Raw genomic sequence first — 984,257 nt, forward strand, 5'->3', positions numbered from 1 at the left:
CCGGTGAGATTCACCTCACATAAAGCTGACAATCGATCCCTGACGCCGAGCTGCTGGCTCGGAGCACTGGGAGCCTCACACTGGTGTGTCCTGGTGGTCCAAACACACCCAGGCACAGGTACCAATCCGGCCATGCCTGTTCCTGGCCCTCACTTCCATTTGTATCGTGTGGTCATTTTTTCTGGGGCAAAAAAGCAGGAGAGTGGTGAGATTTGGCCAGCAGCTGTCTAATTCATGTTCACTCCACGCATGATGAAAGGCAGGTGAGGTATTTCAGGCATAGATCCTCCTTGCTGTTAAATGGAAGGTTAATGAATATCAAATATTGCTGCTAATGAAGTTCCTCAGTGTTTGCTCCTGGCAGTAATCGAGCCCCACCGCATTCATATTTGTAATACTTGAACATGTAAAAATTATTTCAAAGTAGAAATGAAAGAATACACGTGTAATTTGATTTACAGATCCATTAATTTTCATAAACACTTTCTGTGTGTTTACACTCCTGGAATATTTTAAATGTGAAGACCTTTCTTTGCAGTAGATTGGAAGATTGGCAAGTAATGTTTCTTGGGGTGGCCAACATTTGCTTTTGCTCCTTCCCTTTCCTGCGGAGCCGATTCATTGCCTCGTGGTGCTTTGTGCTGATGGCTGATCATAACTGCATGATTGTTATCAGAATGAGCTGCCAGGCTGCAGAAAATGCTTATGGCTGTGTTTCTGCTAACCTTTAATGAATTCCTCAACAGCAGGCACACAAAATCAGAGAATTACAGAATTCTGGAATGCTTTGGGTTGGAAGGGACCTTAAAAATCTTTTTCCAACCTCCTGCCATGTCAGGGTCAGAGGTACCAATCCCAACACTCCACCTGAAAAAATCCCAGTCCCTGGAGCGCCCAGGGCGGCAAATCCAGCGCCCGGGGCTGCACAGATGGCCCCTAATCCCGGCTCCCGCAGCTCTGGGCAGCGTGTGCCAGGCCCGGCGCCAGCCCTGCCCGAACGTGCTGCGGAGCTGCTGCCAGAAATCCCCGTGAAGGACACAGCTGGCAGCGGGCACAGCGCATCTGCCTCAGTCCCTCCCCGAGCAGGGCGGCTCAGGAGCCTGTTCCCCGCCAGCCAGGCCTGCGAGAGCCGTGTGCTCCCTCATCCCCTCACCACCACGTCCTTCCCGTCACTTCAGGGGCTTCTCTGAGGTGCCTCCACCCTGCCCAGCTCCGCTGCTGGGCTCACCGGCCCAGGCTCCAGGGGACAGGGACAGGGAGGGCTCAGCTGAGCAGGGATGCCTTGGCTGTGGGATGGGAACCATCAGCCCTGCCCTGCTCCATGGGCACAGACCGCACTTCCCACAGGATCTCACTCTGGCCTCTCCACTCCACTGTTCCCGTGGGATCCACCCTCTCCTGTTTATTGCTCCCTTTCCCGGCACTGCTGGCCAGGATTCCCTGCTGCCAGGGCTCCGTGCCAGGGCAGATGTGGTGCCAGTGCTGCCTTCAGGAGCCCCCTTTCCATGCAAAGTCAACCCTGCAGCCCCAGGTTCCGGGCAGAATATGAAATTGCCCCCTTGTTCCCAGGGAATCCGAGGACTGGAAACAGCATTTCAGGTAAGGCACAGTGAGTTATGCCCTAAACCCAAACTGCAGGGTTATCTTCCAGAAACACACTTGGACACATTCTCCCACCTGTCACTCTTTTTAATGAAAAATCCTCCTATCTCAAGCTCCGTCAATGTCCTTTGTTTTGCCTTATTCAGCCACCTAATTCTAATTCCACTTCTGGGCAGGAAGAAATAAAGATATGGAAAGAAGAATGTTACTCATAAATATCATGAGAGATCTTATCTTTCGCTTTCATTAGTCAAACTCACAGGTCACCAAATGAGTCAGTTGGATGCAAAGGTCTGTTCTTGGAGCCAAAAGGCGCCCAGGCCACCTTTCCTGAGGCTCTGAGGGCAGGTGCTTGTGTCCCCGTGTGTGCAGGTGACCACACTCCTTCCCCACAGCAGCCCCTCAGCCCAGCACTGCTGGCACAGCCACAGCCGGGGGTGTTTTAGGCATTTAGGGGCCAACAACAAGATTTGTTTTAACACTTCAGTCGGGGGAGCTTTACAGCCTAAAGACAGTAGGTAAAATATTTATTAGGAAGAATATCTATTTTTAACTAAGTCTGACTTCAGCTGTATTATTTATGCATGTGCAGCACACAGACTTCCTTCCTTCCTTCCTTCACAGCAAATGTGAGTCGGAGACTCGGGGCTGGGAACGGGAATGGGAGCCTGGGGAGGACAGGATCGGGAGGCAGGTGAGAAGGGGGCGGGTGCTGTTATGTGCCAAATCCAATACACATCAAAACATGATTCACAAAATTGACTCCCCGTCTCGTGAAAGCCTCCCAGTGACCTCCTCTGCGAGACAGAACAGACGCGACTATTCCTGGCTCTCCCAACGCGCTGCCTGCTCACTGCAGGGGAGGAATCGTGTCCTCACACAGGCACCGGCGCTTCCCCGAGCCGGGAGCAGCAGCAATTGGAGCACCGAACCTGTCAGGTGGGGTTTGCTGCAGCGCCTGGTCCCCACCTGCCACAGGTGCTCCCGGAGCAGGGCAGCAGCTCCTGCTGCAGCTCCGGCTTTCCAAGCACAGGGACCGGGGCAGTGGCCGGGGGGAACAGAAAAGTGAGGCTGTCCCCGCCCAGACAAGAACCAGGGTGAGAATCACAGAATCTTTTGGGCTGGAGAAGCCCTCAGAGACCATCAAGTCCAACCATTCCCCAGCACTGACCATGTCCCCAGGTGCCACAAGGCCTTTAGATCCCTCCAGGGATGGGAACTCCACCACTGCCTTGCGCAGCTGTGCCAGGGCTGGACAATCCTTTTGGTATAAGAAATTTTCCCCAATACCCAACCTAAACCTCCCCTGGCACAACTTGAGGCCATTTCCTCTTGTCCTGTTGTTCCCTGGGAGCAGAGCCCGACCCACCCTGGCTGCACGCTCCTGTCAGGGAGTTTTAGGGAGTGAGAAGGTCCGCCCTGAGCCTCCTCTTCCCACGCCAGTTGTTCTGCAGTGCTCCAGCCCCTGATGTGATGGGATGTGCTCTTTTGAGCACAGTCAAACTGCCTGAAAAATATGGGAGACATAAAATGGGTGTAAAGTGGCATCTCAGTTAGCAGTATCCAGTGGGAAGATGACAGGGATTCATGTTCTCTATTCATGTTGAAAAGGCCAGAATAAATACTAGGTCAAAAATCTCTCCTTGCTTTTTTAATGGAAGAAGCACTTTGGCGTCAGGGGGAGTTTTTCACCAAGGACAAAAAGAGAGGGAGAAAAGAGAGGTGATGCAGCTTTTGGAAGCAGAAAATTTGGGAGTTTTATCTGTTCGCTTTGCCTCCACTGAACTATAAAAGGGCAAGTTTCCGGATGACTCAGAAGCTGTAGAGTTTAGTTAATGAGTGTATTTGACACCCTGGGATTCCAGGTAGTACACAAGTTAGAAGTCATTTAGACCGTGAAGCAGCCGCCGCGTTTGACCCCAAAGGCGACTTCAGTTCACAACAAACGTAAAGATTTCTGTGCTCCCGCCGGCACGGGGGAGACTTAAATGACCCCTCCGCAGACTGACAAAAATTGGCTGCTTAATGGAGCTGTTTTTCTCATAAAGCCTGAGCGAAGCTGCGCTCAATACGGTGGGGACGCGATGGATTGGAGAGTTTGGAGGAGCTGTTAATAGAGTTCTCAAAGCGCCCGGCCATCCATCTCCGCGACGCTGCAGCCCCGCAGCTCATCCGTTATCATTATCTCCCTTTGTCTCCTCGCAGGCCGGGTAATTTGCGAGGTGATCGGGCTATGTGTGTTTAACAACACGTGATCGATGTCACCTCGGCAGATATTCTCTGCTTTTCTCATTATTAAGCGCAGAAATGTTTCCTTAAACACCATGTCGCTGTCGCAGATCGGTATCGCCTCTGACTCAGCGACAAAACCACCCCAATGCTCCGGGAATGGGAGCCAGGGAATTCTGCTGGCCTGGCAAAAGCATTCAGCCCAAAAGTCCTGGTTTCTTTTTGCAGCCCCTTGCCAAGGCCACCTTCCCACCGGCCAGACAGGACTTGACATTTCCTTTAGGCTGGGTGGAACGGGCTGGTAAGAAATAATTCAGCATTTTACAGGGATTTCTCATACTGTCTTCACTTGGGGCTTGGGAATCTGGAAGCTGTTTCATGGAGCTGCCTTTGGAAATGCCAGCCCAGTGGTGCAGAGACTGCTTTGGAATCAGAACCAGAATCAGAACGGGTTTGGTTTGATGATCTGTGATAAGAGAGGCAACCATCAAGAGATTGGGATCCCACCAGAAGGATCCCAGAATGGAGAAATCCAGCCTGGGTCACTTATGGAGCATTAACCAGTAAAGTTGTTTTTGATAGAGGAACCCAAAAATCTCTTCCTACATTTGGGAAATGCAATTACCTATGGAATCAGCATGAATAGACCATTCCCATTAAATCCATCAGTTGAAACCTTTTCCTCATGCGTGGGATATCTCAAACCCGGATTCCTGGTGCAGAGTGCCACCCTGATCAACATCTATTTCCTAAGTCTTGGTGGGTTTCATGGCTCGTGTGCTTACTGCTGAGATCCAGTGGGGTGATGAGGCACAGTGTGACCAGTCTGACTACAATTAATGGCAGAGGGATGAGCACCCACACAAACTTCTGTCACTTTCGCTGGGGAGTATCCGCCCAGCAGGGAGGTAAGGGCTTTACATGGCCAAACACACACTGTATAAATCTAAATATGAGTTTATAGCAGACTGAGGACTCCCATTCCCCTGCTGATGGAACAGTCAGGCTGTGGCACGGACAACACGCTTACTCCACTTCCCCAAGAGTTCCTGTCCCTGGAAACACTGCAGCCGGGCCAGCAGGCTCTGGATTCACGACTAATTTATTTTGCATTTCCCAAGCAGAAGAGCCTTAGGAAGGCACAGCACGAGGTAATTTTCCCCCAGAGCACCCCTGACAATGTCACCACTGCACAGCCGGGCAGCGCCAGCCCTCAGGAGCGGGGATGGAATTGCAATTCCAGCATGAAAAACCATGAACCAAATGTGCTCCTGCCAGGTGTGCAGGAGCCCAGAGTTCTGCCAGCCCATCTCTCACCCTAACAAGAGCCGTGTTGAGGCTCCCACTGCCATCCCGGGGGGTCAGAGCTGGCTGGACCCCTGCCATCCCCTGCATCTCCAGCTCAGGAAGTGCCAGCTGCACACAGCAGCCAAAGCGTCTCCAGCTTCACTCAGTGCCTGGAAGCAGCTCCTGGGCCTTTCCAGTCACGCTCAGTCTCTCTGCAGCTTCTGGAGCCTCCGACCTTGTACAAGAATCGATGCCCCCCCAGCCCTAATGGAGCCTCTCTGCAAAGAATCTCCGTGTCCTGAGAGACCTTTCCCCACTAAAAGCTGCACACGAGCTCGGGGTCAGCCCTCACAGCAGCAAACACAGGGAATCCCTGTTGCCTTGGAGTGGTTTTCTCCATCCTGGCTTTAAAACCTTCTGTGCTTTAACTCTGAACCCTCACAGGCACAAACACGAATTGACCCTGGCACAATCAGATGCCTCACCCAGCATGCAGGACCAGAGCTCTGGGCAGTGCTGCCTCTCCAAACCTCACTGTCCCTCTCCAGCTTCCCCTTGTTTGGGAGCAGAGATCAGCCCAGCTCCCCGATCCCTGATCCCTGTCCCTGTGCTTGCACATCCACCTGTCTGACCCAGGCTGGGCATCCGTGTGCCCCACGTGCACTTGGAACTCCTTCCAGGCTTGTCCTGCCACACATCCATCTCCTCAATCCCAAAGCTGGCCATGGAAGCATTCCCAGTCTCCACAGATGTATTTGGGGTTTGTGTGACAAGGTCTTGGTAGGAGCGGGCTACAGGGGTGACTTATGTGACCCTAGAGGAGCCCAGGCTGGAGCATGGGCAGAGTGAGAGGAGGAAGGAGCAGCAGAGACATCACGGCATGAACTGCCCAGAGCCCCTGCTCCTCACCCCCCTCTGTCGCTGCGGGGGAGGAGGGAGAGGATTTGGGAGTGAAGATGAGTCCAGGAAGAAGGGAAGGGTGAGGGGAAGCTGTTTTAAATTTAGTTTTTATTTCTCATTATCCTACTCTGATTTGATTGGTAACAAACTAATTTCCCCAAGTCCAGTCTGTTTGCCCGTGGTGGTGATTGCTGAGGGACTTCTTCCTGCCCTTATCTTGCCCCACGAGCCTTTTGCTCTATTTTCTCTCCCCCTCAGCTGAGCAGGGAGTGATGGAGCAGCTTTGGGGGCACCCAGCCCAGGTCACCCCACCACAGCATATTAACAGAACACAACAGAGGGTGTGGGAGAAAAGGAGCAAGAGACTGCAAAATAATAAATAATCATGGAAAAAACTAGGGCACAGCAGTGTCACCAGCTTTTGATGTTTCCTCCTCATCATGCCCTGCCTCTTCTGCCACGAAAAGGGAACACTGCAAGGTGGGAAGAAGCTCCAGAGCAACAGGGATACAGAGCTGTGTCTGTTCAGAAGCACCAGCAGGATTACAGATAAATATTGAAGCTATCAAAGAAGCTTAAGGGATTTAGGAACCCACTCCCCATTATCATCCTCACTGGGGGAGGGGAAGTGATCTCTGCAGACCAACAGCAAACACCAGCACGGTGCTGACTTCTGAAACCCCCCACCCTGGCTGCAAATTCCCCCTCGTTTGCTGGACAGGGGCGAAATGACAAATGTGGGGTTTGTAACATACGGAGTTCCCATTTGTCACCTGTGGGTGCTGCACAGAGCCCGAGCTCTGCGAGACCCCACAGGCAACACTCCCGGCCGGAGCATCCCTGTGCCAGGGCCAGGAGCAGCAGGGCCAGTCCCAGCACCTGGGCAGGATGGGAGGGCCGTGTCCTACAGGGGGGCTGAGACCCATCCCACAGCCGGGATCCATCCCACAGCCAGGATCCATCCCACAGCCGGGATCTACCCCACAGCCGGGATCCACCCCACAGCCAGGATCCACCCCACAGCCAGGATCCATCCCACAGCCAGGATCCATCCCACAGCCGGGATCCATCCCACAGCCAGGATCCATCCCACAGCCAGGATCCATCCCACAGCCGGGATCCATCCCACAGCCGGGATCTACCCCACAGCCAGGGATCCATCCCACAGCTGGGATCCATCCCACAGCCAGGATCCATCCCACAGCCAGGGATCCACCCCACAGCCGGGATCCATCCCACAGCCAGGGATCCATCCCACAGCTGGGATCCATCCCACAAACGGGGATTCATCTCACAGCTGGGGATCCATCCCACAGCCAGGATCCATCCCACAAATGGGATCCATCCCACAGCCGGGATCCATCCCACAAACGGGGATTCATCTCACAGCTGGGGATCCATCCCACAGCCAGGGATCCACCCCACAGCCGGGGATCCATCCCACAGCCGGGATCCATCCCACAAACGGGGATTCATCTCACAGCTGGGGATCCATCCCACAGCCAGGATCCATCCCACAAATGGGATCCATCCCACAGCCGGGATCCATCCCACAAATGGGGATCCACCCCACAGCCAGGGATCCACCCCACAGCCGGGGATCCATCCCACAGCTGGGATCCATCCCACAGCCAGGATCCATCCCACAGCTGGCACCTCGCTTTCTCCTACTGCAGGAAAATCCAGACAGAGCGGAAAAACGACTTGAGGGATGGTCTGGGAGGAAAAGCTGCTGGCTTCTCTGACGTGTGTGTGTGCAGACAGGGGGGAATTCCTGCACAAATCAATTCTGAGGCGGCGAGGCGGATGTGGGATGTGGGAAGCTGCCTCCATTCAGCTCCGCTGCCGAGGCGTCACAGCGAACCCTCATTAACTAACCATGACACGGGCGCTGCTCCCGCGCCGCTGCCGGGAAGGAGACGCTCCATCCTCACCGGAGAGGGATGGCTGCGATGGACACAGGCAGCGTCCTCCGCCCCGCGGCTCTCAGCTCCCCGCCACAGCCCCGGGCACACATCCCGCTCGTTCCCTGCTCCTCAGGCATCACCGTCCTCACCCAAAAAGCACCCCCAGATGGGCACACGTGGGGCACAGCGAGGACGGGCTGAGGCCTCTCCCGTGCAGACTCAGGCACAGGTTAAAGCTTCACTCCCTACTCAAAAGGCACCGCAGGGGGCAGGAGCCCAACGGGACCCGGGGCACAGCCCAATGCCAAGCCCGAGCTCCCTCCCGCTCCAGTCCAACCCTGGATTCCTGTGCAGGGAATATCAGCACCATCCCAGGCCCCTTCTGCAGCTCTCCCTGCAATTTTGGCTAATGCCAGCCCGGTCCTCCAGCAGCCAGAATGGTTTCTCTGCTACACTTTTAAGGGGATGCTGCAGTTTTAAACCACAAATTAAATTTTTAATGAAACTTCATAACTGTTGTACCCAAATGTAATGTAATATTGATGGGAACTGTGCATCCAGCTAGCATGAGACTGCCCTAGAAAGCTTTTTAGGATGTTATGCAATATAGAGCTAAATTAATTATTTGTAATGAAAGGATCTGTGTCCCTATAGCATCACAGAGACCTACTGGTACAGAGACCACACTCCCCAGTCTCACTGAGTGTAAATGTCAGACAATTTAGGCAGAAACTGGCTTGTGAGATGGGAACAATGAAAGCAGGGAAGGGAGAAAGGGAAGAGAGTGAATGTGCGAGAGAGGGAGAGAGAGAGGGAGAGAAACAGAGAGGGAGAGATCTGCAAAGAAAGACTGCAGCAAAATGCAGCAAAATTCCCAACTCCTGTCCAAAGTGTGTCTGTCACAGAAGGGAATACTCCATCTCACACTGCACTGGCTGCACCCTGTGCCTGAGCTGCTCTAGTGACAGCTGTACCCTTTAGAAGGCACCAAAGAAAAATACATTTTGCATTTACAGTATTCTCAAACAGAACCATGGAGCAGCGGGGGGCTGGGGGCTGCTTCCCTGTGCCTGCTCCAGCTGCAGAAGGAAAAGGCTTTGGAGATGATGTTGCCCCCCTCACATCTGGGCTCTGCACAGCCACTGGTGTGGTGACCAGAGACCCTGTCCTTGCTGCAGTTTCCCTAAGAACAATTCATTGTATTAAAAAAAAGACAAAACAACCTGGTAGTCTCTGCCCTGTCCTGCTTTGAGCCTGCTGGGGATGGGGTGTGTGGCTGGGGAAGGGGCTGGAGGAGACAATCCCTGAGGAACCTCAGTGACAACACGGGCACAGCCAGCAGCTCCGTGCACAGACAAAGGGAGCTGAGCTTCCTGAAGTGTAGCCATCGATGGATCCCATTTAAAGCTGCCTTCATCCCATAATGGATCGCATCATTCCCACTCCGCAGAGGAGACTGAAATGCGGAATCAGCATCACCCCACAGGAGATGGTTTATGTACAGCAGACTGCACAAGCAGGAGGGAAAGCTTCCACTGCCTGCTCCCTGGGGCTCCAGCTCCTGGGATTAGAGAGATTTGTCCACTTTAAAAAACTGTCCTTTCTGCATTCGTGATTCTGCTGCTCACGCACAAAGGTTAGTGTGGAGCAGACGGGAGACTCACACCCCTCACCTCTGCATGGGCAGAGGCCACGGGCGGCCAGGGCTGCCAGGAGCACCCTGGGCTGTCCAAAACCATCTTCGTCCATCACAAATACAAATGTGCCTGCTGGCTCCTGTTCAGAGCTAAATCATCTGCGAGGGTCCTTGAGAGCTGTGCTCAGCTCTTTTCAGCTACAGAGCTATAAATCAGCTGCTACTGAGGGCTTGGGAAGAGGCAAGAGAAGAGTTAAAAATAATGGGGGCTCCATTACTCCATTACAGCCACACAGCTCCTAAATCTACAGAAGCAATAACAGATCCTACTGCATGATTCAGTGATTCTGGGCTGGAATCTTGATCATATCTTCTGGTTCTTTCTTTGCATTAGGAGCCACGGGGGTTATTTTGCTTATCTCTTGTAGCGAAGCTTTGTTGTTTTTTCCTATCCAGGCATTTCGTGGTCTCCATCACCATAGTATCCGAGTGTTTATTTTATTGCATTTGTCACCTTGGTCTCATCTCCGCATAATGTGCTATGGATGACAAAAGCTTGCGAGGGAAATTGGTTCAGTGACACGCTCAGCTCTGTCAATACCATGCAGATGTGAGCAGGAGTGGGACCGACTCCGCTGCCTCTCATACTGGTTTGTACTGGTGTAATTTTATTGCCTGCAGTAACAGTATTTTTGGGTTGTGCTCCTTCCTGTGGCAGAAGGATTACACCTGCAGGCTTTTCAGCTTTTTCTTTCGCCAAAAAGCCCCGAACCAAACCAGCACAGAAGGGAGACTGCTCTGCCCAGTAAACCCCATGGGGTCTGTCCCCTCCTTATCCCCCTCCTGCCCTGTGCCTGGTGCACTGAAATACTGCCCAGCACAGAGAGCCAACAGCAGGGACAGTAACCAGGGCGATAAAGCCAGAAGGAAGAGCCTACTGGAAACGCAGATTTTCCCCCAAAATTTCCTGCAGCAAAGCAGACACTCCAGAGGGGAGCAGTGCCAGAGGTGTGGGCAGCCCCACAGGTGGCTCTGAACTGCACAGGCAGGAGCAGCAGTGAGACCCAGGAGCCTCAGGAAGGCTCCAAGTGACACCCAGGTCTCTTCAGTCCCCACGAGCACTGGGACAGGTTGGATGGAGATGGCGATGAAGGCACTACAGGATGCCCACGAAGGTGCCCAGAGGTGCTGAGCACCCTGGCACAGCTCTGCCCTCTCAGCCACTTCTGTCCCAGCACTGCCCTGGGTTCCCTGGGCTGGCATAAAGGGCCAGCAGAACATCAGAGAGTTTGCCAGCCTGCCATCCTCCTGCTGACAGCCCCAAGCCCCTGGGTTTGGCCATGAAATGCTGCTTTAACTGTACCAGAGCAGAGCCGGATGGGGAAAGAGGCTCCCAAGGGCAGCTGAGCTGCCTTTGAGAAGGAAACACTCCATGCCATGCCAGTGTGTCACAAACCTCCCGGGGCTGGATAAAGACCTGCTACAGGAAAGGCATCAAACCAGTCACAGGTATCCCTGAGAGCAGCTCAGGGAGCTCCAGCCCCAGCGAGGGCTCCTCAGGCCTGCTCCAGGCAGATCAAAGGGGAAAGGACCATGGAGTGGTTGTGTTTTATCTTTTGCAGATCCATGGACTGAAAGCCTTTGTATTTTACCGACCCACTTCACTAATCAAAATTAATTGCTTCATATTTCACAGGATAACTTGGCATTATGTAAATACTCCAGCCATATGTGCTGCTGCAGTGCTGAGCTGAGCTGAGGGGGCCACACTCCTCCATTTACCCTGGCAGGCTGCTTCCAGATCAGGAATTTCCTACCACAATACAATACCCCAGGGAGAAAACAAGGATAAAGTCAACAGGCAGGAGAGGCTCAGGGAGCTGGGACAGTTCCACTCGTGCTCGGGTGCCCCGGCCAAGGGCAGGACGTGGGGAACAAGGGCAGGGGACACTGCTCGCTTGCTGCCCCGGGGCTGAAGGAGAATCGGCCTTGGCTGAGGTGCTGAAGATGACAAAAGTGACAGTTCCAACAGCCACAAGCTATTCCCACCAAGGACAGATCCAGATATTACCTGCAAGGCTCTTTCCCTGATTAATAAAGAAGCAAAGCTGCAACTGCTCCCCTGCACCCACAGTGGAGCTGGGCACCGGCACCAGCGGGAGCAGCTGCTCCCCGGGGACACGTGGTGCCCGGCGTCCGTCCGTGCTCCAGTGGCTCCCCCCGGGGCCGGCAGCCCCACGGCTCACCCGTGTCCTCCCCACGGAGCCCCGGGGCGCCCGCGGGTTCCCCTGCTCCACGCGGCACCGACCCACGGGGCTGCCCCGGCCGCTGCTCCCGGAGGGCACTCGCGGCCACACCCCCGGGACCGCGGGCACCCGCGGGCACCCACGGACCCTGCGACCCTGCACCGGCAACCCAGCACAGACGTGCACAAGCACAGCGTGCACACACACACGTGTACGCGCACACCCCCGCACACACACCGCACGCTCATCCCCCGCACACGCAGCCCTCACACCCCGCACATCCCCGCGCCGCTCCCGGCAGCCCCTCCCCGCGCAGCCTCCTCTGCCCACGCGCGCCGCCCACGCGCGCTCCCGCCCACGGACACACGCGACCCCCGCGCACTCGGGCAGACGGACACACGCGGACACACGCGGACACACGGACACCCTCTCAGGCTGACAGAATCACCACCGCACACTCTCACACGCACTCACGCCCCGCTCCCACGCGGGGCCCCCCCGCCGCGGGCCGGGATTCCGCGCTCCGTGACGCCCCGCGCGGCCCCGCCCGGCCGCGATAAAAGCGGCGGCGCCGCAGCGGAGCCGGAGCCGGCCCGGAGCGAGCGGAGCCGAGCGGAGCCATGGCCGCGGGGCCGCCCGGCAGCCGCCGCCTCCTGCCGCTACTGCTGCTGCTCCTGGGGCCGGCGCTGGGGCCGGCGCTCGGCCAGGGCCTGGGACAGACGCGCTTCATCTGCACCTCGGTGCCGCTGGACGGGGACGTGTGCGCGGCCTCGGCGCTGGGCACCGGCTCGGCCGAGGAGCTGAAGGGCACCGTGCTGCAGCTGCGGGAGACGGTGCTGCAGCAGAAGGAGACCATCATGAACCAGAAGGAGACGATCCGCGAGCTCACGGCCAAGCTGGGCCGCTGCGAGAGCCAGAGCGTGCTGGAGCTGCCCGGCGAGGGAAAGGGCAGGAAGGGCTTCTCCAAGAACACCATGGGCGACCTGTCGCGGCCGGCCGCCGCCGAGACCCTCAGCCAGCTGGGGCAGACGCTGCAGTCCCTGAAAACCCGGCTGGAGAACCTGGAGGTACGCGAGGAGAGCCGGGGAGTCGCACAGCCGGGCACCGGGAGACACGGGGAGCCGGGGCACCCGCGCGTCCCAGCACGGGGAGCGCGGAGCCGGGCACCGGGAGCTGGGCGTCAGGGGAGCCGGGCAACCGGACATCGGACACCGGGAGACCCGCGGAGCCGGGGACGGGCAGCCGCGGAGCAGGGCACCGGGCACCGGGGAACCCGCGGAGCCGGGCACCGGGAGCCGCTGCCCGGTGGTAACAGCCCGCTCCTCTGCTCGCCCCTTGCAGCAGTTCAGCAGGATGAACTCCTCCAGCCAGACCAACAACCTGAAGGACATCCTGCAGAACAAGATCGATGACCTGGAGAAGCAGGTGCTGTCGCGGGTGAACAGCCTGGAGGAGGGCAAGCTCAGCCCCCGCAACGAGTCCGAGGAGCGCGGCAAGATCGAGAGCACCCTCACCTCGCTGCACCAGCGCATCAGCGACCTGGAGAAAGGTACCGGGCGCTGCCCAACCCCGCCCGCCCGCGGGACCCCCGGGCCGGCTCCCGGAGCCCCCCCGCCGCTGGGGACCGGGCGCTGCCGGACGATGCGGAGCCGCTCCCGCGGGCGGATCTGCCGAGCCCGTCCCGGTGCCCACCCCGAGAGCGGTCCCTCTCCCCCAGCTCGGCTTTCCCCGTGGCAGGGGTTGGGGCTGGCTGATCGTTAAGGTCCCTCCCAACCCAGACCCTTACTCGGTGACTCCTGAGGCAGCCGGTGCCCGCGGGCTCCGCAGCCGGGGATGCTCCGGCCGCTGCCCGCCCCGGGGATTAGGGAGCCGTGCGGCGCCAGAGGGATTTGCTCCTCGCTGCCGTCTCAAGGCCCGTTACATAACGGGGTGGGGAGGGGGGAACCCCCAAAGGGGCAGAAAGGGGGCCCGGCAGGAGCCCACCGCCCCTGCGCTCCCACAGGCCAGAAGGACAACCGGCCCCCGGACAGGTTCCAGCTCACCTTCCCCCTGCGCACCAACTACATGTACGCCAAGGTGAAGAAGAGCCTGCCCGAGATGTACGCCTTCAGCATCTGCATGTGGATCAAATCCAGCGCCTCCCCCGGCATGGGCACCCCCTTCTCCTACGCTGTGCCTGGGCAGGCGAACGAGCTGGTGCTCATCGAGTGGGGCAACAACCCCATGGAGATCCTCATCAATGACAAGGTACAGCTCCGGGCCGTGGGGAGGGTGCTGGGCAGGGGGGACGGGCTGGGGGCAGCATGCGGGACCCCCGTGTGCACCACCCTGACCCGCTGCCTGCAGGTGGCCAAGCTGCCCTTTGCCATCAACGACGGCAAGTGGCACCACATCTGTGTCACCTGGACCACGCGGGACGGCGTGTGGGAAGCCTACCAGGACGGCACACAGACGGGCAACGGCGAGAACCTGGCCCCCTACCACCCCATCAAGCCCCAGGGCGTCCTGGTCCTGGGCCAGGAGCAGGTGAGGGCTGGGGACAGGTGCGGGGGTCCCTGCTGGGTCGCTGCACCCGAGGGGACGGACGGGGCCACCTGGCCACGTGCCCCCGGTGACGGCGGCTCCTCCGCAGGACACGCTGGGCGGAGGGTTTGACGCCACGCAGGCCTTCGTGGGGGAGCTGGCCCACTTCAACGTGTGGGACCGCAAGCTGAGCCCGGGGGAGGTGTACGGCCTGGCCACCTGCAGCTCCAAGGCACTCGCGGGCAACGTCATCGCCTGGGCCGAGGCCAACATCGACATCTACGGCGGGGCCACCAAGTGGACTTTCGAGGCCTGTCGCCAGCTCAACTAGGGCCACGGACAAGCGAGAGAAACCTCCTCAGCGGGTTCCTTTATTTATTTATTTATTTTCTCCTCCTTTTTTTGCGCAAAAACAACCGAGAACGAAGCCACCCGGCTTGTCCCGGGAGCAGGGATGCCCCGGCAGCGGGGTGCCCGCCCCCGGAGCCCCACGACCCTCCGGTTTCTGTCTTGCCAACGTCCTTCAACGCCTGCGTGCCTTGGCCTGGCGCGGCTGCGCCCCCCCCGCCGCCCCCCGGCCCGGCCCCCGCTTCGCCGCCGCTTTCCTTGGGCACCGGCGCCTGAAAAGGCTGCGGGGCCCGACCCAGAGCCCCCTCGGGGCTCCTCTTGGTCCAGCCTGACCCCCGGGAGGGTGGTGCCCCCGGAGCCGGGGGAAGGTTGCAGCCTCCTCCCCAGCTGTGCTCCAACCCGGGCTGGCGACAGCAGCTGGGAGCCCGAGGAGGGCCCGACCCCTCCGTTCCCAGCCCCGGGGAGGAGCCGCCCCCTTCCCAGGTGAGCCCCGCGCCCCCTCCCCGGCCGGCGCCGCTCCCAAGCACCACAGCCATAGCCCCGGGCTGCGGCGGGCACCGGGCGGGACCCGCGGCGGGACCGCCCCCGGCCCCGCTCCCCGACCTGCCGCACTCAGGTACCCCCGGCCCCGCCGCCTGCAGCCCCCCGAGGCCTCCTACGCGCCGTAGCTGGTGACAAATAGCCTTTACCGTCCCCTCCAGTCCGGCTCCCACTGACAGGTCTGAAGCCTTTCTGCTTTTGATAATACAGTCTCTTGTTTCTCTTACTGTAAAGGGAAGTTTATTACCAATAAAAAAAAAAAGGGTATTTTTATGAAGATAAAAAAAAATAGAATTATTAGCGCTCCCTGAGAAAAAAACGTGCTTTGAGATTCTGTGGGATAAAAAGAGATAAAGAAGCATATTTTGAGATAACAGATGCATTTTGTATGGTTTCCTTTTCTAAACTCCTGGTTTGTACTACAGATTGCAGAAATCACTCCCCAGCCCCCCTCCTGCCCCCTCAGGGCAGCCCTGGGCGGCAGTGGAGGATGAGGCAGAGAATTCACCCGGGGCTCCAGAGCCTCACGACCAACTCCAAAGATGCGGCAAAGAGACGGGCGGAGCGGAGGAGTCCGTGCGGAGCCGGGAGCTCCTCCCGGCCGGGGCACAGAGCCGGCCCCGCCTCGGCTGCTCCGCGGACCCGGCACAGGCAGCAGCACCCCCAGAGCGAGACCCCGCACACGGCTCAGGGCAGCGGATCCTCAGCCGTGCTCTTGGTGCAAGAAAAATCCCCAAACCATCGAGAGTTAATTTCAGTTCCTCCCAAGCCCCTGTTCACATCGGCAAGCACAGGCAGAACCTGCTGAGAACAGCAAGACCATGGCACAGGTTTAACCTCCAGCCCCAGGTGCGTTAGATTTGCCAAAAAACCACGAAAGGGTGTGATGTCAACACAGTGTACATAGTGTACAGTAGGGGAGAGAATTAATGTATCTTAATTTGTCATTATTTTGCTAACCAAAGCTGTACATTTTTCCTACTCCTGGCTCTGTGTCCTTTGGGATTTGAAGGGGTTCCGACACCCCGCGCATCCGGCCCGCATCGGCAGTTCTGACAATGCACTGTTTCTACGGATTCTCATGCTTTTTCCATTTTATTGCTGGGATTACATGAATTGTTGACTTTATTTTTACACAATAAAGCGTGAAGAAAGACACCGGCTTCTCTCACATGTGTCTGTTCCCTGAGCAGCCAGTACTCAGCAGCTTGTCTTTTTCCACAGGAAGGTTTCATGCCTGCATGAGGCAGGAATTTCTGCCCAGTTCCCCTCGGAGCTGGCTCAGGCACTCCCTGAGCCTCTCTGCCAGGCTGTCTCCTTCTCCTGTACCCTCAAACCACGTCTTTCCCTGGTTTATGTAACACATCACACGAACTGATGTATTTTTTCCTCAAGCTGCTGGCTGGAAGTTCCCTCGGGGCCCTGCCAGGCTGGTGCAGGGGACAGTGGCACCCCCGGGGCTCTGCAGGAAATGCTCCCGGTTTGGGCACCACGACAAAGCCCCGGGACCGGCGGCCTTGGCTCCCTCCCCGCAGCCCCGCTCGTCCCTCGGGAGCCGGGCTGGGCTCCAGGTGCGGTTCCTGGAAGGCAGCGCTCCCGGGGGAATCTGAGCGCGCGGCTCAGAGGGTGATGTGGCTGGAGGCCACCCGTGTGCCGCAGACACGGGACAGGCCAGCGCAGGGCCCCCAACGCTGTCCCCGAGTGCTGCAGCTTCCCCCCTCCCGTCCCACACCGGCCACAGAGCAGCCGTGCCACATGAATTGCATCAAAGATACAAGGAGGAAAATCGACATTTACTCCTTGTGACCAGCCCAAACCAACCTGACACAACTGCCCCGTAACGTTCCCATTCCGCTGCAGCTGGGAGCAGGACTCGCGTGGATCCAGCCCGGGGCACGGGCAGGACACGGTGCCAGCAGCACCCCCCTCCTTCCTCCAGCAGAGCGAGGACACGGTGACAGCCCCGAGGTGACAGCCCCGAGGGACGCAGCTGGCGGAACTCAGCACAGCCCTCGCTGCTGCCACGTCTGTGGTCAGCGAGTCTCAGCTCCCGGGGGCTGGCAATGGCCACAGGGAGGGTCACAGCAATGGCCACGGTGAGGGTCAGTGAGGGTCCTGCGGCCACTTGTGCTGTATCTTCCTAAGAACATCTCCAGTCACTGCAGCCTCTGGTAAAGGTGTCCCTGGCTGGTCACCTGCCACCTCCCACACCTCCAGGTGCCAACAGCACCGCGGGGTCCCCGTCCTTCATCCAGCCCCTGCCACCCCCATAAAGCCTCTTCTTCTCCAGAGGAGAGTGTTTGCTCCTGTGGCTGCTCCACGTCCTTTTCAGGACGCCTCAAGCCATAACCATTGGAATGCAGTGAACAGGGCAAGGGAAGGGAGATGCTTCGAGCCAAACTGCAGGGCTGGGACCCGGCGTGTTTTCCACACCAAAAGCCACGGGCAGGAGCAGAGTGATGAGTGCTGGGAGGGGACAGTCGGCATCGGGAGTCTTCTGGGGGCAAGAGGAAAGGTGAGACATCAGGATTGTCTCAGGGCAGTTCACTGAGCCCCACGGGGACAGCTGAGTGTGATGTGCCACTCATCCATCGCTCACAGAGAGGAGGCAGAGGGCTGCCATGGCTGAGGGGGCAAGACAGGGTGGGCAGCGACACGGGCACAGGGGCACAGAAGGGGTGTTGAGGAGAGTGGTGCAACCACGAGCTGCCCCCTCCCCAGTTCCCCAGACCCCCCTCAAGTGCAGTGGAGATTCAGAGCAGCATCTCTCCAGGCTCACAAAGGCAGCAGCACTGCAGAGCCACCAGCAGCCCCCCCGCCCACCCGTCCCCGGGCACCGCTGCTCCCCAGCCCTCGGAGCAGCTCAGCCCTCGCTGGCGACGCAGACGCCGTCCCCTCCCGCCCCCAAAAAGCAGCTGCTCCAAGGACAGGCTGTTGGGTTTCATGTCACTGGGAACAGCCTACATCCTTGCAAGGGGATGCTATTTATACCCAGGGAACGGGTGGCAGCTCCTGCCTCGCTCTCAGCCCCCAGCCGGGCCCTGGCCCTGGGGCGCTGCCACAACACCCTCAGCCCTCCCAGTGCCAAGGTGAGATCCCAGTGCCCACCCGCTGCTGCAGGAGAGGGAATGATCCCCCGGCCAGAGCTTGTGCTGCTCTACAACCTGAGCTGCAATAACAAAATGACACTGACAGGCGGTTTTGGTTTTTTCTGGGGTATCTGGCAAACGCTGCTGTGGTGCAAGTGGGGCTGTTCCCCATGCCAAGGCCGTGGGATGTGGGTGATGGCTGAGGGAGCTGCAGGAACCAAGACTCCAGTGGGTAACAAACCTCCCGGCTCATCGCCTCCTGGATTCCCCGGGGCTGCAAGGGACCCTCGAACTCCTCTCAGCCCCCCCAAAAGCCAGTGGGTATTAAACCCTCATGGATGCAGTCAGCTCAGGCAGCGAGAAGAGAGGCAGAGCAGCCCCAGCCAGGGCCATCCCCGTCCCTCCCTGTCCACGTCCCCATCCCAGCTCGGCACTGCAGCAGCTCCAGGCACGACTCGCGTGTCCCAGCGCCGCGGCCGCGGCGGCAGCAGTGCCAGCTCCTGCGGGAAGGAGGGAGGATCCTGGGAGAGGTGAGGAGCAGCCCGGCCCATCAATCACACACCGTCCTGCCATCTCACGCTGCACCAGGAGCTGCTGCTCGGGGCCGGGAGCTGTTTGGTGGCACCAGTCCCTGCGGTGACAGCCAGCCCCGCGAGCGCTGGGATCAGGGAGCGCGTTCCCGCCCCGGCGCACTAAATCCAGGAGCTTTTAGCGCAGCAGAGCAGATGGAGATCTTAGGCTGCGTGAGGACAGGCCCCAGGACTCGGGAGATGGCTCAAAAATACCGACGGGGGCGAGGGAGAGTCCTTAAGGGCAGGACACAGCTGGGATTTACAGCGCTGATCCGGCTCCTCCGGAGACTCACATGGGAGGGAAACGCCGCTCCGGGCACTTTGCATCCTGGTGCCTCCTCTGCGCCCCCCGCTCGGGACAGCTCCTCCGAGGGCTCCGAGGGCTGAGAGGAGGTGATGGGGAAATGAAAAATTAAATCCGCTGTGTTTTACAGCGAAACACCCCCGAAAAACGGAGACAGCGTGTCCTGAAAAGGCCTTTCCCACATCCCTGCCTGCACGGGAGCGCCTGGGGCCGCCTGCGAGCGGAGCTGCCTGCGGCACTGGGACCAGCACCGTCCCAGAGCATCATCACCACGCAGCGCCCGAGGCGTGCGAGGCACTTAATAAATGCTGTTGTTGGGTTAATTAGCAGTGAATGTGTCATGCCGTGCGCCCGGCCCGCGCCGGCGGCAGCGAGCACATGGCTCCAGGAGACCCGGATTAAATATGCATGAGACGGGGAGCGGTGGGAAGAGCCCCCTGAGCAGTGAGGGGCGCTCAGCTCCCCGCCCGGGCAGGGCTGTGCCAGGGAAACCACAGCAACGTCGGGCACGTGGCGGCAGAAATCCCTCTGTGTTCGCTCCAGAGCGGAGCTGATGGGGGGGCTGTACATCCCCCCCTCCCCAGCACGGACCCCAGACAGGGTGGGGCAGCAGCATCCTGAAGGATGACGCTCCTGGGGGCTCAGGCAGCAGCTCCAACCTGAACTCCCCGAGCAGGGGCCGAGGGGCTCAGCCGGCGCTGGGCACCACGGGGAGGGTCCCGGCTGCCAAAGACCACCCGAAGCTCCCCCGGGACACCAAGCGGCTCCAAGAAGCCACGCTGACGCTGGCACGGGAGGAGGAGGAGAGATGGGCGGCCAAACACTGCAGCCGGGCAGGGCTGGGGGAACATCCCGGCTCGGGGAGGGGAAGGATCAGATGGATCCCTGCGAGAGGGCACGGGGGAGCACAGGGACCGGCCGGGGCACTGCAGGCAGCTGGACGCCAACCCGGGCAGCGAGTCAAGGCCGGCAGACCGTTCCGGTCACAGGCGTGAGTCACTGGCTGTGACAGTGTCCCTCAAATGCCACTCGGGAGCCTTTGCTGGCAGAGCATCGGTTCCTACACCCCGAGGCACCGCCCGGGCATCCCGGCCAGCACAGCCGGGACGGGGCTTCCTCGAGCCCTTCCTCCCCCCGGGGAACCCAACCAGACCTGGCCAGGGCCACACGGAACCAGCAATTCCAGAGCAAACGTTGCTTTTCACACCCCGCAGCCTCTCCAAGGTGCTGCTCCCCCAGCCAGGGCTGACTCCAGGCAGCTCCCAGCAGCAGGGAGACCCCATCCCGCCCCCACGGGGGGCTGGGAGCTGCTGGGAACACGGGGCTGCCCCCCCGTTTTTGGTTCTTCTCAGAATCTTTTCACAGCCTTTTCCCGGGCTCCTCCTCCTGCGACTTTCCCAGCTGCTGTCGAACGTCACCTTGACAGCTGCTTCCTCCGTCCTCCCTTTTCATCCCGATGGATTATGGAGGGGCTCGGATCGCAGACTCCGCCAAGGAGTTCTGGGCGGATCCTCCTCTGGCTGGGGATCCCATGAGGGATCCTAACCACATCCCGGGGGCGCAGAGGGGAATAACAACTCCTCTTCCACCGGAGGATCCCCGAGTAAGCCCCGCTCCGCCCTGGGGGAGCCTGTGGGTGAGCACGGAGCAGAGGAAGACTCTGTCTTCCAAAGCTGATTAAAAATAGATGCAGCATCAAGCTAATTATGCTGATTAATTAGCATTTGTGGAGCAGAGTGGGCACAGGACGGGGCACACGGGGAGGAGCGGGTGCTACAGCGGGGTCAGAGCCCGCCCTGTGCTGCCCCAGCACTCCCAGTCCCCCCCGGGGTCCCCTGCGCTGCCCAGGACTGGAGGTACCGGGGCAGCGCATTTGGGGGGTCCCCACGCCCCCACTTCCCTCCCTGTCAGCAACAGATGCCAAACTCCACAGCGCTGCTGGAAATTAGGTCAGCGATAGCCTGCAGCAGATTTGAGCATTGCTCATCCTGCCGAGGCTCTGGTGCAAGTGGGAGATGCCACAGGGCAGCCCCACACCAGCGGCCACCCCCGGCCCGGCTGGCAGCGAGGGAAGGAGGGATGGAAAGGTCTGGATCAGCCTCTAAATCCCCTCCTGCCAGGGAGGGGTGAGCAGGGAGGCAGGGCTCCCTCGTGCCGCTGAGTCAGTGCTCGTGGAAGCTGGGGAATGACAGCACCCCCGAACACCCCCCCACACACCTGGAGCCTCCCCCCAACACCCGATGGGGTGGGAAAACCCCTCAGGGACGCAGCGGTGCTGATTTATTCCTTCTGGAAAGCGGAGCAGGGCCCCAGGTGCCCACAGTGACGGTGCCCACTCCCAGCTCACACCAGCCTTTCCTCTCCAGCCCCCGCAAAGCCTCCCCATGCCCAGGCCCGGGAGGTTTCATGCACCGGCGTTGGATTTGGGATGGGTTGTGCTCCACAATTGGCAGCGCTTTCGGCTCCCTTCTGCTACCTCCCCAGGCCCCCATATGTTGGTGTCATGAATATTCATGAGCTCTGTGGAAGCATCCAGGGCTGGGAGAGGAGCCCCGGCCCCGGTGGATCCCGGTGCTCCCGCGCTGCCCCATCCCCCGGCATGGCCGGGACCCCACAGCCCCCAGCCCCGCAGCTCGACCCTTTCCCAGCCCCGCCCGCCTCGCACTCCCGACACCCAGGGCCCTTCAAAAGGCTGCAACAGCGGCACCGTCCCAGACACGCTCCTGCTGCGGCTCTGCTCCCCTTTCCATCTGCAATTTCGGGAGCAGCTCCCGCTCCCTTCCCTCGCTGCCGGCGCTGCAGCCGCGCGGGCCCAGCGCAGATTGGCGGATCCCGGGCAGGAGGATGGGGAACGGCGGCGGCGCGGCGGGGAAAAGGAGCCTATTCCCAGCAAAATGGAACTTATCCACCTGCAGCCGCAGGCGTGAGGAGGCTCCGGGCGGCCGCGGGGACCACACAGAGCTGCCTGACCCGGGGGGCTTCGTCCTCAGGCTCAGAGGGAGTGCCAGGAGACGCCGGGATGTTGTCCCCAAGGGACTGGGATGTCCCTGGCCCCGATGGTGCCCCACGGGCGGGGCAGAGCCCGGCGGCTGCCCTGCTCTGCCTCGGGGCCGCAGCAGTGCAGGCAGGAGCAAGAACCACATCAAATTAATTGGATCCCAGTTTACTGCAAACAAAGAGGAGGCAGGTGACATTTACCTAGCGGAGTAATTGATATCCGAGTAATTTGTTGGAGTAACCTCATTACATGCCAGCTGGATTTCCACACCCTCCCAATCCCACTCATTACAAACAAGGTTTGTGTGTTAATCAGAGCACTTTAATCGCGGTGCTGCCCACCATCCCTCCAGCAAGTTACAAAGCCGCCAGATTTATCACAGACCCTAAACACTCTCCCAAGAACCGCTGGGTATTTTATCAGCAGGCAGTGCTGCTCCTCGGGACAACACCGGACATTTCTCCCTCCAGTGATGGCTCAGGGGCACAGCCGGCTCCTGGCGCCACCTCTCCCCCCCTCCCTCTCCCTCCATCCCTGGCCTGGCTGATCACCTCCTCCTCCTCCCCGGCGCAGCCAGGAGCTGTTCCCTCACCAGACGAACGGCTCCAGCCAAAACACCAGCCGGGAGCTGCCGGCAGAGCCTCCCCCACCCGGCTCGGGGCTCTCCGAGCGCTCCGTGAGCACAACACCACAAACAAATCCCCGCATCCATGCTGCAGCTCCTGGGCAGCAGCGGCGGGCAGTGACCAGCTGGGCTTTGCAAGCAGAGGCACAACGTGCCAGGCAGCCAGTCCAAGAAAAGCAGGAATAAGCGTGTTCCTAAGGAAACATCCTGCATCGAGCCCCCGAGGTGGGAACTAACCCAGGAATTCATCACGGGTTGGTTTCACAGCCTCGATTGGTGTTTTTAAAGCTGATCGGGCTGCCAGGATGGGAACAAGGCACTCCCAGCGTGTCCCCATGGAAGGAACCAGCTCATGTGGGACCCCACAGAGCTCCAGAGCAGCTCCTTGTGTGCCTCTGTCCCGCTCCCCCCTGGCCCTGGGTACAGAGGAGAAGGTGCCATAAAACGTGGGTCTTTACTGACCTGCCCAAGAGCTCCTGCACCCTCTGCCCCCCCTCCACCTTCCCCTCCGGGGGACACAGCCCCAGCCCCCAGCAGGAGAGATTTGTTGCCCCACGGATCTACCACCTCGCTTTGGGCTGAGCCCTGCACAAGCTGCTCCATCACCCTCATGACACAGCTCATGATCATCTCATTTGCTATTAATTTGCTTGTCAAGAGAAATTCCACTCATTTGCTTTTAATTAATGGGGCCTTAAAATAAAGCTGGGGGGGTGGTGGGGCTCTGGCGAGAGGATCAGGGAGGATCAACCAACACCAACAACGGAGGAGTAGTTGGGGTGGAGAACTATTTATAGGACAAAAGGAAGGGAAAAATAATTTTAAAAAAGGACAAAAGGACAAATAAAAAAGAACAAAGAAACCCTGCAAGGGAGCCATGGTTCCCCAGCTCCCTCTGCACACCCGGGCTCTGCCCGGGAGCCACCACAGCCAAGAGGCCTCAGCTGCCACAGGGGGGACCAACACTAAAAATGCCCATTTAGAACCAGAGCTGGGGAATGCTCTGAGAGCCAAGGGACACAGCTGCCCCAGCCAGCCCCACAAACACCAAATGCTCTGGGAATGTGGGAAAGGAGAGGGGCTCAGCTGCCTGGGCCCAGCTCCACACCCACTGGGAGCACCCAGACCATGGCTCAGACCTGCAGCTGGACCTGGTTTGGGGAATCAGGAGGGAAACAGCCCCTCCTAAACCCACCCAACCGAGCCAAAGGGAAGAGGAATGAGAGTTGGGGTCAGGGAGGGGGGAAATCCCAATCAAACACTTCCCCCGTCCTTGGCAGGAGTGTCCCGAAATACAAACCCTGAGTCACTGGAGCTCAGACTGCACAGGCAGCACCTACACTGCCACAAGCTCCAGACACGGAGGCGGGAACTCATCCCACCCGGCTTCAGACACCTGTGAGGGAGCTGCTCATCCAGAATTCCTCAAAACTCGCAGAACAAACACAGACTTGCATCCTAAAGCATCTCCTCTCCCTTCACCTGGAACCCCAGATGAACAAGGCAGGTGCAGGGATCCTCCTTCCTGATCTCCAGGTGTCCAAATAAAACAGAGGGAGCAGATGCAGAGAATGTGCAGCAGAACCATTCAGCACCTGGGAGTCAGGAAACCCAACCCCAAACCAATTCTGTGCCAGTTTGTCACCCAGGAGCCATCACTGGGCAGCCACATCCCTGCTCCAGCACCACTGCTCATTCCCCAGCAGCACTGGGGGGGTGACCAAGGCCTGAGACACCTCCAGAGACTCCCAACCAGTCACAGATGGAAACAGTAAAGAGAAAACCCTGCTGGTGATAACAGGAAGATGTACAACCAGTCAGCAGTAAGCAGTTTCCTCTGATTCCCAACAATTTAACACCCAGAAAAGGCAATTTCCAGCAAACAGAGTTTAGAAAGACAAGCCACGTATGAGTTTATTTCGAAGGACACTCAAGCTCCACTCTCTGAGTTTCTGTTAAGAGGTTTCAAGCATTACAAAGAGATTTTCCCTTCCCAGGGTTATAAACCAATTAGATAAAGACCAAGTTAATCCCTTATTGTGTCCAAAGAGCTACAAGCAGACACCAAACACAGAGATTAGTCCCTTCCTTTGAGCATCCCGCAGCCCAGGCAAACCCCAAGCCGAGGAGCACAGAGCCCCTGGCTCCAGCAGGGCTGCACAGGGGGCTGCCAGGACACTGCAGCACCATCCTCCTCCCAAACCCTCCCCAGGTGACTCAATCCAGAGTCATCTGAGTTTACCTGAACCTAGAACAGAGGAGTTCAGAGCCTCACGCCGAGGGAAGTCGGGGTAGTGATGCAGAGCCACGTGCTTGGACTTTTTATGTTGGGGTTTTTTTTTTACCTGATTTTTCCTCACCCCCCCGGGCAGAGGCAGCTGGGGGGGCTCAGGCCAGCCTAGGACAGCAGTGTCCCCAGCCCTGGGTCCCTCACGCTCCTGTCGAGGAGCTGGGCTCAGTTCCTTGAGCTTCCACCCAAATCACAGCTTTGGCTGCAGAGCCTCCCCTGACCAGCCCACCCCAAATCTCTCATTGTCAAATGCCAACTAGAAGCACAAAAAAAAAAAATCACCAACAGCTCAGGGATTCAAAGCACAGACGTTAGATTAAACATGAGGTTAAACCCAGAGCAGCAAGAGCCATAGTCCCACGTGCTGAGGGCTCCCCTCTTCTGCCAGGGCCATCCTGGAGGAGCTCCTCCCCACAGAGCCTCCTCCAGCACAGCTGAGTCAGATAAGGGGCTTCACTCAGCACAGCTGGGGTGAACCTGCAGTGGGAGCGGTGTCACCCAGAATCTGGGACGAGCCAGGGCCCAGCACAGGCCAGAGCAAGCAGAAAACCCAGATGGATTTCCCCGGTGTTCTGCCCATGAGGTCCAGGAAGGAGCTGTTCCCCGCCCACTCTGGCACTTGTGCCTGAATTTGTGACAGGCTTTAGGAGGCTGCCCCCATGCTCAGAGAAGTCGCTGATTTGTGTGGGGTTGGAATGAGGAATGAACTGATCCCTGCTGGCAGCGGTGCTGTGGCTCTGTCCCCACCCTGCTCCCTCGGGACAGGACACTCCCAGGACCAGCTCCAGAGCTGCCCACGGGCCCCAGGGGAGCTGGGTCGATGGCTTCCCCCCTTTTCCCACCCGGGTTTCCAGAGGGACAGCCCAGACCCCGACACAGCAAAGGCACAACGGGCTGGGTTTTGTCCCCCCACCCAGAGCAGCTCTAAGACAGAGAAAAGAACTGAAGTTGTACAACAAATTTATGCAAAACTGAGGTTAAAACAGCCCACAGAAGCCTGACCCGAGCACCCCTCCCCAACCCAGGAAAGCATCCTTCCTCCTCTTCAGGCTGGGATCCCACACAGCCACACCAAGATCTCCCAGAGCACGTTCCGCTCCTGCTGCTCTTCAGGAACAGTCAGGAACCACTTGCCAGCCTCAGCCAGGACCCCACACCTTGGGAGAAGCTTTGGCCCTGCAGGCTGGCCGAGGGTCGAGGATGATTTGGGCACAGCAGCTCTTGGCTCTGGGCTCTGCTGGGGCTGTGTCAAAACTCCAGCCTGGGATCTGGGCACCCGCAGTGCTCTGTGTGCCAGGAATGACCTCCCCATCCTCCTGGGATCCTTTCCCCTGAGATGATCCTTCCTTCAGGAAGAGTGGGGCAGCAGGGCTGTTCCCCCCGGAGCTGGAACGGGGCTGCTGCTCCCCAGAGCCGTGGGAGGGAACGGGAGAGCCCAGGCTGCAGGGACGGGGAAGCTGCTCCAGAAACAGCAGGAAGGGAGGTGTCTGTGCCACAGAGGTGTGGCAGGAGACACAGGCCGGCTCTGGGGGGGAAATGCCTCAACACCCCTTTGTGAATCGTCCCCTGCAGCTGCCCACGGGCTCCAGGGAGGTGTTGCAAACTCACACGTGAACCTTTGCTTATACAAAAGATTTTAACAATACTTGAAAACAAACCCTGAGAAATTCACTGCAAGGATTCTCCCTGAGCAGTGGCTGGTGCTGTCCTGAGGGACACAGCCTGGCACAGCTGTCCCTCAGGGTGGCACTGGGCTCCTGCATCCAGCAGGACTCAGCCTCGGTGCAGGAGAGGACCCAGCAAAGAGGAGCTCTGCAGTTTCTTCTGGCACCAGACTAATCCTCCAATTCAGCCTCCTTTTTGCTGCTGGGAACAAAAAAGAGAAAGTAGAAAGTAGGTTTTTTTAAAAAAAAGTAGAAACCAACAGGTACAAACAACTGGCACTTGGTGGCCGAGGAGCTCAGGTACAGAGGGTGTGAGAGACAAGGTCACAACTGGAGTGAGTGTGGGGTTCTGGTGCACTCCCCTCCAAACCAGCCAGAGTGAGCTCCAGCAAACACTGGGGACACCTGGCCTGGCACTCACAGAGCTGCCCCACGGCCTGGCCATGCTGAGAAGTGCCACCACAGCAGCTGAGAGAGCCCCTTGTCCTGCCCCGGGGTGCACAACTCAAAGAACAAAGGAGCTGAGCAGGATCCAGCACCATCCACGTGTCCTAAGGAATCCACCCACAGAGCTGCCTCAGCCAGCACTAATAATCCCCCACTCCCCCACTGCCACCATCCCCAGCTCTGGTCCCTCAGAGCCCTGACACACCGGGCTCACCCCGAGCAGCTCCTGGGACAGGGCTCCCTGCTGTCTGCCCAGCCTGGTCCTGGGGCTGAGGGAGCCCAACACTGCTGTGAACCCCACTGGAGAGGCAGCAGAGCCACAGCACGAGGAGCTCCTGCACCTCAGGGGACCTGCCATGGATTTACCCCGACCTGACACCCCCTGGCCCACCTTATGTAAGAGTGGGGGGACTCTGACCCTCCCCAAGACCTGGGGGCCAAAACCAGCTCCCTGCAGGTATTTCTGTTCACCCTCAGGTCATACCTGTGGGCGTTAGGGCTTTCTTATGACCAGTGCTGAAAAAAGACCAAATCCCCTCTGCCCTTCCCCAGCTCAGGACACGGCGCTGTTGGGAGCAACGTGTGAGGCAACGTGGCCACACGGAGCAGAAATCACCTTGGAGGCAGCACATGTCCTGATCTCCTCACCCAGCTCACCTTGTTACCCTGCCTGTACCTTTAATGCCATTACTGCAGCTCATTCCACGAGCAGAGCCCCTTTTGCCCACACACCCACCTCTCTGGGCCGGCAGGGAGAGCCTCCAGCCCCTCCAGCGGAGCACAGGGCTGCTTCCGAAGGTACTCCCTGGACCTAATGTCAGCCTGGAACCGAGGAAGAAAATGAGTGAGAAATGGCTGAGCAGCCTGGCTGGTGCCTGCTCTGCTATCCCAGTGTGTCCCATCCACCCTGCTGTCAGCACATCCCACCAGAACACTGCATGGCCCAGTGTTACAGCAAGGCAGGACAGCCTGGGGCCAGGAGAGCACCAACCACATCCCAGGAACTGTTAGACAGCGTCGCTGGGCATTCACTGCGTGTTCCTGCCCCCACCCTGAGGTGTTTGCTCAGCCCTCCAGTGCTGCACGACTCAGCAGCAGACCCTTGATGCCATCACAAGCACATCCCGGGCTCTTAGACAACTTTGAGGACTGGCAGTTGATTTTTACAGTCCTTCAAAGTTTTTTCTCTTTTAGAAACTTCTTTCCCAAACACACTGCTGTGACATTTCCGAGCAGCTGCTGTGCCCACCTCAAAGGCAGAGTGTCTCTCCCCACTTACAAAGCAGGATGTGACCTTCCCAGCTGGAAAAGCTTCACAGTGTCTGGTGATGCTTGGAAATTGGGTTAACACATCCCCGGGGACTGTCCTTGAAGCATTTGCTGCTCTTCCCCCACGCTGCTCCCGAGGAGCCTCTCCTGCAGCCCCGGCAGCCCCCAGGCCCCTCAGCCCGAGCCCCCAGCAGAGGCTGTGCCTGCTGCTGGAACCTGCTCCACAACTGCAGAGCCTCCTGCCAGCTGAGAAGGAGAGAGTTACATAAGGGGTGGTTTGTTTGGGAGATTTTTTTCCCTTCTCTCTGTAATTGGACAGTTTCATAACCGAACTGACAAATAACTTTGATCACTCTTCAGGATAAGCGATTACGTGATGGATTTTATAACCAGGGAAGGAGGCTGCTCAATAGTCCCCACGGGGAGACCAAGGAGCAGGAGGCACAGCTACCAACTATTTTTCTAGGGAAGAAAAAGCCCAACCACATTCTTCTGAGAACATCAGCTAATGCTTGATGAGGTGGCAGTTCCCAGGCAGGGCTCACTCCTAACACAGCACTGGAGTCAGCTTAAGGTGGTGATTAACCATGGGCTTATCAATAAAATGGATCACTGTCCTGCAATAATCCTCACAGATTTGGGTTATTTTCAGAGGGGATGAGTGCTGGCTGTGGAATTGGTGCTTTGCCTGTTATCTGAGGGGCTGTGGTGGTCCCTGTGCACAGCAGGCGTGGAGGGGGTGCACCCAGAGGGAGCTGGAGTCTCAGGACACCCGTGACTGCTGTCCAGTCCCAGAGGAGAGGCTGATGCCTTGTCTCATTCTCCTGAGGGCAAGTGTTCAGTGTTTCACAGAAAGGGACCTGCAGGCTTGTCCTTCCTGGTGGGCTGGAGCAACCTCAGGCTGTCCCAGCAGCCCCTCCTGGAGCCGGCCCAATCCCGCTGGGCACGGGGCCAGGGGCGGCTGAAGGAAGCACCAAGCGAGGAGGAGGCTGGGGAGCAGCCACCAGGAACCCGACCAGCGAGAGCAGAGCAGGCTCCCAGGGTGCAATCCCTGCCAGCTGCAGAGTGGCACCAGCTTCTGCTTCCCTGCTGTGCACCAGCACCCTGGGAATGAGCACCGGGAGGGGTCTGAGCTCTGTCAGGAGGAGGCAAGGGCAGTGCTCTCAGCAGGGCCTGGGACTGCTCCAGGGCCACTCGGGGGAGTGCTGTGCTGGCTGTTCTGGGATGGCAGCTCCCCCCAATTCCTGCCTGGGAGCTCAGAAGGACCAGCCCTGTGCAGGACCTCACAAGGGAGCACAGCTCTCCTGGCTGGGACTGGCACGTGGAACGAGGACTGAGTGGGATGTAAATACTGATTGCAGGTGACATGGGAAGTTCATCCCTCTGCTTCCTCCGAGAGATCACTTCTCTCACCTGCACCTCAGCCAGTTCCTTGGCAGCACAACCACACTGTGGGCTGAGCACAAACAGACCGCTCCCGCTCCCTGCCCGGATAGCGCTGCATTCCCAGGAGGCACCACAGCCCCTAAAGCAGGAGGTCTGAGCTCTCACAGCAGCTGCACTGCACATGCTGCCCTACACAAACCTCAGCCACAGCCTCAGGAGCTGTGGGCAGCTGAGCTCTCACAGACCATTTTATTTCCAGGGCTGCCAGAACTTCCAGACCAGGACCTGATGATCCACAGGTCTCTCCTGACACTGGGAAATCCATAAGCACTGCACCTGTCAGGTCTGCAATTTCTGGAGACATACCACAGCAAAAAGGCCAAGTTAGCCGCCCATGGCAGCATTCCCCACAGCCTCCTGCTTCCTGACTCCAGCTCTAGGTGCCCAAGAGCTGAGGCTTTCAGCTCCGCCTGTGCCAAGAGCTGTGGCAGTCACCACGCAGAGGAAGTGTGGCAGGGACGAGTCCCATGGAAAGGTTTGAGTGTCCTCATCTCCTGCCACCCCTCCAGAGTAAACACACTCCCCTGTTGGATTTTTCATCTCTCTGTAAGCAAAGTGATAATAATTCATTCCATCACTCTAAGGAAAAGGTCACAGAGAACTGGAAGAGTCTCCGAACATGAGCAAATCCTGGAGATGTCTGGAAGCGAAATGAGGGTGACGAAAATCTCCGAGACACCTTTTAGATTCCAAAGGGAATGCTTTTCCCTTCCCTTTGAACACGCCGAGCTGCAGAGCTGGCTCGGAGCTCTGCAGAGGCATCTGTCCCTGGCTGGAGCAGGTTACATAAGGAGCTCCACCAGCCTCCTCCGGTCTGGCAGGTGCTGGGGCTGAGACTGGAAACTCCAGCTCTGCTATGGACACCCCAAGGCTCGTTTTGCTCCAAGGACTGAGATTTTGGGGTGGTTTTTAAGTAGAGTCTCAGTTCCAGAGAACACTGCAGCTCTGCAGCAGCACCCAGCAGGGTCACCCAGCACTGCCCCAGGCACTGCTCAGGTGGGCACACCCCGACCCCACCACAGCAGCGATGCCAATGGGCTCTCCCAGGGCAGTGTTAGGGACAGGGACACCTGGGCAGGCCCTGGCGTCACTTCTGGCTCTGGGCTGTGGAGCCACCAACAGTAGAGTGACCTCGGGGAGAAGGGAAGCACTTGCCAGGCCAGAAGTCCCAAAAGCTTTGAGCTTCTCCTGAGCCTTTCCCCAAGTTCTGCTACGATTTGTAATGAGCCAAGGCTGAGCCTCGGCGGCAGCTGCAGCTCGGTGACGGTGATGCAGTGCTGTCACCTGCTGGCTGGCGGCTCCGTGCGGAGTGCGGCAGCGGGAAAGGCCCAGAGGAGCAGCACTGCGGGCTGTGCTGGGCTCCAAGTGCCCGGGAAAACCGCATTCCCAGCTCCTGGGGATTAACACCACCATCACAGGAGCTGCCTGCAGCAGGAAATCAGTCAGGCTGGGTCTGCAGGCAGGGCTGGGAATGCTGCCGGGCACTGCGTCAGGAGAACGGGCCTGGAAGGACCAGTGAACACCCCCGTGGGCTGGGGGAACAGCCCAGCAGGAGGCTGTCAGCAGCACAGGAGGGGCAAACTGAGGCTCTGGAACACGCCAGGGCTCGGCTGCCCCTGCCCCCGCCTGCCCTCCCCCGGCTGCCCGGCCGTACCTGCCGGATGGGCTCCGGGATGCGGAAGCGGCAGCAGGCCCTGACGAGGCGCACGGCCGTGTCCAGGCTCACCCGGTGGCCCACGGAGACGTAGAGGGGCTTGGAGCTGTTGTTGCAGCTCCGCAGCACCTGGGCAGTCAGAAAGGAGGGATCAGGCACTGAAGAGGCTCACTTGAACATACTCAGAGGGGCAGGGGAATTAGGAGCCAGCCAGACCCCTCAGGTGGGGTGGTGGCTCTGCGTTTGCAGCTCCCAGCCTTCCTGAACATCTTCTCCATCCCAGTGTCTCCTCCAGGGACTGTTTGTCCCTTGTGGCCTTTCCCCAAACGCCTCAGGCTGCTCTGGGATGCAGGGAGATGTGCCAGCACAGGCTGACAGCACACACAGGAAGTGTCTTACAGCTGCCTGTTCCTGCTCTGAATCAGACGCTCCCAGACTGATCCTGGGAAGCTGCCAGGGAACTGGCACCTCTCCCAGACTGTGGCTCACAATCCAGGGTGCTGGAGCACCTCAGGTGCCACAGCCACGGATGTGAACGTTCCTGACACCTGAGCTGCCAACTCCCTACAACCACCTGAGCTCTCAGGAAGGGGCCAGCAGTGTCACTGGTCACCTGTCCACAGCTGCCCTCCCGGACAGGATCACTGAGCCAGCCCCGCTGTGCAGAGTGACCAGTGGCCAAGTGACAGCTTACCATGCCCAGGACTTTCCCCGAAGTGCCTGTCAGTGGGAATGTCTCTCCTGACCTCTGCAGGGAGCGGACCTAGGGACAAACACACACGAGGTCAGATCATTAGCACATAATTGTATGTGGTGTCCAAACTCCCTTGGGATATTAAAAACCAGAGCTAAATCCCAGCCTGGCCTAACCTGCTCCCTGTGCAGCTCGTCCCTGACCAAGCCATCCACCTGCAGGAGGTTCTTGGCCACTCCAACGCACGGCAGGTCCGTCAGGACTCCCAGGTGACAGGCTGTGCCAAACCCTGCCAACAACCAGCCACTGTAACTGCAGGACACCAGGACCAGGAATCCCAAGGAGCAGCACAGGGACCAGGAGAGCAGGGCTCTCCAGGAACAGCCTACCTCTGGGATGGAGCAGGCCATTCCCATCTACCAGAAGCACCTGAAAAAGCCAAAGCGGAAATGTTATTTCCTGGACACGGAGAGCACTCCAAGGAACATCCAGGGATGCTGGCTCTGGGTGGAAGGAGAAATCTCTCTTGGTTGTTCACCTCTCCCTTGTAAGGCTCTTCCTGCCTGTGCCTGACCCTAAAGCAGCAGCAGCGTGGGGCTGGCAGCGCCCTGCACACACCACGGGGCTCCCACTGCCGTGGGAGGCCTGGCTGCTCTCAGCTCCACATCCCTGCTCCCTGAGGACAGGGAATGGATGCTCCAACACAGCTCTGCCCCTGCCCCTCCCACCCCACCAGCTCAGGCTCCGGAGGGACAACACCCTTCCCAGGATTCTGCACCCAGGACACCCCAACTCGGCACAAGGAAAGGACACCACACCTGAGGCTGGAGCTGGGGCTCCTCCTGCTGCAGTCTCTGGACAGCTTCCACCAGGAAAGGGACCTCTCGGAAGGCCAAGAACCCGGCCACGTACGGGGCACTGACGGCCACCATGCGGCAATCCTGGTACAGCACCTGGGGCAGGCACAGACAAGACCTCGGGACGCTGCCCGAGATCCCTGGATGTTCCAGAGGCTCCTCCTCTGGTTCACGCCCCCTCTGCTCACCCCTTTTAAACCCAGGAACCGGACAAAGAAAACCCCGTGAGGCAGCACAAAAAAATGATTCCTGCCTTGCCCTGCAGAGCACAGCAGGACTTGAGATTCAGTTCATTAAAATCCCAGCAGACAGCATCGAACTTTATTTCTCTGCTCATTAGAGCCTTTACAGTTAAAAATAATTTTTATATCATTTTGAAAGCTGGCAAAGAGACCAAAAATCTTTATTAGTTCAAGTAAAATGACTGTGAGATCCATGACGGGTTTGGAGAAGCTTTCCTATGTCACATCCCATATTATCAGCCAAGAACTCACACACGAGACTCTGCACTAGAGCACTACGAACACCTCCCTCTGCCCACGGGCACCAGCTCCCCTGCACAGCTGCCTCTGAACCCTGGGAGTTCCCAGCCATCCTACAAAACTCCCGCAATTGGGAGCTGTTTGTATCACACCTTCCTAAACTTCTGCCTAAATCCTTACATAGATTTTTTTTTTCTGTTTATCTTTCTTGGGAACACACAAATGGAAGGTTGCTGAACACACACAGAATCACGGAATGGTTTGGTCGGGAGTGACCGTGTAGCGCAGCCAATGCCAGCCCTGCCGCGGGCAGGGACACCTTCCACTCGCCCAGGTGGCTCCAAGCCCCGTCCAGCCTGGCCTTGGACTTCAGGGATGGGGCAGCCGCAGCTGCTCTGGGCACCCTGTTCCAGGGCCTCCCCCCCCCCACAGGCAGGAATTCCTTTCCAATCTCCCATCTAGCGCTGCCTCAGAGCCCGTGGTTACGGCACGGCCGGACACAGCCCCGGCACGGGGCGCTCCCCGCGGTACCTCGAGAGCCGGGAAGCTGAGCACGACCAGGGAGGCGCAGGCACGGCTGTCGTCGCCCTTGATGTAGGATAAATCCACACCTCCCACTCGCTCCAGCCCGGTAAAACGGGCATCTTTCTGCCACTCCTCGGTGTCCTCCTCCACCACGCTGGCCTTCAGCCGGGCCTGCTCCCTGCGAGACCCCCGGCGCCGCGGTGAGAGCGGGGTCCCCTCCCGGGAGCCGCATCCCCGCGCCCCCGTTCCGCCCGGCACGAACCGCGCCCCGCTCGCTCCCGGGGAGCCCCCAGACCCCAAGCACGGGGCTCTTCCGTGGCTTGTGCGGACGCGGTGCCGGGGGAGCCCCGAGCGGCCCGGTCCCTCCCCTCCGCCCCGTTACCGTTCCCAGCGGCGGCGCCGCCCGGGGGACGCGGCCATGGCGGAGCGGGCCCGCCCGTCCCGCAGCGCCGCCGTCCCCCGGAACGCGCGGCCGAGCGCGGCCGTTCCGGGCCGGGCGCGCCGGGTCCCGGCAGCGGGCGGGGGAAGGAGCCGGGAGCGGCCGCGCAGCGGAACTGAACCCGTTTATTGGGGAGGGGGAGAGCGGGGCCGGGCCCGGGACAGGCGGGGGGGCCGGGCGGAGGGGCAGGGAAGGAGCCCCAGCTGTCAGGGCTCCCGTTTTTCCTTCCTGGCCCCGCCGCAGCGTGGTGCTGGGCAGGAGCCGGTTCTGCATCCCAGTGCTGACAACGCGGCGCCAGGAGAAAGGCAGACTGAGAAACATAAATCCCTGTCCCAGCACGAGGGCACCATGGTTTGTAAAAAAAGTCCTTCATATTCCTCCAGTGGCTCTGGGGCTGTGATGATCCAGGATTCACACGGAGCTGCTGCGTCTCTTTCACCCTCCTCCTCCATGGCCACCTCTCCTCTTCACATCATGTGAACAACAACCCCAAACCCAAAGAACAACCAACAATCCCCAAACGAATGCCCAAAGTTGCAGAAGGCCCGAGGTGGGTGCTGTGGCAGCGACGTTCACTGGCAGTGTCCTGTCCTAACTTTCCCTGTGCTCCCGCTTGAAGAGAGCAGCTGCTTTCCAGGTCGCAGTGGCATGAGAGAGAAGAATCTCATCTGGGAATGTGTCTTCCAGCTCCATAGCTAATTCAGACTCTTTGGCATAAAGGTAAGGCGAGAGTGATTCCTTCAGGCTGGAAGACAGAGCAGAATAGCATTAATAGCTGGGGTACAGCAAACCACCAGTGCCACAGTATCAGTGCATTGCACCACCCAAAATACTCAATATACACCATTTAGCAGGTGCATGTGCAGTGAAAAGGGTTAAACAGCCAGTTGGATGCACAGAGCCCAGCAAGGGGAGGCTGCAGGGCAGAGCTGAGCTCTGGGGCTGAGCTGTGCCTGGCTGGGCTTGATGATCATGGAGGTTTTTTCCAACCTTAATCAGTTTGTGCTTCTATTATTATTGTATTCAAGTGCCTGCAGAAGTGTTTGTGTTTGTGCCCATGGACAGCAGCTCCTGGTGTGTTCCAGCAGTGTCCCCAAAAGAGCCTGTGTGAGATGGAAGTGACACCTGCCAGAGAAGGGTGTGGATATTCCCAATGCTGCTGGTTGGGCCATGACCCCCAGGACAGGCATGTGCCAAGGGAACTGTTCCCATCATGTGCATGCTCAGAGGCAGAGAAGCTTCAGTTAACAACAACTCTGAGGGGTTTGGGTGTGTAACTCCTACCTCCACTTGGGTCTCAATTCCTCCACAGCTTGGACACGTCTCAGCTTCAGGATGATCATTTCATGGAGCTCTTGCAGGAAGATTTCCAGCCTTGAGTGGACCAGGAAGGTGTGCAGGAGCTTGGCAAGCTCTGGGGTGAGCTCTTCTTTGTAGTCTGGACTGACGTCTGCAAAAGGATCCTAAAAATGCAGCGAGGGGAGAAAAAACCCAAACACTCATTTGAGCAGCTGCAGGCAGAGCAGAGCAGAGCAGGTCACACAGAGGGGCTGGGGTTCATACCCTGCCGAGCCGCAGCAGCTGCTCAGATTTGTGGGCACCCAGGAGCTGCCACAGGGCCACGCTGTGCCTGAGCTGGCACCGCCTGAGGGCCTGGAAGAGAAGCACATCCGTGGCTGTGAGGGATGCCCTTGGAGCCCATCCCCAGCCTGCCCTGCCCAGAGAGAGCTCAACACAGAGCTCCTCCAGCCCCTCAGCCTGGGTGCAGCCCATCTGCCTTCAATAATCCACTTTTTGATATCACTACAGGGAGTGGGGAAGTGAGAGGGCTCTGTCACACATACTGGGCTTGAGTAAGGTCACACTGGCTGGATTTAGCATAAACCAGGGCAGATTTTATCCTGTAAGAATCGGAGCTTTGCCCTCTGGACTTACCTGCAGCACGTGAGGGTTCGTCTGATCCCCCATCTGCAGGACCTGTTCAATGTAGTCAGTCAGCAGCATCTCAGCGTTCTCACCAGCCATGGCCAGGAAGCCCAGGGTGATCTCAGTGAGGGACAGAGCATCACACACATCACTGTAGGACTGCAGCTCCCCACTGATGATGTTCATCACAGAACTGGGCAGAGCACTCTGAAAACCATGAGGTTGCAGTTAAAATTATTTTAGAGCCATTCCTTTTTCTGTTCAAATTGCTCAAGTCATGGAAGACAACAGAGCCCCAGATTTAGGAAACTGAAATGCTGATCTATCTCCCTTTTCTTTGTAAATCCTGACTGACAACACAAGGCCAGATTGCACATACCCAAGGCACGCTGAGAAATCAGCAGGCAAGCCTTTGGATGGACAAGGCAAGGGACACGAAACCCTTGGAAAGTCAGGGATTTCATGCTTGCCCTGCTTCCTGCAGCACAGAAACCCACCTGCTCCAGCTTAATCCTGACATCACTGAACAGCTGCTCATAGTTCCGGTCATGTCTGTACACCAGGGTGGGGATTCCCTGTCAGGAGAGAAAACCATGGATGTGAAGCTCTGGAAAACTGCTCCCAGTGCCCTCCAGGCTGCACAGCCCCTGCCTGTCCTACCGTCAGCATGATGAGTGGCTTCCCCTGCAGGAACTTGCTGACCACTTGCTGCTGGATCCTCTCCAGATCAAAGTCCTGCAACGTCTCCCCTCCCTTCTCCATGCTGTACTGACAGTTGGACAGGATCAGAGGGATCAGGTCTTTCTCAACCTCGTAACTGATCAGGTGCAGGTCGGCCACTTCCGAGGGGCTGATCAAGTACCTGCAGGGAGCAAAGGGCCTCTGTTCAGAGGGAGAGGCCTCTGGGGAGCAGGGAAAGCTGATGGTGAGGGAGCAGGAAATGCAGCAGAGCCCAAAGACTGGAAGAGCAGCACACCTGTCATCCTGCTTGGTGTGCCTGTTGACGGAGTGCACGAAGTCGTTGTGCAGCCCGATGAGGTAACTGGCCAGGGCCGTGGAGCACAGGCCCAGCCCCTGCCGCCGCGGCAGCAGCACCTCCAGCCTGCTGTCCAGGCTCAGCTCAGAATCACAGTACCCTTTAGGCAGCTTAATTTCCCCTGAAATACAGACAAGGAGTGTTTGAGGAGGCCCAGAGCCAGCCCAGGCTGAGCCAGGGCAGGAGAAGGTAGGGAGCCTGAGAAAAGCTGTGCTCTTGGCCTTAGGGACAAGCACAAAGGGGAACAAGTTCAGGTGAGAATACTACAAGAGGGAAACAAGTTCTTCCCCTTGTACCTAGATTCTTAAAATTCAAAGGCCAAGCTCAGTTTTGAGGATATGCCTCAGCATCACTGATGGGAGGAACCTGAACTGAGAAAGAGGAGCAGCAGAGGAGCAGGGCTGGGAAAGAAGCTGCTCACCATTGGTGTCCAGGGAGCTTCTCAGCTTGTTCCAGACAGACAGAAACACGTTCACTCTTCTCTCTAACAGGTCCCTCATCACACCTGAGAAACAACAGAAAGATAAATCGATGAAGCACCTTTTCCTGGTGAAACTCTGCAATACAGGGATCTTCAAAGCACACTGCTGAACTCCAGGCAACTGCTCAAGAGACTAAACAGACACCAGACACCTTTCTGATGCTATCAAATGGAGTTATTTGCTCAGTTTGTTAATATTTTTCCATCATTGTCTGCTCCTGGCCCAGGCCACAAAGATGGATTGGTCCTTGGCCTGATTCTGCATGACCTTTATGTACTTTTCCATAAGCACTTAAAAACATCAGTAATTGTACTTAAATGCAATAGAAGGAGTTGCCACAAACTTCATGAAAGGAAGGGGAGGATGTTTTTTCCACTCTTTAGGCATACCCTGCTCTAGGGCTGAGCTTAAAATGCCAACATAACCACTGCTGCACTGCGCAGAGCTCCCACCCCTCACAGAAAATCTCCCGTACTTAATTCCCTTTCAAGTCATCTGGTAACTTTTCCAACCATATCCAGGTCTCCAGTTCATTTGGATGAGAGTTAAAAAGAAAATGTGAGTTTTCACCTTCACTTTCAACTATACAATCCAGCATTTTCTGTTTTATTAATTTTGGCAGAGTCTCCTCACCTGAGTGGGGTTCCCTGAGGAATTCCCTGATGGAGCAGTGTTTGATCTCTGCTGTGTTCTGGAATTGCCTCACCAAGTCTCTCTGCAGAGCCAGAATCTCTGGTAGGAATTTCACCAGCCTCAGCTCAGTTTCCTGGAAGAGGAAAGGGAACCTGTGGGTAAGGCTGTTGGGAAGACTTTTATGGAATTACTTCTCAAATGTTTAAAAGACAACAATATTTTTCATGTTCATTGTCAAGATCATAGCAAGTACTGAGAATAAAGAAACTGGATAATCCAAACCAATTGCTCCAGGTGACCCAAGCCAGGGCTAGAGGTCCCTTCCCACCCCAACCAGTCTGTGCTCTGATCTTTGAGCATCCCAGGCTCTCACCCCTGTGCCACCCCCACCTTCTGCAGGAACTTCCAGAGGAGAGGGACGGTGTCCTTGGCATTCTTTTGCTGCACAACTTGGCCCAGGTTCTCCACTGAAACCCTCTTGCGGCAGCTCCACATCTTGGAGTGGTGTATGTGGCTGTCCCCTGGCAGCTGGGACAGGAATGCAGCTGGGTCCCCATACACTATTTTCACTATGGGGTTGGAAGAGATTCTCTCATCCTCTTGTATCTGTCTGTTTAACTTCAGAAGCTTTTTATCCAAATCCTGCAGTAAAAAAAAAAAAAAAATTATCAGATATTTTGAAATACCTTAAATTGAGCGAAGCCATTTCTGCTTTTCCAGCTGTACAAAATCATCCCAGAACAATTCCTGTCTCAGACTCCCATTTCCCCACGTAGGATAAAGGCAGCTGATCCTTAGCCTGCAGCTGTGCCAAGGATGGGTTGGCTTTAGGAACAGCCAGGTGAAAAGTGTACCACAGACAGTACAGCACGTCAGATTTCCAGTGGATTTTGACCTGCTCAGCTACTGACTCTGTACAGCAGATTTCTCACCTTCAGTTCAGGAACAATAATTGTGTTTGCAACAATTTCTTCCCATTTGTTTCTCTTCTCTTTGGTGGAGAGAACATCATCAAACTGCACCAGCCCTGCAACAGGAATATTTCACCTCTTACATCTGCAATATTTCAGTGAAAAGAAAGCACAGATTGACAGGTCCTAGAAGTTAACTGAGTATCTTGGTCCAGCTGGAGGGGACACCCAAACATCATACATTGATCCAGGTTTCCAGGAGCTTCAGCCAGTCATTCATGTGAATGATGGGGACATTTATACAGCTCCTTCATAATCCCAGAAAGACTGAACAGATTGTCCAAGGTCAGACTATGACAGACTGAAGCTTGGAATACTGACTGGTGCTGTCCCACACTCAAAATACGGGGTATTCACACATAAATCCCTCTGTGCCACGGTGACTCCAGATCGCACCATGAACCCCACTCTGCCATCCCTCTTCTCCCAAAGAACTTCTGGCAGTCACGGAGAGGCAGCACAGAACACAGACTGCACACAGCACGAGCTGCTGTGCTGGGAGCAGCAGCCCTGCTCGGGAGCTGGAAGCTCTGCCCATCTGTCACAACGTTATTTTGTCAATAATTCATTTTCAGAGTTATTGACTGCACCAAACCTTGCAACCCCCATGTACTCAACTGAAAGAAGCTAAGAGCCAAAAATTCTTCCCTCCCTACAGTAAGAAACAAGCTTCAAACTCTCTGTTTTTCTCTTCAGCTCAGCTACTGCTGTTGGAAGTGGTTTATCAGCAAAGTGCCTGCACAGCCACAGCCCTTCAAATACAGCCCCAGGTGTGACAGGCCACGTGGCTTTTCTTACACTGGCCTGGCTCCTGCTGGGGGGCCTGCAGGAGGCTGCAGAGCACGAGGTGGAGGATGTTCATGGTGTCATCCACACTCTTCCCCAAAATCCTTGTCAGCTGTGCCAAGTCCTCCTGGATGTGCTGCTGCAGGAAGCTCACCACATCATCCACTGCCGGCTTGATCATCATCCTCAGGGACTAAAGACAACAAAGGCAAGAGTTGAGCACAGCCAAAAACATCCAGGGAAGCACCAGGCACTGCTCAGTCCTGCCAGGCACCCCCACCTGTGGGATTCCTGCCACCTGGGCCCATCAGGGCAGGGGTGGGTGGATGTGCCTGCATGGAAGTGCAGGAATTAACCAAAATCCCTCCTGGGCAAGGAGGGAGGGAATTTGGGTCTTGCATCTTGACAGACTGCCCTGGTCACTTGGCAATATAATGAAAAGGACCAGCAGCATACAAAAGTTTCCCTACATTTTGTGTGACCACTTGGAAGCATTTTTGGAAGATACCTGAGGGGCCCTGGAGGCTCCCAGCAGCATTGACAGGTGCGTGAGCAAACGGAGCAGCACAAAGACCCCGGGGGACACGCCCCGGTCAGACACTCCTGGGGCTCTTCTGTGCTGAACATCTCCCAGAATGTGGCCAGTTTGAGTTCTGTCTCCATGATTCCTGCAGGAAAGTGTATACATGGTATTTTTTTGCCTTGACAAAACCCACACAAGACACCTCTGATACCCAGCAATGTCTTTTTGACCCATAATGTCTTTGAATGCTGTAAAAGCTGCCAATTCAAAGTGCTACAGGGGAGTGGCAGCTTCCAGCTGGTTTTGTACACAGAAAAGCAAATTTCTGTGGTTTTGCTGCCCAATTACTTGGACATCCCTTCCTAACACCTTCCAGAGAGCAGCATGAAGTGGTTGGTACCTCTGGCCTTTGAAGGCACTGCAGGCAAGTCCTGCATCATTTAGCACTGCAGAGGCATTGAAGCAAAGCATACCTGGATGGCTGGAAGCCCTGCAGGGGTTTGTGCTCGGTGCCTCCAATGGGGGCCCGGCAGTCGGGACAGCGGCTCTTTTCCATGGGAAGGCCACACTGGGAAAAGGAAAAGGAGAACACTGAATTGCAGAGCAACAGCTTCTCCAGCAGAGAAGGAATGAAACAAAAACCCAAGCTGTAAGTGGTTAATTCAAACCCTGCTACAAACTGGGCCTCTGCCTGATGTTTCCTAATTTATGGTATAAATCTTCAGGGTATTCTAAATTTTACATTACAATGATAAAATGATCAATAATATCGAGTTTAGAAGTGGAACTCTGTGCATCAAAACCTTAAAACCAGTAAACAAAATAGAACAGTTTATTGTTGAAAACTTTGTCTGCTTAAATACCCACCAGTCCCAAATTCTTACCTCTCCCACAGTGCAGGGGTGGCCATTAGGACATTCTGTCAGAAGAGAAACAAACAGAACAGTATTCTAAGACAGATTTATAAAGCCCCTGTTACTCCCTTTCGTTGGGACCATCATCCTGGAGCAATAGATATGCTCCAAGATCTAATCAAAAACCCTGACCATCCCAAAGCCCAAAGGACTGACAGACCCACACAGGAAGCCAAGAAATTTTTCAGTGCTGCTTCTCCTTGAGAAACAAGGAATCAAAGCCTGACAGATTGTGCTGCTGAGTGCAGGAACGCTCCCAGCCCCCATGCCCAGCTGCAGGAAGGTCCAGCTGTGGGAAACAGAGACAAAGCTGGCCAGGAAGGTGGCAGAGTTCTCCCCTCATACCCTGTCTGTGTTGTGCTTGTGCCCCCTCAACCTCTGTGAACAGCTACAGACTGAACAGCACTGCATGTCCTTTGGTGCATCACCCACACAAACTGTCACTACAAATCTGGATTTACCAATGATAACTTGTGCTGAGGAGTGTGTTTGTCCTCACATTTGGAACAGTTTCATTCTCCAAACCCAAGGAATCCCTTCCCCAGCCAGCCAGCAGCACTCACCATACCAGTGCAGAGCAGCCAGTCCCTCCCAGGCCCTCGCCTGAGCCATGATGTCCTCTGGCATTGTGGGCAGAAAAGAGTGCTGAGCAGGGAGAGAGGAAAACAGACACAAATGGATCTGTAAATCAGTTCTTTCCTGTAGCAGTCACTCACTGGTTCTCTGTTCACACTGGGGAACAGAGACATCTGAGAGCAGAGGTCAGGCAGGTGACGCAGATGCAGATTTTCAAATTCTACCTTTGAAAATCCACTCTTAGAACTGTCAATATTGTTGAGACTTGCATGTGCACTCTCCAGCCACGCTGCACTGCATTTCTGATGCAGCCTGGTATGTACCAGCATGTCTCCTTACACCTTGGGTAGCCAGGAGCAGCAGCTCCCTCCCCCCGACTCAGGAGCCAATGCTTTCTGAGCAGGCAGGTCAGCACAGTGAGACCTGCCAGCAGCTTTCAGCCTTGCTCAGCCAAATATCAGCAAAGGTATTTGCTTCACCCTGCTCAGGATGCAGAGGTACCTTGCAAAAATACCAGGCCAGAGCTTGTTGTTGTGCTAATTAACCCCAACAGCACTGAAACAATCACCCCCCAGTACTTCACAGCTCAAGCAGTGAGCTGGAGCATTGCTGTTGAGAAAGGTCCAGCAGAGGACCCAGCAGGCACAGGCAAGAACCAGGGACGTGCTGAACTGCACGTGAGCTCTGTGTCCTTACCTGCATGGTGTGTGGCTGGAAGGCCAGGTTCCTGAGGGGCTGCAGGACAGGGCTGTGCCCGCAGAGCAGCACGGCAGCCACGTGCACAGCCATCTCCACCAGCACCCCGTGCTGGCTGCAGCCCCGCGGCTCCAGGGCCAGGCCGGGCAGGCCGTTCCTCACCAGGGCAACTGCAAAGAGCTGCAGCTCGGGGGAATTCAGCACTTGGGAGCTCTGGATGAACTGAGTCAGCGCCTCTGTTTGCTGAAAGCACACATTTGAAAGAGCTAAAGCCAGCAGGACACTGCCCACCCAAGCGAAGAGCAGTGGCAGCTGCTTCCCACGCTGGGTTACCCCGCTTCAAAAACCTCCCCAGACTGCTCAGCTCGGGCCCAGCCCTGGCTGGGGAACAGCAGCAAAAGCTCCTCCACCACTGATTCAGATCCCCTTCATCCTCACCCATGAAGCAGGTTTGTCACAGGCTTCCAAAGGGGAGTGTCCTACCTGCTGCTTGGGATGAAGGCTTGGATCCCTGGCACCGTACAGGGCCGTGACCTCTCGGAAGATGGCCAGGAGCAGGTAGGCAGATTCCAGAGCTGGGGAGCTGCTGAAGGCCTGGAGAAGAACCAAGGATGTGGCAGGGGACAGGCCAGAGCTGTCCCAGCTACAGTGATAGAGTATGCAGGTGGGAAGGTAAAGAAAACGTGTGCTTGAGCACAAACCACAGTGACCTCCCAGCAAAGGCCCCAGGTGCCTCCATGGGAACAGACACTGCCCACAGGGACACCGAGCTGGAGCCATCCAAACCCCAGCAGGGTCTGCAGCGAGGACTGGGCTGTACCTTCTCGGCCTCGAGCAGCCCCTGGGCCGTGCCCTCGATCATGGCTCGTCCCACGGCGTCGCGCAGGGCCCGGTACCGCTCCCCACACACCAGGTACCGGTCGATGTGGTTGGATTGGCTGTGCTGTACCTGCCAAGGGAACAGCCCTGCAGAGCACTGGGGACAATAACCCAGCTGGAGGAGGCAGAATCTCCTCTTCCTCCCAAGCACTGGGGCATTTCAGCCTCCCCAGAGCACCAGCAGCAGACACGGCCACCCAAAGGTGCTGCTGGGAGGGACTCCATTCACCAGAAAGCCAGGACAAGTCACCTTCCCAACCACTGCCACTGTGGCCCATCCCCCAGAGCCACACAACAGTGGGAACACCCCAAAGCAGCACAAAGTGAAGACAAAGAGGAGACCAGAACCATCCCCAGGAGACGCCTCTTCTCTACCTGTTGCAGCATTTCTGCTGGGAACACCCAGCTGAACCGTGGCTCTGTGACCAACTTCTGAGCAAATTCCATCCCGTGCTGGCTGGCAATCCTCCTGACCAGGTACACGCGGTGCCAGTCGTTCCTGGCAAGGCTGCAGAACTTCTCCACATTCTTCAGGTAACGCTGCTTCTCCTTCATCTGCTCTGGCTCTGGAGGGGAAAAAAGAGGTTAAAAAAAAAAAAAGAGGCAAAAGCACATTCCACTTTGTAAAACTTCACTGTCTGCACCAGCTGTAGCACCAAGTCCCTTTATTAGTACTGTGTAATTACACAGGAGAACTTCAGAGCCCTCCCTTCCTCAAGTGTTGTCTGGAGCATTTCCTCAGCCAGATTTCAGACAATGATTCATTTCTTCAACAAGGAAGATATAAACTCTTTGATATAAACTCTTAATCCCTTCTAGCTGTGCAGAGCTCTCATTCATATAAAACAATAGGCCTTACAGCAGCCCTGAGACTGAAGCAGCATTTATGCTTTAAAGTTCAATTTAGTGGGCTCTAAATAAATCTCATTTTTAGCATCAGGAGGATAAAATAAATCTCCTTCCACAGGTGTAACTGCCATGCAGCTACACTGGGGTCACCAGCACAGCCTTGCTAGCAGTTACAGAGCCCTTCTAACACCTGGTACAGGGGACAGACACTGAGTGACACTACCAAGGAAAAAGGGACTTGCTGCTCTCCTTCTTGGCCACGCACCAAAACAGGTCCTAGCAGAGCACAGGGCACTGACCGTGTCCAGCCCAGCTGCCCTGCTGGCTTTGCCCTGCATCCAGCATTTCCACCTGGCAGCAGAACAATCCCACTTACTCGTGTGCTGCTGCAAGTCGAAGATCAGCTCTGCAGCCCTGCTCAGGTACAGGCGCACCGCGGCCACGGCCTGCAGGTATTCCACGGAGGATTCCTGAGGAGCCTCTCTGCTGCTCGCCGGGAGATAGTTCTCTGGAAATCTGTCCTCAGGCAGACTGTTTCTGTGCTCATATCCCAGGCTGTCCTCGGACTTTTCACACATGGAATCCTACAGAGAGGCCGGAACACCAGTGAGTGGCAGAGCCACCTCGCTGAGCCAGCCCCGCGTCCCCAGGGCGCCCACCCTGCCACGAGCACAGCAAACCATCCCTGCACCCTCCAGCCCACTGCTCCCCCTCACCCTAAACCTCTGCCATGTCACCAAACACCATTTATAGGATGTGCCCCAGCTGTCCCACATTCCCCAAGCTTGGCACTGAGCAGGAGCCATGAGCAGGCTGTGAATGACACACGTTCCATGTTCCAAGATGCCAAGCTCCACCTGTGTGTCCCTTAGCAAGAACACAAATGGGGATTTTAACTACAAAGTCACTTTAAAAAAAACTGTACGTAATGAAACCTCTCCCCTGCTGTCACATTTGTTTCAGGTTGTCCAAAGCCCTGAAAGTTATGCAAGGGGAGGAAAGGGAACAATCCAAAAGGCATAATAATTTAAGTTCTGCACAGTAATTTAAGCGTCTGTGGAGACAAGAAGGCAGTTCAGCAGTGGGCTACTGCGATGAGAAAGGCCCTGCCTGCTGCACTCCTGTGCCGGAATTTGAGTCTTAACACTCAGACACTCCAAGGGAAAGAATTTATGTAATGCTGCAGAGACACACAAACCTTTCCTTGAAAAGCAAGGCTCGTTCCCAAGAGCAGGTTCTGACCAGGTGATTTGATATCAACTCCTTTTGGGCTTTCTAGCTGAACAACTAGTTATGTACACAAGAAACATGCCTCTAGGCAGAAGAATTTCTATTCTTCACTTTTTTTGCTCCTGCAACAGTTTCATGGCCCAGCTCTTACCTCCAAGCAGTTGACAAAAAGCAAGTAGAGCTCTTTTTTGTCATTTTTCTCTAGGAGCTCGTTATGCTCCACCTGGGACAGGTAGCGCTGCACATCATCTTTCACTTCATTGAAGCTACAGGAGAGAGAAACACCCCCTTACACAGCTGCCATGCTGACAGGACTGCTCCTGCTCTAAATCACAGCAGAGCCACCAGAGACACGTGGGGTCACTCTGGATCCAGCTGCAGGATGGAAAAGCCGTTGTGCCACTTTTTGCAGGTGACATTTGGCTTCACAGCCTGAGCCAGGCTCAGTGAGCATTTCCAGGGCAAAAGGCATCTGATGTGTTTAAACAACTGATTTAGAGGTGCTCACACCTGAGAAGGGGCTTTTGTGCCCTGCCTGCAAGGGGAGGTGGGAGAGCTGTGGGAATGGGAAGGTCTGTGGAGCAGACACAAGATCAGTCCTGATTAGATCTCCATGAATGAGGAGTCTTGCTTTGCTGACCTAGATCAGAGCAACCACTCAGCCACCTTCCAGCACCCAGGCATCCACCCTCAGCACGGGGTTAGTGAGGGACAGCCAGGTAAACCTTGCACAGGCTGCTCACACTGCGCCACAAGCTCCATGCAAGCCAGCCAAGCTGCATGACTAATGCAAAGGGATGAAATCCACCTGTAAGGATTCAACTTCAATGGCACTCATAGAGGTGAGGAGAACAATCAGATCGGTTTGATGAGGAACAGAGCAGAACCAGGCCCTGGCCTAACCCCCCTCAGCTGTCTGCGCTCACCTGTACTTCAGGAGCAGCTTCAGCATCACAGAGCGGATGATGGGAGTTTCATCCACCTCATCATTAAACGGGGACAGGAATTTTGTGTAGACAGCACAGTGATCTGTGGAGATAAGGGAAGGACAGGTTTGGCAGGTGAGAGAAGGTGGTGACTGATTCAGCTCCATAGGACTGAGTGTCAGGGTGAAGGGAGCTCACCTGAATCTTTCACGAGGCTTCTGTGAACAAAGAGCAGATTCAGGAGCCTCTGGATCACCTCGGGGTCAGGGGGCTCGTTGTCCTTGAAGCACATGGTGGTGACCACGTCTATGAAGAAGTTATTGCACCTCTGCCGGAACAGGGCGTTCTTTGCTATGGCAGCTCTGGGAAGGGCAAAAGCAAACACAGAACCACTTCAGCCATGGAGGAATCGAGCAAAAGTCACCAAAGGGAGATACTTTTCCACCTTCTCAATGAGATGATCCTTAAGGTCCCTTCCAACCCAAACCATTCTGTGATTTGCAGGTTTTTACAGAGGCCAAGGCAGCTTTCCCCTTCTTTTGAAACAACAGAACAGACAGGACCTGTTCAGTTCCAGAGGGACTGCAGCAGAGTTCCTTGCCACTCTGCTCGTGTTGACAACCTCAGAGTTGAGAATTTCCTCACAAACTCTCCCCAGCCAACGCTCCCACCTTGCAGAAGGTGGCTGGAGTACCTGAGCTCCTCAGAGACAGTTAACTCCACATCATCCATGGCAACCCTGCAGTAGGGACAGAGCATCTGTGCTGGCACCAGCCACAGGCTGATGCACTTGTGGCAGAACACGTGGTTGCAGGGCAGGCAGACAGGGTCCTTCGGCTCTCCCAGGCAGATGGGACACGGCTCCAGACCATGGCTGCAATCCAAAAACAGCAGTGAACACAGCTGCTTCCATGCTGCCTCCCCAAAAGCCTTGAACAAGATGTTCAGCTGCAGCTAGAGCGAGAGCAGACAATGCAACGACAGGCTGGCTCACTGCTCAGCTCAGGGTACAGAGTCAAAGGGGGTTACTGCTCTTCTTTTGGCTTTCACTCCAGCCCATGCAGCACTGCCAGAAGTGTGCTGGCAACACAGGCAATGTCCCTGCTGGCCCCTGCAGCCTGTCCCAGTGTCAGTACCTGTAGAGCCTGCTGCTGACCTCCTCCTTGCACTGGCACAGCACTGTCATCACTGCAACAAAGGTCGGATGAGACTTCATGTCTGAATCGTGCTGGAAACACTGCAGAGGGAAAGGACAAAGCCCAGTGGCTCAGCTCTAACACCTGAGACCAAAACTCCCATGATCAGCAGAAGCAAAGAGGGAAGAGGTGAAATCACAGCTCTGCTCACCTTGGCAAGAAGCAAAGTGTATTTTCTCACTAAGCCCTCGAATTCTGGCATCACAGCGTGGATGCCAAGCAAGACGTGTTCCACGAAGAGTGCCATGGCAAACACCCGGCTCCAGCAGGCTCTGGGGAGGAAAGCAGCATTGCACCACCACAGGGGGAGCTGGGAGCAGGAATGGCACTGCAACCAGGGCAGTCACTGATCTCACTGCTGCTCATGCTCCCCTCCACAGCATTCCTGCACTTCTCACTTGCTTTGCCCTTTGGTTTTCCAAAGGGATTTTTGTCAAGGACAGAACAGATTCCAGCACTTAACCCAGAGGACACAGGGGCCTGGCCCGGAGGCAGCACTGCAGCAGGACCAGCACCACTGCACACACCTTCTCACACCTCTAACTTCTACGTCAAAAAAGTAATTTAAAAAATACCAATCACAATTAGCTACACTTTCTTCAAGTAAACTAAACGAGGTCTGTGAGAAACTGGGGTAGCACTCTGGGCTTTCTTCCAAAACACAAGATGCAGTGAAACTCCCCATCTCCTGAGTCTTTATGCACAGAGGATGAAGTGGGGAGATGCTGCTGGTTAACAGGAACCTGAGGAGAGTTTTAAATAACCCCTGAACCCAGATGGAATGCACCAGATGATACTGCCAGATTTAGAGAGAGAATCTACAGGAGATGAGGGAGAAAAAATGCGGTTCTTGCTGCTTGGTATGTAATTGAGGCCAGCAGGAACCTGGAAAGGTTTGCAAAGCCTGAAAAAAGCAGCACCAGAACAGCTTCAGGCTGCTCCAATGCCCCAGTGAACTGCCAGGCAGAGGAGCAGGGCTGTGAGCAGAGCTTGGTACCTACTTGAGTTCCCTCAGCAGCTGATGGCACCGACTCGCCCTGCGCTGGGCACCCTCCTCTTTGCAAAGGAACTCAATGGGCATGTGAAGGTTCTTCACTCTCTGCAGCCAGAGCTCAGGGGAGGCTGTCTGCATCTGGCTCTCCAGCTCCTCAGCACACACCATTGCAGCCAGCACGTCCAGAACCTGCACACACACAGGGCCAAGGGTAACACAACAGTTGCATTTCGGAATTATTTATGGACCTTGGGCTCCCAGTCTGGTTTGCTGCAGCACATGTTCTACTGAATAGTGTCCTACTTGATTATTTCAAGCTCTGCAGTTCTCATGTTCGTGGCTTGGCTTGTTAGCATGTCCTATTAACTACTGCAAAAGCAGGGCAAACTGTTTTAAAACCGGCTTGTAACAGTAAGAACACAGCAGATCATTCCCAGTTCTGGGGAACCTGAGCCTGTGCTTCCCCCTCTGCTGTCACTGAAATCCAAAGGAGACTGAACAGCAGCTAACTCAGTGCAGTCAGAGCTCCCTGCCAGGGCTGAGGAGCACAAAATGCCTGGGAGTGACTTTACCATCTCTGAGTGTGGAATTCTATATCCTTCCTGCTTCAGGAGGTAGCCAGTCACACTGGGGTGCACAGCCAGGATCCTGGAGAAGTTCTGCAGGCGGCTCTTGAACTGGTTGTATGCCAGGTGGGCCCAGGGCAGGGAGGGCACCAGCTCCTCTCTCCGGGGGGACTTTGCCACCCACTCCTCAATGCAGGACACAAAGGCCATGCGCAGACACTGCAGGGGTGGGAAATGGTGAAAACCAAAGGTGAGAAAGGACTTTCATAATTCATTTTGTACTGGAAATCCCGGCAAAATTCTCTCAAAGACAAGAATCACTTTCCTACAAAGACAGCCTTAAATATGTCAATTTAAGGTGCTGCTTTTCTGAGTAAGGTCTGAGTAACCCCAGCAGCCACTCAGTGCCCAGTGGTCTGCTCTGGCCTTCCCCTGCTGCTGGGCTGTCTCAGAGGGGCACTTTCCCCAAGGCAGGACTGATTCAGAAGGACACATTCACAGGCCTCGTACTCTTCTCCCCACCCTAAGGGTTTCCAGCTCCTGTTCTAGACACTGACCTGCAGCTCCTTCTGGGAGGACACACCGATGGTCAAGCCAATGAAGTCTGTGATGTAGCACTGAAAGAGCATCTGCCTTTCTTCCTCAGTCAGAGCAGAGATGAATTTTCCCAGGGCAGTTTTCTGGAAGTAATCCACAAACTTCTCAGCGTGGCCTGGAAAATGAGAATGCAGAGAGAAGCTGGATATTGGGAGGAAGCTGGCTTTGACACAGCATCTATCCTAGAGACACTGACACCTAATTAATCACTGAAGCATCCAGCACTCCCCTCATCCAGGGCAGTAAGGAGGGACTCAGGCCAGGCCTTGTCAGCCCAGCACCAGTGTCATATTTCTGGAATCTCACCTTGTCATTAACTCTTGGAATCTCCACAGCATTTTGAATGCAAGGGCACAGAATAGGTGAGAAAGATGAATGGTGAGAAGCACAAAGAAAAGCTGCCTGCACAGAGCTCTGCTGGCTCACAGGAGCACAGAGGGACTGAAGGTGACTCCAGCTGTGGCTGTAGTTAAGGCAGACATAAAAGCCACACTAGTAATCCACAGTCGAGAAAGGTAGAAAGGTTTTTTTTCTCTACTGCTACTCTTATACATCTTCACAATTGCTGTGGCCTATTGAGATTGGCTGCTTAGCAAACAATGACCATTCAGGCAGTAAACAATCAGCTATACAAGCAAAAGTATAGTTGCTACATATTATCCACAAGTTCTTCCTTGTACACTCTCAGTGTCTCACAACAAGAACATCTTCTCTCATTGATTATCTTCTTGGCCTTCTCTGTGGGTTTTACTAAAGCTGCAGAATTTCACTGTAATATTCTCACAGGTAAATTCTGACTGGTTTCAGGTCTGATTCTGTGAGATTGTCAGTCCAGCTGTCAATCTCCTCATCCAGTGACAAACCAGAGCTCAAAAGGCAATGGATGGAGATGCTCAAGCCAGGCTCTCACCTTCAGTGTTTTTGATGTACCGAGCCTCCAACCACATCTCTTCCAGGTACTCTTTTATCCTCCAGCTGAAGGGCATCTCATTCCCAACATCAGCAGATACCATCATGTTGTTCTGCACCAGGATTATCTCTGGCTGAGGGCTGGGGGTTTAAAAGGTCATTAATGCATCAGGCTTTTGTCTGGGAAGCACAGTTCAGACAACAGAGGCAAGAGGCTGCAGAAAGCAAACGAGCCCTAGAAGGGGAGGGAACTGCAGGACTCTGATACAGCTCATCCTGCCAGCTGTGGAGCCTTGGCCCTTCCCCAGGCAGCATTCCCTGGGCAGGCTGCACTGGCAGGACACGGCTGCAGGGGCTGGGTAAGGAGGGGGAACATGCCAAGGGCCAGGGAGCAAAGCCCAGGAGCACTCGGGGCCACAGGCAGGAAGAACAGACTGAACCCAGTGAGCAGTGCCCTGCTGCCCTCGTGGAGCAGCCAACAAACAGAATCCCTCTGCCACGGGGGGTTAGAGCCAGTGCTGGGCTGCTCCCAGTGCTGCCAGCCCAGCCCAGCCCAGCCCTCCTGCTGCTCCTCCCAGGCTCACCTGTTCTTCCCCACAGCGGCAGGGACACTCAGGAGTTTGGTGTCACTGAAGATGAACATCCACAGGTCTGTCACACACTTTGCTGCCGGCCTGGCCAGCAGCTCCAGGTTGCCATTCCTGTCTATGACAGCAATCAGGAGAGCCAGGAAGGGAGTGATCACCTTCTGGACTCGCTTCCACAGGGTGTTCCTTTGGGGAGAAAGACATGGAGAAACCTGTGAGCAATAACATCAGCAAAGCAGGAGGTGACTGTCCTGAATAACTGCTGACATTTGCACGTGATAGAATCCTAATCCTGCCTTTATGGGAAAAAAATACCACCAACAAAAAACCCCTGCACTTCTCTCACTCCTGGCTCACCTGTACTCCCACTCTTCCTTGTGCATTCCTGTCCCAGTACAGCCCCTTCAGCTCTAAGTCACCCTCTCCCCCAGGAGAGGCTAAAATTGCCTTCCGAGAGTTTCCAGCACAGACTGGAGACTGACACTGCAAATTCTCAGCTTACACAAAGCTGCTCTCTCTGCTGCACAGGTGCCACTTGCAGACTCTTCCTGGAAGGCTGCAGGTGACAAGGCAGTGCTCTGTCCTCACCTGAAGGTACCTGCCTCCTGCAGAGCACTGAGGTTGGAAGCCTCCCGAAGCACCCAGTTTTTTGGATGAAGAGAATTTTCTTCTTGCTTCTTCAACAGGCTGGAGAGACGAGCCTTGGTTATCTTCAGGAAAGAGGCTACAAAACAACAGGGAACTTGTATTTTCTCTTCTATTAGCTTGGACCCAAATATCCCACCAAGCACAGCATTTGACCGTTGTTTCAATAATTGGCCAGCTGGAGAAAAAACCAGCCAGCATAGCCAGAGAAAAAGCCACCACTTGAACAGCAGGAAAAACCCCTACATCCATCAACAGACTGGAGCATGGACACACACTCCTGGGAGATCCCCCTTGTCTGCACCATAGCAAGGACCCTTGGGTCCCCAGTGACCTGACTGACATGTTTTGGTGGTTCCCAGATGCCCAGGGACACTCCCTGCAGCACACACCTTTCAGCTTATCCTCTTTGGAGAAAAGGCCAAGGAGAATCTCAATTCTCTTCCTGCTCCGACTCAGGTCTTCGTTCTGGTCCCGCAGCATCCCCACAGCACTCTGCACACAGGTCCTCAGCAGCACAGTGGTGTCCAGGATCTCACCCTGCCCAGGAAAACGAGGGCATTCCCCTTCAGAGTGCCCCTCCTGTCCCCAGCACACCCCTCTGCTAAGGGTCACAGTGCTCCCTCAAAAGGGCCTGTTGCCTGGCACCCCTGCTCCCGGCTCCCCTCATCTCAGGCTGCAGCTCTCAAAAACATGATGCAACTTCCATGGCCCTTTCAGACTAGCCTGTGACACAGCATTTGTACTGAGGTAAGATTCCTGCAGGGGAAGGATTCAGCACTTTGAGGAAAGAAGTGGAAATAATCACTGTGACCAGGGAAAAACCTGCCCTTCCTGGGAAATGCTACATGTCCCTGGTCCTGGGCAGGTCCAGCTGAGGCTGTATGGGGCACAAGAGGCAGTGTAAGTGTGGCTGCAGCACAGAGAAACCCTCAGACAGCTCCAGCACACACCTCAGAGCACACACAGCTGGAGTGAGGCTCAGGGCCACAGCACCCACTTCCAGGGGGAGAAAGGCAACAGAAACTCTTAAACCTGATTTTTAAAAATCAGAAGAATGAAATGACTAAGGAACTATAGGGTCCTTAGAATGGTTTATTTCTTTAGTGATGCTGATTTTGACTGGGCAGTGGGGAGGAGGAATTTGTGTCTGATCAGTAATATTTGTGATGCAAATATTGCTGATAGGTTTCAAGTGAAGGGGGACACAAAAGGTGTGTTGCACCTATGGATGACAGAGCAGAGAGCCACAGTGACAGCTGAGAGGCAAACAAACGTATTCTGAACTGACCTCATGGTGCTCTGCTCCTGGCACTGGTGTTTCAACCTCCATTTCTTCCTGCTGTGCTTCTCCATTCACAGGCAGAGCTGCAGCTAAGGTGTAGAATTTTTATTAGAAAGCAGCAGTGCCCTCCTGCATCAGTCAGAAGAGAGTTTATTTTAGCAACTGCATCCCAGAGCAGCAGAACATCTGTCAGAGATGACTGATGTCATTAGCACCTGCATGAGTAGCTGAGATTCACCTCTCAAGCACAGAGACAGCTGCTTGGGCTGTCAGGCTTCATGCAGCAAGAACTGGAAGAAATGTGACACTGAGCTAATGCCTTAAGCTCTCCCTGACTCCTGTCAGGCAGTGTGGTGAAAGGAAAAGGAGTAAGAAAAAGCTCAGGGGAAAGAAAGACCCTTGTCAGTGGTCTCTGCCATGCAGCATCTGCTGCCTCCTGTGCTGGGACAGAGCACTCAGGCTGCTGAGCAGTGCAAATGCCACACTTTTGTCAAAAGAAAAAGGGGAAAATACGAAATTAACTTGCTTGATGACCTAAAGTTGTCATAACGAATTAAATACAAGTTGGGAGCCATGTGGTGATCCCCCCAAAACCAGGTGCTGAGCAGGGGAAGTCATCAGATACATTGTGCCAGTTCCTGTAGTACCAACTCTGGGAGCACAGCTCCCCTTTTCCCCAGCACACAGCTCACCTTTGGTTCCACCTGGATCCTCAGAGAACACCTGGCTGATGGTGAGGTTCTGCAGGGCTGTCAAGTCAGAGATCATGTCCTTGGATCTGCGGAGGTCGTCTATGTGCACCGACTGCCACAGCCCTACAGGCAGAGAACAACAGGGAATCATTCCCAGCCTGCAGCTCATTCTTCCAGAAGAGCTTCCCCAGAATTACCTGCCAGCACCATAACCTGTGGGGTTTCATGCAGAGTCCACTAAATCCCACCTCTTGCTGTAGGAGGGGAAAGCACGATGCCCTCAGAACCCCCTGCCCTGCCTGACAGTCCCAGGGTTCTGAGGCTCTCAGAAGCCTCCAGGCCCAGAGGAACCTTGCTGCTGGGAGCAGAACACATCAGCACCTGCTCCAGATCTGCTGGGGGGCAACACAACCATGGAGTTACCCTTGTGGCTGTGTGCTGCTCTCCAGCTGACTGGAGAGAAGACCTGTATGTCAGCAGGCAAGGCAAGGTGCTCTCACCCAGGACTGCCAGGTACTGATCCCCTGGGGAGTCCTGTGGGACAGGGAAGCAGCTCTGACAACCCACAGGACACATCGAGTCCAGATTTTCATTTAAAGGAAAGTGAGGAAGAGAAATGATTGCCTGAAGGCAGCTGAAGAGTGAGGAGGGGCAGATGGGCACACCCACCTCCATGGAATCCCACGTAGGATGTTCCTCCTTCCAGCCGGGAAAGCTTCATGATAAAGTAAACAAAGACAGAGACCTCTCCCAGGTCTACCTTGTTGATCTCATTAACAACAGTGTACCTGCAACAAAGAGAAAATGCTGCTGGCAGAGCAAAGGCAGACAGAGGTTCATGGCCACAGGTCCCTCCTCAAGAGAGAACACATTTCCTCTCCCAGAACAGACACAGGGGACTCCCACTCCTTCCTCCCAGCTGTGATGCCGAGCTGCCACCTCCAGCTGTGCCCTGAATTACCCCATGAGCCTCAGCTCTTCAGGAGTTCTCAGCCAGGGGCCAGAATTCACACTTCAAAGGGGATTATCTGCTCATTTGACCCAGCTTATCTTATTTTGACTTGGGTTATGGATCATGTGAAACACAATTAGTGCATTTAGATTCATTCTGCTACAGAATAAAGGATTGCACATTCCTGAGTGTGAGATACCCAAACAGCACCAATAACCAAACACGGTGAGGAGCAGCCAGGCAGAACTGAACCACTCCACACCGCACTCACTTGGCTGAGGCGATGAGCTGGGCATCCTGAGAGCCATCTTCAAAGTCTGTCTGAATAATGAGGACTTTATTTCCTGAAGTGGTATCCAGGAAATCCCTGAAGAGTGAAAAGGAATTTAACAGAAGTCACTAAGTGTAAAGACCAAACACTAAAGACCACAGAAGCAGTCACTCCACATTGGCTGTAGCTGCTGCAGGAGGAAAGATAAAAACACCAAACCTCATCTCATGTGATGGAGCTGATAAAGTCTGTCCCGAGCCAGCCCACTGCCAGCACAGCCCCCTTTTCCATATGCGCCACTCCAAATGCTCTGCCCACACACCTTCCACGCAGCTGCCAGCCTATTCCAAGCGGGAAAACACAGGCCCAGACTCACCGGATGCCCTTCAGGAAGGAGTACTCTGTGTCAAACTGCTGCAGGAACAGAATCTGCGGCCTTTGGGCCCTGCCCTGCACCTCCCTCTCCAGGCAGGCAGCGTCGGCACTGGTGAGCAGCCGTGAGAAGGTGGTGACCTGAGGAAAAAGGGGCAGGAATATAGCACAGACCCACCTGTGCTCCCAGGGGCTGCCAGGCTGCTGCAGAGCTGGACTGCCCCCACCTTTGCACACCCGGGCACCGTGGTGCACGCAGGCGTTGCCATCCTGCAGCCCTGGCAGCAGGAACACAGAGCTGGGCGTAGCTCAGGAGGGCTTTGGAGGAGCCCGGGCTCACCTCAGTGAAGGCCGTCTGGGGCCCGGCCCCCGCGTGCACGTGGGCGCGGAGGAAGTCCGCGAAGGACGTGTGCTGCTGCTGCCTGAAGTAGGTGTGGGCCAGGGAGTCTGCCGTGAACACCCCCACGGAGTTGCAGAGGCGGATGACGGCGTCGGGGGTGGCACAGTTGAGCAGGGCCAGCCGCGCCTCCTCCTGGACACGGGGCAGGAGCTCGGCGGGGCCGCAGGCCGGGCGCAGGCGCTGCGTGCCCTGCAGCACCAGCGAGGCGCAGGTGTTGGCGTGGTAGCCCACGAACACGTCCGCAGGCCTGTACTGCTGCTGGCTGATGAAGTGCTCCTCCGTATTGACCGCCGTGAACTCCTGCACCCACTGCTGCAGCTCCTGCACGGCTTTCCTCTGCCCCTTGTCCAGCATGGTGCTGATGTCCAGGTAGTGCTTCTCCAGCCGGTTGATCAGGGGGATGGGGAAGTGCTTGTACACCACCTCCTTCTCCTCAATGACGATCAGGCGGAACTTGGGGTGCACCCGGCACTTCACCCGGTGGGTGCCCAGCCCCAAATCCACGTACTTCTGCCCAGCCAGGTACACGTAGTACTGGTTGAGGGCATCGTAGAGGCTCTCATAGAGGTTCTGCAAGTTGAGGAGCACAACCATCTGGCCAGTTTCCATGCAGACCTTCACTCGGTTGATGTTCCTGCATATCTGGGTATATTCTTGGTCCTTAGGAAAACTGGAGCCAAAGATAATTTCTGGCTGCTGTCGGGCAGTGAAGAAAGCCTGCTGGAGGATCTGCAGCGCCGCATAGTTCTCAGTCAACACAAGCAGGTACCTGCAGTCCCCGTCCTCAGCACTGCTGTAAATGTTCTGTCGGATCAGCTCAATCCTACTGATATCATGAGCATGTATCTCTCCTTTTTCTAGCAACTTGGAGGTGAATATTTCCAAGGCATTGACATCATCCTTGCCACCGAAGTTACGGAGAACCACTGCGGCAATGTCCTGAGGTGTGGGCTCACTTTTGGAGCTCTTAGCTAAGGCAAAAAACATCTTTATGAGGCTGTAGTAGTCACGCAGGCCAAAGAACTCTCTGTCTTGGGCCTTGCAAATATTTTCATACGCATCTGCAAAGTGATGGAAATACTGCTCGACCTTCTGCAAAGCCCCTCGTGCTGAGCAGCAAATGCCCTTTGCACTCTCGATGAGCTCCTCTCTGCTGGGGTCCCCACGAGACACAAAGATGCCTCTGTTCATCTTAGCAGGGTCCAAAGCCCAGTTGGAAATCCCGATGAAGCCAACCTTTTTGTGAGGAAGAGGGACATCATCTATGCAGCCATCCTCCAAAAGTGGATGCAAAGTCTTCAAGGGCATTTTGGGAGAGTCTTCTGCCAGCCCAATCTCATCCAAAACCACCACTGATACATACTCCTCCAAGTTCTTCCCTTCCTGGAACCGAGCACAGTGCTTGAAAGTGCCTATGATTCCCTCTGGAGTGGAGAGGGGGCTGCACTGAAAAGACACGAGATGGATCTGCTTCAGGTCCTTGAACAGATCAGAATGAGCTGCTTGGCCCTGCATAGCATCGGCCACGATGGTTTTCGCCAGGGATTTGGAGCTCCCAGGCTTCCCAACAAGAAAAAGAGGGATTTTCAGCTCAATACAGATGACCATCATGAAGACATTTTCCTTCAAGGCCAAGTTCCTTGCGATGGTATCCCGGAGCGGCACCCCACTCAGGAATAAGTCCTGCATCAGGGAGATTTCTTCCAAAATCTTTTTCTGGGTATCGTAAGGCTTTGGGAGGACCTGGCTGATGGCATTCCTGTACGGCTCCTTCCTTTCCAGGGATGCATGGTAGCAGACCCCAACCGCCAGCACCAAGGACCAGATAACGCTGTTTCTGTCGCCGCTGCCCTTGGGAGCTTTCCTCTCGGCCAGGTACTTCTCCAGCTCCCTCAGCAGCAGCTGGCTGTGCCTGTAAAACCACTTGAACACCTCCATGCAGCGCTCCACGTCCCGCAGGCTGACGAAGCTGCACTCGTCGTCCCTCCGCCTCATGTACTGCTGGGAAGCAAAGAGCACCTCTGTGACCGTCCCCACCTCGTCCCTGGCCATGGGCAGCTGCTCCGCCACGCGCTGCACGATCTGCTGGATGTACATCTTCTCCGTGTGGTTGTTGAGCTGCCCAAAATCCCACACCAGCGGGATCATGCTGGGCGGGAGCGCGTGCACCCGGTACACGAGCTGTCTCAGCGGGATAGATCCCAGCTTCTCCCTGGTGTCATCGGCTTTGACCCGGTAGCCCAGCCCAGCCAGCTCCAGGCGCTGGATCATCCTGTCCGTGTGCTTCCGGTAGGGGTTGCAGGCTGCGATGATCCGCAGGCCAGAGCCAGAAGCCAAAGGCTTCCCCTGCACCGTGCGGTCACACAGAACCTCCTTGATGCTGCTCACGGCTTCTGTCGTGTTGGCTTCATCGAAAAAGAGGACGGTGTCCAACCCGTGCTGCTCCTTGTTGGATTTAGCCAGGGCTTCTGCTTCTCTGATCCTGGCATAGATCATCTCTGCAGTGGTACCTCCATGGACCTTGACAAGCTTCATGTTCTCCACCTCTACAAAGCTTCTGCGTAACTGACACAGGAACTTCACCAGCCTGGTTTTCCCACAGCCTGTTTCTCCCATGATGACGACGGGGATGTTGCACCGGAATCGCATCTCGATAGCCAGGATTTTCAGCACGTTGTCTGTGGTGAGCTCGTATGTCTCATCGGGGTCAAACACCCAGGGGATCCCCAGGACCATGCAGAGCCTCTCGAGCTTCTCCTCACGGGGCAGCTCGTCGAAGGGCACGTTGAAGGGAACCCTCTGCAGTACCAAGCCGCGGTACAGCTGGGCAGTCATGATGTCCCGCTTGATGACATTGCCGTTCAGAGGATTGATGGCATCAATGCGATTCCCGTTCTGCTGGAAATGGAAACCAATGAATGTCATGGACACACGATCCTCATTGAAAAACAAATAGGGATGAGGCTCCGACTCCCACTTCTTCCGGATGCGGAAAGGAAGCAGATCTTCCTCCGCGACGTTCTCCAGGTGGGAGGATTGTCTTCCTGAACTCTGGTCAGAAATGTTCAGGGAGGGCGTCGCAAAATCCCGTGCCATTAAAATCATGAAGCTAACCACAAAGTTCTTGAAACCTTTCAAAGTGTCCTGGACAAAGTTAGGGTTGCAAAAGACAGAAGCTTCACAGTCTCTCAACTGAATGTTGAGAAACCAGGTGAAGTTGCGGAGCTCTGCCCAGGAGGGATCCACGACCCCACAGTGCAGGAGGAAGAGCTGCAGACATTCCGCAGGGCTGCCTTCCACCGAGAGCGCCTTGTACTGGAACATGTCCAGGTCACACCCCTGGTCAAACCTCTTCAGGTACTGGAAGGGTCTCTGGAAAGCCTCGCTGCAAAATTCCTCCTTGTCCATTCCTGGGTCCGAAACATCCCCAGAACGGTTCCCAAGTGTCTCCATTTCTAGCACTTCTTTGGGAGACCTGCATGTTATTTTAGGGAACACGTCCAAGAAGTGATACTTCTGGCTCGCTGACATCTGGAGAAGAAAAAAGAAAAGGTCATCACAGAGCTGTAGCCTTGATCTTCATTAGTTTAGTTAATCTGTTCTTAACAGTCTCCTTGCCTAAAACTACAGGCCTGAGGAACAGGAACCAGCCTTTTCCCCTGTGCATCCCTTCTTCCACTTAAAGTGCACCAGTGAATCCTATTCCCTCCTACATTTTCCTTCATGGAATATGAGTCTGGCATCACCTCCAGCCCCTTCTCAGGGCTGCTTCAAAGAAAACGAAACCCAATAAACTGTTATTTATTCCAGTCACTTCGGTTCTTACAGCCGCATATAAACATTCCCCTACTTTAAAACATGCAAATTAGCATGAGGGAGATTAGATTTTGCATTTTTATGTTTCCTATAAATGCTACAGTGGGGGCAGTGAGGCTTGGACTAACAGGCCTTCAGAAATCACCAACCCAAGGAAACCAGACAGGCCTAATTTGCTCTCTGGTGTTAATGTCACTTTGTACAACAGCAGGGACACCAGCTGTTCTGGGATACAGCACACCCCGAGTGAAACGGGGAACTCCTGTGCTGTGTTTACAGTCACAGGCCCTACAACTCACCACAGCTAATGTACAAAGTGCACACATGTGCAAAGTGACTGAGAAATTCCCAGAAAAGGAGCACTGCTGGTACGTACAGGTCTGGCTGCTTTCTTTGGCACTGGGGACTCCTCCAGGATTTCAATGATGTACAGATGGCACTTCTGCCGTAGCCACATATTGCCATTATTATCTCTCAGGTACTGCAAAACCAGCAGCTTGAAGAGAAACTCTGGAATTCCACGCTGCACCTATCACAAGAAGAGATACAGAAGCGTTTTCTCTTTATTTACCCATCACAACTTCACAGAATCACAGAACAGTTGAGGGTGGGAAGGCTCTCTGCTCAAAGCAGGCTGATGTAGAACAGGCTGCCCAGGGCCACAGTCAGGTTTTTAATGTCTCCAAGGTTAGAGACTCTACAGCTTCTCTGGGCAACTGTTCCAGAGTTCAATTACCTTGATGGTATTTGTGTCACTTACACAAAACACATGATAGGGAAATGGCTAATCGAGAAACAAGAACTTTAAAGAAAGCTCCTGCAAGGATCCACACAGGACTTGTACGACAAGGCAGCTGTGGGAGGGATGTACTTACTGAGGAGGTGATATCGAAATGGAATATCATGGGCTTTGTCTGGTGTTCTCTCTTCAGAAAAGGCAGGAGGGATTTTAGCACTTTATCTTCATCCACTTCTGGTTCAATTAGTCTGATAGTTTTCAGAAGTTCTGTACAGTCAGGCTGCTCTTCTTGCAGTCTCTCATGCAGCCTCTTCACACACAGAGATTTCCCTGTTATAGAAACCACCACAAGAATTAAAGCCATCAATATCACATACATCATATTAAGACCACAACAGACAGAAGGAAATAAAATGTTTAAGTATCCCATGCCCTGAAATCCCTGAAGCTTCCTAAAAGGCATTCCAGAAGGAAGTGTAAATCTGGTTTGAGCAGCTGGAGTCCGGAATCCAAGACACTGCTCCTGTTACCCATATGGTTTGTTTTCCTTCCACTGCCTGAGAGAAGCTTTACTCTTTTATTAGGACTTGAATCTATTCTATTTAATGCTGGTTTCTAAAGTCAAACCAGGGGACAAAGTGACTTCCAGCTTTCACCTCACTGCACTGACCAGTCTGAATCGCTCTTTTTGACCAAGATACTTAAATCTTGGACACAGAACCTGGCAAGGTGAACCCCACTTGGGTTTTGAACTCAGCAGAGCCCACTCTGCATGTGCCACCTTACCCATGCCGGCTCTTTTGGAGGACACCATCCCAACACACATGTGCTCCTTGAACACGGACGCAGCAGAGTTGGAGGGCTGAGCGACTCGGAAGTGGCGCTGCAGGTACTGCTGGATCTCTGCTCGTGACCTCTGGGGAGTCATGTGCACTTTGTAGTGGCTGAAGGCAGAGGGGAGGTAGCTGTTGTCCCGCTCGCAGTTGCACAGGATGATGAGGCGGTAGGAGTTGCTGTAGAGCTGCAGGTGCTGGAACAGCTCCTCTGCCCTGCAGCTGACGTCGTAGCTCAGCTCATCTGCGTAGAGCATGGTGTAAATCTTCTCCCCCCCGTGGCAGGGAATGAGGCACCTCCGCAGGAACAGCCCCACCTGCTCAGCACTGGTCTGGGGCGTGCACAGCAGAACTTCATCGAAGGTGGGAAGGGGCTGCTCGGGGCTGTTCATGTAAATGGCCAGGGCAGAGCTGAGCACCTCAGAGTGAGGGCAGGTGATGAGGTTGGGCTGGCCCACACAGAGCAGGTCCTGAGGGAAATCTCTGGTGATACATTCCCTGCTCCTGCTGGCCAGGTTCTTCAGCCACACGCCCAGTGTGTCAATGTCCAGGCAGTTGGGGAGGAAGGAGCCCATGTTGCTCATGTAGCACTCCCAGATGCACTCCAGCCGGGCACTGAGGTCCTTCTCGCCATCCAGCAGCACTTGGAAGTCAGAAACAGCCTTCCCTGAGCTGGGAGGCCCCTGGCTCCCGAGGGCTCCGAGGACGTCCTGCTCGGTGCAGTCGCGGTTCAGGAAGGAGAGCATCATGAGGGCAGCCTGGCTGGGCCTGCCCCGCCCCAGCTCCGAGCACAGGTACACCAGCTGCTCCGCACTGTAGTAGTTCAGGTAGAAATGCTCAAATCGCTTTGTGTACATGAAGCTTTTCCAGCTCTCCAGGAAACTCTCCATGGTCTTGCAGAGGGCTGGGAGCACAGCTGCCATATCCCCTTGCCCTTCCAGCACTGGGATGGGGCCCAGGGAGAAGTCTATAAGAACGCAGGATTCTCTTTCAGGTGAACAATACACCTGGGCAAGCCAGGAGCGGAAAAGCATGTTCCCAGCTGAGTAAAGGTCTATAAAGGCCTGGGCAAGTCTCTGAACATTAGAAAAGACCTGTGTGAGGACAGAGGAGAGAGAAACAAAGCTGGTTTGCAAGTTTCAGCCATGAAACCACTGGAAAGCCATTCACTGAAGAGGAAGTCTTTGGTCCCAAGATGTGTCAGGCTTTGTACGGCAACCACAGGCTCTCTGTGACTTTCTAACAGCAGCATCCCCAGGAAACCAGTAAGGAACTCCCAGCTTGCTACAAAAGTACAGTAATGCTGCCAGGCAGGACAATCCCCAGTGCAGCCAGAGGATAAGGCCACCAGTCCACTGTTCTGCCTCCAGCTTAGTTCTACCCTAACAAGGAACCAAAGGCAGGAACACTCATGTGCCTGTGACCACCACCCCCAGCAACTCCACTGTCAACCACAGCCTTAGCAGCTGACACTCAAGGGCAAATCCAGTCCTAACCCCAATACCAGTAACCCACTGGGTTTGGAATCTGACCTCAGAGAACCTCTCCACCTCCAGGCCTTGCTCTCCCTTGGCTGACATGAGCATCAGTTTGTTCTGCAGCTCGCGGAGCTCCGCCAGCGAGTACTTCCAGGAGGCCTCAGCATCCCCCGAGCTCCCCGGGAGGGTGAAGCGCAGGACACTGTCCAAGGAGACCTGCCAGAGCAGAAGTTGTCAGTGTGGCTGGGGCTGAGGCCCTGCCTGAGGCCAGGGGAACACTGGGGCAGCAGCCCCCAGGAAGGAGGGGCAGTGGGAGCCTCCCTGGCCGGTTCCAAGCTGAGTGACCTCACCTTCTGGCCATCAGCTGGTGCTCTCAGCACATAGACCCCTCTGCTGTTGATGGCAGCTGCCAGGGACAGCGAGGACAGCTCCACAGAGCCGTGGCTCTCCTTCACTGTCTTCAGCCACTCCAGGTGCTGAGCCGAGGCACGCTGTGGGAAGAGGAGACACAGCCCTGCCCTGACTGCTCTGAAATCCAAGACCTCTGGGCTTACACCTGATCAGGACAAACAGCTTGGGCTGGCACAAGAGTTTCATGATGGGGGAGGAAGAAATGAATGCAGCCTGCTCTTTCTGCACAGCTCTTCCTTACCCGCTCCATGGGAGGCTGAACAGAGTTCACAGTGCTACAGAAACAGGCCCTGCTGCAAAAGGGTAAGAGTTCACAGCCACCCAGCTCTACACCACATCAGGCTGGAAAGTTTCAGCAGTGCCCTGGAGAAACCTGTGCTACACCAGTTACAGCTGCTGCAGTGAATTATTGTGCCACAGAAACATCAGATGTTTTTCCTTCCAATAACAAGAGCTGCAGTGATGTCCCCACACAGGTGCCATTTGCCCAGTGCAGTCCAACTTCCAGTCACTCCCGGAAGGCAGAAATGCAGGAGGATGCAGAGGCCCTCCTCCAGCAGAACTCACCAGTTTCTCGGGGAGGGTCTCGTCGCTGTCCAGGGCTCGCCACAGCTTCTGCAAGCAGCGCATGAAGTCCTCAAAGCCCGAGTCCTGGCGGAGCTCGTAGAGCAGGGAGGAGTAGCCGTGCACAGTGCCATGGAAACACGCCACACGGTCCACGTCCATGTCGTTCTCCCCCGCTGAGATGGACGCCAGGTCAACGAACACCTTCAGCTCATTTATATCTGAAATGAGGCAAATGCAGCAGGGAACAACAAATGAGGCAGCTTGGGCACCACCCCTCATCGCCACCTTCCACAGGAAATGCAGAAGAATGCTTTGAACAGCAGCTCCTGTGCAACTGCCTTCTCCCCATCAGCTTTCCCAGGTCATCCATCCACCCATCCATCCATGAACCCCTTGGGCTCTGGTGTCCCCCACAGGCCCCTGGATCCCCAGCCAGGATGGGAGCAGTGCCTGCGGGTGTCTGTGTAGGTCACACAGCTCAGCTGGCAGGCACACAATTCCATCCTCTGAAACAGCTGGCCTGAACTGAGCAGCAGCAGCTACTAAAGCCCTCCAGGCCCAGCCCAGCTCCCAGCAGGGTGGTCACTGTGTGCTGCAGCAGCCTACAGTGCATGGGCACACTTAAAGGGTCTTCACAGCACGTTCCACACCAAAACCCATCAGAGATGTAACTATCAACACCAGAAGCTGCAAAGGCACAAAGCAGATGGGTCAGGGATTCAGTGCTCCTCCTGCCCCCACACAAGCTGCCATCCCTTCTAGTACTCTCTGTCTAACTTCTGGATGAGCAGCACACACCTTTCAGTGCTTCTCTGACCCAGCAGACAAACTCCTTCTGCTGGGCCAGCTCCCTCAGACAGCCCCGGCGGGGCACGGTGATCCCCTGCAGCAGCTTCTTGGCTTGCACGAGCTCAGGGCTGATGGAATCCAGCTTCTGTGTCTTGTAGGATTCAAGCTTCTCTGTCTGGAAAGCAAGTGGTGCAAACACACACTGAGTCTGGAATTGGGAAATGCCACTGGTTCTGCACCAGGGAAAGGAAAGCCCTCTGCAAAGCCACACTCCCACAGAGCAGTATCCTCATCTCTCTTCAAGGAATGACGACACAAAAGCACTTTAAACACCTGATTTTTACCCCAAATAAACATTTTGGGACAAGGAATGGCTCTTGACAGACTGGGACAGACTTGTGGGAAGATTCAAATTTAGCCACCACCCTGACAGTACAGAGCCAAAGTCAGAGATACTTACTATATGCAACAAGTTTTCCAGGATACTGAAGTCACCGGAGAGGCCTAAACTCTCTTTGACGTGGGCAATGATCTTGGCAGCATCAAAGGTTAAATGCATTTCATGGTACTGCTGGATCTGCTGGACTCGCTGGTCAACCCAGTCTCTGTCTTCTTCAGGCCAAAGCCCACAGATGGTGTTCAGCTCCGCTCTGAGATCTTTAGGATGATTTGTGAATTCATGGAAAATCCTATCAACTGCAGAAAGTGTGAGACTTCCTGATCTGAGATCGTCATACAGCATTGCATAGTTGTCAAAGCAAGGGCGGATCACGCTGCTCAAAACATCATCAAGGTCCAACTCAGGAACACCCTCCTCCTCCACCTCCTCATCCTCCTCCTCCTCCGGAGAGTCACACACATACTCCTCTCCTGCCTTCTGTGCTGCTTCTTCCCAGAACTGCTGGAAGACCAGGCTGTCCTTGAAAGAGTGGATTTTGTGGACAAATTCTTTCAGCTCTGGCCTCAGGCTGTAGAAGGTCTGCAGGGGTTTCTTTCCCACACTCACAACTTGATTCAGTCTTTTTGAGCCAAGATCTTCCAAGTGTTGAAATTCCACTTCACCTACATCCACTGTAAAACAGAGACAGGTCAGAGGGAGATCAGGTGGTACAGCCTGGCTCCAGATCACTTCATCCCATCCCCTAAGCCACAAAATCCTATCAGGCAGGTGGACCCCTGTGAGTGTCATTTGATGCACAAGCACTCACTTGATCCCCCCCAGTGCTCTGGGTTTACTTCTCCCACCCCTCCTCACCCTCACTGTGGGGTTTAGAATCAAACCTGTTCCCAAAGCCAAGAGATTTTCAAGGAAAATGCTGTTTTCTGGAGCTGCCACTTTCAGACTGCTCCCCCAGGACTCTACCTTTCACAGACTTCTGCACCTTCCTGCACATGCTCAAGAAGGTTCCTATTGCTTTTTTCTCTCTCCTGAGCAGCGTGACTTCTTCGTGTCTCAACTCCAGCAGCTCTTCCAGGCTTCTCTGGAGCAGTACCTTTTCCTCACCCAGCTGCTGCTGGTGCTCTGAAAGAAAATTCACCTGTAGGCACAGAGCAGACACTTCCCACCCCCTGCACCCCGACTCAGGCTGGGAATTGCAGAGTCACGAACCCCACAGTGACAACACAAACTGGAGCTGGGAGCTCCCTGCCCAGGCCAAGGGGCAGCACTGAAAATTCCTGGAGCATCTCCTGAGCATTCCTAATCCCTGCAGCACCAGCAGAGCAGGCCAGCATCACTACAATGATGCTCTAAGCCAACCATGCCCCTTTTGAACTCATCTCTTACTTGTGTCCCAAATGCAGATGAACTGCTTCTTATGCTGGAAAACCTCTTCCAGATGTTTCACAAGGATGTAGCCTTTGTGGATGTTATCGGTGACACTCGTAAGCACAGAGTCTGCTATGGCCATGACATCCTTTGCTTCATCTGTCAGTTTGTCTAGAAGGTTTCTGTTTGTTCCTGTTCCAGAAACAAAGCATGTCAAACCGAGATCAGCCCTGTTTCCCAAAAACAGGCAGAATCAGGAACTTTTCCATGTCATGGCACAGAGTCCTTCCATTTCCTACTGGATCCCTATCCAAGAGCCTGTGGGCTCACCACACCACCCTCCAACTCCTCACGTCTTTCTGAACAAAACCAGGATCTCAGGACAGGAATTTGGAAACTTTCCATGGAGAGCCCAGACCCAAACCCTGTGGAGCAAACAAAAGCCATTTGGATCCATTCATATGGCCAACTGTCTGGCATTTTTGTGTGGCAATAACTTGTGAGAACTTCTCAGAGAAAAAAGTTATGGTCTACAGATCCTGAGGAAGCTGCAGCGGATTAGTCCAAGAGGAATAGTGGCTCCCTCTTTCTTGGCCTTCCCTCTCCAAACCCAAGCTGAATACTCCAAGCATTGAGATGAGGACTAAAACAAGAGCAGGACAATTTCTCTGTTTGCTGCTCTGCACAGTGGCAGCAGTAAGGCAGAGAAAAGCTTCTCGGGGCCTCCTAAAACCCAACTACACACCTACCATTAAAGCTGAAGATATGTTTGATGTCAGGCCACGTGAGCAGGTGGTGCAGAACCTGATCAAAATCCCCCTCAGACTGCCCACCCCTGATGGGCCACGACTTCACAATGACGGCTGACACGAGCTGGCTGAACTGGCCCATGTTGTAGGCAGAAATCATCTCCAGGAGATTGCTCTGCATCTGCCAGGGCACACAGAGAGGGCAGGGATGTGTCAGACTTTGAGATCCCACTGTGTCTGTGTCTCAAAACTGGCACTGACGTCAAGGAGTCACCTCCAGTGCTGAGATGTGTTCCAAAAATGCCCGATGACACAACTGACACCAGAGGTCATGGTGGAAACATGTTACAAATATTCTTCATGGACCTCATTTTCTGATTTCTTGTTGATAGTTTTTGTTGTTGGTATAACAAACAATCCACAGCAACTCAAGCAACATCCAACGCCCCTTCCACCACAAGGCACATCCCTATGCTATGCAACAGAAATTCCACTTTTCCTTCTCCTCCCTCCCCCAGCAGGGCAAATACAATACCTGGCAAGCTGCAGTGACAGCCTCTATGGCACAGTTCTGGAAGCACCAGCTGATGGAAGAGTCCACCTGTGCGATTTGGGAGTGCTGACAACAGTACACCAAGATTTGGTTCACTGGAGGCTCCTAAAGGGCAAAAGGGAGATTTCTTATCAACTCAGTTTCCAAAGTCTTTCTCCTGACAGCATCAAGGAGTGCTGCTATCAAGACAATAAAAGGAACCTGAGCATCAGCCCATTTCTGAGGGTCTGGGAGATGAAACAAATAAATGCTTAAAAAATATTTTAATGATTTCCATTTAAAGTGTGTGTGATTACTTAATATCCACCTCTCCAAGCCAAGCTTACAGCAGAAAATATTTGTTTCCTGATTTCACCATGAAAATCAATGGCTTAATTAAATTTGTAACTGCTGTAGAAAGGAGATGAGGAGATACACAGGGTCAGTTTGGAAGGGACTTGCACATGTGGGTGTGCATTTGGGAGCCTGAACAGCACCATTTCTGCACAATGAATGAAAAGAGAAGCACCACCTTGGCTTCTCTGAGCCCTTGGGTGCTTACTTTGCACTTGCTGGTTCTTAAAACTACAAAGGTGACAATTGCTCAGAACGTGCCATTTCCTCTGAAGCACCAGAACCTGCAGCCAGGCCACTGACACAGTGATGGTGTGGGACACTGTCATGGCCAATTTTTGAGCCTCCAGAACCTGGTTTATAACAGCAATGGCAATTGTTAGGACCAAAGCCACCGTGTTTCCATGTGTTCCTTCTCCAAGCACAGCACAAGCCACTCCATCTGCTCTGAACCACCAGCCAGGACTGCCTGGGGTCTCCTCTACCTGCTGGATTCTTCTCTTCAGATCTGCAAGTAGAGTGCTCCTCCACGTCTGGGTGAACTGCTTGTCTGGAAAGCTGATAGTCACAAACTTATTCCAGGCCTGCAGGGGAGAAGCAAACAAACCCAAACCAATGAGTGCTGAGATTTAATAGAGAAGGAAATGAAAAGAACAATGTAGAACAGATGCCCCACACGCCTCAGACAGTCTGCAGTCCTTCCAGATGTTTCCATCCTGAGGAAAAGGAACACTCCCAGAGCTGAAAAAAGCAGCTTTTAAGCCCAAGCAGTGTGTAAATGTCTCAGCTACTGAAGGAGACGTTTGGATGAGCCACTTCCACCCTGGTGCTGGGACCTGTCCCAGGGAGGGCTGGGAGCAGCAGCTCAGGCTGGCAGGGGCTGCTCTGAGCTTTGCCTGCTGGAAGGCCTGAGGACAACCAGTGGGACATGCTGGGAGCAAGACAACACCAGCTAGGGGCAGCTCCTCACCCCAGAAACGCCTTTAGGAACAGCCAAGGAAAAGCAGGACTGAGGTGAGCTGAGCAGCACCAATTCCAGCCCTTTGCTTCTCATCTCTGGAGTGTTTCAAACCCTGCCCATCCCCATCCCACTCCTTACCCAGCCACAGCTACAGAGCCCAGCAAAGTGTCAGTAGACCCAAGAGCCTGCTTAAGCGACAGTAAAACCCCTTTTTATTCACATTACTAGAAGATGACAAACCCGAAGTTCACAATGGAAAGAGAAGGTCACGTGCTCCAGGTACTCCTTCAGTAACTTCTGTTTTAAAGCATTTCTGAACCAGGTTCGAGTGTCCCTCAGAGCTCCACTGAGCAATTCTGCCACTGGAACATCCTGCACAGCATTCCCTGGAACCTGCCCCACACAGAGAAGACAAAAAACAAACACAGTTCAAGCAGGAGAGCAACAGACAACTGATTTAAATCAGTATTCCTAAAAAGAAAGCCCAACTGCATCCAGAACACACAAATACCCCAGTACTGCTTGAATAAGCAGAGAGAGGCTGGGAGGGTGCAGTGCTTACAGGCAGTTTGTGCTTAAGCTTGTTCAGGAAGTAAAAACAACAAATGTTTAAGGGGAAACAAAACCAGACATAAAACAAAGCTTTTCACAGCAAACCTGGACATCTGACCTTATTTTCAATACGAACCAAACTCATGAGGTGATTCCACAACTCTTTGAAAGTACCACAACCTTGCTTAGAGTGTGAAGTTCCTCAAGTTGAGACTGGATCTGATCTAAACCCAGTCTTTTGTACCCCACTTTTGATATTTCTGGGTATCTTGCTCATATCAAGCCAAGAGTTCCTTGGTACTCACTGGTGGGGGCCAAAGTTGGGCAACCTTGGCAATCAGGGTGGCAGTGGTGGCAGGGATCAGGAAAAAGTCCATGTTCTTGACGGCCTTGCAGAGCCTCTCGTGCAGGCTGAGGCAGCAGGACAAGCAGCACTGCCAAGAATGGGCTCCCAGAGCTCTACAGGGCAGCAACACCGAGGGAGAATTAATTTTTTACTCCAAGGAAAAATAAAAAATAAAAAATTAAGAACAAAGTAAAAACCCCACGAAATTCAACACAATGCAGCAGCTCCCTCCCTCAGATGGATTTAAAAAACGGGATAGAAATCCAGGATTGTTTTCTTCACAGAGATATCAAGGCACACAAGCACGACCCCAGGCCTGGCGCAGATGCAGACAATGCTCTCACTAAGGTGCACTGCCCTTACCTGGCTGGGGGCTCATCCAAGGCACACAGCACTGTGTTTAGAAGCTTCTCTACCACCTGAGAGTGGAAAGACAAAAATATTAAACTGTGGGACAAGCTTTACAGACTGGTTTCTGATTAGCAGTTATTTTTGCTTTTAGCTAAGCTTGAAGCTCTTTGTGCTGTGACATGCTGGCAGCCCCAACCCCCTCAGTGATGGTCAGTTCTGCCAAAAGACACCCAGGAGCCCAGTTTGAGCCTTTATCCCAGAGCTGGGTAAAGCTGCCAGAAGACAAACCTTACAGGTACTCCACGAGAAGTCAACGCTTCCTAATCTGTACAAGACACCTTGAAGAGTAACTAACAAATCACTGGAGAAGTCTTTTATGAACTCAGCCAGGCTCTGCAGGGGCAGCACACAGAGCCAGGACTTGACCAGAGTCACATCAAATTCCATCAAGTACTTCTTTTCTCTCATTCGTTCCAGCAGGGTCACTCTGGAGGGGAGACAAAACAAAATCTTCAGGATTCCAAGGAACAAAAGGCCACAGAGGAGTCTCCTCCTCACTCCCGTGCTTTTGTCACCGCAGTTCAGGATCAGTGGGGGTCCCCAAGGCCAGGGATGGCAGAGCAGAGCCAAACCACTGAGCACAAGCACTCAAGGAAAATAAACTCCAGATCTTACTCAGACTCTACACAACACGAGCAGCTTTAACTCCTGCCTGCTCCCTGGCTGGCAGAACCAGGGGTTGTGTTTGAGGGGTAACACAGTGCCCAGCTGGGCTACACCCAGTGACCTCTGAGCCACCAGTGCGGCTCTGCCCAAATACCCCAAACATCCTCCCTCAGCGTGCTACATTTCATGGTCCTCAAAAATGAGAGAGGAAAAAACCAAAAAAAGGAGATGAAGTAAGGTGATCACCCCCAGCTACAGCAGCAAGGCACTGGGTGTAACTGGAGCTCTGGAAAACTCACGCATCTTGCTTCCTCCTGGCGTCAGCAAATGGAAGCCCTTCCAGCCCTGCCCAGACATCTTCCTCCACCAGCTCGTGCTCCTGCTGCAGGGGAGCAGCAAAGGAATGCAGAAGGGGAAGGATCCACACCCACTCGTTTACATCACCTTCAATGCACCTCCGGCACAAGTTTGTCAGCTCGACCTTCAAGCTAAATAAAAAAACCCAAAACAAACACACTGAGTGCAAGAACAGCTTTACCCAGGCCTTGAGAATGCCCTAGGGGTAGGGGAGGCTACATCTCAATCTCCTTATGTACCTTCAGTGAACCTCTGGTCATTATTTTAGCTCTGTCTACTCTTCACTGCAGAGTGTACCTGTCCAGGTTTAAGGCTCAGAGCTGCAATGTTCCTGAATCTCTCTGAAGAGACCCTGCTGCTGGAGCACTGGGAAGACCCAAACCTTTATTTACAGTCTTCCCATGAGGCCCCCAGCCCTGTGACACCCACAGAGAGCCAGGCATTCCGGGGATAATTCTGGGCCTTCTTGGTTGGGCTGAAATACTGCAAAGGACTCCAAAAGGAAAAGTAACGGCTGCAGCTGTGCGAGTGAAGAACTCCAAACCCAGTGCCAGGTAAGCAGTCAGGTTACAGTCTGGTAAGCAGGCACTCCAGGGGAAACCAAACAAAAGCGTGGAAAAGAATCCAAATGTGGCATTTAAAGCTAAAGGAGTAAATACACAACGATCCTGATCCCTGGAGTTTGTGAGTATCAACAGCAAAGAGGAAAGAAGCCAGAAACTGCCTGACAGAAAAGGATAACAAATTAGATTATACATAAAGAAAAACCAACAGTTTTAACTCAATCTATGGCTCTGGCAAGCATGACAAGCTGCAATAAGGGAAATCTGTTTGCACAAAAGAAAAACAACAAGAAAGTTGTGTGACTGTGAGAGGGCCCCAGAGAGGTTGGGCAAAACTCCCTGGAGTTTTTCAGAACTGCACTGCAGCCTTGCCTGGATGTCAACCCTGCTTCAAGCAGGAGGCTGGAACTGAGACCTCCAAAGATACCTTAAAACGTAACTTTTTCTCTGGTTCTTTGGCAGTAGAGAGCTGGACTCCTGCTGTTTCATCAAAAGGTGCTACACTGGAGCAACAGCAGCCCCGTCAGTCAGAAGGTACATGGAGCACTTACTTGGCAACTTCTGCAAAAGCCTGTTTGATGTGATGAATCTCATTCTCTACATCTTGTTGTGACACCTGATCCAAGCACAGGAGGCTGCACAGCTCAGCCAGGTCACCTTTAGGTGCTGGAAGTGAAAGATCCTCAACTACCACGAGAACAGTGAGCCCCAGAGCCAGTTTGCTTTTGATGACTCTGTCCTCCGGAGGTGCTTCTGGCACAAAGAAAGGACGAGATATTTTCTTCATGTATTTTATCAGCAAATCGTGCACCTGGGATAAAGGAGGGAAGAAACAAACCAACCACAGCATTAGTCTCTCTCTTCTGAAGCCATTTTCTTCTGCCAGTTTCAGGGAGGCCACGGGACAGGAAGGAGCAGCCCTGACAACCAAAAAACACCATGTGGCTTTTCTGCCACATTTCCTAATTATGTCAAGCAAGAAATTTGGGATTCCAGAAGCCCTGCTGGCATCACTGCTTAGAACAGGATCAGGAGCTTCTCCCAAAAAGCAGGCAGGTCTGGAGCAAGAGATGAGTGCAGAGAAAGTTGGTGACAGAATAACTGGCAGCAAAACTTAAAGGCAGGCTTAGGAAATCAATATCCAAACACAAAACCCACTCAAGTACGAAGTCACCCCATCACAGCTCTGCTGCTGACCCACACGGGGTCTCAGAACCACACCAAGGTGCACAGGTTGACTGAAGCCCCCAAGGCAGTCGGTGGCTGCCACTCCAGAAGGATCCCCACTGGTTCTGTACCTGAACTTTGACTGGAAATGCAAAATTAACCCAGCAAGGTCAACAGTAAAATTAAAGTCTGGGTTCGGTAATGGGATGATCTCTGTCTCTGTGAAACAGAAGGGATTACCTGCTGTGCGCTGAAGTTTAACTCTACCCATGGCTTTGGCTTGCCATCAAACACCAGCTGGGCTACTGCAACGGAATGGAACTGTCTCAGCTGGCAGAAGAAGTTCCTCAGGTTGTCACAACTCCAGGTTCCAAGAATGCTGAAGATACTTTCTAACATAACACTGGCAGCTATTTTCTTCCCTTCCACCACTTCCTTGTTTTTATCACCAGTAAATGTCTCCCAAAATTTTCTTGTCTGGGTTTTTATCCAGGAAGGATGTGCACACACAATGTCATCGTACTGGTGCCACTCTGGAACAGCAACACAGGCAGAACACAACCATTGGAATCAGGTGCCTTCACTCTTCCAGCTGCCGCAGCAATACCCCCACCAGCCCCTTGAGCTCCCAGGCTCAGCCAGCGCTGTCTGACAGGAATGCTGGGCCATGTGACAGCAGGGATCACCCCAAGGTGCAGGTCCAGCCAGCAGAGCTCACCTCCATTGTTGAGCAAGTTCCTTTTTATCATCAAGCAGCGATTCACAGGATTACAGGATTCTGGCTTCTTGTATATGAACTCATAGTCCCCCTTCCCAGAGGTCACCCAGTACTTGTAAGGAATGTATTCATCCAGGATTTCTTTGGTGAGAGTTACAGCACCTTCAATGAGGTATCCATGTTCTCCCAGATGCCTAGGAGACACAAACACAGCAGAGGCAGGCAAAGGACATGTTAGCTGATCCACAGACTTCCTTTTCCATGCATTGCTCCATTTTTAACAGGAATGGTGACTATTCTTTCACAAGAACGTTTTAGAACAGTTTTCTCCATTGTGAAACCCTCTGCTGCAACCTGCGAGCACAGAGCCACAGCTTGACAGTAACTGAGGCCCCACAGGGCAGGGAACACTCACCGGGTGCAGTTCAGCTCACAGATGTTGTCCTCCCAGTTGGTGTAGGGAGGAATGTTCTGAGCTCTGATGAACACTTTATGGATATTGGGGTTGAGTTTGAAGTCTTTGGATAATATTGCATGGAAATACACTGTAACACCCTCATTGCGGCTCACAGAACTGCAGGGAAGAATTAGAAGGGAAATAGAAAGGATTCTGTTGGGGTTTTTTAATTTCACAAATCACTGTAGATCTCAAATCAGATTTGAGCCACCAGCTGACTGCCTGCAAGACCCATAAACTCTGGCAGCAGCTCACTCAGACTGATGTTTGAGCAGGCCTAGTGCAAAGCCCAGTGCAAAAAGGAATAATGAGCAGCAGGAGATGCACTGGCCCAGCAGAGTCACCTGGAATGGCTACGCTTCCAACCCCTTCCAGCACATACACATTACACAAAACACCAAAACAGCTCTTCACACTATTCACCTAAAGCGTTGTGTGTGTGAAGCACGTTGCCCATAAACGCAAGAAGAGAATAATCTCTTCTTCATTCATCAGATGCTCAAGCAGGTTCAAGTACCATGTGTACCACATCCCCCAGGACATCACCTGTGCTGCAGCTCCCATTGAACACTGGCTCCCTTGTGCACAGCCACTTCACCTCAGTTTCAAGACAATTCCATTCCCCACTTGTCCAAGGTACATACTGACCCAATCCCAGCACCTCAACCTCCCACCTCAGTCTGGAGTCTGAGTCCTCCTCACAGCAACTCCTGTTAGTGAAGAACGCTGGGGAGCAGCAGGGCTGTTCTCACCTTTCTTTAATCTTTTCCACAGATTTCTGGTTCCTTTGTTCCGTTTTGTTCTTGGGACTGTTTGCTGCAGCCACAGCACCCTCCTTTCGGGCAGCCTGAGCTCCTTTGCTCAGACTTGTCTTCTCACTCCCATTAGGCATTTTCTCACTTGCGGTCTTATTTTTCTCTTTTGTGTTTGCATTCTGCAACAGGGAGGCAAACAATGCCTAATGAAACAGGAGACCCCAGGTGTACAACATCTCCTCCTGCTACACCACCAGCTTCATCCTCCTGGAAATACTGATCCCTCACTGAGGGAAGCTGCTGGTTAAGGAAAATAGCACATGACGGAAGAGGAATGCAACCCAAACATGCTGCCAAGCAGTCAGGTCAGTGAGCCCCGGGTCACAGATGATGGTGTATAAAGAAAGAGAACCCCTAGCAACTTCCAGCTCACCAGGCCTGTGTATGAGCAGAGCACAGGCACCTGCAAAGCACAAAATCCCCTTGTCCAAGGGGATCCCAGAGCTCTCCAGAGAACACAGCTGGCTGGAGACACCTCCCAGTCCTGGGGGTAACTGAGCAACCCCTCAGTGAGAGCTGGGCTAGAACTGACACCCAGGAGAGCAGAACTTAAATAAGAACCTCCCCACAGTGCTCCCCAGTTCCACCCTGTATCCCCGGGCTCATGCTCCTCAGCCTCACTGACAGCATGAACAAGTCCCAGTGGCAAAGGGAAGCCAGGCCCCTTGGAACACTCACCAGAGTTCACTCACACTCACCTTGCCAGTGGAACTGTTCCCTTTCTGCCTGGGCTCCTTCCCAGCCTGCAGGCTCTGGGCCCCAGGGGAGGCCTTGGTCTCAGGTTTGCTCTGGGGGGCTGCCTTGGCAGGAGGCAGCCCAGAGGGACTCGCTCCCTGCCCTGCTGGCAGCAGTTCCTTGCTGCTGCCCCAGGTCTGGGAATGTGCTGTGGCTTCTGGCAGCTGGCCAGGGGCGTGACTGCCCCGTTCCACATTATCCCTGGCTGTTTCTCTGCGCTCCATGGTTGTTCCATCCCCAACCTTGTCCCCTAGGGCTACAGCACTGGGAGCTGGGGGAGCCTCACTGGCTGTGCTGCTCTGCTCTGCAGGGCTCAGCCTCTGTGCTTCCAGGCTGCCAGCTTCCTTCCCCAGCTGGGCCAAATCCCTGTCGCCTTCAGGTGTGTCTCCACTGGCATCAGCAAGTCCATCAGCACCTGGGTTTGCTCCCTCACTCCCGGTGGGTTGGATTTCTCGAGGAACAACACATGTGTCAGGCAACTCTGTGGCTTGAGATGGTGTTGTGCTTTGAGGAGGGAGAGAGTCCTGTTCCCCGGAGACGGACGTGTATTTTTTTGCTTTATTCTTCTTCCTTTTCTATTAAAAAATGAAAAACAAGGAGCACAATGTCTGTTTATTCATTGTCAAAGAGAAACTCTTTGTCACGTCCTCCGCTGCAGCAAGTCCCGACATCTTCCTGCTGCATGGGGCTAACGGAGAACGATCAGGAAGAGGAGGGACAAGACCAACCAGCGAAACGCAAATAACTCTTGAGAACTGTGCAGGTTTAACATTCAAGACTTGCTCAGCAGGAGCACAGAGCAGCGCTGCAGTGTCTAAGCTGACTTGTGTAATTGTGTGCTTTCCCCCGGCACCGCAGCTCTGCACACACAACACAGCGTCAGCAAACACAGCGAGCTGCTCCTGGAGGAAGCCAGGCAGCAGCTCCCCATTGTGGCCAAAGGGATGTGGGGGATGCAGCCCAGCCTCCTCACTTCACAGAAGAGAGCAACAAATCACAGCTGCTCCCCAGCACCCAGTAGGATCCTCACCTTCATCACTGGAGGAGCCACCTCAGCAGAGTCGCCGGCCCCGCGCTGAGCCGAGGGCTCTGCGCTGTCCCCTGGAGCTGTGACATCCTCCAGCAGGGAGGATCCCTTTTCCTCCTGCCGTGTCTCAGCAGAGGAGGGAGATTGACCCGCAGTGTCAGGTGTGGTGTCTGAGGTGTTGGTCAGAGCTCTTGCTCTGTCCATCAGCAACTCGCCCTCTGTCTCCTTTGTTTCAGTGGTGAAAGAAGGCCCAGCAGCGCCTTCTCCCTTCACCTCTGCTCCTGCATCAGGGACTGGAGGGACCTGCACCTCTCTTCTCTCTGCAACAGAGGGAAATTAATTGTTAAACTGGAAACTCACCCTCCAGTGGGATTGCAGGACGGTTTGGGTTGGAAGGCATATTAAAGCTCATCTCCTTCCACTCCTGCCACAGGCAGGGGCACTTTACACTAGACCATCCAGCTCCAAACCCCTGGATAGAAGAGAGAAAAAAAGGTAAAATTTGTGGGTTGAGATAAACACAGAAGGAAAGGAACAGAATGGAAAGGAAAGGAAAATGAGAGAATATCCAAAACAAGTGAAGGGCAGTTGCTCACCACCCACTGACCAATGCCCAGCCAGCCCCTGAGCAGTGGCCGTCACCCCCCGGCCAAATCCCCCCAGTGTTTCATTCAGCACAATGCCCTGTGCTCTGAACATCCCTCTGGGCACTGGGGCAGCTGTCCCGGCTCTGCCCCCTCCCAGCTCCTCGCTGGCTGGGCAGCCTGGGAGGCTGAGAAGTCCTTGGCTTAGTGTAAGCACTGCCCAGCTGCAGCCGAGCTATCAGGGTGTTATCAACGAGAGTCTCATCCTGAATCCAAACACAGCTCTGAACCAGCTCCTGGGAACAACAAACTGTCCCAGCCAGTCAGGACATGAACGCACAGGAGCTGTTTTGTTGTTCCCTGTTCAGCTCCCACCAGCAATGTCACCAATCTCCCTGTACAGCCTCCAGCCCTCTCCAAGGCCCTGCCAGCTGCAGAATAATTAAGGAACCACAGCACTAAGGTACAGCTCCATCCCTGTCCCTCCTGCACTCAGAACACAGCAGCAGTGCTGGCAACCAGCTGCCTGTGCCAGTGCCAGGAGCCCAGGATGAGCAGTGACAGGACAGTGCACATCTCAGCTGGCACAGCCTTCTGGGCTGGCAGTGTGACCACTCCCACTCAGCTGAGTCCTTTCCAGGAAGGCAGAGGAAACTCCCTTTTTATCCTCAGTCTTATCCAGTCCTTAAAGAACCTGCGGAAGGGCAGCTCCAGGCCCAGTCAGGCAGCAGAGCAGATCTCTGCCTTCTGCAGGGGTTTCACAGGCTCCTCCACACAGCCTCTACCCCAGTTCTGAGAGCAAAAGCTTTGAACCTCAGCTGCTTTGGATGTTCTTCCTACAGTATTTCAGAGGCGGAGACCCCAGGTTTGTTACCCTGCCATGCTGGAGTGCAGAGGGATTTGCTAAGAACTGACCCTGTCAGGACTGCAGCAGCTTGATTTGCATTTAGTGTGTTCTTCTAGGATCCCACTTCTCCCCGTCAACAAACCAAAAGCCTTTCTCGTGGCCCAGGTCATTCAGTCTTGAACTAAAGGACTGGGAAATACTTCCCCCAGCGTAACAGTGTTGTGTACTTGATTCTGTCTCTGTTCAGAGAGGCAGAATTAGCGTGTTGTCAAACACAATTCAGAGGTGAGTTCTAAATCTAACAACAAGCTGCAAATCGGAAATTCTGTGTCACTAAGGACTCAACCAGTCTTTTGACATAAAAAACAGCACTACTTTGTTGGCAAAAGAGGAACTAGTTAACACTGAAGACCTGAGTGTGGAGACTGTGTGTAGGATGTGTCACCAACTGACTCACTTCTCTGTCCCCCGACAGTCACTGCAAAGTGAAGAAAACTCTCTCTGGTCAGGAATGCCGGGGGAGGTTACGTGAGAGACTGGGAGGGGAGTTTGGGATGAGAGCAGTGTGGAATGACCTGGGCAGAGCAGAGCCCAGAGCCACACAGGCACCAGAGGTGACACAGGCAGACTCTGGTCACTGTGCAGCCCCAGGACAGGCCAGCCCCAGCCCAGCCCAGCCCTCCCACCCGAGTCCTGGTGCCCAGGGCCGGTGCCGGGAGCCGGCGCAGTGGCCGCACACCTGCGGCAGGAGCCGGGCGGGCCGTCCCCGGCAGCCGAGCGACACCCGCGGCACTGCAGGGTCCGGGTCCCGGCCCCGCGGGAGCCTGGGCGCCCACGGGGGCCACACAGGGACGGGGCAGAGACACAAACACCGACATTCGCGTGAGGAAACGGAGCCGTGTCACGTCCTCTCCTGCCCGGCTGCGTTTTAGTGCCAGGAAACGACCTGCGACACTCGAGAGCCGGGCTCGGAGCGGGGGGGAACCACAGCGGTTTACAGACAAATAAACACAAACAGCCGCTCCCCCCGCGCTGAGGCCCCGTGCTCCCATGGACGGCCCGGCGCCCCTTCCTCCAACGCCGCCTGCGGCTGCTCCGCCGGGAGGGCCCGGGGCCGGAGCTGGGCCGGGAGCGGCACCGGGACTGGGCCGGGAGCGGGACCGGAGCTGGGCCACGGCCGGAGCTGGGCCGGGAGCGGGACCGGGGCTGGGCGGGGAGCGGGACCGGGGCTGGGCAACGGCCGGAGCTGGGCGGGAAGCGGGGCCGGGGCTGGGCCATGGCCGCAGCTGGGCCGGAGCTCGGCGAGGAGCGGGGCCGGGCCGGGGGTCGCTGCCGGGCCCGGGGGCGGGGCCTCCCTGCAAACAGCGCCGCCCTCGCTCCCCGCCGACTGCCGGCTCCCCGCCCCCTCGGGAGATATGCAAAAGAACAGGGCGGGTGGACCAATGGCGTGGCGAAGCGGCGGCGGGATGCAAATGAGATGCGTTCTGCGATAAGGGGCGGGGCTAGCGCGGCTCCCGGGCGGCGCCGGGAGGGCCCAGGGGGACTCGGGGGAACACGGGGGAACACGGGGGGACCGCGGGGGGAATACGGGGGGACACGGGGGGACACGGGGGGACACGGGGGGACCGCGGGGTAGGAGCGTCCCGAGTGAACGAGGAGGAGATGGGAGGACCTGAGTGCGCGGGGATGCACGGGGGAATTGGGGCGCACCGGCGGGCTCCGGGCGGATCGGGGATCAGGGTGCACCTGGAAATCGGGGCGCACCGAAGCGCTCCGGGGGCACCGGGAGGGTGCAGCGGGGTCCGGAGCCCGTAGCACCGCCTGCCCCAGACCCGCGGCTGCCCCCGCCCCGCGCCGCCCGCACCGGAGCCCCCGCAAGCCCAGGCCCGGTGCCCCGTCCCACCACTCGCCGGCCCCGGCAGCGCGACTCACCGAGGGACCGGGCACCGGCACCCGCAGCGCCCGCACGCCCTTCGGCTCCGTCTCAGTCCCGCTCGGCGAAGTTTCGTTTCTCTGCCGAGCCGCCAACTTTCCTTTCTGCCGTCACGGTCCCCGCCCAGCCCCGGCCCGGCCCGGCCAATCTCGGCCCTGGCCACCGCCCCCGGGCGGCTCTCGACGGCTCCCGCCCCGTCCGGCCCTCCGATGCCGCCGGGCATCCCTCGGGCTCCCCCCCGGTACCCCCCGAGCATCCCCCCACCCATCAGCCCGGTGCAGGTGTCCCCCGGCTGGTGCAGGGGCGCATGGCAGGACCTGGCAGCAGCAGCGGGGAGGACAAGTGTGCTGGAGGAAAGCACATTGTGCTGGGCCCGACAATCAAAAGCGGATTCCACACACAAAAGTAGGGACGCGGCTGATCCCGGACCCAAACAGGACCAAGCCAGAGACGGGTTCCCAGCAGCCCTGACCTCCACTAGTGCTCACACAGGTTTGAGCACACACATATTCCTAAACAAGCAGCCCTTTTTACCCCCATGCCCTGTTTTCCCCCTCCCGGTATCCCCATGGTGCAGCAAGGAACTCACTCAGAGCTGCTCCGGACGGGAACGAACACTCCAGGGCAGGACCCGGCGGCCCTGGCAGGTGTGTGGCTCCCGGGTACCTCTGCTGCCCTTCCAGCACCGCCGGCGGCGGCAGAACTGTGCCGGAACGCGCCCTCGGGCTCGGATCACCCGCACAGCCCCGCCCTGGTTTCAGTTTCGTTTCCCTGGCATGCTTAGCAGCACCCAAAAGATAATTTCCCCTTCCCACACAAAAGGAAAAAGCTTTCCCTCAGGAAGGCTGATACCACACAGAGTCATTAGCAATTTCTGATTTATTACCCTCAGTGCCGGCTGTCGGCCAAGGGCTGTTCAGGGAAACTGAATTCCCGACCCGGCCCAGCCGCAGCAGGTGCTGTCCCCGTTGCACAGCCGGGCACAGCCTGGTGTCACCGTGCCCATCCCCTCGGCAGGGCCCAGGCCAGGGGCTGCACCCCAGGGTGCCAGCACAGCCCTGACCCAGGGCAGCATGTAGCACAACACCCCACAAACAAGGTAAGGATAAAAAGGGTAAGTAGGGATAAAAATCAGTAAGGAGCACAATCCCAGACGTTTTCCCTCTCCCAGCAGCTGGAGGCTGAGCCCCCATGTCCACTTGGAGGGCAGTGCCAGCAGCCCTGAAACAGCTTTGAGGAGAGCACACCCTGCGTCCCCACTGGGGTGGCCCAGAACATGAAAAAGGTCCAGAATTAAAATGTTTAAAAAAATTACATCAGCTCCCTAAAGGAAGGATGGCTTTGCACTGATCACTGTGACAGGGAACAGTTTTGTCCCACAGCCCATGTGGGGTTGGGCTGGTGCTGCTCTGTCCATCTTGGTGTGGGACAGGGGGACAGTCCACCCCCACTGCCCAGGAGGCCTGGCTGGGGCAGGCGGCTCCCCTGCAGTGTGTTGATGTCCCTGGGGTGTCACAGGCCGTTCAGCCCAAACTCATCTCACTGGATGAGCCCCCTGCTCTCGGCAGTGCTGGTGAAGGGCTCTGCCCCGCTGCCCCCCAGCTCCGCTCCCCCGCACCGCTCTGCAACAGAAAGGGGGGGAAGCAGAGTCAAGCCAAGGTTCATGTCCTGACTGGCTGGGACAGTTTGTTGTTCCCAGGAGCTGGTTCAGAGCTGTGTTTGGATTCAGGATGAGACTCCTGTTGATAACACCCTGATAGCTTGGCTGCAGCTGGGCAGTGCTTACACTAAGCCAAGGACTTCTCAGCCTCCCAGGCTGCCCAGCCAGCGAGGAGCTGGGAAGGGGCAGAGCCGGGACAGCTGCCCCAGTGCCCAGAGGGATGTTCAGAGCACAGGGCATTGTGCTGAATGAAACACTGGGGGGATTTGGCCGGGGGGTGACGGCCACTGCTCAGGGGCTGGCTGGGCATTGGTCAGTGGGTGGTGAGCAACTGCCCAGTGCATCATTTGCTTTGGAAATTCCTTCATCATTATTATAATTTTCCTTTCCTTTTCTGTCCTATTGAACTGCCTTTATCTCAGCCCAAGAGTTTTACCTTTTCTCTGATTCTGTCCCATCCCTCTGTAGGGGGAGTGCAGGGCTCTGTGATGCTTGAGCTGCTGCTGGGTTAAACCACCAGAGCTCACCATGAATCTCCAAGGCTGGGGAGACCCAACTCTTTGGAGGGGTTCCAGCTCACCCTCCCAGAAGGCCCTGCAACCCCCAGACTGCTGCTCTGTGGCTGGACAGGTCAGATCCCCATGGCTGTCCTCCAGACCCACACTCATCACATCCTGGGAGAGCAGTCCAGAGCCTCACCTGCCTCCTCCCAGCTGGGGAAATGCCGGAATCCTTCTAAGTCTGCAGACAGGAGGACCTGGAGAACAGGGTCCTGAGGGCAGAGAAACCTGGGCTGGGGGAGTGCTGGCCACTTCCCATCCCTCTGGGGCAGATCCCCCAGCCATCCCAGCACAGAGCACCCAGCCCTTCCCAGCGCCCTGCATCTGCAGCCTCCAGCTCTGCGAGATGAAGGTGCTTGAGATGATGATGGTGGCACCAGAGGAGAGGCCAGCACAGGCCACGAGGGAAGGCAGCTGGGCTGAGCCCCTCAGCACACACCCTCCCTGGGCCTGGGGTGGGGTGGCCGAGGTCCCACACACCTTCAGGCCACAGAAGGCCAGCGAGAGGCCGTGCCTGCGCAGCTCCTGCAGCAGCTCTGACAGCCCCACCACCACCGTGTAATCAATGCTGCTGACGTGGCAACAGTCCAGGATGACGGAGCGTGGTGGAGATGCTGCTGGAAGAGCATAAGGTCACGTCCCTGATGAGTCCAGAAATGACCAGCCCAGGGGTCACAGCCCGCAGAGCCAGGGCAGGGGCTGGCAGGGGTGGGACAGCTACGCTGTCACCGCTTGCACCCGCAGTCCTTGGGTCTGGGCACCACTTGCCACCCACACTCTGGGTGATCCAGGCGGTGACAGCTGGGTCCCCAGGACAGGCTGGGAGCACTGTACCTGCCAGAGCTCGGCTGCACACGGAGTCCCGCAGGTGCTCCACGGCTGGGAAGTGCAGGCTGCTCCCCAGCTGCACCAGCAGCACGGCCCCCTCTGACACCTGTGGAGAGAGATGAGCCACAGGAAGCTCAGGGCTGTGACCTTCCCCAGGCAGGGACAACTGCCTGTGTCACTCACTGTCCTCCTGGATGGAGTGGGAGAAGCAGGAGCTGCCATCCCTCAGGGAAAATCCTCCTGCACACACCTCAGTGTCAGCAGGACAGGGGCAGCGATGCCTCCCTCTCCTGCTCTCCAGCCCTAGGATATTCCTTTCCTCCTGCTCTTTGAAAGGGGTCCCTGTGCTGTGCCTGTGGCAGACTGGGGACAGCAAGAACAGCTCAGAAGCATCCTGCACCCCAACACCTCACTGCCCTCAGGAGCCCCCTCCCAGCTCCCTGGTGAGCCTGGCTGGCCCTGCCACATCCAAGGGGAGGGGTGAAGCCCACCTTTATTGGGGGCCTGGCAATGGAGTAGAGCAGGAGAATCCCAGAAACGAGCACCCCGGCCACGATTCCATACTGAACCTCCCAGAAGCAGAGCAGGAATGTCACACAGAGGGGCACAAGGTCCAGCCCTGCAAGAGAGAGAAGCCAGGCTCAGCTGTGCCTTGTCCTCGTGCCACAGGGCCCTCAGTGACAGCGCCAGCTCTGCGGGCAGAGCCGGGCTGCACCCGGGTCGTGAGGAATCCATTCCGTGCAGGCGGCTCGGGGCAGCTTCAGTGGAGCTGCAGGCTGAGCTCTGGATGGGAGCCCTTGGAAAGGGGCCGTGAACTGCTCCCTTTGCATAACAAAGGACTCAGACACCGGTGGCGCAGCCACATGATGGGGCACACAGAGACCGTGATGGGGCACACAGAGACCGTGATGGGGCACACAGAGACCGTGATGGGACACTCAGAGACCGTGATGGGGCACACAGAGACCGTGATGGGGCACACAGAGACCGTGATGGGACACTCAGAGACCGTGATGGGGCACACAGAGACCGTGATGGGGCACACAGAGACCGTGATGGGACACTCAGAGACGGTGATGGGACACTCAGAGACGGTGATGGGACACACAGAGACGGTGATGGGACACTCAGAGACCGTGATGGGACACACAGAGACGGTGATGGGACACACAGAGACCGTGATGGGACACTCAGAGACAGCGGCGGGAGCCAACCACCCCCAGACATTCGCATGGCTGGGGGGATAAAAGGATAAAAGCTCACAGGGCCCTTTGTTCTGGGTCCCTCCTCAGAAACATCCAACTCGAGCTGCTATTTTGTTATTTAGTTATGGCACCATTATTAAGTTCTTTTAAGGATCTGGACGTCTGAGACTCTGCTATGGGAAACCTGGGGCAGAGCCGGTGAGGACACCTGGTCTGTGTGAGTGGGGCGGGGGGGGCCGCGAAAGGGCCTCTGTCCCAGCTTGGGGGCTGCGACTGTGACTGCCGGAGTGGCTCCTGGATGGCTGGACCGGGAAGTTTCCTTGACAGGGGTTGCCCGTTCCCGACCGGTGCCCTCACTCTTAACCCGCCAGAGCGTCCGGAAGATGCCGGCGTCGAACATGGGCACCACGGCCGAGATGATGACGGCGGCCAGCGCCGCTTTGGGGATGTAGTAGAAGAGCGAGGTGAGGTACGCCAGGGACAGCAGGACCAGGGCACCTGCGGGAGGGGGGACCCCTGAGCCACGGGCACCCCGACACCCGGGGGTCCCCGGCCTGCAGAGCAGCCCAGGGGCAGGGCAGGGTCAGTAGGGCAGGGGCAGGGCTGTACCTGTGACGAGCCCTCCCGCGGGGGTGCAGACCCCTGACTGAGCATTCACTGCCGTCCTGAAATGCAAACCCGCACATCCCAGGCTGTGCAGGGGCCGCGGAACTGCGGGCCGCCCCTGCGCACAGACCCCACCCGGGAGAACCACCCGCCCTATCAGGGAGGAACACGAGCAAGCCCCTGGCTCCCAGCCCGCAGCGGGACCGCACAGCAGGGAGGGAGGTGGCCCTCAGCAGGAGAGAAGGCGGCCACGGGACCCACGCACAACCCGGCCACCAAGGTGGGCTGCTGGCGACCAGGACACGAGCTCAGGGACCCACTGGGGTGAGCACAGTCTTCCACCCAAGATCTTGCAGAGCCTTCTCACCACGCAGCCCAGCGAGTGCCCTGCTCCCCCTCCTGCTACCCACCGGCCAAAGCTGCCCGTGATGGGATACGAGGAGACGAAGGAGCCCAGGACATTGGCGACGCCTGAGGAGACGAGGGAGAGGGGCTGGGGAGGCACTGCTGGGTCTGTGTCCCCATCACAACCTTCTCCCTTCCCGATCCCCGGGGCCAGACAGTGCCCACCCAGCCGTGTAAGAGGGACTCAGCCTGCTCTGGAAATTCCTGAGCTGTGAGAACGCCTGGGGCGGGGGCAGCATGCAAGGTAAGGAAGGGAAAACTTCAGGTGGAGGCAGGACTGCTGAGATGGGGGTTTCAGGCAGTTCAGCGGCTGTGGGAGCTGGAGCCCCACCCCTGCCGTCCTGGCCAAGCAGCCTCTTACCCAGAGCCAGCAGCTCCTGGTTGGGGTCAATCCTGTAACCACTCTGCGAGGCTGAAAGGAGATGGTGGCGTTGGCCTGAGGCTCCCGCAGGCACAACCTGCCACACACAGGGAGCAGAACCAGCACTGACCGGGACAGTGTGGGCCCTGTCCTGGCACCCCTCGGGCACAGGAGAACCTCGAGACAACACTCACCTCCTGGGCAAACTTCAGCTGTGCACCTCGCAGGACTTCTCCTGCTATGAACTGGAGCCCAGTCCCCCCCAGTGCCCCAATGGGAACAGCACCTTTCTCAGCACCCTGTGCCCTTGCAGAGACCCCTCCCTAGCACCCCGAGTCCCTGCAGAGACCCCCCGGTGAGCACAGGGCAGGACCCTGGCGCAGCCCTACCAAAAGCCTTGGCGATGGCGATGGTCTCCAGCAGGCCCATGAGCGGCACCACGGCCAGCCCGACCCCCATGTCCTGGGAGAGAAAGATCCACTCAGGGGGGGCTGGGACCCAGCACATGCAGGAGGGAGCAGAGCAGCCCCTGGGGAGCTGCCAGCACCCACCTCCACCATGCTCTGGAAAGGGACGGTGCCATTGGGCACTGCCAGGGAGAAGTGCGGCGGCCGGAACGCTGGGAGGCCCTGGGGGATGCTGCCCGTGAGCCTGAAGGGCTGGGAGCCCATCACCTGGAAGGAGTAAGCAACCAGGCCAGCAAACAGGACAACAAGAGCATTGCGTGCTGCAAAAGGGGAGAGAGCAACTGTGAAACCTGCCCAGAGCCCAGGCCAGTGGGAGGGAGGGCAAGAGATGGGGATCCGAGCTGCTGAGGACTTCTGAGCCTTAGGAAGGGGCACAGTGGCAGGACCCTTGGGACTTTGTCCTCCCTGACCCACCTCCAGGTCTTGGCTCCTGCCAACCTGGGTTTTACCAGTTTTGGGCTGTGTCTTCCCTGACCCAAAGAGATGAGCCCCCGGGAAGGGACAGGGCAGGGGACAGCTGACACACCTGTGGCAGAGATCCAGACAATCAGGTAGCTGATCCTGACAGCCAGTGGTTCTGCAGGGGCAGCTTGGGGCAGGTGGCTCTTCATGGCCCGGAGCCCTGTCAGCACAGCCAGGCAGGTCAGCCCCAGCACAGCGTCCCCAGCCCTGCAAGAGGCACATCAGTGGGCACCGGGAGAGCTCCCACAAAGCCCCAGGGGAGGGGGGTTGTGTCACAGCGCTGGGCTGAGACCGAGAAACCAGTCCAAGGTGTGACCAAAGAGATGGGGAGTGAAGCAGCAGAGCCCAAGACGCTGCAGCTGCAGGGGAGGGAGCAGGGCAGGGATGGGATAGTGCCGACCTGGTCTCCCGGATCCTCCGCAGCGTCTCATAGACCTGCAGGAAAAACTGCCTCGGGATCCCCTGCAGCCCCAGGATGTTCTGTGCAGGAAGACAAAGCGTGGTCACAGCCCGGCACAGCCCGGCCGTCCCCTGTGACCGCAGCCATTGGCCAACACCGGCTGCCAGCTGCTGGCAGAGGCTCTGATTTGGGTTAACCACAGAGGAAGTGTGGCAGCCCAGCAGAGCCTCAGGTCCCTGAGAGGCCAGCGAGGGGCTGGTGGGGCTGCAACCCCCCCCCCCCCCCCCCAGCTCCCAAAGCTGCGAACCCACCGTGCCAGAGAATCACCCAGTGCCTCCTGCAAGTGACCAAATCCAGTGTCCTGGGTTTACTGGTGTCCTGGATGCCACCAGCTGGTCACCAGCAGAGGGTGTGTTCAGCTTGGTCTGCTCGGAGCAGAGTGCTCAGGAACCCAGCAGGGGGTCCCGTGACCCCTTTGGGGCTCCTTCCTCCGGCACCAAGCACATCGCCCAGCCCGGTGCTAAACATCCCAGTTCCACAGCACTAGGAGAGAGCTGGCGAGGCGTCCAGGACAGGGCAGATCCTACCTTGATCTGGTTGAAGCTAATGGTGATGGAAGCAGCTGATGTAAACCCTTTAATGACAGGGCAAGAAATGAAATCCAGAAGGAATCCTGCATGGGATGGCAGGCAGTGAGCACGCTGTGGCCCCAGTGTGTGGGCACACAGAGCTGTCACAAGTGTCAGCAAGACAATCCCAGTTTCCCGGAGAGCAGAGAGGAGGAGGGAAAAATTTCCTAAAAATATATCTGTGTATGGCAAGAGCATCTCACCGAGGTGCAGGAGCCCCATGGCCAGCTGAATGCAGCCAGAGAGGAAGGTGAGGAGAACGGCATAGACGGGCTCGTGGAAGGCGTATGAGGAGACGAGCAGGGACATGATGGCCGTGGGACCCAGCGTCACGTCCTTGGCCGTGCCCAGGAAGCAGTAGACGAAGCAGCCCATGAAGGAGGAATAGAGGCCGTACTGCAGGGGACAGAAGGGACACTGGCACAGCCCTGGGAGCTGGGAGAGGCTAGACACCTCCCAGACTGGGAGGGCTGGGCTGCTCTCGGGTCACTCCAGGGCCCTTGGCACACGCATGGCATCCTGCCCGGGAAATGGGCGACTGCACAGGGTCAGCCCTTGGTCACCCAGCCCAGCCCAGCCCAGCCCAGCTCAGCTCAGCTCAGCTCAGCTCAGCTCAGCCCTGCCCGCCACACTGCCAGGCTGCAGGGGCTCGGGGAGCGGAGGTCCCCGGGTCCCAGCCCCAGGCCCTGGCACCCACCTGCAGCGGCAGCCCGGCCAGCTCGGCGTAGGCCAGCGCCTGGGGCACGGTGGTCAGTCCCACGGCCAGCCCCGCCAGCAGGTCCAGCGGCAGCCACGCCCGGGAGTAGCGCGGGAGCCAGCGCAGGATCGGCAGCGCCGGGCGCGGGCAGCGGGACCCCGGCATGGCCGGGACGCCCCACGGGGCCGCGGCTCCGGTACCGGGCGAGAAGCGGGGCGGGACCCCCGCGGGGCCGGGGCTGCGGGAGCCGCCGGGGCCAGCCTGGTACAGCCACGGCGAGCGCGGCTCCGCCCGCGCCGGATCTGAGCGGCCGGGGAGCCTCATGTGACCGGGGTGAGGAGGAGCCGGGGCGGCCGGAGGAGCCGCCGAGCCCCGCTGCCGCTGCCGGTGCCGCGGCCATGCGGCCCTGGGCGCTGGTGCTGCTGCTGGGCGCGCTCCGGACCGGCGGAGCCCCGGCCCCGGCCCGCAATGTGCTGCTGCTCCTGGGTGAGTGCGGCCCGGCCGAGCCCCGGGGCCGGTCCCTGCCCGGGGCTCGCTGCTGAGGCATCCCGCGGCTGGGAGGGAGAGAGGGACCGTCCCGGGCTCCGCTGCATCTTCTCCGCAGCACCGGCCCCGCCCGGGTCACCCGCAGCCCGGGGATGCTCCCGGTGTCATCAGTGTCCCCCGGGCCTTCCCCCGCGGCCGGCCAGGGACACGCCCCGGGCTGACCCCGCTCCGGTCTCGCAGCCGATGACGGCGGCTTTGAGAGCGGCGCCTACAACAACTCGGCCATCCGGACGCCGAACCTGGACGCGCTGGCCCGGCGCGGTTTGGTCTTCCAGAACGCCTTCACCTCCGTGAGCAGCTGCTCCCCGAGCCGGGCCAGCATCCTGACCGGCTTACCTCAGGTAGGGGCACCTGCTTACCCTGGCCCGGGGCTGCCAGCCCACGGCAGATGTCACGGGCACGGCTGGATGTGTTTCGGGGCTGGCTGGCAGCCCCGGCTCGACCGTGCTGTGTCCCCTCACCTGCAGCACCAGAACGGGATGTACGGGCTGCACCAGGACGTGCATCACTTCAACTCCTTTGACGGCGTGCGGAGCCTGCCCCAGCTGCTCAGCCACGCCGGCGTCCGGACAGGTAGGGAGCCAGGACAGGGAGGGAGCACCAAACCCCCCTGAGAGACCTTGGTGGCTAAACTGCCCGCGGGCCAGGGAGCACTGCCTGGACCCGTGGCTGTCCCCGCAGAGAGGAGACACAGCAGCCACATTCCCCCTCCTCCCACTGCTCCTGGCACAGCACTGCATTCTCACAGGAATAATTGGGAAGAAGCACGTGGGGCCAGAGGCTGTGTACCCCTTCGACTTCGCCTACACAGAGGAGAACAGTTCGGTCCTGCAGGTTGGGAGAAACATCACTCGGATCAAGGTGCTTGTCCGGCGGTTCCTGCAGAGCCAGGACGAGAGGTGAGATGGCCCCCTCATCCCAGGAATGGCTGTGAGAGGCACAGGAGAGGAGGGAAACTGGCTTCAGTGAGGATGTGTCCTCATGGTCCAGTTGGTCACAAACAGGAACGGGCCCCTTGTCCCTGAGTCACTCCATATCCAGAAGCCCAGATTAGGTGGGAGTCCTCCTGCTGAGCCCAGCTCGCCCCAGCCCAGGAAGGTCTCCGGGCAGTCCTTTGCTCCACCACCTCCACATCTCCCCTTTCCATCCGTAGGCCTTTCTTCCTCTATGTCGCCTTCCATGACCCCCACCGCTGCGGGCACTCCCAGCCCCAATATGGAGCCTTCTGTGAGAAATTTGGCAATGGAGAGAGCGGGATGGGCTGGATCCCTGACTGGAAGCCACAGATTTACAGCCCGGAGCAAGTGCAGGTGAGAACCTGTGGGTCTGTGTGGGGCTCTATGGGACCGTATGGGAGCTGCATGTGACAGCAGCCTCTGACAGGGCCAGGGCTGGCCCCCACTTTGTCACTGCCGCCAGTGTCACAGCAGGAGCTGGCGAAGGCACAATGGCCTGTGTCAGCCATGTGCCCCTTGCCCTGTCTCCATTTAGGTCCCCGCCTTTGTCCCCGACACCCCGGCTGCCCGGGCGGACCTGGCTGCCCAGTACACAACCATCGGGCGCATGGACCAAGGTGGGAGCCGTGGGCCAGGCTGGGGCTGATGAACGCTGCAGACCCTCCCTGCCCCCTCAGCTCTGCCCCTCCGTCGGCAGGGATCGGGCTGGTCCTGGAGGAGCTGCGCCACGCCGGCCTCCTCAACAGCACCCTGGTGATCTACACCTCCGACAACGGCATCCCCTTCCCCGGCGGCAGGACCAACCTGTACCGCTCGGGCACCGCCGAGCCGCTGCTCCTGTCCTCCCCCGAGCACCCCCAGCGCTGGGGGCAGGTCAGCCAGGCCTTCGCCACCCTCCTGGGTAAGAGCTGAGGGAGGGAGGGAGGGAGCACAGCTGTGCCTGGGGGGTGTGGGCTGCTCCCCACCCTCCCTACACCGAAACTCAGGGTCCTGTCCCTGGGGGCAGCCCTGAGCCTTCAGCACTGGCAGGGCCAGGGCAGGGAAGGGAGAGGAGGGAGGACAGAACGGGGTCCCCTGCAGGGACATCACCCCCCGGGACCTTTCTGCACCTCTGGGGCTGAGTTTCCTCCCACAGTGCCTGTCCCTCCTCTCACCCTTTTCCTCCCCTCCAGACCTGACACCAACCATTCTGGACTGGTTCTCCATCCCCTACCCTGCTTACAGCATCTTTGGCACGAGGCGGGTGCAGCTCACTGGAAAGTCTCTCCTGCCAGCCCTGGACTCGGAGCAGCCCTGGGCCACCGCCTTCAGCAGCCAGAGCCACCATGAGGTGACCATGTACTACCCCATGCGAGCCATCCAGCACCAGCACTTCCGCCTCATCCACAACCTCAACTACAAGATGCCCTTCCCCATCGACCAGGACTTCTACGTCTCGCCCACCTTCCAAGACCTGCTCAACCGCACCAGGGCGGGGCAGCCGACCCACTGGAACAAGACCCTGCACCAGTACTACTACCGGGACCGCTGGGAGCTCTTTGACTGCAGCCGTGACCCCACCGAGAGCCAGAACCTGGCCCCCGACCCCCGCTACGCCGACGTCCTCCAGCTGCTCCGTGCGCAGCTCCTCAAGTGGCAGTGGGACACGGGGGACCCCTGGGTGTGCGCCCCCGACGCTGTCCTGGAGGAGAAACTGAGCCCCCAGTGCCGGCCGCTGCACAACGAGCTCTGAGTGCCACCTCTGCCCGGGGACAGTCGTGTGCTCCCGCGGGGCGGAGCGGGATCGCAGATGGGCTGGTCCCAAATCCCAGGCCTGCCCCCTCTGCTGCCAACACCGCCTGGCCCCAGGGCACTGAGGGATTCCTGGTGCCTTGCTCTCAGCCAGAGGAGCCGAAGGGCCAAGCTGGCCCTCAATAAAGCCTCTGGAGGATAAGGCTCCATTTTCACCTGGAGCTGAGAACATCCCTACATCAGCCCCCAGCCTGGGGCCAGCAGGACAGGCCAAGGGCCTCTGTGGCACAGCCAGGGCTGCAGGAACAGCTGAGGACACCCAACGCTCTGGAAAATGGGGTGAAGCCCTCAAGGGGCACAGGGGGGTGCCACTGGGGACCCACAGGCAGGGATGGAGCTGGAGCATCCCAGCTGGGGCAGGGAGCTGAGCACATTCAGGACCAGAAGAGGGAGGGGACAAGGACACGGCCTGGGGCTGCTCCCAGCAAGCAGCAGCTTTATTCACAGTACTGCCCCTCACCCCCTGCACAGCCCCCTCCTCAAAACCACAGCCAGGAGACTCCCTGCCGTCTGCCCCAGCTACCAGTTCCCTACAGTAACAGGTTTGCTGTCTCACAAGGCACTTGGGTGGTCTTTTTTCCCCTGATGACAATGATGAGGTTTTCCCTGTCCCTGGGGGCTGTGCCAGTCCAGGGCACACCCCTCCATTGACGCCCAGCAGCCAGAGGGGAAAAAAGGCCCAGGAGCATGGGAAGAGCAGCGGCAGCTCCATCCAACAAGGGATGGGACGGATTTGGCCTCGGATCCCAGGGCCTCTCCCTGTGACCGATGCTGGCTCAGGACCAAGAGATCACAAACTGCTCCCACATGGGCAGCGACACGGGGACTCTCAGCACCTGAGGGGAGAAGGAAGGTGAGAGCCAGCCAGGACACAGCCCGGGAGTGTCAGAGCCAAGGGGGGTCCAGCCCCTTCCAGGGCCTCAGCCCGGCACAGTCCTGGACCCACAGATCCCCCGGGAAGGGCACCCATGGCCCGTGCTGTGCATCGCTGGGGCCACACCCCACCAGCTCCTCCGCTGCACTCTGGGCCCCTTCCCGGCCACCACCCCTTCCCAGGGTGGGGACAAGCACTCACCTGGGTGTCACTGCGGTAGGAGAAGTCGCTCACGATGGCGCTGTTGGCCAGGACTCGCCGGGGAGGGCTGGTGACACCCAGCACGGTCACGGCCTCCAGCAGGACCCCGTCGAGGTGGGCGCTCGCCCGCAGCAGCTGGCTGAGCACGGCGTCCTAGGGACAGCAGGGATGTCACCGTGTGCTCCTGGGTCTCAGCCACCCACGTGCACCCAGGGCTTCTCCAGGTGCCCTGCCCCACGTGCTGCCCCTCTGCCGGGCACTGAGCAGACATAGGTGCCCCAGGGCCACCAGGACCCCCTGCCCAGATCCCCCCGCCAGCAGCTGCCCGTGCTCACGTTTGAGGCCAGGAAGAGGATCTCGGTGTAGTCGCCCCTCTCAAAGGTCTCCCAGCTCTCCCCATCATCCCAGAACAGGTCTCCCCTGGCAAAGCCGTCCGGGGTCAGTGCCACGACCAAGGCCATGCCCTTCCCACGGGACTGGGCAGTGCTGAACGCGGGCTCCTGGGGCACAGGGCAGGCACAGCTTGGGGCACTGCCACAGCCATGTCCTCAGCCCTGCCAGGCACTGCAGCCACAGCTCCTCTGACATGGTCCTGTCAGCGGTGTGGGCACAGCCACCCTCCCAGGCTGGCTGGACAGGTCACTGTGGTGTCACCACAGAGCAGAGGGGACTCACCTGCAGGGGCAGGATGTGCCCTGCACGGACGTGGACGTTGATGGTGTCCAGGGGCGCTGGCAGGAGGATCCACTGCCCTTTGCTGTGGATGGTGGAGTCCTACACGGGGACAAAGACAGGGAAGAGCAGGCCCAGGGTGCCATGTGCCAGCGGGGTTCCAGCCCAGCACCAGAGCCTTCAAATGGCCACCAGCAAAGGCAGGTGAGGCACGAGACCCACACACAGCCCTGGGGGGCTGGTGGGATGCAAGAATGTGCACAAGGTCCCACAGCAAAGCCCCCGTGCAATACAGCAGGAGCACCCACCCCTGCGAGGCTGTACCATGTCCCTGCTGGGAAGTAGCCGCTGACTTTGGTCTGTCCTGCCTCCAGCACAGGGGTGATGAGCAGCCCCCCGCCCCACAGGAGCTGGCGGTCCACGGCCCAGGTGTTGGGGTCTGTGGGGAACCTGGGGAAGGAGGGGAGACCCTGCAGCCGCCAGGAGCCAGGAGACCCTGCAGCCGCCTCCCGCTGAGCCGGCAGGACAGGGCCATCGGCCCTGGCAGGGCTGGCACTCACTCGAGGAACAGGGGCCGTGCCACCGTCTCGCCGGCGCTGTGAGCCCGGTGGAACAGGGTGTAGAGGAAGGGCAGCAGGGAGTAGCGGAGGTGCAGGGCGTTCCTCATGGCAGCCTGGGCAGGTGGGCTGAAGGCGTACGGCTCCTGCGGCTGCAGGGAGGGGAGAGGCCCAAGGGGACGCTCAGACCGCGTGGGGAGGAACGGAGGGTGCATTTCAGGGGTGCAGGATAGACCATCCCAGCACTGGGGGCACACGGCCCTGCAGCTGCACCAGCCACCTCCCCGGGCCGGCAGGACAGCCCCTGGTTCGGCCCAGCCCCCTGCCTGGCAGGGTGAGGGCTCCTGGGGCTCACCCGGGTGCCGTGGTCGTTGTGGTTCCGCATGAAGGGGTAGAAGGCGCCCAGCTGGGTCCAGCGCACGCACAGCTCCTCGTTCGTGTCGCCCACGAAGCCGCAGATGTCGGCACCCACCAGTGGCACCCCGAAGAGGTTGAAGAGCAGCACCTCTGCAGAGGGCACAGAGGGCACCGGGGCTCTGCAGCACCAGGGGATGGAGCCCATGGAGAAGCCCCAGCTGCACAGGCAAGGGGGAAGCAGGGGTGGATGCAGTCCCAGTGCTCCACAGCCTACCTGGTATGGAGTAGTAGAGCTGCTCCCAGTCGCTGCCCACATCCCCTGTCCAGTGCCCGGCGTAGCGCCCGTGCCCAGCGAAGGTGGAGCGTGAGATGATGAAGGGGCGCTTGCCCCGGACCCTCAGCAGAGCACTGGGGGTGGGATGGGACTGCTCAGCCCCGCCGGCTGGGGAAGGGGCTCAGGGCTCCCCCAGTGCCCTGTGTTACACACCAAACCCTTGCCTACCACCCCCTGCCCACGCTGGGTCTCTCTCCTGGCTCTGCATCCCTCAGGATGTGCAGGAGCTGCAGAAGGAGCCCTGGGCTTACTTGTGGGAGGCGATGGCCTCGGTCAGCCCGTACAGGCTGTGCAGGTTGTAGTGGGAGGACAGGTACTGCTGGCTGGAGGCACAGATGGTCCCAGCTTGCAGGCGCCCCCCAAACACTCCTGCACAGGAGAGGTGGAGCTCAGAGCATCCCCCGGGCTCCTCCTGGCTTCCCCACAGCCCTGGGCAGGGCTGGAACCCACTCCTGTACCTGGCACATAGGGGGGATGCTCCAGGTTGTTGTTGGGGCAGCCATCCTGGGAGCCCTCCACGAAGTTTGACGGCTCATTCATGTCCTGGGGAGGGAAGGGGAAGGAAAGGACAGGATGACCTCGCTGCTGCCCTGGGGCCCAGCAGAGGCACAGGGCAGGAGCCAGGGAGCCACAGCCAGCAGCTACAACAGGGCCACTCACAAGCCACATGCCATCGAAGGGCACTTGTTCGTGGAAGTCCTTCACCATGTCGTGCCACCACTCGTGAGTCTCCGGGTTGGTGAAGTCTGGGAAGGCTGTGGGGCCTGGCCAGACCTGCAGGAGGGAGGCAGCAATGGGAAGAGCCCCCAGCCGCACACGCCACCCCACCTTCCACCACGGCCCCCTGAGTGTTTCTCTCCCACTCTCGGGGTCCTGCTCCCACGGCCCCACTCAAGCCCTGTCCCGTGGGCCCCTGGGACTGCTCCCCACACTCACCTTCCCGATCAGGGGCTGCCCCGTGGCGTTTCGGATGAACACCCCTCGCTTCAGGCCCTCGTCGTAGGGCTTGTAGGTGCCGGGGGGCCCTGAGCTGCTGATCCCGGCATCCTGGAAGGGCACAAAGCAACAGCAGGGAACGGCCAGCCCTGCCTTCATCACCACCCTTGGGCAGCTGAAGCCCCAGTGCCAGCCCACCCACGTAACTCACCACAATCATGATGTACCTCAGCCCACGGCTGTGGAAGTCCCGCACCATCTCTGGGTAGTCCTTAAAGCTTTTCTTGTTGAAGGTGAAATCCCTCTTGGCATCGGCATAATCCAGGTCGTTCCACTGCACGTCCTGTGGATGGAGGCGCGGGTGCTTGGGGAGGAGCAGGGACCCCACGTGCTGCTGTGGGACCCCCACCCCATGGGGCTTCCATCAGCCCCCCACGGCTGCTGCGGGCAGAGGCCCCGGGAGCAGCCCAGACCTACCAGGGGGAAGCGGGCTGCTGTCATGTTGGCCACGACCTGCCGGGTGATGTCGGTGGAGGAGTAGCCCCAGCGGCAGAGGTGGAAGCCCAGGCCCCAGTACGGGGGCATGAAGGGGAACCCTGGAAGCCGGAGGGTGGGTGCTGGCAGGGATGGCCCAGCCTTGTGCCACCCCACTCACAGCATCCCGGCAAAGCCACCCCGGCAAAGCCACCCCGGTAGCACTCGTGGCTCAGCCGTACCAACAACATCCAGGTACTGCCGCACCACACTCTTGGGGTCGGGGCCCAGGAAGATGTAGAAGTCCAGGATCCCCCCAGTTGTGCGCCAGGTCAGGGCCGGGCTGGGCTGCAGGAGCACGTCTGGGGAAGCACGAGTGCCAGGGGAAGAAGCTGAGGACAGGGACAGGGCCAAGCCCGTGCCCGGCGCCTCCACGGGACTCACCCATCGCGTTGCTGTTCAGCAGAAAGACACCGTGGGCTGAGCCATCGTCCTCCATCACCAGGTAGAAGGGGTGGGAGCCGTAGAGGTTGACGTGGGGCTGGAGCAGAGCACGGTGTGGTGCCTGTGAGGCTCTGCTGGAGACCCCCACACCCACCTGCCTGCCCCTCGCCTCCAGTCAGGAGCACTGGCTTCAGGGCAAACCCAGGGCTTGTGGTCCCAAACACTGTCATGTCAGCAGAGCTCTGCCCTGAGCCAGAGCCCTGGAAACAGCGCAGAGCTCCGGGGGGACAAACCTTGCCCTGGGGACAAGGGTCCCATGGGCTTGCCCAGTGGTATGGCCAAGGCCCGGAGCTGAACCAGCACAGACACATCTCCCCAGCCCCGGACAAGACGTGAGAGGCGGCAGGGCCAGCCCCAGGAGCACAGATGAATCTGTCTCCCCCTCCCTCAGCCCTGCTCCGTACCGCGGGCGCCATGTCCCGATTCCAGAGGGTGACCTTGGTCCACGCTGTGTCAAGGACCAGTGGTGTCAGGTGCTCCCCCAGCCCCGAAATGAAATGGGAGGGCAGGGAGGTGGAGATCTGCAGGAACTGGTCTGTGAAGAAGAGGGGTGCGACCGTGGTGTTCAGCCTGCAGAGAGAAAGGGAGACTCCAGCAAGCAGCCGGGAGGGAGGCACGGAGCTGGGGCACCAGTGCTAGGGAGGGACACGGATGCTCATCACCACGTGAAATAAAAACAAGTTTCGCCGGAGCTCTGGGATTCCTGGTTCCCTTCACAGCCACTGAACTGCAGAGAGGGAGTCAAAGTAAAGCCCCCTCAGCCACCGACAGCCACCCCACTGCCGTGACCATCGTCCCAGGTGAACACCGGTGTCCCTGCACCCACCCCGTGCCCTGTGGGGCCGTGAGGGGTCCGGCTCGCAGGCGCAATCCCTCGGGAAGCGAGGGGGGCAGGAGGGTACTCACAGGACTCTCCCGCCGCGCTGCCGGCACACGACGAGGCCGAAGGGGTCCTGGCTGACCTGCAGCCCGTAGAGCGCGGCGGCGGCTCGGCCACGCACCCGCGGCGTGGCCAGCGGCACCTCATAGCGCGGCCGGGCCGCGTCCCGGAGCTGCGGGCGGAGAGGGGTCAGCGGGGGAACGGGGGACCCGGGGGGCTCCGGGGGTCCCGGGGCGCACCGTGAAGCGCAGGCGGGCCGGGGTCTCCAGCGCCAGGTCCAGCCGCACCGTGTCCACCGCGCTCGGCAGGAAGGCGGCGGCCACGCGGCGCAGCCGGGCGGAGAAGCCGCTCTCGGTGGCCGTCAGGTTCTCGGCCCGGTAGCTGCGGTAGCCGCGGGGGAAGAAGCACCAGGGCGGGCCGGGGCCGCGGGCAAGGCCGGGGCCGGGGCGGTAGCAGCAGCCCCGCGCCTCGCAGCCCGCCCGCGACAGGAGCCGCTCGGGGCCGCAGTCGAAGCGGGCGCCCGGGGCCACCTCGCAGGCGGCAGTGCCGGGGCCCCGCGCCGCGGCCGGGACCGGCAGCGCCAGCAGCGCCAGCAGCGCGGCCGCGACACCCGGGCCCGGCCCCATGGCCCGGCCTGCGGCTCCCGGCCTGCGGCCCCCGGCCGGCCCGGCGCTCGGCACCGGGGACGCACCGGCACCGCCCGGCCGCTTCGCCGCCCCGGAGCCTCCCGGCCCCACCAAGCCCGCTGCTGCCGGGGCTTGGCCAAGAGCCGGGGCGAGAGCAAGGCCGGGCCACCCCCGCGCCCGGGAAATCGGGGCTACACCGGCCCCCGGGGCGGGGGAGGGAGGCGGGGCCCAGGAGCTGCTTGGGGCAGCGAAAGTGAAACGTAAACAGAAACATAGCGACACGATTGCAATGGTACATCTTAAATAAACATTATACCCGACAAAGTAAATATTGTACCCTACACCTGGTTATTTTTCTGTATTTATTTATTTACAAAGTCTGCAACCTGTGGAAGAATAAAAAAGATATTACATGTATTTTCTATGTTTCTGTCAGGCTTTCTCCAACCTGAGCTTGGACCCCAGCCAGTGACTGAGCCACTGCAGAGCCCTTTGGTGCTGGGGCTGTTCCTCCTGGATCTGCTGCACGATGGTGTTAATGGTCTGCAGCCGAGCCTGCAGTTTCTCCTGCTGGTTCATGCAGGCTTCTTCAGTGTGGCACAGGGCCCTGTACTTCCCTTCCCGCAGCGCCTGCAGCTGCTTCTGGTGCGCCTGGTGGGCCACAAGCTCCAACAGGTTCTGAGAAAAGCAACAAGGGAAGGGGCTGTGACATTAGGAAAAATATGGGTGGGACTCGTGTCAGGTGCTGTGACCATCACATTGGACAAGGGAAGGACAGTGCCGTGAATTCCCCATCATAACAGCCAAACAGCACCCCCAGCCCAGGTGTTGGAGGGGTACAGACATCAGAGAATTTCATAAATCAGAGAAATTCCCACATACAGAAGGCAACCCTTCCCAGGACAGGGTTTCAATACGTCAAGCAGGTTCTTGGTGAGCCTCCAAAATGTGCTCAGTTAATGTGCTGCTAAAATGCCACACTGAGCACCCAGTTCAGCACGGTGCTGAGACAGAGCTGGCAGCAGAGGAAGCAGCAGGCTCTGTCTGGCTCACATGCTGTAAGGGAGTGGATGTGCTCACCCATCGTTTCTCGTTCTGAAGACATTCTATGTCCAAGATGAGGCTGTCGATCTCAGCCTGGAGCTGGCAAAATTCCTGCTTCTTTTCTGAAAAGGTGTCACTGAGGGACTCTTGGATGGTCTCCAGCTCCTGGATGGTTTGGTTGCATTCATAAATGTTCTAGTAAATGGAAGAGAAGGAAATGGCAGATTTCAGTTTTAGTTCAGCTGCATTCCTGACCATCCTCCCAGAACTCGGTTTTGGGGGATTTTCAATGAATGATTTCCCAACGCCTGCCCCTCTGCCAGCGCGGGGTCTGTGCACGGACACTCCTGCACTCACTGCTGCTCACCACAAGGCCAACCTCAGCTGTGTGAGCTCCTGCAGACCCACTTTCCTTTCTCACCTCCCGGGTTTCCCTGATCTTCTTCTTCAGCTCCTCTTTCCTGCTTTGGAAGTCATTCTTGGTGATGTGTTTCTTATCTACTTTGCTCTGAGCCTCTGCCCGATTCGTTATCGTCTCTCTGTGAGAAACACTCGCCTCCATAGCCCGGATCAACGTCTCCTGCTGCTTCAGCAGCTGCCCATAGCGGACCTGCCATTTGCCAAGACACAAACCAGCCTCAAAATACCAAATGCTTACCAAGAGCACCAAGGGAAGCTGTCTGGGTGGCACATCCCACCAGCATAAGCCAGATACATGTGACACGAGTGCCTGCAAGCCAGATTTGGTCCAAATCCAAACCTGGTTTGCTGTGTGTGGATCTGGAAGGCAGAGGCCTGGATTATCAACTTGTCTACATCAGTATTGAAAATGTTAGTCTGGACCTCATTAGCAAGAGCAGAAGCAGAAAAGCAGAAGCATCCTGAGAATGAAGGGGAAGAGCTGCTCTGCGAGGAGAGGGAACACTTCCCTAAACCAGTGATTAAAGTGATGCAATATTTAGTAATCAACATTGCTTATAAAGCAGGGTCACAGAATCAGGTGGCAAACATACTGCAATTTAAATAGATTTCTTGGGAGTGTCCAGATTCTGCTGAGCCTGGCACGGGGAATGCAGGATGTGTGGGCCGCTAGATATGCTCAGTTCAGTCCAGCTGTGGGGGGTTTAGAGTCCTGCCCTGGGCCCTGAAGATGCCACTTCTCCAGCCTGTTTCTCATCTCCTGCCTCATGTTTCAGCCACTCCAAGCCTGAGTACATTGGGTGGCTTCCCCTCCTCAGTCCTCTTTCCCAGTGCCTTACTTGCATCCTACGAATCTCTGTTTTCATGTCACGGATTTCGCCTTGTTCAAACAGAGAATCTGTTGCTTCCCGCATCTCTTTTGCCAGCTGGATCTTTTTCTCCCACAGTAGGATCTGATGCCTTCAGAGAAGAAAGGGGAAGGGAAAGAGAAAGCTAGACCCTGCTCAGTGCAGCACACTCACTGCCAGACACTGCCAGAGTCTTCCCATATGGATCTTGGCAACATCCAGCTCACACACGCTGGAACTGTTAAAGCCAACATCCTCCCAGCTCTTGCTGGTTCCACAGACTGTGTTTCAGACATTCATTAAGGTCCTGTCCCCCTCTCCAGGAAGACTAGAAGTGCATTTGGTGGTGCCAGGTTTGGTGACTGTAGAACAGGAACATGGACACAGACACATGGGACTGTGGCACTCTGGTACCTACTCTGCTTCTACCAGGCTGTTCAGGAGCCTTTCCTTCTCCTCAATCAGTTGACTGTGCCTCTCCTGCATCTCCACAGATTCTTTTTCTGCTGCCTAGATTTGGGAAGAACAAAACAATGCAACACTGTCAGGCTGAGAAAGTTTTCCAGGATCACTGCTTGTCTCTGATCTGCATGGGAGGCTGAGACCTGGGAATGAGGTTCCAGGTGGTCAGTACCTTGAGAGAGTGCACAAACTCATTCTCTGTGACAATTTTGCCATTTTGCAGCTCCTCAAAGCTGCTGTTGTTCTTGTTGATCAACACATTCAACTTTATCAAGTCATTTGAGATGTTCTTCATGTGCCGTTCCACGTCCTTCTGTTCTTTTATTTCCTGCTGAATTTCATCTATGGGTGAACAGGCAAAAGTCTTGGAATTCCCCTGAGCACTGGGTTGAACACAGACAAGTTGAACACAAACTGCTGTCAGAGGTGGCAAGACCTCAGGCAGAGCCACCCACGTGTCCAGCCAAAATGTTTTTCCACAAGCTCAAAAACCAAAAAAAGGTTTTGAAGGAGACTCGTGTGGAAAACGGTTGGGTTTGGCTAAGGAAAGTGCTGTCATGGCTGGGGACATTTACCTGCCCATTACTTGCAAACTTTATTTAACAAGTGCAACATTGTCACTCAGGGTCTGACTGTCAGGACAGTAGGATGAATCCTTATAGGAATAATGTATGCAATCAGCAGGAGTGCCTGGGCTGTTGGTATTCCTGCTCACACACAGCCAGGAGCACTCTTTGGGGCAGGTCCAGCTTTTCCCATCTGTAACCCCCCACTCCCTTTTCCCTCCCTTCACAGACAAACATTTTAAGGAAGAATCAGGGCATGACGTACTTTCCATGCGCAGTTTCCTCTGCTGCATGATGATGATCTGTTTCTGTAACATATCCAGGGAGGTTATTTGCTCATCCCGCTCCCGTGTCAGCTTGACCAGCTCCTTCTGCTCATTGAGCCAGTGCTTCTGCAACGTCATCACCTCAGAACTGCATTCTTCTATCTCCTTGTTCAGCTGGTTGATCTCAAGTTCCAGTGGTCCCAGTTCTTGCCCCTGTACAAGGGCAAAGTTTGGGATAAATCAGGCAGAAGCTGCTGGAGTTGTTGACAACATCTGGACATTCCAAAGCTTGCAGAGGATGTGCCACAGGACTCATTTCCCCATGGGTATCCATCAGGTCTTACACTGCCAGGGACAGATCTGGCAATCATCCACACAGGGCCAACCATCAAACGACTGAAATCTCTCCGCCTGCCCCACTCTCCCCTCCTCAGTGTTGGCACGTTTTCCAACAAGATCCTATTCACTCATTGATGCCATTTGACATTTTCATCAGGTGCAGACAAGTCCTTGCAGGGATCTGTGCCAGGCACACCCTCCTTTCACAATTCCCTTCACTCCATTATGAATTGATAAACACAAACACCTGCATTAACTAATGCAGCTTTTAAATCACAGTGCTGATGCCTGAAAGTTTGAACTACCCAACACTTAACACAGTTACACAGATCAGGGGCATCTCTGGTCATCACAAAGAATAAAATCAAAATTGGGACTGAAATACAGAAATACCTACCCCCTGCTGAGCAAGAAGCATCTCCAGCTTCTTGTTGTACAGGCAGATGATCCCTCCCTTCTTGTCAGCCAGGAGCCTGGATTTTGCAATCTCGCTTTCCTGGCAGGCAATCAGCTCATTCATATTTTTTATTTCCTTGTCCACCTCACAGAGTGTTTTTTCATGAACTGCCAGCCTGCAGCTGGTATTGGTTGCATTCAGAATAATCTGGGCCACATCGTTCTCAACCTTGTAAAAATGCAGCTCCTGGGAATATCAAGAGAGAAAACACATCACTGTCCCCAGCAGCCCCTTGCTGAGTTGTAATGCCACTTGTCCCAGCACAGGAGGCAGGGGATTGAGATTCTACTCCCAGGTCTGTACTACAAGCCATGAGCTACTTACCCTTTCTGTACCCTTGCTTCTCCATCAATTGGCAGGTAATACAATATTTACCTCTGCCATACAGCTGTAGAAAAGCATTAAGGAGCCCAAATATTCCAGAAGCCTTTAAGAGATCTCACTCATCCCTTCTGCAGTGACCACCTGCCCAGTCTCTAGTTACCTGCCACCAGTGCCAGGACATCACAGCATTGTCCCTTCTCCACCACACCTGGCACACACACCCCTCACCTAACAACCAGCACAGCACTCGGTGTGAGCAATGCTGGGCTGAGTTTTTGGATCTTTCTAAGAGATCCAGTTATACACTCCCAGAGAGAGCAACTTCTCATGGATTAAAGAGCTGTGGGTCACGCTGGACTGCTCCTCAGAACTGAGAGCTGCCTGCATCCCACTCCATGATGAATTATAGAAATAAAAATTAGTTAAAACTAGACTACAGAAGTACCACATGTCCATTATTTTTCTCCAGTACAGAAGAAATGCTAATACTTTATAGTAAATACTCCCAGGATTCATAATTTTGCCCCATTTATTAAGTAAAGAACAGTGTTTTGTGTCAGGTCTTTTCGGCCAAGCTCTCTCACATACACCAGAATCCTGCAATATGATCACAGGGAGAACCAGATTGGAGAGGCAAACTCAGCAGAGCTTCAATGCAGACCTGAAACCAGAACAAAGTCACTGACAAGCCCTGCTGGGGACCCACTGGTGCCCTGCCCTCCCAAGGTGGGGGGATGCCATACCAGGTTGCTTTTTCTGTTCCGAATTTTTTCAGCCAGCTGGAAGAAGTGCTTTGCAGCTTTGTTGGACATCATCTGGTCCTGAAGCTTTGCCATGATTTCACTCTCTAGCTGCTCTTTGACAGAAGTTCCCTTCTCTATGCCCTTCCTGATGGCCAGCAACTCATTCAGGTGAGCGGCTTGGTCCTAAAAGGTTGGAAGACAGAGACAGGATCACTACAACTGTTTGAGGAAGGGTATTCAATTCAAGTATTCAAAAGGATTCATCTTCCATGGACTCTCCTCACCATCTTGGTCCTGCTGAGGGCCTGCTCTGTCTCCTGGAGAACATGAGTGTAGGTGCCAGTTTGAACCTGCAGGGCCTCCTGCTCCAGCAGGCACTGGGCAAGCAGTTTCCTTGTCACACTGGTATCATTCTGGGACCGGTTCAGGAGGGCAACAAGGTTCTCATTCTTCTCCTCCTCTTTCCTGATGGACTTCCCACAACCATGGATGTCCCCTTCTAGGGACTTGAGGTCACGTCTGTAGTTGCTGGAAGGGCAAAGAAGATGGAAAATCATCACGGGGATTGGTGCTGAACAGCCGCCCACAAATTCCTCTTTTCAAATTCATTACTGCAGCAACAACTGCCCAAGAAGGAAAATCTTTTTAAGGCTCAGCTGCTGTGACAGTGCAGAGTCAGCAGGAGATGGATGGAGACATTAAGATTTAAAAGTAAATGTGTCTAGGAAAATTGATTTCTTTTTTCAGCGCTGTCCCAGCCCCTATTCCTACCAGGACGTCACCATATAAAAGCAGATTGTTTGTTCTCAGAGAATCAGTCAAGCTTTAAGGCTCCAGAGCAAATAAACACTTCCTCTGGCAACAACAGGGAGGTTTTCCTGAACATTTCCAAAGGCCTCACAAAACCCTGATAATGAGAGACAAACCCTTCCTGACATCCAGCTCTTCGGAGTAAGAGATGTTGCAAATGTGAGGGAATTCCTTTAGAGGAATAAAACATGATTGAGAAAACTGTAAACAGCTTGAAGAACCCCCCACATTCCGAGGAAGAGATGTGGTTAGGATAAAGAAAACAGCAAAAAAGAACTGTGCTTCTTATCCTTTGCATTTATTATGCATTTTAGAGCAGGAAACTTGTTCTGCCTGACACGCCCTGCCCACACAGTGCTAAACCCGACAGGAGACACACTGGAATCCCCTTCTGGAATCTCTCCTGCCCAAATCTGAGGTGTCCTCAGGGCCTGGTTTCAGACCTTACCCCAGCAGCTCCTGACTGACAACATAGGCCTCGTCCCTCTGCTTCATTCCAGCCAAGCTGCTGTTCCAATGGTCCATCAGCCTCTTCTTTTCCATGTTAATAGCCTGGACCTCCAGACCAGCCTGGGGAACAGAGAGGTGGCAGACAGGATTAATCTACACTGTGTTGAAAAAACAAATTCATGTTAAAATACTTTTTTTTTTTTCCTGTTCATAATGTGCTGAGCAGGATCAGCTCCAACTCTGTGTCTCGTTCATTGTCTCAGCAGCCCACAGAGCACAGGTCTGCAAGAAAAAACTGCTGCAAAGGGCAGGAGGAAGTGATTTACAGGCACTTCTTATAGACAAAGGAAAAGAAAAAAAAAAGTCTCCATTCTTCCAAACAGGAACAAACTGTGAAACTCTGTCCCACATTGTGCACACCACATGAGCATGGGCCAAAGGGGTCAGCCCTGCCAGAGGGAAATATTAACCACAAGGGAAAAGTCCCCTCCTACCTCACTGACTGCCTGCCGGGTCACTTTTGTGTCCTCTGCCTGGGCCACAAGCTGAGCTTCAAACAGAGCAATTTGTTCCTGGAGCTCGTAGACTCTCCTCGTTAACTGGTCCAGGAGAAGGTCCTACAGAGCCAGAGCCAAACAGTCCAGGGGTCATGGAATCTCAGTCTAAACCAACTGTATCCTACAAGAATAATATCAGCTAAAAAAGGAATTAAAACTGGCAACTGGATTAGATTTGAGTCCTACTGAAACTTTCCCATCCATACACAAATGGCTCACGAGTGCAGCAGGCACGACTTGCAAGAGAATGAAACCTTTGCTGGCTGTTTATTATTCCAGTTGCAGCAGTAAATTGATAGCTCGGCTCTGAAGCCACATTCCCTCCTGTCAGCATGGATTATGCTGGGCCCCCTGTCCAGCCACTGGGAATCCTAATAATGTATAGTTGAAAATCCTTTGTTAAAACCCTCCTAAACCCAAACTGTATTTCAACAGTTTGCCTGGAATTCTGCATTAGCAATACTGCGTGGATTGTGTCCTGGAAGGCAGCAGAGGGAGCTCCAGCACCGACCGGCTCCACTCATTCCCCAAGTTCACTTTCCATTGTGAAATTCGCTGTGATTGAGATTTATTCTCAAGACCTGTACACACGATATTTCTTCAATAAATATCTTCCTTCCCCCACACCCCCTTCCCTTGAGTGAAGAGTGACTTACTGTTCTAAGCCTTGCAAACCCTCTGGACAGTGCATGTTGCTGTCTGGGGGCAGGCAGGGCTTCTTCTCCTTTTTAGAAAAGCCTCTGGAATTTTTTTTTTGTCAATTATTTGAGAAAAATATCCCCACTCATCTTCCGTGACTCAGTCACTCTAGCCTTCCTCCTGACAAGGTGGCACATCCTCCCAGACTCACTGCTGGCACCTGCATTTATTTATTTCAAAGACAGTTTCACTTGGTACCTGTTTTTTCTTTTCCACCTCAGCCTGGATCCTCTCTGCCTCAGCCCTCTTTGCTGACTGTTTCATCAGTAAAACCCTGTGATGCATGTCCTGGTCCATGTTCTGCACACAGAAGAGCTGCAAGGCCAGGTTTTCAATCTGGGTCTGCATTGCAGAAACTGGGGGGACAGGAGATACAATAGTTACAGAGAAGTTTGTTTGGAGGGTACACCTTAAACAGACATAAAAGAGAAAGAAATACAGAAGCTCCCAAAGCAAAACCTCTCACACATCAGCTAAACCAGCCCTCCCCAGCAGAAATATTTACATCAGCTTTGGAGTATGGCTCCACAAGCAAAGCTAAAGATCCTGGCAAGCAATTCCTGGATTCCCAGCTCACAGAATTCCAGGCGTGCCTGTGAAACTTTTCAGTGAGTGCATTATTCCTGATTAGTTATTTTGCTGAATTTTTCAATCCAGTGCTTCACTTAAATTCAAATTAATTTCTCCACACAGCCCTAGGATTGGGAAACACCACCAGGACTGCCTCAGTCACCTTTCTTGCGTTCATCATCTGTGTTGTGACATATTTCCTTGTGAGCATCCCTGAGGCCCTGCAGTTCCTCTTCCAGCTGCTGCCGCGCTGCGGCCGCCTGGGAATAGCGCTCGTGGCTCTTCTCCAGTTCCACCTCCAGCTGCCCCAGCTGCTGCTGGGCTCCGTAAAGGATCACCCCGAGCTCTTCCCTCTGCTCTTTGCTGGTCTTCACTGCTGCCCTCTGCGGACACAAGAGGGAAGGAGCTGTCTCCCAGCAGCTCGGACAGGAGGGGCTGTGGGAAGGCAAAGGAGAGGCTCTGTACCAGTTCATGGACGTCTAGGTTCACTTGTTCTATCTGCTTAGTGAGGTAATTCTTCAGGGCAGCCTGGAATCTTGTCATCAGAGGCTGTAAAGAAGGACAGCATTAATAAACTTTAACATATTGTGTAAATAGTGAGAGATGTTACAGAGTGGGTATTTGCTGATGCCAAAAAGTGAGAATATTTGAAAGCCAGAACTGTGCCAGAAGAGCTGCATCTGAGAACCCACCCGCTCACTCTTGCTGCAAGGACTTCTCTTTCAGGGGCACTGAGGAATCACATTTACTCTCTGCATTGCTCACTTCTGAACCTACAGCTCTGGGGTTAGGGTTGAGTGACTCAGTCAGCAGCTAATACTTTGGCAAAACTGATTTTCACATGTGCAGCTGAACAGCTGAGCCACTGCTTACAGCTCACCTCACACGTTTTAGAGAAACACAAACATCAACTCTGCAAAGAACGACAAGATTTGAAGACTTCTCACATGTTCTGGATCCAAGATGACCAGTTCTGCTTCTTCTGCTGTTTTCCTCCTACTTTTTCTTATCCCATGTTCCTCAGCTCCACGCTGCTGCAACCCCTTGTCCTGTCTTTGGTTGCCATGATCACTCGGGAGCTCAAAGGTCAGCTCTGCATGGTGAGAACTGGCTCGTCCTTCGCTCCCTGGACCCCACCCCAGCATAAAAAAAGGAAAAAGATAAAGGAATAGGATTAGATTTTATAGTATTGTGCCTCCAGCTGGATTAACAATGACCAGAAAGGGAGAAAACCAGAGGCTGTGCTTGAGAGGTGATCTCAAGTGCAGCTCTTCTGCAAAGGCGGTGGGGGATACCTGGTTCTGCTGCAGGTGCTCCTGAGGGAAGGGACGGGGCTCCTCCGCCTGGAACTGCCTGCTCCACATCACCCTGCTCAGGAGGACAAGCGGCACGTTCGTTATCTGGGAAAGTCTCAGGCGATTCTCCCTGAAACATAAAATCCATCACCTTTTCCATCTAACTACCCCTAAACATCTGCTCATTTTTGTCATGAGGCATGAACAATGCAAACAAAGGATCAACATGAGGGCCTGGCTCTAAAGCCAGCACAGAGACGCTCCCAAAATAGAATTAGAGTGAGCCACTTCTGCAGACCCCACAAACAGCACTGCAGCAAAGTCTCTCTATCTGCAGGGGGCAATGACTCTGTTTGCTCCTTTAGAGGAACAGACTCTCCATTGTCATTCCCATTCTCCACTTCCATGGCCTGGCACGCAGCACAGGTGGAAAGCAGAGCAGCAGATTGCCATTTGCATTTCATGTTAATGCTGTGGTATTTTTTGCCACAGGGCGCAGAAGTTTAATTCAGAAGTTTAATCTCATTTGCAAAAATAGTCACTCAGCAACACTGAGATAGTAAAGATCCTGACAAAACTTCTCCACACCACTCACAGTTTCACGTACTTCTAGTTCACGTCCATTAAAAAAAATGTCCTTACAGATTTATTAAAGAAATTCTTCCAGCTAGCACAACATGTAGCCAAATTATTCTCCTTCTTCTTTCCTTCTTTCTTTTTAAAGTGACTCTTTTATCCCACATCATCATTTGCCAAATTCAAGTGTTGGGCAGGCCCAATGGAAGAAGAAAACTTGTCACCAAGAAACCTCCAAAAAGAGCCCGAGTACGTGCATCCATGAAATGCGGATAAATCTCTTTTTTCGGTGTCTGCACTGGAAACGTGCAAAGAACTGAGTGAAACATACACAGTTCAAATGCTGCTGACATGGGTCAGTAACTAAATTTAATTTTTAGTGGCTTTTTTGCTTTATATGAGGGCAAGGCTGGAACGATCGCTCTCTTCTTGCTGTTGAAGCTGCTCCCAGGAAGAGGCCGCTCTGCAAGGGAGGCGTGGGAACGGGCTGCCCTGTGAATGTTCCAAAGGGAATCACCTCCAGAGGAAGATGTGATGGAGCTCTGCCTTCATCCCGCTCCGCGGAGCCCAATTCCCCCGCCGGCTCCTCTGCCGCGGCCCCGGGCGGCTCCTCCATAGCGCCGGGGCTGGGCTGGGCCTGCAACCGGAGACAGCCTGAGCAGCGGGGCGGGCACGGGACACGCACCGGGGGAGCCGGCAGGTGCCGGGACGGGCCGGACGGTACCGGGCCGGCGGTGGAGGGGACGGGCAGTGCCGAGCAGTGCTGGGCCGCAGTGGAATCCGGACCGGGCAGTACCGAGCCGTGGCGGACGGGACGGGAGGGAAAGAGACGGGAGGTCCCGGGGCGGGACGGGAGGGGAGGGGAGGGGAGGTGCGGGCCGGCGGAGGAGCCCCAGGCGGGCAGTACCAGTACCAGTACCAGTACCAGTACCGGTACCAGTACCAGTACCGGCACCGGCCCAGCCCGGCCCGGCCCGACTCACCCGCGGCGGCTCCGCCATGTTCCCGTTACCAGGCGACGCATCAACACCCGCTCACGTGACCGCCCGGGCCGCACCACCGCGGTCCGCGGGGGGCGCGGGGGGGCTCGGGCCGCACCAACCCCGGCGCGCGGGGGGGCTCGGGCCACGCTCCGTCCCCGACCAGCCCCGGTTCCGCCCGCGGGTCCCGGTCCCGGCACCGGGCGGGTCCCGCTGTGCTCTCCCCGCGCCGGGCAGCCCCGGGCCGGGCGGACGGGCGGGGCAGCCGGGCAGGCACAGCCCCGCGGGCCGGGCGGAGCGGGCGGGCGGCGGCAGCGGCCCCGCGCAGGGCCGGGAGCGGCGGCGGCTCCGAGCTCGCCCCGGGCTGGGCAGCGCCGGGAGCTTCCCCTGTCTGTGCCGGTAACGCGGGGCCGGGCCGGGCTGGGGGCGGCGGGGCTGGGGGGCCGGGTGATCCCGTAGCGCTCCCAGCCTGATATCCAACCGGCACCGGGATCCTGCCGGCACCTGGGCAGGTCCGTGTTTGGTCCCGCTCTTTGTCCGCCCTTCCCACGCCGGGGGCCCGCGGAGGGCGGCGGGAGCAGGCGGGAGGACGGGATGCTCCCCTGGGGTCGGGATGCTCCCCTGGGGTCGGGATGCTGCCCTGGGGTCGGGATGCTGCCCCGGGGTCGGGATGCTGCCCCGGGGTCGAGATGCCGCCGGGGGCGCTGGTGGAAATCTAAATAGTTCCTAAACTTTCTCTTCTGTTATTTCGGTGCGGCTCCGTGCAGCTTGGGAGTATTTCAATGTTTTCCTTCCTTTTGGGGAGCTGGTCTTCTCCCAGGTGACCCAAACATCTACCTGAGCTCTGTTACCTGCGGAGAAGGTGGATGGGGATCGTTGGCAGTGGTTTGGTGAGTGGCCTTGGGATGCTGCAGGCAGGGGTTGTGGGGCGGTGTATTGCTCGCTGTGCTGCTGACACTCCGTAAAATAACGCGGCTGCTTCCACTGGGAGATTGGTCTTTTTGGATATCAGGCTGGGAGCTTGTCTTGCAGAGGTGTTTTGTTCTTAGTTGCTACTCCGAATAGGAAGAAAAATGAAAGTTCTTTTGAGAAAAAACAGTAGAAGTGTGAGGGTTGGGACAGCTCAGGGTAAAGATCTTGGACTTTGCTGGTGCTTTTGTAGAAGCCTCCTGAGAGTTTGTAGGAGCTTATTCGTGTCCTGGTGATAACTGGACAGTCTGTGAAAGCTGCTTTTCTGCACTGGATTTGGAGAATATCTGGGTTTGTTCTGGCTGTGTGGGGGCTGTGAGGCTGGAGAGCCGGGATGAGGCAGAGTGTGGCTCTCTGAGTCCATCAGGGAATGAGGGAGGGAAGGGGCTATTCCAGAGTGTCCAAGTGGCAGAGATGATGCATGGTCTGATGTCTGTCATACTGAGAACAGAGTTTGCAATCAGCTCATCCACTGAGCTGTGATCCAGGCTCCTGGGGCTTTGAACTGCTGATTTTTGAGGATTGAGTCCTGAGAATGTTATCAGGACACAGCAACAGGATGTTGGAAATAAAAAGTCATAAAAGCATTTCCTGTGGCCCAAGCAGTGCAGATAAGTGACATGCAAAGCTGGTAAGTCTGGGATGGAGGGACATGTGGCACAGAATGTCTCGGTGACAGTGTGTGCTGTGGGTGAGTTTGGTGCTGGGGATGGGTGAGTGTTTTGTTTGCTTTTTGTTTGCTTTTTGTTTGCTTTCTGATGCCTGAACAGGTGTGGCTGGGAGCAGCCAGCTCTGACATAGCATTCCCTTTCCCTTTTCATCTCTTGAGTCACAGCCTTGCAGGATTCAGGCTGCTGCCCCTTTTTTACCTGCTCAGCTGAGATGCATCTGAGCAAAATTGGTCTCACTGAAGCGGCTACATTTGGAGTTGTGGGGATTTTGGCTGTTCCCTTCCCTTTGCTCTGTGCTTTGGGAGCCGCTGCTGCCCCAGCAGGGCAGCAATGAAAGATTTCTTGGTGACTACATAATTCTTCCCATGAGATGGGATGACTTCAGAGTGGCTCCCTATGGTAAACGTTTTTCCTTGATTTGGCTGGATCCTCTGAACTGGCTCCAGCATAGCAAGGAGTTTGGAAAGCTTTTCTCTTTTTTATTCCCAATGTCGAGGTATTGTAATACAGAGGGAAGGTCGTACAAGGGCCTGTAGAGGAGTAGAGATCAAGTGAGTGACCAGCTGAGAGTGGCACAGCAAATCCACTCAGAGGACTGGGAGGAAGCTGAGTCCTGACTCCAGCCTGCCCTACTCTGGTCTCTCTGTGCTTGAGAGTTCCAAACCCGGCATTTGCTGTTCCCAAGAGGGGAAAGAGGCAGGAATTTGTGCGGTGTCTGAGCCCCACCACCACAGTGACTCTGCACTCCTTAAATATGTAAAATTAAACTCAAGTTATTAAGAGCAAGGAAGAAAACGAGCCTGTTGCATTTTTATTACCAAAGACATTTCATGCTTAAATGTGGTGCTGCTGTTTGACAGCTCGTGTTTCTCCGCCGTGCCCAGACACGCTGCAGGTCTCACATTTCACTTCCAGAGCCCTGCAGCTCGGCTTATGTTGCTCGTAAAGCTCGGAAAATCTTGCCCAGCGAATGTGCCCTGGGAGGCAGAGCCCCCGGAGGGCTCAGCTCTGGGAGCTGTGGGCTGCAGCCGGCCCCGCTCTGGGCTGGGCTCCTCAGTGAGAGGAGCCGGGGTGCTCGCGGTGCCCCCGGTGCCAGCGCGGACCGGGAGATGTGCTGGGTGTGTCAGCCCGTGCCGGAGCCGGCGCTGCCCTCCCGGGCCAGGATACAGGAATCTCGTGCAACCGGCGGCGGCAGCATTTGGTCCAGCAGCAGGTGCCAAGTGAGGTGTGAGCTGCCAAGGCAAACAGGATCCTGTGGATGGGTTCCTGAGGAGGGGAAGGGCATCGCTGCGGGCGGCGAGCAGCCGGTGCTGGTCTGGATGCTGCTGGCTGGAACTGGACAGGCTCTGGGGAAGAGGCTCCGGGGGTGATTTCAGGAATTGGCTCCCCAGCACTTTCTCACTCATGAAGCTGAGAAGTGCTGGCACCGACTGGGAGAGCAGCCAGGGCTGTGTGAACAGACACAGGAGCTGGAGCGAAGATTTTTAGTGGCAACAGTTGATGTGTGGGAGAAGAAAATGTGTGTGTGCTTAATAAATATTGGCACTCAGCAAGAGCTTATCAGCTAACTCAATGCTTCAGCTTCTGGAGAGCTGAGCTGGCTCTGCCACACTGAGAAGAATCCCTTCAGATCAGTGGATAAATATGAAATTCATATGAAAAATGGGGTTTTTTGAATGGTGCTGATTTACTGCTGCCTGAGCTGTGAGATGGTTCCCACTGCCTTCCCAAGCAGACAAAAGAGGCAGCAGCAGTTCCTGCCTCTCCCCACGGCCCAGGCCCCACGGGTTGCCTGTGCAGATGTTGTCCCACATGGAAAAGGGCTGAGAATAGAGCAAACCCTGCAAATTTGGTCTCTGTTATTTGCTGCTTTGTGTTGTATGAACTCCTGTCTTTTAGGAAGGAAAGGCACTTTCCCAAGCTGAATTCCAGAGACTTTTGGGGTTGTACCAGTAGACTAGATGACCTTTAGAGGTCCAGTCCACCATCTGGTCCCCACTGGGACTGACTGTGTATCTATTTCTGCAGCCTTTGAAACCCCAGCAATGGAAATGGCCCCTTGAGGTTGGTTCCCTGTTCTGGTGCACCATTGTCCTAGCTACTAGAACGACAAAACCTAGGTATTCCTTGCCACAGTTCAGCTGCCTTACAACTTCTCCCGTCCTTCATCGACAGCTCTTCCTTTCTTTGGCAGAGATAGTTCCCATGTGTGAAGACTTTTAATACATTTCCCTCACTTTTATCTTCCCTTGGCAATCTCTTTCCCTGGCCCAGATAACTCCTGTCACCCTCCCTGAAACTGTCCTGTGACTTGCATCTGTTTTTCTTTAATCCTGCAACCAAAGCTACAAAGAATTCCCTGGCCTGTGGGAACAGTGAAAGGATTGAGTTTCCTGGTGATATTTATATATCCCAGTGTGTCTGGCTACTGTCTGCAGCACTGCAGTGGTCTCTGATTTCTGATGTGCAGCTCTTCTGCAAGACGAGTCCAGCAGACTGAATTTCCGAGCTGGCAGGACACCGTATTCCAAACCTTTTGTCTTTTTTTTGGTTTCCCCTTCCCAGCCCTGTGTAGCTGCAGCGCCGTCCACCTGCACATGCAAGCAGTGCTGAACAACAGGTGTTCTGCAGGATCAAAGCAGGATTTCCCTTTAAATTCCTCCGGCTTTCCAGGGAGCAGCTTTTGATCTCTACCTGTCGCTTTGTTCTTCCTGTGCCCGGTGAAAGCTCATTAAGTGGTGCCTCTGCTGGCAGAGACGTCCTGACCCTCCCCTGCCTTCCTGGGAGCGCCCAGAGAGCTGCAGCAGGACATCACACCACCTCTTGTTTCACATGTGCCTCTCTAGCTTCTGTCTCTGTGTTTCCTGAGGAAGCCCTCCCTGGCCAGCAGCAGCAGCCAGCTGGTGCCACCTTCCTCCTGTGCATCCGCAGGTTTTTGGGGTTCTGAGGAAGTCGCTGACATGGATGAAGGTCTGTGCTGCTGTAGCCAGTGTTGTGCTGACAGGTGACACTGCCCAGGTGTGCTGGAGGCCCAGGTCTCCGGCCAGGTCACTCCGTATCACTGCCCCTGACTCCCCTGACCCTGTTTGGAAACAGCATGTGGTAACTCAGTGTGGGGAAGGAGAAGTTGCACCAGAATTTTCTGTCTGTTCTTGCAGGGTGCAATGAGAGGAAAGGTGATTTGCTCCTTAATGTGGTTGAGGCAAATGACTTTCTGCCAGGTGTAACCCAGAGCCTGAAAGCAGGGATTTTGGCAATGTGAACAAGAGTGTAGGGCTCGACTGGTGCTTGTTTTTTGGGGCTGAGACTTGAGGATACATGTTGTGTCTGGTGCTAGAAGGAGACAGGAGTGTGCAGGACTTGCAAAGTAATTCTCTTATTCTGAACACTTGCTGGTACAGAGCAGGGTTGAGGCTTCTCCATCAAGTCCCAGCAAAGACTGAAATGCAGAAACCGCCTCCGCTGTGATTCGAGCTGACAAATGTGGTGATCGCCAGTTAAACCAATAGTTTGTCCTTTAATGAAGGCTCTGTCAACAGCTTGGCAGTCTCATTTGCAGTCTTCTGCATGTCCCAATCTGTCAGAGGCAGGACAGCTATTTTCCTTCCCTGCAGCCTTCACTCTGCCCTTTGGGAAATGCCCTTTTGCCATTTCTGCCTTCTGCCCTCCTGGGCTGGCTGGATTTGCCATCAAAATCAGGTTAAGGAAATTGGAGCTGTTCAGCATCAGACAGTGCTTGCTTAGGCCCTTCAGTATTTCCTCAGAAGATGCCCCAAGCCAGGGCCTGTGTGCTTTGTTTTCCTCTCTGGCTCTCCTGGCTGTGCTCTGCAGCCCAGCATGGGACTGGTCCCCAGGAACAGCCCGGGCTGAGCTCTCCCTGTGCTGTCCCAGGCCTGGGAGCGTGGCTGTGGGGTGTGCTGGGTCACACTGGCCTGTACACAGCAAGCTGGGCCGTGTAAACACAGAGGAACAAAAGTAGGAGTTTCCTCTCCTTCTGTGGTTTTGGCAGAACAGAAACTGCCGTGGTTCTGGTGCTTCCCAACTGGGGATGGCTGCAGAGAGCCTGCTCTGCATGGGGGTTGCTTTGTGTGAGACCCTCCTGCTCTTCCAACACATCCTGCTCCATCTGCTGAATGCTTTATAGTTTGGGTGACCCCTCTGGGTCCACTGCAGAGCTCCTCATCATCAGCCCCAGCAAGCAGCACATCTCAATTAAGCACAGAGCTTATTTGGGGGTGAGCTGGGGATCGTGCTCCACAGTTCTGGGAAACTCTGGATGGCTGAAATGTTTGCCTTGAGTTGGTGTGCGACGTTCTGTGTCTGAGGTCTGCCCACCCTGGTGAACACGGGGCTTTCAAGCCTTATCTCTGACAAGGCTCTATTTAACCATCACTGCTCAGAAGAACCCAAACCAAACTGAAAAACAACCTTACAGAAAAAAAATCCCAACCCCAAAAACCTCAAACACACAGAAATGGCAAGCACGAGATGAAGTGGGTTTGATTGATGTTGTTTTTGGAGGTGCTGTGGCTGGAGCAGCAGCCCCATGTTCGATGCTGTGGTCTCAGCCATTCCTGTGCTGAAGGAACTTCTGGGATCAGCTCTGGCTCTGTGAAATCCCCGGGTCAGTGACACATCGGGCAGCTCCACATGCTGAGCTATTCCCTCAGTGGGGGATTTCAGTGACCAGCATTGCTGTTCTGCCTCCTCCCCACAGTAACTATTAACGTGGGGTTTTGCTGCCTTCATGTTTCCTCATTGCAGAGAAAAGTGTGCTGGGATTCTCTGCTTCAGCACCTTTGAAGCACGAAGGTGATGTTACAGATCCACAGCGTTTGGGGGCTCTTGCTTGAGGTGTGGATTGATGGGAGACTCGTCCTCAGACAGTGGGTGGCACGTGCTGTGCTGTCGTTATTTTGGTTCTCACTATTTTTTCCCCCTTCTTGGCAGATCTTCTGAATTTGGCTCCTGACTAGAGCTGACAGATGATGGAAACATTTCCCTGGCGATGTCTCTGGGGCGACTCCTCCGACGAGCCTCTTCAAAAGCGTCCGACCTCCTGACCCTGACTCCCGGCGGCAGCGGCGGTGGTTCCTCCTCCGTGCTCGATGGGGAGATCATCTACTCCAAGAACAATGTCTGTGTCCACCCCCCTGAGCTGCTGCAGGGCATTGGGGAGCACCATCCAGGTGATGGGGTGTTGCAGACACTGCCCACTCTCTCTTTTTCTCTCTCCTGACTGTTGTTTCTATCAAGTTCTACACTGTGGGCTCTAAGAAATTAAGAGGTGCCAGTGGGGGACAGGGCAAGGCAGTTTTGTGGAAGACTAAGGAAAGCCATCCGCAGGCTGATCCATCAGCTCTTCTTTTAGTAGGAATATTGGTGATATCGCTCCTTTCTCTTCTGGTCCAGCATGGATTTACCTGGTTTAGTAAGTCCTTTTGTACAGTCAGAAGTTGTCATTTGAGACCAGTAACTTCTGTTGCTCGTTTCTGTCCATGAATTTTTCAGGAAATCCAAGTATCCTCTTGTGCCTGTCATTGCTGCAGTGGCCTCAGCAACCACTGGTAAAGGGAGAATCCAAAAAGCCTGATTGTGGCTGCATGCACTGTAGTAAATGAGAATAAATCCTGCTCTGTCCTTTTATTCTCATCTGTTCCTGTGCTCTTTCATGTTCTCATCAAAGACCTGTGGCTCTTGGCTTAGCTTCACAAAACGAATTATTCTCTGAACACTAACCCTTGCTTTCATTTTTGTGTGGGTGACTTCTTTTTCCATTGGCTTCCCATGAAAACTGTAGCCCTTTAGCTACACTAAGGTAAATATTCTTGAGAAATCAATGTTCAGCTGGCACTTGAAATTGTTTAAAAAACGGTAGAACTTTTTCATGTGGCAACATACTTTATCATTTACTCTTGATTAGTAAATCTGTCCAGGAAATCCAAGTATTTGCATGTCATTTCTCTGTTCAGTTAGGCCAGAGGGAGCTGAGATTGCTCAGAAGCCACATACAGATTTGAAATAATTTGCAGATACTGAATAATGTTGAGCACTCCACAGTTCCTTTGACAGAATTCTGTCCTGGTAAATAAAAGAGTTTGTTTTGCCCATGTGCAGTGGTAATGAAGTGACAGGAATCACTGAATGGTTTGGGCTGAGAGGGACCTTAACGATGATCTCCTTCCATCACCCTGCCATGGGCAGGAGCACCTTTCACCAGACCAGGTTGCTCATCCAGCTTGGCCTTGAACATTTCCAGGGATGGAGAGACGGGGAAAGGGAAATTTCAGGGTTCTGCAGTTCCCTTAGAACGACTCCATGTCACAACTGGTGCTCCTGTGCTCTCTCTCAGGCTATTTGTGCTTGTACATGGAGAAGGACGAGCTCCTGGGAACCACGCTGATCCTGGCCTGGGTGCCCAACTCCCGCATCCAGCGGCAGGATGAGGAAGCCCTGCGCTACATCACCCCCGAGAGCTCCCCCGTGCGCAAAGCGCCCCGAAAGCGCGGCCGCCACGCCCAGGGCTTCGGCAGCGGCCGGCCCGCGTCCCCCTCGGAGCAGAGAGGGGCGGTGACCCTCAAGGGGGACGAGATCCTCACAGTGCCCCAGCTCGTGAGGGATGGGGCCCCCTCCTTGGAAGGGGAGAAGCTGTCACAGAGCGGCGCCCGCCGGTCCCCGCAGCCCCCCCGCAGCGACTCAGGGACCCTCTCCACCGTCAGCTCCCAGGAGGAGCAGAACAGGTCGGAGGGCACGGAGGAGGGCCTGGACTGCAGGGAGGACGAGGGCTCCTTGGAGCTGTCTGCTGACGATGTGAGCAGGGACAGCACTTTTGACTCTGATTCTGATGCCTTCTCTTCCCCGTTCTGCCTCTCTCCCATCAGTGAAGCCCTGGGGAAAAGCAGCAGCTCTGTGTTCCTGGACAGTGAAAGCAGGTGAGTGCATCCTTTCTCTGGTTTCTCTGGGTGCTGGGTGCTGAGCTTGGAGATGCTGAAGGGAGTTGAGAAACTTCACAGTGGCATTGAGCTCAATGTCCTGTCTGGCTTCAGACTCCTATGGAATTTACAGGAAACTGTCAGCCAGTTCTGCTTCTGCTCAATGTACCCTGGCCCCAAACATCCAGGTCTGCGTATGTTCTTTCAGGTGAACTGTCTTGAGCCCTGGAAACAGCATTGCTAAAGTAAACGGGTTCTTTGTTGGCCTCATTTGCTCTGCTGAGGACCTGAGCTTGTTGCTTCTCGTGCAGAGCCACATCAAAGGGCCTGGCTGATTTCCTGAGCCGTGGGCACCCCTCTGGGCCCTGTGTTGACACGAAACCTGCGTGTGGGAGCTTGTTTTGCTGCTGTTCGGAACGTGGTCCTACTTCAGACAGACAAATATTCATTCTTGCGTGTCACATCTGGGTATTTCAGTCAGTGCTTCTCAGTGTCACCTGCAGTAACCGCTACAGGGGGAAAGAGGGCACCTTGGCAAGGGAATAATGAGCAGGAGGACATCTGTATAACTCACTGTTCCCTTACCCAGTGGTTCTGACTTTCTGGACCCTGCCCTGTTGGTGTGTTACTCGTTTCCATCTCAGGGAGGATGGATGTGCTGCGTTCCTGAAGCACCATGGGGATGATTTTTAGGCTACAACTCAACTTTGAAACTACACCTGAAATGAGGAGAAACAAGTTCTCCTTTGTGTGTGTCAACAATGCACAGACTGCACTGACAATTGGAGAGATTTTGCCTCTATTTTACAGGCTAATCTCAAATCCAGAGAATGCCAGTAAGAATGAGGTTTGTGAGGAAGTATTCTAATGGATTCAATTATCTCTGGGTATTTTAAAACCCTTCAGTGAGGTGATGTCAGACTTCGTGTCAGCTTTGCATTCAAGATGTGCCCCAGCAGGATGCTGCTGGTTAACTGTGACCCACAGGGCTTGAGCTCTGCAGCACCTGTGCCATGGGTTGAGCGGTGGCTGTCCCATCCCATCCTGTCCCATCCCATCCCAAATAATGAAGTCCAGCCTTTGTCAGATCAGTGGGTGAGAGACACCCACTGATGACCATGAGTGAAATGTGCATAGCCTGGCATCTTCTGTCCTCATAGAGGGATTGTGAAGCTTAGGGCTCAAGAATGTGTTATTATCCCACAGTAGTGGTTGGACGTGGGAAGAGCGAGGGACATGTTCGGAATAACATCCTGGCTGCTGAACACCAGGAGGCTGAGCTCATCCTGGGGAAACCCCAGTCCTGGCGTGGGCCACAGCCCACGTGCTGTGCCAGGAATGCTGTGGGCTTGGATTGCTCCCACAAGGAGCTGGTGCAGGAGGGTCCCAGGCAGCGTCCAGTGAGTCAGGAGTGTTGTGGTTTAACTGTGCTGCAACACTTATGCTCTGAGCTGCAAATAGTGTCAGGAGAGGAAGGAAATACGGTTTATTGCATCTTCTGTGCCTTGTCTGTGAATTCCTGTGGCATTTCCCTGCCCTCTGCCGGCTTTTCCTCACTGCTGCTGGAGCCCAGACAACTCCAGCCAGGCAGAGCCAGCTCTGCACACACAGCTCCGGGGCCTCCTTGGCTTTGCTTTTTTTCTTCTTTTTTAACTCCTGTGGTGCCAGTCTGAAGCCTCACACAGTGCACATGACACTCATAATTGGCAGCAGATTAATAAAACAGAGCTTTTGTTGTTTGGGACTTCTGACTTGAAAGGGTTTTGTCCAGTGTGTGCATTTTTTGTGCCAATTTGTTCTTCCCCGTTGAGCAGCCTTCCATGGAATCTGCAGGATCTTACAAGCTGTTGAGTGGGAGATTTAGCAAGAATCCTTTGCAAAAGTCTGGTCAAAAAGCATCTCATATTTCCTGTGTTCATCCCTGCATTTTGGGGAACGGGAGATTGTGTTTTGGAAGTCACCACAAACATGGGAACAGCTTCCTTGTTTCTTAAGGATTTGTTTTGGTTTGGGTTTTTCTGCTGGCTGCTTCCCTTCTGAGCCAGAATTGGAGTGGGAACAAAGTTTGTGCTGCTGGCAGATTGTTTGAGCTCTCTTTTCTCCCCACCTCCCAGTCACCACCTCCTCTCTGCCAGGAGGAACGACTCTTTCTGGTTGTTTCCCTCTGCACTGGGGAGCTGCAGCAGAGACAGCTCCGCTCTTCCCTGTGGTTGCTGCAAAAGCTGAAGGAATATGTTGCATTTCAGTCCAGCCAGCTTCCTGTGTGATTAGATATGCTCAGAAATGGAGAAATGGGTCACTGTGGAAGAATTGGGATGTACAGGTACACTTGGATCAGATGAGATCAGGGGCTCGGCGAGCTGCTTGACAGAATCCCTGTGTGACCAGGAGTCACGAGTCCCATCTGTCTCTTGGAGTGTCCCCTGAGGAGGTGGCCTGGCCACCTGGGCATGAGGGAGCCACAAACACTGCAGTGTGTGCAGGATGAGGATGGGGAGGAGGGAGGGAGGTGGGCTGGGGAGCCCTGGAGTTGCACAACGAGTAAGTCGATTGTAAGTCACCAACTCTCCTGGTAGACCATAAGGAAATGAAAACGTATCCATTGTTTTTTTCCTCTTTGCTTCTCAGTTTGACAGGCTGACAGGGGTCCCATGCAGCAATCGATGCATCCTCCTCCCGTTTACACAATTCTTGGGGCTGGGAGCAATGGGAGTGTCCCAGCACCAGTGTGCACACTCTTGCTTCTCTTTAGACCAGCCTGGCACACTGCTGCAGAGTGCCCTCATCCCTCAAGGGAAGGTGGCCTTACTGTCCTGGGGCTTGTGTCCTTCTTAACTTTGGGGACCCCTTAGTGCTCCCAACACATGGTTCCTGCAGGAGGCAGCTGGTGTGGGGAGTGCCTGCATTGATGGCAGCTTTGTCAGGGTCCGTGTTTCTGTGGAAAAGGAGGGATTCTGGAAATAAAATCATTCCGTTCTGTCCCTTCCCTCCCCAGTCCCCGTTGTTTGTTGGCTGTCAGGAAACATTTGCCTTGTGGCCTGAAGGACATGAGTTCAGGGCAGCTGCTCTCTGTGCCCAGCTCTGGCTCGCTGCCGCCCTGGGAAATTCCTCTGCTTCCATTTTCCCCATCAGTAAAGTGAAACTAAAAGGCTTTTGTTACATCCAGGCAACCAAACAGCATCTGACACCTCTGTAATGTCCATCCACTGATGCTGCTGGAGTTATTGAACTGACCACGACATCAGATCTATACAATCGGTTGTGGAAGCACTTAGTGCTCTGCGAATGGGGTTTGGTTTGGGGTGGGGGTTTGTGCTGTTCCAGAGTGATCTCTGGATAACAGGAGCTTTCATGGGTGCTCAGGCTGCTGGAGGCTTTTCACTCATCAACTGCGATTGCTGATACCTGACAAGCACCACAACAATGCTGACTAGGAGATACAAACACTGGCCTTGGTTCCTTCACTCACTTCACCGTAGGATGTTGGTCAATACAGTCAAAATTTGGACTGAGGAGCCTCAGTGTTGGAATTGTACGAGTGGAGCTTGGGGCAACATCTGGCCAGAGGCTGGAGCTCCACGAGCGGCCCCACAGGTGCTGGGACAGAGGCCAGCAGTGCTCCCACAGCTCTTGCTGGAAAGAACAAGCAGAAGCGGTGTGATCAAGGTGGAATCAATGCAGGAAGGAAACATCTTTCATGAGACAGCGATCGTTTTAGCAGCCAGTAATAAAAATAACGAAACACTGTCATAATGGAGCTGGATGATGGTGAGTTCTCATGTTCTTCAGCAGACATGAATTCATACAGCAGATCGATCATAGACAGCCCAGGCAAAGCTCACAGCACGGGGAAAAACTCCTTTGGCGTCGCAGTTGATGCAATTTTTACGGATGTGTTGCACATCCTGTTGTTAAGCCGCTTCTCAGGAGCTCATCAGTAAATGAGCTGCTCCGGGAGCGGGTGGGAGCAGTGCGGGCATTGCATCACCTTGTTTTGGCAGCTCACCTGAAGGGCTGAGAGCCGTTCCGACCTCTGCAGCAAAAACAGGAGACAAAATTGTAAGGGAAATGAGCTGAAATTAGCGTGAACTGGCAGGAGCTCTGGAGTCATCAAGAGATTGGGAATTCATCACTGTTGTAACAGACGTGATTATATTGGAACCAGGGGAATTGGTCACAGACTTTAAAGTCTCCTGTAACTTCTTGCAGCATCTCAGTTTTGAATGATTTCAGCCTTGGGGAGGAGTGCGGGGGGTGCCTGGTACAGGCTTCAATTCCCCAGGACTTGCCTGAACTGGTGCCACTTATGATGTAAGACAACGAAGCTTCTAATTCCACTTGTACCCAAGCCCATGCTGGGGAAAAAAATACCCGCAAATCAGAAGGATAGTCCTTTATCCCTTCTGTTTGCGTTGTGGGGTCAGTGTAAGCTTCCCTAAGGCAGGGATGGTCTGTGTGGAGCCGGACACTGGCAAGCAAAGCTGGCCTGAGCCGTCAGCAGCACTGTGCAATCAATTAAAGTTGTTGCAAAGCTGAGAAGGTTGGACAGATCCAAGAGATTGCAGAGGCATACGGCTCTATCTTGCTTTACATAAATATTTGAATAGCAAGAACATTAATTATAGCAGGTTTGTTTCTTCCCTCTGTTGGGTTGCTGCCAGATTTCATTGGAAGAAAATAGTGACAGCTAACTTGGGATCGGGTATTGCGGCTAAGGGGGTCCGTGAAGCTCTTTATTTGGGGTGTCGGGGAGGGACCAAGAGCGGGTGATGCCCAAGGGGGAGATCCCACGGCCACGCAGCGGGAGCGAGGAGGGGATGGGGAGGGTCCCCTCTGCCGCCAGGCTTCTGGGGCGCCGGGCGTTGTCCGGGTGTGCTCAGGAGAGCGAGGAAGGCTGAACTGTGCTTCGGACGCAGTTCCATGGGCAGGGCCGATGTGGCTTTCTGTGGAGCCGTGCCTCGTGGCTGCCCTGGCTTTTCCGTGGCCTGTGACCGCGGGTCGCTACCATGGCCGGTGACCGTGACCATCACCACGACTGTGACCGTGGCCGGTGCCCGTGGCCATGACCGTGCCCTTGGCCAGTGCCTGTGACCGTGACCGTGGCCGTGACTGTGCCCGGGGCCGGGGCCGGGGCCGGGGCCGGGGCCGGTCGGTGGCGCGGCGGGACCGCCAGGGGGCGCGCTGTGCCCAGCGGTGCCCCCCGGGACCCCCGGTCCTGCCCCCCCCTCCCCTCACCGCGGCCAAGGCGGGAGATCCCGGAGCCGTGGAATGGTTTGGGTGCAAAGGGACTTTAAACTCCGTCCAGTGCCACCCCTGCCATGGCAGGGACACCTCCCACTGTCCCAGGCTGCTCCCAGCCCCAGTGTCCAGCCTGGCCTTGGGCACTGCCAGGGATCCAGGGGCAGCCACAGCTGCTCTGGGCACCCTGTGCCAGGGCCTGCCCACCCTCCCAGGGAAGGATTCCTTCCTAATAGTTAATCTAAATCTACTCTCAATTTGAAACCAATCCCCCTTGTCCTGGCACTCCACCCCTTGTAAAAAGTCTCTCTCCATGTTTCTTGTCAGCTCCTTCAGGCCCTGCAAGGCCACACTAAGCTCACCCCAGAGCTTCTCCTCTCCAGGCTGAACATTCCCAGCTCTCGCAGCCTTTCCTCCCAGCAGAGCTGCTCCATCCCTCTGCTCATCCTGGAGCCTCCTCTGGGCTCTCTCCAGCAGCTCCAGGTGCTCCCTGTGCTGGGCCCCAGGGCCGGGGCAGCTCTGCAGGTGGGGCCTCACCTGAGCACAGGGGCACAGGGGCAGAACCCCCCCTGCCCTGCTGCCCACGCTGGGCTCAGCCCAGCTCAGGGGGGCTCTGGTCCCAGCACACACAGCTGGGGCATGGCCAGTGCTTGCCCACCAGTACCCCCAAGTCCTTCTCCCCAGGGCTGCTTTCACCTTTTCCCTGGATATTGTTGCATTTCTTCTGTTATTTATTTATACAATCGCAATGCCCAGAAATCTGAATGGAGAGCAGAGATAAATGGCACTGGCAGGTATCCACAGCTTTGTGAGGGAAGAATTGCGTTAAGTGAATCAAAATAAAGAGCATGTCCCCTCCAAAGCACCACAGTATATGCAAATAAATCTGCACGGCCTCTGCCTCCTTGGCTCGGGCCTCGCAATTATCCCAGCATTAGGCATTTACAATAACTCTGGAACATGCTTTTAGGCAGTGCTCCTCTTTCCTCTCCCTTTTCTGCTACTTGAAGCAAGCTCTTCCCTTGGGAAATCCTCATTGTCTTGTGGAAACAGTGAAATCCTCCCTGGGTGGTGCTGGCTCAGCTCACGCTGGGGCAGCGGCAGAGTCCAGGGAGTTGGTTAACTTCGCCACTAAAATGTCCCCCTGAAATTCCCAGTTCACTGCTTAGAGCCAGGAATATAAGAACAAAGGTAATCGGCAAGTCTTTCAAGGGAGCAAGTGGTTTGAAGGCTTGATTATAATTAGCATAATTAGGGGAGAATTTTATTTTTGCATGGATTGAACTGAAAAGAAAAAAAAGCAGAATAATCCATTGATTTTAAAAATAAAATAAACACAGGGAAGAAAGGTCCCCTTCTCCAGGCTGGAATGGACTGAAAAGCAAACATTCTTTTTTGGGCTTTGCTGAGAAATCACTTTTTCCATCTAAGGAATTTTTTTTTAAGTGTTGCATTTTGATTGATTTATTAATGAACGTAAGCCCAGGCATGAGATGCCCGTTCTCTGTATGGATTGTAAAAATCCTTCATTGAGCTTCTGGAACGTTTTCCTCCCTTAAACTGAAGGTAACATTTGCATCCTTGAGCAGTGTCCGCTCGGCTCTAAGTGATTTGTTGTGTTTGGCTGCTGGGAGCTGTGTGTATTTTACTCCTAAGTATCAAACTGCTCGTTCTGCCCCCTCTCTCTCCCGGCAACAAGAAGTCTCAGAGAAAAACAGAAAAACCTTGCTTGGGTTTACCTGAGCAGCTACACCTGTGTGGAAGTGTCAGCTGTGAAAGCAGATTGTTTGTCTCCTAGCTGGAGGTAGAGGTGTATTACATTCCAGACTTTGGGGAAAAGAGATTAAAACACCCATTAGTTCACTACAAACTTCTGGTTTGTTTTTTTTTTTGTTTTTGTTTTTGTTTTTTTTTGCCTTTCCCATTTACATTCAAAATAATTAACTCAAGAACTCTGGGTTTATTTTGTTTTCCTCGTGCTTTAACTCACAGCACTGGGGGGACCCTCCGGAGGCGGCGGGGCTGTTTTTCTAATGCCCCCTTGCTGGCTGGAATGGTTCAGCTTCCCCTCAGGCCTCGAGGGCTTGGAGGGATGAATTAGGAGCAACAAAGCCCCCAGTGTGGTGAGGCTTTCACCTTTCTCGGGCGCGGGGCAGGACGGCAGCACCAGCACCGCCGTGCGGTGGGATGGGGTGGGGTGGGTCCCCCCCGACCGCTGCTGTCACCAAGGTCTGGGATGGAGATCCGCGTTCTGCCTCTGCCAGGGAGCTGGGAAGCTCTGGGAAGGCGGGCAGGGCGCTGGGAACACGCACTGCGATAGCCCCGTAAAGCACAACAAATCGGTTTGATCTTTGTTTCTCAAGGACAAACCAATTACGCCCGTCAGAAGGCAAAGCTGCATAATCGGGTTTCTGCGAGTCCCTCGCCGTGTTACAGTGGTTTATTTGTCAGGCTGGTGTTGGCAGAGCCGGTGTTAATTCCCAGCCCGTCCCTGACGGTGAACTTGGTGTTTCAGCCCAAGGTCAGAGGGTGCCTGCGGAGTCCGTGCGCTCCCCGCAGCGCCTGAACACGGCTCGTGGCCACGGACCCTGTGCTCCGGCCTGGCCGAGGTGAGGGAGGGGCTCCAGCACTTTCCAGATGTAAACAGCCTGTTCTTTGGATGTTGTTAATAACAGGAATGCGAGGAGTGACTAACAACAATGCGCTGACTAGGACAAGCGCTTGGATTTGCTTCCCGGTGCCCTGCTTGAAAGGATACAATTATTTTTCGTAACTGTTTATTTTCCCTTTACAACAAGCTAAGCGAAGCAAGTTTGTCAGAGGCAGAGTGCTCCTAATTTGGTCTCCAGTGACCTCTGCAGCCGTGATTGGCAGCCCGGTGTCAGGAAGGAACTTGTGCCTGTGAGATAGAAATGAGCAGAACAAATGCCGTAGGACAGCCTGGGTTCCCTGGGGGACACGGGCTCAAAAAGGTGAAAGAAGTGCAATTACAGGAGGTTTTCAGCACAGAAAGTTAATTAGCTACTAAATAGCATTTAGTGCAGTTCAACGTGGGGAAATTTATGTTTTGAAAGCAAACAGATCAATGGAAAGCCTGTGGAACAAGCTCTTGGAAAGTCCATGTTGACATCTGTGTACTTTGTACTGTAGCAGCCTGAGCAGTTTTTCCCAGGTTTCCCCAACAAACAGGAGGAATTGTTAGATTTGTTTCCCACACGTTTGCAGACGTATAGAAATGCTTCCACATGAGGATGTTTTGACATTTAATTTTAGAAATTCTGGCTAGGCTTTCTAAATCCAGGCTATCCAACACCTTGTTCCCTAGTCACTGTGGTCAGTGGAAATCGATTCTGTTCAGGTTCTCTGAGGCGCAGGAACTTCAAGTTCCAAATGTTTTCAGCCAAAGGGTGGATTTAACACAATTCTTAACCTGGTTACTGGTCTGTGCTGGTCAGAGTGAGGAGCTGGTGCGACGGCAGCGTTTCCCTGTCCATGGCTGGCTCTGTGTGGCCATACTCCGTGGGAAGCTGGTGCTGTCCTGCGAGTGTCCTTCCAGCCCTGCTCTCCAGAGTGAGCAGAGACATTTTGACATCTTTTTTTTTAATCCTAAATTACAAGTCTGGTTTCCTTTGCATGTCTTTCATGTCACTGAAGTCAGCACGTTTCACAGTCTATAATATATGTATTTTGTCAAGGACACTTTTTTTATCAGAACAATGGATTTGGGTTCCAGATGCTCAATATTACCTCACTCTGTACAGCCACTGCACTAAATTTTTAGGCATTTCAGGATAGCTTTGAACTTTTATTGGCAGATTATTTGTTTGAAGCTGTCTTTCTTAGCAGCTGATGCTGCCAGGAGCTGTTTCACCTTGCTGGGAAGAAGAGGAACCCAGAAGGTCAGTGCCTGTGGGGAATAGTGTAGAAACAGAGAAACGCTAACCCCTGGGGAGGAAAAGGGGCATGTAATTCCCATTACATGGATGCTCATACATTATGATGATACTCATTGTCTGTAAATGATGGTCCCAAGCCGGCATGCAGGAATGCTGGGGCTGTGGGAGCTGTTATTAGTGACAGCGTGCGTTAGCGCAGGGGTGATGGAGAGCCAGCTCCAGCGGCAGGGTTTGGCTCTGGCAGGGGGCTCTCTGGGAATCAGGTGGTGCACGCTGACAGCTTGGGTAACTGCCACATCATGGCTGTAGCCTTCAGCCCCTTTCTCTCTTGTAATTGTATTTGTCACATCACATCGTAAAATGAGTTATTAGGTCTTTGTTGCTGAAATTGGCTTCCCAGGTAATCGGGGCAGGTCTCTGGAACAGAAATAATAACTGGGTTTAGCTCTCTCTGCACCGTAGGTGTGTTCCAGGGCTTTGGAACTGTGAGTTGGGTCCCACTGCTGTAGGTTGAGTCTCACCTGCAGTGTCTGAGCTCCTTGACTGTGTGAGAGGTCCCATGTGGTGGGAGGAGAATGGTGGCTCCTTAGGGGCTGCAAAGGCTCCAGGAATGTGGATATGGTTGGCTGCTGTAGTTGATTGTTGAGTGGAAAAAGTATATCAGCCCCTGGTCCTGCTCCCCAGCAGGAATGGGATGTGTTTTGAGACAAGAGTGGTGGGACTTGGGTGAGGGCAAAAGGCTGAAGTGGAATCACAGAATCACAGAATCATTTGGGTTGGAAAAGCCCTCAGAGATCGAGTCCAGTCATTCCCCCAGCACTGCCAAAGCCACCACTGACCCATGTCCCCAGGTGCCACATCCACATGGCTGTTAAATGCCTGCAGGGGTGGGGACTCCACCACTGCCCTGGGCAGCCTGTTCCAATGTTTGACAGCCCTTTCCGTGAAGAATTTTTCCCCAATATCTAACCTGACCCTCCCCTGGCACAACTTGAGGCTGTTTCTCTCTGTCCTGTCCCTTGTTCCCTGGGAGCAGAGCCTGACCCCCAGCTGGCTCCACTCTTCTGTCAAGGAAGAGATGGTCCCCCCTGAGCCTTCTTTTCCCCAGGCTGAGCCCCCCCAGCTCCCTCAGCTGCTCCTGGGGCTCCAGACTCTTCCCCAGCTCCGTTCCCTTCCCTGGACGTGCTCCAGCCCCTCCATGACCTTCTTGGACTGAACATGGCCCAGGGTTTCCTAACCCAGGTTTCACTAATCCTCCTTGATTTTTTTCCCTGTCCCTTTTATTTCCATGGCCCACTGCACTTGTTGTTTTGCTGACCAGTGCTGTGTACTAGCTGGTGCTCTGTTTTTCCTGGATCCGACAACCCAAAGTCTCTCTGGAATGTTCCTCTGGCTATTTGCGTTGCAGTGTTTCAGCTCCCTGCTTTTACAGGGTGCTCTGGGATAAATTCCTCATCCAACAGATAGAATAGTCTGACAAACAATAAACTCTTCCCCCTGCATCTGTCTATCTTGAGTGCCTGGTTAGAGGACTCCCCAAACCCCACAAAATTAGCAGAGATCATAGTGCTTATTGTTACTGGCCTACAGAATGATCTCAATATTAAAATTTTGTTTAAAAGTAGTACAGAAATTAGAGTGTTTTCAATTTTTTTTCAATCAATATGTACAGGAAAAAGTAATTTTAGACACAGTGCGGGTTTTTTCCAAATTTCCCCAGTGACTCAGTGAGCACCAGCACGAGGTGGTTCTGTCTCTGCATCTGTCCTGAGTGTGAATGTTTGTGTCCATTGACCCCTGTGAAGGGCAGGGGGGGCACAGGTGTCTCTTTCAGATTTCACCCTCTGCATCAGTGAGAACATCGGAGTTTCCCTGGGCTGCACAGGCTGAGACACTCTGTTCACCCTGCCTGGAAAGGGGGAACCCACTGACACAAGATGCTTCCGTGCCCATGGGATGCGTGTGGGAGCTTGTCACCGGTGGCTGGATGGGAACTGTAAACATTTGTCTTGGAGAAGCATTTCCGGAAGATCCCCCAGTGCCAGGACTGTGCCCGGGCTCTCCTGCCCGCGGGTCTCGGCTGGCTGCTGCTGCAGCTGGGGCAGGTTTGGGTTATGGAGCAGCTGGAAATGCTGTGCTGTGCTGAGGAACTACAGAACGCCCAGGATCAAAGCCACCCTGCCCAGCTCTACTGTAACTCATTTCTTGGCAGTTCTCTGGACATTTCTGCTGGTCATTTCAGGTGATGTTCTTGAAGAATGGACACATGGACCTCTGTGACCAGGACCTGCATGATCCTCACACCAACCCATCCTCCAGCCCACTGCCATACTGACCAGCTCATCTTTGCAAGAGTTTTAGAAAATGGGTTGCCTCTGCTTAGTCTTTGAGTTAGTTTGAGTCATCTCTTCCAGGAAAATCCTGTGTAACCAGCTGTGGCTGTTACGAAGTGTTGCTCCATAAATACCAGCTGCTCCTAGCAGGCAGTCCAGCCCAAGTGTCTTGTACCAGGACTCTTGTTACATCTGCATTAATGTTAGACACTGAATGTTTTAGAAAGTGTTACATTTTGCTGCTTTATCAGAAAGTAATGCTTGATTTTTCATAAAGGCCAGTACAATCTTCATGGAAAAATTCCCAAAGCAGGGGATGGGGTACAGCTGTGCCTGTGGTCCGAGGTATCCCGGTGTCTAACAGTTGGAGTGAGTTTGGATGTGTGGTGTGATCCCTAATGCCACATCCCTTCTGAGTCCCTGTTCTCCGAATGGCCTGAATGTGAGTTCTGCTTCGCTGCTTCCTTTCCAAAAACTGGAGCAGCAGAACTTCATTCCCAGAGAGCCACGAAGCTGCTCCTTTAGCTGTAGTCAGCCAGCCTTGGTGTCATCCAGACAGTGCTACAGGAGCAGGAATGGGCTCGGGGATCTGAGTCACACATTGGAACGGGCCTTGGTTAAAAATGTAACCAACTCCCTGGGCTGTCCTGAGCCCTGTCTGTCGGAATGCGCTGCCCTGACCCACGGGGAGGTGCTGCCCATGAGGCTGGTCCCTGGGGAAGAGGCCCTGGAGCCAGGCGCGGGAGGCACACGGATGTGAAGTGCATGCTGAGTGTGTGATTTCCAGCGTTCAGTGCCCACATTGTTGGATAAGAGGATTAGAAAACACCACATAAAGTGGCCTTGCAGGGGGCTGCTTTGTACCTGCTCCGGGCCTTGTCTGGCAAACCCCGATTTCACAGCAGAGCCCATTCAGAGCCCGCGCCGAGATTGTTCACGTGCATTGGCCTTTTTACGAGCCAAGGGGTCACAGTTTCACATTCACTTAATTCCCAAAGCACTGATATTTTTCTTTTGGGATGGGGCTGGTGGGGACATGGGGGCTTTTTGAGTGTGAACTCAGTTTGCATTTAAAGCGGGAGATCTGGGGTGGGTTGGGAAAGGGTTGGGTTCACCATCTCTGCTTTGCAGCGGGTTGAAGAGCTCAGGTGTGATTTCCCAATCCTTAACTCTCCCAAGTTTCAAGATTGCAGGTGGAAACCATTTGTCTGGAGTTTATGGACATGAATCCAGGCTTGGCAGGTCCACTTGCAGAGGTGTAATGAGAAACTTGAGTTCAGGGGAAACATCTTTGGATCTCACTGGTCAAAGAGGGAATTTCCCAGATGAGATCCCAGGTCCATACTGCTGTTGGAATGTGCTCATTCCTCCTGTCCCCATCCTGGTGTGGAGTGGCTGAGCTGGACACTGAGGGGATTGCTTGAGCTTCTTCATTTTGCCTTCTCAGAAGTTGGTGTTTTGAGGAATGGGTTTGGCTCTCCCTAGTTCTGCATGCAAGAACTTTAGGAATAAAGACCAAAACCAAGATGCTTTTTGGGATGGTAGGGAATTAATTGAAATAAAAATAATTTATGCTTCAGAACTCTGACTAAAGGTTTTTAACATGGAGCAGCTGTGGTTATTGCCTGTACCCACAGCCTCCCATGGCTGATGGAGATTTTGTCCCCATGCTCTGTCCACAGGGACACGTGTGACAATCGCATGACCTGCTCCACCAGCTCTGCCTCCAGCCTGGACACCAGTGCCCAGTTCCAGGAGAACAATGGGCAAATGCAGAGCACCAGATGGGATGAACAGCAGAAGGTATTTGCCCTCGAGCAGGTGTGTGGTGTCTTCAGAGTCGACCTGGGACAAATGAGATCCCTTCGCCTTTTCTTCAGGTACTGGGTCCTTGTGTGTGAGCTCTGTGTGAGCCCTGTGTGAGCTGTGTGAGCCCTGTGAGAGCTGTGTGAGCCGTGTGTGAGCCCTGTGTGAGCCGTGTGAGCCATGTGTGAGCCCTGTGTGAGCCCTGTGTGAGCCCTGTGAGAGCCCTGTGTGAGCCGTGTGTGAGCTGTGTGTGAGCTGTGTGTGAGCTGTGTGTGAGCCCTGTGTGAGCTGTGTGAGCCCTGTGAGAGCCCTGTGTGAGCCGTGTGTGAGCTGTGTGTGAGCTGTGTGTGAGCCCTGTGTGAGCTGTGTGAGCTGTGTGAGCCGTGTGTGAGCTGTGTGAGCTGTGTGAGCCATGTGTGAGCTGTGTGAGCCGTGTGTGAGCTGTGTGTGTGAGCTGTGTGTGAGAGCTGTGTGAGCTGTGTGTGAGCTGTGTGTGAGCTGTGTGTGAGCTGTGTGTGTGAGCTGTGTGTGAGAGCTGTGTCTGAGCTGTGTGTGAGCTGTGTGTGAGCTGTGTGAGCCCTGTGTGAGCCGTGTGAGCTGTGTGTGAGCTGTGTGAGCTGTGTGAGCTGTGTGTGAGCTGTGTGAGCCATGTGTGAGCCGTGTGTGAGCCATGTGTGAGCCGTGTGTGAGCCGTGTGTGAGCCGTGTGTGAGCTGTGAGAGCTGTGTGAGCTGTGTGTGAGCTGTGTGTGAGCCGTGTGTGAGCTGTGTGTGAGCTGTGTGTGAGCTGTGTGAGCCGTGTGTGAGCTGTGTGAGCCGTGTCTGAGCTGTGTGAGCCGTGTGAGCCGTGTCTGAGCTGTGTGAGCTGTGTGAGCTGTGTGAGCCGTGTGTGAGCTGTGTGTGAGCTGTGTGAGCTGTGTGAGCCGTGTGTGAGCTGTGTGTGAGCTGTGTGAGCTGTGTGAGCTGTGTGAGCCGTGTGTGAGCCGTGTGTGAGCCGTGTGTGAGCTGTGTCTGAGCTGTGTGAGCTGTGTGAGCCGTGTGTGAGCTGTATGATTTCTGGGAGTTGTGCATGCTCTGTGTTGGGGCTCTAGGGGGAGGTGGTTTCTGCAATTTTACCTGGAAGCCTTTCCAGAACAATTGTCTACAGGAAAGTGAGTGTCAGCCTTCCCAAGGAGAGCCTCTGAATTACAGTTACAGAGCCGAAAGGATTTTATTTTTAGTAAAGGAAAGGTTGCTCTTAGCTGTCATACCAAAAATGCTTCAAATAACCTGGGGATGTGAAAAACATCTTTATCTTTGGTACCTTTGCCTGCCCCTCACCAGGTTCCTCTAGAGTCTTGCTGCTCTCACCCTCTTCAGTTATCTTTCAAATTACTACAAAATTTATTTCAAATTATTGCAAAAACATTTTTACTCCCTCTTTTTGCTCTCGCTCCCTGTTTCTTTGGACAAAGCTGTGTGTGAGCAAGTCTGCGCATCCCAAGGAGATGACTTTGTGTACTGCCTTAATGTTTCTGGGACAGACTTCCTGTGGTTTTTTCTCCAGGGAAGACAAATTTTAATTCCTTCATGTGAAGGAAGGGTAAAAATAGTGCTGTTACCAGGCACAAGTGGAGAAAATTGTCACCATGGCCATGTCATACAATCATAAAATGTCTCAATTGGAAGTGACCCGTAAGGATCATTGAGTCCCAGAGATGTAAAACTGCCTCTGTGCCCTGTTTGAAGGGGCAGCTTGGTTGGTGTTGCACTTTGTCACTTGCTTTGCACTGTCTCTCCCCTGAGGCGCCGTGTCCCTGCTGGTCCCTCGCTGTGCTGGGTGGTCCCTGCAGGTTGTTCTCCGTTGTTCCCACAGTGATGAGGCATGTACCTGTGGGCAGCTGGTGGTGGCGAGCAGGGAGAGCCAGTACAAGATCTTCCATTTTCATCACGGTGGCCTGGATAAACTGTCCGAGGTGTTTCAGCAATGGAAGTACTGCACAGAGACCCATCTCAAGGACCAGGTACCTGAGCGAGGCTCTTGGTGTTTCACACTTGGGTTGGTGCCCTGGAGAAATGAGGCTTTGAGTTCATGTCACCAGGCCAGGCAGGAAGCTGCCAGGTGCTGGATGTTTAGGATGGAAGTGCAAGCCAGACTCAAGGTCTCTCTTGGACTTGTCTGTCTCCACACATTCCTGTTCTACCTGTGGAATATGGGGGAAGATCATCCAGAAGACTTACTTAGGTAGTGATTTTGCTAGACGTGACAGGTTGGCACTGTCCTTTAGGGACAGAAGGTGTCTGGAAATCTGCAGAGATAGGTTGGAAATTGTGTCAGAGCCTTTCATCCATCTTGTGACGTGTAACATTCTGTTTGGAGAATGTTTTGACAAGGCATCTTGCCATATTTTGTTCAGTCTACATACAAATGTGATAAGAGCTCTTTAATTATCTGTTTAAGATATTGTATGTGCTTATTAGAAACAGTGATTTTTAAATTTCCATCCTTCCCACAGAGCCCCCCGCTGCTTTTCTTATTACAGTCGCATGGGCTCACTTTTTGCATTGAGCAACCTTTGATTTTTAAATTAAATGTCAGCTGCAGCCTTGCACTGGGATCCTGAGTGCCCTCAGAGAGCCTGGCAGCGCAGTTCCCCGCTCTCCTAACAGCAATCCCTTTGTATATGGCCAATCATATGTAATTTATTGCAGGCATTCCTGGCAGGGGCAAGTTTTGCTGTAAGCAGCATTAATTCAGTTTCAGGTCAGGGATAAGATTGGAGAAGGAATGGAAACTAATTTTTTTTTAAGATGAAGCTGTTTTGTGGTGGATTTTAATTATTCAAATCACTCTTGTTATTGTAATGGTTGGAATTTAAAAAAAAACCCAACAAAACAAAACCTCCCCAAGTGCAGCTCCTCAGTGCTTAATCCTACACGAACCATGCAGAGGTTTCCCTGCTCTGGGCTTCACACTCTGCTGCTCTCCCTGGCTCCTGCTGCAGTTGTGGTTTGTTTTCCCCCATTCAGCAGCTTGCAGATGAGAAAACCTGCATGCAGTTCTCCATCCGCCGCCCCAAGCTGCCCTCCTCAGAGACCCACCCCGAGGAGAACTCGTACAGGCGCCTCGACGTGTCTGCCTGGCTGCACCACCTCAACGAGGCTGGGCAGGTGGAAGAAGAGTACAAACTGAGGAAGGTGAGGGGCTTTCCTCTGCTCTTTCCTGTGCAGAGTTTGAGTCCCCAGGGGGAACTGCAGGAGTTTGCATTCCTGCCAGGGGCAAGAGCTGGGCATTTGGGAGGATGGAGACTGGTGAGTGAAGCCCTGGCTGGACATCTTGCTGTGGGACTGGAATCTGCTCAGGTAGGAGCGCATTCCAGCAGATTCCCACCTGGGCATGTCCTGTATCACCTGCTCTAGGTGACCCTGCCTTGGCAGGGGAGGTTGGACTGGGTATCTCTAGAGGTCCCTTCCAACCCTAACAATTCTATGATTCTGTGATGGTGGAGCATTTCCCTGACCAAGGAGCTGTCCCACTTCTGCTGCCATTTGAAATCAATAAACCGAAGTGCCCAGTGCCTGCTGTGTTTGCAGAATGTGTGACCGAGTCACAGAGGACACTGGAGATTGCTGAAAGAACTGAGATGGTTGAAATAGCTGAGATTGTATGAACCAAGATTGCTGTATAAACTGAGATTGCTGTATGAAATAACAGGGCTGAGGCGAGCACTGGGCCCGGGCCCTGAGAGAGAAGTTTGCAGTGCAGTGCAGTCTCCAGGATTTGGGATTAAGCCGTGACATGAGAACGACACGTTAATCATAGAGCCTCTCCGGGGGTGGTTATTGACATTGAAATGAGCCTGATTTGTGTCTGATCTGGGAATAGAGGGCCAGCACTTTCCCTCTAAACATGTGCAAATTGCAGGAGCTTGAATCAAGGCGTCACTTGTCAGGAAAGAACTGCAGAGGCACCAAAGCACAGCAGCAGGCAGTTGCTTGTTGCTGTTTTTGGGAATGCTAAAACTGTACCAGCCATAACTTTTGCTCCTTCTTCCAGGCCATTTTCTTTGGTGGGATTGATATTTCCATCCGTGGGGAGGTGTGGCCCTTTCTGCTGCACTACTATAGCTACGAGTCCACTTCTGAAGAGAGAGAGGCACTGAGGCTGCAGAAGAGGAAAGAATACTTTGAGATCCAGGAGAAAAGGTAACAGACCATCATCATCCTCCCCTGCTCATCTTCCTTGGGCCAGACCTCGCAGTGACACGTCAGTCTCTGCATCCTTTGCATCAGGAGAGTAGAGAAGAGAAGGGGGAGGGATGGTGAAGGAGGCATGTTGGGCACTGCTGACCTCCTGAGGCTCTGGGGCTAATGCCACGGAGCTCAAACATTACCTTCCCTGGGCTCTTGAAACAGGCTCGTCAGTACCACACAGGGGAACGCCTCACAGGCAAGGCTCGGGTTAGAACACTGAAGGAGAAATAGGGATCTTATATTTCTTTATAAATAAAATGTACATAAAAATAAGGGATGAGAAGGGTTATGTACTTCCAGAAGGTTGTTAATGCAAGAATTGGGTGTTGTTAAATGGAGGTGGGTACATTGAAGCTGGAGAGGGACGGTACTGTTAATAATCAGAAGACAGTCAAACCAGAGTGCTGAGTTCTGGTGTGCTGAGTTCCAAGGAGCAGTGGAGAGCAGAGCCTGATGCTTCTGAAGTGCTCATTGCAGCAAACACGTCGTGTCATCCCATTTATAACCCAGGAGGCTCCTTCCAGTAATCCCTTGGGACAGGCAGTCCTCTGTTCTGGACAGACCTGCTGGTCTGTTTTTCAGGTGCTGAGGAAACTCAGTACACAAATAGCTTTTCTCTGCAAACTAAGACTGAAATGAGGCTTTTTGTTCATTGTGGCAATCACATTCCTCTCTTGGCAACCCTGTGCTGTTGCTGCACGGTTTCCAGGTTGTCCATGACTCCGGATGAGCAGAAGGATTTCTGGCGCCAGGTGCAGTTCACAGTGGACAAGGATGTCGTGAGGACCGACCGCAGCAACCAGTTCTTCCGAGGGGAGGACAACCCAAATGTGGAGACCATGAGGTGAAGTGTCTGATTCCGGTGTCCTAAAAACCATGTCCTGCTCAGTATAGAGACAACTTGATCAGCTCCCAGCCCAGGCTGCCTGGGAGTGCTGCACAGCACCCACCATGCCTCTGGAACCAAGGGATGCAACAGCGAGGCCTTCCCCAGTGCTCCCACTGCTGCTGTAGCCATTCCCTTCTCGATCCTATAACCCTGCTCCCATCCCAGAGCTTCTCTGCACACACAGGCACAGCAAAGGTGCTGTGGTAGGGCTGTAGGCAGGTGGTTGGGTCTGTGGTTCTCTTGATGGGGTAGAGGACAAGCACACCAGAGTCTGCTCCGTGAGAGTGTGACCTGTAGAGGTGTGACCTCAAAAGAGTTGGGTTTCATCCAGCAATGGCTTGGAGCTTTATGGATGTGTTGGGCATCATCTCTCCTTTCCCACGGGCCCTTCATTTCTGTCCTCTTAATCTTTTTAAAGTCTCATTTTCTGTTTATATTTTGCTGTCTGTGAATGCCAGACCTTTTCCTGAAGTTTATGCCACAGGACTGGTGTTTGCAGCAGGGCTTCCCTGTCTGTTATAGCACCTCACATGAGGCTCTGTGTCTTTGTCCCTGAGATGATGCTGTCACCTGCCCTCACCTGTCCCACCTCTCTGTTTCTGTCTCTGCTCCAGGAGGATCTTGCTGAACTATGCAGTATTTAACCCAACCATTGGATACTCCCAGGGCATGTCTGACCTGGTTGCCCCACTCCTGGCAGAGGTCCTGGATGAGTCGGATACTTTCTGGTGCTTCGTTGGATTGATGCAGAACACGATCTTCATCAGCTCTCCCCGGGACGAGGACATGGAGAAGCAGCTGGTGAGGCTGTGTGCTGGGCAGCCTTCAGCCCTGTCAAGGCTTCTTCTCTCCCCAGTTCCCTGGGCTGGGGCATTCCAGCATGCCAAGTCACACTCCAAAGCCCCTACATCCTTGGGGTGATCCTTGGGATTGTTATGTGCAGGGCCGGGAGCTGGACTTTGATGATCCTTTGTGGGTCAGTTCCAACTCAGGATATTCTAGGATTCTGTGATTCTATTGAAATACCTGGTGGATAGAATTGATCCTGGGTGATTGAGGCACTCCAGAGGCCATTATATCCATCTTTCTTGTGAAATGGCAGCTGAGAGAGAAGAGCTCTCCAGCTCTCCAGCTCTGGTTGCGCGGAGTGCTGAGGGGAGCCCAAGGTAGGGCCTCAGCTCAGGTTGTCCTTTGCAGCTGTACCTGCGTGAGCTGCTGCGGCTGATGCACCCCCGCTTCCACCAGCACCTGTGTGCCCTGGGAGAGGATGGGCTGCAGATGCTCTTCTGTCACCGCTGGATCCTGCTCTGCTTCAAGCGGGAGTTCCCGGAGGCCGAGGCGCTGCGCATGTGGGAGGCGTGCTGGGCTCACTACCAGGTGAGGCAGCTGCCACGGGCACGGCGCGTCCTGGCTGAGTCCTCACCCCTCAGTACTGAGGATTCCCAGAAAGGCTCTTAGCAGCAAAGTAGCCAAAAGAAGTTGGGTCTGTGGCTATGGCAGAGGTTTATCTATGTAGCAGGAGGATGGAGCCCTGCTTGCCTCTCCTCCTTGGGGGTGTCCAGGCTTCACAAGGAGGTGTATCAGAAAATGCTGAACACCCACTTCTGAAGTTCAGGCTTCTCTTACACAGCTGGGAAATGCCTTCCCAGAAATCTGCTCTATGGTGCAAGCACTGGTGCAGACCTTGCTGCCGTGCTGTGAAGGGAAGAGGCTTTGGCTCAGCCGTGGTTCAGAAGTCACCAGTAACTCACGTTCTCACCGCTGGGCAGAACTGAAGGGAGCAAAATCTCTCACCAAGGACCCGTTTGCAGAGGGTGGGAGGTGAAGGCAGAGCTCTGCCTCCACCTGCTGTACAGCAGCCCCTCTGTTCCCATTGCAGACAGACTATTTCCACCTCTTTATCTGCGTGGCCATCGTGGTGATTTACGGGGACGACGTCATCGAGCAGCAGCTGGCCACTGACCAGATGCTGCTGCATTTCGGCAACCTGGCCATGCACATGAACGGGGAGCTCGTACTCAGGAAGGTAAATGCCCAGGTGCCCATGTGGGACAAGGTCCAGAGATGAGTTAGTGTTGAGAAAACCAGGGACTGCTGCTTCAGCTTGGCATCTCCTGTATCCTTGTGGCTGGGTGGGATGCTGCTGTTTGCCTGGAAACAAGATTTGCAGCAGGAGGAGGTATTTGTTGAGTGCTTGGGAGGTGACAGTGTGGTTGGGATAACCCTTGTTTGGATAACCTGCTCAGGGAAATGGAGATAGAGCTGTTGGGGCCATGTTGGTTCCCTCTTGGCTGGGAGGGACTGGGGCCATGGGATGAGCTGTGGTGTGTGGCAGCCCCTGTGACCTGCCACTGTCCCCAGTGCCCCAGGTAACCCTCAGCTGTTTGGCTGGACATGCCTTTGCTGAGGCGCAGGTAGCCAAGCAGGAGGATTGGGTGGGGGGCCACCTCAGCTCTCTGTGTTGGTCTCCTGGTGAGGAGTGAACATTTTTCCCCTCTCTCCCCCTAGGCCAGGAGTCTGCTCTATCAGTTCCACCTGCTCCCCCGCATCCCCTGCAGCCTGCATGACCTCTGCAAGCTGTGTGGGACAGGCATGTGGGACAGTGGCTTCATCCCCGCTGTGGAGTGCTCTGGCCACCACCCGGAGTCCGAGAGCTGCCCATACGGGGGGCTGGTGGAAGTGTCTTCTCCTAAACCAGGAAGTGAAGGCAAGAAAGGCCTGAAAACACGGGATGTCTTTGCCTTCCGAAAATAGCTGGGAGGAACAGGGTGCGACAGCGGAAGGGAAGGGCAGGAAGGATGTGCATAGGAAAAAACGTTGAAGAAAAAAATGGAGGAATAGCTTGTCAAGACTCCTGAGAAGACTGAAAGGTGCGGAATGGAAGAGGAATTAAATTGCTCTGTAGGGGAAGTTCCATTGCACGGGTGGTGGAACCTGAGAGAGAGGCATCGACCCAGGAACCGTATTTGGATTTGATTTTGTTAGAAACAAGCTTTTCTAGGTTTTAACAAGGACTTTTTATTCTCCCTCTGGGACTGGACTGGTTAGCAACCAGAACTTTCTTACTCGCTGGTGAGAAACGAGAACACTCTGGGGAGCCAAGGCTACCCAGCAGTGTTGGTGGGCAGGTGGCAGGAGCAGAGCCAAGGCCACTGTCCCCTCACCCAGAGCACACCACGCGCTCTCCGCTTCAACCAAAACGTGCAGCTTCTGGCTTCTTTCTAAAGCCATAAAAGCCATTTTAGTTATAATCTGCCAAAAATAAAACTGCAGACCGTTGGGATTGCAGGAAAGGTGTCTGCTTTGTCAGCAAGGAAGGACTGGTGACCTCAAAGTCTTGTCTCTGGCCTTTTCTGGTTTTATAGGATACTGGCTGGCATGATTTTTTTTTCCATTTTTATAGAAAATGGACAGCCCCACATCTCAAAGCACTGCTGCTCTGAGTCAGGGTATTTCGCAGGCACCGCCCAAAGTTTCCTTCTTCATGAGATACTGCGAGGCAGTTCTTCCCTGGGAGGTAGGTGAGGCCCTGGCACAGGGTGCCCAGAGAAGCTGTGGTTGCCCCTGGATCCCTGGAAGTGTCCCAGGCCAGGCTGGACGGGGCTTAGAGCAACCTGGCCTAGTGGAAGGTGTCCTGCCCATGGCAGGGGTTGGAATGAGATGAGCTTTAAGGTCCCTTCCAACCCAAACCATTCTGTGATTCTCTCACATTACAGCAAAGCTGTTTCTTTATGCTGACAACTGCAGACTTTAATACTTTAGTCTGCTGTTTCCAGTATGTTTCCCATTGTGTTTCCTTTGGCTCTCCTCAATTACTGAATATTCACTGTCCTTGCCTGTCACTGCCACAGCCTGTGGCACATACACTCCGTGTGGGTTTTAGGCTCTTCAGTCAGTGCCAGTGCCCCCCGTTCCACATCCCAAAGTGAAAATGAAACTTGCTTTGTTGCAGTCGTTTTTGATGAGCTCTGTCTGATAAAGGTTTCCCTTGGGGTGTTTTTGAAAGGGCAGCATTTCTCTCCTTGTCTGCTGTAAATTTTGCCAGCCAGAAGTGGAGCTGGGGCCTCGAGCCCTCTTGCCAAAGGTTCTTACCAAATTCCATGGCCTCCAAAGGCATGTCCTGAGCCAGCGTTTGTGCCAAACAGAGCCAGGGGAGCAGTTTCCTTGTGGGGGTGGAAAAGGAGCTGAGGTGGCAGTGGGCTGTGCCTCCCTGCATCCTTCTGCAGCCTTCCCTGGCTGTCCTGCTCCCTCTCACTCCCTCCACACTGCTTCCCACAGAGCTGCCCTAGGCAGGCTCACTTCCCAGCTCTGCCTCTCAGGAATGTTTGTGTGGAACTACCGTGTCCTCGGGCAGTGCTGGGTGGGTTCCTGCACTTGACAAGCACATTTCTCTCAAAATCCTTCTGCAAAGCCTTACCCACAGCCTGTCCTGGAGCCCCATTCCTGCTGGGAAGTGAGGCTGGAGCTCGGATGCTCTGTGTGAACCAGCACCAACCAAGAGCACGCAGTGTTCCTGAATGGAAGAAGCCTTGACCCACTGAAGGCAACATGCCAAGGGCTGGCTGTTGAGTGGCAGGAGGACAGTTCAGCTCCCAATTTGTGTGCCTTTAATCCAGAGGACGAAAACTTTCTCCTGGATGAGAGCAGTGGGGAAACCCACTCAGAATGGCACAGCTCTGAGCTGGCCCTGCTGCGGCAGCTCCGAGGCTGCAGGTGTGAGCTGGGGTTTGGCAGGGGACACCTCGTGTAAGGGCTGGGGCTGCTTTGCTCTGGGACGGGGAGTTCATCAAGATTTATGATGTTTCAGTGATAATAAAAGTTTGTGTGAGGCTTTTGTGTGTCCATTGCTGTGCAGGCTGGGGACAGCACTTGGGCAGACACCATTCATTCCCCAGCTTGAGCCGCCCCTTTTGCAGCCACTCAGAGACGTGCTGGGTGCGGGGCCTGCACTGCTGTCCCCAGGCTCTGCTGATGGCAGCCCAAGGACCTGTGGCAGCACTCGATGGCTCCATCCAGATGGAAGCTCCAAGTGGCAGTGGCTGAATTCAGGTCAGAAAAACCACCCGGCAGAAAATGCCAGAAGCATCTTCCTGCAGAGCCAGTCGGTGGCGTGGGGACAGGTGCCAGCTCCCCAGGGGGACAGCAGGAGCCAGATACTGCCTTCTGCCACCTGCCAGCCCCACGTGGGACGGGCATCGCTGTGAGGCCTTGGCAGCACTGTGGCTGCTCCTGGTGCCGGGGCAGCCAGAGCCTCCCAGGAGCCGCGAGCTGTGGGCAGCCCTGCCAGGACTGGGCATGGGGGCAGCCCCTGCTGGGCTCACGGGGTGCTGGGCACAGGGGAACAGCCCCTCCTCATCTCCCCACTCCTGCAGTGGGCTGGGAGGCACCAGCAAACCCCTCCCAGAAGAGCCAGAGCTGGTTTTGCTGCAGCACTCGTTCCCAGCCAGTAAAAGACAATAGGAAGAGATGAAGTAGATAATTTGGAGTGTTATTTTTCCACTATTAAAATGTCATTCAGCAATGTGGAAATCACTCAGGATTCGTTTAGTTAAAGACTCTGCACTGCAGCTTTCCAGCATGTGGAGTAAGCTGGGTTCTGTTTGAAGCAGGGCTCAGCTCTGGGTGTGCATCACTGGGACCATCCCTTGGCTAGTCTGCCATGCCTGGTGTGCCCTGAGTGTCGCTCTGCCAGCAGGAGACTTCAGGTGTCTGTCCCTGTGCTCCCCACTGGAGCTCTCCATGCCCCTGGCACACTCTGACCCCACTTTGCCACAGTCAAGGACACAAAGGCGTGGAGCTGGTCCCCAGATGCTCCCAAGGACCAGCAGCACTCACGTCCCAGTGACCTGATTCCAGTCTCAGCCTGTCCATTAGCTTGTGATGCCATTATTTAACTCACACTGGAGATCCACAACCGTCTGAGCTTGTCTGGGGGGGCAGATGGGATCTGTGAAGCCAACCGGAGCCCTCTGGCAGTGCCTGGGATAGCGCTGGAAGCAACCTTGGGATGTTCCTGCAGTGCAAAGATGGCAACGAGTCACACGCTGGACAGGGCAGTGTATTTCCAAGGTCCTTCTGGCCTGTCCCCAAGATTTTCCTTTGTGACACTCTTTGCCATCTGAAAAAAAAAAACCCCAAGAAACAAAAAAGAAGCCAGGCTTCGGTCCCTACAGAGGAGGAAAGAGGATCCTAGGAACAGTGACCCTCACGTGGCGTCTTCTCGGTCGCCGCCCTGAGCGTTGCATTAGCGGCAGCTGAGCAGCCAAAAATAGCCCCTCGCGAAGGTAAATAGTCAGTGTAAGCCTCTTTAGCCTCAGCCTTGAGCTGATACATCCTCCTGCCTCCCGCTGCCGGGGGGAAGGCGAGCAGGGCGGAACGAAAACGGAGCCCTCTGTCCCTGGTAACGCTACGCTCTGTAATCCCGGTGGGAACCCGATCCTGCGCCTGGAACCCTGAGGAGAGGGGAACAGAGCAGCCTGACACCTCGAGAGGGAGACTGGGCTGGTCCCAGGACACCTGGGCACGGGGGGAGAGGGGAGAGGTGCCACGCGGTGTCCCGAGGCTGGGAGGGGGCGCGGGACGGGGTCAATGGGTCAGCTTCGTTTGTCCTTGGCACTGAGCACTGACCACACAGGTCTGGCCAAACCGCCCCCTGGAGTTTGCTGCACTGGGGAAATTGTCACCTGGGAGTGGGGCAGGGGCAGGTGAGAGGCTTGGTGCCAACGTCCCAGGGCTGGGTGTGTTTGGATGTGGCTCTTTGGCTGTTTTGTCAAGGGACGCTGCCTGTCAAATGAAAAATTACAGCTGGCAAGAACAAAGAGACTCACCTGCCTAAAAAGAATTTCAAACCCAACGTAGCCTGTCCTCCTAGGCTGGCTGATTAATCCCCGGGTCGCTCCGCTTGGGCCATAAAAATAGACCAGTCCGGCCGGCTGGAGCTCACGGGCACATCCTGCCCCGGGCACAGCCCAGCCCTGCCCGAGCGCGGCGCCCCGGGCTCTGCACGCCCTTTATTTGGCTCATTTGAACACAAACACAGCTCGCGATGTGGTTTCACTGCACCTGGAAGAGCAGCAGAGGCTGGGGCAGCTCCGGCAGAGCCCAGCAGGAGCTGTGCCAGCGGTGCCGGCTCGGACTCGCCGTGGGGCTGCCGGGGCTCTGCAGCGAGGAGCGGCCAGGCTGGCGCTGCCCATCCAGAGCCAGCGGAGCGCGGGTGGGGAAAGCCCTGCTGCAGCAGCACGTGGCTCAGCCCCACACCCAGTCCTTCCCAAAACCACAGGAGTGAGCACGGACACGGCTCAGGCATCCCAGCAAAGGGACCTGGGGTCAGCCAGACTTTTGAGTGGTGCTCCTTGCCGACGGTGAGGGATTCTTTGGCAGCCCTCCAGTGCCCCAGTACACCAGATCCCTCTGAATTCAACAAGTTCAGGCCCTGCCAAAGCTCCTGCTCCATGTGGCAAAGCAGCAGCAGGAGAAGTAGCAGCCCAAGGACTCTTCCTGGGATTTTTGATTTTGTTTGGCTTGGGTCTGTCTTTCAGAAACCACAAACAAGTTCAGCTTCTTCTGTCCGCAGCCGGGGCTTGACTAACCTTGGCGGTGGCAGAGGCGGCAGGGAGGTGCTGAGGGATGGGCATCTGCCAGAGTCCTCTCTGCTCTCCAGAGGTTTCTGCAGGAGAGACACGGGGGCTGCCACAGAGCCCAGGGACCTGGCAAACACCCCGGCACAGCGATCTTGACGCCTGCATGACCCGAGCCCTCAGCACTGGGCAGAGCCTGTGCTGTGGATGAAGGCAGAGAGCCCTTTGGTGCTGCTCGTGCTGGGGAGCAAAGGCACCTGCCAGGAGGGCTGCCTGGCCCAAATCGGCTCCAGAAGCTGGGTCCTGGTTTCAGGAACCCAATTTCCATATATTGCCCCATATTGTGAGGGTAGGCAGTGAAAAACTTCCAGCCGTGACTGAAAACCCTGGACACAGCCCAAACACCAGCTGGCCTTCAGGCCCTCTGCCAAGGTGATAAAACTGCCCCATGCCGATGCCGACAGCAGCAGGAGCACTGGGAAAACGCTGCCGCCCCTCCCCAGGGATCGGGAACAGCGGAGACAGCACAGTCCGGGCTCTGGAGCAGCCCTATGCCGCGACAGCACCCACCCCGGCCGGGATGCAGCGTGGCCAGGACGGGCTGGGAAAGGAAAGGGTGCGGGAGAGCCGGGGCACCGAAGAGGGTGCAGAGCTGGGGGACGCTGCGTCCCCTCCCGCAGGTGTGTGGGGACAGGGCAGGTGTGGCTGCCACAGCCGGAGGGTCACAGCCACCCTGGCATAAGCTCCAAGGAGCCCGTGCTCAGGGTGGCAGGAAAGGGTTAAGGAGCTGCCGGAGCGGGAATGAGAGCAGGGAATTCAGCTGCTGACGCAGGTAGGATCTGCCGGCGCATCCCCGTGCAGACACAGCAGCGTCACTCTCAGCTCCTGAGCTGCTTCAGAGCGCCCTGGGAGCGGGGAGTGGGCGTCCGAGCCAGCCCCACGCAGGGAGCAGACCGGGGCCCCCCTGGGCTGTCACCCCCCATGGCACTGCCCGGGCCACCCCGGGATGCCCACCCCTGTCCTTGCTGCCACGAACACGGCCTGACCCAGCCCTTCTCCAGCAAACTGCAGCTGGAAGGACGCTCCGTGCTCCAGGATGGTCACAGGCATCACGGAGCTCTGGGGCAGAGCCGGGCCGGAGCCCTGCCAGGAGAGGGGCACTGTGGGGCAGTCATGAAGGGTCCACACGTGCCAACCTCTCTGGTCCGGAAAAATTGCTTGTCAGCTTTTGGGTCATAAAAAGACTCAGAACAAGCGGGGCTGGAATAGGTGACACAGGAAGAAACAGACAACTGAGACTCAGAGAGGGACAGAGCCCTGCAGAAAGCGAGGGACAGAGAGGACACAGCCCCCAGGTCTGCGCAAATGGCTGGAGCAAGACCCAACCTTGCCAGAGCTGGGATGGTTCTCAAGAGTCCTTGGGATGGGGAGGTTCCCCTGACAAAGGACCATTTCCCACACAGGTGCATCAGTGCTGGCATCTGGGTTCTGCCACATCGTCCCTGCCGGAGCCAGGGAAGTGTCCGGTGTGGGGCTGTGGATCTGGTGTGGGGCCGTGGATCTGGGGTGGGGCTGTGGATCCAGTGTGGGGCTGTGGATCTGGGGTGGGGCCGTGGATCTGGGGTGGGGCTGTGGATCCAGTGTGGGGCTGTGGATCCAGTGTGGGGCTGTGGATCTGGGGTGGGGCTGTGGATCTGGGGTGGGGCTGTGGATCTGGTGTCTCCATGGTGTGTGGGACACCAGGGGCAAGAACAGAACCTGGCAAGGGGCTCTTTGCACCGAGCCCCTGCCAGAGCCACGTGTGCCGCCCTCCAGGAGCCGCTGGGAAGTCAGGCCCGATGGAAATATAATGGGATAATCGATGGCCCATTGTTGCTCGGCTTAATTTAGCTGCTCAGGCAGGGAATGAACAGAGCGAACATACGTAAGCAGGAGCCAAGGCGGGAGATGAATCAGCCCTGCATCTTCTGTGGCACAGGGGACAGGACAGGCACGGGCACCTGCCGCGCCCGGGGCTGAGCCCCCAGACGCTGTGGCAGCGGCCCAGGGCGTGGGGAGGTGGCATTATTGAGATTTACTTTGCTTTGTCTAACGCCAGGTCTGAAATGGCTGCACTGGGCTCAGTGTTACATACCTGCATGGCCAAAACTCACTTGGAAGTTGCAGCAGGAGCAAGGAAGCTGGTGGGTGCGCTGGGACAGGGAGCTGGGTGCTGGGGCCACAGCTTGGGAAGGACACAGCTGATGATGCCAGGGCTCAGGAAGGACACAGCTCCTGCCAGGGCTCCCCTCAGCCACAGCCCAGCTCCCTATTCCAGGAGAGCCTGCCAGCCTGTGCCCAGCCCAGCTCGGAAGGCCCCAGGGGATGCAGTTTGGGGACAGCCCTCCCACCCTCTCCCAGTGCCTGGCCCCAGCTCTGCAGCCTTCACACTTTGCCCGGCAGCTCAGCGGTGCTCACCCTGATACCTGGGGAATCGCCCTTCCTCCTCACCGTCTGTCTTCCTCACATTCCTCCTGGCTGGCTCACACCCGCCCGGCCCAGCAGCTCGGGCTTTGCTCGTGAATCAGCCCCCGTGGGGTGACAGGGCCGTTCCCTGCCCCTCTCTGCATGGATGTGGATGAGTTTGCTGCTCCTTCCCCTCTGCCTGGGCTCCGGCTGCCCCATTCCGCCCCTCGAGACGCCTCCGAGCCCGAGCATCTCCAGGGATGGATTTGCAGTGTGGCTTCAGCCTGGATTTCATTTCCAGGCTGTCAGCCCATGCCAGTCTCTCCTGGTCCCACTGACTCCCGGTCCTGGCATCCGCAGCACCTCCCGTGCCATGCGCTGCCACTGCCACTCCACCGAGGGTGACACTGGACAGCAGCAGCTCTGGATCCCCAGCCCTCAGGAGAGCGCTGCGGATGAAGTCAGCAACGCCCATCCCGGGCTCTGGGAGCAGTGGGACACAGACTGGGCAGCAGTGGGCTGAGGGAGACCCAGAGCCCCCTCTCCATGGGGTTGCCCCGGCCCCAGCCCCGATTCCCGGTAGCGGCTTCCCGGGATGTCCCTGCACACGGAGATGCCGCGGGCCCGGCGCCAGCGCCCTCCCCACGCTGCCTTTTATGGCCCTGCTGCAGCCAAAGCCCAAACATGGGCTGCGGGAACGCGGAGCTGGAGCCTCCCCGGGGCTGGCCCTGACGCCGTGAAGGTGCCCCAGACACCCCCAGCTCGGGCAGGCGTGCTCAGGGAGCTGGGACTGAGCAGCGAAGTGCTCCGTGTCGGCAGCACCGCAACTACTGGGGTCCCCAAATTCTGCCCCTTGCAACCCCCATCGCTGCCCCTCGCAGCGCCCATCCTGCCTCGGACAGCCCCGCGCCCCTGCCTCCTGCTCCAACCTGCGCACGGCGTCACCTCACACCCCCTGTCCCCCCCAAACCGTGGTGTCCCTGCAGACCCACCGTGCCCCAGAGCAGCAGGGTTACACCAGCGCTCCTGATGTCCCCTCCAGCATGGGGAGCACAAGGAGTCTGCCTGTGCCGTATTTCCTGGCTGCGGGCAGTAAATCCTCGGGGCTCAGGACAGCCGCTGTGACTGTAATGACAGAGCCCCATGAATCAGCCTTGCCCTGCAATCCCGGCTGCCTGGGCAGAGCATCAGCATCTCCCCGGCACAGGAGATCCCCTCAAAACCCCTCAGCAGCGCCAGTGCTCCTGGGATGGGCATCTCAGCCTCGTGCCCAGTGCCAGGGCGGCTGCAGGGGAGTGGCAGAGCCAGGGCATGTGCTGGGGAGTGAAGGAGCAAGCTCAGGAAGAAAAGCATCTCTCATGCTGCCCAAGAGACAGCTGGAGTTCCCAGAACCTGCTCAGCATCCCCAGGGGAAAGCAGACAGCAAGCAGCAGCCTAAAAATAGCTGCCCAGGGCACACACAGTCGCCTGAGAGAAGGGGAAGTGAAAAGGAAGATGGGCTGCAGCTTTCCAAGGAACAGCCCCCAGCCCTGCTCTCTATCCATCTCCCATGGGTGAATTGCAGTCTTTGCTGCAACGTCTTCACCTGAATGTTCAGCATGAGAAAGCATCCAAGGGTCAGGCACTGACACCCACAGAGCCCAGGACAGTGTCACTGTGGGACAGGAGCACTGTGCCAGGTAGGAGCAGCGCAGGATCCCTAGAGCCCCTTGAGTCCCTTAGCAAATAGTTGGCTGTATATAACCAAATCCAGGTAGTCCAAGGAAGGGCAGAGGTTGGAGGAGCCAGTCTAACCAGTCAGCGACCAGTTGTGTCTCCCAGCTGTGCTCACTCAGCACCTGTGTGGCTGTTCCCAGGCACAGAAACCCAGTGTGAGCAGCGCAGGGCTCGGCCGGAGCCCAGGGCCTCCTCTGCCCTGTCCAACACGTTCAAAGGGCTCACATATCATCAGCCTTTGGGTTTAAGGAATTCATAGGCCATGAAAATGTCTTCCAGGCCCAAGGCTGAGCTTTCTGCCACGGCACAGGGACCAGTGCTGTGTTTGGGTGCTGAGTCACCCAAATCACAGAATCACTGTGCCCAAGCCCTGCTGATCAGCAGGAGCAGGGGCATGGAGCAGCCCCCACAATGCCTTGAATTGAGGTTCTGCCCTGTAGAGACCAACAGCTTCCTTCCCCCAGGCAAAGCATCCATCTCCTGATGGGTTTAGTGCAGTTCGACTTGGGTTGGACTAAGCGGCTTTGGAGCAGGCAGACCTGGTGACAGCACAACACGTGGCGGGCACACAGCGTGGCCAGGAAATCTTTCTCAAACCTTTGAAAACAAAAATACTCAGTTTAATCCTCTGAGGGGATGAAGTGCCAGGGCAGTCTGTGGGTTGGTGAAATTGCCTCGCAGTCAGGGCTCAGCAGAACCTGCCGGGGTGCGGGCGGAAGGAAGCCGGAGGGAAGGGCTGAGAGGAGCTGTGCCGCTGCCTCGGCTCAGGTGCAGGGATGGAAACTGCCTGACCGCAGAGCTGAGCACGCTTCCTCCCTCCCCTCACACCAGCGCCGTGCACGCCAGCGGGGCTCAGGCGGGAACCCTGCAGAAACTGGGGCGTCTCTGCCAGATGATGCTTTTTGTGGCCACTGGACACCAGCAGTGGCTCTGCTGGAGGGGAGGAGGGCAGGGGCCGCAGCCTCTCCTTCCTGTGCAGCAGCACTCGGCTGGGTTGGGGCTGCACAGTCTCTCCGTGCACAGCAAAGCTGCCGAATCCAAGCCGGCAGCTCCCAGCTGGCTCCTGAGCAAGGATCCCGCAGCCATTCCTGTAAGGACAGACCCCAGCTCACAGCCCCCCACGGCACAGTACAGCACAACGCCGACCACGGCTGCTCTGCAGCAGCCACAGCTCGTGGTGCCACCAGCCAGGACCCCACATCCCTGGGGATGACGATGGGCCCTAGGGTGTCTCCCAGCCCCCAGAGCCCGAGGGTCCCCGTCCCCAGGGCAGCACCTCCGCAGTGCCCACAGCAGCTCAGCCCAGGGCTCAGCTCTGCTGTGCTGGGTGATTTGTCCACGTGCCAGCTCTGCCGTGTGGCATGCCCGGACCACGAGGCAGGACATGTGCTGACAAGGCCCTCGCTGCCGCTCTTCCCACAGGTCCCCGAGCGGTCCCAGCCCCAGCCCCAGCCGGTAATTATCAGCTCTGTCTGTGGGCGATCACCACTCTCATCATCGCTCTGCCCGGGGAGGGGAGGCCAGGGTGGCACTTTGGATCAGCACGATGTGGCATCAGACTGCTCTGCCAGAGGAGCTGCTCCCAACCTTGGCAGTGCCAGGTGCTGCACAAACAGCTGTGGGAGCAGAGCACAGGCAGAAAAGCTCACAGTACCCCCAGCACAGGTCCCAGCATGAGAGGGCTGCAACTGTCCTCGGCTGTAATCTTAGCAGATCAATCAATCAATCAGTCTCTGTGCTTAAATAGCTTGGCATGACCAGTCCAGTTTCCCCTGCAGCTAGGGAAGGCCTTGTGGATGCTTCTTCATCCCAGGAAGCTTTGCTTGCACGGCTGGGAGACAGGAGGGTTTGAGTGTGAGATCAGGTGGTGTGGATGCTGTGCCCGGCTTTTCCTTGGATCAGCCCAGCTCCTGCCCAAGAGGGAGAAGTGGCACTGAGTGCCTGGAGGCTCAGCAGGAGGAGTGGGCATGGGGCCATCCCTGCACCTGAGGAGCGTCCTTGCTGCCACCGTGGGCAGGTGCAGCCATGCCGGGGACACACGCACAGACCCAGTTCTGATGGAGAAAATCTCATCATTGCACTCAGCTGCCAAGGAACAGCATCAGCTTAAGTGATAAGAGAGGGAAGAGCTCCAAGGACAGATCTCTCCAGGGCTGCTTGGATCTGAGGAAGGTGCAGGGCAGGATGGGGCTGGAGACGGGTATCAGGCTCCCCGTGTGGGGAAGCGGTTCCCGTCTCCCTCTGCTCCAGGGGGTGGGAGCACTTCCCGGTGCTCTCTGCCTGCTGTCCCAGGCAGCTTGCATTGCTCTGAGGATGTGGGGCAGGCAGGACCTGCTCCCACCAGCTGTGTGCTGAGCCTTGTGCTGTCACAGCCAGGGACAGAGGGACTTCAGTGCCTCTTTCCTCTGAATTTCTCCCGACTTGCCTGGCTCTAAGAAGATTAAAGACAGATGGTCTCTGAGGCTCCCTCACTGGCACCCATGCTTGAGGTTGTGCGGGGGAAGGCACAGCAGAAAAGAGCCCTGGGGAAGGGGGGTTATTCCCAGCCGAGTGCCCGAGGGATGGAGCATCCTGGGAACCTGCTCTCAGGTGCTGCCCTCCCTGCCCATGCTAGCTGCAGCTCTGCAGAGCAGGGCTGTCCCTCCTTCCTCCGGGGCTGCCTCATTCATGGTGAGCTCCAGTGCTGAGGGGAGCCCAGCCATGCTCCCAAAGCAGCTGCTCTGGGTAACGCTGCCCCGTGTCCCCTGCGCCTCAGCCCCTCCATCAGCTACGCAAAAACTGCTCCGTTGTGCTGTGCTGAACTGCTGTGGAAGCACTCGGTGAGCTCCTGCAAGTGTCTCCTTCCTGAGGATTCTGCTCACAACCTCCTCTGGCTTGCACTGGCAGCAGCACCAGAAAAAAGCATTCACCTAATGCGGCCCCATGTGCAGCAGCAGAAGCAGCAGCAGCAGCAGCAGCGATGCACTTGTGAAGCCATTTAAATTTCCACGTGATGACCCAGTTCGGGGTGGTTTCGCCTCTGGATTTTCCCACTGCTGCTGCCTCTGGGTGGGTGGTGGCAGCTCCAGACCTTGCTGCTGTGCTGGATTTTAAGGCCACCACACTGAGAGCCTCAGCCTCGAGTGCTCGGGCTCTTCATGGTGCTTTCCTAAGCGTTACAAAATGCTGGCTACTCGGTGCTGAGGACACCCGTGTGTGCTTCATGGCTCTGGATGTTTTACGGAAAGCCTCAAAGGATGAACAGTTTTGCAAAGGGTTTTTTTGCTGCTGCCTGTTACACTGGGGGCAGGGCACATGTCACTTCAGCTGCTGCAGTGAAGGTGGTGGGGATGCTCCGGGGGGTTTTAGTGCATGTGTTGGAGTAAATTCCAGCCCAGCTGCCAGACTTGACTCTTCCCTCACCATTTTGAGCCAGCAATCACTGAGCTTCCCCACACCAGCACTGGGGCTGAGCTGCAAGGCAGAGGGGCAGCCTGTATTTAGAAGGAGACAATAATTGCAAGTCAGATTTGCTTGTTCAATACTCTATTGACAGATTTGCCTTGGCAACCTGGAACAGGGTTTCATTGTTCACATCGTACTTCATGGCATCCTATTGATTGGGTGGGTGGGTTTAGGTTTTTGTGGGTTTGCTTTTTTTTGTTGTCTCTTTTTCCAAGCCTACCTACTCATCCTCTTCTTGTCTTTCTCCGGCACAGTGTTGACCTCAGCAAGGGCTGTGTCATAATCTGTTTTTCAGACTGGCCGCAACTTCCAATGCAAGCCAGAGCTGACAAAAGCAGAAGGGCAAATCCTGGAGCCCAGCTGGCCAAGGCTGCGGGCGGCCAGGTAGGGATGAATGGGGCCAGTGCCCTCCCCCCTGCTCCAAGGACATGGCAAAGTCGGTGCTTGGCCCCCTGTGAGAGTGGCCTTGAAGGAAACGCTGTAACTATTCACGAATTAACTTCTGTTGTTATTTGGTGCTCAGCCTGGTGTGCTCCTGACTTTGCAGACGGGGTAGGAACCACCGGCCTTGCTGGGGCAGAGGGGAGGAAAAGGTGAGCACCCAAACTGCAGCCTTGGAGTCGCCTTGGTGGAGCTGGAGGATTGCAGCTGGAAAAGAATTGCTGGTTTGAATTGCTAATAATGATACAGACTAATGAGCAACATCAGAAATGATGGCATGTGTAATCAGTGCTGCTTGATGGCAAACACAGAGTGGGGCTGCAGGAGCTGCTGGCGTACGGGGCAAGGGGAAGCGGAGCAGCTTCTTTTGGAGAGGCAGAACCCACCCCAAGCAAGGCACTGCCACAGAGCTGACTCTGGGTCCGGGGTGAGAACTTTATAAATAATGATGAAAAGAATAAACATAGACAGACATCAGCTCTAGGTACATGGAGGGAACGTGGCCAGCAAGTATTTGAGGGGAAATTACCTTGGTATGGTTCCTAGCACCTGCAGGAAGCCCATCTGTCTCTGGCTGTTAGAGGTTTTGTCTTACAGCTGCACCCCAGCAGCCCCACCTCGGGATCACAGGGGGCTGGAGCCCCCATCCCTCCACCTGGGACAGAGTCCTCCTGCCGGGAGCAGCAGCACCCATCGCTCAGGCGCTGCAGAGAAGGAGGAATCTGAATTTTTGGCCAGGAGTGCGGTGACAGGGAGGGTGCGCACTGAATGTGTGTCTGTGCCTTGTACCTGCCTGATCCACCAGCAAACCAGCAAGGAACTGCCCAGGGCCAACCCTCTCCTCTCTTGGCTTTAAAGGCAGCGGTTGGCTCCTGTTCCTTTTGGTCGGAACAGGAACCCTTTTCCTTGTCTCATCCCAGCGTTATGCCCCAGCCAGTCAGGAAGAGGCAACAGTTGGAAATGCTTCCCACTTTCCCTATTTAGGCTATTTTATGTGGTTCAAATAAGGTGTCCTCTTTGGGCCTGACAAAGAGAAAGATGTATCAGTTCATGAACTGCTGCTGCCTGAGCAGACAGAAAATCACCACCATTACCATCATTATTGTGAATCATGTGCAATCAGCCCCGTAACAGAAAGCAGATGAAGATCCTACACGAACCTGAAGGACGGGAGCTGCTGCTGAGCCATGGGAGCCAGGGGCCAGGCAGTGATTAAAATGCTTTTAATATTGGTTTTCAGTGTTGTTTCACTTTTTTTTTTTTTTTAATATATATTATATTTCATCAACAGTCTCTCGTACTGCTCCTGAGGCAGGCTCTAAAAGACACCAAGGATGTCTGGTCACATGTTTAAAAAAATATTAAAAAAAAAAATTATATATATATATACGTATGTATGCAGCCAGCTCTGCCCTCCTCATCGCCTATTCCTGACTGTGTCCTGGGAAGAGCAGAGCTTTCCCAGCCGGGCTGGATCCGGAGCTGGACGTGCTCTGCAGCTTACCCAGGCTGGGGAGGAATCGCACCAAACCGTGCTCGTCCCTGGGCATTTAGTTTTATTGCGAGCATTAGTGGTTTGTGCTCGGCTTGTCTCCTCTGGCAACAGGAGAAGCTGGAAATGTCAAAGGGGAGGGTTAACAAACTCCGCTGGCATAAATTTCAATGAATGTATGTTTCTTAGGAAAACCGCTAAGTTAAAAAAAAAAAAATTAAATCTTCCCGTGTGTGTTTTCCTTGGGCTGCTGTTCACAATGGATAATAATTCTTACATTAAGCCCCTTCGGCCCTCCAGGGAAATCAAAATTGTAATATCAGTTTGCTTTTTATTGGCTCGGCTCTGCGATCGCGGCGGCTGCGTCTTTGTTAGGGGCTGCGGCGCGGTGACATTCAGCGGTGCCTCCCGGTGTGTCCCCCTCCGGTGCCTCCGCACCTCCGGGCCCGGGCAGGGCCCCCGAGGGTGCGGGCTGCTGCTGGCCGGGGTCGCAGCGGCCGAGCGAGCCCGCGGGCCGGGCTGGGACCGAGCCCGGGGGAACGAGGAACGTGCTCGGGGGACGGGGGTGCTGCCCTACCCGGGCAAAGGAGCCGCTCCGGGCCCGGTGCCGTTCGAGCTCAGCCCCGCCGCTCCCGGCGAAAGTTGCCGGGAACCCCACGGGCGGCCCGGCCCCGCGGGGACCAATCGCCCTAGGCGAGGGCCGGCGGGACGCCGCGGCCCGGCAGACCCGGGGGGGAAAAGGGGGACGGTGGCACCGAGATCCCCCGCCCACGCCAGCCCCAGGGACGGCCCCCTTGTCAGCGGGCAAGGAGACTCCGGTTGCTCCGGGGCGCCGGCTCGGGGACACAGCCGGGCACCTGAGAGGACCGAGTCCCGTGAGCCGAGCCCCCCGGGAGGGGTCGAGGGCTCCTCGCCGCCTCGGGTATCACCCCACTCGTGCCCGCGGCCCCGCCGTCCTGCCCCGGCCGTGCGGTGCCCGGGGCGCTCCCATAGCGGCGGCGGGAGGCCCGGAGGTGCCGGCCCGCACGGCGGGGACTGCACGGGGCTCACACCGGGACGGTGTCCGGCCCCGCTCCACCTGTCCGGGGGAAGGTGCCTCCCGCTCCGGCACCGCCACGTTTCCCGGAGCAGCGCAGGGAGCGGCCGGGTGGCCCCGCTGGCAGCCGCGGACACGCGTGTGCTCCAGCCTGCTCCCCGCGATCCGCTCCACGAGGAGGGAGTGCGCGGAGCCGCCCGCACCGGGCTCCCCGAGCGGCCCCGCCGCCGTGCGCGGCTTCCGGCACCGGGCGGGGAAAGCGCCGCCACCTGCCCCGGGCCCGGGCCCGCTGCCGCCGCCGCTGGGTGTCCCCGGGCCGGGCGCTCCACGGCCGCAGGGACCCGCCGGGCAGCGGGGACAGGGCTTCCCCGGCAGGGTCGGGCCCACGGCTGGCGGCAGCGGCTGGGGCCGTGCCGGGGGTGGACGCCGCCGGGCCCGGGGCACCGCGCGACGTGGCGCAGCGTGGAGCCCTCCCGAGGGCTCGTCCTCCCGCGCATCCTCCGGTCGACCCCTGTCCTCTCGGAGGCGCGGGTCGCGCACCTGCCCCGAGGGCTGTGCCGCCCCCCGCCAGCCCCGTGGGGGCCGTGCTGAGTCACGCGTGGGGCGGGAGCCGGGCTGCCCGCGCCCCCCTCCCCGCGCCGCCGTGCCCGGCCCCCGCCCGCCCCCTCCCCGCCTCGCTCCCCGGCAGGGCTGCGCCAATCCCCCGGCCCCGCCGCTGACGGGCAGCCGGGCCCGGGAGGCGCCGCCTCCCTGACGTCTCGCTCCGGGATTTGCACGGTTGCGGTGCCGCCGCTCAGTGTCTGTCGGGCCGGCGGCGGGAGCTGCCGGAGCCCGAGCCCAGCTCGGCTGCAGCGCGGCCCGGCCCGGCCCCTCCCGGCTGCGGGATGGAGCTGCCGGCGGTGGGCGAGCACGTCTTCGCGGTGGAGAGCATCGAGAAGAAGCGGATCCGAAAGGTGCGGGGGGCGGCGGCGGGGGGCGCCGGGGGCCGGGGGGCGCCGGGGGTGGCGGTTCCCGCTGACGCCGTGTCTTTGCCTCCCGCGCCGCACAGGGCAGAGTCGAGTACCTGGTGAAATGGAGGGGATGGTCGCCCAAGTGAGTACCGGCACCGGGCGGGGATGGGGCCGGGGATAGGGGTCTGGGAAGGGCCCCAGCCGGGGCGGCGAGCGGGCGGCGAGAGGCGGCGGCGGGGCCCGGCGGTGACGGCGGCGGGAGCCGAGCAGGCGGCGGCTGATGTGCACCAGAAAATGGCTCCTTCCCCCTTTCCCTCCTCGGGAGTCGGGCTCCATATTGCAGAACCGAGCGGGGAGGGGGGGGCAGGAAGGGGGGGGAAAGGGGGAATAACCGCAAAAATCGTCCGCGTCGCCCCGCAGCCCCGAGAGCCGCTGCCGAGGCGGGGGCAGCACCGGCACCGGAGCGAGCGCGGCCGCTGCGGAGCGTTCGGGGTTTGCATGACAGTGCGGGCGGGGGGGCGCGGGGGGGTCCGGGACGCGGCGGCCGGGTCCCTCCTCCGCCCCGCGGCCGCTTTCCTGGGTCCGGGAAAGGGGATTTGGAAAATTTCATCATGACATGCCTGGAATTCCTCCGGAATAATAACTGCGCTAAATAAACAGTACCGTCCCCGCGCCCCCCCCCCCCCGCCCATCCCCCTCTCCGAGACCCCAGCCTCACACCCTGCTCCCATCGGGCCCGGTGCTGCGGGGTGGCTCTGCCCGGGACCCCGGCCCCGCCGGCAGGGCCCCGCGGTGACGGCCACTCTCCTCCCCTCTCCAAGATATAACACGTGGGAGCCGGAGGAGAACATCCTGGACCCCCGGCTGCTCATCGCCTTCCAGAACAGGTGAGCGGCGAAGGTTGGGGGATGCGGGAGGGGCGGCGGGACCCTCGCTCCGCGCCGCTCCCGCAATTGCAGATGCGTCACGGAGCCGGGGGCCGCGGCGGGGGCGGGCGCGGGCCGGGCCGGGCCGGGGGCGCGGCCGCGGCGGGGCGGGCGGTGCGGGGCCACCGGGCGACGCCTCCGGGTCAAGGTCCCCCACGCCGCGCTCCCCCCCCACGCCGCGCCTCGCGCTGCTTCTCCCCGGGATTCGAGGCCGCGAGTCGAGGAGCGAGGAGGCGGCGCTGCTGCTGCTGCTGCTGCGCTTGGACGGGCTTCGGCTTTTTTTTTTTTTTTAAGCCTTTTTTTTTTTTTTTTTTTTCCCCTCTTTCCGCGCATTTATTTCCTGGAGTGTTTTGGCGCAAACTGTGAGCTTCAGCCCCTCTCCGCAGCGGGGAGGCAACAGCGGGGAAGGTGCTTGCTGCTTCCACAGGATGCCCGTGCCCCGGCCCGCTGCCACCTGCGGGACCCCCGGCCCGCGGCTCCGCACCTGCGGGCCCCGGTCCCCTCCCGCTGCCCCCTCCCTGCGCTCCCGTAGGGTCGCTGCCACTGCGGGAGCTGCCGTGCGTGGGGGGGTGGCGCCGGGGGTCCATGTGCCGCCCTCGGGCCTCGCCGTGACACTGTGTTCCCGCAGGGAGCGGCAGGAGCAGCTGATGGGATACCGCAAGCGGGGGCCCAAGCCAAAGCCGCTGGTCGTGCAGGTAAAGCGCGGGCGCCCAGCCCCACACCCCCGCGCTCTCTGCCGCGGGCCGTCCCCGGGGAGCTGCTTGCAGCGGGTTTCATCATGCTGAGGAGCCTGCGCGCAGCCCGGGCGCCTCGCAACGCCCCGGGGACCCCCAGCGCTGAGCTCAGCGGGTGCCCCAGCCCCCCTTCCCTCCCCTCTGGGCCGCGGAGCAGACCCGCTGTGCCCGTGCCCGGGTGGCATTAGCAGGCTGCTCGCGGGCTCGGCAGCGGCGGTCCCGCTCGGCCCCCGTTCCCAGACAGCTGATTGAAGGGGGCTTTTCTTCTTTTCATTGCTTCATTAATCTGGAGCAATGCACAGCCTCTAAGTTGGAGTGGGCTGGGGCCGCCTGCTAGAGGACGTGGTGCCCCAGGATGCAGCGTCCCGTAAGGAGAGCTGCTGCAGGGGCGGGGGTTCCTCCCGAGCTTTCGGCACCTGCCGGAGCTCTGGCACCTGGTTCTCCAGCCCTGTCTGACCGCAGCTTTGGTTTTGCATTGCAGCTTCCCTCCTTTGCCCGCCGCTCGAACATCCTCACGGGCCTGCAGGACCCAGCCGTGGACACCAGGCCCAAGCTGGACCTCAGCTCCTCTGGCAAGAGCCAGCAGCACCAGTATGAACTCAACAGCAAGAAGCACCACCAGTACCAGCCCAATGGCAAGGAGAGCAGCATGAAGCACCAGTCCCACAGCAAAGGGAAGTATTACTACCAGCTGAACAGCAAGAAGCACCACCACTACCAGCCGGACCCCAAGATGTACGAGCCCCATTACCAGCCCAGCAGCAAAGAGCCGCAGGGCCAGGCCTGCTTGGACAATAACAAGACTCCCCTGGTCACCCACCCAGACAAGTGGGCTCATGGCCCAGCCAAAAACTTGCTGGGCCCAGTCAAGAACCTCACAGCAGAGAGCAAAAACGGAGCCGAGAAGAACCTGTCCAGTGGTACTGGGCCGCCCCCCCGGGACAGGGTGACCAGCAATGGCCTTGGGGGAAAGATGAAGATCGTGAAGAACAAAAACAAGAACGGGCGCATAGTGATTGTCATGAGCAAGTACATGGAGAACGGCATGCAGGCGGTGAAGATCAAGTCTGGGGAGCCTCCCCGTAAGCGGGCTGCGGAGGAGAGGACTCCTAAGAAGGGTGGGGAGGAGAAGGTTGAGGCTTGGAGGAAGCCAGGGGAGGAGAGGGTGGTGGTCAGCAATGCCCTGAGTAAAGCAGAGGGCGAGAGCCGGCAGCCCCCTGCAGAGCTGGAGGAAGGTCCCCAAAAGACTCCCTTGGCCAAGGAGCTGCCGCTTCCTCCAGCAGAGCAGCCCTTGCAGCTCACTACCAAGCCGGACCTTGTGCCCTGGTCCCTGAGTCCTGTCTGCGAGCACAGCCCTTCCTCCATGGGACTGAACCTGTCCAGCGCCAGCTCGCGGAAGCGCTGCCTGTCGGAGCCGCACGTGGAGCGGGAGCCGGGCAAGAAGCGCCTGACCTCCCGCAGCATCAGTGCCCCCACCTGCCTCAGCCCCCCGGCCCCCGAGCGGCCGGAGCCGCCCGCCCAGCCGGAGGTCATCCTGCTGGACTCAGACCTGGACGAGCCCATAGACTTGCGCTGCGTGAAGCCGCGGGCGGAGGGTGAGCTGGCCCTGGCACAGGTGAAGCCGGAGCTGCCGCCACCACCACCGGCTGAGAAACCGGCCCCGGAGCCTCCACAGCCCCAGGAGGCCACAGAGGAGGAGGAAGAGGAGGAGGCCGAGTCCCTGCAGGAATTCAAGCCCTTCTTTGGGAATATAATTATCACAGATGTGACCGCAAACTGCCTGACTGTGACCTTCAAGGAGTACGTGACGGTGTGAGGTGGGATGGCAGCTGCTCCCCGTGGGAGCTGCCCGCCCATCCCGGGGCCGCCGGCCCCACAGCCTCCCTCCAAGGTACTGGTGCCCCTTCCCCGGAGCCCACGTGCCCCTGCCCGCGCCGCGGCGGCCGAGCCCGCCGTCTCCACCGAGGGGACGCCGGGACAGGGCCGGGCACGGTGGCCATCCCTGCCACGTGGGGTGACCTCGCCGCTGCTCCCGCCCCGCAGCTGGGGGCTGCTCCAGGACCTGCAGGCAATGGGACACACAAGGATGGGACCCGCCAGTTACTCAGAGTTATAGTATTATATTTTAACAGTGCTAACTTGTCAAGTGATTCTTGCTCCCGTTTGTACGTGGTGTTATTGAAATGTATTGTTTGAGCTGAAAGCTGGTCGCTCCCTGGCCACGCTAATATATTTATTTGTAGGTATTTATATAATGAAATATAAAGCCTAGATTTATGGAGCCCCTAGATCACCTTATAAACTATATCAAACGACTATTTTCTGTTCTCCTTTTTAACCATTGAGCATTTGTTAGTCTTGGTCCCTTGCCCTCCCCACGACCCGCAGGACCATCCCGTATATATTTTTTGATACTGTACACATGTGGTGTTTCTATGTGCAAAAAAAATCGTTATCTAAAGCTAAACGAGCTATTATAGAAATTGCTGCTATTAGAAATGTCTAAACTATAAGCTTCCAATTATTAATTGCTTGAATGTAAATATTAAATGGAGATGTTGAAAGTGCATTTGATGTTCTGCAGCTAGTGTAGATCGGAGTGCAAAGCCCAGCTGCTGCGAGCTGCCAGCGGCGCATCCTGGTCTGAGGGCTGTGTCACAGGGGAAGAAATGTATCATGCAATCATGGCAAAGGACTATAAACCTTTACAAAAACTACCGGGATTTGGAGTGCGTTTATTACAGCATTACGGATGGCAGGTCCCTGTGTGGGCAGGCTGCAGCTGGGCTGCCCCAGAGCCAGTACCTGCAGGTTAAAAATTGGCTCTGAAATGCAGCGTGTTGAATATAGGTCAGTTTTCACCCCAGGAGTGTTGTGCCCACAATGCTGAGGGCACTCCATGTTGTGGGTGGGCAGCGAGGCCACAGGAGCAGTGCCCAGGCAGGGCTGGCCTCCTCCAAAGTGGGCTGTGGGAGCTGTGTGATGGGAACCTGAGAAAGCTGTGGAAGCACAGGCTGGGAAGGTGGTGCAGTGGTGGGTGATGGTTGCCATCCCAGCAGTGCCATCCCAGTGTTGGAGAGGGTCACAGATAAGCTGAATGTCTCCAAAAAGGAGGATGGTCCAAATTCCACCAAGAAAGCTGCAGATATCTCTGAACAAGATTAATAATTGCTGGAGTTCACTGAAAATACAGTGCGGGGCTAATTCTTTACGAGAGGGCTTGCAAGCATGATGGCTGAGATAGAGTGCTCAGTCCCTGTCCCCCCCAGCGACCCCCTGTTACCTCCCCAAACACAGTTGAGTGCCTGGGCAGTGCCACCTTCCAAACCTGGTGCTGGCAAAACTGGCTTTGCTGCCAGCAAAACTGGCTCTGCTGCCAGCCTGTCTCCTCTTGGGCTTTTGGTCAAAGTCGGTGTCTCCTCCAGCAAAGATCCTAGTTGAAATATTGTTGATGGCACATTGATGTGTGTGTGTGGACCAGAGCAGTGAGCTTGTGAGAAGCAAATGTAATTGGTTTGGGTAAGGTGGACCCTCCAGTGGTACCTGAGCTACCTGAGATGTGGGGTGAGGGGCAGCCCTGTGTCCTGCTGTCACACGGTGTCTCTGTGCCCAGGCATGTGGCAGTGCTGTTCCCACAGCACAAATAACCCCCATCTTGTGTTGCCTACTTCTGGGCCACCCGCCCTTCCCAGGAGTCCCTCCACAAACATAAATTCCAAACTTACCTTGGTAATTGTTCCTGTGTAAATCCTGAGGGTCGTGTGCTGCCTGTGGGAAGGTGGGACAGCATCCAGCCAGGTGTGGGTCACAGTGGGAACCCCTGCATGTGCCATCCAACCCAGGTCTTGCCTACAGCAGTTGTGCCAGAGCGGGAGCACTTTTCCAATGCAGTTTGGATTAAATTGGAGGAAAAGTAAGCAGTGGGTGTGTGGATGACATTTTCCCAGCTGGAACAGCCAAAGAGGCTTGTATCCAAGTGGGACAGCTGCCTGTGGACACCATTGCTGCAGATGTAGGTTTTGCTCTGGTGTAGCTCAGGTTGCTGCTCAGAGTGTTCATGGTGGGAATGGCTGCTGGGAGCACTGGAGAGGTGGCTCCACCCCAGCTCTTTGGTTAAACTGGTTGGTGTGGGCAGGGTCAGTGCTGACAGCTCAGTTCTGCCCAGTTTTGGGTGATGCTCCGAAGCCAATGGACACTTGGGCGGTGTCCAGTGCTGGGGTGTTCACCTGCCTGTGCAGAGGCCCCAGTGCCGGTGGTTTGTGCGCCCAGGGCAAGCAGAAATGGTGAACTCTGATTAAAATCAGCATTTGCCTGATAGCTGTGCTGAATGTTAAGAGGGTTTTAATCAACGCTGCGTGTCACCAGAGCTCTGTGGGTGACGTGCTGAGGGTGCTGTTGGGGCAGGTGCTGGTGAACCCCGTTCTGTGCCAGGGGGTTCCCAGGGATGGGTTGGTGGGAAGTGTTTCCCTGCCATCCCAGGCTTCACTATCAGAACATACGATCAGAAATGATGCATTTCCCTTGATTAATTAAGCTAATGGTTATCTGAAAACAAAAATGGCATGGAAGAGGAGACGCATGCTCAGAATGCAAAATGTGATTTATGAAAGGGGAAGTGCAGCTCAACAGACAGCTACGGGAGCCAGTGCAGGAGCGGGGCCGGGCCACGGCTCCGGGGCAGGGCGGCTGCCAGGGCACAACTTGCTCTTTGCCAGACAAAGGTAGATGAAACCAATGGGGTTTCTCACAAATAGCAGGTTGTGTCTTTGAACGTGGGCTTGCAGGCTCCAGGCCAGCGCCTGGGCATCGCTGCCGCCGCGAGCCAGCTCGGCAGCTCCCTTCCCTGGGCTGTAGGTGTGTGAGCTCTGGGCAATTAATAACTGCTGCAGGTTTGCAGTTAGCTCAGCTCATTAGCATTTCTGAAAATGGAGGGTGTTGTGTTTCCAGTTTTTAAGGAAACACTGTCCCTCTGAGCGTGTGTTCCTGAGTTCCCTCCCTGCACCCACCGCCCCCGGGGCCGCAGAAGCCCCTGAAGCACCGTCTGTGCCGGCAGCAGCCGTGGTTGGTTTGAGGCACCATTTCCCGGAAACCACACAGCCAGATATTTCTTACTTTAATAGTTTGATCATGTTTATCACAACTCCAGCAGCTTCCTGTGCTGTGAAAGGTGTGATAAGTAGTTACTGGTTTAAAAGCTGCGCCCTTCCCTTGCTGGGCTGGTTGGCTGGGAGAGATGAAGTGTTTGGATATGAATTACTTATTCCTGCCACTCTCTTTCCCTAGTAAATGCATCAAACCTAAATGCCTGTTACTGAGCAAATTAATGTGGAGTCCACGGTGACTTCCAATGGTTATCAGAGTGATCCAGGGCGAGATGGAGCGTCACCACGCTCCATTAGGAAGACTGGTGCGCGCTACATTTAATGTATTTCCCAGGAATGTGTTAACCTCTGCTTGGTTTGGATTTATTCCAGACAAACATTTGCTGATGTAAAAGGAGAATTTGTGTTCGTCTTTGAGCCCTTCTGAAAGGGCCTGATGGATCCGCGGCCGAGCACAGAGGAGGGGCTGCAGCTCTGTGCTGATCCTTTCAGGTTCTCCCCTCCCCGTGGCGGTACCAGCATCTGCACCGGCACTGGGCTGGGATCCAGCTCCATCACCAGCAGCTGCCGTGGCCCTGTGTGATTTCAGGAGGTGTCAGTGCGATCCCTGCTCCATGGAAAGTGATGGAAACACCATCCCCAGGCAACGACCATGGCACAGTGGCAATGTGGGCCCCAGGGCTGGGTGGAAGGGCTCCGTCCGTGGCATGAGGATGCTGTAATGAAAAGGGATGTTTGATAAACACAAAACATAGAGCTGATGTGTTTTAACCAGTGTAAGGAACAGCCTTGTGGGAACTGGGAGGTCCAGTCTGGGAATGGGTCCAGACTTCAGGTCCAGACTGGGAATGGGAGAGGAACTTCTCCTTGAGAAGGGCAGAAGGTGGAGGTGGGTGTGTGCAGTGGGAAGTGGAAGATTTCCCTGGCAGTTGGGGCACTCAGTGCTTTTGCTCATACATGGGTGGGGGCAGCTCCTCCAGGCATCCATTGTGTGCATTTTGTGGGATTTTTCCTTTATTCTCCAGTTCTTCTCTCGCTTTGCTATGCAGTGTCAGGAGGTGCCTGTGTGACTTTGCTGAATGTGGTGATCTCAGCATCCGTCCCCCATTGGAGAAGTCAGCAACAAGGTAAAGCATTCACGGCCATGTTTTGGGAGGGAAGCCCCTGCCTGGGTTATGTTTTTCTAGGCCTGTCCCCTTGAGCACAGCCATACACGTGTCAGCTGCTATAAACCATTTTACCTAAAGCTGGATCCAGTGGGGCTGATCCAGCAGCCCCTGAGGGGGTGTACTGGGTTTTGGTGGGGTTGCTGTCCCCCTGTGTGGGGGAGCTGCTGTGGGAGGGCAAGACCAAGGTGCAGCCCTCTCACTGAACTGGGACAGCTGGCAAGGGGACGGCAAGGGGATGGAGAAGGGACTTCCCCACTTCAGCCCCAGCCCTGAACTCCCTCATCTCCCCCCATCCCACAGGGCTGCCTCTGGTTTGAGCAGTCAAAAAAGCCTGGTAGTAGGAAATCCTCAGTCTCTCCAGAGATAAGATCATTTGGACTCAGCCCAGATTGATGTGAGATCTGTCGGAGACGGCCACAAGGACACAACTCTGTTTATGTTTGCACCAGAAGAGGAAGGCAGCTGCACAGAGCACAGCCCAGACCATCCCCAGGTGCTTCCAGAGCCTTGTGGAGTGGCTCTTGACGGCCGCCTGTGCCTGGGAAAGCTCCTGCCTGCACCCTGAGCTGGGGAGAATCCCATCACAGGCAAACTGAAGCATCTCACACGTTCAGGAGGCCGCTGGGCCAGCAGTGTCTGACCTAGGCATGGTCTGTGGCATGGCCCAGCCTCAGGCAGCAGCAAGGGAGAGCTGTGGTGTGAGCACGAGGTTGGATGGAGACAGGGGCTGAGCTCCCTCACTGCACTCCTGAGTAGGGACCCCCTTGGTTGCTGCAGGGAGTGACAGGAGAGGAGGACAAGTGGGGGGGACGTGATAGAGGGGCCGAGGTGGCTGTGGTCAGGTGTGTGCAGCCTGCTAGGGAAGGAAAAGAGGTTGGTGGTGGGTTGGAAAGGAGATCAGAAAGGGAAGAGGGACCTGGTGGTGCAGCTGCTCTTCGGAGCCATCCCTGGATCTGTGTCAGCACACGGAGTCTCGTGGAGACTGAAGGGGTGTTACTGCATCACAGACCTTTGGGTGCAAATGGGAGAGAAATGAGGGTCTCTGTAATGATGAAAGTTTGGGCCAGGGCCTGTCAGGGCTGAGGGTGGCCGGGGTCTCCTCCCCCCGGTCAGGGAGCCGCTGGTGCCTCCCGTTGCAGGGCGAGATCCCAGGCTCACCCGAGAGCCATTTGCCAGCACCTCCTGAGGTCGTTTCTCAGAGGAGCCGTCAGTTCAGCTGACACCTTGATGTAGTTTAAAGCAAACTGCAAACATGAAGATTTATTTTTATCGAAGGAGCAGGCGTATAAAACATGCTGTGCGACACAGCAGGAAGCACCCTGGATCCCGCGAGCTGGGACTTGGGCACACTGGGCTGTGCCGTCCCTGGGCGACCCTGCTGGCAGCAGGCCCTGGGCTTCCAGGGTGGGGAGAGAAGGAAATTTGATCACCGACTGCCAAACCCTCCAGGATTTCCAAACCCTCCAGGGTCCCCAAACCTTCCAAGAGCCCTGTCAAACACAGCACCCTTTCACAAGTAATGGCGCTGGCACCAGGTGGAGGGGCAGGTACTCACCCAGCCAAGTCACCAAGGTTGAGCTTTGCCGGTGCTACAGGCTCTGTCCCAGGAAGCTCCTGAGAAGTGGGGCATGGCCACACTCCCATTTTCCAGGGGGTTTATGCACTGCCATGGCCTGAATGTGGACGCAGCTTCCATAGCATAGAAGTGCTTCAGCCAGAATGTCTTAGTTGGAGGTGAGAAAGGCGATAACTGGAACCTTTCAGAGGTGTTGCTGTTGTGCTGTAGCAGCCGGGGTGAAGACCTGGATATTATTAGAAAATGCATTAACAGCAACCCTCAGACGGAGGGTCTGAGCTGATGGAAGCTTTAACAAACGTGTATTTAATTTGGATATAAAGATTGCGCTGAGCAAAGAATTCTGGTTGTGAATTCTTTTGGTTCTCATTTGGGAATTGGGAAGCCCCTGGGTACTTCGCCTTTGTCCACAGTAGGGATGAGTCTGGGATGTACAGCACAAGGGATGGTGATGTTTGGTAATGGCTGTGAGATGAGCCACAGAGGGAACAACCTGCCCTAGGGAAGGGCCCAGGGATTCCGGGTTTGCCCCCTTCCCTGATGCCCAGCAGGGGAAGGTGTCACTTCGTTTATGAGGCACAAGAGTAGGAAAATCAGGATGACTCAAATGTCACACGTTATCCCTTGGCTTCAGCAGCCTAGGGGCAGCTCCCACAGCTGTGAACAGCAAATTAGGACTCAGCGTTTCCCGCCCGCCCGGTGCCGCCGGTGGCCAGGGGAACGAGAGCTCAGCCCGGGGGCAGCCGGTGGGACCGGGCTGCTCCCGGGGATGTTCCGCGGAACCGTGTCACGCCGCGTGGGCATCGTCACGCCAGCCCCGAGGCGGGACCTGTCCGCGGCCGCTGGAGAGAACGAGGAAGCGGCGGGGGGCGGCGAGCGGGGCTGCGGCAGCGGCGAGGGCGAGTGCGGGCTAAAATGGCCACGCCGGGCTGCGGGCGTGGGCTGTGCCATGCGGGGAGGGCTCATCCCCCGGGCGGCACGCTGGGAAAGGGGCGGCAAACCTCACCGGGGAACGCGGGGAGCGGCAGAGGGGCGGGCAGCCCTCGGCCCCGGCGTTGGGGAGAGCGGTCCCGACCCCCTGAAAATGCCCTTTGTGATAGGCTGGGCATCGTGCTTCAGAAGATGAGGGTTAGGGGGGTTCCCCCTCTGAATTTCTGGGTCACTGACCTGGTGCCGCCCCATCTCCTGCACCCCGGAGGCGGATGCCCCTTCCCACTGCCCGTGCCTCTGAGGGGAACGGGCTCCCCAAGTTCGGGAAGCTGCTCGGGAAGAAATATTTTATATTTTGTCTGAAAGAAAAAAACAATGGAGCGTCAGGTTCTTTTTAGTACCAAATACAAGGTATGGGGAGGGGAGGTTTTTTCGGTATCAAGGAGCCACCGAAGCATCTCAAAACACAAAATAGATGGTTATTTGACATATGCTTGGAAACGTTAATTTTCACACATTAGTATTTCCACACGGCTGAAAAATGAAGGCTGAAGCGTTGTCCCCGCTGTACCCATCCATTTGCCGTGCGGTGCAAGCCAGGCTGTCATTTTAGCATCAGGAATGTGCACTGGATCCAGCCGTGACACTGTCCTTCCTCCGCCTGTGTTCTTTTGGCACATGAAGTCACCAGCAACAGATAAACCAGGGGGATTCATGGTGGGTTGTGCAGAGAAGAGGCTGCGGTGGTCGGACACCAGCGGTGCCTCCCCTCTCCCCGGCGGCTGGTGGAATGATGTCTTATCTTGAGTTTAAGGGCTCAACCTGACCCTGAGCCATTTTTAACCCGAGGTGGGAAGAGCCCTCCCTGGGTGTCTCTCTCTGCTTTGAAAAATCTTTCACTGGCTCCACGGTAGCCGATTTCCTCATGTTTTTCCTTTTTGTAGCTCTGCCACCTGAAGCAGACCCACTTTCTCAGGGTTTGATGCTCTGCTGCTTGAAGATGCTTTAACTCTCCGGACTTAGAAATAACTCCTAGAGCAGAACGCTAACAAGAAGGCGTCTAATCTAATGTATTCCATTTCCATATTTTGTGCTGCAAGCAGCAATTTGTGGTTCGGCAGTAGCGGCTGAGCAGGGACGAGCATTATCGCAGGAATTCCTTCCATCTTATGCCTGAGTATGTGACAAAGTCTCGGTCGTGGCATTGTCTCTCTGCTCTCGGGCTGTCAAATTTAACTTTGCTTTCTTTCCTCCTGCCTTTGCCCCGTGTCCCCCGCCCTCCCCCTCCCGCCGCCCACGGTTCCCGTGACTGAGAATGGCTGCTGGTGCCACGTCCCAAGCGCTGGGAGATCAGGACGCAGAGCTGGGGGGTGGCACAGGGGCCGTGAACAGCAGCACCCCCGTGTCGTGGGCTACGAGCGGCCAGCACAGCCCGCTGAGAGCTGGAGCTCCACGGGGCGAGGAACCTGCGTGGGGGCACCTGGGACCGCGTCCTGCGAGGGGCTCAGCCTCAGAAGGGGCTGCGATGAGCGGGGAGGTTGTTGCAGAGAACCAGCCCGGCAGCCGCCTGGTGAGGGGCTAAGGGGCTTAGCCATCCCTGGGGGGTCCCGGGACCTTCCCCCACCGGGGCAGGGTGAGTTCCCGAAGTGTCCCCGTTTCCCTGCTCCCGGAGAGGAACCACGGCAGGAGGAGCCGAGGAGCCAAGGCTGAACCTGCCCGGGGGACGGGGCCCCCCCGCCAGCACCCGGTTTGCGGTCAGGGATCGCTCTGTCCCCGTACACATTCAACACTGCCCGAGGAGTTGAACAACAAACCTCCGCTGCAAGGACCGCCGCGTACAGCCGCTCTCTCGGTGCCACCGGGAGCTGTGCCACTTGGCGGGCGGGGGACAGGGACGGGCACAGGGACAGGGACGGCAACGCCACCGGTGAGGGTTCCCCGTGTGTGCAGGCGACCGAAGGCAGAGGGGGGCGGCGGTATTGCTCGGTGTGTGGCACTGGTGAGCCCGCTTTCGCGTGGAACAGCCTCCGGTAGCTGAGAAGAGACATTGAAATATTGGAGAGGAGTCGGGGAGACACGGAGGGATGGCGGGGGGCGCGGGGAGCCCCAGAGTGAGCCGCGGGGGTGCCCGGCCTCCCGAAGGGAAGGTTAAGGACATCTTGATCAGCCCGTAAAGCTCTCTCAGGGAAGAAATTCAGAGGCTCGGCTGAGCTTTCATCCACTAAACGCAGACACGGCAGGATCCAGCGGCTGAGTCCGCACCAGCAGGAGCTGGAGCTGGAATGCGGTGCCATTTTCACCGCGTCAGAAAAAAAACATCCAGGTGGGAGGGCAGAACCCGGTTTGCCTGGCATGGCTGGGAGAGAATTCCTGGATCCAGCCCCAGGTTGCTGCGGCAAAAGTCAGAGAGGGGGTGATCCAGAGCCTGTGGGACAGGGGCGGGTGGTGGGGGCTTATAGTGGTCCCCCAGTCTTAAGCACCTTTTTTTTTATGCACCTCATGGTCCGCTGTACCCTGCTGGGTTTGTGCCTTTATCAGTGGCTTTTATAAGCTGAATCCCTTCTCTCCAGGGCGCTGCCCGCACACCACCACACACGGGCACCTCCGGGGCGGGGAGGGGGCTGCGGCGTGGGGCTTCCCCTTCCCCGAGTGTCAGACGGCAGCCGCGGGGAAGAGAAGCCGAGGTGGGACCCCCACCCCGCCTGGGGCCCCGCAGCGCTGTTTGTTGCTGGACTGAGCAGAGGGGTCAGCGGGGACAGGGAGAAGGAGATGGGGAAACAGAGATGGTGGGGGGCCCGGAAGCTAGGTAGGGAGGAGGGAGATTCTCCCGGGAGAAGCTGGAACGGAGCAGGGCAGAGATCAGGGATCCGCCCCGAGTCGGTGCAGCACCGGGGGCTTCGCAAATCCCGGCGTCGAGGGGAGCCGCAGCGAGAAGCCAGGGTGCTGGAGGGGGCCACCAGGGTGACTGCTAGCGACGTCAGCTGGCGTCCAGCGCCGGAGGCAGGATAAGCCCTCCCCCCCCCACCCCCGTCAAAGACAAGGCGAGGGGGCGATCCCGGGGACACCAGCCGGCTGCGTCCCGCCGCGGGAGGAAACGTCCCGCGGTCCCGGCAGAGGCAGGAGGAAAACGAAACGGGCCTGAGGAAGCGGGGGAGAGCGGCACCCCGGCGCGTCTGGGGCAGGGTGCGGCCCGACCAGGCAGGGGATGCCCGGACCGGTTCGGCCCAGCTCGGGCGGGGCTTCCATCCGCATTGCCGCAGTGACGGGCGGCGGAGCGCGGCCGGGCCGGCGGGCTCGGCGCGGCGCTGCATTGCAGCACTGCAGGAGCCCCCTCCTTCCCCGCTCCCTTCTCCGCCCTCCGCCGCCGTTCGGCTCCGGAGGCCCAGCCCGGGGCACGCACCGGCCCCGCCGCGCTCCGCTCCCACTCCCACGGGGCATCAGTCGCCGCCGCGCCGGGGTCTCCCGCGTAGTGCCACATCCGACCGCCTCCCTCGACCCGGGAATGCGGCCGTGGGAGAGGGACGTGCACCCACCGGCGGGGTTCCCTGGTTGATGTCAACCCGGCGCTCATCAACCCCGTTCTGGTGGAGGGACCGGCCGCCCCCGTCGGGGCATTCGCTGTCCTGTCTGCCCGTCCCCGCGCCGCCAGTGCTGTCCCGCGGTTTGTCCCTCCGTACCCCTGCCACCCTCCCCGGCGGTCTGGCCACGCCGTCAGCCCCGACGGGGCGCCCGGCCTCGCGTGGGCCAACCACTGTCCCCACGGGTTTCCCGCGAGGGCGTTTGGGGTGGTCCCGCGGGGAGCCGGGACCGCCATCGAGACCGGGCAAGGCTGAAGGGTGCTGTGCCGGTCGGCACGGCCCCGCGACGGACCCTCCCCGATGGGACTGTCCCCTCGGTCGTCAGGGCACTTGCGCTGCCCATGGGGTGGAAGGAGGTGACCGGCCCCCGCGTCCCCGGTCCATCGGGAAGGGAAGCCGGGGACCGCGCTCCGGCGTCCTCCGCTTGGGGACAGCGGCCCGGAACTCGGTGCCAATGGACTCGGGCAGTCACGACCCTCGTGTGCTGTGTGCGCGGGGCGCGAATGGGAGCGAGGCGATCCCGGTGGGAAGGTGCCGGCGGTGGCCGCGCGTCCCGGGACCAGCCCCGCTGCCAGGTGCGGCGCGGCGGGGGTGGGAGGGAACGGGGACACGGGTCGCGGGGGGCGTCCGCCCCGGCACAACGGGGGCCCGTTCCCAAGGCTCCCGCTCTGTCTCTGCTTTGGGAAAACGCCAGCACGGTAACAAAATGGCGGGGAAAGGGTGGGATTGTCACGGCGAGCCCTGCGGCGTAGCCTGGCTACCCCCAGCCCCGCCCGCCCGGGCTCGGGGCGCCCGTCCCGGCGGAGGGCAGAGGGGCGGGGGGTCCCCTGGGCTGTGCCGCCGCCCGGCCCCGCCGCCCGGCTGAGCTCTGGTGGAGAAGCAGCTGCAGAAAATGGCTGCTCGGCGGAGCCCGCTGAATCCTGCCATGGGGGGGGGGACGGCGAGGAAGCGGCGCAGCCCTCCCCGTCGCCCCCCCCCGCCCCGGGGAGCCCCGGGGCAGGCGGCGCGGGGCACGGTCGGAGGTTCCGCAGGGCGGCGGGACCGGAGCGGAGCCCGCGGTGCCCGGTGTGTGGCCTCACCTGCGGCACGCGGGGGGCGCAGGGCAGCCAGCCCCGATCGCGCCCGGCCCGTGGCGCCGTGCACGTGCCCGCAGCCCCCGCCCGGTGCCCGCCGAGGCAGCGGCGACTCCGAGCCCGGGGGAGCGCGGCAGAGGGGCGGCCGGTCATCCCGCGCAGCCCGACACGCCGGAGGAGCACCAGCCCCGCAGCCGCTCCCGCAGCGCCCGGTTTTGCTTTCGGTTTAAAATAAAATAAAAATAAAATATATAAAAGTAATCGGGCCGTGGGCACGCGGCACCGTGCGGCCACGACTTGGTCACGCACCGGCTCCGGGGCGAAGCCGCAACGAAAACTCGACCCCTTGGCCCCGCACCGTGTCGCCGTCCCCCGCCCGTCACGACGGCTGCCCTCCGGAGCCTGCCCGCAGGGCAGGAGCGGACACGCGTGGGTGCGCGGCTGTCGCCTGCGCTGCCGGAGGTTCCCTCCCCGTCGGTGGTTTTCGCGGGTGTCTGTGGGGTGAGGGGATGTCCCGAAAACGGGATTGTGGGAGCCAAGACGGGGAGATCCTTTCCCCACCGGAGAGCGGGAGAACCTTCCCCCGCGGCCGGTCCGCACCGTGGCGGCTGGACACGGGAACGCGCTTTGCCCTGCCGTGGGTGCGCGCATCGCGGGTGGCGCCCGCGTGCGCGGAAGCCGCCGTCTTCGCCGCGCGCGGTGCAAAGGGCGCCGCTGCCTTCTGTGAATACCTCGCCCAGCGTTGCCCCCCCGGCCGCCCTCCTCCGCAAAGCCCCCCGGATCTTTGTGCCTCAGATCGGGGTCACCCCCGTCCGTGCAGCGCCGCGGCTGCCCCTTTCCCCCTTGCCCACGCAAGGTCCCGCTCCGCGGAGCAACGGGACCGCCCCGTCCCGCCGGCCGTCTCGGCCCGCGGTCCCGCCGAGTGCTCTGCCGCGAGTGGGACAGACACGGTCGGCTTCCTCCGTGACTCGCGTTGCGGAGACAGAGGACCGGTGGTCCCGCCACACTTCGGGAGTGCCGTGGGCTCCCAAGTGCCGTCGGTGTCCACGGAAGACCCGCGGCGAGACGGAGGGTCGGGAAGGGGCAGCGAGGCGGGACCGGGCGGGGTGAGGGGCGCTGGGTCCCGTCGGGGGTCTCCGGTGCCCGCGGGGCGTCCCCGCTCGGTGCCCGCGGGGGTCCCGGCCGGGGGCGGGGGGGCCGCTCCCCCCGCCAGAGCCGTTGCTGCGATACGGGCGGGCCAATCAGCGCTCACCAGCTCACCCGGGCCCCGGCACCGCTTCCTTATATGGTGCGCGCCGTCCGCGGGGCGCCGCGCGCATCACCATATAAGGGCATGGAGCTAAATACAGCGCCTACCTTGGGCCGGTGGGCGGGGCCGGTGGGCGGGGCCTCGGCGCGGGCGGGGCCGGGCCGCGCCCCCCGCCCCACCGGACCCGGGCCCGCCGCTGCCGCCGAGCCCCTCCCGCCCCGGGGAAGCCGCGGCCGGTCATTAAGCGGAATGCAAATGAGCAGCGCTTCACCTCTAATTGCTTTTGTTAAAAGCGGAGTCGCGGGGCCGCGCGCGAGCGGGCGACGACGGCGGGGACGGGCGGGGACGGGCAGGGACGGAGCCGGGACAGAGCCGGACTGGGTGAACGACAAGGAGAAGCGGCAGCCGCGGGCGGCTCGATTCACACTCTGCATCATTTGTCACATCCCAGCTCAGTTCCACCCCCCGGCGGGGCCGTGGCCACTGGGCCGCGCACCGCGTTCTGTCCCGCCCTGGCGGGGCCCTCGCGTGGCCACTGCCCACTCGTGACGCTCCTTTGGCCGCTGCGGGGACAGATCCGTCCTTCTGCTGTCCTTGCGCGATCAGCAGCCGGCGGGACGGAGACGAGCCGGCTAGACGGGGTGCAGGAATACCCCGCAACATTCCCGTTTCCTCGCCCCACGCCGTATTCGAGCCGGTTCCTCCCTCTCCCCATCCGCAAACAGATCGTGTTTATGTTCCTACAAATAATGAGCAAATTCAGAACCCCCGGGAACAAAAGGTCTTTTGTGCGGAGCGCTCGGAGCCTGGAGCGGGCGATAAACGGCGCCCCCCGGCCCCCCGCCCCCGGGAGCGGCGCTTTCCCCGCCCGGGCGGTTCGAGGCGACCCGCGGAACTGCAGCGCCGGGGCTGACGAGGGGCTCCGGGTATGTGACGGCACGCCTGGAACACGGAGAGCGGGCGCTTTGCCGTCGGGGCTCTCCGTGGGCGCTCCCCGCATGGGACCGCGCGGGGATTCCGCCGTTCAGTGTCGCCAGAGCGGGGGCTCAGGGCACGCCGCCCCAAAGAACCGATGGCTGCAGGACACGCGTGGGCCTCTCCCACGAGCTAAGCCGATGCGGGAGACTCCCCTGCGTTCGTGGGTCTGTGCTCCTGCAAAGAACGGCGGCTTCTCTCCGTGCGTGGGGACCGCAGAGGGAAAAAACCCCGCGCTTCGCCCCGGGGCTTGGCACGGCTCCCGGGGGCTCCTGCGGGCGCTCCGCCCTGCTGAACCGGCAGTGCGGGGGGGCTGCCCGGGGCGGAGGGGGCAGCAGTGCCCCCCTGGGGTGGCGGGAACGCCGCCGGTTGTGCAGAGGCGGCAGCCGCCATTTCCAGGAGGACGGTGCCACCTATGGAAAGCACCTGGAATTCACCGGGCCGGCGAGGACGCGCCGGGAAGTGCAGCGTTTCTGTGCGGCACCGTCGGGACGAGGCCGGCCCGCGCCCGTCGCTTCCCGGGCGGGGCCGTGGAGCATCAGAGGGGGCTTGGCCGCCATGGTCCTCAGTACCGACTGCCCCGGGGAGGATGTGCGACTCGGTCCCGGGGCGGCGGCGGGACGAGACCCGGGACGGGCGCTGAGCTGCATCTCCCCGGGCCGGTCGTTTCGCCGACTGGCCAAAGCCTCCGTAACCGAGCAATAACGATCGAAGGGGCGGAGAGAAGTTCTTCCGCCCAGGTGCTCACTGGAGTCCCCGAAGCCAGGATCCTCTCGCTCCCTCTGTGTCCCCGCCCACGCCGAGATCCCTCCGCAGCTCCGCCAGCCCCCTTCGGTCCCCGGAGCTGAAGGGCAGCAACCGTAGCCGGTGCCGTCCCAGGCGTTGGCCGGGCCTGAGCCATGTCCACGGGGGCACACTGCCTCCCGTCACCACGTCGCCTCCGAAGCCGCCGGGGAAGCCCTGCCCCGTCATGAATTCGATGTCAAACACCTCGACACGAAAACTTACTCTCACGGGAATTTCCGGGGTCTTGTGGGCCGTCGGCATCGCCGCTGCATGGACACACCCGAGATCTCTCCTCCTCGGACCGGATACCCCCGCGCTACCCGGCAGCAACCCCGGCGGCACTGTGGGATACCGGTGTCGCAGGTCGGAGCAACTCCCCAGTTGTCCCCGAGCTGCTCGGAAACGAAAAGGCAGCGTCTCGGGGGCCGGGCTGGGCCCCCCTCTCGGACAGGACCGTGAGCCGGCGGTGCCGGTGGTGCCAAGGGGTCCCGGGTCCTCGCCCCCCCCCCCGTCGGCACAGCCCGGTACAGGTCCGTGGGGCAGTGAAGTTCCGATGCTCCTCCCGGCTCCATTCAGCTACCGGTGTAGAGAATAGGCTTCCTGCACGGCTCGGGAACGGAACGGAACCGAACCGGGAGAAACCCGCAGCCGAACCGGGCGGCTGGGTTGACCGGGAATCCGGGGCTGGCCTCCCCGTGTGCGCAGGGGAGTGTCCACGCAAGCAGGGAGCTCGCGTGGAAAGTGGCTCCCGGGCGCGCTCTGCCCTGCGCGGCGGTACCTCGGTACCTCCGCGGCTGCAGGATACCTCTCCTGGGACCCGAGGGCCAGCCCGGTCGGGGGATCGATTCGGGGGCGGGCAAGCTTTGGGGTTCTGCCGGGGGGCCACTTCCTTTGCCCCCGCTCCCTTCCGCGGTCCCAGAGTGGGGGCCGTGCTCGGATCGCCCAGGAGATGGGGACACTCTGGGGCGCGACCATGTCATAAAGGGGTCTCTGAGGCGCACCGGCATCCTCGGCCACCCGGGGAACCGGCTCGGGTCGGGCTGGGAGCTGTGATGGATCCTGTCGTCCTGGACGCGGGTGGCCGTGAGACGGAGCAGCCTCTGAAGCACGGCCACCAGAGCACACGGGAGTCGCGGGGAACTGCCCCGCTGCGATGCGGGGATCGATGGTGCCGGCGGTTGGGTTGGAGCCAGGTCAGCCCCGCCGGCCCCCTTCTCCCGGCTCAGCCACTCTCGGACACGCGCGCTCGCCCCGCTGCCGCCACGCGCGACCCCGAAAGGGGCTCCAGACCCTCGGTTTCGTTGCAAAACTCACTGCCGTGGAAGCCCCCGCACAGCGAGAACGGAGGGGGGAGCCGGCCACTTTGCTCCCCAGCAGCCCTCTGAGCCCCGAGGAACTCATCGCACGAGTGCGGGCTGGAGGAGCGTAGACCCCGCAACCGAGAGGATGGTTTGGGGTCAAATGCGTGGAAACGGGGTTTACCGCGGCGGCACACGCTCTCGCCGGTCCGGAGCTGTCCCCTTGTCGGCTCCGAGTCCCGGGATCCCAGAACCGGGCCCCGGGCCGGCGTGGGTGACGGGAGCCGCGGGGATGAGCGGCCCGACCCGGCCGAGAGCCCATGGGGCGCCCAGGCAGCTCCTGCCGTTGACCCCGGGAGCGTGGAGGGCTGCCCGTGCCCCGGCTCAGCTCCTGCTCCCGGTGGCTTGGTTGTGCGGGGGGGCCCGGCAGTGCCGCCGGCTCCGGGCGCGGGGGTCTCCGGACACCCTTCGGGAGCGGCAGGAACTGCCCGGGTACAGTCCCGCCCGCCGCTGCCTCGTCCCGCACGGCTGCAGTAGCTCCGTTCCACTTCTCCTTCCGGGCCAAGACCCCCACGAGTGGCCGCAGCCCCGGCCCCGGCTCATCCATGCGCGGGGGCTTCGGGCGGTTCCCACGCGACGGCGGTCGCTCCGCGCTGCTTTCCCCGCTCCGTTCTCGTTTGCATCTCGCCTTATCCCTGCCCCCCCCCCCCCCCCGCACCTCAACCGGGCGCACCCCAGCCCCGCGCGGGTTCCGCGTGGGTTCCGGCGGGAGGATGAAACTATTTCTCCGCTGATGCCCTCGTGGGAGGCAGCCGGAACCTCAGCTTCTCCCCTCTGCACCCCTACGCGCGGCCGCGGGGCTCCTCCGCGCCGCCGCGCAGTTCCGCGCAGGCGACGGGGCAAAGGCAGCTGCTCAGTCGGGAGCTACGCGGCCCCTCAGGGCTCCCGTGTGGCGTCGGTATCGGGCGGCACGACCTCGGATCCGCGATTCCAACCTGCACCGGGGACACCGGCAGCCAAGGTGCCGGGCAGACACCAACTTGCTCGGGCTGCGGCAGCCCCACGGCCACGGGAATGGGCGCCGCTGCGCCAGCACCCGTCGTGCCAGGGGGACACGATCAGCTTCCGACCCACAGCCCCGCGACCCCCGCCGGGCCTTGCGCCCGCTGCCGCCAGGTTTGTCCTCTACGAGGCACCTTCCCGGGAACGGGATCCAGTGAGCCGCGCCCACGCCAATTCACGAGTCGCCCCGCCACCAGCCTTAATTAACAACGATTAATTCGACATTAACGAAAAACTTCCCGGGACGCGGCTCGCCGGGGCTCGGGAGACCGCGGAGGTTGCGCTTTCCCCTGGCCCGGCTACGCCACGCAGAACCCGCGTGTCGCGGCGGCTCCCGTGGCCGCGGGGTTTCAAGCGCGGTGTGGGATTACACGGGAGCCGCGGAGTGGGAATCTTCCGCCTCCTCCCGGGAGCGCGGTTTCACTTTGGCCGGGGGCGGTGGGAGGAGAGATCTGCCCACGGAGACACACGACTCCCGAGTCCCGCGTGGAGCCGTGGGGTCCAGTTTTCGGCGGTCCCCGCGGGGTCCCAAAGCCCTACCCGTGTCCGCCGTTGGAGCTCCCTGCCCGCCCGGGTGACGCGGCGGCAGGCAGGATCCCCGGGAAGCAGCACTCCTCGGGATGGGAACAACGCCGGTGCCCTCCGGTCTCGGCCCCCCCCGGGCGGCTTCCCCTGCCGGGGAAAGGGAAGGGTCTCGTAGCCCCAGCCCCAGGCCGATGCGGCCGTGGTCTCATTCACTGGAGGGCAGGCGCAGCTAGATTCGCGGGGACACTCCCTCCGTGGGTTTCCCACGCGTGAACGTGGCGGCCGCGGAGGCCCGCTGCTCCACGGCTTCGAGGTCCTTAGCGGAGGAGAGACCGACGTGGGGACCAGAGGGGAAGATCCACGAGAGGCTTCGTCTGGTCTCGTCCGTCGTGAACGGGGCCGCAGGAGCCCACTCAGCACCGCGCGTCCCACTCTCGGGGCAGCCCGGAGCGGCGGCGCTGCCCACGGACACGGAAAGCGCTTCACTCCGCGGGACCGGGCTGAAGGGCTGCCCGGCCCTCCCGGAGCCTCCCACCGACGGCGCGGGGGGCGGATTGGGACCCTGCCCAATTGCGAGTGAGAACGGGTTGCGTGGGACCTCCTGTCTCCCAGAGGCTGCACCGGTTTCCCGCGACTCGCACGTGTCTCGTTCTTCCGTGGCCGCCTCGGGGAGAAGGCGATGTCTCCCTCCGCGGTGCCGCGGGGCGAGAGGCAGAGCCGGGGAGGGGAGCCGGTGGGGGTACCGGCTGGCAGCCTCCCCGGTACCGGCTGGCAGCCTCGCAGTGCAACCACGTTCCTACGCCAGTTTGCGGGCAGGTAATGCGGGAGATGCACCGAATCCTGCGTGGGGCCGCCTCGCTGGTCCCGGGTCACCTCTCCTCGCCCCGGGATCGCAGCCGGGGGCTTGCCGGCACAGCGAAACCGGCGGCCACCGTGCCCCATTCTGTCGGTCGTGTCCGCGTCGCCGGGCAGGATTCGCGTTCCCGCAGTGGCAGCGGCGGCGCCGAGCGGCACGCGCGACCGCGTCTGACCGCGGACGGCTCCGCGGCACCGCGGACTCCGCCGGTACCGGGACGGGCGTTTTGTGCGGGAGCGCTTCCACCCCTGACACCGCTCTCTTTGTCCGACCACCGGTAGGCGGGCCGGGCCGCGGAACCCCCCCCCCCCCCCCCCCAGTCCGCACCGTCCGGGTGCCGCGGAACCTCCCAGCCCGTCTCCGGGGCTGCGAAACCCCATCCCACCCCTTCCCTGTGCCGCGGGGCCCCTTTGTGCTCCGCGCCCCCTCCCGCCCTCCCGGGGCCGTCCCCCCGAGCGGGGCGTGTCCGGGGGGGCGTGTCCGGGGCGTGGCGGGGGGGCGTGTCCCGGCGGCCCCGCCCCGGCCCATCGGGACGCGGGGCACGTCGGCGGGCGGGGCGCGGCGGGGCCAATGCGGCGCGGGCGGAATATTCCACCCGGCTCCGGCGGCGGGCGGGGGGGGGCGCGGTGACGTCAGCGGGCGGAGTATTATGGTCTGGGCTGCGCCGGGGCCGCCCCTGCGCTGCGAGCGGCCGCGTAAACATGGAGCTCTCGGCCGTCGGGGAGCGCGTCTTCGCGGCCGAGGCCCTGCTCAAGCGCCGCATCCGCAAAGTAGGTGCACCCCCGCCGCCCCCCCGCCGCGCCCCCGGCCCCCCGCACCCCGGCCCCGGCCCGCTGGGGGCGGCCCTGCCTCCCCCCGCCGCGGGGCGGGCTCCGCTCCGCCGCTCCCGCCCTCCGCGCCCCGCGCCTGGGGGGGGGGGGCAGTGTTAAATCCGCGCCTGGGGGGGTGTGCGTGTTAAATCCGCGTTATTTTTCATTGTTGCATCCCCCCCACTGCCCCCCCGCCCCCTGTTCCGCTTCCTGCTTGGGGCGTTGCGGGGGGACCTTTGTTGCGGGGCGGTTTGTCGCGGTTTGTCGCGGTTTGTCGCGGTTTTCGCTCCACGCATATTTATTTTCCTCGCTTCCCATCCGCAGGGCCGCATGGAATATCTGGTCAAATGGAAGGGCTGGTCGCAGAAGTAAGTCGCCCGTGGGGGCCGCGGGGGGCTGCAGCAGGGGCCAGGGGGATGCTGGCTGCACCCCCTGCTCCCCCTTTGTGCCAGAACGGGAACCAGGGCGCTCCCTTTATGCCCCTATTTTTAATTTTATTTGTCTTGTCCCCTCCTGGCTCCTTATTCTGTTCCCTCTCTCCGTCCTGCCTTCTCCCCAGGTACAGCACTTGGGAACCTGAGGAGAACATCCTGGATGCCCGGCTGCTCGCAGCCTTCGAGGAGAGGTACAAGGCCTTTACTAGCTGTAGCAGTTGTACTTGTAAATATGTTGCTGTCTTGTAGCTATGCTGAATTGAAGCTTTGGTTCTTTTAACACCTCTAGGGAGCGAGAAATGGAGCTTTACGGGCCCAAAAAGCGAGGCCCCAAGCCCAAAACCTTCCTGCTAAAGGTAAGGAGGCCAGAGCCTGCGCGAGAGGGCTGCGTGTCAGAGCAGGGGTCCCTCTCTGGCCCCCTCGGAGGATGCTCCCCTCAAAGGTGGCCTCTTGTAAGTTGTAATTACACAGCCGGATGGCAGGATAATAAAGTCACCGGGTGATTTATCTTCTTTGCAGGCCCAGGCAAAAGCCAAAGCCAAAACCTATGAATTCCGCAGTGACTCTTCCAGGGGGATCCGGGTGCCGTATCCTGGCAGGTCCCCCCAGGAGCTGGGCTCCACGTCCCGGGCTAGGGAAGGACTGAGAAACATAGCCCTGGCCCCCCAGGGCAGCTCCAGCACCAGCACCCCCAAGGGAGACGGCATCCGGGACCGGGTGATCCGCGTGGAAGAGAAACCTGGAGAGACCCCCAAAAAGAGAGGCCCAAAGCCCAGGAAAGAGCTTTACAAGGACCTTGCAGAGACTCTGGATGCCTCCAAGAGGAAACTGGGGGACTCGGGGGACAAGGTGGGGGACTACGTGAAGGTCAGGAAGATGGAGGAGGCGGCGGCGGGGGTGGCCAAGTTTGGCTCGGGACACAGCGTGATCCAGCTGGCCCGGCGGCAGGAGCCCGACCTGCCCGGCGCCCTGCCCGGCCCCAACCGCGCCGAGGCGGGGGCCGAGACCTTCCCCCCGCGCCTCGCCAAGCACCGTGCGGACTTTCTGGACCCCAAGGGGCAGGGGGGGCTGGACCCTGGCGGGCCCAAGCTCCTGCACGGCGCCGTGAGCCCAGGGGCCGTGGGCAGCCTGTACCGTGACGGCGTGGGGGGCCCAGCGGGGCGGCCCTCCCTCATCGCCAGGATCCCCGTCTCCAGGATCCTGGGGGACCCCGAGGAGGAGTCCTGGAGCCCCTCTCTCAACAACCTGGAGAAGGTGGTGGTAACTGATGTGACCTCTAACTTTTTGACCGTCACCATCAAGGAGAGCAGCACGGACCAAGGATTCTTTAAGGAGAAGCGATGAGTTTGGTGGAGGTGGTGCTGGGGTTTTCTTCAGTCAGATCCAGACAAAAGCTTGGTAGAGCTTGGTGGGCCTCTCTCTTTTTTTTTTTTTTTTATGCTCCTTTTTTTTTTTCTTTTAATTTTTTTTTCTTTTTTTTTTCTTTTGTTTTTGGTCCTGGAGAGAATTTAGAAACTGTCCTAAATTCATTAACTCATTCTTTTGTTTTGTTTTTTTTTCACGTCTTACATTTCGTTGGAAAGATTATCTCTAGAGTTATATTTTCTATTAGATGTAAATATGTTATTTAAGAAAAAATGCTTATATATATATCTATATATATATATTTCAACTCTGAGTTGTTTTATTTAAATGGAGACAACAGTGACTGCTCAGTTGCTCCTAGAAAGGACAATAAAACTGAGAACTAACGAGTTCACGCATCTGCCGCAGGAGCCGGTGTACATAACAGTGTTCATAGCTAAGTATGTGCTGGGTTTTTTTAACTATTATTTTTCATATGATGCTATGGATGGTGGAGGGGGACGTGTTGCTCCCTCGGAGGGCGAAGTGCCCAGATTTCTTGATTGTGATTTAAGGTGTTGCTTGTACAATCAAGTGTGCTGTGTCCAGAACTGTTGCCCTTGACAGTTGACGTGAGCACTTGAATTCACAGTGTTGTTGGGGATGGGGTGTTTCCAGTCTAACAAAAAAAGTCATGTTGCTACAAAGTCGGGGCGGGGAAAAGCAGAAATCCATAAAAAGGCTAAAAGTGTTGGAGTATTAACTTGAATTCCCTTTTCTTGCGGAGGAGAGGAGGTTTGTGTGTGTAAGGTTCCTGAGGGGTGATACTGAAATGCACTTTAATAGAGTTGTTGTAGCAGTTGTGGGAGATGGGACTGAGCTGAGTATATCTGTTTTCATTTTGTCTGGTCGCTTGATTCTGTTCCCCCACCCACTAAAAACAAAAAAAAGCCCCAACAAAACCCCCCTCTGTTTACATTCCTGAAATGCCAGAGAGGTTGGGGAGGGAGCATCTCACTGCCCATATTTAGTTACTTTATTCTGCTATAGAAAGTGGATTATTATTATTTTTATTCCCAATCACAGTTCACTTCAGACTTGTTGGAAGACTCCTGATAAAGTGTTTTGTAATATCCATATCCCTGACAAATCCCAGGGTCATCTTTATGCATTCAGAGACAATAAATATTTCCCTTTCCTTGCGCTGGTTAAACAATAGCCAAGAGGCGAAATACTCCCGTGCAGAGCAGCCCCGCTGACTTGGGTGGATTTTGTGCTGGTCTGGCCTGTGGGATTCCTCCCAGGGCTGGGATCTGGAGCTGAGATTCCTCCCTGGCTGGGGCAGGGAGGGTCTCGGGGCTCTGGACTTTCCCCGCTGGTTGGGGGGCTGGGGGTGCAGCTCCCGCTCCACTGCTCCCCCAGCTCGGCCGCAGCTGGAGCCGGGGAGGGACCCTCGGCCTGCGTGTGGCTTGGCTGAGGTGGAGCAGGTGGCCCTGTCCTCGAGCCTTGCTCTGGCCATCAGTTGGATGGGAAGCACAAGCCTGGCAGTGCCTGAGGGCTGGGACTGAGCCAGGGCCCCTGGTCCCTGAGCTCCTGAAGGCCCCTGGCTCAGGGAGCTCACATCGGGTGAGGGAAGGGGCTGGGCAAGGGGCATGTCTGTGCTGCAGGGCCCATTGGTGGCTTCACCTTGCCCGGTTCCCTTCCCCAGCCTTTTGGAACCCATGAGGTGCCTGGCAGGATGCTGGATTGGCTGTGCAAAGGGAGCCATCGTGTCTGACAGTTCCCAGTTTGATTTTCCTTTTTTCTTTTTCTTTTCTTTTCTTTTTTTTTTTTTTTTTAAAGGCATATTTTGTAAAATTGAGATTTTTAACTTGGTTTGTATGAAGAGCTGATGTGCTGGTTCCGGTGCTGACACGGGACACGGGTGTTGTTGGAGGATGAGGAGGGGGTTGAGCTGTTTGTGCTCCTGCTGCTGCCAAGGCTGGAGGATCCTTCCCTTTGCAAAGAGCCTGGAGCCGCTCCTGCCCCGTCGGGGCTTGGCTCCAGCCCCGTGTCCGTGTGTCCCGACACACACCTGGAGCAAACCGTACCTGTGGGTGTATCTGTGTGTCTGTACATAGCGACGTGTACCCTGCGTGTGTGTGTGCGTGTGCGGGTGTGTGTGTGTGGATTATTTAAATCTAAGACTTGTACAAAAACGATTTGGCTAAATCTCAGTCTCAGAAGTGAAGCTTAACTACGTGTCTTCTGCCAGCCGTGAATGTCCACATGAGACCTGCTTTTTATGTCAGTTTAAATATATACTTTGTAAATAGAAACGTGTCTGGCTTCCCTTTGTGGCCCTGGGGTGCCTGGGAGCATCGTGGGGTGTGCGGTGGGTGGGTGGCCCTGCAGCCCCTTCCCTCCCGACAGCCGCGGCCGTGCGGGGCTGGGGCCGGGACCCGACGGGGCGGGGGGAGGTGGAGGCTCCCCGGACGCAGATGTCGCCGGTCTGGGCGCCCCCCCGGGGGTCCTGTGGTGCCCGGAGGGGGCGGTGGCGGCCGCTGTGAGCGGCTCCGGTCCAAGGAACGATGCGCCGGGGCCGCCGCTACGACGACGCCCCGGTACCGGGCCGGGCCCCGGCGCTGCCCCGGCCCGCGGCGCTCCGCCCTTCCGAGGGGGCGCGGGTCGGGGCGCGGCGGCCCCTGCCCGTCGAGCCCGGCCTTTGTGTGCAGACCCGTCCCGGCCGCATAGGCGGGGGTGGGGGGCTTAATGGGTTTTTTAAACCGTGTCCTCATTAACCTCCTTTTTCTGCTCGGGCGGGTGGGGCGCGGACCCCGCGCCGCGGGAGCTGCCAGCGCCGGGAGGAGCGGGAGGAAGGGCCGCACAATGGCGCCTTTCTCCCCCGGCCCGGCGGGGGGGCCCGTTCACACGGGCCGCGGGGCCCCGCGGGCGGCCGGGGGTGGGGCCGGGCCGGGGGCCTTGGGCTGGCGGGGCTCAGCTCCCGCCCGACGGCAGCGCCGACGGCAGCGCCGGGGGCCGCCGCCCGCGCCCTTCCGCGGCCGCGCAGCGCCCTCCGCAGGCCAGGCCGGCCCCGCGCGGCTCCGGGCCCGTCCCCGTTCCGGTCCCGGTGCCGCAGGTGCGGGCGGAGGCACCTGAGCTCCGCCCGCGGTGCAGGCGCAGCTCCGGCCGCGGCGGAGCCCGGGGCCGGGAGGGGCTGCCTCCGGCACGGAGCCCCGGAGGGAAAGCGGTGGGGTTTCCCTGCTCCGGTTCCCCGGCTCCAGTTCCAGCCTCGCACATCCCCATCCCGGGGCCCCGCCGCATCCCGGGGCGGGAACACGGTGTCCCGGAGAGGGGGCGGCCCCAGGCGGTGCTGGGGGTAGGGAGGGGGACGGGAGCGCTCCCGGAGCACGGACCACACGAGGCTGAAAAGTTTAAAAAAATATTTATTGATATGCTAAAAAAGAACAGTGGAAAAGTCATACAAAAACCCCCACCCGACGCAACCATTTCCTAGTGTTTTCCTGCAAATAAATTAAAAGCAGCCTAGAGCTGGGGGGCTACACTAGCGTTAGTGTCCAGGAACACTGGAAAACTGCGCAAGGAACGCGAGCGAGGGGCCGGGAGGGACCGGGACGTCTGCATGGGGAGCTGGTCCTTCTCCCATAACACTCATGCTTTCCCAGGGAAATAACATCTCCGACTTTTGTTCTCAGAAAATAACAGCAAACAAACAGCTGCAGTTTAAAGCAATTATAAGTGTCATACAGGACCGATTTGGCTCTCTCTTTAATTAAAATGTACAAATCAGAGCAGTGACTGGCACAAGTTACAAGAACAATTGTTTGTTTTCACCTATCTCAAATTTCTGTCAGTAAAACCTTTCTCCTGGCTCTGGAGCCCTTCACACACAGCTCAGAAACTCAACACAAACCAAACCCCTAAACTATCTCCATCCCTCCGTGTACTCCTGGATTTTTTTGGTACAAAATATATATATAAAAATAGACTCAGTTTCTCAGGAAGATGGCTGAATCGGCCACCTCTTCCAGTCGAATGGAAAACAACAAGGATGCTTAACCAGATTACGCCTGGGGAAAATATCCATTCACTATACAAATACCGCAGGACTTTTCACATCGGAAACGCCTTAGAAAATGACAAGTGACAAACCTTTAATTGCCTGTCTGACACCCGGCTGAATATGCCAACCCATAGCAGCAAACTCAAAAGAAAAAGGAATAAAAAAAGGTAGAACGTGAATCCTAGTGGTACACAGCCAGGGTCTGCACCAACCAGGGGTCTTCCAACCCCTGTCCAAAGATTCCAGTCAATTACTCACAGGATGTGTCTTTGGGAGGCAAACCCCAGCAGGAACCGTGCACTCAAATCCCCCAGCGCTGCTGGGAGAGCCGAGATTCTGGAACACCAAGTGAGAAAGGGGCTGGGGAAGAAATTCAAGGTGAGATGGCCAGAAAAAAATCCTGGATTATCATTTTCACCATCGTTAAGACCTTTGGAATTGAACCCGCTGGTGAGCAAAAGGCACAATAGCAAGTGGTGACAGCAGAGTCCTGTGCTGCTGGAGGGGACATGCCTGGAAGGGTGGGTGATGGAGGGAGCTGCCCAGTGCTGGGATACATGTCCCCTTTGCCCAAGCAGGAGGCAGGAGCCAGGCTCCGCATGGAGAAACCTGCAGGAGCTTAGACAGCGGCTCAGGAGGGAGCAGCCGGCTCGGAGCCGGTGTGCAGCAGCCCTTCACCTGCTGTCACAGCTCATCTCCTGCAGCCACCCTCTGGGCCTGGCCCCTTCTTGGAGTGTCTTCAGATGTTCTTCTCCCCCTTGGAGAAACCAATCCACACATCCTATTGCTGCAGGCAAGAGCATCCCTGCCAGGCCAGCTTCCCCTCTGTGGGCATCGCTCAGCAGGGCTCTGCATGACAGCTGAGTGTCCCACCAGGGACCAGGACACCTCCCCCATCGGTGTCACCATGCCCCCAAGACCCTGTGACCACCCTGCTTTGCATAGGCACAAACCTGTGGAGGGACCGCTGTCACAGACTAGGCTGAGATAAGGACGGTCCAAAAGGCACATCGTTGATCAGTTTGGGTTTGGAAAGGCCAAGTAGCAAACATTTGGTGTGTGGGTGAGAGCATCACCCCCATGCTCCCAGATTCCTTGATTCTTCTCCCAAAGCTCTCGTACCCCCAGCACAAGAGCACAGCACAGAGCATGCCCGGGGCACTGGTTTCTGCTGACACAGGCCAGTGCTTCCTTGGAGCTCGTTTGGCAAAGTTACAGTAGAAGGTAAACTGCACAGACTGGGACATTTTGGCATCACCTGAGAATGATCCCACTGCCAGCCAGCGGCAGCAGCCGTGACCATGGGGGGCTGCCGCATCAGGGGGGTCAGAAGTACGTGTACCCCCAGTTTGGTCAGGATCCACACTCCTGTGTATGAAGACGCTGTGAGTGGCCCTGCCTGTGGCTAAGGGAAATGCCTACCCTGGTGCCAGGTCAGTCACCTGGTGGCCCCCTACACAGTGGCCTGCTGGAGGGGCCCACCAGCAGAGCGACATCTGAACCACCTAGGGGAGTGGGCAGCCGCCAGCTGTTCATCACCTCTGAGAAAAAGACTCAGCATCAACAGAACTAAAATGACCTCAAATGCTACTAAACTCTGCCTGAACTGCTGCTAATTTTGGCTTGTAGGAGAAATCTGCAGTAGGGAAAACGCTGCAGTGAAAAAGCCATTATTGGGTGCAATTACAAGCCAAAAGGAGCACCCCAGCTGCTGGGATGGCCAGGGGGAGGTGAACAGCTGCTCAGGTGCTCTGGTTCCTTGGGGAACAGCAGCCTGAGGTACCCACTGGCCTTAGCCCTTCTCCCTCTCCTCTCCTTTCCTTTCCCACCACTCCAGACCACCTGTGTGGTGGCCTCGACCAGCTTCTGAGCATTCTGGAGAAAACCACGGATGATCAGCATGAGTCTAACCCAGGGAGCAGCCAAGGCTGATTCGGCCGTTCAGTGGTGAGGAGGGCTCAGCCAAACTGCGGCACTGACCTCAGACACCCGGCAGTCCCAGCACCGAACTACCTGCTGCTGGAAGGGTTCACACGTTCTGCCCAGCGCCGAGCTCTCGGCCGCAGTGTGGCTTTGGGACATCCTGTTCATGTAGTGCACGATGGAGCTCTGCCAGCTGATGGCCTGGCTAGGGCTCACCGAGCCGCTCTTCATCATGTTGGGCAGGTTTTCCACGTTTTGCAAGGCTTAAAAAATATTCCTCAGCTCGGTCCCTAGGAGTGCCTGGAACCTGCTGAGCAGGAGGTGGAGATGCTGGCAATGCCAGGATGAGGCAGAGGAGCGGCGTGTGGGCTCCCTGGGCTGCCCAGAAATTCACGTTCCTCTGAAGTCAAGCCACTGCAGAGAAGCTGGTGGATCTTGCTGGCTCTCAAGGCAGGACTTTCCTCCAGCAGGAAGGAGACACCCTCCAGTAAAAGCACCTCTGCCACCTGTTCTGTTAGTGGCATCCAGGACCTACTCTATCTTAGACTGGGGTTATTCCTCTCCCTCATGAAAAAAAAATAAATTCCTTAAGAAAAAATGTAAACAATATTTCCCTATCAGCTGGAAACCCCAATAGAAACGTTGTGGGTTTCCCATCATTGGAAATGACCTCGCCCAGGGGGGTGGCTGGGCTGAGCGTACCCTGAAAAACCCCCGAATGCACCTGCCCCCCCACAGCCTCAAGGGCTGGGAGCAGCAGCTGCCTCATTTGGATTGACTTGCAGTTCCCCATGGCTCACAGACAGATCCACAGGAAGCCCAGAAGAGAATCTCCTGGTCCTCTCCCAGGTATAAGACTGTCCCATGGCAGCTCCGCACCTCCCCAAGGCCAGCAAGCTGCAGACCTTGGCATCTGCTGTTTCAAAGCAAAGAGACCTACGTGCAGTGAAGCCTGGCTCAAAGCTGGCCAGCCTGACACCCCTGGCAGCACCAGTGCCCCCGCTCACAGAGAATGGCATCGACCACCCTCACATGGGGCACGGCTCCAGAAGAGGATGGAGAGGAGCCAGGACCCGCTGGCAGTTTGGAGCAGGTTTCACTGTGTATTTGTCCAGCCTTTCCAGACACAAGTTCCAGCAGGTCTCATGAGATCTCCACGTTCACTTGAAGAAAAAAAACCTGATGGAAGAGCTGGGCAAAGGTGAGGGTGAGGCTGAAGGACCCTCTCCCTCCTCTCATGCTCCTGGGCTCAGTATTGCCGCAGGTTGAAAAACCCAACGCTGGTGGGGGACTCCTTGACCGTCACTGTGATCAGGTTAGCGGTGACATCGGTGACAAAGACGTGCTCAATCAGGCTGCGGGTGGGTTTCCAGTCCTGGCTGGTCTGGATGGAGACAGACATGTTCTGACCCGCAGCTGGGAGGGAAGCTGAATCCCGGTCCGAATCCGAGCTGGTGTCCTCGCCTGTGCTCACTTCAGACAGGGCGGCTGGTTTGCGGCTCTCTGTGGCCGCACGTCCCTCTTGAGCACCAGCTGAGCCACCTTTGGCCAAGTCCCTGTCACCTGCCCGGTGTGCCTGCTTCTTGCTCTTGCTGCCGTCCCCCCCTGGGAGCGTCCCAGCACTGGCAGCGTTCAGCCCGGCCCCCACCACGCTGCCCTTGGCACCGCCGGCACCCGCAGTGGCCGTGCTGCCACCAGAGCCCTTGGCCAGGGAGCCGCAGAGGTGCCGGGGGAGGCTGCTCCCACTGGCCACGCTCGGCCCGTTTTTGACACTCTGCAGGTTCAGAGCCTGGAGGTTCAGCTCCTGGCTGGAGGCTGGCTGGATGCCGGCCCCAGACGAGCTTGACGGCGTCTTGCTGCCGTTGGGCAGCGTTTGGGCTCCCGCAGCAAACGCCGATTTCTGGTCCCCTCCGGCACTGCTGCCAGGAGCCTTTGCAGTTTTGGGTGCCTGCACGTTCAGCCCCAGATCCCCAGAGCCTTTCTGGCTCCTCATTTTCAAGTCCAGCCCTAAGCTGCCCTTACTGGCTGCCTGTGCCTTCAGCGCAAGCCTGCCCAGCGCCGAGCTCTCGGCTGCAGTGTGGCTTTGGGACATCCTGTTCATGTAGTGCACGATGGAGCTCTGCCAGCTGATGGCCTGGCTGGGGCTCGCCGAGCCGCTCTTCATCATGTTGGGCAGGTTTTCCACTGATGACCCCCCCGAACTGAGCCCAGCCAAGGTGCCCGGTGGATCCTTCAGCACAGCCATACCTGAGCCCTGCGTGCTGTGCTGGGGCTGCAGCTTCCCCACCAGCTTGGCACTGCCCCCCACCTCCTTCCGGGACGTTTTCAGCACCTTTGTCAGGTTCACAGTCCTTCGAGCTGCTTTCTGCTCTGGGGGAAGAGGTTTCCGCCCACGCTTCTTCCTGGAAGTGTCTTTCATGTCGGGCTTCGCCACCAGGATCTGAGCTTTCTTCTGTGGCACCGGGTGCGTCTCTCTGCTGCGGGGACCTCTCTTTGCTTCCAGATCACTTTCATCCTCTTCATCGGAGGAGGAGGAGGAAGAGGAGGATGTGGAAGAAGAGGAGCTACTTGACTTAGTTTTCGCAGGCATCTCTGGTTCCTGCAAAGCAACAGAGACAGGGAGAGTTAACAGCAATGACCAAGGAATGGTTACAGGCACTGCAAACCCTTCAGGGCAGCCTGGCCGGGGCCTCAGACACACACAGGTTCTTTCTCCATGTAGCTGATCTTCAGGGATCCCTTAGCTGATGTGAGGAGCTGTGTGCTTGAGGCCACCCCCACGCCCAGTGCCCTCCAAGGCCAGAGCCCCTCCCGTGCTGCCACAGCTGTGGGTTCCCATCACTGCCGGGACTCACCACGTGTTTCCTGGGCCTGCCCCGCGGCCGCTTGCCCCTCTTCCGATTCTGCACTTCTTTTTCGTGTTCCCTAGAGAAAACAAGGATTAAGGACAAGGTTTACAGGGAAGAAAAAAATCTGGGGGAACTGAGGCAGCCGGGTAGGGACCGGAGAGCATCCCTGTCTGCATCAGCAACATCCCTGCAGCTTCCAGCAGCCAGTGATGGACCACATGGTGTTACTCATCCTAGATCTGTGCCTTTTCCAATTCCCAGTGAGCTTTGCCATTTTTCTGGCACAAGGGGATCAGGCAAAGGGAAGGATCCATCCTGGCCCTGCTAAGCCTTGCTTTGGTTATGCCCCTGCAGTGCTGAGCTTCCATGCTGAGTGTGGGAAAAGCAAACGCATTCCCTGGAAGCTCAGTGAGTCCCCTCCTTTGCTGGACTCCTTCCACCTCTCCTGCACCTCCTGGTCTGGCCATGGTGGCCCAGCTGGAGGCTGGGGTACAGGGATGGTTCAGGTCACTGTACTTGCTTCCTAGTTCTGTTTAAATGGGATGGCGTTAAGATGTAACACATCCAGCTGATTAAACACCATCCTGTCTGCACTCAACACCAGATCCTATTCTTGAAAAAATGGATCCAGAAACCAGTTATAATTGAATCCTATAATAAACTTTAATGATTTTCATTTTTATGACGTCAAAATACTTGGCAGCACTATGTCTGCCATAGCCAGCTGGCTACTCCTCTGCTCCACGTGTGATTCCTGGGATGCAATGGCTGTGGAAGGATTGCTGTTCTCAGCCCGGCTCCGGGCAGGAACCATGGGCCTGACTGAGGAAAGACACCATTTTGTTCTGCCATCCAGGTTGTTCAGCCTGGAGAAGGCTCTAAGGAGACTTCAGAGTACCTTCCAGTACTTAAAGAGGCTCCAAGAGAGCTGGAGAGGGACTTTGAGCAAGGGCCTGGAATGACAGGACACAGGGAATGGCTTCCAGCTTCCTGAGGGCAGGGTTAGATGGGATATTAAGAAGAAATTCTTCCCCGTGAGGGTGGGGAGGCCCTGGCACAGGGTGCCCAGAGAAGCTGCAGCTGCCCTATCCACAGTAATGTCCAAGGCCAGGTTGGACAGGACTTGGAGCAACCCGGTCTAGTGGAAATGAGGGGGTGGATTGGGAAGAGCTTTAAGATCCTTCCCAATCCAAACCATTCTCTATGATTTTCTCCCAGATATTATTTCTCTCACCCTCCCAGAGCTTCACCCTCCAGACGTTTGCTTTAATGCCTCACAAGCCCAGGCACCACCTCCCCCAGGGGTTGCTCACCCCCCAAGCACAGCCAAGGCCCCAGAGCGCTGGATGGGGACCTCGAGCCCCAGGTCTGTGCTGGGCGCTGCCACATTCCCCAGGTGCACCCAGAGCACAACTGGGCCATAAACCCTCGGTGTTTGTCCGGCCAGGGCAGAGCTTTTCCAGGTAGACCTGGACCGTGACTCCAGGGACAAACAAAAGGGCCTGGCCACAAAGGGCCCCGCCAGCTCCAGGCTGTTGTTTCCAACAACTTCCACCACACGCGCAGCCAATTAGAAGTTAATTGACTTTACAGTTTGCTTAGAAATATTTAGAGTTTGCTCACTTCTTTTGGAAAGCCAGGAGCAGCCGGGGGTCCAGGATGTTCTCCTCAGGCTCCCAGCTGTTGTGCCTGCAACAGAGGACATGGACTGGGTGAGAGTGGGGGGCCGGGCCCCCCCCGCCGCTCCGGCACTGCCGCGGCACCGGGGGGTTCACCCAAGGACAACCGGGCCTGGCACGGACCGGGGCATGCCCGTACCGGGGGCCGGCACAGCCGGGGGGTGGGCAGGGGAGAGAGGCCGGGGGAGGGAGATCGGGAAGGGGGCGGCCACGCCGCCGCGGGGCGAGGCGAGCCCCGCGCATCCCGGGGGAGCTCCGGTTTCAGCAGAGCGGGCGAGGGGCGCGGGGCCGGCACAGACGGGGGGGGGGGGTTGCGGCGCCTCCAGGGGGGATTGGACCGACCCGGGGGGGAGCGGAGCCCCACGCGGTGGCGGGGAGGGCCCGGCCGCGGCCGCGCTTATTTGTAAACAAAAGGAGCGGCACGACCCAAACAAAAGCGGCCGGGCGGGCGGTACCCGCGCCCCGCACCGCAGCCCGCTCCGCACCGCGTGGTTCCGTGATCCGCGCAGCCCTGCACCGCACCGCGCCCCGCACCGCCCCGCTCACTTGGAGGACCAGCCTCGCCACTTGACCAGGTACTCCAGCTTGCCCTGTGGAGAGAGACGGGGAGAGAGGCGCGTTAGCGGCGGCGGGGGGTGCGGAGGGGTGCGGGGAGGGCGGGGGGTGCGGGGGCGGCGGGTCCCACCTTGCGGAGCCGCTTGCTGAGGATGCACTCGGCGGCGAAGACCTGCTCTCCCACGCTGCTCAGCTCCTCCATGGCCCCGGCCGCGCGCACACCCCCGCGCACTCACACACAAGGGGAGCCCCCGGGCGCGCCCCCGACGGCGACCGCGCGCGCTCCCACCCCCCCTACCCCCCCCCCCAGATCCACGCGCGCCCCCCGGCACAATACGGCGGAGGGGCGGGTGGGGGGGTCCCCAAATTCCCCGCCGGCCAATGGGGAGCAGGGGGCGGGGCGATCCGGCGCGGGGGGTGGGGGGAGGCATTGTCTGTGTGCGACCCCTCCTCTTCCTCCCGCGCGGGGGCGGCCGCTGCCCGGCCGGAGCGGGGACAATGGGGTGGCCCGGCCCGGGGCTTTGTTTCCCCGGGCAGCGCAGGGGGGTTCCCCGGCCGGCCCCGTGGGGGATCCCCCCGGTCCGACCCCGCGAGGGGTTCCTGCTGCGAGGACCCGGGCTCCGACTCTCCCGTCCGGGGTCCCTTCTGGGGACAAAGCACCCTGGGGCTGGGGCAGCCAGCGCCGGTCCCCGCCGGTCCCCGCCGAGCCGGAACAGGCGGCAGCAGCACCGGCACGTTTTAGTTCTAAAATAGTTGATTATAATAGAATAAAAGATTTCCCAGGGGGGTGGGCCGGTTGTGACCCTCGCGCGGTGCCGGCTCGCAGCTCGGTACCGCCCGGCCCACGATCCCTCCCGAGCCGCACTACCGGGGGTGCGGCGGCACCGACCGCGCCGGCACCGCACGCACCGAGGCGTGCAGGGCTGCGTGAGGAGCTGCTGCACGGCGGTTGTGCGCTGTGGGCGTGGAAGGATGAAATATGGTGCTTTACAGGCATGGAAGAAGATGAGTCAGCACCTCAGGGAGTTCTCCTCCGCGGGCCCGGAGCCTGCCGTTAACCGTGCGGGAGCTGCAGGGATATGAATTGCCGTCGCCCCGGCGCCTGGGTGCCCGCGGCGCGCAGGGACTGAGCAGGAGCCGGACGGGCCATGGGGTGTCCTGCGTGGGGCCTCGCCCGCACCCCGGGCACTGCCGTCTCCGGTAAGCGATGCCGGGTTTAGCGATGCCGGGTTTAGCGATGCCGGGTTTCGTGATGCTGGGTTTAGAAAAGCATTTGGAGCTGCAGCGGGTGCGTTGCTCTGTCCCCGCTGCGGGGGAATGTCACCACGGGGACCCTCTGTATGAGGGAATGAGAAACCGGACGCTTCTCCAGGGAGCGGGACTGACTCGGGCTCTGCGGGATGTGGACGTGCCTGGGGTGCTGGGTCGATGCCAGGGGGTTGTCCTGGGCCGGGCGCTGTCACCTTTCATTGTTTTCTTTGACAATTACCGCGGCCGTTCGCTGACGAGAAGAGCTGTAGGAGCATTTTTTTAGCCGAAGGTGACACAGAATTGTAACACAGCGCCTCACTTTTTGTTTGAGTTCATTTACCTTCTGCCAGCTCGGCTCTTTGTGTGCGACACCTCTTAGATTTTAGAAAAAGCCCGGTGTGACCTCCCATTCCTGTGTGCCTGAGCCGTGCACAGACAGCCCGGCATCACCGTGGCGTGGGTGCAGCCCAGGGCATGAGGAGCCGGTGGGGCCCTCCTGGCTGCAGGGATGCGGCTCTGAGAGATGACCCCTGCCGGGAATGAGCCCTGATTCGGGTGATGCTGGGTGAGCTCCTCTCCCCGCTGCCCCTCAGTGCTGCTGTTCCTGTGCTCTCCACGAGGATGCAGGGCTAGGGTCGCTGTTCTTTCCCTTGCCGGGGCCGGGAAGGGAAGGCCGTGTGAGTGGAGAGGCTCCATCTGCTGCCTGCTGAGCTGGCGAGGGACTGGGGGTCAGAAGTGGGAGCAGCCTATGACATTCGTGCCTCTTTAGGGACCACAGCGTTTGTGGGGCTGTGCCATCAGCATTGTCCCTGGTCCCTTGTGGGGGTCTCTGAATGATCTCTAATGCTGCTCAGCCCCCATGCCACATGTCCTGTTCCTGCTGAGGGTGAAAAGAACTGTGCTGCTCTCTGGGCTGGAAATCTCCTTTTTCGTCCCAGGGGTTTACTAAAAACTGGTCCTGGGGTAGTCCCTGGGCTGCCGTGGGCTCCATGTTTTTTACCTCTGGCAGAGTGGGGTATCCCCAGGGCTTCTGGGATGTCCTGTTTCCACTTGGTCAGCCAGAGGAGACCATCCCAGCCACGGAGCTTCCCTGGGCACTGCTGGCCGGAGCCGCCACAGGGGCTGCACCAGCTGGGGCTGCTGACTGGGGCAGGACGAGATGCCCCCCACTGCTTCCAAAGATGTGGCTCCACCTGCGAGTGCCTTTTTGATAAATTCAGTGTTTCCCATCCCCGACAGGGACTTCACCTTTCTGGAGAAACTCAGGAATATGCACTGAACAGCTTGGCCCCGTGTTCCTGCTGAGCAAAGTGACAGCGGGGCCAATAAATTCACCAATCACCACGAAAACTGTTGTCATCTTAAAAATGAGAGTCAGACCCCTGAACTAATCTGATGGAACATGATTTTGTAGCTTTTCCCAAGTACGCCAGGCATCCCAGGAATGCCGTGCGTCCTGTGTTATGTCTGTAGCAGGGGCTGTCAGGCTGAAGTGGGGGTTTGGTGTCGAAGGAAGGGACAGGGAACTGAGTCCCCTTTGCCTGTTGAGGGGGAAGGGGCTGTGCTGCTCCCTGGACTGGAAATCTGTGTTCTATACCCAGGGGTTTACTGGGAGCTAGTTCTGGGCACCCCTGGGCTGCTGTGGGCTCTGTGCTTTCTGCCCATCCTGTCAGGCCGAGTGAGGGACGTGGCCACTTTCTGGGGGCTTGTGGAGCCCTGGCCCGGTAGGTCCAGGGTGGTGGTCAAGGTCCAGGGTTGGGATCAAGGCCGTGGGTGTTCCCACAGGGCCCCTGGCCTCTGTTTTGGTGCTGAACCCCCCCCAGAGCAGGTACATTCCCTCCAGCTCCGTGGGACCCCCATGCCAGAGGTGATGGGGGTGCCTGAGGAGGGGTGTGATGTCAGAGGGTGAGGCTGGGGCCAGCCCAGGGAACAGCTGGGCCATGGTGGCCATGTTTGTTGTGGGCAAATGGTGGCTGTTTTTCCCAAGGCATCAGCCAATCAGAGCCAATCTGTGTCAGCAGCACAGAGATCTGCATATCATTTGGGTACTGCAGCCGGCTATGGAGCTGTGCAGCTTCCAGGATGGGGTGGCCGGGGACCACATCGGGTCTGGGTCCTGTGGCTGTGTGCAGGAGTCATAGGGGCACGTGCCATCCCCAGACCAGGCATTTTGTGAGGCAGCAGTGTCCCCACACACCATGTGCCATAAATAAATACGTGTCCTTGTATGTTTGTTGTTATGTTCCCATCCCGGAGTGGTTGGGACCCCTGGGCAGCGAGCAGCTTCCCAGTGCAGGAAAAAGAAAAGGAAGCAAATGGTGTGGAAATGCATGGCAAATTGGGATGCAATACACAGCGGGGCTCTCCCTGCTGCGTGACCCCCAGCCCGGGGAGGGGGGCGGTGGGGAATGAATTACGTGGGGATGGGAGGGTGGGAGGAGACGCGGGGATCAGGCAGCGACTGTGTCCGGGCAAGGCCGGGCTGGGCTTTGGCCTTTGTCATTGGGAAATGTTTGGTGAAAATGTCCCACACTGCCAATGCACAAGGTATGAGGAGCAACGGGAAGGGCTGGGAAAGGCTCAAAGGACATGCAAAATTTGACAGTTTTGGGTTTTCCTTGGAAGAGGCCGGGCTAGAGATGGCTCCTGGGCTGGGGAGCAGGGAGCAGGAGCCACTTTAGGTTCTGTGTGTCTGTGGGGTTAAAACTCGCACCCACTGCGGGAAGGATCCGTCTCATCTGTCTGGCCTGGGACATCGAAGCATCCATCAGCCCGGGGCACGTTGTCAGGGGCACGAGGGGATTGTGAGATTTCGGTGTGTGACGTGCATCTCCGGGCATCCCTTGGAGCATCCCTTGGAGCATCCCTTGGAGCATCCCTGCGCATTGTGTTGCAGCCAGAGCCGCAGTGGGTGCTGGGGAGTGCCCCGGGCCCGGCGGCAGCCGGGGGTGGTTCCCTCAGGACCGAGGAGCAGATCCCTCCCCGCGGGAGCCACCGGGGCACTGATGGCCCCGGGGCAGCGGCCGGCGCTGGGCGAGGGGCTGGTGGCGGCGGGCGCCGCGGGTTTGGGGAGATGCTCCGGGCCGGGGTTTTACCGTGAGCTGCTTCCCCCGCTCGTGCCGGGAGCTCGGCGCGCTGCTCGGGAGCCCTCGGCCGCCGGCTGCCGGTACTGCACCGGCACAGCGCCGCTGGGGACACCGCCGGGGCGGGGCAGCAGGAGCGGGGCTTGGGCCAGCGAGGGGGATCCCCCAGCTCCCCCGTGTCCACAAGCACCGGGCTCGGAGGATGATCCGTGCTGGAAGTGCAGCTGGATCAACACCGTGTCCAGCGCGTTGCATTCGGCTGCCCCGAGTGAAAACAGCCGCACCTCGGTGCGTCTCATGGCAAACCCTGTGACTGAAGGGCAATGGAAACCTTCCTGCAGGGATATGTCAGGGTTCAACCTTTCTCCAGGATGGTCCCTTCCTCACCATGGATTTTTCTGGCAGAGCTCTGTCTCACCCAAATACTGCTGATTGAGTCAGGAACTCAATTCCTGTTCCCAGTTGAGGAAAAATGAGCTCTCAGATGAGGATTTGTGTCAGGAGGTTGGTCACTACAAACTCCATGTTCCCTGTGTGAGTCTGGGAACCAGACTGGGACCAGCCCTATGAGCACCGCAGCTTCTCAGCACTTAGAGGCTTATAAAAAAGAGGGAGAGTGACATTTTAAATGGGCAGAGAGTGATAGGACAGGGTGTGGTTTTAAACTTCAGAGAGGAGAGATTCAGGTTAAATGTTAGGAGGAAATTCTCATCTGTGAGGGTGGGAAGGCCCTGGTCCAGGTGCCCAGGGAAGCTGTGGTTGCCCCATCCCTGAAGCGTCCAAGGCCAGGCTGGACAAGGTTTGGAGCAACCTGGGATAAGTGGAAGGTGTCCCTGCCCATGGCAGGGGGTGGAATGAGAATGGGCTTTAAGGTCCTTTCCAACCTAAACCATTCCATGGGTTTGTGATCCTGCTCTGTACCTGCTGGGCACCCTGGGCATGAGGACACTCAGAGCCTGGTTCCAGTGGGTTCTGAGCTCTGCAGGCTCTGCCAGGATCTCCAGGATAGCAACTTCCCAACAGAGCTGGCTGCCTCTGCCCGTAGAATGTACATGGCTGTGCTGACCTGCATGGGAAGTCCCAAGGTCAGCAGTAGGATAACTAGGAAGGTTTCTGTGCACTCCTACCATTAATACCAATTTCAATGGCGTGCACAACACTGGCCATGCTCCCCTTTCAGAGCCTCCCTGCTCCTGCTGCCGCCCTGACCCCCACCCCAGCACAGTTTCAAGCCAAACATTTTCTTCCTGTTTTTCTGAGGGTGCGGCTCTTGTTTCATCTCCTTGGGTGAAGCCGATGCAGTGAGCGAGTCTCTATGGCAACAGATGTTTATCGAGCCCCTGAGATGAGGCACAGGGTTGGGGAAAGGCACCACAGCATCTGGGAGGGGTCTGGGGGTGCTGGAATGCCCCCCTGGAGGGGCCGGAATGGGGGCTGCTGGATGGGGGTGTCTTGCTCCCTGTCCCCTAAGCCCCAGCCTGGCTGAGGGACCCTGCGCTGCTTCCTGCAGAGGGAGGTTTGGATTTGTACAGGGGCTTTTGCCTCAGCTCTGCTGTGGAGAGGTCCCGGGAGCCTGGCACAACCGGTCCAGGTTCTGCCAGCCCTGGCTCAGGAACTGCAGGGCTGCGAGTTTGCTGTGAGCTTGGGGGGTCCTGGCCCTGGCACTGCCACATTCCCTGTCTCTCCAAAATACACCAACTCCCCTCCCAGAGCTCCCAGGAGCTGACTCGGCTGCAGTTGGGGCGGGTCTCAGCAGTTCTGCCATGGAGCAGCTTAGCCAGGCCCATCCTGGCTGCAGATTTGCTGCTCAGGGGTGCATAGGTGGCATTTCCCAGTTCTGTCCACAGCCAAAAACACAGGCTGGTGCTGAGGGCACCTGGGGCTCTTGGGGCAGGAGCTGGAAGTGCTGATTGACTTTGGGATGCTGCCGAGGCTTCCGGGCTGGGGGTGCCATGGCCAGCCCTGCTCTGTGGCCAGCAGAGACAAATGGGGCCTCCCTGTCTCCTCGGCAGGTCCAGGCTGAGCGTGAGTGGGGCTTTCAGGGGAGGCTCCCAGCACACTCTGAACACCGTTTTAATTAGTTTAGATACTCAGCATGTATCAGCTGCCTCTGCTCCGAAGCCACCTTGGAGCTGTTCTGCCTCCCGCAGCCGCGGTGATGCAAACGTGGGGTGACCGTGTCAGGGTCAGGCTGTGCCTCAGTGCCGCCTTCCACAGCGCTGCATCCTGGCCTCACCCCAAAGCCTGGGAGAGGCGTCTCCCCCGGGGACTCAGTCATGCCGGAGGAGCGCGGGTCAGTAATTTAGAGAGGTTTTGGGAATTCTGTCCAATTCCCTGAGCCTGGGACTGGTTGTCTTTGTGAGCCATGTCCTTTCCCATCTTGCCACGTGTTCTGGTAGAGTTGCCTGGAGCTTGGGGGCTGCCAGGACAGGAGAGCACAGCGCTGCTGGTGCTCGTTTCAGGTCTCTGCAGCCTGTAGGTATCGGCTGGAGGCGCGCCGTGCTGGAAGTGCCAGGGAATCAGATTGGGAGTTCCTTGTTCTGGTGGTTCTCTGGACAAATTTGCACTGTGAAAGCAAGTGACAAACTCTGGTCGTGCAGCCGCACACAGGCACGTGCAGAGCCACGAACAGTGAAGGATTCACCCTTCGAGGTTGCTCATGCCACGGTCCAGACCTGGCTGCACAGAGAGGACAGAGGGGACAGGACGGGGGCAGTGGCAGGGCCCAAGAGGGTGCCCACCCCTTCTCTTCAGCCCAGCCCATGCCCTGGGTGCTGTCAATGCTGACCCGGGGCAGGAAGAACACAGAGCCCTGCCTGAGGTGTGAAGCCCCTGCTGAGCCCCGCAGGGAGTGGCCTCAGGGGGCTCCACGGACAGACGAAACCCGGGGAGACCACTCCCAAACGGGGCACGTGTTTGCCTGGGTAAGAGTCCTTCCGGCGGTCCTTGGGGTCAGTTACCTGGTGGGGGTTAGAAAACTCCTCCCCAGCATCCCAGAACGAGAGCGAGTCCCAGCATCAGCGGCAGCTTCATGGCGGGATGGAGAGGAGAATCCGAACCTGCCGTGCCGAGAGGAGGGTGAGTGCCAGCCCTGCCCCGGGGCAGCTCCCGCCGCTGGGCCGTGGGTCACTGTCACCTCCTGCCACCCGTTCTGCTCCCCCCACCCGGCCGGGGAGCAGCTCCGGTCACCGAGCGCGGGGGCCCGAGCGGCGGAGGGGGTGGGGGGGCGCGGGCCGGTGCCCCGGAGCCGCCGCCAGGTGGCGCTGTTCCCGCGGGAATCCCGGCGGAGCGGAGCGGAGCGCTCCCGGTGCGCTCCCGGTGCGCTCCCGGTGTGCTCCCGGTGCACTCTCGGTGCGCTCCCGGTGCGCTCCCGGTGTGCTCCCGGTGCGCTCCCGGTGCCGCTCCCGGTGCGCTCCCGGTGCCGCTCCCGGTGCCGCTCCCGGTGCACTCTCGGTGCCGCTCCCGGTGCCGCTCCCGGTGCACTCTCGGTGCCGCTCCCGGTGCCGCTCCCGGTGCCGCTCCCGGTGCGCTCCCGGTGTGCTCCCGGTGCCGCTCCCGGTGCCGCTCCCGGTGCGCTCTCGGTGCCGCTCCCGGTGCCGCTCCCGGTGCCGCTCCCGGTGCACTCTCGGTGCCGCTCCCGGTGCCGCTCCCGGTGCCGCTCCCGGTGCTGCTCCCGGTGCACTCCCGGTGCCGCTCCCATTGTCCCTCCCGGTGCCCCTCCCAGTGCCCCTCCCGGTGCCCATCCCGGTGCCCATCCCGGTGTGCTCCCGGTGCCCATTGCCAGTTCTGGTGTCTGTTGCTGTTCCTAGCACCCACTGTCACCGCTGGTGCCCACCACCACTCCCGCTGCCCACCACCATTCCTGCTGCCCACCATCTCTCCCGCTGCTCACCATTGTTCCCAGTGTCGTCCAATTCACGCAGCATGGGCTTGGTAACCTCCAGAGAGCCGTCGTGGGGTTCAGGGGTGATGCCCAGCAGCTCGCAGAGGAGGGCGTAGACATTGACACTTTCAAAGGGCTCCACCACCAGCTCCTTCTTGAAGGCTGGTCCCACGGCACGGAAGATGGTTTTCATGTTCATGGCCTCATTGTCGAAACCGTGTTCCCCTTTATTGAACTGGACCTTGTACCTCTGTGGGGGAGAGTGAGGATGTGAGCATCCCAACCCCTCCGCCCCCCACATGCCCCCACCTCTCCCACCTTGTGCACCACATTCTGCAGCTGCAGGGTTTGATGGTCTGGTTGGTTCCTTTCAGTTTTGGAAGTTGATCTGTTAGTGTTAAACTCTGCAGAAGCTGGAGGTGCCCCCAGGCACTACTCTCAAGCAACTTCGTCCTGCAAGTTCCCTCCACATTTTTTTGTCCTGAGGTGCTTCCAATGGGAAGCTGCCTGCTGGCCTTGATGCTGGGCCTTCCCTTAAGTCAGGCTAGGAGAGGGTCCTGCAGTGGATATTCTGTATTCATGCAAGTCCTGCTCCAGGGTTTCTGGACTTCTCAACAACAGAGGAGGTCTTTACACAAAGAGCTGGAATTTCTGTCTGTGTATAGGGAGACCAGCTGGCACAAAGGCCTAAAGCTGGGTGAGTGCTGGGGTGCTGTGAGAGGGAGAGGAGTGAGAGGCACATCCCAAAGGACAGTAGGATATGCCTGTGCATACATCTTACCCCGTGGATCACGTAGCCTGGATCGCTGTACAGCAGAAGTGGGGTGATCCGGGAATGGTTGGCATAGTGAAATCTCTTTGGAAACTCTTCTTTCTTGTAAACGTGCAGTTTTGGATGGGCATTTTTCAGGACTGAGTACACGTGCTCTAATTTCCCTTCTTTGGGCACCAGGAGTCCATTTGGTCCATAATCTAAGAGTTCGAAGTCGAGGTCTTTAAATGTGAAGTTGGTCACCTTCCTGATGTGAATCTCGTCTTCTTTTATGACGGTCTCCATGCCGTGGTCAGATGTGATGATGAGGTTGAGGTTTGATTCCAGGCCGCTTTCCCGGATGCGCTGCCTCAAGTAACCGACGGTTCTGTCCACCTGCTTGATCATGTCCTTCCTCTGTGTGGATTCAGGGCCAAACTTGTGTCCTGAGGAGTCTGGCTCCCCGAAGTAGAGCGTGATGAAGTCGAGGTTCTCCACTGTGAACCATTCCATGACGGTGTCGATGCTCTGCCTCCAGTTCGTTTCGTTGCTGTAGTTGAACAATGCAGGTTCCACCAACTTCCTGTGCACTTCTTCCCCTTGGTACTTTGCTTTTGTTCCAGGGAAGTGGATAGAGCCTGTCTTCAAACCCTGTGAGTGGAGGCATCCCATAAACTCACCCGAACTCTCCCGGCAGCGTCCTTCCACATGTCAGTGCAGCCACCTCCTAACACTATCAGTTCATTCAGTCCCAAATGTCTACCTCTGCCTCTAGTAAGGTTTTCTTGCTCATTGCCAATTAAAAGTGATTAATTGAAAGCACTGCCCTTGCACCTGGTTCTTCACTGTGTTTTAACACCAGTTGAAACTTTGGAACCAGTGCCTCATTTGCACCTCGCATGGACCCTCTGGCTTTTGACCATCAAGACATTAAGGCATGTTTTATTGAAGTCAGAGGAGCCAATTTGGTGGGTAAATGTGGGCAAAGGGCTTGGGCTGGGTTTCATGTCCTGCTTCAAAGCCAGATTCAGAGCCTGCTGGACTTGCTGCAGTTCCCGAGGAAGAGGGAGCTGGCCCCTAACGCTGCCACCCAACTGCCCTGGATGTGCCTCGGGGTGTATGGAACTCCCAGGCTCAGGATGTTCCCTGAGGAACTGGCTGAGGCTTCTTTAAACAGGAACAGGATAACCTGCTTTATTAATGTCTTAATAAAGCTGAAATGCATCTATTATTTTTTGCTATTTTTAGTAGAACGATCATAATTATTCCTGCCAGTGTCTGGGGATTTCAGTTTTTTGCTGGTCTAATTAGCCTGACGTTCATAGGGAGGCTGGGAACTCATGGCCGCTAGGGATCGTGGCTTGCCTGTAGCTTTTCCTGGAGGATGGCAGCTTGGATGGGTCTGTGCAGGGTCTGTGCGTGCGAGGAGGTGCTGCACTTGCCTGTCTCTGGGCAGTGATCCAGATGGGGAGGCTGCCGTTGTCCCACCAGCTGCTTATGCCTTGTGTGGTGTAGTAGGGCAGTTTCACACCTGTTTTGGTGTCGAACCACATGTTATGGATCACCCCGTGGTTCTCCAGGTATCGTCCTGTGGGAGAGGTGAGAGGAGGGGGTGAGCCAGGCTGTGCTGGGAGGGTCTCGCGCCCACACTTTGGGCAGAGGGGACCTTTGGCCTCCCTTTCCTCTTTGCCCCTTCCTACCCTTGCCCTCCACCAGGTGGGGTCCCGGGGCGGGGAGGGAGATGCTGGGGGAACGCTGCTGTGGGTTAGTTGGTGTCTGCTGGGTCTCACCTGGACCCAGCCAGGCACTGGTGCCACTGGCAGTTGCAGGCCGGTCCCTGCAGGGGCCCATAAACCCGGGCAGGTTCCCGTTATCTCGTGTTTATCTCATCACGAGGTGTTCAGCTTTCGCTGTCGCTCGCAATCTGCGAGGTCAGTGAGCAGAAGTTCCCGCTAGAAGGGAGAGATGCATTTTGACTCTTACATTTTGTGCTATTTTTATTATTCTGGTCCCGAAGAGTGAGCAGTCCCTTCTGTGTGATATCCCCATCCTCCCTCGTATTGACGCTGCCTCCCTGCTTTTGCCCATCAGCAGATTTCATTAGCATGCTCCACTCTTTTATGCCAAGGTTATTAATTAAAATCTTAAATAAGATTAGCTCCAAAATCGATTCTTCAGGAATTCCCCTGGTGCCCTTCCTCCAGCTTGACAGTCTTCTCTCAGCATCCACTCTGTCTTCTTCCCATAGCCTCTCACTTCCCCGCATTACAGATTTTGTTCTAATCTTTATCTTCTCCATCTTAACTAATGATTTCCCATGTAGCACTGTATCAAATGCACTACTGAAGTCCAGAAGGATTAAATTTAGAACATCTCCCTTGTTTAAAAAATAATTTATCTTATCAAAGGAGGCTATCAGGTTGCTATTTACCTTTGATAAACACAGGTTCTGTTCATGGAATCCCAGAATGGTTTGAGCTGGGAGGGACCTTAAAAACCATCCCATTCCACCTCTCTACCATGGGACACCTTCCACCATACCAGGCTGACTCCAAGCCCCATCCAGCCTGGCCTTGGACATTTCCAGGGACGAGGCAGCCACAGCTTCTCTAGGAAATCTGTGCCTCACCACCCTACAGGGAAGAATTTCCTTGTGTCTAGTTTAAATCTACCATTTCTGCAGCTCTTGCCTTGTCTCTAAAGCTCCGTGTGCTGCTGGGTCTGGATGTCTCCTGACCTCGTGTCTTTCACTGACCCATAAGCCTTGACTTTGCCCTTCCCCAGCCCCCGTGCAGCTCCAGCGGCCCATGGCCGGGGCACTCACCGGTCAGCAGCGTGAAGTGGCACGGGCTGGTGAGGGTGATGAAGGCAGGAGTCATGTACTTGGCCTTCACCCCGTCTGCAGCCATCGTGTCGAGGTTGGGGGTGTCCACGTCCTGGTCGTAGTTCCACCGAAAGCCATCGAAGGACACCAGGAGGAGTTTGCTGCGGTTGGGCTCCTGCTGCAGGGGGATGCATCTTCCTAAGGAGAGGGCAGCAAAGAGGAGCCCCAGTGACAGGAGCATCTTCATGCCCTTGAACTGGAATAGCCCAGGTGTCTGGAGAGCTCACATAAATACATGCAGGATGGGACTAAGTTCGGTCCTTATCTAATCTTGCAGTTGCTGATCAGGTGTGTGGCTTCAGCCAGTGTTCGGTATCAGAAAAAGTGTCTCTTGTTTGTCTCTCTGCAGTAGATTCTCTTAAAGTACCTTCTGGGTCAAATGCCAAATCTGCCTCTTCCCTCAGTGGTGGTGGTGCTGTTTTGGTGTGTGTGAACAGGGAGGATTGCTGCTGTGGCAGGAGGCTGGGAACTGCCTCCACAGCCCCCCATCCCTCTTGTGGTGTCCTTTCCCCACTCCTGGCTCTCAGTGCCCTGCTCTGTGGTCAACAGTTCAGCCTTAGAAGGCAACTCAACGCCCCAGGACTGCTTGTCCGCCTTGTGATGGGGGCTCAGAGGCTCAGGGATGAGCTTGGATTTACCCAAGGTTTTCCAGTGTGGCTTTGTTGAGCTGCTCACTGGAGAAGGAGGCTCCTCCTTGGATCCTGACCGTGCACCAACCCCCAGAGCTGTTCCTGAGGGTGAGTCCAGCTCTGAACCCGCTGTGTCCCATCAGCTCAGCTCTCACTGCCTGGGCTCTGCTGCTCACCACAGGTGATTCTCATCTGCTCGTGCACTGCTGAGCTTTGCTGTATCAGCATCCCATTGTATCAGTATCTGCTGGTTTATGGTTTGTCTGGGGTTTAGTCATTGCTGACGACTCATTTCTCAGCAAAACTGAGTTTAAGGCTTTTGTAGAGCTATGTAACAGAGGCTGCCTTAGTTCCCTGGGCTCTGAACTCACAACCTTTGCTAATCTGCCTCTGCTCAGGTTGCAGATTTATTCCTTCGTTCTTTGCTTCCTAATTGCCTGCCACCCTCTCCTCACCAAGTAGAGCCATTTCCACCTGGATTTCCCAGCCCTGTCTGGGGTCATTCCTTGGTGTTTCTCCCCAAGGCTGAGCTGGGTAGACGAGTCTCAGGCACATGGGTTTATTCTTCCTGGATGGAATGACAGCCTCTCTGTAGTCCTGAGCATCTCGAGTATTCCCATCTGGACTGATTCGTCAGGGTGCATTGGTGTCTCTTCCAGTGTGGGTGTTTCCCTGGTGTGACATGGGATAATCTTGCAAGGGCACTGCGAGAGGTCCAGGTGATCCCAACAGGGGCCTCACGGCTGACACCAGCTGGGAGCACAGCCTTAGGTGTTTGCAGATAGTGGAAATGCCGGGATGGATCCTGCCCTGAGCCCCCAGCCCTGAGATCCAAGCCCTGAGCCAACTCTCAGGCTAACAGAGGGCGTGGAGTGGGCGCTGGACTATTGGCACCCCAGCACTCCAGTCCCTCAGCCCAGTGGGCCTCTCTGCCAGCCCAGTACCCTCCTCTCCCAGCCTGATGCTGATGTTTACTCAAGGAACTATTTTTTATCAGCATTTGCTGCCCTGGGTCTGATACTGTCCTTCAGCGAGGACAGAGACTCCTGGCAGGACCGAGGGTTTAAAGGGCTCATGATAAAGATGTTATCGCTTGCCAAGCTCTTGGAAAGTCCTGAATATTCAGCGTGTTGTTCTGGGGTGGGTCACCAAGTCCCTGTGCCGCTGCTAACAGTGCGGGGAAGGTCCTGATAACGTATCATGTTCATCTGCTCCACTGGGAGGGAAGAGACGAGCGAGAAGGAAGCACCACGCTAATCTCTGAGGAATATTTGATGTCAGGAGTGTTTCAAGGCACATTTTGATATTGGTATCTGAGGAGCACGAGGCACAGATAAAGAACATCACCTTTGGCCAGACTGCCTGGGGACGCTGCGAGCTCCAGCTAAAAGGGCTGATTTTGCACTAACAACACCCCAGGCACTGGTTCTGTGCACGGATGTGCACAAGGGGCTGTGGCTGCTCTGGGCCCACCATGTCTCTGCTCAGCATCCTCTGCAGCACCGGCTCCATGCTGGCAGCACCAATCCTGCATCCTTGGAAACACTCCTGAGAACAGGCAGTGAGCTGCAAGGGCACCACGAGCTGTCAGCCCTGTCCCTGCAAAGGCGTGCTGGGGCTGACACTGTCCATCCTGCACTTGTCCACCAATTAGCTCTGTGAAGACTGATGAAGGGGCTGAAAACAGAGAACACGAGCCCAGGGAAATCTCTTGCCAGTGGAACTGTCCTGCTTGGTGGCCCAGCCTGTTTCCTGCCTTTGGAAAAACTGGCGTGCTGAGCACCCCATGGGCAACCCTGCGGCTCCCTACGGCGTGCGGATGGCACGGGCAGTGCTGGGGCAAGTGGCCGCTGAGCACCAAGGACTGGATAAGCTCATCAGTGTTACTAAAACCACACTGCCAGGACCGTGTGGTTAAAGCCTAATGCTGCCCCGTGAGCAGAACCAGGAATGCTGTAGCTGTGGGGGTCAGGGGTGACTGTGGGGGTCGGTGTGTGGAGCTGTGCGGGATGGGATGCACCTGGGCAGGTGAGTGGCGTGATGGACATGCACCAAGGAGCAGGGCAGCACTGGCAGGGTGTTGGGTGGAACCAGGAGCAGCCCTGGACTTGGCCCGAGCCCTGAAGCAGATGGAGGGAGGAAGGTGCTCCAGCCAAGCAGCTTGGAAAGGCTGGAAAAGAGGAAGGAGGCGGGAAAAGAAGCTTTGAGTGCTGTGGGGGGCTCTTCGGGCAGGATCTGGATGCTGGTACCAGCAGGCAGGAGTTTGAGTCTTACCCCTGAGAAGCTGCTGCCTTGGTGCCTGCGGGAGCCGATGTGGGATCTATGGGGTGTCCCGGCGGGTCTGGCCGCGGAGCTGGACTCGGTCTCCAGCGTGGGGGTGACTGCAGAGACCGCCGAAATGGCCCCTTTCCCTCAGCCCCTGCAGGGAAGGGTCGGGCAGCACTCGCGGGGCCGTGGCACCCGGCGCGGAACCCGCTACGGGCCGGAGCCGCGGGGCCGCCGGGCGCGGGGGGCTCGGAAGGACCCCGGGAGGGACCCCAAGAGGGGCCCCAAGAGGGACCCCCGACCCCCCAAGCGCGGCCAGGCCGGGCCGGCAGGGGGCGCTCCGCGGCTGCGGCGGGGGCGGGCGGGGCCGGGAATGGACAGGGGATGGACAGGGGATGGACCGGGGATGGACAGGGGATGGACAGGGGATGGACCGGGGATGGACAGGGGATGGACCGGGGCTGGACAGGGGGATAGACAGGGGATGGACCGGGGATGGACCGGGAATGGACAGGGGATGGACCGGGAATGGACAGGGGATGGACCGGGGGATGGACCGGGAGTGGACAGGGGATGGACAAAGGATGGACCGGGGATGGACCGGGGATGGACTGGGGATGGACCGGGGATGGACAGGGGATGGACCGGGGGATGGACCGGGAGTGGACAGGGGATGGACCGGGGATGGACCGGGGATGGACCGGGGATGGAGTCCGTGTCCAGGGCAACAGGAGGGCCAAGAGCACTTCCCGGGCTCAGCGGTGGGATTTCACCCCGCTGGGAGAAGGGAGCCCACCCCGGGAGCGATCTCGCGGGACAGCTGCTTTCCTTCCCCTCCCAAGCGTGCACTGAAGCTCTGCCTCGAGCACTGCCCCGGGCTGCAGCGCTCTGAGTCAGCTCTGCCTCCGTGCCTGCTCTGCGTCCCCGTCCCCGAGGACTCTCTTCAGGCTGCTCCTCCCTGTTGGTTCGGGGTGATCGGGCTCTGGCCATCAAGTTTTGGCGAATGTGGGAAGGGAGTAGCAGCGGTCAGGACTGAGGGCCACAGCCTCGGAGCGCGGAGCTGGTGTTCAGCACTGGGGTCGGGCTGGCTGGAGGAGCGGGGGGGGTCTGATGGAGCCCGGGGAGGGTCTCATCTCCGAGGCTGAGTCACAGGCAGCGTTGTCAGAAGCCCAAAGGTTCTGCCCACTTGCTGTCTGCCTTCCCCAGCGCTCAATTTGCTCGGGGGTGGCCGCGTGTGGGGACTCAGCCGTGCCCTGGCACCACCCGGGTGGCTCCAGGCTTGCTGGGCTGGGGGGACACTGGGGCATCGCTCAAGGCTGGGGCTGGGCAAGCCCTGATTCAGCAGCAGCTCTGCTTAGCTGGGCTGGTGCAGCCCCTTCTGGGGAGAGTGACCTCTTCACCGCTTAGAGTGACCTCCTCCCATGCGGGGGTCCTTGGGGAGTGATCTGGCCAGCACTCAGGGTGAGGAGAGGGACAAAAGGATGCGAGCAGGGAGGAAAACTCTGTTGCTGTCTGCAGCCAAGCGATGTCCCTGGATGATGGTGAGGGGGTCTGGTCCCTTCCCTTCACTGCCAGCAGTGGTCCCATTGCCTGGTCACTGCTACTGAATACTCACGGTGATTCCCAGGGCTCAGCCTGAGCCTCCTCAGCAGCCCATGGCCTGGGCTCCTCTTTTTGCTCCTTGGTGGGGTCTGAGGCCTGTGGAGCAGAGCAGGGTCAGCCTTGTGGCTGCAGCCTGGCTCTGCTCTCTACCTGGGACCTTTCCTCTGCAGCTTGGTTAATCCCGGCATCGACCGCTCCATCTGGGCCCGCAGCTCTTCCTCAGCTTTCTTAGCTAATGGCTGTGTCTGCCTCCCATTGATCCTCAGCTGCAGAGCTCATTGATTAAGTACATTTCTTATTACACTTAATGGTATTTTACTCCTCTCTGTGCTTCCCTTGTGCCCAGTGCTTACCCTGTGCCTGCCAGGAGGAGAATTCCTCTGCCCAGAGAAATCCTCCTCCATGCTGGCCCTGCTCTCCTCCCACCAGCCACCACCATGGCTGTCCTTTCTGCTGCTCTCCCTGCCTGCCTCTTCCTCTTGGGCCAGGGCAGTGCCTCTGCCTGCTCTCTTCCCGTTCTTTGCTCCCTGGTCCCTGCTCCCATGCAGGGCTGATTTTCTCCCATGCAAAGCAGCTGCGGTTCCTGTGAGTGGCACAGCCCTGCCAGGGTGAGAGGCACTGCCCAGGGCACTGTGTTCTCCCCTCACCGACACCTCCGTGCTCACCACACGCTCCTTGCTCCGTGCCTCACCTCCTTTCAACTCTTCTTGCATGCATCATTCAAAAGCCATAACATTATTGGGCATAAAATATTTACTTAACTGAGCTTTTTGCAAATATTCCCCTCCATTATTTTCCCTCCTTTTGGGAGCAGACACTGCTTCTCCTGTGCTCTCAAATGGCTTCTCTTAAATAATACAGCAAGAACATACGAACACCCAGTAGCCTTTTTCTTTCTCCTGAACTACCCATAAATGTAACAGTGTCACCAATCCATTATGGCCACACCAGGACTGTGGTCAGGAGTGCCCAGCAGCGCAGGTCCTGCCTGTGGAATCACCTCGCTGCTGGGCGTGGGACAGGCAGGGAAGGTGCTCCAGGAGAGAGCAGAAATACAGGAGAAGGTCTGACATGATGCAGACTATTAATAGTAATTTTAAAATGTTCCTTTCAGAAGGGACAGCTGAAGCTTGGCAGAGTGCAGGAATGAGCACTCCCAGTCTGATCCCTACTAGGATGCTGGGACAAATGCTTGAAACGAAATTCCCTCCAGCAGGGAAGTGGCTGGTTCTGGGGAGGCCAGCCTGGAACACGGGGTCCTGAGAGACACGTCCTATTGCGGGCAGCAGGGTGGGCAGATCCTAAAGAACGGGATATGGAACTTCAGGTGGCCCCTGGAGCCATCCCGTCTGCAGAGGCTCAGCGGGTTTCTGCTGTTCTGGGCAAAGGCTTGTGGTGTGCTTGGGCTTTTGCTTCTGTTTCCTTCTGACGAGGGGGAGTGGTTTTGAGCTGAAAGAGAGCAAATTTGGGTCAGGTGTTGGACAAAACTTCCCCGTGAGGGTGGTGAGGCTCCTGGGGGGCAGGAGCTGGGAAGCAGGGATGGAGCCTGGGAGCTCTGAGCTGCAGCCAGGGCCAGGCTGGGGCAGCTCAGCACACACAGCGCCGATGCTCCGTCATTCCCTCTCCCACGGGAGCCGGCTGTGAGCATCCCTGGCTCTGCCTGGGGCTGCGCTGGCCCTGGAGTCAGGTCACCCCGGCTTGGGACCTGCCTCTGTGTCACCGAGCACCGTTTAAGCGCTGCCTGTTCCAGCCAGGCAAACAGCCTTTTCCCTGTAAAGCCGGCAATCCCTGCTCCTGCGGAGCCGTTAATTGATTTCCCTTCCCGGCGCTCCCGCCCGTGGCTGTGCTGACACTCGCCTGCCCGCGCTCCCGTCAGCGCCTGCGACAGCCAGATCCTGAAATTATTGATAAACACTCATTGGGGCTGGAGCCTGGGAAATTGCCAGCAACCCCAGCGGGTTTCTCTCTTGCCAGCATCATTTTTCTTGATGACAGCATGTTCCGAACTTCAGCAGGGAGGGGACAGGGCCTCCTGGTAACTTTTTTTTTGTTTTATGCATTGGTAGTTTTAAAAGATCCCTGCAAAGAGCAGAGTGGAGACGCTGGGGAGCAAATGCCTGTGATTATCTCTGTCCTCCACCCAGCCCCACAGAGAGCTGCGCTGGACTGGGTACTGCTCAGAGCTCTGCTCTCACAGGTCAGCCCTGCTCCTTCATCCCACTCAGTGCCTCTCCAGGCTTAGGAATTCTTAATTGCAACCTCATAGATCCCTGTTTCTTCCTCCAAGTCCTCTGCTCCTGCAGGCTGTTACCCCGTGCCATGGCATCTGCATGGGCAAGGACATCAGGCTGTGGTCCGAGCCGGGAGAATAGCTGGTGCGGGCACAGCAGCAGGAGCAGAACATCCCTGTCCAGAGCCAGGACAGTCCTCATCACCGTGGAGCCTGAGTCTGCTCTGCCAGAGGGCAAAAATCACCTCTCACCCCTCCCTCAGCTGGCCCGATCCCGACCAGCCCCGTGGAATTGTGCCGGCGTGGTGTTGGTGCTCTGTCCCAGCTCACACAGATGTGTGTGGCACCTTGGGTCTCTCGCTGTGGTTCGTTCTGGAGCTCGGAGCATTTTTCTCTCTGCAAGCTCTGCTAATTAGTGGGAGATTGTGGATCAGGGACAGAGGGAAGTGTCCTTCTGTGGTTCTGGCACCAGAAATAATTGAGCCATTTTTCACCTATGGCCAATCTAATTCTGTCCACATCTTGATTTTTCTCTAATAGCTTGGGGATGGATTCACAGCCATGTCTAGAGCTTTTCAGTAATCGCCTGGATTTCGTACTCTCCTGCTAGCTGGTCGCTGGTTTCTTCTTAGTTTGTGCTTCAGCTCCTCCAGATGAGGGAGGAGCTCATTTGAGCCAAGCTGTGTTTGCCTCTGTGCCAGTATTTCCCAGCCCCTGCTGGGCAGCCCAGCCCCGGGGCGGGGGAGCAGTGGCTGCAGGACACGGGGCCAGCAGAGACCTGGGCATGGGCACTGCCAGCGGCGTGGGGCGGCTCCGGTGAAGCGGCTGATGCTGCTTAGTGCCTGAGGAGCACATGCCGGCGCAGCCCGGCGATCCCGAACCAGCAAAGCAGTTGTCATGGAAATTAGGAAGGCCGGTGGTCTGAACAGCAGAGTCGGGCTGGGAGCAGCTCTCAGAAGGTGGCCGGGGCTCTGGGGTACCCCTGTCCCCTCACGCCAGCGCTGTGCCGGTGCCGTGCCGGGGCCGGGGTTTGCCGTGTCAGCTGCCGGCCAGGCTGGGAAAGTGAAGATGTTCACGGCAAACTGAAAGGTGTGATTTATCAGTGCTGGTCCCCAGAGGCTGAGGGCCTGTCAGGCACCAAAAAATCCCATCCATCACAGTGCGGGAGTGAGCTGCCTTTTTTTTTTTTTTTTTTTTTTTTTTTTGCCATTTTATTTCTCTGTGAGTGCTGGAGCTGTGAGGGGGAGCAGTGTGAAAGCCAACCCTGGGCATGGGGGCAGGGGCTGGGGAGCCATGGGGATGGATGTTGCCCCTCTCCTTCCTGTGCATTATGGAAACCTCTCCCCTCTGCTGTGCTTTTTGAGGGCTGCAGCCTGTGTGAGGTCTCCAGACTCTGCACAACAAAGGGGCTCAGCCATCCCCCCCAGCTTCTCCCTGTGTCCCCCGTTTGTCCCCATCTGTCTGTACGTGTGTGTGTGCATCTGTGTGCAGATCTGATTGTTCGCTTCTTCATAACATTTTCTTCTCCCAATGTTTATGGGCCATGGGATTGGAAGTGAAGCATCTACTTAATTGCTGTCAGGCAAGGAGACGGGTTATAAAGTTGCCAAGGGAAAAAATAGCTCACTCTGGGGTAGATGCAGGGGAGCAGGGCTGATGAGGAGGGGGCGGAAGGCTGGGAGTGGGAAGAGATGAGGAGAGAGAAAGAACAGGAAGGGATCAGCAGGCAGCGAAGGAGCTGGCTCAGGAAAGGAGCTGCTGGGGTGGCAGGAGAAAGGCCAGACAGAGGTGTGCTGGGCAAGAGTCAGCTCCCCTTCGGAGTCTTCTGTGTCCCCCAGGATGGTGGCATTTGCCTTCTCGTGTCATGAGTGTGGCTCCTGGAGCACTTTACGGAGGGAAAATTGGAAGCGGGAAGCCCTCCCTGTCCTCCCCATCCTCCCCACTGCCGGAGCCTCCCGCCTGCCGCCACTCCAGTTCCAGGTCCTTTGCTTGCAGCCCTCTTCATCTGCATCTCTTTCTTGTTTGCTTCATTATCTCCCAGTCTAGCCCTGCACCATGTCATCCTCATTGCACGGCTCCTCCCTCTCCCCGGTCACCACATTACTCCATCAAGGACTCCCTTTCCCATCTTTTAGTCTCAGCGCCGCACATAAAAGCGCTCTGATGGCCATGGCGTGATAGCAAAGACAGAACTTAATTTCACAGCATTTTCATATAATGCTCCATAAAACTGAACAAATTTGCTGGAGTCCAAATCCATCTCATTATGCAGAGTCATTGGAAGGGAGCTTTTTTCCATTCGGGGCCTCAGCGCTCAGTGAGGGGATGGTACAGAAGAAGGGAAAAATAATTAATTAGGTGCTGCTCTGGATCAAAGATCCTGCATCGCAAGGCACGTTAAATAAATGCCTGGCTCATGAATAAAAGCTGCACTGAGCCCCACACAGAAAATCTTCAGTGAAGCTGAAGGTGTGTAGAGAGATCTTTGGCCTGAGACTGTGCCCCAGGAAGAAAAGATGGAGCAGGGCAGGAAAGGGAAGATGGATCTGGGCATGGAGGAGATGGATCACAGAGTGCTCACCCAGGCCGGGGGAACGGGAAGCCTTGAGGAAGCACGAAGTGTGGCTTTATTCCTTGGCATTCCCCCAGTGTCCTGGGGTGGGAAGGAGTGCTGGCTGGAGCTGCCCTGCCCCGATCGATGGCAGTGCTGCTTCCCACGGCAGGACAGTGCAGGGCAGGTGGATGAAAATTGCAGCAGCAAGGGAGAGGAGAGAGCTCGCTTCACTTCACACTGTTAATTAATCTCCGAGCCAATGAGGATGCTCTCATCTGGTCTTTACTTAATCCATAACCCAGAAATCCTCAAATTGTGTCATTTGTTCAATACAGATGAAATTAATTACTCTGGGAAATAGGCAACAAGTTGCATTTCTGATGCTCCTTATCGCGTAATCAGATCTACAGCGAGCTCAGTGCAGCCGCAGTGGCAGCAGCGGGATCACCTGCAGCTGCCGGGAGACGCTGAGCAGCATCAGCTATAAACCTGTCACCAGGAACCATGGGCTGGCTCCTACCAGGAGCTGGGGGGGCTGGGGAGGCTCTGGGATCACCGGGGATGCAGAGCCTGGGCAGTGATGGAGGTGCCGAGGAGCCTCCACCCAGGGCTTAAACCGCCCCCCCTCAGCCCCCTGCTCCTTCCCTATTTATTGCCTCTTACTGGGGTTGCAGACACAGCTTGCAGGGCTTCCTGGGGCACCCAGAGGGAAGGACTCCCCTGCAGCCCTCCCAGAGCCCTGTCCACTTCCCTGGGGCTCTGTGCCTGCAGCGTGTGTCCCCCCACCCCATGACTTCGAGGCAGCGAGGGGCAGGTCCTCACCTGGATGGATCAGAAGAGCTGGGCACAGAATTACAGTGATTTACTCATTAGTGCCATTATTGTGGGGACGTGCTGCTTGGGGCTCAGCACAACCAGGGAGCTTGTGGAGAGCACTAAAGGTGATTCCCAGAGGTGTTAGAGCCACACTCGCCGTCCATGTGTGCTCCCTCCCCTCGGTGCTCTGCTGTGCCCGTGGCCAGTGGCTCCGAGCATCCCAGAAGGGCTTCCATGACAGGCCCCAGCCAGGAACAGGCTCAGGTGGCAGGACGAGTCCCTGGGCTGGGCTGCCTGTGCTGGGGGACCCCTCACCCCCTCTCCCTGGTCAGCTGGGGAGTTGTGGGGATCCCTGACCCTTTCCTGGGGGGAAAGCTTTGCTGTAAGTGCTTAAGGCAGGTACCAGCTCACACACAACTAACACAGAAAGAGCTGTTGTAACAAAAAATCCATAGTGGTTGTTTGCTGAAATTAATTGCTGTAATGAATTGAAAAATATGACAAGCTGATCAAGGCAGCTATTGGGAGGTGTCAGGGGCCTCAGCCCAGCTCTGCAGCTCGCCTGGGTCACCCAGCACGGCGGAATCCTTTCAGAGAAGAGAAAAACGTAGTTTCTCTCTGTCCTATCAATTTAAATAAATTACCTATTACATTAGCTGCACTTAAAACAAAGCAAGAAATCAATCCCCTGCCTCAGCTGCTCTAAAAACCTTGGTTTGCACCACAAGTCCCGTAATTGTCAGAGGTCCCCATGCCGGGAGTGTCTGGCGGTGAGGGGCTGTGTGTGGGGCAGTATGGGGGGCACGGAGCAGCACGGCCACAGCAGTGCAGCTACCCTGAGGTACCGCCCAGGTGAGCGTGGGCAGCCCGGTGCCAGCCTGGCAGCAGTGCCGAGGCTGGGCCGACTGCCGGGATCTCCCCACGCATCCCTGGGGATTGACACCTCAGAGCACCCGGAGCCCCAGGGCAGGTGGATGGTTTGATGCTGGATCCCACCACCCCTGGTTTGCTTCTCTGAGTGGGTGAGCAGAGCCAGAGCCCTGCCCTCAGGCAGAGTGGGGTGGAGGCAGGGATGGGGACAAGTGGTGGGGATGGATGCAGGAAGCAGGCAGGAGGCAGAGATGCAGGCAGGGATGCGGGGATGGATGTAGGAAGCAGGAATGTGGGCAGGGAGCCCTGTGGGGAGCTGGGCAGGGCAGAATCCCAGAAGGCAGGGCAGATTCAGGAGCAGCCTTTCAGACATGGCTGTTTCCTTTGTTTTTTTCCTGCTGAAACTGCTGCCTTGTGCAAAGCTGCTCGAGCTCCTCAGATAAATTAGCATCCAGGGGATTGTTTTCCTCTACATTTTGTGCAGTTGCATAAGAGGGAGGAACAGAGGAGCCCAAGGAGCAGATTGCTTTGTAGAAGCATGAAACAACTGCAGCCGGAGCTGCTGCCTCTCCTGCTCCCAGAGCTCAACACCTTCAGCTGGATGAGGCTCCAGGGTAGGAGCTGGGTGTAGCTGGGTCCTGTGGGTCAGCATGGGCAGGACAGGGAGACCAGGGGCTCTTCCCAGCATGGCTGGTCATCTCCGAGCTGTTCCCAGGTGTCCCGGTTCGCAGCAGCAGCTGTGCCTGCAGACAGCCCAGCCCCATCCCTTCTGCCCAGAGCAGGCCCCTGCCCACTGCTGCTGGTCTCTGTCTCCACCTCCCAGGAGACTGAGAGGCCCCTTTGCAGGCACACCCGAGGAACCTCCAGGTACGTGGGCGTAGGAGCTCTGGGGGCTTCCCAGCGGGTGCCATTCCCAGCACGAGGAGGAGGAGGAGGAGGAGGAGGGTATCAGTATCCACTCAGCTGCCTCCCCCTGGCTTGACCCCATTGATCTTACCGATCCCAGCGTGAGGAATGTGTGAGGTGATCAATGTATCTCAGCCCTGCCGGTGGAGGCGCGGGCTGAGGCTTTGGTTTAACCCTTCCCACCCCCCAGCGCGGGTCCCTGCGCTCCCCAGGGCTCAGGGGCTCCTGCCCTGGTCCTGCTGGCCAGGCTGGGCTGCAGACGGGTGGCTCCTGAATTGCATTATTCCTTGCTGAGCCTGGCCCATCCCATCCTGCCCAGCCTCTGCCTTTGGGTGACCTCCCTGGAGGATTTTCCTGTGCCTGAACAGCGGGAGAGATGCTGATGGCTCCACAAGCAGCACCTCCGTGCCGTGGCCTCCCCGGCCCTTCCCAGATGGGTCCAGTCCAGCGTAGGCTTGGCTCAACCTCTCTACACTCAGCACTATTGCTTCCCGTAAAACTCCAGAGAGGAGCTGGAAACGAGCAGGGGCGGGATGAAAGACCCGACGAGGCTCACACTTGCAGGAGGGCGCAGACACTTGGGGAGGGGGGAGAGAGGGACGGGGCTGCAGAGCTGCCGGCGATGCTGGGGAGAGGAGCGGGGGGAGGACGGAGCTGCGGAGCGCCGGGGGAGCGTGGCTGGAAGTGCTTTCATAACCCTCAGCCAGAGTGATTTTCTGAGGCATAAGTGATGGAGGTAAATAGGATTATCTCACAAAAGGGACCAGTGAAATAATAAACATCCTCATCCAGCACCGCCCCGGTAAATGAGCGGGGGTGCGGGGGAGCAGCCCCGCCGCCCGGGAGGAGCGGGAGCGGCGCCCGCGGTGCCCGTTCCGGAGGACGGGGCTGAACACGAGCCCTGGGCACGTGGGTTCGCTGCTTTTTGGGACCTGGCCCGGCTCTCCGGCTCCTGTAAGTGCAAAGCGGCGTCCGCGCCGGGCTGAGCGGTGTGAGGGGGTGTTTTGGGGTGACATGAGCCGATGTCCTGCGGAGGGCTCGGTGGGTGGGCGCTCAGCAGCCCGCAGGGACCTGCAGGTGCCACCGCCGAGGTGCTGGGGCGGGTGAGTGTGGGTAGCACACGCGTGGCGCTCAGCACGGGGAAGCAGACGGTCCCAGGCTCGCACGGGATGTGACACGCGTGGGCGGAGGCAGCGGGTCCCCAGCCCGGATCCCTCGAGGGCAGGGGCCCGGCCGTGCCCTGCCAGCTGCCACCGAAGGCTCTGCCCTCGCCTGCCGCGGCACTTTCTTCCTGTGTGCCAGAGCCCGGGGAGTGCCCGGCCCCGCTGACAGAGCATCGTGCGGCAGTGGCAGGTCTGTGGGGAGGGGGAGCAGAGTGCTGGGAGGCCCCTCCAGCGGGCAGGGGACAACAGCCCAGGGCTGACTGGGAGAAGTGGTGATGGCAGGGTCCGAGGGGGGCGGTGGCCACAGGCAGGGGACGCTGCCCCGCTGCTTCTGTGCTCCACAGGGATCTCCTCGGGACACTGCAGGACTGAAGGCACAAAAGTCTCCCTTGACTTTGTGACGGTGACAGGCTGAGTCTCCTCGGGCAGGGAGAGGCTCTTTAGCTACATTAACAATCTGAGATCTGATGGGAAAGATGAAATAACTCAGTCTCCTCCCCACCACTCGCTTGAGACTCTGACAGAATCGCCACAATTAGGAAAATTCACCTCGAAGCTTCATCTGTAAAGGACCAAACCATGAGGAAATATTTGGCCCAGAGGGAGGCAGAAGAGGAATTTCATCCTCCTCTCATCTTTCATCATTTGCCTTCTCTGGCTCCTATCTTGGCAGCCCCAGTATTTTGCTTTGTCTCCTTCAGGTGACTAATCATTAGAGTAATTAGTTGCTAATCTATGTTTAATTAAAATGTAGCTGTTAATTACTGGAGGTGGTACCACAGGTTGACTATGAGGTGTTATGGAAATATTTTTAAGGGCAGTTCACAGGGCACTGGTCCTCCTTCCTCGGCTTGGGGGTGTCCCAGGGTCCCCTCCCCCGGGATGCTGCTCTGGGATTGGGATGGGAGCTGCAGGTGGAATACACCTGGAGCCGATTCCGTCACCTGGGAGCAGCTCGTGGTGCGGGTGGCTCCGGAGCATCCCTGACGCTTTCCCATGTAGCAGCTGGGGATGGAGGTGCCTGGGCAGCTCTGGGCAGGGTGGGTTGTGGAGGACATCCCTGGGATGGAATGGGAAGCAGCCAAAGCAGGATCCTGATGCCCTGCCCAGGGCTGCGAGCCCCTCGCTTTGGGAGCTGTATGAGCATTTGGGATGCTGGTGAGCATCTGGCCAAAATCCCAGTGCAGGGTGCAGCTCCCACTCCAGTTCTCCCTGCTCAGCCTCTGCCTGCTCCCATAAGGCCCTCTGAGAGCTGAGGCCAGGAGGGATGGAGACAGAGGCTTCATTACATGCAAGAGCCAGGAGGTTCTCCGTGCCCAAGCCATCAGAAAGCGCCGGTAAATGTTCCATCGGCGGTGGTATGTAGGTCACCCAGGTGTGCCGCCTCCAGGTACCGGCTCATTTCAGCCCTCGGTGGGGAGCCTGCGTCTGCTCATTAACTCTGCAGCTCTTCTCCCTCCCTGTGCCTTCTGAGCCAGGGCTGATGTGCCTGGCTGGGGCAGGGGCTGCTCACGGGGCTGGGGGCTTTGTGCCAGCTGGGGAGGGGGAGGGCTGGGAGTACCATGTTTTGTTCAAGGGCTCTGAACCCCTTACAGCTCCATAGGGTGGGCACCTGAGGGAGAGGCAGGGACCCCCAGGGCCCCCATGCACGAGCTGTGTCCCCTCCTCAGGGCGGTGCTGACCGGTGGGGCAGGTGCTTTACAGATGCTGTGCTTGTGCCAGTGCCACCGTTTACATTCTCCCTGCTGCTTACATCCCTTATTTCACTTTACTTGTGATTTTATGGCTCATTTTAGTGTCTTGAGAGCAGACCCACAGGATAACAAGGTCTGGTGCTGCAGAGGGTCCTGTGGCAGACACAGTGTCTCCATCCAGCTGGAGACACTGGAGCACAGCAAATGTGCCTCTGTCTGGGTCAGGCAGTGGCGTGTCCCTCACCTGGGGAGGGGCAGGGGGACTTGCTGAGGCAGAGAAGTTGGGTGGCTGAACGGGGCTGATGCTGTAGGGCTCATGGGAGAGCCAGCTCCCGGCATCTGTGCTCAGCATATCCCTTCTTGCTCCTGAAAACGGGCATCTCTTTGGGGGGCTACTGCACCTGATAAGGTCCCTGCCACCCAGAGAGCATTTGCTGTGGGGCTCAGAACAGCCCCAGAGCTCTGGAACAAGGCATTGGAGAGTCTTTGCCCTGGTCAGGACAATATCCCTTCCCCAGCTGTCCCTGGGCGATGCCTGTACCTCCCTCCAGCTGTGGCTGGACATGTGTCACTCCCCACCTTGGCTGTGCCAGAGTGCTGGCTGGGGGATGCGAGGGTTCACGTGTGCCTTGGTTTGCTCGATGGCACGGGATATGTTTTTTGGGGAAAAAAAATCTTTTTTTCCCCCCCTGCTAGTTAGAGGAGGATGCTGACAGCGGCCCAGGGGTGGGGTGGTTCGGGTGGTGACAATGCAAGGAACAAGCTATGTTTAGAAATAATTGCTTTGTCTTTCACAGAGGTATTAGTGCCTCCATGCTGGCAGCTGCAGGAATTAGCTGGAAGTTTTGGTGACACAAATACAGAAGCAAAATTATTGTTACTTATCATCACTTCCATGCATGTGAGGGGAAAGAGACGTTATCAGGGCAGAGAGAGGGAAACAGTGAAGCAGAGGGGCTGCAGCTGGGGATCTCCAGCAAAAGGCTGGCACATCCTTGGGGGAGCCCAGCCCTGGAGGCTCTTGCTTCACCAGAGAAATGCTGGTTTTATGCCAAGGGTCTGTGCCCATCCCTGGGACAGTCACAGGGGACCTGCAGCTCCAGCAGTGTGGAATGGCACATCCTGCAGCTGGTTTGGCCCAAGGGGAGGGGCATTGTGGACAATGGCTTGGCGGGGGGGGGGAGCTGGGTGGGTGGGCTCCTGAAGGGGGGCTTGGGGGGCTGGAGACACCCAGCCCCTGTTGGCTGCTGTGGGGCTGGAGGGGCAGGCGGGGGGCACTTAGGGGCTGTTGGGAAGTGATCCCTTATTTGCCCTAACAGAAGCCTGGCATACCAGGATGCAGGGAGAGGAGAATTTTACCACAGCGAACCTTCACCTTGGCTGTGCATCCCTGTGGTGCTGCTCACCCGGGTCAGTCCTGAGCACCTTCTGCATTGCAGGAGGATCCCAGCTCCTCTTTGGATGGAAGAGCAAACTGGGGGGTTCAGAAGTGGCAGCGTTTTGGCTGTTCACGTGGGACTGGGTGACGGTGTCAGGCCACAAGCCAGGGCCCCCACGGGATGTGGAGCAGCAGCTCTGTGTGGAAGCGATGGTGGATGGTAACAGGAGGATCCTCCCACAGAGGAGCAGCAGAGCCCCTTGGGAGGCTGCTCTCCGTGGATGGCGGAGCTGGTGCTCCGTCGGGAGCTCCCGAGGATGCGGCCGCGGCTCCGGCGTCGCTCCGCTCTCCCGGTGTTTGTTTCTCCCTGGCTCCGGGAGCGCGGCTCCCGCTGGCAGCATCCTACCCTGTCCCTGCCCATCCCTTGGCGGCCCGGCTGCCTCCGAAAAGTAAAGTTGAATGTTTGGAAGGAACAGATCTCTGATGAAACAAGGCCATTCATGCTTTCAGATATTAAATTCCATGCAGAATATTAAATAATTTCCTCTTCAATGATCCCAGTAAATTTAATTAGCTCTTGTTCCCCCAATAGAGTTGTTGCTGCCATCCTGATGCGTGGATGCGGGGGGGAGTGAAGGGGAATGCCGCTGCCTTCCTGGGCCTTCGCAGCTCTGTCCCCAACATCACCTCCCTGCTCCAAGCCAGAGCTCCTTTGGAGCGAGATCCCAGCTCCAGCTGCTTCTGTGGGGAGGAGGGAGCTGGGTGTGGAAGCCTCTTTCTCTCTGGTCTGCTTGGAGCTGCTCTGCCTGGAGGGAGCAGGGCCTGGGAAGGAATCTGGGGAAAATCCGTGGTGTTTTGGGTGATTGTCCAGAGCCTTTTCTGTAGCTGCGTGGGAGCTGGGTCCGAGAGGGAAGATGGGAATCACACAAGTAGTTGGCTTTCAGGAGACATGATTGCTGTGTGATTGTGGCATTGTTGGGGGTTTTTTCTGTGTGTGATGTCTGTTTTGTTTTTGCAAGTTTTAGAACATCAGAGCAAAGAGGAAAGAAAAAATCTCTTTGCAATGGAAGCAGCTAATAGTGGGTTATAAATGTGTCCCTGGCACGGTTCATTAGCTGCCATGACATATTGAGGGCTGGGAGCGGTGTGATACCAGCAAATCAATTCCAAATTTCATCTGAGAAGGAATGTGGGGAGGCCAGATCATGCAACATGTTACCAAATATTCCTTCCCAGCCAGAATGGAGCTGCTCCTCTCTCCGGGTGCTGCTCCTGCTGGGCTGCGGTGCAGAATGCAAAATAAATAAATAACCAAGGATCTAATTTACTGATGATTAATTTGCATAATTAGTGCTGTGTCAAATCACTTCACCGAGGTGCAAGGCACACTCTTCTGAGGTGTTTGCATGGACATCTTCGCAGGTTTCCCCAAGCTCACCTTATTTCACATTTAACAGTCTCCCGAGGCTGTCACATTGGTGTTGATGGGATTTCACAGGGTCAAAGTGGATGTGAGAGCTGGGGGTCTGCAGGGCCAAACCCCTGCCAGCCTTCCCATGCCCCATCCTGTTGCTGGAGCACTGCCCTGCCCTGGAAATATGTGTGGCCGTGGGTGGCCGTAGTCCTGGAGCCAGGGATGAGCTCAGCCCGAGCTCTGCTGTGGGCACACACCTGCCGGCCCCGGCCAGTGCCAACTCCCTGGAGAGGGGCAGTGAAGTGATGGCTGAACCTCGGCCATTCCGTATCCACCTGCTGCTCCCTTGGCTGCTCCAGGGATGCTTTGGGAAGGGGCTCAGGGTGGGCAGCCAGGGATGAGGTTTTGGCCAGGGGATCAATGCAGCCATGGGGCCCGAGGCGGTGCCTGGGAGAGGGGAGCAGTGACTGAGCACCCGGCAGCACCCAATACCGTGTGTCCCTCACTTTTCCAAGGGCTTTGCCTCTTTGCAGGGTGATTTCTGTCCCCAGGTGCTGCTGATGCCGCAGCTCCCATCGCTTCGCATCAGGGCAGTCCCAGCAGTGGGACTGGCAGCGCTTCCCCCATCCACCTCCTGCTCTGGGCAGGGACCTGAGTCCTGAGCGCAGGGCTGGCTTCAGGCTCATTCCCTCCTCTGGAGCAGGGGAAGCAGCTGCGGAATGCCAGCAGGTGAAGTGTCCATTGATGCCATAAACACTTGGAGTGCTCTAAAGCACGCAGCGCTGCGGGCAGCCCCGGTCACATCCCTGCTCCTGCTCCCTGTAATGGATATCAGATTGTTCTCCCAATCTTGGCGTTGTTTCAATAATTGACTGATGCAGCGCAATGTTCACTGATTTAATAAGTTTGTTAGTGTAATAGAGGCTCAGGATTTTGCTGTTAATGTGCAGTGACAATTGCATTGTAGATTTGCTCATTATGTTACATAACTTAGCCATGAAATCTATCGGAAATTATATTTAAAAAAGCATTATTGCAGAACCCATCAGTGTGGCTCTCCCAGCTCCACCCACGGTGCTTTGCAGTCTGAGTGTGTCTGTTCAGTGCCTCGCTGGGACTGCACGTTCCGCTTTGGGTTTTTTGGGTCAGGGCATCTGACACTTGCCAGAAAAACAACCCTGGGTCTTGCCTTGTCATGCCACCTTCTCCATTGCGGCCAAGGGTGGTGCAGGTACCCGGTGTTTTGGCAGCTCTCTGGGGAGAGCTCCAGCTGGCACCGTGCCCCTGGCCCTCCGGTGGGACAGGCACTGGCAGGTGAAGCTCTTGGCAGGTCCAATCTTAAGCTGCTGGGGCTGTGTCAGAGCTGAACATGCTCTGCAAACGTCCCCTTTTTGGGCAGAGTCACGAGGAGGGGCTGGACATGCTTTGGGCACCTCAAAGTTGAGGGTCCCTGAGAGCCATGGGGGAGGATGGGGGGGGTGGGGCTGTTGCCTCATTGCCTCGTGTCTCTCCCTGGTACTGAGTGGCCTCTGTTGCCTTGTGGAGGAGATCCCAGAACTGGATGCCCTGACAGGGACATGATGCTCAGCCCTGGGGACTGAGGGGATCCCCAGAGCTGGGGCTGTGGGGCTCCACATTCCAGAAACTGTGTTCAGGAGAAAACCCACATGGAGCCACAGTGGGTCTTGTCATCTCTGTACTCCAGCCATAGTTCCAAGAAAAACCTCGTCTTCCTTAAAGATAAAAAAATCCCAGCAGCAGTAATTTAAAGAACTCTGACTGCCTCCAAATGAAGGCCCTGATGGCAAACAGGCTGTGAAATCGGCTAAGAAAAAAAGGAAAAACATATTTTTCCCAGAGTAATACTTGTTCCCACGGTTCACAAACAGCCTTGCAGGGGTTCGATGCCTTGTGCTGTTTCCAATGGCTGCGTTTCCCTCCGCTGCCGCTCTCGTGCATCCTCAGCCATTATCCCCCGCCTGCTCCTCCTCCTCCTCTCCCACGGCCGGGCAGGGCACTCCTACACTTGCCCTCCTGGAGATCCCCGGGCAGGTTCCCCCGGTGGGTTCCTCTCTGGGTGGTTCCCTGCCCGGGTGTCCCCGCGTAGATGCCGGGGCTCGGGCCTTCTCCGGCGGGTTGCCTAGCAATCCCGGCATCCCGATCCCAGCAATCCCGGCATCCCGATCCCAGCAATCCCGGCATCCCGATCCCAGCAATCCTGGCATCCCGATCCCACTCCGCCGCCGCTCCGCGCGCGCACCTCCCGCTTGCAAGGCTGCACCTCCCAAGTGGGAACGGGTTTGCGTTTCTGGGAACGGAGTCAGCCGGGACCCAGCTCGGAGGCTTGGGATGCAGGGGAGATTTTGCAGAGCTGAGCTCTCCTGCATTCCCAGCTCCTCGTTCTCCAAATCTGCTGCCTAAAGCATCTTCAGCCTCAGTGAAGCGTGAGCAAGCGGCACAGCGGGGCAGAGCCGAGAGCGGGCCTGGCTGCCTTTGTCGGGAGAACAAGGGCTGCTGCGCTCGGCTGCGGGGCCGCCGCGGCCCTGCGGGCTAAAAATACACCCGTGGATCATACAAAATGGATGTGGGGATGGGTGAGGCGCAGTCCGTGTGTTCCTGGTCCTCACTCACGTGGTGGCTCGTCATAGCCCTGATGGTTTTCTCCAGAGTGGTCTTCAGAGCCCTCGGGAGGGAAGGGCAGCTGTATGAGGGGAGGGGAGCAGTGCCTGGTTTGGGAGGCTGCGGGTGGGCTCTGCAGGAGACTGAGAAAGTCTCAGAGATGACCCTGTGCTAAACTCATAGGAGATAACTTCCTGCTCAGGCAGGCTGTAGATATTCCAGATATTTCTCAGGAAATAGAGCTTGGGTAGCTTCACCACAGTCTTAACTATTGGGAAACACAAATAAATCATTTGAGCCAGGAAGAGGTGCTGAGCCCCATCCAGGAACGCCAGCAGGAGCTGTCACTGCACTGTGACATCCCCTAAGCCGGCGGGATTCAGGGGGCTTGGCTGCCCACTGTGAGGGACCCGCTGCCAGAACGGCCGCTGCTCATGGCTCTTTCCGAGATGGAACCTCCCGGCAGCGAGCCCAGGAAAGGGCAGAGCAGGACCGCTGACAGCCGGGGTCTGCTCAGTCCGATAGCGCAGGTCTGCGCCGCTCCGCTGGCTTCCCGGGGGAGGAGATGAGCAGCAGGAGAACGAAAGACAGCCGTGAATGCCAGAGGTCTGCTCTTGCATAACACCCCAGGAAGCTTCCAGCTGCGGTGGGAATGCCCGGATCACTGCCCAGAGATCCTTAAATGTGATTGAGAGGGAAGAAAGGGTAAGGGGCTGAGACACGCACGGAGCTTTAGTGAGTCTGGGGGATGCTACAAACCTACATGCTGTGGCCTCCCGGCACTGCCTTGTGTTTCCCAGTGTTTGCAGTGAGGAATGGAAATCCTCTTCCCCCCTGCCGCTGCCGTCCTGCCAGGGGCTGCCGTGAGCCTGGGCATCCCGCTCAGTGCCCGGGTATCCCACCCAGTGTCCAGGTGGATGCACAGTGATGGAATCGCTGTCCCTGATCCGGCTTGTCCAGGGGGCTGTGCTCCTCACCAGTCGCGGGGCCGCAGTGCCCGGTGCTGCTTGAGGACAGGGAGGGATTGCGAGAATCCCCCGGGGCAGCCCGCTCCGTGCCGGCGCCGCTGCTGGAGGCTCATTTTTGGGGGAGAAACAGACAAAACCCGGCTCTTTTGGTGGCGCAGCGGTGGGAGCGCGTGCGGAGCGGCCGCCGGGCACGGTGCGGGGGGGGGGGGCCCGAGGGTCCCGACCCCCCCATCGCGCTCGGGTCTCCCCGCAGAGGGAGGGGACCCCGGGCGGGGGGCGGCAGCCGCGGGGCGGGGCCGGGGGCGGGCGCGCGCGCTCGGTGGCTCCGGTGGCGCGGGCGCAGCCGCGTGCGAGGCGGCCCGGTGAGCGCAGCCCGGAGAGCCCGACCCAGCCCGGAGAGCCCGACCCGCCGCCGGGCTGCCCCGGTCGCCGCTGCTCGGGAGATGCCGCTCGGCGGGCGGGGACCCGCGGCCGCCCTGCGCCGCCGCGGCGGGGACGTCTGAGCGCGTGAGTTACCGGGGGCGGCGGCACCGTCGCACCCCCGCCCGGCGGCACCGGGGAGGGGGGCGGGGGCGGTGAAGTTCCGCCGGGGCGGCTCTGGGGAGGGATGTCCACCGAGAGCCGCCCCGGGAGTCACAGCGGCAGCCCCGGGGCGGCGCTGCCGGAGCGCAGCCCGGGGGAAGGCTGGCGGCTCCGGGCGGAGCGGGGGAGGCCGGGCTGGCAGCGTCCACCCCGGCACCAGGCGGTCCCCGCGGCGCTCCGGGACCGGCTTCTGTGGCGGTGGTGCTGGAGCCCGTGAGGGTTCGGTGGCTAAGCCGGTCCGATCAAGGGGCAACGCGCGATGTGTGAGGGGCCCCATTAAGTTTGTGTTAAGGATTCGTCCTGCCCCTTAATTAGGGGCAGCTGCTAACAGAAACCTGGCGCTAATTGGCATTACAGCCTCCAGGTGAAGGTAAATTGTAGGAAAAAGTTGGGTGAGGTGAGGTGGAGTCTGGATAAAGGACGAGAAAGAGAGGGTCCCGCCTGGGCTGGGTGAGCTGTGGGGCAGTCAGGCAAGCAAGGCAGCTTTCCCTGGGCTTTTCTTCTCCTGAATCCCTGCCTGTCTCCAGGAATTTCATTGCGAGACGGGCTTCCAGTGCAGGTATGTGCAGGGCTTGTGCGTGGGGAGGGGCGGACGGATGGCCAAGGCCCCTCGGGGGTCACCTGGGTTATGTGTGTGGTGTGTGTAAACGCCCAGTGCCGTTTTCCATGTGGAAATGCCCAGTGCCGTTCTCCAGCCGTTATCCTGGTCCCCAGAGGTGTGCGTGCCAGGAGCTGCACAGCGCCTGCAGCGTCACCTCCGAGGGCATCAGGGCAGAGCTGAAGTAAACAGCCACGGCGTGGGGGTCGGGGCAGGGGTGTGGGGCAGGCCCTGCACGGGCAGTGAGTGCCCGGAGTTGGGGGCACAGACCCATCCATTCGGTGGGAGCAGCCTGGCAAGGCGTTGGCAGTGCTCGTGTGTGCAGGCGGAGGGATGGGGGGAGCAGGGATTTCTCGGCTTCTCACTCCAGTGAGCGTGACATTAACAATCCCGGCTATTTTCGGCTGCCTTTGGTGAAGGTTTGGCACTCACTCACTGCCTCCAGAGATGCCTGGCACTGGGGCAGGGCAGCTTTGGCTGCTGCGTTCTGTCCTGGGGGACACAGCCCGTTGGGGAATGCCTTGCTCTTTTTCCCTTCTAATGTGCCCATCGTTCTCTGGGATGTCCAGGGCTTGTGGTTCAGCTCTCAGTGTTCTGGGGCTGCGTCCTGCTGCCCAGTGGTGTTTGCAATCTGGTGATATCCAGAGCTGGAGGCCTGGCCATGCTGGGTACAGTGCAGAGATGAAGGCACTCTGCTTCCCAAACAGCTTCCTGTTTTCAGGCTAAAATGGTTGAGGCATGATAAAGCCTCACAAAGCAAGAAATTAAGGCTGTTTTTCTGGATAACAGATGGAGAAAGAGCCTGGAGTTGATAATTTTCGGGGAGGGGGGGGCTGATTGCAGTGGCTGGGGCTGGCAGGGCTGCCTGGACCTGGCTGTTGGTTGTAGCTCATTCCTGGCTGCAGGGAGAGGTGCCAAGGCTCTGTTTGCTGTTTCACAGAAAATACTGAAGAATTTTTATTTCTCCCCCTCCTTTGGAGTGATGTGTGTGATTGTTTGGCACCGCAGAGAGCCCTGGCTGCGGCCACAGCAGTGTGTGAACCTCTGCTGAATGCTTTTGGGGACAGAGGCTGGGAAGCCCCAGCCTGGCAGTGGCAGCTCTTGCTCCTCCCTGGCAGTTTAGGCACCGTGTGGGGACAGGCAGTGCAGAGCTGAGGTGCTGAGGGAGCCATCGCTGACACAGGGCTGTGGCAGTGCCCTTCCTGTCCTTTCCTGCTGCTCCTGGGCAGCCTGGGAGGTTTTAGGATGTTTTAGGAGACCGACCCGTGCTCTCTGTGATGCCCCCTTTGGCAAACCACCTCTTCTAGCTTTCCTCAGCCAGTGGTGCACGCTCCATATGCTCTGCACTCGTGCAGTCCCTCTGTGACAAGGGCTGGGATTTTTATCTTTCCCACTTGCGCTGTTTCTCCATCTCCCATCACCAGAACATGTCGTCCTGAATTACCAGGATGACATGCCAGGCACTGGGATGGCTGGGCAGCCTCTACTGGTGGCAGAGCCTGTCTCTCTGTGCAGCTGCTGCTTTGCCACCCTGCCCTGCACAGCAGGATTTCTCTTTCCCACCCAGGATGGGACAGTTTAGTTCTTCTGCCACCGTGGCTGAGGGGAATCTCCCCAGCTGGAGGGGAGTGCGTTAGTGGGGCTTGAGCCAGCTGGCTTCAGGCACTGGGGGGGGTGAGGGTCCCCCCAGTGCTGCTCTCCAGCAGCTTGGGCCAAATTGCTCCTTTGGTGCATAAAGGTTTTCAGCTGTGCATTTCTTGAATTAGTTTGTCGGCACAGCTCTCAGCTGCTCAGCTGACGGTGGATAAATCCCTCTGAAGGTTGTTGAGATAATAAAAGGCATGAGGGAAGTTCCGTAATTTATTTGAGTTCTCTTTTAATTTACAGCCTTACAGGGTGAGAGCTCAGTGGATAATGAGTCCTTATGGCTGATCTGCTCCTTTCCAAGGGCTGTGGCAGAGAAAGGGGAGCTGGGGGGGAGGTTTGAGCCGGGGGAAGGTGGAGGGGGTTGTGCTGGAGGTGCTGCAGTCATGGAGCTGCGGCTGAAGCCATGTGGTGCTGGGAGCCTGGAGCTCCTTGGGCATCACCACAGAGCTGCCGCCAGTTGAGAGCTCTTCCATTGGGATGCTCCATCCCTGGCTGGGCTGGGATGCTCGGTGCTGCTGGCAGCAGCTTCTCCTTCCTCCCTCCTCTCGCTGTACAGGCAGCGGCTGCTGTTGGTGCTGTTCCAGTGCTTTCTGCTGGAATTGTTTGAGGTATTTTGGGATGTACGTTCCTGCAAATTAATTGACAGGCTGGGATACCAGATGAGGAAGCAAAATCACCTTCTCTGTCATTTCATTAGTTATTGAGATTACAGTTGTTTTGAACCTCTAATAAACCAGTCTGAAGGCAGTTCTCCCCTTCACTCCACTCGCATGCAGATGCTCCAGGCATCCCTGTCTCTTCCCGACTGGACTAGATTGAATTTCTAATGGGTAGAAACGCGCACAGGAGCGCAGGATCCCTTTTCATGTTCCATTATCCACTGTGGATGTGTCTCCTCCTCCTGCTACCCTCATCACCTGGGAGGTTCAGGGGCTGAGAGGATGGACCCTGAATGGGAGGAAGGGGATCCAGAGGGTTTCCTTGATGGGAAGAGCTGGTTTCTCCCGGTGTTTTGCTGTTGGTTTTCCTGAAGGTGGAAGAAGCACATGCTCCCGTGGGCCCTGCTCACATTTCCCCTCTGGGATGCTTTTCTACCTGGGGGAAGAAAAAAACCAAACCAAAAACCAGCTCTTTTTGGGTCTGGGCTGGTGCTGGTGTGAGGGTGTGTGGGATGCTGTGCCAGGGGTGGGGATGGGGGCTTCCAAGCCCCAGCAGGTTCCCTCCTCTCCTGCCTGTGCCACAGTGCCTGCTGTGCCTCTCTGGTGCTCAGCGCTGCCCAGGCAGGAGGTGGGGCTAAAATGGGATTTACATATATAAGAGGACCTGGACTAGTGGATTTTGAATGGAGCCACTGTTGCTCCCTCTGGGCAGTCTGATGGATTTGGGGGTTCCTGAAAGTGGGAATCTGGGCAGCGGCCTGAGAGCTGTAATCTGCCAAGTTATCGGAGGGACCTGTGAGCGTGTCCGGAGAAATGGGGCGATTGAGGCTGAGGAAGTCACCGCAGCTGGAATTTATGGAAGTGATAAAACAACTTTTGACAACAGGCTCAGCTCCCGGCAGCTCCTCCGCAGCAAGAGAGAATATTTTCCTCCTGTTGGATCGATAAACAATTAATTCTAAAGCAGGAGCTGGAGCAAAAGGGAGAGTTTTCCAGGCTTCTAAACTCTTAATCAAGCTCTGGGTGAAACACAGATGTGAGAATCTGAGACCTGCTGATAAAATCTTGACCTTGATAACGGGTTCCTCAGTTCCTGGGCCATGGATGATACTTCCTTGGCTGAATAAATCCTCTTGTAAATATAGAGCTTGTTCCCAGATATTTATACTTTCAACATGTTTAATGTAGCTTTACTTAATAATCTGCTTCAAAACGCTGGCTTTCCCCCCCACATTTTAATTGAATTCTAATTTCCATTCAGAATCAGCTTAAATTAAATGAGTTTAAAAATATAGTAAATAATACTTGTAATTCACTTACTCGTACCATAAGCTGTGAAAATAAAGACTCAAATAACCCTTTAAAGCTGCTCATGGTGCAGCCCTTTCCTTAGCAGAAAACCCAGCATCCTTTGGCTAAATGTGATAGTTTTGGGATTTGTGCCCAGTCGGGCTCAGGGAGCTCTCAGTGCTGTGTTCTCTGGGGCTCAGACTCTGTGGGGGCAGAAGGGGAGAGCTGGGGGTGCTGGCACTGCTGTCCTGTGTCTGGGTTTGGGAGGTCCCCGGTCACTGCTGACAAACCTTTGGCTCTGGCAGATCCTCCAGCAGCCTTTGCTGGCTGATGGAAATGGGGGTTTCAGTGGAACTTCCCCAAACAGTGCTGGGGTGCAGCCACTGGTGGGTGTGCTCCAGCATGGTCTGTTTCTGGGCTGGGAGGGTCTGTTCACTCTCCAGAGATTACTGGGGTTGTCCAAGAGTCTGTTTTGCAGGAAGAAGGGTTTAAGGACCTCTCAGAACCCGTGCTTTGGGTTGTGGGCAGTGATGGCAGCTCTGCGCCGGATGGGGCAGCGAGGGGTGCGAGCTGCTGGGGATGGACGCTGGTTCGGCTGCATTCTGGCCCTGGGGTGGTGATCCTTGAGGTCGAGGTGTCACTGCCCTGGTGCCTGAGCCCCTCTCTGGCAGGATCAGGACTGCAGGGCTCTGTGTGCAGGTGTTTAGCATGCAGGGGTGGTGGATGATGCTGGAGAACATCCCCCTGTGCTGAGGGGGCTATGGCCAGCCCAGGGCACCTGCTGCAGCCACCCAGATCCAGGATACAGCCTCAGCCGGGTGCACAGGATGCTCCTGTGGGCAGTGCTGTGGTGGGAAGCACTGTGCTGGCACGGCATGGTGTGGCAGAAGCACTGGTGGGGCTCTCCCTGTGCCCCCTCCACAAGAACAGGGCTTGGGGTGCAGCCACCAGAGCCCCCCGAGCCATGAGCAGGTGGGGGCTGCCTGGGAGGGCTCTCACCAGCAGATCCATCTGGGAAGGTGCTTCACGGACTGTGCAAATCCCGGCGTGGAGAGAGGCCGAAATTGTTCCATGCATAGCCAGTTTTTTTTTTTTAAATAAAGCTCTCTCCAGTATATTCAAGGAGTAATTAGGAATCCTGAGCTGGCTGGATCTCGATCTTTATAGCAACACAGCTGATAAAGCATGATTCAGGGACCTCGTTAGCTTTTTTTAAAGAAGTTTTTATTTAACTTCCGTGAAGTTGCCATGGTTACCCCTGTGCATGGCTTCCCTGCCTCTCCTGCCTTGAGTGCAGCTGCCAGTGTTGAGAATTAAACATCTACATTTGGAGCAGCCATGGCCTCCCCCCACCGCCCTCCTGGGGTTTGGGAACCTTGTCCCTTTGCCCACCCTGGAAAAGGCTCCTGTTTGATGTAGTAAAGCTCAGCCTGGGTTGTCCAAGAGCTGTTTTTCTGGAGCAGGCTGGGAAGGGGGCTGCTCTGTTGGTGTCATTGGTGACATGCAATGTGCCACGGTCACACACTGCTGTGCACCAGCACAGCCTGGGATGCTCCCACTGAGTGACAAAACTGCCGTGGGGCATGGGAGGCACTGGGGCTGCTAGGAGGGTGGTGGGAGGCACTGGGAGCAGGGGCCAGTGCCCTGAGTCCCGTCTCACCGTGGTTTGGCTGACAGGGCCTTGCTGTCCAGGAGCCAGTGCAGGCAGGGGTTTTAATGAGTCCCAACTGAGCTGCCCCCGGTCCAGCGCTGGGAGGTCACAGATGCGGGCACAGGGAGCCCAGGCAGGGCACAAGATGAGCCCATTTCTGTCACAGTGGCCATGATGTAAGATACTGACAGAGTGGGTTGTGACTGTGTGCCTTGAGCCGGGCAAACCCCAGGGACTGGGGAACCAGGGAGGCAGCAGCTGCCCCCCCTCCCCCCGCCCAGTTCTGGGTGCTGGGGGGATGCTGGAGACTCCAGAAGGGACAGTGCATGCTTGAGCAGCTGTTGGATGGCAAGGTGAAGCTGTGCTGCGTCCTGCCAGTGCAGGGCTGTGAGCTCTGCTGGCAGCAGTACCTGGGCTGGTGGTGCCTGGTGCTGCTGCTGCTGCGCCGCTTCCCATCCCCGTGGCTCCAGCCAGGTAACGGGGACCTTGTGCTGGGCCAGCCGTGGTGGCCATCTGTCCAGGCAGGGCTGGACTCTGTCCTCATTCTGTCAAAGTTTTGTCAAGCTCCCCCCCCCCCCGCTCCTCTCGGCGTTTTCAGCAGTGGAGGGTGGGAGGGTGCGTGGGAAGTGAAGCCGCACCAGAAATAATCCTGCGCGTCCGGGGTGCGAGCGGCACCGTGGGGAGGCTCTGCTCCCCCTGCCCGCCGGCTCCTCGCTGGGGTCACAAAGTCCCCAGGCTGAGGGGAGCAGCTTTTATTTGTTTGTCTCCCTGTCTTCCTCCTCCTCCCTTCCTTCATTTCTCTTTTCCCTTCTCCATTTTCTTCCCCGATGAAAGATTTTCTTGCAGTGTCAAGGCAATGTGACCTGGTTCCGTAATAAAGAGGAGGCTTATTAGAATTAAAGCCCAACAGTGTTAAAAAAGCAATCTTTGCAAGATTGAGGCCATGAGGGAATTGTAAATTCTCAGCAAAGACCTCATTTAAAGACTGGGATGAAAACACATGCGCATGCATGCACCGAGGCCTGGCACTGTGAGGGCACATCTGGTTCAAGAAGAATTTTGGGGAGGATGAGGGATTGGAGCAGTGCTTGGGTCCTCATGGCTTTGCTCGGGATCCTCCTGCTGGTTGGGCACGGTGGTGGCTGTGCTGGCTCCGTGAATATCGCTTGAGTTTGGATTTGTTTTCCTTGTTCTCCGGGGATACCCTCCCCGTAGCCCCCCCTCTCCTGCATCCCCGCTCAGCCCCTCCTGGCGCAGCCGCCCACCTGCCGCGGGGTGGGAGCGATGGCAGCCGGTGAGTCAGGCTGCCCGGGCTCTCCCCGGCTCGGCGCAGCCCTCTTCCAGCTGCTCACCACAGAAATTTCCCTCGGGGTGAGATGGGTGCTGGGTCAGTGCCGGAGTCGGTGGGGAAAGCCGTGATGAGGTGGCCTTCCCTGGGGCGAGGTGTGCCGGCTTCGTGCCCCCGTGCCCTGGTGCTGGCTGTGGGTGCTGCGTGCCGGGGGTGCCCCTGCACAGGCAGGTAAGGGCTCCCAGTGGCTCCCGGTGCTCCCCAGGGCAGATGGTGCCACGGCTTTGGCCTCATCTTGCGCAGGGCGCTTTTTCCTCCCGCCCATCCCTTTGGACGGGACCTCTCGTCAGTGCCCAGGGAGCAGCCGAGCGCGCCGCGGTGCCGGGGAGAAGGGCTGCAGTGGGCAGCAGGTGAAGAGACCCCACTTCCCTCCCTCCCTCCTTCTCCTGTTTTTTTCTTCGCGGCTGCATCCCCGTGGCTGCGGGGAGCGAGTGCGGAGCGACAGAGCTGTCGGAAGGCGCGGAGCCCCCGCTGTCGGAGCGGCAGCGGTCCCCGCTGGTCCCCGCGGTGGTCTGTTGTCATGATTTGCTGTTATCTGTGTAATTAGAGAGCCGGCTCTCCTGGCGGGGCTCGGCGGCCGCGCTGGCTCCGAGTGCCGCGCACACCTGCGGTGCAGCAGAATGAGGAGATCGGAGCAGCGAAGGGAGGGCTGACACGTGTGCCCAGCGGCTCACGGCCTGAGGCCGGGCTGCGGGAGCCCTCAGTGCCCGGCCGAGGGGAGGGGCCAGCTGGGGGCCTCGGGGCTCCTGTTCAGTGATGCCCAAGGTCAGCGGAGGCTCTCGGTGACGTGAATCCTTAGAGATGGTGGAGCCAAGTGTCCTGAGCGTGGTGCTCCAGGGACAGAGCTGCCATCTCCTCGGGTTCGTGTCCTGGGGCCCGTGGCTGAGGCTCCCTCACTGCCTGGCCTCCAGGTCCCTAGCGAGCCCTGCTGTGGGCACCTGCAGAAGCGGCTGTGCCAGAGGGACAAACACACACGTGCCAGGATCGGGACATCAAAGATTCTTTCCCCCAGGTCCCCCTCAGGTCTGGGGGGGGGCAGACAGGGCGGGTCCCTGGGTGGCTGTGCTGTGCTGCCGGGGTGGATGGTGGTGGCTCAGCTGTTGTCTTTGTTGCCAGTCCTGCTCCAGGATATTTATAGGGAGCCCGAGTTATGCCCAGCCCTGCACTGCCCTGCGCCGCTGCTCCTCGGCACCTCCACACCTTGCAGAGGGGTCTCTTACAGGGGTTCCTTCCTGAGGGGGTTGGAGCAGGTCCCTGCCCTGCTGCCTGTGGCCTGGAGAAAGGCAGGGCTGGCACTGCTACCTCTCCCTAACGTGCCATTAATGTAATGTCGTGTCCAGGAGCCTTTCCTGCAGGATAAATGGCCTTTCCATCCAGAGCCTGCGTGAATTACGCTGACGTTTTGCTCCTGAGTAGATGTGTGTAGGGGAGCTGGGTATTGGATTGGTGAGAGGCAAGAGAAGCAATCTCTGGGAGGCCATCAATTTGGATTAGGCTTTGTGGACTGGGATGGAGGGTAATCACCATCCTTCATTTCAGAGCGGTAAGAAACAAGTCAGCTTCTTTATGGATCATTATAGCTGCAGCAGGAATTGCTTCCACCTCGGCCATGGCACGGATCCCTGCTGGGCACAGGGGGTGGAAGAGGGTGTAAAGCCAAAGGAGGGAGCTGGCTGTGGCTTTGGAAGGATGAGCCGGACTCCAGCCTGGCTGGGTGCTGCTGCCACGTTCCTTCCTGGATGAGATGGCCCTGCTAGGGGTGCTTATCTCTGCCTCCCACAGCTGGAGTCGGTTGAGGCGAGGTGAGTGGTGGGAGTCAGTGAGGGAGCAAACACTCCCCAGGAAATGGGTCTGGGTCTGTCTGGAGGTGGGATCACATCCATCCCCCTTGCAGTGCCTCTGGCCTCAGCTGAGCTTCCACCAGCAGCGTCTGCCAGTGCAGACTCTGATGGGTGTTGGAGTTGCTTGTGGGCCTCAGCATTGTCCCCTGGCACGGCAGCATGATGGGGACTGGCCGCTGCCCGGCTCCATAGGCACCGCATTCCCCCATGCCGGCTGTGGCACGGGGAGTGTTGGCACAGCATCCCGCAATCCTAGCCCGGGGAGGGTCCCAGCCAGTGCCCGGCTCTGTTGGTGCCGTGTCCCTCGTCCCAGCCTGCCGTGGCAGGAGCTGCAGCGCGTTCCCGGCCCGCTGACAGCAGCGCTCCCAGGCATCCTCCACCCGCGCACGCCCACGCGCAGCGGCGATGAAAGGCTCAGCCCGTAAACAGGGGAGAGGAGGAGGAGGGATGGGTTGGGATGGGATGGAAATGGGGCAGCGGCCGAGGTGGGGGAGCACGTGTGTGGAGCTGAACCAGCCGAGCCGAGTTGGTGGGGTCGGTGCTCTGCCGCCGCCTGGGGTGGGAGCTGCTCGGGGCCAGCAGGGAGTAGAGCTCTGCTTTGGCCTCGCCGAGCGAAGGCCTCCCCTCCCTCCCTTTTGTTTGTATTTTTCTTTTCTTCTTCTTTTTTTTTTTTTTTTTTTTTTTTATATCTGAGTGCCTCATTTTCCAGAAGCTGTCATTTTACATAAACCTCTCAGCGAGGTACATCCATTCCCACTGCCAAAATCTCCATATCAAACACTTGTACCACGCCGCTGAACTGACAGCCCTGCCTGTACACGCTCCGTGCCTTTACAAAGGGATGCTGCGTCGGGGAAGGATATAAATACACGCGTTGGAATGACATGCAGCGTGCTCGCTCGCCAGCTCGTGCTGCCCTGCTCTCTTGCTGCCCAGCTAAAATTTATCTGAAGCCTCGGCACAGGTACCCACAGACCCCTGGTGGCACCCCAGCACCCACAGCCCCCGGCAGCACCGGCACTGGGGTGGGTGGCAGGATGCCGGTGGGCAGCTGCCACGCTGGCGCCGTGCTGCTGCTGTGGCGGGCACAGGGCTGGGGTGTCGCATGCACTGAGCTGTGGGTTTGGGGACAGGAGCCCCCCGGCAGTGATTCCTGCAGCCCCTGTGCGTGGGAAGCCTTTGCTGGTGCCGAGTCTCGGAGCTGTGTGGGGTTCCTGCTGCCCAGGTGCCTGCAGGATGCTCCATCCCGTCAGGCTGAGGGGCTGGTGGGCCCCAGGGTAACCCATGTGCTGTGGTGCAGCAGGAGTGCGGCTGCTTGGCTTGAAACTCTCTCTGTGCTTCACATCCTGTTTCAATGGGAGTAGGGACAGAGCGTGTTAAGCAATCCAACTGCTTCCTTTTCAAATGAAATTATTTTCTTCTGGATGAAATTCAAATCCAACCCCAAATCCCTGTTTCTTTGCAAAGGAGAAGGAAGGAAATGCAAAACATGCTCCCCACCCCCCAAGTCTATCAGTCTTGCAGCTGATGAGCAGAACCATTCCTGCTTGTCCTGGGATTCCCTCCCTCGTCGTCGCAAGGACGTCGCTGTTGTCGGCGATGGCGCCGTAGCCGTGTGCTGTCACACTGGCTGCAGGCATCGGCTGTTCCCCAGGATGGCACGTGGCTGTCCGGGGAGGTGGTGGAATGCTGGAGTGGTTATTGGGGAGGCAGTGGATGCTGGAGCAAGTCCCGGGGGAGCACTGAGAGCTCCCGTGGTCCCTTGCTCCCCTGGGGCCACCACAGTCCATGGGCACCTGGCCCTGCCGGGGTGTGTTGGTCGGTGACGTGGCTGTCACTGGCAGGGCTGTACCCGTCACCTGTAACGCTGTGCTGGTGGTTTCTGCTGCTCTTCCAGATGGGGACCTTGATGTGGAAAAGATGAAGCTATTTTTTTTTAAATGTAATTCCATTTAAGTGGTTTTTAATTGAGTTCATTTTGGCAAGTTTGATGATAAATTTTTCAGCACCTCAACGGGGAGAGACAGGTCTGTGCTCAGCTCTCCTGCTTTCCACACCAGGGAAGCTCCAGGACGTGAGATGTTTCTGGGCTGAGCTGTTTCCATCCTCAGGAATCCTCTGAGATCTCTGGCCCCAGCTAAGGCAATGCTGGCACAGGTATGGGGGAGTGTGTTGTGTGTGTCCCCAAAGCTCCTGTCCCCCAGCTCTGCTGCTGGGGGGTGTGGTGATGCTCTAGGTCAGGTCTCTGGAGACCCCAGCCTGGCTGAAGCAGAGGGTTTGCTATGCTCCAGCTGGAGAAGGTGCATGGGGGCTGATGTGATGCAGTTGTGTTGCCCCAGCCGTGCGTGGGGAGGGCACAACTGCAGCCAGACGTATCACGATGCCCAGGGAAGGGGTGGGTGGGTGGGTGGGTGAGCTGCCTCTGTTCTGCCTTGTGCCACGGCTCCTTCCAGCCAGGATGAATCAGCCTTCCCAAGGACCTGTGAGCAATCTGCCACCACTGTGGCCTTGGGTCCCCAAGGAGTCACAGCCCTCCCTGGGCAGGGAGCCATGAGGTGAGGGCAGCGGCAGTGCCAGCTGCAATGGCATCTGCTGCTCTCGCTGGCAGAAGGCACAGACCTCAAGGTTTGTGTCCCCAAACTGCTCTTAGCAGAAAGAAGTGCACCATGCTGGTGATGCTCCTGGCACCGACGTGCAGCTGGCAGCTGCCGGGGGCTGTGCCATCCCTGAGGGGCTGCTGCACCCTTGGGGACCCACTGTAGGCTTGGGCGGTCCCCACAGCCAGGGGCTGGGATTCCCTTTTCCCAGGATGGAGGGAACTATCCTGGCTAGGCCCCTGGCTCCAGTGCATGGCTCAGCCCAGAGCCTCGTGGTTGCCCTGAGGGGAGGTGAAGGTCCAGCCCTTGGCTCTGTCCGTGCGGGCAGGGCCTGCCAGGATCTGCTCCTGGGCCTCTGCCCTCTCCCCTGCTGCCAGTGGCAGCTGCTGAGCCCAGCCGGAGCAGCCCCTGGTGCCAGCTGCCTCTGGGCCACCTTCCCTCTTCCCTGCTTAGTCCGGAGGCTTTTCCCTTCCACCTGCGCGTGCTCCTGCGGGAGCGCTGGCGTGGGAGGGCAGGAGGGCGCAGGGATGGGGATTTGGCTGGAGCTGGGTAGGGGCTCAGTCGGGCTGTGGGCAATGGAGGGAAGTTGGGCTCTGCTGGCAAAGTTTCTGCCCGTTCATCATGGGTGAAGGGATGTTTTGGTACGTGCTGATTAACTGCCTCCTCCCGATGTGCCACGGCAAGATAAAATATGAACGACTGCATTCTTTGACTTAAAATTTAATTAAAACTATATATCAAAAACGTGAGACCCCAGGCTTAATAAAACCTGATAAAATTATACTAATACACTTCAATTTCAATCCAAGGCTTCCTGATGGAAGAGTGTGAGAGGCTGAGCCTGTAACTAGATTAGAAACACCTCCTATGCAATATTTATGGTGCTGTCCTGCTTGAGATGCATGGCCGCCGAGGAAGGCTCTGACACCGTGATGAAGAGGAGTTGTCAGCTTGGCTTATGCGTAAATAGGAGAGAGGGCGAGATCGTACGGGCTGTTCCTCGTGGGGGGAGAGTGACTTGGGCAGAGGATGAGCTCGTGGAGGGAGGGAGACAGGGAGGGAAGGAGGGATGCTGCTCCCCCCAAGCTGCTGTGCCCTGGGGATGATCCCTGCCTGTGGCACCAGCGGCCCAGCAGCTGTGGGCTGGGGCGAATTGAGGGGTGGCCTCTGCCCATGCGGCTCCTGACAGCTGCCAGTGGCTGTGGCCACTTCACCTTTACAGGTGATTTATTGAGTGAGGATTAGCGGCTCAGAGCCATTGCCCAAACAAGCTGGTTTGTTCCGTGTGTGGGAGTGTGGCTGTGCCAGCAGGAGCAGTGGCCACCAAGCTGCTGGGGGGCAGCCCGTGGTGGGCTGCCTCTGCTCCAGGCAGGAATCAGCAGGAGCACCCAGTTCCCCACATGGTCCTCTCGAGCAGGGTCCCTCTGGTACAACCCGGAGCATCATTGCTGTTGGAGCCTTTCCCTGCTGGCCCGTATCCCCAAATTTCACTTTTGGGTGGAAATGCCCTGGATTTGTGTCTGCAGAGATGTTGGTGACGGGGGGGGGGATGTCACCCTAAGCTGTTCAGAGGGGTCTGGGGTCATCAGCAGGGCTCAGTGTGGCACGGGCGGCTGCGGTGCCACCTCGCCCCAGCGGGAAGCGGCTTGGGCAGACTGTTAATGTGGAGCATAAATCCTGGTGGCGACAGGGGAGGTCAGAGCAGGGAGGCAGGAGCAGTAAAGCATTGCAGGCAGAGAGGCTCTGTCCTTAGAGGAGAACCCAGGGCTCATTACTGAGCACAGGGAAAATGGGTGGCGACATTACAGGGCTGGGCGCCCATGGGAACCCAGCAGGTTTTGGGGGCCAGGAGCTCAGTCTGCGGTGATGCAGCCGGTGGGGCAGGGGCCTTTCTGCCACCTTTGCTGCCTTGGGTCGTGCCTGAACCCCTCGTTGACTTGGATGAGGTCAGTATGCAGCCTGGGCTTGGACAGGATGCTGAACACGGTGTGCCAGAGTCATCTGTAGGGGCTGGGGGTGCAGCCCAGGGCTGGGGGTTGCCGGGGCCCGGCGCTGCCCCAGCGATCTGTGCCCATCTCCTGCAGCTGCCCCCACTGTTCCCCCCTTTTCTCTCCCTTCCAGGTGAGTGAGCACGCATCCCCCTGGAGCGCTGACGTGCTCTGGTGCTTCTCCAAGGCTGTGGCAGCAATTCCAGCAGCCAGTGGCCTGGCATGACCCCGGGAGCTGGAAGAAGGGGGGTGAGGTGGGCACTGAGCTGGCGTGGAGCCCCTTCCCAGGCAGGAGGGGACCCAACAGGCAGCAGTATCAGCTCTGCCAGCTACAAGCTCCCTGCCCCCTTGCCTGCTCTCCAGATCCCTAGGGAACTGGAAGTAAGGCCAGAGCAAAAGGTGAAGGGATGGGGTTTGTGTGCTGGTGCCCATCCATGCCACCTCCCCACATCCCTCCTTGCCCAGGCTGTGCCAGGGTTCGTCCCTCACGCTGCCCCTCTCCCAGCCCTGCAGGGCCACTGCTCCCTGCTCTGTGGAGCTGTATTTTCAGAGACTGTGGGGGATGTCGTGTGTGTAAAATTAGCGCTGCCTTGTTAGTGCTTCTCAGGCTAATTCGGAGTGAAATGCTTTAGCAGCGGTGGGCTGATTCTATCAGGAGAACAAGAACTAATTAAATTCACTCTGACCATCAAGCAGTAAATTATTTATACCCAGACAGATGCAATCTAATCTGTAGCGTCCAGCCCCACTGAACCTGCAGCCTCCTTGGTTTGGGGTGAGGAGCAGATTAGGCAATAGAGGGGGAGCTGGGAAGGGCAGAGCAAGGGTTGCCAGAGAAGGCAATTTTTTTTTTCCCGTTTGGGGCCAGTGCTGCAGCAGGACCCCTCCACTGGCACTGTGGCCCCTGGGCCTGCCTGGGGAGCTCCCGAGCATGGGGGCCTTTGGGGCTGGGAGCTGGAAGGAGATGGGGTGTCCTCCAGCAGCTGCCCATGCTCCTCCATCCTGGGGAGCTGGCACAGACCCACACTGTCGCTTGGGGAGGTGGTTTACCAATGTCAGCAGGGAGATGTGGGAGTCCTCCTCCTCCCAGGAGGAAGGCCAGGCACAGTGCAGAGGTCCTCACCTCTGATTTTGCACCACTGTACTGTGGTTCCTGTGCTGCCGTGTGATCTCCATCACCCCCCTCCCTGTGCCTCCCCAGGCCCAGTGCTCACAGCTGGCTCAGCTCGGGGCAGGTATGAGCCGTTATCATCTCTGCAGGGTTTGTTTTTTGGTGATCTGACCCGGTGCCTGATTAGATCATTCCTGCCGCACAGTGGAACCGCAGCTTCCTCTGCCTACGAGCCGCAGTTCACTCTAATTGCGATTGAGCCGAGATCCCTCTTCTCTCCAATTGAAAGGGAAGAGTGAAAAATCATTTGCTAATCCTCTTGGGGGTTGTAAAGGATTCCAGCAGCCTGGGAAACAGCTCTGCTTGGGGCTGGGAAAATGGTGTGGTAAAAATGGTCTGGTTGTTATTTATGTTAGAGGGACAGAAAGAAGGAATTCCAGCGCAGCCGGAACAGAGCATCACGGGGATGGTCCTTGTCCCCTTGGGAACGGAGATTTCCATTCTGTCCTCGGGCAGGCATGGTGCTGGGAGGACTGGTTTGACTGGGAAGAGCTTGGCTCTGTTCAGGGTAAGAGCCTCTGGAAACGTCAGGGTCACTGGTGGGTGCCCATGGGGCCAGGCAGGGTGAGCAGTGCTGGGCTCGGGTGTTCTCCAGCTGCAGCTTCCCAGCGGGCAGGAGCACCTCTGGTGGGATGCCTGGGAGCTGCCCCACAGAGAGAGGGATGGATCCCTGGTGCAGGGATTGGGCTCTCGCTGCGTTTATCGAGGTGTTTAAGGATAAATCGGCTGTAACCAGTGTGTGCCCATAGGGGCTGAGCTTCTCCGGGCCGGAGCAGAGCTTGTGCTGCCCCGTAATTCCTGCCGGGAGGAGGCAGCGCAGGCAGGCACGCAGGCACTCGGAACCACAATGCGTTCATTTTTCCATCGTGCTGGAGGTGCAGGCTCCGACGTCAGGCGGTGGCCGAGCCCCGGCAGCAGCGCAGGGGAGCCGGCAGCGTGCTCGGCTCCGCTCCGCTCCGCTCCAGCTGTGCCACGGTCTGGGGACGGGCGAGCCCAACCGGTGTTTGCGTTTGCACCGGTGATTAATCTCTGTAGCAGGGGAGGGAACTCCTGTTATGAATCAGGCTCATAACTCCCGGCGCACACATTTCCAAAGCCCCGCTGAACTATTAATCCACCCGGCTCCCTGGGGTAGGGAGGATGGAGGGGGAAATGTCACCTTGTGGCAGGAGAGCTGTGATAGGCAGCCAAGTCAGCAGCTCCGTCTTGGAGATGGCTCCTGGTCTCCAGATCCCACCGATGGACCATGTGGCCTCGTGATTGATTTAAAAAGGAGAGGAAAAAAAAAAAAAGGCAACTGCTTCACTCTGGCTTTGCTGATGCTGAGAGGACAGATTTGCCTGCTGGCAGCTCTGCCATTAACTGGATGAGCTATTCAAGTGTGGGTTATGGATTTGGGATCAGCCTGACTGTGCTGGAGAAGAGACACGGTGCTGAGCCCAGATGGATGCGTGGCCCAGGATGGGGCTGGGGGGAGCTGACATGCTCTTTTCAGGAGCAGCAGAAGGTGGGATGGAGGAGCCCTCCCTGGGAGCAGATAACCTTGGAAGGGTGAGAAGCTCTCCCAACTCTGGCCAGGTCCCTCCTGGCTGCATGAGAGAAATTCATGGGTGTGGGGAACACGTGCTGCAGCCCCCAGCAGCAGAAGGGCTGGAAGTGGAGCAGGGGAAGGGAGATGGGAATTGGGTAACAGGAGGTTCCTTCCACTGGGAGGGAGGGAGGAATTGGGAATTTCCCAGCAGCGCTGGGAGAGGAGCCATGCTTTCAAGTCTGGAAATGACTTCCAGGATGCAAATATCCCTTTCCAGCCCCAAAGCTGCCACAAGAATCCTCACTGCTCCTGCAGGCAGCTGGCCCTCATGGCCCTGGCATCCCTGGGCTGCTGTGGCAGTGCGAGAGTGAGCTGGACCCTCTGGCAGCCAGCGAGGAGAGGGACTGGGATTTTGGTTTTGGCTCATGAGGATCACTTGGACATTGAGCAGCAGAAGATGAGGCAGTCAGAAGTTGCTCCCAACTGCTTCATTTGGGCAGGATACGAGTGCTCACAGCCTGGGATGCGCCCACAGTCCCAGCGTTGCTGTCTCCTTCCTCCTGGGTGGATCTGGCTCGGCAGTGCCAGTGCAGTGCAGGAAACACAAGCATTTTGATATTTTTTATTTTTATTTTCCATTTTTGCCACAGTTCCACAGCCCCTCTGTCGCACTCCTTGTTAAGCTGTTAAATCACTCCATTTATTTAGCACGAGCATTGCTGAGAGCTCATTTTTATCTTGGTGAAAACCAGACTTGCTCATGGGCACATAATGAAATTGTATAAATATACCCTTAGCTGGGAATCTAATTTATTTTTCCTGTTCATTATGGGGTAGAAGGCCATTATGAGATGTAGAACTTTTTTTTTTTCCCAGTGCTGGAATTGAAGGGCTGGTGTGGGCACTTTTTATACTGATGATTTTGCCCTGATTCAATTTGAAGCTGGTTAGAGCTCAAATACTGAAGCATAATTGACAGAGATCGGTGTGGGTTGCCATGCTAATGTCCTGGCTGTGGCTCTGTGGCAACGCCGGACCAAGGCCGGGTGGAATCTGTGGCCGGTGGAGCACGGCCGGGCACCGCGTGTCCGAGATGGGAGTGGAGATTCCCCTGAGCTGGGATCGCGGGGAGCAGTGGTGGCCCAGCCCCAGGGCAGCAGGAAATGAGCCCGTCCCTTTGTCCATCAGCGGGATTGATTTTCGACAGTATTGATACTGCTATAAAGTCCTGTTTATGGAGCTATAATTAAGCGGGGCCATTTAGCCGGCAGTGTTAAGTGCTGAGCAGATTTATGGCACGGCTCAGCCTTCGGCAGGGTTATATTTCAGCACGAAGCACACCAGGTTTTTATGTGTTCTGCGATTGTGTTCGTGTCACAGTGATTAGTATAATGGGGGCTTCCGGGGTCGTGTTGCCAAGCTGAGGAAACAGCAATTATGGGCCGCTGCAGTATCAACTTAATTGCATCCATTTGCGAGCGACATGGGCCCGGGTGCACAGGAGCAGCTGGCGGGGCGAGCCCTGGCACCCCACATCCACTGGCCCTGGCCAGCCCCCGGCACCCGGGGTGGGACCTGCTGGGGCTCTGAGGGTCTGTCACTGGGCAGAGCGGAGAGTGTCTCCTGTCCAGGCACTGGGACACGCTCAGCTGAACCAAAACCAGTGCTGCTGGGATGCTGCTGGGTTCAGGGTCCCTGGTGCTGGGGCAATGCTTGGGAGAGCCAGGGGGAATGTGCTTCTCCAGGAGCTGGTGGTGCTTCAGCAGCATCGCCCAGGGCTGTGTGATCTCCCTGTGTTTCAGCCTCAGTCCATCGTCCATTTGCCACGGGCAAGCAGCGGTGTGGCCACGCAGCTGCAGCACCCTGGGTTCTCCCATGGCTTCTCCCTGTGTCTGGGGGATAGGCAGGCCAAGCTCTGCAGCAGAGGGGAGCGTGGAACAAAGCGATCCAAGGGTGAAAGGGCCAGCAGTGGATTTGCAGTGGTGCAATTAGAGCTCACCTTGGTGTGCACTTGGCAGCCTTTCCTCTGAACTCTCTCCCCTGACAGCTTTCCCGAGATCTGGAGATTTCCCAGGTCAGCCCTTCGCCATAGGGAGGTTCTGCAGAGCAGTTACAGATACCCAGGGAAGGCTGGGAGTGAGCCTCCCCTGAGCATCAGGAATTCCTGTGCCCCTGGGCAGGCTCCATCCGTTAGCAGGACTTGGGGATGCTGGGGCTGGCACAGACAGGGCCTGGGGGTGCCAGGGCTGGCCAGCACCTTGTGCAGTTGTGCCACCAGCAGCGTGCCATGAGCATGCTGCAGCGGCTGGAGAGAGGCAGCTCCGTGGGAGCTGGGCAGGGTGCGCGTGAGTGTCCTGCTGCGGAACACCGCTCCCTGGGCTGCTGGCCTGGAGGCAGTGCAGCATCATGTGGGGCTCATGGATGCACTGCCACAAGTGCATCAAGGATCACAAGATCTCTTTTCCAGGTGAAACCAGGGCTGAGAGGGCACCTTCTTTGCTCTTGCCCTTGCTTTTTTCCAATTCATTGCAGGAATTAGATGGACTTTTGCCGACTAAGAGGTGTTAAATGGCTCTAAATACTCTTCACACTGCAATATCTCCACCACAGCGTTTAATCGAGTGCCACAGAAAGGCCTATAAATAAACGTAATGCGCCTGTGCCAGTTCCCTCCCACGGCATCTCGGAGCTCGCAAGAAAGTCGGCAAGTGGCTTGTGCTTGGACTGCAGCTCCTGCCTTCCCCTCCCATTCCTGTCCTCCTCTCCCCTCTCCACCCATGCCCTTCATTCCCCATTCCTACCCTTTCCTTTTTACCCTTTTTCCCCCCATCTGAGAGTGAGGGGATCGAGCTCTGGAGCCTGGGCGTGTTGAACCACTTGCCACCCCACTGGAATGCAGCTGCAGGAGTGAGGATGGGAGGTCTGGAAGCAGAAGCCCAGTCCTGGCCCACAGGGCCCACGGAGACAGGACTGGGAAGCTCCTTGCAGTTGTTCCCCCGTTGTCCCTGGGGGCCACATCCTGCAGCACTGGGCTTGGCGGGTGCTTGGGCTGGACGCTGCACCCATGGGCACCCTGGCATCAGCCAGCACAGCCAGGAGCAAGTGCAGGTGTAGAGAACGAGCAGCGGGGAGCATACGGAGCGTTTCAAGGCTGTTTATGCTGTTCTTGCATCTGTACACGAGTCCTTTGTGGTTGGAGATCTGCATACACCAAACCAGATGGATTTCCCACCAGGCTGCCTTAAATCTCCGGCATCTCAGCCCTTGAGTCCAAGCAGACAAAATGGGGGGGCTTTAGCTGTTGCAAAAGGCACTGTATCTGTTGCTTTGGGGCTGCTGCTGCACGGCAGTCCCTCCTGAGAAACACTGTGAAATTCCTTCCACGTTCACTTCCCAGAGCCTTTATTGCAGAAAATAAACAGTCTTAAGGAAAGGGAGGAGTGGGCAGAGGGCACTCCTTCGCAGATCTGGGTGCTCCTTGGCGTCCCTGTGGCAGCAGGGCAGGGGACAGAGCTGGCTACGTGTCTAGGGCTGTCCCTTTTGGCACTCCCTGACTGGGCTGTTCTGTGTCCCCAGGTGGGCACTGGGGGGGCTGTGGGGTGCCTGGGGCACCCCTGTGCCGGCACCCTCTCTCCGAGGGAGCCCTGGGGCCTCGCTGAGGATCCTCAGCCAAACAGGATCCCTAAATAGGCTCCTCAGCCTGTCAGTTGACTGCCTCTTCAGTGCTGATGAGCCACTCTGGTGTTACTATTTAAAATCCTAATTGCTTTAATCAGCTCGCCTTTAGCCACCGCAGCCAGTGAGTCCAGGGGCTGAGAGCGCTCCCACTCGCCTTCCGCCCGCCGCCCCCCGCGCTCGCCAGCACAGCTGTGGCCGGGCACTGCGCGAGTGCCCAGCGTCCGTGTGGGCACCCAGCACCAACCCCGCAGGTGCCCGGCATCCCTGTGGCTCTGTGCTGGCACATGCTGGTGGCACAGCTGGTGGGACAGCGGTGAGACAGCGGTGGGGCGACTGCAGAGCTGAGCAAAAGTCCCCTGGGCAGGGGGAGGACAAGAACTTTAATGGATGAGGAGAAGAGGAGCTGCTGTTACCATGGGCTGACAGATGCCAGCACTTTAATGAGCTGGGAATTCCCATGTCCTCTCCCTGTGCTTGCCTTCATCACCGTGAATTCTCTTCCAGGGTAAAAGCAGCTTCCTCCTTGGGTTTCAGTGCCCACCAGCCCACTCCTGCCTCCCCGGCTCCTCCAAGCACAGCCTCGGGGTGTTCCTTGCATCCTGAACAGGTGCGGGGCGCGGGGGCGCGGGGCAGAACTCTCCTGGGGCTGCACTCGCAGCCAACCTCGCTGGGATGGTGGGAGATGCCGGATTAAAATAGCGCGGCGCTTCCCTGGCGAGGGAGCCTTGCGGCAAAGACACCCACGCGGCTGCGCCGGGGAGGACGAGGAGGAGGAGGATGCTGCTGATCGGCGCCTGACACCGGCTGCGCTGGGCAGGGGCAGGAGATGCAGAGACCCAAATCTGGGGGTGCAGCGCTGCCGCTGAGGAACTCCTCCTGGCCGTCCTTGCCCCTCTCTGGTTTCCCTCGCAGGTGTGTGGCACAAGGGCATCCCCAGGGCTGGTTCCCTTCCTCGGCACGAGGCTTTGCACTGGCAGGAAGCTCGGCTGGGCCGGAGGGACCTGGCAGAGGAGGGGCAGGGGCTGCAGGACGGGAGGAAATGAGCAGGAAGCTGCCCGCTGTGGCCGGTGGTGCCGAGCTCCCTGCCGGGGCTGGCGGGCTCGCCACTGCGGCTCCTCCACTCCTGCCAAGCCTGGCACCAGGGAAGGCGTTTGCCAGGGGCCAGTGCTGGCACCCCGGGTGTGAGTGCCAGCTCTCAGGGACCGGCTGCCCCTCGCCTTCTGTTGTGCCGTAACTTGGCTTCTCCGGGGCACCACGTCCCACCTGCAGCCCCTCTGCCTGTGCCAAGTGAGCCCTGGTCCCCACCCCACTGGGTGCATGGCTGCTCCACCTCCTGCCCCCACCTCCCCCTGTGCTGGGTCTGGGGGCAGACTGGTGTCCCCAGCCCTGGGAGCACCTCTCCCTCAGGGCTTGGGGCCCCCGCACCCATCCCTGTGCCTCGGCAGCCTGCCCACCACCGGCATTCCCAGTGATGGATGGGTGACATGCGGCAGCGGCCCCGGGGCTGTGTTGTCCCAGAATATTCCTGGATGAGCAGAAAACCTCATACAGGGGATTGTTCAACTCGCAGCAGCCTTCCTGGGGAGTGAGGACATCTCTGCATTTATTCAAGGACATCCCTTCTCAATTAAATCCCTGCATGGGCTAAACAAGCGGGCTGCTGAGATCAAAGGGGGTTTTTTTTTCCACTCTTTTTTCCCCAAATCGTTTAAATGATGCAGTGGAGGGAGTGTGGTGTGTTTGCCTTCCATACGCCTGGTGGGGAGGAGAAACTGCCATTAAATTCCCATAAAGGTGTTTCCCTGTGCTAATGTGGAACTGGAGGCGTTTGGAAGTGGTAGCCGTGGGGTGATGGCACTGGGTGGCTGCAGTGGCCGTGGGCGAGTCCAGAGATGCGGGATTGTTGGGGTGGGATTGCCCACCTGGAGCCGTGTGGCCAGTCACCGGTTCGCCGCAGCCCCGGTCGCAGGGTGCAGCACCCGCCGACACCGGAGGCTCTGGGGGGCTCAGCCCTGCGTGGCCGCTGGCCGGGGCTGCAGCCCGGGTGTCCCCCCGCTCCGCCTCGGGCTCCTCAGGGATTGATGGTGTCGTTAAAGCGTCAGGCTGGCCCGGGGCCGGCCCGGCTGCCGGCTGGGATTTATGGTGGAATCTGCCTCGGTGAAGGTTTTATCACCGCTGTTAAAGAGCCGAGCGTGTGCCGGGGGCCGAGCAGGGGGGGTCTGCTCTGCCGATCATTGCTACTGATGGGGTCGTTTTCCTGGGCACCGTCAGGTGGGGCAGTGCCACCAAGGGTGTGGTGGGACGCTGCGGCTGCCTGGGGGCGGCCGTCCCTGCGCCTGTGCGGCAGCGCTGTGGGACTGTGCTCGGTGGGAGCCCCGACCCCGCGGGGTCAGCCCTCCCTGCAGCGGCGTGTGGGACGCTGGACAAGGGTTTTGGGTGTGCAGCGCTGTTCAGCCGTGCACAGCCCTGGGGCCTGGCTGCGCCCCTCGGAGCCGTCCGGGTCTGACCACTGCCCACCCGCGGTCTGACCTCCTCCCGCTTCCTCTGCCGTGGATCCGTCAGTTAAGAAATCGATCCTTTGCCATGAGCCCGGTCTCCTTTTTTCTTTTAAATGGTGTCACTCTGCTGTTTCCTGGCCTCTCTAATAGATTTTTATATAATCACTACAGTGCACTTTTAAAGAGCGATAGATCACGTTCATTGCTTTTCCCCGTGATTAATTTCCCATAATAGTCCTCTGTAACACCAAGGCAAAGAGAGGAGAGCAAAGAAAACCCCCACATTATCCACTTTGTGCTCCAAGTATAAATGAATTAGATTTAATTTTTGTTTAATTGTTTCCATAGCTCAGCCTCTACTAACTTTGCAGGATAATTTATTTTGCAGTCTTGGGGAAAAGAAGGAAAGAAGGTCCCTGTGCCGCGCTTTGCCCGCAGCAGCCGTTAATTACAGCTGATTGCCTCCGCTGCCTGATGGAGCCGTGGATTGGAGGGTCCTGTCACACCCCAGGGCCATGGCGGGTGGGCTGAGAAGAGCCGAGCTGGGCATGTGGGATGTTCCCATGTGTCTTCACATCCAGGGAGTGTGATGTCTGAGTGATGCGTTCCTCTCCCTGTAAGGGACCTTGGCTTCTGGGAATCGTATCCTATATCCCCTGCCTGGTGTCTGGACAGCAGGGAGAGGAGGCTCTGGGAATCACTTCGCAGCATCCAGCATCCTCCACTCTTGCCAGCCCATAGCCACTGAAACCGGGCCCGTCCTGCCCCAGCAGAGCATGGGAGGAGCAGTGGGACGGAGCCACCGCGTCCCCCTCCCGTGCGCCCATTAATCACTGACTGCAGGGGCATCGGGCCCTGCTTAAAATGCGCCAGCAGTGCCGAGGTGAGAGCAGGAGCTCGAGAGAGCCGCGGCTAATCTGCTCCCCCGGAGACGGGCTACCTTCGGCCTGTTAATCAGTTGCAGTAATTACAATCCCAACTTTACATGTGGAATGTTAATTAAAGGACGGGACATGGGGATCTGCAGCCTGGCAGCGAGTGGTGTGCCTGGTGGTGAGGGGGGCTGGGGGTCGTGGGGCACCCCCCACACCTCAGGCTCATCTGCTGCTCCCTTCACTGAGCATGGAGATGGGGACAGATGCTGGGGTGATGCCAGGTGGGGGGCAGGCAGGCTGTGGTTGCTGGCGTTTGGCACGGCCTCTGCTTTGCGGTTCTGTGGCGGCTGCCGCTTGCCTCTGAAATTGCTTTGCTGATGTGGATGGATGGATGGATGGATGGGTGGATGGATGGATTTGTTGGGAAACAGGATCATGCAGCTGGAGCTCCACTGCCCTCCCCGCTTCCTGCCCTGGCTCTGATTTCCCCATAACCTCCCTGAGCCTCTCCTTCTCTGGGCTGAGAGCCCGCCTCCCTCCCACTGTGTCTCTGACCTGTGCTCCAGCCTTTGAGCATCGCCACGGGCTTCTGCAAGATTCACTCCTGCGTATTCATCCCATCTGCACTGGGGAGCCCAAAGCTGGACACGGGATCCAGACACGGCCTTGTGGGGGGCGATGACAGAGCTGGCCGGGGTCACACTGCTGGCCTGTCCCTCAGTCCCAGAAGCGTGTTCCTGCCTGCGCACCCATGGGCAGCTCAGCTCTGGGAACGGGGCTTGGCAATTTACTTCCTGAGCTTCACGGGGTTCCCCTGAGCAGCTCCACTCCCTGTCATACCCATCCTCCTCGCTGGGGAGGAGACCCTCACAGGTCCTGCACTGGCTCATGCCCTCGCGGGGTGCTGGTGCCTGTGCCAGGAGCTGGCAGGTGCTGCATGGAGCAGCAGGAGCCTGGGGTGCTGTGTGGATCCTGCAGGCAGAGCCCCAGTTCCTGGTCTCTGCCTGGTCCCTGTCCTGTCCCTGCCTCTGCAGAGCCCCGTGCCATGAGGCTTTGAGCAGCATCGTCTGACCGACACTGAGCCACGGTTGTCCCTTCGCTGTCCCCAAGGAATATGTGCTGTGCTGTCAGCCTGAGGCCCCTCCAGCTGCTGCATTGGTGCCCTTGGCTGCACTCTCCTGGCCCAGGGGGCCGGGGAGCCCTGGGGGTCGGGGCTGCCAAGAGGATTCTGTGGGTGCTTGGCATGGCTGAGAGCCTGGGTGCAAGACAAGAGCGGATCCCAGCTGAGCCCCCACTGAGCTGGAGGTGGTGGGTGTTCGTCACCCATCCCTGCGGATGGTGCAGGTGTTTTTTGGAGGAGGGATGGTGGGGAGAACCTGGCTGGCAGCCGGTGGAGGTGGAGACCAGCCCCAGCATGGCCGGGGGAGTCATTAAAACCCCGGTCAGCAGCGGGGAGCGGCGCTGAGCAATCTGCTGGGGCGTCAGTGCCCTGGATTATTGCTGTGAGCAGCTGAAGGAGAGCAGAGAAGAGGCGTGAGCTGAGAGGAATGACAAAGAGGAGAAGGAGAGGAAGAGGCCCTGGAGGAGGAGGAGGAGGAGGGGGAGGCTGGATCAGTGCCGCAGGCAGTGCAGGGTGCTCCAGCAGTGATGCTCTGCTGTCCCGGCAACTGCCTGGTCCCCGCTCCCTGGGCAGGGTGTGGGGATGTGTGTCCTGCTGGCCCCAGGTGCCCTGTCCCTTGGCAGCCCCCTCCCCGCAGTTCCTGGGGCTGCCAGGCTCCTTTCTTGTGTTGCTTTTGTTTTCCCGACAGAGAGGTGGAGTTCTCAGGTCACTCAGATCCTGCTGTCACTTTCCCATGGGGTCTTAACCAGGTTCACTAAAGCTCCGCTGTCTCTTCAGCTATGCTGGCCATAAATCTGGGGAGGTCTCACTGGGCTGGTGCCAGTCTTTAGATGATCTGGCTTTTTGAAATAAGAAATGCTCTTCCTGGCATTTCTAACTCCCTCCCATCAGCGGCGGTGTTGGAAAGGGCAGGGGGGAGGACGCGTGCGCTGCGGCGGCGGCTCCAAGACGGTGCCGGGAGCTGCGGCCGTGCGGTGGCCGGGGGGGCTGGCAGGTGCAGAGCCCTGCACGGGGCTGGCTCAGGGGCTTGGGTGAGTCCTGGGGGTGCCATCCCAGAGCCTTCGCCGCGAGGAGCCTCAGCAGCATGGATGCTGCACCCAGGTAAGGGGACAAGGGACTGGCTCTTCCCAGAGTGGAGCGCTGTGCCAGGCAGGCACTGCCATGGCAGAGCTGGGCACTACAGCTGGTGATGGCCCATTTTGCCAGCGCACCTGGCCAGTGCTGCACTGAGGAGGAGCTGTGCTGGTGGTCGGTGTTTCTCCAAGAGGAGCCACGTTGTGTATTTGTTCTCCAGGCTTGGGATGAAGGACGATTCCTCAGGACCTTGCTGGCCTGGAGTGGGACAGGGTGTGAGTGTGGCTGGAGCTGCTGGTGTGCTGGGCTGAGCATGGCAGCTGTCGTGGGGCAGTCAGGGCACAGGAGTCCACCTCAAGCCAGGAGGAGGAATTCCCGTTCCCTGGCACCTGGCCCTGCATGGTTTCCAGTCAGTGGCCAATGGTGAGGGACAGGGTTTGAGATTCTGAATGAGAGGAGGAGCAGGATGGATCTGATGGACCCATCCCCAGGGAGTCCAGTGTCACCCCGAGAGCCCAGAGTGTGTGTGCAGGCAGGGCTCTGTGCCAGGAAGGCTGCTGGAATTGGGAGCAGGGACCATGTGTGGCTGTGGTGGTTTTGGCCTCTCCCTGCCCTACCATGGCAGCAGCAGCTGCTTGTGGGGAGACCTGGAAGAGCCCAGTCTGGATCCACTGCTGTCCTCTTGAACTGTTTGAATCTGCTGTTGCCTCTGGTTGACCCCCCAGGCCCTTTCCTCCCATCTTGGAGCTCCTTGGATCTGCTCTGTGGTCTTTCTCTCTGCCCCTTGTTCCTCAGGTACCGCTCGCAGCCACAATTTGGTCCCACAGGAGGTGGCTCCTGGAGGCCGGAGCGCTGGTCCCAGAGCTTCTGCCAGCACAGATCCCACCTTGGGATCTTCATCCATGCTTCTGTGCTAGAAAGTGCTGGCATTTCTCCATGCAGCGACTTTCTCTTGGCAAAGCCCCAGCTGGATCACCGTGAGAGACACACTGAGGATCTCTGTGTTTCCCCCGTGTGCTCCCTGACTGGTGGCAGGATCCCTGCTGCGGGAGTGAAGCCTCCTGCCACCTCCCTTGGTCCCCATCCCCTGTGGGGACAGGCTGCTCGTGGGGATCCTGTGGATGCTCCTCCTGGCTGGGGACGGAGCTGGGAGCCTGCAGCAGCAGCAGCTCACAGGGGGCGAGCCAGTGGGATGTTCCCAGCTCTCAGCTCTGGCACATGGGACTGGCACCACTGCAGGCTGCCCTCCCTGGATGCTGTGGACGTGGCGTGGCTCTCTGGGCGGTGGGCTGGTGCCATGGGGTGGCCGGTGTGGGAGCCGATGGCTCTGGTGTCACACAGCAGAACCCAGCCCCATGTTCTGGGCAGCCCCTTCCTGCAGCAGCACCAGATGCTTTCCCTGCAGTTTGAGTTTTCCCATCTCATTCATTTTAGAGATTAATTAAAGTGTTTCCCCTCCCTCTCTCCCAACCAACCAACCTCCCTCCCTCTCTTTTCCCTGTTCCATACAGCTGCACATGGATTTTAGGGTCATGCTTGTTTACATCAGTTATATTTACATTAATGGGTGTTTGTTTTAGGAAAAACAGCAGAAATCCCATAAGAACAAATGTTCTTTGTGTCCCACAAGTGGTCCTGCAGCCCCTCTGGGGTGGGGACGCCCTGGGCAGCCTGTCTTGCACCCCCCCAGAAGGTCTGCGTGGAGAGCTCTGCCATGGGCACACAGCATCTTTTGGGTACCGCTGTGAAGCGACCTCCAGTGCTTACAAGGTGGTTGGGTGGGTTTTCCATGTGCCCCTGGGTCCCATGCCTGGAGGTGGCAGCCAGGTCAGCTGCCTGTGTTTGCCAGGGATAATCCCCCATCCTGGCGCAGGGATGCTGCTAAACTGCCTTTGATGGGGCGGGCAGTGGGCTCGTTCTTTCATCAGGAGGTTGGATGAGGGAGAGCGTTAAGAAGAAGAAAGAGAAAGGGGAGGAGGAATGATAATTATTTTTTCCAATGGCTCTGAGCTGCTGGATGTCTTTAAAGTTCCCTTTGTGTTCCCGTGGGTCAGGCCGGGCAGAGCTGGCCCGGAGCTGTGTGGCGCGGCCGCCTTTGTCGGTGGGGCTGCGGTCTCGGCTATTAACCAGGATACGGAGACCCAGAGCCTCAGATCTTCCGTGTGGCTGGTGGGAGGAATGTGCAGGGCTGCCTTATCACGCTCATTTAACTGGTTAATACATCTTCAGAGCAAATAATGCGGGCTGGGGGTGAACTGCTTAACCAACCTCATTACTATTGTGCATTTAGCAGCTTGGAGAAAGATAATACCTTTCAGGTTTGACCCAATTTTAGTTTTTGTTGTCATAACCATGGAAAATCGACCTTCAGAGACCCTCAGCAGTGAGCCTGAATAGGAAGTGATTTACAGCAAAAGTGCTGTGTGGAATGCTTAATGCACTTGTGCAAGAAAACAGACTGCGACCAGCTCCTGGCATGCCTTTGCCACAGCGAGGGCTGCCCCGGCTCCTGGCACCCCTGTCCCTGCTGCAGGCGCTGCGGGCACTGCCCTGGCTGTGGGCACACCCTCCGTGTGGGATGGGGCCCGTGCTGGCGCAGCTGTCCTGGGGCTGTGCTCGCCTGCACAGCGCTGTGTTTCCCTCACTGCGCTGCCGGGTGCTCCTCGGGTCAGCGGGGCCGGGGCTGGCCTGGGCATCTGCTTCCCTGGGCACCACTGCGGCCAGGGCTGGAGCTGCTCACTGTGGTGGTGAGGGGCCCTGTGGTCCGTGTGCACCCTGTGGTCAGTGTGCACCCCGTGGTCAGTATAGGGCCCTGTGGTCCGTGTGCACCCTGTGGTCAGTGTGCACCCTGTGGTCAGTATAGGACCCCGTGGTCCGTGTGCACCCTGTGGTCAGTGTGCACCCCGTGGTCAGTATAGGGCCCTGTGGTCAGTGTGCACCCTGTGGTCAGTATAGGACCCCGTGGTCAGTGTGCACCCTGTGGTCAGTGTGCACCCTGTGGTCAGTATAGGGCCCTGTGGTCAGTGTGCACCCCACAATCCCCATGCACCCCTGAGCACCTCTTGGCCCGGGTGTGCTCAGCCTGGCCAAGCGTGCCAGGGCCCGGCTGTGCGATGCTGATCTTGGCCTTGGCCAGACTCTCCCACCACCGCCAGCCCGTGGCTTTTTGGCTGGTGCCCCTCATCACCCGGTTTGTGCCGTGGGAGCAGTGACAGCCCTGACGCCACGGTGACAGCCCTGACGCCGCGCCGGCAGCGTTCCCACGGGTGAGATGTCACCCGCACCCGGCGGGGGTGGTTCCCATCGCCTTGGTTTTGTCTGTGGCAGGCAGAGACTTTCCCAGCTCCAGCAGTGGGGGTGCGTGGGACCTTCCTCTCGCTCATATGGGGAGGAGGGTGGCAGGGAGGTGACAAGCCTTCCTCCCCTTTCCCTGAGGCAGCTGCAAGTGTGGCTCTGCCACCCAAGCCTGTCTCTGTGCTGCTGCTGCTGCTGCTGTGGTGTGTGGGTGGTCCCTGTGGCACGGGATGCAGCTGACAGCAGCGCCTGGGGCTGGGGGAGTGCTGGGAGCGGGTGATGCCCACAGGGAGTGGGTGATACCCGTGGGCTGCAGGTGATGCCTGTGGGTTTCAGGCTCCCCCAGTACATCCCTGGGGCCCGAGGAGCGCTGGGAGCAGATGGTGCCCACAGCATGCAAACTTCCCCAGCCCCCAGCTCAGCCCCAGCACCAAGGAGCTCTGCTCACTCCCGTGGGAGCTATGGGCAGGAGCGGGGTCCTGCCAGCCAGGGGGGCAGTGGGGCTGCAGCAGTGGGGGCATGCTTTCCTCCCTCCCCTCCCCAGGGCTGCATCGGGGTTGGGGCACGACGAAGGCAGGCAATGCTAGATCACAGTAATTCTGCTGTTTAGCAGCTGAAGGAGAAGCTGCTCCCTCAGCGCAAGAGTTGAAACTCTTTAGCCTTCCTCTGTGTCACCTCCATGGCCATGGATACCTCCGGGTGTGACGTAAGTGAGACCCGGGGAAAAAAACATCTTCTGTTTAGCATCAAAATCCTATTACCGAGCGCCGTGTTCTGCTGCACAGATATCAGCCGTGGCGCAGATAAGTGGGAAATAGCTCCTGGTTGGGCTGGAGCAGGAGCTGTATCTTGGGCTGCACAGGTGCCGAGTGCTGCTTCAGAGAGTTTGCTGCTGAAAGAAAATTGCTCTCCCCACTCCTCTGCAATCCAGGGAGAAGCACTGCGGGCACCTGCCTCCCGAGCTCCTGCTGAGCTCTGCTGAGGGGCATTTCTGTGACACCCCTCTGCCACGGTGGGGTCTGACAGAAGGCACTGGGCTGGGACCAGAACCGGCGTCCTTCTGGGAGCATGGAGGCAGCGGCAGAGGCTCAGCCTCCCAAAAATGAGCTGGTACAGCCCTGGTCCTGCCCTTCTGCAGCAGCCGCCAGGCTGGCCCAGGGATTGCGGATGCTGTGGGCAGCTGCATCATCTTTCCATCGCCTCCCTGAGGTGCTGCTGGCTTTGATAAAACCTCTCAGCCTTCCAGGGGTTGGCTTGTTGATCTAATCGCTGTGGTTTAGTGTGCAGTAAAAGCCCGGTGGCTCCTGAGGGAGATGCCCTGTAGGGATCAGCAATCCACTTTCCCATCCCTCCTGGGGATGGAGCAATTTCCCAGTGGCAGGGTGCTGCAGGGATGCTGCCGACAGTGAGGGATGCTGCTGCTGCTGAGGGATGCTGCTGGGCTCCCAACACCACTGGGGGACATGCCAACCCCCGTCCTGCACTCACATGGGCTTGCTTTAGAAAATAGAAGGTGCTGAAAACTTCCTGCTGTGTTCAGTTTGTTTCAGCGATGCAATTGGGTTTTTCCAGTGTTTGTCTTATCCTCCACTTGCTGTACATGACTGGAGGGATTCGGTTTGGGGCAAACCCCACAGTGTGAGTCCCTGCTGAGCCCCCAGCTCCACCGTGGTTCCTGGTCACACACGAACCACAGCAGGGAGGGAAGAGGGACTGGTGGCAGAGCCTGCAGAAGGGGACAGCCAGGGGGGTTTAGTGGACCGGCTGTGACGGACCAGCATTAAAGAGGCTGGGATGGAAGGGCTGGGGAGTGACACTGCTGAGCTCTAGCTGTGCCTGCTGATCAGGAGCAGAGCCTAATGAGCAGGACTAATGAAGCAGGAGGGGAATTCCAGCAAGTCTGGAGTGTGCCTGTGATGTTCACTGCATCTCTGTCCCCAAATCTGTGGTCTGTCCCCAAATCAGTGATGGGGCCCATCGCAAGGATGGCACCCACTCCCAGCAGCATGCTTGGTGTGCTGGGTGGCTGCAGCCTGCTCCTGGGGCCAGCATCCCAGCGCCTTTGTAGGCTGCCTGTTGGATTTTTAGTGGCTCTGCACTGCTGGGAAGCCCATCCCTGTCTGGGTACTGCACTGCTGGGGTTATTGGAATGTGCTGGGATGTCCTGGCCAGCAGCCTGCCCCAGTGATTGCTGCAGAGCCAGCCTGAGGGGCCCGGCTCCCTTCCTGCCTCCCTCTTGGCCATGGCTGGTTCAGCGTCAGGAGGGGGATTCGCAGCCACACCACGGCGGGCAGGTCTTGTCTTCCTCTTCTCCTTGGTTTTTAATGAGCCAACCTTGGAGGACCTTGAGCGCCACTCCTGCAGCTCTGCTGTGACTTACCTCCCGGCTTCTGCCCCTGTTCCGCTGAGGGGATAAATCTCGGCTCCCAGTGTGGAGCCGGTGCTCTGAGCCCATCCCACCACACGGTGCAGGCGTCGTAACTCACAGCAGGCGGGGGGGCTGCCTGGCCGAGGTGCCAGGGGGATGTCACTGCTCTGTGCTGTGATGGATGGGCTGCCCGGGGGAACAGGGAAAAAGTCCCATTACAATGGGGGACAAGCTGTTAAATTATCTCCTGTTCAACCTGGGTCGGGGAAAAGCAAACGTGGAGCTGGTGGCGGCCTTCAGAGAGCCTTCAGGGGAACAGGTGGGTTGGAGACTTCTTTCCTTTAGGAAGAAGTCCTTGCCTTTCCTTGTCTCCATCTCATGCACTCACCTGAGGCTGGCACCGGTGCTCTCAGCGAGGCAGGACCAGCCCCAGCATTTTCTGTGTCAGTGCAGAGACTGGGACATGTCCCCCTGGGGACTGTGAGCTGGGCACCTGCCGTGTGCCCCATGCAGCCAAACCTTGCTCCCCGGCCGAGCACGCTTCCCTCTCTTTAGGGGCTTTACCGCTGGGCAGGGTCCTGCCTCTGCATGTCAGGGGCTGCTCCAGAGCTGCTCTCCAGCCGTGAGATAATTGTGCTGTTAAAGGAGTGGGCCAAGCGCGTGTGAGCCCCCGGAGCTGTGGCGTTCTGAGGCGCCGAGCTCTGCCACGTCCTCCTCCGTTATTAGCGGCGGTGCCTACACAGGGACGGGACTGGAGCCTCTCCCTCTCTCTTTCAGGCTGAGAAACTGCTGCTGTGAGACCCCGACGGCTCTTCCTGACAGCTTGGAGGGGTGAACACGAGTGTGAGCTCCCACCTGCCACCACACCTGAGGCACCTCCTCTTGGTCTTCAGGTACGTTGTTCCCACCCAGCAGTCCAGGTAGGGGAGGGTATGGAGATATTTTTTGATTGAGGATGAAGATGCTGCTTCCCGTGGCTGTGCCTGTGGCAGCAGCTCACAATCAGCCCACCAGGGACTTCGCACCAGCACTGGGTACAGGTCCTGTGTCCAGACTCTTGCGTGATGACCTGGCAAAGGGGAACGTTGCTGGGAGAAGCCCCCTCTGCTCTAATCCTCGTGGGACATGGCGTGGGGGGGGCTGGTCCTACCCATTGACCAGTCCCAGTCCTGCTCGCTGGGGGAGTGTGGAGGTCCTGGAGCACGGGGGACCTTGGTGGTGCCCCTGTGTGGGAAGGGGAGTGTGTGCCCACGATGCACGCACAGCCCTGCACGTCGCTCCTGGCACCGACCGTGCTGCAAACTCCCCTCAGGGCTGTGTGTGGCTCTGTGTGGTCTGGGCTGAACCCATCCCCGTCAGTTCACGTTACACAGACTGGAACCCCCCTCGCGCTGACGCCGGTCTGCACTGGGAGCTCGCACCAGCTTGAGGAGGAGCTAAAATTTAAAACTCTCAAAGGCAGTGGGACTCTCTCCTCCAGACGAGGAATTTTCCCTGTTTGTTCCCAGCACTGCAAGCACCCACAGGTTCAGCAGGTGCTCAGAGAGTCACGGCCATGCTGTGGCAGCCACGGTGACGTGGGACTGGGCTCTGTTTGGGGCTGTTCTGCCACAGAATTTGTCTTCCAGTGCCGTCTCCACCAACTGCTGTGCCGAGGAGACCCCCCAGAGTCGGGACCACTCTTCTCCCACTGGCATAAGCCTAGGGGAGTGCCTGGGCAGGAAGAGTGCCCATGGGGCTGTGCAGGGCTCCCAGTGTGGGCGGCTGTGTGTACCCCCCTTGCCGTGCTGCTCACAGTACGCTGGCTCCTCCGCTCTGCCCCAGCCCCAGGTGCCTGCTTGGGAATCACGAAATGGGAGCAAGAGTTTGAGGCTTCTCGTCCCTTGCTGGGGTATAGGTTGTCCAGAATGTGGGATTAGAGTGGCATGCAGATGGATTTCCCAGCTGCATTAATCGGTTCAGAGGCAGCAAAGGCAGCTGAGCTCTGTGCATCACCTTGAAGCTCTTTTTTTTGTCTTTAGAAAACTTTGGGTGGATGTTATTGCTCATGAAAGCAAGGGGCTGATCATGCTGGGAAGGAGCAGGCGTAGTGTGGGCTGGCACTATTATGCAAGCTTCCCACATGCCGCTCTGCCAGTGCACTCCGTTCCAGAACAACAGCACGCGTCCGCGTGCCAGCCCCGAGCCCACCCCCGGGTCTGCCGGAGCACCGTGGTCCCGCTCTGCCCACACTGCCCTTGCCACGGGCCCTGCCTGCGCAGTGCTCCTGCCTCCTGCCACCCGCTCTGCCCAGAGCCAGCAGCCCTACGAGTGGGCAGTTTTGGGGTGAAGGGGTGCCCGCTCCTACCCAGCCCCACAGCACTGTGGAACCAGCTATTGTGAGCGTCCTGGCCAAAGTGGGAGCAATGGGAGTTTCTCCCAGGACCTTGCACTGCACTGGGGCATGTCTGACTCCTGGGGCTGGGACTGTGCTGCTTTTCAGGAGACGGCAGACAGGTTGTCACCCCGGCCATAGTGTGCATTGTGCCCTAGCATCAGGAGGGCTGTGCCCATCCCAGGGGAGGCACCTTGTCTGCAGGGCTGGTTGCAGCCACTGCTGCCAGCGCCTGCTCTGGGCACCAGGGCAGAAGTGGGTTCACTCGAGCTCAGGCCACCAAGCCTCTTCCCCATCCAGCTTTTCTCCCTGCTGCTTTCCTCCTGCTCCCCTGGAGTCTGGCTGGGTCCTGGGTGCAGCTGGGGCTGCCGGCCATGGAACGTGTGGGTGCTGGTGCTGAGCTGGGGGCTCACTGGGCTGGTGGGGAGCAGCCTGGAGCAGGGAGGAATGTGCCAATGCAGAGCCCCTGCAGCGACTCTCCCCATCATCCCCAAGCCCGCCGGAGCCCCCCCCGGGAGGAGAGTGCTCCTTCAAGGAAGACTTGGAGATGAGCAATGGAAAACATCTGACAGGGGAGCCCTTGAGGCGCTTTTGTTCCAGCGAGTGGGAGTGTGAGATCCGCTCAGACATGAAAGGCTGCGCAGCTCCGTCCCCAAAGTCACGGCGAAGAGGAGGATGGGGGGTGTGTGGCTGCACCGGGAGGTCATCCCGGGAACGACTGGCACCGGGATCCCCTCTCCCTCCCTCCCTCCCCTTCCAGCAACTAAATTAGGTCACACTTGAAAGTCAGTTTCTTGGCTGTGGATTTAATTTAGCTTTTCCAGGCTAGTTATCATATAATAAATTCCAGGAGATTTATAGAAAACATGCCCAGGGAGGCTTAGCCAGTGTGTAACAAGATTTGTGCCTCTTTCCTGCTGTTGAGCAGCTCTGGTGAGCGCAGTGCCGCCAGCAGCTGTGCAGGCAGGGCTGGCAGCCCCGTGGGAGCTCCCAGGGAGACAGGGCAGCCCCAGAAGTGGGGTGGCCATCACCCCACAGCTGTCTGGGGCACGGGAGGGTCCCAAATGCAGCTGTCCTCTGCCCTGGCTCCCCAACAGCCATAAATCACCCGGAGCAGGCGCATTCCTGCGGCCGTTCATCGCTTGTCTCCTCACCTTGGCTCAACGTGGGCAATGCCAAGCACAAGCCCATCGCAGCAGTGCCGGTGCGTGCCCAGAGGCAGCGCGGTGCTGGGCAGCCGGAGGGGAGCGATTGGGGTCACCCAGTGCCTTTCTGCTCGAGGGATGACGGTGTGTGGGATGTCCCTGCTGGGGGGGTACCTTGTGCCCTCTCTGCCCTGGCTCCCGGGGCACAGGGACCACTAGACAGAGCTAAAATCGGCGTCTCTTGGCTCTCCCCACTGCTGGGGCAGGTTTTCCGCCACACTGGGAAAGGCTGAGCAGGGAAAGGCACTGGAGTCCGGAGGGATTTGTGGCAATGGCAGCACACGGCAGCGCAGTGCTGGGAGCCGGCGGCTCGGCACGGAGGGCACTGCCAGCGCTCCTGCTCCGCTCCCTGCTAACGCTGCCCAATTAGTGTCTTATTAGTCACTCCGTGTGTTAAAGCATTAGAAACAATTAAGGGTGAGAAGAGTTTCCAGATGTAGCGGCAAGCGCTGGAGCTGGGAGCTGGCAGCTCCGCTGGCTGCTCCCATATGGAAGGGATCTTGCACACAGTGGGACTCGCTGCGGGGCCACGGGGCCAGCGTGGCACAGGGTCCCGGGGCCATTGGGATGCAGGGGACCCCTGCGGGGCGGCCCTAGGGGCAGTGCCCACCTCTGCTGTCAGCAATGCAGCTGGGGGCACGCAGAGGTGGGACGGAGCCACAGCGGGGGTTGGTGGATGTGGGAGGTAGCTGCTGGGATACCCGTGGATGAGGGGCACAGACGGGCGTGCTCCCTGGGACTGGGTTTGCAAATGAGCTGAAGTCACGTATTTATTTAGTGCTGGAGCTGGGTGTGAGTCAGCCCCTCCGTGCCCCCAGCCGGTGCTGGCAGCCCTGCGCCATCCTGGCGAGAAACCGGGGCTGGGGAAGCGCCTGGATGTGAGCAGCAATACAGGAGCATCTGGGACATGGCATGTGGGGGACAACTGCCTCGACAGAGATAGCGCCGTGTTGTGACACTTTTAGGTGCAGGAGAAGTAGAACAAGCAGGGATGAATGTGACTTCAGAGCCCGAATGCAAGTGACTTCAGTTCCCCAGAAATAATCCCTGGGCGGTGCAGGGGGAGGGGACCTGGAGCTGCGGTTCCTGGGGGTGTTGGGGTGCTCCTGTGACTTGCTCCCCACATCAAGGTAGGCTACACTCACCATTTCCCCACCCCATGGTACTGGAGAGGCCACCAGCCAGGGGTCACAGAGGTGGTGGTGCCTCTGGCCAGCACAAGGCAGTCTCTCTCCAGCACCAAACATCTCACCCTGTGACGAGCAGTCTGGGAGGGTTCCCTGTCAACTCTTGGAGCCCTTGGGTGCCCTCGTGGTGTGGAGAGTGTGGGGGGCATCAGTGGGCACTGATGCTGTGGTCCTCCCTCGCTGAGCCAAGGCTGAATGAGCACTGTGAGATGCTGGTGTGCAGCAGGGCGGTGGAGAGGGGCACAGTGGCCTTCAGTGCATTGAAATAATTTCTCTGCTGCTCTCCCCAGGGCGAGGAGCAGCGTGTGGACAGATGGTGTTTTTGAGTGACCTTGTAGCTCTGAGCGGTTCCCTTGGCTGCTGAGTAACGGCGGGAGCCGCGGGAAGCGGCAGCGGTGCCACAACCTGCTCACACCGGTGGGAGCCTGTTGGGGAGCCAGGACTGGGAGGGATGTGGGGTGAACCAGGGGATGGAGCCAGAGCCCGGCAGCCCTAACGTGATGACTGCAGGGAAATTCAATGTGCACTGTGATCCCCAGCTCCCCTTGGCCGTGGGAGGAGCGTGGTGCACCCAGTGAGGCTGTTCTGGGGCTCCCAGCAGTTCCTCAGCCTGTGTCCCTGGCTCTTTGCCTCGGCAGCAGGATCGCTCCTGTGTGCTCCTTGTGCTCTTCCTTGGGAAGGGCCTGAGTTTTCCCCAGGAGCTGAGGCAGCAGTGCCCGCAGCTGGCACGGTGGGGCCACTGCCGTGGTGTGTGGGGACACACTGGGGAGTCCACGTTGTGCCCAGGAGGGCAGCAGGTAGAAAGGCTTTTGCCATGTGAAGTTTCTTTCAGAGCTGTGATCCAGGGCTGTGGTCCTGAGGGGACAGATCCAAGGGAGAGGAAAACTGCACTGCAAGGTGCAGCTTTGCTGTCGAAGAGTCACCCTGGGCAGGCTCAGCTCCTCTGGCACCCTTGCAGCCTCCTACGAACTCCGTGCGGGCTGCAGCACCGAGAGGTGTCCTAAATTGGGGAAGGAACAAGGAGCTCTTGGCACTCGCCTGGAGCATCATTTGCATTCCGGCGCAGCTCCCCGCTGCGAGGGAGGCGGGGGCCCGGCAGCCGCGGGGTGAGGAGCGGGGCCGCTCGCCAGCTCCGGCTGTCGGAGCATCCCGTGGGACCGCTGCGGAGGGGGCTGTGACTCGGGGATCACCGTGCACCAGGTTTCTTGTTTTCATTCTTTGACTGAACTTTGTGTCCAAGTTCTCTGTCCACGATTTGTGCCTTTGCTTCTTCCAAACGGGAATTGCCATCTCGCTTTGGGGCCGGTGCCCCGTGATGTGATACCTGATGAACCACAGTGGGGCTGGTTGTGTTCCCATCTCTTCTGTGCTCTCTGGGGATGGAGAAGGCGCATGGACTGTGAAGAGCAGCCGGGGCCAGGCAGTGCCCACAGATGGCTTCGGGCAGCCTGTGGCAGTGTCCCGTGGGGCGGGATGCTGGCCCCTGCCCTGGGGCTCGCGGGAGCAGATCCGGCTGGGATCCTCTCTAAGACAAGATGTGACGAGGGTAGGGCGAGGGGAGCAGCGGAGCGTGTGGGGGGTCTCGTGGGCCCCCGAGCGCAGCAGGTCGGGGTGCAGGACCCCGAAGTGTTCTGGAGTCACTGGAGGGAGTGAGTTGGACGAAGGGCTCCCGCTGTGTCTGGTGTGTCCGGGTGTGGCGGGAGCGTTGTGCAGAAGAGCAGGACGTGGGTGCCCTGCAGCGACTCGGGGGGACGGGGAGCTGTCCTCCCGGAGTGCCCCGCACCGGCGGCAGCGACCCCGGGCAGGAGATGGGGGCGGCTGCGGCCGGGGAGCTCCGCGCCGGGGATGGGGCGGGATAGGATGGGGCGGGGTGGGATGGGGCAGGGTGGGATGGGGCAGGGTAGGATGAGCTCCGGGGGCTCTGCCCGTTGTGCCGCGGGCGCAGCCGGGCGCTGCCGGTGCTCAGCTGCGGCGCGTCACCCACCGCGCCGGTGCCAGGCTGCCGCGCAGCATCTGAGCAGCTCCGGTTACTTAACATGCAGCAAGTGTTGTACTCAGAGAAATTTAGACGTAATTTTTTTGTGCTTGCATGTAAATGTGGGTAGGTGCTGTCCTGATTGATGGCAATTAGCATTTTCTAACGGTAACAGATGTTCGGATTGCCAGGAGGCTGGTACCTAACGCCCACACTGCCATCTGTTCTGCTGGGCACTGCCTGGGGAAGCGGCACCAGCGCTGCGGACCTGCGGGGCCGCGCTGGGGTGTGTTTAACAGCAGTGTGCAGGGGGGGTTTATTATGTTGGGGTTTTTTTCTGGGGAAAAATAATAATAATAAAGACGTTTTCAGGTTTATAAATAGTACACTGTTTATTATGGGATGGAGACTTTCCATCTGATCAGCAGCCTGGATTGCTGCACCGTTAGCGAAACAGTCTGGACAGCGTGGGGAGCAGGCTTGCAGGGGATGCAGTGGGAAGGGGCTCTAGTGGAGAGGCCAGTGGGTGTTCATGGGCAAACCCCCATCCTCTGCTGGCTCTCCATGGTGGGCAGTCGCTGCTTGTGGGGGCAAGGGCTGCTCTGCTGTGGGCATCACTTGTCAGCTCTGGGACGAAAGCAGTGAACCGTCTGTGTGGTGTTTAAAGGCATTTAAAGATGTGTTTTAGGAAGAGACCCAGAGCCCCGAGCCCAGTCCCACTGTCTGGGCCATCCTACCACAGCCGCTTTCCTCACCCAGTGCCTGTTCCTCCTCATTTCCTCCTGCCTCCCTTTATCTGTGGCCTTTTACACCCATTTTCCTTGTGCCAACCTTGTCCTTTGGCATGACCGGCTCCTCCCAGTGCCCATTCCCTATGTATTTATAGAGAAGCTTTGATTGGGCTCAGACCAGCTCCTCTGTCCTGTTTATTCCATGTGCTTCTGGAGCAGCTCTCCATCCCCTGGCAGCCCTCCCTGCTCCCCCAGCCTGACCCTCCCAGACAGGGTCATCCCGTGGCACGGATCCAGAGCCAGCCAAGCCGGCACAGCCGCCCTCCCCCAGAGCTTCCTGTGCCAGGCAGCCCGGGAGCACACTCACACACTCACTCTCACACACTCACTCTCACACACTCACACGCTCACACACTCTAACACGCTCACACTCACACACTCACTCTCACACACTCACACGCTCACACACTCACTCTCACACGCTCACTCACACGCTCACACTCACTCTCCTCCCAGATGCTGGAGCTGGTGACTCACAGTCAGCCCGTGGCTGAGTAATGCACCGAGATGTGTCTCCATGTGGTTCCCAGGTTGGAGCAGATGCTCCCATGTTCAGTGTTTTGGACTTTGTGCTGCTCAGTCTCAGGGCCTGCCAGCCCCCTCCGGGCTGACCCCTCCTCCTGCCCCCCCCATCCCACTGGGTTGCTGCTGCTGGCCCAGGCACTCACATTCCCAACTTACTGTGGCGTGAGCTGCATTAGGTACAGGCAGATCTTGCCTGTTTGTTGTGTGTTTCCACCTTGGTTTTTCCCTGAGCTCCTGTTCTGCATGATGGGGGCTTGGGGATCTTTCCCTGCCCTGACTCCTCTCATCTCCATTCTGTGCTTTCCAGTGCTGTGGCCCAGCGCAGCTTGACGTGATGTGTTGGGCCAGTTCTGGGGGGTTTCTGGGATGGAGGGTTCCTTGATTCCTCTGGTTTGAACTCATGGGATATTTTGAGTTTTGCTCCTGCTGTGGAGCCTGTAGCTTCAGTTCCTGTTCCTCGGCTCTGTCCCACAGCCTGCACACCAGTGAATTATCACACTCATCCCTCCCACCAAAGTGAATTTCTCCACCAGTTTTCAGGCAACACCCAGGTTGGCTTCATCTCCACCTATCCATGCTGTGGAGCAACCTTGGGAATGCTCGGTGGTGTCACTGGCTGTGGGACCAGCTGCTCCTCCCCTGGCGCTTGCTGCATGTCCCCCACTGAGGCTGACTGGTGGCCAATGATGCTCTCACCAGGGCTTGGTGGGGCCAGAGGGATCAGCTGCTGGTACCAGGAGCAGTCCTGGGATCTGCATGTGCCAAACCTGTGCATGGGGCCATTGCTGGACACCAGCAGCAGAGCCCTGGTCCTGCCCTCACTGTGGTCATTGTGTCCCCCGGCCGTGCACGCTGTGGCCGGCACGAAGCTGTTTCCATGACACGCGATCAGCTCTTCCCTGGGCATCGCTAACACGGCTCTGGAAGGACCCTGGCGTTCTTCCAGCTGCTCCGTGAGCTGCTGCATGGGGAACCCGCTCCTTGCAAGTGGGAATTTTCTGATGCAGCTCAGCACCCAGGACAGGACCCGGCTCACGGCGGGAAGCAGTGTTCCCTGGTTACACCATGGATTTCTCAGCACTCGGCCATTGCCCCGCTGCAGCAGCAGGAAGGGTGGTGATTGCATGACAAAAGGTGAACTAGATGGGAAGTGCTCTCAGGAGAGCTACCACAAGTTCACTGAGGTTTGGTTTGGAGGCTTTTCTGTGTTTTCTCTTTGCCTCTCCCATTCTCAGTTTTCATTTTACAAACAGGAGTCAATCGTGGCATGCACAAAGGGAATCCTGGGAGCCTGGGCTGGCTGCTGCACTGCTGAGCCCTGTGGGAACAAATCCTGTCCTTGGCAGCTCCAGCTCAGGGAGGCTGAGCTGGGTTGGAGCTGCTGAGCCCTGGGACCCCCACCCTGGGCAGCCTTGGTGGGATGGTGAGGTTTGGCCCTGCTGCAGCTCCAGGAGACCTGAGGCACTTCCCCCTGCCCTTTACAGGACATGCTGTCCCTGGTACATGACCAGGTAGGGGCATAGGAGTCACCACTCTGGGCAGAGGAGCTTTCAGGCGGATTTGGGGTGAACCAAAGATTCATGCTCGTGTGAGAGGTTCAGCCCTCGCTGCAGTGCTGGCACCAGGGCACCTGGTGATGCCTGGGAGGTGCGTGTGGGCTGGGGACAGGGATTTGGGCTGGCGACGGGGTGAGGGGCTCAAGTGCAGACAGGCTTCTCCCCGACACTTTTTTTTTTGTTGGAAAACAAGTCTGCTTCGTCTTTGTTTCTTCCCCTCGCTTTTCAAATTCATCTGGGAAAACTTCCCTGGGTGCTCGCAGAGGTGTCACCAGCCCGACAGCTTGTGCTGCTCTAATAAAATGGCTCCGTAGCACAGGGTTTGATCTATTTTTAAAGCGAGCTCAGCGCTGTCTCCTCCCGCCCTCCCACTGGCAGCGAAGCAGAGCCCGAAGGCTCCTGGGATGGAGGGATGGAGCTCTCCTGGGAGCGCGGCAGCGGCGGCCGGAGCCCAGAGCTTGTGCCAACAGCAGTGGCCGTGCCCGGGCTGCCTGTCCCCATCTCTGCTCCCCGTGGCCGGGAAATGCTCTGGGGAGCAGGACAGGGCTCCCTGCGCTGCTGTGTCAGGGAGAGGAGCTCTCTGCGTGGTTTTTATTCCTCCAAGCGGTGATTGTGCTGTATAAATTAACATACGGAAACTTCGCTCCACTTGGAAGTTTGGTATTTTCTGCTTGTTTGATGCCCTGTTATTAAAACTCAATTTCTACGAATAACATCCTTTAAATAGAATTCGTCTTCCAGCGATGACTCATCGCAGAGCAGCAGCTCCTCGAAGAAGAAGGCAGCGCGAGGGCAGGTCTGGCACTTGCAGCCTTGGGAATCCCCAGATCAGTGCCCGGGGCTTTGCTGCGTGCAGGGGAAGCCGCCCCGGTTGCTCTGCTGCCCATCCTGCTGCGTCCGCCCGCTCCAGCTGCCGCCAGTGCCCACGGGCTCGGCCCGGGGATCGGATCCCCGGTGCGTTCTGGGGTGTCCCGGGAGCCCGCAGACCCGGAGTGGCGGGAGGGACCGCGCTGTCCCGGCTGCCCACGGCCTGTGCCGCGGTGCCGCTCTCTCCTGCCCGTGCTGTTCCCTGGCACTGGCGGGGACAGGCCGGGGATGAGGTGAGCTCCCAGAGCAGGAGGCTGCAGGGACCGAGGGCATGATGGATCACCGCACAGGCTGTGTCACGCCTTGCCGGGCAGTGGCCGGGGGAATCCAGCAGCAGGATGTGCGGCGTGGTGAGATCTGCCCACATGTGTGCCCGTTCTGCTGGCACTGGCTCCGCCTGCCAGTTCCCTTGATGAAGCTTCTTAGAGAGGTGACAGGGATAGGAATAGGTGTGGGAATTGTGTCGGGGAGAGGAGGTGGGTTTTAGGCGTTCGCTAGGTGGGGGGCCGGATGAAGTCTGGATGGAGTCTGGATGGCGGCGGGATGGACGCGCCGGGGCTGAGGGGTTCCTCTCCAGAGCTGTTTCACCAGCACAGCAGCATACCTGCACAGGGCAGGTTTCCCCCAGGGAGGAAGAGGAGAGCACAAGCCAATCTCCCAGCCCTGGCAGTGTCAGACTGGACAGCTCCAAGTGGTCCTGGGCTCCTGCAAAAATGAGTTTTCTCCGTGCTCTTGCCTCCTCCCTGGGACGCCGCTCGCTCCGGTTCAAGGGTTCCTGCCAGGATTATTATTCTTTCAGGTCTGACATCTGTTAAGGTGACAGCAGCCAGGGAGAGGGAAGGGATTGGAACAAATTTCTCATAAAAAGTAGCTAAGTTGATGAAACCATTACGGTGCCTGCATCCGGCACTCCATCATCGTGACACACCGGGGACAGGGACAGGCGCTGCCGTGGGCTGAGCCTTCCCCGGGGAGGGCGGGGCCAGCCGTCTGCCCCGCCGCTCCCTGTCCCTGGGTGAGCACCCGCTCCGGTCTGTTCCCTCTCCCGTCCCGCAGCCCGGGCATCCCACATTTGATCATTTCTCGATGCTGGTGCTGCTGTTCCATGCGAGGGTCCTAGAGCGGCCCTGGGACCCCCAGTCCTGTGGCAGAGCTGGGGCTGGGGCAGATGGGGCAACCAGTGGAGAGAAAACGCTGAGGGCTGGATTCCCAGAGCAGTTCCTGCTGTGGAGCATCCAGGAGTTGCAGGCGGGGCTGGGATTAGCCCGGCGGGGCTGGGATTAGCCCAGCGAGGCCGGGGCCTGTTTGCCGCCAAGGTGATGGGTGTTGGTGGTCAGGATGGATCACCCGTGGTTCTTGGGCACGGCATCTGCTGGGCTGAACATGGCGAGACTCTGTTTGCTGGCCCTGGCCTATGTCCAGCCAGGCTCCCTGGGCTTTAAATCCTGCCAGTGCCTTTTCCTGCAGAGGTGCTGCTCCAGGGACCATGAAGAGCCAAGAGAACTCAGAAAAGGCAGCTAATCTCCAGTCCATGTCTCAGAAATGGTTTTAATCCCTTTTCCACCCCCACAGCCTCCTTCATTCTCAGCTAGAAGTGGTCACTCCTGTTAAGTGCTCGCTCCTGGGCTGAGTACTGAGCTGGTGCAGGAGGCACTGGGATGTGGAAGGAAAACCCTTTTTCCTGGAGGCGTTGAGCTATTCCTTACCGTGACCTAGATGTCAGTTTAATGCTCCGACTAGTCCCAAGACTCACATATGAAGTTGCCCAGGGGAAGAGGATATTTCAGGAACACAGAAGCTGCTCAGCAGTGGTAAAGTGCACGAGCTTTCCCTGGCAGGAGCCGTGCTGAGCCTCCGTCTGCTCGTGCCCACCATGCCAGCCATGGAGCGGTGCCCCCTCTCCTCGGGGAGTGAGCACAGTGCCCGGGCAGTGGGAGGGTCGGTGGTGCTCTGGCACACGATGGCAGTGCCGTGCAGAGCCCGCGGTGCTCCGGGGCCGGGGCTGGAGCGCGAACGGGAGCTGCTGGTGCTGCCTGCCCGGCGTGCAGCCATTGTGCCCAGAGCAGGAACAGTCCCAGCTCCATCCCAGGGCTCCTCAACAGAGGCTGGGTGTGGGCTGCCAGAAGGAACACGGTGCAGGTGGAGGATGTCCAGTGCCGTGCTGGGTAAATCTGGGTTTGCACACTCGCCCGTCCCTGTCTCCCTGCCCATACCCGGGTGCTTGTGTTCCCCCTTTCTCCCTCGCTCCCCATGCTCCTCTGTGCCCACTCGATTTGGAAGCATTCCTGGGGCTCTGCCAGGGGTGGTCCTGCTGGGTCCTCCCGCTCCATCCTGCTGCCACCGCAGCCTTTGTGGCACAAAGTTGATGCTTCCATCTTGTGTTCCCCCGCACCTGTGAGTTTCCCTGTGGATGATTTAGAGCTGAAAGCCTGGGCTCTGGCACTGGGAGAGGGTTCCCGAGATAAAATAATCTCTGCCAGCAGCTGAAGTGACAGAAGCCCCATTAACAGCAGCATATGCCTGGGAACACCCGTGCTGCGCGGGAGGACGATGCGGAGTGGGGGGAGCACGGGAGCAGCAGCCCACAGGAAGGGGGGGATGTGGGAGCTGGTAATTACTCTGCTGCCATTGGGATGCGCCTTGCTAATTTACAGCGTTAGTGGAATCAGGATGTGATGCTTCCTCCTGAGCCTGGGCAGGGCTGTCCCCTGGTGCAGGCAGCCGTAATTATCCACATTTAACTGAGGGCTTCTAAAATGTATTTGTCTTGCAGCATGTGAGTGTAATTGCTGTGAATTAAATACGAATGCAGTTGTGGCTGGAGCAGGACCTCGCCTGACAGGGAGCACATGGAGCTGGGACTCCCTGGGCTGCTCCCTGGCCGTCCGTGCTGGCAGGGAGACTGCTGCCAGTTGGAGCTGGGAAGGATTTGGGGGGTTTCTGGGCATCACCATAGCCCGGGCACAGACCTTCCCTCCCTTGCTCTCCTGGCTGGAAGTCTGTGCTGACTGGATGGATGTGCTGATGGGAGGAGCCCAGCAGCCTGTGAGTATCCCCGGGGATTTGCTGGTTCAGCCCCTCTCCCAGCACTGGGGCTGGGGGCCGCCTGGGTTTGTTTGCCTTGACGTGTGCGTTTGTGGACACCAGTGATGCATGGTCGGCGCTGGGCCATTCCTCGGGTGCAGGGCTCTGTGCTGAGGGGTCTGTCCTGGGGTCCTGCTATCCCGCTGCTCTGGGCTGCAGCCCCAACCCCCCTCCCCTCCACACTGGTAGCCCCATGGCCGGGGGGCTCGGGCGCTGCGGAGCTCCCGGGCAGGGTGGGGAGCAGAGCCTGGGCACTGCTTGGTGACCTCTCAGGGCCACCAGGTGCCTCTGGGTTTGGGGTGCTCTGTGGGACACCTGCTCTGGGGCTCCCCAGTTCTCGCTGCCCCCCCTCCTGAAGGCAAGCTCCCAGGTGGGTTTTCAGGCACTTGGATCTTTGCTCTCTGAGGGGCCATTTCCTTGCCTGGAGTGGTGGTGACAAACACAAGACTTGGACCTGCTGAGCCTGGAGGAAGCAGCGCTGGGGTGACAATGGTGTCAGCTGTCCCCTTGGCCCAGGCACGGCTTGCTGGCTGTCACAGGGCTTTGGGGACCATCCTGTTTGGTGGGGAGCCGGCAGGAGGGGAGTGGGGGCAGCTGGGCACTCTCCGTGGCTGTCAGCCCCAGCCCCAGGGCAGGATGCTGAGTGTCCCCCTTCCCCGTGGGGCTGACTGTGGCTGTACCCCTCTTATGGCTGGGGTGAAGGGCTGCCCATGGGTGATGAAGGGCAAATGTGTGCTGGCACCACGCTTGGGGCCTGTGCTGGAAAAACACTGGTGGCATGGGAAACGTGCAGGAAAGAGCTACAGAAATGGTTCATGGGCTGGAACAGCTGCTCTGCTGTGGGAGACAGAGCCTAAGTAGGTTGAACTTTTCATCCAAGAGAAGTTTAAGAGGTGGCTTTGTGATGTGGGTTGTTTTAGCTTGTGATTAAGAGATGTCTTTGGGTACAGAGCGCTCTAATTTAGCAGGGAAAAGACATAAGATCCAGGCTCTGAAAGCCCCAGTAAGACAAATTCTGACTGGAAACGAAGTGCGTATTTTTATCAGGGAAGGTAATTAACCACTGGAACAGCTTAAGCCTGTGGGGGTTTCTCTGTTGCTTGCTATCTGTGAATCAAACACGGGTATCTCTCTGGGAGGAAGGCAGTGAATGGGATGAACACAGGATTGGAGCCTTTGGCCTGCGTTCCAGGAATGCATTCGCCAGGTATAAGGGCCCTTCTGGCCCTGGGCTGTATCATTTAGTGTTGGTACATGAGGGTACTTTGAAATCTGGGTTGTACAGGAGAGATGAGCACTAAAGGATTTGAAAAGGGAATTGGGAGAGCTGGTCTCTGTGGAGAAGGGGTCTTGTGTTCTCTGGGGATTTTTAGAAGGAGGTGGCAGAGCGCTAAAGTTGCCCTAAAGTCAGGCACCTTCCCTCTCTCCTCAGTTCTGGCCCCGTCCCAGTTTGGTATCTGCAGAAAACAAAAGAAAACTTTCTCTTCTTAGTGGTGAAAATCCTACTCTCCAAAGCCAGGCCTGTTTGGGGTTTTCCAGCCTGTTATTTGTACCCATGCTGTCATGCCTCTGGCACTGCTCAGCATTATTTATCCACACTGTGTGACAGGGCAGCAGAAACTTTCCCAAAGTCAAAGCAAGCCATGTTCCTCCTGTGCTGGGCACTGGACAGCTTCAGGGGGAACGAAGTGAGGTGGGGGTGTCTGTGACACATCAACGTTGGCTTGTGCAGCCCCTAACCCTGAGCTGGGTCACCACGGGCACACGGATCCGTCTGTCCCGCAGCTCTGGCTGCGCTGGGCTCGGCTGCAGCCCCGGGGCCCCAGCCATGGGCAGCACGGTGTCCGAGCAGGTAGGACGTGGGCTCAGCGTGCGCTGGAGGGTTCCCAGGCCCGTCCATCTGCTCCTCTGCGGCAGCAGGAAGTTTGCTGGCCATGGGCCGGGGCCAGCCTGCTCGGGAACCTTCTGCCTGGTCCGCGGTGCTGGGGCCGTGGGCAGGAGCTGCCTGTGCCCCGCGGCTGCCAGGGCCGCAGCTGGCACCCGGCAGGGCGCCGGGGGCTGACCACGCGCCCGGGGCAGGAGCATCCTCTCCCGTGGACAAGGGCTGCAAATAGCCACTGAGTCAGACTCTGGAATGGGACCATCTTCCCAGGTACCATCGTTTTCCAAATAATTCTGAACCTTTCCTCTGCTCAGAGACTGGAGCCTGTGTCAGTGCAGTGCCGCAGGACAGGGCTGTTGAGTGGGATTTCCGTCACTCCTCAGAGAGACGGGGACTCACCATGTCCCCTCTCCCTGCTCCCAGCGCTCACCCAGCACCTGTGGGCTCCGTGCCAGGGCTGAGGCAGCACGAGTTGTGCTGGTCTTGGTGTTTCTGAGCCTGGAGAACTCCTGTGAAGGCAGAGCTGGTCCCTGCCACGGAGCAGTTCTGTCACATGGTGTCTGAGGAGAGTGGGCAGCGTGGCAGGGCTGGCAGGGCAGCACTGTGCCTGGCTTGCTGAGGTGTTACCCCCACATATCTGTGCCACTGCCTGTCCCCTTCATCCTGGATGCAGCTGCTGGTGGGACTGGGGGCACTGTCCTTCCTGGCTGGGGAAAAGGGAGGAAATGGGGGATGTGGCATGGGAAGGGTTAATGCAGAAAGATTTTTACCCCGTGGCATAAACAGCACCGAATGCATGTTTGCCTTCATTTGCATATTGAAACATATCCTAAAGGCCCCTCGTTTGGAAAGTTCTGTTTTTTACTCCATCTTCCTATAGAAGGGAGGAAATTATTCATAATTAAAAAGTAATAATAATGCGGAATGAAGGAACCCAGCTGTATAATACCCAGCACAAAAGGGGGAGCGTGGGGAATCTATTTTTAATGGTTTCCACAGCAACTGCGATTTTGTTTACAGTGATTTTCCTCCTGTGCTGTGAGGCTGTTCCCAATTTACATTTTTAAGGAGCTCTTGCATGGGAGGCCCATCACTGGAGGGTGCTCTGGCACTCGGGGAGGACGCTGAGATGAGAAGATGTGGCCGTGGAGAGGCTGCTCACGGGATGGGTGTGATGCGCCCGACGCCCAGAGCCAGCACCTGCCCAGGCATCGCACCCTGGCTGCCAACATCCCACTGTGTGCGGGGGCTGTGGGACACAAAGGGCTGGCAAAACACAGCTGGGGACAGTCAGAGCTGCCTCTGGGAGCGGATGGTGGCCCCGGCGGCTGCCCACGGACACCCGCCTGCCTCTGGGCATGGCCAGCAGCGGGGCTCCCATGGGGAGGCTGTGGCTGTGCTGGTGCTGGTGCTGGTGCTGGTGCTGGTGCTGGTGCTGGTGCTAGTGCTGGTGCTGGTGCTGGTGCTGGAGGGGCTGTGCCAGGTCCCTGGTGTCTCTGATCCGATCTGTTCACTCGGAACACCCTGGGGAGGGTTGGTTCTCCTGCTGCACAGGGATGTGGGTGCTGGGGAGAGGAGGACAGCACTCCCTGCTCCACTCGTGCTGCCTCCACCTGCCCGGCCAGGCTGTGGAAGAGTTCTGTGCGGGGCTTGGAGTGCAGCTGGAGTTTCCTTAGCACTGTGGGCTCTGGAGCCAGCCCAGGAATCACTGCTGTGAGTGATGGAGCAGAGGAGAGGCTGTTACTGAGGAGCTTTCTGGCAGACACCGGCACAAGATCCAGGAGCTGGAAATTGAACCTCACCTGAGAGGTGCTGATTTTTAATGAGGGCTAATGGAGCAATGGAGCAATTTGCTGGGAGCTCCTTGCATTTCCTGGCCTGCTCTGGGGCTCCCAAAAGCAGACACGGAGTTCACTGCAAGTGTTCCAGCTGCTGCAGGAACAGCCCAGTGCTCCGGGGATGGAGGATGAAGGGGGTTTGTCCATGACTCTTCCTGGAGTTTGTGGAGGGTGCTCTTCCTCTGAGAGGATGAAGAGGCTCTCCTGATGAGGGTGCTCCTGATTTATTTTTATTTTTTTAGCTTCCCTCCTCCTTTTCCCCCAGGAGTGGGTGTGAACGTTCTCCCCGTTGTGCCAATTTCTGGGTGTGTGTCCCTGCTGTGCTTCAGGACAGGGACAGCACACCAGCCCTGAGGACCCTGCGCAGGGACTGGCTTTGGCTCTGCTCTCACCCTGTGTGGGACAGTGTCCTGGTGTCCCTTGGGACCAGAGCTCTCCCCCTTCCCTGGGTCCCTCCCCAGGCAGCCACATGGAGTTGCTTTAATGACAGGCTCCTTCTCAGCGGTGGAACAGGGCTCTGAGTACCAGGGCCTGAGGTGTCGTCTGGGCTTGAGCACCCAAAGGAAAGTGACCTGGAGTCGATGGTGTTTTAGGGCTCACTGGGAGTTAGGGTGATCCCAGCCAGGCTGCTCAGGGGGTGCTGGCCCCTTCCATCTGCGTGATGGGAAGCTGCTGCCTGGAGATCTGCTCCTTTCATGAACCAATAAGAGAAGGTTTTTATCACCTGTTCCAGCTAATTTTCTGTGGTTTGTAATGGCTTTGGGAAGCAGGCAATTGCAGCAATTGCATTCCATGTGTAGCATTAAAGGGAATTGAGGGGACTGTTTGTTAATTAGCTGTACTTGTGTGGAACCTGAAACATATTAACCTTCACAGAATCCCAAACTATTAGGGATGAAGAAGGGATTTAATGATGGGAGAAGCAGAAAAACAAAAAGCAATTAGGGCTCTTTTTCCCAGCATTGCGGGTGTGTTGGAGGGGGATGACTGGCACAGCCCAGCGGGCTCAGAGTCAGGGGGAGGTGGGAGGGACCCTCAGGTGCTGAGATGGGATGAGTGGGGATGAGAGCTGTGTGCAGGAGCAACCTCCTCAGGCAGCAAGAGGATGATCAGGGAGATGAGGACACCCATTTAACCTCCTGATGCCTCTCATCTCCCCCATTTTCATGTTTGCATCATCTGAGTTAGGACTCGAGTGCTCCTTCCATTTAAAATTCCTGGAGGTGCTCTGGGATGCAGCTGGGGAACAGCCCTGTGGTGCAGCTGCTGGCTCAGCACCCTGAGGCTGTTGCAGAGGGGCTCCAGCCCCCAGAGGCTGCACTTGGAGGGAGGGGGTGATGGTGATCCCGGCCTGAGCAGCAGGACTGAGTGGTGGCCGGGCTGGGAGAGCTGGATCTGGAGCTGCTGGAAAGTATAAATAGTGTTTCCATGGCAACCGTTCAACATAAACTCTTTCTTCCCTGATTGTGGAGCTGACGAAGTTGGGATCAGCCCTGGCTGCTCCCCCCCGTGGCAAAACCCTTCAGGTGTTGGTTATTTTTCATCCCTCGGTGCAGGAGCTGGCGGTGGTGGCACCATGTGCCGGGGCCAGAGCAGGGCTAGAAGGGCCGTGGTGGCTCCTCGTGCCTGGAAGCCTGGGCTGGAGGTCCGGAGGTGGGCACTGGCTCCTCCAAGGACGTTTAACCTGTCCCTGCTCCGGCTGCACAGGAGTGGCACAGGCTTCTTGCCCACCCCCCTGCCCGGTGGGTGCTGGGGGCTCAGTAACTGGGTGTCCTACGGCCCTTGAGGGGCCTTGAGAAGCCTGGAAGCACTTGGGGAGCCCCAGTGCTACACATCTGATGGGAGCCTCTGATGCCACCTCCTCTGCTCAGCACCTCCAGATCCCTCTCCCCGAGGATAGCCCCGGTTCTCCCTGTCTGTCACTGCCTCTCCCTGGGGACAGCCCGGGATTTTCCCATCCAGCGATTCCTCTCCCTGGGGACAGCCCTGGTTTTTCCCATCTGTGTGCAGTAGTAGCACATGCTGTGACCACCATGGCACCTCCTGCCCAAAACTGTCAAAGCCTGTCTGGGCACATGGAGCCCTGGAGACAGCCCCAGTTTCCTGCTGGGAGCCCTTGTGCCTTTCCCAGTGATCGTTAATACCTATCATCACCGTGCAAACAAACTCCCTGCTCCATTTATTCTACCCAGCTCCCGATTTAATTAGGTTTTCCAGTTTTCTGCTTGTCCTGGGCCGATCACTCCTTAAAACAGTGGAGAATTAATTTGCACCTGCTGTCAGAAAACGTCTCTCCCCAGTTAGAAAAATAATTAAGCCATCATCACACATCGGGGGTAATGAATCACTGCGCTCAGTTCGCTTCACAGGTCGTTTGTTTCCTTCCACACTGGCAAAGAAGGTGCAAACTAAATGTGAGCAGCTGCCAAGTAATCCCCCTCCCTTACTGTCCAGTTTCATTTGAGCTCCATGGATGTTCCAGCTCAGCTGGGCCATGGCCTTTTGGAAAGGTCCTGAGCAGGAGGGTGAGTGGTTTCCCAGTAGCTCCAGGGATGAGAAAACCTGGGTTTGCTCCATCACACCGCCTGGGGGGCCCGTGTCAGCTGGTGTGGCATGAAAGGTGCTGGAAGGGAAAGGGGTGATGTGGCAGGGGCTGGGCCAGTGTCACCCCCAGCCCATGGGTCCTTGTGGTCCCTGTGTGGGGTCAGCACGGGGGAGCTCAGGTTTGGTAAATATGTTTTAGTGGTTGAGTCTGGACATGCCGTAACACCAGGGAGGAATTGATCCAGTGTGGAACCACTGTGTGCTTGCATGATGTGACAAAATTAATGGCTTGGGTGTAAATGTACCCCCAGATTTGGACTTGGGAAGAATTTGCCTCTCGATCAGCTTGGCCAAAAGCTGCTGGAGGCTTTGTCCTTTCACCCAGTGCAGGTGGGTTCTGCTCACGGTGATCAAATGGGGACTTTAGTGACTTATTTCAAGGACCTCTGCCCTGTCTCCCCTCCTGGGCCATGTCCCCTTTAGTCCCTGGCAGGGGCTCATGTGCCAGGTGTGTGGGGCTGCTGTGGTCGGATGCTTCTGCACATCCTGTACAGCTTGTGAGAGAGGCAACAAGGAGACACCACATGCTTGGAGAGATCCCAGATCTCTGCAGATGTCTGGAGCAGTGGCCAGGCTGCATTTGCCTCCTCTCTTTGACAGACATGAGTTTATTTCTCCTTGGGGGTTCCCGTGGGCACCGGGAATGTCTGAGCCAGGAGCTGCTGGGCACGGGAGGCTGCCTCGCCTTGGGGTAAGGCAGAGATTCCAGAGGATGCAGCACAGACGGCACCTTTCCTCCTGTCCCCTTTTCGCAGAGCCAGGCTGGCGCTTCCCCCTCTTTGCAGTAAATTGATCTGTCACTTCGCATATGGGAAGCGTTTGGGGGAGCGAGAGTGGGACGGTGTCGTCCAGGTGGGAAGGGGCGGGGTGAGCTCCACGCAGCCGCTCTGGCTGACGCAGGCCTGGGGATGGCTCCTCCTGCCCTTTCCCTCCTAACAGCCCGGCTGTGGGGCTCCAGGTCCCCAGGAACACAGTAGGGACGAACATGCCTGCAGGCAGGGCCAGCAGATTCCTTCCTGGTAACCCATGGCCCGTCTGCTGTGCCGCAAATCTTCCTCCACACCGCGGTTCCCGAATGCTGGGGCTACTCGAGGAGCGTTCCTAAGGGGGCACGTCCTCGGTCGGTCGGTCGAGGCTGGTGCACATCGTGCCTTTGTGCTGCTGCCGAGTGCAGGTGGCTGCGCAGCGCCGGGAGCTCCTGTTGTCGGTGTGGTGAGCGGGGCTGGAACTCTCACCTCTGCCTCCGCCGGCCCGGGCTCACACCTGCTCCCATGATCGCCCCGTGCCCACTTCAGTGCCAGCTGATTAAATTAAAGTCCTAGTGAGTTTGAATAATTTTCCCTGTGAAATGTGGCAGATGGCCTCCATTAGGCGTCTGCTCCCAGCATCTGCCAGGATGTGATCAACCCCTCTTTGGAAAACGCACAAAAGGGATTGGAAGTGGAGAGACCTGGGAATGGGAGCCCATTCCTTCATCCATGAGGAGAGAATCAAATACTCCTGTGGAAGCAGCCAGTGTTCTGGAGGAGCAGCATCCACACGTTCCTCCAGCCCCTCTGGCTGCCACCCTACCTGGGGAGGGGGCTGCTGTTCCTGTCCCACCAGCCCAGCTCACCCTGGGGGCAGAACTGGATTATGATGGCCTGGCCTGGGTTGTGCTCTGTCAGAGCAGATCCAGGTGGGCTCACAGGGCACTGCTCCTCCTCAGCTGGGCAGTCGGAGCAGCTCTCGGGGAGCATTCCAGCCTTGGGCATCCCAGGAGGTTTGCACTGTTCCAGGCCAGGCTCTGAAACCCGTGCTCACCTTTTCTGTGCGTCCTGGGACCTGTCCTGGGTGTGCATATCCAAGGTGTGGCTGTGCCCGCGCTGGGACCCCAGTATGGGGTACGGGCAGGGGGATGCGGGGCCGGGGGGATGCGGGGCCGGGGGTCTCAGCTTCGGGGGCTGCGGGGAGCGGTGGGGCCGGCGGCCGGGAGGGGGTGCTGGGGGTCCGCCCGTGCTGGGGGCTGCGGGGGACCCCGAGAGTGACCCCGAGAGTGACCCTGAAAGTGACCCCCGAGAGTGACCCCGAATGTGACCCCCGAGTGACCCCGAGAGTGACCCCCGAGAGTGACCCCGAGTGTGACCCCCGAGTGACCCCGAGAGTGACCCCGAGAGTGACCCCGAGAAGGACCTGAGAGTGACCCCGAGAGTGACCCCGAGAGTGACCCCAAGTGTGACCTGCGAGTGTCCCTGAGAGTGACCCCGAGAGTGACCCCGAGTGTGACCCCATGTGTGACCCTGGGGAGCTGCAGGGGGGCACTCAAGTGTGACCTCTGTGTGTGCCACTGGGGCGTGACCCCCGTGTGTGACTTCCGTGGGCTGGGGCACAGTGGGGACCCCGCAGGGACCCCCTGGCAGGAGGGAGGAGGAGGCTGCGCTGGGTATTCGCCAGCTCCAGGCAGGCAGGGACGCTGCTCCACCCAAGATGGATATGGATGAAGGTTTCCCTCCGAAACAGCTTTATAAAGCAGAAAAGGCACCAAAGCTGTGCTGGAGCCGCTGCAGGACAGCTCCGGGATGCAGCCAGGGGTGTGCAGTGGAGGGGATTCCACTGTCCCCCTGCCTGCAGGCCAGGCGAGCTCCCCAGCTCCGCAGGGGGAAGGCTCAGCCCAGCTCCAGTTCAAATGCAGCAGAAGGTAGCAGTAAGGCTCAGCTCCCTGCCCCGGAGCCTGCAGTGGGATGGGATCCTGCAGACTGTGTGTGGGAACGGGAACCACGGTGAGGAGGAGGAGGTGCTGTTGGCTGTGAGCTGGCAGATAATCCAGGGGAGAACCGTGGGTGGGTGTGCTGAGCACCCACAGTGGGACAGGGAGGTGGGAGGATCCCTGGGACCCTGTCCTGGTGCAGAAGGGAGCTCAGAGCTCAGTCTGTGCTTCCACTGTGGGGCCCCACTGCATCCCCCCATGCTGGTATGTGTGCCCTGGTTACAGAGGTGTTCTCCTTCTTGCTCATTTAGCCATTGTTGTGTTCTTTTAATTAAATTAGCATCTTTTAATACATTTGGTCCTGCCATCACAGCTTAATGTCTCTGCAGCTGCAGGGAGCTCGGAGCAGCTCCAGGGCCCATGGTGGGGAGCGCAGCCCGGCTGGGGGGTGCTGGGATGAGCTGGCACCACTGACAGCTGACCGTTCTGGGGTTCCTGGGTCCCATCTGTCATCTCCTGCAGTTTCCTGGGGCCTGTCAGGAGTGGGAGCACAGGGAGATCCATCCTCACCAGTTACTTGGTATCCCTGGAAGCAGGGGAAGGGGATGGACGTGTCCCTGGAGGGGATTGGGCAGCTCAGGGCAGCCTTGGTGCTTGTTTGCTGCCTGCAGACTGTCAGGACCTGCCCATCTTCTGCCAGACATGCTGCCCATCACGGTGGTCAGGCAGGCTCATGTCTCCTGTCCTTCCTTATCCTCCAGAGACAATGTCCTGGTGCTCAGCACCAGTGGTCTGCACTGCTGCCTCCCCTGCCAGGGCCAGGCAGGCCCCTGTGCCCTGTGACAGATTCACCAGCCTCTCTGATATTTTCACACAAGTCAATTCTCTTCCTTAAGTGACCTTTGAGTCAGTGGCAGCTGAGTGACAGTTGGCCAGCAGGGAATGGGGGGCCTTGGCAGGACCAGGCTTCATCCTGCAGGCCTCCCCTTGGTGAGCTGCAGCCCTGCCTCGGGGACTGGTACACTCTGGAGAGTTGGGGAGCACGTGGGCACTGCAGGTCCAGGCACCCTGGGGAGGTGGGCAACGATGGGTCACCTGGAGAGGCGATGGGTGCTTTTGCCTGAGGACCCCGAGTGGGCTCCCTGGGCTGTCCCCACATCTCGGGGCTTCGGTGTGGTGCTGGAGGTGTTGCAGCAGTGCTCATGTGGATGCTGTGGGTGGGATGGTCCCAGCAGCATCCCAGCAAGGAGAGGAGCTGGCCCGTCCCTGGCCGTGCCGCAGTGAGGGGCTGCCGTTGTCACTTTGTCCTGCGTGTTTGCTGCAGTTGTCTCCCGGCTTAGCTCGGGGGGGCCTGCGAGAGGCCCCCGCGGTCACCCTGCCTTGCTGAAGTGCGGCAAAACACCTCAATTGTTAGTCGGGGCTTGTCAGCTGCATCGCAGGAGCAGCGGATAAAGTGTTCCAGAGAAGAAGATAATTGAAAATCAAAAAAGACTTTGTTAATTTGATTAGGCAGAGCCATAGTTGAATTGTTCTTCATCAAAAGAGATTTAATTTTGACATGCAATTAAATCCTTCTGCTGTGCCAGTGCCCTGCGTGTTCCCAGCAATGGAGTGGCCGGGCAGGGCATCTGCAGGGCAAGGCGGGGCTGAGCCGGGGGCAGCGGGGCAGGGGACGAAGGGGGTGAGGGTGCCTGACAGGCGTGACAGGAGCGCCGGGATGAGAAGGGTCTGGTGTGGCCAGTGCTGCTCATTTAGCACTGACTTGGAGTTGTCATTTAACTGCTTTAACTAATTGCATTAGTGCAGAGACAGCTCTGTGCCCGCTCCCTCCCTGGGGCTGTCCCCTTGCCCTGCCAGCCCTCATTTCCCAGTGCTGAAGTCCCGGCATGCGGGGCTCCGGTGGTGGGGAAAGGGTCTTTGCTGGCCGCTGGGTTTGGTGCAGCAGAAGAGGAGCTCTGCCGCAGGATCGGCACCTCAGGCCAGGCAGGAGCTCCCTCCCACACAGGCAGCACTGGCACCGGGGCCCCCATGAGCTCCAGCGTCCTTCTCGCCAGCTGCCCCCCGTGCTGATAAGGCAGAGGATTATCGGTGTTGCCAGGCTGAGGTGCCGTAATCCATCCCCACTGCGCTGGCAGGGACGGCGGCCGGCTGGAAATCCCGCAGTCGGGGTTGTGGATTTAGATCTGTTTGTGAGAGTTGGAGCTCAGTGGGATGTGACAGAGCGTTAAAACCTGTGAAAGAATGTCTTGAGTGGCTCCTCGGGAAGGAGCAGAGAGAGGCCTTGCTGTGAGGAAGAGCTTCAGGAGGAGTCGCGGGAGGTCTGTGTGCTGCAGCCACGGCATCGCGGCCGTTCTGCCCCGGCAGCGGGACCCGGCGGAGGCGGCGGCGTGGGTGTGGAGTCCGGGACTCATTGGTGCTGCAGCGCACCGGGGCTGGGCTCTCTCTAAGGCCCTGCTGCCTTTGTAGTGCTGCCGGCAGGGCTGGCCCAGCTCTGCTCAGAGCTGTGGGCTGGTTTGACATGGGGCACCCGCCGAGCCGAGCCCTGTCCTTCCCTCCCTGGCTTCCCGTTAGCCTTGCAGAGTGATGCCAGGCTCAGTGCTGCCCTTGCCAGGGAAGGTCTCTGAAGTCTCGGTGTTGGCAAATCCCGTGGTGCCACGAGCTGCCCCCACACCCTGCCTGCGCCTCTGCTCGGCTCAGCACCGTTGGCGAGGCTGGGAGCTCTTGGCACCAGGGGCTTTAGGCTGCGCTGAGCTCATGCTGCTTAGACTGGAGAGAGCCACATGGAGATTCTCTATTACAGCCTCTCTCTTCCCATTGCCTGCCCAGGGAGCCCGGCTCAGAGGCATCAGGCTTGGCGATGCAGGAGGGTTTTAAATCCCTGTGCTAATGGGCTGTTGGAGGTGCCTGGCACAAGCTCTGCACTGGTGCCCCAGGCTGGCAGTGGCTCTTTGGTGGTTGTTCCTGGGCAGTGAAGGTCCAAGGCCCTGGGGGGCTGCCCTTCCCTTGAGGAGATGGGCCAGGGATGAGCCCCAGGGCCAGTGTAAATCAGGTTCCCTGCTCTGGGGCATGAGGTGGCCAGTCCTGCCCATGGCTGCTCTCCTCTCCACTTATTGCCATCCCCTTTGTCTTGGTCTTAGGTCTCCATCCCAACTCCTGCATTGCCATCCGCCTGGCTCCCCCAGCCTGCTGGAGCTTCTGCTACACGTGTCCGTGTTTCCCACTGTCTTCCATGTTGACTGGCCCAGCTCCATACAATTAACCATTCACCAAGCTCTCCTGCCTGTGGTCATCTGTGTCTTCTACTCACCCTTCTTGGGAAGAGGGAGTTTTCCTTTGGATTCTTCCATCCCATGCTCCAAATGGACCCACTGGGGGCTGCTCGGTGTCAGCTGGGGAGGTGGCAGGGCTGAGTCCTCCTCCAGCATCGCCAGGGTGCTCAGGGCAGTGTGAGATATGGGGGGTCCCTGGGGACTCCGCCGTGCCTTCCTGATGGGGCCGGGCGCTTGGCCAGCAGGTGCTGCTGCAGCCTGGGCATCCTTGGCTGCTGGCGAGGCTGCAGGATGTTTCCAGCTGTGGACTGTGTGCCCAGCCTGTCTCCTGAGGGCTGTGCAAGGGAATCGGGTATTGATCTGCCTCATCCCTCTCACTTGGCTCCCTGGGGCTCTCTGCCGGCCCCTGCGCCGAGGTGGGTGACTTGGGCAGTGGCAGATGTGACCCACAACCCTCCTGCACTGCCTGGCTGCTCCAGGCGCAGATGACAAATTTCGGGCTTCTCTAATTGCCTTTGAAAGTGTGAACCGAGTGCCAGAGGCACCACACGAGGGCTAGAAACCCCCACTGCCTGCAGCAGCCGGGGAGCCTCTGCCTCCTGGAGCTGTTGGGAGGATCAGAGCGATGCGGGATGTGGTGAGCCCATGAGCAGGGCAGCCCCGAGGAGCCCCGGAGGCTGGGAACACCAGTGAGCTCTGGCGCAGGGGAGTGTGCCGTGCTTAAAACAGCACCAGCAGCTTGTACACAAACAGGACTCGGGTGTTTGTGGGAGGGATGGCAGCACAACTCTGTGCTGTGTTTGCCTTGACTTTCATCCCCGTCCTTGTGAGCGATGGTCCCCACATCCTCATCCTCACGAGTGGTGGTCTCCATTCAGCGAGGGGCAGGTCGTGGAGCTGATGCCACATCTGGGTGATGTGCTGTGGCTTCGCCTTTGCCCTGAGCTGTGGGGACCCTCAGTGGCTGCAGCATCAGCTCAGGTGGATGTTCGTCCCCACAGCATCGGGACAGGAAGATAAAGGGGAGCGGGGGGGGCATCCCTCATCCCGGCCCCGGGCAAGGGCAGGTCCGGAGCAGCTGTGGCTACCCACGGAGCGGGTGCAGGAGCCCCGTGCACTGCTCACCGCTTCCATCTTGGCTTGTTGCCTTATTTGTTCTCCTCTAATTGAGCAAATGCGCTGTCGGCAGCGCGGCTCAGCCAGCATCGACTTGATTAGGGGAAGGCATCGATACCACGCTGCGCGGCAGGAGGCTCAGGCTGACACTGTCAGACTAACCGAGTCTTAAAGTTGCACTTTATTCATGATGTTTTGATTTCTCTTGCTCTGGGGACTCCGACTTTGATAGATTATGATGCGGTACCAGAACAACCTGATCCACCAGAGCAACTTCTTTCCAGAATAGGCATTTGCCACCAGAGCCCAGAGTTTTCTTGATTTTTTAGAGTGAAAAATGATAGCATAAAGAAATCTTGGGCTTTGCACAGTTCAGCCATCCAGAATTAGCAACTAGAAGGCTGGTTTTTGTGCTGATGGGGGCCGTTGGAGGCAGTTTACGCTGAGGTGATTCCTGGGTGCGTTTTGCTGCTGCGGCAGTGCCGGCAGGAGCTGTTTGCCCTCCCAAGTTGGAGTTCCTGCTTGCCAGTTCCCAAATCCTTCTGTTCCAAGTGAGTGCCCACTCCAGTGCTGTGTTGTGCTGCTGTTCCATCCTGGGGTCTCTTCGTGCACCCCTGCTGTCCCGGTCCTCCTTGTGCTTGGGAATTTTACAGGTAGAAGTGCAGGTGTAGACCCCTCACTGATCCCTCCTGCCAGGGCGCCAGAGGATCTGGTTCCTGGGAACACCGTACCCGACATGCCAGTGATACACATCACAGGGAGTATTTTCTCTTACACACTTCTTGTGTGTGACTGTGCCAGGGGTGCTGGGTGCTCATTGGCCCAGCACGAAGTAAAACCCCCGGCAGGACTGGGGGGCCTGGGCTGTGTCTCGCTGCCTTGTCCTGGGACTTCTGCTGGTGCTTTGCAGCTGTGGCCTTTTCTTGGCTTTTTCATGAACTTTGTGGGGAGAAGGACAAGTGCTGGACACTGTGTGTGGCCGCCAGGGTGGGCAGGGAGAGTGGAGACCAGGGGCACCCACAACTTCCAGCCCTGCTCCGGCTGCTTACCGGCCACAGGAGCTGTGAAGCCTCCTGAGCATCAGGGTTGTAGAACACTTCTTTTTTTCCAGTGTGTCAAAACAGCATTTTTCCTCTGCCTTGTTCTCGGAAATGTTTGAACTGTTTTTGCTAAAACTTCCCTGAAAATTTCAGCCTGAGGCAGATGCTCAATATGGGAAACATCAGAGTGAAAAGCCTTGCGCTGCAGAAAGACAGAGGCGAGGGATAATGGGGCTCTGGCTGGACCCGCAGCCGGCAGCGCTGGGCAGCCACGGTGTTTACAGAGAGCTCGGGGAGTCTCTGAGGAAAGCCAGCACTGCTTGCATATTAAACCAGGAATTGCAATTACCAACAGAAACGGGCATTTTTATAACAGTTTTATTGGGGTCTTAATGAACAAATAAAGAAGTGGAGAAATCTGCACATGCGTTTGCGAGATATAAAACTGACTGAATCGAGATGAAGCAGCAAGAAGTGTTGGCTGCTCTCCTTTCTGCTGGGTGGGGAAAACAAAACTGCCAAGAAGGGAAAGGAGAGGGACAGGAGAGTGGGAAGAATGCTGAAGCATGTGATCTGGGAACAGGGACGCCCCGGTAAGTGGTTGTAAGTGGTTCCTATGACCCCAGTAAGAGGTATAAGGTGGCTCAGCAGAGCTGTCTGTCGTCCTCCCTCTGCACTGTGCTGAGGGAATTTGCAGGGATTTCAGAAGGCATATTGGAAAAGAAATTGGAAGCTGGAGAAGGGTAGAAAAGTGTGGATTTGGCCCCAGAATCAGTACAGGCAGGGGGTGCTGCACTGCCAGCATTTGGGCACCAAGCACTGGCTTTGTGTCACACTGAGTCTAAGGGTCCCCCACACAGAGCTTGGGGGTGCTGAGGGCAGCTTGGAAAACCAGCGGGATGTCCCCAGGTATTCTGGGCTAAGAAACACCTGTGTTAAGAGCAGCTTATGTGGTGCTGAGGGTGATGAGGTGCCTCAGTCGCTGTCAGAGAGGGGAGCTGACAGGAGAGGCAGTGCAGAGATGTGCCGGTGCCGGTGGGGAGCGGGAGAGCCGCTGCCGGGACCAGCTGGGAGGGCAGAGCCGCAGCCAGCGCAGAGCCAGCCAGCTGTGCTTGTCCCCCTTCCTGCTCCTGGTCTGTGGAGAGCTGCAGAGCTTTGGAAACTGCTCCAGAGCCTTTCCATGTCTTGGGGGCGTCCTGTGCTGCTGGTCCCCTGTTCTCCCCGCCGAGATTCCTGGGGCACAGCAGACCCTCTGTTTCTTGTTGGCACAAGTGGCTCCAGTGGGGCTCCTGCCAAACACTTCGCGGGATGATTTATGATGCTCCTTTAGCTCGCTTCGAACTCTGGCTTCTCCTTCTCTTCAGTAGAATTTAACTTGTTTGCCTGGAATATTAATAATTAAACATCAAGGAATTGCATCCCAAGCAGCCTCCTCAGAAGCGTGTTTGTGATTGTTTTCAAGCGCCCAGCGCTGAGTTGGGGCGGCTCTTTGATGGGATTTTGCTGCTTTCAAACCGCTGACACCAGTAACCCCATAAATTAGCAGCTGATGGAGGGAAATCTCCTGGCTGCGGCTGTGGGTTTTTATGGTTTGATTTGTTAATAGGAGTTTTGGGTCACGGCCAGAATCCCTTACCCAGCTCAGGGAAGGGTTTGCCCCACGGTGCGGTGGCGACGCCGGGCTGTGCCGCGTGGGGCTGTGCTGGCGGGAGCCGGCACCTGGCTGCTGTCGGTGCCAGGGGCGTGCGGGGCTGCGTGTGCCCACCCTGTGCCCATGGGTCTGCGACTGGCAGGTGGGAGGAGGCAAGCTGGGCAGTGGGACAAGGCTCTGCCGGAGCGGCAGTGGGACATCCCGTATGGATGGGGGTGTCTGGTGCAGGTGGAGGCTGCAGCCTATGAGTGGTGGAGTTGCAGTGATGGAGTTTGCCTGTGATGGTCTCAGCTGGATAGGGGGATTCTGCCTTCTTTCCATTCCCTCACGTGCTTCTGGTGTGAGAGGGCAGCTTCTCGGGTGTCCGTATCACTCTCCTTCCCTGCAGAGCAGTGTGAAACAGGGCAGGGTGGCATTCACTGCCTGGCAGGTGGAAGGGGCAGGACCCAGCCCTGTCCCTCCTGCCAGGACACACAGTGTTGTGAGCTCGAGGAGGTTGTGGTGCTCGGCATGGAGGGGTTCACCTGCTCCACAGATGTGTGCCTATGGTCTCTGCCCGCAGCAGAAGCAGCTGCTATCCAGGAATCATCTTTTCTAACACCAAATGTGTTTCTGAGAGCGTGGCCAAGGCAGGAGCTTTCTTCCTTGTGTCCTGGCTGGGCTCCTGCAGTACCGGGGATGTGGAGCTCCTGCCTGTGGCTGCTGGTGTCCGGAGAGCCCCAGGCTCCCTGCTGCAGAGGAGAAGGCCAAGTGGGATCCCTGCAAGTAGAAGGAACCTGTGCTTCCGAACTGCAGGGCAGAGATGCTACTGCAGGAAAGGATCTAATGGCACTACTGGGTATTTGTGTTGAGCCTGGGCAGCATCCAGTGCTGGGGTGCAGAGTCCCCAAGCAAGGGAGTCCTGTGTGTGAAGGCACCGTGGGGAGGGGTCTGGGGTCCTCATGGCAGGGGCAGTGCTAAGAGCCAGGCTGGCTGCTTCAGCCCTGCCCAGCCTGTCCTGCTCTCCCACCCTTGGCATGGCTGTTGGAGGGGTCCTGGAGAGGCCACGTGCTCTGGGGTCCCTCTCCTGCGCTGTCCCCGGGGCCGAGGGTCCGCACCCGCCCGTCATCCATCGTGCTCCCACCCCTTGCTGTGGAACTGAAGCCTCATTTATTCTGAAGGGAAAAGAATTCACATCTCACCGACCAACAGGAACCCAAATACAAATAAATTTCTCTCAAAGTGCAGTCGTTGGAGACAACTAAAGGCCGTTAGTCAGGCTGACATCAGAGGAGCTGCATTCCCTCTGACAACCCGCACAGCCTTATGTTTTATTCACTAGGCCTGAAAAATACCTTCCCGAAGAGGGGGCCCATAAATAAACCAGCGTGATGAATATTACACAGGATAAAAACTGATAAAGCTGGGCTCCAACCAGGAGCTGCACGACGAGGTTAAAAAAGCACAGGGTTCATTACATCTGATCCAGTGTGATGGGCCAGGGGCTGGGTGTTGGGATGGGAAGGGGAAGCATTTGTGGTGATACTTCTGGATCCTGGGAGAGAGGGGAGTTAGAATAGGCCAAGCCAGCCTGCCCCTCACCACGTGGGAGAGGCAGCACGAGCAGGCTGGGAGCATTGCAGGGTTGGGGGTGTCTCGGCAGCACCTACAAACGTCCTTCGAAAAGTTCCTCCGCTCTTCCTCGGAAACACCAGGCTGGACCCCATGAGGAGCAGAGCAGCCCCCTGCCCTGCTCCTCCCCACCGCGCAGGAGGCAGGAACCTTGAAATATGAGCACTTAGCTTTTTATTACCCCATTTAATTGCTGCCTGACAGCCTAATCCAGCATTAAAAACACCAGAGCTCAGGGGAATTCACCATTGTTATTCAACATGTATCTCTCTCCGTGCTCAGAGGTCCCATCTGCTGCCTCCTTCCACCCACTTGCTCCTGGGACACACAGGTCAATCCTTGGTCCTGCTGGTGGGGATTTCTTCCTGACAGAAGTGGTGGGTGACAGGAAGGGGGATCAAGAAGGGGGAACAAGGAAGGGGCTGGTGCTGGCAGGGCCCGTGGACAGTGGGGAGAGAGGGCTGAGGCTGTTGGAGTGAACCTGGGCCGGTGTCAGGGAACCGTGGTGCTCACAGGCAGTGCAGCTGGAATAGGAACACCCATGGCTCTCCTTGGCGTTGCACATGTGAAAAACAGTTAGGGAAATCACTTTTCCTTCCTGCCAGCACTTAACCCAAACTTCGCCGCCACAGCAGCGGAGGGGCCGATCACCACAGCTTTGGAGAGGCCAGTGAGTTATAGTAATGGACACTCTGCAAACTGTCTGTGCTGCCCATAAATCCATACCCTCCTGGAAGTGCAGATGGTCCATAATCGTCCATCATCCCAAGTGAGCGCAGCCATGCCAGGGTGGGTTTCTCCTCAGAGGCTGCTGTTTCTGCAAGCTCAACGGAGCTGCGGCGCGAGCTCTCCGTACGGAATGGAGCGCGAGCAGCCCCGCACCGCCGGGGCTGGGGAGAACGAGCAATAGGTGTCCCGGGGGCTGGGGCTGGTGCAGGCACAGAGGGGAAGGTGGCAGGGCCGGGGGGTGAGCCCTGCTTGCTCTGGTTCTGGCAAGCACAGTGTGACCCCCGGTGGGGTGGGGGTTCAGGGGCTGTCCAAAGGCTGCTGGCCCTCTGCTCGCTGCACTGGTGCTGGGGCACGAGCATCAGTACAAATTCCAGCCGTGGTGCCTGTGGTTCCTTCTGACTCCACCTGGGAATAATGCCAGCCCTGGCTCCTGCCACACTGCCCCCAACCCAGTGGTTCAGGCTCTGTCCCAAGGCAGTGGTCTTTGCCTGGGGGTACAGGAACCGGCCCCTCCTGAGCCATGGACTGGCAGAGCCTGGTCAGCCCAGTGGGATTTTGTTGCTGTGGCAGCCTGGCTGGTGCCTGCTGTGTCAGCAGGGTCCTCAACAGCATTTGGGACCTGCTGGCATTGCCCACTTCAGAGCAGGTCCCCAACCACCTCCCTGGGGACTTGTCCTTCCCATGAGCCCAGGATGGCACGCCTGCTCTGAGCTTGTTGTCCCCAGTCCTGGGACTCCTTGCTGCTCCCAACCCCTGCCTGGGTCTGCAGTGCTGTCCCTGTCCCCATCCCTTCCACTGTGCCACCTGGCTCTGGACTCTCGCCAGAGGGGACCTGCGTCAATGGATCGATGCCGACAGCCATGGCACAGGGAGCTGGTGGTACCCAGCCCTAATGCTAAACGTCTGGATTGACTCTCCCACTGGAGTCAGTCCCAGCTTGGTTAAGGTGATTTTATTTGGTACTTAGCATCTGAAATGTGCGTGTCTGTGCTGGGGGATGCTGGTGGCTGTGATGTGCTTGCTTGCAGTTCACAGGGGTTCCCTGTGCTGGGGACCTTGCCCCTAGTGTGACAGCTGTCACCAACCCCTTTCCATGGGGCGATTCAGCCCCATGCCAGCAGTCCTGAGGTGGGCAGGAGAGAAGGAGGATGCGGAGCTCAGAGTTGCTTTGGTGTTGCGGGGAGCTGAGCACAAGCAGCTGCCCCTGCCTCGCCAAGAGCCCGTACTCACCAGAACGCCCTGGCACGGCCTTCAAGCGCCTCCTTTGACATTTTTGCATCTTGCTTATGGTACCAGGGCCTGCTGAGGTTGGCACGTGGCAGGCAGCTGGCGGGAGCACTGGGCACGCTGTAATTGGGTTGGAGCTCTTGCTGCCAGTGTGGGGGGGGTCTCTTTCCTTGAGTAATGACCTGGAATTCGATCACGCGGCTTTCATTAGATTGTGAGACTGGAAGCGTAACTGTGCAGGATCAAAGAGAAGCCGGCACTGCCGCGAACCAGGACCTGCAGGGCTGAGGGAGAGGAGCCACCCTGGGAGGTGAAAATACCCTGAGCAGGCTGCTGAGGGACTCCAGCTCCTAGTGATGGAGCCACTCTCATGCAGCCCTGATGCCTCAATGGCTGCTGAAGGACAACAGGCTCCTCTGCCAAGCTGCCACCAGCCTCTGGGGCCACTCAGTACCTGTGCCATCAGCCAGGACCTCACTACCAGGACTTGGACCTGCTGGAGCTTAGTCAGCCAGAGGGAAGGTCCTGGACACAGCCTGTTCCAGCACATCCTGGGGGGTGCAGGGGGTCCCAGCAGGGCTGGTGCTGGCAGCAGCACCAGGTGCCACAGCAGCCCCGCTCACACAGGCGCTGGGGCTGCTGAGGGCAGGGCTGGGACCGGGCAGGATGGGCAGGGACAGCAATTGCAGCAGTGATTAATGGCGCACTGGCAGAGCTGACAGCTCATGGTGCCCGCGATGGCAGGGAGCAGCTGGATCCTCCGCTCCCAACAGGCTGCTCTGGGCCCCCTGGTTCAGGGCCGTTCCTCACCACGGGCTCTGGGTGCTGGCCGGGCTGCGGGAGCTGTGCTGGCTGCTCGGGCCCTGGCGGTTCTCCCCGCTCCGGCCGCTCCTGCAGCGGGGAGGGCTTGCAGCCCGTTCGGACATTCTGGCAGCATCGCCGGGTTTATTAAGCTAATAAAGCAACGTTAAGTACCCGCACAGTGGAGCCCCCTGAGGTCTCCTTATGTGCAGAGAGGAGCCGGGGGATCCCGGAGCCTCGGCGCCGATGATTGCTCTGTCACGCTAATGGATGGAGAGGCGCAGGTAGCACTGCGCCAGGCTACTGCGGGGCGGCCGCTGCGGCACCGAGAGCGCCGGGTGTGCGGCTGCCTCTCCTCAGGAGCCCTCTCTGCCGTGCTCAGGCACTCCATCAAGCCCCTTGGTGCCCCTCTGCACTCTCTTGGGGGCTTCGGGCCCTCAAGGGGCTGCGCAGTCAGGGGATACTGGTGGCATCTCCCTCAACCATCCCTGGTGCCTGTGGCTGCCCAGTGCTGGAATAGAGCAGGGGGATCGTTGCCTCACCCTGTGCCTGGGACTTTACACCCTTCCTGGCCCTGGGGAGCTGCTTTTTTTTTAAAACCAAGCAGATTTTAAAAACCTAGCCACAGGTTGGTGGAGAAACATCTGATCCTGAGTGCCTCATGCTCCCATGGGGTTTGCGAGGGGCCCAGAGCGCCCTGGGATCACCCTGGGATCACCCTGGGATCATGATGGCTCGCAGCATTCCCGGTGCTGCTGTGCGTTCTTGTGGGTGCTGGTTGCAGGCAGTGCTCCGGCAGCATACAAAGCAGGCCCTGTGTAATAGATAATAATTAATAGACTGCTCTGGTGGCAAGCTAGGTAAGTAGATAAATAATTTTAATTATCCTTGGGGAGGCTGTAAAATTCGCACACAGCCCTTTATTAAACTCTCTGTTTACAGCAGTCATTTATATTATGTGTCATTTTGCATAAAACCCCCTTGGGGCCGAATAACGCCATGTAACACCATCCCTGGCACCGCTGCTCCTCGGGAGCCGTGAGGGCGAGTGCAGGGAGCAGGGACCGGGGGGACACGGACACCCCAGCCACAGGGCAGCTCTGGGTCTCCCAGGACCCCTTGATGCGCTCACCTGAAGCTGAGAAGCCAGGTGCTGCACCCCAGTCCTGCCAAATTCTGCTCCCCTGGGGATCCCTGGGGGGTCCCCCAGACCCCAGCTCTTTCCCAGAGGAGTTGATGGTTTTGTGCTGATGGCAGGGTATTTTTTCCTCCTTTTTTGCGCATGTCTCTCAAAAGAACCATAAATTCCAAGCTGTGAAATCCCGCTGTGTCAGCAGTCTGCAAAATGAAGTGATATTAAACGTGACAAAAGTCTCTCTAATTCACCCTGGCCAGTTCCTGCTTTCCTCCCCGAAGCTGTAATTGAGAAGTGGAAGAATGGAGATTCCTGTTGTCCCTGCCTGGAATCCACTGAGCCATTTGGGCCTGCGAATCTTATTAATTAAAGATTATTTACAAATAACTCTGCTCGGGCCGTGCCGCACACACTGCCCTGTGCACACGTGTGTTCCCCCTCCTGTCACATGCATGTTCACATGTGCTCCCCGAGCCCTCAGCTCCAGAGCATCTGCTCATCGCTCCAGCTCCCGAAGGGCTTCAGGGATGGTTTTGCTGGGGCAGGGGGATGCAGGAGCGAGTTGTTACCCTCACTGTGACCCTCGATGTGACCCCCATGTGCCCCTCACCATGGCAGCAGAGCCACTGCTCACTTGCCGCAGTGACCTCGCTGGCAGAGCACCGCACTCCATGTACTGATCCTGTTTCCAGTGGCAGATTATGGCAGAGTCCCTGCCAGCATCAGGATGAGTCTTTGGGGATTTGAAGTCACTTTTGCAGGAGCAGTGTGTATTTCTCTGCTCCTGGATGGATTCTCTGAGGGTGTTTTCAGTGCTGGAGGGGCTGAGTGATGCTGCTCTGCCACCAAAACTGGCCAGGCTTTGCCCGGTGCCCTTTGCTCACCTGGCCAAGGGGACGTGTGACCAGGATGCCGTGTAGCCCCTATCTGTGCCAGGCAGGCTGTGAGGAGAGGGTTTGTGTTCTCAGGAGCAGCAGCTTCCCTGGTGAGCACTGGCAGGTGGCTGGGTGGCCACTGGCCCACGGAGCAGCTGCCTGGTCAGCACATGGCAGAGGGTCAGCAGAGCATCCCGGCAGCAAGGAGCGGGGGCTGTCACCAGCCCCAGGAAGCTGCTGGGGACCTCTCCTGCACTGCAGCAGGTGCTGTCACCCCGGTGCTGTCCATGCTCGCCCCGCTCCAGGCACGACGAGAGGCGAAACTGCAGAAGGTCGTCAAATCATTGTAGAGTTTAATATCCCCACAATGGGGCTGACATTTGTGTCATTAATTCTAAAACACTTTATTTCTTCTCTGTTAAGTGAGACTCATTTTCAACAAGAGGAATAACTCTTCCTCCCTAACTGTGGACTCATGTTTGATCGTTTCCTTCCGCATTTGGTTTTTGTTCCTGTCCTGGGAAGGTCAGTAAGATGGCAGGACAGAGCACTGTGCCGTGCCGGTGTTCCCTGTCCGGGTGATCCTGGTGTATCCCCACAGACAGGCAGCTCTCACTTTCTCTCCTCTGGAGTACACAGAGACCCGTGCTGCCCATGGGCAAGGTACAGGGAGTGGTTTGGAGACTTGGTGCCCAGGTGGTTTGGGGACCTGGAGCAGGGGTTGTTTGGGGACTCGGAGCAGGAAGGAGCATTCCCCCACCGTGCTGGGCCAGGGCTATCAGTTTTTTTAGCAGTCGATGGTATTGATGCCATACTAGCTGGGGAGGCCACTGGAGGGCTGTTCTTCCAAATCATTACATTTAGAGCTGAACTATCCCCTTTTCATATAAATCCTGACAAATAAAGATAAAACAGGATCTTTCCCATAGAGCTGCAGCCCAGAGTCAGGATTGGCACTGTTTGGGGCGCCCGTGTCTTGGGATGGGCAAGGCCGGGAGCAGACGTGCCAGAGGCAGGAAAACTGCTCTAGAAGGACTGTCACTTTTGGGTCCCCTCTGCTGCATCTCTCAGTGGGATGGGAGACCTCCCAGTGGTCTCTCCATGCTGAACATCCAGAGGGCACGGATAGACCCTAAATGTGACCATCCTGATGGCATCAGTGGGAGCAGGAGCACCCCAAGGCGTCTGGGGAGCAGGACGTGCCTGTTTCCCTGGCGCTGGCATCCCCGCCCCTCCTGTGCACACAGTGTCCTTTGGAGCTGGGCACGCAGAGCTGCTCCTGCCTGGGCACAGAGCTGAGGGCACCCACAGAGCACAGTGGCTGCAGATGGGCTCAGCAGAGAGGGGGCTCTTTCCATTTACTTCTGTAGTTTTTCATTTCAAGATGAAATTAAGCCACATAAAGAAAACCCCGACCTTTTTTTACAGCACTGCATCAGTACATCCCTTGAGGGGAAAACACTCACATGGAGGTTTTTTTGCACTTTGCTTGTCCTCGTGTCTCCGCTCGGCACTTTCAGAACGCTCGCCCCTGGCCAATTACCCGCGCACTGAGTTTGGTGCTTCGGGGTTTGTTTCTTTTCTTGCTATTGTTTCCAATCAATTTCACAGTAGGTTTGTGGTTGGGATAAAAGCCTCCCCTGCTCTCCGCTCGCCTGGCTGCGTTTTGTGTCTCTGTGTCCCTGCTGATGCCACCCCAGGGTGAGCAGGGTGGGTGGGTGCTCCTCGTTCATGGCTCACCTACCTCTGCTCCAGGGCTCACCCCGTGCCCAGGTGTCCACAGCCAAGGATGCCCCAATACCCTTGATCTTCTGTCACAGTCTTGTCCTGCTCAGCTGCTCCATGTTCCTGCAGGCTCCTCCAGCTGCTCTGGTCCCCCTGTCCCCACTGGCTTCATCCTAGGCATTCTCCTAGCTCCACATCCTGGTGTCATCCCAGAGTGGATCTGTCTCCTTGTGCCTTGTCCCACCAGGTTCTCACGGAGAGGTTGAGCCACAGGTTAATTTACAGCATGTGGGGAGCACGGAGGGGAAGAGCGTCTGCCCACTAAATAAGTCATGAAGCCAGATCCCAACAGCACAATTAGAATCCTCTGTTAATGATTATTTATGGGGCTGGGAATGCTTATTTAACCTGACTATATTAAATATTAAACCAAATTATAATATTTATACCGGTATTTACAACAAAAGGGGGCGGCGGGTGGCTGGGGCAGCGGCAGGTGAGTGAGTGAGGTGTGTCCAGTGCCAAAGGGGCTGTGGGCAGCACTCAGGGGTCGTGGGGACCAGAGGAGCAGTCATGGCTCTGTCCCTTACCCCAGTCTAGCCATAGCCTTTAATGTAAATGTCAGGAACACTGCTGGAGGAAGGGGAAGGACTTTTGGGTGGGAGATGGTGTCCTCTAAGAAAGAGAAATATCAGTCATCAACTGGGACAGTAGAAGCCAAGGGAACCCCTCAGCTGGTGTGGGGTGTGGGGTCAGAGGGACGTGCTGTACCCAGAGCAGTGCTTTGCTGCTTTTTTTCCCCTTGGAGTTGGAGGTGACAGCTGGGCCTTGGGGTCTCCACTTGGGGCTCTCGCTCTCCCCACTTGGGGCTGCCAGCTGCCTGTGCCCGGTGGCTGCCACATGCTGGAATGCAGCTCCTTACGGCAGAGCCGTGGTTCCAGCACCACTGGCCCTTGAAGCTGTAGGAGTTCAGAGCAGATCCCTCTGTGCTCCCAAGCTGCTGTGATTGCTGGTTCCGCAGCCCATTGCAGATAAAATGATGATTAAGGGGTCCCACCCTATAAGCAGACAACCATGTTGACCTTATTTAGGCTCCTAATCAATTTGCCCCTGGTGTGATTAATTGAGATGCTTGCCATTGATTTTCTGTGAGACAGGAGTGGCTGAGGTGGGATTCAGTGGGATGCCTGCAGGGAGATCTCTGCGGCGGGTGTGCAAGGCTGAGCTATGGAGTTGTCAGCCAGGCAGGATTATCCCAGCTCTCCTCAGCCATGGCTCCCAGGGAAGCCTCCCTGCTGCTGCCCATGGGAGGTGCGAGGGCTGGTTGTGGAGCTCCAGGTGGACTTTGCACTCCCTGGGAGCCCTCCTGTATCCCAGGGACCTGGGAAGGATGATGTGCTCTTCTGAGTGAGCCGATAGCTTGGGAAAGAGTCCCCACAGCCAGTGCCACTGTCAAAGCCTCTGCAAGGGGTAGTGTGACCCCTCCCTGAGTGTCCCCGATGGAGGTGCTGTGGGATCACCAAGCACCACGACCCCATGTGAGCTGATGGAGAGGGAAAGGCCCTGACTGGAGCCACCAGCTGGGGATGAAGGACCTACAGCACGGATGATTGGAAAGGATTTTCTATCTAAATTGCTGAGCAGATGGATTTACTCTGGACTGGTCCTTGTGGACTCTGGAACATTTTCTCTTCTGTCACAGTTCCTTTTTATGACCTGCCATTTGCTCCAGCAAGCAAGAAGTGAGCCCTTGGCATCCAGCTCCTGCTCCAGCTGCAGTTCAGGAGCACAGCGGCTTCGCTGCCGGGAGCCACAGCTCCTTTTCAGGAAAGCGCTGGGGCCTGGCAGGATGCCCCTGCCCACTCTGACTCCCCGGGCACGTGGGGGCTGACAGGGCCTGGAGGGGTGGGAAGGGGCAGCACCGGCTGAGGCAGAGGAGCTGGCAGCTGCCGGCTCTGGGGGATGCTGTGCCAGAGATACGGCCGCGGGTTTATAATGAATGGCGACAGTCATTACAGTGACCACCTGCAGCGGGTGCACATCTGGCAGGGCTCCAGATGGGAGTCTGTGGCACAGGGGAAGAGTGAAGCCCCATCCTGGCTTGGCAGGATCCTCTGTGGTGGCAGCATGGGCAGCAGGACAGTGGTGACTCCGGGGAGGGGACTGGGTTTTCCCCTCGCTCCGGCGTCAGAGCTTCCATGCAGTGATTCCATCATTGGCACTTCCACATGGTGATTCCACTGGCTCTTTTGGCTTCTACTGTCCCAGCTGATGACTGATATTTCTCTTTCTTAGAAGAAGGGAGAGGAAGACACCATCTTCCACCCAAAGCCCTTCCCCTTCCTCCAGCAGCGTTTCTGCCATTTACATTAAAGGCTATAACGGGTTGGAGTAAATGGAGCAGGTTTGCAATTAGTTTTCCAAGTACTTATCTCATTAAAGTAAATGAATTATTGATTTAGTGACACTCATGCTTTTAGTGAGCGGCACAGTGCCATCCCTGCTCTGTTGCTGGCTCCCTGCAGCCGGCCCTTGCACGCCTGCTCCCGTGAGCACACGTGTATGGGCACATGGGCAGCGAGTGACCGCTCTGCCTCCTCCTTGGCTTTGGAGCCAAGGAAGCCAATGCTGGGCACGACTCATGTCCGTGGGAGCAGGAACGTGGCAACGTGAGGGACCCTGTTGAGGTGTGGCTGGGAGCAGAGCCTGCGGGGCGGGATGGGCTGGGGCCCTGCTGGCTGAGGGCTATGGCCTGGAATGCTGCTGTGGACATGGCAGCTGTGCCGGGACACCTCCTGCCAACCCATCCGCGCTCTGCAGAGGGAGGGAGGAAGGCAGCTCACCCGTGCCACCGACGCTTGGCTCGCTCGAGGTCTGTTAGTGCAGCACAGGGCTGGCGTGGGGCTGCCAGGCAGTGTGAGGGGACCGGAGCTGCCTGTGGCTCCTCCAGCCATCCCGACACTTGCAAGGGCATGGAACAGGATGGGGGGGGGTTGCTCAGGACTAGCAATGTCTGGCAGAGTGTGGATGCAGAAGGATGAAGCACTGATGGGCTGTGCTGGAGCCAAATACTCATGGCTGAACCTGCCACCCCCAGCTAGCTGCTGATTCAGCGCATTTGCGCCTCTCTGTACAGAGATTTAATCTCTCCTGTAAGATAAAATACTCCTTTAATGGAAACCTGCCTGCTCTGAGCTGCCCCTTGCCACTGTCCGGGCAGGAAAGGCTGCACTGTCCTGCTGAGGCTGTCGATGCTGCCAGCACAGCCGGACACGCTCCCGTGTAGCTCCTGTGTCCCGTGTTGAGGGGGCTGGGATGAGGGGCTGTGGGAGGGATGCCAGTGGGATGAGCCAGGAGTGCCAGACTCCTCCGGCGGTGCCTGCTGTGCCAGCCGGTGCCACGTGGCTCTGCCGGTGGATTCCATGAACGACTCAGGCGCTGGAAGCGCTTTGATCTCCTCGCCGGCAAGAAGGAGGTGGTGATGCCACAGGAGCCGCAGTCACCGGGTGGGAGGAGGTGCCAGTGACCAGCAGAAATTGCAGGAAGGATGTCGGCTGGGAGGTTCACAGCTGTTGCTCAGGCAGAGTTTGGTGGCCAGCGATGCTGGCAGGGGCTGTGCCGAGTGTCGCAGTGCCGCACGCTCACCTCTGCCCCCGAGGGACCCGCACGGGAGCTGGTGCTCAGCCCTGTGCTGAGCCCCTGCCGGGCCCCACAGCCATATCAGGGAGGGGCTTCCCAAAGCGGGGACAGCGCCATGTGTTGGTCCTGTCCCCAGGATGGGACTGCTCTTTCCAGGCCTGAGCTGCTGGTTGGAGGACTCTCCTGAGCAGTCCTAGAGCTGTCCTGGTGGTGGTCCCTTACCCGTTGCACCAGGGCTCCTCTGGGCTCTGCCCGAGCATCTCGTGTCTCAGCTCTTGGCCAGCAGTGTGGATCGGCCCTGGCTTGGCCACGGGCAGAGCGGGACAGTGGGGAAACGTCTCCTGAGAGCTGCTGTGCTGGAGCCAGCCTCTGCCCCAGCCCCTGCCCCTCCTGCCCCTCCTGCCCCTCCTGCCCCTCCTGCCCCTCCTGCCCCTGCCTCCAACGCTGCTGGGAACGGGATGTTTTATATTCCTTAGCTGAAAAAAAAATCCCTTCTCATTTAATTAAAAATGTTGACATTGTGCCTGGCCATCCCACCCGCCGGAGAAGGTGGTTATAAATTAAACATTAAACCTTTAATGGCCCATAAAGAAATATTCGCTGCTGTTCTGTATATGGGGATATAAATAGAGAGGGCTGTGGGGGGAAGGGTGGGACATTATTGTTCCTCAGCCAGATAATCTTTGCTAATGAATTTAATTAAAAGAAAAATTAATTTAGGATTTTTGGTGGAGGGAACAGGGTTAAAATGTACTTTGAGAAACTACTAAGAAGTTTCCCAGCAGATCAGAACCAGGCCTGCTTCAGGTTGCAGCATGGGGATAAGGAGTTTTGAGGCACAGCTTTCATGGGATCCGTGCAGCTGGGTGACATGGGTTGCATTTCTTGTGCAGACCCCGTGGTTCACATCCGGGTGGTTTTAGCTGGATTGGGATCACCTGTTCTGGCAGCGGGTCTCTTTAAGCCTTTGCGAGGTTCCAGGTAGAGGCAGTCAGCCCGGACCTCTGCCAGAAAAGCAGACTGGAGCAAGAACCCCCCAGTAATGGGCTCCTGCCTGCCTCCCATCAATGTTCTGCCAGGGGTTTCCCTCTCCCACTCTGGCACATACGGACAGGGAGGCTCTGGCTGAGCATCCTGCTCCCTGCAGTGCTGGGACCACCAGAGATTTCTGCCTGGGCTGGAGCCGGGCTTGGCTATTCCCTGTCTGTGCCAGCAAGCATGGCACATCCCAACTGAGGCACATCCCGGCTGCCGGGCCCCATGTTGCTGTGGGGAGCTTCTCAGAAGGCGCCTTCCTTGGGAAATGCGTTTGGGAAATGCGGCGTTACCCATCGCTGAGCCTCCCCCAGGAGTGTGCGGCGTCAATTATTCATTGCAGAACAGGCAGACTGGGCTCCCAGCACTCCCAGCACTCCCAGCCCCGCTGCCAGAGTGCTCTGGGCCTGCTGTGCCGTCTCCTGATCCCAGCCGGGATCCTGGTGGGCGCTTCCTTGGCGAAGCTGTGGAAGAGCTCAGGAGCGATGGCCGGGGGGCAGGCAGCTCTGCCAGGCCTGCAGGTGCAGGGCTGTCACCACACTGCTGGGAACCAGGGAGTTCCCAACCATCTTTTTTAGGACACCCACATCCCACAGCTGGGTCTGCCCTGGCCTTGGGGGAGGGGAGACCCCCAGCCTGGCGAATGCATCGTGCTGGGTGAGAGTGTTTGGAGGGTTTTTATCATAAGAGTGCTAATGGAAGTCAGCACCAGCCTAATGAGCTGTACTCCTCCATGAATCTGATTCATTGAGGCAGGAATTACCATAATTGATTATCCTGCTGCGCGGCTGAGAACCGTGTTTGCTAACACGAGTGCCTGGGAGCAGTCTCTGTGCTTCCTGAGCTGCCACCAGAGCAGCCTCCGGACCCTCCGTGGGCCATGTGCTCACTGGGATCAGCCATGAGCCTGGAGCAGTGTCCAGGCACGGGACCCACACTCAGCACCCTCATCTTGGGGTGCTGCTCCTGCAGTGGGGGCTGAGCATTGCAGCTCCGTGATGGGAGCAGAGCTGTTGGGCAGGTGGGACTCAGCACTTTCAGGCCTCCAAAGCAGCGGGTACAGACACACAGAGCCCCCCCTCATTTGTTAACCACTCCCGGCATGTATCAGCCATTCTCATTATTTCTGAGGGTCTAACATGATTGATGAATGTTTGCGTTGGCCATGCTGTGAAAGCCAATTAGTTGAAGTGCAGCTTTCAGGAAGTTTTCTTTGAAATTTGGCTTAATTTCCAATAAGTGCCCAGAGCCAGGACAGCAGCGGAGCCGTGTGCCGCAGGGATCGCTCTCACAGGAGCGTGTCACTGTGCTGGGGTGGGCAGAAGGTTTGGGACGCACCAACCCAGGCGTGCAGCCAGTGCTTCGATGACAGCTGTGCCCTGTCCCACCCCGTGGGGGTGTGTGGGGCTGTGCTTACAGGGCTCTGGGGGAGTCGAGGGAGGGGCCTGTGGTCTGTGGGAGTTGGGTTGGGTTCGAGGTGCACTGGTGGAGCTGAAGGGTGTGGGGGGGTTCCTGTGCCCATCACCCTGGGCATGGTGCTGGTGGGCTCCATGGGCTGAGCCCCTGGCCTGGCCACCAGCTCCTGACCAGCACAGACTTCCCAGTGCCTGGGGAATAACACTCATGTCCGTGCTCATATCCCAGCGTTGTGCCGTCGATGAACAGACAGCATTGACTGTAACAGGTTAGTGATGATGATCATTGATTTTCATTCTTACTCTTCTTCCCTGTCTTTTCTAGAGAGCCCAGTGCAAGCGCCGCGGGAGGAGCTGGGCTGAATAAAAGGTATGGAGGGTTCGGATCCCAGTGGCTGCATTGGGCTCTGCCTTGGCTGCTCCCGGGGTCCCTCCTGCATGCTAAACCTGCATGTGTGGGGCTGGCAATGGGTGCTTGACGTGGGGCCAGCCAGAGCAGGGCAGCACCCTCAGCCTGTGGCACAGGGATCAGGCAGGGGCTGGTGGGCACAGAGCCATGCACGGGGGAGGGACAGGAGGAAGGCCGCCCACTCCCCTCTGCCGATGGCCCCCGGCTCCCCCCGGTGTTGAGCCCCCACGCAGGTGTGACGTGAAGACGTGAATCCTGCGTGAGGAGAGCTGAGACTGACGTGCCTGTGAGTGTCTGTGTGTGCTGACTTGCTGTCTGTCCATACTCTGTGCGACTCCCTGGAGAAGACAGGGACCCTGTCCTTACTGGGGGCAAAGAGCAGCCCACAGCCCCATTCTGGCCCTGACCTGGCAGTTGCCCACCGCAGATGTTTGTCCCCAGGGTTCTGGGAGGCATCACAGCAGCTCACAGTGTCCCCAGGCTGAGGCAGGTCATGTGTGATGTGTGTGGAAGGTGGGCCAGACCAGATGCCCTCTGCCAGCCTGGTGCCCCCTGGTCAGGTGTGGATGGCTCCTTCCTGTCCTACCCTCACGTTGCTGGACTTCACAGCAGTGGGAGGATCCCATCACGGAGGCGACTCCACATCCCCCCAAAGTCCGTCCACTGAGTGCAGTACAACCCATGCTCCCCCGTCAAAGCCAGTGGAGCAGAGGAGCAAAGAAAGCTGAGGGGCTGGAGAGGATGAGTCTGGTGCATCCATTGCTCTGGGCCCTGGCATGGGCTGGGGGTGCCAGTGGGACCAGGGGATGATGGGGGCCAAGGCAGCAGCACTGTGCTACAGGAGCTGCCAACATGCAACATAATGAAGAGGTGTCTGGCAGGGGAACGCTCCCGTCCTTGGCACATGCAGGACAAGGATGGAGGTCACCTGCTAGGAGGGGACTGGGGTCTGGAAGGGTCCTGAGATCCCGTGGGAATGTGGAAAAAGAGCTACTAGAAGGAGCAGAAAGGCTGGGTGGGAGCAGGGCTTGCAGGCAGCGTGAGCCAGGATGAATGGGACGAAGGCGGGGCTGTGGCTGTGAGCCTGGGGGGCATGTGCTGGTCAGCCACAGCGGGGAGGGCTGTGGGGCCGGGGCTGCCCCCACCTCCGGCACCCGTGTCTTTACTGATGTCTTGGTGGTTCACTTCCTGTACTGAGGCGAGGGCTTTGCTCCCTCCCAGTGTCCTGCTGTGTGTGGGGTTGGAGGTCACACGTCAGTCCTGGGGCTTCGGGGGACTGTGGGTGCCAGAACGCACTGGGCTGTGGCCACTGGTTGTGTCTGGAGAGCTGTGTCCACGGGGGAGGGGAGGGCAGTGGGGTGGGTGTCCTGTGGCTCAGCTGCCCCATGCCCAGTCTGGGTGGGAGGTTTGGGATGTGCCACAGGGGCTCTGGGCTCTGTTTGTGCAGCTGTGGGGGGCTGCAATGGGAGAGGGTGGAATGGTGCTGGGAAGAAAGCTGGGGAGGTGCTCCTGCTGCTGCCTCTGCCCTGGCTCCAGGACAGTTCTGCGCCCTGCCCGGTGACCCCCCAGGTTTTGTCTGCTGGTGATGGAGGGGTTCCATTCTGCTGCACTGGGCCCCTCTGTCTGTCCCATACAGCAGGGCTGGGGGGTCTGGCAGTCTGGGGGGGACCCCAAGTCGCAGCTGGCGCTGCATTTACAGGGCACAGAGAGAGAGAAAAGGGTTTGGATCACTGAGATATAAGAGGGAGCAGGGAGCCCCCCGCCCCAGCTGCCTGCAGTGGTGCCTCTGCTGCTTTATCACCCTCTCCTGGTGCTGAATTATTGAGAGTGTTGCTCTCGTTTATTGCCGTGCTGGAGGAGAGCTGCCTCCAGCCTGGTGCTGCTCTGAATATGATTATGGGGCTGGAGATGTCAGAACCAGCTGGGCCACGGAGACCAATCTGCTGCCCCCCTCACTCCTCTGCTTCCCTTATCCTTATTTATTCCCTCACTACCACGCCTGGTTCAGTGCTCATGGTCCCCTTGCTCCTTCCACCGCACCATGCCCCTGGAGGACAGAGATTTAGTGCCTGAGGAGCAGCATTGCCTGGCTGCCGAGCCTGCACTGTGTGCCAGGGGTGGCTGGGGTTTGTGTCCAGGACCCCCTGACTTATCCCCATGGGCCACTCCGTGGCCAGCTCTTCGCTGTGTCCCCTGTCCGGTCCTGCTGCTCTGTCCCGGGGTTCTGCTGGGGGGGCAGTGCTGAGGCTCAAAGAACGAGTGGCTGCCCTGGCATTGGTGGGGATTTCTGGGTGCCCTCTCGTGCAGGCCATGGTGGCCACATCCCGGGCTGCACAGACTGTCCCCCTTGCTCCCCACTGCACACGGGGGCTGGTGGTTGCTGGCTCTGTCCGCCTCGGGCCACTGCTCGGCTGCTCCCAAAAAAGGGGGGGACGCTGGGCCTCCCAGGACAGATTATCGCAGCCGGACCACAGCTGAGCATCCCTGCCTGCCAGGACCAGCGATGGGAGCAGGGGGTTATGAAACCCTCTGCGGCCGGTGGGGGCTGAGAGCCGGCTGGCACCTCGGAGGTTAACTGTGAGCGGCGGATTCCCTTATTGACAGGGTAGCTTGAAAAATGCTGAGGCAGGACATCGGCTCCTCGGAGTGTCAGCGGGAGCCCACGCTGCGCCAGCGAGCGCCCACACTGCCTCTGCCGTGGCCCCCAACGCCCAGCCTGGTCCCGGACCCTCTCCCCAGCACCCCTCTCGCCCCTGGGGTTGGCGTCCCCGCACACGCTTGTCTTTCCCTTTGCTCCTCGAAGGCACTGGAGAGGATTTAATTTTTTTCTTCCTCTCGCATTTTTCCCGGGGTGGATAAGACGCTGCCCGCCGGGGCTACCCCGCGGCTGCCGTCCGGCCCCTGCCCTCCGAAGCAGCATGTCGGAGGCCGGACGCCGGCTCTGAGCCGCGGCGAGCGCTCACGCCACGAGGGAGGGAAGTGAGCGCGCAGGGCTCCGGGACCGCCGGCCCTCGGCGCTGGAGCCCGACAGCCGGAGGGGACAGAGCCCACCCACGAGGAGCAGTGGCCAGTGCAGCCCGCGTCGGGAGCAGCCCATCGCCCTCCCACCGACCCCCGCAGAGCGCCTCAGCCCCCGCCGCTGACATGATGATGTATTTTTGGGTAGGTACCGCCGCCAGGGGTGGGCACTTCCCTCCCTATCTGCTGAGGCTTCGCTCAGGATTGGGGTGGTTTTCCACCGCTGCCGCTCCCTGGCTGTGCCACTGTCCAGGGAGAGCTTCCCCCTCTGGTCAGCCACTCACTGCCCACGGCTGGCAGCAGCAGGCAGGGGATGGGCTGCAGTGCTGGAGACAGGCCTGGCGTTGGGAAGGAACAGGGCAGCGGACAGGGCTCCCTGCCTGGACACTGTGGCCTTGTCCCTGCTGAGGGCACCCCCAGCTGCCCTCCTGCCTCTGCACTGCTCTGTCCAAGCCCCCTGTGGTGCTGGCCATAGGCAGAAGCTGCCTCCTCTGCCCAGCACCAAACCCTTGCCCCAGCTGTACTTTGGTGGTCACTGGTGGGCTCCGGCGCCCGCCCGGGGGCTGTCCTGGGAGGGGGCACGTGTCTGTGGTGATAGCGGGACATTCACGTGATGGGTCTGTGCAGAGCAGCAGCCCCCTCTCACGGGGTCTGCACCCCATGTGTGCCCACCCAGGATCTTGACAGATGCTCGTGGGGCAGCCCCCATATTTGATCCCAGGCCTGAAATTCCTGGGGCTACAGAGGGAAACCTACCGTGGGGACCCTGAGCCCCCTGAGATCCCCTTGTGGACCCCAAAGTCCCTCCACAGCAGTCCCTGCTCAGGGGTTTTGAGGCTTGGGGGGACTGCATAGTTTTGTGCCCCTACTGAGCCCAGAGTGAGGCATGGCTGGGGAGTGGGCTGGGTGCAGGGGGCTCGGCTCTCCCTGCACTAGTGGAGCACACAGGCCATGGCTGGAGGGGGGACAGGCTGAGACCTACCCGGCCATCTCAAGAGCTTTGTGCAGAGATGGAGAGCGAGGGACGTGACAGGGTCTCTCCAGGCCCTTTGCTTGGAGCCAGGACAATGAATGTGGATGTGAGCCCCGGTCTGGGTGCAGCTGGGACAGTGAGCAGAGGGGAAGGGGCTGGAGCCAGCAGTCCCCCATGGAGCTACACTTCCTCCTCAGAGCTGCAAGAGCTGGGCTGTATCAGGCTCTACACCATCCAAGGGTCTTCCCATGGCATCTCAGCCCACCAACTGGGGCTAACAGCACCAGCTCCTTCCACCTGCTCCGTCCCGCTTCCTCAGAGATGGAGAGGGGCTGGGGGCTGCAGCAGTCTGATGGGGGTTACATGCTCCAGGGAGTTGTGCTTCCCTGGATTTAGGAGCAGGGAACAGAGTGAGCAGAGGCAGGCAAAGGGGGATGCGCGGCAAGGAGCTTATGGGGAGGAGGAAGAGGATAATGCGAATTCATTGTTTCTCAGGGAAGCAGCTTTCAGGTGTAAGGTGCTTTGTCATGAGGGATGTCGGTGCTGCCATGGCTCCAGAGCCTGTCGAGGCTGCCAGAGGCTCCTGCCTCGGTGCTAACTCTGCTCAGGGACTTAATGACCCACCACAGCTGCGAGAGCAAAGCAGAGCTTCTGCTCCCGGCTCCGTTGGTGCCGTGGGGCTTTGCAGAGCATGGCCGAGCAGGCACGGACAGCGTGGGGTGCCCATGCCCGTGGGAGCTCCAGGCACAGCTTCCCACACCGCACTGGCTCTGGGGCAGTGGCACTCCAGGGTCTCTGTTCCCTGTCCCATGCGGTGCACAGAGCCAGCCAGCCTGGGATGGCTGGTCCTGGCACCGCACGGTGGCATCCCCAGCTCTGCTGGGAAGGGCAGGGCGAGGGCTGTGCTCCTGGCAGAGCAGTGAGCGTCATTTCTTGGCATCGTGGGCGTCTCTCTGTCGTGGTGTGGGAGGAAGCGGAGGGTCTGGTATCCCTGCATGGCGCGAGCGCTGTGGTGGCCAGTGGCTCAGTCATCAACACCTCAGTGGGCTGAGATGCCAAAGCAAAATGTCTTTAAATGAACAGAGAAATAATTTAATTCCACAGAAATTAAGAGTGTGTGGGGCAGGGGAAGAAGGAGTCTGTAAATACTCTGATTTTTAAAGTTTGCCCTGGGTCACAGCGCCTGTTTAACACTAAGATCCTGTTTGTGCATTTAAAAGATCTTATTATGAGGATGGAGTGTTTGCTTCTGGAGTGCCTCCAGCCTGGTGCTCCCCCGTGCCCACCTCACCTCTCACCTGTCTGCTGCTCAGATGTGTCCCAGCCCACACTGGCAGTGCCACACGCACCCCTGCTTGGGGTGGCTTGGACCCCCTCCTGTTGTGTCCCATGTGCTGGCACCCTAGGGGCTGCTGCTAAAGCCCCCCGGCAGCCTGTGAGGCACAGCCACCTGCCAGTTCAGAGGGCTCATTTTCTTGAGAACCCTTTGTCAGGCAGTGGAGCGGGTCTCAGGGAAGAGGGGGACTCTGGGAATGCGGCATTTCGCGTTCCTGGTCTGCAGTTGCTCCTTCCTTGCATCATCCTCCATCAGTCCTGCGTCACCCTCCATCATTCCTTCCTCCTTCTTGTGCTGTGCTGGGCCTCATGGTGGTGGTGGCCCCAGCCTTGGTGGTGGCTCTGGCCCCAGCAGTGATGGCCGTGACCCCAGTGACCCTGCAAGCACAGTACAGCCATTTCCCCTGCTATGGCCCCCCGGCGCTGCCCACCCAGCCTGTAAGCTCGAGGTGCTCAGCAGCAGCTGCTCTGCCACGGTGCTGTTGCTGCAGTTTAATTCTCATTAAATCCAGGGAGCCTAATTGCCATTTCATGTAAATATTTTGTCAAGTGAAAGGGCTTCAGGAAGGGTGGTGCAGGCAGAGGCGAGGAGCCAGGCACAGTGACAGGCTCTGGCTCATCCTGCCCAGCCAGGGGTGTGAGCTGTGTTCCAGTGGGAGCTGCCGTGTCTCCTGCAAGGAGCCAGAGTGCAGATGTGACTGGCTGCTGGAGGTACCTGTGCCCCAGTTGTTTGTGCTGGTCGATGGGGGACACGGAACGGCTACAAACAGGTGCCATTTTGTGGAGAGCACCAAGGGTCCCATCCAAGTTTTTTTCCCTGGATCCCATTAAACTTCCATGTGCTTTCCCTGCATTCCTGCTCCCCTCCTACTGCCACAGCTGCTGTCTCAGATACTGGCTGTGGTTTGGTCACAGTCCCCTCCTCACCTGGTGAGGTCATACCTGGGTGCTCCATCTTTGGGAATTCAGAGCAGGCAGTGTCTCCAGTGACCTCTGAGAGCTGCTGGAGGAGGAGGAGGAGGAAGGAGCAGGGAAAGATGGAGAGGTTTAGCAGGGTGCCAAGGAGGCTTGTCAGTCCCTCTCACTGTCCTAGTCGGTTCCCCATGCTGGGGCCATCCCTATGTCTGAGGTACTGGTGACGTGGGACCTTCCTTGCCGCATGGATGTTCCTTGTCACACAGCAGCTCAGATCTGTCAGTGCCTTCATCTAATTGCTTTATGTCTATGAATAACTACTAATGAGCTTTTAATTAATGAATGCCACGGCTTGGGGGCATTTTGGAGTGGGTGGGAGGAGAGGATTAGGTTGGTACTGCTGTCCCTGGGTGCTGGTGGGCCACCAGCACTGCACTCGCAGGATGACCCCAGGGAGGCTGGAGCACCTGATCTCACCGGTCCAACCTCAACAGCCCTCGTGGCAGACCTTGTGTCTTGCCTGATCTGCAGCCCTCCTTGGCAGCTCTCCTGAGCGTCAGCATCTGGCTTTGCCCTGTAGGAGTGTGCTGCAGGGACCATGGGATCCTATTAAACACTGGTCACTGGCAGCCCCTGGGACCCCCAGTTCCCCCATGATTGTGCATTGTGCCCCCACAGCAGGTCCATGGGCACTGCATCGTCCCTCTCTGCTGGGAGAGGATAGCCGCAGGTCCCGGTGGTGCCAGGCACTGGATTTCCCATTGCATCCTGTGGGTCAGAATCCGGACATGGAGCTGAGACAGCCCTGGGCTGGCAGCAGCTCTGACGTGTGCTCAGGGCTCAGTGCAGCATGTGCAGGGCCCTTGGCACCTGGATGTGCTGCAGCCGTGCTGCACCGCCGGCCTGCCTGACACCGCCTGCTCCGCGGGGCTGGGGGGACGGGGCTCCAGGCACACCTCTGCGCCTTGTTCCTGGTAGATTCCAAATGCTGGAGTGTGCCTTGGAGGGGAGCTCAGCTTTTCTGGCATTTCCTGAGGAGCCGGCAGCACCGCACTGGCTGCCTTGGGCACCTCCCAACAGCTCTCGGCTGCACGGCAGGGACATCCCGGGGGCCTGGAGCAGCCAGATGTGCTGCGCTGTCCCTGGCAATTCCCGCAGTGGTTTGGGGGGTGCATGCCCACCAGTGCTCCCAGTGCAGGCTCTGTCTCTTGGCTCCAGCACCGGAACAGTGGCCAAGACCACTCCTGTCCCAGTGCCATGTTGTTCTCACTCTTCCAGAAAACAAAACCAAGGAGCCCTGAAGGCTTCATTTTAAATAAATAAAAAACTGAGAATTGTGCTGATTTGAAGGAAAGGCAGCCCCATCCTGCGCGGGGGAGCGCAGCACCAGCCCAGCCCCGAAGGGCAGAGAGAGATGTGCTGAGAACTGCAGCCCTGTGCAACTTCAGCCTTTGATCGTATATCTCACACGTGCCCTTTGCTTTCCCTCTGCTGATATTTATTAGGTTTAATTTTACTGGGACACGGCTGTAAGTGAGACAGATGGAATGTGGTCTGTGCGCCTGGTGAACACATCTTAATTAAACAGATAAATAAACTTTCATTCCAGGAGCCTTCAGTTTCGGAGGTGCTCCTCTGGGGCTGCGGCTCTGCGGGGCTGGGCACAGCCCTGGTGCCACCACCAGTGCTGGTGGCTGGGACTGTGGCACAGTGTCACCGGGAGCAGCAGAGTGAGGAAAACCAGCCAGTGGTGGCCAGCGAGGTGTTCCCCACTGGAGCTGACTGGGGGGGTTTGTGGCGCTCTGCCCGGCCAGTGTCTCCCGGGGCTCCCCGCTGCAGAGGGGCATCTCTGCAGCCAGGCACACGTTGGTGATGGCGAGAGGAGGGAGAAAGGAGACTCCAACATTCCTCAGCTCCTAGAGCTCTGCCCATTTCGCTGCTGGCTCAGGGCAGTGCCAGCACTTGTGGTGCTGCCACCGGCCAGGAATGCCTTTGAGTCACCCTGGCCGGAGCCGGCGCAGGGAAGGATGGGCAGATTACCTCATCCTGGAGCCAGTTCCCGCCTCACGTGGTTTGCTTAGTTGGGCACCGCAAGGCCAGTGTGCCAGGCAGTGCCCTGCCGTTGTCACCTCCAGGAGCTGCAGTGGAGCCAGGCCGGCCCAGGGCCTTTGGAGCTGCCTGTTGGCTTGCTCAAGGTGTCCCTTGCCCTGTGCCAGGGTCTGTGTGGTGCTTGGGTGCATGCAGGTTCCTGGGGGAGCCCCTCTCCCCTCGGCTGTGCGAAGGGCTGTGGGAGGACGCACTTGTCCCTTTCAGAGCTGTCCCACATCCTTCCCCAGGTGCTGGAGTGCACAGGAGAGTGCGGCACCAGGGGCATGGGGGTCCCTGGGAAGGGGAGCTGGAGACTAGCACGAGTGTGGGGTCTGAGCACCACAGTGTGCTGAAGGGGCCACTGCATCTGTCATGGTCTTTGGAGCTGGAGGGGGACACCGTGGTGGGACACCCACAGGGACCAGTGCCCAGGGATGCTGTAGGCAGCAGATGTCACTGCTGGACCTTTTTGACGCTCGGTACCACAAGGTGGTGGTGGTGACAAAGCCTCCCCCTGGCCTGGCATCCCCTACCTGGTTTGGCACCTTGTGGTCCCTTTGGAGCGTAGTCCCCCCAAGTCTCAGGACCCCCTGGGAGAGGCTACCACCCCCTTGGCCCCAGGCACTTCTTTCTCAGGATGGCTCTTCCAGAGTTGTTTGCAGCAGGTTTTCCCTGTGGCTCTGGGCTGGCCATGACATACACTGCTGCTCTGGAGTGTCTGCAGCAGAAGTGGTAACTGCTGCGAGTGTACCAGGACACTGCAGCATGTCACTCTGCCTGGGGATACTGTGGAAAATCCCAGCTCCAAACGGCTGGTCGTGTGCTGGAGGCTCCGGCAGAGACGGAGCATCAGCAGCTGCTGGCACAGCCCTGCCTTTGTGCATCACATTTGGCCAAGATGGAAACTGAGCTGAGCCCAGGTTTTGTTTCCCACATGCCCCAGCACAATGCCATCCTGGCAGCCTTGGCACTGCCATGGCTCCAGAGCCGGGCAGGATGCAGCGCCAAGGCATGGGGCACCAGGGAAGGACCCCCATGGCAGTGCCAGGGCTGCTGCGGGGCCCTGAGGGTAGAGGTGTAAAGTGGGACAGGGACCCAAGCAAACACGTGCGTGCGCCCACGCCGGCTGTCCCTCGCGGGCACTGGCACGTAGGCTATTGCCATGGCAGCTGTGACAGCCGTGAGTGTGGTGTGGATGCGTCAGGGCTGCTGGCAGCACCGCAGGCCCCCTGGAAACACCAGAACGCCTCTTGAACTCTGCCAGGGCTGACCCCTGCCCACCAGCGGGTGGGTCTTGGGGCAGAGGGTCCCCATCACTCTGGGGAGCACAGGGAAACCCCCGCCAGTGCCAGCCACCCCAAGGCGCAGGGCTCCCCACAGCCCTCCGTGCCTGTGGGACTGGCAGGCGGGTGAGGGGCTCACAGGGCCCTGCCTGGGAGTCCCACACTTTGGCAGGGTTGAGCACCGGGGCATGCAGGCAGCGGTGAGGCTGCGGTTCGTCCGGCAGGGAGTGCTGCGGGCTGCCGGCCTTGCCCGCGGTGGCGCAGGCCGTGGCGGCGCGGGGCTGTGGGGCCGTGAGGGGCTGTGGGGCCGTGAGGGGCTGTGATGCCGTGAGGGGCTGTGATGCCGTGAGGGGCTGTGGGGCTGTGAGGGGCTGTGATGCCGTGAGGGGCTGTGATGCCGTGAGGGGCTGTGATGCCGTGAGGGGCTGTGGGGCTGTGAGGGGCTGTGATGCCGTGAGGGGCTGTGGGGCCGTGAGGGGCTGTGGGGCCGTGAGGGGCTGTGATGCCGTGAGGGGCTGTGGGGCCGTGAGGGGCTGTGATGCCGTGAGGGGCTGTGGGGCCGTGAGGGGCTGTGATGCTGTGAGGGGCTGTGGGGCCGTGAGGGGCTGTGGGGCCGTGAGGGGCTGCGGGCGGGCGCGGGCCGGTGGTTCCGGGGAGGCGGAGCTGGGGCTGCTGCATGGCTCCAGCGGCCCCGGCAGCCGCGGCGGCTCCCGGCGAGAGCGTGTGCACGTGTGCGGCGGTGTGTGCATGGGGGAGCCCCCGGCAGCCCTGCCACCACCGCGGGGGCTGCCGGCTGGAGCTGCCGCTGCTCGGCACGGCTTCCCGCGGCACCCGTGCTGCACCACCGAAACTCCTGGTAAGACCCTTCCTCCCCTGGGAGCCAGCACCGGGAAGGGAGACGGCTCTGCCCGTTCGGCCCCATCCTGCCCGGCTGCTTCCCCAGCGTATGGCCGGGGTGGCGAGGGCGGCGGGGAAGCCATCTGCGAGCGGCGGCGGTGGAGGGGTTAAGTGCGGGATCAGCTGTTCTCATGTCATTACGGATTCTCTTCATTTTATACAGAGCTCTGTTTGATGTCTGAATGCACAGGGGACTCCCCCTCCTCCTCCAACTCCCACCCCTTTTATTTCGCTCCCGAGCCCTCTCTCCTTCCTCCTCCCCTTCCTTTCTCTCCCGCTCCGCTCTGGCTCACGCACACCCTTTGCAGACCGTGCGCTCAGTGCCAGTGTCTAATGGCCCCGAAGTGAAGAGCCAAGCGCTGCTCCGGCGGCGGCGCGGCCGGCCTGTCGCAGATGAACCCTCCTAACTAGCGCCGAGGGGTCGGGAGGGACGGCGAGGAGGGGAGAGCCCGAGGGGCCAGCCGGGAAGACGAGGATAGCGGTGGATAGCAGTGTGCGGAAGAGGACGGACCCGCGAACAGCTCCACGGCTACCTGTCGACACATGCTGTGCTCCATGGCTAACTCGGGCTGCCTCCTTGTCTCCAACTCAGGCATGCTTCCTCACTCTCTCCCCTGTCCTCCAGCCTTCCTCTACCTCCAACAGGTAAGCCACCCTCTCCGGGGGATTTTTTTGCTTTCCGGTTCACACGTGTTTCTGGCTGGTTCCCTCTTGGCAGAGGGTAAGAGCTTGACAGCTTCCTCCCAGCGTCCCCACTCCAGCCCCATGGCACTCGGAGTTGTGCCGCTTTGGTGGTTCGTCCTCGGCTGTAGCTTTTGGGGGTTTCTCTGGTTTCCCCGCCGTGGTGGCGGGAGCACAGCCAGGGCAGAGGCGCGGGCAGTGCGGCAGGCAGAGCTGCCGGCGCGGGTCCAGCGCTTCCCCGCCTCGGCGCTGCTGCCACTTGGCGATGATGGATGCTCGGATAAAGGAATGAGGCTCCTGCGTGGCCTGAGCAGCCTCCAGAGAGAAGGGAAGGTGATGAGCTTATGCGTGTACACGTGTGTGCACGTATGTGTGTGTGTGCTCACACTGCGCGTGTCCACAGCTGGGCCGCACGGCCGGGCGTGCGTGGGTTTGTCCCGCTGTCACAGGAAGGTGCTGCAGAGGGACTGGGAGGACGTGGTGCCAGGCAGGTGCCGGGCTTGTGCAGCCCGGATGGAGGGCACTGAAGCCATCAGTTTGGTCCTTCACCAAGGCCAAGGTTTTGCTGTCCCACAGGGCTGCCCTGATTCCTGCACTGGACCCTGAGTGCCAGGTTTCTGGGCCCATCATCCCAGGGGAAGCGCAGCTTGGGAGAGGCAGCATCTTCTTCACATGCCTCTGTGCTGCGTCGGAAATCCCATCTCCCAGCCAGGCAAACCACTCCATTTGTGCTTTCAGGAGTTTAAAAATTCATGGCATCCTCCCTGCACTTGGCGTGGCCAGCGTGGTTCACCCAGCGATGAGGACGGGCACATAGGTGCCAACCCTCTGCCCCAGTGTGAAAGGCTGTGGAGTGTTTGGTCCCTTGGGATGTCTGTGGCCCGTGTCCGAGTGGGGTCGTGGCCAGAGCGTGGCCAGTGGTGGTGGGGATGGTGAGGCCCAGGGTCACTCTCTCCCTCACTGACTGTGGGGCTGGGGAAGCCGGTGCTGGTTATACAAGCGTGGGCATGGGGGGCGTGGGGGCTGCAGCAGGGGCTGCTGAGGTGGGCACGTGATTTATTGCACCCTCCTGCAGGCAGAGCCCGGGGAGAGCCAGCGCTGCGCTGGATCTTGGTCTTGTCCTCCCAAAGCTGCACCAAGGTCCCTGTGGCTTCTGCACATCTGACACTGAGCAAAAACTGTCCCTGAACCCCCACCTGTCCGGGGGATGGATTCTGTCCCTATGAAGGGAGCACATGGATGCTTTGCACTGGCAGACAGTGCAGGGCCCAGAGCGCCTCTTGCAGCATGGGAGATGTCCCTCTCCAGCTGGGATCCGCTTGTCCCTGGCCACACGAGGGGCTCAGCTGGGCTTCTCTCGTGCCCTGCAGAGTACTCTGGTATGGATTGGCCTGGGTCTGGTGGCAATGGGAGCATGGTGGGCAGGCAGGTGTTCCCAGTGCCCACAGGGCTGGGCAGAGCAGAGCTGGGGGTCCCTGGGAAGCAGCAACTTTCCTGGAAGCGTGGCTCTGCACCTGGCAACTCCCAGTTCCCCCATCACCCTGCCTGGTCTGATTTGACCATTGTGTTCCGCATCTCTTCCTCCCTGCTCTCCCAGAAGCCTCCTGCTCCTTGGCAGCAGCTCTGGACTTGCAAGCCAGGAGGAGGGTTTTATTACAGGATTTGGAGTTGGATTTTCACCCGGCTGATGAGCACGATGGAGGTGAAAATCTCCATCCTCTTCCTCGGGTTTATCCCGTGCTGAGGTTCTTCACCCGGCACTTGGGGACAAGTGTTCCCAGTGCAGGTCACAACGAGGTGTCAGGGAGAGGGACGTCACTGGCAGTCATCGCATGGGGCAGGGGCACGGGGCAAGCGCTGCTGATGGGTCCCTCAATGGGTGTGCCTGGCACCTGCTTTAGCTCTGAATTTGCTCTGGATTTTAGATGTGTCCACCTGTGCCACCTGCACCCGAAGAGCACACAGGGAGTGCTTCTGCCTGTGGGCACGTGCTCTGGCCAGCTGGCTTGGATCACCTGTGTGTAGCAGGGACACCTGAGAGGGCTCAGCTGACTCTCCCTGAGTCTCCATGGGGTCTGGAGGGACTTGGTTTTGACCCCCTGGGTTACAGGTCCCTATCCAAAACCTGTATGGGTTTGTAGGGAGGCACCTGGGGTGGATGCATACCATGATAGCGCGTGAGCCAGTGACCAGGAGTGAGTCTGCTGGGCTGGCTGGTCGGTCAAGAGCTGGGGCATGCCAGGGTCTGCATGCAGTAACTGCCCTCATCCCCTTCAGACAGTGCTCTCCCTACCAGGAGCCTGTGGCTGGATTGGTTCCTGAGGATGCTGCTTGTGTTTCGTAGCTCCCAGCCCCAGCGTTCTCAGCTGTGTTGGGATTTGAAGGAATGACCAAGTAATGAAGCTCTCAGCAAAACTTCAGCTCTTCCAGCACCAGGGGAGGTTCAGCAGTGCCAGGGGCTCTTCCAGGTGCTGTGGGTGCCTCTCAGCTCACTCTGCTCCACTCCCCCCATGTGGCCTCCCCTTGCCGGCTGCAGGAGCCATGGTCCATGGCGTTCTGGGTTGTGCAGCCACTCTGTGTCCAGAAGCTCCCCCTGGCACTGCTGTGCTCCAAGAGCAGGGCTTCTGGAGGGCTGGAGGGCAGGGGCCACAGGAGGGTGGGTCCATGTCTGCAGCAGAGCTGCCTGGGCCAGTGGAAGCACTGTGTCCTTCGGTGGGGCTTGGCAGGGACATTTGTCTCTTGCTCAGTGAGGATCTGGGTGTGGAAGGACACTTTGGTGGCTTCATTTTGTTAACAGGGGAATCAGTCACTTCTTGAAACACATCTCTGCTGTTGTGAGTGAGCAAGTGATGGCTGCAGGACAAGGCTCGGTGCTCACCCTGAACTCTGAGGCTCTGGGGCTCAGCATCAGTGCTCTACCCCAGCATGGCCCTGGTGCAGCCCCAGCCATGTGCAGGCCTGACCCCAGCGCAGGCTGGTGTACAGGTGTGCTGAACCCCGCTGCAGTGCTGCCCCTGAGATGCTCCTCGCCGGGAACATCCCCGGTGCTCACAGTCACACCATGGCACAGGAGACTTGGCGGAGCAGCGCCTGGTCCGCCGGGAAACAGCCTCTGCAAATCCTGCTTGGAAAATTCCTTTCCAAAAGGGCTGCTGCCAAGTTTAGCATGTTATATTTTTAGGGAGCAGGTCTATTCCGAGCAGTGTTGTCGCGTGTTGCAGCAGCGGGTTCGTTTCAAACCGGGTTTCTCCCCCTGCTCGTGCGTCGCACGGATGTGAGACCTGGCACAGTGGCCCCCAGCTCTGGCCATGCTGTGGCAGCTGCCCCACTCAGTGAGGACAGGCCTTAAAGCCCCAAAAACATGTTTTCTGGTTTGGGTTTTTTTATATTGAAAACACTGACATTAATTTTAGCTTTGCAAAGCTGCTTTTCCCACAATAGCTGTGATTTTGGCCCACACTGCCTGGCAATGCTCTTTTTATAGGTATATTCCTATTTTTGTGCTGTAGTGATGGGTGAATGAGTAGATTAAATTAGATTTAGTATCTGTCATTCTTTAAAGCATCACATGTAGGGGGGGGGGTGTAACGAAGGCTAATTAGGAGAGCGGGTGCAGGCCACCCCCACCAGCTCCACCACCCCCGGCCCTGGGGCTGCCCCCGCTCAGGGGCCAGCATTGAAATAGGAAAATGCTTTTGAAACATGACTTTCCTGTGCAGCCCCCAGGCCAGGCCAGCTCCATGGTCTGCAGCCAGGGCTGGGCAGGGTGCTGGGCGTTGCAGCTGGGCACGCCAGGCACCTCCAGGACATTCAGGGTCACTTGGCTGCCTGGCTGCTCTCTCCACAGGGATGGGGGCTCCTGTGTATGGGGGCTCTGTGTCTGTGGAATAATGGGCTTCCATGGAGGAGCCGGGAGCACCAAGGGCACTGTTGCCCCTCCAGGAAGGGTGTTAGTCACTTTGGTGCAGCTGGTTTTTGTAGGCAGATGTGGGGCTGGGTGCCGGGAGGGTGTGGGAAGTCGTGGGGAAGTGCCAGTGTTGGGAAGGCTGGGAAGGGTGCCTGGGCACAGGAGAGAACTAAATATCCAAGGAAGGAGCTGGGTCTTCCCAGTACTGGTGTGAGCCTAGCAGTGTGTGGTCAGGGGCTCTGCAGTCCTGACCATGCTGTGGCTACTGACTCAGTGACATGCCAGTACCACTGAGCAGGCTGGGAGCTGCAGGCTGGGAGCTGTGGGCTGCTGCAGGGTTCACCCCTCCACTGCCCATGGGCAACCACAGCAGGGCTTAACCTCCCTTTGGCGTTCCAGTGGCCAGGAGGGAGCAGGTGTGCCTCCTCACTCCCTGGAGCGTCCCAGCAGGTGAAGAGTTTGTGGTGGCCACCACAGTGCTGTGGGCATTGCCTGCCAGGGGTCGGGTGCAGTTCCCAAATTCCATACAAGCCGTGCTGTGCCCAGCCAGGATCCACACCTGGGTTCCAGGCTGGAGTTCCCCAGAATGAGCTCTGGGCCCTGACTCTGTGCTGGGGTCCCCCAAGGGAGCAGCAGAGGGACCATCCCTGTGCATGCCTGAAGTCACTGGCCATGGAGCCGAGCAGTCCCACACTGTGGGATCCCACATCTGTCTCCCCCATCCCTGGCTGCATCCACTTGGCATCTCCCCACTGCGGCGCTGGCCACAGCCTTCAAACAGCTCCTGTGGAAAATCAAAACTGGGGAGAGAAGAGTGGGAGCAGGCGACAGTGGCAGCTTATTTGTGATCTGCATTGTGTGGGGAGCCCTTAATTAGAGGTAATTAGACTAATTAACTTGCAAATGAGAAACTCGTCTTTTTCTCCTTTTCTTTTACAAGAAAAAATAGAAAAGACGAGCAACAAGATAAATATTGAGGCTAATTACATTGTACCTGCCGCAGAGCCCCTCCAGCCCATGGGATGCCTCTCTCCCCACCAGCCTGGCGTTGTGTGCTGTCCCTGGCCAGGTGTCCTGCAGTGGCTGTCCCCACTCAGGGCTGGTCACACTGCCAGGCATGTGTGCCCACGTCCCTGCTGGCAGAAAGGGGCCATCCGCCACCCTCAGTGCACCCAGCAAGGATGCAGCGTGGGGACAGGAGCCGGTGGGGACAGTGGCCTCCATGGCGTCAGCCATTGCCAGGGCCCAGTGGCCAGGCCCTGGCAATGGCCAGTGCCACTGAGGGCATGGCTCCAGCATCATACCTGGCACACTCCCTGCCAAAGCCATCCCATCCCACCCCAGGACTGGAACAGGGGCATCCCCTCTGTGGCACCATGAGCTGCCCGGCTGTTCTCCAGCTTCTCCCTCGTGGCGTCTCTGGTTTCCCCTCACTCTGTGCCGCACACCCCAGGGGCTTTGTTAGCACAACCCGGTTCAAATGTCTGATTAGTCTTTAGGAGATCGAGGGGTCAATTTTCCACAGCTCCTTCCTCTCCATTTAACTAATTTAACTGCACAATTGTTACAAATTTCATTTTATTATAGCGCTGCTTCTCAGTCCAATTGAATTACCAAAATCTCATTTTCTCAGAAGTGCTGAATATGTAATTAGAGGAAAAATTATGCTCCTGGCTGCCTATTAGAGAGGGCTGCGTGCAAGCACTGTCCGGGCACGCACATCGGTCCGTGGTGCCACGAGTGCCCACACTGTCTGGGCGAGCAAGTGCCACATGCAGCTGTGCCAGAGCCCCAGCATGGCGACAATGGTGTGACAGAGTCTGTGGGTGGGCCCTGGCGTGTGAGGGGCTCTGCAGGTGCAGGGCCGGGGTTCAGCTGGGTTCCTGGAGCCCTGTGAGCTGTGGGGCCAGACGTGGGGATGGCAGTGGAGCTGCTGTGGGTCTTGTGGGAAGTATGAGGCCAGTGGATGTGGCCATTCATCCCACTGCTCAGAGTGTCTGGAGCTGTCTCCATGCAGCTCAGCTCTGGCAGCTCCACGTGTGGGTTCTAGAGCCCCAGCCCTTTCCAGGGGGGAACACAGCAGCTGCCCTCAGGCCCACTGGAGCAGCAGACTGGTCACCCCTGAGCCATGCGATCTATGGGCACCCGCATCTGATGCTCTGGTGCCTGCAGAGCTCAGGAGGATGTTGATGAGGACTCAGGTTGCCTCCAGCCCATCCCTGGGCTCTGCAGCTTAGCTTGTGCCTCGTATGCCACCTGTCACAATTTTTTGGTGGCCATTGGGGACCAAACACTGCTGGGAATCCCAGCCAACACTGCATACACCAGGTGTGACTCGCTCCGGTGTGCCTGGAGGAAGAGCTGTGCCAGGGACACCACCAAGGACTCCTACAGGTGTGCCCGGCACTGCTGGCAGTTCCAGGAGCTGCCATGGGTGAGCCCAGGCCCCACTGGCGATGTCGGGCCCTGCTCAGGAGGGAGCCAGAGGGCTGTGCATCCCGGAGCTCTGTTCCTCCCACTGCCATGCCTGATCCTGCCGTGTCCCCGGCGGTGACACAGCCGTCAGTCCCTCCCGGGGCAGTGGCACCGGTACATGGCGAGCTGGGAGCTGCCGGCCGTGCGGGCGGGGGTGGCCGGGAGCCCCCCCAAGCACCCCCGTCTCGCCTTGGTTACACAACATTATCATTTCATAATACTCTGAAATATACATGAAGTTGGCTGAATGCAGATGAAATTGCACCATTTACTTCATGAATATTTCATGAAGCCTCATCTCCGAAGTTTCCAGCTGGCAGAACCAGGAGCTGGGGCCGGACCGTGGCCCCTTCTGCCCCGTGCCGGAGGTGACAGGGACACATGTGCTGCTGTGTGCCCGGGCCAGCGTCTTGTCTCATCCCCGTTCCTGGACGTCACATGGCCGCCACCGCTCTGCCTGTCCTCCCCAGGCTCCCATGGTCACAGGGGCAGCAGCATCCCTGGTTCTGTTAGCTGGGGCTCAGGGGGACCAAGGGCAGGAGCAGGGAAGGGGGATGCAGAGTGCCGGGACAGTGTGTGGCAGCCAGAAAGATGGTGTTTCCCGTGCCAACAGGCTGCTCTGCTTCCCCCCGCTGCTCCTCCTTCTCCTCCCCCTCAGGTCCTGCCTGCTCACTGGAGCACTCCTTTCCCACCGCAGCATCCCTGGCAGATGCCATTACCAACCTCTCACCCCTCCCTGCGCTTCAGTGATGAAGACGTTCAGTGCAGCAGCTGCTACCACTGGTCTCTGCAGCTCCTCACCCCTTCACTGCTTCCTCCAGAGGGTCCATCCCCATCGTGCCCCCCAGCTCTCTGTGGGATCACTGTGGCCCTACTTTGTGGATAAGCGACCCACCACGATCTCCTGACATCCCCGCGGTGGGCGGGGCTCGTCCCTCCTGGGGTGCCCTGACCGCGCTGCCCCGCAGCCAGAACCTCTGCGGCCGGTGCCTGCACAGGACTGGGCTCTGCTTTGTATGGATGGCACAGCTTTTGGGGTAATGAAATATTTACAGGTCAGTGGTTTTGTGAGAAATGACAGGGATCAGTCAATTCCTTTTCAGGGAGTAATTTTCTTCCCCTTCGTGGCCTCTGTTCCATGTTGACAGTCATTAGCATGAGCGAGTAGCCAGATCGAAGGGGGAGCGTTGCATCTGTCACGCAGATGAGTCGTGCTGGGCACGGTGATGCCTGCATGGGCCCAGGATGCTGGGGGCTACCTTGGGCCATACCAGGACCCTTCTGCGTCCACTGGGGCATTTCTTGAATCTGTCTCTGCTGCTTAGCACAGTGCCACACCGCCCTGCACCAGGGCAGTGGGCATAAGGGCAGATGGTCTTGTCAGTCTCCCTGGCTGCTGCTCGCTCCAGTTTCCTGCTGGTGGTCACAGCGGGTCCCCCACAGGAGGCACTGGGAATTGCTGAGCACCCTTCCCTGTGCTCAGCAGTGACCTCAGGCTCTGTCATGATGTGGCAAGGGTGTGCCCTGGCATTAGCAAGCATGCAGGAGCCATTCCAGGTCACAGCAAAGTCCTTTCTGCCCGCCCTGCCCTCCCTGCAGGATATGCTTACTGAGGCTCTGCAGCTTGCAGGAGCACCTGGGGGACTCTGCGGATGCTGTGGTGCTGTGGGCCCCTCTTTTTCTCCCACAGCAGGTGTCTGGTTCCCAGTGGGAGGAGCAGGACAGCCACAGGCAGTGGGGAGCACTATCAGGGTGGGGAGGTGTGTAGTGACAGGACTGTATTCCCTCTCCAGTTGCTCCACCACTCCACATGTGGCTTCAAGCCCAGCTGTACTATGTGCCATGACCTAATGGTGCCGTGACCAAGCAGGGTCAACTGCAACTGGGCAGTGCCATGCCATGGCCAGGCAGTGCTGTGCCATGACCAGGCAGTGTTGTGCTGTGCCGCCCCTGCACCATCAGCACTGCCCAGTACAGGAAGGGCACAGCTGTGGGCACAATCAGCTGGTGGGAGTTGCCCTGGGCTGGAGATGGGACTGGGGTCGGGCCAAGACAGCAGGATGGCAATGAGGCTTGGAGGAAACGGGGCACATCCATGGCGGCTGCAGTGGCACCAGGGGACAGGTGCTGGTGGGCAGCCGATAACTGCAGGCACTCGGACGCGGCGCTGTCACACGGCGCTGGCAGGACGCCGGTCATGGCCGAGGTTTGGTGGTCCATCGCAAGTGCTCGTGACTGGCAGCTGCCTCGTCGTTAGTGCAGGGCTCTGCACTCGGCTGATTGCTCTGACCCGTCCTCTGCATCCAGGGGCTCCTGGCATGTTATTTTCTTAAAAAGAAGCAAATGTGGGAAACGGCGTTGTCAGCCCCAAGCTGACAGGCACAATCACCAAAATGCGGTGTCGGCAGGAACTGGCCCCACGCGCTAAATGACTTGAAAGGAAATGGCCTGGATTGTGCTGAGGAGGCAGAGTGTGGGGGGAGAAAGCAAGTGGAGCAAACAAAAAAACTTCATTAATTAAAGAAACTCGTTAATGAGGGACATTTAATCAGCTAAAGATGATATCTACCCCTCGCCTGCTGCGGCAGCCACTGCACAGGGCTGGTGGTGCGAGACTGAGCCGTGGGCAGGGCGGGGGACACTGGGCAGAGGACACCATATGGGGGACACTGCACAGGGGAAACCAGGCAGGGGAGCTTGGGCTCCCTGTCCCAGCCTCTCCACTGCCATCCCCGGGGCAGGGGTGTTTCAGCACAGGTTGTGCCACAGTCCTGCTGGTACCTGCCTGAGCAGGTGGGCAGCAGAGGTGCAGGGGTACTGCTCGTGCCCCCTGTGTTGTGTTAAATGCTGCCAGCTTTGCTCCAGGCTTAGGCACTGAACTGATCTGTCTCGTTTTAAATGAGGCCAAGGGCTGTTAAGGATCAGAATTTCTTTTATTGCAAGTGTCAAAAGCACCATATGGGAGTGTCCCCGCACCCCAGGAGGGAGGGATGTCTATCAGAGACCCTGTCCCTGGCACCCCCAGGCCAGCACTGTGCCACGGGCTCCCCACATGGCCAGACACCCCAAGCTGGGAGCACCCAGAGTACTTCTGGACCCCCTGGGTGCTCAGTGCAGGGGGACACCCCTGAAGGGGCTCCAGCCGCTTTCCGGCAGGAACAGAGGGACCCTCAGTGCTTGGGGCTGCCCAGGGATGGGGCTGTTCAGTGGTGCAGGCAACATGGGCTGTGGAACTGAGCAGCGAGATGTCAATGGGCATCACACAGCCAAACCTGTCAGCGTTCCCTTCCCCATGGGACCCTCACCCACAGCAGCCCCGATCGAGCAGCTCTGTCCCCAGTGGGGGTGGCCAGGCACTGGGAGTGGACAGGAGGCGCTGGAAGCCATGGATCTGTGTCTCTGCAGCACCCGCAGCCCCAGCACCATGAGCAGCAACCAGGGGAACCTAATGGTCCCTGAAAGAAATAATACCCGGGCTGACAGGCACTGCGACAGTCCTAATTAATAACTGATACAAACGTGGCTGTTGGGACAGGCTGACAAGATGCCGGGAGGGCCCAGGACCTGAGCAGGTGGGGACAGTCCCTGCATTCTGTCTGCCCACTGACATCCTGGTCCCTGCGTGTTGGTGGCTGGTCCTGGCTGTAGTGACAGCAAGGATGTATCCAGTGCAGAGCAGGCAGGAGGGATGCGGGCTGCTCCTGCTTCTGCACATGCAGGCAAGGAGGGACGGGCACAGGGCATCAGGGATTCAGGCAGGGAGTGAGGCACACGGGGCGCTGGGGATGCAGGCAGGTACTGGGAGTGTGACCACTGTGACTGTTGGTGTCTGCCTGCTCCCTGGAGAGGAGCTGGGTGCCGAGACCCAGGCGAGCGCAGGATGGAGCCCTGCAGCCTGCCAGGTGGGATTAGCACCTGCAGTGTGGGCAGGAGTGGTGTGGGCAGTTCCCGGCTGCCCGTCCCGGGGCAGTGCCGTTAACGGGCTCGGCCCCTGCAGCGTGACAGCCCCAGCCCACGCAGGCAGGTGCATCGGGCTGGCGCGTCCCCGAGCAGCTGAGTCAGCGCGGGCAGGCGCTGCCGGTGCTGCCGATGCTGCCGATGACTTGCAGATCTGCAGCGGGGCTATTCCCGCTGGGTTTCCGTGTGTCCCCGGTGCGGCCCTGCTGCCACCCTCACAGACGCGACAGCCCTGCGGGCTGGGGGTGGCAGCTGCCAGCACGTCCCCCCTGCCACCCCCACCATCCTTCCCCAGCATAAATTGGCGACACACACAGTTAAAGAGCTTGTCTCTGCGGGCTGAGCCACAGATGGATTTCACAGGCCAGAGGCTGCTGCAGCACATTGTAAAGCATCCAAGGGGCTGCGGGCGCTGCCCCACGCAGCCCTGGGACTGCTGCTGGGGGCTGCAGCTGTGCCGGCCACAGGTGCAGCACACACATGTGCAAGCGGGGAGAGGCCATGGGTGTGCGCTGGGCTGTGAAGATGGACAGTTGGTGGCTGGGTGGGTGTGCAGACAAGGTGCAACCTGGGACCCCCACACTGCACTCCCAGCCCCATGCAAACCCCAGCAGCCCTTGGCCCTTGGCGTGGGTGCAGCTCACCCCATTTGACCAAGGCGGCCAAGCCAGCTGCGTTAGAGCAAAGGGCCTAATCAAATATTTAGCAGTTAATTGATCCCTGCCTGGTATTTGCCAAGGGGCCATCAGCATCCCTCCCTGATGCCCTTCCCAGCCTGCCCAGCTAGTGCCGGTGCTGTGCAGCTCCCGGCATGATGCTGCTGGCCGGGCTCTGCTTTGCCCTGTGCTGGGCTCCAAAAGGGGGCCTGCCCAGGTCTCCCTTCCGAAGGAGAGGGATATTCCAGCTTCAGGAGTTAAACCCTAATGGAGGCCTCCATCCTCCTACCCAAGCCCCAGCGCACTGGGCAGGCAGGGCGTAGGAGCGGGAGAGGATGGGGCTCAGCTGCTGGCAATGTGACCCCAAAGCCACCACAGCACGGAGACAGTTTGAGGGCAACACCAAAGGCTGGGGTGTAGTGGGGTGGGTGGACCTGGGTCTGGCTGTGGAGATCAGAACCCCATCCCGGGGCAAGTGGCAGCCCAGGTATGCCAGCAGCTGAGGGGGATGGTGCCGCTGTCTTGGCAGGGTAACCAGGACGCCACGGCTCCACCAGACGCGATGGCTCAACCCTACCCCCCGGCCCAGTACCCCCCGCCCCCCCAGAACGGGATTCCCGCAGAGTACGCACCACCACACCCCCACCCCACGCAGGACTACTCGGGGCAGAGCACAGTACCGGAGCACGCCATGACCCTCTACACACCAGCACAGAGCCACACCGAGCAGCCAGGCACCGACGCCAGCACACAGTCCATAGCAGGGACACAGACGGTACCGGTAAGGCTCGGGGGCATGGGTGGGCTGAGGGCAGTGCCAGGGGCACTGAGGGGAGCTGGGACAGTCGTGCTGCGGGGGTCCGCGGCAGTGCTAGAGCTGCCAGGAGGGTCCTAGGACTACCAAAGTCCCACAGGGTACCAGGCTGGGTGTTCCTACCATCACTCCCCCTCCCAGCCCTCCCATCATTTCTAATTACTTGTAATCCACTTGCTTGGCTCTGCTCTACAAGATCGTGGCAATTACAGGGCTGGAATGCGCACCAGGAAGGTGCTGAGCTCAGCACTTTACAGTCTTTCCACATGGTCCCGAGTGCAGCGTCTGCACCCCCACCCCGAGCATCCCCATAGCCCCACCATCATCCCCTGGCTCACCAGGGTGGACGGACACCCGTGGGGTACTGCCCAGAACCTGGGGGACCACAGGGTCCAGGGTATCCCTGGGGGCAGGCAGGGCCAGGCACAGGGCAGGGGGACATTCCCACCGGGGACACAGGGCTGTCATGGCCAGGGGCTGATGGCAGCGGTGCCTCCCACAGCAGACAGACGAGGCGGCACAGACAGACAGCCAGCAGCTACACTCCTCAGACAACACAGAGAAGCAGCAGCCCAAGAGGTTACACGTCTCCAACATTCCCTTTCGATTCCGGGACCCTGACCTGCGGCAAATGTTTGGGGTGAGTATGGCTCCATCCAGCCATCACATCCCTGCTCCCTGCTCAGTGCTGCCCCGTGGCACCATCGGGACCTTGGCACTGCCACCTCCCAAGGGCCTATCGTGCCCAGCCCCTGTGTGTGGAGCGAGGAGTGACACAGAGCCCTTGTCCCCCTCCACTGTCCCCTTCCCAGCCCTCATTAGGACTCAAAGCAGTGCCAGCTAAGGAAATTTTGTATGACACTCCCTAAGTCCTGTCAGAGCGGGAGCCATGGGAGGGACAAGGGCTTTCCCCTGCATGACCCTGGGGGTCCCCAGGTGTGGCCTCCAAGGCAGCCCTCTGCCCATCCCTGGCACAGAGCCCCATGCCAGCAGCTCTGGGTGCAGGGCTGGGGGCTTTGCAGGAACTCACCCCTCTGTTCTCTCCACTTGCAGCAATTCGGGAAAATTCTGGATGTGGAGATCATTTTCAATGAGCGGGGCTCCAAGGTGGGTGATGCCCATGGCCAGCACCGTACAGTGAGTTCCAGGGAGGGTGTCAGTGGAGCCAGGTTGCCCAGCAGTGCTGTAACCTGCTCTCCCCTCCTCTCCTGTCCCATGGGACCCTGGCAGGCAGTGCCCCGTCAGGGCAGCCCTGGCACCAACTGGGGAGGTCGTGTGGGTCCCTGCACCCGGCACCGGAGGGAGGAGAGGGCTCGCTCTGTCCCGCCGTGGGCAGCTCGTGTCCCTCTGTGTCTGGATGTCTCTGTTGTATCTTCCCGCTTTCTGTGCCCCTCTCCCAGACTCTTCTCCCAGCTTGTGGGTGATTCTTGGGCCTCAGCCGGGACCCCTGGCCCCTGCGGGGACCCCAGTCTGGGCTCTTCATCTCTGCACTGTGGCAGCCTCACCTCCTGCGCCAGCTCTCCTGATTCACCCCCTCTCTCTCTCTGTCCCCACACCCTCTCTCTGTCTCTCTCTGTCTCTTTCTTTCTCCTTTTCTCCTCTGCTCACAGGGTTTTGGGTTTGTAACTTTTGAAACTAGCACAGATGCCGACCGGGCACGGGAGAAGCTGAATGGCACCATCGTAGAGGGCCGGAAGATTGAGGTGCTCAGATAAGTGTGCTAGTGCCGTGCCATGCCTGCGTGTGCGTGTCCCCTGCCCGGGCTATGGGACGCTTGGGGGCAGCTCCGGGTCCCGGGTGCCCTAGGTAGCTGGGCCCGGCGCGTGCATGTGTCCCTGAATGTGGCACGGGAGCATGTGTGTCGGCTGCCGGGAAGGTCGTCGCTTGGCACAAGGAGTGTCTGGCCCAGAGGAACCTCCCAGGTGCACAGAGAGCCGGGGTGTCAGCTGGGGCTGCATTCTGCCTGATACAGACAAGTCTGGCAGACCCCCGTGCCCACAGCGCCGCGCAGCCACCCCATGCTCTGCAGGGAGCTTTGGGGCTCTGCCCCGCATGCCGTCCCCACCTGCTCTGTGCTGGGAGGGAGGATCCACCCGGGGCTTCGCACCTGCAGTGCCAGCAGCTGCCCAGCCCTGGAGGCTTTGATTTCTCCAAGCTTAGCACAGGGATCAGGCTCTGCCCGTTTGCCGGCAGCTCCTTGCTGGTGGCCTGGCGAGTGGTGGGAAGCAGGGTGGCACATGGCAGAGGGAGTGGGACAAAATGTCCCCAGCAGTGCTGACGGCAGAGAGGGAGCCTGGCAGGGCACAGCAATGCTCCATGGACAAGAAAAACATCATCCGACCAAACGGGGCAGGAGCTCACAGGCAGCATGTCGCGGCTCAGCCTGAGCATGGCACCGCAGCTCTCGGGGCACCAGCCACGAGCCTGACGCACGCTCGTAGCTGGAGCACGGAGGCCTGGGCTGGCTGGAGGCACAGGCAGATCTGTGTACAGCGGGGCGGCTGCAGGCAGAGACTTGTCTCGTCTCTCTGGTGCAGCCAGCATCCTTTGCTCCGGCATCCGAAGCAGCAGCAACACGCGCTGAGCACAGCCGAGCAGGCCCTGGACCACGGCCTCACCAGCTCCACGTCCCTCAGGCACTGAGCCCCCATCCCTCTCTCTCCAGGTGAACAATGCCACGGCCCGTGTCATGACCAACAAGAAGGTGGCCAACCCCTACACCAATGGTAAGGGCCAGCGTCTGGAGAGCAGGGGCTACAGCAGGCAGGGGCACTTCCGGGCACCGGCACTGGCTGCCATGAAGCTCTGGCAGTGAATGCCCTCCACACCTGCAGGCAAATGGGAGAGCAGCTGCTCCTGCCCAGTGCAGGAGTGCAGCCCCCTGTGCCCTCCTCCTGCCTGGGGACAGGGCTGTTGTCCCTCAGAGCACCATGGAGACAGTGCCCTGTCCTCACCAGCTCTCCCTGCCCACAGGCTGGAAGCTGAACCCGGTGGTGGGAGCAGTCTACGGCCCCGAATTCTACGCAGGTAATGTCAGGCTGCAGCAGTACCTCCTGCGGGTTCCTCCCAAATGTCAGCTCTGCGCTGTGTCTGCCACTGCTCTGTGCAGTGAGCAGCCCCTGGCCCCTCTCCCTGTCCTTTGCTCCTGCCTGGAGAGTTCCCCCTATCCTATCCCCTTGCCCAGCATCCCCACAGGGCCATGTCCCTGCCAGGATGAGGGTACAGGGGTGGGCTCTGCCACAGATGCCCTGTGGGGGCTGTGTGGACCTGCTGTGGAAAGCCCACAGGTGTCCCCTCCCTCCTGCAGTAACGGGGTTCCCATACCCCACCACGGGAACGGCCGTGGCCTACCGAGGGGCACACCTACGGGGTCGAGGACGTGCCGTCTACAACACCTTCCGGGCCGCGCCGCCGCCACCGCCCATCCCCACCTACGGCGCGTGAGTACCCGTGGGGGCTGCCCGTGTGCTGCTCCGGCTCTGCATTGGCATCGCCTGCCTCTCACACGTTGGGACCAGGCTGCAGCTCCTGCAGCAGCTGCCTGGCCACAGGGTCTGTCCCAGCCCCAGGCTGCTGCCCTCGGGGTGACCTCCTCTCACCAGCTTCCTGTGCACCAAGGCACAGGACGTTTTTCCAGCCAGGATGGTTGGTTTAAAGGAAGCTCTCTCCTGGCACATGCAGCTGTGATGGCACTGGCCACAGACACAGCCATGGCTATCTGGGGCCACTTGGCTGCTCCCAGCAGAGATCCTGCCCTGGGATCCTCCTCTGGCACGCCCTGCCCTTGGCTGTGCCCTCTGCTTGTCCTCAGGTCCCTGTCCAGAATCCAGACATGCCTTTGGGGCCTGGACAGACGCTCCTTGCCAGTCAGCTGCAGTGCTGAGGCAGGCCTCCCCCCAGTCACTGCACTTACCCCACTTGACTCGTCCAGGGGCACTTGCTGGGCTCTGATGCCTCTGCCTCATTTCCAGGGTCGTCTACCAGGATGGGTTCTACGGAGCTGAGATCTACGTAAGTGACACTGCGTCCAGGGCTGGGCCATGGCGGGGACCCCGTGCCAGCGCAGGGGGCAAGCGGCATCACGCGGCTCCGTGGTGGGCTCTGCCCCCCCAGCCCCTTCCCCTGGGAGGCAGCAAGAGCATAAACAGTACAGCTCCTCCAGAACGATGTGGGTGGCACACACCACACAGGAGCCTGTGCCCAGTGCTGTGCCCCTGCCAGCCCCCTTGCAGGGCTGGTACCATGCAGGATTTACGGCCTCAGTGCCTTACACCTGCGTTTAACCTCCATGTCTGAGGAGCCAGCAGCGATATTTCAGGCGGGCACTGAAGGATTTATCTAACGTGACACCTCATTAAAGTGAGCGGGGAGGTGACATTCTCTTCTCTGGAAATTTAATTTCTTAAGGTTAATGTTTGTGAAAGCCCCTGGGGAATGGTAATGAGGCTGGTGCATGCCCAGTGGCATTGGCACCAGCTCCCCGTGGGCCCCACCACTACTCTGTGCAGTGCCATGGGGCACCCAGCTGCCACCAACCCCACCCCCCAGTGGGTGCAGCCCCTTGACCAGTCTCTCCTCCCTGCAGGGGGGCTACGCTGCCTACAGGTACGCCCAGCCCGCAGCAGCAGCGGCCGCGTACAGCGACAGGTAAGCACCGGGCATCGCGCCTGGGGAGCTCCGTGTCACCCCCTGCACTGCCCACTCTGACAGCCCCAGCTTTTGTGTGCTGTGGGACAGGACAGGGGCAGGCATGGGGAGGGTGTCCTGCCAACAGGGACCCCTTGCTCCCCTCAGGGCTGGGCTGGAAAGGGTTGGCACCACTGCAGGGGGAACAGGGAGATCCTGGGGGGCTCCCAGGTGCAGCTGGGAGGGAGGGCTCTGAGGGGAGACAGGACCCCAGTTGTTGTCACTAACACCCACTGCTGTGTTTGCTTCTAGTTATGGCAGAGTGTACGCAGCAGCAGACCCCTACCACCACACCATCGGCCCCGCCGCCACGTACAGCATTGGCACCATGGTAAGAGCAGCCCCTCGGCCTTCCTCTGCTTCCCGGGGGGCTGCAGACAGCCCAGGGAGGGGTCTGGCACAGCAGCCACAGAGCCCGTGGGGCGCAGGGCAGGTGCGGGGGCTGTGGAAGGGGAGTGGGAATGGCGTGGCCCCTGCCTGGCTCTGTCTGCAGGAGAGGAAACCCCCACCCTGCACCTCTGCCCCACTGTCCCCTCACTCCCTGCACAGTCCTGCCCATGCACGCCACTTCCCACGCCACCCTAACCCTAACCCTGCCCCCCACACCAGCTGCCTGGTCAGGTTCCAAGACCCCCTCTCTCATCCCAGTGCAGGACAGCGTCCCCAGGGCCTCGCGTGCAGCCACACACGGGGAGCACTGCAGCCCCTCACGTGCCACAGCTCTTGGCCAGCTCTGACAGCATCAAAGATGAAAAATTGCACTCATGGCTGGGATCTCAAAGCCAGCCTGCCTTTTTCTGCCTTTTTTTACTCCCTTGGCACCCCCAGCCCTGGGCAGCTGCTAGTGAGGGACCACGGGCACTACATCCTAGGGGTTTTCAGCTCAGTGCCACAGCAGGGATGGGGGCAGGCTCCTTGGCAGGCACGGCACAGCAGTGACACATTGGAGGCATATGGCAGCCCCTGGGGCTGTATGGCAGCCCCAGGGCAGTACCCATGGCTGCCACAGAGCCGGGGCAGCACTGGGCACCTTGGCCCTGCCTGCCCCTCACATCCCAAGGACAGCAGCAATTTGGTGTCATTTGAAAGAGGAAAAAAAAGAAGAGAAAAAAGAGAAGATCTAGGCTTTGGCTATCTCTGAATACTGATTGGCTTTTTTTTCATCTTTGATGTTGCAGGCTAGTCTATACCGAGGAGGGTACAGCCGCTTCACTCCCTACTAGCAAGACAGACCCAGCCCCCCCACCACTGCCCCCGATGCTCACTAGCACCAAACCAAACCAGGCAGACAGAGCCGAGGCCGAGCCTGCGGAGGACCCGCGGGTGCTGCCCGGGTGGCCGGGGCTGGCGCCGGGCTCTGTGGGGCCACAGCACCCCACACCCATAGGGTTACCTCAGCCGCTCCGTCCTGCCGCCTGCCCGCCTCTCCTGCACCATCTGCCTGCCCCAGGGACCGCGGGGAGTGGGGCCAGCCCTCAGCCCCAACAGCACCCCGTTCCCACAGCCGGGGTGTGGGGTCCCCCCTCTGCCCTGGCTGGGGTGCAGAGGGCTCATCCCCCCGCGAGGCAGGCGGGGGTGCTCAGCCTGCAGGGATGCTTGCTCCACAGGCGCTGGGGCTCGGGGTGACAGCAGGCCCCCAAGCAGCCCCTCTGCCCCCATAGGAGAGAGAGGAGCCAGCTGGGGTTGGTGCCAGCTCTGGGGACTGACGAGGCTGGGGTGGGTTCAGGATCCCGGGGCAGCCCCCCGGGCAGTAGCGCTGCTCTGGCCTGACCGTGCTGCTCTGCGGAGCTGAGTGTGGTGGGCTGGGCTGGGTGCGGGCCGGGGGGCCGGGATGGTGCCCGTGTGCCCCCCGGCCAGCAGCTCAGCCTGAGTGCTCCAGCGAAAGACCTGCCTCTCTTGTTTCTGTTGTAGTGAACCCGTGGCCGTTTCCTTCTGGGACCAGGAAGGGCAAAAATATCCACACACACACAAAAAAAGAACCCCAAAATATAAAAATTAAAAGCAAAGCAACAAAAATTAAAAAAAAAAAAAACCAACAAAAAAAACCAACAAAAAAAGAAACAAAGCCAAGCGGCAGCAGCCAAGTGAGTCCCAACTGTCCACACACACCGAGTGCGCGAGTCCCAGAGGAGCCGCGGCGAGCACCGGCGGTCGGATGCGCCGGAGGGACCCCCAGCGCCCCGGCCCCACAGCCCAGCAGGGAGGGAGCCGGTGCAGGCAGGCGTGAGGGTCCGCAGGGGTCCACGGGGCCCTCACCTGCCCAGGTGCAGGGCCTGGGCACCACGTCTTCCTTTCCCTGGTGCAGCAGCGCTGGGGGTGCCGGCAGAGCGCTGCGCCCTGCCCGGCTCGTGGGACCGGGTGGCGGGGTGGGGACCTGGCTTTGTGCCACCCGAGCCCCGGCGCTGACGGCCATCAGCGTGTCAGGTGTGCGAGGCCTCAGCTCCAGCGCGGAACTGGGGCGGCGGCGCGGTGCTGAGGTATTGCAGGGGACGAGCCTCTGCCTTTTAAAGGGAACTTTTGTTAAGAGGAGCTTGCAACTCGCTTGTGACCCCTTCCCCTTCTTCCTCCCTCACATCCTTGCCACCCGCGCTCCCACCCTGCCCGGAGCAGCCCTGACCAAAGCTGGGCCAGGCACTGCCCCAATCCCACTCCCGCTTGCTTTGCGGCACGGGACACGCTCATGGCCACCTGTCCCTGCCTGAGGCGGCGGGATGCCCCCAGCCCGGGGTGTGGGGTCTCGGCCACTGCATCATCCACAAGGGACCCACCCAAGCCACAAGGCTGGGCTGCAGCCGCAGGCACACTGGGTGCGGTGCCCAGTGGCACGGGGCACTGCGGAGCCCATCCCGGGGTGCAGCGTCGTCCCGCGCCCTTACGGCTCTGCCACTCCTCGAACCTCACTTTATAGTCTGCAGACGCCCCCGATGCCCCAGCGATGAGCTCCCCCTTTTCTATTCCCAGTGTACATAGCCCCGGCCCCCGCCCCCCTGTACAAAGCTCCGTCCATCGCTGTACTGGCTTCTCCCTTACAGCACCCCTGCGCCGCCCCGGCGTGCGGGCTGGCGCCGGCCCGTCCTGTATGCTTAAAAGTGTGACCATTCTAATAAACAGTACTATTATTATTATTACTATTATTATTATTACAAGGATTATTATTATTATTATTGAAATTATTAATAAAGATTTCTTTCTTCAACCAGGGCGAGTCAGGTTTTGACTGGTTGCGCTGCAGGGGCGCGGGGCCGTGGCTGCTACAGTGGATCTGGCCATGCTGGGCAGGGGGCCACAGCCTGTGGGCAAGTGGGGGACCCTTGGGGCTCCCAGCCTCGCCATGGTGAGGGAGCAGGGTGCTGCATGAGGAGCCCTCTCCTGGCTGGGCCAAGCCCTTCATTCTTCAAGCCATCAGGTAATATGTTCCTGAGCACCTTCCCCGCCTCAGGAGCAGCAGCTCCACTGCTGACATTGGTGTCCCTGGCAGAGCTTGCATTGTTTGGGGACAGGGCTTGGGACCCCACTGCAGGAGCACTTGCCTGCTCCTGCCTGCTAATTGCTTGCTCACCAGACTGTGAGAAAATAATTGCTGCTATAAATTTTCTCTCCTCCTCACAAGATGCTCAGGGGAGGCAGCGCAGGCTGGTGGCACTGGGCTGGGTCCACGTTAATGAGCACAGCGGCCACCCATGCTGGGCTGCTCCTCGGGGCTGCTGCAGAGCCCGTGCTGGCAGCTCCCCACCAGGCTGAGCTCTGAGGGGAGGGGGTGTGGCTGGGCATCTTGGGATCTTAGGGCAAGTATCCCCAGCCTGTGGGCAGACAGCTTGAGGCAGTGAGAGCTACAGGAGCTGGTGGGGTTCTCAGGGCAGGTACCCCAGTCTGGGGCCACACATGTTGGGGGTCCCTGCCAGCCACTTGCAGGGTCCTGGCCAGCACCCAGTGGGCCCCCAAAGTGAGGGCTGAGCACAACCACAGGGGTGGGAGAAGAGGGACTCACCAGCCCAGGGTGATGAAAGGCAGCCTCCATCCTCTGTGTCCCCCGCCCAGAGCCCACCCACCACACGGAGGAGACATGGCACAAGCTGCACCACAGTTGCTTTAATGCCCATCTGAGCTGGAGCCGCTGCCTGGCGCAGAATAGACCAGCACGAGGCGGCCCCAGCGGTCAGGGTCCACAGGCAGCTCATCCTGCAGTATTGGCTCCACCAGCAGCTCCAGCCGGCAGGACTCTCCAGGCGCTGGGCGCAGCACCGACAGCCCCACAGCACGGAACAGGCAGCCCTGGGCCAGCCCCAGCAGCTGCGGCGCTGTCTGGCCCAGGCGGCACTGGGCACCCTGGCTCAGGACACGGAACCATCTGGCACGGCCGGGCGGGAAGGACCAGCGCAGGGTGAGGCTGAGCGAGAGCTGCTTGGGCTCAGGGCCCTCCTGCCACCAGAGCTGCGAGGCCAGCACGTTGTGCACCTGCGCTGGGGAGGCTGCCATGCTGGCCATGTCCAGCACCTGTGAGGGAACCACAGGACTGGTCAGGGTCAGGGCAGGCACCCACCCACCTTCCCAGCACAAGGGTGGCACCAGGGCAGGTGTTTCCACCCAGCAGTGGCAGGCACTCACCCGGACCTCCCCGAGGAGGCAGGTGAAAGACGTCTCCTCCAGGCTGGGCTGCTGGCGGGACACAATCACAGAGAGGTCTCGTAGGCTGCAGTCCTGCAGCTCCAGCTCATAGCACCTGAGAGGGAAGAGGCAGAGCAGGAATGGTGCCAGGGAGCCCTGGCATCCCATGCCTGCCTGTGGACGCACGATGCAGGCAGGGCACTCACCGGCTGGTCCAGCCATGGGAGCCACGGTGGCAGGCGGCGAGCAGCTTGGCGAGGCCGGGTGGTGGTGCCGGCAGGAACCGGGGGTAGTGCCGGCCGTTGGGCTCTGCCAGAGGGACCCAGGTCAGGGGGCGAGGGACTGAGCTGGTCCCACAGTCCACAGCAGGTGCTCACTGCAGAGAGCACAGGGGGACAGGGTCCTCACCGGGCAGGGAGGCGGGGTTGCCCTCAAGGCAGATCCCTGAGTCCCAGGTGGTGACCTCCAGTGCCACTGTGAAGTCATCAGGCTGTGGCCCCTCCAGCTTGTAGAGCAGGGTCAGGAAGAGCTTGGGGGGGGCCGGCATCTGCAAAGAGAAGAGGCTGATGACCCCAAATCCACCCAGAAAGAGACAGAGACAGAGAGAGAGACAAAGAGAACGTGCATTGGGTTAGGTGTGCCGGGCAGTGTGGGCAGAGCCTGGGCATGCACGCCACAAGGCCCCAGGGCCACACAGCTTGGGCCATGCAGGCCATGTCATGCCGACATGGTGCCAGCCCAGTGCCGAGGAGGGGGCAAAGGGCTTCGCCCCAACTCACCGGACAGCCACGCGCTCCTCACCGGGGGGGATGGTCCCCTGCAGCTGCAGGGAGCTGCCCCCGCACCAGGCATCCTGCAGGCAGCAGCTGGTGCTCAGCCTGCCCTGGAGTTCTGGGTACAGTGGCTGGATGTCCTGCGCGCTCAGGTCATACCAGGGCCCAGACTCTTCATCCTACAGCACAGGGAGAGCTGAGCTGGGGGAGGCGAGAGCAGGGACACCCCTGCTCAGCCCAGCCCAGTCCAACCAGAGCAGAGTTGTCACTCTGCACCCACCTTCCCATCCAGGAACGTGCTGGTGCCCATGCCCAGGCTGAAGGAGGTGGTGAGGGGTAGTGTGCAAATGCTGTGCGTGGGCAGGTATTCAGCCAGCGAGCCCCAGAACCTGAAGGCAAAGGTGGGCATCAGGGCAGAGAGCTGTGTTACGGTTGCTGCCCTGCACGGCCTCAGGTATCGCCTCGGCTGGGGCAGAATGGGGCCAGCTGGCTCCTGGCCAGCAGCCATGGTGTCCTGACAGCCAGCGTCCCGGCAGCTGTGTACCACCACCCCAGGGCACTCCTAGCCCCGTTCCTCCCCCAACACCCGCCCTGCTGAGCTGCCCTCACCTGTTCTCATTCTGCAGGAAGTTTTCCTTCCCCAGGTGCTCATAGACCCAGCCAGGAGCGAAGATGGCTGCGGAGAGGCCATACTGCCGGATCAGGCGCAGGGACTGCAGAAATGAGTGGTGAGCAGCGTGGGCCAGGCCATGTAGTCACCTTGCCACCTGTCCTGTCCCTGCTCCCCCCAGGTTCCACTGGCCCCGTGGTGGGGCAGGACACCACAGGGATGTGCTGCACCATCTCCCTCTCCAGGGATGGCAGCACTGGGATCCTCCAGCTCCCTCTTCATGCACAGCCAGCAGCTCTGGGATCCCTCACTCCTCACCAGTTCATCCCCAGGTTAGCAGCCCAGGGCCATCAGTGGGAGCTCAGAGCCCTGTACCGGGGAGGTCCAGGGTCACACTCTGGCCCAGCCTTGTCACACCCACCTTGTCAGTGTCAAAGCCACCACCAATCACATCCCCACGGGCAAAGACATCAACGCCAACATAGATGTCATTTTGGCGTGGCCCGGCAAGTTGTTGCGTGCGCTGCAGCTGCTCCTCCTTCCAGTTGTAGTTGGTGAACAGCCCATCACAGGCATCAAAGAACATCCTGGGGACAATGGTCAGAGTGGCAGGGTAGACACTGTGGCCGCACATGACTTTACCAAGGGCCAGGCAGGTTGTGCCTGACCGCTGCCATGCTGAGTTCGGGGTGGGCTCATGCCCCCTGCTCGGGACAGTTTTGCCAGCCTCACCTATTCTCATTGTTCAGCTCATTCTGCCACTTCAGAGTGCCATCCTTCAGGACGCTGTCATACCAGATCACCAGTCCTCCTGGCACGGCGCTGTGCACCTGTGCCGTCAGGTCCCGCAGGAAGAGCGGCAGGTTCCCCACTGCTGCCGCCTGTCAGGAGAGAGCAGGCATAGGTGGGTGAGGGCACAGGGTGGGGGGCTCCCCATGGGAACAGCACGAAGGCAGGGAGGTGGGCAGGGAGAGGCAGGGAGGTGAGCAGGGCCCCCATGACTCACGCTCAGCGTGTTCTCTATGTTGACCAGCCAGCCATCGAAGCGGTAGTGCTGGGCAATGCGGGCCAGCTGCTCGGCCACGGCGCCGTAGGCCTCCTCCCCACCGGCCAGGAACGCCTCGCACAGCTTCTCCCCATCTGTCCACTCCGTGATGAATGTGCCTGGGGAGGCAGTGAGGACAGCGTCAGCCGCACGTCCTGGTGAATCCACCTCACTCCTGGGGCTGGCCCAGGCTCAGCCCTGCCCTCACCCAGCACAGGGACACCGTTCCGGTGTGCTGCATTGGTCCAGACCACGGGCGGGATGGTGACAGTGTGGTGGCTGAAGTAGACAAAGATGTCGATGTAGCGCCAGTGGTAGAAGACATAGGGGTTGCGTGTGGCCGAGCCCTGGATGAACCTGCAGAGAGGGAAGAGGGTTGGGCAGTGCAGGAAGGATGCCAAGGGATGCTGTGGGGCTGGGTAGGAGCCTGACTCACAGCCGGGAGCTGGGCAGAGCTGTGGCACTGAGCCACCTCTGAACATCCCAACCCAAGCAAGGTTCCCCAAGCACTGGTGCCAAGAGCCAAACACCCCATCCCTGCTCACCTGCGGCGGAGCCGGCAGGAGACGTGTCAGGCAGAAACAGAAGTGCCTTGGGGTTTGAGACATTGAGCTCCTCTGTCACACCTCCCTTCCTAGCTCCTTGTCACACCTAGCACGTACCTGTCCTCCAAGTAGCCGCCACGCATGTCATGGCACACCAGTGTCCGGGGCCTCCTGCTGTGGAGTGGGGGCTGGCGCTTGGCCAGAGGCACGGCTGACACGTTGAACTCGTCGTTGCTGTTGGGCTGCCAGGCCAGCAGCTCCTCCAGTCCGGACAAGAAGAAGCTGATGGGCTCCGTCGTCTTCGTGTCGAAGTACCTTGCTGGGAACGATGGGGAGACAGGACAGGGTCAGCCGTGAGCACTGCCGTGCAGCTCGGTACCGCGCCGACACTGTGCCCATCCCGGCGGGCCCTCCTCACGGTGCCTCACCTGGCAGGGGCTGCGGGCGGTCGCTGATGGTGTCGTGCAGGACAGTGGTTCCCTGGATGTCCGCCGCCGGCTGGAAGCTGCCCCGGGAGGTGGGTGAGGGCCGGGCTGGGCCAGCACCGCGGCCAGCGCCAACCGGGCCCTGCCAGCCCCGGCACCGGTCCCCATCACGGTCCCGGTCCCGATCCCCATCACGGTCCCGGTCCCGATCCCCATCCCGGTCCTGGTGCCGGTCCCCGTCCCCGTCCCCATCCCGATCCCGGACACGATCGCGGCCTCGGCCCCGGTCGCCGCCATCCACCTCCGCCGCCGCCGCCCGGCCCGCTCCGCCTCCGCCTCCGCCGGCTCCTCCGCCCCGGCCCCGGCCTCGGTTCCCGTCCTCCTCCCGCGCCGCGCGGGCCCCTCCGGCGCCTCCGCCATGGCGCTGCCGCCGCCGCCGCCGCCGCTGCCGCACTGACGGCGCCGCCGCCGCCGCCGGGCCCGGCTCTCCCGGGGGCGCGGCCCCGGAGCTCCGCCCGCCCCAGCCCCGCACCGCCCCCGGCCCCGCCCGCGCCCGTGCCCCGGGGTGGGACGTGTCCTGGGACGGGCCGCGTGTGGTGGGATAAGGACGTGCGTGCTGGGATGGGAGATGTGTCCCGAGATGGGCTGAGTGTCCTGGGACAGGGCCACGTATCTTGGGATGGATTTTGTGTCCATGGATGGAACATGTGCCCTGCAAAGGGCTGCATGTCCCGGGAAGAAACTACAGGCCTCTGAATGGATTGTGTGTCCTGGGGTAGAACATGTGTCCCAGAATGGGAATCCGTGTGCTGAGATGCAACCTGTGTCTATACCAGGCCCTGCTGTGCAGTCTGGGCTGGAGATGGTACCTGGGCCCAGGGGCCAGTGTGGCCAAGGAGCTTTGCCCATGCCATCGGACAGGGCTAGGGCCCTGGGCTGATGCCCCCACCCCACAGGCACAGCAGTGAATGGCCTGACCAGCCTCAGTTGGCCCCCACCATCCACCCTCTCCCCACATGTGGGGCCAGGGCTCTATTTAAGGTCATCTTCAGTCCCCCCAGCCTGTTCCCCTCCCTCCTGTGCTTGGGGTGCTGGTTTCCAGCTGCAGCCCTGCTCAGCCCAGCCATGGACCCACCAATCCAGACCCTGACACCCAGCTTCATCCCAGACCTATCTCCTCTCTGAGGATGTGCCAGATAACCTGTACTCCTGACAACCCTGCCACCCTTCCCAGCCTGTCCTGTTCCCAGACTGACAGTTCTGTCACTGCACTCAGCTCCTGGCCCTTGGGGCACAGCTGGCCCCTGCAGTGCTTGGCACAGGTCTCCCGGCTCTCCAGGGACAGTTTGTTCTTCCCTCTCCACCCCAGCTCAGCATCACCATGCCAGCCCACAGCTCTCGGGGAGCCCCTGCACCCCTGGAGCAGAAGCCTGCCCTGAGTCCCTCCACACAGACAAAGCAAGAGGACACTGAGGGTGTGAGCAAGGCTAGAGACATGGGGTGTTTAATGTGGCACGAGCTGAATGGGGGGGTCAGCATGCTGACCCACACTACTGCTGCATCTACAAACATGCAAACATGAGGCCTGGCCAGCAGATAACCTAATGGAAGAGGAAGTGGCTGAGGCTGAAGGCCCCCCGCCCAGGGCTGCTGGTGGGGGAGCGAGCCCTTCCTGAGCAGAGGCTGCGGCGAGCAGTGACGGGATCTGCAGAGGGAAGTGACGCTGTTCACTCCCCGCCGGGGTACCCAGCCCCCCACTGCAACACCTGCACTGCGGAAGGAAAGAGGGCCCGTAGTGGTTTGTTGCCTTTCCTGATGGTGCTGAGCACCTTCTGCCCATTCCCGCCGGGGAGCACGGCCTGGTGCGAGGAGGAACATGGTGCAAGTGTCTGCCCGTCGTCACACCGGGGCACCAGCAGTCACACCAGGTTCCGCTGGTGCCAGCTCAGCCAGTGCCATGACAGGCTGTGCCTGGCAAACCCAGCTCTGGAGTGGGGAGAGGGGCTGAGCCCCCTGCCCACCCCAGGTGAGCAGCTGCTGCCTGTTCACTAATGTGGCAGGGGCTTAAAATTGCTCCAACTCTTCCAGGTGTGTCTGGTTGGCCTTGAGGCGCTGGAGTGAGGGAATTCACACACTGGTGCAGCTGCTGGGGGTAATGGCACTAGGGTGACTAACAGCATAATGGGCGTGGCACTCCTGGGATGAGAGGGACAGGGGCTCCTTGGCCACCTGGCCTGGCACATGAGGAGCGGGAGGGGCCTGGTGCTCAGGGGTCCCCACTGTACTTGATGAGGTGGCCGCTGAAGGTGATGTAAGTGTCGTACTCATCGCTGAAGACAGCGTTCTCACGCTCGCCCTTGTAGAGCCGCACCCAGACCTCATCCTGCTCCTTCAGCTCCAACATGACGCTCTGGCTCTGCATGATGCTACGGTCGCTCACCTGGGCGTAGAGGATCACCACCTCCGCCCCGTTGCGCATGATGTGCAGGTATGTCTCCTTCTGGTTCCAGGTGTGCACATTGAGGCTGAAGTAGTAGATCCCGGGGATGTAGCAGTAAAACTTGCCCGTGAACATGTTGAAGTGGTCGTAGAGGTTGACAAACTCCGTGTCGAAGATGAGGGTCTGGTAGTAGTCGTTACTGTGCAGGGGTTTCTTGCGGCCCACGGAGAAGGCGGCGTAGTGGCTCTTGCAGCGCTCCCCGGGGGCGCCCATGCTGCCCTTCTGTCCCTTGGGCCCTGCATGGCCCCTGCTCCCGGCCACCCCTGTCTTGCCGAACTTGCCCTGCATGCCACGCTCACCGCGGTCCCCCTTCTCTCCTGGGCAGAGCAGGAGGGAGAGTTGGGCTGTCAGGCAGGCGCCAGGACTGAACCCAGTGCCCTGAAAGCCCCTTCCCCAGAGACGGATGGGGGGAGCAGAGACCCACCAGTCCTGCGCCTGCCCCTCCCCAGGCTCTGATGCTGCTGCCCAGAGGCCACCAGAGCAGGGGCTGTTCACACCCCAGTGTGGCTCCTGCCCTCTGTCTGTGCAGGGCATGGGACCACTGGCACCACCCCAGTTTCTCACTCCCAGTCTGTGCAAGAGCTGGCACTGTGAGCCAGCACAGCACTGGACTTGGGGCAATGCCGACAACACAGCGTAGGGTCCTGCCAGCCCTCACCTTTCAGGATGGTCATGTTGATCTGAGGCAAGGGCTGGTACTGGGGGTAGAAGCGCTTTTCGGGTGGGGGGCAGCAGCGAACACAGCGGGGCTGTGGGGGCAGCTCCTCCTGGGCACCATCAGCCTTCTGCTCCTGTGTGGCCCTGGCAAGGCAGAAAGCAAAGCACAACAGGGAGCTATGGTGGGGCGGGGGCCCTCTGCGGTGTCAGGGCTGCCCTGGCCCCTGCTGCAGAGCACCCTGGCTCTGGGGTCCCCTCACCTGGCAGCTTGGTGCTGGGATGGGGCCTCATTGGGGTCTGTCCACCATCGCTGGTCAGGGATGGAGCTGGTCTGGCTCCCCACAGGGCAGGGCAGCAGGAAGATGAGCAGGACACCATGCACCCACAGCCCCTCCATGCCTTGGCAGTGCCCTGTGAGGTGCCAGGGACAGCTGAGGGGGACAGGCATGCGGAGATGCCCAGCCCAGCCATGCCCCAAGCTTTCCTGGGACACTGCATAGCCCCAGGCTTCCAGCTGGGCTGTGAGACACAGTGTCACCCCAGTGAGCACCTCGGGAGACCCACGTTGGGGCAGTTAGGGGGCTCTGGGCTCACCAACATGAGGCTGCAGCCTTGCAGCCCCTGAACCCTGGCACATACAGCAGAGGAGATTACCTTGGGAGCTGAGAGTGGAGCAGAGCAGCAGCCTCTGACCAGCCAAGTCCTGGACCAAGCGCTGCTGCTCCTGCTCAGCCTGACTTCAGCTGCCTCCCATGGATGCCCAAGAGCAGCAATTTAGGGTGTCAGCACCTGAAAAATTACAGACAGCTCTAGATGCCATGGGGCAAATATCAGGGTGCAGCCCTGCCTGTGTGTGGGACCCCAGCTGGGCCCAGAGAGGGTGTCTGCACCCCACTCCTGCGAGGGGCTCCAGTGCCCTGGGGGCTGCCAGCCCAGGGGTTTGCAAGGGGACAAGACCCTCTCCTCCAGAAAAAGGAATGTGGGCTGGCAGCCCTACCTGGGAGCTGGCTGCCACAGGGAGAAACCTTTCTGAGAGCCTACATCCTGTATGGGGCCAAAACCAATATTTGCAGTGGTGGTGGGACTGTGGCCCAGCCCGGGCACTTTGTGGCCCCTCCCCACATTATCAAAACCGTATCTGCTGGAGACGTGGGGCCGGGCACGCAGCACCTTACCCTTTGGCCCCGAGACACCAGGACAGCCTTGGCCAAACAGGGGTGTAGCACTGCCCAGCGCTGGGCATCCCGTGGCAGCAGGGTCAGAGGTGGTGCTGGGTCACGGAGCCTGCCGGGATGGGGATGGCTGCTACGCAGGCTCCTGTCCCAGCCAGGTGCCTCCCTGGGTCAGGATATGGGTGTGGCATTTGCTGTTCTCCCCTCCCAAACACCTCCCATGGCACCGCCTGGCTCTGCCAGCATGCCAGAGCACCGGTCCCAAGGCGCAAAGGGCCCTCACAGCCCTGTCCTGTGTTCTGCAGCTGAGACAGGCCATTAATGATTTTGAGGCAGAATCCTGTTGTTTTGGTGAACGCCTGCTCTCAGAGCCCCGGGGTCCCCAGTCAGTGATGGGTGGCTGTCACCGTTGTCCCCAGGTGTGGGGTCTGGGGACCGTTGCAGCGGGTGCGGAGGGCGTTTGAGGCCGGGGCGGATGCCTGGATTATGAGTCACTGGAGCTGGGAGGAGGCGGAGGGATCGGGAAAGGCTCCAAAGGGCTTTTCCTGCTGCTCAAACCCTCTGCCAAGGGCCTGGCCTTCATACACTTCCGGGTGCCTCTGTCTCTCCATCTCTCACCCCGTTGTTTCGTGCTGCCAGGTGTGGAGGGAGGCAGGGGAGAAGCGGATCCATGGATAGAGACATGGAGGAGGCCAGCCAGGGGCTTGTGAGCAGCTGTCACCCAGGGGAGCCTTGGCCCTGGTTCTGCTCACCCTGTCTGGCCTCCGGCTGCACCAGACGCACAGCACTGGACATGGCACGGGCCAGCCGGGGGTTTGGGAAGCCTGTGGCGTTCCCTCAGCTCTGGGACCATCAAACCAGGCTTTCCTCTGGGACATGGAGCAGGCTTGGCCCTGGGGAAAACAGAGTGTCACAGGGAACTGCTCTAGGAGGAGAAACCCTTCACCAGGAAGTTCCCATGGTGGAAGGCAGTGCTTCCCAGGCTGCTGGGAGCAGAGGCGAGTGTGCGGTGGGTGCAGGGTGCTGTCAGCAGCACACGGGGTTCGCTGGGCCCCCGGCGTGTCCCCCCTGCACCCCTCGGGTGTGCTGGGCGGGAGGTGCCCGCCTGCGCACAGGCACACACGGCCCTGCCGAAGGACACGGGTTTTCCATCGCGGTTGGATGCTCTCCAGGAGCAGTCAGAGATTTAAACTCAGTGGCTGCAGAAGCCTTGGGACTGCAATCGAAACATCCTGAAATACATTCCAGATGGAGATAAAGGCTAGGATGAAACGGAACAAGCCCTAGGGGAGGGATGAGGGGCTTGGGGCAGTGTGGAGGCAGCAGGACCTGCCTTCCCAGCTCACCCTCTCCCTTCAGGATGGTGGATACCAACTTCCCTGCACCACAACCACTGGGGTCCTGCTGGTGGGCCAGGTCCCCCAGTTTCTGCTGCAGATGCTGGAATGGTTGCAGAGACCTTTTTTTTTCCCTGGAGCAGGGCAGACCCGGCAGGCAGCAGAGCAGGGGCTGCATGGGGCAGATGTGGGGAAGGACCATGGGGTAGTTGCAGCCCTCCAGCTCCTGTAGCACCAGCAAGATGTTGTGCTGGGGACCCCAACGGCCACTGTGACCCCCACAGAGATGCCGAAGGTGGCCCAGCATAGGCCTGATGTGCTCGTAGCGATGGGTTTTTTGGGAACGCAGGTGGGGCAGGGCTGGGGGGGATCTGTGTCCTCCCAGAGCCGCCGTGGGTCGGGCTGTGCCCTCAGACTACTGTGAGGCTCAGCCGTGAGGTCCCCACTGCTCCTTCGCAGGCAGGGCAAGGGCCTCACTCGACTGGGGGGGCACAGGGACCGGTCCGCCTCGCTGATCGTGAGCCAGGACACCGAGCCCCTGGCGAGGCGGAGCCGCCTCCCGGTGCCTGGGCACCGCGCCCGCAGAACGGCGCACAGCGCGCTGCAGCTCCGGGCCGGATGGTCAGGGCTGCGGCGCCCTCCCAAAGCTGCCCCCCACCTACCTCTGGGGCAGGGCCTCTCCCTCCGCGGCGCTGCCTTTGCTGCCCTAGAGCATCGCCCGGGTCAGCGCGGAGCCTGCCCACGGCCGCTCGCTGCCTCCCGCTCCGGAGCCGCCTCTCCTCGCTCGGCCCGGGCGGAAATACACTTTTTAGAAGCGCAGGAGGCAGCGAGGCGCGGGACGAGGCTCGCAGCCCTCCCCCGCCAGATGTGCGCCCGCGGCCGCCTTAACTATGTGCGCTCCCGGAGCGGCCGCCTCAGCCGTTTGTGCTGCGGGGCCGCGGACGGGCAGCGGAGGCGGCACGTGCCAGCGGCTCCGCAGAGCCGGTGCGGGGCCCGGGATCCCGGAGGGTGCAGCGGGCCCCGGCACAGGACCTTGCCCCATGCTGGCAGCGCCGAGGCCGTTCCCAGCCCCGAGGGCACCACGGCCAGCACAGCCCCACCGGGCTCCAGCCTTTGACAGCCGGACACGCACACGGGTCCGAAGGCCCGGGACTAGGTCTACCCTGCTGTCCCACCCCGAGCGGCGGCGGGACATAGGGGGCAACCAGGACAAGGACAGAATGTGTTGCGGGCTGGGGCAGGGCAGCACTGGGGTCATGCCTGCCGGGTAACCGGGCTGTGCCCACCCCGCAGAGCCGGCTCGGCCCCCACACTGCCCCCGCCGCTGGGCTCCGGCCGCCCGAGCGCGACGCCCGGCTCCGGCGGGCCCTGCTCAGCGCGGACCACAGCTCCCGGCAGACCCCGCGGCGCAGCGGGAAGGGCGGTGGCGTGCGGTGACGCGCGGGTTCTCCTGGGATTTGTAGTTTCTGCGGCAGACGTGGAGGTCTGGCCGCTCGCAGGCGCGGCGGCGGCGCGCGGGGCCGCCGGGAGCTGTAGGCGGCGGCGGCGGCGGCGGCTGCGCGCGGGGGAGGCGGCGCCGCGGTGAGCGGGGACACGGGCGGGGGGCGCCGGGCCGGGCCGGTGGGCGGGGGTCTCCACCGGGCGGGGGCACCGCGGACCTCGAGCACGCTGCCCGGGCCGCAGCGGCGGGGTCCTGGGGGCCGTGCCCCGCGCGGAGGTCCCGGGGGCGCGGAGGACCTCAGGGCCCCGCTCAGTCGGGCGATGTCCCGGCTGCCCGACAGCTCGCCCGGGGAAGGGGCGCGGGGGTCCTCGAGGGGAGCGTCCCGTGTCCATGTCCGGGGGTGTTGGAGGGTCCCTGTGTCCGTGCCCGGGGGTGTTGGAGGGTCCCCGTGTCCGTGCCCGGGTGTGTCCGTGACCGTGCTCCGACGTTTTGAGGGTTCCCCGTGCTCAGAGCGGGCGCTGGGGTCCCTACAAACGCGGTGGGGGTCAGTGCACCGAGAGGGGTCCCCGGGGCTCTGCCGAGGGCCACGCTCCGGGATCCCGACAGGGCAAGAAGCACTCCCGTCCCCCCGATCCGTGGGCTCCGTGCCTGTGCCCCGCTGGAGCTCCCCTGTCCGGGGCCGGCCCCCCACGCTCAATGCCGCCTCTGTTTGCCACTCGGGCTGCTGAAAGGCACATTGAGACCCTGCGGGATGGGCCCTTTGTAGAAAGCCGTGAGATGGCAGCTGGGGATCTCTGCCCCGGGCTGCATGGCACGGGGTGAGCACGGGTCCAGTCCCGGGTGGCTGCTGGCCGCCCGGAGTGCCCGTCTGCGGGAGCCCGGGTCGCTGCCACGTCCTCTGTGCTGCAGGGAGGGAGGTGGCAGCGAGGGGCATTGCCGGCACCCCGGGCCCATGGGTGGGCACAGCCCAGGGTGGGCTCACGATGCTCACATACGTGGAGGACACGCTGTGAGCCTGGGCAGGGATGAGGGGCTCCTGTGTCTGTAAGGCTGGGCAGGTCAGGGTGTGTGTCCCTTGGACGTGGGCACTGCTCTTCCTGCTCAGGTGTGGGCATCCTGCTTGGGCGGAGCTGCCACGTGTCTCCCAGTGTCCCTGTGTGCCTGGGGACGAGCTCATGCCTCATTAGTGGGGTCGGTTCCTGGGGCTGTGGGAGCTGGGCCAGGCTGCCCAGACACTCTGGAGGGAGTAAGAGTCATCCTTGCCACCCGAGGGGAACCCACTTCCTCCCAGGACTCTGTGGGGACGTGCCCCAGGACACTGTGACACGGGGCTCACCTTGAGCCAGATGCCTCAGCTTGCTGCCTGAGCTGCAGTGACCATGGGACAGGTAGAGGTGCTGGGCAGGTCATGCAATCCTGCCAATATGCTGGGGCTCCTGGTCAGGGGGTGCAGAGGGAGCCAGGTGAGAGGAGCTGAGAGTGATTCCAGCAGCAAACAGCCCCTGGGCATGCTGGCTCTTACCTGCATGAGGTGGGAGCACCTTCTGCTGCAGGAGAGGGGATGGGGCCCCTCGTGGCTGTGTTCTGCTGTCCCTCGAGCTCAGTCAGCACCAAATCCAGCTCTTTGACCTTCTCTCTCCCCTCTTGCCACCAGGTTCTCCTCGCCCCCACTCTGATGCCAGTCCCGCCCTGCCATGAGTCTATGAGCCCCCTCCGGATCAGCGTGGGTGGTCTGCCCGTCCTCGCGTCCATGACCAAGGGTGCTGACCCCCGCTTCCGACTGCGCTGGAAGGCCATCGTGCTGTCCTCAGCCTGCGTGGGGTTTGTGCTGCTGCTCTTCTGCCTGCACCGTTCCTCCCCAGCACGGCATGGCCCCCCCAGCCCTCGCACCTGGCAGCTCGGCCTGCAGGCAGGGGACCGCTACAATGACACCTACCCGCTGTCCCCGCCCCAGAGGAACCCTGAGGGCGTGCGCTACCGCATCGGCGTCATTGCAGACCTGGACACGCAGTCCCGGGGCTCCCAGGAGCACACCTGGTTCAGTTACCTGAAGAAGGGCTACCTGGTGCTGTCAGATAGTGGGGACAGAGTGACAGTGGAGTGGGACAAGGATGAGAGCATGCTGCAGTCCCACCTGGCTGAGAAGGGCCGGGGCATGGAGCTCTCAGAGCTGGTGGTTTTCAATGGGAAGCTGTACGCGGTGGACGACCGGACAGGTGTGGTCTACCAGATCGAGGGCAACAAGGTGGTGCCCTGGGTGATCCTCCCGGATGGGGATGGTACTGTGGGGAAAGGTGAGCTCCCATCCTGCCCTGTGGAGCCCTTGGCTCTTTTCAGCTTGCTGGGGTGGGGTGCCCCTTTCCTGTGACCTCTGAGCCTGGCCAAGACAGGGCAATTCCTGCCAAGGGACCAGCTGGCTGCAAGGGGGACACTGTGCTCAGCACCAGGCTCTGGGGTGTAGGGTTTGGGGTATGTGGGACAGTCTGATGACCACGTGCTGAGTGAGCCCCCCTCATGCCATTCTTTCCACCACAGGCTTCAAGGCAGAGTGGCTGGCAGTGAAGGACGAGCACCTGTATGTGGGAGGACTGGGCAAGGAGTGGACCACCACAACAGGGGAGGTGGTGAACGAGAACCCCCAGTGGGTGAAGGTCATTGGCTACAAGGGTGACGTGAGCCACGAGAACTGGGTGACAAACTACAACGCGCTGCGGGCTGCAGCAGGGATCCGGCCCCCAGGTATAGAGCAGGGCAACCTCCTGCCACCCCATATCCCACACCAGAGCTGTAGTCACCTCCTCAAGGATACTGGCACTGGGTGAGATTTGAAGGCTGCTGGAGGCCAGAGATCTCCCCTTGTCCTGGTCATTTTCCTCTGCTGCCTGTGCCAGGAGCAGCTGAAGGGTGGCTCAGCCGGCATTGGGCCTGGCAGCCGGGCTCCCAGGCAGAGTGGGGTGTGCTGGATGCCCCTGCCTGGCTCTGGGAGGAATTGGGAGGCTGCTGCCAGGCAGTGGGGCAGGAGAAGGCAGAAGAGTTCATAGGGGATGCCTGTGCAGGGCTGTGGGGTGTTTTGGAGGGCAAGGGAGAGCGTCCCGCCCCAGCATGGCTGGTGCCCCTGTGGCCTGTGTGGTCACACTCCACTTCCTGCCGCAGGGTACCTGATCCACGAGTCGGCCTCCTGGAGCGACACGCTGCAGCGCTGGTTCTTCCTGCCGCGCCGCGCCAGCCACGAGCGCTACAGCGAGAAGGCGGATGAGCAGCGAGGCACCAACCTGCTGCTGAGTTCCACCCAGGACTTTGGGGATGTGACAGTGGGGCGTGTGGGCGAAGTGGTTCCCACCCACGGCTTCTCCTCCTTCAAGTTCATCCCGGACACGGATGACCAGATCATCGTGGCGCTAAAATCAGAAGAGGACAATGGCAAGATCTCCAGCTACATCATGGCCTTCACACTGGACGGGCGCTTCCTCCTGCCCGAGACCAGGATTGGAAGTGTGAAGTACGAGGGCATTGAGTTTATTTAACAGACAGCTGGACCGAGTGGAGGCGTGCGGGAGGCTGAGGGGTGTGGGCAGGCTGTGCTAGCCTGCTCCCAGCCCGGGGTCCGTGAGGGATGTCAGGCAGCGCTCCCAGCTCTGTCCTTGGCCCTGGGCTCTTCTGTAAAGTGTTGGCTGAGCTGCAGCAGGTGTGGTGCAAGTGTTTCGGCAGTGGCACCTGGTGGCAAGGGACCGCCACCACAGGGTGCTCCCACCCCGGGGACAGTGTCCACATCCTGGAGTGCTGGTGCCCAGGCCGGCCCCGCTGCAGCCCTTAGCGCCCAGCCCTGAATTGCGACAGAACCATCTGCGGTGGCTCTGGTGATGTCTGCGCTCTGGGTTTGCAGCTGAGCCCCAGCGCTACCGCTCTGCCTTGTGTGCCACGAGGCTCCCTGGGTAGAGGGGGAGGGTGTGCAGCCAGAGTGGGTCAGACTTGGGGGATTTCATCAGGCTTTTTCTCCAGAAGCTGGTTTTCCTTCCCTTTTCCCTTAAGGTGGGTGAGGTAATTGCTGGCATGACACTCCTGTTTCAGAGAAAAGTCTCCCATGGGAGGGGACAGTGTCTGTGTCCCTGTGCTCCTGTGACTGCAGGGGATGCGGTGGTTCCCTCACTGCTGTGGTTCCAGCACAGTGGCTGTGCCTATGGGGCAGGGGGAGCAACTGTGGGTGATGGGGCCACCAGCTGTGGCCAGATGTAATGTGGGCCCATCCCAGTGCTATTCCCAGGCCGCACCCACGGAGGTGTGTGTGTGCTGGCCCTGTGTCTTCTCCAAGCCCTGGCTGCACATGGCTCTGGCCCCAGAAATGCCTCCAGCCCCGGAACTGTAGCTCTGGGAAGAGCTGAGCCCCATACAGGAACCGCTGGGAGCTGGCAGCAGTGCAGCTGTGCTGTCCAAGGGCTGCCGTGCTCGGTGCAGGAGCAGAGCCAGGAGCCAGTTGTGCTTCCCAGAGCCGGCAGCAGCTGAGAAGCATTGACAGCAGCCCAGGGCTTTGGCCAGGGAGCCCTCCGCATGCTCGCCAGCATGTTGTGAAATCGCAGCTGCAGCCTGTGGCCCCCAGGAGGAACTTGCATGGTTTCAGGAGCCGGAAGTGTCAAAGGGGCATCTGCTGGCCCCAGGACCCTCCTGACCCCTCTGACGAGGGGGCTGCAGCTCCTGGCCTGCCCGCGCTCCCTGGCTCAGCCCTGCCCTGGCCCAGGTCATAGGGCAGCATATCCTCACACCAGGACCAGTGTTTGGCTCTGTAGTGTCCCCAGTTTGGTCCCCTTTAACACTGTCCCTGGGGCAGGTCTGCCAGCAAGTAGGGCTTCAGAGAGCTGGGCCTGGCCACCGTGGTTTGGGGGGTCCTTGTGCCCCCTGTATCCCTCTGTCATGCCCTGGCACTGCTGTGCTGTGCCATGCTCAGGGAGGGAGAGGGCCTGTTGGTGCAGCAGTTAGGCTGTGGTTTGGTGGAAGGATCCACAGAGTGGCTGGGGCCCTCCCATGAACCCAGCCAGGCTGCTCCCCCCATCCCTGTTTACAGTGTCAGCACCTCCGTGAGCCATGCAGAACGCGAACGAGGCCAGACATGTGTTTTCATTTAGCCCAGACAATGACTCGGCCTGGGCTGCGAGCGGATGCGCTTGTCTCTAGACGTGGACCTGTCCCCAGTGCTGCGGGGACAGCGACCTGGCTTTGGCCCCTGCACGTGGCCTCGGGATCGTGCAGCACCTGGCCCAGGGCACCCAGGATGCATTTGCAGCCCACACTGGGTGCCAGCTGGCCACAGTCCATGACAGCCACTCAACCATCGCTTGGCAGTCTCTCCTGGCCTCACTCACCCTCCTAGCCCAGCGCTGGCAGCTCCACAGCACCTGTTACGGCCCCAGGGCTGTGCCAGTGGCTGTCCCTGCTACCTGGTCCCTTCTTGTCCTCTGGGCTGAAGCATCCCTGGGCCCCTGCTCTCAGCACTGCGCTGCCCTCAGAGCAGCAGCACCACTGCTTCAGGCAGCTGGACCAGCAGGGATCCTGTTGCTGTTGAGCCACACAGTGGAGTTGGTGACCTGGAGCCCCATCTCCAGGTGTCATCCAGTATCCCAGCGCTGTCAGTGCTGTCACCTCCCACGTGTTCCCTGCAGGCTCAGCCAGGGTTTGGGCCAGGTCCAGCTGCCCAGTTTTGCTGTTTCTCGTCCTGGAGGCCGAGCATCTCTATTCCTTCCCTCTACTGTGAGTATCTGTGGCAGAGCTGTGGCAAGAGGCTGGCTCAGGAGCAGCTTCTGTGACCATGGTGGTGGCTGTCCCTGCCAACACATGCCCATGACAACTGGGCCAGCTGCGCCTGAAAGCTGTGTCCCTGCCCATTCCACTGGGACAAAGGCATTGCTGGGGAGGTGGAGCACACTCAGCAGCCATCCAGGCACAGAGTACGGGTACAGTGACAGCAGCAGCATCTCGGCACCTCCACGATGACACAGTGTGTGGGTTTTGACTGGGATAGAGTCTGTTTTTTCCATCTTAGATGGTGTAGGGCAGTGTTCTGGATTTGTGCTGGGAACAATGTTGATAACAGGGATGTTTTTGTTACTGCTGAGCAGCATTTGCACAGCTTGAGGCCTGTTCTGCTCTTCAACCCACCAGTGAGGGGCTGAGGGGGGGCACAAGGAGTCGCGAGGGGACACAGCTCACCCAAGGGATATTCCACACCATATGGCATCATGCTCGGCATGTAGAGCTGGGGGAAGAAGGAGGAAGGAGGGGACATTCAGAGTGATGTCGTTTGTCTTCCCAAGTCACCATCATGTGCTGGAGCCTCGTTGCTCTGGGGATGGCTGAGTACCTGCCTGCCATGGGGAGCGTGAAGGAGTTCCCTGCTTTGCTTTGCTTTGCTTTGCTTTGCTTTGCTTTGCTTTGCTTTGCTTTGCTTATGTGTGGCTTTTGCTTCACCCGTAAAACTGCCTTTATCTCAGCCAGCAGTTTTCTCCCTTTCACCTTCCCAGTTCTCTCACCGGCCCGCTGGGAGGAATGAGCCAACAGCAGTTGGGGGCTGAGCTGCCCACCGGGGTTAAACCCCATCATGCATCCAGGACAGAGACAAGGTGGGTTTTTGGAGCTGTGCTCCAGGGCAGGAGCTGCTACCTAGGGGGAGAGGCCCGAGGGCACAGGACCCCCACTGGGAGCAGGAATCGGGCAGGGGAACTCCGGTGTGGGACAAGCTGGGCTGGAGGGGCCGAAGGTGGGGAGGAATTCTCGGGCACAGCCAGAACTGCTGCCTGTCCGGCCATCCACTGCTCTACTTGGCGTGGGCGGGGGCAGCTACGGAGCGGGGGTTTCGGGTCCATGGGCGGGGGTCCAGGAGCGATGGGGCCGGGGGCGGCCGGGATGCGCCGGGGCGGGGGCGGCCGGTGCCCGCGGCGGGGGCCGTGCCGGGGCGGGGGCAGCGGTCGCGGCAGAGCCGCATCCCGCGGAGGGCGGGCGCAGCCGGGCTGGCCCCGCGCCACGCGGAGGAGGAGCAGAAGATCTCCGGAGCACGTTAAAGAGCGAGGCCGAGCGCGGCGGGGAGGAAGCGAACGGCTCTGTGAAGGCAACGGAGCAGCGGCCGCAGAGCGCCCGCCCCGGCCGGACCCAAGTTCCCGGCGGCGGCTCGGCCGGGCCCGGCGGTGGGTGCGGGATCGGGGCTGGGCGGCCGCGCCCGCAGCCCCGCACCATGCCCGCCGCGCTGCCCAGCCTGCTGGCCTGGCTGGCGGTGTTGCTGCTCGGCAGGGCCCGCCCGGCCGACGCCTGCAGCTGCTCGCCCATCCACCCGCAACAGGCCTTCTGCAACGCGGACGTAGGTGAGCGCCGCGGGGAACCCCGCCCCGAGCCCCCCGAGCCCCCGCCCGGCCCCGCCCGCGCCAACTTCCCGGCGGGGGAAGGACCGGAAAGTTGGCGCGGGGCGGGCGGGGAGCGGGCAGAGCCCCCCCGACCCCCGGCACCTGCCCGCAGCGCCGGCCCGGCCCGGGGGTGTGTCGGCGGGTGCGGATGCGCGGCCGGGCGCGGTCCCTCCGTCCGGGCTGTGCCCGTCCCACCCCGCACCTCCTCCCACCGTCTCGGGGGGGCTCCCGCGCCCAGCACCGCTCCCCGGGGCGGCTTCGCCGCTGCGAGGGGCGAGCGGAGCGCGGCTACGCCGGGGCCGGGTCCCCACTGGCCGCCGCCCGGTGAATGACACGGGTGGGCCCGGCCTCCCCCGACTGTGATGACACCGCGGAGGTACGTGGCAGCGCGGGGCTGGGGCCCGGGGGCGGCCGGGACCCTCCGAGCGCGGCCACGGCACCGGCCCGGAGCCCAGAGAACCCCCCCCCCATGCCCGGCAGCCACCGCCACGGCTCGGTCACCCCTGTCTGCGCCTTATTTCCAGGCATTTCCTTTCCCCCGTCCCACTTTGTTCGGCTTGGATGCTGCTGAAAGGGAGGGCTTGGCAGCGCCGGGATCTGGATTCCTCTTTCTATGAATAATGCCCTTATTAAATTTTAACATATGAACTGAACAGGCCGGCCCCAGTTCCCGGCGCTTTCCTTCGCGGGCCCGTTCCCAGGCTCAGCTGGAGAGGTAACATTCCCAAACACTGAGGCAGCCCCAACCTCTGGATGGCCCTGCCCTGTCCCCTGCTCCAGATTCAGGATGTTCCTCACAGGCTTCCCTTCCAGACCCCACTCCCAGTGTCTTTCCTCTGTGAGGGCAACTCCCACAGCACTTGACTGCTGCCTCGTGTGCCCAGCCTCACCACGAGGCATGTTGGGGACAGGGAGGTTTTGAGACAAAATGGAGCACAGGGTTTTAGGAGCTGCTGCTGGAGCTAGTGTCCCTGGCCCACAGGATGCCCTGTGCCTGCTCTGGCAGTGCGGCTGTGGCTTCCCATCACGCTCCTGTCAGGATCAGCTTTCGGGGCACTCGTGATTCACTGCCCATCGTGGGGTGCCGGCTCAGCCCTGACTCAGCTGCTGAGTCACTGTCTGTCTTGGAGGCCCTGGCTGTCTCCACCGTCCCCTGGGAGGGCACTGCCTCACTGAGCTTTGGTCTCCAGCTACCCGGATGCTCTCAGCAGGTGCCTGTCCTGCAGGCACCCAGAGCCTGTCCTGCCAAAGCAGCGTCCTCCCAGCCACGCTGCCGGCAGTGCTGGCACCTTCTGGCTCCCAGCCCAAGTCCCTTTTGTGGCTCGTCTGTGTCAGATGTGCTTCGTGTGGGCCTAAGTGAAAACAGTGCTTGGGGACAGAGCAGGGCATGACCTGGGATGATCCTGTGTTCCCTGGCCTTTTGCTGCTTCGTATCTTCCTCCTGGATGCTCTCTGGAGTTGGGCTGCTCCTCAGCCAGTTCCATCCCAGCAGGTGTGTGGAGCCCAGGAAGAACCTGGGGCACCCGGTGCTGCTGGGACCTTTCCAGCTGCTGTGGCTGGAGGGACCTGTGTCCAGGCTGGGCCCTTGACAGAAATGTGGTGGTGTGGGGATTGCTGATGCCCTGCAGTGCTGGGCAGGTGCACCCAAGGTGAATGATGGGCCCCAAGGCTCATGCTCAACCCTCAGTATAGGGTATCAGGGTGAGCACAGTGTGGGGTCCTGGTCCTGGGATCCCCTCTCCATAGCATGGGCAGCGCCTGCCACATCCCCATGGCCCCTCTGGCCTTGCACCTGCCCCTGCACTTGCTCTCCCATGGAGTGAGACTGGAGCAGCCGCAGCCCAGGGCTGCACTTTTAGCTGGCCCAAGGGGAGGCGGATGCAACTCTGCATTGGGTGGGGGGTGCCCGAGGGGCTGGGGGTCATAGAGGGGCTGGGGTTGTGTCACTGGGGCTGGTGACTTAGAACCTGCCAGCCTGCGCTAGCATGTCCTGGCTCATGAGATGAGCAGGGGTTTTCTGCAGGGCCCAAGGGCTTGGGGCTGACTTGTCCACCATCCCTCCCTGGGGCTGTGCCCAGGCACTGGGGCCTGGTGGCTGCTCTGCTGGGCTGCTCTGCTGCAGGGGATGCTCAGCTGCCCAGTGCCACCACAGCCACACCAGGGGCCACAGCAGGAAACCCGGTTTCTGCTTCACCTCCTCTGGAGCAGCGTGGGGATGCGTGATGCTGAGCCCTTCTAGGCAAAGCCGTGGCAGCAGGGCCTCGATGGGGCAGGGGAGAGCAGGGGCTCGGTGCTGCCAGGGGCAGTGGCAATTGGGATGCAGCCCCTGACGGCATTGCACTGATCCCAGTCGTCCCAGTGCTTGGTTCCTCGGGACAGGCACGGCGAGTGTGGGGGCTGCCAGCAGTCAGCAGGGGCCGGGCACAGGAGGGGATGCGCGGGGCAGTGGCGGGAGCTGTCCCTGCAAACCCCGCCGCGCCTGCCGGGGCCGGGCAGCTGCCGGTGCCCGGTGCCGCCCTGCCGAGCGCGGCTGCCGGAGCCGTTCCGTGCGGCTGGCGCAGAGGGGCCGTGGGCTGACGTGGGGGCTGCCGCTGATTGGGCTCCATCTGCTCCCGTCACGGCCGGGATGACGCAGCGGCCATGGCAGCGCTCAGCCCGTGGCTCCGCGCAGGCCGGCGGGCGAGCGGACCCGGCGCTGCCTCTCGCCGCCCCGGGGGCACTGCTGGGCACAGGGAGCCTCCGTGGCCTCCGCTTCCTCCCCGCTGCGGGGCTGCCCTGCTCAGCCCTGCAGCCTCAGCATCTTCAAACCACTGTGCCAGGGTGGGGTACCTGCCGCTGCAGCTGCTGGCGTGCGGGCAGGCACTGGGATGCGAGCAAGCGCCTGACCTTGTGCCAGGCAGGGCTGGGGTGCAGGAGTCCCTCCCAGGGCGGTTTGCCATCTCCCCAGCTCTGCCGTCTCAAGCAGGGCTGGAGTGACCGCGGGGCTGCCCTCACCAAGGGGTCAGGTGCCTGGGCTGGCAGTGCCAGGCAGGCAGCAGGCAGTGCTGGCACTGGCAGAAAGCCCCTCTGCTGCCAGCAGCCCTGGAGAAGGGAGCTTTGTTCCCTGGGCATCCAGCCCAGCAGTGGCCCCTGTGGTCTGAGGGCACTGGCGCTTCCCAGGCAGCTGCGGGTGGGTGTGGGCAGGGTGGCATGGTGGGGTTTGGGGTGGGATGGCAGAGGAAGGGGTGGCCGTTCTGCAAGTCTTGGGCCAGAAGGGGGGGCCCATGGCCAAGGGTCCTTGTGATGCCCTTCTTCCCATGGGGCACAGGCGAGCACAGTGGTGCCCTGAGGTGGGGTAGCCCTACATGGGGCCAGGGAGGACAAACCCCAACACTGGCAAGCCCAGAGAGGCAACCTGGCAGTTTTGTGGCACTGGGTGACTCTGTGTGTCCCCAGCTTTGCTCCTGGAGCTGCACTGTGGCCCTGGTCCATCCTGGCTGATCTGTGCCATCACTCAGCAAGGGGGAGTGGTGCAGGGTCCTGGGTCCTAGAGTGGGACCCTTCCTCATGGCACTATGGCACCTGCCGGTGCAGTGGGACTGATGCTGGTGGCAGAGGGCAGCAAGGGGACCTGCTTACCTCACAGGGTCTCTGTCCCTGCAGGGTCCAGAGTCCTCACTGTGCGGAGGCCACAGTGGCAGCCCTGGGGACCAGCACAGGAGATGTCAGCAGTGAGGGTCCCACTCTGCCAGGGGACCCTCTGCTCCCACGGAGCACCTTCTCGCTCGGCCTGCCTGGGGAAGGAGCATTTCCAGCATGTCTCTGGTTGGACTTGGTCAGCCAGTGCCAACGGTGTGCTGTGCCTGCCATGCACCCCAGGAGCCTTGGCTCAGCTTCACAGAGGGTCTGGGCTCCCTGGCTGGTGGTCACCCAGGTCGGCAGCAGGAGTGGTGGGTGGCAAGGCCGACAGGGACATTGTCATTTGGGGAGGTCTGAATACTGGTCCTTGGGCACCCAGGGGTTTCCCCCATCCCTCGCCCAGCCTCCTCGTCCCAGGCTCTGCTCAGGGCTCCCTCCGCTGCCCTGGTTCCTGGCGGGCGTGGAGCAGCTTGGCTGCGCTGCGGGGTCTTGGCGGGGAAAGCGCAGCGCAGTCGTCCCCTCCACAAAGCTGCACTGTTCAGAACAAATCCACCCAGAATCGGGCTGCATTTTTGTCAAGTGATTCATCAGCACGTGAATGGAAAAGGCTGGAGCCCACTGAGGCAGTAACCATTCCCCGAACGGGAGCCACGGGGCCGGCACTGGTTGCACCTGGGTTACACTGGTGGCACGCAGGGCTTGGCACACAGGACACGTGGTGGCTGCAGGGGCGAGGGGTGGCCTGTGTCTGTGGTGACTCCAGCACACTGCTGACGGAGGAGCGGGCACTGTCGCCAGGCATGGCTGAGGTGCTGCCACCGTCCCTGGACAGCACAGCCCTTCCCAAGGAATGGGAGCAGCTGGGAAAGCCCCCAGGGCAGCCGCTGCTTCCTCCAGCCCCGCACCAGTGAGCACTGCTGGTGACTGGGGGTGGCCATTTTGGGAATCCTCTTCCCTGGTCCCTGCTCATGTTGGTGCCACTCTCAACTTTCCAGAGTAAACTCTGCTGGCACTTGCTGGTGCCCACGTGGGACCGTGCCCCCCGACCTTCAGCTTAAATAGCCTGTCCGCATGCCCCCACACCCCGCGGTATTTATAGAGTGCGGTCAGATTCCCTCTCCTGGCCATGCCAGGTGGGAGAAGCTCCTCTGTGCCAGGCTGTGGGGTGACCTCTGCATGTCCCCAGCTGCTCCCAGCCCAACACCTTTCAGCGGGGACATGAGCCAGGATGAACTCTGTGAGAGTGCCCAGCTCCCTGTCCCCTGCCCCACAGTGCTTGACAGGCTGGCAGAGCATGGGGGAGCCCTTCAGGGTGGGGAGCTGCCCTTCCTGTTGGATGGGGGTACCCCTGGCAGAGCAGGGAGCCCTGCCAGCCCCTGCCCTGCAGCCAGGCCCCCTCCATACTCTCAGAGTGCTGAGCAGAAACTCTAGCTTTGGAACTGCCATTGTCCCCTTCACCATCAGCATCCCCGGTGCTGCCTGGGAGCTTCAGTCCCTGCACTGGTGGAGGGAGCTGGGCACGACTGGGGGCTGCAGGTCTCAGTGCAGGGACCCAGGCAACCTGCGCAGCACGGCACTGAGCCAGCCCATGTCCCAGCCGGTGAGTAAGGTTGAGCTGGCTGCCCGCCCTGCCTGCCCAGCCGCCTGCAGGTCACTGCCACGTGCCGAGCACTCACATGCTGGACCATGTATCCTGGGAGCAGCATGACCACAGGGACCCTGCCACAGCAGAGCTGTCCCCTGGCTCACAGTGCCACAGCCTCACGAGCCCTGGGGCCAGGTGATCCTGTTGTGAACTCTCCTTGTCACCTGCCTTGAGGGTGCTGCTGCAATGCTGCTGGTCATTGTCCTGCATGTGCCAGAGCCCCATCCCTTTGGGGACAGAGGGTGACAGCCGGCTCTGTGGGCAGCCAGGGGGGCAGTGGGGTCTGCTGCGGACAGCAGTCCCCTGTGAAGGTGGGAGACCCTGTGAGATGCAGGGGCTAAGGACTGGTAACCCCCACTTATCTCACTTCTCCCTTCCAGTGATCCGAGCCAAGGCTGTCTCTGCGAAAGAGGTGGATTCAGGGAACGATATATACGGGAATCCAATCAAGCGCATCCAGTATGAAATCAAGCAGATCAAGGTGACGGGGCACATCAGGTCAGGAGGCTGGGGGGATGGGGCGGCCCCTTCACCAGCCACTCACTCCTGCCTCTGCTTCCCAGATGTTCAAGGGCCCCGACCAGGACATAGAGTTCATCTACACGGCTCCATCCACTGCCGTGTGTGGCCGGCTGCTGGACACCGGCGGGAAGAAGGAGTATCTCATCGCAGGTGAGCACTGCGGGGGAGTGCTCTCCGGGGCTGTCGCGACAGTGCTGGCCCTGATGCCTCATGTGCCCTGCAAGATGCCTGACGTGTGCGCCTGCTCCCTGGGCACATTCTCCCTTTGCCCCTCCTGCTCCTGCCATCAGTCCTCAGGGAACCCCCCGGCTGTGTCCTGGCTGTGCTCAGCAGCCCCGGGCCATGGCGGGGGCAGCTGGGGGACAAGCCTCTGCTTCCCGGAGGTCACCAGGGACAGTGCACAGTGAGGGGCTCCAGGCACCATGACTCAACGCAGGGTCCTGAGGTGCTGGGGAGACCCCCTTGAGTGGTCTGTCTGGCCTCTCCCCAGGCAAGTCAGAGGGCAATGGCAAGATGCACATCACGCTCTGTGACTTGGTGTCCACCTGGGACTCGCTGACCCCAACCCAGAAGAAGAGCCTAAACCAGCGGTACCAGATGGGCTGCGAGTGCAAGGTGAGCAACCAGGCTGCCTCCCACATGCCCCACGCCCCACACCAGGGAGGGTCTGCAGCCTCCAGGCAGGGGTGGGCTCCACAGTGAGATGCTCTTCCCTGTCCTTCAAGGACGACTTGTGCAGGGACACAGCACATGGCTGGGCACAGGAAGGGCAGCCCAGCCTCTGTCTTCCTCTGGCTGGGAACCAAGGCCAGCCCTAGGAGTGGCAACCAGGGGTTCCCCAGTTCCCCTACATTGGGGCTGCATCCCCACTGTGCCCCACAGGGCAGGGTCAGCCTGGCATCCCTGTCCAGAGCTGGGGGGATGGATGAAGCAGAGCTGTACAAGACCCCCAACCCAGCTGCCCCAGGCTGCTTCCCTGCAGCCCAGTGCTCCCTTGGGTTGGTGGGTGACAGTCTCTGTTCTGCACAGATCTCGCGCTGCCTCTCCATCCCCTGCTTCGTCTCCTCCTCGGATGAGTGTCTCTGGACAGACTGGGCGATGGAGAAGAACAACGTGGATGGGCGGCAGGCAAAGCACTACGCCTGTATCAAGAGGAGCGACGGCTCATGCGCCTGGTACCGCGGCATGGCCCCCCCCAAGCAAGAGTTTCTCGACATCGAGGACCCCTAAGCCAAACGAGCGCATTCCAGTAGCCAGTAGAAAAAACCTGCGAGATGTTAGACTGGTCCACGCTGATATCAAATCCTGGAGACAGCATGAAAATCCGCTTGGCCGCAGGGGGCCCTGGTGGCTGCCACATGTGTGTGGGGGACAGGGATGGGGACCCGCTTTGTTGCAGGCTCCTGGCAGCCCGCAGCCACACTGGGCATCCTTTGCTTGTGGCAGGGCTGAGCAGGGTGTGGGGACCTCCCTGCCAGGGTCACGATCCCCCAGCCATGCTTGGCCCTGGCAGCTGTGAAGGAATCAAGCCCTTGTGAGTGGTGGGAGCTGCCCCGGCTGCGTAGCAGGTCTACCAGTGCCCCGCTGCGGGAGCCTCCCCCACAGCTCTGGCTACAGAGCCCTCCCCACCGCAGCACCTGGCGACCCCGCTGTCCCCCTCCCCACCCACCACCCACCTCCCCTTTCAGGGTGCCAGAAGGGTACCCCTCTGGGCAGGGGCTCTGGGGGGCTTTACCATGTGGCAGAAACCCCGGCAAGGGGCTCCAGGCCTTTCACAGGGCCAGACGACTCCTGCGCAGGTGCCTTGTCCCAGAAAGCTGGAGGGGCATGTTAGCGTATCTGGGGTGACCCCTGACATGCACCCGGCACTGTTGCCCCTCTCTCCACATACTCCTCTCTCCAGTGGGCTCCATTCTGCTGCATCCTCCTACAGATCCTTCTGCAGATGCCACCATTGGACAGGCTTGGCCTGGAACCCTTGGCAGGGCACCAGGGGCCGGAGCTCTGGCTGCATGGGCACAGGCTGTCCATCACCGCCTCGTGCAGCTCTGGGCCACACTATGGCCCTCAGCACCACTGCAGCCAGGCGAGCTCCCTTCTCTGCAGTGTTGGGAATGGAGCCTGGAACTGGCAGCAGGGCAGCTGCAGGAAAACCTGTCCCCTCCGGTGACCCCCTCACACCCCTCGGCCCTAAGTTCTCTGAGCCATCCCCATGCCACAGCGATGCTGGCGGGTGCCGCGGAGCTGCCCCACCGCGACGCCCGCGGCACCGGCACGGGCACCCATGGCTTTGGGAGCGCGCCGGGAATGCTCCCTGCAGCCCTGTGCCGGCGGCGTTTTCATGCTGTGCATCCCTGTAAGGTTTGAGATGTCGTACTGGACCAGTCTGGGCAATTTCAACATATTAAAGAGAAAAATTAAAAAGAAAGAAAAAGAAAAAACCCCCCAACCTTTCCTCAGTCCCGACCGCGCATCCCGGGCGCTCTGTATGGCTGTACCCGTTGTGCTCCTGTCGCTGCTGCTCCTCTGTCTTTGACTTCAATATCGCCACTTGTTTTGCCGCCGGCTCTGTCGTCCCTGTGCCGTAATTTCCGTCTCTTCGTCCGGTGCTGGAGCCGCCCCGGTACCCGCAGAGGGTCCGTGCCGGGAGCTCCACGGCAAGGGGGAAGAGGGGCGGGGACCGCTGCTCCGGTTCGGCCCTGCGGCGGCTCGGCCGGGATCCCCCCGGGCCCCGCCTCCCCTCCGGACCCAACCGGACCCAACCGGACCCCCCCGGGCTCCCCCGCCCCTCCTCAGCTGCCGAGAGGAGCGATCCCCGCGGGGCCGCCGGAGGGAAAGCACGAGACAGGGAGGGGAAGAGCTGCTGCGGGGCCGCCTTCAGATGCCGGCGGGACCGGTAGCAGACGGGAGAGGGACCGGGGCGGGGCCGTGACTCAGGGGCGGGCAGGGGCCGGGGCCGGGGCCAGAGGAGACGGGACCGGGGCACGAAGGGGCCGCGCCCCAGCGCATCGTGGCCGGTTCCGCGTGGAAACGTCTCCTCGTGGGACCGTCCGCTGCGGGAGCGGCGTCACCGCCCGCCTTTGCCCCGGCAGTCGCGTCCTGCCCCCGTCCGCGCCGGGACTCGCGGCGGGCGGGCGGGAGGAGCTCGTCTCTCCGTTGGCTCTTCCGAACAAGGGGGCGGAGCGGACGCGGCTCGGGCCGAGCCGAGCGAGCCACCGCGGCCGCGCAGAGGCGGAGCGGAGCCGCCCCGCAGGGCCGGCGCGGAAGGGGTTTGTGCCGGCGGCGGGCGAGTGGCGGTGCGGTGACACGTGCGTGCGGCGGGACCCGGATGGTGAGTGCTGCCGGGACCGGGCGGGACGGGCCTGGGGACGCTGGGGCCTGCGCCCCGGTTCCGCCGCGCTCCTCTGCCCTGCCGACGGGGCCGCCCGTGGGGAGCGGAGCGCCGGGACCGGCAGGGCCGCATATGGCGGCGGCCGGGCCGGGGCCGCGCGGCGACGGCGCTCGGAGCCGCGGGTGGCGGCGGGCGGTGGGTGGGCCGGCCGCTGAGGGGGCCGCGGCGGGTGGCGGCGGGGCCGAGGAGGCGGCCGGTTGCTCTGAGAGCCGGAGCCTGGCGGGGAGGGCCGTGCCGGGCCTGTGCCCTCCGCTCAATCGCCCCTTCCCTCCCTCTCTGCAGCCGGGGCCGCCGGGCCCGCCGAGCCGGCCGCCCACGGCGATGATCGCGGACAAGCTGCGGGAGGCGCTGGAGCCGGGGCGGCGGGAGGCGGCGGCGGAGCTGGGCCGGCCGCTGGCCGCCGCCGCCCGCTCCGTGCTGCAGCAGCGCATCGAGTTCGCGCCCGCCCGCCGCGGCCTGGCCGGGCAGCTGGAGCACCTGCGGGACAAGTACGAGCACATCGGGGCCGAGGCCCTCGGCCGCCCTCTCGGCATCACCGGCAGCCTTCCGGAGAGGCCGCAGAACCCCCAAGGTAAGTGGAGAGAGTGAAGGGAGCTTCCCCGTGCTCCTACCCCTGGCTGACCCTCTGTTCCCCACAGGCCACAGCCGTGCCCTGCCAGCGGCCGCGGGTGATGGCATCCCCGCGCCGCAGAAGGTGCTCTTCCCAGCTCAGCGCCTCTCCATGAAGTGGGAGCGGGTCCACCGTGTGGGCGCCGGGCTGAGTAACCTGGGGAACACCTGCTTCCTGAACTCGGCGCTGCAGTGCCTGACGTACACGCCGCCACTCACCAACTACCTGCTCTCCCGGGAACACGGATGCACCTGTGAGTGGGGACCCCGGTTCAGGGGGCCGGGAGGGAGGAGCAGCGTCTGCCTGTCCTGCTCACAGTGCTGCGGTCGGCACCTCTGTGCCTGGCTCTGGTGAGGGAGTGCAGATATCAGGATGCACCTTCCCTGCTCTGCTCCTTTCTGCCTGTTTCTCTGTGAAGAGTTGGTTCCTGGGTCCTACTCACTTTTCCTGGCTGTAGCAGTGTTCCTATCTTGGCATCTTTGTCTCTGGGGAGACTGTCTCTGCTGGGTGTAGCCAGGACTAAGATGGGCCCAATGGGGCCTGCTGGCTTCTTGGGGGCTGGGCTGGGGGATCCTGAATAGCCCGTGGCTGTGGGGACTGCAGAAGAGCAGTGTGGCAGGCCCTGCTCTGAGCTGTCACCACAGGGAACACACAGGGCTTGCAGTCCCATCCATCGGGCTGCCAGTGGGATCTGCCCCTTAGGGCCAACATACGGGCTTGTCCAGTGCATACCTGGGACCTGTTTTCTATCCATGTGAATGCTGTCTCATCTGGGGAGCTGCCGTGGCTGGTCCTGTGGTGGGCTGTACCAGCTGGGATGGCATGGGCTGGTCCCCATGTCCTGGAGCATTGAGCTCAAAGGGAAAACTGAGCATGGCTGAGCTGTGTTGGACCAGAGATCCCCTGTACTGCCTCCATCTCTCCTGGGTTTGTCCCCAACATCGTGTCATCTCTCCTGCTCCAGGTGCCCATGGAAGCTTCTGCATGATGTGCACTATGCAAAACCACACGATACAGGCTTTTGCCAACAGCGGCAATGCAATAAAGCCACTCTCCATCATCCGAGACCTCAAGAGTAAGGAGGGCTGCCCCCCCACCCATGACTAATGTGGGAGCAGAACTATTGGGATTGGGGCATGTTTTGGCAAACAGCTCCACTGAGACGACTCATGGAGCCTCAGGGTGCCTGGAGACTTCTTGGGCTGCCAGGGGCTTCCTCTGTGACATGAGTCTGACATCTGGTTTGGGTTGAGGGGACTCGAACCCCAGAGTCCTTGCCCCAGGGATGGCAGGGAGGGATGGCGTCTGTTGCAGCACGTGCTAAGTCCTCCCTCTCTTGCAGAGATTTCCCATAACTTGCGCTTCGGCAGGCAGGAGGATGCACACGAGTTCCTGCGTTACACCATCGATGCCATGCAGAAGGCCTGCCTGAATGGCTACACCAAGTATGTGGGGCCTGATGGCCCATCACTGCTCTTTGCTGTTCCCTTGCTGGTCCCCTGCACTCACGGGAGTGGACTGTGGAATGAACATGTGCCCCAGGTCAGCCTTATTGTGGGGAGGTTCTGACTCCAGGGGCCTTGGGTGTGGGGTCCAGCTCTCTGCCCCTCAGGGACATGGCTCTGGGCTGTTGTTCACCTTCTGCTGACTGCTCCACCTCAGCATAGCTCCAGTCCTGCCCCCAAATCCTGAGGCTGCTACAGGTTGAGATCGCATCCCAGTTGCTGAGGGATACAGGCCTACTTCCTAGCTCAGCCCCAGCCCTGTGGCTGTGGAAGGGCAGCTTCCCCCAGGCCCTTTGTCCTGGGAAGCACTGCCTCTGCTCTCAGCACCTGGCTCTGAGCTCCAATCAGGAGCTTCTGCTTCTTTGAGAGGAAGGTGTGTGTCGGAGCCTGGTGTCATCCCTCGGCTGCGACACAGAGAGAGCAGCTTGGCAGGGGCTGCGGCTTCCCGCTGCTCCTGGAGCTCCACAGCCTGGCTCCTGGCCAGAACGTGGAGGGGGGCTGTCCTGAGGGGTCCGACGGGGGTGGCTGTTGCAGTGTGAGATCTGGTGCTGCTGTCTCTGTGTAGGTTGGATCGCCAGACCCAGGCCACAACTCTGGTTCACCAGATCTTCGGTGGTTACCTGCGGTCCCGTGGTGAGTACTGGCAGTCTGGGTGTGGGCCTGGGCAGCAAAACCCTTTGGAAAATGGCTTAGCACGTGTAACTTACCCAGAGCCACAGTCGGTCAGTCCTTCAGTACTTGTGGGTCATGACCCCTGTGGTGGCAATGGGAAAAGCCATTGACTGTGGGACCCAAGTGGTGGGTCCCCAGCTCATTGCCACCAGCAAAGGGACCCGTGTTCCCAGCTATCTGACAACATCTGCTTCCCAACACGTAGTGGATTTGCCAGCCCTCCTCCCCGCAAGGCCGTGAATCCTGGTGCTCACATCCCAGAGCCCAAACCTGGATTGGGGGGACACTGCAGCTGTCTGTGCTGGGGTGTGGCAGGTGCTGGTGTTGTGCCAGGGTGTGCTCATGGCTCTTCGTATTGCAGTGAAATGTTCGGAGTGCAAGACTGTCTCGGATACCTATGACCCTTACTTGGACGTGACACTGGAGGTCGAGGTACTGCTGCAGGGTTGGGGATGGGAGTCTCTGCTCTTGAGGGGGAGGTTCCTGCTCTGAGGCTCCTTAACCTGCAGTCACAGTGCTGGCAGGAGGGAAGCAGCTCCTTCCCTGTCTCACGGAGCAGTGCGTGTTGCCCAAGCGTGAGCCACGACTCCTCTGTGCAGGCTCGGCAGTGCTGGGGGGCAGAGCAGCCACCACACCGGGGGCAGGCTCAGGACTTTGGGGCAGCCTGCAGCCCTGTGCTGTGGGCCAGTGCCTGGGGCAGGGAGTGGGGCTGTGGTGTGGACAGGCCGCTCATGCCCTGACGTCCACCCTGTCCTTGCAGCGAGCCGCAAACGTCGTGCGGGCCTTGGAGCTGTTTGTGAAGCCAGAGCAGCTGGGTGGGGACAACGCTTACAGGTGTAGCATGTGAGTGTGGGGTGCTGGGGGCAGGATGGTGTCCACTGGTGTGCTGGTGGGAAGGCTGCCACAATGTGGGAGGGCTTCTGTACCTGCTCTGTGGCTAAACCATGAGGTACAGGGCCATGGAAGCCTGTGATGAAGCCTGCTGCTCCTCAGCTCTCTCGTCTTCAAAGGAAGACCTGGGCCAGCGGGCATGGCCATGAGGAGGTGTCTGGAGCAGTACCTGGTGTCAGCAGCACCATTCCCATCGGGTTTGCCATTACTGTGTGGCCAGGGCGGGCAATTGTCTGGATGTTGGAACAGCTTGAACAGCTTGAGCTTTTCCTGGGCAGGTGCAGGAAGAAAGTGTCAGCCAGCAAACGCTTCACCATCCACCGAGCCTCCAATGTTCTCACGATTTCACTGAAACGCTTTGGCAGTTGCGGCTCTTCAGGTGGAAGGAAAATCACCAAGGTGAGTACTCAGCAATCCACCAAGGTGAGTACTCAGCAATCCACAGCCAGGGCTGTGTCCTGGCCCAAGGTCCTGCCCCCGAGCAGGTCCTGGTGCAGTCCTGCAGCCATTCCCCACTGCTCTCTGTGGGGGAAGTTGTGCTCATCCTGGCATCTTCCTCACCGGAGTCTGTGCCTGGGGAGGACGCATCCCCTCAAGAGAGAGATGGGACTCATAGCACAGCAGAGCTGCTCTTGCTCTGGCAAGAAAGCCATGCCAGCTCCTGAGACATCTTCTTTCCACAGGATGTGGGATACCCTGAGTTCTTGGACATCCGCCCTTACATGTCTGAGCCCAAGGGTGATCCTGTCACATATGGACTCTATGCGGTGCTGGTGCACTCTGGGTACAGCTGCAACGCAGGGCACTACTTCTGCTATGTGAAGGTGAGCCTGGGATGCTCTCTTGGCACCTTGTCTGGGCTGGGGCCTGGTAGGTGCTTGTGGGTCCCTGTAGGGTGCAGAGAGGAGGGTGCTTGGCAGGGTGGGTGGTGTGGAGGTGTGGCGCACTGGACATGGGGCACAAACTGTGCCCCACTGCAGGAAACGTGAAGGTCTGCCCTGACAGAGCCCCTGGGGCAGCTGTGGGTTTTGGGGAGAGGAGCTCTGATGACGGGTGCTGTTCCTGCTGCTCTGCAGGCCAGGAGGGTCCCTGGCCAGAGCCTGACCCTGTTCTCCTTGGACACAGCCTGACCACATTCTGTCTTCTCCTTCCACAGGCCAGCAATGGGCAGTGGTATCGAATGAATGACCATGAGGTCCACCCCAGCAACATCAAGGTGGTTCTCAACCAGCAGGCCTATGTGCTGTTCTACCTGAGGTAAGAGAGCAGCCTGTGCCTCCTGGCCTGCCTGCCCCGGCCAAGCAGCCCCAACGCCCTGTGCGTGTGCTGGCTCGGGGAGGGGGTGGCAGGGAGTGGTTTGCTGTAGCACCTCACCTCCTCAGAGCCTCCAGCTCCCCTCCCTCGTGTGTGTCTGCTGCTCACCCGCACCCCCATGGCTGATGCCTGTGCTTTGCCCTTCCCAGGCTCAGCTGCCCCAGGAAGAGCTCAGCAGGGCCCATGGCCAAGGCTGCCTTCAGCCTGCCCAGCTGCACTGGCAGTGACTCGAAGCAAATGAAGAAAACTGCAATTAACGGGACCCCTTCTGTGCCACCATTCGGCCCGGTGAGTCCTGAAGGTTGGTGCTCCCAGGAGCTGCTGCTCCGTGGGCACGGGGGGCTGCAGCCATGCCAGGAGATGGATGTGCGGGAGGGTGTTGTACAGGAGGGATCCTGATCCTGCTGAACCCAGGGATCCTGGCTGGACATGGGGAGGGCAGTATCACTGTATCTGTGGCTCCTTGACTTTCCTCACCGAACTTCTCTCTTTCTCCTTGTCTAGAAACAAGACAAGCTGCTGGGGAAGGGGCTGCCAGGCCCAGGTGATGTCGGAGTCCCTGTTGCCCGCAGCTCTCCTGGGATGGGGTCAAAGCTGACAAACGGAATTGCGCTGTCAAAGCTACTCCCTCAGACCCCATCGTCCAAACTGCCCCACAAAGCCACCCACGAGGCCACACCCCTGGCCTATGACGCAGTCCAGAGGCCCAAGAAGCTGCAGATACCTGGCATGCCCAGAGCAGGCTTCCATGTCACCAGCACCGTAAGCGGGGCCAAAGCAGGGCTGTCCACACAGGGCCCAGACAGCGAGAAGCCACCTACCTCATCCAAGCTGCTGAAGTCCAGTCAGGAGCCCAGTGGCTGTGGGGCGATGACCAGGACCCTGAAGAAGGATTCCCATGGCAGCGAAGTAGGGCAGCTGGCCAAGGACACCCACAAGGCCAAGAGCAATTCCAGCAGCTTCTGCACCTCTCAGGGAAGGGACTCTGGCACCCACCTCCCTGCTGGTCCTGGCACCAAGCCGGCTGTCCCTAAAGACACTGACCTGGCTGCCCCCAAAAGCTCCAGGACAGCCACTGTGAAACCCTCCCCGCTGGGCAGCGCCGCACAGGAGTGGGGCGGCACCACGTCACCGCTGCTGGCCAAGAAACCAGTGCTCTCAGCCAAAAAGGTGAGTCTGAGCTTCTGCCCAGAGACGCCGCTCGACATCCTGTGCCTTCTGAACTGAGGCTGTGTAGGGTTACTGCTGACCAGGGGTGGGCGGGGAGAGCCCTCCCAGCTCCTAGCCCAGGGCTATGGTGGCTGCTCCGCCCCGACTCTGGGTCGAGGTGTGGGGCCACGCCCTGCTGTTGTCCAAGTCTCTGAGTGATGCAGGGGATGGCTCCTGCCCCCTTGCCTGGGACAGAGGGGTGACTGTGCCAGTCCCTGCAGTGGGGTGGCCTTGGCACCTTCTTGGGGTCGCGTGTCCCCTGGGGCCAGTGGCAGGGGGTGATGCCACAGCAGGAGGGTGTGGGCGTGCCTCCTCCACAGGCAGTATGTGGGCTCAGGAGGGTGCACTGGGGTCTTTAAATTTCTTTCCTTCCTTTTTTCCTTTGTTCTTCTAACTGAACACACTTCTGATTCTCCCACCCCCCACTTCCCTGCCCCTGTCTGTGTCTGTTCTCCTCCCCTTTCTCTGGGCTCCCCTTTTTCTCTTGGCTCATGGAAACCTCTACGTTAGACCACCAAGTTTTTATTTATGTCAATAACTGCAGGGCAAACCCTCTCAGAAGGTGACCGTGAGCGACCACCAAGCACAACCCCAGCCCTCAGACACCACCCATCCTGACTCCACTCCTAGGCCTCTGGGCAAGTCCAGGTAAGCAGTGCCATTGCTGCCAGGCTCCCACATGGCAGAAGGCCAGTGACAGCTTTGGGTGCTCCATGGGGTATCTGTGTGGCCTTGCATCTGATTCCAATTTTGTGGACGAGATGGCAGCAGCTGGATGTTGTGCTTCTGCACCTCAGGGGAAGGAGGAAGAGAGGGACTTCTGGGCTTTTAGATCAGCATCTTTTCCTGTCCTTCAGCCTGTCCTCATCTGCTCTTGAACTACCGAATCCTGAAAAGTCTGCCTTCAGCTTCGTGCTCAACTTGCCCACTCAGCTCCCAGCCTCCCTGCTGACCCATGGCTCCACTGCCCACACTTCACATCACCTTCTTCCTGGCATCAGGGACACGGGATCTGGCCAGGTAGAACCAGAGGGTTCCTTCAGAAAGAAGCGTCGGAAAAGGAAGCATCGTAGCACAGACAGGAGCCCTTGTGCTGTGGCTGTGAAGGACATGGATGAAGTCTCCAGTCCCCCCAAGAAGGAGAGAATTGTTTCTTCAGAGGGCTTCAAGGACAAAGACTCCAGGCCCCCCAAGAAGGAGAGCATTGGCTCTCAGAAGGACTTCATTGATAAAGACTCCAGGTCCCCCAGGAAGAAAATTGTCTCTCCAGGGGACTTGATGTCCTTCATGGGGAAGGAGGTGGCAGACAAGGGTCTCAGCCATGGTCCAGTCTGTCAGGACATGAAGAGTGGGCCCAAGCAACATACGCCAGAGCTCAGTATTGACCTGGGCATGGAACCAACTTTCCCCCTCAAGAGGAAGAAGAAGAAAAAGAAGAATAGGAGCAAAGACAGGCCCTTGAAGAAGACAGAGGAGTGCAGCTCTGGGATGCTGTCTTTGGATAGGTGAGGGACGAGGGGCATGTGAGAGCCTGAGGTCAGGCTCCCTGCAGTGTGGTCAGGGGCTTCTCATCTTTCTGCAGGTGGGATGCACCTCAGCAGGGGTCTGGCTGAAGCACCCACTTGCTGGGGGTGGGTTTACCCCTCCCTGAGTGCAGTGCGGGTGTCCCTGGGCCCCATTGCCCTGAGACATTGCCTGAGACTCTCCCACTCTGCTCTGGCTGGAGTGAGCTGACTCTGCTGCCTTCCCCAGCTCCAGGACAACTGAGCCAGAGCGCTGTGAGACACATCAGAGTGTGGAGGCTGGAGAGCACAAGCACCGCAAGCGCAAGTGGATGGAAAGCCTCAGCAGCCTGGCTGCCAACACTGTCCCTGCCACCACCACCAGCAGCCCAGGTGTGACCTTGTGCCCTGTCTGGTGCCTGGCAGGGTCAAGCCAGCTGCTTGTCTGCCCTAGAGCCCCCTTGGAGCACTGCTGTGCCATCCCCAGTGCTTGCTGGTCCCACAGCTGCCCGCCGGTGCCTGTGGTCCTGCCCCCTGTCCTGGGCTGCCCTGTCCCAGGCCTGCCTGCTGCTCCTGGGGGGAGCCTGGGAGCCCTTGCCTGTGCCCTGGAGGAGGAAGTGGGGACAGGCTCCTTGATTTATCCCCAGGGCTGGCACTTGTGTGCCCAAACACCCTCACCGATCAGGACCCTGTCTGTCCAAACAGTGTCTCCTGGGATGAGATCTGCCTTGGAGAGGAGGGGCATGGTAGTTCCCCGTGGCCCATTCTCACCCTGCCTGTTTCCGCAGTTGCAGCAGGTGCCAGTGACAAACAGACTGGGGATGAGAGACGCTCCCTGGCTGCCCTGAGCCCTGTGGCTGGCAATTGGGCTGGCACTGCCCCTGCGGGCCAGGAGTCCAGCGTGGTAGGCCAGCTGCTCCAGAATTCCTTGGACAAGGCTTATGGCAAACAAGGTAATCCTGGTTCACCTGGATGGGCAAACAGCTGTGCAGCCCCCCTGCTGCAAGCCCTGGATGGGGGCAGAGCCCTCTGAGCTCCCCCATCCCAGTGCAGGCAGGGGTGCTCCTGGAACCAGGCAGGTGCACCCAGCCATGGGCCTGTTGGGGGTGGCACAGGGTGGGGAGCTGGAGCACGGGGCTCCAGCCTTTTGCCTGGGGGTGGCCTGGTGCAAGGGGGTGCAGTGGGGCACAGCCTGGTGCTTCTGCTGACTTGGCTGCTCTGCAGTCTTGACCTGGCAGGGTGAGATTTCGGCCGTGAGCCAGGATGCCATTCGGGACACAGCACTGGCCCAAAGCAAGACCATCATTGATGAGTGGGACGAGGAGTTTGACAAAGGAAAGGTGGGTGCTGGCCACATGCTGGGCTGGGGCAGGTGGGAGGAGGCTGGGGCCTCTGCACTCTGACCCAAGTGCTGTCCTTCCTCTGCACAGGTAAAGAAAATGAAGAAGATGAAGCAGGAGCGGAGGAGAGACTCAAATCCATTCCAGAAGTTGCAGAACAAGCGCAACTTCTGGTTGATGTCACATCCTGCCAAGATGGCCAGCCTGGGCCACCGGCTCTCAGGTAAGCAAGGCAGGGGCACAGCGAGCCGGGGGGGCAGAGAGAGGGGGTGGCAGCCTGGTGGGGGCTGACACTGCTCTTTGCCTCACAGGTTGAGATCTGCATCCCCGACTGCTCAGGGAGCAGTCCCAGATCAAGGACCTGGGACAGCACCGTCCTGGGAGCTGTTGGTGGACCGTGCTCAGAGTGGAGGGAATGCAGCCGCAGCCCTGGGGTTGTGCCTTTTCGTTCAGGGAGCTGCTTTTCCAGCTGCAGAGGAGCCTGCCCACACTGCCTTGCCTCCAGCCTGCCTCGGCCAGGCTCCTCATCAGCTTCTCCGTGCCTCTTCCCCTCCTTCCCCCAGCCTGCACCTGTGGGGGCTCCTGGCAAGTGCCTCAAGCCTGTCCCTGTCGCTCCATGTTCCTGTGCCTCCCCTTCCCAGCGTTACCGACCCTCACCTTCCCCTGCTTCTCTCACTCCCTGACCCCCATCCCCTGAACGAGCTGCATTGAAAGCCTCCCCCGCGCCCCCCGCCGGCCCGGCCCCGCGCTGGCGCGGGGGGCACCGGGGGCATCCCTGCGGGGCCGGAGCGCTGCCGCCGGGGCTACGGGCATTGAAGGACTGAATGGAATAAACGCCGGTCTTTGTCAATGGGCCGTGCTCGGCTGCGACCGCGAGGGGCGAGCGGGGGGGGGGCGCACCGGCGCGGGGGGCGGGGCCGGCGCGGCTCCGCCCCTCCCGTGTCACGTGGTGCCGGCCGTGGCGGCTGCGGCGCGCTCGTCACGCGGGCGGGGCTGGAGCGGCGGCGGCGGCGGGATGGAGGAGGAGGAGGGCGGCGGCTGCGGTCAGTGCGGGCCGGGGGTGGGCGGGGGGCTCTGGGACACCCACCTGGCCCGGGACGAGGCGCCGGGGTAGTCCGTGGTCCACGGTGGGCGGGGGCGATTCTCCCGGGCGGGCGCGTTCGGGCCGGGCCGCTCCCAGGTGCGGAACCGGGGGCGGTGGCTCCCGGACGGGCGGGGACTTGGTGGCGGCGGGACCTGCGCCCGCAAGTGACAGAGCGGCCGCGGCCTTCGCGGCATCGTGCGTGCGGCGGCGGAGGAAGCGCCGGAGGAACTGGCCCCTGGTGCCTGCCGGCAGCGCGGGGAGCGGGCGAGCTGCGGGGCTGCCCTCCCCGGAGCCCCGGCACTGCCGTGCGAGCTCCGTGACTCGCTGCCCGCACACCTTCCACTCGCACTTTGCGCAGGTGCTCCCACGGCACTGCCGAGTCCCGGCCCCGCAGAGCTCAGGACAGGTTCGCCTCGATGGCGCCTGCTGAATGTCACAACCCCCCGGGTTCGGGAGCCCCCGGCCTATGCCCTTGACCCGCTCCCAGGGCGGGCCATGGTGGCTCAGGGGTTGCAAGATCTCCCCTCTCATGCCCGTGCATTTTCATTTTCCTCCCGCTTCCCTCCGTCCTCCGCGCCCGCAGAGCGTTCCCTCCCGGTGCTGAAGACCGGGACTGTGCAGGGAGACCCTGCCTATGCCTGCTCTGTCCTAGGCAGGTGGTTTTGCCTTGAGCGGGGTCTTTGCTGAGGGGAGACTGGAATCTGGGTGAGATCTGAGGCTACGGCCCCAGTGCTGGAGCCGTGCTGGTGACCATTCTTCCTGGGAGCAGCTGGTGCCAGCGAAGTGCCACTGCCGGCAGTGCTGGTTCACGGGTCGGTTTCCTGCCCAGCTGTGCGACGCAGCCGATGAGGAGCTGCTGTTCCACCCCAGAAATGACTGTGCTTGGCTGCGAGGACTTCAGTGTGTAAGATAAGGAAGGTGCCAGCGGCTGCGGCCTGGCTCGGGTGTTGTCAGATACAACCCATTAGCAGGAGAGCGCTGTGAGCAGCCTCTCGTTGCTTCCCAGAATCACCTGGAAGGCATCCCGGGTCATCTGTCAGCATCAGAAATGACCCGCTCATCCCACCGTGGGGGATGCAGGGAGTGGCACAGCCACCTCCAACCCCCGCCACTGTTCCTGTGCTGGGGGCAGTACAACCCACAGCTGCCCTGAAGCCCCTACGCTGAGTTGGTTTAGCAAAGGACATTCTGCCGAGGCTGTAGCATGGTGGGAGCCGACGGGGATTCTCTTTCTGGTGGGATTGTGCTGACGCCAGTGTCTGCCCCACGGCTCATGGCCTCTCTTCAGCCGTCTGCCTCAGCAGAGACCAAATCCCGGGGCGAGCAGCTGGCAGCACAGATGTGTGCTCCCCCTGCTCCTGCCAGGGTGTGGGGCTGCACTCCCACCCCCTTCCCAGTATCTCACCCTGGGGACAGTGGCAAGACTGAACCCATCCCAGACCGGAACTGACCGAGAGCAGTGGTGTGGGTCAAGCACCTCTGGATCGTGGGGAGGAGGTATCTTGGCAGGGAACTGTCCTGGCTGCTCCTGCCGTGCCAAGCTGTAGCACCGGTGAGAGGATGTGGGGAGCACAGTCCTGTCCTGGCACCATGTCCTGAGCTGGGCCCTGTCACGGCTCAGGCTTGGCCCCAGGGAGAGGGGGAGTGGGCAGTGCTGGTAATCCCGCAGCACCCAGGGGATTACCACTGACTCTGGCCTGGGGATTAAGGGATTTCTCTAAGCAGGGTTGATGCAGCCTGTAGCAAAGCAGCTTGTGCCTGGGGGGGCCTCGCTGTCTGGGGCAGGATGGGTGTGTGATGGCAGGGTGGGCTGAGCAAGGTGTGGGGGATCCCCAGAGGAGGGTGGGCTGAGAGGAGGGTGGGCTGCCAGGTCGCAGCAGGCTGGCTCACCCGGGTAGTCCCTGCCCTCCTTGCCACCAGCCTGCAAAGTCCTATTTTGCCAGTGGGTGCTGACAGCTCTTTGGCACAGCCCTTTGTCACAGGGTTGTGACATTCAGCTTAGCTGTTTCGGAGGCATCCTGGTACCATGGCATGCCCCTCTGTGCCAGGGAACACTGCTGGGGGAGCTGCTGCTGATGCCCCAGCCCCTTTCCTTGCACAGTGCGGGGTGAGCCTGGGCAAGTTGCTGGGCCCAGCTTGGGGAGCAACTCTTCCACAGAGCTCAGGGGTGGATGCCTGGGTCAAAGGCAGAGAGATAGTGCGAGGGGTAGCACCAGGCTTGGAGAGCAGAACCAGGGGCTCAGGCAGAGGCAGTTGTCCAGTTCCTCTCCTGAGGTTTTGGGGCAGAGAACAATGAGCCCTGCTGCTGACACTTGCAATCGTGTCAGGGCTGTGGCTATGGTTTGTAAACGCCCCACCTCACCCGGACAGGGTGCAAGGACAGAGCCAGGCATCCGGGTCACTCTGTGTGGGAGATGCCACCTGGCCCTGCCTCATCCCAGTCAGAGCACCCCCGTGCCTGTGTCACACCGGGGGTTCTCCAGATGCCAGTCCAGGCCCAGACCAGTACAGCACATGCCCAACTCAGCCTCCCCTGTGCCCCCAGCTCCCTTCGCTGCCCTTTTGCCTCCCGGTGATGTAGCAACCACTGCTCTGGTCCCCCAGGAAAAGGGAAGTGGTGTTGAAAGCAGAAGGTCAGTCACAGCAGTGAGTGCCTGGCTGCCCTCGCAGCCCCATCAGCTGCCCTTCTCCACTGTCTCTCCTCCTCTCTGCAGTCACACTGCTCCCAGGATCAGGGACTGCTCCTGCCTGCCAGGGTGCCCTTCCCCACTGCCCACCCCATCTGGGCTTCTGCCTGCCCCGCTCAAGTTACTCCTGGCTCAGCGATCCCAGGGGTTGGGTGAGCAGAGCTGTCGAGCTGCTCCTGCCCTGACAGGCCCTGGGGTTTGTTACTCATGGCCATGCCCTGTGCTCAAGATCACTCCTGCTTTGAGGAAAGGAGCTGTCAGTCCGGTTTGGGTTTGCTTGGCGCCTGTGGGGTTGGAGGGTGGGAGGGTTGCGCATTTCCCCAGCTCCACAGCTGTCCCCCAGCCTGGGATCCCAGGACAAGACCCCTCGGTTCCTGCTGCAGGAGCCCCCCACACACCAGGGCCACAGCAGAGAGGGCAGTTCCTCTGGGGCATGACCAGGGCTTGCTGTCTGCTCGTGCTGGCTGGCTGAGCCTGTCAGGCTGTGTCAGGGTTGGGACCCGGGCCCTGCGCCCCAGGAGCGGGGGCCGTGGTGGCACCCCCACGCTCGCACCGCCGCGCTTCTCCGGGTGCACCTTCCCGCATGCAGCGCTCGTTGCTACGCGACCGCCAGCTCCTGATGCTTAATGCTCTAATACGGAGGGATAAAACCACTCTAAAAATACCCCGCTGCCGGCCCCCCGCGGGGGCAAGGGGACTGCCGGGGGGCAAGCAGCCTGGGCAGGGGGGCTGCTGGGGAGTTCCTAAACTCCTCGTCCTCTGAGTGGCTTTGAGCTGCCCGCTGGGGCTCCGGCAGTGGCACGGACTGGTGTGCCGGTGCGGCGAGGATTGGCTGGGGCTGGCGCGTGGGCTCCTGCGGCTGGAGCTCCCCTACCAGAGCCAGCTCCAGCCAGAACCGGGAGTGCTTCGGCTCCCCTGCTTGCACCCTGCCCCACAGTACTGAGGAGCTGCCCCAGGTACTGGGTACCTGCTTAGTACTGGGGAGCCCACTGCTCAGCCACGTGCACCTGCCTGGCCTCTGTCTGCTCCTGCCTGACCTCTGCCTGTCCCTGCCTTGCCCTCCTGGAGCTGGTGGCATCCTGCGTGGGACCCCCGCAGCATGGGGACAGTCAGTGAGCTCTGCGCCTCCAGTTTCCAGGCATTCCTCTGCCCCTCGGTGGCTGCCAAGGCAGGTAGGCACTGCGTGCCCCCCTCCCCTCTGTGCCGCGGGGTTCCCATCCCCCAGTAGACATGGCGGTGCCCATGACTCCGGCTCCATATGGCTCCTGCTGACAGCAGCACAAAGTGTCCTCGCTGTCTCACCGCCTCCTTCCTCTGCCGGCCTTTCCAGGCTCAGGCCTCTACAAGCACTGAGCCCCTGCAGGATGGACGGGCACCGGGCCCCTTGCCTGGCATTGCCCTGTGCTGGAGCTGGTGCGGCGCTGGGACGGGGTTGTTCAGGAGTCAGTGGTGGCGGCTGGGAGGTTGCAGGCAGTGCAGCATGGCCATGGCATGTCCTGCCCTCCCCCAGAGGATGTGTGAGCGCTCGGTCACAACAAGTGCCTGTGGCTACAGAGGGGAGGGCGGCACTCTCCAAAGGGAATTTTGTGTGGGAAAGCCCAGCTCCTGCTGCGTTGTGGGTGTGTTGAAGGTCAGCCCCCTGTGTGAGCTGCTGCTGTCTGCTGGTTCCTGCCCAGCAGGTCGGCTGCACAGTGGGGCAGGGGGTTGCCGGACCTCCTCAGCCAACCCTGTGGCCGAGCAGCTGGGGCTCTGCTCCTCTCAAGGCCTGGCACCGTAAGTAGTGCTGAGAGCAGGTGAGATGCCTGCCTGGCTGCATTCCTTGCACCTGCACAGTGCCTGTGGACATGGTTGAGCCAGTGCTCACCCAGCCATGCCAGAGGCTGGGGGTTTGTGTGTGGGAATGGTGGAGCCTCCAGCCACTAGGAGCGAGGCAGTGGCTGTAGAGGGAGTTCCCTGATGGGCTCTGGGTCAGGGAAGCGGGGCTGATGGCGTGATGGGGAGGGCTGCACAAAAGCAGGAGAGTGTTCTGGGCACGGGGTTCAACAGCCTAGGAGGGCCTGTCCTGGAGCTGCCTGTCCCGAAACCCTCCTCCTGATGCACCTCAGCTGTCGGTGGGGAAGGATGGGGCTGACGCAACCCAGGGTGCGTACACGGCCATGGTGAAAACAGGATGTGGTATGAGGAGACAGGCAGGATGTTTCTGGGGGCCCCATGGGACCCCACCAAGGGCTACAGTGGGTAGCGGCACTCGCAAGCAGCATGCAGAGACCCTGGGCTCATCCCCATGGTCTGCCTGACCCCAGGGCTGTTGCCCCTCTGGTGTGGTACAGCGTGGGCCAGCAGCAGGGCTGGCAGCTGCTGCTGCAGCTCAGGGGACCGAAGGACACCCCGAGGCTTCTGATGCCCACTCTCCCCTTACTCCCTAGCTGTCATTCTGGGTGCCGTGTCTCCATCTCGTGCTGCTGAGCAGGATTTAGCTGAGTCAAAGCAGCCGAGGCTGACACAGCCTCTTCAGGCGACTGATGGGGACAGGGACATGTTGGGGTCGTTCCTGCTGCAGGCACGGCCCCGCAGTGCCCGGACCCTCCACACGGGGGTCCTGCACGGAGCAATGGGGTCCCTACAGACACCCCGTAATAAGGGGGTGAGACAGTGGGGAGCAACATCCCGTGGGGACTGGCATGGCTCCTAGCCCTTCTCCTGATCCCAGTTCTTGTCCCAGCCAGCTGTGGGAGATGCCATGGAGGGGAGCAGGCACCAGTGGTCCCCACAGCCAGCACAGGCCCTGGACCTGCAGTGGGGAGGTCTGGCAGAGATGGGGGGAGCTGCAGGGCTGGGGGTCTGCTGGCGTGTGGGGGCCCAGCTGCTGGAGGGGAAGGGTGGGGACCCCGGCACTGCGCAGTGAGCTCAAGATGTACCCGGTCGAGTGTCCTGGCAGGCCCCGAGGAAGGAAGGGCTGGGCCAGCCCAGGGCCTGCCTGGCTGGGACCCCAGCACATCGCGTCCACCGGCCCTGAGCCAAGGAGGGGGAGCAGGGCCCTGGCGCCCCATTTCCCACCCAGCCGGGAGCACAGGCGTTAAGGTGCTGGCGGCTCTGGCTCATGGCGGCAGAAACAGGGTGTTGCTGGTCCTGGCTCTCGGCGAGGCCGCGGTGACGCCCAAGAGGCCCCGGAACTCGTTGGTACCGCGGCCCTGAGTCACCGCGGAAGCACCGGGGCTGCAGGTGTCCGCACCCGGCAGGGCAGCGCTGCTGCAGAGCCCCTGGCAGCTCGGGCACGGTCAGCGGGGCCGGGGGAAGACCCTGGCAGGATGGTGCTCAGGGCAGAGGGCAACGGTGAGCCGGGCCGGGGCGCGGGGGGCCGGGGAGGGGGGCCGGTGGCTCCGTGTCTGCCCCGTTTCCCTGCCGCCAGCCCTGCTGCGGGCCCCGGACAGCGGTAGGACAGGGGACGGGGCAAGCAGGGCCCTGCGCCGCGGGGCTTTGCCTGGGGCGAGGTGCAGAGGGGGCATGTACCGCGATTGCTTCCGAGGCCCCAGTGAGCCCAGAGCCCGAGACAGACGGACGAATCCTGCTGGCGGCCCTTGCTGCCCGTGGGCAGGTTCCTGCAGGAGCCGTGGGAACCCCCAGCTTCCTGTGCAGGGGGGAGGCGCTGGGATCAACCATGCTGGGATCCCCCAGTGTGGTGGGTCGCTGTGTGACTTCTGTGCCAGGCTGTAGCCAGGGGAAGTGTCTGTTCCAGCCTCCCGCCCCCGGCACTGCTCTGCCTGCGGCCAGGCTCACTGGGGCTCTACAGGGCAGTTGCTGTGCAGAGCCAGCGAAGGGTTAATGCCGCCTTCCTTCCCCAGAAAAGCTCCTGCGTCTGGGGTTTCTCTTCCTCTGGCTGCTGCTGACATGGCTGGGCTGCTTGTCACGAGTGCTCAGCCTCCACCGGGGAGGGACCTTCCGGGGCTCTGGAACAGCCCCGCCGCCGTCCCTGCTGCCCTGCAGCGTCTCGTCCTGCACCACACCTATTCCGGGGCCACCGGGACCCCCGCTGGAACCCCTACCCACTCCCAGGTGGGCAGGAAGAGGCAGAGCTGAGGCCAGCTCCAGCCCTAGCACGAATTTGACTTTCCCTGCGGCCAGGTGGGGGGATCTGGCAGCTGGACAAGAGGGTCCTGCAGCTAGGCAGGAGGGTCCTTTGGCGCATGCAGCAGCCCAGGGATTTGGGGGTTTCTGTGTCTTATGGGGGTGTGACGCAGCTCATCCCTCCTGCAGCAAGCATGGGCTTGCTGGGAGCCTTGGGGCCTGGCAGTGTGGGGCTGGTGCCAGTGGGAATGGTGCTGGGGCATGCGGAAGGGGCTGGGATGCATCAGCACAGCTCTGGTACTGTAAGTAACTTTTAACCTGGTGCCACGAGCCGACTTGTCTGGTTCAGGCTTCCTGACATGGGAGACTGAAAGTATTGGGAAGTGTTGGCGTCGTGTCTGAGGGACAGTGTCGCAAGCCGAGGCGCCTCAGCCTTGGCAACAAGGAGTTGTGAAGGAGGAAGCTTGTCAGACCCCAGAGCAGAGCCGGGAAGTGCTGAGCTCAGAGATTCAGGGTGCGGGGTCGCTGTCACCCAGGGAGCTCCCACTAAGGCAGCAGCAGTGTGGGGAGAATCGATGCACAGCTGAGGACGGTGCTGGTCCAAAGGCACGTGCTGTCTGGGCAGTGGCATGGGGCAGTGACTGCGCTGGGAACACTCTGGTGAGTCTGGGCTGGTGGCAGCGGTGGCTGGGAGCCTGTGTGTACATGGTGGCACATGGGACCTCAGTGGGTCAAAGGGTAATGCTTGGGGCAGGGGAGGATGGTGACAGCCCTACAGACAACCTGTTCCCAGCACCCCAGGGCGGGAGGTGGGGGTGACACAAGAGCTGGGCTGGCAGATCCTGCTGCCACCTCCCTTGGGGACAGCGCTCTAGAGGGATGGTGCTTTGGTGTCCTTGCGGGCGACCTTGGTACAACACACAGAACCCACTGGCAGAGGTGGGAGACATGGGCATAGTAGGGAGGGCTCAGAGCACTCTTGAAAGGGGCAGGTGACCTTGGGGACTGGAGGGAACAGGAATGGGATACCTTGTCACCGTGAAGCAAGGAGGTCACGTGCCAAGGAGCACTAGGAATGTTCCTGGAGCAAGGGGACCATGTGGCGGCCCTGGGCTCGAGCCTCAGAGATGGTGTTGGAGAGGGGGTGTCTGGCTCCCCAGGGTGACAGCAAGGTGTAGATGTCACGGTGTGCAGGTGAGATCTGTCTGGAGGATGCACCAGCTCCAGGCTCTGCCCCAGAATAGTGAATCTGCTGTAGAGGGAGCTGCAAGGATGGCCAGGAACTGGTTTATGTTTGGGGCTGACCTGGTGCAGCAGAACAACCTGCAAGGCTGCAGGTCGATGTGGAGCCTGTGCTGCAAGGCACAGCAGAGCTGCCCAGCCATGGCACGGACCAGAATGGGCACCCACAGAAGCCCAGTTGGGGTAGAGCAGAGTGAAATGGCACCTGGGGGGGCAGCAGGGCCAGGGCTGGCAGAAGCAGTGCTGGAAGTGATCCGGGGCCGTGTTGGTTCTCACTCTGCAGCTGCCGTAGTTTGAATGAGCAGATGCCCTGGCCCTCAAATTCCTTTCATGCCATTGGTGCCACTTGGCCTCTGTGTGGGGCTTGCAATGCTGCTCGCCAGCCCAGCTCCTCCTGTTACCTGGCGCCTCCACGTTCTGCCTCCACCCAGCCCACATCTGCTGGCTGGGAGCTGGCTCATCGCCAGGAGCCTGGTGGGCCTGATTCCCAGGACCACACATGCTGACCTGATCGTGTCTCTGCTCAGTGCCCAGTGACCTGACGCCAGAGGAGTGCCAGGAGCTGGAGAACATCCGCCGCCGAAAGCAGGAGCTGCTGGCTGACATACAGGTGTGATGCCAAGGGGCCCACACAATCCCCCTGTCCCAGAGACAGCAGTCTGGGTGGCAGGGGACAGTGTCCCTGCCCACGTCACTGGCAGGGTCCCTGGAGCCCCATCCAGAATCCCTTGTGTTGCTGCCCCACAGCTCTGCCTCCGAGGGGCTCTGGGGACAGGGAGAGGGTCCCAGCTGGGACGTGATCCCAAGTGTCAGCCAGCCATCCTTGCCCTGCCAAAGCAGCCATGTCTTTTCCTGTGCCCTGCAGAGCTCCAGGCTGTGCAGTTGTGCCATTCCCTGGGGCACCAGTGTCTGTGCCAGCCCTTGGCTGGCACGGGCAGTGACCATGTCTCTGGGCCAGGCCACTGCCCTGGCAAGTGCCTGTGAGGTCAGGGCTCATCTGGGACACTGTCAGTCGTGTCCCTGATTAAGGCAGCAGAGGCTAATTACTGCCATATGCTGGCCATGATCTGAAGGGATTAGGGGTAATTTTGTTAACCTCCGAATCTCTTCCTTCCTGCATGCTGGGAACATGGCAATGCTGCAGGGATTAGCCGCGGGGAGCAGCCAGCCCCACCACCAGTGCCCTCCGAGTGGGTTCAGCCCCTGGGCAGCGCTTGGGGGTGGGGGGAAGAAGGGAGGGAGGGAAGGAGGGGCTGCAGGGCCTCTTGGGGGAATGGGGTTGTCTCCAGGGCTGGGGGCTGGAGGGTTTGTGGGGGAGGCACCTCCTTGTCTCAGTGCCCCCTCTCCCCACAGCGCCTGAAGGATGAGATAGCAGAAGTGACGAATGAGATTGAGAACCTGGGCTCCACGGAGGAGAGGTGAGTCCCCAGCACCATGGAGCCCCCTCGGGCTCACCTACGCTGTGCAGGAGCCAAGGGCAGCTGAGCCCTGGCCCACAAGTACTGGTGTGAGCAGCTTTCCCAGGCTCTCTGAGCTCCTGGGAGCGGGATCCCAGGCTGATCTGCTGCTCCCAGGTCTATTTTTCCAAGCCCCAGCCCCTCTGTCTGGCTGCGGCCACTGGCTGGATTTGTTATTCTGAGCTGGAGCCGTCAGTGCCAGCCAGGATTAGGGGAGTCCCAGCAGCCGGTGGGAGCGGGCTCCCAGCACCATTCCCAGTTACCCACTGGGGCATGAAGACTGTCCCCTTCTGCCAGCCCCACCGCTCTCCCCAGAGCCCTGCCACAGCCAGCCTGCACAAGCCTCTCCGTGTCTGGGTGACCTGACAGATGCTGTGCCTGCACCCCCTCTGCTCAGGGTGACCCCAAGGACGCGGTACGGCAGCCCCGCTCTGTTCTGGGGCCTGGCAGGCCGAGGGCAGCCCCAGGCCATGGTGTGGGGCAGACATGGAGCAGTGTGTTGGCTTTGCCCTGCATGGGTCCAGCATGGGGGCCTGGCTCTCCTCGGTCCAGGCTGACCCTCCCCACAGTGCACTGCCCCAGGGGCTGGACAGAGGCAGTGGGGCCCTGCTGGATGCTCAGAGCTGCTTCATGCCTTGCAGGAAAAACATGCAGAGGAACAAGCAGGTGGCCATGGGCAGGAAGAAGTTCAACATGGATCCCAAGAAGGTAGTGTGGGATGGGGAGCAGGGCTGGTTACCAGCCTCTGGGGGTGTGCAGGGCTCTGCCACCTCCCAGTCCAGGTTCCCGGGGCTGGGACAGAGCCAGCAGCCAGGGCAGGGGCTGGCAGGCTGGGGGGGGCAGACACAGACCTCGAAACACCTCTCTTGCACCACTCCAGGGAATCCAGTTCCTGATTGAGAACGACCTGCTGAAGAATACATGCGAGGACATCGCTCAGTTCCTGTACAAGGGAGAGGGCCTCAACAAGACAGCCATTGGCGACTACCTGGGCGAGAGGTGCTCTGGGCTCAGGTTTCCTGGGGGTGTTCTGGGCTCCTGTCCTGCCACCTGAGAGATCTGACGCTGCAGTGCTGAGCTCACAGGGCAGCTGCGTGGGGGTACCTGGGGTGCCGGGGGGATTCAGTTCACGGCTGGCACTTGCAAGTGGCTGATTTGTGCAGACCAGACCAGGGCTCAAGCAGGGGGTAGCTGCAGCTTTCCCCCATGAATGAGTAGAGTCTGGAGCAGGGCAGGGACAGTGGAGCCACTCAGCAGTCACAGGATTGCTGATCATGCATCCCTCGTGCTCTGGCTTTGTTCCCACAGGGATGAGTTCAACATCCAAGTCCTGCATGCCTTCGTGGAGCTGCATGAATTCACTGACCTCAACCTTGTGCAGGCCCTGCGGTGAGTAAGGGCTGGGAGCTGAGCGTGGTCCATTGGGGGTGGCGGGGGACCATGGAGCCCCCAAATCAGTGCCACAACTCGCTCTCTCTCCCCAGGCAGTTCCTGTGGAGCTTCCGGCTGCCGGGGGAGGCGCAGAAGATTGACCGGATGATGGAGGCCTTTGCCCAGCGGTACTGCCAGTGCAACCCTGGTGTCTTCCAGTCCACAGGTGAGCACCCATCCCAGATGGTCTCCCTGGCATCCTGCCCCACAGTTGACTTTCCCTTCTGCCCCTGCAGACACCTGCTACGTGCTGTCCTTTGCCATCATCATGCTGAACACGAGCCTGCACAATCCCAACGTGAAGGACAAGCCCACGGCAGAGCGATTCATCGCCATGAACCGCGGCATCAATGATGGGGGGGACCTGCCTGAGGAGCTGCTCCAGGTGAGGGCCAGGGTGTGGAAGGGCCAGGGCCAGGGCTGCAAAGCTGGCCCAGAGCAGGGCCCACCGCAGGGCTCCAGGGCAGAGCACAGCTGATTCCGTATCACTGTACTAGAATCTGTACGAGAGCATCAAGAATGAGCCCTTCAAAATCCCTGAGGATGATGGCAACGACCTCACCCACACCTTCTTCAACCCCGACCGGGAGGGCTGGCTCCTGAAGCTCGGTGAGTGCCAGCAGCAAGGGAGGGCAGGCTGTCCCCAGGGCACGATGCCCCTGGGCTTCCCACACCTCTCCTGCTGGCCTGGCTCTTCAGAGCTTGACGAGGCTGCAGAGAGGCACAGCCTTCACAGGAAAGGCATGTGTTACATCCAGCCCTCCATCTTCCCTTGGCTGGGCAGCGGGAGCAGACTCAGAGCTGATGAGGCCCTGCAGAGCGGCTGGGTGGGTGTTCTGGGGGATTCTGCCTCTAGGTTGGGCAAGCCCCTGGGGTGCAGAGCTGGTACCAGGGTCTGGTGTCAGAGCACAGAGACCTCGAGGCCCTTCAGGTCGCTGAGTCACAGCAGGGTGTGTCGGAGCAGGCCCCGGGAGTGAGCGGCGAGCTGCCCCAGGCTGCGTGTGTCCCCCTCCATACCACGGACAGCCCCTGCCTCACCTTCTCACAGCATTATCACCTCCGCATCCCGGCTCCACATGCAGGCAGCATGCATGGCATCCCTGCTGCACCACCCGGCTCCACAGCCGGAGCCCTCCGCGCCCTGGCTCCTGTGGCTTCTCTTCTTGGCACCTCTGGGGAATCCTCTGCCTGGGTTTAGCGAGGGGGGATGGGTGTTGGCAGGATCAGGTCCAGTGGGGCGTTTCCCCGGGGTTCTGGCTGGGGTCAGAACTCCTGGTACATGGCCATCCCCTTGGGAGGAGAGAGCAAGAGCTGCCTGCTCCCTTCCCTGGGCTGGGGGAACGCAGGACAGCCCCAGGCTCTCCTGTCCCTGACTGGAGGGGCCCTGTGCACCCAAGTTCAGGTTGGCACCACGAGTGGGGTGGCAGAGAGGCAGCAAAGTGGCCATGGACCCCATGGGGGGCAGGGAAGGACCCTGCCGGTCAGCCATGGGGTGGAGGGAACCAGGCCCTGTGCCCAGCAGCCAAGGAGCCCCATCCCACAGAGCCACAGTGAGCCAGGGCAGTCAAGCCCCCACGGCCCTGCCGCTGGCCCAACCCCTCACAGCTTCCCTGCTGCAGCCCGGCCCCACTGACCTGCAGGGCAAGGGGGGGCTTTGGGGTTCCTCTTTTTATTTTTTTCCCTTTTTTTTTTTTTTTTAATTTTCTTTTCTCCCTCATTTATATGTTTCCATGATTTTGGCTCTTCCTTTCCTTGCCCCCAACTCCAGGAGGTACGTACCCCTCTTCCCTGCTCTGTTCACACTGCTGGGGCTTCGTTCCTTTGCGTTTTTAATTGCTGGTGATGAGTCTCATTGCTGCTGCTGCTGCTGCTAACCCCACACCGCCCAGGGACCTCGCCTGCTGCAGGACAGCCCCTCTCCACCTCCAGGCAGGGACGTGGGGTGCCGGCCCTGCCGATGTCGCACGCTCCCCAAGGCCTGCGGCCCCCTCTGCCACCCCGGTGGAGGATGGGGCCACAGTGGCACCTTGCCACCTGCCCAGCTGTGCATCGCCATGTCCGCAGACAGCTCAGCCTGGTCAATGGGTCTTCGCCTCCAGTGCCACAAGGGATGGGGACAGGCTTGGGGTCTCCTTGAGAGGGGCCCCAGCCTGTGCACAGGTGGTTAGGGTGTGCCAAGTGCATGGAACTGGATGGGAGCAGGCAGGATCTGTCTGCGTGGTAGCCTGTGCTGTACTAGGGCTCACAGCAGTCCCCAGGAGTGCACCAGCACTGCTCCAATGCCTGCACCCCAAGGTGTCTGGGAGCAGTGGTGCTGGCCCTCAGAACTGCTGTGGGGCAGGGACAGGGGTGGGCTGCCAGCTGGCCCAGAGGAGCAGGGGCCACAGGGCCTTCCTGGCAGGGGAAGGAGAGGAGCTGGACCCCCAGTGTACACCGTGGCTCCTTGTATCCATGCTGGATCCAGCCTGCAAGGGTGGGTGCTCGTCCCTCATTCAGCACCGCTGCAATGGCTGCGGTGGAGGGGAGCTGGGCCCGGGGGTGAGCGGGGCGTGTGCCCAGGGACCAGCTTCTCCCACTGTGGTGGCAGCTGTGGAGCTCGGCCATGGCCTTGGGTCCTGCCTTGCCTGGGCTCCAGGACGAGGGGGACCATGGTCAGTGTGGACAGAAAGTCTCTGTGTCGTCCCAGGGAAGTGCCTGGCCGCAGTTTCCTCTAGCTGTGCTGAATCTGTGTTTGGGTGGGAACGGCCACAGCACTCCCAGCCTGGCACTCCCGCCCTCGCCTCCATCCTCATCCGTCTGCTTCCTGCTCTGGCTCTGGCTCGGTGCAGTGTGTGCTGCCTGCTGCTGCTGCCCGCCGCTGCCTGGCTCTGCTTGGCTCTGTGTGTCTGCCCGGGCCCTGTGCTGCTGCTGGAGCCTGTGTGTCCATGCGGCTCCCGCGCTGCCGAGCTGCCGTGTGCCCGGCTGTGCTCTGCAGGGCTGTGCCCGACTGTCCCTCTCTGCTCCAGGAGGCAGGGTGAAGACGTGGAAGCGGCGCTGGTTCATCCTGACCGACAACTGCCTTTACTACTTCGAGTACACAACGGTGAGTGGGCTCCGTGCAGGGTGAGCTGAGCTGGGGCAGGGAGGGGGCTGGACGGGGGGTGTCCACCCCACTGCTAAACCTCTGCTTGGCCGCACCAGGATAAGGAGCCCCGTGGTATCATCCCCCTGGAGAACCTGAGCATCCGTGAGGTGGAGGACTCGAAGAAGCCCGTGAGTGCTGTGGCAGTGTCCTCTGGGGTTTGGGGGCAGCTTTGGCTTGGGCAGAAGAAGCTGGGAGGTGTTTCAGGACCCTGAAATGTCCTGAGGAGAGACAGGGGCCCCAGAGTGGTCACTGCCTTCACCATCACAGTGGCTGGGTGCAGATCTGGGGCTGGTCACCGCAGGGGCACATGGGGGCCAGGGGGTGACCATCACAATGGGTCTGTCCCTCGCTGCCATGCCGGGGTGGCTGTGCCAGGGGTGCGTAGCTCTGTCTTTTCCCTCCCAGTCTGGGGTCCCCTTTGGAAGTGGGGGCTGTCTCTGAGTGGTCTCTCCTTCCCAGAACTGCTTTGAGCTCTACATCCCTGACAACAAGGACCAGGTGATCAAGGCCTGCAAGACGGAGGCAGATGGGCGTGTGGTGGAGGGGAACCACACCGTGTATCGCATCTCTGCCCCCACGCCTGAGGAGAAGGAGGAGTGGATCAAGTGCATCAAGTGAGTGCATGGAGGAGCATGAGGGGGCAGGGGCACAGCAGGGACCTACTTGCTGCCCTCGAAGGGGACAGTGCTTCCCAGGGCATCCTGCGAGGATGGGGGAAGAAAACTTTCCCAGGGATATAAAGGGACCTGCCCAAGGCCAGGCCTGGCAGGTCACACCCATCACTGCAGCAGTTTGGCCTGACCCAGCCCTTGTTCCCCTGCCAGGGCAGCCATCAGCCGGGACCCCTTCTACGAGATGCTGGCTGCCAGGAAGAAGAAGGTCTCCTCCACCAAGAGGCACTAGCAGCCAGACTGGCCCTGCAAGGCCAGCGTGCCCCTGTAGCGGACCAAGTGTCCCCCCCATCATGGGGGCCTGTGGGGCAGGGGCCACGCTGCAGGCTGGCCCTCGAGGCCCAGGGCCCAGCTTCAGCTTCGCCATTTCTTTACTGTGGGGGGAGGGAAGGGGCACGGGCATCTCAGTGTTTCTGGCCCCCCATCACTGCCGCATTGCTGGACAGCATCTTCACAGGCTCAAGCTGGAACACAGCACCCCTGTGCGCCCCTGGGAGCCCTGGCCTCAGCACTACGGGCACCCTCCCTGCCTCTGACCCCCAGGAAGCCTGCGGCCACATGGCACTGGGTCCCCCCAGCACCCATGTTCAGACGCTCTTGGGATGTCCTGTCAGGAGGGGGAGCAGCTCTTGGTGAGCAGCTGGCGGTTTTGGGGTGCCACAGGTGCTGGGGTGCAGAGTGCCAGCCCCAGGGATGCCCTGCAGAGATACGGCTCCCAGCCCTCGTTGTAGCGGGCCTGGGTCTGTCCCACGCTGCTGCCTTGGACCCTCCCAGCCGCCCCCTGCACTGGAATGGTCCCCACAGACAGAGGAGGGACGAAGGGTAGGGACTGTCACTGCTGTGTTGAGCAGTGGTGCCACACAGGGCAGAGATGTGCCCTCACCCAGCCGTGGGGGTTGTGGCTTGGATGTGGGGGCACTGGGTGGCATTGCCCCAGCACATCCTTGTGTCACAGCCCTCGTGCCAGGGTAGCATGGTGCCAGGGTGGGGCACGCCCAGAGCTGGAGCCTGCCCTTGGCATGGCTGCTGGTGGGGATCTGGCTGGGTGGGGGCTGTGGCCCCCACCTCTCTGCCTCACAATCGCCTGTGTCTTGTCCTGTCCCCATTGCCACGCACGGTCTGGAGGCGTCTGGATCAGTATTAGTCTATTTATCAGAGGTGTAAATACTCCTGTATAGTTTTCTCCTTGTAGATTATTTTGTATGTGGGTGGTTCAGTGCAGAGGCCTCACAGGAGTGGGGCGGGGGGGCAGGATTTTTTATTCTAACCTTTTTTTTTTTTTTTTTTAATTTGCCATCGCCTTGTAAACTAGTGCTGAAGATCAGCAGCAAATAAACACTTCCACCGCGCTTCGCGTGGCCTCCTGTGATCTGTGCAGCTTGGGGCGGGCACGAGTCCCCTGCCACCATCAGCCCCTGCCCTGTGCCCAGCCTTGGACTGGGCTCATGCTCCTCCCAGTCCGAGGTCTCAGTGTGCTGGGGGTGTTTGTGAGCCTTGTGCCTTTGCCAGCTGTCCCTGACCATCAGGACAGTGCCTGGGGTACCTCACTGCAGAACACAGGGTGGCTGTTCCAGGCTGGGACAACTCTTGGTCCTGCATCCTGCTGAGGGCACCAAGCTTGGCTGGGCAGGGGTGTGGTTGCCCACCACAGTGGCATTCACTGCAGCGTGGAGGACCTGGGACGATGGGGGTGGTGGGATACCCTTGGGTACCTTGTTCTGCAGCGGGGCTGAGGGATTCATACCCAGCTGGTAGCAGGTGTGAATGGGATCAAAGCCAAGTTGGGGCTGAGGGCAAGCTGGGAGTGCTAAGCCTGTGCCAGCTGTGTTGCTGCCTTCAGGGCTGGAGGGGGGGTTGTCCAGTCATGCACACTCGTGCCCAGCCAAGCTTGGTGCCCTCAGCAGGATGCAGGACCAAGAGTGCCTTTGGCACTGCAGCCTGAGTCTGGCCAGGGTGGGCAAACAGCCCTTGCTGAGGGGTGGGGACACTGGGGCATGTGGAGGGGGAAGGGCAGCCCTGCAGTTGGGCTGGTGCCGGGGCCCGTTGGGCTGGTGCAGGGTCGGTTGGGGCACAGACCGTCGGTTCAACTGCTGAGACTGTCAGCGGGGGTGCAGACAGTGGCTGGAGGCTGTTGGAGGGTTGAGGGGTGCAGCAGGGAAGCAGTAGAGCCAGGTAAGATTGGGGTGAGCCAGGGCAGTGATGGGGCCAGTCAGGGATGGAGCAGGTCAGAGGGTGATAGGGCCACGTGGTGATGGACCAGGCAGTGATGGGGTAGGCTTGGGGCCACTGGGGCCAGGCAGGGATGGGACTGGCAGCCTCCCCTAAGACTGCGTGTGCAGAGGGAAGGCTGAGGGCAGTGGAGGGGTGAGATGGCCAGTGTCAGGAGGTCAGGGTGTGGGGTCTGCACAGCCCCTGGCTGAGCAGGGTTTTGCCCACTGGACCACCCCAGGTGCTGGGGAGCTGCAGCCGAGCCCGGTGCTGGCACGATGTCAGCCACACAAGACGAGCGGTTAGGCGTCCTCGAGAGCTTGGCCACAGTGCTGCTGCGTGTCCGGCCAGACAAGTGGGACAAGTTTATGGGCAGCGAGGAGACTTCAGTCATGCTGGACAAGTTCTTCAAGCAGCCGGAAATGCTGGAGCTGGTGCTGGGGCTGAGCCCTGCTGGGCAGCCCCTGCCCACTACCTGCTTCCCACCCACCCTAAAGGGCAAGGGAATGTACTTTGTGAAGAAGAAGGGGGAGAACATCACCGGGGAGAACTGTCGGAGCAGTCTGCTGGTGGGAGACATTGCCCCCTCACCCGTGGAGCAGCTCATCACTGTGGTGCTGGAGGTGGGTTGCCCATGCAGGCACAGGCTGAGCAGGGTGAGCTGGGCTCCCTGGGTACACTGCTGCACTGGGACCCCCGCTGTGGGCTGCTCTAGCCAAACTGCCAGGTGGGCTCCAAAATAAACTAAAATTCATAGAAGAAACTTGCCCCAGGCACTCACCCTGACCTTGTGGCGGCTCCCATTCTTTGTTGAACGAGCCCCACAAGGACAAGAGCTGGGTCAAGGTCACCAGCCCAGTTTTCTCCTGGCCCCAACTGGATCACTTCCTCTCTGCAATTTTAGAAACTCATAATAATGCCCACTTACCTCTACCCTGCAGCTGGGAAATGTCTAAGTGGATTTCTCTCAAACTTCCCATAAATATTCCTGCTGCCAGTCCAGAGCAACCGAAAGCTGCATCAGCTCCAGGAGCACCCACTATTCCCCCTCAGTGCTCAGGGCTTCAGCCCCTGACTCCGCTAGATGCACTCACTCTGCCACTTCCAGCATTTCCCAGCCCACAAGGACTGGAAGCCCAGAGCAAGGGGCCTTTTGGTCACACTGATGAGAGAAACATCAGCAAAGCCCATCCGTGGCCAACAGAGCTGTGACTGCGCTGAGACTGTGCTTCAGCGGGCAGCAAGAGGGAACACTGGGGTGCCCACTGCCCTGTGTACGGGAGCTCATCACCAAGTGCCTGACCTAGCCCTGTCTCCCAGGTTGTGTCCCCTCTGCTCCTGAGCCAGAATGAGGGCTGGCCCAGGATGGTGGTGGAGGATGTCATGCGGCACACTCACCAGCTGCAGAACAAGATGTTCATGATGAGTGGGAAGATACAGGGAAAGCCGCTGCTCCCACTGCCCGAGCACCTGGTCAGCTGGGATGACTCAGGCGCCGTCCTGGACTGGTGGGTGCTGCTGGCACCACTTGGTGCCACAAAAGCCTGGCAGGGGCCCAGGACAGCATAAATCACTCGGGGAGGGAGGGGAGCTGGGACCCTGGCTCGGTCCCTGCACAGCCCTGGGCACAGCCATCCCCTGCAGCAGAGGATGTTTGAGGGGCTCATGCCAGGCATCTGCACTGGCAGAGATGGCCACAAGCAAGCATGAGGGGCTTCTCTAGGGCTGTTTGGGGTTCCCATGGGGCATAACCCACCTGCCTTTCAGCCTGGTGGGGCCCATAGACGGCTCAGTGCTGCACTCCATTGAGACCGTCGTCATCGAGTGGTTCCAGCAGGTTGAAGAGATCTTTAGCCAGAACTCAGCGCAGCCACTGCTGGAGGGGCTGCACCCCCTGCCCAGGGTCGAGTTTGAATTCTGGCAGAACAGGATGACCAACTTGGAGTGCATCAATAACCAGGTACTCTTTCACCCAAGGTGGCCACATGTCCTCATGCTGAGCCCCCCATGCTGAGCCGCCCCTGCTGATCTGACGCCTCTTCCCTGCCAGCTGTTCTCACCCCAAGTGACAGTGCTGGTCAAGACGCTGGAGAAGGCTGACAGCTGCTACTGGCCGTCGTTGCAGAACATGTTCAGGGCCGTCAGTGGTGGTGAGGTCCCACGACATGGTGGTGGCTGCCTCCAACAAGGCATCCTCATCCCAACACAGAGTTTCTCCATATCCTAGGTCTGGAGGAAGCCAATGATGTCAGCATCCACCTGCAACCGCTGCAGACACTGCTGGAGGAGATGGAGCAAGCGGATTACTCCCAGGTAAGTGATATGTGGCAAAATAACCAGGCACAGCCTGGTGGCCCCATCTGGGCAACAGCAGAGCCCCAGAGGCTTCAGGGGGAACACATTCCCCTCGCTCTGCCACGGCCGTGCACTGATGAGGCTCTGCTCCCACAGCTGCGCTCCTTCGTGCCCAAGGTGCTGTGCACCGTCTGCCTGCTCCGGGCTCACTGCGTGCACTACCACTCACCTGCCCACATAGCCCGTGTCCTGCAGGAGATCTGCAACCTCTTCATCAGCCAGGTACAGCCCAAGGGCCAGCACTGACCCAGCCCTGTCCCCTCCAGTTGTCTCTCTGGGGCAGATGTGGAGAGTCCAGTTACGGTGACGCAGAGACACCCCAGACAAGGGAACAGCAGAGCCCCCCATAGGGCTGGGGAGAGTCTGGGGCAGGCACGGGCTGCAGGCGACCACCAGCAAGTCCGTGGGGGTGAAGGGGGCAGGAGGAGCTTCCGCATCCTCCTGACAATGGCCTCTGCCTGTGTCTGTCTGTCCCAGACCTGTAAATACCTGAGCCCGGAGGACTTGCTGAAGGGGCTGCAAGGAGAACCCCAGGAGACTCTGGAAGGAATCAAACTAGCCATCTCCACCATGGAAAAGTTCTTCCAGTCTTACAGCACTTACTGCTCTGACCTAATGCCCACGTTGTTCCCGGTGGGTGCAGGGACGGTGCAGGAACATCTGACCCCCTCCACACCAGCACCAGGCTGACAGCCCCTCTCCCCTCTCAGGAGCAGCCAGAGGTCTGGGAGTTTCCCCCCCCACACATCTTTTGGAGGATGGACGCCTTCTTGCAGAGGCTTAAGACCATCAAGGTGACAGCACAGAATTTCAGGGCACAGTGGTAGCCTCAGTCAGGCCTTCCCTGCCCCGGGGATCCTGGGGTGGGAGTGGCACAGGGTGAACTCAGCCGCAGCCTGGGGTGGGCTGGGGCCGCTGGCACAGTGGGGCATCACTGGGAGATCAGTGGCACCATTCCCAGCACAGTTTCCCCCCCGACCCTGAGCCCCCATGGCAGGATGGACACACCCCAGCCAGGCCGGGGAGCATCCCTGTGAGGATGCTCCTCAGGACTGCTGAGCTGGCAGGGTGCAGCCCTGTGCTGGTGCTGCAGCTCTGCACCTGCAGCCTGGGACAGGGGAAGACAGGTAAAAGGGGCTTTGTGCTTGCCAGGAGCTGTTCCAGGCAGCCATCGACTTTCTGAAGCTGGAGAAGACGGTGCTGGGAGGGGTGCGAGGAAACTTCCTTGGGAGCTGGGTGCTGCAGATCTCTGAGGAGGTCTGTGAAGCCACCAAAGCTTTTGCCGAATGCAAATATGATCCCTTGGATCCCGACGAAGAGGTGAGCAGATGCTGGAGTGGAAATGTAATGGATGCAGGAATGGAGGTGTTAACATTGGCTAAGTGAAAATAAAAAATCTCTTGTGAGAACACACTGCAGAGGGACACATGGGACTGTCCCACAGCAGCACAGGGCTGGCTCTGGAGCGGGTCATGGGGCTCTGGACCCTCTGGGTTCAGCAAATTTTTCCTGAAGGACTTGGGAAGGAGGCACAGGGGCTGTGCCACTTTAAACCATTTTGCTCTCACTGGCAGCAATGGAACAGAGACTTTGCAGAGTTCCAGAAGAAGGTTGAGGATGCAAACAAGCAGCTGGCTGCCATCTTCTGCCAGGGCTTTGATGACTGTAACCGCCTGTCAGCTGCCATCAAGGTACCTGTGCCCCAGCTCAGCAGCCTGGCACGCAGCTCCCACAGGGACTGGGGGTCTCCCCTGTTCTGGGACTGCTCCAGGGTGCAGGACCCAGCGCCTGCCTCTCTCTCCTGCAGCTGGTGCACATGTTTGCCTCCGTGCTGGAGCGACCCCTGATCAGGGCTGAGGCTTCCCCCTGTCACTTGGCCCTGCTGAGAATGTTCGAGGACGAACTGGAGAGCGTGAAGGCGCTGTATGACACCCGGACCGTGTCCCCACCACCCCCCGGGGGGGCCCCAGCCATCCACAAGAACCTGCCGCCCGTGGCCGGGCAGCTGAAGTGGGCTCTGGAGCTGCAGCAGCGGCTGGAGGGGACACACAAGGACTTGTTGGCCATCGACCACCCGTAGGTGCAGGTCCCCTGTCATCCCGCGGGGACACAGGGCAGCAGGGGGGGCAGGATCCGGCCTGGAGCGGGTCCCCTCCCACGCCCTGCTGCAGCAGCTGCTGCTTTATTGTGGCTCCGGCAGTGCCATGGTGGGTGCTGAGGCTGAGCTGGCGTCCGGGAAGTACGAGGAAATGATGGGGCTGCTGCAAAGTTACAGCAAGAGGATCTACGAGGAATGGGCATCCGGACCCGGCGAGGAATGCCACTTCAGCCTGGAGCAGCCCCTGCTTCAGAGGGACCCCGAGTCTGCCCTCCTCAGCGTGAACTTCAGCAGAGAGGTCGGTGCTGGCACGGGGAGCACCAGCAATCCCTCACCCCGGTGTGAGCCCCGCGCTCTCGGGGGCTGCCTGAGGTGCAGGCGGGGCTGCTAACGAGCCCCATCCCGGCTGTGGCGTCTCGCAGCTCTCTGCCGTCCTGCGGGAGGTGAAGTACCTGCATCTCCAGCAGCAGCAGGACATCCCAAGCAATGCTGAGAGCCTCTTCGCCCAAAATGAGACTTTTCAAAAGATAGGGGACAACTTGGAGCTCATCGTGGGCTGGTACAATGAGGCAGGTTCTGAAGGGGACACAACCCAGCTACTTTTCCACGCCCTGAGCCTCAGCAGGGCTGAAAGGGACTGGGGGGAGTTTGGGTACCACTGGCACATCAGTGGCACTTCAGGTCCGTGCCCATCCTGTGGCTAAGCCAAGCTGTGGCTGCTGCCGTCCACCTCCTGCCCCCCCACCACTGTGTTGGGTCCCTGCTCCAGCTGAGCACTCACCTGTGGATGTGTTGGCTCCAGGTGAAGCAGCGGCTGATGCCAGTGGAGGAGCCGCTGCTGGCAGGGGAGCTGGGGGCCCTGGACGTCCGTCTGGCCAGCGCCGAGACGTCTCTGTTCTGGAACCATGAAGGTACAAACCCCCACCTTGGCCATCCAAGATGAGGATCCTCCTTGTGCGTTTTGGGGCCCCCTGGTCCCCAGCACCAACTGACCTCCCACTGCCCTGGGGGTGTCTCCACAATGTGCTTGTGTGCCCATTTCCCTCCCAGGTGTCATGGAATACATCCAGGAGATGAGGGAGACCCTGCATGACCTGCAGAGACGGGTCCAGAGAGCGAAGCTGAACCTAGAGAACATCACCCAGCTGATGGAGGTAATGTTTGCTGGCACTTCACAAGCATCTTACCAGGACACGTCTAGCTAGGATTGTCCTTTCCCTGGCTCAGCAGAGCAGCCCTGTTCTCTCCTCCCTGCAGGACTGTTCAGCCACTCCCTTGTTTGGAAGAAAGGACAACAAGGCAACCGCGCTCCTGGACCTGGATGGGAAAGAAAATGCCTTAGCTCAGCGCCGCACTGCCATCAAGAATACAGGTGTGAGGATCCAGGAGATGGTGAAGGTGAGAATGGCCCTGGAGCACTGGATGGCTCACAGGCACATGAGGAAGGGCTTGCCAGCAATGTCAGGAGCCGATGCCTTTGCTGGGTGTTCACTGACAAACGCCGGCTGGTTTTCTCGTGGCAGGAGAACGCAGCTCTGTTCAAGGCTGACTTGTCCTCGCAGACGTGGGTGGCCTATGTGGGACACATAGACAGAATCGTGTTGGATGGGCTCTGCAGACTCGTTCACAAATCCCTGCAGCTGCTGCTCACCAACATGGTCCCTGACGTAGGTCCCAGTGCTCTGGCAGTGGGTGTCCCCGTGCTGGGCTCGGGGTGTCCCACCACTCACGGTCAGTTTGGTCAGTGGCCAAACGTGACTGTCCCTGTGCTCCCTGCAGCTTGGGGGACTGTGGGACATGAAGCCCCACACCAGGCACTGACCTGTTTCAGGCCCAGGTGTCCCCACTGTTCGAGGTGAAGATGGACCTGTGCGAGGGCCAGGTGCAGTACCAGCCCTCACTGGAGGTGGGGAGCGGCGACAGCTTCTTGGTGCTGGTGGAGGGGCTGCTCGGGGACACGGAGGTGGTGGCAGCCTCCATGCCACGGCTGCTGGAGGGGGCGGTCAGTTACAAGGTGAGTCCCTCACAGGTAGCAGCTCCCAGCTCAGCAGGAAGTGGGTGAGGGTGGCCAGTGTCCCCAGCCCGTCCCTGAGCTCTGCCTGTCCCTTCAGACTGCATTGGAGGAGCAGGCGGATCTCGTGAGACTGCAGGAGAAGCTGATGTCACTGGTGGTCAGCACCATGGCAGAAGGTGAAGAATTCAGTGCCAGCTTTGAGGAGCACTCCCACCTATGGGAGGAGAGTCCCGAGGACTTCCTGCAGCGCTTCCTCATCTTGGGCAGTGTCCCTGGCCCTGAAGAGATGGAGACAGAGCCAGAGAAGCCCCTGGCGCCTGGGATACCACCCCTCCAGCTCTTTCAACAGGAGGTGTGGGATGGGTGCCTTGAGATGTGCTGGGTGCTTGGGGTGCCCTAGAGGGCACTGGGGGCCCAGGGGGGCACCAGCCACAGACAATGACCCACTCTCGTCCCCAGATTGACACACTCGAAGCACTGTATGAAGAGGTGTTGGGGTTTGCCGAAACCAAGGTGTTTGGTGGGTGGCTGCAGAGTGACTGCCGCCCCTTCAAGAAGGTGCTGCTGGCTGCCATCAAGGGCCAGAGCCTGGTGCTCCGGCAGTACCTTGCCCACCACGTCACCTCCAGGTAAGGCCTGGTGAGCCCTGGTGCAGGGATGGGGTGCTGCCAGTGAATGAAGCCCAGCTTAGCTGTGGCACAGGCACCACTGTGTGCCAGGGCAGGGCTGGCCCTGGGAGACAGAACCCTGAAAGCGCAGGTGAAGGTTCCAGGGGTGAGTCTCTGGGGGGTCATGCCCTGCAGAGCGAGCCCTGAGCCCCAGGGACCCCTGGTGAATGCCATTGTCCCCCCAGTCTCCAGGAGTTGCAGGATTTCATCCAAGAGTCCACTGCCGGCTTGAGTAAACCTCTGGAGGAGGGAGACTATGAAGCACTGGTGGAGGTGATGGGGCACCTGGCGAGGGTCAGGGAGAGGCAGGAGGTGACTGACAGCATGTTTGAGCCCTTGAAGGAGACAGTTGCGCTGCTCAAGACTTACGGGGACAAGATGCCGGAGGAGATCCACCTACAGCTCCAGGTAGGCTGCCTAGGGTGTGGGGGTCTGGGCAGGGGCTTATGGGGGCCAGGCTGGTGACCCCACATGGTGTCCACTGCAGAACCTGCCTGAGCTCTGGGACAACAACAAGAGGCTGTGCCTGCGGGTCGCAGAGAATGCGGCACCCCTGCAAGCCGCCGAGGCCACCATCCTCCGCCAGAAGTGCCAGGACTTTGAGGTGCCTGCCTGGGGGCTGCAGGCAGGGAGGCAGCTGCTCAGCAGCTCCAGGGAGACTCTGCTGCTCTCCCAGCTGCCAGATCCTGGCTGCCCCCACGAGCCCCATCCTCCCACACAGGTCCAGCAGCTCACCTTCCGGGACACTTTCCAGGGAAATGCCCCTTTTTCGTACGCAGACCCAGACCCCTACAAGTCACTGAACAGGGTAAGAAGGCGAGGACACCAGGGCCACTGCTGTCCCCACTGGCACTGCCGGGCCACACCTGACACTGGATGCTGGGGAGGGGCAGCCGCTCCAGCTCTGGCTCCAGCTCCCAGGCTGACCGGGGCGGGGGGGGGGGGGTCTGGGTGTGCAGCAGGGACAGAGCTGCTGCTGGAGTAGAGACATGTCCCTGGCACACAGTCCCTGGCTGAGACCTCTTCTTTTCCTCCATCCAGCAACATAAGAGCATCGCAGCCATGGAGAGGGACATGGCAGACCTGGCCACCTCAGCTGCACTGTTTGAGGTGTCACTCCCAGAGTACAAACAGCTTAAAACATGTCGCAGGGAGCTGTGCCTGCTGAAGGAGCTCTGGGACATGGTCACCCTGGTACGTGCTGTGGCCTAGGAGCCAGGGCACAGTGCCCAACGCTGCTTCCAGGCAAGGGCTGGACAGCAGGCTGCTCTTGGCTGGCATGGGCACCTAGCACAGGCACCTGGTGCCAGCTGGGCATTGCCAGCCAAAGGTGCAGAGCTGTTGCAGCTTCTCAGAGAGCTCATTGCCATCAGAGGGAGGATGAGACATGGGGCAGGTTGTCACACTTAGAGCAGGTCTGCATGGCGTGTGCATGCGTGGGGGGCCCGGTGGGCACACAGGGCGTGCGGGCACTGGGTATGCTGCTCTTCTTCCGGGGCAGGAACGCTTCTGCTAATCACATGTTGTGAAAATGTATCCTGGGTCCAGGTGAACTTGAGCATCGCCACCTGGAATACAACCAGGTGGTCAGACCTCAACGTTGAGGATATGGATATTGAGTGCAAGAAATTTGCTAAAGACATCCGGAGTTTGGATAAGGAGGTGAAGAGCTGGGACGCGTTCACAGGGCTGGAGAGCAGCATGAAGAACATGATGACATCCCTGCGCGCCGTGAGCGAGCTGCAGAACCCAGCCATCAGGGACCGGCACTGGCAGGAACTTGTGCAGACAACCAAGGTACTCCCAAGTCCTCCTGCCCATCCTTGGCCCAGGAGGCTCCAGCCCCTGGCCTGGGAGGCTCCCAAGATCCACATCCAGCAAGGGAAGGGTGCCATTAGGTTTAAATCTGGCCATATGCAAGTGTTTGTGTAGGGTCTCTAATGAGCTCGTTTGGGTGAGCTGCTGGACTGGCTCTCTGTGGAGGGGAGCCCACGGCCCAACCACGCTGGTTCTGCTCCAGGTGGAATTCACCATGTCCGAGGACACCACCCTCGCGGATCTGCTGCAGCTGAACCTACACAAGTTTGAGGAGGAGGTTCGCGGCATTGTGGACAAAGCGACAAAGGAGGCTGGGATGGAGAAGGTAAACGGGGCCCAGCTCCTCCCCTGCTTTGCTGAGACCTCTGTGCCAACGTGACTCTGTGGCTGTCAAGGGCTTGTGTTCCAGTTCCTGGGGCTGGAGTCCACAGGGAGCACACAGAGCTCGTGGAGCTCATGCCTGGAGCAGGCGTTCCTCTATCCTCCTGCTTCCCCACAGGGGCTGGACCCAGCACCATGGCACCCAGCTCATCCTTGTGCCCCAACTGCAGGTGCTGAATGCCCTGGACACTACTTGGGCAACACTGGAGTTCGAGTATGAGCCCCACAGCAGGACCCAGCTCCCACTGCTCAAGATGGACGAGGTGCTCATTGAGACCCTGGAGGACAACCAAATGCAGCTGCAGAACGTGTTGGCCTCCAAGTACCGAGCCTTCTTCCTTCAGAGGGCACAGGACTGGCAGCAGAAGCTGTCAACCACTGACACTGTTATCAACACCTGGTTTGAGGTACAGAGGAAGTGGAGTCACCTGGAAACAATCTTCATAGCATCCGAAGACACACGCCGTCAACTGCCAGAGGATTCAAAGAAATTTGATACCATTGACGAAGATTTCCGAGTGCGCAGCCCATTCCCCCTCCCATCTTCCCTGTAGCTCTCTGCCGGTTTGGGTTGGCTAAAGTGTTTTTCCTCTTCAGGAACTAATGACTGATGCAGTAAAAACTCCCAATGTGATCGAATGCACCAACAAGCCCGGGCTGCACACGCGGCTGGAAGCGCTGCAGGACAGGTAAGGGTCAAGTCATTCTGGTGAAGCATTTTGGGGGGCCAAAGGAAGGGGCTGATTCCTCCAAAGCATCAGCAAGACAAGGGCTGAGCAAAGAGTAAAACCCATATGTGGCGGTTAATGGCAGGTCTTTCTGTTTTCTGCCAGGCTGGCGGTCTGTGAGAAGGCCTTGGCTGAATACCTTGAGACCAAAAGACTGGCTTTTCCCCGCTTCTATTTTGTCTCATCTGCGGACCTACTGGATATTTTATCGAAGGGGACCGAGCCCCTTGAGGTATAGGCTGTGTGTGAGCATGGGGGTGAGTCCTGTGCCATTTCCCTGCTAACTTGTTCAAGCAGTTTTAGAACATTTTTCACTCTTACGCGCAGAATACCATCCCTGATCCCCCTTCCTGGGCGTGCAGTGCCCAGGGAGCACCCAGGTGTAGATCCAATTGCTGATCGCACCTCTGCATGTGACAGGGGTCCTGACAGTGGCTGTGCCTCTATTCTCAGGTGTCCCGGCACCTGACGAAGCTGTTCGACAGTTTGGCCAAGCTGAAGTTCCAGGAGAGCTCAGACCAAAAGCCTCAGAAGGTGGCCCACGGGATGTTCAGCCGGGACGGGGAGTATGTGCCCTTCAATGCAGACTGTGACCTGTCTGGCCAGGTCAGCTGAGCTTCGTGGAGACTCTGCATGCTGAGGCAGGGGGCAGGTTGAAGATGGGCATGAGCCTTTTGCTGGTTGTGCTCTAACAGCGTGGCAGGAGTATAAAAATGCAATTACAAAGATTTTTGGCCAAAAACCCCAGAAACAGGACCTGCATTGTAGGCATGGAACAGCACAGTCATGTGAACCTGCTCAGCCTCACAGTCCCTGGAGGGTTGCAGGGTGGTTACCCCTCAGCTGTTTGCCCTCAGACCACCCCCCATCACATCCCCTGGGATGTGCCCTGTGGGACCAGCACCAGACTCTCTCCTGTGGCGTACTGAGATGCAGGGAGAGGTTTGCGCAGCCTGAGCGGACGTGGGCTGGGAGCTGCTCGCTCAGCCCTGCTGGATGTGACCCTCCAGGTCGAGGTGTGGCTGAACCGGCTGCTGGAGCGCATGCGCTCGACGCTGCGAGACCTCATCCCCCAGGCCCTGGGCACTTATGAGGAGAAGCCGCGGGAGCAGTGGGTGTTTGACTACCCAGCACAGGTGGGTGCTGCTGCCCGGGGCCAGGCTGAGCCAGGTCTGAGAGGGACAGGAGGAGGAGACAGAGAGCCCTGGGGGGCACAGGCGCCCACCCTGAGCCATTGCAGGTTCCTCCTTATGGCCCTGTTGTCCCCATGGTTTGCTGCAGGTCGCTCTGACGTGCACCCAGATTGCCTGGACCTCAGAGGTCGGTGTTGCCTTTGCCAGTCTGGAGAAAGGTTACGAGAATGCCCTGAAAGATTATAACAAAAAGCAGGTTGGCATCATCTCGACCTGACCTGGAGCTGGCCCGAGCCTCTGCCAGGACGGGGGCCACCGAGAGGTGTGTCCATTATTTCTGTCCTTCCGCAGATCGCTCGGCTGAATGCCCTGATTTCCCTGCTCCTTGGGAACCTGAGTGCTGGAGACAGAATGAAGATCATGACAATCTGTACTATTGATGTCCATGCAAGGGACGTTGTGGCCAAAATGATCCAAACAAAGGTATTTGGTACTAGACGGTATTTTTGCTGCACCATCTCTCAGAACTTTGGAGCACAGATTTCCTGTCATTCTATTATTTTCGGGCTGGGCACCTCGGTTGGTGGGTGTGGACTGGGCTGGACCGTGAGGAGGGACGGTCCTCACCCACCCCAGCACGGCACCAGGACCCGTTTGCACACTCTCCTTGTGCTGGGAGGTGGCGAATGGTCCTGAGGCACGGGTGTGTCGCTGTCCCAGCGGGCCAAGGTGGGCAGTGCCAGTGCCCACCTGCCCTCCACAGCCAGCTGTTCCGCAGGTGGAGACCTCCCAGGCATTCGCCTGGCAGTCCCAGCTCCGGCACCGCTGGGATGATGGGGAGAAGCACTGCTACGCCAACATCTGCGACGCTCAGCTCCTGTACGCCTACGAGTACCTGGGGAACACCCCCCGGCTGGTCATCACCCCCCTGACAGACAGGTTGGGGCTTGGCTCCCCACGCCTCCCAATGCCCATGGCACAGTGGCCATGCACACCCCGGGCCCTGCTCAGCCCCAGTGCCCTCCCTCCACAGGTGCTACATCACCCTGACACAGTCCCTTCACCTCTACATGGGGGGAGCCCCCGCTGGCCCCGCAGGCACCGGGAAGACAGAGACCACCAAGGACCTGGGCCGGGCAGTGGGGATTATGGTCTACGTGTTCAACTGCTCCGAGCAGATGGACTACAAGGTAGGGCACGGGGCAACAGGACACTGCCATCGAGGTGAGAACCATGGGCTGTCCAAGACAAGGGGGCCCCAGTTTTGGGTCTATGGGAGCCCAGGGGAGCCTCAGCAAGGGGGCTTTATCACTGTGGGGAATTTCCCTAGGGAAGAGCACAATCCATAAAGCACGAGCAGCTCTCAGCACTCGAGTTTTGTCTACAAATCCCCCCCCCACTGCAGCTGCCATGAGGGATCGCAGTGCCTGAGCTCTGTCCTGCTGCTCTGTTTCTCTCCAGTCCTGTGGGAACATCTACAAAGGACTTGCCCAGACAGGTGCCTGGGGCTGCTTCGATGAGTTCAATCGCATCTTGGTGGAGGTCCTGTCTGTCATTGCGGTGCAGGTGCGTGCTGAACCCACAACCCAGTGGCACTGGGTGCCAAAGAGACTTCCCAGCTCCTGTCCTGGATGCTGCCCCAGTTAGACCTGACTCACAGGACAGTTTGCTACTGTTCTCTCTACTGTGTCCTGTTTGGACACAGGGTGGCAGGTGGAAGCACAGCAGTGCAGGGGATTTGGGCCCAGCTGTGTCCCATCCTGGTGACTGTCACACCCCGGCTCTGAGATAGGGAGCTGGGGTGATTAAGAAGGAGCTGGTTTAAGGCCAGCTCTCCTGCTGCTGTGGCTTCAGCAAGATCTCAGTGTTATTTCTGGCACAGCCGAATCCTCAGGCTCACCTTGGGGAGTGGTGAGGGCCAGCCAGAGCACTGGGCAGGGAGCAGGGAACTGCCAGCACCAACACCTCTGCTCACCTGGCAGGTAAAATGTATTCAAGATGCAATCCGTGCCAAGAAGAAAAGGTTCAACTTCCTCGGGGAGACCATCTCCCTGGTCCCGTCGGTTGGGCTGTTCATCACCATGAACCCCGGTTACGCCGGGCGCACAGAGCTGCCGGAGAATCTAAAAGCTCTGTTCAGGTGGGTCAGTGTCATTGCAGCACTCACCCCCATGCCAGCACCCATGTGCCACGTCCACAGTGTGACCTAAGCCAAGGGCGTTAGTGTGCACTGGTGGCCTGGTGTCAGGGAGCCCTTGGCACCACGGGACAGTCCTGTCACCCCCCAGAGGTGGCCAGGCGGGGTGAGCTGGGCTGCTAGGCAAGGGGAGAGGATGCTCGGGTGGGTTGCCACCCTCAACTAAAAATCCAGTTGAGAGTAGGACAAAAAGGTGGTGAAGCAGTGGAAGGGGAGGCACAGGGATGCTGCAGGACCCCTGTCCTTGGAGAAACTCAACCTGTGTCTGCACAAGGGCTAGTGTGCCCCAGTCTGGTGGGGCATGAGCCCCGCCTGGAGAAGGAATCTGGGCAGGAGACCCCAGCAAGTGTAACTGCAGCAACTGACTGTTGGTTACGCTGGAAACCTGGGGGCAAAGCTTGGGAGCTGTAGGAGGGTGAGGACATGATAAGGGGCCCTGACAGCTGTTGCTGCTCCTCTCTAGACCCTGCGCTATGGTGGTCCCTGATTTTGAACTGATCTGTGAAATCATGCTCGTGGCAGAGGGATTTCTTGATGCCAGGCTCCTGGCAAGAAAGTTCATCACTCTCTACACACTCTGCAAAGAGCTGCTGTCAAAACAGGTAATTAACAATATTACACAGTGCTGTGAGAGGAAAGAGTCCATTTGATGATCAAACCTGACACAGTGTAGTGGGATTGCTGGTGGTGATACACAGAGTGACAGCTCTGCACAGCTCAGGTCCATGGCTGGACAAGATCCGCTTCTACCTGGTGCATCATATGGCACCTTTCTGCCTTAAGGAAGGAATCAAGAAACTCAAAAGTAGAATAGCATGGAATTAGAATTAGAATTAAGCTAGTTAAGGTGAGAACATTCAGATATTATTCATCTCAAGAGAGGTGATTGACACTATAAATGTGTCTCCAAGAAGGAAGTCTCATTCCCAGTTCCAAACCACCCCCACAACTGACAGAGGCTTCTCCTGTAAACAAGCTCACTTTAGGTCCAGCCCACTGGGTGCCATGTGGATGACTCGGCTGGGGGCCGATGGACAGGGTGTTCTCTGCAGTGTTGTTTGAAGCAGTTCTCCCTCACCAAAAGGAAATGGTGATTCTCTGCTTCCTGTCACAGGACCACTACGACTGGGGCCTGCGGGCCATCAAGTCCGTGCTGGTGGTGGCAGGCTCCTTGAAGAGGGGGGACCCTGGCTCTGCAGAGGACCAGGTTCTGATGAGAGCTTTACGAGACTTCAATATACCCAAGATCGTGACAGATGACTTGCCTGTGTTCTTGGGGCTGATTGGAGACCTGTTTCCAGCACTCGACGTTCCCAGGAAGAGGGACCTCAACTTTGAGAAGGTGCAAGCTCAGGCGTGGCAGCCTCGCCAGAGATGTCCCAGTCCTGGCAGGATCCAGAGGCCGATGGTCTATTCAGCACTTCTGGGGTGGCCGGCTCATCTCCAGGGTCTTTCTAAGGCTGCTGGTGGTCAGTGCCTGCTCTCCCTCCCAGGTCATCCGTGAGTCTGTGCTGGAGCTGAAGCTGCAGGCAGAGGAGAATTTCGTGCTGAAGGTGGTACAGCTGGAGGAACTGCTACAAGTGCGACACTCTGTCTTCGTCGTCGGCAGTGCCGGCTGCGGCAAGTCCCAGGTAGTGGCCAAACCAGCCTGAGGACATGGGGCCCCTCTGGCCTCAGCCAAGCATATCCCATGGCCTCCCACAGCTTGTTGGTGAGGGCCGTGCAGACCCCAGCTCTGCCAGCAGTGTTTGGGTGGAGGACAGCAGTGCAGCCATGGCCATGCCAGGCCCTTAGGCACTGTGTGTGCCAGACTGAGCCCATGCAGCAGAGCAGGTTTGGGAGGCACAGCTCCTCCACAACCCTCAGGGGCTGCCCAAGACACCCATGAGCAGAGCAGAGACAAAGACAGAGCAGACAGGGGCACACTCTCACGACTGATCCTGTGCGTGCTGTGGTGCCGGCAGGATGACAGGACAGTGCTGGCTGGCAGGGCCTGGGCTTCCACAATGCCCTGTCCTCTGCAGAGGAGGTCAGGTGCTTTCCCAGAAGCAGTCCAGGTGGGAGCAGGGCTCCATGCCCCCCACTGCAGGCAGAGGCTGCCAAAGGCTGTGGTTGCCCTGGTGGGATCAGCACCTGTGGCTGCACCATCCCCTCTCCACAGGTGCTGAAGTCCCTCAACAAGACATACCAAAGGCTGAAGAGGAGGCCAGTCACTGTGGACCTCGACCCCAAGGCTGTGACCTGTGATGAGCTGTTCGGGATCATTCATCCAGCCACACGGGAATGGAAGGATGGTGAGACACCAATGCTGTGAGCTCAGTTTATGGGATGTGAGATGCAATGGGAAGACTTTTCCTTGGGGCTCTTTCCTGGAGTGGGAGGGAGAAGGAATATGTTTCATGGGAGCACCAATCCCACGTGTCCTCCAGCAAATGGCTGTGTGTGGAGAGGAACAACCCGTGTCTCTCTGTGGGGCAGGTCTGTTCTCCACAGCAATGCGTGACCTGGCCAACATCACACATGATGGGCCCAAATGGATCATCCTTGATGGAGACATTGATCCAATGTGGATCGAGTCCCTGAACACAGTCATGGATGACAATAAGGTTGGTGCTATCACACCCCAGGGGCTTTGCTCGCTTGTCTTGGGGGGACCAACTCCAGGCATCCTCACAATGAGCCACTTCCCCCAGGTTCTCACCTTGGCCAGCAATGAGCGCATCCCCCTCACTCCCACCATGCGGCTCATCTTCGAGATCAGCCACCTGCGGACGGCCACGCCGGCCACTGTGTCCCGGGCCGGAATCCTCTACATCAACCCCACAGACCTGGGCTGGAACCCGTGAGTCAGGGAGGGAGAAGGATGGCATGGCATGGCATGGCATGGCATGGCATGGCATGGCATGGGATGGGATGGGATGGCATGGCATGGCATGGCATGGCATGGGACGAGATGGGATGGGCGCTGGCCCCCACATGCTCGCTGCAGCCCTGCTTGTCTCTCCCACAGCATTGTGGCCAGCTGGATCGAGACAAGGACAGTGAAGTCTGAGAAAGCTGCTCTGATGATCCTCTTTGACAAGTACCTGCCACCATGCCTGGAGAAGCTCAAGTCTGGGTTCAAGACAATCACCCCTGTTCCTGAGGTCACGGCCATACAGACAGTTCTGTCCCTGCTAGAATGTTTCCTGACACCAAAAAATGTCCCACCAGACTCACCACGGGAGCAGTACGAGCTCTTCTTCGTCTTTGCCTGTACCTGGGCCTTCGGTGGGGCCTTGTTCCAGGACCAGGTACAGCCACGGGACTGCCCGGCACCTGCCACCCCTCTCTGCATCCCATCATGTGGCTGGTGTCTGACTGTCTCTGTTTTGTCCTCCAGCTGGTGGATCACCGCCAGCAGTTCAGCAAGTGGTGGCTGACAGAATTTAAAACCATCAAGTTCCCTAATCAGGGGACAATTTTTGACTATTACATTGATCCAAAAACAAAGAAATTCAGTCCCTGGGATGAAAGAGTGCCAGAGTTCGAGCTCGACCCCGACGTTCCCTTACAGGTATTTCCCACAAGCTCTATGTTTATATGGTTTATTTGACTATCACTCCACAGTCTTCCCCTCAGCAATGCCTGGAGCATCATCAGGATTTGGACTGGTAGCACTCAGCAAACCTGATGGCTTCCTAAACTTCTCTTTACCCCACAGAAGCCTCAGCAAGGGCTGCCAGTTCCATGTCTGCTTTACCTTCAGATTAACCTGCAGCTTCAGAGAGTCTCACAAAATAGTTGTGACTATTGCCTGAGTGGAAAATGTCCTTTAGTACTCAATTTGTGTTTCCTGCAATGACATCTTGGGGGTGTTATCTGAGCTGCCAGGGAAAAGGGTGAGGAGCTGTGGCTGTTTGGCGGTTTCAGGAACTGTTGTTCTGTGTAATAACTTGGTTTTGGTCAGAAAGTCTTTAGAATAATAGAGCACCCAAGACCTTTTGCTTTAGAGAGGGACCAGGTTTGCATGCAGAGAGCATCGTCCGTTGGAGCTGCCAGGAACACTGCGCAGGGCTCTGGCACACTGCCTGCTGCCCCGACAGGGTCCTGCCTCTGCCAATGCCAGGGCAAGTGCAGGGACTGACAGTGCCTCTCCGCAGGCTGCCATGGTGCACACCACAGAGACCATTCGCCTCCGCTACTTCCTGGACCTGCTGATGGAAAAGCAGCGGCCGGTGATGCTGGTGGGGAACGCAGGGACGGGAAAGTCAGTCCTGATGTGGGACAAGCTGGAAGCACTCAGCACAGATGAATATCTGGTGCAGTCTGTGCCCCTCAACTTCTACACAACCTCAGCCATGCTGCAGGGTAAGGCTGGCAGAGCCAGCAGCCAGCCCCGCACTGGGCTGTGCCGCAGGGTCCTGCAGTGCTGACCCCCCACCCACCTACTCCTCCCATTGCAGCCGTCCTTGAGAAACCCCTGGAGAAGAAGTCAGGGAGAATTTTTGGCCCACCTGGCACCAGAAGGCTGATCTACTTCATTGATGACATGAACATGCCAGAGGTGGACAAGTATGGCACTGTGGCACCACACACGCTTATCCGGCAGCACCTGGACCACGGGCACTGGTGAGTGCTGGAGGGGCACAGTATGATGGGGGAACCTATCCCCATCCCTGGGGAAAGTGTCACGGTGCTGGTCCCTGCACAGGTACGACAGGAACAAACTGACCCTGAAGGACATTCGCAACTGCCAGTACGTGGCCTGCATGAACCCGACCGCGGGGTCCTTCACCATCGACTCACGGCTGCAGGTGTGCAGGACCCGGGGGCAGGGCTCTGCCAGCCACATTCACTCTCCTGGCACCAAAGCCCAGAGGGTGGAACGAGGCAGGGGACCCTGCAGTGCCAGTTGGCTGCGTCAGCCCCTGTGGGGCAAAGTGCCCACCTCAATTTCTGCCCCTTTCTGCAGCGCCACTTCTGCGTCCTCGCTGTGTGCTTTCCCAGCCGGGAGGCTCTGCACACCGTGTATGGCACCATCCTGGAGCAGCACCTGGCCCGGCAGACCATTCCACCACTCCTCCGGAAGATGCAGCCCCAGCTGGTAGCAGCAGCGCTGGGTGAGCCTTTGCCACACTGGGGTGGGACAAGCCCTTGGGGAATGTCTGTTGGGGAGCCGAGCCAGGCTCAGGGGACTCCGGGGACCTGGAGCCTGCTCACCCCCCTGTCCTGCCAACAGCCCTGCACCAGAAGGTTGCCTCCAACTTTCTGCCAACAGCCATCAAGTTCCACTACATTTTCAACCTGCGGGACCTCTCCAACATATTCCAGGTAGTGGGAGAGCCGTTTCTTCTAAAATATCCTTATTCCTCCCTTTCCTCATCCCACATCCTTGCAGCATACCATGTCCCTAAAAAGGGCCTTGGCCTCTTCCCAAAGCAAACCTTTGCAATCAGCTCAGAGCAGTACTAAAATAACCCTGAGGACTGCGGGATTTGTTTGTCAGGGGCTGCTCTTCTCCACCCCTGAATGCCTGAAAAGCCCTGTGGACTTGGTGCGGCTCTGGCTTCACGAAGCAGAGAGGGTGTATGGAGACAAGCTTGTCGATGAACAGGATCAGTACAGCTTCAAGAAGCTGCTGGCAGACATCTGCAAAGCCTCCTTTCAAGTAAGTCGTGCTGAAAAGTAGAGTGCTCCAGCCCAGTGGTGCCCCCCAGGTGCCCCACGGCTGGAATTGCCTCTCCCAGGACCTCAATGAAGACGCGGTGTTCGCCAAGCCCAACATCTACTGCCACTTTGCCCAGGGCATGGATGAGTCCAAGTACATGCCAGTGGCAAGCTGGGCAGCTCTGAGTGATCTGCTCGGGGAAGCCCTGGACAGCTACAATGAGGTGAATGCAGCGATGAATCTGGTGAGTGCCCACGGCAGGCAGCTCTGCCCTGGAAAGATGGGAATGTGGCATTGCACTGCTTGGTTGGGTTGGTGCATTATGGGGCACTCACTGCTCTTTCCACCCTGATCCAGAACACCAAACCTTCCCCTCCTGTTTTCTTCAGGTGCTCTTTGAAGATGCAGTGTCTCACATTTGCAGAATTAGCCGGATCTTGGAGTCTCCTCGGGGCAATGCACTACTGGTGGGGGTGGGAGGCAGCGGAAAGCAGAGCCTGGCACGGCTGGCAGCTCACATCAGCAACCTGGGCGTGTTCCAGATCACACTGAGGAAAGGCTACGGCATCCCAGACCTGAAGGTGGGAGCAGCTTTGGACCCTGTCTCAGTGCCACCTGCTTGGGGGTGGGTCCTGCACCTGCAGCGACAGTGCCTGGGGTGGGCTGACAAGGCTCTGCTCTCCTTGCCACACTGCATTTGCATGCCAGGATCCACTCGCAGGTGACACCCCGTGGGTCCTGCCCCAAGGAGCCACTGTGCTTCCCCAGCCAGGCATAGGCAGGAGCTACTGGTGACAGCAGGCGTGGTGGTGTGGGCAGCCCTGGTGCTGGACCTGTGCCTGGGCAGAGCACTTGGCACCAGCTCCTCCCCAAAGGCTCCCTTCCAGCTCTCTGGGGCTGCTCCAAACTGGTTGCTTTGGAGAACACTCATGAGGGTTGAACTGCAGGGTGACAGCTTCTCTCTGTCCCAGCTGGACCTCGCCTCCCAGTACATCAAAGCAGCTGTGAAGAGCGTCCCTACCGTGTTCCTGATGACAGACTCCCAGGTGGCTGAAGAATCATTCCTGGTTGTGATCAACGATTTCTTGGCGTCTGGGGAGGTGCAAGGCCTCTTTCAGGATACTGACCTGGAAACCATCATCAGTGCCATGAGGCCTCAAGTGAAGTCCCTTGGATTGGAGGACACAAAGGAAAACTGCTGGAAATTATTTATAGAAAAAGTCAGGCGCCAGTTAAGGGTGGGTGTTTGCTCCCCTGGTTGGTTTGTCTGTGCCCCTGATTTGCCTGATCCAAAACCTCTTTGCAACAGGCCACGGAAACACCAAGGTTTCGCCCCAGGATGGTGGGTTTGAACAAAAGGTTTTCAGAGACTCCCCAGGTGCCCTCAGCCCCAGAGGTGCAGGGCAGAACAGCCCTGTATTGACCTCCCTGGGGGCAGAGGGGGGTCAGTAGCTTCCACAGCCACACACCACACTGGGCACTCATAGGGACACCTACATGAGCACTGTGCTCAGCTGCTGACTGCAGCCACCAAAGGGGAGCCCAGTTCCAGCCGTTTTGAGAGGCACAGGGTGCACAACCACAGACCACCTCCTGCCTACTGGGAGTTAATGGGAAGGCAGCAAATCTCTGGTCTGCAGAGAATCCTTGCAGTCATGTGGAGCCCCCAGAGACACTCCCCCCCCCCCAACAGTGGGGACACCCCACTCAGCCACTGCCGTTCTGCCCCAGGTTGTCCTCTGCTTCTCCCCTGTGGGCTCTACCCTGCGTGTGCGGGCCAGGAGGTTCCCTGCTGTAGTAAACTGCACAGCCATCGACTGGTTCCACGAGTGGCCGGAGGATGCTCTCGTGTCCGTCAGCAGCAGGTTCCTGGAGGAAACGCCAGACATCGAGGTGAGCCGAGACCCCAGCACGGCTGCTGTCCTAGGGCACTGGGGATCCTGGGCTGCGCTGGGCAATGAACTGCATCTCTGCTGCTCTCCGTGCTTAGTGTGCCCAGGGATGGGGGTCTGGCATGACCCAGGGGGCTGGGAACAGCAAGCTGGGAATAGGTCTGGGATAAGTTTACAGCTGGTTCCAGTGTCAGAGCCTGCAGCCCTGCGCTGTGCTGGTGAGGACAAACCTTCCCTTTCCATTCTGTCCTTAAAACACCCCCACAGGCAACAGCCTAGGGACAGCAGCTCCTCCCCACGCAGGGATGTCAGGGACCCAGAGCTGGGCATGGGAACCAGCACCAGTGTCTCAGCCCTGCATAGTGCTGCTGATGAAAAGGGTCACTTTGCTCCAGCCTCTGGGGCTGGACACAGAGACAACATTGCAGGAGGGCTCAGTGCAGCCACTGCACGTCACTGCAGCTGCCCGCTGCAGCAGGTTCCTGTCTGTGCTCTCTGTGCAGCCAGAGGTCAAGGCCTCCATCAGCCGGTTCATGTCCTTCGTCCACACAAGCTCAAAGGAGATGTCCAAGACCTACCTGGCCGTGGAGAGACGCTATAATTATACCACGCCAAAGACCTTCCTGGAGCTGATAAAGCTCTACCAAAACCTGCTGGCGAGTAAAAGGAGCAATCTCTCTGCCAACATCGAGAGGCTGGAGAAGGGGCTGACGAAGCTGCGGAGCACAGCATCACAGGTGGCTGCCCATAGCCTTTCTCGTGCATCGTGCCTGTAGTAGGTCTGGCACAGAGGGAGACAGCAGACATATCCCTGCAGGATGGTCACAGTGTCTGTCCCCAAGCCATACCAAGACACTGCTGCTCCACCAGGCAGGGCTTGGCAGGATCAGACCTTTTATCTGCTCTGTTTCTTCCCTCATTGAGGTGGACGACCTGAAAGCCATGCTGGCACTCCAGGAGATAGAGCTGAAGCAGAAGAACGAGGACACAGACAAACTGATCCATGTGGTGGGTGTTGAGACAGAGAAGGTCAGCAAGGAGAAAGCCATTGCTGATGAGGAGGAGCTGAAGGTCGAGGCCATCAACAAGGTGCGAAGTGCTGAGCTGGTGTCCAACGTGGGACAGGGCAGCGTGAGCTCTGTGGTTACAGCCACTCACCCCATCCCATGTCCTCCCTCCCCCAGATGGTGGCTGAGAAGCAACGAGCCTGTGCAGCTGACCTGGCAGAGGCAGAGGTGGTGCTCTCTGCCGCCCGTGAGGCCCTCGACACACTCAACAAGGTGGGTGACCTCTCAGTGGGAAGCAGGTGCCCAGCTAGTGCTGGCAGCCCTGGGCTGGGGTGGTGCTCAGTGGCCCTGCGGTCCCTTCCCAGTACAACCTGACGGAGCTGAAGTCCTTTGGGGCCCCACCACCAGAGGTAGTGAATGTGATGGCAGCTGTGTTGATTCTCACGGCCGAAAAAGGCAAGATTCCGAAGGACAAGAGCTGGACAGCAGGAAAAGTCAAGATAGGAAAAGCGGACACTTTCCTTGCAAGCTTAAAAAACTTTGATGGGGAAAACATCCCTGAGCCCTGTCTCAAGGCATTTGAGTGAGTCCACGGCTGGTTCCTGCCCCTTCACAGCCTCTGCCATGTGCTGCCCTGAGCAGGGAGGCCAGGGGGGACCCTCACCTGGGAGCACAGCAGGCTTTGGGGACAGGAGTGGGATCCAGGTGTTGGCACTTCTCTCCCACCCTGCCACCCAGAGGCAACCCAAGTCCCGGGAGGAGCGGGATGGGCCGTCGGCAATGCCATAGCGCGGCGTGTGCTCCCATTCCAGGCCATACCGGACAGACCCCGGGTTTAACCCAGAGTTCATCAAGTCCAAGTCAACGGCCGCAGCAGGGCTGTGCTCCTGGTGCCTCAACATGGTCCGCTTCTACGAGGTGCACTGCACGGTGAAGCCCAAGAGACAGGCGGTGGCTGATGCTGATGCCGAGCTGGCAGAGGCGCAGCAGAGGCTCAGTCGCATTAAGAGCAAAATTGTCGTAAGTGTGTGTCCCCACAGCCCCCAGCCACAAGCCCCCCAGTCACCAAATAAACAAAAGCACTTAATGAACCCAGAGCCCAGCCCAAGAACTGTGCTGGGATGGGGCTGCTGTGGAGCTCCAGGACCATGGAGCCTCCCATCTGGGCAGGGAATAACTCTGGGGCTGTTCTCTTCCAAAGACCCTGAATGCAAATCTGGCGACTCTCACTGCTCAGTTTGAGAAAGCCACAGCAGAAAAGATCAAATGCCAGCAGGAGGCTGATGAAACCAACAAAGTAATCACCTTGGCAAACAGGTACCATGCAAACGCGGGCTCCAAAGCATCAAGGCAGGCTGCTGCTCCCTGGCATCGCCTGGTGCCCGTGACACCAGGGCCATGGGAGCAGCAGAGCCCCCATATCCTCCCCAAATTAAAAAATTCTGAGATGAATTGGGCCAGATATTCATGGGGGGAGGCAGTCATGGAGATGTTTGGTGACAACGCCCCAGGTCACCATGGCTGAGTCCCCAAGCACCCCCTGCCCGGGTCACAGCACCACAGCAGCCACCATCCCCTCTGACCCCCTAGGCTCGTTGGGGGCCTGGCGTCCGAAAACGTCCGCTGGGCTGAGTCAGTGGAGCAGCTCAGAGAGCAGGAGAAGACACTGTGCGGGGACGTGCTGCTGGTCTCCGCCTTCGTGTCCTACATCGGATACTTTACCAAAAAGTACAGGGCTGAGCTGATGGACCAGCACTGGATCCCCTTCCTCAACGGGCTGACGGTGAGAGGCCACAGGTTCCACCCCAGAGTGCCTGGGGCCCCTTCCCCCATGCCCACCAGCAGCAGGGGCTCCCACCCCTCTGCGGCCAGGCACCCAGCAGCTCCTCCCTGCAGGTGCCCATCCCCATCACCCCTGGCCTGGACCCCCTCAGCCTCCTCACGGACTCTGCCGATGTGGCTGCCTGGAACAACCAGGGGCTGCCCAGCGACCGCACCTCTACCGAGAATGCTGCCATCCTCTGCAGCACCCAGCGGTGGCCACTGCTCGTGGACGCCCAGCTGCAGGGCAGCAAGTGGATCAAGAACAAATTTGGAGAGGACTTGCAGATCGTCCGCCTGGGCCAGCGAAGGTGGGCCAGGGGCTGTGGGGTGGGCACAGGCTCGAGCTGCACCAGCCCCCCTTTCCCTACCATTGAAGGGTGCAGAGTCAGGGCAATCACGTCCCCCATCAGACCCAGGGCACCCAAGGGCAGCAGTGCTGATGGTGTACCTGACACCTCCAAAAGCTCTGTGGCGGCCGGGAATGGCAGAGCACAACTGGGTCCCAAGAGGGCACAGTGGGTGGAAAGCACCCCATGAGCCCCCCACAGCAGCCCAAGCCCCCCACAGTGCACAGGCCTGCCACACAAACCTCCCCTCTCCCCTCTCAGATACCTGGACATCATTGCCCAGGCAGTCTCTGAAGGACAGACACTGCTGATCGAGGACATCGGTGAGACGGTGGAGGCAGTGCTGGACCCGCTGCTGAGCAGGACCACCGCCAAAGGCAGGTCGGTACATCCCAACACTGAGGGGTTTCACCTGCCCCAAGCAGCCACTACTGCCCCAAAATGCTGGTAGATGCACCTTCACTGTGGGCAGCTTGGGAGCCTGATCCTTCTTTTGCTTTGGCCATACCCCGCAGTGTTCTCCAGAATGTCCCACGGAGGACACCTGTACTGAATGTAGTCTTTCTGACTGTTTTGGTCCTTGGCATCCAGTTCATTTAGTGATTTAAGAGCACGCTCCTTGGGACACCTGCCATAGGTCATGATAAGCTGGAAGGGGAACTGGACCCCAGAGGCCATGGGGGGCTGTGGCAAGCCAGTCTCCAGCTCCTGTTCCTCTATCCTTGCCCTGCCAGGTCTGGTTTGGTACTTCTGCCCTTGCTGTGCCTCTTCCCAACCAAAGAAATTCATCCCAAGCAGTCAGGAACAGCACACAGGCTGAGGGCATCTGTCTGTGATGAGTTACCGCCCAGTGTGTGGGGATTAATTTGTTTAATTAACCGAACAGATACATTAGAATTGGAGATAAAGAAGTCGAGTACAACCAGCAGTTCCGCCTAATCCTGCACACCCGATGTTTTAACCCACACTACAAGCCAGAGGTGCAGGCTCAGTGCACTCTCATCAACTTCTTGGTGACACGGGAGGGCCTGGAGGACCAGCTCCTGGCTGCTGTGGTAGCCCGGGAGCGGCCGGACCTGGAGACCCTGAAGGTACAGACCTGGCTGCTGGCTAGAGGGGTGGGAGAGGCCGGGGCACTGCAGAGGTTTTGGGGCAAGGGAGCATGAGAGCTCCCCTCCATGTGCTCACTGCTGTGTACCAAGAGCCAAGGAAGTCATGGCCAGACCCTGTAGCTGCAGGTCCCCCACTGCCCTCCGCAGCCAGCACTGCCTGGGCACGCTCATCACTTCACCCTGCGGGTGATGGTGGGTCCCAGGAGGGGCCACATCCACCTTCCCCTCGCACCAGCACACTGGTGGCCGTATGACAGAGTGACTGGTGCCAGCACCTTGTCATGATCTCTTGAGTGACACATCTCTGGGCGCTGCTGTCGCAGGCAAACCTGACCAAGAGCCAGAACGAGTTCAAGATCAAGCTGAAGGAGCTGGAGGACTCACTGCTTGCCCGGCTGTCAGCGGCTGGGGGAGATTTCCTGCGGGACACAGCGCTGGTGGAGAACCTGGAGATAACAAAGCGCACAGCCAAGGAAATTGAGGAAAAAGTAAACATGCTCCCTGGAGCTGGTGTCGCAGGCAGAGGGACAGCTCAGCTGGGCATCCAGCAGGAGGGTGGGCACTGCTTTGATGTATGACGGGGTTCTGGTAACACCCAGCCCCCTGCACCTCCAGGTAAATGAAGCTAAAGTCACTGAAGTACAAATAAACGTTGCGAGAGAACACTACCGGCCGGCAGCGGAGCGCGCATCCCTCCTGTACTTCATCCTGAGTGACCTTAACAAGATCAACCCCATCTACCAGTTCTCTCTCAAGGTAGATGGGGAGTGAGGAGGGAGAGAGATGTCTGCAGGTGGGACAGAGCTGGGGGAGCACAGAGATCCAGTGTTTCAGCTTTCATGCTGATGCCTGCTGGGATCTTCCTCAGGCCTTCAACGGGGTCTTCGAGAAAGCCATCCAACGTGCAACTCCCAGCGATGACACCCGGCAGAGGGTGATCAACCTGACGGACCAGATCACCTATCAAGTCTACGTGTACACTGCACAGGGCCTCTTTGAGAAAGACAAACTCATCTTCCTGGCCCAGGTTGCCTTCCAGGTAATCCCTGCAAATGTCTGGGGCTCCTGCTGTACAACAGGCATTCATGTGGGTTTAGACAGGTTGTTCTCTTACTCTGGTGCTGCTGTTGGATGCTCAGAGCCTCTCACCCCTCATGCCGGGGCTGTGGGCATTGGGTGGCTGTGATGCTGCACTCCCAACTTCCAGGTCCTGGCCATCAAGAAAGAAGTGAACCCAGCAGAGCTGGACTTCCTCCTGCGCTTCCCTTCCAAGGCTGGTGCCACATCCCCCGTGGACTTCCTGCAGCACCAGGGCTGGGGTGCCATCAAGGTGGGTCTGTGCAGTCCCCCACTGTGCCAAGGCAATGCCAGCACAGCCCCTGGTGCAGCAGGTCCAGGGTCACCTGCAGGGTGAGGGTGAGCAGAGCCTAGGAGTGATTTAATCCTTCTCTGCGGGACCTGAAGGCACTTTCAGAAATGGAAGAGTTCAGGAGCCTGGAGAGCGACATCGAGGGCTCGGCAAAGCGATGGAAAAGGTTTGTGGAGATGGAGGCGCCAGAGAACGAGGTGTTCCCCATGGACTGGAAGAACAAATCAGCCCTGCAGAAGCTGTGTGTGCTGCGGTGCCTGCGCCCTGACAGGATGACCTATGCCATCAGGTATGCTGATGCCCAGCACGGAGCTCTCCTGCAAGAGCCCCAGAGTGTCACCACACCAGCTGCAACCAGTGACTGTTCCCAGCTCACAGGATGGTTCTATTTTTCTGTAGGAAATTTGTGGAAGAGAAGATGGGAAGCAAGTACGTGGAAGGAAGGAGCATTGACCTCTCTGAGGTATACAAGGAGAGCAGCCCCTCCACGCCCCTGTTCTTCATTCTCTCCCCCGGCGTCGACCCACTGAAGGATGTGGAGGCACTGGGTGAGGCATTGCCCACCCCGGACTGGCACCAGTCCTGACAGCCATAAGCTGCTGCGGGGCCAAGAGGCCAGAACCGCACAGCCCCAGCTCAGTACTGATGCTGATAATGACAGCACACATTCCCCTCCCAGGTACAAGGCTGAATTTCACCATTGACAACGGGAAGATCCACAATGTATCACTAGGGCAAGGCCAGGAGGTCGTGGCAGAGCATGCCATGGAGGTGGCAGCTGCAGAGGGCCACTGGGTCATCCTGCAGGTGGGTGGGGGACAGTGGGGCGCACCACAGGTGCACAGCCCTGATGGCAACCGGGCACACCAGGGCACAAAGTCCTGCCAGCATCCGGGCACACCATGCATGGTCACCCCATCCCTGGTGATGGCAGTGACACTGCCTGGGCTAGCTGGCTGTACCCAGCCCAGGTGCTGTTGTGTTGCACTGCACCTTCTCCCTGTGGAGCCACAGTAGGAATCTGGGGGGGAGGTGAGATTCACAAGGTCCAGAGGGTTTCTTTTGCAGAACATCCACCTAGTGGCCCGGTGGCTGGGCACACTGGAGAAGCTGGTGGAGCAGCACAGCCTAGCCAGCCACCCCGAGTACCGACTGTTCATGAGCGCCGAGCCGGCCCCCACCCCCGAGTCGCACATCATCCCGCAGGGGCTGCTGGACAACTCCATCAAGATCACCAGCGAGCCGCCGACAGGCATGCGCGCCAACCTGCACGGGGCCCTCGACCTCTTCTCCCAGGTACCCCACAGCTGCCTCCTCAGGACCACTCTGGGCAGCGTGTGCAGCTCATCCCCTCCCAGGGTTCCACAGGCTGAGCACCTTGGGGGTGTCACTGCTGCGAGGGACACTGCACTCAGAGCCAGCCCCTGCCAGCACAGCCTCCTGGAGTGCCCAGAGCCCCCCTCTGCCAGGGGTTTAGGGGTAACCAGAGCTGCCCAAGGGTTTCCAACACAAGGAAGTGCCAGGTTGCCAGTGCCTTTCCTGAGGCAGAACCTGGAGCTGCTGCAGCTTTGCCATGAACAAGCTGCCTCAGCCATCAGCAGGGCACTGGGGTGTGAAATCCAAATTCTTTCATAAACAAATGAGTGCAAAAATTACCAACTAGAAAATCATTAAAATACAATTGTATGCCTCTTTTTTTCTAATAAACACCTTCAGTTCTCTTTTGCCTATGAATGTTCTCCACTAGAGGGGCATCTGATAGTAATATTCACCTGCAACCCACCCTCACTATTCCTCCACAGGAGACACTGGAGCAGTGCAGCAAAGAAACCGAGTTCAGGTGCATCCTGTTTGCGCTTTGCTACTTCCACGCCGCGGTGGCCGAGCGGCGCAGGTTCGGTACCCAGGGCTGGAACAGGCCGTACCCCTTCAACAACGGCGACCTGACCGTCTCTGTTAATGTCCTGCACAACTACCTGGAGGCCAACCCCAAGGTGAGGGATAACAAGGTCCTCAGTACAGCACACACTGCAACAATTGGCCTTTCTTAGAACATTCACCAGTTTGCAGCACAAACACCGTCTCACGAAGAAGCCCAGGGCCAGGATCAGTTCCTCCCCTGCTCCCTGCACACTCAGGCAGGGGAAGGGGATGAGTACTCAGCCCAACTGAGCTGGGTGGGAGAGGCATCAGGCACCAGCCAGGACAAGTGCCTGCCCTGGCCCATGCGCCTGCCCTGACCCATGCCTGATGATTGGTGGGTGGTTCCACTAAAAAGCAAAGCCCGCCCCAAGAATGCAGGTGCAGTGAGCAGGGCTGAAGTCTCACCTTTAGACCTGCCCTCACAGACATGATCAGTGCTGGTTGGAAAAAAGACAGGATTCAAACCACAGATGACTTTCATACTGGAAAAAGGAGAAATCTGTGGGTGATCAATAGACACCACTCTTCCCAAGCTTCTGTGGGTCCAGGGACTGTCACCTCCCTGCACACTGGACAGGTCAATCCTGGAGCCATCACTCCGTGGCCCTGCAGTTGCATGGGGAACTCCTCGGGAGTCCCAGCTCGAGCTTCTCCCTTCAGGTACCATGGGATGACCTCCGGTACCTCTTTGGTGAGATCATGTACGGGGGGCACATCACTGATGACTGGGACCGCCGGCTGTGCCGCACATACCTGAGCGAGTACATCCAGCCCGAAATGCTGGATGGGGATGTGTCCTTGGCTCCAGGGTTTATGATCCCTCCCCGCTTGGATTACGAGGTAAGAAACATTGCAATTTGCTCTGGATAAGTGCACATGAGTCCAAGTTCCCTCTCGCCCACCAGGGGGAATGTAGGGAGAGAGTGTCAATCCCCTGGAAAAGTGCAGAACTGCTGCAAAAGTAATTCCTGTGGATGAGACGGAAAGGGAAAACTTGGCTGAGACACAAGTTAAAAAAGAGCCTCTGTGCGCACAGAGGCAGGTGCTGTGAAGGGCCCCGAGAGTGGTGACGGGTTTTCAAGGTTGCGGGGAACTTTGGGCTCCTCTGCCTGTACTTCCAAGCTAACGCTGCCCCTGGCCCTGCGCTCAGGCCTACCACCAGTACATCGACGACAACCTGCCAGGCGAGAGCCCCCACCTGTATGGCCTGCACCCCAACGCAGAGATGGGCTTCCTGACCGTCAGCTCGGAGAGACTCTTCCGCACAGTGCTGGAACTGCAGCCCAAGGAATCCGACGCTGCCGGAGGCTCAGGTACCTCCCGAGAGGAACAGGCAAGTCAAGTCCTGTCTCTTTATGGTAGAAATTAACTGATTTTTTAAGGTGGGGGAAGTAATTACAGTGGGAGAAAAACCTCTTAAGGGTGACAACTGAGAGGCTAGAGAGAGGGGACACAGACACAGGCCCAGAGACAACTGAGAGAGCAGGCCCCACAGCAGCAAGGCAGGGATAGCTGAGGGAGGTGACTCCAGCCCAGCCAGGCTGCGCTCACCGGCCCGGGGATGGCGGCACACACGGCACCGAGGCAGCCGGCAGCAAGACGGGAACCTCACGCCCCGATGGGGCCAAGATGCCCCACTGGCAACATGGGGCCTACGTGGGGCTCCTCAGCAGATGGAGCTGGCTGAGGAACCTCCACTCATGATAGCAACTACAAAAAACAAAGATTTAAAATAAATTTTTTAAAAAGTCATCTTCCTGACTGCCTGGATTTTACACTTGAATTTCACAGCCTCCATGGCCTCAGGTCTCTTACCCTGGCTATCAAAAAAGAACTACAGCTTTTTAAGACCCAAGAGCAGTTAGTAACAGAATGGAGCATTAGTAACAGAGGAGGAGGTACAAAGAAACACCAGGGCAGAAAAAGAAAAAATCTTACCAACGTCATTAAATGTGAACCTGCAGCATTTTTCTCTGGGTAAGAGCAATTTATGGCATTCTCATTTCAGGTGAAGTCAGTCCTGGATGAAATCCTTGGGCAGCTGCCAGAGCCGTTCAACATGGAGGACATGATGGCAAAGGCAAAGGAAAAAACCCCATACACTGTTGTAGCCCTCCAGGAATGTGAAAGGATGAACATCCTGACCCATGAGATCAGGCGCTCGCTGAAGGAGCTGGACCTGGGACTGCAGGTACACAGCACGCAGCTGCCTGGATCATCTCCCAGTACTTCCAAAGTACTCTTTGCCTTTGCTGCAGCTCTCACCCATCAAGCTGTGCCAGCTGCAGCCGGGCAGCCCCAGCCTTCTGCTCCCTGAGCCCACACACAGCCCTCTGGATGTCCCACCACTGGCTGCAGGTGACACTGCCTGGACTTTTCTCTTTTTCAAAGGGAGAGCTGACAATTACATCCGAGATGGAAGAGCTGGCAAACGCTCTCTTCTATGACAGCGTTCCAGAATCGTGGACACGTTACGCCTATCCCTCCCTCCTCAGCCTGGCAAGCTGGTATGCAGACCTGCTCCTGCGGATCAGGGTGAGCAGAGCGTGTGTGACAGTCAGAGCTTGGGGCGCGAGCAGGTACCCCAGAGACCAGGACTCTCCCCACCACTGCCCTGGTTTATTGGTATCTGGTTTATTTCTCAGTATCGATTTAACCAGCCTGAAGTACCTGAAAAGGGCTGTTACCCCAGGCATGGGAGCACAGGTCTGACCAGGGTTCCCATTACAGTACACCACTGTAGGAAAAGAGCATCAGCTCCCCCCCCATTACAACTCTGGGTTTTACATTAAAAAAAATTAATAAAACTGACTTTGTTAAAAAATAACAGCATTATTTTCTGCACTGTGAATTCAGGGTTTCAGCTTCATTGCTGCAGGGGAATCTGCTGTTTATTCCTCCCACACCACTTCCAGCCAGTCCCCACTCTGCAAGATCAGCTGAAGCTTGGGTTAGGCACAGCAAAGCATCAGCTCTGTCACAGTGTCCTGCAGCTCACAGCACACCCTCCACCCCAAAGGACTCTGCTGGTTTATTTTCCAGGAACTGGAAGTCTGGTCAACAGATTTTGTGCTGCCTGCAACAGTGTGGCTAGCAGGATTCTTCAATCCCCAGTCCTTCCTCACAGCCATCATGCAGTCCACAGCCAGGAAAAAGCAGTGGCCACTGGATAAGATGTGTCTGGCAGTGGATGTGACCAAGAAAATCCGTGAGGACATAACATTTCCCCCTAGAGAAGGCTCCTACGTGCACGGGCTCTTCATGGAAGGTAAAAACTGCATCTCTGAGATGTTTCAGACACGCAGCAGGCCTAGCTCAGCCCTTCTCCCTCGTGCAGCCGAGCAGTGCCGGCACTCACTGGCCGGTCTGCTCTGCCCCGCGCTGGAGGCAGCTCAGAGCAGGGAGCCCGGGCCCCACCTGGCTCCAGGCTCGGCCGCCAGCTGAGGGCAGCACTGCCCGGACCAGGCAGCCTTTCCAAACCAGACACTCGTGTTTAGCAATTCAGGCTCCAGCTCACAAGCCCCAGGGCTCCCGGAGCTACAGGGCTCTAGTGATTACGTATGTCACATTCTCCTTTGATGCTCGAGTAAGACAAATTGAGAAACTCAAAGCCATAGTAATTACTGCTAATGAGAGGGAAGGAGGCAGTTCAGCAGAGCAGCTGAGGGGTCCACTTGGACAAAAGCAGAGAGCACATGGGACAACATGTGATAGATGCCACCACGGCCAGTTACCCTAAACTCTGTAATTCCCATGTAAAGCCATGCTGAAGGGAGGGGTGGGGACAGAATTTATTCAGACATCCCACACACAGTAAGGCAAATGCAGTCCTGGGTCACAGTGAGATGAGAACATGTCAGACCTAACCACTGCTGAGCCACTCTACCCAACCTTAACCTTTGAGCTCCCACCCATCAGTAGTTCTGCACAAAGCCCCTCCAGCGAGAAGCCCCGGGGAAGGTGTCAGGGTGCCCTGAGGGCGCTGTCACGTTGCAGGTGCGCGCTGGGACGTCCCCTCGGGGTCGATCGCCGAGGCGCGGATGAAGGAGCTGACGCCTGCGATGCCGGTCATCCTGCTCAGAGCCATCCCCGTGGACCGCATGGACACCAGCAACATCTACGAATGTCCCGTCTATAAGACACGGACGCGAGGGCCCACCTACGTCTGGACCTTCAACCTGAAGACAAAAGAAAAAGCTGCCAAGTGGGTCCTGGCTGGTGTGGCTCTGCTCCTAGAGGCCTAGACTTCAATGACAATGGAAAACAGCAATACTTTTACTTGTAAAAACCTCCAAGTTGTGTAACTCAGTCTGTTTGATTGTACCAGAACCATTTTAGCAAAGTATCAATAAAACCAGTGCTGGAAGCGCTGCCCTGTGGAGCCTGCTCTCACAGCACACAGGGTTCTCAGGGCGGATACTGGTTTTCCACTGGCGGTTTCTGACGTGGTGCTGGTGGGGAGCCAGACCACCGTGGGAAGCCAGACAGAACAACTGCACACAAGTGCCTGACTCCTTTCCCTCTCCTGGCTCTCCATCTTCCCACAGCTCTTTGTGTGATGGCTCAGTGTGAACTGAGCAGAAACTCCCCACGCTCCTGCACGGAGCATGGAGTGTCTGGCTGCAGCAGATGGGCAAAGAAAAGTGCAGGTGTGGTCCAGTTCACCCACACCCAACCTGCACCGCCCAGAGAAGGTCCAGCTGCAAATAGTTTCCTCTCTGAAGTATGTTATTTCTGTTTCTAGGGTACGGAACCTACTCAGCCCTCTCTTCACAACAAATAATTTGTATCAGCAGTAACACACATTAAGGTGAGTAGATTTGCCAAGGCTGGTCCCTTTGGCATAAAACAATTCACCAAAATCCCACCCTGTGAAATATTTACACAATTACTTCTAAAGTACAGTTACATGAAACTTCCCTCACAGCTCACAGTCAGACGAGACCCAAGGGCAGGCACAGAGACCAACTCATTTCTTTATAGAGCAGCAGTATTTATAATCAGTTACGACTGAGTTTCAGGCTTACCGACAACTTTTTTCAGGTGCCAGAAATCCTGTTTGTGGCACTGCCAGATCAGAAACCCCACCAGTGACACAGGGCAGCCCCACCCTGCACTCCCACACATTTTTACCTGGCTTCCAACTACCTTCTTTGCAGAATGTTATGGTTCAAGCCTCCCACTTCCATCCCAAACCCGCATCAGCACTAAAAGTCTTCTCCTGCACCTCCACAACTCATGAAAGACACTTGTAACATATCTGAATGTGAAGGAACCAGGCACACCCTGCTGAGGGGGAGGCCAGAGTTCGGTAAGTAAAAGGGATATGGGAACACGCAGCATCCTGGGCACACGAACAGTGATGCCAACTGCACAGACTGTGCACGGCACAGGAACAGGCCAGAGCGATGCCCTGAAGCTCACAAGGGCTCGAGTCATGGGGCAGTTGAACAGCCAGGAAACCCAGGACACCACAAAACAGAAAAGCAAAACCAACTGCCCGTGTTAACTACAGAGACAAAGCAAAGCCCTGACTGGATACAAAAACAAAACATCTTAAGTATTCCAGCAATGCTTTCTATTGGCTGGTCAAGATAACACAAACACAGTCTCTCTCTACAAAACTCTGAAAGGGACATTTCAGAAATGGGATTTTTATTTCCATGCATGGAAAATACCCCTGTACGGGTTCTTTGTCAGTGGCCCTTCCAGAAATTCTAGTAGATGAAACCCAGTCTGGACCTGAGCACTGATCCCAGTCCATGGCAGCCAGTACCCCAGAGGAACTGAGAAGTGCCTGGTTTTCCCCACATCATCTGCATGTCCATCGTCTTTCTTTCATGACAGAGCACTGCAGCTAGTCACTGCAGTCACTTCAATATAATTCCCCATAAGGCAGCAAACTCACCCAAAGCAGCAAATTTTCTTCTTTCAAAAGAAATTCTTGATCAGAGGTGTCACCAGCTTCACCCACAGCTTCACATAACGATTTGGCTGCTCAAACGTTGATGTTGAGACCACTCCTGAGCAGAGGTAAAGCTGCTCTTGCTCCTGAACAGGGAAAGAAACATCATCTCCGTAAATCCCAAGTGTCAAATTATATAATGGTCTTTCAGAGAAGCAAATTCTCGGATAAAGCTGACCAGGGATCTTGCCACAAGTATGCATCATTTCTCCTCAAGAATTTGCAATTTAAACTATACAGAGAACAAGGGTAGAGGGTTTTGCCTTTTTGTGCCCCACAGTTGCAAGAGTTGAGCTTCAGTTTCAGAAAACTCCTCAACTCCAGGCTGTAACTGCCAGAAAAGGAAACCTCACCCAACCCTCCTGGGACTGGCTCACACGGCTCTTTCTAGACACAGCTCAGGCGCCGCGTTTGCAGATGAATGTGCAGTCGTGATCTCAGCTAAATTACCAGAAACACTCAGGCCCCCACAGCATGCACCCAACTGCTGAGGGAGGAAATGAACCACCCTGCTGATAACACGCTCACAGCACGTGAGAGCAATGCTTTGGTTACAGGTAAGCGGAGTTTTTAGCACAGACAGTCAGATTTCAGGATCTGCAGGCAAACAAGGAGCAGAACAGCTCCTAGAAGTTCGTTCATCATCTTTTTTTATAATTGAAGCTGTCACAAACAGCAGAAAATACTCTGCACTATTTAAATTCAGGGTGGAACAGGGAAGCAGGAAACAAGTACTGGAAAGTAACACCAAAAAGCTGAACCAACAACAGAAGCAAGACATTCATCTGCCAATTCACTCCAAGAGCTATCGTCAGCCCTGCTGTGAGGATTCTGCTCCACGACCATCCAATATGCTGAGGTCCGAGTGCTGGAGGCAAGGCCAGTTCCCTGAATCAATCTCAGTTCATTCAGAGAAGCACCCAAAGACACACAGACCACTCACATTTCTTCCCAAATCTCAGCACACATTTTTAAAATGGAACTGAACATTACACAGGCAAAGTGATTTCATGGCAGCATCCCAGGAACGGATTAAGTCTTCTAAAAAAGACCACAGAAAGTAAACACCCAGTCCATCTCAGAATCAGCTTCCAGCAATCGGGAATGGTTTAAAGCCCTTTGAATGAGATCACTGTAGCCCTGTGTGAGAAAATTCCTTTGTGTCACATTTCCATTGATTTTCCCCTTCCATTAGAAACAAGCAGAGGCAAGATATGAATTGAAATACTCAAGCAACTCTTCCAGTAATAGAATTGGTTTTGATTAGATACACTCTGACTCATCCCAGAGAAGAGCCCTGATGCAAGAGGGCAATTCCCATTGATCTTGCAGACAACTCTGCCAGCACCTGCCTCACACAGTGCATTTCTGAGGTCTCCAAGTCCCACAGAGGCACCAAACTGATCTGCTTTGAAACAGAACACTGTAGGAGAAATGACTTGGGACGCTCAGTTCCAGCAGAAGATTCAGTCAAGACAGCTGGAGAACCAGGCAGGATTCAGAGCAGCAGCAGAAGTGCTGAGCATTCCAAGCTGCCTAATTAAAACAAAAACAGCACAAAAAAACCCTGGGACTTTGAATATCAAGTCACTTAAAAACGTTTGTGTCAAGATTATACCATGTTATATTATTATTCAAGATAAGAATTTTGTCACAGAACCTCACGGGCAACCCAGCCAGTCCAGAAACCCTCTTCCAGTCCAAGCTCAGACATTCCAAGGGCCCGGCCTCCTTACCCCAGAACCTATCACACCCTGGGCAATGCCCAAATGTTGGGGTTAAGGCTCAGAGGTGCAGCGTGGCTGGTGAGCAGAGGAGCCAGCAGATCCTCCAAACGCTCTCTGCGCATCCAGCCCTGAGCACTCCCAGTACCCGAGGTCACTGGGGACACGCATTCCTTCCCGTTAGGGCCTCATTTCCCAGCACTGGGTACTTGCAGCAGGCAGCTCATCAATAGTCACTTCACTGACAGCTCCTCAGGACTCCCCATGCTCCAGCAGCTTTTGAGTTATTGTAGCTGGAGGTTTTTATTGCCACTGCGTCATCAGCATTCCCTGTGTGACCCAGAAGTACAACATCCCCACTGCATCCCCAGAATCTGTCGCTTACCTGATGGAGCTGCTGCTGCAAGGCTTTATTTTCTGTCACTATTGCAACCTGAGCTTCCAAGTCACGATGAACTGATCGATATCCAAAATTTGGAGAGCCAATCAGGGTCAGGCAGGGCAGATCACTCCCTGCCAGGTACAGCCAGAGGCCTGCAGGAAAAATGAGGAAGAGAGGCAGTGTGACAGCTGAGGGAACAGCCAGGGTGGGCTCACACGGTCCCTTCACTCAGAGTGAATTAAATGCACTAAAGGTGGATTACAGATTCTGTGCAGGACCTCGAGAGCAGAGAGCAGCCCACCAGGGCCTACAGGGCTGCGACGCTGCGCGCGGGGTGCCCTGGCACAGCCCAGATCCAGGCATTCTGACTGGGAGTGCAGCACCCCCAGTGCGCCCCACAACAACCCAGAGCTAGTCCCTGCCACTGCATTAGAGGCTGTTTTGCACCACAGTGAGTTCAGAAATGCTGAGAGAAGGCAAACAGGTTTTCAGTGAAGAAACCAGCCCCAAAGCCCCAGGCAGACAGGCTAGGTCTGTCCAGCCTGTCCCAGGGCCAGTGACCAACCCCCATCCCGGGACATGAAGAGGCATCTCCCAGCTCTGGCAGGTGAATTCACATGCCACTGAGAAGAGACGCAGAAGAGAAGTGCAAATTATTTCACTCCCTCACTTCCAGAGGAGCCACCAGGGATGAGATCAGACTCTTGCCAGGGCACCTGGCCCCCGCCGCCACTCACCAGCACAGCTCCCACAGCTCTGCCAGCACAGAGAGCAGGCGGGACAGAGCCCAGGACAGGTTTTCAAGGGAAAGATGAAAATATCACATTATTCTCAAGCACACCACTGCAGCAGGGCAAGAAGGAACAGCCACAGGAGAGTCAGGACTGCTGCCAAGGAGAGGCTGCACGGCCACTCTGCACAAATGGAGCCAGAAAGCCTTTGCTCTCCTCAGCACAGCCCTGGGTGAGTCCCTGGTAGAGGCTTATCCCCGTGGCTGGTCACATACAGACTGCAACAAAGAACCCGTAGCATAAAAACCACCTCGGCCTTAAAATAGCAGCAGGTTTCCTAATTCAGCCCCAGAGCAGTTCCAAGAATGCCTTGAGTAAGATGCTGCCGATTCACTGCCAGTTCCTGTAACCTCCTCCCCGCCCCCACAGCACACACTCACAGAGCTGGCACTGCCCTAAAGCCACGGCACCTCCAGCCCCCGCGGGCTCACCCCACCACAGAGGGGCTGAACAGCCCACCACGGGCTCTGGGAGCCACAGGAAAGCACCCACATGGCACAGAGTTTTGGCACGTTCTGCCACCAAACAGAACCCTGCCAGGGGTTGTCTGGTGCCTGACCAGCCAAAGGCTGGACCTCTGCCCAAGCAGCAGCCATGACGAACAAGTTCCTCGCCTTCTCAAGTGTCCTGTGGCAGTCCCACAGCCTTTACAGGTCTCTGGTTTCACAGCCATCTGGCAGGATCTGCTCAAACAGTGACTCACCTTTCCAGCAAGGGGAAGCGCAGTTTCCCAGCACCAGTCAATAGCAGTAACAGGGTTTATCTCGCAGCACACAGCCACCTACCTGCCCAGCTCCCTGCCACAGGAACCTGCTTGGAAGGCACTCTGATCCCAAGGGATGTACCCATGTCACCCTCAACACCACACCCAGGAAAGCGGCAGGTAGGCTTTGGGATGTCACAGCAGGACAGCTGCTGGCAGTCCTGCTCACACGTGCATCCCATCTGTGCAGTGCTCTGCTATACCTGCATGGTGCTGAATGCACCCAGGAGAGACAACCCTGGGAACACCACTGGACACTGTGCATGCAGATACGAACATTTTACGGGGAGTGGAGGGGGGCATGCAGCACAGCCACAGTGTTTGGGGTATGTCAGCGAGATGCCATGGGAGACTAAAGGGCGTCTCATGTCGCAGCCCAGAGAGGAAGCACCAACAGGCACTATTTGCTGCTGGGGATCCCGTGTCCTTAGTCAGGAGCTAGGCTCCATGTGCCCCTTGTGCACATGCCCTTCACATCTCCAAGGCTTCCTCCCTTCCCTCTTCTGTCCTTGTCCTCTCTGCCACACCACGTGACTCCTGCAGAAGGAAACGAGGTGAATCCAACATGTGCCAAGGGCAGAGCACGCCAGAGGAGGAGCTGCACGCTGATCCTCCCAGCACTCTGAAGGGGAGTGGAAACAAGGCAGCAAATGTCTCCAACTGTCCCTCCTGCTAGGCAAGGGAGCGGCTGAACTCCCAGCCCTGCATCCCTCTCCAAGTGAACACCCCACAGTAGAGAGCCCAAAGCGCTGTCCCACGAGGCCCGGCTGGCCCAAAGAGGACCGAGTGCACTTCGGTAGCTGGGAAAAGCAGCCCTTGTTTCTGGGCTCAACTTACGCCAAACCACATCCCCCTGGGACTTAGCAGTGTCCAACAAAGGCAGAACCTGGGAACCACAGGTCGCTCAAGACACAGGACATCCCAGGCAGGCAGGCAGGGACCTCTCTTGTGGTGACCTGCATGAGATAAGGGTTTTCCCTGCATTCCCAATCCTGCTGGGGAGGGGCATGACACCCTGAGATCTGTTTGTTATTTCAACACAGAAGCAGCCAGTAGCACCCAGGAATTTTCAAGAGTCAAGAGAAGGTCGACTCTGCAGCTTTCCCTCCCCACCACCTCTGAGCCTCCCTCTGAGCACCCCTGCGAGAAGCAGGGAGATGGAGCCATTCCCACTAACAGCTCTCTTCAAAACAGGAATGGCTGGAGCCCCAGTGTTCCAATCACAGCCCAAATGCTCCAGCTGGAGCACCCTACTGAGCTTGTGAGAGCTGGGCATAGTGTACTCAGCAGGAATCCAGGGTGTCCCAGAGAAGACCTTGAGGGCAGCGTTCATTAACTCGCTGCGTATTAGTCCATATTCCTTGCTCAGCCCCTTGCCCTCTGGCTGCCCTGACTCCCATAAGCACATGCTCATGCACTGCACCCCCTGTGTGCTGTGAGCTGGTGCAAATCCCCCAACACTCACATCGTCCCACGCAGACCTGCTGCTGGGAAGGCCCTGGGAGCAGCTCCCCTCCAGCACCTGCCCCAGATACCGCTCCGGGTCCCCAACGGAGTCGGCACTTCTGACTGCTGAAACCAGCCCAAGGGATGCAAGAAACTGCACCACGGCACTGACTGCATCATAAACACATCCAGATGCTTCCCTCCCTTCACATCACGTTTCCCATCCAGGCAGTGCTTCAGTGCCACCATAGGGACAGCTCTTACATCATCCCTGTGACTGTATCAAACCAGAAATCCAAAGGCAAGGCATCCCCCAAGCGATCCAAACCCTCCAAGTTTACACAAGTAAGTTGTTTGAACTTTGGAGGAGTTTTGAAGGTTAAGCCCAGACTGGCACCCAGCCAGCCCCTCACTCCTTTCGCAATCCAAACACGCAACTCTCGCGCACCTCTGAACAAGCCCCCTTGCGATAAGGGCATCTTACCTTTGGCGTGGAACGTCCACCCGGCGCGGGAGTACTCCTGCAGCTGCACCCTCTCCTGCTGCTGCAGGCAGCAGACCTCGCTGTAAAACTGATGTTCAATGTAAACGTAGGCAGCAGGGATGGCACCTGCCACCCCTTTGGCACCAAAAAACCCATTGACCTCTGGCGAGGCCAGGAGGATCCGGTACTCAGCCCTTGTGCCCAGGATGAGGTCCATGTAGGCCTGTGTCAGGTTGAAGTAGCCAGTGGTGAGGTATATCCTGGCATCCCGCTCCGCCTCGGTCAGCAGCGTCTCTGTGACCATCTCATCTATTTGAATCCCAAAAGGTTTCATTTGGATTAAGGGATAGATCCAGGTGTCAGGTTCTGGTTTCAGACTCCCAGATGCTTGAGAGCCTTGCTGGGATATCAGGGAGCTGCCTGCCTGGCTGCTGTGGAAAGTCTTTGCATGAAGGAGCTCCTGCCGTGTCCGGGCAGAGTTGATGACCTCCATGACCCTCCGGTTGGCAATCTCGCAGTAAGCCACTTTGTCTCCTGCAGGAAAAATCAGAGAGATGGTGTCTGAGACCTCCAGGCACAGAGCTATGTGTCATCTACTACACACCAGGAAAAACTACTGACAGGACACGGATACAGCAGCAAATAGGAGCCAACACAGAGTGCACATAACTCTTCTGTCTTAAGGCCCAAACCAGCCGTTTCAAGGTGGGCAGAGCTACATTACAGAAGACAAATGCTCAGCAACTGGCAGCAGCCAGAAAAATCCTCTGAGAAGGGAAAGGACAAGGGCAAGGCTACACTGACGACCAAGAATGAGCTGGAACACACAAATAAACTCCCACCCCCAGCCTGAACTTACATCACCCAGCAGTGCAAGGCCAGGACAGAAACTGATGACGCAATCAGCCTGGCACATCACTGCCCTTCTCTGCCCACTTTTACGCTTGTTCCCAGTCTTCCTGAACCAATTCCCATTTGATTCCCAGAACAAACTCTACTACAAGAGATTCACTGCCAACAATAGCAGCACATTCATGAACCCTTCAGAACGTGCACGCCCAGAACACCTGGAATTGCAGCTGCTAATATCAGAAAAACTTCTCTAAGGAATGAAGTTCTTGTTTAAGGCCAAAAGCAGCACATTTACGAGGCAGCACTAAGACGGTTGCAGTTACTTCCAGCCTCTGCACACCCTGCCAGATTAGCCTGTGACAGCCATTGTGCTGGGAAAACTACAACAGACCCAGTCCTGAAACTCAAGTAATCTTGATTTTAATACTGGATGGCATAAAACAGGACACTCCCTGTGTGAAGAATGGTCAGACACCCAGCATTTCCCAAATGGATGGAGTCCAAGTCATCCTTAAACCCTGGCTGTCACTCGTCTCCTCTGGATCCCATCACCCAACCAGGTGAGACAGCTCCCTCCTACCTTGGTACGGGTGCACCATTCCCTCCATCATCTGGACGGTATCATCCTGCTGTAACTGCAGGGACACATCTCCAATCGCGTCCACGAGCTCCGTGAAGAAGTCTGCGATCTCAGGGGAGTCCCGCAGCAACACATAGCGGTCCTGACGATTGGTGAAGTACAGATCACTCAGGTTTGCACTGAAGAGAAGGGGAAGAGCCGGGTTCAGAGCATGGGCACAAGATTCTCAACCTCTCAGCCCAGGCTACAGGCCACACTCTGGGATAGCTGCACCAAAGCACAAATTGGCCCTTTCCTTTGCAACCTCAAAAGATTTTTCCCTTTAAGAAAGACTCTCTCATCTGAGAACCTCATGTGGAAGAGCTGTGGTTGTTCTCCCGCCTTAGAAGAGCATTGATCGGATCATGATGGAGTCTGCATGTTCAGACAACTCTGGCAGCACAGACACCCAGCCTAAACCCCAGCGAAACGATCCGCACCAAGGCTGGATGCAGCAGACTCACCCACTCAGGATCACATTGTCATCAAAGAGATAGACCTTGATGTGCTGCAGCCCAATGGTTTCATTGAAACGCTCTGGAATCAGGAGCCGGAGAAGTCCACGCAGGTTTGGGGTGTGGAAGAGGGACACACGGACTTGCTCGGGAAATCGCTGCAGCAACGGGATCAGCATTGTCCGAGAATTCTTCCTGCCTGGGACAGAAAAGGAGTTTCACACAAAGATCCCACAGACAGGACACAGCATGACACAGGTCTTCAGCCGGTTACAGGGTGAGCACCCATCCCATCCACTGGCACTTCACATGTTTTCCCTTTTCTCTTTGTTTTTTAAATCACTTTCATTTGCACTATGTCAGTACTGAAACTGACATCCAGAATCAGTCACAGGGCAGGTCTGACACTTTTCAAGCTTCTTAACCAAGCCTCACCAGCACCAGTAACATGTCTACAAGAGTCACTGCAGATGATCACATGTTCCTGATTTAGTGTGCTGCTGCTTCCAACAATTCCCATTTTCCTTTCAAAACGAAAATGTAAGCGAGCATGACGGGTAAGGGCAAATGCACTAACAAATGAACCAAGCAAGACTGCACAAGTTGCACAGAGCAGCTTGGCCCTTCTTGCTCCTACTCCCTAATTTTGGAAGAAAAGCTGCTCAGCTTGAAGATTTTCTGGGAATATGCAGCTCTGGAATATAAAAGGCTGAATACTGAAACATGCATACTTTAAGCAAGTAGATCCAATTGGCCAAGACACCTATTCTGAAAAGAACTGTCTCTCTAGCCTAACAGTAAAATCAGGCTCTGACAAAAGCAAAAAGTGGCAATTCCTACCCCGGGAACCCCTGGTGTAGTCAAGGAGAATGGAAACTCTGAGGTCGGGTGAGCCTTTTGCTTGCAGTGATTTCTCCAGTGTTTCTTCTAAGCAATCCACCTGCAGAGAGAGTTCTCTCTTCATTACAAAAGCAAATACACTTTCCAAGGGAAGTGCTCAGCCGCAGGAGACCATGGCCAAGACAGCTCCCACGCCCTGGTGCGAGTCCTTCCTCCTTGTGCCAAGCACAGCCAGTTCAGCCTTTGCATCTGCCAGCCTGGCAGCCTCTGTCAGCCTAAAGCCACAGATCAAAGGGCCTCAGTTTTACATATCCACATTCTTCAGGCCTCCCAAAAACAATTAAAGTTAGCAGAAAAAGTCCCAATATCATTCCCAAATAACAGACTCCCATCACCAAAGACTAACTTTGGTAGGAATTCACTGCAGTTTTATTCTTTAACGACAAGGTTGTTTGTCACATACAAATTCAAATCCTGTGTGCAAGCCCAGACAAAGTTGGGCACAAGTCCTGTGCAGGCTCCGTCTACCTTTACCCTGCCAGGGCATTTGCTTCCTAACACCAGAACCTGGCCAAGGCCAGGCTTCTCCCTAAAGCCCTTGGGCAAAAATGCTTTTGTTTCCAGAGGAAAGAACAAAAAAAGGCAAATATCATGAAGCAAAGTTGACCTCGGTCTCAAATGCAGAAAATCAATCCTTCATCTGTTTCCTGCACCTGGAGCACCACACACAGCACTACACACCTATAGCTCAAATCCCGCTCAAGAAAAATGCCAGGGAAAAACAAATTTCCGTGACCTGAGTTTTACAAAGCCCCCCTGAGCACTATGAACACCAGGCCAGTCCCTTCTGAGAGGCCCAGGCTAACCATTCCCTGAAGAAGTGCAGCAGTTCCTTGGCTCCATACCAGACCTAAACCAGAAGCGCCACGTGCCTCCCTTCCACATCCCTCCCCTGCATTCCCTTCCTGGCCTTCCCAAACCCTTCCAACACTCACCAGCTCCTGCTCAAGGAGTCCTGTTCCAAGGTACAATGAGGCCATCACCACCCGCTGCTTGGCTGCTTTGATCTGCACCTGGGAGTAGCAATAAACAAGCTCAATTTCACACAGGGTGTCTGGCCCTGAGGAGCCATCAGCCCAGACATGGTGGTGCTGCACTCCCTGGGGAGGACGCCTTCAGCCACATCTCTGCACTGGCTCCCTGGCCTTGAGGGAGGAAAGGGTAAAACATGGATAGTGACGACATAAAACATACAGGGCTCTGTGGAGCCACAGCAGCACCATTGCTGCATCTAAAATTCAAGGAAGAAACTAGTGCTTTCTGGGAAACTGAGGAACTCATTCCCTGCAGCTAAACCTATTCCATGCGAGAGCAGTTACCAGGCAGCAGCTGCAAAACTGGGATTGTATCAAAATCATTCTCACAACTTGGAGCCCACGCCTTACCTTCAGGAGTTCATAGAATTCCGCTGGGGATGAAAGCACCTTGACATGCGAGCTGGAGATCCCAAACTCTGGGACCAGATTCCTGATCCACTGGAACCTGTGCGCTCCTTCTGGACAGAGCGAACACGGTGGGGCTGTGATCACTGGAATAGGAGGGGTGAGCAGTGGGGCCAGAAGCAGCCATGATGATCTGTGCAAAGAAAGATTGAGAAACTATAGTGAAACCTTTGCTTCCCAGAAAGCCTCCAAGCAGGTAAAGGCAGAGCTGCAACCAGGGCCAATACATGGCATGGATCCACAATGGCAAGAATGCCCTTCCCTTTCCATAATCTGATCTGTATCACCAAAAACAAATGTGGGAACAGAGAAATGCAGGCAAAAGGTGGGAGAACAGATCTGAACAGCACCAACTCCTTCCCTGAGCTGGCATGGAGATGAGGGAAAACAACTCCTTCATCAGGACAACATGGGAGGGGAAGGAGGCCGGGAGCTGCAGAAAATGAGAGTGGGGACACTCAGGTGTCTGGCAGTGCTGCGGTGGTACCACCTGTACCTGTAACCAGCCACTTCTGAATCTCCATCACACACTCATCAGCTTGGACACAACCAAAACTCCCTTCATGCCAGGCTTTGTTCTCAGCTGGGCTAGAGTTGCTCCCGTTTCAGGTTTAAAGATCACATTGCTTTAAAGCAAAAAATGCCTCCATCCCTCAATCTTATCCAGAAATAGATCAACAGTACACAAGGTGCCCAAGTGCAAGCCCCAGCAAAGGCAGAGCAGTTGCACCCCAAGAATGACCCACAAAAGGAGCGACTATGTCCCAGCAGGAATACGCCAGGAGCCACAACAGGGATCCATCCCTCTCTAGCAATGCCACCGGCATTCCACAGAAGTACAAGAGAAGGTCACAACTTCCCCTGCAAACCTCACAAAAGCTGTGAGGGAAACATCAGGAAGCTCATTCTTCAAAAAGAAATTTCAGAACAAGTTTAATTTCTCTGAAGTCACTTCGGGAAGAAACCAGCTTAGTGCCAGCATCACGCAGGGGGTGACAGGAAGCAAGCAGCAACTTCTCCTCTCCGGAGGTTTCACACATGCAAATTCATCCAGTCATAGAACGACCCCTCCCGCAGGAGTCTGTTTGCATGACAAAACCACATTTCAACACAATTAGCAGCAGCAGCTCCCATGAGATCCAGGAATCCATGAGCAAGGGACTGAACTGCATCCCTGAACCCGACAGGAACCGTTCCATTCTGCAAACCCCCCTCATGGGAGCCGGGCTCCTTGGGATGGAACTGGGGTGGCTGGTCTTACCCTGAGGACCACCAGGTCCTCAGGCCAGCAGGCAGCCACCATCCTGTGGCCCATCCTGATGATTCCATGGCCACCACACACCAAGAAGAAACTTGATCACAACCTTTACCAGAATTTGTTACAAGGAACTTTCGGCTTTTTACCACAATTCAGAGTCCAAATGACCACAGATTCCAGGAAGATGATTTCACTCATCTGGTTCATGATACAACCCTGGATCTTCACAAGGTTTCCTAACATCCTTACAAGGAAACCAGTTCATAGTGGAGTTTCCTGGAAAATCCACGAGTTTGTCACTGACTATTCATCAACACCAAAATCTGAGTCAGTCGGTGCAGGAATTCCTGGGATGGTGGGTTGTAACAGATCATGTGGACTGGGTTCAGTCTGAATAGCCAGAAGTGACAGAAACCACCAGCACAGGCTATTAAAAACAACGCAAATAGTGCAAAAAAATTAAAGCAGAGCAGAAACGCAAGACATACCACTTTCCAAGCACATTCTCACAAGTCTCTACAGAACCTGAGCACAACCTTCACACACCTTTGCTCACCTCAAGCCTCACAGGCCACACACAGAGAGCAGATTCCCAGTGTTCCATCAGTGCAAGGGAGCACGGCACAGAGAGCTACAGGAATTCACCCTGAATCCAAAAACATGGGGTTTTAAAACCCAGCAAATGCTCAACCCACAGAGCAGTGGCACAGCCAGGCTCTAGCCTAGCCCCGCAGGTCACAAACAACATCCTCTGGAATTATTCCCAGGGAGGAAGCAGTGGCAAATTTTATGTATTTTACAATAACAATCAACAGAGATGAATATCGTCCTCATTATCCCATTGGCCAATCCAATTACACTTCCAGAAGCCAGACGAGCGGCCAAGCAGACACTTTCCAGAAACATGATTCCCAGAAGCCATTTTCTGGCAAGGACTATTGGAATTGTGAGTCCAACTGCACCTGCCTCCCTGCCCGTGACCCTGCACCTGCCTGCCTGGGGCAGCTCCGAGGGCAGCTCTGAAGGCTGCAGGGCAGTGATGGTTGTGCTTGGAGCATCTCAGCTCTGATTGGAATATGAACCTGCAGCACCAGTACTATTTGGTTTGAGCCTTCAGATTAATTCTGTATAGGTCCATTTATCCCCACTAATTCCATCCTCCAGATTTTTCACTCCTTAAGTAATTTACAGTGTGTCTACAGTGACATACTGAAATTCTGAATTTAATACCTTATTCAGTGTTGAGAAACAATGGCTTTTAGAATTATCAAATAAATCCGTGTTTTGCTCCAGCTACAGAGCCACTGGTACAGCAATTGGCTCCCAGAGCAGCAGCTTCTACCCACCAGTGACTGACATCAGCTCAGTGACCACTCGAGTACAACCACTCCTTGCAACCACGCACACATAACTATCAGAAACCATGTAACATTATGAAGAAATCATCAAAATTCCACATTGTGACAAACCAGGTTTCAGAGGAACAGAAAATGGACTCAGGGGGAGCCCTTTCCATGTATTCCACATCACTGAGTTAACCAGAAAGAGAAAACGGAATCAAAAGGAACTACCTCAGAACAAAAAGTTGAACCTAAATAGAAACAACGGGGTTTTTTGGGGTTTGTTCTAGTTTTTAAAATGTAGGTTTGGTACAGAAACTCACAATGGAGCTGAAACTCTTATTCACTGTAAAACCTCATCTGCAGAGCCAGAGGTGAAGTGAAACTGCGGGACACAGTGCTGTCCTTTCACTCACACACACATCGCCACACGGGGGGATCTACAGTGCTGCTTTGAACTCAGTGATTGCTTTCCAGGGCTCGGCCTAATTTATCTGCCCTAAAAACACTGATGAGGCCAAAAGAGAAGTGTGGAAAGAACTCCCCTGGCGTGAACAAGAACACAAAGCAGACTGACCATCCACCTCCTCCAGTACCGCGGTGACAGCCACGGGTCACTGCCGCCGGGCAAGCATGTCCTACCCCTCATCTCTCTCCGCCGGACACAGCCCCGGCACAGACGGGACTGGCACCTGTTCCGGCCCCAGCCCGCGGGGGGATCTCGCCGTCCGCGACCACCCCGGCCCGAGCGGGTTATGCCGAACACCCAAACCCCGCCGGTGCCGCCCCGAGGGCTGAGCTGCACCTGTGACAGCCGAGGGGAGCCTGGCCCTGGGAAAAGAGAGATGTCGGCCAGCGCCTGATGACAGTGGGAGACAAGGAAATAGGAAATGAAGGGGAAATAACGCTCAGCTGTTGCCCTAAGAGCGATCGGACAGTGGGGCGAGCTAAAGGGGGCTGCGGGAGCAGAGCCGAACCCGCCTCCGACCCCGGCCTGGGGGTACCGGGCCGCCCCTTTACCCCTACGCAGCTTTTCCAAGGGGCTGGGCCAGGCCGGAAAGGGGAAGCGGCGAGCGGGGGGTGCCCCGATAACGCGACACCGACTGCGGGGGCGGCCGAGAGCTCCCGCTGCCTCCCAGCCGCGGGGAGAGCCGGCGGGAGCCCGGCCGCTCCTTACCTGCGGGTGCGGCGGTCGCGACCGCGGGAGAGGCGGTCGGAGAGGCGGCCGAGCAGCGCGGTCAGGCCGAGGCGGCCCCGCGGCAGCCAGGCCGAGAACCGCCGCCACAGCGCCGCGCCGCCCGCCGCCATCGCCCGCGCCTTCCGCTTCCGCGCTGCCATGGCGACACCGCCTTCCGCTTCCGCGCCGCTGCCCGCCCCGCCCGAGCCCGACCCGCGCCTACCGGGGCCCCCGGCCCGGGCACGCGGCGTGTCCGCCGTTCCCCGCCGTCCCGCCCGGCCTGCGAGCGCGGAGTCCGCAGCGGGCGGACGGCCGGGAAGGGCCCGGGAGGAGCTCAGGAAGGGTTCGGTGTCCGGCGGTGCCGGGCCGCGGCTGCCCTGGTCCCGCACACGTGGGACGGGCTAACGCGGAGCCAGATCGCCGCCCCGGCGATGTTACCCTCCCGGTCTCTCTTCTCCCCCCGGGGCGAGCCCCGGCCCGGCCGAACGGCTCCGAAGGGACTTACACGGCTCTTGCCCGCGGCGGAACCGGCGTTCGCCGCCCCGCAGACAGGGCGAGGCGGAGCCCGGGGACCGCGGGTCCCCCCGCCGGGTCTCCATACGGGGAGCCGGTCCCGCCGGGAGACCCCGGAGCCGCGTCATGCTCCCAGCCCGTCCGTCCCCCGCTATCCCCTGCCCGCCCCGGCAGCGCTCCGGGGCTCGTTTGCATTTCAGAGCAGCCGGTTCGCCGGAGCGGCTTCCCAGAACTGCCGCACTGGGTTGGTCTCTGCCGGGCAGTGGCCGCTCCTCCGGGGCAAATTAAACTGTTTAAAATAAACCCACGGACAGAGCTCGGGTTGTGTGCGAGCTCGGAACAAACAATTGCCAAACGGGTGGGGAGGGGAGCTCCGGCGCCGCTCCTCCCGCCGGGCACCGTCCCCACCGGGGCTCTGGCTGCGGGCCCGGGGCGGGGCGGAGGGGTGAGGAAGCCCCTAGGGCAGAGCCCCGGGGGAGCTGCCAGGGGCAGCGGGCCTCCGCCCTGCCGGGCTCCCCACCAGCCCACCTGGCCCCGCAGACCGGCCAAAGCACCAACTGTACGGAGTGTCCCGGGGCTCCCGGAGCCACCGCCGCCCGAAGCGGGGCTCGGGCGCGGAGATCGAGCAGCTGCGGAGCCGGGAGCCCCTGCACAGCCCCGCAAGCGGATTCCCCCTGGTGGTCTCCAGACCGAGGGTCCCCTGTGGGTTCCCCAAGGAGGCGCGGCCGGGGCTGGCGGCAGCCTAGCACGTTGGCCTGGAAATCAGGGCTGGCAACGTCGGAATGTGGGACCTGCTGCCCCACGGCACGGTGGCAGCCCCGCTCCGTGTAACCCCTCAGTGTCCCTTCTCCCCTAGTGTGCCCCCCCCCCGGTGTACCCCCCATCAGCCGAGCCCAAACTTCTCATCAGGGCCCCGGCAGAGGCGCGGGACGGCGAAGGCCCCCGGGGGGGCCGGACCGGGGCTCTCCCTTTCTCTGCAGGCCGAGGGGCGGGGGCAGCCGCCCTGCCCAGAAAGGGCTGTCGGGGCCGGGGCCGGAGCTGGAAGGGCCGGGGCTGGGGCCGGTGGGGCCAGGCCGGGGGCCCGGGGCTGGCAGAGCAGGGGCTGGCGAGGCGCCGGGGGGCCGGGCCGGGCCGGGCCGGGCGGGGCGCGGGCGGTGCCGCCGCGTTACAAGAAGCCGCGCAGTTCCAGGAACCCGAGGGCGGGCGTTGCGCCTGCTATAAGAGGCCGCCCCGGGCCGCTTCGGCAGCTTCGCCGCCGCGCACCGGCCCCGCTCTGCCGCCAAGACCGGCTCCCGCGCCCCAGGTACGGCCGCGGGAGGGAGTCCCGGAGGGGAAGGGGGGACAGCCGGGGATGCCGGGAGCTTCGGGGGGGCGGTCGCGGAGGATCGGGAATGCCGGTGCTGCCCAGGGAAGGGGATCGCCGGGCATGTTGGTGCCCCAGCGGGGCGATAACCGGCGGCCTGGGGTAACGATGTGTCCCCGGGAGTGAGAGAGCCGGAGACCATCAGAAGCGGTGCTCCTAGAGAGGGGAGAGAGCGGGAGACCGCAGGTGTGCCAGTGCTCCCGGGAAGGAAGAGCTGGGAACGGGGGTTGCCGGTGCCGCGGGAGGACAGTAGCCGGGAACAGGGGCTGCCGGCTTCCCTGTGAAGGGAGAGCCAGGGATGGGAGCTGCCGGTTCCCGGGAAGAGAGAGCTGGGGAGGGGGGCTGCCGGTTTTTCTGGGAGATGAGAGCTGGGGAAGGGGATTGCCGGGGACCGGGAGCGCTGTTGCTGCGGGAGGATAACAGCCAGGGACCGGGGGTGCAGGTGTTCCCGGGGAGAGTCGGGGACCGGAGTGCCGGGGCTCACCGCTCCCTCTGCCGCAGGTGATGGTGTAGCAGCGGCTGCTGCTGGCAGCAGCATCCAGAGCACACGAAGCTGGCTCCCTGCGCCATGGTCACCCACAGCAAGTTCCCCGCCGCCGGGATGAGCCGCCCCCTCGACACCAGCCTGCGTCTCAAGACGTTCAGCTCCAAGAGCGAGTACCAGCTGGTGGTGAACACCGTACGCAAGCTGCAGGAGAGCGGCTTCTACTGGAGCACGGTGACAGGTGGCGAGGCCAACCTGCTGCTGAGCACTGAGCCGGCTGGCACCTTCCTCATCAGGGACAGCTCAGACCAGAGGCACTTCTTCACCCTCAGCGTCAAGACGGAGTCGGGCACCAAGAACCTGCGCATCCAGTGCGAGGGCGGCAGCTTCTCCCTGCAGAGTGATCCCCACAGCAGCCAGCCCGTGCCCCGCTTTGACTGCGTGCTCAAGCTGGTCCATCACTACATGCCGCCCACACCCTGTGCCGTCCCCGAGCAGCCGGGGGGGGCCCTGCACCCCAAGCGCACCTACTACATCTACTCAGGTGGCGAGAAGATCCCCCTGGTGCTGAGCCGCCCGCTCTCCTCTAGTGTCTCCACCCTGCAGCACCTCTGCCGCAAGACCGTCAACGGGCACCTGGACTCCTATGAGAAGATGACTCAGCTGCCGGCCCCCATCAAGGAGTTCCTGGACCAGTACGATGCCCCTCTCTAAGGGGCCAGCAGAGCATGGTCACATGCTACAAGCACAAGAACAGGGGACAAGGCACAATGCCTCAGCGGCACAGGAGCTGGCAGGGCATGCCAAGCCTCTCCGTCCAGGAAGGAGAGAGGGGGAACTGGGGCAAGCTGCCACGGGCTCAGGGCTGTGGCCAGCATAGCTGAGCACCCTTGGTGCTGAGGGGACTCCCCAAGCAAGCGTGACACCTCCTCTCCAAAGGGAAGGAGATGGTTCCAACCAGACTGTGGATACTACAGTGAACCCATTGGCAAAGCCCCTGTGGGCTTGGGCAGCCAGGACAGTTCCCGCAGCACGGGGGAACGTGCGCCCTGCCAGCCCCATCCTGGGGGTGTCCTGGCGAGAGCCCCTTCCACCCTCAGAAATGGAAAGCACTGGAGTCCAGGAGTGCCTGATCGCTTTTCCTCAGTTTTAAGGGGAAGGTGTTTTTCGCCTGTACTGTACCTCTTGCTGCCTCCTTGTAGGTGGAAGCTCCTTTCACACCAAGCCCCAGACTAAGAGGTCAATGCCTTTGTCCCCACGTTGCCATTTTCCAGGGGACTAAGCCTTAATATCGTCCCTGCCCCGCGGTCTGGGTTAGCGCACATCCACTGGTGATGCTGCACAATGACGGTCCTGCTGATGTGCTGTGAAGCTGGAGGGGAAGCGTCGCGTCCCGATGCTGCTGAGTCCCACACAACCGCATCTGCAAGGATCACCTCGAGGACCCCGGGCCGTTACTCCCTAGAGTCACACCCCACCTCTGCCCAGCCACTCCCACAGACCCCAGCTATGCTGCTCTGTAGGGCACCAATTCCCGCAGGAACGCAGCAGGATGATCCCCTGGAGCGTGTCATCTCGTGAGTGCTTTTCTGCGTCTGCCCAGAGAAGTGGTTGGGTTTTCTGGCTTTTTTTAATTTTTATTCTTATTTTTTTAACCAAAGGGATGTTTACAGGCCAACATGAATCACTGTCTTTTATAAAGATTCCATCTTCACCTCCAGCCTTGAGGGCTGAGCAAAACGATGCTTGAAAATTCAACCAAAACCAAACTCAGATGAAACTTTGCACATATTTATATTTATATTCAGAAAGAAAATGTTTCCATAATTTATAATAAAGAGCACTATTTTTTAATGAAAAACGTCAGATCTGATTTGATTTCTCTCTTGCACCCCTGGGGCCACTTGGCCCCGGCACAATGCTGGGATGTGTTTACACCACGTAAGCGCCGTTTCCTGGAGCCGCTGTCCATGCCGGGTGATCCCGCCGTGGTGACTCAGCCCGGCGTGCGTAAACTCTGCCCCAGCACTCAGGTATGTCTGAGCCCTGCGACGTCGCTCTGCCAGCCAAGCCATGAGGATGGGATCTGCTCCCGGCTCGCACACATAGCGCAACCACGGGACAGCAGACATGGCCCTGGGCACAGGAGGAGCCGAGCTGGTGGCCAGGGCTGGCCTGTGGCACAGCCCCAGTGCAGTGTTTGTGAAGTGCCGAGCGAGTCCTGCCTTCCCCCAGACCTGTTTTGGCGCACGCCAGGGTGAGGAGCTGCAGGAACTGAGAGGCGTGGGTAGGAACGGGTCTGCAGGAGCTCCCTCTCGGAGTGTAGAGGGCTCAGGATAAGGGGTGCCATGATCCTGCTCACTCCCACAGCACAGAGACAAAAGCGAAATCCCAGCCAGGCACAGATGCCCGAGGGACAGGAGAGGATTCAATTCTCCTGGGGATGTCCTTGCCCCCAGAAGTGCCTGGTCCCTGTTGCTGGGGGCATGGGCAATAAAGCTGCAGCTCCATTTGGCTGGTGTGCAGTATGGTGCCTTGCTGAAGAGCTGCATCCAGGGATGTGGGTGATCCTTTAGGAGCGGGTCAGCCCCCCAGAACTCCCCCAGAGCCCCCGGCTGTGAGGAGCAGGCTGTGCCCAGGTGTGCTGTGCCCATGCCCCAGTCTGCATCTCCACACTGTCGACATTATGCCCGGCATCCTGCACAGTGCTCCCGCCCACCCCGGGGAACCCCGGCTGCTGGGAAAAGAATTTCCTCAGGAATCAGCCCGGACCAGAGGGATGGTGAGTGTGCCGGTCCAGGCTGTGGGCATGGCACAGTCCCAGTGACTATTTTGGGGCCGCTATGTGGGGCTGTGGCACACGGGCTGCCAGGAAGTGCCGTGGCCTGCCCAGGCACCCGCTACAGCTATGCAAGGAATGTCCACGCGCACGGGTGGCTGCCCGCCAGGCCCTGCTGAGGCACACCCCTGACTTTAGGGCTCCCAGCAGCACCGGTGACTCCCAGCCCCGTGCCAGTGATGGGGGGGAGCAGTGCTGTAGGCACAGCAGCCCCCAGCTGGCAGGAGCATCACCTTGCAGAATATCACCACTCCCATGCAGGATGAGGCAAATGAGAGGATGGGAAAAGAGGGTCCTGGGGGTTTATGAGCACACCCAGCCCTCCTAACAGAGCAAGGGGTTCACAGCACCCCATGGTGGGGCAGAGTGGGAAGCTGCCCCCAGGGACGGCAGCCAGGCTGCCCACAGTGACCCTGTCCAAGTCCCCCCAGCCAGAGCCCAGCCTTCCCATCTCTGTGGGAACAGTCCCAGCTTCTTCGCTTCCCAGAAGGGCCCTGGCATTGCCGACCAAGGGCCTCTTCCCTCACGGTGCTGCAACCCGCGGCTGAGTCGAGAATCCGGGAAGCTCCGCCAGCCCCACGGGTTTCTTGGAATAAAGCCAAGCTCGCGGCAGCAGTGACGCGGCGGCCGGCGGGCAAATCCCTGCTGAAGGTTTCACAAACCTCTCACTGCTCCAGAGCAGCTGAGCGGACTTGGCCCTGCGTTTCGTAAGCAGCCTATCAAGCGTGTCCCACAGCCAGTTCCCCTCTGCCCTTCACCAGGGCCAGGGCAGCTGAGCTTCCCCTGGGAGGGTTCCTGGATGGGGAAGATGTTACCAGGGTGATCAGACCCTGACACTGTGTGATGGTGCCAGGAGCCAGACCAGAATTTGCACAGGGCTCCAGAAACAGGGCTGGGACGTTGGGGTCCTGCACCTCTCCACACCCCAGATCTCCTGGGGCTGGGCACCAAGCAGCACCAGCAGAACTCAGTGCAGCTGTAAGCATAGCATGTCCCCAGTGCCATCAGCTCTCCATGCTGTGAAGGTGGCCATGCAGAGCAGGGTGAGAGCACCAGGCCCAGGGAGAGCCTGACAAGGTGCTGGGGTACAGAAGGGTGGTCAGGCAGGGACAGGCTGCTGCCCCACAGCCCCTGCCTGACCACCTGTCCTGCCTCAGCCTGGCCTCCCCATGGGGTGCAGGGTAGCCACCAATGCTTCCCATCACACTGCTGGCTCATTACTGGCACAAGAAGGAAGTGTCCGCTGGGATGGTGAACCTCAACCCTGTTGGGTCAGGGGTGCAGGAAACCTGCTCTGGTGTGTACCAGCCTCTGCAGAGCCAAAACAGGAAACCACTGCAGCCGGTGATTGCTGCGGGCAGCGAGCCCCAGCACAGCAGCAGAGGGCTCGGCCAGCACCACAGCTCTGTTGTGGCTACACCAACCATGCAGAAAACCCAACTGGTCACAGGGAAGCAGGACAGACCCGTGAAGGCTCCCCAGCCCCACACCAGGACCCCAAGGAAGGTGGCAGTGGACACAGCACCAGAGGTCACTGGGGCGGCAGAGCCAGGCAGGGAGCTTGCTGTGAACACACCGACCTTGTGGCACTCCCCTCACGCACTTCTTCCTGCTTGGCTCTGCAGCACCAGGACATTCCCACATCTACCACTACATTTCCCAGTAGAATGCAGGAAAGGGCTGTGCAGCAGCTGGGGACTTACTGTAAATGGCACCACCTGCTCCTTACGTGGCAATTCCTCTGCAGGCCAGGGCCACGGGGACGGTTGGGAACAGGGACTGGGACATCTGCTCCCCCTGTGCTGCCGGGAAGCACAAGCATGAGCTCTGTGGCAGAGCCCAGGGCTGGCAGTGGTGGTCCCAGATGCAGGCCCAGGAAAAGAGACAGCTGCTTGCGCTGGAGGAGGAGCAGGGCTGCAGCTCTTTGTCCCCAGAGCCCCTCAGTTCCACAGCTGCCCCTCATCTTGGGCCTCTGCACTCTGTACTGCTTGAAGTCCCTGTCCTGGTAGCAGCTCAGCTGCCGGTGACCTGGCCCCAAGCCTTGGTGGATGGGGGAACCATGGGGGCTGGCTTGGCCCTGGCTCTCCCTGGACCAGGCAGGGCTACTAGCAGGCAGGGAGCAGGGGGTGGCAGCAGGACCCTGTGCCCAGGCCAGGAAGTATTTCGGGCTGCAGCTGAGCCCAGCAGGCTGTGTACATCCCCATGGAAACCCTACTTTGTTGCCGCTTCCCTAGCCAGACCCGCGGCCAGCTCCAGGGAGCCAGCAGCTGTGGATTCCTCACTCCTTCCATCAGCAGCTATGCGAGCTGCTCTGCCCCAGCCCCCCCGGCCTCAGCTCTCTGCTCCCTGGCAGAGACCCGGGCCCAGGGCTACGCTGCTCCTGCACCTGCACTCACAGGGAGCAGTGATGTGCCAACCACTGGCTATGGTCACTCCAGCACGTCACAGGAGGTCCCTGTGGGTGCTCTGGCAGCAGGCTGCCAGCTGCCTGGGGTGTGCTTGCCCAGCACAGTGCAGAGTCCTCAGATGACCCTGGCAGAGCAGCCATGGGCAGGTGCCAAACCCTAGCCCTGGAGCATCCCTTGGCCTCATATCCGTCCTGGCCTCAGCCGCGGCACAGGAGCCAGCAGTGGCAGAGCCACACATGTGGCTGAGGATGGAGCTCCCCAGTGTGGGACCCTGTGTCTGCAATCCAGCCCTGCCCTCCTTGCCTGCCCCCTCCTCACCAGTGCACAATGCTGGAGGGCCTGAAGGTCCCCACCAGCCTGGCAGCCATCAGCAGAGAGCAACTCCAGCCACACCAGCTGGGTGAGGGGTGATGGGTGCCAGTGGCGCCACTTGGGCGACGATGGGGTGTGTGGCTGGCAGAGGGCACAGCTGGAGCAGATGCTCCCCAGAAGGACCCAGGGGCCCTGTCTCAGCATTTAATGAGTGGGAACAGGAGCACTTTACTGTAATTCCAGTAATTACATTGTTCATCCTTGGCAGCCGACACCAGTTGGTGTCCAGCGCCATGGGATCATGATAAGCCACCTGGCAAGGAGGCTTGGCAACACGCTGTGCTGCCAGGCAGCCAGCCAGGGCAGGGCAGGGAAGGGCTGTGGAGCAAGGTGTGAGGTACGGTAAGGGCCCGCCCCGGGAGTTCCCGTCACTGGCGCACAGGTGGCGGCCAGGAGGGCCCGAGTGTCCAGGGTTGACTGCTGAGCCCACACAGCCGGGGATCCCCAGCCCACTGAGGTCCTGGCAGGATCCTAGCAGCCACCCATCATTGTGGCATCCCCAGAACCCAGCGGGCCTGCTGGGCGCTGAGCTAGAGCAGTGGGATGTTCCAGCCACACGCACAGTGGGGGTTTGGGACAGCAAGGTGCCAGCAGGCTGGAGGGGAGTCCCCACCCACCAGGTGCAGGAGGGGGCAGGGGAAGGAGAGGAGGCTGCCTGTCACCCCCAAGGACCTGGTGTCCCACCCTGCCAGCACCACTGCAGCTTCCAGGCAGGCAGGCGCTGCCCCTGGGTCTTTCCTGCCATCGCCCACCCACCCCGGCCCAGCTGCAGCATCCCCGGGTGGTCCTCACTGGTGCTCGGGGCCAGTCAGGAGCAGGGACAGTTGGCACCCCAGGGACAGAGTGGGAGCCCTGCTGAGTCATCACTTCACTGTTCTCGTTTTTCCATGGTGCTGTTGTGCATTTGCTGGAAGCCAGCTCAGAGCCATGACTAATCTGTTCTCAAAACAAGCACAAAGCAAGCTCGAGGTTTGTGCAAAGCCACGGGGAGGAGGCGGAATCACAGTGCGGGGCTGAGCTGGGAAGGCAAGATGCTGGAGCAGCTGGGAATGCCCAGCCACGGAGCAGCCCTGCAGGCAGCACCCTCCTGTGTAGGGGGTGGGCACAGCAGAGGTGAGCAGGAGCAGTGAGGACCCCCAACTTTCCCTTGCTACAGCGGGGCTGGAAGTGCAGGCAGCGTGCCGGGACAGGCTGCAGCCGGCAGGGCAGGCAGGTGTGGACCATCAGCATGCAGAACCCCATGTGCCATGGCCAGAGTTGGGGCTCTCACATGCGTTGTTTTGCCCTGTGGGGAAGCCACTGGAGGGGGAGGCCAGGGAGGAAGCAGAGGAGTTTGTTCTGGCCAGAACCGGGCATCCATTGATTTGCTGTTATTAAAACCAGAGCTGCTGTCGGGAACTCCACAGCCTGGCTGCCCTCGCCTGCTTCCTGGAAAAGGCTGTCCCGTGTGCCCTCACCAGCGGGAGATGGGGCCCCCAAAGCACCTGGCAACAGCAATGGCCTGTACTGCGTTTGGGTGGCAGCCGGGCCACCGAGCCGAGGATTCAGTTTTGCCTTTGGTGCCCACCGCTCTGCTGCCCAGCAGTTGGCTCCCAGTCGGCCACTGTGCCCCTGGCCCTCCTCAGCACCCCCAGTGCTGCCTGCGGTGCTCAGGGCAGCCCTGTCACCCCACAGCGGGTGGCAGGACAGAGCAGTGGCACCCTGCTGAACAGTGTTTACTGGAGAGGCAAAGTCATCGCTTCCAGTGGGGGATGAATCACCCCTGTCAGGAATTCTGCCCGGGGGCTTTTCTGTAAGAGCATGGAATTTCAACACTGGCCGCCCGTGCCTTCCCGGGTCCCCCCCTTCTTGCACAACCTCTCGCCGGGGTTGCTGTTCCCAGCCCCGGCTTTGCAGCCGCAGCAACCCCTGCGGGGCACGGGGGTCCCAGCGCAGGGGGTCCCTGCGCACAGTGGGGACAGGGCAGGGACCAGGCCAGGTTCGCAGCGTGGAGCAGCTGCCCACCCACAGAGCTGCGCACCCCGGTGCCCCACAAAGCTGCCCCTGTCGCGAGTGGGTCCCCTGGGACCAAGGGCTCCCCAGTGCCGCCCATGCTCAGCAGTGCCTGTCGCCAGGTTTGGAGCCTCCAGCTGCACTGGCACCCGCGAGCGAGGGGGTGTAGACGGAGAGGGGAAGTGGAGAGTGTCAGCTGCAGTGGGGGCTCTGACAGAGCATCTTCCCTCTGCTATGACCAGGCACATCCCACCCCCATTAGGGCTGACGGTATGTGGGGAATGCTGGCAGGGTGGAGGCATGGGGCTGCAGATGGAGGGGCAGCTCCTGGTAGACCCCTGCCAGATGCCACCGTCACCATCCTGGTGCTGTCTTGCTGTGGGGGGACACCACTGGCCCAGGGGCTGCCCCACCATGGGCCAGGCTACTGGAGAGAAGGCGAGAAGGGAGCCAGAGCTTTCCCAGCAGACTGTGGTGACCCGAGGAGCCCTGCAGCCATGCTGGGACTGGGGATTCTCTCAGTTTCCACACACAGCAGAAACTCTGTGAGAACTGAGTGAGAGCAGAGGTGTTTCTGGATAAGGGGGAAGCATACTCAGAGCAGGAACTGAAATATCACCTTTGAGACTTGTGGCTCCTCTCAGCCTGGCGCAGCACAGATGGGCTGTGCCGGCTCCCAAACAAACCCCAGCAACTTCAACCCCTGCCTTATTTGTTGCATTTTTTCATTACAAACCAGAAGAGTGTCATTTCAATAAAACGGCCTGTATTTTACCCTCCTTGTCTCAGGGTACAGACAACTGATTTCCAGACAGAAAGGATTTTGGTCTTTTTTGGTAGTACCTCCGTCACAGTGGCAGGACTGGCATGTGGGCCCTTTGCACTGAAGCTGTGGAAGCTGCTTTTATTTTTTGCTTTGCACTTTCTGCCATTCCTGGAAATAGCTGAAGTGGCTGCTCTGACCTGCCTGGTGGGAAGCAGCCACAGTCCCCTTGTCCCACTCAGCCCCTGCCCCTCTACACCGTGCCAGGATGTTCCACTCCCAGAGGGGCTCCCAGGACACACAAGCTGAAGTCCCATGCACCAAGATCAAGCAGCTCCATCCCAGCCCCACACATCAGCTCCAGGCTGATTTATAGAAATCCAATGGCTGGGGCTGACGGTGCCTCCTGCCAAACCTCATTAACGGCTGGCCCGGGAGAAAGCAAACAGCTCATGCAGCAACAAGGAAATCCTTGTTTAAGCATTTCTGGCTGTGCAAGGCCCTTCACCCCATACCCAGGGGAGAAAGAGGAAGAGGAGGAGGTGAGGAGGAGGTGCAGGCTACAAGCCCCAAGTTGGCACCACCCTGGCAGCCAGGAGAGCCAGGAAGGAAACACAAGGGGACATATCATGGTCTGCACAGGGAGGGATTCCCCAGAATGGGATGCAAGGTGGGGGAAAGCAGTAAGCTACATGGGCATGATGGGGGCAGAGGGCTCCCACTCTGCCGCAGGACCCTGCCTGCCCCTCAATGCCCCCTGCTCCCACCAACACAAGGTTCCCTGCACAAAGTGCTGGCCATGGGTGCAGTGAGCTCCAGGCACACCAGGCAGCGTGGGAGGCCGTGGGAGTCAGAACCAGTGTGCCTGTCCACAGTGGGCACGGGACACCAGCACAGCTGGCCTGCGGACCTGGCACCAGCAAGCTCCAGAGCAGCATCAGTGACCTGCATCTGCCTGCCCCACGTGTGGCTCAGGATCTATTTCATCATCTGGAGAAAAGCATTTACTGCCAATAAACGGGCTAATTAATTCTCCTCAAAGACCTCTCAATTATTCATCTCGGGCCACAGAGAAAACAATTAGAGCACTTACCTCAGCCCTGGCTCAGCCAGTGTAGCAGCTGGTGCCCGGCAGGGCACGGCGGGGACGGCCCGGCACAGCTCTCGGCACGGACCCTCAGTGCCTGGCCATCCCCGGGTCTGCCCACCCTGCCGGAGCGTCCCTGCGGAGCGCTGGAGCAGGGCTGTGGAGCCGGCACAGCCACCAGTCCTTAGCCGTGATCGGCTCCAGCGCTCTCTCAGGGTACTACCAGAGCTCCCCCAGCACCAGGGCTCTCCCAGGGACCCCCGGCTGCTCCCTCCCCACAGCCCCATGGCAGCCCGCACTGGAGTACCCCGTGCAGAGGGGCTTTTTCCCCGACGGTTCTCCAGCTCCTTGGCCCTTGGGATGTTCCCTCTGCTCCGCAGAACAGGGCCAGCCCCTGTTCAGGTGCACCCTGAGAAGGGAAACCCTCGGCATGGGGGGCACGATGGGCTGGGGGGGGCCTTCCCGGCACGGCCGGAACCCACGGGGGCTGCGGCCACAAAGGCCCTCCGGGGCCAGTCTCTCCCACCTGCTCCCGGTGCGCGGCGGGTCAGGCTGCCCCGCACTGGCGCCTCCGGGACCCCGGGGAGCGGGGCCATCGCCGCCCGGGGCCAGGCGGGCAGAGTCCCCCGCAGTCCCCCGGAGCCGCCGAGCCGGGCCGGGCGAGCAGAACCCGGCGGGTCCCGGGCTCGGAGACGCCCGTCGGGCGGGCAACGCGCCGCCGGCCGAGCCGGGAAGGGTTAAGGGCGGTCGGCGCCCCCCCGGCGCGGAGGCCGGGCCTGTCGGGAAGCCGGGATCTCTGCGGCGGTTTTACTGGAAAAGTCGCTGCCGGTGGAGGGGGGGCACCCGCGGCCTCGCAGGCTGGGGACGGGGCACCGGCCGGGACCACGCGGACACCGAGCCCCGGCTCCGGCACCGGCCCGCGCGGGGCTCCGACGGAGACTCCCCGGAGCAGCCCGCGGCTCCCGCACCGGACACGGCCCCGGCAGCCCCGGGACTGTGTCCGTCGGGGGTCTATCCCGGGCCGAAGCTCGGCCGTGCGCGAGCGGCGGCCGCCGTGTGCCGCAGCTCGGGACATGTCACCGGCACCGGGACCCCGGGAGTGCGACGGGTGGGGGGCCCGACCCGACCCGACCCGACCCGGCTGAGCCTGGAGCCGGCGCTCCCGGGAATCGCCCTGCCGCTCCCGGCAGCAGGAAACTGCTCGGCTCCGTGGCTCAGCCCCTCGGGGGCGACGGATGGCGGCTGCCCCGGCCCAGGTGGGACCGGGACCCTCCAGAACAGGCAGCGCCAGAGCCGCCCCCCTGGGACGAGCCATGGAGCCCAAAGGGCACACAGGGTGAGCACCATGGACGGTGTGGCCGCAGGGCTAAGGCAGCCCGACAGGAAAACACCCCGAGCTCATGGTGAGCATGCTATGGTCTCTGCCAGGTCCTGAGTCAGCCCTTGGCACTCAGCACAAGACCCCCAGGGCATTGCCTGGGCCACTGACAGCTCCATGGCCGCAGCCACCGGCTCTGCTGGGAGACTGGGAGCAGAGCCCATTGCCAGCCTTTCCCAGGACAACCATGTGTGCCAGAGGCAGAGGGCTCAGCTACAGCACCGTGCTCCCCTCATCCTGCAGCCCCTCCTGAGCCTCCTGCAGCCGGGATGTGCCAGGGCTCAGCCCTGGGGACGTGCAGACCAAGCAGCTGGGCCTGGCAGGCCTGGGATGGGGCTGCCGGTGGGGCTGGTAGCAGGGGGGGCCCAGCTCCGGGAATCGGCCCCAGTGGTTGCCAGGCCTGTGGTAGGGAGGGGGGAAACCCGATCCTCCGCGGTGGGATCTGGGCTCCACTCCCGGCTCCCCAGCCAGGCCTCAGCTGCTAATTTTAGCCCTGGGGAGGCACAACTAGAGCAGGAGCTGAGCCCAGCAGGGCAGGGGCTTAGCCCACCACAGGAGCTGGTGTGGACAGGTGGAGACTGCAGTCCTATGGTGCAGTGTGGTCCTGGGTGAGCCCCCCACTAGTCCCCAGCTGCCAGCCAAGCCCCTGGCCAGGCACTGGCACTGCCCACTCTCTGCCCAGCTCCCGTGGCCTGAGTTCAGCCACTCCACATACAAGGCACAAGCACTTCCATGGGCCCGGTGCTGGCCCCACCAAACCCCACCGTGGCCCTGCTGGGCCCCGTGCAGATGGGGGAGCTCTGTGGGTGCTGGTAGCAAGGGAGGACCCCCAAGGCAGGTCCCAGCCTGAAGTCCCAGGGAGAGGCACAGGGCTGAAAGACAAGGGGCTCTGTGGAAGACACCCACCCACACTGTGAGTCCCGCAGAAGTTGTGGCTGCTGCCCAGTGAAGGAGCCCCTGCTTGGCTGCAGACCCTGACTGGGCTGGGGGGGCTGCCCTTCAGCTTTGGGCACAGCAGGGCAGTCGACCACCCCATCAGGTGCTGTGGGAGTGGACGGGTGAGTGGCTAGGAAGGCTGTGCTGAGGGATGCTCCAACCATCCAGCCCTTCCAAGCAGAGAAAGTGGCTCCAAAGCCTGCCCTGCCCTACAGCAGCAGCCCCAGGTGGAGGGAGGGATCCCTGGCCTAGGACCCCACAGCTGCTCTTCCCCCAGCCCTTCACCTGCAGTGTGACCGGCTGCACTGCCCAGCGCTTACTGGAAGAGGAAGCTGCCGGGAAGGCGGTGTGTGTGGCGGGGCAGCTTTGGGGAGGCTCAGCTGGGCTCAGCAGCCGGCACAGCTCAGCTGTCCATGCTCCCAGGTCCAGGGCCAGTAACGGGAAGCGTCTGCTCTCAGTGACGGTAAATCAGATCGGGGAGATTAGAGGCCTTTTTGCCTAATCATGAGCAGCTTGAAGTTGGAGGACAAGTTCCTGGAACAAAGAGGAAATGGAGGCAGTAAATAAAGAAAAACTGTTAACATGTGGCCCTGTGTGTGAAAAACGTTTCATGAAGGACTGTTTATGGCTCACTCATCTGCGGGGCTGACAGCGTGGGGGGGTGACAGGGGATAGTGAGGGAGGGGGCTCCATGGACAAGGGCAGGGGTATGGGCAGAGTGGGCACCAGTGGGGCGGCTGCAGGGGGCTCAGGATAGGGGACCTGGGGCAGCCAAAGCTGGGGGGGCATGTGGCAGAGGGGGCAGAAGGCAGCAGCATTACAGCAGCCATAGCACAGGCAGCTGGAGCACAGCACACACGTTAGAGGGCAGGGGCTGGGCAGCATGTGCCCCTGAGGGGAACATGCCCCTTAATGCGCCTGCCCTATTGATCCCGTGCCAATGCTAGGAGAGGTGCTGGGTGCTGCAGAGCTGTGCCCCCCACCCTGGTAGCAGCAGGGAGAATGATCCAGCGGGTCCAGCCCAACGGGGGGAGGTGAGAGGGTCTCGCTACTGCTTTGGGCACATGCCCCCCTGCTGGGGGGCAGTGGGGATTTCTGCCAAGAGGCTGGTGGGTCCCCTCAGAGCAGGCAGGGAGTGCCGAGATCTGTGGAGCTGCCCAAAGATCCCAGAGCACCGCTGCAGCACCAGCCCACCTGCGGTGCCACCGGACTGCACATCGGCTGCCAGGGCAGGCGCAGCCAGGGCCAGAGCCAATTCCCAGCGGCCAGACGACCCCGTGCCAGCCTTGTTGGCAGGGGGAGCAGCGTGGCGGGAGCAATTCCTGCTCAGCCATGGAAAGACTCTGGAGGATCCCCCTGGCGCTCCCTTCCGTCGGACACCCAGGATGGGGATCTTGGCAAAGCGAGGGGCCGTGGGACAGTGCAGGGCCGGGGCAGCCCCCACCCGTGTTCCCAGCGCCAGCGTGTTGGGGGATGGGGGGATTGCAGGGACGGCGCCTCTGCAGGGGCTGCGCCGCCGAGGCGCGGAACGTGCGCGGGGCCCATGCAGGAGCCGCTGCCCTGTTCCTGCCCCGTGTGTCCGGGCCCCATTCCCGGCATGGGCGATCCCACCTCCGCCCGGGAGCGCTTGCAGGGGGCGGTCCCGGCGATGCGGGCGGCGCTGCGGCGGGGGCGGCTGCCGGGCCCGGGGGGGGTGCCCGGGGGGGCGCAGCCGCGGGGTCCCGCCGCTTGCCGTGGACCTGCGGAGCGACACGGTGGCCCGGCCGTGCGTGGGGATGCGCCGCGCCATAGCCCGCGCCGCCGTGGGCGACGCCGACTACGGGGAGGACCCGGCACTGAACGGTGGGCGGAGGGGACGGGCCTCCCACGGGGTCCCTGTCTGCAAGCCCCCGACCCGGGGGCAGCAGGATGGGGAGGCCGGAGCGGGGCTGCGGGGGCAGCCGGGACCTGTGGGGTCCCCAAGCCCCTGGCCCCCAGGACATCCGTGTCCCCTTGCAGAGCTGCAGCGCCGGGCCGCGGGGACTCTGGGGACGGAATCGGCTCTGTTCGTGCCCACGGCCACCATGGCCAACCTCATCGCCGGTGAGTCCGGGGCTGCACCCGCAGCCCCCCGTGCCCCCCAGGCTGTGGGCTGCTGCCCTTGGCCCCCTCCCTCCCGGCCCTTCTCTCCCAGTGATATGCCACTGCCAGCGCAGCGGGGCTCAGCTGTTCCTGGGCCAGGACACCCACCTGCACCTCTCCGAGCACGGCGGGGCCGCGCAGCTGCGTGCCGCGGGCAGTCACGGTGGGCACGCAGCGCTGCCGGCAGGGCTCGCAGGGCAGGAGGGCGGCCGCGTGCTGCCCTCCTCTGGCTGCCAGAGCATCTCCTGGATTGTCCCAAGCCACGGGCTGCGACACGAGTGGGGGCTGTACACACCCGATGGAGGGGACAGAGGGGCAGAGGGCTGGAGCCCCCGTGCACCACCACTGTCCCCTGTCAGCTCCAAGCTCTCTCCTGCCCTGGGCACAGGTCGCCGGTGTCCACTCCCAGGCACTGCCAGATCTGCCGAATGGCACATTCGACCTGGACCAGCTGGAGCTGACCATCTGTGAGGCGCACAGCAGCCAGTACCACATGTGTCCTGAGCTCATCTGTCTGGAGAACACGCACAGCTCGGCGGGGGAGCCGGGCACTGCCCCTCACCTATCGCAGGCAGGTGAGAGCCCACAGATGGTGCTGGCACAATCCTGCCTGGCATGGGCAGCTGGGCCCTGCACCTGGGGACACTGGAGCTCAGAGCATGGCTCATGGTGGCACCAGATGCCCCAGGGGTCCCTCCCAAACCAGCTGCCCCTCTGACTCCCAGGTCCGTGGGCTTGCAGACCGTTACGGGCTGCGAGTGCACATGGACGGCGCACGACTGATGAATGCAGCAGTGGCCCAGGGTGTGGAGCCAGCTCAGATTGCCCAGCACTGAGACTGTGAGACCCTCTGCTTCTCCAAGGTCTGCTTGTGTGGGAGGGGTCCCCAAGGCTGGCAGGGACCAGCACAAGCTGCAGCCTGCCCCTTGTTTGCAGGTGTTGGGCTAAGAACACATGTGGCAGGCTGGGCCTGTACCCAGGAGGGGCAGCTGCCCCTGGGACAGCTGGGGTGACCCCGTTGTGGGCTCTGCAGGGCCTGGGTGCCCTGTCTGGTGCGGTGCTGGCAGGGTGCAGGGAGTTTGTCGCTGAGGCCTGGTGTGTGCAGCAGCTGCTGGGTGGGGGGATGCGGCAGGTGGGAGTGCTGGTGGCCGCTGCCCACCTTGGGCTGCAGCACACGGAGGTGATGCTGCGCAGAGACCACAACAATGCCCAGCACTTTGTGGAAGGTACCTCGGGGCCCCTTACTGTGCTGGGATGTAACAGCACACCTGGCACTGCCCAGCAATACCACGCTACTGGTGGCTTGGGCACCATCCCTAGATGGCCACACTGGGTCTCCAGGCAGGTGAGGATGCTGCTGGGATCCTCACCTGGCTGGAGTGCCAGGATCATGCCATGACTGTCCCTGTGCTGCACTCAGTGACGCTGGTACCACATGGGGGGAGAAAGGGCTCCCCTTCATCCAGAACCTGGAGCAGGGCTGGGGCAGGTAGCCTCTTCCAGATAGCTGGGCAGTGGGCTTGCATCACCTCGGCCTCCCGCGGGTATCCATGTGCTGAACTCTCCCCTCTGGTCCATCAACCTGGCAGCGGTGAAGACCAACATTGCAATGGTAAATGTCCAGGGGACCTGGCCCTCCCCTGCTGAGCTCTGCGACCGCCTTTGTGCCATCAGCGCGGAGGTGGCTGAGACCGGGCAGGCTGTCAGCGTCTTGCTACTCCCCTGGTCAGCACAGACTGTGCATGCTGTCTGGCACCGCAACATCTCGGCCGTGACACTGAGCTCACAAGGAGAAAGCTGGAATTTGTGGCCAGGAAGTGCCAGGAGGAATTGGCCTTGGGACTGCATCCGATGCCTCAAGGCACCGGGGGAGCCTGAGCACTCTGCCAGCCCCGCAGCTGCAGCAGTTAGGCAGCCCAAAGGACTGCTGCTGGGAACACATCTGGAGCCCCTTTGTCCTCCAGATGAGTTCCCAGCCATCTGAAACTCAGTATCAGCCCTCACAGGCAGCCTGAAAAACCAATGTGAGCCCAGCCTAGTGGCGACCCCAGCTCTCGAGGCAGTCAGTGCACAAAATAAACGTGTTTTGGCGGTCCTGTAGCTGTGTTCTCTCAAATGTGCTCTTTTCCTGGCTCTGCAGCAGGGACATCATCATGGCCACAGTCCCCATGGAGGGACAAATGCTCGTGAGGACATGGAAGCATCTCAGCCACAGGACCAGGGTTGCTGCATAGCAATGCCAAGGTTTGTGTCTGGCCAGGACTGTCCCAGGAGCTCGAGCCCAGCCTGACCCAGATGGCTCTGTCACTCCCACTCCCAGAGGCTTATGTCATTCTGTCCCACAGCGGCAGGTGGGCTCCCCAGGCTTCCCTGTCATGTTCTGGGTCAGCAAGTCCCAGAATTCTGCACTGGAAGAAGGGATTCTCTCAGCAGCAGTTGCACTGGGTGTGCACCCACTGGCTCCCTGGGAAGCACTACCCCAGGCAGCAGTAATTCCCATTTTATTTCATACTGCCAGTGTGCAGTTTAAAGGACACTGAGGGAACAAACTTCATGATCCAGCTGCCCAGACAGAGCCTTGCAGCCCTCAGTCCCCTGCGCTCCAGCAGGCAGGAACACTGCAGGGAAGGGGCACCAGCCTAGGCTGGGCTGAGTGGAGAGGGCACGGTGGAGGTCTGAGACAGTGGTCACCCCATGTTGGAGGGAGGAGGCAGCAGGCAGGGTGATACCAGACGCCTGTTGCCACCACGCAGGTCCACAGTCCCCATCTGTTTACTCCTGACATGCCATTATGCTCTTGAAATCATGTTCAGAATCACCTGGGATGAGGAGCCAAACCCTGTGAGCAGCCCCTGACCCCACACCTCCCTGCAGGGAGGTGGCAGCCAGCCCTAAGCCCACCTGATCTGCCTTGGCACAGCCCTCCTACCTACCTGGGTCAGGATGTAGCTGTCCTCTGACAGCTTCTCAATGATGTCAAAGTGATCCACACCAGCCAGATCCAGCAGAGAGACAGACCAGCCGGCTGCACGCAGGGCCTGTGGAGAGAGCAGTGCTGGCAGGATGAACCCCAAACTCCACTTGCCCTGAACAGAGCAGCAGGAATAATGTCTTGGCAAGGACTGCTGTCCTGCAGTGAGCCAGAAACTGCTCTGGTTCAGCACAGCTCTTCATCCCAGTTGGGCAAGTTGGTGAGGGCTGGCTGGAGCAGTGTCCCCACCAGAGCCAGGCAGGGTGCTGCTCACCTGGCCATGCTCCCGTGACTGCCTGGTGCTCACCTGTCTGTACTCCTTCAACTGCCTGGTGCTCACCTGGCTGTACTCCTCTGATTGCCTGCGAAACTCTGGGGAGTCATGCTGGGCCACAGCCACGAGCACCTCACAGGCTGCTGGCACTGCTGGGGTGACATGTCTCATGGGGCTGTTCCTCTGGGCCACTTCCCTGCAGGAGTCACCCCGGTGGCAGCTGATGCAGCCCTTCACTCCAGGAGCACCCGTGCCCTCAGCTGGACTCACCAGCTGGGGCAGGCATAGGAGCAGAGTGGCTGCAGAGCCACTGATGTTCGGCTGCCTGTGCTCTGCCCCCATGGCTGTCCCCACAGCATGTGGGCTCACCGGCTCATGTTAAGAACATCATTCACATAGGTGTGCAGGATGGGCTCCAGGTCGTACACGCCGCTCACCAGCACCGCTCCTGGAGGCAGAGGCACTGGCAGGTGAGGAGCTGCACCCTGGGTGGCTCCCACAGCCCTGGGGACCTCATAATCAGCTGGGGCTCCACAGCCCCGCAGCCTTGTCCCAGGTGTGGAGATCAGTTCCCCTCCAGACCCTGTTCTGGGACATGGCAGCACTACCTTTGATTTCTGGCACCTCTTGGAATTCTGTCCAGTCTGTGGACAGCACCATGGCCGCCAGGTGGGCCCCTGCTGAGTGTCCGCACAAGTAAATGCCTCTGAAAGGAGGAAGCAGTGAGCCAGCAGGAGAGAGTGACTGAGATGGACACCTAGAGACACTTTGCTCCGTGCAGAGGAGGTGGTACAGCCCAAATGTGTCAGCTCAGATGTTTCCCAATCCATCAGCTGCTGCCTTGTGCAATGACAGGGGATTGTGGCCACAGGCACTGCCCAGTGCTTGGACCAAGGCGCCAAAGCCTTTGCCCCACCGCAGGCCTTGTTTGCCCCCAGCCACTCTCATGAACCAACCCCCGAGCCGGGAGCTGCCCACCTGATCCTGGGGTACTGCTCCACCAGGAAGACGAGGCTGCGGCGCACCTGCTGCACCATGGCGTCCATGTGGCCTAGGCAGAGGGCAAAGGGCAGGGTTGGAGGGCACTGGGCTGCGCAGGCAGCTGCAGCCTCTGCAGGACAGCACCTACCTTCAGGGGCTGTGTCGTACCCCACCGCCACCACTGCCACCCCCTGCGACACCAGCGGCGGGGCTGCAAAGCCCGAGTCGTCCTTACTGGTGGAGAGAGATGCTGACAGGCTGTGGGTGCCAGGGGCTGCAAGGCCAACTGGGGACTGGCCAGACCCCATGTACCCAGAGCAAGTCCCAGAGTCAGGAGAATGGGTCAGTAAGAGTTGGTGAGGGGGTCCCTTTCCAAGGAATCCCTCACTGACAGCCCACCTTACCTCAAGCACTGCCAGTATCCGCCATGGATGTAGACCAGAACCGGGAAGGCTGTGCAGCACAGTGGGGGATGAGCAGGGTGTCCACCCTGCCCACTCCCGGCCCCGCCATCCCCGTCACTGACTTTCACAAGGGTCCGTGGGAAAATAGATGTCCAGCTTCTCCCCGTCCCCGTTGCCATAGGGGACGTGCAGCAAGGTCTGCGCGCTGGCCCGGGCCCGTTCGGTTCCTGCGGGGGAAGGCGGTGGAGCACGGGGCCGTGGCACCGAGCGCAGCCCCTCTCCCGGTGCCCCACGTTCCCCACCTGCCGCCGTCACCGCGAGGTGGGCGTCGATGATGGTGTCCCGGTCGAGGCGGGGGGACCAGCGACTGGGAGAGTACTGGTCCTCCAGCGCCTGCGGGGAGGCAACGGGGCTGCGGCGTGGGCAGCGCCGCCGGGGCGGCGGGGTCCAGGGGAAAGCCCCTACCCCGCCGCTCGGACGAGAACCGCGCTTTGCCCACCCTCGAGCCCTGCCTCGGGGCCCCTACCTCCATGGACATATCCCGCCACCCGCCCATGCTGCGGCCGCTCCGGTGCCGCTCCGGTGCCGCTCCCGGTGCCGGCCCCGCGCCCCCCCCCCCGACAAGGGGCGGGGCCAGGCGGGGCGGGGCGGGGGGCGGGGCCAGCCCGCTCCCATTGGCCGCCCCGGAGGCGAGGCCCGAGCGCGGGGGCGGGGCCGGAGCTCGGGGCGCGGCAGGGCTCGGGGGCGGGGCCGCCCCCCATTGGCCACTCGGGATCGGGGGCGGAGCCGCCGGGCAGAGGAAAATAAAAATTTTGGCGCCCTTGACCCCATTGGTCAGCGCTGCCGCGCGCCGGCGCAGCCCCTTTCGCGATTGGCTAGCGCGGCGGCGCGTGGGTGCGAGGCCTCTTCCGATTGGCTGGCGCGTCCGCACCGGAGCGGCGCGCGCGGGCTCGGGCCGGCAGTCCGCCATGAACTGTCTGACGGTGCCCGGTGTCCACCCCGGCTCCCCCAGCCGGCCCCGCGGGCAGATACAGGTAGGCACCGCTGCTGTGTATCGGGCTGGGGGATAGATACGGGGGCGGTACTGCCCCGGGCACGGCCTGGGAGGCGAATATAGGTGCCGCCCCAGGTCACCGGGCTGAGGGGGCTGCGGGGCCAGGGGGCTGCACCGGCACTGGGCGGAGCCGGGGCTTCCCGTTGGCCCGCTGTTCTGACCCCACCGTTCTGCCCCTAGGTGATCTTCGGACCCATGTTCTCCGGAAAGAGGTAGGCCCGGAGCGGGGGGCGCAGGGCGGGGCCCGGTGTCACGGGAATGCGGCGGGCCGAGGCTGAGGCCAGCTGACACCGTGTCTTGCAGCACGGAGCTCATGCGGCGAGTGCGACGGTTCCAGCTCGCCCAGTACCGGTGCCTGCTGGTGAAGTATGCCAAGGACACGCGCTACAGCTCTTCCGGGGTCTCCACACATGATAAGTGCGTTCCCGGGGCAGGAGGACACCCCATTTCCACGGGGCTGCCTGGCCTGTCCAGCTCACTCCTTCCCTGCCCACAGGAGTACCATGGAGGCCCTGCCCGCCGGGCTCCTCCAGGACGTTTACCAGGAGGCGCTGGGTGCTGCCGTCATCGGCATCGATGAGGGACAGTTCGTAAGTGCATGGCTGGGGTGTGTTGGCTGGGCTCTGCGGGACACAGAATCCTCCGTACACCCTATGCAGACCAAGGTCTGTGTCTTTTGCAGGAGGGGGTGGGAAGTAATGCCCTGGGGCAGTTTGGTCCATGTAGCCTGTGCTTGTAGTCAAACTCTCCTTCCCTATAGTCCCTGCAGACAGAGGACGGTGGGACTGGAGCTCATTTCACAGATGGGGCACATGGCTCTGATTTTCCTTGTTCCTGGTGCTGCTGTCTGGGCATGCGCTGTGGGATCTGGAGCCAAGTGCCGCCCCCCATCCCTCTTTATATTGTGCCTGTACCCCCTCCAGTTCCCAGACATTGTGGAGTTCTGTGAGACAATGGCCAATGCTGGGAAAACCGTCATTGTTGCTGCTCTGGATGGAACTTTCCAGAGAAAGGTAAAACAGTAATTTTGGTACAGCAGCTGCTTTGGCACCCTCGTGGAACCCACCCAGCAACATCTTCTTGCTGTCTTGCACAGGCCTTTGGGAGCATCCTGAACCTGGTGCCACTGGCAGAGAGCGTGGTGAAGCTGAACGCTGTGTGCATGGAGTGCTTCCGGGAGGCCTCCTACACCAAGAGGCTGGGAGCAGAGCGGGAGGTGAGTCCCCTTGGAACAGAAACTGTTTCACCTTGCCAGTCCTGCTGGTACAGAGACTCCCTCTGGGGAGCTGGGCTCCACAGTCACTCTCCAAATTTCCCTGCCAGGTTGAAGTGATTGGAGGAGCTGACAAGTACCACTCCGTGTGCCGAGCCTGCTACTTCCGAAAGCGACCCCAGCAGGCTGGGCCAGAGAACAAAGAGAACATGCCCCTGGGCCTGAGGCAGCTGGAGACAGCTGCACCTCAGAAAATCTTCACTTGACTGCTGGGAAAACGGAGGTGAAGGGAGCTCAGTGCTGTGGCTCCCAGGCACCGGCTCTGCCTCTCTCTACTTTAGCAAACTGTTCAGTGCCTCAGCCCTCCCTACCCAACCTCCGCTGCTCCCCACACCAAACACCACAACTGAGGATCTACCAGGCCTGATGCTGGGGGAAGCTGAAGCAAAAGCCTGGCTAGAGTGAGTTCCCATCTCAGAACAAGGAGAGGGACAAACACAGTTACTGATGCTGCCACACGCGGGCCCTGGGGCACTGCACTTCGAGCCAGGCCACAGTGCTTCCGCCGCTCGCTGTGGCTCTGGCCAGCTCTCCCTGTGGTCTATGCCTGCTCAGGCTGGCACTGGTGCCTGTGAATGCAGCCCTTCTGTCTCGTGCACTGTTGCTAAATTCCAGGTTTCTCGAGACAATGTACAGCCATTAGTATTTTAAATGCAATTTTTAGTTTCCTTTCCTAACAGCCTGAGGTAACTTGTCCATTGTCACAGAGCTGTGGCACAGCTTTTAAACTGACATGTGGCAGCCCAGCCCTGGGCAGGCCCTCGACCTCTCTGCCAGCACACTCACTTGTGTTACTGCCTTGTCAATTATTGAAACACAAGAAGGTGAAGGAAGGCCAGTCAGCCTAGCAGCTGACTCTTCTGAGGTGTTGAACTTCAAAGGGCTGTGTTCTAGCAGGCTGTGACAGAGTCCTTTGGAGAAACTGGTCCCAGGGAGAGCCTCCTCCAAATTCAGGGCAGTTTTTCTCAGGTTCAAGGCTGGTGCTGCAACTTTGGTGCTATGTTACCTGTGAGGGGTTTGGAGGCTCAGAGTTTCATCTATCAAGATTTGGACGATTATTCCAGGGAAGATCCAGCTGCTTGGCAAAGGGGCTCTCCTCTGAGGAGCTGCTTCTCCACCCTAGTCATGTCTCTTGCTCCCTCCTCAGCTTTCCAGAATTCTCAAGGCTGACTCTTACTCTGCTCTAAGCTGACTGAAGGATCCTCTTCCCTCTTTGTTTGACTCAGATTCTGGAATGTTGTTGCTTCCTTATTCCCTGTAAAAGTGGTTTTTCCTGGAAGCCAGCATCCACAGGCTCTGAGCAGTAGCTCTTTGCCCAGGCCAGACCTCTGCATCCGAGTGCAGGGTTGCTGTTTGCCTGTCTCGTGGAAGGCTCCAAGAGCTGCCTGAACTCCCCCTGCTGCCCCCACATTACAGGTGAGAATAATTGTACTCACAAGCACTCGATTGCCACCCCTGGGCTGTTCCCCCAGGGCTGAGAAAAGTGGTGGTGCTGCTGCTGCTTTAGGTTAATAAATAACTTAATGAACCTGTGTGTGTGTGTTTTCTACCAGAGCATTCTGCTAGGTCTTCCTGACCAGTGAGACAGCGTGGGCTGGTCACGGCAGCGGTCACAGGGCGCGAGGGCTGCACGCAGGCCTGATGTTGGAGCTCTGCTCAGACCAGGGAGCACGAGGAGGGTGGCCTAAAAATAGCCACCAGCATGAGTGTGCTGTTTGCAGTGCAGCAGTTGGCAGGGGCTGCACTGCCCCACCTGGCACCCCCAGCTCTCAACGGGGAGAAGGCAGGAGCCTTTTCTGCTCCCCCAGAGACAAAAGGCACGTGATGGCTCACATGGTGGCTTGGTGAAAAAGTTTATTCCAAGCATACAGTGACAACTGCTGGAACACTGGCCCCAGCAGTGACAGCCCACATGGCTGCTGGGAACAGCTTTACCACAGCACAGCAGCAAACACAACCTGAGACAACGGCCCCACAGGCAGCTGGTGTGGCCGGAGGGAGCCGTGGGCAGGGTGCAGGAGCACAGCCTTGCAGCAGCAAGGGCAGCACTCAGGGGGAGGCATGCAAGGGAAAGAAAGTGCTCCAGCACTTTCCTCAGCTGGAGCAGACACGGCCCTGCTGAGGGATCTCAGCACTCACTGCTCCCACAGATCCCAAGCCGCATCATCCAAGCACCAGCAGCTGTAGTGCAGGCTGGAGGAAGGCACAGCACGGCATTAGAGGCAAGAGAAAAGGGGGCTTTGGCAATAGCTCACCCAGAAGCAGTCAATGGGGGAAGGCACGGGAAGCCAGTACAGGCAGGAGCTGGGCCTGGCTGTGCTATGGCAGCGAGAGACGGCACTTGGGGGAACGCAGCCAGCAGGGCTGAAAGGCACTGGAGATAGGATGGACCAGGGCAACAGTCACAGGGGCAGAGCCTGGCCAGGCTCAGGGGCTGTGAACCACACCCCACCATCAAGGCACCACAGCAAAAGCAGAGGTTCATCCATGCCAGGGCCGCCCACACACCCAACTTCCCTCAGCTGCAGTGTTCACCCAGCAGCTGCAAATCATCGTGTGCCAAATCACCCACCGCACACCGGCCTCTGGACCCTCCAGTGAGGATCTCAGCTCCAGGACCAGGCCCAGGCCCCTCCTACACCCCATGAGGAGGCCCAGTCACCTTCAAACAAAGCAGCCATCACCCTCCTGCCCCACTGTCCCCTCCAAGTCACAGATCCCTCCCTCCCACCCCGCGGAAGGAATTGCACTGGTACAGCCGTCCCGCGGGTGCCAGCCAGGGCTCAGTACACTGGTGGTGGCTGATACCCCTCTGGGGCTTCCGCTGTGTGTGTGAAGGGTGGCTGCTGGTAGCTCTCATGGCTGATGTTGGGATAGCTGGAGTAGGGAGTCGAAACCTCCGGGCTGGGGTCGGCATAGCTTTGAGCAAAGTCCTCCACCCCCATTTTGTACCTCTTGTAAGCGAAGGTGAGCAGGAGTCCCTGCAGAGAGAAGGGGGCAACAGCATTAAGGCCATTCCAGGCTGTGGAATGCAGGGGGCCCCTTTGTGCTCCCCTCAAGTGGGGCAGGGTGGTTCACTTACCCAGGAGAAGATAGAGAAGAAGCTGAAGGTGATGGCAGCACGGGCAGAGTCCGCCCCGATGTACACATCCTCGGCCCGTGTCCAGGACCACTGGTTGGTCAAGAAACAGAAGCCGATGAACCACAGGAAGGTCCAGAGACCTGTGGGGGGAAGTGGCATGAGGGCCAGGGCTGGTTCTGCTGCTTCTGGGCAGTTCCAGGGCCAGACCCAGCTCCACCGTGCAGGCTGGCTCAGGCACCCGGCCAGGGGCAGCCACTCCTTGAGGCACTCAGCAGAAGCAGCAGCGCGTGGCCCGCGGGCAGCAAGCCAGACGGGAGTGACTCCCTTCGCCAGGCACCGGCAGCCACGTCACGGGACAAGGCGGCCATTGTGGCAGCGACAGGAGGCACAGCCCTGCCCCGCGGCCCTGGTACCTGAGAAGCCGAGGTCGGCCAGGACCAGGTACTTGCGGTCGGTAGTGTTGCTGATCTGGGGGAAGTAGACGTCCACCATGAAGAAGAAGATGCAGGCGAGGAAGGCGAGGACGCCGATGCCGATGCCGTAGCGACAGGCGTCCTCGTTGTGGTTGAAGATGCAGAAGAGCTTGGGGTCCTCGGCCCCGCTCGTGTAGCCATCCCCGATCAGGCAGGCGAACACGATCAAGGCGAAGACCTGCGGGGCGGAGCCGATGTCCGGTGGGCGGCACCGAGGCCGGGGGGGCCCTCTTCGGGGGCCGCCCGTCCCGGCGGGCGAGGGGCACCGGCTTGCGGCAGGGGGACGCCGTCCCGGCGGGGCTCTCCCGTCCCGTCCCGCCCCGACTCACCGCGCTGACGATCCGCGCCAGCACCTGCGGCTGCTGCACGAAGCGGACCAGGTCGAAGGCACCGCCGGCCTTGGCCGCCCCGTAGGCGCCTCCGCCGCCCTCCATGGCGCTCCGCCGCCGCTCCTGCGCGGCACCGCCCCGGGAGGGCCGGCCCTGGCGGCCCGGCGGCGCCGAGGCGGGGCGGGGCTGGCCTGGTCCGGCGGGACAGGGCTCCCCCGCCCGGGCATAGAGCACCGCGCTGGTCCCGCGCCTTATCCCGGTGCCCCGCTCCGTCCCTCCTTCCGCCCCTGTGTAACGGGGAACGGGGAGTGCCAGCCCCACGCCTCAGCCGCCGACGGGTCCCGGTGAGCGCGGCCGAAGGGAAGCGGGGGCTTTTGGGGGGCTCCCGCCGCCCCCACCCGGTACCGGGAGGCGGCAAGAGGGACGGGACGGACAGGGCTCGGTAGCCCCCGCCGTCCCCGCGGGTCCGCACCCACGCGAGCCACGGCCCGGACAGCAGGCGGCGGGAGCCCCGGGGAGCGTTCTGTCGGCTCCTGGTATCGGGCGAGCGGGGCCTGAGGGGGAGCCCCGGGGCGGCCACCTGCCCCAAGCAGCCTTAGCCCGCCCCGGGGGAGGCTGCGGAGCCCGAGGGCGGGGGAGGAGGGAGAGCAGGGGAGGAAGGAGACAGCACTGGGCAGGGGAACACGGTGCGGGGTACGGGGGTGTTTGCCCCGATGTGTCCTCTTAGGGCCAGTCCGGGCCCTTCCCAAGCCGAGCTCCGGGACTGGTGCTCGGAAGCTCCGTGCCTGCCCCGGAGGGTCCCGGGACGGCGGGCGGAACCCGCTCGGCGGCGGTACCGCCCTATCCGCCCTCTCTTCCTTCCTTCCGAGTTGGGCTGGACCCAGGATTAGTCCCAGTTTAGCCCCGCAGACGTCGCGCTCACCCCTGCCCCCGACCTCGCACGCAGCGGCTCCGGCTCCATCCCAGTCCCGCAGGCCGGCAGCGCTCGGGAGCCGCGGAAACCGGGGGAGCCGCGGAAACCGGGGCTGGCGGGGGCCGGCACCAGTGGCGCCCGTCCGCTCACCGTGGCAGGGCCCGTGTAGGAGGGACCCGCTCGGGCCCGCAGGATGTCCCAGCCGCCCTCCATCACTCTCCACGTCCCCGAGGGCACCGAGAGCGATGGGTGAGTGTGACCTGACCCCGCCCGCTGCCCTGCCGTGCCCTGGGTCCTGCATCCCAGGGGCACGAGGCTACGACCCCACGCCCTGCAGGCACCAGGTGTCCGTGCCACCATGTCCCTGTGTCCCTGCAGCCAGGAGCCCAGTCCGGACAACGAGAGAGCCCTGCACACCTCATTCCACCAGCTCATCCTGGAGCAGAGCAGCTTGATCGAGGCAGGTCTGGAGCTGGAGTTGCAGGAGAGGGACAGAGGTAAAGCTCTGCAGCCTCAGCCAGGATAGGTTGGGGACAATGTGTCTGCCCAGGGCCATCTCCCGGCCCTGACTCTGCTTGGGCCAGCGGTGTCACATGTCAGTGCTGTGGCCAAAGCATTCATAGGAGCCTGCTGATGCCTTGACCAGTGCAGAGCAGGGCAGTCCAGGGCAGACCAGATCTTGGGGACACAGAAAGCATCCCTGGAGAAGGGGGTACTCTGGGAAAAGCACACACCAGGGCACACACCTAGCCTCTGTGCTGGAGCAGAGCAGCAGGGAAACAGGGATGAGCCATGGGCTCTCTGCATTCTCTGCCTTCCCCCTCCCAGAGTCTCCAGCCTGTTTGGCTACTCCAGATGCCTGTGCTGGAGCCTGGCCAGAGCCTGGGCAAGGTGAGGAGCACCCCAGCTACTCCTCTGCCTCCCTGCAGATCTTGGCCAGCATGCCTAGCCGCACCATCGGTAGGTGCCACCCACTTTCCCACCCTTCCCCAGGTCCCAGAGCCCCTTGGAGAGCTCTTGCACCTGCCTGGTCCCCCACGGCCGCCCAAGCTCTGCTCTGCTCTGATCCACAGGACGCAACCTTGGGGCCATCATCTCCCAGTACTGCAACCGCACGGCCCGGCTGCGGCGCCGGAGCAGCCGCCCACCCCTGCAGCAGCTCTGCCGCGCAGCGCGGCCCAGCCTGCGCCAGTATGACCTGGAGACTGACCCCACCAGGGCCACGCTGGAAGGTGAGGGTCCCCCAGTGTGTGAGAAGGCAGTGCTGGCCACTGTCCCTACGCTGGGTTAGGGACAGGCATGCTGTGACCTGGCCAGCCGTGTCCCACTGAGCTCCTTGTGCCGCAGACAAGCGGCGCCTGCTGGTAAAGGAGCTGCTGAGCGTCTCACCCAGCCAGTGCAGCCACATGCTGCTCACCATGCCCCTCAGCCTGGCGGAGAAACGCATCCTCCGGTAGGACCCCATCCATCAGCACCAGCGGGGCAGGACTCCCACAGCCGGAGCTGTGCCAGGACCTGTGGTACCCTCTGACACCCCTCTCTTCTGGGCAGGCGGCAACTGAGCAGGCAGAGGGACCCGCTGAGGCAGCGCACCCATCACAGGGCCCCCTTCTCACCCTGTGGTTGGTCCAAGGTCTACGTCATCTTTGTAAGTCAGGGGCACAGGTCTGCACAGAGGCTGTGAGGGCTCCAGTGCAGGCTCCAGCCCCACTGCTCTCCCCATTTTCCTTTTCCCAGGGCTGCCGAGGTCTCTGGTACAGGATCCTCTCCCTGCTCCGCACTGCACAACCCTGGCACTATGCCCTGAAGCAGATTGGGGGCCGCTTTGGCTCCAGTGTCCTCTCTTACTTCCTCTTCCTCAAGATGCTCCTTATGTTCAACTTCTTTTCATTCCTCATCCTCCTGGCCTTCGTGGTGGTCCTGCAGGCTGTGTACCCCCCTGCATCAGTCAGCCCCCAGCCCTTCACCGGCCTCGAGCTCCTCACAGGAGGAGTAAGCATGGCCCAGGCAACCCCAGATCAGGGGCTGCTCCAAGCCTGGGGGGCAGCCCCACTTTCCCACTGCAATAATACCCCAGCCCAAGGCTTTGTGTCCCTGAGGCTGGCACAGAGGTGCCAGGCTAAGCAGGAAGCTGCAGGCCCCATGGTGTGCTTTCCTGCAGGGCTACTTCACGCACTCGCTGCTGTACTACGGCTACTACAGGAACGTCACCCTAAACGACCCCTGCACCTCCAGTTCTAAGGGCAGCGTGTGCCCCCTCGCAGCCCCCCTGTTCCCGTACAACTTGCCACTGGCCTACCTGTTCAGCATTGGGGTCTCCTTCCTTGTCACGTGCATCCTGCTGGTGTACAGGTGGGTCAGCAGCACCTGTGGCACTGCCAGCCTTCCCCTTCACCCAGCCCCAATCCCTGATGCCCTTCACCTCACTGCAGTGTGTCCCGCTCTTTTCGGGAGAGCGTGAGAAGCTCTATGGGGGACTTGGCCATCAAAGTCTTCTGCGCCTGGGACTTCAAGGTGGTCCAGAGGCGCTCGGTGAAGCTGCAGTGTGAGAACATCTGCACCCAGCTGAAGGTGAGGAGCTGGGCGATGCAAAACATCCCAGACCCCAACCTTGCACCAGTGCTTTGTCCATCACCCCTCGGGGTCCTGCCACGGTGCAGTGGGATGAAACCTTGCTCTGGACCCGAAGCGGATTTGGCAGCTCTGCCACTGCTCTCTTCAGGAGCTGCTGGTGGAGCACCGCTCCCGCTCCCACTCCCGGAGCCACTGCCAGTGCCTGGGGCACTGCATCGTGATATTGCTGGCCTGGGTCCTGGCACTGGGCTCTGTGTCCGGCTGCGTGCTGGCTGTGCACTACTTCTCGGAGCACATGCACATGGTGAGTGCCTGGGGTCGGAGGGACAGGGCTGGGATACTGGGGGGAGAGGCAGGGACAGCCCCACTGCAGCTCTGCTCCTGGCCTGGGCATTTGCTGCTCTCCCCAAGGACACCACACCTGGCTGCCAACAGCTGTGCACTCACCCCAGTACCTGCTCACCAGGTTCAGCAGGAGCAACAAGCACAGGGCAGTGGCAGATGGCAGCAAGAAGCCATTCTCCTGGTCCTGCCCCTTGTGGTGTCCCTCCTCAACGCGTTGATGCCCCGCCTGTTCAACTTGCTGGCGATGTGGGAGAAGCAGGACTCCCCGGTGACACAGGTCTACGTGGCAATCATCAGGTGGGCTGGCTGGGGCCCTGGTGGATGGAGTGTGCTGCACCTGCGCCTATGGCAGGCAGGGAGGCTTTGGGGCCAGGCACCCCATCTTTGGGGCTTGGCCCCTCCACCCCCTGGGCTCAGGAGCTTCTGGCACTGTTCCTGCTCCCCAGGAACCTCATCCTGAAGACGATGGTTCTCATCCTGCTGTGCTCCCAGTGGCTCAGCCGGAGTGTTACCTGCTCAGCAGAGGAGGTCAGCACCACTGCCCCAGAGCCATGGAGGGCTGGGCTGAGCTTGGGGTTGTGCAGGGAGCTGGTGGCTTCTTCTTTACTAGATATCAGGGAGAAATTCTTCCCTGTGAGGGTGGTGAGGGCTCTGGCACAGGCTCCCAGAGAAGCTCTGGGTATCCCTGGAACTGTTAAAGGCCAGGTTGGACAGGACTCAGAGCATCCTGGTCTAGTGGAAGGGTGTCTCTGGCCAGAGCAGGATGGGGAAAGAGATGAGCTTTAGGGTTCCTCCCAACCCAAGCTATTCTGTGATTCTGTGCCACACTTGATTGTCTCCCCAGTGCTGGGAGACGTGTGTGGGGCAGGACCTGTATCGCTTCATGGTGATGGATTTCATATTCACCTTGCTGGACATGCTCTTCGGGGAGCTGATCTGGAGGTAACGTGCCCCAAGACATGGCCCCCCACCTGTGTGGCATCCCTGCATGGTCCCAGCTCTCCGGTGCACCCAGGCTCTGCTGCCATCAGAGGGGAAGGTGGGGTGTGAGGTCCCCCCAGGCAGTGTGGGAGCAGAGTTCCACTTCTACCCAGGCTAATCCTGGAGAAGAAGCTGAAGACAAAGCAGAGGCCAGAGTTTGATATCGCCCGAAACGTGCTGGAGCTGATCTATGGGCAGACCCTGACCTGGTGAGATGTTTCTGCCTTCTGTGGCTCCTTCCTCTGCTGGCAAATGACCTGTAGTTCCCAGGAGCCCTGTGGGTGCTGTAGCTGTGCCCACCTCTGTCTCTCCTGGGGCTCAGACCCAGGCAAGCTCATCTTTCCCCTGCTCCCAGGCTGGGTATTCTCTTCGCTCCGCTCCTGCCAGCTGTGCAGATGCTGAAGCTGCTGCTGTTGTTCTATATCAAAAAGGTGTGATTCCCCCCAGCCCTGCAACTCCCCATGGGGTGAAACTGCAGTGACGCTGTGCCCTGTCACCATCAGCCTCTGCTGCAGCAGTGGTGCCACATGAAGCGGCCTCGTGCTGGTGGGACTGAGTGGGGGTTTCTGGGGATAGGATGTCCCCGAGCTCGCTTGGCTCCCAGTGGGTGGGAGGGAGGGGACAGCAGGGTGTGGACTGCCCTCCAAGAGTTGGCAGCCCGCAGGACTGCTCCCTGTCCACAGACCAGCCTGATGTGGAACTGCCAGTCCCCCAGCAAGCCCTGGCAAGCATCACGCATGAGCACCATGTTCATCACTCTGCTGTGCTTCCCCTCCTTCCTGGGTGCAGCTGCATTCCTCTCCTACACCATCTGGTCGTGAGTACCCACGAGGCCATGGCTCAAGGCACAGGACCCCTGGCTGCCTGAAGAAGGAGGGGTTGGGGAGACCATGGCCCCTGTCCCTGGCATCCCCCAGCTGCAGACTATGAGGTGCTGCCCCAGGCAAGGGAGGTGCTTCCCGTCTACTGGCCTGTGCTCGCTTCTTCCAGCTGTTCCTGGTGCAGGACGCAGGGATGAGGACCCCTTTGTCCAGCCCTGGGGATGCTGGGGACAGTGAGGCTGGGTCCCTGGAGGGCTGAGACAGGCCGTGCCCTGGGCTGGGGGCAGCAGTTGCTGGGCTGCTCATTGCTCTGAACGCCCTGTTGGTCTGCTTGCTCAGGGTGCAGCCATCAGAAACCTGCGGTCCCTTCCGGGGGCTGGAAACCATCTACAAGTCAGGGAAGAGGTGGGTGCTAGTGCTGGAGAAGTCCAACCCCAACATCACCTGGTTTGCCTGGGTCTACCAGCACCTGTTGGAGAACACCTGGCTCCTGTTCTTCATATCCATGGCCCTGATGTGAGTATGGACCTGAGCCCAAGGCTGAACCCTGGGCCCTCGCTTTGAGGGTCCTGCTGCCACAGCCCTGAGTGGGGCTGGGAGCCAAGGTGTCACTCTGCAGCCCTGTGGCCCATCCCAGTGCCAGGAGCACAGTGTCCCTCAGCTTCCTGCCTGGCTGCCACCATCCCATCCTGCTGTCATTGCAGAGCTGTGATCTACTTCAACATCCAGGTGGTAAGAGGCCGCCAGAGGATCATCCGCCTGCTCCAGGAGCAGATTGCCAATGTGCGTGAGCACTGCCCCTGCCCATCTCAGCTGCTGCTTCATAGCCTGGTCCAGCCCCAGAACTGCTGGTTCGGGCTCTGGCCCCATCAGCACCGCCACTGAGCCACCCCACTGCTGCTCACTGCACTGTCTGTGACGTTGCAGGAAGGGGAAGATAAGATATTTCTCATTGAGAAGCTTCACTGCGTTTACAAGCAGAGAGACAGACGCTCCTGAGTCCCAGGTGAGGCCAGCATGAAGGGCAGTGGGGCGGGGCTGCCAGGGCACCCAGAGCTCAGCCGGGTGCACAGATGTTCCTCTGCCTGTCCCAAGGGATGCACGATCCTTGGTGTTGCTGTGACCCAGGGACAGGGAAGGGGATGGAGGCAGGTCTGGGACAAGGAGGGAGATGACACTTAAGAGTCTCCTCTCCCACATGGGATCTTAGAGACTCTGTCCTCTTAGTGTCAAGCCCCACAGGAAGGAATGGGATGGAATGGGATGGAATGGACTCTGCTTGCAGCTGGGACTGAATCTGTCCACCACAACACAGTGCTGGAAGCTGGGGGACCATGGAGTGCTGAGGAAGATCCTCCCTTCTTGCCATGGCCAAGGACCCATTGGGGCATGTCACTGGGAATGCTGCATCACAAGGATGCAGGTGCTCCTGCTGCCTGGAGCTGCTGGGGTGCAGTAGGTACAGGACCAGGGCTGCTGTCACACCCCAGGGCACAGCTCCGTGCAGGACTGCCTCACCAGCACAGCCCTGCTCCATGGCTGGTCACTACTTGCAGAGAAAAGCTCTTCAGCTCTCCCTCCTGCCAGTGTGCCCTGCACTGTTTTCAGAATCCTTTGGGGACCCAGCTCCAGCCCAGTGCGAGAGCAGCTGGCTGATTCCGGTCCCACAAACAAGGTCACGGGGCCACCCCCAGCAGCCCTGCACCCACTGCACTGGCTGGCGGGACAGACTTGGAAGAACCACTGTGATGCTGAGTGCTGGGCTGAGCAGGGACCGTGTGGGCTCAAGGTGACCTGGCCCATTAAAGTGCTGCTGTGCAGGAGTGCTCTGGCTGATGTCTGGACCTGTTGGGCTGGAAGCGGGCAGGTGGGGTTGGTGTGTCAGTGCTGCTTGTGGTGGTGACTCAGCAGCAGTGTCAGGGTGTGCTCGGGCTTCTTGGCACCGCGGGGATGCCTGGGGCAGAGCTCAGTTCAGCCCACACTGCTGGAGCAAAGGCCACTGCCACCCCACTTGCCACTCACCATCACGGTGCAGTATCTGCAGCCCCCAGCACCAAGAGCCACTCCTCTCCATGTCATGCTGTTGGCAGCTCCAGGCCCTGCTATGGCAGCTGCCCTGGTGCCACAGCACTGACAGGCCCAGGGTAGGGTGTGCTGTGGCGTGTGCCAGGCACGGGCAGCCACCCCTACCCTATGACTTGGCACCAGGGCTGCCGGGTGAGGCAGCTGCCTGCCCAGCTGGGCTGCGCCAGGCCATCAGCATGGGCACAGGGCAAGTTACCAGCAGGGACAGACACTGCTTAGTGGTGTGGGCACAGGGCAGGTTCTCTATACAGCCCCATCTCTTCCTGGGGTGCATTAGGAAAAGCATTGCTAGGAAGTCAAGGGAGGTGATCCTGCCCCTCTGCTCAGCCCTGGTGAGGCTACAGCTGGAGTGCTGTGTCCCTCAGGACTAGAGGGACATGGAACTCCTGGAGCAGGTCCAGCAGAGGCTACAGAGATGATGAAGGGACTGAAGCATCTCTCTAATGAGGACAGGCTCAGGGAGCTGGGCCTGTTCAGACTTGAGGAGAGACAACTGCCAGGCGGCCTCATGGTCTGTCAGCAGGGAGGTGTCAGAGGATGGACCAGGCACTGCTCCATGGTGCCCAGCAATGGGCAAAGAGCAACAGGCAAACTGATGCACAGAAGTTCCACCTGAATATGATCCTGATGGGTCCCCTCCAACTCAGCACATTCTATAATGTTCTATTAGAAAGAACTTCCCTGTGTGGGTGACTGCAGACTGGAACAAATTGCCCACAGAGGGTGTGGTATCTTCCTCACTGGAGATAGTCCAGAACTGTCTGGATGCAATCCTGTGTCATGTCCTCTGGGATGACCCTGCTTGACTAGAGAGACTGGACCAGATGAACCACTGTGGTCCCTTCTTCCAATTTCACCCATTCTGAGATTGCCTGAGCCCAGGTGAGCGCTGGAGAGCAGCTGTGGGCTGGCACTTGCTACAGCTTGTGAGACATCCCTGACTGAAGCACCCCAGTCACTGGCCTTGGCCTAGCTCCTGACACCCACCCAGGTCACCCCACACCTGGTCCTTCTGCACCTTCCCCTAGCTCACCCCCACACCTTCCCCCAGGTCACCCCACTGTGCCTGGGCTGGCATGAGGCCCACATGCACTCAGTCTTAAACCCAGGGAGTCTTACCCACCCCTGCCGTGCTTAGCTCAGCTCAGGTGCTGCTGCAGCCTCCAGCCCCACTGCAGGAGCCCCTCCTGTGCCCAGAAGTGCCAGCACAATCTGGCCTCTGCTTGTCCCTTCCCCAAAAGCCCAGGCTTTCCCCCTGAGCACAGGGCAGCCACCAGTCTAGACAGTTTGGTGGGAGTTTTACTGTGAAGTCCCACAGGGATCCAGTCCATCAACAGCCCAAGGCACTGTGCTGGGCTCTGCTCCCAGCCCCAGGCAGGGCAGCTGCTCCTTCGCCACCTCCTTCCGTAACAGCAGTCCTGGGCTGCCACCTGGCAGGGTTGGGGTCAGGAGGGGTCTTTGAGAGCGGTCCGAAGCCACTGCAGGACATCGGCCAGGCCGGTGCCATCGCGGGCACTGGTCTCCAGCATTGTGATGGGCTGTGTAGCACAGGACACGATGTCCTCCATGCGGAACAGTGACTTCATCTCCACCAGTGACATGTAGCAGGGCAGATCACTGCAATGGGGAGAGGGGGGGCTGCATCAGCCAACCACGATGGCTCCCCTGCCCGGCCCAGCCCTGGCTCAGGGGTCTCCAGCCTGGGAAGTGCAGCAAAGCACAGCTGCTGCTCCCTGGCACCCCCACCCTCCGGGTAACCCTCCTCCTCACATCTTGTTGAAGAGGACCAGGACGGGCACAGAGGCGAGTGGCGCTGCAGAAAGGACAGAGAGCAGCTGGATGCAGGACGAGGAGACCTGGGTGGGGTTGGAGGCATCCACCACGAACTGGAGGGAAGAAGGGAAAGCGGGGTGCGGGTGTGCCGAGAGCAACCCCGGGCCGGGCTGGGCCAGAGCACACGCGGAGGAGGGAAATCCCACCACGAGGCGAAACCGAGGGGACCGACCGACCCAGCCCCGGAAGGCCCTCTCCCCGCGTCCGCGTTCACCCCCCGGGACGGTGGCCCCGGGACGGGTTCCCAGTGCTGCTCACCAGGAGAGCGCTGCACTCGCTGTAGTAGCTGGGCCAGATGGGGCCCATGCAGCCGCCCAGCTCCCGCACCGTCACCTTCCGCGGCAGCCGCAGGTCCGTCAGGTTGGTGCCCACCTGCGGGACAGGCGCCCGGCTGGGTGCGGCCGTGCCCCGGAGCCCCTCGGCCGTCCCGGTGCCCCTCGGCCCCGCCGGGCCCCACCTACCGTGGGCAGCGTGGCCGGGGGCTCGCCCAGCTCCGCGGGCTCCTCGGCGCTCAACTGTGCCTCGCGTTAAGGACACGGCGGCTCCGGGAACGGGACGGGGACCCGGCCCGCCCCTCGCTGGTCCGTCCCTCCCCGCCTCCCCGGTGCCCCCGTGCCCTACGGATATGGCGCAGCCGCCGCACCAGGAGGCTCTTCCCGCCGCCCGCCGCCCCCAGCAGCAGGAACGTGGGCGGGGAGCGCCCCGCGGCCATCGCGGAGCCGCCCCGCGGAAACGGCACCGCCCCGGCGGAAGCCGGAAGCGGAAGGGCCGCGGCGGGGCGGGGGCCGGACCGGGCCGGAGCGAGCGGGCCGGGCCGGTGGCGGGCGGACACCATGGGGCGCGGCGGCGGCACCTTCGAGCGGCTCCTCGGTACCGACGCGGCTCCCTCGGCGGGCGGGACGGGAACCGGGTCGGGGCGCACCGCTCGGCCGGGTCGGGGTCCGCAGCGCTCGGCCCCGGGAGCAGGCGGGCCCAGAGCACGGCACTGGCTGGGCCGGGTTGGGTCACGGTGCCGCAGCCCAGTGCCGCCCGGGAGGAGCGGCAGCGGCGGGGCCGAGGTTACCGAGCGCCCCGGGGTGTCTGAAGCGGGAGGGTTGGTGCTTTCTGGGTGAAATCGGGGGTTTATCCCCGAGCCTCGGGGCAGCGCCACGCCCCGAGCGCTCCCAGGGACGCGTCGGTGGCGGAGCGGAGCGGCGGGGAGCAGCGGGGGGAGCAGCGCGGCTCACGGCGGCCTAATGGGTTTGTTCATTGCAGATAAGGCCACGAGCCAGCTCCTGCTGGAGACAGACTGGGAATCCATCCTGCAGATCTGCGACATGATCCGTCAGGGAGACACCCAGTGAGTGCTCCTGGGCTTTCGGACGTGCTGTGGGCACAGCTCTCCTGCCTGCCTGCACAAGGAAGGAGACCCTTCGAGGGTCTCGGACCTGGCAGCCCGTGGTAGCACATGTCTCATTATACGCTTCCGTAAGAGCATCAGAGGGGCTGTAGAGCACATCCTGATGTGCTGGTGTGCTTCCCGGACCCTGGGAGCTGCCGATTACCACTGGCCTGAAACTCAAGCTTGAATGTGCTGATTCCTTCCCAGTTTTACTCAGTGAATCATGTACCTCTGAGCTAACTGAGCCCTCATGTCAGGGGGGGGATTGGTGGGTTGTCAGCAGCAAGTGGGATCTCCCCTCAGATCCTTGATCCCCTGAGAACATATCTCCTCTTCCCCTCCCCAGAGCGAAATATGCCGTCAATGCCATCAAGAAAAAAGTGAATGACAAGAATCCCCACGTGGCCCTGTACGCGCTGGAGGTAACGGCACCTGGCTGGGAGCACTGCAGGGGCTTCTTACTACCTGCCTTCAGACTGCACAGGTTACTGCAGCACAGCATGGAGCCAGCCTCTTCCTGAGTCTGGCACAGAGGTTTTGGGATGATCAGCCCAGGGCCTTCATGCTTTAGTTCCATCTTGGCTTTGGAACAGGCAAAGCTGAGACTGGGGCCGCTGTCCCTGGGGTTGGTTTCCACAGAGCAGAGTCCCCCAGCCCCACATGGAGGTGAAGGACAGCTGGCTCACAGTGCAGGGAGTGGATTGACATGGCCCCAACACACTTCATTGCTTAAGTAGTGCCCCATGTTCAGCCTGTAATGTGTACTGGGACCTCCACAAGTTGCAGGGGAGGCAGGAAGCTGTGGGCTGATGTTGCCTTGGCCCTTGCAGGTCATGGAGTCGGTGGTTAAAAACTGTGGCCAAACAGTCCATGACGAGGTGGCCAATAAACAGACCATGGAGGAGCTGAAGGAAATACTCAAGGTAAATAGGTTTATTTTACTACCTTTTTTTTTTTTTTTTTTCCCCTGTGGAAAAGCATCAGCAGCAGGAAGAAATATGTGTGTCCTCTCTTGTATTCCCTTTGGGTAAGGAGCAGAAGGGAAACTGGAAATGCGCTTTAGAAAACAGCACACTGTCATGTGGTGTGAAGGGGTGGATGTAGACAGTGAAGGAGGGCTTCTGAGAAGAGGAAATGTGGTGGAACCAGAGGTTTGTCTGTACTGTGAAATGGCAGGAAAGTGCTGCAGAGGCCTGGGCCATTCCATGGTAAAGGCTCCTGGATACAACACTTGGGTTGGGACAGCAAAGGAAACCGGGTGATAGCCTGGCACCTGTACCAAGGACCTGGGCAGTGGCGAGGTGAATTCCATCTTGTGGAACAATGTGAGACACATAGGCAGGTAAAGCAACAAAGGAGAAACCAACTGGAGCTTCCTCTGTGTCACGGCCATTTCATTGGCATGTCAAGTTGTTCAGGAGCTCTGCAGGATGTGCCCATGGCTGCTGGCACTGACAGGTTGTTGTTACAAGCTATCACCAGTCTGATACCTGCTGGAGCTTCATGTGTCCTTGGACTGGGGAATTCTATGAGTGAAGTGGAAATGAAAACTGTCCCCAGCTCCCAACTCAGAACAGCAATGCCCAGGCAAGAGCTTGTTAGCATCATACTGTTCCTTCCTTACAGCTGCTGTCTTCCACCAGAAATAAACAAACAGGTGACCTAGATCCTTGGAGGATGAGCTGTGTGAGTCCTGTCACCTTGCACACTGAGCAGGGTGTCTCTCCTGCCACCTTCCTGCTAGGGCTGACTCAGTCTCCATGCAGGATCTTCTCCTGAGGCAGGAACACTGCCATAGCATGACACCCAGGTGTGGTAGCATAGCTGCTCCGAGGGCTGAGGACATCGGATCAGATCCAGGGATTTTGTGGTTTTCTCAGTCCTTGCCTGCCTCAGGAGTTTCACAACTGCCCCATTCTCCTCCCACACTTGGAACTTTGCTGCTTGTGAACACCTGATGCTGATAAAACAGTCCACGTTCTGATGAGGTTCAGGGCTGTGACATATATGGAATGCAGGATTTTGCCAGTTTTTCTAGAAGTTGGAGTTCCAGGAATTGTCAGTAAGTGATGCTGTGTGGGCCAAGGTCTTGGCTAAAAGAGCCAAGCTCCTATGCTTCCTGGGGATTTCTGGAACAGCCAGTCATGTGGATGTGATCACTTGGTCAGCTGATGACATAGAGGCTCTGAGGCTGGCTGAGGTCAGAACAGGCTTGCCAACTTTTCTCCAGTTCCTTGAAGTGTGATGCAGTTGCCCCTGCCTCCAAAGGGCAGCTGTCCCAGCTGTCCTCGCTGTGTCACATCCTGAGATGGCTTTGAGTACTCCTGAACTGGAGGTGCTGGCACCCTCCAGGCACTCCCCACCACTGTCAGTGGGCAGGCAAGGCGGGCTGTGCTGTACTGGGCAGCTGGGGGTCCCACGGTGTTCTGAGTGTGGGGTGGGCGGCTCTTGTGTGGGGCTGGACAGAGCTGCTGGGCAGGCCCCAGAGCCACTGGGCATTTGCTCTAAGCATCAAGGCCACAGCTCTGTTCAGTTGGTCTGTGCTGCTTTGAAGGACGTTTTGTTGTTTGTGCTGGAGGGGGCTGCTGAAGGGGTCTGTCCTCTGTGCTGTGCATTGTCCTTACTGCAGATTTCTGACAGCTCTTACCTCTCCTGAGTACTCTAAAGTCTGTCTTTCCTGAGTGGTATTTCTGGCTTCTCTTCAGGGGGTTCACACCATCCTTTGGGTTTCAGGGGCATTTTCTCAGATGTTTTTTTCTTCTCCTTCCTGTGCAGAGGCAAGTGGAGACAAGTGTCCGCAGTAAGATCCTATACCTCATCCAGGCCTGGGCTCATGCCTTCCGCAATGAGCCCAAGTACAAGGTGGTGCAGGACACCTATCAGATAATGAAGGTTGAAGGTGAGGACTGTTGTCACAGGTGAGGGGACACCTGATGAAGCAGCTCTGCTCTGCAGGAGCCTTGGCAGTTCCCTGCCTGATGTGAGCAAAATCCGGACTTGCAGCACTGAGCTCTTCCTTGGTTCCCAATACCCAATGAACCCCTCAGGGTGACTAAATCCCGCTGCAGAGATGGGACAGTCCCGTGGTCCCAGGACCGGGGCTGCCTTGCTGTGGGCCTCCAGCATACCCAGCGCCTCAGGGCTGGCAGGAAGACCTGAAAAGCAGGAGCTGCAACTGTTCTTGGGGAGACTGGCAGCAAGTCATCGTGTCCTCTGGGAAGGGATTTGCTGTGGGGCAGTTCCTTCCTCACAGGCTTTTGTTCCTGCTCCCAGGATGGGTCCATGCTCCCACTTTCTGACAGTGTTGGTGTGACATTTTCCCTTCTGTCCCAGGACAGCAAGGGCAGGGACACACTGCTGCCTCTGCTTCCTGCTGCGCACCAGAAACTCTGCAGGCAGTGGCAGAAGCTTTGAGGGTCAGTCCCCCATCCTGAGCTGCTGCTGCCAAACTCTGGCCCTTCAAGGACTGAGACTCACAGCCTTGCCTGCCCATCCAGTGGGCTTTTTATCCCCCTCAGTTCAATGTACTGAGAAATAATAAGCCTTATCCAGAGGCCTGTGATGTCCCTTGTGGGTGTGTAAGGGAAACAACTGGCCCTTGACCAGTACCTCCCTCTGACACACCATGGCTGAGGGGTGCCTGCTGGTGTGTCAGAGGGAGGTACTGGTCAAGACAAGAGGTGGTGCTGAGCTCGCACCTGTAGCATGAGCTTGCAGGCACCGTGGCCACCCTGTGCCAGAGGACTCCTCTCACAACGGGACTCCGTTTCCTCTCCCGCAGGTCACGTCTTCCCGGAGTTCAAGGAGAGCGACGCCATGTTCGCTGCCGAGAGGGTGAGCTCTGTGGTGGGGGGGAGCAGCTGGCACTGTGGGACAGACCTGTTTCCCCATCCCCTTCCTGCCAAACCTGCAGGTCTTGCATTCCTCTGTTTTGTGCGGATTGGAGGCCTTGCTGGGAGAACTGACCAGGACAGGGAGTCAGACCCACCATTCCTCCTGCTCACTGGCCCTACAGCAGCTTGGCAGGCTGGACGTGGCAGCAGGGCACTGCTGAAGTGATTGCTGTGCAGATGCTTTCCTAGCAAACCTTGTATTGACTGGGAAAGCATCACAATCTCTAAGGAACATGAGATAACTTCTGGGGATTCATATTTCCTGTGGAGCTGCAAATGCCTCCAGTCTCCCTCGTGAGGCATGAGAGCCTTGTTAGCCATCAGAGCTCCTGAAAGGCTCAGTGCAGACACACTCCTCCCTCCTTATGCAATTTCCCTTGACCCTGACAGGCTCCAGACTGGGTGGATGCAGAGGAATGTCACAGGTGCCGAGTGCAGTTTGGCGTTGTGACGCGGAAGGTGGGTGCTGCTCCTGCTCCTCTGGGTTCCCTGCTCTACACAGCCCTTAGGACTTGCAGAACTCCCTGCAGGACTTGCTGTGTGGAAGTGTGTTGGGGACAGACCATGTTTCCTGGCTGCTGGCAGGGAAATGCCAGGAGTGTCTGAGTGATGTTGGCTAAAGGAGAAGGAATGTCTTGCCACCACACTCATGTCTCTCGTCCTTCACAGCACCACTGCCGGGCCTGCGGGCAGATCTTCTGTGGGAAGTGCTCCTCCAAATACTCCACCATCCCCAAGTTCGGGATTGAGAAGGAAGTGAGAGTCTGTGAGCCCTGCTATGAGCATCTCAACAAGTCAGTACCCTTCGTGGTGGGTTTCTTTGCCTGTGGCAGGTGGGACCGTGAGGGAGGAAGCATGGTGTGGAGCTACCTCCCTGCAGAGCACAACGAGGGCTTCCCAGGCTGTGCAGGCTGGGCTGGGCCCTCTTCCTTCCTGGGAGTGGGGTTTGCCACTGGAACATTGTGCAGAACTGGGCTCTGGTGCAGAAGAAGGAGCATTCAGTCCATACTGTTACCTGTCACTACAGGAAAACTGAGGGCAAAGCTGCTGCCACCTCTGAACTGCCCCCTGAGTACCTGACCAGCCCCCTCTCTCAGCAGTCCCAGGTGAGTGGCTGCCCCATAGGTGATCTGGTGATCCCGACCTGTTTGTTTATTCCATTACCGACCACCTCCTCGTCTTTCCACTTCCAGCTGCCTCCAAAGCGCGATGAGACAGCTCTGCAAGAGGAAGAGGAACTCCAGCTGGCTATTGCCTTGTCTCAGTCAGAGGCTGAGGAGAAGGAGAGAATGGTTTGTTCCCTGCTGGGATCTGAGAGGGGTTGTTGCTCTTCGGCCCAGCTATGCTGGGCCATAACAGATCTCTGGACATGTCCTGGTGTGAGCGAGGCTCAAAGCCTGTGGAATGAGAGGGTGAAAGCAGAGCCAGGCACAGGCTGTGTTGTGGTTGGTTTGGAGAAGCCTGGACTCTGAGTTGGCAATTTTCTCTTTTGCAGAGGCAGAAAACAACCTACTCCATGTACCCTAAGGCTGAGCCCACTCCTGTCACATCATCGGCTCCCCCAGCCAGCACGCTCTACTCCCCGCCTGTGGTATGTCCGTGGCGGCTCCTGTACATGAAGTGGCTGGACACAGGCCACTTCCTGAGCCCGAGTCTGCCCTGCTTGTGTCCAATTTAATCCCCGTTCTGAGGGAAAATATTTGCTCCATTCAACCCCTTGCTCATTCACTGTGTTTTGAGCAAGAAGATGTGTTCTCAGCTGGCACTTACTTGCCTCCACTGCCTCCCAGCTTGTGTCCCCTTTGAGGCTCTCACTGTTGCTCAGCACTGGTGGTCATACATGGCCAGGTCTGAGCTGAACATCTGTGTGGGACCTGGGGATCTCTGATTTTGCTGAACTGCATTTCTCCGTTTGTCTCTTTCCAGAATTCCTCTGCTCCCTTGGCCGAGGACATTGACCCAGAGGTAAGAATCCTGGCTCTGCTAGTCTGCAGCACAGGCTTGCTGCTGCAAGGCAGTGATGCTCATCTTCCTTCTCTTCCTGGCAGCTGGCTCGGTACCTGAACCGTAACTACTGGGAGAAGAAACAGGAGGAGGTTCGCAAGAGCCCCACGCCGTCAGCACCCCTGTCCCTGACGGAGCCAGCTGTGCAGCCTGGGGAAGCCCACCCTGCCCCTCTTGGGGTGGTTGAGGTAAGAGGGCACCCGGGCCTGGGTCTGGCACTTACCGAGGGGCAAGAAGCACCCTACTCTTTGGCTCTGCAAGCTGGCTGCTGTCTCTTGGCACTGGGAGGTCCCAGCTGACAGGCTGCCCCATCCTTCCTTCCAGCAGCAGTACCAGAACGGTGAGTCCGAGGAGAACCACGAGCAGTTCCTGAAGGCACTGCAGAACGCAGTCACCACGTTTGTCAACCGCATGAAGAGCAACCACATGCGAGGCCGCAGCATCACCAACGACTCTGCTGTGTTGTCCCTCTTCCAGTCCATCAACAACATGCACCCGCAGCTGCTGGAGCTGCTCAACCAGCTGGACGAGCGCAGGCGTGCGTGGGAGCTGGGGGAGCTGCTGGCCCTGGGCGTGGGTGGGCAGCAGCCAGGGCTTCCACCGTGTCAGGGTTCAGCATTCCCATGACACAGTCTCACTGGAGAGAAGCTAGTGTGGAGTGCAGAGACAGTCTGAGTGCTCTGTCCCCATGTTCCTGAGGCTGTCCCTTCCCTCCCCAGTGTACTATGAAGGCCTGCAGGACAAACTGGCCCAGATCCGGGATGCGCGTGGGGCTCTGAACGCGCTGCGGGAGGAGCACCAGGAGAAGCTGCGCCGTGCAGCGGAGGAGGCGGAGCGGCAGCGCCAGATCCAGCTGGCACAGAAGCTGGAGATCATGAGGCAGAAGAAGCAGGTGAGGCGGGGAAGCATGTCCAGGGTATTCCAGGCCTGCCTGCAGTGTGGCCCAGCTCAGGGCTGGCAGGGATGGCTTCCCTGGAAGGAGGGGTTGTGTGGTGGTATGGCTCCCAGCCACCACAGCCCTGTTCCCACAGGAGTACCTGGAGATGCAGCGTCAGTTGGCCATCCAGCGACTGCAGGAGCAGGAGAAGGAGAGGCAGCTGCGCCTGGAGCAGCAGAAGCAGACCATCCAGATGAGAGCCCAGATGCCAGCTTTCTCACTGCCTTATGCCCAGGTACAGCTGCTGGGGTAGGCACCCCCCTGTCAGGTTCCAGGAACTGTGGCCTTAAGCTGGCTTTCCTCCTCCCACCAGCTCCAGGCCATGCCCGCAGCCAGTGGGGTGATCTACCAGCCCTCTGGGCCCACCAGCTTCCCTGGCACCTTCAGCCCAGCTGGCTCCGTGGAGGGCTCTCCCATGCACAGCGTGTACATGAACCAGGCTGCACAAGGGGGAACTGGGCCCTACACGGCCATGCCCGTCACCGGGACTGGTATGTTGGGCAGCTCAGCCTGTGGGGGTAGGGGTGAGCCCAAGGCGGTTGCTCCAACCTCTGCTCTCTCCACCCAGATCCCAGCATGGTGAATGCCTACATGTACCAGCCGGGCGCCAGCGGTGGGCAGGGGCCTCAGCAGGGGCCGGCGGTGCCCACCACCACTCCTGCATATTCATCCTACCAGCCCACACCCACACAGGGCTACCAGGCAAGTGAGGCAGCGCAGCCTGCAGCCAACTGGGACAAGGCCTGGGGTGTTCTGTGGGGCTGCGCAATGTACCCCAACTCGGCAATGGGATCTCTGAGCAGGAGGGAGGAGGGGCTGGTTGGTTCCAGATCTCCAGATCTGCTGCTCTTGCTGTGGAAGTGGGCTGGAGTCAGATCCAAAGGGATCCAAACAAGGGCCTTGTTTGGAGATGTGAGCCATTGCTGCCTGTGCCACCTCTCACCAGTCTCTCCCCACAGACTGCAGCCTCACAGTCGCAGAGCATCCCAGCCATCTCCCAGGCACCCCAGTCGGGCACCATGGGCTACATGGGCAGCCAGTCTGTCTCCATGGGCTACCAGCCCTACAGCATGCAGGTGAGCGCTCCCTGCTTGGGCATGGGGGGACAAGCCGTGAGTGGGCTCCAGCCCATGGAGCCGTCCTCAGGGAGGTCTGGTGGAGGCTGGGGGCTGTCACCACTGCCCTGTGGGTACTGCATGTACCCCAGCCCCTCTGACACCCACCCCCTTGTTCCCATAGGGTCTCATGTCTGCCCTGCCAGGCCAGGATACAGCTCTGAGCAGCCTGCCAGCCCAGCAGTCCTACCTGCCTGGGCAGCAGCCTCTCTACCAACAGGTGAGTGCTACCAGCCCAGGGTGTCAGGACCCAGTGGGGCATCTGTGCTAACGAAGCCACACACTAACAAAGCTGTTTCCTCTGTTCCAGGTGGCCCCAGCTGGGGGGCCCCCCCAGCAGCAGCCCCCACCAGCATCTGCCCCCGGGCAACAGCCCCCAGGCAGCGGAGAGGCCCAGCTCATCTCGTTTGACTGATTGTGGCCACAGGGCACAGGGGTCTCGGGGGTCCCGTGGGTCCAGTGTAACACTACTCTTCATCCGAAATCACTCTGTACTTCGACTACTCGTCTTGTCCCCCGGCCCCATGTCCCAGGGGCAGTGGGGCCATAGGCTCCTACTACCGGCTTTGGGGACCAAGGGGCAGGGGTGCAGCCCCCCCTGCCCTGCAGCCTGGGGTAGCAGCCCCCCGGCTCACCCACTCACCCGCAGCTGGTGGCCCCTGGGGCCAGGTGAGAGCTCGGCCTGTCCCTGTCGTTGCCCCGGGGCTTGTGGCGCAGGCCCCAAGGGTGCAGCGCTCCAGCCCTGCCCGGTCCCCGGCGCCAGCTCTGCCCCATCCCTGCTGAGCCCCGCTCCCCGCAGCGCCCTCACGGGCCCGGGGCCCTTCGTTGGGCCGGGCCTGTCCCTGTCCCCGCCCCTCGCAGGGGAGACCGAGCGCTACCGGTGACAATAAAGCGTTGGAACGAAGTGCGGCCTCGTGTGCTGGGCGGGGGCGGGCATCCCGCCAGCGGCCGGCGCCTGTGGCTGCCAAAGGGTGGCGGCAGCTCCAGGGTGCGGATCCCTTCGTACTTTACCTCGCAGTACCGGCCAGCTTCAGCTCCATTTCAGTTTTGGCCACATAAGTTTCCTCTCTACAGAGTCTAGAATGTTTCTATGCTGTAGATGCATAGTCCTAAATTATTAAGCTTTATGGAGCCTTAGAGTGAATTACTGCAATTAGTGAAAGTCAAAAAGATAAAATGACAAGGATTTCAGACTTTGTTTTTGTTTGTTTTAGTTTGCACTCATGCTTCAATTTTACCATTAACCATGGTGTACAGTGTAGAAATATAACCAATTCTCCTTCCAAGCATTCTGGAGAGGAAGTAATTTCTGTTCCTTCGTAAATGAAATTTTTTCTACTCTTTTTTTAGAACTGATAATCATAAATAGTAACGGATTTATTATGATCGATTTCGCTTTTCTATTCTGCCCGATTTTGCCTACAACTCCCATTGCAGATCGGTTTGCCCTACCTCTATCACTATTGGCTCTTTATCAGTACCGGGCGCCGCCCACCCCGGCCCGAGCGGCGGCGCGGGGCCCGCCGGGAGGGCGGGGCGGAGCGTTCGGTGTCCTGGGGCCGCCATGCTGCCCGCCGCGCTGCCCGCCGCCCGCCGGGCGCTGCTGCCGCCGCTGCCGCCGCTGCGGCCGCCGTGCCCCGTGCTCCGCGGGCCCCCCGCCGGGCTGCGGGCGCTCGGCACCAGCCCCGCGCGGCGCTCGGAGGCGCTGGCCGGGGCGCCGCTGGACACGGCCGCCAAGGAGTACTCGCCCAAGGTGCGGCAGCTGGTGCGGGACATCGCGGGGCTGACGCTGCTGGAGGTGGCCGATCTCAACGCGCTGCTCAAGGTGGGTGCGGGGGCGGCCCGGCCTGACCCGGCTCATCCCGGCTCGTCCCGGCCCGGCCGCGTGCGCCGCCTGACCGGCCGCTGGTGCCGCTGCTCTTCCCGCAGGAGACGCTGAAGATCCCGGACGTGGGGGTGATGCCCGCGGCGGCCGCCGCCTCCCTCCTGCCCGCCCAGGCGGCTCCGCAGGTACCGGGCGCTCCGGGAGGGGCGGGAGCGGGGCCCCAGGGACCACACGCGCGGTGGCGGGCGAGGCCGGTGGGCTCGGCCGCGGGACTTCACCGTGCTCCGGCTGCTTCCAGGAGGAGGAGGAGGTGGTCCCGCTCAAGAAAGAGAAGACTCATTTTACTGTCCGGCTGACGGAGCTGAAGGCCACTGACAAGGTGAAGCTGATCAAGGAGGTGAAGAATTTCGTGCCAGGAGTGAACCTCGTGCAGGTGAGGAGGTGCTGCCCCAGGCTGTGGTGTGTTGCCCCCAGGTCCAGCAGCCTCAGCTCTCTGTTCAAAAGGAGCCTGGATTTGTGTGTTCAGAAGCACAGTCTGCCTGCGTGCATCTCAGTGCAGCAACGTGGGGAACAGGATTTGGTCGTGCCTTTGTCTGGCATTTTCCCTTGTCAGGAGGAGGCTCAGAGCAAAGGACTCAGAGACGTCCATGCCCGCCTTAGCTTCTCCAGACCTGAGAGCTGCTGTGAGCTTTCTTGCAGAGCTCGGGAATAACCAGCATCCCACACTACAGCTGGATTTGGCTTGCCTTTCCCAAGGCCAATGTATTTCTGAAGTTAAATGAGCTTCTCTAATTCACACATCTTGCAATCCAGGCTTCCAGCTCTTTTCATTTTATAGGTGATGCTGCTTCTTTCCTGGGAAGATACGGGCCTCAGCCCTGGGCAGTGTCTGAGCTCAGGCCCTTGACCTGGCTCAGCATGTTGGGTGATGAAGCTGCTACTGCTGAAGCATGTAACATGCTGCACCTCTCCACAGGGTGATCCTTCCATGTTTGGGGTCAACAGTAGCACTTTCCAGTATTCCAGCTGCAACGTTGGGCATTGCAGTGTCTGCTCCAGTTGTAGCCCAGGAGAGCAGAAGTATTTGCAAATAATCTTCTGACCCATTCTTATTGCTGCATTGCAAAGCCAGCAGAGAAAGTCAGTGGCACAGGTACAAGTTTGGCTGTCCCACGGGGATAATTACCTGACTGTCAGTGTGGTTCCTCTGGAAGTTGTTAATCTATTATCGGTCCCAAGCAAACATGAAAATACCAAACTCTGTAATGGACACAATCAGCAGATAATTAACTGGGGAGCTGATGCTAAATGAGCTTTGCTTTGCATGTGGCACCTGTTGGATGAGCTGTTTGTAGGTGCCAGTTGTTGCAGGCAAACTCAGGTGTGATGTACCCATGCCCGACACTTCAGGTGAAACACAGACACAACACAAACAGTTGTAGAGGTTCTACCTGTAGAGGCTGTGTTCAAAGTAGAGACAAAGCACTTTTATTGTAAATTTTACTGCCATCCAGTCAAGGTGTTTTTAACGAGGTTTGCAGGGAGATCTGCCCTGCCTGTAGAGTTGCTGATAGAATGGAGGGAAGCACAGCTAGTGATTACTTTGGGCACTGCTGGGACCCAAACATCAGTCCTGCGGCAGCAACTGCTCAGTGAGACAGGTGCGTGATTAGCACATGCCAAACCAAGGCTGGCTGCACCTCAGGAAGCTCACTGGGAGCTGCTCAGCAGATGCTGACCCTCTGTCACCACCAGCCCTGGGCTCTACCTGGATTTGGAACACACTGCGTCCGCCCCATGGTTGCTGCTACATGGGTCCCACTTGGCTTGGGCTCCGCTCTTGTTCCCACTGAACACCAGGAACAGCTGCTTCTCTTGACCAGGGCTGCTGTAGAATGGAGTTACACCTTGGTGAGCAGGGTTCAGAAATGAATAACCTGTGTTGTGTTTCCTGTCCTCATCGCAGTGAGCCTGAACAGGCTCCTGTCCAAATCCTGTCCTGGTGAGCACAGGCATTTGTGCCCCGCCGAGCACTGCCCGCATATCTGCGCCTTCTAGCCCCAGCAAAAAAAGCATTTTTCTGCCACCACAGATATATAGGCATTGAACCCAGCAGGAATCAAAAGGACAAAACCTTTCTGCCAGCACAGCGACCAGTCCGGTGGGTGCTAAAGCCCCGCAGTGCTGTGGCAGAGAGCTGCTGCGTGTAAGAACAGCAGGGGCTTGTCCTCCTGGGCTCGCGTCCTTCTCTATAGTAGCACTGCAGTAAATTCTTTAAATTAGCTCAATAGTTTTTCATCTTGCCTTAAGTATTGCAGTGCTGCTTAGTACCAGTAGTTTTGCTTTAAAAGTCCCTAAAATGTCAAAATACTGTGTTGTCAAGTAGTCTGTGCTGGGGCTCTGTTTTAGCCAGTGCAGCTGTGTCCAAACCCTGCACTGGCCTCCCCTCCTGCTGGTACAAGTATGTGAACCAAAACATTGGCACCGAGCAGAACCAGCCCAGCGCCAGGCGGACGCTGCCTCAGCAGGTCACCGCATGGGCTCTGCCTGCACCCACACCCACGCAGGCCAGGGTGCACATCAGGGAGCACCACGCATGTGGTGGAAGGAATTGAAGAGCAGTGAATCACTGGAAAAGGTTTCCCAGCAGACGTGCTGTTGCTTGCAGTCAGGTTTAGCTGCCTTCTGGTGGGATGTGCCATAGTTCAAGTGTAAGTCTTGGTGTTTGTACTGGTCAGTGAGTTTCCATGGTTGGCTTAAGCAGAGGTCAGGATCATGGCTCTAAATCCAATAATCCAGTTAGTGAAAGCCAGTTTACAAGCCTCGTACTTTGTCCCTTGCAGGCAAAGAAGCTGGTGGAGTCCCTTCCGCAGGAGATCAAGGCGAACGCCTCCAAGGAGGAAGCAGAGAAGATCAAAGCAGCACTAGAGGCAGCAGGAGGGACTGTTGTTCTGGAGTAGTCTCACCACGGAGAGACTGGTGCTACAGCTGCTGCCCAAGCCGGGCTCCGGACCTTTCCGAGTGCATGTGGCACAGTGGGAGTGCTCTCCCGAAGAATGCTGTATGGTTTGGCGGAGCTGCTACTTCCTGCCATCACCATGAACTCTACCTTATAAATATCAAAAAAAAACCTGTAAAATGATTCATCTTTCTCAAATGCCGATTAACCCCATGCTCCCCATTTCATGGAATCAGAATGGCTTAGGGTGGAAGGGAAAGATCATCGCATTCCAGCCTCTTGCTATGGGCAGGGACACCTTCCACTAGGCCAGGTTGCTCCAAGCCCTGTCCAACTTGGCCTTGAACACTTCCAGGGATGGGGCAGCTACGGCTTCTCTGGGCAACCTGTGCCAGGGCCTCACCATCCTCACGGCCAAAAATTTCTTTTTAATATCTAATCTAAACCTACTCTGAGTTTGAAGCCATTCCCCCTTGTCCTGTCACTACATGCTCTTGTAAATAGTCTGTCCATCTTTCTTGTGGGCTCCCTTCAGGTACTGGAAGTTTGCACCAGCACATCACCCACCTCCTTACACTGCCTTTTGCTGATGGTCTTACCTCTGCTAATTATTAACAAGAAGAACCCACTTCCGCAGGTTGTGGAGATGCATGAGGGGTGGGAAAGAGTATTCTGGAGCTGCTGATTATCCCTGCGCTCCGCATGTGCACGCTGGTAACGCTGCCGTTTGTACCTGTGCATCCCCCACCTCTTCAACCTGCGTTTTGCTGATGGCTTCATCTCCCCATTAATTACCCCTGTTAACTATTAACGGGAAGAAGCCACTTCCATGGGCTGGAAATGGAGATGTGTATGGGGTGGCAACGAGGACTCTGGAGCCTGGGGTTGCCGCGTTCGCCGCAGGCTCGGAGATGCGAGCCCCGGGCCCGCCCCACCCCCTTCCGGTACCGGGAGGGGGCGTGGTTTAACGGAAGGGGGCGTGGCCTCGGTCCGGTGAGGGCGTGGCTTCTGGCAGAAGCAGCGCCCATGGCGGAGCGGCGCGTTTCGCGCTGGTACTTCGGCGGCCTCGCGTCGTCCGGGGCCGCCTGCTGCACCCACCCCTTGGATCTGCTGAAGGTGAAGAGGGGACACGCCGGGGCGCGGCTGTGACGGCGTGGGGAGGCGCTTCAGGGGGATGGAGGGCGAGTGCGGGAAGCGCGACGCGGCTGTGAATGATTGCGGTGGTTTGGGGGGAGGCTGTGAGGGGATGGGGAGACGGTTTTGGGGGCTTGGTAGTTGTGAGGGGTTGGGGGGACGGTTAGGGGGACTGGTACTGGTTGTGAGGGTCCCGGAGAGGGTGTGACAGGATGAGGAGAAGGTTAGGGGGATTTGGGACTGGCTGTAGGGGTCCTGGAGAGGCTGCGATGGAGTGAGGAGTAGGTCTGAGGGTCCCGGAGCGGCTTTGGGGGGTTAGAAGTGGCTGTGAGGGGGTGGGGAGGCGCTCCGAGGGTCCCTGGAGCGGCTGTGGGACCGGCTGTGAGGGACTGGGCTGCAGCGGGGGAGTGGCTGTGAGGGGACGGGGAGCGGGTCTGAGAGTCCTGGAGTGGCTGTGGGACCAGTTGTGAGGGACCTGGCTGTGGGGGGTGCGGCTGTGGGGGAGAGGAGAGCAGCTGCGAGGGTCCCAGAGCAGCTTTGAGGGGATGGTGAATGGGCCGGGGGGAACTGGGAGTGACTGTGAGGGTCCCAGGATGGCTGCGAGGGGATGAGGAGCTGCTCTGAGGATCCCCGAGCAGCTGAAGGACTGGCTCTGAGGCACTGGGGAACGGCTGCCTGAGGAGGGGAGGGAGTGGCTGTGAGGGTCCTGGAGCCACTTTGAGGGGATGGGGAGCTGCTCTGGGGTTCTGGGAAGCAGGCCTGAGGGTCCTGGAACAGCTGTGAAGGGATAGGGAATGGCTGTGAGGGTCCCAGAGCAACGGAGGGAGCTGGAAAACAGCTGTAGAGGTCTGGGGAAACGGCTGCTGGGGGTCAGTTCTGAGGAGCTGATCCGTGGCTGTGCAGGAACATGGCCCTGGGCCCAGGGACAGGGCTGAGGGGTCACAAGACCCAGCCCAGGGGCATGGGCAGGTGTGTGGGTGAGGGATCTGGAGAGCTCGGGGCGCCAGCATTAGGAGCTGTGGAGGGCGCCTTGCCCAGCCCTGCCTGGATATGGCAATGGCTCTGGGGCTGGCAGTGTTGGACACTGGCCCACTGGGCTCTGAGCCCTCCGGCCAAGATGTCACCTAGGCGCCACAGATGACCTGGCATGCCTGCTCCCACACAAAGCACGCCGTGCGCAGCCCTGTGCTGCCAGCACCCACGGATGGGGCAAGTGCCAGCGCTGCCCAGAGCCTTGTGTGCTGGCCAAGTGGCAACGAGCCTGGCAGTGGAGCAGGCTGTGGGTGGGGAGGGAAGAGCCAGCCCAGGACAGGGCCTGCCCTTCCCGGGGCCATGCCTGTGGGTGAGGCTGGGACAGACACCCCCTTCCCACCCCATGGCATGGAGGGAGGGGAAGATGTTCCAGGCACAGGCCCAGGAGAGGAGCCAGCCCTGGCAGGGGGATGCCACCTCCCCAGTGCTCGGCCTGTTGCCTCGTCCAGCTGGCCCCGTCTGCCCAGTGGAGGTGGCTGCCAGCCCGTGGGAGCTTGTGTGGGATGCCATGGCAAGGCGCTAAGAAAGGGAATTAGTCTGACACCTGCGTCTAGGTCTGTCTCTGAGCCAGCATGATGGCTGTGACGTTTGGGCTGCATCCCCATGCTGTCCTGTGTGGATGTGCAGCCCCTGCATTCCTGCAGCTGCGAGCAGCACAGCCTATCTGGCTGTTTTTGCCGGAGGGTTCACGCCTGAATATTGAATACAGACCTGCCTTTGGCCAAGAGTCCCCCTACAGCAGAGGCTGGCGCCAGGCCTGGGGAGGCACAAGAGGCCTCAGGGTCTGGCAGGGCAGGGGACGAAGGGCACTTCACTGCACCTCTGGACCTTGGCCCCAGTGAGAGGCCCTGGCCAGCCTGCCTGGAGAGTGCTTGTGCCCTTAGGCCAACTCCGTGCAGCCACGGGCCACCCACGGGCTGCTGGTCCTGCAGCAACCAGCAGTGACCACAGCCTGGCCAGCCCCTCCCATGCCTGCCTGCCTGCCCTTCCTGCAGCCCTGAGACTGCAGGCAGTGGGCCATGTCCCTGCATGGCTCTGCCTGCCCTGCCCACTTCTTCTGCCCCATGCTGCTAACAGCCACAAGCTCTGGTCCCTGACGTCCAAAATCCACCTGTGGGGATTGCAAGCAGGCCCCTGCACCCCTGCTGCTGTCCCATGTGGGAGACAGTGGCTGTTCCCAGCGTCCTGCAGTGTGTCCCACGACCCAGCTGTGCCACGGCTTCTGTAGTGGGAGCTGGGCCTGGTCCCCTGACAGCAGCCCTTTGCTCTCCTTATCTCCTGGGGCCTTTGACCCACATGGTCTGTGCAGCACTCGGAGCGTGCTCCAGCACCAGCCGATACGGCTCCCCTGTCCCAGCCAGATTCCCTGCCTGTTGCCATTGCCCCTGGTGATGGTAAGAAGCGTTGGGCTGCCACAGGCGGAAAGGGGAGTGCCTGGCCGGCTCTGGGGTTCTCTTCCTGCCTGTGTGATTCCTGCATTCCTGGGGAGAAGGGGAAGTGGCCTGCTGCCTTGCATGGCCATGACTTCATCAGCCCAGCTGCATTCCTTTGACCAAACCCACCCTGGGGACTTGCTCACTCACGTACTGCTGGATACACACACACCTTCCACCAGCACAGCACCCCCCTGCCCCGCGGTGGCTCAGAAGAGCAGGCGCCACCTTCACCTTGGGGCCGGCTGTTGAGGGCAGGGCCTGGGAGGTGCTGCAGGCAGGTGTCTGGGCACTCCTCCTTCCCTCACTGCCTCCACCCCTCTGGTGCCAGGCTGGGCCAGTCTGGTGTGGGGTGTCCAGAGCTATTGCTGTTGGCTCAGGTGTGGGGAGCCCGGAGCTATTGCTGTTGACTCCTGTGCAAGTGCTGTTAACCTGACACATGCTCAAATGCACACCTGCTCCCTGCTCAGTGAGCTCCCATCCCTACCCAGCCTGGCACTGGGCTGACGCTGCTGCGCTCTGCCCCAGGTCCACCTGCAGACGCAGCAGGAGGTGAAGATGCGGATGATGGGGATGGCAATGCATGTGATCCGCACCGACGGCTTCCTGGCTCTCTACAATGGGCTCAGTGCCTCGCTGTGCCGGCAGGTGAGTGCACAGAGCTCCTGCCGCACGTGCTGCAGCTGACCAGCTGCCCTGTGCCAGGGACACAGTTGCTCATTTCCCCCTCATCCAGATGACATATTCCTTGACTCGCTTTGGCATCTATGAGACCGCGAAGAACTACCTGGGCCAGGGCAACCAGGGGCCTCCCCCTTTCTACCAGAAAGTGCTGTTGGCTGCAGCAGGAGGTGAGCCAGGCAGTGGGGCCCTTGGCTCTGGCTCCCTCAGGATGGGTAAGACCCTGATCCAACTCTTCTTTGGCCACAGGTTTCACTGGTGGGTTTGTGGGGACCCCAGCGGACATGGTGAACGTCAGGTCAGTTCTGTCTGCACGACCAGGGCTTTTGGCCTGTGCATGACGGCATTTGGGGTGGTGGGTGGTGCTGGGGTACTCCAGACATCTCTCCTGGCCAGCCTGCCCCACAGTCAGTGAGCCAGGAGCTCTGTGCCCAGGGTGGCCAGAGCTGTTCTGCCTTTTGGTGACAGCCCCCAGCCGTGTGTGACCCTCAGGGGGAGTGGGACTGGAGGCAACTTTCTTGGCCCTTTGTAAACGGGCAACACAGTTCCACTGCCCAGGGCTGGGGTCCCCAGTGCTGCAGGGGACAGTGGATACCGGCTCCCCCTCACCTGCGGTGCTCTGCCTTCTAGGATGCAGAACGACATGAAGCAGCCGCCGGCTCAGCGGCGCAAGTGAGTGAGGGGCCAGGGCGAGGGGCGCTGGGGCAGAGGGGTGGGAGGCCCGGAGGGGCCGTGGGACAGCGCGGAGTGGCCGGACGGGACCGGCGCTCCGGGCTCCGCGTGGCCGCGGGGGGGCAGCACCGCACCGGCGGCACGGCCCGAGCGCCCGGACCGGGGCGGTGGGGCCGGGGTCGGGGCCGGGGCCGCGGCCGCCGTCCCGGGAGCCGCCGGTGCCCGGGGGGAGCGGCGGGGCTGCCGCCGTGCTGGGGAGCCTCGGGCCCTGACCCCTTCCCCTCTCGCTCCTTCCAGTTATTCCCATGCCCTGGATGGCATGTACCGTGTCCTCCGGGAAGGTGAGGCCGTGCCAGCCGCGTGGGTGAGCCTGCTCCGGTGCCCTAGCAGGCAGGGCTTACCCCGGAAGTTCGCTCAGCCGGGGCAGGGAGAGGGGCCGGGGGATGCCCTTGGGGCTGGGGGAGCCCAGGGGAGTGGACGGTCTGGCGCCTCCCCATCGTCTGGCTGGGGCAGGGGCTGAGCAAAGTCTGGCAGGGCCTGGCAGCCTGCACACGCTTGGTGGGAAAGGGTGACCTGCTCGGAGCTGCAACAGAAAAGCACAGGAGGGTGGAGGAGGTGGAACAGGGGATGAGCAGAGGCAGGGAGGAGGTCACGCTGTTTTGAAGGACTCCCTACTCCTGCAGCCTGTTTGCTATGGTGTGCTTCAAGCAGAGCTGTGTGAGGAGCTGTGGACACAGACTGGGCATGGAAGGAGGCTCCAGGGGGAATGGAGTGTGAGTGACGGCAGAGAACTGTGCTGATCCAAATCTGTCTGTCTACAGAGGGCCTGAAGAAACTCTTCTCAGGAGCATCGGTGGCATCCTGCCGCGGGGCCCTTGTTACTGTTGGGCAGGTAGGACAGCTCTGCTGGGCAGTAGGTGACTGGGTTAGGGACTAGGATGGTCCCTGCTGTGGCAAAGAACGGGGAACATGTCACTGATTCACCATGTCTCTGCAGCTTTCCTGTTATGACCAGGCCAAGCAGCTGGTTCTTGCAACTGGATTGCTGTCAGACAACATCTTCACTCACTTCCTGTCCAGCTTCATTGCTGTGAGTAGGGCCCGGGCTGTGGGGGCAGAGCTGGGGCTGGGTTTGCCTGCAGCCAGGTTCAGAGCGTCAGGCTGGGGCTGCCAGAGCTGCCACTCTGGGCTCGGTGGAGCAGGGCCGGGCACAGTGGCTCCAGGAGGCTCCTGGCCTGGGGTCGGGTCCCAGTGTGGCTCTGAGTCACTCCAGTGACCACAGCAGTTGCTGGCACCAAGGTCTCCTGACTTGGCTGACTCTGCAGGGTGGGTGTGCCACATTCCTGTGCCAGCCCCTGGATGTGCTCAAGACCCGCCTCATGAACTCCCACGGAGAGTACCGGGTGAGTCACCCACCTTGCCCACCTTGCTGCTGCCTGTCCTCCCATCTCTGTGTGCCAGCCTCTGCCTCCCAGCCCCTCCCACTTCATCTCTCACCCTCTCACTTCAGGGTGTCACCCACTGTGCCATGGAAACTGCCAAGCTCGGACCTCTCGCCTTCTACAAGGTACCTGGCTGGGGGTGCATGGCATGGGGCAGGCTGGCCCGAGCTGGGAGCAGAGGTTCTGGTCCAGAACAGTCCTGGGGCGGGGGGCCTTCCAGGCTCTGCTGTGGCAGCCCAGCTGCTTCCTGCATCAGGCCTTTGTCTGCTCAGCCCGGGCTTGGCCCCAAGGTATATTGCAAGCCCTGGCCTCGATGGGACTCAGCCTGAGTCCAGGCACCACAGCTGTGGCCGTTGCACCCATCGAGCTCCCAAACAGCAGTGCAGGTGCTAGCACTGATGTGGGGAGCACAGGGGTTAGCACATGGTGCTGAGACCTGTGTGCACTGTGGTGGCCATGATGTGACAGCACCTGCTCTGCAGCCCACTATGTGCCTGGCTAGTGCTGACCCACACCTGCCCACGTGTGCTGCTGCCAGGGTTGAGCTGCTGAACAACCAGTGGCAGGCACACACTGACTTTCCCCCTTCTTGCTGTCCCCTTCCAGGGCTTCGTTCCTGCTGCTGTCCGGCTCATTCCTCAGACCATTCTCACCTTTGTCTTCCTGGAGCAGCTGCGCAAATATTTTGGGATCAAAGTGACCACCTGAGTCAGAGGGACCAGACCCTGCCTTGCCCCAGGGGGGAGAGCGTGTGGGTCACTCCCAAGATCCCAGAACCCCTCTCTGCTCTCTGGGGCCAGTGCCATTCCCCCTCCTCTCGACTCCACTCCTGTGCCTTGCCAGCACCTGTGGCCAACCCCCACCCTGCAAATTCGTCTCTCCTCTCACCCCCATTCTCAGCATCTCCACCTCTGCACTACTGCTTTTGGGGGTTTTTGTAGGTTTTTTTTTCTGTCTTCCCACTGCCCTACTGGCCCTGAGTTCTGTCCTTGCCCCCTCCCCAGCCTTGTCCCTGATGTGCCCCAGAAGCAGGACTGTGCTGTCTCAGGGAGTAGGGAGATCAAATGCCTGGCTCTGTACCTCATCTCAGGGCCCATGGGGCTGGGGGGGCTGCTGACCCTGTGGCTGTGGGGCTGGGGCTTGGGGCAGTATGTGAGGCCATGCCCTCCTTCTGCCTTTAGCCCCCGTGCTCCTCCCTAACCCCAGCACAGCTTGGACCTCCTGCCCTGCTCCTGGCCTCCCACCCTCTGCTTCTGCTTGGCCAAAACTCCCCGGCACTGCTGGCTGCTGGGCTTTTCAGGGATTGTGCCTCATACCGATGATGGTGGGGCACAGGGCCTGGCTCTGGCAGGGCCTGGCAATGGCTGCTCGGGGACCCAGCACTCACTCACCACAGTGCGCCTACACCACACTGCATCCGGCCTCTGTGGGGGCATCCCCTCCCACCACTCTGCGGCTTCACTCACTTCGGGGCTGGGCAGACCCCCACCCCTCACAGCCCCTCACCCCACACTTCCCCAGTGTGTGTGAGCACCAGCCCCTCTACCATGTGCAGCCCTGTGTGTGCTGGCCCCAAGGAATCAAAGAACTGGAATATCTGAGACCTTAATGTATAATAAAGAGTGAATGTGCACAGGGCCTGCTGTCCTGTTAGGAGGGGAGAGATGCCACACCCCCTTTCATTGCTGAGGGCTTGGGCTGGGAGCTGAGCCCCCCAGAGCTGAGGGAGGGTAGCAAGGCTTGGCCCCCGGCGCTATGCCAGGTAGGGGGTCTTCACCTCTCTCCGTGCCCAGCACCCCTGGCCCTGTGCGCAGAGGGAGCTGTGGGCAGACTCCACCGCCAGGCCTGCGCCAAGCTGTGCCCGGTCTTAGCTGGACAGCAGCTCCAGGGTAGGGCTGTGCCGAGGGCGCCCGTCACCTCTGCGGGAGCTGCCTCCTGGACGTGACACTAATTGGGCTCCGGCAGACTGAACAGAGGCAGACTGGCACAGCAGAGCAGTGAAAGCTCGTCACCTTAACAAGGCCTAATGATGCTAACTGGCATCACCACCCTGGGCCTATGCCCAGCCCCAGCAGAGGCCATGGGCAGGTGAGCGCTCAGGGAGCTGGGCCCTCTCGTCACAAGTAGCTGGGGGCTGCCCTGCCAGGCTGTGCTTCTTCATCCCCCAGGTCCCTGCACTGCTTCTGGGGCTAATGGGTGCTGCTGTGTGTCATGCAAAGGCCAGCATGGAGCAGGAAAGTGATGGAGCCCCATGGCCCCCCAGCAGCATAGAGCCCTGCTCAGGCCCGTGATGGCCGGTGGCAAGGGCATTCCAGCTGGGCTGTGGTCCCACCAGCTCCGCCAGCCGTGCACTCCTGGTGTGTGCATACCCTCTCACCACATCCCTTGTGGCAGCTGAACTGCAGCAGTCACACTGCTAGGACAGCATGTGCCAGACACAGCCGCAAGCACAGCGCCCACAGCTGCAGTGCGAGGGCGCTGCTTATCTCTTGGCCATCAGAGAGCGTGGGGCTGGCAGCAGCAGCCTGCGGCCGTCTCTGTGCTGGCTTCCCCCTGGTCCCGCCCTGCCCTCTGCCAGGGCCCCAGCAGCTGCCTGCAGGGGCTCCCCCAGGGCACGTCTCTGCCCCCAGGAGGTAGGGCTGGGAGCTGCCAGTCCTCCCCCAAAGCCCCCATCCTAGCCTGGAAGGGTGCCGGGGCCATCTCCAGCGGGGCAGTCGTGGGTCCGATCCCCGTGCAATGGCAAGACACTCGCTGGGCTCCTCTGCCCACACCCACGGGGACCTCCAGCCAGCGGCGGCCGCGCAGAGTGGGACCCCGACGGAGGCAGCTGTGGGGGCTCCGGGGAGCCGGGGCTGGGCTGAGTGAACTACCGGCGTACATGCTGCCTGCACCAGTGCTGCCACGGCCGGCATGGCCGACAAGTCCTGCATGGTCCAAGGTAAATGTGTTCGTGCCGGGAGGCCGGGACAGGTCACCCCCCGGCGGGGGCTGCCCCTGATCCCTCTTCAGCCCCAGCCAGGCGGTCCCGGTGCGTTGCTCTTTCTGGGCTGTGTTTACCTGCAGCGGGACAGCGGCGGCAAACACCGACCCGTCACCGCCGGCGGCGGCCGGAGCGCGGGTGTCGAGGCGGCTCGCGGCGGCGCGGCCGAGATCCGTCCGGGTCGCTGAGGGTCCGAGCAGCCCGCGATCCCGCGGTGGAGCCGCCAGCTCGGGGCACGGCAGGAACGGGCGGCGCCCTGGGACCGGGGAAACCTCCCGGGGAACGGACCCCCGGCCCGTTCCCTCGGGGCTGGCTCGGTCTAGTTGCCCCCGCCGCTCCGCCCGTCCCCGCCGCCGAGACGAGCCGGTGCCCGGGCGTGGGGCGGAGAAGCCGGCGACGGGTGACCAAGCGGCAGGGACATCGTGGCGCTCCCCCACCTCCCGGGACCGACCGCCGATCATGCGGGGGGGCAGCGCCGAGCACTCGGGCGGGGCTGGGGCACCGGACTGTGCCCCCCTCGTGCTGGCGGGAGGAGCGGGGCGGCGGGACCCGGCTCCGCGCCCGTGGTCCCTCCCCCCGAGCCGGTCCCTCCCCCTGAGCCGCTGCAGCCGCTGCCGTCGCGGCTCCGCGAAAGTTTTCGCCAAGCGCGCTGGACCCGGTCCCCGCCGGTCCCGAGATGCGTTCGGGAGCCGCCGCGAGCCCAGCCCCGACAGGTACGGGGAAGGGAGGGAGGAGGGCAGGGAGCGCCCATAGCCGCGGTCTCGGAGCTCGGGATGTCGCACGCCCCGTCGCGGGGATGTGGATTCGAGTGACGACTGCGCGACCCCGGGGCCACGAGTTGAGCCCCGGGACCCAGAGCAGCAGCTCCCAGAGCCGCCCCGATGCTGGGCGCCGGCCGCGGGGAAAATGAGCCCCTCGGTGACGGGTGTTCTGGGCCTGAGATCCCAGCAGGGCTGTGCCCGCTTCCCGTCCGAGCGCTGCCGCTGGCGTCCCTGAGCAGGGGCTCTGCCGTCAGGCTCACAACACCCCTGGGCTCTGCCCTGGCTGTGGTGAGCCCTCGGCCAGTGATACCAGCTGAACTCCGTCGCTTTGGAAGTAATTCCCGGAGCAGCCCTTAGTCGGGGTAGGACGCGCGTGGTCTCCCTGCTGTGGGCACAGCAGTGCCCGTAGGTCTCCTGCCCAGGGGCCGAAGCAGGGGACACTTTTGCCAGTTCCCAGTTCTCCCCAAGCTCTCTGGGTGTTACGGGGGCCTGGTGCGAGTGCCCTTTGTGACTCTGTCCCGAGCTCTGCTGTGTCAACACGGTGTTGGTAAATGGCTTTGTTTAACCAGGACATGTCGGGTATGTGACCTTGCCGTCCTCCTGGTTGCAAGTGCATCTCCAAAGCTGCTGCAGGTCCCCTTTGCCCGGCGCTGCACTTCCCTCGGGGTGGTGAGGGAAGCAGGGACCGCGGGGGTCAGCCTGCTCCCCTCACAGAGAATGGGCTGAGGACGGAGCATCTGCTCTGCTCAGCCCTTGCCGTGCATCCCGCGGCACAGCACCCTGCCCCATGCAGTGCCTGACGCGGGTGTCCTGACCCACACAAATTCAGTGATTGCCCCTGTGATTTTGTCTGTGCATCAGCAGGAAAATTGAGGGCCTGCAGGACCCCTCGTCGGCATGTTAGTGCTGCCCCAGCTGTCAGCTCCTGTGCTTCCCACCAATCCTTTCCGCACACTGCGGTGCATATTTTTTTTTTTTATGTTCTGTTGCCTAGAGAGGGGAAAAGAGAAAAGGCTGAACGGAGAATAGGCAAAATGCGGATTAAAAATAGTTAATGAAAAAATGTGACCACAAACCCTGATCAGCAGCACAAGGCTAAAACCAGCCACTGAGCACAGTATCTCCATGCACCTCGCTGTGCCAGGCAGGGTCAGGGGAAGCCGGACACAGGGGAGATGGGATGGCTGCTCAGCTCCGTCCCCCTGTGCTCCACCACTGCATCCTGCTTTGTCCTGCGTCCTCATGGCCAGAGATCTGTCCTTGTTTATCTACCCCAGCACTGGGGTCCAGTGCACATGCCTGTGCACAGCAAGTGCCAGTGGACGGCTGGACATGTGTGCCCCCTGCAGCACCCCCTGCCTTGCTGGGGCTGGTGTCTGGCTGTACCCAGGGCTGCAGATCTGCTGGTCTGGGGAGGCGGGTGTGGAGCTCCCAGTGCAGGGGAGTGTGCGTACTAGCCTGTCTGCACTGACCTTTTCCTAGGCTTTTCCCAGCCCTGTGCCTCCCCCGTGACATGCTAACCACACGTGTCACACCGTGCCTCTTGTGCCTTCCTTCTGTGTTTCATAGGTTTTCATGCAACGTGATGAACAAAAACACCCCTTTCCTTGAGCCAGGGATGAGGTGCTGTGTGGCTCAGCATCCCCTTGCCAGAGCCAGCTGGGCAGCAAGGTCATTTGGCTGCTGCCAGGCTGTATCATGGTCCATCTTTGGTGCAGGGCAGCTGTGCAGGTGCCCCCTGACCATGCCTTGTGGGGACAGGGCGGTAGTGGAGGTGATGCAAAGAGCATTTGTCCTCTTTGCATCCTGTGCTGCTGTTGACAAAAACACTGTCAGGGCTGGTTTGGGTTTTCTTGGTCCAAGGTGATGCAGAATCCAACATCACTGGAGCCTGGTGACGTGGGCTCTCTCCATGTGCCGCTGCTCGGGGCTTCCATGTAGCAATCATGTAACTCTGTGCAAACAAGCCACAGTCTTGCAGCACAAGGACTGTTCCAGGCTGCTCAGCTGCTCCTCTGCTGCCAAAGCTCCTTGTACTCAGTTCTCAAGGAAAGAATGGAGAAGGGGAGTAGGAAACATCCTCAAGCTTTGGGCACGGACACAGGGCAGGGACAGTGCAGGACAGACCTCCTGGGCCTCCCTGCCACAACCATCTCCCCTAGCCTTGCCCCACTTGCCGTGGTCCTGCGTGGAAAGTGGAGCAGCATCTGCAGGGCCAGGCTGGCACTGGCATTGCATCAGCTCTGGCCCAGCACTGTCCCCTCCCCTGCCAAGTGCCAAAGCCCCTGCCGTGCTGGCATGTAGCTCCAAGCTCCAAGCCAAGCCAGCCGTGGAAAGCACTGCATTAGCGCACGGGGGGCTAATCCCTGTGTGCAGAGGCCACACAGCCCCCACAGCTGCCTCCAAGCCAACAGGACTGTGCTGGTTGCAGGGCTGTGCTCACAGGAGCCCAGGTGCCCACCCCACCAGGGAGGCAGGAGTCCTGCAGGACCAGGGTCTGGGGGGCTGCGCCAGCCTCAGAGCACTTGTGCAGGGCTGTGGCTGTGCTGAGGTGCTCCCAGGTCACGTTGCAGATGCCCATGAGTGTCCCATGGAGACTTTACCAAGCCACTGATCCATGTGACTATCAGCTGCAGTGATCCCAGATGTGGAGCTCATTCTCTCACACGTGCAATGGCAGCAAAGCCAGAGGGGCTGGGGTGGCAAAATCCCCAGGGGAAACTGACCACGGTGGCATGAGGAGAGAGTCCCTTCCTAGGCAGGGCTGGGCATTCAGCCGGCTGTGAGGGTCCATGCTGGTACAGAGCTGCTGCAGGGTGGCATGGAGGCTGCACACCCACCAGTGGGGAGCAAAATCCCAACACAAGCCTTTTCCCATCCGTTCCCTATGTCTTGGTGAATGCCATGGCAGCAGTGCACCCAGGTCCTCAATTTGCCCTACACCCTGCCCGGGCTGGCCCCCACCTCCTGGGGCCAATGGCAGCTGCCATGAGCTGCAGGTCAGCTGGGGGCCACAGGGGCACCAGTCAAGGGGAATGGGGGTCCTTGCTTTGCCCCTGTGGCTGCAGGGGTTGGCACTGCTGTCTTGGGAAAGGCAAATGCAGACACCAGCGACAGCCCTGCTCCCACCACCCTGAGGACATATGATGGTGCCTGTGTCTGACCCCTCTGGCCCCCAGTGCTGGGGCTACCAGCAGTGGTGTTGCACGTAGCCATCCCAGTGTTGGCTCCTTGTTCCTGCTCTCCTGGCACAAGGTCTCTTCTTCATGGCTATGGCTCCAAGTGGAGCCATACTGGGTGTTTAGAGCCTGGGCTCCATGGGGGTCAGCAGCCACAATGAACTGTGACATAGGAACATGCCACATTGTCCAATACCAGCGTGGGGCAAAAGTCCCCTGGACACCCACTGTCATGCACTGCAGCCCCTCACTGGCCAGGCACCCTCCACCCACTGCCCATGAGTTGGTGTGGTGGGGGATCCCCCGAAGCCTGGAACCAGCTGGGGATGAGGTGCCAGGGCAGGGAATGTGGCACTGGGAGCCAGTTGGGCACAGCAGAGTGAGAGGAGGTGGTGAGGATGTGGGGCCAGGTCCCTTGTTCAGTGCTGCCTCTGGCACCCAGGCTCAGCTGAGAGGGGCTGCAGCACGTCCAGCTGGTAGAGCCTCTACCCCAAGCACTGCAGGCACTGCTGCTGGGCAGTGCCAGCTCTGGGGCAGTGCTTGTGCTGCCTGTGGTCCCATCCACCCCAGATCCGGCTGTTCCACTACACAGAGCCACTGCTCCCTCTCTGCCATTGCCCACTGGCACCAGACCAGGGAGAACCTGGTCCACAGCTACTCCTGCATGCCCACGTCTCTGCTGGAAACAGCCCCCTCCCTGTCTGCAGGACCCCTCGTCCTGTGGGTAGCGGGGATCCGGCATGGTGCCATGGTTGTGCAGCACCACAGGCAGCTGGGGCAAAGGGCCTGGGCAGGGTGAGGGGGAAGACCCGTGCTGGGGCGAGGAGCATGACTGGCCCCTGTGCCAGGACCCCTCACCCAGTGCAGTCTGCCCGGCTTGGCCACAGTGGGGCCAGAGCTGGGGAGTGGCTGCCAGATGGGGGGAGTCCAGGGCAGAGGCCTCCCTGCTGCTAAATCCCACTGCAGCAACTAAAAATAGCGACACCTCTGCCCCAAAGTTGCTCCCTGGCTACGCAGAGGGGCTGGCAGCAAGTCAGTGTGACCCATGGACCGGGAGGAGCATTCCCAACCAGGGCAGGGACTGATGCTTGGCCAGGGACAGGCACTGGGATCTTCCCCTGGGACTGGGACGTGGGTGGCAGTGGGATGGGACAGGTAGGGATGATGTGGGGCTAGAGGGGGGCACAGGGATGGTGGGATCAGGCTAGCAGGGGGACAAGGACAGGGATGCTGGCATGGGGGTGTGGGAGGAAAGAGACAAGGTTCCTGAGGTGGGATGAGAGGGGGACTAGTACCGGGATGCTGGTGGGGCAACAGTGTTGCTGGAGTGGGGCTGGGGTGATGACAAAAACAGGGATCCTGGAATGGTCGGGTGGCTAGTGGGCACCCAACAAAGGTCCCTATTCACAGAGCCCACCCAGTGAGAACTGTCCCAGGAGACAGTTCCCTCTGTCCTGGGACTGGCTAAATAAGGCCATCGCAGGTCCTGCTCCCCGAGCCGCATCTGGAGCCCCATGCGCTGATTAATGAGCTTCTCCGGCAGCCACTTGCGACATGGCAAGTGGGTCTGCACGGATGGAGGAAACACGACTTTCCCAGGGATAAAAATAGGCACAGGCAGAGCAGCGAGCCCTGGGAGCAGAACTGGTTGGGGAGCACGACACTCTGGCTGGTGCCCGGGGGAGCCCAGGGGCTGGGGGTGATGCCGTAGTGCCTGTGGTGGCACTGGCACTGCTGTCCATCCCATCCCCCCCAGCTCAGCTGCCCTTACCCCACACAGCTGTGCCATGACATGGGGCTGCTGCCAGAATGGGCCCTTGTGGGAAGAGCCGAAATCCTGCTCAGGAGCCCCATAACCGGCTTAGGGGGATGGAGGGAATTATGGCACCGCGTGAGCCACGGTCTGTGGGGCAAGGCCCCACGTCACTGGCTGGAGCTGGGGGTGATGGACCCACAGGGGCACAGCCCAGCTGAGCTTGTCCTAGAGCCACGGCAGCCCCACAAGCCAGGATCCCTGTGGGTTAATGACCAGTGTCCCCATCCCTGCTGGCTCCCATGCTGTCAGTGGCCCCCTGCCCACTGCCATCCACAGTGGGTGCTGCTGCCAGACCATGGCTGGGTGTTAGAGGCCCAGGCATGAGAGACCATGGAGACAGGGAGAGCCTAGGTGCCAGCCTCTGCCTGAGAGGATGCTCAGGTGTGAGGAGGGGTCCCTTCTGCCATGGGCATCCTGCATTCTCAGAACTTAGCAATGATGCAGAGCCGGGTCCCAGCAGCACTGTGGGGAAGAACCAGCCCAGGTTTTCCGTGGGGGTCTGAAGGCAGCACTGCTGCTGCACTCCAGCCACACAGGGGCTGAAATTGGCTTGGTGAGCAGAGGGCCTGCATGGTCACTGTCCCAGTGCCATCCCGGGGAGGATAATGCAGGTGCTTGGTGTGAAAATGAGCGAACAAATAGCTGAATGCGGACACCAAGCAGGGTCGGGTGAGGACGGGGACAGGAGTGTGGCACCATGACCGGTGCTGTCTCTGTGCCTGAGTGGCCCCCTCCAGCCACACCTGCCACCAGCCCCGTGTCCCCCAGCTCTGTCCCAGGAGTCCCTGTGACTGGGCATCTTGCACAGGGTTGCCCACATGCCAGGGCCATCACCGCCAGGGTGGAGAAGCTGCTGAGGGCCAGTAGAAAGCCGTGTGCCCTGTGCTGTGTCCCATGCATGTGGTCCAGAGGAGGGATGTCCCAGCCACGTCTTCTCACCCTCCTGGTGCTGCTGCTCTGTTGCCAGGTAAGGGTGGGCTGTCCCACATGAGGGTGCTCTGCCCCATGCTCAGCCCGCTACCCACGCAGGACTACCACTGATCCACCCCATCCCACTGCAGCCCCTCACTGTGGCATGTGGTACAGCAGCTGATGCCCCTTTCTGCCTGCCCTGCTATCACATGGCATGGCATGGCATGGTAGCCTGCACTCGCCTGTGGCTGTCCCCAAGCCAGGGTCACTGCCTGGCACAGCATAGTGGCCCCTATGAGCAGGACACTTGATGGGTGATGCTCCCCGGTGTCCCCAGGGTCCCTCTGCCCAGATCACAGATAATGTTGTTGAGAGATGGAAGGAATACAGCGAAGAGTGCCAGCGCAACATGAGCCGCCTGCCTGCGCCCACAGGTCAGTGCCTGCGGGGGGGTCCAGTGGGGTTCTGGTGGGATGGGATGGGGACAGGGTCCTATTGAGATTTGAATGGGGAGGCAGAGCCGATGCAGGGTCCCAGCAGGATGGGGCACAGAGCAGAGGGGCCAGTGGAGATCCTGGCACCCAGAGAGAGGGTGGGACCAAAGCGCCACCAGCTCCTGTCCTTCTGCAGAGCTGGTCTGTAACCGCACCTTCGACAAGTTCTCATGCTGGCCCGACACAATGCCAAACAGCACAGCCAGCGTGCCCTGCCCCTGGTTCCTGCCCTGGTACGAGAAAGGTAACAGCTGGGAGGCACATGTGTGCATGCACCTATGCGGTGTGTCCACACGTGTGTGCCCCTGTGCGGTGTGTGTGTGTGCTACTGCAGGTGGTCACACCTGGGCCAGTGCACGCTGCCTGCAGGGGCGATGGGGCTGGCATACCCCACCATCCCCTCCCCTCACAGTGAAGCACAGACATGTCTTCAAGACCTGTGGGCCAGATGGACAGTGGGTGACAGGGCCACGGGGACAGTCCCTGCGTGATGCCACGCAGTGTGAGCAGGATGACGAGGACCTAAAGGCGCAGGTGGGCAGACCTGGGCAGCAGGGGTGTGGGGGTCCCTGCCTGCCCCCCTGCCTGCCCCCCTGTCTACCCCTGCCCTCACTTGCTCCCTCCTCTTCCAGGAAAAATTTGCCAAGACCTATGGCAGCTTCAAGGTGATGTACACTGTGGGCTACTCTGTGTCCCTGTGTGCACTGCTGCTTGCTCTGGCCCTGCTGCTGGGCTTCAGGTGGGAGTTCAGGCATGGCTGTCCACAGGGTGGGCAGGTGGAGGCGGGGGGTCCGTGTGCAGGCACTGACAATGGCCCCCACATCTGCAGCAAGCTGCACTGCATGAGGAACTACATCCACATGAACCTCTTCGCCTCCTTCATCCTGAAGGGTGTCTCTGTGCTGGTCATCGACGCCCTGCTCAAGACCCACTATAGTGACAAGATCGACGGCTACAACGTGCAAGTCTGGCTGAGCGACGAGGTCAGTGCGCACTGGCAGGGACAGGGACAGGCAGTGCTGGTGGGGCTGGGGGTTGGCTGGTCTGGGGGCACTGGTGAGACTGGGGTCTGGTGGCACTGGTAGGGCTGGGGGCACAGGCACACACACAGAGGCAGTGCTGCAGCCCTGACCCCTGCCCACAGGCAGCTGCAGGCTGCCGGGCAGCCACGGTCTTCATGCAGTACGGCATCGTGGCCAACTACTGCTGGCTGCTGGTGGAAGGCATCTACCTGCATAACCTGCTGGTGGTAGCCGTCTTCTCCGAGAGGAGCTACTTCACCCTCTACCTGTGCATCGGCTGGGGTGAGTGTGGGTGGGCTGGCCCCCTGACCCTGTCCCCCACTGTGCCTCACCTGTCCTCTGCCCACATCCCCTCAGGGGCGCCCATGCTGTTCCTCCTTCCCTGGGTCATCGTGAAGTTCCTCTACGAAAACATACAGTGAGTACCAGCTCCTGCTGCTGGCTGGAGGGGGGCACAGGGCACAGGTAGTTTCATGTGAAACTGTAGGGATGTTGTGATGGCCCTGGCGAGACTCCACACCATTGCCCGTGCAAGGAGCAGGGTGCTAGGCTTTAGTGCTGGTTTGGTTCAGGCTGCCAATGCCATGCCAGATTCCAGCAGCTGCCTGGTCAAGGGGCTTCCTGGCAGTCCCCATCCCTCCACTCTGCAGGTGCTGGTCCACAAACAACAATATGGGCTTCTGGTGGATCCTTCGTTTCCCTGTGTTTCTGGCCATCCTGGTGAGCCCACTGCAGCCCCTTTTTGGCATCTCTCTCACAGGCCCAAGATGGCTGTGAGAGGGGCTTCTGAGGGCAGGGGGACAGAGCTGTCCTGTCAGCCCCTGCCTCTGGCCCTGCCTGTGCTCCTGATGGCTCACGCCATTACATTGCAGATCAACTTCTTCATCTTCATCCGCATCATTCAGATCCTTGTTTCCAAGCTCCGTGCACACCAGATGCGCTACACTGACTACAAGTTCAGGTGGGTGCTGGATGTGGCTCACCCTGCGTTCCCATGGTGCACACGCATGCATGTCCACCTGGTGACCCCATCCCACAGGCTGGCCAAGTCCACACTGACACTGATCCCGCTGCTGGGCATCCACGAGGTGGTCTTCGCCTTCATCACAGACGAGCACGCCCAGGGCACGCTGCGCTACGTCAAGCTCTTCTTCGACCTCTTCCTGAGCTCCTTCCAGGTGAGCCCAGCCCTCGCAGGATCAGCCCTCCATGGGAAGACTCAGTCTCAGGAGGGACTAGACTGAGGTCTGGTTATACACCTCACGCCTCTCCTCCCTCTTCCCAGGGGATGCTGGTGGCCATTCTCTACTGCTTTGTCAACAAGGAGGTGAGCAGGACAGCGGGGGCACGGGCAGCAGGGGCATGGGGTCACACTGACAGCTGCTGCCCGCAGGTGCAGGCAGAGCTGCTGAAGCGGTGGCAGCGCTGGAAGCTGGGGAAGGACCTGGCTGAGGAGTACAAGCACACCTACAGCCATGCACCCAGTGCCCGCAATGGCACGGGCAGCACCTGCGAGAAGCACCAGCTGGTGAGTGGCTGCGCCAACGGGCTGGGGCGTAGCCTGGCTCCCCACCCCAGCTCCCAACACCCCGAGAGGTGTGGGCGCAGCACTGGCGAGCACCTCGCTCTGGGGGGCCATCACCACTGCTATGAATTTCCTGAGACCACGGCTGAGAGCCACTTCTGAGCCAGCAGGCAGGTGGGAGGGCTGTGCTGAGCCGCTGGGATGCCGCTGTCCCCTGCCCTGTCCTCCCCAGGTGCTGGTGAGGGTGCTGCACTGGACACACGGACAATGGACACAATGAGGCAGGCAAATGGGACCTGGACCCCTGGAAGGGGGAACTGTGGCATCAGGGGGATCTGTCGGGGTGGGAGTTTGTCCTGTGGTGCTGCCCTCGTGCACCTTCGAATCCCTGTGCACAGTGCTGTAATTTATCTGTCATATCTGTAAATAGGTGTGGGCCCGTGCCGGGCTGCAGGGCCAGCTCCGTGTGTGCCTCTCTGTGGGCTGTAGGGACTGGGGACATTGGACATGTGTGGACTATGCTCCCAAGCACCCCCACAGATGATGGCCACAGCCATGGATGGGGAGCTGAGTCACCTGGCAGGAATGGGCTGCACCAGAAGACAGCCCCACTGCCTGCCCCACTGCCTGCCCCCCAGCCCTGCTGCCCCCCTGCCTGCCCCACGGTGCCACACCAGTGAGTGGGGCAGACATGCAGCAGCAGCCGCTGCAGCGCTGCCGGTCGGGGCTCCGGCTCCCCCAGCACGCGCTTTCCTCTGGCCGCTAATCGGCTCTGTCCTCTCGCTGCCAGGAGCCCTTAATTAAATCATTTGGCTCTGCCCGCGGCACCCCCGCTCTCCCGGTCGCTGGCCCAGGCCATGGCCGGGCAGCAGCCGCCGGCAGCGCTGAATTCGGTGAGCAGCAGTGGGGTGTGGGGCTGCAAGACCCCTGTGCCGGCAGGCCGGGCTGGCCGGGGCGGGGTCACAGCGGTGCCCTAAGAGGCTTGTGCTGCGCACATGAGCGCTAAGCCCGGATACCGCAGCTTTGGGAACCACAATCGCCTGGTGTGTGGAGATTAGGCCGGTGCTGCTCCCCGGCTGGATTCACCCTGCCCGAGGGGTGGCGGCGGGACGGACAGCCGCCCTGCCATGACCCCCACCGCCCACGGACCTGGCCATGGGCACTGTCCGTCATCCATCACTCCGCCCCGCCTGGCCCCGAGCGAGTGACGGTCCCCGTTGTCCAAGCCCCGCGCATAGCCCGGCACAGGGCACGTGCTGAGCAGGGGGTGAGAGTTGGAGCTGTGCCCCGGCAGCCGCACACAGTAAACAGCAGCACCGCGCAGGCGGCCGCTCCTCGGTAAATCCCACCCTGTCGCAGCATCACCCGCACCACATGGCCGCGGCCCTGCCACCCACGCCAGCCGTCAGGAGCCACGCTGTCTGCTGCGGGCGGTGGGGTCCTAGAGCACAGCGAGGCATCAGCAGGGCTGGCGTGGCACGGGGAAGGAAGCCATGGCCCAGGCCACGCAGAGCTTGGCTCCGGCAGCAGAGCCCAGCCCAGCACACAGTAGTTTTCCTCTGTTTACTCGACAACTTGCTGTCTGCTCCGGCCGAGCAGGACCCGGCGCCCAAGAGCCAGTGCAGTGCTGGCAGCGGGGATGGGAGCAGCAGAGACAGGGGACAGAGGGCCTGGGCTGCGGGGCTCGGGGTTGCGGGGCAGTGGCAGCAGCACCGTGGGGCCGTCAGGACACAGGGACAGTGGCAGAACGGGTGAGGGGGGGGAAGCACAGGGTTGGAGGTCTGCCCAGGCCCCCAAGTGCAGGGATGGGGACAGGAATGGAGAGAGGGACAGGGATTATTACCCTGCTCACAGCCACGGTGCCAGAGCGGCCCAGGCAGCCCCCGCAGAGCAACCGGCCCTACAGCCGCTGCCGTCACTGCGGCCTTCCTGACATGGTAACGAGCCTAATTGAGGCTAATTGCTGGAGCACAAAGCAGTTTCTGGGAAGGTAAATATGGTCATGGCATGGGGCCGTGCCTTGCACCTGTTGCTCCAACGTTGCTGTGGCAACACCCTACTGTGGACCCTCCAACACCCCACTGGGGCCAGGCTGGCCCCCAGACCTTGCCCAGCAAGGGTGGCCCTACGCATGCCACATAACGATGGGGACCCTTCAGGGACCCCAAGCCAGCCCCAGCCCATGGGGTGTCCCTGTGGAAATGTCCTGTGTCCCCTGGTGTTGAGGGGCAACCCCCAGCACTGCCCCATGTCCCACAACCCCTGTCGCCCAACAGCCCTAAGGAGGGACGATGCCTGCCGGTGCCCAGGAGCCCCGTGCAAGCACACGATGTCTGCCCGCACCAGGGCACGTCCCACAGCACCTGTGCCAGCCAGGTGCGTCCCAGAGCTGGGTACTGCCTGTGCTGCAGGGCTGAGTCCGCAGCCCTGTGCCCTGGTCACCCCCAACTCCCACAGAGCCACATGCTCTGGCCAGCAGCACCCCGATAACCACGAAAACACACCCCCCCTCCCCCCCCAGGACGGCTGGATCGGGAGGCAACACCTCTCCTGGGATCTCCCTGAAAGTGGGGCTGGCCCCAGCCCAAGGACACAGCTCTTGCGGGACTGCGGCGCCATCCCTTCCCATCACTGCAGAGCTGCTGGAACAGCACCCCTACCTGCCGTGTCCCGGCACTGCCAGCAGCGGTGTCACCCGGGTCCATCGGGCCAGCACTTGGGGGCACCCCCACCCCGAGGAACAGCTCAGGCAGCACAGCCTGCGCACATGTGCACACACGTACACTACACACGCGCACATGTGCTCACACACACTCGCGTGTACACGCACACACACAGGCAGGCGCCCGATGGGAGCTGCTCGTTCCTGGTATCCAGTGGGATGAAGGCGCTGACAGCAGCCTGGCCAGGCTCGCAGGATGGTTTGGGTGGGAAGGGACCTTTAAAGGTCCCCTGGCCTAGCCCCCGCAGTGAGCAGGGATACCTGTACCAAACCAGGTTGCTCAGAGCCCCGTCCAGCCTGGCGCTGATGTTTCCAGGGATGGAACACCCAAGCACCCCCTGCCTTTCCAGGCAGCCCATACCAGTACCTCGCTGCCCTAATCAAAGAGGCTCCTCTACAGAGACTGTGCAGCCATGGTGCCAGTCCCTGGCTGTGGAGTTTGTTCCAAGGCATGGAATGGGGCTGAAACAGTTCCTCACCCCCAAACTGGTGGCCTGGGCAGTGCCTTCCCGACACAGCCAGGTACTGCAGGCAGTCCCCCCCATCTCAGCACAGCCGGGCACCCCTAGGCCAGTGCCTTACAGGAAAGCTCCCACTTTATCAAGGGAATTGAGCACCACAAATTGGTCTCCTAAGTCGATTCTGCCTGCTGCCAGGCCTCTTCCCACCACCTAATTTGATGACAAACACGTTCCTCTCCTCCTCCCACCCTTTAATCTAATGAAGAGCACTGTGTCCAAGGCACAGGGAAATAAACCCTGATGAGGTCGGTTTTTATAGGTAAACAGCCTGATTTCTCTGGCCTGTGGCCTCACTTCTCACACCCCTAACACCCATCACCTCCCTGTACCACCTCACCATCCTTGCCCTGCAATTTGGCATCAGTCTTTATAAAAATCACCTGCTTATAGAATGTTTTTTGTACATTTCATTAGAGCTTGAGCGGCTGCCTTGCCTTTGGCTTTACTGTGCCTGAGTACAGAGGAAAACAAGGCAGAGGTTGGTGGGGCTTGTGGCCAGGGGGCATGTGGGGGTCTTGCAGACCTGGGACGGCCCCAGATGGATGCCCAGACAGGGGAGACAGTGCTGGGCTCCATGGCAGCTGAACAGAAGCCTGCCTGGACAAAGGACACAGCCCTGAACATGCTCAGGGCTTCGAGCCAGGGCAGCCCCACTGGCCTGTCAGGCTTCCTGAACACACTACAGGGCCCATCAAAGGAGAGGAGCCATGACAGTGACAACCATCACTCCCTGTGCCCCACTGCCTGCAGCTGCAGGGATGCGGGGCCTGGGGTGCCTGGGAGGCAATAGGCGGCTGAGTTCCCATCTTGCTGCACCAGAGCCAAGCAGCAAGAATGTTTTGGTGATGGGAGGTAAACAGGGTCATGGCAAGTGTCAAGACGCACTCGAGCAGAAATTCTAGCAATGCTAAGTATAGCCTAAATGCCATTAAAGCAGGAGAGGGAAGAGGATACAAGGGTATTAATAGTCTCAGCATTTAAATCCTAGGTGCAGCGACAATTCCCGGGATGCTGGCTGCCTGGAGCACTGCCCAAGACCAAGGGCACTGTACTGCCAACACACCGCACCTGCCCACAGGGAAATCAACAGCCCCAGCAAGGGCAAGGCCAAGGCCCCTTTGCAAAAAATAAACACAGCTCCTGCTCTCTGCCCCTTGTCTATGCCCCAGAGCTAGGCCAGGCTGCAGCACCACACCAAGGCAGCCCCAAAAGGACACCAGCGTTTATTTACAACACTCCTCAAGTGACATACCACAGAAAGGAAAGGGTACAGTACAACTCAAGGACTCAACAAAGGAAAGGTACCGGCAGCCCCAAGTCCCTGCAGCCTTCCCACAGCCATGGTACTGGGCAGGCCTGGCAGCCCCATCCCCGCCAGCTCAGAGCACAGGCGGGCAGGGGGCTGCCACCCCTTCCCATGGAGCAGCCCAGCAGCTCAGGTGGGCGAAGATGACACAGTCACTCTCCCTGGCTCAGGCAAAGGTACAGGAACCATCCAAGCAGTGGCCAGGAGTGAGTGGCTTAAGGAAGCACCCCTGGCGCAGTTCCACCACCTACGGCCACCCAGAGTGAGCTGAAGGGCCAGGTCTCTTCCAAGGGTGTGTATCTGGAAAATGGTGTTAGTACAAAACTGCAGTGTTGTCAGGGCAAGGAGCTCCTGAGCCTTGTTCCATGCAGCCCCACGGCTGCCCCCACGGCCACTGTCTCCTGTGAGGCTGCTGGGGCACTGAGGCCAGGGGGCTGCAGGTGGCCCAGGTCACTCTGAGCACCTCTCAGGAGTCTGGGGCTGGTGCTGACACTCCACCTCTCTTCATCTGTAGGGACCAGGCCTGATCTAAGCAGGCAGAAAATCTGGCCTCAGATGTGAGCCTACATGCTCTGGAAGCAAGCAGCCCAGGTAGCAACTTGCGGCCACAGTGGAACTGGGAGGAGCCTGGCTATGGTCGTCCCAGCCTCAGCTGCACAGCAGGGCTGGACAGGGGTTGCCCCTGTGTCTGGAGGCACAGGAACAGACTCAACTGTGCCTCCTGCCCTTGGCCAGCCCTAGCAGCTGTGGAGCTTCGGTGCACAGGGGAAAGCGAGATCCAGGGCTGCCCGATCCAACAGCAACAGCGCATCTGCCTTGGCCCTGCCCAGCCTAACACAGAGAGCAGCAACAGGAGGGGAACAGGGGATCGGGTTGCTCAGCATGAAGTGGGGAAGGACAGTTTGAGGCCATAGAAAGCTATGAGCGGGGGGCTGGAATCCTTTGCAACAGGCTCTGGGCAGTCTCGGTGAGCCCCTGAGCATCCTCGACCTCAGGCAGCTTCAGAGCCAGCCCCAAAGCTGACTGGCTCTCCCGCAGGCTTTTAGGAGGACAGACCAGAGGAGGAAATCAACACAAAATCTCAAATTAAATCTGCTTGAGGACCTCAGGAGAGCAGCTGACCCACAGGGAGGACCCGCTTTAGGACTTCTTTGCATCCTGTGTGTTCCTCCTCTTCAGATCACCCAGGTCGACGGGTTTAAACGCTGCAAGGAAGACAGAAGAGACTATGAAGGCAGAGGCAGCACAGTCCCCGCCCGGCGCGCGCAATCCCCGGGCCGGCACAGCCGGCGCAGTGCCCTTGTCCCCCGCACCTTTCAGGCTGGGGTTCGGCATCTTCTCCACGTACTCCTCGACCAGGCCGCGCTCGGAGCCCATCTGGCTGCGCAGGTCGCGCTCCACGCACTGCCAGGCTGCAGGGACAGGGACAGGGGCCGCTCGCCTCGGCCGCCCCGAGCCTTCCGCGCCCCCCACCCAGCGGCCACCGCCCCGCTCACCCTCGTAGATGAAGCGCACGTTCTCCTCGTGGGCCGGCGTGAAGATCTCGCTGCCGGCACCGGGGGAGCGCGGGCCGCCGCTGCGCTTTCCGTTGTACACCACTCGGGACACGGGGGAGCTGCAAGCGGAGCGCGGGGAGAGAACTGAGACGGGCCCGGGGCCGCGCTGGGCCCGGGGCCGGGCGGGGCTCACCTGGCCATGGCGGCAGCGGCGCTCGGCGGGGCTCGGCGGGGCCGGAAGGGGCTCAGCGGGGCCGCGGGAGGAAGGCGAGGCCGGGATAGGCCGCGCGGCGCCCCCCGCCCGTCGCCGGGCAACGCGCGCCCCTCACCTGGGCCCTCCCGCCTGCGCGAGCGGGACCAGACGGAAGCGCCGCAGCGCGCAGGCGCAGCCCCGCCCCCTCCGGCGCTGGCCACACCCCCTCCCGCGCAGGCCCCGCGCTCGGCACCGCCCCCGCCCCGCCCCGCCCGGCCCCGGCCCCGGCCCCGGCCCATGCCCGGCGGAGGCGGTAACCAAGATGCTTTATTGGAAAAGTACAAAGTGGTTCCCGATTCGCAGTACCGAGCGCCACGGCCCGGCCGCCGCCCAGGTCCAGCCCGGGCGCAGCCCCGGCCCTCGGGCAGGCCGCAGCCCCGCCGCCCCGGCCCCGAGGCCCTCGGGGCCGCTTCTCGCCGTGCCCGCCTCAGCGCAGCGCGGTGGCTCCGAAGAGCTGCACCAGGTCCTCGTATTCGGGGTCGATGAGGTCCGAGGGTTTCTCCCCATCATCAGTGGTGGCCTCCAGGCTGGCCCCAAGGGACAGGAGGTACCTGCAGGACGCGGAGCTGAGGCGCCAGGCCGGGGAGCCCTGGTCCCGCCGCCTCCCTCGCCAGGAGTGGCACGGCCCGAACAGCCCCAGGGGCATCGCAGGGACCGGGTACGCCCCAAAGGAGCCGCAGCTCCAGCCCTGTGCTGTCCATCCTCAGGCTTTGCAGCACTGGCAGGCCCTCACAACACCTTACCTGGCTATGTCAGCATAGCCGTCGCTGCAGGCCATGTGCAGGGGTGTCCACCCGTTCTCATCTCTCTGGTGGATGTCAGCGCCGTATTTCACCAGGAGCTTGACGCAGTCCAGGTTTCCCGTCAGCACGGCTTCATGGAGGGCTGCCATGCCTGAAGGGAGAGGAGGTGTTAGCACCCTGGCCTGGGGAAGGGCTCTGCATCCTGAACTCACAAGTTGTGCATAGCTCAGGAAAGGGGTCCAGGAACTCTCCTTCTCAGGGAGAGGACTGTGGGGAAAGAAACGAAGACTGAGGAAGCCAGAGGAACTGCTGTGGGTTCCTGTTGTCCTTCTGCAGCATGAATACCCTGTCTGGGATGGTGCAGCACCCACTGGCCTGGCTAGGCAGGACAGAGGGAGGGAGGAGGAGCTGCCCCTTAGAGCAGCTGCTCCGAGTCCTGACCAGGACTCACACGGAGACACGAGAAAAGTCTCTGGCATCCTGCTCTGCCTGAGTTTTTGACACTCCTCACTAATGAAGAATCAGTATGGACAGAAGGAAGCCCGGGGTCATTTGAGCCTCTGTTTCCATGGCCATGTGAGAGCAGAAGCTGAATCCAAGCACAAGAAAAGGACAAATCTAGGCTCTTCATGAGCCTGTAGTGATCAAGGCATTCCATAAACAGTTGCTGATGAGGCTGTGCAAACAGAACACAAAGCTTTCCCCGTGAGTCCCCAGAGTCAGGCATACAAGAGGGAGCAGTGCCTGTGAGAAACAGGCAGAGCCAGAACAAATGCAGACTCCCCAATCTGGGGAAAAGGCAGGAATCCAGACCTCAGACTGGCCTGTCCTTGCTGCTGCTCTTTGAGGTCCCACCATACTACAGGTGCTCAATTGTGCCTTACGGGGACCCAGTGGCCAAGCTCCCCCTTCCTACAGCATGTGCTATGCTGTTGATGGGAGATGTTGGGGCCCTGGCCTGGGGTTCTCAGGCCCTGCTGGGCCCTGCTTCCTGGTAGGGAGGGACCTGGCTTGCTCCAGCCCTGCTGAAGGTGGCCCACAGCCCTGCTCCAGTGTCCCTCACAGCCCCACCAAGCTGTGCCGTTGCTCTGCCCCAGCTATGCTGACCAGCAGCACTCACCAGAAGGGTAGATGGTGTCCAGTGTCACCTTCCTGGCTCGTATGAACCTGCCCACCTGCTCCAGGTCCCCCTGTTTGATGTGGTCCTGAAAGACGACGTCATTGGGGAAGCGCACAGTGCGTGAGGCCCTCAGACGCGGGGTGTACCGGCCGTACCGGGGCACCGACAAGGGGCAATAGTCCCTCATGCTCACAGGAGCCTTCAGGCACAGCGGCATAGGCGGGTGCTCAGCACTCAGCCCGGCCCCTCACTGCACTGCTGTCTCCTCTTCTGTCTGTCAGGAGCCCTCCTCGCTGCAGATCTGTGCTGGCTCCCACACTGCTGTGCTCCTGCCGCACGCACGCCTGTGTCCGTGTCCTCTTGCCACGGGGAAGTGGCAGCCACCGTGCTCTCCTGCACTCCCTGAGTCACATGCAGGAGGTGGCACCTGGCACTTGCAGCTCATCTACAGGCCTTTGGCCCAGTACTGATGACTCTCTACGAGCACCACGTTATAAAGACTCCCCTGGGCTATTTTGGGGACATGCAGCTCATGCTATTTGCCATGATGCTTCGTAATCGAGCTGACCAGGCCTGGAGCTTCCCACTTTTGGGCAGAAGTTGGTGTCTCATCTTACCACCCACCTGTTGATGTGCCCATCCAAGGGGTCAAATCTACTCTTGCATGGATAGCCCCTCAGAGGAGCCTGGAAACAACTTCCCAACATCAAGCCCTTCTGGGGGAAGGGGCACAGGCACAATCAGCAAGCCAGGGAACCGGCCACTTGTGTCCCCAGCTGACTAGTGCAGTGTGGATGTGCCAGGGCTGTGGTCACAAACACATCCAGAGCTGTCACCCTCCTGTAGCTTCAGGGGACAACTTGAAAGGAGCAGGAGGAGCTGTGCAGCCCAGCACAGCTGTGACAGCACACAGCCCAGCATGGAAGCACAACCTGCATGTCAGATGTCCCCTGTGCCCTTGTGAGGACAGAGGTGCTGCTGGTGATCCCAAGACAGGGGCAGAACCAAAAGCTTGCACTGTTGGTCCCTGGTGTTCCTTGTTCTTTGAGAGAGGGAAGCAGCCTTGGAGGAATAGCAGAATAGCACCACCACCAGACAACTCCTGCCTCTGATACTCTTCACTCCAGCTCTACTGTTGTGACCCAAAAGAGAACCATCTGCCACAGAGGAATCATTCAGGTCCATCAAGGGTTTAAGCAACCACTGGTTTTTTGCCCCATCAGTTTGGGCATGTCAGATAGCACAAAATGCTTATGTCTGTCTGCTGCTAGGGATTATCCAGACAGGTGTGCCAGAAAAAATGCATATGCTGCTTTAGGAGTCAGAGATTTCACTCTGCCACTCCTGCTGCAGACTCTTGCCCTGATCCTGGCAGCACAGTCAGCCGCACACCTTAGAACTCCTGCACTTATTTATCTGCTGGCAAATGCATCAATCTCTTGGCTGAGTGTCTGCTTGTTAGATCAGCCTGAACACAGCACTGGGCATCCAAGCTCAGCACTGGAGACAGAACACTTCCAGCCTGCTTTCTTGGAACAGCAATTAGGCATGTACCTGAGATGGCTGCTAAACTCCTGCTCTGCCACAGGGAGCCTTGGGCTAGGAGAGGCCCCTCCTCTAAGCTGAGCACAGTTGGGTCTCAGCGCAGGAACAGAGGAGAACCACTGCAGGGCTCAGACTTGGTCACACTTCAACTAGCTTTACAAAATGGACCTATCTGAGTCAAATTCTAGACAGCATCTTCCAGTGGAACTTTACTAGTGAAATTCCCTTCCTCCCCACCCCAAATGGCCACTGCTGCACCCCAACAAACTGCTGGGTTTGTTGGGGTGCAGCAGTGGCCATTGCCCACCTTCAGTCATGTGGGGGCACAGCCCTGGAGGGAGGTGTCGTCAAAGATCCTCCTCCACATAACTGCAAGTAAAGGTCTCAGACACTCCTGGCTGCTGTTCTGGCGGGGACAACCCTTCCTGATCCCTTGGTGAATGGGTGCCTGCTCAGCCCCAGTCCTGGTGCTGCTGTGCCCAAAGCTTGGAGACACCACATCAGGACTCTGCTGGGGTTCTGCTCTCAGGGAGCCACAGAAGGCGGCTGGAGCTGGAGACAGAGACAAGTGTTGTCCAACACCCCCGTGCCACTGCTCCAGCACACACCCCACTCACTGAGGCACCCCTAGTTGTCCTCTAGCCTCACCATGCCCTCCCTGTGACATTTATAGCATATTTTCTAACCCAAATACCTTCAGCAGCAAGCAGCAGATTTGGAAATAGCAGTGTGGCTCATGGGGTCATGTGAGCCTTACTAGCAGAGCCACAGCAGCCCTGGCATGTCCTGATTCACTGCTCCAGAGCAATGTCCCCTCAGCCCAGCCAGCTGGCCAAGGGGCTGTGCACTCTCAGAGCCAAACCACAGCCCGCTCACTCCTAACAAAGCACCTGCACAAGCCCAGGACACGAGCATTGGGAAGTTCTCTTCCTTTACCAATTATGTAGAGAAAGTGATACACACCCTATTGCAGCAGAGCCTCCTGAGAATCACCCTACAACTCTGATCTCCCCTTCCAGGGTAGGTTCAAATATTCTGCACTCTGATAAAGACAAAGAGACATAATAGTATTAAAATCTCAACTTTATTTGGCCATCAAATTCAGTACCAATGTTATTGTAGCAGAATGCTAAGAACCAGCCTGATGCAGCTCAGGCCTGTGAGGCACTCCCTCAGTCACATTCCCAAACTCGAGTAATTGCAAATGTCCTGTGTGATCTGTTTATCAGGCCCTCCCCCACCACCCACCTCCTGGGTCAACCCACTCAAAATAATTCATGGAAAGGGATCACAAGTTTTGTCTTTGATCAAAAGGATGTCAACACAGCTGGTGAGCCAGCAGCCACCTCCACCCTCAGAGCCTGCCACAGCCAGTGCATACAGTATTCCACCCCTCCAGGAGTTTGGAATAGTCATCTCCAAGTGTCTTGAAGGAGAGGGGAAAGGAAACGTCTGGCTAGCATGAAGAGAAGCACCTTCACATACACCTTTCCCCAGGAAGCCATCAGCCCTCTGCCTCTACATATACTGAAGGCCAGCCCCAGGGAAGAACAGCTGATGCCATTAAGGACCCTGCCAGGTGCAGAAATCAATTAGGGGCTTTAGTTTTAAAAGAAAGAGAAAAAGCTGTCTTGGAAGATGTTAGTGGCAAGGCTCCAGATTGTCAGGCCACTGAACTCCTGGTACCACCTCACAACCTCCTGTTGCCCAGAAGAACAGAATTCTCCAGACAAAAGCTGTGTACAAAAAAGTACATCACAATAGAAAAAAAGAGCCCAGCTGGCTGGGCTGGCTCCCTAGTGACAGTTCCCTTTTCAAAAGCCAAAAGAAAGAAAAGGTAAGTGTACAGACAAGTGAGGGTAAAGCGTTACTTTAGAAGCCAATCCCTGGATTTCCAGTCATTTACCTTCTGCTTTAAATCTTAATGGGTTTCTGACTCACGGGGCTGCATTACAGCAGTCAATTTAGTGTCTGATTTTTTGGATGATGTAGATCAGTCTTCTCTTTACAATTCGTCCTTCTGGAGTTTCTGCTCATCCTCATCACCATCCTCAAGTTCCGTTTCTTCATCTGTCTCCAGGTCCTCTAGATCCTGTGGAGGTTACAGACAGCTCCTGGTTTCTGGCACACGAGGCAGATCCAGAACCGAGCACTGAGCGGCCACCCTTGTCTGGTCACTGCTCTCTGCTGCCATGCTAACAAAACATCCAGAGACTGCTATCAAGAGCTTCAGACTCAGGACATTAAGGATTAGGAACCCCTGGAAGCTGGTACCTGTACACGTGTAATAGCCTCCACACCACCCGCAGCAGATGAGCGCTTCCAACTAGATACACAGATATGTGGCATTGATCACATAGCCCAGTTCCAGGTGCTGAGTGGAAGTTCTCTAGGGAACAAGCCCTGAGTGCCCCAGCAGTGCACAACCACAGCACTGCTACTTCACACCCACACAGTGCTCTCCAGATAAGGAGCCCATTGCAGGCCCACTGCCAGCCAGGCTGCACCTGAACAGATCACACTGCTGTGGGCACTTTGTTCACCAGCAATATCCTCTCCTGACATGTAACAACACAGAATCTTATTTAGGACTGAGGATTCAGGCACAGAACCAGCTCTGACCCATGCTCACTGTTCCCAAAGGCCCAAAGTACTCCATCCACATTACTCACGTCATCAGCTGCCGCCCCATCCTGACCTCCACTCTCCAGGAATTTTTTGAAGCCTTCTAGTGTCCTCTCCCCATTATAGTCAATTACCTACAGAGGGAAAACATAAGGATGCTGGTTATGGGTACTACAGACCCACACCGCTGGAGAGGAGAATTCTCTTTCTGAGCAACAGTGAACATGCCAAGCAAAAGGGAATTTAAAAATTCACCTTCACCCATATGAGACGAAGGAAAACAGCTCAGCCACTAGACTTCAGAGATCACTGCGAGGAAAGAATAGCCTGCAGATGAGCACACTGTCCTCTATGCTCCCTCTTTTCCCCATTCCCACTTCCCACTCCCCCCCAAACTCTTTCCCTGCAGCCCAGACCCCACAAAGGGTCTTTGGTGTCCTGTAGACTTGTTGTGTTCCATCCCGACAGAGTGCAGATCCCTCCCAAAGGCCTTGTCCAAAACAACTCGAGCAAGCAGCTGAGCATTCCCGTGCTCCCTGGCTACGTGACTGCACGAGCCTGGCTGCCAGCTTACATTTCTGCCAGAGCCTGCAGGGAAGAACTTGAGTGTGGGGAAGCTGTGGATTTTCACTGCCTCCACTTCATTAGCTGTTGAGTCCATCTTGGCAATGACAATGTTCTCATGGTCCCTGTAAGTTTCTCCCAGCTTGTCCCAGATTGGAGCCAGCTGCTTGCAGTGACCACACCATGGGGCATCTGTTAATTACAGAGAGAGAGTTGCACCAACAACCTAACGAGGTACCACTCCTCCCCAACCAGACAGCTCTCACACATCTTTGCAACCAAGGCACTGCCTTTTGGGGGGGGGGGGCAGACTCTACAAAAGGCTTTTCCCCTACTTCTGGTCACACAGTGCTTTGGCAATCCTTTCATACTAGTTACTTGGAATCAGCTGTAGGAAGATACTCACAGAACTCCACAAAGACATTCTTATTCTCATCAAAAGCAACTTCTTCAAAGTTCTTCCCAACCAGAACTTTGACAGGCTGCTTGTCCCAGTCCTCAGGAAGATCCTGACTCATTAAGTGGGGCTGGAATAAAAAGTGAAATTCAGACATACTATTTGCTACATAGCTACTTGGACTGAACATGCGATCACATATCCTGGAAAACCCAGGTTTAACCACCCCCACTGGTGCCTCAGTCACAGGCTGTGAGCAAGCAGATGAATTGGTCACTTCCTCTTCTTCCCCAGAGAGTCTCCTTCCCACTCTGACCCAGCAGGAATAGCAGGTACTGTTGTGCAGAGAGAATGGCAACAGAGCTCTGCAGGAAGGAAGCAGCACTCCTGACAGCCCCATTCCCAGAGGACTGGGCTTTGCTGCACCCACACTGCTGGGTGAGCCGCACACAGCCCCTCCAGCAGACAGGAGCTGACAACCCTTTTCCCTGTGCCACAGAATTCACACCTTCCACAGGCTGCTGGCAAAAAGAGCAACTGGATGAACAGCACAGTGCCCACAGGGGGAGTACAACTGCTTGGCCATGTCCAACTCCCTTTACTTGGCTCGCTCTCCTACAGCCAGGTCCCAGCAGCTTTGCCTTTCGTTTCTAATCACAAAGCCCATGGGATGTTCCTTGCAGAAGATGGACGGGCTTCTCCACCTGGCTCTCCAGCCCCTCACAGGGAGCATTTCTGTTCCCTCTCAGCTACCTTGTTCACCACCAGTACTGTTTATCCACATACCTTGATCTTGCCTGCCAGGAACTTGTTACAGAACTCTTTGATCTTGTCTGCTGTGAGCTCATCAGATTCAGGTTTGTATTTGGTCATTTCTTCCTCCAGGGTGATCAAACGTACAGCTGGGCACTCTTCCTTCTTTAGGCCAAAGAACTCCAAAATCCTCTGGTTGTCACTGTGGTCACTGTCTATGAAGATGAACAGGATCTTGGGAGGAAAAAAGTGAAAGGCAGGAGGTGAACATGAGTACCTTGTGGCTATTGACACTCCACACACTCACACCAAGTGTAGCTGAACTGGGGTCTCTTCCTGCCCTGTCCCAGAATAGAGAGCTGGCTTAAAGTCCTCCTCCACAGCTGCTCCACAGATAAAGACAGTGCTACACTTCTCTGCAGGAAGTGGTCTCAGCTCATGATCCAAGAAATCCATCTCACCTTCCCTTTGAAGTTCCCAGCTGCACTCTTGAAGTTGTCCAGCTTCCCTTGATAGTCAGACACACTTTTTGGTAGGAAAAGCAGAATATGAGTCTTGATCTCTCCTCCAAATATTTTAGGAGCAGTCTGGGGAGTAAAAAATAAACTTTATTTTTGGAAAAGAGGCAAATCAGTATCCAGACCAGTTTAACTCTGCTATGCTGACCAGCCCACAGCAGCCTCCAATACTGCAGGACTGCTCTGAGGTGTGAGCTTGCTCACACCTCCTTTATTTCTTCCCACTCCTCCATACCCCCAATGTCAGCTCCACAATAAAACAGGACTATGGAATCTTACTACTAGACCTTTGCTATATTCTTGCAGCAGCCATGGAAAGGGCCTTGTCAGATATCTGAAGACCCACCTGCTCAGTGAACTCTATGACCAGAGGCAATGAATTAGACTTGATGAAGTTCAGCAGATTATCTTTTGTGAGATCCCCTTCAAAGTTGTTTTGGCCTTCATCAAACTGCAAGAACAGACATTCTTCATTAGAACACTTGCGTCCCACACAAATCCCCAGTCACTGCCCCAGCAGATCTCAGCTGCACTCATTCAGAGCAGACTCCCATCTCAAGAAGGTAACCACATGCCCACATAAAATCTGGATCAAGGTGTCTATCTTCCTAGCAAACAAAGCTTTAAATCACCCCCCAGCAGAAGGTAAGCAGCAACAACAGCCAGGTTTAATCTCAGCCTTGCTCTGCACCACTGTGAAACCATTTGTGATGCAAGTCACCAAGAAGGACCCTGAGCAGCTGTCTCCAGCCTTGCAGCAGCTTCTCCTCTGCAGCAATCAGTGGAGAGAGCAGACACTGCAGCCAGACAGTACTGGGAACATCTGACAGCAAAGCCTGCAGCACTAACTTCCTTGGCTCTGGGGGGTTCGTTCCAGTCTCCGTTGTTAAGAGACAACAGCACATCACACCAGAGGTGCCAGGTCCTGTTTTACAGGGCCATCACCTGTATCACCCCTGACCAGGATTCCCAGAACCCTCTGGCAGCCTGTAACAGGAACAGCTGCAGACGGCCCATCAAGGTTAGAGGGAGGATGTGCCAAAGGGCACAGCAGTGCCCTGGCAAGGCCATACTTGAGGTGCTGACAGAAGTAGGAGAGTGGACTCAGATAACCTTCTGTTAGGAGAGGCACACCAGCCTCAATGGAAAAGGCAAGGAGAACACTTAGCATCAGAAAATAACTTTGCAAACACTTTGAGAAGCTCTGCAGATCGCTTCAGCGCCATCAAGACAGCTGTGCGAGTCTGGACAACTCACACAGAGTAAGAGAAGAACAATGAGCCAAACACTCTCAGTTTAGACCCAACTAATGGTACAGAGCTGAGCCAAAGCCCAAAGCCAAAACAGGCCATCAAGTTCTCCTGCCCTTTTCTCTTTGGTTTAGAGTAGACATATCCAAGAGCTCCCATGGCACTGCCATGCCATTGCACAGGAACAGGGAGGAGCCCCGATGGCTGGACAGATCTAGGCTGCTTCTCCCATAGAGCCAAGCACTCCTGCCCCAGCCCAGTGCAGGAACCACCTGGCACATCACAGTCACTCCCATTCCCAACACACATGAAAGTCTGCCAGGCCCAGAACTCTGCCCAGCCCAGCACTACCCAGAGTGGGGCAGACAAAGCTATTCATGCAATAGGGTACAGCTACCAAATGAGACAAGAACAAATATTCCTCCCTTCCCATCCCCATTTTGCTAATGCATTTTGAGCTCATTAGGCCAGGTATTCCCTCAGCCACGCTGACCTGAGGGGCTCTGACTCAGAATTTAAGTCTACAAGCTTCTATCGCCATGAAAATAACTACAGTGTCAGAGGCATAATAGAATAAAACAATTATTTCAGGTGAACAAAAAGAAAGTCTTGTGTTAGGTTAGGCTGGGCAGAGTCATGATTGATGAGATTACAGGTTTACTAAGTCTGAACCCAAAGCACTTAGACCTGCCTCACACCACCTCTGGGTGAGGAGCCACCAAGCCTAAAGAACCTCTCTTTGTCTGCTCAAACCAGAAATTTCATCCCAGTGACAGGGATTTTCAGGCCTCCATTAGTACATTTATTTGTGATTCTGTAGGTAGTCAGCATCCCTCCGTACATAATCCACTGCCCCAGTCCAGTCAGCTGGAACTGCAAATCCTCTTAGGAGCTTCTTTGCGATCCCTGCACTGCAGAACCCACAACAGTGAGACAGAACAGCTCTTGGACACAGCAGGGAGTGACAGCAGCAGAGGCCAACAATGAGCAACAAAAAGCAACTCTGCTAAGACACAACCAAATAGCACCATGACAGCCAGAGAGCTCATCTACTGTTCTCTTCAGCCTGTCCAAGACTGTGTGACTATTGCTGCACTGCAGAGAGTTGAGGAACAGGGAAGTGAGCAAAGGAACAACCTGCACCCAAAGCCCAGCAACTCTGGGAAAAGAGCACAGGGCTGGGAGACTGACACAGCTGCACACTGTGGCTCCCTGAGACTCCCCCACAAGGGGGCCATAGTCTCTGCTCTTCCTCCCCAGGCTCTGAGGCCCAAGATCAGCTACACTGAAGCATGGGGCCTTTGCTGTTTTGTCCAGGGCTGACCTTGTTGGAATGTGACTAATTAAAGAAAAGGGAAGAGACAGCAGACCCCAGCGTGGTGCTCAGGCCTGGTACCAGCCAGTACCTTCTTGAAGAGGATGACGCTGTCCTTACTAATCTGGTACTTGCCGAAGACATCAACACTGGAGGAAATCCCAAAAGGAATATCATCCACAGCTTCTGCTGCCAACAGGAACTCCTTTGCTGCCTCTGATGTCAAATCCTGGAGAGTAAAGAACGGGGTCTCAGAAGGCCCACATCACCTGAAGCATTCACATCCCAGGGCTCAGCCCAAAGAACTGGAAGATCAAGTAAGGCAGGACAGCAAGTATTGCACAAGGCACAGAGGAAGCCGGGAAGGACACACAAGAGCATCTCCAATGGAAACACAAACACTACCTTGAAGAAACCAATCACCACCACTTCACTGGAGTCCACCAGTGCCTCCGCAGCAGCCACATCAGTCAGGGTGGCAGCAGCTGGGCCCGTGCGCTTCCTCAGCCAGCTGATGATGTCATCCGCTTCCCTGCCAGCTACACCAGGAGATAAAAAGGAGTCACTTTCCCCTCCAACTAAGTTCAAGACCACAAAACCCTCAAGCTTTGAGAGAGACCTTTCAGCAGCTGGTCAAGAGATCAGCAAGACTCAAGATAACGTTTACGCAACTCATTCCCTTTCACTCATGGTGCAATTAAGCTAATCCCTAATTGATAAGTCACGGTACAAGGGGCTCCCAGGAATCCATTCTTGTCTCACCTCCTGCCCCTATCCTTAAACTTTGATCAGCAATGCAGCACTTCTCCAAGACCTCAGTATTAGTTATGTTACTACATCACCTTTTCCTTCCAGCATCTTTATTCTGGATGTTACCCTGTGTGGCCTGGCTTAGCTGAATTCTGTCTTAGCCTTCCTTGCAGCTCTCTCACACCCTGTGTTTGCCACCCTCACCCAATGGCCCAGGCCTGTTTCCAGTTCTGGGCACTGCACTACCTGAGCCAAGTCAGGGCACACAACAAACCAAGCTCAGGCCACTTTGCTTTCCTACACAAAAGCAATTTCCTCCACTCAAGCTCACCTTAGGGATCTCACCAGAGGGAGGACACTAAAGGTTGGCCTGTTCCACATCAGCCCAGCACCATTCCCAGGTTACTGTTACAGTGGACCTTGTCCAGCCACAGCAGCACAGCTCGAGCACGGGGCCATGTGCTGGGACCCGGCGCCACGTTGCTGCCCTCTGCACCCTGGCGGCGCATCCAGACCCAGTTCACCCGTGTCCTGCCCCTCCTCACCCGTGTACTCCTTGGGCGCGGCTTTGTCGCCGTTCTTGAAGAACTTGATGGTGGGATACCCGCGTACGCCGAACTGCTGCGCCAGCTCCGACTCCTCCGTGGCGTCCACCTTGGCCAGCCGGATTTCCGAGCCCTCGGCCTTCAGCTTCGCCGCCGCCTTCGCATACTCGGGCGCCAGCGCTTTGCAGTGCCCGCACCACGGGGCGTCTGCGGGATGGGGCGTCAGCGCCGGCCGGGCCTCCCCGACTCCACTCCCGGGCGGACCGAGGCCCTCTCGGACTCACGGAGCCCCGGGGGTGGGGCGGGCCACGGGGCCGCGCAGACCCCGCGCCCCAGCCCAGCCCAGCCCAAGACACGCCCGGGGGACCCCGTCCCTCAGCGCGTCTCCCCGGCCCGACCCCTCCGTCTCCCAGCCGCGCCCTCGGCCCGGCCCGGCCCCGCCCGTTCCCCCCGGCCCGGCCCCGCCGCGCTCACAGAACTCGACGAGCAGGTATCGGTGCTCGGCCAGCGCCTGCTCGAAGGAGTTGGCGCGCAGCACCAGGACGCCATCCTCCTCCTCCTCCTCGGCGGCGGCGCGGGCGGGCAGCAGCAGGGCCAGGCAGAGGAGCGGGAGCAGCGCACGCACACCCGCCATGGCTGATGGCGGCGCTCGGGACGAGCCAAGGCAGGCGCGCGGCCGCAGCGCCGCCTCCCCTTATAAACCCGCCCCCGGCGGCCGCTGCCGCGTGGTATTGGCCGCGCCGCCCACCTCCCATTGGCCGGGGCCGCCACGGCGGCCGCTGCGCGCCTTCCATTGGCTGGCGCTCCGGGCACGCCCCTCGCCCGCCGTCTCGGGTTGGCCGTCGGCCCCGCTCCCCGCCCGCGGGCCACCATTGGCCCCTTTCCCCGCAACGCCGCCCGTGATTGGCCAGCGCCGCCGTCTCGCGTGGCCCCCGCCCTCGAACGTGGCACTCGGGAAGCGCCGCCGGGCGGCACCGCGCGTGCGCGCGGGCACGAGCGCGTGGTGCGTTCTGACTGGGCCGCGCGCCCCACGTGACCAGGGCAGCGCGCGAGGCTCGGCCCGGCCCGGCCCGGTGCAGCCGCGGTGTGGTCCCGGTCGCTTCCGTCCGTTCCCCCTCTCCTTGGAGCTCCCCCTTATGAGCGACCTTCACCTCAGGCACCGCCCGGCAGCTGCTCGGGGTCACGGCGGCAGCGCTGCCCCCTCCCGACCCTGGCTGGCTGTCCCCTGGCGCTGGGCTCCGACCGGGCCGGGCACCGGCCGGGCTGCGGCTTGGGACGGTCCCGTTTCGCTTTGCTGTAACCTCTCCAGTCCCGGAGATGGGCCAGGGGAGCTCAGGCAGCGCTGGCGTCCCCGCGCCCTCACAGAGAAGGCAGCAGCGCGGGGACTCCTCGTGCCCCCCGGGCCGAGCAGGGCCCGTTGAGGCTCCAGATCAGAGCTCGCGGTTCCGTGCGGAGCCTCTGCAGAGAGCCGGCACAGAGCGGCCTGGTGGCCGTGCCAGAGGATCCCTTCGCTCGGGTCTGCCTGCACTGCCCCGCTACTGCCGAGGGTCCCAACTGCTGCTGGTGTGCGCTGGGTAGGGAAGAGCCCCTGGGCGCTGCCCGTGCCCGGGTACCGGCGCCAGTGCTCCGGGGGCTCCTGCACACGCAGGTGACGCGCTGGAACGGGGGCAGACTCCGGGCTTCCGGCCGCGCCCTGGGGATTGATTGCCAGCTCGGGGCTGCTGCAAAGCCGCTGCTCTTTGCTCTAGGCAGGGGCCGCGCCCGGCGCCCCGGGCCACTGGTGCGAGGAGCAGGGAGCTCACCAATTCCCCGTGGAGAATCCGACTGCCTCGAGTGCTGCCAGGAGCTGTTGCCCGTTCAGGAGCTGCGGCCGCTGCTGAACCAGACGCTTTTGTCGGGCCCGGGGAGAGTTCAGCGAGGTTTTGGAAGGCAAAGCTGAGCACCCGGTCAGGGCACAGAGGCCACCCAGGGGCGGGCAGACATAGGCACGTTTGTCTGCCAGGGAGGGAATCAGCGGCTGTGTTAGTCCAGGCCACCTCGGAGCCATTGCCCGGAGAGCCCCGGCTCCTTGCTCTGCCAGAGGGGACCTGCATCCGTGTCTCTGCTGAGAGGGCCAACCTTGCCCGGGGTAGTCCTGCATGAGCACTCTTGCTCCGACCTGGCTGCTGCACTCACAGAGCTGTGGTGTCAGAGGGAGCTGCTGCAGCACTGGAAAAGGGGAACAGCCTGGACTGCTCCTGCACAACTTCTGGCCAAGATTCCTGAGGTGCATCACCTGGAAGGGGCCAAGGTTTTACCTTGGGAGCCACAATTCATGCAAATGATCTGTCCCACCCAGCCTGTGACTGGAGCCACCCGTACCCAAGTGCACTCATGAGCGTGCGCCAGGCAGGAGAGCCTGCATGTCAGCCCGCAGCGGGAAGATGTGCCAGAGAACTGAGGCAGAGAGTCCTCAGAGTTGAATTATAGCACATAGCACAGCCGTCCTGCCCCTCCAAGCCTCCTACCATGGTACAAACGATCTAACAGAAGCTTCACCACCTTGGGTGTGGAAACTCTTGCCAAAGCGCTAGGGTTGCATCAGCTGGGTGCTCATCTAGCCCTGCCCGCAGAGTGGCTGTTAGGGGCCAGCACAGGGGGGCCTTTGTTCACACTATCAGGCACATCTGGGCTCGATCTAACTGACTCACTGGGAGTGAGGCCTGTTCCCTGCTCCAGTCCCCACTCTGGCCTCCACGGCCCCACACTGCAGAGGGCTGGGGGGTCGTAGCTGGACACTGCTCTCCATAGTGAGCAGCATGTGCCTGCTGGAGTGGGCGCTGGCCACATGCCAGCTCCTGCCTGGCCCAGACTGTTGCCTAAAGCCCTAGTCCTTTCCAAGTCCCATCATCTCCTTTAGCAGCTTTCCAAGGCCCGAGGACAGGGCCTGTGCTGTGAACTCCAAATACAAGAGGGAGCCTATGGAGTTCTTGGTTACCTTCGTGAGTCTTTGACGAGGAGCAAAGCCGAGCCCCCTCCTCCAGGTTCTCTCATGCCATGGATTCTGTAAAGAGCTTTTCATGGCTACACTTTTCTTATCCTTAACACAAACATGCCACATGCTCTGTAAACATCCGCAGGCTCTTATCATGCTGACTCTCCTGGATTGTGTTCTCTGATCACCTCCCTCACTCCTGTGACTGCAGAGGAATTTCCCTATGCGTGTGCAGCTGGAGCAGTCATGTCGTGGGTTCAAACCCACCTGCTCCTCTGCTGGCAAGAGACCCCACTTGGAAATCCCTATTTTCACTGCCGCACACACTCCCACCCCTCACACTGTGGGCAGGGCAAATAGCAAGGGACAGATCCTGCACACATATTGCCATGGGGCCTCTCCTCCTCTGGCAAGGGCTGTCCCAGATCCTGTTCCACGTTCTAGCAAGCCCACAGATCCTGGTCTTCTCCTGCTCTAGGTGTTTGCAAAAATCTTATTTGGCCACTTCCTGCCAAAGATCCAGCATGGACAGTACACAGTCAGTTCAAAGATTTTATTTAACTGTCATAAAAGGAGAAGCAGACGATGATTCCAAACCTGTTAACCTGGGTCTAGGACTTACAGACAATATGCACCAAATCAAATTAACAAAAAATTCTCTAGGGGCAGGGCAGGGGGAGTTAGAGGCAAAGACGTAGCTACGAGAAAGCCACATGTACTTGGTCCCAGTTCTAACCTCAACGTGGTAGATCCAAATCGGAGGGCTGCAGAGGTGGCGCATGCCTGCCCAGCCCCCCAGGTCTTGCAGGGGGCCCCTGGGGCTTCTTTGCCCCAAGAGCCACAGCTGTGCAGCCAAGAGTGGAGGCCAGCATGCTGCGGATCTGCGGCAGGCACGGGGGGCCGAGTGTCAAGGCAATAACTACTGACAGGCCAGGCACAGATTTTAAAGGCAGAACAGATACATAAGGCATTAACCGCTTCGGAAAACACTTGTCCATCGCAAGCTCTGTTGATCGCATCAGGAGCAGCTGCACAGACAGACTCGTCCATCCTCAGTCCAACACAGCCAGGAGGGCAGGTGCTGTCCTGGAATTTCAGTGCTTTGCAGCTACCTGGGCTGCAATGAGAAGTGCGAGGTGATGGCAACATTGGTGACCCCTGCACCGCCCTGCCCTTCAGCCCCCTCTGTGCCACAAGGGCACCCAGAGAGCTCGCGGCTCTGCGCAGGCAAGGCTGGGGTCCAGCCAGGCCGGTGCTTGGGGTGCCAGGAAGGGTGGCCAGGCGTCACCCAGGATGTCACACCCTCTCCCCTCTGGAGATGTCCCATCTCAGGTGAGGAACGAACCAGCAGCGAAGTGGGAAGTTGTGAATCTTTCCTAATAACCCATGAGGGGCGTGACCAAGCTGAGCCCATGCCAACAGAGGGGGAGGGCAGGTGGCGTTTAAAAAGTGTAACAGGGGCAGGGTTCCCTCCCTAGAGGATACATGTTACACATTTAAGGCATCATGGTTACAGGGAACATCCACAAATGAAGCTGCCCAGGACACTGATGGGGCGGAAAGGGCAGGCAGACACCACTTGAGCCAATATACTGATTTGACAGCTGCCTGGCACCAAAATTCTTCAGCTACTTGGAAGCAGTAGCTACCCTGAGCTGTGCGCAGGAAAGCCAAGCACGGGATCCTAACAGGAGTTCCTCCCCTTTGGCACCTCCTGGATAAAGGAAGGTGGGAAGCAAGAAAGGGCCTGGCGAGGGAGTGGGCACTCCCCTCAGTGCTGGGGCAGCACAGCCCCAGGACGGGCAGCTGGAGACCAGATGCAGACAGCACGGTTTGGTCAATGCACTCAGCAATTCTCCAGGGAGGGGGCACATAAAAAACTGAGCTCTCTGGTCAAATGATAATGGGGGTGACAGGTAAGAGGGTTCCAATGTCAGCACTTTGGTACAGGGGGGGTATTCTACGGTAGCCACTGTCTGATTCACGCTCTCTGGGGTTTGGCCTCGGGAAGGGCTAGTCCTTCCAATCCTTCTTGATAGTCAGGTTCCACTCCCAGGACAGGTGGTCAGTCTTATCATCATCTGTGAACTTGGATTTGATGTTGTAGCTGCCCCGGGCCAGCATGCCCTTTGGGGCCTCTTCCATGGGGGTCAGAAACTCGTACTCCTCTGCTCGGGGGCCATAGCTCCCAACCATGTATTCGGTCTTGTCAACTAAAACGACAAAAAAGAGGTGTATGGAGGCTGTTCAGGAGCCTCCCCTGCATCTGGGACAAGGCTAAAGCAAAGGAAGGGTCTGTTACTGTTACAACAATCCGAAGAACAGCTGTAACTGGATCTCACCCAGTTCAGAGCTCCCTTCCCTCGAGGAATGGGCCCTTCCTGTGGGCAGTGACCCCACAGCGCTGGCAATGCTGTCAGCTGTGACCTGCTTCCTGCCACGCTCAGGGGGAAAACGTGCTCAGGAGGGACCAGGATCACACACTGTGCAGCCAGGACCACGGGCTGCCCCACCACTGCAGGCCCGGAGGCCTTCACAGAGCTCCATGGGCCCAGTGGCAATGAGGACTGTCCCCTCCCATGAGGAGCTGCTGGGCAGCCCCTGTCACAGCAGCAAAATGAGCAGGAAGTCCTCACTCACACAAAGCAGCACCAAGTCACAGAGAAGCACTTACTTTTCACACCTTTCCGGAACGTGTGCTGGATGTACTTCAACCCTGACACAATCTCCCTGTTTACCTGCAGAGAGAGGAGCAGGGACTGAGCAGGACATCTCCATTCACACTGCCCACCCCACCTGCAGGAAGAGCCCATTCCTTCAGCATAACCCCACTTTCAGGACACAGGCACTCCCCAAGCTGGGACCGCAGCAGTCTGATGTTCTGTTAATTCCATTTCCAGATCGGAATCCTTACCCTAAAGGAGATTTTTATCCGATATTCCACACCCTCCTTCAGCACAAATGCTTGCTTCTTGTAGCTTTCCAGATCACCTACAGAGACAGGAAAGGGTTGCTCAGAGCTCTTCCTTGCTGTGCTCTGGGATGAATTTCCATGGCATGAGGCAGCTGGGGCAGGAGCTGCAGGAGCAGGGAATGGCCCTAGCTGCAGGGCCCTCTATGCTGCTGCAGCCAGGCAAGAAATGCCCTCTGACAGGACACTGCAGCACAACTATGCAATTAATTCCAAAGAGTTTCTTTGCAGATGTTTGCCCCAAGGCTGTCACCATTTCAAAGCTGCCATGAATGTCACCATGCATGCTGGAAGAATCTGCCTGCCCCATCTGGCCCCTCACCCAGGTGCCAGGGAACTGCTGCTGGGCTCCAGGTACAGAACCCAGGGCCCAAGCACCGTGCACTGCCTCCAGCACTTCTGACACAGGAAGGCTCATGCACCTTGCCAGCAGCACCCCTGCCAGCTCTGTGCAGGAGCAGAGCTGGAATTCCCTCCCACCTCACCTGTCAGGTCCAGTTCCAGGGGGCCCGGAGCAGTAGTGCAGACCAAGGTCAGCTTGGTCACCACAACATTTGGAGCGTTGGGATCTAGAGACAAGAGAAAAAGCTGTTAAACACCCATCCCTGACACTGGCCAACACAGCTCCTTTTCCCTCCAGGGAACTTCTTGAAAGTGCACGAAACCCAGCAAAACCAGCCTCTGACTCTGTAAGGGTCAGGGCTTCCACTGCACCAGGCCCAGCCCACAGTCCTCCACAAAGGCAGAGTGCCACCCCCACCCCTCCGTCCCTGAGCCCTACACTGCAGGCAGCGATGGGCATGGGGCAGCGCAGACACAGCTCTGTGCTCTGGCCTGTGCTCCTGCACAAACACAGAGCTGGGAGAACAGCTCCCAGGTGGGAGCAGAGGCAAGGCCAGAGAGGACCAACACATCCCAGGGCTCACCTGCACTCACGGTGACGGCGCCCAGCAGTGCCTCCTTGTACTTGCGCAGGCTCTCATCGTCCTTGTCCAGCTCCTGGATCTCCTGGATGCTCTTCTGGGCAGGTGGCTTATAGTTAACAGAGTGTTCATCCTCCTCGTTCTCAGCTGCAATCTGGGCCAGCTGCTCTGCTGTTGGCTCCTGCTCCGCCATCCTCACACACGTGATCCACACTGAAGCAGAGAGGAGAAGTGTGAGTGCCCCAACCAACCACACCAGCAGCAGAGTTCCCCAGAACTGCTCTGCTGTTACTCCACAGGCTCCCACTTCACTGGGGCCCTTTATGCTGTCCCCTGGGAGACACAACCCTGCCAAGGGCCCCCAGCCACCCTCCAGAGACCAGGTCTCATCTTCATTTCACAGAGGCCCAGGCAAGAGTGAAGAAAAATTCAATCTCAGTGCTTTGCTTGTAAGGTAAATACCCCAAAGCCATAGGGAAGACATTCTCCTCCACAAGATCAACTAGGTGAAGCTTTCAATTGGAATAAACCAGACCTCAGAATAAACCCAGTTCTGCTCTCCACAACAGGATTCCAGCCAAGAATAGGCCTCTGTCTCACCACTGGCATGAATGCTGGGAGCTTCTGCTGGGATCTGGTGCTCACATTTTGTAACTCAGTCAGGTCAGTGCTCTGTGACAGGTGCCTTGGCAGAGTGGGACGAGACACCTGGCTCAGCCCTTTGCAAGGATCTGTGGCACACACAGCTGGGGACACAGGCAATGAAGGAAACAAGATGTGGAGCCTGGCTCGGCTGCCGAGGACTCTGCCCAGGAAATGCCCAGCTGCACCAAGGGCAAAGGTGATGCCAACATTCCATTAAAATCCTCAGTAAAAGCCGATGACATATTCAGGAATTCTTGGTGTTCCACAGGGCACATTGTCTGAAGGGTTATCCTATGGCAAGTATCAACTTGGACTCTCTAAAGACTCAGAACACTCTGGCACAGCTTTAGAATGGCACTGTGGGATGATGGGACACCACGCAGGCTCTGGCCCTGTGTGGCACAAGCATCTGAGCCAGGAGCTTTTCCTGCTGTACCTATACATCTGCAGCTCCCATGGCTGCTGGCACCACCCCTGCACAGCACAGCAAACAGCTGGCCCTTCCACATGGCATCCTCCAACATGCTCACACTGAATGATGTGGAAATTCGTCTTCACAAGGACATTTAGTCTTACATCACAGATGGACAACTGATGAGATTTCATGCTAGTGTCTCCCTATCAATCCCAGTCCCTTGCTTCTCCCAAACAGCTGCTGGGCTTGAGGACTCCCAGAAGCGGTGAGCAAACGCTCACTCACACACCCTGCATCCTGCCTGATCCCCTCCTCATGTCCTTCGGCTTGCCTCTGGGCTAGATTATACCTCCTATGGACCGAGTTAGTTCTAACCCTCACACCTTGCTCTGAGAATATCTGTGGCTTCCAGGAGTGGAAGTGACAGAATTTCAGCTTTACAGAACCAAAGTCCCAAGTCCTAGACTTGTGGTGACTCCCAAATTCTGTGATTGAGCCTTCTGTGAGAGCACAGTAATCACACACCTGGCAGAGGATCCACTAGCATCCACACATGTATCTCCAACAGTGGTGGGTACACTTCTGTGCATGAGCATCCACGGGGCCCCTCCACCTTCCAATTTTCAGACCAAGCAGAGACAAAATCTCTCACAGATAGCCAGATCAGTGACGGCAGGAGCCACGAGGCAGCCTCTGCTCCAGCACCTGAAGCTCTTGGAGCCAGTGCTCTGTGAACAACAGCACCAGCCCCAGCACAGCTCCCATGGCTGGAAGACAGCTGCACTGACTGGGAACAGCCTTGGTGTTCACAGCCCCGACTGCCAGCAGCTGCTCACCTCCAAGATCCAGAATCCTCTCCTGGGCAGTTTGGAAATGCACTAGTTTAGTGTCAGTGTAGAGCTGCCACTCCTCGACAGCTGACCGCCCCCCCCCCCCCCCACAGTGACAGTTTTCTCCCAGGCATCATTAACCCCATCTCCACCAGACCAATGAGGAACCCCTCACACAAACTGGTATTCAGCAACAACCATGCCATACAGGACACAGAAAAAAGCCCAAAGCAACCAAAATCCCAAATGCCCAGCTCTTTGGTCACGTTCCTGTGCTCCAGCCTGACTTCTGTGATCCAGGCTAAAGAATCATGTGTACTGCCACATAGATTAATCGGACCCACCCCAACCCTCTCAGGATGTCTAAGGTGAGAGGAGCTCACCAGAACTGAAAACACCCCTGGGGATCAGCACCAGCATGATTCCAGTCAGCACTGCAGGCCAGGCTGGGCTTGGCGCTGGGGAAACAGCCCTCACCTTTCCCATCAGCTTACCCACAGGTCCTGAAGATCCCACTGCTCTGTGGGACAGCACAGCCCCCTGGGAAATGCCACGGTTGCAGGAAGGGACCCCAGCCTGTGCCGGAAGCAGAGTACAGGAGGGCTCCTGGATCTTCAGAAACAGACCCTGGCTTCCTGCAGATCCTCAGGATCAGCCTGTAGAAGGCAGCAGGAGGCTGAATCCCCACTTGGGAATTCACAGTCTGCCTTCACTGCTCCCTCAAGGCAGCAGTTTCTTCCGGATTCTCAGCATGTTTTGTGCAGGACAGAGCAGCTGCAGTAGCAAACGCAAGAGCCCCACCTCCTGCCAGGCAGAAACACTAGCGGGAATATCCCTGCTCGTGTCCAGGCGGACAGTGGGAGCCGTTGACTCCATACCCCAGAATCCCGATCCCACGGCACCAGCAAACCCAGCATTAGTCAGAGTATCTTCAGATGGGCTAATCAGCTTCCGACATCCATCAGGCCTCAGCTCAGCCGTGCACACGCAGCAGCGCCAGTTCCAGCAGTCCCCACCCTTCCTTCTTTCCGCGCGCAGGAAAGCCCGCACAGCCATCCAGAGAACTCGGCTGGAATGTGACCCAGCAATAGGCGTTTCTGCAGGGCCCTGTCCCAGTCTGCTCTGCCAGGACGGGGAGCCAGAACAGCCCGACCCAGCCTGGCTGCTCCACATGGACAGCTCAGATGGTTCCCAGGGCAGCACAGGGGAGTGGGGGGACACCAGTAGCACAGACGGGACAGGAGCCTAGCTGACACTTCCTGAGGCCAGGCACTACCAGGGCAAATCCAGGTACCACTGCTGCACCAATTGCTTTGTAAGAGCATCTGAGGGAATTCTCATCACACCTGATCCCCTCTGCTGTCTCACAGCCCCAGGTGGGAAGGACTCGGGGAACAGGAGGACACATTTGCTGCTCAGTGGGCAGTTTGAGGACGGAGGATTTGTTTTTTCTTTTTGCTCTGACATATCCCTGACCTGTCATTCACCTACATGGGTGAGCTGTGCAGAGCCAGACCGAGGACTCACAAACAAGTCCAGAAGCATAAGGGCTACTGGCAGCGCTGCACCAGGGATGCAAACCAGCACCGTGGGTACCTGGAGCCCAGACTGTGACCCATCTGTGTGTGTCAGCAGCCGAACCCAGAGCAGTTAAACTGTCCCCACTCTGCAGTCGTGGAAGATCTTCCACACTGGAAGAATGCTCGGACAACAGGAGCAACAGAGTGGACCCGGAACCCTCACGGGAACAAGCGCGGTCGAGGGCTTTTCTCACCACAAACAAACGACGGTCACGGCTCTCAGACCGGCTGCCGGGAAAGGGCCGCCGCTCCCGGTGGGGGCATGGTGGCGAGGAGCGCAGGAATCGCGGCTCCTGTGCAAACCCTCCGACGGGGCTCGAAGCGCACCCGGCCAGCGGCGTTCGGGGTGGAAGGGCCCTCCCTCGACACGGAGCAGCCCAACTCTGGTACAGCGCCTCCCGGTTCCTCATTTCGTGCCGACCGACCGTATGCGCCAGAGGCACCGCCGACCCCCGGACGTGTCGGGCCCAGCGATCCCGTCCATCGTCCCTCAGACCGAGCACCGGGTAAAGCCCGCTGGGAACTGCCCCGGCCCCTCAGGGGAACGCGGGCCGCCCGGGCCGCACGCGCTCCGCCCTCGCCCCACGCGCTCCGCTCCGGGACGGCCCCGCCGGGGGCGGCGGCTCCCTCGGCCTTCGGAAGGTCGCGCAAGGGCACCCGGAGCCCCGCGGCGCCTCTCGGCCCCGACCGGCCCTTCCTGCGGCCCGGAGCCAGCGCGACGCGCCCGGCCCAGCCCTTCCCGCCGTACCTTACGCCCCACCCGCCCGGTCCCTCCGCTCCCGCGGGGTCCCGCCGTACCGGTCTCGCTCACTCCACGCTGCGCTGCCAACGCCGCGGATCCGCCCAGGCCCCGCGCGCCCCCGCACTTCCGGGACACGCCCGGCACTTCCCGTTACTCACCGCCGCGCCGCCGCCGCGCTTCCGGCCGCGCAGCGCGCGCTGATTGGCCCGGGGGCGCGCGCGCGCGGGCGGGGCGGACCGGACCGGATGGGCGGGACCGAGGCGGAGCGGGGCAGGACCGGCAGGGCGGGGCAGAGAGGGATCGGGACCAGGAAAGCGGTCCGGGACCAAGAACGAGATCAGCGGGGCAGAACGGGACCGGGACCGGCGGGGCGGGACAGGTACACGGCAGAGCATCACGGTATGTGCGGGAGCGGATGGGGCGCGGGGCCCAGCGCGGCAAGGCATCAGCCACAGCTCTAGACATGGTTCTATTTTATTATGGCAAAGGTGAAAAAGCCACCTTGGCCCAACAGGCAACCAGAAAAATTTATCCCAAAAATAACTCGGTACAAAACAGGTCTGCTGAGAATTAAAAAAAACCTTTACAGGAGTTAAAACCTATCCCAGAACGTAAAAGTAAAACAAATCCCATCCTCGGTAGTAGTAGCCACAGCCGCAGCCCCTGCCGGGAGTGTGGAGCAAGATTGGAGTCCTTCCCTGCGCCCACTGCTGCCGCTTTAGCTGGTGTCCATCTGGAAGAGAGGGGAGGAACTGTCACCATGTGCTTTGCAGCAGCCCTGGCACCCTGTAGCACCCCCTGCACCCAAGCCCACCCACTTCTTTGCAGGCAGCCTGGCCCTGATGAACCCTCAAGCGCTGCAGGACAGGCATAGGCGGGTCCAAGCCATAGCACACCGTGCTGAGCAGGACAGCACACCGCCCCCCTGCACTGCTCCAAGGCTTCTTCTAGAATCCTGTTCATCCCACTTCTTCCATGCTCTTGCCCTGACTTATCCCGGTCCTGAACCACCAACTTCGCTGTTGCGGTGTCCTTGTGGCCTCAGCTCTGTTGGGATCCTGACCCGGCTGTGCCACAGGCTGAGCAAGTTCCAGGTACAGCTGCAACCTGCCCATGGCTCCCCAGGCTGGGGCTCATTTCTGCCACCAACATTGCACCCTCCCCCCAGCAGCACACCACACACAGTTTTTCCACATGAGATTTTCCTTTCTGTTTTCTCATTCCTGCAACCTATCAGCTCTGTGGGTTTTGTTCTGCAGCTGCTGGTCATAGTGGCTGTTCCAGCTATAGAGCCTGGCAAGAGCAGAGGCTATTCCTCAGCCACCAATAACAGGTGACAAAGTGCTCTGGAAAGCGAAGCTGAGGCCTAAGCCAAGGCACAGCTCAGCTTCAGAGAGAGACTGCTTCAGTCCAAGGACCTGGAAAATGTTTTCCCTTTTCTGCCAGCTCCAGACTGCCAGTGCTTTCTAGGATGAGATGCTGTGGGGAGCCCATGACAGTGCCCAAGCAGCACTTACCCTGGCATTGTAAGCATCCAGCTGTGCATCTAGTTCTTCTGCAGAGAGCTGCTGTTTGGAAGTTCTTCCAGCTCCTCTGCCTCTCCCTCTGTTCCCGCCACGAGTCCCTCGCCTGTTGCCTCCACCTCCAAATCCCCCCGAGACCCCGCGGTTTCTGGTCATGCCACCTCTGTTTACACTGTGAGTTTTAAAAGCAACTGTTTTAGTGCCGTCAGCGAACCCAAACAGGACCCACGTTCCCCATCAGGGAGGGGTCCTGCACCTTCCCGCCCCACTGCTCGGGGCAGGGGCTCCCCCACCTCTGTGCTGGTCTCCGCTGCGTGTCGATCTGTGACGTCACCAGCTGGATGTTCATGGGGCGCCCTGAAGGGAGGGAGAGCAGCCGTGAGTCTGCGCAGGACACGCAAGGTGGGAGGGAGCGACACGGATGTGCGGGAGAAACGGGCACGCAGGCAGGGACACGGATGCGCAGGTTGCTCCACTCCAGCGCTGGAAACAGGCCATGGAGATGGGCCACACAGACTCACCATCCAAGGGGACCCCGTTGTACTGCTTCATTGCCTTCAGCGCATCAGCCTTCCTCTCAAAATGCACATCTGCCGTTCCTAGACTGCGACCAGATCTGTCATAGTGCACAGCTGCCTTCTTCAAGGTCCCAAACTCCGCAAATAGCTCCTGAGAATGAGAGGGAAAGGAGCATGCCCATCCATCAATGCTGCAAACACACAGACACACTGGGCCAGCACCAGTGCTTTTCCAACCACCACAGACAATCTGGAAAAAGAGCCAATGGCAGAGGGGAGCACAGCCCATCAGGAAGATTTCAGGGAGTTGTCATAAGTGGCAAAGCCAAGCAAGACTCTGCATTCACATCCTGCAGAAGGCACATTTACAGCCAGTGAAGCAGATTCAAGGAATGCTGAAACCTGTTTCTTTTCCAGTGGAACTGGGGGACTTTGTTGAAGATGAGTCAAAGTGACAACTATTGAAAATACTCCAGACCCCAGACACCTTTCTCACAGAGAATGACCATGGGAGTGCAGGGATCCACAAGACGATGACACTTTTGCTGCACTGAACTTGTGCGCATTAGGAACATACCCCAAAAATGGAGACCAACAAAGTCCTCTGCTGAGGTCTGTCCTTTGCTGCCACAAAGATTGGAAATAAACAGGCAGCAACAGAGCCACCAATTTTGTTTCTCAGGTGCTACATTTGGGAAGCTAATGAGGTTACTGCACAGCCTGTGTCAAGCTGCTCCTGAGTCACAGCAGGGCTCCCAGCAGGGCTGGTGGAAGAGAGCTGCAAAGGCCACCTGGCAGATGCTTTCTGGATGGAATGTGGCAAGCAAGGCTGTGTCAGCTCTGCTCAGAGTCTGAGGTCAGCTGCTCCTGCCTCAGACGACACAAAGAGCAACGCTGTGCAGCTCCTTCGTGACCAGAGCTCCTCTGGCCTCTCGCACCACATAAAGAGGCATTAGCACAGGAACAAAACCAATCCCACATCTGAGGCAACACTAAGTTATGGGGCTGGGGGCCAAAGCCATTGAGTCAGCCCTGCTGTTAAACAAATGCAGTGGGAGCTTGTGCAGCAGCAGGAAGGTGAGTCCTGGCTGCACACAAAGCGCAGGGGCCGAGTTTTACACACTGTGGCCTCACTGCAACAAACAGGAACTTATTTAAACCCAATCTGAACTTACACAAGGAAAAGAGGTGGTGTGCAGCACACTACCCAGTGAGTAGGTGACCTGACAGAGCTCCTTTCCAATTCCCCAGGCACAGCCAGATTGGTGCGTGGAGAGAGGCTGGAATGAATGAACCAATGAGGAAAGTCTGACAGCAGTGGTTTGGTTTTCCCTGGTGAGGACACAAGGGCCAGGGGCCAGGGTGATGGCAGCACTCTGTGGCGTAGGAGTGCCTGCCAGGGACACACGTGGCACTCAATTCCTGCACAGCTCAGAGCCCACTCATGACCCTGTGACACCCCTCGGGCAGGTGGGAGCCACCCTCAGCCTCCAACCCTGAGGCAGATGCACCAAGCACCCAACTGCAGGCACTGTGGGCTCTGACCAGCCCAAACGGGCATGGCCACAACAGGTGGAGGACAGTACACCAAGGCAGCAGCACAGGGGAGCTGTTCCCCTGACAAATAACTGCCTGGTTACACTGATGGGTGCATCCGTGGGAACCCCTCAACACCCAACAGAATGTGATTTGACAAAGCACCAGAGCCCATGGCACCGTTAGGCTACAGCTGCATAGAGTAGGAGCTCACAGAGTTCACAGTAAATTCTCCAATCACAGCTTGATCCAGCACAGTCCCAGCATCGTTCCCCGTTCCCGTGCACCGCGGCAGTCACTTACAAAGCACCTATAAACCGGGTCTTCCAGCCCCCTCCAGACCACCACGATCGCGGCAAAGCAGGCACACGTAGTACAAACCCCATCACTGGGGATTCACCCGGGAATCCTCGACCCCGGGCGCAAGCGGAGCAGGGCCGGCAGAGTTCCCGCGGGCACCCGACCTGAGCGCAGTGAATGAGGTCCCCGCTCCCCCGCGACGCCTCCCCGAGCCTCACCTGGATGTCCGCATCCGAAACGCCGAAGTCCAGGTTGGACACGAGCAGCTTTCCACCGGTCTCCACGCCGGCCCCCGCCCCAAAACCGCTGTCGAACAGGTCGTGCTGCCACTTCTCGGGGAGTTGCTTCGGCTGCAATGAGACCGGGACCTCGCTGACCGGCGCCAGGGCCTCGCAGCCCGAGGCCGCGCCGGGAGTGGACAAAGGGCCGCCCGCGTCCGCGTCCCTGCCCCGCGCGGACCCTCCGCCCCAGCCCGCCGCGCCGCCGCGGCCCAAGCCCCGCCTGCCCGGTCCGTACCCGGCTGTAGGGCGCGGGCCGGTTCCTGCCGCCGCCCCGGGCCATCACCGGCCGGTTCCGCACGGGGCCGCCGCCCGCGCGCCCGCCGCCCACGCCGCCCCGGCCGGGCCCGCCCCCTCGTGCGGTGCCGCCGCGGCCCCGGCCGCCCCGGCCACCCCGGCTGGCCCCACGCTGGCTCCGGTTCAGCTTAATGATGTCGTCCAGGGACATGTCCATCTTGTCGGCCATGATGGCGGCACCGCTCCCACCCGCACTTCCGGCCGCGCTGCGCCCGCGCCGGAAGCGGAACGGGCGGGGCGGGGGCGCGGCGCGGCGGGGGCGCGCAGCCCTGTGGGGCGGGCAGCGCTTCCGGCGGGACCGCGCCGGGACCGGGACCGGAACATGCGGGTGCGCGTGCGGAGCTGGCACGGGGTCGCGTCCTGGCTGTGGGTGGCGAACGACGAGAACTGCGGGATCTGCCGGATGGCCTTCAACGGCTGCTGCCCCGACTGTGAGTGCGGGACCGGCACCGGCACCGGTTACTGCGCACCGGGCGGGGCTGACGGTGTGTCCGTGCCACAGGTAAGGTTCCCGGCGACGACTGCCCGTTGGTGTGGGGGCAGTGCTCGCACTGCTTCCACATGCACTGCATCCTCAAGTGGCTGAACTCGCAGCAGGTGCAGCAGCACTGTCCCATGTGCCGCCAGGAGTGGAAGTTCCGGGAGTGAGGGCGGCACCGGGCACGGGGACGGGCCACTCCCGGCCCGCTCAATAAATGTGTGGGCGCCAGTCGCGTGTCCGTGTCTGTGTCCGGTGTCCCGCGCTCGGGGTCGGTGCACGGAGTGGGGGGCGGGAAGTGCCTCCGCCGGGCGCCCCGCGGGCTCCGCCGCCCCGGAAGGCCGGGCCGGGCCGGGCCGCTGCGGCGAGGGCGAGCGAGGCGGGGCCCCCGCCCGGCTGTAAAGGCGGTGGCGGCAGCCCCGGGCGCGCTGCTCGTCCTGTGCCGCCCCGGCGAGCCCTTGTACCTGTAGACGACCCGGCCCCACCACTCCTCGGTGGCCAGAGCCTCGGGGCTACTCTCTGGCCTGCGTCGCTCGCCGCCCAGCAGCCACTCTGACACTGACGAACCCGATCTCGCTGTACTGCTGCCCAGCTCGGCCCACCCCCCTTCGGGGCTCCGCACCGCGGTGAGTACCGGGGCCACCCCAGGGGCTTGGGCTACTCCCTGCGGGACGCTGGGCACGGTTCGTGCTCCCACCACAGGTACTGGGGTCCCTTCACCCCCGCGGTGCTCTGCAGCTAGCAGCAGGAGCAGGATGCCCACCCTGGCAGGTGTTGGGCAAGCTGGGGGCTCCCCATGTCTGCTAGCCAGCCCAGTGCTGCCACAGACCCCAGTCCCTGTGACGGTGTCTCCCACAGGTGCTGTGCGTGATGGATATGGCCACTGAGCTGCCAGGAACTCGTGACGCTCTCTGGCGTAAGGCGGGCATGACTATGTCCTCGTACCTCATGGAGTGAGCCAGTGCTGGTGGCTCTGTGGTGACAATAAACATGCTTGGGATGGCTCTGTCTTGTCTGTCCTCGGGTAGGGGAGGGGGGGAGCCCACCCAGATCTGGGTAGCTCTAGGCTGCTGAGCCCTCCACTCCCTCCTGTGGTGCTGAGGCTGCTCAGATACCCAGCAGAACAAAATCCCTCAGGCTCAGGGACAGCCCAACGCCTGTGGGGGCTGCAGGGCACAGTGCAGGGAGAGCAGGGGCCAAGGGGCTGTGCTGGACAGCAAGTGACTGCAGGCATGGGGTCTGTGTCCCTGTCTCCCCACAAACAGAAAGGCCCTGCTCCCCCTTGTGCTGCAGGAGACCTGGCACAGCCTCTGCCCAGCCCTGGGGCAGCTCTGGCAGCAGGATACAGACTTGGTGATGAGAGTGGAATGGCAGCAGCCCCCCCCCCAACACCAGCTGTTCCCTAGGAGGGACACCCCTGGAGAGGTACCTAGGGTGGCTACCTCCTCCACAGAGGTGAGTCCAGGAGCACAGCACCCAGTCTGGCTGCAGTCCCCATCCCGGTGGGGGTGCCCAGGGCCCTGCCTGGCCCCCGTGGCTACCAAGCTCATTAGGAAAGAAGCCAAGGAATTCCCCTGTCCCAGCAGCGGCCCTGGCTGCAGCTTTGACATACCATGGACCTGACCTGCTGTGCCATCCTTGGCATGGCACAGCCCAGCCCAGGTAGAGACTGCTGCTGCCTGTGCCTGCCCAGGAACCCCAGTGGGCACTGGGGCCACCAGCTGCTGCAGGGGACACAGCCAGGGTCCCCACCATGGAGGAGGTCAGCACAGTGCCATAAGACCCTGCTGCAGCTTGACTCCACCCCCAGTCCTGGTGCTGAGCTCCTGCCTGGAGCCACCATATGGACCCTGGGGGTGACCTCCAGTCCTGCTTGGGGCAGGGGCTTTGGGGGGTCTGGGCCAAATCTGTTGCTCCCCTCAGCAGGGTTCATGGATGCTGTTACAGGTGCCTGCTACAAATGCTCAAGGGAATGCCAGGCACTCTGCAATCTGCATCCAAGGGGGGGATGCTGTGTGATGGGTACAGGAACCACTCCTGATCTTCTGTGCCTGGAGGGGGAAAAAAACCGCACCAAAAAAAACAAAGAAAGAGCACACAACCGACAAACCACAGAAACCAAAGTCACAAAATTCAGGCCATTTCCTCTTGTTGTCCCCCCATTTTAACTCTACACTCAGTTGTGCCCAGGGATTCACAGGTTGTCAGTAAACAGCTCACCAGAAGGGCCCAGAGGCACTGGGAGAAAGGAACATTATATGCCAAAGCTTTCAGAATAAACTCAGCAGCAGCTCTCGAGGCCTTGAGGAACAGAGCACCTCCACTGCACCATGGCTGAACCAGTGGAGCTGACGTCTCCACACGCCCAGCAAGAGCAGCAATAAAATGCTTCTGTCATTTTTTAGTAACAGTGGTACCTGCCTGTGTCCTGGAGGCAGCTCAGCAGCGTGCTCAGCACAGGGCCCGTGCATCACTGAGGTTGAGCTGTTTGTCCTCAAGGACAAACTCTTCTGCAGTGCCCGTGGGAGGGGGCCACATGCTGCAGAGGGGGAATTTGTGCACACAGCTGGCAGAGCCCAGGAAGGGGTCAACAGCTCTGAGTCGTGGCTGCTCTGGGGCTGAGGAGCCATTGTGCCAGCCCCAGCTGCTGGAGCTGCAGAGATGCAATGGGAGCGTGGGGCACCCACTCAGTACCAGTGCAGGGGGGTTGCAGCACATGTTCCCTATGCCCCCTTTCTGCTACCTGGGCTCGAGCCCCAAAAAGACCAATGCACAACTCTTCAACATTTTATTAATGATCAGCAATAAAAGTTTACAAGAGAGAGGACACCAGACAGAGCCTGGAAGGACCATCTGGCACAGTGCAGTGAGCTGCTCAGGATATCCACCACAGTACCCTGGAATGTAAGAGGCAAAAGGGGCTCACAGCTCAGGACCCATCCTCCCAGCCATGCACTTCCCCTTAGAGGCCATCAGAAAACAACCCTAAAACTTCACCTGGCCAGGTCCCACCCTCAGGTAAGCCATCGGGCACAAGGTGGGCTCTGGCAGCAGCAGCAAGTGGGTCTCTGAGTACAGTCCACACGAGGCATTGGGTCCTGCTGCCTCGCAAATGGAGAGCCTTTGGGAAAAGGCCCCAGGATTCCTATGCCTCATGTGGAGCAACACCTCCACCTAGCACGCCAGCACCACCTACCCCTGCAGCAGCTGCCACCTGCAGCCTGTCACTGGGGCAGCAAAGGATTTGCCTTTATCCAGCTCAACCCAGAGTAGCTCTGGGTCTGTGCAGGGGCAGGAGCTGAGGAGAGGCAGCACAGTGAACCCTAGAGTCCAGCACCACCTCTGGCAGCCAGCCCCTTGTTCCTAAGCAAAAGCTGCAGGAGGAACTACATGAGCCCTGTCTTGTCCCCGAGGCTGCTCGCTGTCTGTCCAGCCACCCACACCACTGCCCAAGGGGCTGCTCTGGAATGCAGACCCCAGTCAGGACAGCAGAGTCTGGCAGGGCAAGGGGACATGGGCAGCTCCTCCACTTCCCTCCTCCTAAGAGCCAGAAATGGCAGAAGGTAAAAGCACATCAACATGTTAAAACATTAGTTATAATTAAAACCTTTTTTTTTTGTCAAATCTCCTCCTGGGAAAGGGGTCGGGGACTGATTAACGGAGATAAAACTAGGCAGCGGAATCCCAACTCGTTTTGTCTGCATAATTAGTGCAGGAGGAGCTAGGACAGCAGAGGGTAGGACAGCACATCCTGCGTGCCAGCAGTGCTGCCCCCCCTTCAGGGGTCCTTTCCTGAAAAGCTGTTGCTCTCCTGGAGGGTGAAGTTGCAGCGCTCTGTGGACCACACGTTCACGCTCTGCAGCCTAGTGCTTCTCCTCCTCCAGCCTTCTCATGGCCTCCAGCACAGCCAGCTCTTTTGCTTCTTTCTTCTGGTTGCGAGCTTCAAACTCCAGCCTGCAAAAAATCACACAATGCTGTGAGATTCTCATTCATCCTTACCCCTTGTAGACAAAAGCACCTGGAGCAGAAGAGCACTGCCTTCTCCTATGCTGCTCTGTTCTGAGAGCACTTCAGAAACCACTCAGGATCCCCAGACTCCTCCAGAGCCTCTCCCAGAGCTTTCCATGGCTGTTGCCATCACTGCAGTCCTGAGCTCCCACACTGGTCCCACACTACTTCTTTCTCCCTCTGTGGAAGAAGCTACTATTCCATTCTTGGGCTGTCCTGGGTGTTGTAACACCAAAATCAAATTTATCACTGATGTAAGCCAAGGTGCTGAAGGTGAAGGACTCAGGCCTAAAGAAAAAAGACCAAAGCTCTGAGAGAAGCAACATGCTCTTTGCCCCAGGATACAGCAAGGAAATTTATCATTATAGGAGAAATCCAATAAATGTGCCATGTAGCACATTCTGACACAGCAGAGTTAAGCTGTTCCTTTCCCTGTACAGACTGGTACAACCACAGTTAAAGTCTCCCCAAGCTATGAAAGAGGAGGAACAAGTTTTCTGACCCTTTGCCTTTAGATAACCCCTTCTCTCCCTATTTGGTCCCATTAATCAGTCTCCAGACATCCTGGATGGAATGGTATGCGACAGAACCAGGAGACAAAGAAATCCAACCTGTTCTTGATGATTCTTTGCACAATTAGATCTGTGGTGAGATTGCTGCCACTGTCCACCAGCTGGAAAATGCCACGTTGCTTTGGTTCCTGCAGACAGACATAACACTGGGCTGTGAAAACGTGGGACCTGGGTGTGCAGCTCAGCAGTGACAGCTGAGCTGAGTTGTGGCAAGTCCCGTGGTGGCCAGACAGGCAGGATGCACAGCGATCTCCTCGGAGGCAAAACAAACAGTTGCTGAAAGCAAAGCCCCACATACACAGGAGCTGCCCAGGACTGGAAGAGAGCAAAGCACACAGGATTTCTCACCCTGCCATGAAGGCACAGAAACAGGCAGAGTAAAACAATGCCTGGAAGAGTGGAGCTGTCGGGAATGATTTACTGACTGCTCCATGTAGCTACCCTCAGGGGTCGATGAAAAGCTGCATCACCTGCCAAAGCCCTGCCCAGGTAGCCTCCTCTGAAATACACCTTCTCAGTCCAGGAACACAACCAGAGCCAGGCTCTGTATATCAAATGCTGACAAAGCAGCTGGTACTTTACCTCATATGGATCAGAACCGTCCTTGTCTGGCACTACCTCAGTCATCCCATGGCAAACAAGTGTTACCTGGAGAAGGACACAAAAGTCACTTACAAGATCCAAAAGATGACAGGGACATTTCCTGCCACAGAGCACAGCCTGGAGATCAGCAAAGCCACCCTCCTGCACCAGCGTGGCAGTCCCTCTGTAACTCACTGAGCAGGACACTCCCTCCTTTCACCCCTGTGTCATCCTGCACCACTTTAGCTCCCCACACACATCACACACCAGCATCTTCATGTCCATCAGTACGCAAGGACTCACCCTGAAGTGATCCAACAGATCAGCAGTGACAGCGTAGGGAGCTCCAATCACCACCTCTGAGACATACTAAAAAAGGAACCAGGTAGGGTCCAGATTTGAAAAAAAACCCTATCAAACAAAAACCCAAAACCCAATCCCAAGCCAGAAACCAGCTGCTTCTTAAAGAGACCTGAGCATGTCACCTGGCTATAGACTCAGAAGTTCAAGTAAGGGAACAGGGAAGTGGGTTCAGCAGCAACTGCTTGTAACACAGTAGCTTTTTGTTCCTCTACAGAATGTCCTTTCTGTGCCTACAGAGCAAATCTAGAAGTTAATTGCTCCAGGCACACATTTCTGAGGCTCCCCATGATTTTGTCCCAGGAATTTTCTCCCCTGCTGCAGGAAGCAGAGTTTTCTACTGGCATATGTCTGTCTACACAGAGCCACACAGCTCCCTACATGGCCCGGTCCAGCCCTGTCCCTGCTGACAGAGCAGCTGGATGGGTCACCAGCTTGGATCAGCCAGGATAGCACAGGAGCCCAGCAGAGCCTCCCAAGAGTTCATCAGCACCTCTGGCAGCCTCAAGTGATTCATCTTGTCTGTCTTCTCAGGGCGCACCAAGGAACTCATGCAAGATCACTGAGCACAAGTGAGCACCACCAGGCTCCAGGCAATTTCTGGAACCACGCTGAGACACCCACTCACCCTGCAGGCCAGGACACTGAGGGTTCGCTCATGGATGTTCATGATGGGATAGTTCTTCCCTTTGTAGCGATTCACCTCCTATGGCAAAGCACCAGTCACAGTCAGAAGAGAGACAGAGCAACTCCTTTCCCTCTTGCTCTCTCCCAAAATGAAATTCCCGTACTGGTCAATACATCCCTGTCCTGTCTCCCGGAGCACAGCCTGCCTGGTTCAGAGAACAGGGCCAAGCAGCTCTGCCTTTGGACAGGTTCTACACGGACCTGATCAAAGTGCAGCCCAGCAATGATATAGGGTTTCTCTGCCAACTGGTGAACCTTCTCCAGGAAATCTACATGACCAACATCTGCAGATCTGTTTAAGGAACTGAAGCTCACATGGAAAACAGAGGAAGGAAGACAGAAACAGAGTCACTCAAAAACGACAGTGGGAGATGGGAATCCCTAGGATTTTATTCTTGCACTACTAATTAATTGCCTATTTCCAAGAACAGTTGCTGCCTCCCTCCTCAGGTTCCACCGGTTCTGGGCAAAAGCCAGAGATTTTTTTAGCTCCACCTTACATGGACTCAGCTTTGCCTCTATCCAGAATTTCTACTTGTTCCAGATGTGAAAGCCTCAAAGCCTGCCCCAGGAATGGAGTGTCAGCTCCAGATGCTCTGTTACAGTCTCTCGGTCTATGGCAGCCAGTCTTCACCACAATCATTAGAGTGTTGAGAGTATCCAACTGTTGTTCTGAAATCCAATAGCCACAGATTGCTCCACAGAGGAGCTACAGCTTCCTTCTCAGCATCCTGTGACTTAGAGACTGCCAGAAAGAACTCACTCCTGACTCCTCCCTCATGTGCAGCTACAGAAAAGGAAAAAAAAAAACCGAGGCAAATATCCAGTCTGGTGCCTCCCAACATGAGAACATCAAACAAAGACCACTGCTGCAACCAAAGAGAGTCAAGGATACGGAACAGGTCAAAGGCTCCAGCCACATAGATGATGGTGTCTCCCGGCTGTGGCTCCTTCCCTGATGCAAACTGGATGATCTTCTGGGATGTCTGCAGGAACTGCGAGACGCCAGTCCAGGGACTATGACCTTTGGGCCCCTGTGAAAACATACACCAGACACAGCTTCTTTCCAGGCTCTGTGAGGGGGTTTGGAGAACACAGAACACAGTGCTGCGCAATTTGCTCATCTGAATTTCCTGGCAACTGTAACAACTCCCAGCACCTTGGACTTTCTACATTCCTGGCATCAAGTATTTAGGCAATTTCACAAAAGCCCTTTATGCTCTGTCTAAATCATCCCCTCAGCAGCCAGCTCAGGAGATGCCAAGAGGAAAGCTCAGGAAGGAGGAAGACAACAGGGCAGGTTTGGATTTCCATGAGAAGCAAGACATGCTCGGGAGACAACACGCGACCAACCTACAGTCTGCCAAGCCTCAGGGCACCTGTCTGGCCCCTCAGCTCTGAGGACAGAGCTCGGTCCCCACCACGTGGTAGTTGTGCAAACAGCCACCAAGTCACCTGCTGTGCTCCCCAAAGCTGCTCCACGGGACTTGGCAGGACACAGACACTGCAGCTGAGGCCAGAGCAGGCCCTGCAAAGGGCAGCACGCAGACAGCTCAGCTGTCGGGGTCATGTAGGGTACCCAGTGCCCTGATCCATTCTACCCAGATCCAAGCTCCAGGAAACAGTTGTGCTGGAGCAATATGTCCCATAACACCTGCTCAAAACCCCCAAAATAGTGGGGAACTAAGGATGATTCATACAGGTCAGCAAACCCCTGTGAGTAAAAAAGGCCTGCTCAAGCTGCTGGTGCAGCTCATTAAGCAGGGACAATCCAGCTGCCAAGGAAATAAACAGGGCTGATGACCCTTTAGAAGCAGTGCGAGCTGCAAGCTGGACCCGGCAGCTGCAATGCTGAGAGGGCTGCGCTGCCTTCGCGCTCTGCAACACAGTGTGGCCACGTGCCTGCTGTGTCAATACCTCCCAAACCCAATACACCACCTTCAAAACAACACAAGCACTGAGAGGAGCATCCACAGAGGCTGTCCCTGGGCTGGAACCACAGGCACTCGGGTCCCAAGGGAAGTGGCAGGAAGTAATTTACAACAAGGAAGGAATCCAGCACAGGCTCAGTGGGGACAGCAGCCCTGTGGTCCCACTGGAGGACAGCTCATGCACTGCCCTGTGCCACACCTGCCCATCACAACCACCGCAGGCGCTGCCGTATGGGGACAGCAGACATTCACCGAGATGTTACTGCTACATGTGGGAGGACAAACAAGCCTGCAACAGGCCAGAAAGCACACTGGGAATCCTTCTCAGGTAGGACAACAACCAGACGTCCACGACCAGAACTCACATTACCTTCCCAAAGTTGTCAGTGTGCTTCCGATAGTCTAGGTCCTCATCCTGAAGGGAGATAAAGAGTCAAAATGTTTAAGCACTTGCACAGCTCATCCAACCAAGATATGCTTGTGTGTGGGAAGTGCTGGGAAGGCCAGGTTCAAAAACGCACACCAGGCATCTGGGGCACTGAATGCTGACAAACTGGTTAATACCTAAACCAGAGTCCTGTCCCGGCATGAGTCAGAGGAAATGTGTCCTTATCTGATCCCAGCTTGGCACCGCCAGCAAAGGTGGTGGTTCTTGCCCAACCTGCAACCCCTCGAGTGCTGCACAGCTGCATCCTCCCTCAGCCTGGCAAGCTCCTGACAGGACAGCATCCCTTCTCCTGCTAAACAAGAGCCAGGCTTAGGTCTCTGCAGCAGCCAGGAGCCCTGGACAGATCTCGGTGTGAACTCACATGTTACAGCTAAGCCAATTTAACAGCTCAGCACACCAAAACATCTCCCTTTGTCCCCGAATTCACCTGTGGGTTGCTTGTTCCTGCAGTTATCCAGGTGATTCTATTCACAGATTCCTTCATTACTCAGTAAATTCGACTCATTACCTGACATAAAACCACCAATTTTACTCTTCCCTGGTTAGGTTAGCTCCCAACCAGCAAGTGAGCTGAGGAGACTCAAGAAAGGTCTGATCAGACTAGAGACAGCAGAAAGCAGAAACGTGAAGCTCAGTGGGAAGGGAGAGGAGTTTCCAATTCTGGCAGCACCTGACAGACACATCAATGTGCCTGCACGGTGTTGTTCCACCCTGGGAGAAGTCATGGGCTTGCCTGCAGTTCCCTAACATTCCTGAGGCCCACACTGATCATGAGGCATCAGAATCTTTGTTCCATCACACTGTGATCTCAGACATGTTGAAGCAAACATAAGCAGGTTGTTTTGCTGCCACTGCCCGCTCTCCATGCACCTGGGAGCAAGGCGCAGGAGCTCCACTCCTCCGCTCTACTCCGTTTGGGGCAGCAGGAGGGAAGAGGTGGCACATGCCCTGTACTCCACCTCCCACCCAAAGCCCTCTGACTCACTATGTTGCTGTGGTGAGCCTTAGTCATGAGCAGCATGCGGCCAACAAGGTCAGTGGTGGACACGCCCTGAGTGCGTTTGCATTCCCTGCGGGAGACAAGCAAAGGATGAAGCAGAAGCCACAGGAGTGTATGCCTCTGTCTTCCCACCATTACCACGGGAATGCCTGTGACACCTGATCAATCCAAACCAGGGGCTGTCCTGAACAAGCCTTCCTTCTCAAGTATAGCATTTATTTGCTGAGCCTCTGCATCGTCCTCACGCCACAGCAACTGCTCATGTGAACAACGCTTCCCTCACTCAGACCTCCCAACAGAGCCAACTCCCAGTGAGGCTTTAAAACCAGAACCAGCATCTGCCAGGAACCAGACAGCCCCACTGGGCAGGACTGTCTGCCCCACTTCCCTGAAGCCAAAATGCTGGGAGCAATTGAAGCTCTGACACACATACAGCCAAGTTCAGGTGTGATCTGAAGATAGGTGTATTTCATCTGACTTCCCTTCAGGGCACAAATTCCCCAAAACTCTGCCCAAAACAAGATAAACAGGTAAGCAGCAAGAGGTTACCTGTATCGCCCTGCTGTCTTTACTTCCTCATAGGTGTCCTTGCCATCGATAGTTAAGGTGATGTCATCTGCAGAGAGAAAAAAGCCTCAGAACTGTACCCAAGCTCTCCTGCACAAAAGCAGCAGCTGTGCAGGTCCCACACACCTAGGGTCAGACTGGAGCTCTGCAATCCAAATCCCTGTGCATACACAGGGGACATGTCCTGCGCCCCACAAAAATGCCAGGGGTTTTTAAGACTACAATGTCTGTGAAGACAAGGATATTCCTGGATACTAAATACCATTACAGCAGTGGGCACAGCTGATTATTGTCTGAATGACAATAAACAGGCACTATCCATATCGATGTTAAAAAGCACCTTTTAGCTCTTCTAGGACTGGTTTTAACCATTGGTTCACGTTACAAGTTTTCAGTCAATGAAACAGTTCATCCAATGGAAAGTTCTTCCTCTCAGTGATGGCACTGCCACAGCAACATCCAGGGACCCCTCTACAGAGGCAATTCCGGTTCATCCCTGGCACATGGCTCCCAACTCTCTCTGCAGAAACACCTCTCACGTACTTTTGGTGGTGGTACAAAGCCTTCACAAGCAAAAGCTAAGCTGTTTTCCCTTTGCCAAAACAGTGAGAGGGCAGCCCACAAGCGCACCCACAGTCAGGTGGCTCAGTCCTGCTCAGTTCTCCTAAAACCCAACACCCTCCCCTCAGAGCACAGGAACAGGAGGGCACACACTGCCAGCACAGCTTGGCATGCCAGGAGAGGCACAAACAGCAGGATTGCTGTCACATTCCCAGATAAGCTCAGCTATTTCCAAACTCAGCTTTTGCACAAACACAACCTGGCAAAACTGCCGGTGCAGGCGTGTTGCTCAGGAGAAGCACGGAATGACGTGGCAGAGGGGATGAATGCAAGCAGTTGGAGCAGAGGCCACAAGCACTCCTCTACTGTCATAACCCCTCACCAAGCCCTGTAAGGGGTCACGTACACCAAACACGTTCAGGGCAGGCAATGAAGTTAATGAGGAATTTGATAACCACTCCATCCACGTGAAAAAAGCATATTTATCTTCTAAAGATTAAGGATTTATTTACATTTAGTGAAATACTTGGCTTATCAATAGCAGGTGGCTAGGATCAGATGAGAGATACACGAAATGAGTGCAAAGACTACTCCTGGTCAAACTAACAAAATTCCTTCAGAGGAGCAGGGAGGAAGGGCTGAGGCTTAATGAGCATCGGCAGCGGCCCAGGAAGGGACAGAGTCCCACAGCAAGTACGTTTCCTCAGAACACTGGTTCTCTCCAGCAACTGTACACCAAAAAGTGTTCACAGTAAGAACTAGGTCTCTGGCCACATGGTCAGCTGAGCCACTGAACAGCTTATCAGCTGGATAAAGAGAGAAGCTTTTCAGATCTAACCTTGTCCCAGGATAAGTAGATATAGACATGATTGTATTTCTGCATGCTTACTTTTTCAATAGTGTTTTTCACACTTAAGTTTTATAAATGGCTTTCCCCTTTGCACAAATTTCTGCTGGTACTAAGGGCAACCTCGGGGTAATTTTAAACAACATATTTCACTTTTGTAAGTTAAAACCAAGGGCCCTGGCCACTCTCAAGATTCTGAGCACACTGACATGTTTCTCCAGACCACGAGACCAGGAGCAGCTGTGCTGCCCAGTGCAGGCACTGGGAAGGCAGATCTGTATCACGGAGTAACCTCGATCCCCAGTGCAGGTGTTGAGAAGGCAGAGCTCTGCACACACCAGGTATCCTCGACCCCCGTGCCAGCCGGGACAGCGCTCGGTTTGCAGCAGGGCACCAGGAGCACACAGCCCTGAGGCCCCCTGGGACTCCCGACCGCCGCCGCTGCCCGCTCCCGGGGCTGCTCTTGCTCCCGGGGCTGCTCTTGCTCCCGGGGCTGCTCCCAGGGCGGCACCACCGGTTTCCGAGAGTGCGTGCCCTCCTCCTCGGGCACAGCCACTGCCTCAAACACCACTTACCCCCATGCACGCAGAAGTCACAGCTGTACTTGTCCAGGGTTTCCAGTGTGGTGACATAAGGAGCTCCAGGAGCAATCTCATCAACCCACTTGATGGCCTGCACCATTTTGTACCTCTCCTCCTGTGTAAAGACAGGGGGACCCTTGTGCTTGGCAATCTCCTCTGGGGGAGAAACAAAATTCCAGTTAGAAGCACGTCCTGCAGCTACAGTGACTCTCAGTCACAGCTGCCTCACTCATCTCACGGGCAGGTGAATTTCACTGCAGGCTTATCCTCAGCTTGGGATCACTCCCAGGTAGCAAAGGAAGCCCCAGATAGATCAGAAAATAATTTCACCCAGTTGCATTTCCTAAGTGCTTAACAAGGGCCCTGGAATTCACTCAGAGGGCAAAAGGTCTCAGTGCTTCCCTGTACCCAGATACTTGTACCTGAGAGGATGAGCTGGGCATCCTAGTATCCCCCATGGGGAAATTTCCCTCTTAAACAGTAACTTCATACTATGCTTGGTTCATACTAGAAATTCTGCATATATAAACCCATTTGAAAATATATCTTCACATGCAAGAACTTGTTTCTGGCACTTAACTTCCAGATAGCCTTGAAATGAGTTTTCTCCACACAGTAACTTGTTTTGAAACATAAGTTCTGCAGCTCCTACCAGCAAAACCAGACTGATTTTCAGCAATTTCAACTGTTTTTATAGCACAGAATGCAGATCAACCCTCAGAGCCTACAACATCTGACCCACCTAATCCTCAGTCCAAAAGTGTGACAGGGGTAACTCCACTCCCAGAGAAGGGACATTTTTCTCTTGGAGGCTACTGCTCCTGGAGCAGATGGAGGAAGAAGCCTGACCCTATCAGGAGCTCTTGGTTCTCTTGGGGCTAATGCTGCTGGCCAATTTGAGGGGCTACACAAGATGAAACCTGGTAAAACCTCTTACCATCCGTGTGGACCCCAACGATCAAGTAATCGCCCATGGCCCGCGCCTGGCGCAGCTGGTTGGAGTGGCCATAGTGCACCATGTCGTAGCTGGAAAGAGAAGGGCCGGGTCAGCCCGGGTACACCGGGACGTGCTTCCTTGGAAGCTGCGGGCAATCTGCCCCAGGCTTTGGGGCTGAAGGTCTCTGTGCTGCCGGGCAGGGCTGTGCCGGTACAGCCCGGTCACCAAGGCCCGCAGCAGCGCTTCCTCCCACCGCAGTGAGCCGGTCCTGGTGCGGCAGGTGCCGGCTGCAGCCCGGGGCGGGGAACAGACCGGCCCCACCGAGGCCCGTTAGGCGGCCGAGCCCAAGGGCGCTCCCGGCTCCGGAGCGGTCCCGTTCGCTCCTGCTCGCCCGGTGCTCTGCGCGGAGAGCGTCGCTCTCCCCCGGGCCCGGGCCCGGGCCCGTCCCGCCGCGGTGACAGAGGAGGCGGAGGCACCAGCGTAGCCAACACGGTTTATTTCTGCGGCGCCACGACATCACCCGGCCCCGCGCCCGCCCCACTCACCATCCATCGCACCAGACGCGCACGGGCCGCTGGCCGCCGCCGCCCGCCGCGGCCCCGCCGCCGCCCGCCGCCCCGTTGCGCAGCATGGCCGCACTGTCACCGGCGGCGCCGCCCCGCCCCGCCCCGCGCTCAGCGGCTCTTCCTGCGCCGGGCGCCCTTGGCGCAGCCGCGGCCGAGCCACCCCCCGGGGCGCCCGACCGCCGCCTCCGCCCGCTCCCGGGGCTGCTCCTGCTCCCGGGGCTCCTCCCGGGGCGGCGCCACCGGTTTCCGCGAGTGCGTGCCCTCCTCCTCGGGGCGCAGCGGCTCGGCCAACGCGAAGATGGGGTCCCGCGCCCTGCGGAAGGAAAGAGAGGGCGGCGGTGGGCGCTGGAGGTGGCCCCGGGCCAGGGGCTCCCACCGCAGAGAGCCCGGGCCACTCACCGGTCGTAGCGCGGAATTTCCAGCCCCAGCTCCGCCATCAGCAGCCGCATCACGTCGTCGCAGCGGCCATGCAGCTTCAGGGCGGCCAGGTCGTCCTTCGGAGTCCACTGCGAGTGACAGCAGAGCCGGCTGCAGGCAGCTCCCCGGGGTGGCAGCGGGGGACTCCTGCCCGGGGCCTGGCAGGGGCTCGGCCCTACACATCTGCAGCCCCTTGGCTCGCACCTGGCCAACCCAGCGCCAAGGGCTTTATCTCACCTGCAGGTTCACAATATACAGCTTGGGTCGGCGTGGGGGGGGCTTGCTCATGCACCAGAGCCGTGGGTACTTTTTCAAAACCTGCCACAAAGCACAGAGGATCAGCACGGCCACAGGCACACGCAGCTGTGAACCGTATCAGCGAGAGGAAAAGGAATGTATTACCAGGAGGGGAAAGAGGGAGGAAGAGAGACTATCACAGATGTTGGGCGAATCCTGACACCAGAGTTTACAGTTGTCTGTTTGGGAGGAGACTGCTCAGCACCAAGGTGTATCACCAAGAGGGAATGCTGCTAACAATCTTCACCGAGTCTCTAGAGTTACCTTTAAGCTGGAACCCAGACAAAGAATCACATCTGCTTTGCTTGCAGCTTCTGTTGCTGCTTCCCAGTTCAGGGGCTGTCTCAATGTCCCCTTCTCCCCAAAGTGGACGATTGTATCTCTCAACTGTGCCCCACACTTGTGGCACATCCTGCCCGTGTGATGCCTGTGCAGGGCTGTGCGCTCCGTCACATCAAACACTCGCACGTACTCTCTGTTGGGTGTACAGGAAGTGCAGACCTGGTGCAGGATGAAAGCAGAAACCTCGTCACATCACCACCATCCCACCCACGAGAGGCCAGGAGCAAGCCTGTTCTCTTGGAAGAAAAGCATTTTTGGGGACAACACAGAAGTTGTAGACAGAAGCATCAGGGATCAGATGCTAACTTGGAAAACCTTAAGTTTTTTTTGAAAACCAGCAAGTGGAGCCACAGGCAGCTTTTGGCTACATGCTGGGAGGGATTTCAGAGAAGGGCTGAGGAAGAGGTCAGAAGCAAAAGCCTCCAGCAAATACAGAGAAAGAGCTACAGAGTTTGATTTGGTACTTTCTAAGTAGTTCACCCCAAACCTGATGGTCTGAAGACAAGAACTGCACAGAGGCCAAGCCCTTGTACTAATTCCTCCTGAGCTAGTGGAAGATCAAGAGTTTACATTCTCTTTTTGTGAGGCCACTTAACAGTGACTTTTTCCTGCTCTGGCCACTCACCTCTATGTACATGTTCCCATGAAGCTCAGATATTGCAGCTCGGGGTAACCCGCTCCGCAGGTGCAGCCCATCACAGTTCTGAGACACCACATGCTGCACCTTGAAGGGAACAAAACACTGAGCTCCCACAGACTGCACAGGTACCACTCCAAGCAGGTGATGCACGTGTCCCAAATCGCACCAACAGCCTGTACGTCAGAGCAGGACCCACAGAGGAAGAGCATGGTGAGCAGACCTTTGTGAAAGCTAAACGGAAAGCCTCCTCCTGCTAAACAGGAGGGCTTTCTAGGGCTGGCTGATTCGTGACCAGTTCCCCAGACCAGCCTCAGCAGATACAAATACAACATGTTAAAAAAAAGGCACCAGGGGAAAAACTGCCAGAGCTGCAGCCTGCAGCTCACTAAGGAAGGCTTGGACACATCTTCCTACATGGATGTGCAGCCACTTAAGCCAAAAACATAGTCAGGCAATCTCCTGAAAAGCTTTCTCTTCCCTGCTGGGTTTATCATTCTTAGGCAGAGGAACATGAGTAAGGTGAGGAAAAATTATCTTACCAGGTTGTGCTTGTGCAGGCAGGCAATGCCCATATGAGTGAGTGTGGGCTCTGCCTCACTCAGGTCTGCAGCCCTGACAAGAAGCAAGGGGAAAAAAAAAAAAAGCTGGAATTGCCATTAACCTCTTCCAGTATCAGCTTTCTGTCACACAGTTCAGAATTTGGCTCCTCACCTGATGCTCCTGCCCTTCTGCAGCAGTGTCCAAATGCCGTTGGGGCCCCTGTAGTCTGGGATTGAAGCTGCCTGTCACCGGGAGAGAAAACCAGGCCTGATGGGGGGGGGTTGTCACAGTTCTTGTACATAAACACAACCAACCCAGGCCCACCCAGGACAACCGCAGACATCTCCATCCATGGCTGCTTTTTCATTCCATCCGAGTTTTCCAGCGTAGTTGTTCCTGAACACGGGGAAACCTCCTCATATGTTTTATCTCTCTCTTCTACCTTTCAGCTCTCATTTTCACCTCTACTGTTAGTTTTCTCCAATTTTACCATTACGGAATCCCTCCAGAACTCTTTTTCACCCTTGATTCTTCCCATTTCCCTCCACAGAACTTCATTCTTGAGCCTTTTCTTATTTTCCCTAGACTCTGGTTTTCTCACACTCGGCATCTCTAGCAAACATGCAGGTGACATGAGCACTCAGCCCCCTGCCCTGAGCCATGCTCCATGTCAGCAGAGAATGGAGTGACAGAGCTCACACAAAGGTGACAGATGTCACGTTAAAAGAGGTAGAACCAGACTGCTGCTTTGCCCCAGGCGGCTGCAACGAAATAATTCTCAAACTGCTGTTTGTAAATTCTAATAATCCCCAGCTGTCCCTGCATGTCCAATAACACATACAACATTCCTGATCCAAGTGGCTTGAGGTTTTACACCAAGTCATTGAAGAGGCTTGAGTGAGGCAAGACCAGCATCCTCTTGCTCAGGCTGCGCATCCTGCATGTGGTCAGAGGCAATGCAGCCACAGGATCTCATGGGCAGTAGGAGTGACCCCAGGATGCAGCCTGGAAACTGCTGGCCGCAGGACTCATGCAGCATCCCGGGCTCGTCACGCATGTCCTGTGGTCATTCAGGAACCAGACAACAGTCCAGCCAATACCTCCCCCTGAAGGGGCTCCAGCTGCTGCCCCCCAAACTCACCGTGCTGATCCCAGCGCCTGTGTAGATGACGAGGTGCCTGGCGCTCCGCACGGCTGCTGCCAGCTCAGCCACCTTTCTCTTCAGCTCCTCTGGTTCATCACACACCTGAGAAACACACCTCAGCAGGTTCAGACAGATCAGAGACACACTACACCACTGAGTCAGAAAGAACAGGGATCTCCCCAAAAGTTTGACGATGGGCCTGGGCCAACCAGGAAAAGCAACACAAACAGTATCAACAGTGGTTTCCAAATGAAAAGAACATGGGCATTGTTCATGGAAGGATGACGGGAAAAAGCTTCCTGGAGACCAGAAGCTGCTGACCCACCCGACGTGCCCACACAGCCACACGCGCCTGGCAGCACGGCTGACCGGAGATAAACACAGGGCAGTCCCCGGAGGGCAGACGCGTTCCCGGTACCGGGACACAGCGGTTGTTCACCGAGGCCTGCCGTGGCTTCAGAGCTCGGCAGCATCGAGCCCGGCGACCTCCGCCCCGCCTCTCCGCGGCTGGGGCCGCTCCCTGCCATCACCGACACGGCTTCCCCGGTCCCGCCGCCCACCTCTTCTTGCCGCCGCCGCAGCCGCTCGCGCCGCTTGCGGCGCCGCTCCAGCTCCCTGACGATGTCTTCGCTCTCACTCAGCACCTGGCACTCCTCGGGGCTCCGCTCCGTCGGCGGCTTCCTCCAGATGCGGGATACCTGCCCGGTGCACACGCGTGGTCACGGCGGCCCGCAGCGGCGAGGTGGAACGGGTCGGGCCGCGTCGTACCATACCTGTCTCCGGCGGTCCCGCTGCTCCTCCTGCTGCAGGATCTCGGCGCGCGCCGCCGCTTTCCGCTCGGAGCGGCTCAGGCTGCCGCCCGCCGCCATCGCCCCGGACCCGCCGCGCCTCCGCCGCCACCGGGCTCAGCTCCGCCGCTTCCGCCTTCCGGTCAGAGCGCGCGCGCCGCTTCCGGCACCGCCCCCGCGCGCGGCAGCGCCCCCTGGTGCCGGGCGGCCCCCCAAGGACGCGCAGGCGGCGGCTGTTGAAGCGGTTTATTGTCGCGTACAAAGGCGGCGGACACTGTACAGAATAAATAACGGCAATAACTTAGCAATAAATACCGCCTGCACCGAGCCCGGAGCCCTCTGGGTGACCCTTCTGTCCGCCAGCCCCGGCTCCGGCCGGGAGCGACTGTACACAATTCACAAGATACACAAATCCCGGGGGTGCCGGGGACGCTCCCCAGTCGGGCTGGCGCAGGACCCCTCCCCAGTCCCCCGGAACGGCACCAGGAAAAGGAGAAAGGAAACACGACACCCTTCACAGCAGGAAACCAAACGGACGAGCACCTCAGGAACAAGAATTGTCACACTCCAGAACACTATATACGAGAGAGAAGTCAGCGTGACGGCTCGGGCAAGGGTCGCCTCGCACGGGCACAGGAAGCCGGCTGGCAGGACACAGGACCCCCCGGAGCAGGACGGGAGACTCCTTGGACACTGCGGAAATACATCACTCGGGGTCCTACACTTCACTGAGAACAAAACCATAAGGAAGCAACGCTCAGGGGACCGTGGCCTCGCCGACATCCAGCCCGGCACCCGCAGAGCTTGTTTACCACACCGGCACCCTTCAGTCACGGCCTTGCACCTGCTCCTCCCTACACGACCTGTCCTCATTGAGCACACAGGCCACTCGAAGCAGTCCCGGGCTCCGAGCAAGGAGGGACAGCGCAGGGGAGGGGGAACGACGTCTGGTGCAAGTCAGCGCTGCTGCCAGCCCTGTTCTGCCTCACAACAGAGCAGCACCAGCCCGTGACCAGCAGCAGCACGGCTGCCACCTGGCAGGTGGGAAAGGACTGGACACTCCCTGCCACAGAGCACAACAAAAAGCAAGTTCTCCATGGCTGCAGAGTTGCCCATCGTTGCCTGCTGTGTTGATGGGGCTCTCCTCACACCAGAGGCTCCAGTTGCGGAACCAAGCTCCTAACCAGCCCCATACACACATTGCCCGCTCCTCCAGCCCAGATCAGGACTCAGCTGTGTTCTGAAGGGCTCTGGCTGACTCAGTCTCAGGCTGGGTCTAGGAGGGGCAGGGTTGGGACTGACACCCCAGAACAACTGGATGCCTCTGTATTTTCTAAAATCTCACCTCTTCCAGTCACCACACAACCAGCTGGAAGACCAGAGCCTGCTGACTGCTGCGCAATGTGTGGCCTGTGTGGCAAATGGCTGAAGTGGCACATCAGACACTTCAGTTAAGAGAAGAGAAAGTCCAGGGCTGGAAGGGGGAAGTCTTGAGGCAATGTTCTAACCTACTCCTCCTTTGGGAAATTTACTGGGAAAAGCATCCCAAACAACTCCCTAAACTCCCAATCAATCAGAGCAAAGCTCGTCTCGGGAAAATACCTGCTCCTCTCCTGCCACACTGCAGCTTTTCTCAGGCTGACCTGCTCCTCCGCTCAGGGGACAGCGGTATCAGTTCAGCAATGAGAAACATCCCCAAAACCTATCTAGGATGGCCATACCTCCCCACGAGACTGTGGCTTCACTTGTGTTATCCCAATCTGCCCCTTCCACTCAGATCTTCAGCAGCCAAGAGGTCACATGGGCTTCCCCCTCATGTCCTGCTTCTCTGCAACTCAGTAAATCAGCTCCAGTCTTTGGGAAAGGGAGAGGAGAGTCAAAGTTTTTGTGGAAACAGAGCCTGGCCACAAACAGCTTCTCAGCTCTGTCACAGCTGTGAGTCTGAGCACTCTCCTAAGCCCCTGAGAAGCTGCCCCAGGAAGGACAGTGATCCTGCCACAGCTCACTGGCCAGCCATGCGTAGACACCAGAGACTAGCCAGTCCCATGTTGCCCCTCTTGTCGCAGACTTGCCCCTCTTGTTCAGGTGAGCCATAAGCACGACACAAGTTCTGACCACAGGATCTAATTCCAGAGATAAATCCCACCAGTCTTTTCCTGGACAAGCCTCCCTCATGTTACTTCTCTGATAGCTTTGCTGCATGAAGGGAAGTGCAGCATTTTTCCTCTCCAGATAACCAAGTTCACCTGGTGTTGGCTGCTCAGCAGGAGCTGCCTGTGCTCCTGCTGCACACCTCTGGGCAGGCATCGCTACCTCGCTGCACCAGCCAGCCATTCTTGTCTTCAAAAACAGCAGCACCTTTGCCTGTGCACCAGAACCCTTCTGGAGAATTCAGAGAGATTCCAACTCAATCTCTCAGTCGAGTTTAAGGAAAACAACAACAGTGTGAAATGACAGCACATGGCAAAGGCACCAGCACACCAGAGCGCCGCACGAGAGCTTGGGGAGCAGAGCGCCCAACACAAGGGGACATGACAGAAACTAGCAAGGTCAAGAATAAGTCACTTTTGGTACAATTGCAAAAAGATATCAAACAGGACTTGCCTCTTTTTTTGTCTTTTTCTAAGTTTTATAAATAAAGTCTGATAACTCTTTATAAAAACTAACCTCAGAGCCACAAACAGTTTGCGGGAGGTTCATGAGAAACTTTAAAATTATTTATTTATTAACTTTTAACTAGCAAAGTCTCTGAGAATATTTCCCCACTCATATGGTGAAATATTCTCGCCTTCTCAGGTAAAAAAGCTGACTATAAATACGCTCTCTCTTCTGTCCAATTTTAAACTTAGATAATTTAATAACTCTTAAAATGATGTTTCTCTCTTTAAATAAAGGGCTATTTAACCACATAAACTGGTTGTGTAAACCATCACACTAGAGACACTTGATACCCTCAAAACACGGGAACAACTAGTGATTTTGGTCTTGTTCAGTGCAACACATTAGGCACAAAACCGGCCTGCAGTCAACACAGTACCACTGCTCCCTTCTTCCCTCCCAGGGTGCTGGGGCCTGCAGGGCCTCAGGACCACAGCGGCAGGACACAGCAGCATTGTCCTTCCCACCACTGCCAGTTTACACAGCTAACGTCATGGACGTCTGGGGGAAACCCACGGTTAGGGCACAGAGGCACACCTAGAAAGGAATAAAAACCTATGACACAGAACACCCCAACTGTAACTACAGGTACCAAAGGAGACAAAAGCAGCAGGTTCAGGCGCCAAGATGCACCACCTGGAAGAGTCATGAAATAAAGCCTTTGGAAGTGACCGAAAATTAGGGTTCCCAGCCCCCAGGAAGAGAGCTTTCCTCGGACCACCCCTCCACCCTTCCATCAGCCACGCTGCACAGACTTTCTTTGGGTAGAAAACCAAAATCTCACAGTCTGTCCCCAGGGCACCCAAGGGCTACAGACTGCTGGGTGGGAAGCTCTGTCTGCACAGGACAAGGGATGCATCACCACTGCTCATACCAATCTGGACACAACAAAATAAACTGGAGCAATCAGCGGGCCAGTCCTGGGCCAAGTCAAAGGAACCCGGACCCATGTGGGGAGGGCTTGTGCTTTGGGGATTCCAGGCTGGTTTTGTGCCTAACTGCCCTGCACAGACAAGCTCAGGCAACACTCGCTTCACTAAGACCGGGAGTCCGTTTTGGATTTCACTATTGTGATGACACTAGTAGTAGCAACCTTGCCAGGGACGAGGGGCCCCATACTGGAAGTGAGAGGCCCCCGTGCAGGGGTCACGGGGCTCCGGGCCACGGTTCTGGCGAAGTTCTGGAGAGCCTCGTATTTGGAGCGGAGAGCATCGAGTTCCATTTTCATGCTGGCGTTCTCTGAGGCCAGCTTCTCCACTTCTTGCTGCAGCTCTGCCTTCTGCTTCTCCAGTTCCTCCTTCTGGGTAACGCGCTTCACTCTGCAGCTGGCTGCGTAACCCCGGTTCTTCAGCGTGCGCCGACGCTGCTTCAGCTGGATGATCTCCTCTTTTGACAGGCCCCGTAGATGCTGGTTCAGCTCTCGCACAGACATGGTCACCAGCTCCTCATCTGTCAAGCTGGTCCCATTCTCACCTGGCTCCCTCTTCACCTGGGAGAGAAGACAGCACACACTTGTGAAACCTGAGATGGATACCTATGCCCATCCCTGCACCCCTTTCCTCCACCTGCCGCATTACCTTCAAGGCCTTGTTTCCTTTGTTGGGGGTCGTCATAACACGACAGCCTTGTCAGTTAGGTTCTGGAAGGGAAGGAAGGTCAAATTAGCACCCGGGACACAGCAGAGCCCACGGCATTCCTCTGGCAGGGTCCAGCAGCAATGCCTCACGGTGCTGCTCCACATCCTGGTCCCCACTCACCCCCTCCTTGGAAGACACTCAACAAGCAGCCAGCTGAACTGGACTAACAAGCAGCAGACTCTGTCCCTGAGCAGAAACTGCTGCCCTTCCACACTCCTGCTCCCATGGAGACTTTGTGGCAATGCTGGTTTTTCATTTATGGTGGGGAAAATTAAAAAACTAGGAGGAGTCAGAATACATGGAAGCCACATTTTTAAAAATAGCCTTGCAAGCAGCAGGCAGGGTCCAGAGCATGGCTGCTCCAGATCAGTCATGCTGACTCAGCAGGCTGGCACTCTGCACCGCTTGCTCCCAGCCTCATCCTTGTCACTCCCAAGCAGGGCAGGTTACCTTAACATGCCCTTCCAACAGGTGCCCAAGCACAGCTCAGAAGCTCCCCAGTCCTACCAGACTCCAGATGCCCCCAAGGATGCAGCCAGTATAGTTCAGTAAGACATAACCCTGGGCAAGGGGTACAGGGGAAGCCTTGGACACACTGGAATTCCATCACAGATTTGGGCTGATGTCTCAGCAGACTTCACCTCTCCCAGTTACACAAAACTGACCCCAGTTGTAGGTCTCTTCTGTGAGAAAGTACCTGTCAATCCCTGGCTCAGAACCACCTTCTTCCTCCTTATCTTCAGAGCCAAGGTGTGCTCAGAAGAAAACAAAGATTAAAGGTGCTGAAAACCAGAGGAGAGCAGACTCCTTCCCTGCCACGGAAGACAAGACTTCAGAACTGGTAAGAGCAATTCCCAGGCCTGCTTTACAGAAACTTATATGCCGGCTCCTGCTTCTGTCCCCACATACCTCCTCCCCTCAGGCTTTTCAGTTCAGAGGGCTACTACACTGCCCAAGGAATTGATCCACACAGATACTACCTGACAGACACGGCTGTGCCTTGAGCAGCCCGAACTGCACTCCCCTCTCAGCCCATTCTGCACCCCCTCAGCCCTGGCCAGTATTCCTGTGCAGCCTACAGGTGCCTCTGTCCCTTTCATCTTGCAGGTTTCAAACAACAATTTTGTTTGTCCCTGCCTTACTCCCAGTAGGACTGATGTCCAGTTACAGACCAGAACGAAATGCACACATCAGCAAATATGTCTTTGTGCTCTTCCAGCAGCTGTGGCACAGGCTCCCTACAGCGCCTCTACAACCTACAGGAGGTGAACAGGGCTAGTAGTCCCCAGAACACCAGCAGAGATATTCCTGAAGCCTGCAGCCTGCCAGGAGCCGGGCTATTTATACCTAGAGGACAATGCTCCTTCCAACAAGATGTCTGCTACACCCGACCACACTGGCATAGACATGGTCATTTTGCTGCCCAGGGAAGGCAGCTGCAATGAGGCAGGACAGGCAGCATCTGAGCAACTGCTTCACAAAATCAATTCTTCCCATCTTGCCAGACTGCTGTTTATTCCTTCTGTTCCGATGTGGTAAACAACACGTCTGCTAGGAAAAGGGGAGAGGTACGTGAAGAGCTGGAGAGACCAATAGCATGCCTCTGCAGCACTTTTGTGCCCCATCCTCTTGTGAGTGGAAGGGGTCAAGGGCAGGTATGGTCAGTGGGACCACGGGAATTTGCTTGCCTTGTGGCACTAAAGAATTTACTGCTGCCTGGCAAGCACACAGGCTGCCTTCATTACAGCAGACCCAAAACAAAACAAACAGGGCACATGCATGCTGCATCAGGCAGGGCACTGGGAAGAGTGCTCCTCTGCAGGCTGGGGAATGGCTGGTGCTGGCAGAGCTAGACACAGCAGAGGCAGCTACTCATTCCTGCCTCTGCACTCTCTAACACAACACCCTCTCAGGCAGAAGCCTCTCACAAGAGCCATCAGAGCTGCAACAGGACTGTCCCCAAAAACCTGGTGATCCCATCTCTCCAAGGCACAGCAACACACAAGGCAGTCAGTAGAATGGGAAAAACAATCCAAAGAGTTGTTGGCTGTTTCCTGGGTCCTGTTTTAATCGGGCTGTTTGGCAGCTCACAAAGAGGACACCCAGAGAACTGGTGACATAACAGAGACCAAACTTCGCCTTACTCTCCAGACTGCTGATGGATCAACTTTTGATAGCTTCCTGAAGAAAGATCACGCTGAAAAGTGCCAAACACTACGGCTGCAATGAAGAAACTGCAGTCTCGACACATTTCCCCAGAGCTCAAAAGGCCTGAACTCAGCACAAGCACAGCCAATTCTCCCCTCAGCTCAGCGGCAGCACACAAGAGCTGACAGCACCGCGCATGATTCAACACAGGCCCTGCTCCACGCTCCTGATGCAGAACCCTGCCACGAGCCCCGTGTAAACACGGTGACGTCACCCGCGCTGGCGGGCAGGCCTGGTGGGAGGCCCGTGGGCAGAGCAAGGCCTGTGCTCCCCACGGGCTCCACAGCACTGGCAGGCAGAGGAGTGGGGTTTGTCAGCAGCGATGGGGCACACTGCACGACAACACTCTCTCCCAGCGTGGATTTCACACTCTGTTTATTTGCTTACTGGCAAATTAGCTCACACAGTCTCATCCAATGACTCCCCAAATTACCTATGTAGCCAAGAGAGTGCCTCTCCTGTGTTCCCCACCCTGGGAGTCCCCTGGTGAGCTCATCCAACCCTGAGCATTTCCACAGCAATTTTTCCCTCAAGGAATCTGCTCACCCAGCTGGTTTTAACTCTGCTCACACTGCTAAAGCAAAGGGCCAGCTCTGAGAGATCCCTTCCCACCCTTGGCAGTGCCCTCCTCCGACCACACAGCTCAAACCTCACATATCCCGGACAGCCAGAGACGTCCCCAAGCTCTGAACAGCGTGACCGACCCGTGCACAACACACACACAGACCCTCCTTGTTGGTCAAACGTGGCAGTCCCGCGGGAGCAGAAACCCACTCCACTCGGGGGACATTGCAGTGCCAAGTATCGGGCAGCCCCTACGGAACAGGGGCCAGAACCTCCCACCCGCACATCTTCAGCTACCAAGTAGACCGAGGACAGGGTACCGACTGCAGGCAGCGGAGCTGTCCTGCCTGGGGCCGAGCTTCTACTCTGGGAACTGGGCGAGACGCCCCGATAGCCCCTCACCCTCCCGGCCCTCTGGTCCTCGGGAGAAGAATCACAGACCACGGCGGCTGCCCGAGGCCCTGCCGGGGCCAGGTCGCACCCGTACCGGCGGAGCCCGAGCGCCTGAAGGTGCGGCGGGGTTGAGAAGGGTAGGCTCGGCCTGAGGGCAGCCGGCCTGCAACACGATCGGGGCAGTCGGCAACCGCGGGAGGGAGGGGCCAGATGCATCCGTGATGCCTACGGGTGGACCCGGGAGGCGGCGGGCGGGGCCGGGGACAGGCCCCGGGCCAGCGCCCCGCGCACCTGTTGCTCGGCCGCTAAGCGAGGCGAGGACGGGGCGGGGCGGGGCGGGGCGGGGGCTGGGCGGCACCGGGCAGGCGCGACCCCGAAGCCCCGCCGTGAGTCAGCGATGGCGGCCCTTTTAGGCACCTGCCGACCCCGCGGCGGCCCCAGCCACCATCCCGGGCCCGCCGCGCCCGCCCCGCCCCGGCCCGCCCCCTGGGACCGGCCCGCCCCGCCCCGCCCGATGCCAGGGCCGCGCCCGCCCTCGCAGCCGGTGGCGCTCACCTCCTGCCGGAGCCGCCGGGCCGGGCCGGGCCGGGCGGGGCGGGGAGGCCGCGCTGGGAGGGACCGGGACTCACAAGCCGCCACCGCCGCCGCCGCCGCCGCCGCTCACGGACTCGTCACGTGATATTTGGGTCACGTGGCTCCATTCATGAAGCGCCCGGCGCAACCGCCCCGGGCCTTAAGGGGGCCGCGCGCTCTCCCCGGGGGTAACGAGGAGAGGCTGCGACCCCCCTGGCCCGGCCCGGCCCGTGCTCGGCTCGGCCCGGCTCGGCTCGGCTCGGCTCGGCTCCGCTCGGCTCCGCTCCGCTCCGCTCGGTGCCGTCTCCTTCCGCTGCCGCGGTCGAGTTCCCGTCCCGGAGCGAGCGCTGCCGCTCCACCAAAGTACTGGGTCGGCCGCGGATCGGCTCCCGCCATCTCTGGCAGCAGTCTTCGGCCTCCTGCGGGTCTCCCCGCTGCACATTGCGCGCTTCAGAGCGCGCGGTCCCTCAGCCCGCACCGGTGGGGTCCTTAGCACCCTTGGAGCTGCGGCCGCAGTCCCTCCGAGCCGCCGGCTCCGCCAGCGCAGGCCCTGCCGCGGCTCTCCCGGCACGGGGCCGTGTGCGGCGAGCCCCGGCTGCAGCGTTCGGGCCGGGGCCGCGACCCTGCTCTGAAGCGCTGCTTTCCCAGGTCACTGGGAAAGCAGCCGGGCTCGCTCGAGGTATCTTCCCACCCGTTTTGCTACAACTCCGGGTCCATGACACACACACTGGTGCCTACTGTGTTTGCTGCCATGCTACAGGCAAAGCAGGGAGGACAAGATGAGCATACCAGAGAAGGGCGAGGGGCAAGTGGAAGGTGCCACAATAAAATGGGCAGACGGCTTAAGGAGAAACCATGCTCCGTAGGAGAGCAGAAGGAGCTTAGCTAGGCTCGGATCCAGCAGCAGCACTACTGCTCTCTGCTCTGTGCACAGGCGATGTGACCGCAAGCCTTGCAGGGCCCTTGTAGCCCCCGATAGGCTGGTTTCCATCTGCTGTGGTGGCCAGCTCAGTTACAGGTCTATAACCACCTAGGAAGTTAATCTATAGCTCTGTCTCTCTGGGAGTACCCAGGGGCAACCTCTACATCTCCCTGCAGAAGGGCTCAATCTCAGGCATCCATTCATTCTGCATCCCACTTTTTCAGCCAAGTGGGAACTCTTTCTGCAACACTACCTTGCATTTTTGCGTCAGCCAGTACTTCATCTGTCTGACTTCCAGCTTGGCCTGTCTGCTGTGCAAGTATTACAGATCCTGAGCAGGAAAGGGAGGAACATATGGCACCCAAGGACTCCTGACCTAGTGGCCACCGCCAGTGGCAAGAGATACACCCAGTCAAAATAGCTGGGATTAGTCACAGCTCTCATCAGAGAAGCAGTTTTTTATGTAAAGAGGGAAGAGGAGTAACCATCTGTCACACTTATAGGGTCATACCTTGCTAGCAGCCAAAAGCCTAACACTAAAAATGCTTTACCGCCACCAGCACCTCAGAGACAGAAGGAAATGTAAACACTCACTACCCCTCCAGCTGCCAAACCACCCAAGCAAGGCCAGCAGTAAAGGAGGGGCAGTGAGAGGCCATGGTTCCCCAAACCAGACTGAGCAGAGAGAAGGGGTGGCCGCTGGAGAGGAAAGGAGCATGGTCCACTGTTCATGCCATATGTCTCTCAAAGTGGTGGGAGATCAGGCAGAGGCATTGGGTCCATTCCAAGAAGTGACTTTGGGCCCAGCCCCTGATGTACCACGCAGCATTGTGTTTGTGTGGCAGCATCTGCTCTAGCTAATAACAACAGTGACAGGACATAAGCTCTGACAGCAGATGCAAGATAGGGCCAGAGGGGATCAAACATTTGAAACAAAAAGTTCTGAAACATCTTTAAAAAATTTTCTGCATGGGGCACACAAACACTGCTTGAGTCCTGGAAGTACCCAAATTCTTCTTCTGGACAAATGATTTCCTTGACAAAGCTCTGATGAGACTATCTCCCCTGCCCAAGAAAACAGCAGTGCCAGGGACAGCTCACACCAACCGCACTACAGGTTAAAGACCCTCTGCTACAGCACTGCCCCACAGCTGTTGTAAGCCACAAGCCTGGTACAGGGGACACCAACTTTCAGAGTGAATGCTTTTCCTTAGACAAAAGAGAAATAACACAGAGGACACCAACAGTTGTGGCTTAGGAATGGTATTCCTCATATTAGTGTTCCCACTGAAATACTCAAAACCACACACTGCTCACTCACTCCCCTCCCGTCCCTCTCCCCCTGTGGCAGGCTGGAGAGGAGAACTGGAAGCACAAAAGGTAAAGATCATGGTTTGCGATACGAACAATTTACTGGAAACAGTAATGAGATAAGAAAACGAATAATAACAGCAACAATATTAAAAAGTGTAGAAGAGACATGAATGATTCATACATGATTGCTCACCACGCGTAACATAATGTTACCCCCACCGCTCGCTTCATGCAACCAACCAGAAAGGACTCCTTCTCCCCATCCCTCTTCAGCCCCTCTCCCCCTGCCACAAACCCTCCCCTCTCAACTTCTCCCCCTACCCTTTGCCCATGTACATGATGTATAGAATAACCAGGGTCCTGGCTGTGCCATTCCTGGCTACTGCAAAAATTAACCCTGTCCTGGCCGCAACCAGGACCCTGATATTCAGCACTGCCAGAATACAGTAGTCCAGTCAGTTCTTCTTGCTCTTGTGGGTGAACAGACTGACTTTGCTAGCAGATGCCACAGACAGAGAGGGAGACTCCAGCTTCACCTTGTCCAGCAAAGTTTTCTTTATGGCTGCCGGGGAAATCTTCTCTTGGTCTGCCAAATGCTGCAGGTCCCTACAATGGGGTAGTAGGAGAGGCAGACATAGAAAAAAGAAGATGGGGAGGTTGGGGGACAAGTTTTGCAAGCTTTTTAGGACTTCCTAGGTGCCCACCTTGTCCGGATACAGGAAGCCTCCACAGCATTGATGAGGAGTGAGCGAAAGCCACCACTCTCCAGGAAGTGCAGGGCATGGATAGTGGCTCCCCCAGGCGAGCAGACATTGTCCTTCAGCTGACCGGGATGCTGCTCAGATTCTAACAGCATTTTGGCAGCACCCTGTAGCAAGGAAAACACCTACCAGAGCTCTGGCTGAGGAAGCCACTGTCACACACTCCTGTTCTCCACTGCACAGAGCAGCACCAACATTCACAGCAGGCAAACCTAGGCTCCTGCACGCTGCCAAAACACTTTCCAGAGCTGATGAAGCCTGCAAAGGAGCAGAGTTTCCCAGGCCCCAGCTCCCACACCACCACGAGTGCCAGCAGATTGCTGTAGCTACTTCCTACAGCCCCCACCAGGAACCTGTGTGCAGTCAAACCAAACACGTTCTTTAAAGTAGATTCTGTGAGAGGACCAAGATAATTTCAAACTGTGATGTGAAGATTCCTCTGCACAGAGCAAGCACAGACTCAGATTTGTTATGAAGGAGGTAATACTGACCAGCAAAGCCTGTGCTCCAAGTCGAACTGCCAGCCTCCGGGGAAGGCCCATCTTTACTCCTCCATCCGCAAGAGCATCCAGGGCAGTGAATGCCTGAGACCAGAGAGAGGAAGAAGGTGACTGAAAGACTCTGCTCCAGGACTGGTAAGTCTCAGGGAGGAGAGAATCCAGGGCTTCAGGATCGTGCTGTGACTCTTATCACTTATGCACTTGATAAAAGCCTCCCCCTTTACTGCATGGATGCCATGCCAGGCTTCCCTCCCAATAGTTCCAGCTCTGGAGTGGGGGGAATGGGAGAAATTCTGCTTCTGCATCATGCAAAATGCAGGCCCAAGTTTTGCAACATGGACATGTGGACACCGCACGCTGGCTATGGACTTCAGACTCATCTGACTGGTAACAAAATTTACATGCTGTCCCAAACTGGACACATGGACTACATATCCCATTGCAAATGTGGGTGATAGGAAAAACAAAAAATGACAAGCTGAAGTTGAACAGACTTTATGGCAGGCAAAGCCAACTGCTCTCCCCAAGACTGCCACTAGCTGAGGAAATAGCACATACATACGCAGGGCCACTGCCACTGAGCCCCGTTACAGCATCAATGAGATCCTCTTCCACCTCAGTGCAGAAGCCCACACTGGCCATCAGTTGTTCCAAGAGCTTCCCATCTTCCACATCCGCATGAGTTCCAGTGGCATAGACCGTAGCACCTTCCCGGACAATCACAGGGGTGTTGGTCATGCACCTGATCACTTTTGGTGTGGGGCAGAAGGTAGAGAGTTTCTTGGGGAAGAAAATCATTGGAGATAGAAAGTAAAAAAAGAAAGAAGGGAGAAAAATGAGCTTTAGTGCATATTTTTCATCAATGGACTGTCCAGGAAACAGTATCCCAAAGGCCTCAATCCCAGATCAACCCACAGATCTCCAAAACAGCTCCTGCAGACACTTAGCATAAGATCTGCAGAAATTCAGGGCAGATGACCCACTGCTGTTGAGAGAAACATTATCGGACAGCAACTCATGTGAGGAAAGAGCTGGATAAAACCTCTAATAGCATTTTCTGATGAAGACAGCAAAGGTGACTGAAAACAACAAGTTGGCTGCTGCTGCTGCGTGACTTTAGTCCTGAGTAGCACAAGTAACATCTGTCCCTTGCATCGGCTCCTGGGGGCCAGAGGAGGGGAAGCAGCTCATGGCCGGCCTTGCACGGCCCGGTCCCCTCTCACCTTCTCGATAGAGCTGATGGTGACGCCGGCCGCGCAGGAGACCACGATGTGCCGGGCCTCGATGTCGGGGCCCACCTCCTCCAGGATGAAGGGGATGATGGGTGGCTTCACGGCCAGGAAGAGGACATCGCTGCTCTTCACCGTGTCCTTGTTGCTCACCGTGAAGTTCACTCCCATTTTCTGCAGCGGTTTGGAGAGAAACGGGACCGCTCAGGCCCGGGGCGGCCCGGGAGGGGAGCGCCGCCACCCGGCCCTCGCTACCCGGCCGCACTCACCCGCAGCCCGCTCACGGTCGGCAGGTCAGTGTCCGGGGAGCTCGCCGTGATCTTGTGCGCAGCCAGGACCCCTGCGAACGACACAGCGTGTCAGCCCGAGGGATCGGCAACACCCGCCCCGTGCCCACCTAACACCATGAAGCCCCCGGGCCAGGGCGAAGGCGAACTGCCCCGCGCCCACCTGCCGCCGTGAAGCCGCGGGCCAGGGCGAAGGCAAGCTGCCCCGCGCCGATGAACCCCACGCTCATGGCCCGTGCCGTGCGGCCCCACCAGACCCGGACCCGGACCCGGACCCGCCGCCGTCCACGTGGCCGCGCCCGCACGGAGGCAAGGCGGCGCGGGGGACGTCGGCGCGCAGCCAATCGGCGGGCGGCGGGGCGGGGCAGCGCCGGCCTCCGACCACTCAGCGCTCGGGGGCGGGGACAATGGCGCAGCCCTCGCCAGCTATTGGGGCAACCGACCCTGAGTGTTGCATCATTCGCCGCCTGCAGGGCCGACGGGAGCAGTCGGGAGCCGTCGGCCGCCCCGCCCCGCTCCGCTCCCGCCCCGCCCCGCCCCGCCCCGCTCCGCTCCCGCCCCGCCCCGCCCCGCCCCGCCCCGCCCCGCCCCGCCCCGCCCCGCCCCGCCCCGCTCCCGTCACGCTCCGCTCCGCCTTACGCCGCCAGGCGGCGCTGTGCTCCCGGCGGAGCCCTGCGGGAGAGTCGGGCGGGAGCGGAGCGGGCCGGGAGCGGGAGCGGGACGGGAGCGGAGCGGGGCGGGGCGGGGCGGGAGCGGAGCGGAGCGGGGCGGGGCGGGAGCGGAGCGGGGCGGGGCGGGGCGGGAGCGGAGCGGGGCGGGGCGGGCCGGGAGCGGGGCGGGGCGGGAGCGGGGCGGGGCGGGAGCAGAGCGGGGCGGGGCGGGAGCGGAGCGGGGCGGGAGCGGGGCGGGGCGGGGCGGGAGCGGAGCGGGGCGGGGCGGGGCGGGGCGGGAGCAGAGCGGGGCGGGGCGGGGCGGGAGCGGGACGGGGCGGGGCGGGAGCGGAGCGGAGCGGGGCGGGAGCGGGGCGGGAGCGGGGCGGGGCGGGCAGCGCAGACAGCCGCTTGCTGGCGTTGCCGCTCCAGCACCGCCCTCCGTGAGCCCGGTCACCCCCGGCCACCCTCCCCGCGGAGAGGGGGACCCCCGCGGGGCCAGGGCGCAGCGGGCGCCAGAAGAGACTCTGGGTCCCCGTGTGCTGGCTGTGCTCGGGTCTCCTCCCCGCCACTTCTCCGCCTCGGCCGGCCCGGGACGCTCCGGTGCGCAGTCCCGCCTCCCTGGGCGGGCCCATACGCGACCCTGCCGGTCCTGCGGGGAGCGGTCTTGCGGAGAGCGGCCCAGCGGCCGCTGGTCCCAGAGCGGCGGTACCTCGTGCTTTGGGATTGCCCGTAGGTTTCCCGAGGGATTTCCCTGCACGTGAACGGGGAGGGAGTTTCCGTCGCCCGATTCCCATCCGGCCCGGGCGCAGTGCGGCCTCCCGCCGTGTCCCGAGGACCGAGGGTGGCCTCCATCAGAGCCTTGCTGCCCTGGGCTGTGGAGAGACCGGGCCGGTGTGGAGTGTTCCTGTAAAACCCAGGCAGCAGGCAGTGCTTTTTTTCCTAAATATCATCTTACCTCACTGGTTTCATTTTTACTTTTTTCTTGCTCCTTTATTGACAGAAATAAATCTCAGTGGGTTTTTTTTTTGTTGATAAATGTTCCTAAATGTCTTTTGGGGATACCAAACCTCAGGCTTCCAAAAGAGAAGGGAAAAACCAAACCCATTAACGATTCAGATTTTAATCTAGCCAGGCTGGAATCCTCTGGGTGCTGTCTAGACTGGCTGCAGCCACAAGTCCGTAATTAAGGAACACACATACATCCTAACATTAGTTTACCAAAAAAGGGTTGGGAATGGTTGGCGACTGGGGAAACCTGGTTCATGGTGAGCTACTTGATCATCATCTATTTATTAAAGGGGTCAATAAACTCTGGAAATGAAGGGGGTTTGGTGAACTGAATCATGACAGAGCTGTTTGGTAAATCCTGCTGAGCAGATATCAGATGTTCTCTGTCCTGGATTGGGCAATCTCATAGTTTCCAATGGTTGGGGAGTGTTTTAACCACTGAAGCATGAGGTTTTGATTTTTTTTTTTAATTTTTTTTTCTCCTAAAAGAGAGGATTGTTGTCCACACAATCTTTTTTTGCCATTTTGACCATGTTCACATTTTTTGCTCAGTCTTTGGCTGGCAGATGAGAAAGCTAAATCTGAACACACTGTTCTTGGCAATGACTTGTGTTTCCAGTCTTCCAGTCAGTGGGATCATGATTTCCATGTTGAATTTGCTTTCCCCTTATTGTGAAGGCATTCAGTTTTGCCCTCATTGTTTCCCAGGTACTGGTTTCTCTCTGGCCCTTTGTCCCTGGCTCAGTGTAAGATGCATCAACTCATGGCAGTGGCAGATTTTACCATGTTTCTGCTCTTGCTCCTACTTGGTGCAAAATCTTCCCAGCAGGAAGCTAGCAGTGCCTGGCTCAGCCATATGCTATCAGCCAAGGAGCTTTCCAACAGCTGCCACTGCCTGAGTGACTGGCAGTGCCATCCTGGGGGACAAGCACCCCCGTGCCTGTGTGCTCCTGCCTCTGCTGACCCCCTTCCCCAGTCCTCCCAGCTTCCCAGAGCCACACCAGAGCCTGCAGGAAGGACTTTCCTCACGCCATGTTCCTGGGCTCGTTGGATTGAATTTTATAACAAAAGCCATGGTGCTTCACAGGCACCTGTTTGGTTTTTAGTGATCTGTAATAACAACAAAAAAGTAATTTTCAAGTGTGACACAGCTTAATTTATCCACATAGGTGGGTTTAAGAGGAATACATCATAAATGCTCAAGGTCCCTTTGTATGCAGTGGCTCTTTGTAAATTGACTCCTCCAACAAAAGTTGATTTCCTTTTCCAAGTCAGCATTTTGTACTTGTACAACCCGTAATTTGTTTGGGTGGCAAGAAATAAAGCTCCTGGTTTATATTGATGGCAGGATAGCCTTGGGTCTTGCCCTACCAGCCTCCTGTTGGACCACATCTTCCAGATTTCCTGCCCTTCACTGGAACTTGCAGAAGAGAAAACCCCCTTGGAAGGCTGTTCCTTTGTGCTGCATCCCAATTCTTGTCCCATTTCCTGGCTAATGCTCCCCACTGCTAAGGGCTGGTCCTTGCTCAGAATTATTCAACATAATCTGTCCCAACAAGTTTTCCCTTTGGTTTTCAAACCCCACACAAAGCACTGATGAAAAGTAAGTTTCCTTCCTTATTCCTGAGTCATTCTGTTGCAAAGAATCCACCCAGATGTTTTGCTGTCTTGTGTCTGTACTTTTTTGGGTCTGTGTTCAGGCTTTGTACATCAAAATAAAGTGAGCTCTGCTTTCATGCATAAAGGGCTGCATCTGCTGCAATGAAAGTGTGGAGAGGAGGGTGACAGCACACACATCTCAGGAGATGTAAGCGTACATCTGCCATTCAGCTTTATTTTATTTTGGGTAAAAAATAAATCTTGATTCTGACAGGCAGCTACTGGAGATTTTAATCAAAGTACTCAAGTCTGCATGAGCTGCACAAGCACTTGGACACTCTGGCTTCTCCCTGGAACAAATGAAGATTTCTGTGGAGCCTGAAATCTGAGCTGAGAAGTGTGGAACTTCAAAGTGGATGTTTAGTCAGGGATGCGTCTGAGACATTCGGCTACTTGGTGATGCAGAGTGCTCAGGAATCCTGCGCCTGATCTGCTCTGGGGTACTGTGTGCAAGTTCTGTCATGTCCCGTCTTGTCCATGCCCCCTCCCTGCCTGGTTTGGTCTCTTGTGCAGCACCGTGAGATCAATTAGTCTCTGCCTCCCCTTTCACACTCCCTCAGAACTTATCTTCAAGCCTCCAGAAAAAAACCCTTGACACCAGTGCAAAGAAATGGTGGCCCATTAATCAAGACAGAGCATGTGCCAAGCTACTTTCTGTGCTGCTCAAGTGAGGATGGCAGGTCACGCACAGTCACTTTGCAGGTTGGCTGTGCTCTGCAACCTGATTCTCAGCAGTAGAGCCCTGACTTTACAAATTTTCATTTCTGTAGTGACTCAGTTTTTGCTAAATAGGAATATCCTAGGCCTCCTCCAAGGTGTACACTTGAGGATATTCCTTTTCCGTGCTAGACAGCAAAGGAGATGAAGGGGAAAGACTGGTAACCTTCAAAATACTGTTATGGCTATGATGTTCTTCTCAGAAACACCCAGACTGAACTGCCCACACTTGCAGGCATTCCACATCTCACCACACAGCCCAAAGTAACCCAAACTCTGAGGGATTGATTTTCATCTTCTGGTGTTCCTTCATGCAGCTTTTAACTTTTCCACTTCCTGAGTAGTCACTTGGTTACCATTAAGCACTGGTTAACAGTTTCAAAATCCTTGGTGTCTTTCCTAATATTTGGCTCAATAACCTGCTAGCCAGCAGCCTCACTGCTGTGGCTACAAGCATTCCTGCTGTCTGCAGATGCATGTAGAGCTGTGTCATTCCTTTGTGCTGGCACCAGGAAGGAAGGTGAAGCAGAACCATGGGGGAGTTGGGCTGTGCTTTGCATCGGCTGCAGCCCACCTGCTCCAGGTCATTAATTTTTTAGTGTAGTCAGTCCTCACCTTGATGTTGGTGCTGTGCACATGCCTGCCCAGCACCTCCCTGCCCCTTGCCCCATCCCTCTGCATCTTCAGTGGTTCACAGCACTGGGATGCCTCCACAGAGGCCAACCCACAATTCAGAGGTGTGAGACAAAGCGGATGCGCTGGGAGTATGCCAGGTCCAAGACATAGAGCAGCAGGTTGACATAGGTGAAGATGGCAATCACCAGCTGGCTGTCCCAGGGGCACTTCCCCTTGGCGCAGAGGCCAGGGCGTCGTGGGGAGCCGTACTTGCTGTCAAAGCAGAACACTGGCCAGATGACCGCAGCACTCATGTAGAGCAGCACAGCCCCAAAGGTGTAGATGACCACAGAACGCTCAAAAGGGAACCACAGCAAGGCAGTCTTACCTGTGACACTGAAGGCCACTACCACCACTGTCACCACAAAGCAAAAGCTGTAGACAGCCACACACCACTGTGTCGCCACGTATTTACCATATTGGCTGTCGTTCACCAGTGCCCCAAAGATGATGCAGGCCACAAAGGCCTGAACGATTTTCAAGAGCCCAGAGATAGTAGCCATGTAGCTGGTGACTTGTCCTGGTTTTGCCCTGGTTAAGAACACCTCAGTGGCATACGCGACAAACAGAAGGCCCGCAAAGACACTGGCTGCAATGCGGAAATCTCTCACCTCACAGCCGATGGGGTAACAGCCCACCTGGACGAAGTAGAGCGGGTAGATCACTGCAGCTGTGATGGACATGAGTGTGGCAAGCATGGCAAAAGCAGCAGTAAAGTTTCCCCAGGAGAGACTCAGGCAGCTGTGCAGGTGTGTGAACTCACAGGTGATGATGAACACAGTGATGGCAAAGCAGAAGGTCCAGACAAACATGCAGAAGGTGCCATATGCGGCACTGAACCCCCCTTGGTGGGCAACCAGGCTGAATGTGGTACATCCGAAGGTCATCTGCAGCAATCGAGCTATTCCTACAGGGGAAGTCACCGCAGCTGTGTTCAGATATGGCCCTCCCGTGCTCTCCATTATCTTTCCGGTCCAGCAGACAATGCACTCAATGCCTTCTCAAATGTCCTTTCTGGCTCTTGCACCTTTGCCCTGAGGCACACCTGGTCCCAGCTCAGTGGAGTGGCAGCTCAAATCTCGCTGGTCTCTGCCGGCATCAGTGGGAGCTGCCTCTGACGCTGCATCTCTGGCAGCTCTCTGCACAGACCTGCGGCTGCAGGGAGGTGACTGGCTGGCTCTGCCCACTGGCTGTAAGCTCAGGGTGCTGCTGTTCGCTTTCTGCTTCCTCAGGTCTGAAACCTGCCTCTGTGCTGTCCTTTGGCTGTCTCCTTTCCTGTAGGATGGTGCTTTCCCTGGAGGCTGACATTTATTCCATTTTCGCTCCGCAGCTGTAGCTTTATGCTGCACCGTTCACAGGAACCTGGAGTATAAATAGAGGTTTTATTAATAGTTCTGGAATGAATCCTGCCCCCACTCAGCTGTTGGGAGCGGGTGTTATTTAACACTGAAGCTGCGAGCTCCATCAAAGGCTCTTGATTATCCTTCTGCTGTTCTTTTAGAAACTCTGGGGTCACTGGAATGCTGCCGTTCTCCACACAACCCCCTGCGCTGAGGGGAGGTGGCTGGCTGTGGCAGTGGGCTGTGATACGGCCGTGCTGCAGGAACAAGAGCACAGTTCTGCAGACCCAAGAGCCCCTGAGAGGGGGCACAAGCCCAAAGGCAGCACAAACCCTATAAAAGAAAGGATTTAGGCCAGAGGCTGAATAAAAGCTGACTCACTTTGCTGCAGTTGATCTGGAGCAGTGATACATTTACCTGCTGTACTTTGTGTGACAGCTTGTGGCTGTGAAGGTTTACAGCACCCGTCCTCAACATTTCCTTAAACTCTTCTCTGTCTCTCTTTTAAATTTATGTGGAAATCAGTTTTTCTTGTATCTCTGAATGCAACAACCAAATACAATTGTTTTTTTAAAAATTGTTTTGATAGTCTTAGCTCTGTTTTGGAACACAGATTTCAATAAATAGTGTCAAACCCTCCCTCATGTGAGATCAAAGCTTTCACAATGAACCATTCCTGGTATACAGTGCTCCCCAGACTTCACCTCTCCCCACAAGTGTCTTAATTCTATCTCTAAAAGCCCCAGACAAAATTGCTGATGTAGTTTCAGAATGGGACTGGGTGAATGTTTCCACCACAACATAGTAGAAAAATTCCTCCCTTACCCCACAAGCAGCATTGCTGACTCCTCACCTGCAGTGCTCATCCCAGTGTGGAAGCAGAAAAAATTACTGATGGAATGGCTCACATGAGGACAGTACAAATTTTTGGCTGTAGCAATAAAACGATAAAACGTGCCTACCTTCAGCTTTGTCACCATCTTGTAACCTCAGTGTCTCTTTCATTCATCTCAAGTACTTTCCATTTTCCTTAGAAAGGCCTCTGGTGCTAAAAGTACAAAAGCCTGCATTCATTTGGGGTGGAAGTTGCACAATTAACATCACAATAACCAGGAAATGCAGCAGGACAGCTGAGGAACTCCAAGTGAACAGGTTCTCATCCTGAAATCTTGCCTTTCCTGACTCTATTAATCCTTCACTTCTAGCAGGCCTCATTGGCAGTGGGTCACTTTCTGTATTGTGGCACTTTCTGGTGCATCACTTCCCATCTGCCCAGGGACCAGGAGAAAGCACAGGGACACCCCATGTCATGGCCTACCTGAGGACACATCACCCCATCAGTGACACCGGGGCTCAAGGCAGAGCTGGTCCTGCTGCTCAGCTTCTGCTTTCCCATGGGAAGTGGTGCCCCTCTGAAGAGCCCTCAGCACCAGTCAGTGCTGGCAGAGGGCAAAGGTCCCCAAAATCACACTGGCGGAGCAGTGCACCAGACAGACCACGGCCACTTTTCCCTCAGAAATAAAGAACCTCATCTAGTCAAAAGATCACAGAATACAAACACATGGCACTGAATTCTTCAAGTCTTGCGCTTTTGTCACTGGCTTCTGCACGGCAGAAAAGAGATGAAAAACATAATCAGGACAATTCTACTTTTATATCCAAGTCATTAAAATATAGAGGATATCAGTAATTTCCAAACTGATCATAGGGAAACTGCACTGACGTTTTCCTGTTCTTCAGTTTCACTGGGAGCACCAGTCATTTTCTCTGTAGTTTTTCTTTATCTTCCATCTGTGTTAATCCCATCATGCACAGGAAGACAGATGATTGTGGTGGCCTGTGTGTGGTCCTGCCCGAAAAGGAACCAAAGGGCTACAGTTTACTTACCCAAAACAAGGGATCTCACAAGCAGCACCACTGTTCTAACCTGGCAAGGTCTGTCTTGAAAGTACAGGGAATTTTTCTAAAATCAGGCCCAAATTCTCTGTGGCCTATATGCTGTGTAACCATGTACACAAGTGCAGGCACACACAGTTGGTCCCAGGACCTCGTGCAGTAGGGATGTGCAGCTGTGCTCCTCGTGCAGGTCTCCCCACACCCCCACACTGTGCTGCAGGGTGAAGTTCTGCTCCAGCCACCCACATGCTCCCACCCAAGGAACGGTCTCCTCTCCAGCCTCAGTCATGCATTCTCAATCCCTCCCTTGTTCTCCTCCCACTACTATCAAAGGGGATTCTCTCTGCTGAGGTGGGTGTGTTCCCAAGTGACTAGAAGAGAAATATGTTGGTGCTTGTCTTATGTTCTCTGCCTTTTCTGCTCCAAATGCTTCTGATGCTCTGATCAAACATTTCCCTCACTGGAAGAGAGGCCTTTGCAGCACTACCAGATCTCCCTCCACCTTACAACGCAATGCCCTGGACAACCTGGGGAATCACAGGCAAGCCAAAAATGCTGTGAAAGTCTGCAAACATCAGGTGCTGGGTGAAAGTCTCTGTACTTAAACCTTATATTACAACCTCTTCATCAGAGAAACAATGACAAGGAACACTGCAAGGGGAACACAGAAATCTAATTAATACAAAACGTCAACACCACCCTTAGCCCTCTCCCAGGCACAAGTGACCATCAGGATAACCCATTCAAATGAGCAGCATATACAACTTTACAAAGACATAGGTATAGTTCTCTGGTCAGCCCTTATAAATAGCATTTTACATATTAAAATAAATATGTCCACGTTGCCAAAGTACCAAGAGGTTTCTTCGTTATTAAAAAAAAATATGTTACAATATCATTTATATTTCTTGCTTAGTTTAAAAAAGTAATAAAAAAGTCATTTTATAAAATAATATGAATAAATTGAGTACAAGAGTGTCCATCCCTAGCACATGTCCTGGGTCTGTATATTGTGACTCAGCATGAGATGCTAACCTCCAGGAAGTAATGTAATCATTTCTTCACTTCTAGTTGGACAGAAGAAATCCAGTGCTTGCTTTTTTCACCACTTGTAATGAGTCTATGATGTAAAATTCATGGCAAGGGAAGATGTCCCAGATCTGGGGAAGGTTCTCATTGCTGCTATTTATGGCTTTGCTTTGCTACTCCCTGTATCCGACTGCCTTGTGTAACACAGGAAGAGGATGTGACCGGCCGAAACTTAGCCCAGGAGTTTGGAGGGAACAAGTTCCAGCCAAACAGTGTAAGCAAGAAATTGCTGCTTGCCTGGTTTTTTGTTTTTTTTTCTTTTTGTTCTTGACACACCATAAGCGTGCAAGAGTGTGGGAGCATGTGAGTGCACAGGTGTGAGTGTGCATGGGTATGAGCATGCATCTGCCTGCAGAAACGTTAAGGAAGAAGATTAGAAAGTTTGGGAGAAGGGCTGAGAGTCTCTCTCTCTCTCCCCTCCTGATCTAATCTCTGCCCTTCTGATGAGCCCTCCCTAGTTACCACTGCTGAGCATCCCCAGGAGTTTACTGGGCTCCAGGCCCTGCTGCTGTGCCATCTTCTGAACATCGAAACCCATGTGCATGAGGAACTGGATCACATTCATCTCCTGCCCTGTGAACTGGTCCCTGATTGTGGGGCACGAGGGGTTGCAGTGAGGCCATGGACAGCTGTCAATCAGGTGAATTGGGCAGCCTTTCAGAGGAGCCTTCCCATTTTTGTTGCTCTCATGGAGGCTCCGATCCCAACAGTGCAGGGCACGGGGTAATGATGTCCCCTTCACCTGGATGTCAGTCCAGTGACTGAAAAGACAAACCGTACAGATCACATTAGAGGGGTCCGGCTGCCAGGACAGGTTCATTCCCAAGCTGCATCCCCGTTCACCTCTCACAGGATCTGCACAAGCACTTACTTGCGTGTGATGATCTCGTGGGACAAACAGGCAGGAGCAAAGCTCGCTCTAAAGGAAAAAACAGAAACGTGGATATGTCTTGAAGGACAAAGTAAATCCCGCTGAATCAAACCTTCCAGACTAGGGAGAGGGTGGAATTTTACACAAAAATGAAAAAGGCAACATTCTTGATGTAGATGAACTAACAGTCACCAAATTTACAGCACTCCTTTTTCAGCAGAGGTCTGAGAACACTAGGACGCTAGGTAAGAATGTCTTTTAGAAACAAATGAGACAGGTTTTTCTCAATGAAACACTTACGTCACATCCTTCAAGGTGTTTCTCAGCTCTCTACCCAAATTCTGGATGTAGAGCCACTGCCCTTCCTGAACAGGCTGGCCAGTTAGGTGTACGTTGTCTACAGTAAGCTGGGCCTCATCGAAGAGCCACTGGACAACAAAGACTGGGCCTAGAAAGACAAAAATTTCAGAAAAGGGATTGCTCCAAGTTAGTTACAGATACAGAGGAAACCCTAAGTCCATTTGATCTCTCTCCTTTGGTACTTACATCGAAGAGTGGGGTAAATCTTATATCCAAAAAAGCAATTCCATTCCTCTCCCTCTTTAAACTGCAGTTTACAGCGTTCAGGAACAATGCCATTCCAGTATCTAGAAGACAAAGCAATAACAGAATGGGAGGCACAGGGCAATCCTAACAATGTATCCTCTCCATATCCTAGTTTCTGTTCTGATTAGAATTTCAACTGACAGAACAGCTCTCACAGCAGCACTGTCCCATCAACACATTTTAGAGCATCTACAACTGTACATGTTCTTTCGCACATCTAGACTTTCCATTATTGTCTTTTCCAATAAAATACTTGAAAAACCACTGATGTAGACAATACTCCTTAAGTATCAAAGTGAAGGAACACAGAAGAGGAGGAGATCTTTTCCACACTCTAACCTCTTAAAGTAGTGTACTTTAGAGCATCTGACTGTACCTTATTCCTCTTCTAATGGCTTCTGTTGGAGCACATGTTATGGTATCAATACAGTCGGTTCTGCGATACTGTTTGTTATCTAGGAACCATCCAGAGTCTGCCAAGCCTCGAACCTGAATCCCTTGATAACCCATCTCCTCCAGCTGCTCTGCCACTCGATCAACATTCAGGAGCACTCCTGTCCCTCCAGCACTGCAACAACAACATCAACACTGCATCAACACTGTAACACTGCTAGCAAGGTATTACAGACCTTGCTAGCAGACAAACCTTCTTCAGCACTGACATGCTATAAAGACCTTCATCGACCCACAGCAGAGCTATCCAACCATTCACCACAAACTTCGTAGACACCACGTTATTTCCTGGCTTTGCAAAACTCAGAAATAAAGCTAGTGCTGAGTAATAATCTGGTAGCTCAGAAGCGAAGTCCTGTTGTTACTCTCTTTCCTGGGAGATACATGTGCTCTGTATCATTTCCAAGGGGGTTGGCAGCTCAGAAACTAAAAGCATCTGAAGTGAGACAAATTCACTCCTTGCAACTTCTCTATTACGCTCCCGTGTAATATACACTGAGTGTACCAGAGCTTTGTGCAACACAGGATGATCCAGAGCACCTGTGTGAGACAAGTTTGGTTTTTATTTTGGTGTCCTGAAACAATTCACAGGAGGTGCATGTCTTATGATGTCAGCCAACAGGAACCAGCATTCTTGATGCACAGAAGAACGCAAAGCTTTATTATCATTTTCTCAGTTTTCTCTTAAGTGGACCAGAAGCTGATGAAGTAATATTGTATCATCCTCTGTTGACCACTTACAGGAGAAAACTGACCGGAGATACAGGGTTTGCTGTGTTAGTGTTACTGTACTCCTAGAAGAAATGTTTCAGGAACTGCTGAGACCTCCTCACTTAACATCTTCCTGCTGTGGAAAGCTCTCTTCACCAAACAGAATCTTGTGGATACCTACCTGCTCCCCGCTAGCAGCAACACTTTCGCAGTGCTCAGACCTTTTCCCACCAGCTCCTTTATAACCTCCTGTATGATCAGTGCTCCCATGAAGGCATACTCATCTGGAAGACAGCTCAGTGTCAAAAAAATTCCTTCCTGTCCAGGCTCAGACTTTTACTTCCTCTCCAAAAATGTTTAAGAACCTTCCAAAGGGATTACGAATCTAAACTCAGGCTCATTTTATCCACCTATACCAAATACACCTAACAAGAGATTCTCCCCCACCCCATACAAAATGTGCTGCCCTGAAAGAGAACAGAGTGAATCAAATACTCAATTACACAAGCACCTTCCTATGACAGTGCTTAGAAATGAGTAAACTTGGAAAAGGAAAACAAGAAGGAAGGTACTGGAGGAACACACATCTTCCTACCACCTGGAACCTCAGTTCCAACTTACTGCTTCCCCGTTTTCCCAATTCATCAAGCCAATTCAGAGAAGCAATGCTTCACAAGATGTTACGCATACACAGACACTGCTTCCTTGGCATCACCGTGGTTGCTGGTGTGTAACTGCTCCAAAGGAACAGCTCCAAGGAGCTGGGATGAGGTGAAAAGGTCCTTTACTGTGACACCACCAGAATGACATCTGATGGCAATGCAGCATGTATTAAGATGAATTATGCTGTTTCCCAAAGAAACCTGCAGACAGCTTTGGCTTGACACATGATGGCTCCTGCCTAAGGCAAAACATCCTTCTGATAAAAGTCTGACACTAAATTCACAGTCCTGCCTCTCAGGTCAGCCATGCAAAAGTTACATGCAACAGCCCATGGTCCCTCAGCTATAGCAATTAATTTGCTGCGTGCTGGAACCTGGAGATTCATCTAAAAGGAATTTTGTTCCTCTAATCCTTACACACTGCATCAGTGTAACATCTCTGCAAGCAGTGGCTCTGAACTATGTCAAAACAGCCTGAGCTAAAGAGATCAGGATGTTTTATCTGGAAGTAGCTTGATATTCTTTCCTGCCCTTCAGCAAGAAAAAGCCTGTTTCTCGTCCACGTGGTTTCACAGAAGTCTGGCCACATCCTTTAATGTGTGATGTCTGGGGCAGCAACGGCCCATCAGCAACACTCACTTTTCTCAGACTTGGAAGAGGCACCACTCCAAACATCACTTGAGCAATATGGGATGAATCTGTAAGAGAGAGCTGTGTGAGTCCGGCTGTGCCTCTGACACGCACAACAGGGTGAGGATGGGGTCACCTAGCTGGAAGAAAATAAAATCCTGGGAAGGGGAAAAGGGAAGAGTTTCTGTCCAATTTGACAACTTACCTTCCTGCACACCAAGTGACAACTATAACTGTCTTGAATTTTCTCCTGAACACTGGTAGTTTTACTGAATTAAATCAATAAATAACGTGTCTTTTATCAATCTAATTGAAGCACTAAGCTCAGTGGATGGAACGATGAACCACGACTTTGCTCTCAGCTATTCTGCCAACACAGTGGATGCCCTGTCACAGGGCAACTCTCTGTGCTTCAGTTTTTCACATGGAAAATGAGAAGAATCTAGTCAGTGCAGTGTAAATGCTGACTGCAACCATTGGAGGTTTTTGCAGGAATTAACTTCTCATGTCTCTGTCTTGCAGAAGATAAATTAACATCCCTTCTGTGTAGATGCACATATAAACTAGTCTCTCTCATTTCTCTTCTTTGAACTAGGAGAGCTGCTCCACATTCTTCTCAAATTGTCAGATGTGTAACACACTATCAGCCCACCGCTCATGATGGATTCAGCACTGCAGCTGTTTGAGAAGGCTCTCTAAGGTATCCCCAGTTTTTCTCCATTAGATCACCCCAAACCTCCAAGGAGATTGAACTTAAGTTTCTCTGGACCTTGTCAGCCCTACATATTAGAGAGTTGAACTGCAGCAAATGAGGAAACACACAATTTCCTTTTCCAAGTATTAGTCTTAACTTGTCTCTGCAGCACTCTTGCTAGCCTAAAAGGCAGGAGATGCTGTTTAAGTATAAAGCTATTTCCCTCCGTTGTCCCTCCTTACACCATGTTTGCATTCCACCAGTGGGGATTTTCTTCTGGCTGAGAGGACAGGATTCCAGTTCCTGCAGATGGGCACAAAGAAACAAGAAACATATAGATGACAGTCTGTGATTTCAGAGGAATCGTGGGAGCCTCATGCAAGACCTCTGACCACACAGAAAACAAACATCCATGATGAAAAACATTGGCAAGGGAAGTGGAAGGAACATTTCTAAATTTGCCCTTAGGCAGATTTGACATTAAGAATTTGATTCATGCTACAGATGAAGCCTGTCTAGAAGCTTCTTGTAGTACAGAAGAGACCTGTGATGCCTATTTAAGTACCTCCCCAGAATACAAATCCTAGCAGGTAAATTCCAATATACTCAATTAGATGATCTGTGTGAGTGACAGAGGTTTGGCTACCTAGGAGGCTGCAGCGTGAGAAGAGAGCGAAGAGAGCAGCACCCATTCCCGGCGATGCCTGTGCACCCAAACGCCTGCCCGTGCCCGCGGCACGGGATCTTCACGGGGCAGCAACCAGGCACCTTCCAGGGCGCTGGTGACAGCGGGCGCTACCTCAGCCCGGTCCCAGTCCCTCGGGGCTGCCCAACGGGGTGGAGGGGACAACTTACCCACGCGGGTCGCGGGCCACTCCCGGGAGCTCATCAGCCGCCGCATGGTGTCGTAGCGGGTGTCGCAGTTCTCCCTGTTGAAGCAGTACCACCCTCCTGGCGAGAGGACAGGGGTCAGCCGCCCCGAAGGGCCGGGGGCTCGCGGGCGAGGGACGGCGGCCCGCAGGGGCCGGGGCACCGAGGGCAGCCTCGGGTCGCCGCCCCGCTCGTGGCCGCCGTTGCGGAAGTCGGGGGCGCCGGCGCTCACCTTCCAGGAACAGCAGCCACCGCCGACTGCCTTTGGACTCCTTCAGGTAGTAGCTGCGGGCACAGACAAGGGGCAATGCCTAAGCGGGAGCCGAGCCCGGCCGCAAGGCTCTGGAGCCAGTCGGGCCGGGGCGCCGGGACCACGCCGAGGCGACGGGCGGCGGGCAGGGGCGGCGGCTCTGGCGGCGGCGCCGCTCGCGTCCGCCCGGGGAAACGCCGGGGCCGCCGCCCGGGAGGCGCTCGCTGCACCTGTCGCCGCCGGTGCCACGCGCCGCCGCGCGGTGGCGCCGCAGCCCTCGGGGCCGGGGCCGCGGGGAACGGCGGCGGCCGCGCGGGGCAGCCCCGGGGCGCCTGGAGGGGCCGGCGCGGCGCGGGGACTCACCCGGCCGGGCTGCCGTCGTTGCAGGTGACCGAGGCGTTGTGCAGGAGGTGCAGGCGCAGGTCGTGCGGCAGTGCCTGGGCCGAGCAGGGGTACAGCGACTGCGCCAGGCTCTTGATCTGCGCCATGAAGCTGTCCATGTTGCCCTCCACGGCGGTGAAGTCCAGCGGGAAACTCTCGGCTGCCGCCGCCGCCGCCGCCTCGCCGCGCTCGCGGACCGCCGGGCCTCGCCGCCGCCAGCCCTTCCTGCCCTCGCCGCCGGGCCCGGCGTGCAGCAGCCCCAACAGCAGCAGGAGGTGCACCGCTGCCGTGCCCATCGCCGCCCGCCGCCACCCGCCGCTCGCCGCGGCGGCAGCAGCCAGTCCCCGGCGGCGGGCAGCGCCGCCCGCGCTCCGCCGCGCCCCGCCGCGCCACCCGCGGGGACGGGGGTCGGCGGCGGGCGGAGAGGGCAGCGCCGGCGGCGCGGGCTCGGTGGCGCGGCTGCCGGCACAGGAGCCTGCCACCCGCTCCCAGGCGGCGAGCATGACAGAGGGGCACGGAGTGCGCGGGGAGCGCGCCGGGGGCGCCGCCAGCCCGGGCGCCGCGTGGGGCAGCAGCCGGCCAGCCCCCGCCCTGCCCTGCCCTCCGCCCCCTCGGAGCGAGGCGGAGGGAGCGGGGGGTCTGCGCCGCGCCGCACCGGCACGGTGGGCCGCTCCGTCGGGGCGCGCCCCGCGCTCGACGGCGACGCCATCGCCGCCCCTGCCGGCGCCGGGGCCGCGGCGGTGGCGGCGGCGCCCGACAGCCTCGCCCGCAGGGCGGCGGGGGCCCGGGGCGGCCTCTCTCCGGGGCCGGGGGGGCGGTCGGGCCGCCCGAGCGCGAGGCTCCGCACGTGGCAGCCCCCGTGGCGGCGCCCCAGGCCCGCGCCGCGCCCCCCGTCCCGCCCCTCTCCCCCCACAGCCCCGACGGCAGCTCCTCCCCGGCTCCGCGTGGGCGGCACTGCCCGCCCCGCCCCGGGACGTGCCACCGCCGCTTCACCGGCGCAGCTCAGCGCCGCGCCCCCCGATCGCTCTTGTGCGGGATCCCCCACGCTGGCCGGGGGATGGCCCGCGGTGCCGGACTCCGGCCTGGCCCTGGCCCCCAGAGCGCAGCGGGAAGCGGTCGTTTGGTCCCAGACATCGGCGTTCGGTCTGATTAGCTTCCGCGGCTGACCGGGGCCGGCGGCGGGTCGTCCCCGGCCGGAGGATGCTGCTGCCGGGAACAGGAGGGGACGTGGAGGCCCCGGGCGTGCCGGAGTCACGGCAGGCCGGAGGCGGGGGTTCCGGCCCCCTTGCTGCCCCCACCGCCGGCGCGGCTTTCCCGGGGGTCGAAGCCTCCGCGCCGTAGAGGCTTCGCCCTGTTGCTCTCGGCAGCTCGCGAGGTTTACCGCCGGCCGCTCTCCCACGGGGCCCGGACGTTTCCAGGAATTGCAAGAAAAATCCTGGAGAAAAAGCCGTGTTGTCACCAGAGTGCCGGTCATCTGAGAGAGGGGAAATTCCTTGGAAATGGCCTTATCGCAGATCTCGGAGTTAAAAACCGAGGAAAAACAGAGAAAATGCTACGCTTTGAATACTCCATTTAAATACGAAATAGGACAACTCACACTCCTCGACAGCCTTCCAGAAAGGAGCAGGAAGACTGTCTTAACTGGGAAGTATAATCTATCTGGGATCAGAAAAGGTGAAAAGAGTATAATCTTAAAATAGCACGTGGAAGGTTTTTTTGTCAAGCTGGAATTAGGGCTGTCCAATTGCTGCAACTACATTTTTTACCTTACTGTGTTTGGACTTTCTGAATGTAGACTCAGCTCTATGTTTCCTACACATGTAGCATGTGGTTTTGGTTTGCTTGCCATGTTGGGTTTTTTATCTTTCAGTTACTCTTACGTACTCTCAGTTCTTGCTCTGTTCTCACTCAGATTTTTACCTCCAAATGTTATATTTAAGTGCTAATACTGACAACAGTATCTTTGAAGCCAAGAAAAGCTACTCAATTGACTGGGCACCTCCTCAAGTGCACGATATGCACTCCCTGACAGGTTTTTGGTCCCAGCACATTTCTGCATCATTGTATCTTTCTGTACACTGGCCTAAACCTCCCTTCCTCACTGTCCGTGCCAGGTCCAAGCAATGGATCACTGAGACTAGTTACAACAAGTTAAGGAACTCATCAGTTGGCCTGAGCAGAGCTTCATCTGGAAACTGGCTCAGTTAGTGCAAAGTCTGAAACAGAAAGTCCTCAGAGTGTTCCAGGATCCCTGGAAGATTTGGCATAAACAACTTCAGGACTTCATAGTCCACTAGGTATAGCAAGAAAACAGGAGGGGTAAGATTGCTGAACTCCATCCTTCACAGTAAAGCTGCCGTGCCTCCCATTGCCAGGCTTGCATTCCTCCTGGTGTCCCTGCTCTTTCTCTCCATGGAGGGCTGAGTTCCTGCACTCTGTAATGCCTTGCTTGGTAACCAGCTGGCTGCAATAAGGGGCAACCAATTCTGATGCACCAGGGAGGAACCTTATGGCAGAGAGGAATGCATGTTAAAGTTGCAGATCTTTGTCCTAAGAAGTGAAGCAAAGAACTTTAAGTTTTGCCTGGCTTGGCTTTACTGAGCCCTCTTCAGCTTTCTGACCTCTGGTTCAGGTCACTCAGGGGAGGGTTCATTCAGAGCACTCCTACTACGCTTCCAAAGTTCAGTAAAATGTTGTATTACTTGTCATGGCCGAGCAAGGGGCTATGAGGAAGAATGTAAGGCTGTAGGTCTGGTATAACAGCCTTTCTAACTTCTAAACATTTAAATCTGGTACCTTTCAACTCCTTGACATACTGAACTTGAGTGAACATCGAAGTGACACAGATTTTGGAGAATTTTGTAATACTTCAGCATGAGAGGTTCACTGAGTTTTAATCTTTTGATAAGACCCTCCCTACATTGAATAGATTGGCCTCAGTACAAAAAGAAGCTCAGAGAAAGCTGAAAGAATTGGAGTCCTGCTCCAAGCACTGGAGATTTGGCATTTTTATTGGTAGGAAGGAGGTATGTAGGAGGCAAGCAAGAGACTTGTAGTGATTGGAAATAACGTTAAGGGAGATACTGTTTCCATTTAACACCTTTGAAAGTGAAATGTCCTGCATAATGTGTTCCACTATGTCCCAAGATACGTTCAGTATATTGGACTATGCTATACAAAAGCTTATGAGACAGTTCTGAATTCCCTCGTACCCTGCCAGGACTAAGGCAGTCCCAGCACTTGCCCTTTAGATGTTTCCCAAGGAAACCCAGGAACCGAGAGGGTTACACCTGGGTCCTGTGTGAGGACTCGTACCACAGGTATGGTTCCCCTTCACAGCCACCTCTCGTTCCTTATTTGAGCCACTCTGCAGTCCTGGCTCAGACCAAGCTCCCTGGCTCATTGCTTGGGTCTTGTGTTGATCAGAAGTATGTGTGTGGTGTAAGTTACCCCATACAGCACCACTCACCAACAGAATCCTGCTTTTACACAGTCATGCTACTGCTGCCTCCTCTGACCCCGAGGCCAGGGGTTGTAAAGAACTCCAGGAGAGCAGCAGAGCCCTCTTAAAGCCTGCGTACAGATGTCATGTGCTGAGTGATGCTCGGGTAGGAACCACCTCTTGAACATCCCCAGGACACTCTGTGGTCAGTGATGTTGCTACAGGCAGCAGGAAACATTCCAGAATCATTGTTACTGTGATAAGTGGCTTGTTCTGCATCATATTTTGGAGCTCATTACTACATATTTCTAGATGTTCACAGCTAATTTCCTATTAATTTTGAAAGAAGAAAGAAAAAAATAAAAGCAGGTGAGGTTTTGCTGCTTTATGAAGAAGCAAATATGCATTATTCCCTGTATGCCTGTGACAATGCAGATGCAGACAGTGCCAGGGCTATGTATTGAATGCAAAGCACCAGCTGCCTGAAAAGTGGGATTAGGGAAGATCATTCTGCAGCATGTTCACTGTAATTACCAAAGAAATGTAATTTATGACAAATTTTTGGAGGATGTTTGGCTGGGGCTCACCTGGTAGATTTGCAGGCATCCTCCAGCCTGACAGGGCTCAGGACTTACTGCTTCAGACTTTGCACTAACTGACTAACTGACCAATTTCCAGATGAAGCTCTGGTCAGAGCAGAAATCTGATATAAGGGTGTTTTCAGCCATTCCCAAATGGTTACTCTTTCTTTGTGGCACTTTAATGGACTCCAGGTTGTAGTCACCTCCCCCTTTTCTCTCCCGATGCTTCTAATTTCAGATAAATGTTTGAGATTAGAAGTGGCTCTGGGTATGAAATGTGACCCTTCACCTCCGTGCAACTTTGTGATTATGCCATACCATTAACAACCAGAATCACTTCTAATCCCACAATTTGGAAATGTTCAGATCAAATTACACTGGTGTCTTTTTAACAGGAGCAACGTTTCTTTAAGGGAAGTGTCACTTCCAGATGCAAAAAAGGAAACAGCTGCCTGCTTCAGACATCAAATAGGAACTACACCCATCCAGAAATGAGACCAATTTTGGGCTATGAAACGCAAAATGTGTCTTTCAAATTGGAATGGCTGCTCTGCCTGAGCAGGGGGATAGTCACTGCAGTTAACAAAGGCATCTTAATTGCTTCTTCTCCTCCAGAAAAAAGTATTAATTAGTGGAAGAATGGGATATCTTCATTATGTGTGAGATAGTTGCAGAGCTTTGGATCTCTCCCTATTTTAAAGACTAAGAAGTACTTGAATATCATAGATATTTGTTGCACCCTATTTTAGACGAAAGTGTGTCAACTTTCAGAAAATCTTGCCCTTAAGTCCTTACACCTCTCCACGTATATTTACAGCAAAAGGAATTTGAAAAGGTTGGGAACTGTATATCCTCAACACTGTAGCTCTATAAATAGGATGGCAATGATACTGCCCAATGGAATGAACAACACGTAAAGACATTTTAAAGCATTGTTTTAAACATTATTCACCTGGACATCCTTTATTACTATCTCTACATCTCACTGAACAGTTACAGTGTTGGGTGGTATTACGAATCCACATGCATAAGCAAGGGGATGTCTCTCCATCATTAAAATTCTCATTTTCATCCCTTCTCTCACGCTGCTGATATGGTAAACACAAGCAAGTGTAATCTTCTATGAAAGTGTCTTTCCTTGAAAGGATCTTTTTCCTTTTTAAGACAAGCAAACCAGACATTTTTGTGGGTGCTGGGGGTAGAAGTGGAGACTTAAGCTTAACATATAGGATAAATATAGAAGAAGTAGAGAAAAGAGAAAGTATCTGGCGTGTGGTTACAATTTAGGCTAAATATAGGCTAAATAAATTCCAGTGGTTACTCAAACTAAAAGTTTTGGGTTTTTTTTTTTGTTTTTTTTTTTTGGTGGGTTGTTTTGTTTTGTTTTTATGATAGCAAACTAAACAGACTGTCATCGAATCTGAGAGCGCCTTTGATGCAGAGGCCGTGCTGAGACTGAAGAGGAAACCCATAAATGAAATAAAGTCTCTGGGAAATTGTGTGTTGTGAAATGTATGATAATTTCGGTTCCTTGGCTGCAGCCATCTCTCCTGACCAGCTGAGTTTGCAGCACTGACCGCGAGGTTCCAAGTCAACTTTTTTCTCTTTTTGCCAGAAGAAATGGCTTTCAGGGGCAGCAGGATGCTGTGCTTTGTCTGACCAACGGCGCCCCGATTGTGACACTGCCTGGACGCTCCTGAGGCACTGAGAAGGCGCCAGGATGCGCCCCGCTCCCCTGTGAAATGCGGGGTTCGCCAGGGCTGCTATTTGGCCCAGAAGAACCTTCCCAGTACGCGCAGGGATTTTCGGTATCACTGCTCAGGAGAGAGACAGGGATCCACCAGCCCAAGGGATTTCTGGCCACCAGCGCTGCCTGGGGATGCCCGGGCCGGCCGGCCCTCGGTTCGGGGTCCCCGCCTGCGCTGCCGGGCAGGATCCCGGTTCAACGAGAAAATGTTTTATTTCTCTGGAGGAGGTGACTGATGCCGACATTGGAAACCCAAGGGACAACACAAGCGCAGTCAGGCACAGCGGGACGCGTGACTGCTCCCGCTCCCCGCGGAGCTGCGAGACGACGGCGGCTCCGGAGCCGCCCCCACCCCGGCCCAGCGGGCAGAGCCGGGGGTCGCCCCCGCCCAGTGCCGGGGGAGCAGCCCGAGCCGCCCACCGTATGCCCTGTCCAAGGGCCGCTGCTGCCGCCAGCCCCCCCTCGCGCCCAGGAAACCGCACCCGCCGCGGGCGGACCGCTCCGCCCCGGCCTCAGAGCCGCCTGCCCGTCCCGCCGCGGGCCGGCTCCGCCAGGCCGGGACTCGCCCGCCACAGCTCGCTTCCGCAGCCGCCGGGCCGGGGCGGGCCCGCAGCAGGACGGCCCCAGGCCGACTCCGCCCCGACCGTGCGGGGCTGGCACGGCGGCGGAAGATGGCGGCGGCGGGTGGGGGAGGCGCTGCGGTGTCGGTGCTGGCGCCCAGCGGGCGGCGGGTCACGGTGCGGGTGGGGCCCGGCACGGTCCTGCTCCAGGTGGGTCCGCGGCGGGGTGGGGGGTGAGGGGAAGGTGGTGGCAGGGCGGCGGGCTGGCTGTGACGCCTCTCTTCTTTCCGCAGGTCCTCGAGGAGGTCTGCAGGAAGCAGGGTGGCAGCCCCGGCGAGTACGGCCTGAAGTGAGTGCCGCCGTGGGGCCGGGGCCGGGCCCCAATCCGGCTGCCTGCGGCCGTGGGAGAGGCCCCGCCCGCGGCCGCTCTCCGTGCCGGGCCTGGCGCTGCCGGAGCCCGCGCTCCGCCCGCGGGGTGTCCAGGGCCTGGCGGAGTCCGCAGCGGGCGGTGGGGATGGGTGCGAGGGGTCGGGGCACACACTAAACTCTGTTCAGGTCGGTTCCTCCCGGTGTCCCTATGCCACGTTCCTTTCGCTGCTGGGACGGACGGCGAGGACCCATGTCGCTGCCATGGGACACCTCATCCAGGTCACAGACCGGCAACGCCTGTCTCCCCTCTTACCTGGGGGTCTGACCTTCTGCTTTTATGGTGTCTTAATTGAGAGGTCATTTATTTGTCATTTGTCTGAATAGCACTAAAAAAGGGGAGTACTTTGGTATTTAACTAGGCTCGGTTATGTAGTCGGTTGCTGTTTATCTCTTTAAAACATTTAAAGGAAGAACATAGATTTGGGTGTCTTCTCTGTAACCTCTACAAACTGCAGCTGTTCTGGTGTGCAGAAGAGCTTTTGTTGATGGTGCTTTTATATTTACCAATTGTTCGTTATTGAATCATTTTTTATGGCTTCTAGTCAGTCTCCCGGGAATTCTCTTGCACAATACCTGAACTTTGTATTGCTCATAGGCTCTGTTCCCCTTCAGGTTTCAGAGGAATGTTTTGGACCTGTCCTTGCAGTGGAGATTTGCTAGGCTGCCCAACAATGCCAAACTGGAGATGGTGCCAGTCACTAACAGAGCAGGAGTTGGAACCACGGTATGTTCATTTATGCAATGTGACCTGATCTGTTCATTTATCAGTTGTGCTGATATGATCCCATCAGATCTAATGAGCAAGGGCACAGGTTGGTGTGGCCATGCTTGTGTCAGAGACCTGCCGAAGACTGGTTGAAGTGCAGTGGAAAATGGTAATTAAGTAGCTGAAAGTCTTTGCTTAGAGTCTGCATGAGCATGGGGTACCAGCTGTGCTGGAGGACGGGATGGTTTGGGGAACTGAAAAACTAGTAGTCATGGATAGCTAAGAAGTTAAACATCAGTGATGACTAACTCAGTTCCCTTTCCTAACTTCTGTTTCAGTTGCTGTTGTCCAGCTCTGGATTTTGACTAAATCTCAGACTCTTACAGAATCTTCTTTTACTGCTTTCCTAGCATTGGTGTTCGTGGCGTGTTTACACAGCTTTAGAGCCTTTCATTACATGTTCTGAGTTCAGCAGTGGCCAAATGTCCCTATTTAGTATCATTTGCAAAGGGCTTATGGATGCTGTTTTCTCTAGAAATTATGGCCATGTTTAGGAGTGTAAAAATCTTCTGTACGTATCCCTGTGGCTGGAGGCATAACTTCTCAAGCGATGCATAGATGTTATTGAGTGTGAACTTTTCATGTTGTAAAAATGATGTGTGGCCTTACTTAAGTAGCCTGGGAATGAAAACTTGTCTATCACTAACAGTCGTCTTGCTATTTATTAACTTCGTCATAGGGAGTTTCTCAAGTTTCATCGAAGTTGCAGGTCTGTTGGTGCTGATCTCTTAATGTCTGTCAGCCAAGCAGTGTTAGAGGTGTTTGTTATAGGCAGTTGCTCTAACTGGCACAGAGAGAAACTTCTAAGTTGAAAAGTGAACTTTGTGGTGTGAGAAGGCTTTGGAATCTCTGCTCTAGTTCACTGTGTAACGTAGTTTTGGGGGTTGCTGATGTTCATATTTTTCTCTGTAAAATCCCTCTGTTCTTTGTTTTGGCACTAATGCCTTTTTTTCTAACTTTGGGGTGGAAAGACATTTGTGCTTCAAATGACATCTTAAAAAAATACCACAAACCAGTAGCATCTGCTTAAAATTTTCAGTGAAATGTTGTGGTGGAATGGAGTTTGTCTTCCAGAGAAGAGTGTTTCTCTTGAAATGGTGCAGTGACGACTATCTGACATTTGCGTCCAGTTTGGGAGGTACTGAAGGAAAACAGTGATTTTATTTTTTTTCCCTGAAGTTACATTACGAGAAAGGGCAAGAAGGACTGTGCACTGTAGGAGAGGGGTTATAGTGTGGAATAGTTACTTTAGATCACAAAAGAGAAGAGCTAGTAGAAGCGTAAGTTGTTACTATTCAGTTGCAGTTCAGCAGAACAATCTACAGAAGTGAGGCTTCCCTAGGAGTGCTGGCTGCTGTGTCATGGAGGTGAGAAGATGCAGCAAATGCACATGTGAAGAGCAGAGTCTAAACAGAATCCCTGCTCCACAAACTTGAGCAGATTTAAAAAGAATTCCCTGCCACAGGGAGTATGTGTTAAAAAATAGGGAATTTTATAACAGCTGTGACTGGGGTGTAGTGGCAGTGGTGATGCACTCAGTCATGCTGGCTGGGTGCAGTAATGTTGGGATGAATTTGATTCTGTGTCTTTTGTTATTGTATGTTCTATTAAGATTATGTTTGTGGAAGTAGGTGTGCTTTCCTGTAGTGACAGCAGTTACCCTAGAGACAGAATACAGGTTTTGATAAATCATGAGTTTGTTCAGCAAATATGATGTTTTAAAAATAGAAAGCTTTTGGATTTGCCTTTGCATGTGGAAAACATTGTTTCCTGTAAGACAGTTCTTCAGTGAAAAATTGAACAAATTCCCTTTGTGATGGCAGGTGATGCAGGAGCACTATCAGTACAGCTCTGGTGTTAAAGTTGTCAGCCTCTTGTTTAAATATTTGTAAACTTAGACAATAATTTGCACTGGTCGCTATTATTTTATGTAGCCCCTGGGGTTTTCGAAGAGACTTTTCTAATGGACTGAATAAGACTTTCGTGACATGTTTAGCTTTGAACTGTTGCCCAAAACCTGATGCAACTGGTAGTCTGAATTTCTGGGCTGGTTTCTTACAGAATGGTGATGTCAGCTGTCATCGCTCTGCTGTAGCTGAGAATAATCTAAGGCTTGTCTTCCGTGTAGGAGAAACCATGAGGTTGTGTTAATGGTGGGATGAAACGACATTGTACTGTCGGCTCATTGTTAATTATGCCACTGTTTCCTTTATGTAGAAAAATTCCTGTCTCCAGCAGATCAGCATTTGCAGTCCTGTGAGGACTGGTGGGAGCCAGGGCAGATGACAAACATATTCCTCCATGCAAATCACAGTAGATTGCTGGAATGTGTCTCTATCCCATCTCTCTGTAGCCCCTGCCCTCATGCTTGCACACACATCTTACACTCAGTGAGAGGCTACACTGAGAGTGTTAGGGACACATGAGAACACAGAATGAAAGAAAGTGGCTTTGGCTGTCTTGGGCTAATGTCCTTCTCAGGCTTTGGAATAAGGCCAGTTTTTGTGGACTTCTGAAAACTAAAGTTGACTGGAGAAACCAGGTTCTATCTAGTGGCTGCAGGATTTTCTATGATTTTTCTTTAGACATGTGAGCTAATTGGGAAAGCATTCTGAAAAAGGCAGAATATTCTCTAAAAGGTAAAGATAACACTTAAAGTGCTCTGCCATTCTCTATTGCTTGGTCAGCTGCTAGACTTTTCCCTTGGGACAATCAGGAGTTTGAAGGATCAACCCCAGCATGTGTTCACTTTAGAAATGCCTTGGATTTTTTTCCTTTTTTTTGGGTGGGGGGGAGAGGTCGGGAAGCAATTCTCTGAAGTTTATGTGGCACCTGCTAATGAATGTGGGTATTCGCATTCCAGGTTGGAAAAGACCTGTTAAAATCAGCAGCTGGCTGGCCCTTGCATTTTTCTGCAGGTGTTCAAGAATTTGATAATTTAACATCCAGAATTATCGTTGAGATTTTTTGCTACTTCACTCTTAAATTGTATGTCAAAATTTGGTGGTTAGGAAGCATTAGTGAGTTGCAAATTACAAATGTCATTTCTTTGGACTTGTAACGCTTATTTAGGCCTTCAGTAATGCAGGGATAGATGGGGACTGTGTTCATTGTTTCTCTGTGTGGATGTGCAAGTAAACTGTTTTGTCCCAGGGAAGTTGTTCTGGAAAGGGATGCTGAAGTGGACAAAGCTCTGTGTTGGTGTTTTAGATGGTGCAGCTGCATCAGTCATGTCTGGGTTACTGGAATTTGTTTTATGTAGCTGTGAAGACCCTTACTGTAAAGTTTTGTCTGGTATAAAACAGATCACCTCCGTTGCTCATGATGACACATTATGTGGGATGTTTGCATTGGCTTTTCTCTGAATATGTTCCAGTTCAAGATGTGGCAGGGGAGAGGGACCCATGAAAGCTGGTTAGTGTTCCAGGACGGACTCTGCCATGCTCAGGAGCTGTTCATCCCAACGAACAGGAATTCAGGCCAGAATGTTTGCATGGATGAACAAGGACCACTGAAATATTTTTAAAGGTTGTGAAGAAAAATAAGTTTTCATTCAATTTTCAGATGAATTCAGTGTGGTGTTCCTATAGGTTCGGATAGCATTACAGCTGGAGGATGGCTCCCGTTTGCAAGACAGCTTCCTCTGCCAACAGACCTTGTGGGAACTTCTCAACCATTTTGCAAAGATCAGGTGAGCAATGCAGTGAGAAAATACTTGTTTGGATGGATCTCTGCATGGCGCTAATTACTTGTTACGGTGACCCAGCTAAATCCTTCAGATTTGTAGAATTTGCGTTTATTTGACTGGGATTTCTCCTTTATAACAGAGATGTTTGCATTTTCCTTGCTCTTTCAGATTTCTTTCAGACACTCCATAGTTTCATTACTATTTTTTAATCTGGGAGTAGCACTCCTGATTCAGGGCATAAACTGGTAACAAACTCCTAAAGCTGTGAAGATACTGGGATATGTTGCACCACCTTCCCTTCACACAAAGCTGTTTGAAGTCAAGTTACTGCCAGAGGTGAGGCGTTAGCCTGGATGATCTTGATCCCCAGTATTTCTGTGCTGCCATTCCCTGTAGTGTAGTGGGTTCTTGTGGGTTGCTGTTGCTTTTGAGGCTTGCTGTTGTGCATGTTCTTCAAGGAAATCTGGAGCTCTCAGCAGCTTAACGTGGACTCTTCAAATGACTGATTAGATCCTGTTTAAATGGAAGAATTTCTGGTTCTACATTTATTGAATATGTACATGGGTTAGAAATCTTATTATTTTAGTGCAGTCTACATCGAGTTCTACCTCTTGTCTTTAGTTTTGATTTTAAAAGGCTGTATTGTTTTGAAATGTCAAGCTAATAAACTTTTCTCAAAGAAAGGCACTTCTTTCCTATTTCTCATGGTTTGGAAGAGGAAGTCTTGGAGCTGTGACAACCATTCCGTTTTTAATCATGGACCAGGTCTACAATGTGACATTTATTCCTAGGCGAAGGAACAGTATTCATGTAAATGCTAGCAATGAAAGAATTAGTTTTCTTTTAATCGAGGAAAGAGGTAGGACAAAAACCACAGGTATAATTTTCCTGAGTGTTTTAAGTCCCCTCTTGTCCCTTGGTACACCCTGTGTGCCCTCTGTGAGGAGAGGAGTGCCTGTTGCAGTTTGGGGACTGGTAGACTGGTGGGGGGTGGTAATTACTGACAGTGACAAATAACCTGTGTGTGGCTTTCTCACATATTAGTTGATTATTTCTTTGGTTTAAATTTTGAGCTTTTTATATAATTGGTTACGGGTCATTGTATTACTACTCGTTAATATACATGTTGCTCTTCTTAAGCTTCTAGCTGCTGCAGTGTGCTAAGCATTCATAACTTCAGAACACAGCTGCTCTTTTCTGCCCTCTGGGAGCTGAGTTCAGATGTTTGGATGGACTTTGCAAACTTGATTAAGTTCAACAGGCAGCAAACTTGATTAAGTTCAACAGTGCTGTGTGTGATTTAGTCACAGGACAAGCTTGGTCTACAGCTATCCATATGGATTTCATGGTCTGAGTTGCTGTTCAGTGTATTTTGATTCAGTTGGCTAACTAGTCAGCTAATTGTTGATGTTTGCTGAATCCTTCCTTGGACTTTCCAACTGGAGATGTTTTCCTGGAATGCTCAGCTGCTCTAAGTGCGTGAGGGGAAGTATTCTAAATCCACTGGAATTTCCCCTGGGTTTCCAGCATCAATCTTGGCTAATTGGGTCTGAAGAAGGTCTGGAAGCTATTGTAGGGCTGCTCCTCCTCTCAGTGTGCGGCAGTCCTTGCACAAGATGTTTACAGGCCCTGTCAGATCACTACATGAAGGAATCTAATCTGCTTGCCGTTCCCCCTCTGAAGAGCAGCACATCAAAGAGAGGACAGTATGTTTGATGTGTGTGCTTGCCTCAGTGAGTGCATGTAATGGATTAGCAGCAGCTGGAGGAGGAGCCTGCTGCTTCCAAGAGTTAGACAAAAATAAGTCTCTGGGGATCTTTGCCTGGAGTCTGTGCTGCAGAGGCTGGTTGAGGGCACAGTGTTGTCTGCCCTATGAGTGTGAAGCCTGCATGTCTATCTCCCACTCTTGCCTGCCTTGCAGCTTCAGCAGCTTTATGAGCTGTTGTCCATAGAGCAATTGCACTTTGGGCACTTAAGAGACATCTTTGATAGTCATTATGATTCAGCAGCTTTATGGGCTGTTGTCCATAGAGCAATTGCACTTTGGGCACTTAAGAGACATCTTTGATAGTCATTATGATTCTTCACTGCTTCTATGGGGTCATTCATTTGGTTCAGATATTTTCCATGCGTTTTTCAAAGATTCTTCAAAGAGTTGCTTGGATTGAAATGGAAAGCAGTTTTTGGAAAAGTGAGTGAAACTAGATTCTGTAAGTCAAGCTGGCTTCCTCTCCTATTGATCTTTGGTGAGGACATGTTCCATTGTGCCTCAGATTTTTTTCCCCTAGCTGGTTGTCATCCACCTTTCCTGACAGACAGCAGCTTGAGGTTCAAGCTTTTATTCCCTGGGCTATTCTGTCTGCCTTTTCTGTGATTCTGGTACCGTTTCTCGGTGTCTCATCAGTCCTATATCTTTTGTGCACCGTTATTGAGGATTCCTTGAGGTATACAGCTAATCTTAATTGGAAGCAAAACCTATTGAAAATAAGGTGGGGATGAGTATCTCTCCTGGATTGTCTGGAGAAGTCTGAGTGCAATAACCTGCTATGGTGTGCTAAGGGCAGTCTCTGGTGATCTTTTGTTCCAGTTCTCCAGTTGAGAAAAGATTTTTTTTTTTCTGCCTTTCATCATCAGGCATTGATCTTGGGAATTTCCTCAGGTACTGCTGCCAGAGGAACAGTGGAGATTGGAGCCTGGGTCTTATATCACAAGACAATCTTCTTTTGTATGAGAAACTTAATCTCTTGGTTCCTGCAGAGCATTGTGTAGTGCTTTTTGTCCCTGAAAGAGAATAACTAATTCTACAATCACAGATGGAGGCAGACCTATTCTAGTATTGGTTTGGTTGCTCACCTTGAGTCAGAGAGTTAACTGTATTTCATAATCTGAAGCTTGCGTATAGTATTTTGGATGCTCTGGTGTCTGTTGCTTTCTGCACAATGGGATTTGTTGTAGTGGCTGGAAGAAGCGTTCTGAAATAGTGGTCTTACAGTCTTGGTACTATAAACTCTTTGGAATATGTTGCAACTGGTCTGGAAGTAGTTCTCAGCTGCTGACTTTCCTAAAATAGACCTGACCCTCAGGACTGGTTTCATAGCTTGCTCTATTTGGATTTGCTCTACCTCTGGGTTTCATTGTGACTCGCCTTGTCCCATACCACTGTGCTTTGCGAGCTTTTAACCGTTTGATCAAGATGGCATATAGACTGCTACAATTAAACCAAACAGACCTCTCAGTTCTGGTTTGTGCTTAACAGGTTTGCTCCCTCACATCCTTCAGCTGGAAATCCTTGATGTCCTCTGGCTCTTGAGAATTACTCAAAGATTGAGTATCATAATTTTCCGGTGGCTGTCTCGATCCTGAGTGGCTTCTGGTTTCACTTACTCATTGTGGCTGAGTTTTGAGTCTAAGTGTAAATGTCCTTGATGAATTTTCATGGACTTTAATGGCTATTTCCCTTCATTTTCTACTTCATAGGCTGGTTACCTCCCTCTCAGTTCAGTTTCTTTTGTCACTTACGCTGGGCTAAATATATATGTGTTACAGTATGGTGTAATACTTCGATTGTATATATATTCTTCTAATCAGCTGCTCTAGGAAACATTTTGGATGTAGCAGAAAGACTGAGATAATGTTGACAAAGCTGTTGTTGTTAAGTAGCTGTGAAAATGATGACACTCATTTGAATGTTAATTGGAACCACTGCATTGAGAGCAGAAGACCTGTTTGCTTATGCAGACTCTGGTCTTCTGCTGGGCAAGCAGGTTGCTGAAGTGCAAAGGGTTATTTCCTTGTTACCAGAACAGAAGAATGTTATCCGTGTCCTAAGGTGGTCTTTCCCTGCTGGCTGGGTATATTGCATGCCTGTTTGTGGAGTTCTCAGCTCTTCTAACAGCAGCAGTCAGTGTGGCCACAGCACAGACAGACCATGTAATGTACAGTCACTTCAAAACCAGACGCTTGATTGACTAAGTGGATTTCAACTGTTACTTAAGGGATCCTTTTCCTACATAAATCCTTGAGATAACTTTGTTTCTGGTAATACTGCATCTAAAATAGAAATGTTTAAATCATGTGATGCTGAAGGCACAATGTTTTAAGTGGTGGGACTCTGTTCATTAAACTCCTTTCCAGGAAAAGTCAGAATGCAGCCAGCATTGATCACTGACATCGTGTTCTTAGAGTTATATCCTGATCCATGCCCCAGGTACGATGCTCACAAATTTAGGGACAAGATAGAGAATGTACCCTGAATGTACAAGTATAGGTGTAAGTGATGTACTAGATAGAAGCAGTCTGAGTTTCTGCTTAAATTTTGTGACACTTGATGAATGCCAAGTTGATCAATGTTTTGCAGATGTATTTAGGAGGAAGTGCGGCTATTACTGCTACTGGGGAATTACAAACAATGCAGAGTAGTGTGAAGTAGAAATACCTTTCCAAAACTTCTAATTTTCAGTGAAAACTACTGGATTTTTTTTTCAGGCTGCCAGGGTCCTGCAGGTTTTGGTTTTTCCTGTGAAGTTCACTGCAGGGACTAAAATCTGGTGGCTGAAGAGACAGCTAAGTGGAAGTGTTCACATAACGCTGTAAGTCAGTCATTTGCAAAGCTCCTTAGATGTTCAATAACGAACACTTGGTGTAGTCAGGCATAAAATGGCAAGCTGACTTTGGGAACTGGCTCCAGAGGCCTCAGGAGGTGAGCAAGGATGTGTCACATTCCTGGGCTGCTGGGTGGATTTCCTTAGCTGCCTTGCAGAGAGGTGACTTCTCTTTGACTCACAGGTGATGGGTGATGGTTTCCTGGTGGAGTGAGTGGAAAGCCATTCCCCCCACCAACCCCCCCCTGCAACTGGATTGTAGAGAGCAGTAAGATGAAGAAAGTTTACCATGAGGAGGAGTTTCATCTGTTTTGTGTTTGATGAAAAACCGTTACAGTACGGATGGTACATACAGCTCTTTACCAAGGGATATCCTGGTGCAACTGCCAGGACAGGGAGTTTGAGACAGAATGTGCCAAGAAGAGCTACTGGGATGTAGGGAGAAGGATAAATCTCATCCGTTCTCATTGTGTAGATGGGGAGTATCCTGGGCAACATTCTCACCTTTTGTAGTTTTCCAGGCTGAGTTAGGCTGAAATGTCTGAATCTGAAACTTCTGAAAAAATGCTTGTGAGAATTCAGCCAGGTATATCTTTCCAAACCAGCACTGTCTTAGGGTGGGCGGTGTTTTCCTGGTCACCTCTTACCATTGGTAGGCGGTGCTTGGGGTGAGAAGCAAAGTATTCTCCATCTCATGTTTTACCACATTCTTCTCTACCACATTCAGTTTGAGTTTCACTTTGCTGAAAGTGGAGACCAACATGACAGAGTTTCTTCTCATGTTGAATCTAATGCTCTCACTGATTCCAGTGCTTCAGCATAATGTACTGGTTAATTCTGTAAGGCTTTTTACTTTTCTGTAGACATCGGAGGTTTTCTTGCTGAAAGTGTCAATCTTTTTTTTTTTTCCCCTTTTGAAATCACATCATCTTGGCTGGATGAGAACTGAGACTTGCTGTGATTGTCCTTCCCCTGTCTTTTTTTTGTGTTTGATCAAGCGAATACATAATAAAGCTTCTCTTACTGGAATACCTCAGAATTGCTTGTCTAGAGGAAAATGGAAAGAGTAGCATCTTACTGTTTTTTCCCCATTTCAGTGATAAGGGTCCTTCACTTATGTCTTCCTCTGCAGATGGTCTGTTGGGACTTCGCGTCATGGCTCGTGTGTATCCTACATCACTGAAGTGCTTAAATACGGGTTGATTTTCACTTTGTCTACAGTGGCAGCCTTTCATTTGGCTTTACTTTGTTCATGGTCTCCAGAATCTGAAAGTCTGTGCTCTTTGTTTTTGTTTGTTTGTTTACTTTCTCTTTTCTTTTTTTAAAATGATACTAAGACAGGCAAGTTCTTTGTCCTTAGTTGATCTGCTTTAGAACAGTATTTCATTTTGTTTGTTGCTGTGCATATGTGAAAAGAAATGGACCTCTCCCCAGTGAAACTTCAGTCTAAACTGTAATGAGGTCTTTAACTTGCATTAAAAAGAGCAAGTATAACTAAGTAATGTTTCAGATTGGGTACTGAGGCACACAAACAGGGATGAGCTTAAATTTATCTAGTAAGATCAGCTAATTTCAGAATTTACTTCACTTATTTCTTTTTTTCTTTTAAACTTTTAGGCTGTGTTTAAGAAAAAGTGAATGCATTGAAGCAAATTGTTTCCCTAATGTCTAATAGTGATTCTGTGAACTATGTGGTGGTTATTGCCGGAGAAACGTAGGTGACAGTGTTGCCAGCTGATTTCACTTTATACTGTTACTCTGCACTGGTTTTGGAGAGGGTAGGCTGTTCTGCAGATGCTGCAGTGTTTTGCTCTTTCTTGCAGGGAGTTGATGGAACAGCACGGTGAATTGTCTCCGGTCTGTATTTACATGCGAGATGAGGTAAGGCTGCAAAGGCCTCTCAACTGTCTCATGTCCCTAAAACATAAGAAAACTTAGCTATGCTTTCCGACCTGGAAAGTGTTTCTTTTGAACTTTCTTGAGGGGGAAAATAGAAAAATGTTGGTCTTTTCAAAGCATGACGTGTCTGTATGGAAAAAAGCTCTGTTGGCACATAATTTTGCGCCGCTGAGACCTCTGAGCCCATAAAATGAGCTCAATGACCTATTTGTGCTTTTCTTTCCAACTTCTTTTAAAACTTGAGTCAAAACAGTGTTTTCATTTTAATAAATATTTGCTTTTCTCTGTTTTGATCTTTTGCTATTAATGTTTTGTTAGATATTTTGTATGTGGATATTATGGAATTTGCTCTCCCTAGCTGTCCCCTTTACTTCCCACTGACCTCTGTGAACAGATTGTCTTTATTCTGGAATAGGTCATTGCAGACGGACGGGAGGTGTATGTAAGGAAATCGTCTGCCTTGCAGCTCTGAGATGTTGCCTATCGTTCAACTTCTGACATAAAAGTAGCTTTGCTGTAGTTGGATCCCATTTGGATGTGTGTATGAGATGGAAGTATATATAGGTCATCTTCCATTGAGATGTTCTAATAAGCTGTGAATTTGGTAAAACAGTACAGGTTGAAACAGATGAATTCAGGTCTGATTTCCAGCTGCAGGAGTGTGTTTTCACCTGTTTCTTGTATTGTGTGGTGTTTCTTTGGATACAGGCTTCTTTCTGTCAAGAGCTTTACATGCTCTCCTGGGGAATCAGAGGCCATAATTACTCTCCTCTGATTTTGTTGCAGATATCAGGAAAAGATGCCCTGGAGAAGACAACACTGAAATCACTTGGCCTGACTGGAGGCAATGCCATTGTCAGGTTGGGAGAAGCAAAAGCTCGGTTTCTTTATTTTCCCTTTCCACTCTGTTGCTGAATTTATTTTGTTTCAAGTACCAAAAGAGGAAGGGATAAAAAAAGAAAGTCACAAAAGAAGATTGCAAACGAAAACATCGCGGCACTCAGAAATTATTGCATTTGCCTGTTTATCTCAAACTGCTGCCCAGATGTGCTTCTCACAGCAGCAGATGCTGGCACTGACCAGTCACGTGCAGATTAAAAGAGCTTGTTTGTTTGTTTCTTTTTTTTTCTTCCTCATTTGAGTGGAACAGACAATTCAAAGTTAAAAGTCTCTCTGAGAGGGCCATCAGCTACCACTTCGTTCTTCCCTGCTCTGGATCTCAGGCACTTAACTTCCAGCCCCTGCAGGCCCTGCTGGCTGTTGGGGGGTGAGCTGGGGACAGGGACAACCTTTCTGTGATCTCCTGGCCAGCTCCTTGCAGTATATACAGGAGGCAGGAGTGGTTAGAAGCTATGCTTTACAACTGACTGCTGTTTTTCTCTGGAAGGCAGTTTTCTTCTAGAGGAGCGGGTCCCTGTTCTGTTATTTTGCACAACCCCCTGACCCTCTACCCCACACTTCACAGCAACTGGACCTTGTTCTCTGTAGGCATCTGGAAGAAGAAAGTTGTTAAATCAGGGTGCGTTTAAGTCAGCTGTTGTTGTCTTTGTGTCGTGGACACACTAAGAACAGGAAGGACAGTACTTTTAGAATTATGATTTTATTTTTATTCCTTTTGGTGTCTTTAAGAGTTGTCATGAAGAAATGCAGTTCATCTGGTGGAGAGGAAGCTGTGGGTGCCACGGTACCTTGTAATGAGCCAACAGTGAGGCGAGGCTCTATGGAGGAAGCAGTGGATGTGCCCCTACCTCAAGCACACACATTTCCAAAGGACTTGGACCACAGGGATGTGGCCATATCTTTAAACAGCTGCACACACAAGCAAGACTCGATCAAAGAATCTCATGCTAGCTTGGAGGAGCTGTGGCTTTCCCCAGAGCCTGAGCCTACCCCATTTGCCCCTTTTTTTGGAGATGGAGAGCATCTGGGGAACTCTCCTGTAGCTGTACCGTCTTCAAAGCTGCCAACAACTTTTTCCAGCCCTGGAGGCCCTTCTAAGCCAAAGAAGTCTAAGAACAGCCAAGAACTGCAAAAGGAGCAAGAACAGGTAAGGGAAAATGTGTTTGCAATTTGGGCAACAAGGGCTTTTTTTTATCCTGCCTTGCCTGAGGCTGCGCTCCCATGAGGAAAAAGATGTTTCCAGATTTAGGACTTTTTCCCCTTGTTACAGGATTAGGTGCCTTGATGACATACAGTTCTGCCTGAGTTCAAAAAGGAAGTAGGAAATATAAAGGATGGGAGTTGAAGAATTTGCTGTCCAAAGGCAAGCAAAACTTTGAATCTTTAGGTATCTTGATGAATAGTTCAAATAGAGGCAACACAGCTGCATTAAATCACAGTCCAGAAGATGCTACACCTCAGTCTCTCAAGATTTCAGGAACAAATGCCCACTTTGTTACCTGAGCCCTGTGACTTAATTTTCTTAGTATTGCAGATGAAGCAGAAACATTCCATCCTTTTCCTTCTGTATTTCTGCTTGCTTATAGAAGTGTTTTCTTTCTTAATCTAAAATATCCTGCTTCTTAAATAGTCTGCCTTTCTCTTAACTATTTTCTAGAAAGATAAATTGCACATCTCACCATTGCTGGTGTCTCTGAAGTAAAACCGTTTGTTAAAATTCAAAGAGCTTGAGCCATGTTGAGATTCCAGAACTGATGGCTGAAGAGTGCTCTGATGCCATCCCAGAGTGACCTGGGAATGATGTGAAATGTGCTTTCTGTGGGGCAGCTGTATGAAATTGAATGCCTTCAGGAAGGTTGGGTATGTCTGGCAAGTAGCCTAGCATGAAGTACAGGAGCCATTCAGTTAATAACTTGTTATTATGCACTGAGAGTTTCCCATTCTGGATTATCAGTGAGCAGCTCTTTTCTTGCTTCTTTGGCTCATCACTGGGGCTGGCTTTCATGTTCAGAGATCCCCTTTGTTGTTTCTGACTCTTTGGTACCTCCTAGAGTTGGACGTTTGAATCTCCTCTGGTCTGATCCAGCCAGGATTGAACAGTAGGAGGCTATAAGTAGAAAGAAAGGATGCCTGGGGACCTTCAAAAGGAGCTTAGTCCAGGAGGAATTTAGCAAGACGGTGGATGCTTTCACGGTGATGTAGAGACTCTACCTTAGTTGACTTCTTTGTGGTTGCAGTCTATTTTTGATGAGTTCTGAATTGTTTAGGAACAGAAGCCAGACCCTGGAAGGACTCTGGAACAGTTATGAACTGCACAAGTAGCAGAAAGAGGCCATGCCAACCTGCAGTGGTGAATATTTCAGTGTATTAGAAACACGTTTGGGTCTGTCTCATCAGTGTTATTTAATCTTTTGGAGCAGACCCTGAGCATGGAGAATTAAACAGTAGGCTGGGTGATTTGTCCAGTCTCATGTGTTGCTTGCTTCAGTTGCCCTCTCATGTATGAGGGATTTGGAAAGGAGGAGTTTCCACTGTGTCTGGCTAGGGAGGAGAAGTGCAAGGGTTTGTGGTAGTATCCTTCACCAGTCTTGCTGCCCACACTTCTCTGTGCACTGGTGGGAGAGGCAGAACTCCATCATTTCACTGACTTCACAGCCTGATGTGGAGCTGTGCTTTTTGGGCATGGGCTGAGTGGTGGTGACTGAAAGATTCACATGAACCAATGTCTTTCTCAGAATCACAGTCCAGTTCAAACCACTTCTGGAGCCAGCCGCCCTTCCAGTCTGAGAGCAGCTTTTGAAGCAGCTGCAGATTCTGTTGGGGGAATTGTGTCCTTGTGTTAAACAGCATGTGATTTTGACGGCTGCTTTCAAGCCCTTTGATCTCTGGTACTTTTGCTGCTGATTGATTACATTTTGTTCCCTCCTCCACTCCTGCCATCTTCCACTCTCCTCCCAGCAGCAACAGCCAAGTAGGGCTAGCCACATGGCATCTGCTTTTTGTCCCTTTTCAGTCCTGAGGAAAAAAAACCCAAAACAAAACAAATTATTTTTAAACATCAAAGGTCCATTTTTGTAAAAGAATCTTCCCATTAATGCTTTGCCTGTGTGTGGTTTTTGAAGCTGAAGAGAGGCTGGATAAAATCTGTGCCAGCATCCCTTCGTTTCTTGGGCTAAAGATGGTTTACAGACAGCTGCAAGCTGACTTTGATGTCAGAATGTTAATTATTAGAAGGTAACTTTAAACCGGATTCACCATGAGATTAGAGCTCCCAGAGGTGGTGGGGAGGAAGTGGGTCTCTGGGGAGAGCTTGCTGCTGTGGAAAGCACAATAGCCACTATTTCACTTAAATCATAAGAGTTTTCCTCAGCTTACCTGCTTCCTTGGGTCCAGGATGGTGACCACAGAGTGAACTGTATTCTTCCTGACACCTGGCTTTGTCACATAGACTGCACTTATGTAGATGCTGCTGTGAACATATGGCTTCAGCCTCATGGTGAAAAGTGCCTAACATCTCGGCTTTGGTAGAAGAATAGACTTTGAAGAAGGGGGGTGCCAAACCATAGCACAGCATCTTTAGCTCCTGGAAGAAGTAGGACAGAATTATCACAGCTTGCTTTCCTCCAGTTTACATAATGGAAAGTAGAATGTCCATGTGGTGGCCATTTATTGTTACAGGAGATGGTTATCTTTCATCACAGTTGCAGAAAACACCGTCTGTGCAGTGGGCTGGGAAGTGGGTTAGTATTCCTGGAGCCTCTTTTGTAATCATTGTGGGAAGTTAGTTTATGGATTTTGTCTGCGCTTTAGGACTGTTGGAGCCCACAGCAATGAAGAGGAGTGAACACTTAGGACTGGAATATGTGTCTGCCTTGTGCCATCTCGTGGTTCCCAGTGCCTTGGCAGATGCCATTAGCTGTCACCATAATTTGGATGGGGGCTGGCCCTTTCCCTGTGGAATCCCACTGCTGTTGGGATTAACTAAATTCCTTTTTGGAGCCAATACTAAATGGTAACTTTAGGATTTGCTAATGCAGACTCTTGAATTCTCTCCATTGTATCCCAGCACCCTTCACAACATGCCATAGGATATGCCTCCTCAGTCTTTTGGGTTTGGGTTTTTTCAGAAGACGTCTATTTTCACTTCATGTTTAGAATGAAATGAAACTCAAGCCTGTTTGAGGAGATTAAAGTATACCTGGTTCTTGGGGAGGTCTGATTAATTCTCCTCTGGCCTCTGATGTAGATGTGTCCTAACTGGAGCAGCAGTGGGCAGTGGTCGGGATCACGGTGCAGCCTGCTCCTTCCCAGCAGATGGTCCTGGGCACTTGGGGTCCTTCCTGCAGCGCTGGGCACCCCCCACCCCGTCCGGGGCCTGGGGAAAGCTGCAGTCAGGCTCCTTTACCCGCTCGTTAGGGCTGACCCCGCTCAACTTTCTAAAAGTAGCCAAAGGTCCCACCCACATAACCTCGATCTTTTAATTTCTCAAATTACCCTTTAGTGCCCACAAGTAGGGTGAACATTGCCTTGTAATTTGTGTTGTGCTTTAGACAATTGAGAAGACTCCTGTTCCCAAGTGGCCAGTGCCTGGGGGAGGGGTGAGTGGATGGAGGGAGGACATCTGAGTGTTAATTAGGATTGGAAAGAGTGTTTGAGGGAATGAGGGGAGAAGAAATGGACAGCAGGTTCATTCGAAGAGCCTGTGGCCTTTTTAAGATGGCAGCTGACGAGGAAGAAATGCTGGATTAACTACCGAAATTGTTGTTCCTGTGAGCCTCTTCAGCCACGAGCTGTGTCCTCTCTGCATCTCCTGTAGCCTTCAGTATGCTGTTCTCTATGTTTGCAAGCTTTGTTCCTTTAAACAGTTTTGGAATTTAGAAAGTTTGACTTGTTTGAGAGCCAGGAGGTGTAACTGCCTCTCATGTGCTTGACTCTGGTTGTGGTTTGTATTCATAGGCAGGCACAGCTGCTGCTTTGGGTGCAAGAGAAAGTAGCCAGCATGTAACCTTTCCTGAGGAGGGATCCATTAAGGTCCTGCTGCCTGCAGAGGTGGCAAATGCTCTTGATCTAAGTGGTTGGGGCTCTGGTTTAGGTTTTTTAGGGCATTTTGGGTCTTGGTATTAGCCTGGTTTGTTTTGGTTTTTTCATAACTGCAACAACAGTTCTAGTCTAGGCCCAGTTGTACTGGAAGGTTTGCCGTCATGACATCCAGCTCTGCGCTCTCGAGGCCAGGGGAGCAGGCAGCCAGGCTCTCTGTGCCCTGATGGGTAGGTGAGAGGGGTGTCTGTGTGCAGCTTGGGGTGCCTGTCCTCAGCTCTGGTGTGTAGGGAAAGTTGCCAGTAAATGTATTAAGTGCCTTTATTGCAGCTGATGCCTACAGAGAGCTGCTCTCCTGCATCTGTGTGCTCTGGTTGCAGCAAAGGCTGATCTCAGGGTGAAGTACTTCGTAAGTGCAAAACAAAAGGGTTTTTCTGTTTAAGGGATCTTTCTGCACGCCAGAAACCAGGGTAAAATTTTGAAAGGTGTGTAATGAAACCCTGCAGTGGTTTAGTTCAGAGAGCTGAACAGGTCAAAAACTGCCTTACCAAAGCAAAGAATTGCTCTCTAGAGTACAGAGAAATGGAGTGGGCCCTGGCTGGTGACTAGTAACCATTCATTTGCTACTTCTGTAGCAAAAGAATGTGAACTCAGCACAAGACATAACACAAGCCAAGAGTGCATGGCAGATGGAAAAACTTCAAAGGGCTCTATAGTCTCTAGAATGAAGGATAGCACCTGTGTAAATTGGGTGCTGCCTATAGAATGGTAAGGAAATGGTTACATACTGAGGGAGGTTTGGAGTAGAGCAGAGAGGTCAGGTAGGGTTTTGGGACAGAAGTAATTTCTGAATACTTGTAACAAGCTTGTAACTAGTTAGAAGCCTGGTTGAACTGCAAAGTACCGTAATATTGTAAGTGAAGAGATTCCACAAGCACTCCCTGCAACGGAGTTCCCCCTCTCTTTGGACTGCCAAAGTTACTGCCCTGAGTTTCCTGGACCGACAGTGGAGATGAGCCATCTGCTCACCTGGCAATATAGATTCCTGCTGCTGTTGGCGGGGATTGTGTCCACAGCTGTATCAGCTGTAAAGAATGACAACACTGACAACTTCAGTATCGTTAGTCTGATATTAGTGACAGGAATTGCGCACTAGTGATTGTATTTCAGTTTGCAAATACTGTCCTATTACTCTTTTTCAGGAACCTTATAGGATAAGCAAAGCAATGCATTTAAAACTAATTGAAACTCTTTTTCTTCCGTAGCTTGTAGAGCGTGAGCCCCTTGTGTGTCACCTAGACCTACTGGAACAGCTTCCTGATGGCCCAGAAGAGCTTCCTGATGAATTTTTTGAAGTCACAGTGGATGATGTACGGAAACGTTTGGCACAGCTGCAGAGTGAGAGGCAAGTTCCCTTTCTGCTGTGAGTGAGATTTGCTGTGTTCTGTTGTTGAGCAGAGTGACAGTGATCAACAGAGCTTGTTGCATTTTTGGCCAGTAAGAAACACCTTATATTTTAAGTAACAGAATTAACCTTTTATTAGACACACACACACACATACACACATGTAGAAATTATAGGAAGCTGACTAACAATGTACTGCACTGTTCAAGTAGCTTGGTTTCAAATATTCATGATTTTACTTTATTGAACTTCAGTTCAATAAAAACCCAGATGAAGATAAACTGGCCTTCCTGTCACAGCAGCATTTTGCTATCTGTATGTTCCTTAAAGAAATGAATTTCATTAATGTATTTAGTTTCAAGTGGGTCAAAGCATTCCTTTAGACATTACAATAACTCTCCAAGACTGTGGAACAGTCTCCTTTATGCTATAGCCAAGTCCAAGTTGAACTTTTTACTTAGAGTTGATTTTTTTTCCACAGGCCACTGAGTACACAGAAAATGGCCTGAAAATTGCTCTGCTGCTTGTGGGTCTGGAGTATTTAGTGGTGCAAATGTAGAGTCATTTGGTTGGGGATTACTGGAATACAGGCCCCCCAAAAAAGACACAGTTTCCAAATTTCCTGATGCTTTTCCCCTTACAGCCAGGGATAAAAATAAAGGCAAGTTACACATTAGTTACTTGGATACAAAGAAAAGGTGCTAAAGCTGAACATGGGATCTGTTGGGTCTAAGCTAGTTTCTTTACTTACAGGAAAATGTGTAAGTATTTTCTTACATTTACTGTTTCATCTTAAATACAAGTAAACTTTCGTTTTGTACCCACTCTTCCTTTTAATAGCAGTCTAAAATGTCAGTTCTTGAATGATCTGAAACTTTTCATTTTAATTTTGTTTCCCTGTTGCTAATTAATACTTACTAACTTTTTGTGCCAGCATTGTTTTTCAAGCTCAGTAGCTCTTCTGCCTCTGTGGAGTAATCATGTCCAACCTTAGTCTCTACTTTATTGGATTAATAAGTCTATTTCTTCTTGAGTAGTTTAAGCAGACTTTCTCCTCCTTTTCTTAGGATCTTTTCTTGCATCTGCTGTCGTGAGCTTACTTCTAAACTTGTACAATAAAAGTAATTTTATATAGTATTGTTGCTGATGCTCAGTAGTTTCAGGAGGTGGGGAAGATGCTGTTGTACATGCATGGACCAGTTGAGCAGTTCTCATCAGCCCTGCTTGGGCCTTCTGCTATCTTAATAAAGTAAAAATATATCGTAAAACTACAGACAACTTGCCTTCTTCCCATGTCTGTAGGAAACGCCTGGAAGAAGCTCCACTGATGACAAAGTCTTTGAAGGAGTCCCAGCTGAAGGAGAAGTTGAACCGTTACCCAAAGGTAATATTTGTTCATTTTCCAATCCCTCTGGCTAGTCCAGACTTGGGGATTGAGTAACTTGAGATTCAGTTGTGATCAACAGGCTCATAAGCTACTTATAGGAAGATTTTTCAAATTCCCATCCCTATTAATTGTCTGTGGGACTTGAATAACAGTTGTGCCATGTGAAAACAGCTGTACTGTAGTGTGGTTGAGTGACAGGCAGTATAGTTGCTTCTGTTCTGTTCCAGATGTCTCAAAATCTTTCTGTTGTGCACACATCAGTCTGTATGACTGAGCCTTCCTACCTGCCTCTCTGTAGACATTTTGTTAGAATCCCATTGAAAGTTGAACGATTAGATGTTACAAGTTGGATTTATTTTAGTCTGTAAATATGATCCTTGTGCAGTTCTCAAGTTAAGTGCTTTCTGACCGAGCTGGAAATACAAAGGTCAGAGGTATGTCAGGTGGATTCCTACTGCTGTGGACAGTTTAGGATGCCAGTAAACTGTCTGCACCTGTCCATGAGGGACTGTCTTTGTCGTTTGTGCATCATTTAGCACAGGGAGCTCCTGCTCTCTGAGCAAGTGCTGCTGCATTTTACATCATAGTGCTTTGACAGATGAGCTCTTTTGCCCCCTTTGGAAGCCAGACAGCCCTTATTCCGTGAGAAGCTGCATAGCACTGTTAGCCAGGTTGCTTTTCTATCCCTGTAAACACCTCGGATCTCCCCATTAAAAAAAAAAACAACAAAAAACCAACTTGCAGATTCTAAGCCAAGGACAGGTGTTACACAGCAGTGATAAACCACTGTCCTAATGTGCTTTGTATCTGTTTTAGGTGGTGTTGAGAGTTCATTTTCCAGACCGCCATGTTCTGCAGGGGGTCTTTCATCCCACTGAAACTGGTAAGACTGATCACCCCCTCAGCCTGTGCAGCTGTAACTCATGGCTCCCACCGTGATGAGAGAGTGTGTCTGAACAGGTCTTTCTGCTGCCTGGGAAAGTAAAGCTGCTCTGAAAAGACAGCAGTAGGTAGTTACACTGTCCTTGTAGGGCGCCTGAATGGACTAAGAAGGGAGTCTGGGCTAATTAAATTAGCTAAGGGCTACTTGGTGGAGGTGGCAAAATACTTGTCCTCAGGAAGCTGTCCCACTTGCTATCCCCTAGTTTGTGTCTAAATGATGTGTTACTGGGATGCATTTGGACACTTCCTCTGTGTTAATGCTTAAAACGTTTTTGGGGGGAAAACACCACCCCCTTCCCCGATACAAAACAAACACCAAAAAGTAGGAAGGAGAAAAAAAAACTTTACCAACTGTACTGAGAGAGGATGTACCTTTCTGGCTCTGGCTGTTCACAAAAGGCAATCAGACCATGTACCAAGTGGCTCTTACTGTTAGTACTGGAGATCCTCTTATTCTCAGCTGTCAGCCATGTCTACCTGCACAAACTTTTTGATAATTTTATAGGCATCCTTAGATTTTTCCAAGGGACCAGTATGTCTAAGTGATTTGTTTTGTTTGTTTGTTTTGTCTACAAGAAATTTGTAATAGCAACTGTGTACTTTTGAGGAAAAGGCAATCTCCATACCTTGTAGAGGGCAGTTCTGCTGTTACAAGTTAGCCTTCTTGCCCAACATTTGAAGAACCAAATTTAATTCCGCAAACCTTTCTCTCCTTTTTCCGCAGTTGGCGTTTTGAGAGACTTTGTAAGAAGCCACCTTGCTGATGCAGAAGTGCCATTTTACTTGTGTGAGTGCTGTTGGTAGTATCTGGCCTTAATTTACAAAGCCTATTTCTAGCTGTGGTATGTTGGTGCCTGAGATACGACCTGGGAAGGAGTGCTTTCCCTAAACACAGCTTCACAGTGCAAAGAAGGCGTAACCTGCTTCCTTAGCCATGTTATGCTTCTGCCTAAGAAGCAGCCTCTGTGGGCATATATGAATTGTGTCATCCCTTCAGAGGGCAGGGATCCCTCCCATACCTGTATTTGCTGTTCTGGTTGCTAGGTGGTCCTGTTTTATAACTTGTTTTTTAACTTCAGTTGTTGCACCTCCCAGAACCGTCTTGAACGATGAAAGTCTGACGCTGTTTGAGGTAAGGACTCACACATGGGCTCTGATTCTCTCTGGTTTGTTCTTCCCTTAACCCTGCCTCAGACTTCAGTTAACTTTTAAAAGAAGCTGTGTAATGCTGTGATCCCTGTAGGCTTCTGCTCAGCCCAGCCAAGGCTAGTGGAACCAGGTGTTTTGGAGCACAAGCTCTTCACCAGAAGAGGTCCACCTTGTGCAGCAATAGGAAGAGGCACACTGGGGGCAGGGGTGGGGATTCACATTGTTTGGTACACTCTCCGTGCCCTACAGAGTTGGAACTGTATTTAACCTGGAATGTTATTGCGAGAGCTGAGCTGAGGTGAGTGTGCTCTATCTGTAGCTGGGCTTGGATAGTAAGAGAGATGAGACTTGATGTGGACAGGGAACTGTTTTCAATTTCTACAGTGGGAGCTAGAGGCCGTATTAGACAAAAATTGGACCTTTTTGAAATCAGTATATGAGAGTCGATGTACATTGAGGAATATACATTCTCTTTGTGTAATTTTTCTCTGAAAATACTGAAATACAGGTTTTCAAATTCAGATTCCTGGAGATTTTTTTGCAAGTGACAGATAAGGTGATCTTGAAGTCCCTGGCCAGAGATTATTGGCTGTGTAGATCGCACATGTGTTACGAGTGATCGAGTCACTTTGCCCCAAACTCACACTGTTTAAAGTGTTCTGTCATTCAGAACTCATGGACCATTCCAGACTGATGCACCGGAGATCCTTCAGAGTAAAGGCTCACACAGCGGCAGTGAGAATTCTTGTTTGATGCCTCTGAGGGAGCAGAAGGGCTGGGGTGGGGAGAGGGAGGGACTTTTCAGGCAGCATGGTGAAGCAGTAGGGATTAGCATGCCTCTGAAGTTGTTTGCAGTGGAGTTTTCCAAGTTCCACAACTTCCTGACCAGGCCATGTGGAAGAAATACACGTGCAGCTGCTTTTAGATGATTGAATGTTCAGACCTGTATCTGCCTCCTGTTCGTCCAGCCTCTGATGCTGGTTCTGGTTTCCCTTGTTAACTTTGGTCTGTCTTCTAAAATGTTTGAAATCCTCCGCTTACCTCTGTTTACCCCTTGCCTGCCTCCCCCGCCCTGCAGTACTGTTCTTTTATTTTCTCTTTCTCAGTGCACATCTCGTGTTTCTCTGGATGTCTCCTGAAACATGACCTTTTCAGTAAAACACCACAGGAATAATTGCATCTCATTGTCTTTGAAATAAGAAACCTTATGGCAAGAATTTTGTTTAATTTACTGCGTTAAAGCCTTTGTTCTGTACCTGGCACCGTTACTGGTGCTTGTGTGTGTGGCAATTTCCCGGTTTCCTAGTTGTGACGTTTACTGTGAAATTCATTCCTCGTGGCAGCTTCCTGAAACATAAAATCATGTTAAAATCTTGGTCTTTAAAGACTTGGAGGTGCCTTACAGCCCAGTCTTAGGGACTTCATTAGAAAGCACAGCTTTGTGAAGAACCTGGTCGAATTTGGTGTCGAAAACCTCCAGTCTGCAGTGGCTTTCCTTGGACTGCAGTGCTTGGTGTGGCGCATGGCAAAGGTGCAAAGCCTTGACATTGATACAGAACTGGGACTGTTCAAGATGGTGTGCTCGAAAGCTGAAAATTCTTTGCAAATGGACTGTTTTAAGGAAGGGATTTTTTTCTCATTTCTCATATCCTCTGTCACCATGAAGGAGGAATAACGTCTAACTAAGATAAAGGGTGTAAAATCCAAACTTGACTTAAGATACATTTTTATTCATGCCACATGTAGTCACACCATAGTCAAATTAAACTAGGGGTTATGTTGAGAATTTGGGTATAATTGAAGTGAAATGGAGTTTTAAACACAATCTTAACTATACAGAACCAGTACAATTGCAAAATGTGGAAAGCAAGTAAAATGTCACACTTAGAATATTTTTTAGGGATTGTAACATGATATTATGAAGAGATTATTATCACATTAGTTAACAGTTAAATGATTTTGCATTTTTGGCTTACCCAGCTGGCTCAACATAGGTGAATGTGACGATGTGCAGGGAAAATAATTTGATCTTCATACGCAGCTCAGTGAGCTCTTGCGTTGATCATTATGGCTTTGGAGCAAAGTCTTAAGGTGATGAAATTATCAGCTCATTACTGATGAATGAATAGCAGTCAAATCCAAAATGACCTCCTTCCCAAAAGCAAAGTATTCAGAACAAAATAGAGAACATCTGTGTATGGACCAGGGTTTATGTGAATAACATGCAGATCTGGTCTCACATCTTCAAAAGGAACTGGTTAAAGTGCAGAGAAGGGGAATGAGGTTCATCAGAGGTCCACAATGTCTCCTGTCCAGAGAAAGACTGAGTAGGTTAGGACTTGCCAGTCTGTAAAAGATGTGACTGGAAAAGGAATAATGTGCCAAGGAGAAGCTGGAATGCCTTCAGTTCTTGTTCTCAAGTATGAGTGAGTGGCATCAAGAGAAGCAAGCGGGAGCTAGAATAGATGGAAGAAGGTAGCTGTTCGTGTGTCAGAAAACTGAGGCGTAGAATTCCTTGTCACAGGGTGCTATATACTAAAAGCATATACTGATTTGAGAGAAATTTGGACAAGTTCAAGGAAGATATTTAGTAAGTGTGTCTTAATATATAGGAACCTCCTCAGGAAGCTTCTAAACTGAAAATCGTTGCTAGCTAATCACTTATAAGCAAGGATGCTCCTCTCTGTTCATCTGGTTTTTGTTCACTGTTAGGATACTGGCTGGATTGAATGGACTTCTGCTCTGCCTATGGTTCTTCTGTCCTTGGGAGAGCTGTGTTTAATGCCAGTGGCTGTGTAGCCTATGTCCCTTGCTTGGGGCCCTTCAGCCCTTTCAGGTCATGGTCTGTTATGGCAGGAATGATTCTGTGTGTTTATAAATATTTTATTTGGATGAAGCATCAAACAGGAAGAAAACGATTCCTGCAGAGAACTTGTCATGCTGTTCTGGTTACCTGAACTGCTGTCAAAGACCACAGAGCTCTGACCTGTGAGGATGGTGCCTTATCCCAGTTTGGGCTGGCTGATGCTGGGAGAAACTTGCTGCTGTTAACCAGTGTAAATCCTTATTCCTCTTTAACTTTCACCATGTTAGTGCAGGCCCTGTGCCATAATTTTCCTGCTTGGGTAAGTTTTCCCTTCGGCTGGGGTCCGGGTGCCTGGAAGAAAGGGGCTGAAGAACCTTTCTTCTCTGGACAGAAACAGGTGTGGAAATCACTCCAGCTGTTGTGTCCATGCCCACTGTGTCATTGTTGGATGCCCTGTTTAGAGGCAGAGGCGTCTGTTCCCAGTGAGGCTGCACTGCCTGAGCCTCGGGGCTCTCAGTAAAAATAACCCTGGCCTAGACCAGGAATGAAAGAGGTAATGTTTGTGGTGCTGGGGTAGGAGGGGCAGCGCTGGGAGTGGGACCTGCTCACTGCTTCTCACCTGAGGTTGTGGCCTTCGAAGCTGAGAAATCTTCAGTCTGGGAAGAGGTTTGTGTGGGCCAAGGGTCTCCATTGGCTGCAAGACCGAGAGCTGTAGAGCAGGCTGCAGTGCCTGAGTGTGCCCTGGATGGGGCTAGGCTCTGTGCAGGGGGGGTTGTGGAGATTGTTCCCTTTTCATTCATCCTGTGGTCTGTGGAAGGGAAACATCTTGTATTTTAGTCAGAGCTCCCCTTCTGTTCCCTGATCTGGAAGGAGGGAGGTGAAAAGACAAAGCTGCTCTGTAAAGATAGGAGGGAGGTTGTTAAGGTACTTTGTAAAATAATGTGGCTTTGGGCTGGGGAAAGAGGAGCTTTGCTCTAAGGTGACCTGGCACCCCTGTAGTGAGAAGGCTTGTTCTGGAATAACAGTGTTGTGGTGCATAGGATGCGAATGTGAATGAAGTGCTGTGGAGTATGCAGTTCTTCTGGACCTCATCGGAAAAAGAGAGCTCGGGTAAAGTAACGGTATAACTAATGGCTCAAGTTTTTTGATGTATCTTTGTTGGGTTTGGAGGATGTGTGAAAGGTTCGGGAGGAAGTTTGTCTTTAGTGGTAATACATCTCTTTAAGGGTTCAGGCTGCATCATGCAACTGCCAAAATTTGCCACTTTTGCCCCAACTGCTGCATGTCAGTCATGTTAGCAGTGGCCTCTTGGGATGCTTGGCACCTGATGTGCTCCCCTTGCAGAGATGCCTGCACATAACCTGACTCTTGATTTTTCCAAGGCAGGTACTACTGTGGTGTATCTAGCCATTCTGGATTTTTTTTCAACATTTAATTTTTGTGTTATCCCAGGTCCTAAGTTAGCAGTAGGCTATCCTCTGCTGTAGAGACTACTTTGGTGTTGTTGGTAAGGAAAAATGGATGATGTCTGAGGCAGTAATGTGAGCACATTGGAGCATTCAAATATTTATAAATTACTGAAATTTGTGCTGAAGCCAGTAACAGGAGTGACTACAGATGGTGGAGTACCATATTACCAATACTTCTGCTCTTTCCACCATCTCCCTCCATTCACACTGACAAGCTTGGCACCACATTCGTTACATTTGATCGCTTACAATGAAGGGAGAACCTTTACGCTGCAAGCAAAACCAGGAAAAAAGACAAATGTTGTTGATTTGTTTGCCAAGATACTTGGACCGAAAGAGCTGTCTGAAGTGAATTTTCCCAAAATCTGTGTGTATTTACAGTATAGTGAACACACAGATTGGCAGCAGTGTGGTGTTTTTGGAACCCATAAAGACTTCAAGGCATTACTTTGATTTTTTTGTTGTTGCTGTTTTTGCTGGCGGCCTTCTCCTCATGTCCCTTGAAGTGTTTTGTAATGTTTTGCTCTCCAGAGCTGATCAACCGCAGACTTCCCTGTTGTAGCACTTGGCTTTGGGTTCCTTATAGCTCCAGTGGCTTGTTTGTGTTTTTTCTAGGCTGTCTGAGCTTTTCAGAGTTGCTTCTTAGCTTCTTTCTACTCCCAGAAACAGGCAGTTTGTAGTGTGTATCTGGGGTGGGTTATTGGAAAAAAAAATCATTGATTGCTGAGTTAATACTAGGAAAGAGTTAGCAGAAAGTAGGAGTACCACTCACTGGAAAAGTCGAGGCAGCAGAGAGGGCAGGAGGCCATCCTCTGTCTACAGAGGAGCTGAAGGAATCCACAGGCTTCCACATAAATATTTAGGTCTTCTGGTCAGATCTTAGAGTGCAGTGGGTGTTTCCTCTGTCGCATACCATGAGGCAGAAATCCAGATGAGCTGTTTGTTCCTTTCTTTGCCTTTGGTTCTCTTTCCATATCCTATTTGTTAATGCCAGTTTGGGCAGTATGTCTGGCATGCTTGTTCAGTGAACCTGACTACGGCTAAGGCAGTACGAAGCCTTCTCTTTTGGCAAGAGTCTGAATGCAATTTCAGAAAAAATTACTTCATCAGAGTCAGTCCATCAGAGGCATTTCCTGTGGCAGGCCTTGTGGTTATTGCACTCACTAGCAAAGAAAATTGCAATTAATACTGAAATTCATCCAGCACAGAGGATGGCATTCACCTAAAAGTCTTAGTCTTCTCCATCCAGGATTTTATCATCTGACTGCATTTGGCAGCAATCTCACCTTCTCTTTGTGGTGAGGTCTGTTACTTACGCTTGCAGACTGTCCATGCTTGCCTCATGATGATTGCTTTGAGGACAGCTGGGTTCTTTGGTTCCAGTGAGAGGTTCCTTGCACAACTGAATTCGGAGTGGAAATCCTGCCCAAAATGTTCACTGCTACTGTCAGTTTTGAAGGCCAGATCTTTCTGATCTCAGCTATCAAGGTCTCAATGAATGCTCCTTTATACCTGGATTCCTTCATAAGTAGCCTTCTCAGAACAGTGTTTTCAAATCTTATCTTTGCCTTATGAATTTTAAAGGTCCCCTGCCTTAGCTGGATCAGACCCTCCCCATGTTGGCCACGGAATATCCATCTCCTCTGGCAGTTGAAGTCCACATTGGGCAGCTTTGTTCTCAGGTTGTAAACAACATGAACCACTTGATCTGCCGCTTTCACCATGACTGTGGTGTTTATTTCTGTTTCAGCAATGCTGTGCAGTCGTGCTGGAGAAACTTTTGATCCACCGGCTTTCCAGTTGAATTTTCCAAGAGTTAGTTTATGTGTTTGGGGTGTGTGTACTATGCAGTATTTCATGTTGGTAGCTTGGGTTTCTCCTTCCATGCGTGTGTTCCTTTGAAGTGCTTATTTTCTTATTCATCTTCCTAACATCAGTCTAACAGCAGACCTGTGGCACTCTGATCTTCTCAGATTGTGTAACGGAAAGAATGCTGCTCCTTCTGGCAGCTGCGAGTTCCCTTCAACAGCAGCTTCTGCCTGGTCTGACAGCATCGCTCTGTCAGGGAAGAGAACAACTGCCCGGGAATAATGTACATCATCTACAATGCTCTGTTCTAGGATTTTTTTGCATATGTATGTCTGAGAAAGAAGAAGTATTGAGATGTTATTTGGGGAGGGTTCTGCCTGAACTATTTTCTGTGTTCTAGAGAACAAGTTACTAAAACATGTAGTAGAACAAAGCAGAAATGTTTCTCTGCTGTATCATAGCTGGATTCACAAGGGACTGTTGTTCTAATGTGGATATTTTTATCATGGAATGTGAGATGCAGCAGCCCCAGTGTGCCACTCCACAGCCATGATGCTGTGCTGTCACAAACCACGCTCACCACCACAGTGTCCGAGTAACTGTTCGCTATCTCTGAGTAAAACTGGAGTTACTCAGCTGCATAGTTTCAGACTAAATGTGGCTTTATGAGTAACAGGCTGGTACCACTTCAGATCTCTGAAATAGAAAGTTTTCATTTAAACTTCTGCAACTGTAACTAAGTAAATGGATGAAGCTGTGTTACATCTTTTTAAAATCTGAGGAACAGTTCATTTGGCATGATGCTTATTAAATGAGGAGGTAATAGGCAGGACATTGACTTTCTTTTCTCCTTGCCTCAGTGACTTTCTAATCCCTTCAGAAGAAAGCTGTCCTGTGATTATGATCTTTGATGGGGCTCTGGAGACTTACGTGCTTAGTTCTCATTTCTGCTGCTGCCATCCTGTGTGACCTTGAATAAGTTATTTAATCTCTTTAGGTCTCAATTTTTTGTCTGTATAAAAAAGAAAAGCCCCAGAAAACTGAAACAAAAAAGGAAAGCCACAAAAAAACCAACCCACAAACTCAAAATACTTTTATTTACATCGCATCTATGTAATTGCACAATGGAACACTATATTCAGTTGAATTTCTAGGTGTTGGTGTAGTAAATCTGACTGTATGTTGTAAATAGGCCTTGCACAGTGTGATTTGAACATTATAATTCAATAGATTAATAGCATCTATTTCCCCAGTCAGAATGGCAGTTTCTTTGGCTGGAAATCAAAGCAGCAAGGAAGAGAAATGCTGGGTGTTGGAGTGTAGTAACTGGCTGTTGGCTCAGTCCTATTGTAGTAATTTTCTGCATATAAGTGAGTGGAGCTTTTTGAGTTACTTGTTTCAAACATCCTTTGATTCTTTTGGTCAGTCTGGCAGGCTCAGTGTGATTCTAAAAGTTCTCAAAATCTGATTGACAGATGTTCTTGTAAGAACCCTGTGCAGTGAAGTGAAGAACTGCAAAGTTGTTCTTCTAGAAATTGGCAGATACATTAGAACAACTGCAGACATTAGAACAGCTGACTTGAGAATACAGTTTTTTGGTGATGGTCTGTCTATGTTGGAGTGAAAGCTCCTCTGGATTCAGGGAAGCCAAAGCACAGGGGTTGAATTAAAACCTTTAGACAAGTTTAGATACGTGAAGCCACACCAAAGTGAAATAGAAATACAGATTTTTTTTAACTTTTAGTAGAAATATATGCTGAGTGCCTTAAACATTAAAAAGCTGCAGCAGAGACCTTAAACACAGTTCTTGCTGCAGCAGTGTTACCTTTTCACAGAATCCTTTACTTTAGACAAAATATAGATAGAATTACACTGTTCGCATTTTTTAGATAGTGTGTTCACATAAACAGTAAGAACTGATAGAAACTGTACACGCAAATCTGTGTAATACCTGTGTAACACTTGTGTAAGACTTACGACTGTTAGACCAGGATAAGTTAGAAAAAGGAAAACTAGAATCGTGTATTATTCTTACTGGTCAATTAGCAAATATAATCCACACTTCTGTAAGAAAAAATATGTAGAGCATATAGAAGAAGCAGCTGTTTTCTGCCTGCTGTGTGTTGTTGCTGCTTGTCTTTATCATGTAACCCCCTTTGAACTCTGCCTTCAAGAAAGCTGTGAGACTATGAAATAAAGAACTTAGCAGAACAGCAGCCTCCTCTGCTCTCTTACCCTAGTCCGAGGAAGGGTACCCCGTCAAAAGCTCAACATGTCTAGTGTTTGATCGTTACATTCTTAGGTGTGTTAGAGAATGCTAAAGGCATTGACTTTGGCCTCATATGTTTTCCTGGACAGAATCTATTAAAACCTTCTCATCTTTATGCTAAGACAATCCTTGGACAATGGGATCATTCTACTGGCCTGCCTTTATTTTTTAATGTGAAATTGCTGCTGATTTAAATACTTATAGATGATAAAAACTCTGTGACAGCATTAGGTCCTGCCAGTGACTGGCTAGACAATTCCTGGGTGAGGTGTAGCTAGCTGCCTTCTGTGCTGAACCCTCAGGGAGTGCTGGGATTGGGGTGGTACCGGACAGTTCCACACAAAAGAAGCTAGACCAAGTGTTCTGTGCATGAGCCAGTAGTCTGTTTGAATTGAAGAAAAATAACTTACTGGATGGAGGTTTGGCAAGAGGGGACTCTGTGTTGGCTGACCCCTAGGAAAGGATAAGGATGCAGGGAAAGGAGCCATGGGAAGGACATTACAGTCTGTGTACTTGAGGGCTGCCATCTAGCTCCTTTAAGTTTCTTTCAATTAAGATTTTGAGCTGAAACATTTGGACTGATGTTTTGCCAGCAGTGGGAAATGGTTGTGGACGTGGATCCTGAAACTGAGAACTATGGTTATTTGACGACCTGTGAGTAAATAGGGTAGAGGTTTATATTGGGGCACAGTCTGTCTGTGTGTTTGTTGGTCGAGTGAGTCTGTCTAGCTCTTGGTCTGTGTTTCTCACTCTCTTTCTCTCTTTGTGCCTCACACAGGCCCTGCCATGAATTTTCTCTGACCCCTTGGGGCCATTCCCACATGCGGCTTTGATGTGTGTGCCCAGAGCTTGATTGACAAGGAAGTTTCAGTGGCAGCAGCAGAGAAACGAAGAGAAAAGGGCAGGGCTTTGAACTAAAGGGCTTTGAGCTCCGAGTTTTTGTGCTTACTTATCTCCTTCAGAATGTTAATTATTTACCAAGATAATTGGTTGGGAGGCAAAAAAAAAAAGAGGGGAGGTTATTAAAAAATTCCAACACTAACACACTACAAAAACCTCATTTTCAATCTTGCAGCTGGCATGAAAAGGATGTTGTGTGTAAAAGGGCTTGAGTGTATGTGTGTTGGGGGGGGCCCTTTTTAAGGCACCCATTTCCTAAATAGACGAATGCTGTGGAAACATCAAAGCTCTTGTGAGAGTTTTTTCTTGGGTTTCTAAACCATGTCTGGTACTTTTCAATTAAAAAAGTTTATGGAGAGCTGTCTTTGTGACTGGAACAGGCAACCTTAGGCCCTGTTGATTGGGGAATGAATTGTTAAAAGACCTGATAAATAATTATTTTGCTAAAATGTCAGTTCAAAGATGTGAATTTGCCTGAGTGCTTTAGCAGGAGCTGAGTCTTGGAGTAGAGTGATAAATGTCTCCTGTTTCAGCCTAGCATGATGTGCTTGACTGTGCTGCATCAGACAGTCTCCTATAGTCTCTGGATTAATGTCCAAAAAAAAGTGTAATACCATATGATGATCTAAAGCTTGTAGGCAGGAAGAGAGGTGAAGCTATTTCATTTTGCCTTCAGTTAATACAATTTTACTAGTCTCCATGTTAGGCAGCAGTCCATAGCCTCCTCTGTGAAGATCAGGGTTCTGTTGAGTTCTGGTAATTGCTGTGCTGGATTGGGTCCAAGGACCATCATTCCAGTATCCAGACTGGGCTGATGGTGGCAACAGAGGCTCAGGAAAACTCCAGAGCAGTCAGTCCGCCCTGCACAGTTCCCAAGTATGCATGAGTGGAGCAGTGATTTGCTTTTATCTGGTTATTTATTTATTGGATCAGTGTGACAAGTTTAGTGTTACTATTTTGCCAGGGAGAATGTAGATCATTAATTAACATTTGCTGTACAGTTTCTGGCTATAGTGGTACTTGCCTCTTTTACACCACGATGATTAGGTTTCTTTACCCGTCTCTTAGTACAAGGCTTCCTAAAAGCTTAACAGAATTGTTTCAGCTAGTTATTCTTTATAAGGCATTATACTGGCATATAATGCAGGTAATAAATACAATGGTTATTTTTTCAGAATCCTTTCTGGTACAGCTGGTTATGCCATCTCACATTAATCTTCTGCGTATCATACCCTTTTAAAAATCTAAGCCTGAGCTTGCAGTAGTGTCTGTTTTTAGCATGAAATTTAATAACTTTGACTCTCTTGCTCTGCGTTTCCCTTGGGAGCACTTGGATGGACCACTGGATGTGGTGGTGTAGTGCTTTGTAATGTATCACTGAGTTTTTTTGAAGGTGTGGTGTGACACTGTGGTCACTGTAGGTGGCAGAGCAACCTCCATAGGTAGGTCCCTCCTTTATACCTACAGGTGCATTTGTGATTCCTTAGTTGAACCGGGGGTGTGTGAGTCCAATTTTACAGTTTTTCTGGTGCCCAGAAAAGGACCGAAAGATAATGAAGGGACCTGCATCTGACGTACGGGGAGGGGCCAAGAGATAGTCAAGGTTGTTCAGCCTGGAAGAAAGAAGCTCTGCGGGGTCAATGTGTGTAGTAAAATAGATGTGAAACAGCAAGGGATATGGGCCAGAGTTCTTAGTAGTGCCCTGTAAAAGGACAAGAGGAAATGGACACAAATTACAGGAACTTCTATTGAAATAAAAGGAAAAAAAAATAACCACCAAACCCACTGGATAGAAAAAAAAATTTGAATATGGCAATTATACTGATAAGTAGGAACTAGAAATTCAGGTTGGATTCATGAAAGAAAATACTTCATCCTGGAAAGGTGGTGAAACTAGATAAATTTCAACTAGAGACAGGGTGTAAATGTAATACAGTGGTATAGAATAGATTTTGGGAGGGCATAGCTGAATTTTTCTTTTCTTGCTGTCAGCCACTCAGGTCTTAGAAGATTCTTCATCATATTCATGTTATCTGCTCAGCAGTGCAGAATGTGGGTGCAATACAATGGCCTGGGATATGGGGACAGAGGAGAAGGCATGGCAGGGCGTTGCTGCAGTGAGCACTTGCTGTAGAGGTCTCATCACCTGTTTGGTAGAACAGATCATAAAATTTTCCTTCATGTTGTACTCTGAGTGGCCTGTGCTCTGCACAAGTTTAGGTTTTCCTGAATTAACAGATGGTTCAGTCGCCTTGGCTTGAACTACATGAATTTGTCTGTAGCTGTCTAACCTGCCTTTAATGTTCACAGTGAACTGTGAAAGCATCTATAAACAGTGATACCTTCTTATCCCCTTTTGCTGCAGGCTAAACTTTTTCCAACTGCTGTCATTCATTTTGGATCTGAGGAGTGCAGGGGTGAGTGCGTTTCCTCTCTCCTTCAGCTGACTGTATAGTTCCTGTAGTAGACCCAGTATTACATCCTTCCTGGCAGAGTTCCTCTGACAAAAGAAACTGCAGTCCTTGAGAATGCTGGCGAATGTCCCCATTTTGACTGGCTAAAGCTCTTCAGAGCTGGTTTGGTCAGTTAGCTTTAGCACAGATGCAGACATTGTACCTTTTTTGTGGGATTTTATAGGCTGGGGAGTAGGCATTGTCTGCTGTGGGATCAAGAATGATAGAAGAATGACTCTGTAGAAAAAAAAAATCCTGCTGTTCAGAATGTTAACTAGACAAATGTCTATGAAATGCTTTTGCAGACCTCCTGTGGTAGTGGACTGGCTGGAGATGGTAGAACAGATCTTTGGTTCTTTGGCATCTCTGGTTTATGCTTAGAATTCCTGTTTCTCCCAGAGACCAAAGTATGCTCTGACTTCACAGAAAAGTTTCTAAGATGCAGTGAGCGCTGAAAGAAAATGTCAAGATCTTGAGGTTTGAATAATGAAATAGAACACCTCTGAACTGTGAAAGAAACTGGCATGGTTTAGTAATGTCCTGTGTCATTTGGGGGAAGGTGATGTAGGTTTACTGAAGTATACAGCAGGTACTTTTTGAGCTGAGAGCTATGTGATATTGTGGTGATTGATGTCTCTGTTACCAAATAAGTGATTTGGTTTCACTTCTAAACAGCTTGTTACCTGAAATCGGACCTGCTGAGCTCTGCAGTTTCTCCTTCTGCAGCTGATTTACTAGTAGCCAGGTATGTTGGGGCTGAATAGAGTTGCAAATGCCTTAGTATTTCAGGAATGGGAAGCATGGAACGAGCCCATCTTACTACAAAGAAATGTGCTTTAAAGATACTAAGACTTCCTTCTCTCCAGAAACAATCATACTGTCATACTTGACTTCACAGCTTTGTGAGTCCTTCGCAAAGTAGGATTTCAGTGACTTAAGTAAATACTAGTGCTTCTGTATTGGAAAAAGAAGAGCCTTTTCAATCTAACTTTAAAAGTTTAAAGGTGGTGGTGGTACAGGGGGCTATTATGAAAAATGAAGTTTAATTCTACTTGCTTATTTCCTTTCTCAGATGTTTGTCCAGATCATTAGTTCCTTCTACTTCATCAACTTTAGCATCAGTGGCTCCATCCCTATCTGAACCAGAAGCGGGAAGTGACAAGAAGACTATTGAGCAACCAGAAGCAGCCAGCACGCAGGGAGCTCCACAAGTGTTGAGAAAGGCCCCTGGGAAAATACCCAAATGGCTGAAGCTTCCAGGTATCAATGAATCAGAGGAGAAGAGCTCTGCTCATTCTGAGCTGCCCCAAAAGGCAGTCTCCTCTCTGCCAAACGTGTTGTATATTGGTGGTATTGTTGCAGATGTCAGTTTATGCTTGCAGGACATTTGGTTCTTGTCAGTCACAAATTTGTTTGTGACTTGAACCTCAGCCTTCACTGGAGAAGTATCTGAATGCGGACTCTGAACACTGGGAAGTCTGATGCCTAAACCATATGCTTGCAGCATTTTAAACTGTGTTCTGGGCTTGATGTGCTGAGCTCTTATCCCTGCCAGTGTAGTTCAAATACTAATAGGCAGGATATTCTACATACCCATGTAATCTGGGCCCATGTAATCCGTTATGTCTCTGACATAACTTTCCTTTTGCTGCTGTAGTCTGTTTTAGTACTTTTATTTCTCTTGAATTTTTTAGTTGGTCTTCCTTTTTTTAATCTTCACTGCAAACCAGTAGTGGTTTTCCATAATTAAGATTGCAACCAGGTGTCCATTATGACTTTTCTCTTGTTTTATCCTGGTCAGAAAACTGCAACCTTGTTTTTAGTCCCAGAACAAATGGCTTATGTGTGTATTTTAGACAAGACTTTATACAAAATATGAAGTAATTAGAAGAAGAATTCCTGAATTAAACAATTGGCAATATTCACTTTTTGATGCAGTGGCAAAGACGGGGGGTGGGGGGGGAGAGGGAAGAGAAAAAAAAGGGAGGAAAAAAAAAAGAGACAGGTAGCTCCTTTAACGACAACAAACCTAGTAATTCTTATATGGAGTCACCTGGCTAATAATGCCAGATGTTAACTTCCTGGATGAGAATGTTAGTATTTGTTTCTGGAAGATAGTGTGGCGCTATCAGTTCCAGCAAGCAGAGGGTAAGGTGTGAAGGCTGCAAACAGTGGGCCAGTGTGTTTCCCTGCTGTGGCTGGTCTGGCTTAGATTGGTGCTGAGATGCTGATGCAGTGGGAAACAGGATCTTCACTGCTTCCCATTTCCATACTGGAGTATGTTTGAAGCATTGCACTTGAAATAGTTTTGTTTCCCAAGATTATCTGGATAAAGTACAAAATATCATCTCACCTACCTGTGCAGGTTTCCCATTTAACAGCTGGTATGAAAGGTCAATAGTATGCTCTAAGCCACATGTTAATAAAATGAAGGATGAAGTTCCCTGCTCTGAAAGTTGTGATGTATTTGCCATTTCATCTCCCCAGGTGCTCTGTTGTGGTCCCCAATGCTGCCTGAGCACAGCAGTGACTAGAACCCTCAGCTACCAGATCATGTTATTGAGAAATGAGTAAGTGCTAATTACATGTTATGTGTTTTAATAGTAGCATGTTTATTTTGTAGGTGGAAAGAGATGAAGCATCCTGGGTTGCTGGATCACCGAGCTGTCAGCTGTGCCCTTTTCTCCACAAACTTACTAAGGATGTGTAAGATGTGTTGGTGGCCCTGGAGAGATCTAATCTGTATGAACATTAGTTATAAAGAGAGAATGGCTATTTCAGATGTCAGTTGCACCTGGTGGAGGAGTGGAAGGCCTGTTTGTGGTCTCTGTGACTACAGAAGCAAGGTTAGAGTTAAATTTAAGGTTTCTTGCATGCAAATAATAAGAATAGAGAATTAAGGGGGACATGATTCCTATATACTTTCTGCAAAGGACTTTGTTCCTATCTGTATTTTTAAATTCAACTCCTCCCAGTTCCACCTTCAGAGATGACTTGAGTCTAGCTGCCAGTATTCTAGCAGCAAGATACAATCTGGTTCAGCTTTACCTATAATTATTAAATGGTGCCTAGAACAAGACTTTTTCTGCTTCTTAGTGAGGAGGGTTAGTGCTGCTGATAATGCTGGACATAGATGGCTGGGAAATGAATGAAGAGGAAGCATTTAAGTCACTTAAACCAGTTCAGATCAGCCTTTCCTGTGAAGCTCTTGGGCTGCTGCACTTGTATTGTGTTCAGTTGCCAGAATCTTGTCAACAAGGAATACAAGTTCATGGAATGCCTGTTGAGCATGTTTCTGCCCTAAGCTCTAGTTTTATTTTCACTGTGTATAATTACCATCAGTAATTAATTACAGCAAGGAAGAAACCATCCACTTAAAGGGTCTCTTCAAATGACAGTTGATTGGTGGCCTGAGTATTCCCAGAGCAGGGTAGCTGTGCTCTGCACCGCAGTTAGTGTACAGGGAAAAGGCCCAGTCCGGATCTTTGTCTCCTGCAGACATCGTAAGGGGATGATTATTGCTTAGAATTACCCTTATGCTGGAGATGAACTCTGTAGTGGCACGGCAGTCATGGTGCTGGGTTTTATTTGAAGTCTTTTCCACGGATCAGTGGTCTGCGGAGAGCTGGGCTTCCGTGGTACAGTAATACCGTGTTTTCCATTTTCCTTGTTTCCTCCCTGCACTACGTGTGCATCTGCACAATTTGTAGATGTAATAAAGCAGAGTGGCCATGGGAGCCCTTTTGGTCAGTCCCTTTGATAGTTTCTTGCCCTGGCACTTGGTGTGTCTGTCAGTTCACAGGAACCTGCTCTCTTTTCAATACGCCTGTTATGACTCGTTCCCTTCCTCCCATTTTTTTTTCAACAAAGCAAAATGGAGCTTTGTACCATCTGAATGAGCTTCAAAGTGGCTAGAAAGGGCACCCTGGGTTCCTGGCACTTGTCATTGTCTCCCTGCCTGGACAACATTTCCCTTCAGGTCTAATTACTTCCAAATGCTCACAGAGATGCTTTGAAGAAACTTGGAGGGAGGGGGAGGCATGAAAGAAAGGTGGAAGAGGAAAAAGGAGACTCAAAGCAGAAGGAGCAAAGAATGCTTTAGCAAAAAAGTTGATTGATTTCTTATATGACACCCAAACGTAAACAGGGAACGTGTGTGGCCACTGGCAGTGGGAATGTGAGAGCACTGTTTACAGCTCCTGTACTAAATCCTCCCTGTGGAAAGCAAGCCCTTCTGCCACTTGACAGCCTATAAAAGACACACCATAGCAGACCTGAAAAACCATTCAAATAATAAAGTTTATTACTCTTTAGAGGATTAAGTGTGGGCTGAGCCTGTGCTCCATAGGGCTGTCAGTATCTTCGTTCAGGTGCTGTATCAGGCTTATTCATGTCACACAAATCAGAGGTAGACGGTAGCTAGAGCTGCCTTGTTGAATTTATACAGGATAGCCCTGTGGAGAAACCAAGAGCTATTGCTAATGATAAGTAGTGAAATACCTGTGCTGGTGTTCTTTATTCCCAGGATTAGAATATGCAGAAGCAGTGTGGTTGGGAGGAAGTTGCAGTGTGCCTTCAGATGTGCTAGTCCTTATTTTTCTGAAGGGCACAGGTGACATCAAATAGTACAATCTGCTTAGCTGATTTGCTTAGGTGTTTTAGTTCTGTCAGTTTTTGTAAAGGATTAGCACCATAACTATCCCCTGCAAGCACCTGACATTGGAAAACAAGTTTAGGGACACAAGCAACAATACCAGTATTCCTGGAGCAGTTTCATGGGTTAAGTGTAGGGGCTTTACATTGCTGACTGTTCCCTCAGGCAGTTCTGCCCATGCTCCTCCCTTGTGTAACTCAGCTGTGCATCAAACCCAATTTAACCACAAGAATGAAAAATTGCTACCTTCAATAGCTAGACAAGAGGTCTTATTCCCCTTCCCTATACAAAGAGTTACTTTTAGCTGCTGCTGCTATTCAATTGCTGCTTTACTGTGGATGTCCACATCAGCAGTTCTCTTCTCCGTGTGTCAGGGAAGGGAACTTGAGCCTTTTTAGGGCAGCAACTTTAGGACTGCTGTTTCAGTTGGAGGCAGAGATGAGGATCTGAAACTGGAAAAGGCAAGAAAGCAGGAGTGAATTCTTTAAGGGGGTAAGATGCCCCCACATTTAAAACTGTGGCCTCTTTGCTAAGGTACTTGCTACAAGGATTCCTGCCCTACTGCAGAACAGTACCTGCAGATACCTGATGAGCTGGTTTTGTTTCAGTATTGCTTCTGCTATAGTAGGTGAACTCATCCCTAGGGTTTTAGGACATTCAACGGTAGTTATCACTTGCTTTTCCTTTTGCAATTGCCTTTTTTTAACCAATGATTGTGGGGCTGAAGGCTGAACTAGGTCAGTTCCTTCATTGCACGTGTTGTACAGCTGAACAGTTTTCTCAGCTGAGAAGCTGCAGTGCTGAGAGCTGGGGACTGCTTAAGCTGGTACTGTTACCAGAGTATGTACTAAAACTGCATTTTTGTGGGGTTTCCAAGTGGCTGGTGTCCTGAGGGATGACCCTGATAGCTCCTAGCTCAAAGTGTACAGTGACCTACTGAGCCTCTGCCTGTCACAGCTGTTCCTGAGAAAAGGACTGCTAGCTATTGCTGATCCTACAGCCTGCAGAGTGCCAGCAGCAAGAGCGTGCAGGCCCCAAGCCACACCACCATCAGCTGTGCTCTGTGCAGCCAGCCATGCGTTTCCCAGCAAAGCCAGTTGGGTTGTGTGGGTCCTGCCCACATGTGTAAGGTTTCTTATTTCACAGTGGCCCCCCTGCTGCTAGAGGGGCCAGGCTGTCCCATGATGTGGGATCCTCACACATGCTGTTTGTTTTTTGTCCTTTTTTCCTTTCGTCCTACAAAGATTTAGGGAAGAGGGTGGGTGAGGGGGAAACGCTGCAAGTCTTTGAAGCGACTTGACTTTTGATGATGAATTGCAGCAAAGAGCCTACACAAGGAGGGGAGACTTGTTTTTAACTTACTGATGTTTCTTTGTGAGAACAAATTTATAGCAGAGGGGGAGCAGCCTCTGAGGAGAATACTGAATGGTTAAAAGGTTTCAAGTATTCTTTGATGTCACAGCCCTGGAGAAATACTGGAAGGTAGTGACGGACAGACACTGTTTATTTATAAAATAAAGATCAGTTGCCTGCTCTTGGCGGGAGCCTGTGAATGAGCTCCTGTTAATGACCTATTCATTAGAAAGGCTTGGAGCTGCACCTAGAGTTGCTGTCACAGCTGCCTGCTGAGGCAATGAGATCCTGAAGGCTGGATGGTATTTCCAACCTTTAAGTCTTTCCATGCATCTCTGTGAAGCAGCACCTCATTCTCATGTTAGATGAGAAAGCAACAGCATCTTACCATGCTGTGAAGTACAGGCCTCTGTTACCAGGAGTAGGGCGGCAAGATTGAAACCAGGTATGTGCTCAGCAGAACAAAACAAGCCTGTGGCAGCCTCTTCTCAAAAACGTTATCTGACAGCATCGTTCCTTTGGGCTGTGTTGTGCTTGGTAAAGGAGAGAGGAAACAGAAGCAAAATGGCAGACGAAGAAAGAGCTGAGACTGTTCATCCCAGAGTTGGACTCTGAGGCCGAGACACATGTTCGCTGTCAGGTCAGGACTGTCTGCTGACAGGCGACATGTGCTTCAGAAAGCCTCTAGAAATCCAGAAGCTGTAAGGAAAGAGCAGCAAGCCAGTCAGGACACAGACTGGATTCTCAAAACAGCTCCCGAAAGGATGAGGATTAGGCTGTTTCAGCTCACATCCTCATCCTGCTCCCATGCAGTTCAGGCCCAGAGTTACATACCAGCTGTGGCAACACTTTCTCCAGCTGCTCAGTATCCACCTTCTTCAGGTCCTCTGCCTGAGCTTGCCGAGCTGCTCGAGCCGCCGCTTCTGCAGCCCAAGTGAAAGAAAGGGAAGAGCAGTGAGACGGGTCTGGGAGCTGTCACCTGGGGCGTCTCGTCCGGGGGGCTGGGCTGGTGTCCTGGGAGGAGGGAGGTGGCCCAGCGCCCCGGAAGAGTCCGGGAAGCTGCGTCAGGACTCCAGCTGTGCAGGAGGCAGCAGAGCTGAAGCAGGACGGGATGAGTCGAAGGTTGGCTAGGTGCTCGGGGAGGAGGCGGGAGCCTATCGCCCTAAGGCTGGGGCGGGGGATTGGCCCTGCGCGCTGACCTCGGACGAAGACCTTCAGCAACTCGGCCACCAGCAGCTGCGCGTCGGCATTAACTGCAACGATACGGCGCTTAGGGAAGGCGGGGACTAGGCCCAAGCGGCCCGGACCCGCCCGCCGCCGCAGCCTCGGTACCTCGGGTCCTCCCGTCCCGGAAATGGAGGCGGAGAAGCCGGTCCACGGTGTCCTGCGCGGAGAGAGGAACGGATGAGCGGGGCCGCGCTCGCCGCTCGGGCCAGCGCCCCTCGCCCGGAGCGGCCGCACCTTCCTGAAGCCGCCGGTGCGGCCGTCCCGCTCCTCCATGTCCCGCGCACTGCTGGCCCCGCCTCCCGGAGGCGCGGCGGGCGGGAACGCGGGCGGGAACCCGCGCGGCCCGGGAGCAGTTCCGGCGGGAACCCGCGCGGCCCGGGAGCAGTTCCGGCGGGAACCCGCGCGGCCCGGGAGCAGTTCCGGCGGGAACCCGCGCGGCCATGGAGCAGTTCGGGCGCGAATACGCGCGGCTTTGCGCGGCGGTAGGCGCGGCCCCGCAGGAGGCCGTGCTGCGGCGCCTGCGGGAGCCCAACGGGGCGCGGGGCCGCCTGGACCTGGCGGCGCAGAGCCTCTCGCTGCAGACGTGCAGCGCGCTGGGCCGGCTGCTGCCCGGCGCCGCGCCCTTCGCCGCGCTGGCGCTCGGCGACTGCGGCTTGAGCGAGGAAGGTGCGCGCGAGGCCGCAGCGGCTGCCCGAAGCGGGGCCGCCCTCGCCGCCCTCTCAGGCTGGGCCGGCGGGCCCGCTCTCCCTCCGGCGGCGAGCGAGGCGCGGTGGCGGGGCGGGAGGTCGCTCGTATCTCAGGCCCGTGAAGGTGCCCGGTCCGTGACCATGCGGCTGCTCACGCACCGCTCGGTTCTCCCTCCGGCGGCGAGGGCAGCTCTGCTGTTGGCCGTGGACGGATGGGACAGTCCGGCTGGTTAAAGTAGCTGGCAGTGAGGGGGCGCCATGGGCAGCACATCCGTGTCCGCAGAGCTTGTCTAGACGTGGGCTTTTTTCAGGGCTGAGGCAGGTAGGTGTACAAACTGACTTGTAGTTCTCTGCCCGGACACCTCTTTGAGAGTGTATAAATAGTCTCCTGCCCTGAAAGCTCAGGCTCACTTATTCCAGCAGCAGTGGTAGTTTACCAAGTAATTTGTTTATCACAGCCACGTCTCCTGAGCTAGCTGTTTACAAGATGATACGCTGGGATGAGTAGAGGGTTTCAGAGATGAAATAAACAGCTTTTTTTTTTTCTACTCAGGTGTAAGACTTCTGTTGCATGGTCTTTGCTCCAACACCACAGTAAAATCTTTGGATCTGAAGGTGAGTCTGTTCAAACAGAATTAAGACTGTTCTGTGGTGGAGAAGGAAAAAGGAGCACAGGCTTAATCAGAAATACAACTGGACCGTCCTGGTGCAGGATTATTCAACAAGATGCATACTTCTGTAAAGTTTTTGTTCTCAGTGACTCATTCCTTGACTTGTTAACACCATGTCACAATTTTCCAAAGTTACTTTGCAGATCATCTTTATCCATTTTTATTTAGTTACTGTATTTTGATAGGAAGTTATTGCTGTGTATATTTTGTCAGTTGCTGATTGGGCAGATGAGGCGTGTATAGGCTGTTTTGGGGGTTTCTGTATTGATCAGTGAGTTTACTAGCTGTTTTACTTGTGTTTCTGTAGAGTTTATCTCGCTTGCCAATGTCTTTCGATTAGCCTGGGCTTTGAACTAAGCATCTGCCTTCAGATGTGATTGTCACGCTACTGGGAGTGACTTTCTGTCTGTATTCCTCTGGCATACAGCTATTCCCTTGAATTTACAGTCACAAACAGCATCACTGTTCAGCATCACTGAAGTCACAAACTTCATCACAGCGTCCTTTCTCATTTGTGCTAGCGTTAACAGAGCCCTTTTTGGTGAAGTGTGTTACAATAGTTATGCTTATCTAGAATCACCATTTTCCGTCCCATCATGGCCCATGCTGATCCTGTGCAATCTTGTGATTTTTGCAAGCTCTCAGTCATGGTGCCCTCACAAGACAAGTCGTGTGTATAGATCCACTGTTCCTCCAGGGTTTTTCATTTTGTGGAAGGCTGATTGATAGTGAAACAAATGTTGGTTGGACCATCTTTGCCCAACTGAAGTTGGCATTACAGCTGGGATGCATATGGTGGTGTTTGTGGTGTAGGTGGACTGGGACAGGCTTAGCCTACTGATCACCTGGGACTTCTGTTTCAGGGAAATAACCTGCGAACCATGGGAGCTGAGGCTTTGGGAAAACTTCTTAGGGAGAACAAATCCATCAGGAGGTAAAAAAATGTGTATACCTCTCTTTGTGCTATTCTTGCCGGATGGAGCACAACATTTGAAAAGGGTTGAGGGTGGTTTTTTGTTGGGGTAGGAGGAATGCCAAGTGGTGCAATTTCTTGTGAGGGGTGGGACAAGTAAAGGCATGAAAAGTGGAGGTGCTCTTTCGGAGGACGCTGGGCCCTGGCAGCATCCTGCTCTCTGAAATTGAGTCCATGCACGGAGCTGGATGTTTGACCGGGCATACCGTGATCCATATATCATTCAAGTTCATGCAGCAGTCTGTTTACTCCACGAACACCATTCCTGTCTGATTTCCCTAGCCTAACCTTAGAATGGAACAGCCTTGGCATGTGGGAGGAGGGCTTCTCCTTTTTCTGCCAAGGACTGAGAGCAAACAACTTTCTTCGGCGTCTGGATCTGCGCAATAACCAGATTAACCATCAAGGGGCTGAAGAGCTGGCCATGGCACTGACACAAAATACCAGCCTTCAGGAGCTGGGTAAGAGTTCTTTGCCCACGTACATATATGCATGAAAACACCACGTGTATCTTCAGGTTTCTCGCTTCAGTTTCTTCCAACTGGTTGGTGTCATTCCCAATTCCTATCAGTCTGGAATGCTTTGCCGACTTTGTGCAGGGAGAAGTCACAACTCCATGGCCTTTGGAGACTCGGAACTATAATTGGAATCTCTGGAACCAAACCTGCAGATGAAGAATTGTGTACTTGGAGTAGAACAGTCTTTAGTGGAGGAGGAAAGGTTTTCATTCCTATTTGTGGTTGGTGTTGGTATGCCTCATGACAGACTCTTAATACTTACTTCACACTCGTTTTGTCCTTATATGGAATTTTGCTGGAATTTCCTTCAGGAAAATGTAGCTTTTGTTGCCAATTCTTTCTCATCCACAGGTCTTGTCTGTGGAAGGAAGGCTTGTGAGAGCCAAATGTGAGACCCAGATTTGTGTAGATTTTCAACTGTCATGGCTTCCTGCAGTGTCCTAAAGATTTATCTTGCCTTTCTTGCTTTGTCAATTTCCCTCCCTCTCATTCATCTTCAAAGGGGACACAGTATTCACCTGTGTTTTTGCTAAGACCATCTGGGATTAGTTAACCGTGCTTGTAGATATATAAAGAGCATGGGTTCTCTTGAGCCCTGTGTTTTTCAGCAGATGTGTGACTACCGTGGTGAAAGTTTGCTTTCTGTATAGATTTGCGATGGAATAACATTGGGCTTCTGGGTGGCCGAGCTTTGCTGAACTGCCTGCACAGCAACAAGACCCTGAAGAGGCTCGAGCTGGCAGGGAATAATGTTCCTGGCGACATCCTGAAAGCTGTGGGTAAGTATGATGTGTGCACAGTAATGAATCACTTAACTCCTTTCCCAGTTCAGCACTTGGGGGATATAGGGCACTTGCTGCTTCAGAAGAGAGCTAACCCTCTTTCCCTCCCTTTCTCAACAGCTTTTCCACAGTGCTCTATGTCACCTCCTCTTGTCCTTTAGTGAGGGCTAGTCAAGTTGGGAGTGTCGCTTTCACTAGCAAGAGCAAAAAAATAATTTGGATTGAGTTATTAGAGATTGCCGTGCCACATGAATGTGGGAGAATTTGAGACTTTTCCTCATAGTTTGCCTCTGATGAGCCAAGTTTTGATGTGGCTTATGTAGCACATCCTGTCATTGTCCTGCCCACAGCAGAGCTGAGCATCTTTCCTGAGGCTGGGGTGTTGATTACCCCACACACACTGCTCTCATTGATCCCATCCCAGCTTGTGATGTAAGGTGGGACTCTCTCTACGTGGGCCAGCATGAGAAGGGCAACTGTCCTGGTGCTTCTGATAGCCAGTTGTCATCCTGAGTGCTGTCTCTTCCAGCAGTGCTTGCTGTGCTGTTGCTTTAGAAACTTGTGCATGCTCTCCTGCTCTCTCTGCATCAGAACAAGCCTTGGATCACAACCAAGACCGTGAGGCTATCCTGAGTGAGGCCCAGAACCAAGTGAACATCCTCAGCAAGGAGGTTTTGAGTCTGAAGGATGAGAAGAACAAGCAGGTCAGCAGATGTTGGCGGTTCAAATGGGGTAGCTGGAATCCTTTGCTTTCCCTTGAGGTCCCCACAGAACACTCAGTGACAGTATTATTGTGCACCTGAAGTTGCATTTGCATTTTTATGGACAGGCACACGGCATAGTTTAGTACATTGGGTCCTTCCTCTGAGCTAGGTTGCCTAGGAATCAAGTGACAGTATGGGTATGGACACATCCCTGCTGAACACATTCACTCTGGATTCTGGAGGAGTTTTGGTTATTTGTGCTTTAGTTTCATCTTTTGCAATTGGTTGCATACTTTCCAAGTGGTGTAAACCTAGAGATTTGTTTTTCCATCTGACACCTGAGGATGCAGAGTCCCTATAGCTGATGACCTTATTCAGATGTGCTGATAAACCCATCAGACTTCCAGTTTGTTTCCAGTAGAATGGCTTGACATGTCTTCAGCTGTTGCTGGCAAGAGAAGAATGAGAAATGTAAGTGCTTGTAGCTCATGCAATTCATTTTCTCACAGAATTTTGCCTTCTTCACAGTTCATGGATTTTGTGGATGCTGTAGACAAGCACAAAGAAGAAAAAGCCAGGAGCGAGAAGTGAGTTGGATTTCTAAATGTCTTCTGCTCTTTGATGGCAGAATTGAGCTCTCTCTGTTTCCTGGCAGAAATTACCCACCTTTTTTTTTTCCTTTTATTTCCCTCCCAAATGCAGAATGTCTGTAGCACGAATCAGCCAGCTGCAGGATGCATTGGATGAGCAGTACTCCATTATGAATTCACTGAAAACCAAGTATGGAGGAGGAGAACCTTTGCCTTCCCACTATTTGTGCTGTATAAGCAGTGCCGAGCAGAGCTTCTAAGAAGGGGGATAATCGTGTAGGGTAGCTGACTTATTATTTTGGTTAGTTCTGCAGTAATATCCAGAAATTACAGTCAGATAAAGCCTTTGAGTTTGCCACAGTAGATAGTTAACCTGCTTTTAAGTAAAATTACAGTGTATTGGTGTAAGACAAAGTGAATTACAGAAGGTGGGAAGAAGGAAAAAGGATTCTGCAGATGGGATGGGGGCATGTTCCTTGCATGGTTTACAGCCTGGCAGGAGTCGGTACCTGCTTTCCCTGGCAACTGGCAGTGTTCTCTGGGAACTGCTGCAGGTATTGAGGAGCCTGGCTTGGGAGCAATGAGGAAGAGCTGCTCAGAAGAAATGTTAGGTTATGCAGAGCCATATGCACATGGCAGTGGTTAGACTTCAAACTGCTGAGCCTGCCTACTTTAGTTCTGCCAGGTAAAGGCAGTGTTACTATGCCATGCAGTGATGTGGACATGTGCCTCTTGGACGGAATAAGCAAATTGCTTCTGCTACTCATGTTTAAAAATCTGTCTCTAATTTTAAACAACTTTGCAGTGGAATAAAATAGCTGGCTTTGTTCTGTGAGAGCAGGCAAATCCTGGAGGGGTCTGGGTGGGGAGAATGGCTTGTGGAAGACAGTGCAGGGCAAATGCAATGGGCACCAGAACACTGGGCCCTGAGAAGCCCCAGGTCACTGTTTGTAGATGCTGCTGCGTACAAAGGTCAATGGTGTCCTTTTCCCAGAAGCAAAAAAATGCCTCATTTAGTTAGCCTGATTTCATCCACTGCCAGATGGATATTAGCACCTTGTACCAGGTGGCATAGAGAGTTTGCTGCAGTGTCTGCCTTGGAAAAGACTCCAGAAAGTGCTTCTCTTTATAGGCTGCAGATGACTGAAGCTGCCCTGGCTCTGTCTGAACAGAAGGTGCACAACCTGGGAGAGCTGCTGAATGCCATGAAACAGGAACAAAACTGTGTGGCTGAGTGCCACTTCAGGGAGCTCCAGCAACAAAAGCAGGTGAGCTGGATAAGTCCTAGTTATGTTTGAGAGCAGGGCTATAGGTCATAACTGGTTTGTGTAAATTTGGGGCATGCTGGATGGAATAGGGAAGCATGATTTTTACCACTAGTGGGTTAGCTAAAGCCACCATGACAAAAAATTCTTGTGTAAATTAGATAGATGGGTGCCAGGTGTGAAGAGGAGTCGTGGTGTTTATGGGGTAGGTTGGATTTAGCTGGGTGTGATATTGGTTGGTAGTGCAAGAACTAGGGTGAATACAGGTTTTTAATTTTGATTCTGTTTGCAGGAAGGTGCTGATCGGGAAGGCAGGCTTTTGCATGACTTGTCTGCTGCCAGTGAGAAAAATCTGCTGCTGAGAAACCAGGTAGGAAACCAAGTCCAAGTCTGAGAAGTGGAACTTGAACATATATAACATCTGCTGCATATATATGGTCTCTACTTTGATCCTTGGTTGTGTGTGTCTTCGTTGTCCTGTACAGCCAACTTTCTCTGCTAACAGGAAAAGAAAAACCTTTGTGGTGGTAATTTCCTTGTGTAGGTGGATGAGTTGGAGAGGAAGTGCAAAGTTCAGCAGGATCAGCTGTTCCAGGTAAAACAAGACTTGACCAACACAACAGCGGAGCTGAAGCTGCGGGCTGTGGAGGCTGAAGGTGAGTGGAGGAGTAGAAACAGCTTGTGGACACCTGTGGTTGGGATCGCTGTTCCTGAGTCAACAGCACAGACAGCCGAGGAGAAAGGGTTCGCAGAGATGGTGAAAAAGTATGAGTACAGCTGTGTGGCAGGAATGCCAGAATTGTGATATGCCTGCTTTTAATCTGCAGAACGTCTGGAAATGGAGAAGAGAAGATTTAAACAAAGCCTTGAAGACATGGAATCCCTTCGGGTAAAAGAGGTAAGGATGGGATTTCTGCAGCATCCCGGTTAGTCTTTCTTTGGTCCTGACCTACATCACCACTGGAGGTCATTGCTGTCATATGCTCTTAAAAAAGTTAAAAAGTTAGTGGGCTCAGATTTGTTGTGGGAATAATGGGCCATTTTTTCAAGCAAAGCCTGGCTGAAGAGATCACAAGACTTTCTAGCAGCTAGTAAGATTTTCTAGCTTTCGAGAGTATGGGCCACAGTGGTATGTGATGCTACAAGAGAGGCTGGGAGGCTGGCCTTTGTGTTGGTCTGTGCAGAGAGGTCATTACAAATACAGAATCTTTTCCTGCTTCTGAAATGAATACACTTTAATGTTTTAATCACTTATGGACAAGCAGTCCTTTAACGGGGCTCAGCATGCTAGTTCCTTCTCTGCTATGTTTCAAAGGGGGTTGTGTCTGAGTGTGGACAGGCCAACAGACTACAATCAATTCTCTTTGCAGTGTTTACTGAGGTCTGAAATCTCTCCAAAATAGAATTATACTAATAGATTTCTCTGAATATATCGAAATCTTTTAAGAAAAGACACAGGCCAGGAAGATTTTACCAACCTTACAGCTAGAAAATGAATCTGTTGTGTTTTGTACCACTTGACAATGAGAGCTTGGACTTCATCTTCCTTGTGGCCTGGGAGGGATCTCTGTCTAAAAATTCCCAGTTTCTAGAGGGCAGATTGTATCTGTATTACAGTTTCCTAGTGGAGTTCTGGGAGAGGTAAGAACTTTCCTTTGGTGGTAGGTGGTTCAGTGAGAGGATGCTTCACTATCATGATGAGTGGTCCTGCTGCTTGCTGTGCCTGGAGATGGGAATGGTTTTCTGTCACTTGCTTAAATGGTTTCTGCTGCTTTGCAGGTGGATCGTATGACACAGCACATGGAGGCCAGTGAACGTTCCATGCACAACAGGATCCAGAGGCTGGAGGCCATCAGGATATCTCTGGAGGAGGTGAGAAAAAGTGCTCTAGGCACGTTTGAACACTCATATAGTGGTGCAAAGAGAAGGCTGCCAGGAAAGCTTTGTGGAGTCTTCCACTGCTGACCTTTGTAAAGATTGTCATGTGCTGTAAGGAGGAACAGAAAACAGCAGCATACCAGCTGAAATTATTTTTACTGCTTTGAGCTAAGGAAAAAGGTTCCAAGGAGAAACTTGTAAATTCAGATTGGACAAAAGTAAGGATTCTGTTGAACATGGTTAGAGTGTTACCAAGATTGGAATTCACAGGTTTCCCATGTTGTCCCAAGTAGAGTAGCATGTTTATTCATATATATTTCCCCAGCTAGATCCAGCACTGCTCTTTCCTACTGCCTTGTTTTGGAAAGCTTTACCCATTACTTGTCCTCATATAACTGAAATTCACACTGAGCTTAAATAGCAGCCTTGGAGTGAGGAAAAGTTTGTCATCTTGGTTTGCTTTTGCTGCCCCTGAGTGACGAGAGCTGTGTCATATTGTAGCCTGTGACCGGAAGCTGCTAATGTTTTCTGGTGAGTGTTACAGCAATGCAGCTTCTCTGTCTGGAATGATTTTCCATGTTTCTGTGGCAGGAGCTGAGCCAAGTCAAAGCAGCTGCACTAACTGAGCGAGGTCAGGCAGAGGAGGAGTTAATAAAAGTCCGGAGTCAGGCACGCTTGGAGGAGGTAAGGACAAGACCTGTGGGAAGGAAGTGGTTTGGCTACCTACTCTATATTTTAGTCTTGGGGAGCTGCTAAGTAACTCCTCTCTGGGTTTCACTGACTCACAAATGGTGTGATTGCTGAGGAAGGAGTCCTGAAAAGTCTGATTTTAATTGTCTTCAGTAGTAACAGAACTGATGTGGATATTGTCATGGCAGATTTAATTTAAGTTGCCAACATCTGAAGCCAGCAGACGGATGTTGATCATTCTTTTTAATGGCAACTCTCATGGGGTGCTCCTGTTTCTCTGAACTCTGAGAAATTTCTTCAGGTGGATACTGCTGCTGGATAAATAAAGTCACTAGTATTGAACTCTGTGAAAATGGCAATGAAGTTAATATCCTGTGAAAGAGAACAAGAGATGATGGAAATACACAAAAACTATTAGAATATTTACTTACTTTTTACATCACAAAAGAAAATGCTTCACTGAGTTATAGACATAGACATTTGATGTGTGGGACCCAGCAGTTGCTTAGCTGCATACAGTGGTGCTGCAGAGCCATTTGAGGTATGGAGGAAGTGAAGGTAGAGCATTGGTTGTAAACACTGGCAGTGGCATCGGTGCATCTGGCAAGGACTTGTCTCAGTTTCTCATTTGAGTGTTTCAGTCTGTCATTGTTCTCTCTGGCAAGAGGAAGCAGCTTGGGGTCACTCCTGAGTGCAAGGAGCAGGGCTGTGTCCTGTGCTTGTCAGTGCCAGTTGACTCAATAAAGGATTCACTGTATTAGGAACAAAGAGGGGAGAATCCCTTCACAGGAATGAAGTGGGACTGTTTAATTTTCATTTTCCTTTGTGTCTTACAGCAGCAACGACTAGAACACCTAAAAGAGAAGCTGCGGTTGATGACTGAGTCAAGGGATGAAGCTCAGAACTGCTGCCTTAAGCAAAAAGAAATGGTTGCTGAGGCCCAGGCCAAAGCCAAACAGTTGAGCCTGTATGCTGATGGACTCAGGAGGAGGCTGGATGAACTTCAGCAGGTAGCTGGGACTGGAGTAGATATAGTCACGACAGGGCCAGAACAAGTTGCTGAAGTTGTTTGGTTGTTCATGGGTTTGTCTTTGTGTGTCAGGACCTGGACAGTAAGGAAGAGGAGAAAGTGACAGAGCTAAATAAGGTGAAAGTGGAATTACAGGAGCAGATTGGGCACTTGGAGGCTGAACGCGCAGCCCAGGATGGGCTGAGAGAGAAGATTGCAGCTCTGGAAAGACAACTGAAAGGTGATGGATCCTTTCATGCTTCTCAAATGGTAATGCTGAGTTAGCCTGCATTGGGCCTGGAACTGAGCTGTGCTCACAGGTACTGACAGCAGTGTTTCCTGCCTGTGTATACACCTATGAGTTGTACTCTCCATCCAGGGAGATACAGGGATTCCTGTCCTCATTTTATAGAGACCAAGACTCAGATGACCACCCAAAGCTGCACAGCCAGCAAGATGTTTGGATTTCCTGCACAGTGAAGTGTGCATGCTGTCTGTGCAAAACCTCTCGTGTTGACTTATGCAGCTTCTCTTTTGTCCCTGTTGACCATACCACTTCCGTTGCCTTTGGCTTTTTCTTATTTATTCTAGGGATACCCTGATTTTCTTTTCTAATGCTGTTTTTCACAGCCCTATCCAGTAATCACCGTGAAGCACTGCTGGACAAAGAGGGTGAGATCTCTCTGCTGCTTGAGAAGCTGAGAATGAAGGAGGCCGAGATCTCCAGGGTGAGGGAAGAGGAGGCGCAGCGAGCAAGTTTCTTGCAGAATGCCATCATGGCATATGTGCAAGGATCTCCCTTGGGAACCCACAGTTCTAGAAAGTGAGAGCATGGCTTAAAGGATCCAAATACCTGCTGTCAGGGAAAGGGTGACCAACTCAGGTACAACTCCTTCCTAAATGGGACAGTTTAATCAGAGTGGGGTGACACAAAGGCTCGCAAACAGAAAAACGCTCTCGCTGTTCAGAAACCTTCTTCCTGACAGCGTAAAGGAGAGGAGGAAACAGCTGTTCAGGCTCGTGGGTCTGAGTCCATGATGTGGAGCCCCTTCCCCTGCACTGCCACAGCCTATTGGCACAGGGGGTTACTCATTACTGGGGGAGGGGTTGTGTGTTCCCTGGCAGGGTCCTGCTGCAGCATTTGTTTGGGTGCCAGGGCTGTTCACAGAGAAATGTGATAAAATGTGACAGGAGTGTTTATAGTTCCCTGTGGGCCAGAGCGATTTGCTTTGCTAATGGGATCCTGAAACTGCTGGAAACACCAGATATTACACACCTGTGCTTTTTCACCCAGTGTTTACAGGCAGAAGCAGAGTCTGACAGGGCCCTCTCTGGCTTGTGTACCCTCCCTGCTGTGGCTCTCACTGTATTGGTGGGCAGTAGACACACATTCAGCGTAGACAGAAACAGCTGTACGGAAGGGCTTCGGGTGCAGTGCTGTTCATGTCTTTGTGGGACAGCTGGGCTTTGGCCGTGCTTCTACTTACACAACACTGAGTGTCAGGGAAAGGGTGAGTGGGTGATTAGCTGTCAACATCTGTGCTTCTTCACTGTGAACTGCAGCCCTTAGGTGAAGATGTTGTGGCCAGTATTGCAACAGGATTTAGTTTCACTGGCAAATGGCAAGACTGTTCTCCTGGCTTCTCAGGCTCCTAGAACTGAGTGCTATGGCCTTAACCTGGAGAGGAGCAATGCTTCTGGCGTGACACTGGGGAGTTGCTCAGAGCACAAAGGGGAGAAGGTGGTTCCTCTCCTGACAGCACAAGTCCTTGCAAGGGTTACGAGAGTCTGAATTGGAGAAAGCAGGAGCTGCTGTAAGGCCAGCAGTCTTAAGAGCCTTGAGGGAGAACCTTGTGAGTCTGGGGTGGGAACGTATCTTAGAGAACATATTTTAAGAGACACCTGGAAAATGAAAGTTTCTGTGTGGACTGGTTGCTTTGTGTTCATGATTTTTTATTTTGGGTTTTGGTCTGCTTTTTTAATAAAGAACTTTTTCATTTTGCTATTAACACTGGAGAGTGGCAAACTGAATGTTTGGCTGATGTGGAGGGTGGGGCCTTCTGCTGTGTTACTTTCCTGAAGACCCTGTCAGCCTGTCCTGGAGCTAAAAGGCTGTTACAGATGGGTAAGATGGGTATGGGTTTGGTTCTGGACTAAGATAAAAGCAAAGAAGCTGGGAAGCTGTTCCCTAGTCACAACGAAGAGAGCCTGTGGCGGTAGCTACTTTGTGGCTGCTAGGCAGTGCTGCAGACCCGCAGGTAAGGGAAAAGCAAAGCCTGCTGTTTTCAGACAGGTCCACTAGTGTGGGCACCTCTGTTCCCGGCAGGATACCTTGGGGAGCTGGAGGGAGCCAAAAGCCATCTTCCTGCAGGATTTTTGCTACTCCATCTTTGTTCCTCAGCAGCTCTGGGCAGATGACGGTGAACTGTGCAGCTACAACGTAACCAGGTTTTAAAGCTTTGTCCTCGCGCCGGTGGGCCCAATGCGGTAACCGGCCCTGAGCAGCACCCGCCGCCTCTTTCACGGGGCGGGGCCGCCGCTTCTCTGTCCCACCGCCCGCGGCGGAGCCGCGTCTGGCCCCGGGAGAGCGGCGGGGGCGGGGCCGGCGGGAGGCACGGGCCCTGCCCCCGATGCACGGCTCGGCTCGGCTCGGCCCCGCTCCGCTCGGCTCTGCACGGCTCGGCTCCACTCGGTTCGGCCCCGCCCCACCCCGCGGGCGGTCACTGCGGCGCAGTCGCGGCGCCGCCATCGCGGGCAGATGCAGGCGATCAAGTGTGTGGTGGTGGGCGACGGGTGAGTGCGGGAGGGGCCGCCCCGGCCGCGCCCCGGCCCCCGCAGCCCCGCACCAAACGGGCCCGGCGGCGCCGAGGGAAGGAGGGAGGGCTGGCCCGGGCCTGCGTCCCGGGAGAGCTGCTCCGCCGGCGGGAGGCCCCGCGTCAGGCGGCGAGGCTCGGTCCGGCCTGGATTGACGAGGGCGTGGCTCGGGTGGGGCTGGGCCGGGGGCGGCGGGAGCGGGGCCGGCGGGAGACTGGGGCCTTGCCGCGGCTCGCGCAACCCTGCCCTGCTCCTTTCATAGTTCATGAACTTGGGTGCTGCCTGGGTAGCAAACAGGCTTCTCTTGGGTTTTACATCTGCCTCCTTGTTGTTTTATTTAGGTGCCGGTATTTCGCTATTTTTCACTGTACGTGCTTGATTCATGACAGAGTCCTCCCGAAAATCTTGATGTTTGCAGGTTTCATATGTCCTTTTGTTGATCCGAGGAGAAATGCATTGCTCTTTCTGATTTCACCATGTGCTCCTTGTCACCCTTTTTGCTTTTTTCTTTAGGCTCTTCCTAAATGCCTTTTTCTGGGAACACATCTGCCTGCAAGATGCAGGCATGCACTAGATTTATGCTGCTTTGTAACTTTCCTAGCTCATCCTTCATATTTTTCTTCACAATTCCAGTTTACTTTTCTGATCACATCAGCAAGAACAGAGCTGAGGTACTCAGACCTAAACGTGAACTGGTCTTAGGCAGGGACTAGACTTCCCCTTTCTCGTGTGTGCCACCACCTCAAATACATGTTTGTGGTGAGGCCTTCCAGGTTCCAGCCTGTGTGGGGGCTAAAGAAGGGAGTAGGAGAAAGCCAGCCACCCAAACAACACAGCCTTATTGCAGCGGGGAGAGGAATGACTGGGAGCAGAGGATGTTGAAAAGGGAGTTCAGCTGAAGGTTTGCCGTCTTGTGTTTTGCCTTAAGACCAAGTCAACAGTGCAGACTAAATGAAGTTGGAAACACATAGATACACAGTTTTTGTGAATTACAAGCTTCCCTGTTTGGTGGGAGAGAGAAGTCAGTTCAGGAGGAAAGTTGGACCAGTCAGCAGACAGAACTTCTCTCTTCTCAGACCGAGGGGACCTAATCCAGAGGAGAAGTTGTAATAGTGGTCCCTTGTCTCTGTGCTTTCTGTCATCCTGGTGTGTGCAGGAGACTGTCGACTCTGTTCCTCTCGTCTGACGTCTTTTCTTACGTCAGTCTGGTTGCAGAATTGGGTAGGGGATACCCAACTCTGCTAGCTATTCAGGTTCACCCAGGCACCTCACAGCCAGCTTTTCCTGGCATTGGCACTCACCATCTTTTTCTGGAAGGTTGTCTGCAGTTCACAACTTTCTCCATGGTAAAGAGGTTGCTCACACTGCTGGTACTCCTCCATTCTTACAGCGAAGCTTTCCATTAGGAAATCTGTAGGACTGGTTAAAGTCTGTATGCTTAACACTATTGCCAGCCAGGCCTGGCCTGGCCCTTGCCAGCTGCCACTGCTGGGCTGACCAGTCCTGCCAACCTCCAACAAAGCCCTGAGCTGGTATTTTCATCCTTCTTCGCTAATCTTTTTCCAAACCTTCAGCGGTCAGTTTTAAAGTCCAGTATTGTTTATGGATACTTATTTTTTTCCCCTTTGTATTTATTGACAGTGAATTCCTATCTGAGGAGCTTGCAGAATTCTGCATTGTTGCGTGTTTTTTAACCTCACTGTTTTTCCATTTTGCTGAATTACTATGCATCTGTTGAGCCTAGCACACAACCCTAATTTATTGCCTCTCTTGGTTCATGAAACAACTATATTTTGACTGATGTCTTGCTGAGGGCTGAATGGGTAGGGAAAAGGAGTGGGAGAGAGTAGGGTCAGGAAGTGCTCGGGCAAGGCGCACCTTTTGAGTTCAGGCCGTGTCTGGGACAACTAGGGAGTTCTAGCCTGCAACAGGTTTGTTTTCTCACACGGTAACTTTTTTTGTGTTTTCCGTGGGGGAAGGGTGAGTTTTACTGCCTTAATGCTCCGTGCTGTACCCTTCTTTATGCTTGTCACTCTTACCCTCTGCAGAGCTGTAGGGAAGACCTGCTTGCTGATCAGTTACACCACAAATGCCTTTCCTGGAGAATACATTCCCACCGTGTAAGTAATGGCCTTGGGCTTCAGTTGCTTTTTGATTCGTATGCACGTGTGTGTAAAAGTTGGGTTTGTATGTGAGGAGGTGGCTGTTGCAAATCAGACTATGAACTTCACAGGTGAGGATGATGCTGTGGCTTTGTGTGTGAGGAAGGCAAATTGTCCCCACTGGAACTGTGCTGCAATATCCTTTCCTGATTCACTGCCCCTTTGAATTCCGTATAGAGATTTGAAGGTCACCACAAAATTGTCACTGATGGGGACTCCTCCTTGGCAGGTTCGATAATTATTCTGCCAATGTGATGGTAGATGGAAAGCCAGTGAACCTGGGCCTCTGGGATACAGCAGGGCAAGAAGACTATGACCGACTGCGGCCACTTTCCTACCCACAAACGGTGAGTGCTGGGCTTGGACTGGCTTGTGACTGCTTCCCTCTCAGAGACAGGGAGGCATCCAAGGACAGGCATGCTTCTTCCCTTTGGGGAAAGTCTGAGTTCTTGCAGCTGCACCCATAATTCAGTTGTTTAAGAAGTATCACATCTGATTTTTCCTAAGAGATTGTCCTTTTCTAGTCCCTGCTTTGTAATGGTCTTTGAAGAGTTATGGGTGCCCCAGGGAGGCTCAAGTAAAAGGAATGCTGTAGGGCTGCTGTGCAAGTGTAGCCAGTTCCATATTCCCGTTCTCTCTCAGCAGGACAGATCCCCGGCTGCACTAGGAGTGTTTCTGGGTGTAGCAGTTCCTAAGCAGCTGTGCTGCTGGTGAAACCCTTAGCGCTGTTAAGATGTTTGAGGCCTCAGGCTCTTAACATGCAGAGCCCAGCACTGTGGAAAAAGATGTAATCATACACTCAAGGTCTATTCCTTCCCTCTCTGAATTAGTTTAACACCCTTAATGGGGAAGAATTTCTTAAAGCCACAGCAGTCCTTGCTTGTGGAAGGAGGTTGTCCTTTCTCAGGCTCCCTCTGCAGCCTCCCTCCACTGTCTCTAGCTTTTTCTTTCTGCACAGCTGACCCTCTTGTTTCTGCACAGGATGTTTTCTTGATCTGCTTCTCCCTTGTGAGTCCAGCCTCCTTTGAGAATGTCAGAGCTAAGGTAAAGTATTCTCCTCCTGGGTGAAACAGTAGAAGGGAAGAACTAGTGACACTCCCTGCCCCACCCAGCACCATGCCCTACAAGCCCAAAACTTCAAGCAGTAATGTTTTGGTGAGGGAAAATCATAGTCTGCAGGTTTTAAGCAGGGCCTACTTTTTATTCATGACTTCTTTGGCTAAGTTACTGCCTTTCTGAATCTGTGTTTTAAGATAAGGGATGTCTTAAAAGCTAAAATAGAGTTAAGGGCAGCGCTGTGTGCAGTTAGCTGGCAATGTCTGTCATGATTCTTTGTCTTGGTGCCTTCATTATTACATCTGCACTAGTCTCTTTTTGCAGAGCATATTAGAACTGTAGGCAGCAGTATCCCGTTCAGGTGTTGCCACCATGTCAGTAGTAAACCTCTCGTTGTCAATAGTAGGAATGCATCCTCATGGTTATGGCCACTCATGTAACTACTTTTCTTATCATGCCTCTCTGTTTCAGTGGTACCCTGAGGTCCGACACCATTGCCCAAATACACCTATTATCCTGGTGGGCACCAAGCTGGACTTGAGGGATGATAAGGACACCATTGAAAGGTTACGTGATAAGAAACTGGCCCCCATCACCTATCCCCAAGGCTTGGCCATGGCTCGGGAGATCGGTGAGTCTCATGAGCAGACAGATGTCGGTGGCACTGAACTTTGTGAGGGGGTGAGGGACAGCGTATGGTGGTAGAACTGGAGTGGTTGAGCTGGAGCTCTCTTTCCCCAGGGTCGGTAAAGTACCTCGAATGCTCTGCCCTGACACAGCGGGGCTTGAAGACGGTGTTTGATGAAGCCATCCGGGCTGTGCTCTGCCCACCGCCTGTGAAGAAGCCTGGCAAAAAGTGTACCATGTTTTGAGGGCTGTGGCCTAGGTGTTGGCTCAGCATGCTGTCATCCTCTGACAGATTGCATATTAAGCTGGGTGTTTCTGAAGGGGGCTGGGATGTGTAGGGCCCTTCATCATGTACGAAGTCAGTGTTTTTTAAATGTCTCTTTGATTTAACGTCAGTGTTGATGTGAAGGGGCAGTGGGGGCAGGAGACCAGCTGGGGACTATACAGCCCCCAGGGGAGGTACAACGGGGAAGGCAAGGTAGCTCCTTCGGGCAACAGGCTGTTTTGGCTCTCCTGAACTCCAAGTGGAAGGGGCTGAGACATCCATCCTGTTCTGGAAACACCTGTTTTCAACCTGCAGGTGAAACAGGTGGTGAAGATCCTGGTGGGAGCGGGGAGGGAGCTGAGTTCAATGGTGCTGAAAGACAAGAATAGCTGGGAGGGTGGTAGAGTCTCCTTGCCCAGCCTGCTGTGGCTAACAGTTAACAAACTGGTGCTCTAGCAGAATGTTCCTGAGACTGTTAAAGAAATCATAACCAGCCCTGGAAAGGGTCAACGTAAATGAGAAGCTGAAAAACTAATCATTAGGTGCTTTATTGGGTACTAGCCAAACTCTGTGAGTGAAACAGCTCTGTGCAATCAATGCATTTGCCTTTTTGTGTGCACACCCTAGGACAGCATGGTGCTGCTCCCCCCCATTAGTCTTTAGCAGGGCCTCCCCCCAAAATCCAGTCTCTGCAGAGCAGGGCTGGGGTTGTTGCCTCTATTTTTTTTTTTCTACTAAAGACAGCAAAGGAAGCAATGAGGAGTCTGCTAACTTCTTTCCCTTCCCACTGAAAATACAGACAGACTCTGTGGATTTGGATGGAACAGGGAGAGCTTCTGAAGGGTTGTGGGGGGGGAACAGGGTTGGAAGAGAGGTCCAATTTCTAATCATCATGTAGAGTGACAAGATAAAACCTTATTTGGTGCAATAAACATTCTCCATGAAGGCGTATGTGAGCTTTATTATATAGCAGCCTTGCAAAGCTGATTTTCTGCCTCACCTCTAATACAGTCTTCAGCCCTGCTGCCCCTCCAGCAAGAGGTCTGTGTCATTGTTTACAATCCATTGTTTACTATCCAGTTTACATCTATGCAGTACTCATATGTAAACTGAGGCCAGGTGTGAAATGCAGGTGTCATCTTAGGAGACAAGAAAGCCCCCGTCAATCATCAGTGAGCTGCCAGTTGTCATAGCACTCTTATCACTCAGCAGGAAGAGAATGCTGTTCACCACATCATCCACCTCTGCAATCAAACACAGAGAACATCTGATGGCCACCTCAAATTGTACCAGAAAAACAAGCACCTAAAAAGGTCTGCCTTTGACCTCTACAGGTAATTAGAGCAGGAAAGTGTTTCTGCCTTCAAACTGTGCTTGATGAAGTGTCCAGGACAGTGTGGCTGAAAGCTGGACATCAAAGTGTCCTTGTGATCAGATGATGCTTAGGTCACAGCAAACACCTAGTCAGGTTTATGAGCAATAGACTAAGTTCATTTCACTTGTCCCAAGATGAGGAGGCTGTAGAAGAAGCAAGAAGGAGGGTTGATTCTCACCCTGTCCTGATCAAATACTTCAGGAGTTCAGCCAAAATGCATTCAGCAGAGCTGTCACTTGGCCCAAAAATCAGCAAAGTACTTCTGGCTCTGATGTCAGTGAGAAGGAAGGCTTGGAGAAAACACAAGAGCACAGCTGGGAGCAGCCCTACATCACTGACCTGCGAACTTTCCCAGGGGAATCCGATTAATCATGGCAGCAGATTTCTGAGGATCACTCCAGTTAATTCTCCCCATGTCAGTCATGACCACAGTGGGGTTCACAGTGTTCACCCTAATCTAGGACCAGGAGGAACAAACAAGCTAACCCAACTGCTGTGGTTGTGCTCAGGTTCAGCTTTCACACTTTTTTCTCACAGACTCCTACCTTGTGGGGTCCCAGTTCCATTGCCATTACTTTGCTCAGCATATCCAAAGCACTTTTTGTGGAACCTTTAAGAGAAGGGAAGAACAGGAGGTATTTAACTACATAGCACCTGGTCTGGAACACACGGGTATTCCACTACCCAGAACTGGCAGCGGGCAGCTTGGTGACTATGGGTCTCCAGCTGATCAAAACTCAGAGGGGCACTGCTCAAGCTGCACACACTTACAGTAAACAGCATGATCCCTCAGTGCACGCTTTGATGCCTGGCTGGAGACATTCACAATAGCCCCTGCCACCTGCTGTGCAATCATCTGTCGAGCAACTATCTGGGAGGGGGTAGGAGAGAAAAAAAAAAAAAAGAGGAATGTCAGAATCCTAAAAAGAGAAATCATTACTTCACTCCACAGGACTCTAACTGGGCTAGTATGGTAGACCAAAGAACAAAAACATCTGGAGGAAGCAAGTCCTCACTGCCTCCTGCTTACAAGAGAGTCAAAGCAAGAGCCCGTGAAGGGGCTGTACATGTAGGTTGTCGGGTTGACTTTGGACTGCAGTCCTTTCAGCCCCGACAGTGGACACATATCCCTGCTATGTACAACAGTTTAGTCACTGCTTTTCATGGAGGCAGCTGCAGCAACTGTTCTTCCTCACCTGGGAAACATGAAGCACAGCCCCAAAATTCACATCAAGAGACCTACAAATAAATCAAATTTAAGTTACAGAGTGGTTGTAGCCCAGCCCAGAGAACTGTTCTGGGAGGCAGCAAAGGACAAGTGCTGCTGGTCTCTTGGAAACACTGGTGATAGTCTAGGACATGGACAGAAATGCAAAGTGTAGGAGGAGCCAGAATGGTCAGGTGTGAATGCAATGCACTTTCCATTGGCTGCAAGCCTGTCAGCGTGTGGGGAGGTGCAGGCATCAGGCACATTTCGAACAGGACTCTGCTCTTACACAGCCTAATGGAATTCCTGTGTCAAAGTTTAAACAGAGCCCTGGGTGTCAGCCAGGGCAGATGACTCTTAGGTCAAGCAAACCCTTCACATAGATTTATACAGCAAAGCTGCTGTAATAGAGGCAGCATTTCTTCTGTTTGCTACATTGTGCTTCCTTAGTCAGGCTTCCGCCTGCCACTTCTGCAGATTGATCTTAGTAGAATCTATACATTTTATGTTCTAGTCACAAACCTTTATTAGATTCTCAACAGCCATTTTCAACATAGGGACACAGCATGACCCAGTTTCTCAGAAGGACGTGGACTGAACATAGCCTGTGTCCTAAAGCATACTCACAACAAAACTACAGAGCTTTTCAGAGAAAAAAGATGTCATGTTATTGTAGTTAGCAAATTTAATTTCCCACCGTGACTGGTTTTTGCTTCCTTACCTGGCTTTGTTGTCCCTATTTCTGAATTGTCTTAGCAACAACTACCTTTCAATTTAACCAAGCTGGAACTAGACTGGAAGCTCTGAGCTTGATGAGCAGCAAAGGCACTCTCCTCCCGTGCCAGTGGGATGGCAGGGGCAGCCCACCATTCTGGAGGTGACACTGTAGGTTCTGGCTACTTACAAATGGATGTAAGAGCCAGTGCTTGGTTTCCTTTTGCTGTTTAAGGAATGAAAGGTGATGTTATAAAAAATGAAAAGACAGTAAAGAAAAAGGACATACGCAGTAACAAATCCACCAACACGGGGCATTGCTAAAAGTGTGCATGTCAGCCTGTCTGGTGTCTGTGCATCAGCTGCTGTCTTTGTTCTTTCCAGCTACTTCCCCTCTAATAACACCCTTTTCTGGAAAGCTCTGCCGCCGTTTTTGACGTTCACAGCTTTGGGACGCCGTGGCGGGCATACTCGGCCCCAGAGCTTCCCGTGGAGCTGCGGTCACGTGCGGGAGCCGCCTGGGAGGCCGGGGTCGAACACTCACCGCTGCAGGGCCGACCGCGTCACCTCCAGGAACGGCTGCAGCTCCGCCACCGCCGCGTTGTTAACCAGCAGCTCGAACGGCCCCGCCGCGCCCACCGCCGCCTCCACAGCCTCCCAGTCAGCCAAGTCCAGGCAAAGGGTCTCGATGCCCGGGCACTGCGGCGAGGGCGGCCGCCGTGGGCGGGAAGCCGCGAGGGAGCCCGGGGGCCCGGTGCGGGGTTATTGGGGCGGGGAAGGGGGGCAGGAGGAGGGGATCCGGTACCTCCCGCGTGAGGCTCTCCAAGTCCGCCGCCGTTCGGCTCAGCGCGGTCACGCGGGCCCCGGCCCTGCTCAGCGCCACGGCCACGGCGCGACCGATCCCTGGGGGGAGACGGCGTCAGACTCGCCCCGGCCCGACCCCCGCCCCCGGCCCTCCGCCCGCGGTAACCTTTGCCGGCCCCAGTTACCAGGGCCCTCCGTCCGCGGAAGCTGAGATACGACTCCATGGCTCGGCTGGACTGTGGCCGGGGCGGAGCCCGGAGGCGGGGCGACCCGACAGAGCGGGAGAGCAGCGCGATCTTTCCTCGCCTCCGGGGCCGGACGCTGCCCGTCGCCAAGGGAACGCAGCACGAAGCCGTCTCCAGGCGCATCCAGCAAGACGCACACAGAGGTGAAGTTTCTTGGCTCTCACTCTTGACAGGACTAGCTTTGAGCGACCACAGAAACCCAGGCTGATGAAAAAGACCTGCCAGCTCTGCCCCCTCGAAGTTGCTGATGAAGATGACAGCTAAAATAGTCATTATCTCAATTCTTTGAGTATATTTGTTAATCAGCATCTGCAAGGATTCTTCTCATTCTTATCTGTTCTCCACATCCCAGTCATCGAGCTTACTTGCTTTTTGGCCCTTGGCGTCACATGAGCCTGACAGGAGGGTGTAGTTTTCTGGATTAGTGGGTTTATGGTCCATTTTTGAAACAGAGCACATGTGAAGAAATATGAAAGAACACAGCCTTTCACATATTTAAATATTTATTTTATAGAATCACTTTGTGTATGAAAAAGTAGTTTGATGAAAAAGCTGCATCCTGATAGATCCACACAGCTTACTGTATTCTCAACACAAGAAACCTTGGAACGGGCCTGAACACACTGAACAGTTTCCTATTGCCCTGCAAGAGAACATGGTCCTTTTTAAGTTCCATACACACCGTCCCAACTTTGAGGGCACTGCCTCTTTGGCACACCTAGTGTGACCTGTAACCACAATGTGAAACTTCTACCGTTTAGTTTTGCTGCCATCAATATAAAGTGTTGTAATTTTTTAACTGCAGTTTGCCACAATTGCTGCCCAGTCCATGCTGTCTGTCATCTTACAAGAGGCTGCTTCCAGTGGAAGGGGAAGAAAAGTTCCAACAGAAGAGTTCAGAAGAAGTGCTTGAAGACAAAATCACCTCAAGAGCTCCCAAAGTTTCACAGTTTTCTGCTACAGGATTTCAAAACCAAGAACCTAACAAGTGTTTTAAAAAAAATTATATGGATACCAGGAATCTCCAGAACTATTAATGACAAATCATCAAACCACAGGATGCCTCACTTCTAGTTAGCAGAAGACCTAATAAAGAGGTAGAACCTGCTATTCCATAAATCCTCCTCTGTGACAGGCACAGCTGTAACACTGACAGCCCATTAGGGAACAGCCAGTGTGCTAGCTGGGCTTTGATCTAGTTCCCTGCAGCATTCTTATTTCTATACCTCATAGTCACCTTAGTACACATGGCAGAAAGGAGAAATACAAGAATGAGCTGCAGGACTGTGTAAGTAGCAGTCAGCTTGTTTGCTCCTCAGTGGAGCTAACTAAAATCATGCAAAGAAGGCAATGTACTGAGGTAAACACGGAAAGGTTTGTTAAAATGCAGGGAACATGGTATATTTTAGGAGGCTGACACCTGTGCTAAGTGGCATACTTGAATACACTACAGGCATTTGCCAGGTTAAGTAAGTACCTGAAGCCCATAGTACAGCTGAGCACAGCCATTTACAAACCTGAAACTTCTGCTAGGTCCACAATCAAGCCAGTAATCACAGTTCCAGATCATACAATGGCATACTATTATCCTTCCCTTAATTTGGCCTCAAACTCTAGCATTAAACTAGAAAGTATTTTTTGAAGAGTCTGCAAGAGTAAACAGTGGTTTTGCAAAGTTTTTTTTTTTTTTTATGGTATTCTCCAGGTCAGATAAGGTTTGCACATGGCCAAAGTCTGGGCTAACAAAAAAGTAGACATATGGTGCCCCATTCATTCCCCTTTCAAAACTAAATTTACTTTCTTTAAAAAGCAGCAGCAGATGATACTGCTAGAGCACTGAACTGCTTGTGAGTGTGCAGTCTCCTTTTAGTAACTGCATGAACTATTTGTTGAAATATTAAGGAGTAAAAACAAACAATGATCTCTATGGTAATTAAAAGATTATCTGAAGAAGCTGGAGTAACCATGGTCATACAATTAAAGGTCCTCAAATGATACCATCAAAACCTTCCTCAGTGCACTGCAGCTATCTAGCATTCCTCCCCCCATCACACAGCTTCAGAAACAGGGTGTGTTTTGCCAGCAAAAGCTTCTCCAGCTCATGCGACAACTACTGGCCAAGTGGGAGGAACAATTACCATCTTGTCAGGCAAGTATTTCTTCAATATCAAATATCAAGAGAATAGATCATACTCATCAACCATTGCAAATCAGCTGGCATGCGAGCCAGGTCTGACAATTACCTCCACAGGAGGTACACATGGATGATGGGAGAATGTGCATTGTAAGCAACTTGTCCAGTCCTGAGTAAGCTTACCCTCACACAGGGTTTTCCCATGACAAAGGCTTTCAGCCTTGTTTACCCTAGTAATTCCAGGATTTCTGTATTCTGGCCCACTGGAGTTTTAATCTGGCAGGCCACAGAAGCCCTTAAGTAATTCTGTTCCCAAGAAAGATGACTGAAAACTTTGCCTCTCTTGTCACCATGGGGACTACAGTCTGCTCTAGCACTCCAGCTTCAAGACAGTGGCTTCTAAAAACCCCTAAGGGTAGTAAGAACAGTCTCACTCCCAGTACTGTATTTACCTCAGATGTGCCCAAGCACAGGTTCACATGACATCAGATGAAAGTGTAAAGTGACTCATACACACAGGACTGTGGTCATCTTATGAAGAGCCACTAGACAAAAGAACAAAGATTCTTCTTGGAATGTCCCAGGCTGCAGCTGAACAAACCACATCTGACTGCTTTTCTAAACAGAAACTGTCTACCTCCTTTGTAGATACCACTGGTTGTCTCCCAGAAGAATAAAACCACCAAAAAACTCCACAACTCCTGTCTTATGCAAACTAGCTAAGACATAGGTGTCAGTGGCTGGCCAAGAATTATGACATCTTCTTAGCAGGGCACCAAATAGTGTCAGGATAAAGCAGACAATGGACAGATTTAAATCTATATTGGGAAAAAAAAAAAAGACAGCATTAGATTGGAATTCTCCATACACGGAACATACTAGCATTGAATGTGCAGCAGTCTGATGGAGCAGAGGGTGGGTTTACCTGCTTTTGGCACAGTAACAAGAGCTGACATGAGAAAATAACCCCATTAGTGGGTCTGATCATCTTACAGATGACAAACATGAACAAGGTAGGGAGATCTTGTTTTGGAAGTGGACACTCACCGGGTTGGATCTTGCTGAAGGCCAAACACTCCTCCCACACTCACGACATTGTGTTTGTTCTCAGGGTCACCGTAACTCAGGGTTACCTGTAAAAATAAGTAAGTATTCAGAACTTTTAACACTAAGGCAGAAAACCAGAGTGGAGACAGCAGGGTGTGAATGCGGTACCAAGAAAGTCTCCAAAGATGCTGTCTAATCTGAACATGGATCACATTTGGAGGACAGCAGTTAGTTCTGATGTAAGGAATGTTGGTGCTGAATGGCACTAATGGCAATGGGGGAGAATACACAGAAGACCTGAAACTTGCATTGCCCTGAAGAACAAGATGAGTTTCAATTGTAAGCTTTGTAAGGACATTAATCCTGCTACTGTCTGTACCTTCACTAAATAATACGTTCATCCTCACCAGACATTGCCTGAAGTCTGCAATAGCAATGTTTTAGCACAGGGGAAAAATAAAAACATTTGCATGTTAAATGGCATGGAAAGGATTGTCATGTTTCAAATCTGGAACAAAATTTAGATCTTTGGAACACCCAGTGAGTGCTGTTCCTCCACACAAGCACTGCATTAAGAATTTTTCAGGTATCAGGTACAAGAAGACTTATGTTTTCTTTATAATTGTACATTTCCTGGGTTTTGGGGTAGCTGTCATCATCTCATGGAACCAATGATCACCAGTGAAACAATGTATTCATGCTACAGTCACATTCACTAAGATGAAGGAGATGACATCACGGTGGAATCTGGCCCCAAGCGTACATTTCTGCTGCCTAATACAATTGCCAGAAAAATATAACCACGCAGCGTTGCAGGGGCAAAACCACACTCCTGTTTACTTAGGGTGCCAAGCAATGTGATGCAGGCAACGCTGCTGGATGGCCTTGTGGCTCCATCTGCTGCCCAGGAGGTAAAATGTATCCCAGCAATTAAAAAGTAACTTGACTTTTCAGAAGCAACTTTAAGTTTCTTGAGATTCAGACAAATTATTCTTAAAAATGGTCAAACATTTAACTATGTCTTAGCTATTGAATAAGTACTTACTATAGCTGCCTTTTTGAACAGCATTAAGACTGAAACTTTGTTAGGCAAAACAAGGAAGACTATTTAGCAAACTTTTACACTTTCTGCTACTGCTACATGCAAAAAGTCAGGGTTTAGAAGGAGATGGGGAACACCCTACTTAGGCTTCATGTAGCAGAATGTGTCCCCAAAGGAGGGGACAGCTATATGACCAGCTGGCTAGGGTGAAAGTGCGCTTTTTACCTAAATGAAGGAATTAAGCAGGACACAGCTCTGAGTGAGTCTGTAGATATCCTTCTTTGCTGAAGAGTGCTAAGTCTATGCAGAGTATTCTTTCTGATCCGACTAAGGTGTATTTATAAGGATGGGACATGAGGTGTAGTCCTACCTGCTGCAGCACAGACTCGCCTTGTAGTCTCTGCAGATTTTCCAGGTGGGAATGGAACAATGGGCTGTGTAGCAGCTTTACCTCCAGCAGCCCTTCGATGATGTAGCCAATAGTGCAGTCATCGGGAAGACGCACTCTTTCTGCAGTACTGATGAAATTGCCCAGGCTGTGACAGAGAGCATAGGAGACAAGCCAAAATATGTTTTAAAGCCTCCCAAACATGTATTGATGGAGCTCAGCTAGGAACAGTGCTTACCTGGCCCAGGGACTCATCTTCAGGGCAAGACCTCGGCTGATACAGAACCCAGCTCCACCTGTGGCAAACCAGAATTTCACAGTTGTCTTCTGAAGAGCAAAAAGAAAAAACACACAATAGTTACTGATAATCAGCTTTTTCCATTTGGCTGGGCAGGGAAGGGAACTCAAGGTTCTATTTGATATCACATAATACATCTGAGTCAGAACAAGGCTACAGATGAATCCCGATTTGTTTAGGCTGCTGAAAGTGCAGCTAGCTGTTCTCTCAAATGAAACTATCTTGAAACAGCCAGCAGGTGAACCATCAAATGACCATAAGGGAGTTATGGAAAACGATAGCCCCACTTCTACCCAATTCCATCTGTCCCCTGTTCATTTTAACTAAGGGTCATAGCCAGCTCAGTGTTACTGAGGATATCAAAGGTGATCCATATATACTGGCTCCATGTCTGAGGAGACTATTTTGTTGTGCAGAGTCTTCCCTAACAAGCTGCTTTATTATAACTGACTTTCTGGCCAGTGGATTGATATATCTTTAGACCTGCCAGTGTAGGCAACCTGATTAGGACTTTTTCCTTAGCACATGTATCTTGTGATTGAGATATGTTTGCTTCCAGTTCTTGAAAACTTAGCAACCACTTTATATTGGAAATGTTTTATCTGTCCAGAAAGCTTTTGTCACCCCTCTCAGGTTGGTTCAAGATGATGACAATGTGTGTGATACTGCACCCAAAACAAATAAAAAACCCCTTGAACTCCCACCCAAACTCCCAAGCCCTAAAACAAGGAACACTGCCCCCAGAGCCACTAAAGGAGAAGTAACAGTCAAGGTGGGGAGGTCCTGCTAAGCTCAGAATGAGGAAGATCACAGCATACATGAATAAAGGAACAGAAACAGCAATCCAGGAGACAGCCTCCATTGTGCATACATATGCATACAACATCGGAGTGAAGGTGCATTTAACCCAGCACCCTGCCTCTGAAAATGACCATCACCAGGTTCATTTCTTGCAGACTAAATCACTCTGGTTTATGGGGGAATCCTATGAATTTTAAAGGTTTTAAAGGCTCAGAAGGTTGGGATGTCTCTCAGACAAACTGCAAAGTTTGCTTACTGATCCATCACTTTGGACATGGTCAGCTGCTTCGATGGGATGGTCCAGGCTCGGTCGCCCCACATAGACGTCCTGGCTGTGTGAGAAGGCAGACAAGAGATGCAGGAGAGTCCGAGGGTTCACGTAGTTGTCATCGTCCACATGGCAAAACCATCTTCAAACAAAACAAAGCAAGAAGCCATAGGGACAAAGAAATGAATTACAGGTTTACAACTGAGTCTTAAGTCTTTCAGGCTTGGAGCAGAAAGTATTTCTTGTTGTCCCAAATTACAGAATGGGAAAGATGAAAGCACCCACAGATGCTAAGTCTGCAAAGAGGCTGAAATCAATAACCGCTTTAGATTATAATCCTTTCCACCTTTCAGAAAATGCTTGTTTATAAACACTGCTTCATGCTGTGCTCCCTTTCTTCCCCTCATCCCTACATTTCAGCTAATACTGCATTCCTTACTGGAACAGAGATGGTTACTCAAGTTTCCTGTAAGCACAGAACTGGAAGAAACAAAGTCAATCAGAACAATGTGTTTCACTTACTTTTGCCCAGATTCCAGGAATTTATCATATTCCACAGACATCTTGCAGCAGAGAGCTTGCCGGGTATGGACAGCGGAACAGTTGGTGTTGATCATATGATCCCCTAGAAGAATAAAGATCAGCCCTTTCAGGTTTGAGAAGCATGCATAGTCAAAAAAAGACTACAAAAGAAGTGCACATTTGGCACTAGTACTGTACATCTGAGGTGCACATGGTGCACACATGGAGAAGAAACTGCAGGACAGGCAGGGCTCACAGGTTATCCATCTGGCCTGCAAGCTGCAGAGGTCATAAAACTGTGTGAGTGCATAAAAACAAGTGAGGGTATATAGTGTTATGAGATGTATGCAAAGGAAATACCTACTATAACTTTGGGCCACGTAAACATAAGCTTACTAACAAGAAGAAAGGGTGTACAAAGGTGAACCCAGTATTCTAGAAGTTCCAGGCATCTTGTCTAGGTGGCAAGTAGGGAGAAATTTTCTCCATTTTCTCCATCTTAACTTCCCTAATTGCTTGTACAGCATGAAATAGGGACTTCTATAGAAAGTATGAAAGAAGCAAAACTCAGTTATAACAGACAGTATGCACCTATGCTGCTACACAGCTCACCTGCTTTCAGGCGCAGCTCCCGATCCTCCCAGTCTGTGAATATAAACGTCTGTGGGAAACAAAAATGGTGTGTCCACGTTTAAGAACTTCAGATTCTAATTTTAAATTTGCTCTGTTTCAGTCAGAATTTGGAATGTTTTGTCTGTCTTGGTCGTTTGTTTCAGAGTATCCACTGGAATGGGGGAGGGAGTAGCAGAGAGACCCCTAGCAACTTCAACCCCTGCCTCATTTGTTACGTTCTTTCATTACAAACCAGAAGAGTGTCATTTCAATAAAGCAGCCTGGATTTTACCCTCCTTGTCTCAGGGTACAGACAACTGATTGCCAGACAGAAAGGATTTTCGTCTTTTTTGGTAGTACCTCCTTTCTCTGGCTAGGAATCATCCACAGCTGTCAAGCAGGTTAAGAAGAAAGAATGCAAGTCAGAGTGGGAAGTGGCAGGTTGTTAACACCGTCTTGTTCCAACTGCTGGACAAAATCCCATTAATATACTTGAATAGACTGAAATTCTGAAACAAGGAAACAATTTTTATGTTCTACAGAAAAACTTAGGTGGCTGAACTACTTAGTCCAAAATATCGGCTTAGATGCATCATCACCAGGAATCTTGCACTATCATGTAGCACCTTCCACAGTCACACAAGAATCAGCAAGCTATGTTTGCTTGGACTACCGATCCCATATTGCAGGCAACTGGTGTAATCAGCAACGAACTCTTTTGGAAGCGTGTTCACACCAACCGTTTATATAAGACGGCCTTCCACAGTCTTAGAAAGAAAGCCGCTTCTAACACAAGCAAGAAGAAACTCCGTGAGAGTGCAGCAGCTGCCCTGGAAAGCGCAGGGCCGAGGCTCCCGGCTGCCTATCCCTGCCCGCTGGCCAAGTCTCACCTGTCCCCTCGCCTGGGAGATCCAGGTTTGGAGGAGCAAGTCCAGGCGGCTCTTATGGTACTTCCTCGTGGTCTTCACCGCAATAAAGATGTCCTTCAGCTCTAGGCTCTCCCTGGCCGAGCTGCCGGCGGCCCCGAGGCGGCCCCTCCGCGCAAGCTGCGGGCTACCCGCGAGGCCTCCACCACGGCCGCCGGCCCCGGGCCCGCCGCCCGGCGCTCCGGCAGAGCCTTCGGGGCCCGCACGGTGCTGCGGGGGCGCGCTGGGACCAGCGGCGGGCGGCGGGCGGGGCACGGCGGGGCGCTGCCCCCGCGGCAGCAGCAAGAGCAGGAGGGCGGCGGCGCCCAGAGACAGCAGGACCCCCACCCTGCGCAGCCCCAGGCAAGGACCGTTCATGCTGCAGCCCCGCGGGCCCCCGCCGCAGGGCGCGGCCACCTCATGGCCCCGCACTCTGGGACGTGGCGGTAGCCCCGCGAGGGAGCACCCGGAGGTCGTCGCGCCGCCGCCGCCGCCGCGGGGCCGAGTGGGGCCGCGGCCCCTTTAAGAGCTTCACCTGTCGGCCGCGGCCTGGCCGCGACGCGCGGCCCGGAAACGGAAGCGGAAGCGGAGTGGGAGGGGCGGGCGGCCGGAAGCGGCGGCGTGAGGGGAGGATGCCGCTGCCCGTCCAGGTCTTTAACTTGCAGGTATGGGGCAGCTGTGTCCCGCCCGCCCGGCCTGCCGGGCCGGGCCGCGCTCTGCCGCGCTCTGCCGCGCTCCCACGCGAGGTCTGGGACCTCGGCCCGACCGTGGCCTCCGTGGGTGCCGTGAGGCCTCCGCCTTGGGCTCCACGGGCAGGGAGCGGCTCTCGGCTGGCCCTGGGCCCTCGCTCGCCCTTCCGTCGGGTCCGTCTGTGTCGCTTCCGCTGCTCTTCGCGAGAAGCAGCGCTCAGCCGAGCATCCTCCGGCACCCGTGGCGTCCCCCGCCGCTGCAGTGGCCCCGTGTTTGATTCCCGCGTTCTACGTGCCGTAGGCAGGGCTAGAGTAGTCGCGGAGGGTACGGTGAGGTGGCCGATGAGGAGGAACTGAGAGTCTGCAGTGCAGGGGAGAGCCCCAGGAGCGCCGAGTGGGTCGGTTACACTAGGTACCTGCGAAGGCTAGCTTTTGCAAGTTTTAGCAGTAGTAATTCTGTGTCAGGGCACGAGGCTTTGGGAAGTGAGGAGAGAATGAGGGACAGTTCAACATCCAACTCAGCTCCTTCATTAGTGACAGATCTGTACTGCACGCCCTCCAGCAATAGGTCACACCTCTTTCTTCCGAGTACAGCAGGAGACTTCAGCTCAGGCACCAGATTATCTATTTGTGTGAGGCCTGGTGGGGTACCCTCAATGGAGTACCCGTTGGTACTCTGTTGGCACTCCCGTCAGGAAATCTTGGGGAGTGGTTGTTGTATTATTTGCTTTGTGAGTAGTTTTTAAGTCAACCTTACGTCTTCCTTCCAAAATAAAGAGCTTGGAAGTGTCTGAGTTTGCTTGTCCTACTGGGACTTCCAGACCACTTGTATTTTTCCTTGTTTGGGAATTAAGTGAGAAACGCAGAGTGCAGACTCCCAGCTTAGCAAGACACAAGTTGTTCTGTTCCACCAGCTGGAACTGCAGTTACCTTTGTAATGCTGTGTTCTAAGGAGTCTGTAACTGAGTTTTTACTATGGTAGGCAAACACAGCCTAAACAATCTAACCTTGGCACTTAGTGTTTGTGATAGAAGAAAAGATAGAAGGTAGAGAAAAGTGGGAAATGTAATGGTCTCAGCATATGGTGAGTTATCTGTTTGTATGTACAGTTTTCCTGAGTGGTGATCTAGACAATCAAAATTTCCTTTGTGCCCTCCCTCCCTTTCCTTCATGGAAAGGTTATTAAACTAGGAAACAAATGTTTTTATGCTTCACTTGCTTCTTACTTCAGATTTTGGGAGATTTCAGTGTTGAGGTATGTATTTGGTGTGTACCAGTTTGTGAAAGAATAAGACCCTCAGACTGTGGGTGAGTATAATTTTTACAGATAGGAAATCTCGATCTGCCCTGTGCTTTCTCACAAAAAAACCCCAACCAAACAAGCTATCAACCCAGTCAAAAAAACCCCCCTCAATCTTTGATTTCTTAACAGACAGTAAAATCAGTAAAAATATGAAAATAATCTGATGTGTGGGGGGGCAAGGTGGTTGGCATTTCTTTTGTGAGATCCACTTTTGCAATTTACACCAAATCAAGTGTTGTTTGTGTAATATGTGCACAAAATTAGTATTCCATAAGAAGACATTCAGCTAAGTTTTCCTCACTTTAAATGGGTAATTCCTAGGAGGACTGTTCAGCACACTTTGACTAGGAGGAGACAAAGAATTCCGTGCTAGCAGACCAGTTTAGTTTGTGGAATGGGATAGCAAGCTAGTCTTACCTGGAATACATGCAGGGGCTGTAATGATGCAGCTGTGCTGAAGTCACTGCATAGGTGTGAGTCCTTATGGCTCAAAGCAGTGCAGGATATACTGGGAGAATAAAATTTTCTTGTTTCTGCAAAAGAGGCTCTATCTAAGTAACTGGACTTGAAAACTACAGTAGGATAGTTCAACTAATGGCAAATCTCTGCAGTGCTGACAAATTGTTCCTTGCCATGTTGGAAACTCTGAAATTGCCATTCTGCATTCTGTTCTTTATGGTTTTTAATACTTCTAAGAAGTGTAACAGTTTTTGCCTTTTTTGCCCCCCCTAAAATATTACTTCTAAGCATTAAAGCAATTTTGAAAGGTTGTGGTGAGTTTTTTGGTACGTTTTGTCTTTGGGAACTTCTTGAGCTGAGTGTTAACACCTGCCCTTGCTCAGGGAAGGGAAATGGAATGCATGCCGCAGATACTTTGTAGAATCAGATTTATTGACCCCTTCACTGTTTTGCTTGATAATTTACCAACCCAAATAAACTGCTCTGTGTGAATGCTAAGCCATGCTGCTGCTTGCGTTAGACCAAGCATCATGCTAACTGTTGGTGTTGCTAGAGAAAAATCCTAAGCATATCAAAAGACTGAGGAGTGCTTTTTAATTTTTAAAATTTAACTTGTATTTAAGCAAGTCTTTAATAAATTGAATCACATAGTTATTTCCTGCTCAAATGTAATAAGCTACTTTTGACCTAATTTTGATATTTTAGGGTGCAGTGGAGCCCATGCAGATTGACGTAGATCCACAAGAAGATCAGCAAAATTCACCTGATATCAACTATGTAGTGGAGAACCCCACACTGGTACGTGCTGCTGAGGACTGTGGGTACATTTCTTGTGTGTGGTCTCTTCCTTTAAGAATTTTGAAAAAATCCCTTCTGAAATTAAAGCTGATTAGTCTTAACAAAAGGTGTCACAACTGAAATTTTAAAAAAGTAAATTGTAATGTACTGCATATTTCTGAGGAGATCCTAATGTTTGAAGAAAGCAGATATGGACTAATCTTACTGATTTTTTATTTGAGTCATGTTGCCCTCCTTGAGGGGGTCAGGTCTGTAGGAAAACCTGTCCAGGTCACAGTGTAGTAGCCTGATGTAGCGTGTCCATTTTCACCTTCTGAGACCAGGTTTTGTTGGCAGGATTTGGAGCAGTATGCATCCAGCTACAGTGGGCTGATGCGCATTGAGCGGCTGCAGTTCATTGCTGATCACTGCCCACAGCTGCGGGTGGAAGCTCTTAAGATGGCTCTGTCATTTGTCCAAAGAACTTTCAATGTTGATGTGTATGAAGAAATCCACAGAAAGCTGTCCGAGGCCACAAGGTACTAAGAGGTCATGGGACCCTGGGGAGCTTTCCTGACAGAGTTAAGATTGATGTGCCACAGTGGAGGACTTTGCATGTAATACCAGCATGTACCTTAAACAAATTGTCTTTGCCCTTAGAATTTAATAGCAGTAAAATGTGTGTTCATGCTTTTTTAAAAGATAAAGCACAGGAGACATTATCTCATTCTGAAATCTCTGTGCTTTAAAAAGCTGCAGGTAGATACTGAGGTGAGTTTAGTCCTTGCAACTATTAAGATATTAATAGATATTAATGAACATACTTGTTTTTCCTTGGGTAGGTTATGGAGATGTGTTCTAGATGCTTTTGTTTTCATAAGTTAAAACTTAATTTAACTCTTTGCCTTATTTTGGTTTGGTTTTTTTTCTTCTCTCCATGTTCCCCCCCCCCCCCCTACCCCCAGTTTGCTGTTAAGGATAACCTTTGATATCTCGCTTATCCATCCACACTTCCCTTCTTTGCATTATTTTTGTTGTTATGCTTATTTGATGATTTCTTGTCTGTTTTGTGTGGGGAGACTTTATCATGTGTGTGACAGTATGCTTGTCCTAAGATCATTAGAATAATTTTGTGAAGTATTTGTAAACATCTGTGATGCTCGTGTTACTGTTTTGCACTGGAGATTTTAGCAATATGTTTCTTTTTTCCCCACTACCCTTATTTTCTCTTTGGTCTATTTTGTGTATGCAGTACTGTTTGTTAAGGTAACAATGCCAGGCACATAGCAGACCTCTGTTTCCAAGTGTTTTCAGCCTAATAGCTTCATTCAAATACTTTCCTTTCAGAGAACTGCAAAATACACCTGATGCTGTCCCTGATAGTGGAATTGAACCCCCTCCTCTTGACACAGCTTGGGTTGAAGCCACACGCAAAAAAGCTCTTCTTAAACTGGAGAAACTCGATACAGATCTGAAAAATTACAAAGGGAACTCCATCAAGGAGAGTATCAGGTGAGATGCAGAAGGCTCTGCTGGAGCAAGGAAGAGCATTTTGCTCCTCCATGCACTTAACATGGGATGTGCTCTTAGGTCAGTGTGTTGAGTTACTTGTTTAGAACAAACTGACTTTGTTCCTCTCTGGGCATACAGTTCATTGATGTTTTAATTCCCATCCTCCAGGAGAGGCCATGATGACTTAGGTGATCATTACCTGGACTGTGGAGACCTCAGTAATGCTCTCAAGTGTTACTCGCGAGCCCGTGATTACTGCACCAGTGCTAAACATGTCATCAACATGTGTCTCAATGTTATCAAGGTAGGAAGATTTGCAGGCAATGGTACTTGGTGTCTTTGTGATACCTGCTGCGAAGTCGCTCCCCCGTACTCGGCTCCTGTGTCCGCAATGATGCGGCTTATCTAAGGAATGCCATTTATCCATGCCTACTCCACACTGTTTCTGGCTCTCTACAGGTCAGTGTCTACCTCCAGAATTGGTCTCATGTTCTGAGCTATGTAAGCAAGGCTGAGTCTACACCAGAAATTGCAGAAGTAAGCTCCTGCTCTGTAGCTTGCATGAGTTTTCCCTTTGTTTTCTGTTTCCAAAATTTGTAAAGTGATTTCTTCTTTTCCCCTGTTATGACTTCTCCCATAATATGTGTGTACAAAATCTGACTCAAGGTCAAAACGGATACTTCCCTCTCCTCAGTTTTACCATATTTCCCTCTTGCCATTGAGATTTACACGTTAATTATCAGGGTGAAATATTTTGGGGATGATTGTAAGCAAAATAGCTTTCATACTGTTTGCTAACTACTGCTTTGTTTTATGCTTTAGCAAAGAGGAGAAAGAGATAGCCAGACACAAGCAATTCTCACCAAACTGAAATGTGCAGCAGGTGAGTGAGTCTTTCAGCTTCCTGTATGGTTTGCCTGTCTTTCTACCTGTCCATAGGGCTCTTGGGTTTATTTTTTCTCTCATATTTGACAGACTTTGTATTTTCACACCAGACATGCAAAATTTAATGAAGCTGGTGAGATAGAACTGCTGGCTGGTTTTTGCCATCTCTTTCCTCTCCCTGAGTTTCTTCAGAGAGGATACCTGTGTGAGTCAATGTAGTTCAAAGGATGCTTGATACAGTCTGAGGATCTTCTTTTTCTTCAGTAGTAAAGGCACTAGCAACCATGTGGGGGCCTCTCCTACTCCCCAGATTTTTCAATTCTCCCTAGTCTGTATACTGTCATAAAAAAAGGACTAACTTTTTCTGGTTCCTAGGCTTGGCTGAACTAGCTGCCCGGAAGTACAAACAGGCAGCAAAGTGCTTCTTGTTGGCATCATTTGATCACTGTGATTTCCCTGAGGTGAGGACCCAGAGGGCGCTGTGTGCAGGTCTTGGAGGGGATGTAATTCTTCTAAGTATTAGGTTGTAAAATTCAGATATTGTAGTTATTCTTGCAGCATTCCTGTATAGTTTGGTGGTGCTGTGAACTGTGCTGGTTGGCTGGGTTTGGTTTTTTTTTGTTGTTGTTGTGTTGGGGTTTTTTTGTTTGCTTGTTTGTTTTTAAAGTCTCTGTTCTTGGCTTCTCTAAATGTTCTACTCTAGATCACATAAGAGTTACCTGTGAGATCTATAATTCTGTGTTGCTCAATCAACCAAAACCTCTTGAAATTGGTGTCTACTCTCTTAGCAGTGTTACTGCTCTGGCCCTGTCACCCCGCACACTGGGTGAGAGCAGGCTGAGCGCTTCCGCTGCATTTGATAAGGACTAATCTTGTCACTGAATGAAAGAAAGGCCTGGGGTAGAAAACTTAATGCCACCCTTACGCCATTTTGCTAGTCAGTGACAGCTCTCTGTCTCTCTCTCTGTAGCTATTATCTCCCAGCAATGTGGCTGTGTATGGTGGGCTCTGTGCCCTTGCTACATTTGACCGTCAGGAACTGCAACGAAATGTTATCTCCAGTAGGTGAGTGATGCCTTGAGTGGTTTGTATGTACTGGACATCTTTTGGAACATGGGACTTTGGCTAAGAGTGGATTCTGGCAGGAGTATTTCTCATACAGGAGAGAAAGAATCACTGAGCCTTAGTTTGGCTTTAGCATTAAGTGGTGTTTCACTGTCTAAAACACAGTGGTTAATCACAGCTAAAATTTTCTTAGTATAAGTTTCCCGTCCAGGTTAAATCCAGCATCTGCATAGCCCAGTTGTCTGTCTCCATCAGTAGTTCATATTAGATATTAAATCGAGGGACACAGCCCTCTGTCAAAGGCAGCTGTTAGGAGAATTTGCCTTCATGTTGCTCCTTGTTCTGGTGTTAATCATTAAAACAATTTAGTAATTATTAGTACACCTTGGACTGTAATCTAACTATGACATATAGAAGGTTAAGAGAATTACAGTCTTTGAAAGAAAGTGCATATTTGTGTGTCAAAGATTGAACTGCAATGACACTGAATTCCTATCAGCTAGATGTACAGAAGCAGTAATTTTAAATTGCTGTGGAAAAGGGGTTGTTACCCTTTTTTGTGGGCTGAAACATAGGGTGAGATCCCAAGGTTTAAAAATCTGTGATGGAGAATTGGGAGTGTGCTGAGTAAGAGTGTACATCCCTAAGATTTACCACACTCGCAATAGGTTGTTTCTCTGAGAAATTTGCATGCTTGACGTGTCTGTGGCATGCTGTACTTAATGAAGGCTGTGCTTTGGAAGGGGACAAAAAGCTGGCCAGCACAGACTACAGTGCAAGCACAGATATGGCATTTGTTTGCTGGTGATGTATCCTGATTTTGACCTATTCATATTCATTATTTTGTTTTGTGTGGACAGACACTTCTACTACTTGGTTCGTCAAAAGTCTTTTGTCTTCCTTCATCACAGCTCTGATGCTGTGCTCTATCTCTCTGTGTTCCAGGCTCCCAGCCCTGCTGAAAATGGGCTGTCTGGTCTGTTAGAGGGTAAATTCTTGGAATCTTTGAATGGTAGTGAGAGTTTTTAACCTTGCGACTTGGGAGTGATGGGGTTATGGGATATTTAAGTGGTGAGTTCCAATGTCTGATCACTGCCGTCTTTATCTGTAGCTCCTTCAAATTGTTTTTGGAGCTGGAGCCACAGGTTCGTGACATCATCTTCAAGTTTTATGAGTCTAAATATGCTTCATGCCTGAAGATGCTGGATGAGATGAAGGTGAGTTGCAGGAGAGCAGAGCAGAGCAGACCCTAAACTTCCCTTTGTCTAGCCTTTTGTGAGAAGCAGTGATTGTCAAAAGTAGATACTATATGTTCAGCTCTTCTGTCTCCTGACATGGTGCATGGAAATTGGGAGTAGTTTATGAGAGAAATGATAAATGTTTTAAACATATTGCTAATTCTTTTATTCATTCTTGTTTTATCATACGGTCTTGCTGTAGTGTAATATTCTTAAGGTTTAAGTGTATATGCATAAATGTTTCAGAACACAGGAATAATGTATTTTTCCAGATTGCTTCTCAGCTTCTGATTATTGCTTTATTGTTTTGCACAGGACAACCTGCTGCTAGATATGTACCTTGCACCTCATGTCAGGACACTTTATACCCAGATTCGAAATCGTGCCCTTATCCAGGTAATTATTCCTGTCATCCCAGAGGTGGATGAACAGGGAGATAGGCCATCTCTTTGCAGTTGCTTTTCCCTTAGTTTCTCAGAAGGTGGAGAGTGCCCTTGGCAATTGAATATTTTCTTCTTCTTAGTACTTCAGCCCCTACGTGTCAGCAGACATGCGCAAGATGGCCACTGCTTTTAACACCACAGTGGCTGCTCTGGAAGATGAACTCACTCAGCTGATCCTGGAGGGACTGATCAATGCCAGAATAGACTCGCACAGTAAGGTGAGTGCATTTCAGCCATGGATTATAGACTGAACAGGTTTACTCAGACTAGAAACTCTCCATTCCTGAGACACTTGGAAGGCGCATTCATCTCTTGGGCCTGGTGTGTTCAGTAGGGGTGAGCTGTGTGTGACCTCAGGCTCCATAATGCCTTAGCTGTTTTCCTGATATGGGACCCTGGCACAGCTCCCATTTACAGTTCTCTGTATTGGTTACAGATTCTGTATGCTCGAGATGTAGATCAGCGCAGTACAACTTTTGAGAAGTCTTTACTAATGGGCAAAGAGTTTCAGCGCCGTGCCAAAGCAATGATCCTGCGAGCTGCAGTCCTGCGCAACCAGATACATGTCAAGGTATGGGCGTGTTAAATAGGGACTTAAAGGCAATGTTAAGATTTTTTTTTATTTTAACTAAAACTAAAAGTTGGTGAACTGAAGATTCTGGAAGGGAATGAAGCTATCGTGTTCCCGATTGGACAAATTCTTACAATAGTAAATACTAAATATATAAGGTGTTTCTAGCCGGTACGTTAACCTGCTTGTAGAACTCAGAATCTCCTTTGAAGTTTATATGGTTGGGTTAATTCTGAATAATTCCTTTGGTCCAGTCCTTGATAGACGTATCTTTTACTTTCTCAACAAAGATTGTTTGAAGTAATTTTTTCAGCAGAGGAAGTAAAAAATGCATTAGTCGTTAGGAGTATTCCTTCTGGGTTGCAGTTTGAAAAGGATGACTTTAAGGAGAATAGACCATCTGCACAGAATGTGTTAATTTCTATAGTATATTAATCCCTGTGATTACTAAATTCCAGACAGGATTCAATTTCTGGGGCCAACAGCCCCAGTACATAGTAAATAAGAGTGGCTTAAAAGTTCTGGTTTGACTTTTTTAGGAAAAGTTTTTGTGAACTGTCAAAGTTGTTAACACAAAATCATCATTAATGAACCTGGGGGTATGCTCTCCCCCTGCTGCCATCCTGCTAAGCTTCACCTGTGCTTCATTTTGTCTCTCAGGAAGCAGGCTGCAGAATATTTACACATTACTAACTAGGATGTGTTTTGGTCTTGTTGCAGTCTCCTCCGAGGGAAGGTAGCCAAGGGGAGCTCACTCCAGCTAACAGCCAATCCAGAATGAGCACCAACATGTGAAAAACTTCGTGCACTACCAAAAGAAATGGTCCCTCAGGACTGTACCCAGTGTCTCACCCACTAACTGCTGAGCTTCACAAACTGTCCCTATCTCCCTCCCTTCTTGCTCGGGTTGAGAGAGTCAGGGTTGGTTTGGTGGTGGATAATATGAATATTACAATAACTTCAATTCTCTTGAAAAGAAATTATTTTTAAAAACAGCATCCCTGCAAATGGATCATCATTTCAGTTTTGGTAGAAAACCTTCATTCTCCTTCCACCACTCCATAAAGAGCTGTCAGGTTATTCATACAGATGCTGAGTTGAGAGTTTTTCAGCTGCTATTAGTTTTCTTGTTTCAAAGCTGCAAAAATAGTTAGTTGAATGGACAGGCATGATATAAGATGAATTTTGCTGGCCTGAAAGTATTGCCTTGATTTTGAGCAATGCTGAGCTTTCTGTTTTCAAATAAACTTACAAGTGCATTGCTCTCAATTATGGAACTAGAGTTCTGATGGGGGACGAGATTTCCTTTGAGAAACTCTTGGAGAATTTTCACCTGCACCAGAAAATATGACATTGCTTCCATGCATTCAGTCACACGTCTTTATTTTAGGGTTTTATGTTTACCTGCAGCCAGGTTCTCTCTCTCTCTCTCTCTCCCCCTCTCCTCACCCCCTGCCCCCCCCCTCCCCCCGGTTTCTGTTTTCAAAGAACTGTTTCCTGATGTGTTTCCCACTTGTGTGTGACCTAGCTTTGGGGTCCAGTGTTATCATAGCAGTAAATCTCTACTTCATGCAAATATTGCTGCTTGCCCAGTCTTACTGCCGTAGTGTGTGATGGCTTCCCCACGTGCAACAGTTGTTTTGGGTAGAATGGATAAATGCCATAAAACACCACTCAAGTCTAGTGGAAGCGCTAAAAAGAGTCAGTCTAGGTGCCCACTCTCCAGGTGCATTTATTCTGCTTTTCCTTTTATAAAGGGGTTAAAGGTGGCAGCCCAGGGTGTTTGTGTGTGTGTGTGTGTGTTCTTCCTGTGTTCATGAAAGGAGATATGCACTGAATTTTCTGAAGTCAACTGCAGCCTTGTATTCATCCAATCCATAAGGCAAGCTGAGAACTTTACTCCAGCCCTGACTGGTCTGGCAACTGACTACAGATGTTACTGTTAATGTGTTCATGCTTTTTTAAAAAAAATGAGTTGTTATATCTAGTGCATTAAATAGCAGGATTTAAAAGCTTCTGAGTATTTGGAGTTTTATGTTAAAGTTGGGTTTTAGGTATTTCGATCTCAAGCCATTGATTTTTTGCTAAGCTTCATTATGTTTCCTAGGGCCATTGTGTTTTGCTTTCCGATCTGGTTGGAGATGTAGCTTGGATGAACTGTGAAGAAAATGCAGTTTGAAGGAACATTCGAACAGCAAAATTCCTGTAGCAACAGTAGTCTCTCCTGGCTTTCCATGCTTTTTATGACTTAGGTGCTGAAAATGGAACCAGTAGTTTTTGTGAGGTCTTTGGTTACATTTGGCATGGAAAAATGCTCCCATTTCTGAGGGAAGAACTTGGTGTCAGGCATCACTGATGGCCAGTTTAGTGAGAAAGGCAAGTTGAGTCCTTGGGTAAATTGCTGTACATCCTTATAAGAAATGCAGGGAAAGTATTGTAATGCTTTCTGTTTGTGCTGAAGGAAAGCTTTTCAGTCCTAAAATGCTACTTGAACATTATTGTTTTCTTCCCCAAATGGGCCAGTATTACTATTTATAAGGAAAAGATCTTACACTCTGCTCTTTAGAAGATGGTTTTGCATCCCAGTGAAGTGCACCATGCCAGTCTGTGCTTCCACTCTCGGGATTTTTTTGACTGACATCTGTCCCTTGCTGGAGGATTTCTGCTGCAGGGCTCCTCAGCGGTCAGTGATGTCTTGAGCTGACTAGAGTCTCTGTTCTTCCAGACACCATCCCTAAGCAGCCACAAGGGGCCCCACAAGGTGGCAACAGCAGTTTCCAGCTCTGTCTGTGGCCCGAGGCCATTCCTTAGCATGGGCAGAGGTGGTAAGTTTTCATCCACCCAGAAAAAATGCTTGCAGCCTCTTTGGGAGTGATCAAGCATTTCTCTTTTATTGCATTGGCATCGTGGATGCTTTGTGCAGAATTACTGGCATGTAACTGTCTCCTTTAGCCTGTGAAAGAAGCTGCTGTTGCTTTAGGATCTTTTAGATGGGAGTCAGGGCTGTCCAAGCACATTTCTTCTAGACATTGTCCAAAACCTGCCTCAGTCCTAACTGCTTGCCAGTCCCAAACCCCACAAAATACAACACGATATGGATATAGTTCTAGGTAAATTGCATTCATAAGCAGTTTCCCCCAGTAAAAATTATTCTTACTTTAAATTCGATGTAATTTCGCAAGCAATAAATGGGAAAATAGTGACCCACATAGAATGAATTTTCAGTGATTCCCTGTGACCACCAAGGTCATTCCGTGGATGAAGTTTTGTGAGATGTGTAGCATGTTGGTATGTCTAAGATATGATCAGAGGAACTAATTCATATGGATTTCATGAACTTGTGTAGCATCTTTTTGCTAAGGAAATGCCAGTGGTAGGTCATGACAGGTTCCTCATGCAGTGCAAATCCTGCTTTCTTTACATGACCTTGCTAGGAATAAAGGAAAAACAGTTGGAAAGAACCTTGTTCTTTTGGCCAAGGCAGTTTTAATTAGCACAATCACTTTTAGTGGTAATGTAGAAACTGCCATTATGAGATTTGTGTTAGAGTAGTTGGGGGTGATTGGTAATTATCTGCCCAGAACTTGTCAAGCACAGTGGTCTGTGCTGCCAGGTTTTGCAGGGGGAGGTCTGTAAGAGGTAGTTATGGACCATGACTGGTGCAGCGTCGTCTGTGAGCTGCTATTGGCTGAAAGGTGTCAGTGGGTGAGGGAGGAAAATACCAGCTTGGTCTTTGCCCCAGGCCACGTGGGTGTGATCTGTACATCTCTCCTGGGACTCTGCAGCAATTTCTCAGCATTGTTCCATCCTCTGGATAGCTCCCAAAACTGCCGCTGAATAAGGTATTACTTCTGATACGTGCAATGCAATATAAACTTTCAGAAAAAAATAAATGAGGAAACTTTAATAATAGCATAATTAATAATAAAAGCAGAGCAACAATGCTTCTGATTGACCTATTGTGTATCAGTAGAAAGTGCTTGTCAAGCACTGACTTTTAAAGTCTCAGCCAACTTGACTATTTGAGATTCTTCTGCCATCTTACTCTTTATATGATGCAGATAGCAGTGGGGCAGCAGTGTGCTGCACAGGACAGTACTCTTAGTATTTTTTATACCACCTGCTTGTGACAGCTGAGGCTGAGACAAGTCAATGTTTCACTTCTCCGGTATTCATCAGCTCTGAATTTGCAGTAGGGTGAAAAATGCCACACTGGTGTGGAACTGACTTCTGCTTCCTCTCATGCTGTTAGGGAATAGGGAGAGGATTACTGTCTACTTTGTAAATGAGTTTTGTACTTAAACAAATGTTGTTTTGGCTTCTGTGTTCCTATGGATCTCTGAACTCCATTCAACATTTCATAGGGTTCCTGTGTAGCTTTAGATTCTCTCTAGGATAACTTGACCAGGCTAAATTAATTAGAAAGAGAAGAGAAACTGGCTACTAGGGCATGTCAAGCTCTAAGAGAAAATGTACAAGATTCAGTAAGTAGAAGCTTGGTAAATTCATAATGCAATTAAGTTTCTTGACAGCAAATAAGTAATTCAAGCTTAGGCTTCAGTAGAGTTATTAAAGCTGCAGACTGAAGGGCAGCTGCATTAGCAAGAGATGGTCTAATCCAAATAAGAACTCAAGTGGCAGGACCTGAAAAATCTGGCTTAGGTGGTAGATCAGGTTGGATATTCTTTTTGTCCCTGACCCTACAGGTACTACTGTTTCACTTATCTAAGCCTTCAACGCTAGCTTTGACTATTGTACTCCCTGTGCCTGTAGTCGATATAACTGTGAACCCTCTGCACATAAAGTTTGTACCCCCTAAATATGTACTGAAATCTCGGAGTTTCAGTCTTTGATGCACTTTTTGTCTTTAAAATTTTTAAAAATATTTTTCTCATATCTCATTTCATAACCTATTTGTCAGAGAAAGGCAATTGGCTTTCTTTTTTGTCAGGTGAAATACCCCAACTTTTTCTTGTGTGCCTCTGAAAATAATTTAGATATGAGAATCCATTTCCCCTCAAACCTGAAGACTGAGCATCATTTTCAGCATCATTCTACACTCAGGGCACTGCCTTTTCCTCCCCCTACTCCATTAAAACTAAATTGTGTATATCTCCTTAAGGGCCTGTGAAACAGAAACAAAATAGGTGATAACCTTGCCAAGGTGGCAGACTACAATTTTTTGATTAAACAGGATGATTAGTATATTGCCTAGCCTGAAAGTAATCCCTTGTTCATGGAGGTGTGCCCGATGTGAACAGTAATTGGCTTGGCTTTGCTCATGTTGTAATTGGGCCTCCAATTTTTCCAAAGTTCACAATCACTGGTTAGTGAGCCATGGATCATCTGGACAACTTTGCCTTAGTAACTGCAAGGTTGGCATCTTCTAGCATGGCTGTTGAAAGTTCAGGTTGAAACTTTTGTCCATTAGCATGGTGATTTGTAGCTGGATGCACAGAAGTGGGTCTGTGTTGCAGTGCCAAACTGAGCCGTTTTCCTGCCCTTGTCAGGAGTGTGGCAGCCTCCAGCCATGCCATGGACAGGAGCGAACAATATAAGGTCTGTCTGCTTTCTCCATTGTGCTTGTTAAGAAATGCCTTGGGATGGAGGAAGGGACAAATATATCTTAAATACTAATTCTTTATAGAAGGGTGTCCAATTAACATTCTCAAGCATAAGACCTCTCTTGAATTTTAGGAGCCTTAACCCAGCTTGATTGTTCCTTCACATTGGCGATTCTGTGATGAGACTGTATTTGTGAGAGGAAGGTGTGATCTAAAATCTCTCTGTGTGGGTAAGAAGATAAACCAAATCTCTCACTCAGCCCCAGTTCTCTTGTGTTGGAACTGGCTGTTTCACCTTTTTGGACTTTGTAAATTTTCTCTGGCACAGTGAGCAGGAGAATGACTGAGCTTTCTGATATTTTTGGGAAACTGTAAATGGGAAGAGATCAGTTAAACAGTTTGAAATTCTAGGATAATGAATATTTAGCTTTTTTACTAGAAGAGGGGGGAATAGACCAGAGAACTCAGAATACTTGACAGCTTTAGCATGTATGCCTATGCAAGGGAAGAAGTGGACTATTTCCACAGGAGGTGGGAGAGGTGGTTTCAAGTTCCCATCTTTAAAAAAGGCATGTGTAGACCTGCATCTGGTTTTGTCACACCTCTCAGAATTTATCAGGTGGGAAGGACAAATGATAATGAAGTAGGAGACCTTGAGCAGGGAAATGTTCATGGACTTGGTTCCAACTTCCCACATATTTTCAGACAACCCTCTCTGTTAAAATAGAGATTTCATCCTCCCCCAACCTTTAGCTCACGGAAGACAGTTAAGTTTCATCATACTGTAAGAAACCAGTAATTGTTAATGTGGATATATCAAGATCTTACAGTTTTCCAAGTACTGCTGCATTCCTTCTGCATTGAAAATGTGGCCTACTAAAACGCTAACAGATATGACACATTTTCTGTTAGTGAGGAAGTCACTGACATTGCTATTTTTTGCATGCCAGAAGGCTGTTCTAATACAATAAATTTAGTCCCCAGTATTAAAAACAGCACATGAAGGGTTAATGAGCATACAGGAGGCAGAGTGTAATGGGAGCTTACAGAAACTGCCCCCACCCAAAAATGCAGCATTTTCAGTCTTTAAAATACAGCATGAGGCATTTAATTGCATTTCTTTTATTTCAAATGCAGGATAATTCCCTGAGTAAGCAGTTTTTTACTTAAGTAAAACTTTTCCAGAACGTAATCATGTGGAACAAGTTCACGCAGCTGACAGTGAGCTGGAGATGACACATTCTTTGGCCCAGGGAAGTAGTGGTCTGGCAGGAACTCTTGGACTGTTCATTTCCAAAGCTTCACCCTGTACTGTCACCAGCCTCCTTCAGCACTGCTGTCTCCCCCACCTCTGCATCTCCTCTCTGACTGATCTCTGCGGTTTGAATTCCTCTTTGACTGTGCTGCCATGAAAGGGATTTTTCATACTTGGTCTTAAAAAGTAATCCATGACCTGAAAAAGCAAAAGGGGGAAAAAAACCCAAACCAACATCCTGAAATGAGATGGCGACAGTGGTAAACAGAATACCTCATTTCTTATAAAGAATGGGTCCTCGCAGACTGGAAACTGAATCCCGAGGCTTTGGAAGCAGGAAAAATAACATACAGAAAAGGAAGAGCAGTCTTTTAAAATGGTACCATAAACTTTTAGACAGCTATGTATGTCGATTTTAACACTTACCTACACCCCATAACGTAAAGATTAAAGTAATGAATACACATGGCAGATGAGTGTTTGCTTGATGCGTGGTAAGGCTAGATACGCTTACCTGGACAATCTGCTGTCTCCTTGAATGCTCTTTTCTTACAGCATCCTCGGCACATGTTAAACACACATTTATTACCCTGGGTTGGGATAGCAGTATAAAGAAGCTTGTGTCAGTGAAAATGAAAATTATTACTGTTTACTATAATAAGTAGCAATACAGCTCTGCACTTTCAGATCTTCGGAAAAAACCCATGTACTCAGCCTAATGAATATGACAGCACTGATGTCATATTGGGGGCTATCGACTGTTTGCACATAAAGAACAAAAAAACTCCAACCAACCAAAAAACAATCCACATTCAACTTGTGCAAGCCCCATAGCCTGTTGGGCAGCCTGAGTTACCCACTACAAGCAGGCACAAACCATAAACCCTTTGCAACAAGCATGAGCACATTTCATGAGCACATGAAACACAGTGCCTGACATGTGCCACCATCTGCAGCTATGCCTAAAATATGTTACAACTAGAATTACTTCCCTACTTGCATCTTAAAATACACCTGTGTATTAATTAAAGTATAATGTATGATCCTTAGGGGACAGCAGCAGCTGAGTCTTGGCTAACTGATGATGTGGCTATACGAGCCTTGGTCTCTGGGGTGCTTTGCTCACACATTTTAGAAAAGGGGGGTGATGTTGAGCGTGGCTCCCTCCACCCCAGTTAAAAAATCCTACATGTTTAGGGAGGCTTTAGTTGAATTGCTTCTCCTTCTCCTTCTTCTTCTCCACACCCCCCCCACCCCATTTCATGACATAGCTCAGACATGCATAATCTAGGGGAAAAAATAAATTACAGGCCTAGGTGGAAGATTTCAAGGGCTGCCTGCAACATTACAGTGATGCAAGAGCAAAACAAAAATAAGTCTAAGCCCTGCTGCAGACAATCCTGGTTTATGCACCAAGCAACACCTGGATTAGCTATGAAACAGGATGGCTTTGAAAGCAGCCCAGCCCAGTGCTCAATGTTTTCCCTATAATGAACACAGCAAAAAAAAATCCTATTTTCTTCAGTAGCTGCAGCTTCAAATTGAGCCCCAGCTGGCTTCCACTGCTGCACTGCAGTAACAGTGTTACAACAGGGAGCAACATCACATGCTTGTGTTGCAGGCTCCCCCACCCTCAAGGTGTAATGCTAATTTTTAAGCTGGAACACAAAATTACTTGCATCTTACACCCTGCTTTACAGGTATATTAGCAGCAATAAATACACTCTGCTCACACAGCTCAGCAACACCACCCTGTCAAGCAAACAGCTATGTTCCTCAAGAGAAAAAATAAACAAACAAAAGCAAAAGCAACCCTTTGCAAATATCCAGTATTTGAAATTTCAATACAGAACCTGTAAACCAGCTGCCTCATTTCACATTGCTAATAGTGAAAGCCAATGTTAATCTGCTGCAAAGGCAGAACAGAGGATGAGAAGGTGCTTATGCTTGTTTTGATAAAGGCAGAGATCCAAACACAACACAAACCAGAGCTGCACGTACTGCCTGACACTTACAACAGGCTGTACTGGGATGACAGTTAAAGTATTTTTATTAGTACATTAAGAACCACACCAGTTATTTAAATTTTCACTTTGCAGAAAAACTCCACTCACCACTAACCATAGTAAGAGGGGGTTTGTTTTTCATTTCACAGTAAAATACACATCATACATGTGTGGAAGTTCGGAGATTTGTTTCTAAGATATCTTGGGAAGTTCAGTTAACTCACTGAACTGTCTTAACAATAAACACCCTCAGCAGCAGTAAGACTGCACTTTTTTTGGAAAGGAAGGCAAATTCTCTCAAAGAACCTATATATGTTAGCGATTTTTGTGCAGCACCTTCAACCTCAGAGATTGGTTACAATTAATGGTTAAAAAGCTTTTGCCCAAGTATGGATTTTCCTCCCCCCACACACACACTTATCAGCAGGACTTGACATGCACCTGCGTGACTGGGCACTGGCAGGGACACACCTCAGGATTTTGAATAACGGAATAGAATCATAGAAAATAGTTTGGGTTGGAAGGAGCCCTTAGAGGTCATCTACTTCAACCCCCTACAAAGAGCAGGGGCATTTTCAACTAGATCAGGTTGCTCAGAGCCCTGTCCAACCTGACCTTGAATTTTTCCAGGAATGGGGCATCCACAACCTCTCTGGGCAACCCGGGCCACTGCCTCACTACAAAAAATGACTTCTCATCTAAGGTATATCTAGTCTGAATCTACTCTTTTACTTTAAACCCATCACCCCTTGTCCTACTGCAACAGGCCCTGCTGAAAAGTCCATCGCTGTCTTTAAATCCCTTTTAGGGAAGGGGCAGTGAGGCTCCCCAGAGCCTTCTCTTCTCCAGGATGAACACCTCCCACTCTCTCAGCCTGTCTCCGTGCCAGAGGGGCTCCATCCCCCGATCATCCCCTGACCTCCTCTGGGCCTGCCCTAACAGCTCCATGTTGGTCTCCGGCACCAAGGGCCCCAGAGCTGGATGCAGTATGCCAGGTGGGGGGTCTCACAAGAGCAGAGTAAAGGCACAGAATCCCCCCAACCCTTGACCTGCTGCCCACGCTGCTTTTGATGCAGTCTAAAACACAGGTGGTTTCCAGGCTGTGAGTGCACATTGCTGAGTCATGACCAGCCTCTCATTCACCAGCATGCCAAAGTCCTTCTGGGCAGAGCTGCTCTCCATCTGTTCATCCCCCGGGCTGGATTTGATACCCAGATTGCCCTGATCCAAGTGCAGAATCTTGCGCTTGGCCTTGTTAAACCTCAGAGGTTCCCACAGGCCACTGCTTGAGCTTGTCCAGGTCCCTCTGGATAGCCCACTCCACTCAGCTTGGTGTCATATGCAAATATGCTGAGGGCACTCTTGATCCCACTGTCCACATCATTGTGGAGACACTGAACAGTGCTGGTCCCAATACAAACTCCTGAGGGACACCACTTGTCACTTATCTCCATCCAGACATTGCACTATTGACCCCTGCGTGGTCATTTAAATTCCATTTAACGGAAATGCTTTTATGGACACTTGTACTGACTTACCTTAGGGTTTCCACACTGATCACATTTTGCATATTTGGCTGAGAGAGAGAGAGAAAGCTGCTTTCAGCAATGGTATTTTTATGTGGAAGAAGTTAAAAAAAAAAAATCAGGACCAGACAAAGCCTGGTGCTTTTCTAGCCAGAGAGTCTTTTTGAAATAAAAATACAGTACCTCAAATAACAATCCTAAGGTAAAGATACTTTGAATTTTTAAGTGCCTCTAAGATAAATCCAAACATAGAGAATTTTAATCCTTGAGTCAAGCATAAAACAGGAGGACATCAGCTTGAAATTCATACAAAATTTCCATTTCAAATGCTAGTGGCAGCTGCAATTCAGTTTGTAAACAATTTTAATCTTAAAAAGATGCTTAGAGAGAATCAGTGACCTACTACTTTGATCCTTGTTTCCTTTACTAGTGAACATTATTTGAATCACATTGCCTGCTATTGAAATTTCCCAACAATTCCCCCTCTTTTTCAAGAAGTTTCTACAAATACACAAGCAAGGAAAATTCTTAGTGGCAGTTTATGTCAAAGGTGGTATCAGCAACTCTCCATACATTTATGTCAATAAATGGAACTTACGTTTTAAAGATGGATCAAAGCTTTTATTTGGATTTCTTAACTTCTTTTTTTGTTTATTCTTTGACAGAAGCTCAGAATTTCCATCTTCCTCTTCTTCCAGAGCACGTTTTCCTCTCACACCTTTCTCAGTTCCACTGTCTCCATTCTCCCTGCATCTCTCCTTTGGCCTGAAACAGTGACTTTCATTGTAAGGTGGCTGGAGGGAAGAAGTAGCTGTTTCCTGACCATTATTTTGGTTTACAGAAATCTGGGTAAACCATAAACCTTTCTGTCATGGCTACAAGGAAGTGTCATTGCCCTTAGAAGTGGGATAGAAAAAACTAACTTTTTTGGTTAACGCTGGCAGTTAACAGCAGACACACTATCAGATATATCAGTTGGAAAGCCAATTAAAGTTGGCCAGTGTAATTAGGCACCTCTTATTCCTAGGTTTTACTTAAGCATTTTTTAAAGTATTTACTTAAGTATTAATCTTGACACACTTGTTCTCTTCTTCAGCCCAATTTTCAGCAGAAGGGGAATAAGCTATCTGAAAAACTTGTCCATACATTACAAGCATTCTTTATAGAACACAAATTAGTTCTCATCTTTGCTACCATAGCAGTTACCAGCAACATTCATGTTGCATGTAACAATAAAGCACTGTCAGGTAGCATATTCACTGCACATCAGGTTCTTGTTCTGAGCTGCAGTGGGATTCCTGATTTTTACTTTCCAGAGAGAGAGAAATTTGAGGAGGATCCAAAGGAGAAGATGCAAACAGTGAGCAACATCCCCACAAACAACGCAGTAACTAGGAAAAAACCAAACTAGAACAAAAATAATCCAAAGTCTTAACTTTTTTTTTTTTTTTTTTTTAATGAATGTAAGTTCCTAGAACAGAATCAATGTCTGATACTGATGGTATGGGTGGGAAAGGCCTATGCGTACCTGTAAGTATCAAAATAGGTAACTCACCCTGGCCTGATGTATGGCTGACAGATCCAGTGGAAAAAAGGCAATCCTTCTTTTGGCTTTTCCCCTTCTTTCTGATTAGCTATTTCTTCCTGCAGCATAGAGTTACAGTCAGTTTTTCTGGAGTTGTCAGGAAATACACTAAACAACACTTCAAACTCCAGGAAATCACAAACTGAAATTTAAGCTAACAATTACTGGCAGTTACATACGGGCAAAAAAACCATCTACTAAGACAGATGAACTGAAGCACATTTGTAACTCCTAAATCAACTTTATCCCATGTAAAGTTGTCCAGGCTTAAAGGGGATGCTACTGCAGTAAGCTACCAATATCAAGGTTAGTAAGGCACAAAGCGGCAGAGAAGTGATTAATGGATGTCAACTGCATGACATACTTGGTACATTCCCACCAAGTGCAGGCAGTGCTGTTCTGGGAAATTAGGGCCTATCTTGGTACCTGGCATCGCAGTTTCAGCTCCCTGTTGACATCTACAATACCCTCTAGAGTCTTCACTTTTGCTAATTCTTCACGCAGCTGCTGGTGAACTTGAAGCCTGAGGCAAATCCCAAACATCAAGTTATATTCAGACTGAGATCAACTAAAAATAACTTTATAAAAGCATTTTATACACTTTTCCCAATGCATATGCCTTTGGTAGAAGCTTATATTCTTCCTTGTAAGTCCAGAGAAAAGCACACATATCTCTCTTCTAGATAAATACTTGGCAGACAACCAAGGTACTTTGACATAAGCTAACACGAATGTACATTGCATCAGCTGCCTCTCAGTAACTGCCCACAGCTATGCTCTTATTCCACAATATATGCAACAGCGCTTTGCCTCACAATGAACAAGAAGATAGTTAACTTGTGTTTGCCATGAAGTGTGTGTATGCATATGGGCAATTTCCACATGGCCACTGGTGTGCTGTGAGCTCATGCCCTGGCTGATCTTGTGGCAACTTGTTCATTCCCCATGCGCCGTTTCCCAGATATGAAGTGAAGGGTAAAGGCCTCGGCCCACACCCTCTTCAGCCAGGTCCAGGAAAGAAAACCTTGCAGCATACTCATTCTGGCCAAACAAATCCTTGTCCAGAAAACCCAGACACCTACTAAGCAGAATGCGCCCTGAAAACATTAGGAGTTCTATGGAGATACTCACGTGTGATGCCAGAGCTTGAAGAGATGAGCCCTAACATAAGACAACGGACAAGGATACTTCCGCACTATCTCCAGATACTCCTCAGCCATCTCCCACACCAGTGGGTTCCGGCCCTCAAACAAAGCTGGGTTATGAAGATTACCTTCTAGGGAACAAAAAGAAATACTCAAACTTTCATTTCAGGATTGAAAAAAAGGCCAAAATCTCTGCTCTGCAGTTTGATAATCTCTTTTGTGATTCTGCAGCCACAGACACATCACCCACATACTCACAAGAGGAACACAGGGTCCTTGAAAGTCTAGCCTGACCTCAGGATACTGTATTTCAGTATACAACTCCTAATTGCGCCAAACAGCTCATACCTAATTAAATTACAGTTTCTAGAAAGGCATGTAACCTTGACACAAAGACAGTAGACCAATTAGTAAATAGAGAAATCACTGCTTCTGTTGCCCAGTGGTTAAATACTGATACGACAGGTGTCTTGCCTTATGCCTGTACTGATATTTGTCTGGCCTAAGTTCACAGATACAGCTTCTCACTGTGCTTTTCTCTACTGGCTTCACAAACCTTTTGTTAACCAGTATTTTCTAAAACCAAGATTCTACAACCCCTCTTTAACTGTGTGAGTGATTAGAAGCTCTTTCTGATGCCTATCCTAGTTCTTCCTCTAGGAAGTTATGTCAATTCTTTCTTGTCCCAACCCAACACGAACCACCTGCAGGAATATTAATCTGCAGATGCACTTAGTTCATCGAGAACTATTCAAAAACTGTTCCACTGATTAACAGATGCCACAAAAATATTCCAGAACAACAGGAGCCCCATATGCCTTTGTCAAGTAATTAGATTTGAGCTGTCTAGTCAATGGTACTGCAAGTCCAACATAACAATTCTTAAAAATTTTAAGTGATTCCTGGTCCTGGTATGAGATGGCCAGTGTAAGAGGAGGGAGAATGTCCACTCAGCTGTCAAGCACAGCTGTTCACCAAGTCAATCTGATATAAATTTTTAATAAACATATATGGGGCTGCTAAGAGAAAAAGAAACAATTTGTAGTCCTATCTGTTATGAGTAAAAGTTCATTTTCTTTACCTGCACTCATGACGCCATGTACTCCTGTCTTACGGATACATTCTTCCACATCTCTGAGACACTGGATGTTTCCATTTGCAAATACAGGGATGTTTACAGCTTTTCTATACCAGTGAATAAAACAGATGCATAAAATTGAGAATTAGAGTCAACCCAGAAATTCTCCTCCTGTCACACAAATTTGTTTGCTCTTCAGTGCCACTGTACACTCTGCTTGAAATCCAAAGTGTTAGCAGGAATCCACTAAGACTGGTACTGCTCACTAACCTTACAGCTTGAATGTGCTCCCAAGATGCCACACCAGCAAGTGGTCCTTTCTGTTCTTTAGTACGGCCATGCACAGTCAGCAGCTGGAACACAAAATTACATTTACTTTCCACGTGTATGAACTACTGGAATAAATCCACAGACAAAAACTTTCATTCACCCCCTACGCTGCCACTGAGTTCCTGCTGCTATTTCAACAGTGCACAGAGTTTAGCAACACAGAAAGATATCAGCAGTTTACCTACTGTGGCATGGTCTTAGGCTCCTTTCATCTTGCTACTCCATGGCATGATATGATTGTGTCATGGGAGAACCTACAGATTTCCTTTTGCACTGGATTCCGTTTGTGATTTGCTTTAGAACTTGTGATATATTGATCTAGCTTTCTCCTCAGTAGAAGGTCCAAATACTGTCAATACTGTCTCTAACTACAGACCATCTCTTCCAATTTAACTGGAGTTAAATCCTAGAAGGCTGCCTATTTCTTCTAGTGATACCTTTCGATACCCTTTTTTTCCTACAGTACTGTGGATTTCATGCATTCACACTGCCTCCTGCAGCACTATGTGAAGACTGAGATGCTCAACCACAGTGAAGGACGCTGCACAGTGCAGTGATTACACGAGACTCTGATGTCATCATGTCTTCTGTACCACACTACTGACCTGTGGCCTAGGACTGCAAACACACAGAATCTGTCTGCGTCCTGCTTGCTCTGTCTGCAAAATAATGCAGCCTATTCATCTCCACAGTATATCAAGAACTGGTCATCAGATACTTTAAACAAAGATATGTGGCCAATGCAAGAGTAGAGGGAGCAGCTGCCTTCTTACCTGGCAGCCAGCTTTCTCCAGCATCTGTGCATACTTCACTGTCTTGTCAATGTCTGGGAAAACGCGGATTTTGCATGTGATGGGAACAGAGAGCTTCTCGTTAGCCAGTAAAACTGAGAAAGATTGAAAAGACAGGTAAGTGGGCTGCACAATGCTATGAAAAGTGTCTGCTCTCCTCAAGATCTGATACTGGGTGTGGTATGGAAAAAGCCTGAGAAGCTAATGCTATGCAGTTCTCCCAGCTTAAAAAATCAGCAGTGTCCTCTGCAATCCTTATTGCATAGTTTAATCACATAACAATAACACAAACATGAAGCACAAAATCTGCATCCCAACAAGGTGCCATAAAATAGTCACCCATTTAATAGCCGTAACATTTCCACTGCATCAAGCCTTCACTTTCAAAGACCACCCCCTCACAACTTAATTATTGATACAAGTTCATTATCATCACAGGCTATTGTACTCCTCCAACATTAACATTTGCTTGTCTACCTTTCCTACAAAAAGTGCTTCACTTCTTTGCAAATTATCACCCAAATAATCATAAGTAGAGTCTTATCCATGGCACACAGAGGCTTATCAAGTGAGGTAGGCTGTGGATGCAATCAAGTAGTAAATGTAGGTTATAGAGTCAGGGTGAAATCTAGAACAACATGTTAAATTCCCAGTCTTACCCAGTTCATGGAATCACAAAAATACTAAAAAGAGAACTAACAAAGAGAGCCAACAGGAAAACACTGAGTAATGGTGTGACTGAAATTCTCTTCTCTTCCAGAGCTTGGACGTACAATGTAGGAAGTCACCTGCTGTCTTCTAATCCAAATCTTACGAGCTCTAATGATAGGTACTTCCTATCACCCTTTCAAAGGAGCAAGCAAGGTGTATACAGTTGCAAGCAGAAAAGAGTGTTCCACCATTTTAAAGGCGGCAGGGGAAAGAAGTAGGAAGAGGACAGCCTAAGACAACTCTCTTACTAGACAGCCTGGGTTCTCACCCAACTTGATGACCTGGGTTCTCTTCATACCTTGAGGCTGTTCTGATTTGCATATTTCTCAACAGTCACATTACATGCTGGGCAAGGAAGCACTGTCTATCTTCCAGGCTCTCAGCAGTGTCTTTGTGCCAAACATCACTCAAAATTCCCCAGACTACCAGGGCTGCAAACAGAAATAAGACTCTCTATCTGCATGGTTCCAGCACTTGCTTTGAAGTGGGGTGAAGGCACATTCTCAGTTCTACAAAATGACCAAAACCTTGCTTTGTATATCAGTTCCAAATGTACTTCTTAAAAACATATGATACTGTTCACAACAGCTATGGATAGCCTGAAAACAACCTAAACAATTAGGAGAAGAAAGGCATAATTTGCTATGCCGTGGACAGAAAGAATACATGGAGTTAATCAGAAAGGGGCAACTGTGAGGGGCAACTGTGGCTTCAAGCAGAAACATGGCACCTGAGAACTTCAAAGTTAAAAAGTAAGGCACTGGGACTTCTACTGTTTCTAGCGCTGGAGAGCCACTAAGCTATCATATGAGACTGGAACTTAGTTGACTCTCTTTCACCTGCAGTCTGTTTCAGGAATGAAAGTCTTTTAGCAGATCTGGTAGGAGTTTGCAGTGGGATACCACCAAGTATCTTGACAGTGCCACTGGAATATCTTAAGAAATTAAAAAAAAAAAAAAGGAAAAAAAAAGAATGCAACCACCCCTTTAAAACCCAAGCACAACTCTGCCCAAAGAAACATGATGCACCTCCTTTTCCCCAAAATCCCTAACCTCCTCTCAATAATTAGTTCATCCTATTCCCTCTCTAAATACTTACTCATTCTCTGAAGAAGATCCCATTCCTCTTGCAGAAATGCTCCATAGTGACCTATGATAAAATAGCATATGACAGACTTGTGCAGAAGAGTAAGATCCTGAAGCACAGTTTTCATAAACACTCACAAAGATCCAGACACTCATACACCTCACTGGTAGAAATAGAGTTGCTCTGTCCTGCCCCAGCTGGAAGAGTCGGATCATTCTGTTCACCCTAGATTTACAGGACAGACAAGGACAAGAAATCCCCATGCCCTACTTTCACTGGTACTCCCAAAGGCTGATATGTTGACACTGGCAGCTCAAAGTTCAACTTCTAAGGGTTTATACCAGATATTTAATAAATCCCATTAGGATAAAAGATGATCAGACTGAAAGATCTATTTGTACCACTGATCATTTCCTATTAGTCTTTGAAAGATATTTTAGAAGAAGAATGGGCAGTTACTGAACAAATCTTTTCTCAACACCTTAACTGATACAAACTCTTCAAACACTGGTTCTGGTTTTCAAACATGCGGTATCTAAGGAATTCAGCAGGTGTCATCCTCTTCTACAGTATTGTGAAAAAACTCTGTGCAAGAACCAGGGAAATAGGAGATCCTAAGTGTCTGAATGATGTAATTTTAAGTGCAGTTTTTCAAAAACAGGCTGTTTGAGCAACTGAAATCAGAAAGAAAATCAAGCTCTTACTAAAGATACTGTTTCTGAAGGATATTCTAGACACAGGAGCTGTAACTTAAGAGAAATTTGAATTAATTATACCTAATTTTTGGTTTAGGTACTACAAAGCGTTACCTGCTACCCTATTGGGTATAACTGACTTCAGCAGTACTGCAGCCCCTCCCCAAGGCTTGGTTTGGCCCTCTTGATATTTTACTGCCAACATTCACATTTGAAACACCATTTGCCATTTCTCTGCTTATCCAGGGTTCAGATTTGCACGTACCTCTCTTTGCAATCATCTGGGGGCAACCCAAATTTAGGTCTATGGCATCACAGTAATCCTGAGCCAACAGTGCTGCTTGGACAAACACTTCAGGATCATTGGCACAGAACTGTGAAAACCAAAGAGAAGTGGAATAATCAGGCAATAGCTTTCTTCAAGTACTGACAGCATGTTACGATGTAGTTATGAAGCAACTACCTGCTACAAAAAACAGGCAAATATGCACAGTTAATAATACCAAACACTATTTCTCAAAATGAAGAAAGGAAGCCATGTGATGTAATCCTTTTGGACTTCAGTAAAGCATTTGATACTGTTTCTCACAGGATTGTTCTGGACAAAATGTCCGGGCCACAGCTGGAAAAACACATAGTGTGATGGGTGAACAACTGGCTCATGAGTGAAGGGCAAAGGGTTATAGGGACTGGGATGACATTAGGCTGGTGACCGGTCATGACTAGGTTCTGCAGGGCTCCATCTTAGGCCCAGAGCTCTTTAACAGCTTCATAAATGACTTGTAGCCTTGCTGAGGATACTAAATTGGGAGGAGCTGTAAACTCCCTGGAAGGCACAGAGGCCCTGCAGAGAGACCTTGACAATCAGAGCGCTAGGCAATCACCAACCATATGAAGTTTAATAAAGACAAGCAGCACATTTTGAACCTGGGACAGGGTGACTCTGTCTGTATGGACAGACTGGGGAACAAGGGGCTGGAGAACAGCACTGCAGAAAGGGACCTGGGGGTCCTGGTTGACCGCAAGTTGAATATGCTCAGTCAGCAGTGCCCTGGCAGCCAGGAGCGCCAGCTGTGTCCCCGGGGGGGGCATGAGGTCCAGCATCACCAGCTGGGCCGGAGAAGGGATTGTCCCACTCTGCTCTGCACTGGGGCTGCATCACCTCAAGTCCTGGGGACAGTTTGGGACACCACAATATAAGAAAGATCCAAAGCTATTAAAGAGTGTCCAAAGGAGCCTACAAAGATGGTGAAGGGTCTGGAGGGGCCATCTGAGGAGTGGCTGAGGTCACTTGGCATGTTCAGCCTAGAGAAGAGGAGATGGAGTTACAGACATGGAAGTCTGTAACTTCCTCACAAGGGGCAGCAGAGGGACAGCTCCGATCTCTGCTCTCTGTGACCAGTGACAGAACCTGAGGGAACCTCTGGGGCTGTGTCAGGGGAGGTGTTGGCTAGACATCAGGAAAAGTTTCTTCCCTGAGGGTGGTCAGGCACTGAAACAGGCTCTCCACAGCAGTGATCATGGCCCTAAACCTGCCAGAGCTCAAGGTGCATTTGGACAACACTGGTGGGATTCTGGTAGCTGTTCTGTGCAGGAGCTGGACTCTGTGAATCCCTTACAACTGAGGATATTCTATGATTCTATGAAAAAAAAACAAACCAACAAAATCTGTGACACTTACCAGCTAAAGATCCTCAATCTTCAAATGATAAAATGAGAAAGATGAGCATTCAAGAGGCAAAGAAATATCAGATGAATATTTTACATGTGATACCCAAGAATAACTGGAAACAGCTCTCAAAATCCTCTTCAGAACAAACAGCTGTAGAATTTCAATAGGGAAAGGTGGTGCTTAAGGAAAGAGTTACCCATAATGTCGCTGGGTCTGGAGACAGCTCAATATTTTTAGATACCAATAAGCACCACTGCCTCTAAAATGAATTCCCATTAGCATGGAATGTGAAAGAGACACATGGGCTATAGTAAAATGCTCAGTCTTAACGGAATGTAATTAATATTACATTTAAAGCACAGTCTAAAAAGAAAATTAATAAGTTAATTTGAAGCTTCTTTGTTGAAGAGGACAGGCTGTTCTTCTCATTTATGCTTTCAAACAGATTTTCTAAAACTCATTTTGAACAAAAACCAATGACATCTTTACATAAACTTGAAACAAAATTTAAACTCTTTAATACTTCTGAGCAGAAGGTGTTACTTAAACCCTAAAGCCCTCCATAAATTATGACCGACACCAACTAATATTTGCTTTCTCTAAGATGACTGAAACTATGGAAAGCTTCCAACCATGCCATGAGAGATGTTAGTGCAGTAAACAAAATCTTCAGAGCAGGCTGAGCTCAGATGTACCTCTGCCTAATCTAATTCTGAAACTCTGTGACCAAATCTGTAAGGACTGCTGCACAAGATCAATCCAAAGATTAGTTAGTTCTGTACTTTATGTCCAATAGTGGCCTGTGGGAAGAAGGGCAACACAGCAAGCTCACAGCAACTGATCCTCTTCAGGTAATATCACCCACGACACACAGCTTACTGAGCTGAAGATCTGTGACACAGCTTTCTACGATTACTTGAATTTCTGCCACTTGTATTTTTCTGTGTCAAAAGAAACTACCTCCTCTAGAAGAATGTACAAGATGCTGAGATTAGCTCAGTTGGTTAGAGCATGGTGCTAATAACACTAAAGTTATGAGTTCTATCCCTGCACAGGCAACTCACTTAAGAGTTGGACTTGATGTACCTTGTGGGTTCCTTCCAACTCAGAATATTCTGTGATTCTGTGAAAGCTGTCCTGAGACAGATCAAAGGTCAGCACCAAGATGTCTAGGGAACAGCAGACGCTTAAAGACTTTGGAAGCAGAAGGTGTGTTTGTTGCACCTAAAGACCCTCAAATGTTTTCCTTCATTCGCTTTCTAAACTCACGTAATCTTCCAGAATCCAGTATATCCCACAGTAGTGAATTCTGCAGTTTATAACTACCACTACGCTTACTTGTTTCCCATTCATCATCTTCAAGCCAGTAATACTTCCACAGGCTTCTCTTATCTCTCCCCTCAGTCAAGGGAGACACTTCTTTTCCAGGGTAAAGAGTCCTCATCCATTTAACTGATCCACATGTGGAAATCAGTAATTCCTTTGCTCATGACAGCTGTCTTTCCCAGCATTATTCTTCAGCTCTGCAAGCCACTTTCCTTCTTTGGGATAGAGTGAAGTACCCAAACATCACAAAGTAGTCCAGAAGCAGAAGCAACACATGATTTAAAGTCTGTCCTATGTTCCTTGCATCCTTTCTCTATAGCTAAGCACTGAGCTCAGGGTTTCAGAGAACTACTCAAAAAGCCGTGATCCTCCTTGAGTGGTACCAGATCTGGGACACACCCTGACTCTACAAGACCAACTGTAATCTGTCTCTAAAGATGCGGTGCAGGGGACTGAAACCCTGTGAGAAGTCCAGTGCTCCAGGCCCCTGTGGTTAGGACAGCAAATCCTATGCTAAACACGGGACAAATAGAAAAACACACATCTTTGTGAGCTAAGTACTGTCAGCGGTATTTAGATGAAGAAAATGAGATTTCAGTCATCCTATATAACCACGTTAAAATGTGGACGAGACTGACTACCTTCAACTCATGCACATTTGGAAAACGCCTGGATTCGTTAGCACGAGTGGGGTGGATGGCCCGGGTGCGTTTGGCAATGCTGACTTGCGTCCTCAGCATTGCCCAAGAACGGCACCGCACGGTGAGCGCAGCGAAGCTCCTCCCGGCGGCGGCCGCCGCTCCTGGGGATGGGGGCCGCGCTCACCTGCACGATGAGCGGGCGGTCCTCGGGACAGGCCTCGCCATAGAGATTCTCGCGGCGGTAGTTGGCGTCCCTAAGGAAGACCTGGGCGTGCAGCATCGGTGTGTAGCAGAGCTGGGCACCGTGGCGGCGGCTCAGCAGCCTCCAGGCCAGCTCGCTCTGGTCCACCATGGGCGCCACCACGTAGTGGGCGCTCCGCAGCGTCTCCCTCCAGAAGGCTTCCCCGCGCAGCTTCGGCATCTCCCGCCTGCTCACCCGTGCAGCGTTGCGGCAGCTCCCGCCCCGCGCCGCCGCACCGGGGCTCGCGGGCTTCCGCTGGGCCCGTGCCGGGCACCGGCGCAGCCGGACGGTGCCACCGCCATCTCGCTCCGGCCGGCTCAGCGGTGCAGCCGCGCGCCGTCCCCTCCAGAAACGTCGGCTCTGCCAGCAAGGGGCCGCGGGCGGGAGAGACGCAGCAGCCGCAGGGCCCCGCGCTGCCCGGGCCGGCCGCAGCGCCTGAGGGGCGGCTGCCGTGGCGCCGTGCGTGGGCGGTCGCCCCCCAGCTGCCGTGGCCGCGCAGGGAGCCCCGGCAGTCGGCCGGTGCGGTCCCCGTGCAGCACGGCCCGGGCGGCAGCAGCTGCCGTCCGTTGTCCCCGAGCCCAGAGCGCGAGGCCCGAAGGGGGCGGCTTTGGGCACTTCGGCCTCTGCCGCCGCAGTGCCGAGAGGAAGCGCCGTGACCGAGCATTTCAAGAGCTCAGACTAAGTGAGAGGCCTGGCCTGTCCTGTGTCTGGGGTCGGATGGTCGGGGCGGAGAGGTGAAAATGGTCCACCTGACTGAACCAAATATAACGGCATCCATGACAAAATCGTTCATTCTGCATCATTTTATAAAGCTACTGACCATCACCAGGATGAGCACAGTGGAGGATTTCTGCTTCTCTTGGCCACTACCTTCCAGAGTATCAAAAATGCTGCATCTCTACTCCAGTCAAAACAGCACTGTAACTTGAGTTACAGGACTTCTTTTCTTCGAAAGAGAAAACTCTCACAAAATCATATAACAAAGCACCAGAGCCTAAGCAGGGTTATATGTACACTCCAATTGCTCAGTAAGCCCGTTAAGAGTCTGTCCATTGACAAGCCTTCACAGCTCAAGTTCACTGTGAAAGCCCGTATTTTCCCCCCCTCCACCTTTCTAGCACGCATGGCTGCGATGAACTTGCTGCAATAAATAATTAAGTTTCAAGCTTCTAATTATTTTTTACCATCTTTCATTACCTCTCAGCAGCCTAAAGAACAAGGTTGCTATTTGAAATATACAGCCTCCACCGCTATCAGCGCTCACTTTTCCTCTGCTCAGCTGCTCCAGGAGGTTTTTTTTTCCTTTCTTTTGACCCTGATTTGCAGGTGTGATGTCTGGTAACTTACTTAAGTCCAGAAGAAACAAACACCTGCTTCCTATTCTACCTTACATCTTTTGGGTTTTACTCCATCTCCATCTCAGCACCAGTGAACTTTGCTTTCCGGTAGTGCTATTTAAAAGTAACCAGTTCTATTAAACTGTGGCACTTCTTGCATTTTTTTAACTAGTATCTTCAGCAAGAGAGGTGTATTTCTTTGCCTTCAGGAAAGGAAAATAATAGCTTTAATACTGATGACAACATATGCTATGTGCCATACATTCTTGAACTCTTCCTATTGCAGATTTAAGGTATATGGTCCATCATTTCAAAACAGCAATGTTCATTTGTGAGCCTTAACCGTTCCACCATCAGAGAACTGTTCTTTAGTCTTGAGATTAAGATCAGCATGGTTTTAGCCTGTGAGAAGCTAGCTGAAAAGGATGGAATGTATCAGCTGACAAGAATCCCCACTTCAGTTTCACAGAGAAGGGTAGGTGTGGGGGACTTCTCTTCTGCCCTTGTCTTCTCAAAATAAGAAACTGCAATATTGGATTTTGCCTTCTGATATTATTCTACCTCTGTCTAATGTGATGGGCTACTGAGAAACAACAAGCAATACCAGCGCTAATAAGGTTTTTATTTTTGGCACACTGTGTTCAGCAGCCAGTTATAATAGGTTACATGGCAGCAGCTCATAATTAGATAATTATGGGGAAAAAAAGCCCTAAACAAAACAACTTTCTGCTTTTCAAATAACAACCACAAGAACATTGACAGCATATAAGCTGTAAGTAATTCTTAAGCAACTTCTATGACTAAAACAGTATCTTCAAGCTCTGCTTAGATGAAACCATATATATTTGTTTATACAGGGAACTCATCAAACTCCTGCTTCAACAGATGGGACAGCATTAGTCCTTGCTCCCTCCACACAGCCCATTCAGATAAGTTACACACTTTAGCACAGAACTATTGTACCTGTTTAAGTTTAATCACTCCTTTCTTTTTCCTTCCAGTTTTAAATATAATCAACACAAGTAGGATTCTTTCACCTTTTTTTTGAGGCTCACTACAACTGCCAGTAGTTAAACCAAACCAACTAGTCCCCATTTGTTTTGTTTCATATAGTACCCTATGCCAGTAGGTGCAGTGACAGTGTGCAGTAGATGTAATGAAGTCCCATGGTCCACACACTGTTCACACAGCCACTCCAGTATCAGTATCCAGTATCCCTCGCACATCACACTCCTTCTGTTACTGTCTAACACTCAGACATCATACCTAAAACTTCAGAGCATATACACCCATTGCCTGTCCAACTCTCAGAGGGACCCTGAGATAGACACCATTGTCCCATTTTACAGATGGGCAAACTGAGGCAGGAATATTAATGGCTTGTCCAATATTGCAAATAAAAGCCCATCTAAGAGTTTCCACTTCAATACTGTGGTTGTATCTAAGGTACCAAAATCATGGCAACAAGAAGCCATGCTTCAGAATACTAAGCCTTCTCCACAGACTACAAATCAGGTATGTCAGCAGCAGTTTTTGCTTTATACCATGAAGGGAGAGATTCCAGGTGAAACATGAGATTAAGAAATGGTGGTAGAAAATAGTTCAAAAACCAACCAGTGATGAATTCTGTTTAATACTAGGAAAGCCAAAAAGACACGCTTCAGACCAAAAAGTATTAACTAGAAGGGGAAAAAAAAAAAAAAAAAAAAAAAAAAAGAAAAAATGAACAAGACATTTCAAAATGGTTTAAGCTGACAGTATGTTGTTTTATTTCAGATTTCACAAAAGAAATACTTTATAAAACTAAAACCAGTTAACCCAGCCACTATCAACAGAGGGTGGTATAAGCAAAAGACACTAGGTCAGAACCTGCAGTGAAGAGCCATCTGTTCCTGTCACTGGAATGCTCATGTATCCTGTCAACTACCAGGATACTTCACTGGGGGATGAAGATGGAGAGAGCCAGGGTTTTACAGCAGTTCTGAGAAGCACATTAGCTCCTCCTAGTTGGTGCTTTGTTGCTACCCAGGTCTCCTCTGTATCATAAGTGTAGCAAGGATTTACTGATTACGGAAATGACAGATCCAGCATAGCAAAGGCAAGAAATTTTTCAATTGAATTTTATGCAAATTTCCTTTAAAAAGGTACTGTATTTTAAAATCAGACCATCAAACTGATTACTTAGCTAACTTATGTGGGATTTCCAGTCTCATTACTGAAAGGAAAATGAATACACAAGGCTTAAGCAAGTCTTGTGCTAAATAAAATATATAGGGGCTTTGGGTAGATCCTTGTATTTTTGCCTGAGCTTTGATTATGGGAGAGCAGGGGTGGGAGGATTTTTTCAGTTATTGTTAAGGAATTCTATTCCCTGCCCTCCCCTTTCCAAATTTTTCATTGGGTGGCGAGACTGGAGGTGAGAGGGAATAAGGTAAAGCACTAATCTTAATGCTTTACTAAGGTTCTGATACAGCAGGCCACAGAACCTTGCACAAATATAAACAAAGTACCTGCCTAGGCACAGCTTTGCCTGTTTTTATCATGCCCAAGTTAAGGCTGTTCAATACAGCGACATCTGTCAAACTATCCACCCTATCCCCCCAGGCCCCTCTCTCCTTTGAAGAGTACATGATGGCAAGAATCCTTCCTTCTACCTATTCCTTTCTGAAAAGGGCAGGGCAGTGGGAGAAAGGAAAAAAAAAAAAAAACAAGAAACCAGATTATTTCAGAGATGCATTTTGGTTTAACAAATGGGCAACTTTCCCTTGTAGAATAAACCTTCCCCTCTAAAAAGGGATGTTTCTTTTCTCCTATAACCCACGATAAATTAAAACCAAGTAAGAAGTCTCTGGTTTGACACAATAAATACTTAGAATATAGCAAATTAAAAAATATAGTTACAAAACCCTCAATGGAATTATCTTTCTGACCTAAACTGCAGACAGATTCTTCACAGACAAAAAGTATCTCCAAAATCAGCTGCAGCTCCTCTCCTCTCCCTGTTCACTAGGCTTGGTCAACAAGTGCTATCACATACCCTTTGGAATACTGTTAAGACAAAAACAATATAAAGCACAAGAAATCTACTCCTAAATTTGTTTTTTATACTGCCAAGGGTGTAGGAAGCAACCATCTGTGGGGAACCCTCATTGCAGTGCACAGTGACAGTGTCACAGCACTACAGTTAACATGGACAGGGAGACTAGGGGGAAAAACAGCCATAGGAAAGGAAGGAGATAGAACCCATAAAAGTTGGGAAAGGAAAAGATAAGCAAGAAAGAGACAGAAAAAGACCAGTTGAGTCCAGCTGGACTTCCCAGTTCTGGCAGCAGAGCAGATGAGATGTTGAACAACAGGAAGAGTTCCTTGGGGTCTGTCATAACGTAGGAATGTTGTTGGCATTTTCTTCGTCATTGACAGTGAGTAAGGAGAAGTTAACCCTCTCTGACACTGACACGTGGCTCTGCCAATGAGCTGTGGATGATCCCAATAATTGATTCAACACCATCTCCCTCCAGCAAAGTGCGGTGATCCCCTTCAATAACATGGACAGATACTTTTCCATCGCATACCTGCATAAGTATGAAAAAGAAAAACTTTTCATTCACAATTTACAACCAGCTAATCACCTAGCCACTTTGGGTTTGTCAGTCTTCTAAGTTACTAATAATTTAGACCACTGCCTCTATCAAACTCAGTTAAAAATAGCACCAGTTTTACTCTGACACATTTTCACAGACCAGCTGTGGGGCACTGTTTGGAACAAGTGTTTTGAAGCACAATAGTTTGACAGCCTGACAGGTGGTCCACTCAAATATAAACTAGGAGGAAGTCAACCAACCTAGTACCAAAAGATTAATTTACCTACAATATCAAAGAATGAATGATAAAAGTAGTTACTTCCAAGCCCTTAAGTAAACCAAATAAACACCCCCTGCATCTTTTCTACCACCACCAGGAATCTTCCTTTAAGGTCATTATGTAACTTTAATAACATATAAGTTAGCCTGGAATCAATAATGACTAAATTAGATGTCTGAAGGGATAAGGAAATGCCAGAAGCAGGAAGGGAATTCTGAAAATCACTTCCTTTCCCCCTGATATTTGCACCAATTTAACCCTTGTATGTAAGCAGGGGCTAAAGAACAGTGACCTTATCTGGACTACAGGCCAAACCCTGACTTTTTTTTTAGCCCGCAAGAAACCCACTTCTAACTACTACCTTCTCAGTGAAAAAAATGCAACTGAGAAAAAGCTGTCTTTGTCAGAAGAATGACACTTGCTCTTCAGAAGGGTGCCCTCATTCAGTGAACTAACTTTAGGGCCTACAGTGAAAAGAGACTGTAAGATGCTCTCTTTTAACACTGTTATTATCCAAAGTCATTCTAGAGAGCTGCAAGAATCGGCTATAGAAAACACTTATCCTATATACAGGCAAGACTTTCTGGCCCTCACTACCCACAGAAAATGCCTGGAACCAATCATCTCATTTGCTTTTGGAGACTTCTAATTCTTGGTAGAGCATAACAGCTGCAGAACGATAATTTCTGTCAGGTTGGTTTTGTCCTTTTTTCCTCAGTACAGATGATTTCCCATGCTTTTCTTTGTCTTCCCCAAGTATCAAGAGAAACTCAACAATCACCAGTGGGCCTGAGACTGACCTCTGAGAGTTTATAGTCTCTACCTAGACCTTCCTCATATTCATTGTGAGACTTTGCCCGCATCAGTGTCACGTTCCCATGATACTTGGAGTCTGGTATATACTTGTCAGCAGCCTTCAGTTTATGGTAAAATGAAGTAGCAGCAAAGCTGAGTGCTTCACGATTGATGTTTGTATGAATCTCAGTTATTAGGTCTACAGCAGCATTCACACGAGCCTCCAGATCTTTGAGGGGCAGAAGAATCTCCAGAAGCTGGAAATAGAAACATTTTTTTCCCCACATTAGTCTCAATAGCTGAGAATCCCATCTCCATTAAAAAAACCCCCACACCCCTCTTGTGCAATATAAAGACATATAGAAACAGTACCTTATTGTATTCAGTGCCCGTAAATTGCTGAACAAAGGCACACAATGCTTCAGTCTCCAGTGCAGCCTCATTACCTTGGGTCAGTTTGGCTCTGTAGCTCTAGAAAGGAGAAGAATACAATGTGAATGTGCGAGGGATGTGCCTGACTTAAAAGTCAGATAAAAACAATTAGAGAACCAAAGGTGCGAACTGGGAAAAAAAGGAAGGGGGGAAATCCCTTGAGGACAGACTAGAAAGAAAATCCACAGGTAATTGCCAAGAGCCTAGTGTTCTCTAAAGTACAACAAAAATTAAAGGGAAGCCTTAAGCAAGGTTTCCTCACACCACTACAAGAGGATCTTGACTTGCAGACACCAGGATCTTCCAGAAGACATACTAATATTATGATTTATCATAGCAAGAACAACATTTGTGCCTGAGCTCTTGCCATTTAATGAAGACCACCTCTCATGTGCTACTACCCTTCAGCCATCTCTAAGCAGCCACTGTCTACAGTTGTCTTCCAAAATCCCTGTGAAGAAAAGTCTGTCGGCTTTTCAGATTGCACATATCTACAATAGTAAGCTCCGAGAAAAATGAGCCCTGATGAGAGATGATGGTCCCCAGAAAGAAGATTCTCTTTGTGCCCCTTACCTGGGTATACGCTGCCACAAAGGAATGAGACCCATCAAAAAGGAATAAACTGTTGGATGCATGGGAAGCATTTTGTTGTGCTTGCAGTTGGGAGCACATTTCAAAGGCTACACAGGCACCAAAAGAGTATCCAGCAATGCGGTAAGGTCCTTCAGACTGTATCTGCTTCATGCAATCAATGTAATAGGCTGCCAGGCTTTGGATGCTGTCCAAGGGAGCGGCTAGAACATGGAAGTGAGTTAGAAACAGACTGGTGAAAAGACACTGGCAGAGACAAATATGTTTTCATGCACTCAGAAACAACCCTGATGGAAACATCCAGGTTACTTTGCAGGTAAATTACTAAATTATGGTTAACAACTTGCACTTAGGACAAGTAGTGGTAATATTCCTGCTTTCCAAGGACAGGTTGAATAGGATGCTTTGACTTTTGCACACAAACTCTTCAATCTAATCTATTATTCCTCTTGATACCTGGGGATGTTTGACATGACCCTATGCAGACTAATAGGTCTGATACTTGTTCTTCCAAGTTTAATAGTCTAGAAACAAAGCCCTCTCTATAAGCAACTACAGTTCAGAATGTTGTGTGTGCAAATTCAAGATGAAGAACTGACATACCTTTTGTGCACTGGAGCCCATAGCAGGGCATGTGAAGTCTGGAGGCCAGAGTGTAGAAAACTGCAATGGATCCTTCAATGGGGTGAACAAGGAAAAGAGGGCGCTCCATGCTCTGAACATCATTGAGACGAGTAATAGTTGGCCCTTCTGGGTTCACCAGTAAGTTGTTCAGATCTAGTTTTGGAGGTTCGCCTGGGCCTGTCTTCATCAGTGGGGATGACTTCAGCTCTTTGAAAGAAAGCACACCAGACAAACGCAATTACTTTCAGTGTCAGTCTTGGTCACGTAGCCATAGTCCTAACAGACAACCTCAGGGCTGCTCTAAATTAGCCTGCTGCCTCACTACATCATCAGGTCACAGACAAAGGGATCTTCCAACTGTCAATTGCTCTGCAGCACCTGCATATGCTTTTAAGCTTCCTGTAAGCATGACACTACATTGTTTATTCCCCAGATAAGTAAAAGGTCTCAAATTGCATCCTACAGAGAGCTGCATAAGAGTACTCATGCATGCAGCTGCTAGCTGAGCAAGAAAGCAGCTTTCACACTTGCTCGTACATCTCGCCCCAGAAATGATGGGCCTGTCCCAGTGGTCAATACACTTCTGTGACATGTCTGTCACTTAAGGGCTACTCAATTATAACTTTATTTCATGATCTGATAGGGGTTTATGTCACTAGAGATGAAAGCAATGGACTGGGAGTTTATTTGGACTCAGGTGACTGGTAGCAACCCTAATCCAGACACTCTACCCTCTGCTGTCCTGGACTTGGAAGAAAGTTCACGCAGCTTGTTGATCGTAAGGAGTCGAATTTCTCTCATGGTCATAACGATGTCATAGTCTCTCTCCAGCATCTGGCGAACCTCCACACCCATCAAGGAATCCAAGCCCAAGTCAGCCAAGGAACTCTCAGCATTCAGACTACTCACATCACGGACCCCTGCGAACAAAACAGCATACTAGCAAAAGGCCAATTTCTTTTCAGCTTTAGGCCTCTCTAGCAGCCTTCTCCACTTTCTTCCTTCTCCTAAAATCTCAATGAACTGCAGCTACAGAGCTGCAGTTTACCTTCCAGGATCATCTAATACTTTCGTAAGTCACCTCTTCTACAACCCCCACCTTGTCATATGGGATCTAGAATGTGCACAGATTTATGGCAGTGGATACAACAGTCCCAACTAAATAGCTGTGAATATTTTCACATCAGCTCTAGACCAAATATAGAACAGCCAGTCAGCTAGACAGATTTCACACACTGGAGGCTCTAACTGAAACTGCAGTCCTAGACCTAATGCAACTAATCCTCAGCTACAATGGGATGAAAGTTATGTCAATGATGGTTGATTTCAACACTTGATGTCTATCACACTGGAGGAGGAGGTGATACGTTTAGGCTTCATTGCCTTTTCCCCTTTAATTTTCATGCTGTTCAATCTCTCACCCTTTCCTTACCCGTAAAAGGCCTCTCATAATAAGACCTGCATCTACAGCTTTTTGTCCACTCCTCCACCTTGTGCTGTGCCAAGCTGCCACCCTTCCCACTATTAGGCTTCTTTACTAGCTCATCCCTTTGTTGCTTTCATACTCTGTTTCTTCCAAACTAACCCTATAGCTGGTGCGATTTCCCAGACACTTTCCTATGACTTCTAAAAGCCACATCTGCTCTGAGAGGTCAGATTTGCTGTCAGTGAGCTGCAAACAACTCCTTAAGTAACACTCAGGAGACTGTCTTTCATTATCGGTACCTTTTTTGGTAGAAAACAAAGGATCAATAGTCAGTTCTGTCTGCAAAAGAAACAACTGACGTGGGACATAGGTGGAGTTGACAGCGATTATTCGCTACCCGCACAAAAATAAGAGATGCAATGGTAAAAAAGCGGGTTCAAGACAGACAGAAGGACGTGATACTTGTAATGCATAGTTAAGCTATGGTTATAGATGTTCACGTGAGATGACAGCTGGTAAGTGAATACACTACCAGTTAAGACACTAAGTAGAGAAAAGCTACTTTTTGCAGCATGGGGACATACCAAGGTGAATGTTTGAAAGCTGGAATAGTACTCAGAAAGTTAGTTATGTATTTGTTCTATTATGTGCTGCCCCAGAATTTTGCTGTTGGGGGCTGTTCCTGTTGATTCTCCATTTGGAGAAAGGTACCGGTTTACTCTAAATAAAACCCAAGCCACTGGAGTATATATGCGTATCTGTGTAAACACAGTAACAGAGAAAAACCCATACAAGAAACAAAGTCATTGTTTGAGAGAAGGAGCAGTGTTAAGAAAAAAAAAAAAAAAAGAAATCAGTCTCACAACAGTAACATACCCACACCACAGGAGATCAGGAAGAGATGCTGAACAGAGCACCTACAGCAGCACTACTGCTTTCCAAAAGTTTGGAGAGACTAGACACTGACCAGTGACAGCACTTACCCAGGATGTGAGCAACAGCTTCTACAAGATCCCGCTGACTACCTCCTTCAGCTTTCACTGAGACCTTCTCTGCTAGGACAAAACTGGACATGACAGGATGAGGTTGATTCAGGAAGACATCGAGCACCTCCAGGCATGAGCTGATTTGTTGCGGAATCGTTCCCCCCACCACAGTGTCTTTGTTTCCCAATGTCTTCAGCAAGATACCCACATCACCAATGGCTCCCCACTGGATTGCCAGGCCTGGAGGAGAAATTAGAAGAACACACTAAGCAGCTAACTAAAGGACATGGCAGCAACAAGAGTGAGTTAATAAAAAAGGGACTTAATAAGCAGCTATGCTAAGGCTCGCATTTCCTTTTTACTGTTAAATGGTCAGTATTCATTCACACATGAATGACTGGGGGAAACATCTAGGAGCGGAAAACAGCCTTCAACATACTTTATCACTCCAGATAAGTGCACAAGTTTCTGGTGAGCTGGTCTTCATCTGGATGTTTGGCGAGACAGTTTATACTGTGCAATGAGTAAAGTCATCTTACCTGGGAGTCCATCCTTATGTCGCTGCTCACAGATACGCTCCATGGTAGAATTGGCAAAGCCATAATTACTTTGCCCAGCATTTCCTCTTCCACAGCTTACAGAGGAGAACACAACAAAATAGTCCAGGTCTGGACACTTCTTACGAGTCACCCTTGGAGCAGAGCAGGAGAGAGAAACCTCATCAGAAAAACCTGCTGATTGTACTACCACCCAAGGCTAGTGCAAGACTAAAATGACTAAGTTCGATCAGTTCTGTGACCTTAAAAGCAGTTCTTATTTGTCCCTTCTACAGACACTTACCAATCCAAATGAAGGGTGCCTGAATACTTGGGCTTGTTGACCTCCCAGAATAATTCTGGGCTCTGATTTTCAATCATGCCATCTCTGAGGACCTACGGGGAGCAGGGAGAGAGATTGAAAGAGAAAGTGTAGTTTCAGTATCTCCAGTTTCTCTGTTTAAATATGCCACATGGCTTGAGAGATGAGAGGATATCACTACGCAATGTTATTTTTGTAACTTCACAATACAGACATATCCCAAACATCCCAAAATATGACAACACAGCTTTTGCCAAGTCTGCTTTTTTTCAGTATTTTTTCAGTATTGACACTGCAGAAGTTCTACATGGGATTTTTCTTGTCCACAGGGGTCTAGGGCAACATCTGTGTTACCACAGAACTGAACTTGCTGGCCAAACACTGTTGCTTCTCAGGTCAAGGGAATAGACCCATAAGCCTTTAGTCACCAGGTAAGACCAAAGCATAGTGTCCTTTGAAAGGCAGAGAACTTTACTAAAATTGTATGAAGCCTGACTGCCTTCAGTAAAAAAGTCACTTGAATGGATGCAGCCTCTTACAAGTCCTAAGCATTTTTGTCACTCACCACAGCCAAATTAAAGATGCCTCCAACTGGTCCAAGCTGCAAAGCTTCTTCTATCAATAGCTGTGTTCCTTCTAGTGTTCCAATATCACTGGTAGATACCAACACTTCGATTCCCAGTGCCTTCCACTCTTCAACACGTTTAGCCTGGTAGCCTAGAAAAAATAAAGGTGGACAGTGCTTGGGATGAAGCATCCCAACCATAAGGCTTTGGTTAACCTGCTCCTTTATGCTTTTCTGACTAGATAGGGACTCAATAACTAAATAATTCCTAATTCAGCTATAAGACAAAAATTGGACAAAATCTGAACAGTAACTAGAAATCATTTGAATTTCAGAAATATTCTAAATAGATAAAAGTGGAGAACAGCATTGGGAGACCCTAAGGGTTGGGGTGGTGGTAGGGGGAAGGAAGGAAAAGCATAACTGTGTAGAGAAATGAACAAAAATTTGGGTACTGAGATAGGGAAGATTGGCTAGATTAGAGCAAAACAACAGATTATAGCAGCACAGCCAGAACTTGAGAAGAAGTATTTGATCTATGTGTTTGTACACACAAGTGGTGTGATTGTGAACTTGCCAAAAGAAAGAAGAAACCTGTAGAGACAGAGAGAAGCTATGTTATGACTGAATTTGTATGGGGAAATACTGAAGACTATCACTGATAAGAAATCTCAGTGCTGCCACTGTAATCAAACTAACACCTTAAACCTGAGTAAAAATGTTTATGGATGTAATCAGATAATAAGGTCCATCTTTACAAATGAGTTATCTAAGGAGCAAGAGTGAGCATCCACACATGTAACTTGAGGGACAAAGTATCTTTAACAAGGAGTTTTTAGGCCCTTCCTTGTGGCATGTGATCCAACATGCTACAGCTAGTGGACAAGTCTTTGAGGTAGCCAGACTGCAGAGGGCACTAAGGTAAAAGAAAGGCTACAGAAAAAAATCCTGTGTAATAGAGAAAATGGGTTGATAGAATTAGGAAACATAAAAGGGGGAAAGTAGTAGCTGGAAAAAAAGGTCAAGCTAAAAGATAGTTCCTCCTTTACAATAAAGGAGACAACAGCTTGTTCGAAGTGAGATAATACAGGAAAGAAAAGAAAAGAGATCACCAACAGGACACTTAAAAATGGAGAGAAACTACAAACTGAGGTCTCTTGAAAGGCAATCATGCTCCCTGTCCCCTTACAATTTTTGCTTACCAGTTCGTATGCCAGAACGCGACGTCAGTATAATTTTCTGTGCTCCTCTCTCAACTAGCCACTGTGCCAACTCAAGCCCAAATCCTCCTAGGCCCCCTGTGATGATGTAAGACTTGGTAGGTAGACAGGAGGTTCGGGAGATTGCAGAGATTTTAACTGGTTCAGACTTTCTTAAAGAATACTCCTTTTCCTCTTCTTGGACCTTCCCCCCACAAAAAAAAAACCCCAACCAACCAAAAAAGCCACAAACAAAAAACACAAATAACACACACAAAGAAAACAAGAAAAAAAGAAAAAAAAAGTAGTTACAATCAGATACATAATGCATCTCTGTATCTCTTATCTTTCCATGCTATGCTCCTCCAGCCAATGTGAATGAAACTTGCAGAAGCAGTGCCAGACTTGACAGTTACAATTGTGACAGTGTCAGCAGTAAAAACCGACCCTGTGCTGCCTTACTCATACAACTTAAACTTGAAATGGATAAAAGTATCCAATCATCACCAGAGGACGGCCAGATGCATCAGAGAACCAAAATCATTATCTCATTACCTTGATCATAACTTTGCCAATATGTTTTCCTTGTGCCATGAATCTGAAGGCAGCTTCTACCTCTTCTTTGCTGAAGACTGTACTCCTCAGGGGCTTTACTACACCATCTTTTATGCCTTTCTTCAACAACTCTGATACTAGTTCCCACTCCTGGTTTCCCTCATCAAATATTGAATCTAGTAGGATCCCATGAAATGCCACATTCTTGAGGAAGAGAGACATCCCTAGAAAAAGCAATTTGGTTATGACCTGATGCTGCTGACATTTCAAAATGGAGCCTATCCTCTGCTTCAGAAACATTTCTGGGAAGTTCACAGGAGTAAAGCAATCAAATGCTTGAATTCTACATTTTCCAAACTCATTCTTGCATATACTCTCCAAATGCTATATTCATTATGTTATTCTCTTACAAGCAGACCAGTTTCACAGAAACTCCACTCCCAAAAATTGTGTGTTGAGAGGACAAGCTATATCATGGTCAGTCTGATATTAAAAAGGACATTTTTTTTGTCTAGTGACAACTGAGTTAGAGTCACAGGGGAGCTAGAATCCTACATACATCATGTCTATCTCCACAGGAGACTCTTCCTCATAGCAAGGTTTTACAACATGATAGGATCTTTTGAAATTTAATTAGAATAAGGAAGCAGACTGTCGACGCTATATGCAATCATTCTATAACAGGAGAACATAGCTGTAATTTTTCACTAACACACCACCTTATAACATTCAAAAATTTTTTCCCATCCAAGAGAAACCAGGTTAATCTTGCCCTGTGCCTTCAAAATCGGTAGATGCTGTTGACTACCTTGAGGGACAAGAGGCCTTGCAGAGGGGTCTGGATAGACTGGAACACTGAGCAATCATCAATCATATAAAGTTTAGCAAATGCCAATTGTGCACCTGAGACCAAGTAACACCAGATACAAGTATAAATTTTGGGGAGGCTGGAGAGCTGCCATGCAGAAAAGGACCCAAGGGTGCTGGGCAGCAGCTAGAACCTAATGAGAGGCATTTCCTGATGGCCCATCTTACCAAGATGACTGTTGTTAGACAGATCAAATTTGCCTATTTCCAAGAAGCGCCCATGTCGAGCAAGACAACGCAAACTGGCTTGGAGCTTCTCTTCCGCCAAGGAATTTAACACGAGGTTGACACCTGCAATGAAAGAAGAAGCAGCTACTTAAACTCAACTCTGCTGAGAGCCTAACTCTGTCTTCAAGTGACTCATATTGTCTTTAGAACGTAAAACTGCATAACGTGGCATAGCTGACAAAAAAAGTAAAAATATTTCTTGAACCCCACCTTTTCCATTGGTAACTCGAAGTATATGCTGCTCAAAGGTAGTATCCCTGGAGCTGGAAAAGCTATTAGCATCTAGCTGTGGGAATCTTGCTTGGAGATACTCACGTTTCTCAGTGGAACCTGGAAGTAGAAGACAGGTTGAAAGATGTCACTAATTTCATTTTTATGATGAAACAGCCCATTTTCTGCTGCACATCTTTCCCCCAAGGACTGTAAGTAAGCCTGAGAAGCCATCTCCAAGATTTCAGTCTCTCAAGGTGTCAGACCTTAGGACAAAGGCTGTCTGGTTGCTCCTGCACATTTATGAGATAGGCAAGGACCAGAAACAGATCAGAGCCTTTCAAAGGACAGGCACTGGATTCATATTACTAAATTTAAAATGAGAAAGCCATGATCTTCTTCTATACCTTTCATTATATAGTGTACAGAGATAGATAAATTTGACCGTGCTGTGGAATTTTCAAGTACAGAGTCAGTAGCTTTTTACAGGATACATTTACCATGTATCCTGTTCTCAGCCTGGAAACTAGATTAAAGCTACAGCAGATCATATTGGGGGAATAAGTATATACCTAAAAAATATGTATATACTTATACATATATATATGTGTGCATACACATGCTTCCTCTATTTATTATCTACAATCTATTTCTCCCCATGACTTTGGGCCCTCAGTACTCACCTACAGTAGCAAAGACACGGCAGCCCATGCTCAGGGCAATGGCAATGGCTGCTTGGCCCACACCTCCTGAGCCAGAGTGAATAAGGATACTCTCACCCGTCTTCATACCACCTCGAACCACCAAAGCATAATAAGCAGTGGCATAAACCACAGGCACTGAAGCTGCTTCTTCTAGAGTCCTAAGGAGCAAAGCAGAAGAGATATCTTTAGCCTTGGAAAAGGCTACTAGATTCTCCTGATGAAATTTGCATTAAGAAAGTGTAAGAAAGTTGCATTAAGAAAGTGTAAGTGGTTGTCAATCATACAGCAGACTACCACCGCTGCCAAGCACAGCCGAGTTTCATCATTCCGCAAAACTATTTCACTAACTAACCAGTAACACAACCAACACTGAAATCCCAGTGTATACTGAAACACATGAAGCTAAGAGCCCAAAAAAAGATGAGAGCCTTGTGCAAGCCACTGTACAAAAACTAGTGCTGAACTCCTGCAGTGAATCTAACCCAAAATCCTACAGTCGCTTGGGACACTATAGCCCTGTCACCATTTCCCAGAGGAGAATCTACCCATTGTACACCACCCAGGTTTGATCAGGGCTGTCATCAGCCTCAGGCAGGAAGGCAAATCTTAACCAGAAAACAGAAGCTGACCTACCAGTTTTCAGGCACCTCCCATAGAAACTTCTTGTCACAGTCTACCACTGTGGCCAGCCCCTTTGCTGGCAGCAATCCCATCACTCTTCTTCCAGCCAGGTCCCGTCCTGAGAACTCCATGCCCAGCATGCACTGCTGCAAAGCCCAGTTACCTGAAAGAACATTAACACCTTTTACAAAAAAAAAAAAATTCTTTTCTAAAATTCCTTTACTAGAGCAGCAGTCCCTGAAAGTCTAAGCCCCAGAGACCTGAAGAGTGCTGGGATTTTTCTATTCTGTACACAGTTCATAAGTTGCCATAGTTAATGTCTCACTCCAAGAACGGCAAAAAAGGACTTGGTCTCATTAAATCTTAAGTATTTATCCTTGATGATATTGCTTTAGTTTCCAGTTTTCATCTGAGAAATTTCAGGAAAACATCTTGTTTCAGAGGCAATTCTGTCCCTCTGAAAAAGAATGATACATAAACTAGCAAAGGATGATCACCACAAAAATATGTAGTGAATAAGTCACATTTTAGGCAGACACTTATGTCAGTTAGAGAATCATAGAACAGTTTGTGTTGGAAGGGACCTTAAAGATCATCTTCTTCCAACCTTCTGCCATGGGCAGGGGCACCTTCCATTATGCCAGGTGGTTCAGTCATGAAGGGAAACGCAGCCCTACTCAAATCACCTGTAAGAATCTCCCAATGAACTTAATTTTTACAGGTTCCACCCCCTCTCTTTTAAATATATTTTTAAAACCATTTCATAGACATTACACTAATTCTTAACTTGCTATGAAGCAAGATAATACACCTCCAGTTTGGAAACAGGCAATTACTTCATTGTGCATTTTTCTTCCCTGATATCCAAGCATGTCCAACAGCATGGCAGCACAAAACTTCAACATTCTCACCTTGGTGTTTACCATGCCCATCTCTGGAACCTCCATCAACTTGTTTTACCTCACACTTGGTATCTATGCAATGCAGCAAGCATTCTCAGAGCATGGTTTACTAATTGTGCCATATGAAAAAAATGGAACTGTAACTGGATGTAGAACTTGGAAGCTTTTGGTGTACAGCCCTGAAGGAGGGCTGTACTTCCTTCTCAAAAGCATGCTTTCTGGCATACACTCTAGCCAATGCATAACTAACATTCAAGAGATTAATTCTAGAACAACAATACATAAATACATTTCCTTCTAGTGTAACTAACTCACCAGGGATAGCATCTGGAGAAAGCTTCCCCGTGGCCAGCATAATGTCCCGGAAGTTGAGAGATGCATAATAGACTTTGCAAAGTAAAATATTGGGATTAGTTGTGTGGAAGTGTCGAAGTGGGGAGACAATCCAACGAAGAGATGAGAGATCTCCACGAGTCAGCACATTTACATAGGCATATTCTGTCAGCTCCTGAGGTTGTGCTGCAGAAGAAGGAACAATAAGAACTTCCACACATTAACAAAGGTACATGCCTTCCAAAATGAGTAAATTGCTTGTGTAATTTCTACCTCCTCCTCCATTTGCTATCTAGAAAGCCCTTTCTTGCTTTGCAATACTACTGATGCCCTAAATAGCCTATCCCTCCTCCTGGCACCACAACGTGCTACTGTTCACTTTGAGCTGGAGTAGAAGAAAACAAAATTGTTCATTAAAAATAATAATAAAAGGTAACTATAGGAACAATAGCTACTTATTTTCTATTCAAAGTTCATTCAGATTCAAGGCCTTGCAAGTGATCCTCAGATCTCAAAGGATGTACCTTGCTGCAAAGGGAGATGCCTGAAGGAGCCCCACTTCCCATCACGATACACATTCATCACCAGGTCCTTCTGAACAATCTTCTGCATCTCCAGGGAAGAAAGACTCGTAGGCGGGACAGCAGATGAAGGGTTCAAGTTGGAAATGAACACACACCTGAAGACGAGAGTAGTCATTTTGTTTGTTTTGCTATAAGCCTGAGAAGCAGCTAACACAAATATCTCATCTCCCAAATGTGATTCAAGGGCATGCTTACGTACCTGATTCGGTGGCCTTCTGCTTCAAGGCGAAGGCAGTTCACCATTCCCAAAATTCCCGAGTTCGCACAACTGGTGGCAGTCAACCACACAGGCTGCTCTGATGGATCAGCCAAGACCTCCTACAGGACAAACCCCAAACTGTTTTACTAGGAGCCATGAAGAAAATAGCCCTCATGTCCTTGGCAGAGATTAGTAAGTTCTATTTTATTAAAAGTAACTGAACACACGCACACACACACACATTCTTTTTTTAACACTAGTAAATGTCTCATTTAGAAAGTATAATGATTTGGCAATTCAGATACCTAGGACACAAGAGTTCTCACCTTTAAGGATTCAACCCACTTATAGTTCATCTCATCTACTGGCAGAAAAACGGGTGTTTTGACGGGGGTTTGCCGACGACACAGGTAAATAACTGAGCCAAAGAACGACTTCTTCATGGCAACAAGATTCAATGAAGCTTTGCTGAATAAGTCCTCCCACTGTGCCTGTCAAATCAGGTAAAGCAACAAATTAACAGCAAAATCAAAAGTCAGAGTTTCTTGCTTTTTCTTGAAAACTTGCTCTGTATTGTCTTAGTACAAATATATGTTGGATTAACATAACAGTCTTTTATCCACATCTAGACTACTCCTTCTTCCCTAAAGGATCTTCCAAAAATGGGAGTACAAGTATCTCAAAGTCCTGGTTAAGGAACCAGTCTTAGCACACTAGCAGGTGTGCAAAAACCAGAGCAGTGACTATGCCATCAAATCCCATAGGGCATTTGAATGTGTCTACCCTATTTCACATAAGTGCTGTCTGCATGGAGATGGGGAGAAGCAAGGGAAGAAGCACCCATATATCTAAGTTACACTGAAATGGCATTTCAGAAAAATAAAAGAATGAAAACGCATGTATGGCATATCCAGAAACATTTAAGGATCTACTATCTGAATGAAATAAAGATGACTGCAGGCTCTCAGAAAAGCATCCATTTGCTTTTTGTATGCCAGGCACAGACCAGAAGAAGGTTTTTACAGTGTGATCCCTTATATCAAGGACAAGAGACACTGTATCTAGAAAACTTTGAGAACTGTATTAAGTCCTGCCCACTCTTGCCTGGCTTGCATCATTTTCTTCAGAGAAAGTGCATTCAACTGAAATGTATCTTCTCCCAGGGATTTGCCAATACCAGGCTACTGATATTAATGACAGATCTATGTTTTTTGTTATCAATGCCAGTAGCATCTCAGTGTCTTTTCTTTATCCCCCTGTTTACCAGGAAAGATGCTGAGAACTTAATCTTTCTTCTCAAATCCCCTGGAAAAATGTCTGCAGGAAGTAAAGGGCTAGAATCCATGTAATTGCAAAATTCAAAATCCAACTACCCCACTCCAGAATTATAAACAAAACCCAAACTATAAGAAGTGCTACTCTCTTCTTGTTCTAAAAGAAGAGAGCTGAGAGGCTGCATCCCCTCAAATCAGGAAAAACAGTAAGTTCTGTAGAGGCGCAGTTTTCCATTACTGCTCGGTCTAACCGCTGCCAAGAGAAGATGATGGCCCAGTTTCCACCCTTACCCTTGCCACTCCCTCTCCTCCTCTTGTGCAAGCTTTGGCCTTAGTTCACCTGCATGATATACCAGTTTGAAGATACAGGTGCTCTTCTCTCCCTCCTGCAACTTTCTCAGGGCTTATTTTACTGTATCTCATTATGGGATCAGATAATGTAGGGACATGGAAAGGAAAAAAAGAGGAAAAGAAAAATACAAGAGAAAAAGCCTGCCTTCTGGGAGCACTTTAATGTTAGAAGAAATTAACTAGCTTGTAAAATCTCACTCCCAGCAGTAGTACCACAAGTAAGAGAGATATTCTGATATCAAAGCATTTCAGGATCCTACAGTGATAAAGCTGTATCCCACCCAACAATGCAGCATGTGATTTTAAGTATAAAGAATTTGTCCTGGCCAGTGTTTTCATACAGATTAGACAGATATACAAAAGACAATGAATTATTTTCAGTGCATTAAGAAAGGCTTTCCTGACTGAACCTACAGTTTACTCTCTCAACCTAATATGTAGTAATTTGCAAGTCCTCTCTTCTGAAGACGTGTTTATTAGACATTTCTGCAGAAAGCCTCAATGGAAAGGCATGCAAGCAACGCCTACTCAACATTCACCATCAGAACATCTGCAAGCAGCAGACTCAGACTATCGTGAAAGTATCTGTCCTTCCAGGAGGCTTACCTGATTCAGGAAGCTGTTTTTCTGCTGCAGATCTGGGCTTGTAAGGAAACCAACAATTTCTCCAAGAGTTTCTCCCTTAAGAAGAGTGTGCAGCAAAACAAACCCTCCTTCTTTCACAGCAGCTGCCAAATTAGAGAGTATTTCAGTGGTATTCACTAAAACACTTGTTGAACAGTTGTACACCACTAGGTCAGCATTGTTCAGATTTCCAGAGGGAAGGCTAGATGGATCCCACTGGCTAGAGACAACACCAGCATCTTGTAGCTCTGTTTCAATAGCTGAAAGGTTTTCCAGGACACGGTCAGTGGCAATGTAGTCCACCTGCAACAGGGGCTGAGTATTCAGAATACTTTTCACACGAGAGAACAGTTGTCCACTTCCTGCGTTAACCTGCGAGAAAAAGGAGGGGAAGGAAAAGGAGAAACCAAATCAAAATATGAAATGATATCCAGAATTATAACTGGAAAAACAGCAGCATGTAATCAGGTTACTGGAAGGCCTAGAAACACTAGGTATGGTCCCATCCCAGGCATCCAACCAACCTCTACTATCTTCATCCTATGACTGATCATGTTCTCCAATGCCACATCCAGGCAAGTCTTCAACTCTGCAGAATCTAGCAATCCACTGAGAAGAGGGTCATTTTGGAAGTGCATTTTCTCTCGAATCACAACCTGTTGCAGTTCAGAATGGAGGTTTCCATTCAGTTCCAGACGGCAGATTTCAGCAAGGATATGCTGAAGGCCCTTCTGTGTGGGTGAGGACTCTGTAGTAGCCACTGCAGTTTCTAGTCCAGGGATGATTAATTTGACCCCATGCACTGCCACCTTAGACTGTAAGTTCTGGATCAGACCTACGGAATAGAAGGGGAAATGAAAGGAAGAGTCAAGATTTTCCAAGAATTTTTCTTTTCCTCTTTGCCTCCATTTGCTACACCACCTGACCAGCATCACAAATTACAGCATCCTACATCAGTAGCCCAGCCACACAGATACACTGCAGCCTCTGTACATTCACATGATTATGTATTGTGCAGTAGTTGCATTCCCCAAACAAGTACGCTTTGTAGCAAAATAAACTAAACCACCACAGTTACCTGTATTAAAACTGACTGAAAGAGGGCAACTAACAGAAAACTTGTGATTGATTTAGGGAGCTGTGGAGGAAAATTTTAAGTTTCTGCAGATACAAAAATACTAAAATGCTTTTTTGCTTTATAAACTCATGGCAAATAGTTCATCCTGACTGAGGATCAGGAACAGGATTACAAAAAACAAAATGCTCTCACCACAGCCTAGGAAAAAAACCCTCTGGGAACAGTATTTGGATGCTGCAGGGGAAAACTAAGGAAAAAAGAAGAAAAAAAAAGGAAAATCTTTACAATCTATTGCCAAATCTAAGGATAAGGATGAAGACACTTCACCAATGTAGAATAAAAAAAATTACTGTCTCAAGATGAAGCAAAATTCACGACTAGAGTAAAAATAAAAAAAACCCCACTAGGTAACTTTTTTCTCTTTGATGAAAAGGCACTTAAGGTGATGAGTTTAGTGGATGCCTCTCCACCCAAAACCACTGTATTTAGCTACCAGTTTCACAACAGACTGAACTGCTCCTATTCTATTCTCATAGCAAACAATTGTTTTGATGTGTGCCTCACTAAATCATTTTCCCTGTTTGGATATGTGCCCACAATCAAATGGGAACAAGCATGTCACCTTGCCTATCTTGGCAGTTCACAGGGAAAAACAAAACAAGGTTAAAGACTCAAGTAAGCTCTCCTGTCAGTGTCTAAAGCAACTAGACTGAGTTTCTCCTTAAAGATGATTTGTTCCCCTCTGCTTGCAGAAGGGGTTATGCCATCTGACACCACATCTGACTGTTATAGAAGGGCTGATGTCCCTCTTCATGGCTTTTTACTCTTCCCCACATTCTAGAGATCTCAGGCAGAACTAGCTTTTAGCTTCTAGCAATCATACAGAGAATCCTTGCTGAAGTCTTCTACAGAGACCAACACTTAATATCTCAGATGTTCTGAAGCAGTACAAACAGCTTCTCTCAGACTTGTCTCAGCGCTACACTACCTTTGCAGCGCTCCAGATAGGCATGAAGATGGGCACTGGAAGACAAACAGCTACTCTCAGTGTAGGGCACAAAGCAGAATTTTTCCAGGGTGGGAGGTGTCCGTTCCTGTTGTCGTCGTGGTGCCACAGAAGCATGAAGACCGTTGATCTGAACACCTCCTGCTTTAAGGCTATCAAGGCAGTGGTCCACAACAACTTCAAAAGCTGAAAGTCAGGAAAGAAATGTAGGTTACAAAACAGAAAAATATTTTGTTCAAGGTGATCTGATGAACAGTGCTAGGTGAGGCTGTTACACAGAGATGTTACAGAGTTGCAGAATAGCCTGGAGACTAAGAGGGGCCCCCCCAAGTCCATCCTACTACTTCAGAATTCACACATTCACCCCGTAATCAGAACGGCAGTCAAAACAACCAGCAAAAGTTCAAGCATGAGAGACATCACCTTCTATATTGTCCTGGTATTGGCACACCTGCTCTTGATGCAGCACTGGATCAATACAGACTGAGCGAATCCTCGTGGGTAAGCGTAGACTGCGGCCAGTCTCAGCTAAGATCAGCATGTGTAGCAGAGTGTCAAGGAAGGTCACCCAGTTTCCATTCCACAGAACTTTCCCTGCACTTGCTGCAGAAGAGGAAGAGAAAGCCTCACTATTTCATCATTCATCAGATGCTAGAATGTCACTGCTTATTAAATGACAAGTTTGGTGTATGTACCCAGCTTCCCCTGTAAACTCCAATAGTCAGTTCTACATTGGAGATAACAGCTTTCTCAATGCTCTATTAGAACTCTTGGTTGTTCTCCCTTATCACACAAAGTATAATTACCTCACAAGACACAGTCAGGTGAACTGTTAATACAAATGGAATTAAAAGATCAAATAGTCATCATTACAATATCCAGGCTCACTGTGCTTCTTTTGAAAGGAAATTCACCTTCACTGTTGCATTCTAGAACACCCTGGAAAGTTGGTCCATAATTATATCCACGCAGATGCAGCTCTTGATAAATGTCTTCTTTCAAGAGTCCAGACTTTGAGCTCCTCTCTAGAGTCCGAAAGCCATCTGGCTGGTTAAGGAAATTCTTCTGAGCAGTGTTTTCCAGGAGGGAAATCTTCCCTGAAGGGCACAGTAACAAGAATAACAATCATTATCATTGTTTATAAATAATGGATGTTACTAAGACTATGTATACACTTACACTTCCTTCACTTACCACTCACAGCCAGACTCCCATTTCCTGACACCTCAAAGCAGCGTGAAGCAGGCAGGAGTCTTACTTCCAGCTGTACTGATCCTGCAAGAAATATTGAGAAAGACAGGACATTAAGGTCATTTATTTCTACCATCCTGAAGCAGAACTTTTTCTTTCACTATCTCTAGACTCACTGCTCACAACACATTATAAAGATGACCATAATATGTACTACTTGACTGTATGAATCCATTCCTTTGCTCAGTCATGCTGTACTCTTCTTCATAGTCTCTCTCCTGCATTCCTCCTCATTTTTCCAATGCATTCCTTTCCTCCCACTCCCTCCATCTTCACCACACAGTTGTGCAGTTATACCAGCACTCTTCACTCACCCTTTTTGGGAAGGATAGTTGCCTGATGAATTGTGACATCTTCAAACATAACAGCCATTTGCTCCATGGCCATGCCAAGAGACCGTGCCAGTGTTCGCCAAGCCAGCACTAGGTACCCAGTTGCTGGATACAAAACTCTGCCATCAATGCAGTGACCAATCAAGTAGTGGTCAGGAGAGTCGGGACTCACATCTGTCAAAGAATAAAGAGCAGAATAAAAATAATAAAAGCACTCTAATAGAGAGGTCTTTCCCTCTCAGTGTCTAGAAGAGGTTCTAGTTTCCCCAACTATCCTGCCTGACAACATGCAGCTCTTAAAATTAGTCTAAAGCAACAGAGATTCCTGGTCTGTTCATGTTCTCTCATCCCATTTCAGAAACAGATACAGGTTTTTTTCAATCCAAACCAAACATTTAAACTTCAGAGGATGGCTTCAAGGATGGTGTTTTGAGTATCCTTTTCTTAGTTTTACAAAAGGAAACACACAGGTAAAGCAGCAAAGTGACAAATAATAAACCCCAAACCAGCAACACACCAATATTGTAGACTGAAGCAGATGCAGAGCCTTTGGAACCTGCTGGAAAGTCTTCAGCTTTTGGAACATCCCAGTCCTGACTGTGGTCCCATTTGATGCATGGAGAAATAAGGGGTGTTCCCACAGGGACAGGGTATTCCACAGGTGGGAACAAGTTATTTCCAAGAACACTTATGCTAGAAAGACAAAAAGAATCAAGACAGTGGGGGAAAGGATGGGAAGAAAAAGTAGCGAAAAAAACTGGTTATAAGACTTAAGAGGTCAGGCATACCATATAACACTTAATTGGTCTCAGACTCCATGTCTGAGATGTACCATGAACACTTACTGCAGCCAAATTTGTAATTAGCAGTCTACAAGATGCAAAGTTTATTTCCAAAAGCTAGTTCCAGATTCCTAGGCCTTTAAAACGGGACTTGTCTTTAGAAGGCACCTTCCCAGCCCAAGCAGTCTCTAACCCAAGGGAACACATCACAAGTGAGCATGCTAAGTATGTAAAGCACAAATGTACAGCCCATTTTTTTTCAAGGTTTCTTGAAGGAGTATTTGAATTCATGTGAAGACATGCATACTAGAGAAGAGACCTGCATTCCCTTCCGTTCTCCCACTCACCCTCCTCCCCTAGTCTCCTTACCCAGTTAAATGAATCTTTCCAATCTGTGTTAGGAAGAACTCCAGATTATTTTTGTGCTCTTTCTTCACCAAAGGTAGAATGGTGCAAGTTGGTTTCAAAGTTCTCCTCAAGATAGCCTGGTCAAGTAGAATCCATAAGTCATCAGTGGAAGGTATTACTTACCACTTTGCCTCTGAATTTTTCTCTATAGGTCTCAAACCACTTACGTATCTGTGCCAAGAGTTCTGTGCTAGCTGCTGGAACATACACCACTTTAACAGGGAAGAGTACCCTTCCAGCAACCCAAGTTGTTGCACATCTGGTAAAGCAGAACCTACAGAATATTAACGTAATTCTGCCAAAACACAAATATCCATTTCCCAAGCAGACTGTGAAGTGAAATCAAAACCTGCACTTGAAGAACTGCAAAGTCACCTTCTCACACCTCCCACTTGCACACACTCCCTTCCCAGGAGCAGCACCTTCTAGTCTGAAGTATCTGAGTGCATTTTTCAAGCAAAAGCTATTAGACCGAAAAACTCAGCCTTGAACACCTGAGCCAATTTTTATCTTCTCTTCAGTTTGATCCCATGATCTTTACATGAGAAAAGAAAGAAAAGCCAGAACACTCTCAAGCCCAGACAATGAAGTCTTAGTCACTTGTATTAGAGTCCAAAATTGTTCAATGATTTCAACATGAGGCATATAGTCTCTTTTTTCGAGAAAAATATCTGCCCAGTTTAAAAACTGTACTCTGATTCTCCCTTCAAGTCACTTTCAAAGCATAAGACTAACATGATGTAGTAAAAATACACTGGATTGAAACTCAGAAGCACTGTATAACTATTAATCTTGATTCATGAGTAACTACTATTCTTCTTAAGACCTCTCTTGCATGCTACAGACCAAATAATAAAGACCAGTCCTTGAGACTTAAGGGACAGAGACAAGACCACACCACTGATCCTGTGGAGCAAGTATTTCCCAATGCACCTCGTGTTCTGCATTCTCTACTATGGAGCTAATTCCACGAGGATCAATTTTCATAGGGTGGGGAGAAACAAGTAATGATCTGATCTCATTAGGGAAAGAAGTTGAAGAAGAAAGCAAGCTCCTGTGGTCTCAGACTACTTGGTCTAGGAGAAGAGGGGAAAACACCACTGCTGTCCACCACCTTTTAAGACAAAACCTCAACCCAAATGCCGTGTACAGTTCGTAACAGGTTTTTTTCATAGAGAAGGCCTGTCAAGTCTTTTGACTGTCTCATGCCTCTGTAATTTTTGCACACACTCTCCATTAGATCCAAGCAATAAAATGCTTTCCTTACTCATTATGCAGTGCAGAAAGCTGACTATAACCTATCTGAAGTGCATAGGAAGAAATAACTGAAGTAATGTGAATGTCCGGGTGAGGAAGTGGTAATGTGTTACGAATTTCTTATTTTTATTTTTAACATTAACATACACCACCCCCTAAAAAACCACAAAGAAACAAACAAAAAAACAAACATTAAAACTAGGAAAAGCTCAGAAGTACTGAAGAAAGCAAATGTTCTCAGAACTACAGTAAAAAAGAAGCTGAAGTCTGCAGTCTTCCCTAGTCCTCAGACCATCAACCTCCTTGCAGCAGCATGATACCATCAATATAGTGTCATACTGAAACAATCAAATACAATACCTGTAAAAGAGCATGAGGAGCAATCTCTACTACAACGGCATTCTCTGGAATATGCTTCAGACCTTCGTGGAACAGCACTGGACTCACTAGGTTGTTCACATGGTACTCTGCAGAGGAATTCCTAGCCAGATCACTTTGCCACTGAGATTCAGGTATAGATGTACTGATCCATCGTGCTGAGCGAGGCTTAGGGTGTGGAATGACCTACAGACAGTCAAGAAAGAAGGACAGGAGAAAGAGTTACAAGTAATAGAGAACAATACAACAGGCAAAAGCAAGCAGTTTCTCCTTTTCGCAGGTCATTTCTCCCAGCTTGATTGCTCAGGATATCCTTCTGCTTCAGGCCACATGATTTCAAACATTAGATCTCACAGAAGTCTACATGCTCTTCAAGAGATTTCCTCTTCCTTCTGAAGAAAGGAGTCCCCTTAAGCTCAACATCATCTACAGTCAGCCTAGGTGCCAGAGCATAAGTCATGCAAGCCACAGTTTGGCAATATTACCTTTTTCAGCGCATTGAGCAGTGCTGGTGCAATAGATGCCATGTAATAGGAGTGAAATGCGACGCCAGCACTGCGCACCTCCTTTGCGAACACACCATCTTTCTTCAGTGTGGCTACAAACTCATTCACAGAGTCCTAAGAAGAGGAACATCAGTGAACTAAGAGAAAAGCTCACAAAATACTTGGGATCTGTACGAGCCACTGTACTCCCTCCATACCCTTCATCAGCTGCCATTTAAAGGGAGCCATAACTGGGATGAGGTTATTGCCCTTCTCAGTCCTATAATTTATCCTCCTCTATGCCCATGGATGTAAGAGATATTTTATTACTAGCTTACTGAGGCATTAACATCACTTCCTCTCAGAGTATTTGAGTGCGTAAGTTTATAAAAAGTATTATGTCCACTCCACCAACTTCAATCCAGCTCCCCTTTGCAAGCAGCTGAACGCTAATTAAGCTTCATGCTTTCTTCAAACCTGAATTTCACAGGTCCCACTCACAATCCTGGTATGTATTGTATCAGTTCCATGCTCACCAGAGGCCCTGAAACAGTGACAGTGTCCTCAGAGTTGTGACAGGCTGCTACCACATTTGGAGGACAGCGTTGTTTACATTCCTCCCATGTCAGACCTGCAAAAGGAAGACCACAGGACAACAAAAGTGTTTCTAGGTATGAGTCTCATAAGAGGAAGCAATCTTAACTGCATAGTCACTGTGCTCAATTCAGCACTTTGCAAAATTGGGAAGGACTTGCAAGAGACAGATGGGTGTCTCCCCCTTCCCCCAAAAACAATTCTGCAAAAGCTAAGAATATTTACCCTAGAGCTTTAACATGACATTTATCACAGTTATGCTTAACACAAGGACAGAAGGCCAAATCTTTGCACCATCCCATTAATGAATGGGGTGGGGGTAACCCCCACACTTTAAAAAAAGCTACAGAATTGGTTGTTCTGTCTCATGTTGCCCTTAGTTTCCAGAAGTTAAGCTCATGTGTTCTCTCCCCTGTACTAGCTTGGATAGCTGAGAGACGCAAAATATCCATAGAAATCAGTAACTCTAGTGGCATGCTAGGTTAACACATGAAGCATCTGGTCATACATTACAGAGATACAAGTCACAGGAAGAACTTGAACTCAACATCAGATTATCAAAAAACATACTGTATGCAGCACTCCAAATTCCACGATCAGAGTGTCATTTATTTAATCTCAAGGGCAAAAAAAGCTAAATTAGATAATAGTCCTTTGTAGCATTACTTAAATTAAGAAATCTGGCATTATAACAAGTGATCTAGTCCAATATACTGCATTATACCTGCAACAGCTTTTCTCCTAAGTGCTCCAGGTTTTAATTGACCACTACGCCCATTAAGAAGCAGAAGAACAACAGTGCTACAAATAATAATTTTACTTTTAAACATGTAAGTCACTTTAAAGCCGCACCACAAAGCAAAACTGCTGGGTCCAAAATTTTACCCAACAATGGGCAAAACTATGACTTACACAAACACAAAGCAAAGCTTGTTCAGGAGAAAGCTTATTCCTAAGTGCTATTACGCTATAGTAAATTCCACTAGCCAGCTGCCCACTACATAATAGCAGCTTACTGTTTTCACATTTCATTACTCTTGCAGACAATCAGAAGCCTCCTTTATTAAAAAAATACTAAAAAAAAAAAATATATATATATATACACACACATCTGTGTGTGTATGATATATATCTATCAAGAACCAAAAAACTCAGTGCTTTACATTTTCACCTTGTTTCAAGGTGATTATTTATCAGGCATGTCATTGGTCACCTGACAACAAATCCCTCCATTTCCACTTAAATTTTGGATGGATTACCAAAATCCTGATGTATTCCAGGACAGAGATCACTACCACGTATCAACTTAAATATTTAATAACCTGTTCTACATCAGAAGAAAACAAAGAAGCAACAGTGGCCAAGATTTTACAGACATAATAGTTTCAGAGACCAATTTTTATCCCAATGGCATACAACAGAAATCAGATGCACTTTCCTGTATCACTCTTTTGGTAAGGGTGTACCTACCAACAGCAGCCATTCCTCCCGGTGGCAATTTGGCCTCTTTAACGCATCGTCCCCGCCAATAAGCGGCAAGAATGGCTTCTTCATGACTTAAGGAGTTGTCTGCATAGCCACAAGCTAGTTCTCCCACTGAGTGGCCCAAAATCCCGTCGGGTTGCAGACCTGCAGCCTTCAGCATATCAATCTGAGCAATCTGCAAGCAGAAGTAAGATTACTGATTCCATGCCAGAGTAAGCAGGTGCCAGGCCTCAAAGGTACACAGCAGTAGCAAGTACGTAATGAACTTTTTGGTACAGATATTCTTGGCATCACTACTTTTTTTTCTCCCAATAACTGCAGCTCCATCCTCCTTTCAAAGCAATCCCAAGAATCATCATACAACTCCAGTATTGTCTGGGCCTCTTCACAATGTAGCTCTCCACTAAGAAAGTATTTCCAACAACATGAGACTGCCAAGAATGTGTCTGTACAAAGTTAGAGGCAAGATCAGCTTTCCAGATCACTTTAAAAGCATGGCCTCTAGTTTATTAAGAAACCATGAATCTCACGTTGACACTCAAAATCAAGAAGGCACTTCATTCAGCTTGACTTAGTTCATTTGCAGAACAAATTTTAGAAGACATTAAATGGAACCTTGCTCCTTAGCACAAACATTTGCATGAAACTTAAAGACATTCCTTAGTCTCTTAAAAGACGAAACTGTGCCACACACACACAAATACAAAAATCAGTTCAGACCAGTATTAGTCCAAACATCTTGTAAGAAAAAAGCAGTAAAGCCAAGAATGTCTGTATCAAAAGGTTTGTTATGTACTTGTAAGTGGCAAAGCCCAAAACTCTCAAGGGCACAACACAGTCCCTCCTTTCAGAGAGGTATTTCTAACAGTTGCCACTTACTGATTACACAAAACAAGCTTCCATTAATCGGTATAAAGTGTTACCAGCCAAACAGACACATTAGCAGAAGGTGCTTATGTGGATTGAGTCCACGATCCCCCTCCACTAGTCCTTTGAGTCTTGCCTGAATAGCAGCTAGTCCAACAAATGCATGGACAGTGTCATCAAAAGTGTTCTCATCTGCTTGCAGCAGCAGGTCTGAGACCTTCAGGCCTGTGCCCTTCAAAGCCTCATCTGAGCGCAATATAGACTGGTGAAACAGATCCAACTTCATAAGGCTCAGGCCCATGCCTTTCCACTGTGTTCCCATGCCTGCAGGAAAGGCAAGGAGAAAGTGAGCTTTAGTAATATTCTGAAACAGGAGTAGACATGACACACTTCCTCTGGCAGTTAAAGAATTCTGAGAGCAAAGCACTGTACGTTTCTAACGTTCTCTAAATTAGGCACCACTTTATTTTGCTGGCCTTCGCTACAGTCAGAAGACAGTTAAGTTGGAAGGTTTTAATAAAATACAGAACACTCCTAGACATGTCACAGAGTTGCAAAATATTTCCTCATGCTACACCGTAAAATAGCATTAGAGCACAGAACACAATTGCTCAAGCCCCAGATCTACAGAGGAATGGAAAAGCCTGGACCCAATGCTGCACACTTACCTGAGCATATGTACCAGAGTGGTCTACCAGATGCTTGAACTTGCTGAACCTCTTTTATGTCACTTTCAGTGCCAACCAGTGTGTAGCCCCTGTAGGGCATGGAGGACACAGGAACTGCAGAGATATCGCTGAGCAGGCTTACAAATGGGCTGCATCCTCCATGTTTTCTGCTCTCTTGAATTAGTGTTTCCACAGCTTCCTGAGTTCTGCCAGAAATTTGAACCAGTCTTGGCATGTTACAAGTCTCCAGAGGCTGGCATTTGTCTTTATTTGGCCTCAGAATGACATGAGCATTAGCACCTCCAAAGCCAAAAGAGTTGATACTGACAAGGCCACCTTTCACTGGTGTTGGTTTACAAACTACCTCCAAAGTGCCATCTTGTAAGGCAGGAATATCTGGATTTGGGGTATTGAAATGAAGATTTGGAGCCCACAGCCCATGTTCCAGAGAGAGAATGACCTGAAAGAAAAACAGAGTATCCTGTGCTCCACATGGTCTCATGACAAACATTCTTCTGTTGTTATTCTTTTACTGCAAATGACCACGTAGCATATTCTGAAGCAGTTGTCTACGTTTGGATAAAGGGACATTTCAGAGAATAGCATTGTTGATGTTACTGAGGTAGCAACTGCACCACCTAGGCAAATTTTAAGACCATGCAGGAAGTCAGCAGAAGTTGAGCCTTAGGTTTAGCTTCCAGACTCTTTCTAACTGGCAAGCCATGCAGTCTTGCAGGAAAAGCAGCCTAGGTACTAAGACTATCACATCATCTTTTTCCCCTTTCAGATCCCATCCATTTATCACATTCCACTTCATCCCTCCCCAGTCGCACACAGTCACAAATCCTCTTCCTTATCACAACAAAATGCTTCTATTTCTTGCTTTGCTGCAAAAGAATCAAGCTGAAGCACTAGTAAAGAAGTCTGCTTGCTGCTTTACATCCATTTGTTGTCTTCTTGATTCAAAAAAAGCAGAAACAGCAGACTGGTCAGAACTGGCAGCCAAAGGAAAGTACTGAAACAACATGAGGAACAAAGTATCTGTGCCAAAAAAACCCCAAGAGCTCCCTTCTCTTAGTAGCTTCTCTCTACATACAGCTCATGACACCAAACCCACATTCATCTGTGGAACAAGCCCAGCAAATTGCAGACTACAAGGTCCACTGCAAACGGAGTGTGCTCTGTGTGTTTGACAGTTCCTTCACCACTCCAGAATGGTCAGAGACATACTGGCTTGGGAACTGTTCTTCCAAGTTGACTATCAGACACTGCAGCTTACCTGGGAGAACAACCAGTATAAATACATGATTTCAACTCACAGCCAACACGTTTAAAGCTGTAGTCTAAGTATTTTCATGCATACTGTCCTACACTACCAATACTACGCGCTTTAAATGTGCTGTTGCTTTACACTGATACATACTGTACTTTAAGTTTTTCATGGTTTCTACCTAGGTTTGAGAGCACAGTACAGTAAGCATACCACCAGTGCCACCAAAAAGTTCTCTTTGCTGCACAGCAAGTGATTAGACAGACTGAGTAATTCAAAGACGCAGGTGATTTTTTTCCCTTCCTTACCAGAATTTGCCTGAAGAGGCCTTGGCAAGCCTTAGTTTCTTTCCTACCTACCCATATGATTAATGGATTCTCTTCAAGTCTGAAATCTGATATTTTCAAGATCCAATTTCCTGACACCTCACTTAGGAGTATTTTATGGAATTCCAGAAGAAAACATTTACACAAACTGCAGATTCCCTGAGACAGTTACTGTCTAAGAAACACTGGGTTTGGTGCAGAGGTGGGGGGCAACTCTACCTCAAAGTTATGATCCTGTCCTGATGGATCACAGAACCACACTAAACAAACTGTTCGTTACATACAACACAGTATGGATTGAGAAGCTTATTTTATGACTAAGTTATCATTCCTTCTATGAAGAATGCGTCAGTCAGAGATAAAAGCGCTAAAAAACCCTAAACTTTTCTCTACAGAGAGACAGACACTGCTATCGTCATGCAGATGAGGCTATTCACAGTAAATTGTATTGGGTCACAAGTAACCACTTCTACAATTCTAGCAGTGGCAGTGTAGGTGACTTTAGTTTGCATGGTCTGTGGCAATAGGCTTAACAAGCAAGTGTGAACATTAGCTGCAGTTTAGCAGCTGGAGCCAATAGATGACCATCCGCCTACAGCAGTAGTTAGCAAGCTGGTTGCTAAGACAGATAGTTATTCATGCTGGTAGCCTCATCCCAAAGAACTCACCTGGCTTCTCGCCATCCTAAGAGAGAAGAGGAAGAGATGATACATCCCTGACAGAAAGCCAGAAGGATCAGCTGCTCTTCTGGCACTGAAAGCCTACACTGCCTCTCGTCTTTGGTCATTGTCAACTAAACATCCAATCCCTCTACGTGTATGTGCCTCAAACCCAAACGACTTGCAGCAGAGTTCTGTTGGAAGGTCCAGTGTAAGGATTGACAAAGTAATCAGTAAGGATAACAAAAGAATCCCAAAGCCCTTATTCTGACCAGAGCTATGCTCCTATAGAATTCCGTAGGAAGAGGGAACTGAAGTGTGTATGCACACAGCAGAGGGCTACCTGAGCATTTGGTAGTTTGCAGGATAGCCACCTGAGCTTTTAAAAATATTTGCATGTGAAGCAAGTCGTTAAGGAGAAACGCCTGAGTTCTTACCACTATCAGTGAACATTTTACCCTGAATCAATGCAGATTTTCCCCAAACCAACCAAACAAAACCCCACACACTGGTGTTCCCCACCTTCCCTAATTTTTCTTCTCAAGCTCCCTGTTACCTTGGCTAATGCAGCAAGCCCTGAGGCAGGCTCTGGATGACCCATATTTGACTTGGTTGATCCGATCAACAGTGGCTCCCTTTCACACTCACAGAAGACATTTACAATGCCACTTACTTCCTGTGGATCTCCAACCTAGTATGAAGAGAATCAGAATGGCTATTAGCCAGCACTTCCAAAACACACCCCAAAAGAGAAATCTGAAAGATTATGGTGTTTGGGCAAAATCCAAAAGTAGTGAAGCAGAACATATTCTTCTAACTAGTAGAAGGCAAAAAGACTTCACTTGGGGAAAAAGAATAATTTAATGGAAAAGTGTGGCAAGTGATGCAAGGGAAGAAAACACTCAATCTCTTAGGGACCATGCTGACCTTGGTGCCTGTCCCATGGGCTTCAACATACTCCACTTCTTCAGGTTTGATACCACATTCCCTGTACAAAGATCTGACCAACTGCTGCTGCATCTCTCCAGATGGGAATGTCACACCTAGGATCAAAATTGCCGTCAATTTCAGTCTCCTATCAGGTGTTTCCTGTTCTGATTTTAGCATCCTTTCATTCACTTTGAGCTGCCAAGTTCCCCCCCTCCCCCTCCCCCCCCCAAAAAAACCCCCAAACTAAAGGCCTTTTCACCATGTCCTTAGCACCAAACACAATAAGCCTCTCAGGCTCTTTGCAAGAAGAGCAGAGGAACCAGAAATTAACCTAGGGTGGAAAGATACTGGTTAACAGAATACTAGAAGATGTCTAGGTTAAGCAAAACATGTGAAGCTTGGTGTCTCCACAGCTGGAGAGCAGGAGAAGCTGGACAACAGCAGGGTAAGAGCTTTACAGTTATAACACTGTACCTACATTTCTACCATCAGTGCAGAAGTTACTGTGGAGATGTCCTGAGGAATGCTAAACCAGCAAGAGAACATTGCTGTTACTTCAGTAGAAACCACCACTTCTCTCCTTTAACTTCTTTTAAAAATAGGGTCCTGAACTTTACATTATTAAAACCAGAAAATGAAAAAAAAAAAAAACCCAAATACAAAAAACATTCACACATCTAAAGAAGAACCCTACAACAGACCACTTTTTATGACAAAGACTCTAAACTGAACAATTATGTAGGTACCTCACTTTTCAGCAGCTCAAGACCTACCTTGCTCCTTAAAGCCATCAGTGTTAATTCCAGCATTTACTATTGTGGCATAGATCCTCTTTGCCATCGATCTCTTGGTCAAAAGAACAACAACAGCAGCTTCAGAGCGACAATATCCATTTCCTGAAAGCAGAGAGAGAGAGAGAGAGTCACAACTTCTGCTCTGCTTTGTAAAATGTTGCCAAACACTATGCAGTAAGATTACCACTTACAATAGACTGTTTTGAGAATATGACATATCTATTTCTTTTGAAGAAAAATTTCCTGTCCTAGAAAGACATAGTGCTCATCACAAATGACAACAGAAATTTTCCATCAAGAGACAGCTATTTTTTCTCCCCAGAGGAAGAGGGATGAACCATATGGTGCCAGTTTCTTCCCCACAGTTAGTTTTCTAGGTTTAATGGAACATGCAACATAAATCAGGTCCAGGGTATGTCCCAAACAGTGCACCCTGGAACAACTTTGCTGTATTGAAAGAGTAGCTGGTCACAGACCATACAGTAAGTTACTCTCATACACCATAAGCTTTTCTACTTACGCCTTACCTGAAACATCAAAAGCCTTGCAGGCACCATCAGGACTAAGCATACCCAGTTTCATGAACTGCACAGATGTGTTGGGTTTCAGTAGGAGGTTGACTCCTCCTACTAGGGCTGCACTGCACTGCCCATGACGAATTGCCTTATAAGCGTTTTCCAGAGCAACAAGACTAGAGGAGCAGGCTGTGTCAATAGTTAGGCTTGGTCCTTAAGAAACATAAGGAAAAAAAAAAACAAAATCAAAAACAACCTTAATTTCCTAGATTCTTCTCCAAAGACTACAGGAGAGGGTTACAAGAAACATATTGAAAACAAAATTAAATAAGAGTTGCTTCAGAACATAGCAGATAAACCTGATGCAATGGGAGACTAGAACCACCATCTCTGCCTACTTACAAGGTAAGGCATGAGAAAGGTGGGAAAAAATTATGAACAGATTTGCTTTAAGGGCATTTTTAAAAATTCTGTCTTTCCACCAAAAAGAGAACACAGCTTTACGGGCAGGTCCCATCTAATTACACATTCTCATCAATAAAAATCCTTTGCCCTTCCTGGTGCTACACTTGCCATTCTCTCTGTTCTTTGCTGCAATTCAGATCAATTTCCACCTCTCCATTCCCTTCAATACTGTACATGGATTGAATCATACCTATGCCTTCAATCACATCATTTTTGTGGCTCTCCTACTTCTTCCACTTTACTCAAAAGAAAGCCAACTGCTACAGTCAGTAGGAGTTTATCTCTGGTCTAGCCAACTTCCACATATCTTGATAACAAATAGCAGTCTAAAGGCCAGAAAGGACCAAGGCCTTTTTGTAAGTGCTTCCTGTCATCACCATCCCTCAGATGAGCACCAGCTATGTCCAGCAGCAGCAGCTGAGTTATAAAGCCTTACAGAGAGTCTTATCATACAGTCACCATATATTTTTACTTCTCATATGCCTCCTTAGAATAGTTACACGCTATTTTCTCTTTCCAAAAGGGATCTATGCCATCATATCCATCCCAGTCCTCTACAGCAACTGTGCTACAATCGTGTTGAAATTGCAATTGCTAATCAGCATCAACAGGTTTGGGGGGCACTTACCCGTTAAATCATAGAAGTAGGAAATCCTGTTGGCAAGCATAGCGCGCTGACAGCCAGTCATACTGTATCCCAAAAGCTCTTCTGGATCTTGGCTAAGGGCTTCGGCAGCTTCTGACCCACTGGCACCAATCCATACACCTGTGTCTGTGCCACGGAGGGTGGCTGGATTAATACCTATGGGGATTGGAAGGTAGATTACAGTAAACATAATGAGGGGCAAACTGCGGAGATACCAGGTACACTGGTACCAGTTCAACCAAAACTACTTCTTGTCCCTTTCTGACAGCATTGTTCCCTTACCTTTAATAACCTTTTATCTGTTTCAACTGCCAACCTTACATGTCTTACTTCAGAGTCCATGTGAAGTTTGGTATTGGCTTTTGGCCAGAACATACTGTGCCCTGACACAGGTTTTCAGCCTAGCTGGGCATTGTTAGAGTCTTGTGTAAAAAAAGTGCACGGACTATGAAAAGTACAAATGCTGACAAGAGAAGCTAACAGCTAACTACCAGTACAGAGAAATGGAGCAGACTGAAGGGGAGAAAAATCATAGCACCTGGAACGTCATGTGAGCACATCAATATCTATCTCCAGCCCAGATCTGGAGTACAAGACAGAAATGAGAATTCTTAAGCACAAAAATAGCCAGCAACCAGAACAAAAAGCAACTTTGCTCTAAAAAAACACCACACAGCAAGGTCAACTGTCAGAAATCTCTGCTGTTTCTTCTCTCTGCTTCAGGCGTCCTGGAGACAGACAGAATATTCAATCTCCAGACAGAGGCTCAGAAGCAGAGAGAAGCAGAGAAGCAAAAGTTAATTTCAGTAAGTCACAGAATCACAGAATGTTAAAAGTTGGAAGGGACTTTAAAAGACCATCTGGTCCCAACCCCCACTGCCACAGGCAGGGACATCTTACACTAGACCAGACTGCTCAAGACCTTATCCAAGCTGGCCTTGAACACTGCCAGGGTTGGGGCATCCACAACCTCCCTGGGCAACCTGTCCCAATATCTCACCACCCATACAATAAAGAATTTCCTCCTCATATCTAATTGAAATTTGCCCTCTTTCAATTTGTAGCTAGTCAGTACTAGTGAGCTGGTTCCAACTTTTTCCCCATGTGCTTATGTTCTGACATGAAACTGATTAACACGAAGAATAAATTTCTTGGATCAGTGGATAAGTAACTCAAAATCCCAAAATACTGGCAGCAATAGAAGAGAGAGAGACTCCTATTTCTGAAAGCACACTTCCTAGGAAAACCTTCTAAAAAACCAGATCAAATGCTACAGGTTTTCCAAGAATCCGGCCAATAGACAGAAATACATCAGGCCATCTGTCATTCTTTTACATCACAGATGAGAATTCTAATCAAGTCATCCTTCTTTTCCTCTTACAAAGGAATTATTATGGAATGTTAGGGTAGAGCAGAACATAGAAAAGCTCCAGAACTGTTGACTGTTAAAGTGATTCTGTCATACCATATGATGCAGGTACAGATTTGCTGACAGTCAGCAACAATCTCCTGGTTTGCATTCTAGAGAAAACAGCTTTATTCTAACCCTTATACTGGGATCTGGAAACCTCTGTACCATGTCTTGGGTCTCCTCTCTAATGTGATGGCTTTCCCTTGTTAGAGTTCTCATCGCACAGGTGTACAGCTGCACCTATTACACAGAGACAATACAGCTTAATTCTTCCTCTTCAGTCATTCATCTACTTACCTCCATCCAAAATTGCTTCATAAGAGACTTCCAACAGCAAGCGAAGTTGAGGATCCATTGTATGAGCTTGTTTGGGGTGAACCCCAAAAAAAGATGCATCAAATTTGCTTATGTCCTTGAGCTTTCCATTTCTCTTAGGCAGTCCATAAATTCCTGTGAGGGAAAATTCGACACCGAGTCACAAAACACATCAATGGTGAAGCAGCTACAAGCTGAGACACAGTACAGAAATGACCGCAGCTGATTTTCAATTACATATGAAACCTCACTCCCCTGCGCAGTACCCAGAGGGGCTGCATGACTATCTACCAACCTGCCTCACCTGGAAACGAGAATGCTGTATTAGCAAAAATAATTGTAACTTTTAGGACTCTCCTGGATATAGCAGCAAAAGACATCTATCTAGTTTAACTATTTTTGCTTTGGCAAGTGGTACCAAGCACATATAGTCTAAATCAGTGGTTCCGGTCAGTCACCATTTAGAAGAGAAACAAAAGCTGCTTTTGACTTCTGCAAATCACTAGCTTGAATTGGGTAGATATGTGCCAAACACTTCAAAAGGACAATCAGACAAAAAGGAACATTGTAAAAAGTCATAAACCACACAATTGGAATCCCTGTGCTACTTCTGAACCCAGCAAAATGTCAGAGCTGTCTTACTGTCACAGCTATCAAGAGCAGGTATAGGATTAATGTTGCCTAGCTGCTCTGTCAGAATGCTCCTGTATTTGAAAGTAAGCTACATATTCTTTATTAGCTGCTACTGCATAGGACATAACATTATAAAATGGATTGCGTGAGACCTTCATGAAAGTACTCTGTTACAGAATTTCTTGATGATTTATCAGAAGTTAATTTGGGTCTGGCAGGGTTTCGATCTCATAAGATCTCTTTTCATAGGATAATTCCTCTAAAACACTCAGAACTCAGGGCTCCAAAAAGAGGGACAATAAGCACCCACCTGGTTTCCACCTCCGATCATCCTCTGTGACCATATCCACTCCATTAAGCAGGTTCTCCCAAAACTCTTGCAAGTTCTCAGATTCTGGCAGCTTTCCTGCTATGCCTGCAATCACCACGTCCTCCATCTCTTAACTTCACCCTGTTGCTGAGATCCACAAAGCAGTAAGGCTAGTAAGATTTCACACAGAGGAAAGTATATGTGCCTTGTCTTCCTGACATGTTGTGACAAACAAGCGTATTTGCAGGAACACCCACACAGGAACAGCCCATGGAATCTCTACTACTAAAAAAAAAAAAAAAAAAAAAGATATCCCAACTAATCAAATGGACCATAAGATCCATGCGATCGATAAGGATGAAAAAAAAATGAGCCTGAAGGAGCATCAGGCTCTGAGAACCACCAGTTTCTACATGACAACCAGAAAATGAGTAAGTCTACCTCTACTAAATGCAGAGCCTCTCTGAAGTCAGCAGAGAGGAAAGATTAACGTGCTGGAGCAGAGGTGGGTGGAGAAATTATGAAATACACATAGTAAAATACATAATTACAAGGCAAACCTAACAGGTAGCAAAACAAGTTCTACAATCATTCCAAAGTTAAATCCTAACTTAAGAATCAATAATCAAAAGATTTGTTGGACATGAAAAAAAAACCCCAAACAAACAAAACTACAAAATTGCACAAAACCACCCCCTCCAAAATAAACAACACAACCCCTAACTCCCCCCAATTAACTCTGAGCAAACAAAAACCTGACGAAAAACCCAAACCATACCAACCAACAAAAAACCAAACAACTGCCCCCCCCCCCCAGCAGAGAAAACCCACAAAAAGCACAAAGATTACAGTACAACTTAGCATAATTTTAAATGTCAACACCAAAGAAGTAAGTTCTACATCTAGAGTGTTTCCTAACTGGACCCTGCACTGCCACATGTTTAGAGAACTGTGAATGTGGAACTGACTACACATGATAGAGGCTGGTGCTTTAAGACATGATTTGGCAGAACAGATCTGGAATACAGACAGGATGAGAAACTTCAGCTGTTGTCCCAAGAACTTTGCATTCATGACCCCAATCTCAAATATCACAAGAGAGCATCATGCTGCATAACACAGCATGGCCGGCCACCTGTATCAGACCACAGCACCATATACTACACCCCTTTATTTTCTATTACAGTAAAAATATATTAACAACTGAGTAGAGAGGAAGCAAGTTAACTTGATGTTTCAGCTAAATTCAAATTATAATTTCAGATCCTAAGTAGACAAGTTAAAGGAGTCGGGGAAATACCCATATATATGGTGGGGTTTTTTAAATTTAAAAATTAAATAAAAGTATGGCTGCAGGAACCAGAGATAGTATGCATTAACAGTACTTTCTTAAATAATCCTTCAGGTAAGTAGAGGCAAAATATGCTTTTATGTGTGGGATTTTAAACAAGTAAAAAACACAGAGAAAACTAGGCATTCAAACAACTACAAGTCTGCCTTGATAACTTTGAAGGAAAAAGTTTGTTACGAAGTTTGACTTCCATCATGTATCCTACATTCCATCCTACAGAGTGGCATGCAGGCCCATTGCTTAAGTGCCACTGGTGGTTGATCGTCTTCTCCAAAATACAGCACTAATGGGTACTCTCTGATGAGCACTTAATGGCTGTTTTTCCTACCCAAGATGTTTCATTTGGGCATTCTTTTGCAGCCTCTTTCGGGACTTCCTGATGCTTTTGAGCAAGAAACAGGCCCCTCTTCCATCCACACATTACATTGCTCAGGCAAGCTAACACCTTCCCATAGCTGCATGAGATTGCTGGGGTGTGCAGAAGGAAAGCAGAGCCCTCTGCACAGCTGAGGTGTAGCTCTGCCAGAACATACCACCACAGAGGCTGCCTGATTTATTCACCCTTCTTTCCTTCAGCAGTAATCTTGATTCAGATCTGTGGAGTAACTGCGGAATTATGCAACACCTAACACTGAAGTAGAAGGGATTATTACTTCACCCAGTCCATTCCTTCTGGGACAAGAAACAGAAGTGCTCTCAAAAGGACATCTTAGATTTCTAGGTCTTGTACTAAACACCCAAACAACAGAAGGTCTATTCCACTCTCGTTCATTTAAGAAAGGAAACACTAAGGGCCAAGTTAAGCAAGGCCCTTACTGAGAAACTAGTCCCCAAAACTTAAGTTGGTATTAACAGGCCCAGTCCACTCAGTGCTGAAGAGAAACCTCGCAGTTTTTCCACTCACACAAAACTAGTAAGTCAGTTTTACTACTGGCCTCACCACTGTACCTGTAAAAACCAACCAAGGGCCACAACTCTACTACACTTTCAGCATTTCTGTGCTGGGGCAGGGAACGAGAGATCTTGGGCACAAAGTTTACAATTTAAGCTTAAGATACGAGACATTAAAATGACAGTTGCTCCTTCCCATCTCATATATCTTTCCCCGGAGTATCATGAAAACTCTATCCAGGTACAACCAATTGATGAAATGTTCCTTTGAGACAGTGAAGTAATGAAATTCATCAGCAAAACAATTTTTGCCAACTTGTTATGAATGTAGTTGAGCAAGACTATGTCAAAGGTGGAGAAAAAGATGCTGCAGTAATCAAAATCAGAAGAACAAGAGCCACAAATTAAAAGATTTTAATACACAAAGAACCAGAAGAAAGATTTAGACTTGCCACAAAGAGTTCCAAACGCATACATCTAAGATAAAATACAAATTATGGATTAAGCAGCAGACAGCAGAGAGGATCTGCTGTTGGACAACAAGAGTGGTCAGAAGAAAAGTCATTAATATTAAGCCACCCCTGATTAAACAGTGATTAAAGTAGCTGTTACAGCTACCAACAATGTTTTCGGTCTTCCTTGACAGAGAATAAGCAGGTAAACCATTTTAAAGTTGACTGACTTTGCCCCTAAGTGGTTTACTGCATTATTATTTTACTTTATTAGAGACCTGTTTTCTGTAGAGCATTTTTTGACTATACACAGTAACACAGTACATTGACAGATTTTCAAGTATAGGGCATAGCACAGATCAAGAAAGAACATTTATTTCTACAGCTGCTTTAATGGAGATTAGACTAGAGCAAACATACAAACAGACTGCTTCTGCTACCTTTGATGAGCAAAGTGTTCAAAAGCAACAGGTCAAAACAGGAGACGAAGATAAAGAGGGACAAACAGGAGTCTTCCATTTCTTAAGGCTGTATTTGCTGAATCCATCTAATATCCTAACATCCTTCTTCCTCAGTTTATGACACGCTTTTGCTTAAATTGAGTTGTGTGAATTTTCCTCATACAACTTGTGTTTTTAATTGAGTGGAGAGAAGCAAACACACCACAGCCAGCCTTCCCTCTCTCTGCCAGAATAGCAGTGCAGTAGACACCTCAGTTAAGCCTAAACTACCATCTCACTGGATTTGCACAATATTTTTTAGCAATTCTACTGTGCTGCTGACTCATTCAGTTAGTGACTAGTAATAACTAACAATCCTTTCTGGTATCAAAGCGACTCTTAAGTTGAAATACTGTTTTCTATTGCATTTAAAACATTTGTTTTTCAGTCCCTCACTAATTTGCCACAAAAAATTAATCAAAAAAGTATTAATCATCATTTTCCACCATCCCTGGCAGATGTACAACTTTTTTACAATACTTTTATCTACTGTTTCCATACAGAAATAACCCTCTGACCATTAAGCATGTAAGCTTACAAAGGGAAAGAAAAGCCAAAAAATCCCAAACCAAAACCCACAAACAAACAAACAAGCATGTGAAGGTAAAATCTGATTTCTTCGCCCGCTCATACCTGACTTGCTAACCACTGAACACAAACTTACTCTGCTGTAACTTGTTCACTAGGGTTTAGTGAAGGAAGGAAGGGGAGAAGGAGGGAGAAACAGCTGATCGCAAAGAAATGACAAATAACCCCATAATCTTGTTTTGCCTGATGCACATTTCCTTTTCCTAGACAGGAGCAATATATTTATTTCATTGTTATTTTGATAGCTGTCATCGTGGTGGGACAGAACCCTTAAAGTCAGCTCTGCTACTGTTTCTAGGCAGACCAAATCTTCTTTTCTTTTGGGGCTCTCATTGTAAAATGAAATACTCATGACTCCTCCATAGCTTTCTTCAGCACAGATATTAACGAAAGGACTATTTTCTTTGTTTTTCATATGATTACATCACAACTCAGGTTTCCTAATCGCTGTCTATTATTTCTAGAATTTGTAATAAAAAACTGTCCTTACACAGAAACTTCTCTTATGAAGAGCTATAATGCTTGCCTCCAAAAGCCCCTTCACAGAATAGAGGCAAACACAGTCCAGATTTCATTTTTTTAAAGCATTTGGCTACCATCAATCTGTATGTTACAGATTGAGTTTAACAAAGACCTTTCAAATGCCTCTGTTTCAGGTCTGTATTTGTCCTGTCGACCACAACACAAATGAAAAACAGTAGAGTGTGCTCATATTTAAAATGCACTACTTAGTTGGAAACACAATCTGGTTCAAAGCTGTTACTGGAGAAAATGTAAGTTAGACTTTGCTCACGGAATCAACACAGCTTGGTTGATTCCCAAGTGGTCAGAAACTACCTGTATAAAAATCTAAGTCCCAAGTATGACTATATCATGTTTGCAAAAAGATCTGTTCATAACTGCCCTCATTCTCTGAATTCACCCATTAAATGTAGCTTTTCACAATGTACTATTATTTTCAGTTTGTTTCAAGAAGGGTAGAGGCTACAGGAAAAGCTGAACCCTTTGCTCATGTAGCCTGAGGTTTCTTCTCCCATTTTTTAAGACAAGACATGCTCCAAAGCCCCCAAAGGTGGTCCAATGGAGTATGCAAGTTAACTTACACAGCCTTAGTACTCCCTTTTTAAATTTAAGCATCCAAATAAAGCTTTTGGCTAGGAAAATATGCATTCAGTATCTTATAGGGCCGTATACCAGGGAAAGAATGTGGAATAAGAACCAAACAGGTACAAAAACAGTCAAAGAGAGATGATCACGGTCCTGACAGAATCGCATCATCAAATCCATACTGGTGTACGATCACCAGGTTACCTCGTGTGGGCCGCTGGTTTATACCAGTGGGAAGTGGGAAAAAATAGTTTAGCAGCATACACGGCACGCTTTCTCAGATGGATTCCCAGAACCTATTGGCCAGTCTTCTTTCACAATAGCGAGCGTCGATCTCGTCTTGTACAAGCTTCTTTAGCTTGCCACGACCGTGCCTTCGCGCTAACCCGGGACGGTGTGGAGAGCGCAGCGCCGTCGTCCCGCTGCCCGGGCAGAGCGGCCCGTCCAGCCCCGGCGCCCACCCGAGGCAGCGCGGTGCTCGGCGCCCGAGCTGCGGCAGCGCGAGGCCGCCGAGGCCGCCCAGCCCCGCGGCGGAGGCTGCTCGCTCCGCGGCGGGCGCGGCCCCTCGCGCAGCCGCTGCCGCCGGGCGCGCGCGAGGACTGCGGGCAGCGGGGCCCGGCTGCGTCCCCGATCCCGCTCGGCCCGACGGCGAGGGGTCGCGGCTGTGGCGGCGGCACGGTCCCCGCCCGCCGCCAAGATGGCCGAGCGCCAGCACCACAATGCAGCCACCTTGCCGGGCGGGCGGAGCGGGAGGCTGCGGCACGGAACCAGCCGCTGGCGTGGGGGGGGGACTCTCCCCAGAACGGCCGCGCTGGACCACGGGAGAGCGGTCCGCAGCAACAGGGCGCGGCGACGGCGAGGCCGGGGAGCAGAACCTTTCGGTCCTGGGGACCGAGCCCGCGGGGCCCAGCCGAGCCCGCGGACCCTCATCGCCCACCCGGCGAGGAGGGCAAGATGGAGCCTCCCCGGCGCACCCGCGGGGAGCAGCGGCCCGCGGAGCCTGGAGCAGAAGCTGCCGCTCTCCTGACCGCGCCGCACCCGCTGTCCCGCCGATACCTGCACAGGTGCGGATGGCTTCGTGTAAGTAGGACTCTGTCGTCAGCTCAGCGCGGGGTCGGGATGCTGCGGGGCGGGCGTTCCGGGTGGACGCTGCGGCGACCAGTGCCGAGCTGCGCACGGTCGATACTCCGCTCTCTCCTCACTATCTCCCTCTAGCTCCCACCGCTATTTAAGCAGTCGCCACCTCCGGCGGCCACGCCACATGGGCTGACAGTTTACTCCTCGCCGCAGTCCAATGAGAGCCGGGGCAGGGCCGCCCCGTGTCGGACCCGGGGTGATGCCAATCCCTACCCGCCGGAGCCGCTCCACGGGAGGAGGGGACTCTGGCTAGGCCGGGGCGGACACAGGCGGGCCCCCGTGCCCGCGGCACTGGGCCAAGCTCTCGCGCCCCGCTCCGCCCCGTACTGGAGGCCGTGGAAGGCCGGGAGCGCCTGGCTTTGGGCTGGCCGGGCCGGGGACGAGGCAGCGCCGAACCCCGGGGGCGCGGACCTTTTCGTGTCCCTCTCCCACCTCCCCGCGGGTAGGTATACTGTGGAGGGTACGGCCGCGTCGCGCCGGCACCGTGGCTCGGCGATTGACGCGGAGGATCGGCGGGCGCCGGTCCAAGCGCGGTCGGATGGTGCAGGGCCCGCGCGCGCCCGCGGCGCACAAAGGGAAGGGACGCGGGGCCGAACGCGCAATCCCGGGACGGCACCCAATACGGAGGCGGGGACACGTGGGCGGGGGCGCGGCCCTGCCAATCGCGGGGCCCGCGCGGTGTTGCTAAGCGATAAGGCGATGTGGTGAGGGCTGAGGGGTGGCTGGGCCGCCGGCTGAGCGAGCAGCGCCCGTCCTCGCTCTGCCGGCGGCGGCGGTCGTTCACCCCGGCGGAGCGCGGTCCCGGGGTTACCACAGGGCAGCAGGCACGCCGGCCGGGGATGCGCTGCCCCGTGCCCAGGCCCGTCGCGCCGCCCTGACTGGCTGCAGCAGAGCGAGTCCGGAGGCGGGGGGCGGGCGCCAGAGATTCCCTCCCCGCCGTGCCCCTCGTACGCCTCCCTTCCCACCGACGGAACGGGGCGGATCGCTCTGCGTGTGGGCACCTTTCATCCACTTTCCCTGTAACTTGCACTCCTTCGGTTAAACCCGAACAGTGGCGAATTTGAATTTTCTTCTGTATTGCCTACGACTGCCACTCCAAAACAAAAAAGCCTTTCGGTCGACAAATGTGGGCTTGAACACGGGGATACAAGAAAGTCCCTCCCCCGCCTTGTCTCTCGTCCGTGACTTGAACTGGCTCTGGGCAGAGGCCCCGCTCCCGGTAGCGCTTGCACTGCCACTTCGCAATACCGCTCCATTTAGACCTTCTCGGGGCAGACCTTTTGCTTTTATCTATATATTCCTCAACAGGTTTTTAACCCTTAGGTAAGAACAACAATAAATAATGTCCTCTTTTACCTTTTCAGTACTCTGTGATCTGCCTGGATTCTCTTCTTCATAGGCATTCCTTTCTTTGTACAATTCAATAGTATCCACAGTAGTACCTTGCTGCCACTCTTCTCATCTGGTTCTTAAGAATCAATGCCCAATTTGTTAAATATTTTGGTCATAAGAGAAAATATACGAGAATTTTCCTGCTATATTTAGTACACCTGTATTTAGCACAACCTCCCCGTGCAGGATCCAAGCAATATGTTAACATTACTTATTATTATGCATATTTTGTTAATTTTCATACTTACTCGCCATGTTCTTAGAACTACTCTGAAACAAATGTACTGAACTACTTTTTTTGTTTCTGCCACAAGTAAAATAAAGCGAAACAACCCAGCTATCATCTTTCCTTACCTACACTTGACTTAAGGAAACCTGTTTCTCAGGGAAACTGAATAAATTAAAGCTGCGTTACTGGCAAGAGGTCTGCATGAACAGGCATGCCAGGTGACATGGGAGGGGAGTAAGTGGGACACCACACCAAACAACCACAAAAAAAAAGAGAAAAAAACCCCCAGAAAACCCTCAAACAAGCAAACAAACCAAAAAAAAAAAAAAAAAAAGCCATGAAAACCTGCATACAAACCTACACAGAAGCATTTCTGAAATCTACAGCCCATCACTTTACACCCACAGTGTAAGGAATAAAGAGAAATGTTTTCCAGGTTCAGATGCAGTATTACAAAGATCATGGAACAAACTGCTCTTCTACACTGCTTTTGACACGTGCACAGAATCTCATACCACCGAACTATTGTGCATCTCCATAGGTCAATATTAAACATGGAAACAACACATTTTTTTTCAGGATGATCTATAGCTATTATAAAAATTGGAATTTACACATTGAGTTCTAGAAATAATCAGAGTGCTTTAACTGGTGTGATCTGGGCCAAAATTCCTGTAGTTGTTAGAAACCACTACGCTTTGTGCTACAGAAAGAGCTCATTCAGGGCCTGGTTCAAGGGAGTGCATCATGTTGTCCTGGCTCATGAACAATGTTGAATCAAATGACAGGATTTTCAAGTAATGAAAAGACTTAGAAAGAAGCTCACAAGGTCTCTCAGGCCTTATATTGGCTTAGTAACATCTCATGAAATTTCTTGCAGATTTAGCATCCGATTATAATATCACTGTACCTTTGCACTAAAGCAAATCATTTTCAGCAGGTAGTAAAAAATAATTATTCATATTCTCAAACAGATTACCACCACATTATCAGGTGCTGAAGAGAGCACCTCTTTGCAAAGTGTATCAGGAAAGCATTTCTATAATAAAATGCTCCAGGAAAAAAGACGCTCATGGGTAAGTAGCTCTCTTCCTTCGTTTATCCTTTTTAGATTTTATATGTTTAGCAGTAACTGAGAAGTATTATTCACTACAGTGAATACCACTTGCAGAATCACAGAATTTCTTAGATTGGAAGGTACCTCTTGAGATCACCTTGTCCAAGCCCTCAACTGAAGGGTCAGCTGGAACAGGCTGGCCAGGCCCACGTCCATTTGGGTTTTGAGTATCTCCATAGACAGACTCCATAACCCATCTGGGCAACCTCTTCCAGTGCTTGACCATCCCCACAATAAAAAGTTTTTTCTTGAATTTTTCACGTGCATTTCCTTTACTTACAGGAAAGTTCATCTCTGTACTATCCCAGGACAGCTCAGCATTACTGGAAATGCTACAAAAATACACTGATTACTTGTTTTAGTGTCCTAGCATGTTCATTACTACATAGCTATATCCTTTTTTACATCACAACTTGTTCAAGTTTTCTTTTAGTTTCATCTGTTTTAAGACTTACTTCTTACAATGCGTCTGTATGATTCTGAGTATATGATTCTAAGCCATTAGCAGTGTTTCTCACTGCTTTAAAGTCCATACAATCTCTTGTCAAGGGAAAATACAATCACTGGTGTGACAGTAGAAATTTAATTTTATACTCTTTCATGCTCTCAACAAGTGGAAAGAGCTACAGAAGATGAGAAATAATACAGACTCAGATGTAATCTTTTTAAACCCCTTTCTTTCAAGTAGAGAGAAAGCTGCACAGGATTAACGGTTGCATTGTTGATTAGAAGAAGACAAGTAGATTGAGGCATCCCACTTCTAAACTTAAATCACATCTACAGTTTCTCAACAAAGTATCTGCTAAAGTCCTGCAAGCCCTGCCTGAAGGCACAAGGCTTTACCTGTGTGTTAAGTGGGCATTTCTAAATCCATTATGCAAGAAAATCTTAACATATATAATTAAAATAAATCAGTATTAACAGTGAAGACTGTAATCTCATAACATACACAGATTAACCCTTTATTTTAGGCTTCACTGTATGAAACGGGGTATTTGTTCTCTTTTCTGGCTGCAAATATCTTGACATACAAAACTGAGGCTGATAATTAGATCAGATATAGAGACGTCAAAGTAAGTTGATAGCAAGTGTGAACCTGCAACATGCTGCCAACATAGAAATCAGTCTTTAATATTATAATTGCGGATTTTTGCCATGCTACAAGAGATTTTTGGTTTTAATAGATGAGCACAAGATAAACTCCTGGGTTTTAACTTCTGCTGAACTTCCAGCCTTGTTCCTCTGACTGTCAAATCTTCAGCTGACATTTCAAATTTATCCTTGGCTTTGACATTTTGCTGAGATTCTTCAGTTTGCTGAGTTGAATGTACAACTTCAAACTCCACTGCTCAAAAAACAGACAGAAAAATACTTTGTAGTTATGTTTGTATTCAATTATGAGATTGCATAGTTGAAGAGAGCTGGTTTACTCTTTTCCACTAAATATACTGCTGCCATAGTGCCACATTGTCAAAATCTTATATTACCAGGACCATTTCTGTACATAGGAGACCCAGAACAGTCCATTAAGGCTTGCCATACTGATGGTATAACACAGCATCTTTTGCTCATTCCTTGCTTCATCTGTACATGTGTATTCTCCGTTAGCATCAGACTGCTTAAGAGAGGAAGACAGCTGGAAGGTCAGTGTAACAGTTCAAGTCAAGCACTACCTATCTGTTCAGCTGTTTTAAAACATCACATTTTACAAGTTTACCCTTCTCTCAATTGTGAGAAAATGTGTTTGGATATGCATGATATAAAAGGCTCAGAGGTAACTCTGTTGGCTTGACAAAGCTGCAGTACTACCATTATCTTTTGGGTCTCTTTTCAATCTTCTCTCACTTAGAAAAGCATTTAGTATGTACATCTTTGGTTTTGTTGTCTAAAATATCTGTCTTTCCAGAAAGGACTAACTCAAAAAGAAACATCTTTGTTGGGAAGTAGTGGGACTGGTCCTAATACTAGTCAGAGTCCACCCTGCAGTTCTCACATAATTCTCCAAAAACTATTGTTTCCAACTAACTGAACTTCAGTCTTATCACAGGTTTCTTTAGGTAAGATAAGTGGAACTGGTCAATCACATTATTCACTGTAAACTATAGGTAATATTTACAGATGTTTGGCTCCAGCCACTTAATCCTTATTTTTCAAGGCATTGAGACTTTAACTTCAGCTTTTCTATGGAGAGCCAAAATGGACAGCAGAAGTAGTCATAATACACTTGCAATAACACACGCTACAGTATTCTGTACTAGTTTAATTTTGTAAGCATCATAGGCTGCAGTCCCAGATACTACTCAATCACAGCAAGAATAAAAGGTGCACAAGTTGACAAAGATCAGTTACTAGTAGGAGAAGGTAAATTTTCAAAGTCAACTGAACATGGTAGAAAGTCTAAACAAAATTCTACATCAAAGGAAATACAACGTGTTCCTGAATTATGGAATGAATTGATCGATTGAAGATTTATAGCTCTATGCAAAGTATGACACTGTGGCTAGTGTCAAAACACGACACTTTTCAAAATAATTTTTATACAGAGTCTTAGCTTGAACCAGCTGTTCACTCGTGTGTGTGATCTCTGCACTGAAGCAGTTTGGTGGCATTTGTTATCACAGGTGACAAAAGTTCAGTGGACTCTTTGAGCTGTGGATGCGAAATCCTGTTGTCCAGTTTGCCACCTAGTGGCTTCCTACAGGTGTAGAAGGTATGGAAGAGGATGCTTGAGCCCATGAAGATCGTCGGGTGTATTTTCCTGCCTGGGAAATGGACTTTAATCATTAAAGTACCTCTACCACATCTGGCAGACAAGAAAGCAGAATTTCACAACATCAACCATTTAGAAAAGTGCAGGCAGCAGTGTCTGGAAGGTATTGCTTCAAAGATTACTTTCTTGAACAGGAACAGCAGCAGAATGATAACAGGAATGAGCAGATCCACAGATAGCACACAACTAACTCTGCTTACAGTCTGTTTTTTTTTTAATAGTCGCTCAGTTTTCAAGGGCCTTCTGTATTCACCCAAGGGAATGACTTTCAGAAATTAATGTGGGAGGCCCTAATTCTGTAAATCCAAAGGCAAAGTAACCAAGGACCAGTGCATCACATGCATCCCTTCCTGTGAAGACTTCTGTATGCTTCTCTCCTGTCATTAGTAGAGAAACTATAGTTGTAACTAGTAAAGGCTACTTAGTTAGGTGTTTGGAACACCACCACAGAACACAAGCATTCTATATGGCTACTTTTAAGTTTTGGACCATCAAAAATGTGTGCTAACAGAAATTTAAAACCAACCACTGCAAACTTGTACGGTTAGTTCCAAAAATTAGGAAAAGATAACAAATCAATACCCCAGAATTAGAAATACTATTTAAAGTGAAATATCCTAAGAGAATACTGAATGAAGACCTTACTGTGTTCTGGTTCTGCTTGGGACTGCTCACATCTGTGAAGGACCTTGAATAAGATTGGCATGAATATGCACTGTGCAGCAAAACTTAAATGCAGTAGCTTGGTTTCCACACCAATGAAAAAACACACCTAATTTACAAGCCTGCAACTTACTTTCAAAAGTGACCTTGGTAACCAGAGCTAGCAAGATCATAGCTAACCACCTAAACTGCTTTTGAAAATGGCACTAAATATTTAGTGTATTGAAATGCTTAACATGTCTTCTATTTGATGTGTGTTAACTTCAGCCAGAAATTAACATTCATAGATTTTTTTTTTTCTCAGGATGAAAGGATGATATGTAGACATTTTGTATAGACAAACTGAAATTTCCCCAGATGGAAGTTTCATTTAAGAAATTTGTCACTAGATATTTGCTTTTGTCCAACAGTGCTTTTGAAGGAACACCAACTCAAACAAGTTCCTATTCAGGAGAAGAACATAGTAAATGAAGGAAATGTAACTAGGGGATTAGTTAATATTTGTGAAACACTTCAAAGATGAAGTTTTATGTAACGCAGAAAAGAGATCATGAGTCTTTCTCTGATTGGAGCTGGAATGAAGCCAGAGCACTGTTTCTGTTTGTTAATATTCTACCAGATTCTTTCTTTGGCCGGCTTTTTACCCACATGGATTGCTCTTAGAACTGTCAGTGATGTCAAAGCTGTTGAAATTCTGTCTAGTGTGGAAACACTTAAGATAACTTTTGATCCATGAAGTGTGGAATTTCAGACGACACAGCTTTGCAAGTAACAATGAGAATTACAGTACAAGAAACTCCCCTATCTAAGCTCAAGTAGTAAATCAAAAAAGTTACTTTACCTCAAAGCAGCTCACTCCTGTTCTTTTTTAGGCTACAATGTAAACCCAAATTATTAAACCCAGGACACAGTTCTGAGTACCTGTGGAGGTAGGGTTTCTCAAAAATGTGGGATGTGAAAATACAAAGTTTCATCTACACTAAATATGTATAAGTCAAATGACTAGTGGGGACATATCTTGCCTTACACCCTTATTCCCCCTGCACCGACCCCAGCCTCAGCTGACCCAAGGATAGCTAATTGGAGCTGATAAGGAGCTTTTCACACAGTAGCACACAGCACCTTTCACAGTATTGGCTTCATGCTAAATGCAGTATTACAGCTGAACTTCAGTAGGTGATATTTGCTTTTTTCCCCCCCTCTGAAAAACTAGTATCTTCAATAGCAAGTAATAACTTTATTAAGATAAGTAGAAGAAAATTAGTTTCCATTTTCTAAATGTTTTACAAAGCTTCCCCTCCTCCTGCTTAGCATTTGCTCTAAAATCAAAAATGGCCCTATAGCCCACAGATGAATGAAGAAAACTTGCAGCATGTACAGAAGCTAATCACCTGGCTGTACATGTGTGCCATGATTTTCAGAGGAAAGCATAGAACTCTTCTGATAAACAACTTTCCTTTGAGGGTGGCTTGTCATCAGCATTCAAGGTGCATATGATGTGGATCACCAATCAAAACCTCCCACCTGCTCTCAACCTCTGGGATAGAGCATTTAAAAAGTAAAGAAATACAGAGGTGTATTTCTTATTTGTACAGCCTGTGTATCCCATGTAGCCTTTTAATATCATCAAGGCTTGTACCTGTCTACCTCTAGGAGGTTCTTTTTCTTTCAATGATACTGAACAATAAAAATACCTGAAGGAGGAACCCATGTTCCTTCTAAACACCTTCCTTCTACTTATCTGCAGAATTAACACACAAGCTATTAAATCAGTCTAATTTCTACTGTACAAACTAAAAATTAGCAGCTAGAGTAAGAAGAGAGAAAATTAAAATATCTCATAGCCTTTTGACTTGCTTGGAAGCTTACACAAGGTCTGAATTTTATGGTGAAATGAATAAAGTGTATGACAGTCCACTTCAGTAATCAAGATGTAGTCATTAACTCTTCAAACCACATTGAGTCATTGCATTGTGTAATATGTTGGAAATACAGCAAATTTCAGGGCTTACTTGACATGCCAACCATTTTGAGGCTGTTTTGTACATTAAAAAAAAATGAACGAAACTGTTCAACAGGTTCAGAAAAATCATTTTCATGCTACAATTTTCTGTTTCACCAGAAATTCCAACAAAACACATTTACTGGTGTTACCAACTTGGAAAGAGTTGAACTTGGGGAAAAAAGTTTGAATAAGCAAACTAACTTGCGTGCTTTGTTGCAAATAATTTTTTGTCACTGAGCTGCCAAGCCTCTGTGTACGTCACTGGTACCTGAAAGCCCAGTTCTGAGTTACTCTGTCTCAATGACAGTTCTATCCATTGTAACAATGTATTTGACCAACGTATTAAATTCAAGTGAGTGGTTTTAAACAGGAAGATTGAATTAATTTCCATACCTCAAGCATGAAAAACAATGCAAGCCTCTGCTAAAAATCAGAAGCAGAACTTAAAAAATTGTCTACAATGCTTCTAAGGCGATGTTGTTCCAAAAAAGAACAATTTTGCTTTTTTTTTTTTTTTTCTGAAATGCAGAATTCAGTCCAGTAGAATTAAGGATACCTTTTCCTGAGGGAGAAAGCTAAGCAGCAAAAAAGAGTGTTTAAAAATTGTATTCTTGCAGTGCAGTATTTCAGGGCCTGCATGTTTGAATAAGAAGTCCACTCTGGTGCTCCACATACAAATCTGGATGCAGATATCAAAGTAAACTTGGTCTCAGGAAAATATTATGCCTTATTGATGTTTCACTCGTTTCACATTGGCAGTATCATCTGTCCCTTTTGCTATTTTCTAGATCCCCAAAAATCTACATTAAGTTTTGCAACAGTGGCTCGAAATTTCTAGACATTAAGAAACTCATGTCCTTGTAAGGCTGCCAGAGCTGTTGCATCACACATACAGCAGCATGAAACTGCATGGCACTATCAGTAATGTTTCAAAGACATCCTTTTGCTTATCCTGTCAATATAGGCCTGACCTGAAATACTCTTCCTATTTCAGTCCCAGCCTCACAAAAAAAGCACATGAATCATGAGTGTCAGCACTATGTCCATTCCAGTCCTCCAGGTCTGTCAATGCATATTACTTTGTCCCTGCAATGCACTGCTGTTGTGAATAAATACACTTATCATCCACTCTTCATTTTGAAAGCCCTTTTAAGTATTATTTTTTCTTGTGAGCTACTAAAGATGGTTCATTGCCTCCATAAACTGGTTTAAAAATAGATGTAACATAGGCTGGATAGGACCTGTGGGTGAAACGTCACAGTGCTTATCACTCCCTGCTCAGAACACAACTTGTGTCCATTGACACTTTTCACTGTCCACCTCTAAGAATCTGGTTCTGTCTTCTCCAAAATCCCTCACTGGGTAGCTAAAAAGCAGCAATCAGGTCACTCACCGACTCTCTTCTACACTGAACAACCCAGTTCTCTAAACCTCTTCTCATGTAATGTGTTCCTGTGCCCCAGTCATTTAGTGGCTCTCCACTGGACTACAGTTTGTCAATCTTTTGTACAGGAGGGTCCAAAGCAAAGTGGTCTCACAAGTACCAAACAGAGGAGAACTAATCACTTCCCTTGATCCAGTGATTGCATTCTTGTTCCTGCAGTCTGTATGTGATTAACAGCATATGAATATCTATGTACAGCTCATTTGAAAAGTCTAAATGGCTGCCATATTACTGCACAGATACTGTCAGATCTCAGGAATAATGACAATGATAAAAATAATAATATTAAGGCAAAAAGCCCAAGCAATTCACATAAGGCCTACAGCATTTTGAAAAATAACTTATTGAAAGCTACACCTCTAATTAAAAAAAAAACAACAAAAAACACCTTTACTGGAACATTCTGGAGAAATGTTTGTGTGTCTGTTTATAAAGACCTTTTATAAAGAAAAGTCTAAAATCACTCTAGGGAACATACTCTGCTATTAGCTATCCCTAAAATTTTTCCATTATAATGTAAGTCCATTATTTTTTGTCCTATCTACAGCAGGTGTTAGTTTCCCAAAGTTTTGCCAATGAAGGATTACTTGATGAACAGACCAGTAATTTGAGATATGTAACATTAATCTGCAATACACTGCTCAGCATAATAGCTGCCATTAAAAAGTTCCTTAACAACTTGCCTGTAAAGAGGCTACACTTTACTGCATGTATCTTACAAATGGTGCTCTTGCTAAAATTTCCAATAACATGTGGTGATTTTTGTAGAAGCATAACACTAACTCATGTTCAGTCTATGACCTAGGTTCTACCTTCTCCTGTCATCCTAACCCTGATGCTGTCTCACATGTAAGGACTGGACACTGTCTTACATATAAAAATTTGTGCTTGCTTCTATTTTTTTCCTGTTCCAACTTGTTGCACTGGACTATAAAATTCTAGGGAATCCCCACAGCATATACCATCATTATGCCTGTGATGTCACCTTTTACTTTTAGGTCTTACCACTCTAAGCAGTATTGTAGCTATTAACCGGTAAAAGAAATAACAATTAAGCAATTAAGCAAGAATTCGCAAATTACAATTTGATCTAACAGTCACTTGGCAACACATGAAGTGTGCAGTTCTCAAGCAGACACTTTCATATTTGCCCCAGCTAAGTTTTAGACCATGTCAAAACAGAATTTGCATTTTCCAGGAGTACTTAGTAAAAGTGAAGAAGTATTTGCAATGATGGCATTTAAACCAGAGCTATATAGACATTCCTCTTAATTCTTTCTTCTGCTGGCAACAGTGAAATTCCCTTCAAGTAACTCATTTAGATTCTGATGACAGGACTGTTAACAACAGTAGCAGTATGTGAAAGAATTAGTGAATGGTGACAGAATCCACTGTACTTCCACTCTTCCAGAAGAGTCAAATACTGTGACTACTTTACAAAGCAGGCTTACCCTGGCTGGTGTTCTTTCGAGGACTGAGTATAGAAAGGCTTGATCCCGTATCTAAAATTTGACAAACACCTTGGCAGAAATTATGTGCTCTAGATGAAGAAAGCTGGACCTGCTGGACTTGACTAGGACTCTGACTGAGCAGCTGAACAATCTTTGAGGATGTATCTGCCTTTGTTGCTGAGGATGTATCTGGCCCATGATTTCCCATACAGAAATCTAGCCGAACCTGTTCAAATTCAAAGGTGATCTTACAGACATATATACTTTTCACACCAAAGGCATCAGAAAATTGGTTAAATTTCAAAGTGGCATCTTGGACTTGGAAAAATAGAAGGTTTCAGCAAGAGGCAAGACAGAAATTATTATTTTTAATTTTAAAAGATTGTACAAGAAGATTAATTACAACATCATGGCAGTGATTGAGAAACCCTAGTTTATTTAGTGTTAACAAATACTATTTTGTACAGGAACAATGCATAATTTTAAAAAGACATAGGTTTTTCAGTCTTCCAGGAGATGACTGTTTAGCAATTCAGATTGAAAAATCCAAATGAAGGTGAATTACATTGATCATAAAACTGCACTGTACCTCAGCGGATGGTACTTCTGTTTCTTCCCCACAGCTGCTTGGAGCTTCTTCTTCCTTTAAGCTAGGGCAGGCAATAAGAGAAGAGAACCTCGAAGGATGCTGTTGCCTTGCATACCACAGCTCCTAATGTGAAATATTACATTAACACAAGAAACTCATGGTCCCTGAAACTAATACCCTTATAGCTCAGTTTGCTGTTACACTGCTAGATTTAAAAGAATGAATTACAAATTATGTTCCCTTCAGTTCAACAGGGCCAAACTACCCTTCTAATAAACCTAGTATCAAATCTGTTTAAAATTCACATTTCCTGGTGCTGTTACTATCACCTTGCTTGTTGCTCAATCTTATATTGTCAGGGTTCTTCTTGACTTTTGTATTTTCTTATGATTAAATTACATAAGAAAAGCTCCAAAAAATAAAGCAGCTGTGGAAAAGTAAATTGTCAGCAGCTAAAATAAACTAATTTACCTCTCAAAGTTTCACCAACTTTCAACTTGTAGTAATTAAAGTGAGATTTGATGAAAAGCAAACTGCTTCAGCTCTGTCAAAGGAGATACAAATAAACATCAAAGTCTTTTGCTATGTATTTAAGACTAAAGAAATAAAATGTGAGCCCATTACGTAAAGTAACTGACAGTGAAATTCCTGTAACTCTGACAGTAATATATTATCTTGGTTTTTTGTAAGGATGAAGATCTTGGAACGCGGGAGCAAATGTAGCCTGGCCGGTAAGAGTAATCACCTAGAATAAAAACACCCAAACTAGAATACTAGTAGTCTTTGGAAGGTCAGTCTGGAGCTCAGCTCTAGTGTAGGAGCTGAAGCCTCAGGAGGTATGTTCTGGACAAAGAGCAGCCTGGAATGAGAGTACGGAACAGCCTGGATGTAAGAAGAGCTATCCTTTCTAGTCTGGACAAATGATGACTCAAAAGTTCCAGAGGTGGAAGGATACTCAGTGACAGCCACTTCAGCCAGGACCTCCAAGCAACCCATCAGCTGAAGAGATTGAACTACTGCTCCCAGAGTTTAGCTTGCCATCTGGAAACTCACAGTCAAATTCTACCTCACCAAGTGCCATAGTCATACTGTATTTTTTAGATCTATCTTACAAAAGCAAGAATCATCTTTAATAATTTTTAACAGAACATGGGAGACACAAGATGTGTAGAAAAATACAAACACAGTATCTTTATCTTGCTCATTGAAAATAAGGCAAGAGTAGACTGGGATGGATGGATATGAATATTCATTGGTCTTAATTTGAGAGTCAGCTAAGTTCTAAGACGAGCTGTGAAAGAAAGAATAATTAAAGAGGTAGAAAAGGAAAAAAAATGTGGTTTTTAATTGTGGCAGTTTTGCCCAGATCTGGAAATCACATTTATATATGTTTGGTATAAGCATTTGGCTAATCTTTTTCAAACCTCAGTTCCAGCAGTGAAGAGATGAAACAAGCAAGTTACAGGAGACGAAATAAGCAGCTTGTTTAAAAACAAGGTCTACTCAAGTGGATTGCTGAACCCTAATTTCCTTTGTAAAAATTGCTTCCAGTGTTAACGTTTAATAAACAGGTCACTATTTCTGAAACAGTGAACTGAAAGTTCAAGTGAACAAAGGACGCCAAGCTTGTCACTTTAGGCTAATAAGAGGATCACAAGCATCTGGAAAAAATTGTATATCCATAAGCATGCTGAGGAATTCCACAATAAGTTTATTTGTTGGCGGACCACATTCCAGGCACCCTGCACACTGTAACAGCTGCCTCACCTATTCTCTTTAGAAACCCCACAAGAGGGAGGTCAGAATCATATGCTTAGGACTGTCACCTAGGACTGAAGTTTTCACTTTGGAGTTTAACTTCAAAAGAAGTTAAAGATTTCCTGCTCCAGAAGCAGCCCATCCCACTGTCCCACAAGATGTAGTATTGATATGCTAGTGAGGCTATGTACTTGATGTTCTCAAATTCTTTTCTCCGAGAACCCTCCTCACGCTACAACAAGATGCTAATACTTCTTGTGGCGTGCTGCTGTAACAGCTCTTGATCAGGTCCTCAGACTGTCAATGAAGAGTTGAAAAACAGTGCTGCATTCCTGTTTTGTCGCAGAACTCAAATAATTTGAATCTTCTCAGTCTCCCAGTGCAGATGGCTGTGTCATACTATGGTATGTCCTAACTCATATTTTTGATGCACTCACTAATACTTTTGACATCAAAAGAACTTGATTAGATAAATTTGATAAAATATACCAGAATCTCCAGCTCACATTGCACTTATCTGACTGACCTGTTACAGTCCTCAATTTCTGTTGTCGTAGACTATCTGCTCTATCTGAGGAAGAATAAGTCTCCATTAGCTCTGGAAAGATACAGCAGATGGCATTCTCAGTTTATCACTGTCAGATAGATGTTTACAATGCTTGCTCACACGGCAATCTTTAAAACTTCTTCATTGACTAATGGGCAATAAAGAAGAACAGGGACTTATTTTCACTCAAGCAATCAGTTCAAATTTGGTTATAATTGACTCTAGCAGCACAGCCTTTTGGACTTCAGGCAACCTTTGTCTACCAGACAGGAGTGCCCCTCCTGTTGGATACCTTCTGCTAGGAAGAAGCTAAGAGAAATTCAAGTACCTTCTGCTAGGAAGAAGCTAAGAGAAATTCAAGTACCTGTGGTCGGATGTCCAAATGCAGTGTTCATCCCTGCCAGGTTCCCTTAGAACATATTCAAAAATGTTCCCATAGATTCAGTCTGACAAATTCACCTTAGCCAAGGAATATATGTATTCATTTTCTTTCCCAAATAATATGCCTCTTCTGGGTGAAATACTCCTGCATATTTTGGATGCTTGGAGAGCCTTTTCCTTTCAGACTCAAATGTGTGAGCCCTCCAAAAAAGTACTACTTGTTTTTACTACTATTCTTGATCCAGGAGAATAGCAATCCTGTGCAGAAGCTGCATAACTGTTTGCCTAAAGACCAGATTGCCTAAAGACCATTGAACTTGACCCTGTCAGTACTTGTTCTCAAATTTAATTGCTGGATGACCTTTGCACTTCAAACTTGTACAGTATTTTCTTAGATCTACTAACCCAGAAGTTTTTGTAATTAGTCCAGCTAACATCCCTGATGGGTACAGTCACATGGCTAATCTGTAGTGCTGTTTTACTTCACAGGAGAAGAAATATATCTGGTTGTTTTGGCATAACTAAATTGCCAAAACGATTGGGCCAGCCGAGTCACTTAACCTTCCTTTACCTAATTTGTAGCATTTACTCGAAGCAACGGAGGTAAATATGCTTTTTCTTTTTTTTTTTCTTTAGCATCATTCTTAACTGTAAGAAAAATAAAATATTAATTAGAATTTACTTACACTGGCTCTTTTTTAAGAAACTCACTTTTGTCATTCAAACTGTCTGGCCAGATGGTTCATATACTTCATAGTATACCTAGGCCAACCAGATAACTTTTGAAGAATTAGTGATAATTGCAAGCTAAAAGCCCCACAGGATGGCATGCTTAACACAAAGGCATAGTTATTCCATCTTTTTAGAATGTGTCTAGGTATGAAAATGTCTAAGACATTTTTAGAATGTATTGAGATGACAAAATTTTCAAGTAGATAGCTGAAAGTTGTGATTTCTTAGTGCAATATGACAACACGGTGGGATTATATCCCGTATGGTTTCATATTATCTAGAGATAATTCTACAGATTTTAGTAGGTGAAAAGAGAAACATTTAACTTCAATCTCTTACATATTCCTGAATGAACTTTAGTAATCCACAAAAAGGCTCTGGTCTAGGCTCTCAAAACTTTTTTTGATTTCAATTAAGACAGGTAGGAATACATAAAGGGAGAATTAAAAATAAACAGAGGACATTAGCTTAAATTCAGCTGATTTTCTCCCCCAAAGGCAGAGGAGACTGTAGTTTCAAACTAATATGCTGGAGGCTGACTGCTTGGAAAGCAGCTCAGCAGATAAGAAACAAGAGACCTGGGGAACTGTGAGTTGAACATGAGGCAGCAATGCATTCACGAAGCCTTCAGCTAACAGCATACTTAACTGCACCAAAAAAAGTACTGCCAGCAGGCCAAGGGAGGTGATGATTTCCTCTACCAAGCACTGGTGCAACCACATTTAGAGTATTGTGTCCACTTTTGGGCTCCCCAGCATGAGAAAGACATGAACATAATGCAGCAGCCACAAACAGCAAACCAGCAAACAGCCACAAAGATCATCAGGGAATTGGAACATCTGACGTAGAAGGAGAGGCTGGGGCAGCTGGCCTTGCTGGCCTCCAGAAGAGATAGATCAAGAGTGATCTTTTCAACATGTATAAGCATCTGATGAGGATGGTGGAAGGAGATAAAGATGACTGAGTTGGAGTCTTCTCAGCAGTATACAGTGGAAGACCAAGTGACAATGGGCAAAAGGTAAGTACAGGACACCTCACTTAAGTATAAGGGGAAAGAATACCCCAACCAAATGCCAACCTTCTTTATTGAGAGAGTGACCAAACACCGTAACAACTTGCCCAGAGTGGTTCCCAGAGGAAGTGTTTCCCCAGCTAAACTTGGTTAATAATTCTGCTGCAGTTTTATACCTCAGAGCAACAACCTCACCCTTTCTGAAAGAACATTGTTCACTGCCCTCAAAACTACAATGACAATCAACCGTTCTGACTCAATCCTCACAGGAACAAATCTGCTGATGAATTAAGTACATAGTGAAATCCTGATTATCAAAGTTACTGGGAGGTCTACCACTAACTACTAGGGAAACCAGGATTTATTCATTAGTCTCTCTGATAAATGTTGCAATTTAACTATTAAATGTTGTATTTTAATTACAAAATATATGACAGGTTAACTATACATCCTGCTTTCATATATGGAAAAGGTGCTATTATAGTCATTTGGACATGGGTGCTTTAAAATCCCACCACTGTATTTGGAAATATCCTCACTGATTAATCATCTTAATGTTTATGTTAGAACACAGTGCAAGTCCTTCAAATGGCCTTTCTTGCTTAGTTAAAACTAAGCCTTAATAAATTTGTAATTTAGGATTGCATTTATGCTGCATAAACACGTGTATTTCTGAAATACCTTGGCTGAAGATCATGTTTTAAAATATTACTTTTGAAGTCCCAAACCCTTTAAACTTATAGGGAACCATCTGCCTTATGGCCTAATGGTGTTTCCCAGGGCTCAATTTTAGGGTCAATTCTCTCCAGTCTTTGATCAACGACCTGGACACGTGAGTTGAGTGTACACTAAGTTTGCTGATGATATTAAATGAGAAGGACTCATCGATTCCCTTGTGGGTAGAGAGACCTTACAAAGAGATCTTGATAGACTGGAATGCTTGGCAATCACCAACTGCATGAAATTTAATGGAAGCAAAAGAGCTGGATTCTGTACCTGGGACTAGTCATGGATGTCTGTATACACTGTGGGACAAGAGGCTGAAGTGCAGCCCTGAAGAAAGGGATCTGGGGGTTTTGATTGTTGGCAAGCTCAGCACGAGTCAACAGTGGCCAGAAGTGCCAGCTGTGTCCTCAGTATGTTAAGCATAGTACAGCCAAACAGCCAAAAGGAGTGAATGTCCCACTATGCTCAGCATTGGTATGGCCTTACCTCAAGTACTGTGTGCATTTTTAGGCTCCACAATATGAGAAGAATATAGAAATATTAGAATGTGTCCAAAGGAGGGCAACAAAGATGGTGAAAAGACTAGATGGCTAGATTTATGAGGAGTGTCTGAGGATACTTGGCTTGTTCAGCTTAAAAAAGAGGAGGCTGGTGGATGACCTCATTGCTCTCTATAACTTCCTTCCATGATGGGGGAGCAGAGTAGGAGGTGCTGATCTTTGGTTTTGGTGTCTGGTGATAGCATGTGGAGGAATGGCTTAAATCTTCATCAAGGGAAATTCAGACAATTCTTCCCTGAGAGGGTGGTCAAGCAGTGGAACAAACTCCCCAGGGCATGGTCACGGCCCCAAGCCTGTCTGTGTTCAAAAAGCGTTTGGGATAATGCCCTTAAGATAAACGGCTTAACTTCTAGGTTGTCCTGTGTGACATCAAATTCAAAGATCCTCATGGGTTCCTTCCAGCTCCGGATGTGCAATCATTCTAAGGAACCTTCCAAAGATAGATTTGAGCTAAACTCAGTAAGAGTAATTGAAATACAGAATTTTAAGGTAAGTTATATTCATAGAATTATAACTGGCTTAATGGCTCATTATCGCTAGATTTCAGAGAGCATATAATTACCTGTGATGAGAGTCTGTGCTGTAGATGATTTAGAACTGATAGCTGACACTGTGTTCTTTTGACAAGTTCTCTTGGAAGAAGACTACCAATACAGATTGTGCAGTGTTTAGAGCTAACAGGATGCCAAAGTCCTATAAAAGAAAGAATATACTGAGGAAGGCATTCTTTGTTGTTATTTTGTCATCAATATTACATTTCCAGCAAGTGTTTACAGCAGGTATAAATGAACCACAGAACACGGGCCTTCTCATTGCAGATGGTTTCAATGCTATGCAGAAATGGGCCTTGTGGTTTTTTCCTTGCTTCATTGCCAGAAGAACTATGCATGGAACTCAAATATCCACAGTGAAATCTTTTTACATTATATATACTCTTAATTCAAGTTTACTCTACAGTAAGCTTATTCTGCTTTCTCTTCCACTTTCCTAAAGCATTAGTTTTTATTCCAAGAGATACAGTACATCTTTTCTGCTCATAAACAAAGTCTTAAAGTTCAAGTTCCAGTTCGCACACTGACATCTAGGCACCTCATCTAAGATGTTTATCAACAGAAGTCACCACATACAGACTCTATCTAAGTGTATCATCATGTGCATTAAAATTGTTTTACAATTACTCATTGGTATGTTTACTCTTCCACACATAAGCTAGTTAGAAGCGTACTACATACAGACTCATTGTTCTATCTTAGCATCTCCTATCACAGGATAATCTTACTTGCAAGGATTAGTACCACAGTCTCACATGAGCTATGCAGATCAGGGATCAGTCAGGTCCAGCACCTTGTTTTTATAACAAAGCCTCGCTTTCTCCAGCTCAAAGGATGAACTGATTCCCCTGTTTTATTCCAAATATATAAGCTAGCACTTTTCTTTAGAATAAATTTACCTTCTTTTAACAGCATTCCAAGTTCTGCCCTGAGTCTGTTTCCCATTTCAATCAGCTGCTGCTTTTCTTGGCTCAGAATTGAGATTTTTCTTGCTGCTTCCTTGAGTTTATTTTGCATTCCTCGTAGAGTGCATTTGACACAATACTGACAACCAACACCAGTACCTACATCAGGTAACTGTTGTCCAAAATCTACCATGTTTTCTTCAAGAACTTTGGGTTCTGGCTCCTGAATAAAACAGACAGTGCTTATAATGAATATTTTGAAAGTGAGGTCTGTAGGTTCAGAGATCTGTACAAATACGCATGAGAAGCCAGTTGAGGAAAATGTGTAAAGCTGAAGACTACGGCCCATTTTTTAGGGTCCATTTTCAAGATTATGTTAGCAGTATAGGGCAAATTAAACTGTGGAGCAAAACACTCTAACAGCCTGAGACATTCCCACAGATATTGTTAACTATCAGCATAAAATAATACACATAACTGTATAACTGTAAACTAAAGAACATTTAATTTTAAGATAAAATGTGGAAAAAGCCTCTTTATACCAAATAGCAATCTGCTACAAATCCTTCTTTTTTTAGCCATTGTGTACATACAAACATAAGGGGTAGATATGACTTAAAACATTTACTGAAAAGTAAAGATTCTACAATCTGTTTTGTCTCTGCCAACCTGAGTCCACCTGCAGATATATATTATGATAAGGTATATACCCAAAAGACCACATCCTTGTTTTTCAAAACCTATATACTGTCTTCTTTCAGTCCCCACAGAGGAGACTTTTTGATATCCATTTAAATAGTCATCATTCACTGAACAGTTATCTCCCTATAAACATTTTACATTTCACACATTGCCACAAGTATCTAAATGTATCATGTGCATTAAAATTGTTTTATAATTACTCATTGGTATGTTTACTCTTCTACATATAAACCAGTTAGAAGCGTACTACACTAACTGTGCAATCTGAATCAGTTTTCGACTAAATCGCTCTAAACACTACAATTCAAGAAGTACACATTGAAAGCTATTGTCCATACTGAGAAAAAACCAAACCATTGTTGCCTTATTGTGCCATGCAACTCCCATGCTCTTATTTCTTTGGATAGTTTCATCATGAAAAGGAAGGCTCTTGAAAACATACAGGAAAAGCATGCAGGCCTACAAACAGTATGGGGGAGAAAGGTAGAGAAATTAGTGCAGGACTAGAGTCTAAAAATACTAAGACAGCAAAGTAAAAGGAAAAAGGAACACCACTTTGACATGCATCTATTTGTATAAAAGGAATTAATACAAGTAGCCACCAATTCTTACAGTCTTGCCTTCCTCAGTGCAATTGACATACTAAGGCTTAACATAAAGAGAGGTGAAGGCAATGACCAGTTATGGCACCACTCGTTCTCACACTGTGGACCACCTTCACCAGATCAAAAGGCAAAACCACATCACCTGCCTGGGGCATGGGATGCCACTTGCTTAAACTTTTATTTTTCCTGAACTTTCCAGAAAAAGATTCCACAGCATTGCACAGAAGTTTGGTATGTTTTTTGTTTGTTTTTTTTTTTTTTTCAGGTGACAGACTGTAAGCTGTAGAGTTAGGAGTGGAACTCAGAAATCTTTTTACCTTTAGATCTGTGCAAAATTCTGCAGTACAAAAGAGAGAAAACACTGAAAAAATGGGTACTAAGGAAGAGTGGAAGGAAAAACTCTCCTCAGAGCTGATACAAAATAAAAATACACACACACTCAAAAGTTTACATGCTCTTTTTACTAGTTTCCACAATAAACTTTCCTCTTCTTCTTTAGCATTGGAGTCTATAATTTCTAGATTATGGTTACAGAAACTGTTATATTAAATGGAAAATAGAAAACTAAAACTATGGCTCTCTTTACTGACTTCACACCTGCACCCCTATGTTTAGTCACCATTATTGCTCAACAGATTCTGAACTCCCTGAGGTAGAAACATTTTTGCCTGTAATTCTTCATGGCCTTAACTACATCCTTAGCATGCAATTAATAAATGTAAGAAGCACAGAAAAAGTGCAGAAAAGTGCTAAAGATAAGCACTTGTGAAATCCAGTAAGAAATTAAAATGAAGTTTTGCCTATTGTTTTTAAGAGATTTTCAGGGCTGCTTCCAGCTCAGTCTAAGAAGTCTTGTTATGTACTGAGAAAGAAAATATAAAGCAGACAGCAGAAATAGGCAGGAAACAATACTTCAACTTCAGTGAAGACAGCATCAACTACAATTCCAGCATTTTATTCCCTTGAAGTTTTGGCCTGCATATCCCCTATTTGCTACGTGTCTATACATATAAAGCATAAGTAATTCAGCACTTCACAATGAAGGTGCAAATCACTGCCTGAAATTGTTCCTGTTCTCATATCCAGCCATGAGCATTCAATTATAATTCAGCATCATGAAGCAAAAGATTAACCTCTGGAACAGAGAAAGTTCATATCTTACAGTCTCCAAGGCAAAGTCACTCTCAATTTTTTTTTTTTTAAGGCTCTATCCTCACTTACAGAAATGCAAAGAAAATCAGAATGCACCTTGGACAGTAGTTTGTAAAACATTTTCTGCAGCAACAACAAAAATGAATTGGTATAAAATGTAATTTTCACCTAATTCTGGAAGTGGCCAAAGAGAAAAAATAAATCTGCACTGTCTGTACTGGCACACAACTTTCTAAATATAATTTGACAGCATGAACAAACAATTCCCTTCTATATTTAGCAAAGAGATAAAACTGCGATTAAACATGATCTGTGCATGGTTGGTTATGCATGTTTCCACACAAGGTTCACAAGGGTCCTAAGTTTTATTTAAACATTGATATTGTTTCAGCTTTTAAAGCTCTTAGCTTTTCAATCAGGACCTTTCATGCTTATTTATTACTTAGCTATTATTTCAATTTTCTTGAACTTAGATCGTTACTGGTGAGTCCTAACAGTAAGATTAAAGCATGATAATATACTGGTAGATGATACCAGTAGATCTGATGACTTGACAATTGGAAAACCCTGATTTTTTAAAATTGTTTTTTAAACTATCTTACTTCAGACTCTGTTTACTACACCATGAAATTGCTGGGAGACAGGAAGAGGAGAACATACAGTGACTTACTCCTTACATAGTACTAGATATTTGTCCCAGTTTTCAATTCCATTATTATTTTTCCCAAGAGATGCCATTGCCACTTGAATGCTCATATTGTTCTTACCCTTTAAAATAACACAGTGGGAATGATGTTTGTAAGCCCTTGAACAGAGCAAAATATGCTCCCATACCCAGTGGGTTTTTCCTTAGTAGTGAGCACTCCAAGATAGCACTGGAGCTTGGTACTTTCTCCTGGTCATACCACGTTGCACTTGGTATTTTAAAAAAAAGGCTAAAATGTGGATTTACAATGGAAATTGAGAGGTGACACACAGTAGCTTAAGCATTTGCAAGTGGGAAAAAAACCCATCAAAACTGGCTTGCAAGATCAGAAATTACTTGTGCCAAGGGATGACTAGTCAAAATTTATTGCCTTGAAAGAATAAGCGTAAGTTCAGCTGAAAAAATCTTTGCTGGCTCTCATCTAACCAATCACATAAGCACATATTAGTTCAGTTTATAATATTTATTCACACAAAAGTAATACACTATGTATTTAATTACACACACGCATACATATACTTTTAGGAAGTTTAAACCTCATCACACCTTTTCTGTGTCCGGGTTTACCATACAATCCAACTTAGTTGAGCTGACTTTGACGTTGCTCAGCATGGTTCCAGTTGAAACTTTGTTTGTGCTCAATGAACCTAAAAGAAGAGTATAATATGAATGTATATGTATTCATAGAGAGTTTCGGTTTTCATAGCAAGAGCTCCTTCAGAACACTGTCTCATGCATATAAATATCTAGTTACAGAATCATAGGGCCACAGAATTATTTAGGTTGGAAAAGACCTTTAATATCATCAAGTGAAACCAGTAAGCTAACACTGCCGAGTCCACCACTAAAACATGTCTTCAAATGCCCAGGTGTACATGCCTTTTAAGCACCTCCAGGGATGATGACTCAACCATTTCCCTGGGCAGCCTGTGCTTGAATAAGCCTTCCCAAAAAGAAATTTTTCCTAATATCCAATCCAAACCTCCACTGGCATAACTTGAGGTCATTTCTGTTGTCCTATTGCTTATTAGTAGGAAAGAGAGACTGATCCCCACCTCACAACTTCCTTTCAGGTAGTTGCAGGTAGTGGTAAGTTCCCCCTGAACCTCCTTTTGTATACCACTTCAGTGCATATTCTGTGAACAGATACACTGCAAACTCCCATGGCAGGGGGGTTTGGACTAGGAGATCCGTTCCAATCCAAACCATTCTGTGATTCTACATACTGGCTTCACTATCAGGAATTCTGTCATAACTTGTAATATACATGTATTTGCTTCACTCTTGCAAAATATATACACAATTGCTTTTCTAGGGGTAATTTTGTAGTGACTTATAATGTGTGTATGTATTTGTTTCTACTAATAATTGTTTTGTAGTAATTTGTAATACAGATCTCAGACTACTGTGTGCTTGTGTACTGTGCAACCTTGAGAACCCCACAGTAACGATTTTTATACACTCATGGATTGGGTAGCCCTCATAGGTTGTGGCTGTGACTGCTAAACTTCCTTAACTGAATTTAAAGTTCTTCATCAAGAGTTGTCACCTTGTTCTGCAAGCTGTCTGTTTTCTGTTAGAGAGGACAACATCTGCTCATCAAGACTCTCCATTTCTTTCCTCATCTGTGTAATAGCATTCCGAAGACTGGCATTCTGTTCCTGCAGCTTTTTTATTTCCAAGGCAGGAATATCTTTGTACAGAGAACTTTTATCATCATACTGAAATATCTAGAAAATAAAAGTAGAAGACAAAAAGAACCCTTCATTAATAAGCGACACATATTCTCTCCACACCACCACACATACAGATCCTCATACTTTCAACCCATGAACATACGTGGGAGAAAAGTACTATAGACAGAGAAGAAATATATTTGTTTATTGAGGATTTTCCAGGGAAAAAAGTGCTTTACTGAGAACATTATAGGAGGAGGCACAGATGGGGAGGACCATGGTGCCAGAGCTGGCTGTGTTTTATAACTGTTGTTCTGCAGGTGTCGTTTATCTCTCTTCCATGCGTAGGTAACCCCTCTCCTTAAGGAACCTGCAGGCCCAATAGCAGTAATAGCAGTCTCCTTTCTGACCTGTCAAATTCTTGAAAGCGTCATCGGAGCTCATCTGTTGACAAAAACATTGTCCTGGTTTAAAAGACAGATATTTGCCAAGGAAGATGGGAATCTCCCTGGAATGGAAAGATCACCCCATCCCTCCAAATTATTACGACTTCGAAATTATGGGGCTTCCAGGCACAGATATGGAAAAAGGAATAACAGTTCTTTAGTAGACTATATATCTATATAACAAGACAAAACAAACAACAGCAACGACTAAAAGATAACCCAGTAACAGCCTTTTCCCGCCCGTCAAGCAATTTCCCCTTTGGTGTAGTTACGACGACAACCGACAGGGGGCGCTGTTGGCTCGTGTCGAGGCGGAGAGGCTGCAGTGACTCCCCCGGGCCTCCAAGTGCAAGATCAGGACCTCCCTGGTGACGGTGGCAGCTCAAATGAGAGAGAGGGAAGAAGGACTGACTCCCCCAGGCACCCACGCGATCCGTGATCGGTCTTCGACACGGCTAACGGCAGCCGGTACACCCTGGGAAGGGAGGCAGGGCTTTACCACGATGTCGCACTACCGTACAAAGAGGTCCGACGGCCGTGCTGCTCCGGCTTCAGGCGGTCCTCTATGCGGCGTTCCGGAGAGGGGCGGAGGGAATGACTTCCCCAGGCACCCACGTGGACTGTGCTGGTCTCCCTCGGCGCTGGCAGACGGCGAAATCCCAGTCAATGGAGGAGCCGGGACTCCCTTTCTCTCTTGCAAGCAACGGACCCACAAGCCGGTGGCAGGCAGATCTCCACGGCAGTGTTGAAAAACCGCTGCGCGGGAGAGGTCCAAAGCGAAGAAAAGCCACACGGCCGTCTCTGCTCCCAACCGGGCAAAGACTGCCCACCCCCAGCTAAGAAACTGCCAAAATAACTCTGCTCCGCCACCCACCCCGCTCCCCCAGAACCAGTACGACCGTATGCCAAGGCCACGTCTCTTGTCGCTGGATCGCTATCCATTCACCATCTCCCTGACAACAAATGGGAAGAAAATTCCCGGGGGGCTGGAGGGGGGGGGGGGAGTGTGGGAAACAAACAAATAAATAAATAAATAAAGGGGAAAAAACCCCACCCCCCCCAAACAAAACAAACAAAAAACCCCCAAACCAAAACAAAACAAAAACCAAAACAAAACAAACCCCAAACAAACAAACAAAAAAACCCTAAGCCCCAACAGACATAAAGAAGCTGGATGTCCTCCACTAAACCAAAAAATGGGAAGGAGTGTATGGACTACACCCAGATAACCTGGGCAATGGACATTATCTAGAAAACACAGACATTGATTTGAAAACACGTTTCCTGGTCACTTGAAATTCCAGCACAATCTTCAGGAAAAAATACCTAGTAGGACCAATGGGATATAAAGACGGGGATATTAGGGCCCCGATATTATTTACTTTTGCTGTTTCTTCATTCAAAGTATGTCTGCAAAGATTTTTAAATGTTTTGTTTGACCAATGGTAATGTATTATAACTGTGGTTTCATCAAAACAGAGAATGTAGAATTTAGATTCTACCCCTGTAAAAATCTTCTTTCACTGACAGAAACGTGTCATCATCCATTTAAGAAATGCAGATACTATTTGATACAGGAATATTAGAAAGCCATGCAATGGGAGAATATACACTCCTACAGTCACTAAACAAATCCTAATTCACAAGCCATCCAGATCAGATGTTTTTCACATGGAAAAGATCGTGAAATGTCTTTCCAGTATTTGTATCTAAATGTTGCTAAAATGTTTCTTGATGTTTAACCCTAAGCTTAAATTGTTGCAAAGCAGCAGTTCTGCCTTTTCAGAGGGCATGCCAATCCATGAGGTGCTTAAGACACTTCAGCAAAATAATGCAGTCTCAACATTTATGCCTTGCACAGCCTCAAACACTACTCCGTTTCCATCTTCTCCATCATTCCCCACTTCCTTCAGCCCCCTTATTTTCCCAGTCGTACGTTTGTTCTGCAAGTGTGATCTGAGAGCGTCATCTGGAATGCCAATGCCCTTCAAATTAAATTTCCATGGCATAAAGACAACAGCTGCCCTGCAGTTTCTTTCTCCTGCCCTAACAGTACAGGCTACACAGAAGATGAGAATAATCACTATTCTGCTTTTGCAATCTCTCCGAGGCTGTTAAGGAGAGTCAGGGAGAGGCACTAGTAGGTAGCAATGCAACACCCATGAATTTTGGGACCCAGGACTACATCTCAACCTGCAACATAACACATGAACCATCACAGTTTAAACCAGAAATGCAACTGTTCCAGATTTTTGTAAGTGGAAATGGGTCTAGAGAGAAAACCCTAAAAACCCTAATAAATCAGAATTACTTGAACCTCTCTTTCCTTTTCTGTGCACTTGTATGATATTATTAGCATGCTCTAGTCCAACAAACATGACCTAAATACTAAAATATAAGTTATAAGCAAGATTTTCCAGGCTGGTGTGTTTCACATCTCAGTTGCTTATTGTAAGGCCAAGAATGTCTACTGCAACATTTCTAGCACACTCCTGGGGTCTCAGACCAATTTGCAGAAAGGACCTGTATACTGAAGATACTATACTAGGGTATATTTAAATTTTAATCTTTCTTGCGTCGCTCATCTGGACCAGAGGCTAGCCAGCATACTATTCCTTCTGTAAGAGGATTCATTGACAAAAATGTCTTAGTCACTTTTCTTCTTCTGTTTGTTTACACTTCATTTTTTATGGAAAAGGTTCTAGACTAGAATAATAGACTTTTAAATTATGTTATTTAGTTTTTTAAACACTGGCCCTTCCCATAAAAAGGAAAAAAGAGCGAAAAGGTTTTGCTGAGATGGGTACTGCTTATCCTACATGCCGAAAGTGAAAAAGCTGGAGTTTTTTAAAAACAGAAAGAAAAGAGTGACAATGAAGACAGTCTTGCCAACCACAGTTGAACAGAACAGTGAATAGAAAGAAGAATATAAAGAATATAAAGAAGAATCCCTGCCCTGATTCTCTTGGTATCTCAACGACCAATTAGCAGATCAGTCCAGTTTGAAATGAAATGGGAAAAACTACTTGCTCCATAGCAAGTTTTTGCTAGCACTCTACTTTTATCTATAATAAAAATTGTCTTCAGGAAGCATCTTTCTGAATACAACACTTTCTGTATTCAGGAACTACTAGGCTTGCTTAGCACTGCTTTTTCTTAGCAAGCTTTGGTAACATGCTCTGAACTGGTCACTGGTGAGCACCTGTAGCTGCCCAGTAGAGTGCACTGCAGCATACTCTTTCAGTCTTTTACCAAAAAGTTTTCTACTCCTAATTCGTTATCCTTCAGCATGATTTCAAACCAGCATTATGTTTGCAATTTTGAATGGCTTTTTAAAATATATGCATTTTAATAGGTAGCAATGAAAGGAAAACTAGTTAGTGATACTAAAATACAAGACGTTATTTTAAAAAGCTGGCATATTAGTATTTTGAAACGTTGCCTTGAAATTTTAACTTTACAACTTTAAAATCTACCTTGAACTGCAACTGACATAGAACCTCAGGAATGAAGTTCCTGACATTAATTCTTCCCATTTGATTGCCATGATGGTACAGTACGTTGTCACATTTTGGAGCAACTGTCTATATCCAGCTTGCTCCTTTTGCCAGTGAGTAATGAATGAGAGCCATAATTAAGACCATGACACCTAATCGATGTGTATTCCAGGCTAGATATGTCTGTATTTTGAATGAAACATATGAAACAGATGAACTGCTTACAGTAAGTCCAGTGGGAACAAGGCCCACAAGGCTGTTATCTTAGAATGAATTAATTTGTGTCTACTATTAAGTGTTGTCTAACCTGTTTCTCCCCTTCAGGTGAAATACTGTGATTAAACCATGCTTGTATTGTCTGTTCTCTCTCAACAGTCAAAGCAGAAAGAACAGTCTTCACTTCATGCAACCTGTAGTCTGTTTTCTGTAGATCAGCTTCAATCTAGGATGGAGGGAAAGGAGGGGTGGCAAAGGATGTCAGTACCTCAAGGACAAAGGGATGGAGAAAAGAAAAGGAAAGGTAAGGAAGGGAAAGGAAAACGAAAAGGGAAGTAAAAAGAAAAAGAAGGAAATCAAAGATACTTTAAATCATAGCACAGGGACTTAAGCACATCCCTTTTGGCTCTGTCAAAAACTGCCTTAACAGATGAATAATTTAGCTTCATTGTCTTACCTTCTTTATGTGAAATGGAACATGCTGATTTATCTCTCACATGTGTTCACATGCTACAGTTATTGATGCCTATGAATCACTTTGGAAAGACAATGATAAAATAGAACACTAGAGTAAATGCCAGCATTCTGAACTTCAGAAACAAGTGTTTCCTCTGTACCTGTGAGTTCACAGGGCAACCGGGCATTGAGAATTGTTAGACCATTGTGCAATAGTCTCAAAACAATAAACATGTATTTAATTTTTCAGAAGCAGAAGTTTGTACACTACACAAAATAGGGGGTTTTTTCCATACAAAAATACCCAAGAGTTCTCCAGGACTAATATTGTTCCCTTGATAGAATTCAAGTGGTACTCTGATCTGAAATTCTTTCTGTCCTGGGGCTGCTCTAAGAGAGATCTTTTGCTACAATGGCAAAGGAAAAGCATATCTCAAGACGACTTGATTATGTGGAGAGGGAAAAAAGGCCACTATTAGAGAGTGTTCATGGAAATTAATCTGGCCTCTGATCAAATACATGGGATGAACTGCTGTGCATAATTCAGAATTACTGTTTTACAGATATTTGAAAGAAGGCTAAAGACATACTTCCCTGAGAAACACCATGGTGGAAAGACTCCATAGCTTCTATGCAATAGATGATTTCTTAAACAGTGTTAATTTGAAATTCTTACCTCCTCTCTTGATGAAGATAGTCTGTGTGTTAGATCCTCTGATTTCTGATATGAATTACATTCAGCTTTCTCACAGAGCTGCTGCCAGTTCAGTTCTGTTTGCATTTTACTCTGTTTCAGAATCCATTTTCGCTCAGCTGCCAGAGACGGTTGTTCTTCATACCTATGATACACAGAGAAAAGCTGTTGATTTCAGCAGAATAAATACTAAGGAGGTTTTGTGGATATTTTTGTTGTTTGTTTGGGTCTGGTTTTGTTTTGTTTAATCCAGCTTTGTTTATTGTCCTCATCTTCTTTCCTTGTTCTATTTTACAAATTATCTATTTTATTTTATTCTATTCTACTCTCAGCATCTTACAGAACAAAAGCATTTTAATTGCTTAGAGCTCAGTAGTCTCTGAGGGTCTATCTATATGTGTATTTAGAATCAGCTTTGGAGGTCACCACAACTCAAGTGGCATAAACTGCCTTCAATACCAATACTGCTCTCAGTACTTCCACCCAAAGCATGTTTCCGTTTTGCTGATATCAGAAATGAGATACAGAAGAGCTAGGAATTAAAATTGCTGCATTGTCGGGGCAACATTTCTAGGCTAAAAGGCTGCTGCATTTACATACCTTGAAAACACAGTGTAGAAAGAGAAGAGATAGAGGGCGCAAGTATTAGAAACTGAAACAGTATTAGTTCTCTAATCAAGAACTCAGGTCAGAAAACTGCAAAGATCAAAGGTCTCTTCTGAAGTGCCATCAGAGTTTAAACTGCATGATACAGAGTAAGCAACATGTGCAAATTTACATTTAATAAGTATACATGCAGTTGTGTTTCTTTTGCTCTTGCTGAGTGAACAGCAGTTGGTCATGCATTCTTTATAGTCAAGACTGCAATAGGACAAAGTGGTTTTAGATCCATTACTACAGCAGTGTCCTTTAAAGAACGCCCAAGACAAGTAAACCAAACCAGAAACTAAACTCCAATCGTGCAATATTCAAGATGCAGGAATCCATGGATACCTCTAATGGCCAGGTAACCTTTTGCTACCCTAAAGGTAAAGTTCATAGGCAGAAATAATTTATTTTATTACACAAAAACCAACACAGCTAGAAAAAGATGACAAACTTCTAGGCATACAAGCCCTCTTCCTGAAAGTTTGCCTGTTTTTCTCAATGGTATTGAGTTGGTTAAATGTGAGGGGTTTTTTCGCCTCTACCTATATAATTTGGTTTGTCAAATTATTAAGGTATCAATTACAACAGCACTGAAGCAAGTGGACATGGGCATCAGAGAAGAATCCAAGTAATGCTGGATGATGATTAGTGAAGACTGCACATACAGAGAATAGAGATTTTTGAAGAGTGAATTTCTCATTACTAGCCCTGGAAGGATGACAGAGGTCTTTCAAATACCCATATACAGTTCTTGGTTGCATAGGAAAAAAACCAGTCACTATGAACACTATGAATGCATACCACAAATACCCATGCTTCCTGCTATCCTGGAAACAGTGCAACACATAGGTGGAAGAAAACAGCAAAAACAACAGTCATCTTTTCATGTGTTTCACACAGGAATCACTTTAGATTATAATACACTCATTCATTCTGTGAGTAAAGGGTAACAGCTTAAAATAAGTTACCTTAACTTCATGGGACAGAACTAAGTAACCCTTTTCAACTGTCTGCTTGTGAAACTCACATTCGCTCTTTTTAATTTCCGCATCAAATTCAGGAAGCACTTCCTACAAAGGGAGTAACAGATGGGTAGCACTAGAACAATGGTACTGATGGAAACACTGGATTGTCTCAGACCTTTCAAACACTGTACGAGGAGTTTAACAATTGTATAATCTTTCTCCATTCTAATAAGAATCAGAATGTGCTGAATGAAACCTATCATTTGGTCTGTGGTAGGTCCCCTAAGATGACTTGTACAGCAAAGGGGAATTTAAGGAAACACATCAGCCAGACAGTATCCTTTGCAAAAAAAGATAAGATTTCATAACCACTGGGAAGAGAGGAGAGAAAAAACCCCTTGTTTTACAAAACCCCCCACCATCTTACAGACATTAAAGTTCAATTCCTTTGCAGCCATCTGAGCACCTGTAATATGTCAAAGACTATGCATTGCAGAAATAACTGAACTTTATTTTAATTTCTAGAGGAGCAGGAAGGTGTTATATCTCCCCAGTGCTAAAAGTTATGGATATTTTTTATTTATTTATTTTTTAAAACTTTTTTGAATATAAAATAAAAAATCTTAACAGAAGTTAAATGTAGATTCTAAGCACATGAATAAAGGGATATTGATTATTAGGTACAACCTACTGTAAGTTGCACGCAACTTATACAACAGATGGATCTAGTGGTGATAAAAATTTAACTGTTTCCCTCTGGTTTTGCAGAATGGCAATAGAAACAGCATAAGAAGTAGGCAGTAAGAAATCACATGAAAAAAATTTAAGGGTACATCATAGAGACATCTATTCACTAGTCTAAGCTTTTTGTTTAAGCAAAACAATTCAGTACTATTAGAAGCGAGAGTTTTGGCTGCAGTCAAGAGGCCTTTAAAGTGTATACTTGCAGAACTACTAAAGAGTTAAGAAACTAGAGCCTTACTGAAAAGTTGCTAGAAGAATACTACCACGTTTTCCACTCTGAAGATGAAGTGACAAGAGGGCTGCTGGGAGAAAGGATACTGTGGGAAAGACTTCTTCCTCCCCACCTTGCTCTCCTTATAGCCACTGAATTTGAATTTAAAGGAAAGGAATAAAAACAGTCATATTGTTTGTCATACTTGGGAAAACAAGAATCTGTTGTTAGAAGACTTTACAGTTCAATCCCAAGTATGAACAGTACTACAGAATGGACATTCTACTGTGAAATTCTTCCAAAGTAACATTCCAAGTTTTCCAAAACATGGAAATTAAAGACACCAGTAAAGATACCACTGAAGAAGTGTCAAATTGTTGCTTCATCTATGTTTTGTAAGTGTATGAGAAGCTCTTCATAAAGAAGCCACAGATTTTCCAGGAAACAAAATGGTTGCAGTGAGCTGCCATCCAGTGGCTAAATGATAAAGTATTTTTTAAAGTGTTTGAGAGAAACTACTTTGATGAATTAAATTGATAAATCACAACTGAAAACAAGAGAATGAGATCACAAGGGATTTTGCCTCATTGATACAAAATCATGTTAGTTTAGGGGGAATAACTGCAGGAGATCCAGTGGCAAGCATGGAAGATGTGCTTCTTTAGTTGTAAACATAAACAATGGAGACAACTTTTTTTTTCTCCAGTATGAAATCATGAGTATTAGATGAGCAGCCTTATGCTTGTGGACAGCAGCTAATCAGCTTTATCGTTACAGTTCACCACACAATACACCGTAACTTCCAAACCAAGCCAGTTACCAAATATCGTTCAGGTTCTCATGCTTCTTCAGGTAGGTTCATAAACTGTCTTTGGGAAGCCCACAGGAAAGAGAGTCCTGGATGAAGATTCGTTATTTTAGCAGGACTACCATATTGAGGGCAGCGAGACCTGGATTGGCAGGTGTTGGGCAGAAGATGCAACTGCCTAACAATACCCCTTCCATTAATATTACATATTGGTTTGGTCAACAGGCCAAAAATTAAGTGTTCTAAGGACTAAACACATTCATAAGTAAATTAGTAAAAGTAATTCCAATATCAAATACATTTTTATACACAAACAAAGAAGGAAAGTTTCGCTATTCTTTAAAGTTTGTTATATAGAAAGAGGTGGTATAATGCCTCCCTAGGGTATCACAGTTGAAGACCAAATTTCACTGTTAGTAAGATGATCCTTTTATGGTGAAATGATAGGAATATAAGAAGGAGAAGGGGAAAAAAAGCGCCTTGTAATTAGGAGTATGATAAACAGTGTACATTTATCCATCTTGCCTAAGGCTACCTCTGCTTTCTAGATGCTGACCTTTCCTGTAGTTTCAAGGTTAACGAATTTAGCAGTGTGCTTATGACAAAAAATAATCTTACACAATCTCACATTACTAAGCATATTCTTAGCAGCTCCTTACAAGGGGCAGCTGTCAAACAAGCATAGCAACAGCTACTACACAAGCACGGCATAATTTTCTAAACTGTAATTACAAATGTAATCCATTTTTAGAGGACCAAAACAATAAGCAAAAACAAAAACAAAAACAAAAAACCCCAAACTTATACAACTACAGCAATGTTAAACCACAACATGCTAATTAAAAAAGATAAAATTCAAAAAATGATTGCTAGATGGGACTGCAGCAACACAACATCACTTGTCCAACATTCTTATACCAGTTTCCGACATCAGTGTCTTCCAGTTCTTGAATCTTTTGCTCCATGTGAAGTTTCAGGTTCACATAATCCTCATGCAGATGATCTATGTGGCTATTCCTAGAGCTATAAACAAAAATAAATTTACATTAAAAAGCATGAGGGATCCACACATGAAAGTTTTTGAACAATAACACATAAGTATTAAGAGAAGATGTTATAATTTCCTAAAGAAACTGTCAACATAACATCTTTTTCTCATAATTTAGTGGAAACCAATTATAACAGTATATGTTATTTCCCAAAACAATCCTTCAAAAGGTTAGTTGCATACAGAATATAGAGGATCTGCTAAAAAGTAGTGCAAGACCTCCACTGAAGTATGAGTTCCTCCTCCACTCAAAAATGTCTGTTACATAAGAAAAAATTGCAAAACAACGGCCGACTAGCAGATATCTGATCTTTTAGATACATTTAAAAAATAGAAGCTGCTCTGTATCTTTTCCACTCCTCTCCCAGTACTTTTAATTGCTATCAACAAAAAAGTTTCTCTGAGATCCAGTGGAAGAATACCAATAACGTCAGGATTTCAAACAAATCTGAGGAGCTGATACTGGTACCAAGACCAGTTAAGTTCTCTAATGGTACACTGAACCTTTTAAGCTCTGTATTAATCCCTGCAAGACTTAACAGGTTTGCTGCAGCCTGTCACACAGCCAAACAAACCTAGATTGCTATCGTGCTGTTCTGCAACCTTCTATTTACTTTCAACTCCATATTACCATATTTTTATGTAGCTGAATGACCATTGCATTTGATTAGATAAGACTGATCATATAATACAGAGACAAAACTCTGAACTAGAACTGGAGAGTCACAAACAACTAAACGCATATTCACTTTCATATTCTGCTAGATTTTGCTTTTAAATTTACACTTCACCTGAATTAATCTGAATCCTATAGCCAGCACTTATGCATACAAACCAAGTCTATCAGAAGTGCTGTCTCAGTGTAGTCTAGACATGCATTTTTACACCTCTCTTGTTCATCCCAAAACTCTTAAGGGCAAGGCAGATCAGAAGAATGATTGCTGTACTGTGATCAGTACCCAGCTCAGCCTGGCAAAGAAATTTAAGAGACTCAGACTCCTTCTTCCATTCCCAAAGGATATGCTCCATGTAAAATTCCTGAACTGGCTTTAAATGAATTTGCATATACACCACACTAACATCAGGCATTTAGTAACCTTGATAAATTCAGTGTCTTGCCCAGATCACCCACAGTAACTAAAAAAAGTCATTTAAAATTTAGCCAACCATTTCTACATTATAAATGTAGTTTGATCCAGAACCGTTTACAGCACTTTACAACAATTACCATTTTAAGCAGAGAATAATCCCAAAGAGACTGTTACTTCCAAAGACAGTATTTCCATTAAACAAGAATTATGTGCAGATGGAACTCAGGAAACAAGCATTTATTCCCTTCACCCTGCAAGCTGCACACATATTTCTCTTCAAGATATGTATGATGAGTCAAGTCACAGTTCAGCCTTCTTTTTTATTAACAATATTAACTGCTGTGTCTGATTTGTCTGCTTTTAGTTTAAAAAGAAAATAAACAACAGAGAGCCTGTGCTTTTACAGGCAAACCCTTTACTTGCTTCACATCCATTTCTCCCTGTTGTTTATTCTCCCTATTTGCCTCATATCTAATTATAAATTCTGTAGAAGAAAAAAACCAACATCGTTTTTAAGAAGTATGGGTGCTTTAAAAAAAATTGTTATTTCTGCTCAGCTCTCTACAGAGATTTGGGAAAATCTCTGGAGTCAATACAGCTTCTCTCACTGTAGAGAATTATTCTGTGTCACTGATTACAGATAATCCCTTCTGAATAAGCAGGGATGCAGAGAACAAATTAGACAAGCATGCCTTTCAAATAGCAGCTCTTGGACCTCTTTAAATGAAAGAGAGATTTTCAAACCAGCAAATGCTATGCAAAATCTCTATGCTAAAGGATGTCACAATTTAAATAATGTTTTTCTTCACAAACAAACGAGACAACTCTAGTTCTCTAGGATCAAAAAATGAGTCTCTGATCATTGGAAGTGAGAAGCATAAAAAAAATTCAAGCTTGCGCTTCCCACGTATACCGAGGAAGAAACCCTGCTAAAGGACACAATCATCTGATGGTCTTTTAATTCTGCTGGCCAAGATTTCACATATATCCCTAAGTCAATTAAAATAATGTTTTCTCTTCATATTCTGATTCTTGCTGGCAATGTTCAAATCATGCTACCATGCACAGATAGTTGTAAGTACTATCTTCTTCATTTGGGTAAGGAGAAGTAGATGATTTTTTTAAAAAGTCACTATCGTGGATATTCATGGACAGTACTGCCTCCCTGCCTATAAAATGCAACACTAAGGAAGATTTGCTCTTTCTGTATCACACTTCCAGCTACAGTTGCTCCAAATGTACCAGGTGGCTACCACAGTTAAAAAGCTTAACTAAATCTGAAGTGCATAGAGGGAGAAAAAGGCAATCGAGTGTCGGCAAAAGAAAACACTGCCAACCGAACAGACGGCTGGCCGGAAGCAGATCCCACAAGGAAGGATTCCATGGAGGGCCCAGAGGGTCAGATGTTCTGAGGCAGAAGAGCAGATGACAGGCAGACTGTCGAGTTCAAATCCGTTAGACGAAGGCAGTAGAGAGCAGCACAAAAGAATGCTTTGGACTCAGGGACAGCACAAGAGAGGACACTTAGCAGGAAGGGTGCAGAAAGACAGTGGGTCCCCAGAGAGAGAAGAGGGCGCGAGATGCGCAAGGCGACGCGTCAGGAGCTCCGAAGGACAACCTGCGGCACAATGGGATGCTGTGCGACCGCACTGCCTTCTGGTGGAGAAGTCCAGTCGCGACTGGCCTCCTGACGACATGAACCTCCACGTCCCTCCGCTCACGGTTGTAGGCCGCGTCTCTCTCTCGAGCCGCGGCGGGCGGGGCCGTGTCAGAGGCGGGCCCGTCTCCATGGGGCCCGCGGCGCCACCGTTAGGCCTCTGCCGCTCCGCCCACTCTCGACTGCGAGCCGTCTGCGGCCCTCGCTCAGGGAGGCAGCGCCAGCCCCCGTCTGTCTCCTCTCCTGCTCAACTAGCCGGCGCTTCTCGGTTCCTCGCATTGCATTCACTTGCAGGCACCCGGCAGCGTATTCTCGCCTCCTCACATTCTCCCCGTTCCGTCCTCACTACTCTGACACAGCAGCCCCTTCTCTGCATCGTGTGAGCACGGGCACGCTCCTTTGCACCCCCGGTCTTATTTAGTAAGAAACCCTTCTCCCAAAACACAGCTACTACTTGTCCCATGCTCTCAGATCTCTCTCTCTCTTATTCACTTGTCTTCCTATACATTTTGTTTATCCAGCTCTTCAGTATTAAACAACTTCTCCTTAGCACAGATTAGGAAGGAGACTCTTGGCCCTTTTCAAGTACAGCCATTACGGATGTGAACAAACTTCCCATTCTCTCTGAACTCCCACTGCATCATGTGAAAACCTTTAAAAAGCTTGTAAAACAAACTCAGGCCAACTGCAACACGAGGTCATGCTGCACAGATAAATAAATTCTGCTACCAAGGCACTTAATTATTAAAAACTTGTCTTGGTTTGAAAGACAGGTGTCTGCTAAGGAAGGCAGGAGCCTCCCTTGGAATGGCAGATGCAACCCCCCTTCCCTCCGAGTTATTATAATTTTGAAATCAAGGGGCTTTTAGGCAAAGATATGGGAAATAGGAATAACAGTTCTTTACTATGATATATCTATATGTGTATAACCAGTCAAACAAACAGCAATAACTATGGCAGTAACAGCAAACAATCCCAAACCCAGTCCCAGCCTTTCGGCTGTCGGGCCCTTTCCCCTCGGGTGCAGTTCCGCTCGCAGCCGGCAGGGGCGCTGGCGGCTCCCGGTGAGCAGGGCAGGTGCGATGGTTCCCCCGCGGCTGCAGGGGGCGCTCCGGAGCGAGCTCGGGGAGCAGACGGTAATGGCGGCCTGGGATCCCGGGAAGGGATGGAACAAAGGCTTCACAAACCCCTGGGCAGCCGATCCCGGTGTCCGGTCGGACCCTCGGGAACAGCAGGCTGGAGCGGCAGGGACGAGCACAGATCCCGGCTGGCAGACGACGTATCCAGACTGCGGAGCTGCGGTGGGAACCCCCCGGAGGTCTGGGCAGGCAGGGCGAGCACGGCTACAGCGTAGCGAAGGCTCAAAGCAACGGCGGGGACAGGGTGGCCACAGCCCGGCTTCCAGCGGGGCAGGGAAGGTGGGCTTGGGATCCCGGGGTTTCTCTGGCAGAAGGAATAAAAGCAGCCGAAGAAGCAGCCTCTCTCTCTGTCCAAACGCCGGGAACTGACTGCCCACCAACCCAAGTGAAAAGAGTAATCAGATGCACCCCAGCCCTTTGCCAGGCCTTCTGTTTTTCTTAACTGTCCAGCAATTTGTCCCCCTAGCAACACCTATGGGGAAGACTCCTTTAACAGAAAGAACCCCAGGAGAACTCCTAAAACCACAACAATCTGTATCCATCAACTAAACCGCATTACACTCTCTGGGTGAGACAGAGGAAGATGTAACACATGAAGCAGGCCTAAAGCATGATTTTCCCTTAGTCACTCTAGATGACTTGCTTGTCTGGAAGTCATGAGGCAAACTTCCTGTAATGTTGTCACTTTTCTGTTTTTCTAGATCATATAAACAGCTTTTGCCTTCCAGAAACTTGAATGTTGCACCCAAATGATATCTGAAGTACACTAATTTAGAGAAGATAGAGTATTATCAGTAGTTCTTATAGATCTTTCCTTCTGTCATCAGAAGAGAATCGTGTGTCCTTAGCCCCACAGCGGTTAAAGAAAGAAGGGGTTTATTTTCAGCAGTAACTAATAATGAGAATTAGAATCAGAACGAACAATTTGACTTTTGAAATAAAGCAAGTTCCATTTAGCTAATTATAATTTCAGAATAATGCAATTATTAAAGGGATTTAGTTCATTTATTTATATGAATCACCTCTGGTTTAAAATACAATGGTGAAAACTGGCTTAAAAAGATTTTCTACATCTGAATACACAAAAATTATAGCGCAAGTCCCAGCATAATTTATATTCTGCAGTGGGCCCTTCAGAGCACTCATCAGAATCAACACAGGCAAATGTCTAAATCCATACACCATTCTCACTGCTGACATTCCTTACATCTTTATATTAGGCATTGCCTAGCCTATCAACCGCATTATCTTTTGCAATCCTTCCTCCCCCCTGCCCCTCCTTTCAAACTAGCTGTCATTGTCTCCAGTGTACCTTCAAACAGCCCCTAGTCACGTAGTTAAGTGCGTTAGTTCCCCAAATGAGTAACTGATGACTTCCAGTGACTTAATAGTGCCCCGAACAGATAAACTTTGATGGTGAGTAAAAAAGATTACAGTCTATATACAATGTCAGTTTGGGGATTGATGTTGAAACCTGAATACACCTAGTCTGCAAGTGAATGGCCTGAATTCAGATAACGGTGGATAGCCAAAAACTGGTTTAGTCTTTAAGATTAGCAATGTTGGTCTTACTCTCTGTATGTTATCTACTCAAAATAAACCACATGGCCTTGCTCATCTTCACACATTACTGCAATGAATCCTTAAGCATGTACAAATGGGTACTAAAGTTCAGCAAATTGAACCAAAAGCCAGTGCAAACATAATGTGCAAGGGAAAGAAAAAACTTCTAAGTCATTAAAAGAGCTTCAGTTCCTGCCTTGGTATTACATGATTTCAGCAAGTAGGTTCTAAAATATTGGAAGCTACAAACCTGTGTAATACCATAGTTCTCAAAAGACAATATTGTATCCTACCTATCCTCTTCTAGTTAGAACCCTACCCCTGTGTATCTCCACATAGGTTATAGGAATCATAGAATCTTTTAGATTGGGAAAGACTTTTTTCAGGATCATCATGTCCAACTGTTAACCTCCAGGGATGGTGACTCCACCACTTCCCTGGACATGCCATTCCAATGCTTGGCAACCCTTTTGGAGAAGAGATTTTTCCTAATATCCAATCTAAAGTTCCCCTGGCACAACTTGAGGCCATCTCCTCTTGTTCTGTCACTTGTTACCTGGGAGAAAAGACCAACCCCCACCTTGGTACAACCTCCTTTCAGGTAGTTGTACAGAGTGATAAGGTGTCCCCTGAGCCTCCTTTTCTCCAGGCTGAGTATCTCCAGCACCCTCAGCTACTGTCCATCAGACTTGTGTTCCAGACCCTTCCCTAGCTCCTCTGCCCTTCTCTGGACATGCTCCAGCCCCTCAATGTCTGTCTTGTCGTGAGGGGCCGAAAACCGAACACAGGATTTAAAGTGTGGCCTCACCAGTGCCAAGCACATGGGGCCAGTCACTGCCCTACATACTGGACTGTGTGCTAGAAGCACACAAAAGAGTGGAGCACCGACTCCTGAATTTCTTCAGCCCCAGATAGCCTTAGGAGTGCTACTTTCTGTACTGCACTTGAGAATCCCACCACAAGTTTCATGTATGCTAAATAGCAATATCAACACACACTCAGTTTTATAATCCAGCCTTTGTATGACTCGCAGTTGAGTCACAAGAGATTAACGCAGAAAGCTCATTCCATCCTGATGTAAAAGGAGGGGTATGTTATGAAAGCATATTTGCATGGAGTGCTCCCTTGGTAAAGGATAAGAAGGGAAGCCTGTAAGTTGTCTACGGAATGCACAATATCACACTCAAAATTACTAAGAAGAAAACAACGAAGCAAGGAAGCTAGTAAGAGTAATTCTCATGGGAGGAAACAATGAAGAAACTGTGATCGCTCCCGGGAAAACAGAAACGGCAGCACAGAACAAACCTCAACCGCAGAAACCCATTCATACGTTGTAGTCCACTGCTCAGGTCCTGCTCCTCCGGACAGCCAGTGCAGCATCCACGCCGGCAGAACCCAGCCGTGCCTTGCACTCTACGCAAGCAGCGCAAAGCTCGTGATGATGCCTTGTCGAGGCCCCGGGGCCCCTGCGCAGAAGAACCTGTAGCGGAGGGAAAGAGTCACCGTGGCGGCGATAGGACCCAGGGGGCGCCCCGTGTGGCAGGGCGGGGCGAGCAGCCACAGACCCACCGCGCGGGAGCGCTCCCCAGCCGGCGGGACCAGACGGGCTGGGGCGGGTCTGCGTCGGCACACGGGGACAGCGGGCTGCGGTCCGGCGCGAGCAGGGGCATCCTCACGCTGAGGCGCGGGACGTGACTCAGGTACTGAGGCGGAGCCATCGTGCGTGATGTTGCGGGATGCTTGCCTGGCCCAGGGGGACGAACGCCGTGGGGAGCGCGGGGTGGGGGGTCCGGAGCCGGGTGAGCCGAATCCAGAGCGCCGGGCTGACCGAGGGCGCTTCTCTCCGTGGGGCTCTCCGGGCCACCGGATGCGCCCGAGCGTCGCCCAAGCTTTGGGCAAGCGTGGCATAGGAGTCCCGGGTTCATCACTCGCCCAGAAGCTGCGCTGGGCGCCCATGGGGCGGTGAGCACCACGCCAACTGTCCTCGCACCCGTTGGCACCACCCCACGACGGTCGGCGGGGCGCCGTCCCGCCGGCTGCGTTTTTCCCCGCGCATGGGGCCAGGCGGGCGCACCTCTGCCTCGGGAAACCCGCGTTGCCGTATGGATCGCCCAACGTCCTCATCGGCATCGGTCTGAAGCGCTGTCCGGGCGCTGAGCGGTGCTGGCCACCGAGCCCCGCTCAGCCTGCTAGGAGAGAGCGCTGCCCCCGGCTTCCCCTCTGGCAGCCGGGTCACGCCTAGGCGCGTAGTGCCGCCGGCCCGAGGGGGCACACCGGTGGCTCGTGGGACACCCGCGAGCTCGGGCTTTGTTCCCCACATTCATGGCCTCAGACTGTTACTGGGCGCCGAGGGTCTCCGTGAAAGCCTCGCCTCCGTGGTCCCTTCGCTACTGCTCACCTCCTATTTCAGTGTCGAGCCCCGGGAGGTGAATTTCGGAATTATTTGTCACAGCAGTGACCGTTCAGGTCCGTCAGAGCGAGCGACGCGCAGTCTGAGGGACAGTCCCCTCATAAGGACATCGTCGCAGCCCCGGGCATGAACTCCGTTACTCGGTTCAGCAAGCACACTAGGAACCGTGGGGCGCCGGGGCGCGGAATCGCGCGGCGTCTCCCTGGTCTGCGTGAGCATCGGCTGCGGCGGCGACCCAAGCGCTCCGCGGGAGTCGTCTCGGCCGAGGGCTGCGCCGGCTACGTGCCCGCCCCGGAGCGCCGCGCGAGCGGTCGTGGCCGTGCCGACGCCGCGACCGCCACCATTGTTTTCCCAACCCCGCTCCCTCGCCGCGCGGCTGCCGCCGCAGCCCCTCTCCATCTCTTGGGAAAGAGCCCTTTTCTGATGTTGCTCGCAATCCGCCTGGAGGGGTCTGCGGCTTGCCTTCTAAGCAATTCTGTGGAGAGAAGAAAAAGCGCTCAAAGGTGGAGTTGAATTCCAGCAATTCAGCTTCCTCACAGGCGCAGACCGTTAGCACTGGTGGAAATTCACTCCCCTTGGGCAGCGGATTTGCATGCTTTTGGGGTAAAGCAATTGGAAAACCGTTCAATTTAGGATGTCACAGAGTAAAGCCATGTACGGCTTTGCAGGGTATATTTCAGAGGAAGCGGTGCGGCAGTCAGCCGTTTTAAAATGCAAACCAGAATCTATTAGTAAAGTACACCTCTTGTGGTTCAGTCAGAAGTATAACTCAGAGTATATTATAGAAATAAGAAGGTGGCATTTTAAATTGAGACTGAAGTGGCAATTCACATATCTCAGTGTACGACACCCTATTATGCAGCTGCACTGCCCAAAGTGGTTGTGTAAAATGACACCTCTGAGCCAGACATCTTTCCTCACTATATTCAGCTACATGTGCTCACCTAGCTTGAGATACAGTGCATGTGCATGTGAGCACTTCATGTATTAGGGTAGTTCCATGGTATTCTGCAAAAATAAACACAGATGCCCAGCTGGTGACAGGACTAGACCCTTAATTAGTATTTATCTAGCTCCATCACTTTTTGGTTTCATACTAAACAATATAAGGACACTTCTCCACTCTAAGCAATTGGCAAGCATTTCTGTTTTTCTAAAGCTTCAACACATTGCAAAGACATCATAGCTGCAGGGCTGAAATTAATTTTCATTATACATGAAAACGCATTGGAAGTTGTTCCTAACTGAAGTTGGGATTCTGCAACTTGTATCTTTGAAAGCACATGGAAAACAGTCAGATAATTGCAATGCAACTGAAGGCATGTCTCTTTTATGTGAACACAGAAAGGGCATGTGCTCTTTGGTGTTAAGGTGCTGCTGTGATGCTGACATTGATGAACTTATGGTAATGGATGTGGTGTAAAAAAACCCACAGACATTTAGCAAAATAAATCCACTTCTCCAGAAACTGGGCATTTAATATAGATACAGTTACTCTGGAGGTCGACAATGCTGTTGTAATAGGAGTAGTATATTTGTTTTCCCAAATAATATAAAGAGCGGCACTCTAACATTTTCATGATATAAAATAAAACAGGCAAATAAATAGTCACAACTTTCCCTGTAGAGCACTTTACCCAGATAATAGCATTTAGACTGGTTAGTATTATCTGCTACACATAAAATTGCAGTGTGAATTTATTGTCACTGTGGTCTGCTAATAACTTGTGATGAATGTTACTCACTGTGCTGCAGCAGTGAACAGTTAAGATGTTTTGAGGCTAAATGGGGACTGGAGATTGGTTAATAGACAAGAGCTGGTATGGAACATCACTTGCAGCTACAGACAGCACAGAATTAAACTAGGAGATCTGAGAAGGAGACGAGAGAATGGGGAAAACTGGCAAACCCTTAGGAAAGGCAGCAGATCTGGAAAACTGTCTCTGTTGAAACGGAGGGGGCCAAAATGGGACAGTAGCAGTCACTGTGGGGCCTTGCAGGGAGGACAGGAGGTCAGGATAGGCATTGGTAAGTATGGCAATGATTTTGTAGGGAACAGAAGTTTGCAGCAGCCTGTGTAATGAATATATAATTCAACTGGCTGATACTTAAGCAGGTAAGCCACAAGAAATGCACTAGTGGGCTTTACCAGTGGCCCATCGAAATGGCTTTATGAGGTAATTGAGTTGTAATAAAATTTGATTTAAAGATATATGAATCAGGAAGGAGTTAAAGTCATGCTGAATAGGCAGATGTCAGTGATGTCAATAAAAAGCATAGTTGTTTTAGATGTAGAGGGCTATCATAAGGGTCTGGATAATATTAAAATAAAAATATTTTTTCAGGAATCATTTCCTGCAAAATTTCAGTAGAGCTGGTTAGTTTTAGGATTCTTCACTTAAAACCAAGAATAACATGCACATTTTGTTTAGTCTGCTTAGATTTTAATACCCTTGGGCAAATACAGGAGGTTTATGACTCCTATTAACACAGTATTGAGCAGCCTATGCTTTTCAATGTATTCATACCCCCAATACCCTATGAGAGAATCATTATTTTCTTTGTTTCACAGATAAGAAAAGTGAAGGAGGATGTCTGCGTTGCTCAGTTTAGATCATCTTCCTTATTTTGTAATTATACAGTTCTCAAACAGGTGGGGTTCCAGACTGAGGTCCTCACTGAACTGGGTTCCCTACTTGGAAGCTTATGTTCTGTTTTTGACAATAATCTTTTATTTGTATCACAGAAATTCAAGGTCGTATTGATTTCAACCATAGTTAGCAGAAATTAATTATTCTTGAGAATTCTTGAAATTAATTCCTCTTGAGAACAGGAAGTTTTCAAGCTATATAGGTCAGCCTACATGTTCATAAATGTCCTTCCTACCCATACTGCTGACCAAGAAGTACAGCTACATTGCCAATAAGAGTATTGGCTAAACACGAATAATAGATTCTTGCCATTTCTAACTATGCTCTCCTCTTATATACATCATCCCAGAAACCACACCATCACACCACCCACAATGCTACCTGCAGTCACCTAATACTTCCTCCTAACTGAGTCTATATTAGTTTTCATGACAACAAGAAGATAATATCAGGAAGATGAAACCCCACAGATATAACTACATTTGCTGCCTTTGTTTTACACATTACCAAACCAAGAACCCGTTCATGACAGAAGGAATCTGGAATAAATACTGACAATACTATCATGTTTGTTGTGGAGATATGAAACTGAGCCACAGCCAGTTAAATGTAATCCTTTGCCTCTAAATAGGGCTGAGCTAACAAAAGCAGAAAGCAAAGCAAGCTGTTGCAATAGTTAGGCAGTAGCCTCCTATCTTAGCAGGCTTTGACAGCATCCCAGCACTGTAGTGAAATCCTAAGTAAAAATTTTGCCTGTGCTGAACCACAAGCCTGCCTTTTCTAAAGGTGGTAGCCCTTGTTGGTACATTTCACACAGGAACCTCTGTACTACTTCCTTATTATTTCTTGAGGTGAATACAGTCTTAGCCTAGTGAGGCACACAACAGGATGAAGTGCATCCTTGCTGTGTTTATGGAGACAGGCTTAATTTAGTTCTGGTTAATGGTCTTTTAATTTTGACGTGTTAACATGAACAACTAATGGACAAAACCAGATGAAGAACATTGATTGTAGAATCATAGAATGGTTTGGGCTGGAAGGAACCTCAAAGTTCATCTCGTTCCAACCCCCTGCTGTGGGCAGAACACCTTCCATTACACCAGGCCTGGAACTCTTCCAGGGATGGGACAGCCACAGCTTCTCTGGGCAACCTTTGCTAGGGCCTCATTACCCTCACACTAAAGAATTTCTTCCTAGTACCAGACCTAAACCTACTGTCAGTTTGAAGCCATTCCCCCTTGTTCTATCATTACGTGCCTTTGTAACGAGTCCCTCTCCAGCCTTCTTGTAGCTACTTCAGGCACTGGGAAGGTGCAATAAGGTTTCCCCAGAGCATCCTCTTCTGCAGGCTGAACAGTCTGAATTCTCTCAGCCTTTCCCTTTAAGAGAGCTGTTTTTGATGCATGTGTGGGTGAAATGTGAACCACCCTTAAAAGGATGGCACTTGGTCTGGTGTGCTGGTTTGTGGTGATTTTTAGCCAAATGTGGTAGTAGACATGACGTAAAGAAGAGTAAATGGATATTACTGTGTGTTTCCCTGTAGGCTTATTTTTATGAAGTGCTGGAAAGTAGGCCAGGTTCCCTCACATCAGCAAGTCGAGCTCTTTCATCCCAGCAGAACATAAAACCGTTTTAGAGACTGTTCCTCATGGCAAAGCTGGTAAGTTCCGTGAGGCACGTGGAACAGAATATGTCTCTTACAGGTTGACTTGCTCTGCTGGGCATGGAAGAGCTCAAGAATAGCCAGAAAGGAGGGTATTTTCCTATCGTGGGAGAACCGGGCTCCGGCAACCGCGGTTGCGAGCGCTGGGCGGGGGTGCGGCTCCGGCCCCGCCCGCGCCGCGCGCGCAACTCGCGGGCAGCGCCCGCCCCCCCGCCCCAGTCACGTCCTGCACGTCTCAGTGCGGCTGCCGCCCGCGCGCGCCCCGCCGGGGCACCACAGCGCGGGGCACGCGGGGCCGCGCGCTCCTGCAGCCCCTGCTCCGAGGGTCGCGGTGGGGCCGGGGGAACCGGGTCTTCCTCCGAGCCGCGTCCGCACCGGGCTCGCTGCGCCGGCTGCCGAGTTGACTTCTATTCCCCCCGAAAAGCTTGGACAGTTCTCTTCTGGAAGGAACAAGCGTGCTGCCAAGTAGTTCTTAACGGTGTTCCTTCTCAAAGCCACTCGCCGCTTCATATGGCGTGGATGTAGTTTGCTATCGGGGTTCAGTACTGTAGGTCTGCAGAGGCTGCCCTTAAAAACAACTTTGCTGCAGAGGCAGTAAAGGAGACTGCCCCAGCCTGTGCGAAGAGCTGAACGCCATAAGGCACTGAATGTCCCCATCCAGCACTCTGTAAGCAGTCTGGAGACATTTCCAGTTGCTGTTTTTCAACAAAGCATGCTCATATATTATTACTAACTTCGTGTTGCATTAGAAGGGTAATGGAAACGAACAGAAACTGCCCAACCCTTCCCCCAACATTTTAAACCTTCACTCCAAACGAAATGTTCTGACAACTTGGAAGTAGTGCGAGTGATAATGCCTCCTACCCCCTGGAGTCCTTCAATTTTACATCTTATTTCTGTTCTTTATACATTTGAGCCGAGATACTTCCATTAGCATTACCTCTGTTATCATTAATATTACAGAGTTGCCACTGTCACAAGGATTACCCTTTGTGCATCTACTCCGTGCTGTCTGGTTATTGCTTTAAAAAAATAAGTCCTTATTTGAAGAATGCTTTATACCTTGTGTCAAACAAAAGCTACTGGGAAAAAGAGTTTTGAAGGGTGGACAGATCCCAGTGTTGGGAGTCTTGGCAGAGATGCATCTTAAGACTTTTATTTAGCAACTCAAAGCCTGCTGCAGAAATTGCTGAGTCTACCAAGCTGTGCATTTTTACGAACTCTCACAGCAATCAGCAAACGAGCCACAAACTCCTCGATGACTAGTTTTGTGGAGGTATTCTGTTTCCCTTCTTGTTAAAACATTTTAAGTTCAAGTTGTTTGGACTTTAAACAAATTGTTTTCTGTTTATATTTGATTTCCAGAAAAGAAGAGGTGAAGCCAATACTGTGAGGCTTACTGTGCTCATACAGGCCAGGGCATTAGAACAGCCATAGTCATGGCCAGATTTATTTCTGTATCATGTATATAAAGTTGTTTCTTCCAAGAAGTGGGAGTGCTGGTCTAAATACCATAGTAAGTACATCCATACCGACCTATTAAGAATCGTGCATCTGGTGCTCAGTTGTCTAGACAAGTCTGCATCAGATTGTTGTGTCATATATAGTCTGGTTCTGAAATGGAGCTGTGAAAATTACGTAGTTCCCAACTTACAACAATCGCTGTGCAGGCTTATATTGTTGAAAGCAGAAGCATTCTTTACTCATGTGCAACTATGGTTGCACTCCTCTTTTAGATACCACTGAAGAGAAACACTGACACAATCAATTGCACATTAAATAAATGGCCAATTTTTGTACATGTAAGATTTAATGAGTAAGATCCTTGTTTGAAGGTCACCTTGACATTTTCAAGACTTGTGTAGAACACAGATCCTACAAAAACCTAGCTGTTGTGATGCAGTAACTCCCTGTGCTCCTCACATACAGGGACACTTTATGTGCCTTTTCAGCGTCTTATTTACCCCACATCTCTCACTTTTAAAACCTGGCAGCATTACTGCCTAGAAACATAATATTATCATGACAAAATATTTTTAGATGCAAAGGTGCTTATGGCTGCATATAGAAAATGTGAAAAATGTGATTCATCAAATATTACTTTTTCTTACTGATCACATAATAGCAACAATGGAAAGTATTTGCTTCAGGCGGGCAGTTGTACTGAGCATTGTTGGAGTTAATAATTTCCAGCATCCACAAAAATGGCTCGTGGAGATTTTCATTGCAGTTTAGCTTATGAACTTACCTGATGTGTGAAAAATGACACCTCATCATCATCTCAAAAGGATCTATCTTTTCAAGACAGCAGCGTATCAGGGCTGTACTGCTGTCCTCGGTGGGAAATAAAAAATCTGGGTGATTAGTCCACCATTTCACAGAACACTTGTGATGCACCAAGCCTCCTAAGCGAATAGGCCAGGAGCTTCATGTAACAAGGTCTTTTTATATAAAAAGTCCTGCAGACTTTAATGCAGTAATTATTACATATTTGCAAAAGTCAAATAGACCCCTGAGCTGCTGTAATGGCTTCAGTTTTTCGATGAAACAGTGATTTATTTGGCTGAAACCCACTTCTGACTTTGAGAGCTGTGAGGGGACATTAATTTAAAACTCAGCTGTGTGCATCTCATTTTCATGTATTTTTGCAAGCTCTGTAAGAACTGAACTCAAACAAGGAATAGTTAAAATTGCACTGCATCCTCAAGACTTATTTAAAGTAGTTCCATGCCTTAGTTTTAATGGTAGTGCAATTTTAGACACTAATTGCTTTTTGTTTCTTAGGGAACACACAAGCTGCTTCATCATGGGAGCTGTAGTAGCTGACGATGGTCCATCTGGTGTTAAAGCCCCTGATGGAGGCTGGGGCTGGGCTGTCCTTTTTGGCTGTTTTATCATCACAGGATTCTCCTATGCCTTTCCTAAGGCAGTTAGCGTCTTCTTTAAAGAACTTATCCGGGAATTTGGCATTGGATATAGTGACACTGCATGGATTTCCTCCATTCTGCTGGCCATGCTTTATGGAACAGGTGAGTAGTTACCTGGTTTTGAAACTGTACTGTGTCATACAATTAAGTTTGTAACACAGCCATTTACAGTGTGTATCATGACTGCATATCATTCCTTGTGTGCAAGTAAGGCATTCCAAAGAAGAATTACTATTAATCACTTAAACCAAACAGTTATTTAAGCCCATCCAGCTTGGATTTAAAATTACGTGTCTTTAACTCAGTAGCTGCTGAAGATGATGAAAAAGAAAAATCACAAGGCACTCTGAAGACAAAAAAGATTTAAGTATTTGACTACAGAGGAAAGGACATTTTTCCTGATTGGCTTGACTGTATGGACAGAGTACAGAACAAGTCAGAATCATTGAGGAAACACCTTAGACCTTTAAGATCATTGATTCCAACCATGAACCTAACATTTTGAAGTCCACCAAAGAAATACAAAGTGTCATAAAATCTGTTGCAAAAGTTGGTTTATCTTAGCAACTGTAACTTGCTTTTCTTGCCTAGGTCCGCTTTGTAGTGTATGTGTCAATCGCTTCGGTTGTCGCCCTGTCATGCTGGTGGGTGGCCTTTTTGCCTCAATGGGGATGGTGATAGCTTCCTTCTGCACAAGCATCATTCAGATCTATCTAACTGCAGGTGTGATTACTGGTAAGTAGTACGCATTGCTGAAAATGACTTATGTCTTAGCTTTAGGCTGAAATTTTGTGTAAGTGAAAAATACCTGAAGTATCAGGATCACCCAACTGGGCTTTTATAAAGATGGCAGATAAATGTGGAAAAAAAATGTCATTTACTTCTGTTATGAATGTTTAATAGTGTGAAGTGTAATCATAAAGTACAAGAATACTATGGGGGTAGAATGCTTTGTGTTATCTTAGGATTCTTTGTCCATTTTGAACAAAACTATTTTCTCTTAAGTTTTGAGTCAGAAAAATTGTAATTAGAATATCTTTAACAGTGATATTGTAGGCCAGTATTAATTTTTATGTACCTTCTGCTACAGGTTTGGGTTTGGCACTAAACTTTCAGCCTTCACTCATCATGTTAAACCGTTACTTTGACAAACGCCGGCCCTTAGCCAATGGGCTATCTGCTGCTGGGAGTCCAGTGTTTCTTTGTGCTCTCTCACCGTTGGGGCAGATACTACAACATGAGTACGGTTGGAGAGGAGGATTTCTTATCCTGGGTGGGATGCTGCTCAACTGCTGTGTATGCGGAGCATTAATGAGACCTTTGGAGCCACCCAAAAAGTCTGAAGCTACCAAAGAGCCAGCTGAGAAGAAAGTAAAGAAAAAACTTCTGGATTTCAGTGTATTTAAAGACGGTGGTTTTGTAATCTATGCTCTAGCAGCATCTATCATGGTGCTTGGCCTCTTTGTTCCCCCGGTTTTTGTTGTGAGTTATGCCAAGGATTTAGGGTCTCAAGACACCAAAGCAGCTTTTCTTCTGACTATTCTGGGATTCATTGATATCTTTGCTCGGCCAATCTGTGGAATGGTAGCTGGTCTTAAATGGGTTAGACCACGCTGTGTCTACCTCTTCAGTTTTGCTATGATTTTTAATGGCTTTACAGATCTTATGGGTTCTATGTCTGTTGATTATGGTGGACTGGTGGTCTTTTGTATTTTCTTTGGCATTTCTTATGGAATGGTAGGTGCTCTTCAGTTTGAAGTTCTCATGGCTATTGTTGGTACGCAGAAGTTTTCCAGTGCTATCGGTTTAGTGCTCCTGGCAGAAGCTATGGCTGTTCTGATTGGTCCACCATCAGCAGGCAAGTATGCCATTTAGTTCAGAATTTAAAATTGTGTGCATTGCATCCATTTACACAAAACGTAAGGGAGCAGAAGAAAAGATGTGAGTCACTTGAGAAATGCAGATTGTTGCTACTGCTGCACATGCTTCAAAGGCTTTCTGCAGTTACACTCTGAAATATCCGAGAAGGGGTGGAATGAACCTTTTCCCTCTTGGATCTATTTCAGGATTGGTTAAATTGCCATCTGGAGATGCTATTTCTCCTCTGAAGGCCTGCACTGAACTTCTTATTGGTAGATAGCTGACTGGGATTCAGAACATGAAACCTGTCAAGTTTCTTTGGGAAATACTAGGATACATTCTCGATATGGTAGACTTGGAGGAGGAAAGAAAACATCTGAAGGAAGAAAAAAAAATCTTACAAGGAGGACTATAAAACTGGAGTGATTTAAGGAAGGTAGAGTGCTTCTATTGCACGTCTCACAACCCAAGAATAAGGGGACATGACAAAATAGTCAAATTCATTAATTTGAAGTCAAAAGTGCAAATTAATTACCAATCAAAGAACATACATTTTACAGACCCTGAACTGAAACACACTTTCCCTCCCAAAACCCACCAGGTCACTGCCATGAAATGTCTACTGTTTATACCAGACACTAAAAACATCAAGTATTTTTACTGTGACAGAACCTCCTTCATGGGAAAACCAGTACTATGCACTCTGATCTTCAGGTTCGGGGAGGCACTTCCTTCATATCCTCCCACTTGTTCTTTCACATCCACCAAGTCCCTTGAAAATTCACCCTTACCAGTGTCAGAATCAGTCAATTACTCCAGACTATGACTATTGAATAAGATTTGCATTTAAAGCAGACAGTGCACTGCCCATGTAGAAAGGTAAACGAGATTGGGAGCAAGAGGATAATGACGACCAGATCATGATACAGATGATACAGATCCCAGCCATGGATGCACGCATTTTTATCTGAAACACAAAGCGCTTGTTTGATGTCTTGCATCTGAGGGCGAGGCTGATTTTATTTCAGATGAACTGCATGCCTCTGTGTGTGCAGGGGGAGTACGTGTTTCGGGATGTCATGTAAAGTCAGTGACTGTTAAACTGAACCGAAATAACTGACAAATATTTTGTTACAAACTTGTTAAAATTCTATTTCAAAAAACTTGGTTAGATAATCATGGTGATTCTAGAGAGGAGAGTCAAAATATTTTTAAAAAGCAGAAAAACATTCACTGCAAGATAATCACTTTTTTTTAATTACCTGGAATGTTGCCTTTTTCAGGAAAACTCCTGGATGCAACGGGGAGGTACATGTTTGTTTTCATTATTGCTGGAATTGAAGTTACCACCTCAGCCCTTGTACTGGCCTTGGGAAATTTCTTCTGCATTAAGAAAAAATCAGAAGAACCACATACAAAAGAAGAAGCAGCAGAAAGAGAGGAATTAAACAAATCTGAAAACAAATCTCCTGAAGATGCCAAGGTGGACTCTATTGAAGTGGAGCAGTTTCTGAAAGATGAGCCTGAAAAAAATGGTGAAGTTGTAACTAACCCAGAAACATGCGTGTGAGCATGACAAGGAACCACAAAGTGTTTAGAAAAGAAAGATTTTCAACGCTATTTATTTTAGAAACAGAAATAGTTTAGGGCTGGGCCATCAGCTTTAGTAACTGGGGGCTAGTCAGCTCATCAAGTTTCTTTGGAAGCTGATTAGCTAGACAACATCTTACTGGAAAATTAGCTTTATCAGTAATAGGTGGAGCATTGTGGTTATACATTTTATGTGAACTAAAAAGCTTTTATGAACACAAGTAGGCTCTTGCTATGCATCACCAGAAACTGCTCACTTGGAAGCTATAGGAAACGTATATTCTAAGAAAAGTGGAATTGTATGTATGTTCTCAGACTATTGATGAAATCGCTGTGTTGTGTGGCTAAATATAATTTCCCCGTGTTCTCAGTGAAGGGAAAAGAGCTTGAGATGGATAAAAATCTCAGGAACTTAAAGGTCTCCATTAGGTTTTTGAATTTCTTACCTTTTTAGATTTTTTAGAGCAATTGGCTCAGCCCTAACTTAATTTTGATAATATCTGTAACTTTGATTTATGTAAATGCATTTCTGTCTAAACTTGTAACCTTTGCAATTATCATCTGGAAAGCCTGTTTTTGGAAAGGCACATTACAGATAGTGTCCTCAGCAGATCACACAACTGGTATTCTGAGGTGGTACTAAAAGAAAAAAAATGAGCAGAATGGATCCTGACAAACCGTAAGCAAACAAAATTAGCCCACAATTCCACATGCTGTTTTCAGTAAAATTTTCCTAGAGCACTGAAAAATATTACAACTAATATGGAGAAGATGATTAGGTTTAGTAGAACAAGGAGAAGATGATTATTAGGTTTATTAGAATACTCTGAAAAAGTGTCCCTTTTGCTTATAAAAGAAATGGTGCAAGTTTCCAGATGACCTATAGAGTGGGTAGACTTAGGGAGGAAACATGAGTCATCCATAAAATGCAATGTTAGCATCACAGGAAGGTTTTAACATGTTTGGTTTTGATTTTTTTTCTTCCCCATTTATCTCACTTCCCTGCCTTTTGCATAATCTATGGAAGTTCGAAGTGCCATTCAAAGTGCTGGTTGAGGAGACATGATGGAACTGTTCATCATGTTTATGACAGCATGGTACTGAATAGAAAAGGAAGGCAAAAGGAAGGCATTCTATTTCTTTTTTCACCCAAAACAACTCCAGAAATGTAGGTTTTTTTTAATACAAAACCATGCTAACTGCAGCCCACCTCTCAGATCTGCTTGTAAAAGACTGTCTAGGTTTTGTAACTGCAGTCACAATCTTTAAAACAGACTAACTGTAACAGTTTTCTTAGTAATAGCAAAGCAATATTGGCTTTCAAGTGCCAAAATTGTTCCACTTAATAACTGAAAACTAGAAGACCCTAATCCCTTAAAACCCTGTATCCCCTTTAAATTAACATCATTGTTTCATACTTTACCATTTTTAACAGAAACAAAGTGCCAAAACCATGAACCATTCTCTAACGAAATATCTCAGATACCGGCTTCCATATTTGTAGTTTCTTTAAAATGATTTTGCATTGTTAGGACAACCTTGCACAGAAATTGCAAAGTTAGAATCGTAACTTTTAAAAGAAATGGATGCTTCACAGAATAAACTGTTTGTTTTTATATCCTATGTAGTGCGTTATTTTAAAATCTTGTATTAATTTAGTGGCAGCGATTGTAGTGAATGACATTTCCCAGCTGTAAAAACTTACTCACTGAACTTAGCTCCAGTTTGCTAAAGACTAAATCAGTACTTGAAACACAACACTGGTAGCTCCAGAAGGCAAGAGAAAAATGGAATCCACAGAGTAATTTATTATATCCTTGGAGGCTGCTTCAGATGATACATGAAGGCCTGATACAGCTTTCAGACTGGAGGTCCCTGTTGTTTCAAAAAGCAAAAACTAGAAACCTTTCCAAAGGTGAATTCAGATTCTCAAACAGCCACTTTTGTCTTACTGTGTGTTTTGATCACTGGATTTCTTTGCTAGATAATGCTATATGCTGTTATCACAGAACTAAATGATTATTCCTTTGACCTCAGGTTTTGGCACAATTTTAAGTTTCTGTACATTCTGCAAATTGTCTAGACTGCTTTATATGTGTCAGAATGTCATTTGTGCTTATCATACTGACTTTCCAGACTAGGTTTCATTTTCCATACATAATACTTCCACAGTTAAGCTGGAAACAGGAAGTTTTATGTTACAATTTTACATGTTTCGAGACAGAAGAGGAAGTTAGGAAGACAAGGAGACATGTTTCAACAAGAAACCATAAATAATCTCGTAAGTAAAACTAGTGTACACAGAAAGGCTGCATTTGCCTATACAAGTTATTTTCTTCAACTCAAAGATCAATTACTCCGACTGGGACTGCCAGTGCTCTTGCGCTGTTTTCAGCACAGACCTACCAATGGATTGCAGTCTTTATGACAGCAGGAGCTGCTTACTGAATGAGAGGGGTCAAATTACAGGACTCCTTTATTGACTGTGAGAAAAAAAAGGGTTAGAATTTAATTCGCTAAGCAGCTTAAAAAGCCACATGAGCAGTATAAAATCTTTTACCGTTTTCATTAATCACAAGAAGCATCAATACAAAGGTGAGAAACTCCCAATGCAGCTCTCTTAGCAACATCAAAATTGGCAGGCTTGAGAGTACTTCAGAGTTCTAGAGCCAGTTAAGCTCCTTGCTCCCATTCTGTCCCATTCAAGGGTAACACCCAAGTGTGTGCTAGCCCTCCAGTCCTCTTTCTATTTAGCTGCCTTTATCTTCTTGGAAAGAGATTTGTTATACTGATGGGAAGGAAACCTCCATGCCAGATCCCTAGGCTGCTGGCCACTATACTAGACTGTGCTGAAGCATGTACCCAACTGTTCCTATCCAACATGGCCACAAAGGCCTTCACACTGACCTCCTGTTTTATAGAACTCTTCCCTTCCTCCCCAATGTGTTGAAAAACCAAAACCAACCAAAACCAAACCCCACAAGCAGCTAGTCCTTAGATTCCCAGCACTGTCCAGCCAGGCTCCTTATTAATTTAACTCTGCTTATTGTAAATATTTAAATAGATTGACAAATATAAATACATACATATATTTTGTATATTTAGAAGCAAGGAATTGATTTAAAATCCCTCCAGTTATTTTGGTACTGTATCTCTTTAATCTCAATACCACTGAGATGCCCTTAAGAGCAGTCTGCGAGATATGCTCTTCCATATATTTTGAGGATGCATATGGGTCAAAGACATAAAGCATTGCTAAAGAGCCATTAACTGCCCAGGGTCACAGATGGAACAGTTTCACGCAACATCTACCCAGATGAACCTTCGTTCAACCTTCACCTGATTAAAATTTTGTGATTTGAAAAAAGGGAAGAGGAAAAGGAGGGGAGTGTAAGTAATTATGCAACTGAATTGCCAAGCATCCAAACATTATGGTTTACTCCTGCATCATACGCTATTGAAACAAATGTAATTTCTTTAGACACACAGTTCATATATATATATGAATATATAAGAAGCCTGGAAAGTAAACAGTCAAAAATCTGAAAGACAGTTTTCAGAGATTATTTCTCTGAAAGTAGTGAATGGTCTTTTACCCTGCAGGCTAGCAACATTTTTAAAGCATTTTGGATCTTCATACATTCTATAAATTGTGTGCTATAGGATTTATGGTTAAAATATGGTATGATTGATCATGTAATGGATCTTAGGCCCTTATTTTCCTGATGCAAGGAGAAGAAATGTGTATAAATGCCAGTAACACAGAGAGACTATATGAACAAGTATACATGTGTTTGTACATATGTATTTACGTATGTATATATATATATAGATATGTAAAACATGCAAAATACTCATAGGAGTAGATTAGGGACAGTTTGCCCATTTATTAGACAATGAGCAGAGTTACAATTATATTCTTCCTCCTATACAAAGATAAGTTTTTTTTGAAATTTTTTGAAAATTCTAAATGAAATATTTTGTAGCTATTTGGAGCCTAGAAGACCTCAGCAGAATTACAAGTCCTAAAGTGATTCAGCTATCTGTTTAAAGTTAAGTTAAGACTTGAGAAGGTATGAAGGTATGGTGTAAAGGACTGGAGAGATCTTGTGCTAGTATTAAATTGCATCCACACAAATGTGCATTAGGCAATGTAGAATCATTCTCTAAAAAGAAATGAGAACATTCCCCTAATTGAGCAACCAAACTTCAAACCGAAAAAGCAAAATTCATATATGCACCTGTGGTAACATCCCAAAGAAAATGTTTAGTTTGGTAGACAATCATAAACAGAAGAATTTCAGAATGCACTCTTACATTACACTGTTACAGCGGTAAGTACTGACCTGTGTACGTGCGTCCATGTCTCTTTGTCACACTTGTCTTTAGGATTATGGGAATACACTTCGGTTTTGTGTGAGATGACATTTTGTTTCTTGTTAATGCACTTTAATGTAATGTGTACATTTATACTTAGGTTTTTTAAAATGCTTTTCTAGTAAACTGTTGCAAATGTAGTGAATAAATAAAGTTGTCAAAAACTGTGGGTCTGAGAAAATAACATCAGAAAAAATTAACACCCCAACTGGAAATTTGGCTTCATTTGCACATGCTTAAACAGCTACACAGAGACAACAGTGTTTATAGAGAAGAGGTGACACTTAGCTCACAGGCAGCCAGAATTTAATGTGGGCAAGGGGACTGTTTTTGCCATGACTCATAGTTTGGCCAATTCCAAAATGGGTATGTGCTCCTGCTGTAAATGATCCTGAAGAGTATTTGAAAGCATCATCTAATTTAAAGTAACAGCTATTAATTTTGTGCTGTGCAAAAAGTTCTCCTCTGAATAGTGCTCCAGGTTTTGTTTGCAGGTAAAGTTTTATGAACTGTCATGACTTACAAAGCCCAAAATAGTTTGAACACTGACATGCCAGCAAGCTGTCTTTACTGTCAAATGATGCTCTTTAGAACTTGAAAGCTCCTGAGAAAACACAGCATAAGAGTACATTTATGTTGTGTTTTTTTTGATCCTATGGTACCTCAGCTAGGACTGGCTCCTCAAGGTACACTCTCAAGGCTACACCCAAGTGAATCAAAATTACAAGCTCTTCAATGTAGCAAGACCTACCTTTTGTGATCTAGAAGACTGACACCTACTTGCGCTTAATTCTAAGTATCTCTAGCAAGAAATTGTTGAGAAATCTCTCTAAGCTCAGCTTCAGAAGTTTCTCTGTATATCTACACTGAAAAGGTCATAGGTTGGATTAAGTTCATGATGGATTATACTTTCTCGCAGTCTCAAAGCTTAAATTTTGATTTCTGACCAGATGGCTTAGCACTATTAAAAAACCAGCAGCATTATTTGTTTTTACTTGGTTTTTTTGTACACATGAAGTGCAGCTTTTGTAAAGCAAAAAGTAAAGAACAAAATAAACACCTTTTTATTTAATTCTTTTACAAAGAGAAAATAAATATTCTTGAAATCAACACATATGCTGCTCTAGCCCATGCTGGACTCAAGGGTCTATGACATGAGGAAACAAAGACAAATAGTTGTGCTTATGATATTTTTTCCCCACTGGAGAATAACAATGAGTTCTACATGCCTTCCTCCAAGGGATATTTGGAATATTTTAATGAAGTTAATGTGAAATATATGAACTGGAATGTTTTCTCTCAATATCTCTCTTGAAGCAGAGGATTTCTTTTCAATTTTTAAAAAAATACTTGTACCACAAAAAACTCAAGGACTCTGTAACCATTCAAGATTATGTAAAACAGCAGCACAGGCGGTACTTTCCACATAAAAGCACTCACACGGTTCTAAATGAAAACTATGAGAATAAATTAAAATATCCCTCCAACTTTTAAAGGCCTGCTAAAAAGAAAACACAGAGGGTTCCTGAAGGTGCATCTACCCTCAGATTATAATAGACTTTTGAGAATCACATAGCAAAAGCCAGAATTTTATTATACAGGGCACAGTGGGTAAAGCTCACTATTTTTCTTGCTTTTATCCTAGCTCCCATAACTGATCGAATCTCAATTCCCTTACTAAACGTCCTTATCAATACCATGCATTACTTGATAAGCAAAAGCATTTGTACAAAATGAAAAACTTACGGAAGAAAAAGAAGTATCCAAACAAAAACATTTACCTTTAAATTGACAAAAAGACATGCTTTCTGTGAGCAAAGCAATTAATGCTTTCTCTTTCTTCCTGTATACCCCAGGATTGTAACTACCAAACTCTTTCACTGAAAGTTTTGGTATCAAGACAGTATCTTCAAATGTTTGCAACTGACAATATTCTTTGTAGGTACAGAAACCCCTTAAAAAAAGAAAAAAAGAAAAGAAAAGAAAAAAAAAAGTTGCATCAGGTAAAGGGTAAGGATTCATTTTAAGTCAGTAAGTTACACCAAAGAAGAACAGAAGTTATTATGAATGTATTTACACAACTGTTGAAGTACACAAATACAGTGGTAGTACAAATGAAGTGCTTTGAGATACTGGTTTTCAATACACAGGTTTATATAGACAGTCTAACTATTTTCTGCATGATGGAATTTAACTATTTAAAGGACAAAAACTGCCCACAAGTGAGTACAATTCTAGAAGTCTGCAGTCAACTTTTAAGTATAGTACAGCAATCTAATGATCCAGATACAGAGAAAATAAAAAGGCTGCTTTTTTAAGTCCCTCAAACATCACACTATTAACCACAGATATTTACAAGGAAAGCACAGTGAAGTGTAAAACTGCTCAAACGGTAGTGCACATGCCTAAAATACCAGAGTTTATAGTAACTGAGGAAATCATTCTCTTATGCAAATTTATCAATCGATCAGATTCTCAAGTTTTTCCACTATACTCTCCCCAAGCACACATTTCCCCAGTCTGACCCAGAGTACACACAAGCAAATAGCCAATGTTATGAAAACATCCAAAGAAGAATAATACTCAGTATGTGGACTATTGAGGGCCAAAAAAGAATTTGTAAACACCCATACAATAAAAGCTACTCTCCATAAAAATCTGAAGACCAATACACCTTTAAAAATTGTCTCCAAGCAGGGAAGAATTTCTCAAAATACCTAACTGTTCAAACAAAATCTCTGTATATACTTCCATTTCCAACACAGAACTTCCCATCATTTCAGTCATAATAGCTCTGGTACTGTTCCAAGTACTGTAAGGAAAGAATACGTACTTTTGTGAGACCATTTACAGTAACAATATGAAGAATTTTCCATATTCCATAACCAACAGGAGCCAACAACACCTGCAACCACCTGAGCACATTGAGTCATTCATGCCTAGCTAATGATTCTGGGCATACTCAGTCAAATATAGTTAAGAATTAAATATGATACACACCTGAATTGTAAAAATTCTCAGGATTTCACAGCAAGAATACGTTGCTAGTTTGGGGGGTGCTTTTTTTTGTTTTTTTGTTTAAGAATTCCTTTTTTGAGTCTTGGCATGTAACAGAAGGCCAAAATCAATGTATTTATTTATTTATAAACATGTGGATACTGAATGAAACATGCAAATTCACTGAAGACTCAGCAGCAATGTCTATTTTGCACTTGTAACAGCCTCCAAGCTAACCAGCCTCAGAGAAGAGGAAACAAAATTTTCGCAGTAAAAAACAATGTTTGAAAGTATCCATTCACCCAAACTAAACAAAGAGACAGAACAAACTTTCTAATTCTAAATCCCTCAAATGCCAGTCTTTCACTTTGTCCTTCACGTTCTTTACAAAAAAGAAATCCATCATGACAATCTCTACTATACTTAAGACTCTCCTGCAGGGTATTAAGTTTTCCTCTGTTACGAAACAGAATGAGTATTAAAAATTCCTTTGTGTTACACAGAAAGTTAAATGTCCAGTGTGAATGAAGACAGCAAACAGTAAAATAAACTTCTAACAGTTTTAAAAAATTCATGAGAAAACCGACTCAGAATGGGACAATACATGAAAGTAAACAATTTAAATAACATCAGATGGTTTTGATTCATTTACATATTCCCTAGCAGACTAATCTTTTAAACAAGAAATTTCAAGCCATCATCTTTAGTTCAGGTTTGTTTATATTCTACATTTTTAAATCAGACAAAAGCAAGAGTTCTTTACAGATAAGTAAGCCAATAATTTTAGCAAAATGATACAAAAAACTTTCTTAAACCAAGTAAAAGATTTATAGTTACAGTAGAATAATAAAAAGGGAGTAAAGTCTGCCGCCTGTGGAGGGAAAACTGAAATGGCCACCCAGTAACAGGCGGTGAACTCTGTAAACCATCTTTCTTTTCCAGCCCTGTTACCACAGGGTTCTCTTAAGGTCATTGGGTTTCTGGCAAAAGCATCCTGTAATGGCAGCTGCTGGAGTCTCTGCATGTTCCTCCAAGGGCCTTTTAGGTCACATGGAGAACTCCAATTTCCGCTCTAGTTTAGGGTATTTTTGCTAGTAAAGCCATTGGTAACATGGGAGATCAGCCATGCATTATCTGCCTTCCATGGCAAAATAATTTTCATCGGTGCACAGCAGACTGGAGAACACTGGTAGTTACCCGAGCAGGAATCTACCAAAGCCAAAAAACAAGACAACATCAGCACATATCCTTCCAGTTAACATACGAGTGTCTCACAAGGTACTTTTAAACTATTAATTGCCAGAATTTAAGTATGTGAATTTAAAATCCAATGAGCAATACAATGTTTCACACCCACCTGTAGCTACACAAATGTCCCTAATATTTTCCTCTTTTATTAGAATTTAACATGGAAAATGCACCTTTCCAGCCAGAGGGGATGTTTTGAAGAAAATTAGACAGAGCACAAACATGCACAGAAGAAAGAACCAACCAGATGAAAACACTATGAATGCACAGTAATAGACTCAATGGATAATTAATTTTAAACAAATATTAAGAAGGTGAAAAAGAAATTCATTATTTTCAATAGCTTTTCACTTTCCATGGGACATTGTGTTAAAAGATACTTCTTGTATTTCCATAGCTCGACCTACTGAAGTAAGAGTGTAGCATTATTTCAGTACCATTTTCACCACGAAAATGAAAAACAACCATACATCTCTGCAATTTAAGAAGCAAGAAACATCTAAGTAGCTGGATCAGTATTCAGTATTCGTTTCAGTTGCAAACAGCTACAAATACTAAGGCATACAGTATATAGGCCAACTAATGCAGGCACCACCCAGACCAGAATCTGCATGTCTCCTGTACACAGGCTTTTCAATGCAAAGCTCTATGTTTGCTTTTTTTGCATTTATTTTTATATCTGTTTTTTTTTTACGAAGATCTGATAACTGGTCTTTAAAGTGTTAAGCTGCCATTTACAGTTGGATCTTTTTTAATGTTATAAACTGCTCACGAAGCAGCTTGTGCAGAGTCAGCCAAGCACACAAAGCAGGAGAGTAACAGAAGAGGAATAGCAGGATTCTTCACCAACTAGAGATACAGGATTAATGCAAGCTTAGGCTTTATAGGGAAAGTGAGACAGCAGACAAGAGTTATACAACAGAATTTATTAAGGAATAGAAAAATCTCACAGCCTTTTTTTAATAAGTAGCAAAGCAAAGAAGCTCCTGAAATATTTAAGAAAAGCATCCCTCAGCCACTAAGGTTCAGATTCCAACTGAAAGCTGTTATTTCTCATACGAAACCTATTATTGCCAAAAGCAGAACAGCCTAAAAAGCCAAAAGCTGCACACAGAAAGGCAGAAACTTCTACTGCACCAAACAGTGGAAAGGACTTAGTAATACCCAAATTCAAGTTTGTCTACCTCTGAGATGCTCATGGTCAACTATTCTTGTTAGTACGCGAACATTTTTTTAAATACAGATCTGAACAGATCTGAGTATTTTTAAAATTAGAGCTCATAAGGCATGGAGAAGAATATAAAACAGTGAAAAATGGATATGGCTGTAGTAGAACATTCCATTCATGACAAGACAAGACATAGCCTCATTTGAGTAATATTGTCAATTAACTCTTCATACGTGTATTTTGCTTTTATGATTCTGAGCAGATCTGGTTTTTAATGGATGACATACTCCTGTATCAACATCCTTGGAAAGACACGTATCTCAAACAGCTAAAATTTAGACTTGGTTATTTTACTGTTGATACTTGAACAATTTTAGGGACCTTTTAGGTTACTATTACTGTCAATTCCGCTTAAGAGTCCAAGTGGAACAGCAGCAATAACTCAGCTTTTGGAAGGACATTTACTTTTAAGTTAGAGAAAAATCAATGCTTCATCAAGCATCTGACCAGAAGGCACAGATACAACTATGAGATCACATGAGTAGGAGGAGAGGTCAGATGTTTCCAAAGAGTTTTTTCCCCACCCCATCCAAAGCTTTGGTGTCCAATGAGAAGCACTCACCCAGTGCTGCCTTCCAACGAAAGGAGACGAGCAGCTACTTGCCATGGTGTTCGAAAGGAATGCTATTCTGAGGTAGGGGAAAAGACAGCAATTTGTAACAGTTCCACTGCCCCAATATATAAAGATGTCGAACAAACATCCAAACTGAGCTTGCAGTAGCAACTCTATCTTTTGAGAAGCTCTGATTTCAGATTTCTAGAAGACATTTCCATCATGTTAAGAGACACGTAAAAGAAACAAATCATTAATCCTCAAAGGAAGATGACAGGGTCAGAAGAACAACGCAGAGTATGATGCCTATTAAGATGTACACGTGGAGAAAGATTTGCGGATGAGGAAATGGAGAATGCAGAAGCACTGAAGTATGGCACAACATTTAAGTTACTCAATGCCAGTGTTGGCTGTAGTCTTCTAAAAACGTCTCCCATCAAAGAGACTTAGTAAAACATTTCTTTGTGCAGTATTTCAATCTTTTCTTCCAACTACAGAGAGAATACCTCTATTACCAATAGGAATTTGCAACAGCTCTGACTGTTGGGTGCTGAACATGCTACATTCAAGAAAAAAAAATTAAAGAACTTACTGCGTAGCCATGAGCAGTCAGACTGAACCTTTTGTCGAAGGAAATGAAGACTACTCACCTGTAACTAGACTCTTGAGATGATCACTGCTTTCAGGATGCAGTCTGTGCATGTGGACCGACAGAGCTGATTCACAGTAGTTTTTACTAGAATACTCATTACCTCATTTACTACCTCCTTTACTATGTCTCTTTAATGTTTAAAAACTGTGTAAAGGAGACTTAGGGAACAATTCACTTAAGAGCGCTTAAGAACAGAAGGATCTTTTAACAGCTGGTGTGATTTTCTGTCCAACACAGATCACCACCCTTCATTGCACACACCTGTAATTTAGACTTGCTTTAGATGGAATACACCACTTAGAAATGAATCCAGTGTTGATGCAGAGGCAGAGAGGAGAGATGATCTACTTATTTTAGAAGTTGTTTCAGTAGGTAACTACCTTCACTTAAACCTCTGTTTTGCCTTTCCTTACATGTTAGCGGTTTTAATTTTAAGCAATAGCTTCTTCACATGTTTTCTCCTTTAATTCCTGTTAAAGTCATTGTATCTCAAACATGACACCAACTCACTCAAGACATTTTCTTAGCTTTCAGACAAACTGAAAGTAGTAGATTTGAAACTCTTGCATTGGACAATCTGTTTTCCCAATCCATCTCGCTAATGACACAGAGAAACATCTCCGCTTCTGTTCGTTCCTGTATCATACATAGATTCAAGGAGGAAATTGTGCCCTTTCATTATGAAACCACACTTAACCTCTCCAACATTACACCTGCCCCCTCAGTCATTACTTACCACAGATATAGCTCCCCCATATAGGAAAATGGCCTCCACTCCTTCATCCTAACCAGAATTTGGAGTACTGCAGGAATACACATTTGAATAGACTATGCTTGACTGCTCAGCTCCCACTAATGTTCATCGCTGTGAACTCAACTTGCAGGTTTTTCACTGTTCCGTTCACTTCATATAATCCAGAAAAGAACAACATGTGCCACAGAATTTACATAACTGCATTAGAAACACTTAAGTTTCATGAACCATTTCATAGACATGGTAGCTGTTACTCCAGTAAACACTCATTACTTAGCGCTAGAAACAGCACGTCTTTTTAAGGAGAATGACTTAGGTGCTATGTGGACACTATCTTGGATGTGGGGAATAAATGACACCTATTTTGCCATGCTTACAAATTACCATTTTTCCACAAGCGTTAAATTTCTCTGAGAATGCCTGGTTTTCATAACAGAATTTTGGTTCCTATTATTTGCATCCACAGCCTTAGTTTTGCAGTTTCAGTCTGACCTGATCAGAATTCAATTTGGAAAAAAAGAAAGATAAACATGTGGAGTAGTCATCTTTAAGAAGAACTCTACTTAGAGGCAAGTAGCTTTCCTTGTTTGAGTAACCTCTGCACATTTCACCGTCCAGAGTTTAACAAGCAGCAGCCTTTGCTCTAGATGAATAGAGCTGGAGATTACAGATGCACCGTTGCATTACCAAACCAAGGCATACAAATAAATAAAGTAATGAAACTAATTCATCAAGTTATAAATAAGAACTCTAACAAATGTAGTTCTTAACAGAAAACATCTGTAGATGTGCATGGCAAACTCTAAAAGTTGCTTTCTACCAGGAGTATAGCTTAAGCACTTCCTGAAAAAGGACCTGTGGCAGTATACTTACTTAAGACTTACTAAGGAAACTAGCACACTTGGAATGGACATGAACAAACAATTGCTACTCTTTATGGTTCTCTTGAAAAGAAGTGATACGGATGACTTTCTATATTCTTACATCTATCCAATCAAAATTCTCTTTAATGACTTTGCCACATAACTCGAATACTTTAGGTTTTCCTAAGAACAAGGTATAAAGATAATTGGAAACTCATGGCTATAACTGGTAACTTGGCTAAGATCTAAGGATAAATTTTGATTACAGAAGAGCTACTCTAATATTATGGAGACTGTAACAGCAGAAGCTATCGACACCTGCAACTTGCACCATCTTGCCTGCTAGAGAGCGAGAACTGAGAAAACAGAAAGTGAATTTTCTCTAACAAGCTCAAGTGGAAGTGTTACAAGCTGAAGTCTGAGTAAAGTGTTTCAGCTACACCACCCAGGTTGCAGAAGGTGAAGGCAGGGATTGGGAAAATGAAGAACCATCCACTGTGGAAGACGAGGGGGTTTGAGACTGTTTAAGGAACCTGAAAGTGCACAAGTCCGTGGGACCTGATGACATACATCCATGGGTCCTATGGCAACCAGCTGAGTAAGGGACTACACCACTATCCATCATATTTGAGACGTCACAGCAGTCCAGCGTAGTTCCCTCTGACTGGAAAAGGGGAAACACAACCCCCAGTTTTATAAAGGAAAGATGACACAGGGAACTACAGGCCAGTCTCACCTCAGCACCTAGCAAAATCATGTAACAGATCCTCTTGGAAACTATGTTAAGGCACATGGACAATAAGGAGGTGACTGGTGTCAGATGACACGGCTTCACTAAAGGTAAATCATACCTGACAAATTCGGCAACCTCCTACAGTGGAGTTAAGCAGTGGTGGATGAGGGAAAAGCAACAGACATCACCCACCTGGACTTGTGCAAAGCACTGGACACTGTCTCACATGATATCCTTATCTCTAAACTTCAGAGACACAGATTTGACACATGGACCACTCAGAGGATAAGAAATTGGATGGATGGTTGCACTCAAAGAATTGTGGTCAATGAGTCGATGTCCAAGCGGAAAGCAGTGACGAGCGGTGTTTGTTCCTCAAGGGTCAGTATTGGGACCAGCGCTGTTCAACATCTTTGTCAGCAAAATGGACAGTGGGATCAAGTGTACCCTCAGCAAATTTGCTGACAACAAGCTGTGTGGTGTGGTTGACATGCCGGAGGGAAGGGATGCCATCCAGAGAGACCTCAACAGGCTTGAGAAGTGGGTCCATGGGAGCCTCACGCAGTTCAACAAGGTCAGGTGCAAGGTCCGGCATACACATCAGGTCAATGTCAAGCATAAGTACAGGCTGGCTGGAGAACGGATCAAGACTAGCTCTGGGGAGAAAGACTAGGGGGTCTTCACAGATTAGCTCAACGTGACCCAGCAACGTGCACCTGCAGCCCAGAAAGCCAACCATGTCCTGGGCTGCATCAAAAGAAAAGTGACCAGCAACTCAAGAGAGGGGATTCTTGCCCTCTATTCTGCTCTTGTGAGACCCCACCTGAAGTACTGTGCCTAGGTCTGGGGCCCCTGATGCAAGAACAGCACTGACAATGTTAGAATGAGTCCAGAGGAGAGCCACTAAGTTGATGATGGGGCTGGAGCATCTCTCCTACGCAAACAGGCTGAGAGAGTTGGGGCTGTTCAGTCTGGAGAAGAAAAAGACTTTGGGGAGAACTGAGAGTAGCCTTGCAGTACCTAAAGGGGGCTTACAAGAAGGCTGCAGAGGGGCTGCTCACATAGCACGTAAAAAGCGCATGTAGTGATAGGACAAGGGTGAGTGGCCTTAACCTGAAGGAGGGAAGAATTATATTTTAGGAAGACATTCTTTACTGTAAAGGGCAGTGAGGCATTGGAACAGGTTGCCCAGAGAGGTCATGGACTCCCCACCCCTGGAGATGTTCAAGGCCAGGCTGAATGGGGTTCTGAGTAACGCAGCCTACTGGAAGGTTCTCTGCCCATGGCAGGGGGGTCAGAACGAGGCAATCTTTAAGCTCCCTTCCAATCTAACCCATTTCCCACTGCAAATCTCTCTTGCCTTCCAATTCCAACAGGCCCACGGGAATCTGTTCAAATTATACTAGAGTCACACACAGTTATTTGGTCACCACAAATAGATACCAGCACTGCTTCACTGTCTTAAGAACTAAATGAATACAGCAGGCAACAAATGATTAGTTCTGACAAACTCAAGAGAAGATCCCAACTAGGCCACTGTTGGGATTGTAAAGAAGTCAACCAAGCGATCCTATACTTGAAGCAAAGTGTTAAAAAAGGCAGGTATGGAATGCGTCATTAAGCCAGACCGTACTGTTGGCCCCCATCACAAATTAGGTATCTGGATGTTTAAAGACTACACAGAAAACTGCCAACTGCCCTCACAGTATTCACATTTTACAGGCTAGGCAGAACCAAAATGTATCTACAAGCCCACTTGTACTACTCATATCTTGAAATGCTTAGAAAAGTGTCACCTGCGCACTGAGCGATGTGTCACGAACATAACAAAAAAATTAAAGATACACTTTCATGTAACACAATTAAGCGGCATCACTGCATTTCTGTCTGTTACTGCTATTACTTGTATATCTGACTGGTAACAGAGAAAAGTATCTGAAATTTTCTCAGAATGCCACAGACCTTTTCCAGAAAACCATATTTACATTCAAGTAAATGTTCAGGGAGAACTCTGCACCACAGCCTCACAGAATACCCAAGGTCAAAAAGGAGCCCTGGAAATCATGTAGCCCCATCTCACTACCCACAGCACAGTCAACTAGACTAGGCTACTCAGGACAATGTCCAATTGGGCTCCAAGTACTTTGGAAAAGGGAGACTCCACAACCGTTTTGGGCAACCTGTTACAGTGCATGCCCACCTTCATAGTAAAAAAGTTTCTTCATACGTCTAAATGGAATTTCCTATATTTCAATTTGTGCCCACTGTCCATTGCCCATTCACTGGATATTGCTGCGAACAGTCCGGTTGCACCTTCTTTACATTCTTCTAACAGGTATTTAGGCAAATTTACAAGATACATAACTATGCACAACTCTACCCTCTTTGTTCTCATACTATTTAAAAATACTTCAACATGAGAATTTCTGGTGGCAAGAATAGCAGTTCAGTGAACAATTTAAGATGGTGAAATTTGTCACCAACCCAATACAGAAAACCTCACCTACTCCCTATTCTTGTCCAGCCATTTCTGCTCCTGAACCGTTCATCCCTCATGCAAGCACAAGTACCTGCGCAGCTCCATGATGAAACAACTCATTCAGCTTGAAAGCCCACAAAATGCCACTTTGCTTTTATCACAATGGAATTGTTTCTTCCACCCAGTTCACTCTCAGTCTTCATTAGAGATACCGACTTGGCCCCCATCTAAAAAACTGTTCTTTCTGGCAGTCAGATTTCGTACGTAAGACCATGTATTATCCAAAAACAATAAACTCTGCCAATTAAGTGATGACGCCAAAAGTAACCGAGTTAATTTTTGTCAATGTGCTCTGTCAATGAGGAACGAGTCCCTGGCAAAAACTATGCAGTTAGAACTCCTGCACAGTAGTGAAGCACAATGGAAAAACCCCTAGGTCATTGCACCAGTCCCCGTAACACACTGTTTTCCCAGAAATGTTGCAGAATGTCTATAATTTGGCTGATTTCCATTCTGTAAGACTGAAAGCAAATTGTACAAAGCCAGGCCACACACTGTTTGGGACAAGAACGTGAATATGCTGAGGAAGGAATGTTTCAGCTATAGTACAGAGTTAGAAACACATCTAACATCATCAGTCCTAAAAAGAAAGATTCCTAAAATGTCTTTGTTAAGTCACTGTGACCAGTAAGGATGATTTCAGCGCTGACTATGAATCATTATCGTTTATCCTCCTGCCATTCTCTTCAAATGAGCCTTCTGCAACGTATCCATCATCCATGTATGTGGCCTCTTATCAGCTCTGAATTAAGAGCACTGCACTACAACATTTCTTCACTACTGCACCTTCTGTTCTTCACCAAATGGATCTTGCCTTTTCTGCACCAATATTCTCTGCTCTGTTGATTTGGAAACAGGATTCACTACTGCCTCTTACTCTGCTTCTTCACTGGTAACGGATACAAGAAACCCAATGAGTCAAGGAGCTAAATCCCATAATTGTAGGTTAAAATGCTGCATCTCTATAATTTTGCATCCTCTCACTGCTGTCAAGGTAAAAATAAAAATTTCTTTACACCCGCATCATTCAGGCTAAATGTCAAGCATTTATATGAATGAACATCATCTGCAAAAACAGTGCAAAATCCCATCAGTTACCTGGAAAGTTCTTTTGGCAAATTAACTTTATCAAATTGCCCTAATTTTTTTCAATACACAGATTTTTTTTTTTTTTTTTTACCTGCGAAGTCGACATGCGAGAGGTATCTTGTCGGCCTGTTAAATCAGACGAGGAGATATTGACTGGGGCACCACGATGCAATCTCATACTCACTTTCCTTTCTCGTTCCATGCCAGATACTGGCCGAGGAGAGGTGTTGGCTGTGAGAAAAACTGCATTAGATTCTCATAATGAGAAATGCCATTTTAACACGGTCACTGGAAAAATTACGGTCTTGCTGTTTGCACATAAAAATCCCAGAGAACCAAACAAGAGGAAATTCAAGCATCAACTGGCAGGCAATGAGCATATGCAATTACCTTCAATCTACTAAAAAAGCAAGGGAGAAAAAAACCAAACCAAAAAGCTAAACCCTGCCCAGAGACAAACTGCAAATTAGAGTAGTCTACAAGGTACACTTACCCAGGTACGTGCTTACTTACCAGCATGTGAAGTTGGGGTAAGGGGAGTAGGAGGAGCTACATCTTGCGTTCCTCTTAGCCTGCCAGAAGCAGTGGAGGGTAATCCACGTACAGCTGGATTTCGTGTATGTCTTAATCTTTCCTCTCGTTCTCGCCTTTCATGTTCAGCATCTTCAGCTGCTCTGCTTGCACCCTACAGGTGGTCAAGAGTAGTGAACAACTTGGGGGATTATGGAGCTTACAGCTGTACGTTTGGATAAAAATGCTGAAAAGAAAGAACTGGACAATACATGAACTGAAGTTCGATAGGCATTAACTATTTCGGTAAAATTTCTTGAGAACTGACATAAATTTTGATCACACAGGCTGCTTGGATAGTCTTCAAAATGCTAATGTACACACATACTGTTATGGCAGCTGGACACCTCCTCAACAGTTGCAAATGACCCATGTTAAAGATCAAGGTGGGAGAAAGTAATAATTCCACAGTCTAGCCTGGTGACTGCCCTAAAGGATCTGTCTAAGAAGCCTTTCACATTAAAAACCTTGCAACTTTAACTTAGCTGTCATTCAAGCCTTATAGCACGGATTCCGTATCTCCTCCCTTTCCTCACTTCCTGATCTTTTTGTCTACACAGTAGAGCTGCCAGGAGGAAAAATGGAAGACAATCTTACAGTATCAGTTAAGATACTCAAAACTGACAATGTAGTAAAAAACCCAACCAAAACCGTTAAAAATTCAAAGTTTTAGAAAGCTATGTGAGCTACTCACAAATTTCAGCATGTTCCAGTCAAAGACATAGTCATAGGAGAACCCCTGCCGATGAAAGAGGTTTCTGAATAATTGCCTCAGATAGGAGTAGTCCGGCTTGTCATCAAAACGCAAAGAACGGCAGAAATTCAAGTACGTGGCAAATTCAGCTGTAATTAAAGAAAGCCTGTTTTTTATCTTCAGCTTCACATTGGCTTTTTATAATTCTGAGTCGAAAAAAACCCCAAACCACCCCAAACCTGAAAAGAAGGCAATCTCCTAAGCCTAAGAAAAAGAATAATTATCTAATGCTAGAAATCTACTGAAGGGAACACTATAACCCATCTATCATGTCAACCTTGAAAAATAAATTATTTTTCTACCACTGAGCAGGCAAAGATCTCATTCATCAACAGCAGAGAGGACCCAACAGTACAGTTCTTTAACCAACAGCTCGTGGGGGAGAAAAGATTAAAAACTTTGCCTGGAGTATACCGAACACAATTTATTGTGGGACAAGGAAGAGCATTTCTTTGTTAAGCCACATAGAGATTCATGTCTGCTACGTCACAAAACACGCAAAGACTAAGGGACTCATTAATTTCCCAGGTAAATCATGCCACATTTTTAATTTACAATAGCCTGAACACTTGTTTTTAAATGGCAAGCAAAATATTAGTTACAAAACAAAAAAGTGAATACTGTAGTGAATTCAGCGCACCAGAGAAAATAGCAGTATCAAAATAGCAGCTTTTGACTTTAAGTCTTCCCAGATGAAATAAGAGATTAATTTATATTAAGAAAGAAATTCTAACAAATGGCACAAGAGAAGCTGATTAGTCTTCCCTGCCTGTAAACCCCAGAGAAAACACGTAGTTCATGAACGTAAAGGAACATGCATGAAACAACACTCGAAACACATCAAAAATGATGCGTTTTCATACAACCCAAACAAAAACTATAGTTCTTGTCATTGTAACTAGTTGCCGAAGCAAAGAAGGTGGAAAGAAGAGACCGAACTCTTAGTGAAATGAAAACATTCTCTGATGACAGCTAGTGCTACTAAGTTTTAAAACAGATTTAAGTATCATTTTACAGGACTCAAAAATGGCTTATTATTGTTTTGGTGTAAATAACAAACTGAGAAACGCAACCACTTTGAGGCATGATGCTAGGATACAGGAGGGTTTCTTTTGCCTCTCTCAATTCTCATCCATCAGCAGGCCAAACGAGATGAACCTGGGATGGTAATTCCCAAGTGAAATAACTGCAGTAGGTAAGAGGTGCATCTGACTATACAATCCAATTTATCCAAGAAACAGTACCCACACAGATAGAGAAACAGGCAGTTTGCTAAAAGCTATTTGTCTGTTACAAATTATCCAGCCAACACACACACAAAAAATACAGTGCAAATCAGATGGACCATGCTACCCTTCCACTCGAGGGCACTTCAACAGTTAAGACAAGGGATCTTTAGAAATGCTCTACGAACACAAAGATCTCAGTCTTCAGCATAGTATTTTTACCACAGATGTGGCAAAATCATGAGGGGTAAGGAAGGGGTGGGGGGGTGGGGGGAGGAGATGGTGAAAAAGACTGGTAGAATTTAACGTAAAGAAAGGAGAAGTACTGCTAAAACATGAACACTTAGGCCTAGTGTTACAGAGGAGTAACTTACAAGGATATCCTTTACACAAAACCTCAATGGGTGTAGACATTTTCTTTTCACTGATACGTTCGTATTTCTGCCTCTTTGTTGCTGCTTTCAGTCCCTGCCAGGGGAGGGAGCCCAGGTTAAAATACATCAGTACATAGCCCAAGGACTCCAAGTCATCTCTGCGAGATTGCTCTACAACAGCATAAAAAAGTGAACTCATTAGGTTTTATTTTCTACTGGAAAAACAAAAGTCTGTGCAACAACACTGTTATAAAAACCCTTACAAGAACAAAAGACAGCTGAGAGTTACTACGCCCACGATAAGCTCGTTCAGTACAAGAAAAGCCTATTATCCTTGCATTTATTGAAAAATGTGGTAATTCCTGAGCATTACAAACTGAGTGAATTCCACCTAATCAAGACATGCAAGGCCATGCATGCTGCACTCTTAGCATCAAAAATAGGGACTCTACAAAGCAACATCGCCTCTACAAAGCAACATCTACTTGCGCTAAAATCACACGCATCAACACATTTGAAGCTTCAATTTATTGCTTTCCCCGGCTCACCGATTCCAAGATGAGTGTTGATGGATGCATAACGGGCAGTTCCTGTCAAGTTTTTATTTTCACGATATGGAATATGTTGGTGAGTTCGAGCATCTCGATACTTCTTTGCTAGTCCAAAGTCTATTATGTAGACAAGATTGCCTTTCTTCCCCAGGCCCATTAAGAAGTTATCTGGCTTCACATCTCGGTGGATGAAGTTCTTAGAGTGAATATATTCAATTCGACTAATCTAAATGCAGACCACAAAAAAAAAAATCATTGTCAAGAGACTAAGCATACACCTTTTTCTGACAAAAACACTAGCAATTCTGTCTTAATAATGAAAGAGGCAACCCCCCTTTTTACTGCAAGATAGAAGGGCATTAAAAAGAACATAGTTTAGAGGACAACAGACAAACCTTCTTTCCAGCTCCTTGCCCGTGTCTATTCTACATCTGTTTCCAAAAACTTTCCTGGGGAAATTTGTTAAACTTTGAGCAGTGCAACACCTGGTTTTCAAACAGCGCAGGTCCAGTTCTTAAAGAAGAACTGGTAATCGCTTTTGATGGGATAGCTTGGATTTACAGAAACAGAAGTAATTTTGAATCTTCTCTCTATTAATACAGCTTATTCACCTCTAAATTACAGAAATAAAATGTATAAAATCTATGAAAAAAGTTTAAATATCCCAGCATATTGCACCATCAAGATAACAAAGCCGTTTCCTACCATTTGGTCAGCAAGTAATAGGACTGTCTTGAGACTAAATTTCCTTGAACAAAAATTGAAGAGATCTTCAAGACTCGGTCCCAACAACTCCATCACCATAACATTGTAGTCCCCTTCAGCTCCGCACCACTTAATTGTGGGAATACCCACTAGAAAAAAATAAACCGTTTATTCATTATAACAATTTGATTTATACAGTTCATACACAAATCTTCAAGGCTCTTAAGGTGAATTCTAAGAGGGTCATTACTGTGAATGTTTCCATTTACAGTGAAGTTTAATACTTCACGCTGCCTTCAGACATTCCAAAATTAAATTTTTGATAACTTCCAACAGAATCAATACAAAATTACAGCAACAGAGGTCTAAAAATAGCCTTTTTCCTCTTCCCCAGAAACCTTTCAGGCTTTGTACTTACATTGTAAATCTAAAATATTGAGCATCTTTGTTGGATTTGAACCCTAAGCATTTTACCAATAGTAATACTCGTGTAGTCTCTAAGATGCAATAAGGCACAAATTGGAAGTCTGAAAATAAAGACCCTGACAAACCACTAGATATTATTACTGAAAAAGGCCTTAGAAATTAACTTAGTTTCAAGGCCTACAAAATCACCATGATATACCTGTCTCTTTCATCAAAATTTGCAATGATTTTCCACGCTTCCTTCATATTCTTGTCTTTCCTTCAGTTCCGTGGTATTTGTTGTTTGGTGAATCTCTACCAAAGTAGCATTGTTTACGAGATGCATTATTCATTCAGTTTGACAGTATGATAATTAGCCCAAATTTATGGAGGAACTCAGGAACCTTATTTCACACAGAAATGTAGAAATGCTCAAATTATTTTGAAATAAACCTGTATGTAGGTAGCCTTATTCAGATTTCCAAATGCCTTACTCTGAGTTAGCTCTATTCTAGTTTTGGTGTGAAATGCCATAATTCACCCAGTTTCAAGGAAGCATGTTACTCTACGAAGACAATTCCAGCTACACGCAGGCGGCAACTGAATGAGGCAGGAATTAAAAAAATAACTAAATGCAAATACACGTTATTAGTCATTTCTAGAGGTCTTATTACTGTACTTGGCATTTCAGATATGGTGTGGAATGTACTCTTTATGAAAAGCATAGCCTCCTTTAGGAAGAATTCAAGGGACTACGAAACAAAGACAAAACTTAACTACAACGGGTTTATGTCCCAGAACTGCATGGGAATCTTACGTTTCTGCAATTCCAAAATATATGAATAAATTATTGTAGCAGAGCAACACACGGTAGCTATGAAGTTGCTTCACTCCTATTCTCCACTACTAATGCCATTTTGCCTTTGAACTCTTTCAGCAAGGAAATATTTTTAACTCAGAAGAAAGAATACTAACATGTACAACAAAAATTAACCTGAATTTAAAATGTTTAGAATTGTGCTACCATAATAAGCAAGTCAGGGGAAATGGTCACAAGCAGTGGTTACCATCTTTCACTGATCCATGAGAATCAGAAATAAATCACTGTTCTGGGACAAAACTTTGTTTCACATTGCACAAGGTCCTCCCATTTTAGTATTTCGGGAACCACGAGAAACTTTGGGAGGATCCTACTGGTTATCATGAAGCGTGGTAGCCATGGATTTAGAACTGCTCCTCTACAACCCTTGCAGAACTGAAATGCTGTTCTTCACCTGCCCTGCTACCTTTCCCACCTTCTCCTTATTTGTCAAAAGAGATCCTGAACATTAACTACCAGGTGGCAGATACATCCAAGATGTAAAACCAGTAAAATCTTTGAAGAAGGAAAATAGTTTGCTTGCCTCCACCCTGCATCATTTTGTAGATTTTACTCTCAATGTGGAGCTGAGGATGTTTGGTTTTCACACATTCCAACTTAATTGCAACCTCCTCTCCGGCAGCAATATCAGTTCCTAAAACCAGAAGAATTTAAACATCAGTCAAAATATTTTTAAGATGCATTTCCTTTGCTAAGACCGAAACAAAACAAACATCAACAAACTACTTCTCAATGGCAAACATCCAGAGATTAAATACTTTCAGCCATGGTTATCTAAAAATTCTTCTGAAACCTCAGAGGTACTCTCCAACAGACTAGGATTTTAAGAGACAACTATTAAACACTGTAGCACAAGAAGCCAAAATTGCTGCTATCCCATTAATAAAAACAAAAAAACCCCCCAACCAAAACAACAAAACTAAACCAAGTTCATCTTCTCACGGATGTCTTTCCACTTCCAGTTTGCAGTGGAAATGCTCAGAATTAACATGTACAAACGCAGCACATAGCCCCCCCCCCAACGGAAGAAACGCTAGGCATTCAAATCACCTCCTCTTATGCCTTGGAAATAGAGACTATTTCCAATAAATAATAGAAAAATATGACTTTCCTAGATCTCAACATACTCTAGCTGTACCCTGACACCTCATTTTACTTGGCTGGAAGGCAGATTATCTAGAATAAAGAATCTGTAGTCCCAAAAAGCTTTCTTTAAATGTCATTAAATTCTTGTTTCAGGAATCAAGTGACTGAAAAACTGGCTTACCTGTTCACTTTCAAAGTATATAGGGAGAAACTGACATTCTTTAAAAGAAAGTCAAGAAAATACACTCTCTCACAGCCAAGCAACTTACAATCTACAGGAAAAAAAGGAAATGGCAAAAGGAAATTTGTGACGCTTCACAGATATAATGCCAAGTCTCTCTACTTTCAGAATTTGGCTCTTTTCTGCATTACCTCGTGGTTCAGGATCACATGAAGAACATCACCCACTGTTTGATCTGATCCCCACTTAAAAGCGTAATTTGAGGTTCACTAGCTGCTTTGGTTTTTTGAGAAACAGCAAACAATCTTTCTGTACTCACTTTTTCCATGATCAGGATTGCATATACTTTTACCCTACCTCACTTTCCTTTAACTCTCTTCAGAGTTCAAAACTCTTGTCATTCCTTGTGTAAATAATTTTTAATTACTGCATATTATTTCCCATTTCTCTTAAATGTACCTTTGTCAGTTCCATAATGCCCTTTTTGGGAGTCACACAAAGCAATTAAGACACAGATGCATAATTATGTATTTTTCTGCCTACCTATTTTTTCCCCTATGTTTTCCTTTGACCATTACAGCGTACTGATCTAGCTTTTATACTTGCAAAATCCTGTTCCTGTGATTAAGGAGCTACTTCAGTGCTTTAGAGGCTTTTATCTATAAAGTCAGGAAAACTAAGGCTACAAAGACATGCTAACATCCCACACCTCAAAGCAGACATGACCGTTCACTTTGCCAGGAGCTGATACTGCACGGAACCATCTGAGCTCACACAAGACTATGTGTCTTCTTTAACATTAATAAAATGTCTTTCCATTTGCATGCACACATGGGTATCAAGGTGGTATTGCCGGAACACTGCGCCTCCTTGAGTGGAGACCCCAGTAGGTATTTATTAGGCATTTCACAATGCACCTTAAAAATTGACAAAACATATGAAGCTCACTCTAGATACAACTCGAGGTACTCAACTGGAAAACGCAAAAGAAAAATAAGGCTGTACATATATCTGTCTCATATGACTCTTTTTTTATCTAGCATAATAGGTGACAGAATCCTGGATTGTTACTTTGGTCACAATACGGTCGCAGTAACTGAAAGCTCTTCAACATGTAATCTAGTATTTTTCACATTTCATTCATGTATTATTTTGTTTGGACTTTAAATTAATCACAGTGAACTTCAACCCAGAGATGTGAAAGCACGTATCAGCAATACGAGGAGGAAGGACTTATCTTAATACTGACCTCCCCACCTCAAATGAAAATCTTGATTTTGAACCACACATCTCCTGACTTTTCTCCCTTGTTCTCCCGAGTTCCACAGGAGCCAAAATCAGGGAGCATGTGGACTGAAGACGGTATTAACTGATGAGTAATCAGCAGCAATGGGGTTATTTTGGGGTTCTGGCTGGTTTGGCTTTTTTAAAAAACTTTTCTGATCGAAAACAAACACAAACTCCTGCCTGCATATAATGAAAGACATTATCTTTCTATGGACGGCTACAGACTTCTGTGGTTGATTAACACAAAACCAGTGCAGGAGGATCAAGACTTGTGTTATCAGGATGAAGTTCTGCTCAACACATTATTAAACTGTTACTTCACAGACTGTGGTCTCGATTCCCTAGGTCACTTCTGAGCGTACTTGCTCTTCCCAAGAAATCTTTACTACCTAAGAAAGCCAAGATCCTCAGCCTGAACACTTCTGTGTAAGCCCTCTCCTTCGAGACAAGAGATTTCACACTAAAATAATGCAATTAATATTTTTGAGTCCAGCAGAACCAATGTGAGTGGCATAAAAATGGAAATCGTTTTGCCAAGCAATCCACTGCTTGTCCCCAAGTAGGGACTTATGTCTACACCTCAATCCCGAGACAAATTTTCTGAAATTTCACAGCGCCCTGTATTTCACCAAAAGCTTAGCTTCCTTTAAGGAATATGCAATAATATTTGAGAGGCAGCAATTCTATGAAAGGAATCGCTAATTAAAAGAAGTGTTAACAAGCAGTATAATGAGAAGTCACCATTTATAAGTGAAAGACTAAAGTTGTGAAAGTATTTTTTTAAAATGTAAAATTCCAATTTACTTGTAATTGCAAAGTACTCTTCCCTAAGGAAGGCCCTGGAAATTATTTTAATTAGTTTACAACCCAAAACTCATTCTTAAGAAAAATGTATACCTAACACAAGAAACCATGAAAACACTGCGACTGCTCTGTCTTCGTGACCCATTCCTACTTGACCTTGTGGTCTGGGCAACAAAACAAATGCTTACGCTGAGCCGCTCACCCCTGTCCACCTTTCATACTATTTAGAATATCTGTGCATCAATTTCTTTCATATCTTCCTCTGGAAGGTAACATAAGTAAACTCCTTAATTTTATTTTCTTTAAGTTGTCCATCCTCATTTATTTACAATAGTGCCTTACACGTCAAAATCCTGTCCCACAGACCTCCATTCCAAATCCCAGAAGACAAATTTTGAGGTACGAAGGAGAAGAGAAAGAATGTGAAAGAACTATGCTACTAACAGTGGTGTTGGCTCCTTATTCCAAAGTAGGGAAAAAGAGGAAGGGTGGGAAAAGGGAGGAGGTCCCTCCCCTCTACTCTGGAATGTCTTCAACACCCTGGTAGCTGCATTTAAGACAAAACCTGAGGACTGAAAACAGGCAAAAATAGTCAAGTCTTCCTTTTCAAAGCATAAAACTCAGCTGGGAATGTATGCTGAAGTAACCTACAAATTCACTGAGGCCTATCGGAGGGCACGTGTGCTTAAAAATAAATAATGACTTCTGAAATAATTTTAGAAATTATTTTAAGATACTTATGACTACTGCACAGTCTGAACAACTGAGCAGAAACCGAATTTTTTAAAAAAAACTGACCACACTTCATTATCACAAAAAACATTGTTTTCAAACATCTGTTCTACCAGATAGTGGTAGGCAAACCAAACGGGACTCTACAAAAGGCTTCAGTTCTTGAGAGGCAGTAATTTCCCCTGGAAAAATAAACCCATGCCACCAGCTGGATCTTCCATTTGCATACTTCCGTGCTGGTTACTGGCTCAGGCATGGCCTTTGCAGTAAGCCCTGAAAGTAAATTCACGATGGTTATTTAGAAATAAAATTTAGAAATAAAAAAAACCCGTAAAACCCAGAGAATTTACTGCGCAAAATTCAGTATTGCATTAATATTTACGCTAGCATACACAGAACTATTACTTTCTGTGCAACTTCACCGGTGTGAGCTGCATGCACAGAGATAAAAGCGACACATAAACCTTTATTTTACTTGCACTTTAAATTAATACTATAATACCAACTCATTTATCTGAGCAGTAGTCAGAAGTTAAAATTTTTCAAATCATCTGACTTTTCAGATTTTAACTGCTGCCTTAATTACCCCCCAAAATCCCAACGGAAGCCAACAAGGATTTTTACACAAGCTTTACCACAATCTCGGTCACCTCTTTGATCTTCTAAACATGCACTGCAGAGAGGAAGAATCATGTTGTGTGTCTCTAGACAACCACATACCTTCAGTTAGTAATGTGTATTTTTCATCAGGCATATTATCTGTATTATGGATAACCAGTACTTCATTATCTGTAGACAAGCAGCTTTAGCTAACAAATTATTTTGGAATGCCAGCTGTGCACTGCAAGACGAAGCACTGCTGTCTAGAAAAACAGCCTCCAGCTCTCATACTGCATGCACTGCCAAACATACCACATAAGCTAGCAAGTGACATTATTTTTGTCTTCCACAAATACACAGTCAATAAACCTTAGCCCCCACAAGTTCCACCTTCCTCCCCTTCTTGATTTGCATTTCTAAATTAACACAATTTTCAAAAGCAGAGTACTTGTGTCTATAGGATGGGACATAACATTCGTACTTCTTTGGATTTAACCCACTTCATACGGCTTGAGAGTTTGCAGAATATGTATTTTAAAAATACCTTCTTTCAAAACTTGTACCCACTACTTGTGCTTGTCATAAGCATTAGCGCTAGGCTATTATGCTAGAGAGCTAAAATAATGGACTGCCAAAGACAATTCCAATCCTGTACGTTTTACAACTGCATAGCGATCACGATTAGGCGACGGTCAAGCAACAGGATCAGCCGAACTATGAGGATTACTTTAAGGATTTAAAAGTTTTTTTACTGCAACCTAATCACCTGTACTTGTGTAAGTTTTTTTTTTAGGCCTCACAGGAGAAAGAATCATCCTTCCAACAATTTTTCCTAGTCCACTGCAGCGATATTTAACCCTGGTACACGTTTCTTCCCCAAAACGTTTTTCCGAATGTGGTGGGTTGTGGGGTTTTTAGGGTTTATGTATTTTTGGGGTTTTTTTCTTCCTTGTTCTTAAATGAGGCGATTTTTACCCTTATGTCCGTCTGACAGACGCGAACGGTGCCCAAGGTCAACAATGAGAAGAGGCAGCCGAGTAAACCAGAATTCCCGATTTCCGCACTGTCCAAATTAGGACATGATGTCAACGAAATATTAAATTACTGCTGCTGTGCTCCTAGCCGAGGTACTTGCCCGACCCGGCTAGGCCCCCGATGCTCTCGACAGAGCCACAAAACGGCCAGCTAAGTCCCCTGCGAGCCATCCTCCTTACCCAGGTAGATATCCCCGAAGGAGCCGCTCCCGATCTTCCGGCCGAGCCGGTACCGGTTCCCAACCCTCAGCTCCATGGCGACAGCTCGGCTCGTCCGCGACCCGGTTCTGCTGCTCTGCCCGGCCCGCTGGCTCTCGTTCTGACGCCTCACAGTCCTGCGGTTTCGGATGCCATCGCGGCTTTGGTCTCGCCGCTCGATACTAGCGAGACAGGCAAGACCGTCGCCGCAGCTCCCGAGCAAGATGGACACGGATCCCCGACACCACCGGCCCGTCAGCCCCTCCGGCCCCGAGCCACCATACTGCGTGACCTCACTTCCCCGGCGCCGGAGGCGGAGCGCGCTGCTGCAGGGACGGGCGCGGCGGGCGGGGCCCGGCTGCAGTCCCACCTCCTGCGCCTGCGTGTAGCCGGTCTCTCAGCGTTCGGTTCGGGCGGAGTCGGGCGCCGGTTTCTGCCCCATCGCATCGGGCCGTCCCAGCCGCCTACCGGGCGGCGAGTGAGGCCCGCAGCCTTCCGGGTGTGTGTGTCGTCGTCCTCCCCGCGGCCATCGGTCACCGCAGTGGAGATGAGCGCCGGATGCGCTGCGTTCCGAGGAGTGCCCATTTGACTGGGGGGGGCGGGGGGGTGAGGCGGCGGCCAGGGACAAAGTCTGAGACATGACCCCGCAAATTTCAGGGGAATTTTACGCTGGCCCTGCGTGAGATGATGTTGTAACTGACCACTCCTGAGAAGGAAACGTAGGGTGTGGTCCTGGAGTGGAGGGAGGGAGGGAGGAGGACGAGATGCATGCCGTTTTCATCCAGGGGATGGCCTAAAAGTGCACTGCCTGCCTACCCCTCCTGCTCAGGAGCCATGCTCCGTCTCCTTCTCGGCGGCTTCTCAGGAATCTAGGGGTCAGTATGTTATCAACTGCTACTACGACTAACAAAATCAATTTGCTTTGCAATTATAAGTGCATCTAGAGTTTTTTTTTCACACGGGCATCCCCCAGAACCCATAACAGAGGGTCATGTGGAGTTGATTGGGAGGCACTGAGATTCTCTGGGGTACATTATGCAACAGCTTTCTGGCCCTGGCCTTGGTGCCTGCTGACAATCACCCCTGTCATTGTAGGGGGGAACCTTGGGTGTTTTGTTAGCTCCTGGCAGGGTTTTGGGGGCTTTGTGGTTTTTAGGGGGTACTATAGACATTGTAGGGTCGGCCTGTTGGGCTCTTGGAGGCTTGTGAGGGGTTTTGGAGGGCCTATAGTGGCCTTGCAGGATTTAGGAAATCCTACAGGCTTTTAAGGGGCCTATAAAAGCCCCCAAACTATATTTAACCCCCCACAAACCTGCTTTAGAAAGCAGGAACATCTAAACTGTTCCCCTCGGCCCCTAAAATATTTCAACACCCCAAAACCAATCCTAAAACCACTGAAGTTATCCCAGCAACCCCAAGTCCTCACTAAATCTCTCCGAGCCACCCCTAGAGGAAGATGACAGCTCTATTCCATAGGAAGGAAAGCCCAGAGCCTGCATGTTTCAGGGGCAGACAACAGGCTGTGCAGGGGAGGGAATGACCAGCAGGACCCTTCTCCACCTCACCCCCAATTTCCAAGGTGCAGCAGCGCCAGGTGTGACCAGTGAGGATGAGGAGGGGGTGGGTCCTGCCAGAGGCTGCTTTCAGGGGCTTACCTGGGCACACCTGTGCAGGGAGCTGCTAGATGAAAGGGGCCAATGGGGACATCCCGAGCGTTCCTCCAGGAAGCATGGCTGGACCATCTTGTAGGGACTGGGGAGCAGCTGGATGCACCTGGGCACAGAGTACTGGTCCAAGAAAATGCCAAAGAAAAAGCCCTTGTGCCAAGGGGCTGCACCTGAGCAGGTAGGGCAGCATGTGGGGTCCCAGAGAGTATCTTTAACCTTTCCCCTTTCATCTTGTCAGTCCTCCCCAGTGCCTCCTTGGAAAGCAGCCCCAAGCTGCTGTCGCCGATGCCGAAATAATCCTCGACCTCGGGGAGCACCCACGGGGGCGGGGCCATGGCTGGGCCACGCCCATAGCGCACCAAGCCACGCCCACCCCTGCCCCAAGCCATGCACACCCTGCATAAAGCCCCGCCCAGACCCGCACCAAAACCCACGCCCACTCTGCCCCTAACCCACGCCCACGACATCCTAAGCCCCCGCTCACCCCTGCACTGTAGCCCCGCCCACATCACCTGAAGCCACGCCCATGTGTCGATAAGCCCCGCCCATCCCGCCAAAGCAACTTCCATACCTGCCAAAGCCACGCCCACACACCCCCTTAGCCCCACCCACCCCACGGTAAGCCCCGACCACACTGATTGAAGCCACGCCCACGCGCTGCTAAGCACTGCCCAAAGCCCCACCCACCCCACCCGAAACCCCACCCATTCCCCTTTAGCCACGCCCCCGCCGCCGGAAGCCACGCCCACATGCCCCTCTAGCCCCCGCGCCCCCCTAGCCCCCGCCCCCACCTGCCGCAGTGAAGCGGTCCATGTAATTAAGGAGGTTAATTAAGCACAGCACGGCCACGCTGAGGTGGGGGCAGGGCAGGTGGGGCGGGGCCTTCCCCGGAGGGGCGGGGCCACATCTGGCTGCGGCCGCCCCGCCCTCTCCGTGACGTCATCGGGGCGAGCCAAGGTGGGGGAGGGGCAGGGGGAGGCCATGGGGGGGGAGGGGCCCTGGACAAAGCGGGGGCAGACGAGCGCTGAGAGTGGGGAAGGGGCGGCCCCAAAAAAACCCAAAAAGAATCCCAAAATTCCCACGAAACCCAAAATTGCCCCAAAATCCCCTCAGGGCCCCCTAAAAAAACCCAAAAAACCTTCTAATTCTCCAAAAATTCTCCCAAATCCCCCCAAGTTCCCTAAAATCATCCAAAAAACCCCAAAAACCCAAAAATCCCCCAAAAAAGCCTCAAAATTCCCCAAATTCCCCCAAAAAACCCTAAAATCCCCTCCGGACCCCCCAAAAATCCCGAAAAAGCCCCAAATTTCCCCAAAATTCCCAAAATCCCCTCAGGGCCACCAAAAAACCCCGAAAAACCCCCCCAAAAACCAAAATCCCCTTAGGACCCCCCCAAAACCCCTCAAATTCCCAAATGTTCCCCCAAAATCCCCCCAAATTTCCCCAGAATCCCCAAAAAACCCCCCAAAAACCAAAAATCCCCTCAGGACCCAAAAAAAACCCTCCAAAAAAGCCCCAAAATTCACCAAATGCCCCAAATTTCCCCCCACCGATTCCTCATCGTTCCCCTCGCCCCCCCCCAACCTCTTTCAGGACCCTCCGAGCCCCCCCAAGATCCCCCCCCAAAATCCCCAAATCCCCCCGGTGCCTCCGCTCTGTGCGCCTCTCACGTCACCGTCGGGCCTCTCACGTGACTGCTCCCAGTGCACGTGACCGCGTAGCCACGTGACCCCCTCCCTGGGCCCCGCCTTCTCTGCGCTGATTGGCGGAAGCGCCCCGGCCCCGCCTCTTCGGCGGGGGTCTCGCTTCCTATTGGTTAAAACGCGGCCGGCCCCGCGTTCTCTGCACTGATTGGTTGAGGGGCGGGGTCTGGGCAGGGGCGGGGCCTGGTAGCAGCTCCGCCCACGGCGCGGCCGCGGCGCTGCCAGTTCGGACCCCCAAATGTGGGGCTGGGACCCACAGTGTGGTCAGTGACCCGTGCTGTGGTCAGAGGCTCCAGCCAATACGTGTGGTCAGTCTGGTCAGCAGTCAGCATTCCGGCCAGCCCGGGTGGGTCAGTGACTACAGCTGTGGTCAGCGCTCAGGCCAGCCCGGGTGTGCTCAGCGGTCAGTGCTCAGGCCAACACGTGGCCCACAGGCACCTTGCGGGGCCGGCCGCCGGCCTCAGGGGGCATCACGATGGCCGCGGGGGCGGCGCTGTCGTCGTCGTCGCCGCCGTTGGGGGGCAGCCCTGGGGAGGGAGGGGAGGGGAGTTCTAGAACGTTCTGGAGGGTGCTGGGGGGGTTCTATGGGTCCCATTGGGATCTATGGGGCGCTGTGGGGGTCCCATTGAGTTCTGCGGGGTGCTGTGGGGCTCCAGAAGGTTCTGTGGGGTCCTATGGTGCGCTACAAGGTTCTATGGGGCTCCAGAAAGTTCTGTGGGGTCCCATTGGATTCTATGGGGCTCTGTGGGGTTCTAGAAGGTTCTATGGGGTCCCATTGGTTTCTATGGGGCTCCAGAAGGTTCTGTGGGGCACGGTGGGGTTCTATGGGACTCCAGAAGGTTCTATGGGGTCCCACTGGGTTCTCTGGGGGTCTATCAGGCTCTGTGGGGCTCCAGAAGGTTCTCTGGGGCCCCATTGGGTTCTATGAGGGTCCAGAAGGTTCTGGGGGGCTCTATGGGGCTATAACAATCTATGAGATCCCATTGGGTTCCATGGTGATCCAGAAAGTTCTATGGGGTCCCATTGGGTTCTGTGGGGCTTTAGAAGGTTCTATAGGGCTCTGCGGGGTCTCATTGGGTCTTATGGGGCTCTAGAAGGTTCTAGGGGGTTCATTGGGGGCCTATGGGGCGCTGTGCGGCTGCAGAAGGTTCTATGGGGTCCCATTGGGTTCTATGGGACTCTAGATGGTTCTGTCAGGGTCTGTGGGGTCCCACTGGGTGCTGTGGGAGTCTATGGAGTGCTGTGGGGCTCCAGAAGGTTCTATGGAGTTCTATGGAGCTCTGTGGGGTTCTACAAAGTTCTGTGGGGTTCCATTGTGTTCTAGAAGGTTCTGTGGGGCACTGTGGGCATCTATGGAGTCCCATTGGGCTCTGTGGGCATCTAAAAGGTTCTATGGGAGTCTGTGGGGTCCTGTGGGGTTCTAGAAGGCTCTGTGAGGTTCTGTGGGGTCCTGTGGGGCATTATGGGGCTCCAGAAAGTTCTATGGGGTCCCACTGGGTCATATGGGGTCCCACGAGGTTCTATGGGGCACTGTAGGGCTCCAGAAGGTTCTATGGGGCTCTGTGAGGTCCTATGGTGCTCTAGAAGGTTCTGTGGGGTTCCACTGGGTTCTATGGGGCTCCAGAAGGTTCTGTGGGGTCCCATTGGGCTCTGGGGGGCTCTGTGGGGTTCTGTAAGGTCCTATGAAGTACTATGGGGCTCTACAGGGTCCTAGAAGACTCTGTGGGGTCCCATTGGGTTCTGTGGGGCGCTGTGGGGCTCTAGAAGGTTCTATGCGGGTCTTTGGGGCTCCAGAAGATTCTATGGGATTCTATGGGGTCCCATTGGGTTCTGTGAGGCTCTAGAAGGGGCTCTGTGGCGCCCCAGAAGGTTCTATGGGGTCCCATTGGGTTCTGTGTGGTTCCAGAAGGTTCTATGGTGCTCTATGGGGCACTGTGGAGTTCTAGAAGGTTCTATGGGGTGCTGTTAGTTTCTATGGGGTTCCAGAAGGTTCTGTGGGGTCCCATTCGGTGCTGTGGGGCGCTGTGGGGCTCTAGAAGGTTCTGTGGGGGTCCCATTGGGTTCTATGGGGCTCTGTGGGGTCCCATTGTGTTCTATGGGGCTCTAGAAGGCCCTATGAGGTTCCATTGGGTACTGTGGGACTCTGTTGGTCTCCAGGAAATTCTGTGGGGGTCCCATTGGGTTCTATGGGTTTCCAGAATGTTCTGTGGGGTTCTAGAAGGTTCTATGGGGTGCTGTGGGGCTCCAGAAGGATGTGTGGGGGTCAGTGGGGTCCCATTGGGTTCTATGGGGCTCTAGAAGGTGCTGTGGGGCACTGTGGGGCTTTAGAAGGTTCTGTGGGGCTGCTATGGGGCACTGTGGGGCTGAAGAAGACTCCATGGGGTCCCATTGGGTTCTCTAGGGCTCCACTGGGTTCTCTGGAGCTCTGGAAGATTCTATGGGGATCTATGGGGCACTGTGGGGCTCCAGAAGGTTCCGTGGGGCGCTGTGGAACTCTGTGGGGTTCTAGAAGGTTCTATGGGGTTCATAGAATCCCCCTGAAATAACCCAAAAAATATCCCCAAAAAAGGCAAAAAACCACCCAAAAATAACCACAAAAATACCCCAAACCCCCAAAAATAACCCAAAAAACCACCCCAAAAATGGGCAAAACCAGCCCAGAACTGCTGATGAACACTGAGGGAGGAGTCAGATGATAAGAAAAACCCCAACCCCCCCCCAAATACCCCCCAAAAAACCCCAAAACCCCCCAAATAAAAACCAAAAAAGCCCCAAATAATACCCCCAAAAATACCGCCAAAAAAACCAAAAAACCCCAACCCCCCCCAAACTGTAAAAAAATACCCCCAAACCCCCCCAAAACCACCCCCAAAGAAACCCCAAAATAACCCCAAAGAAACCCCAAAAATATCCCCCAAACCCCCAAAAAGAACCCACAAAAACACAGAAAAAAAACCCCAACCCCCCCCAAAATAACCCCCCCAAAAATACCCCCAAAAAAACCCGAAAAAAAAAAAAAAAAAATCCCCCAACCCCCCAAAAATACCCCAAAAATCACCCGCAAAACCAGCCCAAAATGGTGGATGGACACTCGGGGAGGGGCCGGTGACAAAAAAAACTCCAAAAAGCCCCCAAAAATACTCTGTAAATACCCCCAAAACCCCCCCAAAAATACTCCCAAAATAACCCAAAAATACCCCACAAAAAAACCCAAAGAAAGCCCCTCAAAAACCCCAACCCCCCCCCCACCCAAAAGAACCCAAAAACCACCCAAAAAAACACACCAAAAATGGGCAAAACCAGCCCAAAATGGCGGACGGACACTGAGGGAGGGGCCGAGGAGGGGCCGGGTGACAAAAACCCCCAAAAAATCCCCCCAAAAAACCAAAAAAAAAAACCCCCATAGAACCCCCCCAAAATAACCCCAAAAGCCCCCTCAAAAAACCACCAAAAATGGGCAAAACCCACCCAAAATGGCGGACGGACACTGAGGGAGGGGCCGAGGAGGGGCTGGGTGACAAAAAAAACTCCAAAAATCCCCCCCCCAAAAAAAACCCCAAAAAAACCCCATTTCCCCCAAATAACCCCAAAAATCCCCGGCGGGGGGCGGGGCCGCACCTGTCTGCAGCAGCCCCGAGCTGCTGTCGCCGATGCCAAAATAATCCTTAACCTCCGGGAGCACCCCTGGGGGCGGGGCCACGGCTGGGCCACGCCCACAGCATCCCAAGCGCCCCATTCAGCCACAAAGCCACACCCACATGTCCCATTAGCCCCGCCCACCCCATCCAAGCCATGCACTCTGTACCTAAGCCCCCACCTACCTAAGCCACGCCCACCCTCTGCTTAAGCCTTGCCCCTGCATCGTTAAGCCCCACCTACTCCTGACCAAAACCACGCTCACTCTGCACATAAGCCACGCCCATAGTGCCATAAGCTCCGCCCATGATGCCCCTTAGCCCCATCCACCCAGCCTAAACCACGCCCACTCTGCACCTAACCCATGCCCACCTCCAATGAAGCCCCGCCCATATCATCTGAAGCCACACCCACCCTGCCTAAGCCCATACCACAGGCCCCTTTGGCCCTGCCCACACCACCATAAGCCACACCCATTGTGCACTGAGGCCCTGCCCACCCCACCATAAGCCACGCCCACCCCGCCCGAAGCCACGCCCACTCTGCACCTAAGCTACGCCCAAAAATGGGCAAAACCAGCCCAGAACTGCTGATGAACACTGCGGGAAGGGATGGGATGTTAAAAACACCCCAAAACCCCCCCAAACCCCAAAAATACCCACAAAAAACCCCCCACAAAAAAACCCCCCACAAAAAAACCCCCAAAATAACCCAACAGAACACCTCAAAACAACCCCAAAGGTACCCCAAAAATCCCCCCAAAACTCCCCAAATAAAAACCAAAAAAACCCCAAAAAACCCTCAAATAAAACTCAAAAAACCACCAAAAATGGGCAAAACCCACCCAATATGGCGGACGGACACTGAGGGAGGGGCCGAGGAGGGGCTGGGTGACAAAAAACCCCCCCAAAAAAACCCCAACCCCCCCCCCAAATACTCACAAAATACCCTAAAACACCCCCTAAAAAAACCCCATAATAATCCCAAAAAAAACCCCTAAAAAACCAAAAAACCTCCCCCCAAAACACCCCCAAAAACCCCCCAAAGCACTAAAAAACCCCCGCAAAATAGCCCAAAAACACCCCCCAAAAAAATGCCCCCCAAAACCCCCACCCTCCCACCCAAAAAAAACCCCAAACCCTCGAAAATCACCCAAAAATCACCCAAAAAACCACCCCAAAACCGGGTAAAACCAGCCCAAAATGGCGGAGGGACACTCCGGGAGGGGCCGGTGACAAAAAAACCCCAAAAAAACCTCCCAAATCCCCCCAAACTACTCCAAAAATTCCCCAAAAAACCCCAAAAATAATCCCAAAATAACCCCAAAAACCCCCCAAAAAATACCCCCAAAATACCCCACAAAAAAACCCAAAGAAACCCCCTCAAAAACCCCAACCCCCCCCCACCCAAAAGAACCCCAAAGCCCCCAAAAATACCCCCAAAAAACCCCCAAAATCACCCAAAAAACCACCACAAAAATGGGCAAAACCAGCCCAAAATGGCGGACGGACACTGAGGGAGGGGCCGAGGAGGGGCTGGGTGCCGAAAAACCCCAAAAAATCCCCCCAAAGAAATCCCCCCAAAAAACCCCATAAAAAAACCCCCCAAAATATACGCCCAAAATTACCCCAAAAACCCCCAAAAATGGACAGAATCCACCCAAAATGGCAGACGGACACTGAGGGAGGGGCCGAGTGACAAAAAAACCCCAAAAATACCCCCAAAAAAGCCCTCCCAAAACCCAAAAATCCCTTAAATAACCCCCCAATCCCTGGTGGGGGATGGGGCCTCACCTGTCTGCAGCAGCCCCGAGCTGCTGTTGCCGGTGCTGAAATAATCCTCAACCTCAGGGAGCACCCCTGGGGGCGGGGCCCACAGCGCCCCAAGCCACGCCCACAGCTCCCCAAGCCCTGTGCATTCGGTCACAAGCCAGGTCCACGTGTCCTGTTAGCCCCGCGCACCCCACCTAAGCCCTCTCTGCACCTACGCCCCGCCCACACCAGTCCAAGCCACGCCCACATGCCCATTTAGCCCCGCCAACCTCGCCCCATTGCCCCACCCACCCCATCTAAGCCACGACCACTCTGTACCTAAGACCCGCCCACGCATCCATTTAGCCTCGCTCACACTGCCCGAAACCATGCCCATCCTGTCACAAGCCACGCCCACTCTGTGCCTCAGCCATGCCCCTGCGTCGCTAAGGCCAGCCTACTCCTGACCAAAGCCACGGCCACGCCGGTCTAAGCCACGCCCATGCCTGCTGAAGCCCTGCACACACGCCCCCTTTAGCCCCGCCTACCATTCCTAAGCCACGCCCACTGTCCATAAGACACGCCCACTCCATGAAGCCCCGCCCACAATGCCCGAAGACACGCCCACCCTACCTAAGCCCAGCCCACAGGCCCCTTTAGCCCCACCCACCCCATCTAAGCCCCACCCACCCCATCCCTTAGCCCTGCCCACACATCCATTTAACCCCGCCCATACCTCCCGAAGCCACGCCCATACTGCCCCTTAGCCACTGCACACACGTCTAAGCCACGCCCAATCCTGCTCCAAGCCACGCCCCTTCATCACTAAGCCCCGCCTACTCCTGACTAAAACCACGCCCACTCAGCACATAAGTCGCATCCAGTGCCATAAGCCCCGCCCACCCCACACAAACCACGCCCATCCTACCCCAAGCCACGCCCGCCCCGCCTTGAAGTCCCGCCCATATCACCCGAAGCCACGTCCACCCTGCCAAAGCCCCTCCCACAGTTCCCTTTAGCCCTGCCCACCCCACCATAAGCCACGCCCATGCCGCCTGAAGCCACGCCCCAAAATGGGCAAAACCAGCCCAGGACTGCTGATGAACACTGGGGGAGGGGATGGGATGTTAAAAACACCCCAAAACAACCCCAAAATACCTCCCCAAAACACCCCAAACCCACCCCCAAAAAACACCCCAAAGCAACCCCAAGATACCCCAAAAAACCCCCCAAAACTCCCCAAATAAAAACCAAAAAGCCCCAGAAATACCCCCCAAAAAACCCCAAAAATCCCCCCCCAAAACCTGCCCAAATAAACCCCCCAAAAATAACCCCAAAATAACCCAAAAACCCCCAAAAAACTCCCCCCAAAAAACACCCCCAAAATAACCCAAAAATACCCCACAAAAAAGCCCAAAGAAACCCCCTCAAAAACCCCAACCCCCCCACCCAAAAGAACCCCAAACCCCCCAAAAATACCCAAATAAAAACCCAAAAAAACCCCAAAAATCACCCACAAAACCAGCCCAAAATGGCGGACGGACACTGAGGGAGGGGCCAAGGAGGGGCCGGGTGACAAAAAAACCCCAAAAAATCCCCAAAAAAACCCTCAAAAAACACCCCCCTCAAAAAAAACCCCAAAAATACCCCTCAAAAAAACCTCCAAAAACCACCAAAAATGGGCAAAACCCACCCAAAATGGCGGACGGACACTGAGGGAGGGGCCGAGGAGGGGCCAGGTGACAAAAAACCCCCCAAGAATACCCTAAAAAAACCCCCCCAAAAAACCAAAAAAGCCCTAAAACCCCAAAAAAACCCCAAATCCCCCAAATAACCCCCAAATCCCCGGCGGGGGGGTGGGGCCTCGCCTGTCTGCAGCAGCCCCGAGCTGCTGTCGTCAATGCCGAAATAATCCTCAACCTCGGGGAGCACCCCTGGGGGCGGGGCCACAGCCGGGCCATGCCCACAGCACCCCAAGCCCCGCCCACCCCATCTTAGTTGTGCCCACTCTGAACCTAAGCCCCGCCCACACCAGTCTAAGCCATGCCCATGCGCCCATTTAGCCCCGCCCACACCACCCGAAGCCACACCCACACCACCCCTTAGTCCCGCCCACCCTTTCTAAGCCACACCCACTCTGCACCTAAGCCCCCCCCACACCAGTCCCTTCTCCATGAAATGCCTTCCCGCTTTTCCTACAAAACCTGTCCCAATGGGGCATCTCATCCCCACACACAGGTGCCGCGGACTTGTCACGGTCCTTTGCCAAAACTGCCTCCCCAGTTCTCCCACTTGGCAGATCCTGCTCTGCCGGCTCTTCCCAAGCCCTTGCCCTGAACTGACGCCATTTTCTTTGCACGAGGAGCCACCCCAGAGATTGCTCCTGCTGGAATATCCTCCCACACTGGGTGTGTGGCTTTTGGAAACCAGGAGGTGCCTCCGGCTTGGGTTTTTTGCAGGATGATTGGAATTTAGCACCTATTACAAACATTATTCCTAAGGTCCTCTCACAACTCAGAACAAACACCCAAGCTGGGAGTTACCATCCCATGGATCCCTGCCCTTCGTGGAGCCTATTTCCAGACTCTGATAGTAACTGTATTTTTCTCTCCCTTGGCTGCAGACTATGAATGACGAAGCTCTGGCTCTCACGACCATGAGGAATCCCAAGCCATGTTAGCACAGAAGATTGAAAAGGAAACAGTGGGTGACAAGGACACTGCACAGCCCATACGCAGGAGCAGAGGAAGGGAGCAAGGGGCTCCTCCGTGAGCAGACATTTAATGCATCATCTGGGCATTTTTCCAATTGATACCTGCTGTGCATAAAGATAAGGTGGCCAAAAGCAAATCTCCATCACCGGGTCAGTGACAATGTCCTCTGACCTGAGGGAGCTCTGCTGATTCCAGCTCTGCTCCTCCCCATCCTGTTAAAACTTGGGTTATTTTCCAGCCACCCATCAGTAGGGATCACCTGTTACATTGGTAAGGGCAGCACACAGTCAGGCCCAGCAGCTCTGTCCTTGCAAAGGGATGCATTCAGCTCCATTTGATTGATGCCTGGATTGCCCACTCCTGTGCATGCAGCAGGCCCTGGGATTCGGGCTCGCAGCCATGCACAGCCCGGGCTCACTTTCACCTCGGTCCTTTGGGTTTCTGTCCTTACAGCAAATCCTGAACTGCACCCTGGATGACATCGAAATGTTTGTCGCCTGGCTCCAGAAGGCTGCAGAGGCATTCCGACACCTCAACCAAAGGAAGAAAGGGAAGAAGAACAAGAAGAAAGGGCCAGCAGGTGCAGTGCAGCAGCTGGAACAAATGGGGAGCACGGGGGGGCATGGATGAAGGTGGGGGGGGACGCCTCAGCTCCCAGCCCAGCAAGGCCAGATCGATGCTGTGGCACAGCCACGGATCCAGGCACACCAGTTTGGGAGGTGCCGCTGCTCTGTGGGGACCTCTGGTAGATCACATGGAGCCTCCGGCACACAGAAGGAGTTTGCCTTTCCCTGAACCCCTGATTTTCAGTAGTTCTGGTCTCAACACCCATTTCTGCTGTGCCTTCTGCATGGCAGGCAGATGGAACCATCCCAAAGGTGTCCTAATTAATGTGCCCCTTCTCCTGTCAGAGGGAATGCTGACCTTCCGAGCAAGACCCCCCAGTGAGGCCGAGTTCATCGACTGCTTCCAGAAAACCAAACTGGCTTTTAACCTCTTGGTAAGACACAGAGGAATTTCCATCCCATGCAGGGACAGCAGGGCTTTTCCCCGTCTATCCCAGCAGTGAGTGTTTAGAGTGAATTTTGAACGGAAAACAGTGCCAAGGGACAAAGGTGTGAATTCCAGGTTCTTCAGAACCCAGGACAAACATTGTGTCAGGCTTGTGCAGGTTTTCTGGGCCAAGCTGTTAAACCAAAACTTGAAGCATCAAGACCAGGATGGGACAGACCAGCCAGAGGGTTGCAACGCCTGGATCTTTTCTGATCCAGGCCTGGGAAGTCTCTGGTTGACAGTAACTGAAGTCCCCCATTGCTCCGATAGTCCCGGCTCCTCTCTTTCTCCCCTGTCAGACCCTCTGGATTAAGGAGGGGATGAAAAGGAGGAGCATAAAGATGTTCCCAGTGTTGCCAGCTCTGCTCAGTGAAACACTAGAGGCCAAGAGGGTAACGAGGCAGCAGGAATTCTGTCAGTTGTGACCAAACTTGTCCAGCGAATGCATCTGACAAGCTCCTTCCTGGGCAGTTATTAATAAGGAAAACCAAGAGACTGTAAACAACCTTAAAGCAGGATACCAAGCTCCAGCCTTTTCTTTGAGAAGCAAATATGGCTAATTTGTGCCTGCTCAGGATCAGAAGGAGCAGCTGATCTCCTGGCAAGAGCCCAGGGTGGAGCACGCAGCAGAGCTGGGACACTGTGGTGGGGTCCTGCCACGTTCCTCACCATGGGGCTGCCGAGTCCCTGGGAAGTGCCCATTCATTGGGTCACCCTGCTGCCAGCAGTTGTTTCCCACTCCACATTAATGTTTCATCTCCGGCATTTCAAATGCTTTGCATTTCTGTAGGAGCAGGGAGCCTGTCTCCCATGGCAACAGCACCAGGAGTCCAGGACAGGAGAAGGAGCTGAATGGGAGCACAAACTGGAGAGGTTTCTCACCACAGCTCAGCTGATTGCTGTTACTGAAACCCAGTTCTTGCAGTAAATCAATCCCAAGTGTTTGCTCTCCATTCTGCCACAGCTCACCTCAAATACCACTGGATTTGGAGCCTTTCAGTGGCCAGGGCAGCTCTGGGTGCCCCAGGCAAGACCTTGGTGGAGACTTTCCCTTGTCAGCAGTTTGCCAGGGGACCCTCAGAACACCTATCCTGTTGTTTTCATCCATGGAACTAGTGGGATTCTCAACCCTGCAAGAGGCAGAAGCACCAGCAATCCTGGCCCTTCCTCACTAGGACTTTCAAAATAAGCCAAGGTCTTCTGTGTCTGTTCAAATTAGCTTTAAAGGCACTGATTTAACAGAGAGGGTATTCCCCCCCTCCTGAAATTCATTGGGAATTAGAAATGGACACAAAATAAAAATGAATGATTCCTACTCCTCCATCCCTTACTGTTCTCATCAGTCCACAACACTTGCCCCATGTGACAGAAAAGAGAAGGCACACTCAGATTAGGGTTAAACTGTGTTTACGTTCTCTTTTCAGGCCAAACTAAGGAAGCACATCCAAAACCCCCGTGCTTCAGAGTTGGTGCATTTCCTCTTCGGGCCGCTGGAACTGGTAAATCTTATTCCCAGGTCTCACTGGGAACTCCTTTTATTTCTAGTTCACACTTACAAGTAGATAGATTGTGCAACAGGGTTGGAAAACTGCTCACACCTGGCCACAGCTTTCTCAGGAACTTCCAGAAGCAATGCCGGTTGTTCCTGGCCTCTGATCCGGTTTGAAGCTTGAAGTAAATACAGGAATCCCAGCAAATATGAATCCTTCCACCGGGTCAATAAGGCATTACTGTGAACAAAAGGGGCAGCCAGCTGGAATCCCCACTGGGAATCTGTCTGGTCTCACCTTCAGGCAAATACGGCTCAGTATTTGCACTGAAAATGCTTGGAAGCAGAAATCCCAACTTGGAAAAGGAGCCACAAAGGAATAGCAAGATACTTTCCATTTTTTGAAGTGTCAGCTTCTGACACTTCACTCGTCTGTAACAACAGCTCATTTGTAGATCAGCTCTTCCTTTGACTCCAATCCAAAAAAATCTCATGTTCCCTTGAACTGTCCAGTCTCCTTCAAAGACTTAGGTTGATGTTTCTTGCAGTGACTGTGCTGATCCAAGGATCAGCTTTGTCTTCGATTCCTGCTCATCTGTGTGTCCCTGGTTTGACATTTTGACCGTTTCCTGCAAGTTCTCTCCTCTTTGTGTGGTTTGTGTGTGACTCAGATCATCAACAGCTGTGGTGGCCCCGAGCTGGCCCCGTCTGTCCTCAGCCCACTGCTTTCTAAAGACACCACCGATTTCCTGAGAGGACACCTGACACCCAAAGAGATAAACCTCTGGGATTCCCTGGGGGAGACATGGACCAGATCCAGGTAAGGACAGAGCTGCCATCTCCCCAGGCTCCCCACGCAGACGGGATGCTTGGATTCCCTGATGCTCCTGCTTCTTCTTTCAGGGGATGCCCTGAAAGACACATTCTTCGTGAATGTCACCTCATATTCCCACTTTCTGTCCTAGAGCCGAGTGGCCCCGAGACACGAACATCCCCACCTACATCCCCAAATTCCGCAACGGCTGGGAACCACCCACAGAAATCTTCCGTGGAGCTCCCTGGGAAACAGACATTGGACACTTGCAAGAGGAGGTTAGTCCTGTGTCCCTGTCTCTTCACTCTCCCTCCCCCTTTTCCGGAGAAATGGAGCTGCAGGGGTAGTGGTGGCATGCAACAAGTAGTTGGCTCAAAACTCAGTTGGATCTGGTTGCCCCAGTTAAATACAGAAGGCAAATGAGGCTGGAAAAGGGCAGCAATAATGAGCCTCTCCCAATCCAAGGCAACAGCACCCTACAGCGTAACTGAGCTCCAGGGACACAGGCTTCCCTGGAGAACACCTTGACCAAAATCTGCCAGACCATGACTCATCTACCACTATCCCTCTCCTTTTCTCCGATCAGCTTTCCCCTTTCCTGGTAACACTGACTCCATGTCTGCCTTTCCAGCTCTCCTCAGCCAATGGATATCCTTACTGGAACTCCTCACTCAAGCGTGGCCAGACAGCTGAGCAGACACAGGTCGGGGATGCCTTCAAACAGAACATCACTCCACATGGAAATAGGTGATGGATCCGCACGCCCGGAGCTTTGGCTCCCACCTCGGAACCTCATGAACGCACACGGACACGTACAGTGACACTGGGACGTTTGGGCATCCTGGAGACAACTCCCTGCCACTGTTAATAACCACCAAGGGAAGACAAAGATCAGCTGAGGGGTTATTCCCATAAGCACTGTCTGCTGTTTAACCCCCAGCAGCTCTGCAAGGAAAGGAATCGCAGGTGTTTTCCACCGCAGGAGGCAAAAATATTGACTGACTTCATCAGTCCATCCATAGGTCTTGTTTCCCAACATCAGCCCAGCAAAGTGACCTTAAGGATCAGGTGCCAAAGATGCTGCACTGCGCTTTGGCTCTCCATGTGTGTAGAGACGCTGGAATCATGGAATCACAGAAGGGATTGGGTGGGAAGGGACCTTAAAGATTATCCCGTTCCAACCCCCTGCCATGGCCAGAGACACCTTTCACTATCCCAGGTTGCTTCAAGCTCTGTCCAGCCTGGCCTTGGACACTGCCAGGGATCCAGGGGCAGCCACAGCTTCTCTGGGCAACCTGTGCCAGGGCCTCAGCACCTTCACAGGGAAGGATTTCTTCCCAATATCCCATCTAAACCCACCCTCTGGCAGCGGGAAGCCATTCCTCCTTGTCCTTTCACGCCAGGCTCTTCAAGTCCCTCTCCAGCTCTCTTGGGGCACCTTTAGGCACTGGAAAGGGCTCTAAGGGCTCTCCAGAGCCTTCTCTTCTCCAGGCTGAACATTCCCAGCCCTCCCAGCCCGTCTGTGTAATGCTCTAGCTCTTGGAGCACTTCCTGGCCCTTCCTGGCCTCCTCTGGACTCCCTTGAGGATCTCTCCATCCATCCCAAAGTCACCCCAGCTTGCACAGACAGAAGCTGCCTACAGGAGGAATCTGCCTACAGGAGGAATCTGCCCTAAGGGAAGGGCACACACAAACCTCACCCCGTTGGAAACACAGGGCCGGGGAAGAGCAGCCCAACCTCCCAGCGCTGCTGGAAAACATTTTAGCTGAGGAAGGAGCTTTGTTTCACTGGAGACAGCAGCTCCCCCTTGGCTTTAGACAAAACCAAAGGCAAACCCACTGTTTAGGGGCTGAATAGAACAGTGTATTTCAGTCCTGCCCACCTCTCCCCCAGGGAACTGACAGGGCACTGGGTTCAGACAACTCTTCTTAATGAGACAGAATTCTAGAAAATGGGGGAAAACCCGTCCCCTTTCTTCAGAAGTCTTGGGAAGGTCACTTCCAAAGCCAGAACAAACAAGGCCACCCCTTTGCCTTTGGTTTTTCCCCAAGGGAAAGATGGCTCTTCCACCTTCTAACAGCCCTGACACTCATTCCCCATCACCGGTTACTCCGTGGTACAAAACCTTCATCAAAGTACTTTTAGTTCAGAGTTTAGAAGCCCCATCTGCTTCCTTGTTTACATGAGCTCACACCTTGGAAACTGTCACATCTCGGAGCGCAACCAAACTCTTCTCAAACTCCACGCGAATCCTCTGCCGTGATTTGACACATCACTTTACAGGGATTTGACTCAAAGTTTTCAGCTGACCATCCACTTTGCTGATGCCAGTTCGAGTCTGGGAAAAAACCCTCAAGCCAGACTGTTTTTCCATGCTTTTCTGTTCTAATCTAAAGGATTTATAAGCTTTACTACAAGAGTTCAAATCCACAGGCAAGTACCTTAAATCAAATTATATCAGCAAAATAACTCTTCTTCTCATTCACCCCATCACTGATTCTGGTAGGAACATCAGGTGGTAGAGATGCAGTGTGGAGCAGGGAAAGAATTAGGAGCACTTTCAAAGATCTGTCTATTGACTGACAAAAGATCACACATAACCAACTTATGCTTTGCAAAGCAGGATAAAAATACTCAGGCCCATCCAAACTACTTCTTACGCTAGATGTGGCTGATCAATAGCCCGGCTGAAAAATGGACAAGCCACTGTAACAAGAAATACAAGTTTGGAAAAGGAAAAAGAAAAGTCCTAAAAACACAGAACTCCTGAAGCTTAGCTCGCTCCACTCTAATGTGCTCTTTGTCAACACCACAGAAAGATGTGCTCCTCCTGACACTTGCAGCAACTGGCTTCTCTCTTGCTGTTCCGAGAGGAACTCTATTTTGTATAGGGATGTAGACATGTCTGCATTTAGACACCATCCTCAATAGAAACCTCCTCCATTTCTTTTTTCTGACTGGAGATCCTTGCTACTGGATACGATGGTGCTGTTTATTGGGAAGGGTTGCTCTGATGCCGATCACAGCACAGCACAGCAGGAGCTCCCTTTTTGCTCCCTTGGGCTACTCAAATTCCTCTTGGCTGATCTCTGAAATACTCTTTATCAGCTGAGGGCTGACAAAACACAGAATGTCTGATTAATCACCCTTCTCTTCTCCAGCCATGACACAAGATCTGGGTGCACTCAGAAAACACAGTTTTCTGAACCATCCTATATAATAACAATCAATGCCTTATAATTTCTGCCATCTAGATGAGGTCGCCATTGAACAGCTCCGTGTCCCAAGTGCTACCCAGCAGGGAGGGAAGAAGAGGAAGACAGGATCACAGCAGCCACTGATCAGTCATTCACAGGCATCATCACAAAGAAAGAGGAGAGAGTCAGGAATTTCACAGGCTACTCTGTTTCAGCAGCGCATCTCACCCTCCTCTTTTTAGATCTCTACTGTTCACTACCTTCCAGTCCCTTCACAGTGCTCTCCTAATCCACATGAGTAACTAAGATGCAGAATAAGAGGGAAAATTTCTTCTGACCTCCAGTCACCTGAGAATCAAGCAGATAAGAGAAAACCTCCGCCCTACTCTAAGGAAGGTGTTTCATAAACTCACCTGTAGCTAAAGCTATTCAGAAAGCCCACACTACCAGACGCAGAGTAGTAAAGAGCCTCTTAATTTGCTGACCCTGGAGAAAAGGCAGCTTTAAACAAACTCTGCTACTCCCACTCTCTCTCCTTAGAACTTCAGGTTGAGATGCCTAGGACCAACTAAAGAAAAAAGTCATTTCATTCATGCCCTGGTCAAGCATTTCACACCCCCTTGTCCCTCCCAATCTACCAGCCAGTCAAACACAGAAAAAGCAAGAGACCCGTGGTAGGCTTCCAGTGGAAATACTGGCAAAATCTTCTTGGACTGCATTATTTGAAGGACCTGAGGTCAACTCACTGACTGTGAATGACTTTTACTGCTCCACTTAGCCTATCAGCTCAGCTCAGCTCAGCTCAGCTCAGCTCAGCAGCCTCCCAGCTACCTTTAGCTGCATAAGCACATGACCTGCAATCAGAAAGGCGTGAATCTTCCTTAGGAAGGAAACAGACACGGGGAATGAAGAGTGGAGATTAGTCCGCACTCTGAGGAACAGGCAACACCAACCAAACACTCTGGCAATAGCTTGTGTCTAGAAGCTCTCTACCTTCCAGTCCACCTCAAGGCTTTGGGACTTGTGCTGACTTGCACAAAGGAACCCACTCCACCCTGCAGCAGTGGGCTCCTTCTTTCCAGCCTGGATGGAGACATGTCCTGTATTTTGCAAGCATGTCCAAGTGTTCAGAATGGAACATGCTGATCATGATTAGCACCTTAAGGCACACAGCTCTTCCTTTCTCAAAGTATGCTTTGTGAAATTACAGGCAGTGCTATCCCCACCTTTCCAAACAAATTACTCTCCTTCTAATTGCACTTGCCTTCAAAATACTGCCACTTCTTCATTTCAGACTATGCTTCCCTCAGAAGGATGCACAAAAGGTTAGAGTAGCTGCAAGCACCTGCACCTGCAATTTTCAAGTAACTGCGTCTTCAGAAAGGCTTCTGACAACAGGCCATTCTCTGGACATGAACACGGCAACGCTGAGGCAAGATAAATGACTTCGCTACATCTTACAGCCCAGATGTCTAAGGCCAGAGAAGACACCACCAGGTTGTCCTGATACTTCTGCTCATCCTCTCTGGTAGGGGCTGTACAGAGAACAACACAGTTTTAAATTCTAACTCAGTTTGTGCTTCACTGATGAAAGAAGCAGGAAGAAAGGGAAAGGGACTTCGCTTTGGAGCAAATGGGAATTTTCTTGTGGATTTCAGTGTCCAGGATTTAAACCGGTAAGGGATTTTCTTCAGTAAATCCAAAGGACAATTGGCTACAGAAACTCGTATCTGACACTATTGATAAGCGCTGACAGTTCTCTGGCTGTGACTTATTTTATTCAAACCTGCTTTCTCCGAATGCACATCTGACAGCAGGACTTGCTCCATTCAGCCTGCAGCAGTTCCACAGGAAAGATGTTGTGAAATTGGCCACACATCTTCGCAACGCTTCCACTTCAACATTTTTCCCACTATGTTCAAATGTATTTGTCAGCTTCCTAAGGAGTGCAGTGTCCATAACATAGGAGACGAGACTTTCATGCAAAAATTGAAAGACCTTGAACTGCAGTGGCAGGAAGAACTCTGGTGTAATACCAGTGCCAGATGGCATGGGTGTGAAAAGCACATTCACATCAATACTAACAGGCTTAGGAGAGACACAGAGCAGGGTGAGGTATACCCAAAGAAGGTGAATTGACAGTGCAAAGGGGAGTTAATACCAACCAGCTGCTCAGTTACTTTATCAGAGCTGCCCCTGTTTTCAAGGCCTGAAAGAACAGCTCAGTGCCAGAAAGACATCCAGATCATTTGGCTATGCTTGCTCTTATGGAGCACTGTTTTCAATTTCCATCCTAGTGGGGTTGCATACTACTGACCAGTTAAAATCAGCACCTGAGCTGCACAGCAGTATTTCAGTGGCAACACTGGACAGCTGTAGGTTCTGCCCTTCCCCTCTCCCAGCATGCTCCTCAGACACACAGCACACTTGCACCAAAATTCACAGCCACACCCACAGTTTAACCACCTGCAATAGTTTTGGCCCTGGCCAATCTAGCCCTGGGTGCATTGTGCAGCAAGAAGCCATGGGGGCCGTGCTTCTCCCTGACTCCAAGCATCGCTCCAGAGGCCACACAAGCTGTGCGGTCAGGCCGTAAGGCTCAATGGCACACAGAGATCAAGTCCTACCCACTGAGAGCACATGTCCTTGTGGAAGGGGCTGATGAGCACTGGAGCTGGAGCAAGGGAAAGGGCAGGTCTCTGCAGCTGGGGGCAGAGGAGAGGGGAACAAAGTGGGTGGGTGTGTTTGGGGAGAAGGGAGCAGGGAGGGTGTTCTCCTCCTTCCACAAGCTGGGCCAAAGGGGCTGTGGTGAGAGCAGTGCCTGCCCAGCAGAGGAAGCAAAAGGCAGGGACCCCAGCGAGCACAGTTCCCTCTCAGTGGAACAGCGAGTTCTGCTGTTGGCAGCGATCCTCCTCTGGGAGGTTCCTGCCTGCTCTCCTCACATGGAGCTGCTTGTTCCTGTCCCCTCAGAGGCCTTCCCTCTCTGACGTGGGCCACAGCAGCTTTCTTTCCCATGCTCTGAATGAGGAGGGGCAGGTTTTAAGCAGCACTGGGAGGATTAATTACTATTTTAGCTGTTTCAACCATCATGACTTCTGGTTGCATTCATAAGACAAAATTAATAGCCCTGCTCTAGTGAGTTGCAGAAGTGCAATACTGTAGCGGGTTGAGTTCGAAACCAGGCAGAAACACCAATTAAATGTAGTGGTTTTGGTTCAAAATATTCATTACTTACTTATTTTCCTTCTGTGAGATAAGAATTAGGAGAAAAGCAAAGCAGGCACAAACCTTAAACAGTTGCAGTACAATGAAAGAGTTTTATTACTAATAGAATTAAAAGTAAAGAGACAATAACAAACAAAATTAGAGCAAATCCCCCCCCCCACCTCCAGCCAGCACTTCTCTCCTTTTACCTAGCTCACACAAGGGATAACAGAACATGGGATGTTAGTCAGTGTTCCAGTTCTTGAAATGTCTCTCTCTTATGCTTAAGGGAAAAAAAGGGTTTTTCCTTCAGTTGCACGTGGTTCCCAAACTGCCACCAACAGCAGATCCGCCCGGAAACAAACAATCTGCTGTGTGTAGAACATCTCTCCCATGAAAAATCTCACAGTTCCTTCACACTGCAAAACATAGGCCATCACATGGGGTTATTCATCTTTTTAAGGATAAGTTCTTTTGGCCTGCACACAAAGGCTCTTCTTCGCCACAAGTCTCTAACAGCCTCTTACTACTATAAAGCCTGGCATCGGCATTCTTCACAATCTTCACAGGCACACGAAGATACTCCATCCCCCCATGTTCTTCAAATGGATTAAAGAGACAAACAGTTTGTGGTATTACAGTTTCTTACCACGGCATGCAAGAAGGTTTCTTTTAAGCTGCGCGCCAGAATCGCGGCACCGCCCTCTTTTCTCCCATCGCCATTTCCAGCTCCGTCCCACGGGACTCACTTCTCTTTCTCTCTGACTGACACCGCCATGCTGAAGGGTGTTCTTGTTCGGGCTTTACGGTGGGGAAAGCCTCGCTCCCTTTGTGCTGCTGGCTGCGTGGTGTCTTCTTCAGTTCAGCACGAAGTGTGCTGGCTGCAGACAGGAGGCTCTGCCGGCTCCCGTTGACTCTGCCGGCTCCGCATGGAGAGGAGAGGGACCCGCCGGTCCTCAGAAGCCGCGCTGGATGGGTTTAGCTGTGAGCAGTCCATGGCTGGTTTTAGCTGCCTGTGGCTCTGAGGCAGTCCCCCCCCAGCCACCCAGGGTCCGTGCCACAGCGTTGGGAGAGGGGGAAAGGGGCAGTGGCCCCGGCCCGGCCCGGCGGGGCCGGCAGGCCCCGAGCTGCCCCCACCTCCCAGCAGGCGAGCTCCGACCAAAAGGGGAAGTCCCGCCTTTCTGTGCAGTTTAAATATGTAAATTGTGAGAAGCGTAATTGGTCTTAAAGACTGTCCATCAACTCCGGGTCAACCCAATACAAATACCGAGATGTGACTGCTGGACACAATCACCATTTGAGTCACTTTGTCATTTTTTCAGGTAGCTGCAATGGATGGACGTTCTCTAAGAACTATTGGATTAAATATAAAGAAGGACACTTTTCAGGCAATTTGAGAAACTTCTCTCCTTTTATTGTTTTTCCTAACATAGATATCTGGATATTACTGAAAAGCAGCCAAGCAACTACAGCAGTGTAGTTTAATTGCCTAAACTAAGGGTAACTTTGCAAAATAGTTTATACACTGACAATACTAAATGGCCTCTTGAAGCATGGATAATATATCCAGTTCCCATTATGAAAACTGGGACTACCTATTCTTCCATGGTAGAGTGAATTAAAACTATCTGTTGTACTTTCATATACTAAGAAAAACTACATCCTTAAAAAACTACAATAAGTACAGCTTACTGAAGAATTACATTAAGTCCCTAAAAGGCTCGTTTTTTGGTCTTGGAGGTATGCCAAGCAACCTCTCCTCAGTTCATAGTCTTCTGTAAGGATGTGCAGGTGGAGCCAGTTTCTGCCTCGTAGACGTAGGAACATTGCAACAGCACCGTGGTAAACTGAAAGGTGAAGGGCAAGGCCACGCAGAGATGTGTGTCTGCACAGTGAATCCGTGTGCCGCAGCATCTTCCATCCACGGGAGCAGGAAAGCAGCTTCAGGATTGCCAGTGAAAAAAGCAAGAATTATGCAGTGCTCACGTGGCTGCCATCGGGTGGGAGCCCCCCCAGCACAGCTCTGTGCAGGGAATTCCTCTCAGTGGTTGGAGAGCAGCATCCAGAGGCGGAATCGCAGCTGACCGTAAGCTCGCATCGCCTCTGCGTGGGCGGCCGGATCTCGGGCCAGGTGCTCAAAGAGGTTGAGCGGCTCGACCGTTCGCATTGCCGGCGGCAAGCTGATCTCCTCAGGAAGCCTCTGGTTGCCCAGGACAAAGTGCTCCAGGCGTTTCAACTGCAGGCAGCGGCGCAGGTATGCCATGATGTCCCACAGCCGCCGCGCAAATTCCCTCCTGCGCCACTGGGACAGCGGTATGGTGGTCAGCACGTGCATGACCACAGTCTTCCAGGTCGAGCTGGAAAACCCTGTGCCCCTCAGGATGCAGGTGAAGAGCTGCAGGCATTTCAGGTGCAAGCTCTCACACGGCACCTGCCTGGCGACGTGCTGGAAGAATTTTGCCTCTGCCACAGCGTACGTCTCAGGCCACGCTGTGCTTGCGATGGAGTTGGCCTCGGCGGGCTGGCTGCTCACAAAGATGCTGGAGCCGCCTTTCTGGGCCTCTGTGGGCTGGCTGACCACAAAGATGTCGGAGTCCCCGTGGCGCACCCCAAACAGCATCTCCACCATCAGGCTCTTCTTGCCTTTGCTCAGCCGGAATTGGCAGGACCGGCTGCAGGGCTGAAACACCAAGTGCCATGAGTACGACTGAGGCAAATGCAGCCACGAGCATCTCACCAGCTGGTAGAACCAGTGGGAGGTTTTCTCCACGTCCAGGTAGGAGCCGGTGCAGAGTGTCTCTAGGAGGCTGGGCTTCTGCTTCCGCCGCAGCTCCTCCTGCGAGTGGTGCAGGAAGCACAACAGCTTCTCGCCCAGCTGCTCCCTCTCGCACGTGCACACCAGCTCCACACGGACGCAGAAGGTCCTTGCTGCCATCTGCCCTGCACTGTTCAGCTCCAGGTGGAAGGCGTGTCCCGGTGGGGGATTCAGTGGGACCAGCACGCGGTACACCACATCCTGCTCACGGGGACTCCAACCCTCAAAGGCACTGCCCACCCCGATGGCTTCTTGAGGCACCGGGTAGAAACTATTGCTCACGCTGTCAATAAAGACACGCGTGAAGCTCTCCATCAGCTCAGCTGCCACTGAGCGACCTCTCTCCACGTCCTCGACAGGACACTGTATGCGATCCACTAAAAGGATCCCTCGCTTATTCCCAACGTCACGGGCGTCTTCTTCCTCTTCAATTCCACCACTGCTGCCTTTTTCCTTGCCAGCACCACTGCCTTCTTTTTCACTGGCAGCCACATTTCCACCTTCTTCTTCTTTTCCATCTTCATTCTTCTCGCCTTTCACATTCGCATCCCTGTTTTCCTGATCCTTCCCATTCCAATCAGTGGCTCTGTGTTCACTGGAATGACTGTCTTCCTTCAGCTTCATATTGCTGCTTTCTCCTTCATTTATCTTATCAACACCTTCTTCAGTTGAAGCAACATTGCCATGTTCCTCTCCATTTCCATTTTCATTCTTTTCTCCCTTCCTATCGGCAGCACTGGCTTTCTCATCTTTGTCTCCAAGATTGCTTTCTTCATTTCCAATGTCCTTCTTTTCTTCCTCAGTTGCAGCAAAACCACAATGGTCTACTGCATTCCCACCATCACGGCTGTCTTCTTGTCCTGTCCAATCACTGCTTCTTTGTTCACTGGCATCACTGCTTTCCTGCACTTTCACATCCGCTTTTTCTTCCTTTCCATCTTCACCTTCACGTACGTCATCGTTGCCTGCTTTCATATATGCATCATCGGTTTTTTCTTCATTTCCATCTCCTTCCTTTCCAGCATCCTTGTCTGGCTCCACCTTCACATCCTTGTTTTCTCCTTCATTTGCTTCATCTAGGTCTTCCACACCTCCAGTAACATTGCCAGGTTCTTCTTCATTTCCTTCAGCAGTATCGTCTCCTGGCATATTCCCATCACTCCAGCCTTCATCTTTCCTTGCATCATGGCCATCATCACTTTTAACATCACTGTCTTTCTTCAACTTCACATCTTCATCTCGTTCATTGGCATCATTGTCGTCTCCTTCATTTGCAGCCACAGGACTGCCTTCTCCTTCATTTCCGCTGCCACTGTCATCTGCCTCCACAGTCACATCAATGTTTTCTCCATCTCTCTCGGAATCCAAACTGTCTTCTTCCTTTTCTTTTTCCTTCTCTCCCAAGGTCTTGCAGGAGGTCTGGTCCTTGCGGCTGCTGTTGGTTTTGCTGGCCTCAGGACTCCTCCTGCAGCTAAACCACAGGCCCAAGAGGAGCAGGAGTCCAGCAAGAGCCCAGAATGGCCACTGCTGCAGGGCACCAAAGAGCAGGGCTCCCCAGCCCTCGTCCTGCTGCTCCGGGGGCCCTTGCTCCAGCTCCTGCAGCAGCCGAGCCATCTCGCGGTCGAGCAGCTCCTCACGCTCCTGCATTCGCCGGTGCGTGGCCTCATCCAGCCCATCCCCAGCTGGCTGGGGGTACTGGATCAGGCTTTGCACGAGCACGAAGAGCAATGACAAGAAAGCCATGGTCTGCAAGAGGACACCCAGAAGGGGTTCAGTAGGGCCGGAATGGAGGCAGCCAGTGCAGGGCAGGAACCACGGGGATGTGGCAGCAGGAAGGAGAGGGCCCCCGGCAGCTGGCAGGAGGCAAGGCCTGCACCGCTGCCCCAGCAAGCACCGAGCCTGAGCAAGGCGCTCCCGCCAGGGGCTGGGCCCTGGACGCAGGGACAGAACACACGCCCCGGGTGCCAGCGCTTCTGCCCCAGCCCTCCCCCAGCCCTGCCTCCCCACCGCCTGTGGGCACTCACCGCTTGCCCAGGCTCTACTGGGGGCAGCGTCAACCAATGGGGCCTTTTATAGCTGCCCCCATTGTGACACGGCCCCTGTGCTGTCACAGGCCCCAGAGCGCATCACAGGCCAGCCCCACCCGCCATCCCCAGCCCGGGAACTGCTCATGGCCCTGGGCACCCAGAGCCTCAACAGACACAAAGTGCAGACCCATCAGTCGTGAACCTGGGAACCCCAGAGCTTCCCTGTACAAAGCAGGCACAAGCGCCCTCCCACACAAACCCTTGTCAAATATAAATTTGTGTGACATGATCCGTGGATGCTCTTGGTATATAGGTGTAAGCTTTTATTTAATCTTGGAGGGGGACATTTTTTATTGATAATATTTATATTTATTACTTTTGGGGCAGGATGTCATATAGGCTAATGTTTTGTTACAGATTTAATGAGAAATCTTTCTGAAAGAATTCCAGGCTGCTTGAATGATGCACAGGAAGACGTAACACCCTCCTTAAAGAGGCCCAGTAAGTTAATTACAAAATTTTGGTGTCTTCAACAACCTCTCAGCTCTTAAAACTCTATGGTTCAACACAGTGCAAAATTCTGGGATAGCCAGGATTTTGTTCAGAAAGTAGAATGTCTCATTTTTCAAATTTGTAGCAAAGATGTACATCTGTCACTCCCACCATCTTCAAAATTGTCTGCCTTAAACAGAGTTAACCAATCTCTCTGACTTGTCTGATATTGCGCTGGTTTATTAAAGGAAATTCTGACTCTTTCTGCTATCTCTGTGTATTTATCTCCAAAGGACTGTGAGTATGGAAGAGTCATCCCTTATGTTCCTCAGCTCTTCTTTGGGGAACTCACCTACAAATGGAACTGCAGAAATGGGGAGGGAGGAAAAGGAAACAGGATGTGAATCGAGCACCTGCATAGTGACCACAGATGTCCACTGCTAGACAGACACTGATGTCAGGCAGATCATGCCCTCCAAATAGTGCTCAGAAAGAGAACAAGTTTGGAATTTCTGAAACTGCTCTGAATTGGATTTGCTTAAACAGATGTCATTAGTAAAAGCAATCAAAGAAAGAGTTTTGATCCCTCTTCCAAGCTGATGCCACTTATCATGTATCTTCCCTGCATTCTTCTAGGGAAGCTGTTTTTGATGTTGTCCTGTCCTTCTTTTTATAAGGGAGCAAAAATACTTTGTTAAGTATTACTCTTTCAGTTTTGTTTCCTCTCATCTTCTGAGGTACAGTAAAGTGAACATTCAGCAGAATAGTTTTGTATTTTTTGAACACAATTCTTCTTTTATCCAATTGAGGCCCTTCTGTGATCATGAAAAAACAGAAACTGTTGTGAACTAGAGTTTACACTCATAAGAGGTTGACATGGGTCAGTTCTCCAAGGTTACTCTTAGTTCAACTGCTGTGTAAACTGTTGATGTCACTGACTGGAGGCTGCTCTTCAGGACATTATATATATGATAATTATATGACAGAAAATGCAACATATAGTTGAATCTGACCTTCAAGTTCACTAGCTTAAAAAAGGAAAAAAATGTCTGTAAGAAATTTGCTGCTTTTCCCATTACTAAGATGTAATAAATGCCTTCAAGTTTATACTCAGTCGACAGCATATACACATGGACAGCAGTGCCCATCCATCTTCAAGCTAGGGTACATTTTAAGTGTCAATGATCACTGCCTCCAGAAAGCATTTTTGAGACAAAACAGGCAAAGTCTTTTGCATATCTAGACAATCATCCAATACTAGGATCTTCACTCTCACATAAACACTTCATGTTTTTCCACAGAGGAATCTGAGATAGATTTTTCTGAGAAATAACAAACCACCAAAAATTAATTAAATGACAAGGGAAAAGCACCACTTCCTCACTCAGCACATTTTCCTTGATTTTCATTAAGCATTCAGATTTACAGATGCTGATATTGCCACAAGAGCAGTTTTTTTCTGGTTTAACTTCCTCTTCCAGTAGAGCAAGCACAGCTGCAAAATGCAAGCTCACTTCTAGGCTCTCTTACACATCACCAGTTTACCACATTCCAACCAGTCACAGCTGTGCAACACCCCGTCAGGGTACTGGGATTACTGCAGTGCCACAGACAGTTTAAGTGAGGCTCATGGAGCTGTACAATTTTAACTATGTTTTATATGTATAATTAAATGATGCATGACATGGAAATAAGCCAGCTGTACTGAAACTGAACAAACTAACTGCTCTGATGCAACAGTTAAGCATCTCATCAGTTCTAAAATGAAACAGGTTTAAAGCAAAAACAATATAGAGAACAGAATGCTTGACACTGTTAAATAGCATGCTCAAAGGATAATTTTTGAACATTAAGGAAATGCACTCACCCAGTCAAATTTTCAAAAGAATTCCTGGCACCAAAATGTTCTCTGTTTGCTTTTTCACCATGTTTTAAGAATGGATCACTCCAGGGGAAGAAAATCCTGTGTGCAAAACACTGTGTGAAACTAAACAATCCTTAAACATGGCTAATTTCCATGTGGAGCTGATGATTTAGCACTGTCATCCTTCAGCAGAGGAGAAAGAACTACCTGTCTTTAGTTTATTTAGGTAAGATGAAAAAAGTGAGGAGTGTGAATTTGATCTTGCTTCAGTTTACTTCAGTGGAAAAACTCTTGCCATGACTTCAGTGAGAGTGAGACTGCATCTTAATTCATTCTATATGGAGAAAAACAAATCAGCTGAGAAGAATGCTTTTGTTTATTAGATGTAAATTACTACCATAGTCGTTTTTAACAGTGCTAAGTAAATGCTGCTTTAAAAGCCAAATGTTGCCTTCAGTCCTGCTTATTCCTCTGTACTGTGTCACAATGCAGGATTCCTGGTCCTCTGACCAAGTCACCGCTGTCACAGTAAGCATGGCTTGCTCTGGGGAATGGCCACATTCCCACACGGGAATGATAGATGTTTGTGGATGTCACTGGTGACAATGTCCAAATCTGGGCTAGGGCATGCCCCCCAGCCAAGAAACTAGGGTGCACACTTTTGTAATATAAATGCATTCACTGAGAACACAGACTACACTTACTAAAATGTCCATGAAAAGCAGCCAAGTAAATCAAATCAATAGGGTTAAATTTGCAATTAGGATTCTCTCTTTCGGCAGGAAAATTTTAGGATAGCCACAAATTGAGAAAAATTTGCTTTTTTTTCTTCTTTTTCTCAGAAGGCAATCAACCTTCTGGTCTGGCTATTCTTTACTTCTCCCTATGAAGTAAAATCTAAAAAGACACACACACGATATTTATGGAAGGACCTCCCAATGCATTAGGAAAAATTATTACTCAGAAGATCAAACAGAAACAAGACTGTCTACACTGTATGAATTAAACATACATGAATTAGGACACTGAGCCTTCCATTCTTTAGTAACAGAACTGATGCTGTCCTGAAAATGACATTAATGAATTAGACTGGTATATGAAAACCTTCTGCATCTGCTCTAGAGGTTGGAATGAGGATGTTAAATGAGGCAGCAGACAACAAGGATGTGCTGCTTAGGGAAGCTGAATATCACTTCTGTGCTTGTGGAGTTCTGCAGTTTGGATGAAGGTCACAGGTTATCTCCAGCTACATGAAAATGAGTGATAAATACACACTGTTGGTCTTAGACTGAAAGCAGTACTAGGCAAAGAGAGTCAAAATATGGAATATTACTCAAAATCATCCCCTGGTTTTCTAAAGATCATAATCTTCTATTAGAAGACAGTTTGTTACCTTCTCCTAATATTAAAGCTGTAATAGTAAAAGCACCTCAATCTTGTAGAAGTATCTAAGATACACAGAATAAGTAAGGTATATGCAGTGAGAGCACCCTAAAAACATCACAAGAGGAGTGACAATTTCTGGGATAGTAATGACATGAACGAGTATCTAAACGTTAAGTCTGAGTGAATAAGAGAATTTTTCAACTAATGGATCAGGGAAAATGTGAAAGGATGAGATATGTGATTAAAGATCATAGTGTATTCGGTTAACACAGGTGGAAAATATATGACTTTGATTCTGTACTACAACATATTTTAATTGATTTGTGTGTAGTTTTAGTTTTATACATGCACAATTTTTTAGAACACATCTTTAGACTGGGACAAACAATAAAGGAAATCCATTGTATGACTTTACATTGATCCCAACATCACTCACTGGAATATCTTAACATTTCCTGCACAGATTCCCATTCGTTAAGATGACAACCTTGAGAAGAAGGAAACCTATAACTGCCATTCAGAGAAGGTCTAAAATTTCAATTGCTGTTTGAACACAAAGGAGCTTTGACATGCTGTGGTTTATTGAAGCACTCCTGCAGTTATAGACACATCTTTAACCACCCTACCCTCTCCCTCTTCCTCCATCCACCACTGATTGATGCAACTGGAAGATTCAGTAACTGCAGAGCAAAGTCCCGCTTACTTCCAGCTCTCCTGCCCCAGCAAATGCTCAGCTCTTCTGGGAAGATGGAGCTATGCCATAAGCACATTGCACCTGAAAGGAGATGAAACCTTCCCTTCAAAGACACATGTGACCAGGTTTTTGGAACTGCCTGATGTGGCCAGTTCTCATCTGTTTTCCATAAAGAAGGAAAAGAGCCCTGTATTCTCCTCTTCATGATAGTTCAAGTATGAATTCCAAAGAACAGAGATGCCAGGACTTGTCAGTGACATGACTAACAATTTTATGAGAACTGGCAAAAAAACAGTTCATTTCTCCTACATCTTATTCTCAGAAACCTTGGAATTGTTTTGTCTGAAAGATTTGGGGGGAGGAAGGTGGACTTAATTCTCACAACTATATTAAATATTCAGTACATCTGATATTCTGTTGTCAACACGCAAAATATAGTTTAATTATGATAAGCCATACTGTAATCATTTACAATACATAAATGTGAAAAAACAGCATTAAATTATTTCTTGTTCCATGTGGAAAAATATACACCTTCCAACCCTCCAAGAAAGTAAGACAAGGCACAATAAATTCTGGTAATTCTCTGTTGGGGTCCCTCCCCTGCCGTGTAGCCCTGGCAGAGGGGCCCTGAGGGCACAGACACGGGGTTTCCCTGCCCCTGCTCAGCCTCGTTCCCATTGGTTGGTTTGTGTTCCCTGCGCGGGCAGAAGGACCCTCGGTCCGGTGACTGGAACAGTTCCTGGTCGGAGCCCCGGCCATGCGGCTGGGGAAATAAACATCTCTCTGAAACAGCTATCAAGAATCTGTCTGTCCATATATATTTCCTTTCCACGGGACTCCTGGTTTAATATATGCATGTTGCAGTATCCCCACTGCAACATAATGGTGGAGAATTGTGAGCAGAACGATCCCCGATCCCTAAGCGACTGATTTGTGTGAGTAAACCCTGGAAACTTTGGATTCCTCTTCTTGGTTTTGCTTTGCTATTCCATATCTAAACTATGGAGGAACCGTGGGAAGACTCTTGGCTCTCAGAGCCGCATATGGACATTTATCTTAAACTTAAAATGATTCTTGAACAACGATTTGTAAATTTTAGCTTGATTCAAGCTCAAAAAGAACTGAAACACTTCCTGGCATGGTTGTTTAAGAACTTTTTCTATGTTTCTTGGGATTTAATTATTACCAAGGGCTTTTGGAAAACCGTTTGGACACAGTTAATATTGGAGTCAAAATATATGCCGATGGAAGAATATTTTCGTGAATATTATTTAATTTCCGAGACTGTTGAGCAATGTCAGCTGTGTCCTGGCGAAGGGAAGCCTGGCGCAGGGACCGTGCGGCCCAGGCCACGTGCACCGAGCGCTCTGCGAGCAGCAGCGAGGCAGTTCCCGCGTGCGGGCGGAGCCAAGCGAGCCGCAGTGTCGGCAGCAGAGCGAGGCGCGGCGGGAGCGGCGGGACCCGGCGGTGCCCACCCGGCCCCGCACAGCGCGTGGTGGAGCGAGCCCCGGGAACGCCCGGCCGAGAGGGGCGGCGTGCGGGCGGCAGCTGGCGGTGGTGCCGGTGGAACGGAGCCGCGCCCGGCCGAAAGGCGCGCTGGAGCAGGGCACGGGGGGGTCGTCGCTCGGGGGCCCGGCCGAGATGTGGGTGCAGCGCCAGGCATCGGCAGCGAAGCTGCGACCAGAGGAGGCGACGCACGGAGAACTGAGCGGCGCGGCCCGGCCCGGCCCGGCCCGCGCAGCCCCGAACGCGACCCTGGGAAGAGCGCGCAGGCACCAGCAGCCCCGACAATTCCAACACGGGAGTGACCGAAGGAGAGAGCAAAGACGCAGCGAGACAGAAAACAGCAGCCACTCGGAAAAAGGAAAAGATCATAGTAACTAAGATCTTAGGGATAGTAAAATGGTATAATGTTAAGCAAAATTATGGTTTTATAACAAGGTGTGACAACCAGCAAGACATATTCGTGCATAGAACTGCTATTAAAAAGAATAACCCTGAAAAATGCATCCCAAGCTTGGGAGATGGAGAGGTGGTGGAATTCAAAATTGTGCTAGGGAGAAAAGGGTTATAAGCATCGCAGGTCACTGGGCCTGATGGTGTTCCTGTAAAAGGCAGTATATATGCAAAAAATCGTAGTCATGTTAGACAATATCTCCATTGTAAGCCCCCCCTACAGTCTCCCTTTCCTAATCCCACCTTTCCCTTTTACCCTATGTCCTATTACCCCCAGTGTATTCCTAATCCATTTTTTCATCCATGGTTTCCCTCACAAAACCATGCTTTTGCCAATTGTTTCCCCAAAAATCCCTTTCCAATGCCGAGTGGGGGATGAAAAGGGGGAGGGAAGAAGTTAAACCCTCTCCTGCCTCAGTTTCCCCACAAAGCATGCTCAGAGAGTTCTGTCTCCCTTCTGTCAGCCCTAAGATGTTCCACAGAATCTGATTGGACATTTAAAGACTCAGGAGGGTGGCTTGTTTTGTCTTGAAACTGTTCTTGTTATGTTTATCCAGTTGTTTTCATTCTCCTTTTATTAAAATAAAACGGGTGAGGTGTTGGGGTCCCTCCCCTGCCGTGTAGCCCTGGCAGAGGGGCCCTGAGGGCACAGACACGGGGTTTCCCTGCCCCTGCTCAGCCTCGTTCCCGTTGGTTGGTTTGTGTTCCCTGCGCGGGCAGAAGGACCCTCGGTCCGGTGACTGGAACAGTTCCTGGGCAGAGCCCCGGCCATGCGGCTGGGGAAATAAACATCTCTCTGAAACAGCTATCAAGAATCTGTCTGTCCATATATATTTCCTTTCCACGGGATTCCTGGTTTGATATATGCATGTTGCAGTATCCCCACTGCAACAATTCTCTTTCTTCTGACTTTTCAGTTCCATCACAGCTCTCAAAACTAAGATTTATGTGCTATTTTGCATCTGTATCTGTTGTTGATTTTCCACCCCTACAGGGATATAGGTGAATAAGTTTGGACAGGAAACGGTATCCCTCAAGCCAAACTGAAAGGTTTATAAAGTTGCTAATAAAAGTTTGGGTCAGGGCCTAAATATCAATCATCTGCTCATTGTCTTTTTAAATGAGCTCAGGCATTTTCCCAACGGTTCCCAGCAGGTCTCTGCCACTATTTTAAACTAAGATTTCAGCCATTTTTTTTCCCCTGTGTTGACCTCACTAATTTTTCTTTCTCCCCCTCTTTACCTGCCAAAGGCATCCATCAGGATTTTGCCAAAGGCTATCTGCTTTTGAAGTTGAGAGGAATTCACTAATCGTGAGTGTCAAATCCACAGTACATGCCATGGCCATATGGTATATGCTGCTTTTGGGAATTAGCTCAAAAGGCCTAGCTGTGAGAAGGCCGGCTGTATGTCAGGAGGGTTTTACTGCTAACTTTCATAACTCATGTCAGCTCTTTCAGTTTCTGTATGCATTGGCTTCAGTGAGTGCAACTGTTTCCTGAATTTATAAAAATGTTGTCAAGATCCCTTGATCTTGCTTCCTCTGTCTCTCTCACACAAACACATCCAAACACATTTATATACACAGTGGAATAGCATGCACAGTGGCATGCAAATCTAGCAAAAGAGAAGCTTGTAAATAAATAGCACGTCATTCTGCTTACTCAATACATTTCTCTGGGTGTTAAACTCATGATAAACATATCATAAGCCCCGATGAAGGCTCTACAGCCTGTCCCATCACACCATCCTGAGTGTAACTCTGCAATGCATAGGAAGACATAAGTTTGAAAAACAGAGCAGAAATAGCTCCCCTAAGGGCAAGGTGCTGACATAGCTGAAACATAACTAACTGGAGAGCATTTGTTTTCACTAAAGAAGGAAGTGTCAGTGACACATCTCTGTGCCTGTGGAGGTGTACTGTACATTCAAAGCAAAAAGAAATCCACCTTCTTTAAAAAATTGGCCATTAATACATAAATATGTCTGTGTTGAAATCCCTCAGACAGTACCATTCTTAACAAGAACTACACACAAGACTAAGAAATTCTGCAGAGAATCACGCTTTTGTGATCCAAAGAGGCAAGGAGAAAGAAAACCACATATGAAGAGTTTAACATACCCACTTAGTGATAGAAAAAGAATTATTACAAAAATAAATGTCAGTCCCCTTGAAACACTTGAGTCAGCTCTCTCAACTTTCTCTGATGCTGTAGGAAGGTGTGAATGTCCTCCATGTCTCACATCATCCCCACCAGCCACACAGGAATATCTCCAATGCACCTCAGAGCCTTTCAAGGACCACTCCCCTCTAATTTATGTATAGTCTGTTAACATCCTCTTGGAGCAAACAGAAATAATACTTTTAAAAGACATTTATACTTCAGAAACATGTGCCCTGACACAACAAAAAACCCAGATTTTAATACTGCCCCGAGGCAGAATTCATCCATCTTTAAGGCTTCTATTATGTATTTCCTGGTTAGTAATACAAAAAGAACTGCTGGCAGTATCACATCGAAACCGAAGTGGCAGAATCAGAAAAACTACTGAAAAGTTTACCTTTATAGGAAAGCTTCAGTCTTGGGATATTTTGTTTTGACGTTCCAGTGACTGGAAGGAACAGCATCGCTAAAGACAGCAGGCTGCAGGCATGTGGCACTTGCAAAGCTCTCATTCTGCTCTCCTCTTCTGTATCTTCTTTTGTACTATGGTGAAATATCTCCCCACTTTTCAAACAATCCAAGTTTTATCTGGAAGAAAAAAAGAAAACATCTGTAGATCTGCTTTACTGCATAAGTAACAATTCTGTAAGCAAGCCAGACCTATTTTTAAAGAGCACCTCAGTTAATTTCTTTGCTACAAAAGTATTTTTCCTCTAGTACAAGTAAATATGTTTTGTTTCTTTAATACTAAATTTACACATTTTGACATTGGAAAAATATGTAAACTTTTCAGACACCAGTGTCTAGCCTAGCTAAAGTTTAAGCACAAATTAAATTAATGCAGTATCCATAAAAAGAACATTTGACATTCAAAATTGACCATGCAACTTGATAGTTAATACCAGTCCATTGGATATCTTACATGTTTTATAACTCTTTTTGTCTCAGTACAACAGCTATTGTGTGTTTATGCTATGACTAGAATGAACTGTAATGTCTCAGATGCCATGGGGGTACAAGCTGAGTTAACAGTGAGTACTTACCCATCAAAAACTTTTCATAAATAAACTAAGAAAACTGGAAAGAGCAAGCAGTTGTGTTTAGTTTTAATAGAGAAAAAAGTCAAAGCGGATGATGGATTTAAAAGTGCTTTCAGTATGATATTTCCAGCAGAATAACTGCCTCAACTCATCCACCAAAATGTCCTATAAACTTTAATGAGTGTTTCAGGCTGGGGTCAATAGGCTGATACGGGATTTTGTTAGCACAGTGTGCAACTAAGCCAGCTTTGCAACACTTTTCACTTAGTAAGAATCATTCATATTCCATAAATCTTAAAAGTGTTTTACAACTGAAAGCAATTATCACTGCCCTTATTTTCCCTATGCAAAAACGGAACCATAAAGCTGCAGTGAACCTATTTCCTCAAGGTCACACAGCAAGCACAGTAGTTGAAAAGAAAACAGCAACAGCAGTTCCGCTGTCCTTTGTACCCAGCTATCAAGGATCCCTTTTGCCCAATAATTCGACTTTTGCACATGAAATCATTTGAAATGGCATCTTGAGTTCTGAAGGCAAAACTTCATGGTTAATAAATCACAGAGATCAGAGTATGAAAATATTTGTGAGACCAGATCCTTCCCCCTGCAAGTGCCTGATGCTAGAGGTCAAGGGAGATGGCTGGTGAAATGACAAATGTCAGTGTTTGAGTAATGCTGTAAAACCAAGGAGTAAGGAAATGTTATGGTTAGTCAAGAGATTAATGGCTCATGATGTGCCATGAAAATTCTTTTCTGAAAGGTACTGGAGCTGCCTGATTAAAAGAGCAATCCTAGTGCCCACATCAGCCAGCACTTGCACAGACACCAAAGGAGAGGTTCCTTGCAAGTCCATGAGAGATGCAGCACAGCTTGTGGCCCCTGAGCCTTTCCCACCGGTCTGTTATTTGAACTCCTGCAGCACTGGGTCTTGCAATTCTGTGAGCTACAGCAGCACCCAGAACCAATTCGGCACCTCCTGATACAGGCAGTTCATCCTTCCTGGCATGAAAGGATGGAAACAGAATCCCTTCCGTTCTCTCTGACACAGGAAATCTTTCTCAGATGAAACTTGGGCTTTCTGAGCCTCCAGACTTTCGCTCAATAGCAAAAGACAAGGAAGTGTGCAAGAAGAGCATGATGGTGAAAAAGAGGGAAACAATTCGTAAAATCCCCAAAGCATAATTCCTATTGCAGAACACTAAGCTTCTTTCTTCTCAGTCCCCTCTTCAACACTCATATTCAGTGTCTGAATGCACTGCTCTTGGCCAAGTGTGAGTACATGTTCACGAAATGACATGGAGAGAAAACAGACAAACATGAAATGCCTGTTTCATCTTTCTCTTCCCTTTATTACAGTATCAGATCCTAAGAGAACACCTTTACTTCTTCTGTGCCAACACATCTATCTGAGGGTGGACCACGAAGGACTAAAGTGGATTAGACTATCCCAGGGTTAAACCACCTTTAAGAAATTTATTTAGAGGTGAAAAAGGGGAAAAGAAGGAGAGGGGAGGAGGGGGAAGAATATATGAAGATGAGACACCAGCCCTGTTCATCTTCAGCAGGATGATAGTGACAAACCATACTTCAAAAAGAAGCAATTAAGAGGGAGCCAGTCTCACTGCAAGTATGTTGAGAAGTCACGGCCTGAAGGTCTGGGCCTCAGCCAACAGGGAACTCACCAAAGGATATGGGGCTCATTTTCTTGAGGCAAATTACTGTGAAGAATCAGGACTAAATTTGACTAAAAAAACAGTTGCATCAATGCACTGTCATTTGCTGAATTGATTGAGAATCAGCACCAAACTCGGCCCTTCGGCCATAGCTCACAACCTCACTTTTTCATGTAGGCTTTTTTTGCTAATGGGAACCTGTCGCAGTGGGGATTACTGCAACAAGTATATTTCAAACCAGGAGTCCCGTGGAAACCGAAGTATATATGGACAGATTCGTGGTAGATGTTTCAGAGATGTTTATTTCTCCAGCCGCATGGCCGGGGCTCAGCTCAGGAACTCCGCGGTCACGGGACCCAAGGGTCCTTGGCCACCCCGGGAAACACAAACCAACCAATGGGGAATGAGACTGACCAGGGGCAGGGAGACCCCGTGTCTCCCCCCCAGGGCCCCTCTCCCAGGGCTACATGGCAGGGGAGGGACCCCAACATCTCACCCGTTTTATTTTAATAAAAGGAGAATGAAAACAACTGGATAAACATAACAAGAACAGTTTCAAGACAAAACAAGCCACCCTCCTGAGTCTTTAAATGTCCAAACAGATTCTCTGGAACATTTTAGGGCTGACAGAAGGGAGACAGAACTCTCCGGGCATGCTCTGTGGGGAAACTGAGGCAGGAGAGGGTTTAATTTCTTCCCTCCCCTTTTTCATCCCCCCCTCGGTACCGGAGAGGAATTGTAGGGAAATGGAATTGTATAGGGAAACCATGGGGTGAAAAACGGATTAGGAATAAACTGGGGATAGGGTAAACTTAGGAAGGGGTTCATATTGGGTGTAGGGTAAAAGGGGGAAGTAGGCTGTGGGTAGGGAAGCTGCTGGGATGGATATTGTTTATAATTTTGTGCATAACGGCTGCCTTTGACTGGAATACCCCCAGGCCCAGTAACATTTGCTGCTTGTAAACCCTTCTTTCCTTGCACTATATCAAACTGTACAACCTCCCCATCTCCTACACTTTGCAGGTAATTTTTAGGGTTATTCCTTTTAATGGCAGTTCTGTGGATGAATAGATCTCCCCCTGTATCATCTCGTGTTATAAACCCATAGTTGTTTTTGACATTGTACCATTTCACAGTTCCTGTGACTTTCGTGGCTACAACTCCTCCTATCACGTGCTTGCGTGTTTGTTGTGGCTGCTGGTCCCGCGTGGCCGCCGCCTCGCCGGCTCCGACGTCTCGGCCGGGCCCCCGCGTTGCGGCTGCTCCGCGCTCTCCGAGTGGTGCTGCTCCGGCGTGTCTGGGCTCTGCACAGCCCCACGTTGCCATCGCCGCTGGCTCCGTGCCCTGTGAGTGGCTCCGCTCCACAAACTCCATGCTGCTTTGAGTGTGGCCCCGTTCCGGCTCGGCGCTGCGTGGCTTCTCGTGTCGCTGTAGAAACCGCCGCTTCTCCCTCCGCAGGGCTCTCCGAGCCGTGTGCTCAGAGCGGGCTGCCACGCCGATGCCCGGTTCCTGGCTGCTCGTGGCCCACGGCACCCGCGGCGCCTGCGGCATCGCTCCCTCACTCGCGGCCGCGTGGCCAGGGACTCCGAGACAGGGATGGGGTCCGCGATAAGGAGCGCGCTCCCGAGGGGGCCGGGTACATCCAGCACAGGCATCTCCACTGGCACGGCTGCAGTCATGTGCTCACGGGATGGCGGCCGCGCGGTCTCGGCCACAGGATTAGTATGATCCTCTGCTTTAGGGGTAATGGGACCGTTCAAATGCTCCTCAAGGGCTTCCCTGATTATAAGGTATGCACGGCAAGCTTCTCTTTGATCCCATACTTTATCCCAGATCTCATCCCAGAAACACCCCTCACAAGATACAGGAGGTTCGATATCAAAAAGTAAGTCTCGAGAAATACAGGGGAACCTTTTGAAAAGCCAGATGAAAAAGTGTTCTAGATCTCCCAGTTGCATTACTTTTTTGTTTTGTTGTTCAAGGATTTCTTTTACTTCTAGATACATTTTTCTCTGTGGCTCAGAGAGCCCCATTTCCCACGATTCTTCCATAGTCCAGGGAGAATATCCAAACCAAGATGAGAAGAGAGAGGTCTAGAGTGGTTATTTTACTCACGAATCTTCCTCAGGGATCGGTGTCTTGCCCGCATTCGTCCACCAGTTTGTCGCAGCGGGGATTACTGCAACAAGTATATTTCAAACCAGGAGTCCCGTGGAAACCGAAGTAGATATGGACAGATTCGTGGTAGATGTTTCAGAGATGTTTATTTCTCCAGCCGCATGGCCGGGGCTCAGCTCAGGAACTCCGCGGTCACGGGACCCGAGGGTCCTTGGCCACCCCGGGAAACACAAACCAACCAATGGGGAATGAGACTGACCAGGGACAGGGAGACCCCGTGTCTCCCCCCCAGGGCCCCTCTCCCAGGGCTACATGGCAGGGGAGGGACCCCAACAGGAACCTTCCTTTTTTCTTGGTTGGGTTTTTTTTTCCCCTTTCCCCTTTTATTTGAATAATGTCTGTGAAAAACCATTGGCTTTCACGAGGCGGTTAGTTTACACTGGAGGCAGCAGCTCTGTGAGCTCGAGCCAACCCTGTCCTGTCTTTAGATTCATTGCAATCTGGCCACATTGTCACATATATTTTTAGTTTATGATGATCCTCTAATACAATTCCAGCTTCCACACAGAGTCCTTCCAACAGTCTAGCTCAGGTTAATGAACTTCAGGCCACTTCTCTTCTGCAGGAATTTCGAGGCCCAGGGGGTGGCTGTGCCCAAGAGATTTGCCAAAATCCGCTACGGTTTCACCGCGCGAAACGCCAGTGAGCTCTCGGTGCTGAAGGATGAAATCCTGGAGGTACGTGACCGCTCCTGGAAAAGGTGTGTCCCCCAGGGGCAGGAGAGAGCTCGGGATAGCAACAAGCACCAACTCCATTTTCCCTAGTGGTATCTCAGCAGTGACACAAAGCTTTGCTCAAATCCAAAGCTGGAGCAGGCTGCCTGTGCTGTGTTGTGTCATTTCCTCAGCTCAAAGACATCGGTCCCATTTTAACCACAGTGAGGAGGGAGGACAACAACTCGCTCTAGAGCCCTGCTCATCCCCCGCTGGGTCGGTTCCTTATTACCACTTCCTCCTCCACGAGGATTTGTTTTCTCTGAAAAGCACCTTTCTCATAACCTTTCTCTTACTGCAGCACTGTTGGCAGCTGGACAAGGTGGGACGTGACTTGGGCTGACACTGATCTGTGACCTGAGGAAAAGGTTTCTCTGCAAAATGTGGCTTTTTATTTATTTAATTATTTATTTTAATGCAAAAAGACATCAGAAACTCAGTCATTAGGAAAAAAAGGTCTGGAGAAACAGGGACATTATGTAGGAACTATGAGTTCTTCAGCACACAGAGGTGCTCTCCTGTTCATCCTTACGATAAATTCTGATGCTTTCCAGGAAAAGTTTCAGTCCTGGATTGCATCTGAGAGCAACAGATCTGATTAGAGCTCCTGGCCTCAGTGATGTCCTTCCGGCAACTTCACCTTTTGGATGGTTCGGCCCCGCTATATCCTGGTTGTTTATGCCTGAAATCCCATTTTCCCACTAGCAGATTTATTTTTGTCCCTCTCTCAGGTGTTGGAAGATAATAAGCAGTGGTGGAAGTTGCTCAACTGGAGTGGGCAGGCCGGTTATGTTCCGTACAATATCCTGGATGTGGTGAAACTGGAAGAGCTCGAACAGGTCTGTAGTCAGGTAATACCTGACTGGTATCAGCTGCAGGGCACAATCTGCCTCTGGGAATAATGTTGTCATTAGACCTCCCTGATTTCTTAGGATACTATGCACAAATCAGGACAGACCCTCAGAAGTAGACAAAGCCAGGAGATTCCTGAGTCTCCTATGATAAAATTCACATTTTGCCACGATCGTCTTCCCAAATAAGGCCTATCCTTCCTATTTGTGCACCAGCCTCCTGCTTTCCATATTTTTCCACATCAAGATTTTTCTTGGGGGTTAAATTAAAGATGGACACTTCCCTCAGCCAGTTCAGTTCAGCACCAGGAACACGTTACTGGAGTGGAGGCAGATGGAAACACCATCTAAGTGAGAATTAACTGAATACTGCAACTTGCACTGCAGAAATGTGGAGCTGGAGTGTTCTAAACACCCTAGGGAAGCATGGAATTGCTTCCCCATTTTGGTATTGCAGCGTTTGGGCAAAGCCTAAGGCGGCCCAGCAGGCTTCTGGATAAATCCCTGCTAGTTTAATCAAAACGTCAAAAAACTTTCCAGTCCGCTCCAGGCCCTTGGCAGTGGTCCCGCTTCACATCCCAGCTACGGAGCAGTGAGGCTCTGCCTTCCAATGAGATCGAACATGTTTGGCACATCTAGGAATTCCCTTGTGCAAACTTCAGACTTTGCTTTGGGTTCTTCATTCCCAGAAATTAACTTCTTCCATGCAGCTCCACCTGAGGTCTCCCCAGCCCCACACCAGCACAAGGAGAACACGGCAGTTTGTCCCTCTGTGGGTGTGAGGCAGAAAGCTTAAGAAAATTAAAAACTACCCAAAAAAATTCTTACTTTTCTTTCCCTTTCTAACCAGTCTAACCAGAGGTACAAAGGAGACCTGAGCCCCAGGGGCTATGGCCCATCCAGCCCAACCCACAAGCTGCCTGCCAGCTACGCCGGGGATAAGTGGGGCAGTGAGATGTTGTCGCGCCACTCTGCACAGGACGCCAAAGAACGCACGTGTGTGTCCCACTCTGGGCTCCCCTGGGTTTGGGCGCTCGGGGGACCAGACCTGCCCAAGGGGCTCCCCTGCACCTTTTACTGATCACAGCAATGGAGCAGCACTGTGTCTGGAGGCCATTCCAGGCAGGACAAGAGCCAAGAGAGCAGCCCTGGGGCTTGTGACACCTCCGGGGCTCTCGGGCGGCCCGGGCCGAGCAGGGCAATAAGTGATCACCCCATGCCTCCTTCCTCCAGTTCTAACTTCCTCCTCCTCCTCCCAAGGAGAGAGTTTCCTTTCTCTTCCAAAATGTTTAAGTGTGTCTAAGGAACAGCTCAGGTCAATCCCTTTCTCTCACTTCCTTTTGCTCATCTCCCGGCACACACACAGTGCCCGCCTGGCCGCTTCCTTCATGTGGTTCCACAGAATTCCCGGCCAAACAGGAGATCCGCATCACTCCCTCACCCTGCACGTGCTGTGGGGCTCACAGAGCAGGAGAGAGATCAGGGGCCCTGCTCACCTCACCCCTTATCCCACCCTGTCCACTCCTGGAAGCAGGAGCCCTTCTGGGACGACAGGAAGCCCCACAATACAAGGACACAAATCTGTTCGTATCACTGAGTTATTCTCCACAGTCTTCAGGAGTTTCATGGGGAAAGTGATACTGGATGAAGAGTCACTGGAGTTTTCACAGAAGCACAGGATGCCCTGGGCTGGAAGGGACCTTCAAGCTCATCCCATCATGAGTGTGTTGCTCATTCCCAGTTTGTGCTTCCTGCCGCTTCTGTTCTGTTGCGGAGCAAAACCTGGAGCTCTGCGATCAGCAAATTAGTGACTAGAAGCAGCAGAGAGGACTGAAAAGGTCTCAATTCCAAACCTCCAATTGTAGATTCTCACAGAACTGTGCTGTTGAGAGTCTTTCTGAAGAATGGCTAAAAAGCAAAGGTCATGATAACACAGGAGGCTTAGAAAAGATGCAGACACTGAGTCCTTGAGCAAGAAGTTGTATAGATAACAGAATGTGCATTCAGATAAGAAAGAAGACAGAAACCATATGGAAGAGAAAGATAAGACCACCGTGTTTGCAGATCCCACGGAATAGCTCCCACCAATGAGGAGCTCAACTTTTGCAATATGTATGAGCTAATTAAAGGTACTATAAGTAAGTGTAGTTTTGAAAAATAAATCGAGACTTGCTGAACATCATGCCTTGAGTGCTTGTCTCCCGCGACTCCACCCGACATCTGGCACCCGAACAGGAGAAGTTGCCCTTGCCTTATGCGATGGGGGAGTTGCGTTGGGGTCGGGTCCCGCAGCTAGACGGACGGCGAAAGAGGTCTCGTATACTGCAGCGATTTCCTCCGCGCCCGAGCGACCGCACAGGCGGGCTCGCCGATACGTGCTGCCGAAGCCTGGAGGGGCTAGCAACGGTACCGTCGTAAGTATAGAAAGGCAAGCAGCACAAGAACTTTTCAAGGCTTTTTTGCTTAAGCGTAATTTTAAAGGGATTGATCTTGATAAAGACCTCCCCGCTCTTTTAACGCATGCGCGCTCTTACGGTTTTTTCGCTGACCCCCACTCCATTCATGAATTAAGTCAGTGGCGCGCGTATAGTGACAAACTCTGGGATCTTGTCTTAGATGACGATAAGCCAGCTAAAAAGATAGCTAAACTATGGAGAGTTGTTTATAATGAACTTTTAACGGTACAAGCAGAGTAAAGGGCAGCAGAAAAAATTAAGGCAGTCCATGATAAAAACCGTAATTACGATTCTGCTGCTTCCCTTTACTCCGCTGCCCCTAACCCCCCACCTTTGCTACAGTCGAGGTTCCGCCTGAGGCATTTGCCTCCGGCCCGGCTTCACACTCACCCTCTGCGCCCCCTGATCCTCCCCTGCAGTCCCCGCCCCCGTCCCCCTCGCAGCAGCCGCGGCAGCCGCGGCAGCCGCAGCAGCCGCCGCCGCCGCAGCCGTCTGTTCCTCCGGATCGCTCTCGTTCGCAAAACCCTTTCCTAAGCCATGAGCCTGTCCCTGGGGCAGATTCTGACCTCGCGGAGGCCATGGCCAAGGGTCATAGAGAGCTGTGGGCGGCTCTCGCTCGTGACGGTTTGCATAAGGGCGATGCAGAGATGCTAGCGGCTGCCCAGGAAAGCTTGGCTTTCCCTGTTCTGTTTGTTCCTAATCCACAGGGAGGCAATATTGCGCAAGTTACTAACCTCGACTGGAAGCTGTTAGCTCAGCTACGAGCAACGGTGGGGAATTACGGTGTCACCAGTGAACCAGTTAAACAGATGCTTGATTATATTTTTAACGCTTTTACCCTTCTTCCTGCTGACATTAAAGGCATTACTAAGCTCATGTATACCCCGCATCAGCGACTGCTTTTTGAGGCTCGCTGGAGGGAGGAGGCAGCTGTTAGTGCAGATCTCGCTAGACCCCAGGGAGATCCGTTAGCAGATATCACTGCAGATGAACTTCTAGGACAAGGTCAACATATGAGGGTTGAGGCTCAGGCTGCACTAGGCCCTGCTAAATTGCGGGAAGCTATAGCAGTTGCTAAGAAAGCTATGGATAAAGTCCGAGCCCCGGGTGGGATCCCTATGTATATGAACATTAAGCAAGGCAGAGAGGAATCTTTAGGCTCTTTTGTTGACAAAGTTATGGAAGCCATCTCAAAAGCTGGGGTTCAAGAGCATATGCATGACCCGTTACTTAAGCAATGCCTTTTACAAAATGGCAATCAAGCCACCCGTGCCCTCATTACTTCCACCCCAGGGGATTGGACTGTCCAGCAGCTCCTAGAAAAGGCTGCTACCATGCCCACTGGCTCTCAGCTGTTCTTAGCACAGGCTTTAGAAAAGTTAGGTGAAGGGCTTAAAGAACAGGCTATTAGCTCTCAAAATCAGGTAATGGCAGCCCTTGCTCCTCTCCAAGCGGCAGCAGCATGTCCCCGCCCAGCTCCAGGTGGCCGCATGAAGTGTTATCGCTGTGGGACACTCGGTCATATTCGTCGCGAATGTACAGCCGCAGGAATTTGGTGCAACAAGTGTCAATCCAATACGCACAACTCGAACGCATGCCGTAATAGCAACAAGAAACAGGGAAACCCCCGACCCAGCGCGAACAGCGGCCGCGCGACGACACAAGTAACCGCTCCAGCACCTCTACCTGTCCCCGCCCAGCGACAAGCGGAAGTCTCGGCCTGGACCTGGCAGCCTCAGTAGATACCGAGTTGCTAACATCAGAAATCCATCGCATTCCCACTGGTGTCATCAGACCTGTGTACATTAATGGCCAAGCTATGGGAGGACTTATTGTAGGTCGTTCATCTGCAATTACAATGGGACTCCTAGTAGAGACTGGTCTTGTTGATGCTGACTCCGCTGGAGAAATTTTTATTTTAGCACATACCGATTATCCTCCCGTTAAGATCCCGGCAGGACAAAAGTTAGCACAACTAGTACCATTACCACATCTGGCTTCAAGCATTCCGCCTGTTTGTGATGCACTTAGGTGTCAGCCAAGTCCTGGCTCTACTGGATCTCTGACCTTACTCACTATTGATCTCACCTCCCGCCCACGGAAGCGTTGTCTCCTGCTGCATCAGGCAGAGTCCATCACCTTGGAACCTATCCTCAACCCCCGACGCCCATGCCTTGGGTGCGCTACAAAGACCCCAAGACGGGACTTTGGCAGGATCCTGTAAAAACCTTGTACTGGGGAAGAGGTTACTTATGTGTGTCCACTCCGACAGGTCCCCTATGGGTTCCGGCCAAATGGACTAAGCCTGTTGTCACTGATGAGCAACCCACAACAGAGGAAGAAAAGAAGGGTACAGAGGAAGATCTCACAGATCCTGCAGGAAGCTGAGCAGCGGTTTTGCATTACCTTCCTTGTGGACTCTGAACAGGAGATAGAGGGTTATCTCCTCCCACACTTGCAGAGACACTTTTTGCGCTTTTGCCAGTCTAGTTGCTTTGCATGTAATTGTAATAATCATAAGGCGTGGGTAAGATTGCTTTGAGGAGGCTGTAATTTACAGTGGTGGGTCCACCAGCAACATCTATCAGAAGGGTTTTGGTGTCAGTCTTGCAGTTTTCACTGGCACCGTGAGACAGCTCAAGGAGCATTAGTACAACTCACAGGCAAAAATATCATTGACAGTTTGCAATTAGTTGAAAATCTTGAAGATCTGCAGCTAAGAGAATTAGCGTGGTCAGTACAGCATTTAGCAAAAAAGATCTTAGCCGATAGCTACTCTGTAATTTTGCAATCCTCGTGCCAACCAAATATCGGGGTCCCCATTCAGTGGCAAGTTGACCCAAGAAAGTGGGATCATGTTTGCCGGCGGTTTAAGCATCGTGCTGCTAATCGCAGGCTCAGTAATGGGTCACCCCCTTTCCTACCCTCCTAAGGTTTTTGACCCTAGAGATAATATCTGGGTCTCCTTGGCATGTGAATTGAACACCACAACATTCTGTGCCTCCTTAGCCACACCCAGTACCCCATTTTTGACATGCTTAGTTGGAGTACCACTAACAGATAATACATGGCGTAACTTCGTAATCGAGACCCAGAACCAGTTCAAAATTATTAGACCATTAAAATCCACAATGAATATTACCGCTGGCCTACAAGAGTATGATAGCTGGGATGATAAACTCCCGGTGGGCCCTGAGCCACAAGAGATAGAACTAGTTGATTCTCTTAACGCTACAGCCTGTATTTATATTAATAGTTCACGTAATTTATGCCAAGAGGGCAGCCTTAATGGCTGTCAACTGAATGAATCCAACCCCACCTTGATTTATCCTATTGGCAATGCTTCACAGTGGGATTTAGAATGGTGCAACATTACCGTGAGAAATCGATCTCTTGCAGCCCCTGGAACGTTTTTCCCTCGAAAGTTACCCAGAGGGTTTTTCCTAATTTGTGGGAATCGTGCCTGGTCAGGTATTCCATCCAGGCCTGTAGGTGGGCCCTGTACCTTTGGCCAACTGAGTCTTGCACTTCCACAGCACCATCCTAATGCTACACACCGAACACAATGGCAGAGGTCTTTAACAGAAACTATAACACCTGAATGTCAGGATGACCTCACGCTATGGAGCAAATCAGAAGTGCTTTTTACCTCCCTTTTTGTTCCTGGTGCAGCTGCGGCACGAGCCCATCGTCACTTAGAAAAACTGGCATGTTGGGTAGTTAAACAGGCAAACGGTACCAGCCGAGTGTTGTCTGAACTTGCAGAAGATCTGAGTTCAGTCCAACACGCCCTGCTTCAGAATAGAGCAGCTATAGATTTTCTACTCTTAGCCCACGGCCATGGCTGTGAAGACTTTGAAGGAATGTGCTGTATGGATCTTGAGGATCATTCTAAGTCCATCCACGCCGAAATTAAGAATTTGATTGAACACTCCCAAAAAATAAAAAAAGACTCCGGATTTTTCGGATTAGAAGGACTTACAGAGTGGATGGGCTTAGAAGGATGGATGAAAAGTGTGATTAAATCCTTAATGCTGTTGCTAATAATTGTTTTGCTTGGTTTACTTATGCTTAGCTGTATAATGTCATGTATAAAAAAATTAATTTCGAAGTCAGTCAATATGACTATGATCATGCAAAAAGAAAACAGGGGAAGTGTTGAGAGTCTTTCTGAAGAATGGCTAAAAAGCAAAGGTCATGATAACACAGGAGGCTTAGAAAAGATGCAGACACTGAGTCCTTGAGCAAGAAGTTGCATAGATAACAGAATGTGCATTCAGATAAGAAAGAAGACAGAAACCATATGGAAGAGAAAGATAAGACCACCGTGTTTGCAGATCCCACGGAATAGCTCCCACCAATGAGGAGCTCAACTTTTGCAATATGTATGAGCTAATTAAAGGTACTATAAGTAAGTGTAGTTTTGAAAAATAAATCGAGACTTGCTGAACATCATGCCTTGAGTGCTTGTCTCCCGCGACTCCACCCGACACTGTGCTTCCACATCAGGCAACAGCCAAGGGGTGATGGGAGCAAAATAAATGGCAACACAGGGGCACAGGAAAATGGGAATCACTTTTCTGGGCTGAATTTAAATAAGAATGTTGAGCCACATCCCCATTTGCCTTACAGTTTCCCCACAAACATTTAATGGCATTTTTGACTGAAGACTTGCTTTCATTCCCTACTTGTTTCTACAGAACTTATTCACCAAACGGATGAGCTGAACGACGAGCTGCTAAAGAAGATCACAAACAATAAAATTCAGCCTCCCCACAGGAATTTCAAAGTGGAAAAGCCTCAGCAAGTTTTCGTGCCCCTCACCTTTGAATCCAGCACTGAAGAAGTCAAAGCCTGGCTGGAGGCCAAGTCATTCAGCAAAGAGTAAGATTTGCCCTATTGCCACGTGCAATGCTCGTCCTTCCCTGGAGAAGGAGCGGGGGAGGCCACCGGCACCATCTCACCTGGGACAAGCCACTTGGATTTATTTACAGAGCCTGTGTTGCAAATTAGATTTCAACCCTGTTCAATCCAGGCTCTATAACCAGAATGTTCAGAGCCCAAAGTCACTCCCTTTCTCTGGTATAAATATTTTCTTGGAGATAAACAGTTAACTAACTAAATCCAAGGCCTGAAATGCTACTGGAATTGCAGCTGCCACCTTGGAACAGCCCCAGGGCCCCGTGATATGGTCCCACTGCAGCTCCTGGCCTCCCATCTCCAACTCCTCACCTCTGACACGAGGCCACGTGCAGCACAATCGTCACCTCCCTACTTTGTGTCTCCCCAGGACCGTGGAACACCTGGGCATCCTCACCGGAGCTCAGCTCTTCTCCCTCAACAGAGAGGAGCTGAAGAAGGTGTGCGGTGATGAGGGAAACAGAGTCTACAGCAAGATCACAGTGGAGAAAAACCAGCTGGAGGTAAGCATTTTTCTGGATAATTCCTGCTGGAATGGGGGCTGTACCAGCAGCGTCAGATAGCTCATTAAACAGGCATTTTAAAAAATACAATTGTGGGGAAAAAAAATGCAACCAAACCTACACCAGCAATAAAACACACGTAAAAATTCCGAAGTGTCTTTTGAGCAAATCTGTAAGATCCCCCTGTTTCCACTAATTAATCAGCTTTTTACTGATATCACTTATCTCTTTGAAACTAGCTCTACTTTTACAGCGTTAATTAAATACTGTCACTTAACTGCAGCTTGAAGTTCAAATCCAAACTGCCTGTTTTGTTTCCATTCCAGAAAAGCAGAGGGGAGTCGGAGCTCCAAGAAATCACGAAGCGCCGCCAGGAAAGGATTGATTCTGCAAATTAAAGTCTCTCTGCTTTATTTCAGCTCTTAGCCCTAAGTAGTGCAGAAAAAAAGGGAATGAAAGCAATGATTCCTGGCCCAGGCCAGATGCAGCAGAGCTCCCCTTGGGGTCCAGCTGCCATCAGAGTGACAATTCCTTGAACACTGTTGGGAAGGGTTGACAATAAGACCATGTCCCACTGGGAAAGGTGTTTTAATTTTGCATGAAGTATTTTTTTTATAACTATATATTTTATACTGAAATTTTCCGTGCATGCGATCAGAGCAGGATTCACACGGGGCTGGCTTCAAGCAAAAAAAGACCCCCAAAGCTTTTCTCCGAGGGCTGTCCCCTGCTCCCCACTCTCCCCTGGCAGAGCAGGCGTGGCACACAGCACAAGAGAGGCCAGCCTCAAGGCTTGGAGCCTGGACCAGAGGAATAAGGCTTTAGAACCCTGCAATGGTTTGGGTTTAAGGAAAGGACATTAAAGCTCATCCCATTCCACCCCCCTGCCATGGGCAGGAATGCCTGTCACAAGCCCAAGTTGTTCCAAATCTTGTCCAACCTGGCCTTGGACACTTCCAGGAATGGTGAGTCATGACCTCTCTGGGCAACCTAACCCTTTCTATTTCCATTTCCATTTCCTCCTCAGTGCAGGTGTCCCCTGCAGCCCACGAGCACAGGGCCGGTGACAACTGCCTGTCCTTGTCCTGTCCCCCTGTGCCCCCTCGTTGGACAAGGCTAGAATGGCAACACACATTCCCAAAGTCTGGCTGCTTCCTTAAATCCATGGACCAGCTAGTGCTATCTCTGAACAGCTGAAATGAGCTTTCAGTGCCTAGAAATGAGCAGGAGTGACAAACAAAGGGATTTGAATCTGGAAATAGGTGAGTTCCACCCGCCCACCGCTGCTGATGCAGAGGCTGGGGCTCGGGGCAGCTGTGCAGCCCTTCCCTGGGGCACGGATCCTGCACTGGAATGTTGTGGTGGTGTTGCCAAACCGGGCCTCAAACCAGGAGAAGATAAGCCCTGACCGTTTGCTCCCGACCCAGGCACACCCACAGCCCTTCCCAGGGTGTTGGTCACTTGTCCCCATCTTCACATTTTCACTGCAAAAAGTCAGCTGAAATGATTCCCAAATAGCTGAAACCCCAAAGCACACTGGGAAAGGCAGGTTTAACACAAATTAAATGGCCACAAGAAAAAAACCCCCTCTAATTTAGCACAGGGTGTTGCTCTTTACTTCCCGTTTTCCTTCATAAAGTTATGTGCGTTTGTATATAGCAATCTGTAAATAGGGGTGAGGAAAATCCCTCTCCCTAGAAGCAGAATTAAGTGATTATGCTTCCAAAATTTACTCACCATTTCAAAACTCAAGCAAGCAGCGTAGTTCCTGTCCACAGCAAGTTTGGCACATTGCATTTCTAGCTCTGTTTGACTGACAGACCAATCTGATTGCAAAGCAGTGAAGCACACAGAGCTCCAGAGCTGCCCACAGCCCAGGGACAGCTGGGTTTTCTCTCTCAGCACATGCTGAGTCTTGGTCCAAATTTGTGCCTGTCATTGCACATTTAATGGAAAAAGCTTTAAAACAGCATCTGGGGAGCTCATGTCTAAAACTGAGAACACCAGTGCACCTTAGTTTTGGCTTCATTCTTAAGCGTCTCCAATGGATAATCTGTTTTCTTCATTTGAAACAGGACACTGCTCTCACCAGCAGAATTAGGGTGCAGGCAGGGGAGGATCCTGGGTTTAGTCACAGCCCTGCTAGGATCTGAGAAGGGCACTCACCTTGTCAGGGAGGGATGAAGAGGACAATCCTCCTGAGAAGCCCTGGCTCCGGATTAGGGTGGAGATGGGAGGCAGGATGGCAAGCACGGGAGGCGAAAAAGTTTCTAAAATGAAAATAAAAACGAATGTTGAGCTAGGAAACACACCATCTTCTAGTCCTGGGGTGTAGAGGAAAGCAAATCACAGGGAATTACAGTTATCTGGGATTTTAACAGGAGTGTACATGACAGCTCTGTAAAGCCGGGAGCCACAGGAGCACTTCCTAAAACAAATAGCTCAGTAGACCTTATTGCAGAGGCCACTTTTACAAATTTCCACACGACTGAGCTGTGCATCTGTTCTGTTTGTACTGCCTGCAGACACTGCTATAAAGTACTGTACATTGATGTAACTGAGCGAAGGAGACAATGATATAACCATGCACTGTACAAGATTTATTAAAATAGTTAAGTTATAACTCCATCTCCGTCTCTTTCACTGGGTTTTCATAATGGTTTGTCACTGAGAGTCTCAGAAACTCAGCAGAATATCTGAAACCACACATTTCCTTTTGGGTTTGGGGACTGACATTCAACAGAAGGATGTTACGGCCTGGATAGCTGTGTCTTAAGAATAGGGGCAAAGCATGAGAAGGCTGCACAAAAGCACATTCTTGCCTCTCTGGAAGGGGAACGACTGTGGCAGCTGTCCCAAGTGGAACCATACAGAAAGACGGAACAGCATAACCCCATGACTAGGAGCCTGTTACACGGATTCTCCAACATTTCCAGCCAAGAGCCATCCTGTTTCCAGAAGCAAAAGTTTGTCTTCTCTTTTCCTTAACAATTAAATTACCCAGCTGAAATAACTGGTAATTCCTTCTGTAGATGTTTTGGAGAGTACAATTTCCAAGTGGGCCCACACTAACAAGATCACCTCTTTTACAGCCTAAATAAAGTTCAGGCGAACCACGAGCCCAAAACACCTGCCTTACTGGGCCGAGGGCTCTCTCAGCGCCTGGAGCTGCACTCGATAAACCATTTCGAACCTTGCCACAACGGCGGGGAAGGGAGCCCAGAGCGCTCAGCTCCTGCAGCGGGGCACCACCGACGCGGCCCCGAGCCTTCCCTCACGGCCGCCTCCCTCAGGGGCTGCCCGCCGCCACCTTGCGGCACCGGCCGCGCCCGGGCCCCGCGCGGCCACGAGGGACGGGTGGCTCAGGGGCGGGTCGGGCGCCGTACCGGCCGCGGGGAAGACTGCCGGGGGTTCTGGCGACACGGAGACTCCGGGGACAGGAGGTTCCGGGCCCGAGAGATCTCGGGGCCAGGACACTCCCCCGATACGCTCCGTCGGGGACGATGGCGGCGTCACGGTCGCCAAGGCGAACCCCCGCCCGGCCCTCACGAACCAGCCAATCAGAATCGCTCTCCCTCCCGCTGCCCCGCCTCGGCTCCTCCCGCGGCCTCGTCCGTCTCCTGTCCGCGCTCCTGATTGGCCGCTGCCGCCCAGCCAGGCTGGGATTGGCGGCGGGCGGCGGGAGCGCGCGGGCCGGTGCCCTTCGGGCACGTACCGTCCCTCCTGGGCGCGCGAGTCCCCCGGAGCCGCGGACGTGTCGGTGTCCCCCGTGAAGCGGCAGAAGGTGGAGTCGGCGCTGGACCAGCTCAAGCACCACACCACGGTGGTGGCCGACACCGGGGACTTCAACGGTGAGAAGCGGCATGAGGGGATCCTGTCTCCGCAGCTTCTGCTTAGCCCCCTCTCCCGCCCCTCTTCACGGAGAGTGGGCGAGCCCGGCCGAAGGGGCGCGCGCTGCGGGGACCGACCCACCCTGGGGCCGGAGGGGGGGCGAGCGGGACGGCGCTCGGTGGCGGCGCTGGGTCTCCATCCCAGGGCAGACCCCGCCGTGATTTCTCCCAGTTTGCCCTCGAGTGTGCCCTGACCACTCCGTTCAGCTCTGCGTGCTGTCAAGGAGAAGTGCCAGACTGAAGCCAGGCTCTGCTGCTCTAATTAATTTTGGGTTTTCTTCCAGTGGGCTGTCTAGATCTGGGACTTGTTTGGGGTTTTTCAGACTCACGCTTGGACGGGGCTTGGAGCAGCCTGGCCCAGTGGAAGCGAGTGGAACTGGATGAGCTTCAAGACTCCTTCCAACCCAAACCATTCCAGGATTCCATGATATGCTTAAAAACTGATTTGGGGTTGGAGAGAAAGAAGGGAAATGATGCTTTTTATTTGTTTCACTTGAGCTGTACATTGATCTTTTCCCTTTTTGCATTTCCAGGATGCAGAAAGTGAGAAGGAACTTGAGGAGATGTGCTCGGTCCAAGAGAAATAATTTTGAAAAAACTCATCTCACTGGATACTGCAGCAACAGTAAAATCCCAAATGGATTTCATGATCCTGACAATTCTGAGTGCACTTCAGGGATAAGGCACAAGATCTTACAGAAAAACAGACGCAGCAGCACACATCCAGGAAAACATCTTGGAATTAATGGCATAAAATCGTGGTTTATTTTCCTGCATCTGTTTGATTTTAGGATCCCTAAAAATGTTACATTCCTAGCATCAGGGGTCAGGGGGTAATTTAGAGGTAGTTGGTGATAAATATTTTTGGTTATATGTAGGGCAGATATTTATGCCTTACATAACTCTGTAATATAAATATGTATTATATATTAGGGCATATAGCTATCTATTTATATATAACCTATTTTTTATGTGTGCCCAGATATAGTTTATATCAGACACTGTGCCTGTCTGAGGGCCTTGCTACTGCGCTCCTAACTCATTCCTGAGGAAAACATCAGGCAAAAGTTGTTAGGTTTAACTGGTTCATCTTTCCCTTAATAATTATTTTACTCAGTTGGAATAACTGATAACAGCTGTTAGAGATGTGCAGTTCCCAGTGGGACCAAGGCACTTTTTTGCACAACGCAGAGTGGCATTTAAGGTAGTCAGTAGTCAGAGAAGTGAGGATTAGGATTTTGAATGCTCTTGGGCAACAAGGCTGGCCAGAGATCCCTCCTAACTCACTGTGGGACAGCAAAAACCCCACAGCCAAGGGTAACCAGGGATTGTGGGGATGGAGAATTTAATGGCATCAGGTGGCAGCAGTGCCAGTTCAACTGATAAAAAAGTAAATCCACGCCTGCTCTAGAGGAGTATTGTTCCTGGACGTGTGTAAATACAGGGACACCTCTTTACTCTCAACTGAGGGAGGCTTGTGGTTGTGGTGCCAGTTTACCCTTGAGAGTTCCAGGCTTTATTTCAGCTCCCCTGGCCGGGCCTGATGTGCGGCAGTGGTGCGAGGGCCGGAGCCGTTCGCTGACTCTGGGAATGCAGATGCCATCGTGGCCCAGTGGGGGGGGGGAGCTTAGGCTGTAGTGGCAACCTAGGAAAGGGATCAGATGGCTCCTGGAACTGCCCAGAGTGCAGGAAGGGAGGGGGAACTGAACTGCTCCCACAGACCCCTGCTGGGCTATGGTTCTGGGCCAGGCCCATCAGAAAAGTGGCAGCATCAGTGGCACCGCAGTGGTTATTGTCCTTGGAGCTCTCAGGATCAGGATGAAATCATGTTCATGCACTACTGGGAAAGCAGGGAGCAGGATCAGTGCTCTAACTCTCTACACTCTCTCTCCAGGAGTGCCTTGGGTCACGGCAATTTCATGTGTGGAATAGTTTCCTGTGTCTGCCTGGGCAGCTGCAGTTATTACACAGGCATTCAGGGCTGACAGTTCCCTGCAGGGAGAGCTCAGCACACGTGCCCAGAGGCAATCCCAGCATCTGCAAGAAAGAAAGAAGCAGCAAAAGGTGATTGCTTCTCTTTCAAAGTTATTTCAAGTGCTCACACCCAAACCAACCTTTGCTCTTGATTCTGGCCGGGTGCATGGTGAGCGCTGGGCACAGGTCATGTCATCCATGCTGGTGTGAGTGATGCTTTCTGGGGGAAAGCAGCTGATCTCCAAAGTTCCCTTCCTGCCCCATGCCTGATCTGCACAGGAGAAAACCTCTTCCAGGAAGGGATTGTGCTTCCTCTAATGCCATTTGCCCAGTCTGTTCCATGGGGATATTGCCAGCCTGGGGCAGCAGAGGCACACGCAGCTCTCAGCACTCTCTGCTCCAAGCACAGCTCTGGGCTCCTTTGCACACTGCCTCTGCCATGGGGGTTTTCTCCAGGAGAAGCCAAGGAATTGCTCCTGGAAGGGTGCAGATTAAGTTATCCCAAAGGGAAGTAAAGAATAAATATCTCATTTTTCCATCAAAATGCTCATGCTCTTTCCTACAGATTATTTCAAGTTATTCCCACAAGCTTTGCCCTACCCATCATCCCATTTTTACCCCAAAAAGTAATTTTCTCTGTCCTCCAGAATGTCTCAGTGTCTATCCCCAAAATTTTCACTGTGTCTCTACAAGTGACTACCTCAGTTTACCTCATGCTGTTCATTCTCTTCCCTGGGGATTGCTTCAGATTTTCCCTCCAAGCTGTCCCTGTCTGTGCACTTCTGATTTCTTCTTTTTTACAAGAAAGTATTCATTCACTACTCTGGAGATTAGCTCCAGTTTTACCCCCCCCAAAATTGCCCTAACATTCACTAGTCATTGCCTGATTTTTACCTCACTATGTTCATTCTCTCCCCCTAGAGATAACTTCAGGTTTTACCCCCAGTATTTTCCCTACCTGCCCATTAACTATTTACTCTTTTTGACCTATAAATATTCTCTTTCTACCCTGGAGATTTCATCAAGTTTTACCCTGAAATATTTCACTATCTTTCCAGTACTGTCTCACTTTACCTCAGGATGTACGCTCTCCCTGCCACACATCACCCCAGCTTTCACCTCCAAAATTATTGCTACTTGTCCACTACTTATTACCTGATTTTCACCTCAGTATGTCCATTCTCTGCCCAACAGGTCATTTTAATTTCTACCCCCCAAAACTTGTCCAACCTGTCACCTAGTGACTGCCTCAGTTTACCTCAAAAATGTTGTCTCCCCTAGAGATTACCTCAGACTTGACCCCCACATTTTTTCCCTGTCTGCAAGTTACTACCTCCATTTAACTTCAGTATGTTCATTCTCTGGACTACAGACTCAAGTTTACTCTCAATCTCCCTGCCTCTCCAACACTGATTACTTCCTTTTTACCTCAAAAGATTCATTTATTTTCTACCATGGAGGTTACATCAAGTTTCACCCCCAGAATTTACTAATACTTCCACAACTGATTCACTCAGTTTACCTCAACAAGTGTTCATTCCCTCACCTAGAGGTGACCTTGTATTTTACCCCCAAAGGTTTCCCTACCTGTGCACAACTGATTGCTATAGTTTACTTCAAAATCTTCATGCTCTCCATTACAGGTCACCTCAAGTTCACTTCAAAAGTTTTCCCTACCATTTCCATTAGTGATTATCTCAATTTTTACCTCCAATAAGTCATTCTCTACCTACAGACACTGGATAGTAAATCATACAAAGATCTAAAACACTGCACAAGAAACAGCAGAAAGTTTTCCATGAATAACACAAGTTCCTTTTTTCCCCTCCTCCGCCTAGGACTGCTACCAGGAGACAGGAGAGCTGCTATCAACACTCAAACCTCCCAAGCGTTGTTATTGCTCAGAGAGCTGCGCCGGCACTGAGCTACTCCCATGCGCCTGCAGGGCTCTGGGGAGGGGCAAGACGACCTCCCACTCCTGCCTGGAGAAATTTCAATGCCCTAAAAAGTCATTTCCCTTCTCTCTCTCTGACCCACGGCCAAAGCAGCTGTGTAGAACAACACGGACTACTCATGGAAGGGATGATTCAGTTGTGGGAAAAACGCTAAAGAAGGCCTATCACCCCAAATTTCAGGGTGAAAACACACTGCTTGTTAACAGGAGCACACAAACTCATTTAAACCAGAGAGGAAACTGCACACCAGGAAAAGAGCTGAAAGATAGGCCCTGCCTTGATTGATAATTCCAAAGGAAATTCCCCACGGATCATAGGCAATTACCTATAATTTTACCTCCCTAATCACTGGATTTCTGACTTGGGTTGCTGTGGAAATGTTTCACAAATGCCTTGAGGGGTCAGGGGCTTGGCTGGATTCTTTGTGGTTAGTCCTGACAGGCCCAGGCCAAACCCACCCACCTGCATTGCTGCTCCACCCCAAATTTGCATGAAATACTGAGAACAGTTTATAAATACTCCCCTTCTCTGTCCTTCCTGACACATCCATGGAGCAAATGTACTCTATCCATTGTTCCCAAGAGCACCTCTCCAGCCCAAATCCCAGTTTTCACCAGCACAAACCAAACAGACCTAAGACAATTATTCCATCAGTGCCTGCAATTCTCAGCTCCCTGTTCCCTGCCACTCACACAGCAATCTCACCTCAGCCCAGAGACTCCCTGTCCCCAAAGGGAAACACAACCTGATAGGGCACAGCTCTGGCACCACATTTCCCCTTGTTCCTGAAAAGCCCTAGGTAAATCCAGTCCCTCAGACCTTGCATCCCTGAACACCAGGAGAGCCGGTGCTTTACCCAGATCCCAGTGCCCTGCACGGCTGCGCTGACACGAGCACAGGCCGATCGCTCCGCCCAGCACCATCCCTCATTCTCCTCCCATTGCTCCCCAAGCGTCCCCAAAGCACCCCAGCGTGTCTGTGCCGGGGCCAGGGCCTGCCCCGACCAGAGGCTGTCACCCAGCCCTGCACCTGCTCCCACCCCTGGGAGAGCTGGGAATGCACTGAGAGCTCGGCTCCCCAGTCCTCAGACACACAAATAATGCCCAACCTGCCCCTCTGGGCACAGCCAAACACCACAACTCCATCATCCCCAAGGAACTCTGGCAGTCGCCTCTTCACCTCTGCCCTTGTCCAAAGGACACAGGTAGGACTGGGCTGTCAGAAATGGTATTCCCTAGGCAGTTCATCCCAGCAGAAAGGAGAAGAGGAACCCTGTGTCCCTCTGACTGACCCCACAGCATGGGCAGGACCAGCTGGGTTCTTCGTATTCTAAATTTTAAAATGAACTGAAGAACCTGAAAGGCAAAAAACAACACACATATAAGGTTAGAGCCAGTCAACACACACAGACAGACACTCTCAGACACCCCTTCTTCAGCTTACACGCTGACTGCAGCCCTTACTAGAAACACTCCCCCCCCTAAAGAAGATGCTTTAACATCTTCTTCCATCTGCTGCTCCTTGATGTGGAACAGTGGATCCTGGGAAAATTGGTAGCATCAGTGGCCATAGGGATCAAAATTTGCCTCGGGGACCTGCAAGACAGCATGAGGCAGTCTGCAAGTAGCTGACAGCTAGGAGTTATCCCCACACCAGGCCCATAAACTTTCTACCCAAAAGCCCATAGACAGGAGAGGAGAGTTCTAAAACTGTTCAAACTAGCCAGGACTGAATGTGCCAGGGCAGGGCAGCTCCAAGCATAAGTGGCACATGGACACACAGTGCATCAAATATAAGCAAAGATGACATGAAGACTTGAGATAACGCTTCAGAAGATAAACTCTTGAGACCAGGATGCTTTGAGGCGACAGAAGCTACAAAACTACTGCAGTGAGGAGGGTCTAGTACACTTCATACAGAAGTCCAAGGGACCGGCACATGAAAAAAAAGATACTACCAAAACTGAGAAGGAAGATGGATAGGAACACCTTGTGTACTTCTTCTGGTCTCAAAAAGCAAAACCATAAAGACGCCAGAATAAGCCCAATCCAGGAAAGTATGCAAGTGCTCCTGCTGCCAATATGGCCCATAACGATGCCTGTAAAGCACTGAGACATCACAAAGCCCTATGACACTGAAGACAACGGACACAGACCACATCACATAGACACAAACTGAAACTGCCCAGCAGTTTTACCTGATGGACCCACGATTGCTAGTGCAAGATAAGCCAGAGGCCCATGACGCCGAAGGAAAGAAGGCTCTACGGCAGTAGTACGTGACAGTGAAAGGTAAACTCCTTATGAGAAGTTAGTGCCAAAGCTGGTAAGAGGATGCTCAAGAAGTGCAGTAGGCCTAGAGAAGGAGGCAACGACTGCCAGCTGATACAAAGGGATCCCTAGAGAAGGATTCTGCCGCCAAAGGCTGAAGTGACATCACAAAACATGACCAACCCACAAATGGCCAAGATGCAAGATGTCCACGTGCTTGCTATGCTCAAAAGTGCTCAAAAGCATGGCTACACTGAAGAGTAGGCAAACTTTAGACCGTGGCAATCGTGCCAGACCCGAAGGCAGGCTCCTCGGGTGAAAAGATGGACAATGACATCAAGACTCAAAATCCAATGATGCAAAGCTCACGAGAACATGGAGATGGGTTGGAACTGCCCGGCCCGGCAAAGGCTCGAGTGATGCTGAAGAGAAACCCTCTCTCCCTTCACCTCCAAGGGGCCTGGCCCACTACAGCCCTCTCCTCTCAGCTAACTTCAAATTGCCTCCTGTGATTCCAAAGGTTTTTGCCTTCTCCCAACCAAAAGTCCCCACACTTAGCTCTCTGAAGACCAGCAGACAAAAATCCATCCTCAACAGAAAAGAATGCTTCAGCACCGTGGATGTCAATACATGGCCCACAGCCCACTTGGGCGGCTGCAAAAGATGGAGAATAATGACAAAATTCAGACTGTGATGACACGTCCCAGAAGTGACCCCTTGCACAATGCCTCTCTCCCTCATAACTGCTGAGGCTCATCGCTCACCAGCCGTTTCCAAACTTAGGCTCTGCACCTACTTGTAGTACCTAAGACAACAAAACAGAAACTGCGACTATTGCCCTCCAGAAGAATAAATGCACGGGCTGGGCTCCCTCTGCACCACTGGCCCAGGCTCACCTCAAATCTTCATCCGACTCCGGAGGTGGCCCGGACAATACCTGCAAAGTGAAAAGGGACACGCTTCGCATGCTGCCATGTACCTCTCACCTATCAGTCGCCCCACCTAAATGCCAACTCACCTGCTCGCCTCTGTCCCTTGGCATGCCCAGGGCAGCAGCAGCACCTGCAGAGAAGCAAAGCAAAAAAACATGCTGAGAGACTGAAACCACAGCCTCCCTGCTCCAACTCAAGTACACCACACCTATAGCTTAAGCTTGCACCCACCTGGCCTCCAGCATCCCAGGGCCGGGACACCTTCCCAGTGGACCACCTAAAATGCACAAACAAAAACGGATGCTTAGAGCTGCACCAGAAACTGATACCCAAGCAGTAACAACTCATTCTGGCCACCAGTCACCGCTCACCTCGCTCCATCGACCTCAACCACTGATCTTCAGCATTACTTCCTACAAATAAAGATGAAGAACAAAGCTGTAACACAGTCACCATTTACACTTGCCCTGCAAAGACAAACGGTGACTGACCTTCCTGTGGGAACCACCTCACCTGGTATGGGGCACTCTGCCACAGATTCAATCCATCTGCATCTGAAAGAAAGTGATGACAAAAGTCAAAGTACTGCATCATAACTTAGCAGCTCCAGACATTTTGTGTTAATCTAGAAATACCATCTTGAGTCCAACTAATCCCTACATTACAAATGTCAAGTCCCTAGGACTTATCCTATTACACCTACACCCAGACTGTGTAGCAGGGCAAAGCAGCCCCAGGCCAAACACACAGACACCTGTGACACAGGAGATGACAAACAAGGGGATGCAACAAGGAGAGGAAAGTCTCAGCAAGAAGAATTACCAATGAGATGACCTAGATGAGGCTCAAAGAACTCTGGCAGAAAAAGACCCTAACAGAAGGACTTATGCCAAGCACTGCAAAGATGGATGCCCGAGAATCGTACGGTTGGAATCCTCTACCTATCCTCACATTCTCCCAAGTCCTAATCTGTTATAAGGGACCGTTGCAGTGCACAGCTGTCAATACAGCTCAGAACAAGACTGTAAAAGGTGTCTGACTCAATAGTGCTAAAGAGAGATGCGATTCCAATGCATGTCCGAGCTTGCAAGTCAAAGGTTCAAGGGTACCAGCGTCGGGCCAAGGAATGCAAAGAAGCTGCTGAGGATGATGCCCAGCATTTCTGATAAGCCCCTCAAAGGGGTAAGGCAAAAGACATGTGACACAAGATGCCCACAATAGAGACACAGAACACACAATAGACAAGTGACACAACACGCACCAGGACTGCTCTGCCGTGCACACCTCAGCATTGTGATCAACAGCGAGACTTTGCCTTTATGTGGCCTAAGGGCCCCTCTCGTGGACATCCCCATCTCCAAAGCTAATTCAAAGATCCCTCCCACCAAGTCCTGACCCAGCACCCCACTCTCATCCCCCTCCCTGAGGTGTAGCCCTCGACTTAGCTCTCAGATATCCAGGGATGCAAATCCTCATCAGGTGCAAAACAAGGCCACCTCATCATCTGGGAAGTTCCTACCCTCAGAGGGCTGTTCTCTCTCAGTCTACTACAATAAAGAAAACCAAACATCAGTGCCTGAACTCAGCAGCACATCAGCCAAAACCCAACAATTCCACTACTCACCGGCTCCTGAGAATGCCCCGGTCCTCGGCTCACACGCTGTGGCCGCACTCCGAGGCCGACGTCGCAGGGTATCTCTGGGTTAAGGGGAGACAAGGTGATGTGGCATTGCTGAAACTTGAGGGGACCCTCGCTCCTCCCTCCCCGACTCGCCACAACTCCTCAGCCATTGCCAAAGGCTGCCCAGATGGCACCTTCAAACAGAAAAGGTACAGGCTTCATTGCAGAGCCCTGTAATACTTCTGGAAGGCTCACAGGGACAGGCAGCTCAAGGGTGATAAACTGGCTCCATCAGCTGGTCCATGAGGGGGTTCAGCCCCTGTAGGCATAATACAAGTGGGCCACCTAAAACACACAAATGGATGCTCAGACAATGCATGCTTTGAGCTGCCCCAGAATTTGGCACCCAAGCAATAACTGGTTGCGTCCACTGGTCACTGCTTACCTCACTCACTTGACCTTGACTGCTGATATCCAGGTTTACTTCCTAAAAACAAAGACAAAGAACAGCCCTGCAACATAACCAAAATGAAACACCACCCCTGAAAAGCTGAATGATGACCAACCTTCCCAGGGGAGAAGGGGCAAAACAAAATGGAAAGGCACATGCCCATGTAGTGTCCAAAAGGGTTGCATTGCCAAGATAGGTTCCACCTGAAAGTGCTCGACTGTGACCTCTTTCTGCAAGGGTGTCTGCCATGTTGGAGTAGCAATTTGAATGCTGCAGACCACCTGTAAAACGCAAAAAAAAAAAATCAAAGGCTACTTATAGTTTCATCACTAATACAACAACTCCAGTAGCATCCAGTTCCGTGCTGGAATCAATACTCATCCAGCTCATGGTCCCCCCGGTGCCAATACCCTGCTGTGCCAAGTGCTTCGCATCTTCAAAATGAAAATCCCAACAGTGAGGTAAACATAGAGCCCAAAGTCAGGCCGTAGCTTGGACTTCAGGCACTGACCCACCTCGCTGCTGTGCTCCTCTGGTCTCCTCCGTTCATATCAGGTTTACATGCTCTCCCTCTGCAAAAGAATTATTTGTCAAAGTTACCCAGACAGACAGGGAAAGCTTAGCCTTTCCCAAGTTCTCATTCCTCAAAGCAAACTGCCTAGGATCCCACAAGAGTGGGCCTTAGGACAAACTACTATGAAACTGCAAGACACCACTGCACCACTCCCACATCTCCACTGAACACCACACAGACTGGCCACAGTCACTCCATCCAAGGCGTGGCTCAGGTGGCTGAGCAAAGCAAAAGGCTCCCTGTAAAGTCTCCTTTCTTCTCCACCTAACCCCCCCCCCCAAGACTACTCTACAGAGCAGAGCAATTCCAGGCTAGACACAAACTCAAACAACACATTATACTACAAGCAGTGTGACATGAGGACGATAAAAAAAGCTCTCGGCAAGAAGAACGATAGCAAGGACAGGGACGACGCCAAAAGAGACAACTGATGGTATGGCAATGGTGGATGAAAGAGGCTCTAAGGAGCAGAAGAAAAGACTGGAACAGTGACCTGTTCTAAGAACTGTCAGTCACAATGATCAAGATGGCTGTGAGAGACAAGGCCACATTTAGAATGCTCCCGATATCCTGACAATCTTACAAGCCCCAGGACATTACAGCTCATGGCTGGAAAGGATGGATGGCAGTACAGCCGGGAACAAGGCCTCCAAAGAGATCCGACTCAATGCTTTCAAGATGTGATTCCAAGATGTGGCCAAGCCCACTGGTAAAAGAACAAGTGATACTGGCATCCTACCAAGAAGTATGAAAGTTCAAGAAGCTAGAGATGATGGCCAATGCTTATGATGAGCCCCTTAAGGGTAAAAGGCAGAGAGATCTGATCCAAGGGAAGCCAAAGACACAGAACACACACCGGACAAGACAACACACACTGGAACTGCTCTGCGCTGCACACCCTACAGTTGCAGTCAAAAGTAGGGCTACTCCCTTTAGCTTACCTAAGAAGGCCCTTGGAGAGCATCCCTTTCCCCTACACTACTTTTTAAATCTCTCCCAGCAATTTCCAACCCACTATCCTGCTATCATCCCTTCTCCGGGCCCCGGCCCCCAACTTAGCTTTCAGATGACTGGTGATGTGAATCCACACTGGATGCAAAGGAGTCCACCTCAGCCATCTCCAAAGGCACTGGGATCACCAGGTTGGCCTCTTAGTCAGCTATGACAAAGAAAACCAAAATCAATGCACCAGTGTAGTGGCATACAAGCCCAATCCCAACAAGTCAGCTACTAACTGGGACCCTGCTCCCGCTCCCACTCATACTTGCAGTCTTTAACTTACCTATCAGAAGCCTCCATCTCCAATGTCATCTCTGACCCAGGGTAGCTCCCTCTTGCAGCACAATGAACCTGCTGAAACATTTGGAGTGTAATACTGACACAATCTGGAATTTCAGGAAATTGCAGTGCTTCTAAGAAAAACAAGGCAAAGGAAAAAAAAAAATACAAAAAGCACCAAGCACCTTAACAACCTTGAACACTCGATCCAAAAATCACGAACTATGCACTCAATGCTATCTTCTTCACAGTGTCTTCAAAGCCTCTATTGCTTTAGATGCCAAAAGCACCTGCTGAAAGAAAGCTGAGAAAACCTGAATGACACCCCCCCCCCCCCCCTTCATGAAAATAAGAAGACACCCTCACCCCAACTAACCCCACAGAAATAATGGGCCTCTTTTACCCAGGGCTGGGGTTAATATACCCCTGGCCGGGCCCGCCTCTCGTTCCCACAATGCCCGGGAAAAGGGAGGAGGCAATTTTACCAGAAGGGATAAAAGCACTGGGAGGAGCTGCAGCTGTTTGGCTGCTCTGCCTTAAATTCCAGGTGACTAAAGGGCTCTGTAGATGCCTTCTGTTTCACTACAGCTGCATCCACTGAAAGGGTAAAAAAGCTTCTTGTTTTGGCAGCGTAGACACATGAGTTGCATGATTCCTTGTTAAGTTCTGTAATTGTTCATTGGTGGCTATTGAGTCACAGGACTATGGAGGGTGGAGAAGAATAGTAATAATATGCATGGTGTAACTCCTGTTGGGGTCTCTAATTAGGGATGTACTCATTTTAAATAAAACTGAAAAAATAATGGGCTCTCTGGCAGCAGGAAGGTTTTGTGAGTGCTGGGCTTGCTCCCTTGTGAGAGATTAGGTGCCAGTACCCAGCTAGAAGTGCCCTGAAGTACAGATTTAAATTCTTAAAATGCTGAAAAAGGGGGAGCTTCCTTCAATTGAACCCCTTAAAATGAGAGACTAGGGAGTGTTTGTCTCTACTTAAATAGATGCCATAGCAATAAATGGGTTCTCTCCTCTGAATCCCCTAAAATACTGGAAAAAGAGGGGTTTTCCTTACTTCAGGTCTCTCCAGTGATGGAAAAAGGGGGATTTCTCCCTCAATTCAAACCCTTATAAAGGAGGGACAACCGGGCTTTCCCCTCAATTTAAACTTTGGGATGATGAAAATGGGGGAGTTATGCTCAATTCCAATCAATAAAATAGCATTGTCAAGGTTTTCCCCTTCTATTTAAACTGGAGAATAATGGAAAATGGGGATTCCCTGTCAAGTGATACCCCTAAGAGCATGGAAAAGGCAGGGTTTTCTTCAACTGATGCCCTTAAAATTGCAGAGGAAGGGGATTCCCCCTCAATTTAAACACAGACAATTATGGAAAAGGAAGTTTTTTTTCCCTCCGTTTAAATCCCTTTTCTCCTCATAACCCCCCTTTTTGGGGGGGGGGGGGGGGCACTGGGGAAGGGCTGCCAAGATGAAAGGGGAAAGTGGAATGTTTCCCTGGGACCCCACATGCTGCCCTGCCTGCTCAGGTGCTGCCCCTTGGCACGAGGGGTTTTCCCTGGGCATTTTCTGGGAGCAGTGCTCTGTGCCCAGGTGCCTCCGGCTGCTCCCCAGCTCCTGCCGGATGCTCCGACCATTGTCCCTGGAGGGACACTCGGGATGCCCCCATTGCCCCTCTGGACCAGCAGCTCCCTGCACAGCTGTGCCCGGGGAACCCTCGGAGAGCGGCCTCTGGCAGGAGCCGCCCCCTCCTCATCCTGGCCGCTCACACCTGGGGCTGCTGCGGGCTGTGGGGTCAGCGGCGTTGGGGGCGGGCGGGAGGCGCGTGGGCGCCGGCCAGCAGGCATCGGCGGGGACACCTCCGTGCCGCGCGCGCCGCGCCTCTCCCACGAGAGGTCCCCGCGCCCCGCGGTGCCGTGCCGGGCTCTCGTTCCCCCCCCCCCGCGCCGCCGCCGCCCCCCGCTCCCTCCGGCCCGGGGAGCTGCAGGAAAACGCAAAAGCATCGAGGAAGAGCGGGCACCGGAGCTGCCCGAGCCATCGGCTTGCCCGAAGGGCGGCGGCTGCCCGCAGCCGGGAGCAGCCACCAAGGATGGAGCTGCTGTTTGCCGGGAGGTGAGAGCTGGGGGCAGCCGGAGCCGGAGGCAGGCTTTCCCCGGGAGGTGGGAGCTGGGGGCAGCCGGAGCCGGAGGCAGGCTTTCCCCGGGAGGTGGGAGCTGGGGGCAGCCGGAGCCGGAGGCAGGCTTTCCCCGGGAGGTGGGAGCTGGGGGCAGCCGGAGCCGGAGGCAGGCTTTCCCCGGCAGGAGGGGCCGGGAGGATTTCAGCTCGCAGCGGCTCTCGGTGGGTGCTGGATGGAGCCCGGGCTGAGCCAGGTGGCCGGTGCGGGTGCTGTTCCTGTCCCCAGGCGCCGATGAAATGGCAGCTCGGAGCAGCCTCGTGTGTCTGTGTGGAAGCAGCTCCGATGCTGGCAGCCAAATCAAATCAAATTGCTGTCAGATTTGTATTAAATGTGGTGTTTAAATCTGGGACTGCTCAGCTCCCCGGGTGGGAAAGTGCTTGGAGTAGCCAAGCTGAGCCGTTGTTGAGAATTCCAAGCATTGTGTCTTTACTCTCCTTAGTACAGCGTTTAAATAATTGATACTTGATGGAGACAGTATCAGGGGGATTTGTTAGAGGGGCAGGGATGTTTTTTCACCTTGCAGTGTGTTGGGATAGTCAAGACTCCTTATGTCAAAATTAATTGATCTTCCTTCTTTTCCTTTTTTTTCCTTTCTAGGTTGTGGCTGAGTGGGAAGAATATTTCGGATAAAGAAATGAAATGCGCGAGGGAAGCTTCGTGTTCCCGTGGAGATGCTTTAGGCGCGTGCAGCTTCTGAGCTGCACCGAAACTTGAGGCTCCCACAGAAGCTTCCTGGTAAGCCTGAGTGGGTTTACTGCATGGGGGTTCCAGTCACTGCTGGACATACTCTGAAGTCCTGGGAAAACATGGAACAATAGCTCTGAGTGGAAAAAATATATGCTCAGCATTCTCTAGGGAAAATCATAGTTGGCCTGTAAGTGTACCCCCACACCTGCATTGGTTAAAAAGTCAGTCCCACACACTTTCCTGGCTGGTGTGAAGTTGTATAGTTCATCAGATCTGATCCAGTGTGTAAAGAAATGTTTACTGTGGACTTTCAGGAGATTATCAGCAGTCCTGGGGAGGCTGCTGAACTTGATCTCCCTGGATTGACAGAATGAATCCACATAGGATGCAGAGCAGGATGTGGTTTCTCAAACAGAATAGTGACATTCTCGAAGGAGGCTACAAGCAAAGGGAATCTTAATTTTAGTTATTGAACACAGAAACATTTATATCTGCTTATGCAACTCTTAGAAGGGAAGAAGAACATGGCCATTCTGTGCAGTCCTTTGTGGAAGTGTACTGGCTCAAATTGTCTTTCAAACAGCCAAGTGGCACCGGGTGTCACCTGGAAAAATTAAGTACTGGGGACACTTTACACTCATAAATGGCCTGACCTTGTGTACATGGAAATCAAGGGACTTCTGTAATGTTAGAATGGGTCTCAAATGATGGGTTTTTGCAGATTAGCAATCTATCCAAGGAATGATATCATAAAATTTTGTCTAGCAAAAACTGCTGCCAACATTTAAAAATATCTACCAAATGCTATTCCCGTTAAAACAGTCTTGTTAAAATTGTCTGTTCCAAACAGAACAAGATTTTACTGTTCTTGGTGATGTCGTTTTCCTCCTCAGATTTCTGTGAAAGCATGTGTTTCACAAGGCATATCAAAGTTGTCTCATGGGCAAAAACATGTAAACATCAAGCATGTCATTTTCTTGAAATCCCCTGTAAAATGGCTCGCCACGCTGCCTTTAACCATTCAGAAGCATAAGAGGAAAAAAGGAATTTGCAGGCACTCCAAGGCTGGGTCTGTGGGAGATCTGAGATGAGCCTGTGGCTCTGCAGTCACCCATCAAGAAGCCACCCAAATGTGCTTTTTATCTTGCAGTTTCCACATTTGGGAGGCAACTACTGCGTAAAGGATCTGGGTTCTGCTAATGAAAAATATATCACAAGGTCTGTGTGTGGCTGGGTTGGTTCCATAGTTCCAGCCATACCTGCTGTTGTGATACATAATCCCAGTTCATACTCCTGGGAAGAGTTTCCTGCAGCAGTGCAGGTGGGAAGTTTCTCTCTTGCACTGGCTCCACATTGAGCTCTTTCTTCTTAATGCAGCCAGTGCACTGAAGGAGGACAAGCTCGCTTCTTCCTTGCCTGGTTGTTCAGGGTGAATCATTAACCAAGCACTTGAGTGACAAACCAAAATTGTTTGTTGAGTGCCTTCTGCAGTCTGCACGGACAGTTTGCCTTCTGCAGGAGGTATGGTCTCCTTCTCTCACGGAATGAAAGCACCACAGACCCCCTCTGCTCACCGCTGTGCTTTAACCAGACCTGAAGTATGTACATAATAATACATAGATCTATATCTATCTACGTACATATATGTACTGAAGTATATAATCTATCTATCTATAGAACTTCTTTATATGTATAGAAGTTCTGTGTTGCTCCTGCTTTATGCATGAGGAAAGGGCATACATATAATGAAGACAGAAGTTAACTTTTCCTTGTACTCTTCCTTTGTAGCCTGTTGAGGCTTTTGGTGAGAGGAATTATAATCTTTTTCCTAGCAGCACTTCATGAACTGAAATCATTCTCTAGGATGATGATGACATGCCAGTTCTCGGTATATGGATATGAGTCCTGAGATCCCGCACATGGATACACAGAAGGACTGCATAATGTGCTGAAGATGGGGGAGAAGGTATGCTTGGGTGAAAGGTGGGACTGTTTCTTCTAATGGCTGCTTACATACAACAGCAAATACTGATTTCTCCCTTTTTAATGCAAGAGCATTTATCTGCCAGTGTTCAAACTGCATTTCCATGACATAAGAAGAGTTGTCTGGATAATTAACTAATACAGTTAAAACACATCAGTTTGAGCAGATGTTCTTGTCTGTGCTTGTAACGTGAATGGCCTTGATTTTGCAGCAAAGTCCGAGAGATGGCACCTGAATGCAAGGATTTGGGTTTGTGAAGCTTTGCAGAATGATGGCCTATATTTATATTTCTTTCAGAAACTCCCCATAAGCTGCACACAAACCTCGTTTAGAGAGTTTTACTGAGACAGCAGATTCAAGCCTTCGTTATTAGGGGACGTCTGCAATGCCATTGTCTGCTTGACATTAATTCTTCCAGCTGTGCATCGATGTATTGTAATGGCCCTGGGTTTTTTGGTCGCAGTTTGTTTCCTGCAGTGCCCTCGTGCCTGCGCAGCACTCGTGATGCTGACGTTGACCCTGGGCTGTGTGGCAGATGGGGCTGTCCCATATCCGAAAGTTACGGGAATGTATGTAGGCGTCAGATGGAATGCTGGTCTCTCCGCTCACCCTTGGCTCTGTAATTTCGTCATCCAGCCATGGAGGACCTGTGCAGCCATAACTGGCCAAGGCAGTGGGTGAGCACAAGCTGCAGCTCTGCAGGAGATCAGGGACCTCTTGCCCACAGCAGAAACAGCAAGTAACTGCAGTTCTCAGAACTCGTTACTGTGCCCTTAACTGCAGTATTTCCCTGCTCTGTAATCTGGCCAAAGGTAGGTAGGTTTTGATAGGGATAGACACATTTCTACCACAAAGGTCACCTCTCTGCCAGATTTCAAAATTTCCCTTCTGAAGCTAGAAATCCTCATATAAAAGGTTGCCTGAATTTAGGTAGCGTGTGCCAAGCAGTATATTTTTCCTTTAATAATATTCCTGGAAATAGCGGAACTGTTTTGGCTAAAGCAGATGCTGAACTGTTCAGAATGAAATTCTCAGAGCTAAAATCTGGCGAAGCAGAGTAACGTGCCCTTTTGTTAACCCTGGGGAAGGCTGAGCACCGTGGCAGCAGGGAGGGGAGGTGGCACTGCTGGTCGGCAAACCAAGGAAACCAAGGAGCGCTGCTTTTAGCAAACTGCCAGCTTGAAGCCAGTGAGGAACATCCTTGGGCTCCTGCACTCTGTGTTTTTATGTTCACCTTAAATAATGAACAGAGAAACCCAGAGGCACCAGTGCTACTTCCAGCTACCTTGAACTGCTTAAATAGGTAGTTTAAATCACCCAGGCTCCGTTCTCTCCACCTGTATTGCTCCTGGGCTTAAGGCTGGATGTATCTATGGAATCTCTAGTTATGTGTTGGAGTTTGGCCTGGAGTAATTTGTGTTGCCGACTTGGTACTCTTTCCCCACCCTGGAAGTCTATCTGCAGAACCCCTCTGTGCCAGGCAAGAGAGTCCCCCATAGATGTTTCACTATACAGTTACATCTTTTGGGTTAGAGCCTTACAGGGCTATCATGTGAATGAGGACAAAGCTCTGTTTTTCTTCTTTGCTTTCTGCCCTGTCTTCTTTCTCTGTATTTTAGGACCCAAGTAACAGGGACATAAAGCTCCTGTTCTGCTTCGTGGTTGTGTCACTGAAACTGCAGGAAAAACAAAAAACCCTCCAACAACATTTTTAATGTTAGAGAGTCAAGGCACTACTTTCTTCTGTGGCCAGGATGTACCACAGAAATCATCTCATCCGCACATAGCCCGGGTGTGCAGAGAGAATCATTCCATGACACATGATCTTTACTAGAATTTTCAGATCTTTTTTGCAGTCAAAACTCATAGAAACGAATTGGGTCAGTGTTCATTGGTCTCAAGTTGTGTAGTTCCTAGTATCTGCTCTCCTATTAGATCCGGATTTCTTCAGCTTCTCATGTTAATTAGATCTTCATTGCTTGTTTTTCTTATCAGTCTTTGCCGAGGCAGAGTCTGGGGTAGATGTTCCTAGATGGCCGCTGACTTCTGTTGATGTTCCATCGATGGCCTTATCTTGTTGGGGCTACTCCCAGTCTGTTGAAATGCTAAGCCCATCAGGCCTCACCTAGAGAAACAATGCCCTGGAAAGAAGCTTCAGTTCCCTTCCCCTGGGGCAAAGATGAGCAAACCCGGCTAAAGTCATAGATAAAAGATTTTTAAACTGGTATGTTTTCCAACAGTTGTATATAATGCTTTATTACATAAACGGGCTGGGAAAAGCTCTGGTACCCCTGACCAAGTTGGCTTTGTCTCAGACAATGCTGTTATTTTGGGGCTAGACATGAAGCTCCTGTCTCTGGACTTGAAAATGAATATAGGAATGACTGAACAAACAAACCTGGTACACTCTTAAAAAATTGTGTGCCCATTGACCAAGCTGGATTACCATGCTCTTTCCAAATTCTTGCCGTGGAAGTTCTTCCATGCCCTCACTTGTAACTCAAACTTTGTTTTGTTTTGTTTTAAATGATACTGGTACCAGAGCACGGGCACAGCACTTCTATGAGCTGCAGAGCTGTGAATATCTCTTTTTATGGATACAGTGTGTGCATGCTGTGGCTTTGGGCACAGGGTATGTCAGTGCTAGTGCGAGACTGATAATAGCCTCTAAAGATCATTTGAGAAGTTGCTTACCTTTCCCCAGGGAACAGGACACGTCTTTGTATTTCCACCTTCAGATACACAACCCACTTGTGGGCTTGACTGCATAGCAAATAGTGTGAGAGTCATCCTTGCTTATGTGGATTTTTTTTCCCCCCTCTCCTTTATGTTTTGCTTTGCCCTCTCGTTTGCTTTCTGCCTGTTTTCTCTGAGGCTAGTGATTTCTTGGCAAGTTATTGTTCATAATCAAAGAAAGGTAGTGGGCAAGCAGCAACTGCTGTCTTAGGTAGCCCAAGCTGACCCTGCCACTGCTTTGGCAGGAGAAAGAAGCTTCTTTGGGAGGAGCACAGCTGTCCTGGGCTTTGTGCACACAAGGGCTGCTCAGAGCAGCCCCTTGACCCCATGCTGGCTCTGTGAGCTCTGCCACTGACTGGTAACAGTGATGGCAGTTTGTGTTGAGGCTTTGTTCTCTGCTCCCCAGAGAGAAACATTCAACTGCAGAGTGACTAAGTGGCTTTTCAAAGGCTACATGATGATTCAGTGAATGAACAACAACCCCCAGCAGCTCCAGGCCCCCTTCTCTCTGCAGAACAATGCCTTTCTCCCTGTATGAAGATGTGCACGTAGGATAGGTTGCATACAGAGTTATGTATTTCAAAAGAAATTTGAATATTCATCTTTATATTGTAGTAATGCCACTGTCCTCTAGGCTCTGTAAATAGCAGCACCACAACAATGTGAATTATTCCTTTTATGCAAAACCCTGGCCAGTGAAATAGCTTGTCAATACAAAATAAAATTGCTGCACAAAGGTTTGACAGCTACCTTCATTATATATGTCAATCAAAGGATCCTAAAAGCTTTATTGTCCCTGTACAGAGTCTGAACAATATGCTAGCCCAATATGCCTCAAAGCTATGTTCCCTCTACTCCTTTCATTTAAAAAATAGCCACCAATAACTTTTGACAAAGAGTCTGAGAAAACTGCATGAGCAGCAAGGAAATCTTAGATTTTCTTGGGGATCTGTGGGCTGGAGCCTTCCACTCACTGGGCTCTGTCACATGTCACGGTAGATGAGATCTGGTCAGAAACACGGAGCCCTAAAATTACTCTACAAAACCCAGGCTGGCTGGGGTCGTGGGGAGGGCATGGGGAATTAGGGAGGAAAACTTATGCTGAATATGAACTACTTAAATAATTTTTGGTTAAGGCTTTTTGTTGCTTTCCCAGGTATGGGACATTCAAGCTCCTTTGTCGCAGGTCTCCCCCAGGTTAGGCTGGGCCTGTCTTGATGAGCTCTTGCTCTCATCAGAGCCCACCCTACAGCTTGGGAGTGTGAGGCGTGCGTATTTCGGCTGGATTCCCTTTTTCCATGGCGCTCGGTCCTGCGAAGCCCAGCTGTCACTTAGGGCTCGAGGCGCTGTAAGCGGGGCCGGGGTCGGGCGGGAGCGGGGCTGTGTCCCGGGAGGCGGGTCCGGCGGCTGGTGCTCCCGCACGGGCGGTGGGGCCCAGGCCGGGCCCTGCCGGGAGCGAGGGCCCGGCAGCCGCAGCGCTGCGAGCCCAGCGCGGCCCCGCGGCCGCGAGAGGGAGCGGCCGGCGCGCCCCGCTCCTGCCCGGCCCTCACACAGGCCGCCGGAGCCTCCCCGGGAGGGACGGACCCCGCGCCTTCGCTCGGCCCTGCTGAGGCCGCATCTGGAGTGCTGTGTGCAGTTCTGGGCTCCTCAGGACAGGAGAGACATGGAGCCTCTGGAGAGGGTCCAGCTTAGAGTGACAAAGATGATTAAGGAGAATCTCATGTGTGAGGAAAGGCAGAGGGTGCTGGCCCTGGTCAGCCTCGAGAAGAGACGACAGAGAGGGAACCTCATCAAAGTCTATCAGTATCTGAAGGGAGAGTGCCAAGAGGATGGAGCCAGGCTCTGGTTGGGTTTTGCCCAGCGATAGTACAAAAGGCAGCGGGCAGAAACTGATGTACATGAGCAAGAGCTTCACTGTGTGGATGCCCAAGCACTGGAACAGATTGCCTAGAGAAGTTGGGGAGTCTCCCTCTTTGGAGGTATTCAGAAGGTATCTGGACACAATCCTCAATAAGCTGCTTTGGGGGACCCTTGCATGTCTGGGAACTAGGTGACCTCCAGTGGTCCCTTTCCAATCTTTAACCATTCTGTGAAAGTGTGACATTGTAATCTTGTGCCATGACAGAGCAGACTAAATCTGGTTTATGAGGGTGTCATAACTTCTTTGTTCTGGGCTGTAGCTTAAGTTAAGTTTCACAATTCAAAATATCCTGGAGGTTGGTTGTTTCCTCTAAGCCCTCAGCTTGGTTCTTAGCATGTGCTGGTGCGTGGCTTTGCTCTCAGACCTGGTCATGGGCAGTGCAGCAGCAGTACCTCAGGAGGTTACTTCCTGCATGCGTATCTGCCTGTGCCTTTCTGACAGCTGCTTTTGGGATGAGCTGCTGCTCTTGGCCTGTGCTAAAGGGCTGACCTAAAAGTGTAAAGAATAGCCTTGCTCTTGTGTTTGGGAGCGAACCATGGGGATGCTCTGTGAGGATGCATGCAGAGGAGATATTGCAACAGGACTGCTGATCACGACAACTAGTGCTGGTGAAGAAACTGGTAAAATGGAAACTTTTAAAGAATTGAGGTGTTAATTCATGTGCTGAGAAAGCTGTGCTGCCCACTTACCATCCCAAAAACTGTGTGATGTTTCCCTGAGGTGCACTGCTTGCTGCTGCATCATGGCTGTGTCTTTGATCACAGGCAAAATTAAGCATGCTTTTGTAATCAGTAGACTCCACAAGTAGTTTCAAGATACATGGGAGTATATGGGAGTAAAAAGACATAGACTGACACTTCTCACAGTGTTGAAGTTTACATGGTGTGGTGTGTTCTCTCCCCATGCAGCATTGCCCTCCTGTACAGAGCCCTTTTATTCATGTTTTAAAGAATTACCACTGTTGTGGCAATGGCATAGAAGTTGTTTTGGTGCAATTTGTGGCGAGCACCAAATATTGTGCAACAGAATGTCTGTTATTTGTGACAACAGCTGCCTTTCATAACTACCTTTGATTTCAGGTGTGCAAGACTGGACTAAGCTGAACGTAGGTGGTGCTGACAGGATGCAAAAGGCTTTCTGTAAGCAGAGTGGGCTGTGCTTTTCTCGCTAGTCCACCTCTGGCCAAGGACGTACTTTGTAGTGTGTGGGTGCAATGGTCAGGACACTGCAAACACTTTTGCTCCTGTGGTAAGGCTAGGAGCTTGGTGTTGTACATGGAAAAAAAAAGCCTACACAAGTCTGAAGCTTCTGCTGTGAGCACCACTGCTTCATCTTGTTATTCTGGCCCTAAAGGAAACCCTCCTGAAGGAATGCTGTACCCAGCCCCTCTGTTTCTGTGAACAGGAGGTAGCGGTGGCTTCCCAGGGGGAATAAACCAGGCTTTGGTGCTTGCCTGTCTTACTTCTCTGCCTTGTGGGAAAATGTTATGAATCCCTCTGTTTGGGTGATTGCTCACGCTTCTGCACCCTCAGACTTCATCTGTAAACTTTTAGCAGTTTATTATGCACTGATGCTGGGATGGCTCTTGCCAGCTAGGAACTGTTTTCCAGTGTCACTCCCTTGTAGTTGGCATGTGGAACTGCTGTGGCATTTTCTCGATGTTTAATGTGACCTAATTGTGTACTTCCACTGTCTGGGAGGATCAGCTCTCCTGGTGTGACAGTTGCCATAAAATCAGCGGTGCGTCTCTGGCATTTGCAGCTGGGTGCAAGGCACAAGTTCCTTGATTTTGCTGCATCAGCCCAGTGAAACATTGCGGGGCTGTGTGTGCAGCCAACTGCCTTTTGTTACGCCTGGTAACAGCTTGGCAATGTTAAAAAAAATGTAACCTCCAGCTGTTTAATTTGCTCTAGGGAAATAAAAAGGCTTCCTAATAATCTTCATATTTACTTGGCACGTTTGGTTTGAAAGCAGATGGGTTGATTTACGAGATAAATGACAAAGCAAGAGAAGAAGAAGTGTGTCAGTGGCTTTACCATTAGAGAGGAAGGCATTTCTGATATGTGGTTAATCACAATGAACCGTTCTAGGTTTTGGGTTTTTTTTTTTACAAGTCAGCTTCTTGGACCTTCTGCCCGCCAGCTTGCTCAGCCAACTAATTCCCTTCGTGCCCATTGTCACCTCCCCCTATGACCTACAGGTAGGGGAAGGTGCAGAGCTGTAATGAAGGAAAGGGGCTGAGGTGGCCATTCCTTCTCAGTTGTGCCTTCTTTGCCCACTCCAAACTTGTGCAGGAGCCTCCCCGTTGCAGCACTCACCCCCTCCCTGTGGCCAGACCAATAAGTGCCTATGTCCTTTTGGATGGGCTGGGAAAGGGTACTTCCTGAGGCACTGCTGCTTGAGGCACTGAGCAGAGCTAGGTTCTCCAGGCAGGCTGGTGCTGAGGCTGTGCCCTCCCTGCCAGAGCCATGCACCCCTCTGCCCTGGCAGGCAGCTGGCAAGTTGTGAAATATGGTTCAGCACTTTTTTTTTTTAATATTAAATTGTGCAGCTGTCTTGGAAAGGATTAGAAATCAGTTCTGGAAAAGACTACAGTAGATTTTAGTGAAGAATTCTGCTGTGTCCTTAATTATTGATAAGCATCAGGATGTAAGGACACCATGTTAACCCTTCAGCAGCGAGGAAGATTACAAATAATCTAATAAATGACATTCGCAAATTTTCAGATGGAGTAGGTTTAGTTGCAAGTTCTGCGACTTAGAAGTGAGGAAATATCAGAAATAAGGTTTCTGCTTATTATTTTGTATGTCAGATACTGTGTTTGGTGAGGCAACTGGGTTAGATGAACATTATGTCCCCTTCAACTGAAAGACACCATTCTACATTTCTGGTGGCACAGGCCTCTCCTAAGTGGTCCCAGATTTGCTTACCACCCCTGCCCTGGTTGCTCTCACCACCTTTCACTAGCGGGTTTTGCTCAGGGGATGAATCAGGGGCAGGTTCATGCCCACAAGGCTCCTGCTCTATGGCCCCAGGGCCAGGCAAGGCTGCAGGAGCACTGTGGAGGGGTTACTGGTTTTGGCAGCTGAATGGTGTCAGGAAAAGCAGCTTCCCTCCCTGCCACGTGTTTCCAGAGGGCTGCTGAATAAGTCAGGGAAGCCAAAGCAAGGCTCCTTTCTGGGCTCAGAAACCTCTGTGCTAGAAGAACCCGTCCCTGCCAGCTAGGGCCCCCCTTGTCCTGCCCATGGTGTGGGTAAGTCACAGGCTCCTCTTCTCTGTGCTGGGATGAACTGCCATGGGAATGCCATTGCCAGCAGCCTGGTGTGCTGGAAAAAGGGAGAAGGGAAGAGGGAATGTGGTGCCAGAGCTGCGTGCCATCGGGTTGTGTTTCCCTCTGAGGACAGAGGGTGTCTGGGTCGAGGTGAGATTGCTGGGAGTGCTTGGATGAGCTGTGCAGGAGACAGGGAGCTCGGGATTGCAGCTGCTGCTGGAACCATTGCCTTAGGTCTGCTTAGTCAGTGTCTGTGTGAAGTGGGATTTGCGCTGGAGAGGTGCTGTCGGGAACAAAGGACGGAGTAAATCCTCTCCGGGGATGTGCAGGGAGGGACTGAGTTGCAGGGAAGGAGAGTATTTCTAAGCCGTATCAATATTTCCCTGAAACTGGGGCTGGAGCAGTGAGGGGGGTGCTTGGGTTTGGCCTGGGCCTGTCAGGAAGAGCCATAAACGAGCCAGCCGAGGCCCTGAACCCTCCCTGGATGTTTGAAACGCTTCCACAGAAAGCCAAGGCAGTCATGATTGCAGAGGACAAGTTGTAGGCAACTGCTTACGATCCGTGGGGAATTTCCTGTGGAATTACCAGTCAGAGAGTGCATGGAAGCAGAGCACATCTTTTGGCTTTTTCCGGTCTGTCACCTCCTGTCTGGCTCTAGAGAGTTTTGTGCGCTCCCGTTCAGGAGGCAGCGTGTTTTCAGCTGGAAATTTGGGGTGGTTTTGTTTCCTCAGGGTCTGGGGTCTTTCCTGAGAGAATCAGCCCTCCCATAAATCCCCCGGGTTGTTCTACACAGCTGCTTTGGCCGTGGCTCAGAGAGAGAGAAGGGAAATGACTTTTTAGGGTGTTGAAATTTCTCCAGGCAGGAGTGGGAGGTCGTCTTGCCCCTCCCCAGAGCCCTGCAGGCGCATGGGAGTAGCTCAGTGCCAGCACAGCTCTCTGAGCAATAACAACGCTTGGGAGGTTCGGGTGTTGATAACAGCTCTCCTGTCTCCTGGGGCCCAAGGTTCGGTCTCACGGTGCCGGACCGGTGAGGGAGAGAAGGAACTTGTGCTGTTCCTGGAAAAGCTGCTGTTATTCCTTGTGCAGCCTTTTAATTCTGTGTTCTGATGGACTGTCCGCTGTCTTTCTAACAGGACTTGTCAGAGATTCAGATTTAGGAATTGAATTTGGGTCCGTTCACTTCAGGATCTTGCCAAGCCTGAAGGCCTGGGGTGATGACTGCTCTCAGCGAGGGCTCTTTATGAATCCTCTGTCAGATTTCCCTCAGTGCTGGGCAGGAAAGGCGAGGGTTTGGATCAGGAATTCTGCAAGCAGGGCCTGTGTGACCGTTGGCTTCTTGTGTGTGTGTGTGCATCAGTGAGCCAAAATCAAGAGCAAAGGTTGGTTTGGTTTTACGAACTTAGAGTAACTTTAAAAAAAAGTAATCAACTTTTTCTTCTTTTTTAATTTAGGTGCTGGAATTGCCTGTCTGGACGTGTGCTGAGCTCTCGCTGCTGTGGACTGTGCAGCCTTAATTGCTGCAGGTTCCTGTTCTTCTCACCAGCTCAAAGTACACGTGGGGTTTTTTCCCCTTCTATATAGAGCTGTTGAGTTTGGTGATTTTCCTGAATTGAGGATATTGAAGGTCGAGAAGGAAGATTTGTCTCTTCTTGTGCTTTTCTGTTGTTATTTTTAGCACCTGCTCACCATCTGGACATGGTTGGAATACTGGAAACATAAAAGTTTTTAGATTCAGTGCTTATTTATGCAAACCCAGGTTTTCTATCTTTTTTTTTTTTTGAAAGGTCTCCATTTGTCTGGGTACTGTTCCTGGTAGTTTGATGTAGAAAAGGTCACGTGAACAGCAGGGAGCAGTGAGCACTTGGAAGGGGGGGTGCAGGTATTTCATCCAGGGTGGGGCAGTGAATGTGGCCTAGGAACAGCTCTCTGGTCAAGTGAGCAGCAGAGGAACTGAAGGATGCTCTTCCCCAGCAGAGCTGCTGCTTTGTGCTCTGGGGCAGCGCTGCCGCTGCTGGGCTTCCTCGGGGAAAACAGCTCCTTTGGGATGTGCTTTGCTGCAAAGGTTTCCCTGAGCTGGGTGTCTGCAGGAGGCAGAGTCGGGATACCAGTGTCAGGAGTTTTCCATGGTTTCCAGGCTGTTGTACACAGCACGTTCCGGGCAATTTGCGAGCGTGAGGCAGAGCAAAATGGGTGCAATTGGACTCTGCAAATGCAGTTCAGGCAGACGTTGATCTTTTAACTTTTCCATTGCAGGTGCGAATTCTTGGGCATTTGTGAGTCTGCCTTGACGTGCAGGGATTGAAGGTTTTAGGTCTGGAATTGTTTGCTCAGCTTGCTCCAAGGCATGGTGTACTTTTGGAAGTGCCACACGCCTCCCAGGACCGAGGAGCTGCTGGCTGGGCGCCTGGGAACTGGGAGCCACTGGGAGGGCTGGGGGTGACACCTGGAGATGGGCTGGGGAAGCCTCAACTGGGATATTTTCCCCCCTGACGTTGGGTACCGAGGCACTAGGAAAATCCAGGTGCTGGGGAAGATGAAACAGGAAAGCCTTATAAATATGATTGCCTGACAAAAGATTTTGGGAATATGAAAACTACAGGCGACATCGAAATGAAAGCCACCTTTTGAAATACCAAGTCTTAGTTACTGAACAACTGGAAAACAATGGTATGGCTGACTGAAGGTAATCCCCTCTTGATTGAACAATACCCTCTGCTTGCAGGCAGGTCCAAGGGTCAGAGCAGACCCTACTAGCTCAGCAGAAGGGGTCCAAAGAGTAGTTTTTAGAAGTTAGGATGTAACACTCTATGGTAATATAAGAACTCTTATAGGCTGTATGTAAATGCTATAGGATTTGTATCTTGTATTAGATTGGTTAGTGACAATTAGAATATTCAGTACAGAAGATGATTTATTGTATTGTAACCAGGACTTCAGACACTCTTACTATACTCTACACACATTCTCTCTCACTACTTCTTCACCTTCATTCCTCTCTCTCCCTCTCTTTACTTACCCGCTTACTCTCTTGCTCTCTTGGGCCTGCTCAGAGCTGCCAGCTGCAGCTCTAAGCAGTGCCCCTGTACCCACGCCCTTTGCAATGAACCGCGTGTTCCAAGATCTGACTGCAGAGATCTCTCGTCACCGTCCCGACCGTCCGAACCCGCACCGAGCACCCCCGAGGCAAAGCTCCCACATCCAGGACTCCAGGATGTTTGAGTGTATCTCAAGGTACACCTGGACCTTTGCCCTGTGGCGCTCTTGAGTTTCTGTTGACTTGCCTGAATTGAGGCTACTGAGAGCGGTGGAAGATAATTTGTCTTGTTTTGTGCTTCTCTGTTGTGAGTTTTGCCTTTCAGGCTTTTCAGCTACTTTTTAAACTCAGAGTAAAAACAACCTGCTGCGCTGGCTGGGGATGTTTTCCCTCCCGGCTGGGTTTTTTTATCTGGGATCCGGCCGGTCTGTGAGGTGCCGTTCATCGCCAGAGTTTGGGTGCCGACCGTGCCGGGGATTTGTCAGGCGGGATGATTTTGGGGCTCCCGGGAACCGCGTTCCCATGGGGTGCTCTCGAGACGAGAGCGAGGGTGGGTTTGTGTGTCAGCTGAAGGAGGTGTGTGGTGGATTAATGTTTTGTTCTCCCTGTGCTGCTGTTGTTTTGGGTTTCCTGGAACAATAAAATGCAATGAATTTTCCAGAAATAGAACAATTGTTACATTGTACTGATAGGGGGTTGGCTTGTGTTGCTCTGTGTTGGTGTTTGCTGCTGCACTTGCACATATTGCTCTGTATGTCAATTGGACTTTGACCAGTGTGCATATGGATTGTATTTGTGCTTGTGTACATTGTTGTTTCCACTTGCTTTGCTGAAGTGTAAATAAAAAACCCTCGTTCAATCAAGTTGAATAAACCCTAATAAAGATACCCCCCTCCCCCCTTTTGGTTGCTCTCTTCCTTTGGTGTGGTTTAGTAATTTTTTTGCCGTATTTCTTGCTTTGCTACTCTGCTTTGCTTTACTTTTCAGTCTATTCCTCACTTGACTTTTTCTAACTCTTTATCTTCTTCTTGCTGTTTAACTGTTTCTGGATGTCTCTGTCACTCTATTTCTCAGTTTCTCTTTTTCTCTTCAACACTAATTCTCTTTTAAACTCGATTTCTTTTTCTCTCAAACCCTATTCTTCTGTTTCTCTATTCCTTTTTCTCTCTATTTTTCTTTCTCTTTCTCTCTGACTCTTTCTTTCTCTCTGACTCTTTCTTTCTCTCTTTCTTTCTTTCTCTCTTTCTCTCTGACTTTGACTTTCTTTCTCTCTCTCTCTGACTTTGATTTTCGAACTACCTTTCTCACCTTCCCTCCTTTGTTCATTTTTACCTTTCTACCTTTGTTTGTTTCTGTAGCAGCTTGGAATAAAACAAGAGACCACTCTTTCTTCAGGCACGATCTGCCCCAGGCTTTGTGTTTCTATTTTGGGAAAGTTTTAAGAGTTTTGGGAATGGGCACAGGGAAAGACAAAACAGATCCATGCCCACAGACTGGTCAGGGCAGACTCTCTGCCCCTTCTGGGCCACTGACTCAAACATGAAACCCCCCAGCTTTCTGGGAGGTGAAGGAAGAACAGTCACACCTGGTGCTTCTACCTGTAGCCATTTGCCTGCTCTGCATCTTTCCCAGGAGAGCAGAAGGCCCTTAGCAAAGTGAAGATCAATGGAACAAGTTGCTCTTCCACACAGGGCTCTGGTTAAGGCTGGAATGGCTGCTGCCAGCCTCTGCACTTCCTGCCTCTCCAACTTCCTACCTTTGTTCATTTCTACCTTTCTATTTTTCTACCTTTGTTGCTTTCTACCTTTCTCAATTTCTAACTTGGTACGTTTGTTTGTTTCTACCATTCAAACTTTCTATCTTTCCATCTTTCTTCATTTCCAACTTTCTGCATTTCTACCTTTGTGCATTTCTGCGTTTCTACCTTTCTGCATTTGTTCATTTCTACCCTTCTGACCTTCTGCCTTTCTACCTTTTTTGTTTCTACTTTTATGACTTTGTACCACCTAAGTTTTCTCTCTTTTTACCTTTGTTCATTTTTACTTTTGTTAGTTTCTAACTTTCTACATCTCTGACTTTCTCTCTTTGTTTGTTTCTAACTTTCTAGATTTGTCCCTTTCTGCCTTTGTTTGTTTGGAACTTTGAAACTTTATACCTTTGTTTTTCTCCCCATTTTTACCTTTCTAACTTTGTTTTGAACACTCTACATTTCTAACTTTGTGCCTTTCTAAATTTGTTTTTTACTTTCTGACTTTTACCTTTCTAACTTTGTTTCTAACCTTCTTGTTAGAGTGAAGGCTCCTCTGGCCTCAGGCCCAGAGGGAAGCCAAAGCACTAGGTTTGAATTAAAACCTTTGGACAAGCTGACATCCATGGAGCCACACCGAAGTGAAATAGAAATACAGATTTTTAACTTTTAGTAGAAATAGATGCTAAGTGCCTTAAACCTGAAAAAGCTGTAGCAGAGATCTTAAACACAGTTCTTGCTGCAGCAGTGTTACCTTTTCACAGAATTCTTTACTTTAGACAAAATCTAGATAGAATTACACTGTTCACGTGTTTTAGATGGAGTGTTCACATAAACCATAAGAGCTGATAGAAACTGTATGTGCAAATCTGTGTAATACAGATGTAACACTTGTGTGAGGCTTACGAGTGTTAGAGCAGGATGGGTTAAGAAAAAGAAAACTAGAATCGTGTGTTAATCTTATTGGTCAATTAACAAATAGAATCCACACTTCTGTAAGAAAAAAATAGAGTGTATGGAGCATATAGAAGAAGCTGGTTTTGCCTGCTGCTGCTGCTTGGCTTTCTCATGTAACCCCATTCGAACTCTGCCTTCAAGACAGCTGTGAGACCGTGAAATAAAGAACTCAGCAGAACAGCAGCCTCCTCTGCTCTTTCACCCTGGTCCGAGAAGGAAGGGTACCCTGTCAAAGGCTCAACACCTTCTGCCTTTGTGACTTTGTTTCAAAATTTCTACCTTTCTAATTTTCTTTGTTTCTAACTTTCAACCTTTCTACCTTTAGAAATTTGTTTGTTTCTTGTATTTTACCTCTTTGATTGTTTCTAAATTTCTGCCGTTGTAACTTTGTTTCTAACTTTCTACTTTTAAAATTTCATTTGTTTTTAACTTTTTATCATTCCTCCCAGGGAGGGCTGTGTGCAGAATACTAAAACCTGTTAAGTTCTTCTTTTTCGCATCTATAGGCAAATGCTACTGATTTAGATGTAAATTCATTTTGAAATAAGCCAGCCCTCTCTGTCTACTCTGTCGCATACAGGAATATAAGAAGCTGGGAATAGAGATCAGCAAGTTTTGAGAATAAGGAGCCGGCGTTTTTCTGTAGGAAGGAAAGCAGCAAGCGCCTGGCCGCAGGAGCCGAGACGCTCGGGCTGCAGGAGCTGCAGAGCGCCCGGAGCCGGCTTTTCCCTGTGCTCTGTGCCTGCCCCCGGGCTGAGCTGGGCGGCGCTGCTGCCGCCTGGTGGCGAGAGCGCGGCACTGCCGCCCCCGACACGGCGCCCCGGCGCTGCTGCCGCCCGGTGCCGGCTGAGCCGAGAGGGCGGCGGCCTCGGTGGCTGCCGAGCGTGGCAAGGAGCGGGAGCGAGCGGGGCCGGGTCTGTCAGCGGAGGGGAGGGGCGAAGGGCGGTTCGGAGCCGAGAGGGACACGGCCGTGCACGAGCGGGGCCACAGCTATGGAAAGGAGCGGGCGCCGTGCGGGGCGGTGACCGCGGGGAATGACAGCGCGGGGGGCGGCCCGGCGGGGCCGGTTTTGCCGGGCAGCAGAGGCGCGGTCGCAGCGCGACCCGGGCGGGAGGCACCGGGCGGGCACGGTCGGAATCGAGCCGCCCGCGTGTCGCTCTCAAGGAGGCGGCTCGGAAAGGAAGGCGCAGTTCCGCGCTTTCGGGACGGCGTTAAGTGACGTTTTTATTAGAATATTACAGTATTTATTTTATTTTATTTTATTATTTTATTATCTGCCAGGACCTTGCAGAGGGTGGTTTACACTTCCGCCACACTCAAGATGGCGGACGCAGTAGGACCCTTTGAGAGGCGTCCCCGCCGATGCCTGCCGCCGGTCGCGGAGCCGTCGGCCGCCTCCGGCGCGGCTGACCCCGCCAGCCGTGTCCTCGCACCGGGAAGCACGGCGGAAAATCGCGCGGAAAGCGCGGGGCCGGCGTCGGAGTCCGGGCCGGATTCAGGCAGCCGACTAGACAGAAGCCCTTGTGAGGGGCGGCGGGGGCCCTAAGTGTACCACACTAAAGATGGCGGCTCGACCGGAAGTGGCTTCTGCCAGCACCCAAGATGGCGGCGAAGGGCGGAAGTGTCGTCACTGCCACACTAAAGATGGCGGTCGTGTGCACTGTTTTCTGACCTTCTCAATATGGCGGCAGGGAAGGCCCCCCCCCCCCCCCCCCCCCCCCAAGCTGCGTCTATTCGGCTGCCTGAACGCGACGCCGACGCCGACGCCAGCCCAGCGCTTGCGCGCAATTTTCTGAGGCGTTTCCCGCTACGCGGACACCGACTGTGGGGTCAGCGGCGCCTGGGGCAGGCGGGAGCATTCAGGCAGTCGAATAGACGGAGCGGGGGGGGGGGGGGGGTCCTTCCGGCCGCCATCTTGAGAAGGTCGAATAGCCACATCGGTGCGGTACCGGTGATTTCCGCCCTTCTTCGCCAGGAGCGCCAATGGCGGGGAGCCCGGGGAGCAGCGCTGCCGGGCCGGGGGCACCGGGGCGGGTGCTCCGGGCTCGGAGGTGAGCGGGGAACGGGGACAGCCCCGAGCGGACGGTGGGGGCCGCGGGGGATCGGTATTCCGGCCCAGGGATGAGTGTTCCGGCACAGGGGTGGCTGTCCCGGCACAGGGATGCGTTCCTGGACTGTCTAATAATATTATTTAACGATCGTGCAAGGAGATCTGTATAAAAAAATCCTCCGTGGTCATCCTTTTCCCAGCCCCGCTGTGTTTTCAGGATCTTGGGGGAAGAGTTTGGGTCTGGACAAGGCTCTCGGGCACAGGGTGGGATTCTTGGGGTGCAGGGCCAGGATCTGGACTCGATGCTCCCTGTGGGTCCCTTGCAGCCCAGGAAATGCTGCGATCCTGTGCCTCTGAGGGTGAAATAAAGGGGAGCGGTGGGGTTTGTGCCCGCTGTATTCACGGCCCCGCCGGCTCAGGGCGGGTTAAAGGCGCAGCTGCCCCGAGACAGCGGGACCGGCCGGGGCTGCTCGCTCCCGGTGCTGCCGCCTCGTGGGGAGAGCCCGGCACTGCAGCCCGCGCAGGCGCTGGACCACGGGATGGGCGTGGAACAGCAGCGCAGGGGATGCTGAGGCAGCGCAGGGAATGCTGCGGTCCCAGGGAAGGCTGAGGCGTCCCCTGCCCGGGGCACTCGGCAGCAAATCCCTGATGTTGAGCAGAAAAAGGAAAGTTCTGGGTTAGTGGGAGGAGGTTTGTGGAATGGAGCTGGGACAGGTGCTGATCCACGCATGGAATCACGGGCTGGTTTGGCTTGGAAGGGACCACCAGGATCATTTACACTCTGTTTGTTGTCTGATTGCACAGCGAAGAACATCCAGAACTGCCACCTCACCCTCACGGACAGCAGGAATGTCTTCCATAGCTCTTGTTTTGGAATGGGAATGGCTGTTGGGAGCTCTGGCAGGACCAGGTAAGAAGAGAAATGGGATCATTGTGGCTGCTGCTGGAGGTGGTTTTCTGCTTTCCGGCTGTTCTTCTGATTGATCCTTTCACAGCAGTGTTCCTGGGCACATTTGAGGGTAATTCCAGGAATCTGAAACCAGATAAAAACTGGTGGGGCAAAAATGTGAACGTGATCCATTTCTGGTAGTTCCAAGCTTCTCCCACAACACCGTTCCAGGGGAAAGCTGATGAAAGGGTAAAGATGCAGAGGAACAAGTGCTGTAAAGCCCCCTGGCGCTCTGAGAGAGCAAACCTTCCAGTACTCCAGCAGATCTCTTGGAGAAAGTGTGGGATCGCAAGGTTTTCCAGGAAAGCAAAACAAGGGTGGAGATGAGGGAATAGGCTTCCAGTTCTTCCTTTAGCTGAAAGCCTGGGGGAATTGAGAGGGGCCACAAGAACTGTTTGTGTAGGAAAATGGGAGTTTGGGGGCTGAATCTGAGTTTCCCTCTGGGGCATTTTTGAGGGAAAAGCTGAGGTGCTGTTTAAGGGAGAGAATGCAGATTTTTGGGGTGGAAAAGGTTGAATCAATATTGTAGAGGAAGTAAAACGCTGGGGGTAAAAGTGGATGCAATGTGGAGGGGACAGAATTGAATATTTTGGAAGCAAAATGGGGAACTGAGTAGTGGAGAGATGGGGAACATTTTGGAGGCAACACTTGACAAACTCTCTGGGGTGGAGAACGACCACATGGAGGGAAAAATGAGGTGATGAGCAGTGGGCACGTAGGGAAGGTCGTGGGGGTAAATCTTGAGAAAAGCCCCGTGGTATTCAAGAAATCCTTGGAAGCAGGACTGAGGAATTCAGTGGTGGAAAAATAGGGGAATTTTGCGGGGGTAAAACTTTAAAAGATCTAAGAGTTGAGAGTGTGTGTTTTTAGGTAGAAAGGATGTCTTGTTGAAGTTGGGCGTCTGGATTGTGGCATTTCTGGATCACAGGGTGTTTCTCCAGAAAGTAGGAGATAAAGAAGACTCCCAAAGCCTCGGTAGCTGTGTTAAGAAATCCCTGCCAGGGAAGAAAGGTACCTAAACCTCCTAGAAGTAGGGACTAATTGGCATGGGAAGGGGAAAACCCACCCCCAGTGGGAGAGAGCGCGCCGGGTAAGGGAAGAGAAGGATGCCCTTAAGAAGAAGTAGGGAAGGTGAATTTCTCGGCTTGCTGAAATGTATCAAAAAGTTTGGAATCTGGGTCTGTGTGGAGGCCGGGATTTTCTCGGCCATATGCAGAGCCCAGCACTAGGAATAGAGTAATTCCAGGCTTTCCAACGCCAAAAATGCAGTACCAGAGAGTTCTGTTATCCCGAGGACTTGGGGGATACTTGGCAAAAATTTCCGGGGGCCCAGGCTGGACCGAGCTTTTAACGCTCCCCGGATTCACGGGATCGGGGATTCCAGCGTGCCCTGCACGGGTTTTTTCAGGGAAGTCCCAAATCCTTCGTGTGAGCACGAAGCAGAATCCCCTGGGAGCTGTGAAGGCAACAGGATATTTCTTGGGAATTTTGAAGGGTTGGGTGAGTCCTCAGTGTTAGGTTGGAATGAACGCAAATTGTCCGGGAGTTGCTGGTTTGGGGATGGCCGGGTCTGGGTTTGGATTTGTGGGCACCGAGTGTTCCTTGTGTCAGCTTTAGGTCTTCTGGATTGGTGGGAATTGTCAGAGAAAAGAGAAGGCAATTGAAATGCGGAGCTCCATTCCCGGAGAAATGGTCGGGATGGGAGCGGGAAGGCTGTGGAGCTGCTGGGAGCTCGTGGAGAACGAAAGGATCTGAGGCCTGGAGGCAAAAGCTGTGGAACAAAGCCTGAAAAGGGTGTGGGGTGGGGCGGGAGGGGGAGGAGGGCACCGTGGTGGGGGGAAAGAGGGAAAGGATCCCTGCTCCAGGAATCCAGCAGGGACCAGGAGAGGATCATTTTCCATCCACTGCTCTCAGTGGAATCCTAATAAGGACGGTGGAAGGGAAGTGATTCGTTTGTTCTTAGGTTTGGAATGAAAGGTGCTCTTGCAGAGGGGACTATTGACCTGTTAAAATTCTGTTGGATACAGGAAAAGAGGGAGGAAGCAAGCAGCTGGGGAATGAAGGGGTGGATTTTTTGGTGGATACAGGGAAAGACACGGGAAGGGGCTCTCAAGTAAAATACACCTCACGGGCAGCACCAGGAGAAGCCTCAAGTACCCTTTTTTTCCAAGCTCTGACATTCCAGAGGAGTAAGCAGTGGTCAGCCCATCACTTTCTGTATTCCTTGGATGCCCAGTGCTTTGTTGGGAAGAGATAATATTTGGAAATGAACAAATCCGGGGATGTAATTTCCTGATAGTAAAGCCCCAGAGAGCCTGGTTTTGATATCCTTCCAGCACCCAAACGCAGCAGAGGGAATCCTGGCGGAGCTGGAAAACGCTGTCGCTCCGTCGGTGGAATTCCTGGGAACTGGAAAGCAGCAGAAGCAGCAAGAACAGAGTTGGAAGCAGGCTCCAGCCGGGTAAGGCAGACACCAAATCCTTTGGAACTGGGCAGGGGTGGGAAGAATGAATTCTTACATTTGTAGCCCAGGGATTCCTGAGCAGGATCCCGGCAGGGAAGACTGCAGGGATCAGGCTGGGGCCTGATCGCAGCTGGGGGCAGCGAGCCTTGGAATTGGCTGAAGGGAAGAAAGAGGGATCCTTTGAGCACAAGGATCAGGTGTCAAATGTGGAGATGGCATCAGACAATTCCTCGGGAGGGTTTAGTTCCTGGGCCAAATCGATCTCCTGCCTTGTGAAGGAGCTCAGAGATCTGGGAAGAGCCCAAGCAACGCAGGGAATGCACTGGCAGACAAAACTGCCGGGGAACGGTGGGGAAAAGCATCCGAACAGGGGGCCTCGTTTTGTACAGGAACGGTACAAAAAATTGTCCAAAAGAGCAGGAATGGAATGGGATTTTACGTATTCCTCGGAGGCCACAATCGAGTGGGAAGGCTGAGAGAAGGAAGCAAAGCCTAAAAAGGCAGATGAGCCAAATCTGCCCAAAGCCTCCAATGGCCACATTCCCTGGCGTTGCTGAGGACTTCAGCCAAGCTCCAGGCAAAAGGTGAGCCCCTATGGAATCCTTTCTGGGAGACCATATCCAGCTGGGACCCTTCCTGGAGAAGGCCATGGGATATGGGTTATCCCAGGTCCAGAGAATATGTCATTTCCTCAGGAAAAACACTTGGATCACTGCATCACTTTCTTGTTTTAGGCTCACCAGTCACCCAGGCTATCCCAGCGGGGAGAGCGGGAGCACGTCCAGCCATGGAGAATTTCTGGGAGAGCCCGGGAGAAGAAAGAAGGCTCCAGCTTCACAGATCTGTGTCATAACCCATCCTGTCGGCCGCTCCTGTTTGATCCTGGTGCATTTGTCCTCTTGGATTCAACCTGAGCAGCGCTAATTGCTGGCAATGAAGCAGCCTTTGGTACTTCTTTTCCACAAAACCTCTCCATCCTGCCCTTCAATCCTGTTGCAAACACGGGAAAAACCCAAAATTCCGTTTTTCCCCCCCTCTCCCCTTCACTTTGCCTCCTCTTTTCTTGCAGGCTTTGGGCTATCCAGGCTTGCATGTGGATTAGGCAGAGCACCCCGGAAGCTCAGCTCCAGGTGGGATTGCAGCGGTGTTGGAAGCACCAGGGATTCTCCCAAGGTTTGGTGTGAGGAGCTGCATCTTGGGAGGGGCTGGGATTTTGTGCACTTCTGGGTTTTTTTTTTTTTCCTGTTTGCCTTTTGGGCTGCCTCAGAGAAAAAGCTGAAAACCGAAGAAGCTGAGGGGGGGTTCCCAAATTCCTTTCCAGCCCTTCCGAGGAGGCACAAAGCCACGTGGAGCTGAGGAAAGGGATGTGAGGAGAATGGCAATAATGGAGCCTTGGGACTCTGCACTTCATTCTTTTCACGTGTTTGGAGGTGCAGGAAATGCCAAACGCCACAGGAATTCTGTGTCTGTAACATCGGGTGCAACCTCTTGAAACCCAAGTGCTCAGAGTGGGGTTTTCCCAAGGGTAAATCCCAATGTGACATGGCAAAGCTTCAGTGAGGATTTCCAGGCTTGACTGCACAGCTTTTGGGAAAGCTCAGTAGCCAAACAAGATCAGATTTCTGTCGGATTTGGATCAAACGTGGCGTTTAAATCTGGGACAGCTCAGCTCCCCGGGTGGGAAAGTGCTTGGAGTAGCCGAGAGCTGAGCTGTTTTTGAGAATTCCAAGCGTTGTGTTCTTACGCTCCTTAATACAACGTTTAAATAATTGATCCTGAATGGAGACAGTATCAGAGGGGTTTGTTAGAGGGGCAGGGATGTTTTTTCACGTGGCAGTGTGTTGGGATAGTCAAGACTCCTTATGTCAGAATTAATTGGTCTTCCTTCTTTTCCCTTTTGTTCTTTCTAGATTGTGGCTGAGTGGGGAGAATATTTGGGATAAAGAAACGAAATGCCCGAGGGAAGCTTCGCGTTCCCGTGGGGATGCTTTAGGCGCGTGCAGCTTCTGAGCTGCACCGAAACTTGAGGCTCCCACAGAAGCCGTCCGAAGCTGGAAGGGCCGGGGAAGAGAATTCCAGGAGAGGTGTGGGAAGCGCTTTCTGCCAGGTCTGGACAGCACCGAGGTGGGAATGACTTCAAAGTGTTCCTTGTCCCTGTCCTGTTCCCAGCCCAGGACCAAGTTGGTGTTCCCTGAGCGGCTGCGGTTCCCTGGATGTGGCAGGAGGAGGTCTCTGCCGGGGAGTGGGAGAAATGTCCCTGCCCAGTGCCGTGTCCTTGGCGGGCAGAGAGTGCCGCTCGTGGCAAGGGGGGGTTTGTGAGTATGGAATCAGCCCTAGCTCCTTTTTAAGGGGGTGTTTTAATGAGTCATCAGCAGGGACCACTTTTAGCCAGCTTTAGTTAAGTTCCTTTTGCACAGGTTTCATGTTGCTTTGATGGTGAAATCACCAAACCCTGAAGTTTGCCAAATTACCCCTGAAAAGCTTTAATGAACCAATCCTGATGGAACTGGGGATTGGATATCTGGGATCTTATGGCCCTTTGAGGCCATGTTGGGTTTACCCCCTGATTTTGGTGCCAAGGGAAACTCCAAGTTAAGAATAATCCAAATATGAAGCGCTTCTCACAAAACTCAGCTTTGCAAACCTTTCTTTGGGCTAAAAAAGAAAAGGTGGGAATGCCCTTGGCAGAAAAGCAGCTGTGAGGCACAGCAGGCTTCAAATGCCTGTCAGCAGGAGCTCCAGGAGAAACGGCTGCTGGCTCCGGGCATCCTGGGCTTTCCAGGCGGGTTTTGTACTGGATTGCAAGGCAGTTTTCCTGCCTCTGGGGGGTGGCACCTGCATCCCGCTGGAAAGGGAAAATGTGGAGAGAGCGGCAAGCGGGAAGACGGTTGCTGATGTGTGTCCTTGGATTGCAGTTCCTCCCGGTGAGTCTGTGCTGCTGGAAGTTTGAAGGAGATCAGTCCTGGAGTACATGTGGGTTCACCTGTGGGGTTTGGGAGCGACGCTGGCCATGAAATTCCAGGGATGTTCCCCCTTGCTGTAGTGAGAAGCAGTGGAAGCACTTTGCTGTCTGCTTCTTCATCGCCTTCACCTCGGTCCCCTGGGGCTCCAGGTAATCCCCTCTCACCTTTGCTTTTCCAAGGGTCTCTAAATGAGGGCTTGAGCTTTGGTGCAGCTCCCTTTACAGGGAAGATCTGTTCCAGGAAAGGTCTCCTGGTCTGGCCCGATGGCATTGCAGGAAGAGCAGGAAACCCCGCAGCTCCTGTGGCTCCCTCATCCGATTTGCCTGCAGGCAGCAGCAAGGATCATTCCCAAGTGTCATCCCCTGGCTCCGTGACTCGGTGAGGTTGTGTTCCGCCAAAGGCCAGGGGCTGCTTTGTTTTGCGGCTCACGAAAGTCCAGCTCGGTGGTGCTGGGTTTGGTTTTTGTGTGCAATGAAGGCACTAAAAAATTCCCCTCCTTCCCTGGCACAGCCCTGGAGTGGGAGCAGATTCCCCTTATCCCGTAGTTATCCTGCTCCTGCTGTGGATCCCTGCGGTGCCGTGGCAGGTGAGGAGACTGAAAGCTTTCATTAGGAATTGGGGATTATGAGCACTGACATTTACTGTGCTAGAAAGTCTTAAGGGACAAATTTGTGCCAATTAATGTCACGCCTTTAACTACGAGGATCAATTCGTGTTATGCTTGTACCAGAGTCTGGTGACAGAGGGGGTTTCCAAAGGAAGTCTTGGTCCATGGAGGCTTGTGCCCAAAGAAAATGCCAAGAGAACTGAGGTATGAAAAACAAAGGTCCTTTATTTATCTAAGAGCAGCAACAAAAACGAACTACAGAACATATTTACATTGTAAGAACCTTTGTAACAACAACGATCTATAGAACGTATTTACAAGAACATAGCTATCGATACTATATTAAACGTATTTACAGAAGACAAAAAGAAATGCTAAAACGTATATACAGCAGGGTGCCGTCTCTGGCCTGGATCTCCATCAGTCCTGGAAGGAAAAGCAAGTGACATAGTCATTGCAGTCAGGCACAGAGGGCTGTTCCATGTGCCCCCAGCCTGGGACACACTGGCAGAGCGGGACTCTGCTGCCAGCGCTGAGCCTGGCTGGGGCTGGGGGTCAGGCCCCAGGCACTGGCATGGGGCTTGTGTGAGCCAAAGCAAGTGCAGGACAGGCTGGGGATGCTGCTTGTGCTGCCAGAATCCAGCCCACGGGGCACCGTGTCCCTCAGCGGGGCACCCAGCCCAGCCCCAGCCTGGCAGCAGGGCACCCACTCTGCCTGTGGGGAGCACATACCTGTCCTACTGCTGGAGTCCGTCTTCATCCCAGGACCATGTCCTCCTCCTCGTCTTTTCCGTCCACATCCATGTCCTCACTGTATTCTTCCATTTCTACCTCCATCTCTTCCTCCATCTCTTCCTTCACGTCCACCTCCATCTCTTCCTCCATCTCCTCCTTCGCATCCACCTCCATCTCTTCCTCCATCTCTTCCTTCACGTCCACCTCCATCTCTTCCTCTCCGGTCTCTCCTCCCTCCACTTCCATCTCCTCCTCTGTATCAATCTTTAGATCCACCTCCATCTCTTTCTCTTCGTCTCTGGAAACCTGCAGATGTAGCAAAACCTCGGAGTGGGATCCCTGTCCCACAGCATCCCCACAGAGGCACTTAGGTGGTGTCCATTTCCATGGAATGGCACCTTACCTTCCTCAGGACAAATGTGAGCATCTGGCAGGGATGAACGGCAAAATCCAGGCACAAGAGACCTTTGGGAACACTTGGGAGTAGCGGAGCAGGGGCCAAGCAGGGTGACGGGTGTGTAGGCACAAGGGCGAATGGTTGTGTTGTCCTCTTTGCTGGATGCTGGGAGCTCCAGTGTGAATGCAGACCGTGACGTCACAACTCACAGGAGTCCAGGGTCACCGTGGAGTGGACAACGGGCATCACAGAATGATGGAATCCCTGAGTGGTCTGGCTTGGAAGGGACGCTAAAGATCATCTTGTTCCAACTTGAGCAATCTTCTACCAGAGCACGTTGCTCAGAGTCCTGTTCCCACCTGGCCTTGGATGTTGGCAGGGATGGGGCATCCACATCCTCTGTGCACAGCCTGGGCCAGTGCCTCAGCACTCTCAGTGTGAAAAAGCAGCTTCCTTAGAGCCAACCTAAATCAACCTCCTGCAGTTAAAAGCCATCCCCGCTTCTCCTCTTGCCACTGGCCCTATTGAACACTGTCCCCATCTTTCCTATGGGACCCTTCGAGTCCTGCATGGCCACAGCAAAGCCTCTCCAGGGCCTTCTGTTCTCCAGGCTGAACATTCTCAACCCCACATGGACAGCAGTGACTTAGATCAGCAGAAATCAAAGCTGCAAGGTAGCAAATAGCACCAGGAGCTGAGAGAGGGAAGCTTTAGACCCAGGCTTGTCTCGAAATAGACAAAATTAGGAAGAGTGGAGGGGCAGATGGTGGGACACTGGCTCTGTTCTAACTGATGAATATTTTCTTTTTTTCTTCTTCTTTTCTCTCATGCTGACCCAGGTTTTGCTGTTTGAAAGGAAGCTTGGCACAGCATCCATTGTCTTCTCCATTGGTGAAACACCGAGCAGAATCTGAGCAGGCTGATGGCGCAGAGCAAAACCTGCAAATATCTTGATAATCCTGAGCCTGGGGGATGCAGCTAAACCCAGTCCAAAGTAATTTCTGGAAAGTCGAACCCGGTTTACATTTTCTTGACTTTGGCTGTGCCAGCTTCACCAGACATTTATAAAAAAGCAAACAAAAAACTCCAACCAAAAAAGACAAAAACCCAAACAAACAAACCCACACAAACCAATCAAACAAACAGATAAAAAAACCCCAAATAAAACCAAAAGGAATGAGGAGTTCATCTTAGTTGTGAGGATATCACAGCAGGCGAATGGCTGCTTCCCACAGGATCACCATAAAAAGCCACATGGAACAGCTGCTCCAGAATATACACAACAGGGGCAATAGAAAAAGTGCTACATGGCGGCTTTGGGGGTAGCTCCACATGAAGGTGAAGGATGAGCACTCGGTGGTACAGATCCAGCATTCCCCACACTCCAGGCCGCTCTTTGCTCCTGATGAAAGAGCCTTGCAGGACTGTGGCCCTTCTCAATGCAATGTCAATCATTGCCACAGCTCTCAGCTGAGCCACTGGCATTTCCAGAGCGAGATTCAGGCACAATCCTACTGCCTCGGAGCATCTGTGGAAGATCCTGAACTTCTTCACCCCCAGAAACACAAAGCAGCTCAGGCTTTCCCTGAATTGGGTCTTCAGAGGAGGTTTCCAGTATCTCTGAGATTTGTTCACCCCTCAGCACGTGTGACTTTATGTACAGTGATGCATTTGGGTTCCTTCCTCACCCCTGTGTGCCAGTGAGAAACCACCCACATGGGTGAAGGATAATGTGCACAGGAAAATTTATTCCTGGATTGTCATTTTGCTTCACTGTCACTTAGTTTAACATGGTCCTTCTCTAAGAAGGACTTGGAAGAATTGTGTAGGAATTTTGGCTCTGAGAGGAGCAGAAAGCACATTTTCTAAAGCAAATTCCCAGCTGATGCAGCTTCCCTGGCAAAAGAGTGATTCCCATTCACCTTCCTGGGAAGAATGTGAAGACCCATTCAGAGATCACAGGTTCAGCTGGCCTTTGGCTTTGTGTACCTCATTTCACATGTCCAGTTTCATTAAAAGAGGCTCAAGTTTGCCTTGCAACACGGAAGTGCTGTAGCTATTCCCAGGAGAAAACCAAGAAATGACTGTCCCATGGTGTGGTCACCAGGTTGGTACCTGGGGTAGAAATCCCACCACAGTTGTGGCTCTGTGAGCAAAGAGAGACAGTGCTTTTTGGGGCTGTAACAGCTGAGAGTGTGGCAGAGCAGTTTTTATGTTCTTTTTAGAGTCCTGAAAACATTGTTCCCAAAACAATCTTTCTCTCCTGTCTTCTGTCATAAATTGTGGAACAGAGAAAACGGAAAGGAGCAGAGGGTTGTTTAAATTGGCTTTTTTGTTTTGTTTTGTTTTTTAGTCTTAAAATAGCATCAGCGTGATGCATGGTACTTTAGAAATTGGATTAGTGCCACCTATTTCGTCCCACCAGAGAGGTGGGATTTAAGACTTCCAACAATAGAAACACCAGATGTGCAAGAGCTCAGTTTTCCACCCCTCACACCCCGGTATCTTGCTGTGCTATTTTAAGCAGCCTCAGCCAGGTATATTAAAATACTGCTCCAAACAACAACAGAATGAAAATGTTCCACCACATGGGGAAAAATAAGAAAAGTGGGCGGCAGCTGATGTTCATTTTGCAAAGTCAGATGCAAACAATGTTTGCTGGATTCCTGTCCTAGAAAAATGTAGACATTTAATAGAAATCTACCTCTGAGGCTGGTAAGTTTGGTATGATTTTAGATCTGGGAGGAACAAAACAGGTTCTAGAGAAGCTGTGATTGTTGCCGCCTTGGAAGTGTTCAAGGCCAGCTTGGATGGGGCTTGGAGCAAAGTGGTCTAGTGGAATGTGTCCTGAGTGTGGTGAGAGTTGGAACAAGATGAGCTTTAAGGTCCCTTCCAACCCAACCCATCCTGTGAGTCCATGAAAAGAAACTTTTGGTTTTCCTGAGGTGTTGCCTTGGCAAGGGGAGGTCACAAATACCTCCGGTAGTTTGAAATGCCCTGAGCAGAGCCCAGCTGTGCTTTATCACAGGTGCTGAGGGATTTTCACTTGTATTTTATGGGGGATTTTCACAGGGCAGTGCAAGAGCAGCTGAATGTGTTTGACAGGCAAAGAGGGCCAGTGTGGCAGCAGCTTCATTCAACAGAGCTTTTCCTTCTGTGATCCTGTATCACCTGAGGCACTCTGGGGCTCTTGAAGCCGGCAGCTGGGCAAGTTAATCATGATAAGAAGTGATAAATTAGCCTGCTCCACTCTCCTTAGCATGGGGGGGTGATGAGCATTAGGTAGTTTGGGGAGCATTGCCAAGATGGGAGCTTGTTTTTTGCCAAGGAGAAGGGAGAAAATATTGCTTAGAGTAAATAAAGCAGCTCTGCTTCCCCAGTGTCTCGGGTTTGAAAGACAGGTGTCTGCTAAGGAAGGCAGAAGCCCCCCTTGAAGTGGCAGATATAACCCTTTTTCCCTCCAAGTTATTATATTTTGAAATCAAGGGCCTTTAGGCAGAGATGTGGGAAAATAGGAATAACAGTTCTTTACTATATATATATATATATGTATATGTATATAACCAGTCAAATCAAACAACAACAACTATGACAGTAACAGCACACACAAACCCAGTGCCAGCCTTCTCGGCTGTCAGGCCCTTTCCCCTCGGGTGCAGTTCCGCTCGCAGCCGGCAGGGGCGCTGGCGGCTCCCGGTGAGCAGGGCAGGTGCGATGGTTCCCCCGCGGCTGCAGGGGGCGCTCCGGAGCGAGCTCGGGAAACACGCGGCACTGGTGGCCTGGGATCCCGGGAAGGGAAGGAACAAAGGCTTCACAAACCCCTGGGCAGCCGATCCCGGACTCTCAGGGGCAGCAGGCTGGAAACGGCAGGCAGGAGCAGCAGGCTAAAGCGGCAGGCTAGAGCGGCAGGGACGAACGCAAATCCCGGGTGGCAGGCGAGATGTATCCAGATGGGAGAACCCCACGGGTGCCCAAGCAGGCAGGGCGAGCAGGGCTACAGCGTAGCGAAAGCTCGAAGCAGCAGCAGCGGGGCAGGGCAGCCACAGCTCGGCCTCCAGCAGGGCAGGGAAAGCGGCTTTTGGGGTCCCGGCGTTGTTTCCAGCAGGAAGAGAAGAACGGCCAAAAAGAAAGAAGCAGCAGCTCCTTTCTCTGCAGCTTCTCTCTCCGGACGCTCAGAGCGAACTGCCCCCACACCCAGGTGTAGACAAAAAAGTAGCCAGGCCCGCCCCACTCCCTTTTTGTCTTTCTTAAGTACAGCTATTTGTCCCCTAGCAACATGCATATGGGAGAAAATTCCTTTAACAGAAAAAAACCTAAGACTAAACTAAAACCCCAACACCCAGCAAGAGGAAAAGAAGCGATTGAAGATGCGAGTGCTGCATGGAATCATTTGCATGAGGATATATCTTGTCTGCTGTGCAGGATAGTTCCCAATAAACCCTGCTTTGCCTGACCTTTATTTTCGGATTTGTACCGCATAGTACAAGAGACAAGATTAAAAATCCCAAAGTGCTTTGTGGGCAGGGAATGAAAAGTGGGGAGGCACTTTTTTGTTTTCTTCAGCCTGCCTCTTCTTTTGTTCCCTTCAGAGATCTCACTTCATTTCTGCTGTTTTTTGGAGCACATGTGCTTAGCTCTTCCCAGATCCCCTGGCCTTGTTTTAGCTCTGGCTGTCATGGACACTCTAAATTGTGAGGTTTTTTCCCTCCATCTACCTCTGCTTCTTCAAGTGGTTTACCTTCCTTTACCTGTTGGAGTGATGGATTTTTCTCATCTTTTATTACTTAGTGCTTTTTCTGTATTTCCTTCATTCTCTGAAACCAACTTTTCACTTGCCCTGTGGCTGTTAGATGCCAGATATGGGAGCATTAATTCTTTCTCTGCTGCTTGTCTGAGCTTTCACAAGGAGCTGAGAGCTCTCTGGGGTTCAACTTGACTTGCTTCATCACCTTCCTTGCTGCTGCCTATGTCCTTGGACACTTAAGGGAAATGCCTCATACTAATTTATGTATAGAATAATTTTCGAATACAGCCTCTCTATCTACCCTAACATATAGAGCAATATAAGAAGCTGGGAATAGGGATCAGCAAGTTTTGAGAATAAGGAGCCGGCGTTTTTCTGTAGGAAGGAAAGCAGCAAGCGCCTGGCCCCAGGAGCCGAGACGCTCGGGCTGCAGGAGCTGCAGAGCGCCCGGAGCCGGCTTTTCCCTGTGCTCTGTGCCTGCCCCCGGGCTGAGCTGGGCGGCGCTGCTGCCGCCTGGTGGCGAGAGCGCGGCACTGCCGCCCCCGACACGGCGCCCCGGCGCTGCTGCCGCCCGGTGCCGGCTGAGCCGAGAGGGCGGCGGCCTCGGTGGCTGCCGAGCGTGGCAAGGAGCGGGAGCGAGCGGGGCCGGGTCTGTCAGCGGAGGGGAGGGGCGAAGGGCGGTTCGGAGCCGAGGGACACGGCCGTGCATGAGCGGGGCCACAGCTATGGAAAGGAACGGGCGCCGTGCGGGGCGGTGACCGCGGGGAATGACAGCGCGGGGGGCGGCCCGGCGGGGCCGGTTTTGCCGGGCAGCAGAGGCGCGGTCGCAGCGCGACCCGGGGCGGGAGGCACCGGCGGGCACGGTCGGAATAGAGCCGCCCGCGTGTCGCTCTCAAGGAGGCGGCTCGGAAAGGAAGGCGCAGTTCCGCGCTCTCGGGACGGCGTTAAGTGACGTTTTTATTATCACCTGCCAGGACCTTGACGAGGGCTGGTGCCACTTCCGCCACACTCAAGATGGCGGACGCAAGGGGCCCCTGCGAGAGGTGTCCCTGCCGATGCCTGCCGCCGGTCGCGGAGCCGTCGGCCGCCTCCGGCGCCGCTGACCCCGCCAGCCGTGTCCTCGCAACGGGAAGCACCGCGGAAAATCGCGTGGAAAGCGCGGGGCCGGCGTCGGAGTCCGGGCCGGATTCAGGCAGCCGACTAGACAGAAGCCCTTGTGAGGGGCGGCGGGGGCCCTAAGTGTACCACACTAAAGATGGCGGCTCGACCGGAAGTGGCTTCTGCCAGCACCCAAGATGGCGGCGAAGGGCGGAAGTGTCGTCACAGCCGCACCAAAGATGGCGGTCGTGTGCACTGTTTTCTGACCTTCTCAATATGGCGGCAGGGAAGCCCCCCCCCCCCCCAAGCTGCGTCTATTCGGCTGCCTGAACGTGACGCCGATGCCGGCGCCAGCCCAGCGCTTGCGCGCAATTTTCTGAGGCGTTTCCCGCTATGCGGACAGCGACTGTGGGGCCAGCGGCGCCTGGGGCAGGCGGGAGCATTCAGGCAGCCGGATAGACGGAGCGGGGTCCTTCCGGCCGCCATCTTGAGAAGGTCGAATAGCCACATCGGTGCGGTACCGGTGACTTCCGCCCTTCCTCGCCGGGAGCGGCAATGGCGGGGAGCCCGGGGAGCAGCGCGGCCGGGCCGGGGGCACCGGGGCGGGTGCTCCGGGCTCGGAGGTGAGCGGGGAACGGGGACAGCCCCGAGCGGACGGTGGGGGCCGCGGGGGATCGGTATTCCGGCCCAGGGATGGGTTCCTGGACTATCTAATTATATTATATAACGGTCGTACAAGGAGATCTGTATAAAAAATCCTCCGTGGTCATCCTTCTCCCAGCCCCGCTGTGTTTTCAGGATCTTGGGGGCAGAGTTTGGGTCTGGACAAGGCTCTCGGGCACAGGGTGGGATTCTTGGGGTGCAGGGCCAGGATTTGGACTCGATGCTCCCTGTGGGTCCCTTGCAGCCCAGGAAATGCTGCGATCCTGTGCCTCTGAGGGTGAAATAAAGGGGAGCGGTGGGGTTTGTGCCCGCTGTGTTCACGGCCCCGCCGGCTCAGGGCGGGTTAAAGGCGCAGCTGCCCCGAGACAGCGGGACCGGCCGGGGCTGCTCGCTCCCGGTGCTGCCGCCTCGTGGGGAGAGCCCGGCACTGCAGCCCGCGCAGGCGCTGGACCACGGGATGGGCGTGGAACAGCAGCGCAGGGGATGCTGAGGCAGCCCAGGGAATGCTGCGGTCCCAGGGAAGGCTGAGGCGTCCCCTGCCCGGGGCACTCGGCAGCAAATCCCTGATGTTGAGCAGAAAAAGGAAAGTTCTGGGTTAGTGGGAGGAGGTTTCTGGAATGGAGTTGGGACAGGTGCTGATCCACGCATGGAATCACGGGCTGGTTTGGCTTGGAAGGGACCACCAGGATCATTTACACTCTGTTTGTTGTCTGGTTCCACAGCAAAGAACACCCAGAACTGCCACCTCACCCTCACGGACAGCAGGAATGCCTTCCATAGCTCTTGTTTTGGAATGGGAATGGCTGTTGGGAGCTCTGGCAGGACCAGGTAAGAACAGAAATGGGATCATTGTGGCTGCTGCTGGAGGTGGTTTTCTGCTTTCCGGCTGTTCTTCTCATTGATCCTTTCACAGCAGTGTTCTAGGGCACATTTGAGGGTAATTCCAGGAATCTGAAACCAGATAAAAACTGGTGGGGCAAAAATGTGAACGTGATCCATTTCTGGTAATTCCAAGCTTCTCCCACAACACCGTTCCAGGGGAAAGCTGATGAAAGGGTAAAGATGCAGAGGAACAAGTGCTGTAAAGCCCCCTGGCGCTCTGAGAGAGCAAACCTTCCAGTACTCCCAGCAGATCTCTTGGAGAAAGTGTGGGATCCCAAGGTTTTCCAGGAAAGCAAAACAAGGGTGGAGATGAGGGAATAGGCTTCCAGTTCTTCCTTTAGCTGAAAGCCTGGGGGAATTGAGAGGGGCCACAAGAACTGTTTGTGTAGGAAAATGGGAGTTTGGGGGCTGAATCTGAGTTTCTCTCTGGGGCGTTTTTGAGGGAAAAGCTGAGGTACTGTTTAAGGGAGAGAATGCAGTTTTTGGGGTGGAAAAGGTTGAATCAATATTGTAGAGAAGTAAAATGTTGGGGGTAAACGTGGATGCAATGTGGAGGGGACAGAAGGAATATTTTGGAGGCAAAATGGGGAACTGAGTAGTGGAGAGATGGGGAACATTTTGGAGGCAACACTTGACAAACTCTCTGGGGTGGAGAACGACCACATTGAGGGAAAAATGAGGTGATGAGCAGTGGGCACGTAGGGAAGGTCGTGGGGGTAAATCTTGAGAAAAGCCCCAAGAAATCCTTGGAAGCAGGAGTGAGGAATTCAGTGGTGGAAAAATAGGGGAATTTTGCGGGGGTAAAACTTCAAAAGATCTAAGAGTTGAGAGTGAGTGTTTTTAGGTAAAAAGGATGTCTTGTTGAAGTTGGGCGTCTGGATTGTGGCATTTCTGGATCACAGGGTGTTTTTCCAGAAAGTAGGAGATAAAGAAGACTCCCAAAGCCTCGGTAGCTGTGTTAAGAAATCCCTGCCAGGGAAGAAAGGTACCTAAACCTCCTAGAAGTAGGGACTAATTGGCATGGGAAGGAGAAAACCCACCCCCAGTGGGAGAGAGCACGCCGGGTAAGGGAAGAGAAGGATGCCCTTAAGAAGAAGTAGGGAAGGTGAATTTCTCGGTTTGCTAAAATGTATCAAAAAGTTTGGAATCTGGGTCTGTGTGGAGGCCGGGATTTTCTCGGCCATATGCAGAGCCCAGCACTAGGAATAAAGGGATTCCAGGCTTTCCAACGCCAAAAATGCAGTACCAGAGAGTTCTGTTATCCCGAGGACTTGGGGGATGTTTGGCAAAAATTTCCGGGGGCCCAGGCTGGACTGAGCTTTTAACGCTCCCCGGATTCACGGGATCGGGGATTCCAGCGTGCCCTGCACGGGTTTTTTCAGGGAAGTCCCAAATCCTTCGTGTGAGCACGAAGCAGAATCCCCTGGGAGCTGTGAAGGCAACAGGATATTTCTTGGGAATTTTGAAGGGTTGGGTGAGTCCTCAGTGTTAGGTTGGAATGAACGCAAATTGTCCGGGAGTTGCTGGTTTGGGGATGGCCGGGTCTGGGTTTGGATTTGTGGGCACCGAGTGTTCCTTGTGTCAGCTTTAGGTCTTCTGGATTGGTGGGAATTGTCAGAGAAAAGAGAAGGCAATTGAAATGCGGAGCTCCATTCCCGGAGAAATGGTCGGGATGGGAGCGGGAAGGCTGTGGAGCTGCTGGGAGCTCCTGGAGAACGAAAGGATCTGAGGCCTGGAGGAAAAGCTGTGGAACAAAGCCTGAAAAGGGTGTGGGGTGGGGCGGGAGGGGGAGGAGGGCACCGTGGTGGGGGGAAAGAGGGAAAGGATCCCTGCTCCGGGAATCCAGCAGGGACCAGGAGAGGATCATTTTCCATCCACTGCTCTCAGTGGAATCCTAATAAGGACGGTGGAAGGGAAGTGATTTGTTTGTTCTTAGGTTTGGAATGAAAGGTGCTCTTGCAGAGGGGACTATTGACCTGTTAAAATTCTGTTGGATACAGGAAAAGAGGGAGGAAGCAAGCAGCTGGGGAATGAAGGGGTGGATTTTTTGGTGGATACAGGGAAAGACACGGGAAGGGGCTCTCAAGTAAAATACACCTCACGGGCAGCACCAGGAGAAGCCTCAAGTGCCCTTTTTTTCCAAGCTCTGACATTCCAGAGGAGTAAGCAGTGGTCAGCCCATCACTTTCTGTATTCCTTGGATGCCCAGTGCTTTGTTGGGAAGAGATAATATTTGGAAATGAACAAATCCGGGGATGTAATTTCCTGATAGTAAAGCCCCAGAGAGCCTGGTTTTGATATCCTTCCAGCACCCAAACGCAGCAGAGGGAATCCTGGCGGAGCTGGAAAACGCTGTCGCTCCGTCGGTGGAATTCCTGGGAACTGGAAAGCAGCAGAAGCAGCAAGAACAGAGTTGGAAGCAGGCTCCAGCCAGGTAAGGCAGACACCAAATCCTTTGGAACTGGGCAGGGGTGGGAAGAATGAATTCTTACATTTGTAGCCCAGGGATTCCTGAGCAGGATCCCGGCAGGGAAGACTGCAGGGATCAGGCTGGGGCCTGATCGCAGCTGGGGGCAGCGAGCCTTGGAATTGGCTGAAGGGAAGAAAGAGGGATCCTTTGAGCACAAGGATCAGGTGTCAAATGCGGAGATGGCATCAGACAATTCCTCGGGAGGGTTTAGTTCCTGGGCCAAATCGATCTCCTGCCTTGTGAAGGAGCTCAGAGATCTGGGAAGAGCCCAAGCAACGCAGGGAATGCACCGGCAGATAAAAGTGCCGGGGAACGGTGGGGAAAAGCATCTGAACAGGGGGCCTCGTTTTGTACAGGGACGGTACAAAAAATTGTCCGAAAGAATAGGAATGGAATGGGATTTTACGTATTCCTCGGAGGCCACAATCCAGTGGGAAGGCTGAGAGAAAGAAACAAGGCCTAAAAAGGCAGATGAGCCAAATCTGCCCAAAGCCTCCAATGGCCACATTCCCTGGCATTGCTGAGGACTTCAGCCAAGCTCCAAGCAAAAGGTGAGCCCCTGATTTTGGTGCCAAGGGAAACTCCAAGTTAAGAATGATCCAAATATGAAGCGCTTCTCACAAAACTCAGCTTTGCAAACCTTTCTTTGGGCTAAAAAAGAAAAGATGGGAATGCCCTTGGCAGAAAAGCAGCTGTGAGGCACAGCAGGCTTCAAATGCCTGTCAGCAGGAGCTCCAGGAGAAACGGCTGCTGGCTCCGGGCATCCTGGGCTTTCCAGGCAGGTTTTGTACTGGATTGCAAGGCAGTTTTCCTGCCTCCGGGGGGTGGCACCTGCATCCCACTGGAAAGGGAAAATGTGGAGAGAGGGGCAAGCGGGAAGACGGTTGCTGATGTGTGTTCTTGGATCGCAGTTCCTCCCGGTGAGTCTGTGCTGCTGGAAGTTTGAAGGAGATCAGTCCTGGAGTACGTGTGGGTTCACCTGTGGGGTTTGGGAGCGACGCTGGACATGAAATTCCAGGGATGTTCCCTTTGCTGGAGTGAGAAGCAGTGGAAGCACTTGGCTGTCTGCTTCTTCATTGCCTTCGCCTCGGTCCCCTGGGGCTCCAGGTAATCCCCTCTCACCTTTGCTTTTCCAAGGGTCTCTAAATGAGGGCTTGAGCTTTGGTGTAGCTCCCTTTACGGGGAAGATCTGTTCCAGGAAAGGTCTCCTGGTCTGGCCCGATGGCGTTGCAGGAAGAGCAGGAAACCCCGCAGCTCCTGTGGCTCCCTCATCCGATTTGCCTGCAGGCAGCAGCAAGGATCATTCCCAAGTGTCATCCCCTGGCTCCGTGACTCGGTGAGGTTGTGTTCCCCCAAAGGCCAGGGGCCGCTTTGTTTTGCAGCTCACGAAAGTCCAGCTCGGTGGTGCTGGGTTTGGTTTTTGAGTGCAATGAAGGCACTAAAAAATTCCCCTCCTTTACTGGCACAGCCCTGGAGTGGGAGCAGATTCCCCTTATCCCGCAGTTATCCCGCTCCTGCCCTGGATCCCTGCGGTGCCGTGTGTTCTCCAAGCTCACAGCACTGCTGGCTCTAAACAAGAAAAACAATCCCTGTTCCTTCTCTTCTCCGTCCTTGATGTTCCCAGGCCCTGCATCTCCCTGGCTATTCCCTGTGGGAGTCTTCATCTCCATCCCACCTTATCCCGATCAAGTAAGGGTCTGAGACGTGTTTAGCAGCAAATGCATTCCTGTGAAGAAAGCCAAGAGCAAAGAGCATCCAGATGCAGAGAAGTCTTTAGAAAAGCGTTCCAGACGTGCAAATGAGGGATGTGTCTTCCTGCATCTCCTGTTGTTTTTCTCTGTCACGTTTTGGAAGGGTTTCTCTCAGTGATTTCCTGCGATCCAGGTGCGTCCCTTCCTTTGTCCAAATCCAGTGCCAGAGGATCGAATAACTGACGAGTGGGGCCTGGGATGAAAACGGTTCTCCTAAAATGAGGGAAACAATGCTAGAAGAGAAATGAGCATCCTTTTAATGCCTGGAATAAAAATGCTGGAAAAGGGCACTTTTTATTTGATATGGTGTCATTCTCCTTTTTTTTTCCATAGCTAAAACTCCACGGTGAGCAATCAGAGCAGAAACAGGAAATGCAGGAGTCTTGGATTCCACAGTGGGATTAACTTCCCTTTTCTGCTCTCTTTCAGGACAGGAAAAACCACTGAACGCGCCCCATCTTTGGGACCAAGAGCTTTGGTGCTGGAGTAGGCAAAGCCAGCTAGGGCCCCCCTTGTCCTGCCCATGGTGTGGGTCAGGGACAGGCTCCTCTTCTCCTCTGTGCTGGGATGAACTGCCTAGGGAATGCTATTTCTGACAGCCCGGTCCTAGCCCCGGCTACTGGAAATGGGTGGAGGTGAAGAGGCAAGTGCCAGAGTTGCTTGGGGATGATGGAGTTGTGGTGTTTGGATGTGCCCAGAGGGGCAGGTTGGGCATTTCTGTGTGTCTGAGGACCGGTTTGTGTGCTGGGGAGCCCGGGGAGCCGAGCTCTCAGTGCATTCCCAGCTCTCCCAGTGGTGGGAGCTGGTGCAGGGCTGGGTGACAGCCTCTGGTCGGGCTCGGGGCAGGCCCTGGCCCTGGCACAGACACGCTGGGGTGGTTTGGGGACGCTTGGGGAGCCGGGGGAGGAGAATGAGGGATGGTGCTGGGCGGAGCGATCGGCCTGTGCTCGTGTCAGCGCAGCCGTGCAGGGCACTGGGATCTGGGTAAAACACCGGCTCTCCTGGTGTTCAGGGATGCAAGGTCTGAGGGACTGGATTTACTTGGGGTTTTCCAGGACAGCAGGAACAAGAGGAAATGTGGTGCCAGAGGTGCGTCCCCTCCGGTTGCATTTCCCTCTTTCCCATTTCCATTTCCTCCTCAGTGCAGGTGTCCCCTGCAGCCCATGAGCACGGGGCTGGTGACAACTCCCTGTCTGTAGAGGGATTCCTTATGGAACAAGGGCAGATGACACTTGTGTGAGGCTTACGACTGTTAGAATTAGACCAGGATGGGTTTAAGGAAAACTAGAATCGTGTGTTAATCTTACTGGTCAATGAACAAATGGAATCCACACTTCTGTAAGAAAAAATAGAGTGTATGGAGCATATAGAAGAAGCTGGTTTTGCCTGCTGCTGCTGCTTGGCTGTATCATGTAACCCCATTCGAACTCTGCCTTCAAGACAGCTGTGAGACCGTGAAATAAAGAACTTAGCAGAACAGCAGCCTCCTCTGCTCTTTCACCCTGGTCCGAGAAGGAGGGGTACCCTGTCAAAGGCTCAACACTTGCCTTTGTGACTTTGTTTCTAAATTTCTACCTTTCTAATTTTGTTTGTTTCTAATTTTTTTTTTGTTTCTAACTTTGTTTGTTTTTAACTTTCTACCTTTAGAAACGTGTTCTTTTCTTGTATTTTACCTCTTTGTTTGTTTCTAAATTTCTGCCGTTGTAACTTTGTTTCTAACTTTCTACTTTTAAAGTTTCATTTGTTTTTAACTTTTTACCATTCCTCCCAGGGAGGGATGTGTGCAGAATACTAAAACGTGTTAAGTTCTTCATTTTTACATCTATAGGCAAATGCTACTGATGTAGATGTAAATTCATTTTGAAATGAGCCAGCCCTCTCTGTCTACTCTGTCGCATACAGCAATATAAGAAGCTGGGAATAGAGATCCGCAGGTTTTGAGAATAAGGAGCCGGCGTTTTTCTGTAGGAAGGAAAGCAGCAAGCGCCTGGCCGCAGGAGCCGAGACGCTCGGGCTGCAGGAGCTGCAGAGCGCCCGGAGCCGGCTTTTCCCTGTGCTCTGTGCCTGCCCCCGGGCTGAGCTGGGCGGCGCTGCTGCCGCCTGGTGGCGAGAGCGCGGCACTGCCGCCCCCGACACGGCGCCCCGGCGCTGCTGCCGCCCGGTGCCGGCTGAGCCGAGAGGGCGGCGGCCTCGGTGGCTGCCGAGCGTGGCAAGGAGCGGGAGCGAGCGGGGCCGGGTCTGTCAGCGGAGGGGAGGGTCCCGGGAGCGGCCCCGGTGCGGCCCCGGTGCGCGGGGCGGGCCCGGCCCGGGAGAGAGGGGCGGGGCCCCGAGCGATGGAGCCGCCCCCGTGCCGGGCAGGGCGGGCCCCGGGGCCGGGGCTCTGGGGCGGGGCCGAGCGGGGCCGGGGGCGGCTTCAGGGGCGGGGCCGGGCCCGGCTCAGGTGCGCGGGGCGGGGTCCGCACAGGTGCGCGGGGTCCCAGGGCGGCTGCGCAGGGCGGGGCCGAGGTGATTTAAGCCCCCGAAATCGCCCCCGCCGCCATTTGCTCTCTCAGAGCTCGGGGAGGCTGCGGCCGGGCCGGGCTCCCCCGGCGTGGCCCGGGAGAGGCCCCCGCTCCCCCTCTTTCTTCCCCGTCTTTCTTCCCCCTGTTTCTCCTGCCCTTATCCTCCTCCTTCTTCCCCCGCTTATCACCTCTTTCCTACCCCCCCCAGTTTCTTTCTCTCTCCCCCACACCCTCCCTGTCTCTCCCAGCCCCCTGCCTGCCCTCTCCCCAGCGCCCCCCCCACCCTCTCTCCCTGCTCCCCTGTGCATCCCCGACCCCCCCCGCCTCCTTTCTCCCCCACCCCTCCTTTCTCCCCTCTCCGTACCCCGCTCCCCAACCCGACTCCCCTCTCTTCCTCCTCCTCTGACCATCATCCCTCCCCCTCACCCGACCTTTCCCTTCCCCCCTCGTTCTCCCCAACCCACCCCGACTCCTCTCCCTACCCCATCTCATCCCTCCCCGTTCCCTCTTTCCCCCGCAGCCGCGGGGCTCGGGGCGCCGGAGAATAAAGCCCAGAGGGCCGGAGCCCGGCGCCCCTGCCCTCGCTGGAGCCCCACACGGGCCGGGCCCGCTCGGCGGGTCCCCCGTGCAGTACAAAAACAGCGCCGGGGCTCCGGCTTTCCACACATCACACTGGGGATCCCCTCCTCAGGAGGGGTTCCCGGGGGGGTGGTGGGTTTCGGGGAGGGGGGTGGGTTGGGGTTGGGGTGGGCCCCCTCCTTAGGAGGGGGTCCCGGGAGGGGGTCAGGGTGGGCCCCCTCCGGAGGAGGGGGTCCGGGGGAGGGGGGACTTTCCTCCCCCCCTCCAGTCCCCGCCCCCTCTCCCGGACCCCCTCCTCCGGACAGGGCTCACCCCGGCCCCCTCCCGGGACCCCCTCCTCCGGACCGGGGCCCCGGGGGGAGGGAGGGAGGGGGGGGCGGGTGGGGTTGTTGGTTTGGCCTGTGGTCTCTATGTCTGTTCATGCCACAGAGTGACGTGACCCCCTCTGCTTCCCCCCCCACCCCCCTCCCCGAGGCCCCGGTCCGGAGGAGGGGGTCCCGGTGAGGGGGCCGGGGTGAGCCCCGTCCGGAGGAGGGGGTCCGGGAGAGGGGGCGGGGACTGGAGGGGGGGAAAGTGCCCCCTCCGCCCCACCCCCCTCCCCCCGACCCCCCCCTCCGGAGGGGGCCCACCCTAACCCCCTCCCGGGACCCCCTCCTCCGGAGGGGGCCCACCCCAACCCACCACCCTCCCTGAAACCCACCCACCCCCCCGGGACCCCCTCCTGAGGAGGGGGCCCACCCCAACCCACCACCCTCCCCAAAACCCACCACCCCCCCCCGGCAACCCCTCCTGAGGAGGGGATCCCCAGTGTGATGTGTGGAAAGCCGGAGCCCCGGCGCTGTTTTTGTACTGCACGGGGGACCCGCCGAGCGGGCCCGGCCCGTGTGGGGCTCCAGCGAGGGCAGGGGCGCCGGGCTCCGGCCCTCTGGGCTTTATTCTCCGGCGCCCCGAGCCCCGCGGCTGCGGGGGAATGACGGGACAGAGGACGGGAATAAGGGAGCCGAGGGGGTCAAAGAAGGAGCGCAGGTGGGGGGTTCGGGGTGTGCAGGGAGAGGTGGGATGGGGGGACAGGAAAGGAGGCGGGTGGAAGACGAGGACGGAGCACAAGTGGGGGGTCAAGGTGCAGAGGGGAAAAGAGGGAAGAGGAACAGGGGGAGGTGGAGGGGGAAGGAAAGGTGGGAGACGGAGGGGGAGGATTGAGGGCAGGTGGGGGGAACTGGGAGGGGAAGGGGAGCAGGGTGAGGGGGCAGGGGGGACCCGGGATGGGGGCGAAGGAACGGTGGAGAAGGGGAGAGAGGGTGGAGGGGTAGGGCAGGGTTGGGGTGTGTAGGGGGACAGGGAGGGGGGATGGGGGGGACCGGGCCGGGGGGGGAGGGAGGGGAGGGCTAGGGGGGAGAGGGGGGGGGTAGGGGGGGGGGTGTAGTGGGTGGGGGAGGAGAGGCAGAGGGAGGAGAACGGAGAAGGGTTAGAAGAAGACAAACTAACACAAATATAAAGGAAAAGAACTACAGAGACATAGAAATATGGAAATACAGAGATCTAGAGCCCGGTCCGGCCACAACCGTTCCCACTGAGCGCCGAGGGAGCAAATGGCAGCGGCGCCGATTCCCGAGGCTTAAATCCCCTCGGCCCCGCCCCGCGCAGCCGCTCTGGGGCCCCGCGCACCTGTGCGGACCCCGCCCTTCACACCTGTGCCGGGCCCGCCCCGCCCCGCCCGCGCCCGTAAATGCCGGCGGATCCGCGCCCGCTCTGCTTTGTGCGGTGGATGCTCATCCTGCTCCTCCCGGGCTGTGGCGGGACCGTCGTTCGGAGCGCTGTGCGGAGCCCGGCACCGGGGGCTGCTCCCGGCGCTGCGCCGAGCCCGAGGCGCTGAGGTGGGAACGGGACCCGGGCCCTGGGATTCGGGGCTGGGTCCTGTCGGTGTCTGCTGGGGGTCCCGGGCCGAGCCGCTTGTCTCTCGGCGGGCGGGGTGCGGCTGCCGGGCTCGGAGAACTGAGGTGGGATGGGGGATGGCATTAGGCATCGGGATCGCCGCGGCTGGCAAGTGCCGCTCCGGGATTGGCGCTGGGGCCGAGCCCGGCGCTGCCGCTCCGGCTGCGGCCAGCGCGGGGCTGGGCTCCCGCCGGAGCTCCGGCTACGCTCCCGCTGCGGCCGTGGGGAGCCGGGGCCGTGCCGGTGCCGGGCCCGCCGGGAGGGCGGCGCTTCCCCGCAGCAGGCGCTGGATCGCGCCTGGAAGCGGCCGGGCCGCGGGGACCGCCCGTGCCCGCCCCGGCACCCCCCGAGGCCGCCGCTCCCTCAGCGCCGCCCGCCCTGTGGGGCGCCCCCTGGCGCAACCGGAGCGCCGGCGCTCCCGGCCCGGCCCCGCCCGCAGCCCCCGCGGGGACGCGGAGCTCCCCCAGCCCCGGCACTGCCGAGGCCGCCGCTCCCCCTGCCCCGGGCCGCTCCCCCGGGGGCCTCCCGCCCGCCGCGCCCCCGCCCAACCAGCGCGCCTGCAGCGGGACGAGCCGCTCCCCCGGCCCGGCCGCTGGCGCCGAGGCCGCTGCTGCCGCTCCTGCTCTGACTGCGCCCGCTGCGGGACCGGGGCCTCGCCGGGGCTCGCTGCTGCTTGAGCCGCTCATCCCACAACTGCCGCTTGAGACCTGATGCTCTCCTTCCTCCCCCCCGCTTTCTCTGCGGCTTGCACGCTCCACTGCAAAAACCTCTGGCTTTAAAAGGCCAGGGAAAAATGTTTGTTCTTTATTTCCAGAGCACAGGAGATCCTGAGTGGCAATGGCTACACAAGGACCACCAAGTCGAACCCTTATGTGAATGGCTCCTCTGGCCACTGAACCCACACCTGGGCACTCTCAGCACCCTGCTCCAGCCAAGCCAATCTCAGCTCCTGGCAATGTCCTGCCTGGGATAGGAATGCCAAGTGCCAGCAAGGTCATTCCTATGCAAATACAACTCCTTCTTTTATGCTAATGCTGCTTGCCACACCAGCCCCTGTAATTGCCATAGGGCAGAGCTCCATGGCCAGCACCTGATCATGCAACAACACAGGTGAGCAGTTGTGTGACAGCACTGAACTCTTCCCATAACCCTGATTTCCTGCCCTTTCCAGGATTTACCCAACAGCTGTAAAGGTGCTTGTTCCATGGCCCTTTCCAGGGAGAAATGAGCAAGGCAAGTCCTGAGGGTTCACTTGCTCCACGGCCAAAGCTCTTCTGGAGAGGGTCAGGGCTGCTCCTGCCTGCAGAGGGGCCTTTCCCACAGGTGAGTGTTCACAGCCCAAAATCCCAGGGGCTGCTGAGGCCGGGCCAGCTTTTGTGGCCCAGAGCTGCACAGAGCTCTCAGCAACTCCTGCTCACTGCCAGGAGTGTTCCTTGGTGCTCCTTCCGTGTGTCCCAGCTGGCAGGGAATGGGGGGAAGGAGAAGGCCAGGAGGCCCAGGAAGGGAAGCAGCAGCTCTTGTGCTTTGGATTTGCAGAGAGGAGCTGTGCCTGCAGTGTCTTGCCCGTGGCACGCAGTGTGCCAAACACACATCCCCGGAACGGGCACTGGGCTGCCCGGGCAGCGCTGGGATGGACATGGATAAAGGGCTGCCCGCGGCCCCTCGGCCAGGGGCTGCTCTGAACAGGCACCCAGAGATGCTTCAGTCCCGACAGACCCCACTGACACCCCAAAAATGCCCCAAGGAACAGCTGGCACTGGGGAATGTCAGCATGGGCTGTTTGCAGAGGGGCTCAGACAGCAATTCCCAGTGCTGACCTCCCACACACCTGCCAGCTATGTCCCAGCCACCCAAAATGCCTTCCCTTCCAGCCTGAGGCCATCATCCCTCAGCAGTGTTAAAGCCAAGGCAAGCTTCGCCCACAGCAATGAAATGCCAAGCAATGCCCTCAGAGATGCCTTCAAATGAAAGGTCAGAGTCAGAGAAATCTCTTTGGATTGAGTTGGGAGTTTTTGGGGAGCCAGCTGGAACTGCACAACTGATGGAAAGCTTTCCCAGGTGGCTCCCACTGCAGGTGCCCTGAAGGCAGGGATGTGCATCCCTTTCCTGAGGGAAAAGAACTTGCAGAGGCCACTCCTGAGGCTCTGGAATGAAATCAACTCCTGCAGGGAGAGAAGTCCTCCCGTGGGCACAGGGGCTGCCTCAGCACGGGCTGGGAGCGTGTCCAGCCAGCGCCTGTTCCTGCTTTCAAATATCACCTGGAGCCCCAGCTCGGGGGGTGCAGGCAGCTGAATTCCAGGGAACTCTGTCAGGTGCCCCCAGGGACATTGGGGGGGGGGGCTGGGGGATGAGGGTTACAAACAGCAAATTCTATGGAACATGAAGCTGTCCTTGCCCTGACCCTGCTGAGCTTCCCTGGAAGCTCTGCTGGGTCCTGACACAGCTGGTGTTAAATAGGCAGCTCTGCATGGGAATATCCATGCTCCAGGAGGCGCTGGGAGGCTATGCCAGTGGCAATTCAGCAGGGAATTCAGGGCTTTGGGTAGAATTCATCTGAACTAGCAAAGCCAACCCCCAAATCTGCGCACCACCCAGGGAACAATCTTTGTGCTGCCCTGGCAGCCAAAGCCCCTGGGCTGGGAAATGTCAGCAGGCAAATGGATGGAATGATCTAAATGCCAGCATCCCCCAAAGGGACAATGCCATCACCTCCCTTTGCTCCCCAAGTGTCCACTGTGTTCCCCACAGGTGCCCTGGGGATGCCAGGGAGGTGCCTTTGCCCACAGTGCCTTTCTCCTGCCCCTCTCCAGCCTGAGGCCTCTTCTCCCTTCCCTGCCAGCTGCTGCCAAGGAAGGAAGACACAGTGAGTGCTGAGTTGACCTCCAAATAGTCCTTCCCTCACCTTGAGATGACCTGAGATTTTACCCCCAAAATGTCCCCATCTGCCTCCTTCTGAGTTCCTCATTTTTTACAAGGAAGCATTCTTTCTCTGCTCTGGAGATTACCACAAGATTTGCCCCCAAAACTTTCCCCACCTGTCCACTACCTCTTTCCTCATTTCCACCTCAATCTTTTCATTCTTTGCCCTACAGATGCTTTCAATTTTTACCCCTCTGAACTTCCCTACCTGTCCATAAGTGATTACCTCAGTTTACCCCATCAAGTGCATGCTCTCTGCTACAGATCACCTCAGATTTTACCTCCAACATTTTCCGTACATCTCCACCACTGAGTACTTTATTTTTACCTCCAAATACTCATTTTCTACCATGGAGATTCCCTCAAGTTTTACCTGCCAGATTTACCCACCTGTCCACAGCAATTCCCTCCGTTTACCTCAGGATGCTCCTGCTCTCTCCTAGAGATGACCTCACATTTTACCCCCTCAGTTTTCCCTACCTGCCCAGTTCTGATCACCTCCTTTTTACCTCAAAACATGAGTTCTTTCTTCTACAGATGAACTCGGATTTTATTACCAAAATGTCTATTTTGTCCCCTGTGCACTGACTAGATTTTAAAACCCAAACCACGCAGGTTATGTCTGTCTTACCCCCAAAATGTTCATTCTGTCCCCTACAAATTAGGTCAGATTTTTTCTCAAAACCACTTATGGTTCCTACATAATTACCTCAGGGTTTGCCCCCCACATTCTACCTCATCTTGACTACTGATCACCTCATTGCTTCCTCAATATGTTCATTCTTTGCCCTACAGATCTTCCCAAGTTTTACACCCCAAATTTCCTTGCCTAGCCCCAGTGATTGCCTCAGTTCATGGCAGTGGTCACACTCTCCCTAGAGATTACCTCAAGTTTAACCCCCAAAATTTTCCTTAACTGTCCACAACTTATTACCTCATTTTTACCAAAAAAGATTCATTCTCAACCTTTAGATCATTTCAAGTTTGACCCCCCAAAATTCCCCTACCTGTCCACTACTGATTCCCTCATTCTTCCTTCAATATTTATTTCCTTTCTACCATGTAGCTTCTATCAAGATTTACCCCCAAAGTTTTCCATCTGTCTACTACTGCTTACCTCATTTTTACCTCAAAATGTTCTTTCTACAGCTTATTTAATATTATTTTTACACAAGTTTCCCTATCTGCCCACAACTGATTCCCTCATGTTACCTCAGTGTGTTCATGCTCTCCCCTAGAGATTAGCTCAGATTTAGCCCCCAAATTTTCCCCACATGCTCAGTATTCATCACCTCCTTTTTCCCTCCAAGTGTTCATTCTCTGCTCTTGAGACTTTGTCAAGTTTGGCCTCCAAAATTTTCCTTCTTTGTCTATTACTGAGTACCTCATTTTTGCTCCAAAATATTCATTCTGTCCCCTACAGATTACATCAAGTTTTACCCCCCAGTTTTTCCTTCCTGTACAATATTAACTCTTTTCTGCCCCAAAAATGTGCATTCTTTCCCCTAAACATCACCTCAGCTTTTCCCTCAAAAATGCCACCTTGCTCTGCTTGACATCACCTCCCATTTTCCTACACAAACAATTCTTGTGTCCCCTCTCAGTCACCCCAGGTTTTCAGCTGAAAATGTCTCCTTTGTCCCCTCGAAGTTATCCCAGGTTTTCCCAGTGAGGAGCTGCAAGGAATTCAGGCAGGGCCAATGACACCAGGGAACAGCTGTAAATTCAGAGGCAGAGAGAGAAGATCTACCAGGAAAGGGGAAAGGTTCAGAAAACATTTCTGCAATTAATTAATAATTATTTCCAGTTCCCCACTGAGAAGAACACAACCTCACAGCTGTTAAGGCCTGACAGTTCCCTGCAGGGAGAGCTCAGCCCATGTGCCCAGAGGCAATCCCAGCATCTGCAAGAAAGAAAGAAGCAGCAAAAGGTGATTGCTTCTCTTTCAAAGTTATTTCAAGTGCTCACACCCAAACCCACCTTTGCTCTTGATTCTGGCCAGGTGCATGGTGAGCAGTGGGCACAGGTCATGTCATCCATGCTGGTGTGAGTGATGCTTTCTGGGGGAAAGCAGCTGATCTCCAAAGTTCCCTTCCTGCCCCATGCCTGATCTGCACAGGAGAAAACCTCTTCCAGGAAGGGATTGTGCTCCCTCTAATGCCATTTGCCCAGTCTGTTCCATGGGGATATTGCCAGCCTGGGGCAGCAGAGGCACATGCAGCTCTCAGCACTCCCTGCTCCAAGCACAGCTGTGGGCTCCTTTGCAGACTGCCTCTGCCATGGGGTTTTCTCCAGGAGAAGCCAAGGAATTGCTCATGGAAGGGTGCAGATTAAGTTATCCCAAAGGGAAGCAAAGAGTAAGTACTCCAGGAAGAGCCCTTGGGATCTGCTGGGCTGAGGTGGGAAGGGGACATTCATTCCCTGCAGGGCCAATACACAACAACCTCCAAGCCAAAGCACAGACTGGCAGGTGGGGTCTGACAGCAGCACTCTGACAAACCTCCTTGTCATTCTTCCCTGCAGTGACTTTTGCAAGCAAACTCTGAAGCTGACAAGCCCAGAAGCTCCATCCAGCCACTCTGGAAGGAAAGGATACTCCCAGGGATGAGGCACATTCCCAGCAAACTCTCCCAACACAGCCTGGAGGCAGCGCTGGAGCTCGGGTGTGGGGCTGGGAAGGGCTGCCAGGAGCACGCAGCCCCCAGGTGGGGTGGCAGCGGCAGCAGCAAATTCCCACAGACTGATGGCACAGCAGAGAGACAAAGGCCAGCAGTGCCCACGGGAGGTGCAGGGTTAATTCTGCTCCCTGCCCTGCCCCATCCCTGCAGGAAATCTCCAAGGGGGAGAGAAATTCAGGGTGCCCAAAATGCAGCATCTGTCACCCTGATCCCACTTCAACTCAGTGTGGGGGGCCAAACTCCCCCCACAGGTAAACACTGAGCTGACCTGGTCAGTCTCAAACACAGCCCCAGTTCTCACCTCCAGCCTGCTCCTGGGGCTGCTGCCACATTCCTGACAAGGAGCCCCTTTGGACAGGGCTCTCTCTGTGTCTCAGGTGCTGGGCACTGCAGGGACCAGGGCAGCCCCCTCTGGGGACAATTGGGGATTCATCCCACACCATGGGCAGGACCAGGGGCCCTCCAGTACAGGCTGGTGGGGCCAGAGCCCCTTGGGTTTGGCTGCTCAAACACCAAAGCTTTTGGCAAAGATGGGACAAGTTAAGTGGGGTTTCCTGTCTTGAGAGAGAGAAGAAATTGTTTAAATTAAGCATGGAAATTAGGTCCACTGTGGAAGTCAAAGGCTCCTGGCTTTCCCACTCCTGTTCTGATTGCCCACTAGAGGGTTTTATTCATAAAACAATGAGAGGTGGCACCAAATAGAAGAGCTCTTTTTCAACATTTTTCCCCTACTTACTTTCATACATAAAAAGGATGTCCATTTTTTCTTAGTGCATTCTTTGCCTAATTTTAACAGAACCGTTTTCCTTCCAGGCCCCACCTGTGGGTTCTTCAGTCCTTTGCCATTGGACTTTGGACAAAGGAAGAGAAGGATCTGCTCCACACGGGTGTCATCCAATGGGGAACACCCCCTGTACCAGCCCCAGCCTGGGCCAAGCACACTGCCTCACTCTCCCCATTCTGGATGCTGGCTCCAATCCAGTCTGAGTTTTCCCCTGTTTTCCATGTCTAAGGACAGGAACTTGTCCTGGTCAGGGTGTAAGGCCTTAAACTGCACCTTGATCTGGGGGGCTGGGACTGGGATTCCAGCAGGGAATTCATTGTTTTACAACTAAAAATTATTCCAGGGAGCTGCTGCTTCACCACACAGTGTCAGCAAAAGAGAGAAAACACCAAAGGTGTATCCAAAACCAAGGATGGAATGATTCCTCCTGCTTTGAGTGGGATCAGGGCTTATGCTGCCCTGGAATGACAAAGAACTTCTCCCTCAGCCCCCCCAGAGAGCCCTCAAAAAGCCAAAGTGCAGCAGGGAAGGAAGGAAAGGCACCTGCTGGGGACAGCACAGCTCCAGCTGCTCATGGGGACTGGGAATGAGTCTGGAGCCAAAAGCCCCTTCCCAGGCTGGAGGGGCTTGCCTAAAGCACCACCTCTGGGAAGCAAAGGGCTATGGAAGAAATGGAGTGGGAATTTACAATAATAATCATAATGGATCGGGAAAGAGCAACAACAGAAGCAACAATCATTCCAAGGGAGCAGGAGGGATGCTGAGCTTTAAACAAGGTTTGAGTGAGGCAGCAGCTCCTGGCAGTTCTAACCCACAGCTCCAGCTCTGCGATTCCAGGAGCACTGCAAGCTCCTCCTGCCCAGTCCCTGGCTTTGCCTCCTGCCAGTACTCGGCACCTCGGGCACGGGTGGCTGCGAGTGCTCCAGTGCTGCTGCCCCGAGGGAGCGGGAAAATGGCCACTAAACCCCTTCCCACTGGGCTGGCTCCGAGCTCTGGCTGGGGAAAACATTTGGCACCCCTGGCATTTCAATGCAATCAGTTTCCATCACTTTGAAGATGCACTGAATAAACCCAGGGCACATAAGTAAACCTCTCCCCATAAGGAGAGCCCGAGGGAATATGCAATTATTCCTATGCCTGGCCAAAGAAACCAGGAGCCAGGTTTTGGGGAGAGACTCCAGACTCTTATCTCCTTCCCTGGCTGTAAACCACTTGCAGAGGCTTTGGAGTTCATACAAGCTTGTCAGGATTTGGCTACTTCATTTAAATTCCATTCAGATACTGGAATGGAAGTGTCCTAAAGGCACCTCACTCAGACTTTAAGCCTTCTACCACCAAAGAATTTAGATGTTCTTTTCTTAGGAACACCCCACCTCTGCTTCTTTAGGTGTCTCCATGTGGGACATCAATTAAATGTGGACAAATTTTAGAATGCAGCTTCCAAGTCAAGTTACCTGCTAGGAAATGACTCCAGCTCTCTGGCACCTTGGGCTGTTTTAAACACAGCCTGGCCCTTCATGGCTGAGGCTCTGAGCTACACAACTTGTGAGCTGGCAAGTAACAGCAGCTGAGGTCTCATCCCAGCTGTACACAAAAACAGGGAGTGGGGGCTGTACTTGGATACATGCAGGCAGGGTTGGGCCCCTTCTGAAAGGTTCAATCCCTGTTTTTCAGAGACTCAATCAGGGATAATGACATTTTCACAAAGCTCTCTTAAGGCACGTGAAAACCCGAGCAAGAAAATGGAATCAAAGCCTTTGTTCCACTGGCCTCACGCCCCAAATTCCAACGGGACAGACAAGTCCCTCTCCTCGCAAGGCAACGTCTCCTACCTGGATCTGTGCCTTCCCCAGCCTTTGGTGGCCGTTGTCTCCATCCTCCCACACCTCCTCATCTTCCTCCTCAGCAGGCCTGGCTTCCTCATCCTGCAGAGCAAGCACAGGGACACTCACCAGCCTGCTCATCCCAAACCTGGGCAGCAGGGATGGACTGCTGGGACCCCCTGGACAGTCACCCCTCTGCTGGCCACCATCCCTGCTCTGCAGTCCATTCCCGTTCCTGGCCTGGCATCTCCTTTGAACGGGATGTTAAACCACAACCACTTGCTCTGCTGGGTTTTGGGACATCAGAGACTCCTCCAAGGCAGTGGACAAAGCTCCTGTTCCCACAGCCTCTGCCTCCCAAAGCCCTGCTAGGGCCAGGCAGAGCAAGGGAAACCCCTCAGTTCCTGCTGGAAATTTCCTCTTGTGCCCGTAAACCCAGGGAAATGGTGGCTGCCCCATCCCTGGAAGTGTTCAAGGCCAGGCTGGCCGCAGCTTGGAGCACCCTGTGGATGGAATGAGGTGATCCTTAAGGTCCCTTCCCACTCGAACTATTCTGCCATTCCAGGATGATTCTGTGATCTCTCCCTGCATTTATTTTGCATCGTTTCCTCTTTAATCTGAATTCCCAAATTGAAATGATTTTTTAAAGAAATCATTTAAAATTATCCCAGGAATAAAAAGGGGTGCATCAAACATACAAGAATCATTCCTACCTCCATCAAATCATTGTTAATTGGAAGCCTATTTCCTCATCTCTGTCCTTAGTTTTCCTTTCCTAGGAAACCTTATGATCCCACAGTTTCTCCAAGAGATTTACTGGGATTGCAGAAAGGTTTGCTTTGTCAGGGAGGCAGGGGGGTTTACAACACTTGCTCCTCTGCATCTTTATCCTTTCACCAGCTTTCCCCTGGAACAGTGCTGCAAGAGAAGTTCAGAATTACTAGAAATGGATCAGGTTCACCTTTTTTCCTCATTCTTTTCCAACTACTTCAAAATTCTTGGAATTATCCTCAAATGAGGCCTAGCAAGCTACTGTGAAAACATCAGAGGAACATCTTGACAAGAGAAAACCACATCCAGCAGCAGCCAAAACAATGCCACTGCTATTCTTACCTGGTCTCCAGGTGCTCCAGCCAGAGCTCCCAACACCCACTGCCATTCCATGGGGGTGAGGAGGCAGTTTTGGACGTGTTCTTTGCCACGGGATGGGATAACAGAGCCCAGAGGGTCTTTGTGTCCCTTCCAAGCCACCCCATGATTCCATGATACCATCAGCACCTATACCAATTCCATTCTGGAAAGCCCAATTCCATTCCTCCCATCAACTCAGAATTTCTCCCTTCCTCTCTCTGCTCCACATCAGGCATGTGTTGCCACGTGCCACAGGCATGGGATGCCTCAGCATTGCCTGGGAATGCCACTCAAGGCTGCCCTGGTGGCCTCAGTGCTCCAAAATGCCCAGCTGGCTCCCGTTCCAGTCAGGAATGTCCCAAACAGCAGCGTGGGGTGTGCCCTCTGCCATCCCACCATTGGGGCAGCTCCCATAGAATGTGACCAACTTACTGGGTTTGGAATTCCTGGCTTAAAAGTCAGGTGGTGGAATATCCTCTCCTGGGAATATCCAGAAGACCAGAAGGCTCCCTGGAAGCCACAGGTCAGGGACAGAGTCAGATGAACGATCCTGAACTGGTTTTCAGGGGATGCATCCCCAGCCTGTGGCTGCAAAAACTCCAGAGCTGTTCCTTCCCCTTGGGACAGCCAGGGAAAACATCCCCAGCATGGATTTCTGACAGGAAAAACCTCACTGCTCCAGGCTACTTGGCTCCTCCCAAATCCAGGCCAGCACTCCAACAGGCTCTAAGGACAAAACAACAGCAAAGACCATCTCAGGGCACACGCCACGAGCTGGGCGTCACATTCCTCACTGGAACTGGGCTGTTCCCACATCCCTGGGACAGTCGGGAGCATCCCCCGTTCCTCACTCTTCCATTCAGGACAAAGAGACAACAGAGCTGTCAAACAGCCAGTGTCTTACCCCAACAATCCAGGGAAAACCACCTTGCTCTGGGGAGAAACATCATGCCCAGTTATGGAAAAAGCCAAAGAGCAGTACTGGAAACACTCCCGGGCATGGAGGCTCCCAGCTCCGGAAATGCAGCTCACAGGCCTCTTCCCATGGGAACCCCAATCTTGCCCGGGACTGGGCTCAGGGAGAAAGTCCTGCCCATTCCACCACTCTGGTACAGACACCCCAGGAAGGTGTCCCTGACCATGGCAAGGGGCTGAACAGGATGGTCTGTAAGGTTCTTGCCAGCACAGACCATTCCAGGAGTTTAAGGTGGATTTGAGCAGCTCCTGGGGACATGAACACCACCCACACCTCCCACCTGGCTCAGCCCAGAGTCCATCCAGCACTCACAGAGAGCTGCTGGGAGCTGAAATTCTCCCTGCTCCCCCTGCCTGGGAAACCCTGCCTCCAGCTCCTGGGAAAGAGGAGCTGCATCCTGCTGGGTGCCCCTGGCTCTGGGCAGCTGCCGCCTTCAGGCGGGGGGATGGCTCGGGCAGCTCCGGTGACTGTTCCACCTCGATGATTTTGTGTTTTCCTGCATTTCCCTGGGCTGGAGGGGAGCAGGGGGTGCGGTGGGAGTGCGGGAAGGCAGCGGCGGGGAGGGCAAGGAGTGGGGCCGGGCACCGCACGGCGCAGGGGGGCTTCTGCTGGCACTGGAGGGGCGCGACCGTACGGAGGCGTCCCCGCCGCTGCCGGCCACTGCCCACGGGGCTCCTGCCCGCCCCCGGCGCCACTGACCCCACACCCCGTGTCCCCACACTGGGAACCACCATGGAAAATCATGCTGGAACCTCTAATCCTGAGCCCGAGCCTTGACCTTTTATCCCCTGACCTTTGACCCCTTGACCCATTCCTTGACAACCCGAGCTTTGATCCCTTACCTTTGACCATCCAGCAAGTGGCCAAGATGCCCGCGGGTGGCTACGCCAGCGAGTAGGTGAAATGGAGACCGTGGCGATCGTGCCAGACCCGAAGGCGAGCTCCTCGGGCAAAAAGATCCACGATGACGGCGAGACTCAAAGGCCGATGACAGAGATGGGTGGGAACTGCCCTGCCCAGCAAAGGCTCGGGTGATGCTGAGGAGAAACCCTCTCCCTTTACTTCCAAGGGGCCCTCCCACAACAGCCCTCTCCTCTAAGCTAACTTCCAATTGCCTCCTGGAACTCCAAAGGCCTTTCCCTTCTCCCAACCACCGCTCCCAACACTTAGCTTTCTGAAGACAAACGGACAAAATCCATCCTTGGCAGAAAAAATGCATCAGCACCTCAGATGTCAACACGTTCCCCACGGTCTGCTTTGGCAGCTGCGAAAGACGGAGAACAAGGAGAAAATTCAGCCTCTGACAACACACGCCAAAAGAGACCCCTTCCGCAAGGCCCCCTCCCTCGAAACTGCCGAGGCTCAGCGCTTACCTGCTCTCTCCAAACTTCAGCTCCACACCTGCTCACGGTACCTAAGACAACAAAACAGAAAACGTCACTGTTGCCCTCCAGAAGAGCATCCCCGGGCTACTCCACACCACTGCCCCGGCTCACCTCAAATCCTGATCTGACTCTGGAGGTGGCCAGGACAAACCTGCACAATGAAAAGGGACACGCTCAGCACGCTGCCATAGACCACTGGCCTATCAGCCACCCCACCTAAATGCCAACTCACCTGCTCGCCTCTGTCCCTTGGCACGCCCAGGGCAGCAGCAGCACCTGCAGAGAAGCAAAGCAAAAACACACGAAATGTGCTGAGAGACTGTGAAACCACAGCCTCCCTGCTCCGACTGAAGTACACCACACCTACACCTTAGGCTTGCACGCTCCAGCATCCAGGGCCAGGACATCCTGCAAGTGGACCACCTAAAACACACAAACAACAACAGATGCTTAGAGCTGCTCCAAACATTGAGACCGAGGCCGTAACAACTCATTCTGTCCACCGGTCACTGCTCACCTCGCTCCATCGCCCTTGACTGCCAATATCCGGCATTACTTCCAAAAAAAAAAAAAAGACATGGAACAATGCTGTAACATAGTAGCATGACATAGCCCAGCAGGACTGCAGAGAGGGGCAGAGAGGGAAAGCCGGCCAGGATCTCGTTCCCAGCCCTGAGCAGGGGCTTTACTGGCCTGACTGTCCTGTACTACCCGAGCTCTGGGGACAATGAACCAGGCTCAGTCCCTGCCTCACCACTGGCACCCTGAAATTCTGGCACTGCAAGAGTCAGGGGAGGCTTCAGCAGTGATTTCAGCAAGGTCAGAGCTGCTCCCAGCAAAAGCTGTTCTTAGACTACTCCTGGCAGAAGAACCCAGAGTACCTGCCACTGCAGGATGCTTGTGACTTCCAGGTGGAGGAGAAGGGTGGAAACAATCCAAGATGAAGACAGAATGATGAACACAGCAAAGAGGATTTCTTTATGCTCTGCACTGTTTTGTCACGTTCAGCCCTTCCTGGGCTGTTCTCTGCTTGTTGTTCTCAAGATCAACATCTCTGACTAAGGGCGGGTGATGTGAATTCCAAGGAAGCACAATTCAATTCTCCCCTAGATCTTTCCCTAAAGTACAAGATACTGATTCACCTCCCTTCCCACCAGAGTCAATCAAAGACTATCCAAAAACGTAAATTATGATAATGCGGAATCTGGTCTCCATTAGAAAAATTAATGTAGTATTTTTTATCAGAGCTTTGGTTAAATGTAACAACGCAGGAAGTGCCTGTGCTCAGGTTATTGGAGAGTGCGAGGTTTTCTCATCGCATCAGCCCTGTCAGCTGACAAATGTGGCTGTGCACTAAGGCACAAAGCACCGACGTTTGCACACTACAGCTGGAATCTGCTATCTCTGTGTGCAGACACAACCACTGCTCATCACAGATAAACCCACAAGGGCTGCTCCAGCACTGACTTACCTGGGGAAAAACCAGCACTAAGAGGAGCAAAATAAAAAGCATGGGAGTAGTAGTTTCACCCTGAGCAGCTCCGTGAGATGGGCAGGAATCAGAGGATCCCCTGAGTAACTCTGAACTTGCTTTTCCTGATCACCTTTCACAGAATCCATAGCAGCAACCCATGGACATCCCGTGTGTAGGTTTATTCCAAAACCCACTTGCAGAAACATCAGGATATTGCACCTAAAGCTGCCTCTGCCAGAGGGAAGCAAGAGCTGGGGCTGGGAGAGGAAACAGGCAGGAACTTGCTCTCAGGAGAGGCAGCACGTGGGCTGCTGGCACTGCCAGCAGGAGGACGCAGGTGGGAGCAGGTAAAATTCCAATACAAAATGCAACTGGGGAATGTGACAGTGCAGAGGCTGTAGGTTGGCAGTCTAAGACTTTGGGGTTTATCACAGCTCCATGAAAGCACCGAATTTCACCAGCAGGTACCATTCATCCTCCTCAGGACAAGCTTCCAAGAGTTCATCTCTCAATCTGTGCCCCAGTGCGGGCCAAGTGCTGGTGGAGCCTGGGCTGGCACCCCGAGCTCTCACCCCAGCTGGCACCCCCAGGCCTTTCCAATGTGCCACTGCCACCCAAGCCACAATGGTGGGGCCTGAGGAAAGGAAGGAATGAGGAGGGACTTAGGACACAATCCTGCCCTTCAGACAGGCAGATTTACCTGTGCTCCAGTCTCAAGGGGGCTCTCAGTGGATAACTCAAGCATCCCGTGTGGGACACTGGGGCCAAGGAGCAGCTGGAGGCAGCTCTGTCACCTGGGCTACCTGTGTGTAGCCATATTTAGCAATAACTGAATTGATTGAAATAAAGGGTAAAAGCTTGACTCAGCCTGTAACTTTCACCTTTCTTTCAAGTGCAAAAAGAAGCAGAAAAATCCATTCATATTGATGCTTTCCAGCTATGTCTCTTTCAGATTCCCAGGTGTTCATCCCCTCACAGAGTTTTAGTGGTGACACAGAAGAAAGTTCTTTGCGTGCTGCCAGAAAAACGAGATTTCTCCCATTTTTTATTTTCACACCTAAAGTATGAAAACATTATCATCACACAGAAGAGTTCTGCACACTCTCCTCTGGGCAAGGGGAAGATTCCCTGATAGGCAGATTCCAATCCCTCCTGTCCATATTTACATCCCTAAGGCCTCAGACCCTCTGGAGGTAACCACAGGGCTCCCAGGTGAGAGGAGTCACTGTGAGAACAGAATTAAACCCCAAAGCACCTCTGAGGAGACAGCGCCTGACTCTGGGAGTGCCTCCCTCTCGCGTGGAAGGTGTGGCTTACTCAGGAGTTACTCCAGGAGTTCCTACTCTGCCCAGGCCAGGCCTGCTCCGGACACTCCCCGTGCCCTCAGAGCCACAAACCCAGCTCAGGGCTGGGCTCAGAGCTCCAACACCACCAGGAATGAGCACTCCCTGAGCCCCCTGCCCTCCCAGCCCTGCTCTAGGCTGGGCAGGCACTGAGGGGCTCACTGACACCTCCAGTGTGTCTCTTTAAAGGTGGTGGCACAGGTGCTCCACAGCAGACCTGTGCCAGACCCAACTTCTCCACGGGCAAGGAAGAACCTTCCAAAGCAGGTGACACAAAAAGCTCTGGTGTGGCCCAGGGACTGCTCAAGGTCACAACCAAAATTAGTTCTGAGCTCAGGGTGGTGTCACTTCAGTTCCCTGCCACTGCTGCCACTTCCTGCCACCTTCAGCTTTTGCTCCAGGCACCAAAATATGATTTTTTCAAGGCCAGCCCATCTAAACTATCTGAAATTGCAGCCTGGCTGATCTCGGGAGCTCCCAGACTCACTCATGAGGATGAAGTGACAGACCAGCAGTGAGCACTTCTCCCTCTTCCAGCCAAGCTGTGAATTGCTCCTCCCTCGGCTTCAGCAACCACTTTTCATGCCAGTTTCTGAAGAGAATCTTGTGCTGAACATCCATCACTTTCTCAATGCAGAGCATTTGGCTTCATCCTCAAGCCCTAGAAACACTCAGCTAAACCAGCACTAAAACCTGATTAAACTCGCATCCTGCACAGCACAATGAACTTGGACTTGGGCAGGAATCAGAATATCTGGGAATGAAGAGAACCCAAGAGCTCGGAGAGGTTTGCTTTGCCCTTGTCCTACCTTGGGCTCCTGGCTCTGCCACAGCAGTTACAAGAAGCAGAGCAGTGACCTCCCCTCCCCTCCTCATCAACACAAACCCCCAAAAGCAGAGTTTGTCTCTCTCAGACCCACCTTGAGCTGTGTCCGCAGCAACAACGAGGGTGTTGAAAGCAGCAACCCCACAGCTCGGCGTCTGCAGGGCTGCACCCTCTCCATCCTACAGCCTCTCCACCTCCCCACAGCTTGGAGTGATCTGTTCTCCCAGTTTAGAGAAGGTGACACCAACCTCACTTTGGTTTTGGTACAAACTCTGAGGCAGACACTGAAGGCAAAGGAAGACGAGGCCTTGGTGGGAAGGGACCTTAAAGCCCATCCAGTGCCACCCCTGCCAAGGGCAGGGACACCTTCCACTGTCCCAGGCTGCTCCAAGCCCCAGTGTCCAGCCTGGCCTTGGACACTGCCAGGGATCCAGGGGCAGCCACAGCTGCTCTGGGCACCCTGTGCCAGGGCCTGCCCACCCTCACACGGAAGGATTTCTTCCATGTATCTACTCTGAACTGAAGTTTAAGTATCTAAGCTCAAGTTTAGTTATTGCTGAGCCTCTGCTGAAGATAACTGAGACACCATAGTAGGAGAGAAAGGAAACAGGCCTGTAGAACAAACCACAGGCGAGTAACAAACCAAAATGACGTGGCCAAGAACAATTATTGCCACAGAAAAGAAACCTCAGTCACCAAAAATTCCAGTCTATTCCTACATCCTCACCCAGGGGGACTCCAAACATGACACTGCAACTCATGCTCCTCCCAGCTCCACACACACATTGCTGGGACCTCTTGCAAGCTGCTCGAGCTCTCTCCACGTGCCAAATCTGCCCATGGCAGAGGTGCTGCTTTCCTGGCTCAGCTCCCAAGACTCAACTCTCAGTACTTCCACCCTCAATACTGTAAATTTCTGGTGATCTGGAGCAAAGATTTCTGGCTTGCTGTGTGGCTTCTCACACAGAACCTGACCCCAGGGGCTCAGTCTCACTCTCTCCGTGTTTGACACAAGTCATAAAGCAAGAACTGCAAAGACATTTCGAGGCAGTATCAGGGGCCTGAGACAGCTTTTGAGATCAAAGTTGAAATCCACTGTTTTCTTTCCTTGCTGTTAAACTGTACTGGAGTCCTGGGGGCACTTTTGGATGCCACAATATAAAAAAGATAAAAAGCTGACAGCATCCAAAGAAGGGACATGGGGATGGGGAAGGGTGTGGAAGGACCATGAAAGAGCTGCTGAGGGCACTGGGTTTGTTCTGGTAGAGAAGTGTGAGGTCAGAACACATCGGGGCCTACAGCTCTGATCTCCGCTCCCTGGGACACAGACAGGACCCAGGGAGCAGCTGGAGCTGGGCCAGGGCAGGCTCACGCTGAGATCAGGGAAAGGCTCTTCCCCCAGAGGCTGCTGGGCACTGCCCAGGCTCCCCAGGGAATGGGCACGGCCCCGAGGCTGCCAGAGCTCCAGGAGCGTTTGGACAGCGCTGCCAGGGATGCCCAGGCTGGGGTTGTTGGGGGGTCTGGGCAGGGACGGGGGTGGGACTGGGTGATCCCTGTGGGCCCCTTCCAGCTCAGGATATTCCAGGATTGTCTCACTCCCCAACAGGGGAGAGTCTGCTCTCACACAGAGCTGCACACACACTGTGCAGGAGGCAGCAAATGACAAAAATTGACATTGATACATTAATAAAGCCAAGATATTAAGCAAGCCAAAAGATAAATTTTCCCTTTTGTTCCTGACCAACAAGACCTGTCCCAGTCCCAGTCCCAGTCCAGCCACTAAGCAACTCCAGTGTGACACAGGGACTGTCTCACACCTCGAGGCCGACACACAACAGCAGCACAGCACCGGGAGTTTAATCACGTTTCCCTCATTAGAGGAGACAATTAATGACCGCTCAGGTGCACAACCACTCCTGCAGAGCACTTCACTAGAGCCCGTTCTGCAATAACTCCCCCAGGCTGCAAAGCCCCATTTGCCAGGGACCTGAGAGAAGAATTCGGTAGTTTTAAAGGAATGTCAGGAACTAGGAATACACCTGAGTGTAGGAACCGAGAGTGCCGAGAATATTTCTCGGTTTCCATCTCGCCCGATCCATGTGTTACGGCGCAAGGCAGAGGCAGGTCCCTACCTCCCGAGCCTGGGGTCCTCCCATCAGATGAGCCATGCGCGCGGCCAGGGGCGGTCCCGGAGCTTCCATCGGGCCCTCCCGCTATCCCCATGCGGCCCGGGTTCGCGGCCGCTTCCGCGTTTGAACGGCGGCGCCTGCTGCTGACGTCATCACTCCCGCCGCTTCCATCCCGGCCTTACTTCCGCCTTCGGGAGCCCTCGCTTCCACGCCTGCGCGGCGCGGCATCGGCCGCCCCTCCTCAGTGCCGGTTACCCCGGCAACGCCGCTCGCGGCTCGAGCCGCTCCTGGCCCGGCCCCGGCCCTGCCCGGGACGTCAGCCCCGGCCCCGCTGCCAGCCCAGCCCCGGCCCCGCTGCCAACCCAGCCCCGGCCCCGCTTCCAGCCCCGCCCCCGCTGCCATCCCAGCCCCGGCCCCGCTTCCAGCGCAGCCCCGCTCCCGCTTCCAGCCCAGCCCCGGCCCCGCTGCCATCCCAGCCCCGGCCCCGCTTCCAGCCCAGCCCCGGCCCCGCTGCCATCCCAGCCACGGCCCCGCTGCCATCCCAGCCCCGGCCCCGCTTCCAACCCAGCCCCGGCCCCGCTTCCAGCCCAGCCACGGCCCCGCTGCCCGGCACCAGCGCTTCCCAGCCCAGCCCGGTCCCGCCCACGGTCCCGGCCGCCCGCCCGGCACCTCCAGCCGCACACGGACGCTTCAGCTGCCACGCCGATACGACCGATAAGCACAGCACCTCCAGCCAGCAGTGCAATTCGTTCGGCTACTGCAGTTCCATCCTAGGAGCTTTCGGCAGCTACACCTCCTACCAGCTCTGTGTCCACACAGCCCCCGTCTGCACCGCAGCCACAGCCGTGGACACACAGCAGAGACATTTCAACAGCTGCCGTGTCACCACGGCATGTACCCCCTATCATCACTCTGATAACACCACTCAGAGGATTATCACAACAATCACACGATGCTGAACCATGTTTCCCGTGCCATTTCAGCGAAACAAATACGATTTTATCTCCAGAACAGAAAGAGGACTTTCTCAACTATATGTGGACACCTCTTCCATCACAACAGGACCAAGCACGTGTTATTAATAGTGACGTCTCGCATCGAGACATTCCATTTCATGCACATTCTTCTCGAACTTCTCAGGGACATTCAGCTGATTTTATGGGACTTTTTCATCCTCAAATGCCTGCTCAACACTTCAGTGAGAAGGATATAGTGACCAGCACAGCTTCAGAAAGCATTCCTCTATCTTCCCAAGCTTCATCTCCTTTTTTTACAACAACCAATACAACTCCAACTTCTCATATGCCTTCTTCACAGCTTCGAAATCCACAACAGGCATCTGATCCCTCATTTTTCCACCGTCGCTTTCAGCTTTCGGATGACTTTGTTCGTCACCTTTATTTCCGACTCAGAGAACGTGCAGATTATCTGCCTCCAGAGGTTGCAGCACTGGGTCCCCACCCCTCACCCATCCCGCATGCTGGCAGTACCCTACCCAGATCCACTGCACCCTCTCCTCCAGTGTCCAGATCACAGCCACCTGCGATGGCAGGTTCAGCCACTCCTCGTTTATTTCCTTACAGTGCACAGCCGCAAATACCGACCCCTATTCCTCATCCAGGAGGGGGAGAAGAACATGGAATAATAATAAAATAAGAATTTTAAAGTTGTTTATTTTATATTAATTTTTTTTAATTTTATGAGAGAACTACCTACCCCATGACATTTGAGTTTCAATTATTAATTCAGTTAAGGTTCTCTTTAAAGTTTGTTTCATCCTCTCTACCCGTCCTGAACTCTGTGGGTGCCATGGGATATGTAGTTCTCTCATAAAATAAAAAAAAATATATATAAAATAAACAACTTTAAAATTCTTATCCCTTAGACCCTGTGTTTCCCAGCCAGCATGAAGCATACTTGCTTTCTTCTGTGTTAATGAGTTCTTTTGAATTTACAAATACTTGTATTAGCGGTGATGGCGCCCGCCCGCGGAGTGATCCGCCGGAGGGACTATTTGTGATGCGCTCCTGCCCGCGGAGGGATCAGCGCTGATGCCACCCCGCCCGCCCAGCTGCTCTCGCTGCCTTTTCCCGCTCTCCCCTCTGCTCCCAGCGCTTCTCCTGCAAAGGGCGCGGCTTTTCCTGGGCTCTTTTCCTGCCGGGCTGCAGCGAGCGCTCCCCTCAAGGAGCAGGGGCAGCTTTGCTCGCGGCGGCAGTGATTAAACAGAGCAGGCCTGGAACAATTCCTGCTTAGCCGGGCTTTGAGCACATTCCTGAGCCAGCACCAGCAGCAGCGAGTGAGGCAGCGGCACATGAAGGAGGCTGCGGCTCTGGCCAGGCTGGGGAGGGGTTCCTCTGTAAAATAAGAACATGGAGAGACAAACCAGAAAGGGCAGGAAAAAAAGAAAAAGCCAAGACAAACTAAACTTTTTTTAAAAAATAATCCGGATCCAGAGGGACTTCTGGCTGGAGAACTTCCTGGGGAACAATCCTGCCCCTCTGGGAGGCAATGCCAGGGCAACTCCAGCTGAAACCTGCACACAAACACCACAAAGATTTCAGATATTTGCAGGAAGCATCCACTTAGCAACTGCTGCTTAATAATTTATTCCCTTTCCCATTAAATGGTACATTCAGTCCACAAGACTTCAACACCTTTCTGGTAGTTTTATTTACAGTCTGCAGCGTGTTCTGTAAAACACAGGAGTGCTCACAGACACACACGCACAACACAGGGATTTGCAAACATTTAAAGAAGTACAGTTTATTCCAAAGGAAGTCTACGCACTACCTTTTCCATAAAAATTATAAAAAATACTTTAGTTACTGTATTCTACCTAAACCAAGATACTTGAGAATTCTTCCACAAGTGATGCCCCCTCCCCACAAAGGGCACTCCGACAAGAAGAAATTCAGGAGACTGCATCACCAAATAAAATCCTAATGGCAACTGCTTCAATCCCCCAGAAGAACAACGAATTCCCACTCTGCATCCAGCAATCCCTGCTCTGCAGCCTGTCTGCATCTGCTTTTGTAGGGCTTGTGGGGCTTTTGCACTCACTTCCTTCTCCAGGGCAGTTCCCACAAACAAAGAATGACTGAATTTCTGCAGACTGTCACTCGGCAATCCTGCATTTCACACATGCAAAGGGAAACACTTTCCTTTGAGCCCTTTATTTCAAGGAATCTCTTTTTTACTGAGCATCCAGTGAGAACAGTGCCCAGTTGTGGCTGTTATTATTTCTCTGCTTTTGCTGCATGGCAATATTGAGCTGGAGCTCTGCAGAACACCCACTGCAGCCCTTGTCTCACTGGGGCACACCGAACTGACAAAAAAAAGGCACAAAGATGAAACTCCTAAAGCAGCAGCAGCCCCAAGTCACTGAGCTGCTGCTTCCCACCACCAACACTCTGTGTCTCAGCAAACACTTCCAACGCACGAGCCAAGGCCACAGGGGAGTGAAAAGCCCAGAGCCTGCGGGCAGGACAAGCACTCCATTGATCAGTAACAAACCAACACAGCTCAGCTGGATGGTGCACTTAAGACTGGACCTGGAAGCATCAGGAAAAGCCATTGGAACACAAGCTCAGCAGCACAGAATCCATTTGGCACCAGCTGATGAGATGGGAGGCTCTGTGTGGGACACGTTGTGCATTCAGCTTCAACTATGCCACAGCTCCACAGCAGCGCTGAAAAACTTCTGCTTTTAACAGTTGGAGAGGATTTTCTCAATGGAAGTGAAGCTGTCATTAACAGAGGAACAGCACATGATGCACAGCATAACCTGCAATAAAAAGCTTTTGCTTTCCAGCATGTAAGCATCCAGGTTACTGGACTTCAGCTCATGGAAACGAATCTGATGATAGATTTTTTTTTAATTTTTCTTGGAACTAAAAAAGTAAAATCTTCCATAAAAGGATAAAGCACAAAAATACTCTCTCATTACATCTCAGGAAGCCATTTAATACCTTCCATGTCCTAGGAACAACTAGGCAAAACACTTGGAAAGTGTGAGCAGTAGAAATGTTGACCATTGAATGTTTGGCAGCCGTGTGCTCCAGCCCCTGGGAGGGGCTTGTCCCCCACTCCACACCAGTCCTGCAGCTCCCCAGCTATTTCTTCTTCTTCTTCTTTGGGGGCTCATCCTCAGAGCTGCTGCTGCTGCTGCTGCTGCTGCAGGAGCTCGGATCCGAGTCGAAGTCAGAGGAGGAGGAAGAGCTGCTGGAGGAGGAGGAGGGGGAGGAGGAGGAGGAGGGGAAGGAGGAGGAGGAGGAGCTGTCCTCACTGTCACTGTCCTCGGAGGAGGTAGAGGAGTCCTGGCTGTCAGAGGAGTCGCTGGCTGAGCTGTCACTGCTGCTGCTGCTGCTGGAACTGGTCACACTTTTGGACCTGGGAGAGAACAAAGAGCTGAGCACAGCCCTGCCAGAGCCCATGGCACCGTGTTCTCTGCTCTGCTGTAATTATCCAAAGATCAATTTGTTGCCTTGAAAATTTCCAGGCCTCACCACCTAAGATGAATTCCTGTGCCCTCCCTCCCTTTCCCACTCCTGGATGAGTGGATTTTGGCCATTTGAGCAACGGCAGAGTGGCCCCAGGGCATGACATAGCCCAGTAGGACTGCAGAGAGGGGCAGAGAGGGAAAGCTGACCAGGATCGCTTTACTGGCCTGACTGTCCTGTACTACCCGAGCTCTGGGGACAGTGAACCAGGCTCAGTCCCTGCCTCACCACTGCAGCAGGAATTCTGTCAGTTGTGACCAAACTTGTCCAGCGAACACATCCTACAAGCTCCTTCCTGGGCAGTTATTAATAAGGAAAACCAAGAGACTGTAAACAACCTTAAAGCAGGATACCAAGCTCCAGCCTTTTCTTTGAGAAGCAAATATGGCTAATTTGTGCCTGCTCAGGATCAGAAGGAGCAGCTGATCTCCTGGCAAGAGCCCAGGGTGGAGCACGCAGCAGAGCTGGGACACTGTGGTGGGATCCTGCCACGTTCCTCACCATGGGGCTGCCGAGTCCCTGGGAAGTGCCCATTCATTGGGTCACCCTGCTGCCAGCAGTTGTTTCGCACTCCACATTAATGTTTCATCTCCGGCATTTCAAATGCTTTGCATTTCTGTAGGAGCAGGGAGCCTGTCTCCCATGGCAACAGTGCCAGGAGTCCAGGACAGGAGAAGGAGCTGAATGGGAGCACAAACTGGAGAGGTTTCTCACCACAGCTCAGCTGATTGCTGTTACTGAAACCCAGTTCTTGCAGTAAATCAATCCCAAGTGTTTGCTCCTCCATTCTGCCACAGCTCACCTCAAATACCACTGGATTTGGAGCCTTTCAGTGGCCAGGGCAGCTCCGGGTGCCCCAGGCAAGACCTTGGTGGAGACTTTCCCTTGTCAGCAGTTTGCCAGGGGACCCTCAGAACACCTATCCTGTTGTTTCCATCCATGGAACTAGTGGGATTCTCAACCCTGCAAGAGGCAGAAGCACCAACAATCCTGGCCCTTCCTCACTAGGACTTTCAAAATAAGCCAAGGTCTTCTGTGTCTGTTCAAATTAGCTTTAAAGGCACTGATTTAACAGAGAGGGTATTCCCCCCCTCCTGAAATTCATTGGGAATTAGAAATGGACACAAAATAAAAATGAATGATTCCTACTCCTCCATCCCTTACTCTTCTCATCAGTCCACAACACGCCCCATGTGACAGAAAAGAGAAGGCACACTCAGGTTAGGGTTAAACTGTGTTTACGTTCTCTTTTCAGGCCAAACTAAGGAAGCACATCCAAAACCCCCGTGCTTCAGAGTTGGTGCATTTCCTCTTCGGGCTGCTGGAACTGGTAAATCTTATTCCCTGCCGGGATCCTGCTCAGGAATTCATGGGCTACAAATGTAAGAATTCATTCTTCCCACCCCTGCCCAGTTCCAAAGGATTTGGTGTCTGCCTTACCCGGCTGGAGCCTGCTTCCAACTCTGTTCTTGCTGCTTCTGCTGCTTTCCAGTTCCCAGGAATTCCACCGACGGAGCGACAGCGTTTTCCAGCTCCGCCAGGATTCCCTCTGCTGCGTTTGGGTGCTGGAAGGATATCAAAACCAGGCTCTCTGGGGCTTTACTATCAGGAAATTACATCCCCGGATTTGTTCATTTCCAAATATTATCTCTTCCCAACAAAGCACTGGGCATCCAAGGAATACAGAAAGTGATGGGCTGACCACTGCTTACTCCTCTGGAATGTCAGAGCTTGGAAAAAAAGGGCACTTGAGGCTTCTCCTGGTGCTGCCCGTGAGGTGTATTTTACTTGAGAGCCCCTTCCCGTGTCTTTCCCTGTATCCACCAAAAAATCCACCCCTTCATTCCCCAGCTGCTTGCTTCCTCCCTCTTTTCCTGTATCCAACAGAATTTTAACAGGTCAATAGTCCCCTCTGCAAGAGCACCTTTCATTCCAAACCTAAGAACAAACAAATCACTTCCCTTCCACCGTCCTTATTAGGATTCCACTGAGAGCAGTGGATGGAAAATGATCCTCTCCTGGTCCCTGCTGGATTCCCGGAGCAGGGATCCTTTCCCTCTTTCCCCCCACCACGGTGCCCTCCTCCCCCTCCCGCCCCACCCCACACCCTTTTCAGGCTTTGTTCCACAGCTTTTGCCTCCAGGCCTCAGATCCTTTCGTTCTCCACGAGCTCCCAGCAGCTCCACAGCCTTCCCGCTCCCATCCTGACCATTTCTCCGGGAATGGAGCTCCGCATTTCAATTGCCTTCTCTTTTCTCTGACAATTCCCACCAATCCAGAAGACCTAAAGCTGACACAAGGAACACTCGGTGCCCACAAATCCAAACCCAGACCCGGCCATCCCCAAACCAGCAACTCCCGGACAATTTGCGTTCATTCCAACCTAACACTGAGGACTCACCCAATCCTTCAAAATTCCCAAGAAATATCCTGTTGCCTTCACAGCTCCCAGGGGATTCTGCTTCGTGCTCACACGAAGGATTTGGGACTTCCCTGAAAAAACCCGTGCAGGGCACGCTGGAATCCCCGATCCCGTGAATCCGGGGAGCGTTAAAAGCTCGGTCCAGCCTGGGCCCCCGGAAATTTTTGCCAAATATCCCCCAAGTCCTCGGGATAACAGAACTCTCTGGTACTGCATTTTTGGCGTTGTAAAGCCTGGAATTCCTTTATTCCTAGTGCTGGGCTCTGCATATGGCCGAGAAAATCCTGGCCTCCACACAGACCCAGGTTCCAAACTTTTTGATACATTTCAGCAAGCCGAGAAATTCACCTTCCCTGCTTCTTCTTAAGGGCATCCTTCTCTTCCCTTACCCGGCGTGCTCTCTCCCACTGGGGGTGGGTTTTCTCCTTCCCATGCTAATTAGTCCCTACTTCTAGGAGGTTTAGGTACCTTTCTTCCCTGGCAGGGATTTCTTAACACAGCTACTGAGGCTTTGGGAGTCTCCTTTATCTTCTGCTTTCTGGAAAAACACCCTGTGATCCATAAATGCCACAATCCAGGCGCCCAACTTCAACAAGACATCCTTTTTACCTAAAAACACACACTCTCAACTCTTAGATCTTTTAAAGTTTTACCCCCGCAAAATTCCCCTATTTTTCCACCACTGAATTCCTCAGTCCTGCTTCCAAGGATTTCTTGAATACCACGGGGCTTTTCTCAAGATTTACCCCCACGACCTTCCCTACGTGCCCACTGCTCATCACCTCATTTTTCCCTCAATGTGGTCGTTCTCCACCCCAGAGAGTTTGTCAAGTGTTGCCTCCAAAATGTTCCCCATCTCTCCACTACTCAGTTCCCCATTTTGCCTCCAAAATATTCAATCTGTCCCCTCCAGATTGCATCCACTTTTACCCCCAACATTTTACTTCCTCTACAATATTGATTCAACCTTTTCCACCCCAAAAATGTGCATTCTCTCCCTTAAACAGCACCTCAGCTTTTCCCTCAAAAATGCCCCAGCGGGAAACTCAGATTCAGCCCCCAAACTCCCATTTTCCTACACAAACAGTTCTTGTGGCCCCTCTCAATTCCCCCAGGCTTTCAGCTCAAGGAAGAACTGGAAGCCTATTCCCTCATCTCCACCCTTGTTTTGCTTTCCTGGAAAACCTTGCGATCCCACACTTTCTCCAAGAGATCTGCTGGAGTACTGGAAGGTTTGCTCTCTCAGAGCGCCAGGGGGCTTTACAGCACTTGTTCCTCTGCATCTTTACCCTTTTATCAGCTTTCCCCTGAAACGGTGTTGTGGGAGAAGCTTGGAATTACCAGAAATGGATCACGTTCACATTTTTGCCCCACCAGTTTTTATCTGGTTTCAGATTCCTGGAATTACCCTCAAATGTGCCCTAGAACACTGCTGTGAAAGGATCAATGAGAAGAACAGCCGGAAAGCAGAAAACCACCTCCAGCAGCAGCCACAATGATCCCATTTCTGTTCTTACCTGGTCCTGCCAGAGCTCCCAACAGCCATTCCCATTCCAAAACAAGAGCTATGGAAGACATTCCTGCTGTCCGTGAGGGTGAGGTGGCAGTTCTGGATGTTCTTTGCTCTGGAACCAGACAACAAACAGAGTGTAAATGATCCTGGTGGTCCCTTCCAAGCCAAACCAGCCCGTGATTCCATGCGTGGATCAGCACCTGTCCCAGCTCCATTCCAGAAACCTCCTCCCACTAACCCAGAACTTTCCTTTTTCTGCTCAACATCAGGGCTTTGCTGCCGAGTGCCCCGGGCAGGGGACGCCTCAGCCTTCCCTGGGACCGCAGCATTCCCTGGGCTGCCTCAGCATCCCCTGCGCTGCTGTTCCACGCCCATCCCGTGGTCCAGCGCCGTTCCGGGCTGCAGTGCCGGGCTCTCCCCACGAGGCGGCAGCACCGGGAGCGAGCAGCCCCGGCCGGTCCCGCTGTCTCGGGGCAGCTGCGCCTTTAACCCGCCCTGAGCCGGCGGGGCCGTGAATACAGCGGGCACAAACCCCACCGCTCCCCTTTATTTCACCCTCAGAGGCACAGGATCGCAGCATTTCCTGGGCTGCAAGGGACCCACAGGGAGCATCGAGTCCAAATCCTGGCCCTGCACCCCAAGAATCCCACCCTGTGCCCGAGAGCCTTGTCCAGACCCAAACTCTTCCCCCAAGATCCTGAAAACACAGAGGGGCTGGGAGAAGGATGACAATGAAGGATTTTTTTATATAGATCTGCTTCTACAATCGTTATATAATATAATTAGATAGTCCAGGACCCCATCCCTGTGCCTGGACACCCATCCCTGGGCCGGGACACCCATCCCTGGGCCGGAATACCGATCCCCCGGGGCCCCCACCGTCCGCTCGGGGCTGTCCCCGTTCCCCGCTCACCTCCGAGTCCGGAGCACCCGTGCCGGTGCCCCCGGCCCGGCCGCGCTGCTCCCCGGGCTCCCCGCCATTGCCGCTCCTGGCGAAGAAGGGCGGAAGTCACCGATACGGCACCGATGTGGCTATTCGACCTTCTCAAGATGGCGGCCGGAAGGACCCCCCCCCCCCCCCCCCGCTCCGTCTATTCGACTGCCTGAATGCTCCCGCCTGCCCCAGGTGCCGCTGACCGCACAGTCGCTGTCCGCATAGCGGGAAACGCCTCAGAAAATTGCGCGCAAGCGCTGGGCTGGCGTCGGCGTCGGGTTCAGGCAGCCGAATAGACGCAGCTTGGGGGAGCCTTCCCTGCCGCCATATTGAGAAGGTCAGAAAACAGTGCACACGACCGCCATCTTTAGTGTGGCAGTGACGACACTTCCGTCCTTCGCCGCCATCTTGGGTGCTGGCAGAAGCCACTTCCGATTGAGCCGCCATCTTTAGTGTGGTACACTTAGGGCCCCCGCCGCCCCTCACAAGGGCTTCTGTCTATTCGGCTGCTTGAATCCGGCCCGGACTCCGACGCCGGCCCCGCGCTTTCCGCGCGATTTTCCGCCGTGCTTCCCGGTGCGAGGACACGGCTGGCGGGGTCAGCCGCGCCGGAGGCGGCCGACGGCTCCGCGACCGGCGGCAGGCATCGGCAGGGACACCTCTCGCAGGGGCCTATTGCGTCTGCCATCTTGAGTGTGGCGGAAGTGTAAACCACCCTCTGCAAGGTCCTGGCAGATAATAAAATAATAAAATAAAATAAATACTGTCATATTCTAATAAAAACGTCACTTAACGCCGTCCCGAGAGCGCGGAACTGCGCCTTCCTTTCCGAGCTGCCCCCTTGAAAGCGGCACGCGGGCGGCTCTATTCCGACCGTGCCCGCCCGGTGCCTCCCGCCCGGGTCGCGCTGCGACCGCGCCTCTGCTGCCCGGCAAAACCGGCCCCGCCGGGCCGCCCCCCGCGCTGTCATTCCCCGCGGTCACCGCCCCGCACGGCGCCCGTTCCTTTCCATAGCTGTGGCCCCGCTCATGCACGGCCGTGTCCCTTGGCGCTCCGAACCGCCCTTCGCCCCTCCCCTCCGCTGACAGACCCGGCCCCGCTCGCTCCCGCTCCTTGCCACGCTCGGCAGCCACCGAGGCCGCCGCCCTCTCGGCTCAGCCGGCACCGGGCGGCAGCAGCGCCGGGGCGCCGTGTCGGGGGCGGCAGTGCCGCGCTCTCGCCACCAGGCGGCAGCAGCGCCGCCCAGCTCAGCCCGGGGGCAGGCACAGAGCACAGGGAAAAGCCGGCTCCGGGCGCTCTGCAGCTCCTGCAGCCCGAGCGTCTCGGCTCCTGCGGCCAGGCGCTTGCTGCTTTCCTTCCTACAGAAAAACGCCGGCTCCTTATTCTCAAAACCTGCGGATCTCTATTCCCAGCTTCTTATATTGCTGTATATGTTAGGGTAGATAGAGAGGCTGTATTTGAAAATTAATCTATACATAAATTAGTATGAGGCATTTCCCTTAAGTGTCCAAGGACATAGGCAGCAGCAAGGAAGGTGATGAAGCGAGTCAAGTTGAACCCCAGAGAGCTCTCAGCTCCTTGTGAAAGCTCAGACAAGCAGTAGAGAAAGAATTAATGCTCCCATATCTGGCATCTAACAGCCACAGGGCAAGTGAAAAGTTGGTTTTAGAGAATGAAGGAAATACAGAAAAAGCACTAAGTAATAAAAAGTGAGAAAAATCCATCACTCCAACAGGTAAATGAAGGTAAACCACTTGAAGAAGCAGAGGTAGATGGAGGGAAAAAACCTCACAATTTAGAGTGTCCATGACACCCAGAGCTAAACCAAGGCCAGGGGATCTGGGAAGAGCTAAGCACATGTGCTCCAAAAAACAGCAGAAATGAAGTGAGATCTCTGAAGGGAACAAAAGAAAGAGGCAGGCTGAAGAAAACAAAAAAGTGCCTCCCCACTTTTCATTCCCTGCCCACAAAGCACTTTGGGATTTTTAATCTTGTCTCTTGTACTATGTGGTAGAAATCCAAAAATAAAGGTCAGGCAAAGCAGGGTTTATTGGGAACTATCCTGCATAGCAGACAAGATATATCCTCATGCAAATGATTCCATGCAGCACTCACATCTTTAATCGCTTCTTTTCCTCCTGCTGGGAAAGCAGAGCTGCTTTATTTACTCTAAGCAATATTTTCTCCCTTCTCCTTGGCAAAAAACAAGCTCCCATCTTGGCAATGCTCCTCAAACTACCTAATGCTCATCACCCCCCATGCTAAGGAGAGTGGAGCAGGCTAATTTATCACTTCTTATCATGATTAACTTGCCCAGCTGCCGGGTTCAAGAGCCCCAGAGTACCTCGGGTGATACAGGATCACAGAAGGAAAAGCTCTGTTGAATGAAGCTGCTGCCACACTGGCCCTCTTTGCCTGTCAAACACATTCAGCTGCTCTTGCACTGCCCTGTGAAAATCCCCCATAAAATACAAGTGAAAATCCCTCAGCACCTGTGATAAAGCACAGCTGGGCTCTGCTCAGGGCATTTCAAACTACCGGAGGTATTTGTGACCTCCCCTTGCCAAGGCAACACCTCAGGAAAACCAAAAGTTTCTTTTCATGGACTCACAGGATGGGTTGGGTTGGAAGGGACCTTAAAGCTCATCTTGTTCCAACTCTCACCACACTCAGGACACATTCCACTAGACCACTTTGCTCCAAGCCCCATCCAAGCTGGCCTTGAACACTTCCAAGGCGGCAACAATCACAGCTTCTCTAGAACCTGTTTTGTTCCTCCCAGATCTAAAATCATACCAAACTTACCAGCCTCAGAGGTAGATTTCTATTAAATGTCTACATTTTTCTAGGACAGGAATCCAGCAAACATTGTTTGCATCTGACTTTGCAAAATGAACATCAGCTGCCGCCCACTTTTCTTATTTTTCCCCATGTGGTGGAACATTTTCATTCTGTTGTTGTTTGGAGCAGTATTTTAATATACCTGGCTGAGGCTGCTTAAAATAGCACAGCAAGATACCGGGGTGTGAGGGGTGGAAAACTGAGCTCTTGCACATCTGGTGTTTCTATTGTTGGATGTCTTAAATCCCACCTCTCTGGTGGGACGAAATAGGTGCCACTAATCCAATTTCTAGAGTACCATGCATCACGCTGATGCTATTTTAAGACTAAAAAACAAACAAGAAAAAAGCCAATTTAAACAACCCTCTGCTCCTTTCCGTTTTCTCTGTTCCACAATTTATGACAGAAGACAGGAGAGAAAGATTGTTTTGGGAACAATGTTTTCAGGACTCTAAAAATAATATAAAAACTGGGGAGGGGGGGGGCCAGCGCGCTCGCGCATGCGAAGTGGGGGGGGGGTGGGGTGGGGCAGCGCGCCCGCGCATGCACAGTGAGGTGGGGGGCCGGCCGGAGCACCCGCGCATGCGCAGTGGGGGGTGGGGGGGGCCCAGCGCGCCCGGGCATGCGCAGTGGGGGTGGGGGCCGTCCACCTCTCCCGCGCATGCGCAGTGGGCGGGGGGGTGGTGTGTGGGGCCAGCGAGCCCGCGCGTGCGCAGTGGGGGCGGGGTGGGCAGAGCGCCCGCTCATGCGCAGTGGGGGGGGGGGGGGCCAGAGCGCCCACGCATGCGCAGTGTGGAGGGGGGGGAGGGCCAGAGCGCCCGCGCATGCGCAGTGGGGCAGGGGGGGGCGCAGCGCGCCGGCGCAAGCGCAGTGGGGGTGGGGGGGGCCGTCCAGTTCTCCCGCGCATGCGCAGTGGGAGGAGGGGGGTGGGGCCAGCGCGCCCGCGCGTGCGCAGTGGGGGTGGGGGGGCCCAGCCTGGGGGTGCCTTTTGTGCTGCTCCTCCGTGGGGCTGCCTTGAGAGCGGAATCAAGGTTGGAAAAGACCTCGGAGATCACTGAGTGCAACCAGCACCAGCACGGCCAGCGCTGGCCACGTCCGACCATGCCACAGCCACAGGTGTTGGAGCACTCCCGGGGTGGGCACTCCAAACCTCCCTGGGCAGCTGTGCCAAGGCCTGAGCGCCCTTTCCATTTAGGAATTTCCCCAATATCCACCCTGAGCCTCCCCTGGCCCAGCCTGAGGCCGTTCCCTCTCCTCCTGTCCCTGTTCCCTGGCAGCAGAGCCCGACCCCCCCGGCTGCCCCCTCCTGTCAGGGACTTGTGCAGAGCCACAAGGTCCTCCCTGAGCCTCCTTTGCTCCAGGCTGTGCCCCTTTCCCAGCTCTCTCAGGAACTCTCCAGCCCCTTGCCAGCTCCGTTCCCTTGCCTGGACTCGCTCCAGCCCCTCGGTGTCCCTCTTGTCCCAGAGGTGCTGCCAGCACTGCAGGTGCCCCAGCAGTGCCAGCACAGGGACGGGCCCAGCGCGCCCGCGCATGCGCAGTGGGGGGAGGGGGGGGGGGGGGGCACCGCACCCGCGCATGCGCAGCGGTGTGGGGGGCCGGCCAGCGCGCCCGCGCATGCGCAGTGGGGGGGTGGGTGGGGGGGGGGGGGACCCAGCGCGCCCGCGCATGCGCAGTGGGGGCGGGGTGTGCAGCGCCCACGCGCATGCGCAGTGGCAGTGGGGGGGGGCCGTCCAGCTCTCCCGCGCATGCGCAGTGGGAGGGGGTAGGGGAGGCCCAGCGCGCCCGCGCATGCGCAGTGGGGGGAGGGGCGGGGGGGGGGCCACCGCGCCCGCGCATGCTTAGTGGGGGAGGGGTGGGCAGCGCCCCGCGCATGCGCAGTGGCAGAGGGGGGGGGCCGTCCAGCTCTCCCGCGCATGCGCAGTGGTGTGGGGGGTAGGGCCAGCGCGCCCGCGCATGCGCAGTGGGGGTTGGGGGGGGGGGGGCCGTCCAGCTCTCCCGCGCATGCGCAGTGGGGTGGGGGGGGGGCCGGCCGACGCGCCCGCGCATGCGCAGTGGGGGGAGGGGGGCCCAGCCTGGGGTGGCCTTTTGTGCTGGTCCTCCGTGGGGCTGCCTTGAGAGCGGAATCAAGGTTGGAAAAGACCTCGGAGATCACTGAGTGCAACCAGCACCAGCACGGCCAGCGCTGACCACGTCCGACCATGCCACAGCCACAGGTGTTGGAGCACTCCCAGGGGTGGGCACTCCAAACCTCCCTGGGCAGCTGTGCCAAGGCCTGAGCGCCCTTTCCATGGAGGAATTTCCCCAATATCCACCTTGAGCCTCCCCTGGCCCAGCCTGAGGCCGTTCCCTCTCCTCCTGTCCCTGTTCCCTGGGAGCAGAGCCCGACCCCCCCGGCTGCCCCCTCCTGTCAGGGACTTGTCCAGAGCCACAAGGTCCCCCCTGAGCCTCCTTTGCTCCAGGCTGTGCCCCTTTCCCAGCTCCCTCAGGAACTCTCCAGCCCCTTGCCAGCTCCGTTCCCTTGCCTGGACTCGCTCCAGCCCCTCCGTGTCCCTCTTGTCCCAGAGGTGCTGCCAGCACAGCAGGTGCCCCAGCAGTGCCAGCACAGAGACAGGCCCAGCGCGCCCGCGCATGCGCAGTGGGGGGGGGGGGGGGGGGCCGTCCAGCTCTCCCGCGCATGCGCAGAGGGGGGGGGGAGGGGGGGGGGGCCAGCGCGCCCGCGCATGCGCGGGGGGGGGGGGGGGGGGTGTAGGGCCAGCGCGCCCGCGCATGCGCAGTGGGTGGGGGGGGTCGGCCATCGCGCCTGCGCATGCGCAGTGGGGTGGGGGGGGCCGGCCGGCGCCCCCGCGCATGCGCAGTAGCGGCTGGGGTAGGGCCAGCGCGCCCGCGCATGCGCAGTGGGGTGGGGGGCCGGCCGGCGCTCCCGCGCATGCGCAGTGGGGATGGGGGGGCCGTCCAGCTCTCCCGCGCATGCGCAGTGGGGGTGGGGGCCGGCCGGCACTCCCGCGCATGCGCAGTGGGGGTGGGGGGGGCCGTCCAGCTCTCCCGCGCATGCGCAGTGGGGTGGGGGGGGGGGGGGGGGGTAGGGCCAGCGCGCCCGCGCATGCGCAGTGGGGTGGGGGGCCGGCCGGCGCCCCCGCACATGCGCAGTGGGAGGGGGGGGGCCCAGCCTGGGGGTGCCTTTTTTTCTGGTCCTCCGTGGGGCTGGCTTGAGAGCGGAATCAAGGTTGGAAAAGACCTCGGAGATCACTGAGTGCAACCAGCACCAGCACGGCCAGCGCTGGCCACGTCCGACCATGCCACAGCCACAGGTGTTGGAGCACTCCCAGGGGTGGGCACTCCAAACCTCCCTGGGCAGCTGTGCCAAGGCCTGAGCGCCCTTTCCATGGAGGAATTTCCCCAATATCCACCCTGAGCCTCCCCTGGCCCAGCCTGAGGCCGTTCCCTCTCCTCCTGTCCCTGTTCCCTGGCAGCAGAGCCCGACCCCCCCGGGTGCCCCCTCCTGTCAGGGACTTGTGCAGAGCCACAAGGTCCCGCCTGAGCCTCCTTTGCTCCGGGCTTTGCCCCTTTCCCAGCTCTCTCAGGAACTCTCCAGCCCCTTGCCAGCTCCGTTCCCTTGCCTGGACTCGCTGCAGCCCCTCCGTGTCCCTCTTGTCCCAGAGGTGCTGCCAGCACTGCAGGTGCCCCAGCAGTGCCAGCACAGGGACGGGCCCAGAGCACCCGCGCATGCGCAGGGGGGAGGGGGGGGGAGTGGTAGGGCCAGCGCGCCCGCGCATGGGCAGTGGGGTGGGGGGGGGGGGGTAGGGCCAGCGCCCCCGGGCATGCGCAGTGGGGGTGGGGGGGGCCCAGCGCACCCGCGCATGCGCAGTGGGGAGGGGGGGCCCAGCGCGCCCGCGCATGCGCAGTGGGGTGGGTGGCCGGCCAGCGCGCCCGCGCATGCTCAGTGGGGGTGGGGGGGGGTCGTCCAGCTCTCCCGCGCATGCGCAGTGGGGTGGGGGGCCGGCCAGCGCCCCCGCGCATGCGCAGTGGGGGGGGGGGGGGGTAGGGCCAGCGCGCCCGCGCATGCGCAGTGGGGGTGGGGTTGGGCAAGCGCGCCCGCGCATGCGCAGTGGGGGTGGGGGGGGCCGGACAGCGCCCCCGCGCATGCGCAGTGGGGTGGGGGGCCGGCCAGGGCCCCCGCGCATGCGCAGTGGGGGTGGGGGTGCCGTCCAGCTCTCCCGCGCATGCGCAGTGGGGTGGGGGGGGGGGTAGGGCCAGCGCGCCCGCGCATGCGCAGTGGGAGGGGGGGGGCCCAGCCTGGGGGTGCCTTTTGTTCTGGTCCTCCGTGGGGCTGGCTTGAGAGCGGAATCAAGGTTGGAGAAGACCTCGGAGATCACTGAGTGCAACCAGCACCAGCACGGCCAGCGCTGGCCACGTCCGACCATGCCACAGCCACAGGTGTTGGAGCACTCCCAGGGGTGGGCACTCCAAACCTCCCTGGGCAGCTGTGCCAAGGCCTGAGCGCCCTTTCCATGGAGGAATTTCCCCAATATCCACCCTGAGCCTCCCCTGGCCCAGCCTGAGGCCGTTCCCTCTCCTCCTGTCCCTGTTCCCTGGCAGCAGAGCCCGACCCCCCCGGCTGCCCCCTCCTGTCAGGGACTTGTGCAGAGCCACAAGGTCCCGCCTGAGCCTCCTTTGCTCCGGGCTTTGCCCCTTTCCCAGCTCTCTCAGGAACTCTCCAGCCCCTTGCCAGCTCCGTTCCCTTGCCTGGACTGGCTCCAGCCCCTCCGTGTCCCTCTTGTCCCAGAGGTGCTGCCAGCACTGCAGGTGCCCCAGCAGTGCCAGCACAGGGACGGGCCCAGCGCACCCGCGCATGCGCAGTGGGGAGGGAGGGGCTCAGCGCGCCCGCGCATGCGCAGTGGGGGGTGGGGGGTGGGGGTCCCAGCGCGCCCGCGCATGCGCAGTGGGGGTGGGGGGGGGGGGTAGGGCCAGCGCCCCCGCGCATGCGCAGTGGGGGTGGGGGGGGCCCAGCGCGCCCGCGCATGCGCAGTGGGGTGTGGGGGGGGCCCAGCGCGCCCGCGCATGCGCAGTGGGGTGGGTGGCCGGCCAGCGCGCCCGCGCATGCGCAGTGGGGGTGGGGGGGGGGGGGGGGGCCGTCCAGCACTCCCGCGCATGCGCAGTGGGGTGGGTGGCCGGCCAGCGCCCCCGCGCATGCGCAGTGGGGGGGGGGGGGGGGGGTAGGGCCATCGCGCCCGCGCATGCGCAGTGGGTGGGGGGGGGGGTCGGCCATCGCGCCCGCGCATGCGCAGTGGGGTGGGGGGGGGCCGGCGGCCGCCCCCGCGCATGCGCAGTAGCGGCTGGGGTAGGGTCAGCGCGCCCGCGCATGCGCAGTGGGGTGGGGGGGGGGGGGGGGGGGTAGGGCCAGCGCGCCCGCGCATGCGCAGTGGGGTGGGGGGCCGGCCGGCGCTCCCGCGCATGCGCAGTGGGGGTGGGGGGGCCGTCCAGCTCTCCCGCGCATGCGCAGTGGGGTGGGGGGGCCGGCCAGCGCCCCCGCGCATGCGCAGTGGGGTGGGGGGGGGGGGGGTAGGGCCAGCGCGCCCGCGCATGCGCAGTGGGGTGGGGGGCCGGCCTTCGCCCCCGCGCATGCGCAGTGGGAGGGGGGGGGCCCAGCCTGGGGGTGCCTTTTGTTCTGGTCCTCCGTGGGGCTGGCTTGAGAGCGGAATCAAGGTTGGAAAAGACCTCGGAGATCACTGAGTGCAACCAGCACCAGCACGGCCAGCGCTGGCCACGTCCGACCATGCCACAGCCACAGGTGTTGGAGCACTCCCAGGGGTGGGCACTCCAAACCTCCCTGGGCAGCTGTGCCAAGGCCTGAGCGCCCTTTCCATGGAGGAATTTCCCCAATATCCACCCTGAGCCTCCCCTGGCCCAGCCTGAGGCCGTTCCCTCTCCTCCTGTCCCTGTTCCCTGGCAGCAGAGCCCGACCCCCCCGGCTGCCCCCTCCTGTCAGGGACTTGTGCAGAGCCACAAGGTCCCGCCTGAGCCTCCTTTGCTCCGGGCTTTGCCCCTTTCCCAGCTCTCTCAGGAACTCTCCAGCCCCTTGCCAGCTCCGTTCCCTTGCCTGGACTCGCTCCAGCCCCTCCGTGTCCCTCTTGTCCCAGAGGTGCTGCCAGCACTGCAGGTGCCCCAGCAGTGCCAGCACAGGGACGGGCCCAGCGCACCCGCGCATGCGCAGTGGTGTGGGGGGGGGTCGGCCAGCGCCCCCGCGCATGCGCAGTGGGGTGGGGGGGGCCGGCCGGCGCGCCCGCGCATGCTCAGTGGGGGTGGGGGGGGCCGTCCAGCTCTCCCGCGCATGCGCAGTGGGGTGGGGGGCCGGCCAGCGCGCCCGCGCATGCGCAGTGGGGGTGGGGTAGGGCCAGCGCGCCCGCGCATGCGCAGTGGGTGGGGGGGGGCCGGCCAGCGCCCCCGCGCATGCGCCGTGGGAGGGGGGGGTAGGGCCAGCGCGCCCGCGCATGCGCAGTGTTGTGGGGGGGGGGCCGGCCGGCGCCCCCGCGCATGCGCAGTAGCGGCTGGGGTTAGGCCAGCGCTCCCGCGCATGCGCAGGGGGGCGGGGGGACGGCCGGCGCGCCCGCGCATGCACAGTGGGGGTGGGGGGGGGGCCGTCCAGCTCTCCCGCGCATGCGCAGTGGGGTGGGGGGCCGGCCAGCGACCCCGCGCATGCGCAGTGGGGCGGGGGGCCGGCCAGCGCGCCCGCGCATGCGCAGTGGGGGGAGGCGGGGTAGGGCCATCGCGCCTGCGCATGCGCAGTGGGAGCTGGGGGGGGCCGGCCAGCGCCCGCGCATGCGCAGTGGTGTGGGGGGGGGCGGTCGGCCATCGCGCCCGCGCATGCGCAGTGGGGTGGGGGGACGGTCGGCGGGCCCGCGCATGCGCAGTGGGGGTGGGGGGGCCGTCCAGCTCTCCCGCGCATGCGCAGTGGGGTGGGGGGCCGGCCAGCGCCCCCGCGCATGCGCAGTGGGGGTGGGGGGGGCCAGCCTGGGGGTGCCTTTTGTTCTGGTCCTCCGTGGGGCTGGCTTGAGAGCGGAATCAAGGTTGGAGAAGACCTCGGAGATCACTGAGTGCAACCAGCACCAGCACGGCCAGCGCTGGCCACGTCCGACCATGCCACAGCCACAGGTGTTGGAGCACTCCCAGGGGTGGGCACTCCAAACCTCCCTGGGCAGCTGTGCCAAGGCCTGAGCGCCCTTTCCATGGAGGAATTTCCCCAATATCCACCCTGAGCCTCCCCTGGCCCAGCCTGAGGCCGTTCCCTCTCCTCCTGTCCCTGTTCCCTGGCAGCAGAGCCCGACCCCCCCGGCTGCCCCCTCCTGTCAGGGACTTGTGCAGAGCCACAAGGTCCCGCCTGAGCCTCCTTTGCTCCGGGCTTTGCCCCTTTCCCAGCTCTCTCAGGAACTCTCCAGCCCCTTAAGAGCTCCGTTCCCTTGCTCCCTCTTCGTCATTCTGCTCGGAACTCCCCACAGCCCAATGCCCGATTTCTGCCTCAGTCTAGGGTTAGGCTTAGGACTAGGGTTAGGGTTCTGCCTCAGGTTAGGTTTCAGAAAACCACAAAGCCAGGAGCTCCAGGGATACTCACCATGCAAAAGGCAGGCCAAGTTGAGCGTAGCACATCCAAATCCTTGCTCCCTCTTCGTCATTCTGCTCGGAACTCATCACAGCCCAATGCCCGATTTCTGCCTCAGTCTAGGGTTAGGCTTAGGGCTAGGGTTTGGGTTCAGAAAACCACAAAGCCAGGAGCTCCTGGGATACTCACCATGCAAAAGGCAGGCCAAGTTGAGCGTGGCACATCCAAATCCTTGCTCCCTCTTCGTCATTCTGCTCGGAACTCCCCACAGCCCAATGCCTGATTACTGGCTCAGTCTAGGGTTAGGCTTGGGGCTAGGGTTAGGGTTATGCCTAGGGTTAGGCTTCAGAAAACCACAAAGCCAGGAGCTCCAGGGATACTCACCATGCAAAAGGCAGGCCAAGTTGAGCGTAGCACATCCAAATCCTTGCTCCCTCTTCGTCATTCTGCTCGGAACTCACCACAGCCCAATGCCCGATTTCTGCCTCAGTCTAGGGTTAGGCTTAGGGCTAGGGTTAGGGTTCTGCCTCAGGTTAGGCTTCACAAAACCACAAAGCCAGGAGCTCCAGGGATACTCACCATGCAAAAGGCAGGCCAAGTTGAGCGTAGCACATCCAAATCCTTGCTCCCTCTTCGTCATTCTGCTCGGAACTCCCCACAGCCCAATGCCCGATTTCTGCCTCAGCCTAGGGTTAGGCTTAGGGCTAGGGTTAGGGTTCTGCCTCAGGTTAGGGTTCACAAAACCACAAAGCCAGGAGCTCCAGGGATACTCACCATGCAAAAGGCAGGCCAAGTTGACCGTAGCACATCCAAATCCTTGCTCCCTCTTCGTCATTCTGCTCGGAACTCATCACAGCCCAATGCCCGATTTCTGCCTCAGTCTAGGGTTAGGCTTAGGGCTAGGGTTTGGGTTCAGAAAACCACAAAGCCAGGAGCTCCTGGGATACTCACCATGCAAAAGGCAGGCCAAGTTGAGCGTAGCACATCCAAATCCTTGCTCCCTCTTCGTCATTCTGCTCGGAACTCCCCACAGCCCAATGCCCGATTTCTGCCTCAGTCTAGGGTTAGGCTTAGGGCTAGGGTTAGGGTTATGCCTAGGGTTAGGGTTCACAAAACCACAAAGCCAGGAGCTCCAGGGATACTCACCATGCAAAAGGCAGGCCAAGTTGAGCATGGCACATCCAAATCCCCTCTCCCTCTTTGTCATTCTGCTCGGAACTCCCCACAGCCCAATGTCCGATTACTGGCTCAGTCTAGGGTTAGGCTTAGGGCTAGGGCTAGGGTTATGCCTAGGGTTAGGCTTCAGAAAACCACAAAGCCAGGAGCTCCAGGGATACTCACCATGCAAAAGGCAGGCCAAGTTGAGCGTAGCACATCCAAATCCTTGCTCCCTCTTCGTCATTCTGCTCAGAACTCACCACAGCCCAATGCCCGATTTCTGCCTCAGTCTAGGGTTAGGCTTAGGGCTAGGGTTAGGGTTATGCCTAGGGTTAGGGTTCACAAAACCACAAAGCCAGGAGCTCCAGGGATACTCACCATGCAAAAGGCAGGCCAAGTTGAGCGTAGCACATCCAAATCCTTGCTCCCTCTTCGTCATTCTGCTCGGAACTCCCCACAGCCCAATGCCCGATTTCTGCCTCAGTCTAGGGTTAGGCTTAGGGCTAGGGTTAGGGTTCTGCCTCAGGTTAGGGTTCACAAAACCACAAAGCCAGGAGCTCCAGGGATGCTCACCATGCAAAAGGCAGGCCGAGTTGAGCGTAGCACATCCAAATCCTTGCTCCCTCTTCGTCATTCTGCTCGGAACTCACCACAGCCCAATGCCCGATTTCTGCCTCAGTCTAGGGTTAGGCTTAGGGCTAGGGTTAGGGTTATGCCTAGGGTTAGGGTTCAGAAAACCACAAAGCCAGGAGCTCCAGGGATACTCACCATGCAAAAGGCAGGCCAAGTTGAGCATAGCACATCCAAATCCTTGCTCCCTCTTCGTCATTCTGCTCGGAACTCACCACAGCCCAATGCCCGATTTCTGCCTCAGTCTAGGGTTAGGGCTCGAGTTAGGGTTAGGGTTATGCCTAGGGTTAGGCTTCAGAAAACCACAAAGCCAGGAGCTCCAGGGATACTCACCATGCAAAAGGCAGGCCAAGTTGAGCGTAGCACATCCAAATCCTTGCTCCCTCTTCGTCATTCTGCTCGGAACTCACCACAGCCCAATGCCCGATTTCTGCCTCAGTCTAGGGTTAGGCTTAGGGCTAGGGTTAGGGTTCTGCCTCAGGTTAGGCTTCACAAAACCACAAAGCCAGGAGCTCCAGGGATACTCACCATGCAAAAGGCAGGCCAAGTTGAGCGTAGCACATCCAAATCCTTGCTCCCTCTTCGTCATTCTGCTCGGAACTCCCCACAGCCCAATGCCCGATTTCTGCCTCAGTCTAGGGTTAGGCTTAGGGCTAGGGTTAGGGTTATGCCTAGGGTTAGGGTTCACAAAACCACAAAGCCAGGAGCTCCAGGGATACTCACCATGCAAAAGGCAGGCCAAGTTGAGCGTAGCACATCCAAATCCTTGCTCCCTCTTCTTCATTCTGCTCGGAACTCCCCACAGCCCAATGCCCGATTACTGGCTCAGTCTAGGGTTAGGCTTAGGGCTAGGGCTAGGGTTATGCCTAGGGTTAGGCTTCAGAAAACCACAAAGCCAGGAGCTCCAGGGATACTCACCATGCAAAAGGCAGGCCAAGTTGAGCGTAGCACATCCAAATCCTTGCTCCCTCTTCGTCATTCTGCTCGGAACTCACCACAGCCCAATGCCCGATTTCTGCCTCAGTCTAGGGTTAGGCTTAGGGCTAGGGTTAGGGTTCTGCCTCAGGTTAGGCTTCACAAAACCACAAAGCCAGGAGCTCCAGGGATACTCACCATGCAAAAGGCAGGCCAAGTTGAGCGTAGCACATCCAAATCCTTGCTCCCTCTTCGTCATTCTGCTCGGAACTCCCCACAGCCCAATGCCCGATTTCTGCCTCAGCCTAGGGTTAGGCTTAGGGCTAGGGTTAGGGTTCAGAAAACCACAAAGCCAGGAGCTCCTGGGATACTCACCATGCAAAAGGCAGGCCAAGTTGAGCGTGGCACATCCAAATCCCCTCTCCCTCTTCGTCATTCTGCTCGGAACTCCCCACAGCCCAATGCCTGATTACTGGCTCAGTCTAGGGTTAGGCTTGGGGCTAGGGTTAGGGTTATGCCTAGGGTTAGGCTTCAGAAAACCACAAAGCCAGGAGCTCCAGGGATACTCACCATGCAAAAGGCAGGCCAAGTTGAGCGTAGCACATCCAAATCCTTGCTCCCTCTTCGTCATTCTGCTCGGAACTCCCCACAGCCCAATGCCCGATTTCTGCCTCAGTCTAGGGTTAGGCTTAGGGCTAGGGTTAGGGTTCTGCCTCAGGTTAGGGTTCACAAAACCACAAAGCCAGGAGCTCCAGGGATACTCACCATGCAAAAGGCAGGCCAAGTTGAGCGTAGCACATCCAAATCCTTGCTCCCTCTTCGTCATTCTGCTCGGAACTCATCACAGCCCAATGCCCGATTTCTGCCTCAGTCTAGGGTTAGGCTTAGGGCTAGGGTTTGGGTTCAGAAAACCACAAAGCCAGGAGCTCCTGGGATACTCACCATGCAAAAGGCAGGCCAAGTTGAGCGTAGCACATCCAAATCCTTGCTCCCTCTTCGTCATTCTGCTCGGAACTCCCCACAGCCCAATGCCCGATTTCTGCCTCAGTCTAGGGTTAGGCTTAGGGCTAGGGTTAGGGTTATGCCTAGGGTTAGGGTTCAGAAAACCACAAAGCCAGGAGCTCCAGGGATACTCACCATGCAAAAGGCAGGCCAAGTTGAGCATGGCACATCCAAATCCTTGCTCCCTCTTTGTCATTCTGCTCGGAACTCCCCACAGCCCAATGTCCGATTACTGGCTCAGTCTAGGGTTAGGCTTAGGGCTAGGGCTAGGGTTATGCCTAGGGTTAGGCTTCAGAAAACCACAAAGCCAGGAGCTCCAGGGATACTCACCATGCAAAAGGCAGGCCAAGTTGAGCGTAGCACATCCAAATCCTTGCTCCCTCTTCGTCATTCTGCTCGGAACTCACCACAGCCCAATGCCCGATTTCTGCCTCAGTCTAGGGTTAGGCTTAGGGCTAGGGTTAGGGTTATGCCTAGGGTTAGGGTTCACAAAACCACAAAGCCAGGAGCTCCAGGGATACTCACCATGCAAAAGGCAGGCCAAGTTGAGCGTAGCACATCCAAATCCTTGCTCCCTCTTCGTCATTCTGCTCGGAACTCCCCACAGCCCAATGCCCGATTTCTGCCTCAGTCTAGGGTTAGGCTTAGGGCTAGGGTTAGGGTTCTGCCTCAGGTTAGGGTTCACAAAACCACAAAGCCAGGAGCTCCAGGGATGCTCACCATGCAAAAGGCAGGCCGAGTTGAGCGTAGCACATCCAAATCCTTGCTCCCTCTTCGTCATTCTGCTCGGAACTCACCACAGCCCAATGCCCGATTACTGGCTCAGTCTAGGGTTAGGCTTAGGGCTAGGGTTAGGGTTATGCCTAGGGTTAGGGTTCAGAAAACCACAAAGCCAGGAGCTCCAGGGATACTCACCATGCAAAAGGCAGGCCAAGTTGAGCGTAGCACATCCAAATCCTTGCTCCCTCTTCGTCATTCTGCTCGGAACTCACCACAGCCCAATGCCCGATTTCTGCCTCAGTCTAGGGTTAGGGCTCGAGTTAGGGTTAGGGTTATGCCTAGGGTTCGGGTTCAGAAAACCACAAAGCCAGGAGCTCCAGGGATACTCACCATGCAAAAGGCAGGCCAAGTTGAGCGTAGCACATCCAAATCCTTGCTCCCTCTTCGTCATTCTGCTCGGAACTCACCACAGCCCAATGCCCGATTTCTGCCTCAGTCTAGGGTTAGGCTTAGGGCTAGGGTTAGGGTTATGCCTAGGGTTAGGGTTCACAAAACCACAAAGCCAGGAGCTCCAGGGATACTCACCATGCAAAAGGCAGGCCAAGTTGAGCGTAGCACATCCAAATCCTTGCTCCCTCTTCGTCATTCTGCTCGGAACTCCCCACAGCCCAATGCCCGATTTCTGCCTCAGTCTAGGCTTAGGCTTAGGGCTAGGGTTAGGGTTCTGCCTCAGGTTAGGGTTCACAAAACCACAAAGCCAGGAGCTCCAGGGATACTCACCATGCAAAAGGCAGGCCAAGTTGAGCGTAGCACATCCAAATCCTTGCTCCCTCTTCGTCATTCTGCTCGGAACTCCCCACAGCCCAATGCCCGATTTCTGCCTCAGTCTAGGGTTAGGCTTAGGGCTAGGGTTAGGGTTATGCCTAGGGTTAGGGTTCACAAAACCACAAAGCCAGGAGCTCCAGGGATACTCACCATGCAAAAGGCAGGCCAAGTTGAGCATGGCACATCCAAATCCCCTCTCCCTCTTTGTCATTCTGCTCGGAACTCCCCACAGCCCAATGTCCGATTACTGGCTCAGTCTAGGGTTAGGCTTAGGGCTAGGGCTAGGGTTATGCCTAGGGTTAGGCTTCAGAAAACCACAAAGCCAGGAGCTCCAGGGATACTCACCATGCAAAAGGCAGGCCAAGTTGAGCGTAGCACATCCAAATCCTTGCTCCATCTTCGTCATTCTGCTCGGAACTCACCACAGCCCAATGCCCGATTTCTGCCTCAGTCTAGGGTTAGGCTTAGGGCTAGGGTTAGGGTTATGCCTAGGGTTAGGGTTCACAAAACCACAAAGCCAGGAGCTCCAGGGATACTCACCATGCAAAAGGCAGGCCAAGTTGAGCGTAGCACATCCAAATCCTTGCTCCCTCTTCGTCATTCTGCTCGGAACTCCCCACAGCCCAATGCCCGATTTCTGCCTCAGTCTAGGGTTAGGCTTAGGGCTAGGGTTAGGGTTCTGCCTCAGGTTAGGCTTCACAAAACCACAAAGCCAGGAGCTCCAGGGATACTCACCATGCAAAAGGCAGGCCAAGTTGAGCGTAGCACATCCAAATCCTTGCTCCCTCTTCGTCATTCTGCTCGGAACTCCCCACAGCCCAATGCCCGATTTCTGCCTCAGTCTAGGGTTAGGCTTAGGGCTAGGGTTAGGGTTCTGCCTCAGGTTAGGGTTCACAAAACCACAAAGCCAGGAGCTCCAGGGATACTCACCATGCAAAAGGCAGGCCAAGTTGAGCGTAGCACATCCAAATCCTTGCTCCCTCTTCGTCATTCTGCTCGGAACTCACCACAGCCCAGTGCCTGATTTCTGCCTCAGTCTAGGGTTAGGCTTAGGGCTAGGGTTAGGGTTCACAAAACCACAAAGCCAGGAGCTCCAGGGATACTCACCATGCAAAAGGCAGGCCAAGTTGAGCGTAGCACATCCAAATCCTTGCTCCCTCTTCGTCATTCTGCTCGGAACTCCCCACAGCCCAATGCCCGATTTCTGCCTCAGTCTAGGCTTAGGCTTAGGGCTAGGGTTAGGGTTCTGCCTCAGGTTAGGGTTCACAAAACCACAAAGCCAGGAGCTCCAGGGATACTCACCATGCAAAAGGCAGGCCAAGTTGAGCGTAGCACATCCAAATCCTTGCTCCCTCTTCGTCATTCTGCTCGGAACTCCCCACAGCCCAATGCCCGATTTCTGCCTCAGTCTAGGGTTAGGCTTAGGGCTAGGGTTAGGGTTATGCCTAGGGTTAGGGTTCACAAAACCACAAAGCCAGGAGCTCCAGGGATACTCACCATGCAAAAGGCAGGCCAAGTTGAGCATGGCACATCCAAATCCCCTCTCCCTCTTTGTCATTCTGCTCGGAACTCCCCACAGCCCAATGTCCAATTACTGGCTCAGTCTAGGGTTAGGCTTAGGGCTAGGGCTAGGGTTATGCCTAGGGTTAGGCTTCAGAAAACCACAAAGCCAGGAGCTCCAGGGATACTCACCATGCAAAAGGCAGGCCAAGTTGAGCGTAGCACATCCAAATCCTTGCTCCCTCTTCGTCATTCTGCTCGGAACTCACCACAGCCCAATGCCCGATTTCTGCCTCAGTCTAGGGTTAGGCTTAGGGCTAGGGTTAGGGTTATGCCTAGGGTTAGGGTTCACAAAACCACAAAGCCAGGAGCTCCAGGGATACTCACCATGCAAAAGGCAGGCCAAGTTGAGCGTAGCACATCCAAATCCTTGCTCCCTCTTCGTCATTCTGCTCGGAACTCCCCACAGCCCAATGCCCGATTTCTGCCTCAGTCTAGGGTTAGGCTTAGGGCTAGGGTTAGGGTTCTGCCTCAGGTTAGGGTTCACAAAACCACAAAGCCAGGAGCTCCAGGGATACTCACCATGCAAAAGGCAGGCCAAGTTGAGCGTAGCACATCCAAATCCTTGCTCCCTCTTCGTCATTCTGCTCGGAACTCACCACAGCCCAGTGCCTGATTTCTGCCTCAGTCTAGGGTTAGGCTTAGGGCTAGGGTTAGGGTTCACAAAACCACAAAGCCAGGAGCTCCAGGGATACTCACCATGCAAAAGGCAGGCCAAGTTGAGCGTAGCACATCCAAATCCTTGCTCCCTCTTCGTCATTCTGCTCGGAACTCCCCACAGCCCAATGCCCGATTTCTGCCTCAGTCTAGGGTTAGGCTTAGGGCTAGGGTTAGGGTTATGCCTAGGGTTAGGGTTCAGAAAACCACAAAGCCAGGAGCTCCAGGGATACTCACCATGCAAAAGGCAGGCCAAGTTGAGCATGGCACATCCAAATCCCCTCTCCCTCTTTGTCATTCTGCTCGGAACTCCCCACAGCCCAATGTCCGATTACTGGCTCAGTCTAGGGTTAGGCTTAGGGCTAGGGCTAGGGTTATGCCTAGGGTTAGGCTTCAGAAAACCACAAAGCCAGGAGCTCCAGGGATGCTCACCATGCAAAAGGCAGGCCGAGTTGAGCGTAGCACATCCAAATCCTTGCTCCCTCTTCGTCATTCTGCTCGGAACTCACCACAGCCCAATGCCCGATTTCTGCCTCAGTCTAGGGTTAGGCTTAGGGCTAGGGTTAGGGTTCTGCCTCAGGTTAGGCTTCACAAAACCACAAAGCCAGGAGCTCCAGGGATACTCACCATGCAAAAGGCAGGCCAAGTTGAGCGTAGCACATCCAAATCCTTGCTCCCTCTTCGTCATTCTGCTCGGAACTCCCCACAGCCCAATGCCCGATTTCTGCCTCAGCCTAGGGTTAGGCTTAGGGCTAGGGTTAGGGTTCTGCCTCAGGTTAGGGTTCACAAAACCACAAAGCCAGGAGCTCCAGGGATACTCACCATGCAAAAGGCAGGCCAAGTTGAGCGTAGCACATCCAAATCCTTGCTCCCTCTTCGTCATTCTGCTCGGAACTCATCACAGCCCAATGCCCGATTTCTGCCTCAGTCTAGGGTTAGGCTTAGGGCTAGGGTTTGGGTTCAGAAAACCACAAAGCCAGGAGCTCCTGGGATACTCACCATGCAAAAGGCAGGCCAAGTTGAGCGTAGCACATCCAAATCCTTGCTCCCTCTTCGTCATTCTGCTCGGAACTCCCCACAGCCCAATGCCCGATTTCTGCCTCAGTCTAGGGTTAGGCTTAGGGCTAGGGTTAGGGTTATGCCTAGGGTTAGGGTTCACAAAACCACAAAGCCAGGAGCTCCAGGGATACTCACCATGCAAAAGGCAGGCCAAGTTGAGCATGGCACATCCAAATCCCCTCTCCCTCTTTGTCATTCTGCTCGGAACTCCCCACAGCCCAATGTCCGATTACTGGCTCAGTCTAGGGTTAGGCTTAGGGCTAGGGCTAGGGTTATGCCTAGGGTTAGGCTTCAGAAAACCACAAAGCCAGGAGCTCCAGGGATACTCACCATGCAAAAGGCAGGCCAAGTTGAGCGTAGCACATCCAAATCCTTGCTCCCTCTTCGTCATTCTGCTCGGAACTCACCACAGCCCAATGCCCGATTTCTGCCTCAGTCTAGGGTTAGGCTTAGGGCTAGGGTTAGGGTTATGCCTAGGGTTAGGGTTCACAAAACCACAAAGCCAGGAGCTCCAGGGATACTCACCATGCAAAAGGCAGGCCAAGTTGAGCGTAGCACATCCAAATCCTTGCTCCCTCTTCGTCATTCTGCTCGGAACTCCCCACAGCCCAATGCCCGATTTCTGCCTCAGTCTAGGGTTAGGCTTAGGGCTAGGGTTAGGGTTCTGCCTCAGGTTAGGCTTCACAAAACCACAAAGCCAGGAGCTCCAGGGATGCTCACCATGCAAAAGGCAGGCCGAGTTGAGCGTAGCACATCCAAATCCTTGCTCCCTCTTCGTCATTCTGCTCGGAACTCACCACAGCCCAATGCCCGATTACTGGCTCAGTCTAGGGTTAGGCTTAGGGCTAGGGTTAGGGTTATGCCTAGGGTTAGGGTTCACAAAACCACAAAGCCAGGAGCTCCAGGGATACTCACCATGCAAAAGGCAGGCCAAGTTGAGCGTAGCACATCCAAATCCTTGCTCCCTCTTCGTCATTCTGCTCGGAACTCACCACAGCCCAATGCCCGATTTCTGCCTCAGTCTAGGGTTAGGGCTCGAGTTAGGGTTAGGGTTATGCCTAGGGTTAGGCTTCAGAAAACCACAAAGCCAGGAGCTCCAGGGATACTCACCATGCAAAAGGCAGGCCAAGTTGAGCGTAGCACATCCAAATCCTTGCTCCCTCTTCGTCATTCTGCTCGGAACTCACCACAGCCCAATGCCCGATTTCTGCCTCAGTCTAGGGTTAGGCTTAGGGCTAGGGTTAGGGTTCTGCCTCAGGTTAGGGTTCACAAAACCACAAAGCCAGGAGCTCCAGGGATACTCACCATGCAAAAGGCAGGCCAAGTTGAGCGTAGCACATCCAAATCCTTGCTCCCTCTTCGTCATTCTGCTCGGAACTCCCCACAGCCCAATGCCCGATTTCTGCCTCAGTCTAGGGTTAGGCTTAGGGCTAGGGTTAGGGTTATGCCTAGGGTTAGGGTTCACAAAACCACAAAGCCAGGAGCTCCAGGGATACTCACCATGCAAAAGGCAGGCCAAGTTGAGCGTAGCACATCCAAATCCTTGCTCCCTCTTCTTCATTCTGCTCGGAACTCCCCACAGCCCAATGCCCGATTACTGGCTCAGTCTAGGGTTAGGCTTAGGGCTAGGGTTAGGGTTATGCCTAGGGTTAGGCTTCAGAAAACCACAAAGCCAGGAGCTCCAGGGATACTCACCATGCAAAAGGCAGGCCAAGTTGAGCGTAGCACATCCAAATCCTTGCTCCCTCTTCGTCATTCTGCTCGGAACTCACCACAGCCCAATGCCCGATTTCTGCCTCAGTCTAGGGTTAGGCTTAGGGCTAGGGTTTGGGTTCAGAAAACCACAAAGCCAGGAGCTCCTGGGATACTCACCATGCAAAAGGCAGGCCAAGTTGAGCGTGGCACATCCAAATCCCCTCTCCCTCTTCGTCATTCTGCTCGGAACTCCCCACAGCCCAATGCCTGATTACTGGCTCAGTCTAGGGTTAGGCTTGGGGCTAGGGTTAGGGTTATGCCTAGGGTTAGGCTTCAGAAAACCACAAAGCCAGGAGCTCCAGGGATACTCACCATGCAAAAGGCAGGCCAAGTTGAGCGTAGCACATCCAAATCCTTGCTCCCTCTTCGTCATTCTGCTCGGAACTCACCACAGCCCAATGCCCGATTTCTGCCTCAGTCTAGGGTTAGGCTTAGGGCTAGGGTTAGGGTTCTGCCTCAGGTTAGGCTTCACAAAACCACAAAGCCAGGAGCTCCAGGGATACTCACCATGCAAAAGGCAGGCCAAGTTGAGCGTAGCACATCCAAATCCTTGCTCCCTCTTCGTCATTCTGCTCGGAACTCCCCACAGCCCAATGCCCGATTTCTGCCTCAGTCTAGGGTTAGGCTTAGGGCTAGGGTTAGGGTTATGCCTAGGGTTAGGGTTCAGAAAACCACAAAGCCAGGAGCTCCAGGGATACTCACCATGCAAAAGGCAGGCCAAGTTGAGCATGGCACATCCAAATCCCCTCTCCCTCTTTGTCATTCTGCTCGGAACTCCCCACAGCCCAATGTCCGATTACTGGCTCAGTCTAGGGTTAGGCTTAGGGCTAGGGCTAGGGTTATGCCTAGGGTTAGGCTTCAGAAAACCACAAAGCCAGGAGCTCCAGGGATACTCACCATGCAAAAGGCAGGCCAAGTTGAGCGTAGCACATCCAAATCCTTGCTCCCTCTTCGTCATTCTGCTCGGAACTCCCCACAGCCCAATGCCCGATTTCTGCCTCAGTCTAGGGTTAGGCTTAGGGCTAGGGTTAGGGTTCTGCCTCAGGTTAGGGTTCACAAAACCACAAAGCCAGGAGCTCCAGGGATGCTCACCATGCAAAAGGCAGGCCGAGTTGAGCGTAGCACATCCAAATCCTTGCTCCCTCTTCGTCATTCTGCTCGGAACTCACCACAGCCCAATGCCCGATTACTGGCTCAGTCTAGGGTTAGGCTTAGGGCTAGGGTTAGGGTTATGCCTAGGGTTAGGGTTCAGAAAACCACAAAGCCAGGAGCTCCAGGGATACTCACCATGCAAAAGGCAGGCCAAGTTGAGCGTAGCACATCCAAATCCTTGCTCCCTCTTCGTCATTCTGCTCGGAACTCACCACAGCCCAATGCCCGATTTCTGCCTCAGTCTAGGGTTAGGCTTAGGGCTAGGGTTAGGGTTATGCCTAGGGTTAGGGTTCACAAAACCACAAAGCCAGGAGCTCCAGGGATACTCACCATGCAAAAGGCAGGCCAAGTTGAGCGTAGCACATCCAAATCCTTGCTCCCTCTTCTTCATTCTGCTCGGAACTCCCCACAGCCCAATGCCCGATTACTGGCTCAGTCTAGGGTTAGGCTTAGGGCTAGGGTTAGGGTTATGCCTAGGGTTAGGCTTCAGAAAACCACAAAGCCAGGAGCTCCAGGGATACTCACCATGCAAAAGGCAGGCCAAGTTGAGCGTAGCACATCCAAATCCTTGCTCCCTCTTCGTCATTCTGCTCGGAACTCACCACAGCCCAATGCCCGATTTCTGCCTCAGTCTAGGGTTAGGCTTAGGGCTAGGGTTAGGGTTCTGCCTCAGGTTAGGCTTCACAAAACCACAAAGCCAGGAGCTCCAGGGATACTCACCATGCAAAAGGCAGGCCAAGTTGAGCGTAGCACATCCAAATCCTTGCTCCCTCTTCGTCATTCTGCTCGGAACTCCCCACAGCCCAATGCCCGATTTCTGCCTCAGTCTAGGGTTAGGCTTAGGGCTAGGGTTAGGGTTCTGCCTCAGGTTAGGCTTCACAAAACCACAAAGCCAGGAGCTCCAGGGATACTCACCATGCAAAAGGCAGGCCAAGTTGAGCGTAGCACATCCAAATCCTTGCTCCCTCTTCGTCATTCTGCTCGGAACTCATCACAGCCCAATGCCCGATTTCTGCCTCAGTCTAGGGTTAGGCTTAGGGCTAGGGTTTGGGTTCAGAAAACCACAAAGCCAGGAGCTCCTGGGATACTCACCATGCAAAAGGCAGGCCAAGTTGAGCGTAGCACATCCAAATCCTTGCTCCCTCTTCGTCATTCTGCTCGGAACTCCCCACAGCCCAATGCCCGATTTCTGCCTCAGTCTAGGGTTAGGCTTAGGGCTAGGGTTAGGGTTATGCCTAGGGTTAGGGTTCAGAAAACCACAAAGCCAGGAGCTCCAGGGATACTCACCATGCAAAAGGCAGGCCAAGTTGAGCATGGCACATCCAAATCCTTGCTCCCTCTTTGTCATTCTGCTCGGAACTCCCCACAGCCCAATGTCCGATTACTGGCTCAGTCTAGGGTTAGGCTTAGGGCTAGGGCTAGGGTTATGCCTAGGGTTAGGCTTCAGAAAACCACAAAGCCAGGAGCTCCTGGGATACTCACCATGCAAAAGGCAGGCCAAGTTGAGCGTAGCACATCCAAATCCTTGCTCCCTCTTCGTCATTCTGCTCGGAACTCCCCACAGCCCAATGCCCGATTTCTGCCTCAGTCTAGGGTTAGGCTTAGGGCTAGGGTTAGGGTTCTGCCTCAGGTTAGGGTTCACAAAACCACAAAGCCAGGAGCTCCAGGGATGCTCACCATGCAAAAGGCAGGCCGAGTTGAGCGTAGCACATCCAAATCCTTGCTCCCTCTTCGTCATTCTGCTCGGAACTCACCACAGCCCAATGCCCGATTACTGGCTCAGTCTAGGGTTAGGCTTAGGGCTAGGGTTAGGGTTATGCCTAGGGTTTGGGTTCAGAAAACCACAAAGCCAGGAGCTCCTGGGATACTCACCATGCAAAAGGCAGGCCAAGTTGAGCGTAGCACATCCAAATCCTTGCTCCCTCTTCGTCATTCTGCTCGGAACTCCCCACAGCCCAATGCCCGATTTCTGCCTCAGTCTAGGGTTAGGCTTAGGGCTAGGGTTAGGGTTATGCCTAGGGTTAGGGTTCACAAAACCACAAAGCCAGGAGCTCCAGGGATACTCACCATGCAAAAGGCAGGCCAAGTTGAGCATGGCACATCCAAATCCCCTCTCCCTCTTTGTCATTCTGCTCGGAACTCCCCACAGCCCAATGTCCGATTACTGGCTCAGTCTAGGGTTAGGCTTAGGGCTAGGGCTAGGGTTATGCCTAGGGTTAGGCTTCAGAAAACCACAAAGCCAGGAGCTCCAGGGATACTCACCATGCAAAAGGCAGGCCAAGTTGAGCGTAGCACATCCAAATCCTTGCTCCCTCTTCGTCATTCTGCTCGGAACTCACCACAGCCCAATGCCCGATTTCTGCCTCAGTCTAGGGTTAGGCTTAGGGCTAGGGTTAGGGTTATGCCTAGGGTTAGGGTTCACAAAACCACAAAGCCAGGAGCTCCAGGGATACTCACCATGCAAAAGGCAGGCCAAGTTGAGCGTAGCACATCCAAATCCTTGCTCCCTCTTCGTCATTCTGCTCGGAACTCCCCACAGCCCAATGCCCGATTTCTGCCTCAGTCTAGGGTTAGGCTTAGGGCTAGGGTTAGGGTTCTGCCTCAGGTTAGGCTTCACAAAACCACAAAGCCAGGAGCTCCAGGGATGCTCACCATGCAAAAGGCAGGCCGAGTTGAGCGTAGCACATCCAAATCCTTGCTCCCTCTTCGTCATTCTGCTCGGAACTCACCACAGCCCAATGCCCGATTACTGGCTCAGTCTAGGGTTAGGCTTAGGGCTAGGGTTAGGGTTATGCCTAGGGTTAGGGTTCACAAAACCACAAAGCCAGGAGCTCCAGGGATACTCACCATGCAAAAGGCAGGCCAAGTTGAGCGTAGCACATCCAAATCCTTGCTCCCTCTTCGTCATTCTGCTCGGAACTCACCACAGCCCAATGCCCGATTTCTGCCTCAGTCTAGGGTTAGGGCTCGAGTTAGGGTTAGGGTTATGCCTAGGGTTAGGCTTCAGAAAACCACAAAGCCAGGAGCTCCAGGGATACTCACCATGCAAAAGGCAGGCCAAGTTGAGCGTAGCACATCCAAATCCTTGCTCCCTCTTCGTCATTCTGCTCGGAACTCACCACAGCCCAATGCCCGATTTCTGCCTCAGTCTAGGGTTAGGCTTAGGGCTAGGGTTAGGGTTCTGCCTCAGGTTAGGGTTCACAAAACCACAAAGCCAGGAGCTCCAGGGATACTCACCATGCAAAAGGCAGGCCAAGTTGAGCGTAGCACATCCAAATCCTTGCTCCCTCTTCGTCATTCTGCTCGGAACTCCCCACAGCCCAATGCCCGATTTCTGCCTCAGTCTAGGGTTAGGCTTAGGGCTAGGGTTAGGGTTATGCCTAGGGTTAGGGTTCACAAAACCACAAAGCCAGGAGCTCCAGGGATACTCACCATGCAAAAGGCAGGCCAAGTTGAGCGTAGCACATCCAAATCCTTGCTCCCTCTTCTTCATTCTGCTCGGAACTCCCCACAGCCCAATGCCCGATTACTGGCTCAGTCTAGGGTTAGGCTTAGGGCTAGGGTTAGGGTTATGCCTAGGGTTAGGCTTCAGAAAACCACAAAGCCAGGAGCTCCAGGGATACTCACCATGCAAAAGGCAGGCCAAGTTGAGCGTAGCACATCCAAATCCTTGCTCCCTCTTCGTCATTCTGCTCGGAACTCACCACAGCCCAATGCCCGATTTCTGCCTCAGTCTAGGGTTAGGCTTAGGGCTAGGGTTTGGGTTCAGAAAACCACAAAGCCAGGAGCTCCTGGGATACTCACCATGCAAAAGGCAGGCCAAGTTGAGCGTGGCACATCCAAATCCCCTCTCCCTCTTCGTCATTCTGCTCGGAACTCCCCACAGCCCAATGCCTGATTACTGGCTCAGTCTAGGGTTAGGCTTGGGGCTAGGGTTAGGGTTATGCCTAGGGTTAGGCTTCAGAAAACCACAAAGCCAGGAGCTCCAGGGATACTCACCATGCAAAAGGCAGGCCAAGTTGAGCGTAGCACATCCAAATCCTTGCTCCCTCTTCGTCATTCTGCTCGGAACTCACCACAGCCCAATGCCCGATTTCTGCCTCAGTCTAGGGTTAGGCTTAGGGCTAGGGTTAGGGTTCTGCCTCAGGTTAGGCTTCACAAAACCACAAAGCCAGGAGCTCCAGGGATACTCACCATGCAAAAGGCAGGCCAAGTTGAGCGTAGCACATCCAAATCCTTGCTCCCTCTTCGTCATTCTGCTCGGAACTCCCCACAGCCCAATGCCCGATTTCTGCCTCAGTCTAGGGTTAGGCTTAGGGCTAGGGTTAGGGTTCTGCCTCAGGTTAGGCTTCACAAAACCACAAAGCCAGGAGCTCCAGGGATACTCACCATGCAAAAGGCAGGCCAAGTTGAGCGTAGCACATCCAAATCCTTGCTCCCTCTTCGTCATTCTGCTCGGAACTCATCACAGCCCAATGCCCGATTTCTGCCTCAGTCTAGGGTTAGGCTTAGGGCTAGGGTTTGGGTTCAGAAAACCACAAAGCCAGGAGCTCCTGGGATACTCACCATGCAAAAGGCAGGCCAAGTTGAGCGTAGCACATCCAAATCCTTGCTCCCTCTTCGTCATTCTGCTCGGAACTCCCCACAGCCCAATGCCCGATTTCTGCCTCAGTCTAGGGTTAGGCTTAGGGCTAGGGTTAGGGTTATGCCTAGGGTTAGGGTTCAGAAAACCACAAAGCCAGGAGCTCCAGGGATACTCACCATGCAAAAGGCAGGCCAAGTTGAGCATGGCACATCCAAATCCCCTCTCCCTCTTTGTCATTCTGCTCGGAACTCCCCACAGCCCAATGTCCGATTACTGGCTCAGTCTAGGGTTAGGCTTAGGGCTAGGGCTAGGGTTATGCCTAGGGTTAGGCTTCAGAAAACCACAAAGCCAGGAGCTCCAGGGATACTCACCATGCAAAAGGCAGGCCAAGTTGAGCGTAGCACATCCAAATCCTTGCTCCCTCTTCGTCATTCTGCTCGGAACTCCCCACAGCCCAATGCCCGATTTCTGCCTCAGTCTAGGGTTAGGCTTAGGGCTAGGGTTAGGGTTCTGCCTCAGGTTAGGGTTCACAAAACCACAAAGCCAGGAGCTCCAGGGATGCTCACCATGCAAAAGGCAGGCCGAGTTGAGCGTAGCACATCCAAATCCTTGCTCCCTCTTCGTCATTCTGCTCGGAACTCACCACAGCCCAATGCCCGATTACTGGCTCAGTCTAGGGTTAGGCTTAGGGCTAGGGTTAGGGTTATGCCTAGGGTTAGGGTTCAGAAAACCACAAAGCCAGGAGCTCCAGGGATACTCACCATGCAAAAGGCAGGCCAAGTTGAGCGTAGCACATCCAAATCCTTGCTCCCTCTTCGTCATTCTGCTCGGAACTCACCACAGCCCAATGCCCGATTTCTGCCTCAGTCTAGGGTTAGGCTTAGGGCTAGGGTTAGGGTTATGCCTAGGGTTAGGGTTCACAAAACCACAAAGCCAGGAGCTCCAGGGATACTCACCATGCAAAAGGCAGGCCAAGTTGAGCGTAGCACATCCAAATCCTTGCTCCCTCTTCTTCATTCTGCTCGGAACTCCCCACAGCCCAATGCCCGATTACTGGCTCAGTCTAGGGTTAGGCTTAGGGCTAGGGTTAGGGTTATGCCTAGGGTTAGGCTTCAGAAAACCACAAAGCCAGGAGCTCCAGGGATACTCACCATGCAAAAGGCAGGCCAAGTTGAGCGTAGCACATCCAAATCCTTGCTCCCTCTTCGTCATTCTGCTCGGAACTCACCACAGCCCAATGCCCGATTTCTGCCTCAGTCTAGGGTTAGGCTTAGGGCTAGGGTTAGGGTTCTGCCTCAGGTTAGGCTTCACAAAACCACAAAGCCAGGAGCTCCAGGGATACTCACCATGCAAAAGGCAGGCCAAGTTGAGCGTAGCACATCCAAATCCTTGCTCCCTCTTCGTCATTCTGCTCGGAACTCCCCACAGCCCAATGCCCGATTTCTGCCTCAGTCTAGGGTTAGGCTTAGGGCTAGGGTTAGGGTTCTGCCTCAGGTTAGGCTTCACAAAACCACAAAGCCAGGAGCTCCAGGGATACTCACCATGCAAAAGGCAGGCCAAGTTGAGCGTAGCACATCCAAATCCTTGCTCCCTCTTCGTCATTCTGCTCGGAACTCATCACAGCCCAATGCCCGATTTCTGCCTCAGTCTAGGGTTAGGCTTAGGGCTAGGGTTTGGGTTCAGAAAACCACAAAGCCAGGAGCTCCTGGGATACTCACCATGCAAAAGGCAGGCCAAGTTGAGCGTAGCACATCCAAATCCTTGCTCCCTCTTCGTCATTCTGCTCGGAACTCCCCACAGCCCAATGCCCGATTTCTGCCTCAGTCTAGGGTTAGGCTTAGGGCTAGGGTTAGGGTTATGCCTAGGGTTAGGGTTCAGAAAACCACAAAGCCAGGAGCTCCAGGGATACTCACCATGCAAAAGGCAGGCCAAGTTGAGCATGGCACATCCAAATCCTTGCTCCCTCTTTGTCATTCTGCTCGGAACTCCCCACAGCCCAATGTCCGATTACTGGCTCAGTCTAGGGTTAGGCTTAGGGCTAGGGCTAGGGTTATGCCTAGGGTTAGGCTTCAGAAAACCACAAAGCCAGGAGCTCCTGGGATACTCACCATGCAAAAGGCAGGCCAAGTTGAGCGTAGCACATCCAAATCCTTGCTCCCTCTTCGTCATTCTGCTCGGAACTCCCCACAGCCCAATGCCCGATTTCTGCCTCAGTCTAGGGTTAGGCTTAGGGCTAGGGTTAGGGTTCTGCCTCAGGTTAGGGTTCACAAAACCACAAAGCCAGGAGCTCCAGGGATGCTCACCATGCAAAAGGCAGGCCGAGTTGAGCGTAGCACATCCAAATCCTTGCTCCCTCTTCGTCATTCTGCTCGGAACTCACCACAGCCCAATGCCCGATTACTGGCTCAGTCTAGGGTTAGGCTTAGGGCTAGGGTTAGGGTTATGCCTAGGGTTAGGGTTCAGAAAACCACAAAGCCAGGAGCTCCAGGGATACTCACCATGCAAAAGGCAGGCCAAGTTGAGCGTAGCACATCCAAATCCTTGCTCCCTCTTCGTCATTCTGCTCGGAACTCACCACAGCCCAATGCCCGATTTCTGCCTCAGTCTAGGGTTAGGCTTAGGGCTAGGGTTAGGGTTATGCCTAGGGTTAGGGTTCACAAAACCACAAAGCCAGGAGCTCCAGGGATACTCACCATGCAAAAGGCAGGCCAAGTTGAGCGTAGCACATCCAAATCCTTGCTCCCTCTTCGTCATTCTGCTCGGAACTCCCCACAGCCCAATGCCCGATTTCTGCCTCAGTCTAGGGTTAGGCTTAGGGCTAGGGTTAGGGTTCTGCCTCAGGTTAGGGTTCACAAAACCACAAAGCCAGGAGCTCCAGGGATACTCACCATGCAAAAGGCAGGCCAAGTTGAGCGTAGCACATCCAAATCCTTGCTCCCTCTTCGTCATTCTGCTCGGAACTCCCCACAGCCCAATGCCCGATTTCTGCCTCAGTCTAGGGTTAGGCTTAGGGCTAGGGTTAGGGTTATGCCTAGGGTTAGGGTTCAGAAAACCACAAAGCCAGGAGCTCCAGGGATACTCACCATGCAAAAGGCAGGCCAAGTTGAGCATGGCACATCCAAATCCCCTCTCCCTCTTTGTCATTCTGCTCGGAACTCCCCACAGCCCAATGTCCGATTACTGGCTCAGTCTAGGGTTAGGCTTAGGGCTAGGGCTAGGGTTATGCCTAGGGTTAGGCTTCAGAAAACCACAAAGCCAGGAGCTCCAGGGATACTCACCATGCAAAAGGCAGGCCAAGTTGAGCGTAGCACATCCAAATCCTTGCTCCATCTTCGTCATTCTGCTCGGAACTCACCACAGCCCAATGCCCGATTTCTGCCTCAGTCTAGGGTTAGGCTTAGGGCTAGGGTTAGGGTTATGCCTAGGGTTAGGGTTCAGAAAACCACAAAGCCAGGAGCTCCAGGGATACTCACCATGCAAAAGGCAGGCCAAGTTGAGCGTAGCACATCCAAATCCTTGCTCCCTCTTCGTCATTCTGCTCGGAACTCACCACAGCCCAATGCCCGATTTCTGCCTCAGTCTAGGGTTAGGCTCAGGGCTAGGGTTAGGGTTATGCCTAGGGTTAGGGTTCACAAAACCACAAAGCCAGGAGCTCCAGGGATACTCACCATGCAAAAGGCAGGCCAAGTTGAGCGTAGCACATCCAAATCCTTGCTCCCTCTTCGTCATTCTGCTCGGAACTCCCCACAGCCCAATGCCCGATTTCTGCCTCAGTCTAGGGTTAGGCTTAGGGCTAGGGTTAGGGTTCTGCCTCAGGTTAGGCTTCACAAAACCACAAAGCCAGGAGCTCCAGGGATACTCACCATGCAAAAGGCAGGCCAAGTTGAGCGTAGCACATCC

General features: G+C 53.9%; 57 protein-coding genes across 101 annotated transcripts; 26 read left to right on the top strand and 31 right to left on the bottom strand.

Moving 5' to 3' along the window:
• Nucleotides 1-12,427: 12,427 nt before the first annotated feature.
• Nucleotides 12,428-14,661, top strand: NPTX1 (neuronal pentraxin 1; the record flags this gene model as incomplete). Its single annotated transcript, XM_082293939.1, has 5 exons — nucleotides 12,428-12,874; nucleotides 13,149-13,356; nucleotides 13,810-14,054; nucleotides 14,154-14,333; nucleotides 14,440-14,661. 5 exons carry the CDS (start codon nucleotides 12,428-12,430, stop codon nucleotides 14,659-14,661), a joined length of 1,302 nt encoding a protein of 433 aa, XP_082150065.1.
• A 12,052-nt stretch (nucleotides 14,662-26,713) lies between these two features.
• ENDOV (endonuclease V) lies at nucleotides 26,714-34,666 on the bottom strand. 8 transcript variants are annotated; one of them, XM_082294032.1, is made up of 9 exons: nucleotides 34,517-34,666; nucleotides 34,141-34,312; nucleotides 33,089-33,223; nucleotides 32,660-32,699; nucleotides 32,447-32,559; nucleotides 32,271-32,339; nucleotides 31,577-31,705; nucleotides 27,944-28,029; nucleotides 26,714-26,959 (listed from the first exon to the last, which is right to left on the bottom strand). In XM_082294032.1, exons 1-9 carry the CDS (start codon nucleotides 34,552-34,554, stop codon nucleotides 26,932-26,934), a joined length of 810 nt encoding a protein of 269 aa, XP_082150158.1. In that variant the 5' UTR covers nucleotides 34,555-34,666; the 3' UTR covers nucleotides 26,714-26,931. The 8 variants fall into 8 exon arrangements, with proteins under 8 accessions (XP_082150158.1, XP_082150157.1, XP_082150161.1 ...); XM_082294031.1 differs by having other exon boundaries at nucleotides 26,714-26,962; XM_082294035.1 differs by having other exon boundaries at nucleotides 26,714-26,962; nucleotides 33,089-33,254; nucleotides 34,517-34,576.
• Nucleotides 34,667-34,693: 27 nt separating this feature from the next.
• RNF213 (ring finger protein 213) lies at nucleotides 34,694-77,528 on the bottom strand. The gene is made up of 65 exons (XM_082294038.1): nucleotides 77,221-77,528; nucleotides 76,154-76,765; nucleotides 75,393-75,574; nucleotides 74,599-74,757; nucleotides 74,184-74,377; nucleotides 73,706-73,998; nucleotides 72,850-73,109; nucleotides 71,678-71,866; nucleotides 71,001-71,199; nucleotides 70,725-70,780; nucleotides 70,321-70,474; nucleotides 69,704-69,856; nucleotides 68,988-69,086; nucleotides 68,152-68,274; nucleotides 67,617-67,797; nucleotides 66,886-67,059; nucleotides 66,463-66,621; nucleotides 65,560-66,170; nucleotides 65,109-65,274; nucleotides 64,311-64,528; nucleotides 63,683-63,823; nucleotides 63,387-63,548; nucleotides 61,808-62,948; nucleotides 61,158-61,351; nucleotides 60,659-60,811; nucleotides 56,407-59,997; nucleotides 56,071-56,207; nucleotides 55,695-55,790; nucleotides 55,141-55,259; nucleotides 54,472-54,594; nucleotides 53,786-53,868; nucleotides 52,887-53,034; nucleotides 52,438-52,573; nucleotides 51,847-52,035; nucleotides 51,264-51,403; nucleotides 50,314-50,468; nucleotides 49,763-49,975; nucleotides 49,198-49,379; nucleotides 48,348-48,468; nucleotides 48,137-48,237; nucleotides 47,695-47,874; nucleotides 47,199-47,362; nucleotides 47,001-47,103; nucleotides 46,226-46,340; nucleotides 45,221-45,428; nucleotides 44,371-44,561; nucleotides 43,937-44,065; nucleotides 43,600-43,710; nucleotides 43,117-43,359; nucleotides 42,408-42,489; nucleotides 41,815-41,849; nucleotides 41,404-41,498; nucleotides 40,916-41,075; nucleotides 40,420-40,600; nucleotides 39,583-39,677; nucleotides 39,041-39,292; nucleotides 38,651-38,783; nucleotides 37,957-38,040; nucleotides 37,476-37,656; nucleotides 37,160-37,361; nucleotides 36,997-37,074; nucleotides 36,509-36,706; nucleotides 36,137-36,226; nucleotides 35,858-36,036; nucleotides 34,694-35,318 (listed from the first exon to the last, which is right to left on the bottom strand). The coding sequence occupies exons 1-65, from the start codon at nucleotides 77,419-77,421 to the stop codon at nucleotides 35,165-35,167; spliced, it is 15,351 nt and encodes a 5,116-aa protein (XP_082150164.1). The 5' UTR covers nucleotides 77,422-77,528; the 3' UTR covers nucleotides 34,694-35,164.
• Nucleotides 77,529-81,578: 4,050 nt separating this feature from the next.
• Nucleotides 81,579-89,026, bottom strand: SLC26A11 (solute carrier family 26 member 11; the record flags this gene model as incomplete). Its single annotated transcript, XM_082294207.1, has 16 exons — nucleotides 81,579-82,203; nucleotides 82,941-83,013; nucleotides 83,282-83,418; nucleotides 83,636-83,735; nucleotides 84,121-84,248; nucleotides 85,192-85,332; nucleotides 85,444-85,499; nucleotides 85,851-85,911; nucleotides 86,207-86,257; nucleotides 86,596-86,668; nucleotides 86,758-86,933; nucleotides 87,200-87,342; nucleotides 87,536-87,615; nucleotides 88,123-88,208; nucleotides 88,368-88,560; nucleotides 88,862-89,026. 16 exons carry the CDS (start codon nucleotides 89,024-89,026, stop codon nucleotides 82,121-82,123), a joined length of 1,746 nt encoding a protein of 581 aa, XP_082150333.1. The 3' UTR covers nucleotides 81,579-82,120.
• Nucleotides 89,027-89,246: 220 nt separating this feature from the next.
• Nucleotides 89,247-92,248, top strand: SGSH (N-sulfoglucosamine sulfohydrolase). Its single transcript, XM_082294329.1, has 8 exons — nucleotides 89,247-89,347; nucleotides 89,588-89,748; nucleotides 89,875-89,980; nucleotides 90,156-90,306; nucleotides 90,561-90,717; nucleotides 90,899-90,980; nucleotides 91,061-91,264; nucleotides 91,536-92,248. The coding sequence occupies exons 1-8, from the start codon at nucleotides 89,260-89,262 to the stop codon at nucleotides 92,093-92,095; spliced, it is 1,509 nt and encodes a 502-aa protein (XP_082150455.1). The 5' UTR covers nucleotides 89,247-89,259; the 3' UTR covers nucleotides 92,096-92,248.
• A 332-nt stretch (nucleotides 92,249-92,580) lies between these two features.
• GAA (alpha glucosidase) lies at nucleotides 92,581-98,743 on the bottom strand. 5 transcript variants are annotated; one of them, XM_082293923.1, is made up of 19 exons: nucleotides 98,183-98,743; nucleotides 97,970-98,115; nucleotides 97,468-97,633; nucleotides 97,004-97,100; nucleotides 96,802-96,921; nucleotides 96,563-96,681; nucleotides 96,297-96,428; nucleotides 96,086-96,196; nucleotides 95,810-95,923; nucleotides 95,608-95,692; nucleotides 95,401-95,518; nucleotides 95,090-95,223; nucleotides 94,814-94,965; nucleotides 94,462-94,610; nucleotides 94,226-94,351; nucleotides 93,905-94,003; nucleotides 93,565-93,649; nucleotides 93,230-93,382; nucleotides 92,581-92,990 (listed from the first exon to the last, which is right to left on the bottom strand). In XM_082293923.1, exons 1-19 carry the CDS (start codon nucleotides 98,567-98,569, stop codon nucleotides 92,931-92,933), a joined length of 2,553 nt encoding a protein of 850 aa, XP_082150049.1. In that variant the 5' UTR covers nucleotides 98,570-98,743; the 3' UTR covers nucleotides 92,581-92,930. The 5 variants fall into 5 exon arrangements, 3 of the variants coding, with proteins under 3 accessions (XP_082150049.1, XP_082150048.1, XP_082150050.1); XM_082293922.1 differs by having other exon boundaries at nucleotides 93,565-93,729; nucleotides 94,210-94,351; XM_082293924.1 differs by lacking the exon at nucleotides 96,802-96,921 and having other exon boundaries at nucleotides 93,565-93,729; nucleotides 94,210-94,351.
• Nucleotides 98,744-99,001: 258 nt separating this feature from the next.
• Nucleotides 99,002-109,611, bottom strand: CCDC40 (coiled-coil domain 40 molecular ruler complex subunit; the record flags this gene model as incomplete). The annotated part of the gene is made up of 18 exons (XM_082294208.1): nucleotides 99,002-99,247; nucleotides 99,650-99,808; nucleotides 100,035-100,223; nucleotides 100,873-100,993; nucleotides 101,300-101,391; nucleotides 101,516-101,685; nucleotides 102,175-102,388; nucleotides 102,912-103,157; nucleotides 104,039-104,221; nucleotides 104,323-104,566; nucleotides 105,297-105,418; nucleotides 105,793-105,915; nucleotides 106,753-106,910; nucleotides 107,288-107,507; nucleotides 107,590-107,673; nucleotides 108,072-108,268; nucleotides 108,420-108,549; nucleotides 109,513-109,611. The coding sequence occupies 18 exons, from the start codon at nucleotides 109,609-109,611 to the stop codon at nucleotides 99,002-99,004; spliced, it is 2,997 nt and encodes a 998-aa protein (XP_082150334.1).
• Nucleotides 109,612-110,141: 530 nt separating this feature from the next.
• Nucleotides 110,142-141,761, top strand: TBC1D16 (TBC1 domain family member 16). Of its 7 annotated transcripts, XM_082293796.1 has the most exons (14): nucleotides 110,142-110,374; nucleotides 110,743-110,865; nucleotides 116,566-116,804; nucleotides 117,968-118,355; nucleotides 118,497-118,547; nucleotides 131,697-131,894; nucleotides 133,674-133,821; nucleotides 134,828-134,995; nucleotides 135,855-136,003; nucleotides 136,761-136,895; nucleotides 137,555-137,741; nucleotides 138,138-138,317; nucleotides 138,820-138,966; nucleotides 139,449-141,761. In XM_082293796.1, exons 3-14 carry the CDS (start codon nucleotides 116,624-116,626, stop codon nucleotides 139,692-139,694), a joined length of 2,178 nt encoding a protein of 725 aa, XP_082149922.1. In that variant the 5' UTR covers nucleotides 110,142-110,374; nucleotides 110,743-110,865; nucleotides 116,566-116,623; the 3' UTR covers nucleotides 139,695-141,761. The 7 variants fall into 7 exon arrangements, with proteins under 7 accessions (XP_082149922.1, XP_082149918.1, XP_082149921.1 ...); XM_082293792.1 differs by having other exon boundaries at nucleotides 117,968-118,547; XM_082293795.1 differs by having other exon boundaries at nucleotides 117,968-118,547; nucleotides 134,831-134,995.
• Nucleotides 141,762-155,913: 14,152 nt separating this feature from the next.
• Nucleotides 155,914-160,158, top strand: CBX4 (chromobox 4). Its single transcript, XM_082294287.1, has 5 exons — nucleotides 155,914-156,044; nucleotides 156,140-156,183; nucleotides 156,863-156,928; nucleotides 157,596-157,662; nucleotides 158,183-160,158. The coding sequence occupies exons 1-5, from the start codon at nucleotides 155,976-155,978 to the stop codon at nucleotides 159,515-159,517; spliced, it is 1,581 nt and encodes a 526-aa protein (XP_082150413.1). The 5' UTR covers nucleotides 155,914-155,975; the 3' UTR covers nucleotides 159,518-160,158.
• Nucleotides 160,159-178,540: 18,382 nt separating this feature from the next.
• On the top strand, nucleotides 178,541-180,634 carry CBX8 (chromobox 8). Of its 2 annotated transcripts, none has more exons than XM_082294006.1 (5): nucleotides 178,541-178,650; nucleotides 179,014-179,057; nucleotides 179,249-179,314; nucleotides 179,389-179,479; nucleotides 179,643-180,634. In XM_082294006.1, the coding sequence occupies exons 1-5, from the start codon at nucleotides 178,582-178,584 to the stop codon at nucleotides 180,465-180,467; spliced, it is 1,095 nt and encodes a 364-aa protein (XP_082150132.1). In that variant the 5' UTR covers nucleotides 178,541-178,581; the 3' UTR covers nucleotides 180,468-180,634. The 2 variants fall into 2 exon arrangements, with proteins under 2 accessions (XP_082150132.1, XP_082150133.1); XM_082294007.1 differs by having other exon boundaries at nucleotides 179,413-179,479.
• Nucleotides 180,635-187,702: 7,068 nt separating this feature from the next.
• Nucleotides 187,703-191,741, bottom strand: CBX2 (chromobox 2; the record flags this gene model as incomplete). Its single annotated transcript, XM_082293912.1, has 5 exons — nucleotides 191,667-191,741; nucleotides 191,528-191,571; nucleotides 190,926-190,991; nucleotides 189,309-189,378; nucleotides 187,703-189,052 (listed from the first exon to the last, which is right to left on the bottom strand). The coding sequence occupies exons 1-5, from the start codon at nucleotides 191,736-191,738 to the stop codon at nucleotides 187,703-187,705; spliced, it is 1,602 nt and encodes a 533-aa protein (XP_082150038.1). The 5' UTR covers nucleotides 191,739-191,741.
• Nucleotides 191,742-192,400: 659 nt separating this feature from the next.
• Nucleotides 192,401-203,569, bottom strand: ENPP7 (ectonucleotide pyrophosphatase/phosphodiesterase 7; the record flags this gene model as incomplete). The annotated part of the gene is made up of 7 exons (XM_082294209.1): nucleotides 192,401-192,521; nucleotides 192,717-192,791; nucleotides 195,883-196,177; nucleotides 199,763-200,003; nucleotides 200,535-201,155; nucleotides 201,947-202,092; nucleotides 203,329-203,569. The coding sequence occupies 7 exons, from the start codon at nucleotides 203,567-203,569 to the stop codon at nucleotides 192,401-192,403; spliced, it is 1,740 nt and encodes a 579-aa protein (XP_082150335.1).
• Nucleotides 203,570-311,609: 108,040 nt separating this feature from the next.
• RBFOX3 (RNA binding fox-1 homolog 3) lies at nucleotides 311,610-329,465 on the top strand (the record flags this gene model as incomplete). Its single annotated transcript, XM_082294324.1, has 12 exons — nucleotides 311,610-311,711; nucleotides 323,272-323,523; nucleotides 324,059-324,196; nucleotides 324,610-324,663; nucleotides 325,167-325,259; nucleotides 326,222-326,282; nucleotides 326,530-326,583; nucleotides 326,864-326,996; nucleotides 327,528-327,567; nucleotides 328,142-328,203; nucleotides 328,495-328,573; nucleotides 329,421-329,465. The coding sequence occupies 12 exons, from the start codon at nucleotides 311,610-311,612 to the stop codon at nucleotides 329,463-329,465; spliced, it is 1,113 nt and encodes a 370-aa protein (XP_082150450.1).
• A 2,866-nt stretch (nucleotides 329,466-332,331) lies between these two features.
• Nucleotides 332,332-336,665, bottom strand: ENGASE (endo-beta-N-acetylglucosaminidase; the record flags this gene model as incomplete). Its single annotated transcript, XM_082293986.1, has 14 exons — nucleotides 332,332-332,736; nucleotides 332,848-332,962; nucleotides 333,054-333,156; nucleotides 333,256-333,410; nucleotides 333,627-333,799; nucleotides 333,901-334,009; nucleotides 334,230-334,333; nucleotides 334,652-334,817; nucleotides 334,963-335,111; nucleotides 335,237-335,394; nucleotides 335,484-335,632; nucleotides 335,938-336,139; nucleotides 336,249-336,325; nucleotides 336,547-336,665. 14 exons carry the CDS (start codon nucleotides 336,663-336,665, stop codon nucleotides 332,332-332,334), a joined length of 2,184 nt encoding a protein of 727 aa, XP_082150112.1.
• Nucleotides 336,666-337,732: 1,067 nt separating this feature from the next.
• C1QTNF1 (C1q and TNF related 1) lies at nucleotides 337,733-342,708 on the bottom strand. Of its 2 annotated transcripts, XM_082293990.1 has the most exons (6): nucleotides 342,574-342,708; nucleotides 340,141-340,191; nucleotides 340,057-340,090; nucleotides 339,663-339,813; nucleotides 339,404-339,546; nucleotides 337,733-339,062 (listed from the first exon to the last, which is right to left on the bottom strand). In XM_082293990.1, exons 4-6 carry the CDS (start codon nucleotides 339,797-339,799, stop codon nucleotides 338,512-338,514), a joined length of 831 nt encoding a protein of 276 aa, XP_082150116.1. In that variant the 5' UTR covers nucleotides 339,800-339,813; nucleotides 340,057-340,090; nucleotides 340,141-340,191; nucleotides 342,574-342,708; the 3' UTR covers nucleotides 337,733-338,511. The 2 variants fall into 2 exon arrangements, with proteins under 2 accessions (XP_082150116.1, XP_082150115.1); XM_082293989.1 differs by having other exon boundaries at nucleotides 340,057-340,191.
• Nucleotides 342,709-343,387: 679 nt separating this feature from the next.
• On the top strand, nucleotides 343,388-348,816 carry CANT1 (calcium activated nucleotidase 1). The gene is made up of 4 exons (XM_082293853.1): nucleotides 343,388-343,492; nucleotides 345,007-345,646; nucleotides 345,888-346,091; nucleotides 346,506-348,816. Exons 2-4 carry the CDS (start codon nucleotides 345,028-345,030, stop codon nucleotides 346,874-346,876), a joined length of 1,194 nt encoding a protein of 397 aa, XP_082149979.1. The 5' UTR covers nucleotides 343,388-343,492; nucleotides 345,007-345,027; the 3' UTR covers nucleotides 346,877-348,816.
• Nucleotides 348,817-350,376: 1,560 nt separating this feature from the next.
• On the top strand, nucleotides 350,377-358,960 carry TIMP2 (TIMP metallopeptidase inhibitor 2). Its single transcript, XM_082293847.1, has 5 exons — nucleotides 350,377-350,695; nucleotides 356,378-356,478; nucleotides 356,561-356,669; nucleotides 357,010-357,134; nucleotides 357,549-358,960. Exons 1-5 carry the CDS (start codon nucleotides 350,569-350,571, stop codon nucleotides 357,747-357,749), a joined length of 663 nt encoding a protein of 220 aa, XP_082149973.1. The 5' UTR covers nucleotides 350,377-350,568; the 3' UTR covers nucleotides 357,750-358,960.
• A 755-nt stretch (nucleotides 358,961-359,715) lies between these two features.
• USP36 (ubiquitin specific peptidase 36) lies at nucleotides 359,716-369,803 on the top strand. Its single transcript, XM_082294172.1, has 20 exons — nucleotides 359,716-359,850; nucleotides 360,193-360,481; nucleotides 360,549-360,773; nucleotides 361,485-361,595; nucleotides 361,863-361,965; nucleotides 362,591-362,658; nucleotides 363,059-363,129; nucleotides 363,458-363,540; nucleotides 363,867-363,987; nucleotides 364,272-364,412; nucleotides 364,745-364,845; nucleotides 365,052-365,190; nucleotides 365,407-366,072; nucleotides 366,656-366,759; nucleotides 366,969-367,616; nucleotides 367,864-368,006; nucleotides 368,402-368,566; nucleotides 368,838-368,953; nucleotides 369,044-369,176; nucleotides 369,265-369,803. Exons 1-20 carry the CDS (start codon nucleotides 359,848-359,850, stop codon nucleotides 369,267-369,269), a joined length of 3,435 nt encoding a protein of 1,144 aa, XP_082150298.1. The 5' UTR covers nucleotides 359,716-359,847; the 3' UTR covers nucleotides 369,270-369,803.
• A 117-nt stretch (nucleotides 369,804-369,920) lies between these two features.
• On the top strand, nucleotides 369,921-386,063 carry CYTH1 (cytohesin 1). Of its 4 annotated transcripts, XM_082294053.1 has the most exons (14): nucleotides 375,704-376,057; nucleotides 376,567-376,777; nucleotides 378,559-378,641; nucleotides 379,385-379,449; nucleotides 380,130-380,196; nucleotides 380,369-380,487; nucleotides 380,797-380,877; nucleotides 380,973-381,085; nucleotides 381,156-381,304; nucleotides 381,417-381,529; nucleotides 383,923-384,001; nucleotides 384,100-384,171; nucleotides 384,503-384,657; nucleotides 384,868-386,063. In XM_082294053.1, the coding sequence occupies exons 5-14, from the start codon at nucleotides 380,137-380,139 to the stop codon at nucleotides 384,944-384,946; spliced, it is 1,020 nt and encodes a 339-aa protein (XP_082150179.1). In that variant the 5' UTR covers nucleotides 375,704-376,057; nucleotides 376,567-376,777; nucleotides 378,559-378,641; nucleotides 379,385-379,449; nucleotides 380,130-380,136; the 3' UTR covers nucleotides 384,947-386,063. The 4 variants fall into 4 exon arrangements, with proteins under 4 accessions (XP_082150176.1, XP_082150179.1, XP_082150177.1 ...); XM_082294050.1 differs by lacking the exons at nucleotides 375,704-376,057; nucleotides 376,567-376,777 and adding an exon at nucleotides 369,921-369,996 and having other exon boundaries at nucleotides 381,417-381,528; nucleotides 383,925-384,001; XM_082294051.1 differs by lacking the exon at nucleotides 376,567-376,777.
• A 1,137-nt stretch (nucleotides 386,064-387,200) lies between these two features.
• On the top strand, nucleotides 387,201-419,721 carry DNAH17 (dynein axonemal heavy chain 17; the record flags this gene model as incomplete). The annotated part of the gene is made up of 80 exons (XM_082294210.1): nucleotides 387,201-387,545; nucleotides 388,243-388,430; nucleotides 388,690-388,882; nucleotides 388,973-389,072; nucleotides 389,150-389,235; nucleotides 389,374-389,499; nucleotides 389,755-389,910; nucleotides 389,988-390,071; nucleotides 390,430-390,597; nucleotides 390,852-390,968; nucleotides 391,085-391,353; nucleotides 391,478-391,673; nucleotides 391,798-391,944; nucleotides 392,178-392,286; nucleotides 392,426-392,529; nucleotides 392,633-392,773; nucleotides 392,899-393,042; nucleotides 393,207-393,389; nucleotides 393,487-393,741; nucleotides 393,849-394,018; nucleotides 394,243-394,465; nucleotides 394,545-394,661; nucleotides 394,779-394,865; nucleotides 395,099-395,251; nucleotides 395,606-395,854; nucleotides 396,078-396,200; nucleotides 396,427-396,774; nucleotides 396,854-396,945; nucleotides 397,090-397,216; nucleotides 397,438-397,590; nucleotides 397,995-398,120; nucleotides 398,266-398,373; nucleotides 398,469-398,600; nucleotides 398,896-399,056; nucleotides 399,151-399,307; nucleotides 399,579-399,683; nucleotides 400,100-400,257; nucleotides 400,778-400,916; nucleotides 401,429-401,656; nucleotides 401,808-401,945; nucleotides 402,476-402,608; nucleotides 402,793-402,920; nucleotides 403,008-403,156; nucleotides 403,325-403,607; nucleotides 403,697-403,870; nucleotides 404,457-404,664; nucleotides 404,760-404,925; nucleotides 405,008-405,110; nucleotides 405,269-405,416; nucleotides 405,536-405,627; nucleotides 405,803-405,964; nucleotides 406,044-406,208; nucleotides 406,354-406,545; nucleotides 406,936-407,202; nucleotides 407,696-407,857; nucleotides 408,360-408,593; nucleotides 408,781-408,945; nucleotides 409,041-409,136; nucleotides 409,229-409,446; nucleotides 409,676-409,883; nucleotides 410,065-410,180; nucleotides 410,454-410,646; nucleotides 410,760-410,995; nucleotides 411,296-411,415; nucleotides 411,921-412,125; nucleotides 412,470-412,634; nucleotides 412,762-412,902; nucleotides 413,015-413,185; nucleotides 413,354-413,476; nucleotides 413,611-413,804; nucleotides 413,915-414,063; nucleotides 414,195-414,322; nucleotides 414,584-414,811; nucleotides 415,318-415,509; nucleotides 416,099-416,278; nucleotides 416,589-416,771; nucleotides 417,447-417,629; nucleotides 417,830-417,973; nucleotides 418,481-418,706; nucleotides 419,435-419,721. 80 exons carry the CDS (start codon nucleotides 387,201-387,203, stop codon nucleotides 419,680-419,682), a joined length of 13,383 nt encoding a protein of 4,460 aa, XP_082150336.1. The 3' UTR covers nucleotides 419,683-419,721.
• On the bottom strand, nucleotides 418,743-435,197 carry PGS1 (phosphatidylglycerophosphate synthase 1; the record flags this gene model as incomplete). The annotated part of the gene is made up of 10 exons (XM_082294065.1): nucleotides 418,743-419,616; nucleotides 421,347-421,489; nucleotides 423,513-423,661; nucleotides 426,994-427,527; nucleotides 428,426-428,604; nucleotides 428,929-429,118; nucleotides 429,760-429,859; nucleotides 430,755-430,832; nucleotides 431,205-431,394; nucleotides 435,037-435,197. 9 exons carry the CDS (start codon nucleotides 435,195-435,197, stop codon nucleotides 421,370-421,372), a joined length of 1,701 nt encoding a protein of 566 aa, XP_082150191.1. The 3' UTR covers nucleotides 418,743-419,616; nucleotides 421,347-421,369.
• Nucleotides 435,198-436,805: 1,608 nt separating this feature from the next.
• Nucleotides 436,806-439,257, top strand: SOCS3 (suppressor of cytokine signaling 3). The gene is made up of 2 exons (XM_082293987.1): nucleotides 436,806-436,852; nucleotides 437,414-439,257. Exon 2 carries the CDS (start codon nucleotides 437,481-437,483, stop codon nucleotides 438,108-438,110), a length of 630 nt encoding a protein of 209 aa, XP_082150113.1. The 5' UTR covers nucleotides 436,806-436,852; nucleotides 437,414-437,480; the 3' UTR covers nucleotides 438,111-439,257.
• An 11,636-nt stretch (nucleotides 439,258-450,893) lies between these two features.
• Nucleotides 450,894-453,170, top strand: LOC309580245 (uncharacterized protein; the record flags this gene model as incomplete). Its single annotated transcript, XM_082294075.1, is given in 9 exon segments — nucleotides 450,894-451,013; nucleotides 451,170-451,253; nucleotides 451,652-451,830; nucleotides 451,832-451,867; nucleotides 452,018-452,125; nucleotides 452,129-452,155; nucleotides 452,326-452,511; nucleotides 452,830-453,058; nucleotides 453,061-453,170. Coding segments are annotated over 9 exon segments (1,026 nt in total). The 5' UTR covers nucleotides 450,894-450,946.
• A 673-nt stretch (nucleotides 453,171-453,843) lies between these two features.
• AFMID (arylformamidase) lies at nucleotides 453,844-456,515 on the bottom strand. Its single transcript, XM_082294184.1, has 11 exons — nucleotides 456,449-456,515; nucleotides 456,225-456,315; nucleotides 456,045-456,149; nucleotides 455,923-455,971; nucleotides 455,667-455,752; nucleotides 455,516-455,588; nucleotides 455,146-455,243; nucleotides 454,907-454,985; nucleotides 454,604-454,733; nucleotides 454,226-454,330; nucleotides 453,844-454,111 (listed from the first exon to the last, which is right to left on the bottom strand). The coding sequence occupies exons 1-11, from the start codon at nucleotides 456,476-456,478 to the stop codon at nucleotides 454,082-454,084; spliced, it is 876 nt and encodes a 291-aa protein (XP_082150310.1). The 5' UTR covers nucleotides 456,479-456,515; the 3' UTR covers nucleotides 453,844-454,081.
• Nucleotides 456,516-456,890: 375 nt separating this feature from the next.
• On the top strand, nucleotides 456,891-459,696 carry TK1 (thymidine kinase 1; the record flags this gene model as incomplete). The annotated part of the gene is made up of 7 exons (XM_082294260.1): nucleotides 456,891-456,956; nucleotides 457,157-457,188; nucleotides 457,280-457,393; nucleotides 457,473-457,566; nucleotides 457,900-457,989; nucleotides 458,073-458,192; nucleotides 458,300-459,696. 7 exons carry the CDS (start codon nucleotides 456,891-456,893, stop codon nucleotides 458,453-458,455), a joined length of 672 nt encoding a protein of 223 aa, XP_082150386.1. The 3' UTR covers nucleotides 458,456-459,696.
• A 387-nt stretch (nucleotides 459,697-460,083) lies between these two features.
• On the bottom strand, nucleotides 460,084-462,290 carry SYNGR2 (synaptogyrin 2). The gene is made up of 4 exons (XM_082294057.1): nucleotides 462,134-462,290; nucleotides 461,745-461,982; nucleotides 461,332-461,471; nucleotides 460,084-461,230 (listed from the first exon to the last, which is right to left on the bottom strand). The coding sequence occupies exons 1-4, from the start codon at nucleotides 462,236-462,238 to the stop codon at nucleotides 461,033-461,035; spliced, it is 681 nt and encodes a 226-aa protein (XP_082150183.1). The 5' UTR covers nucleotides 462,239-462,290; the 3' UTR covers nucleotides 460,084-461,032.
• A 194-nt stretch (nucleotides 462,291-462,484) lies between these two features.
• On the top strand, nucleotides 462,485-469,550 carry TMC6 (transmembrane channel like 6). 3 transcript variants are annotated; one of them, XM_082294055.1, is made up of 20 exons: nucleotides 462,485-463,295; nucleotides 463,425-463,543; nucleotides 463,875-464,006; nucleotides 464,120-464,278; nucleotides 464,394-464,499; nucleotides 464,598-464,694; nucleotides 464,784-465,038; nucleotides 465,208-465,398; nucleotides 465,479-465,617; nucleotides 465,769-465,924; nucleotides 466,087-466,262; nucleotides 466,412-466,493; nucleotides 466,810-466,907; nucleotides 467,060-467,155; nucleotides 467,302-467,377; nucleotides 467,630-467,763; nucleotides 468,107-468,283; nucleotides 468,472-468,550; nucleotides 468,695-468,773; nucleotides 468,978-469,550. In XM_082294055.1, exons 1-19 carry the CDS (start codon nucleotides 463,240-463,242, stop codon nucleotides 468,764-468,766), a joined length of 2,400 nt encoding a protein of 799 aa, XP_082150181.1. In that variant the 5' UTR covers nucleotides 462,485-463,239; the 3' UTR covers nucleotides 468,767-468,773; nucleotides 468,978-469,550. The 3 variants fall into 3 exon arrangements, with proteins under 3 accessions (XP_082150181.1, XP_082150180.1, XP_082150182.1); XM_082294054.1 differs by having other exon boundaries at nucleotides 468,995-469,550; XM_082294056.1 differs by having other exon boundaries at nucleotides 469,083-469,550.
• Nucleotides 469,551-471,133: 1,583 nt separating this feature from the next.
• Nucleotides 471,134-472,487, bottom strand: ARL16 (ARF like GTPase 16). 2 transcript variants are annotated; one of them, XM_082293899.1, is made up of 5 exons: nucleotides 472,312-472,487; nucleotides 472,147-472,201; nucleotides 471,944-472,057; nucleotides 471,623-471,708; nucleotides 471,134-471,469 (listed from the first exon to the last, which is right to left on the bottom strand). In XM_082293899.1, the coding sequence occupies exons 1-5, from the start codon at nucleotides 472,395-472,397 to the stop codon at nucleotides 471,298-471,300; spliced, it is 513 nt and encodes a 170-aa protein (XP_082150025.1). In that variant the 5' UTR covers nucleotides 472,398-472,487; the 3' UTR covers nucleotides 471,134-471,297. The 2 variants fall into 2 exon arrangements, with proteins under 2 accessions (XP_082150025.1, XP_082150024.1); XM_082293898.1 differs by having other exon boundaries at nucleotides 471,623-471,738.
• Nucleotides 472,422-481,919, top strand: HGS (hepatocyte growth factor-regulated tyrosine kinase substrate). Its single transcript, XM_082293897.1, is given in 21 exon segments — nucleotides 472,422-472,555; nucleotides 472,940-473,024; nucleotides 473,413-473,488; nucleotides 473,897-473,989; nucleotides 475,842-475,965; nucleotides 476,848-476,900; nucleotides 477,350-477,418; nucleotides 477,629-477,753; nucleotides 477,987-478,065; nucleotides 478,153-478,251; nucleotides 478,455-478,550; nucleotides 478,886-478,924; nucleotides 479,008-479,255; nucleotides 479,257-479,501; nucleotides 479,683-479,855; nucleotides 479,995-480,135; nucleotides 480,214-480,391; nucleotides 480,469-480,602; nucleotides 480,860-480,976; nucleotides 481,140-481,235; nucleotides 481,326-481,919. Coding segments are annotated over 21 exon segments (2,412 nt in total). The 5' UTR covers nucleotides 472,422-472,518; the 3' UTR covers nucleotides 481,431-481,919.
• A 645-nt stretch (nucleotides 481,920-482,564) lies between these two features.
• On the top strand, nucleotides 482,565-486,135 carry MRPL12 (mitochondrial ribosomal protein L12). The gene is made up of 4 exons (XM_082293855.1): nucleotides 482,565-482,840; nucleotides 482,945-483,025; nucleotides 483,139-483,273; nucleotides 485,684-486,135. Exons 1-4 carry the CDS (start codon nucleotides 482,580-482,582, stop codon nucleotides 485,798-485,800), a joined length of 594 nt encoding a protein of 197 aa, XP_082149981.1. The 5' UTR covers nucleotides 482,565-482,579; the 3' UTR covers nucleotides 485,801-486,135.
• Nucleotides 486,136-486,803: 668 nt separating this feature from the next.
• SLC25A10 (solute carrier family 25 member 10) lies at nucleotides 486,804-493,826 on the top strand. The gene is made up of 11 exons (XM_082293985.1): nucleotides 486,804-486,915; nucleotides 489,927-490,046; nucleotides 490,135-490,249; nucleotides 490,329-490,377; nucleotides 490,710-490,751; nucleotides 491,049-491,092; nucleotides 491,573-491,643; nucleotides 491,749-491,841; nucleotides 492,077-492,154; nucleotides 492,262-492,318; nucleotides 492,800-493,826. The coding sequence occupies exons 1-11, from the start codon at nucleotides 486,826-486,828 to the stop codon at nucleotides 492,899-492,901; spliced, it is 861 nt and encodes a 286-aa protein (XP_082150111.1). The 5' UTR covers nucleotides 486,804-486,825; the 3' UTR covers nucleotides 492,902-493,826.
• A 1,096-nt stretch (nucleotides 493,827-494,922) lies between these two features.
• Nucleotides 494,923-505,281, top strand: GCGR (glucagon receptor). Of its 3 annotated transcripts, none has more exons than XM_082293812.1 (14): nucleotides 494,923-495,131; nucleotides 501,738-501,896; nucleotides 502,179-502,275; nucleotides 502,472-502,579; nucleotides 502,748-502,869; nucleotides 502,968-503,000; nucleotides 503,226-503,318; nucleotides 503,480-503,639; nucleotides 503,715-503,775; nucleotides 504,008-504,077; nucleotides 504,230-504,318; nucleotides 504,397-504,535; nucleotides 504,643-504,684; nucleotides 504,751-505,281. In XM_082293812.1, exons 1-14 carry the CDS (start codon nucleotides 495,072-495,074, stop codon nucleotides 505,042-505,044), a joined length of 1,527 nt encoding a protein of 508 aa, XP_082149938.1. In that variant the 5' UTR covers nucleotides 494,923-495,071; the 3' UTR covers nucleotides 505,045-505,281. The 3 variants fall into 3 exon arrangements, with proteins under 3 accessions (XP_082149938.1, XP_082149937.1, XP_082149939.1); XM_082293811.1 differs by having other exon boundaries at nucleotides 494,925-495,131; nucleotides 502,968-503,074; nucleotides 503,165-503,318; XM_082293813.1 differs by lacking the exon at nucleotides 494,923-495,131 and adding an exon at nucleotides 495,772-495,886 and having other exon boundaries at nucleotides 502,968-503,074; nucleotides 503,165-503,318.
• A 4,049-nt stretch (nucleotides 505,282-509,330) lies between these two features.
• LOC309580124 (protein phosphatase 1 regulatory subunit 27-like) lies at nucleotides 509,331-513,497 on the bottom strand. Of its 2 annotated transcripts, XM_082293900.1 has the most exons (5): nucleotides 513,044-513,497; nucleotides 511,924-512,074; nucleotides 510,928-511,046; nucleotides 510,745-510,843; nucleotides 509,331-510,636 (listed from the first exon to the last, which is right to left on the bottom strand). In XM_082293900.1, exons 1-5 carry the CDS (start codon nucleotides 513,258-513,260, stop codon nucleotides 510,572-510,574), a joined length of 651 nt encoding a protein of 216 aa, XP_082150026.1. In that variant the 5' UTR covers nucleotides 513,261-513,497; the 3' UTR covers nucleotides 509,331-510,571. The 2 variants fall into 2 exon arrangements, with proteins under 2 accessions (XP_082150026.1, XP_082150027.1); XM_082293901.1 differs by lacking the exons at nucleotides 509,331-510,636; nucleotides 510,745-510,843; nucleotides 510,928-511,046 and adding an exon at nucleotides 511,430-511,731.
• A 2,156-nt stretch (nucleotides 513,498-515,653) lies between these two features.
• P4HB (prolyl 4-hydroxylase subunit beta) lies at nucleotides 515,654-523,993 on the bottom strand. 2 transcript variants are annotated; one of them, XR_014226958.1, is made up of 12 exons: nucleotides 523,780-523,993; nucleotides 523,306-523,512; nucleotides 522,416-522,549; nucleotides 522,102-522,239; nucleotides 519,792-519,896; nucleotides 519,389-519,514; nucleotides 518,961-519,161; nucleotides 518,184-518,304; nucleotides 517,788-517,969; nucleotides 517,469-517,522; nucleotides 517,261-517,347; nucleotides 516,640-516,680 (listed from the first exon to the last, which is right to left on the bottom strand). XR_014226958.1 is itself a non-coding variant. In XM_082293881.1 (11 exons), exons 1-11 carry the CDS (start codon nucleotides 523,937-523,939, stop codon nucleotides 516,594-516,596), a joined length of 1,548 nt encoding a protein of 515 aa, XP_082150007.1. In that variant the 5' UTR covers nucleotides 523,940-523,993; the 3' UTR covers nucleotides 515,654-516,593. The 2 variants fall into 2 exon arrangements, 1 of the variants encoding a protein (XP_082150007.1); XM_082293881.1 differs by lacking the exon at nucleotides 517,469-517,522 and having other exon boundaries at nucleotides 515,654-516,680.
• Nucleotides 523,994-526,817: 2,824 nt separating this feature from the next.
• ARHGDIA (Rho GDP dissociation inhibitor alpha) lies at nucleotides 526,818-534,519 on the bottom strand. 4 transcript variants are annotated; one of them, XM_082294168.1, is made up of 7 exons: nucleotides 534,442-534,505; nucleotides 532,558-532,719; nucleotides 530,177-530,386; nucleotides 529,736-529,819; nucleotides 529,194-529,270; nucleotides 528,954-529,017; nucleotides 526,818-528,492 (listed from the first exon to the last, which is right to left on the bottom strand). In XM_082294168.1, exons 3-7 carry the CDS (start codon nucleotides 530,364-530,366, stop codon nucleotides 528,293-528,295), a joined length of 615 nt encoding a protein of 204 aa, XP_082150294.1. In that variant the 5' UTR covers nucleotides 530,367-530,386; nucleotides 532,558-532,719; nucleotides 534,442-534,505; the 3' UTR covers nucleotides 526,818-528,292. The 4 variants fall into 4 exon arrangements, with proteins under 4 accessions (XP_082150294.1, XP_082150293.1, XP_082150295.1 ...); XM_082294167.1 differs by lacking the exon at nucleotides 532,558-532,719 and having other exon boundaries at nucleotides 534,442-534,519; XM_082294169.1 differs by lacking the exon at nucleotides 532,558-532,719 and having other exon boundaries at nucleotides 534,392-534,507.
• Nucleotides 534,520-534,841: 322 nt separating this feature from the next.
• ALYREF (Aly/REF export factor) lies at nucleotides 534,842-539,137 on the bottom strand. The gene is made up of 6 exons (XM_082294352.1): nucleotides 538,779-539,137; nucleotides 538,481-538,612; nucleotides 536,430-536,577; nucleotides 536,202-536,265; nucleotides 535,903-536,080; nucleotides 534,842-535,118 (listed from the first exon to the last, which is right to left on the bottom strand). The coding sequence occupies exons 1-6, from the start codon at nucleotides 539,004-539,006 to the stop codon at nucleotides 535,104-535,106; spliced, it is 765 nt and encodes a 254-aa protein (XP_082150478.1). The 5' UTR covers nucleotides 539,007-539,137; the 3' UTR covers nucleotides 534,842-535,103.
• On the top strand, nucleotides 539,069-539,546 carry ANAPC11 (anaphase promoting complex subunit 11). The gene is made up of 2 exons (XM_082294353.1): nucleotides 539,069-539,268; nucleotides 539,340-539,546. The coding sequence occupies exons 1-2, from the start codon at nucleotides 539,160-539,162 to the stop codon at nucleotides 539,483-539,485; spliced, it is 255 nt and encodes an 84-aa protein (XP_082150479.1). The 5' UTR covers nucleotides 539,069-539,159; the 3' UTR covers nucleotides 539,486-539,546.
• Nucleotides 539,547-542,089: 2,543 nt separating this feature from the next.
• Nucleotides 542,090-553,081, bottom strand: PCYT2 (phosphate cytidylyltransferase 2, ethanolamine). The gene is made up of 13 exons (XM_082294022.1): nucleotides 552,942-553,081; nucleotides 552,397-552,485; nucleotides 551,454-551,615; nucleotides 549,453-549,519; nucleotides 548,889-548,973; nucleotides 547,826-547,870; nucleotides 546,420-546,558; nucleotides 545,726-545,808; nucleotides 545,466-545,543; nucleotides 544,781-544,846; nucleotides 544,478-544,543; nucleotides 543,935-544,023; nucleotides 542,090-543,269 (listed from the first exon to the last, which is right to left on the bottom strand). Exons 1-13 carry the CDS (start codon nucleotides 553,025-553,027, stop codon nucleotides 543,179-543,181), a joined length of 1,146 nt encoding a protein of 381 aa, XP_082150148.1. The 5' UTR covers nucleotides 553,028-553,081; the 3' UTR covers nucleotides 542,090-543,178.
• Nucleotides 553,071-557,254, bottom strand: SIRT7 (sirtuin 7; the record flags this gene model as incomplete). Of its 2 annotated transcripts, none has more annotated exons than XM_082294020.1 (10): nucleotides 557,116-557,254; nucleotides 556,903-557,040; nucleotides 556,340-556,444; nucleotides 555,370-555,440; nucleotides 555,198-555,270; nucleotides 554,644-554,742; nucleotides 553,941-554,177; nucleotides 553,617-553,697; nucleotides 553,362-553,468; nucleotides 553,071-553,275 (listed from the first exon to the last, which is right to left on the bottom strand). In XM_082294020.1, exons 1-10 carry the CDS (start codon nucleotides 557,209-557,211, stop codon nucleotides 553,071-553,073), a joined length of 1,212 nt encoding a protein of 403 aa, XP_082150146.1. In that variant the 5' UTR covers nucleotides 557,212-557,254. The 2 variants fall into 2 exon arrangements, with proteins under 2 accessions (XP_082150146.1, XP_082150147.1); XM_082294021.1 differs by having other exon boundaries at nucleotides 556,903-557,019; nucleotides 557,116-557,243.
• Nucleotides 557,255-560,794: 3,540 nt separating this feature from the next.
• MAFG (MAF bZIP transcription factor G) lies at nucleotides 560,795-565,254 on the bottom strand. 2 transcript variants are annotated; one of them, XM_082294025.1, is made up of 3 exons: nucleotides 565,146-565,254; nucleotides 561,366-561,427; nucleotides 560,795-561,277 (listed from the first exon to the last, which is right to left on the bottom strand). In XM_082294025.1, exons 2-3 carry the CDS (start codon nucleotides 561,399-561,401, stop codon nucleotides 560,825-560,827), a joined length of 489 nt encoding a protein of 162 aa, XP_082150151.1. In that variant the 5' UTR covers nucleotides 561,402-561,427; nucleotides 565,146-565,254; the 3' UTR covers nucleotides 560,795-560,824. The 2 variants fall into 2 exon arrangements, with proteins under 2 accessions (XP_082150151.1, XP_082150152.1); XM_082294026.1 differs by lacking the exon at nucleotides 565,146-565,254 and adding an exon at nucleotides 564,685-564,800.
• A 2,437-nt stretch (nucleotides 565,255-567,691) lies between these two features.
• PYCR1 (pyrroline-5-carboxylate reductase 1) lies at nucleotides 567,692-570,501 on the bottom strand. Its single transcript, XM_082293817.1, has 7 exons — nucleotides 570,340-570,501; nucleotides 570,159-570,229; nucleotides 569,884-570,063; nucleotides 569,219-569,440; nucleotides 568,652-568,744; nucleotides 568,104-568,267; nucleotides 567,692-568,005 (listed from the first exon to the last, which is right to left on the bottom strand). Exons 1-7 carry the CDS (start codon nucleotides 570,404-570,406, stop codon nucleotides 567,855-567,857), a joined length of 948 nt encoding a protein of 315 aa, XP_082149943.1. The 5' UTR covers nucleotides 570,407-570,501; the 3' UTR covers nucleotides 567,692-567,854.
• Nucleotides 570,502-574,913: 4,412 nt separating this feature from the next.
• Nucleotides 574,914-575,884, bottom strand: MYADML2 (myeloid associated differentiation marker like 2). Its single transcript, XM_082293975.1, has one exon. The coding sequence runs from the start codon at nucleotides 575,848-575,850 to the stop codon at nucleotides 574,945-574,947; it is 906 nt and encodes a 301-aa protein (XP_082150101.1). The 5' UTR covers nucleotides 575,851-575,884; the 3' UTR covers nucleotides 574,914-574,944.
• A 2,731-nt stretch (nucleotides 575,885-578,615) lies between these two features.
• On the bottom strand, nucleotides 578,616-585,844 carry NOTUM (notum, palmitoleoyl-protein carboxylesterase; the record flags this gene model as incomplete). Its single annotated transcript, XM_082294230.1, has 11 exons — nucleotides 578,616-579,974; nucleotides 580,085-580,132; nucleotides 580,385-580,532; nucleotides 580,631-580,731; nucleotides 581,067-581,258; nucleotides 582,036-582,138; nucleotides 583,156-583,214; nucleotides 584,083-584,143; nucleotides 584,696-584,791; nucleotides 584,943-584,995; nucleotides 585,324-585,844. The coding sequence occupies 11 exons, from the start codon at nucleotides 585,842-585,844 to the stop codon at nucleotides 579,668-579,670; spliced, it is 1,689 nt and encodes a 562-aa protein (XP_082150356.1). The 3' UTR covers nucleotides 578,616-579,667.
• ASPSCR1 (ASPSCR1 tether for SLC2A4, UBX domain containing) lies at nucleotides 584,931-629,543 on the top strand. Of its 3 annotated transcripts, none has more exons than XM_082294233.1 (16): nucleotides 584,931-584,988; nucleotides 591,965-592,020; nucleotides 592,713-592,824; nucleotides 596,457-596,557; nucleotides 602,979-603,036; nucleotides 603,841-603,914; nucleotides 604,684-605,101; nucleotides 610,257-610,396; nucleotides 611,699-611,780; nucleotides 612,600-612,666; nucleotides 613,450-613,512; nucleotides 613,805-613,857; nucleotides 625,493-625,544; nucleotides 626,256-626,325; nucleotides 626,653-626,840; nucleotides 628,204-629,453. In XM_082294233.1, exons 3-16 carry the CDS (start codon nucleotides 592,786-592,788, stop codon nucleotides 628,215-628,217), a joined length of 1,419 nt encoding a protein of 472 aa, XP_082150359.1. In that variant the 5' UTR covers nucleotides 584,931-584,988; nucleotides 591,965-592,020; nucleotides 592,713-592,785; the 3' UTR covers nucleotides 628,218-629,453. The 3 variants fall into 3 exon arrangements, with proteins under 3 accessions (XP_082150359.1, XP_082150357.1, XP_082150358.1); XM_082294231.1 differs by lacking the exon at nucleotides 584,931-584,988 and adding an exon at nucleotides 591,758-591,881 and having other exon boundaries at nucleotides 628,204-629,543; XM_082294232.1 differs by lacking the exons at nucleotides 584,931-584,988; nucleotides 591,965-592,020; nucleotides 592,713-592,824 and adding an exon at nucleotides 596,723-596,890 and having other exon boundaries at nucleotides 596,464-596,557; nucleotides 628,204-629,542.
• A 165-nt stretch (nucleotides 629,544-629,708) lies between these two features.
• On the bottom strand, nucleotides 629,709-633,225 carry CENPX (centromere protein X). 4 transcript variants are annotated; one of them, XM_082294238.1, is made up of 7 exons: nucleotides 633,049-633,225; nucleotides 632,920-632,971; nucleotides 632,787-632,840; nucleotides 632,422-632,510; nucleotides 631,976-632,286; nucleotides 630,481-630,686; nucleotides 629,709-630,034 (listed from the first exon to the last, which is right to left on the bottom strand). In XM_082294238.1, the coding sequence occupies exons 1-5, from the start codon at nucleotides 633,085-633,087 to the stop codon at nucleotides 632,272-632,274; spliced, it is 249 nt and encodes an 82-aa protein (XP_082150364.1). In that variant the 5' UTR covers nucleotides 633,088-633,225; the 3' UTR covers nucleotides 629,709-630,034; nucleotides 630,481-630,686; nucleotides 631,976-632,271. The 4 variants fall into 4 exon arrangements, with proteins under 4 accessions (XP_082150364.1, XP_082150365.1, XP_082150363.1 ...); XM_082294239.1 differs by lacking the exon at nucleotides 630,481-630,686; XM_082294237.1 differs by having other exon boundaries at nucleotides 629,709-630,686.
• On the top strand, nucleotides 633,096-644,547 carry LRRC45 (leucine rich repeat containing 45). 2 transcript variants are annotated; one of them, XM_082294229.1, is made up of 17 exons: nucleotides 633,096-633,480; nucleotides 634,054-634,115; nucleotides 635,035-635,105; nucleotides 635,427-635,605; nucleotides 636,313-636,441; nucleotides 637,036-637,148; nucleotides 637,677-637,735; nucleotides 637,851-637,928; nucleotides 638,871-639,006; nucleotides 639,296-639,373; nucleotides 639,548-639,659; nucleotides 639,831-639,901; nucleotides 640,783-640,875; nucleotides 641,473-641,565; nucleotides 642,408-642,581; nucleotides 642,674-642,821; nucleotides 643,211-644,547. In XM_082294229.1, the coding sequence occupies exons 1-17, from the start codon at nucleotides 633,255-633,257 to the stop codon at nucleotides 643,405-643,407; spliced, it is 2,019 nt and encodes a 672-aa protein (XP_082150355.1). In that variant the 5' UTR covers nucleotides 633,096-633,254; the 3' UTR covers nucleotides 643,408-644,547. The 2 variants fall into 2 exon arrangements, with proteins under 2 accessions (XP_082150355.1, XP_082150354.1); XM_082294228.1 differs by having other exon boundaries at nucleotides 633,128-633,480; nucleotides 642,411-642,581.
• A 751-nt stretch (nucleotides 644,548-645,298) lies between these two features.
• On the top strand, nucleotides 645,299-650,451 carry RAC3 (Rac family small GTPase 3). Its single transcript, XM_082294235.1, has 6 exons — nucleotides 645,299-645,373; nucleotides 647,443-647,514; nucleotides 647,786-647,903; nucleotides 648,538-648,600; nucleotides 649,084-649,243; nucleotides 649,354-650,451. Exons 1-6 carry the CDS (start codon nucleotides 645,339-645,341, stop codon nucleotides 649,482-649,484), a joined length of 579 nt encoding a protein of 192 aa, XP_082150361.1. The 5' UTR covers nucleotides 645,299-645,338; the 3' UTR covers nucleotides 649,485-650,451.
• DCXR (dicarbonyl and L-xylulose reductase) lies at nucleotides 650,446-653,845 on the bottom strand. The gene is made up of 8 exons (XM_082294234.1): nucleotides 653,771-653,845; nucleotides 653,606-653,703; nucleotides 653,345-653,499; nucleotides 652,076-652,118; nucleotides 651,651-651,750; nucleotides 651,425-651,489; nucleotides 651,219-651,336; nucleotides 650,446-650,748 (listed from the first exon to the last, which is right to left on the bottom strand). Exons 1-8 carry the CDS (start codon nucleotides 653,826-653,828, stop codon nucleotides 650,645-650,647), a joined length of 741 nt encoding a protein of 246 aa, XP_082150360.1. The 5' UTR covers nucleotides 653,829-653,845; the 3' UTR covers nucleotides 650,446-650,644.
• Nucleotides 653,846-654,343: 498 nt separating this feature from the next.
• Nucleotides 654,344-662,387, bottom strand: RFNG (RFNG O-fucosylpeptide 3-beta-N-acetylglucosaminyltransferase). Of its 2 annotated transcripts, XR_014226964.1 has the most exons (9): nucleotides 661,852-662,387; nucleotides 660,962-661,010; nucleotides 660,350-660,452; nucleotides 659,816-659,969; nucleotides 658,699-658,787; nucleotides 658,443-658,608; nucleotides 657,031-657,116; nucleotides 656,436-656,801; nucleotides 654,344-654,830 (listed from the first exon to the last, which is right to left on the bottom strand). XR_014226964.1 is itself a non-coding variant. In XM_082294014.1 (8 exons), exons 1-8 carry the CDS (start codon nucleotides 662,242-662,244, stop codon nucleotides 656,735-656,737), a joined length of 1,107 nt encoding a protein of 368 aa, XP_082150140.1. In that variant the 5' UTR covers nucleotides 662,245-662,387; the 3' UTR covers nucleotides 654,344-656,734. The 2 variants fall into 2 exon arrangements, 1 of the variants encoding a protein (XP_082150140.1); XM_082294014.1 differs by having other exon boundaries at nucleotides 654,344-656,801.
• Nucleotides 662,388-662,450: 63 nt separating this feature from the next.
• Nucleotides 662,451-672,823, top strand: GPS1 (G protein pathway suppressor 1). Its single transcript, XM_082294018.1, has 14 exons — nucleotides 662,451-662,531; nucleotides 665,023-665,115; nucleotides 665,452-665,633; nucleotides 666,442-666,606; nucleotides 666,775-666,910; nucleotides 667,066-667,143; nucleotides 667,429-667,489; nucleotides 667,867-667,952; nucleotides 668,462-668,556; nucleotides 669,668-669,773; nucleotides 670,110-670,190; nucleotides 670,318-670,455; nucleotides 670,674-670,808; nucleotides 671,529-672,823. The coding sequence occupies exons 1-14, from the start codon at nucleotides 662,499-662,501 to the stop codon at nucleotides 671,601-671,603; spliced, it is 1,464 nt and encodes a 487-aa protein (XP_082150144.1). The 5' UTR covers nucleotides 662,451-662,498; the 3' UTR covers nucleotides 671,604-672,823.
• A 4,655-nt stretch (nucleotides 672,824-677,478) lies between these two features.
• On the bottom strand, nucleotides 677,479-692,732 carry DUS1L (dihydrouridine synthase 1 like). 2 transcript variants are annotated; one of them, XM_082294355.1, is made up of 13 exons: nucleotides 692,404-692,732; nucleotides 688,846-688,954; nucleotides 687,898-687,948; nucleotides 686,071-686,123; nucleotides 685,238-685,320; nucleotides 684,971-685,074; nucleotides 683,876-684,020; nucleotides 683,171-683,267; nucleotides 682,715-682,803; nucleotides 681,758-681,924; nucleotides 681,172-681,209; nucleotides 678,142-678,217; nucleotides 677,479-677,825 (listed from the first exon to the last, which is right to left on the bottom strand). In XM_082294355.1, the coding sequence occupies exons 1-13, from the start codon at nucleotides 692,638-692,640 to the stop codon at nucleotides 677,674-677,676; spliced, it is 1,401 nt and encodes a 466-aa protein (XP_082150481.1). In that variant the 5' UTR covers nucleotides 692,641-692,732; the 3' UTR covers nucleotides 677,479-677,673. The 2 variants fall into 2 exon arrangements, with proteins under 2 accessions (XP_082150481.1, XP_082150480.1); XM_082294354.1 differs by having other exon boundaries at nucleotides 686,071-686,183.
• Nucleotides 692,733-695,542: 2,810 nt separating this feature from the next.
• On the bottom strand, nucleotides 695,543-731,578 carry FASN (fatty acid synthase; the record flags this gene model as incomplete). The annotated part of the gene is made up of 42 exons (XM_082294019.1): nucleotides 695,543-697,369; nucleotides 698,459-698,710; nucleotides 698,826-698,924; nucleotides 699,459-699,679; nucleotides 700,080-700,307; nucleotides 700,832-701,020; nucleotides 702,510-702,752; nucleotides 703,052-703,203; nucleotides 703,353-703,444; nucleotides 703,936-704,087; nucleotides 705,138-705,339; nucleotides 705,690-705,913; nucleotides 706,725-706,847; nucleotides 706,995-707,114; nucleotides 707,678-707,856; nucleotides 708,332-708,482; nucleotides 709,537-709,740; nucleotides 710,079-710,233; nucleotides 710,338-710,456; nucleotides 710,664-710,828; nucleotides 712,569-712,958; nucleotides 713,111-713,421; nucleotides 714,653-714,856; nucleotides 715,094-715,273; nucleotides 715,585-715,767; nucleotides 715,865-715,945; nucleotides 716,236-716,427; nucleotides 716,771-716,946; nucleotides 717,405-717,520; nucleotides 719,061-719,264; nucleotides 719,564-719,698; nucleotides 720,100-720,194; nucleotides 721,628-721,817; nucleotides 722,646-722,833; nucleotides 723,178-723,637; nucleotides 725,989-726,123; nucleotides 726,360-726,475; nucleotides 727,136-727,258; nucleotides 727,684-727,884; nucleotides 728,765-728,938; nucleotides 730,491-730,643; nucleotides 731,452-731,578. The coding sequence occupies 42 exons, from the start codon at nucleotides 731,576-731,578 to the stop codon at nucleotides 697,232-697,234; spliced, it is 7,542 nt and encodes a 2,513-aa protein (XP_082150145.1). The 3' UTR covers nucleotides 695,543-697,231.
• Nucleotides 731,579-741,336: 9,758 nt separating this feature from the next.
• CCDC57 (coiled-coil domain containing 57) lies at nucleotides 741,337-778,003 on the bottom strand (the record flags this gene model as incomplete). The annotated part of the gene is given in 18 exon segments (XM_082294211.1): nucleotides 741,337-741,560; nucleotides 748,549-748,774; nucleotides 749,138-749,260; nucleotides 755,416-755,546; nucleotides 756,304-756,532; nucleotides 760,021-760,121; nucleotides 760,937-760,976; nucleotides 760,980-761,006; nucleotides 761,013-761,204; nucleotides 765,401-765,535; nucleotides 766,442-766,604; nucleotides 770,754-770,858; nucleotides 773,593-773,758; nucleotides 777,181-777,191; nucleotides 777,779-777,834; nucleotides 777,836-777,889; nucleotides 777,891-777,934; nucleotides 777,937-778,003. Coding segments are annotated over 18 exon segments (2,094 nt in total).
• A 7,860-nt stretch (nucleotides 778,004-785,863) lies between these two features.
• On the top strand, nucleotides 785,864-789,414 carry SLC16A3 (solute carrier family 16 member 3; the record flags this gene model as incomplete). Its single annotated transcript, XM_082294295.1, has 4 exons — nucleotides 785,864-786,086; nucleotides 786,576-786,719; nucleotides 787,075-787,842; nucleotides 789,128-789,414. The coding sequence occupies 4 exons, from the start codon at nucleotides 785,864-785,866 to the stop codon at nucleotides 789,412-789,414; spliced, it is 1,422 nt and encodes a 473-aa protein (XP_082150421.1).
• A 5,970-nt stretch (nucleotides 789,415-795,384) lies between these two features.
• CSNK1D (casein kinase 1 delta) lies at nucleotides 795,385-818,160 on the bottom strand. 3 transcript variants are annotated; one of them, XM_082294017.1, is made up of 10 exons: nucleotides 817,837-818,159; nucleotides 812,456-812,566; nucleotides 810,648-810,796; nucleotides 809,940-810,168; nucleotides 809,392-809,562; nucleotides 807,732-807,880; nucleotides 806,981-807,152; nucleotides 806,559-806,698; nucleotides 799,847-799,913; nucleotides 795,860-798,017 (listed from the first exon to the last, which is right to left on the bottom strand). In XM_082294017.1, the coding sequence occupies exons 1-9, from the start codon at nucleotides 817,910-817,912 to the stop codon at nucleotides 799,881-799,883; spliced, it is 1,230 nt and encodes a 409-aa protein (XP_082150143.1). In that variant the 5' UTR covers nucleotides 817,913-818,159; the 3' UTR covers nucleotides 795,860-798,017; nucleotides 799,847-799,880. The 3 variants fall into 3 exon arrangements, with proteins under 3 accessions (XP_082150142.1, XP_082150143.1, XP_082150141.1); XM_082294016.1 differs by lacking the exons at nucleotides 795,860-798,017; nucleotides 799,847-799,913 and adding an exon at nucleotides 795,385-795,765 and having other exon boundaries at nucleotides 817,837-818,160; XM_082294015.1 differs by lacking the exon at nucleotides 799,847-799,913.
• An 8,840-nt stretch (nucleotides 818,161-827,000) lies between these two features.
• LOC309580327 (epidermal growth factor receptor kinase substrate 8-like protein 2) lies at nucleotides 827,001-867,216 on the top strand (the record flags this gene model as incomplete). Its single annotated transcript, XM_082294212.1, is given in 14 exon segments — nucleotides 827,001-827,062; nucleotides 829,251-829,314; nucleotides 829,779-829,905; nucleotides 830,237-830,325; nucleotides 831,803-831,877; nucleotides 832,539-832,687; nucleotides 832,833-832,959; nucleotides 833,313-833,428; nucleotides 857,941-858,052; nucleotides 858,820-858,939; nucleotides 859,790-859,936; nucleotides 866,098-866,279; nucleotides 866,686-866,818; nucleotides 867,145-867,216. Coding segments are annotated over 14 exon segments (1,575 nt in total).
• On the bottom strand, nucleotides 841,125-843,641 carry LOC309580187 (inositol 1,4,5-trisphosphate receptor-interacting protein-like 1; the record flags this gene model as incomplete). Its single annotated transcript, XM_082293984.1, has 3 exons — nucleotides 841,125-842,398; nucleotides 842,771-842,863; nucleotides 843,359-843,641. The coding sequence occupies 3 exons, from the start codon at nucleotides 843,639-843,641 to the stop codon at nucleotides 841,125-841,127; spliced, it is 1,650 nt and encodes a 549-aa protein (XP_082150110.1).
• Nucleotides 867,217-984,257: the final 117,041 nt, after the last annotated feature.

This window comes from Coloeus monedula (genome assembly GCF_965178545.1).
Source record: "Coloeus monedula genome assembly, chromosome: 19".
Taxonomy (NCBI): Eukaryota; Metazoa; Chordata; class Aves; order Passeriformes; family Corvidae; genus Coloeus; species Coloeus monedula.

Coding starts and splice junctions, on each gene's coding strand:
- ENDOV (XM_082294030.1), bottom strand. CDS start 34,554: ATGGCCGCGTCCCCCGGGCGGCGCCGCCGCTGGGAACG. Junction 31,706..32,270: donor CGGGGAAAGTCCTGGGCATG/GTAAGCTGTCAC, acceptor CTGACTGCCCAG/GTGCTGCGGAGCTGCAACAA. Junction 28,723..31,576: donor TCCCGGAGCCCATCCGGCAG/GTACGGCCGGGC, acceptor TCTCCTTCTCAG/CTGGCAGGAGGCTCTGCAGT.
- RNF213 (XM_082294038.1), bottom strand. CDS start 77,421: ATGGACAGAGCAAGAGCTCTGACCAACACCTCAGACACCACACCTGAC. Junction 46,341..47,000: donor AAGCTGCTCCTGAAGTACAG/GTGAGCGCAGAC, acceptor TCTCTCCTGTAG/CTTCAATGAAGTGAAAGATG. Junction 45,429..46,225: donor TTTTTGTCAACTGCTTGGAG/GTAAGAGCTGGG, acceptor GCCTCTCTGTAG/GATTCCATGTGTGAAAAGTC.
- SGSH (XM_082294329.1), top strand. CDS start 89,260: ATGCGGCCCTGGGCGCTGGTGCTGCTGCTGGGCGCGCTCCGGACCGGC. Junction 89,348..89,587: donor CAATGTGCTGCTGCTCCTGG/GTGAGTGCGGCC, acceptor CCGGTCTCGCAG/CCGATGACGGCGGCTTTGAG. Junction 90,981..91,060: donor CATCGGGCGCATGGACCAAG/GTGGGAGCCGTG, acceptor CTCCGTCGGCAG/GGATCGGGCTGGTCCTGGAG.
- GAA (XM_082293922.1), bottom strand. CDS start 98,569: ATGGGGCCGGGCCCGGGTGTCGCGGCCGCGCTGCTGGCGCTGCTGGCG. Junction 96,429..96,562: donor CAGCAGCCCGCTTCCCCCTG/GTAGGTCTGGGC, acceptor CTCCATCCACAG/GACGTGCAGTGGAACGACCT. Junction 95,224..95,400: donor GAGGCCATCGCCTCCCACAA/GTAAGCCCAGGG, acceptor TCCCACCCCCAG/TGCTCTGCTGAGGGTCCGGG.
- TBC1D16 (XM_082293792.1), top strand. CDS start 116,624: ATGTCTCTGGGGCGACTCCTCCGACGAGCCTCTTCAAAAGCGTCCGAC. Junction 136,004..136,760: donor TTTGAGATCCAGGAGAAAAG/GTAACAGACCAT, acceptor CACGGTTTCCAG/GTTGTCCATGACTCCGGATG. Junction 136,896..137,554: donor CCAAATGTGGAGACCATGAG/GTGAAGTGTCTG, acceptor TCTCTGCTCCAG/GAGGATCTTGCTGAACTATG.
- CBX4 (XM_082294287.1), top strand. CDS start 155,976: ATGGAGCTGCCGGCGGTGGGCGAGCACGTCTTCGCGGTGGAGAGCATC. Junction 156,045..156,139: donor AGAAGAAGCGGATCCGAAAG/GTGCGGGGGGCG, acceptor CGCGCCGCACAG/GGCAGAGTCGAGTACCTGGT. Junction 156,184..156,862: donor TGGAGGGGATGGTCGCCCAA/GTGAGTACCGGC, acceptor CCCCTCTCCAAG/ATATAACACGTGGGAGCCGG.
- CBX8 (XM_082294006.1), top strand. CDS start 178,582: ATGGAGCTCTCGGCCGTCGGGGAGCGCGTCTTCGCGGCCGAGGCCCTG. Junction 179,058..179,248: donor TGGAAGGGCTGGTCGCAGAA/GTAAGTCGCCCG, acceptor CCTTCTCCCCAG/GTACAGCACTTGGGAACCTG. Junction 179,480..179,642: donor CCAAAACCTTCCTGCTAAAG/GTAAGGAGGCCA, acceptor TCTTCTTTGCAG/GCCCAGGCAAAAGCCAAAGC.
- C1QTNF1 (XM_082293990.1), bottom strand. CDS start 339,799: ATGGAGGGGCTGTGGGTGCATGGTGTCCTGCTCATCTTCCTGCTGCCC. Junction 339,547..339,662: donor TCCCAGCACCAAGCTGCCAG/GTGAGGGGACCC, acceptor CTGCCTTGCCAG/GGCCACACAGGAGCAGAAGG. Junction 339,063..339,403: donor CAACATGACCATCCTGAAAG/GTGAGGGCTGGC, acceptor TGCTCTGCCCAG/GAGAGAAGGGGGACCGCGGT.
- CANT1 (XM_082293853.1), top strand. CDS start 345,028: ATGCCAGTCCCGCCCTGCCATGAGTCTATGAGCCCCCTCCGGATCAGC. Junction 345,647..345,887: donor GGATGGTACTGTGGGGAAAG/GTGAGCTCCCAT, acceptor TTTCCACCACAG/GCTTCAAGGCAGAGTGGCTG. Junction 346,092..346,505: donor AGCAGGGATCCGGCCCCCAG/GTATAGAGCAGG, acceptor TTCCTGCCGCAG/GGTACCTGATCCACGAGTCG.
- TIMP2 (XM_082293847.1), top strand. CDS start 350,569: ATGCCCGCCGCGCTGCCCAGCCTGCTGGCCTGGCTGGCGGTGTTGCTG. Junction 356,670..357,009: donor GAAGGAGTATCTCATCGCAG/GTGAGCACTGCG, acceptor GCCTCTCCCCAG/GCAAGTCAGAGGGCAATGGC. Junction 357,135..357,548: donor AGATGGGCTGCGAGTGCAAG/GTGAGCAACCAG, acceptor TGTTCTGCACAG/ATCTCGCGCTGCCTCTCCAT.
- USP36 (XM_082294172.1), top strand. Junction 361,966..362,590: donor TGCCTGAATGGCTACACCAA/GTATGTGGGGCC, acceptor GTCTCTGTGTAG/GTTGGATCGCCAGACCCAGG. Junction 363,541..363,866: donor AACGCTTACAGGTGTAGCAT/GTGAGTGTGGGG, acceptor TTTCCTGGGCAG/GTGCAGGAAGAAAGTGTCAG.
- CYTH1 (XM_082294050.1), top strand. CDS start 369,969: ATGGAGGAGGAGGAGGGCGGCGGCTGCG. Junction 378,642..379,384: donor AGCTGCTGGCTGACATACAG/GTGTGATGCCAA, acceptor CTCTCCCCACAG/CGCCTGAAGGATGAGATAGC. Junction 381,305..381,416: donor TGCCTGAGGAGCTGCTCCAG/GTGAGGGCCAGG, acceptor TCACTGTACTAG/AATCTGTACGAGAGCATCAA.
- SOCS3 (XM_082293987.1), top strand. CDS start 437,481: ATGGTCACCCACAGCAAGTTCCCCGCCGCCGGGATGAGCCGCCCCCTC.
- AFMID (XM_082294184.1), bottom strand. CDS start 456,478: ATGGGCGGGTGGCGGGATATGTCCATGGAG. Junction 456,150..456,224: donor CCTCGCGGTGACGGCGGCAG/GTGGGGAACGTG, acceptor CTTCCCCCGCAG/GAACCGAACGGGCCCGGGCC. Junction 455,244..455,515: donor GAGCAGTACCCCAGGATCAG/GTGGGCAGCTCC, acceptor TCCTCCTTTCAG/AGGCATTTACTTGTGCGGAC.
- SYNGR2 (XM_082294057.1), bottom strand. CDS start 462,238: ATGGAGGGCGGCGGAGGCGCCTACGGGGCGGCCAAGGCCGGCGGTGCC. Junction 461,983..462,133: donor TGGCGCGGATCGTCAGCGCG/GTGAGTCGGGGC, acceptor TCCGCCCCGCAG/GTCTTCGCCTTGATCGTGTT. Junction 461,472..461,744: donor GGCCGACCTCGGCTTCTCAG/GTACCAGGGCCG, acceptor TTCCCCCCACAG/GTCTCTGGACCTTCCTGTGG.
- TMC6 (XM_082294055.1), top strand. CDS start 463,240: ATGTCCCAGCCGCCCTCCATCACTCTCCACGTCCCCGAGGGCACCGAG. Junction 463,296..463,424: donor GAGGGCACCGAGAGCGATGG/GTGAGTGTGACC, acceptor GTGTCCCTGCAG/CCAGGAGCCCAGTCCGGACA. Junction 467,378..467,629: donor TGTTGTTCTATATCAAAAAG/GTGTGATTCCCC, acceptor CCCTGTCCACAG/ACCAGCCTGATGTGGAACTG.
- ARL16 (XM_082293898.1), bottom strand. CDS start 472,397: ATGGCCGCGGGGCGCTCCCCGCCCACGTTCCTGCTGCTGGGGGCGGCG. Junction 472,202..472,311: donor CTGGTGCGGCGGCTGCGCCA/TATCCGTAGGGC, acceptor ACGCGAGGCACA/GTTGAGCGCCGAGGAGCCCG. Junction 471,739..471,943: donor GCGAGTGCAGCGCTCTCCTG/GTGAGCAGCACT, acceptor TCTTCCCTCCAG/TTCGTGGTGGATGCCTCCAA.
- MRPL12 (XM_082293855.1), top strand. CDS start 482,580: ATGCTGCCCGCCGCGCTGCCCGCCGCCCGCCGGGCGCTGCTGCCGCCG. Junction 483,026..483,138: donor CCGCCCAGGCGGCTCCGCAG/GTACCGGGCGCT, acceptor GGCTGCTTCCAG/GAGGAGGAGGAGGTGGTCCC. Junction 483,274..485,683: donor CAGGAGTGAACCTCGTGCAG/GTGAGGAGGTGC, acceptor TGTCCCTTGCAG/GCAAAGAAGCTGGTGGAGTC.
- SLC25A10 (XM_082293985.1), top strand. CDS start 486,826: ATGGCGGAGCGGCGCGTTTCGCGCTGGTACTTCGGCGGCCTCGCGTCG. Junction 490,752..491,048: donor CCGCCGGCTCAGCGGCGCAA/GTGAGTGAGGGG, acceptor CGCTCCTTCCAG/TTATTCCCATGCCCTGGATG. Junction 491,093..491,572: donor GTACCGTGTCCTCCGGGAAG/GTGAGGCCGTGC, acceptor GTCTGTCTACAG/AGGGCCTGAAGAAACTCTTC.
- GCGR (XM_082293811.1), top strand. CDS start 495,072: ATGCTGCCTGCACCAGTGCTGCCACGGCCGGCATGGCCGACAAGTCCT. Junction 502,580..502,747: donor CCTGCCCTGGTACGAGAAAG/GTAACAGCTGGG, acceptor CTCCCCTCACAG/TGAAGCACAGACATGTCTTC. Junction 503,640..503,714: donor CTACCTGTGCATCGGCTGGG/GTGAGTGTGGGT, acceptor ACATCCCCTCAG/GGGCGCCCATGCTGTTCCTC.
- LOC309580124 (XM_082293900.1), bottom strand. CDS start 513,260: ATGCCGCTGTGCCTGAAGGCTCCTGTGAGCATGAGGGACTATTGCCCC. Junction 512,075..513,043: donor GGACACCATCTACCCTTCTG/GTGAGTGCTGCT, acceptor CTCTCCCTTCAG/GCATGGCAGCCCTCCATGAA. Junction 511,047..511,923: donor GGCTATGCTGACATAGCCAG/GTAAGGTGTTGT, acceptor CTCCGCTTGCAG/CTCCCCCGTGTCCCGAGTGG.
- P4HB (XM_082293881.1), bottom strand. CDS start 523,939: ATGGCGGGTGTGCGTGCGCTGCTCCCGCTCCTCTGCCTGGCCCTGCTG. Junction 523,513..523,779: donor ATACCTGCTCGTCGAGTTCT/GTGAGCGCGGCG, acceptor CCCATCCCGCAG/ACGCCCCGTGGTGCGGGCAC. Junction 518,305..518,960: donor TCCTGGCAGGCAAGATCAAG/GTATGTGGATAA, acceptor TTTTTATTCCAG/CCCCACTTAATGAGTCAGGA.
- ARHGDIA (XM_082294167.1), bottom strand. CDS start 530,366: ATGGCGGAGCAGGAGCCAACAGCAGAGCAGCTGGCCCAGATTGCAGCT. Junction 529,820..530,176: donor CGCCGTCACCGTGAGTGCAG/GTGAGCCCTGGG, acceptor TCTTGTCTCTAG/ATCCCAACGCTCCAAATGTT. Junction 528,493..528,953: donor GTTCCGGAAAGGTGTGAAAA/GTAAGTGCTTCT, acceptor TTGTCGTTTTAG/TTGACAAGACCGAATACATG.
- ALYREF (XM_082294352.1), bottom strand. CDS start 539,006: ATGGCCGACAAGATGGACATGTCCCTGGACGACATCATTAAGCTGAAC. Junction 536,266..536,429: donor CAACGGGGTCCCCTTGGATG/GTGAGTCTGTGT, acceptor CCCTCCCTTCAG/GGCGCCCCATGAACATCCAG. Junction 536,081..536,201: donor CAGCGGAGACCAGCACAGAG/GTGGGGGAGCCC, acceptor TAAAACTCACAG/TGTAAACAGAGGTGGCATGA.
- ANAPC11 (XM_082294353.1), top strand. CDS start 539,160: ATGCGGGTGCGCGTGCGGAGCTGGCACGGGGTCGCGTCCTGGCTGTGG. Junction 539,269..539,339: donor CAACGGCTGCTGCCCCGACT/GTGAGTGCGGGA, acceptor TCCGTGCCACAG/GTAAGGTTCCCGGCGACGAC.
- PCYT2 (XM_082294022.1), bottom strand. CDS start 553,027: ATGCTGCGCAACGGGGCGGCGGGCGGCGGCGGGGCCGCGGCGGGCGGC. Junction 551,616..552,396: donor CGTTGGGGTCCACACGGATG/GTAAGAGGTTTT, acceptor TTTCTCCCCCAG/AGGAGATTGCCAAGCACAAG. Junction 545,544..545,725: donor CTGGGCTGCACTTTGATCAG/GTCCGTGTAGAA, acceptor GCTTTGCCATAG/GAGGTGAATCGCTACAAAGG.
- MAFG (XM_082294025.1), bottom strand. CDS start 561,401: ATGACGACCCCCAACAAAGGAAACAAGGCCTTGAAG. Junction 561,278..561,365: donor AAGGAAACAAGGCCTTGAAG/GTAATGCGGCAG, acceptor CTTCTCTCCCAG/GTGAAGAGGGAGCCAGGTGA.
- PYCR1 (XM_082293817.1), bottom strand. CDS start 570,406: ATGAGCGTGGGGTTCATCGGCGCGGGGCAGCTTGCCTTCGCCCTGGCC. Junction 568,268..568,651: donor TTGGAGCACAGGCTTTGCTG/GTCAGTATTACC, acceptor TCCTTGCTACAG/GGTGCTGCCAAAATGCTGTT. Junction 568,006..568,103: donor GCTTCCTGTATCCGGACAAG/GTGGGCACCTAG, acceptor ACCCCATTGTAG/GGACCTGCAGCATTTGGCAG.
- MYADML2 (XM_082293975.1), bottom strand. CDS start 575,850: ATGGAGAGCACGGGAGGGCCATATCTGAACACAGCTGCGGTGACTTCC.
- ASPSCR1 (XM_082294231.1), top strand. CDS start 591,783: ATGGCGGCGGCGGGTGGGGGAGGCGCTGCGGTGTCGGTGCTGGCGCCC. Junction 612,667..613,449: donor CTTTCATCCCACTGAAACTG/GTAAGACTGATC, acceptor CTTTTTCCGCAG/TTGGCGTTTTGAGAGACTTT. Junction 625,545..626,255: donor TGGATCTGAGGAGTGCAGGG/GTGAGTGCGTTT, acceptor ACTTCTAAACAG/CTTGTTACCTGAAATCGGAC.
- CENPX (XM_082294236.1), bottom strand. CDS start 633,087: ATGGAGGAGCGGGACGGCCGCACCGGCGGCTTCAGGAAG. Junction 632,972..633,048: donor GCACCGGCGGCTTCAGGAAG/GTGCGGCCGCTC, acceptor CTCTCCGCGCAG/GACACCGTGGACCGGCTTCT. Junction 632,841..632,919: donor CCGGGACGGGAGGACCCGAG/GTACCGAGGCTG, acceptor GTATCGTTGCAG/TTAATGCCGACGCGCAGCTG.
- LRRC45 (XM_082294229.1), top strand. CDS start 633,255: ATGGAGCAGTTCGGGCGCGAATACGCGCGGCTTTGCGCGGCGGTAGGC. Junction 636,442..637,035: donor CGACATCCTGAAAGCTGTGG/GTAAGTATGATG, acceptor TCTCTGCATCAG/AACAAGCCTTGGATCACAAC. Junction 639,374..639,547: donor ATCTGCTGCTGAGAAACCAG/GTAGGAAACCAA, acceptor TTCCTTGTGTAG/GTGGATGAGTTGGAGAGGAA.
- RAC3 (XM_082294235.1), top strand. CDS start 645,339: ATGCAGGCGATCAAGTGTGTGGTGGTGGGCGACGG. Junction 647,515..647,785: donor GGAGAATACATTCCCACCGT/GTAAGTAATGGC, acceptor CCTCCTTGGCAG/GTTCGATAATTATTCTGCCA. Junction 647,904..648,537: donor CACTTTCCTACCCACAAACG/GTGAGTGCTGGG, acceptor GTTTCTGCACAG/GATGTTTTCTTGATCTGCTT.
- DCXR (XM_082294234.1), bottom strand. CDS start 653,828: ATGGAGTCGTATCTCAGCTTCCGCGGACGGAGGGCCCTGGTAACTGGG. Junction 652,119..653,344: donor ACGCGGTCGGCCCTGCAGCG/GTGAGTGTTCGA, acceptor ATTTATTTGTAG/GTCTCTTGATGTGAATTTTG. Junction 651,337..651,424: donor TGGAACTGGGACCCCACAAG/GTAGGAGTCTGT, acceptor TCCTGGTCCTAG/ATTAGGGTGAACACTGTGAA.
- RFNG (XM_082294014.1), bottom strand. CDS start 662,244: ATGAACGGTCCTTGCCTGGGGCTGCGCAGGGTGGGGGTCCTGCTGTCT. Junction 660,453..660,961: donor GGAGCTGCGCCTGAAAGCAG/GTGAGCTGTGTA, acceptor TTATTCTTCTAG/GGGATCATATGATCAACACC. Junction 658,609..658,698: donor AAGATGAGTCCCTGGGCCAG/GTAAGCACTGTT, acceptor TCTCTGTCACAG/CCTGGGCAATTTCATCAGTA.
- GPS1 (XM_082294018.1), top strand. CDS start 662,499: ATGCCGCTGCCCGTCCAGGTCTTTAACTTGCAG. Junction 665,116..665,451: donor TAGTGGAGAACCCCACACTG/GTACGTGCTGCT, acceptor TTTTGTTGGCAG/GATTTGGAGCAGTATGCATC. Junction 670,809..671,528: donor GCAACCAGATACATGTCAAG/GTATGGGCGTGT, acceptor GTCTTGTTGCAG/TCTCCTCCGAGGGAAGGTAG.
- DUS1L (XM_082294354.1), bottom strand. CDS start 692,640: ATGCCGAAGCTGCGCGGGGAAGCCTTCTGGAGGGAGACGCTGCGGAGC. Junction 684,021..684,970: donor ACATGGCGTCATGAGTGCAG/GTAAAGAAAATG, acceptor TTTGTTCCCTAG/AAGGTAATCTTCATAACCCA. Junction 681,210..681,757: donor CTTTGATCCATCTTTAAAAC/GTAAGTTCCATT, acceptor TCTCTCTCTCAG/CCAAATATGCAAAATGTGAT.
- CSNK1D (XM_082294015.1), bottom strand. CDS start 817,912: ATGGAGCTGAGGGTTGGGAACCGGTACCGGCTCGGCCGGAAGATCGGG. Junction 812,567..817,836: donor CTTCGGGGATATCTACCTGG/GTAAGGAGGATG, acceptor TTCTGGTTTTAG/GAACTGATATTGCTGCCGGA. Junction 809,563..809,939: donor CAACACTCATCTTGGAATCG/GTGAGCCGGGGA, acceptor ATGCTGTTGTAG/AGCAATCTCGCAGAGATGAC.